We start from the raw sequence: 1039494 nt of genomic DNA, 5'->3' as shown, positions 1-1039494 counted from the left end.
GGGCAAGTATGCATTGGATACTGTCAATGGCTTTAATTCCTATTCCAGAGTAGAGCAGCAACAGCTGCACAAGTTTCTCAATAACATTGTAACTGATACTACATGCAAACTTATTAGTACTTCCTTGTGCCGTGTAATATGCTTCTGTTGATAAAGTTCAAGATGCCCTAATGTATAACCACCTGAAGTTGCACTTGTATTTTTGAACACTGTGATCTCTGTCTATCAGTGCCAATCAGCATGTTCTGTTGACTGTGTTCTACCCTTGGTTTTCCTCTTCTCAGCGGTGGAATTTACTTTGTCCATTGAATGGTTGAGGCAGAAATTAGGTCAATGTTCAAGTTTATATTGGATGGTTTGATGAAGGAAAAATAAATGAATGGATACGGTGTTATCATAATCACTTGCTTACCATGATGGTCAACACCAACTTAGATTAGTTGAGTCAGACATGCTCTGCATTTCAGAGCTCCTACATTCTTTAGTCCACGTTCTCGCTCTCTAACTGCTCCCATTCACTCAATGACAAGGTAACCTTGTTTACAGCTTAACCACATTGTCACTCCAGTTTTACCCTACCAGAGGCATCTTCCAAACCCACACTCACTGCAGTTCAACAAGCTTCCCTTCTCTCCTTCAAGGGTCTTCAGCCTGAAAGTTTAACTCTGTTGCCCTTCTCACAGCCGCAGCCTGACCAGCTGGGTGTTTCCAGAATCTATTTTAGACTTACAGCATTTGCAGTTTTCATTTTTGTTTATGAGTTGGGTTGAAGGTTTTACTTTCATGCCTAAACCTCTATAGGCCACGCCTTTCATTTTTGTGTCAATTCCATGAACTTATCTGAATTTCTTAACTATTTTACAATACTTTTTACTGTGTCCAAATCATATTTAAGTATCACAAATGAGCACTGACCTGGGAGTACACGATTTTGAAACCTTTGCAATCCAAACAATAGTCACGAACTCCAACTCAATTTCTATCCATAAACTGAGATCTATGAGACAAGCTTTGTGTAAACCATTTTATTGAAAATCTTCTGTGTGCTACATCTGCTGAAGTCTATTTAATCCTCACTTCTTGAAAAAAATCTGTCAAGTATAGCTTTTTAACAAATTTGTGCCAGCTGTGTGTTCCTAATTTTCTCTTGAACTATAGAATAAACTAAGTTAAGGCTAAGTAATCTGTGGATGCCAAATTTATATGTTAACTTCCTTGAACAAAAGTCTTATGTTATACATCCACCAATAGCTCATGATGATTGGCATGTCTAATCTGGCTGGAAAATCTATGGTCATAGAGAGAGAGAGCACAGATACGGACCCTTTGGCCCATTGAGTCCCTGCCAACCATTAACCTCCCATTTATACTAATCTTACATTTATCTGATTTTTTACTCTTCTCACATTTTTATCAACTTCCCCCAGATTCTGTCATTCACCTGTGAATTAGGGGCAGTTTACAGTGGCCAATTAACCTACCAACCCACACATCTTCGGAATGTGGAGGAAACCGGAGAACCCAGAGGAAACCCACGTGGTCCCAGGGAGAATGTGCAAACTCTACACAAGACAGCACCCGAGATCAGGATTGAACCCAGATCTCTGGTGCTGTGAGGCAGTGGCTCTACTAGCTGCACCAGTCTTCAAACTTTTGTGGTCAGACCTTTGCAATCCTGCTGGGCTAGGTTCACTTGAGATCTCTGACTCTTAGTACACATTATTTTCCTATCATTAATACCTATTCCAACCCAATCTCACTTCTACTATTGTAAGTATAGTGTGACACAAAATAGTTACTCAATGTCCCCAAATTTCCTCAATAATGGATGGAGGGGAGAACAGGAGTGGAAGAGATGAGGCACAGTGGGAAACATTTGGTCTAAACACAGTATGTTGAATGGGGATGGTTAGATGATCCACCTACAGGTCAATAATGAGTAGGAAGCAGGTCTAATGTGTCACCTGGAGGATTTCCTGCAGCCTTTAACTCCCTTATCCAAGTGACCTGGAGTCTAGTAAAATAGCAGCAACTACTCAGTGGAGTTGCAGATATGAGGTGGCTAAGATTTACACTAAAGCAAACCATAAAAGCAAATGGATTTTGATTCATCCTCTGACGCAGGGACTAACCTCATCCACGATTTATTTCATTAGCACTGCACTGGCTTAGTGTCAATGGCACTCTTGCTCTGTTCAGTCTATTTTATTAGAAGGATGGGATATATCTACACTGAACTCTGTGCGAGCTACATTTACTTAAATTGCATGACCCTTCACTGACTTCAAAAGCTCAGGTTTCAGTTGGATCATCATTCCCATTCTGCTGCCAAAATTTTGTAATCGTGGATATTTGGACCTACTTTGCATTCTCCACATGTAGATATTTCTTCACCCAACATCCATACCAGCCTGTTTTTAAATGTCCATTCTTATAAAGTACTTTTAGGGCAATGGGAAAAGTTTTGAGGAGTGCGTCCATGAGAGCTAATACAGACATAGTGGGCTGCATTGCCTTCAACTGAATCACTGTGTAATTCTATGAAGATTGAACAGCTCCTGTTTTCTTTTTCTCTGCTTACCTGTTTACCTTTTCCTGCATTTTCTTTAATCCCTGCCAGAAATCTTCCTTTCCTTCTACTCCTTCCTTATTTTGGTGCTGTTAGATTTAGTTTCTTTCAGATGTCTTCAGATTAATACTTGGTTTGATTCTAGTCTCTGTATTCTCATATTCGCTGTTATTGTCCCATAAATTGGAGTTGGTTTATTATTGTCATATGTAGTGACATACAGTGAAAAACTTGTCTCACATACCATTCATACAGATCAATTCACTACAGAGTGCATTGAGGACGTACAAGGTAAAACAATAACAGAATGCAGAATAAAGTATAACAGCTCCAGAGAAAGTGCAGTGGAGGTAGACAATAAGGTGCAAGGTCATAATGAGGTAGATTGGGAGGTTAAGAGTCCATTTTATTGATCCGGGTTGGGTTGGGTCCTTGATTATGCTGGCTGCTTTACTGAGGCAGCGACAAGTATAGGCAGAGTCCATAGAGGGGAGGCTGGTTTCCGTGATGTGCTGAGCTGTGTCCACAACCCTCTGCAGCATTGGCACTTATTTTGCACTTTGTCCATCTCATTTTTGAAGGTTCCCTACTCCTGATATCTTATCCTGTTTCCTAGTTTTACTAGCTATGGAACGTAGAACAGGGTCATTAAAATATTCAAATGGATATATGTACAAAGAGTCTAAAAACACAAAAAACATTAAAAAAAACGCATAAGCCTTCAAGAATGGTCTGGCATTCAGTTAAGATTCTGGGTGACCCAGCATGTTCAGTAAACTTCCTGAGCCCCTGTGCATTAGTGTCCAAGAATCTATCAACCTCAGCTTAGAATATAGTCAATGACTGAGCATATACAGCCTCTGGAGTAGAGAATTCTAAAAATTCATAATATTAGGAGTAATGATATTTTTCTCATTTGAGTCCTACATGAACCATTCCTTATCTTGTTCCCTAGTTCTTGACCCTCCAGTTGGAGGAAACAGCTTGTCACCGTCTACTCAGTCAATCCCTCCCAGAATCTTGTGTGTTCCCCTCATTTTCCTAAACTCCTGTGACTAACAGGTTAATTATATTCACACTCCCTTATTGCAGGAATCAATCTAGTGAATCCACACTGACCTGACTCCAAAGCCTGTGTAAATTACCCAAGGAATAGAGACCAAAACTGGGTATGGTGCTCCTGGTGTAAGCTCAGTAAAAGACATCATTACTCTTAGGCTCCAATTCCATTTTCATACCATTTCCCTTCTTAAATACTTACTGTTTGTGTATTTAATGGACCAAAGCACTAAGATGCCACCATGCACCAACATTTACTTGTTTCTTCCCATTTTCTCTCTTCCTACCAAAGTGAATAACTTCACATTTTCTCACCTCAGACAACATCTGCCCTTTTACTTGCCCTTTCTATATCCCTTCCTCTCAACTCACTTTCCCACCTAGATTTGTACAATCAGCAAACATGGACATGTCACACTCTGTCCTTTGGATCTATATCAGTAATATAAGTAGTACATGGTTGAGGGCCCAGTATTGATCACTGTGGCATCCACTCAAATACATACACATTGCATAAACGGGAACACTGATTATGCTGCAAGAAACATGGAATGCCTAAGCAGAAAGGCTGAGGGACAGTGGCCAGATTTTAATGTGAATAAATTATTGATAATAAGCACCAGTCTTCAAACAGAGAAAGATATACATGTTTGTAAGTGTTTGCAAAGGATGAAAGGAAAGTGATGTGTGTGAGTGTGTCACTGACAGAATCTAGTTAGTATGAAATTGTTAACAGCTGGGCTATTTATACAGTGAGACAGGCCTCAAGACCACTGAGTATAAACTGAATCTGTTTATTACAACCCTGTATAATTAGCTGGTTAGAACATTTGTAATGTAGTGCACAATTTTAGATGTCTTCTGCTTTAAATGCACATTGATAGAGTGGCAAGGATTAAGAAGAGGCCCTGGTAAGCAGTGGTCTCAACAGCTGCAGATACATACCAAATATAAGAGGTTTTCCAGTTAGGATGTGATGGGTCATTACATGCTAAATGCTGTGTGGGATTTTTTTAATTGAATACTCATAGTACAGTATTTTAATAGAAATTGCAATACAATATTTCAGACAATCCATCACAATTTTTAGATCTCCATTGCTGCTTCACATATTTGTTTGCCTGTATCTTTATGTGAACTCCAGATCTTTTTATGACCTACCTAATACATCTATTCTTGTCTAATATAGAAGATTCCAGTAAGCTTCTTAGATGTTGACCTTTCTTATCAGTTTCCTGTATCTTTAATTTGTTTCTTTGTTCAGCACTTCTTCAAATCCCCATATGAATTTTTTTCTTATTGTTTCTTGGGCGATTTTAATCCATTATTGGTTTAACCAATCCCATAAGGACTTTGACTGAACCAATCACAGCTGTAGTCACAGAGTGTAACAATGCCATCTCCTGCCAAACCAATGTTACTACATGAAGCAACTTCCAGTGTTAATGGCAACAGGGCATTGTCCACTGTCAGGAGCTCGGTGATCACTGTGAGTGACTGGGACGTGAAGTAAATTAGATGCTGCTTTTTAAACCCTGGTTCCAGTCCCAGCCTGGCTGAGATATGAATCTGCACATGGATCAGATGCAAGAGAGTTGAAATACCTGTAAAATATGTCCTTCTAATTTGCGGGAAGAAAACAGTTTGAAAATGGTGCAAAGTTGGCTGTACTCCTCAAATTATACTCGGGCTGCCAATTTAATTGACAGAGGCCATTGTTATGGAGTCATTGAGCATGGAAACAGGCCCTTCAGCCCAACTGGTCCATGCTGACCAAGATTCCTATCTAAGCTAGTTCTATTTGCCCTCATTTAGCCCATATCCCTCTAAACCTTTCCTATCCATGTACCTGTCCAAGTTCCTTTTAAATGTTGTTAGGGTACCTTCTGGGGTTATAATTAGAGGATGTTGTGGATTGGTGCAGATTGTATTTTCCTTTCATTTGATAGGGTCCATGGCTGAAGTGACTCTGAGAGGCAGGAAGGAAACCATATGGTTATGAAAGGGAGTGGGGTTGGGATCAGGTGCAGAAGCCTGCTTAACCTTGAGGTAGCAATCTTTATTCCACTTCTTCATTCATGGAACGTACATGTTGTTGGCAGTGCTGGAATTAATTGTCCATCTCTAATTGTCCCTGCACTTGTAGCATTTTCCAACAATTTTGTAATTGTTTCACAACATTCCAGTCGTTTTATGGTTAAATTTGTTGAGACTGGTGTATTTTTGAATTCCAGAGTTACTTAATTACTTGAATTCAAATTCTCCAGCTGCAATTGTGGGATTTGAACTCTTGTCTGTGGATCAACGGTCCAGAATTCTATCTTAACCAATATGCTGCAGTAGAGTCATAGAGTTATATTGCACAGAAACAGGCCCTTCAGCCCAACCTATCCATACTGACCAAGTTGCCGACCTGAGCTTGTCCCATTTGATGCATTTGGCCCATATCCCTCTGAGCCTATCCTATCCATGTTCCTGTCCAAATGTCTTTTAAATATTGTAATTGTACCAGCATCTACCACTTCCTCTGGCAGCTTGTTCCACACACCCACCAACTCTGCATGAAAAAATTGTCCCTTCAGTCCCCCTTAAACCTTTCTCCTCTCACCTTAAATCTATGCCCTCTCATCTTGACTTCCCTGCCTGGGAAAAAGACTGTGAACATTCACCTTATCTATGCCTCCATAATTTTATATACCTCTATCATGTCACCTTCAACGTCCTACGCTCCAGGGAAAAAAACCTTAGCCTATCCAGTCTCTCCTTATAATTCATGCCCTCCAGTCCTGGTAACATCCTAGTGAATCTTTTCTGCACTGTTTTCAACTTAGTGACATCTAGACCACCAGAATTGCACACAGTGTTCCAAGTGCGGTCTCACCAGCGTCTCGCACAGTTGTAACATGATGTCCCGACTCTTGTACTCAGTGCCCTGACCAGTGCCCAGGCCTTCTTCACCTGTGTCACCACTTTCTGTGAACCAAGTACTTGTACCCATCAATCTCTCAGTTTTAAAATGCTTTCCCGGGCTCTGCCACTTACTATGTAATTCTGCCCTGGTTTAACTTACCAAAATGCAACACTTTGCATAGTACTTCTGAATGAGGCATCTTGAGGTGGATGTGAAGGATCTGTCATATTTCATATTTATACTCATGTTTCCCACAGACATAGAAGGAGGCCATTCAGTCCAGCGAGTCTATGCCGCTTCTCAGAGCTCCATTTCATGAACCGGGGTCATGGTTCTCAGAGCTCTATTCCAACTCACCGGGGACCCAGTTCCTGCACTTCTATTCAACTCACTGAGGCCCAATTTCCCACGCTCCCTTTAAATTTATTGGGTTCACTGGGAAATTTCTTACTATAAAACATAAGAAAAATGAATTACAAATGTGTCAGTGTATTAATATGAATAACATCCAGTTGTCTGGACAATCTGCTAGACCAGCACTACCAAAGTCCCATGCATACCGGATTGTCTGAGTTTTACCATATTTCCATGTAAACTCTTCGTTCTCCCTTCAGCTCCTCCTGATTTTCCTGACACCCACCTACACCAGGAGTGACCAATTAACCTATCAACCGGTGTGTTGTTGGAATGTGGGAGGAAGCCAAAGTACCCCGAGGAAACCCGTGTGGTCACAGGGGAAACATGCAAACTCCGCACAGACAACATCAGAGGTCAGGACTGAACCCAGGTCACTGGAGCTGTGAGGCAGCAGCTCTTCTAGCTGCACCACTCTGCTGCCCATTAAAATGAACCAGTCTTAGCACTTACGGAGAAAGAGAGTGGAGGGGTGTGGAGTAAGGGTGGGTGGAGGGTGGAATGAGGAAGTGATTGTAATTATAACTTGAACGTTGTGAAGTGAGTAAGGACTGCAAGGGGTGGCAGGTCATGGGACAGACTGGGTAACAGGGCCTGGAAAAGTACCTGAACAGTGTCTCAAAGGTTTCTCATAGCACCGTGTACAATATGGGAGGTGTTCTGTTCAGGTAATAAGTGACTGTTCAGGTAAATTTTGGAGAAGTAATAGTTGAGCTCTGTTTTCCTATTTTTTAAGATTAAAAATCAATGAATTGTGAAATAGCTTATTAAAATGAACCAGAATCCATTATCCTTTAATATAAAAATTCAATATTTTCAATGGAAGCATGCCCTTGAATGACCCTCTCCCTCATCAACTCCACCTCCCAGAAATGCACCACCAATTTTGTAACCTCATTGTTTATATTTTCTCCTTCAGACTTCTATTCCTCAAATAAGTAAAGGAATATTTTGTCTTACTGCACTTTCAGTTATCAGCTCACTTAACCACTTGGTTTTGCTTTCCCCAGCTTCACGTGTTATTATTTTTACATTAGACCAGAGACCTTGTTCTAGACCAGAGACCTTGTTCTTTGGAGGCTGTTCACCATTTTTAAACCCATGGTCAGTTGCTTCATCAGTCACTCATGTATAATTTGTCTGGTATAGGCATCTCAATGATGTCCTGGAAGAACTTTCTTTAACGAAAAGCTCAAGCCATTGCCAGGTCCATCATTAGAAAAATAATTTCTATGGCATGAGAGACTTGGACAACCCTGCTGACTTCTAGTCTGCCAGTGTTGTTATCAACGTACTGTAATTTTGCTTAAAGCTTTGATTATTGGGGTGTAGGGTATGGGGGATTAAGGTTATGTCCACAATAGCTCCAGAATGACCTCTTGTGATGGAAGTTTGGGATCAAGTCAGTTCTTTTTACCAGACTGAGTTATCCAAAGCTGGTACCTGGAATGGTCATAACATCACAAAGTGCGGATGATGAGTGCCCACAGTCTACAGGGATAGAGTCATAGAGTAATACAGCACAGAAACAGGCCCTTTGGCCCAACTTGACCAAGGTGCCTACCTAAGCTAGTGCCAATAGCCTGTGTTTAGCCCTTGTCCCTCTAAACCTTTCCTAGCCATGTACTTATTCAAATGTCTTTTAAATGTTATTGTACCTGCCTCAACTACTTTCTAGTGATAGATGTATCACTAATTAGGTCAGAGTTAGCAGCTAATCCTGGCAACTGATGTCTCAATTAATCCAACAATAAGCATGAAGATTGGCATGTTTCTATGCTGGAACACTCTGTGTTTTAATATTTGAATATATAAAGTGGGAACAAGAAGAGGTCAAATGACTCCTTGAGACTGCAGCCCCATTCAATAAGGTCATGTAGAACATTTCTTTGCTTCAACTCCACTTCCCTGACCCTTGACTCCTCTGTCTATCTCACCTTTGAATATATTCAATGATTCTGGCTTTATTGCTTTCTGGGGGAGCAAAGATTCACAACAGTTTAAGAGAAAAAAAATCTTCTTTATCTCTATTTTAATTGGCAATCACTTATTCTGAAACCCTTTCACCTGGTTCTAGATTTGTCCATGAGGGGGATCATCTTTTCATTGTCTATCCTGTCAACCCTCCTCAGCATCTTGATATTCCAATAAAATCACCTCCACCTTCTTCTAAACTCTAATATGTACCTGCTCAACTTGTTCACTTGTTCCTCAGGAGACAACTGCTTCATCCCAGGAATCAGCTTAGTTATCTTTGTCTAAATTGCCTCCAATATAAGTATATCCCACCCTAAATAAGGAGACCAAACTTATGCTTGCTACTCCAGGTGTACCTCACCAATGCCCTGCTCTAGCCCTCTTTGCAATAAAGGCCAATATTACAATTGCCTTCCTAATGATTTACTGAACCTGCAGAACAACTTTCAGTGTTTCACTGAGCAGACTAAAATTCAGCCTTGGCTCTGGCATTTTGCACTAAAGCTCTCTGGAATCAGGCAAGTGGATTGTGTAACTATGACAAAGTGCTCACTCTCTATATAGCACTTGTATTTCAGAAGCTTGATTCAAAGCCTCAGATATCATTATGGGATCCACTTGCATTAGATGTCTTGTTAGCCTGAGGATTGTTATCGGCTTTGCAGATAGTAGAGATGCCAAGGGATGGAGGGCAAATTTAAAGACAGACAGCAGACGGAAAAGATACAGACAAATGATGAAAAATGGCAAAGACAGAGAACTGATTGATGAAACCTTTGAAGTGGAGAATGAAAAGTCAAACCATTTGGATTTAATTTTGGATGAGGTTGTTTAAAAAAATACACTATTTCCTTCAAGCACCCAGAGACAACCCAAGTGTGTGGGTTAATCCAGACTCATCTTAAGGGTCATATTAATGAATAAATTATGGTAAACTGAAGGAGCTGTAGTAATTTTGATCTAGGACCCTCAAAGGAATGAGAATGGCCATTATAGAGGTAATTTACCCATTTGGGAGAGGGAAGGATGTGTTTCCCTGAACAAGTACCAGCTAATTAACTGTAAATGAAGCAGGAATCCAGCACTAATAACCGCAGTAACTGCTTATGGCTAGTGTGTCATTAACACAAGTGCAACGGCACAACAGGTGGTGCCATCTATAGCGCAGAACTCTTCAGTAACTAATGAAAATTACTGGCACAATTGGGCTGCTTTTCAGATGATCTTTGTCCTTTTTTCCTTACCTGGTGTCTTGGGATTGCTCAATACCCCAGGCATAAGGTGCGAGGATGATGTTGGAATGTTGCAGAGACAGGACTTTCAATGTCAAGAGATGAGTCCTACACCAATGAACACGATGGTAATGCCTCCTGGGCTGACCAGCTCTGTTACCTCCTTCAGCTGTTCCGACTGATGAACCCCAGCACAACTGGCTTCCTTTCTTCAAACCTGGGGTTCTCTGCATCTGTTCCCTACCACTGTCTTGTCTTCACACCTGATTCCTCACCCTTGCTTTTTTTCAATCTCTTTCTCAGTCTCAATTAAGAAAATTAACCAACATTTGGTAGAAAGACAGCACTTCTTAACTGAGGTAATAAGGCTTGAACAACAGCCCATTCATTTGAATGAGGTCATTGAACCTATGGAAAACAGTAAGAGATTTACTTAATATACTCCCCTTTATTTTTAATTATTTGTTCATGTTTTAGTGTGTTTTAAATGTTCTTTAATATATTTTAAAATAATTTAAACCCATTGAATGGATTTTAAATGTCTCAGACCATCAAGAACATGTAAAACTTGCTCAAGCGCCTTTGGAGACACAAGAGAATGCAGATACAGGAATCTGAAGCAGCAAGCAATCTACTGGAAGAAATCAACAGGTTGAGCAGCATCTGTCAGGGGGAAAGGAATTGTTGATGTTTTGGGTTAAAACCCTCCACCAGGACTGAGAGTAGAGAAGAAAGATAGCCTGTACAAAGAGGGGAAGGGGAGTTAGAAAGCTTTTGATGGTTGATGAGCTCTCAGGGAATGCTCACAGTAGAATAGTTAAGGCCCACTTGATGCTTGGAGCCTGCTCCACTATGCTGCAGACAGCTTGTCTACCCCTTCACATCCAAAATAAGTCAGTGTAGCTCGATGAGGGTCTGGGCTGGATCTGGAATGAACTTGTCCACCCTTAAATGGAACAAAAATACTCAACAAACTTTTCAATGAAGAATTCATCCTGGATCCTAAAATATGGGATTCCACCCAGCCCCTAAGTATCAAACAGCATCATTATTAGAGACTCATCCAGGAGAGGAAGAGCACAATAGGCTACTAGTTTAGCAAAACTATTCTGCGCATTTGATTGCCATTAAGATTGCTTTTTGGTTATCCTTTCTCCATCACCAGCTCCTAACAGATGGACAGAAATGTTAAGAGGAGATTTGATAGAGGTATACAAGATCATGACTGGCTTAGACAGGGTAAATTAATCCCATTAGCAGATGATTCACACAGTAGGGGACAGAGGTAAAAAGAAATGAGGGGGCAAAAGATACTTGGGGAATGTGAGAAAAATCTTTCTTATTCAGGGAGTAATTTTGGGTTCGAAGTCACTCCCTGTGAAGGTAGTGAAGGAGAGTGAATCACTGCTCTTAACTGAAATGGGACAGGCACCTGAGGAAGAAAAAAATTGTAGGATAAGGACGAGGGGATTGGTACTGACAGGATTGCTCCACTAAGTAGTGGCACAGACTTGGTGGGCTAAATGGCCTCCTTATGCACCTCTGTAGACACTAAAGGAACTAAGGGACATGGGGTGCAAGGAAGATTATAGTATTGAGATAAGAATCAGCCAACATCTTATTGAATGGAGGAGCAGGGTCAAAAGGCTGAACGGTCCTTTTTTCCTCAATGGTTCTTTGTCCTTGCTCCTTTTTTCTCGGTTTATAACAATTCTGTGGTTTACGATTACAGTAAAGTCATTCTTCCACTAGAGCTACCAAGGCCTATCCTTCACTATCAACCCTGGTGCCTATCTGTTAAGTAATAGGACCACTGCATCATCATTTTATTTGTAAGTCCAAATTCTCGTCATCCATTGTGGCCAACGCAAGGTTTGTGTCATTCACACAGCTATTTGGCTGTTTTATCTCCACTCTTTTACTTCTTGGTATTAGTTTTAGACCATGATTCATTTAACTTGATTCACTGGTATTTCCCTGGTGTGTGAAACCTTCCTTCAGTTCAATGAACAGTATTTTCTCATTCTTGCTCCACAAACATCTGCTGTTGCATTTGAGTTTGATCTGTCAAAGAATCAGGATTTACTCCTTTCTTGATGAAATAACTTCTGTTTGCCTCCTTACAATAAGGCCTGCATCTGAGGGCAGTGACAGATGGATGGGTAGAGTCTTGCCCTGTTGTGAGTTGGTAGAACGTGTTTGAAACAAAGATGACAGCAGATTTACTGGTCTGCACTAATTTCTTTCAACTTCAATGAGTTAGATTATACCATGAAATAATGCTGAGAACCCCAAGGGCAGCCCCAGCAGTGACAATGTGTGGATTAGTGTGTGCTTTTGGTGTTCGTTGTAACATGGTAATAAATTATGGTTCGGTGGCTTTCTTAATTAATGCAAACTATTCCCTTTGGAACCATTTACAAAGCCATTGACTAGGAAACTTCGGCAGAATTTGTGAGAATGTTACCAGACACTAATTAGAAGGATAGATGAACAGTGTACTAAAACTTCTGAAATGAAAGCAGTTGTATATTATTATGCAGTGTGTTTATTATCCAATGAAAAGGCCACTTGTCCACCTACTGTCATTTACCTTATTCAGCTCAGGAGCAACGTCGTTCAAGCATTATTTCACTAAATATTGTAACAGTAATGAGAGGGAAAGATGGAAATGAGCTTAGAAGTGAGCTCTGGTGTAATGAAGACACTTGCATTTATGTAGCACCTTCCAAACCCCCACAGTATCCCAAAGCAATCCCTTTATTGTTATCCAGGTGAGTGTGGGATGCAATCAATACATGTGAAATCCTCGCAAACAGTAATGAGAAAAATAACCAGTTAGTTTGGTTTTGTGGCATCTTGTGACAGATTAATAATTGACCAGAATACCATGTTCTTTTCTGATTGGTTCCATGGGACTATTGTCCACCTCAATAGGTAGGTAGGGACTCAGTTAAATATATCATCTAAATAATGGCATCTACAGCACTGTAGAACCTCTTCATTACTGAACTTAGGTGCTCATCTTAGCAGTATGCTCAAGCCCTTTTAAACCACAGGCGATATTCCTTCTACTGAGTCAAACTGATGTTACATTGCACTGAAAGAACCTTGAATTGACCATTCAGGTGGCTGCATTCTTGCATTTCAGCATCATTGCAGCCACTCATCTTTGCATTGCCATTGGCTTCACAGAGGTAGCCCCAGCGAGGTCCACTGCGCAGCAAGCATGGATGAGTGCTACCAATCACTCTGTAGTGGACAGTATATTAGCTCATTTAATGAGAAGTTGGACAGTCCCAAATGGAGTGAAGTGAACTTCCTCATGTTGACAGATGCAGTAAATGGATGGGGGTAAGCACTGTCACCTGAAATATCTGCAGACTTTGGTGATAAAATCAACCTGTGCCGGGTGAAACGCTACAAGGTATTATAATCAGTCAGTCGAGGTAACTCTGGTCGAACTGAGAAATAAGAAAGCTTCACCATCAATGATTCCCATGTAAAAAACCACTTCTTTACCCTTATAGGGAGAAGTTGGAGCCTTTCTTTCCCTGCTTGAAGAACTTGTATCCCAGGATCACATAGTTTAGCTTCCAATTAGTTATTCTGGGATTGGATATAGGGAATCCAGCGGGCCCTCAGATTTGACATGTCTGTTTCATACGGACCTCATCTGACCACTGGGTTCCTTCTCCACCAGCTCAGCATAAGCTAGATAAACTTCCTTTACACTGGCCATGGAGTGGCCCCAGGTCAGCCACAGCAGAGTGAAGTTCCCTGTACAAGCTCTTCAAATCTGGTACATGTCCTTGCCTTTAACAAGAGCAAAGTCTAGGAGGGAGGATGGTAAATGAAAGGGCCTGAGAGCCCATTGTGCCCTTCCCAATTCTTCAAAGGAGCTCTATGAATTTGCAGTTAGTGCCAGCGAGAGACTTGTACGCAGCAGTATTGTGCTCCAGTGTTATACCAGTACTGTACCTCAATGTTTGTTATACATTGACTGACCTGTGCCTACCAGTACTGTACTCCAATCCGTGTTATACATTGACAGACTTCTACCCACCAGCACTCTACTCCAGTGACATACACTTATAGCCATGTCCCCACCAGCTCTGCACTCCAGTTTTATACAATGACATATTTATACCCACCAGGACCGTACACCATTGCTATATACTGACAGACCTGTTGCCACCAGCATAGTACCCCAGTGTTATACAGTGACAAACCTGATCCCACCAATAATATACTCCATTGTAATACAGTGATAAACCTCTGCCCAAAGGCAACAATGTGATGCAGTTATGGATTGTGCCCAGCAGTACTGTACTCCAGTGTTATACAGTGGCAGATCAGTGCAGTACATCTGCACCTCGAGCTGGTCATGGGCCTGGAACTGGACTAGGGTCCAAATGATTGTGCCAGACCCAATGTGTTTCCTGCATTTCTAGTCCTTGGTCCAAGGGTACAACTGAGTCCCTGGTCTCAAGCCCAGGTATCCCAGCTAAAGATGGTATCAAACTGAAAGAATAAAACAGACAATATTGCAAAGAAGATTGGGCAGATTCTTGAAACCATTGAGGTGACCGAAACAATAATAAAAAAGGTAGAAAATAGATTATGAGAAGAAATTAGCAACAAATATAATACAGGCAATAGGAGTTTCTTCAAGGATATAAAAAAGAAGAGAATATCTGAAGTAAGTGTTGGTTCCTTATAGGATGAATCTAGACAATTAACAAGGAGGCATAAAGAAGTGGCTGAGACCTTGAACAAATATTTTGTATCTGCCTTCACAGTGGAGGACACTAAAAACATTCTAATGATAGTTTAAACTCAGGGAGGAAGGAGGAGGGAGGAACTTAAAACAATTAACCAGACTAATGGGACAAATTCCCAGGACAAGGTGGCAAGCATCCTGGGATCTTAGAAGAAGTAGCTGCAGAGAAAGTGCATGATTGGTAGTGATCTTCCAAAATTCCTTCAGTTCTGGAAAGGCTGGCACAAATAGTCAAACTGCAAATGCAAAGCCCCTGTTGGAACCTGATCACTGACCTCAGCCCAAGGGCACCTGACCAATCGTGCTGAGTTTGGGTCACGTCACATAGCAAACAAAAAATACAAATCCTCGAGTTTGGGATGGATTGGGTTGAGCTGGCTCTTTATTAATAAATACAATCAGGCTCAATACTTCCTTCTCCTTAGGCAGTCCTTCAGGATTGAGAATGACCTTCTTTTGTGGGTCTGAGGTGACTGGTGAGACCCCAGACTCCTGCACACATGGGGGTGGAGGAGATTGTTGGACAGAAGGGAGTGTGGTTTTTAAGATGATGCACTCCTTCTGCAGCATACACATGGCCTCTATGTGCTCCCAATGCGTGGATTCGAAGTTCTCAATGTCATCCAGGAAGTTCCTTCTCTACTTTGAGAACAGGCCAGAGATTCCCTGGAGTTAGCATGGAAGCTGCATTTCTTCAAGTAGGTTTTGAGCACCTCTTCGAATAATTTTCTTACACTTTATTTAGAAGCTGTCTATCCAACCCTAGCCTGACAGGACCTATGTATATAGGTTTGGTTCAGGTTGAGCATCAAAAAAATTGTAAGTTCTCACACCTGAGTGATGGTTGGATTGCTCATGGTTAGGATGGGCTTGGATCAGGTTTTAATTTTATACCCAGGTTGACATCTAACCCTTTTCTAGCCCCTTTTGGACAGTTAGTGGAACCGCTGTCTCACTGAGCCAGAAACCCGGGTTCAGTCCTGACCTTGGGTGCTGTCTGTGTGGAGTTTGCACATTCTCCCTGTGACCATGTGAGTTTCCTCCCTCATCCCAAAGATGTGCAGGTTGGTAGGTTAATTGACCACTGTAAATTGCCCCAAGAGTGTTTGTGAGTGGAATCTGAGGGGGAGTTGAATAGAATGTGGGTTTCATTAATGTGAGTTAATGTAAGTTTAGTAAAAAAAATGGGTGGTTGATGTTCAGTGCAAGACTGATGGCTGATGGGCCTGGTTCTGTACTGTATCTCTCTATGACTCTATAATTCTAAAAGAGGGAGATAAAGGCAGGAAACTTGGGCCAGTTAACTTCACATTTGTCATTGGGAAAATCCATTAAATCCATTATTAAGAAAGTTGTAGCAGTGGATTCAGAAAATCATAATACAATCTAGCAGAGTTAACATGGTTTTATGAAAGAGAAAATGTGTTTGGAAAATTTATTATGGTTCTTTGAGGATGTAATGAGAGGGATAGATAATGGGGAACCAGTAGATGCCATTGTAGCGGCTAGCTACACTACTATAGAATAAAGACACAGAGTCTGTTGCTTGGAGTCAGAAGTCGATTGATCGACAGGGGGGCGGAGCGCCTTTTAATACCGAAACTCTTCCCGCGCTTCAGTTCCCGCGCTGATGTCACGCGTGGGTCACCTGACCTTCCTGCGCGCGGGCTTTCCTAGCCCAACGATGGAGAAGAAGGAGGGCCCCGTGCCATCTTGGGTCGGGGCCTCCGACAACGCTCGCGATCTCGGGAGCCGGTTCGATACCAGTAAGGTGAGTTGCCACACCATGTATCTAGATTTTCAAAAGATATTTGATAAGGTGCTATATAAAGGTCACTGGAGGAAATAAGAGGCCCTGGTGTTGGGGTTAATGTATTGATATGGAAAGAAGACTGGTTAACAAATAGAAAACAGATTCTCAGGTAAAATGGGTTATTTTCAGGTGGGCAAGCTGTAATGGGGATTAGTGCTGGGTCCTCAACTATCTATGTTAATGGATTAATTATATTATAGCCAAATTTGTTGATGATACTGGGATATATGGAAAAGTAAACTGTAAGGACACAAAGAATGTGCAAAGGGACATAAATAGATTGAGTGGGCAGAGAGAGAAAAATGAACCAATCCATTTGGGTAGGAAAAAGGAGAAGTATAAAATTGTTTAAATAGAGAAAGACTATAGAAAGCAGCAAAGAGAAACAAATTAACATGTAGATACAGAAAGTAATTCAGAATGCAAATAGATTGCTGGCCTTTATTGTATGGGGTATGGAATATGGAAATAGAGAAGACTTAGTGCAGTGGTACAGAGCACTTTTGAAACCTCGCCTGAAGTACTGCAAAAGGTGTCCAGATGAAGGGTCTCAACCCAAAACATTGATTGTCCATTTCCCTCCACAGATGTTGCCTGACTCACTGAGTTCCACCAGCATCTTGTTTGTTGCTCCAGATTCCAGCATCTGCAGTCTCTTGTGTCTCCAAAATGCTGAGGAGACTGAGAGGATAGATGCTGAGAGGATGATTCTCTTCAGAGGGAATCTAGAACCAGGGTGTATAGTTTCAGAATAGTAGGAGATAAGGAGAATTTTCTTCTCTCAGAGGGTTGTGAATTCTTGAAAATCTCCCCTGAAGGGAATTGTGGAGGTCGTGTCATTGAATATATTCAAGGCCAAGGTAGATACCTCTTTGAACTACTTTGGGAGTCAAGGGTTTATGGGGATCATGGGGCAGTGAATCTGCGAGGTTTAGTTCAGCCTTGACTGTGTTGAATGGAGGAGCAGACGAGGGGGCTAATGGCTCACACCTGCTCTTATTTTTTTTTAAAAATTATGTTAATTGGACCCGTACCTCCCTTGCCACTGATCACTGACCTCCCATCATCCACCCTTTCTACCCAAACCCCTCTACTGCTACCTGTTCTCAGCTCATTGTGCTGTAGGCTTCCTCACCCCACCAAGCCACCAGTTTCTAGGGAGGAAAGCTAGAAAGGAAAACCCCAAAATCATCCTGCAGTTGACACACCTGGGTTTCTCAGCAAAATAGTTCTTCTCCCTGCCTCAACACCATGAGCCCCTTTCTTCCACTCTGACTCTGAGCTACTACCTGACCTACTGCTACGTCTGAGGATGGTTGGGCTTCATAAGCAGGGTTGAAAGTAACTTACATTTCTTCCTGTTGCAGAAGAGTCGTAGAGTCATTAAGCATGGAAACAGGCCATTCGGCCCACCACATCTATGCTGACCAGGGAGCACTCACCTGTATTAATCTTCCAGCACTTGGCCTGTAGCCTTCTATGCCCAGGATATTTGACTGCTCATCTAGACACATACTGTTAGCGACTCTGCTTCCACCACTTTCTCAGGTAGTGCATTCCAGGTACTCACCAGCCTCTGGGTGAAAAATGTTCCCTCGGCCCACTCAGTACTGCTTTATTTTTACCTTGCCTATTGGTTTCCTTATTTGCAACTGATAAGAAGGTCTAACCACAGTGTTGGGAACTTTATCGGTACTATGTTGTTGATCAACGGTGATTGAAGGAACAATCACTGTATTGATGAATGAAGTGCTGAGTAGTTTTTATCTCCACCCATCCATGGTTTGCTCAGACCCTCCCCTGAAGGTACATACCGAAACGGTGTAACAAATTCCGTGCTTCTAATGAAACCAAGAATCTCCTGGATGTTAATCTCATGCATCAGAAACAAGGTTGACTTCTTTGCTGGGAATGGTGGATTGTCAGAGGTTTTGTGGTGTTTGTAGCCTAGTGAGTTCAGAGCTCTTCAGAAGTGCTCCTTAAAATATTTCATGAAAATGTGCAGTGTGTATTAACAGTAGACTTGGAAAGAGAGCACAGCCAGAATAGTATATTCATCCTATGAATAATTTATAGTTGTGGCAAAGGGACTATTGTGTGTGTTGTTAATTAGACTGAGAGTGTGTATCTCCACCTTTCTGTTACCTAGGGAGGCTATTATAGCTAACCTTGTTCTGAATGTTATTGGTGTTAATTTTATTGCTTTCTTTGGCTTTAAGATATTAATTGACAGATATTTTCACATACAAGTCATCTGAAAATGATATTTGGTGTTTTATCGATGTGGGTAAAACATAAAAGATTTCAGAGGGATTTTGATCTAGGTTAAAAAAATGGAGAAGCAATGAATATTTTGGCTGCCAACTTCAAAGGAAGAAATCCACTGGATTTTCCTTGGACCACAAGAAGACGTGTACTTCTCAGATACTGTAGGGAATCACATTTTCACATGCTGGTAAAATGCCAGAACCTTGCTTGGATTCAACTACCATGAAGCTAAACTGTAATTTATTATTCAAGCTGGAAGAACTTGCAATTTTAACCCTTCTTACCAGACAGAATCTCGGTGGGTTGGCAGTTAAAATTGCCCAGTTTTCTTATGGCTCGTGAAGATAGCTCACTGACCTTAATTTTAATTTGCTTAACTGTGCATGTGACAAGGGCATCTTATGAGGTCTTTGGTTTACTGAGTTGACTGAAATTTTACCTTAGAAATTTGACTGGGAAGTTGCAGTGAATTCCCCACCAGCCCAAGCCCACCCTGGGACCAGGTTTATTCCTTCAGGTCCTTCACTGAAATCTGAGGCTTCTCCTGCTGTAGACTCACACCCCTCTCTCAGGCTGCAAGACCAGTCAACCCATGCACCCCCACTCTCCAAGAGTTTACTGTGGCAGCTGCAGCCACAACTGGGGCCTTTACCAGTGATTCACAGCAAATCAAAAAAAAGCTTTCGTGGCTGTACGCAATGTGCTACTGAAGAAACACACGGAGGCAGAGGGTGCTGAACTCAAGACTCTTTACTCCAAGAACAGAAAAGTGCGCGAAACTCTCTACCCATGGGCAACTGCAACCCGCGGGGTGGACGTGACGTCTGACTGTTCCTGGAAGGTCCACCCCGAACAGGTAGTTTAAAACGCGCTACCGCGCGTCCGCCCGCAGCTCCCAATGGTGGTTCAAGTCCCACGTGTGCGAGCCGCCAAACTTTCACCAAAATGTTATAAACGAATATTTAATATTTATAACTGTTCTTGAGAGCTATTCAGTTTTGATGGCTAGATCTGCAACATCAAAGTGATTTGTTTTCCTTTCTCACCCAAGTTTGGATCCTGTGGGAACTAAGGATCTTCAAAGCTAAGTCATTCCCAATCTGTTTAGTGGTTCAAGGTACTGAAACTTGCAACAAGAATAGCCCATGAGCAGCAGATCTTCAATGCCCAAAAACTCTGGCCAAGGAACAGCAGCCACTACAGAAGACAAAGGCAAAGGCTATTGTCCAAAGAGTGAAGAGGAGGGAGGGGAGAAGGGGTGGTGGGGATGTGGGGGCTGAAGATTTTGGCATGTTTGTCATATTCCACCAGGTGTACCGCTCAGCACAGCCCCATGGAAACATGAAGAAAAACAGTGGAAAAAGAGATCAGAGCCTTCCCTTTTGATGCTGTCATTAGATGGTCTCTTGTGGAAGCCTTGCCTACTATTCGAGGCATGTTGAGAATTGTATGAATAATATTTGAACTCCAGCCTTGAACTTTAAACCTGTCTGTCATTATACGCTTCATAAACTTGAAGCGAACATACTAGGGAGGATTGTGCTGAACTGAGCCCATCCATCCGGAATTATCACTCACAGACATCCATGCCTGCACTTAAAGTGCAAGGTGCAAAAGGTTGTCTTGCTGGCTCTCTGCATCCTGCAACCCAGAGGTGAGGTCACTACAGCCCCACCCCAAAATGCTCCTGATGGCCTTTGACAGTAGGCAAAGCTATGTTTAGAGCTTTGTCAGTTGGAAAAGCAATCATTGATTTTAATAGCTTCAAATGTCTCTGAGCCAGGACCATTAAAATTGAAGCCTAAATGAAAAAGTTAAACTACAAACAGATAAAAGCACTTACAAAAAATTAAACATATTAACTAAGATAAAATAAATTTTATCAAGCAATCTCCTTTCCATTTTGCCTTCAAATCCATAGATCGCCAATCCCCATTGAAGTCAGTGGGGTTCTGCATTTTGTGTCAGGTCTAACCAGGTATAGAATCGAAGAGGTAATACCAGAAAAACTGGGCTCCATTGTTAGATGCCACAACGAGTGCAATGGTGGAACAAGCTAACAGTTTTGGTCCCCTGGTTTTCACATTGAGTTGATGAAAGTCTGGTTACCAGCAGAACTCTCCATTATAAGTACTTAAAAATAAGAACAAATCTCCACTTGCAGTGCCACCTGGACGTGGGAGGCTAACATCCACTCTGAGGTTTATACTGGTTACCTGGTGTGCAACTTCCTCTCCAGTGAAGTAGTTCTTAGTCTTATGGGATGCAAACAAATTTGTGTCAGATTTGATCAAACTGGAGCAGTTATGACAACGGTATTACAAGTGGGTTACTGAGCACATGGTAACTTCTGATTCTCAGCATTTCCAATAAATGGCTAGTTTAAATGCATTTGTTAGGAACCCATTAGTAAGATCATAGAATCCGATGTAATAGATTTTATAAATTTAAAACTGCATTAGAAACAGTTGATGAAAAGATGCTGGCAGACAGTTGCCATGGCAACGATTAGGCAGGCTTGTCAGCTGCAGTCCCTGATGGAGTTTCTTGGCTTTGTTGATGTTGAATTTCATTAGTTTAAAATTCATGGTTGCAACATCGAGGGCAACAGAAGCAGACTTGTTAAAGGGATTCCATCCGCAGGAGTTCCTTAACGCTGCGCTGTTGGAGATGAAGACTTCTATACTTCAAGTACAGAAACATTTTAGGATGATTATGTATCAAGATCATGTCTAATTAAAGGCTTGACTTGACAATTAGCAAGCACATAAACCTGAATAACAACACAGAGAGATGCCAAATTCCTCAACCTTTCCCCATATTTCTTACTCTGCAAACCTTTCTCCAATTGTCTTTCAATTCATCGAAAAGCAAGAAAAACTGCAGTTGCAGGAAATCTGTAATAAAGAGAACAGAAAATTCTGGAAGTATTCAGCAGGTCAGGTTGCTTCTGTGGTGAGAGAAACATAGCCAACATTTTCGGGTCAATAACTTTTCTGAAACATTGAACTATTCCTCTCCCCACAGATGCTATCTTACCCTGCTGAACAGTTTTTTTTCTTTCAATTCATAATCTGCCTGAAAATATTTCCCATTCTAATATTGTTGAATTCAGTGGATGACCCTGCTGGAAAATCCTGATATCCATAGTAACCTGGCTTAAAATATTATATTATACTCATTGGTAAAGGTATTAATTTTGTGATGGGACTGTGTTTCAGTCAAGAGCTGTTTATAATTAGAGGTAAGTTGTTACTAAAATTTTTGGTAAACTGTGATTCAATAAACTGTAATAGACGGTATAATCCATCAAACTGTGAAGGTGAAGCATTTACTGATTTTCTTTCCCATTGTTGCTGCATGTCCCCATGGACCTTGCTGGCTTCAGTCCTATTCAAACATTTAGTTCTCATTTTATTAATTTTCCTGTTTTATGCTGCAAGAGTTTGAAGTTTTGAGCTGAAAGAACAATGCAGAATCTTCTACTAATGTTCAGGAGTCATGCATGTGAAACCCACCTGACATTTAAGCATATACTGGGTTTGAATGCTTTGTGCATCTGAAAAATTGGAGAATTGTTCTTATAGGAGTGTATAAAATCATGAGGGGCATAGATAGAGTGAATGCACTCAGTATTTTTCCAGGGTCATGAAATCTAGAACTAGAGGGCATGGGTTTAAAGTGAGAGGGGAAAGACTTAATTGAGGGATAACATGTTTACACAAAGGGTGGTATCTATTTGGAATGAGCTGCCAGAGGAAGTGGTTGAGGCGGGTACAATAACAACTTTGGAAAGACTGTTGGACAGGTACATGGATTGGAAAGGTTCAAAGGTTATGGGCCAAATGCTGGCAAATGGGACTAGCTTGGATGGGGCATCTTGGTCGGCATGTACCAGATGGGCTGAAGGGCCTGTTTCTGTGCTGTATGACTCTATGACTTAAATCAACAGGTTCAAAAATGCATTATCTGCCACCAATTTTTGTTCCCTATTCCTAATTTCTACCCTTAATTTCACAAATGGTTTATGTTCATTAATCGCAAGTAAAGTGAAGCCAGTAACATTATGTCATAAGAGCCCTTTTCCAATTTTTAGGATTCATTCTCAGGAAGTGGGCTTCACCAGCAAGATCAGCATTTAAAGCATTCAAATTTTCCTTGAGGAGGTAGTGTTGAGCTGCCTAGTTGGATGGATGCAGATCTTGTGTTGGAAATGTTCCTGTGGTACATTTTTAAAATTTATTTTGGAATCTGTGTATCATTGGCAAGGCTTTGAGAAGATGGTAGTGAGTTGGCTTCTTTAACCACTACAGTTGCTTTTGTGAAGGTTGTTGGTTAGGGAGTTCCAGGATTTAGACCAAGTGATGGCAAAGTATCAGTGATATATTTCCTAGTTAGGATGGTGTGCTATCTGCAGATGGTGGTGTTTCTGTAAACAGGACATACCTGGTCAATTTTCCACATTATCAGGTAGATGCCAATGATGTTACTGTACTGGAACAGCTTGTCTGCAGGTGCAGCTGATTCTAGAGTTCAGTCTTCATGACTATAACTGCTCCCACACCCTTTGATATTTCCATTGCTCTCAGCCTGCTTTCAATGTCATGTGGAGTGAATTGGCTGAAGACTGAATTCTGCAACAGTGGGATCTCAGGAGAAAACTGGGATGGATCATCTATTCAGTAGTTCTGGCTGAACATGGTTGCCAATGCTTTAGTCTTGGCTTTAGCACTCACTTGCTGGGAATCCACCATCATTAAGGATGGAACCTTCTCCACTCATTAACTCTTTAGTTGTACACCTTGAACAGTTCCCTTATACGATGAGATGGACTCTGACCTCACAATCTACCTTGCCGTGACCTTGCACCTGCATTGCACTTCCTCTGTAGCTGTGACTCTGTACTGTTATTATTTTTACCTGTACTACCTCGATGCACACTGTACTAACTCAATGTAACTGTACTGTGTAATGAATTGACCTGTACAATCGGCATGCAAGACAAATTTTTCACTGTACCTCCGTACAAGTGACAATAATAAACCAATACCAATACCAATACCAATACCAACACCAATACCAATCATTTGTCACTAAATGTGGTAGAGCTTTGATCTGATCCACTAGATGTGAGGTCGCTAAGCTGTTTAGAACACTAGTGGTCCTGTATTGTAGTTTCCCCAGGTTGGCACTTCATCAGTGTTAGGTATGACTGGTGCTGTTCCTGACAAGCTCATCTACACTCCTCACTGAACCAAGACTACTTCCTTGGCTTGATAGTAATGGTAGAATAAGAGATATGCCAGGCCATCATGAGCTGGCGAATTGTGATGGTGTATATCCCTGCTGCTGCTGATAGTGCACAAAGCCTCATGGATGCTCCATTTTTAGCTGCCAGATCTGTTCTGGACCTATCCCATTTAACACAATGGACAGTATCCTGAGAATTAAGATAGGACTTTATCTCCACCAGACTTGTGTGGTTGTCACTTCTACCAATGCATCTGTCACCAGGGAGATTGGTGAAGATGAGGTCTAATTATCCCTTCAACATGTGTTTAGAGGTGTATTTTGTGATTGTACACTGCAGCTGCAGTGTGCTGGCCGTGGATTCAGTAAATGTTTAGGGTGGCAGATTGTGTGCTTTACATTAGGTGGTGCCAAGCTTAAGTGCTCATATCCAGGAAAGTGGGATGTATTCCATCACAGTCTTAACTTGTGGTGTGTAAGTAGTGGAAAGATTTTAGAAGTCAAGAAATGAGTCATTCAGTGTATTTGTGGCATAGTATTTATGTAGCAGGTTCAGTTGAGTGCTGGTCAATGGTAATTCCCTATAAAGTTGACAATGGAAGTTTTAGTAATGATACTACCATTGAATAGCACTCTCTCCTGTTAGAAATACATATTGACTGCTATGAATGTCACTTACTACCTTCCAGCCCCTGCCTCGGGTCTTGATGCATGCAAGCAAGTATTGCTGAATTGTCCAAGAAGCTGTCAATCAAACTGATTGCAAACGTTCACTCTTCCAGCTTAATAATGGAGGGTAGGTCTTAAATCCTGGATCTGGGAAGTTTGACCTCCAACATCCACAGGCATCTTCCTTTGTCTGGGGTATGAACCTAATCAGTTGGGATCTTTTCCCCTTGATTTCCATTGACCGCAGTTTTGAATTACTTTCTTATCTGCCTTTAGGCTATGTGCAAGCAATTCCCCTTACTCTAGTGCCATCTGAGTTTCTACCTTGGCCACCGAAGATGGTCACTAGAGCTGTCACATAGTGTAGGCAAAACACAGTGCCCTGAATATGATGGTAAAGGGGTCTTCTACATAAGTTACCAGCTGTAATATCTTGACTTCCTTGTCTCCAATGTCTCCACCAAAGATAGATGTCTTGCGGCAGCTGACTACTTCATTGTATGATGCGGTGTGACTTGTTGGAAGCCAGAAACACACTCCTTCCTGGCTGACAGATATCATGGTAGTGGGCAAGGGAGCAATAGCAAAAAAAGAATAAATAATAAGTCAAGACTAAAATTTAGACAGATGCTCTGAAAATTAATTCTATGTCTTTCAATAGTCTTCAACTTACTCCCTATTAAAAAAAATGATCTCTGACACTTAGGAATGCTGCCACCCTAGAATTGTGATTATCTTTCAACATAAAGTCTGATCTGACTTTGGGGAAAGGATAAGCAATTTGCTGCTGTAGCGAACCATGTATTCGTCACTGTAGTGAACCATAGGAATTTGGAGAAGTATTGTCAACGTCTCTTCAAAATCCCCCACACTCTCCTAGGGCAATATCCCAACATCAAGGCTTTAATCATACTAGACCTATTCCAGTGGAGGGCCACATTACTCACATACCTGAAACCAGACTTCAGAAACAAGTACTCTGGCCTCTATCACAACGAACAATTTCCAGAAGAACAGAGGAAACACTTGAAGGACATTTTGAAAGTCTTGAAAAATGTATCATCTTCTCTGACTCAAGGGAATCCTTAGCCTCCGACCACCCAAAATAGAGAAAAAACAACTGGTAAGGCAGTGATCATCTCCACTATCTTTGCCAAGAACACACGGAGTCCAAGAACTTGTTGATGCTCTTCCCAGGGTTTACTACTCCCTAATGGCCTCCCTGAAGTTTTGAGGCTCATTGGTAGCTATGGGACTTATGTCACACTCATCACCCATGAATATCATTCTATATGATTATAGATATACTCTTCACAAGATATAATCTCTTCTTCAACTTACCTCACCTCTTGCATTCCCTGTGTAAGGCTCTGCAAGTAGACCATCAAAGCAATAATTTCAATGACAAGTGATTAGTGTAATGAGGTTGTCTGCCTCTTACCTTAACCCCTATTTCTGGAGGCCAAAATAAATATATAGTCTTCATGGAAAAGGAGTGGAAATGTGAGTACAAGCTTCTTGAGAAGAAGAAGGAAGTGTGAGTTCTTAATCCTTGTGAAAAGAGAAGCGAGTATGAGTTCATAATAGTTTCAAAAAGAGAAGCCAATGTGAAGAGGAAGGGAAGTGTGAGTTTGCGATCATCATGAAGAGAGCAGTAAATCTGCAGCTTGGGTAGCCCTTGGTTTGTCAGGCAGGCTCTTCTGTGATGATTACTTGATGTAGGTCTGAAAGAGTTGTCCACTTGAGTCAAGCATTCAGGAAGTAAATTAATATTGCACATATATATCTGATACCAAACCAGATTTAAATTTTTGGGCTTTTGTAACAAATGCTTTCCTTAGTAGAGATAGAATCAAATACTCTGGGGTTATTGATACTGCAGTGACACTGCCTTGTAAAAGAAGATCTGCCAGAGCTGCCGAAGGATTCTTTCTCTGAACATTTAGCTGACAAAAAATTTCTTGTCTCCACCAGTGTCTTTAAAGCTTGTTTCATGGCACCATTTTCATCCATAGTGTTCCTGACAGTGCCAATTGCAACTCATTTATTTCTCAAAGAGATGTGAGTACAAGCTATTCAAAGAAATGCTGAAACTCTATTCAAGTTCTTCTTTTTACTTGAGACTGAATGAAAGACTTGGATCCAAGACCTTCTGGGACACATCACTAAGAGTTTTGATCATAGAATCATAGAAGTATTATGGCACAGAAGGAAGTTATTTGGTCTACTGAGTCTGCCTACTACTAGCAAAGCACCCCATCAACCCTATGCTTACACCCTTTCCCTATAGCCTTGCATGTTATTGTTCTTCAAGTGTCTATCAATTCCCTTTTGATTGAGTCTGTTCTCACCACCTCTGCACTCAGTGAACTCCAGTTCATAATTACTCTCTGCATGAAACAGCTTTCCCTCACATTCTTCCTTCATCTTCTGCACATAGTTTTAAATCTGTGCTGCCTAGTCCTCAAACGATTCACCAATGAGAACAACTCCTTCCAGTAACACACACCGCAATGCTGGAAGAACTCAGCAGGTCAGGCAGCATCTATGGAGGGAAATAAACAGTTGACGTTTTGGGTCGAGACCCTTCATCAGGACTGGAAAGGAAGAGGGCAGAAGCCAGAATAAGGAGGTTGGGGGAGGGGGAGGAGTACAGGCTGGCAGGTGAGAGGTGAATCTGGGTGAGAGGGGAAAGGTAGGTGGGTGGGGGAAGGGGAGGATGAAAGGGAGTGATGCAAGCAGCTGAGAGGTGAAAGGTAGAGAGGCAAAGGGCTCAAGAAGAAGGAATCTGGTAGGAGAGGACATGGAATAAAGGGAAGGAAGTGGGGAATAGATGGGCAGGTCATGAGGGCAAGGGAGGAGAAAGGGAAGGGGTTCTGCCTGACCTGCTGAGTTCCTCCAGCATTGGGTATATGTTGCTTCAGATTCCAGCATCTGCAGAACCCCTTGTGAACTCCCTCCAGTAACCCTTTCCAAAGCCTCCGTCAAATATCCTCTCAGGTATCTTTGCCCCATGGAGAATAAACCTCTCTTCTCTGGTCTAGTCTTATGTCTGAAATCTTTCCTCTCCAGAAGTTACAGAGATTTTTATAAAGTGGTTGACCTCCATCTCTAGCCAGGACTACTACACATCTAAATATTCTTACCAACTTGGTGATTTGGCCATGCAGGATAGTTTAACATGCACAATATACTATTCATCAGCATCAGATCAGGGACATCATGATGTACTGGACTCAGCCTAATACATCACGGGCACATCCCTCCCCACCATCGGTAGTATCTACAGGAGGCGCTGCCTCAAGAAGGTCATCATCAAAGATCCCCACCATCTGGGCCATGCCATATTCTCACAGCTACCATTGGGCAGGAGGTACAGAAGCCTGAAGTCCCCATCACCAGGTTCATGAACAGCTACTTTCCTTCAACCATTCGGTTCTTGAACCAACCGACACAACCCTAATCACTACAGTATAGCAACACTATGACCACTTTGATCACTTTGCACTAAAATGGACATTTTTGTTCTAATTGTGTCCTTCCTTGTAAAAGATATGTCTAATTTATATTTTTCTTGTGAATGCTGCTTATCTGATGCTATGTGCCTGTGATGCTGCTGCAAGTAAGTTTTTCATTGCACCTGTGCATACATGTACTTGTGCATATGACAATAAACTCGACTTTGACTGACTTTGACATCCAAAGCAGACACATGATTGACTTCCTTCTGAAACTCCAGCTAGTGGTGACTGATTATCTTGTGTCTCAAATGAGCAGTTCCATCCCTGCTCTCATTTCCTTCTCCCTATCCTTGGAGGTTCAATGGCACTGGTGGACAACATTTTGGAGATCAAGTGATCTCCATCCCCACATGATTTTGCTCAACAAATTACCTTCTTTGTTAATTATCTGATGTCCATTTCTGAAGAAAGTAGCACAAAGCTTTAGATACATCCTAGAATCCTGGCTTTTTAATAAATTATCTGGACAACTGCAATTTACACAACACTGACAGAGAAAGAAAACAAGTTTTATTCTTAAAACTGAGGGCTTTCCAAGCTTCCTCAGAAATTGACATCTGCAAATCTTGTTCCCAAGCGTTTTTAATTTTATCTAGTGGCACCTTACTCATCCCTAGCAATCTGTCGTAAATATTAGATATTGAGCCATCCTGAAAAGGTTCCAAATTAAAAATTACATATAATAAATTCTTAGCAGGACTCAAAGGAAAAGATTGTAATTGAGATCTCTAATTTGTAAATATCTAAAAAAAGTGAGTTTTTGGTAAATTATACTTGGTAGACAATTGTTCAAACGAAGAACGGTCTCCTCCAACAAACAGATCTTGAAAACAAGTAATACCTAACTTGTTCCACTCTTTAAAAACTACATCAGTCATAGAAGGTCCCTTTTCACTCGCCTCTCCCTCCATCTGCACAACGCTCACCTAACCGAGACTTTCAAACCCTGTGGGGACCTTTTTTGAATTATTTTCAAAATCTCTGATTTGGGGACTAAAATGCAGATATTGGCTGACACAGTTAAGTTTTTAAAAGTTTTTCCTCATTGTTTTTTCCATCTAACAGCTTTGGGTTTTGGTAGTGGGAGTAGATGTTTTTTAAATAAAATATTTTAATTTTTTCTTCCTTTATTAACTAACTACTATATGTGATTATTAATTTAGAGTATTGTAATCTAAGTACGATTTAATACAATGTATTCAGTAGTATTTTTATTCTCTTTCTTGAAGCATGTACTCTGTATTTTTTTCATGGATTCAATAAAAATATTGTAAAGAGAGAAAACTGAGGGCTTGTTTTTAAAAAGATTTTTATATCCATTGTAAGGGAGAAGTGTCAATACATCTGGTAAGTTGATTTCATTCAAAATTCAGAGACCAGCTTATGAAGGAACAAGCCCTCCCTCTGGCAGGTGCGAGTCAACCTTTAGGCCAGAATTTGGCAGGTGCAGAGACCTAACCCTGTTTCTATGTTAATGAGCACCAAAACCATGCTTTTCCTGAAGACTTACATTTGCTCCCATTTCAGGAAGGCCACAATGTTAAAATTCTCATCCCTTTGTTCAGCCCTGTCCACAGCCTCGTTGCCTCCTATTCTCTGTAACATGGAATCATAGAGTTGTATGGAATTGAAACAGGTCGTTTGACCCACCACTTCTATGCCAACTATTGTGCCTATCTATACTAATCCCAGTTGTCTGCATTAATTCCATATCCCTCCATGTCTTGCTCATTCAAGTACCTGTCCAGATGCCTCTTAAATATTGCTACTGTTCCTGCCTCCACCACCTCCTCTGGCAACACATTCCAGATGCCAACTACTTGTGTGAAAAGTTTACCCCTCAGATCCCCTTTAAACCTTCTCCCTCTCACTTTAAACCATGCCCTCTTCTCATTACTACCATCAGGGAGGAGGTACCGGAGCTTGAAGACCCACACTCAATGGTTCAGGAACAGCTTCTTCCCCTCTGCCATCAAATTTCTGAACAGTCCATGAACCTATAAACCCCATTATTCCTTTATTTTTTTACACTATTTATTTATTTTGTAATTTATAGTAATTTAATGTATTTGCACTGTACCGTTGCTGCAAAACAACAAATTTCACGTCATAAAACAGTGATAATAAATCAGATTCTGATTTTAGATAGCCCTGCCATGGGAAACAAACACTGGCTATCTACCCTATCTATGTTTTTCATAATTTTATACATCTCTATCGTGTCACCTCTCGACCTCCTTCATTCCAGGGAAAACAGACCCATACTCTCCAATTGCTCTTGATAACTCAAACACCCCGATCCAGGCAACAACCTTGTAAATCTTTTCTGCACCCTCTCTAGCTTAATGACATTCTTCCTATAGTGTAGTGACCAGAACTGTACACAATACTCCAAGTGCAGCCAAATCATCAGTTTGTACAAATGTAACATGAAACTCCAGCTCTTATACTCAGTGCCTCAGCTGATGAAGACAAGTATGTCAAGTGCCTTGCTCACCACCTTGGCTACCTGTGTAGCCATTTTCAGGGAACTATGTACTTATACCCCAAGGTCTCTCTGTTCAACAACACTCCCCAGGACCCTGTCATTCACTGTGTATATCTTGCCCTGGTTTAACATCTCAAAATACGTCATTTTTTGACTGGTCCGAGTTAAATTCCACCTGTTATTCTCTTGTCCACTTTTCCAGTTGATCTACAGCCTGTTGTAACCTTAGATAATCCTCTTCGATCTCCACCATAACCACCAATATTGGTGTCATCTGCCAACTTACTCATTGTGCCACCTACATTCTCATCCAAATCATTAATATAAATGACAAACTACAGGGGACCCAGCACCAAGCCCTGCATCACACAGGTCTCCATTCTGCAAAACCGCCCTCTGCCTCTGACCACCAAGCCAATTTTGTATCTAGTTTGCTAACTCACCTTGGATCCCATGTGATCTAAGCTTCCGGGCCAGCCTAACAAGAAGTTCTTCCCCTGAACTTCTCCATATCAAGGTCATTCCATAAACCTTTGCCACATATCTCTGTTCTTGCACAGAATCATATTTTCTCCAGTGACGTGCTTCAGGATGTTATTACTGCTTTAAAGGCTCCGTAATTTGTTGTTTTATAAATACCACTGCACACAGTGCAAATTTTCCTGGAACTCATTCTATCCCCATGGTATTTATCTTGGAGCAGGAATGGAGAGCAGAGCCAGAGGCCGGGCTTTGGCTGTTTGATGACTTTCTGCTGATGATTGTTGCCTCCCTGGGGATGTCTATTCTGACCCTGCAGTTTTTATGCTGTCACCATTCCCCTCCAGCACCTTCCTGGGCAGCTGCCAGTGTACAGAGCATACCAGGATGCTGTGCACAATTAGCATGTTGTTTCACCTGACAGAAACGTGCTTTCTCTCCAGGAACAACAAGTCGACACCGGAACACTACACGCCACTCCTATGCAAAAAATAGAGATTTTGCGGAAAGCCTTTCTGTTAAGTGTGAAGTTCTTTGCTGTCATTTTCACAATTTCAGGTGTTATCGGGCTCTTTCTATTTATAAATTCTCTTTGAAGAAGTGCAGTGTTGTAGACAGCTCCTTTCCACGTGCCAGGGAATGGAGATACAAATCTTTGAAAAGAATATATATGTTTAATCCCTTTCAACTTCTTAATCTTCCGTGTAGAGGAATGACATTCCTTTTTATGAATTAGTGGAGCATATTACTGATTCCAGGTAATTAAGTTTATAAATTCACACTTATTTTGATAGCTCTGATTATTATTGTTCATAGTCCTTCTTTGTCTGAAGCTGGGTAGATTTAATTTTCTTGGCTGAAGTCATACAGAGGTGCTCCCCGGGTTACAAACACCCAACTTACGGACACATTACATACGAACAAGCATTTGGGAGACCGACAGATGGACGGGAATGGGTTTGCCGGCTGCTGCAGGTCTACAGGCATGTTCTGCCGTGTGGGAACGGGGCATTCCTGCATACCCAGCAATCAGGGGCTGGATGGAGCTGAGCAGAGCCGGGAGAACTGAGCAGACTCACTCGCACACTCGAGTCCGTGACATCGGCTGGCGGCCGCTCTTCCTGCGCCTGCTCGCTCTCCAGTCACGGCTGTTTCTGCGATCCTCTCTCACACACAGTTGTTGTTCACTTCCAACTTATGAACAGTTTGGGTCACAAAGGGTTCTCAGGAATGGAACCCTGTCGTAACCTATGGACTTCCTGCAGCAGCAGCAGGGATTGAACTGGTCCTCCTCTACCCTGTGACCTGTGCTAGCACTCTGTCGGATGCACACTGGTCTGTCAGTTCACATCATGAGAACAAGTTTCCCTCATACACTTGCATTGCCTCTGTTATAACTCCAACCACACTTCAAAGCTAGTTACAGTTACATGGTGGTATTGCGTACTTACAGCAAAGAAACTAGCTCAGAAGGCCCAGAAGGTCTGACAAAGTTCTTCAAGGACTTTCTCAAAGCCTCCTTGAAAAACTGGAACATTTTAGTGAATTCATGGAAATCCTTAGGCCATTCTGAAAATGGAGAAGGAGCATCTGTCAAGGCGCTAAGCATCTTATGGGAGCATGCGTTACCAAATGAAAATGGTTAAAAGAGCATAGAACTTCCAAAACACCCAACCTACCTGCCCTACCTGTGGAAGTGCTTGCGGTTCTGCACAGGAGTCATAAACTCATTGTTCATACAGCACAGAAACAGGCCCCTCGGCCCATCCCCATCCATGCCGAACATCAAGTATCCATCAATATTAATCCCATTTACCAACACTTGGTCCATACATTCTATGCTTTGATTCAAGTGCTCCTCTAGGACCCATCAGCCATCACAGCACCATGGAACCATAATAGAAGTGAGAGTCATCGTCAATCCCAGGGGACTGCCTAAGAAGAAAAGTGTTTTTGGTACAAAGGAGTTCCCTCCCACCCTTCTTCACCTAAGACCATAAACATTTCCATCTGCTCCTTTTCCCTTTGTGTGTTATCTATCACTTCAATAGATATTTATTATTCATCTCAACTCTTCCTTGTGGTAACACATTCCACATTCCCTCCAGTCTGAGGAAATAACTTACTGCTGAATTTTCCTAGCATCTATTTTATATTTATTGTCAGGTCTCACCATTGACTGCATTGACTGATAAATGCTGCAAGATGTCCTGGAATCACATGCATTGCTATATTAGAACAAGTTCCACAAATTGCAAACAATTTATATTTCTGTAGTGCTTGTTCTATACCAGGAGGCAATAGGGAGCTCCTTATGGTGGAGAAGAATTGTAGGGAATAATGGTGATGCAGGAGACTGCAGATGCTGGAATCTGGAGCAACAAACAATCTGCTGGAGAACTCAATGGGTTGAGCAGCACCTGTGGGAGGAAAAGAATTGTTGATGTTTCGGATCGAAAACCTGCATCAGGATTGATCAATTCTTCTCCTCCATAAGGAGCTCTCTGTTGCCTCTTGGTGTAGAACAAGCACCACAGATGCTGCTAGATCTGCCAAGTTCCTCCAGCAGATTGTTTGTTACTGAAGAATAATGGTGATATTCAGGTGAAAGGCAAAACAGAATGGAAAGGGAGGATCTCACTTTGGATTTTGAAGGCGGATGAAACAACACCAAAAAAGACCTGCTGTTGGAGGCAGATCAAAGAGGCAAGGAGATAACTGAAGGGGCAGTGTGATTGTTTTTCAATTCATTCACAGGATCTGGGTGTTGCTGGAAAGCTAATCATCCATTGACTCTCAGTGATTTATTTTCCAAAAATGTACAGTTCTTAAAATATACAGTTATACAAACAGAACATGGCATTCACTGGACCATTCACTGTAACAAAGATTGTCGTTCGTCACTTGTTCTTCTGTAAGACCATGATACCTAGTCTACAGTATTGTGATGTGTATGGAGATGGCTAATTAGACCAATCTGGGCTCGAATGTTTCTTCACACAGAAGTGTAGGGACGTTGTAGCATCTGCTGTTACTGATTTTCAAGATTCTCTTTTGCTCTTTCTCCAAGATGAAAAACATGATGATGCTGGAGGAACTCAGCAGGCCAGGCAGCAGCTGTGGAGAAAAGCAGGCGGTCAATGTTTCGGGTCAGGAACCTTCTTTGTGTTTTTCATCTAGATTCCAGCAAAACATTGACTGCCTGTTTTTCACCATGGATGCTGCCTGGCCTGCTGAGTTCCTCCAGCACCCACGTGTTTTTCATCTAGATTCCGGCATCTTCAGTCCTTCGCTCCTCCTCTTTCTCCAATCTAGCTTCCTCATACGAGCAAGCATCACTTTATATGTGGGTACGCAAAACAATACCATCCAATGCTTGTTGTTCTCAGTTTTACTTGTCAATGTACCATGTGTCAATGTACCAATGTACTCTTCAGGGATGTTCTAAGAGAGTCTTTGAATCTCTTTTTCTGTCTGCTGTGTGATTGTTTGCCCTGCGTCAGCTCTCATAAAGTAGCTGCTTTTGTATTCTGTCATCGGACATTCTTCTGACACATCCTGCCCATGTGATCTGTGATTCTTTCAGCAATATGTAAATGCTACTTTTACATTTGCATGCAATATGCTTAAATGTCACTTTTTCATTCTCAAACATCCCATCAGCAGTAGTTTATGTAATAGATTATTACACAGGACCCAGCTCCTCAGTGTCCTGTAGTGGGAGAATCATAGACTGTTGTCTTTTCCCACAGGGCCTATGCAGAAGCTGCACTAAATTTCAAAACATTTTTTTAAAATTACAAAATAAACTTTATTCATCATAAAAAAACAAACTATATACAACAATAAAACAGTGCAAACTTTTACATTCGTACACGGATCAGTCATTAGTGTTACCTTTTTTTTAAACCCACAGCACCGACGCCACTTGTATGGCTCCCTGTGGTGATACCCCTATCCCATATTTACAACATTTAAGGGGCTTCCTCGCCTGACCCCGCCCCTCCATCTCCAGTGGCAGAAGAAACCTCAACTGTTGTCCTTCCCCACCGAGCCCTTGCGTTGGCTGCACCCAGCTTCAGTGCGTCCCCCAGCACGTACTCCTGCAGCCTGGAATGTGCCAGTCGGCAGCTTTCCCCAATGGAAGTCTTGCAGTGCTGGGAGACCGACAAGTTTCGGGCAGACCAAAGAGCCCCTTTCACTGAGTTGATGACCTTCTGGCAGCAGTTGATGTCTGTCTCCGTGTGTGTCCCTGGGAACAGCCCGAAGATCAGAGAATCCTCTGTTACACAGCTGCTGGGGATGAACCATGACAAGGACCCTTGCATCTTTTGCCACATCCTCCTCGCAAACCCTCAGCCCGCAATGAGGTGGGCGACCATCTCGTCCCCAGCACAGTCATCCCGGGGGCAGTGCGCGCTGGGAGTGATGTTCTGACCATGCAGGGAGGATCTGACTGCGAGGGCCCCTCTCGCCGCCAGCCAAGCGAGGTCTTGGTGCTTGTTGCTGAGTTCTGGCTATGAGGCATTCTACCAGATGGTCTGGACAGTCTGCTCAGGGAACCACCCCACAGTATCCATCGAGTCCTTCTCCAGCAGTGTCTGCAAGATGTTATGTGCCGAACACTGCCTGATGGACTTGTGGTCAAAGGTGTTGGTCTGGAAGAATTTTTCCACAAAGGACAGGTAGTGTGGCGACGTCCAGCTGACTGGGACGTTGCGCGGCAACGGGGTCAGGCCCACATCAACACACCCTCCTGCACCTCAGCAGGGCATTGGCAGGCTTGCAAGGTCCTTTCCCAATGCAGTCAAGAGTCTAGGTTCTGGAGTCACATATGAATCAGACTCGGCAAGGCTGGAAGATTTCCTTTCCAACAGGACATTAGAGAACCAAACCCATCAGTTAAATGTTCACCATTATCTTTTTAGTTTAGATTTCAATTTCATTAATTGAAGGGCTGTTGTAAAACAGAATGGAACAGAAATGAATGGTAATCTGGTCCTGGAAATGTAGGGGGTGTAAACAAGGGTATTGGTGGGGTGGGAGGGTAGGCGAGGATGCAGACCTGGGATGGGGTAAGCCCCAGGTGAAGGTGAGAATCATAGAATCAGTTCTCAATGACTTGAGAGGTTAGAGGACAAGGGGAAGATGAGGACAATGGGATGCGGACCAGAATGTGGATAAGGCCAAGGATTTAGAATTCTTGATGACTTGCTTGGAAACAGTGAAATTGGTGAAAAGAGGAATAGCATTTTCTGTTTATGAGTTGTGTAGGGACGAAGGGATGGTTTGCAACAGATTGGATGTGACGAGATTGGAAGCTAAAATAAGGGTCAAACATATACTGAGCACTGCACTGTAACTTGTAGCTGGCAGTTCAGAAATGTTTGGGGATCAGAGGACTGTGTGCAACTTCAGCAGGTTGTAGACATGTTCACAACTGAAACAAATGCTCCTGCATGAAAATTAATGCAGAGAATTGTGAGTGATAAACCCCAGGGGAAGGATAAAGAGAGGAAATGTCTGCTAAGTGGTAAAAGTTTAAAAGAGAATTAACAGCCAGACTTGAGCTTCAGATTGATTTTTTAAGGTGGGTGGACAGTGATAAAACTGTTTAAAAATGCCTAATGCTACGTTAATTTTTTTTCTAAACAGGACCATCTAGTGCAAAAAATAAAGAAGAAGTGTGAAACCCACATAAACCATTTGTTGGGGCCCCAGCCTTGTTTCATTATGGGACGTTGCAGGGGACTCAAGGAGCTACTCCCACATCCCCACAGAAAGTAGGAAGAGGGAGAGAAATTATGGGGGGGTGGGGTGGGTAGGATGGGGGCAGATGGTAATATCCAAGCACCTGCAGCCTCGTGCCCTGCAGTCATCTAACTGCTGGGATGATTGTACTTGGGGGAGGGGATTGTAAAGAAATCTCAGCAGATGACTGTGAGCCTTGGAACACTCCCAGATGTCCCAAGCTCTTCAAAGTTCTGATCAGACAAGATATAATAGCATAAGAGCGTTACGCTAACCACTACACTACCGTGCCTGCCCAAGTAAATAAGGTAGTGTAGCGGTTGGCGTAACGCTATTACAGCCCCAGCGACCCGGGTTCAATTCCGGCCACTCTCTGTAAGGAGTTTGTACGTTCTCCCCGTGTCTGCGTGGGTTTCCTCCGGGTGCTCCGGTTTCCTCCCACATTCCAAAGACGTACGGGTTTGGAAGTTGTGGGCATGCTATGCTGGCTCCGGAAGCGTGGCAATACTTGTGAGCTGCCCCTAGAATCCTCTATGCAAAAGATGTATTTCACTGTGTGTTTCGATGTACATGTGACTAATAAAGATATCTTATCTTCTCTTAATACTATCAGCAAGTGAGTTATAAGAGGTCACAGATTTAAGATCAATGGCAAATGAGTGAGCAGTATTATCCTTCTTATACACAAAAGGCTGTGGGTGTGCTGAATATCTTACTGGAAATGTGGTGGAAACTGAATCCATAATGGCTTTTAAAAATGTGAATAAATATTTTAAGAGGAAACACTTAAAAGGGTGTGGGGCAAGGGCAGGAGAATGGGGCAAAGTAAATGGCTCTTTCAGAGAGTCTTGCTGAACAGTAAGATACTATAATTCTCTGCCCTTCCAGCAGGATGTGGCATTTTGACCAATCAAGCAGTGTGTAAGCTGTGTGATGGACGCTAACGTGTGACAGACGCTGAAATATAATGGATAAAACACATATTGGATGCATCACTTTTATAATTATGTCCATCTTCTGAGACGTTGCTCACAGGGATTCAAAGCACACAATGTTGCTTTATAACAAAGGAGTGTTAGCTAATGTGATTCACAGTACAATGCAACCCACTGATTTATGCTATTCAGTTGGTGCTTTTAGACAATTCACTCCATAGTTATATGAAACTGTGGCCTCAATACTTGCTAATATGTTCTTTTCCCATACATTTTTACTCTTACTTTTTTCACAGCAAGATGCAACAGATTGGAAACAATGTGGTATGGGAAGGTTGGTTGATATTGAGGTTTCCTAACCAGCATATACAGGACAGATACAGAAGAACACAGCTCTATCTTCTCATTGCCATCCTGGCCATCTTGATTTTACTGGGGCTTTCTGAATAGCTGGCTGGGCAGTTGCCTAGAGAGCAGTTCAGGTAATCCAAAGGTTTTAACAGAGTCCTGTGACGTCATTGTAGACCCTGCATGAAATAATGTTATGCTTCAATGTTTTACTTTTAACTCATAGTCAGAAGTCAAGAGGCAAAAGGAAAAGAATAAATATCTCAAACAGTAATTCTAATGTAATTTGATTGGCCCACTAGAGTGTGACTTCTTTCACTGACAAATTTGCATAAGTCTCTATGTAAAACACAGCAATGCACAAATTCACCAATCGAGTGACAGAAGTCATATTTTATCCAAGGTAAGTTTGCAAGCTGGTAGGGAGAAGTGATGACAAAAATTTACATAGTATTTACAGTGCAAGAAATTATTTCTGAAGTACTTCCAAAATGATGAAGTCAGAATAATCAGGGTTTCCAGGTTTTGTAGGTCAGCGGCTCAAAACATTGGGTTGCTTCTGAAATCTTGATGTGTTTTATGCAGAGAGGATTCAGTGAGGACAGATGGGGTAGGGTTTGGGAGATGGTGTTATTGGAAAGTAGGTAAGTTGGTGGGCAGGGCACAAAGTTTTACATAAGAACATGAGAAAATAGAAGCAGGAGTTAGTTACCTGATCCTTCACACTTGCCCCACCATTATATATGATCATGGCTGAACTGCACCAGGCCTCATCTCATTTGTGCCAGTCTCCCATAGCCCTCGATTCCCTGTATGTACATCTTATTTAAGTACCCCCAATGGTCCAGCATCCACAACCCTCTGGGTTAAAGAATTCCAGAGATACAGCACCGTCTGCCAGAAGTTTTACACACCCCAGTTTTGAATGACCACCTCCTAATCTTGTAGCTATGCCCTTTCATTCGAGATTCACCCACTGGTGGGGACATCTACGGTCACGCGCAGATAGGATGGATGGCTGGTGAAAGAGTAAATGATAGAGCGACAAGATTACAGAATGGAGTGCTGGGGCACATAGTAGGAATTGCTGGTGAGGAGGAGTTTGGGGAGGTGTGTGGCGCTGGGGCAGCGAATGAGGGAGAGATTCAGGAGTGTTGGGGGGAGTGTGGTTGGAGAGGGCTGAGTCAAGTTGTGGGGAGTTGGTGGAGAATTTGCTCATTTAGAACACAGATCCTTAATAGATGTGAGCTCATGGAACAGACGTTTTATAAATAGAGTGTGCAGGACACATTCACCAGATCAGACAACACCTGTGGAAGTACATAGTGACACCAGAGACTGCAGCTGCTGGAACCTGGTGCAAAAAAAAACTGCTGGAGGAACTTAGCGGGTCAGGCAGCATCTTTTGAGGGACATGGACGGTCGATGTTTTGGGTTGAGATCCTTCATCAGGACCTGTGGAGATATTTATAACATCCCATCTCCATGGATCCTAAACAATCCCAATGCTCTCTCTCTTTATTTCCAGAATTTGTGGTTTCTTGCTTTTTATTTCTAACAATATGATTCACATTCTCTTGAAAAGAATCATGAATTTAGTTAATTTGCTTTTGGATAATTCCCTTTAGTTAGCTGGGCAAGAGAAATGCTTTGCAATTTAATTCATTTGCAAAATTTATGAATTTGGATATTAAGATCACAAGATCACAAGATAAGGGAGCAGAAGCAGGCCATTCGGCCCATCGAGTCTGCTCCAAGGAAAAGGGAAAAAGAAATGGGGTGGGAAAAAAAGAGAGAGAAAAAAAAACTATTCTAATCCCATTTGCCAGCCTTATCCCCATATCCCTTGATACCCTGACTATTTAGATATCTGTCTATCTCCTCCTTGAACACCCCCACTGATCTGGCCTCCACTGCTGTGCGTGGCAAGGAGTTCCACAATTTCACCACCCTCTGGGTAAAGAAACTTCTCCTCATCTCTGTCTTGAAACTGTACCCTCTAATTCTAAGATTGTGCCCTCTGGTCCTGGACACGCCCACCAAGGGAAACAGCCTAGCCACATCTACTCTATCCTTACCTGTCAACATTTTAAATGTCGCTACGAGGTCCCCTCTCATCCTTCTGTACTCCAGCGAGTACAGTCCAAGAGCCGACAAACGCTCATCGTACTTAAGCCCTTTCATTCCTGGAATCATTCTCGTAAATCTCCTCTGAACCCTCTCCAACGTCAGCACATCCTTCCTAAGATGCGGGGCCCAAAACTGCGCACAGTATTCCAAATGAGGCCTCACTAGCGCCCCGTAGAGCCTCATCAACACTTCCTTACTTTTATACACTATACCTCTCGAGATGAATGCCAACATAGCATTCGCTTTCTTAACCACCGATCCAACCTGGTGGTTAACTTTTAAGGTATCTTGTATAAGTACCCCCAAGTCCCTTTGTACTACCGCACTATCAATCTTCTCTCCTTCTAGATAATAATCTACCCGCTTATTTCTACTTCCAAAGTGTACAACTGCACATTTCTCAACATTGAATCTCATCTGCCATTTTCTTGCCCATTCTCCTAAACTGTCTAGGTCCCTCTGCATTCTTTCTATTTCCTCTATGCTCCCTACTCCTCCACTTATCTTGGTGTCATCCGCAAACTTAGCCACACAACCATTTATTCCATCATCCAAATCATTGATGTACAAGGTAAAAAGGAGAGGCCCCAACACCGACCCTTGCGGCACACCACTAGTAACCGGTAACCAACCAGAACGAGATCCTTTTATTTCCACCCTTTGCTTCCTGCCAACCAGCCAATTCTCCACCCATTTTGCTACCCTGCCCATAATTCCATGACCTCTCATCTTATTAATCAGTCTCTTGTGAGGCACCTTATCAAAGGCCTTTTGAAAGTCTAAATACACAACATCTACCGCCTCTCCCTTATCCACCCTAGATAACCAATCAAGATAAAGATATCTGAGCTCTGGTGGAATAGATTGCCATAAATTATCGGTGGGGTGGAGGAACCTGCCTAATGAGACCACAATGATGGAGTGACATCGAAGTGTGATGCAGAGACTGAGGTTGGAGGGTGCATCTCAAATGCATTATTCTTCAACTTTATTTATATTGGGATAGATATGGATAGTATAAATATACAATTAAGAAGTTCCATTAACGTATGTGTACAGCAGCCAGTCCAATTAATTGTCTGGATGTAAAAGTTTAAAGGCATTGCCCATGGGATAGATGTCGCCTGTTCCTAGTGCATCTTCACCTATCATTATGGCAGCTTCATTATATTAATTGGATATTTAAATGAGTTTCCGAAAGAGTTTTTAATTGCGTGCGAAAGGAATTAGTGATTAAGATGGTAATAATGCTGAAATGTGTAACGTTGGGTCTCAGCTCAGTGGGGAAGCTCACTAACAACACTGATTACTTTGCTCAAACACATTTGAGTTTCCAATCTCTTTCATCCGATCATCAGAGAGTGAGGTTATGAATAGTCATTAGGCACGACTGTGGGAACTCAATCCACGCAGGACTTTGGCCCTCCTAGCAGGAATGTGCTCTTCCTTTCTTTTGCCTTCCTTCAAGGTGAATGAAATGGGGTGAAGGTAGAGAGGGTGGTGGGGAGGAGACAAAATCCATGCTGCTGAGATGTTCCCTGACTTTTATTCAATGGAAACAACAAAGGTACGGTTTGTAGAGTGGGGAAGGCACAAGAGCTCCAACTCGCATATAAGTAGAAATTTTAACGTCGTAAAACATCCCAAGGTAGGAGACAGGAACATAGTGGGACAATAGCTGATGTGGAACCAAAGTAGGAGTCATTAGAACAGTCCTTGGTCTAAAAGAAAAACTGCCGGCATGGTCCTGGACTCTCTGCTCAGTTCACGATGTGCCCCATCACACAGTAACAGAGTGGTCTCAGGAGTGAATCATTACTAGGAGAGTTAAATAGGATAGTGTGATCAAATCAGAGAGCTTTTGCACTCCCACCCCGATTTCTCTATCTTTTGTCTCTCATATCCTAACTGGGTAAATTACTGCTTTCTGAATTCAACATGGATTTCAGTAATTTCATCTTCCTGAGTATTTGCAAATCACATTTCCAGTTTTGTCCATCTGCTAACTCATTCTGCCTCTCCCACTTACACTGCCTCCCAACTGATCCTTTACTATTCATAAATCCTTATACACCCTCTTTCCTGCACCGCCTTCCTTTTGTCTTTCAATCTCTCCTGCCTTCCACCATAACCTGGGCCTTGCTTTTCCTTCTCTTCTACCCATCCTCCACCACCAACCCCCTCACTTCTCTGCATCTTAAAGCCTGTTAATCTCTAATATTCCCCAGTTCTACCGAAAGGTCATCAACCTGAGGTGTTGGCTCCATTTCTCTCTCCACAGATGTTGCTCAACATGTTGAGTACTTCCAGCTTCTGCCATTTATAGTCCATGTTTTAAGAGGCAGCTTTTAAGGAATATCTTACAGAAAGTGGGGAAGTTTGGGGAGGGGGTTGTGCATTTGGGCTTGAGACTGGTTGCTGTGTTTGGGGCATAGGATAAGGGGTTGGGCGAGTGGTCACAGAATCAGGAACTCATTGACAGCCCTCCCTGCTTCGGTTGCCGCTGAACACACTCCATCTTCCTGCCTCTTTCTTCACACTACATTGCACCCTGACTTTTTTCTGTTGTCTAATTCCTAAACCAGCTTTTCCCCTTTTGTTCTTTCCATTTTAGCCTTTGCGGCTCATCCATTGCTTTTCCCCTTAAGGCATGGATCTTGGCCCCTGCATTCACCAGAACAAGTTGCCTGCAATACTGTTATGCAGGAGTTTCTTCTTGCATGCTCCTGCCATTCCTAATGGGAGTTATGGCCTATGTTCTCTTTAAACTTCCTTGGTCAGTGATGTTTGATGCCAAGGACTGAGGGTTGTTGGGTTGGAAGAGGCCAATCTTCACTCTGGAGTTCTTCCAACCAGCTTTTTGCCTTTTTGATATTTGTAGTGTAGCAGTTAGCATAACACTCTACAGTGCCAGCAACTGGGTTCGATTCCGGCCACTGTCTGTAAGGAGTTTGTACATTCTCCCCGCGTCTGTATGGGTTTCCTCCGGGTGCTCCGGTTTCCTCCCACATTCCAAAGACGTACCGGTTAGGAAGTTGTGGGCATGCTATGTTGGCACCGGAAGCATGGTGACACATGTGGGCTGCCCCAGAACACTCTACGCAAAAAGATGCATTTCACTGTTTGTTTTGATGTATATGTGACTAATAAAGATAACTTATCTTATACAGATGCCTTTGCCTCCTATTGAGACGGAGAACCATGGCAGGTGTTTTGTGCACCGAGAGTGATAGAACTCAGTGATATCGCTAAATTGGTTTCGAGTGCAAAGAGTTACCAACCTAACAAAATCTACCTAATAAACAATTGCATTTCTCAATCACATTTATTTATTACTCCTCAATGCAAATGGTATTTCCAAACACTTTTTTTTACTGGAGGATAGAATCTTTTGCATTGGTTTTATGGCAAAGCCTGAGTGAAGAGCCAAAGTCCAGAAACAGAAATTACCAGAGAAAAAATATTTAGTAAAATACAAGGATTTTCTATGGAGGCATGGGATGCAGAGTGCAGCAAAAAAAAATAGAGGCTTTAGAGGGAGGGAGAGGGTCTACATTGCAGGAAACCATAAGGGATATGTGAAACAGAAATCTGGATGGGAGTAGTTTCAAGAAATTGTCTCACCACCATCTTCTCAACCACAGTTAGTGATTGACAAAACTGCTGGCCTTGCCCGGAATGTCCACATTTCATGAATGAATAAATAAAACAAAATGAGGTAAACCAAATGATAAATGTGTTTAAAGCTTCAGTTTATAAAAAAAAAGGTATTTTAAGAAGGCAAGGGCTGCTACAGTTTGGAAGACCTGTGTTAAGGATGTGCTGAGGATTGGAGAGGATAACAAAGAGATTTTCCATCACATTATAATCACTGTCATCACAGAGTGTAAGGGGCAGTAACAGAATGGTGTCAGGAGTGAATCATTACTAGAGGGAGAGATAAATAGGATAGTGTGATCAAATCATTTGTTCTGTCATTTATGGCTTGGGTTTATTCCTAGTGTAAGTGAGATTGATTTTCTAAGGAAAGAATGCTGGCTCCATAATCATATCAGCACTCTATGTATTGGTGAAATTCATCACTAAAATTACCTGAGGCTGTAATGGAGGTTTGTAAACACTGCCTGCAGCTATACTATAAACCACTTGGTAATAGAGAGAGAAAAAAAGTTTTAATGTATGAATAATTGTCACATATGCTTTTATTGTTTGCATACTGTTGACTTCAAAGCTTCAGACTTGCCTGTAAACATGGATTTGGGGGTCAGAGTCAGAGCTTCCACAAGCTGAAACCGAACTGGAGGAGCCAAATTCGCAATGTGGGAACAAGAGCAGGTCGGAGGCTGGAATCCTGTGGTGAGTAACTCACCTCCGAATGCCTCAAAATCTGTCCGCTGTCTACAACGCTCAAGTCAAGAGTGTGATGGAACACTCTCCGCTTGTCTGGATGAGTGCAGCTTCAACAACACTCAAGAAGCTCAACCCCATGCAAGACATAGCAGCCCCCTTGATAGGCACCTCATCCACAACCATTCCCTCACTTCACCACCGGCGCACAGAAGCAGCAGTTTGTCTCATTTACAGGATGCATGGCAGCCATTCACCAAGATTCCTTATACAATAGCTTAAGATCAGATAAGATATCTTTATTAGTCACATGTACATCGAAACTCACAGTGAAATACATCTTTTGCGTGGAGTGTTCTGGGGGCAGCCTGCAAGTGTCGCCACATTTCCGGCGCCAACATAGCATGCCCACAACTTCCTAACCCGTACGTCTTTGGAATGTGGGAGGAAACCGGAGCACCCGAAGGAAACCCACACAGACACGGGGAGAACGTACAAACTCCTTACAGACAGTGGCCAGAATTGAACCCGGGTCTCTGGGGCTGTAATAGCGTTATGCTAACTGCTACACTACTGTGCCTGCCCCTACACTACCGTGCCTGCTAGAAGTACAAGGGCAGCAAAAACATGGGAATGCCACCAGCTAGAAGTTGCCCTCCAAAACACACACCATCCTGACTTGGAAATATATCGCCGTTCCTTCACCTTCACAGGGCCAAGATCCTGTGACTCTCTCCCTAACAGCACATACCTACACTTCAAGGACTGCAGCTGTTCAAGAAGGCAGCTCACCACCACCTTCTCAAGGGCAACTAGGGATGGTCAATTAAATGCTCAGCCTGCGAAGCCCACATCCCTTGGATGAATCAAAGAAGAACACCTTCTCCCCCGGGCTTTCAAAGTCCTCAACTGCTTATGGTTTGCTAAAAGTTGAAGTTTAAATTACCTATTTTAATCCTAGGCAATGGTGCTCAACGTGCAGGGTTATGGATGATGAAGGATGGGGTTGGGTTTGGGCAGGGTTAAGAAGAGCAAAATAAGGCAAAGAAATATATATACATGGAAAAATAAAATCAATAGCTCGCTTGTGCGTTGATCAGCCAGCTCAGTAAACTTTGCATCCACAACAAACTCGAGATTCCCTGACTCGCTTGGCTTTTCACATCATCCACTTTTGTACTGTACCTCATGAGGCATCTGAATTCTGTTCCTTCCCACCCACTGTCCTACTTGATCTAGTTGAGGATGTTCACAGTACGTGCACTGCTGTCGGGGTGTATGCTGCTCGCTGTTGTGGTGCTTTCTTCTTGATTCATTTTGCTGCTGTAACAACAAACTTTATAAATATGCATGCACAGGCACATGCATGCACACACATGCCACATTATAAATGCTCCACACCTCAGGTGTACAGACATGACCAGGCCCATGTTGTGACCATATTCACATGTGTGTGCTGCTGCACCTAAATGTTTATGTATTATTTTTTATTTTGTTTAATACATTCACCCCAAACCTCCAGAGCCTCTTTTGTTTCACTGAGTGGTGACAGAATAACAAATGTAAACTTGGTAAATCTTGGTACCTCTGGTAATCACATTACTACAACTGTTATTGCCCTCATTTTTTTTCCATAGTTTTGTAATTTCCATTACCATGAAGGTATAAATCTGTCTTAACCAACCCCTCTCCTCCGCAACTTTCAACCACCTTACAAATCACGGAGGTTAAAATCACATGCCTGTCAGGAAGCTGCTCCAACTCATGCCTTCTGCAGGAAGCCCAAAATATTGAGATACTTAGTTTGTTCAGACTTTCATGCCCACAAAGGTGACACTACTGATTCGTGTGAAATATATCTGGGGATCTCCATTCATGGGCATTTGTAATTACACTTCAACTAAGGTGAAATCAGCCTTGCCCGGGAGCTTGGCATTGTCCAATGGGGAGTGAGCTTACATGAGAGAGAGCCCAGTTGTGAATGTAGTTTGCATGACAGTTTTCCTATTTCAGCTCTTCCTGGGAATGTAAGATGGCAATGCCGGCAAATAACAGTGAACTTCAAGTGGAACATCTAGGGACATCTGTGCCTGAGAATTTGATTGTATCACAATCCACTACCCAGGAAAATTGAAAATCAGGGATTCCATGTGAGAGGCAAGAAGTTCCAAACCAGTACATGGAGAACTCCTGACGTGCACCATGGAGTGTAATGCATAACCGTATGCCATTTCCAAAACTTTCAATCATTCATCTGTGGCTCTTGCTATCCAGAGGCCACTCTTGGAGGAAAGGGCCTCACAACACAGGTGAAGCCTGTTTCTGCACACCTTAAAGAGGATCTGCCTGAGTACGTGCTTACAAACCAATCCCCCCAACCCAGCAATCCCAACCCTAAACACCACAGATCTAGTCCTCAACAGATTACGGATCTCCTGGTTCATCCAAGGCTTCTGGCCAGGGAAGACTTGGAACGTTTTTGTGGGTACACATTCTTCCACACATATCCTTATGAAGTTGGTGAAGAATATGGCATATTCATTTAGGTCCACTGATGAATCCTTGAACACAGTCCAGTTCACTGACTCGCTCCTCCACCTCTTCCATCCAGTTCTTCGTAGTCATCTTCACTGGTGCCATGCTCTTCAGTGTCTATCTGTGAGCAGGCAGAAGAAGCACAGCCAGGTGGTCGGATTTATCCAAGTGTGGGTGAGGGATAGAGTGGTAGGCGTTCTTGATGGCAGTATAGCAGTGGCTAAGTGTGTTGGGCCCTCTAGTGTTATAGCTGATGTGTTGATAATAGTTAGATAGAAACTTCTTCGAGCTACACACCACAAGATGCTGGAGGAACTCAGCAGGTCAGGCAGCATCTATGGAGGGAAATAAACAGTCGACATTTCAGGACTCGAAACGCTGACTGTTTATTTCCCTCCACTGATGCTGCCTGACCTGCTGAGTTCCTCCAGCATTTTACGTGTGTTGCTCCGGATTCCAGCATCTGCAGAATCTCTTGTGACTTCTTCAAGCTAGCCTAATTAAAGTCTCCTGCTACGATGTGACAGGCGTCAGGGAATGCTGCTTCGTTCTTGTTGATTATGACACTTAGCTCCTCAAGTGCTAGCTTGATGTCTACATCTTGAGATGTAGACTGCAGTCAGGATGATGGAGGAGAACTCTCTTGGTAGGTAGTATGGTCTGCACTTCACTGCCAGGTGTTCCAGGTCAGGAAGAGCAGGAATGGGACAAGATCGCCATGTCCGTGCACCATAACAAGTTTATCATAAAGAAGAAACCTTTTCCCCAGCCCAATGTGGTGGATTGAGAAACCCTTAGGCGAGATCGCCATATCTGGGGAGTTGGGAGTGAGCCACGTCTCTGTGGAACAGAGTTCACTGCAGTACCTAATGTCCCTCTGATAACACAATCTTGCTCTGAGGTCTTCTATTTTTTTCTCCAGTGATTGTACATTGGCCAGAAGGATGCTAGGGAGGTGGGGTTCTCAACCTCCTATGCCTCAGTCTTTATCTGAAGTCCTCCCCAGTGACCAAGCCTTCTGGCACAACGGAGGCCGCCCCAATACTTCCAGGTACTTTGCACACCTTCTGGGTGGTCTGTTCTGCCGAGTCTGTCAGATCCCTCGGGCGAATCTAAGATCGCTAATCTATTTAAATGGTTTAAAAGCACGTTACTTACTGCAGTAGTTCCCACTGCCGTTTTCAGTTTTTAAAGATCAGATCTTGAGTATATACTGTAACTATATTTCTGCCTTCTGGGTAATCTGTTCTGCCAAGAATATGACCTTTAAGAACACACTGAAAATTGTCTAAACAGTGGAATGGACAAGTAAAAACATGCAGAACTTGCAAGAGAGACTGGTTGTCCATGTAACAGTGTGCACTTGGGACAAACTGTAAAATACTCCTCCAAGTAAACCAAACATCATTTTAAAAAAGTGAGTAAAGGTTGTTGCTTCTGTGGAGGGAAGCATATGCCCTCAGAATGCCGGTTCAGGCAAAGAACGTGGCACATTTGTGGTTTAAAAGGTTTCATTGCCAAAGCTTCTAGAAATAAGCATCAGTAAAGTTGAACAAGCAAAGTTAAAGGAAAAAAAATAAAGGAAGGTGCTCAAACTTTCCAAAGTTTCTACCATTTTCACCATGTAAAGGAAGCAAACGAAGATTACAATGCAGAGAGAGTGTTCATAACGTTTAATGAAAAAGGGACTGATGAAACAAAAGTAGGACCACTGATTCTGAAAATGAATGGCAGAGAACTGACATCCAAACTTGACACTGGATCCAGTGTTACACTGCTGAACCAGCTGGATTTATAGCTGCGTGACCAGAAAACACTACACCTGGACTTGAAAAGGCACAGCTAAATCTCAAACCCTATGTAGGCACATTAGCACAGCTGAAGTTCCTGATATGACAGTGAAATATAAAAGAGTTTTTAAAAAATAGTTGTTGTGAGCTCCAGACTGAAGCTGATGGGAAGAGGCTGGCTGAAAGAAATTGCTCTGGATTGAATGGACATTCATTGCATTAGGGGTGAGGCTGGAACGTGACAGAAATGTCCTTGGGATACATGAAGAAGTTTTCAAAGATGAATTGGGCATGTTGAAGGACACCTTAGCCAAAATTCATGTTAATCCCAATTTTCCAACATGGTTTTTCAAGCCAAGTTTGATGTCTTATACAATGAAACCAAAATTAGAAGCAGAAATTAATAGGATTAATAAAACTAAGTTCAGAGAGAAAGTGACTGAACTGCTAAATACTTTGAATGACCAGTATCCATTGTGCCAAGGTTAAAGAATAATGGATCCATCAGAATTTGCGAAGATTACAAGCTGTCTGTTAATTGAGTCTTGTCTCTGGCATCGTATCCCATTCCTAGAATAGAAAACTTATTTGCTATTTTATCTGCAGGACAGCAGTTCACAAAGTTAGATATCAGTCATGCATAACAACAGATAGTGTTTGAGGACACTCTAAGTCTAAGACACTAAGAGTCTAAGAAGTTTTTGACTGTCAACGCACAAAAGGGATTGTTCACAGGTAACTGACTATGCTTTGGAAAGTCACCAGTTATTCAGAGAACCATAAAGGGTTGCTGCAGGATTACTGAGTACTTGGATGATATACTGGTTATATATAATTATCCAAGTACATAGCGACCCTGCAGCAACCCTACATGGTCTTGAGGGATGAATACTGTGGAATCTGAAAGAAGTGTTGAAAGGCTGGAGAAGGCAGGCCTATGTATAAAGAGAAGTGTAATTTCTTGACAAATGTCATTCATTATTAGGGACCCCACATAGACACTGAAGGACTACATCCAGTTCAAGAGAAGGTGAAGGTCATTATCGGTGCTCCTATCCGAACTATTATAACTGAGCTAAAGGATATCAGGGATTGTTGAATTATCACGATGAATTCTTGCTATCTAACAATACTTTTAACTCTGTGGCACCAATGGCTGCAACTAACACGTGGTGGAGGTGGACGGAAGCTGAAGAAAAGGCTATTGTGCAATCCTAAGCATTGCTACAATCTGTTGATGCGCCTGTCCATTACTCTACAGACAGTGAAGTAAATTGCATGATGGATCATCAAACAGTATTGATGCTGTATTGTTCCACCAAATGGAAGATGGTTCTGAAAAGCTGATAGGGTTTGTGCCCGGAATGCTGAGAGCAGCAGAGAAAAACAACTCTCAGCTGGATAAAAAAGGTTTAAATATCACGTTTAGAGTGCAGTGGTTCCATGAGTACATTTATAGGTGTCACTTCACCCTTTACACAGACCACAAACTTCTGATTTCCCTGTACCATGAAATGAACCCTGTATCTCAGATGATTTCCCCATGAGTTCAAAGATGGGTTTTGACCTTACATTGTTTACAAAAGGAAAATATCATAGAAACGGACATGCTCTCAGTTGTCTTCCCATGCCTGAGATGACTGCTGATGAAGGAATACAGGGCCAAGTGCTGATCATGGATCATCCAGACACCGTGCCTGTGAGTTCTGTGCAAATCAAACAGTGGACAGAAAAGATCGTGTTCTGCTTCAGGTGGAGGGCAGAAGGTCTATCAGAAAGAGGAGAGATTTAGCATATTTGAATACTTTGTGAGATAATGCTGAATTTAGCTTGGAGAGAATGGGAAATGTAGTTATCTATCTATCTATCTATCTATCTATCTATCTATCTATCTATCTATCTATCTATCTATCTATCTATCTATCTATCTATCTATCTATCTATCTATCTATCCATCCATCCATCCATCCATCCATCCATCCATCCATCCATCCATCCATCCATCCATCCATCCATCCATCCATCTCCCTCCTGCAAGCCAACAGGGGCATGATGCCTTTGAGGGCTTATCTTGTGTCACTCTTTTTATCTTTGGCAGACACCATTTTGTTTGAGTGTTTGTAGACATGTGCACTGAGCAGGCTTCAAGAAAATAAATGAACCACCTTATGGATGAAACCCAGCCTACAACTTTTTTAACTTTAGGTTAAGATACAACAGCCAGGCTCCTGACAGAGGCTCAGGTAGGAACTGTGTTGAAACTTACAACTGAGTCGAATTTCTTCTTCGCATTAAGACCTGTTTCATTCAAGGCCCACACTTTAAAGCTGCGAGTGTTGTCATTGCTACAAAGCAGAGGTGCCACACACGTGCAGGACAGAAATACAGTTTCACATCTATCTATTGCATAGATGCAGAAGTCCGGATTAATTTGTAATTTTAAATATATCATGAAACACTTTCAAACAAAGTTGCACTGTGTAATGGAATTTATGGGCAGCAGTCTTTTGAACAAACTTTTGAGCTGCAGTAGTATAACTTTTGTTAATGGATTAGCAGCTAGAGTTCTGGTTAATTAATCCAGAGACACAAGTTTGAATCTCAGCATGGTAGCTGAGAAATTTAAAATCAAGGAATTCAATATAACTTGAAATTTAAAAAAAGCTTGCCTTAGTAATGACAACCATGAAACAACAGGGTACAATAGGGCTGTTGTAAAAGTCCATCTGGCTCACTTGTGTCCCACTGGGAAGGAAATCTGCCATCCCACTTCAGTCTGGCTTGCCTGTGACTCCAGATGCATCTTAATTGCCTTCTTGTGGAATGGGATATTGGGATGGACAATAAATGTCATCAATGATGGTGATGTCCACATGCTGTGAATGAACAATGTTAGAAAACATTGCTCGTTCAATGGATTCTGACTTTGTGGATCCAGTCACCCTATCCTTCTGGGATCCTGGAATCTGTTCCTATCCCAATCAGCAACCAATAAAAACAGATTAACTGGTCATTCGAGATGGCTATTTTACCTGCCAAGATATCAAACAGTGACTACACCAGAAGTAATTCACAGTACATAAATCAAATTAAGTTTTTTCTGAGGATGTGTTAGGATGTTATGTGAATGCACCTTTAACTTTGATTAATATTTCATCTTGTGAATGGTGCTAATTACACAGTAATTAAATGCTGTCAACACAGAGAATGCAATGATTCTTTGAGGCAAATCCTAATACACAGTGGAGCTGATGTTACTCCTGACATTGTTTGGGTAACCGTATCTTACTTCTCCCAGGAACAAATAAGAGGTTGTCATTGGTAACGGCTTACAAGGGATTTCTGCACTAAAGCTGCTGGAAGGACAGGGAGGTTGTGGTGATACAGAGGGGTCAACGGCTGTTTGCGGAGTTTAAATCAATTCTACAAAGATGCACAAAATGTGCTTCTTGTGATAATGCACTCGGGTCTGCAATGGATTTTGAATTAGCCCTGGTCTGCCTCATTGCACCCAAGGAATAGGTTGCAAGACTGATTATAATTCAGGGCATAGAGTGGGGTGGAAATGAATTTTCTGCTGACACTTGACTTGGGTGCTCAGATGTCCCGTCCTCTCACCCACCTGAACACACCCACTTGGTCCTGCCACTCTCCCACACCTGATCTGTGGTAAATTGGCATTAGTTGATGTGTGTGTGTGTGTGTGTGTGTGTGTGTGTGTGTGTGTGTGTGTGTGTGTGTGTGTGTGTGTGTGTGTGTGTGTGTGTGTGTGTGTGTGTGAGACATTTGAATTTCTATGCACTCTCTCTGGCATGGAATGATTAGTATCTGATGTGGGAGTGTGGCTATCATTGGCAAAGACCTGTTGGAATAGTCAGTGCTTTAAGATAGGTGCTGAGTTAACAGTGATTATCAGTGGTTAGTCCTTAGATACTGGCCTAGCTCCCTTCTGGAATAAGACATGTCCTTCTGCTCTCCTGCCAGACAATGAATCCTCACAATTTAACCTTGACCTTTGTTCAGTCACGGTTGATGACCCTCTCTTCCTGTGTGCCTCTCTCTTTCTTGCCATCACTCTCTATAAATTTTGCTTCTTAGGGTTTAATAATTAAATAAAAATGATTGTGTGCTGCCAGCACTTTGGATTTTTGGGTCCTTTGGTTGTGTCTGGCCCTGCAGGGTGAACTGCTTGATCTGAGTTGGGGTAAATTCTGATAAGCAAGTAGAATGCCAGTCAGACGTGGTAAAGTTCTACTTGATACTGTTCTCTATGTATGTTCAGTTTCTTTTCTTTTGCTCCTGCATGATCCAATGAATTTCTTGGAGTGCCCTTGATGGCTGGTATCTAGATGTGATGTTCCTGTCCCCCCGTGCATCAACTCATGCCCTGGTACTGCCCATAGCTGAATGTGGCATTCTGTCATGTGCCCAAAGCCCTCACATCCAACACATCATATGCACAGAGTCATACAGCACAGAAACAGGACTTTCAATCCATCATGTTCTTACAGACCATCAAGTACATATCTATACTAATCTAATTTACCACATTGCACTATGACTGCCAGAGTTATCAAATATCCTTTCCTCCACAGCAAGATGCAAATCAACTGTTCTTTGAATGCCTGTAAGGGCAATAACTGACCTTGAGCTCCTGTTGTATGAAGACACTGGTCACCGACCAAGCCAGGCATAAGCCAAGGAGGTTCCTCTGGTTGCAACATATTGAATGTACCAACATCCCAGATCATTTCACAGGCAAAAAGTGACTAAACAATGATTTCTTCTACATTGTTAAGGTCAGGTCACCTATCTACACATCCCTTCGCTGATGACCTTTCCATCACCTCACAGTCTTCCTGAACAGTCTGGATGCTAAGATCCGTTGGTAGAGAATCTTGTCTGCAGTAACAGCATCCAGCAAATTCAAGATGAAGAAGGATTCATGCTGTGTTTCCACCTGCACTGTGAATACTGAATCATGCAGAACCAGTATTTTTAAGGCCAATGAAATATGTGTCTATTAATGTGACAACACAAAACTGTCAAAGAACATTAGAAAGTTCTAAGCTGACCTGAATAGAGGGACTAAAGCAACTCAACTAGCCCAGATACTATCAAAATTCAATATAATGCATTAATTAATTAATTTGCACCTTCTCTGTCATTACTTGGCCTGGCCACATGAAAGCAGAAGAATTAGATTGCTTGGATGATGGCTAGTCATCTGGATATATAGTGGTTGTGTCCACATACCAGGAGACAACCAGGCAAAATTTCAGTAGATATTACTGATGGTTGGGCACAGCAGGGTCTGAAGTTCGCATTGTTTGTATCCAATGGAAGAAATGCCCTGCTTTGCAAGTGATGAATAAGCTTTGCTGATTATACTTGAGGTAGATGAAAATGGAGCCGACAGATGGTAAACAGGAGACAAAATATCTTTCCTCTTCTATCTACAGGACTTTGAAGGTGCTCAATGCCAGGATTTCCTCCAAGAGATTACTAACTGAAGCTTAAAATATACAGCAAATTGGCAACAATAATAAAACCATCTCCACTGTGACTGATTACAAATGTGGAGCTTCTCAGTAATTAAAGCATGTTTTAGGTTCAGTTGGGGGCTATGAGCTAATGGTAGAGAACAAAATGTTTGCAAAATGCAATAAAAGCTAAATTCAGACACTAACAATTACGGATTTGAAGAGAAGGAAATAACACGCACTAGAAAGCACTCCGGTTACGTGAGGCTAGTGGGAATAAAGAGAGTATTTAAGTTTTGTTTGCAGCATTTATCAAGGCGGAAGACTGAAAGATAAGAGGAAATTTTTGTAATGATGAAAAAAATAGAGGAAAATGGTTGGTCAGAAAATTTAATGAGGGGTGTTAATGTGAGCTGAATGTTCTGCAAACCGTTCATGGAATATTGTAAAGTGATATAAAAGTTATCCATGATGGGATGATACTAAGAGAAGTCAAGGATGTGTAGATAGGTGATCTGATCTTAACAATGTACAAGAGATTATAGTTTTGGTACTTTTTGTCTGTGGAATGATCTGGAATGTAGACATACTTAATTTGCTGATCCAATACCAGGAAACCAATATAAAACCTTAAAAGGACACAAACAGTCGAACAACTAAAGCTGTTGCAAAAAGTGAGCTGCAGGAAGAACTCAGCGGGTCAGGCAGCATCTGTTGAGGTAAATGGACATTCAACGTTTCGGGTCACGACCCTTCAGCTGGAGATGAAGTCTCCTGATTCCAGCTTCTTGTGTCTCAATGAAAGCTATTGCACTTGGGCAGAATGGTCAGTGATACTCCAATAGAAATCTAGTGCGGCACCTTTCAGGAACTAGTGTTAAGCATACAGGATCAATATGTATTTGGAACCAACAGACCCACAGCTAACAAGCCTGTCCCTAAGTTACCTAATTGAAAGGGAAATAACAACTAGAGAAAGGATCTCTTCACATCTTGACTGGGAAAAGGGGAAGGGTTTCACTGGGATAGCATATGGATATATGAATTAGGAACAGGAGTATACCACTCAACCCCTCATGCCTGCTCCTCCATTCAATAAGATCATGGCTGATTTGATTGTGACCTTAGCTCTACATTTCATTCTACACACACACATTCTCCAGGCAACCTTTCACCCATTGCTTATCATGAACTGATCTAACTCTGCCTTAAAAATACCCAAAGGTTCTACCTTCAATGACCTTTAAGGAAAAGAGTTTCAAAGACTCATAGCCCCTTGAAAGAAAAAAAATCACCTTATCTCTGCTTTAAGTAGGTACTGCCTTACTTTCAAATAGTAACTATATGATCATGCAGAAGCAACTTAAATTGCTTGAAAATCAAAACCTACAGATGTTGGAAAGCTGAAATTAAAACAGAACTTGCTGGAAACACTCAGCAGATCAGTTAGCATCTGTGGAAAGAGAAACAGTTATTGCTTCAGGTTGAAGGCATTTGATTTTGTCAGAACTTCTACAAGAATGGCATTCCAAGTTTTAGCAGAAATTCTCAAGTTAGTTAAGATGATCAGTCAAACAAAGAGAAACATCGACAAAAGGTAGAGCTACAAAGGGAAAATACTAACAATAAGAATCATCAGTGCAATTGTGTCAACAGTCGGAGAACCATAGGAGGTTAAGCAGTCTTGATCTGAAGTACTAAATAGCGTTTATGTTATTTCCATCTCTAAGTACTTACTGCAGAGAAATACAAGATTTTGAGAGGGATTAAGAGGGTAGGGTGGGTTTTAACCATCTGGAGAATTTGGAATGAGGGGACATGCTCTCTTGATAAGGAGTCATCAATTTAGAATGCAGATAAGGCAAAATTATTTTATGCAAACACTGTAACTATCTCAGAGGGCTGTAGTTGCTCAGTGGTTGAACATAGGTGAAATTAATATATTTTTGGGCATTAAAAGAAAGCAAAGGATGTAGGCTGTAAAAGATGAGGCACAGAAGCAACCATGATTTTATTGAATGACTTGAGGGGACTTACAGCCTAATTGTGCTTCTTTGTCTTATGTTCTAATGAGACTTGAATTAAAATGCCTGCTTCAATCAAAGCCAACCAAAGTGAATATTATAACTAAGATATGTTCTAAACATGTTTAAAAGGCCTCAGGGCTAATAAATCTCCAAGGAAAGTCATTTTCCCAGGAAAAGAGAATCAAAAATTAAAGGACATAGATTTAAGGTGAGGGGGGAAAGATTTAAAAGGGGCAACTTCTTCATGCAGAAGGTGGTGTGTATATGGAACGAGCTGCCAGAGGAAGTGGTTTAAGCAGGTACAATTACAACATTTAAAAGGTACTTGGACAGGTGCATGGATAGGAAAGGTTTAGAGGGATATGGGCCAAACGCAGCAAATGGGACCAGCTTAGATGGGCATCTTGGTCAGCATGGATGAGTTGGGCCGAAGGGCCTGTTTCTGTGCTGTATTACTCTATGACTGTATGAAAGATACTTATTCTGGTGGATGACCAATATGGGGGTTCGGCAACTATGGTTGGATTACTGGTTGACGTACAGTGGATTAGAGATGGCCTAATGTCACTTTCATTTAAAACCAGGGTGACATGTCAGACGTAAGCATTAGTCTTTACCTCTCCTCAGGCTCTGCTCCCCTTCCTTTCCATCCATCATTACCCCACCCTTCCTCAAACCCACTTTGCAAATTATAATCTCATCACCAATGTCTCAACCCTCTCCCAAGTCTCTGCAAAAAAAGTCATTGATGTGAAACGGTTACTTAGTTTTTCCCTTCTCTGGTGCAGAATATATCCAGCATTTTTGGTTTCATCTCAGAATGTTTTGTTGCCTTCCAGATTGTGTGCCCATCTTTCATGCAGTTCTTTGTTTGGAGTTCACCATTCAGCCTCCTCCACATCTCCCCCTGACTCCTTTCCATAGCATACAGTGGGCCTACACATGAGTGACATTCTTGGTAACAGTGACCTAAGTGCAATATTCTTGCCTATTGCCCATTGTTCAGCTTTCAATATAGCAGATCACATCATCCTTCTCCATTGTCCAGCCTGACAAGATTGACCTTTGTTGTGTATCTGACGATACCCAACTTTGGTTTCTGTCTCCAGCCCTTTTGGAGCCCCTCAGATAATTGTCCCTGGCCCCACACTCTTTCTCAGCCCCCTACTGTTCATGGATTATATTAATTGCAGGTGTACATAAGATAAAATAAGATATCTTTATTAGTCACATTTGCATTGAAACAGACAGTGAAATGCATCTTTTGCGTAGAGTGTTCTGGGGGCAGTCTGCAAGTGTCGCCACACTTCCGGCACCAACATAGCATCCCCACAACTTCCTAACCCATACGTCTTTGGAATGTGGGAGGAAACCCACGCAGATACAGGGAGAATGTACAAACTCCTTACAGATAGCAGCCAGAATTGAACCCGGGTCACTAACGCTGTAATAGCGTTACGCTAACTGCTACACTACCGTGCTTGCCCATGTGCATGCTGATGACTTGCAAACCTACCTCTTCTCATCTGCTTGGACACCTCCATTCCTTCTTTGCTCTCAGTTGCTTGTCCAACATGTACAAAGTAAAAATGGATTTAATTCTGTTAAAGCAGATTACATTGGTACAATCGGGGGCCCATATGGAAATTAGATCTGGCAGTGTCTGTAAGAATAACATACTATCAGTTAAAAAAATCTGATTGAAGATCACAGGATTAATTTCCTTGAGTGATCTTTGACTTGGGATAATGGATTTAAAAACTGAGGATTGATTTGGGAAGACATTTGGCTAGATCCCTGATCAGCAGCAATAACACACTCTATAGTGGTAGATGTGTATTCTAGCTGTTCCAACAATGGGTCCCATTGATTTTAAAGGACTGACATTTGAAGACAGCGTATAGTGTATAGTCATTATTGAACAACATGTTCATTGTTGCTGACCTGGAAGGAGTATTTACACTGCTCTCTTCCATTCTCATCCCTATTTACCATAAATGTCTTTGGCTTTCCAAGGGCTTGCCTCCTATTCAACGCACTTATTTAAATTAATGTCATAAGAAGAGTGCCATTGCCTCACGCAGTAGTCCTTGCCCGTTAATTAGCACCTGATGAAACGGGTGCCTTGTGGCTAGGACACTTGATATTGTTGCTTGTCCGTTTTCCTGGATCCACTGAAGTTGCCACCGTTTCCAAATTTTGCAACCAATGCAATATTACCTTCCTCATGGGAACTCCCTCACACCAGCCATCCACACCAGGGTTAAAACAGCTGGATTAGGCTGCATTCAAAGTATCTGTGTCTGAGACATCGATGGGCTGCCACCTGCCAGGGAGCAGGCAGGAGTGCTACTCATGGCTAGTGTCCTAGTTCAAAGAGGCCATCCAAGAGCTTTGTCCACTGTCAAAGACAGCGTGCACATCAACTTTGCAACTCCCTCTTTAGCTCCCAAAGATTGATGACCACACACCTGAAATGCCTCAGCGTCCCCCTGACAGTTAATCCCGGAGAGAACAGAAGGAACACATGGACTTTTCTCAGTCAAGCAGCAACTTTGTAAAGCCTTGGGTAAACATTTGTAAACTGTGAAGTCCTTTCTTGTTTGTTACTGTCTGATCTTAACAAGCACTGCAAGGTGTCAGATTATGAAGTAACTCGAGCCCTGAATAAATCAGAGTGCTTTGAAAGGGAATGGGGAAGGAAAGTGAACTCTTTGAAGCCCTGATAGGCACCCTCCTACTGTTTTATAACCTCTTCAACTCTTATTATTTGAAAGCTGGTGCTGTTATATTTTCCGAATGACCCTGCAGTTTAGTAGGATCATGGCATGCAGTAATCTTTCATAACAGCAAAATAAAATATTAAGTATCAGAAATTTGGACACAATGCGATGCTGTGCATCTATTATTCAAAATGTGCCATTCTCAGAAAGCCAATGGGTGGCAGGTAAACACAAAGACTCAAAGAAAACTTATTAAGCAGGTGAAATGTGCCCAGCTTCTACATCGCTTGACAGTACAGCAGCACTTCGCGTGGAAAATTGGAGTGGAAGAGCTGGGTCTTGAGAGTGGTTCTTTACAGAGTTGTTCCTTCGGTACTAAAGAAACTATGAACTGTACTGAGTTGATTTTTCGAATTCGATCTCAGACACCTGTTGCTTGCCAATTCAGGCAATGGGCTCCAGTCACATCTCTTGGCAGCAGTGCTAATGGCTACTAGTTTTGAATGTGGCTGCCATATGGAAGACCTACTTTCTTAATGAGAGCAGCCCTCTTAAAGCACACTTTTCTTGGTTGACTACCATGCAACATAAAAATTGGCAAGGCTTGTTCAATGATTGGGTTGTCAGTGACCAAACTCAGGGACTAATCTTGTGAAGGAGGATGTGTGGACATCAAAAACAATTCTTGTGATAGGACAGGTGTCTGCTTTCATGCCAACAGCTTGCAAAAGATATGGGCACCTTGAAGAATCAACTAACCCCATTACAGATTGGTTGAGGCATGAGGCAATCATAGGATGGAGTGGTGGAGGGTGAATGCAGCATCGGAGGTGCCTTGGTGGTGATAGGGCTTCAGGGATGACATGGATGAAAGCAAACTCAATTCCGTCCCAAACATAATCACCTGTTGCATCATGCCATTGCTGTGTTTTCTGTTTTGTTGTATAGACCATTAAATTATTCAGCTATGTATCAATTATCTTGTATTTTGAATCCACAAGTTCAACAACTACTTTAGGAAAGCAACCTTTGAAAGTTGACAGTTTCCACAAATAGACAGTATTTAGAATTGTTTTGGGATAGAAACAATAGTATTTGGGTAGTATTGATATAAAACAGGAAGAAAGCAAAGCATTTTCACAATGGGGCAACGGTGGGCCTCATTTTATGGCAACAGTGTGCCGTAACCTTTCATAATGCACACGTCTAACACCCATCAAAGAACCAAATGAAATTTGACAGTGATGAACAGGACAGTTGTGGGAGTAACCTACTCAGGATTCTTCATAAAATACCAAGATGAGGAACATTTTATCATTGAAGAAGTGTAAATGTGGAGCCAGGATTGGAGGATTGCTGTCATAAGCTGTTGCTACCTATTTCTATCACCAGTGCAGAACCTTCCTGAGGCCCCTGCCAACATGAATTCTGCTTCCCCAGCATTGACCTGTTCAATACAGTTGGAGTTGGCAGATCCCTGGTCTAATTTAGTTGAGGCCTGAGGTTCAAATTTGGCTGAGACTTGTGCCTACCCATTGCAGCAGTGTGATTGATTCTGTCTCGAGCAGAATTTCAGTACCATGAATTGCTCACTCCTGTGGATGTTATGTGTGCATCAGAGCTCCTCTCAATCACACTATTAACATTTAAGAGTTAGAAGTGGCCATAGCCTGAGGCTGGACCAGACTGTTCACTACAGTGGTGCCTTATTTGTCCCTGAGCTGAGCTTCCAACCCCTTAACCTCTCCATCGTTACAGCCGCCTCCAATATATTGATATTGGTTTATTATTGTCACTTGTACCGAGGTACAGTGAAGAACTTGTCTTGCCTACCATTCGTACAGATCAATTCATTACACAGTGCATTGAGGTAGTATGGAGTGCATTGAGGTAGTACAGGGTAAAAACAATAACAGAATACAGAGTAAAGTGTCACAGCTACAGGGAAGTGCATTGCAGGTAGACAATAAGGTGCAAGGTCAAACAAGGTAGATTGTGAGGTGAAGAGTCCATCTCATCGTAGAAGGGAACCATTCAATAGTCTTATCACCGTGTGACAGAAGCTGTCCTTGAGCCTGGTGCTATATGCCCTCAGGCTCCTGTATCTCCTGCCTGATGGGAGAGGGGAGAAGAGAAAATGACCCGGGTGGGTGGGGTCTTTGATTATGCTGGCTGCCTCACCAAGGCAGCGAGAGGTGTAGGCAGAGTCCATGGAGGGGAGGCCAGTTTCCGTGATGCACTGGGCTGTGTCCACAACTCTCTGCAGTTTCTTTGGTATTCTCTGAACTCAGCTGCTAAAACCATGGCACGGAAAATTGTCCTTTGTTGTGAGCATTAACCACATGATGTATTAAGTCCACATCTGAAATTTGATTCAGTCAAAATCAACTGAACCTAATCTCAGAAATGGAATTCAATGCACAAAATTACATTTATTTAGTGCATGCAACAGAAGACACATTTTTACAGCTTTGTTATTTCTTGAGGACACTTTTCTAACGTTCTGCTTCCATCCACCACAAACATTTCATTCAAATCCTGTTTCTGAGCCAAATTCGCACCGTCCCTTTCACCCAGGCCAATGGACGTCACTGATGTATGTACACTTCCGGCCAGGCAATGCGATTTTAAAATTGTCAACATGTTCAAAGTCTTCACTGGACTTTTCCTTGCTGCCTCTGTAATTCTCTTCAGTTCTACAATGCAATAAGATATCTGTGCTTCCCCGGTTCTGGCCTTTTTCCACTCATGTTAAAAGAACCATGGAAGGCAGAGACTCCCTGTTTAAGAACAGCGCAGGGGAGAAATTCCGTGAGTTTAAGAGCAGTGCAAAGTTTTTGTATATCCTGAGTGATGAGGGTGGCAGAGTGAGGGTCTTCCACCCTCTCCCACAGGGTGAATTTGCCTCCATGGGCTGCAAAATCACATGCCCAACCTCCAAGTGGGAGCGCTAGGTGATTTCCTTCTGTGACATCAGGTGGCTGAGATTCTCTGGCCACGATCCTCGGAGGGTGTCTGGGCTAGGCTTTAAGCAGGTGGATGTTTGGTGGGGGGGGGGGATGGTGTTGGTGAGTGTGGTGGGAGGTGAAGAGGAAGATGGGCAACTGGGGAGCAAGAGAAGTGACTGAAGGGAGTGAGTGATATCAGTCAATGGGAGACTATGCTCTTGGAGAGAGCAAGTAATCAAGTGAAAGGAAAAGTGAAGAGGCTAAAGGAAGGGGATGAGTGAAAAACAGGAGGGAGCTGAGAGGAAGGGAGACCGAGGGAGGCAGGGGAAGGTGACTGAGAGAGGGGACCGGAGGAGGGAGTAAGATCAGGGTAGGGGTTTGTGAGGTTAAAGGTGTGGGGGCAATATTGTGTGTCTGTATGTATGTGTTTTGTCATCCGTGTGTGTGTGTAGATTGTGTGTGTGTGCGTGTGTGTGTTTGTGTGTGTAGATTGTGTGTGTGTGCGCGTGTGTGTATATTGTGTGTAGATTGTGTGTGTGTAGATTGTGTGTGTTTATGTGTGTGCTGATTGTGTGTGTGTGTGTGTGTGTGTGTGTAGAATGTGTGTGCATGTGTGTGTAGAGTTTGTGTGTGTGTGTGTGTGTGTGTGTATATTTTGTGTGTGTGTGTGTGTGTGTGTGTGTGTGTGTGGATTGTGTGTGTACGTGTACATGTGAACTAACTCTGGCCAGCAGAGCCTCGTCTCCAACTCTCTTGGACCTCCTTGTCATTGGACCGACACCTCACTCCATCAGGACTATCTGGCAGTTGGCATGCAATGCCCACCCCATGTTAAAACAATTCACGTCCAGACATCTTCCACTCCTTCAAACCAGAGTGGAAACAAGTCATCCTTGACCCCGAGGGACTGGCTATGAAGAAGAAGAGTCACATAGCTGCAGTGGACTGCTTCCACATATCTGTTTTAAAGATAATTATCACTGCAGCCATGCAGCACCACATTTGCCTGAAGATGCTCTCGGTTGAGCTTATTAAATCATTTTCTGTTGAAAGCTGATGTCTACTGGAGTGTTTCAAGCAAAGGACATGACTTTCATCTAAAGCTAGGCAATGGATGACCTTTTCACAGGCACGCTTTGAGGATTGTTATCTCAGACTATTAAGCAAAGAATGTAGCTGAAGTGAAGCCTTATTTCTAAGTCATTGCATCATGGTATTCAGAACTGTTCACTGGCCCAGGCTGTACCACTGGGTTTGACTCCTGTTCCATCCTGACTATTTCTGCTGGGAGGAAGCCTTCACCTCCTTTTCTTTACATTTTGCCTTTCCAATCAGTTTTCTGCAGGCTTGCTACAGTGATGGTTAAATGCCATTTGATAGTCTTAAGCAAATAATCAGTGAAAGGCAACGTCATGGATAAACCAAACCTTTGGGTCTCGACCCGAAATATCGACTGTCCATTTCCCTCCATAGATGCTGTCTGACCCACTTGAGTTCCTCCAGCATCTCCAGATTCCAGCAGTCTTTCATGTGTCCCTATTGCTAGCTGTGTTGAGAATGACTTCAGTCAATGGTTTAGGTGGATTACCAATTCAATCCCACATTTCTTACTTTGGTACTAACATTAATGTTTTGCAGCAAAATGATCTGAAATGCTTCACAGGAGAGTAAGGCAGAATTTGGAACAGAAAAATGGACACCAGAGGGTCAAACAGCATCTGTGAAGGCAAAAGGTGTAAGTCAACTTTACGAGTCGAGACCCTGCATCAGAACATAAGAGTTCGGTTTGCCTGGCACAAAGAGGAATCGGAGTAGTTGACGAAAGGCTTGGTTAAAGAGAAAGGTCTCAAAGGAGGATGGAGAAGCAGAGAAGTCCAGTGAGAAAGACCAGATCCAGAGGAGTGAAGATTGCTCAGAAGGTTAGACTACAGAAGGAGACTACGAACACTGAGGAGGGTGAGACTATGGAGGGATTTTCAAGTTATTATAAAATGGAATCATTGCTCAACCACCAACCTGGGATGAGACAGTGCAGAGTTTTGCACTATCTCACACCAGGTTGATGCCTTCTACCTTCCCTACCTTCTACCTTCTACAGAAGGTAGAAGCAAGGGGGTTGGCCAGGTATGCATTTGAATAGTCTGGAGGTAACACAGGCAACTACCAATTGGTCTCCGCAGCTACACCAACCACCTGTTCCCCTGTTCTGTTTAACTCTGCTCACTGAAGGGAGTTGGCCTGCTGACCTCACTGATGTGGACTGATGGTGAATTTCAACAAACAACCATGGTTAAGAGTTTTTCACCTAAGAAATATGGCTGTGGCCCAGGTCCTTGATTTAAATATTTTAATGTGTTGATTCTCAGCATCAATGGGGAATGTGGCTTCAGCTGATAATGGTTTCCACGTGATGACAGACGGAGAGGACCCAGTGATGGGAATCTAAGTTTATTTTTGCCACATGTACAGTGAAAACTTTGTTTTGCAGATCATTTCATTACACCAGTGCATTCAGGTAGTACAAAGGAAAAACAATAACAAAATGCAGATTAAAGTGTCACAGCTACAGAGAAAATGCAGTGCAGGGAGACTATAAGGTGCAAGGCCATGACGAGGTAGATTGTGAGGTCAAGAGTCTGTCTTATCGTACTAGGGGACCGTTCAATAGACTGATACCAGCAGGATAGGAACTGTCCTTGAGCCTGGTGGTACGTGCTTTCAGGCTTTTGTACCTTTTGCTTGATGGGAGGGGGGAGGAAGAGAGAATATCCAGCATGGGTGGGGCCATTGATTATTTTGACTGCTTTATCGAGGCAGCAAGGAGTGCGTCTACACAGAGTCCATGGAGGGGAGGCTGGTTTCCGTGATGTGCTGAGCTGTGTCCACAACTCTCTGCAGTTTCTTGTGGTCTTGGGCAGAGCAGTTGCCATACCAAGTCGTGATGCATCCAGATAGGATGCTTTCTGTGGTGCATCTATGAAAATCAGTGAGGGTCAAAGGGGACATGTCGAATTTCTTTAGCCTCCTGAGGAAGTGGAAGCATTGGTGTGCTCTCTTGGTAATGGCGTCTATGTGTTTGGACCAGGACAGGGCATTGGTGATTTCACTCCTAGGAACTTGAAGCTCTCAACCCTCTCAATCTCATCACCATTGATGTAAACAGGAGCATATGCGCCATCCCCCTTCCTGTGGTCAATGGCCAGCTCTTTTGTTTTGAAGGAAAGGTTGTTGTCATGACACTATGCCATTAGGCTCTCTATCTCCTTTCTGTACTCTGACTCATCATTACTTGAGATTCGACCTACTACAGTGGTGTCATCTGCAAACTTGTAGATAGAGCAGAATCTGGCCACGCAGTCGTGAGTGTGTAGGGAGTAAAGTAGGGGGTTGAGGACACAACAGTGCTAAGGATAATCATGGCAGAGGTGTTGCTGCCTATCCTTACTGATTATGGTCTGTTGGTCAGGAAGTCATGGATCCAGTTGCAAAGGGAGGAGTTGAGTCCCAGGTCTAGGAGTTTGCAGATGAGTTTGCTTGGAATTATAGTATTGAAGGCAGAGCTGTAGTCAATAAATAGTAATCTACTATAGGTCTCTACTATCCAGATGCTCCGGAGATAAGCGTAGGGCCAGGGAGACGGCATCGCTGTGGTCCTATTTTGGTGATAGGTGAATTGCGGTGGGTTGAGGATGCCTGGGAGACTGGAGTTGATGTGTGCCATGACCAGCCTCTCGAAGCACTTCAAGATGGTGGATGTCAGAGCCACCAAGCAACAGTCATTAAGGCACGTTATCTTATTTTTCTTAGTTACCGGGATAATAGTGGTCTTCTTAAAGCAGTTTCTTAAATCTATTTCTAGTGGTGAGGAGCCCCCACTGTGAAAGAAATTGTGTTCATATATAACATGGAAACAAAAAAACTGCAAGTGCTGGAAACCTGACATAAGAACAGAAAATGCAGAAATTCTTAACAGGTCAGTCAGCATCTGTGGAAGGAGAAACAAGGGTAACATTTCAGGTTGTTGTCCTTTCATCAGAATTGACAAATGTCGGAAATCAAACATGTTTTAATTTGCATTTATCTGGCGTGTTATGCAACATGCAGGATATTCTGGAGTGTTTTCCAGCTAATTGATACTTCCTTAAAAGTTTAGTTATTTTTGTAATGTAGGAAAGTACAAGGGCCAATTTGCATTAAGTGTGGTCTCATAGCTGGAAAATAATCAAATGGCATTGTAATCTTCCCTTATTCGTGTCTGAAGGGTAAATAATTGTACTGCTCATGTGCACTAAACTTTGCCGGTTTTGTGTTCATGAAAATAACTCTCCAGCTGCCCCAGATGAAACAGTAGGGTCTCTTGCACAGCATCATTTTAACACATGTATGCATGTTCAATAGAATTTCTAGGTCACAAATTCTTGGCTTAATAGCTCATTTGAATGATGCTACCTCCTATAGTACAGCACTCTCTTTGCAAGTTTTACTCTGAACTTTTTGCTTCTCTTGTAATGTTTGAAACTTCCAGTTTTTGCTGGTAATACATGTGAGGTGACCCCACTGTGGTTTCACCATTTCCCCCAAATGCTGTTTTGACATAATGCAACTCGGCAGCAAGCTTCATTAGGAGCCTATGTGGCAGCAATCTACTCAGTGTGCAAGCAGTGCCTGGCATGAATGTCAGCGCGTTCACTGTGAATGCGGTTTCTCCAGTCCAGTGAGCACTGCATTATCCCTTGAGCCAGACCCATTTTTCATTGGGGAATGCCAAAAGTATCACCATTCTCCTTAAACTCACAACATAGCATCCCACTGAGCTACAGACTCACATCAGCTGTCGAGCGCTCCTGTCTTAATGCAACCTGGGAAACCGACTGAAATGCTCCAGAATTGCTTTGTTTTAACCTGTGCTGCACCAGAGGGCTGGAGGAGTAATATGTTTATCAAATTATAGTATTCCAGGAGGTAGCAATGTCTTTGTTTTTGGATAAGCAGTGCTGTGTTGGTTCCAGTGTCCTTTCCATTTCATGAGCCATTGGAATTCGGATCAGGAGCAGGCCCACTGTGCCTTTGAACCAACTCTGCCATACAATAAGGCCAATGCTCCACCTCAGCTCCATTTTCCTGCACTATCCCCTATCCCTTAATATCCATTGCCATTGAATGAACAAAATACAAGGGATTATCCCATCTGGAGTCCTCCCGCTTGGCTGCACCAAGTTGAACTTTATTAATCTTACCGCATCAGTGGTATCTTTAACATATTTGTTGAATGGGGACTGGAGTATGTCAGTCGAGCAGTTTTGCTGTAATTGTGCCGGTATTGACGAGACGACACCTGGAGAACTGGGTCCAGTTTTGGTCTTTTTATTTAAGTAAGGACATACTTGCTGTGGAGCAGTAGATCACAAGGTTGATGCCAAGTGTGAAGGGGTAATCTTAGGTGGGAACATGGGCCAGCCTTCATTTAAGAACACACTAAATGACTATTTTTTTAAAGACAAATATACTGAAATAAGCTTAACTATTATGTTTATTTACCTTAATTAAGGTCGGCAAGAGGAGGGGGAAGGGGTGAGGCAGGGACCAGGAGATGATAGGTGGACTGAGGAGGGGTGAGGGACGATGGGGGAAACAGAGCAGAGTGAAAGTGGAGACAGCTGCTCGAAGGTGATGAACAGGCACACAAAGGCTGCAAGGGTGGAATTTGATAAGTCAGGAAGGGGATAATGGGAACCATTCAAGGGAGAGATGGGCCGATGGAACCAGATGGGGGAGGGGATCTGGGAGATGAAGTGTGTGGGTCGTAGGTGGATGGAACCAGGACGGTGAAAAAGGGTGATGGGGTCTCGAAGCGGGGTATTGGAAAGGGAACAAAAATAAGCAGGGATGAATCAAAAGGAGGGAGGGAGGGAGGGTGAGAGAGTGAGAGAGAGAGAGGGGGAGGGAGAGAGAGAGAGGGGAGAGAGAAAGAGTGAGTGGGAGGGTGAGAAAGAGGGAGAGAGAGAGGGGGGGAAAGAGGGTGAGTGGGAGAGGGAGAGAGGGAGAGGGAGAGAGAGAGGGGAGAGAGAGGGGAGAGAGGGTGAGTGGGAGAGCGAGAGAGAGGGAGAGGGGAGAGAGAGGGGAGAGAGGGTGAGTGGGAGAGGGAGAGAGAGAGAGAGGGGAGAGAGAGGGGAGAGAGGGTGAGTGGGAGAGGGAGGGAGAGAGAGGGTAAGTGGGAGAAGGAGAGGGAGAGGGGATGAGTGGGAGAGGGAGAGAAAGAGGGGGAGAGAGAGAGAGTGGGAGAGAGAGGGGGAGAGAGAGAAAGGGTGAGTGAGAGAGAGAGGGTGAGTGGGAGAGGGAGGGGGGAGAAAGAGAGAGAGAGAGAGAGAGAGAGAGAGAGAATACACAGGGAGGGAGTAAGGATTACCTGACATCAGAAAATTCAGTGTTCATACCATTAGATTATCCAAGTGGAATATGAGGTGTTGTTCTTCTTGTTTGTGTTTGGCCTTGCCTTGGCAGTGGAGAAGGCTGAGGATGGACAGGTTGGTGTGGGAATGGGAAGGGGAGTTGGAACGGCAGGCAACCAGGAGCTCAGGATGGCCATCGCACACAGAGTGCAGGTGATCTCCAAACCAATTGCTTAGTCTGTGTTTGGACTTGCCAGCACAGGGGAGGACACATTAAGAGCACCAAATGTTGTAAACGAGGTTGGAGGAGGTGCACGTGAATCTTTGCTTCATCTCCTTGCTCCAGATTACAGCATCTGCATCCTCTTGTTTCTTCACGTTTTGAATATCATGTACAGTTCTGAATCAACCCATTACAGGAAGGATGTGGAGGCTTTGGAGAAGGTGCTGAAGAGGTTCATCAGGATGTTGCCTGGATTAGAGAATATTAGTTATAAGGAGAGGTTGGACAACTTTTGATTGTTTTCCTTGCAGCGTCAGAGGCTGAGGGGTGACCTGATAGAAGGATATGAAATTATGAGAGGCATAGATAAGGTAGATAGTGTAACAAAATTATTTTAAAATCCCTTCCTTGTGCTTCTGATTCAGCAGCAGGAGGTATTCGCAAACAAAAGAAGCACTATACACGCGTTAAAGGTGACAAAAACTACTTTATTAGAATTATATAAGAACTCATTAACCACTTCAAAAAACTACAGAAGGATAGAATACAAAGAATACTTATCAACTGAACTGATCTACACAATGCCAAAGGGAACCCCAGGGGTCCAACAATCACCTCTGCTGCTCTCTATCTCTGTAATTCTGCCCCTTAGGTCTGGTTGTGACTCCAGCCTAAAGTGAGAGTACCCCTGCCCCTTTTTATACCCTAAAAACCCCTTATCCTAGTACTTTTCCATGGTACCAGGTGGTACCTTCTTATCTCTTGTGACCTTTCAGCCTAGACACAATTTAAAAACAGAGACAGCATGTTTTGCTGTAAAACACATTTTCCACCGTTATCAAGCAGCCAATTTGTCCTTACAGCTTGTAAATTTCCTAAGCAAGCACAAAGTAGGGCAGGGTGGGGGGAGCGGAAGGAGAGGGAAGGAAAATGCCACAATGCATACAGTGCAGTACAAGACTGACCAATTACTTAACATCTAGCCAATTCGAGCAGATACAACAATCCATTTCAGTAGTTTCTTTTCTATCCACACTTCTGCACATACTAAGGAGGAATCAAATATCACTTCCAGAAAATTTAATTATCTCCTGACAGATGGCCAGAGTCGTTTTCCCAGGGAGGAAGTGTCTACTTCTAGGGGGCATAGATTTAAGGTGAGATGTGCAAGGCAAGATTTTACACAGAGAGTGGTAGGTGTCTCGAACATGCTACCAAGGGAGGTGGTAGAAACAGATACAATAGCAATGTTTACGAGGCATTTAGACAGACACATGAACAGGAAGGGAATAGAGGGATACAGACCATGTGCAGGGGCAGATAGGATTAGATAGATTGGCATCCTGATTAGTGCAGACATGGTAGACCAAAAGGCTTGTAAGTGTGCTGTAATGTTCTAATGTTAATGGTTAATCATGGAGTAATACATCAGGGAAACAGGCCCTTCAGCCCAACTTGTCCATGCTGACCATGGTGCCCACTAAGCATGTCCCATTTGCATGCATTTGGCCCATATCCCTCTAAAGCCCCTCCTACCCATGTACTGATCCAAATGTCTTTTAAATGTTGTTGTTAATCAGCATTACAGAAAATGCTGGAAATGCTCAGCAGGTCAGGCAGTATCTATGGAAAGAGAAACAGAGTTAACGTTTCAAACTATAGACCCTTTGTCCGCTCTCTGTCATGAAACGTTAACTCTGTTTCTACCTCCACAGATGCTACCCCTTCTGCTGAGTGTTTCTAGCATTTTATTTCAGGTGTCTAGCATCTGCTAGTTTATTTTTGATTAAGATAAGATATCTTTATTAGTCACATGTACATTGAAACACACAGTGAAATAGATCTTTTGTGTAGAGTGTTCTGGGGGCAGCCCGCAAGTGTCGCCACGCTTCCAGCACCAACATGGCATGCCCACAACTTCCATGGAATTGGCAACTAGCTATCAATGTGGTCTGGCACTTTAACACTTTAAGAAGGTTTGGCCTTTCCTCACTTGAGTGAGTGAAGAATGAGTGGTGATCTTATTGAAGCATACAAGAACGTACAAGGGCTTGATATCGTAGATGCTGAATGTCTGTACGATCAAGAAACACAGATTGCTACAACATGGAAGTAAGCCGTTCTGCCTACTCAACTTATGTTAACTCCATGTAAGAACAATCTGACTCATCCTGCTCCCCTGTACTTGTCCTGCTCTGCACAGCCCCGCAGACACTCTCCTTTCAGGTACTTAACCAGCTCTGTTTTGAACACCACAATTGAATCCTCCTCCACTACGACCCCTTGCAGTATATTCGAGAAACAAACCACTGAGTAAAGATGGTTTTCTTCATATCCCTTCGGTTTTTTGCCTTTATTCTATGTTCCTCCAATTCTTTATCCCTCCAACAATACAACAGTTTCTCTGTAACTACTCAGTCCATACATGGCATGATTTTAAATGCCTCTATCAGTTCTCTTTGCAACCTCCTCTGTTCCAAGGAGAACAAGTCCATCTTCTCTGGTCTACCCACAAAACTAAAGTCACTCATTTCTGGAATGCCTTTGGTAAATCTCTCTGCACCCTCCATGTGTGAAGCCCAGAAATGTACACTTGTTGTTGGGATTGAATCAATATTTTATGAAGGTTTATCGTGACTTTCTTTTACTCTTTTCTTCTATTTACAAAGCCCAGAATCCTTTTGTGACCACTTTCAACTAACTGTGCACCCTGGGTCTTTCTGTTCCTGTGCCACTTTTAAAATTGTGTCCTTGTGGTTCATGTTGTTTCTTCCAAATCTTTCTACCGATATGTAATACTTCACATTTCTCAGCTTTAAACTTCATCTGCCACCTACTGACTCATTCCACCAGCCTGCCGATATCTCCTTGTAGTCCATTTACTATCTTCCTAGCAGTTTGTTTTTTCTGTTATCTGCCAATTTTGAAATTGTGTCATGTACACCAAATCTAATTCATTAATATATATCAAGAAAAACAGTGGTTCTTTTGCTGATCTTTGGGGAACACCGTTTTATGTTTCCCTCTTGTCTGAAAAACACCTTTCACCTCTACTCTCTGTTACCTGTTACTTAGTCAATTTTCTATCCATGCTGCTACAGCCCTTTTATTCCATGATCTTCAATCTTGATGACAACCCTATTATGTGGCATAGCTTCAGGATAAGTGGTTGGCCATTTAAGAATGAGTTGAGGAGGAATTTCTTCTCTCTTAGTGTCGTCAATCTTTGGAATTCTCTACATCTCAGAGCTGCAGAAAGTGAATTATTAAGGATATTCAAGGCTGAGACAGGCATTTTTTAGGTTTTAGGGGAATCAAGAGTAATGGGGACAAGACAGGTGAGTAGAATTGATGGTCCGCCACTGATTGGTGGATGAGGCGTCATCCACCAATCTGCTACTACCCCAGCTGCTACCTCCTATTTGTACAAATAAGTTGTGTTTAAAAATGCAATTTTGACTGGATGCCTTGGGTTATTACTGGTGAAGACACAAGACGTTTATTGAAAATTATGAAGTTGCCATTTGTTAAGGCTGACACACTGAGCAGCCTCAATGATAAATTGGATGTTTGTCTCAGTAGTGCTAAAAAGACATATTGTAACTACAAATTGAACTTCTGTGAAGTGCCTTTGCTCATTCCCTGGTTATCAATGAGTTAACAATCCTGCTACACAGAGGAGTTTCGCATAAGATCAGTAACCAGTTAAAATTATCACTCGGTAGAGCATCAACCCCTTTTGATTCTTTTCGAACTGTACAATATTTAAATGCTTCTCGCTGAGATTGTATTTTGTTTTACCAACTCGTCTGCTTCTGTGACAGTCTGACCTCACAGCTGGGTGTTAAATTTGTGAAGCAAGTTACCTGCTTGTTATAAAACTCGTTCATTTTTCAATCCATTGATTTCTGCCCAGGTGGTGAAGTTGAAAATTGCTGCCACTTTAATATTGAAGTTTAAATCTCACCAATGCAAGGCATGGATGTGCCTTGGATCAATTACATTGAGGTTCTGGGTCTGGCTAGCCCATCTGAGGCAGAATAAAGTTTCCTCTGCCCTCTCTCCCTGTGTAACATGCCCAGACATTTAAAACCACCTGGCAAGAGATTGTTAGATAAGCATATGGAGGAATTTAAAATAGAGGGATATGTGGGAGGAAGAGGTTAGATAGGCTTAGGTGTGGTTTGAAGGTCAGCACCATGGTGGGCCGAAGGGCCTGTATTGTGCTATATTGTTCTATGGTTCTATTGTTCTTCGTTAAGTTTTGTGAAGCAGATGGTTAATTTCGGGACAATGAATGTTCTCTTTTGATTGTCCGCCGCTGGCATATTCAATAGCACACAAAGCCTGAAGTATTGTGTGATAGTCAACAAGCCAGTCAAAAGGCTGTTCCCCAATTTCCTCACTGCTGTGTAAAATACAAGGAAACCAAGTGTGTCCTGGTTCAGACCTGGGTCATGCAAGTGTGAAGCTGAGACTGGGAATCAGAAAGCTGTTTCGGGGTTTATTGATAAGTATGGGAGTTGGGCCAGGTTTAGTAGAGATCAAAAGGTACAAAAGACTGCAGATGCTGGAATCTGGAGTGAAAAACAAGCTGCTGGAGGAACTCAATGGGTCAGGCAGCATCTGTGGAGGGAAACGGACAGTCGATGTTTCGGGCCAAGACCCTTCATCTGGACTGAAAGATAGAGGGGAGATAGCCAGTATAAAGAGGTGAGGGTGAGGGGTGGGGCGGAGCTGGGTCTAGGTGAGGAAGGGTTAATTGGCAGATGGAGTCAGGAGAGGAAGGGAAGGGTGGAGATAGCGACAAGAGGCTGGGAGGTGATAGGTGGAGGCAACAAAGGGCTGCAGATTGTGGAATCTAATAGGAAAGGAAGGTGAAGAGTGGAACCATCTCAGTGTGGTGGGCAGATGGTGTAGGTGGTGGAGGGGAAAGATACAGGGTGTTCAGGGGCTGGGTGGGGTTGGAAAGAAGGGTGTGTGTGAGAGGACCTGGGTAGATCAGGAGAAGAGAGGAAAGGACAGAGAGGGAGCAGGTTACCTGAAATTGGAGAATCCAATGCTCATGTCCTTAGGTTGTAGACTGCCCAGGTGGAATATGAGGTGCTGTTCTTTTAGTTTGTGTTTAGCCTCACCCTGGCAGTGGAGGTGATTGATAGATGCATTGGGACAAGGGTCCACTCTTGAGTGTGAAAATAATGGTTGAGTTCAGGCTGTTGGGAGTTGTGGGAGGTTGGTAGTGAATAGGAGTTACTTGAAGGGTTACCAGTAGTGTTGGTAGTGGGCAGGAGGTGGAGAGATTTGATACTGGGAGAGGGTTTGGGAAATCGGAGGAGTGGGAATTAATAGCCTTGTTCCAGAGGGAGGGAAGGGGGACTGATGATCAGGAGGATGTCACAGGTTGGGAGGGTGTCGTTGATAATCAGGAAGGGGTCAATGGCTGGGTAGGGAGGTCAGTGGTTGAGATGAGGGGTATTCAAGTTGGAAGATAGGGGTGAGTTGGCAAGAGTCATGATTTTTAGTGGGGGAATGGGGGTGAGGGAAGTCTAACTCCTATAGTTCCCTATCTAACAACAATGTTGGAGGACCTTCATAAAAAGGACCACATTGAGTCATGGGCTTTCGGCCCAGTTGTCCTTGCTGACCAAGATGCCCCATCTATTTGCCAGTGTTTGGCCCATAACCTTCTAAACCTTTCCTATCCATGTACTTGTCCAACTTTTAAATGTTATTGTACCTGCTTCAACCACTTCCTTAGCAGCTCATTCCACATACATCCACACTTAGAGTAAAAAAAAGTTGCCCCTCAAGCTCCTATTAAATCTTTTCCCTCTCACCTTAAATCTATGCTCTCTTATTCTTGAGTCCCCAACCGTGGGAGAAAGACTGAATACATTCACCCTGTCTATGCCTCTCATGATTTTATACACTTCTATAAGATCACCCTCAGTCTCCTACACTCCAAGTAATAAAGTTCTAGCCTGTCCAACTGTCCCTATAACTCAGACTCACAAGTCCTGGCAACATCCTTGTACATCTTTTCTGCACTCTTTCCAGTTTAATAACATCTTTCCTGTAGCAGGGTGACCAAAATTGAACACAATTTTGTTCAAAACTGAATACTGAACAACACTGAAAAGTGAAATGCTTCGGGAAGGTGACACAGCATCATTGTTGCAAGGGCGATAAGGAATAGGTGATAAATACTGGACTTGTCAGCGATGCCTACAACCCATAAATATGTTAAAAATGCACCTGCTTTAAATTTTGGAGCTTGTGTCCTTTGTCTCTGCATTTCCCTGCGTTCACTCTACTTCATCTGAGTATTGAACCGTGGATGGAGAACAAAAAAGAAATATGGGCCATCTACAGGGGCCAGTGAGAAATATAAAGGATTTTAAGTAAGCAAGATATGTGGAAAGGTTGTAAATCATTTTCTTTTTTTGACTGTCAGGAAATTGATTATTAAAATAGGATTTAACCATACATTAATGTCAAGTTTACCACGACTTGTGAAACATATTTTGCTTTGCTACACTGATAACTTGCATCTAAAATTCTTTTTTAACACCACAGAAATTCTCTACTTCAAGCAGCAACAAGAAGATTGTTTCCAGCTGAATGTACAACATTAAGTTGTTAAACACCAAATCCTTTGCTACTCAGAGGGAATCGTTATTAGGAGTGCACCTTGGTCTGTCTCATGCCATCTGAAATTTAGCAAAGCATAACTTACAATAAGATAAGGCTGGGTCTCACTAGGTCAGAGTGAGAGAGAGATACAATATAGGGGTAGTGCTGGTAGCAGCAGTCAGGAAAAGTACACCCCTCATGCATTTTTCAATGACCTACTCTTGTTGCTACTTCTGTACATTTTATCTATCAACTGTCCTCAGTTTACTTTGTACAATCTGCTACCACGGCCCCTATTGTTGTCATAATTAATTCCCTTTTGCCCATCACCCCTGTGTTTTACTGACCTACAAAGGCTCTTGATTAATCAATGCCTTCTATTAAAATTCTCGAAGCTGTTCTCAAATTCTGATCTCCTTTTCCCAACTGTGCAACAGTCCTATCACCAGAACTACTAACATTGAACTTCAAAAATACAATGGACTTCCACCTGAAATGTTAACTGTTTCTCTTTTCACAGATACTGCTTGACCTGATGAGTGTTTCCAATGTTTACTGTTTTTATTTTATTATTGTCGTTATTAGGCTTCTTGTGGGAGGGGCTTGTTGTGGGTGGTGCTTCTGCTTTGACACAAATGATTTATCTCAGTGGTGTCCAGCTGCAACGATCACGGGGCCTTAAGTTCAACTTAACTGGTGCTCTGAGACATGATATCAGTGCTTGCTGGTGACCACAAAATTCTGGACTATTTTGTCTCACAGGAGAGGTTGAGACAAATCTCATCTCATTGACACTCAGCTGAGGAGTGGCCTGAGACATAATCCTTGCAGAAATGGTGTCAAGTTTTGAAGAACTGGAGGAAAACAAAAGATATCTGATGCTGATATGAGGCAGCCATTTTCCAATTAAATGGCTGTGAGGCCAGTTGTGGCTTTTGGCCAGCAGTCCTGATGTCTCCAGAACATGGCGTGACCTCTTGTTCGATAATCCTCTTGCCCTTTTCACTATGTTTAAATTGGGCTTCGAACTCTTCCTCTAATAATTCCTGACCCTGATTTGTTCTCTGCACCGGACATCCAAGTTCTTGAAGGGTTAGCTTTCCCTCACGCGAACGTTTCCCCATTCCATCTCCTCCAGGAGCTCTTCATTTTAACAAGGAGCTGCAGCACTTAGGCCAAGGTCAATAATTCATCCCACCTCTCGCATCATCCTCATTCTGGTATAGCAAATAAGTCTGAGCAAGATGATGGGGATGGTGGATTTTGTTGGTGAGGGGAGGGGATAGAAGTGGACTGCTCGAAGGGATAAAACCAATATTCCTCTTGAAGACCAGGAGAGCAATTTGCTTCAGTGTTGATGTCCAAGAATATTAGGTGGAGTGTTCCAGCAGATGTCACTGATATGTTACATTAAACCTGGGCGCCGGGGAATGCCCAAATATATCCTCTGGTATTTTAACTTCTCTTCATTACTGCATACTTTTAAACTGGATGATTAACCCTCAGACTTCAGAGTGGGCAGGCATTGTGAGGGTCAGCTTGTGATTCTGGCAGAGCAGTGCACAGGGAGACAAAGCCTGTGAGGGCATCAGTCAAGTATATAAGCAAACTATATTTTTATATAGCAATCGCAGGCTGACAGTCTGTCAGTAGCTAATTTACAAGATATATGCTGGTGCTGGAAGGAGAACCAGGCAGACACACATCAGAAACTGACGACTGCAGCAAACGACTCAACACCTCATGAACAGTGAGAGTGACACCCGCTGTGACCCGCGTGGTTTTATGTGACAGAACACAATGTAATTTAGTGCCCCTTTACCAAAGACATCAGTGTAGCTGACTTAGAATTGGCAGAGGTGCTGTACAGTTTAGACAGAGGTTATGTAATACAAATACTCAGAGGTACTCTTGATAGAATCAAAGGATTTGGCTCCTCTGAAGGTCCGTCCTGTCTCTGCTGCTGAAAGAAAAGCTTTTGGACTCCTCTCACTTCCCAGCTTTCTGTCTCTGGGTTATGGCCTATCAAATGATCATCCAAGTTCTTTTTAAATACTTCTGTCAGCATCCAATCAGTGAGCTGCAGACTTCCACCACGCCTCTTGGCCTCGTTTACCCCTCCTAATCCTGCTGGAAAGTGAGTGTGTGGGCATGACCTGAGGATCACATTAGACATGGGTATGATACTGCCACAGATGAATGCTCTGTTCACTGTGCGTGTGAGTTTGTGGTTGACACTGAACGTTACTGACTGCCAAGATCAGTGACAATTTGCCCTCAGAGAAGTGGCATCAGTGGAACTGTGTCTTACTCAGTGGTTGGAAATGTAGCCCTGAGTGGTGGTATTAGTGGAACTGTACCACATGGAGAACCAGGGTACTGCAATATTAACAAGTTATTACAGTACTGAAACTAGCTAGTTGGTCCAATAGACGGTGTCTGTGCTCCCAATGAATCTCCTTCCGTATCTTTTCATCTTACCCTATCTACAAATTCTCTTCTTCCTTTCTCCGCTCTCATTTAAACCAGCACTCTCCAAAAAGCATCAAAACTACTTTCTTCAATTACTCCTTGTGATGACTACTTCCACTTGCTCCTCAGTTGCTACGTAAAGGTGCTTTTCCTGAATTCTCCATTGGAGAAATGTTTTATCTTCAGACCCCAAGTTCTGGTCATACCCATATGGAAACTTCTCTTTATCTATTCTATCAAATTCTTCCAGACCTTGATAAGGTCACCAAATGGACTTCCCTATTCTAAAAACAAGAGTCCAGCCTGTTCAATCTTTACCACAACATCTCAGTTCCATATCATTCAAGTAAACTTTTTGCATTTTCCAATGCCTCTATGATTTGTTTTCAATAATATGAAGATCAGATCTATTCATGCTACTTTGCTTGGTAAACCAAGTTGCTATGAAAGTCTGTTTCTCTACAATTTTTTCTCCCAGTAATGCCCCCTTGCAGTTCATTAGCTTTCCGATGACCTTAATAATCTGCCTCTACTTTGGCTGATTTATGTAACTTTAATCACTCACCTATCAGCCACACCAAAGCTGACCTTTTTTCCAGTTAGACACTTACTTCCACAGTAGAATGTGGTCTCTTTTTTTCTTTTAACTAAGAAGTTCAACATTTTACCAGCATTAAAATGATCAATTGCAGGACCATTCTGCAAGTTTATGTATATCTTGAGGAAGCAATGGGTCCATATTCCAGCCAATGAAACAGCCTGAGGCCTGGCTAGTAAGATAGGAGACCTTCAGGGAATTCCAGGCAGAGACAGCTCACTGAAAATTGATAAAACTACAGGTGCTGGAAGTCTGAAATATAAACAGAACATGTTGGAAACAGGAAACAAAAATTGCTGGAAACACTCAGCAGGTCAGGCAGCCACTGTAGAAAAAGAAACAGAGTTAATGTTTCAAGTCAAAGACCCTTTGTCAAAAAGCTCACTGCCCGGGGAAAGACGAACCAATCAGCAGAAAGAATTTATGTCCCAACAAGAATCACAGTCATATTGCAAATGCTAAAAAAAATGATAACGAAGTATTCTGTTGCACGACTTCACCTTATTAGTTACACCCTTTCAATTTGGTGTCATCTGCAGACTTTGCAATTCGATTGATAAGGTCTGAGTCTTTTTTCTGAGTAAATGTTGAACCACAGCTCTTGTCTCTGTAAAGCACCACTACCCTTAACCCTTGTCTTTGCTTTACAGTCAGTTGCTATCCTGCAACTTGTCCCATGGCATTCCTCATGGTCTGCACCTGATTGAAGGCACTTTGACAATAAGCTCAGTGACTGTGCAATTGCATTCCAATGCGAGTCAGTTCCTTCAAGAACAAAGGAATTACAGTGGTCTCAAATGCTGGACATTTCATCAATCTGACCTATAGCTTTCCGGCCAAGAAACAGCACTCGATTGTGAGCTGACACAATCCAAAGATACAACTATTCTTTTTCTGTCAAATGATCTGGTGCTTGAAAGATAGTGCAGAATATTAGAGAAGAAAGTGGGACAAGTGCGATGCATCTGGATCCTGCCTTTATTTTTAGTACTTTCAGAAAGAATGGGAAATTCTAGTCAAGTGTTATATCCACAGCCCCTGTAGATATTCAACCTGCAATCGCAGCAGCAGTTTTGCTTAAATTTAAATGTATTTGAATAATATATGGTGGATGCTGTGTCGACATGGGGCTGTTGTCCTCTGAAGTTGGATGCTTATCCAACCCTGTAAATAACTGGTACAAGTTAGAACGCTCTGCAGTTGTACCGATACAAGAGGTGGTGTGTGCAAAGGATCTGGGTGACAGCTGGTGTGCAGACACTAAACTGTAAGTTTATCATAATCATACTGTTTGTTTGCATATTATTTCTGCTGGGGAATAGCAGTGCCATTCTATGGAAAAATATTGCACACAATTGAAGGAGAAGCAGGCAGCACTCATCCCCTGGAGAAAAGATCAAGCTGACAGCTCACAACTGTGTCTGTCCATTAGTGCTTCTAGATCATGAATACAAGTGATGGACCACATGATGTCAGTGGCCAGTACGCTGTAAAATCTTTTTATAGGCCTTTGATTCATTCACTGATGCTCTTTATAGAGGCTCTGGTGGTTAGCACAATGAACAACACTAATCAAGAGTATTAGAACTCCCAGTACACCCATTTACCACTCCAAAAATCAGAAAACCTGCAAACACTGGAAATTTGAAATAAAACCAGAATTGCTCAAAAAAACTCAGCAGGTCCAGTAGCATCAACTCATCAAAACATCTCATCTTTTGTCTGAACAGGTTGCAGCCTGCAGGACTCAATACTGAATTCTCCAACTTTAGATAATTCACCCTTTCTTTCTGTTTGTACAGGCTACCTCCGGATTACAAACATCCGACTTATTGACATCTCATCACACGAATGGCCTCCGGTAATATTATTAAATTCAAAAGTCCGACATACGTACATATTTTTCTTCCTACGAACAGCAGAACTAGTTTCCTCAGTCTCTCCATTTTTAGTAATTGTTCTTTCTTAGCAGTGTTATGTGCTTTTGACGCCGTTCATTACAATACTGTGGAGGTCTGGTTACCATATTGACTAATATTTATTGCATTTTCCAACTTATGGACAAAATGTTATGGACGTCTGTAAAAACAGAACCTGTTTGTTACTCACAGGTGGACTATATCAGGACTGGTCAGTTTTGCCTACCATCCCTCTCTTCCTTTTTCTTTCATGCGCATGTCCTGGCCTACTTAGATAAGATAAGATATCTTTATTAGTCGCATGTACATCGAAACATATAGTGAAATACATCTTTGCGTAGAGTATTCTCGGGGCAAGTGTCGCCACACTTCCGGCGCCAACATAGCATGCCCACAACTTCCTAACTTTTGTGGGAGGAAACCAGAGCATCCGGAGGAAACCCACACAGACGCGGGGAGAACGTACAAACTCCTTACAGACAGCGACCAGAATTGAACCCAGGTCACTGGCGCTGTAAAGCATTACGCTAAACACTACACTACCATGCCTGCCCCAATACAATACATATTCTAGAAGGTTAGACTATACAACATTTCCCAGACTTTACAACATTAGCAACAGAAAAAGGAGCTTTGTAGCAGTTAGCATAACGTTATTACAGCGTCAGCGACCCAGGTTCAATTCCGGCCTCTGTCTGTAAGGAGTTTGTACGTCCTCCCTGTGACTGTGTGGGTTTTCTCCAGGTGCTCTGGTTTCCTCCCACATTCCAAAGACGTATGGGTTAGGAAGTTGTGGGCATGCTATGTTGGCGCAGGAAGCGTGGCGACGCTTGCGGGCTGCACCCAGAACACTCTACGCAAAGATGTATTTCACTGTGTGTTTCGATGTACATGTGACTAATAAAGAAATCTTAACGGCTACATTACTTCACCCTATCTGAGAAATTCTCTTTGTTCCACTCATAGCCCTCTCATACCTTCCCTGCTACCCAGATAACTTCAACAAAAGAAAAGAAAATGCCAGAAATACTCAGCAGGTCAAGCCGCATCTGTGGGAACAGAAACAGAGGTGATGCTTCAGGTTGGAGACCCTTCTTAAGTTTCTTTCATTTTTACCAGACTAACTTGTTTTCTCCATTTCCTAGGCCGATGAAAGGTCTCAGATAAGGTAAGAAATCTTTATTAGTCACATGTACATTGAAACACACAGTGAAATGCATCTTTTGCGTAGAGTGTTCTGGGGGCAGCCCACAAGTGTCGCCACGCTTCCGGTGCCAACATAGCATGCCCACAACCTCCTAACCTGTAGGTCTTTGGAATGTAGGAGGAAATCGGAGCACCCAGAGGAAACCCACGCAGACACGGGGAGAACGTACAAACTCCTTACAGACAGTGGGCAGAATTGAACGCGGGTCACTGGCACTGTAAAGTGTTACGCTAAATGCTACACTACCGTGCCTGCCCATTTATGTTTCTCTTTACAAAGATACTGCCTGACATACTGATTTTTTTCCCAGTATTTTCTATTTTTATTCCCATTTACCTGACTCCCTGTGTACACTCCATATATCCATTATTCATGCCTTCTTCAAAACCTTGTCTACCTGTAACGCCACTTTCAGGAAACTATGTACTTGTACCCCTGGGTCTCTCTGTTCTACAACACTCCCCAGGGCTCTATCGTTTACTTTGTGTGTCCTGCCCTGGTTTAACTTCCCAAAAATGCATGACTTCACACTTGTCCAAGTTAAATTCCATCTGCCGTTGCTTTGCCCACTTTCCCAGTTGATCTAGATCCTTTTGTAATCTTAGAGAACCTACTTCACTATTTATCACACTGCCAATTTTGGTGTCATCCACAAACTTACTAATCATGCCATCTACATTCTCATCCAAATAGATAACATATTTAACAAACAACAGGAGACCCAGCACTGATCCCTGCAGCACACCACCGGTCACAGGCCCCAATCTGAATAACAACTCTCCACTACCACCCTCTGCCTCCTTCCACCAAGCCAATTTTGTATCCAATTGGCTAGCTCACCCCGGATGCTATGTGATCTCACCTGCCGGACAAAGCTACCATGCAGGAACTTGTCAAAAGCCTTGCTAAAGTCTCTGTAGACAACATGTACTGCCCTGCCCTCATCAATCTTTTTAACTACCTCTTCAAAAAACTCAGTTAAATTCGTGAGACATGAAGACATGCTGATTACCCCTAATCAGCCCTTGCCTTTCCAAATGCATAAATCCTGTCTCTCAGAATCCCCTCCAGTAACTTACTCACCACTGATGTTAGGCTCACCATCCTTTGGTTCCCTAGCTTGTCCTTGCAACCTTTCTTAGATAAAGGTACAACATTAGTTATCCTCCAGTCTTCCGGTACCTCAGCCGTGGCTAAGGAAGATACAAAAATCTCTGCCAGCAATTTCTTCTCTTGCTTCCCACAAGGTCCTGGGATACATTTGATCAGGCTGTGAAAATTTATCCACCTCAAGACTGCCAACAGCTCCTCTTTTGTAATATGTTTCAGGACATCATAGTTCTCCTGAATTCCCTAGCTTCCGTGACCTTCACTCCAGTAAATACAGACAAGAAGTATTCATTTAAGAGCATGCCCACCTCCCATGACTCTACACATAAATGAGCACACTGATCCTTCAGGAGACCAATTCTCTCTCTATTTACCCTTTTGCTCGTAGTATAGAATCTTTTAGGTTTCTCCTTTACCTCATCTGCTTGTGATATCTCACATTCCCATTTTGCCCTCCTGATTTCTTTGTGTAGTATGCTCCTACATCCCTTATATTGCTCAAAAGATTCACTTGATTCCAGCTGCCTTAACCTGCCTCCTTTTTCCTGACCAGAGCCTCAATATCCCTCATTGCCTCGAATTCCCTAATCCTGCTGGCCTTGCCCTTCACTCTAACAGGAACATGTTGGCCCTGAACTCTCCCTATCTCACTTTTAAAAGCCTTCTACTTGCCAGATATCCCTTTAACTACTAACAACCTCTCCCAATCAAACTTTGCAAGTTCCTGTCTAATGCCATCAAAATTATCCTTGCCCCAATTTCGACAGTAACTTGTGGAGCAGTCCTATCTTCTTCCATATCTATTTCAAAACAAATGGAATTATGGCCACTGATCCCAAAGTGCTTCCCCCACTGACACTTCATCCACTTGCCCAGCCTCACTTCCCAAGAGGAAATCAGGTATTGTTCATTCACTAGTAGAGCCATCTACATATTGCTTGAGAAAATGTTACTGTACTCACTTAACAAAGTCTGCCCCATCTAATCTCTTAGCACTATTAGCACAGGTGTCTAGTAAACCTGTAATTCAAATGATTTCACCACTTGTAACAATTAAGAAATTCACTGACTATAAATGATCTTTATTTCTAAAGACGCTCACAGCAATTTTGTTGGCGATGACAACTGATGTATTTTAATGAGAGGAATTATCAATGAGTTTGGGTGGTCTGGATATGAATGATTAACTCCCTAAGTTACACAAGCTTCTCTTAGCTTTAAACTGATGTACACCTGGAATGAGTCAATTATGAATCCATGTGTCCAATGCACCTGGAATGATAATGGATAATATGGACTGGGATTGCTTCAGATTGCTTGAAACAACTGATTTAAATATCCTGACTTCAAGGTGGGAAACATTTTGAGGCTGGAAATGGTAAACCTGCCATTAATTGGCCATGGTGGGATTTGATGTAACCAACATTACAAAACAGAGAGTTTTGCTTTTGTTGTATGAGGATGAATCTTTGAATAATATTTTTGGCATGCTATCTAAGATTGGAAATGTTGGCCAGGAAAGCTCAAAATCATTACATTTTCATGCAAAATGTAACATATCATTCATCTGAACTTGATGGGCTCACAATGCAAGAATCAATCGGTAGATTTCTCTTGTGCGAGCTTCTATCAGCAAACAACTCAATGTAATTCCATTGATGTAGATTGTGAAATGGGAACACAGATTGTGGAAGGATGTTTATCTAAGTGTTTTGCTATCAAGCTCTGGAGAGCAATATACTTTAAATGAGCTTTTAGGATTGGCCAAAGCCTTCATTTGAGCCAAACTCCATGAAGTAGGTGTGGAAAGGTCGTAATAATGTCTGTAAGGAGGACAGACATTAGTCTGAAACTAAATGATGCCGAGAGAAATCATTGCCCAGTCAGGTCCACTTCAATAGTATGTGCTAATACTGTAGTGGAAATGGGCTCCATGCTGGTGGTTTTCCACTGATGGGCAAGCAATGTGGTCTGTACCGGTAGGAAAATTAGAACCCATTTACTGTCAGCACTGAGGGTGGTGTTAAAATACTAAATAAGAACTTTGCATCTGTCTTCACCTGAGAAGAGGGAAATGCATAAGATGCAGTCAAAAACTCTGTCCCCCATGACAGAGAGAAGGTCGTGGTTTTGCAAAAAAAGAAGACAGTTCAGAGATTTTCTAGAATAAAGGACACTGTTTTCATTGGTGTTCAGGAGCAGAGAGGCCTTGGGTTTTAGATGCACAAACCATTGGAAGTGGCAGGGCAGGTTGAGAAAGTGGTTAATAAGGCATTCGTAATTTTGGACTTTATCAATAAAGGAACAGATTATGAGAGCGGGGAAGTCATACTGGATCTTTATAAAACACTGGTCCATCCTCAAATGGAGTATTCATCTTTTTTTGTATCATTATTGGAAGGATGTGCAGACAATAAAGAGGATCCAGAAAAGTTTTATGAAAATGTTTCTTGGGATTAAAGTCTACAGTTTCGGAGCAGAGAGGCTGGGACTGTTTTCTTCAGAGAAAGGAAGGCTGTAAGACAATCTAATAGAAGTATATAAAATGAAAAGGGGTCTGGATAGGGTGGATAGTGCATGCTGTTCCCATTGGCAAAGGGGTCAAGGACTAGAAGTCGCAAAACCAAATAAAAAGGAAGAGAATTAATAATGACATGAGAGAAACATTTTTTTTATGGAGCATGTGGTTGGAATCTGGAATACAGATGAGCTAGAGGAAGGTTCCATTGTGACCTTCAAGAGGGACTTGAATAAATAGATAGTGAGGAAAAGTTTGCAAGGCTATGATGGGGCTATGTGTGGATCGAGTGAATTGCTCCACTTAGAGAGCCAGAAAGGAAATGATGGGCTGAATGGTTTCCTCAGCAGATCAGAGAACATCTGAGGGGAAAGAAACAGAGTAAGTGTTTCAAATTGATGACTTTGCAACAGAAGTTCTCGAACAGACCTCAGTTATGAAGTTCTGCACATGACAATGGATGCCATCTAATCTCAAGGAACAGCACAGCACCGATTCAGTAATCCCCAAGGTTTGCCAATTCATGTCATTCCCGATTGCCAATATCCGTGCTATAATACAGAACAAATCCATGCACCAGGCTAGAGTTGCTAATACTGGATCCCAGAGTCCACATCTTGATTCAAGCCCACGTGTTTTATGTGGCTGTGTACCCATCCTGACCAGAAACAGACACATAATGAGGACCCAATGAGCTTGAGTCAGATGCCTTGGCTTTAATTCCAGGCAACTCACTTATCCCAATTTTTTTTAGGATGTGAAAGGCAAACCAAGTTTGTGTGCCTTAGGTTGAGGTATGGTTTAAAAACCTCAGAAAGATAATTTCTAAGCATCTACAACTCAGGTGAATGAGAAATATTCATTCTTGCTCAGCAGGTCAAATGGCATCTGTGGAGAGAGAAGCTGTTAATTTTTCAGGTCAATGTTTATGAAAGGTCATTGTACTCAAATATTCTCTCTCCACAGACAACTAATTTGCTGAGTATGCCCAACAATGTTAGTTTTCTTTTCAGATTTCCAACATCTACAATGTTTTCCTCTCAAAGACTTCCCATTCTCATTGTATGGCCGTAAAACTGGGTCTGCTTCCTACAGAGTAGAAATCTTGTTCTGGCATTAGCTATGGTGAGGCTGACACAGATCAATTTAAATCTAGTTTATATGTAAAACACACAAATCACATAGTCCTAAATAAACCTACCTTAGAGGACATTTATAAATGACTGATTTCAAATAAATTTATTTGGTGAAAAACTTGAAGTGTAAATTAGTTTTTTTTCAGAATAATTTGTCCCTCATATCATTATCAGGAACACTGTACTTTTTTCAAAGTAGATAATTATCATTTACAAATCTTTTGAGATGAGTAGTTCCAGGATTTCTGACTTACTGCAAATTGCAATACTGTATGCATATTTTCCTCTCCCCATATGCTGCCTGACCTGCTGAGTATCTCCAGCATTCTCTGTTTTTTTTTGTTATATTAAGGATATTGTTGCTTCTTAATTACCATATTGATTTAAACCTTTGGCATTCCTTTGGCATACTCACAAGGAATCTGGGAAACTGATCACGATTTCTGATGTCTGTCAAGGTCTCCAAACATCTTAAATCCAATCATGATTCACCAATCATTATAAAACAAAACAATGCTGGATCAATGCCAGATGATTGACATGAGGTATTAATACTAGACCTTCTACTGACGATGAAGGCCGATGACCAGGGATATAACATTTCTAAGAATAATTGCCAACCACTTTATAAGTTTTGCCTCAAATACTTAAGAAGTAAGTGTTTCCTTCACCGATACTTCTCATACCTAATTAATTATCCTCATCTATTTTATTAAACAGTCTTATATAAGGCAAATACATCCTTTTTACAGGTATTAATTTAACTTATAGACACTGTCTGCTGACTCATTGATAATGTACAGAGGAAAATTCCTACATTACATTGGATTTTTGATCAGATGTGAACAAATTGTACTTAGACTTACACTTATTCACAGACTCTCTGTGGAGTTTTGAACAAAAGTTTGCTGAGATTAGAATCCATTTGGCACAGTGTCCTCTGTAGACCATCTGAGACCTGTGTGTATAAAACAGGTCACAGTGTATGTCCTTAACCAATTGGAAAGTAAAACTGTCTCCAAGCAGTAGTATTTGAAATGGGAACTGTAGGTCTGAATACTTAATTTAGTGCCAAGTTCTGTAGAGAAAGCAAAATAAAGAGGAAAGAAAAAATAGGATAGGAGAGCAAGGTGAGAAACAGAAATTAAAATAATTTAAAAAAATGTTTTTTAAAAATCTACTGCAATAAATAACATTTGAAGGAATGAAATTCCATTCTTCTGAAAAAGATCCACTAACAAAAAAATTTAGAACAAAGAAACCTTAACTCTCTGGTGAGGTTAGTCCAGATCTAGTGAGCTGTGTATTTCAGTGTATAGTCTCTTGGTTTGATACTAACATGGCAAGGCTCCTGGAAGAGACGGAAATCAAGATCAATTTGTTAAATTCTGCATTTGGCCACGCATTTGCAGCCCAGAATTTGATAATCCAGCACGCTTGGGACTTTGGTGGTACTGGATTAGCTGATTTTCCAGACTATTGGATATTAGAATTTTTGATTCACTTTTCTTATGTTGCACGGTATTAAAATAAATTTCTCAGTGACGCAGGTAGGGAAGCAAAGGAAATGGGACCTTGGTCAGTTGAAAGAGAATGTGGGATCTGGAACACAGTGAATTGAATGAGAGTGTGGGAACTGGGGCCCTGGCAAGTGTGGGAACTGAGGTCCTGGCGAGTGAAAGGACCCACAGGAATCAGGGACCCAGTAAGTGGAAGGGAGCACAGGAACTAGGGCCCCGATAGGTGGAAGGAAGCCTGAGAACCAAGACCCTAGTGAGTTAGAGGGGAATGCAGCAAACATTACCTGATGAGCCAGATGTCAAACCATCTGGATTTCCGAATGGTCGGAGTGTGGAGTGTTGGAGTTTCATTGCATTACACTTAACAATGTTGAGCATTAACAGCTGCCTGTTAATTTCATTGCACAATCTTGGTCTTTATAAAAAAAAGAAAGTTTATGTAATCACTTTCATGGTGTACTTTGATAATGAGCCAACTAAATCAGTCAAAATCCTTTCCAAATAATAATTCATCTGAAATTTTTGAAAGAATTGGATTGCACACATTTTTGGTCTAATTATCTGGTAAATTTAGCACTAAACCTGAGAGCACCAGAAGATTGCAAAACTAGGACATTTTTGCTTTAAGAAAGTGTTGGCATGATTTGGATGCTTCAAGAGATGTTAAACCTGACCTGTGCATTTTCCAAATGCTTGCTGCTCGCTGGATTTACCACTGCAATGCTATTTGCAAGATGAGTTTTGGGAAATAGGTCAGCACTATTATGGAGCCCTCTCTGTGGTAACCACAAAGGGAAATGTTGGAATTGAGGGGGAATAGAGCAGCAGGCATGGGGAGAGTTAAGGATGGTGGAGTAATGAAGTCATGGGATGGGGGAAACCAGAGGAAGGTTCTTATGGGATATTGTCTGAGCTAAGGAGAAGTCGCTGTAGGGCAGAGAGAGTCATGTGTCATGATTGGAGCTGAGTGGGTGTCACAATCTTGTCCTATGCCATGGGTGGTCAACATTAAAACTCAGTTGAAACAGCGACCTCTATTAAATATAAAAATGATTTCCCTGCAATATCACTTTAAATCACATAGGTGTCACAACTTTTTTAATTTTAATTTTTTAATTTTTATTTACAGTGTGGTAACAGGCCCTTCTGGCCCAACGAGTCCGCGCCGCCCATTTTTTTAAACCCAGATTAACCTACCCGTATGTCTTTTTTGCAATGTGGGAGGAAACCAGAGCATCCGGAGGAAACCCATGCAGACACGAGAGAACGTACAAACTCCTTACAGACAGTGACGAGAATCGAACCCTGATCGCTGGCGCTGTAATAGTGTCGCGCTAGCCGCTACGCTACCGTGCTGCCCTCCTTGTTGAACAGTGTGCTAACAACACTGGTCACAAATCCAATTTCTGACATTAAGCAACTAAAATACATTGCGTGTGCTGTTGCAAATGCAACAAGGAAGCAGCATCGGCATTTGAGGGATGCTCAGTCTAATCTCCACATGAGTGGGACTTCACTGCGAAATTTGTGCAGACATTGCAAAGCAAGGGAGCATAAAGACACAACTGCTCTCTCACAGCTTCAGGGTCCTGGGTTCGATCCTGACCTGTGCACTTCTGCTGGCTCTTGTCTGATTCACCTCTCACTTGAATACCCGCTCAATATACATCAGAGCACTGATTCCAATAGATTGCTTCCCTTCCTTCCTACTGTGAGATTTTATCACTTACTGGTGTTAGTGTTGTGCTGTCTCTGGGTGAGATCTTCCACCATTATCAGATGGCCATTCTGTTGCCTCCAGAACTGAAGAACTTTAATCATACTTTCCTCTGCAAATAACTCTGTCCTCTATCAATATTGACCAACCTCATCACCACCACTCCAGTCCCAGCACAAAGTCAGCCTGCCAATGACTGAAAGGGCATTATCCTATGCAAGAAAACAATGGGAATATCAAATTGTAGACACGAGATTGCAGATGTTGGAATCTGGACCAACAAACAATATGCTGGAAGAACTCAATGGGTCGAGCAGCATCTGTGGGAGGAAGGGGACTGTTGATGTTTCAGGTCAAAACCCTGCATCAGGATTGAGAGTGGAGAGGCAAGATGGCCAGTATAAGAGGAGAAGGGGAGTGGCGAGAAAGGATTTTGAGCAAATATCAAACTGTTTTTGTCCCTTCTCAATTATTCAAAATTCTCAATAGTGAATTTTTTCACCTAATTGTTAGAGCAATTCTAAGTATTGTTGTTTCAGCTCTAAAGCATAAATCTTGTGAGGCATTTGTCTCACATGCAAGAAATCTATCAGCAATGGTGAGAACTCCACAGCACTGAAGATCCAGAGAACGACCAGTTTCAGTTTATTTTAGCTGCAGTGAATGCACCCACACTTGTACTGAGATTGCTAAACAGGATCAACACTAGTGTCAAAAACTAAAAGAGACAAAGTTATAGTTCGTCAACTGTTCAGTGTTCTCTCACACAGAGCAACTTCTTTTCAAGTGCGGTCGTAGCAACTTACATAGTGATGTCTAGGCTTTGGATCCAGGTTATAATGTCTAGTGAATATCAACCATGTGCCCTGGAACACGTAACAATGTGTTCCATTGTTTGACTTCCAGTGCTGCAGTTGCAAATAGGAATTTGATTTGAATTTTTATCAATATGAAAGATATCTGTGCACTCAGTAACATGCCTTACATAATAATTGATAATAATAACCTGACATACACAATAATTATTCACTCCCTAATCTCTCGTGCAAAAACCAATCACCCTTCAGCTCCATTCTGGAACCTTTCATATACAAAAAGACTAAAAACTGTGTCTTGTACAGTAGCTTTTACTTCAGTAATCCCTAGAAATACTCAGCAGGTTTGGCAGCTTCTGTGGAGGGAGATTCAGAATTAGGTTCAGGTTAATGACCTCTCACTGAACTTGGAATTAATGGTGAATTAATGATAGTTCCAAAGAAAAAATATTGCAGATGCAATTGTGAAATAATTTCTATGTTAGAAAATTGTGGGTTTGGGCAACACCATAGACTGGATTTCATGCATCTGTGTTGATACTTTAGTACATTACTGGAGGAGTTCTGCATTGTCCTGAGTGTCTTTTGGAGGATGCATTTGTTGATGTAAGAAATCCACTGGCAGCATTCAAAGAAGATTGCCCCAAACAACATTTCTTCACCTATGTCACCTGCTAAAACCCTACAAGTGGTCATTTGTTTATTTGCTCAGTCTATCCTTCAGTGTGATGTAGTTACTTGTCTTCAACTGTGAACCATTTATTAGAAATAAGGGATTAGCAATAGCTGTATATTTTTTCTTCAATCTTATAAATGATCACTTAGTAACCCCATCTTTCCTTCACCTCTACCCTAACGGTTCCTATTATCACCATCATCACCAATCAGATTCCAGCACTGGTAGCCTTTGTGTTCCTGCTTATAACCCTCCTAGATGTCTCCACCTTCAGCCTCTCCTTCCCCCATGTGGCTCCATCCTTTTCTTTGTCTGCCTCCCATCTATCATCCACCCGTCTCCCAGCTCCACGCCGACCTGGCTTGACCTGTCCATCACCCTTCACCCCTTCTCAGTCTACCAATCTCCTTGGGCCCCTGTAACACCGCTCCCCCTCTCCTCGTCACACTGGCTATCTCCCCTCTCTATTCTCAGTCCTGATGCAGGGTTCCTCTGACAGATTGTTTGTCCCACCCGTGCCACAGCTGGGCTTCTCAAATGCTCAACATCCTTACTTGATCAAAAAAAGTACTTGCATTGTTTATTCCTTCAATGCAGTATGTATCATTTTAAGATTGCTAATTATCATCTCCAGTTCTATAAAAATCAGTTATAGTGACTTTAACTGTACACCTGTGTGTCTTTTCTTAAAGAAAGCATGCTGTTGAATGTAGATACTTCCTTGATGCAGATACTCTAATTTCTCATAGAACTGAAAAATATTGTGGAAGCTGGAAATATGAAATAAAAATAAAAAGTAGTAGAAATTCTCAGCAGATCAGGCAGCATCTTTGGAGAAAGAAACAGTCAACACTTCAGGTGAATCATCCCTCAATGGACTTGAAATTAAAGGTGAAGTAATAATAGTTCGAAATGAAAATATTCCAAATGCAGGAAACCTGAAATAATTTCAGATGTTAGGTCATTGGCCTGAAATATTGGCTCTCTTTGTCTCGTCACAGACTCTGCCTAACCTGCCAGGATTTTCCAATTTTGTCTCTAATTTCAGGTGGTATGTTTGTGGTCCCAGATCGCTGCATCTCTGTCAGTTCAGGAATCCATAATGGATAATGTTCTTATTCTATATATATCATTACCAGCTGGTAGCTGCAATAGATATTGTGGCATTTAAAATGGACCTTGTTTGGGATTGGCCATGGAGTGTGAGTAAATAGTTCAAATGACCTTTCCATTTCTTATTCAGTTCAACCTAATAGAAACAGTCTCTAACAAGAGTCAGTAAAGGGCTGTGACTTCAGTCATGACAGCAGAAATCAGTGCCTTGTAGTGAAATTGTCCTTTTCTTTCAAAACAAACTATTCCATCTCTGAGGATGATAAATCATTTTCTCCTGCTCGGAATTGTACTGATGCCTGCACTCCCCTCTGTTTCTCATTCAGTGTCAGTGCGGGAGCTGTCAATGAAACAAATCTATAGGAGAGGAGATTACACCTGACCTTCACTGTGCAGCTGCAACCCCCTGTGATTACTTCTATTAAAAGATACATTGAACTTTGCGAGGAGCCTGATGTAAGTAAAAGAACATGCAGATCTGCTCTTTGATGGCACTGTACAAATTGCTTGCTGTTGTGCAATAGGAACCACTAACTGTCCTTTAACTGTTCGTGCATTGGATATGTCATTTTGCCCCTCGAATCTATTCCTCCACTCAACAAAATCGTAGATAACCGTTGACCCAACTCCATATACCTGCCTTTTCTCCCTTTCCTGTAATAGCTTGGTTGCAAAAATCTGACATGAAATAACCAAAAAAAAATGTTATGCATTTGAATGTCCAAATGAGCCTAAACTGATGAACAAGTGAAGTGAAATAAATGACCACAAATGGTCCATGAAGGAAACCAGAGAAGGTTCGTTCAAGTGAACACAAGAATGTGGAAAACACATCCAAGAATTAGTGCACCAAGGAGTCCCAGGTCAAGTGCAGTACTCATTACTCATGGATTGCCATCGGATCAAACTCATTCCAAAGAGTTTTAGAGCCAATAAATTACTTTCTAAGTGTAGATATGGCTGCAGGAGATGCTCTGGACAAATACACATAGCAAACTCCCACAAACAACAAGGTGATAAGATCAGACTATCTATTTTAATGATATTGACTGAAAGATAAATATTGTCCAGGACATCAGGAAAAACTTCATTCCCTTTTCAAAATTGTGCCACAGTATCTGTTATGCCTGTCTGAAATGTCAGATGAGGCCTTGTTTTAGTGTTTCATTGGAATGAAGTTATCCCTCAGTACTGTCCTGAAGGATCAGATTAGAATGTTTGCTCAAACCTCCAGGTCTGAGTTGACCCTCACAGGCTGGAGTTTCATCAGCTGAGCCTCAGCTAATTCATCAGGATCAGCAGGTCTAGTCTCAAAGTAAACACTTAAACACTCCTTTTCACTATCCTGTCAAGAGTCCTTGAGTCAGGATTAAGTGGCCAGCTCTTGCAGAGCGGTGATGAATATTGTGATGTAACCTGTGTGTACCTGCAACAGTGAAAGTAAGTAGGTACAGGCTTGTATGTGTACAGGCAAGTGGCAAAAACTTTCAGTACATTTGGGTAAAGTAGTCCATGTATGACTGTGCCAGTAAAAAGTTTAAGTTGCTTTCATTCCTGTGTATATGCCCCCTTAATCCTTGCTGTGTCCATACATCCTGCATTTATTTGCTATTTCATAGAGGGAGTCCCATTTTGAAGCAACATATCTTTTCCATTCATCTTTACTGCCTCCGCATTTGCACCCCCTGATGGATCTGTTCCAATATGATGGACTGAATCTAGTTATTAAAATTCTATCAATAAATTTTAATTTTTTAAAAAATGTTATTTACAGCGTGGTAACAGGCCGTTCCGGCCCAACGAGTCCGCGCCGCCCATTTTAAACCCAAATTAACCTACCCGTACGTCTTTGCAATGTGGGAGGAAACCGGAGCACCCGGAGGAAACCCATGCAGACACGGAGAACGTACAAACTCCTTACAGACAGCGACGGGAATCGAACCCCGATCGCTGGCGCTGTAATAGTGTCGCGCTAACCGCTACGCTATCGTGCCGCCCAACCAACCAACGTTAACTACCAAGTTATACAAAATAAACAATCAAGTTATACAAAAGTACATTAAGAAACATGCGTTAATTCCTACTGTATAAAAGAACACTAAAATAGGAGATTCTCTGTGTAAGACTTCAGTTTGAAGACTAGTTTTTTGAACTTTCAGAATACAGTTTAATTTAACTCAAGAGACTTGTAACTGTAACAAACCACAAAAGGTGCAGGTATATTGATTATAAGTACTGCAAACATATGATGTAATAATTTATATCCAGTTCAAAGAAGTAATACTTAACGAAAACAATAGCCACAGTCTGTTCCTTAATATCTTGGAAGTAGCCTTCTGAGCAGTGTTTGTCCTCTTTTTTTGTTCTGTTGACTGCAGGTTCTCTTCCCCTCAGTTGTACTTTCTCTCAGACCCTGTTCTTTAAAATATTTTTGTTCTTTGATCTTACATGATAACAGCCTCCTGAGCCGTCTTATCATTGTTGTTCCAATAAAACAGTTTATATTTTATTCGTCTCTATGTTATCCTGCTCTTTTGCTTGCAGACCGAATTTTCCTTATCATCTTTGTTTTCTCTTTTGCAGACTGAACTACTCTTTGTATGTGACTTTCATACTAATTGTGTTACAAATGTGTTTTGTTTCTATGATAAAATTCCTTTGTGTGTTTCAACCGTTCCGTTATTGTCTGTGTCTTAATCGGTGTCCTGCCCTTAATTTACTTGTTTCGAGTACCATACCTCATTAACACATACCAAGTCGATTTAATTAATGTTCCATTCCTAGTTATCTGCCTGCTTCAAACAAAATTCTGCTTCAACATATTCTTTGCAGTTAGCATCATTTCTGATTTAATTGACCATCATGGCTTATTTTTTGAAATGACAACTAAGATATATCAGAAAACAGCATATTATTCACTTAAGCTACATCTTACACTTGAAAAGATGCCTGTCTTTTCAATCAAGCAACTGATAGCAGAATGCTCCGATCTAATGATGAACATCTGATGTAACCAATGTATAGGCATGTCCATGCTCTTTCATCCCTCCTCTCTCCATGCATCCAGAAGATATTTGTTGTTTCATAGGGAAAACCCCACTCTGACAGAGAACACCTTTTCCTTCTACTTTTACTGCCCTTCGTTCTTGTGCCTCAAGGTCCAGCTATCTCTGTTCCAATTATGCTTCAACCAAGCTCAGATCTTACTGGGACTCATGGGATCTTTTACACTCAGGCCTGTTATGAGAACATTTGGGCAAAATTTGACCATGGCAAGATGGATATAGTGTCAAGTGTCATTTCCCATTATACTCACCAGGGTTCTGTTACCTCCAAGACTTCCTAGTCCCTAGAAGCACTGAGGCCAGCCTAAATGAAAGATCACTGACAACTTTTACGGCTGAGTTCGTTTACAAGCACTGTCTAAATCAGCCAATGTAATGCAAATCTAACTGAAGCATCCTTCAAAGGGAATTCACTTCTCCATAAAAATGAATTAGATTGCTCTCGATCCCAGCAATTTTTGTGACAATGGTAGTTATTAATATTCTCACTTCATGCAGAATAATTTCAGCTCCCAAAAGAGATGTGTACAGTTCATAAGAGTGTAGCAAACACTGCTTTAATTTATTATCTTTCACCTTGCCTAGGGGAATCTGAGTAAGGGGAGTGCTACAAGCAAATTGAGTTAAAGAAAGAAAAAGCTCCATTAGCCTTGGAACCCAGTGATTTTTGCATCTCTGGGACTCTGAGGAAAGGAGATTTCCTTTATCTATGGTACCTTGATGTACTTGGTCCCTCTGGAATCAAAGCAATTTTGCCCATTCCACCGCTGAGAAATAGAACATTGCCCATATTTGGGATCCACAGAATGAGGCATTTTGTTTGTCTGAGATTTGGGGGATCTTTCCTTTGATGTTGACAGCAGAGGTGAATTACTTGTTCCATGTATTTGTACCAGCACTTTATTACTTCTAGGACCGACAAGAAAGAACTTTTCAGTTTTATTAGACAGTTCTACACTAGGAGGGATCAAAATATCTGCTCTCAATGTTCCTGCTTCTAGGCATTTGAGTTTGGTAGGCTGGTTGCAGGTTTAAAACATCTCACATGCTCAATAACCATGTAGCTCCACAGAAAGCAAAAGCTGTTCTCTCATAAAGGTAAAACAGAAGCTAGTTTAACTTAGAGCTAGTTGGGATTGTGGAGAGTTACACATCTAGCAACTGTAATCAGAAGCAGTGAGTGAGTATATTGCTGCACTAATAGACCTATCAAGATACTGTAACTTTAAATTTTTAGATTGTGTGTTGTGGGATAGAATTATGTGTGGCATAAATGGTCAATAGATCCAGGCTAGGTTGTTAGACATGCAAATCCTCACATTTTCTTTCTGGCTGAGAGGATTGTAACCTCGATGGAAATGACAGTGCAAAATGCCACAGAACTCTCGTCAATCATCAGGCTCAAATGAGATCAAAGCTTATGGTCAAAAGGCAGCACTAAAACTCCATTTCAGAAACAGGGTCAGCAACTTACGAATCTGTGTTGCAGATGGAATGGCAGTCATTCTCTGTGAGCTTGTTCCTTCAAAGAGCCACGGTGCTGTACATGCTAGAAGGGCACCTAGCAACAGTGTGCAAATCCAAATAATGAACAGCAATTGAGATAAAATGAGAACATGAGTGTGTCAACAGATTGCAGTGAGATATTGGTGAGATTGAGCAGGTCCGTGGTCTGAAGTGATACTTGTTACGATTTGGAAAAAAGATCAGAAATGTCCATGTTCACCAAATGGTTGCAGTTAATGACATCTTAGACTTTAAGAACACAAATAAGTAGGAGCAGGAGTAGGCCATTTGGCTCCTCAAACCACCATTCAATATGATTGTAGCTGATCTGTCCCAAGCCTCATCTCTCTACTATGTCAGTTCCCATAGACTTCAATTCCCTAACCTTTCAAAAATGTATCAGCTTCCTCTTTAAACAACCCAATGATCTACCTCCACAGCACTCTGGGGTTGGGAATTCCAGAGATTCACCACTCTCTGTGAGAAGTTCCTACACACCTTCGTTTTAAATGACAGGCCCCAATATCATAACTATGCTCCCTTATTTGAGATTCTTCCACTTATGGAAACATCTTGACATTTACCCTGCTTTGCCCCCTCAGGATCTTATATTTTTCAACAAGATCATCCCTCATTCTTCTCAACTCCAAAGAATATAGACGTAATTTCTTTAATTGTCATGATAGAATAACCCAGGAATTAGCTGAGTGAATCTTTTTTGGATTGCTTCTAATGCCAGGATTTCCTTTCATTAATAAAGGAACCAAAACTGTTCACTGCACTCCAAATGTGGTCTCCACAGTACCTTATACAATTGTAACAATGCTTCCCTATTGCTAAATCCAATTCTCTTGCAATGAATGTGCCATTTGCCTTCAATGCTGATGCATTTATTCCAGAAGTGCATTCAGAGCCGACTGAAGAAGAGACAGAAGTTGACAGTGAGCTAAGTCAAGATGCCACACATTTTTCAGATTAAAAAGTAACCATAACACCAGAGACTTATCCACAAGTTTTGGGCAGCACAGTGGCGCAGCTCGTAAAGCCGCAGCCTCACAGTGCCAGAGATGTGGGTTCAATCCTGACCACTGGTGCAGTCTGTGTGGCGCTTGCGTCACATTTTTCTGGGTGCTCCGGTTTCTTGCCACATCCCAAAGATGTGCGGGTTGGTAGGTTAATTGGCCACTGTAAATTGCCCCTAGTGTGTAGGTGAGTGGTAGAATCTGAGGGGAGTTGATGACACTGTGGGCAAAATTGGAATTAACATAAAATTAGGGTGATTAATGGTTGGCATGGACTCAGTGGGCGGAAGGGCCTGTTTCCATGCTGTGTCTCTCTATCACTCTATGATTTAAGCCAGCTAAGACATTGAACCTGCAATATGAATAGTGCTTTACAAACTGGCAGGTTTGTGGATAGGTATGTAAGCAAGTCAGGTGAGTATATAACGTAATGGTGTCATCATTTGTGAACCATAAGCATCTAAGTCACAAGAACCATAAGCATCTAAACCCCTCGCCTGTGTTCCGAATCACCTGGTGTATTCTGGAGATTATTATAGTCAGTACACTCCAGCACTATGAGACCAACTCCAAATGAGCAACAGCACCAGTCAGCCCAGTGTAATCACTTCTAGTGAAGTTTGATTCAACAGCAATAAAAGAAGCTTGCATTTCCACACATACTGCATACCCAAAAGCATCTCTCAGGAGTGTAATTAAAATAGGAAAACACTAGGAAAATAAACCAGATCCTCCATTTTTCATGCAGTGAAATAGAGCAAAGTGAATGGAATCATAAAATTGTAATAGAATAGATGGAGGATATTCAGCCCATTATGCCAATGCTGGCTCCTAGTGGAAAAATCTTTTCAGTCTCATTTCCCGTTTTTTTCCCCTATGAATTATTTTCGTTAGGGTTGGCCAGATGGAGTGAATGCAATGTCCCAGGGATTGGTGCTGGGATCTCAACTTTTTATATAGTGGCTAGCATAACGCTATTACAGCGTCAGCGACCCGGGTTCAATTCCGGCCACTGTCTGTAAGGAGTTTGTACGTTCTCCCCGTGTCTGCGTGGGTTTCCTCCGGGTGCTCCAGTTTCATCCCACATTCCAAAGACGTACAGGTTAGGAAGTTGTGGGCATGCTATGTTGGCACCAGAAGTGTGGCGACACTTGCGGGCTGCCCCCAGCACACTCTACGCAAAAGGTGCATTTCACTGTGTGTTTCAATGTACATGTGACTAATAAAGATATCTTATCTTACTTGGATGAAGCCATAGAACAATACAGCACAATACAGGCCCTTCAGCCCACCTAGCTATGGAAGATATGGTTGGTAAGTTTGTTGGTGACTCAAAGATAGATGAAATGGTGAGGTGTAAAGAGGACATTAGGGGGCACTACATAGGCATTTAGATATATTAAGTGAGTGGACAAAGATCTAGCAATTGGAGTGCAGGTCCTCTCCAGTTTACAAACCCTTAACTTATGTATAGCCTGTACATACGATCAAGTGTTTGGGAGACTGGCAGGATGGATTTGCCAGCTGGCTGCAGGGGTGCAGGCATCTTCTGCCCTGTGGGTACTCGGTTCACAGCCGCTTTTCCAACTTACGAGCTGAACAGTTCCCTGGAGATGACTTAGATAATGTGGGAAAATAAGAATTTTATCCATTTTGGGAGGAAAAACAAAAACAAAACATATTATCTAAGTGGTGAAAGACTGCAGAGCTCTGAGATGCAGAGGATCTAGTGCATAATTTGCAGAATGCAATACGCAGGTCCAGCAAGTAGTTGGGAAAGCTAACAGAGTGTTATCATTTATTGCAAGAGGAGTTGAATATAAAAGTTAGGATATTATGTTTCAGTTATGCAGGAAATTGCTGAGACCACATCTATAATATCACACACAATATTTAATTCAGGATGTAAATGTTTTGGAAGCAGGGCAGAGAAGGTTTACTAGGGGGTTGGACAGGCTGCGGTTGTATTTGCTGGAACTTTGAAGAGCGGGGGAGTAACTTGATTGAAACATATAAAATATTTGAGGGTCCTTGACAGGATGGATGTGGAAAGGATATCGTTTTACTTTTGGAAAAAATTAGAATGTGAAGACCATAAGACCATAAGATATAGGAGCAGGACTAGACCACTCAGCCCATCGAGTCTGCTCCGCCATTCAATCATTGTTGATTTTTCTTCTCAACCCCATTCTCCCTCCTTCTCCCCATAACTCTTAACCCCCTTACTAATCAAGAACTTATCATTTCTCTTAAGTACACCTAGTGACTTGACCTCCAGAGCCCTCTGTGGCAATGAATTCCACAGATTCACCACCCTCTGACTGAAGAAATTCCTCCTCATCTCACTTCTAAATTTGTGAATGGGAATGTTCTAATTCCTAATTTGTAAGACTGTGTGAGAGAATCAGAGATGGGAATACGATGCCAGCCCTTACTCTCTCTGTCCCTGTCAGAAAGTTCTTCAGCTTTCTTTAGGTGAAATGTGCTCCTCTAACCTCTGCTTCATTTGAATCAACCTTGGGTTTAAGGTGCTGGTATCACTGGGTCTCCCAACATCTCATCCCTGTGTGGCCCGCGTCACTGGAATGTCTGTGAGCTGGGCTGTACCCGTTGAGCAAGTCATTAACGAATCACAACATTGACATTCGTCACCCGTCACAGGACACCAAAGTATTCTCTTTGATGTGGATTTTTTTTCCTACCATTTGGTTGTGTTGTGACTAGTTAGATGCATTAGTAAATCCACAAGAGAATACAATGCTCTTATTATTATTCATAACACAATAACTATTTGAACAGAATTAGGATGCTTATGATCAATACAGCAGCCTTCATGCACCCTCCTTTTTATTTTGTGCTCCTTTTTCTTTCACTCTCTTATTCTAATGGTGGTTTCATCATTGAACCTCTGCCTCTGCTGCAACCAGATAACCACCCTCTATCCTTCAACATGTTGAACTAAACAGGTAATGTAGTGGGGCCCAATAAATCGGTGGCAACGTTCAATCTTCTGAATTGAAGGTTATGCAAAGTACATCTCAGTAGTTTCTGTATATAGCTGTTCATTTCAGGGCCCTCTTTGTCCTTCTTATGGGGTGGTCTTTGCTCTGAGCACCCATCCAATATTCCATGCTTTATGATTGTCATCTTGTGCCCCTTGTTAATGCAAAGTCTTGCAGATGCTCATGAGAACTCTTAATATGTCATGGGTTCTCCAGAGCAAGAAGGAAGCAAGTAACTAAGTATCAAGTACATTATCTGCTTGTGGGACCCACACCGGAGTTCTACTTATAGTTAATTTCAATCTCCAAGTATTTAATCAAATAATCATTTTTTTCTCTGAACTGCTTTCTTCAACCCTTGTACCAGATCAGTTACTTCCAAATCTCAATTGACATATGAATTTTCACTCAGTGAGATTCATGAACTGAAGACACAGTTGTTTCCAAGTTATCCCCAGTCTCTGGCATGATGTGTTCAGTTCTACAGCTTTAGGAGGTTTGGGAGCCAGATCATTGAGGAAGTACTGAAGTAGGTACGAAGGGCATGTCACTTTAGAAGATGCTAGCAGTAGGCATTGAGCATGGCTCAGTATAGGAGGTACTAATGGTGCCATAGAGGTACTATCCTGCCAAGGCCAGCATTTATTGTCCATCTCTAATTGCCCCTGAGAAAGTGGTGATAAACCACCTTCTTGAACTGCAGCAGCCCTTCTGCTGAAGGAACTCCCACCCTGCTGTTGAGCAGGGAGTTCCAACATTTAGACCCAGCCATGATGAAGGACTAGTGATATACTTCCAAGTCAGGATGCTGTGTGACTTGGAGGGGAACCTTGAGGTGCTGGTGCTCCCATGGACCTTCTTGCTGTTTGCGAGTAGCCTGGGTGAGTAACTGAAACCGATTCAAAGGAGTGGTAACTAAATGACGATTGAGAAAAGTATTATATTATTTCATTAGTATATCACTTGGAGAGATTTTTAATGATTTAAAACTGTATCAATGAACCACCTCTGATTGCTTCATTTTGCTTTATGCTTCTTAAGTGTGCTGATTTTATGGAATAACGATGTTTGCATCTTGCAAAGTGTGGGATAAATCACACACAGGGGCCGTTAAAGTTTGCTGCCTGTAGGAAGCAATTCACTATTAAAGTAAGACCTGCACTGATGTAAACCACTTGTACAGGAAAACGAGTTGGAACCCATCTCATTAAAATCCCCAACTGCTTTGGACTGAATTCATCCATTAAGCATATTAGAGGATCGTGTGTGTGGAAGCCTATTGCATACAAACTAGCTGAGAGAATTTTAAACAAGTTTTCACACAAGCTCACTTCACACGCCTTGATGCTGCTGAATTGGCAGAAATAGAAAGCAGGTGTTTATAAATTTAGCAACCTGCAATTTCAGTCTCCGCTGGAGCCACGGGCAGATGTGAAGTGGAATATTTGTGGCTGCAGAAACCCCCAGCTGGAGGCAAATGTTGGGAGCTCCTTCCTACTGAGTGCCGAGCATTGATGCTTTGCTTGTTGATGATTGCTTCACCCCTCTGGTCAGCCCACTGAGTCCATGTAAGGTCAGTACCTTTCTGTATGTTACCGCAGCCACAAACAGTGCAGGTAATTTGTGGCTTTGGATGAAGCATGATCAGATTGCCCCAGGTTATACACTGAACAATTACCGCAGTAGCCAGCAGTGCAGAGAGACCACTCTTGAGTCTCAAACCTTGCTCAACTCCAATTCTTATTCAGTCATGTTTGGAAACAAAAGCTTATTTACACCTTGGCACAGACAGAAACTTGGTTTGCAAGAAATGTCTCCCTCCTACTACCATAACTAGACTACACATTCCATTCCTCCCAGCTTCCCACATCATTCCCACTTACCCCACCCCTCCCCCACCTACCTATCTCACCCCCCATCAGATTCACCTGTTACCTGCCAGCCTGTGCTCCTCCCCCTCCCCCCACCCTTTTATTCTGGCTTCTGCCCTCTTTCTTTCCAGTCCTGATGAAGGGTCTCAGCCCGAAATGTCAACTGTTCATTTTCCTCCATAGACGCTGCCTGACCTGCTGAGTTCCTCCAGCATTTTGTGTGTGTTGCTACACATTCCATTCCTTGCCTCACAAAAAACACAGTGGCATCTCACTATAATTGCAGTTTGATCCCCTAATTTATTCCCAATTAACATTTCTTTCCTATTCTCAGACAACTCCACTGCTCCTTGCAATTTATGGGCCTATCTCTAACATTCCTTTAGTCTCCAGGACTGACTGAGTATGTCTTGAGTTCCCAGTTCAGCACTCATGTCTCCCACACCTCTTCCGCTGAAGCCCAGTTCGCAGCAAGGCTACCCTGATCAAAGTCAGTAACCAAAGTCATTAGGACAGTCTTTTGTTACTATCCATCCATTGGAAATGAAAATTTTCAGCAAGGACAGCACTTGTTGTCCATTCCAACTGCTCACTGTATGGAGTCAATTAAGAGTCAGGCGCATTGGTGGGTTTGAGCCAGTACTACCCCACACCAGGTAAAGATGGTGGATCTACATCCCTGTGGGATGTTAATTAACCAGATTGTTTTTATTTAGATCAACCCACTGGTTTCCTGTTCATCATTACCAGCCTACCTTTACCAGATTTATTTAATTGTTTCAATGTTTATCTCATTCCCTCACAAACCTTCTTTCCTGCCTGCTCTCTAACTCAACATATCGCCAGCAATAGTTTTCCCTCAGACTCCTACTCCAAGTCACCTCCGAAGTTCTCCAGTGCCAGAAGAATCACAATAGTATGGTCAATTACAAGAACCATTTGATGCCAAGATTGTCATTAAGCTCTATGTGCTGGGAGATCCACATGCCAATTAATGCAGAACCATGGACCATTTATTGTGGCCCTGTGCCATTTATCACTGTTCCATGTTTTACTGCCATCCTGTGTACAAATAATCAGAATTGTGTGTGCCAACTATCATACTTCTGTGTGGCATTAATGGTACCCAGTGTACCAATTATTACAAATCCATGTACCAATTATCGCAGTTCCATATGCCTATTGTTGTAGCCCTGCCTACCAATTAACACAGTTCTGTTTGCCAATTATCACAGCAGTGCATGAAACATTATGCACATCTGTGTCTGGGACTTTTTCTTGTTTTTGAGTCCTGATTCATTGGGACAACTCCAAGGGGAGCCACCAGAGGGAGTCAGCAGAAAGGAAAGGAGAGATTAAATTGGAGGCCAGAAATGGAACCTGGATTAAATTTCTATAGAACCGTCTGTTCACTGATGAAGCACTTGCCTGAAGTTCTTTCCTGTGTAGGATAATTGGTGCTAGTCTGGGGGTTTATTGTTAATGGTGACTACTTCAGACTCTTGGAGAAGGAATCAAACAGTCCGCTTAGTGAGTGACTTTCTTGGGGCTTCGACTAAGCTGCTTGGTTGCATTGGTCAAAAAGCTAAGACTTCTGCTTTAAAAATCAAATGCAGACATTTGAATTGCAACGTGGATGTGAAAAGATCTAACGAGCTTGCTGTATTTTGCCCCTACGTTGCCTGGCGATACAGCTGATTTGGAAGACGCCACCAAAGGCAGTAAATGTTGAAGATTTACATTTGATGGAAGCCTCAGATAGAGGCTGACCATTTGCAATGCTTCCCACTCATCATCACTGAGGGTGACTACAACATTGATCACGTGGTTGATTTCTCATTCTGCATGGGAACAAAGTAGGTGTGGAGAGAGTTCTTGTACCCAATGACATCACAATGGAAAAGACCTAGTTAACATTATGACATGATGAATGAGACTATACATTAACTACAGAGCTAGCTACTCCTTTAGGCATGTTCTCATCTCTAATTTTGAAGAATATGCTTCAAGTTTCTCTTCAAATGCAAGCATAGAAGACAAGGCTGGCTGTGAGGAGCAGAACTAAAGAGTTTTTGCACTGTTGCATGTTAAAGTAGGGACATATCTGCTCTCAGGATATGTGAGGGAGTTATCCCCATGTCCTGACCAATATTTATTTCTCACTCAACACTTCAAAACCAGATCATTATCCTTTTGTTAACTATGGAAGTTTTCTATGCACGTATTGGCTGCCCACTATAATAGTATCCACACCATTTCATTTCCCGTCACTTAGGGAGAACAGAATTTTATGCCTTCAAGTATTTCTCTTCTTCATTTTCATAATGGATGAGTGAGAGCGGAGACACAGGCACCAGGACGTTTTAAGGCCAAGCAACAACATTACTCAGTTAGCTGTTCCCAGCCAGAGCAGCAGTTGAGGCTAAAATTGATCTCCATTGGAGAAGGGAAGATCAGTTAAGATCCCTCAATCAATATTCAGGGTTTTTAATAGAATGTGCAAATGTACAGATATTGAGAGGGCACAGGACATGACAGAATTTGGGTAGAACCTTGGGTCATAGAATTATAAAATGGAAAGAGGCCAATTAATCTATTGTATCTCTGACAGAGAATCTACTTTTCCTTTGTACTATTCCGATTTTGTTGCAATTCATTTTCTGTTTAAAAGAAATATTGTAAATTGGTCAATTGGTTTATTATTGTCACATGTACCAAGGTACAGTGAAAAACTTTGTTTTCATGCCAGCCATATAGATCACTTCATTACAAAAGTACATTGAGATAGTACAAGGGAAAACAATAACACAATGCAGAATAAAGTGTTACAGTTACAGAGCAAGTGCAGTGCAGGTGGACAATAAGCTGCAAGGCCATAACAAGGTAGACCATTTAGGTCTACCCCTTATCATACTAGGGGACCATTCAATAGCTGTGTAAAAGTGGGATTAGTATAAATAAAATGGGTTAGAACAGTGGCATAGCTGGTAGAACTGCTGCCTTACACGTCCATCCACCTGGGTTCAATCCTGATCCCCAGTGACGTCTTTGTGGAGTTTGCACATTCTCCTTGTGACTGATAGGTCTCCTCTTGGTGCTCTGGTTTAGTCTTATGCAAAGACGTGCAGGTTGGCCACTGTAAATTGCCAATAGTGTGTAGGTTGGTGGATGGGAATGAGGGGAGAGTAAAAATGGGATTAGTGTAGGATTGGTGTAAATGAGTGTTTGATGGTTGGCTCAGACTTGACGGGCCGAAGGGCCCGTTTCTGTGCTGTATGGCTCTATGACTCTATTATGTTTGATTTCATGGCGCCATTCACTAATAATCTTGTGTGAAAAAAAAAGTCCAACATTCTCTTTTTTCTCGTGGTTGTGGTTTTAAATTGATGCCCGATAGCTACCAAATTACCAAACAGTGGAAATAATATTTCCCAACTTATTTATTCATCCCTTTTAACTTGAACACTTTATCAAATCTGCTGTTGAAATCTCTTTTCGTTCTAATGAAATGAGCCCTGCTTTCTCCAACCACGAATAACTAAAGGCTCTCATTCCTATGATCACCTCAGAGATCTCTTCGTACCTCTCTCCATGGCCTTGATTTTCATTCTAAGGTAATGGGTTGAAGAGCTGTTGAAAGTGTTGGTTATGACAAGGCTCACAATATTGGTCACAGTAAGGTTTTTAATGTTGGTTACAGAGCCTAGAGTGAGGCTTTGCAGTCTAGATTATGGTACTGGTCAGTGCAGCATTAGGCTGCACTGATAGTATTGTCATTCATGGTACCTGTTTTTGATCAGTTGCATTACTGATTACTGAGTGAACTGAATTGCCGGTTTCTGGGTGATTTGCAAAACCAGAAATTGCAAAACCGGTTTCTGGGTGATTTGCAAAACCACACACACACACACAGATATATATATATATAAGTTATTTATTAGTCACATGTACATCGAAGCACACAGTGAAATATGTCTTTTTGTGTTACTGAGAATGTGTTGGGGGTAGCCTAATGGGTTAATTGCAGAGTTACCTTCAGGGCTGGTTTATATTTGTGTTATTAGACTTGTAGTGAAGTTAATTACTGGATTGGCTGTGGTGTCAACTGCTGCTTGGTTAAATGACAGGTTATTGAACTAATTATTCTGTCAACTATTGGCAGTACTCCTGTGGCAAAAAAAGAACAGAATGCTGGAAACCAGAAAAGAAAAAGAGAACTGAAAATGTCAAACAATTCAGCCAATACCTAAACAAAAGGTTCCTGAATTACACAGATACTTATAGATGTGTGATGTATTACCAAGGTAGCCTGCTTTCATTACCATTACTGAATCCAATTTAAGATAAATAGGCAAAAGAACCAGATGGGAGCAGAGGCATTTCTTTTAACACTGCAAGTCACTAAGAACTGGAAGGTCCTGTCTGTAGTGCAGCAGAAATAGAAATAGTATTTTTAAATGGAAATTCGATATACTGTTGGAGAGGGAAAATGTCCATAGGTCTAGGGAGAAGGTGCAGGAGTGGAATTAATTGGACAATCATTCCAATGGGTTGGCACACAGACACAATGGGCCAAATGGTCCCCTTCTTCATTGATTCTGTTTAGTTTCTTAGACTTGTTATTGTGCTCATTTCAGGGCTTGTTACAATCTAATGCTTAGAAACAAGATTCTTTGGTGGCTGTTTCTCATGTGCAAAATGATGATGAAAGTACTTTATCTTGGACCTGTGGGAAAATTGTTCTGGGTGCTTCCATATGCCAATTATCTTAGCATGACAGTCACTCACTGAATGATGTCGTACATTGTGCATGGCACATAACATAAAGCTTCTAGATGCAACCTAAGACCTTTGTTAAAAGGACAGGCACGGTAGTGTAGCGGTTAGCGTAACGCTTTACAGCGCCAGTGATCTGGGTCCAATTCCTGCTGCTGTCTGTAAGGAGTTTGTACGTTCTCCCCGTGTCTGTGTAGGTTTCCTCCGGGTGCTTCGGTTTCCTCCCACATTCCAAAGACGTACAGGTTAGGAAGCTGTGAGCATGCTATGTTGGCACCGGAAGTGTTGCAACACTTGCGGGTTGCCCTCAGAACGCTCTACACAAAAGGTGCATTTCACTGTGTGTTTCGATGTACATGTGACCAATAAAGATATATCATCATCATATCACAAGAAAGGCACCAATGAGACATCAGTTGAAGAGTTTCTACTTTGGTGTTAAATTTTTGGACACAGTATCTGCCAGGGTTATTTTACCCTCATCACTGACAACCTCATAACTAGTTGTTCCATCTCTGACTGCAGTCTTTCTAGACAATGCACAGCAAGGTTACATACTGAAATCTCTGGTTCACTGATTATCCTGCACCTCACAGTTGGATAGAACCATAGAACCACAGAACAATACAGCATAATACAGGCCTTTCGGCCCACCATGTTGTGCCGACCTTCAAACCACGCCTAAGACTACCTAACCCCTTCCTCCCACATATCCCTCTATCTTAAACTCCTCCATATGCTTATCTAACAATGTATTGAACTTGACCAACTTATCAGCCTCCACCACCACCCCAGGCAGCGCATTCCATGCACCAACTACTCTCTGGGTGAAAAACCTCCCTCTGACATCTCCCTTGAACTTCCCGCCCATTACCTTAAAGCCATGCCCTCTTGTATTGAGCATTGGTACCCTGGGAAAGAGGCGCTGGCTGTCCACTCTTATTCCTCTGAATAGTTTGTATACCTCTATCACGTTTCCCCTCATCCTGCTTCTCTCCAATGAGTAAAGCCCTAGCTCCCTTAGTCTCTCCTCATAATCCATACTCTCTAATCCAGGCAACATCCTGATAAATCTCCTCTGCATCCTTTCCAATGCCTCCACATCCTTCCTATAATGAGGCGACCAGAACTGGGCACAGTACTCTAAGTGTGGTCTAACCAGAGTTTTGTAAAGCTGCATCATTACTTCACAGCTCTTTAACTCGATCCCATGACTTATGAAAGCTAACATCCCATAAGCTTTCTTAACTGCCCTACCCACCTGTGAGGCAACTTTCAGTGATCTGTGGATATGAACCCCCAGATCCCTCTGCTCCTCCACACTGCCCAGAATCCTGCCATTTACCTTGTACTCCACCTTGGAGTTTGTCCTTCCAAAATGTACCACCTCACACTTCTCCGGATTGAACTCCATCTGCCACTTGTCAGCCCAGCTCTGCATCCTATCAATATCCCTCTGTAAGTTTCAACAGCCCTCCACGCTATCCACAACACCACCGATCTTTGTGTCATCTGCAGACTTGCTAACCCACCCTTCTACCCCCCTCATCTAAGTCATTAATAAATATCACAAAAAGTAGAGGTCCCAGAACCGATCCCTGTGGGACACCACTAGTCACAGCCCTCCAATCCGAATGCACTCCCTCCACCACAACCCTCTTCTTTCTACAAGCAAGCCAATTCTGAATCCACACGGCCAAGCCTCCCTGGATCCCTTGGCCTCTGACCTTCTGAAGAAGCCTACCATGCGGAACCTTGTCAAACGCCTTACTAAAATCCATGTAGACCACACCTACTGCACTACTCTCATCAATCTTCCTGGTCACCTCCTCAAAGAACCCTATCAGGCTTGTGAGGCAAGATCTTCCCTTCACAAAGCCATGCTGGCTGTCCCTAATCAGTCCGTGATTCTCTAAATGCTCATAGATCCTATCTCTTAGAATCCTTTCTAACAGCTTACCCACCACAGACGTAAGGCTCACTGGTCGGTAATTCCCTGGACTATCCCTACTACCTTTTTTGAATAAGGGGACAACATTCGCTACCCTCCAATCCTCCGGTACCATCCCCGTGGACAATGAGGACTCAAAGATCCTAACCAATGGTTCAGCAATCTCCTCCCTCGCCTCATGAAGCAGCCTGGGGAATATTTCATCAGGCCCCAGGGATTTATCTGTCCTAATATTTTCTAACAGCTCCAACACCTTCTCTCTCTAGAACATTACCCTTACCAACACTGTCCTCAGCGTCATCAAGACCCCTCTCCTTGGTGAATACTGAAGAGAAGTATTCATTGAGAACCTCACCCACTTCCACAACTTCCGGGCACATCTTCCCACCTTTGTCTTTAATCGGACTCTAGCCATCCTTTTGCTCTTCACGTACGAGAAAAAAGCCTTGGGATTCTCCTTAACCCTACTCGCCAAAGCCTTTTCATGTCCCCTTCTCGCTCTCCTCAGCCCCTTCTTAAGTTCCTTCCTTGCTACCCTATATTCCTCATGAGCCCTATCTGATCCTTGCTGCTTACATTTTATGTATGCTACCTTCCTCTTCCTAACTAGTTGTTCCACCTCTCTTGTCACCCATGGTTCCTTCACCCTGCCATTCCTTCTCTGCCTCACCGGGACAAATTTATCCCTAACATCCTGCAAGAGATCCCTGAATATCAACCACATCTCCATAGTACATTTCCCTTCAAAAATGTCATCCCAATTTACACTCTCAAGTTCTCGCCTTATAGCCTCATAATTTGCCCTTCCCCAATTAAATATCCTCCCGTCCTCTTTGCTCCTGTCCCTGTCCATGACAATGCTAATGCTAGAGCCACTCACAGCACAGGAATCAGTTGCAAGTGGGTGTCCCCACAAATACAGAAGATTGCTGCAACCTCCCAAACACTGAATTTGTTCTCACCTGCCCTTTATGCAGCTGTTCTGTGACTGCCTTGGGGGAGCTCCTTCAGGTGATCAGCGAGGCCAAGATATGACGTCTGGGAGCTGTCCACATAGGCATGGGCACAAGAGACTGCAGATGCTGGAATCTAGAGCAACTGGGTCAATGCAGTGTTTTGATCTGAAACGTCGACAATTCCTTCTCCCCCCACGGATGCTGCCTGACATGTTGAGTTCCTCCAGCAGATTGTTTGTTGCAGGAACTGCATAGTCTTATTTTAGCCCACAGTTTTAAGTTAAACCACCTAAATGATGCTCTAAATGTCTTTTTGGCAATTTCAAAAATTTCTGAGGGTGTTACCAATACACCTAGCACATGTTCAGTGGATGAAAAATGTGTGAAATCCAATTTCTGGGCATGATTGTTATTTTGAAGGAATAACTACAGCAAAATCTGAGTGTAACTTCTACCCTTACATTGAAAAGCTGTAGCTACAACTTTAACATTGCCTGGTGAATTCAGCGCAGATCAAGCAGGGAGATATAACAGGAGACAGGAGACAGGAGCAAGCATCCTGTGCAGATTTAAAGTAATTGATAGAATTCAACAATTTCAGGTAATTCAAGCCGAGTATTTCCAACATTCTCTTTTATTTCAGATTTCTAGCAGCGTCTTTATTCTGCAACTCACACTTCCAGCATGTTTCTTTTCTTGTTCTTGCCTTCACTCGTCTTCTTCTCTTTATACTTCTGCCAATACATTAATGAGCATTCATTTCCCTCACTTCGATGGCTTCTAAAGCAACTGTGTTACCTGGAACAATTTAACAATCTTAGTTTCCACCTTATCACAGACATTCCCTTTGTTTTTTTCAGCCCCCCCCCCCCCCCCAACCCTTACTGCCACTCAGAACACAAGAAACACACAAGAAACAGGAGTAAGGCATCTGATGCCTCAATATGATCATGGCTGATCAACCCCAGGTCCTCTCTGTGCCAGGTGCCCAAAGCCCTCAATCTCCCAAACTTGCAACTGTTTATTTACTTCCATTGTAAATACTTCTACTGAGCTAGCCTCCACAACTCTCTCAGGTAGAGAATTCTGGAGATTAACTACCCTTTGCAAGAAGAAATTTCCATGTATCTCAGTTTTATATGACCAGCTCCCCATTTTGTGACTACGTTCCCTCGGTCGAGAATCTCCCACGAGTGAAAACATTTCGACATCTACCCTGTCATTCATTTTGAGAGGACTAGAATATAAAAGCAAGGATGTACTGCTGAGGCTTTATAAGGTGTTGGTCAGACAGCATTTGGAATATTGTGAGCAACTTTGGGCCCTGCATTTAAGGAAATATGTGCTGGCCCTGGACAGGATCCAGAGAAAGTTCACCAGAATGATCCTAGAAATGAAAGGCTTAACGTATGGGGGGGTGTTTGATGGCTCTGGGCCTGTACTCGATGGAGTTCAGAAGGATGAGGGAGGATCTCATTGAAACCTACCGAATACTGAAAGACCTGGATAAGGTGAATGTGGAGAGGATGTTTTCATTAGTAGGAGAGTCTAGGATCCGAGGGCACAGACCCAGAATAAAAGGATGTCCCTTTAAAACTGAGATTAGGAGGAATTTCTTCAGCCAGAGGGTGATGAATCTGTGGAATTTGTTGCCACAGAGGGCTGTGGAGGCCAAGTCATTGGGTATATTTAAGGCAGAGATTGCTAAGTTCTTGATTTGTAAGGGGGTTAAGGATTACGGGGAGAAGGCAGGAGAATGGGGTTGAAAAATAATCAGCTGTGATTGAATGGCGGAGAAGACTCAATGGGCTGAATGGCATAATTCTGCTCCTATATCTCATGCTCTTATGGTCTTATGGTCATGCACCCTTAGCTTCTTGCATGTTTCAGTAAGATCACCCCTCATTCTTCTAAACTCTGGAGAATACAGGCTCAATCTGTTTATTGTCTCTCGATAGGACAAAAGTATCAAGTAACTCTGTTTTTTCTCTTTCCACAGATGCTGCCTGACTTACTGAATATCCCCAGCAACTTCTGTTTTGATTTCTCAAGAAACTTCATTTCATAGAAACCCAATAAGAGATAGAAGAATGAGAGACAGGTTTCAACAGTAGTTTCAGGACTTAAGTTAGAGAAGGCAGAAAGAGAAAGTTTAAGTACACAAGGTCTTCATTCAGAGGCATAGATAATACTCCAGAAAGGGACAGATTGAATCACTTGTAAGTGAAGTGCATATGGTTGAGAGTTACTGGAGGAAGATGCAGGCCATATATCTTTGGAAGTGCTTTGTCACCTTTGAACACAGAGTAGAATCATACAAAAATTACAACACAGAAGGAGGTCATTTGGCCTATTGTGTGTGTCACTCAAAAGATGCTATCCCGTCTAATTCTACCTTCCAGCAGGTCGCAGATTATCAAGTATACATCCAAGTACATTTTAAGTATGGTGAGGGTTCCTTGAACTCTCAGGCAGTGAGTTCAAGACCCCAACCACTCTCTGGGTGAAAATAATGTTCCTTATCTCCCCTCCAATCCTTCTATCTATTACTTTAAATCAGTGCCCCCTCATTTTACCCGCTCATCTCAGGGAAATGGTTCCTTCCTACTTTCACTACCTAGTCACCTCATAATTTTTTCACCTCAATTAAATCTACCCTTTATTCCACAGAAAGCAATTCCTACCTATTCTCATTGTTAAAATTTTCCAGTCCTGACAAAATCTTCATAAATCTCCTCTGCACTCTCTCCTGTGCAATCACATCTTTCCTGTAAGGTGGTGACAAGAATTGTATGCAATACCCAAGCTATCCCCCTCTTTACTTCCTCATGGGAGCTCTGTGATACTTTAGTGTTCCAGTACAAATCAGGCTGAGTTCAACAGATACGGTTTCCATTTGATCTTCTGTCTGGTCCTCTGTAAGATTTCCATCTCCATCTCACGTACAGCGGTCAGGAGAAATGGATTAAATATAGTGTTTTTTATTTGCAACTAACTTAACATCATCAAGTTGATCTGACTATGAAAAAACCCAAACTTATAGAAACTAACCATTTTTTCAATAAGGCACAGATATTAAATGTGTTAGAGATAGAAAATACATTGTTCTAAGAAAATCAATCAAAGTTATATATTACGTTCCTGAAAGTGTATGATCAACTTAAACTTACTTATATGAATTGAATAAAAGCACATCCATCAGACTGAAGGATAGGTTTTCAAGTAAAATAAAATCAATAACTCTTATTTCAAGGAAATATGAAACTAACTGGCAACTTTCTTTCATCAATATTTCTGCAACTGGTCTCATTTTGTTAAGTGTTATTGTACACATACTTAAATGCAGGACTTTTTATACAGATCTCCACCCATCTTACCTGAATTAAGAGGAGGTCTGCCTATTTTTTCCCCCTTTACATTTAACCCTTTCTCTGAACTATTGCTTTTGTGTTTCTCTCTTCGATTTACATGAATGAAAAGCAGTTATTCGCAAGAACATATTACAGAATTTACAAGCAGCAATAAATTCTGAAAGTTTCATTTGTCACCTTAACTTTAGTGTGAAAATTTCAAAACTTCTTTGGAGTGGTACAATTGGAAGAAAAGGTGTGACTACCGGAAGAGGATATGACAGCAGATGTAAAAATAGAGCAACTTTGAAAAGAAAATGAATATATACTTGAAAAAGCAAACTTTATGAGGCTGTGGGGAGAAAGTGCAAGGAAGTGGAAGTGAGTTACTTATTTTATTTGGTGTTTTCAGATTTGCCAAACCATTCCATAAACTCCTCTGTCTTTGCACTGTACTGTTGCTGCAAAACAACAAATTTCACAACATATAAACCTGATTCTGCTTCTGATTCTGATTCTTTGTAGCCAAGCAGAGCTCCCAGAGCCCACCACTGAATGGAATCAGTGAGCACTTCTCAATGATACGCATCAATTTTTTTGGACGATACCAAAACCGCAGGCTCAAAGACCGCAGCAGTATGGCTGCTTTGCCCAGTGCTAAATATGTTGAGATTGAATCACTGATAATGTAGAAGGTCAAAGCCTGATTGGCCAGCAGGGGGATCTGCAATGAGGAACTGGTTGGTGGTAGGTGTCAGTCATCTCCTCATTTGGTCTCTCCTGTCATCTTCTAGCTTGGCAATGTTGACCACAGTAGGTGCTGTGATAATTGGCATGCAGCTGCTGGGTTATAAAGGCTGTTGAACAAAGTTACAAAGTTAGTTTGAGTTGATGCATTCTTTTCTCAAGAAGTTTACCAGTTGCAATCTCCTTCTTAATGTGAGGGAGAATAATATGTATCAAAACTGGGAGCCAAAGAAGAGAAGGTTGGAGAATTCCTGTGATGATGCACATTGTAGTGTTGAGAGGCACCTCTGCAACTGTAGAATGCATTGAGTAGCTTCATACTACAATACTCTGGGGTCAAAAAATGGAATGTTTGAGGAACCTGCACCTCATGTGTAGTCTGCTGGCTTGTTGAGAAGATGTCTTGATCTTCACTACTATTTTCCTCAGATGGCTTTTGTACATCAGAGAATGGCTGAAGGTACGGATCATCCTTCAACCTCTTGTCATTCAATAGGACCTACAGTTCTGTCTTAACATAGGCATGGTGGAGGTATAAGCTGTTATTGATGATGATGATGGGGAGAATATTTGGTTCAATGTGTCAGAAGCTGCTTGATCAATGTTTAAGATGTTCCCTACCCCTGTTATTCCATGAGATAGGACAAAAATTTGGCATTGGCTGAAGGGCCTATTTCTGTGCTGTACAACTCTGAATAGCCTGAAACATACAACGAGCAGCGATATCAACCACTGGCTAATTGGGCAACACTCTCAATGGCCTGGTACAGACACAATGGGGTGAATGGCTCTCTTCTGTCCTGATTATACTGAGTGCCAAAGTAGTTAAAAATTAAAAACCGAGAGAGGTAGGAATGATAAACAGTAAGATGTGGTAAGAATCCTTTTAGAACAGTATCTCAGGAAAATGGAGATCACAAAACCCAATTTGCCAACGGTAGCACAGTGAAAGAGAACCAGCTTCTTAGTACCTCTGATGTCTTCCTTACCCCTTAAAATGTTCTCTTTAAAAAATATCTGCTTTTCTTTTAAAGATTATTATGGATTCTGTGTTCATTCCATGTTCCCCACCAAACCTCTGTTTAAAAGCATGTCTCCTAATATTTCCTCTTGGTCCATCAGTGGTGAGTATAAATAGAAGCCTGGTTTAGGTCTCACTTCCCAGCTGAAATAACTTTTCTTTATTCACCTGATTGAAATCTTTCATTATTATAAAGACCTGCAAAAGAATCACCACCAGTAATTTTGACAATGTGCAATGTTGTAAAATTAATGCTGGTAGATTGGCAGCATTTTGGCTGAGGTTTCTTTCCATCAAGCTAATGGCACTTCAGCTCATTTTAAAAAAGGTTCCTATTTTAGATCTGAGCTCATGTCAGATTACTGCGTCTTGCTCCGTGGCAGTGGGGGAGGAGAGGGCTCGCTCTATGTGCCAACAATAGCAATTAGGAGCACAGGAAGTGGGTAGATGTCACAGCTGGTTGGACAGAAGTCACCACCCAGATCCAGTAACAACAGCAGAAGTAATTGAAAAAGGCTGCCTGATATTTTAATTTTATTTACAAGTTTCCTGTTGAAGTGGCTGCAGTATCTTCCATAAAACCTCAGCCACAGCCTGTATGGCTCTGGGCATTAATTTTATCTTGCTTTAGTTCTCTTTTTTTAATCTGTCTGGGACCATTACTCTAATCTTTAGCAATGGTAAAGTTCTTCAGTTTAACATAGACTAATAAAAAAACTCAAAGCTGGAATATTCAGGGAAAGTAAGAGGGAGCCTGCAATTCTCCACAATCAATGCATTCATACAGTGAGAAAGACTGCAGCTCTCTGCCAGATCTTCACAATTAATGAATTGCCCACTTCCCTGCTTCACTTTTGACTATAGGAGAATTATTAAACACAATTGGTTAATTGACTAGACCGGTCAAAGCTAATTCTGTCACATACTGATGAGAGTTTAGTGGTGAAATGGACAGTGTACAGTGGGATGTTACTACATCAATACAGAGAGAGTGAGAGAGAGAGCAGGAGAGAGAGATGGATCCATGTGAAAATTCAGAGAGATGTGAACGTTCTCCTCTCAGTATCTTCCTTGGGTATACCGGATGCCCCTATTCTATCTTCCATTCAGCAATGAGGGTTGCTCTGCTCTTGACCAGATTCAGTGTCTGCTAGGTGTTACATCATTGGCTGTATTTTATTTTGTGGCTTTCTATCCTGGGCCTGAACATCCTTCATTGAAAAGCCCAAACAGTGAGCATTAGCAGGAAGGGAAGGTTGAGCACAAAGGTGTGACAGCTTAATCCTTTGCTCACCTGATGCTAAACCCTCATATCTGGCAGTGGCTCCAAGTTATTTTGCAGTGCATTGCTCAGCATAAAACAAGCAAGACCTGCTGTAAATGTGAACCTGTGATTCCCATCAACCCCACTACTTCAAGTCTTCAGTGTCTGAGATCTAAAATGTCAGTGTAGACCAAATAGATCTGGAACCCTCTTGGCTTGAATGGCCATGTAATCATGACATGAATTTGTTTGGTCATTGAACAATGTGTCATGATGAGTTTGCTTCGTAAGCACAAAGATCTGCTCAACTCTCATTCGCATGGGTAGCAGCTAATGGGGGCAGAATATATTGAAACTCTGTGCTCACAAAGCTTTTGTTTAATTTCAGTGGTACTGATAACATTGGAGAAAGAGAATTTCTGATCCAAAGGCATTGTACATTATACAAACTATTAAATTGAGTAAGATCATTGGTATTATACTGAATTATAAAATGTTGAGATAAGGGTTGTTTGGATGAAATACACCTGAAAGACAACTGTATCAGAAGGATTTAGTATCAGAATGCTTGCTTCATGATAAATGAGTATGAGAATAGAAATGGTTGAATAAAACAGTATGCAAAAAACAATGAACTCTTTCCTCAGCTGTCTCTTGGGGCAGAGGATGACATTCCTCCATTCCAGGATTTTGAGCAGTGGAAGATGTCTCGGCATTATTTCCTTTAACATGGGCACCAGCCACTATGATGTGATCCTGACAGAGTGAGGTCCTGGTCCAATGGCAAAAAAGTCCAAGGTAATTGGACAGCGGCCTCTGCTTGTACATGTACACACACACACACACACACACACACACACACACACACACACACACACATGCACACACTCTCACACACACAGACATACACTCTCACACACACACTCACATACACTCACACACACTCTCACACACACGCACGCGCGCGTGCACACACACACACACACACACACACACACACTCCCACTTTCCTCAAGAATGTAGGAAATGCAGCTGTCAAGCTCCCACATACAGCAAATGTCACATGCTTGCCTGAGCAATATTGGATGAGGGACAGCTGTCTGCCATGACACTGGGACAACATCCCCTACTCCCCACACCCTGAAAAACCAGGCCATGGGGTCTAGTTACATCCATCCTAATAAGAATATAGATCTAGATGAAACCAATAAGCTAGAGAACAGCAGTTGTGTCAATGGAATATATGATGAAATATGATACCCACACAGGAACTATATAAAAAACACCAAGAAGAATAACAGCTCACCGAAATTAACTGACTAACATCAAAGCTTTGGACAAATAATATTCCAGATTCTTTACATGTGGCTTTTGCATGTGTTTTGCTCTGTACATAATCTTAAGATGCATGTCTTGAAACAATAATAAATGAAGTTAAATGTCAGACGTATTAATGTCTCATGTTTATTGAAGCTGTTATTAAGAAGGATAAGGAAGGAATTATTGAACAAACCTGACTTTATGGGAATATTCATTACAGTATTTATAGTTATGTGCTGCCAATACCAAGTCATTTATTATCTTGAAAGTTACTTTGGAACAATTTCTTTGTTTAACTGGGTCTCTTTGCTTCTCACAACTATGTGGTTGCATATTGATCATTCTGTATGGACCAGTTGCTGCAAGAAGTAATCATAGTAAATGTCATAAGATCACTGTCTAGTCAATTCAACTTCACTTCTTACACAATCACATAATCGATGGCTACTTTGTTTTTTAAGAGGCTTTTATGGTGCCCATTTTGGGAGTTCTATTTGAAGGAAATGACCTTCAATTAAAGCCAGCTTGTTTGACGAATATTTTGGTGACTTCATCTGATATCTCCTCCTGTGGCTTTCATGGTGATGTATTTATGATGTGTTTTCTACTTTAAGGGAGCTTTGGTAATGTGATTTATTGCTGTGTAGTTCCAGGTTTAATGGCAGAGTGTGTGAGATTGTGGGTGGGGATGCGGGGTGGGTGGGTGGTGAAGTAAAGGCATATGGCTGCTCAATAACTTACCTTCCTGGAGCCCAAGTCCTTTAATTGGTTGATCTATTTGCACATCTGTGAAACCTTCTACATGCATGAGGCAAATTAATTGAGATGTTAAACTATGGTTCTGTCTGATCTTGCAATTCCCATTATTTGAAGAAGGCAAAGTATTTTCTCCTGGAGTTTAGTCTCAATCCACAAACTCTGATGCTGCTTGTGGAATCTTCTGCAAATCTGGCTTCTACATACCTCTGACATCAGAGCAATGGCCACACCTTAGTCTATTTCATCAGATGAGAAGACCTTCATTTAACAGGCATAGTAGTGTAGCGGTTATTACAGCGCCAGCGACCCGGGTTCAATTCCGGCCACTGTCTGTAAGGAGTTTGTTCTCCCCGTGTCTGCGTGGGTTTCCTCTGGGTGCTCCGGTTTCCTCCCACATTCCAAAGATGTACGGGTTAGGAAGTTGTGGGCATGCTATGTTGGCACTGGAAATGTGGCGACACTTGTGGGCTGCCCCCGGAACACTCTACGCAAAAGATGCATTTCACTGTGTGCTTCAATGTACATGTGACTAATAAAGAGATCTTATCTTAAAATGAAGACTGAAAATGGCAGAAATGCTCAGCAGAAGAAGGACCAGAGTGAACAATTTGAGGTCGATGATCTTTCATCAGATCTGGCCTGTGATTGCGGGGCCAAGCATTGAGGATATCTGAGAACTTGGGGAATTGTGGCCAAGGTCAATTGGGAGTCGGAGGTGGGGGTGAGGTTAGGAGGTGATGGGGGAGGGGTTGGTATTGTTGGATTAGGGTCTAAATTGTTATTTTTCTTGTAGTTTAACTTTTTTTATGCTTGCTTATTGTAGTATGAAAGGCCAGGGGTCAGATGACAGTGACAACACTACTGACCCCCATGGTCGGATGATAGCATTGCCTATCAGGTCGGAAGCTACACCACTGTCAATCAAGGGTCCGGCTCCGCCCCACCCATTAAAGAGCACACCTGAGGATTGGCTCGTAACCCACCTTTGTTCTTGACCCTGAATCATTGGCTTGTTTCACCTGAGCGGCTCCGCCCCACTACAGCCCTATAAAAGATGGCCTCTCGTCCTCTTTTCCGATTGCTGCTGGGGTTGAGACCACAGGTGAGGGGGTGCATTTCCACAGGGGCCTAGGAGCGTCCTGAGTAGATTCTCAGTAGCGTAGAGCCATTGTTTGTCCTGATTCAGGGGGTTCAGACAACGTATTTGTTCAGTCCCTGATCGTTTGTACTAGTTCATTGTGTGTGTGTGTGTGTGTGTGTGTGTGTGTGTGTGTGTGTGTGTGTGTGTGTGTGTGTGTGTGAGAGCACGTGTGCACTTCACCCCTGTTGCGACTCCCCCCACGTTTCATGATCACCCTAGTGTGACGTGCATTTGTTCCTTCACATTCTGTTCCCGTGTCGGTCTTTGTGAATAAAATCCTCCTTTTAAAGTACAAAGACTGTGTGTCCAGATACCTTTATCTTTAAGATACCAAAAGAACCTTTCTCATAACACCTGTTTGTAAATGTTCAGTGGATTTTCAGTAATTTGTTGTACAGTTGGTTCTGTACTTCTGTAGTTTCTTTGTAAGCCTGAGATGTCATGGCAGCATAAATCAAGACTGTTCTTATTGTCTCACAGGCTGTTCTTATTGGGGAACACTCCATATCTATACAGCTTGAACCAGTTTTCAGTATAAAAAGGACTTCGTGTTCTTTGTTCTTTTCTTCCCGTTAGTTCCTTGTTTGAGTGAGAATGAGTTAGTTACAATTAGAGTTAGTGTTACTTGTTCACAGTTCTTTACTGGTATTTCTTTGTTATGACGTCTAATAAAACAGCTGTGACCACAAAATTTACACCTCGTTCTTGACATCTGAAGAACCTTCTAGACAATATCATCTCCAGATCCAACAGTATCAAGATGAAGGAGAGGCAATCAGTAATGGAGCTTCCTTGGATGTGTTCCACCAAGGTGAAATGTTATTAAACCTGTTTTTTTGTCAAAAACGGCCAATTGCAAACACTCCTGGGACAACGTGAATTAATTTCCCCAAAAAATGCTGCATAGGAATGACATTATTGATACAGAAATCACATCACATATGCAAATATGATCTGTGACCGGAAATAACTGGTCGAATTTCTGGAGTAGCAGGACTCGACCAGTTAATGGTTGCAATCATGCTCCACCCCAGAAAATACCAGTTTTCAGATGAAAATATTATGTCAGGTATTCTTCAAGGAAGCTTTGAGCACATCTTTGAATCTTTCTCTTCATCCACCTGGTGGTCTCTGCCTGCGACAGAGCTCAGTGTAGCGTATGCCTGATGCAGGGTTTCGACCCAAAACATCAACAGTTCCTTCCCCACCCCCACTACCCCCCCCCCACCCACAGATGCTGCTCGATACACTGAGTTCCTCCAGCAGATTGTTTGTCACTCAGAATAGAGTAGCCTGACATGTTTTAACATTGCAGAGATAGGAGGAGAGAACCAAAGGGATTGAAATAATTTAATCCATTTAACCAGTATTGTTCAATATTCCAGTCAATTCTAGTTGGTTAATACTAACCTTCCAGTCTTGTGGGAAATTGAATTAATTTAACAAGAAGAAAAATAACTGCGTAATGCTCAGTGACGTCTTGGCTTCCACAGATGCTTATTTGTATAATTCATAATAACGCTTTCTAACTGCGTCCTGCAGGATCTGTGTAAGCAACTGCCACTGGTGCAGTTTACAATGGTATCAAGGTTGCTTTGCTCAATAACTGACACTCATGGGGAGAGAAGTTTGAATTCGATGAGTGACTATACAATTTTCATTCACCTGCATTGTCATTTACCAGATTACAATGCGTCAGGCAGCATTTGCAAACTGCATCTCCTCACAAGGTCACAAGCTTGAAATTTATGGCCTTTAAAATAACAAAATCAACATTTGTTCAACATCACATATTTCACAACTGTACAGATGTGAAAACTGATGAATGCCCAAATATAAATAACCCTGTACCCGATGTGCAGGATCATTTCAGGAGCACATCTTTAACCCTGTAGAGGAAGTGCTGTCTTAATTAAAAGCTGGAAGGTCCCAAAATATTGGCCTTCTCCAAAAACATGTTTGATAAAGTTCACTTGAAAAGTGACTTTTGAAGATTAAGGCAGTGGGCATTCTTTGTAAAATGTGACTGAAATTGTGGCAGCACCAGCAGGTGATCTCAGAACAATTTTAAAGAGCTTCTTCTTAGGCAACCCCTTGGAATCAAGGATAACCTACTTTCTCTCTGGTTTGGTGGGTTCTGGGATGTTTATTGAAGCCAATGTAAGAACCACAGACTCCTCCACAGATGGGGCAAGTGGTGGTCAGTGGAGCAGGAGGGTGGGTAGTTTGTGAGATGACTCACTTCTTCTTACACAGGTAATGGGTACTCCTGGTGCATGGCTCCAAGGTTCTCAGTACCATCCAGACTGTTCATCTACTTTGAGTGGTCAAGGGCTGGAGATTCCCAGGAGTCAGTGGGGATGTTGCATTTCTTCAAGGAGGCTTTGAGAAGGTCCTTGAACAATTTCCTTGGCCTGGTGTTTTTGTTCTGTGACAAAATAGAGTAGCCTTTGGTTAATATGGCTCACATCAACATAAAGAATCCTGCTTTGTTTACATAGGCTCTGTTTGTGACATATCTTGATTGACCAAAAGCTGGAGAGAGAAGGGGTTAAAAGGAAAGCTCTGATTTATCCTTTCCCACCCTCATAATTTCCCAGTTACCTGAATGTTATTCTGCTCTCCAGAATGCTGAGCATTTCCTCCACAGTTTTTATTTTATGCCTGTTAAATAGGGGATTCATCACTTCAACACTCCAGCATGGAGACACTATGACCACTTTGATCACTTTGCACTAAAATGGACTTTTAAAAAATGTTTGTTCTATTTGTGTTCTTTCTTGTAAAAATGATGTATAATTTATGTTTGATTTATGTGTTTTTCTTGTGAATGCTGCTTATATAATGCTACGTGTCTGTGATGCTGCTGTAAATAAGTTCATTTCACGTACTTGTGTATATGGCTTGTATGTAAACTCGACTTTTGATACATTCTTTTATTTGGAAGCCAGAGTGGAGGGGCAGGGACTAGTTACCTCCCAGGCCAACCCTTTACAGAGGGAGATTATTGGCCAGAAGAGGCCAGTGAGGTCATTCTTCATTTTCATTTTAGTTTTCCTTCAGAGCCAAAACTCAGAAGAGTCGGGACCAGGAATATTCTCCCAGTTTGGTTGAGAAAACCAAGGACATGCTCTTGGCTGCAGCCATCCACCTGCGATCTTTTGCTGGGCTTAGAAAGAGCTGAGGACTAGTCACTAATTTCGTCCATGCTCCGTCTCATTTTTCTTGGAAGGGGTAAGTGAAGAAAAAAGTCATTTGATGTTGATCCTCCATGCTCCAAGTCACTGAATTCCACAAATGTGGCACCTGCCTCGTGGACCTGTTGCCTTTAGATTTCGACCGTCAATGGTTCTTATCTGCTCACTGCAAGTTACTGAGGGAAGAATTCAGTCTGATGAAATAGCTGGGTAACAACGGGCATAAGCAATATTTGCAAGAATTTCAACTCTCATCCAGGGCTCACTGGCCAGCAAGCTCATCTCTGAGTCAGGTGGATGTGGGGTTGCAGTCCAGAGACCTGGGCATAAAATCAAGGCTGACACTTGTGGTAATCCTTGTTGAGAGATTACTTTAAGAAAGATTGTGATTCTATTCTCACCAGTTCCCTCTAGGAGTTAAATAATGGCATAAACATAAAAACTCATGATGAAAGCTGTAGAACTATGAATGCTTTCACTCGATATTTTCACACACACTGCTTTTATGATAACACCCAAGGTCAGTACAGGGGGAATGCCAACTGATGGAAATGCTGACTTTTGGAAGAGACCTTAAACTAAGGCTCATTTGCAGTCTCAGGTGGGCACATTTTAAGGAAGCATGGGGAAGTTATTGCTAGTACTCTGGTCAATGGTAATCCTTCAATCACCAAAAACAGATTACCTGATTATTATCACACTGCTGTTTATGCAAGCTTGCTGTTCACTCAGCTGCAGTGTTTTATGACATCAATGATTGCACATCAAAGTGATTAGCCGTGAAGTTTTTTGGTAGTGATGTGGAAGTTACTCTTGAAACAAAGTCTTTCTTTCTTTGCTTTCAAATGACAATTAATGCCAATAATGCCATTAATGCCATAATCAAGGACCCCACCCACCCAGGTCATTCTCTCTTCTCTCCTCTTCCTTCAGGTAGAAGATACAGGAGCCTGAGGGCACGTACCACCAGACTTAAGGACAGCTTCTGTCCCACTGTGATAAGACTATTGAGCAGTTCCCTTATACGATGAGATGCACTCTGACCTCATGATCTACCTTGTTGTGACCTTGCACCTTATTGTACTGCTGTGACTCTTTACTCTGTATTGTTATTGTTTTTACCTGTACTACCTCAATGCACTCTGTACTAACTCAATGTACCTGCACTGTGTAATGAATTGACCTGTACAATCGGTATGCAAGACAAGTTTTTCACTGTACCTCGGTACAAGTGACAATAATAAACCAATACCAATACCACTACCAATAAACATATGGTCTTACTCAGTGATAGAAAAAGAGCTTTGCTGAATGGTTTAAAACCAGCTCTGAGAAAGGCTGCAGGACCAAGGGTAATGAGAGTTGATTTAACACTGGGCCACAGCATTTGTGGACAGAGAAACAGAGTTAACATTTCAGGCTGGTGACCTTTCATCAGAACTGGCCCATTTCAGAGCAACCATCAACAAAACAAACAGAAGACTATACTATGGATCCAAATCAATAAAGTTCATGTTCGAAGCAATAGTGCTGAGACTGGCTGCTGCTTTGGCCATGGTACACACTGAATCCTGCAACGTGTATTACTGATCATGACAAGTAACTTCAAATCCCTGAAGGACCATGGTTTCAATTGTCAAACACCTGGGTTATATGGCAAAGGTGGATAACCTCAGGGCCCTTCAGAACTGGGAGGTAATGAGTGAGAGAGAATCTTGTACAGGCAGCAAGGTTAGTTCAGAATTACTGTAGTGAGCAGCCAGCATGTCCCAGAAGGGCAGGCAGTCTCCTTTTGTATTGTAAACGTCTTTAGTTCCAAGAAATGTTCAATTCCGAGCTGCATCTTTTCATTTTCTGTCCTCTCTCATCTCTAATAAATCCTCAGAGTTATTACTTCCAAAATATTCAAAATTATTTAAATATACTAATAGTCTGACTAATAAGAGCTTCTCCAGAATCAAGGGCTTGGCCCTGACCCTGAAGCAATGTTTAATTTATAGAGAAATATAATTAAATATTTTACACAAAGCTGCATTGCTGTTTATTTAAATCATCCCAGACTTATAAGTCTGCTCAAATCTTCCTAGAGAAAATAATAAAAGACAGAATTACAACCATGAATGACAGTAAATTTTGAGGCAACAGATCTCCTGTGATAGGAGGCAAAGAGTTTCCCTTGAGTTCCACCTTCAATCAATGCCTGTAAGATCTTCCCTACCTCTCATTTATTTTGGAATAGATAAAATAAAAAACATGTCATTTGATGGGGATGCTTTTATTGCCTCTGGTTTGGAGCCTCTCTCTCCTTCTCTCCTCCAAATCTTTCATTGATTTCTTTTTAAATTTTACTATGGTTGATGTTCCTCATTTTCTTATCTTGGTCATCTATTTGCCCCCAGTATCTACAAAATGTTGGAATTAATTTCCTTACATGAATGCTGCTGATGTGATGCTATGTGCCTCTGATGCCGCAGCAAGTTAGTTTTTCTTTGCACCTGCACATACATGTACTTGTGCATATGATAATAAACTTGACTTTGACATTTAACTCTTATTTTTGCAACTATGCAACTATGTAACTCTTACAACTATGGAACTCCTCACCAATCTCAATCTTCCATTCATCCTGCACTCTATAGGTTAGCATAACGCTTTAAAGCGCCAGCAACCCGGGTTCAATTCCAGCCGCTGTCTGTAAGGAGTCTGTACATTCTCCCCGTGTCTGCATGGGTTTCCTCTGGGTGCTCCAGTTTCCTCCCAGATTCCAAAGACGTACAGGTTAGGAAGTTGTGGGCATGCTATGATGGCGCTGGAAGCGTGGAGACACTAGCGGGCTGCCCCCAGAACACTATGCAAAAAGATGCATTTCACTGTGTGTTTCGATGTACATGTGACTAATAAAGATATCTTATCTTATAAATGCTAGTGTGCTGTCAGCTGATCAGTTCTCCCCTTGCATTTCATGCCAGGGGCCTTGAGCTTTCTCAGTAATCTCATAAGTATATTCAATAATATCACTTGATGTTCAGTTGTCTTGGTCTTATACTTGATTGTGAAAGAATTTTCTTCAGTACAGCTTCAGAAAGAAAGAAGTGAAGTTTGATTCTCTGAGGACTGCTTGTTTATCTGAAGTTCCTGAGAATTCAACCCCTGCTCATATATTCGATCTGATCAGAAAATTCAGGTTTAAACTGTTTTTGGTGCCTCACTTTGTGCAATATGAGGAATGCCTCCCAGATTCTTTTTGACCATCCTTTCACCTGGCCTTTCACCTTATCGCAGCCAGTATTACCTCTTTGAAGTTCTTCATGTTCAAATCCTAAGCAATGAATTTTTATGAAAAGTGACCAAAGTATGGTAGACGGCTCAGTCACCAATAAATCATTCAAAGGCTAATTCTGCAATTTTTAGTGGAATGGTACAGCAGTGGTTCGGTTGTTGGATGAACAGCCAGAGTTCTGGACCACTGATGCAGAGATGAGTTCAAATCCAACCATGGCAACTGGAGAATTTATTTCAAGTAATTAAATAAATCTGGAATCTAAAAAGAAGTCAGTCTGAACAACATTAACATGAAACTGCTGGATTGTTGCAAAATCCCATCCAGTTCACTAATGTCCTTCATGGAAGTTAATCTCCTCTCTTAATATGGTCCGGTCTATAGACAGTATGATCTCAGACATCCAGCATCCATGGAGAGTGGAGGGTGCTGGTTGCATGAATATGCTGATTGCATGAGAATTGCTCAAAATCACACATTAGTATTCTATGCATAAATTGCTGAACTATGTCATCTTGTTACCCTTTTAAATAGGAATGTTTTACATTGCAATTCTATATTTTAAGGCTAACTAGTCTTAATATAAAATATAGCAAAACTAAATCAAATGAATGACTGTATTTACATATAAATATATTTAAAAAATGATGTATGCATCCACACCCTTCCCCAGACACTGCTAGTCAGTGGGGATATAACATAGGAACTAAGAAATAACAATTGGAGAAAACTATGTAGGCCATGTGGAACTTGTTCTACCTTTCAACTCCACCGTACTCCATAACCACAAAATTAGCTTTCTCAGCCTTGAATATATTTAATAACTCAACCTCCTTAAATCTATGAGGTGGTGAGCTCCAAAAATTAATGATGCTCAGAGAAAACATTCTTCTTCATAACTGTTCCCATATTCTGAAAGTAAGCCCCCAGTTCTAAATTCCGCCACTGGGGATAACATTCCCTCAGTCTCTGTCCTGTAAAAGACCCTCAGAATCTTGCATGACCCAAAACATTGGAATAAATACTCCCACTTAGTGCAGGCACAGTAGTGTAGCAGTCAGCGTAACGCTATTACACCGCCTGTGACCCGGGTTCAATTCTGGCTGCTGTCTGTAAGGAGATTGTACATTCTCCTCGTGTCACGCGGCTTTCCTCCGGGTGCTCCGGTTTCCTCCCATATTCCAAAGACGTACGGGTTAGGAAGTTGTGGGCACACTATGGTGGCACTGGAAGCATGGCAACACTTGCTGGCTGCCCCCAGAAAACTCTATGCAAAAGATGCATTTCACTGTGTGTTTCAATGTACATGTGACTAATAAAGATGTCATCTTATCTTATCTTATCTTATCACTTCTTCATGAATTCATAAGTATGGAACTCTTTCTAACCCTATCTTCCTATAGTTAGCACACTTATAAATATTGGCAGCCTGTCCCCTGACCAGTCACTTCCAACCTCAAAAGAACACGGTATGTCTTCACCATGGTCCCATACAGTTATGGGTAGAATTCCCTCATCCCCCTTGTAATAAATGCCTCCATTTGCCTTCCTACTTACCTGATGGACAATGAGGACCCTGTAGTGGACTATGACCTATCTGTAGGTTGGCCACTTTAAAAAACCTTTCGAGTTGAGTCAATACTTTGAAAGCTAAGACCAGCACTGGTTTATGTTCCCACGGTTACTCTGAACACGCTCCACAGAAATCAATTTCATTCCTAACTTTTGTCTATTTGCTACACAAATCAGATCAGACAGAAATCAGAGGTAATTGTGGGGAATTGTGTTTCGTGCATTGTTCGCACCGGCTCAGTTTTTCAAAGTAGTGAACAAACGGCCGAGCTCAAAGCAAAAGTGACGGAACAAGAACAAAAACCAATCCACATGTTATCCCAGATACCAGGCGGCCCCTGCATGCGGTTTGGCAATCTGACAGGCTAACCCTTTCTTGGTACAACTGGTCTGTGCTGATGGTGTTACTCACTGATATCCTGCACCGGTTTAACTGCACACAGTTAGAGCTCACTTCAGCAGCTTAACCTTCTCCTGGGGGCAGCTGCTAGCAAAGCCTCCCTGCTGGGGGTAACTGACTTATAATGTGACATGCTTTTCTTTAAGACCACTGGTTCTTTCAGCAGCAAATAAAACGGGAGAAGTAAAGTCTTTCCTTCTCCCGTCTTCTGGCTGAAATCAGAATCAGATTATCACTGACTTATATGACATGAAATTTATTGTTTTGTGGCAGCAGTACAGTGAAAAGGCATAAACTTACTATAAATTACAAAATAAATAAATACTGCAAAACAAAAGGAATAACGAGGTAGTGTTCATGGGTTCATGGACCGTTCGAAAATCTGATGACGAAGGGGAAGAAGCTGTTTCTGAATCATTGTGTGGGTCTTCAGGCTCCTGTACCTCCTCCCCGATGGTAGTAACATGAAGAGGGCATGTCCCGGGTGGTGAGGGTTCTCAGTGATGGATGCCGCCTCCTTGAGGCACTGCCTCTTGAAGACGTCCTCAATGGTGGGGAAATTTGTGCCTGTGATGGAGCTGGCTAAGTCTATAACCCTCTGCAGCCTCTTGCGATCCTGTGATATATTATCAAACATAATGTAATTCTTTACTTCTTCCTGTGCGACACAGTGGTGCAGCTAGAGGAACCACTACATCACAGTGTAAGAGATCTGGGTTCAATCCTTGGGTGCTGTCTGCGTGGTGTTTGCTTGTTCTCCCTGTGACAGTATGAATTTCTTTTGGGTGCTCCAGTTTCCTCCCATATACGATAGTAGGTGAATTGGCCATTGTAAATTGCCGCTAGTGTGTGGGTGAGTGGTAGGATCTGGGGTGTTGATGAGAATGTGGGAGAATAAAAAATGGGATTAACATAGGATTTGTGTAAATGGGTGGTTGATGGTCATCATGGACTCGAAGGGCTGCAGGGCCTGTTTCAATGTGGTGTGACCTTGTGACAATATGTGTATGTTGTGATCTGTTTGAGAAATGGGGCTCATTAGATTGGCCTTGCAAAATGGACTCAGTGGGGTTAACTCAGCTTCATTTTAATGTGATTGACCAAAGATCGGAATTCTGCCTGAGTTTTGAAAATCTGATATGCAACGGATCGGGAGCATTCAGACCAGTCATTTGGGATAATTGGTGAGCTTTAGAGCAATCTGGAAGCTTGGAATCTTCCTGCCCTTATGCTGGGAAATATCAAATACCAATGATCCAGTAGGCAGGATAGCTCCAGTTTGAAAGGACTCTACCAGGGCTGTGCATTGATGCATTTTGCTCACCAGATGCTGATGTACCTTCCTGACTCCAGGGACCAATTTTGCCAAATCTTGATGTGGAACTCTTACAAGTGGTGCAATGGTGGAAACAATCTTTCAAGAGGAAATAGACAATTACAAGTGAATAACTTGCAAGGTTATGGGGAATGAGTTGGGTATTTGGGACTAACAGGGTTGCTCTACTAGCAGATGGCATAGACTAGATGGGCCAAATGGCCTCCTCCTGTGCTGTAAAACATCTGTGATTATGGCTTCCACAGAGAACATAGTCTCCCTTCACACTGGTCTAATTGAAACTGCTAGCGTAGACTTTGCAGTTTGTCTTGGAGATTCTTAATTGGCGATTAATTACCAAATGTGGAATATTAAGGAAAATAATTTCCCTCTAATTAATGAGGATTTACCTTTTCCACACTGAATTAAACCCAACAGCGACAAACTGACATGCACTGAAAATACTACTCATTGAATAGGAAACTAACTGCTTCAATTTTGCCAGCAGATGCATACCGTCACAATAACAAAAATGAACTTAACTAATGTCACTCAGTGCAGTCTCAAAGCTGTGGTTCCTGGTTAAAATGTACTATCTGCTCATTCTTATTAGTGATGGTATTTAGCATAGAATGAGGTGTGCAATTTTTAGTTCCACAGCACATGGGAACTTTGGGAAGTCATTAGAAGGTCCCCTGATATTCTAGCAGAAGTTATGTAACATCATGTGTTTCTCTGCTTCTGTTACAGCGGGCTGGAGTCCTGATGAGAGGGTCTATTTGGATGCCTGTTACTTTTTTATTCATTATTTGGGATCTGGGCATCATTGTCTGGCCAATATTCATTGCCCACCCCTAGCTGCCCTTTAGAAAATGGTGGCTATCCATCTTCTTGAACTACTGCAACCTTTTTAGTGAAGGCACTCCACAGGTGCTATTGCAAAGAGGGGTCTAGGATTTAGATCAAGTGATGATAAAGGGACAATGATCTATTTCCAAGTTAGGGTGGTGTGCGACTAGGAGGGGATGCCGCTGATTGTGGTGATCTAGTGTGCCTGCTGTCCTTGTCCTTGGTGATAGAGGTCTAGATAGGAGAGGCTATCAGAAAAGCCTAGCCAAGTAACTGCAGTGCGTTTTGTGGATGGTATTGCAACCACTGTGTGCCAGTGATGGAGGTAAGAAATATTTAGGATGGGAAACGGTGCCAATCAGGCTGCTTTATCCTGGATGGTGACAAAAGAATTGTTGGAGATGCACTCATCCAGATAAGTGGAAAGTGTTCCATCACACTTCTGACATGCTTTGTAGACGGTGTAAAGATCTAGGGGTGTTAGGCAATGAGTCACTCACCATGGGGTACCCAGTCTCTGATCTGCTCTTGTAGTCATAGTATTTTTGTGGTTGGTCCAGATGAATTTCCTCAAGGTGTTGATGAGAGGGTACTCAGCAGTGATAATGTCATTGATTATCAAACAACAGCTGGCCAAACTGTCTCTGGCTGGGGATGGTAAATGCCTGTCACCTCTGTGCACGAATGTTACTTGCCACTTATCGGGTCATGCCTGCACACTTTTCAGATTTTGCTGTCTGCCTTTCAGTTGTTTTGCATTGTGGCTGGAACTGGACATTGTGCATTCAGCAAACATCCTGGTTTTTGACCTCATGATGGAAGGAAAGTCGTGATTGAGCAACTGAAGGTGGGTGGGGAGGTGGTGTTGTCATGAGGAACTTCTAACCATGGAGCCATTTGTGATTAAATGCAATAATCAGCTTGAAGTTGTAGGTAGTGGCATTTGGACTCATGGTTTAACAAACAGGTACCAGTAAGCTTTGCCAACACTGAGTCCGCACAGTATCAAACCAAGTCTGTCCTGTACTGATACAAGTTCAATTGCAAAGCTGGCCCTTAACTTTTTGTTAGGAACAATATAATTCAGAAAAAAATGATTTGAATGTCTTGATTTCAAAATTTCAAACAATAGGGTGAAAGTAGCTACTTTGATTTATCTTATAAATATTCCTGAAAAGTTAGAACTGGTAGCTTAGGTGGTGGGGATCTCCATAATGGGATCTCGGAATGATTCCTTGCTGAAATGCCTATTGATCACTCTCGATCTACTGATGACACTTCCAGAACATGGGGACAAGGGTCAAGTTTAGAGTCAAGCAGATATGAAAACTGACTCACACAGGCAGCAAAGCTTGTTCACTATGACTAGTTGTGCTCGCTTTGACATGCTTGTAGGCAGAGTGCTGCTGCTTGACCTGGAAGTTTTGCCTTGTGAACACCGTTGATGCTCAGCCATGAGAACAGTTGCAGGAAATCAAACCACCAAGTGAGACTTCCAATAATGTGACCAATTAAAATGCCGACATCCACTCTTCTTTGGGAGTATGATCAGCTGTTAGAGAATGAAGTGCTTGGACAGCAGAGAACCTTAAGCAAGGTTCAGGAATATGTCACAAATAATGACCACATTTCTGTTATTCCTCTTGTATGTAGTCATTTAACCAAAAGACTAGAATTGTCAAGGTGTGAATCCACACAATGGTTTCAGCTGAGGCCCTGCTGAGGAGCAACACCATCTGCTAAAGGATGGTTTAGGAGAAGAATTCATGATGTGAACCAGGGTTGGATTGATGGGACTTTCTCTTATTTTCCATGCATGGAAATAAGTGACCATCTCTTCTCTGGCCTGTTCTAAAATGGTTGAAGGTGGATAAAATATTGCAAGGAATGTTGAGACCCAAGACTTACTTACCTGGGTCCCATACCATAGCTCGGTTTGTGAAGTTGGCAGTTAACCAAGAATTATGCCATCAACTAGAGAGGTCATTTTGTGTCTGAATGGTATTAATTGTCCTCCAGGCAGGTCAATGAGATTCGAGAGACATGCAATCCGGATTGCATGTAAATCATATGAATTTGTTTAGATTGTCGCTCCTAAAAGTGGCCAGATTTAGAAGCCAAACTTTCTGGTTGGAACAAATTGTGCTGCGAGAAGCACATCCTCAGATAACTAGAAAATTCCATGGCTTCTGAAGTGATTTGAGTGAAGGGAGCCTACGGATCTGGAATACTTCCTGTATTATTCATGAATTTGGATTATTTGATGTTAAACTTCAACAATTTAACTAAGTAAGTGCAGAAAAGGGAAAATATTCTGTGCATCCTTTCTGCTGCAGTCTGTCCTACAACAGGATCTCACTGTCGAGAAAGACTCAGGAATAGCCCATATTTTATAGCAGTAATAATGGCAATAGGGGTGGGGAGGTTATGCTATAAGGTAATGTATGCAACACTGGTTATGTGTGCAACACCGGTTAGGCTATAGTTTAAGCCCTGATGACCATAACATCGGAAAAAGGTGATTTCACTGGAAACCATGCTGGAGAGATTTTCAAAGAAGTTGCCAGGATAGGAAAACTGTAACTATGGGAAATGATTGGATAAGCTGGCATTATTTACCTTGGAACAGTGGAGGTTGATGCAAGTCTTAGTTGAGGTGTATAAAATGATAATGGGCCTAGACAGAATAAATAGGAAGGACCTACTTTCCTTAGAGAACTCATATTGTGAATGATTATAAATGTAATTTCTTCCTGAGACCTCCACCCCAAAATTGTCCTCCCCAGTATGGGCTCCTAACATTCAGAGATGTGAATTGCTCACCTGCTTGTTAGAGTGTCCCATGTCCTGTTAAACCCAGAAGTGGACATATTGGCAAGTTTCAAATGTTAACATCTGATCCAATCTTGACCCATCTGTTTTGGGGCATTAAAATTATGGTTCATGGGAGTCTAATGTTCATTGACCTGGTTAGAGCCACTATATAAAGCCAGTGTCTAAACAGAAGCAATGAATGGTAAATTAGCCCATCAAGCCCATTCGAGACACAGGTCATTTATTGTGGAATCTACCCATCTCCTTGGATTTGAGAAACAAACAGCTCATCTTATAGCCTACTCCTGCAACAACCTCAGGAAGAAAAGGTGCAAACACCCACTTCTTCCTCATGCATTTTTTGGCTGTAATTTTGTTCATCACTGACTGAAGCAGTTTTCAACACTGTTCAAAAAGTCAAACATGGCAAGAATTCCAGATTTTGTTTAAAGGTAGAAATTTTGAGTTTGCTGTAAGTCTGGGATGGATGACATCAGTATCAAGCACTTTCAAGTACTCATGTCTCTGTTCCACAGCCACGTGTTGAGTTTATGCCAATGTGTTCCAAATTGATCCAGTCAGTTCAATTTCCTTTTGCAACTGGGTGATTGGTGACATATAATATGAAACAGATCCAGTCTTGGACTAAAGTAGTCCCTTATCACTGTTATGAAAAGTCTCAAAAGGAAGATTTAGGCATTTTGCATTAGGAATCAGATCACCTAGATTTTAGAAAGTTTGTCTTTAGAAGGAATAAAGTTAGTTAAATTTTGACTTTGTCCCTATGAACTATTTAAACCGATAATTAAAACTGATCAAAATATCCACGGATGCACAGATGCACATTGATATCAGCAGCAGTGTTTTTACATGATGAATAAGGAGCAAATCTGTACTTAGATTCATTTCAACTCTGCATTTACAATAGCTGCATTAAAATGAAAAATTGGACATTCTTCAGTTGCCGAAAATCAAAAAAAGTGATATAAAGCCAGAAAATGCTGGAAACATTCAGGATACTAGAAAGTGTGAAGTAGTTAACAATTCAAGTCAAAGATATTGGATGGCAAGGAACTCTGTAGCTAACTAAAGCTGTTAACTCAATGGTCTCTGCCTTTGAATAAGAGGTCGAAGTATCAACCAGATTTCCCACTCATATTCACTGAAACCCGATTGTGCAGGTTAGTGGAGTTAGTCTGGTTGTCCAGGGCTGTAGTGATGTCCAAAGGATCGGACATGCAGCATGCCCACCATCTACAGAGTGCATTACAACAAATGGCCAAAGTTTCTTTAGCACCTCATCCCAAACCTGCAGCCTCCAGCATCTTGAGGTTCAAGGAAAATAGGTGCAAAATGACAGTATCATCTTCAGGTTCCTGCCCAGGTCACACACCACGCTGAATACCATTTCTTTGCTCTCACAAGGTCAAATTCAAAAAACCAGTGGCTTCACACCTTTTACTACCTAATCCTGCATTTTGTACATGAGAACCCAAAGGTTGTTTGCAGTTGTTGCTGGTTAGTTCTTTGAAACTCTGGCATGAATATAGAATTCTTTCTCAAATCTCTGCAATTGAATCACACCTTGGAAAAATGAAAAAGACAACAGCTGTCTCACTAACATAGAGGAGAGCCAGCTTCAAGAATCCTGAACCAGGCAGGTTGGGCACCCAGTGAGAGGAAAATATGCACATTTTGTCATTTTAAAACTATTTCATCTTAAAACAGAAGTATTATACTACTTCTTTCCCTCTTTTGAAGTGACCTTCGGTGATGTGCTTTTATAAGTTTCATGGACAACTTGCCTATTGTGAAGTGTAAGCACAGTATTCAGGAGACACAGCAAATGCTGGACCAGTAAATCCCATGTTAAAGGAAAAACAAAAGCAATTGTATTTATGACAAGCTTTTTGTGACTTAAGGACACACCAACATGCTTTACAATCAGCAAACCAATTTTTTGAAGTGTAGCTACCATTATAACAAAGAGAAACATGCCAGTAAAGCTAACAGTATCGTCAAGGATGCCCATCACCCTGGCCCATTCCATTTTCTCTCTTCTACCTTCTGGGAGAAGATACAGGAGCTTAAAAGTCCAGACGACAAGAGTCAAGAACAGTTTTTTCCCCACAGCTGTCAGATTTCTGAACCAATCACCTCTTTCACATCCCTTTCCCATGGTGCTGCCACGTTCTCGAACCCTTATTTCTACCTCTTCGGATATTGTCCCTTTACCATTTCCATTACCTCAGTTTGCACTACGATGCTTTGCACCATTCCATTCTTTTGCACTTGTCATTGTATTTATTGTTGTATTTATTATTACTATGTACACTGTTTACTCTGTGAGCTTCACGCAAGCAAGGAATTTCATTGCACCTTGGTGTATACGACAATAAACTAATCTGCTCTAATCTGATCTGATCTGGTCATCAGCACAGCAAAGCCCACAAACAGCAACCAGATATAAAGAAAGATAATCATTTTTACTGATATTCATTGTTAGCCAGCACTCTGGTATTGCTCCACCTTGGATAATGCTGTTGGATCTTACGTCTACCTGATGAGTTGAATAGGGTCTCTGATTAACATCTTATCTGACTAACATCTCATCTGAAAGGCATTTCTGACTGTACTCCCTTGGTAGTGCACTCGTGTGAGCCTGGTGTATGTGCCCAAGCCTTTGGAATGTTGCTTGAATCCACAGCCATATGACTGACAAGCAAGTGTACTACACTGAGTGAAGGTGGTTGTTCAATTTAAGGAAGGGAATGGTTTATCTTACACATTCGCTTTTACCCATTTCAAAGTGCTTCCTTTGCATTGTCCACTTTGCATCGAATCCAAATTGTTGTCAAATAGTCTTATTTAAAAGTTATTTGCTTCCACCTGTGAATCACTGCTCCATTTTGGCATCATGTTATTGAATGGGACTGAACGGGATTATCACAGACCATTTTATTTTTACTTTATTTATACAGCACGGTAACAGACCCTTCCGGCCCAACGAGCCCGGGCCGCCAAATTACACCCACGTTAACCTACTAACCCGTACGTCTTTGGAACGTGGGAGGAAACCAGAGCACCCGGAGGAAACCCACGCAGACACAGGGAGAACGTACAAATTCCTTACAGACAGCGGCAGGAATTGAACCCTGATCGCTGGCGCTGTAATAGGGTTACGCTAACTGCTACGCAACTGTAGAATCTAGGAATTCTTCTATAAAATCATGAAAAATTGAATATTAAAACATACAAGGACCCAGCAAGAAGAACACAAGAAAATAGGAGCAGGAGTAGGCCACCTGGCCCTCCAGCCTGACCCACCATTCAGTATGATCATAGCTGATCTACCCAGGCCTTAACTCCTCCTCTGTGCCAGATCTCCACCCACAGCCCTCAATCCCCCAATCTTTCAAAAGTGCATCTACCTCCACTTTAAACACTTCTAATGATCCGGCCTTCACAATGCTCTGGGGCGGAGAATTCCAGAGATTCACTCCACTCCACGGATGTTCTCCACAGCAGGGAGTGAGGAAAGCTTTGATTGCCTGTGGAGACCAACAGTAGTACAGACTTGATAGGCCAATTGGCCTCTCTCTACGTATCATGTTAGGATTTGAAACACTAAGAAAGAAAACTATTTGGCCCCTCCAGGTCGTTGTTTGGTCCAAATCCAGATTCAAAAGTGGATCCATCAGCACCTGTTTTACATGCACTATGTACTTAAAAGCAGTTTTACCCGGGTTAGATCGCACTACTGCTCACATCTGGGTGAAGTTGTGTCCATTGGGAAATTGGACTGGGTACTCCCATGTGCAATTCATCAAGCACGGCTTATGTTTCCCTGGCATTGGTCACATTCCCAATGATGTCACAGGTCACAGCACACTTTTCCTCCATTGCTGACAGGAGATGGAGCCGTTGAGAGTAACCCATGACATTTGCTGTTGTCTCACCATGTGTGCGTCACTCACTGATTGGCAATGAGATGGCCACCAAAGGGTCTGCACTGCGACAGTGACGTCTTGCACACAGCACCACTTTTCAATGGTCAGGGTAATGGAAGCGACATCAAAGGTGTTTCCTTCACTGTTCACACCTCACTGCTCACGTCGCTGCGGAGCTCTATGCTGTGGTCACTGACACCTTCACCTGCTCACACATTAGAACATAGAACAGAGAAAAGTACAGCAGAGGAACAGGCCCTTCGTCCCACCATGTCTGTGCCGACCATGATGCCAGTCTAAACTAATCCCATCTACCTGCACACGGTCTGTATCCCTCTATTCCCTGCCTATTTATGTGTCTGTCTCAATGTCTCTTAAACATTGTTTCTACCACCTCCCCAAGCAACATGTTCCAGACTCCTATCACTCTCTGTGTAAAGACTTGTCTCACAAATCTCCTTTAAATCTCCTTGCAGTGATGCGGGGGCAAATTTGTGGCATGGGACTTGATCAGGGTAGACCATCACATAGTGAATGCTGAGCCACACAGAGTGCGATGTACCATCTCCTTAGAGTGCGATGTACCATTCCCTTACCTCAATGGCTGCATGAGGAGAATCGAGACACACTTCCCATCAGTCAACATGGCAATGACATGGCAGCAGTGAACTTTGCATGTGACTCTTGACAAAAACTACGTAGGTCTCCGTTCAACACATGATTTTGTGTGCAACACACCACGGAGCTGCTTTTATGGATCTTTTGCCAATTTCACAATTTTTTGCAGAATATTAAGCACATCAGAAATGGGTGAAATAAAGTATAAAGACAACTGTGTTTGCATCATAGAATCTAACTCCTCCTTACAGACTCCAGTTTCTTTGTTGCAGGCTCTGGGGATGTGGCACTGAGGAGGAGATGAGGCCGAGGGTAGATCAGCCCTTCTCTCTACTCATTGCTCTATTGAAAAATGTTTCCCGATATTGGCTTTCTTTTATGAGTGGGCTTTATTGTTCTGCAGTACAAACAGAAAATGCTGGAAACCCAACAGTTTAGGCAGGTTTTTTGATTTGCATATTTAGTCCTTGTCTTGAAGTCATGATTCCACTTGTATCATACGTGCATCCATGTCACCTCCCTTTAAGGCTGAGGTTTCTGAGGTTTTTGTGCTTACCTCACAATGCAGTCCTCTGACACCATGGATCAGTTGTTCACAACTTTGTATCCTTTCATGGTGCAGCCTGACTGCAGTAGCCTATCCTCCCATGATGTAGTCTGACCATGACATCTGCATTCTCCCAGAGTAAACCAGACCACAACAGTTTTCCCATGATGCAGCTCCCTACATTGCAGTGTCTGTTTGGTCTATGGAGATGTTATATTTACCAGTTCTTTTTACCTAGTTGCTGACATTTTTCAATTGGGCATTACAGAAGGGGTTTAATTCAGCATCTGGTCAGGAGTCTTGGATGGGGCATTGTATTGGGAGGTTCATTCATTATATCTTGAGCTTGTAATGGGAGATGCTGGATGTAAATTGTTGAAATATTCGCATATGTTGTCCAACACTTAAAAATAAACTCATCACTTTCCCTCTAAGAGTTAAGTGAATGCCACAGGAACTTATTGCTTTTCTGCATGTGATCTTATCAGAACCACCAGAAGTTGCAGTGCATTCCATTTACAGATTTTTAAAATTTATTCAAGGGGTGTGAGCTTCGCAGGCTGAGCCAGCATTTAATTGTCCATCCCTAATTGTCCTTGATAAAGTGGTGGTGAGCTGCCTCTTAAACCACTGCAGTCCTTGAGGTGTGGGTACACCCACAATGGTGTTAGGGGGAGAGTTCCAGGATTTTGAAGGTGAAGGAATGGCAATATATTTCCAAGTAAGGATAGCGTACGACTTGGAGGGCAACTTCCTGGTGGTGGTGTCCCCATTCTTTTGCTGCCCTTGTCCTTCTAGCTGGTAGAGGTCATGTGTTTGGAAGGTGCTGCCTAAGGAGTCTTGGTGAGTTGCTGCAGTTCATCCTGTAGATGGTACAAACTGCTACTACTGTGCATAAGTACATAAGTGAATGGACTGCCACGGCCTGTATGGTGTCGAGCTTCTTGAGTGTTGTTGAAGCTGCACTCATCCAGGCAAGTGGAGAGTGTTCCATCTCACTCCTGACTTGAGCCTTGTAGATGGTGGACAGGCTTTGGGGTGTTATGAGGTGGGTTACTCACTTTAGATAAGATAGATAGATAAGATATCTTTATTAGTTACATGCACATTGAAACACACAGTGAAGTGCATTTTTGCGTAGAGTGTTCTGGGGGCAGCCCGCAAGTGTCGCCACACTTCTGGCGCCAACATGGCATGCCCACAACTCCCTAGCCTGTACATCTTTGGAATGTGGGAGGAAACCGGAGCACCCAGAGGAAACCCACGCAGACACGAGGAGAACCTACAAACTCCTTACTGACAGCGGCGGGAATTGAACCAGGGTCGCTGGCGCTGTAATAGCGTTGCACTAACAGCTACACTACTGTGCCTGCCCTCTGACCTGCTGGTAGCCACATTGTGTAAATGGCTACTCTGGTTCAGTTTCTGGTCAATGATAATTATTGACCCTGGATACTGCTAGCGGGGGATTCAGTAATGGTAATTCAGTGATGGTGGTAGCTGGATTTTCTCTACTTGGATATCGTCATTGCCTGGCATTTGTGCGGCATGAATGTTACTTGTCAGCCTAAGTCTAGAGATTGCTCAGGTCCTGCTGCATTTGTACCATATTTGATTGGATGGGAGCTATGTGATAAACCTGCACTGTATCTGGATGTGTCTGGTTAGACCAGAGTCTTCCAGAGTCTGAAGGTCTCCACATGTACATGTGCATAGTTTGAGTGCTTGACCTTTGTAAATGAACTCACTACTTCTTGATATTTATTATTGAGTCCTAATGTATTTGTTAAGACACGACACATGTTCTCATCAGGTTCCTTGCAAAGTTTAATGTAAATTTTAATAGAAGCAAACATGTGGGGTTGCAGCTGCACAGTGAAGGTCAGGTATAACCTCATCTCCTATAGATTTGATTCATTGAAAGTTCCTGCACCTGACACTGAATGAGAAACGGAGATGAGTGCAGGCATCAGTCCAATTCCAACCAAGCCACATACCATAGTCACATCATTCACAAAATAAAACATTTTGTTTCAAAACTAAAAGGCCTGTTTTAATAAAGGACAGTGAAGTCTCTTTCATCACCTGCACCTACTAAAGTGTGTCACAAGTCGCGCCACAGGGCTCAGTACAGGGCCTATGATATCATTGTGAAGAATGTTGCTCCTGAGCAGCAGGTAAGGTATAGAAATCTGCAATTATTGAGAGCAATGGGCAGACTTGCTGAACTACTGTGGTCCTTTTCATGACGATGCTCCCACCAAATTGTTGTTGACTGGTTCAGAATGAGTTTACTTTCCAAATGAGCATGAGCAATGCCATTGGAAAGTGGAAATCCAATCATCTCTTTCTTCCAAGGTAGAGACATTGGCCTAAAAGATGTAACTTATAAAGAAGGTCGTCTCCCGACCTTCGTGTTATGAGTGAGGGTTCCATCGTGTTCGAGAAGGATATCATTGACTGTGAAGCTTTTCCATCCAGGGTGAACCAGGGAAATTTCTGCAATCTCTCTTTGTGTATGTAGGTTAGAGGGTTTACAGAAGGATTTTGATTGTTGGTTTCTAGGCTGAAGTACAAGAGGTCAGAGATCTCATACAAACATAGAGATTTTCAATATAAAATGAGAACACTTGTCCCAGTGTGCCCATGTCAGATCTGCAGGATTACTGCATCCTTCAAGAAAAAGATTAAATATGCCAACCTGTGCTTAGCAAGATAGTGCAGAAGGAAGAGAACAGAAATTCCAGGAATACAAGGACAAGATCCTGAATATGTTCTGAGAAGATCACTTAAAGGTGCACCTGGTCATGCAGTCCATTCACGGCCAAAAGAACTGCTCTGGGCAACAAAGTTATCAACAATTTGGTGGGCATTTGAAAGGTTGTAGCTGGGAAATCTGATTTAATATTTAAAGACATTGTTGTTTTAAAGGAGGACATTATTATTAAGCTGAAGCAAAACAAAACTGCAGATCCCAGAAATCTGAAACAAAAACAGAAAGTGCTGGAAAAACTCACCAGGTTAGGCAGCATCTGTGAACAGAGAAACAGAGTTAAAGTTTCTTCGGAACTGGAAAGGATTAGCACTAAGCGTCTATTTGACCTGATGAGCCACTCTGCAAATTCACCTGCATGGGGTTGGAAAAGCAGCCGGATTTCAATGAAAGACCTGATGAGTCATTTCACTGGGGTATGCAGACTCCGTGGTGCTTACTCAACTAGTAGCAGTACAGATGAAAGACCAGCCTCTCAAAGCTGTTCCATGCAGAAGGAACAGTATAGACCTGAGGAAAGCAATAAGACCAGGAATTCGGATGTTGCCTGAAGCCGTGATCCTTGCTGTATTCAAGATTCCAGGGTGGCTTCTGTAAACTCAGAAGAAGGGGAGGTCGTAATGATGGGAAATTCCTCTTGAATATTAGAACATAGAACGTAGAAAACCTACAGCACAATTCAGGCCCTTTGGCCCACAAAGCTGTGCCGAACAAGACCCTCCTTAGAAATTACTAGTCTTACCAATAGCCATCTATTTTACTCAGCTCCATGTACCTATCCAAAAGTCTCTTAAAAGACCCTATCATATCCGCCTCCACCACCGTTGCTGGCAGCTCATTCCATGTACTCACCACTTTCTGAGTAAAAAACCTACCCCTGACATCTCCTCTATACCTACTCCCCAGCACCTTAAACCTGTGTCGTCTTGTGGCAAACCTTTTCAGCCCTGGGAAAAAGCCTCTGACTATCCACACGATCGATGCCTCTCATCATCTTATACACCTCTATCAGGTCCCCCCTCATCCTCCATCGCTCCAAGGAGAAAAGGCCGAGTTCCCCCAACCTGTTTTCATAAGGCATGCTCCCCAATCTAGGCAGCATCCTTGTAAATCTCTTCTGCACCCTATCAAATGAATATTGCTGATATCAGAAAATATTAAAGGGTGTCTTGGGGGGGTTTTGGTGCTTTGGTACTCCAGAATAGACACAAAATGACAGGCTTGATTTGGTTTGTAATAAATGTGAGGTGCAAGTTGTGGGTTTGACCAGATTCTGGTGTGAATGTTATGAGGCCTTTGAGCAACAGTCCTGTGGAAGTACCTGCAAGATTTGGCAATTCCTGATTGGATCTTGAATTCTATCCAGGACACATGCAAGATTATTGTACAGTGACATAGCATATTAATATATTTTACTCAATAGGAGTGAGGCCGAGACACCTACCATATTAACTCCTTCATTCGTGATGCTTGGATGGCAACATTCTGCTGTGGGATCAACTGTGAGAACAAGGGAGGCTTCATCATTACATGCTGCCTGGAATGGGAAACTCTTTTACAGCACACTTCTCAGAAGTTTGATTTGAAAGTTCTAGAACAAAGTGATAAGGTTTCCTTGCAATAGGCAACAAGATAATCAAAAAACTTGGTGGGCTTTTTGAAAAATTGAACCTGGGAATTCTGCCAACATTGTTTTGGTGATAAGTTTGTTAATCACTGTGAATGAGAGAAAGTGTCTAAGTGTTGTGATGTGTGGAACATTGGGGGCCATGCAGTGTAATTGAATTTGGGTGTTGGTGTAGTTTGGAGAGGGTGCTGAGTTTGTTGGGTACTGGGGTACCTCGAGGTTCTGGACTATGCTGAGAGCTGTGGTGAGTTTAGGTGCTGGAGTGTTAAGGTGTGTTAGATGCTGGGGTGCGCTGACTCTTGGGTTGTGGTGGATGCTGGCATGTGTTCGAATGCTGCAGTGTGTTAGGGTGCTGGGTGTGTGAGGGTGCTGGGGGCTGCTGGTTGTGTTGTATTCAGTCTTATGGTGTGATGAGTTTAAGGGGTGCTGGGTGTTGAGGTATATTTGTGTGCCGGGGTGTGTTTAAGTGCCGGGGTGTGCTGGGATTTGTTTGGGTGCTGCAATGTGCTGGGTGTTGGATGGGTCTGGTTGGGATATATATGGAATCAGGGGTATGTTTTGCTGCTGGGAAGTGCTTGGTGTGGCAGTGCACTGGGTGTGTGAGTGTGCTGGTTGTCGTGGTGTTGAGACCTGTGGTTTTTCTGAGTCCAGTGCGATCCATGGATTAGAATGCGCTGTTATTTTCATCCCCGACGAATCAGGTTTTCAGTAGATTTTATGATAGATATAATAAATGAATAGGCAGCTTGAGATCATCCAGTTTAGAAAAACATATTATACAGCGCCTTATTATGTTGAAACATCTTAAGGTACTTCATATAATTAATTAATTGGCAGTGAAGTGACAGTTATGCTGGCAGACTGTAATGTATCACATTGTAAAATGATGAATAACCTGGTAATCTATTTTGCTCAGTGTTGGTTGAGAGAAGAATATTGTCCAAAGGATTGTGATAGACCCTTCAGAATAATCTTTGCAGATATATAACTTTTACAAACCATTGGAACAGGTACATAAGCCTTGGTTAAATAGAACGCAGCAGATAAGCAATGAAGTTCACGAATAACTGATTGCTGTAATTCTCTTTAAAGTGAGTTAAATGATTCTTTGTGGTTCAGCCACAATGTGGTTGTGTGTTATCCAAATGCAAGTTTATTACTCTGACAGAAAAAGTACGATCATTATTATGGTTGTAAAATGAACTCATACAATCTGGCTTCCTGCAGATCCAAGGTGACCAAACCTAGCTTCAGTGGGTGTGGATTTCATCTATCTCCCATAGTTATCATTCATTCAAAATCCAAAACCATTCTCACTGACTTCAAGTCAAATCATAAAGTCATAGAGTCATAGAATCATACAGCATGGAAACAGGCCATTCGGCCCACCATGTCTGTGCAAATTTGTGGACACCCATCGCCAATAATCCCATCTTCCAGCAATTGAAGCGCTCGTCCATGCCTCTGCTTTCACCACGATCTCCAGCAGTGCATTCCAGATACGCAGCACTCTCTGGGTGAAAAATCTCCCCCTCAGATCCTCAGTCATCCCTGTCTTTTGATGCTCAGGATGAAATGAGTTTCTCCCTGTTCAAACCTCCAAGTCTTGATCCAGTGGTTGACTTTGTGGTTTAACCTTCTAGTTCCTGCTGGATGATACAAAAGAAAAGGAACCATCTTGGTCCATCCCAGATGGTCAGTGATTGACCAATTCTTTTGTATTCACACCTTGTATTATCTGACCTAATCACAAGATACGAATACATTCATTGTGAGATGTTAAACAAAACTTTAATTTAATGAGGAATTTGAAACAAGACAGTTGTAGTCATGGGGTTGCCCAAAATAAGCTGATGTTTCCCTCTGGGTAGCCCAGGCGCCTGCAGTTCAGCAGGGAGGACTCGTGTAAGGGTATCTAATAGGACAAGCTGGATAGGAAATACAGACAGCTCACTAATACCTGGACCTTATTATAACATTGCAAGAGGCCACAAACAGATAGGCCCAAGTGGCAGAGGGGTGGAAAATTAAAGTGGAAGACACTGGAATCCAAGTGTCACCTCTCCAGAATGAAAGCAGTCACCCAATCTGCAGCTGGTCCCTGCATTGTAGATGAGACCACTTAATGACACTCAATTAGAAGATATGCATGTGAATTGCTGCTTCACCTGGAAGGACTATTTGAGTCCCTGGATGGTAGAAGGAAGAGAAGAGGGCCCTGGATAATATTGATGATCTCTTTAATAGTTTACACACTGTAAGGAACTCACTTTAACTTAATTAAATGATTCCTAGTGTTTAAGTCTGTTATCCAAATGCAAATTTATAACCCAAACCCAAAAGCTCAGCTTCAAGTAATCCAGATGGCAGTGGAGGATTAAAAAAAATCCATAGAGCTGCCCTGTGTAGATAGTTTGAAGGAGAAAAGTGGAAAAGGCCTTACTATTTCAAAGTGGGTGGGCAGTTGTCAGTTTTTCTCCTGCATGAGCTGTGTTTTATGGTTTAAAAGGTGAAAGGAGAAAGTTGCTTAATCTCCAAACCCTGACAAATCTGGTTTCCGTTCCATTGGTTTATCTACCATGTACTGCTGGTAAACTTGTGTTGTTCGAATTTAGCTTGCAGTGAATATTTTAAAATCATTGAAGTATTGTTTGGATCAGAAGCCCTGACAGTTATTGAGTCTCCATGATTAATATGGGCTGTAAGATGATTTCAAGCATATTATGCTGTCAAACATCTATATGCGCTAATCAACAATTCTCTGAATTTTGAATAAGGAAACCATCATTAATTTGTTACTTTTTGGTAGAAATCTTAACAGAAGCTATGCTGTTAACAAATTACTGTATTTATGTCTTCACGAATGTGATTAAAAACATCAATGACATATAGTTTCATTAACGGCCCTCTGAAGGGATTCAGATTGTCATCTGGACCAGCCATAGAAATGCTATGCACCTCTGTTCTGACACTTGTGTTTTGTAGTCAGTTACTCACCAACTAACCAGCACTTGGGTGCTAGAATGGACACCCACCTCCTGCCTACTCTTTGCCCCAATCCCCACAACCTCAACCCTGGTGAAGAAACAACTCCTTTCAAGGGCCTGGCCCAACACAGCTCTGATAATGTGCAAGCCAGGATACCTCATTGGGATAATAAGTTCCAACGCTGGCTTCTCCTGTTTAGTCAAGTCCCCATAGCATGAAGTGGTTGGTGTCTGCAGGTTATCCAATAAGCCGCCTCATTAAATCCCTGACCCTCACAAGACTCAGTGCTGGGACAGCTGGAGTAACCAATGGGATGAGGTCCTGGAGAAGCTGTGCTCCTACTTGACTCTCCATTGGCCAATTAGAAATAGAGCCATGTTTTGATGGAACATCCCAGAATTTTGGCCCTCATCTGTTAATGCCTTAGTTCACAAGTGCACAAATGGTGCATTATCAAGGGACCAGGACATTTCTCATGGTGTGCTTACTATAGCTGAACACTCAACAGAGATATCAGTGTTTGCTGGAGTCACCTTACAGGATTTGTGGTGTCTGTACTGATATGGACTCTTTGTTGGCTTTGTGTACCTTGTGATTTAAAATGGTGAATACTGGACAATGTTTATATGGTGGGAAAAGGCTGACGGCCTTTTCTCTGAGGTGGTCTGTAAACGCTCAAGGCTCAAATTCAGTGGCCCTTTTCGTGTAACTAGTGAGAGGTGTTGATGAATCCAAATCAAACACAATATAGCATTCAAACAGGCACCCAAAGACAATGCCACCTTAGAGATGGTAAGGGGAAGCAGAAGTGCAATCAGACAGAAATCACTGGCTGGAATGAGACCACATGGTGCAGCATAAATCACAGATAAACTTACATCTATTTTCTTGTAGGCTAATACAGAGCAGTATATAATACCCCCTCAGTATGGGACTGACCAAAGCATCACTGCGAAAGTGGAGGGCACTGGGAACTGGCTTTAATCAGCTGAATATTTTTATTTTTATTGAATGTCAATGAAGCGACTGTCCGAATGCCTGGATGATGCTGAAGGTTCCTGTGACTGGTTACATCCTCGACAACTATACTGTGGGTAGTTCAGGTTTCCAATATTACTGATCCACAGTTTGATTGGACCTATTATTTGCATAAAGTGGTCTCAGTCTTGAGTTCAGGGGAACCCTGATCTTGAGAGCAGTACATGAGCAAACTGGTTCTGATTGATGGGAGTTATTGTCTCAGGTTGATTGACCAGGAGAACAGCCAGGAATGTTGAGGGAATTCTTGAAGTATGAACTCATCTTACTCTCCCATACCACTCCTACTGGAGACATCAGAAGCAGTTCAGTTGTTTGGTTTAGGATTTCAGGATGGATCTTCTCTCTGCCCTTCACAAGTCCAAAGGGACACAGGTTCCATATGCTGGGAATGACCATTTCCCAGGGCATTTGGAACCTGAGGTAAGATCAAAGGCTGCTGAACTGAGTTTTTTTTTCCTATAATAAAAACAGAAAATACTGGAAACACTCAGGTGGCCGGGCAGCATCTGTGGAGAGAGATGGAGTTAACGTTTCAGGTTGAAGACCCTTTAACAGAAGTGGAAAAAACAAGGGAGTTTTAAGTTGTAGAAAGGGTGGGGAGAAACGGATAGGACTGAGGGAGTAATTCTGGTATGGTACAACCAGAGTTACTGTGGTGATAAGCTGTCGATGGAGCTTATCACCATGATTTGGTACATTAATAAGCACAGTTAGAGGAAAGGGAGAGGGAGGGGGATGGGGAGGGGAAGGGAGAGGGGAAGGGAGTGGGAGAGGGAGACGGAAAGGGAGAAGGAGAGGTAGAGAACACAAACAGAAGTGCAAAAGTTGCAAAATGCAGAGCTGTAGGAGGTGCCCACAGGTCAGGCTGTGCTGATGGAAAAAGCTGAATAAATATTATAGATACACAAAAAATTCTGCAGATGCTGGAATCTGGAGCAATATTACAGATGGATGGCCCATTGCAGATCTGGCCAGATCTGATAGGAACAGAGAAAGTGAGTTATCTGAAGTTGTTGAATTCAATACTGAGTCCTGAAGGCTTCAATGTGCCCAGACAGAAGATGAGGTATTGTTCCTCATGCTTATACCAAGCGTCATTATGTTAGGCATTATGAGACCACAATCAGTTAGGTCAGAATGGGAACGGGATGGAGAATTAAAGTGGCAGGCAATCGGAACCTCAACATCAACCCTGTGAACTGAATGCAGGTGCTCTGAAAAGCAGTCAACTAATCTGCATTGGGTTTCTACATTGAAGAGGAAAGCACATTGTAAGCACTGAAGATAGCACACTCGATTGGAAGGAGTGCAAATGAATCACTGCTTCACCTAGTAAGGCTGTTTGTATCTCTGGATGGTGGGAAGTGACGAAGTGAAGGGGTAAGAGGTACATCTCCTGCAATTACATGGGGAAATGCTGTAAGTGGAGTGGTTGGTGGGGATTTGACCACCTTACTGTGCGTCAATATCTCTAACACTTCCTCTTTTCTGATATATCCATGTTCCAGACTATCGGTGTACACCTCTCCTAACTCTCCATCCTCCCTATCCTTCTTCCTAGTGAATACTGACACAAAGTATTCATTCAGGACACCACACATAGCCCCTGGCTCCACACAAAGACTTCCATTTTGGTCCCTGAGAGGACCTATTGTTTTCCTAGCCACCCTCTTGCTTCTAATGTATTTATAAAAGGATTTGTTCTCTTTAACTCTGTTGGTATTGGTATTGGTTTATTATTGTCACTTATACCGAGGTACAGTGAAAAGCTTGTCTTACAAACCACTCATACAGGTCAATTCCTTACACAGTGCCAGCCATTTCATGTCCCCTCTTTGCCCTCCTAACTGCTTTCTTAAGATCTCTCCTATATCCTCTATAAACCTCAAAAGACTCACTCGATAACAATATCCTATGCCTGACATGCACTTCCTTCTTTTTCCTGATCATACCTTCAGTTTCCTTTGTTAACCAAGGTTCCCTAGTATTACCATCTTTGTTTCTTACCCTTATAGGGACTTGCTGACTCTGAACTCTTACTGTTTTGCTTTTAAACACCTTTCACTTATCGGAGTTGTTTTCTCTTCTAACAGCTGTTCCCAATCTATTTTCACCACCTTCTGTCGAAGTCATCCCTCCCCCATATAACACCTTAACTCTTGGTCCAACCTCATCCCTTTCCATGACTACCTTAAAGCTTACTGACTTGTGGTCACTGTTCGCCAAGAGTTCCTCCACAGACACTTCCACCACTTGACCAGACTCATTCCCTAAAATAAGGTTGAGTGAATCCCCCTCACCAGGAGGATTCTCAACGTTCCGCTTTAAAAACCCTTTCTGGATACACTTAACAAATTCCACCCCATTGAGGCCCCTTACACTAGATTTGACAATCCCAGCCAATATTGGGAAAGTTAAAATCACTTCACTATTGCTTGTAAATAGATGTGACACAGCCAAAAGCTCTGTTACTGGTTTAGTATTTCGCCGGATTTGCTGGAAAGCCAGCATTCGTTGTCAAACTTAATTGACCCAGAGATGAGGAGACAGGTAAGAGTCAACCACAATGTACTAGGTGATGCTGACAGATTCGTTCCAGGGAGATATGTGAACCAGATGGGTTTTTATAACAATCTGGCAGTTTCATAATTACTGTCACTGAGAATTTTTTTTAATTCCATATTTTTTACTTCATTACTTGAATTTAAATCCTCCAGCACCCAAAGATTGGAATTTGAACCAGGGTCTCTGGTTTAAATGGCATAGAAACTCAGGCTGCTAGTCCAGTAACTTAACCATGTCCAGTTGAGTATCCCCATAGAACTGCAGACCTGGGATGCTAGACTGACCCAAAGACAGACAATTTTGGGTGAGTTGGTGGCACTTAGGGATCCCCTGGATAAGTGGGTGGAGTAATGTCCAACAAACTGCTTTTTCCCTGATCATTCAATAACCTTGTAAATCTGACCTTGTCAAAGCTGAAGGATTCTGCTGAGCTCATCACAGTATACCCGTAGCTAAGAATATTCTGCTCCCATGATCTTTTGTTTGTGGACCTTGATGCCTTCCTATCCATAAGCCTTCATTGATCTGATCATCAACAACTCTTTTATTCCAATATTTCTGTCTCCCCTTGCATCCGTCTCTCCCTTCTCCTCTCACCCACTTCTCCTCTGTCGCTGCCCTTTTGCTCCTGCTCCCCATCTTCTGTTTACTTCTTCCTTTGCTTGTCATCTCCTCTTCTTCTCCTCCCACCCTCCTTTGTAATCTTTTACCTTCCTGTCTTTCTCTCTCTCACTCTTTCTTCTAAGCCTTTCTTTCTGGATAACTGCATTTGACTGAAAGTATCAGATTGAAGAAGAGTTCTACAAGAAATAGGAAAAATTTAATCTAATTGACTTTGAGCTGTCCTGATCCGATTATCCTTTTTCAATTAGATGCAGACTATGAATTAATTCATTTATGGTACACTTTGGATATAAGAGTGGCTGACGGTAAGGCTTTCTAAATAGGGAAGCAGTGGGAGGAGGGGAAGTGAACAAAAGGACTTAGGGATCCAGGTATATAAGTCATTATCGAATAGCTTGCAGGTGAAAAAAAGCAATCAAAAATGAAATAGAATTTTGGGTTTCAACACAGAAGGTTTAGAATGTAAAAACATGTGAGTTCTGCTGCAGTTATTCATAATGTTGATTAGAAATGAAGAATGGGCTGCTGGAAAGGCTACACTCTCTGTCCAGTGGTTTCGTAGTGTGTTCACATGTGTGTTTTTTGTGTATGTGTGTGTGCATGTATGTGTGTGTGTGTGTGTGTGTGTGTGTGTGTGTGTGTGTGTGCGTGTGTGCGTGTGTGCGTGAGAGTGTGTGTGAGAGAGTGTGTGTGAGTGAGTGTATGCGTGAGAGAGAGGTTGTGTGTGAGAGTGTGTGTGTGAGAGAGTATGTGTGAGAGTGTGTGTGTGTGTGAGAGAGAGCGTGTGAGTGAGAGAGAGGTTGTGTGTGTGTGTGTGTGTGTGTGAGAGAGTGTGTGAGTAACTGCGTGTGTGTGAGAGACTGTGTGTGTGTGAGAGACTGTGTGTGTGAGAGTGTGTGTGTGAGAGTGCGTGTGAGAGAGAGTGTGTGTTTGTGAGTGCGTATGCATGTATGTGCATGTGAGTGTGTGTGCATGTGTGTGTGTGTGAGTGTGTGTGCATGTGTGTGTGTGTGTGTGTGTGTGTGTCTAAGTGTCTAAGTGGTTATTTGGCCCCATCCCTATCCCAAGTCAGAATTCTCCTGGTCCCTATGTTAGCTGATACTGTAAATGGTTATCTCTCCATCACTTTCAAAGCTCACATGGTAAACCCAAAATCTCTAAAAAAAAACACCCTAAAGCTAACATCCATTGCTAACATTGTAAACTGACATGGTAATTGACATGGTAAGCCAATGTGGTAATTCATTGTAAACCAACATGGTAATTCAAAGCTCACATGGTAAACCCAAAATCTCAAAAAACATCCTAAATCCCAGATTCCATTGTTGTTTCACCATTGTCCTTTTTGTCATTGAACTTTCCCTGCATCCTACCAATTACTGACCTCTTTGGTTCTCTCCCTCCTCTGCCATTTACTCTGCATCTTAAAGTTAGTTTATCTCTAATTTTTCCCAGTTCTGATAAATGATTGTTGACTTGAAACATTGATTCTGCTTCTATTTCCTCTGATGAATGCTGACCCACTGAGCATTTGTGGCATTTTCTATTTTTCTTTTAATCACATACTTCTAACTGAAATCTTCAAACATATTCACCTTCAAACTTTGGCAACCAGCTTTCCCATACCTTAAATGAAAAACACGATGATGCTGGAGGAACTCAGCAGGACCTGAAGAGGCGTCCTGACCCCGAAACATTGACCGCCTGCTTTTCTCCATGGATGCTGACCTGGCCTGCTGAATTCCTCCAGCGTCATTGTGTTTTTCATCTAGATTCCAGCATCTGCAGTCCTTTGTTTCCTAGAGCTTCCTGTTTTCCCTGCTGGAATTATTCTTGAACAGATCTCCCACTGCCATCACATCAATAGGGCACTAACCATTCTCTGAATGTGACCATGATATGTTCTCTCTTACCCTGATCTCCTGGATCTCCTTTCATCTGTTTTTGCTTGGTTGACTGGCCCAATCTCTTTAAAGCCTCACCAACAATGTTCAGCTTACTGGGTCAACCATCAGTTCGTTCCACTCTTCTCCATCCACCAGCAGGGAGAGCATCTGCAACAATGACTTATCTTCCCATCCTTGGCTCCCTCTTCTTCCTTATCTAAATAATGCTCCGCCTCAAACATATCATTCACAGATATGGAGTATGGTGAGTATCTCGTTTTCCTCTTTGCCACTTATTTCAGTGTCTTCTCTGTTTCAGTGTTGTCATAGAGCTTGTCCAACCCCCTGGTTTGTAAATCCTGCACTTTCAGCTTAGACTGCAGGCACCTTCCTTTTCCCTTACCACAAGTACCATTTTAGGCCATTGTCTCAAGTTCATAACCATGGGTATTTCTGCTCATCTCCTACTGAGTTTCCAACCACATTTCTTCACCTGGTTCTAGCACCTTAGTATCAGCTGGGTTCACTTCCATCTCAGCTCATCTGCTTCAATCATTGTTTCAATATCTCCTCCTCCTTAATTCATAAACCTCAGCTCATTCAGTACCTTACTCCTCTGTATTCATTTCCTTAAGCCTCACTACCATCCTTGTGCTCATTGTGTAAGCTTCCCTATCATTCAAACATTCCTACATAGCTTTCTCATCCTCATGTTTAAATTTCTTCCTGAACATTCTCCTCCTTAATTTTGTGGAAGAGAATGTGCTCTCATTGCCTCTTCTTTGAACTGTCTATTCTGTAATATTTCACCCCTTAAGCAGACACAAAGGAGATTGCAGATGCTGGAATCTGGAGGGAAAACAGACAAAATGCTGGAGGAACTCAGCAGGTCAGGCAGCATCTATGGATGGAAATGAACAGTCGACGTTTCCAGCTGAAAACCCTTCATCAGGACTGGAAAGAAAGAAGCTGAAGCCAGAATTAAAAAGGTGGGGGGAGGGGGAGGAGCACGAGCTGGCAGGTGATTGGTGAATCCAGGTGAGGGGGGAAGGGAGGTAGTTGGGGGGGGGAAGTGGGAATGATGTGAGAAGCTGGGAGGTGATAGGTGGAAGAGGCAAAGGGCTGAATAAGATGGAATCTGATTGGGGAGGACAGTAGACCATGGAATAAAGGGAAAGAGCCGGGAAACCAGAGAGGAACCTCTTAAGCATTCTGTTTCCTTTGGCTCTCTGAAAGCATAATCCCAAATTCTGGAATTTCATCCCTTTTATTCCTCTGTTTTTCTTTCTCTCACTCGCAGTAAGAGCTTCCATTAATCTTCTGGTCACCCCTCCTTATATCTCCATCTTTGTCCTGACATTACATTTTACTGGTGGTTTCTGCTTAAGAGTTTCAGATCATTTTTCTCCATGAAGGGCACTGTATAACCATAAGCAGTGGCTACTGACTAACCATAATCAGGACTGACTAAACAGACTTCTGTGGATCAAGGTGAAAGTGGTCATATTACTTAGGAGACACTTCGCACAGCTTTGAAATTATAGCCAATGCAGTATAATATTTTACATTGGAAATGCATTCCTGCAAAGTGTTAGACCGCAGTAAAAGTTAATGTTCTATTAAACAGTGAGCTACTCCACATTGAGCTACAATAAATATTTAAATAAAAATTGAATCAGATAACTGGGCTGTGCACTACCAGCATCAATTAAAGTGTACACAGCAGCTTCCAACAAATCCTTATGGACCTTTTCTTTGTTATAAGGTCAGGAGTGGAGATGTTCACAGATAATTGAACAATTGTTCCATTCACAACTCATCAGATAATGAAGCAGTCCATACCTATTTTCATCAAGACCTTGACAAAATCAGGCTTGGGCTGAAGAGTGACAAGTTACGTTAGGGCCACTCACATACCATTTCCAATAGGAAAGAATCTGACTCCTGATACTCATGACATTACCGTTTGTGCATGTACACCAGCAATAACTTATGGATCACCATTAACCAGAGACTTAACTGAACCAAGCACGTAAGTAATTTGGCTGGAAGAGCATGTCAGAGTGAGATATTGTGCTACCAATAGCTCACTTCCTGACTGCCAAAGCCTTCCTCCGATGTAAAAGGCAGGAAGGCTTGATGTGAGGGAACATTTACACTTGACTGGAGCTTCAAAAATATAGAAGAAGCTCAGTGCCATCCAGGCCAAAGAAGCCTGTTTGATCAGCATTGGATTCACCATGTTAAATATTTACTCTCTCTACTATACTGCACAGTGACTACAGTCTGCACCATCCACAAAATGCACCGTAAAAAATCTCCAAGGAACCTTCAACAGCACTTTCCAAATTGGCGCCAGGTACTATCGAGGAGAGCAAGTGCAGCAGGTGGATGGAAGATCCTCTGCAGTCACATGTCATCCTGGCTTGGAAATATATTGCCCTTCTTCATTGCTGCTGGTTTAAAACCTGGAACTCCCAAACAAACTGCAGTAAGGGAACACCTTCATCACTCAGACTGCAGCAATTCAAGATGGGTACAAGGGGCAATAAATACTGCTCTTGCCAGTGATGCCCACAACCTGTGACTGAATGGAATAATTACACTGGGCAGCCTCAGAGAACAAAGGGAGGTGTTGCATTCATTTTATTGTTAATGGGACACAACTTAAAATACATTCATTCAACAAAACAAAAGGATTTTTGGAAAACAAATTTCATCATTGTGGATAATTAGACAACATTCAGGACTTTGAGATGAATACTGATTGCACTTTGCACAAAGTGTCTGCTTCAGAAAGGTGGTCTTCAAACACCATGAATTCAGAATTCAGGCCTGATCAACTTTAGCAACAATCTGGGCCTCTGCCAAGCTGGGCACTTCCTCCTCAGTGATTTTGAACCCCCCTCCCCTGTAAAGTTCCCTTGCACCTGGTCCAGCCAAGCCTTGCCCACCAGCCCAAATCTGGCATCTGCATCGGAACTGCTGTCTAGAGTGGGACATATTTACATAAGTGGACCCCAGATCCTTGCTGTCAGAATGGGTGGGTCGTTGGAACTCTACATCAGTTGTTGGCCATGGTCAAGAACAGAGATTGCTCTCTCTCTCTCTCTCTCTCTCTCTCTCTTTCTTTACCTCTGATTGTCTGTTGCTCTGCCTCTTGATCCTTGTCTCCCAATGTTTCTCTTTCTCCTTGCTGCACGATTCATGCATTCCTCTCTGTGTCTCTGTGCCTCTTTCTGTCCCTAGCCTACTCCGTAAGGACTGTAGTCCACTTAAAGTTGCGCCCTCCTGCAGTAATCTAGCAAGTATTTGTGATCTTGCCAACATTTTACACAATCTGTGAACAAATAAAACAAAAGAACATACCAGCCCAGAAATTGGACTCAACTGCACACAATCTTTCTGTACAATGTGCACCTAATAACCAATTTGCTTTAGGTGGAGGCCATTTCTATATTCACTGATGGTAAAGGTGTAACCTATGACCTGCGTTTTTCGCTTACACTGAAACAAAAAGCAAACATTACAGCAAATCAGGAAAGAACACAAATATAATGGTCCCATTGGGACATTGTTGTTCCAAACTCAATTCCCTGCCTCTACTTTTGTTCACAAGCATCACTTACATTGACAGCACCCCCTCTACACTATGCATCTGTTTAAGACGCTGTGATAACTGCCCTCTTGATGAGCTCATGTATTGCAGTGGTTTGGGAGCCACTTGTGGCAAGAGGGCTGCTTGATTTGCCAATTAAATAGAAGATTCCTAGACAGACAGGAGAGTGGCACATCTCCCCTCCCCTCACCACTCCACCTCTGCTGTTTTCCCTCACTTCCATGCTGTTGTGTGGCAGCTGCAACAGAGATTGTCCTTTAAGGGCAGGCTCAGTTCCCAGCTCTCTGCATGGCAATGATGTAACAGCTGTGAGTTCTGCAGGCAGCTGCCATCAGGAAAAGGATAAATAATGTTTTTGATCACAATTCGTTTCACCGATTCTTCAAATATTTGTTAAGCATCTAATTGGGCACTAGCACTGTATACCCCAATTCACACACCAAAGAAGGCTGAACGCCAATTTTTGAGGAAAAAAAGTATTGTCACAATAACTTCCCTCCAACACCTTGGCTCCCCACACCCCCCTCTTCTCCCCAGATCTTGATGATGCTTTGTTGATCTGGTTTATGTCTTCTGACCCACAACTCCATGCAATCAATGTTCATGCCTCCAGTATAGCCCTGGACTGGGCTTTTTCACAAATCTTGATCATGAGCCCTACAGCAGATCTCAATGTTTCAATTACATTCACTGCGATATTCCTAACACAGAAAGCCCTCTCTTCAAACAGAAACATGTACAGCCTCATTGTTAATTGATAAGCACCTGCTTGAGCTGAGAATGTGATGGTGATAGATGCATGTCTTTAACCTCTACATGAGGACTATTAAAAGTACAGCCCACGTGTGACCCATTCAGTAATTGTTTTCAATCAGCCAAGTGATGCTAATATATATCTAGTGTTACAGCTCGCTGGAGTAAAAAATTGATTGTGTGCAGGGGCCGTGTCCTAACCTGACATATAGCTGTGGTTGCAAGGACCATCAGCAGCAAAGTCAATGAAAGGACTTTCACACCAGGGAGTGAGAGGAGTTGAGAAGAAAGGTGGAGCCCTGGCTGAATGGGAGGTACCATTTTCTTGGTGGAGTTGCAATATATCCCCCTGAGAGGTTTCTAGAGAGGATCCAATCTCCAGCTGATTTCACATCAACCGTTGTCTATTTTTTCAAAGTAGTATTCACATGTGTAGGAATGAGCCCGATGACGTCTCATAATGGATGTATATCAGGGACAAATTACTTCAAAACATTCCAAAGGGGAATTGTCTGAAATGAAGTGAGGCATTGTGTTTATGTTTAACAACATGTGAAGTTGGCCGTACGGCCCTTGAGCTTGCTCTGCCATTTGGTGAGATGACCGCTTTACTTCAACACCACTTTCTTGCCTGTTCCCCGTATCTCTCAACTCCCCCACTGTCCAATCTGTCCCAGCCTTGAATATGTTCAATGACCCAGCCTCCACTGCGGAAAGAATTACAAAGATTTACAACTCTCTGAGAGAAGAAATTCCCTTTTATCTTCATCTCAAATGGGTGACACTTTAAACCATGTTACCTTATTTCTAGACTCCCCTATTAGGAGAAACATACTCTCAGCATCCTTCCTGGCAATCATCCTCAGCACCTTATCTTTCAATAAGGTCACCTCTCATTCTTCTAAGCTACAAAGAACATGTGCTAAACCTGCTATTCCTTTCCTCATGAACCAAGTCTTTGGTTAAACTGCCTCCAGTATAATCTCACCCCTCCTCAAATAGGGAGATCAAAACTATGCACAGTACTTCTGGCGTGGTCTCACCAACATCCTGTACAGTTGTAATCAGCTTTCCCTTTCTTTCATACTCCATCCTTCTTGCAAGAAAGGCCAACATCCCATTCACCTTCCAAACTACTTCATCTACATGCAAGCTGACTTCATGTTCCGGGATACTCAGGGTGGCTCCATGCATCCTGTACTAGTTTGAACACAGACTGTAGATCTCTGGGCCTGGTGTGGCCATAGGATGAATCCTGGCCAAGATTTGGAGAGATAATAAAATAATGGGAGAGCTGAACAAAAGCTTAGTCAAAGAAGTAGGTTTTAAGGAAGATCTCAAAGGAGGGAAGAGAAGTAGATAGGTGGAAAGTTTTAGAGAGCAAATTCCAGATGGGGTCCTGGCAGCTGAAGGCACAGCCACCAATGATGTAATAAATAAAGATGGGGGTGATCAAGAACTAAGGGTATGGAGATATCTGGATTGTAGACCTCGGGAAGGTTATGTTTGAAGGAAAGAGTGCGGACATGGAAAGATTTGAAAGCAAGAATGTAGGTTTTGAAATCGGGCCAGTACATAACCTGAAGTCGATGTCTGTTAGCATACATGGCTGTGATTGGTCATTTGGACACAGGATGAGTTCGGACACCTGCAGCATACTTTGAATGTCCTTTAGTTTAGAGAAGGAAGAACAAGGAAGGCCAACCGGCAAAGCTTTGGAACAGTCAAGTCTGGAAACAACAGAGGTGTGGATGAGGGATTCAGTAGGAAGTGAGTTGAGACAGGGACAGGGTTGGGAAGTGGAAAAGGGTGGCCTTGACAAATGGCAAGGGTACATGGTCTGATGCAGACACAAAAGACTGCAGATGCTGCAATCTGAAGCAATAAACAATGTGATGGAGGAACTCAGCAGGTCGAGCAACATCTGTGGGAGGAAAGAGGAGTTCTGTGAGACCCTCTCTCACTGCTCCCCATCTGTGGTTTCTACTGCTCTCCTGCTCTTCGACCATGGTCTTACCAGGACTCGCTACCACAGCCATGTATCAGAATCCTTTCTCGCCACTCCCCTTCTTCTTATACTGACCACCTCGCCTCTCCACTCTCAGTCCTGATGCAGGGTTTCGACCGGAAACATCGACAATTTCTTTCCTCCCACAGATGCTGCTCGACCCGCTGAGTTCCTCCAGCACGTTCTTTGTTATATGGTCTGAAGCTGATTTCAGGGCCAAGTTTTTGAAAACTTCTCTCAGTGTCAGTCAATTGCCAGGCAGAGGATAGTCTTGGTAAAGGCAGGATGGGGATAAAGGAATAGCATTCAACCTCCCTCAAGTCAAAAACAATAGACATAGTTCCCTGTCTAAATTCTGAAATGGAGGGGCAGATATTACATATTCATTGCCCTGATTGCCAACCTAATGCACCTCTATTGCCCTGAATGCTAGATGTGAATTTGCTAAGACACACCTCTTCCTACGAAGTCCATACCCCAGTGGTTTGAAAGCAACCTGGCACAGCAGTTACCTACCACTCTAGCCATGACCCCTCCATACTTTAATACAACATTCTATAAAATGGGAAAAACACAATGTTCGAACAAAATAAGAGAATCCAAATACGACCTCATGGGGGAAAGGGCAGGAGGCAAATTAACCCGGCATTACATAGTAATACTGTAACTATGTTAATGATAGCATGACATATAACAAGCAGGGCAATTGTGTCCTCAGCACTTTGAAAGATTAAACACTGAAATTCCAGGAATAAGATTGAAAAGTCGGAATTGGTCTAAAGAATAAAAATAGCTGGATATTGATTTTGTCAGCTTACTAAAGTCAGCACTTGCACTCTATCCTGCTAACATACGACAGCCATTGAACAAATTTGTACACATGTTTCACTTAATAGATAAAGATGATGGGTTGGATCAGAAATGCTGAATAGCCCAGTGTCAATCATTACTCAAATTATAGCAAATGTGAACGATCCCTTCCTCAATGATCTCCCTCATTTTAATAGCCCTGGTTCTTGGCAGTAGATCAAATTTCTGATTTTTCTCTGCCAACTCAATAACCCTTCAAGGTCCATTGAAACATTATAAAATCCATCGACACAGAGCAAGGAATACAATATCAAATCATGAAACGAGGGCTAAAAAATTACTTTCAAATATATCACCGTAGGGTACAGCATCATTCCCCCAGTCTCCAATACAGCCACCTGTTGAAGTGTCTTAATCCAGATTGCGAATTGGGTGGATAATTGAAAATTAATGTACAAATAAGCTACAAACAGTCCAAGTAACTCGCTAGATATACTGTATATAGGGAGGTACTAGTGGAAAAAGAAGTATGTATGGTTACCTATGATTTATTAGGACTGAATAAGTGACCCATCTGTATATGAAAGAACACACTTTGTCCTGTAATTTGTCATTTCTGAAGCACCTGGGCCAGTTAATGCATTGATATGTGTCCCTTCCACCATTAAATAAAACAGATTATTTTACTCTTAACCATTCTGGATTATACATCCAGAACTAGAGTAAGAATTAAAGAAGAAACTGGTCCAGGGTGAACATCTATTAAACTAAGAACATATGAGTATCAGCAGTTCTTCAAATCTGTTCCAATTAGATCACAACTGATCTGCATCTCAGAGGAGATTCAAGGGATTGCAGATGCTGGAATCTAGAGCAAACAGACAATCTGCTGGAGGAACTCAATGGTCGAGCAGCATCTGTGGGAGGAAAGTACTTGTTGAAGTTTCAGGTCAAAACCCAGGGTTTTGATCCAAAACATCGACAATTTCTTTCCTCCCACAGATGCTGTTTCACCCGCTGAGTTCCTCCAGCAGATTGTTTTGCTGATCTGCACATCAGTTCTTTTATCCACCATTGCTCCATGTTCCTTGACAGAACATCCAGTGATCTCATTCTTGGAAATTTCAAATCATCCATTGGCTTCTGGTCAATTACTAGCCGAAAGCTGTTGACCAGAGTACCCTACAATGGACATTCAGGGAAAAGGCAAGGAAATAGGCAAGTTAGTTGAAGATGAAGCAACCAATACAAATGGTATGACTTTCTTCACCTATGTATGTTCTACAATAGTTTTACATTCCTTCAGATGGAGGAAAGTATTTGCATGCTCATGTATTAATTGTGTCATTGCCATATAATTAGAAGCATCAAAAAGTGCAGGCAATTAAGAAAAGGCAGATAAAGATTACGAAGTTGCCATTAGTATACAGTACGAGTAACATGGCACACAGCAAGAGATCTCATCAATATATGGATATATTAACAGGCACACAGCAAGAGGTGCTGTCTCTGCACAGGCCGTTAAACATGCTCTGCACCAAATATGTTTCTATGAAGTTTGGAGGGCTGGTCAATGGTGCATGGAGCATCCCATGCACATTGGCAGAACTTAATCACTCAGTTCACCGAATATAGAGAAAGATATGTCATGGCCCAAATGACAGTGACTGTAGAACTAGTGAGGGCTTTTCTCCTGACGCAGATTTGGAGAGACGTTAAATCCAGGTCATTGTGCTGAACCCTGTCACAAGGGGTGGGGGTAAGACCTCTCACTGGACTCCTTTATACAAAGGATACTAAGCTCTTGCATGTTGTGCTTGTTTCATCTAATTGCAACAAGGAACTGTGGCAGGAAGATCAGGATGTTGATGAAGAACCTGTCCCACATGGCTCCAAACACCTACATGAAAGGCGAAAGCTAATTGAGGAGGATTTGTATTGTCAACTGGGAGGTCCAAACAAGCTCCAGCTGTTATGACATAAACTGCAGATCCTCCATTAATGAGATTCTGATCCACAGGCTGCTTCATGTTTAGAGCCAAACATTCTGCAATGGGAAACCTGAGTGACATGTAGAGGGCTCATTGGGAATGTTGCCAGAGCTGTGGATGCCACACGCTATACACACAGCACCAAATGGGGGAAGGAGCCACTAACAAGCTTTGATTGACAAGATATTAAGCAGCAGACAGAAAGTTGGAGTGAATGCTCCTGGCATGTTTATATATTTGGCCATTTGTTCAAGTGTTGGATGACAATTGTAGGTGGTGGTGTGCATTTGGTCCTCATATTATTCAGAACACTCTCCACTTGCCTGGATGACAGTAACTTCAACTCTAATAAGCTCAACACCATTCAGAACACACCAGCCATCTAGATTGGTATCCTACTACCTTGAACATTTCTCCATTTTACCACCAGTGAACAATGACTACGATGCTTATCATCTACATAGGCTGCAGTTACACATTGAGGCTGTTCTAATAGCACTTCCCAGACTTGCACCTTATTACCAATAAAACAAAGATTTCAGATGCATGGATTCCCCTCTAAGTTGCACCATGTCCTGACATGGAAATATGTTTCCATCCTTCCTCATTGCTGAGCGTAAATCCTGGAACTCTCCACTCGACAACATTGTGGGGGTATCTTTACCAGGACTGCAGTGGTTCAAGGTGGTGGCTCATCATCATCTTCTCAAGGGCAATTAGGGATGGATATTAAATGTTGGTCTTACCAGTGATGCCCAAATCCCAGAAAGTGCATTAATAAAAAATAATGAAATTTGGACCATACCTTTAATGGAGCTATCTGCTCACCTAAGGTCCTAGCATTTCACTGGCCTGCCTCTCTTATGTACCCCTGACTGCCTTAGGTAATGTACATGAATGAGACATTCAGGAACGTGAACCCAACTATCAGGGCATTGGGAACTGATAATAGATGTCACATATCCCTGTGGTGTACCAGTGTCAATGATCAGGAAGCAATTTCTTCTCTAGAGAACTCTGCAGTCTCCCTAACATGACCAGTAATTCAGCCATGTTGTATAAATGTATCAGACATTCCAATATATTCAGGGAGGAGGAATTATTTAATAACAAAAGAGAACAATATACAGGGAGTTCACTCAATAAGTGGCACTGACTATAGCCCAAAATATCCCATTTATACATTTCTGGAAATATATAGTTTGGAAAGCTTGTTGCATTTTTGGGAAGATCTGCAAAGTATCTTCTCCTTAGAATTTATCTTTAATTACAATTAGTTGAGCTTTAGAAATGCAGTAGGCACTGTTTGTGCACTAATCCATCGCTACATGCTACTCTTTGAGGAACCTGTACATTTGGTGAGTAGCTCCTCTCTTTAAGTAAACAATTAGAAGTTTCACTAAGTAACTCATCTCCAATTATTACTCATTGATGTGTCCCAACAGTTTGGAAAGATCTGTTTAGAGGAACCCACCTTGACATAATACTTATTGAAGAGTCCATCAATTTTGTGAGAAACCCATGTCTCTTGCTCATTAAACTGTTGGAATATTCAGCTAGTAACTCAACTCTTTGCATTTCTCATTGAGCAGAGGCAACAGTTTGGTGAGTTCATTCTTTGTCGGGTGGCCCATCCTTGTATGGTGCTCACTGAACTATCCAACGATTTGGGACATTCCTTCTCAATTCTAGTTTTGTTAAGGTCAAAGACTGGTGTCAGAAAGGAAATACCTGAGAAAGAGCATTGTAAAGTTACAGAGATGTGACCTGTACAAAGTAAGGACTTTACTTATCAGCAAATCCAGCTAAAATATTTGAAGAGAATAATAAGTATCAGCAGAAGGGGTGATTACATGGGTGGGTGCTATAACGTGTGGCATATAAGACATTGCTAATGAACTGTAGTTAATAATCTTAGGTAATGGTCCCATCGTGTTTAAAAAAAGAAACCTTTTAATTTAGCACGCACCATTTCCAGATACTCAGCAAAGTGGTACGAGCCACTACTGACCTTTTAAGGATCACAAACTGACTAAGAGTTGAACGCAGGTACACAGTGACAGATAGCTGTCGTTAGCGGCTTTCTCTCCCTGCCAAAGCTTATCCTGTCAGGTCAAGCGCATCAAAAACCTAGCCTGCTTCTCTGTGGGTCTCCTCAGACACAGTGAGACTGACAGACAGACCAGCTTGGGACACTGAGGGTTACTGCAAGGGTTTAGACAAGAAATACCACATGCATCACAATGAGTCACTCTCTAAGACTCACAGCACAAAGGTTAATCTAGATGTCAGATTTTCTGACAGCTCTGAAATTGCTTCAGGGCAATGCTCCATCTGAAGTTTTAACGTAGCACTCAATCTTACACAGGCTTTAGGAAATGAAAGATTATTTTTGTTGTTTTGCTTTGTGTGCTGAATCCATGTCACAACTTTCTCAGCAGCTTGATACCTTGTCTAAGTGTGTGTGTGTGTGTGTGTGTGTGTGTGTGTGTGTGTGTGTGTGTGTGTCTGTCTGTGTCTGTCTGTCTGTCTGTCTCTGTCTGTCTGTCTGTCTGTCTCAGGTTGGTTAATGCTGAGCCTGAGTGAGGGTTGCTGCTCCTTGGTGATAAGCCATCTAGGAAATCTTCCAGTGTGTCCTATGTCATGTTTTATTCAGGCTGCGCTTGACTTTAGTAACATCCGTTCCTCTCTGAAAGTGAAGCAGTTCACCATTGTTCTCAGTAAATGCTCCGTCTCTCAGCGAAGTTGCAGAAAGTCAGACCACTGGCACGTGACAGACATCTTTAGCAAATGATATCATTGCCCTGTCACAGTGCCAGATCACGTTTCTTTGCACAAAATGTATTACAGGGTAGCATGAGCCCTTCGAGGAGCAGTGCACATTGTTAGTGGAAAGGTACTTGTCCTGCAGAGCCACTTCTGGTGTTGCATTAGCAAATGCCATTGTCCATAGGCTCCTCCCTCTGCTCAAACTGCAGTCTAATGTCATTCTTTATCATTCTATCCTAATTTCACTACACTCCAGGCACTGAACAATGGAGAGGGTAATGATTCTCCAGCCTGTGATAACACCCGACAGTCCTGCCATTAAGAGAAGTATGTTCACCCAACCGCTCTCCCTGGCTCCAAGCACCCTGCTCTCATTGAGATGCAGAGCACACTGCAGCCCACTTGTTGACTTGCCTGGCAACAAGAGACCTTTTCAGTGTGAGTGCGATCCTAGTGATGTCTACATTTCCGCCGCAGGCTCCGAGGCAGCTGCGTCAGTCAATGCAGGGAGAGAGAGAGTGGGGGGAGTGAGAGAAAATAACCCCCCCCACAGATCAAACAAGCACACACCAGCACAAATGCATGCACACACAGACACACACACACACACACACACACACACACACACACACACACATGCACACACGCACACACTTGCACACACAGACAGACACGGGTACAGACACACACACACACACAAACACACACATACATACACACACACATACACAGACACACACACACATGTGCACACTTGCACACACACAAACAGACACGGGCACAGACACGCACACAAACACACACATACATACACACACACACACACACACACACACACAGTATGAGAGAAACACTAAAAAGCTCAGGTGAATTAGCCTGGGAGAAGCAAGAATTACGGAGGGAATGGGGATAGGGAAGTAGATATTAATTTTATATAGACCCTGCCATATTGGGCACACTTCTGAATTGCAGTCCCATTCTTGATAAGCCCTGAGTTAATGAGATCAGTTTGACTTTGCATGGTCCTGGACTTGGTTATTCTGTGAAAAGTGAGAAACTCTAAAATCTGGTGGTAAGTTACTTCAAAGATTCATAACCTCATCTCCCACATCTGGGAACAGGAAGACATGCCAAGCGACTTCAGAGATGACCATCTTTGAGAGGAGACAAATCCAATAAAAGGGGTCTCTGTGCTGTCTGCAACAGCAAAAAGCATATATCGGGTCCTCCTCAACCATGTCCTCCCAGGTGTACCATGAATCGCAGTGTGGGATCAGTTCACCAAGAGGCATGATGGATATGATCTTTATCATACAGTACATCAACCCTATTTATGGCCTTTGTTGACCTCAGAAAACCACTAACTCATCAGTTCAAGGGGATTGCCTGTAGAAATATGACTCCTTCCACAAGGATGGGATGCAAGCTGTGAACCTAATACATGAGTCTGTAGCAGACTAAATCTCACCCACATTGGTGTCAAGCAAGGCTACGTCATCACCCCAACACTTCTGTCAATCTTTCTTATCACAATGTGACATCTCACCTCCCTCAAGCTTCCCCCTGGAGTGGCGCTAATCTAGAGGGCAAATGACAAACTTTACTTGCTTCTCCACTTCAGAACCAAGATCACTCAGACTACAGGCATTGAGCTGTATATAGTATGCAGACAACACATGCACACATCAGAGGCTGAGCTCTACATCATTTGTAGGTGCATCCACTGAGGTAGATTGGAGAATGCGCATTGCATTAACAGAGATTCTCTACCAACCTGCCCCACAATGCGACATTGCTCTCTGACAATAATGGACCGAGACCCTGGAAAATGTGGAGAATTTCCCAGATGACAGGAGTCAGCTCTCAGTTCTGGTTGACATTTATGATGAAATACACCATCATGCTCAATGTGCCAGCATAGCCTTTAGCCATCTGAAGAAAAGTGTGTTTGAAGGTCAAGGTCTCAAAGCTCCTGGTGGACCAGGCTGCAGTGATCCCTGCCCTCTTGTCCGCTTCTGAGTCATGGACAACAGCAAGGTTCTCAAAGCACTGGGGAGATAGATACATATAGATTCTGGAAAACCCTCCAAACCTCAGCCTGCATGTCCATTGAGTGCAGTGTTACAGAGTGTCAATTCCAATAAGTGGGTGATTTCATTTCAAATATTTAATTGTTTTAAATACTTAACATTTAATTACCTCTATTTTTTTATGTACACATTCATTGCTAAATTACTGTAACCTTGTAATTTTTCATTCTAATTGGTAAACTCATGATTTAAAATGAAAATAACTAGCTTTAGCCTTCTGGGTAATCAGGTAACTGAACCGAGTGGATCTTGGGAATATACATTTGTAGGTTCTGATGTTTAGTATAGGGTGCAGTGGTCACTGAATGGTTTGAAGGATTCCCAGATTGATTTTCTGGTATTGTGTGGTGAGGAGATTTGTCCTATAAGGAGAGATAAAGCAGATTGAGCCTGTGCTCTCTTAAGTTCAGAAGGCTGAAAGGCAACCTTATTGAAAAGTATAAAATTATTTGGGGCTTGACAGATTTGCCAGACAGACAGGGAACAGAATAGGAACAGAAACAGATATCTTTATTATTACATGTAGATCGAAACACAGAGTCCCTAGCTAGGGTGTCTGGAACCAGAGGGCAAATAGTGTCAAAATTGGTTAATTAGTCAGAACAGGGATGAGAAGACATTTCTTCACCCAATGGTAGTGAATTTATGGATTTACCTAAAAGAGGCAATGGAGTCTCAGTCACTGAGTACATCAAAGATTGATAGAATTGCAAGTATTAAAGGAATCATGGGATACAGCGTTAATGAAGTGTACTGAAGTAAAAGATCAGCTGTGAACTTACTCAGTGGTGGACCAGACCAAGACTCTATTGATTCTATTTACCGGCATGATAAGCAAACCAATGTCAGCATCCTTTCCTGGGCTAATACCTCCAGCAGTGAGGAGCCTCACCGTACTCAGTCTGCTTTGATGGGCAGACCACATCACTGCATGCCAGATGAGAAATGGCAGGAGGTGAGCCCAAGCACCGCCATGCATTCAAATGATAACAATTGAAGGCTATAGGAACTGGGCAAATATTTCTCCTCACATCAGAAGCTGGAGGAAACTAACTGAAACCAATGGAATCCCCAGTAAAAGAAGCTACCAATTATTAAGAAAGTTGCAGAATGTACATCACTGAAGGAAATTATTTTGCTTATTGCAGTTACATTGGCTATCTCTACTTCCTTGCTCTTGGATATAAAAATGTATAACAAACTCCAAATATCTCTAAAGAAACACAAGAGACTGCAGATGCCGGAATCGGGAACAACAATCCTGATGCAGGGTTTTGACTTCAAACATTGAAAATTCCTTTTCTCCCAAGATGCTGATTGACCCACTGAGTTCCTTCAGCAGATTATTTGTTGCTCCAAATATCACTAGGTAAGAATTCACAGCTACCATGAAGCAAATGCAGAACACAAATATTCTTTCCACAATGTGACTGGAGAATGTTCTGAAAGTATAGGAAGGGTATGATTGTGAGAGTACAGAAGAAATTCACCTTGACTGGAGGACTTTAGTGATGGGGAGAGATTGGATGGTCTGGGCTTGTTTTCCCTGGAGTGAAGGAGGCTGAAAGGTGACTGAATAAAAATATATAAGAGTATGAGGGGCATAAATAAGTATATGGTCAAAATCTTTATCCCATGGTAAGGATATTGAAAAACAAGAGAACATAGGTGTAAGGCAAGTGGTAAAGTGGATCTGAGGGGAAAGATTTTTACACAGAGAATGGTTGATATCTGGAAGGCCCTGCCAGAGAAGCTGGTGGAATCAGATATGCTTTTACTACATTTAGATAGACACATTTAAATAAAGACACATTTAAATAGAAGGATACAGTCCTCATGCAGGCAAATATGAATTAGTGTAGTTGGCCAAAAGGTGGCATGGACATTGTGGGCTTTTTTCCCATCTCAGAAATTATGAAACTCAAGCTTAATGCCAAAATAACCACATTCCTAGTTTATCCTATTTTGCTTCACTTAAAATCTATAAAATATATAGATTAGGGTTTTACTTGCAATTAGAATTCCAAGTTCAGTCTGGTGGAAATCCCAAAGCAGACTATGCTTTGAAAGTATGGGGTAAGCCCCTCTCAAGTGGAGTCAGCCCCACTGATGTGTTAATGAAGCAGGAAGGCTACACCTGGACCTGTTACCCCATCCCTCTTGTTAATGCCAGGCAAAGGGGGTCACACTGCCTTGATGTGTTTGGAACATGTAACGTAAGAGAAACAAAGGACTGCAGATGCTGGAATCTAGATGAAAAACACTCTGGTGCTGGAAGAACTCAGCAGGGCAGGCAGCATCTGTGAAGAAAAGCAGGTGGTCAATGTTTTGGGTCAGGACCCTTCTTCAGGACTGAAGATAGGAAAGGGGAGGCCCAGTATATTGGAGGGAAAAGCAGAGCAGGAATAGGTGGACAAAAGAGGGGAGGCAGGGTGGGCACAAGGTGGTGATAAGTAGATGCAGGTAAGAGATAGTGATAGGCAGGTGCGGGGGAGGAGGGGAGAGCAGATCCACCGGGAGATGGGTCAAAGGTAAGGAGAGGAAGGAAAGGGGTAGAAAAAAGAGAAATAGGCTTGGAAAGGGAAGAAAAGAAGAGCCATTTTTGGTGGGGGTGTGTGTAGGGGGCAGGGGTGGAAGGAGTGTGGAGATTACTTAAAGTGGGAGAATTCAATGTTCCTGCTGTTAGGCTGCAAGGTTCCAAGATGGAAAATGAGGTGCTGTTCGTCCAGTTTTGCTCTTGGAATTCTCCTGGCAGTGGAGGAGGCGAGGACTGACATATCTGTGACAGTGTGGGGGGGGGGGGGGGGGGGGGGGGGGAAGTTGAAGTGACTGGCAACGGGGAGATGCAGATCGCGGTTACAGAATAGCAGCTCATTTTCCGTCATGGGACCTTGCAGCCTAATGGCATGAACATTTAATTCTCCCATTTTAAGTAATCCCCACACCTCTTCCCCTGCCCCACAACACCCCCCTCCAACCATGCCTCTTCTTTTCTTCCCTTTCCTCGCCTATCTCTCCTTTTTCTACCCCCTTTTTTCTCTCCTTACCTTTGACCCACCCCCCAGTGGATCTGCTCTCCCCTCCTCCCCCACACCTGCCTATCACTATCTCTTACCTGCATCTACCTATAACCACCTTGTGCCCACCACACCTCCCCTTTTTGTCCAGTTATCACTGCTCTGCTTTTCCCTCCTATATATTGGACTTCCCCTTCCCATGACTTCAGACCTGAAGAAGGGTCCTGACCCAAAACACTGACCGCCCGCTTTTCTCCACAGATGCCGCCTGGCCTGCTGAGTTCCTCCAGCATCATCGTGTTTTTCATCTTCTTCAACATGTAACATAATATTGCTCTGCACCCAACTCCATGTCCTTGCAGCTTTATTCAGCCTGTTAGTAGAGTCATAGATCTGTTACTGTAGTGAAGGACGCCATTTGGCCTATTGAGTCTATGACACACCCAGTACATCGAAACAGTTAGTCCCATTTCTCCCCTCTCCCCATTGTCCTGCAAATCATTTTCTCTGAAGTGCCAATCTAATTCTGAAAGCCCTGGATGATGCTGGTTCCACTAACCTTGCAGTTCCACATCATGACCATTGTCTTCGTGAAACAGATTTCCCTCACGTCTCCCAAGTATCTGTTGCTTGAAATTTTATATCTGTTAACTCTGCTCCTTGAAACATCTATCAATGGCAATAGCTTTGCTCTTTTAACCTATCTAAACCAGTTACAATCTTGTGCACAATCTGTTAGATCTCCGCTGAACCTTCTTTGCTCCAAGGAGAATGACTCCTGCTTCTCCAGTTTAACCTTACAGCTGAAATTGCCTATCCCTCGAGCCATTTGGTGCAGCTTTGTCTCCCGTTTTCATGAGTTAAAACGTCCACACATATAACAATGTGAAATACACTGTCAAGGACACTTGGTCAGTGAATGCTTTCAGGGACAGTTATAAATGTGATTACTTTTAAAGGGCATCAGCAATGGACACATAAAATCTATTGGATCAAAGTGGGTCTAAATATGTGGTACAATTAACAAAGCACAGATTTTGTTTTTGATGATATTTGCTTTACAAAGCAGGGATAATTCTTCATTTCTGATCCACTAATGACAGACATTTTACTCTCAAGGGGGTTCTAGAACTAGTTGCACATCTTAAAGCTGCTGGTTTTCTGTGGCCTTTGCTGTTACGCAAGTAACCTTGACCGATAAAGTACGGCTGCATCACAAGACATTGATCTATCTACACAACACACACTGTTAAGTCAGCTTTCCTGGATTCTCCAATAAAAGCCCATCAGTTCTGAGACTGATATTGCTAGAGCCCATCTGCCACCTCCAATCGGCTGTAAATCAAATTTATTTTATAACAGTAAACTTTATTATGTGAGAGATGAGATATAATTTAGAACAGTGCCAGTGAATGCTGCCTTTGCAGTCTAATGGTCCTTGTGATATCACTTGTGATTATGTATTTCTTTGTTGATTAAATAAATGTGATTTCTTTTTCCTCTTTCTCCCACAGCCTTTGACGAGCCGCACTTGGGAAATAGGGGGGAGGGAAGTTTGGAAACAGAAACCTGAAACCCGATGGTTTTGGTCAATGTTTCAGTGGAAATTGCATATCTTTTTTAAATAGAATCCAGAAGGAGACACAGGGAAGTTTCAATGTGATCAAACAAGATCAAGCAACATTTTTTTAACAAAGAGGCACAACTTATAAGGTACCAACCCATAAAAATCGGAAGGTCTTATAAACATAAGTAATATCATTATTGGTGTCCAATACACACTCCAGACCCAGTAGTGGGATTGTTGTGTAGTGGGTTTGTATTTCATCCCGCTGGTGCTCAGCAAGAAATAGTATGGAGCTTACAGATCCTTCTCTCTCATGTGAATGTCTTCAAAAGTAAGGAGTGAAAAGGCTGGAAGTATTGTGCAGGTGGCCAGAATATCCAGTTAAATATTTGGCCAAATTAATATATTGAGATGAAAAATGTTTTGTACAACTGAGAGCTTTGCCAGACCTTACCAGAGGGAAGTAATGAGTAAACAACTCTGAAGTGGGTCTTGACTCAATACATAGGCCATAGCAGATAAGGACCAGAGATCTCTTCCCTGAAGGATATTAGTGAAGCAGAAAGGTTTTAAGCAATAATTTTACAGTCAATATTAGTAATATCAGTGGCCTGGATTTTAGGGTGAATGGTGAATGAACTGAGTTTGTCACTGACTCTCAAAATAACTCCAGTGCAAATCTGACAGGGATAACTCATTGCACAAAGCCAACTCTGTTCACAATGGTAACACCTTGCAGGGTGGCAAGGGGTTACGAGCATGCTGGTGGTGGGGGGTTTAGGTTGAGGGGGATTTGGCAAAATGAGCCCCTCCCAAGAAAACTAAGCTGTGATTTAGGGAACAGGCAAGTCATGATCCCCTTGGATTCTGGCTTAGCTAACTTTCAAAGTTGTTAACTTTTGAATGTTTCTGATATAAAATATCCATAAAAAATATAAATTCAAACTATGAACATTTAACAATGCTTTTTCTTTGGAAAATTAAAGAAATCAAACTACATCATAGATATAAAAATTATTAAATAAATGTTAAATCAAAATGTACCCTTTTCCTTCCAACTGTTCCTTGTACTCAAATGAATACAAGTATTGGTCCTGTGCTAAAAGAAAGTTTGAGACTTCCACACACACTTTGGTATACTGAACTTGGAGCCTATATCCAATGTTTTTAAAGTCTACAGATTATTTAATTAACTTCAATTTAAATTCCCCAGATGATTTGATGGGATCTGAACTTGATGTCTAAATTTTAGATCCAGAACAATGATGGCAGGCACCTGGGAACACCAACTTCTGTAAATTCCTTGCCAAGTCACACAGTGTTCTGACTTGTAACGTATATCACTGTTACTTCATTGTTACCAGGGTACAGTACTGGAACTGTCCACTCAACAGCACTGTAGGAGGACCTCCACCAGAAAGACTGAAACAATTCAAGGAAGCAGCTCACCATCACTTCCTCAAGGGCAATCAGTGGTGGGTAATAAACAGCATTTACATCAGGTAAATAATTAAAAAATATACTCTCACTATGATCTCAGTTATGATATAAAGTTCATATTTAAAGCAGTAACTTTGCTTCAAAACATGGATACTGAGAGATGAAGAATTTTTCAACATGTGCTGGTTCTGTTTCAGATTTGCAGTATCATTTTAACCATAACATGAACCTCTCTATTATTAGCTTCCTATGTATTCTGTTGGGTCTCCTACATCCCTCTGATCTGAAGAGTGGCTTCAGACTTGAACTGTATCCTTAAAGAGAGAAATGGAGAAGGACACAGCTAATGAGAAAGTGAGGGAATCATAAGGAAACAGGGAAAAAAGAGCTCGGGAGTTCAGTATGACAGTGAGGAGAAACTGAATGACTTTATTTGACATGGCCATTGTATGCCTGATAATAATGGTAAAAATTCTAATGGTCTCATGCCCACATATGACTTTATAATTCACTCACATAAATCATTATCAACAACTTGCAAGTATATAGAGCCTTTAACATAGAAAAATGTCCTATGGTGCTTCACAGAGGCATAATCAGATTAAATGGACTTTAAGAAAGAGTAATGTCAGATGGGGAAATCAAAAGCTTAAAGGAAGAGAGTAATTTGTAGAGTGGGAAGGGATTGCAGAGAGAATTCCAGTTCGTAAAGATAACAGGATTCATGGTTACCAATATGGGGTCGGGGTGTGGGCGGAGGGCAGTGCAGGTGGAAGGAAGTGGGAATGCACAATAGGTTAGAGCGATTATAAGATGCTTTCATGTTATAATAAGAACATAAGAAACATTTCCAGTAGTGAGCCACAACAGTGGATGCAATCTCAATGGCTCTCCACTCGGCTTTGGAGCACCTGGACAACAGCAAAACATATATCAGGCTGCTGTTTATCAATTATAGCTCAGCATTCAACACCATCATCCCCTCAGTTCTAATCACCAAGCTTCAAAACCTGGGCCTCGAGGACATCTTCAAGAGAGAGTGCCTCAATAAGGCAGCATCCATTATTAAGGACCCTTACCACCTGGGACATGCCTTCTTCTCGTTACTACCATTGGGGAGGAGATACAGGAGCCTGAAGACCCACACTCAATGTTCAGGAACAGCTTCTTCCCCTCTGCCATCAGATTTCTGAACGGTCCATGAACCCATAAACACTACCTCGTTATTCCTCTTTTGCACTATTTATTTATTTTTGTAACTTGTAGTAATCTTTATGTCTTTATGTCTTGCACTGTACTGCTGCCGCAAAACAACACATTTCACAACATATGTCAGTGATAATAAACCTGATTCTGATTCTGATTTTGAGCCATTTGGTCCCTTGAGCCAATTCTGCCATTCAATAGGATCATGGCCAATCACCTACCTCATTTCTACCTTCCTGCACTATTCCCATATTCCTGGATTTCCTTAGCATCTAAAAGTCAGTTACCTGCTGAGCGACTGAGAATGTGCATCCCTCTAGGTTTGGAAGAACTCCAAAGATAATCCTTTGGGTGAAGAAACTTCTATTCATCTTAGTCCCATGCAGCTGCTTGTTTATTCTGAGCTAGACCACCTCGCTTTAGTCTCCCCAGCCAAGGGAATGATCCTCCCAGCATCTACCCTTGAAAGCCCTTTAAGAACTGGATTATCTCACACTCCTTTGAACTCTGGGTGACTTAGTTCTAGATTACTCAATTTCTGCTCATTGGACAATCTCCACATCCCAGAAAGCAACTTTTATTACACTCTTTCTATGTACTATATCGAGAGAGTTACATACATTTGTAGTTATCTGAAATAAATTACTGTTCCCTAGGAAGCAACTACTACAGCAGTGAGTTTGAAATTGATGGCTGTCCCAAACCAATGGACATTGCTGCTATCAAGAGTTCACTGGTTCAGTAGACATGGAAATTCTAATACCTTTGATGTAATAAAGAGGTAATCTTTTAACTAGCTTGCTGGCTGTGTGAACAGTAAGCATACATTCCTTTTCCTATAATCTCCTCATGTACATGGAATGGCCCACTAACCACGTGAATAACTGAGATTTGCTTTAGTTATAAGGGTGAGATTTGTTTGAAGCAACAGAAATAACTAGAACCGAGTTAGGGGGCAGTTACTCACTCTCTTGAACTCAGTTGTTTATTGATTAGTGAGTGTCAACAGGCTTTGGATTTATGACACAGTGAAGTCCTCCCTCTATAAGTGTCTATTGTTCCATCTGATCAGTGAAAGCCTGAACAGATATTTTATCCACAGTTTTGTTAACCCTTGGACAGAATCAGCAGCGTGCCTGCAATACAAAAGTACTTTTTAAGGTTTACTCAGAATTTTGTGGAACTTTCTTTGACTTTTCTGCTTTTAATCAGAATGAGATTTACAGATAAGCAGCCAGATGGCAGATGATGGAAAATGTTGTCAGATTTCAGCCAATATGGGACAACAGGGCCTTTAATTAATGAGTCTTCAGTGAGCATCCCAGTTAACTGCTTATCTGGGAAATGCAATACTTGATTTGCACATGGCATTGTACATCCATGTGGGAACTGTCCCAATCAATGATGGGCCTGCATTTTCAGTCAGATAAACAGCTGGGGAAAAGGTTAAATAGGGGGACAATCATTGTCCACAGCTCCTGGCTCACTGAGCTCTGAATTAAATAAACATTGGATCCCTTCTCAGCAGCACTGGCTTTTCTGCTGACACATAACTGCTCCTCAGCCATGGCACCACCTGATGTGCTGAGGTCTGGGGGTATACTTTTTGGTGCTAGACATGGTATTAATATAAAAGCATTGTTGGAGACTTTCTCTGGTAATTCTAATGAAATGTGAAGTATATTTGCAAAATACAACTTAGCAAGGGGTTCAGACCAAGAGGAATCTTTTCCAAACCATTTTGTGATTACGCTATACCAAAGACGTTTTTGCCTCCTTGTTACTTAAGTACATCAGTGGCAGAGCTGGCCTTAGTCATGGTTGCATTTTTGGTGTCAATGCCATGTCATTGAGAGGCTGATCCAATTTAATTGTAGTTCCCAAGATGGCAACTTTGTCCAACCGGTGCACTTGGTAAGTGTTAGCCACCCTGGCATCGATTCTTTCCAGCTCTCTTTTAGTCTTGGTTGGGAGAATAATGGAGGTGAATGGCTTATACATGGCAAAAAAAAATTAATGTAACGGCTTGCTTCCCTTCCACAACAAGCAACATTACAAACAAAACTAAAGATGGTTCTAGAGTAAAAACGTAAAGATTAAAAGCTAACATAGTGTTTACTCCAGCTCCTCAACACCTACAGGTCCTAATGGAGTAACGCTGAGCTATCTAATAATACAAGCCAAATGAGAGAGAATTGGGAATGCACTGTCTAGTTGTGCAGCTCTGACTGTCCTACAACAGGCCACATGTAAATTGTGAATCACTGCTACGTGCAACCTTTTCCCAGTTCACGTTTTCGACTTGGTGCAAAGGATGTGCAATGTCAAGCTTCCAGAGCTTTTGCCAAGATTCAGTAGCCAGTGTTTTGTCCAAGTAGGCTTCCAGACTTTTACTTTTGTCAACAGTGGCCCCATCTTTGTCTGATTGCCAATTTGCCAGTTTGGTGGAATTCCATGTCCATGGGGAATAGTATGGATAGCTTGATTGAGTGACCATTACTTCATTGTCTCTCCGTTTTAGTATAAATGTGAATTGTACAACAGGAGGTTAAAAGCTTTTTGAATGTGAGAAATTGGGTCATCTTTAAAGAAGTAGAGGACAAGGCTGCTAAGCCCACTACTTCCCATGACTTATATCCAGTTTAGTCATCTCTGTGCTCTAACCTCTGTCCTTCACTTGTTAAGTCTATCAGAGCACAGTTACTTCTTGGTACAAAACTACCAACAAACTATACAGCAGCAAATAATACAGCATGGCTGAACAATAGGGACACCCTTCAGAATTTAAAGTTCAGGTCAGGACTCTGATATCTTTTGCATACACACAGTTTTGTACCTGGGCACTCCCTGGTGAGATTCACAGTTGGCACAGCTTTTGACATCAGACCATAACTCAGTACAACAATTGTTCATTCCCAGAGTGCCAACTGGCAATCAGAAAGAAGAGATGGAAAGTGCTTCTGTGAAACCTGAGGCTTCCGTCAGTTTACACTTGCATCATCTGCAAGTCTTCCCTATAAAGGAAAGATGGACCAGCTCAGTGAGTATTGACGCTGGCTCTTTGATACTCAGTAAACATATGCAGTGATGCCCAATGGTATTGTTATGCTGAGGAGATTTCTTGCTTCCAACCTCAGTGAGAGAATGGTGTGGCCTAACCCAAGGACTTCTCTGCCTGACCCATTCACAGTCTTTTGGATGGATCACAAAATCTTTTCTGCTCCACAGAGCTGTTTGCCTCTTCATCCAAGGACCAAATGAATCAAAGGCTGATACGGATAGTGATATTGAGTGATGGGCTCCAAACTACCGGCAAGATAGACCCATCTGGCTTCAACTGTTGACAATTATTTCAGGATAATTACAGGATCTGTAGAAGGAAGAATTTCCAATGTATTTCAAATGTACATCACATCTACAGACTCTTTACTGGCAACTTGGAGGAAAACAGTTCCGGTTGGATACCCCCTCCTGAAGCAGAAGGAGTCAACTCTGTGACTCAACTCTTTGACCTGTCACACAGGAATTTAAAGGTATAACCTATTCTCACCTCCACAATATTAATGTGGAGTTCACTTCTTTTTAGAAAAAGAACTTTGCTGAGTTTTATAGCAATAGAAATAAAAATAAAATGAAAACATTTGTGTCTAAATATACAGATGGATAATGCACTTAGCTATTTAAAGCATCATAACTGTAGCACACAACTGGAATTGTTGACAATAACTTTAAAATAACAGTTGATTGACAAAAGGTACATAGAACTGGCCAGGACAGCAGGCGAATTCAATCTACACCAAGCGATTTGTGGACATATGCAACCATTGTGGCACCTGCCTTTGACCACTGGGTATTTTAGCTCAGTACCCCAAGACATTGTTGGGTAGCTCTTCTGCTGCACTTTCTCTGGTTTGTAGAAACATTCTTTACTGATCTTATGATTGCCCTCAAAAGGTTTAAAAAGTTCCAAACATTGTTGATCCTTTCGAAGAGAACTCGGAATGATCATCCAAAAACTGCTGAGGCTAATTCCTTCCAGATCTGAATTCACCCCAAAAGGACTGCAGCTCCGTACCAGACCTGCTCACCAGATGAACAACTGAACCAAATGTGGAGCCAGGTGCTGCACCCTTATTGCAGGTTGAGCTTTATCAGGCTGAGGGACCAGTTCGAACCCTCCTCGGAACCAGGCTTGGAGGTTAGATGATCTTAATGAGTTGGTGGACTTTGCACCACCCTTAAACAGTGGCCTCTTTCACATTGACAGGGGGCTGTGGTGTGCCAAGGTTTCACTAGTCTGGAGCGACTCTGTTTGGAACCCAAACTCTTCTTCCTTTCTGTTGCAGCAACCTTCTTGCGCAGGTACCAGGAAAACCGCCTCAGAAACAACTGTACATTTTATATACAGCAGGCACTTCACTTTTTGAATTTCCCAAATGAAGCCAAAGTTTACTGTTGGGATTAAGTACATTCAGGAGGGGCTGAGACACTTAGCCCTCTATCCTAGAATATCCAGGTAGATGGGGGAGGTCTTGCCCAGAGCTTGCAGGACCTGATGAATGTCTTTGATGCTTAACCTCTGCTGGGGTTCCCTCAGCCAGCATCCCAGCATGATGTCATAAACCTCTTTGGGACAGACTCTCGGCCTCTCCAGCACACGTCCTTGCGTGATGCATTCAATGACCTGCAATTAAACACATGTCCCTTTAGTTCCTGATATCAGCTCCAACTGCCGTCCCCTTGAGTGATGCAGAGAGACTGCCGCCAGGCAAAATTTATTGGCGGTCTCCAAGGAAGCATGTTTTGCAAAATATTACAGCCTCTGGAGCAGACACTGACAATCATTGCCTACAGTTACACAGATCCACTTACTGTCTGGATCGCTGCCCTGTTTAAGTATGGCTGCTGTGAATGCAATCCCTGCTTGAAACCAGCCACTTTCTGACTCAGCCAGTCACAGCTGAGCACATGACATTGTGCTGCCTTTAACCAAACAATTAAAAAGGAATTCAAGTTTCAACCAAATTAAAAAACAAACTGCTGGAGGAACTCAGTGGGTCAGGCAGCATCTGTGGAGGCAGAGGGATGATCGACGTTTTGTTTGAGAGCTGAAGCATTGACCATCCCTCTGCTTACACAGATGCTACCTGACTTGCTGAATTCCTCCAGCAGTTTGTGTTTTGCTTTGGATTCCAGCATCTGCAGCCTCTTGTGTCTTCAAACAACTTAAGTTTGTGCTCTTTCAATGCTGGATTGGTGATTTAAGTCGGAGGCATCTTTACAATCTTTCCTTATTCCAGCAATAATGGGAACTTGCATTTAGAAAGCACTTTTAACATTGAAAAACACCTCAATGAGCTTCATATATGGTATTGACTCAATGGGCCAAATGGCCCCCTTCCATTCTGCAATAATCTTATGATTTGAGGAATGTTATTAAACAAAAATTGACGCCAAGTCACAAAAGGGAATATTGAGTTTGGTCAAAGAGGTCGGTTTTAAGTGGCTTCTTAAAGGAGGGAAGGTAGGGAAGGGTACAGGACAGGAGCTCCAGAACTTATGGCCTTGCTAGAAGAATACATGGCTGCCTCTAATGGAGCAATTAAATACAGGGGTGAACAAGAGACCAAAGTTTGCAGAGTACAGGAGCAGAACGTGTTTAGAAAACTGGAGGAGATTACATAGCTATGGGGAGGCAGGACTATAGAGAATTTTAAAATGAAAGTGAGAATTAAGCCAATTGCTTAACTGGAAGCCAACATAAGTCAGCAAGCACAGAGGTGATGGGTGAATGGCACTTGGACCAACCTGTGCCATGGGGAGCAAAGAGTTTGATATGCTCAAATTTGCAGGGTGTGGCTGGTCAGGATTACATTGGAATAATCAAGTCTAGAGGTTAAAAAAGCAAGGATGAAGGTTTCTGCAGTGGAACAGGTGAGCTAAGAGCCAGAAGTAACTGACCAAACTGCTGCTAGTAATGCCTGTCTGAAGCACCTCCAGCTTAGATATGGTGCAAAGACTTCAGGGCTACAAGGAATCCGGCTCAGTTACAGACAACTGTAAGGAGAGGGAAGGGGTAGTGGGTACAGGTGGGGATCAAAGACAACAGCTTCAGTTTTTCATATTTTTTGTTGGAGGAAATTTCTATTCATTCATAAACAAATGAATTGGATGCCATTAGGGTCTTTGTACAGGGCTCTTCATTGATGCGTCAGGGTAGAAAAGCCATTGGACAAATTCAGTCAAGGAGATCCAGGAGAGATGGGCAAGAATTTGGAAAGCCAGATCACACTCAAGGACTTTGGAAAGTCAGCATCACCTGATAAATAGCACTTGAAGAGTTAATATTGCTTAGTGAAGGAATGGCCCATATTGGACGGGGATGTGGACGCAGCTAGCAAAGGGTTAAATCACCTAATGGTTAATTGTCAATGGGTTTAATATCACTTAGTAAGTGAAGCATTCTGCTGCCAGATCTCCTTAGTTTTATGTTTTGGTAGTTTAACATTTTACGAGGATAAACTTGGCATTGCAAGTCATGACACAACTGATTGACCACCAAGGTCCCCATTCTGCACAGTAACCTGGAGAACATATGACGGATAAAAGCTGCTTGCTTGGAACAGCTATGGGTCATGGAGTGGGAACATCCAGCAGCAACTTCAGAATGCTATTTTGCAAAACAACAATGATACAGATAAAGAGAGGAGCTGATTTGGTTGCTTGGCAGATCTGACTGCAGCAGTCACCCTACTACCTCCAGCAGGCTGATAATTACCACAAATAAAATGGGCACGAACACACTGGAACTGAGAGAATGCTGAAACTGAAAAATTAAATGACAATAAAGGAAATTAAATCCTTGCAGCTTTATGAACAAGATGGTTAATCCTTCTTCTTATTATACACATGCCACCAATTAGGTTAATTAATTACATTTTAATTTGGAGAGCATTCAGTTGTCATTACCTGTTCACCAATGTAACTACCTGAATGACACAGTGAATCCCGAAGGGAAGATGTCACCATGGGATGTGTGATAGACTCTGTGGAGTCAATCATTGTTCCATGCCACTGTGAAAAGCTACAATTGGAATATCAGCAGTAACTCCTTGCATTTTATAGCTTCATTTTTAAAAGCCAAAGCCTGCAGGGCTATGGACCAAGTGAGATTAACCTAAAGTCTGCTTTTGGCAGACACAGACATGATGGGCCAAATGCCCTCCTTCTGTGCTGTAAATTCCTATAAATCTATTCTATTCAATAATGTGCGCAAATTTCCAAGATCCAGTAACAAGTGTGGATTCCAATACAGAGGAAATGTGGGGCAATCAAAAATTGGAATCAAGCTGTGGATTTTAAGGAGTGTCTTAATCAGCAGGGAGGTGGTGAACTAAATGGGTTTAGGGAAGGAAATCTGGAGAATTTTGCTTAGGTATTCCTGGAGCAAATGTTGGAATGAAAAAACCTGGTAGGGGCTCAGAGGAATGGAGAGGAGATTTTAGAGACAAGGTGAGTGATGTAACAAGGGAAATTAAATAATGAGAAATTTAAATTCCAGGTGGTCAATGGAACATGGTCCCAAGATGGAATTCAAGCCCAAAGTCTAGAAATTGGACCCATTTGCACCAACATGTGTGCCCAAACCACACATAAAAGCTGTTTAACAAATGTTTGGACGTGATAGCGATTATTCCCTGTTGAAATCCTCTCAATCACAAATTTGGATCAGGCACTTCCAGGTGTGATACGGTGCAGGGTGACTGACACTTCCTTGATGTCATTTGTGCATACAATGATATATCAATGTGCACAATGCTTATCTCTGCCTGCCTGACAGTAATTGAGCAAAAACGTGCATCTGTTGACCTTGGTTTATAACTCCCAGCAGAATCAGCAAACACTTTGTCAAGTCCGTAAGGGAAAGTGAATTCAAGGGTCTCTACTGGGAAGTCAATGTGTGGCAGTCTGTGTTAGGCTGCCTGAGTTTATTGGTTCTCAAAGTGCTATTTCAGCTACTCATAGCCAAGATACTTCTGTGACTGCTGTAAAGTGATGAACCTTGCTTTGCAATGGCTTGGAGACACTTGCAGCATGGTACACAATCTGCACTGATAATTGAGGGTGCGGTTGACAGTGTGCCTACACAGAACTATGACAGCCTTTTCTCCAAGTGCTCTAGCTAGCATGGAGAGAGCTCCTTAAGGCAATGATTCCTGGTAGCAAAGGAATGGCAGCTGCAATCTCCGCAGGGGACTGGCATCAGGTCTACTTAGGTTGCATTTTCCCACCCTAATGATTTTCCAAAGACAAGTTTTTCTAGTCTCCTGATTTCTCCAGAGTCTCTTAACTGGATATTAGCATTAAACGCAGCTCCTATTTAATACACTCAGTAATGGTGAACTCCAATTTCTGGGCATTTGAGCAAGGGGAGATATCAAGAGGGTTCTGAGATAGTTGAATCTGGGAGGATGAGTATACAAATTAAAATTTAACAGGGGGCACTTTCAACAAATGCACATCATATGAATATCCAAATGTCTCGAATATGTTTAATTACTTATGGGTGGAGCCTGTCCTCTGGACCATGGTCATTCATAAGACATTTCACAGACAAGGTGAAAGGTGTTATGGTCAACAAGGACATATGCTGAGAAATTAATTGGGTAAACGATAGGAAATAACTCTGGCTAATGGTGGTGAATGAACTGGACAAACAATGACCAGTGGAATCCAGCAGAGGTTGGTTGAAGGACTGTTGATGAGTTTGATGAATGTGCTAAAAATAGGATGTAAACATTTGCCGAAGGGAGGAAGGTATGCGTGCGACTGGGGATGCGGTAGAGAGAGAAGGATATTCAAAGGAAAAGGATAACAAATTGAGAGATGCTCAGAAGTAGAAAATTGCAGAGATGAATTACTGGTTCAGCTTAAATAAGAATTGTGTAATTATAGAGATTCTCAAGAAGCAGATGTAATTGAAATTAATTTATTTAAGGTGGATTAGTCAATGCCTCCATTCAGACTTTGAAAAAGGTGTAATCCTGTGCTAATAATAAAAAAAATACGCAGTGCAACATGCCTTTAACTTACTAATTATACCTCTCAGGGATATACAGGTTGTGAAATGAATAGCTTGCATGATCAGATACCAAAGAATGTGGCTCTTTGGCTTTGCTTTGTACAATTCTAGGCTCACCCTGTCCATAACACTTGGCTTTTAGATTCAGAATTGGCTTTGGATTCAGAATTGGCTTGCCTATTGAAGAGAGAGGGAAGTATGGAAGGGTATTATTCTGGCTGGAGGTCCATGACCAGTGGTGTTCTGCAGGGATTGGTGCTGGGGCCTCTGTTGTTTGTGATATATACAAATGACTTGGATGAAAATGTAGATGGGTTGGTTAGTAAGTCTGCAGACAACACAAAGGTGGGTGGAATTATGGACAGTGTAGAGGGCTATCAAAGGATACAGCACGATACAGATCAGTTACAGATATGGGCAGAGAAATGGCAAATGAAGTTTAATCCAAGCAATTGTGAGGTGTTGCACATTGGAAGGTCTCAAGTAAGGGGAAAGTACACAGTTAATTAGGGTCCAAGTCCATAGTTTCCTGACGGGGACCATGCAAGAAGATATGGTGGTAAAGCAGGCTTTTGTCTTCATTGGTTGGGGCACTGAGTTTAAGGGTAAGGAAGTCATGTTCCAGCTATACAAAACTTTGGTTAGGTTGCACTTGGAGTATTGTGTACAATTCTGGTCACCCCATTACAGGAAGGATGCGGAGGCTTTGGAAAGGGTATGGAAAAGGCTTACCAGGATGCAGCCTGGATTAGAGGGATGAGCTAAAAGGTGAGACTGGACAAACATAAGTTGTTTTCTCTGGAGCATTGGAGGAACTAAGTTTATAAAATTATGAGAGGCATAGATAGGGTAGACAGTCAGAATCCTTTCCCAGGGTAGAAATATATAGAGGACATACATTTAAGGTGAGAGGGGGAAAGCTTAAAGAAGATGGGCAGGGCAAATTCTTTTACACAGAGAGTGGTAGGTGCCTGAAATGGGCTGCCAGGGGTAATGGTGAAAGCAGATATGATAGTGGTGTTTAAGAGGCTTTTAGATAGACACATGAATATGCAGGGAATGGAGGGATATGAATCATTTTCAGGCAGAAGAAATTTAGTTTAATTTGGCATTGTGTTCGGCACAGACATCGTGGGCCAAAGGGCCTGTTCCTGTGCTGTACTGCTCTGTGTTCTAACACATTCCAAATTAATCTGCCAGCTTCTTACCTCATTGTTTGAGAGCTGGAACCAGGGCTGTTTGCCATAGGTGAAGATCTCCCACAGGATAACTCCGAAACTCCAGACGTCACTCTCAGTGGTGAACTTGCGATACATTATGCTTTCAGGTGGCATCCAGCGGATTGGAAGCATGGTGTGACCACCCACCTGGAACACAAACAAGCAAGAAAGTGACTGACTGACTGAGTCACAGAGAAATGCCGTGGAGAGAGTTCTTTTACACTGTGACCTGCTTCCTGGAATCCCTAGTGGCAAAGACACAACAGCTGCGATCTCTCCAGGGAGCTGGCATTGGATTGCACAGGTCACATTTTACCATCTTATTGATTTTTCAAAGGTAAATTTTCCCTGTTTCACAATTTCTTTATGTGTTTTTCTCACAATGTATCCCAATATAAAATCAGGTTCAAATACAGAATTATATAAGATAAGATATCTTTATTAGTCAAATGTACATCGAAACACACAGTGAAATGCATCTTTTGCGAAGAGTGTTCTGGGGGCAGCCTGCAAGTGTCGCCACGCTTCCAGCACCAACATAGCACGTCCACAACTTCTTAGCATTATACCAGGAATTATGTAATGTTATGTCTTGGTTTGTTTGGTTTCTGACTTCTGAAAGTAGGCACATTTGGCAAATGACACCTTACCATCTGATTTAATGCATGTGAATAATCTCTGCTGGGAATGACTTTAAAATACTGGTTGCATCACTTCAAAATTAGAACACACAAATATGTAGGCATAGACAATCTTGCACTGGAACTTACAAAGATGCTCAAAGGTTTACCAGGGAAATAATCTCAGCAGCACTGCTTCAGCTGATGCTGGTTGAATGTGTGTCAGCTCCTTACCCAGATACGGACTAGTTCTCACATTAGAAGTGGTATTCATGTCTAAAGAAATTGGAGGGCAGAACACGAGTCTTTTCAGTGCTAAGCAATCCAGAAATGATTGTCATTTCTGGATGAATTTACGTTAACCATAAAATTGGACAGAACACTTCTGGCTGGGATCTGTATTCCTACATTTGGTGTTTCCCCAGCATAGGATGCATAGCTGCTGACATCAGTTGTGCTGCGATGCCTGTTTGAAGTCTTCCTGGTATAAACTGAGGTTCATGGGGCCAGAAAATGACTGCCGCTTAGCAATCTTAAAAAAAGCAAGGAGCACCACTCATTGAGTTCCATCTTCAGTTAGACATCAATTAAAGAGCCACTTAGCTCCCAATGGGACACTTCACTCTTTCTATACTTCTCGCTGCCTCGGTAAAGCAGCCAGCATAATCAAAGACCCTAGCCACACTGGACATTCTCTCTTCTCCCCTCTCCCATCAGGCAGAAGATACAAAAGCTTGAAAGCACGTACCACCAGGCTCAAGAACAGCTTCTATTCTGGTGTTATAAGACCACTGAATGGTCCCCCTGTATGATACGATGGACTCTTGACCTCACAATCTACCTCGTTATGACCTTGCACCTTATTGTCTACCTGCACGGCACTTTCTCTGTAGCTGTGACACTTTATTCTGCATTGTGTTATTGTTTTACCTTGTACTACCTCAGCACTGCATAATTAATTGATCTGTATGAACAGTATGCAAGACAAGTTTTTCATTGTATCTCAGTACATGTGAGAGTAATAAACCAATTCCGATTCCAATTCCATAAGGCAGATCTAAAACTCACTGGAGGCTGCTCACCACTCCCCCTTCCCCCTCTTCCCCACCAATAAATTTCTCAGACTGAACTCAGACTTCTGAGGAATTATATAATGTGTTCCTCTGTGGTCTGTCTGCCCACAGAAGAATGAGCGCCTCCTCCAATTCGGTGTAAATTGAAAGTGAGAGACTTCCCTCCCGTTTGGGTGACCTCCCTTCCATTTCAGGCCATTTCTGGCATCAATGAAACAAATAACCTTATTTTATATACTTGATCTAGGTGTTGAAGTGGTGGGGGAAACTGTCTATTGGGGCAACTGGGTGTGTAGGGGTATGTGTGGAGAACAGGAAGGGTGGAGGCATGTATGGTAGGAGGTGTGTGTATTTGTCTCTGTAAGTGCCAGTGTTAAAGATCTGTAGTAATTGGGCTGTTTGAGTCATTTTAATGTTCCAGTGGTCATAGTATTTTTTCAGTATTGCTTCATTAGACTTGGATTACCATCCCCACATCTGTCTTTTTTTTCATTTATTCATTCGCAGGATGTGACCATTGCTGACAATGTCATCAATAATTTTCCAACACTAAGTGCTCCTGATTGAGAAGGTTGTTAAGAATCAACCACATTGGTGGGTCCAGAGTCACATTTACACCAGAGCAAGTAAAGGTGGCAGATTTCCTCCCTAAAGCACATTAGTGAATCAGTTGGGTATTTATGGCAATGCAATAGGTCATGGTTACTGAGGCTTTAATCTCAGATTTTAATTGGCTCACCATTGACGGGCATGCCTTCAATTAGCCCTGCCCTCCCTACATCTCTCCAGCGTTCTATCTTTACTTTCCTTCTTTAAGATTCTTCTTAAAAGCCATGCCTTGATTAGATCTGCTCCCATATCTATTGTGGGTTAGGATCAACATCTTGGGCTGTTTCATACATTAGTTTGTAGATGACTGTTTGGGCCAATAAGAAATGATACTGTTGCAATATAAGAGCAATTATTTTTGTTGTTTATGTCCCATATCCCCCCTTCTGCGCATCTCCCTTTCTTCAGCTCACCCACTTTCACCAGATCTCCCCTTTGTGCCTCCCATCGTGTTCCATCCTGAAAGGGAGCCCCCCATTCTGAAAGTGCACTGTGCCTGATAGGAAACCGCATTACTTTTGCACACAAGAACCATGAATCTCCATCCTACCTTTCTACAAATCTCTCGCTTCACCTGTCCTGTCTCTCTCCATCTCCCAATGTGTCATTATAATAAGTGGAACGACTATTATTAAGCTGCCTGCAGATGTTACTGTTTATGTAACTAAGCATTTGTTGGTTTAACACATTCATTTGTTTGAAGGTTTATTCAGCTGTGTGTACGTTGGAATCTATTACTTATGGTACCTGCCGTGTGACTACAGCCAGCTGCACGTACTCCCTGCCCTTGCTCATGTATTAATAAGCAACATTTTTCCTTGCAGTTCATCGAATTTTGAAGCCTATGCCTGCAGTGTGTTGTTTTGTTCATGGCAGCAGTCCGAACCTGAATAAGCTCTCCAGCATCACTGAGAGCTTTTAGCCCCTGGTGGAATCAAGTGAATGCCCTAAATTGAGCGCATGTCTTCCCAGTGTCTGGGCTGGGAATAGAGCATCATATTGTACCTTAAATGGAATACAAACACCCCTGTCATAAAGACATACAGGTTTCAAGAGATGGCAAGGATTATAGGTGCAGTCATCAAAAGTCAGAGAGATAACGAAGTTGAGATGGGGAAAGTTAAAAAAATGTTATCATTTTTTACTATGGGAAGTGAGGGAAGTTATGGTTCAGTTATAAATGGCACTGGATTCACAAAGAAGCTGCTCTCCCTTTAAGGACAAGTTGGCATCATTTTTACACCCTGTCGCCACTTCCAGTGTGGTTGTATCAAGTTGCAGTTGCAAGCCGAGCCTGACCAACATTTCCTAATAAGATAGCCCACACATTCCTGGTCTGAGTCTAGTTTACTTGCTCTGATTTGCTTCCAATGCATTTATATCCTTCTTTAAACAAGGCGACCGATATGATACAGTCCTCTGGGTGTGGAGACGACGTCTCACTAATGCCCAATGTAACTGAAGTAAAGCCTCCCCAGTTTCGCATTCAATTCCCTTAGCAAGCAACATTTTCTGAATTACATGCTGTACCCGTATACTAGTCTTTTGCAAACCATGCACTGGGATACCCAGATCTTTCTATCTCTCTGATCTCCACAATCTCTCATTTAAATGATATGCTTCCATTTTTTTCTTACCAAGGTCGAAAATTTCACATTTTCCCACATTATATTCTGTTTGCCAAATCATTTCCCATTCACTAATGCAGTCTCCTCTCGTCCTCTTTGGAAATTACTTTCTTACCTATCTTTGTGTCATCAGCAAATTTACCAACCATACCTCTGGTGCCTTCGTTCAAGTGTCCCTGTGCTATGACAAGTTAAGCAATCCTTCCAGGATTGCAATTTTAGTGCTCCTATGCACATGGAATAGGGAAGGGAAATCTCATCCAGTGTTCCTGGATGAGATTCCAATAAGGTGCATAATGAGGTATATTGTGAGGTCAAGAGTCCATCTTATCATACAAAGGGACCATTCAATAGTCTTATAACACCAGAAAAGAAACTGTTCTTGAGCCTGGTGGTATGTGCTTTCTGGCTTTTGTATCTTACACCCGATGGGAGAGGAGAGAAGAGAGGATGTCCGGGGTTGGAGGGGTCTTTGATTATGCTGGCTGTTTACCGAGGCTGCGAGAAGTACAGTGGCAGGCTAGAAGCAATCAGTGGGCAGTTGGGTGGATATTGTGGGAAGTAGGTGGGTGTGTAGGGGGTTTGTAAGAGACAGTAGAGGAAGATAATCAGCATATATGAAATATGCCCTTTAGAAACGGGCAAGAAGGTTTGAAGACAAAGGCAGAAAGTGATATCAGGATACAGAGAAGAAGAGGCATCTTTTGGAGATATGCTGCTTGTTCTGAGAGGAACTGTGCACAGGAAGCCCTTTTAGCTGTGGAAGCAGAGAAGGATCACTGGAGGATGGCAATGTCAAGTGCTGCAGAGAGACTGAGAAGGGATATACGACCAGTTCCCCAAATGCAGAGAATGCCACTCATGACCTTGCGACACAGTGGCAGAGCTAGTAGAGCCACCACTTCACAGCTCCAGCAACTCGTGTTCAATCCTGGCCTCCATCGCTGTCTATGTGGAGTTTGCATGTTTTCCCTGTGATCCCATGGGTTTCCTCCAGGTGTGCTAGTTTCCTCCCACATTCCAAAGACATGTAGGTTGGGAGGTTAATTGGCCACTATAAATTGCCCCTGGTGTAGGTGAGTGGTAGAATTGATGGGAATGTGGGGAGAGTAGTTTACAGGGAAAATTCATGGAGGAATGGGATTGCCGTATAGACTTACAGAGCAATCCCCTTGGCTGAATGTCCTCCTGATACATCCTGAGGAAATCTGGACATTTGCAGCTTCTGTAGTTCTGTGGAAAAGTTTAAAGAGGGAATTTTAGATGAAATGGGGTAGTGAGCTGCGAGACAACTGCATGCTGAAGGACTTGATAGGATAGCAAATGGAGAAACATTTGGAATGGACAACCAGATACTGAAGGCCGTGTATGTATGGATCAGGATGGTTAGAAACTGTTTCCAGGGGATTTAAAAGCAACACATAAATGAAAGATCTAACAGATCACATGAAAAACTCTGCAAGAAAGAATAAGTCAGGTTTGGTTATTAATGGGAACTAAGGACTACAGATCACATTGAGAGTAAATATTACCATGGACTTGATGGACTGAATGGCCTGGATCCCTGTTGTAAATTCCACATGGCTGTGGATAGCAATTCCGTCGATCAGTTTGTGGAATGTACAAGTGCAATCAATTGTCTAGAAACTCATTAAATCTGAGGAAAGTGGGTTGCATGAAATAAATTGCTGTTTAATCGAGGTTGGGTGTAGAAGGGAGGTCAAAGTGTTGCAGTAAACCGAAATGATGCACAGCAAATCCCAACATCCACAACTGAGTGAAAGGACTGGCTTGCGTCTCTTGCTCTTGATGCCTGCAGTCTTTACATCAGCTGCATGGGAAAGAGAACGGCAGCTTCATCCTGGGAATGGTAAGTGATATTGATGGGATTTGTGTTTCTGAATTGATAATCAACAGTAAGGCAATCTCAGGATTCGACTGAGCCATCCCTAATCTGCTCAAACATAACCCTCTCAAAGAGCACAGTTAACAGGATTATTGGCAGACTTATAAGAAAATAGAATTATACGCCTGATAAGTTTTAAAAAAACAGTTGTGTCACAACAGTGGAATCCTTTGCTCCTAAGTGGCTTCCTACCTGTCCCCAACAGGATGCCATCTTCACCCTCACTAAAGTAACCTGCACCAAAAAGGGGCAGGTTACTCGGGAATGCCCACTGGGATTGATAGTGGGATTGACAATATTATTGACAGAATATTCTCAGTTTTTAGATCTGGGGTGAACTCTAGAGCAGGGTCACTGTCCAGCTCAGTGCCCCTGTTTGAGTCTTCTTCACTGTTACCCTATGGTAGTAATGACTGTATTCTTGACTTTCATGCTAACAGATTATTAGATGGCGCAGAAAAAGGACACAGAAAGATTTCTAAAGAAACATGCAGGAACGCTGCAAGGATTCCCCAAGGTCTTAGTGCTCACTGAATTAATTACTCAGCGCTGCCTGAGCTTTAACACTAACTGAGGAAGTCAACAACTGGTGCGACCGTTTATAATCCTGGTCTCAAAGTGTCAATCTTTTGCTGAGTATCTGTGCAGGAGTTTCAACATTTATCATGACAGTTCAGATGATTTGAAGAATGAAAATATGGAGGAACAGGGATTCCAAGAGCCCAGGGAATTAGATCCATTTTACACTGAATTTGGTGTACAACTGCAGCAACAAGTCTTTGTTGAGAGAGCAGGCTGCAGTGTCCAATAAATCCTGGAGTAATTAAATGTACATGTGGTAATTTACAAATGTGAAATGATCTGGGTCCCAGATAGTAACAAACACCCTCTAATTGACTCTACAGCAACATGCATGAGGCAATGCCAAGTATTTGCTGCAATTGATTTGTTGAAATGAATACATTTTTCATGCATCAATGAAACCAATATTAAATACTTCAGTAATGACTTCAATAATGACCTATCACTTAATTTTAGGAAAGTGGTTGTTAAACAGTCACCTCAGGGGTGTGATTTGCAGACATCTGGTTTTTGTTACTATGGGATTGAACAGTAGCAGTTTCAATATTTAACAAAAAAAAGGATGCACACACTGACACACAGTTCATTCCCCCTCAGAAACTTGGAGACTACTTAATCAGCAGCAGTTGCTAGGCTTGTCCTCAGGCACCCAGTGCAAGAGTAATCACCTGCACCAACCTCAGTCATTGATCTCAAAACAGGAAAGCTGTGATGCAGTGAATGAAAACCAAAAATAAACTGCTGTTGCTGGAAATCTGAAATAAAACCAGAAAATGTGGGAAATAATCAACAGGTCAGGCAGCATCTGTGGAAAGAGAAAATGAGTTAATGTTTCAGGTTTGAGACCCTTCGTCAGAAACTGAAACAGACTCAGAGGGTCTCGGACCTGAAATGTTAACTCTGTTTCTCTTTCTATGGATGGTACCTGAACTCACCTGGAGTGAGTTTCCAGCATTTTTCTGCATTTATTTAAGCTGTGAGGCAATGTTTGAGCTCTCTCACTTGGTGGTTTCCCCAAGCAACTTTGCCAATTTAATGCCTATTATTCGAGTGCTGGACTGAAGGGGAGTTTGAGTCCGTGGATTGGTATCATTTCTATGTGAAAATACTTTACTGGATGAAGAATTTAGCCAACTCCTTCATTACAACTGCAGACTGAAGAAGCTGCCTGAAAGTGTTCGCACTGTATCTCTATGAGCACCACAGAGACAGGCTAAGGTAGCTATCAGAGTCTGACAAAGAATGCAATGTTTAAAGAGCACTGCACCTATATCAAAGATGGTAGCTAAGTTCAGTATTCAGTAAAGCACTTTTGATTTCAAAATTTCACCCGAACTTACCATGAAGTGTTAGTCATTTAAGAAACAGAAGTTGGTGGGTGGAGGAAGAACCAGGGTATCATTTCAAAACTATCTAAGAAGGTCTTTATCCCTTTATATGATCTCAAAATTCAAGCAGGGGTCATTCTGCTTGTGAGTCTAAACAGAAGGGGGGATGAGGGTAATTTTAACCTATAGCCACAGTTCTGATGAAGGGTCCTTGCCTGAAATGTTGTTTGCTTCTCATCCCGAGGATGCTCCTAAGACATAGGAGCAGAATTAGGCCATTTGGCCCAGCGAGTCTGCTCTGATGTGCTCCGATCTAGTCATGTGCTTCCAACATTGTCCGTATTTGATAAGAGGGCGTTGGATTGGCCTGATCTGACACTCCTCTGTTAAAATCACTGCAGAACAAAATATGGGGACACTGAAGCTAACCCTCCTCCACTGCCTCTCCACAGGGTCTCCACCAGAGCAGGGACACTGGATGAGATTTCCCTTCCCTATTCCAAGTGCATAGGAGCACTGAAATTGCAATCCTGGAAGGACTGCTTAACTTGTCATAACACAGGGACAACCATGATTGAGCTGTGGAGTTGCTGCCTCACAGCTTCAGTGACCTGGTTGAGATCCAGACTCCAGTGCTCTCTGTGTGGAGTTTTAATGTTGTCCCTGTGACTGCGTTGGTGTCCCTGGGGTACTCTGGTTTCCTCACATATCCCAGACACATGCAGGCCGGTAGGTTAATTGGCCATATATGTTGTCCTTAGTGTGTAAGTGGTTGATAGAAATGGGAGGTTGATAAGAATGAGGGGAAAATAGGTTATAGGGAAAATTAACAGGGGAATAAGATTGGTCAGTTAGCTGGCATAGACGTGACGAGCTGAAATGGCCTCATGAACTAGAAAAGGAGTATTCATGTTGAAAAATATTGGATTGGCTTTTATTCAAATTGTATCCCAGTTGCAAATTTTCTGGAGGTTTCTTTAATGAGAAGGTGACTTTTGTAATACTGGCAGATCCGGTAAAGCCAAAATGCCTGTTAGAGTGATGAATAAATTCTGGTGTTCCACCCATGTAACTCCTTTGCATTCAGCAGTGTCAGAAGCAAACAGTTGTTGCCTTGCCTTGTTCCAAGTGTCAGTGGGATGAGGTGCATCCTGCAGACAGGGTGGTTTATGGATAAAATTACCTGCTCTGTAAATAGGAATAATGAGGGCTGCTATAATAAGGAAGTGTCTGATACCTATCCTGTTATAATCTGTGCTAAATTTGAGATCTAACTTGTAATAAAGCAGGAACATTAACAGTTTATACAGTTTTTTTTTAAAGGGGGATAATACTGCAAGACACATTAGAGAAATATCATTTAAATAAGTGTGATTCCAAACCAAAGACAAATTTAATAGAAAAAGCTTGATCAAAGAGTTGGATGATAGAGATGGCCTTGATGATGGAGGGTTCAGGGAGGGAATTCAAGACAATGGACAAGGGGAGGTTGAAGGCACACCTGATAGGTTGGAATTACGAAATGGCAGATATGTAAGAGGTCAGAATCAGACAAGTGGGGTACTTGGAAATTTGGAAGAGAACATAGACTGGAACAGAAAACAAAGACGGAGAAGGGCAGGGTAATGTTTTACACCCATGCTGATGAGAACCTTAGATCAGGCATTAGGGAACTGGGCACTAACATAAGTTGACAAGGTCAAGAGCGGTGCGTGAGTAGGAGTGGGTATGGGAGGAGGTCCAGTCATCAGGATTTTGAAAGGCCTGATTTTTGGAGAAGGTGGATGATGGGAGACCAAACAGAGGAACATTGATATTAACATCTGAAGATGACAAACACACACATTGTAGTTTTCATCAATGGATGGGCTTAGACAGAGGTGAAAATGAGCAATCTTACAGAGGTGGAGGTAGACTTTTTTTGTAGCAGTGAGGATACAGGGTGAGGGCCTCAGATCCTGGCAGAAGAGGAAACAAAGAAAGCAAATAATCTGTCTCAGCCTGAGGCGGTGGTTGGGAAGATGTTTGTGTGTAATTCTTCCCAATATTTAACTAAAGGAAACTGCTTTACTCAATACTGAATATCTATGAAGTTATGGAGAAGAGATTGGAAGGGAGAGATAGATGCTTTCAGCATAGTTGGAAAAATTGACCCAATGATGGATGATGTCACCAAGGTGCAGCATATGGATAATGAAGAGGAAGAGCTTATGGATTAATCACAATGAGACTCCTAAGAGTATGGTCAAAGTCAAAGTCGAGTTTACTGTCATCTGCACAAGTACATGTGTGCACAGGTGCAATGAAAAACTTGCTTGCAGCAGCATCACAGGCACATAGCATCATATAAGCAACATTCACAAGAAAAATATAAATATAATTTTTACAAGAAAGAACACAATTAAAACAAAAAATAGTCCATTTTAGTGCAAAGTGGACAAAGTGATTATAATGTGGCTAAACTGGAGTAATTTGGGTTCTGTCAGTTAGTTCAAGATCTGAATGGTTGAAAGGAAATGGCTGTTCTTGAACTTCGTGCTGTGGGACTTCAGGCTTCTGAATCTCCTGCCCAATGGTAACTGCGAGAAGATGGCATGGCTTGGATGTTGGGGATCTTTGATGATGGATGTTGCTTTCTTGAAGCATCACCTCCTGTACCAATGGTGGGGAGGGATGTGCCAGTGATGTATTGGACTAAGTCCACTACATTCTGCAGCTTCTTATGTTCCTGTGCATTGAATTGCCATACCAGACCAAGATGCAACCTCTCAGGATACTTTCAACAGCACAGGTGCAGGGAAGCCATAGTTCAAGATAAACTATGAGTGGATAATTAGATCTTGAACCTAACAATAGCAGCCTAACTGGGGTAGGTGACGTAGGAGAAACACTGAAGGCTTGACTGTATTCTGAGAGGTGAGGCAGAACACACATCAGTCACAGACACAGGGATTTTACTTCTGAGTTTGATTCAGACCGTTTGGATGATGTGGCAGAAATGTAATTGAAGAGATTCAAATATTGAGTTGCTGGAAAAATGGGCTTAGATTTCCAGTGTGACAGGATGATTAAAGGTGTTGTGTAAAAATATAAGAATTGAAAAAGTAGGAGCATAAGTAGGTCAAATGGGCCTTGAGCCTGTTCTGTCAGTCGATAAAAGTGCAGCTTATCTGATCTTTGCCCTTAACTCCACTTTCATGCCCAATCCCCGTGACTCTTGACTCTCAAAAATCTATCTCAGCCTCCACAGCTCTCACAGTCTTTAAGAGAAGAATAAATTCCTCTTGAGATCATGCCTTCAAATTCTAAATTCCTCTACCAGGGAAACATCCTTACTGCACCTACTCTGTCAGGTGCCCCAGCTTCTTATATATCTCACTGAAATGCTTCCTTATTCTTCTAAGCTCTGGGAAAGGATAAAAGAATGGATTTTTATGAAGAGGCAATGATAACAGTGAATTTTAAACTGAAGTGGATGTCATAAGGAGAGGGAGCCATTCAGAAGGTCCATTTAGCACAGGAAGTGGGAAGGGAAGTTAGATGGTCAGCAATCAGCAGAAATAGTATCAAGGAGAAGAAGATGATGGTTATACAGAGGGCATCAACAGAGGTTGGAGGTAAACCATCTAATGTTGTGTGGCCAGTGATGTACTGTAATAACCTGTGGTCAGTAACACACTTACCTTATAATACTTAAAGGTTGGGGAAGCACTTAGTCTGCAATGTTCCATGGTCATTAAGGCCTCTGCTCTGTAATGATCTGTGGTTAGTGAGATGCTTCCAATGTAATAACCAGTGGTCAGGGAGGCACCGAACTGGTCATGTATTGTGGTGAGCAAGGCCCTTACCCTGTAGTGTTCTATGGTCAGTGAGGCACCTTCCTTGTAATGACTAGTGGATGGTGAGGCAACAAACTTAATGTCCTGTGGTTACTGAGGTATCTACCCCATAATATCCTGTGGTTAATGAGGCATTAACCCTGTAATATTCTCTGTTCACTGAGGTACCTACCCTGTAATAATCGGTACTGTAGACATCTCTTGACATTCCAAAGTCTCCAATTTTGACCTGCACGGATCCTCCGACCAGGCAGTTGCGGGTGGCCAGGTCCCTGTGCACAAAGTGCTGCGAGGCCAGGTAAACCATGCCGGAAGCGATCTGGGTGGCAATGTTCAACATCTGCGCGATGGTCATCTCCCCTTTCATTCGCGGCTGTCCATCCACTAGAATCATTGCATCTGGACCGCGAGCCCTGTGGAACCAGCCAAGAGGACAGTCAGAGGGATGGGGTAAATGGACACACAGAGCTTCTTTCAACCATTAAGTATCACCGTCCCACAGAGGGGCTCAAGCAGGATGCACAGTCAGGGCATGTCTGCTTCTTGTGCTTTTGAATCTCATCAGGTGAGATTCCTGTATGAACTATTGCCCAGCACCTAAATATGTACTGTTGCTTATTTATTGATTCATGAGATATAAACATGGTTGGATTTTTTTCTATTAATTCATGGGATGTGGATATCATTGGTAATGCTGGCATTGATTACACCTGAACTGAAGCTGTTAAAATTCACATCAGTGGTCCTGCAATGACAAACAGACTAAATCAGGTCAGGATGCCAGATTTCCTCTCCTGAGGAGAATAGTGAACTGTTTTAGGATAATTCACAGTTACCTATAGCAGGACTGGCAATGGTGGGTGGCAAAGTGATGCAGCTAGTAGAGCCACTGCCTCACAGCACCAGCGACCTGGGTTCAATCCTGACCACAGGTGCCGTCTCTGTGGAGCCCACATGTTCTCCTAGTGACTCTGTGGGTTTCCTCTGGGTGCACTGATTTCCTCTCAGATCCCAAAGACATGAGGGTTGGGAGGGTGAATTGACCATTGTAAGTTGGCTCTGGTGGAAGTGAATGATAGACTCTGGGAGGAGTTGATGAGAATATGGGGAGAATAATAAAATGGAATTAATGTAGAATTACTGTAAATGGGAGGTTGATATTCAGCCTGGACTGGGTGGGTTGTAGGGGCTGTTTCGTGCGGTATCTCTCTATGACTCCATGACAATGTATTTGAACTATGAAGCTGGGATTTGAACTCATGTTTCAAGATCAGAAGCCCAGAACTCTGGTGACTAGTCCACTAACTTAACCACTACATAAATGTACCCTCATCTTTTGTTCACCTTCACCATCAAGCTGCTGTTGCATGCTGGGAAATAACAGGAATGGTAGAGTAAATCCTGGCCCTACAGTTCAGGTCCAGCATAGCTTAGATGCAGAGCGAAGCTCCATCTGCTCCTTCCTCAACAACCATCCCCTCATCCCCAGTCACAGAAAAACCTTCTACTTCCCTCCCTGTAAAGGATTCCTTCTACTTCTCTAAAGCTCTTGGTCTGCTTCAACCAGAAAGCACAATCACAAGCAAAAAAGCTGCAGTTGTCCTGTTCTGTCTATTTATACTATCCCTGGGGCTATTGGCTTTGTTCCCTCTGCAACAGCTCAGTAAAGGCTGGCTGCCTATTTGTTAACTTGTGTGTAATATTAGATTGATGACTGGAATAAAAGGATATGTTTTCAGCAGTACAAATGCCACCACAAACCCAGCCCATGATCTGTAGTAAATGCACAAAGCAACTTGGCACTAATGTCAGCATTTTGTTTCACTTTCTGGTTTGAACATGATGAGTAAAAACACTGCCTGTGGGAATGAAACCTCAACATGAAACTGCAGGCAGAGAGCTCCAGAGTACATGCAGACATGAGGCTGAATTATCCCCAACAACAAACCGATGAGTTCAAAAGGTTTTCCCATTCCTCAGGAAGATCAGTTTATACAATCATGTGAAAAATTAGAATCCACACAGTAAATCCTTCGAGGGAGTAGACCATCAAAATGACTACCCAGGGGAATAAAAAAACAGAGCGATCAAACTCTTGATATAAGATCCGAGGGAATAAACTTCCAATGTCATTGCTGTAAGGAATGAAACTCAGAAGGGAATAAGATCCACAAGTTGACCTCCTGAGGGTACAAAATCATTGATAGTAATACCTACAATGTAAACATCACTGTTTTCCATTGTTTTGTGGTTCTAGGGCATTTCTTTAACTGATTCAATTGGCAAAATATAATAAGCTCATTAATCCCAACATATTCCATCCGGGTTCAGATATCGGAATTATCTTTGCACAGTATCTCTCCTACTTCTCTCTGGAAACCTGACTCGAAGCCATTTGTCAAGATTACAGAATTTGTTAGGAAAACCATTCAATCTATCAGTTTAACCCTGTTTTCTCCACCACTGCACCTAATTGTTTATTAAATGGTTCCATGGAATTTGTCTCTATTCACTGTTCCTCAAGGCCCACTGTCTCACTGGTTTCTCCGCATGAAGAGGTCCTTTGAAGCTGTCTTCATTGGTTTAAACCCAGCTGTCACTTGACTTACTTCCACTGCTTGTTTTGCAGCATTCCTAATGAACCCTTTCTATAAGCAAAACATTGCAGATGCTGGAAATCTGAAATAAAAACAGAAAATGCTGGAAATACTCAGCAAGTTAGGCAGCACCTATGGAGCGAGAAATGGAGTTAATGTTTCAGTTTGATGACCCTACATCACAATCTTTTCTTTGTACTATTTATTATTTTAAAAACAAGAAATAGGAGCAGAAATAGCCATTCAGCCTCTCTGGCCTGCTCTCTTAAACAACGTGGCTGAATTTTCAACTCAGCACCATTTTCTGTCCTCTCCCCATCGTGCTTGATTTCTCTAATGCCCAGAAACGTATTGATCTTGGTGGTCACGGCAATCAATGACTGTATCTCCAGAGCCCTCTTGCGTAGAGAATTTCAAAAATTCACCGCTCTTTGTGTGAAGGAATCTGTACTAAATGGCATAACCCTTGTTATGAGACCCTGACCTGAAGTCCTAGACTCCTCAGCCAGGGGAATAAACTCCATTCCCCGTCCATCCCATATGGTTCAATGAGGTCACCTCTCATTGTTCTGAACTCTGAACAACAGAGGCTTATCGGAGGTACAAGACACGGCAGAAGCTGGAACTTGGAGCAACACAGAAACCACTGGAGGAACTTAGCAGGTCAGGCACCATCTATGGCGTGAACTGGACAGTCGATATTTTGGGTCGAGACCCCTCATCTGGACTTGAATAGAGGCTTATCCTTCACAATGTCTCCTTCTACGTCAGATCCGCCATCTCAGGAACTAGTCTGGTCAACCTTTGCTGCATCCTTCGCATGGTAATGTCAGCATTAGTTTGGTTCAGGACCTCCCCAGGTTATGAACACCTGAACACACAAAGGTGCTATACAAATGCGAGTTGTAATGGAAAAGATAAATACCTAGAAGAGAAGAATTCCATTTTCCAGTGAGTTCAGTGAATAAAATAAGAAGCAGAAATAGGGCATATGGCTCCTTGAGCCTGCACTGTTATTCAATGAAATCATGGCTACACTCTATTTTGTCCACTTGCCAGCCCAACCCCCACACCTTCCAATGTCCATCGTCTCCAGAGATCTGACAATCCCAGCCCTGAATATACTTAAGAACTCACATCCCCCTGGAATCGAGCATTCCAGCGGTTCACATCTCTGGAAAAAGAAATTCCTCCTCTTCTCAGTCCTATGTTGTTGACTCCTTCCACTGAGACTCTTCCCCAGGTTCCAGACTTTCCAGCCAGAGGAAATTGTCTCTGGGCATCAACCTTCTTAGGATGCTTCAGTGAGATTGCCTCCCATCCTTCTAAACTCCAGTGAGTAGAGAACGATCTTTCTTCATAGGAAAGCTCCCTCATCTCCTCAATCTAGGTCCAGTCATGAAGAATGGATTATAACATCTTGGAGAGGGCTTGGAGTCCTCTGAACACCCGGAGCTCCTCAATGACCTCTCCCAGTCTTTAGAAACTAACTCATTGATTCTGGACTTTGTGGCAGGATTTGCATGCCATTACTTCCTATAAGGCAAAAGCTAACAGCATAAATGGCAATGATGCTTTACTCCCTGAAAAGCTCAATGCCTTTTATGCACACTTTGAAAGGGAGAATAACACCTGTGCAAATCCCCACAGCATCCGGTGACTATGCAATCTCTGTCTCGGAGGCTGATGTCAGAACACCCTTCAAGAGGGTGAACCATCGCAAGGCGTCAGGCCCAGACTGTGCCACACTGAAAACCTGTGCCAACCAACTGGCTGGAGTGCTCAAGGATATCTTCAACTTCTCACTGCTGCAGTCAGAGGTTCCCATCTGCTTCAGAAGGGCAGCAGTCATACTGGTGCCCAAGAACAGCAGAGTGAGCTCCCTCAATGACTACTGTCTGGTAGCATTCATATCTACCATAATGAAGTGCTTCGAGAGGTTGGTTATGGCTAGAATTAACTCCTGCCTGAGCAAGGACTTGGACCTGCTACAATTTGCCAACTTCCACAACAGGTCTACAGCAGATGCAATCTCACTGGCTCTCCACTCTGTTTTGGAGCACTTAGACAACCGCAAAACATACGTCAGGCTGCTGTTATTGATTACAACTCAAAATGGCATTCAACACCATCATCCCCTCAAGTACTAATCTATAGAAATTTGTAAGAGTCTTTGTTGACATACAAAATCTCCTCAAACTCTTAATGAAGTCGAGCTGCTAGCATGCCTTCATTGTAATTGCATCATTCTGTTGAGCCCGGGAATAGATCCACCGAGATGTTGATGCCCAGGAACTTGAAGCTGTTCACTCTTTCCACTGCTGGCCCCTCAATGAGGACTGGTTGGTGTGAGGACTGGTTGGTGTTCTCCCAACTTCTCCTTCAAGAAGTCCACAATCAATTTGGTCTTGGTCTTGCTGAAGCTGAGTGCGAGGTTATTGTTGCGACAGCACTCAACCAGCCCATCTATCTCACTCCTGTACACCAAGCTTCAAAACCTGTGACGCTGTACCTCCTTCTGCAACTGGATCCTCAACTTCCTTATCAGGAGACTACATTCAGGGCAGATCAATAATAACATCTCCTCCTCGCTGACAATTAACACATGTGTACCTCAAGGATGTGTGCTTAGCCCACAGCTCTACTTTCTCTACACATGGCTGTGTGGCTAAGTACAGCTCAAATAGCACCTATAAGTTCGCCGATGACATCACTGTTGTTGGTAGAATCTCAGATGGCGAAGAGGAGGTGTACAGGAGTGAGATAGATGGGCTGGTTGAGTGCTGTCGCAACAATAACCTCGCACTCAGCTTCAGCAAGACCAAGACCAATTGATTGTGGACTTCTTGAAGGAGAAGTTGGGAGAACACCAACCAGTCCTCACACCAACCAGTCCTCATTGAGGGGCCAGCAGTGGAAAGAGTGAACAGCTTCAAGTTCCTGGGCATCAACATCTCGGTGGATCTATCCCGGGCTCAACAGAATGATGCAATTACAATGAAGGCATGCTAGCAGCTCGACTTCATTAAGAGTTGAGGAGATTTTGTATGTCAACAAAGACTCTTACAAATTTCTATAGATGTACGGTGGAGGGTCATTCTGACTGGTTGCATCACAGCCTGGTACAGAGGCTTCAATGCACAGTATTGCAAGAGGCTGCATAGAGTTGTAGACTCAGCCAGCTCCATCACAGGCATAACCCTCCCCGACATCAAGGAAATCTTGAAGAGGTGATGCCTCAAGAAGGCGAACATCCATCACAATGGACCCTCAACATCCGGGACATGCCCTCTTCTCGTTACTACCATTGGGGAGGAGGTACGGGAGCCTGAAAACCCACACGCAATAATTCAGAAGCAGCTTCTTCCCCTCCACCATCAGATTTCTGAATGGTCCATGAACCCAAGAACACTACCTCATTATTCCTTTTTTTTGCATTATTAGTTATTTTTATAATATTTGCATTCTACTGCTGCTGCAAAATAACAAAATTCACATCATATAAGCCAGTGATAATAAATCTGATTCTGATTCTGATTGTCTGTGGAGTCCTTCATGTGACAGTTGCTTTAGTGGAAGGAATTTGTCATTTCCTTAAAGTCCTAATGGATCATTCTTTGGCAAACCAATCATCTTCTGCTAATGACTGAAGGAAGGAAATGAAAGAAGGGAATAAGAGGAGACAGGTTGACTAAAAACAGATTCATTACTGTTCAAAGACTCTGAGCTTCACTCACAGAAATTTATTAATGGACTACATCTATAGATGGGGGCATTTCATACTTACTGGCTGCAGGGACTGACACACAGTGTCTAGGAACTAAAAGCCTGACTCCCATAGGCAACCATGTTGTACTTTAAGACCGTTTGTTCTTCTCTAAGTATAGTTGTTCACCAAAGCCTGCAATTATGCTGTTGCTGAATATTACTTGTTTTAACTGAGGGGATAATGCATTGTATGCTGAATACATAACCATGTTAATGCAATGTGCCCACTGTATTGGAAATAATCAGAGATGTACAGTTTGATCCAATGTCTTGGCATTGCAACAAGGATTGAAAATTACAAATAGTTGTGTTGCCAAGGGCTTCACTATAGCTCCCCACTTCCAGCATCATTGAAAGAAGCAACATCCTTGTACACTTTCTCTGATACATCAGTTTACACTACTTGCAAACAAAAGCCCAGAAATTCAATCATGTAGTGCATGTTTTTTTTTTTATTGAGCTGAAGTGGAAAATCAATCACACTTTTCTAGCGTGCATTGTGCATAATGCAACCTTGAACTATTGTACCTTTGCAAAAGGGAATGCTTGGCATCCAGCAGTGACATCGGCCATATCTTTGCAAATGTGTAACTCGGAAACAGTGACCAGGAAAACAGATCTTAATGCAAGGAGATGACCCATTCAAATGCTTGTTGTAGGGGCCAGGACACACCTGTGCTTTTGTTGGATAGTCTGCTGCACCAGACAATGATGGAATGGGCTCCAATGCACCAAGGAAACCATTCTTCTCAGCATTTTGTTTATGAGTTCTTTATGTGGGGGTGAAGGTGGGTGAGCTGCTCTGATCTTTTACCAGGAGTCCACCTCTCCTGCCACGTTGTTCAACTGAGCACTGCAGAGGCAGTTGCTCCACTTGAATGTCTGTACTGGCACCCTTCTTAATGGGTCATCTGCACCACGTCTACTACTGTACCGGCTGAGAATAGCTGGACCTTGGTCAATGAGCAACTCTCAAACTTATCTGTGTTAATGATTTACTTGTTACTCTAGTCCACCTGATACCTGGGTTATGGATTGTGCAAGGAAACGTATTCCCTGATCCTGTAGGTTCCTCCATCAGTGTCATTTTAGTGCATATTTCCTGTGGGATAGGAACCCCAGCCAATATCTATTATTCTCAATGGCTTATTTTCATTTCATCACATTTTTGAAACTTGTACTGTAACTCCTCATGTCATGTACTTTGCAAAGATCCAAGATCAATTCTAATATTTAAGAGAGATTTGGATAGGTGCATGGATAAGAGAGGTATAGAGGGCTATGGTCCGGGTCCAAGACTAGCCAGAAAAACATGGACTAGATGGGCTGAAGGGCCTGTTTCTGTGCTGTAGTACTCCACGTCTAAGATGTGCACGATCCTTTTCCCAGGGTTGGAAATTCAAGAACTAGTGGGCATAGGTTTAGGGCGAGAGGAGAAAGATTTAATAGGAAACTGAGGGGCAACTTTTTCACTCAGAGGGTGGTCCATATATGGAATGAGCTGCCAAAGGAAGTGGTTGGGGCAGGTACACTAACAACATTTAAAAGGTACTTGGACAGGTACGTGGATAGGAAAGGTTTAGAGGGATATGGGCCAAATGCGGGCAAATGGGATTAGCTTAGATGGAAACCTTGGTCACCATGGACCAGTTTGGGCTGAATGGCACATTTCTGTGCTATGTACTCTATGACTCTGAGAAAGAAAACTAAGTTGCATTAATACAGCTCCTTCCATGTGCTCATCGCATCCCATCTTCGACGAAGTGCTTTGGAATTGTGCTTACTGTGTAATGTAGGAAACGTGGGCAGTTAATTTTCACACAGCAGGCGCCTAAAAGGAAGTCAATCTGTTATAATGGGGTGAAATTGGTGAAATATTTCAGGTATAGAGTTGAAATCTAACATTTATGCTGTGGAATTGCTTCTCCTTTTATCAATTGAGTTGTTATTTCTGGGATACAGTTCAGTCCTCAATAGGTTGTTTTAAATTTGCTCGAAGTATGTTGATACATTAATAGGAATGAAACAAACCAGTTATTTCAGACTTTTCTTTTGGTTAGTCACGTTGGTTAATAGAAACTTTTGAAAAAGTAATTCCATGCCCTATCTACTTTTGATTTGAGCGTTCCTCTTTGTTACTTCTGTTGGATGACAGAATGATTCTGTGTCATTGAGAGCTCTCGAGCAGAAAGCTGCCATCAGATGGAATTTGCAGTCTCTCTCTTTATTACCACAGACAATTCATTGCCTGAGTAAAGCAAATCTGTTTAACTAGCAGGGATGCTCACATATTGCTCCAGCTATTCTTCTGTTGCTTCAGATCCTTCCCATTTATTTGCTGAAAGCATACTTCCCAGAACAAAATGCAAATTAAGCCATTTACTCCAATAGACTTGCATTTGTATAGCACCTTATTAGATCTCTCCAAATCAATGAAAAGCATTTCACATACAACTTTAATTATACTGACGAGCAGTGATCGTCTTTCTGTAGATATCATGGTTTTTCTGCAAGGCAATCGACTCAATGGCCACTTAATCTTGTGCTGTTGGCTGCCTAAGCAATGTTCCCAAGACCACTCACAGAAATCCTTGCTCTTAACACATTGGAATCTTTATCTTCCACCTATCTGTTTATCAGTTCATTAGGTTATTAGTCAGATTCAAGCAATTGCTTTATTTCATACAGTATTTTTGCTGAAACCAGTCTACCCATAGAAGCTTTCCTAGGGTTCTACTTTCTGGTAATTCCTTTGCACTCCTCCAAAATTGTTTCAGATGAACTTAACAATTTTTTTCTGTTAACCAACCATGCCTATTCCTGATCAAACTTATAATCAAATTGGGGTTAGCAGCAAAATTTTCCAATTAGCATTTAATTTTCTGTAATAATGGTTGCAAAGAACAGAAGAATATAAAGTGGATTTAACCTAGCAAGTAGAAAGAAAGGCTGACTTTCCTCAATTTACATTGCTTCAAGTTCCTGGCATTAACATCTCAGAGGATCTGTCTTGGGCCCAAAACATTGATGCAATCATGGAGAAGACACGCCAGCGGCTCTACTTCATTAGGAGATTTGGTATGTCACCAAAGACACTTGCAAATTTCTACAGATGTACGGTGGAGAGCATACTGATTGCATCACCGCCTGGTATGGAGGCTCCAATGTGCAGGATTCAAAGAGGCTGCAGAGGGTTCTGCAGCTAGCTCCATCACAGGCACAACCTTGCCCGCCATCAAGGACATCTTCAAGAGGCAGTCCCTCAAGAAGGTGGCATCCATCACTAAGGACCCCCATCATCTGGGCGGGACATACCCTCTTGGTGTTACCACCATTGGTGAGGAGGTACAGGAGCCTGAAGACCCACACTCAACAATTTAGGAACAGCTTCTTCCTCTCCGCCATCAGATTTCTGAACGGTCCATGAACCCATGAACACTACCTCGTTATTCCTCTTTTGCACTATTTATTTATTTATGTAACTCATAGTAATTTTTTATGTCATTGCACTGTACTGAACAAATTTCACGGCATATGTCAGTGATAATAAACCTGATTCTGCCTTTCATAACCTCTAGATGCCCAGATTAGGAAAACCTTGTGTGCATACATATGAGGAAGGTACTTCAAATAATTAAGGGTTTGATATGAAGGATAACCTTTCTTCTGGTGGGAGAATCTGGAACAAAGGGCATAATCCTGAACATGAAGTTAGGTCTTTCAGTTAAATCAGGAAATATTTTCACATACAAATGGTATTAGAACTCTGAATCTCATTCCATGGAAGGTTCTGCATACTGCAAGAATTGAAGTTTTCAAGACTAATATTTTTTTTCAAATGAAAAAAATATTAAGGGATGTAAAACAATTGTGGGTAAATGCAAGCTACAGATCATCCTTGATCTACCTGAATGGTAGGGACCCATGTTCCTCGGCATAGCTACCACAGTTCCCTATAGTAATATGTCTCCCTCATTTCAAAGGGAAATAGGTTGACCACATAAGGTTGATACAAGATGACTTATTTTCCTTATTATTTTCCCAACTTGGGCATCAGTCATGCAAAGGTTCTGAAAGAGAGAAAAATGGAGGAATCATGAACAACAAGGCTTAAGTCCCTTCCATGGTCAGAAACCCTGCCCAGAGGAACACTGCCACAGCAGCAGTTTTTGACACTTGACTGGGTTGGGGCAGGCTGTTATTAAAACTATTGGGAGAAGCTGCTGCAGGAGGAAGGAGGGAGGAAGGGAAGTTAGGAGAGATGAGGCAGTGAACAAGGGAGAAAGGCAGGAGCGGAGGAAAAGGAATGAGGAGCATTCAACTGGATACCTTATAAATAAGTAGCTAATTGGCTGTCCCCTACAATATCAGACAAGGATGCCTGCTTTCCCCAGTAATTTTTCTGATCTGTGCACACCACTTAAAATTAATGAGTCCCTCAGTCTAATCTTGAGCTGAGAGACATGATTTGTCCTAGGGTTACCCAACAGATTAGGGCACAGTATTTTGTGGAAATATAAACAAGCCCCACCCACAACAGGTCCCGTCTACAACAAACCCACCAAAAAGCCCTGCCCACAACAAGCCCACAACCCCCACCCCCCAACAACAAGCGTCATCTACTTAAAGCACAATTAATGACCCTATTCCTGTGTAAGAAGTGTAGAAAATCTTCCAATAAGGATGAACTCCAGGAATTCCACAGCCAATCAGAGTGGCCGATCTTACACTGCACGTACAATACATGTCGACCAGTAGCCTTTGACTTTTCATTTAATATCCTCACTCTCTGCTCTGAGAGCAGCCTGTTTGTTTATTTATTTCTCTCCTGACAGCCAGTTCCAGCTGGGAGCGACTTGCTGCCTCCTTCCTTTCATCAACTGAGACAATATAATTTGTGGCCATTGCTTCTCAGTGACATCTCCACAGGCTGCTGAGCCAGTGATCTAGTGGCTTCTGAACGACTGGATCAGTGAAGTACAGCAGGAACACAAAGCACTCGGCACAGTTTAAATCCCTTAAGGAAGGCTGTTTTTAAATTAAAGAGGCAGTTTCTGCACATCGGTCACCTTTATGGTTGAATATTTCCTCAAACACAATAAGCAATGAAACACCGACCTTTCACACTGACAACTCCAGCTGTAGATAGAATGGATTGGGTTGATAAGGCTGCATGCATGTGGGATTGTTGCTTTTGTTTGTGCAGACTCAGCACATAACAACCATATTTAAAAGCTCTTGCACTTGCTTAAGGTAATTGCAAATATTGTCTATTTACTCAAAGTGGTTGCAATTGCTTTTCAGCTATCACAATATTCAGGGAATCCTTCCTTTTGCAATGCACTTTTCAATTGACATACTTCTCTGTCGTAGGCAGTGTACATGGGCATGAAAATGAATTCTTGGAGTTGGGTTTGCTTTGCTGCTGAGCTGACTATGTTTGCTCAATCATAAAGAATCCTGAGATCAAAATAGGATTGCCAATTTCAGGCAAATGTATTGTCGGGGTGTGGCTCAATAGGGTCCAGTTTGAGGATGAGTGGGGTACCACTGGGATCAGGAGCTACTCCAGAATAACAAGCACAAAAATCTAGGCCGATGCTCTGGTGTCAATTGAAATACTGCACTGTCAGTGGTAGCGTCTATCAAGAGACACATTAAGCTGAGGGACTGTGTGCCCTTCTATCACATGAGCTCCATCTAACTTGCTTTGCCATTGGGCGCCTAGCACATTCATTCTCAGCATGCATCATTTCCCTTTGCCAATGAGAAGCAGAATATGTGTCTTTATTACCCTGCTGGATTTCTTCTACCAGTCCCATAGAGTTAAGACTGCTTTGCTTCTGTTCCTTTTCTTTAGATTCTGAGCCAGCTGATGGGACCAATGTAAGATCCTCAGACTATGCCACGGGTGGGGCAAGATGTCCTAGATGGGATGCTCAGGTAGTTTGGAAATGGGGCACCCTTCCACTGTGCTTATGCATGTCCTGACAGAGAAAACTGAAGTTCTCCATGCAATCCTAAATTTTCCTTCCGCACTGAGTATACAAATTGGGATGCGATGTTGCTGTTGTACAAGATGTACCCAGAGGGTGGTCAGCATATAGAATGAGCTGCCAGAGGAAGTGGTTGAGGTAGGTGCATTAAAAACATTTACAAGGTACGTTGACAGGTATATGGATAGGATAGGTTTAGAGGGATACGAGCCAAATGCAGGCAAATGGGTCAAGCTTAGATGGGAATCTTGGTCGGCAAGGACCACTTGGGCCGATGGGCCTGTTTCCGTGCTGTATGACTCCATGGCTCTCTCACTCTGTGGTGATAGGTCAGCCAGCAGAGCAACTGCCTCACTGGACCAGAGACTCAACGCCAATCCTGACCTCAGGTGCTGTCTTGTGGAGTTTGCACGTTCTCCATGTGACGGTGTGGGTTTCGTCCCGAAGTGACCCAGTTTCATCTCACATCCCAAAGACATGTGGGTTAGTGGGTTTTTTGGCCACTGTAAATTGCCTCTAGTGTATAGCTGAGCGACAAAACATGGGGGAAGCTGATGAGGATGTGCGGAGAATAAAAATAAGATTCATGTAGTATTAGTGTAAATGGGTGGTTGAGGAATGGTGTAGACTCAACGGCTCAACGGGCTGTACTTCTCACGATATTGCAACACACCTTCAACAAACTCCCCATTGGAATGGAGCTAATCTACAGAACAAATGGGAAACTATGTTGCCCAGAACTAAGGTTATGCCAAACTCAGTATGTGAGATGCAGTATCCCATAGGATGGTCCCTGGTTGACAAACAAATTCACTTCTCTGTTATTTTTTAACATAGAAATAATTTAAGTTATAAGGACAATCACACAGTGTCAGTATATCCCAAACCACTTCAGCGCCAATGAAGTAATTCTGAAATGAAACCGCTGTTATAACGCAGAAAACTGAGCAACTAATTTTAATTCAGCAAGGTCTCACAAACTCTATTGAGATAGTGAACAAAAACAGAATGATCGAAATAGTAGGCAGGTCAGGAAGCATCTGTGGAGGGAGAAACAGAGTTAACATTCCAACCCATTGACCTGAAGTGTTAACTGCTTCTCTTTCACAGATGTTGTCTGACTTGCTGATTACTTTCAGCATTCTCTGTTTTTATTTCAGATTTCTAGCACCTGTGGTTTTTGATTTTCGATTTGTGTTTTGAGATAATGAGCTAATAATCTGTCTTTTATTAATGTTGATTGAGAACTAAATATGGCCAGGATTCAGACTCATCTGCTGTTCCTCATAATGTAGAGGGGAATACAGAAAAACACAGTAAGCTTAGCCCAAAGCACTTTGCGGTCAATGAAATACTCTCTGAAGTGTATCTGCTGCTGTACCAAGGTAATGTGACATCAGTTTAGGCACAGCAAGCTGTCACAAACAGCAATGTGATGATGGCCAGATGATATTGGATGAAGGATAAATATATTGGCCAGGGCATCAGATGTAATTCTTTTGCTTCTTCTTCAAAAACTGGGCAGACAATGCCTGTCACTTGAAGATGGTCTGTTCAGTAGTGTAGTATTCCTCCTATGACTGCACTAGAGCGGGGCCCTAAATTTTGTGCTCAGGTCTCTGGAGTGGGATTTGAACCCAGTACGTTCTGACTCAGAGATGAGTGATGCCAGCTTAACCACACCTAACACCAGCTACCAACCACAATGCTTGTAATGTTTTTCTTTCTCTCCTAGAGAGCTCACAGCAGAGTATTCGAGACTGATCTTCGACTCCTCGAAACTCCGGGTCATTACTAGAGGATTGATAACCCTGAGTCAAAGGAATTATTGCTCTTTTAAGAGAAATATTGGATATTTTGAACATCAAAGAGCTGTCAACATAAGTTCACAGGTAAAAAATAGGTAGCATAGTATAACCAAGTTTATATTAATCCATAAATGTTCCTCTCTTCGCCACCCCAGTAGAGGGAGTTGGTCTTCCACATGCTTATGAATATTTCCATTCGCACATCACTCACATTATTCCGGTGGATGGAATCCCTTCTCACACTCAAAATCCATCAGTTTTGTACACTTTTAGATATGAACATTGTGACCCAGCAACGAGCTTGCGGTTGCTGAGAGTTGTAAACTAAAAATGCATTTTATTTTCTTTTAGAGAGGGATGTGGAGCAGTGATGCTTCAAACTGTGATTCAGCTTTTCCAGAAAATACCTGAAGGCTAAAGGCATCACAGTGCAAAATAGATACTGCAAAATCCCCAGTGCGATTGCAACCAGCATTCAACACAATTCTATTGCCCGTTTTAGAATAATAAATGATGGGATTCGCAGATCTGGGCCAACTTTCCTTATTGGCTCAATCTGTTCTCAGGATCACACCAAACTTCAGGAGCAGTTGGAAGTACTGGCCTTTAGAAAGTGCCCTCAACATCCTCCAGTCAGTGAAACACATTTGAATTTCAATCACTGTTGTGATGTTGAAAACATGACAGCCAAATTCCTCACAGTAAGCTCACCACAGACATCAATAGGATAGTTTTTTGTTGACACTGGCAAAGTTTGCACAGTGACTAAGATAATGGAGATAACCCTCCACCCCAAAAACACGCAGCTCTTCTTCATTCAAGTGCCTTAAAGTCTCCAACATGGTAGACAGTGCCAGGGGTTCATGTCTTTTCTGAAAGACAACTTCTCTAACACTCTGGCTCTCCCTCAGCAGTGCCCTGGAGTGTCAACAAAAAAAACAAGTCACAAGAATGGAACTTGAATGAGGAATCTTCAGAAGTGAGCTGGCATGCCTTCCTACATGAGGTTTAGCCATTATCCATTTCTGTGGGAAAGCACTTGAGTACGTTGGAAAATTTCTGTGGAATCAGTTTAGGAGCCTCTTCTGATCCAATGTCTGAAATGGAGAACTGAAATGTCAGGTTGTAGGGGCATCATGGCTTAGAATCGTTGCATGTTCCAATACAGAATCAGCCTACTAGACCTTCATTGACATCATGTTTCATTCCACAGGAGCCACCCAGCCTATATCTAGCAATACTACTGCTTACACAGCCTCCTTGACTTGACTTTTGACTTCCTGACCAACAGACCACAATCAGTGAGGATAGGCAGTAACACCTCTGCCACGATTATCCTCAACACTGGTGCCCCGCAAGGCTGCGTACTCAGCCCCCTGCTTTATTGACTGCTTGGCCAGATTCTGCTCTAATTCCATCTACAAGTTTGCAGATGACACCACTGTAGTGGGCCGAATCCCAAATAACAATGAGTCGGAGTACAGGAAGGAGATAGACAGCTTAGTGGCATGGTGTCATGACAACAACCTTTCCCTCAAAGTCAGAAAGACAAAAGAGCTTGTCATTGATTTCACGAAGGGGGGAGGTGAACACGCTCCATTTTACATCAATGGCGCTGAGGTCGAGAGGGTTGAGAGCTTCAAGTTCCTCGGAGTAACATCACCAAAAGCCTGTCCTGGTCCAACCACATAGATGCCGTGGCCAAGAAAGTGCACTAGCACCTCTACTTCCTCAGGAGGCTAAAGAAATTTGGCATGTCCCCTTTGACCTTCACCAATTTTTATCAACGCACCGTAGAAAGCATCCTATCTGGATTCATCATAGCTTAGTATGGCAACTGCTCTGCCCGAGACCACAAGAAACTGTACAGAGTTGTGGACACAGCTCAGCACATTACCGAAACCAGCCTCCCCTCCATGGACTCTGTCTACAATTCTCACTGCTGCAGGAAAGCAGCCATATAATCAAAGACCCCACCCATCCCAGACATTCTCGCTTCTCCTATCAGGCAGGAGATACAAAAGCCTGAAACCACATACCAACCAGGCTCAAGGACAGCTTCTATCCGGCTGTTATAAGACTATTGAACAGTCCCCTAGTATGATAAGATGGACTCTTGACTTCACAATCAACCCCGTTATGGCCTTGCACCTCATTGTCTACCTGCACTGCATTTTGTCTGTAACTGTGGCACTTTATTCTGCATTCTGTTATTGTTTTCCCTTATACTACCTCAATGCACAGATCTGATGACATGATCTGTATGGATGGCATGCAAAACAAAGTTCTTCACAGTACCTCGGTACATGTGACAATAATAAACCAATTCAATTCCTCAGTGCTGAAATTATTCAGTAAGAATGCAGGGTTACTTCACTTAGTGCACCCCTTGCTGGAATAGAAACAGAAAATTCAGGAAGTGCTCAGCAGGTTAAGCACTACCTGTGGAGAGAGAAACAGAGTTAACATTACAGGGCAGTGGCCTTACTTCAGAAGTGGGCACATTTAGAAAACAGGCATATTTTAAGTTGCAGAGAAGAGGGAGAGGCGGAGAAAACAAAGAGAACATTTTTGATAGAGTGAAGACAAAAGTAAAAAATGAATGATACAGATTGGTTTTCGACTGACAGAGGATGATGAAGGCCTGCTAATGGCAGCTATCTGAGTGAAAGAGGTGGAAGTAAAGGAAGAGGAGAGGATGGTAAAGAAGGTGAATTGCATGCTTGTCTTCATCAATTGGGCATTGAGTATAAGAGTCAAGAAGTCATGTTGCAGCTGTATAAAACATTGGTTCGTCTGCATTTGGAATACTGTGTGCAGTTTTGGTTGCCCCATTACAGGAAGGATGTGGAGGCTTTGGAGAGGGTGCAGGAGAGGTTCACCAGGATGCTGTCTGAACTAGGGAGTACTAGCTATAAGGAGAAGTTGAACAAACTCAGACTGCTTTCTCTGGAGTGTCGAAGGCTGAGGGGAGACCTGAGTATATAAAATTATGAGGGGCATAGAAGTTCAGAGTCTTTTTCCCAGGGTGGAAATGTCAAATATTAGAGGGCATAGCTTTAAGGTGAGAGGAGAAAAGCTTAAAGGAGATGGGCAGGGCAAATATTTCGCACAGAGGATGGTGGGTGCCTGAAATGCGTTGCCGTGGTGGTGGAGGAAGCAGAGGCAAAAGTGGCATTTGAGAGGCATGTAGACAGGCACATGAACAGGCAGGGAATGGAGGCATATGGATCACATGCAGGCAGATGGACTTAGTTTAATTTGGCATCTTGGTTGGCACAGACATCGTGGGCCAAAGGCCAATGTATAGTTCCATGTTCTATGAGAGAGAAGCTACGAAATTCCTACTAGAACGGTGAGAGAGTACAGCAGCTGCATGAAATCTGAATAAAAGAGAATAAAAGAAAGCCCAGTTGGTTGGGCAGCATCTGTGGGGGAAAAACAGTTTCAATAGAACTGGCTGAGCATTGAAAAGCAAAAATCTGTGGTTGCTTGGTATCTGAAACAAAAACAGAAATTGCTGGCAATAGCATGCCAGGCAGCATCTGTGGTGAGAGAGAGATAAACACCCCAGGTCAACGACATCTCTCTTTGACCTCACTATGAAAGGTCATCAACCCAGAACCACAGCCTTGTATCCCTCCCCACAGACACTGCCAGATTTGCAGAGTACCCCCTGCATTTCCTGCTCTTACACCAGACAGTTTCTCCACAAACCAAGGTTGACTATCTGATATTATTAAATTCGATCCAGAAATTTGTGGTAGGGTTCATGAGAGAAGTAGAGATATTGTTCCTCAAGCTTATGTTGAAGTTCATTGCAATAGTGTAAGAGGCCAAAGACAAAGAGGCCTGAGTGGAAGTGGGATGAAGAACATCACCCTTGAGGACTGAAGGAATTGTTCTGCAAACCATTCACTGAATCTAGGTATGCTTGAGAAGCAACGTCTCATTTTTTTGCTAGGTACTCTACAGCCCATGGGGTTCAACAATGAATTCAACAATTTCAGATAGCCAGCCTTTGCAGGTTGTGTAGGGGAGATTGGCATCACCTGCGGGATTGGTGGTGGTGTGGTATAAAGGAGTGCCAATGAGAGTGGGAGCTGTAAGTTTGAGAGGGGTGGTGTGGGGGCGGGGGGGGGGAAGTGTTGTTCCACCTGTCATATGCTTTCTTTGTTCTCTTTATTCATCTCTCAATATCTCTCGACATCCAGGATTGTCTGTACTTGTTACCCTTGGCTTTCACCCTTACAGGAATATGTTGGCCCTGAACTCTCGTTATTTATCTTACCACTACTCACCCTTTTCACCGAAGCATGACTCTCACCAAAGCCTGCACGACATATTGCCATTTGTGCTACCAACCAGAATTTGATTTCTGGCCATCTGAGTTTTGTACATAGGGGCTCTTGGTATGAAAGCAAGGAACTGATGTTAAATTAGCAACAAATATTTATTGGACCAGAGCTCCGATACTGCATTCAGTTCCAGGAAATCTAGTTAAAGGAAAGATATTAGTGTCATGAAATGATGCAGGAACTAAAGTAGATAGCAAAGGAAAAAATACACATAATATTGGGCTCCTTTCATTGCAATGATGAAGGATGTAGAACAGTAGTTAACAGTTTACATTTGGAATTGAGAAGGTAATGAGCAAACTATTGTTTTGAAAATTAAAGAAACACTGAAAATGCTGGAAATCTGAAATAAAAACAGAAAATGTTGGGAAAACTCAACAGGTCAGGCAGCATCTGTGGAAAGAGAAACAGTTAACGTTTCAGGTTGAAGTCTCTTCATCAGAACTGATAAAGAGGGCAAGCAAGTCAGTGTAAGTGGCAGAGAAGGTGGGGGAGGGCAAAGGGTAGAACAAAGGGAATGTCTGCAATAGGGTTAAATAATGTTATCATTAAATGGACAGTTAGTCTTCTTTGCCTGTGTAATATTGTGAAGTCTGAATGATGTTGCATAGTCTTTCCTACTAGGACATGTCCAACAGGACAGAATGTAGAAATGAAAACAAAAGAAAAGAGAAGAATAATTGTTTTCACTGTTTAGTGTAACAGTAAGAAAGGGATGGCAGTTAATGGTGAGCTTTGGGTGGGAGTGGGGTAGGGATAGATGACAAGGATTTCTCTTGGTGGGTTATTAGAATATGAACAATGGCTACTTTGGCTGTGGTCACTGACTTTACATGGTCACTGTGGCTCTGGCCTTTTGTTTGGCTCCTTCCCTGACACTCAATTTCACCTAAGTCAGTTTCCCAAAACTGTTTTATCACAAGTTGGCGCAGAATTTTAAAAAAAGAATCAGATTATTAAAATGTGCTGTAATGCCTGAGTGACCAAGGAATCCCATTTGTTTCATAACACCAACTTTGTTGCAAGAGAACACTGTTATTCCATCTTTTCCCCCTCCCCCACCCACCTACCTTCCCCCCTCATCTGGATTCAACTATCCCCTGCCTGCGTGTGCTCTTCCCTTCCATCCTCTTCTCAATGTAAAGCACTTTGAAACATTCTTTCTGCCTGAAGAATGCTGCAGAAATGCAAATTATTGTTGTCTGATAACTCTGTGGCTTAAGACTGATGGCATGCTGAGTGCAAATAAATGCTTGCTTATTTAAGATCAGATAGCTGCCCACATGGGATTCACACTCTTACCTGTTTACACTGAAATCAAAACATTGAACTGTTATTGGCAGACAAATCGGTTCTATGGTTACTGTCTCTTTGCAGGAGACCTCAGAATCTTCTACTGAAAGGCTCTATGCTCTGGAATCCCTTCCTTAAGTGTGTCTTGAGCCCATTTCTTTTTCCTTCTTGAGGATGCTCCTCAGAAACTTCTCTGACCCCTTGTGATAACTGGCTTGGCACAAAATTTTTTGATCACACCGCGAGAAAACTCATTGTAATAGTTTTCTATATCAAAGGAGTCACATTGACTTATTTTTTTAACACTGCAGTTTAGAAGTTGGATCACCGCAATCTTGCATGCCACGTCCTCCAATTTCTGTGAAAAATAAAATGTTTATTAATATCTGACCCTTAATTGCAATGTTGACAATTTTCACCTCAAGCTCTGCTGTTCAGTTGAAGCATAATATAGCATGTCCAACAATATGCAATGCACTTCAACGGCTTTCAAAGGCCTCTTCAGTCAATGAACCTGTTCCTGTGTGATTTAAGGGGGTTCTTCTTGAGCTGGTCTAGACCAGGTCTTGGGCCAACAGAATGGTCTTCAGAAATGTGGCAGGTCAGAGAAGGGACAGGTTACAGCAGTTTTGCTGAGCATAAGTGAATGGTAAAGCAAAGGCACTCGTTTCTCAGTATAGATGCTTAGGGATTCAGTTCCATTTAATGAAATAGTGTGGTTGGACTGGAATGAAAGAATTCCTTCAGGGGTAACCTGAGGTTGCCAGATACTCAAGAAGGAAGGAAAGGTTTAGTACTATAAACAAACCAAGAGTGTTCTGACTTTCAGCCAGCTCCATTGCGGGCACAACCCTTCCTGTCATCAAGGACATCTTAAAGAGGTGGTGCCTCAAGAAGGTGGCATCCATCATTAAGGACGCTCACCACCCGGGACATGCCCTCTTCATGTTACTACCATCGGGGAGGAGGTACAAGAGCCTGAAGACCCACTTGAACAATCCATGAACCCATGAGCACTACCTCGTTATTCCTCTTTTGCACTATTTATTTACTTTTGTAACTTATAGTAATTTTTATGTCTTTATGTCTTGCACTGTACTGCCTCTGTAACACAATAAATTTCACAACATATATCAGTGATAATAAATCTGATTCTGATTCTGATTCTGATTCAAGAAGGAAGGAAAGGTTTAGTACAATAACCAAACCAAGTGTGTTCTGGCTTTCTCAGTGTATCCTTTGTTCCTTTCCAGGAGGTTGGGTGAGTAACAGGCTGGCTGCACAAATCACATGGGGATGCTAATTGGCATCTATTGTATACCCACAGAGGATGGTCTGAATAGTATGTTTAAGGCTACCTTATAAGTTGAGAAAACACTTTATACTGCATTGTTGGTGTGCGATAGACCAGGATGTGTATTGCAAATACTTCAACCACTTTCTTCTGAGTTTGGAGCTAAATGGTATTGCGCCACTTTGCAGGAGAGACTTCCCAAGTTAAAGTGGAGCTAAACTTCTGAGTTTCCAGAGCAGATGAAACAAGACATCCATTGCAATTTGTGGCAGAAGTGTGCATCATAGAGCACTGGCATAGATTGTGTTTGAGCACCCGGACAAAGGGATTAAGAGGTTGAAAGGATCACAATGTTGGGCAGTGAAGAGATTCAGAACAGATTCATGCTTCAGGGGCACCGGCTCCACCCAGCCAGTCCACTGGTCAGTTGTGGAGTCTGTAGCTCACAGACACTGTCAGCCCGGAGTCACAGCCCGTGGCTGCAATAAAGTAAACACTAAAAATGAAAAATTGATAGCCACTGCAATGTTTTTTTGTTGCTCTATGCCTTACTAGGCAGCAGCATTGAAGAACCCTTGGACAATGCAGCCAGTGTCCCTAGGGCTGAGATGAAGAGATTTTTCTTATGGAGAGGTTTATAAATATTTGTGATTATTTATCGCACAGGGCCTGTGCATGCCAGTCATCAAGTATCTTCAAGACTGAGATAGATAGATCTCAGGATACAAAGAGAATCAAGAAAAATGAGGATCAGAAGTGGGCATAAGCCACGCTTACCAAATATCGAAGCAGTCTTGGGCAGCTAATTGGTTGCCTCCTGCTTACAGTATCCTCACTTAGTCCTTCTGTACATAGAATTCATCTTATTGAGAGAAAACAGGAACATTTTCTAACCAGGATTCCTCTGTCCCTTCCGTTCCAGTAATCATCAAGTTAATAACCTGCTCCTTGAAACTTCCTCTAGATATTCAGTTTCAGGTGAGTGAGTCACTTGTCAGATTTAACATTAATTATCTTGGATAAGAATTGACCCCTTTTAGCTACTGAATTAATTCTTTTGATGTTCAAGAGACGTATTGAATCATTTTTATCTTTTATCTAAAACAGCCAACTGGGGACCCTTGGGGTTCCTCCGCCCCCGTACCATCCCTTTCCAGTCCTGCACCACTCTTGTGTTTACCGCTTTCTGTACATTACTGGCATAACTGTCATGTCCATTTTGAACTAATGTTTCATTAGCTGGTAAAGTAATAAAATGGTAAAATGCTCTGACCTGAAATTCGGTCACTGCAGCACTGTTTACTTCATTGCCACATGATTGAATTTGAGCATTTCTAGGAGTGAAATACAATAACTACCAATTCTGGGTCATTTCATATCACTCTGCAAATTCGACCTGCACTTCTCATTATGATTCACATTTGTGCATTGCCTATGCATATGTTTAGAGGGTGATCCTCAGGTCATTGTCCACTCATTCAATGAAACAAATGAGAAGATGGGTCCTACGATCAACATTTGCAAAACAGAAATCGTCTACTGACCTGCCATTACTATATCAAAATGTTATCCTGGATTACATTAAACATTTAACAAAACACTTTGTTGATGTTATATAGGTTATGTGGGGGTATAGTGCTCTTCATAATAAAAAGATGCCTTCAGATAATAAAGATTCACAACAAGTCTGTGGAACATATGGTGCATTTCCCATATCTCATGCTGAAGGCAAACATTGGTGAAGAGATTGACCATTGCTTTCAGTTTGCAATTTTGGCCAACTGAGAAAAAGGGTGGTTGAAGGTCAAGACCTCACACATTCTGGTCTACCAGGTGGCAGTGATTCCTGTCCTCCTGTATGATTCTGACACTTGGATTACCCACAGCAGGCACCTGAAGCCACTGGAGAAACACCTCCAAAATTGTCCCTGCAAAATCTCCATAATCCCCTGGCATGATAGACAATCCAACATCAGTGTCCTCTCCCTGGTCAGCATCCCCAACATCGAGGTCCTAATTACAATCCATCAGCCCCAATGAGCAGGCCATATTGTTTGCATGCTCAACACTAGACTCCTGAAACAAAACACACCCATCCAAGCTCTGTCATTTGAAGATATAACGAAGCAGACAGAGGAAAAGATTCAAGATGTTTTCAAAATTTCTTTAAAATATGCAACATCCCCACTGATTCCTGGAAATCCCTGTCCCATGACCACTCAAAACAAAGAAGGAGCATTCGGGATGGCTTCTATCAGGAGCACACAGAATCCCAGCCTGAATGGGGGAAGGAATCATCTCACAAACTACCCACCTGTCTACACTGCCAAGTTCTTCCTGCTCTAACTGTGGCAACATCTGTGCATCTGATCAGCCACCTTGAAACCCACAGAGTTAAAACAAGTCATCCTTGATCCCAGGGAACTACCTAAGTAGAAGATACTTGAACTACCAGGCTTTATGATAAAACATTCAATGATTGGTTAATAGCCCAAAATAATTGTTTGTGACCCTCTGCCACTTGTCGGCATATTTTTTTTCCATTAGATTTTACATTGAATGAAACCATCAAAGCATCCCAGCCCAGGCGATGTGCGTTATCATGTAATTTCCACATCAAATGTGGAGTTTGTAGTCAAAGGCAATTGAAGTATGGGATCTGTAATCCAGGCTCACACATTCAGTCTATCAGTGGATATTTTCTTTGGATGGCAAACATGTTCACTCCCTACATACCTGACTGAAAGATTAATATGGACCCAACAGTTGAAGAATTCTTATGTTACAGCTTTATGACTACAGTATGTTCCTAACCACCGCATACAGAATAACCAGACATTATCTCATTGTTTTTTAACAGGATCCAATTGTGTGTAAATTGATTTGACTTGGTAACAACAGCGAATACACTTCAGCTGTGATTTATTGCTTATCCAGCACCACATGATGCTTTGAGGAAGTAAAAGATAATAAATAACTTTATTTCTCTCTCCTTCCTGCATCTTATTCGGGATTCACAAAACCTCTGGCTTTAAGTAACTTCTAATGCAGGCTGGACCTAATATCTAAACTGAGTTTAAGACCACACCTAATCAAAGATTTCTCTAGAGCTGCAGAAGTATGTATTCTAGCCTCAAACACAGCAGCTAATATCAAAATCATTCTTCACTCCGCCTCTCTACTTAGCTACAGCTAGTCTCACCTCAGTCTTCAACAGCAGTATAAGTGAACCTGCACTTCAACCAATATCTGAACTGAGATTCACCCAGCATCCAGTTTTAGTTTCATTCAACACTTAGAGTCATACAGTCAGAGAATTATACAGTCATATAGCATAGAAATGGGCCCTTCAGCCCAACTAGTCAATGCCGACCAAGACTCCCATCTAAGCTAGTCGTGTTTGGCCCATATCCCTCTAAACCTTTCCTATCCATGTACCCATCCAAGTATCTTTTAAATGTTGTTAATGTACTTGCCTCAACCACTTCCTCTGGCAGCTCATTCCATAAACTGGACCAGCTTCTGGGTGAAAAGTTGCCCCTCAGGTTCCTATTAAATCTCTCACCTCTCACCTTAAACCTATGCCCTCTAGTTCTTGATTCTCCAACGCTGGGAAAAAGACAGTGCACATTCACCCTATCTATGCCCCTCATGGTTTTATACACCTCGATAAGATCACCCCTCATTCTCCTATGCTCCATTGAAACCAGTGCCAACCTGTTCAACCTCTCTCCATAACTAAGTCCCTTGAGTCCTGGCAACATTCTTGTAAATCTCCTCTGCACTATTTTCAAGCTTAATGGTACCTTTCCTCTAGCAGGGTGAGCAAAATTGAACACAATATTCCCAACGTGGCCTGACCAACATCTTGTTCAACTGCAACATAACATCCCAACTTCTATACTCAATGCCCTGACTGATGAATGCCAATGTGCCCAAAGCCTTCTTCACTACCCTGTCTACCTGCGATGCCACTTTCAGGGAACCATGAACTTGTACTCCTCGGTCTGTCTGTTCCACAACACTCCCCAGGGCCCTACTGTTCACTGTGAAAGCCCTACCCTGATTTGTTTTTCCAAAATGCAACAGCTCACTTATTCAAATTAAACTCCATTTGCCATTCCTTGGCCCACTTACCCAGCTGATCAAGATCCCTCTGTAAATCCTGATAACCATCTTCACTGTCAATGACACAACCTATTTTGGTGTCCAAATTAATGTCACACTTATTACAGGCTTGCCTCTAATCTAATTTGTGTTTCATGCATTTCACAAACTATCATATACTTATTATGAAACAGAAGGAGGCCACTCAGCTCATCGAATCCATGCCACCTCCAAGTCGAGCAATCCAATCAGTGCAATTCCCCCTTTTCATATTCCCCTGTAACTCTGCAACTTATTCTCTCATACATGTCCACTGACTTACCTCCTTGTCTCGATTCTTTTGTCACTTAAGTACACTGAAGGTCCAATTAACCTACCTGCACTTGTATGGGATGTGGGAAAAATATTGGAACAACTGAAGGAAACTATATGGTCACAAGGAAATTTCACAAAGAGGTGAGAATCAAACCCTGTTCCCTCTGAGGCAATGATGTTAACTGGGGTGCCACTGTGACCCCATTAATTTGTATTGCTTTCATACTTCCAACCCAACGTCAACTCAAATTTCAACTAATCTCTAATTGAAACAAAATGTGCAAGTAATCTAAAGTTCAACGCCACAAACAGTACTTTCTTCTGCATCCATCAAATCATGGTTTCTAACCATGGTTTAATCCAATACCAAACTGAGCTTCATCAAACTTTAACTCAAGATTATTCTGGTGTTTAGCCAAGCAACTGAGGGGTTATGATTTTGAACAAAATGACATCATCTAGATTTGATTTGCACATTACTGCTTGAAAAGAAATCAAACAATGAAAAAAAAGAAGCATTTTAATGTACGTATAAGCTTTGTTTTCTGAGTTAAATTGATGGAGTAAATTACAAGAACATTGTCGATCTGTCGAAATTGATAACTTTTCCTGACAATGGAGTTGATGCATTCACTTAAAATAAAGATCCGACCCCCTCCAAACCCCAACTCAGCTTTGCGAGCTGTAAAAATCAGTATTTTCAAACTAGGCTTGACAACCAGAGATATTTAGAACATAGAACAGCACAGCACAGAAACAGGCCCTTCAGCCCACAATGTCTGTGCCAACCATGATGCTAAATTAAACTAAACCTAACTGTCTGCACACAATCCATATCCCTCTATTCCCTGCATGTTCATGTGCCTGTCTAAATGCCCCTTAAACATCTCTATCGTGCTACTTGCACCACCACCACCGGTAGCGTGATTTAAAAACGATTACAATTGATTTACAATCAAAAATATTATTTTAAAAAATAATCTTAACTAAAATATCTAACAATGCTAATAAGTGATTATAAATGGTAACCTACACTAAAATATTTTTAAAAGTTGCCTTCCCTTTTGCCTTCAAAAGTGTAGCCCTACAAACCCCATTGAAATGACTGGCATCCTGCGAACCTGATGCTCAGTCTAAACTGTGCAGGATCTGGGAGATGATTCCCCCGGTGTAATGGTGGGAAACCACTGCAAGATTCAGCTCTGCCACTGGACTCCAGAGGTCAATGAACTGAAAGATCCAGCCCCCAGATCCATCAGTAAATATGGGATTTCAGCATTTTTTAGCTCACAACCCTTTTAATCTTTAAACACCAGCTACATTCAACCCGATGTGTTCAGGAGGGTTTACACTTTATCCCTGAATGTTTGTGTTCTGAGGTCTTGGTTTTTCTGTAAAGCCAATGAAAGGAAGAAGAATGTACAAAAATGGAGTGTACACCAACATTGGTTCAGTACTTTTGCTGCAAGTAAAATCTCATTTCAGGAACAGCAGCCGTCTCCAGATCCTCTTTCCCATTCCAGGCAGCTTTCACAGTGCCCAATCAATACAGAATCTAGTGAAGATTATTGAGTGAGAACATATTGGATGCTGGCATGCCACATGTTTCAAAGTGGAAATTTGAAGAGTGCTGCAGATCCATCAGGAGTAAAAGTGGGAAAAAACATGCAATTACAGTCACACAATTTCGTATAATTGTCTTCAGACCAACAGCTAAAGCATTTGGTAATAAAATGACAATGAAGTAAGTCAGTCAATCTCCTGCCATCTGATGGTGATTATGATTCTGTTTACATTTCCAAGTGACGGGGTGACAACTAAATGATAATGAAATGTAAATGTCACAAAGGAATGTATGATATCGGCGATGAATCGGCAATTGACAAATCTGACAGTTCATTTAATAAACAGGGTGAAATTCACTGGGGAATAAACAGTATGGGAAACTTCCCGAGAATATGGAGAACAGTGAGTATAAAAGAGGTGCCTGGATTCAACACAAATTGGATCAATATGAGAAAATGTTTGAAATCTGAATCACAAGGAAAATTTGATCACAGCATTAGAAACAGAATAGGTGAATGATTTAGGCTAGTTGCTCATTGGATTGCCTTTGAACAGGCATGATTGAATCCTATCTTTTAATTTCAGATATTGGCCAGAATTTCTTAGTGTCAGATAGTTCAAAGTGCTCTTCTTCAGTTATATATACAATTAAAAATGTAATTACTGTTTAATTGTACTGTGCATATATCCCAGATATTAAGAAAATGAAAAAAATGTTAGATTTACCTCACACAGGTACAGACACAAAAATCACAGCCAGATACTAACATCAATCTCACAAACCTCATAAAGATAAGTAAATCCCACACACAAAATGATCACAATAATGCACGTACAAACCTTGGAAACATCATGAGTACACTTACAATCCCCATGTACACACTCACTAACATCAGGCATGCACTGACAAACCTTGCACACAAACCTCAGGCAGATATACACAATCTTTACAAACACATATGTAAACATTACATGTGCACTCAGAAACCTCAGACATATCCAGTCATGTTCAAATCTCATACGCGGAGACACATACAAACCTCCCACACACAATACAAGCCTGCATGCAAACCCTCCATATACACACACACACACACACACACACACACAAACCTCCTGCACACACTCAGAAATCTTTCACACACATACATGCATACTCATGTACATAAAGCACACAAGCAGACACACAAACACGCATACACATCATGTGTGTGTACACACACACCGCATACACACATACCTTAATACATGTGTATATGCATCCACATACACAGCCACATATACCACATGAGTAGACACCATACACATATACCACATGCAAACTGTGCACACATGCCTCCTACACACAAACCATAAATATGTTCACCCAGTTACACATACACATACATATGTGCACATGCACAAGTGGAACACACATGCGCAAATGTTACACATGTGGCTGCAGCAGCTGTAATAATCAGAGCAGATTTGGAAACAGATGCTGTTTTCATTGCATCTGTCATTTAGGAAGCAGCACTGTAGTGACGTTGAGCTGTGGAACAAGATGTCAAAACACTAATCAGAGGACCAACTGAACCAATTAATGAATCACCTCACTGTTGCACTGAAAAGCCAACATTAATCGCAAACAGCTTTCAAAGTGTGGAAGACCTGTCAGAAAATCACCTCAAGTGTAAGAATGGTGTATATGCCACAATAAAATCACCTGTACAGAAATGCAGTGCTGAAGCCTGGGGTTTGGTTCATGAGGGATTCCCAATTACAGGAAATGTTTTCTCAAATTTCATCCCAGGAATGAGAATACAGGGACAGTTCATGCTTGGCTTCAATATCACTCTCTAAGTCTAAACCTCAAACCAAACCCCAAGTTTACTGTTGATGCTCTGTGTGGTCTAAGCAATCGCGTCAGGTAACACCATATCATGCTGTAAGTACAATGATTTACTGGAGAGGTAGAAACATTGGAAATGGATTCTGATAGAAGGACAGACCTGTTAGTTAAATACATTACTCCATAGTTAAAATATCCTTGATACTTGCCTGCACATCTACCTTATATAATATAATGAGCAGTATAATACAGCCAGAAGTCTGTGCTTCCTTTTGGCCATATTACTGAGTCTAAGTGACATCCAGCAAATAGATGCTACCTGGCTGGAGTTCTGAGACCTGTATATCCCATCCATCTCAATTGCAATTGCTTTATTGTCGAAGAGATGCAACCTTGAATCTAGTCTAAGTGTCTCAATCTGAAATTATGCTCCCTATTCTTGAGCACGTCCTTTATTAGCTGAAATAATGCTTTGCTTGACAGCGACATTGCAATGACACCAGGAAATGATTCATTAAGAGACTTTAATTGTATCATAAGAATTGAAATAACGCAACGCATCATGAATTCCTAGACTTTTTGTGGCATATAAACATTCTGTAATTGTTAAAGCCTTGTTATGGTCTCTTTTAATCTCTCTTCTGTTGATCTGTCATAACTTCAATGAGAATTGCAATAAATAGGGAACATGGGACTGCATCTTAAGCTGTACAAGTACCAACTGTTTGCACAGCCTGCTGTATTCTCTGCAAACTGCACCTGCACTCTGCTTTATTCTGGCTCCAAGCCTTTGGGGCCAACTCCAGATACAATCATGATCTCATTCCTCCACATCAATGCTAACACGCAGCTTTTAATTTTTTTGTATTGAAAACTAATTTCTCGTACAAAAACACCAATATTTACTAAACATTAGTGGACATGTGCAAAATGAAAATTTAGAAGGCAGAATGGAAAGTTTATTTTTATCTCCAGTGAGATGAGCTAAAAAGAGGCAGCAGTTATATTGTTCAATCCTGATGTGATAGTTCTGTCACCATTGTGCAGCATTGAACTGAGGGTGACCGTACTATATATTCACCAGAATAACACCACAGTTAAGTACCGTGGACAGATTATACAGAACAAGTAAAAACAGAAAACGCTGGAAAAATTCAGCAAGTCAGGCTGCATCCTTGGAAAGAGAAACATTCAATGCTTTGGATCTGTGACCTTCCTGTCAGAACTGGGAAAGAGAAAAATGCAGATGTTTCTCTTTCTACACACACAACCTGTCCATCTGAGTTTTTCAAGCATTTTCTATTTGTGTTTTAGATTTCCAGCATCAGCAATTTTTGGGGGGATTTTCACATGCAAAACAAACACATATTCTCAGGAGTGTAGGAGATGAAGTGATATAATTGAGGAGTTTACAGTGAGTAGACGATTCATTAAGAGATGACACAAGGGAACAGCTAGCAGACCTGGGCCTCACTGCTCCAGTGATCCAGGTTCAGGCCAGATCTCCAGTTTTGTTGATGTTGAGTCTACATGTTCTCCCTGTGACTGTGTGGGTTTCCTCCATGTACTCCAGTTTACTCACATGCCAAAGATGCATTGGTTGGTTGGTCAATTGGCCATTTTAGTTGCCTCTTGTGTGTAGTTGCATATAATGGAAGTGGTAGAATGTGGGAGGAACTGATGGGAATGTGGGGAGAATAAAAATGGGACGAGTGAAAAAAGGTGTTTTATAGGCAGCACAGAGTCAGTGGGCCAAATGGCCTGATTCTGTGCTGTATCACTCTATGCCTGTAGTGTAGATTCATAGATTTATAGAGCTGCATACCACAGGCCCTTTGCCCAGCTCATCCATGTTGACCCGTGCCTGTCTAAGCTAATCCTATTTGCATTTGTCCAATACGCCTCTAAAACTTTCCTATCCATGTACCTGTCCAAATGCTTTATAAACATTATAATTGTACCTGTCTCTAACACTTCCTCTGGCAGCTTGTTCCACCACCTTCGGTGTGAAAAACTTCCCCTCTTTTCTCCTCTCACAAACCTATGCCCTCTAGTTTTAGTCTCCCCTGCCCTGGGTAAAAGACTGTGATTATCTACCCTGCCTGTGCCCCTCAATATTTTATAAACCTCTATAAGGTCACCCCTCAGTCTCCTTTGCTCCTGGGAAAACAGTCCCAGTCTACCCAATCTCTCTTTATAACTCAGTCCAGGCAACATCCTTGCGAATTTTTTCTGCACCCTCTGTAGCTTAATCATATCCTTCTTATATCATAGCAACCAGAAGTGCACACAATATTCCAAGTGCAGGCTAACCAACCATTTGTACCACTGTATCATGATGTCCCAGTGCTTGTTCTCAGTGCCATGGCCAATGAAGGCCAGCATGTCATACGCCTTTTTTATACCACTTTGTCTACCTGCATGGCCACTTTCAGGGGACTATGTGCTTGTAACCCTTGTATTTTCTGTTCAGTAACACTTCCCAGGGCCCTGCCATTCACATCATATGCCCAGGCCTAGTTTAACTTTCCAAAATGCATCACTTTGCAATTGTCTGAGTTAAATTCTGTCATTCCTCTGCCCACTTTCCCAGTTGATCTATATCCTGTTGTAGCCTTAGACAACCTTCTTCACTGTCCATTATACCACCAATTTTGGTATCATTTGAAAACTTACTAACAATGCCACCTACATTCTCATCCAAATCAGTAATACAACAGTGGACCCAGCATTGAACCCTACGGCACACCACCAGTCACAGGCAAGGTTCCCTGATACAATGAGATGGACTCTTGACCTCACGATCTACCTTGTTGTGACTTTGCACTTTATTGCACTGCACTTTCTCTGTAGCTGTGACACTTTACTCTGTACTGTTAATGTTTTTACCTGTACTACGTCAATACATTCTGCACTGTGTAATGAACTGATCTGTGGTTCGGTATGCCAGACAAGTTTTTCACTGTACCTCGGTACAAGTGACAATAATAAACCAATATTAATACCAAAACAACCATCCACTACCACTCTCTGCCTCCTACCACCAAGCCAATTTTGTATCCAATTAGTTCACTCACTCCCATGTGTTCTAACTTTCCAGACCAACCTACTATGTGGGACCTTGTCAAAGGCTTTGCTAAAGTCCATGGAAATAACATTTACCACCTTGCCCTCATCAATCGTCTTGGTCACCTCTTTAAAAAAACAGTTGAATTCATGAGACATGATTTCTCATACACAAAACCATGTTGACTATTCCTAATCAGTCTTTGCCTTTCCAAATGCAAATAAATCCTGTTTCTCAGAATCCCTTCCAATAACTTTACCACCACTGGAATACATTTGAGTCAGGTTTTGTGTGTGTAAATGTACCTGTAAGGTGAGCAAGGATTTTTTTTCCATCGATCTCCCTACAAGGAATAGAGTGTCTCTCAGAAGTTCCAACAGTTCTTTCTATAAATTGTAGCTACATGATTTAACTTCTTCACAAATCTTACACCTTCAAATCTGAGATTACTATTAAATCATTGATAAAACTTGCCTGCCAATGATACTGGTGTATGCTGGAACAGAGTGTACTCCAGAATGTATTAGAGTTTCTGGGTACTTGGTGCTTTCATCAGTTGTCTGCCCATTCAAAAAACCTTCCATCAATCAGACTTAACTTTCTTTCAATTTGAAGAAACAAATAGGTAACGTCATCACCTTTTTATCCAAAGCTTTGTCTGTTACTTCCTTTTAGCCTGGCCTTTGTAAAACTGTGATGGTATCCCTCTCACAAGTTATGAAGGTCATCTTTCCTTTACTGAGATGTATGTCAAAAGGACGTTAAAGATCGGCATTGGAGAAACAGGGGATCATTTAATTCATTCACGAGATGTGGGCGTTGTAAACAAGGCCAGAATTTATTACCCATTCCTAACTGTCCCTGGAAAGAGAGATTTGCTGGAGCATTTCAGGAGACTGTTAAGAACCAACTACATAGCTGTGGGTCCAGTCAGGAGTCACGTGTAGGCCAGACTCAGTAAAGAGGGCTGATTTCATTATCTAAAGGCTATTACCATAATTCAGTCATGTCATTGTCACTGTTACTGAGATAAGCGTTTTTAATTTCAGATCTATTTCTTTAAGTAAGCCAGTAGCCATGGTCTCTGTATCACTACTTCGGGCTTCTGAAAACTAGTTCAGTAACATGACCACTGAAGAGATAGGGGGTTGACAGCTGATAGCAAAAGATTATGATTAGAGAGACAAAAGAAAGACATCAAAGAGGCAGAAGATCAATATCAGGGATGCAGAAAGCTTCTGTTGGAAAGATGGAAGATTACGTCTGGGAGACAATTGAAGTATGTACAGCATTCAATCCACATCCTGAGTTTGGACTCTTCAACACCAACCCCACCATGGACCTGAAGCAATGCAGTCATCACTAGTGCTGAGGAATAAACAATAACAGCTATGGCTTGGGCTTAATTAAACCTATAGACAGTGATCCAAGCTGGAGCTCCATTTAGACTGGCAATAAGTTCCTGATGCCTCATTATTGGGTCACATTCATCATGCACAAGGTAGAGGCAAACACTGAAAATCAGTTAACTGGAAAATGATGAACAAACTCAGACCCCACAGTGAGGTCAGACTCCCTTTAAATGATGCTGAAGAATGCCTCGTCTTAGTCTAGGTCTGGCTGAATATGCAGGAACACAATGTTCAAAGGATGTGTGTATGCAGAAGGAATTTGTGCAAGTGAGAATAGCAATTAATGTTATAGTGCATAACCAGCAACTCTGATCCACTGGTGCATTATACATTTAGTAGACGGGGAGCACAATTCCAAAAGACAGTTCCACATTTCAAATCTCCAGTTGTTCTATGATTACATTTTTGACAACTTTCCAATGAGAAGCACACAAGAACATTGCATTATGGTGTAGAATTTCCAGCCTATCATTTCAGTTATCACCTTTAAGTTCTTCATGTTCCAATGATTCGCCAGTAACTTAAAATTCTGGTGCCTGAGTGCACTTATCCTAGGATGGGCTTGGTAGATATGAGTTTAGGTTTCTGATTAGATATTGTCAGGAGAATTGAGCTGTTTCAAAGTGAATAAACCTCATATTTATCAGTATTAAAATCCATCTGCCATCCTTGCCTAGTTACTTCATTTATTTGCAATTTTGAAATTAAATAAATTTGCTTAATATGATCTCCATGAATGCTATTAATCTCCATGAGACTGTTTATCTGGCCAGATGGGGTAGCGTCAACAACAAATTATATAATATTTCAAGTCTTCTCCTATTAATATGAGTACCAGAAACAGCAGTGACCTGAAACGGACCACTTCAGAACTGCGCTAGTCAGGACTTTCCCAAATTATTATCAACTTCCGTTTCCTATTCCCAAATCAGTTTTCAGCTCAGTTAACTAATTCGCCAATATTTCCATGAACTTTGATTAGTGTTAAAAGCCTCGCGTGTGGAACTTAATTAAATTGATACTGAAAATCCAATTAAATTATAGCCACTAGATATCCCTGCTCCATTAATCCAGTTAACTCTTCCACAGTCTTTTTACTAGAGAATCCAGGCTGAGCATTTTGCACTCCCCAACCACGTTATGTTCATCAGTATATTTCTCACTCCGGATATTGGCTTAATTGGTCTGTTCCCTCCACTGTGATATGCCAGTATACAGTGTGCTCCTAATTTTCAACCAACTTCTTACCCTTAGCCTGGTTTTGCCCTGGATTCCCTGAGTTCTAGTTTGTATACCATTCATATGCAACTTTAACAAATCCCTTTGAGATGTCCAACTCCACACACTGAAGCATTAACCAAAACTTATTTGGGATGTCACTTCCTAAAGGAGATCCAAGAGACTGATCAGGCAGGATATTTGCCACTTTCATGGAGTTGCAGATGAATGTGTCTGAGTTGCCTCTGTCTGTTGTGTTACACTTTTGAACAAGCAAATGGGAAGGCAAATGGTGTTTTGGCCTTTATTATGAGGGGTTTTGAGTATAAGAGATATTTTGCTCCAATTATATCAGGCCCAAGTAAGACTGGAAAATCTAAGAAAAGTCTGGTCTAAGAAAGAACATAATTGTGAATGGAGGGAATGCAGCAAATCACTGGTATGGTGGGTTCGTTGTATAAGAGAAATTAAGCAGACTGGGGTAGTACTCTCTTAAATGAGAGGTGATCTCATTGAAACATACAAAATTGGCTTGATAGGGCTAAAGTTTCTCCTGGTTGAGATATCTAGAACCAAGGGTCACAGGTGCAAAATAAGGGGTTGGCTCTTCAGAACCCAGATGGGAAGAAATTTCTTCACTCGGGGGTAGTTAATCTTTGCAAGTCTCTACCACAACTGGTTATATTCTCTCTCTCTCTCTCTCTTTCCCTCTTTTTCCTCTCATGCTCAAATTTCCCAGAGTTCTAAGACAAATTTCTTCTGTAATAAGGTAGCATGTGGGGTACAGCACACTTCTGTATTCATTGATGGCTTGTGGATATTGCTGCCAAGCCTGTATTAATTATTAATTTTTTAAACACTAAACCCCTAACATGTAACCTAACTTTCACCTCAGGGTCCTCAGAATAATCCGACATGACTGCTATTACAATAAGCCACCAATTTTGGGAACTGAATATTTACCTTGAACCCTTGAAAATAATGCCAATCTAAGGCAGATGTTGGCAAGACATGACAGAAAGTAATGAAAATCTTGAGCCAAGTCCAAGGGGCAGCTACCAGTTAAAATAAATATATCCGGAGACAAGAATAATAAATATGAGGGAGCATTTGACATGCTGCCTAAAAATACAAACCTTAACCTGAAACTGAGCGGCTTACACAACCAGTTCAGGGGGGCAGTTTCATATCAGACACACTGATAAACCTAGAGTCACAAGTAGGCCAGAACTTCCATCCTTAAAATGTCCCTGCTAGGTATTAGCAAACCAGATGGATTTTTATAACAATCCGGTCATTTCATGATCAACATGACTGATGCCAACTTTATATTCCCAATTTATCTAATTACTTGAATTTAAGTTCTGAGTTCTTATGATGGCATTTGAACACATGGCTCTGGACCAATAGACCAGATTTTTGCATGTTCCTTTAATAATTTAACCACCCTTGTGGGACCAAGCTGACAATCCAGAGGCCTTGACAAAGAATCTGAAGACATATTTAAATGCTTCCTTGGCTGTTGAAGAAATATAAACAAAATAGATAAAAATCTGGAATAAAAAATTTATCTCAGTAGTGCTGAGTGTAATGGATTATATTAAAACTCATCTGGTTCATTGACGTTCTTTAGGGAAGGAAAGATATTGAACTTCCCCAGCCTGTGGTAAATGTGACTGAAGACCTTCTTATCTACCCTTTGAAGTGTCCCAGTAACCTGCCCAGTTCAAGGGGCAAATAGCATGGGATAGCTTCGACCCCCAGCCCACAGAGTCAATGGAAGAGCAGGCAGAAGGGCAAGGAGGAGGAGAATGGCAGGTAGTGAAAAGAAAGAAAATGAAAAAAAGTCTCCAAAAAAACAAAGAGGCTGCTGTCAACTCAAAGGTGAGCAGCAAATGTCCCATTCAGTCATATCAGCTACTCCTTGAATGATGATGAAGCCAAACAACAGAATGAATAATGGGACCAGTCCATTCAGTTAACTGCTGTTTATGCTCCACATAAACCTCCTGCTGTTCCCATTCACTTATGACTAATTCCAATATCAGTTTTCCCACTAGAACCCAATAACAGGCCCAAGTTCCGGCTTTGCGTAAACCACTTTGAGCAGGGTTGCTGGGCTTGGTGGGTAGGTAAATGTGTAGGTGCACGCACATGTCCTTAAAGTTGATGGGTTTGGAAGGTCACCCACACACATTCTTAATGGGCATATGAGTCTGTAACCTTCCCAGATTATTGGGGAGGGCCATGCCCCTCCTTGTCCCATTTTGGACATGCTTCTGGAAATATGTGTCTGGGGAACCCACCAGATGGTCAGGTGCCAGCTTTTCATGCAAGGAATGTTTGGCCAGATGCCACAAGTCTCCTCCATTAATATTAATCATTACAACATGAATGACCCTTGCTGTCTTGAACCTTCTGCAATTACTACACAGAGGTATCAACAGAACCTGTAACTTTTGAAGGGCAATTACTCAACATGCTCATTATTTAAACTTTTCTATTGGATTATTATTGAAGCATTGCAAAGGAAGATGTTGCAATCAATGAAAATAGAGCCTGTAATAGTTAAAGATCTTCCATATCCATTCATAATGTCAAATTAAAAACCTGTTTTTCTTCTGGATTATTTTCAGGTTTGTTTTTATTAATCATCAAGAAGCAAGAAGGATACCAGAAGCCTTTGGCTAATCTGGAGAATATCAGTAAAAAGAACAGTTTCCATTTGAAACAATGCCAGAGAAATGCAAGAGACTAACACTGCACTGTAGAAGTAAATCACAACTCAAAGGTGCAGCAATGAAATCTATTGCATGCTGCTGTAAAATGGAAAATGAAATTAAACGCAAGCTGATGCACCATCCTCCTGGAACACTTCCTTGTTGAACAGATGTCAATGCCAAGACATTTTGCAGTTGCTGTCAAACTTCATCAAACCCACAGTAAAGGGATAATAAGTGTTGGGGAAAATGCAATCGATATTTATGCTAGGCTGCACCACAAACAAATTTAACATTTAATGCAAGCAGAAATTAAATTACCTGGCTCTGCTGCTTTACATTAAACATACAATGTTTTATTTTTCTTCCCTCATTTTTAAAGCAATTTCTACAGTTGTTTACATTGGATGCTGAAAATCAATTCTGCGAGCTACTTGCATTGTGTTGGTGATTTAATCATTGACGCAATGTAAGAGGAATATTAATTCTCTCTGTCCCACTGAAAAGCATTGGAATGGGAGTTAAAATGAAAGCACCATACTTATAATTCATTTTCCAATCTTACAAACATTTTAATATTTTCAGCTGGCTGACTTATCCACTTGACTCATTTGTGGGTCATGTGTAAAACTAGGGACCTTTTACTTGGACAGGCTAACAGTGCAATTTTAATGACTTCACTGAGCAGTCAGGCAACTGACACAGTCAACCCAGTAGGCACAAAGCCGTGACCCTATTGAGTAAAGGCTTTCTTTGTGGGGTCATGGTATGAGCTCTAAAAGCAGGACCAACCGTTGTCCAAAGGCTCAATTGAACATAGAACATAGAATAGTACAGCACTGGACAGGCCATTCAGCCCACAATGTTGTGCCGATTTTGATGCAGATTTATACTAAATGTCCTCTTCCTGTTCATCATCCATGTCCCTCCATTCCCTTCATATTCATGTGTCTATCTTAAAGCATCTTAAACTCCACCTAACTCCGTGATTCCACTACTACCCCTGGTAACCCATTCCAAGCACCTACCGCTCTCTATGTAAAAACTTGCCCCTCACATTGCCTTTAAACTTTCTCCCTCTAACCTTAAAAGCATGTCCTCTGGTGTTTGACATTTTCACCCTGGGGAACAGATTCTGACTACCTACCCGATCTATGCCCCCCATAATTTTAAAAACCTCTAACAGGTCTCCCCTCAGCCTCCAACACTCTAAGGAAAACAACCCAAGTTTGTCCAACTTGTCCTTATAACTCATACCCTCTAATCTAGACAACATCCTGGTAAACCTCTTCTGCACTCTCTCCACAGTCTCTACATCCTTCCTATAATGGGGTGATTAGAACTGCAGACAATACCCCAAGTGCGGTCTGACTAAAATTATATAAAGCTGCAGCATGACTTCCTTACTCAACACCCCTACCAATGAAGGCAAGCATTCCATATGCCTTCTTTACCACCTTATCCACTTGTGTAGCCACCTTCAGTGAACTATGAACCTGGACCCCAAGATCCCTCTGTACCTCAATGTTATTAAGGGGCCTACCATTAACTATACACTATCTCCTTTCATTTGACCCCCCAAAGTGTAACAGCTCACATTTGCCTGGATTAAACGTCATCTCCCACTTCTCTACCCATATCTGTAACTGATCCATATCCCGCTGTATTCTTTGACAGTCCCTTACACTGTCTACAACTCCACCAATCTTGGTGCCATCACAAACTTGCTAATCCACCCATCTACATTTTCATCCAAATCATTGATAAATATATCACAAACAACAGAGGTCCCAGCACCGATCCTTGCAGAACACCACTTGTCACGACCTCCAGCCAGAATAACAGCCTTCCACCCCTACTCTCTGTCTTCTATGGGCAAGCTAGTTCCAAATCCAAACTTCCAATTTACCCTGGATCCCATGCATCTTTATCTTCTGAATCAACCTACCATGAGGGACCTTATCAAATGTCTTACTAAAGTCCATGCAGATGATGTCCACTGCCCTACCCTCATCAATCACTTCTGTCACCTCCTCAAAAAACTCAACCAAGTTTGTAAGACATGACCTGCCCCGCACAAAGCCATGTTGATTGTCCCCAAGCAGACCATGCCTTGCCAATGTGCATAAATCCTATCCTTCAGTATCCTCTCCAATAGCTTCCCTAACACAGATGTGAGGCTCACTGGCCTGTAATTACCTGAATTGTCCCTATTTCCCTTCTTGAACAAAGGAACAACATTTGCTACCCTCCAGTCCTCTGGGACCTCGCCAGTTGCCGGTGAGGACACAAAGATCTTTGTCAAAGCCCCAGCAATCTCCTCATTTGTTTCTTTCAATATTCTGGGACATATATCATCAGGCCCTGGGGACATCCATCTTAATACTTTTCAGAAGACCCAGCACTACCTCCTACTTCATCTCAAAATGTCCCAGCACATTAGCATGCCCCATTCTGTTTTCACTATCCTGCAATTTCTTCTCCTCGGTAAATGCTGACGCAAAGTACTCATTTAGTACCTCAGCCACTTGCTCTGACTCTAAGCACAAGTTTCCTCCTTTATCCTTGCGTAGACCTACCCTCTCCTTAGTTATCCTCTTTTTCTTAATATAAGAATAAAATGCTTTGGGATTATCCTTGAACCTGCTCACCAAGGATATTTCATGGCTTCTTTTGGCCTTCCTAATCCCCTGCTTGAGCACTTTCTAGCATATTCCATAAGGGGATATTCTGATGTTAGCTTCCTAAACCTTTTTCTTCCTGATTAAGTTTAGGACCCCTCGTGTCATCCAAGGTTCCCTTACCTTAACATCCTTGTCCTTACTCCTTACTGGAACATGCTGATCCTGAACTCTGATCAGCTGGTCTTTAAACAACTCCCACATGTCAGATGTGGACTTGTCCAACAGCAGCTGCTCCCAATCAATGCCCGTTAGCTCCTGTCTTATCCTATCATAATTTACCCTCCTGCAATTTAGTAACTTCCCGCAAGATCCAATTTTATCCTTACTCAAAACTATCTTAAAACATAATCAGTTGTGGTCACTATTCCCAGGGTTCACCTACTATCAGGTCTGTGACCTGGCCTGGCTGATTTCCCAAAATGAGGTCCGGTATGTTCTCTCCTCCAGCTGGACTCTCCACATACTGTTTCAAGAACCCCTCTTGGATGCACTGAAGAAATTCTGCCCCACCTAAGCTTCTTGTATTAAGGAAGTTCCAATCAATACTGGGGAAGTTGAAGTCCCCCACGAAGACAATCCTGTTGTTTTTGCACCTTTCCATAATCTACCTACATATCTGTTCCTCCACCTCTTAGTATTTCTTTATACTGCCACCAATGCCTGTCGATTTTAATCAGCAGCTAAACTGTGACTTGAACCACAAGGCATTTTACTTGTTTACTGACAACGTTGTCTGAAGATTGACTGGAAACTGTTAACAAACTGACCACAAAACCAACAGGCCAGTGACCGGAAACTGACCCCATTATAAAGTGACTCAAAACTGGCTATAAACTTACTGGGCAGTGACTCAAAATTGATCATAAACTTCCTGGAGTCTGGACAGTGGCTTCACATTGACCGGAAAATGATCTTACCTGCAAGCACAGTGTCGGACGTAAGGGCAGTATGTTGGGTACACATTAATTCACTTCTTTAACTTTTACTGCCAGTAACCCAGATTCTTCCTGATCTGTCAGGATTTTCCCACATTGTAAAAACCACACCAGTCAATTCCCTGGGACAAGTCATTTCTTCCACTCAATTTGAGGAGCCTTATAGACTCACAATGAAAACACTCAGTAAAATGAATCATGGATAAACATCTAACCCACCACACAGAGGTGCTGAAATACATTTACTTCAACAGAATTATTTTGAAACCAGCATCTGCTGTACATTCTGCAATTAAATTAAAACCTATTATCTAATCTTGAATGCTCACAATTAAAAACTTGGAGAATGTAAGGCATTAAAAAAATTAAATTAGCAGCTCTGAAAAGTGCCTCCAGATATCTTCTGTTATCTTTTATTTGCAATGCACCATTGCTGCTGTTATAATGCACTCACCTCAGGAACTTATTCAAATCTCCATTCTTCATGTATTCGAAGACCATGATGAGAGGATCGCCATCCACACAGACGCCATAAAACTTCACAATGTGCTCGTGACGGAGGTTGGTGAGGAGCTCTGCCTCTCTCTGGAAATCTTTTCGTGCAGAGACGGTGGCATCTTTCAAAGTCTGGAAGATGGCGATGGACATGTTAAGATTGCTGCTATCATTGTCGAGAATGCAAGCCAGTCTAAGTCCCTATGATGCACTGGTTGGACCTGAACCTGAAATATTGCGTCCAATGCACTGGTTGGACCTGAACCTGAAATATTGCGTCCAATTCTGTGAAGGATGCAAAGAATGCAAAGTCCAGAGAGGATGCAGAGGAAAGTTACTGGGGTTAGTGCTGAGGACAAGGAAGTTTCGTAGTATGGGGTCTAGGCAAACTGGCATTATTCACTTATTATATGGTTTAGGAAGAGATTTAATAGAGAACTTCAAAATGATGAGGGCTTTGATGGAAGAGACTGAGGGATACTTTTCCCAGTGGCAGGACGGTCAGTAACTAGAGGCTACAGATTTACCATAATGGGCAGAAGGAACGGCGAAAAGGTTCAGGAACTATTTTTAACACAGAAGCTATTTTTATGCTCTGGAATATACTACCTGAAATGTCAGTGTAAATAGATGTATAAATACACTTCAAGAGAGTAATGGATCACATACTTGTGAAAACAAAGTATTTGCAGGGCGATGGGAGGGAACAAGGATGTGTGAATAACTGTACTTCTCTTTTAAGGAGCTGGCCATGGATGATAGGCCAAATGGCCTCCTCCTGTGGGTTAGGATTCTATAAATAGATTCCACAGCATTTCCCAAAATGGGATGAGGTATTTCAAGCAATACACAAAAAGTTCTGGAGGAACTCAGCAGGTCAGGCAGCATCCATGGAAGGAAATAAACAGTCGACGTTTCGGGTCGAGACCCTCCATCAGGACTGGAAAGGAAGAGGGCAGAAGCCAGAATAAGAAGGTGGGAGGAGGGGGAGGAACACATGCAGGCAGGGGATAGGTGAGTCCAGGTGAGGGGGGAAGGTCGGTGGGTGGGGGAATGGGAGAAGATGTAATAAGCTGATAGGTAGAAGAGGCCAAGGGCTGAAGAAGGAGGAATCCGATAGGAGAGGGCAGTAGACCATGGAATAAAGGATGGGGGAGGGGAGGAGAGGAGATGGGCAGGTCGTCAAGGCAGAGGAAGGGAGCCACAGGAATAAGGGAAGACAAAGGAATGGGGGAAAAGAAAAAGAATGGGTGGAGTTACCAGAAGTTAGAGAAATTGATGTTAAGGCCGGCAGATTGGAGACTCCCAAGGCAGAATATGAGGTGTTGTTCCTCCAACCTGCACCTGGTCTCAACGGGGCAGTACAGGAGGCCATGGATAGACATGTCAGTATGGGAATGGGATGTGGAATTGAAGTGGGTGGCCACCAGGAGGTCCTGGCTGTTGTGGTGGATGGAGCGAAGGTGCTCGACGAAGCGGTCACCCAATCTGCGTCGGGTCTCACCGATGTACAGCATGAGGTATTTCAAGCAGCTTTACCTGTCGACCTATAACCTGCTGCAGGTGCCAGTTAGCATGAGCCCCAAGAGATAGGAGCCAGCTATCCATAACTAATGGCAGGGGAGGGAGAGCCAATTGCAGTCAAAGGGCAATGTCATGCCAAGACTGAAGGATTCAGGTGTGCCCATTTCAGGAAATGAAGTTAGGACCAGTGGATTTATTCAATTTCAGGACAAGGAATCAGGGAAAATGTTTGATGCTCAACACTGGGTTATAAATCTTAATCTGAATGAAATGCCAGCACTAATTTCAGTTTGCAACAATTAACAAACATGAGTTTAAAATCAAGAGGTGAATTAGACTCTAAGCTGCAGGGCACACAACACACTCACCTTAACTGCCACCAGCATCTTGTCCTTGGTTGGGCTCAGATTGTAACATTCAGCCAAGAAAACTTTCCCAAACGCTCCCTCACCCAGCTCGCGCTTCAGAACGATGTCTCTCCTCTTGATGTGCTGTACATCTGTGACAGTAATCAATACAGTAAATGTCTGTTGAGATTAGCAGCATTGGCTAGATACAAACACTTGGCCACAGTGTGCACCCCAACACCAGAGACTGTTTGTGGTATATCCCCATTTACTTGGTAAAAAATAACCATTGCAATTATGGCAACCTTAATTCAGTTTGCCAGATTACGCCAGCAATCCATGCAGAAAACATCATTAGGCAAACAATAACATCAGGATTCCTGCACATGATCATTCTTCAAAGACCCATGCTTTAAAGAGTAGTTCCTGGCCTTGTTTATTAAACAAGAACTCCCGGGTTAAGCAGGGACTCTTCGTCCAGATTTTTGCCTGGGATCATTTGGTTAAGGAAGGCTCATTGGAATAGGAAAGAGTTCTTCCTTCTGAATACACCACAGGCACCTTGATCTCTGGGAAGGTTTCCTGCTCCTGATCACTGCCAAGTAAGACTTAGAAGAGATTTCACATTTCCCAAACTTTAGCCCATTGTAAAGTGTGTGAGGACATGCGATGGCCCGGCCAATGAACAGCAACCACTCAGGCAATAAAGTGGTGGGCAGCTGACCCCTGTGGACGGTGCAATGGCACAGCTGGTAGAGCTGCTGCCTTACAGCTCCAGTGACCAGGGTTTGATCCTCACCTCTTGTGCTGTCTGTGTGGTGCTTGTATGTTCTCCCTGTCACTTTGTGGACTTCTTCCCACATCCCAGAGTAGTACAAGTTGGCAGCTCAATTGTCCACCACAAATTGTCTCTAGGTAAGTGTCAGAATTTAGCAGAGAGTTGATGGGAATGCAGGGAGAATAAAAGTGAGATTATTTTAGGATTTGTGTCAATAAGCACTTGTTGGTTGGCAGGAGCTCAATGAGTCAGAGGGTCTGGTTCCAGGCTGCGTGTCCCTCTGCCCTGTAGGAAGTGTACTTCAGCCCCTATCCCCACCTTCGGCAGAGCGGAACAGGCTTCCTCACTTCAAGGTGCCACAATACGATACTAGGCAAATACAGCAGAGGTGGAGACACTGGCTCCACTCATCCGACCATACGCTTGTGCTCAGTGTGTGCTGGTCTGCTGACAGCTCTTGTTGCAAACAGGCAAACGGTAAAGGTAAAGAGGAGGAAAGTGTAAATTTGAAATTTCAGAAACATACTGGACCATCTGTGAATGGAAAAGGCAGGATTACAAGTTATACGCGAAGTTCACACTTGAAATCTTGCCATTGTAGATTGTTCCCAGCTCTTCACTGTTTCAATCCTTTTATGTGATAAGGTTAACCACCAGAACAGTACTGTGTCCATTTCTTTGCAACAACAAAATGAATCGAATTGACAAACTTATTCTAGGTTGCTACTGACTGCTTATCCAGGATCTGCTAACACCAACACCTACTAAACCTGACTGAAGCCCTTGGTCAGACAGAGTGTCTGCAGAGAATAAAGCTTCACTCAGCGGATTCAGACAGGGCTGTGGGTGAGGGAGGCAAGGCCCAAACATACAAGAAAGGTAACAGCAGTTCAAAAAGCTGAGAGCACGGCTGGAGAAATGGCACAAAAGAGCAGAAGCACTGCTCTGAAAGGAACTAACCTTTAGCCAGCAGTACAGAAAGAGAATCAGCAGGTCAGCATCCCTTGCTGGGCAGCACATCTCGTACCTCCATGCCTGCACTTTGGAGCAAAGGAGTACATAATGCACTGGAAGTTAGATGCCGGTGCACCTGACCTCTCCCTCTGCCCTGGGACTCGCCACTGAGTCCAGAGGTGGTTTCTGATCAAATATTGCTGAGAGGCACCATAGCTTTCATATCAAGCCAACTCTGACTGGGGAAAATCTACTGGGTCCCCATTTCAATGGAGGCCGCAACCTTCATGGTAAAGGTAAATGGCTTTGAGTTGGTTTCATTTATATTGAAATTTTTAATTAATTTACACCAGCTAAATGTGTTTTAATTACTTTTTTGATGTTTTGAATGTATTTTTAATTAAACATAAACTGTTTTTAAATGTCCCGCATCCTGTTTAAAAGGCCTTTGGCATCTCAAGCTGCCATGGTGGTGTAGAGTTAAGCTCCACTACCAGAGGTTCCGCTGTCTCTCACAGACTCCTCCACCTCATGGGGTAGCCGAAGCCTCAACACAGCTCAAGAACACTCCTCACAATATTCTCTTAGCCCCAAAAGGTAAGTGTAGCTGAGGGAATACTGTGAGGATCGTCCTCGAGGTGTGAGAATTGCATCTCCCCAGCTTGTCAGATGCATTGTGCTTCAATTAGCGAGGTGATTCCAGCCTGGGCTGCTGTGACAACCCACAGCAGTGTTTACAGGAACAGTTGTGTAACACAAATAGAAACAGCAGTCGCTTCCTGGGACAGTAGGCAACATAATGTATAAAGGCAGCAGCCCACAGAACGTCAATCACACAGACAGTCCGTTAGCAAGCACATCTCAAGAAATCTCTGAATTTATGTGGGCAGCCTAAAAGCTAAATGGGATTGACTTGACGTAAACAAGAGGATATTAAGAGCAATGGTCTGGGAACCCTAATATGCTCTCTGTTGCTGTCAGGCCATACTTCACATACACAGCCATTAAATCACCAGCCACAGATCTGTATCTGACAACCAGTGAAACTGCTGCTCTGATCTTGATCACTGATTCCAGCTCAGCTTCACTCCTTATAATGCCACCCTTACTCAAGGACTATCTTCCATAAGTTCAGAGTTAGTTAATCAGAAGTATTCAATGTTTTCTTCATTGCTCCTTAACAATGATGTCTCCTCCTTGCCAATACTGTGCAAGCTGTTGATTTCCCATTTTACTATGGTCCCTATGTAGCCAAAGCACAAATAAACAGTGCTATTCATCTCAGTTAGGAATCAGCTATTTAATTTCTGAAATGCAAATTTGATGTCTAAAATTTGTTGTTAAAAATTTTGGGGCTCAAAATTCAGAACTGTAGCATATATTCTTCTGGGTTCATGGGTCTTGTTTCAAAATAATGTCTGAAGCAGATACACACAACTACAGGGGAAACTACACTGGCTACCTGCTGATGAGGGCATAAGCTGATAATTCCTGAAGGCTTTACTTCTGATTCTAATGCTCCACTAAAACAGTTGCTCCCTGACATAGGTGCTTTGGCGTGGCCCTGCTTTGAAGTGCAGCAAGATTGCAAGAATGAGCTGAGGGTACCTAAAAAAAGGCAAGTTGCTGGCAGGAGGAAGACAGAAGGGTTTTCATTAGAGATCCAAAACACCCCAGTGTGTTCAGGGTGATGAATCTTCATGAAGAATAATGAATGAACTTAGCCCTTAACTAACTCATCCTTATCCTTTGCTCTGTCCCTACTCAACTCATCCTTGTTCAACATCTCATTTCATTTCATTTCATTTCATTTCATCTCATCTCATTTCACCTCCTGCCTCAGCTGTCCTCCAACCAAATCCCTTTCCCAGACACTGTCTCACCCTTATCCACCATCTAGATTAGCTTTAGCATCAACACTGCCTCCTGCTGGTGTCTCAATCTGACCCGTAGCTGTCTCACACTGTGCTATGTTTCCTGCGAGTGTCCCGCCCAGATCTCTGCCTCCTCCTGGTGTCTCACCCTGTCCCATCTTGATTCCCACCATCTGCTGCCGTCCCACCCTGATCCCTCCCTCCTCCTGGTATCCCACCACCCCCAGTCTACTCCTGGTGTTGCACATTGAGTCCTGTCATCTCTCCTAACCTGTGCCTCTGAGTGCCGCAGGAGACATAGTTCCAATGCAATGAAGCCAAATCATCTGTTCCAGTGATTCTAATTGAGAGATAAGCATTGGCCAAACATGGCAGAGAACTCTCCCACTCTACTTCAAGCCATGACGTGTGATCCTTTACTTTCACCTGAGAGAGCAGATGGAGTCTCAGTTTAATACCCTATCTAAAAAAGGCAGCTCCAGCAGAGCAACATCCCTCAGTTCTGCACTGGAGTGTCAGCCTGGATTTTTATAGAGTCATAGAGTCATAGATCATGGAAACATTTTGTGCTCAGGCCTCTGGGCAGTCTGCTTCTGTGAGAGGACAATCTCAGACCCAGAGTCTTCCAGCTGTGTTCAGAGAATGTTGATCTGCCCACTCCAGTTGGAACTATGCCAGGGTTCCTTCGCCTTTACTGTTAAGCTCCAACATTTCCGTGATTCTTCTTCCCAGACATTCCCTCGGGATTGATGACTTGCCTCCACTCCATTTCTGAGGAGTGTAAGATGCCTGTATGAGAATTCTTTTAAGGTGGGCTGATCACTAAACATCAGCTACCAATTGGTCCTGACAGAATGAGGTCTCAGTCCAGCGGGAGGTCCAAGACAATTGGAGACCAGTCACTGCTGCCCAAATATAGTTCACAGACTTGCACAGATACATACGCATAAACACACACACACACACACACACACACACACACACCATGACCACATGCAACATGAAACAATACACAACTTTGCCCATATTCTTTTCAGCAGTCCATCCTCCTACCACCTCACCCTGGTCCCTTTCCTCCTCTAGGCCCTCCATCACTCTCCCCACCTCAGTCCTCCCTCTCCTAATGCCACTCTCACTCTCTGCCCTGTCTCCCCTTCCCTCTGACTTCATTTAGTTTCTCCCCTTTTAGCTCGTTACCTCTTCCTTTCCCTCTTCAAATCCCTCTATCCTCCCCGTCCACCACCACTCTCCCACTCCCAAGGGTGAGGCCACCCATCAACCGTTGCCCCTCTTGACCTGGACAAGTACTTCAGGTCCATTTGCCCTCTGGGTGACTGTAAAAGATCCCACAACACTATCCAAAGCTGATCACAGGCTCCAGGTGTCCGGGTTAACATTTATCTTACAACCAAATAATTAATGCAGCTTAGTATGGTTTTCTGCAATAGTATTCCACAGAAAAAGGCCATTCATACCTTCTGGCATTTGTACCTGACATAGCCAGATTATCCACCGTTCATCCTGTTTTAGTTTTGCTGTGTGCAAGTTTGTTTCATTACCACAGTGATGTGCAGTTGCCTGCAGATGTGGAAGGTGCTGAAGAGAGAAAAGTTCTTTCTGCTTAACTCAGAAACACGGGTAGTAGAAGTTGTGAGAAGTTGCGGCAGCAGTGGATGTAAAGAAGGGCTCTGCTCACTGTCCACTCTCTGACTCAAAAAGGAAGTCCTGAGCCCAGACTCAGCTGTTCTCTTTTATATTAATTTATAGGATTTAAAGCCAATAATGAATACCCACACACAATTCCCCTTGAGAAGGGTGTGGTGAGCAGCCCTCTTCAATTGCTGCAATCCTTCTGGTAAAGCTGTTCCCCAGAGCCGTTGGTGAGGGAGCTCCACCCATATACAAACCTCTGAAACTTGGTTGATGCACAGTCCTGAAAAATCACGCATCTTACATACTTTTAAATCTCAGCATTTCAAAGATGGATCACCTCTGAATTGTATTGGGAGGCTTTGATGCAAAGTAATCCATTGCCAGGGATCATTTCAGATGGAAGTTAAACAAGAGAGGCCAATGTTAATTCACACAATGCCTGCATGACACTGCCATGGTCTCTCTGACAGAGCCTGTGCACACTAAGCTGACTTTGACATCAGGCAATCCATCACACTGATGCTCTACATCCTCTTCAGAGTGTGAGATCTCAAAATATTCTGGTTTACTTGCAACACTGAGAAACATGAAATTGAATAGAATCATATCTAAATAGAAGGATATACTTGCCTTGCAGGCAGTGTTACCAAGGTTTCCTAGGTTCATTCCTGGAATGAGAGGGCTGTCCTTTGTGGAAAGATTGAAGAGAATGCCATGTATCCTCTGGAGGTTAGAACAGCTATAGCTGATCTCAATAAAGTGTCCAAGAATGGGCTCCATAGCTGGACATTTGAGAGGCTGTTTCCTTTGCCTGAGGAGGCTAAAGCTATAGAGTATTGCCTCAGGATAAGATGTCGGACAATTAGGACTTAGGTTAGGAGGAATTTCTTCACTAGAAAGGTAGTACATTTTTGGAATCGTCATAGTGGCTCACTCACTGAGTAAGCATCAGGCTGGGATTGATAGTTGTTTGAAATGGGGTGGGGGGAGGGGTAGTGAAGGTGAGGTAGATGACCAACCGTGATCTTGTTGAATGGAAGCCCGGGCTTGATGGGCTGTAGGTGCCCTCCTGCTCCTGTGTCTTGCTGCTGTGTTTTCCTTCTTCATACATAGTCCCTCAGAATTTAGGTGACTTACCTCACTCTTGATCAGTGGTTTCTGAGGCGATCGATGAGACCACATGTGATCTGCAGACTCTTTCACAAATGGGGCAGGAGGTACCAGACATGACAGGTGGGTGTGCAGTTTGTGAGGTGGTGCATTCTTTCCGCCATTTACCCAAGGGTTTCCATGTGCTCCCGATGCAAGGAGTCAAGCTTGTCAGTTCCATCCCAAATGCTCCTTCTCCACTTGGAGCAGTCAAGAGCCAGGGATTCCCAGGAGACAGTGGGAGCATTACATATTATGGTTTCGAGCACATCCTTGAAACTTTTCCTCTGTCCCCCTGGTCATCTCTTCCTGTGACAGATCTCATAAGAATTCTGTTTTGGGCATTTTGTGTTGGGGTTTGGCATGAATACAGATTTGAGTAAGAAATAGAAGAGTGGTGGTGAATGGCTGGATTGAAGCACATAGTGGACTTCATAGGTTCATTCTAAGGACTGCTGCTGTTATTGATATTCATTATTTTGCATTATTCCATGGTAGTTTAACCACTTAACATCCATCTTTATCAGAAGGTAGCCTTGACCTGCTGCTTGAAGCACTAGTCCTTATGATGAAAGTACTCCCACAAAGCTGTTGAGTGGGGAGCGCCAGGATTCAAACCTTTCCTTGGATCTGTGATTTCAAGATTCGGGTACAGGGCACGGTTTTGGATCTCTAACAGATGCAACAAGACTTAGAGGAAGATAATGCTAGACTTCAAGAAACAGAGGCTGGTGGACAAATGATACATGAAATTCAAAAGTGTGAGGTGATCCAAGTAGAATGATTTCAAGTCTTTGAAGGTGGCAGGACAAATTAACAAAGGTGTTAATGGGCACAGAGGACTTTGAGCTTTTTATATAAAAGCCAGAAAATTACAGTAAACCCATATAAGACACCAGCTCTTTCCTATGTGTAATATTACATCCAATTGAATGCATCAGGCTCGATGAAAGACTTAAGGGCATTGGAGATAGAACAAAAGATTTACTTCAATGGTTCCAGGGTGAGAGACTATCGTGGATAGACTGGGGAAGCTGAGGTCACTCTCCATACAGCATTGAAAGCAAAGAAGAGACTTCATTAAAAATTAATTAAGGTTCTGAAAATAAGGAGGTGGAGGTGTTAGATCAAGTAAGTAAAGAGGAACCAAATTTTTGATTCTAAGGTCAAGGGCCAAAGGGAACAGATTCGTCGTCATTAGCAACAAGCAAGAAATAACAGAGGATAAGCTTTTTTATTTGTTGAACAGCACTTGGAATGGGGTTCCCTAATAGTATGGTTGCAATAAATTCAACGGTGGCCATTAGTAGGGAATTGGTAAATACTAGAAGGAGAAGATGCTTGCAGCAATGTGCGTGGGGCAGTGTAACTCTCTGGATTGCTCTTTGAAAGAGTCCATGGGTCTTCTGTGCTGTAACACTCTGCACTGGCTGTCTGACTGAAAAGTTCTTTTGAGCTGCAGTTCAGGTATTGAGATTGGTCTTGGCCATTATAAAATTATTTCTACCTCCTCTATTTTTCTCCTCTTCATTCCTGACATTGGCTTTCACTGGGATCAAGGATCTAAGGGAATTTGGTATCAGTTAGCTTGAACCAATCAAGCCAAAATCCTTGTCTGATCCTAGACAATGAATCTCAACAGCATATCCAACCATAGTGAACATGAGAGGTGGGGCTCATCCTGTCCGCACTCCTTTTTCTTGGGCCGCCCCTCAGGATCAAAGATGGCTTGCTTCCATGATAGTTCTGAGGATTCGGACATGATCCATGAGGCCAATGTGGGAACCACAGACAGAGCAGGAGGTGTTTAATGGGACAGGAAGTTTGTGACCCATCTGGGCTTTCTGTCATTTATGCTGGGTTTCCATATGTTCCTGATTCATGGACTCGAGCTTCACACTGCCATTCCTAATGGACCTTCCTCACATTGACTGGTCATGGGCCAGGGAGCCCAGGAGTGAGTTGGGATGCAGCATTTTTCCCAAGGAGATTTTGAGGTTATTCTTGAACCTTTTCCTCTGTCCAGCTGGTAAACTCTTCAGAGCCTAAATGCTGGGGATGATGTCCTTGTAGAGGATGCTAATGTTGGTTTGTCTATCTTGATGGTGGACTTGGAGTATTTTGTGGTATCTCTCCAGAGCTTTGAGGAGTCTGCTATAGGCAGACCAAGACTCAGCAGCACCTAGGAGGGAAGAGATCACCCCTGGCCTTGTAAACCATCAGTTTCGTGCCAAGTTTGAAGTCTTGATCTTCAAACATCCTTTTCTTCAGATGACCAAAGACTGTGTTGATGTACTGAAGGCAATGGCAAATTTAAATCAGGTGGCTTCTGACAGGAAGTAGGTCAGTGTATCATCCACATGCTATGTCCACAAACAAAGATGCTCTCCAGCCTATCACTGGAAATGGACCCCAGACTAATATTTTGTTTTCTAAGTCTGAAAACAATGACATGAATTGTAACACAATTTTGGGTCTAATCAACTATTTGCAATGTGTATAACACCTGTAATAGAACATAGAACTGTACTGCATAGGAACAAACCCTTTAGCCCATAATGTCCGTGCAGATCATGACATCGAATTAGACGACACATCTGCCTGTGATTATCTGCCTGTTCCTGTGCCTGTCTAAGTGCCTCTTAAGACGTTGTAATACCATACAAAGAAACAGGTTCAGAAAGTAATATGACACCAAAGCATATGAGGAGATCAGGTGAGATGATCATCCTCTTGACCAGAGCAGAGGAGGATGAGATAGACAGGTAGAAGGAGTTAAGGAGCAAATTGCACAGCTGAGGTTCAAGACAGCTAAGGGCATCATCACCAATGCTTGGAAGTTGGTAATCGGGAATCAGCAGGAGGACAGAATTGGAGGAACACCAAGACTTTTGAAGGTTGCACGGTTGGAGGAGATTACCGAGATAGTAGGGCTTTGGATACAAGGATGAGAACTTCAAATTTTAGAAGTGCTGCTGAATGGGTAGTTGATGCAGGTCAGCGAACAAAGAGAGTGAGTGAAAAAATCCTGGTCTGAGTTAGAGTATGGGAAGCTGAACTCTGGATGTGTTGAAAAGTTCGGAAGGTTGAAGATAAGAGACAGGCCAGAAAAGCAGTGTGCTAATAGCAATCAAGCCCTGGACTATTCTGTATTCAGATCCTTGAGGTGCTGTTTAGAACCTCTCTCATGAACTCCACAAGCACTTAATGGCTCTCCTTGAGCCTTAGCTTTTTTGAACAATAGATATTGAATGGATTCCTTAGGTCAGAAGTGGGGAGGATATTTCCTCTGCCTAAGCATTTTAGCACTAGTGATTACAGCCTCAAAATGTTGGATGGACCATTAGGAATGAAATGAAGAGAAATTCCTTCATTAGGAGGATGAAGAACCTTTAGAGTTCCCTACCACAGAGGGCTGTGGAGACTCAGTCATAGACTGCTTTCAAAATTGAGATCAATAGATTTCAGGATATGAGATGAATCAAGGTAAGTATGGGAACAGCGCAGGAAGATGGTGTGGAGGGAAAAGATCAGCAATTATCTTATTGAATGGTGGAGCAGCTTCAGGGCCTTTTCCTTCTCCTGTTTCTTATGTTCTTATGTTTGAATCCTTTCAAGGATTTTTCTTACAGAAGAGCAGCAAGTATCTTTATGATGTTCTATTTTGCATAGCCTTAAACTAGTGCCTATTTAGATCAAGTAATCTGCTCCCTATACGCACAAATTCCCAACAATTGAGCTCTTAAACACTGACAGACAAATCATGTAAAAATGCCACTTGCCAAATAAACCTGTTGGATTAATTAGAGCCTTTCAACTGACACTGTGCTGTGGATGAACATAACGTGACAGTAATGCTAATGACAAATAATTTAATTAAATACAAAACAAAATGTTATCTTCCCCCATATATCAAAGGACAATTGTAATGTAAAAAAATACACCCCCACCTATTCATATTTGGCCACCCACATATTCTGAACAATCTAGAGCCACATCTTCAATGTGAAGCATGGTTATTCATGAGTTTCACATTTGATGCCAAGATCCTGAGCGTTAAATCCTGTTCTGACCAGTTGACTTCTGTGGCTACTACACAAAAGGGATAATGGCAACAGATAGAGGACAGTGTGTCATCATTTTCCACAAGGCAATAAAAGAAATAGGGTGACCAGCAGACAGGGCTTCCAGTAGATGTACTCCCAGCAGATGGAGCACCAGACAGACAAGGCTATCAGCAGACATGGCTCCCACAGACAGGGTCCCCAGTGGTGGCATGTTCAAAGTGTTGCATCTACTATAAACACATGGCTCTGGCATTGTTGTTAATGTTCTCCTATTCCTAACTTGCCTGTATGATTTTTGTTGAACTCAGACTACACTACCGCTGAGGAGTGCACAGATTGCAGTAGTCCACGTTTCCCTAGGGATAGGCAATAAATAGCAGCCTTGACGAGATGCCTACATCCCATGACTGAATAAAAAGAGCTACACTCTACCCACTGACATGCCACCTTTAGCCAACTATGGGAAACCCACCTGGCTATCGACCACCCAGAGGTCCTAACTATGCTTTAACTGAGGACAAGAAATCCAACTTCCACCTCAAACATGTCGTGATTCCAGTTCATAAAATAACACTGGCCATTAACACCTTAGGACATCTACTAATTGTGAAAGAAGTTTCATAAATGCAATTTTTTCTCTCTTGAGGTAAAAAATTGAGATAATAATGTGTTACACTTCCCTGTAGCAGACAGATATCAGCAGCCCAGTGAGCAGAGAGTCTACACCAAGAGGACTGCGCACAGTTTTGGTCCCCTTATCTACAGAAAGGATATAGTAGCATTGGAGGCAGTTCATAAGAATTCACTTGGCTAATTGTGGGGATGAGAAGATTGTCCTATCAAGAGACTAAACAGGTTGGGACTTTAAGGAAATGGAGGTATATAGAAATTTCTTCTCGTAGAGAATGGTGAACCTCTTGAGTTTTCTGCCTCAGAGAAGTGTGAAGGATAGCTCATTAGAAGTATTTAAAGTGGAGGTAGATCAATTTTTGAAAGACTGGGGGATTGAGGGTTAAGGGAATCTGACACAGAGGAGATGTTGAGGCCTGGGATAGATCAGCCATGGTCATATTAATTGGCAGGGCAGACTTGAGTGACCAGGTAGCAACTACCATCTTCTTGTATTTTCATGCCCTTGATTCACCAAATATTTCTTTGCACTCTTGTTTCTAAGTCAAAAGGTTGTGGGTTCAAGTCCTACTCTAAAAATCTGAGCAAGCAGTCTGGGTTTGCACTTCTCTGCTGGACTGAGGAACTACTGCATTGTTGGAGGTGCTGCCCTTTGGGTGAAACATTAAAAAATAGTCTCCATTTGATGTAAAGGATCCTCAGCTTGAACTTGGTTAAGAACAGAAGGGTTATCCATTATGTCTTGACCAGTATTTTCCCTTAACCAACTTCACTAATAAAAGCTGATAAATGTCACAATGCTGTTTTGGGAACTCACTATGTATTTATTGGTTGCCATGTTTTCTGGATTACAACAATGACTAAAATTCAAAATGTACTCCATTGGCTTGAGGACATCCTGAAAGGGACCTGAAAGGTGATATATAAATGCAAGTCTTTCTTTTTAACTGGTTGGGATTAAACAGATTTTCCTGTTCAATGTCTATTCTGAAGTATATATCCCAGCAGCCAGGCAATCTTCACTTTTCTGACCAATAAAAAGCCTTCTGGATTATTGCAGGGATCTCTGCCTAATTTTATCCTTTTCTCCATGTATAGAAGAATGAAGAATGAAACCCAGACCAAACGTAAAATTCTTTTATTCGGAGATTAGAAAATTTGCTATCAATGGAATAAGAGATATCAATGTGATGGAACCAAGCATGGCTAAATTAGAAGCTGCAGGGACCAAGGTTCTGTTCTGGCCTGATGTGTTCTGAAATGGGCACTTTACTCCACAGAGTCCCAAAACTGTATTCCCTGAAAATATCAAGGTTATGCTGATTTCATTCTCATTCAAGACCCGAGACATCCTTCCAAGAAGAAGTAGCTGAATCCTCTACTTCATTTACACTCTCTGTTGCCCTATTGGCTCTAGACAAATTTGGCCTTTGTGCTTTAGGTTGCTCTCAGGAGCAAGCCTTAGTTCTTTCACAGCCTTTGGTTTACCATCAATCCCCTAATTTCTAGGTAATTGTTGGTAATGTGCCCAGGATAACAGAGAAATCTCTTGTTAAAACATTTGATTAGTGGAGCCACAGGTTCATTCTCAGCTGCAGAGTATCACAACATCAAACATTAACTAATAAACAACCAATAGAGGAATAACGAGGAGAAACAGCAACAGAATGTTCCACAAAAATATATATATATAAGTATTAACACTCACCATATTAAGAGTATTTTACTGCAAATTATGATATGCAAATTATAGATACATCAAGCACGGAAATGAGCCTTTCAGTCCAACTAGTTTGCACCAACCATCAAGCACCCATTTACACAAATCCTACACTAATCTCATTTTATTCTCCCCACAGTCCCATCAACTCTGTCCAGATTGTGCCACTCACCTGCACACTAGGGGCAATTTACAGCAGCTAAATACCATACTGACCTGTACGACTTTGGAATGTGGAAGGAAACCGGAACACCCAGAGTACACCAGAGTAAAACAGCGAAAACGTCCAAACTCCGCATAACATTGGAGGTCAGGATTGAACCTGAGTCAGTAGAGCTATGAGGCAGTAGCTCTACTAGCTATGCCAGATAATTAATCCTCTCACCCCCTTATCAACTCTAAAGTCAAAGTCGAGTTTATTGTCATGTGCACATGTACATGTATGCACAGGTGCAATGAAAAACTTACTTGCAGCAGTATCACAGACACATAGCATAATATAAGCAGCATTCACAAGAAAAATATCAATTGAACATAAATTATACACAAATTTTACAAGAAAAAGTACAATTAGAACAAAAAAGTCTATTTTAATGCAAAGTGATCAGAGTGGTCATAGTGTTGCTAAACTGTAGTGGTGATTAGGGTTTTGCTGGTTGGTTCAAGAACCAAATGGTTGAAGGGAAGTAGCTGCTCTTGAACCTGGTGGTGGGGGACCTCCTGCCTGATGGTAGCTGCGAAAAAATGGCATGGCCTGGATGGTGGGGTTCTTTGATGATGGATGTTGCCTTCCTGAGGCAGTGCCTCCTGTAGATACTACCGATGGTGGGGAGGGATATGCCCGTGGTGTATTGTGCAGAGTCCACTACTCCCTGCAGCTTCTCATGTTCCTATGCATACGAACTGCCGTACCAGACCATGATGCAACCAGTCAGGGTACTTTCAACATTACATCTGTAGAAGTTTGTTGAAGTGTTCGGTGACAAGCCGAACCTCCTTAACCTCCTAAAAAAGAAAAGATGCTGGCGCGCTTTCCTTATGATTGCATCTATGTGCTGGGCTCAGGACACATCATATCCTTACTTCATGTTCTCCTTTCAAGGATGCATTAATTTTGCCTTGTGTTGTGAAAGATTTAAACATATGAGCAGCCATGAGAATGAAACAAAAGAAGATAAACGATAAAATATCTTGTTTTGAATTGTTAATAAATTCACAATATGTCCTATTTCTGAGATCAGGATTAGGGCAAGCCTTTGCTGATACAAAAACAACAACAACCTCCACTTATAAATAGCATCCTTAACATAGCAGAAACCATTTTAAAGGTGTTTTAGAAGGTTGTTGTATGCAAAACAAAATCAGTGCTGAGCAATATAAGGAGAAATTATGGCAGATGAGGGCTTGGTGACGGTTTTGGGTTTTAATGAATATCCTAAAGAAGGAAAGAGAGGTAGAGATTGGATGAGTTTGGGGAGGGATTTCCAGTGCTTCGGGCAACAAACAATCTGCTGGAGGAACTCAGCCGGTCAAGCAGCATCTGTGGGAGGAAAGGAATGGGCGACACTTAGCGTCGAAACACTGCTCAGTCCTGATGCAGGGCTTCAACCCGAAACATCGTCCATTCCTTTCCGCCCACAGATGCTGTTCAACCTGCTGAGTTTGTCCAGCAGGTTGTGTGTTGCTCCAGATTCCAGTATCTGCAGTCTCTTGTGTCTCCAGTGCTTAGGGCCTTGCAGCCGAAGACATGACTGCTAATGGGGAACAATTGATTTAGGGGATCAGGCAACAGAACTTGAGGAGGGTTGTAGGATGAGACAATGGGAGGGGACTATAATATTTTATATATTTGAATTAATGTGTGCAGCACACTGGTCAGCAAGAGAGGGATGATGGCAAATGGAACAATGCATGTTTGGACAGGTCAGTCGAGCTTTGCGTGACTTCAAATTTACAAAGAATATAACAAGGGAAGCCAATCTGCAATATATTGGAATATTTGGGTCTGGTGATAAGAAGGCCAAGAAAGAAGGTTTCAGCAGTAGATTAGGTGTGGCAGAAGCTAATCAAGTGATGCTACTGAGATAGAAAAAGGTGGTCACAGTGATGATGCAGGTATGTGGTCTGAGCATCACTTCGTCGTCAAGTGTGACATCGAGATTGAGAATAGTCTGGCTGAGTTTTAGACGGCTGCCAGAGCGAAGGATGCAGTAAGTGGTTGGGGAACCAAGTTTGTAAAGGGGTCCAAAAGCAATCTCTTCAGTCTTTTCAATCTTTTAGTTGTAGGGCATTTCTGTTCAATCAGTACTGGATGGACAGTCTGGAAATTTACGAGTGTGGGGGTGAAGAGAGCTGCTGCTGAGACACAGGCTTTCTTTACAATGATCTCAATGGAGAAGTAGAGATTCAACTTCACTGCATCAGTTGTTTGGTGATGTACATTACCAGCAGTCACTTTTTAAATTAGCTGAAAGTCATTTTAATCCTTCATGTATTTGTTTGTTCATGGGGCGTGGATGTTACTGGACTGTCTTTATTCAGTGCCTATCACCACTAGAACAGAGTGTTTTGCCAAGCCATTTCAGAGAGCATTTCATGTTAGGGCATTAGTGAACCAGATTGTATGCCAGTCTGATGGTTTTATAATTATCATTATTGATATCAGCTGTTTAATTTAAATGTATTGAATTAACTGGATTGACAGTTCTCAGCTACCATGATGGGATTTGAACTCATGACCCAGATTCAACAGCGTGAGCCTCTGAGTTTTCCTTTAGCAACTTAAGCACAATGCCATGGCATACATTATCTAACCATTTGGGGCTGGTTCTCAGTGAATCAATACCTCAATTCCTTATTTTGAATCAGTCCATAGTCTCATTCCTCTTTATCTGTGAAATCTCTTCCAGCCCCATAACACAGCAATTCTGGCCTCAGGATTTTCTGAAATTTAATTGCTTCTTTGTTGGTACTGTACTTTCAGTTGCCACGTCCCTTTGTGAAATCCCCTCCCTAAACCCATCCACCTCTTCACCTCTCTTTTATCCTTAAGAATAAGATAAGATATCTTTATTAGTCACATGAACATCGAAACGCACAGTGAAATGCACCTTTTGCGTAGGGGCAGCCCGCAAGTGTCGTCACACTTCTGGCGCCAACATAGCACGCCCACAACTTCCTAACCCGTACGTCTTTGAAATGTGGGAGGAAACCGGAGCACCCGGAGGAAACCCACGCAGACACACGGGGGGAATGTACAAACTCCTTACAGACAGTGGCTGGAATTGAACCCAGGTTGCTGGCGCTGTAAAGCGTTACGCTAGCCTCTTCACTACCGTGCCTGCCGGAGTTGACCAAGTTTTTGGTCAAGGCTCAAGCATGTCCTTTTGTGGGTGAACCCGAATGTTTTGTTTGATTAAATCCTTTTAAGCACTGTTAGAAGTCTTGGTCATATTAAAGCTGCTACTTATATGGAAGTTATTGTCATTATCATTTAGTATTAAATGAGACCGATCTGTTCCTGTCGTTGCAAGGAATTGATGTCTTTAAAGAAGTGAAGACACAAAGTTGGTAAGTTGTATCCCTGAAGGATCTAGCTGGATAGATCTTTTTTCCTGGGTCTATCCAGTCATCAGACTCAGTTTTTCTATATAATATAGATCATTGGTGAAGGTACATTAGCAATGCTGTGCAACCTTGAAAAAAAGCATTGATGTATTTTTGGCAGGCAAGGATTGAAGCACAGATATCCATGGCCTCAGGCAGTGAAGCCTAAGCCATTACAGAAGTGAAAGACAATCAATGTGTAGGCTGTGAACAGTTTCTGTTTAATCTGCATAAGATATGCAGCAGAGCAATTACTCTGACTGACACCTACTCCACTGTGAGTTTCTGCTCCTGTGCAGCAAATGATTGACTGAGGTCTACACTCTACAACAAACAGTCTTTGCAAAAATATACACACGTTCCTCACTGGAATTTCTCCTCTTAACTCAACATTAAAAGAAAATATAATCCCTTTTGCCTTCTTTATATCTATCATCACTCTTCGTGAGTTAACTCCTTGAAGTGTGTTTGGTATACTGTCAGTTTAATACCTCAGTTTACCTAGCAAGTGTTGTGATTTTTGTAGGGAAGGGCTGTGTTGTATTGACGTCAGTGCAGATGTTTAAATGGGATTACTGTTCATGAGACAAAAAATTAATCTCTGGAATCTCAGTATGGATACATTGGCCAAGGCATCCTTTAACCAGAACACCACCTTGCTGACTGTGATGTTTTAAATAAAGGATTTATTTCTGAGTCCCAACAATCAAAGATGTTACTTACTTCAAAACAGCAACTCCACAACTATCTGCTGTTCTGCAATATCCGCAAAGTGTTCCCCACCAGCCATGGCTCTGTTCCAAATAAATTGTGGAGAGCTTTGGGAAGACCTGTGCCTCCAACAAAATCCAGTGTTGTCCCATTGTCTATCAACAGCATAAAACCTCCTCTGGCAGCTGTTTTACCAGGGGAACTTTGGCAATTAACCTTTGCCATAAATATCCTAATAATTATAGAAAACTCCAAGTCCCTTTTACTAATTATCAATGGTGCAGGTCTCTCTCATTAGCTCCAACAAACCCGAGTCTCTCTAACTGCACAAACCTCAATAATTACACAAGGTCATGATTCCTTTACTAATCCCTTGTGTTAACTATGGCATGTTTACTTGACCTGAGCCTGATGAGATGTGACTGTATGTGTCACATGGGGTCAAGTTTACATCCTAATAAAACATTTAGTTTTATAGAGTCATACAGCATGGAAGCAAGTCATTCAGCCCACCATGTCCACGCCAACCTGTGGGAACCCATCCCTATTATTCCCATCTTCCAGCACTTGGCCCATAGCCTTCAATGCCTGAGCGATTCAAGTGCTTATCAGGACACCTTTTAAATGCTGTCAGTGACTCTCCTTCCACCGCTGTCTCTGGCAAGTACCACTCTCGGGGTGAAAAATGTCCCTCTCGTATCCCCTCTGAATCTCTTACCCCTTACCTTCAGTCTATGCCCCTAGTTTTATTCATCTCTGCAAGGGGAAAAGATTTCCTGCAGTCTACCCTATCTATACTCCTCTAAATTTTATAGACCTCAATCATGACCCCTCTTAACCTCCTCCGCTCCAGGGTAAACAGACCCAGCTTCTCCAGTCTCTCCTTATAACTAAAATGCTCCATCCCAGGCAATACCCTGATAAATATCCTCTGCTACCCTCTTCAATGCCATAGAGAGGGTTAGGTCAGACTGTCATAGAGTCATAGGTTCTTACAACATGGAAACAGACCCTTCCACCCTGTGCCAACCATCAAGCATCCAGTTACACCAAAGTTCATCCCATTTTATTCTTACTACTTTCCCATCAAACCTTCCAGATTCTAACACTCACCTACACAATTTACAGTGGCCAATTAACCTACCAACCCATGTGTTTTTTGGATGTGGGAGGTAACTGCAGCACCTGGGGAAAACCCATATGGTCACAAGGAGAACAGGCAAACTCCACACACAGTACTGAAGGTCAGAATTGAACCCAGGTCACTGGAGCCATGAGGCAGAAGCTCTACTAGGTGCTCCACTATGCCAGCCCAGCTTGGCACGTTATCCAGGTCAAGAAGATTTGCTTGGTATTACTTCATGCTTCCTCTTCTTAACCAATCACAATGAATGTGCAGCAGAGCAAGTTTTCTTGCTCTGGATTTCTACAAATGCCTCCAAGGTGGGCTGGGTTAGATATGGAAAAATTCCGAGTACCCAGGTTCGGGTTGGACTCAGAACACTCATGGTCGGGTCAGGTTTTAACTTTATGCTCAACGAGGCCTCTAGATGGAACAAAAAGTCATGTTAAGGATGGGTCTGTCACCAGGAGCAAATACTAGGAAGAGTTGGGAAGAGCCAACTACTGCCATAATGTTGCATCGTATTTACAAAGAAGTTCTTGAGTGTGAAACATGTGCCAATGGCCTGCTGCCGAAGCTGACTGATGACATTTGTGAAATTGATTAAACAGCTGTGATTTTTCACTCAAGTCTCCAAAATTAGATGACACCTCATGAAGCAAAGTGAGAATCCTCACTCATCACAAAACAGGTGCTCCTGCATTGGCTAATATCGTCACGACAACTTGCACCGTTGGAATGCCGTTAACACTGTGAAGTTCGTGATGGAGAAGTGGATGGCAAGCTATGGTGCAAAGTTAGGGGAAGTGAGGCAGATGGTAGCTGCTGAACTCACTGAAGGTGGAAGAGAGCTGGCAGGACAGAATGGTTTTTAGTAGCGTTCCAGAGCAGACGGTGTCTGAATCACGGGAGGACAGAATGCAGAGGAGGGGGTGAGTGTGAAGAATGAAGGATGAGTGTCTAAATGCAATCAGAGAGAGTTTGCACAAGACAAGAACAAAAGGGACGTCGGCCATTCAGCCCTTCAGTACTGTGCTGTCATTCAACGGATGGTCTATATTTTAACTTCATCCACCTTGTCAACCAAAATGAGAATTGTTTTTATTTATATCACCAACTAGGCCAGCGTTTCGTGTCCATCCCCAAATGGTCCCTTAACTTTGTGGCTTGCTGGGGTACTTTAGGGGGCAGTTAAGAGTCAAATCTACTGGTTGGATCTGGAGTCACACATGGGCCAAAACAAGTAAGGACTTCAGACTTCCTTCCCGAAAGACAAAATGAACTAGAGAAATTCTTACAATAATACAGATAGTGAGACAAGATTTTTAAAAAATATGATTCTTTGTTTTGTGTAATTAGTTGGATTTAAATCTCTAAGTTGCCATGTTTGGATTCAAACTCATGTATTCTGGTTCATTGTTCAAGCCTGAAGACCACAGTTCTGGAGGCAGGTGGTATTGGTGGTCAGCACCAGTCTATGACTTGACAATGGGCAGTTAGGTGCCAAAGTCACTAAGTTCTTGGGGGACATGTCAGTCTTGGAGTAGCAGCAGTGACTGCTTCCTTCGATGGTTCAGAGTTTCCAGGACTTCCATTGGATTACTTGCCCTGTCCTGCTATCTCATGGCTTATCAGCCCAACTGAGCCATGTGACCAATACTACAGGGCTGCGGGCAGTAGTAGTGATAGAGGGGCACTTCCTTCCATCCATTTATTAGCGAGATTCCAGTCTCATTCTGGTGGAGTTTCACTGTTATGTTTGTGCTCATTCAACATACAGTGAAAGTTGTCCTTCAATGGGCATTGAGTTCACTGTGGCAAGTCACTCGTTGACCTTTACTGTCCTGGCCACAAATCACAAACCTTCCTAATACCGCGGAATCACTCAGTAGGTGTAAGAGGTTAAAGTCATGACTGATAAATGGTAGTCACAGTGATGAGAAAACCAGGGAAGTAATCAAGATGACAAGATACCGAGTGATAATCACAGCACAGACAATGTGAGGTCATTGTAATAGAAACAGAAATTGCTGGAAACACTCAGCAGGTCAGGCAGCATCTGTGGAGATAGTTCTGAGGAAAGGTCTCAGACCTGAAACGTTAACTGTTTCTCCTTCCACCGATGCTGTCTGACCTGCTGAGTGTTTCCAGAATTTTCTGTTTTTATTTCAGATTTCCAGCATCTGCAGTTTTTTCTTATTTTGCTTTACTGTTGAGGTAATTGTAGTGTATATAGGCGTAAGTGTACTGAACTGAGTGTATCATATTGTATGTGATTTTTGATACACTGTTGTACCAGACATTGCTATCAGTTGAAAGTTTACTACCCTCAATCAAGGATGTTTGATGGTAGCTCTATTTCTTCATTGCCTTAGTAACTAATAATATTCAATAAACTACAGGTACTGCAGTCATGTGATGAGATAACAAGGGGTAGTCATAGGGATAATTTAGCTGGGTGTTTATAGCAACAAGGTAGGAGTAAGAACAAGGCACAAAGCATGGTCAAGGCGGAAACAGAATGTACCCACCAGGGGATTGGCTGTTTTGGATTGGGTGCTGTGTAATGAACCAGAGGTGATTAGGGAACTAAAGGTAAAGGAACGACTGGGAACTAGTGATCACAATATGATTGAGTTCAGTTTCAAATTTGAGAAGGAGAAAGTGATAACTGGTGTATCGATATTTCAGTGGAACAAAGGAAATTACAGTGGTATGAGAGAGGTGTTGGCCCAACTTGATTGGAAGAGTAAGCTAGCTGGAGGGACGGCGGAGCAGAAATGGAAGGAATTTCTCCAAGAAATAAGGAAAATGCAGGATAGATATATTCCAAGAAAAAAGGTTTCGAATGGAAAAAAGGCACAAACGTGGATAACGAGAGAGGAGAAGGCTAAAATAAAAGCAAAAGGGAGGGCATACAAGGAAGCAAAAATTAGTGGGAAAACAGAAGACTGGGAAACTTTTAAAAACCTGCGGAAAGAAACTAAGAAGGTCGTTAGGAAAGAAAAGATGAATTATGAAAGGAAGTTGGCAGATAACATTCGAAAGGATACTAAGAGTTTTTTAAAATATATAAGGAGTAAAAGACACATGGGTTGATATAGGACTAATTGATAATGGTGCAGGAGAGATTATAATGGATGATAAAGAGATGGCAGAAGAACTAAATGAGTATTTTGCATCGGTCTTCACTGTGGAGGACATCAGCAATATACCGGTTTGTCAGGGGTCTCACGGAATGGAACTGAGTTCACTTAAGATTACTAGAGAGAAGGTGCTAGGAAAACTAAATGGGCTAAAGACTGATAAGTCTCCCGGACCGGATGAGGTGCATCCCCGGGTTCTGAAGGAGGTGGCTTTCGAGATAGCGGAGGCATTGGTGATAATTTTCCAGGAATCGATACACTCTGGCATGGTTCCTGAGGACTGGCGGGTCGCAAATGTAGTTCCGCTTTATAAGAAAGGTGGGAGGCAGCATAAAGGAAATTACAGACCTATTAGTCTGACGTCAGTGGTGGGAAAGTTATTGGAATTGATCCTCCAGGATGGGGTTATGGAATACCTAGAGGTGCAAGGCAAGATAGGTCCAAGCCAACATGGTTTTGTGAAGGGAAGATCCTGCTTGACCAACTTATTGGAGTTTATTGAAGAAATCACAGGTAGGGTGGATAAGGGAGAGGCGGTAGATGTGTATTTAGACTTTCAAAAGGCCTTCGACAAGGTGCCACATAAGAGACTGATTAATAAGATGAGAGGTCATGGAATTACAGGTAAGATAACAGAATGGGTGGAGCATTGGCTGGTTGGCAGGAAGCAAAGGGTGGGAATAAAAGGATCTTGTTCTGGTTGGCTACCGGTTACTAGTGGTGTTCTGCAGGGGTCGGTGTTGGGGCCGCTTCTTTTTACCTTGTACATTAATGACTTGGATGATGGAGTAAGTGGTTTTGTGGCTAAGTTTGCGGATGACACCAAGATAGGTGGAGGAGTAGGGAGTATTGAGGAGACAGGAAGATTGCAGAGAGACCTAGATAGTTTAGGAGAATGGGCAAGGAAATGGCAGATGAGATTCAATGTTGAGAAATGTGCAGTTGTACACTTTGGAAACAGAAATAAATGGGCAGATTATTATCTAGAAGGGGAGAAAATTCAAAGTACAGAAGTACAAAGGGACTTTGGGGTATTCGTGCAGGATACCTTAAAGGTTAACCACCAGGTCGGATTGGTGGTAAAGAAAGCGAATGCTATGCTGGCATTCATTTCGAGAGGTATAGTGTATAAAAGTAAGGAAGTGTTGATGAGGCTCTACGGGGCACTAGCGAGGCCTCAATTGGAATACTGTGCACAGTTTTGGGCTCCATATCTTAGGAAAGATGTGCTGATATTGGAGAGGGTTCAGAGGAGATTTACGAGGATGATTTCCGGAATGAAAGGGCTTACGTATGATGAGTGTTTGTCAGCTCTTGGACTGTACTCACTGGAGTACAGGAGAATGAGAGGGGACCTCATAGAGACATTTAAAATGTTGAAAGGACTGGACAGAGTTGATGTGGCTCGGCTGTTTCCCTTGGTGGATGAGTCCAGGACCAGAGGACACAATCTTAGAATTAGAGGGTACAGGTTTAAAACAGAGATGAGGAGAAATTTCTTTAGCCAGAGGGTGCTGAATTTGTGGAATTCCTTGCCAGGTACAGCAGTGGAGGCCAGATTATTGGAGGTGTTTAAGGAAGAGATAGACATATATCTAAATAGTCGGGGTATCAAGGGATATGGGGATAAGGCTGGAAATTGGGGTTAGAATAGTGTGTTTTTTTTCACCTGCCCACCCCCCCCCCCCAATTTCTCATTTCTTTTTCTTTTTTCCCTTTTCCTTGGAGCAGACTTGATGGCCCAAATGGCCTACTTCTGCTCCCTTGTCTTGTGATCTTGTGATCTACATACTTGATAGACTTACCTGCTTACCTATTTACTGCAGAAAAGTCTCTACCACTTTAATTATGATTAATGTTTGCTACTCGGAGGAATCAGAGGTCCTGATGGTTAACTATACAGCCTGGTATAGAGGCTCCAATGTACAGGACCACAAGAGGTTCCAGAGGATTATAGACTCAGCCAGCTCCATCCTGGGCACAATCCTCTCAACCATCAAGGACATCTTCAAGAGGCGGTGCTTCAAGAAGGTGGCATCATCACTAGGGATCCTCACCATCCAGGACATGCCCTCTTCTCATTACTACCATCAGGGAGGAGGTACAGGAGACTGAAGACTCACACTCAATGATTCAGAAACAGCATCTTCCCCTCTGCCATCAGATTTCTGAATGGTCCATGAACCCATGATCACTACCTCGTTATTCCTTTCTTTTTGCACTATTTATTTTTGTAATTTATAGTTTTTATATCCTTGCTCACCAAAATATCTGCTGCTGCAAAACAACAAATTTCACAACATATAAGTCAGTGATAAAGAACCTGATTCTGATTAATTAGGTGAAACTCCAAGGGCAACAACAGAATCTTTCCCAGCAATGCAACTACTGTGGATAATTCACAAAACAGTGAACCAGGAAGCATTAACTGACATATAAATGGAAAGGGTTAACATCATTCACCACCTGAACATTTAGGAAATGAAATCATTTTCTGTTTGTGAGGTTGATGGGATTTTCATATGGGGATATTATAAACACAAATGTCATCAATGGTAACTTCCACTAATGGGAATCCAGCCACTCGGAAAATGTTGATGGTCTCCTCTCTATCTATCTATCTATCTATCTTTGTTTTTTTGGACTCTTGTAGAAATAAATGAACTCAGAGGGATGCCTAAACAGGGCAGCCGTGATGTGTCCAGCAGCAATGAACTGCTAACTGACTGTGACTAACATCACCAGAGTTTGCCTGGATGACTCCAATGCATATAAAGTTAAGCACTGTTGTCACCTTCACAGCTGCCTGCAAGGCTACTGCAAGAAACAGCCTGCAAATCAGCTCGCAGTGACTGACATATCTCTCAAAAGGTTGAGAGGGATAAGAGCAGCCTTCTCAAATACAGCCACAGGATAATTATTCAGGTAGGACCTCAGAGATCTACGGAGCTTGCGTCTCAGGTTCCTGTGGGTCAGGGACAGGCACTGTGCATATTCTCTGCCAGCTTCCTTTCTTTCATGTGCCATCTCTCCATCACCCTCCCTCAAAATGCAGGAATAATGAAATCTCCAGTGGGAATCTCCATTATTTCCCTCCCATTAAACTCTCAATAAATGCTCAGAAACTAGGCACAGGGGACTGTCAAATTAACACAATGCACAATGATTTTCAGGACTGGTAAGGCAGTGAAAATGCAGGGGTAGCAATGTGTCTCCCACCAACCCATTGCACCCATGATCAACATACCGTTTCTTTTAGATGTTGGGTGATGCCGATCAGAGTCACAGCCATGCCCTGAGAATGGACTGTCTTACCTAGGTGGAATTTGCAATCTTTCATAGGATTATGGAAACTTTAGTTGATACTTGGCCACGTCCTGGTAATTCGCAAGTTAATCAGGCAGCTGGCTTTAAATAGGAACCCCAGTTATTTGTGAGTTAAAAAAGTGAACAGCCCTCCAATGACAAGCTACTGGCACCAAATCACATGGCACAATCCGATCTATAAAGAGAAACTGAACTCTGCTGTGGGTGTCTTTAGGTAACAAAAGCAGCCATTAGAGACTGTGAATAATTTTTAAAACTCACTGATGAGACATCAGGGAGCTGACCTTGGGATGAACCAAGGTCAAGTAGGATGCGTAGCACTGCCAGGTCTTATCACATAAAGGCATGATGCAGAATTTAACATCACTCATTTCTTCCTATTATAGTTCTGGTGTTTCTATCTGAAAATGTCAAACCATGACAGGCTGATTCACATTCTGGCAAATCCTCCATCATAAGGAACTTGCATTGGACATAATCGACAAAAACAAAATCTCATCAACCAGAACACATACCTGAACATATGAGAAATTATACATCATTTTAAAAACAGGATCACAGTCTTAAAGTAAGGGGCTAGCCATTCAGGACTGAGATGATAGAATATTATTCTCTTCTGGTGAATCAGTGGAATTCTCTGCTCAGATGCTGTGGAGGTTCAATCACAGCGTTCAATAGATTTTTGGACAGTAAAGAAATACAAGAAAGTGGCTCTGAGGTAAAAGGTTGAGTGGAGGAGAAGGCATCTGAGGCTGAGTGACCAACTCCTGTTTCTATTTTTATGTTCATGTTCTTAAGGTGTTCTCAGATCCTTCGGCTAGTGTGTTAACGACTCAGTGTGGGATTGAACCATGTTTTGACCTGAAATATTAATTCTCTTTTTTTCTCAACAGATGCTGCCAAACCTGCTGTGCATTTGAATTGCTTTCTGTGTTACTTCAGATTTCTTTTATTTGCAGTACTTGCCCTAGAAGGATTGCAGGTTGAGAAACTCTTTTGCACTAGTTATTAAACTTCATCTTGGAGAGCAATCTAGACTGAGTTAGGGAGAGCCAATATCTACCATAGACTATGCCATCACTATCAGGTGTTCTTAAGACAGTGGACACAGCTCTGTCTGCTCAGCATCAAAGATTTGCACCTCAATCAAGGTGAAAGAGTGAACATTACCTGCCTCGGGGGAGTAGGTCAAATAGGTGCAGTGATCCACTCGTTTCAAGACATTGGACATAATCGATAGAAGCAAAATCTCATCAGTTAGAAACATTCTGAGAAATTATAGAATCACGGAGTCATAGAACACCTTACAAACTAACTTTTCTCCTTCCTGCCTGGTTGAATCTCACACATCAAATGTGTCCTCAGATCACCTCCCTTTATTTACATAATGGTTGAGTGTAACTACAGATTTCTGGGTAAAAGTCAGAAACAAGAGAAGAAAGATTGGACTATTTGGGGACTGGAAAAGTACTTCCTGTCATGGTTCCGAGTGCTGGCCCTCGATTCGGCTCCATTGATGGTGCCTCGTTGCGCAGCACATGGAATCCATGCACTACTATTCGCATAACAACACACACCTGAGCCCCATCAGGAGACTAGCATAAGAGCCCTGGTTTCACTAGCACTAGTTGCCAGAGTATTGGTCAACCTTTGGGTATACTTGGTCTCCTGGCTGCTTAGAGTTGTCAACTCTAGAGCAGTCCCAGTTTCACTGTTCCTCTTAGGATATCCAGTTTTCATGTTGGGACCCCACCTCAGAGCCCCGAGGCAAGATTCCTTCCGGTTGCCGCCTGCGTTTGGTTCTGAGGAAGCATCCCGACTCCAGTCCCGTACCAGTGCGCCGCATTTGGGTTCTCCACGAGCTTGCTCTTCGCTTGACATTGTGACACTTGCAGGACCAATGAAGGCAACAATTTGAAATCAGCTGGGGAACCTCCAGGGTTTCAGGTGTCAATAAATCATTGCATAAAATTATAAGTTGGCAAAAGGAATTTAAAGAGAGAGTTTTGAGCACCAATCTGTTATGAGCCATGGCCCTTTCTCAGCACCATTATCTGGTGCTTGCTTATTTTGGTCCTGGCACCTTATTGTGGCTGAATTCAATCACTATCAATTCTTTAGGTGACTACAGGGAGATCTGTGCATTGTGATTAGTGTTAAGTAAAATATGAACTGGTGGCTTCTTTCAATGTTTCCTATTTGAATACCTCCAAAAGGGGAACAGAATCCACATAGAAGACATGCGTGTATGTCATTAATATTTCTTTTCTTATCAGAGATAATAAACTGTGGTGCATTCCATCACCAGAGCTGTTTGCCCCACTCAGCACCACCTCGACCATCCCAATATTTTGGAAAGTGATCCATCCACAGCCAATACTCCTTCCAACACCAAACAAGCCAGAACCAAACTCAAGCACCTCTGCCCACAGCAAACAGCTTTTTTTCATACTTAATTACTTTGGACAGCCTCTAACACAGCCTGCAGTGAGGGAGGACTGAGCACCTCCACACTGAGACAACCTCCTACATCAACTAACAGAACATGAATCACTCACACATATCAGCCTCTCCAGCACTAGCATCCAGCCTTCCTCATCCTCATATATTGGCCCCTCCATTGCCAACAGTCCTGGTCTTAGAGACTAGTTTCATCTCCGCTAACATGAATGCTGTGCTGGCCTCAGAGACTAGTCCCTCCATCACCAGTACCTTCCCTGTCACACTTCCAGTTACCAGCAATTCCACCACTGTCATTGCCTTTCTCAGGAGCTTTGACAGAAGGATAACATTTCTCCTAATGTGAGGCATATATCCTCCTTGATGCTTGGATTTGAATTTCAAAGCCAAGTCTGTATTTTCTGCTTCAGTACTAGCTTTGTAATGAGTTGTACATAAGTAATACACCCGGCAGATGTGAGTGTTTGTTTTCTGCTGGCTGACATTTTAGAGTTGCTTGTTGGGCAAAATAGGATGTGGGCACTGTGCCCATGTTTGTTGGAGTGGGGATTGCATGTATAAATCACCAGATGATCTGTTTTTGTATTGTTCTTTGTAGAATAATTATTGATCAGGATAGTGGTCTTTTTCAGAGACTATGATGGGATCTTTTGGAGCTGAATATAATATGGAAATCTGCAGCACAAAAGGAGGTCATTCAGCCCATCTTGACACTAATGGCCAAAGAAGAGCTATTTATGCTGCTCCTGTCCCCAGCCCTTGTCCTTGTAGGACATGGTTCTACAGATCCTCATCCAGGTATTTTTTAAATGTGATGGCATCTCTTCCCTCCATTATCCTTTCATGCAGTGGATTCCAGACCTGCAGTAACCTTTGAGGAAAAGCTTTCCTCAACTGTTTTCTAATGATTCTACCAATTACACAAAACCCGTGTCTCCTAGTTTTTGACCTTTCGGCAAAAGTATAGAGCAATATCTTGTTAACTTTCCCAAACCTCACTTCGGCTTATAGATTTCTATTAAAACTTTTCTCAGCTGTTTTTGCTCCAAAAAGAAACACCCCGTCCCTTCTTCACAGCTAAAATACTCTGGCACAGCTGTGTAAGTTTTTTCTCTTACGCTATCGTAGCCTTCCTCTTATGTGGTGACCAGAACTAAACACAGTTCTCTAGCTGTGACCTAACTATTGCTTTACACAGTTCAAATATGACTTTCCTGCTCATATTTTTTCCACCTCAGTTAATAAAGGTAATTATCTCACTTGCCTTCTTAATCACCTTATCTACTTGCTCCACAAGGTTCAACATCACACCTGAGAATGTGGGTGAACTGGAAGTCAGCCTGTTTCATGTGCTGAGTCATAGACTGGGATATGAATTTACAAATATCTGATTCTGGGATTTGAATATTAACACCCAGCCAAAGCTGACATTATCCTTCTGTTTAAATATCACACACTGCAAAAAAAATCACATTGCAAGGAGAGGAACATGAAGAAAAGAGTTTCAGTATATCAGGTTTCTTTTGAAGCATTCTCCTCAGTTCACCAGGTTATAGGTTACAAGACCTGACACTGACTTCCAAGTCTTAAAAGCTCCAACACCAATATTAGTCAAATAAAAAAAAATGGTTCCTCACGTCCCTATCCTATTATTCAGTTAATTTGACAGAGCATTGATATGTTTAAAAAATCTGAGGGGAACTTATAAGCTGCTAAGTGGAAGACAAAAGCATTGAACTAGGCAGTACAGTTGACTAGGTGACCACAATTCACATGGCTAACTTGAATTAAATGTTGCCCTGAACTGATGAATGAAACCTACTGGTCACTGGATTTAATTGAGTCGGCTTCCACCCATTGCCTAATGCAGTCCACAAAACAGAATCTGTATCAACAACCTCACAGGAAGTCTAATGAATGAAACAGTGTTGGCTCTTGAAGAAGGAAGGGAGGAAGAAGAAAGATACTAAAGAGATTTCCGGTAATGGGTTATATGTGAGAACTGTGCATGGTGTGATAGTTTGCTTTTACCAAAGGAGACCAAAAGAAAGGAGAAATCTGAAGGAGATGCAAATGAAACTGATAGGAATGGCATCTGCCATTGAAAATGGTCCTAAAAACATCATTGTGTTTAGTTGTCCATGGATGGTATTATTTCCGCCAATGAAATGGCGTAAGACTTAGGATAAGACTGAAAGCAGGAGTTTAAGCAATAACTGGTCTATTTACAGAGCAGGGTCTATTGAAACAGAACATTTTAGTACTTGGTTTAAGGTTTAAATAGAACAATAGTGCAATGGTGCATCTAGAAACTAGAGTCTATTTAAACAGCACACACCAGTCTACAGAGTCCATTTAAATAGTACATTACAATAACGAAGTTTATGGAGTCCATTTTTAAAATTGCTGTTGAACTACGGTATGCAAAACTTAACCAATATATGCTAACATCACCTGATTAAATCAAGGTGAATATAAAAATAGTAACTGGAGAATAGTGGCATACAAATTATAGACATAAAGTCAATCCTGGTCACTTTGTAGCAGTGTTGTTGTCAGGTATGATTGATGGGAGAATTATCCAATCATTTCCATTCTGGCTGGGAATATTGGTAGCAATAGATGCAGCCAATTTTGTTGACAACAGCAAAAAAAACCCTGAGACAACTGGCTGTTGAACACCATAGGTCTCCACATCAGTGGGATTGTCTGCCTGCTGTGGCCAATATAAACTATTCTCTTCTTATATATTTTCCAATTGTTAGATCTTGAACTCCATTTGGATGCTTTCTCAATGCTCTGCTGGGTGATATCAAGGGCACGAGATGGTTTACAATTAACCATGAAGCCTTTCCTGTTATTACATAAATACTTGGGGCTGGAAGAGGGGTGGGGAGAGGCATAGATTATCTTTAGAATAGTCCTGCTGCACAAGATCTTTCTCCCATGTTGATACAGAACACGTCTTAATAAATGAATATTCCTACACTCTATCATGTTATCCCACCCAGATTAGCTGCAGAATTACAGCCCATTTCTTATCCTCTCAAGAGAACCATCAGAACAACTCATTTCCACATAGTTTGTCAGCTGTCCATATGTTAAGCAGGGGATTCATGTCTGCCCAGTACTGCAGGTTTCAAAGGGTCCTTACAGCTGTTCACATGATGTAACTGATAGATCGAGACAGACACTGCCTTCCTTACTTAAATATAATTCGAAGGTACTGAGATAGATTGCCATTCCACAATCATGTGGTGCTATTGAGACAGACATCCCCTCTCACTGAAATAATATAATTCAGAACTAACTAGCTCCTCCTCACACTGACCAAAAATATCCCCGTTCAATGTTATTTTGCTGAAGTTAGGAGGTTCTGGTTTATTTTTCGAAAGGTTATTTAAACTGCATACAGGGCAAGTGATCTAGGACTGAGATGAGGAGAAATTTCTTTACTCAGAGGGTGGAGAAAGCTGTGGATTTCGCTTTCACAGAGGGCTGTGGAGGCTGTCACTGAATATCTCTGAAAAGGAGATTGATACATTTCAAGATGCAAAAGGCATCAAGGGATATAGGGAGGGATCAGGAATATGGTATGGAGACAACTAATCAGCTATGATTGAATTGAATGGCAGAGCAGGCCCAAAGGAATGAATAGCTTATTCCTTCTCTCACTTTGCTCTGATGTAATTCATTGCACTTTGCTCAGACCAGCTCCATAGCAAAAATATTCTGTTAGTTGTTGAGATTGAGAGTTGATACTAAAGGGTCTGTGCTATTCTAATGCCAGACTATGTACCATGTGCTGAAGTGACACAGCTGCGTTGGGAGCCTGCCTTTATTCAGCTAATAGTTGTGGTGCTAATTGTCACACTGTTACCTGGTACATTAATAGCAGTGAACGAGTAGGAGCAGTGATCCTGCCAGCTGCTTGCTGAGGACTGAATGTCACCTTTGACTAATTCATAGCAGTATGTGAATCAGGGTGTTGGGAATGGGTGTGGGGAAGACCCTGAAACAAACTTGTTCTCCTTCAAATGTCGTTGTAATGGCATGAATGTATGTAGTGGTTACCAGTGAAATCTCCCCACAATATCGTCACCCCATTATGCTGTCCCACAGTCTTTGGCAATTTCAGATCCATGCGAAGGACAGTATTCAGTGCAAAACAACAGTAAGGTGCATATTCCACTCCTTCAACGAAAGGCTGATAATTCACAACAATCACCAAACACTGACATACAGTGTATGCACTAGCATCAACTGGTTCAACATCTGGGACGACTTAACAAGAATCAGAAAAGAGGAATTTTTCCACTTAGACTGATGTACTGGCCGAGGGAGAGCTGGACAGAGTTTCAATGTAACTTTGCTTGTGAAGAAAAAAAATTCAAGAGCATGAAGAAAGGTGAATGAGAGTGGAGCTAATGAGATGACCTCTTCAAAGAGCCCACCTGAGGACAAGAAGCTGAGTGGCCTTCAGCTCTATGAAAATGCTATCAGAGCTTCATGACTCAAGACAGCCAGTTCAGCTGCCTGTGTTTCTGAAGCCTTTATGCTATTGAACATCTAGGATTGAAAAATCTATTATTTAAAATTAACTTGGTACTTACCCACTCTAACGCAACACACTGGCATCAGGAACCTATGGCCCAGTCCGTTGTTGAGAGAACAGTTCCTACCACAGGCAACAATCCACACAGGACATTACCCATCCCTTTCCCCACTTCAAAAAATTCAAATCTGGTTCCAGCTTCATTCGGCAAAATACCAAACAATCCAAAACACTCTTTGGAAATCCTGAAAATGCAGTAAGTTCCACTGTTGGTGTCCGCCTTGTTTGTACTCCTAGACATGCTGACAGCCAATGGCACTGAGTGAACATTTGTTGAGGTGCGCGTCCTGTAAAACTGTTTAAAATCCATCAACATTGCCAAAGGGCTGACAGCCATTTCAAATAAACTTTATTACTTCACTGATAAACATTAAATGTGTAACAGCAAATGTTTCAACAAAGAAAGAACAATTTCTCTCCGTCAGTAATTTTAATGCTCACATCAGTTTTACAATAATTTCATCCTAAATTGAGTATGAACAAATAACCACTATCTTGTTATGCTTGGTGATGGTGAGTTACAGAGTAATGTTAGTAATTAACAAAACCTCATTCTAAGAGAATCCTCTATTTCATTGTCAAGACTCCAGATTTAAGCATGAACAAAAAGCTCTTGATTTTTTTTCATCTTAAGCTCCTATAATCTCCCAGTAATTGTCGAGGAGAATTATTGAACATGAATTACGGATGACACCACATGTCACAGACACCACAAGCAGCTGGGCAGTTAAGAGACAGAGCAACTTCACACTGTGGATTCGGAGGGGATGTCATTTCACTCTTAAACTGCTGTTACTGGTATTTGTTCTGTCCTCTCCTGAGCTCTGACATGTGGTAGTGTGAGAGCATGGGGAGGACGGGGCCCTCACATATCATTCTGGTTCAAGCTGCTTGGTGTTCCACTTTGAAATCAGGAAAATATAAACCAAAGCAGCCTGTTTTGCACATCCAAACTTAATTGCTTCACTACTGGCTTTCAGCTGCCTGGGGGCAAAGGTTTGGAATCCCCTCTGTAAAGCTCTCATCTACCTCCCTTCCTCACCACTTCTTTAAACCTACCTTCTTGGCCGAGCTTTTGGTCACCCCTCCATGTGTCACTCTGTCACGTTATGTGTTGTTTTTACTGTTAATATTCCTGTGAAAAGCCTGGTGCTTTGTATTCCACTGGCATTCAGCAATAAGGTTTTTGCTTGAGATTTTCACCCAATTCTGCAAAGTCACTTTTAGATTTTTAGTCACACAGCTCAACATAACTCCCACAAACCTAAGCTTACAGTGGGTACAATTTCACTGCATTGATCTATTTTCTTGTATTATCATCCCTCATTGTGTATCTGTGCAGCGTTGTACCCTGTACCTTTACTATAGATGTTTGCTATGTTCCTACAAGGTACCACTTACTGATACGATCTGGACTTTGCATATGTATGGATATATTTATTGTACAGTGTACCTGTATTTCATATCCTATACTTATGCCATCTGAATACCTGACTAAATAATCAATCAACCACATTTATAATAAATTGTAAAACTTTAATTACATTGAATAAATCTTCTGAAATCATTACAATTTTACCGATGATTCTGAGAACATTAAAAATTAAACAAAGCAACCTTAAGTAAAACAGCAGATTAAAGGCTGATTGTAGTATTTCCTTGTGGTCCCTCTGACGTGCATGAACTAAAGAATCTGTTGGGTCTTTAAAACAGGGGATCCCACAGGACAGGAGACCAGCATCTGTGTTGAAAATGCCACAGATAAGAATGCAATAATGAAATCTCTATGGTCCCCTACAGAGTTCCAACAGGGCTGCTCAGTAGCTCATCCACAATTATATTATACGCACTGATGGCAAACAATATTTCATGGTGAGGAGATTAAATGAGTGGCCTAGAGGGAGGGGACAGGGTGGGCCAGTCACAGGTTTCATTTGTCTAAGTAAATATTCCACAAAGTGAGATTTCCCTTTTGTTTCAGGTTTGATGCTATCACATCCTGACAACAAAGTAGCAAAGTCCCACCATGGCACTTGCTTCTGAAACCTGCAGGTTTTCCAATCTACAAAGGACAAACCTTTCACCTATATATTTAAAATGACAGAATCACGAAAGCTTGTCACACAGAAACAGGCCATTCAACCCACCAAATCTCTGCTCGCTCGCTCGATGAGAATCCCACCCTTCTGCTGCTCTCTCTTTGTAGAACCTGTTTTCAAATTCAGCAATAGTTTGTGACATGGATTCTAAATTCTAAGCACTCCAAGTGTGAAGATTCTTCTGTTGTACTGCCTCTCAATTCTTTTCATAAATCTTGGAGACCCTCTCCTTGCTGCTTCCTCTTTTCCAGCTGTTCTCTCTTTGTAGAATTTGATTTTGAATTCAGCAATAATTAGTGGCATCGATACTAAATTTTAAGCACTCTGAGTGTAAAGAGTTAACCTGCCTCTCAATCCTTTACACATACCTTGGAAGTAAACCATTCTTTTTACCCTACAACAACTTCTTTGAACACTTTTGACTCTAAACAGTAAGACTCTAACTTATCATCTGCTATCATGTGCCTGGGATGAAAGGGTTCTGTTTGTAATGCAATGCACACTGTACAATGCTCAAGCAGATGCTGTGGAGTTCAGAGGAGAGTGTCCCTGTGAGGGAAACAAGCCCAGGAGTAACAAGGTGATGGCGATGTTATCATGCTGTGGTGAAAGATACCGTCATTGGGAGAATCTAGTCAGGTGGGTCTCCTCAACATCTGGCTTTAATACTTGACCTCTGAGAAATTCAGCCAGGAATACTGTATTAAGCAGAGGCAAAAACAACACTCAGCCAGAAACATCCCTATGCCCCAGAGGAAAGCAATAGTACCATATGTTTGATGTAAAATAATACAACTCTTTCTCACTGCTGTCACACTGATCTTCTCAGAGATGTTGCAAATCAGCAAAGGCCTGGACTTCACCACTGCTCAGCGCTGAATTAATTGATCCCAAAAGAAAGCAGCAGCTGGGAGCCACAACTGTGGAAAGTGACTCTTGTTAGATTGAGGGGTAAGGGAGAAGGATAAGGGTTAGCGCACTATTACCAGAGATATTTATAAGAAAGCAGTGATCATTGTTGGAAGGATGCAGGAAACAAGGGCTAACAGGGCAGTGAATCAGTTGTAACCTTCACAAGAATAATCTTGGGCTTTGGTTCATGGGAGCAAAAAGACTGCTGTTCCTCTTGCTTGCTCAAGCACATCTGCACCACGTTTTAAGTTTCTTTAAACTTGAGGTTTGCAATGGAGATATAACAGGCACTGTCCTCGACTGACTGGAGAGTCAGTGGACTGCTAAATCTACCTGGTTCCAGGGCATGGCCCTTGGTCATTTTTTTGTGATTGGCTGTTGTATTTTGTGCAATTCCCACCCAGTGTCATTAAACCTTCACACAGTGGAGAATATGAAGTCGGATGCTTTTCTCCTCCTCTGCTGAGAATACGGATTCTCACTGGAATTTTGCTTCTGTGCCTTACAACACCTCACCCAAAATGACCACTTGGGTGTGAGTAGTTGGCAGGCTATTTGAATGTGAGGGGCATCATATCCAAACCAGAATTTGTTCTCACCTGATGTCACACTTGCACCCACTCACAGGATAATGGACAGAAGCCGGGATTTGGGTTGATCCTTTCCCTCCCCAGTCCCGGATGATGTGTCAATCATTGGCCTGGGCTTAAGCTTGGGTCTTTCTACTCTGCATGTACCACCCTAGATGAGTGGCAGCTTACAGAGAAAGAAAATAAGTAAGGGCACAAGGATGGACACAAACGGAGACAAAGGTTTTAACAAATGAACAGCACGTGAAACACACTCAAATCTTTGGCATCTTGAGTCTAACTGTCCTGCTTCAGTAGCACAGGTCCCAGGGTGAGTTAGGTATTGTGACCGTCGACTCTTTAAAACCTAAAAAAGAAAAACAGAACACAAACAAAAAAAACACAGAAAACATCAAATTAAAACTATGCAAATGAAAAGGGAACTGAAATTAAACACGGTGAAACAGAACTGAAACTTTAAAATATACAAGAAAATTTTGTCAGTTTGGAGCCTGATGAATTGGAATTATGTAGGGCTTTATAACATCTCTTGAAAATACTTTATACTTTATGAAATACTCAGAAGCGTGTTGACTGTTCGCAATTGGATAAATCTGCAGTCATTTTACATCTGGAAAGACCTTGTAAATAATAGAGACTTGAATTTACTGGTTTACTTTGTTTTGGGTGGTGGTTTGGGAGGAATGTTGCCCTAGATATCAGGAGAACTCCCTGCTCTTAAGTAGTCACATGGAAGCTTTAATGCCCAGAAGCGGGAGGTGGAATTGCATGTTAATATGTTCTGATGGTCAGAAAATTTTACATGGCACCAGTGTTGGGGTCTCACCCTGGTGTAAAATTCAACAAACAGTTAAGAAGTTCTGACAAACTTATTCAGGTAAATTGTATCTTACATTAATATTAAAGGGGAACAATCTATCCTTGGTGCCTTGCACTAATTACATGCATAAGTACTGGCTTCATACATTAGATTTCACTGACTTCAAAAGAAACAAATGTGCAAGAGGCACGAACAATGAGTACTGGGCATTATCAATAATATTAAGAGAGAGTGAACTAAGGCAATACTTCCCCAAGATCTTTCAAAGTAAATGGCAAACTCTAAAATCTCAGGAATGGCAGTGTAGTAAAAAGGAAACAATTCATATTCATTTTAGAAAAATGTGCGTTGATACATCCAGAACCACCCTCATATTGGTGGTGGTAGACAGGTGCCAAGTGATTTACCAGGTACTATCTGGTAGTGAGTGACCCAACAGATGCAGACTAAGAGTGAGGGACCCAGTAGAAATAGATTGGGAATGAATGATCCATCAATATCGACTAGAAGCGAAGGACCGCAGCAAATATTGACTGACAGTGAAGACCCTCAGTAGATGCAGACTGGGAGTGAGGGTACCATCGAGTACAGATTGGGAGTGAGGACCCCAGCAGATACAGTTTGACATGGAGGGTCCCAGCAAATTCAGATTGACAATGAGCACCCCAGCAGGTACAAACTGGGAGCAAAGGCCCCTGAAGATACAGACCAGGGTGTAAGGGCCCAGTAGACCCAGACTGTGAGCAAGAGCCCCAGAAGATATCACTGAAAGTGAAGGACCCAGAAGATACAAAATGGGAAAAAGAGCCCAGTAGACACAGACTGGGAGTGAGGGTGTCAACACCTACAGTGCAGGAGCAAGGTACCCAGCAGATATAAGAGTGGGAGTCATGGCTCCTGCAGTTACAAACCAGGAATGTGGGACCCAGCATATACAGACAGAGAGCAAGGCCTTCAGCGGATACTGATTGAAGGGAGAGACCTGGCTGATATCGACTGGGATTGAGAGATTCAACACATACAGCTTGGGCGTAAGGCACCCATCAGATAGAGACTGGGACGGGGCAGACCCAGCTGGTGCACCAACCTCCACCCACTTATCTACAGTTTTTCAATAAATGATTTTTGTCTAATATTTCACCTGAAAAACCTGGTCATGTTTTCCTCTCCTCTCTGAGTTAGGTTATCTGACCCCCTGATGCATGCATTTACACAGCACTGGCCAGTTTCCTGTCCCTTTCACGCACCCAGGTGTTTTCTGAGGTGGACGCAGTCAGGAGATGGCAATAGGCTGTCCAAGGAAGCAATTACTTGCTTAACTAACGGCACAATTGAAACCATTTCAAAAGGAGCGTGAAATAGACATCTTCTCACTCAACCAGGCTAGGACTTTCACAGTGAATGGTAGGGCCATGGGGAGTGTTGTAGAACAGAGGGACCAAGGCATACAAGTATATAGTTCCCTGAAAGTGGTGTCACGGGTGGACATAATGGTGATGAAGGCGTTTGGCGCGCTGACATTCATCAGCCAGGACATTGGGTACAGGAGTTGGGACATTATGTTGCAGTTGTACGAGACATAGGTGAGGCTGCACCTCGAGTACTGTGTGCAGTTTTGGTTACCCTGTTACAGGAAAGACTTCATTAAGCTGGAAAGAGTGCAAAGAAGGTTGACGAGAATGTTGCCAGGAATTGAGGGCTTGAGTTATAAGGGTCATTTAGGTACGCTAGGACTTTATGCCTTGGAACATAGGCGACTGAGGGGTGACCTCATTGAGGTGGCTAAAATCATGAGGCGCATAGGTAGGGTGAATATACACAGTCTTTTACCCAGGGAAAAGGAATCAAAAACTAGAGGGCGTAGGTTTAAGGTGAGAGGGGAAAGAGTTAGAAGGGACCGAGGTCAACTTCTTCATGCAGAGAGTGGTAAGTATATGGAATGTGCTGCCAGAGAAAGTGGTTGAGGCAAGTACAATAACAACACTAAATAGACACTTGGACAGGTACGTGGATAGGAAAGGTTTAGAGGGATATGGGCCAAATGTGGGCAAATGGGACTTAGATGGGCATCTTAGTCAGCATGGACTAAGGGCCAAAGGACCGAAGGGCCTGTTTCCCTGCTGTATAGCTCATTGATCCCCATGACAGACTCGTCCAACTGTCTACAGTTCACAGGCACTGTTTACTGATGAAAAGAAGATTTGTAAAGGCACAATGCAACATGAACTACAGAAGACATATTTGTCAATAAAATAACAAACCAGGGAATCACCACAGAAATTAGTCAAAAACTGGAATTGGGGAAACTTTGAAGTAAAGAGGTTATCAGCTAACAACCTCAGCAAAACTCTTACTAAATCACTCGAATTAGCTTCACTTCAAATGAATACCATATAGGGTAGTGGTTATGTTACTGAACATGATTTTAAATCCCACAATGGCAGCTGGAGAATTTCAACTCACTATTAGTCTTAAAAATCCATCTGGTTCACTAATGTTCTTCAGGGAAGAAAATCTGCCATCCTTACCCAGCCTGGCCTACATGTGATGGTATATGTGGTATAGACAATAAACGCTGCCCCTAGCTCCTAATCTGCATTCAATGAGATTGGAGGGTAAAGGCCTTTTATCTCCAGCTCATGAATTCAAATGCAGTCCCCCCACTGTCCGTGACCATATAATGTTCATTGGTGACAGGATTCAACCCTGGTAATGACCAGATTATAGCTGGCATCTGTATGCAGAACTAGAATAAGAGCTCACTGTGTCAATTATTTTTACTGTGCTCGTTATGAGTGGTTTAGTATGCTCTTGGGTAGAGAGCGTTCCAGGGAAGGTGGACCTGCTGCAGCTCCACAGATCTGGTGCCAATTAATGTGAGCAGAGCTGCTCCAAGATGCAGAGAGCCTCTTCCTGAAAGCACTTCAAGGGAATGACGCTCAGATACTGAACCTCCTTCTCACAGACAATTTGACAATCAAAAGCATGTGTTGATATACAGGTTACTTCATTTTTACACAGGTAGTAGTGAGGGACTTGGAACAAGAACCTCCTTTAATTCAGATTAAATAATCTGAAATGTAGTCAAGAACAGCCCTTCCCTTATAATCTGTAATGTAAATGGGTAAAATGGATTGGGCTAGAACAGGGCCAATTACATGCTGGTATGGGAATCTGCAAGTCCTCAGGAGTAGGTGGTACCCCAAGTGAAGTTTGAACTTGGTGGTGAAGAGGTCAATTGTGAATCCACAAGCCCATTGCTCACATCAAGAAAAAGTATATATCAGGGGACCTTGGAGATGATGTAATCATGTCCATCTTCAAAAAAGGAGACAAGTCCGACTGTGTTAACTACAGGAGGTTCTCTCTATTGTGAGAAAAAGCCAGGATCCTCCTCAACCACCCTCTCTCAGTGTCGAAGAGCTGCTTCCCCAATCACAGTGTGGATTCCATGTCTCTGGAGACACAGTGGACGTGACATTCAATGTCCAACAGCTCCTAGAAAATTGTAGGGGGCAGCACCAACTACTATACATGGCCTTTTCTGATCTCACTGAGGCCTTTGACTTCTTCAACTGAAAAGGATTGTGGAACACTCTCTTTAAATCATGTTGCCCACAGAAATTCATTTCCATCTTACTTCTGCATCAAAGTATCAATCAAGTCATCATCATAATGAATCCAGAACAGGATGTCAGTAAGCTGGAAAGGATGCAGGAAAGATTCACGAGAGAATGGATAGGCTGGGACATTTTTCCACTGGAGTGTAGGAGGCTGAGGGGTGACCTTATAGAAGTTTATAAAATTGTGAGGGGCACAGATAAGGTGAATGGTCTTTTTTCCAGGGTAGGGAAGTCTAAACCTAAAGGGCATAGATTTAAGGTGAGATGGGAAAGATTTAAAAGGATCTGAGGCATAATTTCTTCACTCAGAGGTGGTGGTGGCTCTGTGGAATGAACTGCCGGAGGAGGTGGTAGAGGTGGGTACAATTTCAATGTTTAAAAAACATTTGGGCAGGCACATGGACAGGAAAGGTTTGGAGGGATATGGGTCAAACGCTGGGAAATGGGACTAGCTCAAGTAGGCAACTTGGTCGGCATGCATGAGTTGGGGCATAAGGCCTGTTTCTGCGTTGTATAACTCTAACAGAACTAAACTCAGTGAAGACTCACATTAAATAAGGCTGCAGCATTTCTTGAGACATTTTGCATTTTTTCTCACTGCAGTGTTGCACCTCACCTCCAACAAGCTTCTTGCAGGTTAAACAGTTTCCTATTATTCTTTAAAACTAATGGGAAACTGTTTAATCTACAGAGACTGCAGAACTAAGGTCATCTAAACCGTATGTAGGTGATGAATGCCTTTGCGCAAAGCTCCAGGCCATTGTCAACTGACTCACTGAAGCATTTGAGAGGATCAGCCTTACACTCAACGTCTGTAAACAAGGCTCCTCTACTAACCTGCCTCTGCTGTACGACACTGCCTCCAACAATAAAAGTTGTTGGTGAGACCCTGAAAAATGTGGACTACTTCCATTATCCTGGAAGCCACCCCAAAACAGGCATTCCTCATCACCTTCAATGCGCCAACAAAGTCTTTGGGTGAAAGTCAAAATCAAGTATGCACATGTGCAATAAAAAACTTACTTGCAGCAGCATCACTGGCACTTAGCATCAGATACACAATATTCACAAGAAAAACATAAATAATACAAAATTATACAGGAAAGAACACAATTAGACAAAAAAAATAAAGTCCATTGTAGTACAAAGTGGTCAGAGTTTTGTTATCCTGAGACAGTGATTAGGGTTGAGCAGGTTGGTTCAAGAACCGAATGCTTGAAGGGAAGTAGCTGTTCTTGAATCTGGTGGCATGGGACTTCAGGCTTCTGCTCAGTTGTAGCTACAAGAAGATGGTATGCCCCAGATGGTGAGGATCTATGATGTTGCCTTCTTGAGGCAGCGCCTCATGTAGATACTTCCAATGGTGGGGAGGGATGTGCCCTTGATGTATTGGGCTGAGTCCTCTACTCTCTGCAGCTTCTTATGTTCCTGCTCATTTGGACAGCCGTACCACATCATGAGGCAACCGCTCATGATACTTTCAGCAGTAGATGTGCAAAGGTTTGTTAGAGTGTTCGGTGACAAGCCGAACCTCCTTAACATTCTAAGAAAGATGCTGGTGTGACTTCCTTGTGATTGCATCTATGTACTGGAACCAGGGCAGGTTGATTGAAAAAAAAGGATGTTTGAATATCAAGACCTCACACCTAGCAGAAAACTTGGTCTACCGGGCAGAAGTGAGCCCTGCTCTTCTGTATGTTTCTGAGACCTGGATTAACTATAGTAGGCAACTCAAGGCACTGGAAAGATACTACCAATGCTGCTCTGTAAAATCGCCCAAAGTTACTATAAGGACAAGACAGCCAATATCAGCGTCCTCTCACAGGTCAACATCCCCATTGAGGGTACTGGTACTCTTTGTCAGCACTATTGAGCAGGCCATGTTGTTTGCATAACCATCACCCGCCTCCTGAAACCCCATTCTGGGAAGAGATTACCAGGCAGACAAAAGAGAACATTCAAGGATGTTCTCAAAGTATCCTCGAAAAAAATGAAACATCCTCACTGACTTGTAAGATTTTCTGAATCCCTGCCCTATAACTATTCATAGTGGAGAAGAAACATTTAAGATGGTATTGAGAACTTCCAGTTGACACCATCAGGAATACACAGAAACCCTGCAAGAATATGTCAAGGGAATGCACCACCTCACAAACTGCCTGCCTGGTCAGGCACCTTCTGCATCATCAATGGAAGAGTCTGCAGTTCCCACACTGGCCTTACCAGTCATTTCAGAATCCACGGAACCAGAGTTGTTTCTACCAGTGCAGGGGTCACCACCCTAGGCTTCCTTCTCCTTTTTCCATTCCAAATTCTCTTCCTTAACCTTTATTTTACTAATGTCAACCAGGTGGGGCTTGTGGGCCCCAAGGCCACTCTGAGGCAACTACAGATATTCTTGTGGCCCCACCACAAAAGTAAGTCATCTTCGATTCCAAGAACCTGCCTCAGGAAATAGGTAGACTTGGGAATATGGTCTTGGGTTAATGGATGGTTGAGTGAACATGAACCAAAGGATCTCTTCATCTGAACCATATCTGTGAAACTATCAATGTCATTTTGTTAATATGCCAAGAAAGAGATTGCATCTAGTACTTCTATGCATTGCAACTGGTATAGAAATGTTATATCTTGTTTACAAATGATTGGATGAAATGTTTATTGACTGGAAATTCATTCTGGTCTGTAGTGCTAAACTCACTATTTAGTCATCTTTGTGCTTTGCATTTCAGTGAAATTCATTCCATTATCATTACATACAAGGACAAACTTTGTTTAGCATTACCAGGCTGCAGTGAATTTCTGTGCATACATTTATAAAATTGCAATAGACCCAAATCAATTGGCAAGCAGTCACCAATCAAATTCAGCAGTTTAGGCTTCTGAGGAAAGATTACAAAGACCATGTGAAAAGACAAGTCCACAATGAGTAGGCCACAGAATTAGCCAATATCAACCAAAGACAAACAATGAAATGACATTAAATTAAATAAAAGAGTTGTAAAATGATAGATGTTTACAATTTTTTGCAAGAAAATTATTAAAATCACTGAGGAAAGCATTTGGCAAGTACATTTTGCACTGAAGGTGTGTGCCTCTAAGAAGGCTGGGTCTGAACTTCATTGAAACCCTTTGAACTAACAGAACTATAACTGATTAATTCAGAGATTCCTCCAGCATATGTCTGCGCTGTAATTCCTGGAATTCTGCTGTGATTGACAGCCCATTCGCAGAGGGGATCAGCATCACTGTTTACAGCCCTTATCCCTGCCTCTATTCAGTGGAGGGCAATGTTTTAGTGAGGAATGAAAGTAACACAAGTGCAAAGTAAAACCATGAAATGTTGAAGCAATGTAGCAGAGTTATTTGGCTCATCATGTCTGTGCCATTTCTCGGAGGGAGTTATCCAACTAGTTGCACTCTCCAGCTTGTTCACCTTTTCAAGCATTTATGCAATTTCTTTATAAAATTACTGTTGAATCTCTCTCCACCACCCTTTCTGACAGTGGAAATAAAATGTCCTCCTGGACTTTTCTCTTTGCAACAGTTCCCTGAGGTTTAAGGAGTTAATAAACAAACAATGCAACATTTTCCATATGTGGCAAAAACCTCTTTTCAAGTTGAAAAGTGGGATTTACTATATCTTTCTGTGAATTCATTATTTTAATAATATTAATCTCAGAAATCAGCAATCATTGAAATTAAATAGTAAGCAATAAAGCAAGCACTCTGGAGAGACTGTTCATTTGGAGGGAGACTTTGCATAGAGGTCTAAGTTTCAATCATATTGGCCCAAAATTCATGTAACTTCCCATCAAATGGCGCCTGCCTTTAGTTAGACTTCCCCACTTAATCTCCATGATATTATGCACGGGTGGTTCTTCCAAGTGTGCAATAGATTCGGCACAAAAACACTCTGCTGGGCATCTGGGATCTGGGTAAAAAAGGAAAGCAACTCTTTAATCAATTTGACTGAAGGATTAGGAAAAGAACAGTGCAAAGTCTTAACAAAGAAATGTAAGTTATAATGACAAATTCAATGTCAAATCATAAAGGCAAATAGGAAGAAAAGAAAAATTGCATTGAGATAGAAAGGAAAAGACTGAAAGGAAAAAAAAATCAAGTAAAAGGCATTTAGCTTCATGCTTATCATGTTCTGAGGGAAAGAGATTGTCTGATAGTAATTAACTCCTATCTGGCCACTAAAAGATTATTTTGAATTTAAATGATTTCTTAACACTGAGGCTGATTCAAATTGTTCCCAAGGATCAAATAGAGCAACATTATGCTGTTCAGTGTATCTCAAAGGGGAACAGAGAATGTGTTGCCATTTCAGAGAACTTGCAGTTGAAAATGCAATTCATGACGGCAATTTTTTGATTTGAGATTGCTGTAGTATTTGCACTTAAAGAAACAAAAGCAATATTAGCCTCGCTGTTATTTTGACAAAACTTTTGGGGTCATTAATTCAAGCAGAATCTTTTAGTCACACTTAGCACTTCATGCAAAGATAATGGTTAAAAGAGGATGGTGTAATTTTTTTTACTGTTTTTGTCCTTTGTGGTACAAATCAATATTGTTAACAATTGAACAAAAAAAGGCAGTGAGATTTTTTTCTTTTTGGCAGTCCCTTGAGATTACGGATGACTTGCTTCTACTCTGGCTTTGTGGGTTCTGAGGTGTGATCAATGACACAATCTGGGACTTGCAGATTCATCCACAGATGGGGCAGGAGGTGGTAGACAGGGTAGGTAGTTTTTGGGGTGATGCACTTCTTTTGCAGCTTATTCGGGGCTTTCATGTGCTCCCCATGTATGGCTGCAAGGTTCTCAGTACCATCCCAAATGCTTCTCCTCCACTCTTAGAGTCAGTGGAGAATGTTGGAAACTATAAGCACACTCTTGAATTGATAAAGGAGGTGTAAAGTCCCACCATCATAAATGCCAAGACTAGTTATTTTCTGCAATAATGGAATTTGTATATCTGGTCTGGTTTAAAAATTGAAGAATGTTTAATTATTTTCTCAGAATTAATCCAAAAGAACTCTCGAACTCTCCAAGGGAATATTTCATTCCTTCCATTATGCAATGATTCCATTCTTGCACGATCCACTATCCCCTTTTAAACAAGGTAACTTTTAACTCAGCTCAAGCAAAACTATAGCATATTCAGTTACAGGACATAAGATGATTGTATATATACGGTTCCTTTCATGACCTTAGAACATCTCAAAGTGTCTTCAACTCAAGTATCATTGAAGTATGCATATATTAACTGTCAACCTCTAATGTATGAGAGGCTTCCATCATCATAAAATAAAATCTGAAAAAACAAGAAATACTCAGCAAGATAGGCAGCACTGGTGAAGAGAGAAATGGAGCTAATGTTTCCTGTTGATGAATTTTCTTCAGAACTCTTGAAGAAAGGTTCTTGAACTGAAACATCAATTCTGTTTCTTTATCCCTGATGCTGCTTGACCTGCTGAGTATTTCTAGCTCCTTCTGATTTCAATTCAGATCTCTAGCATCTGCGAAGACTTGTGTTTATTTGCACTGAGCATTTCATGGTCTCTGTCATTCAAATTACTTTATCAATAATGAAGGACCTCTGAATTACGTTCACTGTTATAAACATAATAATATATTTTCACACACAAGCTCCTACAAGTAGCAATGTACTATTGATCCAGATAATCTGGTTTACTATTGTTGATTGAGAAATTAATATTAGTCAGAACACTAGGAATCATTTTACTGCTTTTCCTTGAAATAGTGGCCATGTAATCAATAATATCCACACAATGGGATCTCAGTTTCACATCTCTTCTGAGAGTGCTTCCTCCCTCAGGAGTGGCACCTTTGATAGTTGTACTCAGAACTATTCTCTGGGTAAAAAAGGTTTTCCTCACATCCCCTTTGTATCTTATGCGCCGAATTTTAACTCTGGACCTGAAACTGGAGAGCATAGGTTTAGATAAGAAGTAAAAGGGGACCAGAAGAGGAACTTTTTCACCCAGAGGTTGGTTGGAATCTGGAATGCACTGCCTGAGGGATTGGTGGAGAGAGGTCCTCTCACAACATTTAAGAAGTGTCTCGATAAGCACCTAAATCTCCAAGGTATAAAAGCTATGGCCACATTGGCGAGCTAGTAGAGCTGCTACCTCACAGTGCCAGAGATTCAGGTTCAATACTGACTTCGGGCACTGTCTGTGTGGAGTTTGCACCTGTGGGTCAAGGATTAACTTTACACCACACAGAAAAGTTCCTAGATGAATGAGATTGCACTGAACGTTTTAGCAATGATACTCTTAATTTATTAGTCTGTAATATACTGCAATTTGTAACCTAAAATTACCTACAACATTACATGATAAATTATATAACAGTCTGTAATCCTTTAGTGTGTAATATACCCACAAGTCAGTTGTAGTCAATACATTACATGAATGTAATATAATTACATGAAAGACTATGCTGCTGTCTAATATAAAAATTTATAATGCATAACCATCTATACAATGTGCAGGTAGCCAAAAGATTTTGTAAAGCATCATATAACTATCTGCAATATAGCACAGTTCACAACTTAATCTAATCTAGAATGAAATTTGTGATATTATTAACCAAAATTAATTTAATAGATTGAATTTTGGAGGAAGAGTATGACTTGCTGTCACTACTGTATACCGTGCTTTTAGCTGCCCGCTGAAGATGGTGGCTGCATAAGCATTTTATAAATTTATTGTAGGCTGTATTAGACCATAATCGGGAATGTAATGCATTGCCAATGTGTATGTAATGTGGTCTGTAATAGTCTCACCTGCTGCCCATTTATTTAGTGCAGTACATTCTTATGAGGTGTGTGCAATAAATTTCTCCTGTTATAAGTTTGGGCATGAAGTAGTTGTTAGCAACTGATCCCATTCAAAAACCCAACGAGCGTTTAGTGATTCTGTTGGCTGTTTTTCTTGTGTCAGGACTGCAAACACACTGTTGGCACCCTTTCCACAGGCATTCATGTTTATTTCATTTCACAGACAGGAACAAAATGAATCTGAATGGAATGTTTTTTTTGTTGCCCAGCTGTTAAATAATGCATGGCTAGAACAGGTTAAACAAATCCCTCTACTGAATGTCACTTTCTGCAGGGCTGCATGAGAATAGGTTTGGTGAATAGTTTGCTTAGAAATTATAGAAATATCATGCTACACCCAACAAGAGAGTTCTCCATTTTAACAATTGATGATCTTTACAGCTGATAAAAAACGGTTCAAACCACTGAGGCCAATAGCCGAAAAGCCATTTGCAGAGGCTGCTGCTGCTGACTTAAGTGACTTAATGAATACAAAACAAATAAACTACCTCCCAAGAGGGATACAGCCTCTGCTCAATATCACCAGTACAGCAGGGCCTCTGTCACACTCAACAGGACTGCACTTTACATGCGGATCCAATAATTTGAGGGAATGACAATACCACAGCAAGTCCAGGCCCGAACACTGGATAAAGGAAGATTCATCCTTCAGTTTTACACATCAGTGGGTACATACTGATTCCAATCTTCCATCAGAAATTTGTAATCACTAAACTATTACAGTCTGGTGGGAAGTCCCAACCAAACTATTAAGCAACACAAAAAGCGCTGGAGAAACTCAGCGGGTCAGGCAGCATCTATGGAGAGAAATGGATCATCAATGTTTCGGGTTGAGACCCTTCACCTGGACCAAACTTCTAACATGGTTTTTCTCATTCATTATTGAATATTTTCCATAGTTTCAATTTTCAGTCTTTTGACTGAACTTTTTGACATTTCCATGCAAGTTTACTCCTTTTTATTCAGAGATTGGTTTTTGCTTGGTTGCAGTTTTACTCCAGCTTGTCTGGACTGCACAGTTATGCAATATGTAGGCATCACCACTGAGCTTGATCCTCTTTTCGATACACCTGCATGTTACCAAGACAACAGAGGCTCACTGTGGCTGATTCATCCAACACAGAATTGGGATCCTGACTTGGATCTTCCCTTGATATTTGGGTTAATTCTTCAATGGATAAATTCGCAAGCTAACAAAAACTATTGGGAAAATACTGCATTATTCTTCATCATCCTTTATTGCAAATACTTTATTGTAATACATTTCTCATGTTGCACTTAAAATGAACATGCCAATTATTGCTAATCATTTCTTCCTCTTAACATGCTCTCCATAATTCTCCAAAGACTTTCCTTAGCACAAGAGAAGCACATATATCCTGAATGATCACAAATCAAAGAAAGCAGAAGATATGAAAGAATGATTGGACAACTTAGGGGAAGTTCTAACATGCCCAAGAGTGATCAATTCTTACATGGAGAGTGCATGGCTCTAAATTAGAGGGTGCTCTTATTCTTCAGAGAGTGCCAATGTTATCATAATACTGTAGAACAATGAAACCCTTCATAGATAGTGTTCAGAACCTAGAGTGAAATACAGACCTTCTGGAGATTTGAAACAGAAGAAACATCCCAAATGGACCAAATGCAATGACCTCCAGAAAATATCTTCAAAACAGAAGCTTTTTTAATGAATTACTTAGGTGCACAGTCCACTTAAAAACAAATGGGAATTTATATAGGATTAATGCCTACAGAACAAGATCCAAATGCTGGGAGCTGGAATCCCATGATCTTATTAACTCAGTAAAAAAACAGCTAGAAAGACCAAAGACACATCATAAACTCTTATCCACAAAATATATTAATGAAATTTCTCATCTAAAAACAATAAAAATAATTTTCCCTTTTTCTTACACCTTTAGATGATACAAATATTCCATAATGATCGGTTTATGAAAGCGGTTCCTTTAAGTCCTTCAGTGGTGTGAGAAAACTGATTGCTTACACATGATGGCAGTTCTTATGACTTATGAGGCTTTCACACCGATGAAATTAGTGCAGAAGCCAATGCTATTGAAGTAATATCCCACACATTCTGATTATTTTAGACAGTGAGGCAGGAATTTAATAAGAAGCAGAAATGAAGATATTTCGGGGTAATAGCAGCTCACCAATAAATTTTATAATATCACGTTAAAAGCCATAGTGGAGATAATGGGAATTGATGCATGTTTAATATTTATGAAATACAATCTATTTCTGAAACAGGCATGCTGATACTGTTCAGCTTATTATTAAAACACTTCAAATTCAGGAGAAAAAGTCTGAGCTCTGTAATGTCACCCAATGATTGTCTGACTTGACTTTTGTTTCTATGACATCCATTTCTTTCTCATTGTTCTAACTCAACCCAGACTGACACTGGGGTCAATTGTGTTCAGTCCGTTTCAGTTAATTGTGACAAAACTATCAAAATCACTCTTCCCATTGAGCACAAACAAGCTATCCTGTCATGCCAGTGCCCAATTTACTTAATCTTGTAAAGGTAGCTGTCTCCAGAATTTCTTGTGGGGAGATGTCACCTTTTATTCGTTATTATCAAAAGACATATGAATACATGAATTAGGAAGAGGAGCAGTTCACTCAGCCCACCAAGACCACGAGATAGGAGCAGAATTAGGCCATTTGGTCCATCGTCTGTTCCGCGATTCAATCATGGTTGTTTTTTCTTCCCAACCCTGTTATCTTGCCTTTTCCAAGTAACCCTTCACCCCCTGACCAATCAAGAACCTGTCAATCTCTGTCTTAAATATACCCAATGACTTGGCCTCCATCGTCAGTTTTAAAGGGACGTCCCTCTATTCTGAAGCTGTGACCTTGGATCCTCGACTCTCCTACTAATGGAAACATCCTTTCCACATCCACTCTATCCACGCTTTTCAGTATTCAGTAGGTTTCAATGAAATCCCCCCTCATCCTTCTGAACTCCATCGAGTACAGGCCCAGAGACATCAAACGCTCCTCATATGTTAAGCCTTTCATTTCTGGGATCACTCCTGTGAACCTCTCTGGACCCTCTCCAGGGCTGGCACGTCCTTCCTTAGATAGAGGCTGACCTTACTGTAACCTCAATTCCCCAGCTCCTGTCTACCTGCAATAACTTTTCACCCTCGTTCTCATCAATTATAACTCTGTGAGAGAGAGAAAAAAAATCTCATCTCTGACCTAAATGGGTGCTGCTTTAATTTTAAACAGAGAATTCTAGATCTTGATTTCTCCCACAAAGGGAACAATTCTCTACACATCCACTCTGTGAAAAGTCATGACTTTATATGTTTCGATCAAGTTCCCTCTAACTCTTCTAAGCTCTAAACTTGGATACAAAAAGGAAAAAAAAGAACAAAGACTGGAATGAGAATTAAAGGGTTGGTTGGGGATTTGCAGTAACATTAGAGACGTTGTGGAAGTGAAAAGCTTGGAGTAGGATGGATGGGAAAATGGGAATTGGATGGGGAGGGGTGGGACTGCAGTAATCCCCCATATTAGACAGAAAGTACAGAGGACGGAAAATGAAAGGGAATAAGGAAACTGCAGACATTTGACAGATGATGTTACTGACGGAGACAGAGAAAATAGTCTCCAGACACTGGCACAAGTTCAAGGGAACTCACCAAATCAGGGAGTATCTTGGGAGAGAGAAACGTTAACACTGCAGATTGATGAATAGTCTCTCCCTTTCTTTCATAGATATAGCCAGACCTGCTGAGAATTTCCAGCAGTTCTTACAGATTTCCGGCATTCAAAGTATTTTGATTTTGCATTGAGAGAGTATGATGTGAGTGGGGAGGTCGGACGGATGTAAATTACAATGCTTTATGTACTGACTGAACATTTTCTATTAGAAACGAATTCTTTATCAACAGAGTCAATTGAATAATGCTGATATCAACAGCCAGTTTTAATGAAACCGCTGGAGATATAAACCCAATGCCTGCCTATAATTGGGACTGATACTATCTGGAAAACTTTATCTACATAGAAGGAGTTAGTAAATTAATATTTATATAAAAAAACAGGTCAAAAGTTTAGATAAGCCTGACTCAGGAAGTAGTCAAAATAGAAGTTTAAAATCTGAATAATTTATTTATTCTGCTCCCCTTCATTATTATTAGCTGCCAAAGCAGAGTTAATGAGGGAGGTGTTAAGATACAATTATCTGAGCAACACAGAGATGCATGTTGGAGCATAATTGAGTCAGCCGCAGGGAATGGAAATTATGACATAATTAACTTAACAGGAGAACCTGATACAGAGAATTACTGCAACACTCTGTTGGTCTTTAAACTAATTCTCTTCCCTCCTTCATCTGAAGGGAGTGACTTACTTTTCTCCGTGGCCATGGACAATGTTTGCCTTCATGCTCAAGCAGCCACTCCTCAAGCGTGAATGTAGGCAGTGTCTGCTGCATATTGAACCAAGGAGGATGTCACAGCCAAACCTGATCCTGTCCTCAACCAGATTCCCTGGATGGGACGCCATTGAATGGGTATCAGGATTTTGAGTGCCAAACATATTGCTTTCCTTAGTTCATGGGTGATGAGATCATCCATGCAAATTATTGCCATAAAATTAGGAGGGGTAGAGATAGGGTAGACTGCAGGAAATTTTCCTGATTTCAGAGCTAGATAAGACTAGAGGACCTAGGATTAGGGTAAGGTGAAAGAGATTTGGAGGGGGTATGAGGGGGACCTTCTTCACCAGAGAGTGGTAAGTGCCTGGAATACACTGCTTGAGAGAGCAGTTGAAGCTGGGTTATGACAACATTGAAGAAGTGTCTGGACGAGCACCTCAATCACTTGGTCACTGAAGATTATGGGCCTTATGGGCCAAGTGCTAGGATGGGATTAATATGGAAGGGTGTCCATAGGTCAGGGTGGACAAGGTTAGGGCGAATGGCCTGTTCCCATGCTGTACCTTTCTACAACTCTATGTCTCATGCTGCCTCCTCTGCTGTCCCAAATGAAGTGAGTAACACAGCACAGAGCAGGCACTCTGCTCTACATACTTCTGTGTGACACACTGGACAGAAACTGAACCTGAAAGACATCTATGTTGCTCTACACAATGCCTGTTGCATTTTAAATGGGATACTCAAGGTCTCCCGTGATTTAGTGTATTCTGCAATTTAGGACCATTGCCAAACTTCGGCTAAGAGTGCTCAGGGAATAATCATTTAAGCTAAGCAGACCTCGGTGATATTGCTGCTTGTAAACACACAGATATATGGAGCCAGGGTGTGGTAATGGCCTGATTTTTTACAATAGAGCTTTTTTGCCAAAGGATGACAAGGGGATTGGCAAACATGCGGCATGTTTTTCCACTAATGTACTACCACCATTAACTTCACACGTACAACAATTTTACGTCGATAAGCAAGTGCCTTGTTATGTGTCATAAATCATTTATGATCAAGGTAGACAGACATGAGTGATATCTTTAATACAAGGTTCCTGTAACTTATTTATTAATTTGCAAATCCTCACTGGGAATTATCTATGATAAATCATCTACATTTCTCAAGCGTTAAAAATTCATATGATTTATAATGCATAAGCTCAGTCACTTATTTATCAATGATAAAGGTGAATTTTTAGATTCACATTTATTTCATTCTTTAAGGTGAGGAGAGGAACAGAGATTAAATATCAGTATTTCACCCAGGGACATTACAACTAAACTTGCCCCTCCCTGCATCCAAGTTACTTCCATTGGAATAAGTGGAGTGGCCCTGGATAATATCTCTCCTTCCTGGTCTAGGGCACCAAGCCATTAGTTGGGCTACCTCAACAAATTCTTGAACCAACCTGCACAGCCCTATCTTAGCAACAGAATACTGTGGGCCATCTCTTACACTACCATGAACTTGTCTCTGATTGAGTCTTTTTGCACTGACGTCTTGTTTTGCAGAGTTTTTTCTTCACTCTCTTCTATAATTTACATATAATGTAATGTTTTGTGTGTTGTCTGAAACTACGTCCTGTGATGCTGCTGCAAGCAAGTTTTACATTGTACCTGTACCTCACTGTACTTATGCACACGACTTGCCTTGACTTGACTTGAAAAGCAGCATGGGCCAGAAATTATATTACAAACTTACAATGTAATTATTTTCAGAGAATTTTCTTTTTGCTGTTGACTTATAAGCTTGTGATGTGCAAACACACTGAATGTTGAGCATGCTTCAGGACTGATGAGACTGAGATGAAGAATTGTAAAACTTAATGAAATATTCAGCATTCATAATTTGAAACAGAAATTTAATTTCTCTTCCTCATCATTTATCTCTGTCAGTGAGATTGGTTCTTTATGGGGTTCATTGGACTATCCCAACAAACATATCAAACTAATGAGATTGGAGTACAGATACAGCGAGACAGCGAGTTTTACTGGCTGCTGAACTACAGGACAAGTATTATAGCTGAAGTTAATCCTGTTTCCAATGACATTATTAGAAATGATGTCTATTAGGAATCATTTAGAGTGTGACTGCATGGATTTCCTACTGGTGTTCTGGTTTCCCAACGGTGTGTGGATTGGACATTTAATTCCCAGCTGTAAATTGCCTCTATAGTGAAGCTGAGTGGAAAAAGCTATGGGGAGGTGAGGGGGATGTGGGGAGGTGAGGGGGATGTGGGGAGGTGAGGGGGATGTGGGGAGAATAGAAAGGAATTAGTGTTGGATTATTGTAAATGGGTGCTTCATGGTTGGTATAAACACATTGTCCTGAAAGGCCTGGTTCATTGCTGTATAACGATGAATCTTTGAGAGTAAATAGGAGTGTTCACAATGCCTACTGACAACACTGCATCAGTCACTGAGCAACATTGTCCTGTATTTTGCAGGAGGATTTTGACAGTGAAATTGTCAGGCTTTGGCATCATTACCCCGAGTAAGTGACAGCAATTTTGGGGATTTCACTGCACGCACATACAAATGGGGAAGTGATTCATCCCTGGTCCAATGCAGGAGTTCTACAAGGGAGTAAGAAATTGCCATGAATACACACAACTCAGGGTGGGGAATTCTTCTAAGGGTTCTTCATCACATGGGAAAAAAAGTGGAAAGATTTGAACGGAGTGGAACATGTTGAAAGCTTTAGGTAATTGGTTAGTTTAGACATTTTAAAATGTTTAGGTATTTGAGTGTTTCAAATTGTCTTAAAGCATTTCAGGGAATGGATGGAGTACGACCCTCTACATAGTCGGAGCGCAGGCCCAGGGCATGGAGAGAGCGCAGACCCAGTGCATGGAAAGAGCACAGACTCAGGGCACGGAGAGAGCGCAGACCCAGAGCACAGATAGAGTGCAGACCCAGAGCATAGATAGAGCGCAGACCCAGGGCATGGAGAGAGCACAGTCCCAGGGCACGGAAAGAGCGCAGACCCAGGGCACAGATAGAGTGCAGACCCAGGGGATGCATGGAGCATGGCTCCAGTGGACGGATGAATTGTTGGTCAAGAGAACAAATGGTGTGCAGACCTGCCACATATTTGGAGCCCAACCCCAGGCCAAGGATGGAATGCAGCCCCTGGGTTGGGTGGAGCACAGACCCTGGGCTATCCCATTCTGAAAGGTTCAATGATTCTCAGGATAAACCACTTGATTCATTAGGGAGTAAGTGAGCATGTTTTGAAAATCAACAATTTTCAAGGGATTGCATCCCTCTGGGATTTTAGTTTCCAAACAGGAACATGCTCATGTGGCATTGAGATAATGCACACTGCTGGGAATACTATTCACCAGGCAGGGAATTGGACGACATCACATGGAAAATGTGAGGGTATCTGATCATTTTAAGATAAAGTCATTTTTATAAATCTTTCCAGGTTACAATGTAGTGCCCTGCAGTATATTGAGCTTTGGCAAAGCACCTCACAGGGCAGGAGGATGTGATGTATGATCTCATGAGAAGGCAGGGTCCCATATTCAATTTGATGGAACATCAGGGCTTCAATATAGGACCTCATGGGATAGCAGATGAGATGCAATGTTCAGGTTCAGCAGGAATTGGGATGAGATGTTCAGTGTTGGGGATGTCAGGATGTGGTGATCCAACATGTGACATCGGCAACTGATGTAGCATCTGATGGGATATTCCCTACATTATATTACTAAAAGATGTTTGGTTATTTTTCCTAAGGTCTCTAAAACAAAACAAAACTAATCAGCATCAGGTGTTTTATTTGTAGAACTTAGGTTTTGGTGTCAGCTTTTGTGACATAGATTCAAAAATACCCATCAACACAAAAAATCAAAGAGCATGAATTTTCTGGGCTGAAGTTCTGATGAATATTTATACATTAGCTAGAAGGCAGAGGTTTAAGGTGAGAGTGGAGAAACTTGAAGGAGATCTGATGGGTAAGTTTTTCACAAGCTTTCACTGAGGGTGGTGAATATCCAGAACAAGCTGCTGGAGGAGGGAGTGCAGGCAGTCACAGTTACAACATTTTAAAGGCATTTGAACAGGTACTTGGACAAGTTGAGAGCTTTTAGGCATCCATTAATTTAGACATTTTAATGTGTTTAGGTGTTTGAGTGTTTCAAAGGATCTTGATGTTTTAGGTTTTTAAAGTTTTCTCTAACCACATTTTTAATATTGTTTGATTGAGTGTCTTTGAAAACAGCATCATTATCCAGCAACATTTGGATCTCATGAGATGGCAGGGCCTCATATTCTATTTGATGGGACATCGGGGCTGCAATATAGGATCTCATGGGATAGCAGATCAGATGCAATGTTCAGGCTCAGCAGGAACTGGGATGAGATGTTCAGTGTCGGGGATGTCAGGATGTGGTGATCCAACTTATGTGATATTGGTATCAGTTGTGGGATCTGATGGGATATTTCTTGCATTATTTTATCAAAATATTTTAAATTATTTTTCCTAAGATTTCTAAAACAAAAAAAACTACTCAGCAATTAAATATGACTTTCCATAACTGTGTGAGATGGTGCATAAACACTGACCTCCTTACTGAATTATCTATTGAGGTTATCTGATAACAGTTTAAACAAAAATGACTACTTTCATCATTTTGCACTAAAATGGACTTTGATTTTTTTATTCCAAGTGTGTTCTTTCTTGTAAAAATCATGTATAATTTATGTTTACTTTTTTTTATGAATGCTGATTATGTGATACTATGTGTCTGTGATATTTCTGCAAATAAGTTCTTTATTGCACCTGTGCACACATGTGCATAGGACAATAAACTTGACTTTGACTCTGTCTTTAGTGATACTCAGAGTATTGCGTGTCTGTGTTTTAGTAAGTTTTGAAATAAAAGAATTATCAGGTGTTTTATTTGCAAAACTTTGATTTTGATATCAATTTGTGACACAGATCCAAAAACACCCATCAACTCACAAATTTAAAGGGTAAGAGTTTTCTGGGCTGAAGTTCTGATGAATACTTTTACATTAACTAGAAGGCACAAGTTTAAGGTGAAAGCAAAGTAATTTAAAAGAGATCTGAGGGGTAATTTTTTGACAGATTTTTTTCACTGTGAAATATAGTTGTATGGTAGAAAACAAAGATCATAAGCATAAGAGAGTCAATGATAGCTCCAGTGAAGAACTCAGGGGAAGCCTCTTTGTCCAGACAGTAGTGAGAATGTGGAACTTGCTGTCACATGGGAGAGTTGAGGTGATAGAAGTGAAGCATGTAAATGGAGGGTGGACAGGAAAATGAGAGAGTAAGGAACAGAAGAGTATATCAGTACGATGAGATGAGATGATTTAGGAGGAAATGTATGTGGACCATTAAGATCAACATGAAGCAATTTTACTGATATTGAGTGAGAGGTTGTTGTTGCGGCCTGGTGTGGCATTCTTGTGCTTCAACTTCTTCTGAAATTCCCTGTTTTCCAAATTTGAGACAGAGAGGGGTGAATAGCGGGAGAGGTGGAGAATGGGTCATGAGGTGGGTGTGGTGATGCAGTCAGGAGGGTGGACAAAAGACGAGGCTGTAAGCAGAGGTAAGTAATGCAGAGAAAGGGTGGATAGAAGGAGAATGTATGGAGTATGGGATAGAATTGGGAAGGTGAGAGATGGGTGGGAAGGGAAGATGAATGTAAGGGCACAGGGGTCATTAAGGAGACCCCATGGACCAGGGCAAATGGAAGGCGGAAAGAGTATGTGTGTGAGGGGAATCACAGTGATCAACCTCAGGGGGAAATTGTGATAGGATTTAAGGCATTAGGGTTAGATGATGGCAGCTTAGGCTGAGAATGGACTAGTGGCAGCTGTAGTAGCTTAGCCAGGCAATAGACCAATGGATGAATACAATGACAGCACTCTCTTGCTTTACCTCCCTTCACTTGACATAGAGCCACACAGGCAGAAGTAGGTGTCCCAAGAGAAGAATTAAAGTAGACAGAGAGAAAAAGATCCCACAGCTAGGATTATCTAACATGCCATGAGCACTGCTAGAAGACCCACATCTATCTACATGAAAAGTTTGTGTCTGTCACACTTCAGACAATCATCCTACATTCACAATATAAAATTATGAAAGGCATAGACAAGGTAGATAGTCAGAGTGTTAGAGTGTTTTTCCCAAGATGGAAATGTCAAATACTAGAGGGGGTAGCTTCAAGTTGAGAGGAGGAGAGTGTAAAGGAGATTTACGAGGCAAGTTTTTGTTTACACAGAGAGCGGTAGGTGCCTGGAACGGGCTGCCAGGGGAGGTGGTGGAAGCAGCTATGACAGCAACATTCAGGCACATGAACAGGCAGGGAATGGAGGGATATGGACCATGTTCAGGCAGATGGAATTAGTTTAATTTGGCATCATGGCCGGCACAGACATTGTGGGCTGAAGAGCCTGTTCCTGTGCTGTACAGTTCTTTGTTCTATATATATATATATATGGTCAATTAAGGGAAACAATTGTGCTCTGATTGAGGTCAGAACATGTCCACATTCAGCAATTATATCGTGGTCTAATGAGGACATACCTGTAGATAACAGATAAAAATCCTCTCCAACTTTGATGGTGTTACTTTGGTGGGAGTGAGGTGGAAGCTCCCCACATCCGGCAGAGTTCTGCTGACAGAGTTAGGGGCACTGCGAGGAAGTGTCCAGTTCTGTTGTTTCATCTTGGGAGAACAGACATACAGTGGCTCTGAATTTCTCTGTTGCCTTTTGCACTTTCAATAACACTGAAAAAAAGCTGATGAAATATGTTTTAGTGTATTACTCTGATTTGCACCATTATTCCACCAAATAAAGTTTTGGTTTAAAAATGTGCAAATCTTATTCCCATCAGCAGTAACAAACAATCTGCTGGAGGAACTCAGCAGGTCAAGCAGCATCTATGGGAGGAAAGGAATTATCGCTGCTTCAGCTCAAAACCCTGCATCAGGGTTCCTATCAGTATCCTTCAAGGTTTATATGTACAGCAGTGATGTTCAAATATAAAGGAATTTTCTGGTTTATGCAGCTTGCAATTGGCGTTACTTTACATCTACACTTACGCGAGGTGATGTTGCAGCTCTGTAGAACTGTGGTCAGATCACACTTGCAGTATGGTGTTCAGTTCTGGTCGCCTCATTATAGAAAGGATGTGGAAGCTTTAGAGAGGGTGCAGAGGAGATTTGCCAGAATGTTGCCTGGATTGGAGAGCATGTCTTATGAGGATAGGTTGAGTGAGCTAGGGCTTTTCTCTTTGGAGAGGAGGAGGATGAGATGTGACTTGATAGAGGTGTACAAGATGATAAGAGGCATAGATCAAGTGGATAGTCAGAGACTTTTTCCAGTGCGACAATGGCTAACACGAGGGGACATAATTTTAAGGTGATTGGAGGAAGGTATAAGGGGGATGTCAAGGGTAAGTTTTTTTACACAGAGAGTGGTGGGTGTGTGGAACGCACTGCCTGCAGAGGTTGTAGGGGCAGATACGTTAGGGACATTTAAGAGACTCTTAGATAGACACATGAATGATAGAAAAATAGGGGGCTATATGGGAGGGAATGGTTAAATAGATCTTAGAGCAAGATAAAATGTCAGCACAACATTTTGGGCCGAAGGGCCTGTACTGTGCCATAGTGTTCTATGTTCTATGCTCTTACGTGATTCAATGACTCTCTGGAGCATTTCAAAGCAGTAAGAATAAGAGGTTTCCCCAGCCGGGCCCATCAATGACTGGGCGGGCTGTGGTTTCAGCACAGAAAGAAGCAGAAGATGAAGATTGCAAAGCTAAGGAGAAAGATGTGAAGGGAAAGTGAAACTAAGGATTATGGCCACAGCACAGGTGTCATTATGGGGAAAAACTGCTTGGAGGCCAGAAACAGGAGTAAACCTCGTGGGAATAATTCAGATTCAGATTACACAGATGAACAAGCCACATATTTTGTCACCTTGCCAAAGTCACTGGCAGGATAAGCAGACCAACAGCAGCAACCTTTCTCAGGCCAACGTCTCGTCCATCAAATCTGGGCATTCCTGCTGTGCAGGGTCAGCCTGGTGACCTTACCCTTCTTTGCCTTTGATATTGCCGCAACGATGAACACTCCTGGGTGTCAGCAGGATTGAGAGACAACGCCAGCACTTTCCAGGAGGTTTATGTTGAATGGGTCCAGGGTTGACGAAAGGGAGATCAAGGAGTCGGTCATGCATTTTTGGAGGAAGCTTATGAATCCTCACCAGGAATATCACTGGATATTTCCTGCCTGTTGACCTGATGCTCAGTGGGACACTGCTAATCTGGACTGGAGGCATTGCTGAGAAATTTGGTAGACAATATGCATGAAACCACTTGCTCTCTGCCTGCCTTTGTTATCGAACAATGCTGAACTGCTGCTAGACTTCCGTTTTCTTTTAAAAAAAATTGTTGTGGTTACATGGACATTTCTTGGGGTTGAGGGTGCTCAGGAAATGGCAGTGCGCATCAGACCTGCTTCAGAGATACAGCAGAACTCCAATCATCCACTATCCGACGATTCGGAAATCCCGATGGTTCGCCACCTGGCTCACATTTGCTGTCCTCCTGCTCCATTCGCTGGGGGTTCCGTTCCCTTGCTTCCATTTTTCCCACCTGGGCACTGGTGCCCACACTAGCTTTAAACTCATGGTTGTTTCAAACTTACTGGGATCTTATCTCCCATGCTCCCTTTAAACATACAGCGTTCACGGGAAAAATTATTATTCTACAGTGTAATATTTAAAGAAAAAGTAAATTAAATGTGTGTTGGGAGCATTAATAGAATAACATCTGATAGTCCGAAAAGTTTGCTGGTTCAGCACCATCAAAGACCTGAACATGCTGAGTTAACAGAGTTTTACTGAACACAAATTAACATAGCAGGAAATTTGGATGTAGCTCTACATTGGGCAGACAGGAACATTGCATTTAATTCTTCCACCTCTATAAAGAAGTACATTCACTGACTCAATGTGACTGACTCTGTAGAAGAGCTAGCAAGAGACTAAAAGCCAATATATCCTTGTGGTTATATTCCCCAGTCACAGAAATTACACCCCTGAGGGAAGATCTTTGGCAGTGCATGGACTCTGAACATCCAAGTGATATTTTTGGTTGATAAGCACTAAGTGGATGATTTAAAATATAATAAAATTAAAAAGATGACACTGTGTTTCTTTCTATCTGCTCTACGTAATGGGGCTGTCCCCACATTGTGAAATATGCAATGTTTGTTGTAATTCTTGCATAACATGAATGAAAGAGCAAAACCTGGAGTGACTGCTTTGAAAGCAGGTTTCACTTCTGAGTGCAGTCTTACAGGAAGCCCTGAACTGCAGTGGAGCAGTCACAGCACTGAAGTTCCCACTTTAAGGCTGAGAGGTCAGGAACTGAAATCTTTGCTGTCCACCCACATTAGAGATAGACTCTGCAAGGTCAGAGACCAAACCCAGCATTTCATCCATCTTCCAGTCTGTCAGTGTGAAGTTCATTACTATTCGATCACATCTACAATTCACTCCAAACTCTCTGTCCGTATTCCCACCAGCTGGTCTCACATACACAGCACCAGATTAGTTAGTGCTCTGATCCAGCATTGCAAGCCGTGGCAACTTTGCCTCCTTCAAACCCCCACTTGACCTGTCACTTCTACTCACTGTCTGTTGTGTATTTCTGTTCATTATAGCACTGGTACACTTGCTCTTGTCAATTGTGTAGTTATTTCTGTTTATTGTAGGATTTGTGCTATTCTTCCCATTTGCTACAATAAATGAGCAGCAACTCTGCCCAATACAACACTGCTATTTTTGTCCATTGTAGAAACTGTAGTTATTATTGTCTACTGCAGTATCTGTACGTGAAATCTTATTTCTATCCATTGCACTAGCATTATGGTTATTTCTATCTATTGCAGTACCTGCAGTGGAAACTATGTGCATTACAGGATCAGTATTGATATTTCTGTTTACTACAGTATTAACAGTGTCATCTCTCTTCATTCTATTACTGGTATAAAAGAGTTGTTACGGACTCAGTGAAAGTCCCTTTAAGATAGAGAGTGTGTGTGTATGTGTGTGTGGGGCGTGCTTACGTCAATAGAAGATAAAGGACGTAATGACGTTGTTGAAGAGGTCAGAAGAAGAAAAAAGAGAGAGAGAGAGAGAGAAGGGAGAGAGACACCAGCCTGCTTGTTTTCTCTATCGATGGATGAGAAACAATAACTGTGTTTGCCACTGAAATCCATGTATGGAAGTTGGAAGTAATCTGGTGGAGTTCACTTTGTTGCTGACCTGTAGAAGGAAACAGGTATTTGTGTGTGGACGACCACGGTTCGGATGCTTTTCGGGGTGAGGCAGTCACTACCGAGTAAACACTGAAGTGTCGTTTGGGTTCCATCGTGGAACATTTGGATTTCGTATGTACTCTCTCTATGTTTTTCTACATCTACATCTTATCTTCAGACAACGGTGGTTGTTGAAGAAGCCCTTGCTCATGTTTCACCTTATGGCTTGCGGAACTGAACTTTAAGAACCATTCCGGAACTGGGAGTTTTGGACTTTGTCACACACACACACGACGAGTTTAGTTTTGGGGTTAACGTTCGAGGTTTAACATTCTTGAATTCTAACATACTAACATTTTTACTTTTATTTTACGTATTATCATAAGTAGTGATTAATAAAATAGTTTTTAACACTAAATCATGCTCAGTGTGTTTCTTTTGTTGCTGGTTCGTGACAGAGTCTTATGAAGAAAGGCTGGGCTTATACTAACGGAGTTGAGAAAGAGAGGTGATCTTATTGAAACATGTATGATTCTGGGTGGATAGGCATGGGGCTTGACATGATGGGACGTTTAGGACAGAGGCGAGAAGGAATTTTTCTCAAGAGTTTTGAATCCTTGGAATTCTCTTACCCAATGACCTGTGGAGAACATCATTGAATATACAGGCAGTCTCCGGGTTACACAAGGGTCCATAAACTGATTTTTCCATAAGTCAGAAACATCCGTTCAATAGCTACTCCTATTGTATCACTCTGCATGCACTTCCTATAATTCTTTCATTTCCACAATACCCAAAATTAAACTAATGGAACATATACCATATCCAGTTGTTAATGAATGCAACAAAACATTTTATTATTAATGTTATTATCTTAAAAATCTCTCTGAAAATTTATGGGAGAATTTGTGTACAGTCGGATTTACATAAGTCAGGTCTTCTGTAATCTGGGGAGCCATTATATTCAAGTTGAGATAGATGGATAAGGGAAGGGGAGTCAAGGTTACAGAGAACAGGCAGGAATGTGAAGCTGAGGCCAAGATCAGCCAGGGTTGAACGAATGGTAGAGCAGGCTCAGGGACCATTTGGCCTACTCCTAATTCTATTTATCATGTTCTTATTTCTGCCCATTATAGTTTCAGGGTACAATTTCTGCCTGTTATATTGCTTATTGTTTTATTTCTTATTCAAGGAATTAATTTGATTGATTTTTGTACCCACACTGTTAATTTCTGACACTTTCTGTTTCTTCCATCCATTGGAATAGACCTGAAGAATTAATTCTGTTTGTCGCAGTATTTTCTACCCATTGCAGTGCTTGTGGTAAGTCTGTCCCCTGCAGCGTTTGCAGTGTTCTTATGTAGAAGAATAGTTGCCAGGCACTTTCTGCTGACTGCTCTGTCCCAAAGTACAATCTCAGCTCAGATATTAAGGAGGGCTCTGGGGCTACTGCGGGGTTTACAGTGGCTCCGAGCCAAACACAACACTTTAATAAATTGACCCATAATAATCTAATAACATTTTTCACTGAGTGACCAGTAATCACAACTTAAAATCAACACCTAGAAAATTAAAGTTCACTTCAGTATATATTTCTCCCGATACTAAAGTGCTACCATACTAACTACAATTTATCATTTTAAAGTTCAATAAGGGTTTTCCAAACAATTGCTCTAGTCAGGGATTGAATTTTAAAGTTCCATTCAAATGTCAAGTGTAAGTTTTTAATACAAAACCATTACATGAAAGTAGGTCTTGGTGACTGGGGAGCAGATTTTCAATGTCTCAATTCATCTTAGCAATGATCCATTTTACTCACTGTTTGATAAGTAAAGATACTGACAGAGCCACCATCATTCATCAGGTTTGGGCTAGGAAATCAGGCAGCCAGCAATGCCACAGTAAAAATTAATGGGGCCAGGTTAAGCAAGGTCAGAGTGTATTTCAAAGTTTTCATGATTTTCAGGAGTTTAACATGCACTGCTTTGCATCCTCAATATGAATGCTCGGATTCAGTGAAATCAGGAATCACAATGTCTGGATGATAACATCACTGCATGCCTCATAGGCAAAGTTACTTGTGAAACAAGACTGCAGCCAAAGGCTTTTGAATCCATTTGGACCATTTCTGGCAGAATTTTAACTACCAAGAAACATCTGTTGGACCTGGAGCAGTTCCTGAGCCAACTCGCCCTGTAATGTTGCTGATGGGGACAGACAATCAGGTTGCTCTTCTTTCCAGTTGGTCTTAAACCAAAATATTGTAATCGCCCTTTAAAAATTCCTGACCATTTATACTCCGTCTGTCACTGTGATGTTAATGTGCTTATGCAGAGCATCACTGATGTGTAATAGTACTTCACCAGCAGCTTAGGAACATTGCTGCCAAGTCCCAAAGTACACTGGCATCATGCACTGAATGTAGACAGGTTAAACTGGAGGACCTCATATAATCATCACTATGTTCGGACCCCAAAAATAATCAAAACTTCATAAAAACACTGTAACTCAGGTGGCGTCCTTCAGCTCCTGATCATTGTTGGCAATTTCTTGCTGTTACACTCATTTGCAAGAGACTTGCATTTTGTCTGCTCCAAGTTCACTCCAGCTTGTAGTGGAATTCCCTGCTGCTCAGCTCCTCATGGTGAAATAACTTCCTGACACCACCATATGGTCGGCATCAACTTGTTTCTCTTCCATGCAGATGCTGAATGACCTGTCATGTATTCCAGCATTTTCAAATGTTGGTGTTACATGTGTGGGTTAATCCAAGACAACCAGCAAGAATTTGAAAAACAGAGGTTGCTTGGCTAACTTAATTGATTACCTTTACTTAAATGGAAACAAATTTCAGAAGCAGAGTTTGACATGAATTTACTGCATATAACAGAAGTCAGATATCCACCCCATTGTATATATGAATTTTCAGAAGATTCCAAATATTGACTTGCTGTGGAGCTTGGTATTACAGAAAATGTAGCTCTGTGGATAGAGAGATGTATGGGAGCAGAAAGCAGAAAGGAAGAATAAATAGATGTTCTTTGGCTTAGTGACTCCTGTTTTGCACTGTGGTTCTGCGCAAGAACCTCTTTTGTTTACTATTCATGAAAAAGCTTCAGACAAAGCATGAAAAGAATAATATGGAAGTTAGTTGACATCAAACTGTGGGAAAAAAAAACGCAAGGGACTGCAAGAGAACATAGACAGATGTTCAACATTGTGAGCTGTTTTGATAAGGCAAATCGAGGAAATTCTGCCCACATGGAATATCTGAGCAGAAAGAAGTAATGGAAACAGAATCTATAATTACTTTTTAAAGGGAGTGGAAAAGCACCTGTAAAAGCCTATGGGGAAAGTGGAGGATTTTGAGACTAGATGTGTATGTCATTCAGAGAGAGCCAAGTCCCCTGGTCTTTGGCCTTGTTCTGAACTTCTGTGCTGTAAACATCGTTTTTTCCAGGTTAGCAGAGAAGGCAGGTAGTTAGCTGGTGCATTTCAATGCAGGGAAACATGAAACATGAACACAATTTAGAATTTAAGAACATTCAAAATAAGATTCTGAAGGGAGCAAAGGAACAGATTGTAGAATGAAATTACATAGATATATGTATCCAGATGGAGATGGAATAGGTGGAATTTATGCAGCCCAGGACTGAACAGGAGATGATAACAAGCTGAATATGTACATGACATTGGAACACTAAAAAAGCTTCTGGCCTGGATTTTGCTCAGTGTGGCCAACCACCTGAATTCACAGCAGAGATACTCAATTCTCCCGGATTTACCTGATATGCATCTCTAAAACAGAACTTGCAAAATGCACAGAACAGCTGTGAAAACTTTTGACCATTGGCAAAGTCACACTTTAGCACTATTATTTGTCAGAGCTGTTCTTTTCAACACCTCTGAATGTCCCTAGAATTCAGAAGCATTTAAAAAACCATGAGAAAATCAATTAAATTTAAAAATTAACATTTTAAAAATAACTAAATTACTTAAACTGCTTCTTTAAATTACTAAAAACAACAAAACAAAGCCAAACAATTAAAAAATATGTAAATTATCTCACTTTAATTTTCTTCCTCACAGCAGTAACATTCTCATTGAAATGAATACACTTGTCAATCCAGGTCTAACCTGGCACAGGATCTGAGGGGGGTATTTCACAGACTAAATGTTCAAATGGCATAAGTAAGTTGGATTCTAATTATTGATGGTGGAACTCAGCAAGCACATTTAAGGGTTCGACATTTGCGCGAGAATCCTGAATGTGCTTCCACTCACAAGGGTAGTTCAATGTGGAATGGCAGCATTTCCCATCAAACTTTAGCCTAGTCTTATAGGCATATTACAACAACAGTTCAGGTATGGAGAAGACCGTCTTGATTGACGTCAAGAATGAGCAATTGTAGATAAGATTTTTAAAAATTGCGACTTCTTACAGTCAAGCAGAAAAGGTGATGAGAAAAATAGAAAATAAGTTTTCAACATGATGAATAGTTTTCTGTTAACAATTGTTTCCAGAGGTTGGAGGAATAAGCAACAAGGAGATACATGGTAGAGATAATTCATTGAACAATGATCTCGCACAGCAGGCTGCCAGTAAAAGCTACGATTAAGACAAAGGCAATAATAGTATTTAAAAGTAAGTGGGCTATATATTTGAAAAGAAATAACATGAAATAACATGAAATTATGTAAGAAATGAGTAGGAAAATAAGTTGTAACTATCTTCAGTTAGGACAATAGGCTGAGTGACTTCCATTAGTAATTTAACCACCTGTTAGAGTGTCATCAGTTGCTAAGAGTGATGCATTCCAAATTGTGATTAATATCTAATTGCTCACTAATAACATGTCACTGAGTGGTCAATGATCCAGAATCCTGTTTACAATAGCAATAGGAGACTGTTATGAGTATAAATGTCTGGATGTCACTGCTCTGTGTGTGTGTGCAAACTTGTGATGTGTATCATTCATTGTAGCACCAGGTCTATCTGTCCTAGTTTTTGAAACTTGGAGCACTCAAGACTTGAATGTGCTAAAGAGCTGAGGATTGAAAGTACTTGAGCGAGGACATTGGGCAAGTGTTATGCGGATGCTGATTGTGTGATCAGGCTATTGAAAATGTTTGGCCTTTATTTATTTCTTTATTTACTAATTTTCAGGGAAGCAAGTGTCACTGACAAGGCCAGCACTCATTGCCCATCTCAAATTGCCTTTGAGTCACTGCAGTTTTCTAGTGAAGATGCTCCACAGTGCTATTGGGGAGGGACTTCCAGGATTTGCTGCAGCAATGATGAAGGAATGACGATACATTTCCAGACCAGGAAGGTGTGTGACTTGGAGGAACTGGCAGGTGGTGGTGTTTCCATTTACCTGCTCCCCTTCTACCTCTTGGTGGAAGGGGCCACAAGTTTGGGAGGTGTGGTGGGAGCAGCTTGGGTGAGTAGCTGCAGTGCTGTTTATGGACTGAACACACTGCCACCGCAGTGTTATGGGAAGGGTATAAACCTGCTTTTACTTTTTTTTATAGTCACATGTACATCGAAACACACAGTGAAATACTTCTTTTGCGTAGAGTGCTCTGGGGGCAGCTCGCAAGTGTCGTCATGCTTTTGGTGACTACATAGCATGCCCACAACTTCCTAACCCGTATGTCTTTTGAATGTGCGAGGAAACCGGAGCACCCGGAGGAAACCCACGCAGACATGGGGAGAATGTACAAACTCCTTACAGACAGCAGCCAGAATTGAACCCGGGTCGCTGTGCTGTGATAGCATCATGCTAACCGCTACACTACCGTGCCTGCCCCTACACTACCGTGCCCTTCCTTAATTTGGAAAACTCAAATCAATTCCACTGTGAGTTCTAATTTCTAATTTGCAGAGTTTACAAGGAAGAAATCCTAGAAATCCACTCATTGTTGCATGCATTAAGTATGCAGGTAGTAAGTGTGTGTTGAACTCCGTCTCTGAAATTCAGTTCCATTGAAGTCCATGCACAAATGTTCCTGCATTGCCCTTTTCATGGGTCTTTCAGAGGACAGCTTTTAATCCCAAGTGTTTTACAAATCTTGACCAGACAAACACCTGCTCACTAACTCTGATGAATCATATCAAGGCTGAGGCATTCAGTTATTTATGGCAACTACTCCAGACTGGAAAGGATGTGGTCTCCTGCGACAAAGCAGCTCTCATAATGATGGTAATGTTGCCAGTAGTATAATGTTCTACATAAATAATGGAGATTATAATAGTGTCACTGGGACTGTCAATTGTCACTGATAGGACAATCTCATTGTGCCAGAAGCAAATGGTGAAGACGTTGATCCATAACGTTTTCTACTTTTGTGCTTAACCCATTTCTTTGATAAAAACAAAATGCTCTTACTGCAAGTAACATGTATTTCTGGAAATTTCCACTGAGGAATGTGTATTGTTAACAATATCTTCTTTTCAAATCATTCCTTTATTTAGGTCCCTCTCTTTCTCATTAATGCCAAATCATGAAACACATCAAAACATTGGAAAATCACCAACTAAAATTTTCAAAACTTATGCAGCATGCCAAAAGGCGAATTAACATATACATTTTATACAATCAAAGCTCACTTCACTCTTCAGATAATTTAAATCCACCTCTGCAAATACAATACCTTTATGTAAAATATGAAGAAGAAGAACAGAAGTAGGCTACAGAGTTCATCAAACCTATTCCTCCATTCAATTAGATTGTAGCTGATCCCTGTACCAGTCCCTGTACTTAAGGTTTCCTAATAACAATATTGAATGAATCTTTGCTGTTGATGTAGCTTAAGTCACGTCAAGTTCACATTTCACATCACTGTCATAAGACCACAAGATATAGGAGCAGAATTAGGCCATTTGACCCATCAAATCCGCTCCACCGTTCAATCATGGTGATGCTTTTTTCAGTTCCATTCCCCTGTCTTTTCCCCAAAGCCCTTAACCCCCCCCTTACCAATCAAGAAATTATCAAGCTCTGCCTTAAATATACTGAATGACTTAGCCTCCAGAGCCCTCCATGGCAATGAATTCCACAGATTCACCACCCTCTGGCTGAAGAAATTCCTCCTCACCTCAGTTTTAAAAGGACGTCCCTTTATTCTGAGGCTGTGCCCTCGGATTCTAGACTCTCCTACTAATGGAAACTTCCTCTCCATGTCCACTCTGTCCGGGCCTTTCAGTATTAGGTAGGTTTCAATGAGATCCCCTCTCATTCTTCTGAACTCAATAGACCCAGACAGGCCCAGAGCCATCAAACACTTCTATCCGTGTAAATACCAACTGTAACGGGTGGCTTGGTGATGCAACAGTTAGCAATGCTCTCTCACAACTCCAAGGATGGCTTTAGTTTTAGCTACTAGGTTTGATCCTGACCTTGGGACTGTTGGTATGGAGTATATGTTCTCCCCATTACTACATGGTGGCTTCTGCCGGGTCCTCTGATTTCCTCTCACATCGTGGTAGTGGCTGTGATAAATTGCCCCTCAGTGCAGGTAGGTGACAAGAGAATGAAGGAGGAGTTGATGCTCATGTGAGAGAGAGTTGATGGAATGTGAAAGCAGAGTGACACAGCTAGTGGAAGTGCTGCCTCACTGCTCCAGTGACCTGGGTTCAATCCTGACCTCCAGTGCTGTCCGTGTTGAGTTTGCATGTTCTCCCTGTGACCATGTGGGTTTCCCTCAGATGCTCCAGTTTCCTCCCATGTCCCAAAGATGTGCATTTGGTAGAAAAATTGCCACTAGTGTGTAGGTGGGAGTTGATGGGAGTGTGAGAAGAATAAAATAGGATTAGTGTAGGATTAGTGCAAATAGGTGATTGATGGTTGGTGGACACTTGGTGGTCTGAAGGGCCTGCTTTCATGGTATATAACTTTATGATTCTAAGATAAGATATCTTTATTAGTCACATGTACATCGAAACACAAAGTGAAATATATCTTTTGCGTAGAGTGTTCTCGGGGCAGTCCACAAGTGTCGCCACGCTTCCGGCGCCAACATAGCATGCTCACAACTTCCTAACCCATACATCTTTGGAATGTGGGAGGAAACTGGAGCACCCGGAGGAAACCCACGCAGACACAGGGAGAACATACAGTCTCCTTACAGACGGTGGCTGGAAATGAACCAGGATTGCTGACGCCATAATAGCGTTGTGCTAACCGTGACACTACTGTGCCTGCCCCACTACACTACCGTGTCTACATTGTAAGGCTACAGGGATGTAGGATGGGTTGTATTGCTGGGAGTTGACATGGACTCGACGGACTGAATGGCCACTTTCTATGTTGTAATAAGCAATTAAGCATGTCACAAGATTGATGGGTTTTAACTTGCAAAGAAAAATAACTGCATTGCAGAACATTCATCTGAAAACACTACAATAAATCTGGAAATCTAACGGTAAATGGGAATTTAGGTTATTGATTAACCATGAAGAAGTGGATTTAGCTGTGAGCCACTTTTCAGTTGTAAATTTTTAATGAATTTCCACCATTTAGGGACATAGAAACTTATTTTAATTTTTTAGTTGGCATGTTCGTTTACGAGGATCCCTACCCAAATCAGTTATGCTTGCAGTTTCCATCTCCTCCCCTCCATCTCCCCCCTTCCAGGGAGTAATTGCCTCACTGTCTGGCTGTCAGTGGTTTCACTCACTGTAAAAATAATGCACATCTACACAGATATTGATACACAGCAGTTCAAAAGTTGAAAGAATCATTACTTAATTAAACAAAATATGCACCAACTGGCTTTTAAGAATTTTTCATCAATTTCATACCATTTTTCATTTGATTTAACAAAAATAGTATTGAGGTAGAAATTTATCTTCAGCATCATGTGCTAAATACGTCGTAACATGCGTGGTGTATGCGGATTTAATCTGTTTCCCAAATTTGGTCTCATTCCCTTCACTGGAACTCAATTTTGGAAATGAGTTCTAGGTTTTTCAGCAGACCTACATTGTACTGTGAAAGCACACAATTAATGGCAGGACCCTTAACAGCATTGATGTATCGAGGAATCTTGGGGTCCAAGTCCATAGCTCTCTGAAAGTGGCCATAAAAGTTGATAGGGTGGGACAGAAAGCATATGGCATGCTTTCAGTTATTAGTCGAGGCACCGAATTCAAGAGTCAGTAAGTTATGTTGCAGCTTTATAAAACTCTAGGCTGTATCTGGAGTATTGCATACATTTCTGATCGCCCCATTATAGGAAGGTTTGGAGAGGGTGCAAAAGAGGTTTACCAGGATGCTGCATGGATTAGAGGGCATGTGCTATAAGGAGAAGTTGGACAAACTTGGGTTGCTTTCTCTGGAGCGGCAGAGGCTGAGGGGAGACCTGATAGAGGTTTATAAAATTATGAGAGGCAGAGATAGGGTAAGCAGCCAGTAGCTTTTTCGCATGGTTAAAATGGGTATTTAAGGTGAGAGAGGGAAAGTTCAAAGGAGATGTTCAGGGCACGTTTTTTTACACAGAGAGTGGTGGGTGCCTGGAATGTGCTGCCAGGGGTGGGGGTGGTGGCAGATACGATAGAGGCGCTTAAGAGGCTCTTAGACAGGCACATGAATATGAAGAAAATGGAGGGATATGGATGGTATGAAGGCAGAAGGGATTAGGTGTCATTAGCTTAATTAGTTCGGCACAACACCGTGGGTTGAAGGGCCTGTTCCTGAGCTGTACTGTTTGCTCTATGTACTGAACTTCTCATATCTGAAAGGAAAGTGGTGGTCCCGTATAACATTGATATGTAATGCCAATTTTCCTGTAAAACCTTCCTAATCCTGTAAATTCCGTCTGATGTCAAGCACAGGGCTTCAGAGAACAACTGTACTCAGGCCTGGGTCCTCGCTTCCCACATAAAGTCAGGCCCAGATCCTGGGGCCCACCTAATATTGGATTTGAGTCCCTGTGACCCATGTTACGTTGGGCACAGGTCCTGGGGGTCTCAACTGATCTCAGACCTGGGGCCCAGCCGACACTTGACCCAGGTGTCCACTGACATGCCCAGGACCTGGCGGTCCCATGGACATCAGGTCTGGGTCCTTGGGGTGTCCAGGTTCTGGTGCATGATGCCCACCCAGTGCTGAGCCTGAGCATCTGTGAGTAGCCTGGGCTTGAGCACATCTTTTGCTTTCACCGACTGCAGTTACAAAGAACTCTTTTAAAAAGTTGTTGCAGTAAAATGAGCTGTAAAATGCCTTGAATTACTGTCCCTTCCCTTCGTAGATTTTACTTTTGCTGGAGACAAATACATGTGTGTGAACTTTAAGGATTCACAGATGAAACCGATGTTATGAGGGACAATGGTTTGTGAGGATGGACAGATAGGAAATCTGTCTAGTTTACTCCCTTAAGGCAGTGGAAAGTTTACTTTCTGAGATTGAAGTATGAAAAGTTAACTTTAAAAAAAACACTTAGCTTTTATGTATTTTTGCTGAATAACCTTTACCTGAGAACATAAGAAATAGAACATGAGTATCTATCCAGCCCCTTGTCATTCAGTACGACCACAGCTGAACAATTACCTTGGTGCATATTTCTGTACTAAACCGATATTCTTTGATTTCCTTAATATCAAAAAAATTCTCCAGATCTCTTCTTGAATATATTCAGCAAATGAGCCTCCCACTGTCTTGGGTAGTGAATTCCAAAGATTCACTGCTCTCTGGGTGATGATCCTTCTTCTCATCTTGGTCCTGAATGGCCATTATTCTGAGACTCTAATCTCTGTTTTAGGACATCCCAGCCAGGGGAAGCATCAACCTGACACCTACCCAATCAAGCCCTTGAAAATTTTATTTGTTACAGTAAGATTACCTCTCAGTCCCTTAAGCACAAGAGTTTATATGCCCTTTTGTTTATATGCCCTGTCTGTTTAATGTCTCATATAATAAACCTGCCATTCCAGGAATCAATCTGATCAACCTTCACTGCACTCCCTGTATTGCAAGTATACCCTTCCTTATATAGGGAGACCAGACCGGTATACAATATTCAGATGCAGTCTCACCCAGGGACCTTTATACTTTTACTCAAATTCTCTTGTAATAAAGGCCAACCTACTGTTTATGTTCCGAATTCCTTGCTGAACATAATGTAAACTTTCTGTAATTCATGTACAAGGACACCCTGGACCCACTGAACCTTTCTTTCTCTAATCATTTGAAAAATAATCTCTTTCTATTTTTCCTACCAACACAGATGGCCTCACACTTTCCAACATTATAGTCCATGTGCCTTGTCCTTGCATATTCACTTAAGTTGCCTACATCCCAATGAAGTTTCTCTACATCCTCCACACATCTCACACCACCACCCAGCTTTGCATCATCAATGAGATGATGCTAGAAAATGCCAGCATGTAGAAAATGCCAGAAAGGCTCAGCAGGTCAGGCGGCATCTGTGGAAAGTGAAGCTCCCTAACCTGCTGAGTTTCTCCAGCCTTTTCTGTTTTCATTATAGATTTTTGATATTTTATCTATTTATTTGCTGTTCTCAGTCCCCTTCAGTATATTAGCTCCAATAACATGAGCTCTACTTTACTGAAGGCCTTCTGAAAGTCCAAATACATTACATCAACCGGTTCACCCTTATCTGTCCTCCTGCGTACAACCTCAGGTTTGCCAAATATGATTTTCCTTTCATAAATCCATGATGACTCTGCACAGCCTTCTTATTATTTTCTAAGTCCACTGTTTTCACTTGCTTAAAAATACATTCTAACATCTTCCCTGCTATTGATGTTAGCCTAATTGGTCCATTAATTCCCATTTTCCCTCTCCTTCCTTTACTAAATATTGGGGATACATTTGCTAGTTTCCAGTGCAGATGAATGGTTGTGGAATTGCTGGAATTCAGGAAGATAACAACCTGTGCCATTTCCACTATCTCCACAGCCACCTCCTTCAAAACCCTGTGGTCATCAGTGCTGGGGTTTTATCATCTTTCAGTCCCATTAATTTCAGCAATGTTGTTTCTTTATTACTCATGACAATTTCTCTGAGCTCTTCCTTCACTCCCAATCTGAAGCTCTCCAGTATTCCTCTTTGTCCTCTTTCATGAAGGCAGACGCAACAACACTTGTTCAATGTTTCAGCCATACATTTATTCCCTCCTGACTCAATTAGGCTTTAGGAATGGGTTACTTGCAGTTCCTGTGTTAGATTTTGCTTTCCTTCTTGCACTAACCTGATACAATTTTGTAAAATGTCCGTGGTCACAGGAGACAGTTTAGCCCATTGAACCCTCGCTGCCCTGAGGATCTTCTGATATATGGCTGAGCTTACCTCACTTTAATGTGAAAATCACTTTATTATTGGAATACAATGTTGGGAATCCTAACTTCAATGTATATGTTACTATTTATTGCACATTTAGTACATGTGACCCTTCAGTCACAGCACATTTCAGGAACCATTTAGTTGCTTACCAAAGTTTGATCTGATTGGATTTCACACACCGTAGGAGTGCTCCCTCTGAAGGCAATGACGTACAGATAAAAATCTGCACCCAGAAACATGGATGGACCTTGTGGTTCATTGCTGTTACTGGCTGCTATATCATGCAAGCGTGTTCCCGACAGTTACTATTCACAGTGTAACGTGGTGGATCATAATGCAAAAGATGTACAGAACTCAAAAATATTCACACTTACATGTCTCTGGATGCTTTCCGAGGTTATGGGTTTGCCGGAAATACTGGGGGTTTTCAATCACTGGGATCCGGGTCATCCCGATAACCACTGCGTCTGGTCCAACGTCCATGGATGAGGGTGTGATAATCCCATGATTGATGTGGTGGAGAGGGCTGCCGGAGTCTTCCTCACCACTCATCACAGCCACGGGGCCTGCAACAGAGCAATACACACTGCTCACTTCCTTCACCAGGATTAGCAATTGACCCGCTCCATGCTCCGGACCTTACATGGCCAAAATTACTTCCTCCCTCCTCACCAAACCTCATAGTATCCACCCCAGGCACCATCAACAAAACAAAGCAGTAACCACACCATAGTTCTTTGAATATATGACCAAGATGTAATACAATGAAGCTGACAGATAGTCATAGAATGACACAGTTACATAAATGTGAGCTTCCATGCAATTTTATTTATCATTTTATTTTTTAACTAGCTTGAATGACATGTGATGGTATCACAAGCTGATGCCTTATGCTCATGGTTTAAGCAAATCAGCTGATTGCTGTTTTGTACTTGAATCTGAATGCATACTTTGGGGAAATAACCCTCTTAAGAGTTCATTACCTAGATGTTCTAGTTACCACCTACACCGTGCATCAGATTTGTCTCCATGCGAATAAAGGCTACTCATGGTTTGAAAAATCAAGGTCATTTCTTTCCTCATATTGTTCAATCTCAGCTGGAGGTTGAGTTGATTGAAAAGAAATTTTAATGTAGTGAACAAGGTTCATTTCAATTTAAGGGCGAGGTGAGTTGAAACCTGACATTTACAGCCTTAGCAACTGAAGATGTGAATTGTTTCCAATCAGAGTTGTACAAGAGGTTACAATTGGATGAACACTGAGAGTTTCAAATGGAGGGAGGAGATTACAGAGATAGCAAAGTTTGAGGACTTGGAATGATTTGAATATGGGGATGGGAATTTTAAAACGGAGACACTGGTGAGCTGAGAGATAATGTAGGCCATTAAGTTGAGGGGTGACAGATGAGAGAAGCTAAAGGGGTCAGTAGTTCAATACAGGGGTGGGTTCCTAAAAAACAGCCCATATCACGATTTTCCACAACGTGAAGCTGCGTCATTTGCACATGCATCAAGAAATGTGAATTGAAGGCAAATTTGGTGTTTATGTATTTACTTTTTTTCACATATATTCCATGAAAGCAAATTTTATTCAGTATGTCGAATATGTGGGTAGTGATTTGTGAATTCTATCAGGCAGATTTCCATCACTAGAACACTGTAACGCGGGAGTTGCCTGTGATACAGAAGGACACAAAGAAAACTGCTTACAAATTGAAAGGTGCCCGCTTTGAGATGATAAATAATCAGTTTATGGCAGGCCAACAACACACACACCTGCAAAATATTTAAGATCAGTTAGTGTCAGGCCCAGAGATGCTGTGGGTGAGGGATGTGGGAGATAGTGTCCTGGAGATGAATGGAGAGGAAAGGAGACGTGGGCTGATAGGGGTCAGGACTCATCTGTAAGTGGAGTGGTTGGAGTTGGAATTGGTTTCACTGCACACTGTTGGACACCACTATTCATGGCTGGCTTCTCTGTATGTTAGCAAGTGCGATGCCCAGGAAATAAAAAGAAAAGCCAAGGTTTTTGTGTAACTGACATTAAGTCCTTTGTTTTCCATTACATTTTCTTTTTCACTGAAACTGAATTATACATTGTTAAAATATATGGCACCGTGTGATCCAATTTCAAAGCAAAAATTTTCCCTATGAGTTAACATTTTATAGTCTCCCTCAATTAATGTTTGCTCAAAATTTATTTTCAAAAGCCAGGCGTTCAGAATAAAGAATATTACTACTGGATATATTCTTGTCAAATATTACATCAAAAAGATGCAATATAATTTATTCACTGGGATATCATCATTAGCACTTGGTCATTAATACAGTTGTTCTACTCTGTAAGATGTATCAAGTTAAACATTGAGAAAATATCACTGCTCTTGAGTGGTATAATATTGGCTCCCTCTTTGAGTTTATATCCACCTATATTACATTTGATTAATATTCCAGTTGGTTCAACCCAACAACTGCATGTAACTAGTAAGAAATTGTCTGAAAAAAATCCCTTGATGAGCATATGATAATAGTGCAAAGGCAAATTTAAGCCTGTATACAAGGTGGTAGTTTTTCTGGTGGTTATTTGTCTTCAGAATGGAAGCAGAATGCTGAAGATTTTACTGATGTGAGTCAGAGCTCAGTATGACTGTGCTTGGAATTAAATCGGCTTTTTAGCTATTTATTTACTCAGCAAATATGGGGGTTGAACTGCAGTGTTATTTGCCTTTTGTGTTAGATAACCAATTTAACTTAAAGCTAAGTGCTTTGTACAATTACTCATGATGAAATGTCACTTTCTTGAAGAAACCAAGACTAAATGGAAACCCTGAGTAAATTGGGAATCTGCCAAAATCATTGACAATTTTCTTCCCTTCCTGACCTAGGTTTTGGAATAATTTACATTTGACTATTGTGATATATAAAGTAGTCATCCACCATCTGAGAAAAGTTAGATTCTCTGTTACTTTAACAGTGAATGACTTCCCATTACCATATCATCTACTGTAGCACTCCATCACTGCAATCAGTGTTGCAGCACTCTATCAATGCCAATGCTTTGCAAACTCTACTGCAAGACTCTATCACTGGGAATATTATCCACAATGCGTATTAGCGAACTCCATCACCGATAATATTCTCTACAATCTGTGTCAGAGAACGCCATTGCTGATAGTATTCTGTATGAACTGTATTTGATCACTCCATCACTGTCATTACATTCTGTATCCTAAAATTCCATCACTGCAAATATTCTCCACAATCTGTGTTTGAGAATTCCATTACTAATTATGCTCTTGACAATCTGTAGTGGAGTACTCCATCGCTGCCAATATTTTCTACAATCTGCATTAGAGAACTCAATCATTGACACTACTCTCCATAATTTGCAGAAGAAAACTCCTTCACTGTCATTACTCAACATTCTGTAGTGGACCATTCTACTGGTGCCAGTACTTCCTAATTCTGTAATAGGGAACACCATCATTGGCAATGCTTGATCATCCATATTAGAGGACTCTATCGCTGCCAATACTTTCTGCAGTCTGTATGAAACAACTCCATCACTGCCATTGCTCTGTACAATCTATACAGGAGCACTGCGCTGCTGCCAGTACTCTCTACAGTCTGTATTAGAGAACTCCATTACTGACAATACTCAACAAGCAGTATTGGAGGACTCCACTGCTGATAACACATCATTCCATCACTGGGAATTCTATTTACAATCAGTATTGGGGAACTCCATTACTGCCAATAATCTCTACAATCTGTGTTAGAGAACTCCATCACTGGCAATACTCTCTACATCCAGGGAACTCCACTGTTGCCAACAATCTCTACAATCTCTAGTTGATCACTCCATTACTGATAACACTTTCTGATATCTGCATTGGAGCACTGGAATGCTGCTAATACTCACTATGATCTGTAGTATTAGCACTCCATCACTTGGAATACTCTCAACAATCCGATTAGAGAACTGCATTGCTGATAATGCTGTCTACTACCTGCAATGGAACACTCCATCACCGTTGGTTACTCTATACTCAGTTTTGGAACCTTCCATTACTATACTCTACACAGGAGCACTCTGTTATTTGTGTAAGAGAAGTCCATTGCTGATAATACTCTACAATCTATCTTGTAGCACTCCGTGCTGACAATGCTAATCTATAGTGAAGTTGATATTCTCCTCTTAAATCTCTTATCAGCATACCCCTCAATTACATTTCCTCCCATTAGTCTTTTGAGCTTCACCTTAAATGAGTTGCTGTGGTCACCTTAAACCCTGCTTGTGACAGCAGGTATCAGGTAGCAGCTAAAAGGTTCCCTGGGTAAAGTATCTCCTGATATCCCTACTGGATTTAATGTTTATTGCTCCTAGCCCTGGCATAAATCTTGAAAATGCAAAGGTAGTTCAAGCCCAATCTTTCCCTTACAACATGTAAATGTTGACCTCCCCATCACAGCTGCAGAATGCACTGAGACAACACAGGAAAATACACTTTTGAAACAACTTTGAGAGTACACCCTCAAAGATTGGTTCAATAGATATACGAGTCCAAATGTGGAAGTACAATCATTTTACAAAGTTCTGAAAGTCAAGGATACCTGAAATAGGAAAATCGAGGATGTCAAGAGATTGTTCCTTATTTAAATGTTGAACATGTTTAGCTCATTGCATGGACCAACTTAGGAATTAGCAAATCGTCAGAAAACTGGGACATCCTTGCTTTAAGAGAGCACTACTGTGCTGTTAACACTTCTGTGAGAGACAGAGATTAAGTGAAATGACACAAGAGTGCAGCAGTGTCACCGTTTAAGCAGGAAATGGGACAGAATGACACCTTAAGTGCAGACAGGACGTAAAGTCAGAGTACATGAGAACTGGCTGGATGTGACAGAACACTGGGGTCTCCCTCCTAGTTTCAAGTGATAGCTAACATCAAAATATACAGACAAGAAAAACAACGTGGAAGTAAAATACAAAAACTTCTCCCTGGACTGACTCTATTTGTGAAGACAGTGCCAGAAATGTCCCAAGATATCTGATCCCAGATTCAACGAGGTCCAGGGATATTCCAGTTCACTGCACTTACCAGCCCAGCAAAGGAAAATACAATGGAGTAGCTACTCACGATTGCAATCCTCTTGCAAATTGTGCATCAGTACGAACTTTGAATGAATAGAGTTGGCAGCAATGACTTTTCTCTGCCATAGCCATACAAAATTCCCATTTGGATGGTCTTCTTCTTAGGCAGTCCCTCAAGGTCAAGGATAACGCTTCTATTCCAGTTCTGTTAATTCTAAGATTGAAGAGGAGTCCTATTCGAGATTTGCAGATTCTGCCACGGGTTGATTAGGTGTTTGATGGGATGGGCGGGCATTTGATTTGGGAGATAATGAACTCTTTTTGCCAACTTCACTTGCCATCTGCATCCTCCCATCAGAGTCATGAAATGCCGAGTGCCTACCCAAATGCATGTACATATTGTGCAGTCACTAGTCAATTATTCCCATGAGTCGGTGTGAACATCACATCTTCTTGTTTGTTCCCTTGGAAATCTGCTGCTGTGACAGAATTTGGAGTACAGCACCTGTTCCAGGTATCATGCATGTGGGTGACACGACCCACCCATCCATGATTGCTGAGCACATTTAGAACCTTGATGTTGTGGATGGTGGCCTGGGAGTGGATGATTTGTTTAACCTGTTGATGGATTTGATGCATTTTGTGTTGGGGCTGGGGTGGCATTGGTGATATTTCTCCATTGCCTTGAGGTGCCTGCTGTAGGTAACCCATGACACTGAAATACCCAGGAGGAAAGTGATCACTGCTAGCTCGTGGACCATGAGTCCGGTGCTGGCATTAATGTCCTCATCTGCAAACAGTCTTTCCCTCAAATGGCCAAAGTCAGTGATGGTGCACTGGAGGTGATGGTGAATTTCGTCATCAATATTCACCTTTGTTAGATGTGGCTCCTGAAACAAAGAAAATGGTCCATGTTTTCCAAAGTCTCTTTGTTAAACTTTATTATCATGGGTGGCAGTGCTATGCAGGACAGGCAAGTTGACGGAGACGTTTTGTCTTATGAACATTTAGTGCGAGGCCTATTCTCTCATACACCTCAGCAAACTAATCAATGATAACCAGAAATGTGGTGTCCTGGTGTCATTGTATGCAAGTGTCATCTGCATACTGCAGCTCAGTGACTGAAGTTGAAGTGCCTTTGGTTCTGGAATGGAGGTGATGAAGGTTGCACAGTTAACCATGCATTTTGTGGGTACTTCCTAGGAGGAACTCAGATGGGTTGCAGGTCATAGAGTGGGGTGTGGGTTGTGGAGAAAAGTGACCTTGGAAGGTGAGAGGATTGTTGGAAGATCAGTTGGCTCTGGGGGGCAATGAGAACCTCAAGGATAGGGGAACATCCATTTCACTGGATGGCAGTTGATCCACATGGAAAGGCTTCCCATTTATGAGCCATTTCTTTCAGGAAAGTGAGGAAGGAAGTTCTGGGAGGTAGAAGGGTAGAACCGTAGTTGGAAATATGGATTTTTTTTTAATATAAAGTCTCAACATAATTTTTCTCTTCACGTTACTTGAACCTGATCGTTGCATTCTTCACAGATATATCATTTTCTCACTTTTCCTTTTCACTGTGCAGCCTCCATAGCTTCAATTGTCTCACTGAAGTACAGAATTGGTGACTGTCACACTGGAGTAAAAAGTATTGTCAGTTCCAGCACTGCAGAAACTCAAACTGGCATGTGTCACAACTTTGCGTTAAGTGAGCTACAGAGTAATTGCTCGCCAAGCAGCTCACCTGGCCAAAGATGGAACACAGATGACAAAACACAGCCAGAATGAAAGCTCTAACTTGCTGACTTGGCAGTTATCCATTTCAATTTAGAATCTTCACCACTGGGTCAACATGTTGCAAATAGTCTCAGTCACTGAGAGCAGAATCTGATTGCAGAACCACTGTTTCAACAATTTCAGAACCTGAATCCTTCAGTATAACTCTGCAGAGTGTTTCAGTACCTATTCTGCTCACAAGCTCTGGATTCACATTGTTTGTTGTGTTAAAGAACAGCTGCTAATCTTTTACGTACAGTAGTTTCTTTCTCGTCTGATACAATATAATTAGGGCACTGAGACAATTTTCATCACTTGACCTTCCCATCCCACACCGGACCATGCAAACATATTCCCCACCAACACTCCCCCCCCCACCACAATGTCTAATAACTTGACAAGAAATAGATATATCAAAGGAAATGAGGAAACTGATATATAATTTGCCTCAAATAAAAAGAGAAAAGGTTGGGAACACTCAGCCAATCAGGCAGCATCTGTGGGGAGGAAAGCAAAGTTGAAAGCAAAGTGTTGCAGACAGCACTGGATATCAGGATCGAACAGCTGTTTTACAGCTTCAGTGGCCTGGGTTCGATCCTGATATCTGGTGCTGTCTGTATGGAGTTGGCACATCCTCCCTGTGATCATGTGGGTTTCCTCTCATTTCCTCCCACATCCCACAGATATACTGCTTGTTATGTGAATTGACTATTATAAAGTTTTTCCAGTGAAAATGTGTGGAGAAGAATTGGAGTCGGGAGGTTGGATGCTGTTTATGGGGATGTGAGAGAGAATGGGTATAGGGCAATTGGTGAGGGAACGGGATTGATGGGATTGTGAGCCAGCATAGAGTTGATGGGCTAAATGGCCTCTTTCTATTTTGTAAGGAAATATGGAACCATTTTAGTTTGATGACCCTTCATCAAATTTCCTTCTATATTGTTTGCAAAGGTACTTTGGCGATTATTCTATAAGTCCTAGAGGTTCAAAAACAATGCTGGAGGGATGACAAACCTACTCCACACTTGCTGGCTATGACGGACAAGGTATACTAATCCAATGAAACCCAGTCCGTCAAGGAGACATGAACAGTGGAATATATCTTGTTTGCCTAACATGTACAAAGCAATTTCTTCCATTTGATTCACCATGGTGGTGGAGCGAAGGAGCTGAGGTAGGTTGCAGGTTGCAGAGTGGGTGGGCACCATGGTGGACAAGGATTGTAAAAGGTGGGTGGATGGCTGAAAAATTAGTTGAGATTAGGGATCAGAGAATGGTGAATTGGGAGCTCAGGTTATCTGGAACGCTGTAATAGGGTGCCAGAGACATGATAATGCAGGTCAATGAGATTAGCTTAGGTAGGCATCTTGGTTGGCATGGATGAGTTGGGCTGAAGGGTTGTGCAGTATAACTCAATGAATCTACATCAGGATAAAGGTTGGTTACTGCTTTGGGATTAAAAATTGGGAGTAGGATGGGATGAAGTGGTTGGGGCCTGAGGTACAGCAGTCACAGCTCAAAGGGGACCTGCCTGCAGAAGGTTCCAAGAAGCAGATTCCACAGCCACAAATCTGAGCAGGCAGATCCCACACAAGTTTTGCTGAAGCAGGCCTCATATTCAATGTATAGACTGCCGTATGTACATGTGGCCCAATCCCATCCACAGACTACGTACACACAACTGCAAACGGTGGAAGCAGCATTAAAACAAGCATTGTGTCCTACTGTGTGAAACAAGGCACCTCTGAGTGTTCAACTATGTGCAGAGAGGACCCAGAAACAATTTGGTGGCATTAACCAATATGAGAGATTGGGTTCTCATTTAAATGTTGCCATACAGTGTGCATCAACATTACCTATCATGACAGATTTCTGAGTTGTAACCTGTGTAGTTCAAAGGGGTTCCAAGAAAGAATCATTTGTAAACAAGAAATTCTTGTTCATAACAGAATAGCATAACTGAGGACTGCACTTGCTTGCGGTTTTCAAAGAAGACAAATGTAATTTTGGAATTTGTTCTCAAATTCCCAGGAAAAGTGCAGAGAAATTCCAAGCAGTGGGAATAGAATTTCATTCAGATATCGTAATGTCATAGATTCATAGAGTAATACAGCATATAAACAGGCCCTTCAGCCCACCTCATCCATGCCGACCAATATGCCCATCTAAGCTAGTTCCGTTTGCCCACATTTGGCCCATATACCTCCGATCCTTTCCTATCTATGCATCTGTTCAAATGTCTTTTAAGTGCTGTTATTGTATATTCATCGATCACTTTCTCTGGCAGTCGTTCAATGTACACACTATCCTCTGTGTGAAGAAGTTGCCCCTAAGGCCCCTTTTAAATCTTTCCCCTCTCACCTTAAAATGGGTGGCATTAATGTAATCACACCAGTATTGCAGACCAGGTTTCTATCCTTGGCTCAAATAGCACTAAAATTGGTCTGGCCTTGCAAAGTGAACCTTTCCTTTCACGTTTCTGCTCAAAATCGTTTGCACAACATTGAACAGGAGATCTTCCAGAAATGTCTTCAACTATTGTTTTTCAACAAAGAAACATTGCATTAAAAAAAATCCCTGGATTATATTAGAAGGTGTTAGCTTGTTATAGCTTTATTAATGCAGCTGAAATCGGCTAATCACCAAAATACATGGGCCTAGAAACTCACCCCAGAAATGCTAAATGTGCTACATAGGAGCAGCCTCAGTGAATTTCAAGAATGTAGTGGCAATGCACAGCCACTAACACATCATGCATTTAGCGTTCCCAGCAGTGGATGAATTTCTCCGTCGCAATGGAATGAGAAGCCATGCAGAGTGGCGAATCCAAAAAACAATCTTCCATCCAGCTGAAATATGGCAGTGGAAGTGGACATACACAAACCTAACTATTCTTATGATAAATAAAAGACTGGAAGTGTTACACTCATTGCATGAGGTGTAAATGAGCTTTTAATGATGTACTAAGTCATAACTATTACTTAACAACCACTCTGATCTTGCAAAAAATAATTTCATCTGCATAGATTTTCATTGTTTCATAAATATTACAAAGTTTTATAGATTTAGAAGGATAAGTAATTCTTATTTTAGGTTTTTAAAGACAATTTATGATATTTCAGCCTCTACCTTAATCTCATGTTTATGTCCAATTTTATCTTGCACCCTGTAAAACCTTTAAAAGGTTTGTTAAAAACTGTGCTTTTAATTTCCCAATTTACTCTGTGTGAGAATTCTTCAGTCTATCTGGCTACTCAGTCAACTTGTTGTCGTCACTGTTGCTGGGTTCTCAAAATCCCCTGGAGTTGATGGGTGACAGGTGAAATCCAGGCCAAAGGGATTGCCAGATATTTATGAGTGGCTTACTTCAAGATTATCTATGAGAACCATTGCTTCACCACTGAGTGTAAAATTTGATCCAATGTCATTCATTTTTTCTTGTCTTTGCCCTTTAGGATCTTTGCAGCTTCCGTATTTGATCATCCTGAGCCTTCTTTTCACCAGTGTAAACACTACAAGCATCTGCTCCCTCTCCCACTAACTCTCTGTAATTCCAGCTATCAATTTACATGCCTTTTTTTGAAACCTCCATGTTCCTCTGTACAATGCAGTGTCTATAGCTGTACACCTTCTGGAGTTGAAGCTGTGCAAGCTCAGAATAACCTCCTCAGATTTGGGTTCTATTCCTCTGTTCAGCCCGAGATCTTACTTGCTGTCACACATACTTGTATCTTTAGTAACTGATATAACAGTAAACCCAAATCTGTCTCCTCTGTGTAATAATACCATTTATACATATTGACACTGTTTATTCAATCATAAGCTAACACACAGTGGTGTTTGAAGAACTAGAATAATGTTAAGGTTCTTTAAAATCCACTGGTATAAAAGCTTCAAGGAAAGCATGTACATCCTGTAACAAGAATTTTTAACAATCCTGCTTCTAAACAAAAGTGAATCTTCACATAGATCCAGCTGAATTATCCCAGATTCCAGAGAGTGAAGCAAATCTCAGCTCCTTTCTTTCTTGACTTTAACCCTCCTGAAAGCACAGTTAAGCTCACTCTGGTACCTCACTCTAATGGCCATAATTCATTTAAGTGAACCTTGATAGTAAATGTTGCCAAGAGTTTAGAAGGTGATCTCAATGAAAAATATGAAAATTCTCATTTGCTTGAAGGGGCAGGTGCAGGGATATCCCTTTTCCCGGCTGGGTTTAGAGCAAAGGCTCCTTCATTCAGAGGGTGGTGAATCTTTAGAATTCTCCACCCAAGGGAGCTGTGGAGGTTCAGTCATCAAGTATATTCAGGACAGAGTTCAATATATTTTTGGATATGAAGGGAATCAATGGATATGGGGTTAGTGCAGGATCATGGCACCAAGGCAACAGATCAGCCACGACCTTATTAAATGGACGAGCGGGCATAAGGGGCTTAATGATACACTCCTGTTTCAATTTCTTTATGTTCTTATTACATTCAAACCAATAAACTACGGAATGAGCTTCAATGTTGAGCCCAATACTTTTCAAGTACTTCCCAGAAAGTCCCATGAGCAGGGAGTCTGACCCGAAATTTAGCTCTTCGCCAATTATGGTTCTCCAACACACAGTCCATATTTCTATTTCCACATTTCTCCTTAGAACAAAGGAGGAGGCCATTCGGTTCATCAAGTCTATGCTAGCTCTCAGAGCGTTCCCATTCCCCCACTAATTTGCCCCATAACCTATTCTCTCCACATTCTGATCAATTCCCCCCCCCCTCCACCCCATCACCAGATTCCATCACTCACTTACACAAGAGGGGTAATTTACAGCGGGCAATTGATCTATCAACCAGCATGTCTTTGGGATGTGGGAAGAAACCCATGAGGTCACAGGGCGAATCTGTAAACTCTGCAAAGACAGCGCCGGAGATCAGGATAGAACCCTGTGAGGCAGCAGCTTTGCTAACTGTGTTACTATGCCGCCCTAGTTTAATTAGCAACTGGAAATGTAACCTTTTAGCTTAAATTGGTTGAAGAATGTTGACTACATCATCTGCTATTTGGGACATCACAGTGGTACAAATAAAAGTTTTACTATTTTCATGGGCAAGGAAGTGGGAAGTTTTCTTTTTTTCCTGAGGGAGAAGACAAAGTGAGTTATTTAATTTATTGCTGGTCATAAAGCAATACCATTTTGTTGTTGTGTATAACACCTCAAACACAGCAAAAAAAAATCCCAAGGTGTTTCATTAATAATCATCAAACAAAAAAAAAGCTCATGTCAAATCATGTTAGGAGATTTTGGGTTTAGTTAAAAGCTCTGTTGGACATCGGTTTAAGGGAGAAAGAGGAGGAAAGGAGAGGAGATTTAGGGAGAGAATTCCAGAGCTTAGGGCTGAGCTGCCAATGGGGGTACTATACAGGGGTCATATCCTAATGAACTTCATAAAGTTTACTTCATAGAGTCATACAGCACAGAAACAGGCCCTTCGGTCCCATCTGGTCCATGCCAGCCAAGATGCCCATCCAAGCTAGTCCAATTTGCCAGCACTTAGCCCTTAATCTTCTAAACCTTTCCAATCCATGTACCTGTCTAACAGTCTATTAAAAGTCATCTCAACCACTTCCTCAACCACTTCCTCTGGCAGCTTGTTCCATATGCACACCACCCTTTGTGTAAAAAAGTTGCCCCTCAAGTTCCTATTAAATCTTTCTGCACTCACCTTAAACCTATGCCCTCTAGTTCCTGATTCCCCAAACCTGGGAAAAAAGTCTAAATGCTTTCACCCTATCTATGCCCCTCATGATTTTATTCACCTCTACAAGATCACCCTCAGTTTCCTATGCTGCTGTGATGCCTTCACTTTTTAAAAACTCAAAGGCTTATTACCAGAAAGTGTAACACACAAAGGAGCTGGAGGAACTCAGTGGGTCAGGCAGCATTGATGGAGGGAAATGCCAGTCGATGTTTCGGGTTGAGACCCTTCATCAGGAATCTCACATTCAATACATTCTGTGTTACCTTTGAATGGCAGTGGGGTGGGGGGGGGGGGCTGGTGGTGGGCAGGGTACAGTCACTGCATGTGTACTGCTTGAGAAACAAAGCTTCATTGAGTTAGAGCAGCAATTGGAAGGGAAACTTGGAACTTTTCCCTTAAATGTTGGCATTCTTTCACATATTATGACAAACTTCAAGGTTGAGCCAGCAATTCAGAGCTTGACAATACTTGAAAGGGAAGGTTGCCCTCATGGTGCAAGGTATCATTTTGTTATTTTCACTGAAACATCTCAGCATCTGTCAAGCAGCACTTCTTGAAGAGGGCGAGAGCACAAATGAATATATAAAACAATTTTTGCTGTAGGCAGTTAAAACTCAGCAGTGGCATGAATTTTCTAATCAAAAAAAACTGTACTGCCAATTCCAGCACTAAATTATGTGTTGCTCTTAATTAGGAAAACCAATTAGTGTTCCTGCTACATTAAAGTGACACACCATAAGGGAAACACCCTTACACTGATTATCTCAGGCAATCTGAATCATGCCACGTTAATCACAGGCCCAAAACTGCTCGTAATCTCACTCTGACCTCACAAAGTTGACGACTCGTTCCCTCAATGGCCTACTTAATCATCAAATTAATAACTTTTCATTTGAAGAGCCACTGTAGTTTGCGGTTTAAGATTACCTGAAGAGGTTGGGTGTAGGAACAATGCTGCTAAACTGAACCAGATCTAAAGATTCTAAAGCCAGGATTTTTAGCCTAGTGTCCTGGGGTTTCCTGAAGGATTTCCTGACATCCTGTATCCTTTAATTTGCTAACAGCAGGCCACTTTAAATACTCCTCTGTCAATTCCTGACATGTCACTGAAGGACAGACAGTTGCACTTTGGATGGGCAACTTACCACACCTGGCCGTAGCATATAAGAGTGGATAGATGTACTGGAGAGTGAGATTATGGGTATGGGGAGCATGGATTCTCTGGCAAGAGTGTGGGTCCAGATGCTGTGGTAGTGCGGTTAGAGCTTACAGATCATGAGGGAGCAGGGTTTACCAGGAAGCCTGCTGGATTTGGTGGAAGTACTCCTGCTCCTTTTCAGCAACAAACAGTGCACTCATCATGTTAAATCAGCAATCCTGTCCCCTGGCATCTTCTAAATTCCCACAGCTGTACTGTTATGTTATGTAAATTACATTTCTTAAGGCACCAATTCACTTCCTCCAAGCAAGCTCATCCAACATAACTTACGACTCAGTAAGAAAACTCAAAAGAGTGGTGAAAATTCATTCTTATGACAAAGTCACACTAAAACTTTCAGAGCATAAATTAAATCTATCAGGTAAGGTCAATAACAATGTTTCATTGTAGTTACTATATCCCTTTTGATTTGATCAACAGTGTACATTTTTAATGCCATGTATATGTTTTGGGCATAGCTTTATACCCACAACTATCCTTGTTTAGTCTTTGCAGAGTATGAGGAGAGGTCCTCAGCTTGTCTTTCAAAGAAGTGCCATCATTGGGACAGGAGGTGGGAGTAGGAGGAACAGAAGGGAAAACTAGAGGATGAGGGCAATAAGACGGATGATCAAAGTGTGTCACTCTATCTGGCACCCCATAATGCCACCTCGATGACTGGCATCACAAGGATTGAGCAGACTACATTACAGTAACACGTTTTGCAGAGAGATACACCAGTAAACTGCAACCTGGCAATAATTCTGGGCGATCAGGTGCAGGGACAAGCCAGAGGAATAAGATAAGATAAGATTTCTTTATTAGTCACATGTACATAGAAACACACAGTGAAATGCATCTTTGTGTAGAGTGTTCTGGGGCAGCCCACAAGTGTCGCCATGCTTCGAGCGCCAACATAGCAGGCCCACAACTTCCTAACCTGTATGTCTTTGGAATGTGGGAGGAAACCAGAGCACCCAGAGGAAACCCACGCAGTCACGGGGAGAACGTACAAACTCCTTACAGACAGCGGCGGGAATTGAACCCGGGTTGCTGGCACTGTAATAGCATTACGCTAACTGCTACACTACCGTGCCTGTACATTCATACTGCTTCAAAGGAAGACCACCAGTGGGATGCTTTCACGGTAAGATTGACGTGGATGCATAGTGAGATGTTGATTGCCTTGTCAGGCCTGCCTGGCCCAATGCAGGGGATGAAACAAGCGGTGATGGAGGCAGGTAGTCTCATAACATTGTAAATGAAGACTTGAATCGTCAAGGCATAGAAGATTATGGACCATGTCGACATGGATACGATGAGCTGAATGGTCTATTTCAGTGCTATATGACTCCGTGACAAGGAGCTTGGAGCTCCACCTCCATACTCTCACAGGGGGCTGTGCCATGCCGAGAGGCCATTCACACTTCTGTGCAAAGGCTCCCTGACAATCCTACAAAAGACAACCTACTGCTGCAAATTAGAGCTGCTGTGGAGACACAGATGGAGGCCACACAAAGTCTTTCTGCATCTGTGCAGTCTCATCCTGATCGAGCTGGAGGTCTGGTCTGTGCTACACAGTGGCAGGTGAAAGCTCGCCTAGAACAGCGATACACCACTACGGAGCAGCTTGATGTCCTCACTGAGAAATGAGATACCATTGTTGAGTAGATTGCTGCTCTTGATAGATAGAGTAATTCCAGTCGACTCGGACATTATCACAGGTCCATCTGGTGCATGAGTTTCTTGGGGATCACCAAGGACATCTGTATGGACCCAAAGTGAAATCAAGCAGCCTTCCTGCAGGAAAACTGCAGCCATAGAGGGGACAGTATGACAAACTGATATGCCATCAAAACCCATCCTCAATGCTGTTAAATGGAAAGATGTCAGGATATGTAATCTTAGAGACAAATGCCATGATTTTCTATTTATCTATTATTTGATCTTGCTTTACTGTGAATGATTCCCAAGACACTTCACAGATGGACAAGTCTTTGACTCCTGCCCTGAGGTACCAGACCAAACCAGAGTGGTCAGCCATGGCTATCCAGATAATGGGAGGTTACCATTTCTGTCACTGCAGAGGCACAAATTGAAAGGGCAGTTCAGAAGATAAATATTGGAAATGACTCCCTGTCAATTGTAGTGCATACTGTGAACACTGGAGGATGTTTATGCAGTCTGTAGTCAGTGTTCAGGTTGCCAGTACATCTCCTGAGGTCAGTGGAGTGTCCCTTTAAATAGTGGGAAAAGTAAGAATGGAACAGAATGTCCCCTTTGTTCTACTGAAACTCTTCCATGGCAGTGCCGTGTGAAGCTTTGAGCCCTAATTTGTACCAATGTCAGGACAAAGACATTATTAGCTTTGCACCTAATTTTGGGGAGAAGTCAGGTAGAGTAAAATGGATTGCACAATGTCCAATTTCACGATTGGCACAATTTCACTTGGACATTATCACTAATGCAATCTACTGCTGGTAAAATTAGTTTTGGATCATGTAGAATTTTAAGTACTTCAGCATTTAACATCCAGTTTCTAGGTTCTATCCTCTTGTCGCTTCACTATCCTTAATTCTGATCTATTCACCTGTGTCTGTTCCCTGTTTGATTCCAATCAAACACAAAGACCAAGCAGGCTTAAAGCAGAATACTGACAGAAACCCATTGAGAAATTTTCCACTTTATCTTACAGCCACCCAACAAACTGCTTTAAGACTTCAATGTTCCAAGAGTCCTGATGCAGGGTTTTGACCCGAAATATCGACAATTTATTTCCCCCCACAGATGCTGCTTGAACCACTGAGTTCCTCCAGCAGATTGTCTGTTGCTTGAGATTCCAGCATCTGTAGTCTCGTGTCACCACTTCAAGCTACTTGTTGTGGTTAGCATACCTGCAGCCTCACATCACCTAGCTACGGACCAGTGTTGGAAAAGTCCAAGTATAGTCCCACTGTTGGGACAGATTTCATACCAATTCCTACAGACACTGAGGTTGGTTCAAGTAGGATTGGAGGGAGAATATCCAACCTTCAGTCCTTTCAAAACTATGCAAATATTAAGAAAAAATATAGATATGATTAAAATATTCAGCCACATTCCATGGGGTGGACATGGGTTCAAAGCTGATTAGAATCTGAATAAATTAGTACTTTTTAAATGTAATGAGGTTGATTAACAAGGGAAATGAAAATGTCATTCTTCAGAGTTTGGGATTAAGTGCCAGACTGGGCCACTTTAGAGGAAGTTTACTCTGCATATTTCCCATGTTGTACCAAGCCTTTGTGACATGACACAAAATAGTACATCCATTTCTTTTCTCAGCACTCACATCGCTCACCTCACAAAAATAGTACTCTTTTAACAAACACCATTTTGCATCTTCAGCTAAAATTAGACATCCATCAGAAGGTTACACCTTATTAAATTAAATCCATTGCAAAGGTCATTAATTATCTGTAACAGCAAACCAGATTAATTGCTGAAGTCATTCTACAGGATGAGTCAAGTGCTGGAGGTACTGCTCCTCTTTCTATTCTGGGAGGGATTTGTTGACTCGATATTTAATTATATTGCTCTGGTGAACTGCAATCTAGAAATTATCTTCCCCAGCAACTGGGAGAAGTGCTTTTTTTGACTAGAGAAACAAAAGGATTCTCAAGATATAGGAATGTGAAAAGCCCATCAGTGAATTTCCACAGAATAAACATCAGTTGATTCCTACTGTGTAGTCCTTGTATACTAAATTACCTTGTACTTGAGTAATATTAAGAATACATTTCTTTTTAAGTAGGGGAAAACTAAACCATAAATGTTTGCAGCACAGCCTCATAAGTCGATGAAGCTTCATTACCCAGTGCACTTCATCACTCTTAAACTGTTATAGGAGGTTTTCAAAGTCCAGAGAAGGGACTAGGACCATTGAACCTGTTTTTTCTCTTACTTTCTCACAGAAACCTTCACCCTGCTTTCATTATTATGCAAAACCAATTCACTGATTTTCACCATAAGGTCTATATTTTCATCAGTTCCTGAATATTGTTGCAGATGTTTTCTGAACACCATTTCGTCCACAGCAATCTCTCTCTCTCTCAGGACAGGCACCATCAGACACCAACATTCTGGCCATTACAGTCACTCTTAATCATCACTTGAACATTAATCATTCTCACCCCTTGCTCTGCTCATTACATGATCCTCATTGACCACCAGTCACAATCCTCACATCAATCACTCCTACTACAGCCAATTACAGTCACTCACAGCAATCCCCACACTGTTTGTTCATATCACTCATGCCCACACTGCTCATAAGACTGTCTACACAGCTCATGACTCATATAGAGGGTCTTTAACTTGCTAATTGCTCTTGGCAGCCTTCCACATCACATCACATGGAAGCTGCCTATACTGCAATGTTGTAGACTTCAATGGAGGGCCGTCATGATTAACAGCAAGGATAACAGCTGGCTACCACTCATTTACCTGCAGCTACAAAGGACAAAGGAAGCCCATAGGGAAGGCCATCTCACAGGAAGGAACACCCTCTCTACAGGATGCTCAGGCAGTGGACAATTTTCCTTAATTCTCTGATCACAGATCAATGAGGTCTAGAGCATTACATTGGGTAGTGGGAGATAATTGCAGTAGATTGGAACAAGGCTTACTGGCTCTAGAACCCATACTTGAATCAATGGTTGTCATAGTGACCATCAAGCCTTCAATTTCTTGGGCCCAGGACCCTTCCAACTATTCAGATAGGCTTAAACAATTCCACAGAACAATTCTGAAGCACATCAGGGGGAAGTTCCCCAATAACATCCATGCCTCACAGCATATCTAGAAAACACATCATCTGCTCATTATCATATTGCTGTTTGCGGGAGCTTACCATGTGCAAGTTGGCTGTAATTTTTTTCAATATTGCAACAATGTCCAAACCTCAAGAGTTGTTCATTGATCGTAAACAACCTCTCACATGTTTGAAGCGGCATGGAAGGTTGTATCTAAATGTCAGGCTTTCTTCCATAAGTGGGATCTCACAGTCAGCTGTGTATAAATGCTTAAGACAGGTGTCTAATGCCTTTTTATCCATGGCACACTATCCTAGTGACTTTACTTGTGATTAATGAGTGGGTGCCTGCATTTATGCCTCTGGCTGGTTACAAAAAGATGCAGGGTGCCGTCAGCTCTGCACATACATTCGTCAAAGCATCTTCAGATTCAGTTTGTCAACTGAAGCAACTTCCACTCCATCCACATCCAGTTAGCCTGGGACTACAAGAAGATTCTACAGTCACAGGTTTCCTGGGTGACTGCCTCTGTTCAACAGCAGTACACTCTCCCTGTTCTCTTCATACCACCAAGTAGATTTACCAGCTGTTGCTCAGAGACGAGGGATAGCTGCTTAAAACATCACTGCTTCTGGGCAAGAGATCTGAGAAATTTGAAGCACTCTGCACTACACTGAGCATCAGTGTGGGTAAGAAGCACAAACCAGGGAGATTACACCCTCTGAGATAGATGCTGGTCTGGTGTGATGAGCCACACTCCGGTTGCTCACCTTAATGGAAAATTTCAGGTAAGCCACTTAGTGTTGCAGGTAACTTTCTTCCTCTGCTTGTTTCAGGGGCACTTAATGACCACCTGGCACAACATCGACAACAATCACCCTTGCCCTAACCAATTGCCATCTGTGCAGGGAGTCACACACTGTCTTACAACATAAGTAGTTATAGCCAGTGCTCAGACTCTGAATCTTGTTACTTCCTTGGTTCATCTGCAGTACATTTTCTGCCTCTCTTGCACTGTGCAGTCAATTCCAGGATCTATCAAGTGCCAGGTTTGCTATGTGCCTTTAAATTACAGAGGAAAAATTGAGTTGCATGTCTCATTATTAAGCCTGCTCTACATAATTGGCTAAGAAATTCAGAAATAACACCATAAAGTGGTTCTAACACATGTGCTGCTGGAAGTATCAGGGCTGTTACCTGTTGATGACTCCTTGCACCCCGACCCTTCCACATCCAACTCCCACTCCCAATGCACTGGGAAATTAACATCCAGTCCATTATTTTGGCTTGCAATTTCATGTAACTAGCAGCTCACCTACGATCATTGCTATGGGCCAACAATTCGCCAGTCATCAAGAGTGAACATCCTGTTAATCTCTATCATCTTCTTTCATGACTTGCTTGATGAAGTGCTGTAGGTAACGGTTCATCACTTTCCATGGTGAGACATTTTGATTGTTCCATCTTCAATCTGTAGCAGATCGTAATGTTTTCAACATCACTCCAGTTGATTAAATTTGGAATTGTGTCAACTTAGCTTTGCTGAAATTGTCAATTAGACTGATAGTCTTAGTCAATCCTACCTTAGAATTGTTATCATATATTTAAACCTGCCCTTATTTGGTTTAAACTACACAATTATAACCCAATTGTGTTTTACAGAGTAAGCTGCTTGGTCCATCTCTCACCTTAGAGAGTAGTAGCTATGGCAGCAGTCGTCTTGACTTATACTTCTTCAGATTTACCAGTCCAGGAGATCATCAGTATTAAAGGGCAAAAAATTGCAACTGCCCTCGGGTGAGTAGTTGTAGTCTTGGGCTACAACGTGAAGAGAACTTTACTCTGCTTCTCCCCTGCACTGTACTTTCCCTGGGAGTTTTTGATAGGATGGTGTAGATTCAAATTTACCTAATACCTAATCAATGCTTGATACAGCAGTACAAAGGAAAATATCACAATAGAAAACAGAATAGAGTAGAAGGTCTTTTGTTTCATTTATGGGCTGCCTGGAATTGCCAAAGAGAGTCAATGGCATTTTGTTATAATATATAGTCTGTCTTACGACAGAATCGTTCAGATATGAATGCTTCAGGTTACATAGAGTTACATAGTTAAGGAACAGGCTCCTTTGTCTATGATCGTTTTCATGCTCCACACAAATCTTTCAAATTATTTCATCTTATCTGATCAGCATAAATACCAGAAGGAGCCAACAGGTTATAGATTGTGGTAAGTACAGACTGTCAAAAATGGGGGCCAAAATTTCAATAACCCCATACTACAGAAAGAGGTGAAATGGAGCAGGAGCTATCTGCACCCAACCTACAGATTCTGGCCTCATTCCAATGGAGGACACAAGACCAGTTTCATAGTCAATGCTGACTATCGGCAATTCAGTGGCACTTGGTGAATCCATTCTTGCAACATGAAAAAGCTAACAACCGCTTCACCACAGGCCATTCCTGGCATCCTAGTACCCACAAAGATAATTCATAGCTTCTGGGATCCATTGACTTTTGTATTGGAGGTTTGGGGATATTTCTCATCCATTAGCAAAAGGAATAGCAGCCCTCAGTTGGTGAAAGTTTGGCTGAGACCTGCCTATGGCAAGAGAGTTGAATTCTCGCTGTAGCCTGAAAACAATTACTCCCAGCCACATCCCCTTTGGGTGAGAGATGGTAAACACAAACCCATGAGGCATGAAGTGGCAGGACTAAATACCCGCGACCAAATCCAGGTGCAAGCTAAACTCTAATTGGCCAATCTGATATATCAAATGTCCAATTCAAGAAATAGTCGTTAGCTCATGAAATCTCAAATGCTGCCAGCTCTTGACTTGAAGCTATCTATTCGAAGTACATTTACCTACTAAATGCATTTTCTAATACTTCCTTATCTAATATGATTCTTTAAATAATGCAATAGAGCCTGCCTTAATGGGCCTTATGCTTAAAATACATGGTCAAATAATTCGGTGTCAGAAAAAAATCTGCCATTGATATTTCTGAATCTATAATGCCTTGATATTGATTCACTAACCAGGGAAAAAGTATAGCAACACTTTCCTTCTCAAAGAATTTTACAATTTTGAAAGTCACCTTTTGATCGACCTTGGTTTTTTTTCCATTTGAATGAGAAAATTTCTGAGCCTTCACATAGGCAAACAAGATAAATCGGTAAAAATAAACAGCAGCACATGCTGAGAAGATAAAACAAAGTTGGGGGTTTTGTGTGGAACATCGTAGATCTGCTGAGGCATCTTCCTGTGCTGTATCATATATTCTGTTAAGAAAACTCAAATAACAAATTACAACCAAATGCCATTGTTGCCTCTCCTTGGTCAATTCAGGACAGACCAGGAACGGATCAAAGGTCCTTCTAGTCTTGCATTCTAGTCAACGCATGGCTTAGTACTTCAAAGAGTGCTGCAATTAACATTTGGAGGAATTACACATTGCGACATCCGGATGGCCAAATGATGTTCTAATACTTTAGAACTAAGGGGAGTCCAGAACTAGGGGGCATGGTTTTAAGGTGAGGGGGAAAGATTTTAAAAGGGATTTGAGGGGCAAATTTTTCATGCAGAGGGTGGTGAGTATATGGAGCCAGCGGCCAGATGAAGCGGTTGAGGCAGGTACAATATTATCATTTAAGAAGCACTTGGTATATAATAAATCATTTTCTTTCCTTTCTTTTATATTATATTCATTTACTAAGAGATCGTTGGATCTACAGATTTTTTTTATATTTTATTGCTCTTTATGATTATGTATGCTATGATTGTTATCCTGATCTCTTTGTATTACATGTATAAATATTGATGCTATATATCAATCTGTATTAATTTGAAAACTAATAAAAAGATTGAAAAAGAAAAAGAAGCACTTGGATAGGAACATGCAGGGGTGGAACTTAAAGGGATATGGGCCGAATGCAGGACATTGGAATTGGGATAGGAATTGGTTTGCTATTGTCACATGTACCGAGGTACAGTGAAAAACTTGTCTTGCATACCTTTCATGCAGATCGATTCATTACACAGTGCATTGTGCATTGGGCTGATGTGGCAGGGCCAATCAATTCACCCTGAGTGGGACACTTCTGGTCGCACCTCTCCAAACTCCCTTCACCCTTGAGCAGGGTATCCAAGACGTCTCCCCTTCGGTTCCCATGAACCGTTGGGTATGGCGGTGGTTTAAAGAGTCCCATATTAAAAATTGGGACTAGATGGGTGGGCACCATGGTTGGCATGACTAGTTGGGCTGAAGGGCCTGTATCTGTGCTTTATTGCTCAATGACTCTAGTGATGTTTTGCTTCAATATTTGGCCTATTGATCTGTTGTACATTACTTGTGATTCACTGCTCTTTACAACATCAATATACAACTAATGGAAAAATATAATCATTACAGCTTTTTATTGTACAGTTAATTTTTGTTTCAAGAATAAATCCAGCGAACAAAGCAAGGGTAACTTGAGGAAGATGGTGCTGAGGATTGCTATTTTGTCAATCAGCGCAACATCCCAAACAGTACAGCCCGCTGAGTATTGACAATTCATGACCCAGTTGCACTTTTGTCAATAAGCAAAAAAATTCAATAACCAACGGGGTGGTCCACATGGTCTATTGTCTGTTCATAACAAATAATGATGGAACCTCCCAGTGGAAACACTCTGGTTGAATTTCGTCAAACAACACAAACAATTGCGAAAATTAGTTCAGCCATAACAAAATCATGTCAAAGACTACACTTAAATTAAGATGTAAATGAGAGTAGCAAACAGGAATCTCTTCAGAAAAAGATTGTTTTCATATAAATGTGACTTAGTATGAGTGCTATAGTCAGGGCTAAGATCCTGATCACTTATATTGTTAAAATGGCCTAATGTTTTTTATCAGAATCTTTTTAATGAATAAGCATATGCCTGAAAGATGAATGGATGTAATAAGAAAATTATTAGCAATGAAAGTATAATCTCCATTGGGAACATAGGGACAATGAGGTTACATTGCGTAGGGAAAATGAGGGGGTAGCATTGACAAAAGGAAAAAATGAACAATATGGATGCACTGTCAAATTGACAATGGAAATATATTAAGAATAGAATCTACTGTCAATTAGGTCACACTGAAAACAGGGACCCACGAACATTGGTTCAACAGGAATTCATTGACAAGTGCATCCACCAACAATAAAGAACTACTGCAATCAGATTCCCCTGACAAAGAGTCACATACTGACAGCTGGGATACCAACAATGGGAATCCACTGACAAAAGAGTGCATGATGGAAAACACCCAAGCACCCAAGGGCTAACTACGAGGCTATAAGGAGAGAACTTGGGAGTGTAAATTGGGATGTCCTTTTTGAAGGAAAATGTACCATGGGGATGTGGTCGATATTCAGGGATCTTATGCAGGATGTTAGGGATAAATATGTCCCGGTGAGGCAGAGAAGGAATGGCAGGGTGAAGGAACCGTGGGTGACGAGAGAGGTGGAACGACTTGTTAGGGAGAAGAAGGTAGCATACGTGAGGTATAAGCAGCAAGGTTCAGACAGGGCCCATGAGGAATATAGGGTAGCGAGGAAGGAACTTAAGAAAGGGCTGAGGAGAGCTAGAAGGGGACATGAAAAGGCTTTGGCTGGTAGGGTTAAGGAAAATCCCAAGGCCTTTTTCAAGTACGTGAAGGGTAGGAGGATGGCTAGGGTGAAGGTAGGTCCGATTAAGGACAAAGGTGGGAGAATTTGCCTGGAGGCGGCAGAAGTGGGAGAAGTTCTGAATGAGTACTCCTCTTCGGTATTCACCAGGGAGAGGGGTCTTGATGATGCGGAAGGGAGTGCTGGTAGGGTTAATGTTCTCAAGGTTGTTGATATCAAGAGAGAGGATGTGTTGAAGTTGTTAAATAATATTAAGACAGATAAATCTCCGGGGCCTGACGGGATTTTCCCCAGGCTGCTTCGAGAGGCTAGGGAGGAGATTGCTGAACCACTGGTAAGGATCTTTGAGTCCTCATTGTCTACGGGGGTGGTGCCGGAGGATTGGAGGGTTGCGAATGTGGTCCCCTTGTTCAAAAAAGGTAATAGGGATAGGCCAGGAAATTATAGACCGGTGAGTCTCACGTCTGTGGTGGGTAAGCTGCTAGAAAGGATTCTAAGGGATAGGATTTATGAACACCTTGAGAATCATGGACTGATTAGGGACAGCCAGCATGGCTTTGTGAAGGGAAGATCTTGCCTCACAAGCCTGATAGAGTTCTTTGAGGAGGTGACCAGGAAGATTGATGAGGGCAGTGTGGTGGATGTGGTTTACATGGATTTTAGTAAGGCGTTTGATAAGGTTCCTCATGGTAGGCTTCTTCAGAAGGTCAGAGGCCAAGGGATCCAAGGAAGCTTGGCTGTGTGGATTAGGAATTGGCTTGCATGTAGAAAGCAGAGGGTTGTGGTGGAAGGAGTGCCCTCGGATTGGAAGGCAGTGACTAGTGGTGTCCTGCAGGGATTGGTTCTGGGCCTACTTTTTGTGATATTTATAGATGACTTAGATGAGGGGGTGGAGGGCTGGGTTAGTAAGTTTGCGGACGACACTAAGATAGGCGGTGTTGTGGATAGTGTGGAGGGCTGTCGGAGCTTACAGAGGGATATTGATAGGATGCAGAGCTGGGCTGACAAGTGGCAGATGGAGTTCAATCCGGAGAAGTGTGCGGTGGTACACTTTGGAAGGACAAACTCCAGGGTAGAGTACAGGGTAAACGGCAAGGTACTTGGCAGTGTGGAGGAGCAGAGGGATCTGGGGGTTCATATTCACAGTTCATTGAAAGTTGCCTCACAGGTGGAAAGAGCAGTTAAGAAGGCCAATGGGATGTTGGCTTTCATAAATCGCGGGATTGAGTTTAAGAGCCGCAAGGTTATGATGCAGCTTTACAAAACTCTAGTTAGGCCACACTTAGAGTACTGTGTTCAGTTCTGGTCGCCTCATTTTAGGAAGGATGTGGAGGCATTGGAGCGGGTGCAGAGGAGATTTACCAGGATGCTGCCTGGATTGGAGAGTATTGAATATGAGGAGAAGCTTAAGGTGCTAGGGCTTTATTCACTGGAAAGGAGGAGGATGAGAGGAGACATGATAGAGGTATATAAAATATTGAGAGGAATAGATAGAGTAGACAGTCAGCGCCTCCTTCCCAGGGCACCAATGCTCAAGACGAGAGGTCATGGCTTTAAGGTTATGGGTGGGAGGTTCAGGGGAGATGTCAGAGGGAGGTTTTTCACCCAAAGAGTGGTTGGTGCATGGAATGCACTGCCTGGGGTGGTGGTGGAGGCAGATACATTGAACAGGTTCAAGAGCTTGTTGGATAGGCATATGGAGGAACGTGAGATAGAGGGATATGCGGGAGGAAGGGGTTAGGTAGTGTGAGGGTGGTCTGATGGACGGCACGACACGGTGGGCCGAAGGGCCTGTTTTGTGCTGTATGGTTCTATGGTTCTATGGTTCACATACATGTGGACAAAGCAGTCTCATGATGCATCCATGTTCCCTCAACTAACATTACAACCTTATTGTGTCTCTACATATGTTCTTCAGTATCTGCTTTCATGAATGTTTTAGTTAAACAGAAAGAGATCAAACTAACCCATAATATATTAGTCAGCTAATATTTGTCCCTAATTTCACATCAATAAATTGATGAAGATAGGTGTTAAGCCGAAAACAGCAATAATATGTACAGTATTTACATTGCACCTTTAACGTGATAAAATGTAATATTTTACACAAGCATGTGAGCAAACAAAGTTTGACACACAGTCACATAAGGTGATATTAGGGCTGTTGATCAATGAGTTAGGTTCCAATGAGTGTCTTGGAGAGAGGGGCAGAGAACTTAAGAGTGAAGTTCCATGCTGAGCCTTGGTAGCTGAAGCAGAACCCACTAATGGCAGTGCAATTAAAATTGGAAAGAAATGCAGATATCATGGGGTCATAGAGCTCGGGGAGGTTTCATTGTTAGGAAGAGTCAAATAATGGGAATTTTAAAATAAGGTACCATTTTACTACAAATGTCAACCAACACAGGTGATGAGTGAGCAACATTTGGTGCAACTTACATGTTTTGATTGAGTTTAAAGTTTTGGAGAATGGAGTGTTGGTGTCTAATCAAGAGTTCCTTGGAACAGTCAAGTTTAGAGTTAACAAAGGCATGGATGAGGGTTTCAGCAGCAGATGAGCTGAGAGTAGTTGAGCAGCAAATGAGCTGAAACCACGAGGTTACCATATTTTAATGTGGAAACTCTCTGAATTTAGTTCAAACTATGCATTGCTTGATAAGGGCAGCAGTGCTTTTCCACATAAGAGAGAAGAGAGTGATCTGAGGGGAAGTTATGACCTGATATAAATAGAGCATTTAATCCTGATCCATTGAAGGAACATGATTACTGGATTACAAGTCAAAATCAATCACATGTTGTTACAGATCAGGCTGGGACTCAAACATCTCTCGAAGCATTTGATCAACAATACGGTAATCACTGAAGACAGATGGGCACTTCTAACACAAGGGCGTTTTGAGTGTGTTATCAAACTCCAGTTGCTATCAATACTCAGCAGTCATAATAACAGAATTATTTAACCCTATGAGGAAGGTGGTCACTTACAGAACTGCACAAGCTGGGGGAATTCAGGATCTCAAAGGCCCGGTTCCTGTGATTGGAGACCCAAAATTTGGAGCTATCCTGACTATTCCCAGATCAACTTTAGATCTTGATTTATTTTGAGAGTTCATTTAAGCATTTTAAAGATGAACACTTTGATTAGAATGTGATCATTCAGGAATTGCTTCATTGCAAATCCTTTGCTTACAAGTATCACAAACAACAGACCCCAGTGGAACTTCCAGCCTCTTCAAATAATATTCAATAACTATTTTTAATATTTCATCTTATAATCATTTTCCTTTGTTGTTCTGGATTGCAACTTGAATTATTAATCAGGTCAAGACTGCCCACAAAACACCCTTTCTCTACTTGAAAGCATTGTGACAAATAATTAAAAGTATGAAACAAAACAAAAAGTGTGTTTGTTCTTAAAATGTAGTAAACTGGATGGAACAGATTTTACATGGACCTTAATCTCAGCTATATGTGGGCTGTAATAATTTGGTATGCAATGCCTTTCTCTAGTATTTTACTTTAGGGACCAGTGGTGTCTTCTTAAAATAGTGAAAATGCAAAAGAAAAGGAAGAGACTTGCATTGATACAGTGTTTTTCACATCTCACCTAAGTGCCTCACGGTCATGGAAAGACCTTATGCTGTAACCATGTAGGAAATGTGCTAGCCTAGTCCGACCAGCAGACTCCCAAGGACAGCAATGTTACAACTAGGTAATCTGTTTTAGTAAGGAATAAATATTACTCCGGAAACTGGTGATAATTCTTCTAATCTTCTTTGAAATAATCCCATGGGATCTTTTATGTTCATCTAAGAAATGGGCCAGTTGGTGCTTGATCCACTCTGTCACCTTCCCCTGCCCCAGCATTTCGCCCTACTTTTGTCAAAAGCCTTGAGAATAATTTTTCAGTATCTCAACTGATTTCTGAGTATGTACTGCACTTAAAATCAGTGAGTTCTGGCCCCGTGAATTATGTGGAAGACAGAGCAGCTCGTCACCTGTCCTGCACTGAAGTTTAGTCTGGATTTTTTTTCCTGTCAAATCTCTGGAGAGGTTCTTCAACCACTGCCTTCTGACTCAGAGTAAGAGCGCTACCCTTTGAGCCTCAGCTGGCCTTATGCACTCAGTACTCACTGATGCTTCGATTTCAAAATGTAACGAGAACAGAGGAGACTGCTCTTTATAAACATCACCGCCAGCTTCACTTTACTGAATGTCTGAGATCTGTAAGCTATTATTATGCATGAAGAGAGCAGCTCATTAACCATTAATTGAGTGTAGCTGCAGATAATTAATTATTTTAAGCTTGATTAGATGGGAAAAGGAGAATCGTTTTCTTCTGTTGACATCTTTCTTCATTTTTATTTCATTCATTCCAATTAAAAAATTTCTTCACACTCTACACTGGAGCTTGAACAAACAATGATAGGAGGCAAAATGCAAAGAATTAAAAAGTAAATAATAGTTAAGTGCAAGATTGTGGTTTTACCCAATGCTTGACTGTGAGAGATGGACTATGAACTTTTAAGTCCTACAGACTGTGGAAGCCAAGTTAGATTTACAAAGTTTAGGCTTTAGTTACAAGGTAGTTACAAAACACAGACTATCTACTGTTTGGCTGAGCTGGTTTTGTGCAAATTAGTTGCTGTATTTCCTATATTACAACAGAATTTACAATTCAAAAGTTCTTCATTGACTACAAAATATGAAATGTGCTTTTATAAGCATGGACTTTTAAGAAAAGGTTTGAATAGAAATTATTGATTGCAGTTTCTACACATATGTACCTCAAACAATCCTCTGATTCTAAACTGCAGCAAACGTTGTTCATATCCTCTGTCCACAATATCTGTTAATTGGATGATTTGTGCAGATCAGAATTATCTTGAGCTGTCAAACTCCACAAGACTGGTGTCCAACGCTCAACATGTTAAAATCGAATTCCTCAGCCATTGTTTAAACAAAAGGATTTTGACCTCAATATGGGAATACAAAAGGTAGTAATTTTTACTTTCAAAAATGGGTGGGTTGTAACCATACAAGGAGTAAACAGATGATCTGATTACTTTCTGTAAATCCCCAAGTGATTGCAAACTTTGGGTGATGGTGTACAGGAGGCAATGAACAAACTGCTATACCTTATTTAACTCCTGGGTCCTTGTTTAGTTTCTGAAAGTATACCTTACTCTGGTTTCCACAGGAACCAGACCTAACAGGGATAGGCAAATAAACCAGACCTAGGAAGCAGGATGGCTAGTTAGATATTATAGTGATAACCAAGAGCTTCATAGCTAAGCTGCTTGTCAAATTGATCCTTGTTGGCCATGTTTCCCAGGCCTTGCTCAAGGGAAGTGAGAGCATCTTCAGGACCGAGGTTAATTCCTTTACGGCGGTGCTTCTGAGCCGAAAGGAGCAGGGGTGCTTACACTCACCTTCCACCAACCTGCTTAATTAGTTCCAAGCATAACCTTTGTCCCATTCTATTCAATTCCTTGAATAAGGGATTGGTCTAACTTTACCCTACCCCAATCATCTCTCTGACATCCCCTTTAATTGTAGCTCCTTCCCTACTCCTGTACTCTGTCCTGCATTGTTTCTCACCGGTCTGACAGCTTATTCTGTTGATCTGGGATATCATTAAAAAGAAAGTACTGTATGCTGGTGAATTTAAACTCCACAACACAGTACTCAGAATTTCAAACTCTAATAACTCCATTTGGAAAATGCACTTTACGAGTATGGGGGCCATATTTTCTAATCACCATTGTTCAAGCTTCCCATGAGAGATATACTGTCTTCTCCAAGTGAGATAGAGTATGTGTGTGGGTGAAAGAGAGAGAGAGAGAGTAAGTGAAAGAGAGTGAGAGAAAGAGAGAGTGGGAAAGGGAGAGAGAGAGAGAGATGGAGAGGGAGAGGGAGAGAGAGGGGGAGAGACTATCATCTTTCCAGAGGGAGATGCACCAAGGGAGACACATTGCCTGTTTTCTCATGTGGGAGAGGCACTGCTCATTTTCCAGTGAGGGAAACACAGCGTCCATCTTCTAATGAGGGAGATACACTATCCATTTCCTAATGAGAGCGACACAATGTCCATCCTCAGGATGAGTGAGACTGCTGTAATTTATTGAAGTACTTCAGGGGAAACATAGTGAAAAGGAGTCCATTTAATCACAGTGTTGCTTCATTCTTAACCCTCTCCCATTTACTGATTAAAGTCTGATGGACTCAAGAAGACAGCAGAGAGACTGACCAGGCAGGCAAGCACTCCAGTTAGTCTAAAATTTCTCATCTTTATTTTTGCTGGAGCTCTGCATTTCATGGTGAAATCCTCAAATTCCCACAGAAAATTATAGCATGCAGTATTGCAGCTATTGATGGAAACCATAGGGTGTTTGCACTTCATGCAGCTGAGCTGGAGCTAGTTGACCCTAAACATCAGAACCGGAAGGTGCTTTGAATTGGGCTTAAGGTGGTGTAATGCTGATGGTGTAGCATTTCACCCTCACCCTAACAATCAGTACATTGGAAAGCATTTGTCATGATGTTCAAGAAAATACAGGCTACAGTACACAGCAGAATCCTGGTAATGGACCAGAGTGCACTGACTATAAATAGCAAGATATGTCCAAGTTGAGAAAAAGCTTATGTGAAATAGTACATTCAAGAGTACTGGCTGTAACTTTCAGGACTGTATCAGTCTTAGATTACTGAAGACATTACACTGAAGAAAATAAATTATAATAAAGAGAAATAGCAACAATATGAATTATACCAGAATCTTTGCTCAAATATGCAAACAGATCTGAATATAGAATACGGGTTTGGTGGTTACAATATGCAAGACTTTTTTTTATAAAGTCCATGTAGATTATAATATATAGGGGCATTCATGTTATACAAAAGTGCATGTTATGATATTATTAGAGTGCTGGTAATAATTTAAAAATGAAGAACTGGTTACAATATATGGAGCAGTACAGGTAATTATGCACAGAAAAAATGTTTTTAATATATGAAGGAACCAGTTACAAGATACAGGAAAGTGCTGGTTATATTAAATTGTTGTTAAGAACAAAATTGGTGGTATAGTAGGCCATGAAGAAGGTTGTCTAAGGTTACAGCAGGATATTGATCAACTGGGAAAGTGGGCAGAGGAATGGTGGATGGAATTTAACACAGATAAGTACAAAGTTCTGTATTTTGGAAAGTTAACCAAGCCAGGACGTGTACAGTGAATGGCAGGCCCAAGGAGTGTTGTTGAACAGAGAGAACTAGGATACATAGATCCCTGAAAGTGATAAGACAGGTAGATGTGGCGGGGTGGGGGGGAGCCTGCGGGGTTGGGTTTGGAGGAGAAGGTGGCATATGGTATGCTTACCTTCATTGGCTGAGGCATTGAGCACAAGAGTTGGGACGTCATGTTGCAGTTGTACTAAACATTGGTTAGACTGCACCTGGCGTATTGTGTGCGGTTCTGGCTGGATGTGATTAAGCAAGAGACAGTGCAGAAAAGATTCACAAGGATGTTGCCTGGACTGGAGGACCTGAGTTATAAAGAGAGATTGAATAGGCTGGGACAGTTTTCCCTGGAGTGAAGGAGGCTGGAGGGTAACTTTATGGGGATTTATAAAATAAAGAGGGGCATAGATAGGGTAAATAGTCACTGTCTTTTTTCCAGGATCAGGGAGTCTAAACTTAGAGGGCATAGGTTTAAGAAGAGAGGGGGAAGAGTTAAAGGGGATCTGAGGGGAAAGTTTTCACATAGACTGTGGTGGGTATATGGAATGAGCTGCAGAGGAGGTGGAAGAGGTAGGTACAATTACAAAGTTTAAAAACATTTGGACAGGGACACGTATAGGAAAGGAATAGAGGGATATGGGCCAAATACTGGCAAATGGGATGAACTTAGATTGGAATCTTGGTCGACATGGACCAGTTGGACCAAAGGGCATACTTCTGTGCTGTATAACTCCATGAATCTATATCTGAATTCTTTAGTGTACCTATTAAATATCAAATGAGGCGTGATGCCTCCTCTTCCTGAGCCCTTGTCATTACTTGAAGTGATTTAAGTTTACACAGAACTTTTATAAATATTGTGCCAATGCAAGATTGCAACTGTAGAACTGTAGTTTTGCAGTGAATAGATAATCTTCCAGTCTATAATGTATTTATAGCTAAAGTTCAGAACAGATTACACATTAAGTCTTCCTTCACCCTACAGAACAATTGCTCCAATTTAAAAGATAACGAGCAATTCTAAATCCATGGATTTTAGTGAAAAAATTATTTCACATTTAAAGTATGTTTCCTTTTGTTGGATTGGAGAAAGGAATAATGTTTGCAACCACAGGTTAGACTGCTGAGTAATTTATTTGAATACTAAGGGATAACATTGTAGTTTAGCTATTGGCATGAGAGTGAACCCAGTTGAGGGAAAGAGTGTTTGTGCAATCTGAGGGCAGTGGTGTAATTACTGGGTCACAGAGAACGTCTCACTAGGGAAAAAAGTTCAGAATATGGTCAAATTAATTAAGTAGAAACATGGAACTTGATTTTAATTCCAATACTTACATACTACATCCAACCTTTTCATTTTCAAAGATGGCCCTTTGCAAGATGCCTCTTTCTATATTTAATTTTGAACTGATGGAAGGGTGACTGAGGGTGCTTAGACATTTGAACTGCCTTTTCAGAGGGTGCTTCCCCGAGGAGATGGCACCATGGTAACCGCAAAGAAGGACACAGTAAGCCACTTTCAAGGTTCACCCAACCAAAGTCCTCCCTGCAGCTGGATGAGACCACAATGTCAGCATGGAGCAGACCCAGGCTAAGAGAGCCTCTTTTCTGTGTCAGCTTTTAGCTCCAGAATAAAACTGTAGACTTGATTGTTTATCAGCATTAAGGATCCTTGATAAATCTTAGATACCAGGTGCAATAAACCATGTCCTGTTGAGAAAATAAAGAACAGAATCGCTATAATTGTTCAGATCTCTCAAAGTTTTGAGGGAAGGTATCTGGATCACAAATTCTCTGTTCCATTTGGTAAGCAGATTCCACATCATCTGGATGACTCATGACCTGAGATGACTTGTTTAAAGGAATTCTAGAAAATTAATCAGAGGAGGAAGCAAGCAGGCTCTAGCTCCTAGCAACTAAGTGCCAAGCAGCACAGATAGGGACAATAGATTGCCTTAGCTAGCAAGCAGAATGGCCTGTCCAATAGTTGGTCAAAGTGGGAACAAATTATTTTTTCAGCTGTGAAACAACAAAGTCTCTATTATCTGATACACTTTAAAAAGGGAAAAAGGAATAAGGTAAATATGATCATGAAATCTGCACTTAAAGGCTTATGTCGATCTTTAGAGGAGCTTTATGGTTTATTTAATTCTCTTCCACTACAGGATTAATCTCTGCAACTGCAGTGACAGATGTGTGATACCGAGGTCATGCTCTGTTGCAGGAGGTGTTGTGTTTTGGATAAAGGTGATTTGCTGGGGTTCTGTTTGCTTCCATTGCTCGGGAGGGAGTTGAAGATGCCATGACACTATTTGAAGAGCAGAATTCTACTGCCAACATTCTTCCTGGACCAGATCCACCCTTTTGCCTCATTGCACTTTGCAGAGTGTTGTTGGTGCTGAATGGTTGCCATCTTTGCCAACATAACAACAGGCTCCGCAGTGTAACAGTAATTAATGGTGTGAAACCTCAAGATGTTTTGATGCGTGTAAAAAGATGGAAAGTTTACTGCAAACTTTAACATTCCAGTTGTCTTCTTTTATGTACAAGGGGGCTGACGTCAATGTAATAACAGCACTGACAGGTAGCAGCAGCAGCCTAGAGCTTTGCTAGGCTGAATCCTAAGCCCTTGACCCTAGTGCAGGTATCTGTTGTCCACAGAAATTGTGGGTCCACCAGAACCTTCAGTTGAAGTTTTCTTACACCACCTACAGCAGCCAAGGGTAACTAGACAGTGTTTAAAATTAATGCAGGGAAATGTCAAAAGGAGCATCTCCATATTAGTAGGTTGATGAATTGTAATGTTGAAACTGTATCACCAATTGCAGCGGGTTAATGTAAACCACCTTTTATGATCCTGGTTCCTGTGGTTGTCGTATAAATTGAATATGTTCAAACCTTTAAGAACTGTAGTGTGACTTCTGATACTGTGTAACGTCAGCTACTGCCGGCAGTTGAATGTTGACTACCTTCAATAAAAGACACTTGTTCAGAAGCTCTGACTATCTTACTTGCCTTACTGAGCAGCAATATAAAAGGACCCTGGGACACTACTACGGACCAAGCTAATTCCTGAGTTGAGTTCCTGGAAACTGGAAATATGAAGCGTTAGGCGTTACTATATTTTAACCTCACAAAGTGAACAGCAGTGTTTCTAGTCAACAGAGGTGTGACACGTTTTAAAAATTATTAATTAATGAGGTGTGGACACCTCTGATACAAGTGGCGTTCATTGACAATCCATAATAGTCTGGCTGAACTACTCAGTTAACCACTGTGGTGGGTCTGGAATTATACAGCAGATGGGTTCTTGCAGCAGCTGATACTTCAGTAGTTACTATTGCTGAGGCTAATTTTGTAAGATTCGTGTAGATATCTTTCTGCCTGCCAGTGATACTTTCCTAAAGAGGAAGCATTTGCGAGGAAAAACATCGGAGAAACAAGCCTGACAAGCCTCACTCCTTCCCAACACTCCAAGAAATATAAGATAGCTCCCATGTCTTCCCTAAGCCTCAACAATATGGAATAACTCTCATTATTCCCCAACATAATAAAGATCTGAGCCAACGTTCTCTTTTACCCCACACCATACAGACAACTTAAGCCCCTCCTGATACCATATAAACAACCTATACCTCACTCCTGTTATCCTATCAATGGAAGACAATTGTTGGCCTCTTTCACACTTGTAGATGTAAGAGAGGTACGACCACCTCTCTGCCTATTGGTACTGTCTACCTGTTACCAAGAAGTATCTGCTTCATCCTTGTCCTTCAAGGAAGGGAATCTGCCTACTGTTTGATAAGACACGACCATTTCTAAGCAGTTAGAAGACTGTCAACTACTCCTCTGTAAATAGTAGATTATCACTCACTCTCATAGAGCAGACGACAGTCCTTGTCCCCATTGTTACAAGTCTGCTTTCATCCCCAACTCTAAGAGTTAAAAGCTCTTGTCTGTAAAATTTATCTTCAGTATTTCTTACTTATTATTGCACATTACACAGTTCTTTCATGGTGTATCCTAGTTTGCAGTCAAAGTGCAAGCCTACGTGTTAATATTTTATTTCTCAGGCTGCTCCTTACTGGATCTAATCTAAATTTGAAAGGCAAAGGCCTTGTTCTGAAGGGAATTGGTTGCAAAATCTGCAAAACCATTCTTCAGTTATATTATTGTCATTTTTGGCAAAGACGGATGGGCAGATGGGTGGATGGGAACATCAGTGAATCTCACCTTCCACAGGGGAGAGAGGATAATGAGCAATGATGTTCTCCAAGGATCCAGTGTTTTGCCAAACAGAAAATTGTGTTTATAAACAAAAGTGACAATTGGGATTATCAAAGATGGACGAAAAAATGCTTCATGCAGACTGCAGCATAAATTGGATAAAATATTCCTACAAAGGCTGAAAAATAGCATTTCCTGAAAACAAAAATCATCATTGTACACTGTGATTTTACCATATTAATGCTATCGCTATGGCAACAGCATAGGCCATGCTAGTTTATCACATTCTACACTACCTCCTAGTTTTACAGCAATTGTAGAAGGGCAAGTCAAATGCAGACCTTGCAGTCTTCAATTCTCTAGCCACAATCAGTTGGTTCCAATGTAATGATTTATTAGCCAAGTATTTGCAAAGCTGTTGTTAGACCTTTGAAGGGCAATTTTCCAAGTACATAAAGAGAACAGGAAGATCAAATGTGCAAAATTAAATGTTTCAGATACTGGAAATTTGAATAATATATTGTAATATATGTAATGATGGTTAAACCATGTTAAACTACAAGTTGAAAAACAGGATGAAGGGAGCATAACCAAGGAGGAGTTTTTAATTGTTATGAGTGTGGTGACTACATGCGTATATCTGAAGATAAACTTCAGCAACTGGCATGCACAATAAAGTGATCCCACTAATCTTTGAACAATCCATGCAGTACCATAAGCACACCTTGAGGTACCAATCATTTAGATGTCGGATTTGAACAATCCAAAGGGAATGTAAGCAGCAAGACTATAAAGTAATGTCAAGGATTTTCGCAGTAGTTGGCTAGCTCAGAAGGAACATAGTCTAATAGAGAGAAGATATCTAAAGATTAGGGTTTTGAGTGATCATTGATTTAGTCAACTGGGCAAATGAAGACTCTAAGGCAGGTCAGATTGTAGAAAATGTATTTGTCATTAAAGATAATTTCTGTAGGAGATAGACAGGTGGAAAACCATCCACTCTTGTATCTACTAAATCAGTGATGAAACAGTGTTTATGTAATGAAACATACTTCAGAAATTTGATTCCATTGTTTTCAATGGAACTAAATTTCAAGACACAGGTATGTCATAAAAAGAGTCCAAATGAAATTAAAACGGGTCAAGGTTATAAAAGGATTGGGGAAAATAAGAGAAAGAAGTCCAATGAAAGTCTGCAGTGAAAGTTAGCACTGCTGTGAGAAAGCAATGTCCATATTTCCAGCTTGCAAGGGAGTGTGAAAAGTTGATTACAAGATTGTGCACCCAGAATCCGGAAAACCTTGAACTGCAATGTTTATTGATGTGGATATTTACACTTAGGTTTACTTATAAATTTTGAATACCAATGTGTTCGATGAGCTTTTGATGAACCTAATCAAGTTAATAGTTCTAATCAGATCAGAGCTGAAAGCCCACTCGTGGTTCTCTGATAGCCCTGGCTTCCCCGATCCTAACCACAACCCAGATGCTTGCTTCCAATTTCTTCCCAACCCCACCCCTACATCACACATTCAGTTGAATCAATTCTTTCAGCAGAACACTTGCAATAACTTCACCTTCCTGATAATAATGTCAGGCTGATCTTTCTTCTCCACCCACTACCACAATACTAAATTTGAATTTGCTATTAAAATAATAAAAAAATGGCCTTGTTTTAAATCAAATTGAATGGTTACAATGCACTGCAGGTTTAAGATCTGCCATGCTTATTGACTCACCTCCCACCCTTATGTCTTTAACTAGTAAATCATCGTGTGGGTAATCAAACAGAAGCCTCAACTCTCTATTGCAGTTGAACTTGATGCAGTCCAACAACATCCTATGTTGTTCCAGCCCACTGTTAAGGGTGCCCTAGAATTTCCAGGCAAATTTGTTAATAGTTTGGGTCAAATGCAAACATTTCAGTTTTTAAAGATATTCAAAGAATTTTTACTTTTTGGGACAGTGTCTCCAGGTCTGAACTGATAATCGCTTTATAAAATTGAACAAGAAGAAGCTTTTGGGAATATAAGAACAAGAAAATTATACCAATAAATGGGAATCTATTTAAATTATCTTTTGGATGAAGTGATATCAATCTGATCTTAATGTTCATGTGAGAGAAAGTCAGAAAAGGATAGTTAATAATCATTTAATAGTTAATTGCAAATTTTTCTCCAAGGAATGTTTGTGTCCTTTCCCATTGAATTGTACGAAAGCTAAATTTGATAGCTTAGCTGGTATCTGAGATTTTGGCACCAAGATGAGCAAAAGTCCTTGATCATTTAATAAGGTCCAAGAATAATGTGTATCCAAAGACACCTAAGGGGTGATATTGGGATACTGAGTGTGTATGCACGTGTGTGACTTGTTTCGTGTGACGTAACTAGCAAGCAAAAATATATGGTGAATTTTCATACATGTTCAATTATTTGACCACAGCCAACCATGAAATGGTTATTTTGACTCAGAAGGCTGAGGCAGCTTTTTCGAATCATTATGACAAGATCAACTTTGAAACAATCAGATTAGAGTTGAATACACTGGTTCTGATGAAGCGTCATTGACGTGCTATGTTAACTACTTCTCTCTCCAAAGATGCTGCTCAGTATTTCCAGTACTTTCTGTTTTAATTTCAGCTGCTAACAACTACAGTTTTTTTTAAAAGATTAATATTAATAAGATATGGAGCAATGAAATGGGAATAATTGAGAAATTGGCAGAAAAGGTAAACATTATCGAGAAGTTGCATATAATCAGAGGAAGGAGAACCTTTTAAACCCATGATTTTTTTTATTGAATGGTGAATGGAATTATCTACAATTTATTATTAGTTTTTTTGTCAGTTTCACAATCTATTTTTGAGTGTAAATTGAGAGGACTTGACTAACAGGCAAACAGCTGAGTTAGTGGTCTTATTTCAGAACGTGAAGGTCTGAAGGTAGCTCCACCTCCCTTAAGACAAGGATGTCAAAAGGGCATGTGCTTAGGAGTGGGGAAACCGATTAGGATGAAAGTGTTAAATGACCAAGCGCTTCCCTGTAATTAACATCTTGTGAAATAATGAGTTGTTTTTGGCCTAGAAATCGGATGGTGGCAGCCGGTGTCAGTAGAATGTTGTGGTTGTGGGCTAAGGAAAGGGCAGCCAGCTTGAAAGTTGGAGCCATCTGCTGTTATGTCACATGACTCCTAAGTGTAGTCATGTGCACTAATTATCAAATATAATTCCCTTGCAGTTTTCACTTCATTATTAAGGCTTTGTTAAGCTCCAGTATAATATTAAGTTTGTGGATTAGAGAATATATTTCTGTTTTATAACATTCAGAGAAAAAAGACGTGGTGGTTTGGTTAGCATTTCTTTACAACTAGAATGGTCCCAGAAAGCACACAAAACAAAATCACCTTGGATAGTAAAAGGTAAAAGATTACAAGATCCTAAGAAAGAATTTGTATGGCACCTGAGAAGACGTGATTTGCGGTCACACGATTGGACACGATAAGACACTCACGAAGAAACAAGTCTTCACCAAGCTCATGAGACCTTCTTGTTGACTGTCAAAGGGGACTTTCTTGAGCAGTTCTCAGCCCACTGAGTCCAGCATTGGGTATGATCTCCAGAAGGTCCACTCTCTTGCAAGCTTGACAACCCCACAACTCCTCATCATCCCTCCTACTGCTACTCTCCTAACCGCCATCCCACAACATGACTTGCAAGACCTTTACCAGCCTCCAGCTGCTGAACTCGACTGCATTCTTCACCCCATCAATGAATAGATCTGACCTGAGGTTTAAGTTCTTCTCCTTGCTCCTCATCCCTCAGCCTCGGTGCTTCTTCCCTTTGAGCTTGGACCCAAAATAATGAAAGAAAGGCCTTTGAGTGAACAAAGTGTGCAAGAGCATCGGTGCATGATGCTGGAGGGCCACACTACAGAACCATACAGCAGCAGACACTCCAACAAGGTCTTCACTGGTCCCTTGCATATAGCCAGATTAGTGCACCATTCCAGGCACTGGACAGCTTCTAGCCCAAAGACCACAAAAATAAATTCTTGCATTTCTATAGCACCTTTCTTGTCCCTTTCAAGACATCTGGAAGCGCTTTACAGCTAATGAAGTACTTTTGAAATTCATCACTCTTTAATGTTGGAGATATGGCAACTAATTTCAGAATTTTAAGCTTTCCCAAAAAGTGTCGAGTAAATATTGTTTTTATAGTAATGTTCAGGAAGGATTAAATATTGACCAAGGTAGAGAGAGAATTCCCTGGTGTTCCATGAAATACATGCCACGGGATCTTTCTGACCAACACAGTGAGCACACAAACTCAACTTAATGCCTCATCTGAAAAATGGCACTTCAGAAAATTCACTGTTCCGCTCTTAGTGCACAAGGGCATCAGCCTAAATTTGTATGCTTAAGTCCCTGGATTGGCACTTGAACTAGGAACCTCAGCAAATGAACAGGCAGATGAACAAATAGCTTTCCCTCTATGGCTGGTTGGCATGAAAAGATCTTAGTCTTGTCCAAAGACAGCAAATAAGAATTAGACTTCAAGTTTTGCCAGTTTGCCCATATAGCCAGGACTTTGGGGGATCTGTGATTGGGGGTCAGGGAGCGAGGTGATCAGGGAGGGGAGTACATCAGTAATTTTGGGTTGTGCCATGATAGGGAGCCCGAGAAGTAAAAAGCAGAAGGTGAGCAATAGAATTTACCTTAGTGGAGTCTCAGTCTGGCATGGCAAAATGAATGCGTGCTTGTTTCATGACCCACAATAGTCACTGTTAGGAATAGCATCATTCATTTACCTGACAACCCTTATTTTGTATGCAGCTCATGCCAGCAAGAATATAGTTGAATTTCCAGAGTGCTGCAAAGCAACTTGGAGACCATTTCTAGCACTTTTCACTCCAGGAGAAGTCCATTTTCAATCGTAATGCTGAAATAAACAGGGCTATGTGGTCATATTTTAAGCCCAATCACCATAAAAGACAAAATCTGTTCTGGTAGATTCCTACCCACACACGTCACTCCAACAGCTAATGTGAAGGAATTCCAATAGGTAGAAGCATGGAATTCTTATGATTACCTCAGCGAATACATTGATATTACATAAATGGACAGTTCAGGCCACCTGCCAGACTTCCACAATGTTTACTGTGCCCAGATGACCAGGAAACAAAATTCTTTCTACGTGGAATTACCTTACGATGCCAGAGCCATGCTGGCTTTGACAATTCTGTGGAATGCTTCTATATTTATAAGGAAGGTAGGTTATGGCCACTTAGTGGTTACATTATTGGAGAAAGATCCCAAACCATTGATCGATGGACATGAGTTGAAATTCCATGATAACCACAGGGGAATTAAAATTCAAGTCAGTAAATAATTCTGGAATTTAAAAAGCTAGTATTATTAATGGTGATCATGAAACCATCAAAATTCCATCTGATTCAGTAATGTCCTTCAAGGATAGAAATCTACCATCCTCGCCCAGTCTACAAATGTGGTTGATTCTTAACTTCTCATTCATGTGCAGTTAGGGATGGACAATAAATTCTTCCAATGTTAGTGATGTTCACATCCTCTGAATGAATGAATTAAAAAAAAGATTCTACAGTGGGCACAGGGTGGTGATTGGTAGATGCAGGTAAGAGATAGTGATAGGCAGGTGCGGGGGAGGAGGGGAGAGCAGATCCACTGGGGGATGGGTCAAAGGTAAGGAGAGAAAGGAATCCTTGTTTTCCTGTCTCTCCTTACCTTTGACCCATCCCCCAGTGGATCTGCTCTCCCCTCCTCCCCTGCCTCTCAGTATCTCATACCTGCATCTACCTATCACCACCCTGTGCCCACCCCACCTCCCCTCTTTTGCCCACCTATCACTGCTCTGCTTTTCCCTCCTATATATAGGGCTTCCACTTTTCCTATCTTCAGTCCTGAAGAAGGGTCCTGACCCTAAACGTTGACCGCCTGCTTTTCTCCACGGATGCTGCCTGGCCTGCTGAGTTCCTCCAGCATTATAGTGTTTTTAATCTAGATTCCAGCATCTGCAGTCCTTCGTTTCATTAATGTACTCTACCCTGCCTCCATATTTGACCTCCAGTGTATCTCATTCCCCTTCTGTGTCCTTTGTCCCCTCCATTCCCACTTTGTCACAACTCCCTTCAAAGCATTGACTCATTTTACCACTTTCCTTCCTTGCAATGTGTGGGATTCCAAGAGCAGGCTGGTTTGCTGTCAAAGGCCTTGTGCCTATCTGACCTTTCCTGAATGAATCGTGAAACTGGCACTGAGCTGCTCCAGAGGCTACATCTCAGACACCATCCGCACTGTGACCATTGTCTCAAAGGTTCCTGCAGCAAAAGCAGCCTATCAAATCAAAACAGGACAAAGAAAATGCAGCTGAAAGAGGTTAACAGAAAGAAATTGGAAAGAGCTATCAGAAGGAAATGACTGAGGAAAATCATTATTCTTTCCAGCAGGGGAAAGAGAAATTGGTAACACTGCATCATTCAAATTAAAGAGACGCATGGGGAGGGTATTGAGCTCAACCCATTAAACATTTACCATTATTACAGGTGAAAGGAAAATGAACAGATCTATTGCACCAAGAAAAGAAGGCAATCAATCTCATGCCAGCTTTGGCTCTCGAGGCAGTTCTTCTCATTCTAGATGAATTCCTTCTTATTTTCCCACAATATTTGCCGAGCAGGGGAGAAATAATTGCGAATTTCTGTTGCAAAAAAATACTTCTGAGCAAACTTGAATATCAGAGAGCACAGAAGGTCAAAGAGTTGCCATTTCCAAAGCTTCAAATTCACATTGTGCGGGTGGAATTTAAGGTGTCTTTTCTCTCCCCCAAAGCAGCAGTCACTCTATTCAGGCCAAGTGAGGTTGTAGGATTCACAAGAAAACCATTTGAAAAAAGTTTTGATATTCATAGTAATACAAATTTATAATTTTGGTATTTTCCTTGTTTTTAATTGGAGCAAAGGAGGTTAAGGCTTTCTTTATTTATCTCTGCTACCAAAATAACAGAGTTAACATGTGAATTAACATCTAATTAACAAGTATTATCATCCAAGTGTCTAATTCTGAATGGGACTAAGGATGGAAAGCACAGGTTTAGTGTTCTAACAAACCTATCCATCTATCATCCAGGTGCACCCTGACATACACTGGCTTCCCAGTTAAACAACACATGGACTTTTAATATTTACATTGTTGTTTTAAAATCCTTTCCTGGTCACATCAGTCCCATTTCCTGTACAGTCCTTTGGATAAGAACCCTGCAATACATGATTCCATATATCATTTGAATGATATACATGACTCTGTGAAGTATCACAGATGACTGTACTACTGTGCACAATTTCATTGTGTTGCAATTGTTTTCTGTAGTGTTTTCTATTTGCCAACTCAAAAACGGTAGGGTCTTCAAAACTGTATTTGATTATTTCTTGGCATGTGAAATTGGATGAGAAAATGTGATGCACATGCAATACTAAGTTTTGCTTTTAAGGTGTTTGTAAAGCAGAAGGGTAGCTCGTTGAGAAACAAAGGACTGAAGATACTGGAAACTGGATAAAAAAACATGATGATGCTGGAGGAACTCAGCAGGCCAGGCAGCATCCGTGGAGAAAAGCAGGCGGTCAATGTTTCAGGACAGGGCCTGAAACATTGACCACCTGCTTTTCTCCACAAATGCTGCCTGGCCTGCTGAGTTCCTCCAACATCATCGTGTTTTTCATCAAGGTAGCTCGTTGGCCCTCTCTTTTAATTAATGTAAATTGAGAGCAGAAAAATTGTTAGGCTTGCAGTGTTGTCACTTCTGAACTCCAAATATATCCTGTAGTTAACTGATTATCTGCCAACACTCTGCAAATATACAGCACTCCATGCTAAAAGGCAATTCCAGAGTCTGAGTGACAATTGAAGTTCAGGGCTTTTGTTACACCAGGTATCTTTCCAAGTCTAAATCTCTTTCTATCATTGAACCTCTGACCAGTTCTCTTCTACAGTTGTCCAAAGATTCAAAATAAACCTCCACTCTCAACTGTAGCAACCACACACATTCATTTGGAAAAAACCTTAAGTCTGTGACAGAAGAGTTTTGACTCCTTTTCCTGGGCTAAGATCCAATTTCAGTCTCCAGGGGCAAAGACTGAAATTCCTTGGCATGTTCTCCAATGTGCCATGTCACCAGGCCTCTGCAAGTACTTCAGCACATATACTTGGCAAGTTTACAACCAATTATTTCCTACTTACAAGTAATATGGAATTTGGCACACTGAGGAATTATTCCCCAGTGTGATAAAACCACCTGCAGATGATAGGACACTAAAAGCAGAACTAATTTGCTTTCTCAATAAAATCAGTTTGACGGAAGATATATCAGCTGCCATTTTAATCATAGAATGATGGAATGCTCTTGTTCGCTTGGGTGAATGCAACTCCAAGGACATGTTTACCATCCTGGACGAAACAACCCATTTGATTGGCACCCAGTTCACCATCAATCCCTTCCCTCTTGGCACAACATAGTTGCAGTGTGTTCCATCTACTAAATGTACTGCAGTAATTCATCAAAGCTACTCCAACAAGACATCCAACCCATGAGTTCTACCACCAGAAAGGAGAAGAGCAGCACATACAAGGGACTGTCACCACCTGCTGCTTCTCTTCCAAGACCTACATCATCCTGACTTGGGAATATAATGTTGTTCTTGACCATTTCTGGGTCAAAATACTGGAACTCCCTGTCCAACAACACCATGGAGTATCTTCACTGCAAGGAGTGCAGCACTCAAGGAAGCAGCTCACCACCAGCACTAGTCAAGACTATTTAGGGATGGGCAATAAATGATGCCGACCTGCTCTAAATGAATTTTAAAGAAAAGACAATCCAGCTATTAGAACAAGAAACTGAACGTACAGAAATTAAGGCTGGGACTTGTTATGATGGAAGATCTAGATCGCAGGTAGGAGAGAATGGGTTCAGGCTTTTGGACAGAATGCAAGGTGGATGTGGAGAGACAGTCATTTCTGAAACAAGAGGGATCATTACGCAAGTCACACAGTTCCCACAGCAGAATCATTACCTCAAGCCTTTATTCCAGATTGTGATTCTATTTCTCCCCAACACATCTCCTCCAAAGCCAACCTTTGGTTTCTTTACTTGTTTCATCACCAATCCCTTCCACTTTGGACCATCATCACTTTTGCCATTTGATCCTTCCTGCCATCTACCCTATTACATAATCTCCCTTTTGCTATCTCCTCCCCTCCCCCATCTCTCTTCACCTTCCATATTCTGACAGAAGTTCATTGGCCTGAAACACTAACCTGTGTTTCTCTCCATGAATGTTGCTTGACCTACATTTCCTGAACTTTTAATTTTTAGTAACAGATCCTACATAAGTATGTGCTTTACTCATTGGAGAGAAGGAGGATGAGGGGAGACATGATAGAGGAATACAAAATATTAAGAGGAATAGATAGAGTGGACAGCCAGCGCCTCTTTCCCAGGGCACCAATGCTCAATACAAGAGGGCATGGCTTTAAGGTAATGGGTGGGAAGTTCAAGGGAGATATCAGGGGGAGGTTTTTCACCCAGAGAGTGGTTGGTGCATGGAATGCGCTGCCTGGCGTGGTGGTGGAGGCTGATACGTTGGTCAAGTTCGATTGTTAAATAAGCATATGGAGGAATTTAAAATAGAGGGACATGTGGGAGAAAGGGGTTAGATAGTCTTAGGCGTGGTTTAAAGGTCGGCACAACATGGTGGACCGAAGGGCCTGTATTGTGCTGTATTGTTCTATGGTTCTATGGTTTAAGTCTGCCATTCAGATTTATTCACTTGTGACCTTTACTGCCTCAGCCCAACACATTGCCACAGAATCTGCTATTGCTCCTGGCAGGTAATATGCCTATCCTGTCATCCATCATTTTCTCTCACATCTGGCACCAATTCTGGGAAACAGCTTCCTTAAGCTTATGTCTTGTGAGGATAGGTTGAGCGAGCTGGGGCCTTTCTCTTTGGAGAGAAGGAGGATGAGAGGTGACGATAGAGGTGAACAATAGAGGCATAGATCGAGTGGACAGTCAGAGAGTTTTTCCCAAGGAGACAATGGTTAACACGAAGGGACATAATTTTAAGGTGATTGGAGGAAGGTATAAGGGGGATGTCAGGGGTAAGTTTTTTTTACACAGAGAGTGGTGGCTGCGTGGAATGCACTGCCGGCAGAGGTTGTGGGGGCAGATACATTAGGGACATTTAAGAGACTCTTAGATAGACACATGAATGACAGAAAAATAGGGGGCAATGTGGGAGGGAAGGGTTAGATAGATAATAGAGCAGGATAAAATGTCGGCACAACATTGTGGGCTGAAGGGCCTGTACTGTGCTGTAGTGTTCTATGTTCTATGTTAACATCCAAGCTCTGAGCAATGATTTTTTTTAATCTGCATTTATTCCTCCTCTCTCATGGAAGTCTTGTTGGGGTACTGTAGTGCTCTTATGTTATGTAGCACTGTTATGTTATGCTTCACCCACTTTAAGAGCATAGTGTGCTTCCACATTAAGAACACTATATACATGGACAGTGGATGTGAGTGTGTGACGTAACTAGAGCAAGTCAATACAGAAGCAGTCAAGTCTCCACTTCACTGAGCAGCACTGTCTTCAATTATTAATACTGGAGCTAAAGCATTAAATCATTTACAGATATCATTGTATGGGCATTACATCTTCTCTGGACAAGCTAAACCAAACTCTGGTGCGGTAATTGACATTGCATTTCAGAAAGGTCTGGGGCAGAAGCAGCACAAGATGCTCGCAGCCACTCCAGTGAAGTATGAAAGGATAGCCAGCTCTTAGTGGCCCAGAAATTCATCTGCACTCTTCTTCTGGCATTAAGATAGTATTAACAATCTCCTGAACACAGTTTGTAAAAAAGTTGCAAAATTTGTTACTGCCAATTCTAAAAGAGCACTAGCAGGCTTGCTGGTATAACACCTCTCTGTTTCAGGAACAGCTGGCATTACTAGTCAAATTTCTTGTGTTATTAACACCTGTTCTCACAGCTCTGCCCTCTGAAGGCAGCACAAAGTGTATATCACAATATAGCCAATACTCTACAACTTGGAGGGTTGGCAAGGAATAAGTATCTGCTACAATGATGGAAGGTGGTTAGTGGAGTCCTCCTGGGTGTGTTTGTGGAGGTTTGGGGGGACAGAAGTAGAACAACCTGCATTCAGTTCTAGAGAACAGTGTTTTAGCAGGAGGCAACCCTTGTGCAAAGGACACCTACGGCAGAAAATTGCTATGGAGCAGTTGGCAAAGGAATATGTGTCTGGACCTACCCTAATGCTTTTCTACCACTGAGATCATTCAATGAGGAACCAGCTTTTCGGAGTGCTTAAGGTTATGTTTGATAAATGCAATCTTTACATCCACCCCTGGAAAGTGCACTTAATTCCAGCAAGTCAAGTAAAGTCAAGTTTATTGTCATATGCACAGGGACAATGAGGTACAGGTACAGTGAAAAGGTACAGCATGTGTTGTATGAACCTATGATGCTGCTGCAAGTAAGTCTTTCATTGTACAAGTATCTCACTGTACACAAAAACCTTGGTAGAAATATATCCGTACTTCAATTGTAGCTACTGTTATCTCAGAGAAAAATGGATTCAAAATCAGTTCACAATTTTATGTGCACAAATACATCCCTTGGACATCGCACTCAGAGATTTATAGGTCTGCATTCTAATATCGTTGATGTACAAACCAGTGCACTCACTACCAATAATAGTTCATTGAGCATCTGTAGGAGTCTGTAGTTCTCAGATCTCAATCTTCCAGGCACCTGAATCCTACTTTATTGGTGCTGAAGGTCCCCACATATTACTTTGTGACTCAAATCCTTTATCTAGGTTTATCTACGAGTTGGGCTAAAGGGCCTGTTTCCATGCTGTATTACTCTTTAACTCTAGGTACCACTTACTGACATTTCCTATTTGCTTGACTTCATTTGGTATTGGTCTGAGCCAGGCAAGTGTCAACCATGGCTCACTGGTCTCAGTCGCACCTCTTAATTCAGAGAAAGGTAAGGACTATGACATACAGTCTAAGCTGACAACTTAGAGCAATACTGTCAGAGCTGCTGATTTTGGATGAGATGTCACATTGAACCCTTTTCTGCCCTCTCCTGAAAATATATCAAGCAGTAAAGCAGGGGAGTTTTCCCCAGTGGCCTGGCCAACATTTACCCCTCATCCAACATCTAAAACAAATGATCCAAAAGCAAAACCTTCCAGATGTTGAAATCAAAGATAAAAGCAGAAAATGCTGGAAAAACGCAGTAGGTCAGCCAACAATTGTGGTGAGAGAAAGAGAGTAAAGGTCAATAACTATTCGTCAGAGCTTAGTTTTATGTTTTCATCTCCAAAACATATAATCTGGCCATTATTACAGTAGTGCCTGGAGAAGTTTCCTGTGTGTAACTTGGCTGCTGCTTTCCTACATTCCATCAATGACCACCTAGTTGTAAATGCTATGTAAAATGCCTGAGGAAATCTTGAGGCTACAAAAAGGTGGGGCATAATGTGGGGATACCTGGAGGAAGAATAGCTAACTGCACCTATATTAACAGGGATGGGTGGCTGTACAGTGAGAGAACTTGTTGTTCCCAAACTTGTGGCATGACAGAGGCAAGGCTTTGTGAAACGTACATACTATGACGCTGTGTGACAAAAAGAGAGGAAAAAAGGGGGAAAGAGAGAGGGAGGCATGTGTCAGACCTCCTGTACTTTTTGTCCTTCCAGACTAATATTCACAACACTGTCATAAAATAAGCTCTCGATAAACAACAACTATTGAGTCAGGAGCTGCCACTGAAAAGCCCTTAGTAAAACCAGATTAACTATGCAACCAAAATATACTGGTGTACTGAGGCTGTGTAAGTGAACAGAGAGCAGGTAATCCTGAAAGAGATTTTCATCTGCCCACCATTCCTCCCTTACTTGGTTTCACTTATCACCTTTCAGCCTCTGTCTCTATCTTCCCCCTCCTTTCCCCTCCCCATACTTGGCTCCATCTGCCTTTTTTTCCTTATTTCCTTGCACCTATCACCTACCATGCCTTCTCTAAACACTCCCCCTCTCCCACTTGGCTCCATCTGCCCACCATCGCTTATCTCAATTGGCTCCACCTATCACCCACCAGCCCCTGTCTCACCCTTCCCTCTCACCTCTTCATACTGTCCATCCTTCCCCTACATCCTCTGTCCTGATGCAGAACCTTGACCCACAACATCAACCGTCCCTCTGCCTCCACAGATGCTGCTTGATCCACTGAGTTCCTCCAGGAGTTTGTTTTTTTTTGCTGCAGATTTCAACATCTGCAGTCTCTTATGTCTCCAATAGAGTGCAGGTGCTGGGTAAGTTTTTAAATTGTTAATTTTTCCACCACTGTGCATCTCTGTAATGCCCTTGGAACTGATTTCTCACCTGAAATGAAAATCAAAAGCAGAAGATGTGAGAAATAATGAAATAAAAACAGAAAATGGTGGATACATTCAGAAAGTTGGGCAGCATTAGTACAAAGAGAAAGTGTTTCAGGTTAAAGACCTACTGCCGAACCCACTGGCTGTTTACAGCATTGTCTGTTTCTGTTTCTCACCTGAAATTCTATTGAATTAAAGCATAATCCATTGTAACTTCTGAAACAGTGCTTGACCACCTGGAGTATAATTCAAAATGACTTAGTAACTTTAAGATATCTTTATTAGTCACATGTACGTTGAAACACACAGTGAAATGCATCTTTTATGTAGAGTGTTCTGGGGGCAGCCCGCAAGTGTCGCCACGCTTCCGGCGCCAACATAGCATGCCCACAACTTCCTAACCCATACATCTTTGGAACGTGGAAGGAAACCAGAGCACCCGGAGGAAACCCACACAGACACATGGGGAGAACGTACAAACTTCTTGCAGACAGCGACGGGAATTGAACCTGGGTCGCTGGCACTGTAATAGCTAACTGCTACACTACCATGCCTGCCCATTAATGATGGTATCAAACAGCAGACACAGATTTCAGACAGATTGGTAACACAGAACGAAGCATGGTTTACTCAGGTGTGAAACCTAGTGTTGGATCAGAGAGGAAGGTTCAACCACTATTGTTTATGGCAGCTGGATTCCACCCTTAAAAATCTTTGAACAATACAGGCCCTTTGGCCGACTCTGTGCTGACCATGATGCCAATTTAAACTGTACATCTGCCTGCACGTGGGCTATGTTCCTCAATTCCCTGCCTGTTCATCTGCCTGTCTAAACTTCTTTTAAACATTGCTGTTGCATCTGTTTCCACCTCTTTCCCTAACAGCATGTTCCAGGTACCTACCACTCTCTGTGTAAAATACTTGCCACGTAAATCTTCCTTAAAAGTAAGAACATCAGTCACAAAGGCACTGTAGACAGTGAAAGTTGATGTAGTCAGTCACCACAAATTATGCATCAGTGGATGGTCAGCAGATTGGTCCCCAGAATGGTTGCAAGTATACGTTGGGTTCAGCTCATCATAACACAGGGTGAAATGGAAGGGAATCATAATGTCGGCTGTTATATTAAGACTACTGTAATTTCTTAATCTCAAGTAAAAGTATATCACCACAAAATAAGGAATTCCATCTCCTTGTCATTTGCAACAACACCTGAGGCAGGACTCTGTATAGCCAATGCTGATTCAATGATCAGCCCATTGTAAATGTCGGTAGGCAATGAGAGAAACCAGCCCTACAATAAATGCAACCTTCTCTTGTAGAATATATGCACTCTCCTAAAATATGAAACTGATTGTATGTAATTGACAGCACAGTAAGTAAACACAGCACACACTAGGATTTAAATGAGTGTGAACAACCAGTGATTGAGCATTTACTTCACAACAGATAAGAAAGAAACCAACAAATATTGCCCAGCATATCAGCCACAGAAACTTAGAGAAATGTATCTGAACAAACAATACCATTGATTAACCCATTGCGGTATGATACATCACCTCACTCTGTTACAAATTAAGTGGCTCTCTCTCTCTCTCGGCAGCCTGCAGATTATTCATGCTAACAGAGTCATAGATTTATATCTCCCTCACAACGAAAAACACTTGTCGCTGTTTGACAGGTATTTTTCAAGGTCGTGTATGAGAGGCTGCATCATGTTTAATGGGACGAAACCTCCTTCAAATTTATGGCCAAGAATGACACTGGGTCCAGCGAGGGATTTGATTTTGCATCTGAAAGGAAGAAATTTGTCACGACGCTGTGAGTTTGTGGGTGGAATAGAGCTCGGCTGTAGATGTCAAGATGGAAGATTATTACAAGATAGGGAATAAAGAAAAGACATGCCCCCAGCACCACTTACATTCAGGCTGCCAGTTTAGATTGTGAAGGCCAATTAATTATTGTAGAAGCCTTCAGAGAAGAGCAAATAGAATGATTTGGGGATTTGGGGCCTTCGGGTTATGAAGGAAAGCTCATAGCACCAGAAATGCATTCATTGCAAAGTGAAGATTAAGAGGAATTATGAAATATATCTTTCAAATGCCGGGAGGGTTGGTGGTGGAGGAAATATAAGCAACTTGCTTAACCAAAACTGAACAAGAGTAATAAATTAACCGGAATGAAGCAAAAAGGCAGATTGAAAGAATAATTTTTTTATCCCCACAGGTTAGTGGAAAATAAGAACAAAGGTGGCAATTATGGAGTCCATCAAATGGAAAAGCAAATGATTAACTGGTGAGAAAAGAATGTACAGTTTTAACAAGAGGACTGGCTACAGAATCTCAAACATTCAACTGATTGTAAAGGTTTCACTATCACTGGGGCCAGCTGGAGAATTTAGGGTGTAGTGTGTGAGTAGAATGAAATTGTGTATGTGCAGATCAAGGAGTGAGAGTAAGGAGTCTCAGAGCTGGGGATGGGTGGAAGTACATTCTGAAGAAATAGCATGGAGCAGGCTGAAGTCTGGATATAGGTACAGACTGAGGCAATGGCTTTAGTTAGTCTGAGGAGCAGCCGTAGGAACAGGATGAGGGGTGGTGTGGATGCAGATTAAGGGAGGGACTGTAAATACACACTGAGGATGGGTATTCACAGACTGAGAGAGGGGGAGTGTAGAGGTTGTAAACTGACTGAAGGAACGGACAGCTGCGGACATGGGTAGGCTCAGTATAGGTTGAAGGAGGCTGTGGAGATGAAATGAGGGATGAAGCGTATCTACACTTGAGGGTGGATGCATGTGGATGCAAACTGAGGAATTTAAGGGTGTATAGATGCAGATTGAACATGTGGGCTGTTTTATAAGTGTACAAACTTGCCAGGACTCAGTCCCTGTGTGAAATAAAGAGTGCTAAAATCAATCCTCTGCTTTGTTCTCTGCTCATTAGGATTATGTAACTTTAAATATTATAATGGCAAGTCATCGACGAATGGCATTTCAGGCAAAAAAAAATTACCTAAACTCTGGGTTAAAGGTGTGAAACAATTTATAGGACAGTGGAGATAGAATGTGGAATGGGGACACAAGAGATTCTGCAGATGCTGGAAATCTGGAGCAACACACACAAAATGCTGGAGGAACTCAGCAGGTCAGGTAGCATTTATGGAGGGAAATGAACTGTCGATGTGTCGGGCTGAGACCCTTCATCAGGACTGGAAAGAAAGAGGGCAGAAGCCAGAATGAAAGGGTGGAGGGCGGAGGACGAGCATGGACTGGCAGATGATAGGTGAATCCTGGTGAGAGGGGGAAGGGTAGTAGGTGGGGGAGGGGGTGGTGGGAATGATGTGAAGAGCTGGGAGATGATAGGTGAAGAGGCAAAGTGCTGAAGAAGATGGAATCTGATGGGAGAGAACAGTAGACCATGGAAAAAAGGGAAGGAGGTGAGGAACCAGAGGGAGGAAGGTGTAGGTGATGGGCAGGTCATGAGGGCGGGGGGACGGGATGGAGAATGCAATTACTGATTTGCTCTACCACTGAGGTGTCACAAGGAGAAAGGATCAAAAGGCTTTCTTCTAAAATGTCACTCGCAATAGCCCAGAGATTCTCACTTGTTGTACCGATGCCATCTGCTATCTTGGGTCCCTGAAATCAGGGAACATAAAGGGAAATAATCCCAATCAGTATCACTAGTTAGGGATTCGATCAATTCGAGTCATTTGTTGGACACCTATCAAAGCAAAGGGCTTGCTCAATGCTTAGTTCAGTATCAACGGCAAATAGTCGGTGTTAGTAAAAGTGGAAGCTTCATTGTCAAGACAAGTTTAACAGTCACTCCTCTCCTCAGGGGGCATTTTGAACCTCCATTGACAACAAATAAACACACAGTATTGAGCCTTGCAAGGAGGCAATCACCAGACCTTCATTGCACTTGCTCCAGAAGTCTCACGTCCAAGAAGACATTTGGTGCTTGTCAAGGTCTGGCACAATGATGTGAGCTTCTTCTACACAGGCCGATGTGCTATCCTCATTACCAGCATGGAATTGAAAAATGTCATTCGCATTTTATGTCCCAGGGCTTGCCACACTTTTGCAAAAAGGAATACAGGACTTAGGGCACATGACACCAGGCTCAAGGACTGTTTCTATCCCACTGTGATAAGACTATTGAACGGTTCCCTTATACGATGAGATGGACTCTTGACCTCACAATCTACCTTATTTGACCTTGCATCTTATTGTCTACCTGCATGCACTTCCCTGTAGCTGTGACACTTTACTCTGTATTCTGTTATTGTTTTTACCCTGTACTACCTCGATGCACTGTGTAATGAATTGACCTGTGCAATTGGTATGCAAGACAAGTTTGTCACTGTACCTCGGTACAAGTGACAATAATAAACCAATACTAGTACCAATAACAAGCTTCAAAAATTTCGCTGTGCTAAGATAAAATCTAACCATATTAGATCGTAATAAAATGTATCAGAGTTTCCTTACTGTGAGTCCCAATTCCAGATATGTATTAGAAGAAGTTCCCAAGCAGGTGCTTTTGCAAAGGATATACAAGAGGATTCAGAGCAAGGCTCCCTCAATGAAATAAAACAATTATTTGACCTTTATCTCAGTGTCGTTTGTGGGAGCTTGCAAAGTACAACAAACAGTCTGCTAGAAGAACTCAGCGGGTCAAACAGCATCTGTGAGAGGAAAGGAATTGTCATTATTTTGGGTCAACCACAGACCAGCTGCAATTATGAAGTGAGAGCAAGCAGATGGCTCTTTATTTTGAAAGGCACGATTTGGGTGAGAAAACATTTGACCAAGTCTTTTCAAAATTTGTTGCAAAGAGGCAAAAGGGTGCTGTAAATACATCATCACTATATCAGCTGAACGTGTTGTCACCATATCAATGATGCCTCTGTCTCTTTCAGAAAAATGATGCAAGTTTCCCTTTAAGACGAGCTTTTGACTTCTATTCATGCTGAGAAGTTCACTTTGCTTGGAACCATTGGCTATCAGACATGGTGATGTCTCAGAGCTGTGAAAGGTGCTATATAAATGTAGGTCTTGTAGCTCAGTGGCATCTGGAGATGATTAGAGATTCTCCAGGACAAGGAAAAAGAAATGAAACAACCTGAGCTGCAGACCAAGGTCTGCATGAGGGATTTGAACCCAGCTTGTCTGAGAGACACTCACCAAACTTGCAGTTTCTGTCTTTGACCTGGCATCTGTCTTTGCCATTTCTCTCAATGTCAGCAAAACAAATAAGCTGGTCCTTGACTTCAGGAAAGGGGGTGGTGTACATGCACCTGTCTACAACGCTGCTGAGGTTGAGAGGGTTGAGAGCTTCAAGTTCCTAGGAGTGAACATCACTAATAGCCTGCCCTGGTCCAACCACATAGACGCCATGGTCAAGAAAGCTCACCAGCGCCTCTACTTCCTCAGGAGGCTAAAGAAATTTGTCATCTCCCCTTTGACACTCATCAATTTTTATCAATGCACCATAGAAAGCATCCTATTTGGATGCATCACAGCTTGGTATGGCAACTGCTCTGCCCAAGACTGCAAGAAGCTGCAGAGAGCTATGGACACAGCCCAGTGCATCACGGAAACCAGCCTCCCCTCCATGGATTCTGTCTATACCGCTCACTGCCTTGGTGAAGCAGCCAGAATAATCAAAGACCCCACCCACCTGGGTCATCCTCTCTTCTCTCCTCTCCCATCAGGCAGAATATACCTGAGGGCACATACCACCAGGCTTAAGGACAGTTTCTATCCCACTGTGATAAGACTATTGAACGGTTCCCTTATACGATGAGATGGACTCTTGACCTCACAATCTACCTTATTTGACCTTGCATCTTATTGTCTACCTGCATGCACTTTCTCTGTAGCTGTGACACTTTACTCTGTACTGTTATTGTTTTTACCTGTACTACCTCAATGCAGTCTGTATTAACTCAATGTAACTGCACTGTGTAATGAATTGACCTGTACGATAGGTATGCAAGACAAGTTTTTCACTGTACCTCGGTACAAATGACAATAATAAACCAATACCAATCCGAATCTGTGAAGGCAGGAGGGGTAGCTGCCAAAACACTTGGGGGGAGCAGGGAAGAAGAGAGGGAAAGGATTTCTTTAAATATGCTGATTGCATTTTGATTATGCCATTGGGGCCCAACTTTTATTTTGACCAGAAGCCAGTTTTGGATTTCTATTGTGGCTTTCCGGTCATTGCAACTCAGCAGGAAGAAGAGCTTGAGCCAAAAGTAGACCAAAAGAAAGCAAGCTTTCCACTTTTTCTGACTTCCGTTGTTAGGCCAGGATGATCAGGAGACATAAGTCAGGTCTCAGAGCCAAACCCAACCCACCATTAAACTAACACCAACCTCTGATCTCAAGGTTTACTTCAACTACTTTTGCAATTTATTTGAATGTGCTTCGACCCCATTAGTAGCTTCTTGGCACCCCCTCCCAGCAGTCAGCCATTACTTATCCTGGATTTTGTGAGGAGACTAAGACCATTCAAATATGTTCTGGGAGTTAGGTTCTCCTAGATATCATGCTAGTATGATTGGAACAGTCACCTTGACCCCGTAAATCTTTCCCCATTAGATTAGGAGTTGGCCCTGAAAACTATTTGTATTCATTGCAGACAACACAAAAATTAGTGGAGTTGTAGAGATCAAAGAAGGTTGTGAAAGGAGATACTGAAACATAGATCAACTGGAAAGCTGGGCAGAGCAATGGCAGGTGAAATTTAATCCAGACAAGTGTGAGGTAATGCGCTCTGGGAAGTTAAATTTTGGTCGGATATATCAAGTAAATAGCAGAGATCTTTGGAGCATTGATATACAGAGGGACCTTGGGTTCATGTCCATAGATCCCTGAAAGTGGCAACACAGGTGGGTAGGGTAGTGAAGAACGTATTTGGTATGCTTGCCTTCATCGGTCGAGGCATTGAGTATAAGGACTGGGACGTGATGTGCAAAATATTGGCTAGATTGCATTTGGAGTTTTGTGTGCAGTTTTGGTCACCAACCTGCAGGAAGGATGTGGTAACAATAGAGAGACTGCACGAGAAATTCACCAGGATGTTGCCTGGAATGGAGAGCTGTAGTTATAAGGAGAGATTGGATAGGTATGGTTTATTCTCACTGGAACATAGGAGAATGAGGGATGACCATATAGAGGTTTATAAAATTAAGAAGGGTGTAGTCAGAGTTTTTTTTTGTTAGGGCAGGGGAACCTAGAACTAGAGGGCATAAGTTTAAGGTGAGAGGGGAAAAATTAAAAGGAGATCTGAGGGTAATTTTTTTTCACACAGAGGGCAGTGGGTATATGGAGTGAGCTGTCAGAATAGGTGGTGAAGGCAGATACAGTTACAACATTTAAAAGGCATCTGGGCAGGTTCTTAAATAGGAAAGGAGTATGGGCCTCAGGCGGGCAAATAAGATTAGCATAGATAGGCATCGTGGTTGCCATGGCTGAGGTGGGTTGAAGGGGCCTGTTTCTGTACTATATGATTCTGTTTCTATATAGTTCCTTCAATTTAGTAAAGCATCTGAAGGCCTTCACAGCAGTGTTATTGAACCTTATCATACAGAGCTATAGATATTGAGGTGATCTAACATCTGGTTAAAGAGAAGTTTTTAAGAGCATCTGAAAATTAGAGGGAGAAAGGTTTATGAGGCGATTTGAAGGCAGCCAAAAGCATGGCTGCCCAGAGTGGAGTGATTAACGTGGGGACACCAAGGGCCAGAATTAGCAAAAAGAGATCTCAAGAGGGTTCAACGGATGGGAGACTTTAAAGAAATGGGGAGAAGTGAGATTGCAGAGAACTTGAACACAAAAGATGAAAATTTTAAAATGGAGACTTTGCTAGAATTGAAGCTAATTTAGATCAGGAAAGGAGAAGATGGGCGAACAGGACATAGTGCTGGTTAGGACATGATTGACAGAATTTTAAATGAGCTTAAGTTTATGCAGAATGGAAGTTATGAAGCTGGCCAGGAAAGCAATGGAATGATAGTCTGTAGGTAATAAAGACACAGATTAGAAGGAAGTTGTGCACTCCCAAATGCTCAGAGCTGCTGATAAACCATCAGGTCCATTGCCTGTGGAAATGATCTATGAGACACAGTGAGTTTGTTTACATTGAGAATAACAGATGGTTGGGAGTTTGTTCAAGGCTGGAGCTTGCTGGAGGGTTTCCCACATTGTTAGCGATATAGCTATACACACAGAACTAGCTATTACCTCTCTTTCATACCCAATCTACATGATGGCTGCTGCTTATTTTTGATCCAGTTGCAATTTACCGATGTGAAAACTTTAATTCTTTCTCAGTTACATCTTAGTGCTCCAATTCTTCACCATAATATGGTCAATGTAATTTTGGCTGTGGTATTCCAATGTAGCTACATTTAGACCAGGACCCTGGGACATTATTCCTAGAATTCGATCACTTAACGTTGTATTTTTCTCAAAATTACACAATTGAAAATTCAAATTTTCTTTCCGTGAAATGCGATAACAACCATTTTGTGCCATTCTGGAAGTATGTCCTTACTTTCCCAGGCACTATTCACCCTCCCACTCCTGACACAAGCTATGCACAGAATGATGTCATTACTTTGTGTTTCAAGCATTGTTGGGGGAATTGGACCAGGTTGTCCCCAATGTGACCACTGTTGGGCACCCTTGAGACAAGTAGATCTTCTTAGCGTAGCACTAGATTGGGAATCCAATGGAGTAAGTCTCGTACTTACCATTGATACTTCAGCCTCAACCTCCATGCGACACTGATATCCCATGCCTTGACCACAAACCTCAATCTCATTCCAAAACCCTTTGAGACTCAGGCACTGACCTCATCTAATCTCACTCCTGCTCCCACTATCAAACACCATGATGGAGAACCCAGTCTCTTCAATCCTTCCCCCCACCCCCCCACCCCAGCCACCTCCCTGATTGCAAAATCCTGGCTACGGTCTTGCTTGCAAATTTCCTTTCTGCCTCTTCTCACCTAGAGTACCTCGCTGGCCTATCCAACCCTGATCCTTGACCCATGCCCACTCACACTGCCTGAAAAAAAATTATTCTCATAGTTTATCGGACAAAATATTGAAATGAGCTGGTGATCTTTTGATTGGCGTATGAACCTCAATACAATGAATCCCATGCATGATCTTTGTACAACTTGCAAAATTACAGTGAGTTAGCTGGTTAAATTGGGGCACCTCAGTGAATTAATCCATTATACTTTTGGCCAGCTACTATCTCACAGGTGTGGAAGGAGTGAATTTGCAGTCTGTCAATGTCAGCTAAGCCACTATTTAGCTGATAGGAAATGTCATCAGCCCTTGATCCATTGAAAAAGGGTTGCTATTTTAAATCAGTCTTTGGAACTGTTGACAGGGACTGCAAGTGCACCAGAGGAAAATTTAAAAAAATGGCAAATCTAGAAATCTGAAATGGAAGCAGAAAATGCCAGGGATACTCAGCAGGTGTGGCAGCATCTGTGGAGGGAGCATCAGAGTGAATGTTTCAGGTCAATGGCCTTTCATCGGAAATGGAAAAGTGAGAAAAACATGGTTTGAGCTGCAAGAAGGGGGAGGGATGAGCAAAAGTACCAACTCTATGTACGTGAATAATGCACAGGCACCAGTCTTCTGGGAGACTTCTCTGGTCAACCAGCTAGCACAGGAGCTTCAGTGCCTCATTAATGAAAGAGATAAATTCTCCAACTAACAGCTATGTACACACAAATACTCATAATGTATGCATTATACATGAAATACCCCTGCAGTGACTCTCTCTCAGTAATATTCCAAGGTACCAGGTTGTCAGTAAATACCAGTGAAACTGGCAATATCAATGAAGACTTCAGAGTTACGTATTGCAATACACTGAGAAATTCCAGCTTCCTACATGACCCAATCCACTTTCTAGAACTGTCAGGTAGGTGGCTCAACTTTCAGCTAACAACCATTAGATATACATGTTAACTCTATTAAATGCAGCTGTAGCTACTGAAGTGTTAAGTGCAAATTGTGTACAATGGGAACCTCATGCTCAGTGTTCAACATATGGAATCGCGGGAGACTATGAACTGAAAGAAAACCAAGCAACTGTAGATGCCGGAAATTTGAAAACAGAAAATGCTGCAATACTCAGCAGATCAGGCAGCATTTGTGGAAGGGGAAACAGAGTTCATGTTTCAGGTCAAAAACCCCTCATCAGAATTAAAATGATCATTCGCAATAAAACATACAGCAAAGAAAGCAAGAGAAAATATTGATTCTTAATTGCCGTCAACATTAAAACTCCAAAATTATGATTAGTACTTTTCTATAAATCAGGAAATATTCAGCAGGTCAGGCAGCCTCTGTGGAGTTCTGATGATAGGTCACTGACCTAAAGTATTATACTTCTTTCTTTGAAAAGCCCGACCCATTGAGCATTTCCAGCACTGTGTGTAAGTTGTACAGAGTAACTTAAGAAGCACAGCAGAAAAAAAAAGAAAATCACCCCATCTTGTCCACTCTGGTGTTTACACTCCACATAATCATCCTTCCATCTTATTTCATCAGCATAGCCTTCTATTTATTTCCCCCTTACGTATATGTCAGTTTCTCCTTAAATGCATCCGTGCAACTACTCAGTAATGCTGCTGAACTCCACTGCTCCCATTGGATCACTTTCATTGGCAAGAAATTGCTGAAAAATTCGGTCTCCACTGAGCCATCATTGTGCATGATCATTCTTAACAGAACGCTGAACAGTAAATGATCTTTCTGTGTTGACCACAGGCGCTGGCATTCCGTTAAACATGTCCTGTGGAACAACTATTATGGGGAAAGAGAACTTGGAGAGAAGCCTTATTTAGCAAATGAAGTGATGATACTATTATTTGTTCAATGTTACGCTTGATTTTCTCAGTATTAGGAAGACCATAGGATGGAAGCTTGCTAGAAGACAGTCATAGTGTCACAGTCTTAGAGTCATAGAGTTATACAGCATGGAAAAAGACCCTTCGGCCCAACTGGTCCATGCCAACCAAGAAGCCCCATCCGAGCTAATCCCATTTGCCAGCATTTGGTCCATAACTTTCCAAACCTTTCCAATCCATGTAACCTGTCTAACTGTATTTTAAAGGTTGTTGTTGTACCTGCTTCAGCCACTCCCTCTTGCAGCTCATTTCACATAGATCTATAGAAAAGCTGCCCCTCAAGTTCCTATTAAATCTTTCCCCTCTCTCTAGTTACTCTTTTTCCCTTAGTATATTTATAAAATCTCTTTGAATTTTCCTTAATCTTCCCTGCCAAAAATATCTTATGCCCCCTTTTGGTCCTCCTGATTTCCTTCTTAAGTGCACTCCTGAATCCCCTACATTCCTCCAGGAATTCGTTTGATCCCAGCTGCCTGTACCTGACCCATGCCTCCTTCTTTTTCCTGGCTAAGGCCTCAATATCGGCTGCCTTCCCTTTGTGGAACAGTGGGAAGACGGCTGATATTCTTGATGGTCCTTTTTGAATGACATTTTATTTTTCAGTTATGAAGTACAAATCTATGGTCTTCCTTTCCCCTGCTGTTCACGCCACACATTTTTCAACACCTGATGTACCTACATATTCATTAAACGATTCAGTTCTTCCCTTCAGCCATTCAGTTCGTGAACCAACCTGCACAACCCTAATCACTAGATAAGAAAAGATAAGATTTCTTTATTAGTCACACCTGCATCGAAACACACAGTGAAATTCATCGTTTGCGTAGAGTGCTCTGGGGGCAGCCCACAAGTGTCGCCATGCTTCTGACGCCAACATAGCAAGCCCACAACTTCCTAACCCGTACGTCTTTGGAATGTGGGAGGAAACCGGAGCACCCGGAGGAAACCCACACAGACATGGAGAGAACATACAAACTCCTTACAGACAGTGGCCAGAATTGACAGTGGCCAGAAGCGTGGTGACACTTGCGGGCTGCCCCTAGAACTCGCTACACAAAAGATGCATTTCACTGTGTGTTTTGACGTACATATGACTAATAAAGATATCTTCTCAATACCTAACATTAATCTATCAACAGCAGATATAGGAAACATCAGACTGTTAAGCAGCCACTGTGCAGAGAGCTGAATACTGGAAAGACTCAACAGGTCAGGCAACGTCTATTGTCTCATTGTCTCAGATCTACGATCCTTCATCAGAACTGAGAAAGAGAGAAACCAGTTAGTCTGCGGAGCAGAGAGATTGGGAGAGGGCAATTTGTGGAACAAAGGACATTTGTCTGATCGGGTGAAATAATGTGGCTGTTCATGAGCAATTAAGCTCCTTTGTCTGTGTAATTTTTTCGTAATATTGTATGCTCTGGCCTACTGGGACATGCCCAGCAGACCAGAATACACAAATTAAAGAACAGGAAGAGAGGGATGGCAGGCAAAAATAGTCAGTCCTGATCCAAATAGAAAGAAAGAGTGAGTTATCTGAAGTAGGAGAATTCAATATTGACTTCTGCAGGTTGTGATGTCCCTAGACAAAAGATGAGTTGCTGATCCTCAACTTTGCATTGGGCTTCTTTGTAACAATGCAGGAGGCCCCAGACAGAGAGATCAGACTGGGAGTGGGATAGTGGAATTAAAATAGCCTCCAAATGCAAATTTGGAAAAATTTGAAGAAACAAAATGCAAATTGGGTAGTCGCTTTGCGGAGCAGCTGTGCTCAGTCCACAAAAGTGACTCTGAGCTTTGGGTTGCCTGCTGTTCTAACATAATGTTTCTTCCTGTCAGAGAAATCCCCTTTGTTCCACTCATTGCCTGCTCACCTGCTGCTCAGACTAATGTGCTTCCTTGAAGGGTCCCAGACCTGAAACGTTACATGTTCCTCTTTCCACTGATGCTGCCAGTCCTGTTGAGATTTCCCAGCATTTTCTATTAATTCAGATTTCCCACATTTGCAATTTTCTTGATTGTCATTTACCGTGAAGAAGGAAGCAGTGTTAACCTTTCAGGTCAATGATCTCTCATTAGAATTGAAGCGTTGAGTCTGTTTCTCCACTGATATTCTTTGAACCATAGAACCATACAGCACAAAACAGGTCCTTCGGCCCACCGTGTTATGCCATCCATCAGACCACCCTCACACTACCTAACCCCTTCCTCCCGCATATCCCTCTATCTCACGTTCCTCCATATGCCTATCCAACAAGCTCTTGAACCTATTTGAATGAATGCATTTTCCAACATTTTCTTTTTTTTTGATGTTAGATTTCTGACATCTGTGAAAATCTATCATTGCTTACCTCAATACCTTTTGGGTAAGCAGAGTTCTGGATTTCTACTCCTCCTTCTTTGAAGAATTGGTTCCTGAACAGTTTACCTGTAATATTAAGGAGATACCACCCTACTCTGGACTACACTAATACAGCATGTAGTTTTTCTCTCTCTCCCCTCTATTTTATCCTTTAATCATAAATGCTTCAATCAAGTCACCACTTAATCCTCTACATTTATCGGAATACCAGAAGGACCAAGATTACTATCTTCTTCATTGTCTTGAGCATCAGGCACGAACTGGTCCTGTTCTATTTTGCTGTCACTGGCACTGAAAAGAGATAATTCCCCACTCTCAGTCTCTGTACTCTCTTATTGTCTCTGATGACTCTGAAGATATCCGCTGTCGTTGATCTAGGCTTTGTCCATCAGATTCTAATGTCTTTATTTTCCCTGCTGCTTGCTCTGCAGATTTCCTCTGCTTCTCTTTTTTAATCACTGACACACCTGCACATTTTGTGTGTTTACTGACTACAGCTCAACACCCTCCAGCTTTGTCTTGCATGACTTTTATGGGTGAAAGCTTCCCACTGAGAAACAACAAGGACCTAAAATGTTCCATAAGCTCTGAGTGATTAACCTTGGTTGATAGATTTCTCTTACTGTAGACCAAAGTGGGATGATGGAGTTAAGATATAGTGTAACTATGACCTAATTGGCAGTAAGCACAAATCTGGCATTGGTTCTGGCAAAGGGTTTTTGACCTGAAACGTTAACTCTGGTTGTCTGTCCACAGATGCTGCCTGATCTGCTGGTGCATTTTCAGTATTTTCTGTATTTGTTTCTGACATTAGAAAACCAAAAAAATTAATTAAATCAAGTTATTTTTTGAACAGAAGTGTTAATATGATGCAATTCATGATTATGTATGATGCATGGATAAACAAGCCACACCATTATTCACAAAGACATTACAGATAATAGAATTTTTATTTTTCAGTCACTACCACTGTACTTTGCTGCTTTCTGTCAAACAAACAAAAACATTATATTTACTTACTGAACAAATTTGGACAGGGCAAATAAAGCAAAACCATTCCTGATAGTGGAGGGGTCAAGGATCAGGGACACAGATTACAAGTCAGTGCCAAATGATTCAGGGATTGACACAAGGAAAAACTTCTTTAAGCAGTGAGTAGCTATTATCTGGAATACACTGCTCAAAAGAGTGGTGGATGCAAATTGAACCGTGGCTTTTAAAAGGAAACTAGACAAATATTTGAAGTTGAAAATAGTGTGAGGCATTTGGACTGAATGAATTGGTCTACATGGACTGAAAGGATTGCATGGCTTCTTTCTGTGTGGTTTTGATTCTATGATTGCACAAATTAATTACATTGCTTATTATTATAAATTGGCAACACAAACCATGATGTGGAGGGCAGGAAATATACTGGGGAATGTGCCACAATAAACATGAACTACAAGGCCCCCAAATTCCTCTTCACTGGCTCATCTATCTCCAATCATGTCAACAGCCTATAGATTCCATAACTCTGTCAACAAGGACAAGATTCACCAAATATGTGACAACCTGCTCACTCAAATCCCAGGCGCTTCACTCCCCAACCTTGTGCACCTAGAAATAGCACAGTGTGTCCTGTAATATTTTCAAGGTGACCAGGGTTCATCCTCTTTTATGTCAATTCCCACAGGATGACGTTAAGCCTGCTTTCTGGTGTTTTTTTTGTTAAAAATTACAGAAATGGATTAACAATTGCTGAGGGATGTTTTCTATCTTCTAACCTACTATAAGAAAAAGCAGCAGCTCATAAGTCTGCATGACAAAAGTCTTAAATTCTCCAGGGCCACTTTGCCAGCAACTAAATATAGATTCTAATTAATTAGGTATTTCCATTGGGAAAATTGCCATTACACGTCTTCCTGAAGCAGCCACCCGTGGTTCCCAAAATCAGAGTCCTCCATCTATTCATTTTTTCTTGATGGGTTGCCCAGTAACCACAGATGACATAGCGCTTGAATGCAACTTTGTTAATACTTCTTAAAATTAAACATTTTGGGAGTCGCTCGTGATGGTAATGTGGCAAGACACTCTCCTCGCTGCAGATTAGAGGCACCAATGACATTTGATTGGTTAAAGTCCCTTAATGGGAAAAGGCAAATGTTGAAGTCTGACCAGATGTCACAACTATTTGTTCATTTAATCAGTGAGCAAATTTTTCAAAAGATCACCCTTTATGTAATGTGATTGTCAATAGGGATTTTAACATACTACATTAATCCCCGAGGCGCAGCTGTCAGTGCTGTTCACCTTATCATCATCCTCCTCATCAACACCTCTTAGGCTCCAAGATGCCTGCTCCTCACTATTCTAATCACCACATTACTCTCTACTCAATTGTGTTGCATTAAAATAATGGTTAAGAAGTTCATGCCAAATAAACCAAGTGCCAGCAGGTGCCACCTCCAGGACTCAAGTTAATAGGCAGCCCTGTGATATCTCATTATCCTTTCTTATACGGAAATGTCAAGCAGACACATGGCTAATGATAGGGTATTAAAGTGCAGAATAAGAAGGGAAATATAAAAAAGTTTCTCATCCTCAACTTATTCAAAATGTCAGCTTTATGAAAAGGTTCATCTCCCAACAATTTATTTCCAAATCTCAAGGATGTGTCAGGCTCATCAGACACTTTCTAATATGTTAACTTGCTGCCTTGTCGAGATTAATTCAATGTAGACTCTCCAACTCTGGCCCTTTTAAGAACATAAGAAATTAGAAATAAAATTGTACAGCATAGAATCGGGTCCTTTGGCTAAACTCGTCCATGCCGACCGTAAAGCTTATCTACGTTAATCCTATTTGCCCACATAGAACATTACAGCACATTGTGCCAACATTTTATCCTGCTCTAATATCTATCTAACCCTTCCCTCCCACATATCCCTCCATTTCTCTATCATTCATGTGGCTACCTAAGAGTCTCTTAAAATATCCCTAATGTATCTGACCCCATAACCTCTGCCGGCAGTGCGTTCCACGCACCCACCACTCTGTGTAAAAAAAACTTACCTCTGACATCCCCCTTGTACCTTCCTCCAGTCATCTTATAATTATGCCCCCTCGTGTTAGCCATAATTATGCCCATATGCCCATGCCGTGTTATGCCCATATCCCTCTATTTTTCATATCCAAGTACCAGCTGAAATGCCTTTTAAATGTTGTCATTGTATCTACCTCTATCACTTCCTCTGGCATCTCATTCCATAGAACCACCACTCTCTGTGTGAAAAACTTCCCCTCAGATCTCCTTTAAATTTTTCTTCTCTCAGCTTTAACCTCTGCCCTCTAATTTTAGACTCCACCACCTTCAGAGACTGAATACCCTGTCTACGCCCCTCATAACTATATGAACCTCTCTGTGAGAAACAAAGGCCTACAGATGCTGGAATCTCGATGATAAACAACAAGATGCTGGAGGAACTCAGCAGGCCAGGCAGCATCTGTGGAGAAAAGCAGGTGGTCAATGTTTCGGGTCAGGACCCTTCTTCAGGACTGCAGATAGGAAAAGGGGAAGCCCAATATATAGGAGGGAAAAGCAGAGCAGTGATAGGTGGACAAAAGAGGGGAGGCGGGGTGGGCACAGGGTGGTGATAGGTAGATGCAGGTAAGAGATAGTGATAGGCAGGTGCGGGGGAGGAGGGGAGAGCAGATCCACCGGGAGATGGGTCAAAGGTAAGGAGAGAAAGGAAAAAAAAAGTAGAGACAAAGAGGCTCGGAAAGGGAAGAGAAGAGACATGATGGTGGGGGGGGGGTGTTGTGGGGAAGGGGGGTGGGGATTACTTAAGGTTGGAGAATTCAATGTTCACGCTGAAGATCTCTCTGTGCTCACCCCTAAGCCTTTTAATGTTCCATTGAGAATAAACCAAGCCTATCCAATCCACTCCAGGCACCTACCACTCTCTTCGTAAAAAAAGAACTGCCTTGTAAATCTTCTTTAAATGTTCCCCTTCTCACCTGAAATTTATTTGCTTTAGTGTTTCACATTTTTACCCATGGAAAAAGACTATCTGCTCTACCTATGCCACACAGGCAGATGGGATTAATTTATATTGGTACATGGTCGACACAGACATTGTGTGCTGAAGGGCCTGCTCCTGTGCTCTACTGATCTATGTTCTATGATGCCAATTGCCTATACCTGACAAATGCTTCCTTCTTATTTCTGATCAAACCTTAAATTTCCTTTGTTAACCAAGGTTCCCTAATCTACCATCTTTGGTTCTTACCCTTACAGGGACATACTGACTCTGAACTCTAACTATCTCGCCTTTATGTCGGCACAACATTGTGGGCCGAAGGGCCTGTACTGTGCTGTAGTGTTCTATGTTCTGTGTTTTAAATGGCTCCCATTTATCAAATATTGTTTTTCCCTTTAGCATCCTGCAAACCAGCCTCCACTCCATTGAATCTATTACTTCCCAATTCCTCGGGAAAGCAGCTAACATAATCAAGGATCCCTCCCATCCCAGTCATTCTCCCTTCTCCCCTCTCCCATTGGGCAGAAGATACAAAAGCCTGAGAGCACATACCACTAGACTCAAGGACAGCTTCCATCCCACTGTTATTAGGCTCTTGAGCAGACCTCTCATACACTAAAAGATGAACTCTTGTTCTCCCGATCTACCTCGTTGTGGCTCTTGCACTTTATTTGTCTAGCTACACTGCACCTTCTCCATAACTGCAACACCACATTATCATTTTTTTTTCACTACCTTGATGTAATTATATATGGCATGATCTGTCTGGCTGGCATGCAAATCAAACACTTTTCACTGTATCCCAGTACATGTGACAATAATAAACCAATACCAATATCAATCCCAGCTCCCTGATTACCTCCGTGGAGCAATATGGTTTCTTTGGATCTCCACCAGAATTGGCAGAACAAATCCAAAGGTCTTGGTTTAATGTGACAATTCTGGACAGTTTGTCTAAGATCTAACATCGTATAGGCTTCTATAAATTTATAGCATAAGACTAAGACCAAGGGCAGATCATCTTTCAAAAGGAAAGGGAAAGATTTCTCTAAATGGTGTTACATGTGGATGAGAAATAAAGCCAAGGGAAGCCCCTTGGAGGATTCTGGAGGTAGTGGTGCTCGACTGGGAAGAAAAGACATTGTAGGTGATTCTCTGGCTCTAATCCACTACATAAGAATGGGACCAAACAGGAGCAGTTCTAATCAACTGGACAGCAGAGAATAAGTAATGGAGAAGGATGGAGTGATTGATACAAGCTATGTATTAATCATAGCTAGATCAAGAAAAAGGAAGACGAATGGTTTATCAGGGAAGCGGGATCTCAGGAGAGATTTTTTTTTGAGAAAGGGGATGCTGATGGTAGGTTTAAATGTTAGAGGAAACAAGACCTGAAAGGAGACAAAGCAGTTTATGACATCAGCTAACATTAGGCACAGGAAGGAAAGTTGTGTGATTGACAGTTTAGTCCAATAGGACAAAATAAACTGGAAAAAGGACCATGGTCATGATGTGTTCAGATAGAACAAGTCTGGGGTTCACATAAGGACTAGATAACAACATAATTTCAGGTACAGAGTAGTGGGAATCATTTGAGGAGGTTTGACCCAGTTGGTAAGGGGTAGAGAGGAAAGTGGCAGAGTCAGGTGAACAAATAGTTCAATTCTTATGACAATAAAAATGAACTCCTTGCACTTGGAGAAAAAGTTGGAGGCAGCAGGAGAGGGTGGTTTAAAAAGATGGTGGTGGGAGAAAAGGATGGAGCTGGTGGCTAGCGAAACAATGGAGATAACCAATGTTAATAGCTTTGGTCTACCTAGCACTTAGTTGAAGGAAATTGAGGTGGTGCTGAACATGATTAAAGCAAATAGTGATCAACATCCCTATTCATTGATTTAGCATTGATTTATTTATTGTTTAATGATGTTGTGCCATTGACTCAGCACTGCTTCTGATTGACTATTATTTGAAAAAAGCATTCATATTTACTCAAATATTTGTAACTGTTTTAAGTTATTTATTATTCTTTACTGCTAAATCGATGTTCCTCAATCTTAAAATTCGCATCCATGCTTTTAAAGCCCTCCATGACCTCACTCCCCTCCATCCCTGAAACCTCTTCTAGGCTTACTGTCATCGTAAGACTCTGAATTCCTCTAATTCTTGCCTCAAGTTTTCCTAATTGTAATCCTTTCACCATTGTCTTCTTTGCCCCGGCCAGGAACTTGAAAGACCTCTTCACCAACCAATCTTTAAAACTCTTTAAAAAACCACGCTGGCTCAGCTTTTGGTCATCTGCCCTGCTATCTTCTAACATGGCTTGATGTCAGATTTTGAACGTGAACAGTCCTGTGAAACACCTTGGGATTTTATACTTTGTACAATGTGCTACTTAAGTATGCTCTCATTGTTGTTGTAAACTATCAGGCATTTTCTGACAGAGACACATAATTGAGCAATTAGCAATGGGGTGATTATTTAAATAATTAATGTTTTTAGAATAGTCCTATCATAAATGTCAATTAGTCGTACTGTGTATCTAACTAAACAGGCCAATCAGCTCATCAGGTCCATGCCACAAACCCTCTGCAGTTCTTGCGGTCCAAAGTGTTATGTGCAGGCTGTATTAGTCCCTTCTTGAGGAACTCAATATAGAATGCCCAAAACTGATGTTCTTAAAAGAACCATTGGAGACCAATCTGGGCATACGTTACTTGATCTTTTTATGCAGCATTAATGTTCCTCCTGACAATAAAAAGAATCTGAACCTGACCATCTACAATTCTCCCTGCCCTATCCTCTAATTTAAGCACTTACTTAATTCCACCAGTTCTTCTCCAGAAAGGATTGGTCTGACGATTATATTAAAAATTCAGGAATAAGCAGTTTGCCAGTCTGCACTTCAGGAATAAGCCGCTTGGAAACTAGTAGCTCAGAAAGCAGCAGGTCAGCAAACCTGCAGTTCCTCTTCAGTAGAGCAGTGACAGTCACTCCTTTGTGGAGAAGAAGTGGCAGTATTAAATAAGGGGTTAGGTAAGAAGATGGATGGGGGAATTGTAGGTGATTGTGTTATTGGTTGTGTTGGAATGCTGGTGTCAAATCTTTTATTTCTTTGGAGCCAGGTAAAAAGAGGATGTCAATTGTAAAATTAAATGTTTTGATTCAAATTTACATCTTGGAAATTTCTCCACCTCCTGCTTGAAACCTAACAGGTTTACACTGGTAAGAGACAAGAAGGAAAGCTGCATTCAGTCCACAGAAATGTTTTGAAAACTATTTTCTTCTTGTTCTCTTGGTTTCTTGGCAAAACGTTACTCAATGTGCTTCCTCACATTTCAAGCCATTAGTGAAATACAGCACAGTACTAAGTAAACCAGGTTCAACCTAATGTCTCAGACACAGCTCAGCTGAGACTTATAATTGGCTAGAACAATTAATATGGCTAACCATCCTCTCTTTTCAAACAGGATATTAGGCAGAAAGGATGAAACAGATCATGGAGACACAAGAGACTGCAGATGCTGGAATCTGGAGCAACACACAAAAAACTGGAGGAACTCAGTGGTCAGGCAGCATCAGTGGGGGGGAATGGGCAGTTGATGTTTTGGGTCGAGACCTTCATCTGGACCCTACATCCAGATGAGGGATCTTCACCCGAAACATCGACTGTCCACTTCCCTCCATTGATGCTACCTGACCCAGTGAGTTCCTCCAGCTTTTTGTATGTTGAACCAGATCATGTTTGCTTTTCAAGGCTTGTGCCCACCTGTATTTTTGGGTTCGAGTTATTCTCCACCCACCTCCTCATCCAATAATCTGATAGGCAAACAGATCTGAGCTTTTGACATTGAGATAAATAGGACTCCATTCTCCTTGCTGGCTTCCTCTATAAAAATAACAAACTCTGACAGCTTGAGCTCCAAAATAACTGGTTGTCATCCATAGTTTGCATTCCATGCAACTTTGCTTACAACAGATGCATGGAGAGTCACGAGAAAGAAAAGTGACTCTGGAGATTGATTTTCTTCCCAAGTGGGCTTGATTAAATAGCAAGAAGTTGCCAAACTCAGCAGAGCTCGGACTAATCCATCTCACTCTCAACCTGAGTCAGAGTGTTTCCAGAGTGGAAAGCTCAGATAACAAGCCAGCACTTTTTTTATGCATTTACAAACATGATGTGGGCGTCATTGGAAGGGCCAGGATTTATCACCCTTGAGAAGGTGGTGCTTAGTGACCTTCTTGAACTGTGAATGGACTTCTGGCAAAATGACTGCCAGTGTTCTGTTAGACCCAACTACAATGAATGAATGGTGATATGGTTCCAAGTCAGGATGATGTCTCAGTTGGAGGGGAACCTGTAGATGGTGGTGTCCCCATATTTCAGCTTACCTTTATAATAGAGGTGGTAGGTTTGTGAGGTCAGAAGAGACTAGGTGAATAACATTTGCACCAGTGAAATTTTTAGATGGTAGGGAATGTGTGTCAGTGATGGAGGGGGTGAATATATAGGGTGGTGGATGTGGTCCCAGAAAGGGAGTTGCTTTGTTCTGGATGGCGTCTTGCTTCATGAGTATTGCTCCACTTGTTCATGTCCACGCAAGTGGAAAACATATTTCTGAACATCCCGTTCAAACTACTGGGAAGCAGAAGCAATCTGATTATTTTACCTAATATTACTGAGAATCTGATCCAGCAAATTTCCAACAGCAAGTTGCAGGTTGCTTAGGGTATGCCTCAATAGACTAAGCAAACCTCCAGCTGAGTTATATCCTGAATTTTATTAAAAGGCAGCTTTTAAAATTGGCTCAGTCAAATCAAAAGTCATAAACAAAGGTTCTACCAGGTGACCTCTGACACTTCACATTGCATGCTACCTAGTTATGACACAGTGACAGAGATGAAAAAGGGAGAATGAGAAGTAAAACAGAGACTGCCCATGATGATTGGTAATCTAAGGCCCTTACATTTCAACACTCGCTTTGTCTAATCTGTCACTTAACACCTCTGATCAGGTTCTCGGAGCAGTTGGATTCTTTGCTTCTTAATACACACTGTTTAGGAGAATCATTTCTCTACATTGCTGACCCAGTAGGGTGCATTTGGCAACAACTCCGTCTGCCTGAACTCTGCAAGCAATCTGCTACAACTGGACTTTCAAATGGCATTTGACACAATCTTAAACACACTTGTGTTGTTCTGCTCTCCTCTCCTCCTAACCCATTCTTGCTTTTATCTGTATCAGCTCGATTTCCCATTTTCTCCATGACCGATGTGAAGCAGCTCTCATCCTGATACTTTCCTCCTTGTTTAGTGCTGTTAAGGATTGTGTTTATCAGAGAGCAACAGCAACATTTATAAAGAACCTTTAACATTGTGAAAATGTCCCATGGTGCTTCATAGTAGCTCCAGTGAAACTTAGCTATTGAAGGAGAATAAAGAGCATTTGAACTTTGGTTAAAATGATGGGTGTTAATGGGTCATTTAAAGATTTAAAAGAAGCAAAGGCATGGAAATCTTAGGTGGGGAATTTTGAAGGTGAGTGGTCTGAAGACACAGCTGCAAGGGTGCAGTGACTAAATGAGGGAAGATGGGGGAGTACAAATATCTTGAAATTGGCAAGGTTCACCATAGACTCTTGCAAATTTCTACAGATGTATGATGGAGAGCATTCTGACTGGTTGCATCACCGCCTGGTATGGAGGCTCCAATGTGCAGGATTGAAAGAGGCTTCGGAGGGTTACAGACTCAGCCAGCTCCATCACGGCACAACCCTCCCCACCACTGAAGATATCTTCAAGAGGCGGTGCCTCAAGAAGGCGGCATCCATCATTAAGGACCCTCACCATGCAGGACATGCCCTCTTCACGTTGCTACCTTCGGGGAGGAGGTACAGGAGCCTGAAGACCCACACTCAATGATTCAGGAACAGCTTCTTCTCTGCCGCCATCAGATTTCTGAACAGTCCATGAACCCATGAGCACTACCTCGTTGTTCCTCTTTTGCACTATTTATTTATTTGTGTAACTTATAGTAATTTTTATGTTTTTATGTCTTGCACTGCACTGTTGCCGCAAAACAACAAATTTCATGACATATGTCAGTGATAGTAAGTCTGATTCTGTTTGAAAAGTTATAAAGATGGAAGAGATTACCGGCTCGAGTGATCGAGGCATGGAGGGCTTTCCAGGGAAGGCACTGGACTGAGATGCCTTTTAGCTGAGACTGAGGGAACACAGATGGTTCTTTGATCTGTGGAATATGCAAAATTATAACTAGGCTCAAACAGAATAGGATTTTGAGCACCTCCTGAAGATACACACTTCACCTTGCCGAGCATCTCCAAAGGCACACACACTGAGAGATTGTGCAGATGTGAATCATTAGATTGTCTTCCATGATAGTTTCTGACACCATCACTCATTCTCCCATCTACAATTTCTATCTACTTGACTCATTGGATCACACACACACACAGAAAGAAAGAAGCCAAGTGCCAGGCATCTTCCATCTCTTACTTTATTCTGTGTTCAGTCCTAGCCCTCTGCACAGTCCCGCTACGTACAAGTAACCACTTTCCTTTGGTTTTTCAGTGGGCAAGTGATGGATCACTGCCACTGATACTAACCATTGCTGTTCTTTCCTCTTGGATTTGTATATTTGTCATACACAATGCTGATTGTGAATTACAGGCCATTCGAGGGCTATTTACTAAATATGACTGAAAGTATTAATAAACCTGGAGGGCTCTGACACCAAGTTAGGCCAGCGCCAGTTTACAGGATGAGATTGTACTGTGGAACAGAGCTGGAATGGATTTCAGCCCAGTGTTAAGCAAAAGGCTAGCCACCGGCAAGAGTGTTGCGAATACTCGCAGCACAAATACTTGCAGATTCTGAATGATTTTCAGTATCTCAATGACTCTTCTGAAAATCTTGGGAGGGAAAGCACATTACTGGAATATGCTAATTGGACATCATTTTTATATTTAAATTAGCTTAATTAGTAAATTGCCTTTCTGCTGTAACTGCAAACACCATTAGGGATTGGAATTCGTTAACAGAGTATGTTAATTTCATCTAATTTGCATATATAGATTAGCCTGATTATAATATTGCTCTGGCACGGCAAGTGGCTGTTACCATGGTAATTACATTGGAACAGAGAGGACATATTGGATGAGGCAAAGGCTATCAGACCCAATGAGCTTGCACCGTCTTCATGGATTAACCCCACCTTCCCATCATCTGACTACAACATAATTATTCCGAGGCGCTTCTGATGTGCTTGTGAGCCCATTTCTAAGGGTCACTTAATGTCCTTCACTGGCAACTTACTCCAGAAGGTCTGCAACACATTGGTTAAGCAAATGGTCACCCTGATTTTGCTTCATAGTTTGTAATTTAAAAGATAAAATTAGAGTCACAAATTTCCTCAGATCAGCTTTGTCAATTCCCTTCATAATCTTTATCCTCTAAACTGAAAAGCAACGGGGTTTCTTGCACATTAATACTCAATTCAGTACTCGACACAGAGATAACACAAATCACTTAAAATATCCACAATTAAAGCCAGCAGTAGCTGTCACCGAAGCTTCATCAACTGGGGATGAAGTGCTGTTCAGGAGTGAATAGTAGCCATTGGGGCAGAAATCATCTCCTCCCTCAGGCAATTTGTTAGTGTAATGAGTTAGCTTCTGCTGAGCTCAGGGTGTTGAATAGGAAATGTGTTGGGGCATGGATTTCAACATTTATGCACATAGCCTCTGAATCCAGGAAACAATGTAGTTTCCTGCCCTATTCCCAGTATAATGTAGTAATTAATTGAGGGAACAATGTTGGTCTCATTTGCCTATGGTGCTAACCTGCCACTTTGTAACTAAGGCCTGACTATACTGCCAGATGGCTGCTGGTCTCGGAAGTGGCCCCCATTGAATTCAATTACTGAAATCAGTTGCAGTCCTCTCTAATCTAACTCCATCTACATGTTTACAGATGATGCCACCATCATGGGCCATTTCTCAAACAGCGATGAGTCGGAGTACAGGAAGGAGATAGAGAGCTTACTGGAATGGGGTCATGACAACAACCTTTCCCTCAATGTCGACAAAAGAGCTGGTCATTGACTTCAAGAAAGGGGGTGGTGTACATGCACCTGTCTACATCAATGGTGCTGAGGTTGGAAGGGTTGAGAGCTTCAAGTTCCTGGGAGCGAACATCACCAACAGCCTGTCCTGGTCAAATCACATAGATGCCATGGCCAAGAAAGCTCACCAGTGCCTCTACTTCCTCAGGAGGCTAAAGAAATTCGACTTGTCTCCTTTGACTCTCACCAACTTTTACCGATGCACCATAGAAAGCATCCTATCTGGATGTATCACGGCTTGGTACGCAACTGCTCTGCCCAGGACCACAAGAAGCTGCAGAGAGTTGTGGAAACAGACCAGCACATCACGGACACCAGCCTCCCCTCCTTGGACTCTGTCTTTACCTCTCGTTGTCTTGGTGTAGCAGCCAGCATAATCAAAGACCCCACCCACCCAGGACATTCTCTCTTCTCTCCTTTTCCATCAGGGAGAAGATACAGGAGCCTGTGGGCACGTACCACCATATTTAAGGACAGCTTCTACCCCACTGTGATAAGACTATGAATAGTTCCGTTATACAATGAGATGGACTATGACCTCACGATCTACCTTGTTGTGACCTTGCACCTTATTGCACTGCACGTCCTCTGTAGCTGTGACACTTTACTCTGTAATGTTATTGTTTTTACCTGTACTACATCAATGCACTCTGTACCAACCCAATGTAACTGCACTGTGTACTGAATTGACCTGTACGATCGGTATGCAAGACAAGTTTTTCACTGTACCTCAGTACAAGTGACCATAATAAACCAATACCAATACAGTCAATTGTTCAATACAGGTGGCTTTCTAACAAAGGTGAACACAAAGGTAATCCTTTGCCTCTTTCTTCGCACGAACCATCTCCACCATTCTACAGTTCAATGATGCCAAAATCAGCTTAATAATAGTGTTCAAACCTTTTCAGGTTGAGTATCACAACTAACAAGAGAGAGTGTGAATGCATTCATTCCCTCATCTGGGACACAGTAGGCAGGTTTCAGGGGTCTATTTACTCTGGCTTTCAGTGGATTGGTATAAATAGGTTCACTTCACTGAACTTCCTTCTTCCCACACAAAATGCCAATAATTTTTGTTTTATGCCAAAATACTCAACTGGGCCATCATGTCTACTCTCTAAATGTACTACCGACTAGTTCCAATCCCCTGCTCCCCTCCCATGACACTGCACATTAAATTTCAGCCTCATTAGGGGGATTCCAAGAGGTGATCCTACAGGGGTACACAACTCAGCGAATGGCATGGAATAAAATACATCCAGAAAACTACTTTGTATAAAATTATATTTAAATTAGGAAACTTCTTGCAAGCATCTTGGTCACTATTTATCCCTTAACCAATAAACTGTCTGCCCATGATTATCTTGCTGACCATGGGAGTTGGTTGAGGGCAAATTAGCTATGATGTTAATTATATCGGAGACTCCATCTCAAAATTACTTTGTTGGCTGTCCTACGCCTGCAGTTGCTCTGGAAGGATTACAAACATCACTGTATAAGTGCTAGAATTTCTTTCTCTCCAAGGATAAAATACTGCTAACTAGAATATTCCCTCTATAAAGTATTTAAATATAAATATAACATAAATCAGGAAAATAAGTTCAGGATATTTTCCTCCCATTAAAATGTCAGCAACACCATTACTACAAAATGACAACTTCAATTCTGGAGATAGGGAAAAGGGACACAGGTCCCATCTACTGAAAAATAACTTCAGGAATAATTTTTCTTCAAACTAAGATTAACTATTGGTGCGAGGGATTTAGAGACCAAGTAGTGAGATAAAATCTAGAATTGGTTAATAACTATTCATGTGGTAACATGGTGGTGTGATAGAGAGAAGGGGCAGCAAGACAGGGACTGTTGGATTTGTTTGGTTGTATGTTATTTATTGAGATAGGAAGGAAGTAGCTGATAATAAACACCAGCTTGCTCTCTCTCTCTCTTCCTTTGTCTCAAAAATCTGTTTTTTTTAAAACCTGATTTAAAATCTTCAAGAGCCAGTCTCTAGAAATCCCATCTCTACACATTAAATTCCAACATTTGCCAGCTGCTGAGTTTCAAGAGCTGTGCAGATACATGATAATACGTGATAAAACTTGAAAGAAATCAACAATGAGTATCTGGTACGTGGAAGAGCTACACAAGCACATTTGTACACAAGGACACAGGTTAGGAATGAGATCCGGGTTGGCTGTGGGGCTACAACAACAACATTTTTCTACATAATGTTTCAAAAGAACATTGTCAAACATGATTTGACATTCAACCATGTAGAATGATATCAGGAAACAGAGGTAGGATTTAAAGTACAGCTTATAAGAGGAGGAGGAGGCAAAAAGATTGTAGGGGCACGATTTGTGAAAACACATCTAATTACCTTTCAAGTGCAATGACTGCAACTGGGGTGGCAAATGCAGCAGCAATTTTGTATACAGAAGTGAGTCAAATGACCATTAAAACTGTGCTGATAGAACTAGCAATGAGATTGGAAATAGGGAGAGGATATTCGGATGCAGGTACATGACAGCATAGGCACAACACACAAGAGCAGGAGAGGGTAAGAAAATACAGGAGGCAGCTCTGGAGACAGGATGGGGACAGGCGGCTGGTTCAAACATTCAAAGATGAGATGTGGTTTCGGGAAACATGGGCAGGATATAACAATGAGATAGGGGGAACACTGCAAGCACAGAAGGTGGCAATATATTTTACCAACAAAGAATTAATTTTCAGGAGGTTTTCCAGTAAACTGGAGCCTGCAGATGCTGAGCTATAGGTCAATGGTAATTCGTGAAGTGTTAATTCTACTATCTTTGGTGCTGCTGTTAAATGGAAAAGGTTGAGTGACTCCATAATCGAACTGCAGCTTAAACCACAGCTGTGAGAATGATTGCATTTTTAATGAGGGGACTGATGTTGAGCATTCCACAGGAACAAACCTGCTCCCCTCTGGGCAATGCAGCCTTTCTCGATTGGTGCTGAACTCTTTGAGAAGACCTGTCGGAAGTAATTTACATCAGAGAGTTCCCGGTTGATTGGCGCATACTGAATCACCACAGTTGAAGTTCAGGACCGGCCCCAGGCATCTCAGCTACATGTTGGGGGTGGTCAGGGCAGGGGGACCAGTGGGGGGAAGAGTTCAGAGATGAGTTTGAAATAATCCTTCAAACTTTTATTCTCCACTTCCTGCTCTCTGAAGAGTTGTTTCAAATCTGGAGACCTGCTGCTGAAACCCAGCCAACAAATTCACCCACACACCATCTGTATTCCCTGTCTGATACTGCACAATGTAGCTAGGAACTGTGCAGAATGTTTGTGCTGAGATTCAGATAGTTAATTCAGGCCCAATAATGTCTCATTCTCAGGATTTATTCATTTCAAACAGCTGGTGTTGCCTCACCCTGCTCTCAATCAAGCATTAATCATTAACAACTGATCCCCAAATCTATTCCTGAACCTGTAGGCTCACTGCTTTTTGATAATTGTACCTAACACATTTCTGTAACTTCTCAGTAGGAAGCACTTCCAACAGGCAGTGGATCTACCAGCAAGTGTGGCTTCTGAATGGGTGAGATTTTCAAATGGATCACTCTGAGATAGACCCCTAACAACAAGCAAATTACATTCACTCACGCCTTGGATTTAGGAAGGATTTAATGTCTCCCCACTTTCTCTTTGAAGATGGAGGTGAATGTGGCTGCAGAGAGTTATCGACTCAGCCAGCTCCATCACGGGCACAACCCTCCCCACCATCAGGGACATCTTCAAGAGGCGGTGCCTCAAGAAGGCGGCATCCATCACTAAGGCCCTAACCATCTGGGACATGCCCCCTTCACGTTACTACAATTGGGGAGGAAACGCAGGAGCCTGCCGACTCACACTCAATGACTCAAGAACAGCTTCCTCCCCTCTGCCATCAGATTTCTGAACAGTCCATGAACACTACTTAGCTATTCCTTTTTTTGCACTATTTATTTATTTTTGTAATTTATAGTAATTGTAAGTCTTTGCACTGTACTGCTGCTGCAAAACAGTAAATTTCATGTCATATAAGTCAGTGATAATAAACCTGATTCTGATGTTCATTCTAAGCCTACCACTTTCTTTTGCAGGGATATACCCTGCTACACTTGGCTCAGTGATCTAGCTCAGCCATCCAAATGTGAAATTCCAGTTGCTGTTCTGCATCCACATTAACCACAGAGAAGGAAGGGTTACTCAAGAATTGTCTTCAAGGGTCCTTGAAAAAATAAATGTAACTGTGACTCTCAGCCCAGGAAATCAGTGTCTAATCTGTTTACATTTGTTGAATGGTAGCATCAAACAATATGCCAGAGCCAATAATTCAAAATCCCCAGAGGGTCATGAAACTTAGTCAGTTGAAACCTTCTCACTGACCAAGGATCAAAATCCCACGAGAAAATCAGAATTGAGTATTTTTGTAACATTAATTTGTATTTTCATTCTAATTAATTTCATTCTGAAAAACAGATTCAAACGCTTGCTCAGACCAAACCTTTCAAATTTGGAAGAGACCCAGACATGTGGAAATTGAAATAACAAAATGGTGTTCTGTGCCATTTTAGAATGATTAAGGTCAACAGCACAGACCATTCAACCTAATATGATCATGCTGTCCATGATTGGGCTAGTCTCACGTAAGTGCTCATCCAGGTACCATGTTGATGTGTTATGGGTTCCTCCCACACCTTTCATTCAGTGTTTGTCATCGGCCCCGAGATGATCAAAAACTCAACAAGTTTTAGTCTTGGTTACCTTCAGCCAACACAAGATATTATAACGAGTAATTATTGTTTTAAAGACTTTAAGAGCCCGAAGCCAATATCAATCAATAAGGAAGGAAGGAGCAGAAACCAAGCCAACAGCAATGCTGGCAATAATTAGAAGTGCTGAAGTGTCAGCATGAAACAAAAAGCAGCTCAAACATTAACTACTCAATTTGGAAATACACTGCTGAGATTAACCCTTTCACCAACTCAGCAACCACATAGCAAGACATGGCAGGTCTTTGCTGCAAACCACTCTCAGTAAAAGGCATCACATTGACCATCCAATGCTCAGTGGATGAACTAGCTATAAATGATAGCCCTGAAACTGCTCTTTCAGTGTGCCATCTGACCTTGAGTTAAACCTTTGTCCTCCTATCTCTCTGACATCCAACCTACATGTTTCCACCTCACAACTCTCGTCCATGGATCAACAGATCCACCTCCATCCTACACTATACCAGTGCTTTCCTCTTTAGCATTTTCCACATTCTATTAAATTAAGTTCATCCCAAACTCTTGCTGCCCATATCCCAACTTGCACCAATCCCTTTGTGCTTGCAGATCTATGTTGATTCCTGGTCCAGCTACAGGCCAAATTTAATTTCTTACCCATTGATTTGAAATCCTTCTGGGTTTGTGCCTTTCAATCTCTCCGATCCTACAACCTTCTGAAGCCACTGTGGTACTTCCTATCCTTCCCATCTGTGCCTACATGAATTCTTTCACTCCCACATTGGGGTTGTCCCTTCAGCTGTCGAGTCCCCAAGCTCCGGAATTCCTTCCTCAGACCACTCCACTTCTCTAGCTCTTTCTTCAAGTTTAAAATGCTTAATACCCACCCCTTTCACGTGTCTTAACATCTGCTCAACTGGATGAGAGACAAATTTTCTCTCTTGACACAGCTGCAAAGCGTTACATAACTCCTGTTCTGGGAAGGTTGTGATCTCTATGTTGTTGACAACCAACAAGGTCCTTATGGAATTTGTGTGAGAGCCCTTAATCTGCAGGCAAAGACCAATGTGGGCACATTCCAGCTCCATGCCTGTTCCCTGTAGCCGGATAATCTGGTGACTTGGTTGATTGTAAAGGTGCCTTTGTGCACCCTATGTTACAGAGATGAGATGACATTGTTTAGAGGTGCCTCATTTCTTTAAGGGGAACATACTACTTTGCTGTTTTGATGATCATCAATGGCACTCACCTTCACCCCTTTAGTGAGTCAGCCACCGGTGATACACAGGGGCCAGACTGTAGCTGCCTACAGCAACTCCTAGGAAAGGGAACTCCCCGACCTTTCTCCCTACCAGGAATATGGCAACCACTGATGATGATGATGATGATGATGATGATGATGATGATATCTTTATTAGTCACATGTACATCAAAACACACAGTGAAATGTGTCTTTTGCGTAGAGTGTTCTGGGGGCAGCCTGCAAGTGTTGCCACGCTTCTGGTGCTAACATAGCATGCCCACAACTTCCTAACCCATATGTCTTTGGAATGTGGGAGGAAACCAGAGCACCCAGAGGAAACCCACGCAGTCACAGGGAGAACATACAAACTCCTTACAGACAGTGGCCGGAATTGAACCCTGGTCACTGGCAATGTAATAGCGTTCCGCTAACCGCTACACTTTCCGGGTGTCTTCTGATTTCCAGAGACTCCCATGAGAAACGGGCCCATTTGAACCGTTGATGGATCCCTCATAAACCTGACCATGCCAATTGCTGAGAGAAAAAGTAGCCCCAGTAGCTGAGGGGTAGGATAGGAGATGAGGAGAAGAAAAACGGAAAAGCATCAATAAGACCTTCCTTTCTTTGTAACACTGCTGCACAATGGTTTGAATTCGGTTCGTTCTCAAGAATTCATTTCTCCAATGTTCCCAGATAAATCTATACAAGAGAATGAAGCTGATGTGTTTTTTTCTTCGGGGGGTGGGGGGGGGGGTGGTGTGGGAGAGACAGGAGGCAGCTGGTGGACAGTGTAGGTGTGTCCATTGAAAGGAGGAATGTGTTACTTTCAGCAGACCCGTTCCTGATATCACAAAGGAATGCACCTTGTTCTTGTTCATTCATTCTTTGATGCCATTCTTCAAAATAATTATCATTTGAACAGCTGTCAGGGTTTGCCGTATATAATATCTTTCCTCCTACCTAATGGACGGAACAGATAGCAGCCTTGTGCTCGGACAAGAGATCACAGTTGTAGGCTGTACATACTCCTTCCATAAACTTGCCATTAGGACGTGTTTGGCAGTCATTGCTTAAACAGGCATTGATTTTTATCAGAGGTGGGAAACCACGTCTCACTGCGGACCGATCGTCTCCCACACTGTTCTGACAGCTCTAGCAGGTTAGTTTACTTACTGAAGAGCTTGAGGCTGCAATAACATTGGCACTGACCATGGCTCTGAATGTCCCCTCATCATAGTGAAGGCACAAATAAAATATCTGTAACATAATTAAAAATGCAGTCAAAAGAAACCCCATCCATAAAGGGACAGGTGGACAGCTCAGGGCTGGCCAGAGTCCTCCTGCAACTTCACTGAAACCCACCCCACCGATATCCAGTTTTATCCCTGAACAATTTGCTGGTGACTTTAAAAGGCTTTCAAGGTGATTCCTGCCTGTGTCAGTAAGCCCTGATTTGTCAGGGGTATGTCAAATTGCTTTTCAGCACAAATACACAGTCAAATACATCCATCCTACACCCAACTCCCAAACTACTGGACCTATGCCTGGGTTGGCTAGGCACAGTCAACCAGCACCAAGCCCACAGCACTGAACAATCCTCCATCAATGCAATGCTGCATTGTTCAAATGCTCTGAAACCGGCTTAAGCACAGTTGTATCTTCAGGAACTTTATGGAGGCACAGGCAAGAGACTACCCTGAATGCAATGGAAGAGTGACCTTTCATTGCCTTTAATAGGTTTCCTGTTTGCACTTGTAGGAGCAGCTTCAATCACAGTCAAATCCACTGCAGGACAAGAACAATCCATGTATAGGTTTGCTCCATATATTCCTTCAGTCTTATTTCCTATTCACTGCTGGTTCAGCCAATAAATCACTTCAGCATTCAGCTCCAGCATATCCCAGTGATGTAAGGCACTCTTTTGTTTTTCTGGCCTGCTCATTACCAGTTAATGGTGCGTAATATAGAACATTGCCTCATAAGGCATTAACAGTCTGTTTGAAGAAAAAGGTGAGAAGCCTGTGCATCACTTTCTTTCCACAGTACAAGCTTGTGTGTCTCTGTCTCAATGTCTACTGTCAACTGTACTCATCTGCTGATTTTCTATGTGAAAATGCACTCTGCCTTCCACTCCAGTCCATCATTGGACTTCACTATAATTTAATCAGCAGTGCCAATTTTGGGATCAATTACCAATGATCTCCCCTCCATCCTGCATTTACTATCCAGATATTAGTAACGTAAATAAATGTAATTTAACCCATGCCTTTGTAATTTGAGATTTTTTTCTCTCTGTGAAGACCAGTATCAAACAAGGCTGTGTCACTGACTCAATATTTCTATCAATCTATTGCATCACAATGTTGCAACTCACCTCCATCAATCTTTCAATGGGAGTTCAGCTAACCTTCAGAACTGTTCAACCTCTGGTGATGACACACCAGAAGCAAGGTAACCCCAACCTCTGGAGTCGAGTTACATTACGTGGCCAGTGTTTCTCGCAAAGGCAGACATCGGTGATGAAATTGATCACTGCCTTCAATATGCCAGCACAGCCTTTGGTCAATTGAGGAAAAGGACATTCAAAAATCAAGACCTCACACCTGATCAAAGCTCATGATTTAGCAGATATCAGCAGTCCCCATCCTCCTACGTGGTTCTGAGAAGTGGGCTACCTTTAGAACACAGTACAGCACAGTACAGGCCCTTTGGCCCACAATGTTGTGCCGACATTTTATCCTGCTCTAAGATCTATCTAACCCTTCCCTCCCACATAACCCCCCCCCCCACCATTTCTCTATCATTCATGTGTCTATCTAAGAGTCTCTTAAATGTCCCTAATGTATCTGCCTCCACAACCTTAGTCGGGAGTGCGTTCCATGCACCCACCACTCTCTGTGTAAAAAAACTTACCCCTGACATCCCCCTTATATCTTCGTGCAATCACCTTAAAATTATGCACCCTCATGTTAAGCCATTGTCGCCCTGGGAAAAAGTCTCTGACTGTCCACTCGATCTATGCCTCATCATCTTGTACACCTCTATCAAGTCACCTCTCATACTCCTTCTCTCTAAAGAGAAAAGCCCTAGCTTACTCAACCTCTCCTCATAAGACATGCTTTCCAATCCAGGCAACATCCTGGTAAATCTCCTCTGCACCCTCTCTAAAGCTTCCACATCCTTCCTATAATGAGGCGACCAGAACTGAACACAATACTCCAAGTGTGGTCTAACCAGAGTTCTATACAGCTGCAACATCACCTCGCGGCTCTTGAACTCAATACCCCAACTAATGAAGGCCAACACACCATACGCCTTCTTAACAACCCTATCGACCTGCACGGCAACCTTGAGGGATCTATGGACGTGGAGTCCCAGATCCCTCTGTTCCTCCCTTAGCAGGCACCTCAAGCACTGGGAAGCATCATCAAAGCTACATCAACAGAATCCTCCAAATTCATGGAAGGAGAAGCAAATCTATGTCAGTATCCTCTCCCAGGCCAGCATCCCCAGCACTGAGGTCCTACTTATGCTCAGTTGACTATTTTGGGCAGGCCACATCATTCGCATATCCAATACCAGATTCCTGAAACAGGCAATCTATTCCAAGCTTGGTCATCGGATGAGATTACCAGACTCAAGGATGTACTCAAAGCCTCCTTGAAAGAGTACAACATCCCCACTGATTACTTGGAACTGCCCCATAACTGTTCAAGGTGAAGAAGGAGCATTCAGGGTGGTATTGAGAACCCCAGCACCAAATATTAAGAGCACACAGTAACCCTGTTTTAGTGGTGGAAGAGGTGCACCACCTTAGAAACTTTCCTCTTGCCCATCCCATCAGGAACCTCTTGTCCCAACTCTGGAAAACTCTGCAGTTCCCATTGTCTTCAACAGCCATCTCAGAACCCACAAAACCAGACTGGAAGCAAGTCATCCTTGACCCTGAGGAACTGCCCAAGAAGAAGAAGAAGAAACACCTCGTATCTTTTTGTAGACTAAAGGCGTTATGTAAATTCAAGGTTTCTTTTCCAATTTTAGGATAAAATGGTAAAGGAGAGGATGGATGGCTGATAAGTGTAATTTGTGACTCAGAGCAAGTTCTTTTTTTAATTGGAAACTTCTACTTCCAAAAGCCACAGCTACAAGCAACACTTCGGAAAATGATTTCCCACTTGTTTCTTAACCCACAAAATACCACGTGGTTGACAAGTTACTCACTAAAGAAAAATAAATCACTTTCAGAGCTTGTTTCTAAATTTAAGTATCTTTGACACTTGACAAGCTCCTGCAGCCTATCAGAAGGAGATTCCTATAAAGTAATATGGAAATCAATGTGAAACTCCTGAGAGATCTGTACCATTACCAACCGAAATTCTCAGTTCCTTGCAGTTTATATAAATCCAGAAGCTCCACTCTCAGCTATTTTAGGTGGAATAAACTGTTGGTTCAAGCAGACTTCCCTTAAGAACTATATTATATCTTAGTCTTAAATCTATAAAGAAGTCTTAAATCTATAAAGAATCTCCAATTGAATACTGAAATCAAAAAATATTCTTTTTACTGTTTCTCCTTCATAATTGACAGCCAATGCATCCCCTGAAAAGTGAGAACAGGATCAGTGGACTCCAAATGTTGAACAGGAAAGATTCAGGTCTCATTCCTCTGAAGAAAGGAAGACTCAGAAGTAACCTAATACAGGTCTTTAAAATGATGAAAGGTTTTGAGAGAATTGATACAGAGAAGATGTATCAATGTCAGAAGAGCTTAACTAGAGACCATTAAAATTATAGTGAGCAAGAAATCCAATAGGACATTCATAAGAAATGTTGTTATCCAAAGGACTTTGAGGATGTGAAACTTGGCACTGCAGGGAGTGATTGACACAAATAGTGTGGCTACATTGAAGGGGAGACTGGACAAGTGTATGAGGGAGCAGGTAATAGAGGCCTACAGAGATGGATTTAGATGAGAAAAGATGGTAGGAGGCTTGGATGGAGCATAAACATTGGCATTGACTGGATGGGCCAAATGGCCTGTTTCTGTGCTCTATTTCCTATTAATTCTAAGTGAGCATTCTTGCATTGAATCTGCAATATCCAGTAAAACTCTATTAATCTGTCATGCTTGGGACTTTGGTGGTGCTGGACCAGATTTTCCACACAATTGGATGCCATTTTTTAAATATGGTAACACACTTCTAATTCACCTTCTTTTTAAGAAAAGATGTTACTCAGGAACATTTCAGAGAACATGGCAAATTTCAAGGGAGCATGATCAACAGAAGCGGGTGAGTTTAAGGAGACCATGGGAACCAGGGCCCCGGTGAGTGGAAGAGAGCATGGGAAACAAGGTCCTGGTGAGTGGAAAATAAGATAAGATATCTTTATCCGTCACATGTACATTGAAACACACAGTGAAATGCATCTTTTGCATAGAGTGTTCTGGGGGCAGCCCGCAAATGTCGCCACACTTCCGGTGCCAACATAGCATGCCCACAACTTCCTAATCCCTACATCTTTGAAATGTGGGAGGAAACTGAAGGAAACCTATGCAGACACGGGGAGAACGTACAAACTCCTTACAAACAGTGGCCGGAATTGAACCTGGGTCGCTAGCGCTGTAATAGTGTTATGCTAACCGCTACACTACCGTGCATGCAAACATCACCAGATAAGCCAGATGCTGAACCATTGGGATTTGTGAATGGTCGCAGAGTGGATGATCAGAGTTTTACTGTGCAATATCTCACCTTCTTCTCAGTCAATCCCTCACAGATGGGGATGACTTGCTTCCACTCTAGATTTGAGGAGGATGCCTGTGTGTGCATTTTATTTTAGTTGCACACCACTTACCACATGGGCTTGAACAATTTGTCCACCTTTAGCCCCATGACTTTTTCTAATACTTTCTCCCATGTGCTCAGGATTTTTACGGGCTCCTCTCTGTTGTTTGAAATGAACCTATCTGGTATCAGCAGGGATGCACCCACTCTCACCAGAGTGAAATATATCACTTGTTCTCTTCTTAACTCTCTGCTACTTTCTAAATCTGCGATCAGAAGGGTACAGGTGAAATGTACCAGCAGCTTAAATGTCCCTATTTTGCACAATGTGCATATCAAGTACTCTCAGGAATAACCTGCAATGTGCTGGATCACAAGGGTAACTTTGCATTGATGGCTTCAAAACAAGTTCCTGAAATATGACCAGGGACACAGCTCCTGCACCAGTTTGCTGGATGGCCTCCCCAAGCTGGGCTGCCAACTAATAAAGCTCTTTGCTATTTTGCACTGAATTTAGGATAGTATAGTGCTATGGACTAGTTCTCAGCAGAAGAGAAAACTGTAACCAGTTATAGTCTCTGTACAGAAAAACAAATCTGATGTCTTTATCCTTTGCCTGGGGAGGAATTTAGTTGGGTTATTCACTTAAAAACTCACCATCCTTAATTTTTTAGGCATCGAACAAGAATAATATGTTCAGAAAATACACAATGCTTCATGCAATACATCACTGGCATATCCCTCCCCACCATCGGTAGTGTCTACAGAAGGTGCTGCCTCAAGAAGGCATTACTAATCATCACAGATCCCCACCATCTGGGCCATGCCATCTTCTTACAGCTACCATTGGGCAGGAGGTACAGAAGCCTGAAGTCCCACATCACCAGGTTCAAGATCAGCTTCTTCCCTTCAACCATTCGGTTCTTGAACCAACTGGAAACCCTAATTACTTGAGTTTAGCAACACTATGACCACTTTGATCACTTTGCACTAAAATGGACTTTGTTTATTTTTGTTCTAATTGTGTTCTTTCTTGTAAAAATTGTGTATAACATGTTTAATTTATGTTTTTCTTGTAAATGTGCCTGTGATGCTGCTGCAAATCAGTTTTTTATTGCACCTGTGCATACATTTGCATATAACAATAAACTCAACTTCATCTTTGATCTCAAAGGTACCAAAGCCCTATTTTGTCTGAACTAGTCACAGAAATAATCAATCCTCCCTTTAAGGGGAGCCGAAAGCAGAGCCTGGCATTTATTTAGCTCCCCTCACAACCTCAGGGCAGCTCAATTGAATTTACTCTGAAGTGTTCAAGGAATTTGAAGTTCTTGAACTATTCCTTCCTCAGACCTCAGGATGTATCCCATCTTTCCACTGGAGAATGCTCTCATGCATATTCATACATTTTAAATGGAGTAATAAAGAACCTCTTGTTGGTCCTACCTGGATATAGCTCAGAAAGCTAAGCGTACTCAGGGCTGGATAGTACTCAGGTGGGAGACCACCTAAGAATACAGGAAGTAGGCTCCAGCTGAAGGGATGAGTGTCATGAGCTCATGTTGCCATGAGAATAACCTATGATGCTAAGCAGTTTGCAGAATCTTGGGTGTGCCAGTGGTCACAGTGATCTTAGAAATGACTTTGACCTAGAGTAATGAGGCTAATTGGCCATGAGTACCTTTGATTCTTGTTCCTTCTGCCCGTTCTGTATAAATGTTTCAGGAACTCGATCTTGGTCTCATGCATTGTTTATGTGTATTGTTCCTCACTTATTGACTTCCATGGAAGCTTGACCATTGAAAAATCCTGAGGGTTTAAATAAGAGTGAAGCTGGTGCTGATAACAATTCATCCCCATTGGCAGTAATCCAATGGTTAGAATGGTCATTTTATTCCAGATAAATACTGAATCAGAATGTAACTTAATTGAATAAACCATTAAATGTAACAATTTGAGGTTTGATTTCATTTCAATAATTCAGAGTGTTTCTGTTCATTTCAGGGCACAAGCACTTGTGGGTGCTTTTTGTGAAAAGGATGGATCAAGATTGCCAAAGTTCATTATATTAAGGTCATTTAGCAGAGAGAGAGGAAATTGTTCTGAATGTAAACCCAGATTCCTGATGTGAGAGGTCAGGTTAGTTTCTGACCTGTTGGCATCTGAGCTGAACCTATTCAGCCATTTCCTCTTTCATAACTTGGCAACATGAGACACTTTGTTGTGTTTCAGCGTCAAAGGCTGCAAGTGAATGTTGGTTTATGCAAGAATTCTCCTTTTCACATTTTCTAAATATTGGATCAATGCACATTGTAGCTCCTGCTCACAGGCACGGTAGTGTAGCAGTTAGCTTAACGTTATTACAGCACCAGTGACCTGGGTTCAATTCGCGCCGCTGTCTGTAAGTTCTCCCCGTGTCCGCGTGGGTTTCCTCCGGGTGCTCTGGTTTCCTCCCACATTCAAAAGACGTACCAAGTTGTGGGCATATTATGTTGGCACCGGAAGCGTGGTGACACTTGCGGGCTTCCCCCAGAACATTCTACACAAAAGATGCATTTCACTGTGTGTTTCGATGTACGTGTGACTAATAAAGATATCTTATCTTACCATTTGCATTCAGACACCTTCCTTGAAAGCATGTAATGAGATTCACTCTTATCTTCTTACCACTAATGGAGGACAGCAATGTGCATTTTCCTTTATAAAGGCACAGGCATGTAACAATATACACCGTCAAGGTTAAGAAAAATGGGAGAGAAGAACACTAGCTAGGCAGCAGTGACTTAATGACACCAAGCTTTGCCATAAGTGTTAAATAAGTACATATTGGAAGTGGTCCAGGCAAACAGTAGTTGGTGCCTCAACATTTAACAGGAAGTTATGCCCTGATGCTAACATTTTTATATTTGTATTTAATGTGGACAATTTATTTCCTGTTAATTGCTGTTTTACCGTCTGCAGGATGTGACCATTACTGGCAAGGACATAATTCATTATCCATCCCTAATTGCCCTTGAACTAAGTGGCACATTCCATGGCTGTGGGTCAGGTGTCACATACAGACCAGACTAGGTAAGGACACAAGCATGCCGTCCTTGTTAAGATACAGGCGCGCTTTCCATCACCGATCCAGCTGTGCTTTTTACAAAGTTCTTGGCAACATTGCTTTTTATTCCAGATTTAATAAACTATATTTAAATTTCTCAATTGCTATACTGAGATTCAACTCATGTCTTTGGCTCATTAGTTCATGCCCGTGGATTATTGAAGTGCCACTCAAACTGTGGGTAACAGTCCTCTGGTGCCCTGTCACTGCTGGTGAATCCATTGGGAAACCAGCAACAACACTTTAAGGGCAACCATATGAATCCAGTTTTACACTGTCACTATATCCACTTATTCTTTGCTAATTGCATTGTTTGCTGTATGGATGAGTGTGAATGAGGCCAGCCCCAGGGCCAGCATATGGAGTTGTGCTAAAGAAAGCATATCAGGAACAAGCTATTTGCAAAATTTATTCTTGTCCCAAAGCGAAGTGATAAAAACCAATTCATTCGCTCTCGCAGCCCAGAGCTGTTAAACATGGGAAATTCAATCGATTCTTTGACATTTTACCATTGAGTTTCAATGCTTTCAGTTTCAGTTAAAACTCTACATCAATCCCACCGGGGTTTGAGAGAGTTCTGGAAACTTGCCAGTCCCACTTCCATTCCAGGACTCCCAATGGAAACCAGCCACCTTCGCAACTCATGTAAAAAGATTTGCAGAGGTTTGAGGTAGGAAGGAAAAGACAGACTGTCCTCTTCTGGAGCTTGGCAAATAATTCACAGATGAGGTTCACCACAGGCAAAAGAGGTATTCATTTGGTCAGAGGAATTGGGAGGTCACATTAATTGTAAGATGCGAGTCTATGTGGAGGAACAAAGATCTTGGAGTATAATACACCAATCACTAATACCCATGCCACAGGTTAGTAAGATCATAAAGAAAACAAACCAAATACAATGATCAAATGCTAGGGGAGCAGAATAGAAAAGAAGGGGGTTAGGCATCAAACCTTGGATAGACCAAATGGAGCATTGCACATTGTTCTGGTTGCAATTCATGGAAAGTATATTGAGACAATTGTGAGGTTGCAGAAAAGATTTACACCAGAAATGTGAGGGTATAATAAGATATTTATTTATTATTTATAGGTACATCGAAACACACTGTGAAGTGCATCTTTTTGCATTACTCAGAATGTACTAGGGGCAGCCTGCAAGCGTCACCACTCTTCCGGCACCAACATAGCATGCCCACAGCTCCTAACCTGTATGTCTTTGGAATGTGGGAGGAAACCCACACAGACACAGGGAGAACGTACAAACTCCTTACAGACAGTGGCAGGAATTGAACCAGGGTTGCTGGCGCTGTAATAGCATTACACTAACCGCTACACTACCATGCCACCCTATAGCAAGAGAGTATGAACAGACTGGACCTCTTTTCTCTTGAGAAAAGAAGACAGTGGGTGACCTTAAAGAGGTCTTCAAAATACAGAAAGTTCTTGATAGAGTAGATACAGTTTCCAGTTGTTGGGAAGAGATAACTATAGGCCATCATGATAAGGCAGTCACCAAAAAATCAAATATGGGATTCAGAAAAAACGTTTTTATTCAAAGAGTAAGGAAATGGAACTCCTATGAAGTGATCGAAGTGAATAGCAGAGGTACATTTAAAGGGAAGCTAAGCACACGGGAGGGAAAAGGAAATAAGAGGATTAGATTTGGATTATTAAAGATGGGAAGTGGCTCAACTGGAGCATAAATGTCACTATGGACCAGTTGGGGGTGAATGGCCATTTCCTGTGCCACATACACTATGTAATCCTATGTAATGACTGGAAACAACAAAAAGGAAATTAACTGCCCCTGGATCACAACCCCAGCGGGCACCACGTAATTACTGAGTGTATGCTGCATGTATCGTTCGGAAGGGTGGTGGTGGAGTGATGGATCAACTACTATGCCTTTGGCAAAGGCAAACAATAGTAGGGTACTCATGGAATTTTAACAACTCTGCATGGTTAAAAGTTCTGTAAATTTTTAATAAGAATATACAATTTTAGTAGTCTTGTGGGAAGAGCTATGTGTGGAGATGGATTATATTTAGGTGTAGTCTCTACATTTCTTATTCAACAGAATTTCCTTTTCCTGGAGAGTTACATTGATGGAGGTTTACAACACTGGAAGTGAATTATACAGGACTTAGATGAGGTCACACCTGGAGTACTGTGTGCAGTTTTGGTCTTCTTTTGTAGGAAAGGATATACTTGCTGTAAAGTGAGTGCAACAGACGTTAAATAGACTGGTTCCTGGATGTCGAGACAATCTCAGATATGGGATAAGATATTGTAACTGAGATGAGGAAGAGTTTGTTCCCACAGAGGTGCTGAATGTTTGGAATTCTCTACCACAGAAGGTGGTGAGTGCCAAGTCACTGAATACATTTAAGAAGGAGATAGATGGATAGATATCTAGACACAAAAGGCATCAAGGTGTAAAGGGAGAGAACAAGAAAATAGTATTGAGACAGTGGATGGCCTACTGCTGCTCCGATTTTTCTATGTTTCTATGTGAAGTAACTCAATGAAGCATTCATTAATCACTTGGTTGATGGTGAATCTTATTTAATTCCATAGACATAGACTTGTGTAAGATCTGGGAGTGGTGGAGTCCTTCCCTCAGTGTCAAACACTGACTAGCCGCACTTGGAGTATTGTGTGCAATTCTGGCCGCCACACGATAGGAAGGATTTGATTGTGCTGGAGAGAGTGCAGAGGACACTCACAAGGATGTTTCCTGGATTGGACGACTTCAGTTATGGGGAGAGATTGGATAGGCCGAGCTTGTTATGCCTGGAGCAAAGGAGACTGAGAGGCGACCTGATAGAAGCATACAAGATTGTGAGAGGCATACACAGGTCTATTTCCCATGGTAGGGGTTTCATGAACAAGAAGGCATAAGTTAAGGTGAGAGGAAGGAGCTTTAAAGGGGATCTGAGTGGTAAGCTTCAACAACAGTGAGTGGTTGAAGTCTGGAGCGTCCTACCAGTGGTGGTGGTGGAATCAGATACAATTACTACTTTTAAGATGCATTCAGACAGACACTTAGACAGACACAATAGGCAAAGCATTGAAGGATACAGTTTCAGTGTGGCAAATGAGATGACTGTAGATGGGCAAAAATGTTGGCATGGACGTGGTGGGCCAAATAGCCCGTATCTTTGCTGTATGACTCCATGAGTCTATTACAAAGCAAACAAGCAGATTACTGGACTCTGCAATAAAACCCAATTTTTAAGCATCCTTAGAGAGCAGAGGGAAAAGCTTTTTGATGTGTATAGAACCTAGAGAGACTGTGTCTAATGATATTGGATTTTACCTTTCAGAGCTCCCTTGTCTAAGATAAATTACAATGTTATACCCAGAGTTTGAGTGCCACTTGCATCTTCAGAGAGATTACAGCCATTAATTTACCCTTTGTGTACATGTGCTAACTTTGAAATTCCAACTCATTTTGACCTTACCATAGATACCCTTACTTCATATCACCAGAAACATAAGGCCCACTAACAGGACTGCATATTTTATGATTACACAGAATATTACCTACAATAAAAGAAAAGTTATGTGTCAGTCACAGTCCACCAGTTCATTATTTTAGCTAGGAAGAGGGCTGCAGGAAGAAGGTGAAAGGAGAGAGTGCAGCCCGCATCACTGTCATTAGTGATCAGTTCCCTTCACTCACACACAGGGGAATCAGAGATCTGAACCTGGAAAAGTAGGAATTTGCAATTGAGTCACTTTTAATAACTAGCAGAGTGGTAACAGAATATTGTTTAATTGTGATATTCAGCTATAGAAAATCCAACAGCAATTACAGCCCATAATTATCATCAAAAGTAACATGGAATATAATGGTCCTCAGTGACACTTTTATGCAAAATCTACAGTGATTTCGGATGAGGGCAAATGGAGAGCTGAATCGAACTGTCCAAAAGGAGGTCCTTTTAAAAAACATCTTGCTATCTGAATCATCCTTAAAATGCACTGAGTAACACTGTTGCTGTTTTCATGCAATAGATATAAACTAAACTCGCCACAGAAGGTTGAAATTTGCCTATTTCACTTTAACTCTTCTGTGATAGTTTTTGATTATTGCCAATCAACTTTTCCTCCACTGAAAATTAACTATTACAAATGTGATTTCTCAGCATTTTTAGTTGTTGAAGATATTCAAAATATTAGATTTTCTTTTTTACTTTTTCTTTTGGTCTCTTTCACTTTCTTTCCATTTCTGTTTTGAGTTTGGAATTGGATCCACCATTCCCTCTAACTTAGACTTCTTACTTTGACCTATTAATTTCACAATGCCTTTGTTCGATTTGTTAAGGATCTACACTATAGGCTGTCCTGCACACTCAGATCACTGTCAGACACTGCAACTTCACCAATTCACACTTTCAAAAAAATGTCAGGCAAAAAAATTAAGAATCTAGACAGGCAAGAGCAAGTCTAACTAATGGCAAATGCTGTAACAACTTCAGGGACAGTAGTACCAATGGAAGGTTTGAGAGAAGAAATTAAACAATCCTACACCTGAACTGTCAGTCCACATAAGTTTGTCACAGAATGCACAGTACGTCCATGTCCATCATGTATATGTTTTAATTTCACACTTTCCTCTCAATAATTCCATTGCCAATGCCCTTCCCACTGCTTTGTGTCCTCAACACACGAGGCAAAATGTTGGAGGGCAGCTTGACACATGATGAGCTGTTCTTCTACAAGTGCATACTAAAAGGATAACTAAAACCACAAAATAAATGACAAAAAAATTGAATAAGATATTTATTTATTAGTCAGACGTACATCGAAACACGCAGTGAAATGTGTCTTTTTGCGTTACTGAGAATGTGCTGGGGGCAGCCTGCAAGTGTCGCCTCTCTTCTGGCACCAACATAGCATGTCCACAACTCCTAACCTGTACGTCTTTGGAATGTGGGAGGAAACCGGAGCACCCGGAGGAAACCCACGCGGACACACGGGGAGAACATCTGGGTCATTCGTGCTGTAATAGTGTTATGCTAACTGCCACACAATATAGAACAGTGGCAGGTCACTAAATCTAGATTGTAGACTATGATACATCATTGAATAGAGAACATTACTGAGTGGTAACCGAATTGGGAGTGTCATTTGTAGTAGAGCACAATGGGTGAAGAAAGCTTCCACAAACAGCAGTCATTTATAATGACCAAATAATCTGTTGAGTGAGGGATAAATATTGGCCAGAAAACTATGGATAACTCTCCTCATTTGAAATGGTGCCATAGATTTTTATGTTGACCTGAGAGAGAAGATGATTCTCCATTTCATGTTTCACTCAGAATAGAGCGCAACATTTTCATGTTATCAGTTGACATACTTGGAGTGGAATTTGAATTCGTAACCCTCTGAGTCAGACAGAAGGATGTTATCAACTGAGCCACTGCTAATATTGCTTATGCTAGATCAACCAATACAGAAAGTAATTTCCCCAATATATCATTGAACTTGTCATTAATGTTTCCTTACTTAACTGACCAACATACCCGGTGGCAGGAGACTCCAAAGAGCTTTAACTCATCCATTTAACACAAACAGCTCTCGGTGTGTGCACACATGTATGCACACATGTATGTGTCATTCCCACATCAGCAGAGAAAGGTTTAAATAAAACCTGAGCACTTCAGATTCTACTTTTACTTCCTTCAGATGATGAGCAAATCTTTCTTCAGCTTATACATAGAGTCTCATGTTCTCTTTTTTTGGTCTCCACAAGGACTAAGAAATAGTGCATAACTGAAAATGAACCATCATTGTTTTGTTTGCATTGGTTTGTGAGTAACAGCAGGTAAAGTGTATCTGAATGACATTTTATTATATTTACAGGACAGGTTCTACAAGAACATGTGAATAGAGCTGGTGACCTGCTCATTACCACATTGCTGCATGTGAGGGCTTGCGGTGCACAAATGGCTTGCCACAGCGTTTCCTACATGACAATACTTCAAAGTACTTTACTGGTTGTAAGCACATTGGGATATCCCGAAAGACATGTGAAGGACGCCATATAAATGCAATCTTCTTTTCAATCCAGCTACAGATGGGACCCCTAAAGTGAGGAGTCAAGAAGGAGGAAAGAGTAAAGAAGTCCCCAAAACATCCCAAACACCTTTGGTGCGGGTTGCCGTGTAAACTTTACAAATGGAAATCAAGCCTCTCAGAGCACTTCACTTGCGATCTGCATATTTTAAAAAAATGTTTGCTGAGGCTCCAACTAAAGTTTCTCAGAAGTTGCACACCACCTCAAAAGCCTGAAATCACAAACTGCACTTTTATCTTCTGAGGACCTTGTTTTTGTTGTTTCGACTTTGCCTCAAGTTACATGATCTGAACTGTGAAGGGATTTTCTACCAAAACTAACCTCTGAGTGGACACATTACAGCCTTACAGACTCAACAAGGAGAGCAACAATTCCTGATCATCAGATGGACAGATTTGCAAGTATTTCCCTCTAGTAATTTCAGATTAGGATTCTGTTCCCCTTCATTAACATTACTTCCAGAACAATTACTTGTCTCATTGCTATCTTTTCACCTTGCACTATTGACCTATTGACATTCAGTTTCTCCTGTCTGACCCTACAACAGACCATCCCCCTCTTCTTTCCTTCCTATCCCCATTCTTAAAACCAGCATTAAACTTTGTTTCTCTTTCCACAATTGATGCCTGACCTCTTGAATATTTCCAGGATTTTCTGTTTGTACTTCAGATTCCCAGCTATATTTTGCCTTTGTAAATATCTTTCTTGGGAAAATTGGGCTTACAGATGGCAGATGACAACTCTGTAACCTCAAGGTCCCTTCTCCAACACAGATAATAATTAATGATTGCACAAGGCCAACAGATGCATATTACATGGGTGCAAGCTGATATTAATGTGTTTGTAGACATATATTTAGCTTTAAAGTTTATTTACTAATGTAAGAATATTATCCTGTTCAATAATTAAAAATCACTAACAACTGCACAAGGAAAGACTCAGTTTAATGGATATATGCCCACTGAAGTCTCACTGTCTCTGTGGGAACCGCATAAAAGCAATAAGAATTCTCAGTGATCAAATTAAGTGTACTGTGACTGACAATTACAAGTATTCATTTAACAATGTGGCAATCCATTTAACGCACAGGGTAAAGATTGTGCATAATTCTTGAGAAGCTGGAGAACATAACAGAAGAGGCATGAATTGGTCATATGTACTTCCACTATTCAATATCATGGCTGATCCACTGCCTCAAGCATTTCCTCAACCACGTTTATCGATTTCCTCGGTAGCCAAAAGTCTCTTAATATCATGGGACATAGAACATAGAATAGTACAGCACAGCACAGGAACAGGCCCTTCGGCCCACAATGTTGTGCAGAACCAATTACCTTAGTAATAAAATGCCCAACTAGACTAATCCTTTCTGCCTACACAATGTCCATATCCTACCATTTCACTCACTTTCATGTGCCTCTCTAAGGGCGTTCGCTCCTATAGTATTTGGCCCCACCACCATCCCAGGGACCCACCATTTTCTGTGTAAGAAACTTGCCCTGCACATCTCCTTTGAACTTAACTCCTCCCACCTTAAATGCATGTCTTCTGGTATTAGACATTTCAACCATTTCAGCCCTGAATATCCACAGGTGGGGCATCTCACTCAGCTAGTGCTGCAAGAGGTGGAGATATGAGAGGGTCTGTACCCAGAAATGGATTGTGTTGGTCATCTGGTAAAATCTAAGCACTTTACAGCCTTACAAATGCAATACAGAGTTAACAATCAGATGGACAGATTTACAAGAACTGGCCACTCAAGGTGGCACAGTAGCTAGTGCTGGTGCTCTCGAGCTCCAGTGACCGGAGTTCAATCCTGACCTTGAGTGCTGTCTGTATAGAGTTTGCACACTCTCTCTATGACTGCATGGGTTTCCAAAGTTTCTCCTGGTTTCCACCCACATTCCAAACTCATGCTCATTGGCAGGTTAATTACCTGTATTGTAAGTAGGTAGGTGATAAGAGGATCAGGGTTTAATTGATAGGCATGTAAGAGAGAGTGAGTTACAGGGATATAAATGGGATTGGTAGGATTACTCAGAGAACTAGCATAGACTTGTATTGTAAGGAAATAAAATATGAATAAACTATTTAACAATCACAGATCAGAAATGATTTTCTTTTCTTTGAGATTTACACTCTGAAGAGACCTCTACCCAACAGGAAGGACAAAGTGGACAGCTAGAACATAGAACAGTTCAACAAAGGAACGGGCCCTTCAGCCCATGATGTCTAAACTGGCCGTGATGCTAAGTTAAACTAATTCCATCTGCCTGCACATGGTCTATATCCCTCCATTCACTGTTTGTTCATATGCCTGTCTAAATGCCTCTGTCGTATCTGCTTCCACCACCTCCCCTGGCAGCACATTCCAGGTACCTCCCACTCTTTGGGTAAAAAAACTTACTTCACAAATCTAAACTTTCTCCCTCTCACCTTAATCCTATCTTCTCGAGTATTAAACATTTCTGCCCTGGGAAAAAGACTCTAGTTGCCCAATCTACGCCTCTCAAATAAATCTCTATTAGGTCACCCCTCAGCCTCTGACAATCCAGAGAAAACAACCCAATTTTGTCCAGCCTCTCCTTACAGCAAATACTCTTCCATCTAGGCAACATCCTAGTGAAACTCTCTGGCACCCTCTCCAAAGCCTCCACATCCTTCCTGTGATGCACTGACCAGAACTGCACACAATACTCCAAATGTAGCCCAAGCACAGTTTTATACAGCTGCAACATTACTTCCCAACTTTTATATTCAGGGCCTCAACCAATAAAGCCAAGCTTCAGTATGTCTTCTTTAGCACCTTATCTATGTGTGTTGCCACTTTCAGGGAGCTGTGGACTTCTGCTCCAAGATCCCTCTGTGCATCGGTGCTCCTCAGGGTCCTGCAATTTATTGTGTACTTTCTTCCATTAGACCTCCAAAAATGCAACATCTCACACTTGTCCGGATTAAACTCCATCTGCCATTTCTGCTCATATTTCCAAAAGGTCTACATCCTACTGCATCATCTGACAACCTTTGTCTACATCATTACTAAAAATTACTAATCAGCTCACCTGCATTTCATTCAAATCAGTTACATGTATTAATCACAAACAACAGTGCTCCCAGCATTGATCCCTGTGGAACACAACTGGCCACAGACCTCCAGTCAGATTTTCACCTCTCTACCACTATCCTCTGTCCTCTAAGGCCAAGCCAATGTTGAATTCAATCTACCAAATCTCCATGGATCCCATGTGGCTTAATCTTCTGGATCAGGCTGCCCATGAGGGACCTTGTTGAATGTTTTCCTAAAGTCCATGTCTATAACATCAATCATCTTCATCACCTCCTCGAAAAACTCATTTTGTAAGACATAACCTTCCCTGCACAAAGCCAAGCTGACTATCCTGCTTTTCCAGATGTGAGTAAATCCTGTCCCTAAGAATCTTCTCCAATAATTTCCCTACCACTGATGAAAGGTTCACTGGTTTGTTCCTATTGCCCTTCTTAAACAAAGGAACAACATTGGTATTCTCACTTCCACAGAAACCAGAAGGCAAAAGACAATCAAAGGAAGAAGAAGCCAATGATGGAACCTCCAACATCCTCTATATCCACTCATACTTATGGGGTTCAACAAGGGTGACCCAGCAGTCAATAGTCAACACCAGATGTAGTGTTTGTGCTTCAGCATAAATATCTATGGTGTACTTTAATGACCGAGGCAATAAATACTAGAGCATGGAGGCCATGATAGAATCATATAAAACATTTGTTCGCCCACACCTACAGTACTGCAAAATAGTTCTGGGCACCACATTACAGGAGGGATAAAGCAAATTAGAGGAGACTTATGAGGATGATGGCAAGGCTGGAAAATTATAGAGATGAGCAGAAATTTGCAAGGCTTTGGAACTAAGACTGAAGGGAGATGGAACTGAGGTGCAAAAAAGTTATGAGAGGCCAAGAAACAGAAAGGATCCATTTCCCTTAGCACAGAGGTTAGTAACCAAAGGATATTGATTGTTAATTAGTGGAAGAATTTGAAGGGAGGAGTTTTTTTTTCTTTCAACATTGGAATTCACAGGGTGGTGGAGGCAGAAACCTTGAGCACATTTAAGAAGTATTTGATAAGCACTTAAAAAGTCAAAACCTGCTGAACAATGAACCAACAGTGGGATTAATCTGGTTTATTTTTAGCCAGATACACATGATGGGTCTAATGGCCTTCTTCTGTGCTATAAATATAATTGATTCCATGATTCTCTGTCACAATCTAAAGTCACTGCAAGGAAACCAAAGTACAGTACACCCTATGAGGGGTTAATATTGTTCTCCTGAGAGTGCGTTGTAAAATGTGACAACCTATTTGCTTGGGTGCAGCAGTCAATACAGAAAATTATACAACTAATTTCACTTTAATTAACTAGTTTGTGGGTTACACTCATAATTTTTCTAAAAAGCAATCTCAATTCTACCCCCCCCCCCCAACCCCCACCGTTGCTAAGGCTGTAAGATCCATTTAATCTTTATTTTAATTAGCTCTGTTTACTGAAATGAAAATGTGAGATGAGACCTTCTGCTTATCAGAGGTGCAGCAGAAAATAAAGGAAATGAAGTTGATGAATAGGAGGGATGGGAGAACTGTCAATGACTGCGGCACCAATCCAAAGCATTCCCAACAACTCATTTATATTGACATTTTCAAATGGATCCCCTGACTACGCCTGAACCCCCATTAACACCAGCAAGGCCAGACAGGCAATAAAAACTGCTCTTTCGCAGGATGCATTTCTCGGTGAGAGACAAGATTTCAAACAGATGCCTTCCCATGGAACGAACTGGCTGATTGACAATGCTTGGCAAGTGAAGGAGGAATTTCTTCACCCATAAGTGGTGAGAATGGGGAACCTGCTGCCACTTGGAGTGTTGGAAGCAAATAGTACAATTGCATTTAAGAAGAGGCTGGACAAATACAGGAAGGGGCCAGGAATAGAAGGCTTTGGTGGTAGATTTAGATAAGGAACGACTGAAAAACATCGAATGAAGCATGGGCTTCCTGGGCTAAATGGCTTGTTATATATCCTAAGAATGCCACTACAGTCCTGGACCTGGGGTTAGCTTGGAAATTTACAGTGGGCAGGGATCCTGGCTGTTGTTAGAATGAACAGCTAATGTCAATTCTCAATCAGGAGAGGGCAGTAGCAAATCAGATCACTGGAAAAATAGAAGGAAAGAGAAAGCAATGGGCAAGAAACAAGGTGTGAAATCAATTGGGATTCCAGTGGAATGACTTATTTGGGGTTATGAAGAGCATTGGTCCATGAAGACCCATGGCCTTGATTACCTCCCCCCATTAAATTCACTTTGAAGTGGCAAATTGTCCATGATAGATGATCAGGGTAGTATTTGTACACCCATTGCCAACTCATATTCAGCACCAGTCAGTAAAATACAAAACGCCCTCTAACTGTGGGGCTTTGGGTTTAGCTTATTTGGATCATTTCAATGTATCACTTCCTGAGATGGCATGAAATTAAATCGAAGCTGAATTGCCACCCCCAACATTAGCAACAACCTCCATATATGCCACACCTGTTATGGAGCTTTGCAGGAGCATGATCAAACAACAAAAGAAAAATGTATCCCCAATCTAACAGCACTTTGTAGAACATGTCACCTGGAATACCCCACAGATAAAGGTAGCTGCACTGGGAATTTTAACAGGGAGTCATGGATTTGTTTTATTTGCCCAAACAAGAAGCTGCATTGTAACTGTGGAACTATTTTGTAAAGAAAAACAGACAGTGGTGTCAGTTAAGTGTGGGAGTAAGATACCATCCCAAGCATCTAGCTGTTGGTTTTGGATGTGTCTGAAATAATATCAAGTAACAGAGAAAAGGAAATCATTTCATCCACATGAAGCCTTCTGAATTCACAATGGATTGGTGACTCTTACACCAATACAGCTCTGAGGCTCCTGCCCCTATAATAGTCATACTTACAATGCCCACAAACAAATCTTGTGTCCGTTAATTAAAACTCCATACACTTGAAGCATTCGTGCTCTAAAGTCAGATGCACGCTATAATAAACTTGCAATTTTCATGCTCAATCACTATTCATTTCTGGCCTCCTGCTGACTGTTGTGAAGCTGTGCTGTTGGTTTATAGCAATAATCATGTCTTACATTGTTGAACATCTTGTTAAACTATCAATGATTGTCACACAGAACAATGCTTTAAAACAGCATCCCTTTGGATCTCTGACAGCTAAATTCAAACAGACTTTGAGGGACATGTTTTCTGTTATATGTAGCACATTATTTATGTATGATGTGGACACATAGTGACAGACTTATTCACACTCAGAGTGGATTTGATGGAGGCTGTAGACAGGACATGCTCAACAGCCCTGGCATTCAACAATGGTACGTTTGTTCCTAAAGTAATAGGGGATGGTTAGAACATAATGTTTTTTGTGAAGCCAGTTTGGTATTGAAACATACCACCCAGGAAATTTCCATGCCCACTCTATGAGCTTCCTGATAGTTGTAGAAATACTAGTTGTACAATTTTAACCCATCATCTTATGAAGTGGCATAGCAGACTCGAGGGGTTAGTTGACATACTCCTGCTCCTATTTTGTATGTCCTTATGAATGAGGAGAGCTAATGAAAATACTCAAAATCAGCTTGGTTGTTATGCATTGTTGGAAATATGGGGGTCATGTTACAGGTGAACATTCCCAACACAGCTCCATGTAGAAGGAGCAGCCTCTTGGGTGAGGTTCTCAAAAGGTGCCCAAGCACATGTCTAAGATGGTCCTCAGGAAAAAAATGGAAGGAAACTACAAGTATTTCTGCAAAGTAGATGAGCTGGTGGGAAGTGGTACTGAAGGACTAGGGACCAGCGATCTATCACATCTGATTTCTTGGAGTCAAGGTACCATTGGTGCATTTATGTCTGTCTACCCAGTGGTGAAAAGAACTTAAACTTCTTACCAGTGCAGTGACATCACAACCCCCTATCTCCACTCCAATTTGAACTGAACGCTTTGGTCACCATTTCACCAATCCGGCCCTAAACAGATTACTATAAACCTCTGAGTCTATCATAGAAGAGCATCCTTGTTGTGGAGAGAACCTTGACCCTCATTAGACACTCAACTTTCATTCATCAACCTTCTTTCAGATTGTTCTTACAAACTATACATCCTCAATGGAATAAATAGAGAGTTCAGTGTTGAGAGTTATAGAAAGTGTGAGTGAATGAACGTGACAAGAGGAACAACAGCATTTTATATTGACTAATAGTGCAACATTATATTCATCCTCTCATTGCATAAGTTCAACACCAAAATCATCATTCAACAAGATTTTTCAATTGGCGAGAGAGAGCGCAAAGCAACCACTGCCCATTAACAACATAGGTGCTACCATGAGTATACAGTACTAAGCTTAATTTGCAACACAGGTACAATCCATTGCAGGGATTGACAGCATTCTGATCGTGCACAGTGAAAACAATCTGCGTGGCCTTGCCCACTATTTCTTTGACCATGGCCTTTTTGCTAATGTCCATAAAGGAACCCAGTTCCTGCTAGAAGCAGTGACTTTCTTTGAAGGTGAAGAGTTCAGCTTCGAGGTAGCCACTTAAACAATTATCGTTGCCTGTTGTCTTCAATGCAGCCAATTATCCTGCACCATAAGATGGGGTGCAAACTATTCAAATCAGGAGTTTCAGAGGTTCCTCTGAAAATTCTTCCATTATTCAGATCAGAGAGTGACACCAATTCACATTACATCCTTTGACATAAATAAGTGGGGTTGGTCTGAAGTGGGTGGTAGCTCATTAAACTCTAGAAGAGTAATCTAGTAAATGCGCGAACACAGATAACAATGACATCCACTAACAGAGTGTGTACACATCACTGACTCCTCAGCAGAGTCTGCACCCATCACTTCTTCCCTATCCCCTTGTCTCCAGGCCAGACAGGCATCACTTGTTCACTATTAGAAGCCGGACCATTCTCATTACACTGGTCAAGAATCCATATCCGTGTTTAAATTCTCAGTGTAGTCCAAACAGTTTTTGAAGCAATCAGTTAACTTCTTTTCCAATGTTCATGTATTTTCTGGTATTTAAGATTCCCCTCCCAGGAATAGTTTTGACCATTTTATATAATGGAATCACTTAGAAAAATTAAATATCCTGGAAAAATTCATGGTCTTGCTGGTTAGGTTGTAGCAATCAGATCTAAGAGGAACAGAATTTTATATAGGGGTGAATGAATTTAGGCCAAATTATGGCTTGAAACACAAGCAGGGAGACTGCCACCCAAAACCCCTTAAGTGTGAGGTGACTGATCCCCAACCTTACAAGAAGACCAACTCCTATAACCATATGGAGCCCATTTTCCATTCTGCACAGCCACTGGATCCCCTATCATGGCACAGCTATAATCAACTATAACCAGGACCTTGTCCCCCAGAAGAAGATCTGGACATTTATCTTTATAACCACAGGGCTAGTTACCCAAAATTATCATTATTTCCTCCTTGTCTCCTTCCATTCTTTAATCCTGAAGGTGTCTTTTCCCAGGAAACAATTCCAAGATCCTATGTGACCATTTTCATCCATCCCCCTTTCTGCTCCCAACCAGAATTATCACATTAGTTGTTCGGTGAGGTAGAAAATCAATTCTGTCTTTAACCTTGCTGGAAGTTTGCCTTCTTGGACTTCTGCCCACCACCCACACTCCCATAATTCTATGTTTTGAATTGCATATAAATAGAATCCTTCATTTCTATTACTTTTCAATCTTTAAACAGAAGCAGAATTATCTTCTGCCAATTTTATGCTGAGGGCGGACCTAGCTGTAAGACTGTGACACCGTGACAGTGCCATCAATTCTTCACGCTGTCACATTTATGCCTAAAGATCATGGAGGAGGCAGAAGAGCAACAAGCTGCCATATTACAGAGAGCGCAAGATGCACTTAGATTCAATGGTGCCAATTAAATCTAAATACCAGTGTTCAAACGTTGTCAATTAGCATGGCCCTTTATATCAACCACTTGAGCCATCCTTGTATTTTACACAGTCAAGTGTGAGCACTGTTTAAATGTCAAATGCAACATTAGGAGCTGCATAAGAATTTAAATCCAGCATTAAAGCAGTGTGTCACCTTGGGTCATAGGCTCCAAAAGGAAGGAGGCAGGTACTATTGTAGACATTAGCTCACTCTTGTGACTGAAGTACGTTTCATTAATGAATCTGTGTCTTCGGGAATAGTCAGGCATTCCTGCAAGACTAGATTCTGATTGTTCCCAGTTGGCTTGTTTTAAGCAGAAGGGTGAACAAGAATAACTTTCAATGTATGGGGAGACACAAGAGAGCGCAAATGCTGTAATCTGGAGCAACAAACAATCTGCTGGAGGAACTCGAGCAGCATCTGTGGGGGTAACCTGAAACATCAACAATTCCTTCCCCACACCACCCCCTAGCACCCCCACCCCCCAACCACACACAGATGCTGCTCGACCTGCTGAGTTCCTCCAGCAGATTGTTTGTTGCTCCAACTTCTCCAACTTTGAATGTACATTGTGGAGATTCTGTCAGTTCTGGGCAATGGAGATAGATATTCCTACTTTCCTTATACTCCACTTGATGTTACAAGAGCAGAGGTTCACTTCCTTCCTCTACCCCCGTACCTGTGTACAATATTATAAATAAACTTCCCAAGCTGCAAAAAGAAAACAGAAGCTATGCCAAAGAGGGAGGAGGATCAGAAGAACAGCCAAGAGAAAGGTTTTGAGATGGAGATGGAGAAGCATACATAAGCAACTCTAGAGCATGTGTTCCAGGCCTTTGAAGGCATGGTCACCAATGGAGGGGTGAAACAATGGGGAAGTAGGCAAGGGGTGGAGCAAGAAAACCAGAGACCTTGTCAGATGTGTGTTTCATGTCTGAGGAAGTTACAGAATGGAATGGCATAAAGTTGTCAAGAAACGTGTTAGGAGGCAGAATCCAATGAATGTTACAATGAATTAGGAACAAACCTTGCAGGCCACTTTTGTAAAAAATATATTCTCATGTCTTTTATACCCTTTCAGATTCAATGAACAATACCCTTTCATCAAAACGTATCAGTGATAGAAGTCAATGGTAGGAGCTGTCATCAACTCCAATCTTGTGCAAAGCGAACTTAGTGATCTACACAAGAAGAGACAGTAAATTGTAGTGCTATGTGATGGCTTTTGTTAAGAAACTTTCTGATTTTGACTGAAATGAAAGCTGGTTATTCCAACTTTCATTTAAAAAGAAAAAAATTGGCCTCATTAAAAGGTACACCGGTCATGGAGCTCTGTATTTTGCTTTCTTTCAACATACCAAAACTTATTATAGATAATGACATGGTCACAATTACAAATTGATCTCCCAAGTTGGTGCTGAAGGCAACAGAACTACTGTGTGAGGAGGCAAAAGAGTTTGTACTCTCAGACCAACCTACCATAAGACAGCACAGTGTTAGAAAGTCACTGAGTGGAATGCAGAGGTGGGGTGTGAAGTACATTAGCAGGGAAGCATGCCGGTAGAGGGAAGGTAGGCATGGAGAGTGATTGGAGCAACAGGAAGTGGGGTCATTCTTGAAACATGCAGGGACAGAAGGGATAGAACGGCTTGTAAAGCATTAGGCAGATTGGAGGGAGTGGACGGTGGGAGGGGAGTGTAAGCACATGCTACAAGAAGAAGCTACAGCTGAGTCTGAGAGGTAACACATGCTTCGCAGACTGTTTACTAGAGGCATGGTAGGTACTGGATGAACCATCAGAGGTCTGGAGCATTGAGCCTGGGGCACAAGTCTGGGTCGCACCATGGCAGCTAAGGAATTAAAATTCAATTGAATGCAATAACATGATTTTCTAGCCATGTTTCCATTCAGACTTTGTTGAATTTTCAAAAAAGCTGTTCTCCGTACCAATAACCATGAAGCCACTGGGTTGTTATTAAAACACATCTGGCTCAATAATGCTTTTAGTGAAGAACTTTGCTATCCTTGGCCTAAATACGACTCCAGACCCACAAATGTGGTTGACTCAACAGTCTCCTCAGTTCAGGGGCAACTAGGAATGGACAATAAATACCAGCATTGCCAGTGATAGCCACCTCTTGTGAATGAAAATGTAAAAGATAAAACTCCCAAAGTGAAATGTGGGAGAAACAAGGAGTTACAGTGGAGACTGAAAATGAATGGAAATATTCTTCCAGTCTGATTAGTTGATAATCTCATATGGATAGTATGGGTTCTCACTGGTGTATGATGTCTAGGACTGACCAATCTACTACACTGCAAGTTACGTTATCACAAATGGAATATGTATTAGTCATGCTCCATTCATCCAGTTATTTTGACAGGTGTGCAATATAATTTAAACAGTTTAAATATAAAAGAACATTCAGTGAACTTGACTTCCAGCGTAGTACAAGTCTGAATGGCAACATGGCTAGGAAGTCAAGTTATTGTATTGTAGAGCTAGCTATACAAAGTCACCATCCATACTTGGTTCAGTTTCTATTATAATTTCTAACTGCTGAGTTATGCAAATAGTTTGCTGCAGTGATCCCTTTTCTCACCACCCATGACCTTGAGCAGAAGATAGACGTGAAAGCAATAAAATGCAGAATTGGTCCATTCCAGATACACAAACATTTGAAATAGATGAAACTGATGACCACACCTATTGTTAAGAACTTCAAGGGAGCAAACTACTTCCCAATCATTAAAGAATGATTGTGTTCTATGAGGATGTAATGGCAATTCTCCTTTGCTCTTAATACATTGACACACTGATTCAAGAAAATAATTAAAGAATTCTCCATTGTTTCATCAATTCTCTTTGTTGATCTGAACTCTTCAGTTGATCATATTTTAGCACAAGGACTGCAAATTCTGATCAATTAAATCTTCCATTAAATCCCAACAATTTATTCATTTTCTGATAGATAATGCTGTCTTCAGCAAATTCCCCCTCGAACACAGCAATATTGCAACAACCTGGAACTGGGCATTGCAGGCACTTCATTGTCATTACTCACCCTTCATTCCAAATTTAGAACGCCGTCCATATTTGTTAATCATTATGAACAAGATGAGCAGGAGAATGCAGGCAAAAGCTGCAAGTCCAACAGCGATAGAGACCTGTGGGGGGAGCATAGCAGAGCATCAGAAATGGTGCTTCTGAACTTCAAAGTACCCTGGACACACCATCATTAGGCAATCTGTAATGCGCCTTTGATGAGAAGCAATCTGGTTTCTCTTTACTTCCTTTGAAGTATCAACCATCAAATATTCATGGAGCAAAATCCGATTAAAGTGACATTCTAATTAATCAAGTAACAAGTTCACTTGTATATTGGGCTGGATTGAGCACCGATGTGGGCGATGGTTCCATAGGGAATCACCAACTGGCTGTCCTCCAAAGTTCAGCCTTTGACTTCCACACAAATTGGAAATGTGCTGGAGTGGGGATGTTGGCACATTTGTCCTCCTACTCCAAGGCCAATGGTAGCTCTGGGTCATAATGACCTGAGGGGCCAGATGCACTTTTAGAGAATGCACTTAATTCCATTTAAAGGTCTCTGAATATCAGAAATGTTCAGGAACTGTGAAAAGAGAACCATTGGCTGCATTGAGTTCAGGTTTTTCTACCTGAGGCCTGGCCCCCACTTGTAGTCCACTCTGCCTCATGGTAAGGCCAGTGATGTAGGCACCACAGAGGTACAGTAGTTGATCCTGACTTTGGTTGAGGTCTATGTGGAGTTTACGCATTCCCCCAGGACCACATGGGTTTCCCCCATGTGGTCCAGTTGCCTTCCTCAAAGCGAAGTTATACTGGTAGGTTAACTGACCACTGGAAATGACCCTTAATGTTGGTGAGCTGATGGGCACGGGAGAGAGAATATGTTACAAGGAAATAAGAGGGACCAATGGGATTGCTCTGCTGGGAGCTGGTATAGGCCCACTGGGCTGAATGGCCTCCTTCCATGCTGCAATATGTGGCATTGCAATAGCAGGTGAAGGCAGCTGTGAGGTTGACAAAGGGGCTGAGTGTATCTGCTGGGCTGGATCGAGTACATCCTGGCCAAATATTTTCACATTGCGTCAGTGTATACCCCTCCCACTTGGTAAATATACACAGCCTGTCCCTCAGGGTAGGAAATACATAATCAGTACCTGCCATAGTAAATGTACGCTCTCTGTACATCACAAGGCAAACATACATGGTTTCCACCCAATATAGCAAATATACAAGACCTGTACCCCAACATAATAACTATGCATCATTTATACTCCTATATGCTTGGTTTTGTTTTCTGTCCTGAGTTGTGAGCATGCACCTTTTAAAGGTTCTTTATCTGAGAGAGGTACAGCTTAACTGGACCAAAGTTTAATTCACAGTGCCCTGCATTGGTACAGCACGCAGGAGAAAGATGCCATAATGTATGCCAATGATAGACTGCAAATGTGTTCACTGAGCTAGTCTGCAAGGAAAACATAGATGTGCATTCAATACGACACACAGTTACAAATTCAGTAATGTCCAACAGTGTATTGTATCAGTGAGTAGACCAGTACACACGGATAACTTTAAAGTGAACAGTACATACAGGTGTACAGTCAATAGTATCATGTTCAACTGTACAACAAAACAGATAGTTTAAGCCAACATTCCTCTCTGCCAGCAGTACTTGTGTGATAATTAAAATGATCCCCTATCTGCATATGAAGCTGTGATAAAATCCTAGTAAGCCAAGAGCTTCCCTTGTTGTCAGCACTGTTGAGCATGATTACCTCAAAATGTTCTGAACTATTATTTCAGACAAAAATGCTTGCCAATTGGAGCACGGCATTCATGTTTCCTATTGTGTGATGGTGCTCCTGCTGTAAGCAGTGAATAAATACTTTGCATCCGCAGGTGGAGGTGTTAGTCTCACAGCTGAAGTGCCATTACACAATGTGAGCACAAATAATGCCTCCTCAATTTGGCCCTTAACAATTTTATAATAAAGGCTTTTGGATATAAATAAATATCCCTGAAATCACAAAGGAGTCTTAATGGACCTGCCACTGGTGCTTGGTGATAACAGTGAGAATTTAGTTTCTTCAGGCTCAAGAATGGTTCTGGAGAGACAATTCCAATGGTAAACAGATATTGAACCAAACAGTTGGACATGCACAAAGTGATGTAACTTTTGTCAATGAGGACAGAAGTGGTACCTTGAATGACTCCACTGGGAAAGGTGAGGGGTGAGATATAGGAACTAGGAGAGGGTTCATTCCTCACATTTTCTCATGTCAGTCCATAAAAGACATACTGGATTGTCTCCACAAAATGAGGGCTGATTTTCTGAGACATGTGCAGGAAACTTTATAGGTGAAGTAATATTTGTTGAGGAAATTTTGAAAATATTAAAGGGACTAAGGATCTCGGACTGGATGCATTTCATTTAAGGCAGTAATCACATTCTGGCAGATATTGTTATGGAATGAATTGAGAGTTACATCAAAGAACTTGAAATAACAAAATGAACGGTTTTAATAGAGAGCAAAACAAAATGTAAGTGAATGACTTCTGTTATGAGTGAAATGTTGGAGACTGACCCAAGGAAGGGCATCAAGAAAGACATTATCAAGGGGTAGTCAGCATAGCTTTGTGCAAGGGGCAGGAATCAAACCAGCAAAGGAACTGGATTTTTTAGATGATCAAAACTCCGGTCAGATTGGGCTGAACCATGCTGGCTGCGGTCAGCAATTTGGAAGAGAAATGTATGTGTTCCACCACTCCCCTGCAAGTTATGAACCTGTATACTGGTATACTGATATGTCACAGATTTACAAGCTGTAAGACTGGGACATATCAGTGACAGATACTAACACATCTGTTAATCTACTCTGTTGCTGGACTACTCATGGAGTCCAAACAGCAGAGCAATGCCTTTCTGGAATTACTCAGCATAGCACTGGACAATCTAACTCTCCAATCTTACATTGGTCAGACCTGGCATAGATCAGAGACACCATTCATTTCAATGGGACTAGCTTGGGGAATAGAAAAGAGTAGGAAAGGCCTTATGACTGTTTGAGTGTGGTCCATCATTCAACAGAATCATGGTTAATCTATTCTTGGGCTTAGTTCTGCCTTCCTGCCCAATTGCCAGAAAGCTCAACTCCCCTGTAGTCCAAAATCCTGCCTGTCTCAGCCTCGAATATTTCCAATGATTCAGCATTCACAGCTCTTTATGGTAGAGAAATCCAACGAGTCATAAGCTTCTGTGAAGAAACTCCCCTTTTAACTTGGTGACCACTTATTTCAAAACCATGCCTGCTAATTCTAGACTCTCCCTTGAAATATCCTTTCACCACCCTGTCAAGCCCCTTAGAATTTTATATTTCAAGAAGATCATCACTCATTTTTCTAAACACCCATGTCTAAAGGTCCAACCTGCTCAGTGTTTCCTCATAAGACAGCCCCACATCTCAGAAAATACCCTAATGAAACTTCTCTGAACTGCTTCCATTGTAAGTACATCTCTTCTTAAGTAAGGAGAGCAAAACTGCACATCTTACTCCAGGTTTGGTCTCAATAACGTTTTTCAAGACTTCTCAAGGGAATTTCTATACTCCAATGCAATGAAGGCCAACATTCTATTTATCACTCTAACTGTTTGCTAAACCTGCATGCTAACTTTATTTTACATACAAAATCATCCAGAACTCTTTGTACAATAACATTCTAGACTTTCTCTCCATTTAAACTAATACTCACATTTCTACACATGCAAGTTTTTTGGCCATTCACTTTACCTATTTATTTCCCTTAGCAGATTGTTTGCATCATCCTTGCAAGTTGCTTTCCCACCAACCTTTGCATCATTGAAAAGTTTGACTGTAAACCATTTGGTACCTTCATCTAAGTGACTGATACAGGTTGTAGGTACAGGCTGTCCCTGGGTAATGAACTGCTTCTGTTTTAACAGACGTCCTTAAGTCAACTTTGTCCACAAGTCAGAAAATGTACAAAAATCACTGGATATGGTAATCATACATCCTCAGCATTATAATGAAAGGCATCAAAGCCACATAAGACTGGTAAGAAAGAACAATTACTGAAAGTAGAGAGGGGAAACTAGTTCTGCTGTTCATAGGAATGAATATATGTACGTACCTTGGACTTTGAATTTAATAATGTAACAGGAGCTTTCTCGTATGTAGGGGTGTCCATAAGTTGGATGTTCATAACCCAGGGACAGCCTATAGTCGAGTTCCCAGCATGAATCCCCATGGCACCCACAGTTAGTCTTTTAAAATAAGGTTACTTCACAGTTTTGATTGACTTCTAGATGTTATAAGTTCTAGATGTTTTAAAATAATTTGCAGCACTTTTAATACTTTTTAAATGTATTAGAGACTTTTAAAAACTATACATTGTGAAAGTAAATGAATCTCCACCCCAGCCTTTTTTTTCTTGTCAAGGACTGAAAGGGAATTTTGAGGGTACGTCTTTAGCAGTATGCAGACATTAGCTTGACCAGCCCCCCCCCCCCCCCCCCCCCCCCCCCCCATATCTGGTGACAGAGGTAAGCGCGGGCAGGGACTTTGACCAATGAGTCTAGATAGCTGACCAAATTCAACATCAATTAACCTAATGCTTTTTTCTGGATTTCAGCAAGACTTTTGGTACATTGCTGCCTTGGAAATCAGTCTGCAAAGCAGCAAAGCGTGGAATAGATGGACAGTTAAAGAAGCAGACTGGCAATTGCCTGCATTAAAGATGAAGTGGTCACATGTTAAATTGCACATCAATCCTGGGACCTGCCTGTTCATGTTGCATATCATTGATCAAGGATGACTGGGAGAGGGTGAGTGAGGGGTGGAATGAAGAGAAAGAACATCAACATTTTCTAATGACATTAATATTGGAGACAATTGGATCCAGGCTGGTCTGGACAAGAATAACCCAGAAAAATGGGGAATTAAATTCAGTGCTGAAAAATGCAAGTAATGAGATTGGGGAATAAGAATAACAACGAGACAATCAACTTAATGGTGTCAGACTACAAGACACAGTACAGAGAGAGGATTTTGGAAGTTAGGTGGATTGTTGAAATTATCAACAACTTTCATTTACATACTGACTTCAGTGCTGTAAAATTACACAAAGCACTTCACAGGAGATTAAGCAAGCAAAATTTGACATCATCTGAAGTAAATCCAGAAAATAGAAGACATGGATCATAAAGCCTAGGATGAAATACTATGGCTAAACAAGGGCTGATCTGTGGTACTGTATGTAATCCAGGACACATTTTACAGGAAGGATATCTTGGGAAAAGTTCAGCAAAGTGGTCAACTGTCTTGGACACCTGGTATGTGGCAGCTGAGCTCACTTACACTGGAGAAGCTTGAGAAGGGGATTTTTACTGAGGTAAACAAGATAGGCAACAATTCCAAGAACTGATTGTATACAACCAAACAACGCCATGTGCAGGAATGGGATTAAATTCAGATGAAGGGAAGTGATCAGATTACTCAAATGCAAATTATTTGTGAGTAAAATGATAAATATTTGGAATAGAATGCTCAGGGAGGTAATCAAAGCTGATAACTTAAAACAATAGTGTACTAAAAGATAAATAGTTAATGCCAGAGATAGTGAACTGTATATATTCTGAGATCTTAACTATATATTCTTATAGTTTTAGTTAAAAGCACTTGTTATTGTTACCCAATTTGTACTGAATCAATGCATGAAGGCTCTCAAGCTCAATTTAACAGGGACACATCACAAGGACAGCTAGTAAATAATCATTATCCTTTGGGGTGGGGGGGGGGAGAGGGAGGGGGAGGGGGAGAACGCATATGCAAGGATGCCTAACACAAACACCTTTCCTTATTTTATCACTAATCAAATAGGCCACCGCATATTTTAGAGATGGGCATGAAAAAGTTAATAGTGTTTATTACCCATTCCTACTTGCTTTCAGGATATAGTGATGGGCCTCATCTTGAACATTCCACATTAATTGTTTCTATTTTTTGCAACTAAATTGCTTATTTGCCACACCACCTGAGAGTTTATTCTGATGGTGTGGGAAAGAAACAGGGCAGATTATTTTCTTTCGAACAAAGACAGTTAAGGAGTGATTTAATTGAGGGGTATAAAACTATAAGAGTCTTATACCCCTTAGCAGTGGGGTCAAAAAAGCCAGGAGGCATAGATTTAAGGTAATTGTGATTAGAATTAGGGGAAATAGTGAAAAGAAAGTTTTATCCAAAGGGTAGCAGGAGTCTGAAACCACTGTCTAAGAACCTGGTAGAGGCAGAATCACTCATCACATTTAAATAGTACTTGGGCATGTACTTGATGAACTGTGGCCTACAAGGCTACAAACTCCATGCTAGAAGGTGGAAGTAAACTGGGTGGTTCTATCTCGACTGGCATCAACACAGTGGGCTGAATGGTCTCACACTGCATCATACATTTTCTACGATTCCATGAAAGTGCAAAGTTGCCAGCTCACTAATGTACTTTAGTGAAGCAGTTGGGTTTTATCAATAGACTTTTGTCATGCAGATTTTTATCTAGTGGCATTCCACTAAACACCAGCTGCGTTCTATTTTTACAAGGTGCAATGGTAAGATTTGAACTCATGACCTCTACAGTACTGCATATTATATTATAGAGCATGCAGTTCTAAACCCCCAGTATCCTAGAAATTCAATAGATGCAGCATTACTGCGCTCCCTTCCCACTTCAACCCACAGCATGAACAGAGTTACAATCCATACTCTGCTAATGCTGTCTGACTGGCAGGATATGCAACATTCAATTGAAAGGAAACAGTTTTAATTTTGAGGTAATGGCACAAGTATTAAGGTGACAGCTGCTTAATGTAGAGATTTAAATAAAGAGCAGATGGCAGCCAAGGTAAATGAGGTTTTATAATGAAGCAGCGGAGCATGGGGGAGGGGTGGGGCAGGTGGTGCTGGAAACAACCGAGGCATAACCTGGAAAAGCACAGGTATAAATGTGTTTTAGGTTAGTGATCTGCACAGAGGAACATTACAGACAGATTGGCAAGAGAGGACAGCTGTAAGCAAAGGTCATAGATAAGACATAGACAGCATAGAGCTGACGAGATACTAACGCAAACCCGAATATGCAGCAAAGGTGTGGCATAGGGTCATGGCCACATCCCCTATCAGTCAAGGGTGCTTGGTGGTAAAAGGGCAAGAGGGTGAAGAGCAAAAATATTATATTAAAATTACAGTGAGATGTCAAGCACACCAATGTCTCCTGAGACAAATCTAGTATTGTTAGATTCATAAGCTGTTTTTCCCTGTAGGTCATTTTTGTGAAATTACTGCAGTTTGATATTACAACGGCAAATCTTTCCATCTGTACTGGCTCCTTCTGGCAGACAGATGAAAACTCAATAGCAAGCAGAACCTCAGGGCACAAGATGATAATATCAAAGGATGCCAATCTGTTCAGGGAATGGATCTCGCTGTTCAGCACTCATTAAAACTGGATTTACTGGGGTGGGGGGTGGGGGGGGGGAAGAAATCATCTCAGATCATCAAATTGTGTCATTACTTTAGTGATGTTACTACAACAACGATGTAAATATCTCCTTTTCATGTTGTAATTACCAAGAGGATTGAAAGAATTACATGGCCAAGAATACAGAGACAAAATGCACAAAACAGTTAAGTACTCTGAAGGCAAAAGTCCAAGGTGACCAAGGAAGATTCACTGACTGTCCAAATAAGGAGGGAATGACAATGAGATAAAAGTGGGATGGGAGAGCAGGACTGAAGTACATTGACGGGGCAGAGAAAAGCAGAATCCACATCCAAGGAGTGAGGCAGATGCTGGACAAATTAACATGAGTATGAGAGTAGAAGGGAGAGGTTGATCAAATTCTGGGGATATTTTCAGCAGGGCTTAATGAAAGGAGTAAAGCCTCTTCACTATTATCCAAGTAAAGGTTTTACATAATGTTATGGACAAGTGTGCACACGTTAGCTCAGCAACATTGAAGGTCCACATGCTCACCAAAAGCTGGATACTCCCTCAACTCTCAGCGGGGAGTGAGGAGAGATCTTAGCAGTTCATGGCAGCCATGGGAATATCACAGGAAAGGTTTAAAGGAAATTGAGCCACACCATAAAAAAGTTATAATCTCAGCATTGGCTTCCTTAAACGAGCAGCCCTGAAAACCCACTTTGTCTGAATGGCACAAGAAACTATGAAAGCAACAGAATGTTTGGTGTCACAAGAGACTGCAGATGCTGGGATCTGGACCAAAATAACAAACTGCTGGAGGAACTCGGTGGGTCAGGCAGCATCTGGGGAGGCAAAGGCAGCATCTGGGGAGGCAAAGGCAGCATCAACATTTCAGGTCGAGACCCTGCATCCGAAAGTTCAGTGCGGGGAACTGAGAGGGGAGTTGCTCTAACTGACACGCAGCTACCCAGAAATACAAATGTGTTTCCAGTGGCAAATTGTGAAGAAATCTGACAAAACTGATCTTTGCCCAGTGTTCTGATTGGGAATGTATATCTTGTGCTCAAAATACAAGTGGTCCCAAAAGGGAAATCCAGAAAATTTGAGGATTAGCACAGGCATGTGCAATCACTTAGCTTGTGAGACCTGATTTCAGCATATCTCTCTCTCTCTCTCTCTCTCTCATCTAAACTCACCTCTTCTGACAACAGTCTAGGTCATCAGCTCCTTATATTAGATGGAAGTAGATAGATGTTGAGGATTGGCTGGTAATTTATTTGAAACTTTGGATAAATGTCAAAACAAATTATCTGGATATCACGTGAAATCAGGGCTGTGCAAAAAACTGTAATTTGATTTCCCAGTTTGTGTTTTGCTTGTGTTACTTTGTTTCTTCACAGGCTATGATCCTTAGGTTCATTGACAATGTGCTCTTTTTAACCAGTCATATTGATTGATTGGTGCACTTCTGGGGGATGTTAACATGATTCTACATCACTACTGTTTCATCAACAAACATCAACTGGCAGATCCAACCTGATACTTCAAAGTTAAAGAATAGCATACAAGATAAATGAGTGACTTCAAATGTTTTGTCCTTGAATGTGAGAAGGGAGTGGTGCACTTGAACAGATCCTGTTCATTGTCTTCTGCCCTGCCTCTGAAGAATAATCAATGGATTTGACACTTTTCAGCTAAACAACAGCATTGTAATTCCATTTAAAGAAGTACTCACGCCAAAAGTATCTCCCTCGGGCTTGTGGGTTACACTGACTGGAGGTCCTGTTGTCACTTCAAATGATGGAACTGGAAGAAGAGATCAAGGGGTTACCCAGAGTGCCCGATACACAGAAAAAGTGCTCACGAAAGAAACCCAAATGCAGTTTGGAACTAGGACCCCTCTAGTTCCCTTTCTCTCCCTTTAACGGGCTGTGGCATTGCTTCTGCAGTGGACTCAAGGCACTGGACTATTAACACAGGCTCAGTTCCTAACCTGAACCCAAGTGGTTTCTCTTCAAACCCAAAGGTTGGACGATCTCCAAGTATGTAATTCACACATAGATCTGCAGAACTACTGATTATAATTGGAAGTTTTGATAAATAGCTCTGACAGAAGCAGGCTCATTTATATCCTGAGTGCTGCTCCCCAGGTAGCATGTTATTATGTCGGGCCATGTGGGGCGGAGCTTTTAAGATGAAGCTCTTCAATGTAATTAGGTGATTCTTAACAACAAATCAGGCACCTAGTCAGTTATTGCCAAAGTGATTTGAATTGACTCATCCCTCAGTTACCAAGAAATAACTGCCTCATTTAACATGTGCAGGTCACTTCCAGGGAGGATAAACTACTGAGTAAGGTTGCCTTTGTACTGCCCCATGAAACACTTCCAAGTCAGATATCCACACTAGTTCCATGTGAATGAAAGATCCCTCTTCATTGTTCACTTAAATACTCCCAGGTTAACTAGTGCACAGATTAGACACAGTGTTATACTGGAGTTGCCTGTGGACTTTGAGTTCATTTGTGCAAGTGTTCTCAATTGAGTACTGCTGGACTAAATACACTTCACCCTGTCTTAATTTGCATTTTGCTGACCTGTTGTTTCTTCCTTGTCACTCTCCACAAAGTGACAGCTAGCTCCAAGACATTTCAAAATAGATTTGGTGCAAACCTGCAGCAAGTCTATTCTACTGATACAGTGTACCTCACTCTATACATGTGGCCTACTCTTCCCTCATTCCCCAGAGACCAAAATGCTTGTTAATGGAAGGAATTACGTGATGTGGAGTTAACCAGCAACACAGCTGTCCTCTGGAGTAGGGGGTCAGGTAAATATAGAACAGTACATGGAACAGCATGGCACAGGAACAGGCCTTTTGGCCCACCATGTTTGTGCTAACTATGATACCAATTTAAACTGCACATCTGCCTGCACATAGTCAATGTCCCTTCATTCCCTGCCTGTTCACATACCAGTCTAAATGCATCTTACACATTGCTATTGTGGGAGCCTGAGGAAGTAATAAAGTTGGCAAATCTATAAGACAGTCTAAGTAAAAGCATTTTGTTCTTTAGTATCTCCATTCTTCATTTTCTTGATCAATTATTACTAGAGATCACTTATTAAAATAGCATGCCTTAAACAGCATTTGCGATATTGTTCAGTATAAAGCAGAATGTAGCAGCAAGTCACTGTGACCCCAGTGCACAATACCATTTGACAAATATTGGTCTCTCCAAGGCATACTTTTATATCATGACCTTGTGCCTTGGAACACAGAGCAACATAGAAAGTAACCTCACTGGAGCATGCTCCCTATTAACATCAATTCCCTTCAAAGCACATGTCAAGTACAAACATGCTGAGTGACAAAAAGGTACTCACTATAAAAGGGATTCTCCAGAATTTCTGCAGAGGAAACAAAACAGAAGGAAAATCATTAGTTTGAAAGAAACAGGCTGGAGAATTCATTTCGTGGATTGACACTGATGGAAAGTACAGTGAAGCTGCAACTGATTCAGGGCTCAATCTTTAAACTTGCACAAGAGCACATATTATTGCAGAGTAGAAGCTATGTGCAGGACAGAGAGAGTGCTGCACTGTTGCAGATTCTCCCTTTCGGATCATGGTGATAGATTCTCTCCATGGAACACTTTCATTTTTAGACAAGGAGAAGGCAGGACCATGCTGGAGGTGGGATACCAGCGCACTTGACCTCTGATTCACCACTGGACTCAGCACTTTGCACCTGACCCCTCACCTTTTTCCAGCCATGTAGCACAGCCTCATTCAATTGAATGAGATCAATGTACTTGATCGAAAATGTAAATGAGGGTACTTGATTTGTTTGTTTTCTTTTACTCTAACTTTTTTATTATTAATTTATGTTTTACATAACTTTATTATTGTTTACAATCTTGTTTAGATGTCTCTAATTATCAGAAACATTCAAGAAACCTTTAAAAAGTGGAAATCTTTTGATGCCTGGATACAATCAAAACATTTCCACATTTTTTAAAGTTTAATATAATAATACACAATGCAAATGAGTTTCAAATTATTGAAGAATTCCATCCCTTATATATCATTCAAAGCACTGCAGTGAGACACAATTCTTCCAGGAGCTCATGATTTCTTTAGCCTCATTTTCCCTTTACTAAACCAGTCCGACAGTTGATTGTTTGCCTGCACCTTTTCAATTTTAGGCATTCCCTTTTATTTCAATATTTGTTTCTCATCAGCAAAGTTAATTCGTCTTCAGTTTTCACTCTCATGTTTTTGTCCAGTGTCCCAGAATGAATATCTATGTAATGTTTGACTGGCACCCCATCCACCACCCTAAATATTCATTCCTTCCTCTACTGGTGTACTGTGGTCCTAATATGTACACCACACTGCTTCCGGCCCCCTGGTTCCAATTGTCCGAGTTTTGGCTGCTGCAATAGACAGAATGGCCCCTAGTGGCGACCACGCCTCTGGTGGTGGATCCTGAGGCCCTGCCCATGGACTGTTCTGATGGGCTTTTGACAGCTTACTGCTGCACAAGGTCTTTAACCAAATTTTAAATCTCAGCGATGATCAGAGAGATTTAAAGCTGTTCAAAAGGAATTTAAGTGATTTTCACAAAATTATTTTAAAAAACAAACTACAGTTACCCACCAAGACTACTCTAATACCACCTCCCCCACCAAGAAAGACAAGGCCAGCAGTCGCAGGATAACCTATAACTTCAGGTTCCCATTCCACGGCTTGTCCTCTCTTGCCTTGGAAATATATCACTGTCTCCGGGGCTAAGATCTGAAACCCCCAACTTAACGACATTGAGGGAGTAGCTTCACCTGAAGGATTGCGGCAGGTTAAGAAGGCAACTCACTGCCACCTTCTCAAGAGACGGACAATAAATACTGGCATGCCAGTGATGCCGAGATCCCAAAAATAAAACAATGACAATAAATCTATCTTTGGTGATCTTATTTTATGCGATTCCATTGAAGGTATTTGTCAAGTACAAGGCCCTGTCCAGTGCAGCAACCTGAATACTTGTAACAATCCTTTTTATGTTCTTAGCTTCCTGAATTGATGGATGACACTTCCTACCCCCAGCCATAAGAAACCTCATGAAGGCAGCTGCACTGAAATGCCCAGAAGCAAGGTTAGCAGGTGAAGCACTGCATCCTTTAACCAGCTTCAATTTCCTTGCATTGCCCAAGAACTGGAACGTTAGTATCCATATTTTATTTTCTTAATGTTCTGTTTGCTCTGAAAATATTCTCTGCTCTGGGGTCTTTCACTGAAGTACCTCAGCCTAACATTTCAGAACTAACAACTGGTTTAGAGTGAGTACACATCCGATTCAACTGATTAATTGTGCTTCCTCATTGTTCTCTCTCTTTCATCTTTGGTGGCGATTTGGTATAATTTAACTGCGGAATTGGGAGCAACAATCTTTAAAAAGAACCGACTTTATTGAGGAGCAAAATATGCTGAAAGTCTGAAATAATGCCAAAATATTACGAAGAGTTAACAGGTCAGGCAGCCTGTATGGAGGGGAAAACAGAGTTAAGGTTTCAAGTTGTGGAGTTTTCATCAAAACTGGGATTCATCCTCCAGATGTAGATTTTGTCGTTCACTATTGCCTCTACCATTCTCACCACACATTTGTCATTTAATCTGTCCTCCTTGCTGCCTTTTCTTTGCATTTTCTCTGCCCTTTCTCCCTTTTTCTGCATCCTGTCTCAAACTTTTCCAAGTTCTGATGAAAGATCATCAACTGAAATAATAACTCTGTTTCTCTCTACATTGATGATTCCTGACCTGTTAAATATTTCTAGCATTTTTTGTTTTAGTTTCAGTTTGATTGCCATATTTGACACGTATTGCCTTACCATCATGACCTAATATCTCACCAGGAAGACTCAAACCCCTGAACTAAAGTCTATCTCAGATGGTCCAAAGTGATGCCTTTGGGCTCTTTGGATTTCACTGATAACTCAGCCTGTCTTGTTACACAGAAAGCAGTTAAATAGAGCAAAAAATGACATTAATTGTCGACTCCTCTGGAACAGGAGCATGATCACAAAAAGTGAAACATAATTAGGGATTTGTCCAGGACCTAGCTGAAAGAAAAGGTACCTTACAAACTTCCATAGGGAATTCTTTGCAAGAACTGCACATGCTAGAACACTTGTCAATTTATGTTCCTGTTAATCAGCCAAAATTTTATGTACAACGCCATTAATCCCAGTATAATTCCTTTCACAATAATCATTGCTGAAGGGACTTTCAACCACTTTATTCATGAGAATTATATTGCCAGCCTCAATCATGACTCTGAACTCATTGATGAATTCGGCTCCATTACGTCATATTTGCAAGATTTTATCCAGAATAAAATTCTCTTTACTCTGAATTATTGCAGGAATACTGAACCATGTGATCAGGTCAATAAAATGTACTTTAAAAACATTCCTATTGTTGCTTCATATCTTTAGAGCCAGGAAAACTTCTGCTAAGGCCAAGTGTTAATGGAACATTTATGACAGGAGGAGAGGGCGTCCTTCAAAAACTTTCATAGGTTTCAGTATTCTCATTAACCCCTTCTTCCAGTCTTGTATAATCCTTGTCTTATTTGCACAATATTTAAATGCTGACAAGTAATTAATTTTAAGAGAATTTTTACTTCTCTTTTAACTTGATAGATATTGTCATCATCACACCCAGAAGATACTGAAGAAGAACCTGAGGTTTGAAATACAGGTCAAATCCATGATCTGTCTGGGTAAATATCATAGTGAGCAAATTCCTAAAAATTACTGTCCTTTCTAGAATAATTTCTGTCCTTTTCATGGGTCAATGAGGGCTAGTGTATTGCATGGGTGTGTTGGTAATGATGGGTGCGCTGGTGGGGATGGGTGTGTCGGTGGGGATGGGTGCGTTGGTGGGGGTGGGTGTGTTGTCAAGAGTTGGTGTGTTAATAAAGGTGGATGAACTGCCAGGATGTACTTGTCAGCAAGGGCTGGCGTGTCAGGGAGAACAGGCCTTGGGCATTGTAGCATAGGCTCATTTCACCATGTCTGCTCTTAACCAACTGACCTAGGTATGGAGATTGTCTAGGGCCTTCTTCAGCTGAACCCCACCCCTATATTTGGCCTTATGCCATTTTGACCCCACTGCTAAGGCCTGTGAGTTGTACCTGACAAACCTCCTTGCAGGTAATCACAGCTGTAATAAAATCAGAAGGAAATTCTGCACAACATCATGTTACCTGAAAGGATGGAGGAATAAGATTCCAAAGGACTGTTTAAAAGGTAATTGGATTCTTTTGAAGTGTTCTACTTTTTAGGATTATGGAGAAGTCATTGGATGGACATTTTGGTGGGCTTTTGGACCAATGATACCCCTGCCTTCCTCGATTCCAACTGACCTGCCGGAGATTTGCAATATTTTATAACTTTTGTTTACATTTCTACTACCCTTGTGTTTTATCTTTCCAATTGGTTTGGGCTGTCTTTACCAGAACAGGTACAAAACCTAGTGTTTCCATCAGCACCCATAACACAGCTCTCAGAGGTGAAAAGGAGAATTAAATCATTCAGAGAATGAAAACTAAACATCAAGATTCTGAATTACATGGAGTCAGATTCTGTCATAAATGACTATGAGCTGCACAGCTGTGAACATTAACAAAATTTAAATCAGATGAATTAGGATGGATGTGTTTATATTAGCTAATAGATTGAACATCATCTCTTCAAGGCAGGAGCTTTGCTTAAATATCAGACAGAACCTTAGGTTTAGTGCTGTGAGCACTGGACTAGATTTCTCTTATTCCTGCTCTTGTCACATCCAGGAGTGATTACTCACCTTGGTGACCCTCTCATCTTGCAGATTGGCAACTAGTCCCAGGCTCTGCTGGTCCCATTGCATTCTTTGTCCTTCTTATTCTTCTCCCTTGTCCTTCCTAATTACCATTTGATCTGCATCTACACAAACTTGAAATTCATAGTCCTTGGCCTATCCTCTTCAAACCTCTACATAGCCTTCCATCTCCCTGCCTCTGCAAACACTTTGGCCTTGGTCTGGCTTTATCTATTTGGTCATGCATACAAACATACGACTTAGAAGCAGGAGAAGGTCACTGCAATCACGGGTGATCTGATTGTAAGTTATGGTCTAAACAATCCTCACCCCAATGCCTCCACAAACTTATTCTCACCATTACAGGCAGAGGATTCAGCTGTCTTGGACCTGGCAGCAAGATTCCACCAGTAAAGCCCTTCACTTCTCTTTAAACTCTGCCACCTTGACCTACACTCCAAATTCCATGTCTATTCTCTTTCCTATGGCTCAATATTTGTTCCCCTTACCACTCCTTTGCAGTCTGAACAACCTTCCCCCTGAGTTCAGTGCGTCACACAGACAGGTGTTCAACATTTCCCAATAGTAGGCACAGGAGAGACTAACCCTAGGTCCTGGAGTGTCAAGGAATGAAATTACTCCTGGTGCACAGATGCAAGTAACCAAGATCAGTGAAGCACTAAAAGGAAGTAGAGTAGAAAATCATCCTCCATTTTATGCACTAAATGTTCAGTGTGGTAACATTGCATTCTGTTTCTGGACTTCGGTTCCATGGAAGACAATCAACTGAATTTCTGATGCTGCCTGTAACACTCACATATTATACCATCACACAATCAATGCATACAACAGAGAACAAATTTCTACCCTGTGGAGCAACAACCAATCTGTTGGACGAACTCAGTAGGTCGAGCAACATGTGTGGGGGAGTAAGGAATTGTTGATGTTTCGGGTCAAAACCCTGCATCAGGACTCTCTACCCTGTGGATATTTTTTAAACCTTAATTTATTCGTATAATTGCATCATAAATCGGGAAGAAGAGTGTTTGACTGACAGGGAAGAATCATCTCATTGTATTACAAAGAACCTGTTTGGTCTCTGATTCATGTGTGGTACCATGTTTTGTAAAGAGTTATATGCAGGAATCCTCTGGATGGGGCAGTTGGAATTTAGAAGATTTTTTTTCCTGGAATACAACCATCCAAAGGTATGAATCAGGTTTTTACATTAGAAAAGCATTAGGTTGTAGCAGTAGCTGGTCAGCGGTCATTTTCCATGAGAACTATAGACATACTGGGTCATTAGGAATGGTTCCCTACACAGAGTCATCCCCTGCAGTTATACAAGACATCTGTTTCCCGTCCTGGGCCAGATGTGAAAGGCATCTCTCATGGGCTCTCTGCACCCTGAAATCAAAGGGCAAGGTATGGACTGGGCCTCAAATGGTAAATTTAAGGGCCTTCCCCCCAAAGAACACTACTAACAGTGCTTGAAATGGAAAGACTTGGGAATGCAGGAAGAGAGAGGTTTGCCATCTGTATGAGTTGTCACTGATACCAATGATACATCTGAAAACTGTCAGAATATTGAAAGAAATAATCAAAATGATAAAAAGTAAACTAAAATGCATCAATAATTAAAGCAAAATACTTTTCTTTTAATTAACTTACTTCCCCTTTGCTTCTTTAAATATTTGCCTCAAAAATCCCCATTGAAATCAAAGGCATGTCAATTCCTCTGGCAGGTCTGACCTGACGCAGGATCTCTGAGGCGAATCTTTAGTGTAAAGCTGAGGAATTCTAGCAGCATTTAGAGTTCAGTGGCATAGCTGAAAAAATCTGAGTCTTTCTGTCATTTGAATTGCTGAACACCAGTTCTGCTGATTGGAATCAGCTGCAAAAGACAGCATGTTCTGACTCTGTGAAATTCATGCCATTGTCCTGATTCTTTAAATAAAGCTGTTGGGAACTTTACACCAACAATAAGAAAGGGAGTTTTGTTGAGCACTGGTGCATCCAGGTGGAAGTATAGCACAGCCCATAGCTGTGTGCAGCAGTAGAGAGATGATGGAACCCTCCCTGTGAACCATATGCACTGAATATAAAATGGACAAGGTGCAAATCCATCTCCATGAACAAAACAAGAACAAGCACTCGGCTCTGCAGTGCTGACCTCAAATCAGGCAGCAGGAATAAAGGACTACAAGCTGTTTTTTTTTCACCCAGTTTAATCACTCTGCCTACTTACAAATGTCTGCCTTTCCCCTCATTTTTATATAGTTCACTGTGATTCAGAACCTTCCATGCCACAGTTTTCTGCTCAGCCTCAAGAGGTACTGGAGTTTCCTGGAGACAATTCTGTGCTTTTTCTCTAGATGTGTAATATTTGTCCTGTCTCTTGTCAATTTCTGTCCATTCAAGAAGAGAGATGTTATGGTTAAAGGGCATCCTGCATATGTTCCCTTAATGTTCCAGGGTTGTCTCCCTTGGGATAAGTGCAACGAAGGGAACTCTACACCACAAGGTACCAAACACCCAGCCATGATATTCACATGGAGACACAAGAGATTGCAAATGCTGGAATCTGGAGCAACACACAAGATACTGGAGGAACTCAGTGGGTCAGGTTGTATCTATAGAGGGAAATGAATCAATACATGATGGGCACATTCCGCCCCACCATCAGTAGTATCTACAGGAGGCACTACCTCAAGAAGGCAACATCTATCATCAAAGATCCCCACCATCCGGGGCGGGCCATGCCATCTTCCTGCAGCTGCCATCAGGCAGGAGACACAGAAGCCTGAAGTCCCACATCACCAGGTTCAAGAACAGCCATTTCCCTTCAACCATTCAGTTCTTGAACCAACCTGCACAAGATTACCAGAGTTTAGCAACACTATGACCACCTTGCACTAAAATGGACTTTGTTCTTTTTTGTTCTGATTGTGTTCTTTCTTGTAAAAATTGTGTATAATCTATACTTTTCTTGTTAACACTGCTTATATGATGCTATGCGCCTGTGATGCTGCTGCAAGTAATCTTTTCATTGCACATATGCATACATAGAACATTACAGCACAGTACAGGCCCTTCAGCCCACAATGTTGTGCCAACATTTTATCCTGCTCTAAGATCTATCTAACCCTCCCCTCCCACAGAGCTCCCCATTTCTCTATCATTCATGTGTCTATCTAAGAGTCTCTTAAATGTCCCGAATGTATCTGCCCCCACAACCTCTGCCAGCAGTGTGTTCCAAGCACCTACCACTCTCTGTGTAAAAAAATTACCCCTGACATCCCCCTTATACCTTCCTCCAATCACCTTAAAATTATGTCCCCTCATGTTAGCCATTGTCGCCCTGGGAAAAAGTCTCTGACTGTCCACTCGATTTATGCCTCTTATCATCTTGTACATGTGCATGTACTTACATGTACTTATGTATATGAGAATAAGCTCTACTTTGACCTTGACTTTGGACAGTCGACGATTCGAGTCAAGACCCTTCATCTGGTCTCGATCCACAATGTCGGCCATCCATTTCCCTTCATGATGTTCACATCACTGGACGTTGCTGATAGAAAATGCTTCAGCAACTAACTATACTGTAATTGGTCAAGAGTGGAGGAACATTTTGTAAACCAAACAATGCATTCATACCCTGCCTCCCCCAACACTGCATTTTAAATGCCACAAATCAAAAACTCAGTGGATGAAAATAATGGGCCAGAGTTTAAAGGTGGAAGTAATAACGTAGATAATAAAATGTCCACCTTGAGTTACCTGGAAATTGAACATCAACTTCCAGCAACCGCACATATGGAGGTAAACAAAGAAATCAGGAAGTTATTGACCACAGTGCCCTGCATCCCGAAAATGGTAATGGTACCTCATGGAGGGACATACCATTCATGTGAAGTAAATGAGGTGAAGCAGCAAAACTTACCTAATACTTAAAAATCTCCAGAAAATGATAGGGTCTGACGATAGTTCATGCATCCTTTTAATGGTATGATTTGTTTTAAAGAAAAAGAGACTTGCATTTATATTGTGTCTTCAGGATCTTCCAAATCACTTTCTAAACAAACCCCAAAAATTAAAAATAACTTTTACAAGAATGGTTCCTGATTTCTTTAGGTTTTGGCTATAGTTGGAGCTTCAAAATAAAAGATGTAATTATGCCTTTAAAGAAAGTTGCCTTTCCCCTCAATATAGTCTGCATTTACATTTCTTTATTTCACTTTCTGCAACCAATTTGACGATGCATTCAACTTTCTAACTGATGTCCTGGATCAGTCTTTGTGCATCTCAACAATAATTTTTCAATTTGATTGGTTAAATATAGAACACAGAACATAGAACAGCACACACAGGAAGAGGTTAGGGAACTACAAGGTTGAATTCACTGATCATGCAGATCATAGATCCCCTGTAGAAGGAACTGTGGTTTTATGGATGTTTGGTCACCTGACTAAAAGCTGATAAGAAACCTCGGAGCAAGGGCATGGTTAATGAATGGTTTTGCAGGCTCTGGACCAACATAAATGCAAAACAGACACACTGTTGTCCCTGCACAGTCCTGTGTCCAACACAATTCTGTCCTTCTGAAAATGATAAAATTGTTCTGTTTTTGTTGCAATTAATTCATAAATGACTGGTTCCCATCTCAGAGGCTTGGTTAAAATTGCTGTCATTAGAAATAGAACATAGAACACAGGAACAGGCCCTTCAGCCCACAATGTCCATGCCAACCACGTTGCCAATTCAAACAGCGCATCTGCCTGCACATTGTCAAAATCCCTCAATTCCTTGAGGCCTGTTCACGTGTCTGTCTAAAGGCCTCTTAAACATTGCTATCGCATCTGCTATCACATCTGCTTCCACCTCTTCCCCTGGTAGCATATTCCAGACATCTACCATTCTCTGTGTAAAATATCTGCCCTGCACATCCCCTTTGAACTTTCCCCCTCTCATTTTAAAGTTATGCCCTCTAGTATTTGCCATTTTCACCCTGGGAAACAGACTCTGCCAATCTACCCTATCTATGCCTCTCATAATTTTAAATACTTCCATCAGGTCATCCGTCAGCCTCTGATGCTCCAGAGAAACAATCCAAGTTTATCCAACCTCTCCTTACAGCTAATAATCTCTGATCTAGGCAACATCCTGGTGAACCCCTTCTGCACCGTCGCTAAAGCCTCCATGTCTTTCTTGCAATGTGGCGACCAGAATTGCACACAAAACTCCAAATATTTTACGCAGCTGCAAGATGTCTTCCTGACTATTATACTCAATGCCCCAACAGATGAAGGCAAGTATGCCATGCACCTCTTTTACCATCCTTTCCACTAGGGTTGCCACTTTCAGGGAGGTATGGATGTGCACCCCAATATCCCAATGTTCCCAAGTGTCCTGCCATTTACCCTTACATTTGACCTCCCAAAATGCAACACCATACGTTCATCCAGATTAAACTCCATCTTCCACTTCTCTGCCCATTTTTCAATTTGTTGGTCCTGTTTGACATTCAGTTCAAACAAGTCAAAATATCCTCGATATAAGTACTGGGGCAAATTGAATCCATCATCTATGATGCAAATCCCAGGTCTGTACAACTGATTCCTCTCCATCACAAGTCAATGGCTCAGACTGAAGCAGACTGTTTGACAACTGTACCCCGTGGAACTCAGGGTCCAGCTTGCATCCCCATGTCCTCTGTGTCACACTGACTGTCTCCTTCCACTACAATGGCATCTCATGTCCAACCCCAACTCAGCTCTTCTGCTGCTCAAATTTTAATTCTTGTCTCTTTTCATCTCTACAATTGAATGTTTTAATAATCTTCTAGCCTCTTTTCACCAGTACAATATTCCCATGCACAGGTACTGTACAAAATCAAGTTCTGTTTCTTAGGCCCCTGTCCCTATTAGCCGACATTGGCTCCTGGATGCGCATGCTCCTGATTCAGAGTTCCTGGCCATGAGCGGGAGCTTTGAAAAGAGGTGAGTCGCTGTGCGTGTGCTTGTGAGTTTCACCCTGCAAGAGTCTAAAAGAGGTACATTTGCAAATTGTTAATAGTTGATTGGCTAATTAACAGTAACAAATAAAAGGAAGGTAGGTACAAGTGGAGCGGCCATTGTTGGAGTGGGCCAGGGTTAGAGTGGAGCACTTGAGGCTTTGGCGAGATGAGGCGGAGGCTAAGTCTCTGTTAAGTTTCTTTCCTTTTTTCTTTGATTTTTCCTTTAGTGCCAGGCTAGAGTAGTTAGAATGGCTCCAGGGTCAGTGATGTGTTCATCTTGTGAGATGTGGGAGTTCTGGGAGACCTCCAATCTCCCTGAAAGCTACATCTGCATGAGGTGCATCCAGCTGTAGCTCCTCACAGACCATGTTAGGGAACTGGAGCTGCAGCTGGATGACCTTCCACATGACTTCCTTACTCTTACACTTAACACCCCTACCAACAAAGGCAAGCAAGCTATATGCCTTCTTTACCACCTTATTCACTTGCATAGCCACTTTCAGTGAACTATGGACCTGGACTCCAAGATCCCTCTGTACTTCAATGCTAGTTATGGGCCTATCATTGACTGTATACTTTCTCCTTTCATTTGATCCCCCCAAAGTGCAACAGCTCACACTGGCCTGGATTAAACTCCATCTGCCACTCCTCTACCCATATCTGTAACTGATCCATATCCCGCTGTATTCTTTGACAGTCCTTTACACTGTCCACAGCTCTACCAATATCGATGTCATCCGCAAACTTACTAATCCACCCATCTACAATTTCATCTAAATCATTGATATATATCATAAACAACAGAGATCCCAACACCAATCCTTGTGGAACACCACTGGTCTCGACCTCCAGCCAGAATAATAGCCTTCCACCTCGACTCTGTCTTCTATGGGCAAGCTAGTTCCGAATCCAAACTTGCAACTTACCCTGGATCCCATGCATCTTTATCTTCTGAATCAATCTGCCATGAGGGACCTTGTCAAGTGCCTTCCTAAAGTCCATGTAGATAATGTTCACTGCCTTACCCTCATCAAGCACCTTTGTCACCTCCTCAAAAAACTTAATCAATTCAGTAAAGTATGACCTGCCCCACACACACCCATGCTGATTGTCTCTAAGCAGGCCATGCCTTTCTAAATGTGCATAAATCCTATTCCTAAGTATCCTCTCCAATATCTTCCTTACCACTAATGTGAGACTCACTAGCCTATAATTACCTGGATTGTCTCTATTTCCCTTCATGACAAAGGCACAACATTTGAAAGATCTGTTGTTGTATAATATTCACATGGCCAAAATTCTGTGAATTTCTAGGTTCCTTGTCTGTATTGCTTCTGTTAAACTCATCTGCTTTCAGAATTTTTCTTTTAAGTTTCCTCAGTCTTGTCAGTAGGAACATCAGAAATATGAGACCATTCTCATTGGTGTATGCCATTTTGTCATTGACTAGAAATTTCAACCTCAGAGTTTACTTGTCAGCTTGGGTATCACTGCAGCACTGCAGAGTCTCTATGTCCTCCTCAGTGGATTCAAATTGGACAACTGGGGATTCTTCATCCTCTTTGCTGGATTCCTTGTGTTTTCTCTCCTTTGCTTGGCACTTTCAAGAATATTCTGAAGAGGTACTTCTATTGCAGAATGTGCAGGGTTGTTTAATGTACAGGTATTGGACCTGTGTCATTTTGGTCCCCATTTTATACTGAATGAGCTCTTGTTAGAAACATAGAAGAAAAACCTACAGCACAATTCAGTTCTACAGCCCACAAAGCTGTTCCGAACATGTCCCTACCCTAGAAATTATTAGGCTTACCCATAGTCCTCTATTTTTCTCATCTCCATGTACCTATCCAACAGTCTCTTAAAAGATCCTATCATATCTGCCTCCACCACTATTGCCGGCAGCCTATTCCATGTACTCATCCCTGTTACTATTGGGCGGCCTATAAAAAACACCCAGTAAAGTTATTGACCCTTTCCTGTTCCTAACCTTCACCCACAGAGACTCCGTAGACAGTCCCTCCATGACGTCCACCTTTTCTGCAGCCGTGACATTATCTCTGATCAACACTGCCACTCTCCCACCTCCTTTGCCTCCCTCCTTGTCCTTTCTGAAACATCTAAAACCTGGCACTTGGAGCAACCATTCCAGTCCCTGAGCCATCCAAGTCTCTGTAATAGCCACCACATCGTAGCTCCAAGTATTTATCCAAGCTCTAAGCTCATCCACCTTGTTCACAATACTCCTTGCATTAAGATAGACACATCTCAAACCGGTCTGAGCACGTCCCTTCTCTATCACCTGCCTATCCTCCCTCTCATATCTACTATTAGCTTTCTCTATTCCCCAGTCTCTCCAGTTCGGATCCCACCCCCAACAAATCTAGTTTAAACTCTCCCCAGTAGCCTTAGCAAACCTCCCCGCCAGGATATTGGTCCCCCTGGGATTCAAGTGCAACCTGTCCTCTTTGTACAGGTCATACCTGCCCCAAAAGAGGCCCCAATGATCCAGAAATCTGAATCCCTACTCCTTACTCCAATCCCTCAGCCACGCAGTTAACCTCCTCCTCATTTTATTCCTATACCAACTGTCACTTGGCATAGGCAGTAATCTTGAAATTACTATCTTTGAGGTCCTACTTCTCAACTTCCTTCCTAACTCCCTACTGTCTTTTTTCAGGACCTCTTCCCTTTCCCCACCTATGTCATTGGTACCAATACATACCACGACCTCTGGTTGTTCTCCCTCCCTCTGCAGGATATCTTGGACGCGATCTGAAACATCCCAGACCCTGGCACATGGAGGGCAAACTACCTTCCGAGTTTCTCTCCTGCGTCCACAGAATCGCCTGTCTGCCCACCCAACTATAGAGCCCTCTATCACTACGGCCCTCCTCTCTACTTCCCTACCCTTCTGAGCCACAGGGCTGGATTCTGTGCCAGAGACACTGCCACTGTTGCTTCCTCCAGGTAGGCTGTCTCCCCCAACAGTACTCAAACAGGAGTACTTACTGTCAAGGGATACAGCCACAGGGGTACTCTCTAGTACCTGACTCTTCCCCATCCCCCTCCTGACTGTGACCCACTTGCCTGACTCCCATGGCCCCGGTGTGACCACCTGCCTATAAATCCTTTCTATCACCTCCTCATTCTTCCTGATCAGATGAAGGTCATCGGGCTGCATCTCCAGTTCCCTAACACGGTCCCTCAGGAGCTGCAGCTCGACACACCGGGTGCAGATGTAGCCTTCCTAGAGGTAGGGAGACTCCGGGAACTCCCACATCTGACACCGAATACAGGAAACCGCACTCATACTACTTCATTTACTCAAGTCACCAACCTTCCCTCGCCCCTCTACGCCTAAGCCCCTTGAGCCAAAGCCCAATCACTCTGCTCCCTCTCACTCCACTGACCGCTCTGACGCTGCCCGCTGGATATAGCGGTTTGCTTTTTAAACTGCCCGCGCTTTACCTGCTGACGTCATGCGCCTGCGCAGTCCTGCCCCCACTATTCCCAATGACAACTTATACAAAAAAACTTATAAAAAAGAACCTTATAAAACAAAACCTTATAATAAAAACCTTATTTAAAAAAAAGAAAAACTTATCTGTTCTGAAGTCCCGATACCTGCTGAAGAGAAACCCATGAAACCCCCCAAGTTTTTTTTGCCAAGAACTCAACAACAATGAACTGACTCTCAACCTCAGTGCCCTGGTTCGGTCTTATTGCTGCTTATGCAGCCGTTTAGTTTTTAAATCCAAGGTTTGTGATACCTCGTGATCCTAAATCATTACAAGAGAAAGAATTCTGATGCAAATGCCATTTTCAAAGATTTCTTTAAGACTGTCTTTTCTTGCATGGAAGGTTTTCCACAATTCCTTCTGTAATTCCTTTCTCTTCTGTTACCTGGATTGCTTCCCTTGTTGCAATCTTGTCAAGTTCCACTCCGTGCCCAGCAATTAGTTCTCGCCGAGCTCCAATGCCCCTTTCAGTTGTTTCTCAGTTTCAAAGTCTATGCAACCAAATGTCTTTTAAGGCCCAATTTGAAAGAGAACAAATGATAGATCCTATTCAGTCTAAATGCTGTTCATTGTCTTCAGTTTCTCAAACTTCTTTTCTAGATTTCAGGTTTCCAACAAATAGTGTAAAGGCACAACTGCCAGACTTCCTCCTTCTGGCCCATGTCACTGCTTCCTGTTTCTTTTTTGTTTCCTTTCCAGCCTCAATTGGCTCAGTTTCATATCTGTATTCCCCTATTATGTCTGCTGTGGTTTTCCCTGGTGCTGCTGCAGTATAAATTGCCACTCTCTCATCTCATGATGTGAGGACTTAAAATTGAGACCAGCAATGCATTAGGCTAGCACTCTGCTGAGTGTGAGTATGGTGCCCATGCTCCTGAATGTTACCATAAGAGAGTCCAATTTGGGTACACTGTATGAAGACTGAGTATTTGATTCTACTCAAGCTTCAGTACTGCCATCCGATCTCTGCCCAGTGGTGTTGGTATATGGTAGGCAACTCAGCTTCCTGAAACTTGTGAAAAATAGTGTACATCTCACCCAGCATCTTCATTACCTCCCTATTTAATACTACATTACAGCTCGAGTAGTGGCATTCTGTTGAACCTTTTACTATATGTGTCACTTCCCTTGACTGAACAGTCTGCAGTAATATCTAATATCTCCTTGTTTTGGACATTCATCTTCATGGTGGTCTTAAGATCACTGCTGTTTGTCTTTTAGCCACTGCCCACGGAATACATGCCATTTAGAGTGCACTTCACTTTCCTTGATTGTGTGTAGAGCACCTCTCTGTTTGCTCCACAAATCTGAATTCTTATGGACTACCCCATTATACGTACCTGTTGTGCACTGTCTGCCTTTGAAGACTCATGCCATGTGCCTGCATTGTCACAGCTAAAATATTGATCTGTTCTGAATGGAGATAATTGAGCTGAATGGAGATAATTGAGCTGAATGCTTGCCCTGACAATGAAAATGGGTTTTCCACCAAGACCTTCCCCTTTTAGTCTTGTGACATGGGACTGATGAAGAAGGTACCACCACTACTGCTCGTACTGTTTTTACCACAGTGTGCACATCCCAATCTACCTGCTGCACTGATAGAATTTCTTCACGTTTTCTGAACTACTTCCACGGCTGTAACAAAGGGAAGACTTTTCAAATGAGAGCTCTTGAGTTTAGCCTGAAATATACTCTCTTTAGCAAAGCCTCACAGAATTAATCTTGTAGTGCATAGTCCAGAAATGTGCCAAGGTAACAAAGCCATGATAATGAAATCACTGATTGCTTCCCTGGGTTTTTGATTGCAAGCTACAAATTTGTAACTTGCAGAAGTTTCTAAGAGCACTGGATTGAACTAGCGCCATTATTGCAGCAGCTTCAATGAACTAAGCATATACTGGGCTGTGAGGTTTAGTAGATCAACTATTGTGACATAAATATCTATGCTCATTTCCACCAACAGGATGGCCTTCTTTCCCTCCCAGACATATTCATTATCAATAATACTACCTCCCATTACCTCTGTAATATTATTGGCATGAAAGTAGGTACAAAATGCTTCTCTTGTCTGCACATTCTTTCCAACCTGCCCAATGTATCTGGTCCGAGTCCAGTCTGCTGCTGTTGTGGAGCCCTGTTTGCAGTTACAATCCCCTAGCTGCTTGGATCAAAGTTCACACTGTGGACATTGTGTGCTTTCATTGTGTTCCGATGTAGTTCCCAATTCACTCAGTGTCACTTTCTCCTGGCCAGACTTTATATAGTCTTGCATCCTCATTCCTAGTGCATTGCCTGGGTTCTCCCTGTAACCTGTGGGTGAGGAATTGAACTAACTCATAGCATAGGAGCTCAACACAATCTCTCTCTTTATGCTAGGACCTCTCCAGGCTTGTTCAGCAACCCTTTATAGACAATTGTGACAACTCAAGAGCAGCCAATCACAAAACCATGTGTTTATTAAGTTACAGCCACACAAATTGCACCATACAAATGTGGTTATACTCTGCTCTGTTTCTCATCCAGATTGTTTATTGGTAACTTTGAAAGCAATGATTTCTGAGACATGCACAAAAATCTGTGAATGCCCCATCTATTCCATTTGTCTCCTTCCTAACTCCCAACTTGTTCCTATCCATGTCAAGAGACTCTCATTCTACTCTCCTCAAATTTAGCTTCGAGCCTTGTGTAAAGCATTATTTATTATTTATCTACCCCCTACTAAACTCATCCTACTAATTCCCTAATTGTTAGTCTTCATTGTCCTTGTATTTGAACCTTTCTCATGTTCCTCTGGCATGCTATGCCTTCTATCCTTCAATTCTTTTTGCTTCCTTTTTCTGTCTCTCTGCATTGTTTCAAATGAAGCACAAAGTTCATTAATCAATTCTGACACAATATTTTCCTGAATAAGTTAAAATGGCTTAAAGCTAAAAGCATTTTATGGAGTTCTCCAAGAAATGAAAAAAGCAAACGTGCTGAGTAACTTGAGTGCTCCCAGCCCATCTAACAAATATTCCCAAATCAGCTTTTCTAAAATTGTTCTAGATTCTGAGCAATAGCACCAGCTAGTTAACCATCTACACAAGTTTAAAATAATACCTAAAAAAATACCCAAATGATAAATCTCCAGTAGACATTTGTTAGATTTTAATCTGTCAAATGGGGTACATAAATCTACAGGAGGTGGGATATGGGGAGCACATATGAGGGTATAGGTGCAAGTTGTCTGACAAGAGATTTGTACAGTAAAACATAAAGGGACATCAAATGATATTCCTCCATTACTTTCTTCACAAGCCCCTCTGTGATTCTATCCAGGCTCATTACCCACTCTGTCTGGGATTGTGCTAACATCCTGCCTATGTGGGAAATGCAGCATTTTTATTGAATGCATTACAGACTAGAGTCAGAAACAGAAACTGCAATCCTGCATTTCTGGGCAAATTTCACTCTACTTTGGGTACCTTGCCAACAGCAACCAAAAGAGCAGTTTGTGAAACTCAGCTATTATGTCATGTTCCAGAATATAAATTAATTCTAATAATCCAGGGAATCCCAATAACCAGAATCTTCTAATGTATTTCATCCCATAATTTTCCTTTTCTCCCCCCCCCCCCCCCGCCCCACCCCACTGGGCTGAAACATTTCTGTGCCAGAATTGGAAAGGATCAGTACATTCTGGACCAGGGTTGAGACTGAAAATAGCATGATATCTTGTCCACAGTCCCATCAGGCACTTACAGGACAGGCAAGAAACAATTTAGATTTAACTTCCTCATTAGCTCCCCAAGACAGCACTGAGTAAACATGTAACATAAAGCAGGTATGCTCTAGAGCACACATATGGCATATGTGAATTATCCAACATGTAAATTAATCATGTAACTGCACTGTGTAATGAATTGACCTGTATGATCGGTATGCAAGACAAGTTTTTCACTGTACTTCGGTACGTGACAATAATAAACCAATACCAAGTATAATAATATAAATAAACAGCAGATAAACCACAAAATAATTTATTGCTCTCAGCATGGAAACAAATTCAAAGGCAGCACAGGTCACAGAGGTGTACACTCCGCTGTCCTGCCACATCCAATTGTGAATGGTGATGGACAATTAAACAGTTAGAGAGGATGTAATTCCAAGAACATTCCCATCCCAACCATGGCAGGGCCCAGCACGAGTGCCAAGACAAGACTGAAGCTAGAAAGTAATGAGCTGCATGATCCGTCTCAGCTTCCACCTGAAGTCGCCATCATCACAGAAGCCCGTCTTTAGCCAATTCCAGAAAATACGCATGTTAGAGATGGCTGAGAACACTGCATCTATCCAGACTAAAGGGTCCAGACAATGTCCTGGCTGTACTAATGAAGACCTGGCTTCAGGAGCAGCTGTACCTTAAGCTAAAATGCTCCAGTACAGCTATAACACTGGCACTGACCCAGAATGTGGAAGGTTGTCCATGAATGCCCAGTGCAAAAAGCAGGACAACTCCAATCCAATTAATTATTATTCAATCAGTCTACTTTCAACCATTAGCAAACTAATGGAAGTTGTCATTAACTGAGCTATCAAGTGTCATTTATTCAGTTTGGGATTTATCGGCTTCAGACCTTTTTACTGGCTTGATCTAAAAGTGTTGAATTCCGGAGTGGCATGAGAGTAACTGTCCATGACATTAAGGAAGCACTTGAACAAGTGTAGCGTTAAGGAGCTCTGGTACAACTGAAGTCAATGGGGATCAAATTGGATTTGCACAAAAAAAATGGTTGTGGCTACTGGAGGGCAATCATCTCAGATCCAAGTTGTCATATGACCACATGCTGTCCAAAGCATCTTCTGGAGTATTCATTGTGATAATAAAGAGCATCATTGCAGCCAATTTTCTCACCAACAAAGACAGATCAGATAATCTATTTTACTAATGTTATTAACAAGGCAGACGTAAGTTTCAAAGGGCAGACCAGTTCCTCGGTCAACGAGGGACAAGGACACCAGAGACAACAGAAGGACTTCTTTTGTGCACACAAATGCTCTGTCTCATATCTCTTTCATTCTTTAGAAGTTTTATTTTCCCCAGACAGTTGACTCCTGCACATAGCTCTTACTGAAAAGCAAAGCAGAAAATAAAACAAAAATTGGAAAACTAATCTCAAGATAGTTGCTAGGAAACCAACCTGTCAGTTAGGACTGAGTTGGGAGATTTACACGGACAAAACTGTAGCGTGTCTGACACACAGAGGTATAGAAAAACAATAAAGCTTAAGGAGATGTGCCATGGTATGGCCAGTTTCACTCCTGCAGTTAGTGCAGATATATTGATCATCTTCCAAACATGAATCATGTGTCTGAGGTTTTCATATATGCTAGGATCCAAATATGATTCCTGTTTACAGGGACGCAAAAGTGACAGTATAGTTGTTGATCAGAAGCCACCTTGAATCCAGAGGCAAGACTACTGCAGCAAACTTTAACAGTGCCTTGGTCTGGTACAGCAGAATCACCAGGTCACTTTCCTCACATGCACACAATGTGTGGACACTACTCTGAAGTTCACAGCTTGGGACTGGACTCCTGCTCCCCTGTGCAAGTATGGACGCAGTCAAGTTCAGTCAGATCTACTGAGGCTAGCACAGAAAACCTTCCTGAGGAATGGGCTTCAATTTCTGCAGCATCAGTAACAAATTCACTTTTGATTAACAATGTCCACCAAGGCTGCATATATGGTACCTGCAGATGCTGAAAATTGATACATTATGTCTGTCTGACAGGAAATTAAAATCAGAAAGACTTTAATTTTCAAGCATTCAGAAAGAAATGTCACGATGTGATATTTCCAACACTCATAGTAATTGATTTCAAATATAGTCCAGTTAATTACAAATTCAGTCAGGCATAATCTCTACAAGTATACCTGTGCACTCTACACCCAGGGGTATTACAGGATATACATTTAGGATAAGAGTGTACTATAGACCTGGGACAATGATGTTACATACACTGTTAGCCGTAAGGTTTAGACCTGGGATAAATACACACTGCACTGAGCTTCAAATCACGCATTCCCACCACCCATTCTTGCCTCGGAAACATCACTTGACCTTGCCCATGCCTCAGCTCAACTGCTGCTGAAACCCCATCCATACTTATATTCATTCTAGGCTTGACTGTTGGAAGCAATTTTGAAAAGCAACTGCAGATGCTGGAAATCTGAAATAAAAACAAAAAATATTTGGGATACTCATCAGGTCAGCCAGCATCTATGCAAGAGAGTTACATTTCAAATCAACGACCCTTCATTGGAATTGCTTTGATGCAGGATCATTGACCCACAACATTAACTCTGTTTCTCTCTCCACAGATACTGCTTGACCTGCTGAGGAGCCACACAATTTTTGTTTATATTTGAAAGCAGTCCCAACCAGTCACCCTCTCTGCATCTTCAGTGAAAATTGATGTTATCCAAACCTCCACCTCGTTTCCTAACACGTACCAAGCCCTGTTCACTCAACATCTCTGTGATTGCTGATACACACAGACTTCTGGTTAAGCAATGCCATTTTAGTATATAATTGAGATAGACCATACACCATATTCCTTTGACTTATATGTACTGCTACATAAAATCTATCTTAGTGATTTATGTGTACACTTTACCTATCTATATTTACATTGCTCACCTGCATTAGCTATGTACTGAAATACCTCTGACAGTTCCAAGACAGGTTTATAAAAGATCTCATTCCAATTTAGAAAGTTGTATTGTTTGCATCAGGCATAATTTGCTCAAAAATAAGTTAAATTGCCTGTTACTGTCCTTGATGGTCTCTGCTTGATGAATAAATGAGTCAGATCTACAATGCAACAATAATTTTTTTCTAGCTTTTTTCCAGTTCTAATAAAAGGACATCAACCTGAAATACTAACTGTCTCCACTGCACACTACCTACCTGCTGCATGCTTCCACAGCAAGTTTCAAAATAACCCCAAATTTACAATATTGAAATACATTTATAAATAGAACTAAGCTCAAATGTACAAATCATGGTTCTGCAAACCCACTGGACAAATCAAGCATTCTGGTAGGTAGAAGCTCCCCAGCAAACTATTCTGACCCTAGTCACGTGTTGCTAGTCCCTCTAAGCAGAGCTAAAGACATATTCAGAAGCCTGTGGTTTGATGCATTGCATCCTGTCAATTGTGTTAATGAAGTTCGGTAGCACAGCCTGGTAATCATAGTCATAGCAATCAGATAATCCCTGAATACAGCAAATACTGAGGAATTCCCTTTATAATCCCATATAATTTTGACAATCTCATTAGTTTCAGTTTGGATAATTGTTCATGGCGTGGGGGAAATTGATTTTAATTATTCTGCCTCTAGAAATGAAAGGACTTTCACACTTAAATTATTAAAGGATCAGCACTACTGTGTTTAATTTGCAATTTCTACAAGAGATTTACACTTAAATCCATCATAACACTGTGCTGTTGTCTGTTCCTATTTCCGAACCATTTCCCTTTGATAGATCCAGCGATCTCTATAACCCTTGCCAAGTAACACAAAACCTTAACAACTTAATTATTTTCCTGTAAAGGAACCAACCCTGAAGGAAAAGTAAGAAGAGCAACGTGATAATGACTGAATGGTGCAGAGTGTGCTGTGGGGTTGGCCTGCCAAACTCAGTGGGGAGCGAATCTGGCTCGCCAGTGGACAGCGAGTGTCTTATGCTGTGGCCGCAAACTATCAGGGTGTCACAGGTCAGCTTCCAATCAGGCACTGCAGCCCATTTCAACCATCTTCTTGAGGGCAATTAGGAATAGGAAATAAATGCTGTTCTTGCCATATTCTAACAAGTGAATAAATAACCATTAAACTGACTGTTCAAACCTGCCTGTGACAGACTTGTGGAGGACCTGTTATCTATCCGAGGTCCTGCTAGACTATTGTTTCCTGCCTCCCTACACCCCTCTTACCGCTATCACACAGAGCACAGATTCATTACGGCACTCTTGGTCTTTGAGTCCGGTCACTCATAGGTTCTGCCCTGTGCTTTAAAAGAGACTTCCGGTGAGGTTGCCCCCTGCTGTGCAGGAACCTGGTGCTCCCGCTGCAAAGAAATGGTGATCTCTATGTCTCCACATGGAAGGAACAACCGAGGTAACGTGCAGGGGCTGCCTGTGAGTGCTGGTGTTGGGAGGGTGGGGAAGTAGTGTGGTCACTTTGTGACGCAGGGCTCAGAGGTGCCATCTGACCTGTATGCAGAGTGCAGACCATTACTGGTAACTGGCAGTGCCTACCGCACATGTTGACCAAGCAGCCGGATCCCATGGTCTCCCTCTGTTGGATGCGATGGAAGCTGCTGTATCCCCTACCCTTACCTCCCCCCATCTGGTTCCATCTGCCTCTTCTTACGTCTGGCTCCATCTCCCAATTCCACCCTCCCCCTCCCCTACCTGGTTCCATCTGCCTGTCATCCTTCACCCCTCTTCTGTCCACCAATCACTGACTGGCCCCTGTCCCACCACTCTCCCTCTCCTCTTTATACTGGCTATCACCCAGCTGAATCCGAGGGTGTCATCTATGTATCCGGTGCTCCCGGTATGGCCTCCTCTACATCGATGAGACCCAACCCAGACTGGGTGACTGCTTCGTCGAGCACCTTCGTTCCGTCTGCCGCAAAAGCAAGGATCTCCCGGTGGCCAGCCACTTCAATTCCACATCCCCCTCCTATACTGACATGTCTATCCACAGTCTCCTCTACTGCAATGTTGAGGCCAGACGCAGATAGGAGGAACAACACCTCATATTTCGCCTTGGTAGTCTCCATCCTGACGGCCTCAACATAGATTTCTCTAACTTCCGGTAACCCCTCCCCTCTTCCCCACCCCCTTTTATCCCCCTTCTCCCCCCTCTGTTTTCCCTCATTCCTGTGGTCTCCTCACCCCTTCCCTTTCCCCTCTCCCACCCTCATGACCTGTCCATCTATTCCCCACCTCCTTCCCTTTATTCTGTGGTCTACTGTCCACTCCTACCGGATTCCTTCTTCTTCAGCTCTTTGCCTCTTCTACCTCTCACCTCTCAGCTTCTTACATCACTCCCTTTCATCCTCCCTCCCCCACCCACCTACCTTCCCCTCTCATCTGAACTCCCCTCTCACCTGCCAGCCTGTGCTCTTTCCCTCGCCCAACCTTCTTATTCTGGCCTCTGCCCTCTTCCTTTCCAGTCCTGATGAAGGGTCTTAACCCGAAACATCAACTGTTTATTTCCCTCCATAGATGCTGCCTGACCTGCTGAATTCCTCCAGCATTTTGTGTCTGATTCTCTCTTCACCCTCCTTCCATCAGGCAGAAGATATAAAAGCTTGAGAATACATACCACCAGGCTCAAGGACAGCTCTACCCTGCTGTTATAAGACTCTTGAACGGATCTCTTGCACGATAAAGAATTCCTGATCTCTCAATCTACCTTGTCAGGGCCCTTGAATCTTTTTTAACTACCTGCACTGCACTTTCTCTGTAACTGTGACATTATATTCTGCTTTCTGTTATTGTTTTTCCTTTTGCACTACCTCAATGTATGGAATGTAATGATACAAAAGCTTTTCACTGTATCTTGGTACATGTGATAATAATAAACCAATTACTAATTACATAGCAGCACTGTCAATAATGTATCTCTACACATATAACATTCCCATGACCCCCTTTATTGTTGATTATACACTGACGACATTCATTCGTTAGTGTAGTCAACTCCAAGTTCACTTTGACAGCTTCAAGTTCCTGGGAGTGAACATCACCAACAGCCTGTCCTGGTCAAATCACGTAGATGCCACAGCCAAGAAAGCTCACCAGTGCCTCTACTTCCTCAGGAGGCTAAAGAAATTTGGTTTGTCCCCTTTGACGCTCACCAACTTTTATCGACGCACCATAGAGAACATCCTATCTGGATGCATCACGGCTAGGTACGGAAACTGCTCTGCCCAGGACTGCAACAAACTGCCAAGAGTTGTGGACACAGACCAGCACATCACGGACACCAGCCTCCCCTCCTTGGACTCTGTCTTTACCTCTCGCTGTCTTGGTGAAGCAGCCACCATAATCAAAGGCCCCACCCACCCAGGACATTCTCTCTTCTCTCCTCTTCCATCAGGTAGAAGATACAGGAGCCTGAGGACACGTACCACCAGACTTAAGGATAGCTTCTACCCCAGTGATAAGACTATTGAATGGTTCCCTTATACGATGAGATGGACTATGACCTCACGATCTACCTTGTTGTGACCTTACACCTTATTGCACTGCACTTTCTCTGTAGCTGTGACACTTTACTCTGCACTGTTATTGTTTTTACCTGTACTACATCAATGCACTTTGTACTAACCCAATGTAACTGCACTGTGTAATTAATTGACCTGTATGATCGGTATGCAAGACAAGTTTTTCACTGTACCTTGTTACAAGTGACAATAATAAACCAATACCAATACCAATCCTTGATCTAATCTTCTGATCCATAATGGATAATAGAATAATAGCATAACCCTGATAGAAAAATAGTTCAGATACATACCAGGAAATGGGACACCCAGGAAGTGTGCGTAAACCGTCTCAGTGTCGATGCCTAAGTCATTTTCAGCAACAAGCGTGTAGTTCCCATTGTTATAGTGGGTGGGTTTATCGAAGAGCAGGCAGCCATGGAGCCAGTCCTTTGCTTCCTCGTACACCTTGGTTTTGATGTAGTCAGTCTCATTCAGCTTGCGGCCCCGGTGCAACCAGTGAATGCTCGGCAAGGGGTTCCCATAGACCGTAAACTGAATGCAGTGCATGTGTCGCTGTTCAGGCTCTTTTAGCTCCACAATATCAGGAGCATCTGTAAGATTGAAGCGGGAAAAAAAGAATATGGACTCATTACAGTTCAGAAAATCTTCATTCAAGATTGCTGATATCATCCCTGCCCTTTCTCCAAAGATAAAGGTCACTTTTGGTCACTGCTGCATTCCCTTCCAACAGAAATGCTCTGATGGGAAGACCATTGCTTGCAAAGGCATAATCATTGAACCATACAGATCATTCACCCCTTGGGCCTGTGCTGGCACTTTCGAAGAGCTTCCAATTAAGCCTAATCCCTGCTCCTTTTTAAGATATCTTTATTAGTCACATGTACATCGAAACACACAGTGAAATGCAGCTTTTGTGTGGAGTGTTCTGGGGGCAGCCTGCAAGTGTCGCCACGCTTTCGGCGCCAACATAGCACGCCCACAACAACTAACCTGTACATAATGTGGGAGGAAACCGGAGCACCAGGAGGAAACCCACACAGACACGGAGAACGTACAAACTCCTTACAGACAGCAGTCAGAATTGAACCCGGGTCACTGGCACTGTAATAGCGTTGCACTAACTGCTACACTTTTCTGCACCACCTTGCACAGTGTTTCCCTTTGATTAGGACCGACCTACCTAAAACCTCCCCATCGAGAGCCAATCATTCACACAAAAGAGTCACCAATCTCGCTTCAGCCACAATATTGAATGTCACAACTCCACCATGGCTATCTAGAGAAAAAAAAGCTGCTGTCATTACCGTACTTACAGTAAACATGCAAGAGCACCGAGGCATTCGTCATCCCCACCACATTCTCTGCGATGCACGTCAGCAGTTTCCCGTTATCCTCTGGATCGATGTTAAATAGGGTTAGGTTTACAGCTGAGACTGTGGTCAGGTTATTGTTGGTCTAGCAGAGAGAGAGAGGAGAGAGAGGGGAGAGAGAGAGAGAAGAATTCCTGACTGACCTCACAAAGCAAACACTAAAAGGCCTGAAAATTAAGGCAATCAGTGGGGGTAATTAATGAACATCAGGACTAGGGATATGATGCCTGGGGTCGAGTTCCTGCATTCTTCGGTAACTTGCCTCTGATGTAAATTACAAAATTCATATGCATTTTGCACGGTACAGCAGACACTTGTTTTATTTGATTTCCAGGTTTCAAGAACACAGATCTGCTTTAGAAGATCTGAGTTTGTGTCTCAGTGGTCTCCATGAATGTACATTATTCCCCAGCCCCGAGTGGGTGATAGTTTCCTTTCCAGGTGCTGTTCTTATTGTGAAGCCCAACATGGTATCAATCCTGATTAGCCTTCCATATCTTCTACTGACTCACACAATTCTCCTCATATCCTTCCATTCTTGACTCTCATTAGAAAAGTAATCCTTGGACCTCACAAAGAATCATGATGTAAATTTCTGATGAAGGAAAGGAAAATGCTATCTGCATTAAACCCAGAATGACTGTCGGTGGTCACTAAATGGAAGTACACTGCAAATTTTGCCAGATTTTACCATCTTACTTGTTCAGTTTGGGAGTAACCTTCATTATCAGTGTTAGCTTCTTGTTAATTAGTAGTAGTAAGGTCTTTGAGGAAGCTTCCTAAGAATCCCCTCTATTGATTGTGTTCTTGCTCAAGTTGTTGCTCCAGCTCATAAAATTACATTTAGGTCAAACTGCAACACACAAAGCACTGGAGAAACTCAGCAGGTCAGGCAGCATCTATGGAGGGAAATGGACAGTCGACATTTTGGGTTGAGACCCATCATCGGGACTGACAAAATGCCAAGTTACTGCAATGTATCAAATGTAAAATGAAAACAGAAAATGCTGAAACTACTCAGCAGGTGAGATAGTATCTATAGAGAGAGAAGCAGAGTTAATATTTCAGGCTGATGATCTCATATCAAAACCTGCTGTGTATCTTCATATTATGAGAATTGTAAGTCGGAATCTTTAGGATGAGCAATCTGAGAGAATAAAACACAAAAGTGCTGAAATACTCGGGTGCTGGGTATTTTTAGCATTTTGTATTTTTAATTCAGACTTTCAGAACCTGCAGTAGTTTGTTTAACAGTTAGAAGGATTGAGTTGACACTTCCAGGTAAAAGCAAATAAATGAAATTTAGATTTACACAAATGTAAGGCACTCCAATATGCTTTACATCTAATAACATAATTTTGAAGTACAGTCATTGTTGTAGGAAATCTGGCAGACAATTCGCATACAGCTAACTCACACAAAAGACAATATGATAATGACCAAATTAACTTACACTTTCAGTGTTTTTGATTGGGAGATAAATATCGGCCAGGACACTGGGGAGAACTTTATGACTTCTCTTTGAATTAGTGTTACAGAATTGTTTATGTCCAGTTAAGTGGGCAGACTTGCTTTAAAGTTTCATCTGAGAGATGACACCATAGAAAGTGCTGCTTGAAGTCTCCACTAATGCACTTTGGGATACCTTGCAATGTTAATGGTGAGATATAAATGCAAGTTTTATTTGCTGCATTGTGAATAAATGCAAGTTCGCTGTGCAATCAAACCACAAAAGCTCAGGCAACAGACTTGTATTGCCAGGGGAGTGAAAGGCGCTCATCAGGATCAAGTTAGGGATTTGTTTGTATCATAAAATCAAGCACCAGAGTGAGTCCTAATCCACGTCCAATCTGTAAATGACCTGTCTCAAGAGCATTCACCACTGTCACTAGTACAACCATTGCTGAGCCTCAGCTGTCATTTTGATAAGGTGCAAATCGACAAAAGATGTAGAGAAACAACAGATGTCGCAGAACCAGCAGCACAAGGCAAGGTATTCACCATCTGACAGTACATCACCAAGTGTTAAATCATATGGGAAAGATCGATATAAACAGCAGAAGTATTGCTTGTCTCCACAATGACCAGTGTAGGTTTATCAATCCTTCAAACGTTGCCTGTGATCTTTGTCTAAGTTGGGTTGGGCATCTTCAGTGAGCTTGAATGGCTAAATCCCTGTATGTGCACAGAGTAGGATGAATGTCCACCAGTGTTGTACTCTCTGCCTTGTATTTGCATTGTGCCAGCATTACTTGCCTTATCAGCCCACATCTGAACAATGTCTAGGTCTTGCTGCTACCAAGCACAGACTGCTTTGTTGTTCTGAGGAGTTGCAAATGGAATCTAATCAAGTGCAATCTTCAGGTAATATCCCTACTTCTGAATTTATCATGAAAGGAAGGTCAATGATGAAGCAGATGAAGATATTTGGCCCTAGGACACAGCCTGAAGGATCTCCTGCAGTGATGTTCTGGGGTTGAGACAATGGCTTCTAACAACCATAACCATCTTTTTTTGTGCCAGTTATGACTCCAACCAGTGGAGTATTCATCCAGTGATGTCTTTTGACTACATTTTTACTGGGGCTTTTGACGTTACACAATTAAATACTGCCTTAATACCAAGGGAACTCACTGTCACTACACCTCGGGAGGTCAGCTCTTTGGTTCACATAAGGAACAAGGCTATGATGAGGTCTGGAGCTCAGTGGTCCTGTTGAAACACAAACTGAGCATCAATGATCAGCTTATTGATGAGTAGGAGCACTTTACAGCACTAAGGGTGACACTTTCCATCATGTTGTTGACAACAGGGAGTAGATGGATTGGGTGGTAATTAATCAGATTGGATTTATCTTGTTTTTGTGGACAGGATACTCATGGGCAATTTTCCACATTGTTAGGTAGGTATCAGAACTGGAACAGTGTGGCTTGAGGCACTGAGGATAAATTTATCCATTGTGGGTCCATTCAGTACCTAACCACAGGCCCAGCCGAGTTATAATGCCGTTCAGGACTTAAGTCAACTTACTCAGTGTTGGTTTTTCCACACCACTCATGGTGAGGGTCATTGAAGACTCCATTCAGAGTGCACTTTGTCCTTTTGTTACCTTCATTGCTTCTTCTACACGGAGAAGTATTGATTCATCAGTATATTACACTGTTGCCTGTGTTTGACCTGATGATATGTGACTTATGGTGTCTAGAGGATCCCCACCCCTCAGCAACTTCCCACCCCCTCCCTGAATATGACTGTGCCAAAACCTCTGATGATCTGTACTGCCAGTGGAATAGGATGAAATTAAAGATTGTCTGGGAAATTTACCATAAGGTAAAATTCTGCAAGCAAATTAGGCCAGGGTCTTGCACGACTAGTCTATGGGTCAGCTTTTGTAAGATATACACCTGGCCCCATATGTTTTGAGGGCTTTGGAAGACAGACTAGGCTGGGAGCAACTTAGGGTTGTGGGAATCTGGTTTCTAGGTTAATGCTGGGTGGTTTGTCTTTTTCAATCTTTAGTGTTTCCATGACTTTGGTACAATTAAATGGCTTCCTAAGCTATTTCAAAGGGCAGTTAAGAGTCACTCACATTGTTAAACATTTGAGTTTATGCTCCAGACCACCCTCACAAACAGTTTCAATTTAACAGAACTTTGGGAATTATTCACCTACCCTCCACTTACTGACAGTGCTTACTGTCATACGATGGATAACAAAGTGCATCTGGAGGCAATCTTGCCTTGGGTTTGGAGGAACAAGACAAGAAGTGAGGAAGATCACTTGATTGATTGGACTGTTTGGTTTGAATTCAGAAGAAAGTGTGGCTTTGTATCCACTATAAATGTTTGTATCATATTACTAATGAAACAAAATCCTGGTTATAAAATATGTGGAAAGTATGTTTATTACTTATTAGGAAAAATATATTAATTATGTTAATAGAAAGTCATTTATATGTACAAATTGGGTTAATTAACATGTAGGATGTCCTTTTATTCAAAGGCAAACTCATTACTGAATAATCTAAAAATAAAAATCTGGTTCAGATCTCATCAGTGGTTGGGCAAAGGTTATGTCCTCAGGGATTTTCACAGCATTGTGTCAAGAGCATTCACCTGACCCTTTCACAGCATGATCCCTCATTAATTGTCTGAGCAAGTATTGAGCTCTGTGCAGAGGTACAACATTGAATGCACTTCCAAGGGAAGCACATGATTTCCCTGCTCCCAGGAGAGGAGCCCCTGAAAATCCGCAAGTCTGGGGGAAGACGGTGAAGATGTACCTCCACTGGGTTCAGTGTACTCTCTTTCTTTCTTGAGTTCCGGACGCACATTCTCTTCTCCATCCGTTCATTCATTCATACATGAAGTGATATTAACCAGAACCTGGGTGTTACTAATCAATCTTGCAAAGTCCTCTTCACAAATATCTACAGGCTGGTCAGAGGGCAATTAAAAGTCAGGCCCTGAGTTACATATATTCTACATCAGTTAAGGACATCTGTTTTACCTGAAGCCTTTTGCAAAAATCCAGTTGTTTCAAAGTTACATTTACTGAGACTAACTGTGGGAGGACTCAAACTCTTTTCCCTATCTGAATGCTAGCCCAATATTTCACCCACCACACCACCATTGCCTACCGTCCTGTAATTCTACTGATAGCATAATCACAGTCCCACCTACAATTAATTTCTTCTCATGATATAAGGCCTACCTCCAGCTGTACTCCCTGCCTCAAGTGCCTAGTCACTGCTTAACTAGCAGCTCCTGATCTGCTTACCTTCTCTCCAGTAGAGAGATGTACTGCACCCCCATGGCTGTTTTTTGAAGCAGGACTTGAGACTATCCATTTGAAATTCAAGCTAGCATTTGATATATTTTTCTTACTGAGGTTATTCGTTAGGTGCTGGTGATTTTTTTTGTCATAAGTAGAAAACCTGGAAGTGGAAAATGTCAATGTGAACCTGGGGTCAGGTTCCAAGGAATAAAATATGTACGTCAGCTCTGCTAAAGTAGGCCTCATTATACAAACTCTCAAGCTAGTTTCCAGCATGACTATATTCATTAATAACCTGTTTCTTTTGGGTTTAAATGATGCTATTCTTTCAGGTACAACTGAAAGCTGTTACAGTGATAGAAAATGTTACGGTCTGCCCTCCAATGGTTGAAGTAGCAGGCATCTGTGACCTTTGTCACTCATCATCTATCTTCAATAAAAGTAAAGTACCTGATGTTGTGGGATCCCTGGCTGTAGTTATCTACCTTCAGAAAGAACACAAGGAGAAATGAGGGAGAATTGAGATGGTGTCGTGTTGTTTATTTCAGTGCTGGATTGAAAATTTACTTACCACAGAATGATAACCGATATCGATCACTTCTCGATAGCATGGGATTGACTGAGTAGGGCCTCAATGTCCAGTCAGGCACTGCGCTATGAACACTGGGCTGCCCTGGGAGTGACCAATGATGGTGGAAATTTGATTGGGGACTTCCCAGACAGTTTGTGGTACTTGTGCAACTGACTCAATTTTCATTTTGGATGCACATCAAATTGTGTCGATCCCCATGCAACGGTCCGTGGGAAAACTGGTCTGCACTCTGGGATCTAACCATCATTGACCACTTCTCGGGCAGTCTGATCTTCTGAGCACAGCACCAGATTAGGACCCCATTAAGGTAAATATGTGTTTACAATGAATCTTTCTGTCTGCCTACCTGATCACCAACTCCAAACCAACCCCAAGCCCAGAATGGCACTAGTAACAGAGTCATACAGCACGGAAACAGGCCCTTCAGCTCAACTGGTCCATGCCGACCAAGATGTCCATCTAAGCTAGTCCCACCTGCCCACATTTGACCCATATCCCTCTCAACCTTCCTTATCCATGTATCCGTCCAAGTGTCTTTGAAATGTTGTTAATGTATCTGCCTCAACCATTATCTCTGGCAGCTCATTTCCTATGTGGACCATGCTTTGGGTGAAAAAGTTGCCCTTCAGGTTCCTATTAAATCTCTCCCCTCTCACCTTAAACCTATGCCCTCTAGTTCTTGATTCCCCAACCCTGGTAAAAATCAGCTATGACCACTGGCCTTCTCCCCCAATCCCTCCCACTCCCCCCATCCCAGGTGGCAGATTTTCCTTGGCAAAATGTGAAATGCACAGTCAGTAATACCTCCGTCAGCTGCTGAAACCTCCCAAAATTGTCCTTCACACTCCAAGCAATAATCATATAGTGCACCCATGAGGGAATGCTGGAACTTCTAGTCAAGAGGATTTATCCCTTATAAAGAGAATCCAATGCCATAAATGGCCTAATTAGCTCCCTTCCATAATTAGCTATTCTCATTTACAAGCTCAGTATACATGAATTGTGGGACATTAAACACTGCCCCTTCTGTAAGAAGACAACATACAATCTGTGCATTTATTTTTTAAATGCATCCTTAATCTTCCATAATATCCAATTAAATCTTAACAAAAAAATACTCATTTAATCAAATTTGCATTTTCACATTGCAGCCCTGCTGGAGGACTGAACTCTGAAGGTGAGGTCAGGTGTTCAGCATTTGGGTTCCAACTGTCTTCAGCTGCTTCATCCAGCAGCAGATAAGGACACAGTGGTCGGCAAAGTGGCACAGCGAGTAGAGCTGCTGCCTCACAACTCCAGCAACCTGGGTTCAGACCTGATCTCTGGTGCTGTCTATGTGAAGTCTGCACATTCTTCCTGTGAATGGAGTGGATGTCGCGAATGGAGTGGAAGATTAGACTATGACCAGCAAACGTCATAGAGAGGTACAGCACAGAAACAGGCCCTTTGCCCCACCAAGTCTTCACTGACCATTAAACATCCACTTACACCAACCCTACACTAATCCCATTTAATTCTTCCCACATTCACATCACCTCCCCTTGATTCTACACTCTCCTAAACACGAGGCGCAAGTTACAGCGGCCAATTATTCAACCAACCCGCCGGTCTTTGGGATGTGGAAGGCAATTGGAGCATCCGGAGGAAACCCATGTGGTCACAGAAAGAACATGCAGACTTCACACAGACAGTACCGGATGTCAGGGTTGAACCCAGGTCGTAGTTTTAGGGCAAAGCTTCCACTAGCTATGCTACTGTGCCACCCACCAACTCTTCTGCAATGGAAACCCAAACAACTGTAGATACTAGAAACACTCCACAGTTCAGAGAGTGGAAAGAGAAATAAAGTTAGCATATCTAGTCAATGTTTCAGTTGTGGAGGAGGTGAGGGAGGGATGGATAGGACAAAGGGAGTATCACTGATAACGTGAAGCCAGGATTGCCCAAGTGATCCCAATTTTTACAGACATTGGACATCTCCCCGTCCGTCCCACACCCTTTCTGCAACTTAAAACTAACTTGTTTCCTCACTCTTCCAGTTCTAAAGGGTCTTCAATGTGAAATGCTAACTCCTTTTCGTTCCGGATGGGACCTGACCAGATCAACTCTGCAATTAAACCCATTTTCAGTGTAATTGGCCCCTTGGTCACAGGCTGTGAATGTAAGATGAATTCTACACAACTAATATCACCATGTTACATTCCAATTGATATCACTGCACATGTCCTAAATATAGCAATCAGGTTTTAGCTAAAATTCACTCTCAAAGTATGCAAAAATTTGAGAGGAAAGCTAATAAACTGACACTATCTGGAGTCAAGTTTTGAGGTCATTAACATTTGCTCAAGGTTGCTCGGTAACTGAATATACTAGCTCTCCTGACTCAGAGTCTGAGGGTTAAAAATGCACTGCAGAGCCCAGGTTATCACTTGGCATGGTACTCAGGGATTTTGTGCCATTGGAGGTGCTGCCTTTCAGCTGAAACGTTAAATGGAGGCTGCATCTGCACACTCCAAGGAATGCAAGTGATCCCAAAGAACGTTTTCAAAGGCAAGCAGGGGAAGTCTTCTGAGGTATTCATCCCTTAACCAGTTTAAGCATTGGTTGAGTGAAGCTGAACTGTATTCATTAGGAGAATGAAGGATGATCTTATTGAAGTATTCTAAGGGGGCACGTTGAGGTATTTAAAAAGTTTTTAAATATTAAAATATTATTATTAAAATTTTTTATTAACTTTTAAAAAAAGAAATAAAAATATTATTTTTATTAAATATTATTTAAATATTAAAACATCTAAGGTAAATGCTGAGATTTTTTCACCAGTGGGAGAACATCAAACTATTTCTATAGTTTCAAGATAAGTGGTCAGTCATTTAAAACCAAGGCAATTAGAAATCCCTTCTCACAGAGAGTGGTGTATCTGGAATTCTCTGTCCTGGAGAGTTATGGATGATATCTCATTCTAAGTATTTAAAGTGGAAAGTAGATAATTTTTTTGAAATATCGAGGAATTGAGGCCAAAGAAGATCTGGCATAGTTGAGGCCTGGAGTAGATCAACCATGATCAAACTGAATGGCAAGGCAGGCTTGAAGGGCTGGGTGAGCTACTCCTGCTCCTATTTTGTGATGTTCTTGTGCATTCATTTGTTGTTTGTATAATCTTACTGTGAACAAATTAGTAAATGTGTACTTAAATTTCAAAAGTAACTCATTGGTGATGTAACACTTTGTGATGGAGTGCAACATATATGAAAGTTATTCACCTATATATGTCTAAACAGTGAACCATTTGGGGTGTTTGACCACAGCCAGACCTTAGTCTGAAGTCATCTGACATCCATATCCATTCACTTCTGCAAACAGGCATTGGGTGGTGATAAGGTGTAGGAGGGGCAGTTCCTCTCTTTCACCTTCTGACATTCAGAGCAGTTGAGCTGACACTAATTAATTCAGCATAGGCTGCAGACAGAGCCTGTGTCCCACTGCTCTCGATGCCTAAATAACACACTGTGCTGCTTAGTTACACATTGAAGCATTGGGGAGCTTTCAACTCCACTTTAATAAAACTCACACCAGAAGGTCAGCTCAAAACCCAGATACTGAACAGTTAGCAAAACAGCTCGTGGAATAACTGTGCACCAAGCTCATTAATATCCTAACTCACCAGCTCCACGCAGCACCAATAATCAAAACAACAATTAGTGAGAGGCTGGCATCTGCAAATTTATTATAGCATCACATCGCAAATCATAAAATTGCCTCAATTTAATTCATTCTGGTTTTAAAGGTCAGGATATGAGGATTACAATCACAGTGTGATTCTAAAGAGAAAGGGAGCAAGTGATTAGTGACGACAACAGTATTCATCTTAATCCTCCTTTCCGTTCTCATGCTGTTTGCCCCAACAGACAGATAATGTAATCTCTAATGTTTGGTCCTTTTATTGGTTGTAAATACCTTGTCTATTACAATGCCTTTTGTCTTCTAGCTAGTCATTCTAGAGGTCCCCCACAAATCTGTTGAATTAATTTCAATGATCGAAAATGCGCTCACTTATTAAAAGCCACATCAGACAAATTGATTAATATTTCGCAAACCTTTTCTTACTTTATCAATTTCTCAGTGAATTACTCCAATCCGCAGGAGCCAACATTAAGCAGCAAACATGATTCCACAAACAGCAGCTAACATGAATCTTCCGGGGTTGGTCATTGTTATGTGTTGGCACAGAGGTAGACTGTTCAGCCCATTCAATTTGTGACAGCACTTTATACTATGGGAACTAGCACTGCAATCCTATTCTCTAGCTTACTGCCCTAATAAGTTAATAAATCATATATTGCAGTTGTAAAGACTGCAAAACTATTGGCGATCCTCACTATTACTCTCTGAAATGGGTTGTAACTTTGGGATTTCACACATGCATCTTAAAACTGAATTAACCCTCCTCCATGGGCTTCACTGCTTCACAGTCTTCTTCAATGGAATCAATGGAAATCAGTTGAATAAAGAATTTCAGATATTTAAGTAGTAATCTTATAAAATATTTTACTTTGTTGCATGAAATGTTTGAGAGTTTTTAATGCATGACTGATTAACAGACTCTAAGGCCAGAATAAACCTAATTTTATTATTGCGGATTTTAATTCCCTCAGATAAATATTTCAAAATACAAGTTAATACATAAGTATGTTACAATCTTTATTTTGTGCTTTGTAAGATATTGAAAATACCAGCTGAAGATTGGACTTTTCCCTTCCTGGTTTACTGTCCATATGAATCCTTTTACACACTGTTCCAACGTAGCACTTTTTTCTTGTAACTATTTATTTAATTTTTTGTATTAATTGATTCGGCTGGTAGAATATTTTTTAAATGAGTATGTTTGGAGTAAGAGGGATGTTTGTTCATAAGAAGACTCTTAAAGTTATGAGCAAAGCTGCCAGGAAAGATGCTGAAGTGGATGGTCCAATTGGTTCAAGTGGTAATTAACTGATACCACTGAAAGGATGGATTGAGGGCTTCGGTGATATTGCTCTGTCAGAAAGACTTGACTGGTTGAACACAGTGGAATGCTCTCTGGCTCCTGGACTGGCAATCTTTGATTCTGTTATTTGTTGGCTCGTTAGGCTGTCTGCTCACTGTGACTTCAAGGTGGAAAGGAAACAGCAGCAGATAAGCAAGCCAAAAAGATTAAGTGAATTGCCCTCTTTACTTTATTGTTGTATATAGTTTGTTTTTTATGATGGATAAAGTCTATTTTGGATTTTAAAAAAATTCAACAAGAATGCGATGGGTCATGATGCACAAGTCCCCTGAGAATGTGGGCAAAAGTGTACCCAGTATTACGCTCATCCTGATGACCACCTTCGTGTGTGGCTGTATCAGTCGGTGTGTGGACCCAAAGTACATCGGCCCCAAGTGTCACTACATACTGAAGCTCTACCTGTCCCTGGTGTTGCGGAATATGGGCCTGGCCCCTCTACCGCGCAACGTCCCAGTCAGCTGGACGTTGCCACACTACCTGTCCTTTGTGGAAGATTTCTTCCAAGTAAACACCTTTGACCACAAGTCCATCAGACAGTGGTCAGTGCAGAATGTACTGCAGACACTGCGGGACAGAGACACTATGGATTCTGTGCGTTTGTTTCCTGAGCAAATAGTGCAAACTATATGGCAGAACACCTCATCGCCAAATCTGACCAACAAGCACCAAGATCTGGCTTGGCTGGCAGTGAGAGGTGCCCTCCCAGTCAGAGCTTTCCTCCACAGATGACATATCACCCCTAATGTACGCTGTCCTCAGGATAGCTGCAGTGGGGAAGAAATGGTCACACACCCCTTTGCGGACTGTGGATTTGTTAAGAGGGTGTAGACTCTCTGATTTACAGGCTCATGATGTGGATGGATGTGGAGAGGGTGTGTACTCTCTGATCTATGGGCTGTTCCTGGGGACACACACCGAGACAGACATCAGGTGCTGGAAGGTCATCAACTCGGTGAAGGACGCTCTTTGGTCTGCCCGAAACTTGTTGGTCTTTCAGCACTGTGAGATGTCCGTAAGGAAATGTTGCAGACTGGACACACTGAAGCTCGGTGCAGCCAATGCCAAGGCTCTGTGGGGAAGAACCACAGTCTAGGCTCCTTCCGCTACTGGACATGGAGGTGTAGAGTTGGGTGTGGAAGCCCCTCAAACAATGAAAGGAGTATCACCTCAGGGAGCCACGAGTGGCAACAGTGCTAAGTTTGGTTGTGTGTTTTTCTATAAAGTTTACAGTACTGCATGTAACGATCACGAATGTTAAGGTTTTGTTTTTGCACTGTTCCTTCCTTTGGATATAGTTTTTATCATGAATAAAGTCTATTTTTGAAATATAAAAAAAAGGAATTCAACAAAAGTCACCAAGCCCTGGCTAGACACAGAACAATGGCTTGTTAGCATGGTGCAGGTTATTAAGTAATATTCTGGGATCTCCCTGACTGACAACCAGCTTTTGATCCAATTTGATATTTGAAATTTGCTACAAAAAAGATATATTTCCTTATGTGAAAACAGAATTGTGAAAATCTGATAATTTGTTGGGTTTGTTCAAGTGAAATGTGGAACATTTGCACATGCCATGAAATGCAAGAATGATACGGATCAGTAAAGCACATTTGGTTTAAGTTAGACTTGCATGTTAGCTGCTAAAACTAAATGGCAAGTTCCAAACAACAAAGCCATTGGTCACATTACACCAACAATTGGCTGTCAACAATTTCAGGGTCAGGCATAGTTCATCTTGTGCCCCATGGTTCAACCTGTGCTCAGGCTGAGAGTTCCTTCATTTGCTTGTGTTATGGCATCTGCACTTCAATTCATGAGTTACTCACTGGCCCTGATTTTCATTGATTCTACCACAGTTCCAGAGCTCTACAGGTAGCAGATGCAAATGTGAAAACAACATTGTTACGTGGAACTATGTTATTACATGGAATGCTAATCAACAGGCTATTGACAATAGATCAATAGACATTCTCAAAGAAGACTCCTATCATTCTGAGCAGTGTTACTAGATGTTTGCTGCCCTGAAAAATGTGACCCTTGACAGCACTGGCCATCAACAGCAGAGACTCATAACAATTATAATCTTACAGAAAGCAGCATCCTTCAAAAATAGCAACCACTGGCAACAACAAAACCACTCAAGAACAGTTATCCTTGACCACAATAGTATCTCCCGGCAGCAGGCGCCTTTGACGATGACAGCAGTTTTGCCTACAGTGATCAATGGCAATGGTAATGATGGACATCGGGAACATAAGTTAACATCAGCAACTGTCGACACTGTCAACATCATTCTACTGCACAATGGTCATCCCTTACATCAACAGTGCTTCTTGACAATGACCATGTTCCTGAATAACTATGCTCCTTGATAACAAACATGTTCCTTGACAACAACAGTGTCCCTTGATAAAAATGACCCTCGATAACAACAGTATCCTTTGGCAACAGTGACCCAAGACAATAAAATTGTTCCTCAATACAGTGACCTCAGCAATGAGATCATGCCCTAATACAGTGATCTCAGACCATGACATCATTCCTCGATACAGACCATTAACAATGACATTGTCTGTCGATATGATGGATTGCCTCAGCAAAATAGCCCCTCCATCCTCTTCCCCCCACCCAACACAATCTGCAGACATCAACTAGGGACTCAAGTGACAATAAATCTTGTTCCATTTCTTGAAAAAACAGCACAGCCCATTATTAGGATTGCTGGTAAGAGAGAGAGATAGAATAATGACCTGATTCTTTGAGTAATGAAAACCAGTGAGCTTCACTCTTACTGCCTTTCAAATTGTAGAAGCTTTTGAACATTTTATCTTTTAATGGGACCCTTTGCTGCTTGCTGAAAAGGGTAGGCATGATGTGACCTCTCCCATCCAGCACTGCCAAGGTTCAAATGTCAAAAAACATGCCAGCTGACCACCTTCCATCAGAGTGTTTCACAAACCACATACAGGCTGATGAACATTACACCTCCTCCCCCACCACCAAGGCCTTCAACAGCAAACCTTAAAATTGCCAAGCACAAGAAAGAAACTAATGAATTTATTGTGGCCTTCAGACAAACTCCAGTGGAGAACTGAAACCAAAATTGTACCAGTGAGAAATTGGAGCACCAAGATCTCCTTGATTATGCTGAGGCAGTTCATTGGGACAGAGGACCTCCTGAAGTATAAGGTGGCAGGATACGATCTTCACAGTGCTGGATCTCACATGGAAATGACACACAACAGAGGGAATGGTATTGGGGTCAAAATGCTGGCCACATGTTTGCTACACAACACTTATTCACAAACCAATCCCGTCTTTATTTGTAAACTCATATTTTGTCCTGGGGCCTAATTGCCTACAACCTTTTCTGGGTCCAGATAATTATTGATGCATAGATTGAGCAGGACAAGTGATCTGAGCTGTGGGTCATTGGGTATACTCATAGCTCTGAGTCACACCTCAGTGGGTTGTAGTTTTAAGTCTCAATCCCAAGACGTGATCAGAAAAGCTAAGCTGACACTCCAATGTGGTTGCATTATCAAAATTGCTGCAATTCAGATGACAGCTTAACCCAAGGCACTCAGACCCCTCCTTCCCTCTCAGATGAAGGTAAAAGAGTTTATGATGTTATTTCAAGAATGGTCAGGGAAGTCCGACCAGATGCCTTGGTGAATGTCTATCCTTTCTGTAACATCAAGAAAACAAGATTATCCGATCATTATCCAGTCTGCAGAAAATTGGCACAAATTGGCCAATATTCCTACATTCACATGGCCTATATGTCTCAAGTGCTTTATTGACTCTTTGGGATGTCTGCTGTAGTAAGAGGTGTTATCAAATACAAGTCTATCCATCCCTTACCTGGTGGATGCCAATAGAGTGTACATGAGTGACATTCCAATCCACATCAGGGAGTGGGGAGCCTGATCCGTTACAAGTCACCACCGCATCCTCTCCAGCCTTCACCGACAAGTTACTGTGACTCACGCTGATTTCTGGCAACTCTACACAGAAAAAGCGGGGGATAAAATCACAATCACATCTGGCAAAGGATATTGCTTGCAAGTTCAATGGACGATGCCTGATGCCATAGAAGCAAGAGGAGGAAAAATAAAATTGAATTCCATTTATATAGCATATTTAGAGCAAAAGCTTACCAAGGAGATTCACAAGAACTTTATCCAAAAATTGAGATATTCGGCTAAATGAGCAGAAGTTTAGACAATGAGATTTAATGGTAGGTGTAGGTTGAGGAGGTGATATTAATTATGGGGAAAGGAGGGAGTGTGTTAAAAGTAGAGAATGAGTTGCTTGGGGAGACATTTCTGTGTTTCAGGTCTTTGGGCAGCTGAAGTCACGACTACCAATAGAGCAGGGAGACAAGATTGAAGATGTGCAGGCACCTTGAAGGGCTATAGGGCTGGAGCAGATTATAGATCTGGAGTAGGGATACACCATAGTAGGATTTACAATTACAATGTTTAAAAGACATTTTGACAGGTACATGGATAGAATGCAGGCAAATGGGACAAACTTGGATAGACATCCTGGTCAGCAAGAACAAGTTGGGCCGAGGGCCGGTTTCCATGCTAATAACTCTATGATGTGAAACAATGAAAGAATAAAAAATTAAGGCATTGAACAAAAAGGAAATTAAAGCTGAAGGTGAGACAGATGAAAAAAACTTCTGCTTTAACTGTGTCAGAAGTCTGTGTCTGGGGCAGCTGCTGCTGGAGGCTAAACAGTTGGATTACTCCCATGTAATATTCTAAGCTATAAACCCAGTACTCAAGAGGAAGAGATGACTGGCAGGCTAAAAGGACCAAACACCAACAAATGGCTTGGGTTACATGGCACATGTCCTAGGGTGCCAATATGAAAGAGATAATGCAGGATCCACAAAGCTGGAAGCAGCAAACATGGTTTCTATATTAAAAAGAAGATCAAACAGAAGCAGACTTCTGCAAGCTCAGTGACAGATCAAAGAATCAAGCCAACTTAGATAAAAGCCTGCAAAACCATAAGGAACGTAATTAAAAGGTGGGAGATCCTGCTCAATAAACATCAAAACATGTGCCGCGAAATGCATCACCAATCAATAGAGCTAAACATACTTACACAAATACTGACAGACCATTGTACTTTGTCTCTGTAATTCTTTCCATTGACTTTAACTGAAGGAATCACAGAGGCAGACTACAACGCACTGATGGAACTATATATCATGTTTAGTGCTACAGATCTCTGATGAATTTATAGGCCATGGATTTTTTTTACAGAAAGAGACCCCTCAGTAGTCTCCTTCTGTAAATGGTCATGACAACGGTCATGGATTGAGAATTAGTTAACGGAGAAAAAGCACACAATAAATGGATCATTGTCAGGTTGCTAGGCATCGGCGCTTGGGGCCTAGATTTTCGCAATTTATATCAATGATCTGGCTAAGGAGACCAAATGTCATATTTCCAAGTCGGCTGATGATAATATATTAGGTGGGTTTGTGAGAATGGAGGAAAATATAAAGAGGCTTCAAGGGAACATGGACAAGCTGAATGAGTGGGCAGGAACATGGCAGTTGGAATATAATGTGGAAAAATGCGAGTTAACCATTTTGGTACACATCACAGAAAAGCAGAGTGTTTGTTAAATGGCGATAGATTGGTTAGTGTTGATATTCAAAACTTGTACACAAGTCCCTCAGGGTCAACATGTACGTGCAGAAAGCAATTAAGAGGGCAAATGATATCACAAGAGGATCTGAATACAGGAGTAAGGAAGTCTTGCAATTCTGTAGGTTCTTGTTGAGACTGCACCTGAAGTACTGTGTACAGTTTTGGGCTCCTTGTCTAAAAAAAATGGACTTGCCATAGAGGAAATGCAGTGAAGATTCACTATTTTGGTTCCAAGGATGGCGGGTTTGCTGTAGAATGGGACCGTATTCTTAAGAGTTTAGAATTATGATAGGAGATTGCATTGAAATATGCAAAATCCCTAAAGGTCATGGCAGGTTAGATGCAGGGGAAATGCTTCCCATGGCTGTGAAGTCTAGTACCAGGTGTCACAGTTTCAAAATAAAAGGTAGACTGCTTCAGACTGAGGAGAAATTTCTTCACTCAGAGGTGGTGAACCTTTCGAATCCTCTATCCTGAACAGTGATGAAGGCTCAGTCATTGTGTTTATTTAAAACAGAGAATGATAGATTTCTGGTCAATAAGGGAATCAAGGGATATTGCGATAGTGCTGCAAAATAGCACTGAAGTAGAACAGCCATGATTTTATGAACAGCAGAGCAGGCTTGAAGAGTTAATGATTTTTCCTATTCATGTTTCTTATGTTCGTAACGCATTTTACCTTTACTGTCCCTTTCAACAAGCTATCCAATTAATCCCTGACTTTCATTATATGAATTGATTTTAATATTCTCATTCTTAATTTGTCTTGACCACTACCCCCTCCACCACCACCAATTCTTTGTAATCTTCACTTATCCAATAACATTTTAAGATCAGCCTCGTGAGCATGGTTGTTATTGGGGTTACCAGAAGCACCACCAACCCATCCAAGGTCAAAGTTAGCCCTCCCCATTAGCAGCCACACCTTCACCTGTCAAGCTGCCATTCTGGAATTCATAGCCCGCACCTCTCTGGCTCTGTATATCTTCTCACCACTCCTTTGAGACCTATCTTTTTGATCATATCTCCTAACAACTGTTTATATGACCCCAAATCACTTTTTTTGTTGATAGTGGTCTTGTGACCACTATGCAATAGCTCTCCCATTACAAGTACTACTTAAATACACATTGATATTGGTGACATCAGATTGAAGGGAGTCGTTGAGTGCTGTTGTGAGGGGTTCTCTTGGACCCTTGGTGATAATCAATATCACAATAAACCTGTTTGACTTGCAAACTTCAGACAAAAATAGATTAAAGTACCTGTAGCTAAAGACTAGCAGAAGAATTTAGATTAGTTTTACAAATCAGTTATGCAGATATTGTCAACTCCTTTTAATTCAAAGTTGCTTAATTTGAATTATTCATCAATTCAAATTGAAAACTGAAGAACAAAAATGCTCCCGTGCTGTTTCTTTAAAGGTGCTTAATTTGAATTTGGGGATAATTTGAATTTTCCTCATTGACAAATGACTTTGGATAAATAGGAATTGGGCCAGTCAACAGCAGGAATCCATTAGCTGCTTCTTCTTGGTCTTTCTTTTAAGTTCTATGACCTTCTCAGGGAGCTAGTTAAGTGCAGTTAAGTCTCATATGGATCTAACAAGTCCCTTCACCACAATGCACCAGGGCAGTGGTCAAACACTGGGTCAGCAAACAGTTTGTTTGTGGTGATGAGTCCTTGTGGTGGGACTGTTAAGCCTTCTTGTGACCCAGGATGGGTTGGTGGTGCTTCTAGTAACCCCTAACAAAGGGCTTTAGCCTGAGAAAAAAGTGGGATAGAAGCAACTGTTTCAATGCCAGCACAGCACAGTTAATATTAGTCTTAATGCTGACCAAGCTAGTTCTGAGTTCAAACTCCACCTGAGCAGAGAAAAAATAAGTCAATGTTGACTGGAGCACTGAAAGTATAACTCGCTCTCAGAAGTTCATTAATTCAGATTCATTAAGCTGAGATACTCTTGAGTGGGCATAAACATCTCATACCATTATTTTGAAGAACAGGAACATTTTCCCCAGTATTCCCCAGTCAGCATCACTAAAAACAGATTATCTTGACATATACACAAAGGTGTTTGTGGGAGTTTGCAAATTGACTACTAGTTTCCTGCACCAGTCACCACAATACTGGACTGGATGGAAACTGCTTTGGGATGACCCAAGCATGCGAAATTCACTGTAGAAACACGTCTCTTCTTGCCTGCGTGGAATGTCACCATATTTTGTATGTGTTGGAGCTTCTTCCTACCCCTACCAATGGGAGAGCCCCCAAGACTAATATAAAGAGGATGGAGATCCATTTTCAAGGATACCTGAGCACCGCCTCTGCTGCTTTCATGCTCAGTGCATCAGTGGTGAATATTTAAAGTCGTCTGGATTTTACCACACAGAATTTAGATGAACCACTTGCCAAAAAATCGTCTTTGGTGTTCAATGTTTCTCAAAATGACTTTTGCTTTCGTTGTTGGGGAATACTTACCGCATTGTGTGACGTTCATATGGGAGAGGAGGATGTTGGTCCCCTCTGTTCTACAGTAGAGCTGCTGTTGCTCCAGTTGTGCTTTGTCTGCTTCCTGCCACAGCTGGATCCAGCGGATGTCACAGCTGCAATTGAATAGGTTCCTCACCAGAATCCTGGAGGAGAAGCAAGTTGTGGTCAGAGAAATTAATCTGCAAGATAGATCACATTGCCGTACATGCTCCCTCCTGTCCGTTTTCTCCTCACGCTCCCTAAATGTCCAGCAACCCAGATCTGGAAAGGGGACCCCAGTGTGGTCACAATGGCTGAATGGCCTACTCCAACACATTAAATGTCTGTGATTCTAAAAGTGGGCTTGCAGAGCAACTTTCTCTACACTGTCACTGCCATTCTGACTGCCACTCTTGCTCTTCCCCATGGCTCATAAAAGTGCTCCAGGCCTCTGCACAAAGTCCTTGAACGACAGGCACAGCTGAGATCAGTGGAAGGTCACATGACGGGTAGGGGGATGAGCTGCACCCTGAGGCCTGTGATCTTGGTTGCTCTCAAAGCCGGCACCACAGAAACACCAACAGAAACACACAGAGCTGGAATCTCCTGCACAAGGTGAGAAATTTGCTAATGGTATATGTGAGGATGTATCCATTACATGACACAAAAGGTGTGCAGTGTAGATGGATCCAGATTGGTTGCTGTAGACTTGTGATGTCATCTACATCCCAGTAACTTCCAGAATCCTACAGGCTGATTAAACACCTGGAGCCAGGTGTTAGAATGCTGGACCAAACCCAATAGTAGTGGAGCAAAAAACAAACTGCTGGAGGAACTCCATGGGTGGAGGAAAATGGACAGTTGATGTCTCAGGTCGAGACCCATCATCTGGACTGTCATTCCGAAATGTTGACTGTCCATTTCACTCCACGCATCCCACCTGGCCTGCTGAGTTCTTCCAGCAGGTTGTTCCTTGCTCCAGATTCCAGGATCTACAGTCTCGTGTGTCTCCAGGGTAGTGGATCTTGGCCATATTTTAAATAACATCCAGGTGCAGTGAGCTACAATCTGCAATCCAGCATTATGGACTACGGATGGTGCACCCAAAGGAATAGCAAACCATGGGTCACACTCCCAAAGGTGTCCAGGAATAAGGGGCAATGGATTGTACATCTAATGGTATCTAGCAATATAGGGCCATGGACTATATATCCAGCAATAGTGATTATTGCCTGCACCCACTGGCATCTGCGAATAGTTATACACTCAATGGGGTTGAGCAATAATGGACTATGAAATGTACGCACAACAGGGTCCAGGAATAGTGTCTATTGGCGACATATTCGATGAGATCTCGTAGGCTTTAGTAGAAGCTGTGTAACTTGTTCTTCTTGGAAGTATGGAAAAGGTTGGGAAACTTGAGCAGAATCTTTGATTTGTGGATATGACCAAAATGAATACAGTTTTTGGAATCGGACAACTTCCAGCTCAGTCTACACCTAGGCTCTGTATTGCTTTTAAGAAACAGACACTGCAACTCACTAAAGTATGCAGGGTGTCACACCCACAGTGATTAAAGAAGGGAATGTTGGCTGAAGAATCAGGAACTAAGACATAATGGAGCATAAAAATTCAAAGGATGGAACAGCTTCTCAGGGAAAGTGGCACAGGAATGGGATGGGGAGAGAGGCGTGATAAACAGGGAGCATCAGAGAGGAGTTGAGGGGGAATAAGTGCACAGGGAAAGGACAGATAAAGTCAGTCAGGAAGGAGAAAGAGAGAGACTAGGAGAGCATGACTGAGGAAAGAATGGAAAGGAGAAGAAAAAGAAAAGAGCAAGAGAAGAAGAGTACAGAGAAAGGGAAGAGACATTCAAACACAGGAACGTAAGAAATGGAAGCAAAGGAAGCCATGAGTCCATATGGGGCTCTCTATCATTCAGCAGCTGATCCCCTTAGTATCTCCTTAGTTCAGTCTCTGGCCTGCTCTCTATATCCCTGATCCCCTTAGTATCTGAAAACCTAGCAATAGACACTGTGCCTATACTCAGTGACTGAGCATCCACAGTCGTCGGAGATACAGAGAGGCAAAAGTTGGCAACTCTGTGTAAACAAAATTTTTCCTCATCTCAGTCCCGTACGGCTTACCCTTTTCCTGAGACTGTGTCCCCTAGTTCTGAACGTTCCTTAAAGATCAGGGATGAGTGAGGAGAAGGTCAGAAGGAGTGAGAGAAAGAAAGAAAATTATAAAGTGAAAAAACAAACTGCTGGAGGAACTCAGGAGTTGAGCAGCAACTGGGAAGGCAAAGGGATGATCGATGTTTCGGGTCAAGACACTGAATGAGAGTGGAGAGGGAAGATACCAGGTAAAAAGAGGAGGGGGCAGGGGTGAGACAACGTTCTCAATGACCATCCCAAGCTGCTGGTTGAATGCTGGAAGCACCCAGTAACTGATCGGCTGGCCTTTTTTGTTAGAGCCTGACGGAGCTGAGTTTCTTAAGAAGTCGTTGTTACAAATGGCCCCTTCACTAAGCAGACCACTAAAGAGAAAGATTTAATTTCCTTTCTGGTGGAAGTTGGCCAAAACACCTCCCTATTCTCAGCCGCTCACTGTCTGGAGTTATAGGATCTCGGACTGACCCTCACACATTCTTTTTGTGACTGTCACAGTGAGTATGTTCACATGTCCCTAAGGATACTCGGAGAATCATACCAGGTTGCCAAACATCACTTCTGTTCCCTCCAATGTGCGCTAACTGGCATGGTGTGCCCTAACTTCAGGAGGAATACAGCTGGTTATTACGTTCAGGGAAGAATCAACTGCTCGATGACCATCAGCACTCAGTGTGGAAGAGGTGGTGTTCTGGGGTGCTCCGGTCGGGGAACATCCTCAGTGTTTGCTCTTGGGCCTGCCCAAGGTAGCTATTCACAAGTCCAGGCAGCAGGTCATTAAGGGCATCCATCCCAACTGCCAGCCCCTCCTCCAAGGTTACATTCGTGCCCAAGTGTCCCTGAAGAGATTGCACACTGTATCCACTAATTTGCTAAGTACCTTCTATGGCCCAAGGGCACTAGAGAGGCTCGAATGCATTCTAGATGCAGAGAATAAAAAATTAATTTAATATTTTGTTAATGCTTTGAATAAAGTTGCTTAAAAAAAGATATCAGGCAGCAAACCATCAACTCTTACTGAGAAACATAGAGACAGAGAGTAATACGGTACGGAAACAGGCGCTTCGGCCCAACGGGTCCATGCCAACCACGATGCCCATCTAAGCTAGTCCCATTTGCCCATGTTTGGCTCATATCCCTCTAACCCTTTCCTATCCAAATGTCTTTTAAATGTTATTATTGTACCTGCCTCAACCACTTCCCCCAGCAGCTTGTTCCTTAAACAAACCACCATCTGCATGAAAAAGTGGTCCCTCAGGTCCCTATTAAATCTTTCCCCTCTCGCCTTAAACCTATGCCCTCTAGTTCTTGATTCTCTGTCTTTTTGTCTTCCACCAACCAACTGACCACATCACAGGGAACAGCCTGCAACACCCACTGGCAAAAAGAATGGGCGAGGCTCGGTGAGAAAGCCATTGATTACTTTTATGTTTTTTTTCATGGCATAGAAGGCCATTCATCCCATTGAGTCAATGGCAATTAGACTCAATGGGATGGATGTGGTGGAGTTTCCCCAGTGATGAATCAACATCTGTTCCAATTACAACTAACACACCAGATGGAGCTAAAACAGACAAAGAATGCATTTTCTCATCAATCCCATTCCTCACTTATTTCCCAGCAACTTATTACCTTTCACATGCCCATCAACTTCCCCCTTGGGTTCTCTTGCCCACCCACCCACACAATTAGGGCCAATTTACAGTGGCTAATTAACCTACTGGCACATTTTTGAGATGCAAGAGGGAATTGGAGCATCTGGGGAAAGCCACATGGTCCTCAAATCTAGACAAGGCCACAGTTTGGGGTGGACAAGACATACATTTCTAAATTTGTTCTCACAAGACTCCCACACATCTTGGAGTCACCAGAGGGCTGGTGGTTGCCTGGCTGATATCTTGATCTCCAACCCAGAACCATTCAGGTCAACTGGTCAAATTCCCCTTGGTGATGTCTCCAGTCCAACCTCCTGATATTTTGCATAGGTCACTGCTTTTGATGTTGGTGTTGACAGAGATTGTGGATTGCATTGTAATGCCCCAGGGAATTTCGGGAGCTGATTTGTGATGGATGTTTGCTTCTCCTGACGTACACAATGGTCAATTGTGTAATGGTCTACTGACTTCATGGGAAAATTGTATTCTTTGTCTGTTCAAGCTCCATCTGGTGTGCTATTTGTAATTGGAGCAGACATTGATTCATCACTAAATCCACCTCCATATGAGTGGCTCAGTAGAGCAGCAGAGAGCTGCCACGCAAGAACCAGCAAATCGGGTTCAATTCTGATGTCTGGTGCTGTCCGTGTGGAGTTGGTGTATTCTCCCTGTCATCCATGGGTTTCCTCACACCTCCCAAAGACATGCCGGTTGGAAGGTTAATTGGCCACTGTAAGCTGCCCTCTTGTGTAAGTGAGTGGTAGAATTTGGGGAGAGTTGATGAGAATGTGGAGAGAATAAACATGGGATTAATGTGGGAAGAGAGTAAATGAGTGGTCGGCGGTCAGCATGGACTGGGGCCAAAAGGCCAACTTCTGTGCCATTTGTCCGCCTCTATGATGGCCACCATCCACCATGGGAACACAGGACTTCTGTTCATTACAGTTTCACGTGGCTTCACATGGTTTACTGGAATGTTTCAGTGTTCTAGAACATTAAGAAGAGTGAAGCAAACAGATCAACGTCACCGGAATGAGGACTTGGTATCAGTGTTAGGAAGGGAAAGCCTGAATATGCAGCTGAGAACAGGACACTTATATCATACACACACATTGTACTTACAGCTGGGAGAGCTGGAGAGTCCTGAAGGGCTGCCAAGACAAACTAGTGAGCCGATTGCCTGAGAGGTTACTGCAAATTCAAGAGGAAAGGAAATGCATTGTTAATTACTTTCAGTCGATTGTGTTTGATGGACTAATGTCAGAAACCCAAATCTTTTCAGAGGCATCCACTGAATATGCATACAGTCATTCACTACATTAACACTTTGACCAGTCAGAACAACCTCGCTTTATTCAACCAGTTCATTGAAGTTGTCTTCTTCATCAGGAGAGTGGGAATAGCGTCAGAATTATTACCCACTTCCCATCCTCAAAAGTTGCCCAGATATCAACAAACAGAGGGTGATAGAGCTTTGTGTTATTTTCTTTTATTTATTCTGTTTCTGTAAGTCCGAACCTCTGGGCAAGCAGGTCATGGAAGCAGTGAGGAGAGCTGGGAGGAAAGTACCCTGCCCAAAAACTTATCCCCTGATTGAAATGTGCCACTAAGTAGCTGGACATCAAAGAACCAGGCACTCTTGTGACTGGAATTTTCACACATTCCTCATTAAAGATTGCAGTGCCTTTTCTAATTTTAGCTTTTGGGTGAAATGCAGATGGCAAAATCTATCCCCTCACCCACAGGAACAGCTGAAAGAAATGAACAAGGAAACTGGGCTGCTTCTGGTCAGGGTTTACAGTGTGTGGGCAGCTGGATGTCCCAGCACACTGGGATGGAGTGCAACAAAATCCAGAATTAACATCCCTTGGCCCACTGGCATTGCTTCAGATCTGTCACTAAAGCCTGATCCTTCTGGCCACAGTGTGCAAGGGAACTTCGGCCTGTTCCACATACAGCTCAACTTGTCAAAGTAATTTTCAGATCTCCAGAAAGCAAGAACTGCAGCAAATATGCAGATCTCAACCAACATCTGAAGAGAACAGGTTTTAAGTGGTTTTACAATTGATCAGATTGAGTTGAAGAGTCTCTTATCTGAACTTTCACCTTCCTCTTTTGACAGGCCTGCTAAGTATTTCCAATATTCTCCAGACCAGACAAGACTTTGTTGTACTCTGTTTGCGCAGTCTGTGCTGCTTTATTATTGCTTTTAGGGATCTGCTTTCATGATAAGGTCTTTGGGCCACATCACTTCAGACAAACCCTGGATCAGAAGTGATTTAAGCAGCAAAATAGGCTCAAGTGGGAGCACTTCAAGGAACAGCTGGCAACTCCTCAGAAGCAAATGGTTTCTCCTTTTCAGTTGATTCTATTGAGTGCTGATGATCAGATCACATATACTGTACATGTTACCGCTTTTCCCAGCAGCTCCAATAGGAGTTGTTGATCCCAGGTCTGGAGTCGCACAGAAATGAGCACAGTGGAATGTGCAGCTTAATAATTGCTGATAATATTGTTATTTAAATTGAATTAAAACTTATTTGCTTTACAGAAACATTCTTTCAACACTTCATAGTGGTCAGAATGTAAATTCACAAATTAATCCAGTCCATCGACCACATCTTGAGATACCGCCCTCTACTGACACACAGAGACCAGCTGGTCCTATTATTATCCACAGAATTGCCCAAACACAAGACACCTTCACTGTATGCCCTGAGCACTGTACCCACCACTGTTACTTTATAGAGAACACTGGCTACTATTGCCCTATTTTGGATCATCACTCTATTCTATGTACCAAAGGTCAGCAGACCCTGCTATGGGTCAGACCCACCAGACCCAGGCTGAGCTCTCTAGCCATAAGTTATTGTTACACAAGAAAAAAAGAAAATAGAATAGGAGTAGGCAATTAGGCCCCTCAAGCTGACTCCGCCATTCAACAAGATCATGGCTGATCGTCCACCTGCACTATCTCCACATCCCTCGATTCCACTAATTTCCAGACACCTATCAGTCTCTGTTGCCAAGAAATTGGAGTTCAGCCTTGTGTCGTACGCTGAACATGTGCTGTGTATAATCTGTTCTACTGAAAATATTAATGATATTGGCCAATGGTAGTGCTACAGGTTTAGGACATGAATTCATTATCTGCAATGGGATCTCAGGATCTTTGCTGTGCTGGGACACCACTCAAAGAACTCTCCTCATATCCGAAATGGTAATGGCTGTTACCCTTCCTCTGCCATGGAGCGGATCGTAACACAGCTCTGGCCAGAATGACTCTTGTGCCCACATGGCCCTAGCTACAGTGAGCTTTAAGCCAACCACTTGAGCTCCTGAGCAAGTCACAGGTGGTGGTTAAAAAAGCCTATTCATGATGGGTGAATAATGCAGTTTTATAATGATTTCTGAAAAACAAGTTTGGGAGATGCTGTGTGCAGGAGAACAATGTGACAGTGGAGACCCTTCAATTAGTATCTCATTCCTGAACCCTGGTTTTTATTGTAAGTTAATAAATAATGTTGTAGGTTTGCCAATGGAAGCTCGAACTTCTGCTGGCAGTGGAGGAAACGTGAATTGTGTGAATGCTGACATCAATATACCTACATATCCAACGACAGGCAAATGATCTGGAAGTGATCTCTAGAACATTCTAACACACACAAAATGGCTTTTGTCCACAATATCTGCATAAAAACTGCCACAAATGGGCCCAATTTCTCGATAAGTCTTCTACTGAATACTCAGAGGTTACTACCCTATACAAAGCTGTGCCTTCTTATTTCCCCATCTTGACAGTCCCATTCAAGAAACAGCTCACAACTCCTTAGAGGCAATTTTTTTCTGCTTTTTTATTGGCTTGCAGTAGTAATGATATCAAAATCACCAACGTTTGTGCTAGTTTTGCCACTTTATTTTATGAAACTGATACAACTTCAGGATTTTCATCAAAGTGCATCGTAAGGTGGAAATTCTTAAAAATTATTGTGAGTGTTTTGATATGCCTCCATAGACTTGTGCTGGTGATGTCTCTGATGTTAAAATTAACATGGAGGTCAATGAGACAGCATGTATTTGGGCTAATTGCTCAACATTTACAAAGTTAACTCTCCAGAAGATCTTGCACCAGTTTACAGAGGTACAAGGAGCTTTTCCAAAGCAGAAGAAGGTTTTGTTTGAAGGAAGCTAACTCAGAATTGCTATGAGACACCCAGGAAACACTTTAAATAGCCTATTAATTTGAAATGACTTATTAAAATCTTTCTCACGGCTTGCTAATTTTAAAAGACTTTCTTAGATCTTCCTAAAGGCTTGTTTCTATAGATTTCCTTTGAAAAAGTTCTGAAACTTTTTGAAGGCTGTTACAAGTTTTTGAATGTTCTTGTGGAGAGCACAGTTTACCTAACTAAGCTGCTCAGAATGAGTACAGGTCTCCCTGTTCAGTCTGGCTTTAGTCTTGACTGGAAACTGACGACACTTTTATCTTTGTACAAGAGGGGGAAACATAGAACAAAGAACTTAGAACAGTACAGCACATGAACAGGCCCTTCAGCCCATATTGTCTGTGCTGACCAAAATGCTAATCTAAACTAATCCCATCTATCTGCACATGGTCTATATCCCTCTATTCTCTGCCCATTCGTGCACCTGCCTGTCTAAATGACTCTTAAATATTACGTTCATCTCTGCTTCCACCATTTCCCCTGGCAGCATGTTTCAGGTATTCACCACTCTCTGGGAAAAAAAATCTCATAAATCACTTTTAAGGTCTTCCCCTCTCACCTTAAAGCCATGCCTTCTAGGATTTGACATTTCCACCCTGGGAAAAAGACTCTATCTACCCTATCTATGCCTCTCATCATTTTATAGATACATCTATAAGGCCACCCCTCAGCCTCCGACGCTCCAGAGAAATCAATCCAAGTTTGTCCAATCTCTCCTTATAGCTAATACATCTAGTTAACCTCTTCTGCAACTTCTCCAAAGCCTTCATATCCTTCATGTAACATTGCAACCAGAAAAATCAGGAAAGTATTTTGACGACATTCTCAGCAGGATTACCACTCAAGTTGAATGCAGAGTTTTAACCAAGGACAATGGCAAATATTAGTGACTAAAAAATCCAGGTCATTAAATTGAATTGAGAGACAGATCTCATATACTGTACATGTTAGTACTCTCCACTTGGGAGACTGCCTACAGTACATGCACAGAAAGTCCTCTTTATTGCTCCGGTAAAAGACAAGTCCTCATCAGCACACCACTGAACAACATCATCTACTGCCCAAACCTAGAGCAGTATCCTCCACTCTATATCAAAAGAGCAGGGCCAGCCATCAATCAAGTCACACAGCTCAAAAAATTGGGCTCTGCTGTCGAACATTGGGTAAATCTGTAACTGTGTAAATTTGCACATAGTTCTGTGTGTTTTTGTACCCATCACCCTTTTCACTAGAGTTTCCATCTCCCTCACACCTTTCTTCAGCATATACCCCACACAATTACATCAACAGTAGTGTGACATGAAAAATTAGTCTGCAGTTAGTTTCCTCACTGATCTGAAAAACACGTTAGGTACTAGTATTGGTTTATTGTTGTCACTTGTACCGAGGTACAGTGAAAAACTTGTCTTGTATACCGTTCGTACAGATCGATTCATTACACAGTGCATTGAGGTTGTACAGAGAGCATTGAGGTAGTACAGGGTCAAAACAATAACAGAATACAGAGTAAGGTGTCACAGCTACAGGGAAGTGCATTGTAGGTAGACAATAAGGTAGAAGGTCAAACAAGTCCATCTCATCGTATAAGGGAACCGTTCAATAGTCTAATCACCGTGTGATAGAAGCTGTCCTTCAGCCTGGTGGTATGTACCCTCAGGCTCCTGTCTGACGGGAGAGTGGGTGGGGTCTTTGATTATACTGGCTACTTCACCAAGGCAGCAAGAGGTGTAGACAGAGTCCATGAAGGGGAGGCTGGTTTCCATGATGTGCTGGGCTGTGTCCACAACGCTCTGCAGTTTCTTGCGATCCTGCGCAGAGCAGTTGCCATACCAAACCATGATGCATCCAGATAAGATGCTTTCTATAGTGAGTGTCAAAGGGGACATGCCAAATTTCTTTATTCCCCCCCCCCCCCGAGGAAGTATAGAGGCATTGGTGAGCTCTCTTGGCCGTGGCGACTACGTGGTTGGACCAAGATGGGCCATTGGTGATGTTCAGTCCTTGGAACCTGAAGCTCTCAACCCTCTCGACCTCAGCACCTTTGATGTAGGCAGGTGCATGTACACCGGCCCCTTTCCTGAAGTCAATGACAAGCTCTTTTGTTTTGCTGATATCGAGGGAAAGTTTGTTTGTCAAGACAGCATGTCGCTAAGCTCTCTATCTTATTCTTATTTACCCCAAGGGCAACCAGCATTTACTAACCCCCTTTACCTTGAAACCATGCTGTTAATACAGCCAACAATCAAACTATTTTCTTCATTTCATCTGAGTTCTGTGGCTTCCGACAACCTCAGATATAACCTCACTTATACCTGGAAGGCTTTGCATGTGAAGGTCAGGGTCACGGTCACTCCCATCTTCCTGGTATCAGAACTATGCCAGGCTGCTGCTGATCTCTTCCACATCTCATGGTTTGCTATCGTCAGCTGATGTCACCCAAACTCCATCGTCAAAGAAAGGAGAATCTTCCTTCAGCCCATAGAAGCAGGCAGAGGGGGCATTGGCATTTGCCTGCACTGGAAGCTTTCTTAAAGTGGAGACACTCACAGACTTACTCATGGCCTCACATAGGAACAAAGAAATAGAAGCAGGAGTAAGCCTTCATGTGTTCACCTCCATTCAATAAGTTCATGGCTGCTTCATTACCTTAATGCCACTCTCATGCACTAACTCAGCATCCCTTAATGACCAAAAATCTATCAACCTCTCTCTGTCTTAAATGTACTCAGCATCTGATTCACTTTCCAAAGATTCATTTTCATCTGAGTGAAGAAATTCCCTCTCATCTCTGTTACGAATGGCCAACCCCTTATTTAGATACTGTGACTCTGTGGCTGTAGATACCCTGTCAGGAGAAACAACAAGCTTCTATCTACTCCTTCAAGCTGCTGAAGAATTTTGAATGTTTCAATGAAATAACTCTCATTCTTCTCAACTCAAGACGATATCAGCCCAGTCGGCTAATTCCTCCTCATGTGACAAATCTGCCATTCCAGAAATCAACTGATGAATCTTCACAGTGCTCCCTTTATCACAAGTGTGTTCTTCCTCAGGGAGATCAAATCCATACACAATGCTCCAGATACTAACCAAAGGTTTACATAAGTGGAGCAAACGGCACTACTCTTGTACTCAAATGAAAAAAAGTTAATAAATCATTTGCCTTCCTAATTGCCTGCTAAACCTGCATATTAACTTTCAGTAATTTGTAGACAAGGACACCCAAGTCTCTTTGAACATCAACCTTCTTCAATCTCTCTTAGTTTAAAAAAATAGTCTACCTTACTAATTTTTCAAACAAACTGAATGAGCTCACGTTGTATCTCATTTACCTTGTCAGTTGGCCTAACTATGTCCCTTGAAACCTCTCTGCATTCTCCTCACAAATCAAACTCAGTGGACTCTGTAGCAACTTCCTCCCAGGAGCACCTGGTTGTAGCTCAGGATGGTCTCTCTGGCTCTTCGACACAAAAAACACACCTCCTGCAGACACTGTTCTTCACCATTCTGCTTAGGTCCCTCTTGTTTCCCTGGGAATACTCTCCCATCACTTTCCATCATTGCAGAATCCATTCATTTGGTAGTAAGTACCCCCCTGTAGCTTAAAGAGTCTGCTTACATAGAGGCACATCCTTTTACAACTTGCCTGCAAAGTTTGCTCCTGCTGTGCTATTTCATGAGAACTGCAAGAAGTAGCAACAACTCAGAATGGAACAGTACACTAAAATCGATAAATTGATAATGTCAGTTTCAGTGAAGCATTACACAGAGAAACCTGACAACATTATTCTGTGAAGCTAGCATTCGATGCTCTTAGCAAATGGCATTAGATTGGTCCCCAAAAATTGGCAGGGAGCAATTTCTGGGCCGAGTTTTTTTATTATGTTGAACTGGAGCCACACTAAGCAAGTGTCATCTCCCATCCTCAGGCATCCCCCACCAAGATGGCGCCAGAGCGTGACAACACGTTGCAAGCTGCTCTCTACAGATCTACTCGTTACCTTTACTATAATCATTCTACACTTTTAAATTTAAACTCTATGTCACTAACTATCACCAATAATGCTCTTTTAAATCTTCTTACAGGGCTGGCAATCTTCCGACATCCAGAAACAACTACCTGTACCATATCAATGCACTCTGTACTGACTCAATGCAACTGCACTGTGTAATGAATTGACCTGTACGATCGGTTTGTAAGAAAAGCTTTTCACTGTACCTCGGTACAAGTGACAATAATAAATCAAAACCAATACCAATACCCTACCCACCCATTTGCCCACCTGAAGGTCCCCAGTGAAGGCCCTGATCTCTCAGAGCCAAGTCAGATCTATGTCTGCTAGTCCATTGTACCCACTCCCCTCACCCTCCACCCCTTCCTAGATCTGGGCCTCTATCCTCCATCTGCAGATTCCCACTTTGAACACTGTAATGCCAGGTCAGTACCACACCCTCTAACCGTGGGAGGAAATTTGGCAAGGGGATTGATCAGGTCGATGAGTGTGGACAACAGAATTTTAATTACTCACTTGATAGGAACGAAATAAGCCATAGAATTCCTGAATTGTTCACAAGGACTGTTTCCTTGAGCAATACATTCCAAGGACATGTAGTGGGTAAATGTTGCTAGATCCTGATACTGAAGTAAAATAGATAATATGCTAAAGAAAGTAATACTGTATTTAAGCCTCATTTAAAAGTTTCAGGTTTAAAGAGGGAAAGACAGAGGTTGTTTGAACTCAGGAGCAGTAGAGTAGAATAGAGCTGACTTCAGGTTTGGACCCTGGTAAAACAAGGTGGAAGGAGAAACTGGCATAAGGACAATAGATCTGCACTAAGATGTTATCAAGAAGGACATTGCAATGCTGCTGAATATGTACATAACTTAAAGAAGAAACTACTTTAAGCCTCAGGACGCTGCAGATAGATAATGATGTTAGAAAGCAAATAAGATTGAAGAAAAGGGCACATGTGGAGCGTAGATAAGATAAAATAAGGGAGAGAGCGCAGAAAGAGATAAGGAGAGGAAGGAGGAAATACGAAGAGAGAATCTAAACAAAACAGTGATATCAGGATGGATCAGAAAAAAAATTGCTAAACAGAAGCTGAAATCCTTGAAAGGAGAAGATAGTGAGTTAATAGAGAAGTTGGATTTGTCAGGAAAATTTAACCAGTGCATTACTTTGTTGCTTAATAAAAAGATTTGGGGCAGAGGTAAATCCATGAAATGAGTTTAAAGCTGAATGTTGAGACATTAGTTCAGCTAATAAGTCTCTTGCCACAATACAAAAAAAACAATGCTGGTTGTCAGAAGAGAAGGAATAATGATGGAGCTCTGGGAAATCACCATTTATGTAAAGGACACAAATCCAGTCCATTTCTGGTAAATTAGTTTACAATTTCTAGTGGGGAAGTGCCTGGAATGTTAAATTAAAGAAGAAATTTCTACATAATCTGGATGAGGAAAATAATTGGAACCTTCACAGAGATGACAGATATGTTGTGTTGTCATAGGATTTGCAGGAAGATTTTAACATGGTACCATACAAATATCTGTGGGGATTCTTAAGAGGTGTGCGATAAGGGGTGTGTAGCAAATTAGATTAGAGTCTTGTTTAAAAGCACACAGAATAAGAGTGCTCAGCAGTGTCATTCTGGCACTTCTGCTCCATTGACATTGAAGATCTGCACAGTGAATGACAGGGCAGGATAACCAAATTTATGGCTGCTGCTGAGGCACAGTGATTCATTTGGTCAGTTCTCCTGCCCAAACTCTAGCCACACAACTCCTGATGTGGAGGTCCAATCTCACTGGTTCTCTGCATCCTGGAATCCATCTGCACAATCTGAGTGGTGACTAGGCTCAAGGTGGCCCAGGGAGGGAGGCACCATCCCTACCCTGACAGCCTTAGTTTTGTCAGCTGTAAAACTGTGCAGGATAAATAGTTTGTAAATGGTCTGCCGTTCAGAGATATTTGAACGCTATTAACATTGAAATAGATCATTTTAAAATATGAAATATTTTTGATTTTAAAAATGAAAATTGTTAATATAAACATGTCAAATTTCAAACAAGATACTGGACTCACTGGAGTTAAATTGGCTTAACACTGGCAGTTCCAATCAGAACTGTTGGCATTTGCCAGTAATCAGGTCTAATAATTTGGAGCTCCAAAAGAAGATGCTGAGGAATACTTATAGAATGCCTAAATGGCAGGTGGATTTAATATCCACAACGGTGAGGCAGTAGATTTTAGGAAAGATATTGTGGTGCTTTACTTCCTTGGATGGTTTGCAAAAGCAGAGGGCTTTGGATTCAAAACCTAAAGACAATGGAAGTAAATAAGGCCATTAAAGGCTAATGGATTAATAGTATATGTCAAAGGTTGGCAAGGGTGGAGAAATTTAACTTTTCCACTAGCAGTAAAAACACAGGAGTAAATTAAATGTAGGTTGTCCTCATCACCACACATTCAGTCCCATTGACTCGTGTTGAGAAGTGCCTGTCAATGGACATGTGCTTAGTGCCAACCATCAAAGGTGAGTTTCTTGCCCATGGAACATAAAAGTCAAGGTGTAATGGTGAATCCAAATAAAACATTGGCAAAACCATATTTGGAGATATTGACCTAGGGTTACATGAGTTTTGCTATGTGATAACTCTGCCAACAGTGAAGTTATTTAATGAATTTCATTTGCTGGATGACAAGCACACACCAGGGTAGATGAACCCTCATTCAGGTACTTACTGACTCCCTCTCTCTTTAATGCCACAACATGTACTGGCACTAAGCCTACTCATCACTGGCTACTTAATGGAATGGTGCTCTAACTGGAGGAGGGATCAGGGAAGGCTGGTCCTCAGTACCCCTGCAGAGACTTTTGTCCTATTTTGGCACAGAACAACCTTGGACCTTGTGCATGAACTCGAAGCAAGCCTGCCCTGGATTTTGGAACCAAGGTGGCCTTAGTTCCACTGAAGCACTGTGCCTATACAATCCCTGGTACAGAGACTACTGTTCCTGGAACACCACCCACTATTCCAAGCATTTTCAGTCACCAGAATCCATACAAAAATGTTCCCTAAATTACTACATTCCTCACAGTTTCAAATATTAAGCCATCAGTAATGCTAAATATTCACTGTGCCACATTGCCAACCTTCACGATTGCACAGAATAAATCCGAACCTTGGAGTTGAGGATTAAATGCTAATTTTCTAAATCATTGCAGTTTATGCCGGAGTCCCAGACAGGTGTGAAATGTGACTGTCTGAGTAAACACAAGGTGACAGTAATAAAACAGGGGTCAGTAACAGATAGAGGGGGACAGTGGGTTTCAAGACTGTCCATTTATCAATCTGGCGCAGTTCCGCAGACAGATGGATGTGAGTCTCCTCTCCCTCTGATGAGGATGACTGGTATCCTTTCATCTACAGCAACTGGGCACTAGTCCAACTGAGACAGATGCAGTGAAAGTCTCCTCTCTCTGTGGAGGGATCACACTGGCCTCAGGGATCTTGGCAGCGATCCAGTACATTCATAGGATGAAACATTTTTCCCTCTGACATCTGGGGAGGGAGCCAAGGGAAAAAATGAGTTTGGTTTCTCTCAGGTGAGGTCCCAGGGACAGACACACCGCATAAAACCAGTTATAACAGAATTATCATCCTGTACCAATTGAACAATCAGTTAGACAGGAGTGACTGGCACTGAACGGCAATTGTCCCAGTATAGTCTTTGTGTTAAAGTGTAAAGATCTTTATTTGGGAACAGACTCACTATGGGCTAAATCCAGCCTGGCACAAGCTGATCAAGGCAGCATAGCAGAGTGATCGTGGATAGACAGGCATCTCATGCACAGAGAGGCACACATATCAATTCAGGCCTCTACACAACACATGAAACAACAGCTACATCCACTGACAGAGATGAATGGAAGCATTCACAAAGACAGACAGAAATAGGACACACACACATGCATATATGTCCACTCAACACATACTCAAGCTACATGCACTGACAGATGGAAAGTCACACACACTATACACATGCCTGCTCTCAAGAACACACTTGATATACACAAACAATACACTCAGATTAGATTTTAAATGTAGTCTTATACATACACACAAAATGGATACATTCCTATTAGCTGACATACACTCAAGCATACAGTGAGAGAATGAGAGAGAGAAAGACTGAGAGATAAGAACATAAGAAGTAGGAGCAGGGGTCGGCCATCTGGCCCATTGAGCCTGCTCTGCCATTCAATAAGATCATGGCTGATCTGGCCGTGGACTCAGATCCACCCACCTGCCTTAACCCTTAATTCCCCTACTATGCAAAAATCTATCCAACTGTGTCTTAAATATGTATATTTAATGAAGTAGCCTCCACTTCTTCCCCGGGCAGAGAATTCCACAGATTCACTACTCTCTGGGAAAAGCAGTTTCTCCTCATCAGTCCTCCAGGTGCAGCCTCACCAGTACCCTGTACAGTTGCAGCATAACCTCCCTGCTCCTAAATTCAGCGCCTTCAGCACTGAGGGCCAACATTCCATTTGCCTTTTTGATAACCTCTTGCACCTGCAAACCCACCTTTTGGGATTCATGCACAAGCACCCTCAAGTCCCTCTGCACAACAGCATGCTGCAATCTTTCACCATTTAAATAATAATCTGAGATATACATGCAGACAAGCAGACACATTTACACAAGTTAATGGCAACACTTGGTGCCAACAATCTACAGACAGCAATGAGTAAGATCCTTTATTAATAAGCACTTGCCTTTTGGGAGGATGTGTGAAGATTAATTGGTGCCTTTTTTTTATTTGGATATTTCCTTTAAATAAGGGTATAAATTGGACTTCAATCAGTCCCATCACTAGCTCACTTTTTAAGGAGCGTTACTATAATTCTAACCCTCGTCAACACTTGAGCCTTCTTTTCGCCAGGCTCTGTTGTGCTTTGTGTAGGGTACAAATGGATTTTGTACATTTTTGACTCCTTATCTTGAGTGAATAGAACAAACCTGAACAAACTGGATTTGGTGTACATTTACTGACAGTAAAACTCTCCTGAGTCCCTCCAGGAGACACAGATTCTCAGGAGGCCCATTATCCCTAAAGTTCCAAGCCTTTGACGTTAGATCTTTACCCAGCCTTCGCAAAATCTGCAGCAATTGAGGATGCTGAGATGTGGAAAATCTACAATGAGTGCATGCAGTTCAAACTGCATAAGAGACTCTGGCTCCATCCTATCAGCACTACAACTTCATTAGGTAAAATACAACAGTGGCATAGCAGTTAAATTATGATAATAAGCCCAAGGATTATAATAAAAAATTCAGAAAAATATATGTTCAAATCCCACCAAGAGAGATGGAGATTTTAAGTTCATCTATTAAATAACCTGAAATAAAAATTGGCATTAATTGTTGCAAAACCTTTTGGTTCACTGAAGCCTTTAGGGAAGGAGATCTTCCATCTAGTTAGTATATATATAGCTCTGTCCTCTCTTAACCGTCCTCTGAAATGGTCAAGTGAGCCATTCAGTCCAAGAGCAATTATCCTCAAACCTGAGGTACTGACCAAGAATAGATGGAGATAAGCGATAGCCTCTCCAATGTCACCAGCATTTCAATAATGCATAAAAAATCACGGGGAGGGTTCCCTGCCTTTAGGACAAAAATTTCCAGGTTTATCTCACAATCCGGAGACTTGAGTACAAAGATCACCAACCAGGGCAGCATCACACTGAGGTGCTGTCTTTTGGATGCATCGTTAAACCAAGGGCACGTCTGCTCTCCCATACGAATGTAAAAGATCAAATAACATTATTGTTGAGAGTCCTGGCCTGCATTTATCCAGCTAAAGAAGTTATCTGGTCATAATGAGAGGTTACTGTACACAAAATTACTCCTGCGTTTTCAACTCGCCAATCGTGACTGCATTTCAGAAAGAATTCATTAGCTCTCAAGTGTCTGAGATGTCATGATGTCAGTATTAAGCATTCTTATAGGTCCAACATCCATTCCACCAATGGGTAGATTTTCCAAGTGCTTCATTAACTGTGAAACATTTATGTGGCATCCTGAGGTCAATGGTGTTGAATGAATGAAAGTTTGTATATTCATTAAAGATAAGTTCTGAAACATTTCTGATCTTTTTGAGACTCTTAAGTCTTTAAGAACTATATGCTTTCTTTCTTTAATGCAAGTACGAGCATCTATGGGTACAATGTGGTTGTATTCGGGGGCAACCAGTGATGGACAATAAGTGCTGGTATTGGCAGTAATGTTCACTTTCCCATGAACAAACAACAAAACAAAACTAAATCTTCTACTGCACCTATATGTACCTCTATGAAACAGAATACTAGTGCTATGTCAATTATGGTTTTGAGACTGGGATGCTAACAACCTTGTGTTTCAAAACTGTGTGCTTTTGCTTCTGTGTAAATAACATACTAGATTCAATAATATCACTGTACTTCAGAATGAGTATTACAATCCATCCAGGTTTATGAAAGGAGCTACATAAAGGCACAGTATACTGTCGAGTTAATAATTCTGATGTTTTCTTACAACATAAGATAAGACCCTTGACCCATCGAGTCTACGTCAGCTCTCAGAGCAATCCCATCAATCTCATTCTCCCATTTATTTCCCTCTCTAACATATCTGGGAGTATCCCAGATGGTCCAAGAAAGAACATGCAAAGTTCACATAGACAACACCAGGGGTCAGGATTGAACCCAGGTCGCTGGAGCTTTGAGGCACTAGCACTGCCCAATTCCTGCTACACAGACTTAACAATGGAACAATGCTCAATGTCAAACATTTCAAATGTGTCCTTTGCAGTTGTCACAATTCAGGCTTTTATGGGCACAATCCTTCTGCCTTTCATCACACAAGACTTGTACTGCTTAACTGCAGTGCTTAGAAGGAATAGTAGTTAGCAGTGTGGAGCTGTACTGACTGCAAGGGTCCTAGGTTTAGTGCCAATCTATGATAAAGTAATCATCTACAGTATTTGCCTCGTTGTAGTAGTGTGTTTTAGCCAGCAGGGGTTGGCACATATGGAGGGAGGACTTGCCCTAAAACTTGCCTTTGACCAAGCTCTTGGTCACCTACCTTCAGCTTGCGGTGAAATTTTGGCTGAATAGGTTTTTGTCATATTCATTAATTGGTTTACTACATTAAAGACACTCAATAAATGCAAGTTAGTGTTGCCAGTAGAGACTGGACTAGCCAGCTTGCTTCTGTCAACAATCTGTGCAGAGCTTCCACTGACCCCTGTGGACTTGTACTGCAGAAAGGAGTAGAGGCTGCAAAACCTTTCTTCATGCTAAAGGTGGTTGAGGGAAAATCTAGCATTTCCCTTGGACATTCCTGTTGACATTATGAGGGATCCTCTGTGGGGAGGACAATGCCTTTCTGTCAGGAGCATGACAACACTTAGCTTCTTCAAATTCACAGGAAGTGGCACAAATGTATTGTACATTCATATCAAATGTCCATGAGCCACAAACTATGACAGCATATACACAGTACTTGTCACTTCAAATGGCTGACAGATGCTCTCTGTCAGTCTCTGCTCTGTACGACTCTCACCATCTTCCCATCGTTCTCAGTTATTGGTCTGCCTCCTGATCCAGGGTCCTAACCAGTCATCCATTAGAAAGTTCTTAAATAAGGCACTGTGATGAGAAAATAAATGTTTCATCGAAATGTTGTTATCGATGGTCCTGGTTCCTCCATGGAACTACTTGTCTGTTTATTTCTCTTTCTTTGTCACACTCTCTTCCAATCTTTTTCTCAATATAAATGTACATCTTCCTTCAGGCTAAACTCTGCTCTTCTCCTTATCTCTAGCTCTCTCTCCCTGTCTGTATTTAAGATAAGATAAGATCCTTTTATTAGTCACATGTACATCGAAACACACAGTGAAACGCATCTTTTGCATAGAGTGTTCTGGGGGCAGCCCGCAAGTGTCGCCACGCTTCTGGTGCCAACATAGCACGCCCACAACTTCCTAACCTGTACGTCTTTGGAACGTGGGAGGAAACCGGAGCAACCAGAGGAAACCCACGCAGTCACGGGGAGAAATTACAAACTCCTTACAGACAGCGGCAGGTATTGAACCGGGGTTGCTGGCGCTGTAAAGCGTTACGCTAACCGCTTCACCACCGTGCCTGCCCACAAGTCCTCCCTCCTTGTGTGCCAACCCCTGCTGGCTAAAACACACTACCACAATGAGGCAAATAGATGGCTACTTTATCATAGATTGACACTGAAACCTGAGACCCTTGCAGTCTGTATAGCTCCACACTGCTAACTACCATTCCTACTAAAAAGACCCTTCTTAAAGTCTCTCCTCCTCTTTCGTCCCTGCCTCTATTTCTGTCTCTCCCTCACTGTCCCTTTCCCTTTTCGTGCCTCATCAGCGTAGAACATGTCTGCCTCGCTGCCCCTCATCTTCTTTGAACACGTGTCTTTATTTTTTCCCACTCATGCATATTAGAATGTAAGAAATGGAAGCAGAAGATAGCCATTTGGCCCTTCTTCACCATTCAATCAGTTCATGGACGAAATTTCACCTCAGTGCCACTTTCCTGCATGAACCTCATAACCCTTGATTCCCTTAATATCTGGAAATCTATCAATCTCCTTCTTGAACATGATAAGCAACTAAGTCCACTTGCATCGAGAATTCTGAAGATTCACCACCCTCTGGATGAACAAATTTCTTTTCACATCTCTCTTTGTTCTGAGACTATGACTCCTGGATCTGGACATTCCAGCCAAGGGAAACATTACCTCTGTCAATTCTGGCAGGAATTTTATGTTTTAATAAGATCGTCTCCCATTCTTCTAATCTCTAGGGAGTACAGATCTAGTCTGCTTCATCAATCCTCCAGTGGCAAACCTGCTATGCCAGAAATCACACCGTCTCAGATTTCTCTCCCTAAACTTCTCTCTGAGCCCATCTTTCAAAAGATGATCCAATCTGTGACATTTAGTAAATCTCCACTTAGTCATCCCATTATTGCTACAGTGGGCCTCATTGTTCCTGTTGGGCTGTCTAGTGTGGTAAGTTCCGTTGGTCTGTATTTCCTGGCCTGAACGGTTGGTCAGCTCAATTGTTTTACAACTGCGATGCTTTACCCTGTTTTAAGCAGCTTCCAGCTTGCAATGTGTAATCCTATTCCTGACATCCCATACCTTCCCTCCTGTTCTTTGCCATCCTTTGCCCACAGAAAATTTGCAGCATCATTCAGACCTAAAATTCCTTCTGTGGGTGGATTGGTGGTAACATTTTTCTTCAGTGCTGTATAGTTGTGGTTCAAGTCCTGTCCACAAATCCACCCATAAAAGTAAATAGGTTGACTCTCCAGACCAGTACTGAGAGAATCCTACACTGTTGGAGGTACAGTCCTTCAGATGAGATATTTAATTGAAGCCTGTCTCCTCTCAGAAGGACATAAAAGTTCCCAAAGCCACTCTTTTGAAGAAGAATGGAGTCAGCCAACATTTATCCCTCAAATCAGTTCCATAAAACCGGAATATCTGAACATAATCATAAGGCAGCTTGTGGGAGCTTGATTTGCACAAATTAGATGCTGTGCTTCTTCCATTGCAACTGGCAGTATATTTCAAAGTTAACCAATTAGTCACAAAGTGTTTTAGGGGATCCTGAACAGCACATGGAAGATACTACAGAAATGTAATGTGATTTCAAAATATCAAAGGATGATTGCAAATATTATATTTCTTCTCTTTTCCCGACAATTTGTAAATGCTCAAAGTTAAAGAAAAGTAGCTTTAAGCTGTGACCAGCAAGCCCCAGAACACGAAAGTGAAAATAAAAAAAAACTGCAGATGTTGAAAATCTAAAAAAAAACAGAAAATGCTGGGCATCCTCGGCAGGTCAGGCCAAATCTGTCAAAGAAAACAGTGTCAATGTTTCAGGTTGGAGACCCTTCAACAGTTCTGTTTTTTTGTTTCAGAAGTCTGACAGCAAAGCACACAACTGTCCCAATTCGCAAACTTGGAGTTTCACACAGAAAGGTCACCAACATCCCTGCCAGGGAATGGAAATGTCAAGCTGGCACAGTGGATGGTGACATCAATTTACATCTAACTTGTGATGTAGCTGATCATAGTCGGAAGAAGAAACAACCAGTCTTTATAGGGTACCATTCATGGAGTGCCCAAACACTTTAGTGAAGTACTCCAGAAGGACAATCACTGTTGTAGGAAATTCATCGGCCAATTTTGACGCAGCAAGACATCACAAACTGCAATATGGTGATAGTCAGACTGTAATAGAGATTCAACCTCACTCACCATGCAGCGTTTGATCTAGTAGTGTATGGTCGCAGTAAACTCTATCTGAACTTCAGTACAATTGGTCAACAGAACCGAAACTTGGAAGCCGAATACAGCTGAGGTCCAATGTACATTTTGTCCTAATGAGTGAGAATTTCTAGCCCACAGTCTGTCTTTTTTAATATTTTGTTTGAGACATTAATTTTAGTCAGGATATCATGTTGTTGTGTTCTTCCAAACACTTTACATCCATCTGGAGGAGCAGACAAGGCTTTAGTCTAATGATTCATCTGAGCAATCCTACCTATGACAGAACAGCACTCCCCCAAGAATAATAAGTGCTCAGGGTATTGTGCTTAAGTTTCTGGAGTGGGATTTGAATTCAGCACCTTCTGACTCAGAGGCAAAGAATACAAAACAACTGAGCAATTATTGACACTGGCAATGTCATTTTGTACCTAAGCCTCACTGAACCTGATGTAGGCAAACTCATGGGGACACAATGGCTGATTCCTTAGAACAGGCAGGAATACATTCTTAAGAACAAGGAACTGTACCCTGCTCAGGTGTGAATGTCCCAACTTCTGGTTTAGCTGGGATAAGCTGTGAGTGGCTGGGTGAGTAACCAGTTCTAAGGGGTTATATTCAAATAACAGATAGCCAAGACTTGGGAAACAAGGAGGTAAATGACAGGCAAGGACTGCCAGACTCAGCAGGGAAGAGTTTTTTTTCTGGCATTACTTGCACAAGGAACAGAAATATTTTTCCCTATCTTGTCCCCTGCTAACCACTGCAAATCCCCTCAACCCTCCAAGCAACCCTGCCACAATCTCTCTCACCCTGTGACTGGTTGAAATGCCTCCTCTCAACTGTGAGATAATTTTCTGCCCCCACCCCCCCACCCCCATGATCCTTCCTTATCTCAGGCAGCTGAACCCCAGCACTGCACAATCCAATCTGCACCACCCTACAATCAATTGCAGCCTGTAACCTCATAGCTCCCCCAAAGGTACAGTGGTTAAGTTTCCAGACTTGTAATTGAGACACCTGAATTAACCATTCAGATATTCAAGTTCCATCATGCTATTGATGAATCTAAAATTAGTTAATAATATGGAACTTTAAAAAAATATGGTCATTAGTAACGATGATCACACAAGTGAAAAATCAAAAAAAAAATCACAGATGCAGGAAATCTGAAACAAAACAGAGAATGCTGGAAACACTCGATAGGTCAGGCAGCTTCTGTGGAAAGAGAAACAGAGTTAACATTTCAGGCCAAAGACCCTTTATCTGAACTGGGAAAGAGGAAAAAATAGTTTTAAATTGCAGAAAAGGTGGGATGAGGGGTGGATGGGATAAAGGGAATATGTTGAGGCCTGTGTCGCAGTGAGATGAGTTGCTAGAAGGTGACACAGGAATATAAATCAAAAACAAACAGCAGATGCTGGAAATCTGAAAGAGCAACAGAAAATGCAGGAAAAAAAATCAGCAGGCCAGGCAGCATCTGAGGAAAGAGAAATTGTCAATGTTTTGGGTCTGTGACCCCTTGTTAGAACTCCAACTGATAGAGAAAGCAAGATATCAGAAGATGGAGAATTCAGTATTAAGTCCAGAAGGCCGCAAATATGTCCAGAGAGAAAATGAGTTGTTGTTCCTCAAACATTCATTGGGCTTCATTATAACAGTGATCATAAAACTATTGGATTGTCATAATAATGCATTTAGTTCACTCATGTCCTTCAAAGGAAATCTCCCGTCCTTATCCCCTCTGACCTACATACGACGCCAGGCACAGCAATGTGGTTCACTCTTAAATCCTCTCGGAGTGACCTTTGAAGCTACTCTGTTCAAGGGAAATTAGGGATGGGTAATAAATGGGCTTGCCAGCAATGCCCAGATCCCAAAAATAAATAAAAGATCCAAAGCCACTGCCTCCCCTGCTCTCACATTCTGGTGTGGACCTTTCTGCCAACCTGCCAAACCCTCCACCTAGACATCTGCCAAGTGGAAAGCCAAGAATGTAAAATGAAGTCCTGCGTTTCTGACAGAACCACGACACACCCAGCATCTCTGGTAAATACAATGGGATTAGTATCGGATTAGTGTAAATGGGTGCTTGCTAGTCCGCACAATCTCGGTGGGCCGAAGGGCCTGTTTCTGTGTTGGTAAAAGTCCCTGCCCACAAACTTTAAACCGTTCTTGCAATGGACAAAATAATTTAAAATATGGTAACGTAGGAGGAGAGATCATTATTTAAAATAAAAACAGAAAATGCTGGAAATACTCAGCTGGTCAGACCATACCTGTGCTAAGAGAAACAGAGCTAATGTATCAATTTGGACTCTTCATTAGAACTGAAGGTTGAACCTGAAATGTTAGCTCTGTCTCTCTTTCCACAGATGCAGCCTAACCTGTCTTGGAATTTCTAGCAATTTTCTGCTTATACCTTAAATGTCCAATATCTGTGTACTTATTAATGGACCAGATTTCCAAGGATAACACATAACATGAAGGTACCAAAACACTCCAGGTGTTTCACAGAAGCATTTTCAAACAAAATCTGTCACCAAACCATTTTCAGGGGAGGTAGCCTAAATCATGGTCAAATTCAATGGTTCAAAGGAATTTCATAAAGGAAGAAATAGAAAGCAGAGACACTTTGGGAGCGGATTCTGGTACTTAGCTCTTTGGTAGCTGAAGAAAGAGCCAACAGTTAAACACCTACTGAAACTCTGGGCTCCAAATCATAGAGAGTCAAAGAGCTGTACAGCATAGCAACAAGCCTTTCGGCCCATCTCATCCATGCTGAACTTGATGCCTATCTACGCAAATTTGCCTACATTAGGCCCATATCTCTCTATTGATTTCCAATTGAAGTACCTATCCAAATGCCTTTTAAACACTGCAATTGTATCTGCCTCTACTACTTTCTCTGGCAGTGCTTTCCATATAACTACCACCATCTGGGTGAAAAACTTGCCCCTCGGATCTCCTTTAAATTTCTCCCCTCTCACATTAAGCCTATGCCCTCTAATTTTAGACTCTCCTACTCCGAGAAAAAGACTCTGAATATCTCCCCAATCTATGCCCCTCATAATCTTATAAATCTCTATAAGGTCACCCCTCAGCCTCCTACACTCCAGTGAGGATAACCTCAGGCTATCCAATCTCTCTTTGTAACCAAAGCCTTCCAAAATATTTGCTCCTTTTAAGGCAATGGCTATTCTTAATTAGCCTAAATGTTTCCAAGAAGGTTTGCATTTTATCACATGCTACTGGTTAAGTGCACTATAGCAGGGTTCACATTGTCAACTTGCAATGCGAGAATAATGATTAAGATAACATTGCACTGAAGCAAGGCCAGCATCGGGGACAAGCCTATTATGCTTTACACCAGAAGTGAACTTCTGCCAACATAAAGCAAACCAGAATATCCTAGGAATTAGGAATGCAAAGCAAGGCTTGAGAAATTTTATTTGCGAAACGAAAAGCTTAAGTTGATTTGGTTGTGGGGTCATGGAGCCTTACAACACAGAAACAGGCCCTTTGGCCCACCGAGATTGTGCAGACTAGCAAGCACCCATTTACACTAATCCTATACCAATCCCCTTGTATTCTCCCCATGTTCCCATTAACTCCTCCAGATTTCATTAGTCACCAACAAACTGAGGGCAGTTTACAGTGGTCAATCTTTGGGATCTGGGAAGAGACCAGTGCACCTGGACGAAACCCACACTGACACAGGGAGAACCACATGATATCAGGCGAAGTAAGTAATGGAGGAGGATAAGGGGAGTTGGGAGAAAATTAGCTTTTGCTTTCATTTCGGGATGTGGGCTCTGGAACCTTGTGAAGATAATGGGAAGGAATAGACAAAAGTGAACCAGACAAATCCTTGAATACATTGAAGGGTTTAAACCTTAGGAATCATGAAAAATGAAGGAAGAGAATCAAGAAAGTGAGTGAAACCTTCCACCAGTGACTTCTGAAAAAAGTTACCAATGAGGCCATCAATGTTTAAGTCAATTTAATTGCCAGTTGGGTATCTTTCTGGCATTTCAAGAGATTGCAGAACATGGTGAGAAGGCAAAAGGCTTGATTTATAAATTTGAATTGCGGTGTTGGGCATAATTGCCTTTTCTTGTTTCTAAAACTTCTGCTGCTTCAAAATAGTTGAAAAACAATGAAAAAAAAACAAAGAATTAAATCTGCCCCAGAATGTGTAATGAAGCAGGCTTGTCAATTATTAAAGGCATACTTTAATTCTGTAATAACTTTTCCATGTCACTAAAGCAATAGCGAGCTGAGTGACATTTAAATCAATCCCTTTCATTCCCTTTTATTGCTTCTCATTATTTTCTGTGTCATGTGTTTCTGTTTAAACTGGTGGCTGGACAGCACTTGTCTTTCCTGCCCTGCCCATCCCCTCCTTTGATTAGCCATGACCCCCAACTGTGCCTCTTCACATTGAAACCAGACACCTAACAGCCCCATCTTCTGATCCATGTAGGAGGTTGGAAGAAGAGCTGGGGGTTGTGTGCTGAGGTCAACCAGTACACTGACCCTTCATAAGAACAGGCATGAGACGGCTGGTGGCAAGACCCCGGACAGGATGTTGTTCTTGAACCTTTTTTTATAAGCCTTAAGTTGAAATACCTGACTAGTGTTAAACAGGATAAAGGGAGATTAATAGGACCATCTCACTTCAAAGAAAATCTCCAACCACCCATAAATTCAAAGCATTTCTAAATCAATTAATAACGAGTGAAGAAAATCTTCAGTCTTCTCCCAAGGAGAGGCCCCATGCGATCTAATGAAGCTGTTTTGGCCTATTGAATGGTGCATTTAAAGGGCAAAATTCCAATTAATGTGTAGGAACATGTGTCAATTAATCCCAGGCACCTTGCCTAGGGCTCAGGGAGAATGGTGCTGAGAAACTGATTTCGCAGTCAGAGTGTGCCCAAGGTGTGACCAATGGGAATGATAACCAAGATTTCCCCTCCGGCTTAATTAACAAGGCTGTCAACCATGTCTATTCCATTTTCTACACTTCTGCTTTCATACCCTCATCTCACACGAAGAGCATTGATAGGATTCCCCATCCTCACCTTTCACCGACTGGCCTCCATATTTAACAGATCATTTGTTATAATTTCTGCCACCTTCAACATGGTCACCAGCGGAAACATTTTCCCCTTCCCTCAGCTTTCAGTATTCCTATAGGTCTGCTCTCTCTACAACACCCTTGTTTACTACACTTTACTCCTCCCAGCACCTTCCCATGCATCCAGAGGAGGTGCAAATCTGCCTTAACAACAACCTTTCCTATCACTGAGAGATCCAAGCAATGAGTCACCTGTACTTCTTCCAAATTAGTGTGCTGCATTTGGTAGTCATGATGTCTCCTCTACATTGCGGAATTCAAATGCAGATTGGGTAGCTGCTGAGCAGAACATCACCTTCTGCTCTGCACGGGTGACCCTGAACTTCCAGTTGCCTGCCACCTTTAGCTCTTCATTCCACTCCGATTCTGACATTTCCACCTTGGGCCTCCCACACACTCCCAACAAAACTCAGTGGAAGCTTAAGGAACTGCTTCCCATTTTTTGACGAGGAACATTCCAGCACTCAGGAGTTAACAATGAGTTTGATGATTTCAAATAAACACCCTTTCCAGTTTGAATGAGAATTAGTCAGTTCTGATGAAAGCTCATCACCCTGTAATGTTATCTCAGTTCTGCTCTTTCCACAGATGCTAGGAACTTCCAGCATTCTTTCTTTCAGATTTCCGGTAACTGCAGTGTTTCATGTCTCACAATTCCAACAGTGCTTTATTTTCTCTCTCCTCTTGTCCCCATTTATCTCCCTCTATTTACACTCCTCCAGAAAGATCAGCTATGATTAAGCCTTCATCACATCTCTCAGCCAGCACCACCTTCTGTTGTTCAGCCTTTCCAGATACTCCCTTCGTTCTTTCCACCTCTCACTCTTCTCTGCAACTTTAGGCATGTTTGACTTCTAATTGTTGTTATTTTTGAATAAAAGTTATTGACCTGAAATGCTAATTCTGGATTTCTCCCTACATATTGCCTGATGTGCTGAGTATTTTCTATCATTCTTCAGCAGTTATAACAATTTCTCTTGTTGTCAAACTAGACTTGTTATCTTAGATATTTAATTGTCATTCGCGATTCTGCATCTTCCTTGGAAGAAAGACTGGGAGACTGCCTGCCATCAATCCTCAGATGCTGGTCTTCATTCCGCTAGACGTTGTTGCCCACACATCAGTAGGTGCTGCCTTTGGTGTTGGGAGGCAGAGAGGGAGGAAAGTAGGAAGAGAAAAGGGGGAAGGGAGAAAGGGAGAGGAAACAAAGGAGGAGAGGAGAAAAGGAACAGAGGAGATGAAGGAGGGAGGGGAAGGAAAAGAAACAGGAGGGAGGAAAGAAAGGAGGGGAAATGAAGGATAGAAAGGAGAAGGGCAGGAAGGGAGGGAAGGAAGAATAAATAAAGGAAAATAAAGCAATAAGATAAATTAAGCAATCCAACATATCATTCTCCGCAACTTCTGCCATCTCCAATGGGATCCCGCCACCAGGCACATCTTCCCCTCCCCTCCCCTCTCCTCTTTCCACAGAGATTGCTTTCTCCATGACTTCCTTGTTCACTCATCCCTCCTCACCAATCCCCCTCCAGGCACTTATCCCTGAAACCATGCTAAGTGCTACACCTGCCCCTACACCTCCTCCCTCACCACAATTCAGGGCCCGAAACAGTCCTTCCAGGTGAGGCAGTGCTTCACGTGTGAATCCATCGGTGTCATTTATTGCATCCGGTGCAGCCTCCTCTCTATCGGTGAGACCTGACACAGATTGGGCGACTGCTTCATCGAGCACCTTCACTCCATCTACCACAACAGCCCGGATCTCCTGGTGGCCAGCCATTTTAATTCCACTTCTCATTCCCACACCGACATGTCTGTCGGCGGCCTCCTCTGCTGCCAGGTTGAGGCTAGACGTCAATTAGAGGAACAACATGTTATATTCTGCCTTGGTAGTCTCCAACCTGATGGCATGAACATTAATTTCTCTAACTTCTAGTAATCCCTCCCCTCTGTCCCCCTTTTTTCCCCTTATCCCACCAGCCCCATCACCCCTTCTTTTTCCTCTCCCCCATCCTCTCAATCTGCCCATCACCCACACATTCCTCCCTCCAGTTCCCCTCCTCACCTCCTTCCCTTTATTCCATGATCCACTGTCCTTTCCTATCAGATTCCATCTTCTTCAGTCCTTTGTCACTTCCACCTATCACCTTCCAGCTTTGTACATCACACCCACTATCCCCCACCAGCTCTTGCTCCGTCCTTTCCCCCACCTTTTTATATTGGATATCTCCCCTCTTTCGTTCCAATCCTGATGAAGGGTCTTGACCCGAAATGTCAACTGTCCATTTTCCTCCATAGATGCTGCCTGACCTGCTGAGTTCCTCCATTATTTTGTGTGTAGCAATAAGATAAATGTCTAGATAAGCCACTGTTAATCACATTAATTATTGAATCATTCTTGAACCAGTGCTATAAAGTCTTGTGCCACTCTAAGCCACATAACTGTCTAACTTCACCATACAGGAGCCTCAGCTACTTTTGTAGAGAACCTGCTCCATATTCACACCTCTGTAGGAATAGGCATTCTTCCAACATCAAACCAGCTAGAGGGTTCTTTTGCACTTAGAGTTTTCAATTCTTTGATCATAAGCAAGTATTATCAGCTTTTGTGTCAGTAGGTTACATAAACAGACAACAATACAAAACAAATTAAAAATTCTTTGATTGTCAGTTACAATGAGTTCAAGCATGTTGTGCTTTTTTTTCCACAGAGCTCACTTGTGTGAGTCACTTTGGAAACTGTGAATAAAACTTCACTCTTAATGACGTTTAGGACAAAAGTGCCATTGTAGACAAGCAGATCAAGTCAGAACTCAGAGACAAAGTGAGTGTTTCTATATTTCTGCTGGGAGTAGGAGGCCAAGTAATTTGATCCAACAAATTAAATCGTCTTTTGGTGCCTGGTCTGATCGGATCTTAGGCAGCTGTAGTGGTCGTAGTCTCAATCCTGTCAAGGCATGTCCTTCCAGTCCTTGTCTCACTGCACTACCTACTCTTTAAAGACGACTGTCACTTCAAAGGTTATATTTCATGTTGCAATACCTTATCCTCTTATCAAGCATAAACACAGGCTGTTATGATAGAAAGGGAGAAAACTGGAGAGTTGCATGTACCTGTACTGACATCCCTGTTCAAAGTGTTCCAGTTGTGAACAGACAGGGATAGAACATCATGGGAAATAAGGAACCATTCTGAAGAACTTCGAATTCAGACATTCAAGGCTATGTTTTAGCTTGGGTTTATTTGTAGGGTTAGGTACCAATTGGGAATCAAATGACAGGAAAAAAAATCTTGTTGGTTCTGTCCCATTGGCTTCTAGATTTTATGGAGGGTCTTCTTTGACCTATCTATGACCTAACTTCATAAATCCACCTTGTCCCATTTTCTTTGATGCCTTCAGTTAACAAGTATCTATCAATCTCAAGCTTAAAATTAGCAATTTTCCAGCAGCAACTATCATTAGCCCCGGAGTTCCAAACCTGTTCAGCCTCTGTGGAAATGTTCCCTAAATGTACCTTTCAAAGATCTAAGTTTTAGACTATGACCCCTGGTCCCAGGCCATCCAATCAAGGCAATCAGCTTCTCTCTTTTTCTCTTAATATACTGCAAAGTTCAATCACCTCACCTCTTTAGCAATGCCAAGGACCACAACCATAGTTCATGAAATCACCCTTTTAATTTAACCTTAGGTATTTACGGGTCATTCTGATAAACCAACACCTGCACTTCTATCAATTCCAATACATTTATGGTTAGAAAAGCCTGTGGATTATGGGGCAAATCAAAGACAAAGCAGCCAAAGAGTTACAAAGCTTGGAGATCCTTGAAATAAACTGGTGTGAAGGGGACTTTGGGGTGTCCTTCACACTGAGAAGATGCAGGGAGAAAGAACTGAAATAAGAAGGAAAACATCAGAACAAAAAAACAGCTGTTGGAGGAACTCAGCAGGTCAGGCAGCATCTGTGGAGGGAAATGAACAGTCAACCCTTTTTGGGTCGAGACCATTCATCTGGACTATTTGTCCACTTCCCTCCACGGATGCTGTCTGACCCGTTGAGTCTCTCCAGCAGCTTTTTTTTTCCCTGTCGATTCCAGCATCTGCAGTCTCTTGTTCAGGGGACCACTGGCCATATGAATATTAATGAAGGAAAGCTGGAAAAATTGCAAAAGAAAATTTTCTTCCATCATCCAGTCCCAGATGAAGGGTACGCAAGCCTACAGCCCAATACCTTATGCTAAATGTGATTGTCTATTTTCATGCTTTTATTCATAATTAGGAGATTAATATAGTCCCTATGTCAATTTACTCACGCGCTTTGGCCATTATCAAAGCAGCCTGAGATAGTAATGAGACCCTTAGGGCCAGTAACAACAATGTTGAATACAATTGCATTGCAATCATTATCTAAGGCCAATGTTTGGAATACACTCTCCTCCATCATTCCTTTGTAAAATAAGACAGAATTCATTTAAATATCTATTCCCGATCTCTGGCTTCACATTCATTAAGGCTGCTTCACATTCATTAAGGCTAGAATCACTCTGAAAACAATGGGACAGTCATTATATTCAGTGACCATGTGTCCAGCAAATGTCTGGCAAGTGTCCCTTAACACCTTTGACTAATCATCACTAATGCCAGCGGGGAAAAGAACCTGAAGCCCAATCTATCAGCACTGCTATAATGCAATAATACATTGAGGTGATACCTGAATTTTTTTCACTGAACTCAGAAAATTATTGTCATAGGATGAATATTCTTTCAGATATATGTTGGCAAAATTGCAAAATAAACCACTAATGAATGTCAAACAAAAAGCAGTCAATGAATTTAATTAGCTTTAGCTGACCAGGGCAACCCAGATCATGTCTTTTTAACCAACGCTATGGTGTAGACACAAGAGACTTCAGACGCTGGAATCTGGAGCAACAAACAATCTGCTGGAGGAACTCAGCGGGTCGAGCAGCATCTGTGGGAGAAAGGACCTGTCGACATTTTGGGTCGAAATCCTGCATCGAGATTGGTGTAGTGCTGCTTCTAAATCAACAACTTTAGTTCAGGCCAAGACTTGTGACAGGAGACGTGTGGAGTGTTTGCAATGTGTGGTCAGGGACATTTCAGTTCTCAGCCCAGACTTATCCAGTCTCCTCAAGCCTAAACGTTCCATGTTCGAACAAGCGACTGTATAAATAACTTCCTCCTAAACCTTTCCTCACTTTCTTTGCAATCACTTTAAATTGAATGCTTTGTCACTGATACATCAGATAAATAAAGTTGACATTTTCTCTTCACTTTATCATCATTTCAAAACTGTCAGCTAAACCTCATCTAAGCATTATTGGCTCCAATAGAAATAAGGCAAGCATATGAAATCCATTTTTTAACTACAGTTGACCATTCCCAATACAAGGATCCAAGAGATAGGATTAGGAACAGGTCAGAAAGCCCCTTGACTTTCTCCGTCATTCAGTTGCATCAAGGCTGACCTGATGGTGGCCTCAGCTTCAATTTCCTCCCTGTTTTTCATAACCCTTCTCAGCCTTGAAAATATTTAATGAGTCAGTGCCCACAACTCTCTGGGGTAGAGACTTCCAATGGTTTAGAAACCCAGAATAGAATTCCTTCTCATCACCATCTTAAATAGGTAATCACTCATTCTGAAAATATATCCCCGATTCCGAATTCCCCCACAAGGGGAAACATCCTTAGCATCTATCCTGTCAACACTCCTCAGAATCTTATATTTCAATAGGATCACCTCTCCTTCTTCTCAGATCCAAATCTGCTCAATCATTCAAAAGTCAATTGAAGCCAACATCGCATGGATCACCTGGACAATGAATTACGTAGCTCTTCAGCAAGTTCTAAGTGTTGTCAGTCCAAAGAGTTCTGGAACCCAAGAGGGAATGGGAAGAACATGAAAATTCAGAAGAATTTAAGGAGGACGGAGGACTGTAAGCTGCCCTTGTAGTAGCTCTGGACTGTGGTTATAGATGGACGTACAGGCCTGCTTTTAACAACTTACCATTCCAAAGGAACAATCACTCAAAAGTCAACCCCTTTATCCCAAGAATCAACCAAGAGAAATTTCTCTGAACTGTCTTCAATGCAAGTATATTCCTTCTTAAATAAGGAGTCCAAAACTAGATGCAATACTCCAGATGTAGCCTCACCAATGCCATGTATTCCTATAGCAAGTCTTCTCTACTTTTGTACGCCATGCTCCTTGCAATAAAGGCTAACGTTCCATTTGCCTTCTGTTTAACCTTCTGGGTCTGCATACTATATGGACCATGCACAAAAAAAAACCGGTAAATCTATTTTGAATGCCTTCTTGGGCTATAATACACTTCCGAGAACAGAACGTATAAAATTCTCATGGTGAACAAATCAGGTGCAGTGTGTCAAGTTAGAAGGTATCTCTAGACCTCGTAAACTGAAGACATTTACAGTGCTCCTGCTAACACTTACTTCTATTCTATTCATACGTTAGTCAACTGCAAGGACAGCACTTATTGCCCAACACTAATTGCACTGGAAAAGTAGTTATGAACCATCTTCTTGAGCTACTACAGGCTGTGTGTTGTAAGTACAGTGTGTGATCTGGAGTGGAACATGTAGGTGGTGGTGTTCCTGCTGCCCTTGTCATTGATCAAGATTGTGCATTTAGGATCTGCCATCAAAGAGGCTTCAGTGAGTTGTTGCAGATGGTAAATGGTGCCTTGTAGCTTATTCCTGTTGATAGTATACACCACAGTTATCTTGTGTCAGTGATGGAGCAAATAAATGGTTAAGGTGGTGGATGGGATAACAACGATCTCAGCTATTTTGTCCTGAGTGGCTTTGAACTTCTTGAGTGGTCTTTGGCTTGCAATCATCCAGGCAAGTAAATTAACCGTTTCACAAAGACAAGTCATACATGGCCAGATTTCATTATATTTCTTCCTTCAGGTCTGCTCCAGATCTGAAACACAGGGTTTCAGAGCCCCTTTAAACATTCCCTCCCTCCACAACCAGCACACCATGGTTGCAGTGCAAACCATCTACAAAATGCACTGCAAGTCACCAGTCCTTCTTCAACAACACACCCTAAATCCGTGATCTCCATTCTCTAGAAGAAAAAAATGCAGCAGGCACAGGGGAACACTACCACCACCAAGATCTCCTCTGAGCCACCCTGACTTGGAAATCTTGCAGGCATGAAATCCTGGAACATAGTACCTTGAGGCACTGTGGGAAATCTTTCATCACGTGAATAGTGTTTGTTCAAGGTAGCAGTTTACCACCAGCATCTCGAATGCTAGCCTTGCCATTGAAGCCAACATCACATGAATCACCTGGACAATGAATTACCTAGCTCTTCAGCAAGTTCTAAATGTTGTCAGTCCAAGGAGTTCTGGAACCCAAGAGGGAATGGGAAGAACATGAAAATTAAGAAGAATTTAAGGAGGACGGAGGACTGTAAGCTGCCCTTGTAGTAGCTCCGGACTGTGGTTATAGATGGACGTACAGGCCTGCTTTTAACAACTTACCATTCCAAAGGAACAACAGCAGGTGATAGAGGAATAGTATTCAAAGTGCTTAAAGTGGCAGAATCCTCCACTTATTGGCTGAAATGAAAAGGACAGTTTGAAATTTACAAAACACAAATGAGCAGCAGGCCTCTCATTCAGAGTCTCATCTGGAGGGTTAACCTGATTTCCTTTCAAACACTGTTGGAGACCACATTCCCCCAACATTTTCAGTTTATGTTCTGCTGGGTGTGAATCACTTAACATCCAGCTGTGGACCAGGAACCAACTAATTCTCATTTTTTTAAAAAATCACTGACAGTGTGATTATCAACCAAACCACTGCTTAGACGTGATTCTGTGTCCCGTTTCTAAACAGTTTCAAACACTGGCAAAATGCTTCCCCCATGTCCAATCAGCTACTTCTTTCTGCTGCTCACTCTTATCATAGGGGCATCCAACCCTCACCCAATTGCATATGAGGAGTTAGAACCAAGTGAAGGCTCCTCAGAGGGCAAAGGATAAATATGGAAATCATTAAGTTGTCATTTTAAAATGATACATTCTATCCTTGTTCCCACATAGTGGGTGAGAGATTAAAAAAAAAGAATCCTCCAATTCCTGTTACATCTATAACAATATTTACAGTTTGGATAAAGAAATGACAGATGATGATTGCATTCTAAGCCTGTATGTACAGAGGCAGAGTCACTAATGCAGCTGGCTGCTAAATTATGGAAAACAATTTATACCAAGTATTCAACATGCAGCTCCCAATCCCCAAAAAGCCATGTGACAGATCCCCAGTGTAAGAAGAATCATCTGTGAAAGAGAAGGGGAGACCTAAAGCAGAGTGAAGAAACATACAAGAGTTGATTTTAAAGAGGAATATAAAATGGTCAACAATATGAACTTTATCACCACAGCTTCAAAGAGATAAATAGCATTGTAGGACTGATATTAATAAGTTCTTCTTCACATAAAAAAATCCATGTGGAATCTGCCCTCAGATGAGGCAGTAGAGGTGAAAATCAGAAATTGTTTAAGATGCTGCATTGAAATCATGGATCAGTCTGGGTAGATGAATTAAAAAGGCCTGCCTCAACCACAGTTATTTTGTGGTCATAGATGCAACCAGTTTTAGAATCTATTGGTTGGTTGGTTGTTTCTCAAAGATCTACAAGACCTTTCCAGGCATTGTAATGGATGGGAAGATAAGATCTTGCTTGTTGCCATAACACCAAACCCTATCCCAGATAGCCATAATCACTCTTAGGACTGACCATCTTCACACTCCTGGCAATAAAACTTAAAGGAGGAAAAGCACAAAGCCCAATTTTGAGATAGTGGTAAAAACTCAAATAACCCTACAGAAAAGAACTAATTTCAAACTTAGTATATATTTTAATATAATCTAATATAAATAATATTATCTTAATATAAACTATACTTAATATTACAAATTCCATCTGAATTTTAATCCACCGATCTTATCTCATTGATTCTCCATTTCTCCTTGCGTTGCTCTAAGCTCTTCAGTTTTTTTCACACTTGAACGCTGCCTGCTTGGTCAAAGATGAAATCAATGGAGCCAAACAGGGTTTGTGACATGGTGTCACTAACAAACTGCATTGACAAATAACTCACTGCATTAGTATATCCATAATACCATATGTCAGTGATCACCCACTCATCCTTTCCAGATACTGGCCTATTTTAACAACTGGACAATGACCCAAAGTTTTATAGAGTGGGTTTCAGTTAAGTGGTTACATTAGGTTACATCATCTTTGTCAGTATCTTTGTGCAGTTGTGCAGGTCTTTGATTGCTTGACTGTCGTAAAGTATGTGTGTTCAGTAAGTCCAGCAAAGTCCACCGCAGAGCTTAGAGGTTTATACACATGCAATGCTTGGAGCTCAAACAGGATATGTTTATACAAGGGCTCTTCACAGACTACTCCTGGAACTTTCTATACACTTTGTTATGCACAAGGAACACAAGACACAATGGACAACTTCCTTAAAGTAATAATTCCTGTTCACAACCAATATTACATATCCTACAACTGTGTGCCACAGCTGTCTTGGACAGCAGAATGCTAAAAATGGGCCAAGTAAATAGGCCTGGCCTTTTCATTGCACTGCTGATTCTTCCACTTTGTTGGTTGATGACAGTTCAGGATTTAACATGAACAGATTATGGTGCAGTGTTTGTAATCCTGAACAATGAAAGGAGTACTCAATTAATCCTTAAAAGGCCACAAACACCATTTAACTCCAAAGCTTGACTTTGAATACCTTGCTAACCAATTTATTGTCAGTTTATGCCAAACACGGGATGCCTTGGTAGTCGGCCCATTGAGAATCAACTTAAATCCTCCAAACTCACTTCTAATGGAGCATCAAAGCCAGCAGAAAGGGACAACTTCCATCACGTCAACCTGGACTCCATTCAGATATAAGAAATGAAGATGAAAGGTGGGTGCCTAACCCATTGGAGCATTCAGACATCCTCCTTCAGACAATTAAGAATTACTTTATGATGCAGAGTACTTATGTAAACCTAACTCATCAGTTGGACTGGATTTAATCTGGTGCTAGTTATTGCGAGGTGCATGGAGCTTTGCATCTTTAAACAATCTATCAATATTTTGTTTTATTATGTTCGATATTCTCTCAGCTTCAATGTCACCAGCCATTATTATAAACGAACATTGTGTACTCTTTAATCTGGAGAGCACATGTTACAAATCCCATTGTGTAGCACAACAAAATTGAAAACCTTCTCTTTGTGCAAGCATACCAAATTTCAGAAATTTAATCTTTGCCCTCCATGCAAAAGGCAGGTTTATGCCAAGAAGTGCAGGGCAAGAAGGAGTGATGCTAGTCAGAATACAACAGAGGATTGATACCATTCTTATGATTTCCCAAATGTACTGTTCACTCTGTGAAGGAGCATCCCCTGTCTTTTGCTTCCCCCTCTGTCCTGTCATACCTGAAACTTCTAGACCCCAAAATATCAGGCTCCCAGTCCTGCCTGTCCCTCAACCACACTTCAATGATTGCAATAATATAATAATTGTCAGTGCTGATCCATGCTGTAAGCTCATCTAGTTTATCTGTGAGACTCTTTGCATTAAAGTAAATGCAGTTGAGCCTGCCAGCTCTCTCATGCTCCCTAACCTACTTCTATCTGCTCTTCCCACAGGACTTGCATGATTTATTCCTTACAATTTTCTTTACACCTGTTGCCCTAGTACAATGCTTCCCACCCCCCAAGTGTTAAATTAGTTTGAACCCCCACCCCCCAAGTAGCATGAGCAAACTTCCCTGCAAGGATATTGGTCCCCTTCCAGTTTAGGTACAGCCCATCTTTCTTCTTGCTTGCACAGGTTCCACTTACACCAGAAATGGTCCCAATGATCCAAGTACCTAAGGCCCTCCCTCCTGCACCAACTCTTTAGCCGTTTGTTTATCTGCCCCATCCTCCTAGTTCTACCCTCACTAGCATGTGGCACAGGCAGTAATCCTGAGATTATAACTCTAGCGATGCTGCTTGTGTGTAATTAGTCAGCTAAAACCTGGGATTATTAATTACAAAACAAACAACGTTCCCCAGTGATGTGCATTTTTGTATGTTGTGCCACCAGATCTAATATAAAACTGAAGCCTGTCACCCCCTCCGGCTCCACTTCAAAACTTATCTATTTCGATCTAACATCAAAGCAAATTATATTATGACTCGGTAATTATAACTGAGAGCATTTACTCTGTAAACAGTATTAGCTACAGGAATTAATCACAGGAATAGCCCTCTTTGAAAGTTTGGCTGAATAAGTACTCTTATTAATTCAATCCAAAATCTTTGAATCAATAATGGTTTTATTTCCACACTTGTGTACAAACAAGTTACCCATGATGAAATAAATGTTTCTCTACCCTGTGAAGTAGAAAACAACAAAGAAGAAATTCACTTTCTTTCTAAACAAGCATATTTAAATAGAAGTCTATCTACTGTAAACTCAAATCTAACCTATCTGCCTCTGTATCTCTGGTTAGTCTAGCACTAAGTTTAAATGGTTAGCTTCATAGCTGATGCCTATAAATCCCAGGCTATCTTTGGCTGACTGCAAGCTTGCTAATAGACTGCTAACAGATCTTTATGAGATGATGCACCTTCCTATCAAGCTGTTAGTCACAGGAGGAGCACCGTCCTCTTTTTAAATATCTCAGCAACTATTCAACACTACTTTAGATTAGGGTTTATTCTTTGAGCTGTGTGAGCAAATTCAACAAGACCTCTCCAAATTCTGAAAGAAAGGCAGCTGTAGATTCACCTTTCATGACTTAATTACCTGAAGTAGCCATTCATCAATACTGAATGAAATGGTCGAAGATGTTTGCTCAGGAATATAGCCTCAATGACCAATTTGCACTTGAAATGGCTTAGGTGTATTGTTTGCTACTAATTAAAAATGCCTAAACCTTAATTTGTCTTTAACTGAACAATTGTGCTTCCTTCAGAGCAGGCCCTGACTCCTCAACTGTTGATTTTACCACTGTGAAAATCCATATTAGATGCTTGGTTGTCTCTTTGCTTTGGCAGTCCCTCAGAATCCAAAATGACTTGCTTCCAACTCCAGTTCTATGGGTTCTAAGGTGGTTGATGGGCCAATGTGGCATCTGCAGACTCCACCACACATTGCTGCTGAGGCAGGTAGATGGATTGTTTGGAAGGTGATGCCATCATTTATGCTAAACTTTTCACATTCCTGATAAATGGACTCATCATTCTCAATGCCATCCTGGAGACTCCTTCTCCATTCTGAGCAAGGGATTCCCATAGGTCTGTGGGGATTGGTACAAATTTACATGTAGGTTTTGAGAACATTCCTGAATCTTTTCTGTTGTCCATCTGGTAATCTCTTGCTGTGACAGTTTGGAATAGTCACTCTGACTATTTTGGGAACTTGGTAGAGGTCGATGCAAATGACTTGGCCTGGCCATTGGAGCTGACTGAGTATAGTGTTGGGAATGTTTCACTGAATTACCCTGCCAGTGGATTTGGAGAATTTTGCAGAGGTAGTGTTGGTGGTAACTCTCCAGTGTTTCGAGGTGCCTGCTGAAGGTAGTCGATCTCTCAGAAGCTTACAGGAAGACAGGATCACTGCTGTCAACAACACCATGAGTTTGGTGCCAGGTTTTATTTCTTGATCTTTGAAAACTTTCTACCTCAGACATCGATACTTGCCTTGATTCAGAGGAGGCTCATGTCATGTGGGAGGCTACCTACATTTTCCGGGGATTCGTCATAGATCTTTATTTTTGGAGGACAGCGATGTGCAGGTTGGTGAAGGACCTTTGTTTTGAGGATGTAGAACATCAGGTTCATCCTCTTGTATGCTTCAGTAAACAAGTCAGCAAAGATTTGTAGCTCAGCCTCCAAAAGTGCACGCACACAAGAGATGCCTAGGTACTGTTGCTCAATGACTGAAGTAGGGGTGAGGCATTGTTCTGGAATGGAGACAACATAGGTTGAATGGTTTCCCACTTGTCTTGTAGATTGCATCCACTCCAGCAGGAAGCTTGTTGGAGGTGAGGTGAGGTTCAGCAGTGCAGGGAGAAACATTGAGGAAAGGATAGGCATGATGCACAGCTTTGCTTGATACCAGTCTGCACTACAATTGGACTTGTTGTGGACTCATTTGTTGAGATCAATGGCTGCTGTGGCAGCATGGAGCAGTTTCAATGCATCTTTAGAAGCAAGCATGCAGATGGGAATGAGGGACGGGCGTTTGATTCTCTATGCCAACATTCCTATCATGCACGTTATGTTCCTGTCACTCTCTGACTTACTAAAGTTACTCAACGTACGCTGGAGTTGAACCAATGCTTTGATTTTAAAATTTATATCCTAACCCTTTTCTTCCATGGTCTTGCCACTTCCCATCTGTGTAACCTCCTGCAACTCTACGATGTCTGAGACACCTATGTCTCTCTAATTCTAACCTGCTGTTCATTCCTGAGTTTAATTGTTTTGAAATTGGTGATCATACATTCAGCTACCAATGCCTTAAGCTCCAGTATTCTCATCCTAAGCCTTTCCACTTCTCTTTCCTATAACTACTTTTTTGACCAAGTTTGCATTTCTCTGAGTAATATGTTCTAATCTTATTTTGCTTGAAGCATGTTGGGAGTTTTACTCTGTTAAAAGTGCTGCATATATCAAGTTGTTGTTGTAATTGAACTATGGTATCTGGAAGATATCACATGGAGTTCCTGTTTTCTGCTGAACAGCTCAATGTGAAGTGGGGCACTGTTAGAGGTGCAATGGAACCCTGAGATAAGGCATTAAAATCAATGCATTTCCAATTGCTGGATTGGTATTGTTGTTATGGTGTCAAGTATTGATAGCCTAGTCTCCTAGTCTACATGACCCGAAAGCACACTGGCGCTCACAATCTCAGCACGTACTTATGGAATAGCTGGAGGCATGAGTGCAGAGGGACTGATAGAAGCCATGGTGCTCAGCTTGAGTGTAGTCAGAAGAAAAGCAGCAATTTGAAATGCTCCACAATTTTAACCAGATCCTTCAGTCAATGCCTGATAACAGGTGAGGATTTCAGATGTTACACACAATCACATTCACAGAAGATAGTTAAATGTAGGAACAGACAGAAACTCAGCTGCAGAGATTTCAAATGTGCTGGGGTATCTGCTTAAGTCTGCATGTTAATTCCTCAAATGTTAAGGGCAAAAAGTGTGATAGTGACCGAGAAAGTAAATAAGCCGGAGAAGTAGATCTGAGCGCTCTGCTAACAAGAGCTTTTACAGAAAAATAAATGTCAGCCAAAATTGAGTTCTAGAAATCATCGTCCACAGAGAGTAAGTTGAAATATTTTGGTTACAAAGCATTAATCAAATGTGACATGGATTTAAATCAGGAGGTGGGAAGGAATGATTTCTACCAAAACACCTACAAGCTGTTGGACAAGGTACAAAATGCCAGTGAGGAAGTCATTCACCTACTGGTGTATGATTCTATCCCATCCAAAAGGAACTGGGGCAATAAAAGAATGAACAAATGTCAACACTGCAGGAAAGTGATTAATTTCATGTATTACTTCTTATAAAATAGAACAATGAACAGGGTAAATAGATGAGGAGATTTGGAAGCTGCTCATCTGGAAAATATCTGCATCTGATTAATTCTGTTAAGAATGTGAGCACATGATGATCACTGGACCTTGCAAAGAACTGACATTCCAGGCTAGAAGTTTGCTCACACAGCTCCAAAAAAAACTGCCGTGTTGCATCTTTGAAAATTGGGTTAGTTTGGAGCTGTGCAATTTTACACAGCTGTCCGGTTGCTTTGACACATCATCAGGAAATTTGTCTCCTCAGTTCTCAAGAGGATTTTCATTCAGTCTAACATTTTCATGGTGTAAAATCCCACTAAATGAAGTCAACCTCAGTGCAGTACATGAATTTTTTTAGTCTGAAAAATGACCATTCTTGTATATTCACAAAACAACCGGGTTTTAATACCTCATTTCCCTTGAAACCAAACTACTTAACGAGTTAACATTCTATCCTCATTCATTGTCATTACTGATGTCTGTGAATTCATAGGATCTCAAATATAATCTTGCATGCGTGGCTAGACTGCTTTACCATTGAGGTCAGGGTTATGGTCACTCTCAGTTTCCAAGCCTCAGGATCTTTCCAGTTTGCCGCTGCTGATCTGCCATATCTCACATTCTGTTCTTCATTGCTGCATGTGAGAAGTCATTGAAGCCCATACTCAAGGAGAGGAGAATTCATCTACTCTCCCTTCAGTCCATAAGAACATTTACAAATGGGCTTCCTCAAAGAGCAGGCATTTGGATGCTTTCCTGCCAGGAGATCTGACTGTAATCCTGAAGAGTCTCCATGGACTCCTTGCAAATACCAGATCTCTTGCAGACACTATTCTTCACTAACCTGTACAGGGTCCTCTAACCCCCCACTACAGGGGGATTAGAGGCCCTCTACAGGGCCCTCTAACCCCCTAGAATTAGGCTCCCAACACCACCACCACCTCCAGCCCCTCATCAGGCCGGCATTCATTCATTCAGTTGCAACACTGCCCTACAGCAGGAAATGTGTTGCTTGTATGTGATGTCTCTCTTTAGGAATTGTTTGCAAATACCGCGCATGCTGAGAATTGATAACACGTGCAACATAGCAATGGGGAATGTTGCACTGAAACCAACAATGTTGATTTCAGCGTGGTGTTAAATAGGGTATCCCAGCAAAGCAGTTCTGTGAACATCACGATTGAAAATCTTGGCCTTTTTAGTGGCTTTCACAAAACAGTGTTGTAACACCCAAAACAATGCGGAAACAGTTCCAGCCCACTATCTTGTACTGTGACAACAAGTTGGCTTCACCTCACCACCAACACCCACCACACACAAATACATTCAGGCATCTCACAAGTTGGCACTGCAGTTCCCAAACTACACTTTGCAAGGTCCAAAATGGGTTGTGGTGCTGACAGCCGTAAAAATCTAAATATCAGGATCATGGCGAATTTTGACTTGCAACCATCTATGGACAAATGGACTCATTTGATTATTAGATCAGAAACAAACAAAAATTATCAGTCAAATAATCTTCTACCATAAGAATGTTATTTGGGAAGGTCTGACTGTTATAGTAGCCAAAGAAATGGTAACATTTGAATATCATAGAAACAGGAAGATTGGATCCGTGTCAGTCTGTAAACTTAAGTGAATCTATGTGTTTTTTCTGGTAATTGAAATTAATGGATGGATAATCTACAAAAATGTATATTTTCCAGTAATTCATTTCTACCAGCCCTGGATGCAAGAAATACAGATCCATCCCATTTTCTCCCCCCCCCCCCCCCTTTGCTGTTGCACCCTCTTGATAGAATGTAGGTTCTTTCACCTCAGTGTTTAGGCAGGTAAGGTGCGGGAGAGTGAGCTTTAGGGATACTCATATGATATCATACCAGTGGAGAACACCTTACCTAATTAGTTTGACAAAAACAGGGAACCAGGTAAAGATTACAATCCATTATGCTGTGTTCTACAATGGCCACATTGCACAGAATCCACAAGAATTGATTTCTGTTTGTGAATTTTATTTCCAAAATTAATTTCTATCAGGTTACAACTCACTAGAGCTAACAGGACTGTGGAAAAGCCTCACATTGGAGGCAAAAAAAAAAATAAAAAGAATTGAATTACTGATCAAACTTTCAGAAATGGATAGAACTCTGGGACCAATTACAAGATTACAATGAGTAATGAGAGCACTTTCAAAATTGTCAAAGTTGATCTGCAGCTGAAAGAGTGCTTCAGGGTGAGCAAGTTACGAGCCTAACACAGAGACAAAACATCTTCCCATCTCTGGGAGACATTAAGGCCAAGTGTCTGGGTTACTGACATTGTGGGATCTGGAGACTGGTCCATCAGAGAAAGAGATCAGTTCTGCAGCTCAGTCCAGGGTTTCATTTACATTTCAGTCCCAAGACTATTTGCATCAGAAAAATGGACAGCTGGGTACAGTGTGAATTGGTGAGTCATGGGTTCTGGCTAATGTTTTCTTTCAATCAGCATCCAAGAAAGAGAAAAGAAAAAAATTGCATTGACAAAAACCTTTCACAACCTTAAGAGTGTTTCAAAGAAGTTTGCAGCCAGCACAGCCACTGTTGTAGTGTAAAAAAATGCCCCAACCAACTTACACAGAGTAAGCTCCCAAAAACAGCAATGTAGTAACATACAGATAGTCTACTTTAGAGATGCAGCTTGAGAGATAGTCATTAGCCAGGACCCAGGACTCATCAATTCACAGAGCCTCCAAATGTGAAATTTTGTGATGCAAATAGTTTTGGGACTGAAATGTAAATGCAAACGTGGACTGAGCTGTGGAACTGAACTCTTTCTCTGATGGACCACAAAGATATGGAAAACATAAAAATTATAGAGCACGATGGAACATGGAGAGAACAGGTTTGCATTCACTATAATGATTATCGTTGATATGATGTCAGTAAAACAAAATTGGAGTTATTAGAACTGTGCCTAATTTTTGTTTCACCTTGGGAAGGTTAATCAAGAACTTTAAAAGTGTCCTGAAGTAGCTGATCACGTAGATGCCACGGCCAAGAAAGCTCACAAGCGCCTCTACTTCCTCAGGAGGTTAAAGAAATTTGGTTTGTCCCCTTTGACTCTCACCAACTTTTACCGATGCACCATAGAAAGCATCCTATCTGGACGTATCACGGCTTGGTTCGGCAACTGCTTTGCCCAGGACCGCAAGAAACTGCAGAGAGTTGTGGACACAGACCAGCACATCACGGACACCAGCCTCCCCTCCTTGGACTCTGTCTTTACCTCTCATTGTCTTGGTGAAGCAGCCACCATAATCAAAGACCCCACCCACCCGGGACATTCTCTCTTCTCTCCTCTTCCATCGGGTAGAAGAATCAGGTGTCTGAGGGCACGTACCACCAGACTTAAGGACAGCTTCTACCCCACTGTGATAAGACTATTGAATGGTTCCTTTATACAATGAGATGGACTATGACCTCACGATCTACCTTGTTGTGACCTTGCACCTCATTGCACTGCACTTTCTCTGTAGCTGTGACACTTTTACTCTGTACTGTTACTGTTTTTACCTGTACTACATCAATGCATTTTGTACTAACTCAATGTAACTGCACTGTGTAATGAATTGACCTGTATGATCCATTTGTAAGATAAGTTTTTCACTATACCTCGGTACAAGTGACAATGATAAACCAATACCAATATTAATGACTAATGACGGAAATCTTTGACTAAACAGTAGGACTTTAGCTGTACCTGAAGCAGACCCAGAGAACTTTGAATTGAGTGAAACTGTTGGGGCAGATGTTTTGTTTCTTCCCTCGTCCTTAAGTGAATCAGACAATCTGCAAACACTGAATGATTCCCAGTAGACGGATCAGCACTGTGAAATCCAAGTTTAACATTCCTGGATTAGACTGCAGACTTTGGGAATGGGTCTAACATTGTCTAATGCTGTGGGTCTCAAACTGTAAAGGAAATTTAGGGACAATTGATGCTACTGACATAAATTTAGAGGCACCAGAACATAACTATGTTATTTTGAAACTCTTTGCCAAATATTCAATGGTGCTTGACATGGCTGATTTCAATGCAACACGTCCACGAGCAACCACAGCAGAGGAATAATGGGGTGAACACAATAACCTAGGCCATGCCTTAACTTGAGCTAGAAAAGTTGGGTAGATCTGAAGAAATATATTTTATGCCTATTACATACCATTGCTCTTGTACAAGGATTCATATTTAAAAGACTTTGAAAGACATCTCCATTGTAATTACCACAGCTTACTTCTATCTGTGAATCCAATTTTGATTTTCTTGAGATAAGATTGTAGCTATGGTAACAGCTCCAGTTGCTTTTACTATCATGTTATCTTTCCTGCTCAACCACAAAGCTCTTTCAAGAGTCACACAGCTATATGCACTCACTCATTGCAGGTCAGAATGTGAGTCAAAAGTACATCTGATTCAGGTGTAAACCCTCTTCATTTTTCTCCTTTATCTACCTTACTGGGATTGGCTTCCATTAAACGGTTATAACTTGGAGATGGGGTTTCAGAATGTAATGGTGAGAAAGTGATGCCTCACTGACATAGAGCCTTCACCTGACCTCATCTGGAATACTGGGTTAAATTTGAATCCAGAAGGTATAAAAGCAATATACTGCAGATGTTGCTGAAAGTGAAATAGCATTTTTAATTGCTCTGATTTGCAGCCGCAAGTAACCAAACAAATTTTAAGAGTTTGGGCTTTTGGAGATGACACATTAGTGAATGGTCAAGAAGTAGAAGTAATGCAATAGAACAAACCAACTAACCATCAAAACAGAGCAAAGTTTTCATGTGTGTGGTGTCTTTAATCTGATACAACCTTCACAGAAGCAAAGCTCAGTAGACATCAATGGGACCAGAACTAAGAACATATTGTGGGAGCTTCTGCAGAAGACAACAGAGATAACAACATAGATGGGTTTAGGAGATAGGATCAAAGTAGGCAAATGCCATAGTAAAAAGGGATTGTAGAGGCCATATCTTGGTTTCAATCCTCGGCTGCAGCTGTTTCATACAGAACCAACAGACATTCATTTTTCATTGTGGAAGATTGGAGACTGTTGCCTTCTGCATAGGATGAGTCCAGAGAAATCAAATAGACAAGATAGAATGGATTGAGTTGTGACATGATTGTGTCAGGATTTTAGGCTATCATTCAATTTGTTAGTATCTTTGTTGGAGGCTAATTACTACAACTATAATCAGGAAAATTAACGAAAATATTTTCATTCATTATTGGCTTGGTAGCAGGGACCCATAAAATTCATGGGCCAGAACATTTTACCTGCATACAGGAATTTACTTTCAAAACTGCTTCCACCAACAATCATTTCAGGTCAGAATATGAACAGATCATTACGTCCCTCATCAATCTCTGATCGCCAGTTTTCCAACCACCTGCCCACTTACTGGCAAAATTGATCCCTCTCTAGCCCCTCACTGATTCTGCTGGGGGCTGAATCTCCAAGCAGTCCTGTCCCAAGATAGCCCCCTCGTTCAGCAATCCAGAGCCACCAAGATTTTTCAAAGCACTCAGACTGCTGAACAGCAAGAGGTCTCTGACTGTGTGAGATCCCGGGGTGTCTGGCTAAGTCTGGGATTCAGTGAAGAGTGGGAAACAGGAATGGATCTAAAGCAACCCCTTGTGATGAATTAATTATTGTTCCCAGACAGATTATGCCAAATTTATTTATTTAATTGCTAAAAATTGTCAAAAAGAGCTAATTGAAACTGCAGTTGTATAGGGGAATGTAAGAAAAGTACACAATGTAGCCTGAAATTTTTATCTTACCCTCAATGGCAAAATACTTAGTCTCATTGCTTGTAAATGAGATGAACAAGTAATCTGTCCATTGTAACATCCCATGGCAAACTAATGAAATGCTACACTGACTTTGTGTAATTTGCTGTGACTTCTACAAGTTTATTTAAGAAGAGGCAGTGAAGATACAAATTGCCACATGGGTCTGAGAAATAATAACTCATAACGTGCTCAGGAATGAGTGAGATCTTAAAACGTTTTGTATTAGATTGCTTCCTGACACACAAGCACTAAATTGATGAATGAACCATTATCAGATTAACTAAAAATACGTCTAATCTTTAGATTAGCTGAACGTTATCTGGTTTTGTTTTCATCATACCTTTTGGTTTTATGATCACAACTTGTCTTAAAAGCAACATTGTATTTGCTTTTCATGATTTTGAAGATCGTTGGGGTCAGATTCAGATCTCTAAATCTGACCCTGTAACTCTTTAAATCCCAGAATCATTTTGCCACTTCCAGAACTCTTCCCAATTTATGCTATAATGAAAGCACAGATTTGAATGTTCCTCTTCATGATGGTGTTCTGACACAGGACTTCTACACACTCCTTTACCACAAGTGAATGTTTATTTTTCTGGGTCTAGATTTAGTACCCATGCAGCCAGCAGGGTTTCCAACACCCAAGAAGTTTCACCATTGCAATTAAGAACTTCTCACCAGTGCTTCAACAATAATATCAGGAGTCAAGAATAGATCATAGAGGGGAAGCTTAGTTCACCTAGAGAACAGTTACCACAGTTAACCTATTTGATTTCGATTCCACCTTCTCACCAATGAATTGTTCCTGCAATCCCAAAGATCCTGTGGGAAATGTCTTTGGAGGCAATGTTTCCTAAGAAATCCTGTAATTTTCAGGAATTAAGAACATATGATATGCTGCCTGAATGTGTGCCTCTTTGGAACTTAGATGGTCACTGAATCACCTTAAACAACCTTCAGTTCCCTCTTGTTCTGCGTCAGCCAAGTAACTCATACACATGTGCATTTGTGGACTAGCTTGGCAGTAAGCACATCCTCACGTGCATGTCATATTTCAACTCACTCACAGTGACTTAATTATTCATTCCGCTCAACCCACAGAGTGGAGTAGACCATTGAAAAAAGGTGCCGTATCTGTTCACTGTGTCTTTTGGAGACAAATGAGTGAGACTAATTAAACTGCAACTCAAAGCTAACTGTATATCCAGCAATGCCATGATGATGCATATCTTTAGAAATAAGTTGGTTGCAAATGATCTGATGAAAGTTCTTGGCCCAAAACGTCGACTGTTCATTTCCCTCCATAGATGCTGCCTGGTCTGCTGAGTTCTCCAGAATTAAACCACCTGCAGTCTCTCTTGTGTCTGCAAACGACCACTTTTTTTCTGGTTTAGTGACAAAGTAATCAAATGCCACACTGACTGTGGGTTACTTACTGCATCCAGCTTCTTAGTTATAACAATAAGTCAATGCAAGCAAGTGAGAAGGAAATGCAAAACTCACAGGGGTATGTAGTCATAAGAGAAATTGACCTTCCCCTCACTGAGCCATGTTACCTCTCCCTCTGTTGTCGAGGTGAAGGGACGCCTGTAGTGCTGACATCATCAGCTGGAGTCACATAATCTCCACGGCAACGCGGAATGCTTCCAGTGGCTGCAATGAAGAGATGCATATCGGGTGGGTGTCCAGCAGAAAGGGAACGATGCAGGTATGCACCATCATTTCTGCTCGGAATTGCCCACTCGCTGGAAGCTGGTACCTCCCTATCATTGTGTCAATGACCCACCACGGCACCTGAGCCGCTGAGGGGCGAGGGGCCTCTCGCTGTGTCAGGCCCCAGGAAAGGGCACGTTCTGTGGTTCAGTTTGGGACCTTCAGGATAGATGGGAGGGCTGGTGGAAATGTTGTGTGCAAACGTTGCCCGTCTCTACATCTTAAAACCAACCCGACTTCTCTCTTTCCTGGTATTGAATGAGGGGTCTTCCTCTGAAACAGTAACTCTGCGTCTCTTTTTCATAGATTGTTCTAGCATGTTCTCTTTTTATCTCAGATATCCAGCATCTCAGTTTTTTAAAAAATATTTTCATTGCCTATATAATTGTTTGCCCAAAGTACCAGCCAAGTTTTGGGCAGACAGACAAATGAAGACTGAAGTCAGTCTGATTTAAAAAAATAAATTCCTGTTTCCACATGATTTGATCTGGGAACCCTGGAGGCTTGTCTCAAATGTGTCCTTTTAAAAGATGGCTATAGGGATGAGGTTGCTCCTCACCCCAAGAAATGACACAGATAGGAGACCACACCAGAGGCCTCTGTGTCAACCTCCCATGAAAGAGTAAGGTATGTCATCAGCCAGTTTCATGACTTTCCAGTGTGTTGTTGATGATCGGTCTGGAGCGTAAAGTGGGCCATGAGGTTAGCCTGCCAAATTCCGTCGGATGTTTCCTGAGAGGAACAAGTTGTGGCGGCAACTACAAGATGAGTGACAGGCAGATGTCAGCATGGACGATCCAGCTCATTGTGGGGTCATAATAAATGTAGAAAGAAAAAGTAAAGAACTCAGGTTATTATATTAAAGGCAGCTCTCAATACAATCTGGCAGCTAGACAAAACTTGATCGCTATGAAGCATTTCCCAGAGCTGAGCTCCATTCCTCAGGAAGAAACGATATCCACTTACATATGCACACCTTGGCCTGCAAACATAACCCGTTTTTTTTGTATAGAAAGGCACTTTGCATACAGGGACCATTAATGTGACCCAATTATGTAAAGGAACTATGGGAAAAGATGACCCCAATAAAGACAAAAGACCGGGAGCTTAATAATAACTAAACTGATATGGTTGGTTGGCCTTACTAACCAGTACTAATAGGTCAGGGGGTAAGAGGCAATTAAAAAATATGTAAAAATAACAGAACACAAAAAGTGCTGGAGGAACTCAGCAGGTCAGGCAGCTGCATTGCTTCAGATTCCAGTACCTGCAGAATTTCTTGCGAATGTAAGAAGAACAGAAGCGAGCTGAAGCTACTGGGATCATAAACCCAAGTGTTCTGAACCGACTTGTGACCAAGGAAGACAAGAAACATAGAAAAACTACAGCACAATTCAGACCCGTCAGCCCACAAAGCTGTGCCGAACTTGTCCCTACCCTAGAAATTACTAGGCTTACCCATAGCCATCTATTTTTCTCAGCTCCATGTAACTATCCAACAGTCTCTTAAAAGACCCTATCATATCCGCCTCCACCACTGTTGCCGGCAGCCCATTCCACGCACTCACCGCTCTGAGTAAAAAACTTACCCCTGACATCTCCTCTATACCTACTCCCCAGCACCTTAAACCTATGTCCTCTTGTGGCCACCATTTCAGCCCTGGGGAAAAGCCTCTGACTATCTACACGATCAATACCTCTCTTCATCTTATATACCTCTATCAGGTCCCCCGTCATGCTCCGTCGCTCCAAGGAGAAAAGGCCAAGTTCCCTCAACCTGCTTTCATAAGGCATGCTCTGCATTCCAGGCAGCATCCTAATAAATCTCCTCCGCACCCTTTCTATGGCTTCCACATCCTTCCTGTAGTGAGGTGAACAGAACTGAGCACAGTACTCCAAGTGGGGTCTGACCAGGGACCTATACAGCTGCAACAATACCTCCCAGCTCCTAAATTCAATTCCCCGATTGATGAAGGACAATACACCACATGCCTTCTTAACCATAGAGTCAACCTGGGCTGCTGCTTTGAGCATCCTATGGACTCGGACCCCAAGATCCCTTTGATCCTCCACACTGCCAAGAGTCCTACCATTAATACTATATTCTGCCATCATATTTGACCTACCAAAATGAACCACTTCAATCTGGGTTGAAATCCATCTGCCACTTCTCAGCCCAACTTTGCTTCCTATCTCTGTCCCTCTGTAACCTCTGACAGCCTTCCAAACTATCCACAACACCCGCAACCTTTGTGTCATCCGCAAACTTACTAACCCACCTCTCCACTTCCTCATCCAGGTTGTTTATAAAAATCACAAAGAGCAAGGGTTCCAGAACAGATCCCTGAGGTACACCACTAGTCACCGACCTCCACGTAGAATACGACCCTTCAACAATCACTCTTTGCCTTCTGTGGGCCAGCCAGTTCTGGATCCACACTGCAATGTCCCCTTGGATCCCATGCCTCCTTACTTTCTCAATAAGCCTTGCATGGGGTACCTTATCAAATGCCTTGCTGAAATCCATATACACTACATCTACTGCTCTCCCTTCATCGATGTATTTAGTCACATCCTCAAAAAAATTCAATCAGGCTCGTAAGGCAGGACCTGCCCTTGACAAAGCCATGCTGACTATTCCTAATCATATTATACCTCTCCAGATGTTCATAAATCCTGCCTCTCAGGGCCTTCTCCATTAGTTTACCAACCACTGAGGTAAGACTCACCAGTCTATAATTCCCTGGGCTATCTCTACTCCCTTTCTTGAATAAGGGAACAACATCAGCAACCCTCCAATCTTCCGGAACCTCTCCCGTCTCCATCGACGATGCAAAGATCATCGTCAGAGGCTCCGCAATCACTTCCCTCACCTCCCACAGCAGCCTGGGGTACATCTCATCCGGTCCCAGCAACTTATCCAACTTGATGCTTTCCAAAAGTTTCAGCACCTCCTCGTTCCTAATATCTACATGCTCAAGCTTTTCAGCCCACTGCAAGTCCCCACTACAATTCCCCAGATCTTTTTCAGTAGTGAATATTGACGTAAAGTATTCATCAAGTACCTCCACTATTTCTTCCGGATCCATACACACTTTCCCACTGCTGCACTTGATAGGCCCTATTCTTTCACATCTTATCCTCTTGCTCTTCACATACTTGTAGAATGCCTTGGGGTTTTCCTTAATCCTGCCTGCCAAGGCCTTCTCATGCCCCCTTCTGGCTTTCCTAATCTCTCAGGTGCAAATGCTCTCAGGTGCGTTTGGTGGCTTAAAGCCTTCTGGATTCTGGTTCATGCTTACCTGGCAGACCCATTCCGACCCAATAGTCTGACTTCGGAATTGGTTGAGAACGAGAAAGGGAAGGAGGAAGTCCTATCCAGCTATTAAGCTCATTTCATTTGTTCACTTGTTTGCCTGCTGAATCTCATTTCTGCTATTATGTAACTGAGTGTTTCTAATTGTCTGATGAATAAAGTTAGTAACACCTCAGGGAGTTTTGCAGATAATTCATTTATAATCTAACATCTGGAAGAATCTCTGAAGAGAATTGTATATATACTGTACTTGAAAATGAGAACTTCACTGGGTTATAGTGAATAGATCAGGTGAGCATTGGACCGTTCCTTCTAAGAGACCACGCAGGGAATGATGGACTGAATGTTCTCCACTGTACTAGAAGATGCAGTGGCTTTTTACTTCTGCCATAACTTTTGGTTCTCCAAACTGTGCCACTTAAAAGATATTCAATAGAGACAAGTATTTTAGGCTAGAGACAGTGGTTTATTTCATTTGATACTCTGTGGTTTTGTTAAATCTAATGGTTAGGTTCAGGATGGAGGCAAACACCTGATGACATGCTCAGATATAGATTCCTGCAACAGTGCCATCTGGAGTGTAGGCTGAGCTATCAGTTGCACCTGCGTGTCTGCAGCACTGGTTAGATTTTGTGCAGAGTGCAGTGCCTGTTATCGTCAAGAGTCTAACAAAATACTGGTCTTGTTTAGACACCCCACCACTGATTTCCCTTAAATTATTCAAGTAACCTAAAGGGCAAAACTTGGGCTTTATGGCCGTGGTGGCAAGTAAAATAATATTGGAATTCCAAGCTGGCTGGTTTATCTGTGAAGCCACAGTTCACTGCAGTAGCAGATTGTCATTCAGCCCCTGTTCTCAGTCATGCTGCTGTCGCCTGGAGCTGTCCTCAGCTCCTCCTTTTGTCTCACTTCCCTTGCTGATGATTGTTTCATAAGGAAGCCGATGTTCTTATTGAATTCCATCTGTTTCATGTTCAGTTGATGTTGCATGAGTATGAAACAAGTGTGATTGAGCAGTGTAATTAAAAAATACAGGATAATTAAAGTGATATTGTCTACAGGAAGAAGTGTTTGCCAAACTCGCTGGCATGTGTTTGCAAACACGTGACAAAGTGTGGGCTACATCTGAAATTGCTTGAATATAATTCATTGCATGGCTCTGATTCATTCTAACTCCAACCAAACATAGGGGATTTGTTAAACGTGTTTCTGTTAAGTACTCCTTGAACTGGGGGACTGTAGAAATCTTGCCATTTACAAATATTTTCCAGATTGTCAATTTACGAGAAGCTTCAACCATTCATGCCAAGTTGCACCTAATTATTGAGGAATATTTGTTTACAGGAGTTTAAGATATCTCCCGTGGGCCACCTAAATCAAACAGCACCCTATCATGAATCTAAATCCCCCTCTTTCTTCCCCTCATCACTTCCAGTTCTCAAACTCTGCTAAAAGCCGGAGTGAATGGAGAAAAAGCTTTTGAGTGTGATAAGTGTATAAGGACTGTTCTGTTGCGCACACACAGAACCAGTGACACCAGTGGGTCCTTGTACAAAACAGACTCATCATGCCCAGCGCATTCATCATGCCTTTTCCTGCTACTGAAGAATTCCTAAACCAGCAAACCATGACATCAGTCTATTTAAAATTGCTTTACAGCCAATCAAGTGTAGTCACTGCTGTAATGTAGGAAGCACAGTGGTCAATTTGCACCCAGTAAGCGACAACAGCCAGGTATTTAAGACTTTTTTAGCTGTATTGATCAAGGGATAAATATTAGCCAGTACATGGTGGATAACTCCATCTTTTTGAAATAGCACTTAATATCCATTATGGCCTTCTGAGGGAACAGAAATTGCCTAGTTTAACTTGTCACCCAAAAGACAGAGCAGAAGTTCTTCATAAAATCATTACAGCACAGAAGGAGACCATTTGGCTCATCAAGTCCATGCTGTGTTAAAGTCTCTGGAATGAAACTGAAACACAACCTCCTGGCTCAGAGCTGAGAGTGTGACCAATTTATTTGGCTTCCCAGTGATTCAGTTGCAATACCCTGATATTTTTTCAGGGTTAACTGATTATAAATTGACTTCTTTTCCCCCAGTGTGAGCCTCAATGTCAATTATTTTGGGGTCATTTTGCGTCAGTCTGGCACATGAAGTGAAGTAATTCCCCGTGCAGAACTCTTTTAGGGTATTGCAAGGGAACTTGGACTACTGTTATTGGCCACCCCCATGCAAAACCCTTTGGACCACATTGTTATAGGGAATTCTAAGACAATCTGGTCTTTCTGATGTACTGTCAGACTCGGCAAGTGAACGACTTACAAGCTTCAGGACCAACCCAGTGTGCCACAGTGCACCAAGCCCCCCTCCCCCCCCCCCCACCCAAGATCCCTCAATCACCAAGCCCTCTCTACGTGAACACCCAGGTCTTCTGCATCTATCTACCCTTCCCACCCCTACACCACTGCTGTTATTTTTACCCCACCACCACCTCACAAGCTCATCTCCACTGAACACAGCTCTGGCCCAATCAGCTCTGAACCCAGCATCGGAATAGCAGCGCATTTTAGATCTTGGCGTTGAATACCACTTGCAATGGTTGGGATGGGTGCAATAGTCTAAATGTGCCTCACTGTATTCTTATCATGTGTATCTTTCTGGATGCACTGGAATTTCTAGGCTGTTGTGTCCAATATGAAAAACAGGTACTGGAATGTGAACCCAAGTGAGACTGGACCACACTCAGTGGGCACTCAGTGTACATCTAATTATGTGGACTACACATTATTGATAGTCAACTTGCATTCTCAATGATATCACATCATGAATCTGATTTCCTGACTAATGAGTAATGGAGTATGCATCCATTCACAACATTCAGTTTGTAAACTGAGATATTGGCACATCATGCCAGATCCATTTTATTATTCATAATGTACTGAGCTGGAGCGACAAAGCGTTTTCTATTCCCATTTGCCCTTTTATCCTTTAACAGAAATTCCCCAAAATACAAAATGATATAATCAACAGCATCCTACTACTGCAGAGAGAAACTCTGAGGCTTTGTCCACAGAATTTCTTTTAATATTTTACTGATACCATTTGATTCTGATGTTGGAATCAGTCTATCCCTGGAGTGTCTGGAAAATTATCCCATTTTGAAAGAAATCCCGAGAGTCCTTGGAAAGAAAGTGCTATTTTAAGAGCTTGTTTCTGAAGGTTCATTAACTGGATAATCATCATAAAAAAGTACTTAGAGAATCATCAGAGCCCAGTCAGTTCAGGCACCAGGGAGGTGATCCCCTTTTAAACAGATGTCATATTGTTGAATCTTTAGATTTGTTACGAGACAGAATGTTGTGAAACAGTTTAAAAATAATAGTAAGTTTGCTTATTTCATTTGACTTAACACCTCCATTAAAGGGAGAAGAGAATTTCAAGTTGTTTGAATTTTACATTAACAACTTGCATATATATTGCATCTTATATCTCGGGAAACAACTCAAGATGCTTTGTGATAGCCTAATATAACATCTATTAAAACCAAGCTAAAACAATGGGATTTTTGAAAGAGTGACTGAAAGTTTGGCTGAAGAAGTCAGTTGTAAAGAAAGTCTTAAGGAAGGGAGGGAGGTGGAGAAGCTGTGAGAAGCTATGAATGAAATATGTGTACATTGGGACTAGCAGACTGAAAACAAAGCTACTCATGGTGGGAGGAAAGGAAGCAGGGTGGGGAGCACAGAGGAGGCCAAAACAGGAGAAACATGGAAATCCTGGGCAAGGTACACAGGATTAGATGGATAAACATGAGAACATAAGACATGGAAGCAGACAATCAGTCTCTGGTACTTTCTCCACCTTTCAATAAAATGATGGCTGATCTTATACAATGCCACTTTCCTGCACAAATCCCAGATTCCTTGATTGCCTTAATATCCAGAAATCTATTGATCTTTTTCTTGAGTATACTCAGCAAATGAAGCTCGTAGCCTTTTTGGATAAATTCCAAAAATTCACTGCCAACTGGGTAAAGAAATGTCTTCTCATTTCAGTCCTGAATGGCCAGACCCTTATTTTGGGACTGTGACCCCTGGTTCTAGGCAGGCAGTAAGGAGAAATGCACGCCTGCATCTGCCCTGTCAAGCTTCTCAAGGATTTGTATGCATCAAGGATATCACTTATCGTTTTTCTCTGTTTTAGAGAGCATAGGCCCAATCTGCTTAATCTTTCTTTGTATAACAAACTTGCCTTCCCAGGAATCAATCTGGCGAACCTCATCTTCCATATATAACTGTCTGTGATTGATTCTGTGGAGTTGTATACACCTTTGGCTTGCCTGCCTATCTTTGAGCACTTTATTTCTGAAAGGAATATGATGGGCTCAGGGGACGACAATCTTTCTGAGGCGAAGGTCACCACATGATGTAAGGTAACATAATGGTTATGCTGTTGGCATAGTAAATCTAGAGGCATGAACTAATGATCGAGAGACACAGATTCAAAGCCACCACAGTAGCCAAGGAATTTAAATGACAGTAAAATCATCTGGAATGCTTAGATTGTATCAGTTCTAATGATCATGAAACAGATGGATTGTTGTCAAAACCCAATCACTTTACTAATGCTCTTAGGGAATAAAATCTGCCACCCTTACCCAGTTTGGTTTCTGTGTGACTCCAACCTGTTGGACTGTGAGTGAACCTTAACTGTTCTCTGGAATGGCTCAGCACACTATTTGGTTCAAAGGCAATTTGGAATTAAAGAGTGAACATGAGTAGGATTAATGCATTGTAAGATTGTACTGGTTTGATGGCGCAATGAATGTACTGGTTGCAATATATATCCTGTATATATTTTTTATGAATAAAGTATATCTTTGAAATAAAAAACAGAATTGGCAATAAGCGTTGACCTTACCAATCATGCCCATATTCCATAAAAGAATAAAAACAATGTAAAGGCAGAGGAAAGAACTAAATGCCTCATCTATTCCCTGGTTTACCTAAATGAACTTAATGCACTTTAGAGGAAACCTTACTGCAGATCTAACTTGTGTTGAACCTGACCTACAAATGCTTGATTGCCACATTTTAGTGGGAGCTGCATAGTAGATCTCACCCAATGCCGTATCCGATTTGGGATTGTCTGATGTCAGCACTGGAGCGCTGACATGAGGACAGAATTTATACTCTCATCCCAGGTGATAACACAGGTCGTTTGAAGAATATTTTCATGCTTCACAGATATGACAATAAAACCAAATTTTTGCTGTGTTACTTAAACCATTCATTGGAACACAAGCCACACATAAAAATAACATGTCTAAGATAGGGACGTGAATAGATGGAAAGCTGGAAAGGTCAAATACAAGGAAAATAGATGAGTAGCTGTGGAAACACTATTTTAGACACAAAAATACAATAACACATTCAATTGTATTTCAGTGGAAGGAGACTGCACTGCTAAATTTTCAAGGTGAGGGATGTTAGTAATACAGAATGGAATATTGACATCAAAACCTCTCAGGTTGATGTGACATGAGTAAGGAATAGAATTATGCTCTTGCTACACCAATCTTTAGCTCACTACCCAGTCAGATGTCAGGATGTTAGATACAGAATAAAATTCCTGCACTATTGTTGGAATCCGACAGTCATTGTTGACAGGAATCTCTACCATGACCATTTTATTTTCCATATTTTTGCTTTCATCCTTCTCCTTCCCTTCCACCTGACCAACATTCACCTTCCACGGATCATCCTCCACTATTTGCATCATTTCCAATGTGATGCCACTTCCAGACTCAATTTCTCCTCCCAACCCATTTCAGATTTCCTAAAGGAACAATCCCTCTTGGACACCTTGCCTCATGTCTCCACCCCCACTAATTCTCGCTTCCCTTCCCATGGCACGTTCCTGTACAATCCAAGAGATGTACCACCCCCTGCCCTCTTTACCTCTTCCATCCTGTCCTGGGACTCAAATATTCTTTCCAGATGAAGCAGCAATTTGTACCACTGCTTATGATGTGGTTTCCCATATTTTGTGGAATGCCTCTTCATCTGCAAATTGTCCTCAGACTTGCAGTCACCTGTTACTTTAATTGTCTGACCCACTCCTACCGAGCCCTTGACCTCTTAGTCTTCCAATGATACTCAATACAAACTCAAGGTACTTAGAGTGATATATGACAATATGACATAATCAGCAATTTTATTCCAGAAAACCAACATTTATGGTCTTTGATAATTTCAAAGGATGATTCTTTCTCCCCCATTCACCCTTCCTCCACACAAATATTTTGCTTCTTGTTTCTTTCCCACCTTCCTTCACCATGCACCATCATCCCTTTACCATTCAATCTCTGCCTTTCACCCATCATAGTCCTTCCCTTTTGTTCTCTTTTCCCCTCCATTTTCTCCACACCTTAAAAATCGTTTCTCTTTTACCTTTTCCAGCTCTGATGAAAACTCGTTGACCGCAAACACTTGCTCGGTACTTCCTCCCCACTACCAACTCTCTTAAGTCAGGTACAGCAAAATTTACATATGCCCTGAAAAGAAGTTCTTTCTATTCTCCTTTGGCATTCCCTGAGATTGAGGACAACTTGGTCCACTCCAGTGTTTGGAGTAGTGAAACCTTCTTGTATGAGATTTTATTTAATGTGCGTAGGCTTTCACATACCCACTATCTCACAAACTTAACAAAGGGTTAAGTTTGGAGGAACATGAGATGATCAATTCTGTTTCCTCATGAAGACTTGCAGCATATTAGTTTATAAAACTGTATGATCTGTCTTGTTAGCCATATCCAAGTCAGGGAGAGCAAAAGTGTTCTAACTCCTGTCTACTAATTGAGCTCACCTGAGATCAGGATGTGATCTGCCTGGTCAGAATGACTCAACATTGTATTGGGTTTTCCATTCACCTTTCAAGTAATAAGCCAACTGTCACATGACATTGTTCACAAGGTCTATGATGCACATCAGAGGGGCTACACCTAAAACTGGGAAATGAGGCCGAAGAACCTCTGGTAGCAAGGAATAAAATCACACCATCTATGGAGGTGGAGCTTGTGACTGAGAATTGAAAAACAAGAGTGAAACATAATTCTGAATTTTAATGAGACTCTCTGCAATGCATCAACAAATCCAGCACCTGAAACAATAGGAGGGCCTTAAATAAACACCATCAACATCATAAAATTTTCAAGGACATCAACAGGTCACAAATAGCAGACACGCTCAAATCTGCTCACTGCCCCAGCATTAATTTTTTTTTGTCACGGTAATCAGTAATTATTTGTAATTATTATAATTAGTTTGTCAAATGAGCAGCTGAATTTCACACATTTTAATACATTGCTGGATCCATCTTTTCCGGTCATGTAATTTCCGATGTAATACTTACAATCAGGACCATTCAAAGCCAATCATCAACATTAATTAGCAGCCCATTTTGAGAACCAAGGAAAAAGAAAGGCTTGCATTTCTATTGCACTATTCTCATCCCCTTTGCAATGTCCCCAAAGTACTTTACAGATAACAAGATACTTTTCAAAAGCAGTCACTGTTGAGGTTTAGGAAATGGAGCAGCGAGCTAGTCCACAGACAAATGCAACAAGTGACAACGTGGTAATGACCTGATAATCTGTTTAGTGATATTAAATAATGGATAAATATTGACCTAGCCCTGTGATAATTCCCCTGTCCCTTTTCACAATGGTGCCAAAGATCTTCTCCATCCATCTGAGAGAGTAATATAACAGCCCTTCAAATAATTCATCAGCGCATTGTTCAAGGAAACATAAGTGGCATTGACAAGTTGTAAAAGAATGCATTGATTGGTAGCACAATGGACATTGAGAAAGATGTGTACCAACTATATTTTCTATGTACATATTACGAATAAAATATATTTTCAAAATATAAAAAATACACCTATCTGACCTGGCCTAGAAATTGCTATACATTTTTTGGCTTAAAAACAGCCAAATGCTGTTCCAGAAAATCATTTAAAGAACTTTTAATGTGTTGTAAATTCCTGCAGGTGCTACAAAGTAAAGCAGCAAAGTATAATCTTTGCAGACCACTCTGTTACAGCGCCAGCGATCGGGTTTCGATTCCCATCACTGTCTGTAAGGAGTTTATATGTTCTCCCGAGTCTGCGTGGGTTTCCTCCTGGTGCTCCGGTTTCCTCCCACATTTCAAAGATGTACGGGTAGGTTAATTTGGGTTTAAAATGGGCGGCGCGGATTCGTTGGGCCGGAAGGGCCTGTTACCATGCTGTAAATAAAATTTAAAAAAAAGCTCTCTTCCAGCTACAGGGAGTTTTGTCAAAGAAAAAAATGGATGCTGTAATGATGGGCGTGGAGTGGGAGAGTTCTTCCAGAGGGTCAGAGGTAATTAAATCAACACCCCACATCCTTTCTGAGCAACTAGTAAAGAACAGTCCCTTGTTCAGAAGGGGTTGTGAAGATCTTCTGGGGACATAGCCTGGTACCCCTTAGCTAAGTTTCTGAAAGGAGATGTGCAATCTATGAACCCCTGATATTCAGGCAAACCTTCAATGCACGTAAATGCCCACGACTGCCTAGTCTGATCTCATGGGTTGAATCAAAAATAGATCAAGTCTCCTCTCCTCGAGCATGGAGGTTGGGGACCTCCTTCATGCAACAGTGAGCAGCAGTCTGAAATAATCCTTAGGCTAGGTAGCTCCATGTTGTCCAGTCACTCTTGAGGTTGTATTTCAATCATTAGGGCATACTTGAGGATATGGATCCTTATAAGGACAAATAATTGAATTTGAATATTGGCTGTTTAAAAAAAGCACAGCTCCAAGGGAATTGGGATCAGTAACATCTGGTTGTTGTTCTGTGATTAAGTAAGAACGGTCATTTTGCAGACAGGTGGGATTGAAATTCTCATTACAGATGAATTGGGGTCATTGCACTACAAAAGACGTGTGGGGCAGTTTTACTCTGAAAAAATGTGCATGAAAATGAAGTGATGAACTCTCTAATAGATGTCAAGGAGTACAGAAATGTGCATAACATTACTCTTCTTCAGTTTAACCTGATTTTCAGCACTACCACACTGTTTATTTCTGGAGCTATGTGAAGAAATTTTGAGCCAAGGCCCTTAATCTGTGTTATCTGAAAGGGGGACTCCAGCAGTGCAGTTCTTGCTCAGTACCTCATGAGTGGTCAGCCTAGATTTTTGTCCTCAAGTTTCTGGAGAGAGTTGCACTCAGAAGTGAGTGTGCCATCATCTGTGAGAACCACAGTTAGAAATGTATATACTCAGGATGCAAATTAAAATTGCCTGACCGCTAATTTTACGTTATAAACTCTTGGTTAGAATTCTTTAGTTCTTAGTAACTCGAATAAAGCTGGAAGCTAATCCATTCAGGCTCTTTCAAATGCCCCCAAGGTCACCAATAAAAACACACACATGCTTGGATCTCTAAATGAATCAGCCATATAGTATGACAGACAAACTCACCTGCCAGGACACACCTTTCCCACCGCCTGACCAAACAACTTCTAGAGTGGACAGATTAGAGTCATGTGGGTCATAAAATCTTTTGAAATTTCAAACTCAACTTGCAGTATGAATCATCCATGTTTGCTCTTAACTCATAGAAAAGGAAACCCACCCACTCCCAGAAAGGAGGAAAGTGTTTTTGCAGCGCCGGAGGACGGAGGAACATAATTACTTTTCTCAACCCCACTAAGTGAAGCTTCTTCCTTTCTCACGATCAGAAAACACCAACCCATCCACCAAACTTGGAACCTCCATGGTAAACAATTCTCTCTTGGATATTGACACAACCCCTGACCCTCTAATCTATTTCCATCACCTAAAAATCACCTATTATCTATGCAATTTCTACCTGCTTCATGACTATAATCCCACCAGGCACTTACAGATATCAGCTAGGCTGGTTTCTGGCTATGGATTTTGCTGAATCTCCAAGGTATTTGACAAGAACATCCTTACACCAGCCTCCACTGAGATCAAGATTTCCATTATCAGTCGCTCCAAAGCCTTGTAAATCTTTTGAAAATCAGCTCTGTCAATTTACAAACATGTTACCTTTATGTCACATTCCACACATAAAACTTCATCTTTGGAACCACGACAAAGAAAAGAACTGGACATTAAGCAGGAAAAATAAACAGAAATTCAAGCTATGGTAAAAGAGAATAGCTTCAGAGGTTACTGAAGAGAGTAAGCAGGTCATAAACAGGAATTGCAGAGTGATGTTACCATTGAAAGATTAGCCTTTATTAGTTCAATGGAGAGAGCTGGGGCAAATTCTAGTCTAGAATCAGGGATCAAATGTGCATGGGAGCATTACCACTCTTGATAGCTGGGGAGTGTGAAGTGAAGTGGGGTGAATATATATGACTACAGAGGATCAGTTTGATCAAATGAAGAACCAACTTAAGGATAGAGAACATCATTCATGAGTGAAGTGTCACTCCGACGAGATGCAGAATGAAGAACATCCCAATGATTGTATGAGCAACAGCGACAAAATGGTCTGAAGATGAGGATAAGGCTGTGAAACTCAATTTTCCTTGTACACAGAGGAGAGAAATTGGTTCAGTAGGACCTAGTGACGGGAAGGGATACAAATTGTGGAATTTTGAACTCAAAAATCAGTAGGCGATAGATTTAGGTGGAGAGAAGAATGCTGGAAGTACAGATTTGGTCGGCAGTGATTGGTAGTGAAAAGTTGGAACAATTTTAGAGGGGATGAACCATATCGAGGGATATGCAGCATAAAACTGCACTCCAAAATCCTAAAGGTACACAGTTCCATAATTACCCTGAAATAGTTAGTTAAATTGTGGTTGGTGGAGGTCAAAAGGGCCAGGTTTGGTTTTGCCTGAGACGGAAGTTGATTTGCAGTGGTTTATTTTGATTTCAAAAGAATGCATTTCAAAAGGACCAATTTGAATGCGCCTCATTTCTTATGAGTAAGCAAAGCTCCATTAAGTGTCAATGTGCTTGAGATCAATTTCGTGTTTTTAATAATAAATCTCTCCCGACTATAACAGTTGTGATACAGCACACACTGCTGTAAACAGTCAAATTCATGGCTGACCAGCCACAATTGTTCTAAACCAGTTAACGCATCCATCGCTTGCCGTCCATTGCATCAGCTACGGCACTTTAATACTTCCTCTGCTATTGTGCAGCCTGATATTACATCCCTAGAACATTGTTCCACATAAGTAAATGATTGATTTTTCAATTAGAAACACTACCAGAAGACATGTGCTGCCACACTTTCTGAACATGTTCTTTTGTGGCTTGTAATTACACAGACAGGGGCCCTTAGGAGTGAAGGCCATCTCAAAGCTCTGTCACTTTGCAATTAAACAAAAATACTTCTTCAGGGCATGAATACTGCAAGATTCACAAACGCGATCTGAGGCATTTTGTGCACAGCAGATATGTGGTTACTTTTCAATTAAATCATCTCGCCCTCTCTTTGCAAGAATTTCTGTTTCCTGTTGTTGCTGGCATCCTATTTCACGGATGTTTAATGATGCACGTTCGGAGGAACTGATATAGGATGTAAAAGCTGTGACTCTCAACTTTTTTGCCTGAAGCAGGTCCAGCCTTTCATAACTGGGTTGCCATGAAAGCCGAATGATTATTTCAGTTTTGAATTTATGTGGAATGTTCACAGTGGCACCAACCTGAGAGATTCAGTGATGTAGTGGAATGCAAAAGGTGCAGGTTTGATGCCACTCTCCTATAACTGTCAGCATTGCCTTAAATAATCCTGTCACTGAAACTGGTGCAGAGTATCAACAACCCGTGATGGGGTGGCTGATGTTGCACCATTCTTAGACGTTAGCCGTTACCGAAGTGGTTTGGCTAGTTTGAAAGCTGTCCAATGGGTTAACCAGTACTGCACTGTCAATACTGGGATGACTTAATATACACAATCCAAATAGATTACTTAACTGCTGTTGAACAATGTCAGATGGGTTCTTGTTATTACAGACTCTCAGGACAACCTTCACATTAATATGATAATGTCGACATTATTGCAAAATCTCTGGATTTGAAACCACTGCAAATTTGCTGCTGTTGTCTGATATTGTAAACTCCCTGGTATAAACTGTGCAGTATATATGAGTATGTTTGACATAACTTATATGTCATGTGTGCATTCCTGAGTGCATGGGCAGTCTGCGAAGAACTCCTAAGTTTAAGGTCTTATGTAGATCAGTCTGTACCCTCTGTAATGGAGTTTTGTTGGAGACTGAGAAAATACATACTCTACACTGGTGATGAGGCTAGGTGGACGAGGAATCACTGTCATCAAAACTAACAAAATCATCAAGGAGATCAACTGATTGTGTGAGTCTGAGAAGCTCATTAATCCTGGCAAGGCTGAGGTGCAACCTCAAGCATGAAGGAAAAGCAAAGAAGCTCCTGCAGAATTTGTTGCAAATGAAAAGACAAGCATATTAAATGACAAAGTGAAAGATGAAATATAAAATGACACACCAGTCCCAGATCAGTTGTACTGGAATTCTCAATAGTTATGTCAAAGAGCGGCATCCTTTTACTCTGTACATCAATGGATGGAGATACTTTTAGGCTAAGTAGCACGAATGGAATAGAGGGCAATGCTGAAAATACTTGGAATGAAACCTTATGCAAACATATGAAAACAGTCCTGTTTGCAGAAATAGGGCTGGATGCTTTTGCAGTATTGGCAAATTTACTTGGACGATTGATATCCTATTTAACAAAGCATTAGTAAAGCTGAAAAACCATTACAATGCAGCACTTTTAGAGACTGTGGAATATTATAAGATTGAAATCCATAATCAGGGGTCAGGAGAGAAAATGAGCATTTACTTCGGTGTTTTGCGGCATTGCAGATATAAAAGTGGTGACTCTCAGCTTTTTTGCCTGAAGCAGGTCCAGCCTTTCATAACTGGGTTTCCATGAAAGCTGAGTGCTTTTGTGCATTGTGGTTTGCACGGTGTGAGATAGGTTTGTGTGTAGACAACTGATGAGCATGTTTCAGATACTGTAGCGGCTAGCTACACACTACGAAATGAAGACACAGAGTCGCTGGTTTCGAAATCAGAGGTCGAATGCCAATAGGGGCATGGTGCGCCTTTAATATCCAAAAACTTCCCACGCTACAGTTCCCACGCTGACGTCACGCGTGGGTCACCTGACCTTCCCGCGCGCGGGCTTTCCCAGCCCAACGATGAGGAAGAAGGAGGGCCCCGCGCCATCTTGGATCGGGGCCTCCGACAACGTCGCGACGTTGGGGGCCGGTTCGATGCCAGTGCGGTGAGTCACTACAATACTACGTTTGCTAGATCCAACATTCAAATGAGCAAGCAGGATACCATGTCGATGGAAATAACATCTAAAATTGTGATGGTATTTCAGCAGGCACAGAACGATGGTGCAGAGTGGTATGGAGACCAATGGTGGAATCTCTGACACAAAAGTTTGTGTCACACGAATGTCAATGGCACATAAAGTGGATCTGGCAGGAAACACTGCTGCTGTTGCAATGGAAATCATTTAGCACAGAGGTGTCAGTTTGGAAGAGCAAGATGCTTTAATTGTAGAAAGCAAGGGCACATAGCCTTTATATGCAGGTTAAATAGAGTACGGCAAGCCAAAGCAGTGGCAGCCCAATAGTAGTCCCAATGGAAAGTAAACGGTTACAGTTGAAAACCACAGAAGGGAAGTTTACTTAATATTGGTCAATATAAAGAGTGTACTTTAAACAATACATACACCACAAGTGCTGGTAAAAGAAACAGTGACTTCAAAATTATGGGTTAGTAATCAGGTGATTGAAATGAATATTGACACAACCCGCTCTACTGTGGTAAGGGAGTCACCACTAGAATGTAGTATGGTACCCTGACCAAGAAGCATATTAAAGTTGAGAGCATTTTGGCAAAGCTCTGGGAATATTAGGATGAATAGAAGGTGATTTTTTATATAAGAGACAAAAGGCAAGGCTACTGATTATAATGGCCAATCTTGTGAATAAACTAACTCTGCTCGGGAAGATTTGGAAGAGCATTCATTGGAAAAGTTCTTTATTGTGAGTACATCACGACCATGTTTAATGAGCATCTGGAACAATATGAAGGTATGTTTGACGATGCATACATGGGTATTAATGGAGATCACATTCCCATATGTCATAAACCAAATGCAAAACTGATCTATTGTAAACCGAGCAATATCAAATACATTGAAAACTCATGAAAAAGAAGAGCTAAACAAAGTGAACTGACATGGAGTATTGGTGAAAGAGACAGTAAGTGATTGGGTAACCCTCACTGTAGTAGCACCTTAGGCAGATAAAACTGTTTAACTCTGCAGAAATAACAAAATAAGCCAATAAATCAAGATCTCAAATTGGCAGTGGCTTAGGACGTAATATTTTCAGTTTGTCTCTGTCCAACTTAATACAGACAAAGAAAGCCAATATTACTTAATAATTAAAATCTACAAGGAATTGTCCTCTTATCTATAATAGTAATGCCAGATGACAATGGATAAAAAGCTGCTGAAGACTCAGCATTGTTTGTATAATCAAGATAACATCCTAACTGCAATTGCTATGGAGGAGAGAACCCACTGCAGCAAATTCTCTGGCATTTTCTGGTATTACAATCTCCCTAGCATTGAAAATATTGCTAATTCCCCAATATTATCACCTTGAGAAAGACTTCAGCAACATAATATAAAGCTTAAAAAAACATATGAGCCAGTTAAGGAGAAAGCTGAAGACATCATCAAACCCCCCCAAGAAACACGAAAGGATTAATGAGCTCGGATTTTTTAGGTTTACACTTCTGAAGATTGTCTTGTAAGGGTTGGTGAAAGATTCAGAAAAAAATGCGTAAACCATTTAATTGCAGCAAATAATACCTGGGAGAACAGGGAGGGAGACTGATGTCAAAGATGTTCCTGAACTGAATCCCACAATGTTTTCGGGAAGAGACAACTGGCAATACTTCTAATGAAAATCAAGTTGAGATTTCATTAGATCCAAAGAAGAATAATATCAACTGAATCTGGAAGTTCAGCACAAATAAGAGTAATGCTACCACAATATTCACTGGAAGCTTGAAAATCTGTGACTTGGTTAAATTTGTAAAGTTTGTAAGTTTATTAAAAAAAAGCAAAGCAGTGCAGTATACGTGTGCCATCATGTAAGGTGGTTTATATCATTACTGTACACAATCTGTGAAGAACCCCTCAATAAATTGCACACACCTCATTTGTGCTCCTTATGTGTCACCTGTATCAGCCTGTATACTCTGCATTGGACTTCATTAGAGATTAAGAACTCACTGAATAAACATACCTCACAGATGGGCATGCAGCCTGGCTACCCAAACACACTGGGACCCCACCACATGTTGTGTTTGTGTTGGGTTGAGTTCTGTAAAACATTCACAGGATAGGTCACATGGGTCACGCTTGCCTGACTCAGTACGTTATCCAGGTTAAGAAGATTTATTTAGTATAACCACACATATCCTCTGTTCTTGTTCAATTGTAATGTAGTGTCTTTTTTTCCATCGCTTTCCTGATAATGGCTTCAGACCAGGTCAGGATACATAAAATATAAGTGCTTGAGCTAGAGTAGAGTTCAGAATGGTTGGACTCTGGCTGTTTTCAGGTCAGGCTTTAATTTTATATCCAAATAGACCTTTAGACTGCTATTACATGCTCTCTGGTGTTAACTGCTGTCTAGAGTGGCTGATACTTCAGATATTCATTGCTGCCATTCTTTCCAATTACAGCAATTATAAACTTCATATAACATATTTTTGTATACAAACATCCTACGGTACTTCAAAAGTCCAGTCTATGTATTACTTGACAATTTACTGAAGCAACATTTCCTAAGTTAGCTTTTAACTAGCTTACATTGGTCACCACTAGTTATTCTGACAAGTTAGTTTTACCTTTTCTATATCATTTACCATATGACACATCTCTTTAAGATAAATTTCCAGCTAACTCATATGAAGGTAGAAATTCACAAATTTCTTCAGCTTTCCTCCCAATTCAGACCTCTGGGACTGGCAATCAGTCTGGTAGCTTTCCTCAATAAGGATAAAAATCTGTTTCTTGTTGAGTTTTCCTCCACAGAATACCTTTTAATTTCAGGCTTGAACCTCCGTGTTGTGCTTCACTGAATGGGATTGGATGTAATAAACTGGAATCATCAATTCTTGTGACCTGTGTTCCAGTTTGGAGCTACATATTTCAACATTTTATTGGCTTTGCTTCTGTGTTTTGCTCAAATATATTAAGAATTGGGCCTACAATGAACATAGGTCTTTTTTTAGCTTCATCATTAGCTACTTCTACACTATTCATGGCCTTAACAGTGAGAAATTTCACCTGCTGAACACTGAGGTAACTATTTCTGCTCTCTTAAGAATTTATGCTTATCGTAACAGCAAGACTTGGGTCAGATGATGCAGAGGTGACAGGGAGTTGGCTATTTGGCATTTATGCAAATTGTAGAATTCAGAATAGTAATTCAAATCCAGCCCAAGCCAGCAACGAGTGTCTGATCTACAATTCAGTCAGCCTCATAATCACATCCAGTATGTTAAACAAACAATGTGTCTTTCATACAGATGTGATATATTGTTGTAGATATTCCTTGCCTCCTCTGGGGTTGTAGAACTAAACAAAATTATGCAGAAAGGAAATAGCAACAGCAACAGCCCCATTGCTGCTTTATTCCAAACCAAATACAGTGCAGTCTCACAGGACCTCAATCCCTGGCCCTGCGGCACAGTCCCAAGGAAGCTCAATCTTTTTCTCAGGACGCTCCAGAGGAAACGGAATATCTACAACAATATATCACATCCACATGAAAGACACATTGTTTGTTAAGCATACTGGATGCAATTATTAAACTGACTGAATTGTAGATCAGATGCTCATAGACAGATGGGGTGATTTAAGTTGCTGTGCCCCTGGACAATTGTAGCGCTGCATATATCCATTTACTGCAGCTCTATGAGAGGCTCAACTTCATGATAGCAGACAGAGAGCTAGCTGAACAGCTGGAAAGTTTTGGGTTGAAAGAATGATGCACCAAGCTACGTGCTACTTTTTGCATGAGACATAAAGAGACCCCTCCTGCCCCCTCAGGTTTGATGTAAAAGATTTCATGATATATTTGAAAGGTGGAGTCCTCTCTGGTGTCTGGACTCAACCAATGTCAGTGCAACACATGATCCAACTGTTACTACCTTTCAGTTGACAGAGCCTTTGCTGTGCATAATTTGACTGCTCTCTCTATACATTACAGTTGTAATTACATGCAAAAAGTACTTCATTATCTGTGAGACTGTTTGAGACTCCCTATGGATGTGCTGTTTCAAAGCATGTACTTTCTTTTTCCCTGAATGGAATAATAGGAAAGGTGAGTGGTCCAATGAAACCATAACTCCAATGGGGGATGGAGTCAAAGCAAAGGACCAAAGTTTAGACCCAGTGCACTTCTACCTTGGTGTCAGAGCCTGTGGATTTCAAGATCACCAGGCTTTGCTCACATGAATGCACTGAACTGGGTAGGTGAGTAAAAGCTCAAAGTGTGTCTTTGATTCCACCATGTCAAATCTCAACTCAAAATTGAAGAATATAGTAGTCAGCTTTTATAGCGTAGCGGTTAGCGCGACGCTATTACAGTGCCAGCGATCAGGGTTCGATTCCCGTCGCTGTCTGTAAGGAGTTTGTACATTCTCCTGTGTCTGCGTGGGTTTCCTCCGGGTGCTCCGGTTTCCTCCCACATTCGAAAGACGTACAGGTAGGTTAATTTGGGGTTTAAATTGGGCGCGCGGACTCATTGGGCCGAAAGGGCCTGTTACCACGCTGTAAATAAAAATAAATAAATTAATTAAAAAATGAATAATTCATATTCTTTGAAAGTTTAGTTGAGATACAGATGCATCCCCACCCCTGTCCTCACTTTTATTTCTTATCAGTATATGTTTTACTGGTTTTCTCCTCTCACAACTCTTTACTGGGGTAAGACTTCATTGGTTTTATTTGCATTCTGGTACCACATATAGGTGACATGTTTCAAATGTGATTCTTGATCAACCCGAAGGTCTCATTAACAACGTCACCACAACAACTCTGGGCTCACACTAGAGATACTTTCTTTGCCTTATCCATCTCTCTCTGCCATCTTTTCTGTAACTTAACCTGAAATGTTAAATCTTTGCACAAATGCTGCCTGAGAATTTCCAGCATTTTCTGGTTTTAGTTCAGATTTTCAGCATCTGCAGCTCTTTGATTTTCATTAGCGATTGATGAGACTGGCCAACGTTGAGGCTGGAGGTAATGCAATCACAAATTTAACTTAACAGGTATCTTTTCTGAATTCACAAAAGCCTTGCAGCGAGTGGCCAGTAAGGAGGAGCAACTACTTTGGCTGGTTTCCTTCCTAACCTCAAAGCTCTTTTGGATCACTTCTTGGAGTCAAATGAGTGAGCCATATACTCTTGAAACCCCCATTTTCCAAAGTTACTGTAGCATTCCAAGGAAAGATACAAGGCTTATCATGCAGGGGAACAGCGAAGGCCTATAATACAAGGGCAATGCACCAGTTCAAGGCACAAATACTAAAACGTAGGACAACTTTAGAGAATGGCACCAGCCTACAAAATGCACAGCTTTGCAAGGAGCTAACTTCGGAGCTAAAAAGAATATGGCCAAAGGGAAATGTAAGTAACGAGTAGATCAAGTTTGGAGTTTCAAAGTGTGCAGATTTCAAGGGAATGGGAGCATGAAGGAGGTTACGAAAACCAAAGGTTTTAGGCTGATTAGGCCTTGAAGTCATGAGCTTTGATATCAAGAAAGAGACAATGTAGGGAGAATCAGGCAATTGGAGCACAAGGAAACTGCATATAGTCCAATCAAAACATTTTATCTAACTGCCATGTAAGCAAATGTGGATCTAAGTGCATATTGCGGCAAATTCAGTCAGATGTGGCAGATATTAAATTTAATATTTACTCTGGTTTAAGCAGCTGTGTTTGTAATTTTGGCATATTTGCATACAAAAGAAGGATTAACAATTGGAACATTGAGAATGTGAGCAGTTGGCTATTAAATAAATTGTCATTTTATCATCAAAATAAAAGTCAAATATCAAAACGTAACTAATGGGGTCGTCTTATACCTAAGTTCTATATTTGTTTGATTGTAGCATTAAGCATTGAACAAGCTCACTAAAACTCAGGAACTCCCACAAACAAGTCTGTTTATTTAAATAGCTCCTCCAGACTGAGTCTGGAAACTTACCTGACAATGCACTCAGAGAGGCAGCAGACTGAAAGAAACAAATTACCCTTTTGCTATTGATGATGCAAGCTGATAGTTAACGCATACGGTCAAAGATGATGTCAGGAGGTCTGAGCTTTGTATTGCTCAAACCATGCCATGTAATTCTGGTGTGAAATCTCCAAATGTGGTTAAGAGGTGAACAATCACTTCAGAAGACATTCACATCCACAGCTTAGCTTCACACCCCCTCTGTGCACCTGGAACAGGTGCCCATATTATAAAATCCACATTGAGAATTAACACTCCCAGACTTATGAGAATGCAGGAAGAAGACATTGTGATGTCTGCAGCTTTCTGTTGCTTCCGCATAATTTCAGCTGACAAGAACTGAAAATTGTGAACAAATAGACAACAGATAACATTCCTTACTTAAAAAGCAGAAAGTCAATAGGAAGACAAAGCAGACCTGCTGACACGTTAAATAGGAAAAGACAAGTTCACTTTCTACATCAAACCTATGATTGGCGAGGAAGGGAAGAAGAGAGCTGCCTTTTCTGAAGAGCATTAGCTCCTCTTTAAGTGCTGGCAGAGTGCATGCCCAGCATTGATTCAAGGTCTTGACCTGAAATATCGACCAGCTCTTTGCCTCCACAGATGCTTCTTGACCCACTGAGGTCCTCCAGCAATTATGGAGACACAAAACAAACTGCTGGAGGAGCTCAGTAGGTCAGGTAGCATCTGTACAGGGAAAGAGATAGTCAATGCTTCAGGTCAAGGCCCTTCATCTGGACTTCCAAATAAAGGGTCTCAACCCAAAACATTGACTGTCCATTTCCCTCTACAGATGCTGCCTGACCTGCTGAGTTCCTCCAGCAGTTTGTTTTTTGCTCCAGATTCCAGCATCTGCAGCCTCTTGTGTCTCTGTTTGGCCAGCACCCTCTCCCATTTCTCCTTCCAGCGGCCAGTCTGCTTTAGATATCACTGTACTTTATGTGAAGTGCACTAAGGAGAGATTAAAAACTAGGTCTGCGGTAGCATCATAACATCTGGTAACATGTAAAAGAAATAATTGTCGACTGCAGTCACTTGAGGTTTCAGGTAACAACAAAAGAGAGCTGTTTTTGGATTGAAAGGAAGTGTACAGTGGAGTTCCTGGGGTCAATTATACAACTAGAAGATGGTTAACTAGGAGGAGGTTAGCCAGATATAAAGCAGATACAGAGAGGCTGGTGGAATTGGCAAATAGGTGGCACTTGAAATTTAATGCTGAGATACATGGTGGAATACATGGAAAGGGGCAATATAATCCAGAGAGGGTACAAGTGAGTTCTGGAATACATGTGCATAGTTTGCTAAAAGCAGCAGGACGTGTTGGGAAAGTGGATAAAAAAGCAAACTGGATCTAGGGTTTATAAACAAAGGCAATGAAACCTTCGTTTAATCATAACTGGCATATTGTGTCTAGTCCAAGGACCCACACTTTATGAAAGATGTGAAGATTTAGAGAGATGCAAAAGAGATATACGAAAATGGTTGCAGGGATGAGGGACATTAGTTTTGTGGATAGATGAGAGAAGCTGGAGCTGTTCTCCTTGGAACAGAGGAGGGTGCAAGGAGATCTGATAGAGTCATTTAAAATCATAAACACAGAGGATAGAGTGAAACTCGTAGTGTTGGCTCAAGAATGAGGGGACATAAAACGAAAGTGATTAGCAAAACTAACTTGAGGGAAACTCCTTTACCCAGCGAGTGGTTAGGGTTGGGAATACACTGCCAAAGGCAGTGGTGGAGGCAGATTCAAATGTAGTGTTTAAACAAGAACCGGATAAGTATCAGAAAGAAAAGAATTTGCAAGGCAATCGAGAGAGGGAAGGGAAGTGGGACTCGCTGTATTGTTCTTATATAGAGCTGGTATGGACTCACTGGGGCCAATAGCCTTCTTCAAGGCTGTGCCTGATCTGTAATTCTGTCATTCACACTCTCAGCCCTTTTCCCTGCCCACCCCCCTCTTTCAGATGCTGTAAATGTTCCACTTGACTTTGCTTTGTTCTTTCCTCTAATCCCAAGCTGTTTGTCACTATTTCAGATTCACTATTTGAGTTTTTCAGAGAGCTTTTATGCTTCAGAAAGACTCTTCTTGTTTATTTGAGATCCAAGGTGATAAAAGAGATTGCAGGCTGGAGCTTTGATCTAAACCTATTAAACTGACAGATATCGCATCTTCTGTAAAACCGAAGGAATTTGTTACAGGGGTTGGAGGGTGAGATCTAGTAAATATTGCCCCAGGTACCAGTTTATATATCTGGATCCAAGTGACTCGAAGGGAGCATTCCCTTTCAACAATAATAGTCAATCTGCAGGAGACCAGGCATCAGAGGAGCAAGGAAAGGATACCACTGTCAAATGAGCTTGAAGAAAACATGAGAAAAATGACCAGAGTGCAAGGAGGCCTGAAAGGAAGCCATCAAGTTTAATTTCTGCCACAATAAAAATTCAGGGAGCATTTTCAATTCTCATGGAAAATGTGTTGTGTTTTATTGTGCAACAGAAAAATGGCTTGATGATCAAAATCGAATAGAAAATTGCACACAGGAGTCTGCAGTCACTGGAATCTTTTCCAGAGCTCTTAACTGGATGATGGAGTGCTAGAGCCTTCCTATCAGCGCCACTTCACCATCCATACAAAATCTCAAAGGTGGGCAGACTCTACCCCAAGGTGCTGAACCGCAACAATAGAAATGACTACTATGCATTAGATCTTAGCAACAATAAAACTTCAGTGAATCAGCTATGGTATCTTCCTATTGTACAGCTGTCAGTTGTAGACTCTGGCATCCTTCCGTGGATTGTGAGTCTAATGCAACTGAGATGCGCATTATTCTAAACAGTAAAATTCTCCATTAACAACACAATGGTTCATGAAAAAATGTATTAGTATTGGTATTGGTTTATTATTGTCATTTGTACCAAGGTACAGTGAAAAACTTGTCTTGCATACCGATCGTACAGGTCAATTCATTACACAGTGCGGTTACATTGAGTTAGTACAGAGTGCATTGAGGTAGTACAGGTAGAAACAGTAACAGTACAGAGTAAAGTGTCACAGCTACAGAGGAAGTGCAGTGCAGGTAGACAATAAGGTGCAAGGTCACAACAAGGTAGGTTGTGAGGTCGAGTCCATCTCATTGTATAAGGGAACCGTTCAATAGTCTTATCACAGTCATGCAAATCTTGCCTCATTTTCACACAAACACATGACACAACTGAGCTGAAACATTTCTTCATGTTGTTTGCAAGAGAACAGCTCTGCACGGAGCACTTAAAGCTACCTTAACGCTGTTTCATAACACTGCCCCTTCTTATAGAAATGGCAGTACACCAACATAAAGACATTGTACAGATCACCAAGAGTTGTGTTTGTCTGTCAAATTACAGATTTATCAGCGTGGTCACCACAAATATTGCTGATCCGAGTCTTTGGAATCTTTCACTATCATGTCCTCTTGCTAACCTTCCACTATGGATAGTTCTTGTTTTCTCCCTTTGGTAATGAGACTGCGCTGTCACCAATCTACCATATTCCTGCATAGCCGTCCCACCATCAACCACATCCATATCATTCTTCCACCCACTGTTTCATCCCAAGACTCAGCCTGAAAGCACATACCACCAGGCTCAAGGACAGCTTCTATCCCTCTGTTATAAGATATAGAATGGTCCCCCAGTACAATAAGATGACCTCACAATCTACCCCATTTTGGCCTTGCACTTTATTGTCTGCCTGCTTATGCTTTCTCTGTAACTGTAAAACTTTATTCTGCATTTTTCCCTTGTACTACCTCTGCACTGTTGTAATGAAATGATCTGTATGGATCATGCAAACAAAGCTTTTCACTGTACTTTGATACATGTGACAATAATAAACCAACTTACCAATTTAATTTGCTTTCTTGCTCTAGATCTGGGTAAAAGAACGCACCATAAATCAACAAATGAGGTAGTCGCCCAGATGTCGCTCCATGCCAATTTTTTTTGCCATTAAAACAGTTTTGTGGGTTATCCCAATATCATTTGTGAAATTCATGAAAAGGACAACGACAATGTTCACAGGACAATGTTGTTGGTTTTCCCAGTGTAACACCATGTTGGCTTCTGTGCATGTTGACATCGTTCAAGTTTTTGTAGCTCTCAACACGTAAAACATCAGGTATAATTTTTGCAGCCACTAACACTAACAAGGGGCATACCATGTTGCAAGCAACAATCTTTCGCCTATAGGAGACTGTTGCCACTGAATGAATGGATGTTGTAATAACGGGAGGGGTGGGACAGAGAGCCGAGTCAGTTAGAGGGACCAGTGCAGGCTATTGAAAAAGAATGCCTGGAGGAAGTCACAGAGACCCTCTTGGGTGACAGCCAAGTATTGCTGGCAGGAAAATGTCAGGGAAGCCTCTGTAAGGGCATGAATGCAGTCTCTGAATGCCTGCACCTTTGGGAAGCCTGCAATGCAGGCAAATGCCAATGTCTGCTCTGCCTGATCCTTTGGCCTGAAGAAAGAGTAGACGAAGTCTCTTTTCCTTGAGTATGGAGTTTAGGTGACTCAGTGAGCAGCAAATTGAGGTGTGACAGAGATCAGCAGCAGCTGCCTGGCATGATCCTGTAACCCTGACCTCTGTTAGCAAGGTAATCCAGGCACACAATAGCCATTGAGCTCATAGGAAGTTACAAGACAAAGGAAACAGTTTGAATGTGGGCCCTTTGAATAGCAGTTTAGAAGAAAGAGGTTCAGTAATTGTTCTGGGGTAAACAAGAACTGTCATTTTTCAGACCAGTGAGATTGAAAATAATCATTGCAAGCAAAATTTTGCACTAATATTGGCTTCGTTTGGAGGGGTTTTATGCTGGAAGGAAACCGGTCAGTAGAATAAAAATCCAGCTGAAAAATGAGACAAACTGGCCAGTGAGTGTTTTGGCACCCAGAAATACACACAAAATTGCTCCACTCCAGGTTAACTAAATGTGCAAAGTGAACATCTAGCCCATGGTCCTTTGTGACTTTTTTTTTAAATGGAATGAGATAGTGACAGCCCTCAAATCAGAAGGAGAAGTCAAAACAACAATGGGATTTTATACTTATATAAGGAGTAAAATTTTAAATAAATTTAATAAAATTAATCAGGGATCATAACAGGTTTATGTGTAATGAGAAAAGACTTAAGTTTTCAAAGGATACCTGTACATTACCCATGGGTTTAACTAGGGGCTGAGAGGGATGTACAGATATTTGTCCTCTCCCAGGCCAACATCCCTTGCATTCTAGCCCTATTTAAACTCAGTCAGCAGTGCTGGGCAGGCCACATCATTTGAATCCCAACACCCAGACTCCCAAAACCTATAGGCTCTGTCGAGGTAAGAGGTTGCCTGATGGACAAAGGAAAAGGTTCAAGGATGTGGTCAATGTTTCCTAAAGAAATACAACATTCCCATTGACTCCTGGGCATCTCCGGCCCCTGACTGCTCATATGTGGAAGAGCCTGTGGTTCCCATATTGACCGCATCAGCCACCTCAGAACCCATAAAATTGGAAGGGACGCAAGTCATCCTCGATCCCGAGGGACTGTCTAAGAAGAACAGATGTTTGATGGAAGTTTTTACTGCATCAGTATCACCAAGACATTGCAAGCCTTGAACTAGCTGAAAAAGGAGAAGAGCTATCTGCAGACCACATTTGATGTTCCGTTATTGAAATACCCTGGCATTTTGCAGATTATTTGAAAAATGACACCAGATTTGAACAGCAGTAATTCACATGCCACAGAGCAATGCAACAAAGCAAATACAAATTGCCAGTGCCAAATCCCAGATGGAAAATAAACTCCATTCATTGAAATGATTTCTCTGTTCGACTGTCATAACATAATTTGATTTAGGTTTTTAACCTTTTAAGGAAGTTACACTGTTTCCATTGTGAGTATAAATATTAATATTGGTTTATTTGGAAAACTAGAAAGATACTGGTTGGGAGAATCTAATGAAAACGTTCAAAATTAATAGATTTCAGGGGGTGAAAATTAAAGGGTTATTTCTTCTGGTTGGTAAATTGTTAATGAGTTCTAAACTATATAAAAAAATCAGAAGTAGTGCAAAGGGACAGTTTGAAATCATGTTTTCACATAAAGAATATAATGTGTATTAGTACAAGTAGTGATTGAAACAGATTCAATCACAGCATATAAGTGGGAATTAAATAACATTCGAAGAAGAAAGATTTTCAAAGCTGAAGAAAATAAGAGAGTGGGATTAGTGTAGATAACTCTGTCATGGATTCTATGCTGAATGACCTCTTTTAAACTGTATTCACTATTTCTGGGTACTTATTCAAATGTTGCTTTTAGAATACTAATCTCACATGAATAAAAAATATTGTCAATGTTCAGTAGATTAAAGCACAACAGATTAGAAAGAGCATAATATGTCCTTGTAGTAATCTTACAGTAATAAAACATCAATTAAATATGTTAGAAAAATCTTCTGAAATCAACAATGCACCACATAACCAGGTTAGCTTATTCAGTGAATTCATTCAATAAATGGATGTATCTCACCACAATTTTACCATTTCACTACAGTAATCTGAGTGAGAAATCCAACCTGTGTAACATTGCTTCCCCTTGTGCACTCATGGGCATTACAATATCCTTTGATTCCAGTTTTATTTCTGTGCAATTTGTAGAAAAATTAAGGGGAATTGTTTTTGGTAATTCTGTGGCTCTTGCAGATTCCCAGGAGGGCCCCAGGTCTGAACCTGAGCTCTGACGATTAATCAAACGGGCTCCAATAATCAGCCTAGGATCTATCAATCAAACACAATTGCACAGGGAATGTTCCTTTGTTTCTCATCTTGAACAAATGAGAGAACGAAAGACCCAATTGGCATTGGTGTCATAGGTTACCGGCTGAGAGACGTGAGATGTTTGTTCATGTGCTGGACTGCGATAGAGTCAGCAGCCTTGACATAAACTTTACCAAGCACAAGGAGGCAAGAGAAACAGAAATGGTAAAATACTTGATGCAATTTCAATGTAAATGTAACCCACATGTTAAGTCGGTGATGCAGCCTTGAGAGTAGCACACTGCACTTAACCAGCTTGATCTCTATTATAAACTTGTTTGATTTGGTTAGAATGGGCTAAATCGAGCTGGATTTGGCCTGCTGGCCTCGGTACCCAACTCTCCGCACTAACCTGAAGCCGGATTCAGGTGATCAATCTGGTTGGCCCACTGCACCCATGAGACAATCAGTAAGGTGAAACAAGACATCAGCTCAGGTACTGTGGTCATGGGGCCCTCTACCCAGAACATCCTGACAGCCATTGACAGGTAGGGGAGGTGGTGGGAGTGGGGGTTGTGGAGGTGGCAGGAGGGGAGGGAGGCAGGGGTGAGATTGGAGCTTTGTCTCCTGTCAAGGCTTTGTAACATTTTTTTAAATGTCTCTGATATTCAGAGACCATGAAATACTACTGTTACTGTCATAATATTGTACTATTATTGTTGCTATCAAGAAAAATTAATTATTATTAGTTAATTTTATTTTTAAAAATTTTATTTTTTATTTATAAAAAATTTATTTAAAAATAAAATTAACTAATGAAATAAAAATTAAAACAATAACATGAAATCAAATAAATAACTTACTTTTCCCCTCCTATTTGCTGGGCTGGGGATCCTCACTGAATTCAGTGGGGTGTCCAATCTATGCCAAGTCTGATTGGCACAGGATCAGAGAGGCAGATTCCCCATTGTAATACAGGGCAATCCTGGCAAGACTGGGACAGAACCACCAGCATATGTCACTCAGCACGATGCAGGTTCAGAGTGGATCCATGTAAGTCTGGGATTTATTTAACTCGGAGAGGCTGAACACCTGTAGTTTTTCTTGGAACCAGCGACCAGAGTGGCCTCGATTTGGCTCAACGTATCTTAACAAATTCTATGACTAAGGTACACTTCTGAGGAAAATAAAGACACTTCTTACTGGCTGTGAGCATAACAACATTGCACAAGTAACTGAACCAAAAAATTAGAGATCGCCTGAGTTATTATTCAGAATCCAGTGTAAAGGTTTTTGTCCCTGAGAGTCTGACCTAAAGCTTCAGAATTCACATAAGGTCTAATCTACTCGAGATGGTTTATCATCAGTGAATAGGTTGCACTGGGATTGGTTTATGACTGGGCTGCACCAGCAATATTCAGTGAACAGTAAAAGAAAACTGAGATTGTGTAGATTGTGGATTGACCATCTGAGTGCTGGATAGTGCCTGTCATTGGTCTGCGGTGGAATGAGATGATCCTTCATACACAATTCTGATGAATGCTGACACAATCATTGCTGCCAATGATTGCAAAGTTGCTGTGGCTGAGTAGACATTCACTATTATCTCCCTGCTTAGCCGTATAATGACCAAATTATAGGCATCAGACATGGTACTTGCATCTGCTAATCCAATAATGATTCGGTTACGGTGTAGACTGACAATTCCCTATAAAACAACAGGCAAGTATAACAAGAGCAGTTAGTGGTTTAGTGAACAGACTATGTCACTGAAGAAATTTTCATCTTCAAACTCTCATTAGTGGGTAGAAACAGAGGTTGCATTGTCAAACTGCTGTCTCCCAAATGTCCAGGATGAGTGAAACCCTTATTTGTACCTTTGTCATCTCTATTCCAATGCCCTCTTAGCCAGCTTCCTCTACACTACAGTCATCCAAACTCTAGTTCTTGCCTCCTAACATGCATCAGGACCTGGTTTGATTTTAAAATTCTTAACTTCACTTTCCTGGCCTTGGCTCTGCCCATCTCTGCAGCCTTCACCAATACACAATCTTCTAAGATGTCTGTGCTCTTCTAATTCTGTCACTTGTACTTTCCTAACTTTATTTACTTATCCATTTGTGGCCAAGGCTTCAAAGGCCAGAATTCTTTCTGTAAACCACACCAGTGATGCAGGCCAGTGGGTCCTCTTCTTCTTCACCTTCCTCGGCGCTCTCTTGGGATTGATGGTGACTTGCTTCCTCTCTGGTTTTGTGGGATCTGAGGTGACCAATGAGGCCAATGGGGGATTTGATGTAGTGGGCAAGTGGGGAGTTTGTGATGTGCTGCATTGCTTCTGCCACTAATGCAGGACTTGGGTGCTCCTGATAAATGGACACACGGTTCTCAATACCACCCTGAATGTTCCTTCTCCACTTTGAGTGGTCATGGGCTGAAGATTCCCAGCAGTCAGTGGGCACGTTGCATTTCTCCAAGGAAGCTTTGAGCACATCCTTAAAACTACTCCCTTATCCACCTTCTCTTCCTGTGACAGAGCGTGAAATAGACTGTTTGTTTTGTTAGTCTGGTGTTGAGCACGTGAATGGGGTTGCCTGCCCATCATAGGCAAATGAGTATAATTAGGGCCTCAATGTCAAACCAATGCAAGTATCCTCTCCCAAGCTGACATCCACAGCATTGGGGTAAATATGTATAGGGCTGATGGAGTAACACAGCTAGGTGGCCAAGTTAGGACCACAGACAGCAGACTCCTGGAAGAATTCCAGTTGCTGGAAGGGTTGGAATGGGAAGCCAACCAATAGTGTAGTGAAATGGTTACGTCCCTAGGGGACAATGGCATAGATGAGGGTTTCAGCAGTTAAACTGAGACAGGCCAAAGTCAGGAAATGTTAGACGTGGTGAAGCAGATATGGACAAACAGTCCAGTTGAGTGTAAGATGGCCACAAGGGAGAAAATGGAAAAGAATAGACCTGTTCGGAGTAATATTAAGTTTGAGTTTTTCACTTGCAGCCAAACTACTGATTCTTCTGATCCACCTCCTAGTGAATTCATCTGCAAAGTTCTGTTGACTGTGACTTATTGCAGCCTCCACTGATTTAGTTCCTTACAATCATTTGCAGATATCATCTAATGGAACAGGCAGATTAAATCTTAAAAAATAACTCACACACATAATGGATTCTGAATTTTCCTTTCAAAACTTTGGATTTAATAACAGATCAATGAGCTCTCGGAATTGAAAAGGTGAGCTGTTTGTCAGAGTTGAATTGATTTTCAGATCAATCTGCCAATTATCACTGAACTTGGTTTATTTTAACTGAAAATATAGGGTAATAAGAGGGACTGGTAGTGAGAATCTTGGGAATATGCTTCAATTGGATTAGCAGAACTGTCTGTATCGATTCATATTCTTAAAAAAATAAATGCCTCATGAGCATAGTGCTATAAAATGTCTGAGCCAGCAGAACCGTGAACGAAATGTTAGGAAAGTATATGAGATTGAACTGATATTGGAATCTTTATGGCTGTGAGCCACTTTGCTGCTGCATAAACAGCTCTGGAGCTACCTGATCATCAGCACTGCAAACAGCTGATGGCCTGCATTAAAATTCCCCAGCAGGATTTACTGGGGTAATGAGCTGATGTTGAGGTGATGGGTTAAGGGCTGGTGAGCTGCATGTTTAGACTTACACATTCAATCATTTTTGATGAAAATTGTAATGAGTGAAAGTGATAGGAAGGACATTGGATGGACTTGATGAAATGCAACTACCTGGCAAAACGTACACAGGAGCCCAAGAATAGAAGAAACAGGAGGAGGCTGCTTGGGTCCTTGTGCCCACTCTCCCGTTCAATAAATGTTAAGGCTGATCTGTTCCCAGTAACACTTTCATGAACTAATCATATCCCTTGATTCCCATCATATTCAAAAACCAATCATTCCTTAACTAGAATACATTTCGTGACCAAATCTCCACAGTTCTCTTCAATAGAGAATTCCAAAGATTTGCTGTTTTCTGTAATGAAGAAGCTTCTCCACACGCCAGATCTGAATGGACAACTCTTTAATTTGACCCAGATTCTGGACAACCCGACCAGGAGAAACATCATCCTCACATCTACCTTTGCAAATCCTGGAAGAATATTGTTTTTTTCAGTGAAATTACCATTCAACCTTATAAACTTACGGCAGCATAGGCAGAGTCTGCTTAACCTCGCTGCATAGGAAAAATCCCCCATCTCACAAATCAATTTGTGAATCTTTGCTTCACTGTCTCTGTTGCAAGTATCTCCTTCCTTAGGTAGGGACTCCAGACCCATTTGCAATACTCCAGCTTCAACCTTATTAGGGTCCCATGTAATGCCAGTAAGATATCATTATTCTTGTACTCAAATCATCTTGCACTAATGACCAACATACTGTTTGTTTGCATGATTGTTTGCTGTACCTACACATTATCTTTCAGTGATTCATGTACAGGAACATGCAGACCCCTCTGAGCACCAACAGCTTTTAACTTCTCACCATTTAAAGAATGCTCTGGCTTTTCTACTTCCTTGCTTCACATTTCTCCACAGTATCTTCCATTTGCCATGCTCTTACCCTAAAATCCTACAGCCTTTCTTGATCCTCCTCAAAGCCCACACGACCACCCCACTTTGTATCATCAGCAAGCTTGGATACATTACAATTGATCCCCTTATCCAATTCATTGATATAGATTATGAACAGTTAGGGGCTTAGCCCTAATTCCTGCAGCACACGACTTGTCATAGCCTCCTATCCCAAAAAGATTCCCGTTTACTCCTAACCCTGCTTTCTATTATTCAATCCTCAGTCCACAAAAGTCTATTAACTCCATCCCCATCCCATCTGTTCTAATTTTACTTAATGACTTCTGTGGCACCTTATCAAAGACCTACTGAAGGTCAAAATATATCATAACCACTGTCTCTTCCTTATCTATTCTGCTAATTGCAACTTCAAAATATTTTAACAGATTTGTCAAACACAATCTCCCTTTCATTAATCCATGATGACGATGCTCCATCCTAAGTGCCCAGCCTACCACTTACTTTACAATAGAATCCAGTAATTTCCCTACATTGATGCAGACCACATTTTAAATTAAATTAAATTTTATTTACAGCGTGGTAACAGGCCCTTTCGGCCCAACGAGTACGCGCCGCCCATTTTAAATCCCAAATTAACCTACCCGTACGTCTTTTGAATGTGGGAGGAAACCGGAGCACCCAGAGGAAACCCACGCAGACACAGGAGAATGTACAAACTCCTTACAGACAGCGACGGAATTGAACCCCGATCGCTGGCGCTGTAATAGCATCGCGCTAACCGCTACACTATCGTGCCGTGTGTGGTATCCTGTTGTTCCTCTTCTGCCTCTTTTTAAATAATGCAACTACATTAGCTACCTTCCAGTCTGTGGGAACCATTCCACAATCTATGGAATTTTGGAAAGTACCAACCAGTGCACCCTCTCCAACATCCTGTCCTGTCATGGGGCTTTATAGGCTTTCAATCCTATTAATTTTTCCACTATCTCCTGAGGTTTTCTGTGGTCTTCTTCCACGAAAACAGGTACAAAATATTTTATTAATTCCATTTCCTTATTCCCCAGTAAAAACTTTCAGTCTCAGGCAGTTCGGAACTCAAATTAACTCGAGCTAATCTTCTCCTTCTTAGATATCTATTGAAACTTTTGGAATCTCACTTTCTGTTTCTCACTTGATCACTCTTTCCTTCTTTTCTGTTCCTTATCAATTGGTTCTCCTTTGCTAAATTCTGAAGTTTTCCCAATCCTCAGCTTGACTGTTCTTTTTGGCAATGTTATAAATCTTTTCCTTTGATCTAATATTATATTTAGTTTCTCCTGTTTTTCATATTTGGACAACCATTGGGACTTTATACCTTAAAGGAATATGTATTTGTTATAAACTATGAATTATTTCAATGTTAGCCATTGCTTGTTTACTGTAAAAGCTTTTAATGCAGTTTGCCATTCTACCGTGTCCAACCTATGCCTCATGTCTTTGTTGTTTGCTGTGTTTAGATTTAAGAACTAGGTTTCAGATTGAATTAATTCACTTTCAATCTTAATATAATCTCTTTTCCCTAGGGGCACCATAACTACCAGGTTATTAATCAACGCTTTCTCATTACACAATACCAGATATAAAATAGCAGTTCCCACATCAGATCTCAACACACTGATGTAGAAAACCATCTCCTGTACACTCATTATATTCCTCCTTCACATTAGTACCCCTAATTTGGTTAACCCACTCTATGTGTAGGTTAAAATCTCCCAGGATTATCCTTGTTACATGCACAACTAATTTCCTGATTTATACTTTGACCTATATTATTACTATTGTTTGGGAGCTTCTAAAAATTCCAACCAAGGTAATAAGAAAATTGATGGTAGTAAACATAGTATACATGGACTTTAGTGAGGCTTTTGACAAAGTTCTGCATGGTAGGCCAGCTCAGAAGGTTAACACATATGGGATCCAAGGTGCATTGACAAACTGGATCCAAAATTGGCTTGTGATAGGAGGCAGAGAGTAGTGGTCAAGGGTTGTTTTAGTGATTGGAAGTCTGTAAACAGTGGTGCTGGGACCATTGTTGTTTATCATGTGTATATATAAATAGAGTCAAGAGTAATACAACAGGGAAATGGGCTCTTCGGCCCAACTCATCCATGGCAACCATATTGCCCACCAAGCTAGTCCCACTTGCCCGTGTTTGGCCCACATCCCTCTAAACCCCTCCTACTCATGTACTTATCCAAATGTCTTTTAAATATCGTTATTATACTTGCTTCAACCACTTTACCTGGCTGCTCTTTTCATATACGTACCACCCTCTGCGTGAAGAAGTTGCCCCTTGGGTCCCCTTTAAATCTTTCATCTCTCACCTGAAAGCTATGCCCTCTAGTTTTTAGTTCCTCTTTCCTGGGAAAAAGAGTATGTGTGTTCACCCTATCTATGCCCCTCACGATTTTATACACCTCTATAAGGTCACCCCTTTATCTCCTATCTTCCAAGGAATAAACTCCTAGCCTGCCCAACCTCTCCCTATAACTTAGGCCCTTGAGTCCTGGCAGTATCCTCATAAATCTTCTCTGCACTCTTTCCAGTTTAATGATGACCTTCTTATAAAGGCTGTATACAATACTCCGTGTGGTCTCACCAATGTCTTGTACAACTGCAACATGATGTCCCAACTTCTTTTCTTAAAGCCCTGACTGAAGGCCAGCATGCCAAATGCCTTCTTCACCACCCTGTATACCTGCGACACTGCTTTCAGCAAACTACATACTTGTATTCCTCGGTCCCTCTGTTCCACAACACTTCCCACTTTATAGAGTTTTCTAAAATTATGAGAAGCATGGAGTAGATATTCAGAGTCTTATTCCTAGGGTGGGGCTGTCTAAAACTAGGGGGAATTGGTTGGTGAGAAGGGAGAAATTTAAAGTAGATCCAAGGGGCAACAGATAGGGGTGGTTATAATAAACAAGCTGTCAGAGGAGGTAGTAGAGGCAGATACAACTACAAAGTTTAAAGGGTATTTGGAAAGGTACTTTGATACGAAAGGAGTAAAGGGATACAGGTCTAATGCAGGCAAATGGTATTAGCATAGATAGGCATCACATTCAGCATGGATGAGTTGGACCAAAAGGCACATTTCTATGCTGTACAACTCCAAGACTCTATTTTCTGCCTCTTCCTGTTTCTTAACGCAACCAACACTAATTCCACTTCTTGATGTTCCAAGTGAAGATCCTTTATTTCTACTGCCTTTATTCTATCTTGTAACATTAGGATTATCAGGTCAATTTAAGAGCAAGAACTAACATTTTAGCACGATTTTGGTCAGGTGTCTAACCCTCCAATGTTAAATGTTGAGCTGGTTCCTACAGTCAGACCTCCCACAATGTACATAGCTGCAGGTGAGGTGATGCAGTGCAGGCCCCAACCTCTGTTTAGATGGACATTACCAATGAGTCTCCAGGGTTAGCCCTCAGTACAAATTCAGCAAGCTTCTGGTTGGCAGACTGTTAATGACTGTGATCTTGCAGGTGCTGGACATTGACTGGTTCAACCCCAGCTATTTGAAAGCAAAAGCACCTTTTAACCATCTAAAAATTATTTGAGGATGATGTTACTTGCTTGACATCAAAGGACAAAATTTGACTCCGTACCTGGAATACTGAAGTGGCCATCACCCAAGGAGGATGATGTGTAAGAGTCTGTAGGGCCTCCCACCAATATTTCTACCATGTAAATGAGTAAAGTTAGTAGCGACAAAGTGACTCTCCACATTGCCTCAGGGTTACACATACAGAAGGAAACCATTCAGTCCATTTGAGTCTATGCTGGCCCCCAGAGTACTCCCATCAATCCCATGCCCTCACTTATTTTCCTTTAATCATTTCTCCCACATTCCATTAAATGCCATCCCCCCCCCCCCACCATCCCCCCGTTTTGCCCACCACCATCTGCACGAAGGCTAATTCACATTGGCCAATTAGTGCAGCTTGGTATCACTTGCATCTTAAAACTCTCCCGAAAACACATGGAACAACATCATTTGCTAGCGCTGTCTCAGCAGAACCAGTTATCAGATCAGCGATTGGATATTCTATCTTTGTCCTTTGTTAGGAGAATGGGCATTGGATGCCATTTTATCTGCCCTGGATGCATCCCATATCTGAACACTAGTTCTCAATGCAAGGAAACAGGGACCAGATTTAAACTGGAGATGGGCTTACAGCTATAAGCTTTGGAATGCTTTTAAATAGTTACATTAAAAGTCCTTGGCATTCATAGACCAAAGAGCTGTATTCCAGAGATAAGGTGGGAATGACTGCCCATAATATCAAAGCAATGTTTGATTGAGTGTGGCATCAAGGGGCATGGTAAAACTGAAGGCAATGGACAACAAAGGAAAAACATTCCAGTGGTTGGAATCACAGAGACACAACAAATTCTGCAGATGCTGAAATCTGGATCAATACACAAAAAGTGCTGGAGGAACTCAGCAGGTCAGGCAGCATCCAAGGAGGGAAATAAACAGTCGACGTTTCATGCTTAGACCCTTCATCAGGACTGGAAAGGAAGAAGGCAGAAGCCAGAATAAGAAGGTGGGGGGAGGGGGAGGAGCACACACAGGCAGAGGATAGGTGAGTCCAGGTGATAGGTGTAGCCAGGTGAGAGGGGGATGGTAGGCGGGTGGGGGAGGGGGAGAAGATGTAATAACCTGAGAGGTGATAGTTCGAAGAGGCAAAGGGCTGAAGAAGGAGGAATCCGGTAGGAGAGAGCAGTGGACCATGGAATAAAGGATGGAGGAGGGGAGGAGAGGAGATGTGCAGGTCATCAAGGTGGGGGACGGGAGCCACAGGAATTAGGGAAGACAAAGGAACGGGGGTGGGGGGGGGGGGAGAGATAAAAAGTGGTGGGGTTACCGGAAGTTAGAGAAGTCGAAGTTGAGGCCATCAGGTTGGAGACTCCCAAGGCAGAATATGAGATGTTGTTCCTCCAACCTGCGTCTGGGTCAACTAAGGAAGATGTTTGTGATTGTCCCCAATCCAACAACTTCACTGCAAAAACTCCTCAGGCCCAACCAGTATCCTAGGCCCAAACATTTGCAGCTGCTTCATCAATGTCCTTTCTTCCATGGGGACGTTTGCTGATGATTACACAGTGTACAATTCCATTCATCACTCCTCAGCAAATTAAGCCATCTATGTCTGCATGCAGCAAGGCCTAGATAATATGCAGACATGGGCTAATGAGTGGTAAGTAACATTTGTGCCACTAAAGTACCAGGCAATGTATCTCCAATGGGATAGAGTCCAGCCACCTACTCTTGACGTTCAGTAGGGTTAACTCTCCATGTCCTTCATTATCAATATCCAGGGGGTCACCACTGGCCAGCACCTCAACCAGACAAGCCACATAAACATTTTGGCTACAAGAGAAAGTCAGAGGCTGGGTATTCTCTGGCAAATGACTCACCTCCTGACATCACCAGTTTTTTCCACTCTCTCCAAGGCCGGTCAGGAATATGATGGAATACTTTTCACTTATCTGGATAGGTGCAGATCCAACAGTTCCCAATAAGCCACCCTGGACAAGACAACTCACTTAATTGGCACACCAGCCACCACTCTCAACATTCATTCCCTCCACCAATGGTGCACAGTGGCTGCAGGGTGTACCACTGACAAAATGCACAGCAGTCACTCTGACAACATCTCCCAAAACCATGACCTTTACCATCAGAGACATCAGAGAAAGTGGTTGAAGCAGATGGAATGACAACATTGGATAAGTACGTGGATAGGAGGGGTTTAGAGGGATATGAGCCAAAGTTGAGCAAATGGGACTAGCTTGGTGAGCACCATGGTTGGCATGGTCAAGTTGGGTTGAAGGACCTGTTTCTATGCTGTACTTCTCTATGACCTTATGACCAAGAAGAACAAGGCAGCAGGCTTATGGGAACATCAACCTCCTGTAGCTTCTCCTCAAAGTCGGGCACCATCTCCACACATAGAATTATATTGCTGATCCTTCATTGTCACTGGATCTAAATCCTAGAATTCCCTCTCCAACAGCAGCTCATCAACACCTTCTCAAGGGCAAAGGGAAATTCAGTATATGCCAACCTTATCAGTGACGTTGAAATTCCAAAAGTGAATTTAAAAAAAAACAGGATAATGGAAGTAAGATGGGTTAACGTGGAATCCGACCCCAGAAATGCAGAGCTATCTCATTCTCTTATTCTTTCTTCATGTAAGTGAGTCAAACACTTACACACAACATTGTGTGCACAGTGCTGCTCCAGATAACAAACAGGGGTGGCATATTGCATGGACAACCTTTCAACACAAATTCCTGTAAGTGGTACCACATTCTTTTTCCAAGGATATCGTAACAACCAAACTTTCCTGGGAGATTGAAATCCATAGTGGGAAGCCTGGTGAAATTTCTTCTCATGACTCAAAGATCATTTTAACACAAATCATTTTACCAGTGTAAGATCAGTAAGAATTAAATATACTTTAATAATAAAAAGAAAATGATGGGCTCAGCAGGACAGGCAGCATCTATGGAAAGTGAAACAATATTTTTCATCAAACATTCTTTTTCTGGCATCAAGTTCCCATTTCCTTTCCAAGGATCTATTGATTGTAGCCTTGAATGCAAAAACTGGATATTGACAGCATTTGCAATGGTGATTTCAAAAGGTCTGCAATTCCCAAAGTGAATAATTTTCTCCTATTCTCAGTCCTGTAAAACTCTTTATTATGTAACTCTGCCCCCAGTTCTATACTCTCCAGTCAAAGGAAACAGCCTCTCAGATTCTGCCCTGCCAATTTCCTTCATAGTCTTGAAAATCAAAAATATTGCAGATGCTGGAAATCTGAAATAAAAACAGAAAATGCTGGAAAAACTCAACAGGTCAGGCAGCGTCTGTAGAAAGAGAAACAATTAATGTTTCAGACAAGGAACCCTTCATCAGACTTGAGAAGGAGAAAAACCAGAGAAAAGTCCAGGTAGCAGCAAAGGTGGGGAGGGCAATGAGTGCCAAAGGGAATTCCAGAGAGATTTTCTCTTAAAGGCTGAAGTCATGTGGGAGGTAAGATCAGATCTCAGATTGATGAAGGGTCCCTCATCTGAAATGTAAACCGTTTCTATCTCCACACGTTGTGTGATCTACTGAGTTTTTCCAGCATTTTTCATTTATTGATTTTATATCATGTTGGCTCAGTTTTCCTGTAATTCTACTCGTATAGTTTGGACTGCTGACCAGCACCCCCCCACCACCCCCCCCCCCGACCATCCTTACCATTAACAACACTTTACACAGACCAAGAAAGTTAATGTGCTGGCAATTACTTCCATCAGGCCATTTGGACTCACCTATCACAAACATCACCTCTGCTCTTCCTTTCCCTCCCCACCTTCTCTCCAACTGAAAACTAACTTCTCTCTCTCTCTCTCTCTCTCTCTCTCTCTCTCTCTCCCTCCCTCCCTCCCTCCCTCCCTCCCTCCCTCCCTCTCTCTCCCTCTCCCTCTCCCTCTCCCTCTCCCTCTCCCTCTCCCTCTCGCAGAGTTCTGACAAAGGGTTGCAGACCTGAAAGGCATTAGTAGTGATCTTTCAAGAATCACTGGAGTCAGGAATGGTTGCGGAGGAGTGGAAAATCGCAAATGCCACTCCACTCTTCAAGAAGGAAGGGAGGCAAAAGACAGGAAATTATAGGCCAGTTAGCCCAACTTCAGTGGTTGGTAAGATGTTAGAGTCCATTATTAAGGATGAGGTTTCGGGGTACTTGGAAGCACATGATATAATAGGCCGAAGTCAGCATGGTTTCCTTCAGGGGAGGTTTTTGCCTGACAAATCAGTTGGAATTCTTTGAGGAAGTAACAGGCAGGATAGAGAAAGAAGAGTCAGTGGATGTTGCTCAATTGGATTCTCAGAAAGCCTTTGACAAGGTGCCGCATATGAGGCTGGTAAACAAGATCGGAGCCCATGGTATTACAGGAGAGGTACTAGCATGGATAAAAGATTGGCTGACTGGCAGAAGGCAAAGAGTAGGAATAAAGGGGGCCTCTTCTGTTTGGCTGCCGTTGACTAGTGATGTTCCACAGGGGTCAGTGTTGGGTCCGCTACTTTTCACGTTACATGTTAATGATCTGGATGACGGAATTGATGGCTTTGTGGCCAAGTTTGCAGATGATACAAAGACGGGTGGAGGGGCAGGTAGTGTTGAGGAAGCAGGGAGTCTGCAGAAGGACTTAGATAGAATGGGCAAAGAAGTGGCAGATGGATTACAATGCAGGGAAGTGTACAGTCATGCACTTTGGTAGAAGGAAGAAAGGTGTAGCCTGTTTCCTAAATGGGCAGCAAATTCAGAAATTTGAGTTGCAAGGGGACTTGGGAGTCATAATGAGGGTTCCCTGAAGGTTAACTTGCAGGTTGAGTCTGTAGTAAGGAGGCAAATATAATGTTAGTATTCATTTCAAGAGGACTAGAATATAAAAGCAAGGATGTAATGCTGAGGCTTTATAAGGCATTGGTCAGACCACATTTGGAGTATTGTGAGCAGTTTTGGGCCCCATATCTAAGGAATGATGTGTTGGCATTGGAGAGGGTCAAGAGGGGGTTTACAAGAATGATCCCAGAATGAAAGGGTTAATGTATGAGGAGTGTTTGATGGTTCTGGGCCTGTACTCACTGGAGTTTAGAAGGATGAGGGGGATCTCATTGAAACCAACCGAATATTGAAAGGCCTGGATAGAGTGGACATGGAGAGGATGTTTCCAGTAGTGGGAGAGTCTGGGTCCTCAGAAAAGAAGGACGTCCCTTTAGAACTGAGATGAGGAGAAATGTCTTCAACCAGAGGGTAGTGAATCTGTGGACTTCATTGCCACAGACACTGTGGTGGCCAAGTCATTGGGCATATTTAAAGAGGAGGTTAATAGGTTCTTGATTAGTAAGGGCATCAAAGGTTACAGGAAAAAGGCAGGGAAATGAGGTTAAGAGGGAAAAATAGATCAGCCACAATCAAGTGGCCGAGCAGACGAGGGGCCAAATGGCCTAATTCTGCTCCTACATCTTATGGAAATGTTGACTATTTCTCCTTCCACAGATGCTGCCTGATCTGCTGAGCTTTTCCAGCATATTTCTGTTTTTATCACCCCTCATAATCTTGTTTGTTTCAATGAGATCATCTCACATTCTTCTCCAGCAGGTACAGGACAATCAAAATCTCTCCTCACAAAACATTGTCCTCCAAGGAAACAATCTAATGTATTCCTGCTGCAACACTTACAAAGCAACTATATCCTTCCTCAGATGATTATATTGCTGGAGGAAATTATGGAGAACATGGGGTAAGCAAGCAGTGAGATCATGGCAAAATTTTGGTTAAGAAATTTTAAAATTGGGGTGTTGGTTAAGCAAGAGCCAGTGGAGGTCAGCAAGTGCATGGCGCAATGGTGGAACTAGTTTGGGTTAGTTCATGGGCACCATGATTTTGGATAACATATACCTTAAACAGCACACCACACAGTGCATGGAAACAACATTGTGCTGTGAATTAGACTTGGTAATGGAAACTTCAACTTGAGGTCAGTCACCAAACAAGACAAAACTGTCTCAACACTGAGAAACTATCAGTTGAGAGACCTATTCCCAAAGACAGTGGCAGTTCTTCAATATTGTCTGAAGAAAGTCTTGACTGTTCACATAATTGAGGCGTGAGTTTAGTTCGACATTTGTACTTTAGACGTTTGTTATATATGCTCTATGGTGGCATGGACAGCATATTTCTACTTCTGAATTCATTTAAATGTGTCTTCTTCCTAAGAGTATATACAAAAGAAAGGCTAAATATCCAAGGCCCCAGGGGTTTGTAGGTTAAAATATTTATTTGTGTGCAGCAATTAACTGCACAAGGACAGAACCAAATGAAATCAATTAAGTTTGAATGAAGTGTTTTCAACCTGTTAAAAACACTTGAACATGCCAATACTCTCACATGTTTTTGCAGAAGGAGGATGGCCAGCAGCCTAGAACTTCAAATTAAAGTGAGTGGTCTATTTCTCAGTAAGGGTAATCCTGAAAATAAAATGGAAGCAAAATAAGTCAACAGAGTCAGTATTGACCACACTGTGTCAGCCATCATGTTGCAGGAGGACTGGGGCTTACATCGGCTCCCAGTAAACGGGCAGTAAACACAGTCAGTTTATTCAGAAATGAAAGCATAAAATACTGGAAAAACTCAGCAGGTCAGGCAGCATCAAAAGAAAGAGAAACATGACACCACTGTTGTTGGTAGAATCTCAGATGGCGATCAGAAGACTTGCCGGAGTGAGGTAGATTGGCTGGTTGAGTGGTGTCGCAGCATCAACCTCCCACTCAACATCAGCAAGACCAAAGAACTGACTGTGGAATTCAGGAAGGGGAAGTTGGGAGAACACACACCAGTCCTTATTGAGGGGTCAGCGGTGTGGAAAGGGAAAGGGTGTCAACATCTTAGAGGATCTGTCCTGGGCCCAACACATTGATGCAATCATGAAGAAGGCACGCCAGTGGCTCTACTTTGTTAGGAGTTTGAGGAGATTTGGTATGACACCAAAGACTCTGACAAATTTCTATAAATGTATGGTGGAGAGCATCCTGACTGGTTGCATCACAGCCTGGTATGGAGGCTCCAACGCACAGGATCGCAAGAGGCTGCAGAGGATGATAGACTCAGTCAGCTCCATCACAGAACCCTGCCCACTGTCAAGGACATCTTCAAGAGGCGGTACCTCAAGAAGGCGACAACTATCATTAAGGACGCTCACCATATGGGACATGCCCTCTTCTCATTACTACCATCAGGGAGGAGGTACAGGAGCCTGAAGACTTAACTCAATGATTCAGGAACAACTTCTCCACTGCCATCAGATTTCTTAATGGTTCATGAACCCATGAACACTACCTTACTATTCTTTTTTTTGTACTATTTATTTATTTTTGTAATTTACATATTTTTATGGCTTCACACTTTATGCTGCTGCAAAACAAATTTCACGTCAGGGCTGAACACAGGAAATTGGGACTAGCTGGGTGGGCACCCAGGTCAGCATGGATTGGTTGGGTCGAAGGGCCTGTATCTGTGATGTATTGCTGTATGAGTCTATGAATCTATATGTCATGATAATAAATCTGATTCTGAATCAGTATAGTCAACATTTTGGGTTTGCAACCCTTCATCAGAGCTCAGAGTTGTGCTTCAAGAGTGGAGGAAACAAACAATAGGAAAGAAGATGCACTGATTTCTCCGACATAAACAGAGTTAATTTGCCAGAAAAAATGCAGTAGGTGGAGGATAGTCTTGTGTGAATTACCTGCTTCATTTAAATTTCAGTTGCTTGCAGTTGGTTAACATGCAGCAGACAGGAGAAGCACAACCAGTCACTGGCACATTTCTTGCATCTGGTTATTCCATCATCTCAGCTAGACATGGATTCAACCTCTTTCTTCTAACCCCCTCAACTAGCAATTCATCTTTTGCCCACCTCCACCCCTGCACCTCCCCACCACCCTCCACCAACTGGACTTTTAAATGAACTTCAGGACCCAAACCCTGAACTGAGAAGTCTTGTCCCCTCACTATCATTCAGAGTAGACAGTGAATACATCCCTCGTAAGATAATTAAAAAACCCCTGCATATGGCATGAGTGGGTCTGTACAATTTTCCTGATTCTAATTACTGTGGTTAATCAGATTCCCATATGAAATTTCACCAAAGTATGTCTAATAAGTTTACTAGCCCATTTTATTATGGGAGGGTAATGCTCATGACATGATATAATGCTAAATATATTACGGTCAATGAGGTAATTACAGCACAGAGACAAGCCATTCACCACAACTGGTCATTGGCAACGTTGATAACCCACAAAGGCTTCCAGCCACCCTCTTTGATCTTGCCCATTGGCATTTTCTTCAGGTTTTGTCCTCCTCTTTTGTTTACTTAGCTTCTCCTGAAATACATACACACAATGTGCCTCAGTTACTCCATGTTCCATATTCTCCCTGCTCTCTGCATAAAAGGATTTCTCTTCAGTTCCTTCTTGGATTTATTGATGTTCAGTATTGCAGAGGGCATGTTTGCAGGCAGAGTTACAGAGGCGTAAAAGCAACTTGTGAGCAGCCACAGGTGTGAAGTTGTTCTAACATCTCTGCTACTGCTGGAAATCCACCCTGCAGTGTTAATGGGGTGAACTTAGAACACCAGCAACCTTACCATATTGGTCCTGCAATATAAATGGGGCATTAAACATGAGGTAGGATGCAATAAATCTACGTTTAACTAGGTAAAAGTACACAGTAATCAGTCACAGCTCATTACGCCGGCCCTCGTTAATCCATCAGTCTTAAATTCCAGCAGCACATTAAGGACCAGAGAGGCATCTGCACAAGGAGAATTAGCCATTGAAACAGTGATTTAAATTCTGGCTCTGTGTGCTTGATTTATAGACCAATTTATGCTTATTTCAATATACATTCAACACGCCACATTCTAATTCAGGTCGATTTCTGCAGAAAGGAGCTGAAGATGGATAGAAAGGCAGATCAGATAGATACCCACGGAAATATACTCATAGGCAGATGGGAAATATGCAGAGGTTAGGGGCCATTACTAAGTCACCAAATATTTGACTAAAGAATGACAGCAAAAGAATTAACATTGATTTAAGATGCATTGAAATTGTCCTTGCTAAATTGCCTTCATAATGTCCAAAAGTTTTTAAGCTTTGGCAATTGTCAGTGTCAACCATCAGTTAAGGTCAATTTTGTAACCACCTAACTTAGCCTATCGCAGGACTTCATTAACATCCAGGTTTGGCTGACAATTGGTTGGTGACACTCATGCTTCAGAAACAATAGATTATAACCTTCAGTTGTGTCACTAGAATTACCCAACCGTTAAATATTTGTTGGGGGGCAAGGGAAGCCATCCCCAATGCCCATATGTTGCCTGAAGCAATTATTTTAGCAACAAGAGCAGGGCAAAAGCTGGACACTCTTCACAAAAGTGGATTCATTCCTTCCCTGAAAGACCACCCATCATTTCCAAATTTCAGGTCAATCATCTGTCACCCAGGTTGCTAACCTACCCACCTGGCTGATCTCTGCTACTGAATTCAATATACATCCACTCCTTCCACCATCCCAACCCAAGATGGTTTCTGTATACACAGCCAACAGGTTGCACTGTAACAAGACATACCTTCACTCCCTGTGTCCGCTACTGCCAAGACAAAGGAACAATGTTGTAAAAGCATCCTAATTTCCAAGCCACAGTAATAAATCTTTCATCTCTGCTGGGTCGATTAAACCAACCTTTATATAATTACTACCTAAGACAGAGAAGAGGCACAAAAAACAATACAAGAGATGGCCCAATGTTTAGTCAAAGTGGTGGACCTTTAGAAAGATGGAGGGTTAGAGTGTTTCAGGGAGGGAATTCCACAACATGAGATGAAAGCAACTAAAGGAATGGTTGTCAATGGAACAGGAGTGGGGGATTCATAAGAGACCAGAGCCAGATAATTCACGAGGATTCTAAAGACCTACAAGAATTTACAGATGTTGGGAAGAACAAGACCAAGAAGGGATTTGTAATTCTAACCTTGTGGCTTTGGGAAACTTGAAATCAATGTAGATCAGCGAGTACAGGGACATGGGTGGTGGGGTTCATGGTGCGTAAACTTTTGAAACAAGGATTGAAACAGTTCAATGAATAGGCCATTACCACCTACTCAAAACAATGAAGTTATGCACACTAAATGTAGACTCACCACCACCACATGCCTAGCAAAATAATACAAATACAACGGCCCTTATCATATCCCCATCATGATCCAAAGACTTCATTTCCCAACAAATAGATAACTTCTGCAGACGCACACTGGACGTATAAATGACACTCAATTTCACACGGCACAATTCCATCAACAGCAAATGAGTGAATAAACATCCAGGTCAAGAAAAGTTGATTTCACTGAACGTGCAACCTTGTATGATCTGAATATTGCAATCTGCTTCCATAATCTGAGTCCATTGAAGTCAGTGGACCTGAATTTCAGAAGTAGAGTGCAATGTCAGGCTGACGTTAGACCGCATATTTAGCACCCATGACTGAGAATGAGATTCCACCCCACAAATTTTCACTTTAGATTGTCTTGTTGAAGGGATTATTATTGAACACAAGAAAATAAAGGCTTGAGTTTAGATGCAAATTTCACATTACTATGTTGATATAGCAGAAGCAGTAGTCAATTTTAGCAAAACAAGATCCTATAAATTTCATTGTAATAATGGCCAGATAATCTATATTGTTAATGCTGTTTGTGGATAAATATTGGCCAGGACTCCAGGCATAACTGAGACACAGGGGAGACTGCAGAAGTGGAATCTGGAGCAACACACAAAAAGCACTGCAGGAACTCAGCAGGTCAGGCAGCATCTATGGAGGAAAATGGACAGTCGACATTTCGGGTCAAGACCCTTCATCCGGATCCCCTAATCTTTCTCAAGACAGTGCATCATTGCAAGAGAGATATCACAATCTTGTTTCAGACGTTATCTTAGATAAGGCCCCTCAGTGTAGCACTCCTTCAGTACAATACCAAGATATTTGTTCACAAGTAACAAACTGGTAGAGGAATGCAGCAGGTCAAGCAGCATCTGGAGGCAAAGAGATAGTCGACGTTTCGGGTCAAGACATTGCATCAGGATGGTCCTGATGCAGGGTGTCAACCTGAAACAGCAACTATCCTTTGCATTCACAGTTGCTGCTTGACCCACTAAGTTCCTCCAGCAGTTTGTTTTTTGCTCCAGGTTCCAGCATCTGCAGTCTCTGTTATGTCTCTATTTGTTTTTAAGTCTCTGGTAGTTAACATTCACACAGGAAAATTTCACAAACAGTAAGTGGATGAGTAGTCAATTCCTCTCCTCTTTCTGTTGCCTTGCAATGGTAATAATATTAACTTGAAGGAGGAATTCCTGGTGAACTCCTGATCATCACTGTGAGATTTGTCACATCAACTTCAGCAGGTTAGCACAACCTCTTTATACCACCTCACGTAATGGAAGCCTAGATGGAGTCACATCCCAGAATTAGTGGTCAATATAAAGAGATACAGCTTGGAAGATGGTTCTTCAGCCTGCCGAGTTTGTCCCAACCATCACCACTCATTTACAATAATCCCATTACATTCTCCCCACATTCCCGTCAACTCTTCCCAAATTCTGTCATCCACCCACACATCAGGAGCAAGTTACAGTGGCTAGTTAACCTACCAACATGCATGTCTTTAGGGTTGTGGGAGGGAACGTGAGAACCTAGGAAAAACCCTCATGGTCACGGGGAGAACATGCAAACTCCACACGTGGACAGTGCTTGAGGGTGGGATTGAACCTGGGTCACTGGAGCTGTGAGGCAGTGATTCTGCTGGCCACATCACTCCATTTGAATAATATGATTCTGGGTTCCTTCTTTCTTTGACACTCTTAAAGAACAGTGGAAGGGAGAAGGATCTCCCTCACCCAAATCAACAGATGAGAAAAAGCTCATTGCCAAACTATTGATAGAAAAAATGAACAAGGGTTATCTTACAGTAATCCTCCAAGATTCACAGCCTATTCCAGTGCTATTGTACTGAGCTTTCAAAGGGCTCCAGCTGTGGTGACCATTTCAGCAGGTGGTTCCAACTTTCAAGCTCACAGTTGTGTTCTGTTTTCAAAAAGGATTATGGGCTTGAGCATTCTGTGAGACTGCCCAAGTTGTTTTGAAGATTGGCTATTTTGTAAACAGAATGTGCCTGAAACGTTGTAGTGTTGCACATAGCAGAGGTTCACAAGAGGCCCAGGGTCCAAGGAATTTGTCCAGTATTTAAGTGCAGAGAGAAACAGGCATTGGGCCTGCATGAGAGCCTGAAGACATTGGCCTAAGGCTTGCTGTAAATGCTGCTTCAGGTTTACCTGCACGTCAGCATCAAACAACAGGTGAAGTCAGCACATGCCAGGCTGCTCTTGTACATTTCCTACAGTACAAGGGTAATTTTGTTCATTTTTCACAAAGCTGCTCATCCAGAGATTATCCCTGAAAAATGGATAAGGATGATCAATCTCACAAAAGGATCAGGAATATCACTTTAGCGAATGGGACACAGTGTAACTGATCCAATGTTTTGCATTTCCTAAAGTGCACTTCAATTGAATTACTTAAATGTAATTACTTTAAATAATTCCAAAAATGATGCTGGTGATTATGCTCCCAGTGGGAATGGACATGGAAAACTGACTTGAACTGCCTTGTACAACACAAAAAGCAGTGGAGGAACTCAGCGGGTCAGGCAGCATCTATGGAGGGAAATGGACAGTCAACAAATGGACTGACTTGAACTTCATTGTACAGTAGCATTCCAGACACTTGCTTCCCCCTTCTTATTTTCAAAAAGGAGCTGAGTTTTCTTTCAAAAAGCGACTTTGTCTGAAAAAAACTTCATTCCAGGCATTTGAGAATATCCACCTTACTGAATCGTAGGCGGTCACTTAATGCTTCAGAAATGTGTTGCAATGAGATGAGGAAATTGAAGAGAATTTGGGTGATCTTCCTTAGGGAAGAACATGTGTAACTGACACATCAGGCCAAAGTCTACAAGCCATGCCAACATCGGCAGCACATGCATGCTGCCCCACTCAATGCTCAACATTGCTTGACTGTTATGGCACAGATAAACCTGATCTGTGTATTCCACCATTTATTAGACACTTTAATACTGCAATATCACAACCACGGTAATCATATGCAACATTGTTTTTCATTTGTAGTGCATGCATGTTACTGTTAAAATATAAACAGATATAAATTTTTGCCTGTTACACTGCGCAAACTAAATTTTCTTCCCTGACCATTTGTTGTGCTCTGATCTTGTGTGACCCAGATTCATTTTAGAAGATATGATCATTCTAATTTAAAAGTAGCTTGACATCTGTTTTCGGCAAGTGTTCTTGGCACTCAGAAACCACCGGGGAGATTGAGTGCAAGAGATCATGCCCAGAAAATGGTGCACTCAGCACTTATGCTCTGCTTAAATAAAACTGGTGTTGTCAAGGCCAGATTCTCCCAGTGTTTCTCACATTTCAGCATTAAATAAAATATGAGTATTTAAAAGATTGTGAACTATTGTTGGCTTCTTTATTTTTATTATTTAAGGGACATAGTGAATAACAGGTAGTGTAAGAGAGCAAAGTGTGATATTTGGTTTAATCTTGCTTCTGTTATTCCCATTTCTCAAAAACTTTGATTCATAGTTGTCAGCCTGAGAGAGATGGCTTTGCATAATTTGCTCAATGGTCAAAGGTTCTGTATTGTATTTCCTGAAAACTAATAAAGAGGTGTTATACTTGTTCGCACCGTGCAAAATTAAATGCATGTGATAATATTTCACCTTATAGGGATTGAAGATTTTCCTCTGGAAGGAAGCTGGATGATCATCCAGGGAATGGTTAGATCATTCCAATGTTCTCATAGGATCAGAACGTCTAACTTGCTGACTGTCAGTGACTTCTGTCGTTGCTGATCCTCACCTTCCTTTCAGAAGGTGGATAGACAGATGGAGTCACTTGTGGATCACTGAGCTTGTCCCCCATCAGCAAAGCTGTTCCCTCGCTATATCGCTGGGAGCGAGGAATCACCTGGACTTTGCATCTGTGGGCAAACTCAGTTGCCTGCGATCCAGGTCCGGCCAAGATCTTACATGCAGCTGAACCACTGAGTGGTGGCAACCTCTGGCTAAGTCAGATCCCGGTAAGAAGCTGAGACTCTGGCTCAGCCTGGGACGTGGGTGGTGGTACGGGGTGTTGGAGGAGCAATGGAGTGGTGGGAACTGGGGGGCAGCTCGGGATGGTGGGAGTACAGATTCAGCTAGTGGAGAAGTGGTGCAGTGATGAGAAGTTGGGAGAAGGGAGGCAGGTTGGGCTGATGGGAGAGTGACACTGATGGGTGCTGGAGAGTGGGTGCAGGTTGTACCATGGAGTCATCGAGATGCGCAGCACAAAACAGACCCTTTAGCACATCATGTCCATGTCTACTGTTGTACTTATCAATACATAGAGCCATAGAGTCAAACAACATAGAAACAGGCCCTTCGGCCCAACTGGTCCATGCCGACCAAGATTTCAATCTAAGATGGTCCCATTTGCCCGCATTTGGCCCATATCCCTCTAAACTTTTCCTATCCATGTACCTGTGTTGTTATTGTACCTGCCTCAACCACTTCCATTGGCAGCTCGTTCCATATACTGACCAATCTGGGTAAACAAGTTGTCCCTCAGATCCCCATTAACTCTCTCCACTCTCACCTTAAACCTATGCCCTGTTGTTCTTGACTCCCCAACCCTGGGAAAAAGACTGTGCACATTCACCTGATCTGTCGGTCATAATGTTATGCACTTCTATAAGATCACTCCTCATTCTCTGATGTTCCAATGAAAACAGTCCCAACCTGCTCAAATTCTCTCTATAAGTCAGTCCCTCGAGTCCTGGCAACATCCTTGTAAATCTCCTCTGCACTCTTTCCAGCTTAATGGCAGCTTTCCTATAGCAGGTTGACCAAAATTGAACACAATATTCCAAATGCAGCCTAACCAACATCTTGTACAACTGCAACATAACATCTCAACTTCTATACTCAATCCCTGATTGATAAAGGCCAGCGTCCCAAAAGCCTTCTTCACCACCCTGTCTACCTGCGACGCCGCTTTCGGGGAACTATGTATTTGTACTCCTGGGTCCACCTGTTCCACAACACTCCCCAGGGCCCTACCATTCACTGTGAAAGTCCTACCCTCATGTTATGTGGGGGATTGGGCGGTGAAGGCTGGAAGAAACATAACAATAAATGTCATTCATATCTTGAATAACAAATGCTAAAATGGAAAAGACATCGGTGTCTACTGCTGCTTTTCTTTCAAATTAATTTTCAGGATGGGGACATCCCAATTGCCTTTGAGAAGGTGGTTACGAGCTGCCTGCTTGAACAGCTGCAGTCCTCCATAGCTGCTGGGTTAAGAGTTCCAGGATGTGGACCCAGCAGCGATGAAAGACAGGTGATATATGTCCAAGTCAGGATGGTACGTGACCTGGAGGGAAAGCAGCAGATCGCAACCATCCTGTCTTTCTTTTGACATTCGTAACCCAATAACTTCACAAAGGAAAGGAAGGATTATTTTCACGCTGGCTCTTAATTAGAGATTAAATCTCCCTAAACAAAAGCAATTAGCCTCCAAAAAAACCTCAGCATGGATCTAATTATAGCATCTCTCCAATGTAAAAGGATGGGCTGGCAGAAAATGCGATTTGGACTCTAGACTACATAAGAGATGGGCACTGCAAGCACAGCTACACTTCAGTAATAGGCTTCACCATTGAGTCACACAGCACAGAAACCTTCAGCCCACTAAGTCCACTCTGACCATCAAGCACCCATTTACATTGATCCCGTTTTATTTTCCCCACATTCCCCTCAACTCTCTTTGAATTCTACCACTCACTAACGCATCAGAGATAATCTACAATAGTTAATTAATGTAGCAGCCTATACGTCTCTGGGATGTGGGAGGAAACGGGAGCACCTGCAGGAAACCCACATGGTTACAGAGAGAACAAGCAAACTTTGACTGACAGCACCCAGGTCGTCATTGAAGCAAATAAAGGAAAATCAAACAGGGAGGGAGCTTTACCCAATTTTCATTTGCTTAACTAAAGATAAAATGTGATGAGAGGACCAAATGTGTTCATTCAAGAGATCCAAGTGCAGGAACTATAAAATATGTTGCATAGGCTCCAGCATTATCCCAGTAGTTGCAGACCTTACAAGGGAGAAATATTTTATGTCCTATGGACTCGAGGGGTTACGCGAGAGGATTGTAAAGAGAATTCAGGAGGTTCAGGAAGCAGTCAGGAGTGTTGGATGGGCAAATGATCAAGGAGGAGTGTGGGGATTGGTCAGATCAGTAGGGTCAATGATCAGACAGGTGAGGGGGTTGGAGTCTAGAGGCCTCTGGCTGAACGAGACCCAAAGAAGGAACAGGGTTCTCTGGCTCAGTTCCGTGCCTGGTGGGAGGTTAGATAAGATATCTTTATTAGTCACATGTACATCGAAACACACAGTGAAATGCATCCTCTGCGTAGAGTGTTCTGGGGGCAGCCCACAATTCTGCCACAGTTCCGGCACCAACATAGCCCGCCCTAGCCCGTACATCTTTGGAATGTGGGAGGAAACCAGAGCACCCGGAGGAAACCCACACAAATACAGGGAGAACGTACAAATGCCTTACAGACAGTGACCGGAATTGAACCTGGGTCGCTGGCACTGTAATAGCGTTACTCTAACCACTACACTACCGTGCCTGCCCAGGGGATGGTAGCAGCTGTATCCTGAGGAACTTGTTATTCATTTACAATGCGGTGAGGGATGCAAAAGAAACCAGCAATGTCTGCATTCTTATTCAACCAAGCAAGAACTACAGAGATTTATTTTCACTGTGATTAGTGATCTGGGATACATGCAGCTGACAAGATGATGACTTTGAAAGGAGTGATGGCAGGGAGAATACTAATTTTTCCACAGGCTTCTCCATCCCCATTGCCTACACAGCTCTTAGCTACACTAACCTCTCATTCAAAGTAAGATTCATGTTGCCAAAGACCAAAGTCAAGACCCAAGTCTGCTCAGACACATAATACCATTGTAGAAGGCAGCAAATGTGGTTTTATTGGCTGAAATAAAATATTCACTTGTGTCCAATGTTGCCACTGGATTCACCTTTTCATTTTTGTTTTAATTTATACATTTTTTCGATCTGAGCATCACTAGCAAGGCCAGCATTTATTGCCCATTCTTAATTGCCCTTGAACTGAGCAGTTTGCTCAGCCATTTCAGAGAGTATTTCAGAGTCAACCACATTGATGGGTCTGGAGTCACACCAGTAAGGATGGTAGATTTTCTCCCCTGAAGGACATTAGTCATCCACACGAGTTTTCTGACAATCTAGTAGTTTTGTGGTGATCATAAGTAATGACTACTTTTTCTAAATTCCACAACTGCCGGAGTGGGATTTGAAAAGTAAATTGTTGTTCCAAAATAGGTTACTAGCCTGATAATCCATCACCACACTCCATCACCACAGTAGGACTAATTGTACGTGGATACCCTAGTTGGATCTTAAATCCCAGTTCTGCTGCTGTTTGATGAAGGAGACCGTGTGTTGCCACCTTTCAATGAGTGGAATAACTTTCAAATTCCTGAGTCAATTTTCTGATGTAATTGTATGTTATTTCGTTACCCCAATCAATTAAACTCTAGTTTTGCACAAACCTGGAATATTTTATTCCCAAATTCCTTAATAATTCAGGGAATTCAGATGCCAGACCTTGCTTGTGAAAAAACTGCCTTTAACATGGAATAAAACAGCACAGGAACAGGACCTTCAGCCCATGATGTCCGTGTCTAGCACGATGTCAAATTAAACTAATCCTTTCTGCCTGCATGTGATCCATATCCTTCCATTCCCTGCTATTCATGTACCTATTTAAAAGTCTCGTGGACCCTGCTACCGTATCTGCTTCCACTATCACTCCTGGCAGTACATTCCAGGGACCTACCACTCTCTGTGTTTAACAACTACATCATCAATACATGAGGGCCAATCATGTGACCTCTGGTGCGTGCTGATGGGCTGAACACAACATGGGATTCGCCAGCAGGAAAGACATCCAAATTCTATTGCCAAGGGTTCCTGGTAGGGAGCTGATGAATGGTAGGTTGGGTGTATTGACCCATGAAAAGCCTAGTTACACTCAGGTAACAGAAGAAAATGGGAGAAAGTCACACAGTCACACAGCACAGAAACAGGCCCATCTGCCCACCAAGTCAATGTTGACCAACAATCCCATTTATCAGCACTTATGGAACACTTCACCCCCATGCTTACTCAGCATCAGTCAACAAACTCCTTAAAAATATCCAAAGACTCTGTTTCCACTGCCCTTTGAGGAACCGTTCCAAGAGAAAAGATTTTGCTCTTAAATAATGACATTTTGTCTTTAAACAATGATCCCTGGTTCTAGATTCCCCTGAAAGGGGATACATTTTCTCCACGTCCACCATGTCAAAAAGTTACCTGACCTCTTTCCATTGTGGGAAATCTAAGGAAGGGATACAGCCAAAAATTAAACTGAGTGGGACTTCTCCTGTTGTTTGCCATTTCCTGGACTTTATATATTAATGATTTGGATAAGAATGTAGCCGGCATGTTTGAAGATGACACCAAAATTGGTAGTGTTGTGGAGAGTGCAGAACGTTGTCTAAGGTTGCAGCAGGATCTAGATCAACTAGGAAAGTGGGCAAAGGAATGAAATTTAATTTGGACAAGTGTGAAGTGATGCATTTTTGGGAAGTTAAACCGGGGCAGGACATACACTGTGAATGGCAGCACCCTGGGGAGTGTTGTAGAACAGAGTGACCTTGGGGTACAAGTTCATAGTTCCCTGAAAGTGGTGACACAGGTAGACAGGGTGGTGAAAAAGGCATATTGGCACACTTGCCTTCATCAGTTCAGGAAATGAGTACAAGAGCTGAGATATCACCTTACAGTTGTACAGAACATCACAAGATCACAACATCACAAGACAATGGCCCATTGAGTCTGCTCCAAAGAAAAGGGGAAAAAGAAAAAAGAAATGAGAAATGGGGGGGGGGGGGGGGGGGTGGTCTGCTCCATGAGAAAAAAAACTATTCTAACTCCAATTACCGGCCTTATCCCCATATCCCTTGATACTTTGACTAATTAGATATCTATCTATCTCCTCCTTAAACGCCTCCAATGATCTGGCCTCCACTGCTGTATGTGGCAAGGAATTCCATAAATTCACTACCCTCTGGCTAAAGAAATTTCTCCTCATCTCTGTTTTAAACCTGTACCCTCTAATTCTAAGATTGTGCCCTCTGGTCCTGGACTCACCCACCAAGGGAAACAGCTTGGCCACATCTACTCTGTCCAGTCCTTTCAACATAATAAATGTTTCTATGAGGTCCCCTCTCATTTTCCTGTACTCCAGTGAGTACAGTCCAAGAGCCAACAAACGCTCATCATATGTAAGCCTTTTCATTCCGGGAATCATCCTCGTAAGTTTCCTCTGAACCCTCTCCAACATCAGCACATCCTTCCTAAGATATAAGGCCCAAAACTGTACACAGTATTCCAAATGAGGCCTCACTAGTGCCCCGTAGAGCCTCATCAACACTTCCTTACTTTTATACACTATACCTCTTGAAATGAATGCCAACATAGCATTCACTTCCCTTACCACCGATCCGACCTGGTGGTTAACCTTTAGGGTATCCTGCACGAGTACCCCCAAGTCCCTTTGTATTTCTGTACTTTGAATTTTTTCCCCTTCTAGGTAATAATCTGCCCGTTTATTTCTGTTTCCAAAGTGTACAACTGCATATTACTCAACATTGAATTTCATCTGCCATTTCCTTGCCCATTCTCCTAAACTATCTAGGTCTCTCTGCAATCTTCCTGTCTCCTCAATACTCTCTACTCCTCCACCTATCTTGGTGTCATCCGCAAACTTAGCCACAAAACCATTTACTCCATCATCCAAATCGTTAATGTACAGGGTAAAAAGAAGTGGCCCCAACACCGACCCCTGCGGAACACCACTAGTAGCCGGTAGCCAACCAGAACAGGATCTTTTTATTCCCACCCTTTGCTTTCTGCCAACCAGCCAATGCTCCACCCATTCTGTTATCCTACCTGTAATTCCATGACCTCTCATCTTATTAATCAGTCTCTTGTGCAGCACCTTGTCGAAGGCCTTTTGAAATTCTAAATACACAACATCTACCACCTCTCCCTTATCCAGTGAGACCACACTTGGAGTATTGTGTGCAGTTCTGATTGCTACACTGTAGGAAGGATGAGTGTCATTGGAGCAATGACAGTTAGCAATGATAAAGATCTAGAGGTAGTAAGAGGCTGGAAGATGTCTTACTGGATTGGGAACTCTAGAGATGGGAGAAAGAGTCCATAGTCGGGGCTGAGACTTCTGGTCTCTGTTGCAAGTCCAAGCGACCTCTGCATTACAATTGTTCGGGTAACAGAAATTCACCTTTACAGAATTCACAAATCACTACCCAAAAATTTGGGATTCAGGATAAAATTCATTCTTTTGGAATTTATGTGGAATAAAAGTAAATAAACAAAGACAAAATTTATTTTTTTCAACTTGCATTTCTTGACACATGCAAGATGACATGGCTTTGTGTTACGGAAAATCATGATGCGGATCATTTTCTAGGAATGCAACCCCATCATAATGCAGGAGTCACCTGTATATGCTTCATTTGTTAGGGAGTTCAGACCTATATATAATATTCCAGACCCTTGCTTATCAAGCTCATATAATTCCGATAAGGTGTCTTTATTCTTGTACTCAAATCATCTTACAATAGGGACCAACATACCAATTGCCTTCCTGATTGCATGCTGGACCTGGATGTTAAGTTTCACTGTTTCAATGAAACCCAGGTCTCTTCAAACACCAATACTTTTCAACCTCTTAACTATTTAAAAAATACTCTGCTCTTCTATTTATTCTACCAAATGAGTATGTACACTGTCCAGTTCCAGCCTTAATTCTCTATAAGTGTAGTGAATAATTAATGTGCAAATTCAGCACATTCTTAGAATAAGAGGGGAGTAATGGACTAGATGCTGAGCAAATGATAGAGAACCATAAATCAACCAATTCATCCTGTAAATTTGCAAATCTCAGAATCTCTCTTAATCCTCAGAATTTTTTGTCTAGTTTGTACAGTAATCCTGCCCAATTCAGATCAGAATGTACTGCATTGCATCTTAATTCAAATCTGATGTCAACTGGGTAGGTATATTTTGTGAAAGTATTTATTTAAACGATGAGTTGTGGAGGTTGAGAAAGAAACAGGAGGACAGAGAAAGGAAGGTGAATTGTAACTGAATCAAGTACAAGAAGAGAAATAAAGAGAGGGAAATAAAGATTAGATTAAAAAATTGAGAGAAAAAAACAGGAAATGAAAGGCAAGTACAGACACCTTAAAATTTGAAACTTGAGGTATATTGTTAACATGTTGTTCTCTGTCCAGCATGATTTGACTCAATATTTTGGAGTAAGAAATAGTCTGAACGACAACTGAATGATCTGGCAATATTGAAGCCAGCAGAAAGTTGAAGTTCTACTTTAGTTTTCCATGTTTGCAATCAATAACCATCACTATCTAAAAAATTCTGGCCTTATTTCAGCTACTTAATCAAATATGAAAGCTTAGGTAATAATAAGTGTCCACACAGATGCAGTTGGTAGAAGGGCCTGTTTCTGCATTGTATGACTAATACATATGGCAAAACTCCAAGATACCATTTCCTAGGGAACAGCACTAACATCTCACAGTGGTTTTAGATTTGAATGAGATTTCTTCAGGACACAAAATTTTCACCCAATAAACTATCTAATGAAGGTAGACTACAGCTGAAAGAAATCTGAACTTTGGTATGGGGTCAAAAAATTCAAGGCTTCTTTGGGGAGGTTTTCTTGGTCAAAGCATTCCTTCTCAGACAGAAATAAAAAAAAATGCACTTTTAAAGTGCACCAAGTAGAAAAGTTGCCAGTGGGTTCATAATTCTTAGAACTAAGTACTCATGAAATGTTCAGTACAGATGAAGAAAGAGAAAGGGAGAAGATCTCATCTAGTTAATTAACTGCATGATTTAAAGCCAAGTTCATAATGGCAGTGGTGTGCAGATAAAGCCAACCAGCATTGAGTTGACAATAATGCAATATCTTTGGTAGTGCATCACAGGTCACTGAACAGTAAGAACGATATTAAGGATGGGATGATCACTCTGTTCCAATTTCATCCTGGGTTCACCTTGAAAACATCACTTGCCTTCATCCTTGCTCCTCGCTATCACTGATAAAATTGCCATCACAAATTCATGCCCTAAACTCTGTTGCTTTTAGCCTTCTTTCGTTCGATTTAACACCCTCCCAGAACCAAACGGCTAGTCACCATTCCTAATCACTCCTACATCTCAGTGAGTTTTTTCTCCACAGAGATAGGATGCATTCTGAGAATTTGTTCTGTATGAAGGGTGTTATATAACAAAAAGCTACAGCAGATAGAGGAAATTTAGGAAGTTTTTTTTTAGGAAGCAACAGATTGTAAAAAAATGATGTTGGGGGGGAGTGGTGAGCCATCTTAGAGATAAATACTTGCTATCAAAATAAAAAAGGTTATTAGAATCATCCAGGAACATTTCCTAACAGAAAATAATATTGCAAGTACACTCAGAAGACAAACAAGCCAAGATCTGAATCTTCCCCCCAGAAAACGTACCTAGCACCAAAGAAATAATCAACCAATTGGGCTGCCATGTTGTATGGATCAAAAAAACAAACTGCTGGAGGAACTCAATGGGTCAGGCAGCATCTGTGGAGGCAAAGGGATACTCAGCGTTTTGCATTTAGACCCTTCATCAGGACCTAGGATGTTGACTTCCACATTCCCCAAGCAAGCATTCCCTCTGAGCTCAGTCATGCACATGCTCAAGTGGGATCCAGAGAAAGTCTTTCTAAGTCATTGTCAAAAGTGGAAGATTGACACAACTTGAAGGAGACAACTGCCCATGATGACCCTAGATGAACTGCCAGGATTTGCCAGAACAGGGCAGTGGTACAGCTAGTAGAGCTGCTGTCTCATAATACTGGAGACCTGGGTTCAATCCTGTGCCTGGTGTTGTCTGTGTGGAATTTGCACATTCTCCCCTTGACAGCATGGGTTTCCTGCCCATTTCCTCTCTCATTCCAAAGATATGTGTGTGTGAGTTGGAAGATTAATTGGCCATTGTAGATTGCCCCTAGTGTGTAAGTGAGTGGTAGAATGTAGAGGGAGTTGATGAGAATGTGGGGAGAATACAAAGAATGGGATTAATGTAAAATTAATGTAAATGAGTGATTGATGGTCAGTGTGGACTCAGTAGGCTGAAGGCCTTTATCTGTGCTGTTCTCTCAATGACTCTGTGATCCCAGAACTTTGAAACTCCAATAAGTAGACAGAGCCTGTACTCTCCCAAGTTTAGAAGAATGTAGTACTCTCATTGATGTAAGGTGATGTTTTCTATGGTTGGTGTCATCATCTCAAAATAAGGGGTCGGCCATTGAGGACAGAGATGAGAAGAAATCTCTTCACCCATCGGGCAGAGAATCTTTGGAATTTCCCAGCCAAGAAAACGGTGGAGGATCAATTGCTGAGTATATTCAAGAAACAGATTGATAGATTTTTAGGGAATGGAGGGATCTAGAGTTATTGCAGGAAATTGGCAATGAACTAACAGGTTAGCCATGATCTCAATGATTGATGAAGCAGGCAAGAGGTGCCGAATGATCCACTCCTGCTTCTACTTCTTCTGTTCACACGACAGAACCAGAAAATCAGGAACTGACAGGATCAATAATCTAGGTCCACACACCTTGCTTAGAAATATACATCAGTCGCACCATCGGACCCAAAGGCAAATTTATTCCTTGGGAGACAATCATCCTTGACTTTGAGGAACTGCTAATGAAGGGGCTGCATGCATTATAGGACACACATTGTGCCTGCTTTGGTTGTGGATAATGAAGCAGGAAGGTTACTGACATGTCGAGAAGACTCAGGAAACAGTAACCAGGATCTAATTACTTTTGATTTTAAATCATTACAAGGAGAAGACCAAGATAAAAATGTTGTACTACAAAATTTGCTAATTAAAGAGAATTCAAAGGTAGTCGTGGAATGGCGAGTGAGGATGAAATTAATTTAACACTTGAGTATAAATGGAAGGTATGTTTGAGGAAGGCAAGGACAGCACAGGCTAAATAAACTGGAAATAAGGGATGAGCTTAAATGGCCATGATCAATACAAATAGTATAATAGAGGAAAAAACATGTACCGACTGTATAACAAGGATGCAAAGGGGAAATCAGGAAGACCACAAAGGAATATATATAAAATAACAGGAAAATAATAGCAAGCTTAAAGCAAGGCTAATCAATAACTGCCAAGGCCACCACTGAAGGTAACATTTTATAACATTCTTCGCTTCAAGTTGTGCTAAAGGCTTGAATGAATTCACTTGGGAAGGCACAGGCCTGAATTTAGAGTATCTGAAAGCCAGCAACTCTGACACAGCAGGGCTCCCTCATTAATGCACTGGAATGTCAACCTAAACTTTCTGCTCAAGTACCCAAGAATGGGAGTTGAAAAGTCAGACTGGTGACTCAGTGGTAAAGGTGCAAGCCACAGCTGAAACCCAGCAATAGCCCTAAAGGTTCACTGCAGATGTGATAACTCATAGCAATCGCTGTTTCTGGAGCCAGATTTAAATGGATAATCTTCTTCCTCAAAAGATATAGTTATGGTTCAGCTGGTAGCACTCTTGATTGTAAGATGGAAGTTTGCACATTCCAACTCCATTCAAGAGGTTAGATATTTAGGCCAACCCTGCAGTGCAATACTATGAGAGTGCTACCCTATTGTAGGAGCTGTCATTTTGTTGCACAGTTAAATTTGCAGTGCTATCTACCCTTACATGTTAATGAAACAGATGAAAAGACAGGAAAGTACTATAAGAAAAGTAGGATAATTCCCTTTTCCTCCTGCCACTATTATCCCTGATCAAACAAATTGATTATTGCAAATTCCTGTTAGTGCTCATTGGCTGCTACATTTCCTATATTTTAACAATGAAATACTTGATTGGCTATGAAGTACTTGGGAACATCCAAAGGGTGATGTAAAAAAAACAGCATATAAATGCAAGTGTTTCTTTCTCTCAAAGAAGATAATTTTACAAAGCAAAGATGTCACAATAACTTATTCAGATAGAAATACAAAAGAATTCAGGGAAATGAGATTAGTGTAATTTGCTCCTGTAAAAATTTTAACATTACTGTACATTGAATGGTCTCCTGCTATGCAGTAATTTCCATGATTCTATGATCATAACACAGGTCAATTCCCCCTAATCATGTTATCAACCACTGGAGATCATGTAGAGAAGGCACATGCTTTTGTCTCATTCAAAACTATTCTCAGTCAGACTAATGTGTGGAAGCTAAAGCTAATAGGTTTTCTTTTGCAGTTGATTAATGTGCAGAAGCAGAGAAACACAGCAAGAAACAGAGAACATAATAACTTGAAAACAATAAAGACAAAATCTACAGGGAGTCAAGCAAGTTTTATCAGAACACATTTCATATTCGATATCCAAATCAACAGAATTGGATGAAAGAATATTTTGCAGACCCTCACAATGTACTTGGGCAATAAAATCTTCCAGGTCCTCCCATAAAGTTTGGTGCTCATGACATGAAGGCACTCTCTGAAAGCTGAACTATCCAAGTACTTTTGAACTCCATTTGTTTGATAATTCATGCTTAAAGATGCAATTTGGCAAATTATTTGTATGGGGTGAAAATCAGCAGATATTTTAATGTTGATCCAGTCCCCACTCTCATATGTTTGCTTTAGACAGTTTAGTTGGTACCTGCTACATAGCTCATACACCTTGGGTGACTTACAGGAATTTGAACAAAAACTATCTGGCCACCTTCTTGCCAACAATGGCCAACCTGCCTTTTGATACGTTTCTTTTAATTAATCTCTATTTTTGGGTACTGGTGTAGGTCGCAAGGCCATCATTTGTGGCCCATCTCCAAATGCCATTGAGAAATGAAGGTGAACACACTGATCCTTCTGGTGAAGGTATTCTTATATTGCTGCTCCAGGATTTAGACCCAGGAATGATAAAAGGTCTGTGATATATTTCCAAGTCAGGAGGGTGTGTTATTTGAAGGTGAACCTGCAGGTAGAGGTGTTCCTAAGAATATGCTGCTCTTGTCCTTACTTGTGGTAAATGCCATGGGTTTGGGAAGTGCTGTTGGAGCAGACTAGGTGAGTAATTGTGGTGCAGTTTGCAGATTGACACACTGTAGACACTGTGATAGTGGTGGAGGGTGTGGAAGGAGTTCCAATAAGCAAGCTGCTTGGCTTGGATATTGTTGAGCTGTGTTAGGGGTAAGGAAAATCATCTTCAACGATATGTTTGTAGAATCTAAATAGCACTGCCTGATGGAAAGACAAAAGTCCCTGCGGAAGTGATGGAAATAGATGCGAGAGCAAAGTTTAAGAGGCATTTAGACAGGCACATGAACAGTCAGGGATTGGAGGGACAGGGACCAATTGCAGGACTTTAAATTGGTGTCATGGGCCAAGGGTCTGTTCCTGTGCTGTACTATTCTATGTTTTATCTCTGTTGCAGTGATTTTAAAATTATTAAACCCCCTCCTCTGCTTGGAATTTAGTCCAAATTATTCCCAATCTTATCTCCTTCTTCTTAATTGAATGATCACAAAAATATGATTGATTCTTGCAGAATGCATTAAATTACCTGCAAGAACATTCCAGATAAAGGACCTCCAAGCTGGTCATTCTGTTATCTATTGGTCGATCTGTGTTCCTCACTAAACCTGTCAGAGAAATCTGAATCATTATCTAATTTCTTTTAAGCTTGCTCCTGTTCCTTTTATTATTAGTGTCAGCCACTGTACTTATGTCTTAGGTGGAAGATCTGAATCAGCCATGCATTGTAAAAATCATTATCAGTCCAGTTGAGGAAGCAGAGTGCTCTTTGATTGTTCACCAAGTCAAGTGGTGCACTTACTGCCCAGCACCATCTCAGCTGCAACTCAGAGACCGATTACTCCAAATCCATCTAAGTTACTGGTTATGAAGCTATAACCCTTGCTTCATCTTACATCAGCGATGCTCCGTCATTGTGGCTTAACACTCATGCGAGATGAAGTCTTTGTCCTGTTCAATTCCATGGTTCAACCTTCGATTAATGTTTTGTCAGAATGAGCTTCTACAGCAGCATTAGGCATCTGTTTAACTGGTCTTGCTGCATTGGGCTGAGCATTTGGAGGATTGATCAATGGAACTCTCGGAGGGAGAACTTGGACTAAGATCTGCATGTTGCAGAAAACCTCAGGACCACCCAGGCTTTGTGCTGGGCGAGTAGTGGCGTGAACTCAGTAATTTTCTGGTTCAGCACTACCTAGGAATATTTAGAAACTGGGAGTGAATACTGCAATCTCTCATAGCTCGAAGATTATTACATGTTTTGCCAGTGCACACAAGCCTGGTTCATTTTCTCTCCCAGAAATCCAGCTAACTTTCTCTTGGAGGATCTCAGTTTCTCTCAGTCTCTCTCTCTCTCTCTCTCAATTGTATTTCCAAGTCTATGCATAATGGTAAACCAGGAGGAACAGTATGTTATATAGATGTACAAAGGGATACAGATTGAGTGAACAAGATAGAGGTTCGTATGAGTTTATCTCCTTTAGAGCAGAGAAAGACAAAATAGAATATTCCCTTACACTTGGAAGTCTTGGAGCTCTGTAGTGATGGTATGTCCAAGTACACAATGGAGAAAAGGGTGGTGCATGGATACAAAAACTAATTAAGAGGTCTAATGAAAACATTGTTTTAGAAGGGCTGGAGGAAGTGATCTTTACTTATACAGAACCTTGGCCATCTGGAGCACTGCCTTAATGAGTGACATATTGGCAGAAAGAGGTAAAGACATAGATTTCTTAGAATGATACAGGTCTTGCAGGGGTAAATTGTGACACCAGGTTATAGAAATTTGATTTATATTTCCTAAAATTTAGGTTATCTTTTTAAAGTGATGAATATCATAAAGGGACTTGACGGTGTAGCCAAAAAGAAAGTCTGATTGGTGAAGCCAGACAGATGGGCTGTGATTTTAAAATATGAGCCAGGTCATATAGGAATAAAATTAAGAAGCACCTTTTATCCACAAAAGGTACATACAAACATATTTATAAGGAACTAAAGTCAGCCACTCAATCCCTTGAGCCTGTTCCACCATTCAGTAAGATCATGGCTGATTTGACATGTCCTCAGTTCTGCATTATTGCCTATCCCCAGTAACTTTCACTCCTTTGCTTTATCAACTATCTGTCTACCTCTGCCTTAAAACTATTCAAAGATTCTGCTTCCACTGCCCTCAATAGAAGGGCAAAGGTGATGCAGACATAAAATGTTTTCCCAAAAATGGCTTTTGATGCTCAGACAATTGAATTCTGCAAAATTAACTTTGATAAAAATTTGGTCAGCTGAGGGTATTACAGGATGTGGACCAAAGGAAGGTAAATTGAGTTATTGTACAGTTCAGTCATGATCTAATAGACTGGCAGAACATGCTGGAGGGGATGGATTGCCTGCTCCAGTTCCCATGCTTTTATAAAACTTGAAAGTATAATGGAGAAATACATCAAAGTGTTTCCTTCATGAAGTCTAATCAAAGTTTTAAAAAAACTTTGTATGTTGGGCTATGAATCTTTCAGTACCTGAACTTTAAATACTAAATGAATGATGGTGCCAACTGTGTTTGGCCTGAAGGGTAAATACAAGGCTCACAATGTGAATTGCAGGTTCTAAATTTGACCTCATACACAATAACTGATCAGCTACCGGATGGTGTATGAGATACAATTAATGCTGAGATACAGATCTTAATCATGGGAGCAAATTTCCTGTGAAATGGAGACACCAAAATCGGTGGGCAATTGGTCACTCCTAACTCCCCGGCATCAATGTAGATGTTGTCAGTCACAAAATAACATATGCACACCAATAATGGGCACATTTGCTCACAGGTATCTTAAAGGCATCAATGTGGCCCTACTACACAATAGTCACAGAGAGCTACATCATAGAAACAGGCCATTCGGCCCACTGAGCTAGTGTGTAGGTGAGTGGGAGTGTTAATGAGAATGTGGGGAGAATAAAACAGATCCTACTTAACCCATTTTATTCTCCCCATATTCCCATCAACCTACCCCAGATTCTACCACTCACCTTACACACTAGGGGCAATTTAAAGTGGCCAATTAACCTATCAACCCACACGTTTTTGAGCTGTGGGAGGAAACTGGAGCACTTGGAGAAATCCACACAAACTCCACACAGGCAGCACCACAGGTCTGGATTGAACCCAAGTCACTGGAGCTGAGAGACAGCAGCTCTACTGGTTACACCACTGTGCCACCCACTGAAATGTTTCTTGGGGTAATGGGTGCTGGGGAAGAGTTTAAACTCTTTAAAAGTTCAGTTTTTGAAATGCAATGAGTTACTGAAGCTGGCAACCTGAAATATGTTTTCTGTCTTTGGGACTGGGAGTGAATTCCACCCTCCAGTAGAGGTAGGAGCCCTATTGGTACTGTATCTTAATGCATCTTACCCCCAGGAAGCAAGACAGAGCCTGGCAATGTGGTAGCCGTCAGTGGGTGGGCAGAAGCACACTTCCCAAAGGAAATTTCCACTAGATAGGACAACAGGAAATTCACATCTATTCTGTTTGTACATTCACTAAACAATTAATGTTGATGAAGCTGGACCTAAGCATTCATTTTAGTTCATGACTTTCAGCTGGTTCTCCCAGAACCTGAGATATAGTGTCACTGGATTTCTTTGTGAATGTCATTATATCATCATTATCTTTTCAATGTTGCATTATTAATAGACATGCCAAATACCATAAAACCATAGAACAATACAGCACAATACAGGCCCTTCGACCCACCATGTTGTGCCGACCTTCAAACCACACCTAAGACTATCTAACCCCTTCCTCCCACATATCCCTCTATCTTAAATTCCTCCATATGCTTATCTAACAATATCTTGAACTTGTCCAATGTATCAGCCTCCACCACCACCCCAGGCAGCGCACTCCATTCACCAACCACTCTCTGGGTGAAAAACCTCCCTCTGACATCTTCCTTGAACTTCCCACCCATTACCTTAAAGCCATGTCCTCTTGTTTTGAGCATTGGTGCCCTGGGAAAGAGGCACTGGCTGTCCACTCTATCTATTCCTCTCAATATCTTGTATACCTCTATCGTGTCTCCCCTCATCCTCCTTCTCTCCAATGAGAACAGCCCTAGCTCCTTTAGTCTCTCCTCATAATCCATACTCTCTAATCCAGGCAGCATCCTGGTAAATCTCCTCTGCACCCTTTCCAATGCCTGCACATCCTTCATATAATGAGGTGACCAGAAATGGACACAGTGCTCTAAGTGTGGCCTAACCAGAGTTTTGTAAAGCTGCATCATCACTTTGCTGCTCTTAAACTCAATCCCCCTATTTATGAAAGCTAACATCCCATAAGCTTTCTTAACTACCCTATCCACCTGTGAGGCGACTTTCAGTGATCTGTGGATTTGAACCCCTAGATCCCTCTGCTCCTCCACACTGCTCAGAATCCTGCCATTTACCTTGTACTCTGCCTTGGAGTTTGTCCCTCCAAATTGTACTACCTCACACTTCTCTGGATTGAACTCCAACTGCCACTTGTCAGCCCAGCTCTGCATCCTATCAATATCCTTCTGCAAGCTTCGACAGCCCTCCACACTATCCACACCACCACCAATCTTGGTGTCATCTGCAAACTTGCTAACCCAACCTTCCACCCCCTCATCTCAGTCGTCAATAAATATCATAAAAAGTAGAGGTCCCAGAACTGATCCCTGTGGGACACCACTAGTCACAGCCCTCCAATCTGAATGCACTCCCTCCACCACAACGCTCTGCTTTCTACAGGCAATCCAATTCTGAATCCACACGGCCAAGCCTCCCTGGATCCCTTGGCCTCTGACCTTCTGAAGAAGCCTACCATGCGGAACCTTGTCAAACGCCTTACTAAAATCCATGTAGACCACATCCACTGCACTACCCTCATCAATCTTCCTGGTCACCTATCAGGCTTGTGAGGCAAGATCTTCCCTTCACAAAGCCATGCTGGCTGTCCCTAATCAGTCCATGATTCTCTAAATGCTCATAGATCCTATCTCTTAGAGTCCTTTCTAACAGCTTACCCACCACAGACATAAGGCTGTAATTCCCTGGACTATCCCTACTATCTTTTTTGAATAAGGGGAAAACATTCGCCACCCTCCAATCCTCCGGTACCATCCCCGTGGACAACGAGGACTCAAAGGTCATAACCAATGGTTCAGCAATCTCCTCCCTTGCCTCACGAAGCAGCCTGGGGAATATTCTGTCAGGTCCCTGGGACTTATCTGTCCTAATATTTTCTAACAACTCCAACACATCCTGTCTCTTAATATCTACATATTCTAGAACATTACCCTCACCAACACTGTCCTCAGCATCATCAAGACCCCTATCCTTGGTGAATACTGAAGAGAAGTATTCATTGAGAACCTCACCCACTTCCACAACTTCCAGGCACATCCTCCCACCTTTGTCTTTAATTAGACCTAACTTTACCCCAGCCATCCTTCTGCTCTTTACCTACGAGAAAAAAGCCTTGGGATTCTCCTTAACCCTTCTCGCCAAAGCCTTTTCAAGTCGCCTTCTCGCTTTCCTCAGCCCTTTCTTAAGTTCCTTCCTTGCTACTCTATATTCCTCATGAGCCCTGTTTGATCCTTGCCGCTTACACCTTATGTATGCTGCCTTCTTCTTCCTAACTAGTTTTTCCACCTCTCTCGTCACCCATGGTTTCTTCACCCTACCATTCCTTCTCTGCCTCACCGGGACAAATTTATCCCTAACATCCTGTAAAAGATCCCTGAGCATCGACCACCTCTCCATAGTACACTTCCCTTCAAAAATGTCATCCCAATTTACACTCCCAAGTTCTCGCCTTATAACCTCATAATTCGCCTTTCCCCAATTAAATATCTTCCCGTCCTCTTTGCTCCTGTCCCTGTCCATGACAATTCTAAAGGTTATGGAGCAATCGTCACTGTCCCCCAAATGCTCACCCACCGATAGATCTACCACCTGTCCCGGTTCATTACCGAAAACTAGATCTAAAATGGCATTCCCTCTAGTCGGCCTGTCAACATACTGTGTCAGGAATCCGTCCTGGACACACTTTACAAACTGCGGCCCATTTAAACCCTTGGCACTAAGTAGGTGCCAATCAATATTTGGAAAGTTGAAGTCTCCCATTATAATAACCCTGCTATTTTCACATCTTTCCAAAAACTGCCTCCCAAGCTGCTCCTCAGTATCCCTACTGCTACCGGGGGGCCTATAGAATACTCCCAGGAGGGTAACTGCCCCTTTCTTGTTCCTAACTTCCACCCATATTGACTCTAGAGAGGATCCTTCTACATTATCTACGCTTTCTGCAGCTGTAATAGTGTCCCTGACCAGTATCACCACCCCTCCTCCTCTTCTTTCCCCCCCCCCCCATCCCTTTTAAAACACTGAAAACCAGGAATATTCAATATCCATTCCTGCCCTGATGTCAGCCATGCCTCTGTAATAGCCACAATATCATAGTCCCATGTACTAATCCAAGCCCTCAGTTCATCTCCCTTATTCCTGATGCTTCTCGCATTTAAGTAAGTGTACTTTAGCCCATCCACCTTACTACTTTTATAGCCTGTACTCTGCTTCTCCTTCCTCAAAGCCTCTCTACCTGTCAGATCTGACTTTTCCCCATCCCCTTCTTCCTCTGATCTACTCCTCCGCTTCCCTTCCCCTTCGCAATCTGGTTTAAACCCTCCTGAACCACTCTAGCAAACCTGGCCGCAAGGATATTGGCCCCCCTCGGGTTCAGGTGTAACCCATCCTCTCTTAACAGGTCCCACCTTCCCCAGAAGAGATCCCAATGATCCAAAAATCTAAAACCCTCCCTCCTGCACCAACTTCTCAGCCACGCATTTATTTGCCATCTCCTCCTATTCCTCCCTTCACCATCACGTGGCACTGGCAGCAATCCCGAGATTGCTACCCTTGAGGTCCTGTTCTTCAGCTTTCTTCCTAGCTCGCTAAACTCACTTTTCAAGACCTCATTCCTCTTCTCACCTATGTCGTTGGTACCAACATGAACCATGACTTCTGGCTGTTCTCCCTCCCGCTCTAGAATCATGTGGACCCGATCAGTGACATCCCGGACCCTGGCACCTGGGAGGCAACATACCATCTGGGATTCATGCTCACTGCCACAGAACCTCCTATCTGTTTCCCTGACTATAGAGTCCCCTATCACTACTGCCTGCCTCTTCTCCTCCCTTCCCTTCTGAGCAACAGGACCGGTCCCAGTGCCATAGACCTAGCTACTGCTGCTAGGCATGTTCTTTCCTTAGGACATTTGTCTGTCTTTCATGAGTTAAGGCAATATCCACGATGACCCAACACCACTCACATATTTTAACCATAACTCAACTTGCCATCTCCTTGGATAATCCATATAAGACAGACCTTGAGAGTATAAGATGTGATGCTGGAAGGCTTGTACTGGTGGGATTGTCATTTAGATGGGATTGGTATGTGCACAAAGATGAATACAGGGCTCTAGAATTAACTCCTGCAACACCAGGCTTCAGAGCTCTTAGTGCAGGAAGGATAAGGAAATCAGTACTCAAAAAAAACTGTCTACACACAGAACAGAAGAAGAAGTAAATCAACACACAGAAAAGCTGTCAAAGCTAGTTATGTTTTTGGCAAGCTTTAGGCTTATTAATTCTTTAATGTCACCAGCTTACATGCATTTCAGATATTCCTCAATATACCTGCCCATCTGTACTCTCTACAGAAGCTTGGTGTGCTTGGCTCATAGTACAGCTACTGCAAGAACCCACTTAAATTAACCTAATCTTGCACAGGTACTGCATTTAGGTGGCCAAATTCAGTACAAATTCTGGAAGCACCTGAGCAAATCAATCTTCACAGAGAGGAAGTGAGTCACACAGCACGGAAAAAGGACCTTTGGCCTAACAAGTCCACACCGATCATCAAGCAGCCATCAAGCATCTTACAATAAAATATTGTACAGGTATCAGATGTACATGAACAAATCCTGTACAATGTATCTATCAAACCAAATCCTGTACAGGTACTGATACATTCAACTAACCAAATCCTGTTCATTCTCCTGTGGTAACTGACTAACCCAGTTCCTTCCATGCACTGAATGCAGTTGCCTATATCCTGATAGTAGAGCTTTGATAGACATCAAACCTTCAAAACCATATCTATAACTTGTCCATCTTCTTCAGAGACACGGTGGAAGTTCATGTTATCTGTCCCTCCTTTACCAACCACATCCAACTTTCTAGGAATTAGATAACTATCAAACTATTATCAACTGATGAGGATCACATTCAAGTAGTAAAAATGAAAAATAAATCAGTTATCCATCATCCAGGAACAAAGTATTTACTTCCTGCATTTTATTTGGGGAACTAAAGCAACATCTCAGAGTTCAATGAAGTTAAAGTTTGTGCAGATGTACATTTCCATTTTAGTTGAAATTGCTCTTCCTCTGGCCTGGTTACCCTGCCCATTTCAGCTCTCCCCACGGCTAACACATGAAATGTAGGGCCCTGCTGGAAAGACAATTAGGGATAAATCTGGAGGGTGTAGTGAGCTTTGTCAGGCTGACAGCACAGAGAGAGAGAGGAAGTGTACAGCCCACGCTGAATCTCTCAAATTCAATCCCTCCTATTTTGGCAGACAATTAATTTCGTTTAGAACTAATCAGAGACAGGTTGCAGATTAACAGAGGAAATGACAGGGTTTGAAGGATTGTGCAGCCGTAATTATAAATCATGACTTCATCACAAAAGAACAATTGTGCTGTGTAATTTTCAATCAAAGAAAACCTGTTAATGTGACACACACATAATTTTATACCCATGTATGTGGAAGACTGATACAACACAACCTTGACAATGGCTCATGGCCTGTTCCCACATCCTGATCCATGACAGCATTTAAAACAAGAGCAGCAGTGAATGGAATACCGGGAGCCGTATTGGGCTCTTTCCAGTGCAGGCACTAACCATTGACGCCTCTATCTCTGAAGGCACAGAAACATAGACTGCTTGATTTTTGACACTAATTGACTGACAGAAGTACAGTTAGAAATATGGTTCCATTCCTTTTGACTTTTGTCCCTTTTGTGCTGGTAAGCTATATGCCTGCCATTTGCTAATTAGGAAGTAAGCACATGAGCTGCTTCCTCCATAACCTCACATTTTTCCTCCTTTGTTTCAAGATTCTCTCATATTCTCTAAATTCATCACCCTTGGCCCTATCTTTGCCTCCTCCTGTCCAGAGCTCTATTAGGATTGCATAGAGTCATAAAGTCATAAAGAAACAGGTTCTTCAGCTCATTGAACCAACGCCAACCATCAACCACCCATTTACAATAATCCTACACAAATCCCATTTTATTCTCCCAACATTGCCATCAACAACCGCGCCTCCCCCCCACCTCCCCCAGATTCTACCACTCATCTACAAAATAAGGGCAATTTACACTGGTCTATTGACCTACCAACTCATACATCTGTGGGATCTGGAAGGGAATTGGTGCACCCAGAGGAAATTCACATGATTACAGGGAGAATGGGCAAATTCCAAACACTGGAGGCCAGGATCGAACTTGGGTCGCTGAAGCTGTGAGGCAGCAGTGCTACTAGCTGTGCCACTGTGCCAGCTGGTTAATATCACTGTGCCTCCACAATTCTGCTTGACTTCATCCTCAAGGCTCTATGTTCAATGAACCATCCTCCAAAATTACTGACATTTCCAACAGAAACTTCTCCTCCTCTTCTCCCTTTTAATGTTCCAAAAGGATGTTGCCTCCAGATGCTCTGGTCCAATCTTCCACCTCTGCCAATACCCACATCCCTTCCCACGGCACCTTCCCATACAACAGCAGGAGAAACAGCACCTGCTCTTTAACTTCCTCCATCCTTTTCTCCAGGAACCCAAACGCTCTTCAAGCTGAAGCAATAATTAATGTACTTATTCCAGTTTAGTAACTGCATTTGTTGCTCATGACTTGGTCTCATCTACTTTCACAAGTCATATATTGGGGGAGCACTTTGCAGAACATCTCCATTCAGTCTACAAAGGTGACCCTGAGTTTCCCGTTGCCTGTCACTTTAATTCTCTATCCCACTCCCATTCTAGTCTTTGTTTTCCTTCACTGTTCTGACGGTGAAGAAGGTGTTTGGCATGCTGGCTTTCCTGGGTCAGGATATTGAATACAGGAGTCGGGACGTCATGTTTTAGCTGTACAAAGATGTTGATAAGGTCACATTTGGAATACTGTGTGCAGTTCTGGTTGCCCTGCTATGGGATGCATCTCATTAAATGAGAAAAGGTGCAAAAAAGATTTATGAGGATGTTATCTGGACTAGAGGGTTTGAGTTACAAGAAGATAGGCTAGGATAGGCTAGCTGGATAGGCTAGGACTTTTTCCCTGGAGTACAGGAGGCTAAGGGTTTATAGAGGTTTATAAAATGATGAGGGGCAGAGATAAGGTGAATAGTCAGAGTCTTTTCCACGGGGTAGGGGGGTCCAAAACTAGAAGGTATGGATTTAAAGTGAGAGGAAGAGATTTAAAAGGAAAATAAGAAGCAACTTTTTCACACAGAGGCTGGTACACATATGGAATGAGCTGCCAGAGAAAGCAGTAGAGGTGGGTACATTTATGCCATTTAAAAGACATTTGGGCAGGTACGTAGATAAGAAAGGTTAAGAGGGATATGGGCCAAATGCAGGGAGGTGGACTAGCTCAGTTAGACAACTTGATCAGCATAAACAAGTTGGGCCAAAGAGCCTTTTTCCATGCTGTGTAGCTCTATGACTCTATGAATCTTAAGATAAAATCAAGGAATAACATGTTATCTTCCAACTAGGCACATTACAGCTTTCCAGATTCAAAAATTAATTCAACAATTTCAGATAAACAGCTTCACATTTCCAGTGTTTAGATTTGTCTCTCCCTCTTCTCAAATTTCATTTGTCTCCTCCTCTGTACACCTGCTGACAACTCCATTATCCCCGAAAATATGCTCCAGTGCCAAGCACTGCTCTATGAGCATGGGTTGTCTGCCTGTTACCAGCGGACTTTATATGTGGTGGCAGAGGGAACATGAATCTGTTCCCTGTATCACCTGAGGAAACAAACACAAAAAGATGCTTTTCTTTCATAGATGTCCTGTCTTGTTGGAACAAATCTTAATTTCCACAAAAGCAACCAGGCAAGAATTCAACAAAGTCCAAAAGCAAAATACCACAGATGGTGGAAAACTAAAATAAGATCAGAAAATGGTAAAAATACACAGTGGGTCAGACAGCACATTTCCACCATTTTCTGATTTTATTTTAGATTTCTACCACCTGCGGTATTTTGCCTTTGGACTTTGTTGGATTCTCGCCTGGCTGCCTATGCAGAAATTAAGATTTTGCTCCAATAGGACAGGACATCTGTGACAGAAAAGCATCTTTTTATGCCTGTCTCCTCAGGTGATACAGACAACAACAGCTTCACGTTGCCTCTGCTTCCACATATAAAGTCCTCTCGTGACAGACAGGCAACCCACACACACGGAGCAGTGCTTGGCACTGGAGCATATTTTCACCAATAACAGGAGCTGTGAGCAGAACAACATCAAGAGGAAACAAGAACCACTGCTGACATGAATGAAGACCTGGAGACTTTTGCAGCCAAACCCCAACCTAAAGTGTGCCACTGCAGCAGAAGAAATCTGTTTTACAGCAACCTTCCACCTAATTGAAAACACAATTTTATGTAATTAAATCAACATGATCAGGAATGTGTTACACTGATTCCAAGCAATCCAAATGCTAAGGGAATGAGCTGGATCTTGCTGATGGTCCACAGGGAACCATTGGCTAAATGCAGATGCACGTTCTGGACTTCCCTATCTACACACTACAGCTCAGAAATGTGGACATGTTGGAGGTTCGAGGGGGAACGTCCGCGCAGTTGCACTGACCAAGGACTCAACATTGAGTGCATGTACATTCCATAATAACCTGAGCTGAGGAGCTGTATGCACTTTGCTCTGGCTTCTCATGGTTGGCACACCTAGTTGAACCCATTCATTTGAAAGAAGTTGCTGATTTTCATGATACAGGTAACTGAAGGTAAACGGTATGTTTTATTAACTAATTGATTCACGTTTTAGGATCTTGATGTTAGCTGACACTTATTGCTCATCACAATTTTAGTTCATGTTTTAATTAATTTAGAACATAGAACAACACAAGAACAGGCCCTTTGACCTCTGATGTCTGAGCTGACCATGGTACCAATCCGAACTAATTCCATCTGCCTGCAAATGGTCTATGTCTCTCCATTCCCTGCCTGTTCATGTTCCTCTTAAACATTGCCGTCGTATCTGCTTCCACCATTTCCCCTGGCCACGCGTTCCAGACACCTACCACCCTCTCTGTAAAAAAAACTTGCCTCATGAATCTTCTTTGAACTTTTCCCCTCCCACCTTAAAGCAATACCCTCAAATATTTGACATTTCCACCCTAGGAGAAAGACTCTGACTACTTACCCTATCTATGCTTCTCATAATTCTATATCCTTCTATCAGGTCTCCCCTTAGCCTCTGATGCACCAGAGAAGACAATCCAAGTTTGTCCAACCTCTCCTTATAGCTAATAACTCTCTAATCTAGGCAATATCCTGGTGAACCTCTTCGGCACCCTCTCCAAAGCCTCTAACATCTTTCCTGTAATGTAGCAACCAGAACTGAACACAATACTTCAAGTGTGGCCTAACCAAAGTTTTACACAACTGCAACATGACTTCCTGACTTTTATACTCAACACCCCGACCGATGAAGGCAAGTATGCTGTATGTCTTCTCTCCAACCCTATCTACTTGCATTGCTACTTTCAGGGAGCTATGGATTTGCACTCCAACACCCCTCTGTACTTCAATACTCCTGAGGATCCTACCATTTACTGTATACTTTCCTCTTGCATTTGAGCTCCCCAAGTGCCACACCTCAGGATTAAACTCCATCTGCCATTTCTCTGCCCACATTTCCAACTACTCTTTTTCCTGCTTCATCCAATGAGACAACCTTCCTCACCATCCACAACTCTGTTGAATTTAATGTCATCTGCAAACTTACTAATCAGCCCACCTACATTTCTATCCAAATCATTTATATATTTACTTAAAAATAGTTAATTATGTTTTAAAGAGAATTTATTATTTTAAATTTAACATATTTGAATTTTTGATTGGTTAATGTTTATGAATTGTTTGTGAACATCTCTGATTATCAGATGCATCAGTGAAAAGGCCTTCTGTATTCACGAGCTGTCAGATGGTCATCACGATGGACTGTGGGCAGGACATCAGTTTGCGCTGCCTGAGGCCGAGTCACTGCTTCCACTCTGCTCCATCTAACAGAATGGTCACAGAGGTGATGCCTCACAGTTGCTGGGAGCCATGCAGCCGCAGTAGGGCAATGCAGCCCCAGGGCTATCGCTGGGAGCAACTGCAGGGCTTGGACCAGGGTCAATGTGATACAGAACAACATTTTCATATAATTTCCTTAAAGGATAAAATTTATAGCATTTATCCTTATTAACGCTGACTGATTGCCCTCTATTCTATGGCAGTAATACCAATGAACATTTAGCTTTTGAAATACAGGCTGAACATTTCTCTCACAGAGGCGTGAAATGTTCAGAACATCATAACCTTTCTCATGAAACAGCAGATGCTTGCAGAATATCTATAAGTTAGAGTTACCCTGTTCTCTCATAAATAAACAATATTCCATTATCTAGTTTTTTTTTACAGCACAAACAAGCTTGCGGAACCTCCAAGGTCTTTTTTTCACAAATCTTTCTGAGCTTGTTCAAACTCCTGTGTATCATAAGGATGTTAATTTAACGAAAAGAAATAAGCTTCTGGGCCATTGACGTTTTAAGTCTCTGGAGTAATAGATCGTACAACGGTGTAATCTTTATTACCTCAGCCTCTGAATTTAAACGCTCAGCTCCTAACCCTCTATAAGCCCAGTCTAAGCTTGAGATGACTTACATGTAGTGAAGGTGAGGATTTTTGGCAAATGCTCTAGGCGCAATCGACCGTAGTCCCGAATTTATGATTGTCCTGGAAATGAGAACAAATACAAGAGGTTACAAGCTCTGTATGCTCATAACTGTGATTTACTATGCACCTGATCAGATGGGTGGATTGGATAAACCCTCAAAACCATGGCTGTTTGTATTTTGTACAAATTAAACATCCACAGTGACTGCAAGATGACCGAGAAACAAACCTCAGCATTTATTAAAAATGAAAAGTACCTTTGATGAGTTCAGATCAAAGTGATGAATAGATTCTTTGTTCAGTTTTTTTCCTGATACTTTTCCCTGCCAGGCATCTTAGATTAATATTAGTGCACATTGCACACTGTGTCATTCAGCTGAAATGAGTCATCAAGGACTCTCAGTCAAAACCAAGGAAGTGGGGCCCAGGTTGAATCAGATTGCCATGCCTTCTGTATCTCATAATGCAGCAGAGACTTCGATAATCTAATTTTTTCTACAATCAATCCTGGCAGTGTATTGAAGAAAAAATTTCAGGGAGCTGGTGAGAGGCTTTTTGATGGCATTGAAGTATTGCTGCATGGAGGGTAACTCCAGATTTAAGGAATGTAGCATCTTTTAACTGTTTTAAATCATTGATTTTTGGGTCCACATAGAAATTATACAAGCATTAATTATTGACTAGGTGAAAACTATTTGCATCTCTGGTACATTGTTAAGCTTGTTTAACTACAGTGAAACTATGAACACTCCAGCAATTGTAATGAACCAAGTCAGAATTCAAATATTGGTGCAGTTACTGCAAAACTCAGTTTCGAATGCAAGAGCTAGAATTAGATTCTCAGGGACACAGCTGACTGCTGGAGAGAGCTCATTGGACTGGGGTCTTGTGTTGGAGGGACCCAAACGACAGAAGAGTCTCTTGAGCCTGCTCCACCATTCAGTAAGGTCATGGTCAATCTGATCTTGGCCTTATATCCACTTCCTTCCTGTTCCCTAAAACTCTTGACTCTAGTAAAGACTAAAATCATGTCACTCTCACCTTGAATATAATTAATGACTTAACCATCAAGAAATTGTGCAGAGAGTTTGGCCATAAATTGATCAATCCAATGATTTAGCTAGGCCCGAACCTAGAGCCAGGCCCTGTGCTCAGTTAGATGTCATTATGCAAGTCTCCAAAGGCAGGTCAAGAGGTTCTTTCCATTTAAGGGAAAGAACACAAACATTGGACTAATTGGAACATGGTAAGAGGTCTGAGGTCTCAAGCTGTTAAAGTAAGGCAGCATTCATTAGAAGAAATCTGATTAATGCCTACATCTCCTTGGGATAATTCCTATATTGAAGATGCTTTCCACGACCTTTTGCTAAAGATTTCCAGTGTGACCTATTTTTCTTTTCTCAGACCTTCAGTGAATTAAGAACAGAAAGCAAACAGAGCACAAGTGACCTAGTTGGTATCTTTTCACCAAACTCAATCACAGAGATTTACTGCAGAGAAGGAGTCTATTCAGCCCATCATGTCCATGTTGAATGAAGAGCTTATTCCCCCCACCCAGCTCTTGGCTCATTGTCTTCCAGATTATGGCACTTCAAATGCAAGTCCAAGTAATTGCAGATGCTTCTATTATCCTTTCCAGAATCCATCATTTGCTGGGTGAAAATTATTTTTTTCCTTAACTCCACATTAAGCTTTCCAAAAGCTACTTTAAGTCTATGACCCCTGTGTATTGACCTCTCTGCGAAGGGAAATTGACCCTTCCTGTTTACCGGATTTAGCCTTCATGTAATTTTATACATTCCATTTACATCTCCCTCCAGTCTTTTGTGTTACAAAGAAAACAACCCCAGCTAATCCAATCTCTCCTCACAGCCGAAGCTCTCCAGTCTGAGCAGCATCCACATAACCTCTTGTGAATGCTCTCTCATGCTTTCACATCCTTTCTGCTGTGTTGCATGCTATGTTCCTAAATGATGTTTTATACAGTTCTAGCAATATCCTTGCTATCCCTATAGTTTATGTCTCACAGAGGAAAGCATCCTGTGTTCCTCTTAAAGACCTGGACCAAGAAATGTTATTGTGTAATAATTTTAATCAAAGTGTAGTGGATGTCACTGAATCCATTCTGGCTTCAGTGTGTATGATGCCCTCACAAACAAAGCACCAGGACCTGCGCAATAATATCAATGAGTATGCAACTCGTGTTTTGACATCACATGTCATTTGCACATGACTGATTTGCGAATGACAAGTGCCAGTCATGTAGAACCGGGACATCTTGCAGTACAGGGATCAGCACAGTCTGGTCCATGGTCATTCCATTGTAGGAGGATCACCTACTGGATTTTCATTCATCTAATTGTCCCATCTCCAAACACCGCTTGTGGCAGGTATCTTTTGGGTTCCTCCAACACCAGACCCCAACCCCATGAACCCTCTAACCCTCCAGATGTCAAGTGTGTCCCTGATTCCTGACACCCTGTCACAACTGTAGAAGACATAAACCCTCACCTATCCCTACTTCCACAGTAGATCAAAGTTCTGATCAAGGACCTTTCATCTGATAAAGGATCTTCAGTCCAAAAGGTTAACAATTTCTCTTTCCACAGATGACCTGATGAGGTTTTCCAGTATTTTCTGCTTTTATTTCAGATTTCCAACATCTGCAGTCTTTTGGACTTACAAAGCCCTGATCTCTTGCACCACTCCTACCCACTGCTCCTCCCACATCCCACTCCCACCTGACCGAAGATACATCATTCACTACTGACATCACACCCACACCTTGGGTTTCTCCACACCATAACCCATGAGTCACGATCAGCCAAGCACTGATCCCTGCAAATCCCGTGTATAACTCACAGATGGTTGAGAATGCAGTTGAGAAAAGTTAAGGGATCATAAGCTTTATAAGTAGAGGCAGACAGCATAGGAGCTAGGAGTGATGATAACACATTGTATCTGCTATAATTCTAGTATGGCATCCATATCCAGGCGGCCCACCAGAAAGCCTTAGAAAGGATACAGAAGAGATTTACAAAAATAATTCCAAGGATGGGGCTAACCAGGAGAAGATGGTTGTTCTCCTCGGAACAGAGGCGATTGAGAGAGGATCTGATGGGGGAATTTAAAATCATGTAAGGGTCAAGACAAAGTAGGTAGGGAGTAATGGTTGTCCCTAGCAGAAACATCAATAATCATAGAACACTGAGTGAAGATAGTTGGCAACTGAAACTGGAGTGACGTGAAGAACATTTCGACACGGTGAGTGGTTTGGACCAGGAATGCTCTGCTAGGGGAGGTCATGGTGGCAGAATCAGGTGTGTGTTCAAAAGGGAACAGATCAGTATTTGAAAAGAAATGAATTGCAGGACTATGGGTAGAGGGCATGCGGGTGGGATTAACTCAGCTGATGGGCTGAATGGCCTTTGCTATAACCTTCCTCTGATTTCTGTGAAATCACATTCTGGTCAACCATTATCCTTTGTTTCCTGTTACTGAGGCAATTATAGAACACAGAACCATAGAACACTACAGCACAGTACAGGCCCTTCACCCACAATGTTGTGCCGACATTTTATCCTGCTCTAAGATCTATCTAACCCTTTCCTCCCACATCGTTCCCCACCCCCATCCCCCCCCCCCCCCCAATTTCTCTATCATTCATATGGTGCAATTCTGGTGCCATTTGCCATTGCAGAGGCTTATAGCTGAGCTCTCTCAGAAAGCTGGTGCAGGTACAATGTGCCAAATGGCCTCCTTTTGTTTCAAGGATCTTTTGGCTGTGATAAACCCAGGACCTATTGCTTTAGTCACCTCATCTTTTAGTCCACAGTTGAAACACACAGATAGATGTATTAGAGTGATGGACCATTGCCTCTTGAATTCTGTGCCAGATCAGACAGTGTAGAGTCTGAGGTTCTCTGATTTCAGTGGAGATTGTGGGGTAACGAGGAGGCAGAGGAAAGTACTCTACATTTTTAAATGATTTTGCTTCATTTGCTGATGTTAATTATTAATGTGTTTTTGCTGAGATTTTAATTACTTCCATTTTAATAATTTCTAAGTCTAGGTCTCTGAATGTTCGAGACATTTAAAAAACATAAATAAATGAAAGCTTTTGTAACTGGCAAAGCCTTGCCCCAGCTTTGCCAGCTGTTAAAGGCTGTCACAGGTATTTTGAAGGGTAGTCCTTCATCCTGGGTTCTTGTGGGATGTGGGAGTAAGCGATGGATGGTTCTGTCAACAGGAGAGTCTACAGCTGGTGTCCAGCCTCCAGAGGACCAATGAGATTGGCGCTTCGAATCTGGATCAGTGAGTATGGGTAGGGGTGGAGTGTGGGCAGTGACTCTGGGTGGGGAGAAGGGAGAAAAGGGTTTCGGCCCAACTGTGTGTGTCACATTTTAATATCAGTTTTATTGTGTGCATCATTGCTTGGGACATGATGTTGAATCAGAGAAGTAAAAATTTTCATATCTGGCTTCAAATTTAAAATGACAAATTAAATAATCAAATTGAAGCCAGCTGGCTCCATGGGATAGAGCTCAATCATGAAAAAATTAGAATTTATAACAGGTTATGAAAACAGTTGTTCCAGATTCACCGTGCTATACAGCTGACTTAAATCAGTCTCCAATAAACTATGCAGTAATAACTTTGAATCATGACTTTGCTGTTTCATTTACAGTGAACACTATTCCTTCAAAGCAATCTTTTACAAAGCACCTTTGTGTTCCTCATTTACTTACAAATTCTGCAGTCCAATGTAAGGTTCCATGTCCAAAGCATTCAGAGTCTGAAGGCTTTTCTGGTTCTCAATGTGTCTGTAAAAGGAACAAATAAATTAGGAGGTCAGAATGTGTTCATGATTTTATGTGACAATTTCAAAGGTGAGAGTTTTCCAAGAGCAGAAGGCAACTGAATTAGTATGCTGGCATTTGAAGAGAAAAGAATTGCAGGGCTGTGGGTAAATATTGGGCTTGTATAAAAACAGAAAATGCTGGAAACACTCAGCAGATCAGGCTGCACCTATGGAGAGAGCAACAGTCATCGTTTTAGGTTGGAGACTCTTTGTCAGAACTGGAAACTGTTGACATGGCAGAGGGCATCCAAAGTGTCACAGCAGGGAAGGACTAGATTGGGAGAAAGGACAGTATCATGGAAGGAAGAAATAAGTTCAGTGGGACCAAAGACAATGGGTGAAGCAATGGGTCTGCCCGGACAACCCTCCTTGTAGATCTTGGACAGAAGGTAGAGGTGGGGTATGAGGGGCCAGGCACTTCAAGTTTGGAAACTATGGAGGGAAGATCTCCCGAGGCAATAAGGTCTGTGGATGTGTGGGACACAGTGGCCTAATGTTTGATGAAGGGTCATGGTTCAGAGGGAGGTATGGTGCCAAGCATGGATTAGTCACAGGAATAATGGGATTGATCTACAGGGAGTTAACATAGACTCAATTGACAATGCCTTCCTCTTGCGCTATAACAATTTTGTAACTGGTACAGTTTAACAATCGGACACAAGAAGCCTGGTTCATGTTCAGCTGTGCCAAAGTTTGATGAAATAATGTTGTTTTGTAGTAGTATTTTGTTACCCAGTAAAAAGGTTGTAAAGAGACCAACGCTGACAAATCTACAGCCCCGTTAACTGACAGAAAGCTTGATGCATTCTGACTTGTCATTGACTTTTGATTAAAACAATAAACCTAACTGAATGCTCTTGGAGTGGACTGGTTCTCACTGTATAGCTCCAATGACGTTGGTCTCCACCTACCTGCTGCCTTTACTTATTCAATTTGTATTGCTCAGAGGGGCAGCTGGGTGAAAGTCCGGATAACCATCAGTCTGATGAAACAGGCTGTTGAGGATGTTCTGGAGTTTGAATTCAGTGCTCAGGTTCAACAGGGGACTGAGAAATCAGCAGCGATTAAATGTCTTCTGATAGCTGAGGGAGTTTCTTTCGAGAGCTGCTATCTCTTTGATGATGCTGATTATCTCACAGTCTTGACACATGGTTTCTTTTGGGGAAAGTTAAGAAGGTATTTGGTGTAAAAACATTCTTTGATGAAGTCTCAGGAAGCAATCAGCTCAATCGACCAGAATTTCCTGTGGTCTTCTGCCAACAATGCTCTGGGGATTCTTGGAAAGCACAAAATAAAGAGGAAATTTTGGAGTGACTGAGACCACTCCCAAAAATTCTGGGACTTTTGTGTCATTCCAGTCTTACTACCACCAAGAACATTTTTTTTAAGGTGAAAAGGGAAAGATTTAGAGGGGACCTGAGAGGCAGGTTTTTCATACAGAGAGTGGCGGGTATATGGAACGAGCTGCCTGAGGAAGTGGTAGAGGCAGATACGATTATGTTTAAAAGACATTTCGATAGGTACATGGATACGAAAGGTTTAGAGATATTCGCCAAATGCAGGCATATGGGACTAGCTCAGGAAAACACATTCAGTTGGCATTGATGAGTTGGGCCAAAGGGCATGTTTCTGTGCTGTATAACTCTAGGACTCTAATTATTATAGGCCATCTACTACTAAAACCAATGGCGATCTTTAGTTTACTACAGCTGGGAAAATGGGCTGAAAAATGGCAGATGGAATTTAACGCAGACAAGTGTAAGATGATGCAGTTTGGGAGGACAAACCAGGGTAAGACTAACACAGTGAATGGTAGGGCACTTAGGTGTGCGATAAGACAAAGGGACCTGGGGATACAGATCCATAGTTCTTTGAAAGTGGCATCACAGGTCGTAAAGAGAGCTTTTGACACATTGGCCTTCATAAATCAGGGCACTGAGTACTGGAGTTGGGATGTTATGTTGAAGTTGTATACAATGTTGGTGAGGCCAAACGTAGAGTATTGTGTGCAGTTCTGGTCACCTACCTACAGGAAAGATATCAATAAGTTTGAAATAGTGCAGAGAAAATTTATACAGATGTTGCCCGGACTTGAGGAACTGAGTTACAGGGATAGGTTGAATAGGTTAGGACTTTATTCCTTGGAGCACAGCAGAATGAGGGGAGATCTTATAGAGGTATATAAAATTATGAGGAGTATGGATAGGGTGAATGCATGGAGGCTTTTTCCCCCTCAGGTTGTGTGAGACTAAAACTAGAGGTCATAGGTTTAGGGTGAAAAGTGAAATATTTAAGGGGAATCTGAGGGGGAACTATTTCACTCAGAGGGTGGTGCGAGTGTGGAACGAGCTGCCAGCGGATGTGGTGGATGCGGGTTCAATTGTAACATTTAAGAGAAGTTTGGATCGGTACATGGATGAGAGAGGTATGGAGGGCTATGGTCCTGGTGCAGGTAAATGGGATTAGGCAGAAAACCAGGCCAGCATGGACTAGGTGGTCCGAAGGGCCTGATTCTGTGCTGTAGTACTCTATGACTCCATGACTCTATTAAAACCCGCCTTTACCTTGTAGAAATTAGATTTAAAAGTAACGAGGTAAGGAGACTGACTTATTGCTCATTCAGTATGAAATACAGAAAGCTAAAATCAAATTCATTCAGCTGAAGAGGCTCATCTAAGTTACCAGAAGACTTGCAGCTGTAACAATTATCACGGACAACATAAACTATCCTGGCAAACAAATTATGTCTTTAACAGGATTCAATCAGTGTATAATAGACAGCACAATGTTATAGTCAAGCAAGTCCATCCATCCAGCAGCACACAAAAGCTCTTAACGTGTATTCCCAATCCATTAATAGTATTCTGTGCTGCTAATGTTGTCAATTATCCTTTAAATGTATGGAATTTATTTTAACTTGTTGATTAATCAGTTGACAATTGTGTTTTAATATGCAACGTAAAATCCATACAATGTACAGCATGAATCAATTTGTGGTTGTCAGCAGTGCACGAAAAATAATGCAGCTCAGGTCCAATCCTTCTCATGGTCCCTTACTGAGAAATGAAGGTCAGATTGGCCACCTTTCTTTTGATAGCTGTGAATTACCATGAAGCATGGAAGAATGCAGTTGCACGAGATAATCATACAATAATAAATTCATAATGAAACAAAAGGAAGCTATTTAGTCCATACCAGCTCCCCATGGAACAATCCATTTAATCCCATTCCCTGCTCTTCCCCCATAGCCCTGTAACTGCTTTCCCTCACGTGCCTGTCCAAATCCCTATTGAAACTCGAACTGGCTCAGCTTCCATCACTGTGACACACAGTGAGTTCATGATCACCACCACTCTGTGTAAACATACTGTTCCTCACAGACCCCAAATTCTTGTCCTTCACTTTAAATCATTCAAACAGTTTGTCCAACAGCTACATGCACACATACCCAAAAAGCAAAGTCTGGAGATGCCAGAAATCTAAAATAAGAACAGAAAATGCTAAAAACACCCGGCAGGTCAGGCAGCACCTGTGGAGAGGGAAGCAGTTAATGTTTTAGCTTAATGATCTTCCATCACAACTGATGATGAATTCTGATGAAGGGTCATCATCCTGAAATATTAACTATTTCTCTCTTCACAGATGCTGCCTAACCTGCTGAATATCTCAAACATTTTCTGTTTTTATTTCAATTAAATGCATACTGATGACAAATTGGCTTAAGCAATCTGCAGCAGCAATAAATGCTTGCACCTATGCAATTAACAAAAAGGGGGAAACATGGAAATATGAAAACTTCTCTCACATTGCCATAAGGCATCTGGATATGTGACACATTTAGAGAACCCAATTATGCATGCTAAGAAATCATCTAAAGGAAAGGGTAAGTCGGACAAAAACAATATTCAAGAGGCTGGAAGTTTCAAATAACAACAGAAAATGAAAGAAATATCCAGCAGGTCAGGCAGCATCTGTAGAGAGGGAAAGGGAGTTAATATTGCAGGTCAATGAACCTTATTGTGTAAACCATGGTCAACAGGCAATGGCAATGGATGAAGGTATGCTGTGGAATGCATATTAATTATTTTCATTTGTTTTAACTTAGCATATAGTAAAGTTTTGCCACCTCCATAAAATTTTGAACATTCAGCTCCACATTGCTGATTCACCATCCTCTGCATGACTTGTGTGTGTCTACCTCCTATCCCAGGCATAGATAGCAACCTTGTCCTTGGCTTTCTATCCCTTTGGTGCAATTCTCTCAATCTGCACAACTTCCTCCATCCTCCATGTCCTTCTCTCACCCATTGTTCCCACCCCTTGGGACTGTCTTCAGTAACTCTTCCTCTGAATCATGCACTTATCCCACGCACTATCCCGACTTGGAAATATATCAGCATTCCTTCAGCATTGCTGGGTCAAAATCCCGGAACTCTCTCCCTCACAGCATATCCGCACCTCAAGGACTGCAGCAGTTCAAGAAGGCAGCTCACCAACGCCTACTCAAGGGCAACCAGGGATAGACAATTAAATGCTGGCTCAGCCTGTGAAGCCCACATCCCTTGAATGATTATGACAAAAAACTTTATGACCTCTACCTCTATCCCTAATTTAAGAGGTAATCCTTAAGTCTCCCCCTTTGAACATTAGTTTGGCCACCATCCATAATTTCTCCTCTTCCTGATACAACATGCCTTGCATTAAAATCATGATATGTTTTCAAAAGCAGGAATCACTGCCCAACCAGCTTTTATTTTTCATCCTGAGTTGCTCTTGAGGTGGTGATGGTGAACTGCCTTCTTGAGCCACTGCTGTAATATAGCTGTTATGTTTTAACCAAATGATTCATTGGACCATTCTGATCATTATTGTGAATGGCAAACCTAGTCCCCTTCTTCCTCCCCTGAAAGACTTCAGTGAACCAGATGTGCTTTTACACCATCAATGAAACACTAAAAGTGACTGCTTTGACAGCAGCAATGGAGGAAGACTGATTAAATAGCCATTTCAAATTACAGAGTATTTAATTAACAGAATTTAAATACCACAGGTGCTGAGGTTGATTCTTTGAATAGTTAGTGCAGGTTTCTGGATTACTAGTCCAATTAATTTGGTCACTGGGCCATTATCAACCATAAAATCTGGATTTACAGGTTCAAAGTCTATTAACCATTCCAATGTGCCTAAAGTAATTGCCTGGTGATTGTGGTTGGTCATCGATAGGGCTTGGATTTTGTCACTGAAAATTTGGAATTAGATCACTGAGCAATCACAGTTTATCAAAGAAAAATTGACCAAGGGAGAATAAAGCACAGCCGCATAAAGAGAACCATTACAATTTTACAAATATGACAAAATGGACCCTCAACACCAACACCATCATCCCCACAGTACTAATCACCAAGCTTCAAAACCTGGGCCTCTTTACCTCCTTCTGCAACTGGATCCTTGACTTCCTTACTGGGAGACCACAGTCAGTGTGGATCGGTAATAACATCTCCTCCTCGCTGACAATCAACACAGGCGCACCTCAAGGATGCACGCTTAGCCCACTGCTCTATTCTCTCTGCACTCATGACTGTGTGGCTAAGCACAGCTCAAACACCACCTACAAATTTGCTGATGACACCACTGTTGTTGGTAGAATCTCAGATGGCAATGAGAGGCGTACAGGAGTGAGATAGATTGGTTGGTTGAGTGGTGTCATAATAACAACCTCACACTCAACATCAGCAAGACCAAGGAATTGATTGTGAGGAAGGGGAAGTTGGGAGTACACACACCAGTCCTCATTGAGGGGTCAGTGGTGGAAAGGGTGAGCAGCTTCAAGTTCCTGGATGTCAACATCTAAGAGGATCTATCCTGGGCCCAACACATTGATGCAATCACAAAGGAGGGACGAGAACCAGCAGCTCTAATTCATTTGGAGTTTGAGGAGATTCGGTATGTCACAAAAGAGTGTTACAAATTTCTATAGATGTAGGGTGGAGAGCATTCTGACTGGTTGCATCATAGCCTGGTATGGAGGCTGCAATGCACAAGATTGCAAGGGGCTCAGCCAGTTGTCTCACGGACGTAACCCTCTCCGCCATCACGGTAATCTTCAAGAGGCAGTGCCTCAGGAAGATGGCATTCATCACTAAGGACTCTCACCATCTGGGACATACCCTCTTCTTGTTACTACCATCGGGGAAGAGGTACACAAGCCTGAAGACTCACACTCAATGATTCAGAAACAGCTTCTTCCCCTCCGCCATCAGATTTCTGAATGGTCCTTGAACACATGAACACGACCTCATTTTTCCTTTTTTTTGCACTATTTATTTGTTTTTGTAACTCATAGTAATTTTATGTCTTTGCACTGTACTACTGCCACAAAACAATAAATTTCATGTCATCTAAGTCAGTGATAATAAGTCTGAGTCTAATTCTGATGAGGAAGCCTAACTCAGGAGAAACAACATTTGCAGAATCAGAAATGCAGCAATGGCTGTCAAAAAGAAAGTTCAAGATATATAAAGATTGTGTTTGTTTTAAAAGTCATGGAGATTATTGAAAATCACGGATGTTAACAGAAATCACGGAACCTGTGGGCAAGTGACCTTCACAAGTGAATCACAGCCTTAGATATTCTTTATGATTGTCAAACCTGATCCAAAGTTTCCTTCGCATTATCCTGGCTGTAATTTTGATAATTTGTACTCTAATTTTCTTCTACTACCTAATCCTGACTACTCCAGTGAAAGCATGGCGAACTAATCACAGTCCCTCTCTACAGAAGCAGTCATTTTCAGTTTGTCAACCCCCATGCTTTATCCCCCCTCATTAACACCAATGGTTTAAGTATGCTGATAACGGACAGAGGTAGTTCACAAATTGCATGTCTTAATTGGAGTAGTCAAATGTTCTCATCCAACACATGTGAAACATAGAATGTACAGAAAGAATAACAAAATGTGACTTGGTAAACACACCTGATCCACAAATTACCAATGTACACATACATTAATGACATAAATACAAGATTACACAGAAGAACATTACAGCTTTCAAGATTCAACACCAAATTCAACTCTTTCAGATAATCAGCCATTCCAGTCTTTCTTGTCACATTTCCAGTATTCAGATTTTTTCTCTCCTCTTCCAATAATTCAATTTTCATTTATTCCCTCCTATTTACCCCTTTTTTCCTCATCCTACTACCACCCCCTTTATGCAGTACCTACGCTTGTATCGCTCAGTCTGTCCTCGTCAGCCCATCCTGTCACACACATTCCCTTTTGTCCTCTCTGCCCTTTCCCTGCAAATTAAAACTTTCATAAGAAACATAAGAAACATAGGAGAAGGAGTAGGCCACTCGGCCACTCTAGCCTACCCTGCCATTCAATGTGATCATGCCTGATCCACAGGTTTGATCTCCAGATCCCCATGGCCCTAAATCCCTGATATTTCAAACATTTAGCAACTTTCTCTTTAAATATCCCATATGATTCAGCCTCCACAACTCTCCAGGGTACAGAATTCCAGAGATTCACCATCCTCTGTGAGAGGAAGTATCTAGGCATCTGAAGAAACAAAGGACTGCAGATGCTGGAATCTAGATGAAAAACACGATGATGCTGGAGGAACTCAGCAGGCCAGGCAGCATCCGTGGAGAAAAGCAGACGGTCAACATTTTGGGACCTTTCTTCAAGGGTCCTGACCCAAAACGTTGACCGCCTGCTTTTCTCCACAGATGCTGCCTGGCCTGCTGAGTTCCTCTAACCATCTGAGTTTTAGATGACCACCCCTCACCTTGAACCTCATTCAGGATTCTCCCACGAGTAAAAATATCTCCACATCTATCTACTTGTGCCCTCTGAGGATCATCTATGTTTCAATCAGATTAACCTGCATTCCTCTAAACTCCAAAGAACATGGATCTAACTTCTTTAGCTTCTGGTGAAGGATAGCCCTCTCATTCTGGGAATTAAATTAATGAATCTCTTTTGACTACCTCCAATGCCAACATATACTTTCTTAACTAAGGGGACCAAACCAGGAGTGGCCTCACCAGTACCCTGCACTATTGTAACAATACTTCCCTATTTCTAAACTCTAACCTTCATGCAACAAAGGCCAATATGCCACTTAGTTTCCTCACTACTTGCAGCACCTGTTTGCTAACTTTTTGCTATTCATACACAAGAGCACCTCGATCCTTCTGTACTTTGCTAACCTACAATTAGATAATAGTCTGCCTTTAGATTCTTCCTTCTGAAATACATGACCTTTATTAACTGAGTTTTCCAAGTTTTCATCCACTTACTCAACCTATTTATTTTATCTCTAACTTTTCTCAGTGCTGACGAAAGGTCATCAACCTGAAACATTAAATATGTTAAACTCTTCACAGATGCTGCATTGTCTGCTGAATATTTGCAACATTTTCTGCTTTTATTGAAGACAACTAAAAAAAGCGGAGAAAAATGCTCAGGTTCCTTGGGATAACAAGAATTTGTCAGTGTCCTCTTGGCCTGGATCCACAATGTAACAGGCAGCACTGGAAACATTTCTCTCAGCAGCTGGAGTGAATGAAAATGACTGTTTCATAGCAGAGTCCATGATCTGCAAGACCTCTACAAGGCAAGGACTAAAATCACAGGAGGACAACTGCTAGCATTTCAGCTGACCTCCAAATGTTCTTATCCAATACATGTGAAGCATAGGGTGTGCTGAGGGAACTGCAAACTATCATCATGGATTGACTTGGTAAACACAGCTGATCTATAAATGCCAAAGTACACATTAATGTCCCTGGAATGCAGCACAAGCATCTCAGCTTCCTTCAGCAACCCACGCAGATTCACGCACACAGCTTCCACAATGCAGATGTGCAAAAACTGAAGTGGAGAACTAATTATGAAGCTGCAACTTGCCCATGGTGTCCATGTGTAACTTGTACACTTGGCAAACAGAGCATTTTAACAACATGCCTCATCTTGTCTCTGAGAATGCAATATAAAACCTTTTCTTACTTTGCAAATGTAACTCATGAGGGAGAGCGAGAGTGGATTTTCTGCTTGATAATCAAATGGAGAAAATGAAGGGTATAATTTAATCCCAGTGTCCTTCATCAAGAAGGATGTGAGTTATTAGTTTTCCCCAAAGCCTCATTAGTGAACTCCAATCAAATCAGCAGTCAATATCCTTTGAATGAAGGTTTATGGTAGCTTGACCCTTTCAGTGCTGGGTTCTATTGTGTGACTTTATGTTTCTGGTAAACATGCGGTCTAATAACTCCCCTCTGGGATAAAATAGCTTCTGAAGAAGATATTGCTGAAATGTAGCAAGGCAACAGAATCAGAATCAGGTTTATTACCATTGTCTTCTAGAACATGAAATTTGTTGTTTTGCAGCAGCAGTACAGAGCAAAGACATAAAATTACTATAAATTACAAAATAAATAAATAGTGCAAAACAAAAGCAATAACGAGGTAGTGTTCATGGGTTCATGGACCAATTAGAAATCTGATGGCAAAGGGGAAGAAGCTGTTACAGAATCGTTGAGTGTGGGTCTTCAGGCTCCTGTACCTCCTCCCTGATGGTAGAAAGGAGAAGAGGGCATGTCCCAGATGATGAAGGTTGCTGCCTTCCTGAGTCATTGCCTCTTGAAGATATGCTTAATGGCGGAGAGAGTTGTGCCCGTGATGGATCTGGCTGAGTCGACAACCCTCTGCAGCCTCTTGCGATTCTGTGCATTGGAGCCTCCATACCAGACTGTGATGCAACCAGTCAGCCATAAATCTATGGAAATTTGCAAGAGTCTTTGGTGACATACCAAATCTCTTCAAACTTCTAACAAAGTAGAGCTGCTGGCGTGCCTTCTTCATGATTGCCTCAATGTGTTGGGCCCAAGATAGATCTTCCGAGATGTTGACACCCAGGAACTTAAAGCTGCTCACCCATTCCACCGCTGACCCCTCAATGAGGACTGGTGTGTGTTCTCCCGACTTCCCTTTCCTGAAGTCTACAATCAATTTCTTGGTCTTGCTGACATTGAGTGCGAGGTTGTTGTTGCGACACCACTCAACCAGCTGATCTATCCTGTTGCTATCTGAGATTTTACCAACAACAGTGGTGTCATTGGCAAATTTATAGATGGCATTTGAGCTGTGCCTTGCTAAACAGTCATGAGTGTAGAGAGAGTAGAACAGGGGGCGAAGCACGCATCCCTGGGGTGTGCTTGTGTTGATTGTCAGTGAGGAGATGTTATTACCAATCCACACTGACTGTGGTCCCCCAATGAGGAAACTGAGGTCCCCCAATGAGGAAACTGAGGATCCAGTTGCAGAGGGAGGTACAGAGGCCCAGGTTTAGAAGCTTGGTGATTGATATTGAGGGCATATATACTGAGGGGTATTTGTATACTCCATATACACTGCCTGACCTGCTGAGTATTCAAATGTCCTGCTTTTATTTCAGAATTTTAGTGTCTGAAGTTTTTTTACTTTTCAAGGGATCCACATTGCCTGTCTTGTTATAAGTGACAAAGCTGAATTCCTACAAGGGACAGAAGGGTTGGAAAGACTTTGTTCCTAATTGGGAAATTCCACAGAAATCATTGAACATGTTTTATCCAACTGGCACTGGTTGGCAGCTTTCCATAAGATACCAGCAAATGCTGGAAGATTTTGGGAAGACTGGGCGCCTGAACCTCTGGGGATTGCCAGCCTTGAGGTTTACGTATGTTCCCTGGGGTTTCATCACACACCTTCATACTTTCCAACTGCCTCGCCCCATCAGACAGCCTTTCTTCCCATCTCCAACATTTTTATCACCAATTTTAATGAAAATGGGGAAAAAAAACCACACAATCTATTTGAATGCTCCTGGTAGTATTTTGTTTGTGCAGATTCGTCCAGGAAAATTAAGCTTTAATTCAAGGATGTCAGCTCAGCACTGCAATGTTTTAATGTTTAATTTGGGATTAGACACCCAGTTAACAGGAACTGTCGGAATCTGCTTTTTTCTCTCTCTCTCATTGTTTCTTTGTTTCTCTCTTTCTCTCTCTTGTGGAATTTTTTTTGTCAATTTGACATTTGACAAGGTCTGAGGGAGAAGGAACCTGTGGGTCTACAAACAGCAAAAAGGTAGTGGCCAAAGCAAGTTAGAGGCACAATGGGAAAGAGGAGTCGTGTTACCAAGGCAATAGTTCATATATTTCCCACTCTTACTAACGTTACATAAAGAATTTTGTCCTTGAGCTCACTGGGAATAATTATTTATGGAAAAATTGGAGTCACAGAATCCGTTGTTAGAGCAACAGATTTAGGGTCACACTAAAACACAGCAGTGGTGAACTGACATTGAAGGTGGCCATTCGGCCAGCTGAGTGTCTGTCAGCTCCAAACTCTTCAGGCCCGTTCCCCTTCTTCTTCTCCAGAGCCCAAATGATTTCCTTCTTCCCTATCCAATTCCTACTTTAAAGCCCCGATTTATTTCCATCACCCTTACAAACAATGAGTTGTCGATCCGAACAACTCTGCAGAAAGAAAAGATTTTCCTCACATTCCCCCTTTTACCTTTTACTCAAAGCTTTAGTTCATGCACCTGGTCCCTGAATTTCTACTAATGAGAACAGCTTCCTTTTTATCCTTTCTAAAATAGTAGTGATATTACACACCACTCATGATCTTCATTCCAGAGCATCTGAAACAAAGGAAGAAGGGCTGGAAAGATTTTCCATGGTAGTTTGAGTGAGACAAAGTAGGCCAGAAGATTTTACATGGATTCCCTTCATGTGTAGACTTACTCATTTCAGAGTTCATTTACTTAACTATTTGAGATGCCAGTGGTTGATCAGATGGGGATATCCATCGGGATCTGGTTAAGGCTCCCAATGGAAATCAGAAGAAGGTGCTGGTGAGGTTCAGCTCTGGATTATTAGGGTCACCTTGGTAACACTTCTCCTGCTTCCCATCATGCATCTGGCTTGCTTTGGCCACTAGCCTTTTGCAGTTTGTAGGCCACAAATTCCTTCTCCCTCAGGCCCTTTCAAATGTCAAATTGACAAGAAGTTTCCATGAGAGTAAGAGACAGAGTCGCAGAGACACAAAGAGAAATAGAGAACATAGGCAGATTCCTGTAGTTCTTGTTAACTGGGTGTTTAATCCCAATTTAAACACTGAAACACAGCATTGCTGAGCTGACATCCTTTCAGGGCACTGACATGATAATTGCAAGATGTGGAGCGATGAGCACGGAAAGATATTGACAATTTAGAGTTATGATAAATAAAGGAAAGCCAGATTCCTCAATTGGAATATTAAGTACAATTTGCTTGCATCAGCAAACTGAAGTCCGTTTTGACCTCTGAGGGAATTAACTGGCGAAGCGCACAAAACAGCAACACAGAGACCCTACTGCTCACCACAATTTTAGGCCAAGTCTTCATTTAAGCCCAAAAGGCGAGTGACATGACCAAAAGTGGTCTTGTTCACAACACAAAGCCCAGATTTCCATATTAATCACCTCAAGCTGATAGTCACTTCTTTATTTAAGTGTTTCTCACAGAATTTAAGCCACTTGGCTCAGCCTGACTGCATAGATTTTTACCTTCAATGTGGGCAAATTAGTTATATCCTGCTTTTCCTTAGCCTTCTTCCAGTGAAAGGCTAATTACTGGTCGTTTCTGCATCTAAGATGTGGATAGAAATCTGCCAAAGCATAACAGATGCATGATGGGAAGGAATAGTAGTGTTACCAAGGTGAATGTTCATACATTTCCTGCACTTGCCCTCCTCTGCTAGCTTTACACAAATAATTCTGTCCTTGCACTAAGTGATTGCTTATGGAAAAATTAGAGTCATGGAATTATTATAGCACAGAAAGAGGGCATTCAGCCCTTTGAGTCTATGCCTAGTAGAAAAAATCCTTTTGGCCCATTCCCCCAATCTTTCCCCAGAGCTCTGCAAATTATTTTCAAGCTCCTATCTGATTCCCTTTTGAAAGCTCTGATTTCTTCTATTCCATCACCCTGCCAGTGATTTGGTTCATAACAATTCTGGGTCATTTTCCTCGCATCCCCTTTGTATCTTTTGCCCAAAAGTCCAGCCAGCAAGGCCACATTACTGGGAATTGCACAATATAAGGGATGTGTTTAAATATGGATATATTTCAGTTTTTGTCAAGCTCTTTAACAGCTGAAGTTGTGTCAGGGATAAATACAGTGAAAGAGAACCCAATATGGAGCCCCAAAAGTGATTCCTTGGGCATGCGAGTGCTTAGAACTACATCCAAGTCTCTATTGGATAATGGCTGTATCATGGGGTGAGTTGCTCTGACTGGCACTTAAGGTCAGAGGACACTACGGCACCATGCCATTTAACAGATTGTAGCTAAACTTAACACTGTCTAAAGTACCTGTAGGACTAGGAATAGATTACAATAAAGACAGAAGGCTTAACCGAGTCTGGAATGGCAGCAGTGTCAATAGTACTGTATCCGTGGTCTGAATGTCACATCCCACTAAGTGCTGCTCATTCTATATGTCCTACCCACCCATGGTAACTTTGCAAAACATTACAGGTTACTCTGATGAATACTCACTCAGGGACGTATGCCGTCGAGATGCAGTACAGAGCTGTGAACCATGCAAAGCCAACATTTTTCAAGGCCATATCTCAAATGATTTTATATCAACTGAGGTGCAAGGCACAGGAGCTCTGACTGACAGCTAGGGTGACATGCAGATACGGTGCATTTCTGATACCAACTCTCCAGGTTGTCACAGAGTCGCTTATAATGAAAGAGAAACTGCTGGAATTAACTTGGGGAGAACAACCATGGAAGTACTGTTTTTAAAAAGTTGTTGTATTTTAACTTTCTTTAATACTTTAGTATAGATGGGCACTTAATAATTGCTATGGATACAATGAGCTAAAGGGCCTATTTCTGTGCTGTATGACTCTATAACTTTAAAAAAAAATGGGACTTTAATAATAAAAGCGTTTCAGATGGGAGAAGTGCTCAGGCGAAATGGACAATAGGGCAGTGGAAGCTCAAGGTCAAGTGATAAAACCTTCTGGAGTGGGACTAACCAGATCTGACAATCCTACTGTCTCTCTCTGTCTACTTCAATTCTCAACCATCAATGACTACTTCCATTCAGGAATGATCACAATGAAGATGCAGTCACAACCTACAGCCTCGTAAACTGGGGTTTATTTGGTTACTCTCTTGTCACTGGATCAGAAGTTGTGGCCTCAAGTCCTACTCCAGAGACGTGAGTGCAGAGATCTCAGCTGAGTCTTCAGTACAGTGTTGTCATGTACCATGATAGGCACACAGATAGAAAAAGTGTAGAGGGACATGGAGCAAATCTGGGCAAATGGGATTGGCTTAGATGAGCATCTTGGTTAGCATGAATGAGCTGGGCTAAAGGGCTTGCTTCTGTGCTGTATTACTGTATGACTCTACACAGTGATGAGTGGGGCTCTGCATTTTTGGAAATACCATTTTTCACATGAAGTATTAAAATGAGTCCTCCCAGACGAAAATGAAAGGTCTCATGGCAATATTTCAAAGAAGACCAGGGGATTTAATCCCTGATACCTGGCTGACTTGTAGGCTTCACTCAATGTCACCGAAACAGATTACCTGGTCAATATCACATCACTATTTTTGGAGATAGCACTGTGCAGATTAGAGCTCAATAGGTATTGAAGTGTACAAGGCTTTAAGTACCACAGGTAAGGTTAATCCTGTGATCTCCAATTGATTAAGATCCCAATCGAAGCAGCATAGTTGAAAGGAAAATTTAAGGCAGATGACAGAAAGAGGGTCTTTAAACAAAGAGTAGTCAAGAGAGACCAGTGGGATATTGGGGATGGGGGGGGGGGGGGGGAGTGCAGAGAAGAACCAGAAATCACAGACACATTCAAGATCCAGTTACATGACACAGCAGGGGTCATAACCGGGGTGAATGAGCTAAAGTGGCAAAAAATGGCTCCAATATAGTTATTGTGAAAAGTGTGAAATGTCTCAAAACATTTCCCATCCCTTGAAGCACTTTTTAAGGGTGCAGTGACCGTTTCCCTACAACACAAACTGAAATTATATTAATATCACACAAAACAAGAAAGAAATATATCGCAAAGTGACTACAGTGAAGATAGTTTCTTGTCACTTCTAATTTGCCGCTTGACAAAGTTACTATAAACAAGAACTGGCAGGGCCTTTGCTCGAATTTGAAGTGGTTCTTATAGAATCACCCATGATGAGCGATCTTGAACCAGAATTATGATGAGTAAATGGTGAATCTTTCACAGGCCACTGCTGGCACTATTGTGCAGTGATGGAAATCACATTGAATCAGCTTAGGAGAAACTGTTCAGCATTTTGACTAGCTTCAGGGACTTGGAGTGTATAGTCTAGTTGCACAGTGCCGTTAAAGGCGGTCTCGACGGGTCAATACTGTTATGCCGACACCAGTTGTCGGTGGATGAAACACAGCCTAAAGGTTACATGTCAATTGAGAGAGCCATTTGGCCCATCTGCTTCATCCTTCCCCAAAGGACTACAACCCTCCCCAACCCTTCACCATTGCCCACCTCAGCCCCTTCACAGCAACTAATTGTGTCTTCCTGTCATAGAGTCATACAGCATGGAAACAGGCCCTTTGGCCCAACTGGTCCATGCTGACCAAGATTCCCATCTAAGCTAGTCCCATTTGCCTGCATTTGGCCCATATTTCTCTAAACTTTTCCTGTCCATGTACCTGAACAAGTACCTTTTAAATGTTATTAATGTACCCTCCCCAAAAACTTCCTCTGGCAGCTCATTTCATGTAATGACCACTCTTTGGGTGACAAAGTTGGCCCTTGGGTTCCTATTAAGTCCCTGCCCTCTCACCTTAAACCTATGCCCTCTATCCTTCCTTTGCTTTTGATTACACCACTGGACCATTCTGCTTTGGATGATGAACTGCTGCAACTGTGGACACAGGTTCAACCATTCACTTACCCCAGCCCCCGCAAACATTTCTACTGGGACCTGGCCGGGGAGACAGTCTGCCAGTGTGTGATTCGATTCCATAATGAAGCTGGTGCACATCGCTGAGAGGATGGTCGTGCACCATTTGTAAATGGCTTGATTAGTGAAATGCAATGGTGATAGAAAGCACGCTGATCATCGGGGCACGGGCTCACATATGCGTGAATGCAACATGGGTGCCTGACAGGGGAAAAGCAAACAGGCAATGGCAACAGAGTGAAAGAACCTCCCATGTTGGACTTGGAGATGCTCTAAAGGAGTCACAGCAATGTCTAATGAATAACTAGGTGCTACACATGGGACAACGGAAGATGGGGAACTAATACCATCCCATCCAACATACTAAAGTCATGGAAAGTATTCTTCCTTGTGGAAGATAATAAACTGTGACACAATTTGCCTAGACATGACCCAACCCAATACCATCTCCACCAACAACTTGCATTTATAAATATCTTTCTCTAGAAAAATATTGGAGGGCACTTAAAAGAAGCATAGCTGTATAACAATTGAAAGCAAGCCAATGAGATACTAAGAGCATGGCCAGAGAAGAAAGTTTTAATGGTGGTCTTAAATGAGGAGTGATGAAGAGTGCAGGGAGTGAATGCCAGAGCTTGGGGTGTCATGAGGCTGAATAATGGTCATTTCTATGGAGTGAGAAGAGTGACAGGTGCCCAGGAGCTGAAGAAACTCGAGGCAGGAGCTGAAGAAACTCGAGGCAGGAGTTGAAGAAACTCTAGATGTCTGAAGGTGTGGGATATTTATTTCACTCTTTTTTGTTGGTTCTTGCTGTGTAAAAAGGAGCATGGAGACAATATTGCAGTGTACTTCAAAACTGACTGCTTTGGTTGTGAAATACAGTGAGTTCCCTCCTTAAGGCTGACATTAGATGAGAGGGGGAAAGTTCAAAGGAGATGTGCAGGGCAAGTATTTTTTTACATGTAGAGTGGTGGGTGCCTGGAATGAGCTGCCTGGGATGATACAGTGGAGGCGTTTAAGAGGCTCTTAGATAGGCACATGAATATGCAGAGACTGGAGGGATATGAACCACATACAGGAAGAAGGGATTAGTTTAATTAGACACCATTAGCTTAATTAGTTTGGCACAACATTGTGCACCGAAGGGCCTGTTCCTGTTCTATGTTCTATGCTAACATTCAGCCAGGGTCCATTGACAAGAACTCAGAGAGTGCTGGGCAAAATCCTGGGTCACCTTCAGCTCATTTAAAGGTCTTTTAAGATATACTGCACCTCCTAAGCTTTGGACTCCCTTCCTTCTGCCACCACTGTGCCAATACAGACCTTGGTGTGCATCGGAGTGACCCTCCCTTTCAAAGGCATTCAGAGTTGGTGCAATCCCAAGGAAGCCCACAGTAACCCCAGCCTGATTTCTTGTCGTCCCCTTTATCCACACGATGGCTACATTCTGACCATGATAATTATCAGCAGCCAAAGCTCAAACTTATATTCACCAAGAACATTGGAAACCATGGTAACGGCAGTAAACTTGCTGGAGTCTGTCTCATTATCACCTGCCCAAGGAAATGTAGCCAAGGTCTCCTGGAGAGTTGTGAAGCACACTGGAGTGAGGGAGGGCAGAAAGAATATTTTAATTCAATGGCATCAAATCTCTCTTCTGCATTACACTGTGATGTTCCACACTCGTGCTTGGAGCACCAGGCAGAGGAATCCTACTGTGAGGTGAAAGGATTTGAAAACCTCTGTGTGGGAGAGGTCAAGAGCATTGTGCTAATTGTGCAATTTGTATGCCACCTCCATCATTAACTGAATTAAATCTACTCATAAAATGCCAAAATTGTTCAACTGGGTCCAGGAGGGATGATAACACTTTAATATTTGAAATGAAAGCTTTGAAAATCAGAGTGAGCCCTAACCTGATGGGGCCAAGGAAATGAAAATTCTGTCAAATGAGATAAGAAGCAATGCATGTCAATGAAAAATAATTATCAGATTGAATCCGAATGAAAGAAAATTGACTGGAAAAGACACAAGGTGATATCAAAACATGCACACCATTTTCATTGTGACAGGCAGTGCAAGTGCATGCACATCTACAGCTACCTCTCCTGATGAAGGGTTCCACCAAAACATTGAACAAATTGAAACAAAAATAGACTATGCTGTAAACACTCAGCAGGTCAGGCAGCAGCCGTGGAAAGAGAAACAGAGTGAATAGTTCAGGTCAAAGCCCCTTCATCTGAAGGATTTTAAGAAAAGATCATTTTAAGTTAGAGAAGGTGGTGAGGCGAGGATAAGGGGAATATTTGTGATAAGGTGAGACCAGGTAAAATGTGTTAATAGGGCAGTTAAAGGGTGATTGTGTTTCTCTGTTTGTGTCCTGTGTTGCTTCAGCATCTGAGCAGTTCCAATGCTGATCAAATTGCTGTGCATGTCCCTCGTTCATCAATGTGCTGTGGCTGCAGTACCGTCTACAAGGTGCACAGCAGCAGCTTGCCAGCACCTCCCTAACATGTGACCTCCATCACCGAGAAAATCAAGAGACACGGGAACGTCTCCACCTCCCATGTCACTCACAATCAGGATGGAGACCTGTTAATATTCCTTTCTTGAGGCTGGGTCAAAATCCTGGAACTCCCTATCTGACACCTCCGTGGGAGCATGTCCATCTCCTTCTCAAGGGCAATTAGGGGTGGACAATAAATTCTGTTATTGTCAGCAATGGCCTTACTATATGAATAAATATAAGAGAACAATGTTACAAAGGACAGAGAGGTGAATGTTTTCTGCACATCCTGTAATCAACTGCTGGCAAAAATTAAAGAGTGTGTTACAGCTTCGAAGGAATCCACTCAGCCCTTCTCTGCTAACTCCAAGGCTGGGCTCAGTGGATTTATTTATTGGCTCTCCTGGGTGGTGAGTGGAACCAATATGAAGTGGTCAGGTAGAGAAACAAAGGACTGCAGATGCTGGAATCCAGATGAAAAACATGATGATGCTGGAGGAACTCAGCAGGCCAGGCAGCATCCGTGGAGAAAAGCAGGCGGTCAATTTTTCGGGTCAGGACCGTTCTTCAGGACTGAAGATGGGAAAAGGGGAAGCCCAATATATAGGAGGGAACAGCAGAGCAGTGATAGGTGGACAAAAGAGGGGAGGCGGGGTGGGCACAAGGTGGTGATAGGTAGATGCAGGTAAGAGATAGTGACGGGCAGGTGTGGGGGAGGAGGGGAGAGCAGATCCACCGGGGGATGGGTCAAAGGTAAGGAGAGAGAGGGAAAAAATGGTAGGAAAAAAAGAGGCTAGGACTGGGAAGAAGAGAAGAAATATGGTCGGGGGGGGGGATGTTGTGGGGAACGGGGGTGCGGGGATTACTTAAAGTGGGAGAATCAGGTAGAGCCTGCTTTCTTGACATGAGCCTGACAGGACCCAACAATGTGAATTGGGAGTCAGGTTGGATTGGATGTACTTTCTGATGAAACATATGGGGCTGGTTTGGATTGGATAGGATTGAATGGTTTGCTCAGATTTACCACAGGTTCTTCACCAGTGTTTAGTGTCTCATCCTCTAATGGACAAATAACATGTTTGAGGTTGTTACATTTACAGTGAAGGTCAGGTTGGGTTGGGTATGGAAAAAGTCATGACCGCTCCAGTTGGGTTGGGTCAGATTTTAATTTGTTACCCATGCCGACCCTCAGATGCTGAAAGTCTGAGGTAAACTTATTATGTAAGAACAAAGAGCAAACAATTGAGCAACTCAGCGGGTAGAATGAAAAGGTCTGTCGACGTTTCAGATCAAGACCCTTCAACTGGACTGAAAGATAGAGGAGAGATAGCTAAATAAAAAAGTTGACTGTCCATTTCCCTCCACAGATGCTGCCTGACCTGTTGAATTCCTCCAGCAGTTTATTTTTTTTGCTCCAGATTCCAATATCTGCAAGCTCTTGTATCTCCATTATTGCACAGGAGACCATTCAATCCTTTGGATCCACGCCTGCTCCCAGCAGAGAAATCCCATCAGCACCATTCCTTCTCTTATTTCCCTGTGACCTATTTTGTCTCACATGCCCACTCCAAATTCTCCCACCCCACACTCGGGGTGATTTACAGTCACCAGTTGACCCACCTTGAGATGTGGGAGGAAATCGGAGTACCCAGGGGAAACCTACACAGTCATAGGAAGAACATGCAAATGCCATACAGACAGGGTTGCTGGAACTGTGAGATGCAGAGCTAATCTCTGTGCCACACATGTGAAATGAAAACAGAAAATGTTGAATATACTCAGCAGGTCAGGTAGCTTTTGTGGAGAGAGAATAAGCAATGCTCAGGTTTCAAGTCAATAGCCAGTCCACCTCAAATATTAGTTCAGTTTCTTTCACCACAGACGCTGCCTGAACTGTGAAAGCTTTCCAGCACTTTGTGTTTTTATTAATGACAGCAGTTCCCTGGTGTCTTCGCCACAGATTGCAGGTCTGTTAATGATTCTTGCCTTTGCTGTATGCTAAATATAGTCCAAATAGATCAGGAGATATCTGTGTTTGACCTCTGATACTTCAGTCCTGAAAGCAGAATAACTTCATTCCCCTAATGATTCAGTGGTTATTATTTAACTGCATGCCTTGCTTGCCTGAGTCAGCTCAAGTTTTGGGTTAACTCCTCCTTCACTCAGGCATTGAGGTGTTCTCCACCAGTTCTTGGATGTATGAGGACCTATCTCAATGGTCCCCTCTGGACCCATCACTCTTGCTCACTGGACATAAGTGATTTTATGGTCAGTATTACAGCAAAAAATTGAAAGTAAATGGCCTGCTTGGACAATGAGCAACTTTATAACCAAATCTTACTGCTAATTAATATGAAACACAAAACAGACCCACACTAAAACATATAATACACGCATATAAATCTGATAACCAGTATAATACATGCACACACCACGCACACATATGCATACACACACAAACACTCACACATCTGTAATAACAGAATATTGAGGTCAGTTATTAAATATTGAAAACAATCCCAATGATCCAATTATCATCCTGGCTGTTAAGTGCTATAGTGACCAGCCTCTGTGTATCTGCAGTTCCCCGTTAATTGCTTTTAATGTGTTGGTGAGGAAAAGATTCATTATTCAATCTAATAGGACTCTGGTGTGGAGAGCCAGGAGCCTCAGCTTCACCGTTGCACACTGTTACAGTTAAAGTCACTGATTAATTTGGACAACTTTCCTTTCTCTCCCAAAATGGACAACACTGTAGAGTCCTCTGGGATTCCCCAGTTCATAGAGGCTCAGACCAGCCCCTGAACAATGAGAGAGTTCAACATGTCCTTTCATTCCACGAGCAAGCTTCTGATGCCTCCTCACATTGACACTTCCAACAGAATTACAGAAATGAGAGCAAAAATCTTTTGTTAGGATTGTAAGTGTTCAAATCCCACAACAGCAGCATGAATTTCGACTCAGTAAATCTGATAGTTCCATGCAAAAAAATGATCACAAAGAAAGATGCTTCTGTGTCAATAAAAACCCATCTGTTATGTTTGTTTCCTTTTACCTGCTTTTGAACTGGTCTAGAGGTCCATCACTACATGGTCTCCAATGTGAAGGGTAGAATCCACTGTTGCTGCTTACAGAAACAAATGATGTAGGCAAGGCACTGAACGGTGGGAATAAGAAAGCAGTAGTCTGAAGCAAATTCCCAAGGAGTTTGGGGAAAAGATAGAGCTGGAAGTCCCTTTGAATTCACCTCAAAGAATTTGAGATGAAAAGTTTTCAGAGGGTAGTAAGCAGCCTTGTTCCTCAGCTTATGGAGATTAATATTTAGTTGTCATTCAGCATGTTAAAACTCAGAGGATTTTATTCGTCCTCATACTTCATAGCAAGATAAGCAAAACTGCCTGCACTCAAAACCAACAAATTTTTAATTTGTTGTCCAGACCTTGGATGCATTACAAACTGCCATCATAGATGGGTTTAAATGCCTTTAACTTATTTTTTTCTTATTTAGGATAACTGCCGAGAAATTGGATGGTCTAGTACAGAGGAAAAAAAAGCACACACAACCTGCAAAACAACAAATTTCGCAACATATGTCAGTGATAATAAACCTGATTCTGATTCTGACTTCAATCTTGCCAAGAGTAAACTACGTTAGCAATCATTTCTGGATGAAATCAAGCCAATCACAAAATTGGTCCAAGCACCTGCGGCCATGATTCTCGCCAGCATGTCTCACCTTCTCCTGTTGTCTGATTATTACTCGAGGGCATCACATGCAACACCCTATTTTCCTCACGTCAAATGGAGCTCAAACTTCCACACTACACCCAACATGGAAGAATCTCAGTAGAACTAGACCCCTGATGTGTTAAGTTTGATATTGTTCTTAGTATGTAAAGGGATGCTCTGATAATCATCAAGTGAGCTGACTGGAACCCCCATACCTGGTTGAGAGAAGGAGAGAAACTTTATGCACACAGATTATAAGAGACACCCTGCTAGAGATGCACTTTGTGAGGATGATGGAAAGTTATAAACCACCAACACAAATCAGGTAACTCTCTCCACACTCTAACTGTTAACACAACATTGTGCACCAATAATCACAGGGCAGACCAAACATCACATAATAATCCCTCAGATTCTGCTTTAGAGATCCTTCTGCACTAACATACAGTATTAATGACTAATTTCTTGATCCAGTTACAGAATTGACTCAGTGCAATTATTTACAGTGGTCTCCAACTCACCCTCTCATCTGTTGTGAAAACGTGTGGTTTATTTTTACATTGCTTCAGGATTTGGGAATTTCAAACTAGGAGAAGATAATTCCTGCTAGATTCTTCTTATGATTATCTTCTGGCTTTCCAGGATATTCCTTCTGGCTTGTATCTCATTGGATGGGGCTTGCATGTCCCTTTGAGTGAATCTGGAAACTCTTGCCTAATTCCCTGCAACCTCTCCTTCCTTCATGGCAGCTGCACTGCCTTTAAGGGACAGTGCACAGAAAATTGTTGAAATCTGCATTCAACTAAGTGTGGCCATATTTGGAAATGCACTGGCCCTGTTTGAGTGAATCCTTTTTGGGCAGCACGGTAGCGTAGCGGTTAGTGCGATGCTATTACAACGCCAGCGATCGGGGTTCAATTCCCGTCGCTGTCTGTAAGGAGTTTGTACGTTCTCCAGTGTCTGTGTGGGTTTCGTCCGGTGCTCCGGTTTCCTCCCACATTCCAAAGATGTACGGGTAGGTTAATATGGGTTTAAAATGGGCGGCACGGACTCGTTGGGCCAGAAGGGCCTGCTACCATGCTGTAAATAAAATTTTTTTTAAAAATTTAAATTTTTAGGTAAAAAAAACTGGTTTCAAATGTTTTTGGACAATTTCTGATTCTTTGAGCAGACCCATATCAGCATTAATATTAGACTCAATTACCGTGTATTGTACCATCAAGAGGAGAAATCCAATTTCTAGGCTAAACAACATTCATCTCTTTTACAGGTGATCCCTACCTTATGGCTGTACAGGTTATTGAAATTCGCCCTTAAAGAATTCACAAATTCATTCCCCAAAAATTTGAGATATGGAATAAAATTCACTCTCACGGAATTTATATGAGAAAAAGTAAATAAACCAACACAAAAGTTATTTATTTTTAACTCGCATTTCTTGAAGCATGCACAAATGATGCAGCTTCACTTCATGGAAAATCGTGATATGGCCTGTTTCCTAGGAACAAATCCCCATCTTTGGCTGACTTCATGCTTCTAACGTTGCCATCCCTTCATCCATTATTGGTTACGCCATACCTCCATTGTGTTCCCACCTGCCTTCCCTCTCCAAAAGATCATAATAGAAGAAGTAGATCACTTACCCCCTTCAATAAGATCTCTCTTCAATGAGATCTCAGCTGATCTTTTACGTCAGTGCTACTTTCTTGCACTAACCCCATATCTCTTTATTCTTTTAAAATATAAATATTTATCAAACTATCTACTGGTATTGGTTTCTTCTTGTCAGTTGTACCGAGGTACAGTGAAAAACTTGTCTTGTGTACCGATCGTACAGGCCAATTCGTTACACAGTGCAGTTACATTGAGTGAGTACAAAGCGCATTGAGGTAGTTTAGGTAAAAACAATAACAGCACAGAGTAAAGTATCACAGCTACAATGAACTGCAGTGCAGGTAGACAATATGGTGCAAGGTCTCAAATATACTCAATCATTGAGCTTCCACTGCCCTCTTAGGTAGTGAATTCCAAAAATTCAACACCTTTTGGACAAAGAAGTTTCTTCTCATCTCTGTCCTGAATGTCCTAACTCTTACTTTGAGACTGTAACCCCAGGCAGAGGAAATATCATTCCTGTATCAACTCTGCCAAGCTGAAGGAATTTTGCACAGTTCAATGAGGTCACCTTTCAATTTTCTAAAATATTTTCTAAAATTTTCAGAACAAAATATAGGTTTAGTCTGCTTAATCTGTCATGGTATGACGAACCTGTCATGCCAGAAGTCAAACCAGTGAACCATGGCTGCATCTCCTCTGTCACATATTTATGAAGCCAAGATATCAGACCCCTATACAATATTTCAGAAACAGTATCACCAAAGCAAGATGTCTCTACTCTTGTACTCAAATCACCTGGCAATAAAGGTTAACATACCCTTTGCCTTCCTAACCTACACATTAACTCTTAGTGATTTCTGTACAAGAACACCCATATCCCTCTGAACGCCAGCTTTGGTCAATCTCTCACCATTAACTGAATACTCTGCCATTTTAATTCTAGTATTCAATAGACTGGTACAAGAACCTTCGCTGGATCCAATGTCATACTACCCAGTCTAGGAGTGACCATCAGAATAGATTACTGTTCTGTTTCTAAATATAGATTTTTTTGTGCACAGTCAGAAGTGCAAAAGTTTTGATGTTAAAATAAAGCCCTGCCTGTTCACTCAACCTGGATGTACTAAATCTGATGGGACCATTGCAAAGAAGATATTCCAGCCAATATTTATCCCTTGATCAACGCATATTCTGGATGTCATTACATTGCTGTTTGTGGAACCTTGTAAATTCTACAAGAATGACCATACCGCAGAAGCATCTTATTGGGTGCAAAGTGATTTGGTACGTCCTGAAGGAATGTAATAGGTACAATCAAAATGCGAGACTTTTTCCCTCTGCTGCAACATTCATTCCATTGTGTTAGGTCTATCCTGCAGGTTCGGCTTGCAGCTTAGCATTATTAGCAGTAATCATTCATTTCCATTAGGTGGGTCAATAACAAATCTGTTTAAGCAAATAAGAGGCAGCAGGGAATTGCAATGTGATAATCATTCATGATTGCATTTTCCCACCGGTAAAGTGGACAGATCGCTGATGCATGAAAACATAAACCAGTTCCGAAAGTTAATCAGTGGCTGCTTCTTAACATAGGAGACAGGGAAATGTTAGATCAATGTTAGATTAGATTTTTCATTGAAAATACCTGAAATAATTAGGAAACAGGAGGTTTGCAATACTCTGTGCAGGTGAGCATCAGGTAACTAAGGGCTAATTACCATGCTTAATGATAATGTTAACAGGAAAGCATGGTTTCCACTAGGACCTGAAGGAATCAACAACTGCACCATCTTTCTGTTTAGCTTTAGAGTGACCTGCCATAAGTTGTGAGCAGCATCTTAAGAAATCTTTATTCTAGATTTTAAAAATATATTTGACTCATTGGTTGACAAATTATTTTGTAGAGTTCACAGAACAGAAACTAGGCAGTTAATTAACTGACTAGAATGTTCATTAAGTGTTCTGGATAAGGAAACTCAGAGAGGGGAAGGTCCTGTTCTATACTGTGCATGGGGATCCACATTTGTTTATCTTCTATCCTGAATCTTGTCTCCTGCACCTGTGTGCAGATGTTTGGGAATTCAGCTTTTCCATCAGTTATTGCATCAGCAAAGGGCTTCCTGTCGGGTAAGGTCAGGGATCCCTCGAGACCAACATGGTAGAAGGCTCCATGGGATATGAATTTGATGAGTTCAGTGGTCATCTCCAGCAAATTCCAATTCTTCAAGCTGAACCATCCCCAATAAAGCTGGAGCAATGGTGAACACTGGGCCAAGGGGGTGGCAGGACTGTTAAAGAACAACCAGATTTTTCTCCTGTGTAGAAGTTAAATAGTTGGGTTCTATGGTTACATCCAATATTCCCCAAGACTTTTGTCTTACTGTTTCATGCAGGAGACACATCCAGACAGTAACGATGAAAATCTACCCCCACCTCTTGAGCAATCCATTGCCATAAAATAGTGGCACAGATATTCCTGTCAAAATAACCTGGAGCAAACCCAGGCAATAGGCAAATGCACCATTAAACTTAACTACCCATAAGTCCCTGTCCAAGTTTACGGTAACCATCGGCTTCAATAGGAAGGGTCACTAGTGAAACCCATTGAGCAACATAATTTGGCAGAATAAGACTTCTCCATTTCAGTCTAAAGACCTCTAATATGTTAATTTCTTTCAATCGATCTCTCCGGCACTGAGTATTAACCTGCACTTGGTTGTGAACTTAAAAACAGTGGCCTGCAGGCTACAAATCAAATGCTGGAAGGGATGAAGCCAGGTAGCTCCTCTTTGATTGGCACAGATAATGAGCAGAATAGCCTTTCCCTGTGTTGTCAGTTCTCTAACCGGCAGCAAATGTTTGGAAATGTGTTCATGCACTGAGGGAGATTTAAGCATGTTCCAGCATTTATAACCAAGCACCACCTCCTCTCTCCAAAGACAGTCTGAATATTTGCAGGGTCCTCAGCTCACACTTCCAACAACACTTGTTTAAAAATAATTGGGCTGTCAATAAGTGTGTGTCACTGATACAGAATAACATAGCATTTGAGGAAGTGAACATCAATACAAAAGTTAAGCAGTGATGAAGTATCTATTATGCCAATCAAGCATCAAACTGTGAGTATCGGAGAAAACATCAAGTGCATTATTCAGCCTCAGCTTTCATCATAAACATTTGGATGCTGAACCATGTGTAGTTTTAAATTCAAGGAAGGATATTGGGGAAGAAATAAATTGTGAGTTGACAATGAATAGCAAGATGAGAGATTAAATAACCTAAAATCAAAGTATGAGAGGTGAGTTATGCTAATGCTATGACTCCAATATGTGTCCAAGGATGGTGAAATAAGCAATCAAAGTAGTAGCAGAAATACAAGGAAGTAAACATCTGGGTTACAGAGAAAATGGATGTGTACAGGGAACGTGAAAATGTTCCATATACTATTGCTTAAATGTTCATTGTCCACTAAGCAGTGGAAAATGTACTATATACTGGTGTCAGCGTTCTATTCTGCCTTTGGTGTTCACAGTGTTCACGTCCATTGAAGACAAGAGTACACGGTGCCGATGCCTCCATATAAAATACTTAGCTTTACTGTTGCAGCAAGAATCTGAAGTATTTTTATTACTAAAAAGAGAGACAGTGTAATTATAGGCCGGTTAATTTTACATCTATGGCAGGAAACTAGATAAGCATATGGAGGAATTTAAATTAGAGGAATATGTGGGAGGAAGGGGTAAATAGTCTTAGGCGAGGTTTAAAGGTCGGCACAACATTGTGAACCGAAGGGCTTGTATTGTTCTGTACTGTTCTATGTTTGTTCTATGAAACATTGTGGAATCTTTAATTAAAGATGACATTACTAAATATTGAAATAAAGAGATAATAATCGAAAGAAGCTAACATGGATTTCAGCAAGGAAAATTCTGCTTGGCACTTCCAAGAGTTCTTTGAGGTGACAGACCTAAAATGAGATGTGGTGTCCATGGAGTTTCAGAAAGACAAGATTGTACTCAGAAAAGATTAAGGGGGCATGGAATTGGTTAAGTAACTAGCTAGTAGGGAGAGATCAATATGAAAGGTGTTGTGCCATCCCAGTACTGCTGACACACATCTCGCCTTGTCTTCATTTGATGAATAGACCACATTTCATCTGTTTATACCTCCTACCTCTCTCCTATTTTCTGGAGATGTTTGGCATTATTGCTGGCTAGGACACTGACACAGCTCATTGATTTATTCCCTGTTATTCCTTTAACAGTGCCATGGACTTTACATCCCTGTGAATAGGCATTTGGGGCTCTGGTTTTTCATCTAATCCAAAGGCTAGAACTATCAGCAATGCTCTTCACTGGAGATCCATGATCAGTGAACATCTCACCAGATTCCTCACCCTCCCAAGCAGCAGTGTCCATGAAGAGCATAATTAATGCTGACAGCTCATTTAAAGCATACAGGTGAAGTCCAGATATCAACGTTGATTGGACTTCCTGGCAAAGTCATCATTTGGTCAGAGAGATTGCCTCAGCAACCACTAGCCTCACACAAAACATTGACAGCCATATAAAAATTGTCAGCCACATTTCAAAGAAAGCGAAAACAAACCATTCCACATAATCCCAAAGACCACACTCCATGTGCATCAGTACATTACGATGAAGGGTAATCAGAAACTTCATAGAGATTTATCTTCCTGGAAACATTTATTTTCTGATGTAATTATTTCCTCACCTCAGGAAATTGATGACATTTGGGAAAATATCAAATATAAAATGCACAGTATTCTTCTGAACCAGATTATTCACCATTTTTTTTGTGTGGGGAGTGCTGTGGGGGAATATTTCTGAACAGCACCCCTGAGGCAGTCTCAAAGCTGGAATTACAACCACGATCAACACCAAGATTGCCAGAGTTAGATACAAAGTTAAGCTCCCTCTCCTCCAGTCAAATACAATTTGGCTAAATACAGAGTAAAACTTTATTTATATTTTGCCAATAAGCACACTATATATATATATATATATATATATATATATATATATATATATATATAAAAATAACAAGATGTATTTAGGTTTTTATTTACATAATATTATATGACATATATAATTATATGTTATATAATATGTATATATTTATATGATATGATATAATAATAATGTGTGTGTATATTTCAGCACAGTTCTCTATGTACATGATGCACATGCAGACTGAGATGCTGGCATTTGCAGTGACATTAAGTGGCATAGAATATATCACTGATATCACTTGCTTGAGATTTTTCACAATGCGAAAACAGATCATGAACTGAGCAAGCCTTGACTACAGATGCAGACTTTAACCAGAAGGTTAAGGCTTGCTTCTGTGTTACAAGGAGGGAGCATGTTGATGAGTTTTTACTCGACTGTGTTTTCTTGCAACAGAATACCTCCATGCCAATGACAGATTATCCCTCACATCAGTGCAAGAGATACATTTCCTATCATAGTTATCCTCAGGCTCCTTTGTATGAATAATAATTTAATACCAATTAATACTTAAATTATGTTATTTCCATACTTGTTTATAAATGACGATGGAGCAAAATGGTAGTGGAGTGAATCATTGAAAGTCAGCACAGGTAGTTTGGATGTGCAGCCAGAAGGAGTGATGATTATATCAGAAGGCTTGCTTATTCCTGCTCAGGCAGTACAAGTTATGCAGAACATTACAAGAACTTTGGTGAGGGTTGGTTCAAAGATGATATCAGGGCAAATGATTTAACACATGGAAAGGACTGGGATTGTTCCTTCATTCTAAACTCATTCAATAATGAATAGTCGTGAGGCCTCATCACATTTTTTTGGAGAAGAGTAAAAAGTAACTTCGAATTCTTGGTAGAAAGTGATGTGGAATCACATTGGCTGAAGACTGAACTGAGTCTTTCCAAACTCATTTCACTTTAGTTCCAGGACCTTAGTTCTGATTTTGACACATCACTCCCAAGAGTGGAGCAAAACTACAAAACCCACCCTGGGAAATTTCCACTGCCCCCGCCATAGGTGCACAACACATCATTCTCCGCCACTTCCACCATCTCCAACGGGACCCCACTACCTAGCGTATTTTCCCCTCCCCACTCCTGTCTGCCTTTCACAGGGACTGCTCTCTCCGCGACTCACTAGTTCACTTTTCTCCCCCCACCCATCCCGCTCCCACCCCGGGAACTTTCCACTGCCCCTGCCATAGGTACACAAACTGGAGGAACAGCACCTCATTTTCCATCTTGGAACCTTGCACCGTCCTTAAATTATTAAATTTAAATCATTAATCATTAAATCATTAAATGAACATTTAATTTTCCCACTTTGAGTAATCCCCATCCCCCTTCCCCACAACACCTGCCCCAACCATGCTTCTTCTCTTCTTTCATAGTCTATCTCTCTTTTTTTAACCCTTTTGTCCTTTCTCTCCTTAACTTTGACCCACCCCCCCCAGTGGATCTGCTCTCCCCTCCTCCCCCGCACCTGCCTATCACTACCTCTTACCTGCATCTACCTATCACCACATTGTGCCCACCCCGCCTCCCCTCTTTTGTCCACCTATCGCTGCCCTGCTTTTCCCTCCTATATATCGAGCTTCCCCTTTCCCTATCTTCAGTCTTGAAGAAGGGTCCTGACCCGAAACATTGACTGCCTGCTTTTCTCCACAGATGCTGCCTGCCCTGCTGAGCTCCTCCAGCATCATAGTGTTTTTCATCTAGATTCCAGCATCTGCAGTCCTTTGTTTCTCTACAAAACCATAATGTGCCAAAATACATCAGTGATTGCAATCAAGGTACCTATTTACAAGACTAACACATTTCTTACTCATGCCAAGCCAAACATCTGTATAACACACATGCAAACTTTTCAAATTCTGGTCTAATATCACTGCCGACATGATGTGGAGGGAAAAATCAGTATTTATCAAGAAAATGCCAGGCACCTATTTATGCCCTGGCAGAGGGTCAACACATTCAAATAAATAATTCAATAACTAAATTAAGATGGCACCCACAGGGATGTTGTGACATCATATTAAGCAGGGCATTATTACTGCCAGAGATGATGGTCCGTTATTATTGTAGACACAGGAGCTAGATTTACAGAAGTACATGCTTCCATTCCAACAGAAAAAGAGGCAGAGAAGGAACAAAAGTCGCCAGAAACACAACAAATAAATTTCTTTTGCATTTCCTTTCAAAAACACAAAGGGAGGTTTAATTATGTCCCCAGTCATTGCTTTTGTGTAATGTGTTCAACCATTAGACAAAGTCAATCTTTTACTGATTAATATAATCATAATTTAAATGTGAAAGAGCATGACCAACTTTTTGGCATTGAACTATTCAGTAACTTGAAGCTACATTAGTCCTGAGAGACAGCAGAACATTTTACATATCATTGCAAAACCATATCAACAAATTTTTTTTGCAAAATGTTGATGGTTCAAGGCTCCAATTCCAAGGGGATTTCTTGCCCACAAAATAAAATTATTTTGCTGAAAGTGCTTCCTATCCCCTTTCTTATCCCCTTCTTCTTCTTTTGAATGTCAGTAGCTATTCTGAAGTGAGTTAATTCTTTGTTCAGTGAACAGCTCCTCACAATTCTTGCGCAGTGAGTGTACAGAATCACAAACAGGATCATCACCTGAAGCACTCCCTATCCAGAGAAGCCGTTGCAGAAGTCACATAAATAGTGTCAAAAAGACAGAGAAATCCACAAACGAGAGGGAGTGGGTGAAGGAGGGAAGGGGAAAATGGAGGCAAAGAGAGGCAGAGACCTAAAATATGACCAGGGAGAGAAGAGGAAGAAAGAGATTCACAAAGATACTGAGAGCTGTGTGCAGATAGATGAAGGTTGTAATGCGGAAGCAAATTCAAAGATACAGAGTGAGGTCCAAGCTGACAGTAAGAAAGCAGCAGAGAGATGAATCACAGATACAGTGTAATTAAAAGAGAGATGAATGAATGGAATAATGAAGAGGCAGTCAAAAAAGAGCAAGGCACATAAGGCAGATAAAGGAAGAAGGATATACACAAAGAAGCAGGAAGGTACATCAGCTTCACAGTCAAACTTTTACTTGGCTGTGTTCATTTTGGATTGCTTGCTGTAACATACTCCTTGTTAAAACCAAAATCTGCTGCTTTCCTTGAGACTTAAGTGTAAGAGTGAGAGGTAACACACAAGCTGAATTAGAAACACTACCTCACCCACGTCATTGGAAATGGGCTCATTGAGATGTTGATGGGATCCTGCACACTGAAGCTCATGGATTACACCCGGGAGCAGGGATAGAGAAACCACTCGGGAGCAGGGATATCGATACATGGTTTGCAGAACTGGATGGAATCCAATTTATGAATATGACTGAGAAGGTCAAATAGAAACAGGGTTTTGTCAATTTAGAAAGCAATCCCATAGGATTCGGATTAGCATCAGAGCCAAGTTTGTTTGAACTGAGCACCCAGTTTATACAGATTGCCTAAAATCAGGGTACTGCTGTGCATTGTGGGAGGTGAAGCAAGAGCCCTTCTATGTGCAAAGTTTGATCTGTGGCACAACCACAAAAATAACCTTACTTGTATCTCACAACAATCAGTCCCAATGAGTTCTTCATTAAGCTGATCATAAAAACACTGATCTGAACTTAAACACTTTGCTTAAAAAAACAGAAAATGATTGCAATATTAGCAGCATCTATGGTGAGAGAAACAAAGTCATTGAGACACTTTTGATAGAAAGTCATTGACCTGAAACATTAACTCTGATTCTTCCTTCAGATGCTGCCTGAATTACTGAGCACTTCTAGCATTTAATGCTTTTATTTCAGATTTCAAATAACTGCTGTCTTTAGCTATTCAATTATTAATCTTTAAAATGTTAAAAATTCAACTTAGTGAAGAAGCGAGAATGTTTCCAAATGTAGACTTACTTCATTTCCATTTATTGCATTATACTCTGCTCATCCATCCAAGTCTAAATGCTGTGGAGAGTATTGCAACAGAAATCCCACCATCTTAAAATAGAATCCACATTCATTTGTTCAGAAGATCAGGTTTGCCATTTAATGTATAAAATATGCATGTAACTTTTCATTTAAATCTGCAGGGCAAATATTTTCCTGACAGGTACCTAATTACTAAATATTTGTTCGGTATCTATGCCTAAGAGCAAACTTGAAATCCCAGTAAATCCCCCAATTTCCAAATATTTTCATTCTGTGAATCTCAGGTTGAAAATGGAAGCTCTTCGTCTAACAGTTTGCAAATTTTCACACTGAATTTGCTGAGAAGGGTTGAATTTATTTATATGAATCTAAAGCAGGGTTTGCTAAACTAGTAATGAATAAACAACCTTTCCATGCTGTTAATCCAATGAATTCATAAGCAGCTGATCGATGTCAATAAGGCCTATGCTCAGTAGAAGTACAAGTGTTGCCAGTTGGGTTGCATTAATAAGTGAGGAAGCTTTTTTAATAAACAACTAAAGCTCATTGATGCAAGGATTCTTAAACCAGCTTCAACTGCAATTCAACCACTATACTGAACCATGGAGGTCTCAGCTCTTTTTTAGTCCGGTAACTCACTGTGGCAGTGTGCCACCCACAGCATGTACACCCCCTTCTGTCTTACTTTTGCAGCAAGTCAGTCGATCTCAGTTTAGTTCCAGCTGCTGAACCAATCAAGTTGGACGTACTTGCCCTTCCCCTCACACCCCACCTCCTATTTGATCCCAGCCACTTTGCTCCGAGTCTCTATATTTCAGTTAATTCCCTCTCTTGGATTCTGGGAATGTAATATTTTAAGATATTAGTGATGTTTCTGTTGTAATATTCTCCACAGGATTTAGACTTGGATGGATGAAGAGAGTTTGAGTCAATAAATAGAATCTAACTAAGTCCACATTTGGAAATATTCTTGCTTCCGCACTGCTGAATTTTTAACATTTAAAGATCAATAATTGAATAGCTAAAGACAGCAGATATTGGAAATCTGAAATAAAAACAGTAAATGGTGGCAGTATTCAGTGGGTGAGACCGCATCTGTGAAGGAAGAATCAGAGTTAACGTTTCAGGTCAATGATCTTCCATCAAAAGTGTTTCATTGACTCCACTTCTCTCTCCCACCCTTTCCCATGCTGTTTTCCGGGATCTTCAGCTCCAGACCAATCACTCCTCCCCAGGCCCTCCACTCTCACCTGTCCGAGATTCCAATGCCCCTCCCATTTCCCGCCGCAGGTCCAATGCGGACTCTAGCCTGCTTCTCGAGCCCAGCCCCACGAGAGGAGGACTTGGAGCACACTTTCAAATGTAGTGTGCTGCAAGCAAATCTGATTTGAAAAAAACTATGGCAAAAATACTCATCGTTGTGCCTTTAAGGCAGCGCACTTCCTTTGTGTTCTCTGAAAACTCTGCGGCTGCAAACAACGTGGACAAAAAATAGTACAAAATAGGGCCCTGAAGGTTCAATCACTCAACTGCCAGCTGAGGAAGCTTGCATGGGTCCCATGGGTCAGATCAAAGGCAGGCAGGGAGAACGCCAGGCAGTTACTTCTCACCCTGGAACAGCAGCATTCATTCTTAAAGCAGCACGAACTGATGCTTAAAGTAACATTAAAGCAAGGATGTGGAGGCTATGGAGAGGGTGCAGAAGAGGTTGACCAGGACGCTGCCTGGATTAGAGGCCATGTGCTATGAGGAGAAGTTGGACAAACTAGGGTTGTTTTCTCTGGAGCAGCGGCGGCCGAAAAGTGACCTGATAGAAGTTTATAAAAATATAAGAGGCATAGATAGAGTAGACAGCCAGTATCTTTTTCCCCAGCATCAAAATAATATACCTGATTCTGATTCTGATTCTGATTCTGAAATGTCTGATACAAGAGGGCATACATTTAAGGTGAGAGGGGGAAAGTTCAAAGAAGATGTGCAGAGCAAGTTTTTATTTACACAGAGAGTTGTGGGTGCCTGGAATGCTCTGCCAGGCGTGGTGGTGGAGGCAGATATGATAGAGGCATTTAAGAGGCTCTTAGATAGGCACATGAATCTGCAGAGAATGGAACGACATGGATCATGTGTAAACAAAAGGCATTAGGTGTCATTAACTTAATTAGTTCGGCACAACATCATGGGCCAATGGACCTGTTCCTGTGCTGTACTGTTCTATGCCCTATGCCCTAAGTCCTATGTCCTATGTCCTAAAGCAAGGTAGACAATGTGCACCTGAAAATAATGGAACCAGCTGAGAGTGAAAGTGCAAAATCAAGGAGACTGGAATACTATGACATGGTGTTGGTGGGAAAAGAAACAAACTGGCAACTCAAGCACAAGCAAGCTTCACAAAGCACGTGACTTCTTCACATCTTCAATGGAAAGGATGGAGATACTTTTCCAGGCCAATAATACTCTTCAGCTAGAAATGTATAGGCATTGAATACCAAAAAAAAAGCAATATTATGGAAATGAATTCTGAAGTGTATTTCATACCCACTAAGTCAATAACTCCATAGAAACCTACAGATACTTCATTTTTACAGGTGGTTCTGAGTTTGGAAGAATATTCCAACCTACAGCTATCTGAGGTGATGAAGAGCTACAGAGTCAACAAATGCAAACATACTCTGGGAGAAGTCATGAGAAATGACTTGGCGTGTAAGAATGAAATTTTCATGGAGATGGCAGCCAGGAGAACCAGGGAATTGCATCTTCTGCCAGCTCATAAATGTAAGAGGAGCTTGCAGTCAAAGGACAACTCCTGAAGCCTTGGTCCAGAAACAAGGATGGCATCATGTGACCACAAGTGGCATGAATTACTGTTGAAGATATACCAGCAGTCATTCCCCACGTAATTCTACTTTTCAAGAATCTAAGTGCCACTCATCTCAGAAGAAATGACACAGAGTAATGGCTTGTAAAATGAAACACAAATCAAGGGACAGACATTTCAAATTCAACATTAGCACAGGGAGAAGAAGTTTCAATAGGAAGTCACCAACAGGGTATCTGCACAATATTACAACCACTGCAGATGACAGAATTTACTTTGTAGTGTATCCATGCGACAAGCAACTGCAGTCTGAGACAAAATTTTAAGGTTACAGTTCTGATTGATGGAAAGCCATTAGAGATGCAGACTGACACAGCTGCAGACTGTTCTGACATGGGGAAGGTTACATGTGACAAGCAGATGAGCCACCTATACTTAAATAAAGAACAAAGTCAGTATTCGGATGTTTTCAAGACAAGTTTTGAAAATCTTAAAACAAATATGAAGCATGGTACACTGTGAAGGCTAAAACCTCAAATTTCCCACAGCTGTGGCAGACGACACCAAACATCAGACTCTGATGAGCAAGTACCAGCTTGCAAAATTGAAGCTCATTTTGGAGGAATGTATTTAGTATTCACTCATAAATATGATAAGGTCACATTTGGAAGCATCTTCTTCCAAATACAAGGACATCTTCAAAGATGGCTAAACTGGAATCATCGAATACAAGGCAATAAATGGGTTAGACTGAGTGACAGACAAGCTTATTCTAAACCAAGGCCAGTTCATAATTGCTTGAAGAGTCAAGTGGAGGAAGTGCTTGACAAATTGGAAAAAAATATTTTGCATCAAAGTAACTCAAACTGATTGGGAAAAAAATGTTGTACTGATAGCAGATAAACAGTAAGATTGTGTGATGATTACAAGATAACGTTAAATCAGACAGTTATTGATGATCAATATCCTTCAACATTTTCCCAGCATGCAAAGTTTGTGGGTTATCTTTATGAAACCTGATTTGTCACACATTACGTGCAGCTAGGTATGGATAAGTACCGTCAGATGTAGCTCACTATCTAAGTTGCCACACAGAGGCAAATCCTCGCAAAGGATCTTCCAGTCCACCAGGGACAAAATTTTGCAGGGCATTGACAACTGCCTGTGAACTCAAGAAGATCTTCTGATCACCACAGTTAGTTTAGATGATAATTAATGTATTTTAGAGGAAGTCCTGAAGCTGTGTCATCATGACCTCATGAAACCGAAATAGTCCAAGCAAACGCTGATACAGCCAGTAGTGGTGTAATAGACTGAATCCTATTAAAGACAAGGTTGACCCTATCTTAAAAGCCAGAAAATGTTGCAAAGCTTTGTTCCTTTCTGGAAATTATTCAATATAATTCCAAATTCTTGCCCAATAGTGCCTGTACCATTGCTCTAACTTCTTAAGAAGAATTAGAAATAGAATTGGACTGATGCACAACAGAAAGCCTTTTATCAATTTAAGTGCAGTTTGGGCTACCGTTCTCTGCAGATTTACTATAATATGACAAAAACATTGAAGCTAACATGTGATGTTTCCAGTTTCACTATAGTCGTCATCAGCCATGTTATGGGTGAGAAGAACAACCATTGCAACTGCTTCATGCACTCTCAACAAAGTCAAGCAAAATTACATGCAAATAGGGAAAAGAGTGCAAGCATTCATTTGCAGTTTGGAGGTACTCCATTGGTTCCGACTGATCACAACCCCTTATTGGCAGCTTCCAGGGCAGAAAGGTGGGCAGTTGGGCAGTTTTGTTGTCACAATCTAATTATACAACTGAATATCATCCATCAAGGCAAAATGTATCAGCTGGTGTCCTGCCCAGATAACTGCATGATTCAGTTTGATTTTCTTATGACAACTTCCTGACAAAGATTTCCTAGTAATAGCCATTCAGGTTGATTACTATACTGAAGCAGATCCATGAAGATACTTTGAGAGGATGGACAAGTCTGGACGAGTGTCCAAATAGAGCTTTATAGCCAATCTATAATTACAGGTTTGAATTACTAAGCAATCGATGTGCAAATTGTGGACATTGAGTAGTCATTCCAAGTGGGCTCAGGCAAGGAATTGTCGATGAGCTATATGCCTGTTGCAACTGACTAAACTGAGCCACACGAAAGCTGCAACTGGGCTTTATTCAATACAGCAGATTTCTGGATAGAGTCTAGTTCTCCTCTCCCGACACAATGTTTTATACTTTTTAAACACAAAGATAATAACAAATGACTTATGACTCACCACTCATGACTGTGTGGCTAGGCACAGCTCAAACGCCATCTATAAATTTGCCGATGACAGCACTGTTGTTGGCAGAATCTCAGATGGCAATGAGGAGGCGTACAGGAGTGAGATAGATTGGTTGGTTGAATGGTGCCACAACAATAACCTCACACTCAACGTCAGCAAGACCAAGGAAATGATTGTGGACTTCAGGAAGGGGAATCGGGAGAACACACAACAGTCTTTATTGAGGGATTCGGCGGTGGAAAGAGTGAGCAGTTTCAAGTTCCTAGGCGGCGTCAACATTTCAGAGGATCTGTCCTGGGCCCAACACATTGATGCAATCATGAAGAAGGCATGCTTGCGGCTCTACTTCATTTGGAGTTTGAGGAGATTTGGTCTATCGCCAAAGGCTCTTGCAAATTTCCACAGATGTACAGTGGAGAGCATTCTGACTGGTTGCATCGCTGCCTGGTATGGAGGCTCCAATGTGCAGGATCGAAAGAGGCTTCAGAGGGTTGTAGACTCAGCCAGCTCCATCAAGGGCAAAACCACATCCACCCACCCCCCTCCCCCACCATCGAGGACATCTTCAAGAGGTGGTTCCTCAAGAACGCAGCATCCATCATTAAGGACCCTCACTACATGGGGACATCGCCTCTTCATGTTACTACCATCAGGGAGGAGGTACAGGAGCCTGAAGACCCACACTCAACATTTCAGGAACAGCTTCTTCCCCTTCGCCATCAGAGTTCTGAACGGTCCATGAACACTTCCTCGTTATTCCTCTTTTGCACTATTTATTTTTGTGATTTATAGTAACTTTTATGTCTTCATGTCTTGCACTGTACTGCTGCCGCAAAACAACAAATTTCATGACATATGTCAGTGATAATAAACCTGATTCTGATTCTGATTAAGTACAGTTTCAATGCCTGTAATAAACTACTTAACTTTAACATTTTGAATGTAGACAAGTAACTTTACAGAATTACGTATTTACAATTTACACCCCTTTGAATATTCAAATACCAGCGGCTGGTCCGAAAGCTCCTGAGTACAAACTCCTGACACCCAAAATATCTCTCTTCTGTTGCAGTGGAGACACAAGAAAGACTGCAGATGCTGGAAATCGGGAGCAACACACAAAACAAACCAATGCTGGAGGAACTCAGCTAGTCAGGCCGCATCTATGGAGGGAGGTGAACAGTCAACGTTTCGGGCCGAGACCCTTCATCGGGACTGGAAAGAAAGAGAGCAGAAGCCAGAATAAGAATGTTGGAGGAGGGAGAGGAGCACAAGCTGGCAAGTGGTACGTGAATCCAGGTGAGAGGGGGAGGATAGGTAGGTGGGGGAGGGAGGGAAGTGGGAATGATGTGAGAAGCTGGGAGGCGATAGGTGGAGGAGGCATTGTGTTCATGTGTACAGTTTGCCAGCAGTCTGAGCAGTACCACCAAATGCAGCACTAACATCAGGGGGGGATGGCTGACTTGGCCATTCCAATGTGTCCATTTTATCAAAATCATTTCCTCATACACAGGCAAAATGGATTGTAGTTAGACACATAGAGCAGCAGGATGCATCAGTGAAGAGGTGAGATGCATCTTTGCTAATGCATGGAATACCATATGAATTAATGTCCAACAATGGATCATAGTTCACTTTGAATTTATTTAAGAATTTTCTGTAATCTAACGGCATTGAACATTTATTGATTCCTCTGCATCATTCTGCATCCAAAAGGGTAGCAAAGATCTGTACAAACACTTAGAGAAGCCTTGAGGAAGCAACTGTTTCAAGGTTACTCTAGCTTCAGCATGAACCATTGATCGGCTTACTTCTTATTTAAATTCGATATGATTCTGCAGTCTACGTCTGGTTCTACCCTAGCAGAGTAATACAATTAAGTGGTGCAGCCTAACTTAGAGGGGAGAGTAAAGAGGCAGCAATTGAAGCAGAAGGCAATACTTTGAGAAGGGGAGAAACAATTTCCACTGAGTGAGAGAGTTAGGGTCATCAGATCAATGAGCAAATACAAAATTTGGCAGGTGGGTAGCCAAATCTGTAGTTCAAAAAGGTACTTGGTTAGCATTGGAAATCACATCAGAAACGTCTATGTAGATGAAACGTTCACAGCAAGAGATATACCAGTTGATGCTGCACAATACCAAATCTATTCATGATGTTGATACAGAGTCAACAATTACTAAAGAGTCACAGAATAGCAGTCAAGAGGTCACGAGTTCTTCAGTTCCTGGAACAAGTAAAACGTCAAAGACAAGTGCACGGTTGTGGAAGTCAAATCAACTCAAGAAGCCAGTCAACAGGCTGAATCAGTAATAATTTTGTGTGACTGAGAAAACTGTTGACCTATTTTTGTGTTGTGTTTGTACACAGTTATATAAGGAAGCCATGTGGACAGGGGACATGATGACATATGATCTCTTGTAAGTACTAGACCTGCGAGCTGGGATAGACAGCTTTGCTTGAACTTCTTGTATCCTGTAACTATTATTGTAAGTAGAACTCCAGCTATATCCAAAGTCCACCTGAGGATATGTAACAAGATGTTAAGCCAGGGCTTGATCTACTCAGGTAGATGTGAAAGCAGAGTTATAAAGAAAAGTAGGCATTTATCTTAGGGTTTAAGTAGAAAAGTTTGCATTTTTATCACAGTAAAGAAGTGATATAAATGCAAGCCTTTTTATTTTGGCTGAATGCTCCTCCTCAACCAGCAAGATATTTACCCCTTCCAGATAATGCAGCAGTATGCCTTTCACAGAAGCTGGGCTGTGGGCCAACACCAGTGCAAAGCTGTTTAGATTTGACGTGACCTGACTGGCCCAAGGAAAAAAAAATGATGTCTTGAATCTTTTTAACTGATAGATTGATGCCAGTGGAAGATAACAACTTCCCACTCATCCGCATTCCAATTAAACTCATCATGCACTTGGCATCTCTTCCAGGATGTCAATGAAGAAAGGGCCACTTGGATACTGACCAGCCAAGAGCCTGACATGCTAAATTGTGTTTTATTCATTGCTGTCAAATGAGCAAGAGAATCAAACAATAAACAATCTATGTATGGATTACATCTCATTCAATGATGAATGAAATTGGTGCGGTCAGTAGGAACATATTTCTGGGACGAGAATAACACAAATATTCATGGCCACTTGCTCAACTGTACTTCGCAGAGTGAGGCAATATGGCAGAGTATTTCTCTCACTGTTTGTTTCCTCCACATGATGGCAATTGAATTCATGATACTAAATTTGAAAAGTACATAGAGAACTCGTGAACGATCATTATCAATGGGATTACCCAGAAGCAAGTCACGTTCATGTCCCATAGATAAAAAAAGGCCAATCCTCCCCTTGGCAATAAAGATTACACCAAATAGATTTCAAAACCACTCAGTTACAAGATACGCCTGTGGAAATTTCTAAACCTTCATGAGAATGTGGAAAATCTCCAACATTATCTGTATTAGCATTGCCCTTTTTATTTGCTCCTTGTCTCAGAAGACACTGCATACCTATTGTCTGCTGATTTGATTCACTTCCACTAAATGTCAGGGGTAAAACCAGGAGCTGATACCTTAGCACTAACAACCAAATGGGAATATTGCCATGATGAAGTCCATACTTTCATTAGTTTTGTATGTATTTCAAGCTTCCAATGTTAACTGGTTCTGGTTTAAAATTTACGACTGATAAGGCGTCAAAGCTTTTCCAAACTCTCATTCAATGTTCTGATGAAAGTCTCTGACCTGAAATGTTAACTGTTTATCTTTCTCCAGATGCTGCCTGACCTGCTGAGCATTTCCAGCATTTTCTGTATTTATTTCAGAATTCCTACATCAGCAGAGTTTTGATTTCCAACTTGCAGTCTGTCAGTCAGAAAACTCAAATGGGGCAAAACAGTAAATAAGAAATATAATCAAAAAGAAGGTTGAGTTGTTTGGACGTTGCTGCCCAAATACCCATGGTTTGAATGTTTATGACTGGCTTTGGAAAAACAGACTAAACACATCTGATGGATCACGGACTCCGTAAAGGAGACTGTAAGCAATGACTAGCACTCTGTTGGATATCTTGGAAATGATCATCAGAAATCTGTAACACCAGCTCGAGCTGACAGTTTGGCAAGTGGCCACAATTATTTGTGTAATTAAATTTACAAACTAATCCTAAAAATAAGTGCTACTTACAAATAGTTTGCCAAAGAATGCACTGCTTTATTACAGTACAATTGTGAACATTATTAGACAGCACCAACAGTCGTCAGATCGCCTTTTCCATAAAAAATAACGTTTGCCATTTAAAGGACTTTTATTTATGCGACAGCTTTTCATGCTTAGCACGTTTTGCAGAAACATCTTAAGCCACTGTGTATGCAGGGAATTAAATGAACTGCTGTTTCGTAGGCAAACATGATAGCTGAGCAAGATCCCACAAGCAGCATTGCAATGAAGGGTGGTGCCATAAAAAGGAGGTACTGTGACTAGGAAAGCAGGGGATGGATTAGTTGCGATCGGCAACCTGCTCCACCAGCCCACTTCATATCATAACCTGCCTCAGCCTTCAATAGTATAGAAAGAAAGGCCCGTCCAGTTTTAGGGCCAGGCTTTATTAACAGGCTGCGGGCATGAAATCAAACTCCCATTGCAGATCTTTCAGCAAGGCAACTCAGAGAGCAATCATAGAGAGGAGGGAAGTTGGAAGGGTTCCTTGGATCTCAGAACAGAACTGCTCCTTTTGATCCTTTTACAACAACTTCAATTATGACGTTAAATTCCTTCTGTTGTACTGCCAGCAATCACTGAACAATCATGGCACATCTTCTCTCTCATTAAAACTGCTTCAGGGGCTTACATACTTTACAAAATGCCAGATTGCCCTTTCAATAAAAAGGAGGACCAATCCAGTCAGGAAGATTGCCAGCTTATCAGCCTGCTTTCAAACATCAGCAGACTGGAGGCAAAGGTGTTATTGACAGTTCTATCAATTGGCACTTACTCATCAATAATCTGCTGGTTGGTGCTCAGGTTGGGATGTGCCAGGTTACTTGGCTCCTGACCTCATTACTACCTTGGCCCAAGTATGGACAAAGCAATGAATTCCAGTGAGAGAGGAGAGTGACTGTATTTGATATCAAGGTAGCACTTGACCAAGACTGGTAAATTTGGAGTCAATTGGTATTAAGGATAAACACTTCACTGACTGCAGCCATGCCTAACAGAAAGAAGTATGGCTGTGGGTGTTGGGGACCAATATTCTCATGTCCAGGGTATCACTGGAATTGTTTTTAGAGCAGTATCTTGGCCTAACCACCTTCCTCCGCTTTATCAATAAACTTTCCTCCGTTTTTGTTGATGATCACATAGTGCTCCAGTCCATTCATAGTTCCTCAGCTAATGGCTATGACAGCATGTAGCAGGACCTGGATAATAATGCAGGTGTGGTAGTTTAAGTGACATGCATGGTATACATTAATGACTATATCATTACTGTATGATGTATTTGGTCACGTGTGTATCATTGTGCATTTGAGCCACGTACACCTTTTTGGAATGCATGTTACTCTGTGCATACTGGACATTAAAGGACCTAAGAACCCAGAAGGGAATGGACTTTACCACAAACACATTCAGAGCACAGAAAATGCAAGTTAATGACCATCTCCAAGGAGAGAGTCAAACAATCTTCCATTTAATGATCTTACTACTTTCATATCCATGGTCGTCAGTGCCTTGGGTTTATCATGAATTAGAAACTTAACTAGATCAGTCACAAAAATAGTATTTCTACCAAAGTGGGTCAGAGGCTAGATATCCTCTGATAGAGCCACCGGCCCACCATATGCACGCTGACCGTCGAGCACCCATTTGCACTATTCCCATCAACTGTCCCCAGATTCTATCACTCAACAACACACCAGGGATAACCTACACTGGCCAATTACCCTATCAAGCTGCATGTCTTCAGGAGTGGGGGAGAACCTCCTAGAGGAAACTCACATAGTCACAGAGAGAACTTGCAAACTCCACACAGATAGTACCAGAAGTCAGGATTGAACCCAGGACACTAGAGTTGTGAAGCTGCAGCTCTGCCAGCTGCAAAGCAATACTGCCCACAATGAATGATTCATCTCCTGATTCCATCTACATGAACTAAGTCAGGAGTGCATGGGCAATAAGTGCTGGCCTTGCTACTGATGGACTCATCCTGGAGATAATAAATGCAATTTTAACACCCACTGGAGCCATTAGAACAGGCAGACAAAGCCTCAATATAAAGTTGAAACTAGAATCATACCAATAAAGCAGCACTCCCGCAGTATTTTTTCAAAGCTCGAGTGTGTATTGCCTGCTCAGAGAGGGGATAGAGAGTCCAACTTCTATCAATTGATTGAACCAATCTGATATACACGCCTTCCTTGAGAAATTGGTCTTATATTTGGGAAGATTGTTGGGTATTTTTGAATGAAAATAGGACAAGAATCATCATTAAGTTATTAAAGAGAAGTGAAGTGAGTTATTCTGACTATTTTGTTTGCACGCTGCAGAACAACAGTAAAACTAAGATAATGTGCTGTCCAATTGGTATTGGTAGTGGTTTATTATTGTCACATGTAGCAAGATACAGTGAAAAGCTTTTGTTTGCTTGCCATCCAGACAGATCATGCCATAACTAAGTACATCGAGGTAATAAAAAGAAACACAGATTGCAGAATGTAGTGCGGTAGCTGCAGAGAAAGTGCAGTGCAGGTAAACAAATAAAGTGCAAGGGCCATGAGGAGATATACTGGGAGATCAAGAATTCATTTTTAGAATCTGAGAGGTCCATTCAAGAATCAGATAACAGTGGCACAGAAGCTGTCCGTGAATCTGGTGGTATGTGCTTCCAGGTGTTTGTATCTCCTGTCCAACAGGAGAGGGGAGAAGAGAGAATGACCGGGGTGAGAGGGGTCCTTGATTATGTTGGCTGCTTTCCTGAGGCAGTGGGAAGTGTAGACAGAGTCTGATGGTTCAGCACAGGGTTCCCATGCTCCCTTTAATGCCCTGTTTCCTGCATTCCCTTTAAACTCATCTGGACCTTGTATCCTGTGCTCTGTTTAAACTCACTGGGGCCCTGTTTCCTGTACTCCCTTTAATTTCACCAAATTCACTGGCAAATTTGTATTACTACTGTGCAACATAAAAAAAACACATCAAATGTGTGATAGGGTATTAATTGGAATAATATCCAATAGTCTGGAAAATTATGTCAGGCATCAAAGTCCCTGGAGTGCCAGATTATTGGAATTTGTAATATTATCAGTGGATGTGGGGTTAAGGTGCAAAGGTGCCGATGCAGCTGTTCAACAATGACTTTCTTGAATAGAATAGGGGGCTATGCAGTCATATTGCACAAAGACCACTTGTACCAGTGACAGCAAGGAGATATGTGGCACTCTGAGACAGCAGTATGATCAGCACTAGGAATAATAATTTGCAATAGACTCTGTGGGTGGGGGAGGAGGGAAATGTACCAGACCCGATGGAATTTTGTAGGGAGTAGGAGACCAATATGACATAGACATACAATTAGTTTCAAAACACTGTTATCCTACCATTTCTGCACTATTAATATGCAAATATATTCAGTTCAGAACAAATATGTCAAATAATTAACATTTTCATTTAACATGTATCCAACATAAGTTGACAAATTCTAGCTCACTAGCATTGTTTTTCTTCATTAATTTTAATGAAACGCTTAATCTAATTCTGCAATTCACCTGAAATCTAGAGCTTACAGAGGAAATGCTGTGAGATGGATTACTGGGATAAATGTTGAGAGGCTATTTTGTCTGACTGGAGACGCGAGACATTCGGGAAGATAAATGAGGGTAGGTCTTCCACAGTGAACGGTAGGGCCCTGAGGAGTGTTGTAGAACAGTGGGACCGAGGAGTACGAGTACATGGTTCCCTGAAAGTGACGCTACAGGTACAAAGGGTGGTGAAGAAGGCTTTTGACACGCTGGCCTTTATCAGTCAGGGCATCGAGTATAGAAGTTGGAGTGTTATGTTGCAGTTGTGCAAGATATTGGTGAGGCCACATTTGGAATATCGTGTTCAGTTTTGGTCACCCAACTATGGGAAAGATGACATTAAATTAGAAAGAGTGCAGAGGAGATTTAGGAGGATGTCAGTGGGACTCGAGGGACTGAGTTATGGAGAGAGGTTGAGCAGTTTGGGATTTTTTTCATTGGAGCATAGGAGAATGAGGGGTGATCTTGTAGAGGTGTATAAAATTATGAGGGGCATGCACACAGTCTTTTTCCCAGGGCTGGAGAATCAAGAACCAAAGGACAGAGGTTTAAGGTGAGAGGGGAGAGATTTACTAGGAACCTGAGTGGCTCCCAGAGAGTGGTCAGTATATGGAATGAGCTGCCAGAGGAAGTGGTTGAGGCAGGTACATTAACAACATTTAAAAGGTACTTGGACATGTACATGGATAGGAAAGGTTTAGAAGGATAAGGGCCAAACATGGGCAAATGGGACTAGCTTAGATGGGAATCTTGGTCGGCATGGACTGGTTGGGCCGAAGGTCCTGTTTCTGTGCTGTATGACTCTATGACTCTAACTAAGGGGTGCAGTCTCAAGTAAGGGCTGACCTTTTGGGACTGAGGTGGAGAAAAACACCTTTACACAAGGTGTTGTAAATTCTCCACTCTTTGAACTGCAGACACTCAATCGACGGGTTTGTTGAAAGCTGAGATTGACTATTTGGCATGAAGGGAATTAGAGGTAATGGAGATGTGGAGGCAAAGTGGACTTGAAACACAGAATCAGGATCGGTCTTACTGGGTGATGAAGTAGGCTTAACTGGTCACATGGCCTACTCCTGTTACTCTTATGTCAGATCAAATTGGATGATTATGAAATTTCTCCAACTTTCTTACATTGTAGGGATCAATTACAAAAGTGTTGCATTATACTGGCTTCCCAACACTACTCAACCCAACTTTTCCCACGAGTACGAGCCACCAGTAGATTCTGGGGAGAAGTTAACCTTCGTGCCTTTCAGAAAACTGCATTCCTACCTCCACTGGAATAAGGCAGATCAATCAAGTGTATGTCTGTGCATGCAGTTGAAATGAAGACTTGTATTTACCTATGGCTTTTGACAGAGTGCAAAGCCCCAAAGTACCTTAATAGCCACTTTTGACCTGCAGTCAATGTTATGGTGTTGGAAATGCAGCACTAATTAGTGCACAGCAAGCTCCCACAAACCACAATGTGATAATGATCAGATGCTCTGATTTCTGCTCTTCGTAACTGAGGGAGAAATAGTGATCAGTGTACTTGGAAAAACTGTGTCAAAATGGTTCTACGAGAGCCTTCTTGAATCCATTTAATGAAGGAGATTGTTCTTTGTTTAAAGTCGCAACCACAAGTTGACATCAACGTTAGTGCAGCAGTCCCTCTGCACCACACTGGATGCCAACATAGATTTTTGCGCTCGAGTTTTTGGATGTTATGGATTGACAGCAAAAGTCAGTGTAAGAGAGCTGCAGATATACCATTGGCTACAAGTTCTAAACACAAAGGCTTATTAATTGGTCTTTGTAATATTCTGAAGATTATGGACGGGAAATAACTTTCACAAATGTCTGATGACAAAATATGTATTGAGTTTTCTTTGTATCCCTTTTCAATGCACTACCACGCTTCCAATAAGCAAGGCTCAAATCTTCATGGAATTAAAGAGATGGAAGATAACAAAGTGTGTCTGGAAGGCTTTAATTTACATCTTTTGAACAGCCCAGCTTCTGTCATTGAAGTTAAAGTAAATGTTAAAGAGATGGCATGCATATGGAGGAACAAGACAATTACATTCTGTCTGAAAGAAGACCCTTCAAAATTCTATTTATTTCTTGCTATATCACAAAAGAAACCGTGCTTTTGTAAGATATTGAGGGCATCAGTCAGTGCTCAGTATTATCAGGAAGAGATTTTTCAACTGACAGGAAATTCCTCAATCATTTTCAGTCTTAATCCCTTTCCTCACTGCAATTGTCTTGTTCTTTCTTGTTTTCTCGATGCACCTACAAACTTAGGGCTGGTTCAAGGACACAGTTCCCTGAAGAATTCCTCCAGCTCTCTCTGCTTGTTGTTCCTTGGATGTTTTTGTTACACACTTATACTGACCTTGGCATCGGTAAAGAATCTGCCTGATCCAATGCAACTTCTCTGCTCAGCTCCTGGTGTCCTGGGTCATGGGCCTTGATGTTAGTGATCTAAGGGCACTGTAATGGCAAACCTGTACTGTAATAATTTCCATTGATGTTAGCATAAATTCAGATTCTCCATGAACTCACCATACCTCAGAAGACCTGGAGGCGAGATAAGAACTACTCTTCTCGTAAGTGATGGAACACCCCAAACAGTTAGGGGATGAGCTTCACCAAAAGTTGGCACTCCACGCAAAGGATCAGGGTTGATAAAGATCCATTGCATGATAAATGTTCAGCACTCCCTCTGGCATCATTAGTTGATGGACAATTCAATTATATTTGAACATAGATGGAGCAAGAGGGACTGTGATTTCAGATCTGGCATCACAGTGTAAGGGCAAGAAATGATCACTTCACTAAACTCTTCAGCAATGGCAAAACATGTATTGTAACGGCAGCATGTTGCATTTATCTGGCATTTTAGTACAAACAATAATCTTAAGGATGGTTCAGAGACTTAACCAGTGTCATCTTGGTACCAGAGACACTGGAATTAATTAAATCTCTGATAAAGCAATTAACCTAAGAGGAAATATAGTAGCAATTCTGAAAGATTTCATTAAGAAATTTAAGTATTTTAAGTCTATTGAGGTAACTAAGTCCTAATATTTTGTTTTACATGGCTTTAAGCTCTAATTAAATGGCACATCAGGAAAGGGACGTAAACAAACCACTTGGATCTAAATACTTCATGGGGAGTAATGATTATTTGTAACAGATTGCCCAGAATGGTACTAGAAGTAGGCGGTCACATTAACTTCAAAAAAAAAATGAATCAACTAATTGTAACCATGGAGAGAAGGCTATTCAGCCGATCATGTCTATACTAGCTCACAGCAGAGCAATCCTGTCAATCCATTCCTATGGAGACACAAGAGACTGCAGATGCTGGAATCTCCTGCAGAGATTCCATTCCTCTGTTCTCCACCCTGTAGATATGTCAATTCTTCTCTCTCAGGGCAGGTACCAAGTGTCTCTCCAATCTCCTAAAGAATCTGATTGATTTCTGACCCCAGCACCCTTTCGGCAGAGAGTTCCAGGTTATAACCACTTTCTGGCGGAAGAGGCGGCTTCTCCTCACAACCCCTTGTATCTTATGCCCAAAATTTTAAATCTGTGTTCTAACTGTATAGAATGTTGGCTTGGATGGGATTAAGTTCATTATACAGAGAAAAGCAGACAGCAAAAATAGCAATGAAAAACACTATGATGCTGGAGGAACTCAGCAGGCCAGGCAGCATCCGTGGAGAAAAGCAGGCAGTCAACATTTCAAGTCAGGACCTTTCCTCAGGACTGAAGATAGGAAAAGGGGAAGCCCAATATGTAGGAGGGAAAAGCAGGGCAGTGATAGGTGGACAAAGGAGGGGAGTGCAGGTCGCAGTTATGGACGGAGCACAGGTGTTCTGCGAAATGGTCACCTACTCTGCGTTTGGTCTCGCCAATGTAGAGGAGGCCACACTTGGAGCACCAAATGCAGTAGATGATATTAAGGGAGGTGCAGGTAAATCTCTGTCTCACCTGAAAGGACTGTTTGGGACCCTGGATGGAGGTAGTATAAGAGCAGGTATTACACCTATGGTGCAGGCAGTGGAAAGTCCCTGGGGTGGGAACAGGATGGGTGTGGGGGGGGGTGGGGGGGTTGAGTGAATTAGGGAGTCATGGAGAGAGCAATCCCTACAAAAGGCAGAAAGGGGTGGGGAGGGGAAGATATGCTTGGTGGTGGGACCCTGTTGGAGATGGCAGAAGTGGGAGAGAATGATGTGTTGGAAACGTAGCTGGTGGGATGAAACGTGAGGTCAAGGGGGACCCTATCCCTGGTCTGGGAGGGGTGAAGGTGAGACCAGAGGTATGGGAAATGGCAGAGATATGGGTGCAAGATCTCTCAATCACAGTAGGGGGGGACACCATGGTTAGTAAAGAAGTTGGACATCTCGGATGTCCTGGAGTGGAATGCCTCATCATGGGAGCAGATGCAGTGGAGGCAGAGAAATTGAGAGAAAGGGATCACGTCCTTGCAAGAGACAGAGTGGGAGGAGCTGTAATCAAGGTAGCTGTGGGCGTCATTGGGTTTGTAGAAGATGTCGATGGATAAGGAATCTCCTGAGATGGAGATGGAAAGATTGAGGAAAGAGAGAGAGGTGTCAGAGATAGTCCAAGTGAATTGGAGAGCAGGGTGAATATTTGTGGCAAAATTTATGAAACTGTCGGGTTCCGTATGGGTGCAAGAGGTGGCACCAATGCAGTCGTCGATATAGCGGAGAAAGAGTTGAGGAATGGGGCTGGAGTAGGCTTAGAAAAGAGACTGTTCAATGTAGCCAATGAAGAGGCAGGCATAGCTGGGGCCCACGTGAGTGCCCGTGGCTCTGCCCTTGGTCTGTAGAAAGTGAGAGGAAACAGAAGAGAAGCTGTTTAAGGTGAGGACAAGTTCAGCCAGGCGGAGGAGAGAGTTAATGGAAGGGGACTGGTTCTGTCTCTGGTCAAGAAAGAAGCGGAGGGCGGTGAGGCTGTCATGATGGGGAAAGGAGGTATATAGGGACTGGACATCCATGGTGAAGATGAGGTTGTACGTGCCAGAGAACTTAAAGCTATGGAAGAGTTGGAGAGCATTTGATATGTCATGGACATAAGTGGGAAGGGATTGGGCCGGGGGGACAGGATAGTGTCCAGGTACAAGGATACGAGCTCCGTGGGGCAAGAGCATGTGGAGACAATAGGTCTGCTGGGACAGTCCTTCTTGTGGATTTTGGGGAGGAGATAGAAGCGGGTAGTCCTAGGTTGCGGGACTATCATGTTGGTAGCTGTGGGGGGGGAGATCTCCTGAGGTGATGTCAGTGATGGTGCGGGAGATAATGTCCTGGTGGTCCTTGGTGAGGTCATGATTCAGGGGTAGGTAGGAGGAAGTGTCCGAGAGTTGGTGTTTGGCCTCTGCAAGGTCAGTACGCCAGACTACCATGGCACCACCTTTGTCGGCTGGTTTTTTTCAGCATCTGCAGTCCTTTGTTTCTCCAGCAAAAATAGCGAGGGGGTTGGTCACTAACATGGGTCAATTACAGGACCACCCATTCTGATCAGGAAATTGTGGGTTTCAAGTCCCCTTCCAGAAACTTGACCACAAAACTCTCGCTCTCAGTATGCAGAGATGGGATGTTGAAATGAATCTGCTCCTCCTGCCCTCCCACCAGTGCCGCTGTCTTTGACCTCTCAGGTAGATGTGAAAGATCCCATCACAGTCTTTCAAATGGGGGTCACCCCTGACATCAAAGCCAGCAGTTACAGCTCAATCAACATCATCAAAATGGATTACGTGGCCCCTTATCACACTGCTGTTTATGGGAGCTTGCTGTGTACAAATTGGTTTTCATACTTCCTACACTAAAACAGTAACGACACTTCCAAAGTACTTATTGACTGGAAAGATCTTTGAAACATTGTGAAAGGTGCCACATAATTTTAATTCTTCCTTTTATAATGTTCACTTCAGATCCTGTAAATCTCCTTGTTAAGGAAAATTGGTTGAGAACAGGAAGGATGGAATGAAACAAAGTAAGTTGCAACAGAATCCCTACCTGTCAGGAAGCAGGGAGAAATGCCAGGAATCAGTGCTACAAACCAATAAGTCAATGCCACAAATCGAGCCACTCTGCATCACAGCATAAAGGCAACTCATCCAAAATTCACAGAGTAAGTGGTTCAAAACCAGTACAAGCAAGAAGCCCTCAGAGTATTGAAAATGGAGTGTTCTCACAATTATGTATGATTACAGTTAAGGGGAGCCGAATGGGTAAGTAACACTAACAGAATTAATAACAAGTCAAGCTTCTAACTGGCTCCCAAAAATATTTACGAGCTTTGGTTTCATTTCTAGACCGGATCCCTTCGCTGTCACTCTCCATACCTGGCAGCAAGTTAAGGGTGAAGTCCAACCTCAGGGCCTTTGACTGCCAAGGGATCAATTATTGCTGCACTTTCACTTTCCCTAAAGCCAGGTAATGTATCAGGGAAGCTGAAAGTGCAGCAGTTAGCAACAGTTAGAAGAAGAGACACTTGCACAGAGAGAGACAAGAGGTGAGGCTGTTTCAGACGGCAATCATTTCAGAACAAAATCTGTAGCTGTGTGAGTGAATTAAGGTCAGAGTTTCTAATGAGTACAGGACCGTACAAACAATGGCAGACAGGTGAAGGCTTTGTGGTCCATTTCACCCATCCAGCACAATTCAAATAGCTAGTGTGGGTACACTCTTCACACCACTCAAAACCATATGGTCTTCTGGGAATAATGGTAAGAACAGATAAGAGTCTGAACCAATGTGGGGGAAAAGCTCTGCAATTTCCAAACCCATTAGGCACTTGAATCTAATCCAGGAGATAATATTAGCCTTGATAATTCCTTCAAGTATCACCTTTAATAACATTAATGATCTCTACTGATAGTCTCACTAATTGAACACATTCTATAATACTCAATAATTAGGTCCTTGTTTTAATATTAATTCCAGTAATTCTAAATTCAATACTTCACCACTCTCCAATATAAAATTCCATAATCTAAGCATTCTAGTTGTCCTTAATCCAATACACCTGTACTCTCATTTGAATTGTGGATTAGTCATATTCAACCAGATTAAAAATAGAATGAAGCTGACTCAGAAAGAAGGCGTTAATTTTAAGAAGAGAGCAATGTAAGAAGTTCAACACATTCGGTAGGATTGCAACTGCATTTTTTTTTAGCTTGAAGGGTGCATGGGAGAGGAATACTTCAGCTGAAAATATGAGTCATCCTGTGGCTGCCTGTGGTGAATTGAATCTATGCAGAGAGCACAGCCCACAAGGATTCAGTCTGTATTATCAAACCTCAACAGGTATGCAAGTGGTTCATCTGAGTCATCAACAAAGAATACAATAGACACATGGCAAAAAGTGTTTTTTAATTTCTGTTCCATCCAAAAACAGCATCAAACTATATCATTTACCCTCTTTTTGTTTTGCGCAAGGCACTTCACAAGAGCGTTATCAAATAAAGTTAGACTGGGAGACGTAGAGAAATGTTAAAATGTGTGAACAGAAGCTTGGGTGGACAACAGTAACTTCAAAGGATGAGGACGAGAGGGAGAGGGACGAGAGAGACGAGAGGGAGAGGGACGAGAGGCAGAGGGATGAGAGGCAGAGGGACGAGAGGGACGAGAGGCAGAGGGACGAGAGGGAGAGGGACGAGAGGGAGAGGGAAAGTTAGAGTTAGGATTGGTTTTCCAGAGCTTTATGACCAAGACTTTGAAGGCAGAACTGGAAATGGTGGACAGGCAAGAGGTCAGAAACAAAGAATAAAGATCTAAAGGGGGATTGAAGACATGGAAGACGTTAGAGAGAAAGGGAGTATGAACCAGGATATGGCCCCGTGCTTCTTCAATCATTCATCAGCACTTGAATTGCCTTTTGTTGGCACTGCAGGTGCTCATCCCCCCCAAGTGGAACCTTGGCTAAACTAGCTGAATCTCACCCTATCAAAAGATTGTCCGATCAAGAGAGGCTAAACAGGTTGAGTCTGCATTCTTTGAAGTTTAGAAGAATGAGGGGTGATTTTATTGAAACATGTAAGTTCCTAAGCGGGCATGATGGGAAACGTCAAGATGTTTTCATGAGTGGGAAGAGTCTCAAATGAGAGGATGTAGTTTCAAGATAAGGTGCTGTTTTTTTTTAAACTGAGGTATGTAGATATTTCTTCTTGCAGAGAGTAATGAATCCCTAGAACTCTTTACCCCAGAGCATTGTGGAAAATAGCTCACTAGAAGTATTTAAAGTGGAAGTTGATAAATTTTTGAAAGATCAGGGGATTGAGGGCTACAGGAATCTGGCACAGAAGAGGAGTTGAGGCCAAGAGTAGATCAACCATGATCATAATGAAGGTCAGGACAGGATTGAAGGGCCAAGTGGCCTACTCCTGCTCCTGTTTTCTTGTGTCCACCCAGAGTCACATGTGTGGTATCATCGCAGCAGAGCCAAAGGGAAAACAAGATCCACCACAGTGTCCCAGAGAATTTCCACCTCCTGATTAACAACCAAAGTCTCTCACTGGTAGGTGAGACTATCATTGTTCCCACTCAATGTCCATGAGCAAAACTTCATCCCTGGAGTTGCTTCCAGGAAAGGATGAGGAGGAAAGGGATGAGGATGGAAAATGAGTAACAATCCCCACAGCGTTACAGAGTGTTCACAAGAATGGCACATTAAAAATTTTAAATACAGCCACAGACAAAGGAAAACAAATAATGCTAAGAGTGAGTAAGCACTGTGAAGGTGGCTGTGGAGGCGTTAGGTCTGTTTTTAAAAACACATATGGATTTTTTTTCCACCAAAGACATGCATCAGTATTACAGCAATGATAGTTAATATTCCGTTACCAATCAACTGAGCTGTGGAACAGCTCAAAGACTGTCACACTAACGCCCCCGACAATGTATCATGCTGTGCCTTAAGGTATCTGTTGCTATTTAACCCTCTTCCATTCCACAATAGGCCTGCCATGGCTTCGCGACTGAGATCAACTCCCATTAGATCAAGCAACATTAGGCTTCAATATTTACACTGTGATAACAACTCTGATAATTAAGAGCATATAAACTTAAGAAATAGGAACAGAAGTAGGTTGTACCACCCCTTGAGCCTGCTCCACCATTCAATTAGATCATGGCTGATCAAACCTTGGCCTTATCTCCACTTTCCTGCCTGTTCCCCAGTCCTGGACTCCCCTGCAGTCTAAAAATCTGTCTCGGCCTTGAATAATTGGCTAGTGATTGCATTTTATGAACTCATTGCTTTGCAAGACCTCAAAAATGTGAAATGCCTCCTCCACTTCACTAATTTTTGGAATCACCCAATCACAACTTACAGATTTACTGCCCAAGCATTTAGGAGGAATAATTTGACTTTGTTGGGGATGGATAAACACGTATCAGAACTGCACTGGATTGTTAGTTGAATGAAGTCCCACACCACCAGGTTTAGGAACAGCTACTTTCCCTTCAACCGTTTCGTTCTTGATCCTAACTGGCACAACCTTAATCACTACAGTTTAGCAACACTATGACCGCTTTGATCACTTTGCACTAAAATGGACTTTGATTTTGTTCTACTTGTGTTCTTTTTTGTAAAAATTGTGTCTAATTTATGTTTATTTTATGTTTTTCTTGTGAATGCTGCTTATATGATGCTATGTGCCTGTGATGCTGCTGCAAGTAAGTTTTTCATTGCACCTGTGCACACATGTACTTGTGCATATGACAATAAACTTGACTTTGTCTTTGCTGCTGCAAAAAGCTAATTTTCATGGTATTTATATCTTGGGCATGTATGCCCAAGACAATAAACAAACTTGAACTTGTCCCAAAAGTCAATGGAACTCACGCAGCACAGTGGAAAGACAACCAGGAATCAGTCTCGCAAATTTTCCCCCTTAGTCTCCATTGTCTTTCTGCCGCCCTGAAACGCAGGCCTTGGTCAACTCTGATGGTGCATATCCCTGGAAGTTTCATTGCATGGCTGAGTATTCCCATCCATTTTAACCTCATGATTCTCTAAACATCCTCAGAGCTCACTGCCTTCCTCCAACTGCTCATTACCCAAATGCCTGTCCAAAACTTTTCCTCCTCCAAATCTCCATCATCTGTTATAACCAACATCTGAGAGTGTTCAACAAAAATGAAACAAAAATGTGGGAAAGGGTTAACTGGTTCCAATTCACAAAAATGGAACGGAAGGAGTCAGCAATGAGTTCTGTGTTAATTCAGCAAGGAGACTCATCAAATTTACATCCAAAAATGGTAAAATGCAAACACTTAAGGTTGCTGAACGGTTGTGCACAGCTGTCATATAACCCTCTACTCAAATAATTCCTGAATATTCTACAGTGAATCGTGCAGGACAAGGGAGCATTTTGCAACCTTTAGCGGTGCTATCATGTGTTGAGTTGCCATTATCTGCAAAACAAACCTCTTATCAAACCTTTTTACTCTTTAAAAACACATTACATTATTTACATCATCACATCTTTTGTATACGGTGTCAGGATTAAAATTACACAGTTAATGTTACTCCTACATTTGCCAAACATTTTCTCCTGCATGTAGTGTCCCTTTAATGGGTATTTCTTTGCATTTTTTGTGATAGATAATGACAACATTTTACAGCAACAATATAATTAACTAGCTGCATGCACGTAAACCTGGAAATAAATTAATGTTTACAATATTAGCAAACCATAGGTGGGACCCTGGGGAAAATAAAGATGAAAGTGGGGAGAAAGAGAGAAAACAACAGAGAGAGAAAACAAGAACAAAAGAGATAAACTGAAAGAGAGAGAGAGATAGAGAGAACAGAAGTGAGAACGAAAGAGAGAGGGGGATGGAAGGTGAGAAGGAGAATAAGAAAGGGAGAAAGAAATAGAAAGGGGAGTGTGGAAAAGGACAGAATAAAGAAATGGAGGGAGAGCTGGAGAAGTAGTGAGAGAAAGCAAGAGAACGAGAGCAGGAAAGTTGGGAAAAGAGGTGGGGGGAGAAAAATTGACAGGGAAAGAGAACGAAAGAAGACAGCATTCTGAAACCTGCTTTAAAATCTCAGCAGAAATGCAACCTGTCCAGCGGTGCGGCACTTCCTCAGAACTGCACCGGATTGTTAGTCGGATTATCTTTAGCTCCAATCTCTGGAGTGAGATTTAGCTCGTGCAACAACATCTGAGAGAGCTTAAAAAGAGAAGAAAAACATAAAGGGAATAGGACGAGAGTCAGAGGCGGAGGAGACCCATTTGTGATGATACTGAAGTGCAAATGCTGAGCATCTGAAATAAAAATGATTGTTAGAAATACCTGTCAGGTCTTGTGCCTGAATGCAGAAAATTGTGGGGCTCTGCTCACTCATTGGCAAATGAGAAACGGAAAAATGGGAACTACAGTGCTGACAACTCATCTTGGTCTCTCACAACTTGCTGGAAGTTACATAAGAACATAAGACAGCAGGAGTCGGCCACATGGCCCCCTCAGACCTGCTATAATAAGATCACACCAACTTGATCCTGGTCTTTATTCCACTTCACTGTCCGTTCCCTACAAACCTCAAATTCTCCTATGGTCCAAATTAACACACAGAACAGAAAACCCTTCACAATGTCACACTGCTCGTGGAGCATCTATCATTGCATACATTAAGAGTACCACCATTTAAAAAGTTTCTCACTTTACCCACTTATGCATGTGACCAAGTCTTGGTTCTTGCACGAGAAGTCAGGCAAAGTCACTGCTGACCTGGTTTGCTCTTGTTTCTGTTGAACATGACTGGAGAACCTCATCTGTCAGTTCACTGAATGATAATCCTGCCTCAACTCCTTGGTCAAGTGATACTTGCAGTTCAACTCACTTTGGCAGCCAATTCTCTCTGAGACCTTTTGGACATCAAACGGCATCATTAAATATGCCAACCCTCAATATCCCTGACCTGTACCTCCCTCCTTTAGCGACAGCAGTGGTTTATCAAAAAATAAGCAGGCGACTTATTTTACATTACAAAAATTATCTTCACAGACACATGGAAAGAAACCAGACAAGAAGAAAAGTGCGCATCAGATTCACCACAACCTCAATCATAGGAACAGGAACATACACAGAGGAAAAGACCCTTCGAGTTCAAGCCAACCATTCACACTATTCATAAACTAACCCCATCTTATTCTCTCCTCATTCCCATCAACTCCCTTCAGATATTACAACTCACCTACACACTAGGAATGACTGACTCATTTTACACACAAGGCGGAATTTACAGCAGCCAACTAACCTACCAGCCCACACGGGTCTTTGGGGCGTGGGAACAAAATGGAGCAAATCCAGGAGGTCACAGGGAGAATGTGCACTCTCCACACAGGAGTCAGTATTGAACCCAGATCAATCATTCTACGAGCTGTGCCTCTGCGTCATCCAGCCTGTACATTAAAATAGGTTTTAAAGTTCTGAAGTCGATCTGTAAATCCTGCAGAGGATGTGGATGTCACCAACTCACTTTAATATTGCCAAAGCTATCCCTGTGCAATGAAACAGGAAATCCTATTGTAGAAGGAAGAGTTTCAAGCCAAAACAGGATAAATGAGCTCAAGACCAAATCGCAAGCCCAGCTGGGTCAGAACTGGAGGGGTCAAGATTAAGCTGAAATAAGTAGAGACATAGAGCCCTTCAGCTCATCTCATCCATGCCAACCAAGACACCCATCTAAGCTAGCCCCATTTGTCCACATTTGGCCCATATTCCTCTAAGCCTTTCCTATCCATGTAGCAGGCACAGTAGCATAGTGGTTAGCATAATGCTGTACAGCACCAGCGACCCAGGTTCAAATCCGGCCACTGTCTGTAAGAAATTTGTACGTTCTCCCCGTGTCTGTGTGGGTTTCCTCTGGGTGCTCCGGTTTCCTCCCACATTCCAAAGACGGGTTAGGAAGTTATGGGCATGCTATGTTGGCACCGGAAGAATGGCGACACTTGCGGGCTGCCCCCCAAAATCACTACGCAAAAAATGTATTTCACTGTGTGCTTCGATGTAGGTGTGACTAATAACGATCTTATCTTATCTTACCTGTGCAAGTCTCTTTTAGATGTTGTTAATGTACCTGCCTCAACCACTTCCTCTGGCAGCTCATTCCACTTATGGACCACCCTCTGGGTGAAAAAGTTGCCCCTGGGGTTCCTATTAAATCTCTCCCCTCTCTGCCCTATAGTTCTTGATTCCCCAACCCTGGGAAAAAGACTGTGTATATTTACCCAATTACCCCTCATGATTTAATACACCTAGATAAATCACCCCTCATTCTCCTGAATAAAGTCCCAGCCTGCTCAACCTCTCTCTATAACTCAGTCCCTAGAATCCCAGCAACATTCTTGTAAATCTCCTTCATACTCTTTCCAGCTTAATGGCATTTTTCCTGTAGCAGGGTGACCAAAGTTAAACACAATGTTCCAAAAGAGACACAAGAGATTGCAGATGCTGGAATCAGGAGCAACAAACAATCTGCTGGAGGAACTCAATGGGTCAAGCAGCACCTGTGGGAGGAAACAGATTGTCGACGCTTTGGGTTGAAACCCTGCATCAGGACTGAGAGTGGAGAGGGGAGATGGCCAATGTAAAGAGGAGAAGGGGAGTGGTGAGAAAGGAATCCGAGGTGATTGGTGGACTGAGGAGGTGTGTAAGGTGACAGACGGGTGGTGCCAGGTAGGGAGCGGAGACAGGGTGGAGTTGGGAAACAGTGGACGGCGGATGATAGAGGGGGACAGACAAAGAGAGATGGAAAATAAGATTTCCAATATTCCAAATGTGGCCTCATTTAAGTCTTGTACAACTGCAAAATAATATCCCAAAAGTCCATACTAAATATGCCCCAGCCACCATTCTGTGGTCCACCTTTCTCTGCGTTGGAGCACAGTCAGATCTAACCATGGCCCCACCGTTGCCGACTGAATAAGGGGTCAGCCATTCAGCACACAGTTAAGAAGAAGTTTCTTCACTTAGATGATAGTGAATCTTGTGAATTCCCAACCTTGGAGCATATGAAGGCTCACTCACTGAGAATATACGAGAGAGGGATCGATACATTTTTGGATGTAAAGGGTAGATGGTTAGTGCAGAACGATGGTACTGAGGAAGAGGATCAGCCATGATCTTATTGGATGACAAAGAACCAAATGACCTACTTCTTTTACTGATTATCTCCGAATGTTCTGATAACCGGTTTGCTGAGCATTTCTGTTGCTTCAAAAGAGAAGATTACACCACTGTGTGTCAGTATTTCTGTTCCCACCCTTTGTCCCCTGAACAAATATCAGGAAGTGTATCTCAATTTTCAGCTGGATACCTTGCAATTTCTAGTCCGAATGTGGGCTTTAGCAAGCTCGAGCCCCAGCCATGACACTTGACATTTTCTTACATTTATGTTTTACGGCAGTTTTCATTCTTTTTTTTCATGTACTTTCAACTTCAGAGATAACTTGTATGTATTAATCAGTTTTCAGGAAGTACCCTTGTTTTCATTAAATACATTAACTTTCAGTCTGGGGTTAACTTATGTTTTAATGCTTGCAGTGCAGAGCTGATTGCTCAGAAACCTATAGGCCTGGTATTTGGCCAGACACCCAGTATTCAGTTAGATTCTCCAGTGTGTGTGGCTCGGCACTGGAGTGAGGTGAAGCTACCTTTCACATAATGTGATACAGATGTGTATAATTGCCCTTTTACCAGCTCTCTGCCACTGAGACTTACACCGTCGCTAAGATACCGCACTTCCCCTCTGAAATAAGAAGCAGTTCCAGCCCTGCCTTGGCTTATCTGCTGCTAAAACCTCGTCTCATCCATTGTAACCTGAAGGTGCCTCTCCCTTTCGACCTTCTGTTAACCTGAGGTCATCCAGCATCCCTCCCAGCCCCTCATCACCCTGCTTCTTTCCCTTCCACCTGCTCGTTCCATCTGACCACCCCACCTCCCTCCCTCCTTTCCATGTTCCACCTTCCTTTCCTATCAGATTCCACCATCTGCAGCCCCCCTGTTGCTTCCACCTATCACCTCCCAAACTGTCATTATTTCCACTCTTCCCTCCTCCATCTGCCTATCATGTGTCCTCACCTGGATCCACCTAGCACTTGCCAGATCTTGCTCCACGCCTTCCACTTACTCCTCTGTGCTGGTTACCCCCTCTATCTTTCAGTCCAGATGAAGGATCTCAACCCAAAATGTCAACTGTCCATTTCCCTCCACAGATGCTGCCTGACCTACTGAGTTCCTCCAGCAATTTGTTTGTTGCTCTTGATCCCAGCATCTACATCCAAAATACTGCTGCCCTTGCCCTAAACTACACCCATACCTCTTCCACTTGGTGACATCTATTAGGTCCCGTGAAACAACCATTTTAAAATTCTCTTCCTTGTTATCAATTCCCTCTCTGGCCTCATCTCTCCAGCACTAAAACCCTCTCAAGTGTATCTGCTCCACATTGGCCTCTTGATCAACCCTCTTTTATTCGCTCTACCATCAATGGCCATGCCTTCAGCTGCCTAAGCCCCAAGCTTTATATTTCCTGCTTTCCTCCTTCAGAACATACCTTGTAACCCCACCTCTTTGTTCATTATGTTAATATCTTCTTAAATGGCTTTGCATCAAAACCAGTTAGCTAACACACCTGGGAAGCAATTTAAAACACACTGAAGTTGTGATATAAATAAAAATATTGTTGTCTCCTGTCTCCACAGTCAGTCTCATTAGAGGGGCCACAGACACTCCAATTTCCATTTTTAATCAAGTATCTTATTCAAATGCAAACCTAATCTTTTCTTTACAGATGACAGGACTTGCTCCATATTCCAATATCCTTTTTATTTTTTATTTGCAGCACTTGCAGATTTTTTCGCCCTTAGCTCCAAACTTATAACTCAGTCTTAAATCAAACTACAAGTTTTAAAAGGTCACCTTTACAGAGACACCTGTGATAAAGAGGTTCTGGGAAGAGATCTGATGGAAATGTCTGCACTGATGCACAAACACAATAATTCTTGTTTGGTCTTTCAAGCACTTAGAATATCGAGGTTCTGATTTGTTTTATTCAGTACAAATTTGATCTATAAACATAAAGTTCTGTATGAACTACTTATAACAGTCGCCACTCCCAGATCAGATGAGGGTCTGTCACTCCATAACCTTGTCAAGAAAATCACAGGATGTTGGGTTGGTATTAACCTATCCATCTTGTCATCTGAATCATATATTTTATTGTCCTTTTATCAACCAACCCATTAATAATTCTGCCCTTCAGTTCTTCTACCCTCACTTGGCACCAAATCCCTCTCAACATTCCCATTAGTGAGCTCTCTATTTGCATTAATACTTGGACCAATTTGAGTTCAGCCTCAATCTCGCCAATAATCTTTGCCAATGTTCTCCCCACCCTGAACAACAAACACTTATCTCCCTCAATCACTCCACTTAGCTCAAATAAAGTGAAACCACCAGACAATCTACAGCCCTTTCTTTTACATCCACATCCTTTTGGAAATCTACCAATCTCAGCTGGATGGAACCATCAGCACAAGGTCTCCTTAATAACCCACAGCGTCAGTAACACTTCTGTGGGTGTTTTATTCTATTGATTTTCTTTCACATGTTCCAACACTTTGAATCAGCTGCCAGATTCTCTCATGGTGCTTTAGAAGGTCAGCTTTCTTGGCCGGACCTTCCCTGATGCACTACCCTTGCTATGTCCTTCACCCTCCACTACCTGAAGTGCAAATGAGTGTTATTTAGTTGATGAACTTATCCACCATACAACTCTCTAACTTCTTCGACTCTGCACATTTTCCTGAATTTTACCACCCTGCTTCTCTGACAATGTTCCTTCTCCGATATCCACCTGTTAATATTTCAGTCTGATATAAGTCACTTGAACAGATTCCTGTCCAATCAAGGTAGTCACAGCTGTCCAGCCAGATTCATTACTACTGTCTGCTGTCTCTTGTTTAGTTAATTTATCTTCCAACAAAACACATCTGCCTTTACGGAGTCTCAAGAGCTTACACATTAGCCAAATGTGATATGCGAGACACCTTAACAAATTATTTATGAGAGTCAAGGGGGAGAAATTCCTCTGCTTAATGGCATGAGTGGGTATCGGCTGCTAATACGTTGAAACTTAGCAGAGAAGAATTTCAATCATGAATTCATAGCTTCATCTCCCATGTCTGGGAAGAGGAGAATCTACTGAAGGACCTCAAGGACATCATAATTATGATTTCCTTCAAGAATAGTGACAAATCTAATTGTGTCAATGATGGAGGGGTTTCCCTGCTGTCGGCCACAGGGAACGTCATCACTCAGGTCCTCCTCAAACACTTCCTCTCAGTGACCCAGCTCCCCGAAATGCAATGTGGATTCTGTCCATCTGGAGGTACAGTGAACAGGTTTATCACTGCAATACAATTGCAGGAGAAATGCAGAAAGTAGCACCAATCACTCTATGTGACCTTTCTCGACTTTGCAAAAGTTTTTGGCTCATCGATCGAGAAGGACTAGGGAGCACATTTGGCAGCCATCAGAAATTCGCTGCCAGCTTGTGTCTGCTCCATGATAGCATGCAAGCTCTGATCTTAACCAAAGGTTCCACAGCAGACCACATCACAGTGCACAATGGTGTCAAGCAAGGCTGCATCATCACAGCAACCCTGCATTACTGTATCTCACCTCCAACAAACTTCCCTCTGGTTAGAAACTCATTTACAGGATAAATGGGAAATCCTTCAACCTGTGTTGCCTCCACTCCAGAATCATGGTCACTCCAACCTTATTCATCTTGAAGCTCAGAGATGCAGTTGGAATTGGGATGTCTTTAGAGATAACTCACAAAAGGCTGGTTTGCAGGAACAGCAAGTGATTAGGAAAGTCCTCTAAATGAGTTTCAGAACAGGACCAAGTTTATTGGAAATGAGGTACAGCATTGCAGCAAGATAGGGTTGTGGTAATGAATGTTGCTGTTCCTTGCTAGAAAGATGGAATACAAAATTAGATAGGGTATGCTTTCAGTTACATAAGGCACTGTTGAGATCTTGTATGGAGCACTGTGTGCGGTATTGGTCTCCTTACTTAAAGAAGGTTGCTAATGCATTGGAAGCAGTTCAGATAAGGTTTACTTGACTAATACCTGGAATAAGTAGAATGTCTTGTGAGGAAAAGTTAGGTAGGCTGGGTTCATATCTGCTGGAGCTTAGAAAAGTGAGAAAGGGCTTGATAGAAATTTACAAGATCCTGTGGGATCTTAGCAAGGTGGATATGGAGAGGATCTTTCTTCTATGTGAGAATCAAAACCAGGGGTTACAGTTAGTAAATTACTGGTCACCCAGTTATGATACATTGGGCAAAATTCTTTTTCTCTCAGAGTGTTGTGAGTTTTTAGAACTCTCAAAGGATGGTAGAAGCAGAGCCTGTGAATGTTTTTAAGGCAGAGTTAGATTCTTGATAAGCCATGGAATTAAAGTTTGCTGAAAGTACACTGGAATGCAAAATAGGGTTACAGTCAGATCAGCTATGATCTTATAAATAGGAGAGCAGGCCCAACAGGCTAAGTGACCTACTCCTGCTCTTAAGTCATATGCTGATATTTTGTGGTACCCAGACAACATTTATGTAAGAGCACTTTCAGGGGCCAGGCTTCAGGTCAATAGTGACTCATTCACTGAAGCAAATGGAAGCACTAAAGCAAGTGTGTTATAGTTAATATCCACAAAACAAATATCCTCTACCAATTTGCCCCCTCTGCATAACACCATCCACTGTCAATAAACATCCACCATGAGACACTGAGAAGCATGGATCATTTCCTAGGATCTCAGGAGTCACCTCACAAAAAAGGTGGTCATCGACGAAGTTCGCCATCAGTGCACCAGCACAGTCTTTGGTTGTCCGAGGAAAAGAGTGACATCTCAAACCCTGAACAAAGCTCATGGTCTACTTGGCAGTAGTAACCCTCGTCCTCCTGTACACCACAGCAACCACGCCAAAGCAGTGGAGAGATACTGTTATCACTGCCTTCACAAAATCCTTCAAATCTACTGGAAGGATAAGCAAATAACATCAGCCTCCTCTCTCAGTCCAACATCCCCCACAGTTATATCTGATGCTATGTGCCTGTGATGCTGCTGCAAACAAGTTTTCCATTGTGCCTGTGCATACATGTACTTGTGCATGTGAAAATGAACTCCACTTTGACTTTGATGGACAGGCCACATCATTTGCATGTCAGATATCAGATTCCCAAAACATTCACCTCTAAGCTCAGTTACAGCAAGAGATTACCAGGTGGACAGAGGGGAAATAATTCAAGAATATTTTCAAAACTTTCTTGGAAAAGTCCATTATATCTGTGAATCCCTCATCGGAAACTCCTCAAAATGGAGATGAAACATTTAGGATGGCATTAAGAACCTTGAGTAGATTAGTTGGTAGCAGATGGAAACCAATGCAAATGGTAAAAGTATCACACCACCACCCAAACTACTAACCCATCAAGCACTCTCTGTTCCACCTGTGGCAGGGCAGAGGCTGTGTCCCCTGTATTGGCTTCATCAGCCACCTCAAAACCAGAAAGGAAGTAAATCGGGACATCAACGCCCCATCAATCCCGCCATTGTCTGCAGGAGATGAAAGAGGATGAAGAAGAAGTAAATACTCATCTACCTCCTGGCTCAAGTTAACCTTCAGGACGTGAGCATAACCAGAGGATGCTTCCCCTGGTTGGGAATCTAAAACCAGTGGTCACTGCCTCAAAAGAAGGGATAGGCCAGTTGAGACTGAGGTGAAGAGAAATTTCTTCGTATCGTGGTGGTGAATCTTTGGAATTCTCTAACCTAGAGAGCTGTGGAGGCTGAGGCAATGAATTCATTCAAAGCAAAGATTGACACATTTCTGGATACTAAGGGATAGGGGGACAGTGTAGGAAATTGAAGTTGATTTAGAAGATCGGCCATGATCTTGATGACCGGTGGAGCAACCTTGAAGGACCAAATGCTGAAATCCTACTCCTGTTGTTATTTCTTGTGATTTTAAAGATAAATTTCTCCCTCTTGGTGATTAGGGATGTAATTTTAACCTCACCACCTAGGATACTGACATCATTAAATATTACTCTCCACTGAATTAATGAAAAATGCAAAATGGGCTGATGTTAACACATGAGTTTCTCGCTGTGTTGAATAGGTCAAAGTGGCTTCCAATAACTTCTGCCACTGCACCCTCAATAATAAATTTTCCTGTGGTCCCAAATATTTTCAGTCCAAGCATTGTGCATGAGCTGTTCATTGCTCTAAAACAATTCAGTTTATTGGGACTTACTTCTTTAATAATCAAATCCAATGCTTTCCAGCTGTCAAAATCAAGTTAACAGAATTCTCAGGACATCGAATCAAAGCAGAAAAAATGTTTAATTATTTTCCTTTCCTCCGATATCAGGGTCACAGTTTATTCTAATTCTACCGTCATTTCACTTGCAGATACCACGGGCATGATAATGATTATTTTTTAAAAATATACACACACAGGTTGGTGGATCTATGGTAGAAACTGTGAGAGCAGGAAGACAATTCAGGGCAAATTGATATTTTTTGGAAAGGAATTGGATTTATATCGGCCAAAGAAGTGGAGTGAGCTGGTTCTAGACATTTAATGGAGATTCTAGGGGTTCTTTTACTCTGAGGAAAATAAATTCTCCCAAAGCAGAGGCTCAATGGATCTCAGTTTCTTTAAATTCTGTTAGAATGAGGCACAACTTAAACTTGGGGAACTAGCACCTTATCTTCTGTATGGGCATGTTGGAGCTTACCAGACTTAATAACTTCAGACAGCTTGCTTTCTCTGTTTGTATCAAAACTGACCAGTTCTGTTGTAGGTCATACAGAGCTATGGCACAGAAACAAGCCCTTCAGCCCAACAAGTCCGAGCCAACCACCAATCACCCATTTACACTAATCCTACATTAATCTTTTCTTTTTATTCTCCCCACATTCTGATCAGTTCTCCCCAGTTTCTACTACTTACCTACACACTAGGGGGAATTTGTAATGGCCACTTAACCTGCATGCCTTTGGGATGCACGAGGAAAGAGGAGCCCCCGGAGGAAAGCCAAGCGGACACAGGGAGAAAGTACAAACTCCATGCAGATAGTACCCGAGGTCAGGATTGAACTGGGTCTTGAGTTGTGTGGCAGCAGCTCTACCCAGCTGAACCACTCTGCTGCCCCACAGGTCATCCATCTGTACTGTAGGCTCAGTTTTTCTCTCTCTCTTTCTGTGAAAAATCTCAATTTCTTGTTGACCTAAAGCCCAGTAATGTGTCTCAAGGGAGAGGCTCACAGCCTGAAGCCTCACCAGAGTTAATCAGATGAACTGTGAGGACCAATCAATGCCCATGAGACAGCCAGACAAATCCAGACTTCTCTCTGTGACAGGCTCTGAAGTCTTCTTGCTTCTCCTATTTAGTTAAAAGTAACTTATGGGGAAGACCTATCTAAGTCTATCCAGGTTTACAGTGACCGACGGAGGGAATTCCTGAGGAAATTCCCAGTGCTTCAGCTTCCATTTATTTTCTACTTCTAGTTAATGGATTTATATCCCATTCCAAAGAACGGAGCATAAAGATCTAGCTTGACTCTCCAGGGAAGTAGTGAGGAAGTGCTGAACAGTCGGAGGTGGCATCTTGTAAATGAGAGGTTAAATCAAACTCCTGTCTGTGCTCCCACGTGAATATACCAGATCCTGGGAGTTACCCCAACCTTGACCAATATCTATCTCTTCCTCAACATTACTGACACTGATTATCAGATTATTAGCACATTGCTGTTTGTCAGAGCTTGCTATATGCAAATTGACTTCCGTATTTACCGCATTATAACAGTGACCATACTTCAGAAGTATTACATGACTCCATGAAAGAAAAATTAGGTTGTGAAAAGCACTATCATTTCCTGATCCTTTCTCCATGAGTCAGAAATTTGTGTGACTTCTTTTTGAATCAATTAAAGAAGACAGCCAGTTGCATCAGTGAGTGAGCAGCAAGAAGGCACTTCCTATAAAGGTGGCATAACTTAAACTCAATGGCTTTATTTTGAATAACTGCTCTGGATAAACATTGTTTCCTTCAGTGTTCACGCTGCTTTTCAGAACAACATAAAGAAAATTGGAGTTGCTGGAATTTATAAATAAGTTAAATTTGAATTACTTGCTCAGTAAATCTTGTAAAGTCACAGCAGCTATTTTTCTACATTAGCTACATTCCAAAACGCATCACTGAGGTCTGCACAGCTTTGAGCAACAGTACATAGGCACACAGTGCAAATATCCTTTCCAGCAAATAGCAGCACATTTCCCTCAATTTTAGGAATTGAAGAATAATAAACGCACTGTTGCCTTTTTTATTGCTTGTATAGATAAGACATTGCCCTCATAAATCTTTCAATCACAAGGGAATCACAGAACCTTGCAGGAATTGAATCAATATTCACCAGATCTTTTCCTCCAAATCATTCTTTAACAGGACTTTAAAACAATTGAATTCTTGTACCTTCTGCACAACTCAGCCTTCTAAAAGTTTCATCCATTATTGCCTGATTTGCATCATGATCTCTCTTACTTTATTCAGCTTACTGTATTAGCCCATACTGCAGCAAGTGAAGTTCTACTGGGTTCCTCAGTCCAATGATATTTAGACTAATTTGGTTTTGTTGCCAATAAATTTTAAATTTTGTTTGAAATCACTTATATTGGAATGGGCAATAAAGTTAAATGTCATCCTGTTGGGCAGTGTGTCTCTTTTGTTTCTGATTGGTGATGAAAGGGTAGAACATGTCAGTGATCACAATGAGAATGTGGAGCCATTGGAGGCAAAGGTCATGTGATGAACCCTGCAGGAAAATCACCAGCCAGAATATTGGCCAGGTTACAAAAAGCTGGCATGGGCTCAATGTGCTGAATAATCTCCTTCTGTGCTGTAAAGCTTTTATGATTCTGTGATTCTATCATCAATTCTCCTGGGTCCCAGTGATTCATATTTACTACATCTGAAGTGATTGTGTTGTCCTGAATTTTATGCTTGTAAATTCAACTGTTCATCATTGAAAGGTACCAAATTCTTAGCCAGTACAGTCAAACCAATTATTTTTCTGGTTAACGACTCACAGGATAGCATTAACTTAACTAGATGATTGAATATCTGAGTGCAGTGGTAACATGCACACCTACTTGACACAGATTTGCATCATTTATTCAGAGATCTTCAGAGGTAAAACTCATCAGAGCAAGTCAGTACAGAGCCCCCAAAAGGCCTGTGGGCTTTATCCAGAACAAGGAATGCCCAGATTCAGTTGCCCAACTGTGTCATTTTCATTGAATAACAGATTATAAAGCCATCATATAGGTTCAGGAAAGGCTGGGCCATCAGTGTCTTGAACTCATCCTTCCAACAACAGTAGCAGTGCTTTCCCTGCCACACTGACGTCTTACCGGCAACTCTCAGTTGAAATTTGAGTCTGTGGAGTTTGGCTGAGGACGAAAACGCAGTTCACTGCAAGCTATTTCACGGATGAATCACCAGCCAAAGCTCATTGCCTTGGCTTGCATATGAAACATGGTCATTAGGGTGAGTTATCGAAATAAACCACAACAGATAAGCACCAATGGGAGATAATGGAAGTCAGTTACTACAGAACATACAACAATACAACACAGAAACAGACTCTTCAGCCCATGATATCTGTGCTGACCATGATGCCAAATGAAACTTATCCTATCTCCCTACACAGGATCCATATCCCTCCATGTGTCTGTCTAAATGCCTCTTAAACACCATTATCATGTCTGGTTTTCACCACCACCCTTGGCAACGCATTCCAGGTAACTACCACTCTCTGTGTAAAAAAACTTGTCCCGCACATCTCCCTTAAACTTTCCCCCTCTCACCTTAAAGCTATGCCCTCTAGTATTTGACATTTCTACCCTGGGAAAGAGACTGACTGTCTACGCCTCTCATAATTTTATAAACCTCTATCAGGTCTCCACTCAGCCTCTGACATTCCAGAGAAAACAATTCAAGTCTTCCAACCTGCCATTTACTATCATTACTGCACCTATTTTACCTATTGAAAAAGTCAAAATTAAACCCATTTTCTTTCCTGGTCATTCATTCTGGTAATAACATTGAATAACAAATTTGCTCAGCGCACAGAGATGAGTGAAGATTACAATGTCATATCCAACATGGAATTAAAATGAATAGGGATAGAAGTCTTCTTGGTGTATCCACTTGGTGTATACACTAATTGAACAGTTAGTATTGGAAGTGTGTGGCTCTCTACTTCTGAAATTTTGTTTCTGTTGATTTCAATGAAACCAAGTTCAAAACCATGAAACATTACTACCTCCTGTAACTCACACACAAAACAAAGGAAGGATTTCTACTCCATAGTGTTTCTTTCAAGAAGTCCATTGACTTTTCCTGCTGTCTTCAGATGGTTATTTTGCGATTGGATTAAAAAAAAGTCCCTAAGATATCCCTGCCTTTGTAATCCACTGATATATTGAAAATTGTTACTTTATCAATTTAACTCACACAACAGAAGACAGATTTTTCCACTAGTGTTTTGAGAGACATTTCTGACAAGTAAGATTGTTTATTCTATCTTTACATTGTTCCTGTGGGAACCCCCTCAGCCAAGAGGTCAGAATCAGAATCAGAATCAGGTTTATTATCACTGACATATGTCATGAACTTTGTTGTTTTGCAGCAGCAGTATGGTGCATGACATAAAAATAAATAAATAGTGCAAAAGAGGAATAACGAGGAGGTCTTCATTGGTTCATGGACCATTCACAAATCTGATGTTTAGATTGGTGATCATTGGACATCGAGATGGATAGGTCACCATTTCACTACTTTCCAAAATGTTTACAGTGAGCAAAGGCCCAAATGGAATTAGGCAGTAATCCCCAAATGGACAGAGATCCCTGGAGGTCACCAAAGTCTAGACCAGTAGAAAAAAAGCAGCAAATGTTAAAAATACTCAGCAGGTCAGATAGCAGCTGTGGAGAGAGAAACATCCTTATTGTTTTAGCTAAATCGATGGCCTGAAATGCTAACATTTTTCTCTCCATAAAAGTGCTGCCTGACTTGCTGAGTATTTCCAGCATTTTTAGTTTTATTTCAGAATTCCAGCTTCTGTGGTGTCTTGCTTGCAGACCACTGGAAAGTGTTGTGGCAAGCAAATTGTAAGTGGACTATTAACTGGATGATAAAATAGTTGGATACTTCAGAAATCTAACTGCTCGTAACAGAAAAAAAGGGAAAATATAAAGCTGGTTTCTGTTTTTCCACAAAGGAATTAGCTGAACTATTACAAATTTAGTGTCAGAAATGCAAAACCACAATTATCTAAATGAGAGGTTATTTGGAAAAATGACAGTAACTCACATCATGACAGGTTATATTTGAAGATGATGCTTATGATGTGCTCCAACATATCTGTATGATAAGCAGCACAGTAGTATCATGGACATCGCAAAGTGCAATTTTCTGAAGCTGATACCCACTGTTATAGTGACAAGATAAGTGGTTGCTGGATGGAGTACGAGCAGCTCCTGGCAGGAAAGCCTTTCTAAGCTCTTTCCACACAGTTTCATAATACCTTTCCAAGACACTGCATTGTGAATCATTGGTGGCTCTTTCAGAACACAGAAGATGGACCTGTTATGGACAATTAATGAAGGTGAGCAGTAAGTAAACCTCCAGTACTGAATATCATGCTTAAGTACTGGAGAGAATCAATTCCTGAGATGAAGCTGAACATAAAACTATCAGGATCACAGTTGTTTCATTTGGATATGGAGTCAATGAATGAATGAGCAGAGGAGACAAAAATGAGCAACTTCTGGGCAGCATGGTGGTGAAGCCATCAGTGCTGCTACCTCACAGTTACAGTGACCCTGGTTTGATCCTGATGTCTGATACTGTCTGTGTGGATTTTATCATTCAGCCCCCTTGAAAGTTGCTTGAGGCAATGTCTTCCAGTGGTCCACAAGCAAACTACCGCAGATGCTGGACTTCTAAAATAAAACTGAAAATGTTGGAAATTCTTAGCACATTCACACTATGACCATATGGGTTTCCACCAGGCACTACAATTTCCACCCAAAGTGTTGTCGGGTTAATTAGCCACTGCAAATCACTCATTAGCACTGGTAAGTGGCAAGAAAAAAACAAAGGGGAGTTTATGGGCATGTGAGAGACAATAAGGTGTATGGCTGTAAGGAAAATGGACTGCATAGATTGTTCTGGTGAGCGCTGGCATTGATCTGATGGGCTGAATGGCCTCTTTCTGTGTAATAGTAAATAAGAAATATCAGTTGGCCCAATTTCAGTATTTATTGTTTGGTATGGATCACTATGGCCCACAATGGCTGTGTTGGCATTTCACAACTTCCAGTCCTTTGAGAAGCAGAGGACTCTTAGAAGCCTTCAGACCATGATTTTGGATATCATACAAGCTCACTCTGCTGCATGAGGGTTTGTAGTATATATATAATTAGAACATCGAAGGCTGAGGGTGATCTTATTGAGGTCTTGAAAATTATGAAGAAGTTTGATTGGGCAGCAAAAGAAAAAAATTCATTCACACAACGGAGGCTTAAATTATAAGCTATTAATATATACTAGCCACTAATAAGTACAACAAAGGATTGTGAAGATGCTGACTCACCCAATAGACTGGTTACATTTGGACCTTGCTGCCGTAAAGAATAGTTGAGGCAAATAATGGAGATGCTTTGTGAGGGGAAGGGATGTATACATAGAAGGGAAAAGGATGGAAAGGTTGGCTGCTGAATTTGATGAAGTAAGGTGGAAAGAGTTTAGTGTAGACCAATAACACCAGCACAGACCTGTTGGCTGAATGGTCTGATTCCATGGTAATAGTTTTCATATGAAATCCACCAAGCAGGAAACAAGCTCCTTTGAGTTGGATCCCTATTTCAATGTTACTCTCGGTTGCTATGAAATGCAGAGTAACATTGAACTGAATGTAAATCTACTGATAGGCTATATTAGAATCCACTCTCTGGTCTGTCTTATGTAACCTCACCAGAGGCTTCAGTAGGAATACCTCAGCACTCCTGGACTGATGGAGGCACTTAGGATGCAGTGGAGATCAGATGCTTGCTGGGAGGAGGCAGGCATCTGGGCACTAAGATGGATCAAGTGAACGTGCCCAGAGTGGCAGAAAACATCTGGACTCACAATGGAAGTTGGCCGAATGGGTCAGGAACAGAAGAGGATTTGACATCCATGGGGTCGTCCCTCAGCAAGAATCAGTAGCTGAGGGCAAGGAGGAGAGAAACTGATGGAAGAATAAAGACACTTAACTGTATCAAGGCCAGCAGGTGATTGACATCACTTTCGAATTAGAAATTTAAGGTTATGCAGATTAAGACATTAAAGATAAATTAACATCTTTGGAGGTTAACTGTTTTACAAATTGCATTTGAAGTCATTTGAAGATCATTAAAAGTGGCTGCCTTCTGTAATCCATCAGCAGAATGGACTTTGAACTGGGGTTGGAAGTGGAAGAAATTATCAGGCCCCCTGAAGAGTACACAGGTGACAGACTCTCAAGGCAAGGCTAAAACATCACAGCGCAAAGACACTGATGAGATTGATTGTCTTAAAATTGTATGTTCTGCTCATGTGTGTAATCAGACATAGCAATGGATACCTCCACAGGGACCAATGAATGGAAATCATTCGAAGTTTGTTGGAACTTAATTGAAATTTTTACTACATTGTGATCAGCCATCCTCCTTGGCTACATCTTTATTTAAGTTAAAGGCACTCTGATGGAGGAACAATATTTAAAGCTGGTTTTAACCCTTCACCCACAGCAGGTGATCTTAATGACCTAGGGTATATTCAGTTGTCAACATTCTTTTCTCAATTGACGCAAGATAGTACCCTGGAGATTTAGCTGATGTGCCTAGGTTAGGGATTAATTATGCTCTTTTTTAGACTACGCATGGATAGAAATTAATCTTATCTTGGGTAAATTTTGTTACCTCGGTGACATGACTGCTGTCAAACCTGTGGCAAAATTGGACTAGGTCTTTGCACTCAGGATGCGCACATGCACGTTCCACCTGTGCACTGAACAGACATTTACAGCACAAATTCGAGACTACACACTACTGACTGAAATTGGACTTCCCACATCAAGAAACTGACAAGTCACAAAAACAAGAAAATAGACTGCTGAAGCTTGCTAATGAGACATGAGTTAAAGGGTCTCCATTCTGGTGCTAAACTATTCCACATAGCATCTGCCAGCCTCATTTCCATTACTCAAGATATTTGCAAACTTGGTCCATCATTGTTTACAGCCTTTTTACTTGAATGCAAGAGTCTGCCATCTCCACCTCACTGATCATGCTGAACCTCACAGTGAAGTTGGGTCATTAATGGCATGGGACTCCCATGGGGCAGGCAAGTGCATGGAGAATGGCCACTCACACAGAAGATTACCTTTCCCCTCACCTTTATTACTTTTACACATTTAGGTGAGTGTCTGCAATGGGGAGAGGTCCTTTATGGTCTGACACCCTCCCTGGTAATCAACATGGCAATAATACCGTCATTGCAAGCTTTTCATGCAGCATCCTTTGGAAACATGCAGCTTCCTTCCAACTGGGAAGTAGAAGAGCAGGGTATCATAATAGTTGTCATTCCTTACCCTAACCCAATATTTGAGAGGGAGTTGAACTGGCACTAGCATTGCACAACATTTAACCAGCTTAAATAAATACAACTTAATTTCTAAGCTATTATGTCCATTGCGAAACATGTCAGCTATCAGAGCCATGGAATGTTGTTGGGCCCACTTGAAGCTCACCTTTTAAAATGGTCAAAGGAAGGAAGGGAAATATTACTGTAAAAAGGGCAGATTAGATGGGCATAAAAATATTAAGGTTTCATTAATGATTAGAATGTTTAAATTAAAAAATAAATGAATGGACAGAGAAAGCTTGGTCAGCAGAATTGAAACTATTTCTAATACTAATTTCTCATCAGAACTGTGCTAATTTTAGTACCTTAAATATTCCCAATACTTGAGAGAAATTATCAGTGGAAAGTCATTTAGCCGTACCCATTGTATCATCTGAAAGCAAAGAGTATCAGATTTTCCATGGAGTCAAAAGTTTTCTGGGCTGACAAATTAAGCATGGACTTGTGTAATAGTGTGGTAATCCATGCTGGGAGGTGGTGTCCAGGCCTACGGTATCAGAACTGGAAAGGGGGCTTTGACTGGAAAAGACTAATGTAAAACTTAAATGTTGAAACCTTTCCCCTTCTAATTCTCAAGGAGGAGATTAATTTAGGACATCATCTGAGAGCATTACTCAAACAAATTAAATGAAAATCCTCTTATAAAGAAAGGTTTCATTACTTGAAAGATGCAATGTAGATCCTTTTCGGGAAATTCTGATATTCAATCATGTTTTGTTATTCCTAATTGCTATCACTGTGAAAATATGGGAAACATGGCAGCCAATACGTACACAGCTAGATCTCGTAAACAACTATGCAATTTTGGCCAGCTAATCTTGGGTGATGTTGGTAGAGAGATAAATATTGTCATGGGTACCCAGAGATAATTCCTCTTCTCTCCTTCAAATTAATGGCCTGGAATCTTTTATGTTGACCCAAGAGAGCAGACAGGGCCTTATTTAAATGTTTTTTTCCAAAAGATAGCATCTCCAACAAGGCGGCATCTCTACATAGCAATGTAGTGTCAGCTTAAGTATTCCAGAACCCACTTCCTTACTGAAGAGCAGAAGAGCTACAATCTGAGCCACGACTAATACTACAGTGAAACTAAATCTCACTGAGTCAACAAGAATGAAGCAAAACGTGAGCCTATGTTTCCTTAAAAGGGAATTTTGAAGAAGATCCGGCAGATTTTTCAGGATCATCTGAAGGGACGGATCCAGGAAAATTCTGTTGTGATATGTGGGTCAAATCCTGGGAAACAGATACAACAATAATGGAGTGATTCACTCAGGCAGAACTTTTATTTCTAACTGATATAACAATGAGTTACTAGAAAGAATACTGAAAAGGAGCATTGTAAATGGGGTTGAGAGATAATTGGATTCAAGGAGTGAAGAGGCTGAAGGATATGTTGTCAGTGTGTAGGAGGGCTTGATCTACAATGCATTGGGATTAATGCATTGGTCCTGGTCCCGCTACTAAAAACATTCTTGCACATCTTCACATGATACCTTCACACAGCCAAAGGATTAAAACTGCTCCAAAACAAAATCAAAGTGACACAATCTATTAATTTTTCAGAAAAAACTCATGAGATTCAAAAAGAACAGTCTTGAATCCTACAGTGTATCCACTGGGAGATATGAAGCCCTTGAGCTTAATTGTATTGGAATCTGGTATTCATAGTCCAGAGGCAAACAACCTCACCCCAGATGTGAATTCCTATATCTTTTGGCTTATTCAGGACATTCAAGTCATTCTGTGATGGAACCTGGATTTTCAGCAAAGCTTCAGGGAGTCCCCAGTCCTCTTTTAATTGTGAGCCTCGGGTCAGAGTGGTGTTGGTATCCTTACTTTAAACCAAATTGGCCCAAAGTTAAGCTGCAGGGGAAGCCTAGGGCTCTTAGTTTAAGACAGAGAGTCTGGAATAAACCTAGACTTTAAAAAACATTTTTCTCTTGGTGATTTTACAATCAGTTACTTTTTAAAGGCATCCTCAGCTTTACTTATTGTAACATCAACTTGATTTAAACAAGAGCATCTCCAAGGCCACAGGGGCTCAAGCAGATGTGTGAAACCTGTTGATTAACAGATCATTATGAACGAGGGCAGTCTCATCTCCTACTGGAAACCAAAGAATTGCCTGCAACAAATGAAGAAGACTGGTCCTATATCTGCAATAAGAATGAACCAATCAGGCCCCGTGTCCAACCTCGTAACCACCATCTCACATCCAACTCTTCTTCTCCAAAGATTTTGAAACAGTGGTGATCTTGTCTGGAACTCATCGCCTTCATTTTTGGCCACTACCTCAATTTCTGATCCTTCATTGTTAGCTTGCTCCCTCTTCCTGGCAACCACCTGAGGCTGAACCAGACTGTTCTCATTCACTGTCCCCTATTTGATTCCAAGATGAGCTATTGACCACATATCTGAGCTATCTCTAAGAGCACCTATTTCCATATTCCACATTCCACCCCTGCCCAGCTAATCTGCTACTGAAACCCACACTAGTCCTACTTTAGCTCTGTGCTTGGCCATTATGATGCACACTGGCAGCCTTGCTTGACCCACCCTCTACAAACTTAAGATCATTGAAACTCTGCTGTCCCTATCCCAAATCCCGCACCATCATCTTCCCTGTGCGTCCTAACTTGTGTTGGATTCAGTTTAGGCAACAGCTCTATTTTAATATTCTCATTTTCAAATCCTTGCATAATCTCTCTCTGTTACCTCCCCATGCCCACTGTCACGAGTGCTCCTCCAATTCTGACCACTTAATCATCACCAATTTGTGGCCATGTCTACAGCTGCCAAAGCCTAGGATCTGGAATCTCCTCCCAGAACCCCACCAGTCCTTGACTACCTGGAAACTGCTCATGCCAGCTTTTTTGGAGTTACAACCGTGTTTTACATCACCCCAAACCTGTTGCAAAAGTCATTTGTACACAACCAGTCCTCACTATCCACAGATCTGCACACTGAGTTGGCCCCAGAGCCCATCACAAATTTTATGAACAAATATATCTATGCACATGTTGAGAAACCAATTGTTTTCTGTATAAATGTGGTACATAGTTTTCAGACCACTTGTGTCAAGTGGCTCCCTGCTGCGCACTGTTGGAATAGAGTGTGGTCTTTTTTATACAGCTGCAGCTTGGATTTCAAAACCAATCACTACTGGCAAGTTTCAATAGATTTGGTTGAAATAGTTTATTAGCTAATATCATTTCCTTTAAATAAAGAGAGAAAATGCTGGAAATATTCAGCAGGTCAGGCAGCATCTGCAGAAAGAGAAACAGTTAATATTTCCGGTCTCGGACCCTGCGTCAGAACTGAGAAAGAGAAAAAAAGTAGCAGAGAAAGTAGTGGGTATAACAAAGGAAAGTTCACTGATAGGTTGAAATAACATGGCAGTTTAAGGACAGTTAAGATTAGATTAGGCTTCTTAAGCAACTATACCCTCCAACACCTCTGCTGCCTGGACAACCTATTTCTCTATTTATCAGTTCTGATGCGGGGTCTCAGAAATGAAACTTTCCACAGATGCTGCCTGACCTGCTGAGCATTTCCAACATTTTCTGCTGTTATTTCAGATTTCCAGCCTGCACAACTTTTTGATTTTCATTTCCTTTTAAGTGTTTCAATGTTTTAATGCATTTATTAATGTTTGTTAATGCTTTTAGAATATTATAGTGCATGTTTATGTTTATTTGGGTGGTGTACTGGGTACAAAGGAGAGGGCCTTAGTAGTATCCACGTTTTGTGCTATCCATTGAAAGTTTGTCTTGCTATCCCTCATGGATATTGAGAGTTAGTGTAAAACAAGAACTTTGGTTGTAAGGTTCAAAAAACAACATTGTTGGGTTTCCCAGTGTGACATTGCACTGGAAATGTTTTAATGTTTCGCAAGTTCTCACTGTTTTCAGCATGTGGCCCAACAGGTGTGATATTTGAAGACAGATCTTAAAGGTTCGCATCACAATGCAAGCAACACTCTTCCAGGGACAGGGGAGTGTTGCTACTAATTGAATGAATGCTGTAATGAGAGGAAGTGGGGGAGGGTGCTCCCAGGTGGTCAGGGGGATCTAGGCAGGCTGCTAAAGAAAAATGCCTGTGAGAGGAATATTTCTTTGTAAAAAATGCCACAGAGACTTTATAGGGCTACAGCCTGATGTTCCTAGCAGGAGGTTGCCGGGGAAAATCTCCAGAAGGTTGAACTTTGGTAAAGCTGTAAATGGAGGCAAATGCTCTTTACTGAAGGAAAAGTAGTTGAAGTCACTTTAATGTAGCAACGAGCAGCAAACTGTGAGATGTGGCAGAGATCAGCGACAGCTGAGAATGATCCTGAGGTTAGGAAGCTGGAAGTGGCCATGACCCAGACCAGCATGGGCAGATAGTCTCAAGACACAAGAATTATATCTGGGGTGGCGAGTTCACAGAGAGGACAAAGAATACAGTTTGAGTGTTGGTTCATTAAATAGCACAATTTCAGGAGAAATGCAATTCGTGAAACCTGGTTGTTGTGCAACTAAATAAGAGCCATTATCTCTTCACCCTGGTGTGGTTGAACATCTCACTCCAGATAACTTGTGTGTGTGTGGCAAAATAACAATCTGCTAGAGTAAGTCAGCAGATCGAGCAGCATCTGTGGGAGGAAAGGAATTGTCAATGTTTCAGGCCAAAGCCTTGCATCAGGACTGGGAGTGGAGAGGGGAGATGGCCAGCATAAAGAGAGGAAGGGGAGTGGTGAGAGAGGAGTCCGAGGTGACTGGTGGACTGAGGAGGGGTGTAAGAGGACAGGTAGGTTGTGCCAAGGAGGGGAGGGAAGCAGGGATGGAGTTGGGAGACAGTGGCAGGTGAATGATAGATGGAGGCAGACAGAGAGAGAGCGGAAAAAATGTGTGCGTTGCAGGACCCATTGATGTAATTTGAGAGTTTTCATCTGGAAAATAGTTAGAGATAATGAAAAACCCACCAAAAAAAATTCCTGATGGGCATTGAGGAACACAGAAATCTGCACAGAACTATTCTATTCCAGTTTAATTGATTTGCAACATGTTTCTAGGGAGATGTGTGAACAAGCTCCTGTCCCCACATCCCTTTCCTACTTTCAGATGCTCTTTAAGACCTGCCTCATTGACCATGCTTTTGGCCATCTGCCCTCCTTCCTCGCTCATTGGCAATTGTTTGATAAGATTCCTGTGAAGTATGCTGGAGACACAAGAGATTTCTCCAGCTTCCAGCATCTGCAACACACAAAGTGCTGGACGAACTCAGAGCAATACACAGAACATGCTGGAGGAACTTAGCAGGTCAGGCAGCATCCATGGAGGGAAATAAACAGTCGATGTTTCAGGCAGAGACCCTTCATCAGGACTGGAAAGGAAGAGGGCAGAAACCAGAATAAGGTTGGGGGGTGGGGCGGGGGAGAGGGGGTGGAGAAGCACACGCAGGCAGGGGATGGGTTAGTTCAGGTGATAGGCGGAAGGTCGGTGGGTGGGGGAGGGGGAGAAGATGTAATAAGCTGAGAGGTGATAGGTAGAAGAGGTAAAGGGCCGAAGAAGAAGGAATCCAGTAGGAGAGGGCAGTGGACCATGGAATAAAGGATGGGGGAGGGGAGGAGAGGAGAATGGGCAGTCATCCAGGCAGGGGAAAGGGAGCCACAGGAATAAGGGAAGACTAGGAGTGGGGTGGAGGGGGGTGGGCTGGTGTGGTAGAAAAAAGGCTGAGGTTACCGGAAGTTGGAAAAATAGCCTCAACATCATTTTTTTGTCTTCCCTTATTCCTTTGGCTCTTCTACCCATCACCTCTCAGCTTATTACATCTTCTCCTCCACCCCCCTACCTTCCCCCTCTCACCTGGGCTCACCTATCCCCTGAACTCACCTATCTCCTGCCTGCGTGTGCTCCTCCCCCTTCTTATTCTGGTATCTGCCCTCTTCCTCTCCAGTCCTGACGAAGGGTCTCTGCCTGAAACATCGACTGTTTATTTCCCTCCACAGATGCTGCCTGACCTGCTGAGTTCCTCCAGCACTTTTTGTGTATTGCTCCAAATTCCAGCATCTGCAGAATTTTTTTTGTGCTGGAGGAACTCAGCAGTTCGAGCAGCATCTACGGAGGGAAATGGACAGTCCATGTTATGGGTTGAGATGAAGATCGAGGATGTGGGTTGAGCAGTATCCATAGATGATGTTGGACCCATTGAGTTTCTTATGAAGTATGTTGCTCTTTCCCTACATTAAAATTACTTTATAAATGCAAGTTGTTGTTATCATTGTGGTAGTGGTCTATTTCCCACCCCACCCACCCCCAAATCAGCTTCAATGGATTGGCATCCCAGCTTCTAGGGAATCTCACAGGGACACTAATCAAAATGTGGCATCCTCTGTGAACAATTAAATACTTGCAAGCCCCGAGCACAATCTGGGCTGCAAACCATTTTAAAATTTGTCGCAGTGTGGACCACAGGAATGGACCTCAGCAATCCTCCATCCTTTCCATCTAAGTTGTAGCTTCTACATTCATGAAAGTGTAGTGTATTGGTACCTTTTACAGGTCATCAATCCTTCCCAGTGCCTTCACTCCCAAGCTCTGTACTAGAGGACACCTCCAATTGGAACTGCAGAATGCTGATGAGTTATTTCTTCAGTTTTGCGAACATTGTAGCTGGATGCCAGTCTTAGAGACACCAGCTATTCAGGAATCAATTACAAGCTAACCAACAAAATGCATGAATTATCAGGTCATTATCACATCACAGTACATGGAATGCAGCACTACACAAATTGTCAATGCAGTGACTACACTTCAATAATGACCATTGGCTTGAGGATGCCTTGAGATGATCTGAGTGGTGAAAAATGCTCTGGAGATTCAAGTCTTCCTCTGCATCATTCCCTCTTTGCAGGTACCTCTCTCATCTGCAGATTTTGTTCTTTCACACATCGAGTTATATAACACAGAAACAGGATCTTTGGTTCACCAAGTCTACACTGACCATCAAGCACCTATTTTTCATTAAGCTCATGATAATCCCATTTTATTATCCCTAGATTCCCTTCATTTTCCCCACAAGATTCTCCATCTCACTTGCACTCTGGGGGCTATTTATAGTGGAAAATTAATCCACCAACCCTTTGGGATGGTGGGAGGAAACCAGAACCATGTGGTCACAGGAAGCATATGCAAACTCCACACAGACCACACCGGAGCTCAGGATTAAACCCGGGTTGTTGGAGTCATAAGGTTGTAACTCGACTAGCTGTGCCACTGCGGCGCCTGCTCATTCTGCTAAACTCCATTCAGTATCGGCCAACCTCCATCAACCTCTGTTTATAGAACAACTCCCTCACCCTAGGAATCCATCACGAATTCACACTGCAATCATTTCCAAAGCAAGCGTATCTTTCCACTTTGAGTTTTTAATATCAGCTTATGCAAACCTCGAGTATATCATGCACAGGGCTGTGAGGTTATTGACAAAAGTGAGTTATGAATTATTTCATTTCCCAAAAGTCACCCCCTCTGTGTCATTGGAACAACATCTGCCTGTAGGTTGGATTAATACAGAATCAAAGCATTACAGCACAGAAAGAGACCATTTGTCCCATTGAATCTGTACCATCTCTGTTAAGCAAGCCAGTCAGACATCCTTTTGGTTGTCAAGTTCTCCATCTGGACCCATCTTCTCTTCTATCAGTAACTATTTCTCTTTACTCTGTATGTACACACATTTCCGTGCATTTCCACACTTCTCTCCACATAACCCCCATTGACCTTTCTATCTAACTTTGCTGTCAATCAATATCTAACACCAGCTATTTCTCTGTCTATCTTTCCCATTTGTCAGTACACTCACTCAATTCCTCTCTTTGTCAGCAGGTCCCTCTCTCTCTCTCTCTCTTTCCCTCCTGTCAATATCTGTCCATAATGTACATCAATTTGGATTAGTATGTGACAGTTCTGGACACTCCATTATGGAGTGTATATATGAAGCAATTGAAAAGTTGCATTACATTCATTAGGAAGTTACCAGTGATGTCGAGTTACAGCTACAAAGACGTCTTAAGGGCTTTTTCACTGAAGCTGCGAAGATTAAGCAGTGATTTTCAAGATTTTTATGGGATGTAATAAGGTAAATAATGATGGATTGATTCCATTGCTCAACGAGATGTTCTGAGAGAGAACAAATTTAAGATAATTATAAAAGAAAATTAAAGTAGGGGTTGGGAAAAAAAAACCTTCATGCAAAGGAACATTTTCTACCAGAGCATAGAGGATTACTGAGAAGTTTAATGAAGGTTTTTTAAAAATTCTGAAGGATGTTGATTGAGCAAATTGAAAGACTGGTTAGGAAGTCAATTAACGTTGTCACAAAGAGTGAGGAGAAATACCAGGAGAAAATGTCTTTAAGCTGGGGATTGTTGGAGCATAGAATGGTTTGCTATGGAAAGCAGGCAAGGCACAGAACTACTGCCTGTCTTATGGGAATATTGGATAAATAAGTGAAGCAGAGGAAAACACAGGGATATGAAGAAAATTAGTTTTTTGTAAGTTCTGGCAAAGAACTGCTACAGAGCAGGCAAGCAGAGATTCACTTTGAGAAGGAACAACCCTAGGGCTTGTTACAAACTGTGCCATGCGTCATCTGCATTTGACTGATGACCTGCGGGCACCAATTGGGATGTCAGGAAAACCAAGCAGTTATGATGCTGAGCCATCCACAGAGGTCCTAGATCAAGGGATGGATATACATTGAAACAGCAATGCCAGAAGGAGCCCTCCTGCTCAAACTCCAAATAAGTTCAAGTTCTTTTTTGATTAAGAAGTGAAATTAGTTATTTTCTCATATCTGGCTTCAGGCCCAAGGTAACCCACCATAGACACTTAGCACTCTAGTTTGCGTAAAATTTGGTAGCAGAGACCTTCATCGGGTGCTGGGACCCTGACTGGCGATTCAAGTAGTTGAACACCTGTATCAGGCTAATCAACGCGCAGCAACTTTGAGGAATCCATGGACGTGGACCCCAAGATCCCTCTGTTCCTCCACACTGCTAAGAATCCTGCTATTAACCTTGTACTCTACCTTCAAGTTCATTCTTCCAAAGTATATCACTTCACACTTTCCCCAATTGAACTCCATCCGCTACTTCTCTGTCCAACTCTGCATCCTGTCTATATCCTACAGTAACCTACGACAACATTGTACGCTATCCACAACACTTCCAACCTTTGTACCATCTGCAAATTTACTAACCAATCCCTCCACTTCCTCATCCAAGTCATTTATAAAAATCACAGAACAGATCCCTGTGGAATACCACCTGCTTTTTAGCTTCCTTCCTAACTCCCTATATTCCCTTTTCAGGACATCATCTCCTTTCCTATCTTTGTCATTGGCTGCTCACCCTCCCCCTTAAGATTGCTGTGGACTCAATCTAAGACATCTCTGGCCCTGGCACCTGGGAGGCAATATACCACCTGAGAGTCTCATTCTCGTCCACAGAATCTCCTACTTGTTCCCCTAACCAGTGAATCCCCTGTCACTACTGCACTCCTCTTCTTCCACCCGCCCCCTTCCCTTCTGAGCCACAGAGCTAGACTTAGTGCCAGAGACCCAAAAAGGTCTCAGAACCTGAGAGAACGAACAAAGTTGCGTCAAAGAAGGACCATTAAAAGGAAGTGGTGAAAAAGAATGGGATTAGATGGGACAAAATATCACACACGGCGAGCTGAATGACTTGCTCCTCTTGCTTTACGAACTGAGATCCTGTTCTGCCTCTAATTTTATATTTCTTATATTTTTATTGGGGGGGGGGTGGAGTCCATTTGGCCTATCAAGTCTATACCGGCTCTCAGATCAATCCCAGTAGTGATATTCACCTATTTATTTCCCTGTAACCTATTCTCTGTCATTTGTTAATCAGCTTCACCCTGATTCTACCACCCACCTAAGGGCAATTTACGGTAGCCAATTAACCTATTGACCATCACACCTTTGGGACATGGGAGGTACCCAAACACCCAGAGAGTCCAATGCAGTCACAGGAAGAACATGCAAACTCCACACAAGCAGCAACATGGTCATGGAGCTGTGAGGTTGGGGTGGGTGGTGGGGAGTTACAATTTTCTGTGATGCATTATTTCTCTCTTCTCCTTCTCTGTAAATTTTTACCTCCCATAAGTATTTTTTCCAACTCTCTTTCGTGGTTTTGTACGTTTTATCCCTCTCCTTCACTCAAACTTTTCTTCCCAATACCTCCTCTTTTCCCTCTCCTACTGGTTACTCTCTATATTGCCTCCCTTTTATCTACATAAATAGATACACGCACACACCAGTAGATATTTTGATAGAAAGTGGATAGACAGACAGATGAAGGGAAAGGCAGACTGGCAGAAGAATGGGTGGATGGAGTGACTGACAGGTAGAAAGTTTGTAGAAACTGAAGTCCAAGACTGAATTGGTCAGAATTTCAGCAACTTTTATACTTTGAAACACTGACCACAAAGGAAACTCCAAAAAGCCAGCTCCATATCTAATGTTAAGTGATCAATTGAAATACATAATGTATCTAACTTTAATTCATTCCCAACCATACAAGTTACTTTAGAAACCAAGTCACAACCTTCCAGTTGAATCGTCATAGAACTAAAACTGTGGGATTGCATATCTGTGATGCTGCGCTCACCAGTGAGAATTAATACACATTGATAATTTAGCACCGGAAGGCTAACTTCATGTACGCATTATGTTGGAATCAGTATGCTGCTGATTACTTATTTACACATCACTCAGGACAAGACAATTCTCTTAACAGCAAGTTCTACATTTAGGTCTGGACAACATAAGCAGCATTTTGGTTCATGTGGTCTAGATATTTGTCGAAGCACACGGCCGATTATACTGTTGCACATTTGCTTCACCCAATTAGGATTGGGATTTTCATCTCAAGAAGACACTGAACAACACACTGTGGGGTCAGACTTTGACCTGAGCACGATGTTGATGGTGATCCTTTGCCAATCATTCCAGTACAGAAAGCTTCATTGCTTTTCAAGTCATTCAGCAGAATCTGGGTTATGAACAGAGAAAGAGATATGCTCATACATATGTAACGGCAAAGGGGAAAGTGCTTCTACTGCTCAGTTTCTCTCCTACTTCTCTCTCTGATCCTGCCTTCTCCACTTCTCCCACAAGTTTATGCATCTCTTCCCTCCCTTGGATGGTTGAACGTATGCGTGCTCAAATGGACGTGTGCATGTGTGTATTTTTTTCTGTGTGCAACTCGCTCTTTCTCTCCGAGTGAAAAGTTTGAGAGTTCAAATTCCATTCTAGAGACTTGAGCATAAAATCTAGACTGACACTTCAGTGTAGTGCCAAGGGATCAAGCCTTTCGACCAAGAACAACTTAGCTTACTCAGGTCCCACCACAACAATTCTTGACTTCTTCAAAAATGTATCTTCCACCTACATCTAAGTAATATAGTCTGGTTGTCATCTTGTGGCAGCTCCTGGATTCTTGCTGTTCACTAATTGACTGCATTGCACACAACACTGCATATTAAAAGCACTGAAGTTTTCTTTGCCAACACAGCAAGTTTCCTACCAGGTTACCTACTCTTCAGACTTGTAAGTAGCTTGTTCCTTCATCATAAGGGCCTAAATCCTGGATCCCTCAACCTAGTAACCCTGTGAAAGTATTTACATTACAGTTCCAGAAGGAGGATCACCATCACTTTCTCAAGGGGAAATGCTGGCCTTCTCAATGATGCTTGCAATCTGTAAGTACATTTAAAAGACCATAGAGCATTCTATTAATGTATCATTAATAGAAACCCTTATTTATCTTAAACCATTGATCTCAACGTCTCTCTTTCTCCCAGTTTAGTTTTTCTGTCTTCCTTTCCCTTGATATGCTATCCCTGCCTCCTCCCTTCTGTCCAAGTCCATGGTTAATTTAGACATTGCTGAGGCTGCTCCTGTGTCACATAAGATTTGTTATTTTACATTGGATTACGTAAGATTTTGAAGATAGAATGGAAGGGGAAACTAAAAGGAAACCACTCAATGTCAATGGAGGACTGTGATGGAAATGAACATTTATTTTACTGGATTTGCCTTAACACAGTCACAATACATAAAAGGGATTTAAAAGACAGATGTAGACTAACTCTGACACGATCTGACTCAATATAGAACAAAAATATATTTTTTTTAATCTTCAGACAAATTTGCTTGAGGGAGAAATCAAATTATACATTTCAAACATAAACATGACCAGGGATGTTTTGAGTATGACTGGCAGTCACTTTTCAATTAAGCTGACAGTTTGTTAAGCCCACAAGTCTTTGAAACTGCATTTAAGTGGAGCAAACTGTTCAAATCAGTCAGTAGATCAAGGCAGTTAGATCCTGTGTTTGGAAAGAAGTGCAGGTTAATTACAAACTAATAGTTTAATGTGTGAATTATACTCTCTTTGAGAAGTGCAATCCTGCAACACATTTGAAGCACAATGCTATGCTCTTATAATTTTGAAAGATGTGTCAAAGGTTAGATTGAGGAGCTAAAGCATATTACAGAAAGCTTTTAATATTATCAGATACTTACCTAGATTTCAGATTTGTGTACAGAGGAAGCCAGAATTCAACTGTGAGAGTTGCTTAAAATACGATAGGCCAAAGTATCACAAGAGTGGCAGAAAAGACCAATAAACATTAAAAAGACTGTAAATTTCTTTTTCTGTCAAAAGGCACTATTGTGAGAGCAAATGTGTCTGCCAGTGAGAAATTATGGGCCCAGCAATAAGAAAGTGTCCATTGTACATTTAAAGAGATTTCTCTGACCTTGAAGCAAGAAACTGTTCCTTTATAGAAACAGTTCATGTAAAATCAACAGCATCACCTCATCATATTGCAAAATTGCAAAGCAGGGCATCTCAAACAAAACTTCACCTTAGCAACGATCCAATGTTAGAGGCATTATTGGATATAGGGATTGTTGCACTCACAGTGGCAATAATACCATTAAGTAGATTCTCCTGTTTTGTGATATTATCTGTAGAATGAAATGTAACAGCGAAGCAGAGAACTTGAAATTGCAGCTTTTTAAGAATGTGAGGATGTTTTAAAGGATAGTACCTATGGGATCTGATTATTGCTACATTAAGATGGCAGGTTCTTGTAGAATAAACAGCATATGTGCTTGGATTGTTTCAAAAAAACATTAGTTTTTTTTGCTCAGGGTACTGAACTAAAGTGACGACCTTGAGCCTTGTCTTCCTGAAGCTAAAGCTTAACGTGGACTCAGGGACTGTGCTTAACATTAATCCCTATCCCATACCTGTTAAGTTTGAAGAACAGGTTGGCAAACAGACAAATTACTTGGTTTGGCATATTTAAGAATAGTCACGGTTGGTCTTGTTTTACTCTGCTATTTCCTTCCTCCTCTCCACCATAGCCCCAGGTACCAGGTGGAGGAAGGAGAGGCAAATCCTTTTAACCTCGTGAATTAGCACTTGCTTCCTGTCAATTCCACACCTAATAATGATGACATGTAGTACTAAGGAAATAAGAGATAGAGAACTATGATCCAACAGACAAGGCTCCGGAAATTGAATTGTAGATTAGACAGTGCACCAGATACAACAGTTTGTGCTTTTTATTTGTACCTATAATAGGAAGAATTTCTCAAAGTGCATTATGAATAGGTATGAGCACGAGAAACCAAGTTAAGGACACTGAAAAGACACATGGGACTCCATGTGATAAAGGCCAGGTTGGTAATGTATATAAATGAGGCGTCTCATGCTTGTATCCAATCTCCTCTTCTAACCTGGACAACACCAGGTGGATGAAATGACAATGTAGCATCTTTGTCTCCAACAGCAATGACTTCAAGTTTTGGCTGCACTTTAGCCCCACACACCTGATCTTCAGTCATCCAGTGCAGTGGGGGGTGGGGGGGAGTGGGTGTGCGAGTTGCTTGGAGGATCTCCTGGTTGGTTTGCTCCTGGGCCTGGCCAATGTGGCCATTCATGGGTCTAGGGGCGGGCAGTAGAGGATTCTGCCTGAGCTGATAGCCTGCCCCTCTTTCGGGGTTACATCCATGCCCATCTCCCCGGAGAAGGAGCACGCGGTGTCCACGGGTACAATAGGGGATTTCTGAGACCGGTGGGCACCACAGGGGGCTTGAGTGCATTCTGGATAGAGGTGACGCTGTTGTGATTTGAAGCTATTGACTGTAAATAGTGTGAATCAAAATATGGTAGTGCTGTAAAGGTGTGATGCTGTAATCACTGAATAAACCTCCTTGGGGAGAAAAAGGAAAAAAAACAGCAATGCCTTCCAGTCTCAAATGTTAAAATGCCCACTTCCTGCTCCAACCCTTCAGTGAAATATGGTTATATTGCTCGATAATTCAAGCCATTCCCTACAGATACCCCCTCCTCCTCTGATTAAAAAAGGTGATGGCACAGGAAGGTGATTCATCCCATCCAGTGAGATGTTCTCCACTACTCTCTGAGCCAATAGAATGGGCCTCCAACACAATAGTACAATTGCAGTGGATGAACATGGGAGACAAAGAATCAGGATTGTTTGCTGGGGCTTTGAAAGCTCAGAGCTGTATTGCTACAGCCTTGCTCACCACAGGTTGTGACATTTATGGCTTTTTCACCTATGAAGATGTTGGCTGTCATTACACAGGACACGCAAGAGCTTGTTCTTGATATTCCTTGTATTGTTTCATACAGGACTATTAACCAGAGGAAGATGCCCAAGGATTTTGAGATCACCCACTCACTTCACCAATATCCAAGCTCCATCTCTACCTCAGCTATTATCCACTGCTCTGGTGTTCATTTTGCTCTTGCTCAGAAACTGCGCTGTTATATTTGTCCTGTATTATGTAACTATCTGTTTACCAAGTGTGAAATTATCCCATGGGCACTTGGAAGTCAGCACGTCGCTCTGTAATCCCTCTCTCACGGGTAACGCCTGGAACTGAAGAGATTTCCAATGAACGCACTGAGCATCCGTATCCTGCAGATTAACGTGAGAGCCAAGATTTTGTTTGAATGCACATATTTTGTCCTCCAATATCTCAATCCAATGCACACTTAAATCAAAGGATTAACGATCTCAAGTTCCCCCTTCTTTAAAGTGCTTTAATTATTGCTCCAAATGGTTATTCTAACAGCTTATTAGTCACTAAGTGCCAGAGAGCAACCATTACAAACATCAGATTTGCATTATTTCAAATTGTCCTATTACTGTAATTATAAAACAGCAGGTTTCCACATAAAATTGCCTTTTGTATTTTGTGGTGTGCTGGTCACAGCAGTGTTTACTTCAGATAAACATATCACATGTAATTATAGGGACAGATAATGCACTGAAATACATTGGAAAGAGGTCTCACCCATCCCCCATGTCATGAGGCACCATTGCCTGGGCACAGCTCGAGCCAATGTGGTCAGATAGCAAGAATAACATTAACCTTGTGAAAAATAAATTAAGAGACTGTTTCTTCACTTGAGTCCTTTAGCCTGTGTGAAGTGGGCAACAAGGGAAATGCCCTGTTAAAAGATGTATACCTCGCCCCATTCTCAGCTCCCTTACAACACCACCTTCCTCTCCCCTAACACCAGGAACAGGTGCCAATATTCAGAAGACACCCAGTAGTCCTCATTTGACAGCCTCTGGGGTCTCCAGTGCATCACATGCAACATGTCAAGAGCATCTGAAAAACATTTAAATGAGCTGGATTAGTGTTATTGGGCAGAGCCAGCTCCTTTATGCATGGAACACACACATCTATCAGTTCCATAAAATCAGCAAATGTTTCAGTTCAGAAAGCCACTGCTCGCGTTTTTGTCTCTAAGTTGAAAAAACACTCTCCCCATTTTCTGTAAAATTTCACTTTTTTTTGCAATTTGCTTTATAAAGAATTATAAACACTGCTTCAATGACATTTTGTGCTGGAGAGGATCTTTATTCCAACTATCCTTTGTGCAAAGGATCTTAAAGAAAGCCACACGAGTTTTTTTTTGTAATTACCCTCTGTTTATGCCCACGTGATCATCTTGTCAACCAGTGGGAAATAATCTATCACAAACAACATTTATCCTATCACAACACTCTTTAAGCTGAATGCCACCCTTCATTGTGAAAAGCAAGCACCAAATTTTTCAGCCTCTCTTCCCAACCGTTGTCTCCCATTCATTGTAGAAAACTATTACGCATGCATGAGTAGATGTGGCAATTGCAATAAATGCACACTTGCCCATGACTGGCAAGGAAAAGATGCATAAATAGATTAGTCTTTTATATGATGGTCAGTCAGAATGATGGCACAATGGAATCACAGCTGGAACAGCAGCTACTTAAAACACAAACAAAATTATAAACTTCTTTGACAGAACATTAAAGTGCAAGCAGAAAGTCTGGAATCTTTCCAAGTGAGTCAACACCCAAAGGAGAAAAGAAGATAACCATTTGTCTACCACTGCCTAGGCTACATACAGTTTCAGAAATTTCTGTTCCAGTTTGAGGATTTGTTTGTTTTCTGAATGCCCACCCACCCCACCAGCTGACTCCCACCCATGTGGGTACCTTGGTCTAGAAGTTTCATGACAGCTGCACAAACTCCTCATTCTGGGCCTAGCATTTTATGAAGAATATACTGGCCTTGGTAGTGGAAGTTCACACTGGACTGCAAAGGTTGCAAATCGAAAAGGAAAGTTGAATAAGAACTACACACAGATGGCTTGAGCAAAGATTTTAAAGATATCTAGGTGAACTGACAGGATCGCAAGGTCCTGAGCTCACCAACCACTCTTTGCTGGCGATTCCCCAGCTGTGTTCTGGTGCTGGAAAATTTATGCAGTCCGGAGGCAGATTGTGAACTTGCTAAGATTCCCCAAATCCACCCAGTACACCAATACCAGGCCTAGGAACAAGGAGTTCATGCATTTCAATGAAGAGAAGCTGCTAGGAACTAAAGTATTGTACAAGTTACATTTTTTTATTAATAGTGTTTCCTAAAATATTTTTGTTTCTCATGAATTTTAGTTTTTAATTTTTTTATGGTATCATTGATTTTTAATAGATTTGGTCAGCAACATTCAATTAAATTTAAAGTTTTGATGGATTAAGAGCACAGCACAACTGACTGTCAAAGATATTTTCAGCTCTTTCATGGCCTGGAAATGTTCTGGTCTGCCCATGCAATGACATCACATTATGCAAGGCCCTTTTGTGATGCAGGGCCTTGACATTCAGAATAAGGAGGGCATTCACCAGGAGTCGCCAACAGCAGATTACAAAATATAAACAGAAAATGCTGGAAATACTCAGCAAGTCAGGCTGCATCTGTGGGAAGAGAAACAGAGTTAATGCTTTGGGTCGAAGACCCTTCATCAGAATATTTTCAGCAGATTACAGAAGTTAGATGCGTTATTGGCATGTATTTCAGCAGCAAGCTGCTGCAACTCATTCTGACTCCAAAGTCCTGAGCTTTCAGAAGTGAAGTTCAGAAATACTTGTATGTGCAGGTTAAAGTTTGAAACTCCCTTTTGCAAATGACATTTGATGCTGAGCCAATTGTTCATTTAAAACTTGAGTCTGAAATAATTTTATTAATCCAAAGTGTTAAGGGATATGGGTGAAAGTTGAGTATATGGAGTAAGGTGACAGATCAACTATGATCTCAGTGAATTGGACAAGCTCTATTGACTACTCCTTGCACTGCTCCAAAGGCAACATTGTTTAATGAGAGACTTTGTACAGTTTGAGGTCAAATCTACTAAAATATGACAACAGCCTCAAACTACTCTGGAGAGCCTACTCCAGCTTAACTGGTAACAGCAGCAATGGGAAGGGTCTGTTCAAGGGCAAGAGGTAGTACAGGGATTACAGCTTGAGGAACCATATATTCTGGATGGCAGTCAGAGATTCAGTGACAGGATGAACGCACTTGACCAATGTGATCTGACGGAGGAGTCGAACCTGAAGGCATTTCCTCCTCAAACATCTGGTGACATTGCACAGCTGTCACGTCAATAATACTTGGCCCCAGCTGCAGAGTGCCCGAGATGCAAGATGCTGCTTGAATGCCCCAAGACTCTTATTCACTTAAAAATAAAACTCGCAAGACATTACTTGCAGCTGTACAAGCAGGATGAGGCAGAATGGTAATGAGGCAGGGAATAGCATGAGAAGGATAGAACAGCGGGGATCTCAGATGCCATGCGATGCACTTGCTTTGGTGAACTTTAACTCAGCTGCTTCTGTATTCAGAAATAGCAACAGTATTTGCACCGTGGTTGGAGTCTATCTTATACAGCCTGATCGAGCTTCATGAATTCCTTTACAACAAGAGAGTTGTTTGCATTTCAGAAACATAACATGAGGGATGTGCAGTATACACAAATCTGCAAAACCCCAACAGATGAAGCACCGTGCAGTAAAGCCTAGCTGAGCTTTCTGTGTCTCTACATTTTCACTGGCAGCTCTTTGATTAACTAGAGAGAGGTTGAAATAACATTAAAGTTCAAAGGATGAAGATTAATCAAAGGGCGCTAGGAAAAAAGGGAATTAACAGCGGCACAGCATGAAAAAAGGTGTCCTGTTGGACTGAAACATCATTGATGTTAAAGGAGAGAATGGCAAAAGAGAGTCAATGTTCTGGATAATCCACAGAAAATAAAATAATCCATTGATTTATTATCGTCCAAGCTCCTTACAGAGGTTAATCTCTGTGTGAACCTTTAACTGACTATCCCTGGAACCCAATTACCAAGGGATCAGACACCTTGTCTGGGGCAGTGAGTGCTGTTGCCCTCTGGACCTTAAAGGAAAGCAAATGCATCCTCTGTTTGAATGCATTCAGTGAGCAGTTGAAGTGGTGCATTCATACAGGGAATGGTCAGGACTCTTCAGTAATTGTAGTTAAGTTCTCAATAAAATGAAACATAAATGCTCAAAAATTAACTTAACATCACAGCATTACATTATTTGGTGCTAGAATTATTGTTGATACAATGCAATTTTGCAGGCAATCCTGATCAAAGGAGTAGAATTTAAAAGTATTCTCTATCCGACTCGGGTTTACTTCCAAGACCTGAGCACAAAAATCTAGACTGGCATTCCAGTGCAATACCGAGGGAGTGCTACACTGTCAGATGTGCCATTTTTTACTTGAAATGTTAAATCAGCTCCCCTCAAATGAATGCAAAAGATCCATTGACATGATTTCAAAGAATGGGGGAGCTATCTTTTGTCCATACCAACACCCCTCGATCAACACTGAGAAAACAGACCTGTCACTTGACATAATAACATCTGTGGACGCTTGCTGTGCACAATTTCACTGTCATTTCCCCTTCTTTATAACAGCAAATGCACAGCAAAGTCACTTCAGGATGTATTGGTATTGGTTTATTATTGCCAGTTGTACTGTGGTGCAGTGAAAAACTCGTCTTCCATAACGTTCCTACAGATCAATTCATTACACAGTGCATTGAGGTAGTACAGAGTAAAAACCTTGTAAAGGAATGCTGATGTCTGTACAGAAATTCAAAATTTTCCTTTTGGTTCCAGACAGCAGCTTTTAAGGCTCTCATCTGAGGATAATCAAGATTCATTTACCGGACAGGACAATCTTGCAGATTCTGTGCTCGACCAACATCAGTATCTGCTCCCAGGCTGACATCACCAGCATTGAGGCCCTAGTCACTGTCAGTCAGCAACATAGGATGGACCATGTCATTCACATGGCAAGCAGTAGACTCTGTATTCCAAGTTCAGTATTGGCAGAAGACCATCAGGTGGACAGACAAGTAGATTCAAAGGTTTGCTTCCTTGTAGAGATGCAACATCCTCACCGACTCTGGCTACTTCTGGCCCAAGATTGCTCAAAGTAGAGAAGGAGCATTTGGGGAGCATCACGAACCTCAAGGCCATGTATTGGGAGCACATAGAAGCCCTGCATAAAGTGCAGAAGGAGCACACAACCTCACAAACCACCCACCTGCCTACCCCATCATCCGCCACCTATGGAACAGCCTACCATTCCTCCATTCCTACACTGGCCTCATCAGTCACCTCAGAACCCAGAAAACTGGAGTGAAGCAAGTCATCCTCAATCCTGAGAGATTGCCCAAGGAGAAGGTGATGACATTTATAAAACAATGTGGCGACTCACCGTCTAGTCGGGCGAACCGGCTCGGCAGTCGGGTCGCGCGGCGTCGGAGCGACGAGGCCCAAGATGGCGGCGGGCCTCGTCTTTCCGAGCGACGGGGAGAACCCGCGCGCGGGAAAGTCCTGATGACGTAGGACTTACGTCAGTGCCGGTTTTTTTGGGCGGGAGTTTTTCTCCCTTAAGGGGCCCGCACAAGGCGGGAAAATAAACCAGTTCTGTTTGGCAATCCTCCGAGTAGAGTCTTGTTTTATTCCGCGGTAGCAACCGCTACATTGGTGACCCCGACGGTCCAAACGGCTTTTGGACCCGCGAAATGGACGACAGCGCAGCAGCCAACGCAGCGGCCCTCAAGCTGCCCACCTTTTGGACACTTCGGCCCAGCGTCTGGTTTGACCAGGCCGAAGCGCAATTCCACCTTCGGCAGATCACCTCCGACTCCACGAAGTACTACCATGTGGTTAGCTCTCTGGACCAGGAGACAGCCGCCCAGGTTGGAGACTTCATCCAGTCGCCTCCGGAGGAAGATAAGTACCCGGCTTTCAAAGACCTTTTGATTCGGACCTTCGGCCTCTCCCGTCGTGAGCGTGCCGCCCGCCTGCTTCATCTGGATGGCCTGGGGGACAGATCCCCATCCGCCCTAATGAATGAGATGCTGGCATTGGCCGAGGGACACAAGCCATGCCTGATGTTCGAACAGGCCTTCCTCGAACAGCTCCCCGATGACATCCACTTGTTGTTAGCTGATGCCGACTTCAGCAACCCCCGTGAGGTGGCCGCCCGGGCAGATGTCCTGTGGAGGGCCAAGCGCGAGAGCGGTTCGCCCATCAGTCAAATCACCAGGCCGCGAGCCCAACGCCTGCCTCGCCCGGCCCCAGCAACCGAGCAGCCACGCCCCAGGAACGCAGACGACGACACGGGTGACCAGCTGTGCTTCTACCATCAGAGGTGGGGTGCAGAGGCCCGTCGATGCCGCCCACCCTGCAAGTTTCAGGGAAACACCGGGGCCAGCCGCCGCTGATGGCTACGGCGGCTGGCCGCCGACAGAGCCTCCTCTTCGTTCAGGACAAGAAATCTGGACGGCATTTCCTCGTTGATACTGGAGCGGAGGTCAGTATTTTGCCCCCGACAGGCCGCGACACTCGTGACAGGCCACCAGGTCCTCTACTCAATGCCGCCAACGGTACAACGATACGGTCTTTCGGCACCCGTACGCTTCAATTACACTTTGGCGGCAGCCGTTTTACCTGGACCTTTACCCTTGCCACCGTCGCCCGACCACTCCTAGGCGCCGATTTCCTTCGGGCCCACAACCTGTTAGTCGACCTGCGAAGGAAGCGGTTAGTCCACTCTAGCACTCTCCGGACCTATCCCCTGGGAGAAATCAGCCCACCAGCCCCGCGCCTGGACTCCATTACCCTTTCTGGCGACGATTTTGCCAAGCTCCTAGCCGAATTCCCATCGATTTTGGCACCTTCGTTTACAAATTCTCGGCCCACACATGGGGTACGACACCACATCATTACCACAGGGCCACCCCTTCATGCCCGAGCACGACGATTACCTCCAGACAAGCTCCGCCTGGCAAAGGAAGAGTTCCATCACATGGAGGAGCTGGGGATTGTTCGCAGGTCAGACAGCCCCTGGGCCTCCCCCCTGCACATGGTCCCCAAAGCCACCGGAGGGTGGAGGCCCTGCGGCGACTACCGCAGGCTGAATGACGCCACCACCCCGGACCGCTATCCCATCCCTCACATCCAGGACTTCGCAGCGAACTTACACGGGGCCCGCATCTTTTCCAAAGTGGACCTCATTAGGGGATACCACCAAATCCCGGTCCATCCGGATGACGTCCCCAAAACTGCGATTATCACCCCATTCGGCCTGTTCGAATTCCTTCGGATGCCGTTCGGCCTTAAGAACGCCGCGCAGACCTTCCAGCGGCTGATGGACGCGGTAGGCCGAGACCTGGACTTCGTGTTCATTTACTTGGACGACATACTGATCGCCAGCCGTAACCGCCAGGAACACTTTTCCCACCTCCGCCAGCTGTATTCCCGCCTCTGCGATTTCGGCCTCACGATCAACCCGTCCAAGTGCCAATTCGGACTTGACTCTATCGATTTCCTCGGCCACAAAATCACCAGCGACGGGGCAACACCCCTACCCGCCAAGGTGGATGCTATCCGCCATTTTGCCCGCCCCGACACAGTCAAAGGCCTACAGGAATTCCTTGGGATGGTCAACTTTTACCATCGTTTCATCCCTGCAGCAGCCCGTATCATGCGCCCTCTGTTCTCGCTGCTGGCTGGTTAGGGCAAGGACATCACCTGGACTGACGAGGCTGCGGCTGCTTTCGTTAAGGCCAAAGACGCCCTGGCAGATGCCACGATGCTGGTACACCCTAGGACTGACGTCCCGACTGCCCTCACGGTAGACGCGTCCAACACCGCGGTGGGTGGGGTACTGGAACAGCTACTCGAAGGCCGCTGGCAACCCTTGGCATTTTTCAGCAAACACCTTAGACCGCCCGAACTGAAGTACAGCGCTTTTGATCGGGAACTTCTAGCGCTGTATCTGGCGGTCCGGCATTTCCGATACTTTCTAGAAGGCAGGCCTTTCACCGCTTTCACCGATCATAAGCCTCTGTCCTTTGCCTTCTCCAAAGTCTCCGATCCCTGGTCAGCTCATCAGCAGAGACATTTATCCTACATTTCCGAGTTCACAACTGACATCCAACATGTCTCCGGAAAGGATAATGTCGTTGCTGATGCACTTTCCAGACCAACCATCCACAACCTATCCTTGGGTGTCGACTACACGGCCCTGGCTGACGCACAGCAAGCCGACGACGAACTGCCCAGCTACAGAACCGCAGTCTCGGGTCTGCAGCTCCGAGATTTCTTGGTTGGTCCAGGTCAGCGGACCCTACTTTGCGACGTTGCGACTGGTCAGCCCCGCCCTATTGTCCCTGCAGCCTGGCGGAGACGCGTTTTTGACTCGGTACATGGGTTGGCGCACCCATCCATCAGATCTACTGTCCGACTGGTCGCCAGCAAGTTTGTCTGGCATAGCCTGCGCAAACAGGTCAGTGAGTGGGCCAGGACTTGTCTGCACTGCCAGACGTCAAAAATCCAGCGACACACCAAGGTCCCACCACAGCAGTTCGAGCCTACCCGTAGGAGGTTCGACCACATACACGTCGACCTCGTGGGCCCTCTGCCGGTTTCAAGAGGAGCCCGGTGCCTCCTTACCATCGTGGACCGGTTCACGAAGTGGCCTGAGGCAACCCCCCTGACTGACATCACAACTGATTCCTGCGCCCGAGCGCTGCTCACAACTTGGGTATCACGTTTTGGCGTTCCGGCCCACATCACTTCAGACAGAGGCACCCAATTCACTTCCAGTCTCTGGGCTGCATTAGCGAACCTGCTAGGGACGCAGCTGCACACCACCACGGCCTACCATCCTCAATCAAACGGGTTGGTGGAACGTTTTCACCGCCCTCTAAAATCGGCCTTGATGGCCCGCCTGAAGGGTCCTAACTGGGTTGACGAGCTGCCTTGGGTCCTGCTCGGCATACGCACTGCCCCCAAAGAAGACCTCCGCACTTCATCAGCTGAGCTTGTATACGGGGCGCCACTAGTTGTCCCCGGGGATTTCATACCTGCCCTTCAGGACCAAGGGGAACAACCCCCAGCAGTTCTACAAAGACTGCGCGAGAAGCTCGGCGCCTTGGCCCCGATTCCCGCCTCATGGCACGGTCAAGCCCCATCCTGCCAGCCCAAGGAACTACGGGACTGTAAGTTTGTTTTCGTTCGCAGGGGCACACCTCGGGCGCCATTGCAACGACCATATGAGGGACCGTTCCGAGTCATACGGAATAACGGATCCACTTTTATTTTGGACATTGGAGGCAGGGAACAGGTTTTCACGGCGGACCGCCTCAAACCGGCCCATTTGGATCTGCAACAGCCTGTCGAGGTTGCCACGCCACGACGCAGAGGCCGCCCCCCTAAGCGGCAGCTGGCACAGCCCACGGACCTTGGGGACTGTCTCGCCGGTTCTGGGGGGGGTTGTGTGGCGACTCACCGTCTAGTCGGGCGAACCGGCTCGGCAGTCGGGTCGCGCGGCGTCGGAGCGACGAGGCCCAAGATGGCGGCGGGCCTCGTCTTTCCGAGCAACGGGGAGAACCCGCGCGCGGGAAAGTCCTGATGACGTAGGACTTACGTCATTGCCGGTTTTTTTGGGCGGGAGTTTTTCTCCCTTAAGGGGCCCGCCCAAGGCGGGAAAATAAACCAGTTCTGTTTGGCAATCCTCCGAGTAGAGTCTTGTTTTATTCCGCGGTAGCAACCGCTACAACAACATTATTCTTATGTATTTCTTCATGAGGAGAATGTATCCATATTTCCTTACAAGACAGAAGGACATCATTTCAGTCCAGCAAATGTCTACTGGCTCATGAACCAACTCCATCACCCGCCAATTCGCCCTGCAACATACTCTCCCCACATTTCCATCACCTCCATCACCCCCCTCCCCCCAGATTCTATCACTGTACATCACACTCAGGACAATGTGGAGTTACCGTTACCCTGCCAATTAATCTCTGACCTACGTGTCTTTGGAGTGTGGGAGGAAACTGGAGCACTCGGAGGAAACTCACACAGTCACAGACAGCATCACAGGTCTGGATTGAACCTGGTTCGCTGGAGCTGTGAGGTGGCAGCAGCAGCTTTACTAGCTGTGGCCACACTAGTAACCCTAGACCACATCCCAGTACAATAACAAGTTCATTTGGTTTCTGCCTCTGCAGGATCTTCTGTTCCAGATGTAGCAAATGTTTGAAGCTCAGAGCAATGCTCAACAATGTCCAACAAGTTCCAATACCTGCCACCTCCGAGACTTTTCCATTGTATTTTCCTGGGTTCAAACCTTCGGCTGAGCCAAGTCCAACTGATCCCCTTTCAGCCCTTGGCTAGTCTAAGTGAGATGGCATTTGTTTATTATCCAACCCTTTCAGCTTCTCTGATCAATAGATATTAAGGGATTCAAGGAATTGTGGGGTTAAGACAGGAAGTGGTGCTGAAGTAAAAGATCAACATTGAACGATGCAGCAGACTTGAAGGGCCAAATGGTTTATTCCTGTTTCTTATGTGATCTTTCCCAGCCATTTAGCAGGAGTCACTAACATATTTATAGACCTGGTTCAAGGCTCACTCTAGTGACCCTAAGTCCAAAATCGAGGCTGATGATCAAATGCACTACCTCTTGAACCCTGTAGTGCAGGAGACCACAAGTTTCAGATGAGCACTTAAACCGAAGCGATTTTACCCCCTCAAGTGATGCAAAATAAAAAGATTGCATGCTACTATTTTGAAAAACAGCAGGTGGTCCTCCTTGGTCTCCTGACCATACTAAGGCTTCTTCTAAAATCCTTAAAGCAGATTAACGAGTCATTACTTTTGAGTTGTCACTGGTTACACAAACAGAAGCCACTATCCATAGCACACAGTAGCACAAAATAAGTGGGTCATGGTCCACAGAGGATAAGCCATCATAGGTCAAAGATCTCCTATTGACACATCACTGCACCCACCCCACCACACGTATTTATATGCACACCACCACATCCTCCTAACGGAGAAAGAGAAAAGGCAGTACTGTGGATTTCTTCAAGATAGGCCAACCAGCTTGTGTTGCTGCTATAGTCAAAGGGCTGCATTTAAAATGATAAATCACGGATGCATCTGTATCAAACAGTTACCAGCTAACATAAAGGCAATTTCCTCCAAGGTCAGATGTGATAGATTTCATCTGGACACATATTACAAGGACCTTGCAAGGAGGGGGAAATAAGTGGTAGTTCACCAGTAACCCCACAGCATCTGGTTATTTTGGGAGGAAAATTGTAAACAGGTTTCCTTAATTTAGTTGTTGGAAACTGCATTTAGTTTACATATCTAGAGTGATAATAGAGACCAAGAGGACCGAATAAGTTCTGAGCTTGCAAACATTTATTGCACTGGCTGAGATTTACAAGGTTACAATAGAACTGAACACAAGTTGAAATGTCCTCTACCCACCATCGATTACAGTCCACCTACACTTTACCATTTTCTCTCCTCTTCCCCTTTGCAATATCTCTTCCCCTTCCACAGTCATTTTCTGTTTCATTCATTTGATTAACATTTTGGCTCTTTTGTAATTTCCTTTTGCAATTCAGCGTTTTGTTGGGTCACTTCAGAGGTATTATGCAGATATTGTGGGACACGGAGTTCACACACAGGCCAGACTGGGTAGGAGCAACAGATTTTCTCCAAGGGCATTTACAGCAGTCTGAAATGGATCTTTTCTCCTTGTGCTAACCCACAATCTAGCTCCAGAGCCTTTATACTTCCACAGCTACATCCTTTTCTCTATCCCTCTCTCCTCAGAGACCTGTATAGCCCAGAAACTGGCCCTTCAGGCACTGTATCTACACCTACCATTAAACACCCATTTTCATCAATCCATTTTCTTATTTTCCACACAAGCACGTCAACTCCCCCCATATTCTACTTCTCACCTACACACTAGGGACAATTTACAGTGACCGATTAACCTAGCGACCCACATATCTTTGGGATCCGGAAGAAAACCACAGCACCCAGGGGAATCTCACCCAGTCACAAGGAGAACACGTAAACCCCGCTGATTTGTTTCTCAAGGTTAATCAGAGAAAAACATAAGGAATTGGAGCAAGAATAGGTCATGCATTTGCTCAGGCATCCTCTACCATTCAATAGTTTATCTGATCTTGAGCTCTGCTGCACATTCCTGCCTGCCCCCCATAACTCTCACAAATCCGTCCATCACCACTTTGAATATATTTAATGATTTCAGCTGCACAGCTCTCCAGGGTAGAGTATAGCAAAGATTCATAACCATAGGAGAGAGTAAATTCCATCCTACCTCCATGTTAATTGGACAAGTTCTTATTCTAAGACTATTCCCCTTTGTCCTTGATACCCCCATGAGAGGAAACATTTTGTCAAAATCTACCTTGACAGGCCCCCCAAGAACTTCATATATTCATTGAAGATCCCCTCTCATTCTTCTAAATGTCACTGATGATAGGCCCAATCATTCCTCAGAGGACAAACCCTTCATTCCAGGAATCAACCTCTTGAACCCTCTCTGAAATGCCTCCTGTACAAGTATACATCTCCTGAAGTAAAGCAATCAAAATCTTAAAGGAATACTCCAGGTTAGGCTTTTTTAAGATTCAGTAGCAGAAAATGAAGTGATTAAAGCTGGGGAGAAGTTATTGAAAAAACATTTCTACATAGTGGAATTAAGGTCACTCTGCTTACTTTTGTACACTTCTTCATTAGAGATAAATTTGTGTTTGGTTGCTATGCCTAAACACGTGTGGGATTATTGGTTGCTGCTTCGACACAGTTCTGCTCCTTCAAGTCCAATGACTCAATATGTGGGACGAGAGTTTAGTTGGCAACCAATACCCCAAGACTAGTTTAATGTCTGTGACCAGACATGAATTTCCCCCGCCTTTCCCCCTGCTCTTTGTACAGTCCCCTCAGAACTACTTGGTATTGCTATCTGCACAACTTTAATGTGTTTAATGAAAACACAAAGAAGCTTTTATGTTTCCTAATTTGGCACAAATGCACATTCCATTCCTATTCCAATGTTGAAATGGCTGAATTAATTAGTTTACACTCCAATTATTTCAAGTAAATATTAAGTATTTGGCTGCACATTCCTTTATAAAAGGGTTAAGACTTGGCTGAGCTGCTTCACAATCCGTATCCACAAAAGACTGAAAGGAGGGGCAAAGGAACACATCCACATCTAATATAGATGATGACATAAAAACTCAACCACAATCTCTCTCAGTCATCACACAGCATGTAAAAATAAAACAAAATCTTCAATTTTGCTGCTAGTTCAACACAACATCAGAAACTCTCTTACAAGGCAGACACAATAGGCCAGTGAAGGACATTAACAGTTTTACACGTTTCAGGGAGCATTTATGATGCCTGGGATAACTGCAAATTACCTCATAAATTATTTACATCTCTTCATTCAGTCTACTTCTGTGGCACTCACTTCCTCATGGGATCAGAGCCTTGACATGGTGCTAACATTTATTATTTCTGCAGCTCCGTTTGGACAGGTTATTTTGTTGGAAAGGAACAGAATTATTGCACTTTTCAAGGCCCCAGGAACATCTCAAAAGCACCTCAGAGGCAATGAGTTACTTTGAGAAGCAGTGACTGCTTTCATTCAGCCACATGCAGGAACTGGATTGTGTACAGCAAGATCCCATGAACAGCAACAAGGAATTTCGTTGTGGTGTTGGTTCACAAGGAAACGTTAGTCAGGTCACTGAGAAGATTGTGCTCCACACCTAGCTTCATAGGATCTTTGAAGTCTGCAGAATATCCTTCAGTTCATTGCAAAAAAAAACAAACTGCTGGAGGAACTCAGCAGGTCAGGCAGCATCTGTGGAGGGAAGCGAACAGTCGCTGTTTCGGGTTGAGACTCTTCATCTGAATGAAGGGTCTCAACCTGAAATACCGACTGCCCATTTCCCTCCATAGATGCTGCCTGACCCAGAGTTCCTCCAGAAGTTTGTTTTTTGCTCCAGATTCCAGCATCTGCAGTCTCTTGCATCTCCAATCTTCATTTCATTGTCTCATCCTGACACCATCTCTAGTTACACAGCCCTCCCACAGTACTGCACTGGAGAGTCAGGATGCAATACACACTCAGCTCATGAAGTGGAATCTTCCCGAAAAGGATGGGAATGGTTAATATCACTTTATTCCTAACCTACCTTCCAATATTGTTCCCAACCCATATCCACACCAAAATTTCCCTAGTCTCAGCTTTTTATGATCAGCAAATCCTCCTGATATCACCTGACTCAACTCACCTGAGCTTCTCTTGCACGCCAAAAAACTCACTCCTACAAAGTGAGTTCTGATATCAAAAACGGTGTCATCCTGCAATAAATATCATGCCACTGAAATGTATTTGTGAATACATTTTGGGGCTTGTGCCTTTGGAAAAAGGGGTTTAGGTTTATACATTTTCCCTAGAATCTATAATGGAAAGTAAAAATCAGTGAAAAGGTAAATCAACAGATAGAGGGAATAGTATACCATTTCAGAAGTCCGAGACCCTCCATCTGAACAGTCCTAATCTATCTTGGGTGTGTTGTCGACTTTTGGCTCATTTGCTTTTGGAGGACTGCTTTATCTCCATCACTGTCCTGTGTTCATCAGTGTCCAATTCTGGAAAGTGCCAAGATGAAGCAGGCTGATAGCTGGAGTTAATTTCATACTCATGTCTCAAGATGACGCAAAACAGTTCTAAGTTGATCCCATTACAAGGCTTTTTATGTCCTGATTTAATTGCTGTTAATTTAAGAAATGTTGGAAACCTAATTTCTACCACAATTCTGATATTGCGTTTCATTTCATCCTTATCCTATTTTGATCCATTGGGATTATTTGCTTGGCTGATAAAATTCTTTTCCATGAGCTTGCAAAACTGAAGTTATCCTAATTTACCATGTTATACAAATGCTACTTACAGGAATGAATCTCTTGACTATCTCACCATCTGAGCCAGAGTTTAATGGAGAAGAAATGGACACTGAACAAAGTGGGGAGGAAATTAAAGTGTGTGGTGTGGAGAAGTGGGGTGTTGGAGGGAGGGGAGTTGTAAAGAGTAAATATTCAAACTTGGAGTTAGACTATTCAATGAATGATGGGACACTGAAACTGTTTTAAAGAAACAGACAAGGTCATAAGCAAAACATCAGCTTCCAATGATGGACCAGAGGTCAAATGAAAAGATTCAGAATTTTGAATGGAGACACATGTGATAAAGGAGAGATGCAAGAGACTACAGATGCTGGAATCTGGAGCAAAAAACTAAATGCTGGAGGAACTCAATAGGTCAGGCAGCATCTGTGAAGGGAAAGGAATGGTCAGTGTTTCGGGTCAAGGCCCTGCATCATACCTTCTCCTGGCCCAAGCTGACTAAGCACATGTCCACCATTATGTCCTACATGTAGGTGATTGTACTCAGAAAGCTTCCTGACTCCGAGAGCAAACTCGACTCAATCGGCAATGACATTGTAGAGTCTGATAATCCATGTTGTGCAGTGAGATGGGTCCCCAATTTCTGCTCTATCCCCTCTTCCCATTCTCCTTGTAGATAAAGTGATGATTCCCTTCCCTGGATTCTGACGTTGTGTTCATTTGGAGCACACTGTGTCACCTACTCCTCACAAATGGAGGCCGAGGAGTGACTTGATAGAAGTATGTAAAATTATGAGAGGCATAGATAGGAGAGATGGTCAGAATATTTTCCCCAGGGTGAAAATATCAAATACTAGGAGGGTATAGCTTTAAAGTGAGAGAAGAAAAGCTTAAAGGAGATTTATGAGGGAAGATTTTCTTCCCACCCCCCACACACAGAATGGTAGGTGCCAGGAGAAGTGGTGAAGCAGATATGGTAGCAATGTTTCAGAGGCATTTAGACAGACACATGAACAGCCAGGGAACGGAGGGATACAAACCACATGCAGGCAGATGTGCCATTTAATTGGCATCATGGCTGGTACCGACATCGTGGGCTGAAGGGACTGTTCCCATGCTGCACTGTTCTATGTACTAAAAGTTTACACAGAACATCTTTGACCACAAGTCAACCAGGCAGTGGCCTGAAGGGAATGTCCTTGGCCAGAGGAGATGGTGGATCCTGTCAGATGACTCCCAGAGCGAGTTGTCAAAAGGTATCACCAGAACTTTCAAGCAAACACCAATACCGTGCTTGGCTGGTGGTGAGAATGGTGCTTTCTCAGATCCTTCATGTATAGTCAGAGCATCAAGACAAATGCCTGCTGCCCTCAAGGCTGTAGTGGGGACCAGACCCTCATCTATCTCTTTGTGGAATACCCATTTGCCAAGAAGATCTGGGAAGGAATGCAGTGGCCTTTGTCAAGTTTCATCTTGAGCAGCTGGGTAGCACAGGATGCTGTTCTATGACTTGCTCCCAAGGCCATAGACTGACATAAACAGTGACTGCTGCTCGAGTACTATCTTGGTAAAAGACACACTTTGGTCTACCTGAAGGTCTGGGACTGTATGCTGAAGGATGCAGTGAAACTTGGTGCAGTTGACTCCTTGGTATGTGAAGAAGGAGCACTGCTTAAGCTTCTCCTGCTACTGCACATAAGAATACTGGAACCTGTGTAAAAACCCTTGGATGCTGCTCATGGAGTGAACGTCAGAGAAAAATTGATATCATGAAATGTAAAACTTGCAAGCAAATGGAATTTGTCTACGACTGTGAATGGTTACATACAAATGTACTGAATTATATATTCACAAACTTTATGAATGAAGTGTACTTTCGAAAAGAAAAATCCCAGCCTTACCAGGGACGTCCATATTCTGTGAACAAATAGTAAATGAGTTTATGTATTATCTGAAATACTGTGCTTCCTAAAAGTGTGTGCTCACAGAGTAAGGATTGATCCTGCAATTCAGAGGTAAGAATGAGATAATTGAACCTAGCTGATTCCAAAGGAAATTTAGATTTTCCATATTCCACCTAGCTTGTCAGATTTCATACCTCAAAATTCACAATGCCTTGAAATAACAGAGAGTACTTCAATGTAACAGAAACTGAATTGCTGGTGGAAAACCATTAACCAGAATAATATTCCTCAATATCTTGTAATTGTGGCTTGCCTTAGGCAGCCTCCATTATTAACACACACACCTGCCTACACCAGACACTGACTAAATTATTCAAATGCAACATTTTTAGCTGAAATAACCAGATGCACAGCCTTTCACAGATGTTTCTGCGCCAGAGTCTGGTCTTGTCGTCCTGATGAATTAGAATGATAAAAGGACTTGAAGTCCTGTCGTGTCAGCAGAAGTCATATGACAGCTCTCTAAACACGTTGACCCAAAAATTTCCCTTAACCGACCTTTTACATTGTGAGGCTCCACGTTACAACAATAATTTGCATCATGATGTTCTACAGAGGTGGGAGCACTTGCAGAGGCTGGGTTGGTGGTGGGAGCCATTGGGGACAGGTCGGTACAAGGGCAGAGGTTTAAACCCTGGATCTCCCTACCCATCAACACAGTGAGTGCGCCTTCACTAGAAAGACTGCGGCAGTTCAAACGTGCAGCTCACCACTCCCTTCTTAAGAATGATTAGGGATAGGGATACGTGATAAATGTTACCTTTGCCAGAACCACCCAGGTCCCAAAAAAATGAATACAGAACAAGCCTCAGTTGAAGTGCAAATGTAAAAGAAGGATAAAGTCAGGCTGCAGAGTTGAACAGTTTGATTCTCTAACTGAGCAAATGTACCCGTGTCCAAAAATTATCCGTAAATGCAAAGTTCTCCCACTCCCATGGGTAGGACAACAGTTGCAGTTTGTATCTTGTTGCAATTAGCTCTGATTCATTTGTGCAATATTTATTTACACTGAATAATCAAACACCTGTAGGTAATGACTGCTGCCCCGGGAGCATGCAAAATGTGATGTGTTTAATTCTGAGGATACCTTCACCAAAACAATGTGCTCATCTTCCTTTGATGGTCATTCAGTGGAAAATGACCCAAATACATCACACAGATTTTATTACACTGGTAATATAACATGATATTCAGAACAAGAGCTGGGAGAGCATTAGTGCAGGATACAAAGGGTAGACCAATCTCACTGGCAAAATACTGGATACATCTCATGAGCAGTATATTTGATACACGAGTAATGCAGTAAACTTGTACTGAACAAGAGGGGTATATTAATTCACCAAAAGAATATGTAGGATAAAGGAGAGATATACCAAATTAACCAGAGAATAGCAGCTGAAAAATAAGCTCTCCAGACAGTTTTATAATGAGCAGATTCATCCCACTATCTATTTTAAGAGCTGTCTGGACTTTCGGAAAGGCAGAAAGAAAAATTTTCTGCAAACGTTGCACTTCTGGACAGTCTCCCTAGAACAATGCATTTTATTTCAGAGCAGAAGACACTCGAGCAAAACAAGTCCCTCTCATTCCAATCGGTCAATGTGCGCATGTACCGTTCAGCCAGGCTATACCTGAAACCACACTCTCCAGACTTTTAACTTATTCCACAGCTCTGGTAAGTGGAGATATCTCCTACACTTCCACCTTTCACAATTCAGTCTCTCTGGATTTAACCCAGTGACAGATATCCTTAATCCAGGAAGAAGTGAAGGACAGTCACAGATCATGACAAGCTTGGTCAAAATTTCATTAGCAATCAGTTTCAACCTCAGTAATCCAAGTTCATTGCAGAAATTTAACTAATGATATTTCATGGTGTCTTGCTATTTTTCATAAACAGACACATGGCACCAGCATTCAAACTACACATCAGAACAGAGAAAGGTAATTGCTTTAAGCTCTCAAAAAGACCCAGCAGACATGCAGAGGACACCAACTGCTCCAGATTCTTGTTTTAAGGACCCTGAAAGCACCAGAAAATCAAAAAGCTGCAGATGCTGGAAATCTGAAACAAACAAAAAAAAATCTGAAAATGCTGGGAACACTCAGCAGCATCTGTGGAAGGAGAAACAGGGTTAACGTTTCAGTTCAAGGACCTATTGTCTGAACTCAGAAAGAGAGAAAAAAGTTAGTTGCAAGTTGCAGAACTGGAGGGGAAAAGGACAGGATAAAGGGGATGTGTGTGATAGGACGGGGCCACAGATGCTTTGGGGATAAGTTGGTTGTGGGGCAGCTAGAGGGTGACAAGTGTGATGTGTTGCAAATAGATCAGGGTGTGCCAATGGAAAGGGGGAAAAAAATGACCCAATATCACAGATGCAACACACACGAAATGCTGGAGGAACTCAGCAGGTCAGGCAGCATCTATGGAGGAAATAACAGTCGACATTTTGGGTCGAGACCCTTCGCCATTTCTGTGCAGTCTCTTTGAGGTATGCCCACCCTGAAGAAGTTTTCCTCTGTCCGGATGAAGGACCTCAACTTGAAACGTCGGCTGTTTATTTCCCTCCATAGATTCTGCTTGACCTGCTAAGTTCCTCCAGCGTTTTGTGTGTGTTGCTCCTAATTCCAGAATCTGCAGAATCTCTTGTGTCTCTATTATCACAGATGGATGACTTGCTGCTAAAATGGCCAAACAGAGAAAACAAGCCGTCAGAAAAACACTATGATGCTGGAGGATAGCAGCATCAGAGTGCTTTTCATCTGGATTCCAACGTCTGCAGTCCTTTGTTTCTCCAGTTTCACAAGTCATCAGAAGCGGGAGAAGTCAGTATCAAGTCCAACACGTGTCCAGATGGAAGAGGTGGTGCTGTTCCTCAAGCTTGCGTCGGGCCTCATTACAACAGTTCTGGAAGCTACAGACAGACGGATTAGAGTGGGAGTGGGAGGGCGAATTAAAATGACAGGGAACTCGGGGTCACTCCTGTAGACTGAACACAGGGACTCCACAAAGCCGTCATCCAATCTGTGTTTTGCTCCTGCAATGTTGAGACGACCACATAGTGAACATTCAGTACTGTTCACTGATGGAAAGAAGTGCAAGTGACAGGCTGCCTCACCTGGAAAGATTTGTTCGGGACCTGCTGGCTTTCACTGCGTCGGCCAACGTTCAGGAGTAAGCCAGGTACTGCTGGGGGCGTTGAACGGTGTCTAATTCCAAGTTAAAGACTGCCGGTGTTGTTTCAATCCTCTGATCATATGGAAACTAAAGCACGAATTCAGAGCTGCCCCCTTGAGTAGGGGAGGGAGGGGGCGTGGATGGGGTTCCCAAACCGAGCCCTGGGTCCCAGATCCGGCAGGGGTGGCCTTCACCTTCTCCCGGCAGTCGCCACAGATGCAGCAGAGGGAGTTACTGCATTTAAGCAGAGAAATGGACTCAGGAGCGTGCGAGCCAAGAGCTGTCAGTGATGAATGAAGAGCGAACGTCGGACAAAAAGTAATCACTGTTGTCAGCAGTCATTAAATTTTCACCATGGCGCTAAAAATTATGGCTTCTGATAATAACACCCGGATGTTTAATGTATTTACAACATTGCTCTGCTTTTTTTTATTGAAGCTATTTAAGCAGGTTGATGTCTCCTTTAAAACAACTGATCAGAGAAATGTCACATAAACACATTAAGCGTTCATCCGCTACCGCTGCTGTGGGTCGTTAACCTGTTCTAGCACTCGAGTGGCGTTTATCAACAAGAGTAATGGAGATTCAAACAACTGGCGTTGGGAGGGTGCGAGGGGTAATCAGATAACGCAGATTAAGCCGATGACAGGGCGTAGGGGCGGTGCACAACTGGGGCACAGAAAGGGGCCGATCGCCCCTCGTCTGGGGCAGGGAGGGGAGCTGAAGTGCCAACTGCCCCCGTCACCATCCGTCAAACCCTGCTGGAAACCGGCCAGTCTGGGTATTGGCTGCTGTCGGCTTGGCTGCGATGTTCTCCGGGACTGCACTCTCCCACTGGACGGGGTGCTGGAAGAGAGAGGGGGTACCCCTGGGTCTTCATCCCTGGGAAAGCGATCAGCTCCCGGGAGAAAAGAGTGGCAGGTCTACCTCCACGGAAAACAAATAAAACTGCAAGTGATGGAATCCAAAACCAAAGCAGAAATGCTGGAAGAACTCAGTGTCCATGGAAATCAATTAAATAAAGAGAGCGTTCTGGAACTGTTCAGCGGGCCAGGCCGTATCTGTTCGCTGTTTCTCTCCCCACAGATGCAGACTGGCCCGCTGAGCATTTCCAGCACTTTTCTTAAATATTTCCAGCATCTGCAGGTTTTTGTTCATTTGTGCAGTTAATGCGTTGGGTCGGGGACCTTTCCTCTGAACTGGGACAGGGGTGGAGGGGGAGGGGGGATATCAGAGATATACGCTGGGCCGAGCGGCCCTTCGTTTGGTAACCAGCCAGTGCCTTGAGCTTTGGGATTCACGGCACAGCAAGGTTTAATTTGCAGATTCTGGAGGCGAGTGTCAACATTCCCGTTCCCCTGTGCGAACTCAGTGACAACTTCAGAGAAACGGGCACCGTTCACTTCCAGTAAACGTTGTGTTCAGGCAACGCACTTCTGGCTTCGAGATGCGGCACCTGATTGTACACTGCAGGTCAGTGCTCTCGTCTCGGCCTTACACATCCGTCCTTTCCAAACAGCATGTAAACACGCGGAGAGTTTGTGTTTAATCGCATTGTATGTTCACCGCGGCGAGGTCGGCTAGCAACGGCTCACTGCTCTCTCTGATAGCTTTTCTTTTCCAGGGATAGCATACAGCCCAGCATTCTAATCTCCTCCCGAAGGTGCTGGCCTACATCTCTCGGATAGACCCGTCCAAGTGGCCATTCCACAGCTAGGCGTGCAGACGACTGACCGGACACCAGTGAACAGAGCTAGAGCAACAAACAATCTGCTGGAGGAACTCAATCAGTTAAGCAAGTTGAATTCCAGATTGCTTGCTCCTCCAGATCCCCGCATCTGCAGTCCCTTCTGCCTCTACTGAACAGAGCTAAACTCTGGAGAGGCAAGAGACAGCAGACGCTGGAATCTGGAGCTAGATTCTTCTCCTCCTCCAGTCGTTAGTGGCTGCCCATTCCTGTCATCCATCCCCAGATCCGTCCTCGTTATCCACAGGATAACATTCCTGTTATCCATTCTAGCTCCTAAACTGAGGAGGCAACGAAGCGTCATAATTGGTCAGTCTGGAGTCACGTACAAGTCTGACCGGATAAAGGCAGCAGATTCCGTCCCCCAGAGGTGATGGTGAACCTGATGTTAGTTCTACAACAATCCAGTAGTTTCACCATTAGCGTTATTCTTCTTGACTTAGTTCCCCCATGGTGGGATTTGAACCATTTCCTCTGGGTCACTGGTCCAACCTTCTCAACACTATTCCACCAACAGAACCACCAGGCTACCAACTCCATTCGACACCTCACAGGATGGGCAGGGGGTAGCTGTTGGCTGCAGTGGAAACTTGGCTGATTCTCTGTTTTTAAACTCTGGGTCAGAAGTCAATTGTCTAATTCCAGCCAAGGTCAACTGATCAGATACAAATTGGGATTGACCCTTGGCAGTGTCCAACCTCTGCAAATCACTCCCACATTGGCTGGGGGCATTGTATTCCTGAAACCATGTGTCCTGGTGCCTGATGAAAGGTCAATGAGCTGAAATGTGAACTTCACTTGTCTCTTCACAGATGCTACCTGACCTGCTGAGTATTTCTGGCAGTTCAGATTTCTGTTTCAGGTTTCCAGCATCTGCAGTATTTTGCTTTTACAGTTCAGTCTATAGGCAATAATGTATTTATTCCTTTTTCACTCCACATTCATTCCTTTCAATAATCTGACAACCACAAACTTGTTTGTGAGGAAGTCGACACTGGAAATATAGGCAGAGAGTCAAAATGGGTCACGGGGTTCCACCAGTGAAAATACTTTTGTCTTGCAAAATATAAATAACCGACAGACAGGAAAATTAACCTTATGGCATTTATTTTTAAGGATACACTAGCTTTCTGTAATTCAGTTAAACAATCATTATTAGTACAGGGCAAAAGGTTAATTGAGGTTAATTGAGCAACGCTATTAGTCAGGCAAGGGGCGAACAGCAATAATACTACATTAGTGTGAAAGCAAAATTATGCAACAATATAATTAAATGAAGCCATTCTTTTTAAAATGATTGGAATAAAATGAAAAATCTAAAATTATTGAAGCTCAATGAATAATTTGTTCCCAGTGTTTGACTTTTGCTCTTCATTACATTTTAGCCAATCCAATGAAAATTCTTGAAGACAAGTCACATACCACTGGTTCAATTAATTGATCTGCGTCAAGTTTGTTTTTACAACATGTTTTTACCAGTGTTGCTACATTTTCAAATACCTCTCCACATTGACTACATCTAATGATTTTTGCCACAATTATTAATGCCTTTGAAAGGAGGCAGCACCAGTGCTGAAATACAGGAACTCATCAGTCCTTCCACCCCTTCACATTGAACTCAACCTGTCTTTCCATTCTGCTTTCCTTCATCTGCTAATAAATAATTTCTTTTTTTAATGTTGTTTATCTTCACAGAAAACTTTCTGGAAACAGTGGAGAACAAAAGATCTAGAATGAACGAGGATCCGAAAGAATTTAGCTTCAATAAAGAAATAATTAAAAAAGGGACTGAAAGTCAATAAAGCCCCAAGACCTGATGACCTTAAGGTTTTGAAAGAGCTGGTTAGGAAGATAATGAATGCACTTATTGTTGTTTTCCCAAAATTCCCTGCATCCTAGAATGATTTCCAAAGATTGGAAGGCAGCACATGTAACCCCACTAGATGCGAAAGGAAGAAGAGACAAAAGGGATAGTACATGGTATAACATCAGCAGTAGAGAAAAGACTAGAGTCCCATATGAAGAAAGTGGTAGCAGGGCACCTGGAAAATAACAGTAGGACTGAGCAGAATCAACATGGATATATATTAGGGGAATATAATCTTTGACATATGAGAATTTTTTTGTTGCAATTAGCAGAATGGATAAAGGAAAGCCAGTGGATATGGTGCATTTTGACCTTCAGAAGGCCACACAAGAGATTAAATAGAGGACATGGGATTTGGGATAATTTTGCCACACTTGATGAGCCTTATAGAGGGTGGGTAGTCTTTGAGTTGCCCTACTCATTATCTGATACTATCTCCTCCCTATGATGAAAACTACACTACTGGCAGTTCTGATGAAAGGAGGAAAAAAAACATCAACCAGCAACATTCACTCTGTTCATCTCTCCACAGATGCTGCCTGACCTGCTGAACATTTTCAGTGTTTTCTGATTTTATTTTAAATACCCAACGTTTGCAGTTTTTTTGGCTTTTTGATTATTACCATGGGAAATCCAGTTACAAAGGACAGATGACAAGAGGCACATTGGTAGGAATTAGAAGTCTGTTTGTGTATAAAATTAAAATCGGACTCAGTTACAGCCAATCTGAACAAGACCGAGGATTTACATTGTTTTTGATTTGCAACCTGACCTGAACCCACAACAATTAGATAGGTTTTGTCATGCTTGGGTTGGATAGCCAGGGAACTTAATCATCAATTATGCTGCCTCAGATTTACCTGGGAACTTTGCCATTAACCTCACAGTTAGAAAATATTTATCAATACTGCAATCATTGGCAGTGCTGACCATGCTGTAGTGAAGATAGTTTTCACAACATGGGATTTAAGATGGAAGTAACCTCTCTAATTCTTCATCTCATTCACATTCTGACCACACTACCATCAGCCTCCTACACTGTTCCAAAATTCAACATAAGATTGAGAAATAGCCCCTCATCTTCTGATTGGATACATTACAGCCCACCAGATTCAGAGTTCAGCAATTACAAATCATCGCAATTCCAAATATATTTAAGATCTCCAAAATACTTTCCACATTCTTCTGATAACTTCAGATAATTATTTTGCATTTAAACCTCCTCCAGACTTTTGTTATTTGAGGCCCCTTTTGTCTTTTAATCTCTTGTGCCTGTCACCTTATCACTGACTTTGTTTTTGTTCTCTCCTTCCCGCTCTCCTCTGCATTTCTAAATTGTTTCAACTTCAATAATACCCAACTATGACGAAAGGTCAGCAACATGAAAAATTAATTCTATATTTCCAACATTTTCTGCTTATATTTCATACTTCTTACACCTACCATGTTTTTGCATTTGCTTTATCACATATTCACTGAATCAGAGTCTTGCAGTTTAAAATCAGACTAAATATAATTTCAAGGTCCAAAAGAATTGGATTTGCTGTCAAACTAAAAATGTTAACTTATCACTAAGTCAATGTACAGCAAAGAAAAATGTTTCAGCAAAGTACCTCAAGGTCAAAGAACACAAGATGTTGTTGTTCTAGGTAGAAATAACCAGCCAGAAAGCATCAGGGAAACATTTACAATTATCATTTCTTAGACCCCTTAGGATTCAAATTAAAGCTAGTTTCAAAGGAAATCAACTGATGATTGTTCAGTACAAGTTTATTTTTTTTTAATTAAGTGAGATTTCAATTGACCTTACAACTCAAATAATACAGCTCAGCAATAACTTAATGGGAATAAAATGAAATGTATGAAATTCAGCCTTCTAAATTTTATGCATATCCTTTTAATGAGCCTTGTAAAAAGTGAAGCAGCTTTTCAAAATGGTTATCCATATTTTCCTTTTGGAAAAAAAATCATTCAGCTTCTAGTGCATACCTATAGCTTTTGGCTTTCCTTCAATATGATTCTTGAGATAAAAATCAAATCCACATGAAAGATATTGAAGATGGCTGTTAAGTTATGCTTTTCTGTAAAACTAACCAACCCCATTTTGGTTATAGACTATGCCACTCCCAACTCACACTATTCTTGATATATACATTCAGATCAATTCAGTGTGCATGTAATGTTTGGTGTCAGTTCAAAATTGAGGGGAAATCTGGGTTTGTAACCTATTGACAATTAACTTGGGCATCAAATACTGAGTGTGTTTAGAAAATGCCAGACAACATAGCAAATTTTTCAAGCTTTTCCCATGGATGTAATTTTGCAGCAATCTTCTCTTCAACAAAATTAACTTAAGTTAACTATTGAATACATTTACTGTTGTATTTGGATTTTAATCACCAATAGCTTGAGCTGGTCCAACTATGTACCCAGGAAAGCGCACCAGCAGCTTTACTTCCTCAGGAGGCTAAGGAACCTCAGCATGTTCCCATTGACCCTCACCAATTTTTATTGATGCCCCATAATAAGTATCCTATCTGGATGCATCATGACTTAGTATGGCAACTACTCTGCCCAAGACCCCAAAAAACTGCAGAGGATTGTGGACAGCTCAGCACATCACAAAAACCAGCCTCCCCTCCATGAACTCCACGATACCTTGGAAAAGCAGCCAGCATAAAGACCCCACCCACCCCAAACATTCTATCTTCTTTCCCCTACCATCAGGCAGAAGATACAAAAGCCTGAAAGCACATACCACCAAGGACAGCTTCTATCCCACTGTTATAAGACTATTGAATGGATCTCTTGTACAATAAGATGGACTCTCGACCTCACAATCCATCTCAACGTGGCCTTGCACCTTATTGTCTACCTGCACTGCACTTTCTCTGTAACTATAACACTATATTCTGCATTCTATTATTTAATTTCCCTTGTACTACCTTTACGTACTGATGTGATGAAATATGTATAGCACGTAAAACAAAGTTTTCGCACAGCTTTTTGGCACATGTGACAATAATAAACCATTTTTGCTTCATCCATAATAAAACTATGGAATTATTGGAAACATCTTTAGTTCACATCATCACATTCATGCCCCGTGATAATCTCACTGTATTTACCGCTAATGCTGGCATTATAATGGGCATGATTTACCCACTTGTTCAGTTGTCCAGGATAATATTCTCGTGTTTGAGTATGGGTGTTCAACTTCCTCTGTTCTTTTAGTTTTACCTTAAATGGATCAAAATCAGTTTTGTTCAATTCTCCCTGCAACATTCATAAAGTCAATTTGAATAACAGTAGATGCTTATGTGCTTTCACAAGGACAATAATCATTCATAAAATAACCATAAAATGCAATGATCCATGCCTACATCCACTGACACAACACCTACACACTTGACTACACCTACACACACACCTACCTGCACACACTGACCTTCAGCCTAGTAGTGGTGTAATAACTCTAGTTTGCCTTTCAATTTTAAATAAAAAATCACTTTATGCCCAGAAATCAACATGAAACCCACTCTATCATGACTCAGTTGCTGAGTTGTAAGTATAGTCCGCAACCTGTGGTTTAGGAATTGGAAACAGGGGATAGATGGTAAACGAGGTTGCAGGAACCATATATTCAAACCATTTGTGGCTCAGTGACACTGCCTCCTTTTGAGTTTAATTAAAATGAAGCTCTACATCATAATGAAAAAGCAAGGTAATGGTTCAGTGAGTTATTGGAGATACTAAGTGTTGCTATCTCTGCCCAAGGTAATTGAGAAAATTAGGATAATCTGACCACCAATTCTGAAACCAAACTATCTGGCTTTCCACTTGCTCTACTCTTGCAGTCACACTTAACTCTTGCAGTCTATCGTTTTGCAGGCCTCAGCAGGGTTGCGCCACAAAGCAGAATGGCTCATGAGCAGTGACTAGGCCTCAGGTGGCAGATCCATGCCAGGTCTTTAGACAGCTCAGAGGACTTTTAAATGTTTCTGATAATATTAAAAATTACAAACACAAGAAAATTTACTTAAGACACCTTTAAGTGCTGGAAATGATTTAAAACAAAAACTGACCAAGTCCATACGCTCCCAAATTTAGAAGAATGAGAGGTGATCTTATTGAAAGAGAAAATTATTTCAGGGTTTGACAGAATGGATGCAACCATGTTTCCATAGCCGGTGTATCTAGAACTTTGGTAACAGTCTCAAAATAAGGCTGACCAATCAAGACTGACAAAGTTTCTTATTTCTTCAGTGGGAGGGTGATAAGTCTTTGGAATTCACTACTTCAGCGGGTGGTGGAAGCTCAGTCACTGAGTACATCAGTACAGAGATCAATAGTTTTTTTTTAAATAGGTATTAAGGAAACCAGTGAATTTGGGGTTAGTGGAGGAAAGTGAGACCAAGGTAAAAGATAGCAGTGATATTGAATGGGATAGGCATGAAGGGCTGAATGGTCTGTTTCTATTTCTTACATTCTTAGAATCATGTCAGTTATGCACAATTATGTCTTACATAATACATGGCTGAAATCATTCCCCGATATCACCTCAAACCACACAGAATTATTTTAGCACATTTTTAAGCAGTAATAAAGCTCATCTCAGACACTGACGGGCCTGATGTCAATCTACAGCATTTCCTGCCTTTATCTGCACTTTTCCAGAGTTAGTACTCATTTGGGTCATGCTGATTTGGTGGTGACGTCAGATTCCTCAGAGCTGAGATTTATCTGGCTTCGGTGCTAACTCCGACAAGTGTGTGTAGGGCTATAGTCCCCTTACCAGTAAAATGAGGATTTTAATACAAACACTGTTGGTTTTGCTCCTCTTCAGTTGTTCTAACGGATGTGTTGTTAAGGATACCATTCCTTTTTCCATTAACCCCTAGGCATTGTAATCAGAAATGAATTTGACCCAATTGCACCGACCAATGTAGACTTTATCTTCTACATCACGAAGGCCAAAATAAAATTGGCACGGCCAGTTACTTGTTATAATTTTTCAAAAATGCAATTTTACTGACTCCCCACTCCTACTGATAGAGATTTTTCTCAATTTTTCCACAAACATGTTCTGGTGTTATCAAAAGAATTCAACTTTCTTGTAAGTGTACATAAGTTTAACTGGAGAGCAGTGCAATTGGATACAATAGTACATTGCTGGTATTAAATCTTGAGACCTCTACAAATGATCAAGTGACATGATCAAATCCAGCATAAGACCCGGGGAATTTGATCCAGTTAAGTAAACCCAGTATCAGGAACAATAGTCATTTAAAAAACTAGCTAATTCAATTAGCATCCCTTAGAGAATGAAATTTGCCCTCTTTTCCTGTTATGTAACTCCAGATATACTGCAGTGTTGTTGACTTTTACCTGCCCAATGGCCTGGTAGACCACTCAGTTGAAGAGCATAGGAAGCAAACACCAGCCTTGTGGTAATGCTCATCTACCATAAACTATTAACAAACCATATAAAAAAAATCACAGAATTGAGGTTGAAACATTGGCCCAGATTTTCCCATCAAAGCAACAGTAAATTTAACAGGAATCCCTAATATACAGTATATGCCAGTGAACTGTTCCATGGTAAAAACAAATGTAAAAGCATTTTCCAAATTGGGGCTTTCTGGGCCAGCACTGATATGCACTAAGTAAATGTGAATTTGGGCAACAGAACTAAACACCTCTAAGAAAGTTAAGCTAACTGATTTTGTGCTTGGTTGCTCTTGGTATGTGGTTTGGTCATTATTAATTACCATCAATAGACCTCTCTACCACTGAAGATCAACTATTTCAAGTTTGGCTTCCTATTAATGTAGCTTTTAATTTTTAAAGATATTTTAAAGACAATGTATGTTTGTTTCAAACTTCTGGGAAGTTTTTTCTCCCCTCTCGCTTAATTGAATCATATTTTTTCTCACATTATTTCTCTTTCAATTTCTGATTTGACACTGAATTAACTCATTTAATTTCACACTGTTTGACACAGACCGACTAAGAAGATTAAATACCTAAATGTGCAAGATAATGTTAAATGCCCTGTTAATGCAAAGTGTGACTTTTCAGATCAGATCTGGCAACAAAACCCTCTAAGAAACACCCCTGAAGTGATGGGATTGAATGTTGTTGATTTTGAGAGAATTTTTCCAGAAAGTGTTGTAGTCCAGAAAACCTAATCTCTGACTTTAACTCTGCAAGTTGTATAGGAGTAGGGCAATTGATTAGATTGTTATAGAGCCTGCCCTGCTATATTTCCAAATTATTCCTGCTCACCTGAATTTTAACTGCCCACTTTTGAGAGTCAGCTTGAAGTATCTACAGTGGAAAGTTTCACACACTGTGAAAGCAAACATTCATGCAACACACTCGAGCATTGAAAAGGTCTTGAAGCTCGAATGTCAGTGAAGCAAATAGGTTTCAATGTCAAATGAGCTCCTCTTCCCACCCACATTGTTAGTCCAGATTCTAGAGCTCAGTTGAATTAGTTTACCACTGTACAAGATGTTGGTGAGGCCACACCTGGAATATTGTTTGCAGTTCTGGTCATCTAGCTATAAGAAAGATGTCATTGAGCTAGAAAGGGCGCAGAAAAGGTTCACAAGGATGTTACTGGGACTGGAGGGCTTGAGTTATAAGGAGAGACGGGACAGGCTGGGGCTTTTCTCCACCTCCACCCCCCTGGTGGGTAGGAAGCTAAGGGGTGACATTATAGGAGGTTTATAAAATTGTGACGGGCATAGCTAAGGTGAATGGTCATGGGATAGGGGAGTCTAAAACGAGAGGTCGTAGACTTAAAAGGTGAGAGAGGAGGGATTCAAAGAGGTTCCTGAGAGGCAACTTTTTCCACACAGAGGATGGTGGGTACTGGGAAAAAGCTGCCAGAGGAAGCAGTTGAGGCAGGTATGATTACAACATTTAAAAGACCTTTGGATACATGGATAAGAACAGGTTGAGGGGGAAATGGGCAATATGCTGACAAATGGGGTTAGATCAGGTAGGCAACTTGGTTGGCATGAACAAGTTGGGCTGAAGGGCCTGTTTCTGTGCATCATTTCTGTGCAGTATATGACTTTCTTTTGCTGCTTTAGTGCTTTGCTTAGGTCTTTTAATTAAAAAAAACACAAGCCAAATCAAGTTGAACCAGCGTCAATAGATCAGGAACTCCATTTACTCATCACTAATGAAATGGAATCCTTTTAACATCAATAGATTGTTTGCATGTCTTTGTCTTCCTGCAATTTTGCAGTGCTTTCAGCATTCTCACAACACCAGTCCCCAGAAGTCTCCCCACAACCATTACCTTGCAACATCACCGGGGCAGCAACTGCCAACTTGATCTGATTTTAACATTTTAGTACCTTTACTTTCATAGAAGGTTAAGGAGGTTTGGCATGTCACCGAACATTCTAACAAATTTCTACAGATGTACTGTTGAAAGTATCCTGACTGGTTGCATCATGGTCTGGGACGACAACTTGAATGTGCAGGAATGCAAAAAGCTGCAGGGAGTAGTGGACCCAGACCAATACATCACGGGTACAGTCCCTCCCCACCATCAGTAGTATGTACATGAGGCGCTGCCTCAAGGTGGAAACAATTAACAAAGATCCCCACCATCTGTGTCATGCCATCTTCTTGCAACCATCATGCAAGAGGTACAGAAGCCCGAAATCCCACACCACCAGGTTCAAGAACATTTACCTCCCTTCACCCATTGGGTTCTTGAACCATCCTGCACAACCCTAATCACTACCTCAGTATAGCAACACTATGACCATTTTGCAGTACAATCAACTGTTTTTGCTCTAATTACATTCTCTCTTGTATAATTTATGTTCAATTTGTTTTTTATATGAATGTTGTGTCTCTGATATTATGTGCCTGTGATGCTGCTGCAAGCATGTTTTTCACTGCACCTGCTATGACAATAAACTTGACTTTGAAATATCAGTTGAAAGACCATAGAACATTACAGCACAGTACAGATCTTTAAAGCGTTGAACACATTACTCTCAAATTCCACATAACACCACTTCAGTTGATTTATTCTCTGACAATTAAAACAAATCCAGGGAAACTAAAGCACATAATCAAAATGTCCTGACCATAGATGAGACTGGAGACACAAGAGACTGTAGATGCTGGAATCTGGAGAAACACACAAAATGGCTGGAGGAACTCAATGGATCAGGCAGCACCTATGGGGGGAAATGGACAGTCGACATTTCAGGTCAAGACACTTCATCTGGACTGTATCTGCACCACCTCAAGGCGGCAACATCCAAAGATCCCCACTATCTAGGCCATGTCATCTTCTCGCAGCTACCATCGGGCAGGAGGTACAGAAGCCTGAAGTCCCGCACCATCAGGTTCAAGAACAGCTCTTCCCTTCAACCATTTGGTTCTTGAACCAACCAGCAAAACCCTAAATCACCACTACAGTCTAGCAACACTCCGACCACTCGGATCACTTTGCACTTAAATTATTTTTGTTCTGTTTTTTTTTCTTGTTAAAATTGTTTATGACTTATATTTATGTTTTTCTTGTGAATACTGCTTATATGATGCTATGTGCCTTGCCAACTGCAAGCAAGCTTTTCATTCTACCTGTGCATACATGTACTCATGCACATGACAATAAACTTGACTTTGTGGACCGTCCATTCCATCCCCCCCATAGATGCTGCCTGACCTGCTGAGTTCCTCCAGCGCTGTGTGTTGCGTAGGTGACTGGTCCAAGTTTGTCACTGCACAGAAAAGCACCTTTAGCCGCACTATCCAGGTAACGCAAGGCAGGATATCCTGAAACCTCAGGGCAGTGATATCACAGTCCAGGGCCTGGAACGCGCACACTGCCAGGCAGCCCAGAGTCAGGCACAATGCACAATTATACCTCCAGGAGCTCTTAAAGTAGCAATTCCCAATCCCTGCCTGAACTGTTGGGTCCACTTTGGACAGACTTGCCCCCAAATGTAGAGGCAAGGTGAAGAAGTGCATGCACCATGCATTTATCAGCTGTCAGTAGGCAGGTACTTGGGGGAGGTAGTGGTGACTGGAGCTCCCCAGGAAGCCCAGAATAATAATTTTTAAAAAAAGAGGATAACGTGAACTTCCCTCAAGGGAAAACAACCATTCTGGTGAAGTCCTAAGTCCAGACTCCCCAGTAGTGGCCCAAGTAGGAATGGGCTCTGATGCAGGAACAGGTTTAAATCCAGCTCCTTACCATCGTGTATGCTCACAGTAGAAAATAGTGAGGGAGAGCAATCATGTGGTTCTCTTTTCAACATTGCTGAGATGAGTCCAGCAGCCTCCATGTACAAGTACAAATCTGAATGTCCGGAAATGTATTATCCACACACAAAGCACAAATTCTATCAATTAGCACATTAAATTATTGCACTGCACAAAATAATTTTGTAGCCTTCTGGATTTCACTTTTGTGCCTTTCTTACCAGCTCCATCTATCAAACCTACCAAACATGTAAAACCAGTAAGTTGCATTTATATAGCACCTGTAACATGGCCAAAATGTCCAAAATTCACTTAACCAAACACAACAACCGAAGCCTAACTGTCCACTACACCTACCAGCACTAATTACAACCTTGATAGCTCTATCAACCATAATGATCCAGCTCCTGCAAGGAATATAGTCATTCATATCACTAACAGATTTATCAGCTCTAACTATCAGTGGCCTCATTGTTAAACTGTCATTCTCTGTGTTGCTCACTGCAAGTAACAGAAGTTTTACAGCCAAAGCTTCGTGGTAATTTGTGGGGGCGGCTGTAAACTCAGATGAAGAAGAGCTCAAGAGGCATGAAAGCTTCCCCAGGATCTGAACAATGCCTGTCTATTAGTACAAAGATAATGTGGAATCAGACAGATAAAAGAGAAGTAGAATTAATGATCCCAGTGATGCTCAGAAGTTAGAGTCAACCTTTAACTCTACTTCGAGAAGTACAGGACACATGTTGGCCTCAAGATTTGGACTACTCCATTCAAATCTCCTTAATTTCTGTGCAGTGTCACAGAAACAAGTTCTACTGACCATATGTCACAGATTACATCCTCTGCTCTTCCAAATTTGGATTATAGGACGAATCTTTGCCCCCTGATCCTTCTCCCTCCCCTTTGCATTATGAATGGCAGGGCCTCCATCCCACATTGGCCTCTCTCTGTAAATGCTTTCTCCTTTCATTATCTCACCCTACCTTCAAATACCTACTCAGATCTGTTTCTGCAACACTTCCCCCAACTCCTCTCACTTCTGTCAGTTTCCCATCACCCTTTAAAAAACACCTTGCCACATTAATGCAAATAAGAATATGTTTTGTTATTGCAAGCAGTATTATTGGACATGCCAGAATGACTGGCTGGGTTATTTTAGTTACAGGGGAAGCAGGTCACCTTTCTCAATTTGACCTGCACACGCTCCAGTCAAAATGACAGATAATTGACTCTTGATGCCCTTAGAACTGGCCAAGTTCAGTTGCAAGCAGTCACTAGCAGTTCAAGGGATTGGCCAGTACCACCTTCTCAGGGTGTCCAGGGATGGAACAAGGTGACCTTGCCAGCATCATTCATATACATTAAGCAAATACAAAGAAAAACTCATGAACATATAATCAAGTAGTTCATCAGCTGAGAACTTTAGATTGCATAAGAAGATTGCCTTCACAAATCTGACCTGTCAGTGTTGTATGGCATATTAATTCAGGCCTATGCCACCAAAATTTCCAATGCAGTTGCCTATTGAGCCAATTGTAGGCTGGTTCAATTGGCAACACTTTTACTTCTGAGGCAGTAGGGTATGGGTTCAAATCCCACCCGGAGATGTGAGTACAAAAATCTAGGCTAATGCCCTAATGTAGTGCAATTAGTGGTTGGGCAAAATCTTTTCTGATGGGTTATTAAACCAACACTCCATTCCTTCTCTCAAGGGGTGGTTAAAATGTTTCAGCCTGAATCATTAACTCTTTTTCTCTTTTTGCACAGGTTCTGCATGAATTGCAAAGTGTTGCCTGCATTTTCTGTTTAAATGATGACATGGCACTATTTCAGAAAACAAAGCAGGGAAACGTTAGTGTCTTGCCACACCCCTCACTCAACATTAGTAAAAGATTAGCTGGTCTGGGTGTTTGCTGTACACATGCTAGCTGCTACATTTCCTGCATTACAATAGTGACATATTCAAATACTTCATTGGGTGTAATGGGACAGGAAAGGCGCTATATAAACAGCAACCTTTCATTCTCTCACTAAACTATGACGATAATGAAAGTGCTGCAGCAGAGATCATAAGATTATGTGATATTAACAGTTTAAGGCCTGTGGTACAGTTTGTACTATGTGAAGCAAACACTTTTTTTTAAAAAAAGAAATTCAACACTTAGAGAAATGAAAGTGGGTCAGCTCCTCGTGGACTGGGGGAGACTGTGAAAGATCCACAACCAGAGCACTTCACTGAAATCCAAAGGAAGGCCGGCAGTCTTGTGAAGCAATGATTCTCGCACTTCAAATATCACAGCTGACAAAAAGCAGCAGCGTCACGTTCAGGACTGGTGTGTTCACAAACACATCACCCCCTCCCCTGCACACACAGCGCTGATGTTCGGCAGTTTCGAAGACTAAAACTCTCACTACCATCCCCAAACACCTCATTTGTTTCACACAAGTCACTTAGAACCAAACTGTTCAGATAATGAAGCGGAACATGGCTACATGCAGCAACTCTTGGACAATATTCAAGTGTGAGCTGAAAAGAGACAAGTTACATTCATGCCACATAAGGACCATACAATAGAGAGTTTAACCTCCTTCTATTGATCTTCAATGGCATTACTATAGCCAAATACCCTACCATGAACATCCTGTGGATCATTCTTGTCAATAATGGACCTGCCACATAAATTCTGTATAGTGAGTGACTCACCTTCTGACTCCGCCAAAACCTTTCCACTATTTATAAAGCACAAGTCAGCAGTGTGATGATATACTCTCCATTTGCGCAAATTAGTGCGGCTCCATACAAGCCAAACAATGTACTCGACTGGCACTTTATCCACTGGCAGAAATATTCATGTTCTCCTCCACCACACACCATGACACATTAATGTCTACAAAATGCACTACAATTACTCACCCAGGCTATTACAACAGCACCTCCCAAACACAATCACCGAGGACCAGGAAGGAGGCAATGGAAATGCCACCATCTGCATAATCCCCTCTATGTCACACGTAATCCTGATTTGGAAGTATATTACTGTTTCTCCATCATAGGGAGAATCCTGGAACTCTTTCACAGTCCTTGGGAAGTACATTCACCACAGGAACTTCAGTGGTTGAGGATGGTGACTCACCCTCGCCTTCAATTGTAATTAGGTACGAGTACAAAATACCAGCCTTGCCAACAATGCCCACATCACAAGAAATAAAATAGGAGTAAAAACCTATAACAATCTCTGGAAATGATAACAAGAGTCATGGCAACTTCATTTGGTTTCAAACCTAATTAGATTTTTTTGTACATGATGAAAATAGACATCCCTGCACATGTCACTGAGTCATTTATTCTACCTACCACATTAACATCACTTGGTTATTCCCTCTATATTTCTTAGCTTCCTCTCTCAAGTGTTTCACTGTCCTAGCTGATTCGTGAAGATTAAACCTTAGTTGCTTCAGCAACTTCTAACCATTATCAGAATTATTACAAATCTTTAAGACAATGATTGTTAAATCTGTCATTGTTAGGTAAGTGGCCTTCAGGGAAGAGGTTGTGGAAGGGTTGGTGATACAGAGCATTAACGAATGAAGGGCAGGACGGCAACAATGAATTTCCATTCACTGACGGTTGTGCAGCTGCGCACAGATTATGGAGGGAGTGAGGGGTAATTGGAGGGAGTATCACCCCACAGCATTTTATTATTTGATCCTCAAAAGGTTGCATTGATCCTGCTCTGCAAACATTTTTGGCTCAAGTGAACGACACAAGCAAAATATAAAAGAACAGAAAACTCCCTGGCAAAGATATGAAATTTTGATGCATTTTGAGGTATCAAAAGGTATTGCTGCAGGACATCACAGAGTCCCAAAGGGACATGAATGAAAACATGGGATTGCGAGGATTTGTGGAGAGTTTTATCCACCCCCCCCCCCCCCAAACATTATGTCCTCCCCAGTATTCTTAGCTGGGTTTTTCGGTACTTAGCTAAACAACTGCCCAGTTGAGAAATGAAAACAGAAAGCACTGGAAGTATTCAGCAGGTCAGGCAGCATTTGTGAAGGAAAACAGTTTGCACATGCTCCCAGTGACCATATGGGTTTCCCCTGGGTGCTCCATCATCATGTCTAATGGCCATTATAGACTTTTCCCATCCTCATTACATTATTATGCCTAATACTCATTAACTGACATTCCACTATATAATTACATACCTCATTTAATCCTCATTAATCTATTATCCATATACTCATTACATTTATATTCTTAGTGCCCATATTCCAAACGTCAACTAATCTAATTCATATTCTGATGAAGGGTCATTGGCCAGAAACACTAATTTGGTTTCTTTCTCCACAGACGCGCCCTGACCTGCTGACTGTTTCCATTTCAGATTTCCAGCATGTCCAGCTGTTTTCCTTTCCATCCAGTTCAGAAATCACGGTCAATAAAATCAAAAAGATATATAGCTATCATTTGAGTAGTAATTATTACACCAGCACCTTTATCAATCTAATGTCATATTTCCCATGACATACAAGGATGCTTATCAGCCAATCAAGTCTCAACTAGCTCTCACAGCCATCCCATCAGTCCCATTTCCACTAGTTCCTGGTAACCAGTTCTCTCTCACATCTCAATCAGTTCCAGCCCAAATGTCCCATCACACTCCTGCATGAAGGAATATTTATGGTGGCCAATTAACCCACCAACTAGCATGTCCTTTGGGTCAAGAGAGGAAACTGGAGCAGCTGGAGAATGTGCAAACTCCACAGAGACAGCACCAGTGGTCAAGATTGATCCCAGGTCAATGGAGCTGTGAGGCAGCAGCACTATCTGCTCAATTGGCAGTAGGGTGGTGCAGCTGTTCCCTTCACTGCTTGGATGACCAATTCATGTTCTGACAGTGTCCCAGGATTCAATGCAAATTAATAAATTGGTTTATTATTGTCACAGGTACCAAGGTACAGTGAAAAAACTTTGTTTTGCATGCCATCCATACAGATCATTTCATTACAACAGGGCATTGAGGTAGTACAAGGGAAAACAATAACAGAATGCAGAATATAGTGTTACAGTTACAGAGAAAGTGCAGTGCAGGCAGACAATAAGGTGCAAGGCCACAATGAAGTAGATTGTGAGGTGAAGGGTCTTATCGTACTAGGGAACCATTCAATAGTCTTATAACAGTGGCAATAGTAGCTATTCTTGAGCCTGGTGGTCAGTGCTTTCAGGCTTTTGTATCTTCTGCCTAATGGGAGGAGAGAGAAGAGAGAACGTGCTGTGTGGGTGGGGTCTTTGATCATGTCTGCTGCTTTACTGAGGCAGTGAGAAGTATAGACAGAGTCCATGGAGGGATCCTGGTTTCCACGATGTGCTGTGTCCACAACTCTCTCCAGTTTCTTGCAGTCATAGGCAGAGCAGTTGCCATACCAAGCCATGATGCATCTGGATAGGATGCTTTCTATGGTTCATCGATAAAAATCAGTGAGTGTCAAAGAGGACATGCCAAATTTCTTTAGCCTCCTGAGGAAGCAGAAGCACTGGTGTGCTTTCTTGGCCGTGGAGTCCACGTGGTTGTATCAAGACAGGCTATTGGTGATGTTCACCCCTGGGAACTGGAAGCTTTCAACCCTCTTGACCTCAGCACTGTTGATGTAAACAGGAGCATGTGCAATGGTACAGAGGTTAGGGGGAACTAGAGGGGTCTGCAGTTCAACAGAATGTGGGTAAAAAATGCTTTGCTCATACCAAGTCAAAAGAATGGGTAGCGATTTTCACTGATTCTTCAGCATCCCAGCTTCACTCTCGCTATTTATAAACCCTTGGCCCACTGCGCATTGACGGCTTTGATTGGAATTACTTTGAATGATTTATGGGGCAGTTTCACAGTGTGTAAACATAACACTGCACCGACAGTTTGAATTCTATGATTATAAAAAATCCATCAAGGGGCATTTACCTCAGACGTCACCACTTCAGTCATCTACCTCTAATTTGTTCTCTGACAATTTTGCTGCCTTACAGGCAGGAGCTGCTCCACGATTAACATTTATGTTATGCAAATTACTTCACCGCAGTAAGAAAGATAAACTAGCATTACTAACAGTTGCTGACACAGAATGTTAATCTCACTTGTCCCTATATTCCAGTACCAGCGTTGCTGTCGCCAGTTTTTCCTGTGTCCTTGGATAATCTAGAGAAAGCAAACCTCCCAGCCGGAGAGGGAGATCTAATTCAGGACCATTTTTTGGATTGTTTCACATATACCAAGCTAGGAATTCAGTAACCAAACACTGGCTGAGAAAACCAAGTAACAAAGAGGCACAATCATCCCTGGATGGAGCCCATCCCAACTCACTCCCCCTTCCACCTCCAGCTGGACAGTTACTCTGAAAATGGTGGACATGTGTGCAACTCAATATACATTTGAAAAAGTTGCACAAGCCAATATTTCATGTGATGACTTCAAAGTTGGTTTGTTCCTTCATCAATGAAGCAAAACCCAACTTCTGAAAGAGAACACCAAATAAACAGAAAATAAAACATTTTTGTTGTATTCAAGATGAAGGGATTAGAATATCAAGGCAAAACAGGAGCAGGAGTCAGCCATTTAGTCCATTGAACCAACGTTCAATGAAATCAAAGCTGATTCTTTGCACTTTCACCTCCCTGTGTCCCTTGATTCCCTTAATGTCCAAAACTTTCTAACCTCAGCTTTGGATATATTTAGTATTTGTAAATTGTTGGGGTAAAAAAATTCCATACAGAGTCACAACCCTCCAAATAAAGAAATCATTCACCATCTTAGTCTGAAATAGCCAATACTTTACTCTTGGACTTTAACATGCATAATGTCAGTTGGTACCACTTTAAGAATTGCTGCATGCAGGCAACTGCTCTCCATTTATTGCTGCATGTTTTCGATGGAGCAACTTCTATCCATTTCTGTAGGGAAAGCCGCATTAGATTGTGGAAAGCAGCATTTCTTAATCTCTTTGATGAAAAACACAATGATGCTGGAGGAACTCAGCAGGCCAGACAGCATCCGTGGACAAAAGCAGGTGGTCAACATTTCAGGTCAGGACCCTTCTTCAGGACTGAAGAAAGGTCCTGACCTGAAATGTTAACCCCCTGCTTTTCTCCACAGATGCTGCCTGGCCTGCTGAGTTTCCCCAGCATCATCATGTTTTTCATCTAGATTCCAGCATCTGCAGTCCTTTGTTTCTCTTCCATTTAATCTCTTCTACAAGTAAACTATACGTTTATATAATCGACTATCCTCCAGCATCTTGGAAAGTGAATGAGAGAAGATATTGAGACATGTTGTCAGAAGTGAACACATCCTGTCACAGACCCCCGTGTCGGCATCACTACAGTTCACTACATGAGTCACATTAGAAACAGCACAAAGCTTACATCAGGCAATCTTAAGAACAATTCCTATGCTTGCCCATGCCATCCTCCGCCAATAACTCTTCTACATTGTCCAGCTGGGGAGGACTGGGTTCTGCCAGTGGTTCTGTTCTTAGTGATGCAGTGGCAGCCAAAGTTAAGGGAGGAGATACTTCTTGACCTGGAACTTGCCTCCAGAATGCTAGGAGGATCTAGCTTAATTTTCTCCACCCCAACCCTGCACTCCATCTCTTCTGCATATTGTTTCTTAAAGATATACTCCCTGAACACAAGAAATAGGAGCAGGAAGAGGCCATTCAGCCCTTAATGTCTGCTCCTTAGTTCATCAAGATCATGACTAATTTTCTATGTCAGTGCCACTTTTCTGCACTTTCCCCGTATTCCTGGATTCCCTTAATGCCAAAAAATCTCTCAATCTCTGTTACAAATGAACATAATGATTAAGTCTCCCCAGCTGTTTAGGGTAGAGAAATCGAAAAGATTCAGCACCCTTTGATTGCATCAATTTCTCCTCTTCTTGGTCCTAAATCGCCTTCCCCTTATTCCCAAACTGTGCCCCTTGACCCTAGACTCCTTGGTCAGGGGAAGCATCCTCCTTGCATCCAGCCTATGAGATCTTTTAAGAATTTTGTAAGATTCAATGAGATCTCCCATTCCCCCCCCCCCCCCCCCCAAAGTTTAAAGAACAGAATCCTCGTCTCCTCAAATGGCAAACCAATTATCTCTGGAACAAGTCCAGTAAATGTCAGATTCCACAAGTAAATGACACAGCTCTGCCTCTGTGTTGTCTCCTTGTCTGAAATCCAGTTCAGCATTATGATCCCCCCATAAAGCATTGGGATGATCCATGCCAATGTCAACAAGTTTCACCACAAGCTCCAATATCTTGCCACTTTTCTTTTGCTATTTTCTGACCTCAATCCATTAAAAAAAATAACCAGAGGACCAGTCTCAAAAATCTTATTCCTGGTTAGATCTAAATTACTCAATCTTCTGGCAAAACTCTCCAGAGCTCTAAAGCTGCTGGCTTTATTGCTTCAACCGCTGAGAGAATTTCACAACCTGCCCCAGATTACTGCTATTTCAACAGTTACCAGTTTAATCTCAATATTATCACTGGAAAATCCCAGACTTGTGAAACAAATGTTGTTATCAGATAGCTGGTGAATTCTAATGGGAAAAATTTTCCAACAGGCACAACAGTCACCAACCAAGAAACATTTCATCTCTGAGCTGCCTATAATTTGAGAGTTTATCCTCATGTGGCAGTTAATTTCCTTTCAACCCATCCAGAGAGGCACTTAATTGCAACAACAAGCTGAAACTAATGGCTTATGGCCTGCACAGAAATTACTGGGCATTACTATAATCAGAGGAAGTTTGTGGTACACAGGATAGGTTATAATAAACTCATTGGGCATTGAAGAGGCTCAAAAGGATTGAAAACAGGAGATATAGAGCCATTACAGATCTGATCCAGACAACTACAGGTCTAATAGCTCAATAGTGGTAGCAGAGAGAGAGAGAGAAAAAAAAAGGAACTCCTTATAGGGAGCAGGTTGGTGGACTTCCTGGAGGACAATGACTGAATAACAGACAGCATAACTCTAGAAGCAGAAGGTCCTACTTGGGGAACCTCCCAGATTTATCTGGAAGTGGTTACAAAGGATTGTTGGCATATCCTTTATTTGTAGAATCTGACAAGGATCCAACAGACCAACAATTAAATGAAACAACCTGTGGTAATCAAAGTTAAAAACTGAGACTGGATCAGGAACATCTAAATTTGGGAACAGGATCTCACAAAATCTTATAGTACAATCCTGCAGATTGTTTGTTGCTCAGATTCCAGCATCGGCAGTCTCTTGTGTCTCCATAAGGTTGTCTAGTAGAAGGAGTGCAAGGCAAACTTAAATTCAGGAAAAGCCCATTTGCGACACATTGAAAAAGTTTAGCCAGCATGCCCAAATTGGCTTTAAGATTGAGGATATTTAGGGGGTGGGAATTGGCTGCCAATTGTACTCACCTCTGCATTCAAATCTAACCAGCAGCTGATAAATTTGCAGGCATTTAGTGATAATAACCAAAGCCAATTATCTCTCCAATGGCATCATCAACCATTCAGAATTACCCCAAGCATCTCCAGGATTTAAATATTAAACTTCCAAGTACTACTTGCCTGAAGGCAACTTAATGAGGTTATATTTTTCTTTTTGATCTACAGCATTTATCAGTTATACAAGCATTAGAGACAAGGGTGGTTGGGAAAGACTGAGAGGCATCACAAAATCCCTGTTCTAATTGGCATGGCAAGTTTGCAACAAGCAGGTTTTGGGAAGGGAAGGTCATGTGACAATACTTCCAGGAATATCACCATCAGAAGATGGAAACACCAAGGATATGCTAAGTGAAATACCACAGGGATCAATGCCCGGATCTCTGCTTCTCATTTACACATCAGCGAAAACCATCTGTGAGCTTGCTAAACTTGCAGACAACATGACAGCACTAAAGTGGGGTGTGAAGTTTGAAAGAAGCAGCAAAAGATTCAAAGAGGGTTCAAGTCATTGACAAATTCAGTCCTGGCAAACACAAAGCATTGCACACTGGGATAAATGAGATATTCAGCACAAGAGAACTTTGAAATGAAGTGAGAGCAATCAGTCAGGCTTCTGGCCCAACAAAATCTCAATTTTAGAATGTTCTGCCTTGTTAAACCTCTGCCTGCTCTTACTTTTCCTCTAGCCTCTCAATCCTGCCCTTCTCCAATTTGGCCACTTGCTCTTTCCTGAATTTAATTGCTCCACCATTGAGGAGTCCTTCACTGCTGTTGTGAGAAATCCACATGGCTGTCACGTGACAGTAACAGCACTGACCCCCGCTGACCGGAGGACAGCATTGCTCCTCTGATCAGAAGTGATACTACTGTCAATCCAGGTGCAGCTCCACCCACCCCTCAGGTGTGAGAGTACCCTTTGCCTCTGAACTCGTCTGACCAGTACCCTTTGTGTCTGAACCTGCCTGACCATTGGCTGTGGCAGGAACCTTTGTCTTTGACTCCCACACCATTGGCTCATTTAAATCACAACAGTGAGGCTCCACCCAGCCTCCTAGCACCATAAAAAGGGCTGCATCCACTAGCCCTTCCTCTTTTGATGACCCCAGGAGTAGTGAGACAACACTGGAGAGGTCATTGGTAAAAGTGCATCACCACATAGTCAGGGAGTGTTAAGGGGCAATGCTAGTGTGGGATGGGCATTGAAATATTATATCCTGAAGTTGTACATCGTTATTGTGTGCTTGTTTGTATCAGTGTGTGGGAGTGTATTTTACCCCTGTTGTGCTTCCCCTCTCGTGTTTGTGGTATCCTGTGCATCAGTGAGTGTGTGTCTGTTCCCATCCATTCTGTCCTGCGTTTGCCTTTGTGATTAAACTAGTTTTGGTCTACAAAACTAGAGTTCAGAGTCCTTGATCACACACAACAACTGCCAAGAGCAGTGCCTTAGAATTTACTTCTCTAAACCTCTCCATCTCTCTTTGCCCTGTAAGATACTAAGATACTCCTTAAAACCCACCTCTCTTTGACCAGGCTTTGCACAAATTCCCTTTTTTTAAAAATTATTATTATATTGAAAGCACTATATAAACAGAGGTTGATGTTGTTGGGTATTAGGTGCAATATTTTTTCATCTCTGGAAAGGTCAATGCCAAAAAGTCTACATGACTGATACAATCATGTGAAAATAATAAGCATATTCAAAGTAAGACTGGTGCACCAATCTACCAGAGGAACTCAGCAGGTCTAACAGCAAAGGAGTTCTCAGCATTTTGGATCTGATTCAGGATTTCAACCCAAAACATCAACAATTCCTCCCCTCCCCACCACAATAGATGCTGCTCAACCTGCTGACTTCTACCAGCAGATTATCTGTTGCTCCAGATTCCAGCATCTGCAGTCTCTTGTGTCTCCAGAAGACTGTCTAAAGCAGCAATGCAAGGTAAATTTAAACTCAGGAAAAGTACATTTGAAATGCACATTAGGAAGTTCTTTTTCCAAGTGTCTATCAACTTTGCCTCAGTGTCAAAAAGGTGCTGATGATTTTGCCGCCAGTTGCACATCTTTCCCAGATTTTATATTCATGATTTCGTTTATTAGTTGATTCATTAATGTCAGAACCAAACCTTTGTGCATTGTGATGACAGAACAAAAGGAACTGCACAACCAACCCTCCGTGCATTGTTCCTGTGCAGCTGCTCCTTCCCTCCTGCAGCCAACTTCACACAAATTCTCAGGAAGTAAGTCCTTAATCCCTTTGAAGATTTTGGATATTTATCATTTAATCTCACAAAGGTTTTCAATACCACACACTATTTTGTTACCATATCTATTTCTAGTTCGTCATAGATCAATTACTTTCGACCTCATTTATTGTGCAGCTCATGGAATTAAAAAGGAAAATGAAACCTGCAATTGGCAGCATTTGAGGAACTCAGAGGCTCAATATTTATCCAATTCTTACTCTTCTTAGCCTTGTTATACATCAACAGCTTTACATCTGCAGCCAGAGGTTTCTCCATGACAGTCTCAATGGATTTGTCTGAAGTCTTCTTTGTCCAGTTGGGCCATCTGATTAATCTTGATGAAGGTATTGGTTAGAACTGATACCATTGAATGAATACTTTATTATAGCCCTTCCACCCCTAACAGTATACTCCTGGCTCTTCTTATCAATGATAAGAAAATAATGGCATGTTCTATGAACAAAATAGAAAGTAATGGAGCCAACAATTTGAGGCAAGATGTACAATGCAAAATCTCCAAAGGTTTTCAGACACTTTGTGAAGCACCTGCACTCAGTCTTCAGGAGTGACCCTGAGCTTCTGGAAGCCCACCACCTTAATACACCATCCCACTCTCACTGACTTTTCTGTCCGCAGCCTCGTGCGCTGTTACAAGGAGGCCCAGCAAAAGTTTGAGGAACAACATATCTTCTGTCTGGGCACATTGCAGTCTTCCAGAGTCAGTATCCCATTCTACAACTTTAGATAACTCACTGTTTCTCGATGTCTGTATTAGAACAGGCCATTTCTGCTGATCATCTTGTTGACTCAGTTTTTCTTATTTTATTCCTATAGTCTGGCTTGCTGGGCATGTCCCATAGCCTCACTGTTAACAATACATTACACAGACAAAGAAGCACCTCGTGCTCGTATCTGTCCTCGTTAACCCAGTTAGACTCACCCCAGAGATATTCTCTTTGTTCTACTCACCCCTTCCCCACCTTCTGTTTTTCTCCCTTTTCCAGTTCCAAAGAAGGGGCTTGGACCCGAAACATTAATACTCTCTCTTTCTGCAGATTCTGCTTGGTCTGCAGAGTGTTTGCAGCATTTTCTGGCTTTGGACACTTCGTTGTCTTCTGTCTTGGGATGAGTGAGCCACTCGTATCATCAACTTCACAATGAATTTCAAGAAATTGCTTTATTTTCACACTGCTGAAACAAATTAAGCTCTACCGTGGGAAGTTTGTGCTGTGATTTGATGACCCAAGAACCTTTTTCCCTGCAGATTTACATTGCTACAATGCCTGAGATACTAAAAAGGAACGTGGGGTCTTATAGATGTAGTTAGTGAATTGTTCCGATAAGCTTTTTCTAAATCTTACTTTTTCTGTCTCTTTTTTTCTCTTTCACACCATTTTGCTTCTGCTCTCCCTTCTGTATCTAACTTCTGTATCTGACTGCTTTTTTTGTTCTAATATTCTTTCTTGTAAAAATTGTGTACAATTAATGTTTGCTTTCTTTGTGAATACCACTTATATGGTGCTATACGTCTATGATGCTGCTGCAAGTAAGTTTTTCATTGCACCTGTGCACACATGTACTTGTGCATATGACAATAAACTTAACTTTCACTTCTAATTATCCCCACTTCCTTCTCAGTTGTTTTCCTTATCTTTGCTGGCTGCCATCCCTATATCCGATTGGTTAACAAGGTGAACAACTGACACGGTTGTTTTGTCTCAACTTTGTTAAAGAAAATTATTTCCCATAGTTTATATTTTCATGTTTTCTTTTGCCAGGGGAGGTGACCATTCAGTTCATCAAGTTTATGCTTGCTCTTGGAGCACACCTATCAATCTCATTCCTTTACTTATTTCCCTGCAATCTACTCATTCTCACATGCCCATTGACTCCCCACTGATTCTCCAACCACTCTCCTACACTAGGAGAGATTTGCAGTAACCCTTTAACCTACCAGCACATCTTTGGAGTGCAAGGGAAAACTATCAAGGAGAAACTCATTCCATCACAGGGAGAACATGCAAACTCCACGTAGACAGCAGGTCAGGATTGAACGGGGTCACTGGAGCTGTGAAGCAACAGTTCTACCAGCGGCAACACACACCAGATGCTGGAGGAACTCAGCAGGTCGGGCAGCATCTATGGAGGGAAATAAACAGTTGACGTTTTGGGTTGAAATGTCGGCCATTTATTTCCCTCCATAGATGCTGCCCGACCTGCTGAGTTCTGCCACCATTTTGTGTGCATTGCTCCTGATTCCAGCATCGGCAGAATCTCTTGTATCTCAGTTCTACCCGCTGTGCTGCTGAGCCACCCCTCTGGGACAAGATCTGAGATGACTTGAATCAACTTGCACTTCCATCAAATCATGCCACAAAATACGTCAAAGTTGAGAGGCAAAGGTTAAAAATCCAACAACTGATGCATGTGCACGTGATGCCCCAGTCCACCAAAGCTCAGTTCAATTCTCTCTTTGTATAACACAAACTTGCTTCTGACTCTACCAAGTACCAATTGTATCTGTTCTGTTGCTGACACTGTTATTTGTTTCTTCTCTCATGATTTCATTAGCTTGATTTGGCAGTTAACTCCCCAGTCAAAGTCTCATACTGTAGTAATTTGCTACTTTCCAAATACAAGGAAGATTATGTGAGATCACGTTACCATAAGCAGCTAAAATAACCTGAAGGTAGGTCTCAACTTGATCCCAGCATACACAACTAAATGATAAATTACCTGGGGAGCTAACTACACTTAGAAGCAGCTCTTCATACTTGTATGAAATATGGAAAGCAACAAATCAAAATCAAGTGTTTTTAAAAAAAAAGTAATACATTTTACGTCAATTTTATCAACACAATACTCGCTTCTTTTCACGGATATATCTCCCAGAGGAAGGAAGAATTGATGTTGAAAATGTCAAAATCATTAATTGCTAAGCAACAAAAGAAACAGTAGTTTCATAGAGATTCAGGGAATGTTCTTTTACCATACTGCCAAGGAGAGCCCACAAAAAGTTCAGCTGGTCAATGAAGATATTAATGTACCAAGTAATGTCAAAGAATCACCATCTGGGTTTGCTAAGTGTTAAGGTCTAGGAATGATTTCCAGCTGCAATATCACAGGAAGATCAGGAAGGAAGTTGTCACAGAGCAGAACAAATCCTCCTGCATCTTGTATAATGTTTGTTTGGCAATGCAAGGCTTGCTACCTGGCCAATTACAAATAAATTTAAAATGTCATAAATTCCCATTCTTCCTTAGATCCTTCTTTTCAAAGAGACCTTGAACTAAGGCTAGAATGGAAATGAGTGACCTTACTGGGTACCAGCATGTCGAGACCTTATTGCCCCATCCTGCATGAGTTTATGTACCAGATTGCTCACATTCTAAGGCAGTGGAGTCATTGGCAGGTCCATCCTCAGACTCAACATACAGAAAGCAGTGAGTCATGTCCAGCCAACACACACAGCAGGTAGCAGCCTTACACATTCCTTTTCTGTAAAAACTTCATTCATTTACATGATATGGGTGTCACTGCCAAAGCTAACATTCAAGCCTAATTGGCCTTGAGAAGTGGTGGAGAGTCATTTTTTGAATTGCTTGTCTTCTGGAAGTGTTCTTCCAGGTTTTAGACACAGAGATAATGAAAGAATGGAAGGGGCCATGGACTCCTAATCCAATTGCCACATTTCCCAAAAATGAAAGGCTTCACAAATACTAATAGGTTCCCTTCTGCAGTACCTCTAGGCTGTTCTTGATGTTACCCTCGTCTTGCCTGTGGAGCAACCTCCTCCATGATGCCAAAGCTGGCAACACAAAGCAACGGTCTTTAAAGTCATCACAAAATATGCTGAGGAACACTTCCAGATTTAAGGAGCATTGTTCCATGTACTTGTACTATGCAATTTCTGTATAGATACCAAACCATTATTAATCCTGTACTCCACCGTTGTGGAGGAATTTCACAAAGGTACCATTTCTCAAGAGCGTAGACATGACTGTTATGCATCACTTGACATTTGTGGTTGTAAGTCACAAACCAGTGGAACAGCAGATTGCCTTAAAGTAAAAAGGTTATGACAGCCTGGAAATAATAATGTCATGCTGATGTTATAAATGAATGACATATTAAAACAGTGACATCCTCTCCTAATCACACAGGCAGAGATTCCATTTTGGACCAAACGTGTGCATTTGGGAATCTTACTCAGGTGTAAGGTTGCACGTCCCTCTCATCCTCATGTTGATTATCCACAGAACAGAAAGTGACACTCACATATCACCTCTCACGATCTTAGACCATTATTAAATGAGTTAAAGCTGACGAACCATTTTAGAAGTGCAATCACTGTCAAAAGGCACCAACAAATTCACATTCACAAAGTCCAACACACAGCATGGATATAAATAACCAGGTGAGTTATGATAGTAATGTTGGTTGAGGGGCAAGTATTGGCCAGGGCACTAGGGAGACGTAGCTAGCCTTTCTTTGAAATAGTGCAGCAGGATCTTTTACATCCATCAGATTGGGAAGAAGGAGCCTCAGGTTAATGTCTTATCATTATCAACAAAGCAAGAGTTGAGATTTGCTTCACACAGCTGCCTATTGTTGGTTGACAGATAATGCACAATGTCCCCAGTGGCAGCTTGAAACTGCTCCAACAAATACCAGTTAAGTGACTTACACAACTGCCGGCTATACTGTGCCAGAGCTGGAATTTGGCTGCAGGTCTGCCAGCAGCATGCTGTATCAACTCCATTGTGCCTTCCCTGTTCAAGCAAAACCTTGGCAGTTTAAAAGGCATGTACTAATGTCTGCATATATAGGATTGGTCTGCAAGTCAATGCAAGAGGGAACAGAACACCTCAGCTGTAGCCTGGCCTCCTTCTGCTCATCCTCCTCCCAAAGAGATACCAGGGAAATTCCCAATGGAAAAACCCTTATGGAACACAGGAATGGGAGGGAATAAGCCATTCAACCCTTGAAACTGTGGTGCACCTCAGTAAGTTAATGGACAATCTGTGACCCAACTTCATGTACCCAACTTTTCCCCAATATTTTGTGAAGCAAAAATTTTTTAAAAGACTGCAATATCATAACTCCATCGAACAGGTTTAGGGTCTGCAGCCCCTCAAGTTTGTTCTGCAATTCAACCAAATTATGGCTGGTCTGCATCCAAGTTTCATTTAACAGAAATACCTTTAGGGCAAGGGGGGAACAAACACAAACATGCTTTAGAAATGGCCTGGCTGAGAGACAGTCTCATCACTTGATTCTGTGGTTCAGCAACCAAGAAGTTAGAAATCTAGTTGAGAGGAGCTGCTTTAAGCTAGTAGAAATGATTGCACAAATTATCCTCATTATGTATTCCTAAATAGATCCACCATAAACTACTGTATGTTTCCGTCACCGATTAACATCTAAGGGGGAGAACTATAATGAACAAAAAACAGGTGGAGATCTGCAGCAACAGTTTCCCACTTCTTTATTAAAAAGATTGGGCATTCCTGACAAAAGAGGTCCACCTTAAAGAATTCATGGAAAAAAAATTGGTTTGAAGATGTGCTTGAACTACTGATTTACAGTTTCTTAAGGATTGAGATAGTCCTTGCCCAAATATCCACATTTAAAATAAAATCTATAGAAAACCTAGACCACAAAATTTATGGTTCTGGATAGTTCAGGAGTTTAGTTCCAGATGAGGATTTATAAAAATAACCTTCGTGTGCAGTTCAGATAGGCTTGAATATTGGGAGTTTGTGAAACTCTAAATAAATTCCAACTGTCACCCTCACGAGGCTGCATGTGACTGTTGCAGGAAAGTTCAGACTGCAATGTCACTTCTGTCAACAGATTTGTTGCAGGATAATGCGCCTACCTTGGAAATTGTTTTGCTGATTTTTTCCACAAATCCCATCTATGGCAACCTGAGTCAGTCCAGCTATATCTAAATGATGCTACCCATTTCTACTGCAGTGGAAATCTTACAGAAAAATGTCAGAGAACCAAGACTTGGAGGTGTAATTGGCCAAATGGAAATGCTTTGAATATCTGCAATGACTCATCACCATCTCCCCAACCCTGACTAAAAAGATATTGGGAGGAAAGTGCCTCCTTAACATGAGTAAATGATGCAGGGATGATAAAGAGATTGGCCCAAAACAAATGGCTCCATTACTTGAACAGGACTTCAATGAGCTTCTTTCTGAAATATGGCAACATTCTTCTAAAGTACATGGAATCAGGTTTAAAACTCTGGAGGGTCTGCAAAGTATTGGATCATCTTCTACAGACTGAATGTTCAAACCAGCTCTAACTCAACTGGAAATTTACAAAGCATTTTAAGTACCCAAGTTCTCAACTGGAACCATAAGCAACCAATCCAAGCAAATGGAAGACATCAAACCCAATAACCAAACCTTGGATCCCAACAACCCAGATAGAGTACAACTCAATGGCAGTATAACAATGTGCTCAGTTCAGAACAGATTGCCAATTGGCAAACGAATATGGGCATAATTCACTTCAGTCCACACTCAGTACCCCAATGAGAACAGCCTATTCCACAACACTGTTGACTTGGCCCAATGGGAACAGTCTATCCCATTAGCATAGTGGACATGGACTGACTAGATAAAGCCATTCCCACAGTACAATGGACAAGAGCCCAATGGGAACAGCCCAAAACCCCAACACATCAAAATGGGCCAAATGGGAACAGACCACTCCCCAGTAAACAGGATGAGGGCTCTGGATCCCAATGCAGTGAACTGACAATCTATTCTGAACTGGGCACAGAATTCCCTTCTACTCAGTTACAATCTAATTTTGGATTTGGGGGAATGCAAGGCATGGTTTTTGAACAGAATGTGTTCCATTTCCTTGGTTTTCAGGGCTGATTGCTCAGGGTTCAAGTTGGGAAATTTGCAAATTTCCAGGGTGGATCAGTAACCATCTTAATCCCAGAGTACTGAAATAGCAAAGCACCTCAGGTTGCATTGATGGGAGGGAAACACAATTAACATTTCATAACTTTCATCAGAACTAGAAATAGAAGTCAAACATCTTTTAAGTTGCAAAGGGAAGGAGTGGATAGAGCAAAGAAAACATTTGTCATGGGGTGGAGACCATGAGAGACTAAATGACAAAGGGTGGTGGAGCCTGCTGAGGGAGGATAGTGAAGGCTTATTATTCATAGCTGATCTGCCTTGGGGAGATGCAACTAAAAGGGGAAATGATCAAGGCAATAAAACAATGCTGAAACTCTGCATTTGCTTGAAATCAGAAATAAAAGGCAGCATCCGTGGAGAGGAAAACTGAATTAACAACAGGTTGATGGTGTATCTTCAGAACTAGCTAGTTTTGACACAAATTGGAAAAGGTATGTGAAATCATTGAATTCAGTGTTGAATTCCAAGGGTTGGAACCTACCCTGTAATATTCAATATAATGAACATGGATCAACTGGGAACAGTTCATCCCTCATTACATTAGATATTGACCCAGTGGGAACAAAGAGCATTTCCTCCCTGCAAAGTGGCAGAAACCTCAGTTCAAATCCATTCAGTTAGCTCCTAAGGTAAGCCTTTCATGCTGGATATTTTCACTCAGTTATAGTCACTGCACATTAAAAGCAACCCTGATGTTGCACCAAAAATGTCAATATCCCATTTAAACCTCCAAAATAAGGGGGCTAACTCTCAAATAAAAGCCAGTTCCATTGCTGAAGACTGATATCACTGCAGCCAGTTATATGATCCTGTAGATGGACTTTTGAATGTCAAGACACGTCTGCAGTTGACAGTTATTCAATAGGCGCTTGACTGAAACAGTTTGATTAAATGGGTCCCGATAAGTGCAAATGATGAAGTTCAATGCTTGTTACTGAGCTACAATTGAAGTCCACAAGTTCAGGCATTAGCAGACCCGGCATATTCAAGAATGACTGTCTCTCTATAAACCAAGGACAATTTGCTTGATAGTTTATGGATCGTATCGTTAAAATGTATGGAAGATTCCACATTCAAAGATCTCCATTTTAAATTCCCTCTAAATCATGGCCCTCTACATCTGTAATGACATAACAATATTTTTTTATGGAATTATATGGATTCAGTGTGGATTTCCTCTTACCTCTTGATCATATCCTCTGTCCACCTTGCAACCAAACTGTTCTCTGTTTTGTCAATACTAATGTCAGTGCATGTGCCAATTTCCTATTTTCCTTCGTAGGTCCAATTCCCCATCCTGCACATTCACCCAGCCACATTGCAACCCTGTTGCTGTTTCCGACTCTTTAGCTCTCTGTACCCCATAACCTATAGGCCTGTAAATCCTAACTTTAAATGTCACATTCTCACCATTTTGTAATAAGCCCCATATTTTGATCCTAGATGGTATTCTCAATTAATGGTCATGACCCTTCTACAAGAGTAATAATTTCAAAAGACCACAATTAAAAAAACATTAATGGATGCAGGAAACCTTGGCAAGGCTATTGTCCATCCCTAGTAGCTCAGAGAAGATAAGTGGGCTTTCTTCTTTGAACTACTTCAGTCATTGTTCTGATGCTACTAGGGTTTCAGGTTTGAGGATTTTGACCCACCAACAATATAGAAATAATGACAAATGTCCAAGTCAGTGTGATGTGGTCCTTTGCAATGCAGTATTGGAGGCAATGGTGCCCTCATGGTGTTGCTGATCTTATTCATCTCAGTGGCTGAGGTCAGAGAGGCAGTTGAAATTAGCTTGGTGAGTTGTAGTGGTAGATTCTGCAGACAGTTGGTGCTGCAATAAGAGAGTCAAAGTGATGGGCAAGGTACAGAGATATACATGGGATTTTGTTTTGTATGCAGGGTGATTATGGTCTGGAATTCACTTCATGGGAGGATGGTGTATCAATGAAGCCTTTCAAAAAACAAGAATTGAGGAAGCATAGCTTTAAGTAGAGAGGGGTAAAGTTTAAGGGAGACGAGTGGGGCAGGTGTTTTTATATATACAGTATATACACACACACACACACACACACACACACACACACACACACAGAGTGGTAGATGCCAGGAATGTGTTGCCAGCAGGGCTGGTAGAAGCAGACATGATAGTGGCACTTAAGAGGCACTTAGACAGACACATGAACATGGATGGATAGGGATCCTGAGCAGGCAAATGAGATTAGTTTCATTTGACACTATGTTCAGCACAGGTATCGGAGACTGAAGGACCTCTTCCTGTACTGTACTATTCTATGTCCTATGTAGCACTGGGGGGGGGGTGGATCTCTACAGGGATAAGGGGAATGGGACTGTCTGGATTGCCCTACAAAGAGCCAGCAAGGACTTCATGCGCTGAAAACCCTCCTTTTGTGATATATACAGTTCCGTGATTCTATAATTTTGATTACACCAGTGGTGGAGAAACTGGTTATGAGTTTTCCCAAGCCAACTATAATCATTTAATATTTTATTCTATTTTAGAAAAAAGCAAAACAAAACTGTAGCTAGGAGTAACATTAATCTGCTCTGTGAAAAATGAGATAAATTTTACCAAGATTTCTCCTGCAGTACTTCACACACACTCCAAACCTGAACCATATGGCAGAGTGCAATTTAAGTAAATTACTCTTCATGTAGTCCTTGTTAAATTGACCAAATATTGGAAATGTTATTTTAAAAGCAGAAATATCGGGGAGCACTGGAAATAAAGAGCACATGGAGAAAGTGAGCCTTACTGGAGCAATGGGAGAACCAGACTCTGGTCAGATGGATACCAACCATAGATAAGAATGTTTGACTGCTGTGTCAGAAACCACTGAGTGAAAAGGAATCATTCCCTCTCTGTATACGAACCAGAATATCCTCCAGGTTATATTACATTCAATATTGCCCACTGGTTGAACCTATTATGTAATGTACATTTGAAGCTATTGCGTTCGCTCTTGGCCTGTTGAAAACACATTTGAATTCATTGCTGACTTTATGTCTTCCAATCAGAGGTCATGAAGGCACTCAAACAATACACTCAGCATTCTATAGCACACTGCTCTATATCATCCCAAGCAGACTTAATTACCTAGTACCCCCTGCACAATGAATTATTTAAGTAACACCCAGATTTGGTAACACAATGGGATACAATGGCACATTCATTACAGATCCTGTAATTAATCTGTATAAGCAACATCTCTATTATACATGCATTTAGAATCTGTTTTTAGCACATTGAAAAACAAAATTATTGTGAAAACTCTACTTTCCTATAATTGTTAGAGCATAAACTAAATAAAGCTGACACTACTTAGATCAATAGTTTAAAATGAATTGCTTAATCATCCAGAAGGTTTATGTGAGCTCAAGAATGCAAGGGAGCAGAGTAACTTCAGTAACTCAGGGTGGTGTTAGGAGCCTGCCAATGCAAAAGAACTGGATATCCTATTAAGCATCTATGGACCATGATCAGGAACAAAAGCCCAGGTGAATGTTCCCTTCTAGCCCAGGGCCACCTAGACACAAAGCTGAGGCCAAACTCCACTTAACTGAGTCCAGTTAACACAAATAGCAAATCAATCAAGGGAACCTCAATACTCCAATAGTTCAGTAACATACAGCCAGTGCCTATATTCATTGGGCTATCACCTCCTCTCTTTGTGAAACAACATACTGTTGCAATTAATTTATAATTGAAGCAGGGAAGCTGTTTCAGGAAAAAAAAGTCACTCATGAGGGAGGAACAACACCTTGCTCAAACATTTTGGTTCAGAAGCAAACCTTGAGTTGGCTCTAAGGTCACACACCCCTCCATCTGCACTGTTTGTTTGTATTGGCACATGTTTGTATGCCTAATTAATAGGGGTAGATCCATCCACTCAGAAACCACTTAGAGAGTACAACAGGATTAAAAGGGAAAATAGAGGATTAGTTTGTGACACATATGCACGAGTGAGCACGTGTGCACACACACCATCCCCACCCCCAAGAAGAAAATTTTACCCATGTCCATACAAATCCTAGTGTTAGGCCAACCCTACCTCATCAGTGGTGTAGTCACAGTGCTACTGCATCTACTAAGTATTAATTATTTATTACATTGGGCCAAAAAGTGACTGGTACCCACAGGGAAAGTCATTTTAAAATCAGGACCATAGAATTCAAAATGACTGTGAATGTTAATTAGATTTGAAAAAGCATACATATAATCATTAGATGGGAATATGTGTAAGCATTGAGCTCTTTATACATTGAGATGGATCAATATAATCACAACCAATTCTATCTATATGCTAATCGGAAGAAATGGGTGCCACAATCTTTTCAAGTGTTGAGCAGTATCATTTGGATGTCATTTGCCAGATCCACAAACCTATTGTTCAGTTGATTTATTAAAGTTGTTTCCACAAAACAAAATAAAGCCATTTTGATATAATACATTAAGTTCATTAGACACCATCACATCACCCACTGAAGTCCACCACTTGGCAGGTCTGTGGTGGATTCAGGAGGTACATTTATAAATATAGATCCAATAACTATAGACAGTTATGGTGAGCTACGGGCCCATTCCCTCATGCTCTCCATGGATTTTCTTGTTAACTTCTGACAGATTGCTCTCAATAAACAGCACCATTTCCAAGCATTTGCCTTCAACCAGAAGGTCACGCCATAGATACAGGAATTTCAAGGTCCTGCAATCTTGCCAAGCAGATTTGCTGTGGGAGAAATCAGTTGATTTGATATTTATGTTGCAGAGAATTTTTAAAAGATGGTTGCAAAAATGGAATAGTCCCAAAGCATCCTAGAGGACTATTGGGCATCAATAGTCTAGAGTCTTTTGGGTATCAGAGACACAAGAGACTGCAGATGCTGGAATTTGGAGCAGCACACAAAATGCTGGAGGAAATCAGTGGGTCAGGCAGCACCTGTAGAGAGAAATGGAACATTTTGGGTCGAGGCCCTTCATCTGGACTCAGGATGAAGTACTGTCCATTCTCTCCAATAGACACAGCCTGACCCACTGAATTCCTCCAGCATCTTGTGTGTTGTCCTATTGAATATCAACCTTAGTAAGACAAATCACAGTTATAATGCCTCCATTAAAAATATTAACACACATTGCCAATAGGCTAAACAACGCTAGGGCTCTCTCCCAGGCCAACACAGAGTCTCTGATCCCACCCGACAAGGTCTGCTAAGTGAGTTACATCATCACCTGAATACATCATCTGCATGCCTCATACCCGACTCCCCAAAACAAGCACTGCACCATCAGGGCAAGAGACTTTGATGCTTCAAGGATGTAACATCCTCTCTAGCTGAAGGGAATCCCTCGTCCGTGACAACTCAAAACAGGGAAGGAGCATTTGTGAAGGCATGGAGCACCTTGAGTCTCTGTACTAGGAGTACTTAGAGGGCATCTATAAACAGCAGAAGGAGCACACTCAGCCAAAGCCCACCCCACCAATCACACACTGCCCCACCTCTGCAGATCCCACATTGGCTCCTTCAGCAGCAGTGATGAAGATGTTATGGAAAAATAATAGAGGAAATAAGATTGTTGGGACTGCACTGTTAGTATAGACTTAATGAAAAACATGATGATGCTGGAGGAACTCAGGAGGCCAGGAAACATCGGTGGAGAAAAGCAGGTGGTCAATATTTAGGGTCAGGACCCTTCTTCAGGGCTGAAGATAAGAGAAGGGGAAGCCCAATATATAGGAGGGAAAAGCAGAGCAGTGATGGGTGGACAAAAGAGGGGAGGCGGGGTGGGCACAAGGTGGCGATAGGTAGATGCAGGTAAGAGATAGTGATAGGCAGGTGCGGGGAGGCGATAGTATAGACTTGATCGGCTGAATGGCCTCGTTCTACGTGGAAAGGAAATGTGAGCCACTTCAAACCCCAAGGAACTGAGGTAGAAGCAACTCATTCTCGACCTTGAGGGATTGCACAAGAATTCCCAATATTTTTGTTTTGCACTTGTGTCCGAATTGTGTTATAGAAATTGCACAATAAATTGCAAAACATCCCTTATAAACCATATCCTAGATTACTAAATTTCCCCAGGTTAAATTTACCCTTTTTTTTGTTCTTTTGTTGAGTTGAAAACGAGGAGTACTTCTGAACAGTTTTGCCTGGGATGTTTCAACGCAGCGGTGCCTGCGCGGACATCCCCGGAGACTAGCTTAAAACGTATTATTCGGCTCAAGATTCAGCCTTTGGCGAAGCCTGAAACCACTCCATCTGTGGGGTTATTGACTAGCTCAGAGTCCTACTATCCTCAGTGGTTCAGTCTTTTTTATTTACAAATGTTACCAGAACATAGCAGGAACAATATTGGGCGGTAAAATTTAATTTAGCTTTCAATAGATCGCCGTTAAGCAATTCATTTCCCTTGAAAAGCACGGCACTTGTTCATGGTACATTGACTGTGATACTTTTGCGCCCATGACCTTGAGATGATTTTATACCAATTCATGAACATTTACATTCAAAAACGGAAAAGATGGTTGCTGGTATTTTGCAATAAACTACTGATTTGATATTTAGCCAGGAGATATCCTTATAAATATCAAATAATGAACTACTTCAATTCTTCGACGCCCATTCTCTGCATTTCCTCCGTGTAACACACTGTCACTGTGTCTCACTCCCTGTTGCCATTTCCTCGTCCATCACTATCACAGCCCTGTCCTGCTTCCTGAACCTTTGGCCTGGCTTATTCTCTTTCTCACTGCCCAGCTCCGCCGCACACAAACTCTGGGTCTGGCACAATCTTTGCACTGGCGTTCACCGTTCTGCCTCTCCATTTATTCCTGTGTTTACTTCACTCTTGGTATTTATTCTTCGAAGAAAATGTGTGAAAATGAATCAGTTGTAAGAATGGGCGAATGTGGGAGAGTACACGTGAGCGATTGTGAACGACTACATACTAAAGATGTTGGAAATACTCAGCAGGTCAGACAGCATCTGTGAAGACAGAACAGAGTTAACTTTTCAACTTGCGTAAATGCTGGCGAAAGGGCATTTGCGTTGATATACTGGGCGTCCCCTTTTCCTAACTTCAGGCCTTGAAGAGGGTCCTGACCCGAAACGTTGACCACCTGCTTTTCTCCACGGATGCTGCTTGGCCTGCTGCGTTCCTCCAGCATCATCGTGTTTTTCATCTCGATTCCAGTATCTGCAGTCTTTTATTTCTCTTTTTCTCGGGCATTGAGTTTAACTGATCCGCATGTGCTGCCTCATCTGTGGAGCGTGTTCAACTCAACGGGCTTTCGCCGTATTTAATGCAAGAGGATTAAACTGAAAGTTAACTCTGATTCTCTCCTCCACAGATACTGCCCGACCTACAGGGTATTTCCAATATTTTCTGCTTTTATTTTCGGATTTCCAGCAATGGTTTGTGACATTTCTATGTTATCCCCGCTTCGATTTTGGTTTCGGGAACCGAAGCCTACTTAAGGCTTTCTTAACCTTGCCTACTCTCTCCCAAGGATCCCAAACTACCATTGTAGCTGAAGACCTCGGGATACAAGCAGCTTTTCTGCATCGCTGACACACGCCCATTGTCTCACCCGAATATTTTGTAGTTTTCTAATATTCGCTATGAATGTTTACTAAAGGCAAACCCCCTCCCTGTGCGATTAAATGACATTTGTCATTTCAGCCGCAATTTGGCCGAACACTGAATATTAAATTATTTCCAGGAAGCATAACTTTTCCTATTCGGATCGTTTGCTTATACAATGCTCGTCTGTGGGTACGAAACGAGTTTTTAAAAATATATAAAAAGCTCATTTTAGACAAGATTGTTACTGTAACCTGGGAGATGCCAATCCGGAAACGAGTTCTCGAAGCCTCATTTCAGGACTAAGCGTCATGATTCTCAGCTGTACGTTAATACACACATTAACTCATTAACTTCCGACACCCGCCAACACTGAAACGGGAGCAGAGTGGAAATCCAAGCAGGTCTCGCTGAGCTGCTCATCAGCGAGAGGCGGGAGGATGTCACTTTAACCGAGTTCAAATCGTGCAGCTAAAGTGATGCAGAGGTAGAGCAGAGCCACGTTTCGGCACAATGAAAAGCCGGTTTAAAATGTGTCCTACAGCCTCCCCCTATGTGTTGGTAGCTGGACCTGCTGTTGAATCAAGCATCTCACACATCCCCAGACCGAACGAACAGTCACGACAGAGCCCCGAAAATATCCAAAATAATGAAGTGCCTGTAATAAAGGGCCAGTGAACGAAAGGCAATTGAATGGAACGACGGGTGTGGGGAGATCTACCGGTGCTCCAGGGCAGGACTAGTTACTGACAAAACAGCTTGTAATGTTTAAATTTGACCGAGTAGTATGAGTCATAGAAATAAATCAGCACTGTAGAAGACAGAGACAGGCACTTACCTGTTATTCTTTCCCCTTGATTGGGAGGTGGGGTTGACGATGGATTTTAAGACCCTTCAGTCTTCATGTTAACACTGGCAATGGGCGGGGATTGGTCCAAAACTCTCGAGGAGATAGATACTCGCCACATTTCCAACAAACTTCACAAATGCGGAAGCTACGTCCCGGTTCGGTCTTTTGAAAAGAAAATTCTAATCAAGGGGACGTGGGTAGCAATAACAGACCGTGTAGGCAAGCGCGGTCCAGGTCATCATCAGAGTGAACTGCCTCCAGACAGCTAGTATTAAGAGCAGGTGAATTCTTCGCATCCCAATCAGTAAGAGATTCCGGACCAGATGCCCATTTGTCAGGGAAAGAGGGTGAAAGGGCAGAGGAAAGGAATTACATCCCTACAGCACTTCACTAGATGTTCCAAAGAGCTTCACAAACACTTCAGAAGTGCGTCAATGTTGAAATGTGGCAGCGAATTTGGGGGCAACAATTCCACAAACAGTAAATGTGATTAACAAGCGTGTTTAGGTAATTATTGACCAAATAATCACTTCCCGTCCTTCTCGTAGATAGTGCCATTGTATTGATCACGTCCAGGTGAGAGAGCAAATGATGCCTCGCTCTAATGCCTCATTTTGACAGCTCGGCGCTCCTCCTGGTGCTGAAGTGTCAGCTCCGATTTCTATTGTCAGTTGGGATTTTAAACCCAAAATGGCCCGAATTAAAGGCCAGGATGAGCCATCCCTGACTGCCAACTAATGGAAAGCAGGAGACGAGAGGACTGACATGTGTGGTCTGAGGAAGAGAGGAGGTCAAACGCCGGGGGGGGGGGGGTGGTCGAGGGAGATCAGAGAATGAGAAGTGCCGGGGGGGGATCAGAGAATGAGAAGTGCCGGGGGGGGGGGGGGAGATCAGAGAATGAGAGGTGCCGGGGGTGGGGGGGGGGGGGAGATCAGAGAATGAGAGGTCCCGGGGAGGGGGGGAGCTACCACCCACGGAAAACAAAAATAACGAGAGAGACGAAAGCTAAAAGGTGAGAGCCCCAGATGTCGGGACTCTTGAGTGGAGAAAGGATTAAGAGACAGAAAGATACAGATATTCAGAGCCGGACACAGAGATGGAGACAGACGCCGAGACAGAAAGAGAAGGGTTAATCCCCAAAATTGAGAGACAAGGTTCCAGATGGAGACAGACACTGGGAAACAAGGAAGTGGCGAAGTGAGGAGGAGGAGGAGGAGGAGGAGGAGGAGGAGGAGGAGGAGGAGGAGGAGGGGGGGGGGGGTGAAGGGCCTGGCCGCCTTCAGAGGAAACTGAATTTGCTCTGCAAAGCCCAACATCGACTGATCCCTCCTCCCCTCCCAGGCGCTCTGGAGTTACCGGGGTTAATAATTGTAAGACCGTTTCTTAATGTCTCCAGTGCCTGAAATGTTGGAGGATAAAGCCGTCGCCGCATTCCCCGTGTACTGCAGGATTCCGTTGTTTCATTCCTGGTTGACACTGGCTCCAGCTGATGGAATTGCCTGCAGTGTAAAGCCAAGAAGCCCAGGCGCCTGTCCACTGAGCGACTACATCCGTGAATCGGTTGAGGGTGGAGGTGATCGGGGAGAAAGTTTTTTTAACAAGGGTGCAGATTCTGTCTTTAACCTCCGCCACTGACATATCCAAGCACTGAGCATCAGAGTAGACGCATTGACATATTCCTTTAAAATTCTACCACATGGTTATTTTTTCTACAAATACCCTTTATCAGCTTGATTTTGTTTTAACTTAGTTTTCTGAGGACAAACAAATAATCAGGTCGCGCGAAGGGTTTTCGGTTTTAGCTGCAGTGCAGTTAGGGATGGATAAGGTTTCTGAATCCAACAATTGTATCCGAACTTCCAGCCATCGCCAATTAGCGCCGGCCGCGGCTTCTCTCGTCCTGGGTTGTGTTTCTTTATTTTCAAATAAGCAGTCAGTCAAAACTCGCACCTTCCTAGCCCAGAGAAGGTCGGCGTGTGATAGACCCGCGTCGACAATAAGCGAGTGTTCACTGCCCGCGAGGTATGTGCAAGGAAATTCAAACAACAACAGAAAAGACTCACATTTAAGGCAATAAGACAAGTGTTACTCACATTTCTGTGACGTTCGCCATCTCTTGTAAATCCAGGACCGGGAAGATGGTGACATTGTCAGGTTGATTGCAGTAAATCTGGCTGATTTTACACTTACAGTTACCCGGGCAGCCCAGAACCCAGAAACAGTTTTGCAAACTGCAAGAAACCCACAAAATCCTCCACAGAATTCCCCGAGAGGGTAAGGCAGGCCAACGCGACATGGTCAGTGTCTGAAACTGTTAGAGCTTGTTCGAAGCCTTTCCAGCCGCTAATGCACTCCCATAGACAGGAGAGAGAGAGAGAGGCGAGAGAGAAGGGGGGGATCAGATAAAATCAGGCAGGAGAAACCGGTTTCCCCCCTTCAAAACATCCTCCAATCTGCCGCGCTTTTCCTTCCTATTTATCACATTAGTACCTTCGATGATCTTTCAAAAAGGAGAGAAAGAATAAAGTCGTCTGTTGGAAACGCAGCCGCTGCAATCACAGGGTAAGGGGTTGGATGAGGAAGGAAGGGGAGGCAAGGTTGAAATTAACCCAGAGCAGAAACTGACCAGCGCTCACAACTGGAAAAATCCCAGTGAAACTGACCAAAACACCTCCGGGGGAGTCCGAGAAATGATCGCAATCCGGAGCTGGGGTTCGGCAGCTACATGCCACCGAGTTAGACAGATACGGTGACGCACGGATGCTGCGTGCGGATCCACAGAGGAGACGTGATGAGAGAGATATGATGTGAAGCGGAGGCTGGGGGCGAGCTACGGTTTATAGATTTCCAATCCTGTGCATCATCGCCGCCCGTGTGTGTGGGGGTGAAGTCCGGTCGTCCACCCCTCTCTCCCTCCTCTCTGGGCTTTCCGACAACCGCACCGTGCAAGCAGTGGTTATTTACCCAATCTTCAAAGATTTCGCCCTCGAAAGTTATACATCGCAGGCAGTCACGTTTAAACTGCGATACGCCAATATTGCAAGTGTCGAAGGAATTACTGCCTCACTCTCAAAGGCTTGAGAGAAGCTGGAGCCGAGCCCAGGGCTGTGGGACCGAGGCAGGTCGCTCGGAGCACTGCGCTGATGAGCGGCGAATGCACGAATCCGCCAGAAGATGTTCAGGGAATCAGGAAAAGTACGAGGCGCGGATGGGGGGAGGGGGGGGGGGAGCAGATTCCCACGGGCAGAGGTGAAGGCGAGGGAGAAGAGCGCCTCAAAGGAGAGGCGATAGGAGGGGTTTCTAGAGAGAGGAAGAGGGGAGGTCTCAGAGAGAGAGGCAGTGGAGGTGGGGAGGGTCCCAGAGAGAGAGGCAATGAGGGAAAGTCCCACAGAGAGAGGCAGTGAGGGAGGTGTAGGGGTCCCTGTGAGTGCCAATAAGGGAGGTGAAGAGGCCAATGAGGGGAAAGAGGAGAAGGAGGGGGAAGAGGGGAAGGAGGGGTAAGGGGAGCAGGTCCCAGAGGACAGGTTGTGTGGGAGGTAGAGGGTCCCAGAGGGAAGTAGTGATGGAGGAAGGTTGGGGGGGGTTGGTCCCAGAGAAAGAGGCAGTAAGGGGAGTGGGTCCCAGTGAGAGGAAAGATATTGAGGGAGGGGGGGCTCCCAGGAGAGAGGAGAGGGGAAAGGTAATGAGGGAGAGGGGCTCCAGGTGATCCATGAGGTGACTTGGATGGTATCGAACCTTTTGAATGTCTTCTCCCAGGCAGGTGGAGAACATTCCATCACACTCTGATTGTGCATTGGGGATGGTGGATGGAATTTGATGAGTCAAGATGCAAATCACTTACCGCAGGATGCTCAGCATCTCAACTGGTCTTGTAGCCAAAGTACTCACATGGCTGGCCCAGTTCTGGACCTCCAGAGCACTGGTGGAGGGAGATTTGATGGTAATACTGTTGAATGCACGGGCTGCTTATTAGATTCTTTCTTGCTGGAGACGGGCACAGTCCAGCACTGCTCCTTGTGAATACTACTTGTCACATGTCAGTGTCAAGGTCTTTCTGCTTCATTACCTGAGGAAATTGCAACACCTCACTGAGGATTTTAGAAGGGGGAAGGTTCATCGCTGAAGTAACTAAAGGCAGTTGGGCTGAAGAAAAATAGTTAACAGAAATCTGTTGCAATGGCCTGAGTTGAGAACATTGGGACCCCATCAACGATGGCCACTTTACCATCTTCTTTTGTGTGAGGTGTGACTTGAACTATGAGGCACACTCCCCTTCTCCCAGTTCCTAGTGGATTAAAGTTTCTTAGTGCATCTAGATGGCACTCATGGTGAAATACGGCCTTTAATTTAAAGGCCATCTCTTTCATCTGATCTTTGGGTCCTGGAATAGTGTCAGCTATGGCTCAGTTAATGACACTCTTGTCTCAGTCAGATGGTAAATAAGAGGTTCAGTCCCACTCCAGAGAACACAAAGCTCTAGGTTGTCACTCCTGCACGGTGCTGAATGCTATGTTATCATAACGTTTTCCTTTGGGTGAGATGTTGAAGCAAGACTCCAACTATTCCCTCAGCTGTTCATACCTCAAAGCGGTAAAGGGCAGTATCCCTAGCTTCTTGCCTAATAACTTATACCAAATCTCCTTCACAAAACCCCAATTATCAAACCATTACCCATAATGTCTTCTATTGGTTCCTGCTGTGGACCAGTTAGTTTTACACTGCAACATTGGCTGTATTTCAAAACTTAACTCACTCCATGTGAGATGCTTTGGAACATCTTGCATTTATAAAGGGATAAAAGATGCAATATAACTGAATGCTTTCTGTTTTTAGTTCTTTTGTCCACACTTGGACCAAGACTGCAGTAAGTATATTCAAACCCCAACACAAGCTTAAGTTATTGGTCAGAAAATAGTTCTTGAAAGGGACTGTAAACAATTTCGTTCTTTTTCAATCTTTTTATTACTTTTCAAATTAATATATCAATGTTTATACATGTAATACAAAGAGATCAGGAGAACAATCATGACATGGATAATCATAAAGAACAATAGAGTATAAAAAAATCTGTAGATCTAACGATCTGTTGGTGAATGAATATAGTATAAAAGAAAAAGATTTATTATAAAATATAAAACAAAAACAAAACCCCAAAACAATAAGAAAAATTATAAACAATATATCAAACCAAACTAAAGAAAAAATTTTTTTAAAAAAACAGGACTAAAATTTCTCAATAGAAACAGAGCAATATTATGTCGTCAACTCTGTTCCTCTAAATTGAAAGGTTATTATAAGGGGATCTATATCATGTGAAAATATTGAATAAATGGACTCCAAACTTCCTCAGATTTAAGCGAAGGATCAACAGTACCACTCCTAAAACAATTTCTTCCATTACGTAGCTGATGATTGTGAAGGATTGATGGGATGGTAATTAGCTGGTTTGGTTTTGTCTCTTTTACAGACTCACCTGGGTAATTTTCTTTTTGTTATGTAGATGCCAATGAACTCGATGCATTGGAACTCGCTGGCTAGATACGTAGCAACAAACAATCTGCTGGAAGAACTCAGCTGGTCGAACGGCATCTGTGGGAGGAAAAGAATTGTCAACGTTTTCGGGTCCTGATGAAGGGTTTCGACCCAAAACATCGACAATTCCTTTCCTGCCACAGGTGCTGCTTCAGCTTTCTGAGTTCCTCCAGCAGATTGTTTGTTGCTCCAGATCCAGCATCTGCAGTCCCTGGTGTCTCCCTCTGGCTGGATATGTGATTGGTTCCAGGATAATAGACAGGATATTTAGGACCTGAAATCTTTATAACTCATTGTTATACAGAATGCAAAAAGCCCACCGTCCATGTCAGTTTTTCTATTGGGCAACTAGTCAGTCTTTCAGTCCTCTAAATCCACGCCATTTAGACCAATCCAACAGTAATCCAATATTTTATTCTTCCCCACATTACCAGCAAACCCGCCCCCCCCCATATTCTACTTGTTATCTACACACTAGGGGCAATTTTGCAGTGGCCAGTTAACCTAGCAACCCACAGGTTGTTGGGATGTGGGAGGAGACCCCACAAATATGGAGAACATGCAAACACAGACAACCTCGGAGGTCAGGATGGACCCTGAGTGCAGGCAAGCAGTTTTACCAGTAGCACCACTGTTGCTGTGAACAAACCAAATTTCTTTAGCCTCCTGAGGAAGTAGAGGCATTGGTGAGCTTTCTTGCCAATGGCATCTACATGATTTGACCAGGACAGGCTGTTTGTGATGTTCACTCCCAGGAACTTGAAGCTCTCAGCCCTCTCGACCTTAGCACCATTGATGTAGACAGGTGCATGTACACCACCCCCTTTCCTGAAGTCAATGACTGATTGACTCTATGGAAAGGTGGCATGGAATTAGTGGGCTGAATGGTCTCTTTTTGTGTTGGAATGATCTTGTGATTCTATAACTTTGAAAGAAATATGTGCAGAGGAATGAAGCGGGAGAGATGGAGATACAGGGAGACGGAGAGAGAGAGGGAGAGAAATATGACAGTGTGTTACCAGAATTATCGGAATAAAACACTGATGGGTTTGGATACAACATGAAAAAAATCATTCAGCCTATTCAGTGGGATTTATTTCCTCATTCTGAATTTTTTTCACATTCAAAATTCCAAGAGGTCATATTTCTGCCAGTTCATTTTTTTTCAGATGGATTTAAGTGACAAAGCAGATCATTGAAAGGCTAAAAGAGAAAGTAAGTGTGAAAATATTTTGAGTATTTGTACAGTGAGAGGGTCAGGGATGCACAGGAATGTAGTGAATGAATGTGTGGGAAGATGCCACGTGTAAATGATGGGGGAGTCAGTCATTCAGACTCACTGCAATAAACTTAAAAGAAAAACACACTGAACTAAGTAGATGGATGAATGAATAAATAAATATTAAACATAAATATAATATGTTGTCCAATTCTGTTGATACAATTGCATCATTGAACAGAAATCATGTTATGGGAATTCCTGAAAACAAACAAATCATTGCCTCTGTGTTTCCTCAATATTGTCAGCTCTTGGGTTATTATTACACTAAAGAAGATTAACGAAAATCACTGCTTATGTACTGTTGTAACTTGAGCTGTTTATGGACATGCTGAGGAGGGGTTATCCTTGAAGGATCATGTCTTCTACCACACGGCCTTCTTCTTGCTTGCTCCCTTATCTCTTTGGCACTCAAATCCTTTTAAGATGACATACAGGATCTAATCAACTTTCCACAGGAGCTGGTCTTCCCTGTCCCTCTCATTTAGGACAATTTGCTGGACTTGCTTTGCAAAGATGTCCTGCAGTCTCCAGCACTTTTTAAAAATGTATTTATTCATTCACAGGACACAGACATCAGCAGCTGGTCAGTATTAATTGTGCATTCCTGATTCCCTCTTGAAGTGAATGGCTTGCTTGGCCATTTCAGTGGGCAGTAAAGAGTCAACCACATTGGTCAGTGTAGAGTCATGTGGTAGATGGCAGATATCCTTCCATAGAACCATAGAACAATACAGCACAATACAGGCCCTTCGGCCCACCATGTCGTGCTGAACTTCAAACCATGCCTAAGACTATCTAACCCCTTCCTCCCACATATTCCTCTATTTTAAATTCCTCCATATGCTTATCTAACAATCTCTTGAACTTGACCAACGTATCAGCCTCCACCACCACCCCAGGCAGCGCATTCCATGCACCAACCACTCTTTGGGTGAAAAACCTCCCTCTGACATCTCCTTGAACTTCCCACCCATTACCTTAAAGTCATGCCCTCTTGTATTGAGCATTGGTACCCTGGGAAAGAGGCGCTGGCTGTCCACTCTATTCCTCTTAATATTTTGTATACCTCTATCATGTTTCCTCTCATCCTCCTTCTCTCCAATGAGAACAGCCCTAGCTCCTCTAGCCTCTCCTCATAATCCATACTCTCTAATCCAGGCAGCATCCTGGTAAATCTCCTCTGCACCCTTTCCAATGCCTCCACATCCTTCCTATAATGAGGCAACCAGAATTGGACACAGTTCTCTAAGTGTGGTCTAACCAGAGTTTTGTAGAGCTACATCATTACCTCGCGGCTCTTAAACTCGATCCCACGACTTATGAAAGCTAACATCCCATAAGCTTTCTTAACTACCCTATCCACCTGTGAGGCAACTTTCAGTGATCTGTGGATATGAACCCCCAGATCCCTCTGCTCCTCCACACTACCCAGAATCCTGCCATTAACCTTGTACTCTGCCTTGGAGTTAGTCCTTCCAAAGTGTACCACCTCACACTTCTCCGGATTGAACTTCATCTGCCACTTCTCAGCCCAGCGTTCCCTGAACAACAACCCTCTGCTTTCACAGTGACCATCAATGGCTCTTACTCTTTATTCCAGTTTTATCCAAATTTTCCTCTGGTGATGTACAAGTTGGATGGATCAATAGTCAAGATCTCTGAATACTCGTCCAGTAGCTTGCGCACGATGCAACCATGCCCTCCCAATGATGAACCTGCTGGATACCACTGTGAGCAAACCTCAGAGAGAACCCAATGGGGCTTTAACTATCAAAGTTTCTTTGATTGACATTTTCTGACAGCACTTTTATAAATAACTCACTGTATAAATAACCTCGGTGATTAGAGGAGGAGTACATGTGTGGAGTCCTCTGGCAATACACCCAAATTGAATTGGCCAATCTAAAGTCCTTCTCATGAAGCTTTCCAACTGCAGTGACGTTTCTTCTACTGTTGGCCAACTTTATTGCACTGTCCCATCTCAAAACCCTTGTGAGAACCCAATCACTCACTATCTCCAACCTCCCAGGATCACCCCCATCTTCAGCCTCTGAAGTCTGAGGGTTGCACAGATAATCCAGTCTTTAATCACCAGTTTGCACTAAAAAAAATGGAGAACAGATCACACACAAGGCAATAGTGTCATAACTATACTTTCATGTAAGCTATCCAACAGGTTTGTCTCAACATATAGATTTTAGCTCAGTGAGGATTAAGCTATTCATCTGATTCCTGACAAGCTTGTTCAGCCCCTTTTCCTGTGCAATTAGTAGATGTTGTCAATGATAATACAGCTGAATTAGTAACAACTCAGGTGGTTAACTTTCATCGTGGGTATGAACTGTAGGAAGATGTCAGTCCCAGTGGTCCTGCACACAAACATAGATCTCCCCACCACACCAACCCACCCAGCCCAGGCACTCTGGGACTATTTCTCCTTATCTAAGGTCAAAAAATGGTGCCAGAACTGCCTGAATGTTAATTCCTTATTGCACTCAAATGTCCTGGGTCATCTTTTGCACCATTAGACACAGATCCAGGTGCACATTAGATCAAGTAAGGAGCACATCAACATTGGGAGTGGAACATTGCTGGTAAATGAAATTTCTAGTCTTAGGAATGTATCAAACATTACTCTTAGGGTGGGGTAGTACTAACAGACTCAGAATGCATGTTATCCCTTTATCTTTGTCAAGGATGAAATTGCAAGGCATTAAAAGTAACAGGTAGAACTTAAGAAACAGGAAGCCCCATGTAAAAGCTAGCTTGGATGTGTCATCCTATGGTGGGATCCTTAGATCGCATTGTATCTGTTTCCACTGGCCCAGACTCAAGGCCGGTATTTCTCTACAGCCATTGTCTGATATAACGCAACTTCAAAATGTAGTTGGTGACCATATCTACCAACAACATATCTATATTCAGACACACAAGAGACTACAAACACCGGAATCTGAAGCAACAAACAATCTGCTGGAGGAGCCCAGTGGGTCGAGCAACATCTGTGGGAAGAGAGGAATTGTCAATATTTCAGTCAAAACGTTGACAATTCCTTTCCTCCCACAGATCCCAAGGCTAATCACAGGATTGTTATCAAACAGAACTTGAGACTAAGTCACAAGGAAATATTGCAATTTGATCTCCAAATGCCTGGCCAAACAGACGGCTTTTAAGGACCATTGTTCTGTTGGAAAGAAAGTTGGCGAGGATAGGAAGGGAGCTTTGGAGCTTACAGCCTTGGCAACTGAAGGCACGTCTTCTAAAGAGGGACCAAATGAATTCAGGGAAATCAGGAGGTGAGACTGGAGGAGCACCCATATTTCCGGTAGTTGTGGAGCTGGAACAGTTACTGAGGTACTTTTGGAGGAATGCAAAGACAAGGGTGAGAATTTTAAAACTGGGGTGCTGCTGAACTGAGAGCTGATGGGAACGGGAGAATAGGACCTGTGTGATGGGACAAGAACAGCTTCTATTTAATGGAGTACAGAACTAAAGTGGCCAGCCTGGAGTGATGTAGAATAGCCAACTTCAGAGATGACACCTGCATGGATGAAGCTTGGAGCAGCTGACAGGTAGAGCTAGGTCTAGCGTCATTGAGAGAGACAGCATGGAAACAGGCTCTTTGGCCCACTAAGTCCATGCTACTCATTTACACTAAGCCTACATTAATCCCATTTTTTATAGGGAAAGAATTATGTGGTGTATGGTGCAGATATGTGGTCCAAAGTTCCTCATGGGATCAATAATGACAGCCAACTAGACCTTGCCGACCTTTGATTAGTTTTATATTCCATGTAAAACTAAATGAAGCATAACTCTCCCTGAATGAGATTTTTCTGAAAACTTATTTTATCTCATGGTTGGTCAGGTGTACATCTTGAACTTTGTCATTGTGCATGCAGCAACAAAGTATCATCTGCCAAAATGTGGTCACTTCCTCCTGCAAGTGCAGGTGTGTAGAGAGGGCATAGGGTACTGCCACATCATCAGGGGCTCTCTTTTTCTTTTCAGTACCTCATGCTAAACAATTCCTATTGAAAATATTCAATGCACCAAATAAAAATATTCATACAATTGGCAAGTGCTTTCATGAAATAAACAAGAAAGAAGTGGAATAGAAATAGCTTCTGTTCAGTTAAAACAAAAGTATGCTTCAGATTTTCCTGTGCTGTTCATTGCCAGGCAACATTGGTTGCCCAGATACAATGGGAATTCATTCAATGGCCTCAAGATACAGGAGGCTCGGAATAATGATTGCACATCATTTGAAAAGTAAAATGAGGCTCCCACTGATTGTAATCAGGAGCACCCCTTCCTTCGTCCAATGTCATGTTTTTATCAGAAACAAGTGTGGAGGTAGGTGAGAAAAACTGCCTCATATTTCATATTCATATATCTCATGACATAGGAAGCCATTCGAATCATTGTTCTCAGAGCAATTCCATCAATACTGTTACCTCATTTATTTCCCTGTAACCCATACGTCCGTCAACCCCTCTCTCATCCTGCTGCCACTCACCTACACTAGGAGTAAATTACAGTAGCCAACTAACCTATCAACCAGCATGTCTTGTGGGGGTAATCCCATGTGGTCACTGAGTCCACATCGAGGTCAGGATCGAACCCAGCTTGCTGGAGCTGTGAGGCAGATCATACATTCTCACCCTTCCCAACACATGAACCCATGAATACTACCTCATTATTTTTTTTGCACTATTTAGTTTTGTAATTTATAGCTTTTTATGTCTTTGCTCTGTACTGCTGCCGCAAACAACAAATTTCACGTCATATGTCAGTGATAATAAATCTGATTCTGACTTTTACTTGGTAACTACATAAATCAAGTTCTGGCATATAAACAACTGAATAAGCTAGCTTTAATATTTTACTTAGTTTTATGCCAATTGGTGTGATTTAATAGCCACAGTTTTTCTCCAGGTTAGGGTAGTCCAAAACTAAAGGGCTTTGGTTTAAAGTGAGAGGGGAAAGATTTAAAAGGGACCTAGGGGCAACTTTTCCACACAGAGGGTGGAGTGTGTATGGAATGAGCTTCCAGAGGAAGTGGTAGAGGCGGGTAAAATGATGACATTTAAAAGATTTGGACAGGTACTTGGACAGGAAAGGTTGAGAGGAATATTGTCCAAATGAGGGCAAATGTGACTAGCTCAGTTAGGCACCTTGGTCAGCATGGACGAGTTGGGCCGAAGGGCCTGTTTTCCATGTTGTATGACTCTGTGACTCTAGTGCTGGGAAACAATGTATTACATTTGAGGGTCCAGAGTGAGCATCCACCAAGACCTGAACAAGGTCACTCTACGGTATTCTCCTTGGCTCATGTTACAGAAGTGTTCTTACATTTGACAATCCCAGAAGTTCAAACTGAAGTACATTACTGTAAAGGCTGGGGAATTTAACATGAACTAAAGTCAGAAAAATGTGCTTACCCCACCAGGGTAGCTCCAGCCAGAGTTCATTCCTGATTATATCATGAACTTCACTTACAACAATGCTTTCAAACTCGTACATTAGGGAATACCACTGTGTCAGCCATAGTTCAATGAGCAATACCCTCCTGTCTGAGAAGACCCAGATTCATGTCCCATTTCAGGGACCACAAAAATCTCATCATCCCTCATTCTTTGCCAAATCTGCTCCTCAATCTACAACTCTAAACCAGGTAATGTGGTGGATGTTGTTTCTGGGAGCTTACTCTGTGCAAATCGCCAGCCACCTTTCCTACAATACAAAAATCAAAAAGTACTTCAGTGACTGTAAAGCATTTTGGGATAAATGCAAATGCCATCCTGTATGTACACGCAGGTAAAAGAGAAAATGTTGGAAATTCTTGGCAATGCAAGCTGCTACTGTGGGGAAAGAAGCAAAGTCCATCAGGAAGAACATTGACCTGAAGTGAGTTTGTGTCGTCTGTCTCTGTCTCTGTCTCCACACGTGCTGGCTGAACTGCTGAACATTTCCAGCACCTTCTGTTTTCACTTCAGAGTTCCAGTATCTGGTGCTTTTTCTTTGGTGTACAAAAGCAAATTCTTTTTTTTCCCTCAGTCTCTCTTCCCAAATTGCTGAGAATTGCATGCAAGTGAAATTATATGTAACATCCATCCCTGTTTTTGGACTGCTCAATCTGGAGAATTACTGGAGACACAAGAGACTGCAGATGCTGGATTCTGGAACAAATAACAAACTGCTGGAGGAACTCAATGTGTCAAGCAGCACCTGTGGAGGCAAAGGGATAGATGACATTTTGGGTTGAGATTTGATGTAGTTTGTTCTTTGTTAGAAAATTACTGTGCATTTTCAACTGTAATCTTCTTGAGTTAGGAGTGATAGGGGGAGACTGAGAAAGAATAGTGTCCCACTCCCTGACCCTAATGTCTGGTACCTTAATAACCAACAATTAATCAATCTTCCTCTCTTTATAAGTTGCCATATAAATGTTATGGTATGTGACATTTGATTAAAAACAAAGAAGTCATGTTCAAATTTCATAACATTCTGAATGAATTACATCCTTTATTTTTCTGTTTCTTCTGTCATATTTGGCTTGCAGTCTTCAGCTTACATCTCTGCTCAGTGTCATATCTGAAATTCTGTTGAATCCTTTTACTTTGAATTATGTTATTGAAGCAAAATTATATTTGATCATTTAACAAACCATGCGTATGATTTTAAATTATGTACTTTCTCCTTAACGTCAATTATGATAAAATCGCAGATATTTTCTTCATTTAGCCAATGAATATGCCTATGATGATTATTTTTTTAAAGACGAAGTGAAGTTCAAGGCTGTAGCAGCAACCAAATCCAGAGCTGGATCACAATATGGAAAAAAGTCTCCAGGGAGACCTGGATAATCACTTTGGCTTGCAGAAGGGGCAGGATGAGGAAAGGAATTACTTGAGTTCTTGTGTAAAATGGGACCCTCACTGATAAGGCCATTATGTATTGATAAATACCTTTATTCTTGTCATATGTAAGAAGGTACAGTGAAAAACATTGTTTTGCATGCCATTCATATAGGTCATTTCATCACAACAGTGCATTGAGGTAGTACAAGGGAAAACAATAACAGAATGCAGAATGAAGTGTTAACAGTTACAGAGAAAGTACAGTGCAGGCAGACAATAAGGTGCAAGTCCATAACGGGTTAGATTGTGAGGTCAAGAGTCCATTTTATTGTACTAGGGGACCATTCAATAGTCTGATAACAGTGGGATAGAAGCTGTCCTTCAGCCTGGTGGTATGTGTTTCCAGGCTTTTGTATCATCTGCCTGACTTGAGGAGGGAGAAGTGAGAATGTGCTGGGCGGATGGGGTCTTTGTATATGTTGGCTGCTTTACCAAGGCAGCAAGAAGTGTAGACAGAGATATTGTCCTTGAGAAAGCAGAGATAAACTGTCAGAGTAGCCTGTCAGAGCTTTTCAGTGACCTCTTCAGAGTCACCATACTGATTGGATAAAACCAGCTGATTAAACCTCTATAAAGAAACAGTTAACCAGATTAGATATCAACCCATGTACACCTGGCCCAAACCTAAGCCAACCAGGGCCATTCCAAATCCCACCAGAGTGAGTGATGGAAAACATATAAAACTGCAAATGCTTGAGTCTGAAAGAAAGACAGAAATGCTAGAAGAACTCAGTCAGTCAAGCAGCATTTGAGAAAAGAGAAACCAGCCAATGTTTTGGGTCAGGGACCCTCCCTCAGAACAGGGGAAGAGTGGAGGAGTGTCAGTTTGGAAAACAGAGCTGGGGAGAGGAATAAGACAAAATACTATTTGGAGGTTGGTTAAGACAGTTCAGGCGATAAAGAGCACGAGTACTGACCATTCGTGAGGTTCTTTATCCAAATAGCACAAAGGGAGATAAGCACAATGATGTGAAATGATGAGAGAGCAGTTTACCTGAAGTTAGAATCTGAGTCCTTGAAGGTTTCCATACCTCACACAACATGACCATCACTGTAATATAACAACCTCAAACCTACTATATGAAATACCAAATATTGATCAAGAACAGGGGGTCCATGATTTAATGATCAGCATATCATCCTGACCTGGTAAAGTAGTGAGCTAGTTGGCATGGGCCAAACGTGTTATCAGAATAGACAGCCGACCTGATCCATCTATTTGGATAGCCAGGCTCTACAGACTGCTACTTTAGTGGTCATTTGATTATTGATAATGGCTTTAATTAATTTAACTGAGTTGAAATCTCTGTTACTTGTCCAACAATACAACCATTGTGTTACCATACTAGAATTAAAGGAAAGAAAGTAGGGTTTGCATGTGGAATTGGAAACTGGGGCACTGTGCTAACAGGGCCAGAATGAAAGCTTACTGAGAAATACAAGATCCTGTGGGAGCATAACAGGGTAGATGCTGAGGTGCTTTCACTAGTCGGAGAGTCTCGAAAGAGGGGTGTGAATACAAGATAAGGGGCAGGTCATTTAATCCTGAAGTGTGTAGAAATTTCCTTACATTGAGGGTGGTGAATATCTGATTTTTTTTACCCCAGATGGTGTGAGGCTACATCATTAGAAGTATTTAAGGGTGACGGGTGAAAAATTTCTGAAAGATTAGAATTTGGAGCTCTGGGGAATTGGCACAGAAAAGGAGTTGAGGCCAGCATTGATCAGCTATGATCATATCGAATTGCAGGGCAAGCTTGAGAGGCCAGGTGGCCTACTCCTGCTCCTATTTTCCTGTGTTCCTTCAAGAAGCATCAGGTAATGTGCCAGGAGACACAAGAGACTGCAAATGCTGGAATCTGGAACAACAGGCAATCTGCTGGGAGGACTCAGCGGGTCAAGCAACATCTGTTGGAGGAAAACAATGGTCAATGTTTCGAGTCAAAACCCTGCATCAGGTTATATGCTAGCCTTCACTTAGGCCTCCATGCCTGGTGCAACCATTTTGAAATCCTGTGATCCCATAGGTAATTCCATTCTGGTGAAAGTATGTACATGTTGAAATCTAAAAAGAATCTGAGAAAAGAGATGCACCAGCAATCTGTGTGAAAATCAGTTGGTTCACATTCTTTTGTTCTTTCCATATCTGGGAACTTTAGCACATTCTTATAAATAAGCTGGAGCAAGCAGATGATTGGCAGTTGGAAGCTATTGAAAGTAACAGTGTTAGAGAGCTGGGTTGACATCAACAAAGATACAGTCAGTAACACAGGGAGCTGGTTTAGAGGAGTCACTCAATTTGATAGTGCAGGCAGACTAGATTGATGTTATCAGAGACAGAACGTAATACAGGTGGCAACTTGGAGGAGTAAAAGCGAGAAATTCATCTTTGATTACTCATGTTATAATGTTGACTGCCCCCTTGCACAATCTTGCTGATATTTAGCTACAGTTTTTCAATGAACATCGTTCCCTTCTTCCAAATTGTACTTGCATCCAAAAGTGATAGTGTAAAGCAACAATGAATCACAGGAATATAAAGCCCCTTACATGGGAGAAGGTGGTCTGCAGAGGTCTGATGGGAAATAAAGGGATAGTGAGCTGTAGCAGATACCAGAAGTAATGTCCGAAGGTAATCATAGATTGATGTTTAAGGAGGGTTTAGTAGGAAAGAAGGTGGTGGAGGACATGCTAGTTTATGGAGGGAATTCTAGAGCCTAAATGGCTGAAGGGTTGGCGGCTGGACATTTGGAGAAAAGGGTGAGCAGAACTGAGAAAAATGGTAAGGGATGGGGAATTTGTGGGGTTGTGTATGGTGGGGGAAGAGAAGTTATGAAGAAAGCGTAAGTGTGAGGATGTACATCGTAAATTGGAGGAACTGGGTAAACTAGGAGGCAGTGAAGGTCAGCGTGCACAGGAGTAATTGGTTAGTAGACTTACATGGCGTGAGGCAGAGGAAGTGGAATATTACCATTAGTTTTGAGCAGATGGAGAAAAGAGTGGCTGGTCAGAAGGGCATTGGGTAGTCAGGTCTGATGAAGAGATGGAGGGTTTCAGTGGTGGAGGTGTTAAGGTCAAGTGGAAGTACGTAATGCTGGAATACAGGTGAAGGAAGGGGATTTAATGCCTGAGGGGACCTGGACTTCAGGTCATAACCACATTGTTGTCAAAGTCGAGTTTATTGTCATATGCACAAGTACATGTATGCACAGGTGCAATGAAAAACTTACCTGCAGCAGTATCACAGGCACTTAACATTAGAGACACAATCTTCACAAGAAAAACATAAACCAAACATAAATTATGCAAAATTATACAAGAAAGAACACAATTAGAACAAAAAAAATTGAAGTTTAGAATGAGGAGGTTGTGAACAGCCAGTGAAGTACAACTTCAACACTCAGGAGCTCGACACTATGCAGTACATAGCAGCCTGCTTGATAGGCACCCCATCCACACCCATTCACTCACTCCAACACTGATGCACAATAAACAGCAGTTTGTACCATCTACAGATGCAACTCACCAAGACTCCTTAGACAGCACCTTCCAAACCTGTGACCTCTACCAGACAGAAGGACAAGAGCAGCAAAAGCATGGGCAACACCACCACCTGAAGTTGCCCTCCAAGCCGTACACCATCCTAACTCGGAAACATATCACCGTTCCTTCCCTGTCACTGTCAAAATCCTGGAACTTCCTCTAAACAGCATTGTGGGCATACCCACACTTCAAGGACTGCAGTGGTCCAAGAAGGCAGCTCACCACCACCTTCTCAAGGGCAACTAGGGATGGGAAATTGCCGACTCAGCCTGCGAAGCCCACATCCCTCAAGTGAATAAAAAAATAGCTGGCGGCTAGGGAGCGGAAATGGGATTAGTGGTATGGGTTTAGAGTTTGTAGCAACAGTCAAATATCTGCCCTCTCCTTGCTGGTTGTAAGATTCCAACTTAAAATGAATTTCTACAGCATCAACCCAGTTCCTGGTGGATGTCACAATTTGGCACTTCACAGAAAATAGGATGGCTGGTGTGAGTAACAAGTTGTTGAAAATCCTTTCCTAAAGTTGGAGGTCAATGCCAAATTTGCTAGTTTCGAAGATGGTTTAGGGCAGGCACTCCCTCTGATTATATCCACTCTTTCCCCATCCCTGCTCAAATGTATCACACTTCTCTGAAGGTCTGGGGTAGCATGGGCCAAGGCCCAGAAACAGATTTCTGTTCATGCCACAGAAGCCCTTTCATGGATCATCCACTGGTATTGCTGAATCCAAAAAATATTTGGATGAGTATAAGATTAGTGTAAGTGAGTGGTTGATGGTCAGTGAGGAGTTGATGGGCTGAAGGGCCTGTCTCCATGCTGTCTGTACATAACTCCAACAAGAAGAAAGCTGCAAGCTTGCGGTCTGTGTCTTTTTGACATTCACTGGAGACTTCCCTAGTGCTGGAATGTGGTATGCACACAACATAACTGCGGGCTGCCAGCTCATGTGAATGCACTAAGATACATGGTAATAAACGTTATGATACACTTTGACAATGACTGTTCAGCTACGTTATTGGTGACACTTTTGCTGGCAGCAAAGCCTCACATTCTGAGGAGTTCAGTACCATTGACAATTCTAATGGTGAATTCACATTACAATGACTCCATCAAACTTGCATTATGTTTTTAACATAGTAAGACAACCAAAGACGCAGTGTCATCAAATAACATTTAGTACTGAACCATATAAAGAGATATTAGCGCAGATATTAAGAAGCATCTTAAAAGGAAAGAGGACGATGGAGCGATGGAGGGATTTATGGTGAAAAGGGCTACGATGGAAGTGGTGAAAAAGCTCAGGGAGGGCACAGATGGGTGAAGGGCTAAAGGAGGCTACAGATGTCACTACCACAGGCATGGGTACCAAGTTGACAGCACTCATTCCTTTACATTCAGTGCTAACAGGTCTTGTACCTGTGTAGGGACTCAGCAGGGTGACAGTGTGCACATACTGCTCAATAATGTTGGATCACCAGCAGGTGTGGTTTATTCCACCTGCAAAGTGCTGATTCCATGTAGATGAGAGCCAACCATCTGCAGGGTGGTACAGCGAGGCTCCGTGAGAGCCACCAGTCATCAACATACGCCTTCGAACTCAACAGGGATTACAGAAACTGATGAGGCTGCAGGATCTGGGCATCAGGATGGCACCTCATCATTGCACTGTCAGTATGCTTTCCAAAAGGGATCTGAATTTGGCCCAGTCAGCACAACTGAAATTAGGCCAGCAACAATGCTCAGATTCTCCATTAAACTGATTGATTCTCCAACTGCATGGAATTTATTCCAATTCTAAACAAACTGTTTTAAAACTACTTTGCCGAATGTCAAAACTAAACAAGCTGTGCTGTTGTAGACTGTCTTCAAAAGGTGTAGATTCTGATTGCGTAATAGTGTAAAATAGATCGTGGTAAGTTGGTTATCCATTTTATTTCTTTCGCCATTTTAACTTCCAAGGAAATAAATACCAAGCCACCAATTTGCTGGTGCCTATTTTATACCATTGCACCAAATCAGTATTCAATTAAAAGTAACAGTCTAATGTAAAATTAGCAGATGCAATGATGTCACCCGTTACCAATGATATCTATAACAAGGTTCAAACAGCTTGCAAGTATGCAAGTGAAAGGCAAAACAAACAGAGGAAAACAGTGAAAGAGAGAGAGGTGGAGGGCGAGACCAAAACAATGGATACAGGAACAGAGGGAAAGGACAAAAGATGTGGAAGGAGGTGGGAATAATGGGAGACCGATGGACAGAAAGTGACAAGGGAGATAGAAAGTGGGAATAAGAGGTAGAAGGATTCATGAGCAGAATACAGAAAATTAAGAAAGGAAAATTCGGAGCTGCAGAGAGACCATTAGGAAGTCAGAAAGAAGGCAAAGTGTGTGAAGTTATAAAATATTTAAAAGTCCATCAATGACTGTATTTTGAGAGATTGTAGAGCAAGAGTGAGAAAGGTAGTGGGACCCAGAGCATTCAAAAATGGTGCCTTTTATCTCTGCCTTTGAAAGTGACCCAAGATGAGAGAGCATAGCTCACTGTTGATTGCTGAAGGGCCAAAATGTGGAGCCCAAATCTGGTCCCAGCAGGAGATCATCTGCCTCATAAAACATCCCATAATTTGACACTAATTGGCACTAACTGTCACTGAGCCACTTCAGTCAGAATAGCCACAGGATGGATGACGAGCTTGAGAGCCAGAATGACCAGGAATAATATCTAAGCTTTTCACTCATCTCCCGCAGAACAGAGCTTTCAGGTTTTGGTTTGAACCCATTAGCGGCAGAACAACAAACATCCGCAAATTGCAATGTGTGGCTTTCGCTGAAGAATTAGAGAGCTCTGTGGTTCAAACTATTCCCTGATTCTCCTTTATGATATTGATCATTAAAAATTTAGTGTGTTTTGTTTCCCTGAATGATTTTAAGAAACAGGATGTTTGTTGAAAAAGAGAGGAAATTTCTCTGTGCAGCTAGCGAATTGTGGTTGATTCTTTTGATGGGAAATTTAGAAAATTAAAAGTCCTAATGTTTATAGTTCTGAAAGCAGCCTGGTTGTCTCTGCTGTATGATAGTGCCTGAAGTGTTACTGCCTAAAGTGGTAAAGTGGCAGAGGGCAGCTCACCAACAGTGCCATCTCTTGGACAGTCCACCCAACTACAGGTGTTGTCGGATGGCGAGTATTAACCTTGTGCGGGCAACATTCTGTGTACTGGTCGAGGAGTGGACTTCAGGAGGATGAGCACCAGTGGTTGGGCGCTGCCCTCACTCTTGGAGCGACCAAGCAGCCAGTAACCAGAGGGTGGAGGATCCACGATGGTGATGGGGCAGGGGGAAAGGAGTTGAGTGGAGCTGAGTGGGAAGGGGATCAAGGCAGCGTGGGGAGGTGTTAGGTGAAGGGGGACAGTTGTAGGGAGATTGAGGAAGGGAAAACATGGATCAGAATGAGGTTGTGAGGTAAAAGCTGTGTGCAAATCGTGTATGGTCAGAATGCATCTATATATGTTTAGAATGTGTGCACTTCTATGTCCACATAAGACTGTGCTGCAAATCTTTGTCTCCAGTTCTACTGGACCTTCTGACCACTGGACCAATACCCTTGATCCAGGACCATGTGCTAGCTGATGTGCTGCAGCCTTTCCACATTGCACAGGCATTGTCCATCCCCAGAACTCAAGTTGTAGTAAGTCATCTTTCACCTAGATGGACTGCCTAAAAAGGTTCAAGTAATTTCTGAGCCTTCTGTCATTGACGTAACTGATACATTGATCATTGATATAATAACTCTGACCATAAATTCAAAAAGAAAATTAATCTGCTAAGTGGGCACCAACTCCTATAAGCTGAGAAAAGACTATTAATAGGAATCCTTTGAGCCATAATTGCATAAACATTGAAAGGTGTCAGTTGGCATTGAAGTCAATGCATTACAAAAAGGAGAGTGTTTTCCATTGATATAGCACTGATGAAGTACTTTGAAGCTTTATATTTAAGTAGGAGCCAATTTTGATCCCAATCTGCTAATTATTAATATGATAATAAACAGATAACTATCTTTACATTGAAAAGTTTATTGATGAATAAATATTATTTAGAATACTGTGACGAACTTCCCTTCTTAAAGCCAACTGAGGGTGCAAAAAGAGCAGCAGGAAGTACCTTTTGAAAGACAGCACCTCAAACAGTGCAGTCATCCTTCAGTATGTACTGGAGGAGTGACAGATTGGAATCTATTCTTAAGTCTCGAGAGTGGAACCTGAACCTACAAATTTCTGACTCAGAGATGGGAGTGCTGTCAACTGAGCTGTGGAATGACATTAAAAAGATCAGCACTGATCTCTCCAGATCAGGTTGCACTTCTGCTCTGTGTTCAGTCACCTGGGGCAGGATTTGGCCTATAGTTTGTTCTTCAGTAAGGAAAGGGGTAATGGTGGGAAGACTTGGAGGGGAGGGTTGTCGGTTGTGAAAATCAGCCAAGATTGCTGTTTCTGATCATGGTGCAGTGACTTTGGAGCATTCTCTTTTAAAGGCATCCTTTGAGGTTCTGCTGAGTTGCCAACTATTGTTAACGGTTCTCTGCAAATGTCTGGGCTCAGAGATGACGGATGGCCGGGTAGGATGTCACCAGCTGCGCAACCAGAAAATAGGCAAGGGCGGAGGGAGGTAGGATCTTTCCAAAAGAGGAGTAACTATATATGGAACCATACAAGCACAGGACCAGGTCTGAAGTAAACTAAGGCAGAGTCACAAGTCTATTTATGTCAGCATTCTGGGTAACCATATGGGTTTATATATACCATCTTCATATGCAAATTAAATTAGATATAGCTTAAAACAACTATCCAGGGGATAATTGTGTTTAAGAACAATGTACTTTCGAAGTTCCTTCTATGAATCCTTTAAATGAGCCTGAAAATCATGCAACATTTATAATTTGTGTTCTCCACTTCAAAATAGAAATCATTTGTCTTTTGAAAGCTGTAGAGGTCACTGAGTGTTCTTTTATAGGCTGCAGACTCAAATCCCAAGTTGTTTGTGACATTTTTAACTGTGTCCTAGATTCCACATCATCTACAGTATGGTGGGAGGAGATTCAAAGAAGGAGGCTGTAATGTTTTATAACACTGGAAATGCAATTTCTAATTCTTCCCTCATAGGCACAGGGAAAGATTCAAACCAGACCGTTGAGGTCATTGTGTGGAATAAACTTAAGTAACAGAATACAGGAAATTGATATGCCTACAATTTGATGTCTCTCCCAACCATTAGCTGTTGGATTATCAAACTGACTTCAGACAACTAAAATCCCTCACACTTCTAAACTTGGTATATTGATGTTAAAAATCATATTTACTCTAAAGTGAGAACTGACATTTATCTTGACCTCAGGATCACAGAATCATTGCATGATACAGAAGGCAGTCGTTTGACCCATTATCCCCATTCCTTGGAAGACTAATCCAGTTAATTCCACAAGCCTGTTCTTTTTACGTTTATATTTTTTCATTTCAAGAATTTACCCAGTCCCCACTAATTGAATCTGCTTCCACCCTTTTTGACAATGCACTTCAGACTGTAATGATTAACAATAATCTTCCTTCCCTTCATATCATTCCTGTTTATTTTTGACAATTTATAAATCCATGTCCACTGCATGCTGATCCTCCTGCCGTTGGAACCTTCCCTCTCTTTCTTCACCAAAGTTGCCAAGTTCCCATTTAGCTTTCAAGTTGGAGGTTGTGGCATCATAAGACTTGTCTCACCTGGGAAGAAGACAAGCTACAAATGAACTCCTTAATAACCAAGGATCCTGCCAGCTTGCTCATGCCATTGGCAGTAGTTGTTGAGAAGCCCGTCACTAGCCTGCCCACAACAAACAATGATGCATCACCATTTTGATTCTAAGGTTCGAGCTTAGAGAGAGAAAAATCATCCCTGGTTCCTACTCTTGACCACTAAGCTGGGAACTGCTGAATCATTAGTGTATGTGGATATCAGGTGAAGACCACATGTGATTCAGCTGTCATCATGCCCTGTGGTAGGATAGCCAGATGACATTCAATGTTCTTATTTTATTCTATTACAGGATGTGGGTGGTGCCAATGAAACCATCATATATTCCATCCTCTACTTGCCCTTGAGAAGTTCATGAGCATCCTTTTTGAACCACTGCCATCCATCTAGTGAACACACTCCCATAGTGGTGTTAGCCAGGGAGTTCCAGAGTATAGACCTAGTAATGATGAAGGAATGCCAAGGTATTCCCAGGTCAGAATAACGTGTGACTCGGACTGGAACTTGCAGATGTTGGCCCTTCTATGTGCCTTAAATACAGTCAGATGAGATATGGAAATCATTGCCAGGGCAACCCACATCCTAGCAATTGTTAATGCTCAGGAGGGAAGAGAGAAAATTGGGAAGATGATCTACAATTTTGATCAAGAAAAAATATTAATTTTGATTTGCTGCAGTAATGTGCAGAACTTTACTGTAGTCAATATACTACCTACCAGTCAGCTGAAAGAAGAATTCTCCACAAGCTTTCAATGTGAATGGGAACAGAAATTGGGAGAGGTAAAACACTCCTTCCTTCCAGGTTTCACCCCATGGCCTCAATGGGATCCCGAAAGCTTCCAATTATCTGTCATTTCCTATTCCACAGAACAAAAAGTTGGTGGAGTGTTATAACATTCATACAGACACACATTGGTTATCATTGAATGATGATACAAAGTTGACCTGGGTTTAAACAATTACCTACTCAATGATAAATGGCTGCAGGGGAGGACGAAAAAGTCAAAAACATTAGGGACATTCAAAATGCAGCCAGATTCTTAAGGGGGGGGGGGGATAGGGTATCAAGAAAACAACTTCATAAAACTGACAGTCCTTTTCTTAAACTTGCCTTTTCTTTTGTTTCTTAATCTCCCACATGTGGCTGGAGGCAGAGACTGTCCATGCTGCTGTAATCAAGACCTCTGACTGGAGGCCAGTGTCTTTGCACACTTTTGCCACTTGAGGAACCCTGTGCAAAGGACTGGGTTCATTTTTTCTGGACAAGGATACATTCCCAACTTACTCTGTTGTCAAGTCCATCTCAACATCTGAGAAAAGTAGAATTCTCTTCTCTTGAAGGATCTCTGCCAAAAAAACTTAATCTGTCTCTTCAAATACTGACTGAGCCACTGTGCAAATCCCAGCATTTGTTTGTTTAATGATGGCAAGTTCCAATCAAAATTGACTGTGCATTTTTTTAAGTTAAATTTGTTTTAAGTGATTCCTTAAATTAGTTGGGTCTAAAGGCTCCCCAGTGTCTTTTGACAGGCAGGGGAGAGTGGTGAAAGGCTGGGAGTGAGGGAACTCCCTAGGTGCATAGAATGGGGGTGTGGAGGAGGATAGGAGGAAGGAAAGGAAAGTGAGAGAGAGAGAGAGAGAAAAAGAAAGGAAGGGTAAGGGGGAAAGGGGAGGAAGAAATTACAAAGGTTACAGAGACGTAACGTTATCTCTCTTCCCACAGGAAGGAAATGGGCCTCCTTGGCTGTATGCCTACCTTCCCACAGAGTTGAAGAGAAGTTCTTTGATATAAATCCCCTGCCAATTGGAGAATACAAGTGGAAACAAAAATACTAGCAAATATATAACACACGTCTCTATAAACCTAAGGAAGGAATCTACCCTGGGCTACTGGAAGAAAGAGCTAGAGAGTAACCTGATCAGGAAAATAATTCAAGTATCTCCCTTTGCAATACTTTCAATGTGTTTTGAACCTCCCTGCCCAACTGCACAACTCCATGGTATTACTCTCTCCAGTTCAATACTGTTTTCTAATACAACTGAGAGAGGGGTGATTTTCATGTAACAAATATCCCTGGTCCACCAATGACTAAAGTTGATGGGAATGGAAATATTGGGAAGTTGGGTGTGTGTAAGCAGTCATTTCATTGCTTGTACCCTGGGTTCTTGCCTCTCAGTGGGCCTTCTGGTGTGGTTCCTTCCTGTCAATGTTCACTACCAGAAACATAGAAAATAGAATCAGAGGTATAGACCATTTAGCCCTTTCTGCCTGCTTTGTTGTTCAATACAATTGCAGCTTGTCTACAACCCAATGGTATGAACATTGACTTTTCCAACCTCAGGTAACCCACACTCCCTGTGCTCCTTTTTCTCTCCTTCTGACCCAAGGTCTTCACTGTCCCACCTACCACCCACACACTATACATACTGGGTTTCCTATCTGCTTCCCCATCTGGTTCCATCTGACCCTCATCCCTCAATTATCTGGTTCCACTCATCACCTTCCTTACTTCTCAGTTTCCAGCATCTGCAGCCTGTTGTGTCTCCACCTATCACCTTCCAGCCTCTGTCTCTTCATCTACCTTCCCCTCCCCCACCCGGTTTGCATCTGTCCATCGTCCTCCTCCTCACCAGGTTCCACCTATCACCTGCCAGCCCCTGCTTCACCCCTCCCTCTCAACTCTTTATACCGGTTATCTCCCCTCAACACTCTCAGTCCTGATGCAAGGTCTCAACGCGAAACGTCAACCATCCCTTTATCTCCACTGGTGCTGCTGAATCCCTTCAGCAGGTTGATTTTTGCTCCGGACTACAGCGCCTGCACACCTCTTGTGAGTCCATGGCTGGTCATCTGTCTGCTACTATATTCCTACTCTCTGCCCATATCTTGCAGTGCCTTCTGGGCTTAAAAATGTACAACTTGGCCTCTAGAACCCTCTGTGGTGGTGAATTCTGCAGGTCTACTGCACCCCGAGTGCTGTTTCTCGTGATCTCAGCCCGTATGTCTTGCCCTGAAACAGGACCCCTCACTTACACCCCAGCCAGCTCCCTATCGCTTCCTTTTCTGAATCTGGCTGTAGGTTGAATGTCTCAGATCCAGTGTGTCTAACCTTGTCACAATGTTGTAGGCTTCAATTAGATCCTCCCTCATTCTTCTAAACTCTAGTGAATACAAACCTAGTCAACCGAACTCTCCTTATCTGGCAATTCTGCCATCGCAGGAATCAGTCTGCTGAATCCTCATTGCACTCCTCTGCATAAAGTATGTCTTTTCTTAGGTAAAGAGACCAAAATGCACACAATATCCGAAGTGTGACCCTTGCATAATTATGCCAAGATGTTCTTTCTCCTGTACTCAAATCCTCTTCCCTGCGAAGAATGGCCCTTTGGGAGAGCTCTTGTATCCAGCAGGTTGGAACGTTGTTCCAATTACATTCTGTAGTAGTATGAAAACAAAGCGATGTGTGCATTGTTGGGCCATATAAAAAGTTTCAGACGAGCTCTTTGGAGTAAGTCCCATGCCTACAGAGAGAAGAGGAAAGGGAAACAAAACACATCGATCTATCAGGACATAAAAGACCAGCTAAACATTAGTTCAGGTTTCAGGACCAGTTTGACCCCTTCACAGCAGTTGACATGACAGAATGTTTCTGTGAGAATATAAATAAAATGCACGTCAACTGAGATTAAAGTGCAAGAACCAATATAAAGGAAATGCAGTTCCAAACAACCACTTGCTCTAAATTAGTACTTTCAGACAATGATGAGTCACTTTCTGAGTCAGCACAATTATAGTAGGCAACTGACAATGCTGATTTCACCCACCTTTAAGCTGGGAAACCATTTTATATAAACTATGTGAATAAATGATCACTTATAATGCATTTTGAACTCTTCTATTGCCAACACCTCCTTTCCCCATAGGAGTCTTGACAGATGGGAAGAATCTTGTGTTCACAGTCTGACTGCTGTCTGATTCACTGTCAGAAAAGTTTCACAACGAGCTGTTATTGAAACAGTTCTATTTTTTAAATGATGCAATTGTTTAGTGACTCTACTGATGCTGCTCATAGCACAGAAAATGGAGACCTTGGATCAACTTGAGTACTCGTCCATATTTAGAGGACACACAGTAAGGGACAGGATGAGTTCAAAAGGAAGAAAGTGCACTCTGTATTATCCAAAGAAGACTATTAAGATTAATTACATCTTAAGCTAATTATAGAGTAAAACTTTTTGGACACTGTCGCATCAATAATACCATTCAATAGGTTTCAGGATCAGTTTGACCAATCTGTGAGACACTATCACACACTCCTAAGTGAGGTACAGTACAGCAAATAGTTGGGGAAGTGTATCATCCATATGGGACCATCAGTTATTGCTAAATTAAGCCCAAAACAAGTAAGCAACAGATTGAAACTCCTACATTGATTCATTGTTTGCTGCTAGATTAGTTACACCATAAGAGAGATTCAAAGTAAAGGTCCTTCAATTTTATTCTGACAACCATTGAAAAACATCCCTCTAATTACCTTCCCAGCAATCCCAGTTTATAGCCATTTGATGCACATTATGGAAAAAAGCTGTGGCATAGAGCTGCTCTCCGTGGAAATTGAGCTGAAATCTTCTAAGACAATGAGAGGAGGAGGCTTCCACTCACAGTTTTAGGAGAGAGACAAATCTGGGAGACAAAGTTGAAAAGTTGGTGGAATCCCTAGTGCCGAGAAATTTGAACATATAATACCCATTTTTTAACAAGCGTAAAATTCATCTTGCGCATGTTTTAAAGTGATAGCAATTATTTGCAGTGATAGTCCTGCATTTGTAAAATTGGATCAGCCACTTCCAGATTTGATTCACCTTATTCACCTGATGTTTTTCCACCATCAGTACTTCATGCAATGACATCATCAGCCCATGTAATGTTCATCTCTGGAGCAATAAAGTAGAACCCATGGACTTCATTTTTAAATCCCAGTAACACAAGAAGCAAACTCCCTCAGCAATCTGGTTAGGAGGTGTAATGAAAGAGTCCCCACAGGGACATTGATATGTTGCCTGCCTGAGTGTTCAAAGTTCGGCACTTTTGTTACATCTTGCTGGGTCTTGCAGTGTTTATTGCAGACTTTGAAACCATGCGCAACATAGGTATGGTATGACTTCTGCCATATAATGAATCTGTGACTTGCAGTGGTCTGTGACCACTTGTAGCACACATTTGGTCTATAAGGATGATCACAGCGATGGCCACACACACTGAAGACACATGTTCCCTTCTCTAATATGTTCCCTCACATCCATGGCAGCCTGATCTACCGTGGTTGCCGACAGAGAGTCCTTTAAGGCTGTGACCTGCTTCCGATGCTTTCTAACACCAAAGATGTGGCAGCTGTTTAGGTTTTAATGCAGCAATCAAAATGATGACATACAACTGATTTAATAAGAATTTTTTTCCTATTACACATCTTTTAGATTGGGCATTAAACACTAAACCCAGGACTTGTTTTGCACACAATATAAGGTGCTATCCAAATTCTAGGCAATGGTGTTCTTTAACCATTCAATTGTTCCATCATTCAACGGGAACATGCATGACTTCTGACTCAACACCACACACCTGCCCTGTTTCCCCAGACTATTTCATGTCTGTGGTTAACAAATGTCTATTAATTTCAGCTTTAAAATTAACACTTGGCCTTTCACTTGTCAAATGCAAAAGCGTATTGTAAATTACTGCCAATTCCTGTCCGCGGCAATGTTTCCTACTATCACCGGCACCTGCCACTTTCTGTTTTATTTCACTTTCCTAAAGGTCCAACTCTGAATTTTTGTACTGTGACCCTTAGCCCTCAACTCCAACCAGCAGAGTAATTCTTGGTCCCTCTACTTTGTAGTGAAGCCAATTTTCAGTATAAAAATCAGCAGCGTGTCACGCTGGGCTTTGTTATGGAGATAATGAACAAATTGCACAAAGCTCATAACAGATCATTGGGTCACTTGCAAGATTGTTGGCCATTTCAGACAAGTGGCGATTTCAGTTCTTTGTTAGCAAAGTGATAGGGAACCACACAGGAATAGAAGAAAATCCCTTCTACCTACTGCAAGTGCTATCTTTAATATGAGATTAAATGCAAAGTCAATGTGCGGGCTGCTGATCTCCCAGACTTCTTCAATATCCTCTCTTGGCTTAGTTTCATTTTACCAACCAACAAATGCATTAACCCAGATCTTGTGGAAAGAGCCTGAAGGAATAGACGAGAACTCCACCATTACTAATGATATATATTATCTATGATCATTAGGTTCCTAATTAAAGTGAAATCTGCAGGGACCCAGAGTAAAATATAAAAGAGAAGTTGGTTAAGAAAAAGAGAGTGCTCAAACAGGATGCAGTTTTGGATGAGGGGGCAGGGTAGGGAGGGGGAGATGTTAAGTGGAGACTGTGAGGTAAAGACTTGGATCCTTTCATGTTTGTTGTTAACTGTATTAAATGGTTAACAGCCTGAATAGAAAAACTGGGAAGCTGCTTGAGAGCATTCTGAATCATCCACATAGAGTAACGGCAGTTGTCACCCAGACTAGAGAAGAGTGAGAGGGTAACATGGGGTTTCTACCAGAAATGTGCATTTCATAATCATATTTCTTGAAGCAATCCATAAACAAAATACCAGATTTATTGAATTCAGTTTCATATGCTGCCATGGTTGGGTGTAATCTTGCGACCTCTGGGTCACATGTTCAATATCACAGCCATTACCCATACACAAATACAAACTCTAATACTTCATTTATTAGGTATATGTGCAATATCTTTTTAAACTAATCCAGAAAATTTGATCCAGAAGATTGGAATGGAAAATGAGTGCAAATGAAACAGATGTCAGGAAGAACATTACTGAAAGAGTGAGAAATCTCTGGAAGAATCAGCCAAACAGAAGGTAACAAAAACATTAGACAGAGTCAAAGCAAAGATAATTCATCTTTAGAGTTAAGGTGTTATTGGATGAGTTGGAAAAGCCAAATTGCTTTTATCAGTCCTTTACTGTGCTTATATTTTTTCCCTCTGAGCTTCTCAGTCTTTCTTATAACTTACAGACTACAGGTTATCCCCAGGTAGTGAAGAGGCTCCATTTCTACAGACAGCCATAAGTCGACTTTGTCCATAAAGTCACTTGATATGGTAACCAAATCTCCACAGTATTGTAATGAATGACATCAAAAGCCCATAAGACTGATAAGAAAGAATAATTACTTAAAGTGGAGAGAGGAAAATAGTTCTGCCATTCGTAGGAATAAACATATGTACATACGTCGGACTTTTGAATTCGGATATATGTGATGTATATTCGGATATACAGATGTCTGTAAGTCTGGTGTTCATAACCTTGGCATGGCCTGTAATAAAATTAAAATTTAGGCCCTCTTCAGAATTTATAAATAATTCACCTAAGAATAAAAGCATGCTCCAATGGGAAGGCAATGTTTGTAGGGTTTAACCTCAATTTGTGTGGAGGTTTTTAAATTTCATCACCCAAGCAGAACAAAATGTGTATTTATCCCTGTTGCTTCAGAGCATTTGCTGTTTCGCCCACTATTTGTGCACTATATATATCCAAAAATTAATGAGAGAGTGAAGCTACCAAGGACATCCTCAGGGCAACACTCGAAGAGGAAAACGAAAATACAAAATACTGGAAACAATCAGCAGGTCAGGCAGCATCTGTGGGAAAAAGAACAGAGTTATCATCTCTGTTCGAGCACCTTCACTCCATTCACCACAACAGTCAGGACCTCCCGGTGGCCACCCACTTCAATTCCACATCCCATTCCCATACGGACATGTCTATCCACAGCCTCCTCTACTGCCACGTTGAGGCCAGACGCAGGTTGAAGGAATAACACCTCATATTCCGCCTTGGGAGTCTCCAACCTCATGGTCTCAACGTCGATTTCTCTAACTTCTAGTAACCCCACCCCTTCTTTTTCTCACCCCCCCCCTTCCTTTCTCTTCCCTTATTCCTGTGGCTCTCTTCCCCCACCTTGATGACCTGCCCATTTCCTCTCCTCCCCTTTCCATCCTTTATTCAATGGTCCACTGCCCTCTCCTACCAGATTCCTTCTTCTTCGGCCCTTTGCCTCTTCTACCTATCACCTCTCAGCTTATTACATCTTCTCCCCCTCCCCCACCCACTGACCTTCCCACCTCTCCTGAACTCGCCTATCCCCTGCCTGCGTGTGCTCTTCCCCCTCCCCCCACCTTCTTATTCTGGCTTCTGCCCTCTTCCTTTCCAGTCCTGATGAAGGGTCTCGGCCCGAAACGTCGACTGTTTTTTTCCCTCCGTGGATGCTGCCTGACCTGCTGAGTTCCTCCAGCACTTTTTGTGTATTGCTCCAGATTCCAGCATCTACAGAATTTTTTGTGTCAGATTTATCATTTCTGGTCAATGATCCTTCATTAGATTTCCAGCATCTGCAGCTTTATTGCTTCAATTACTTGAAGAGGGACATACGCACACACGCATGCTTTATGGACGTCGTGCATGGGTCTCATCAGAGGCTTTTGTTTTGGATCAAGCAACACACGATTCAATTCGTTTTCCCACTTCAGCTGATGTACAAGGCTCCGGCCCCTGACTAGCATCGGCCACCAGCAAAAACTGAGAGTCTAGAAATACAGCAGGAACTGAGGCTACTTTTGGGTGCAGATGGCAGACACACCCTAATTATGACCATGTAGAAATAGGCCACCATTTCACTGATTGTCTGTCTGTCCTTAGGATGTGTTATTTTTCCCATCTTAATGTAACTGAAACAGTTACATTTCAGGTCATAAAAGGTAAGTCAGCTGGTCAACGTTCCTACATTGATATGTCCACTGAGTAAGCAGGACAACATGGTGTGTAGACGTTTGCCTTTGACATCTGGGATCTGAGTTCATTTCCAGCCTCACAAGTCTCCTCTGTCTGCTAGCCGTAAGTGATTTACATGAAATTAACATGAGCTGTCTCTATCCAGTCCTTAAAGAATTTGTCTCCAGCATACAGCCATCTTTAGGTTGTTAATAATTGACCATAATAATATTAGATATTGCAATATAGGTGCAGAAAGTAGAAATGAAATGTCTTGCTTACAGAGTGCACCATGCCCTTCTGAGTCTTGGCCTGGGGGAGGAGGATAATGAGAGTATCTTGCTGTGCTTGATCATGGAGTGGTGAATGCTGTTAATTGGAAGTATTCCATTTGCCAGCACTAATAAACCTCACCTTGATGAGCACAGAAGTTTATTTAAAACCTCTCCCATCATAACTCATCCATCTGGTACATTAACTTTCCCATCAAAGTCCAACTAGTGAATACATTAACTTCTACCATCAAAATCCATTCTTATAGTACATTAACACTTCCAATGAAGCCTCTCTCTCTTATACATTAACTTTTACATCAAAACTCATCCTTTTAACACCTTAACACCTACTGAAACTTTTTCCTATATACTTGCTCTTTTATTGAAGCTCACACAACTGATCTTCTAACTCTTCCATCAAACTCCAAACTCTCATCGATTACCTATCCTACTGAAATCTATTCCATCAGTACCTTGCTCTCAGATGAAAGCTTATCCCTCTCATAGATTAATTCTCAAACTCATCCATTGAGTATATTTCTTCTCCTGCTACTGAAACTCCAACTGAAGCCTATCCCTCTGGTACATTAACTCTGCCACTGAACCCCAGTCAATCTCTCTCCTTTAATGGTATCTATTTTGAATAATTCCTATATAATTCTCTCCACTCTAAACAGGTCATTAGCCTAAAACATTAACCCTGTTTATCTCTGCACAGATGATGCCTGACCTGCTGATTATTTTCAGCATTTTCTATTCTTATACTTCTCTCAACTCTCTGTCCTGCTAATTATTCCATATATTTCTCAGACTTCGAATAAGGCTGCTTTCTTGAAATCGGTGTAATTTTTTTAGCTGATTTCTAGTCTTGTCCTCTGCCCCTATTTGCTTGACTTGGTTTGAATTATTATACCAGGGATTCCATTATCTATGCTATTTAATATGGTAAATATCTTGATGAGCTGTGCTCATCTACAGTGAAGAATCTGGGCTTTAAGCTGTCCTCATTACACACCGACCTTATACCTGGGATCAGTCTTGTTGCTCCCTCTACACCCTCTCTGATCTTTATTTATAGTTCAATTACCAGAATGGAATTATTTCTGAATGAGGTCTGGCAGTGGTTATGGAGCCTTAACGCATCTCTGTGAGCTTGTGCTCTGTTATATTTGTTGCTTAAGCCCAACATTTTATCTGCTTTCTACATTGCTTTATAGCTTCTTCCATTTCCCTTTTTAACTGGCCCTTGCCTACTCTTTGTTCTCACACATTCAGAATGCAACAACCTCCTAGACGACCCTCTTCACTCATCACACTTACAGCGTCATTGTTGTCAAGACCTACAGGTTCTTCAGTAGATGGGTTAACAATTGCAGTTAAAGAGAGAGAAAATGAAGCTTCTTCTCTCTCTTTCTCAATTGCCCCCATTATCCCACACATCAGATGAATCTGTGGCAACCCGAGCCTCACCCTATCAATGATACTCCCTTTGCCATCCCTCTCCCATCCTCTCTGTAACTTAAAACTAACTTGTTTTCTTTCTTCTCCAGTTTTGATAAAGGTCATTGACCTGAAATGTTCATGCTTTTTTCTCTTCCTGCAGATTTGACCTGCCCTGCTGCCTGTTCCCAGCATGTTCTGATTTTATTTCAGGTTTACAGCAGCTGCAGGTTTCTGATTTTCATCCACTGGTTCTTCGTTGCCTCACTACATCACTTTCAGAATCCTCACCATTATTTACAAATTCATCTTTGGCCTTGTTCTAGCTTCTCAAGTTTCCCCAGACGTCAGATAAAAATCTTGTACATGCATTCTTCAGGGAATGAATTACTCTGCAGTTAATCCTTGCTGCTACTGCATTAAAGCCTTTAACCATCTCATCTCTGCATTCTGGGATTCCTTCAATCACCCTGACCGGTCTCTCTCAGATCCCTAGTAAAATAATTCTCTTCAGCTGTAAGCCATATCCACCACCTTATCCCTGTTTATCCTCAATTTGCCTTCTTTCAAAGCACTTTTGGATCCCTCAGTGAGTTAAAACAGTTATTGTTGCTTTTTTCCACCAACAATGGAAGTACTACTCACATTTTCTTGACCAATGTGCAATAATGTTACACTTCTCAATGTTGAATTTCATTTGGCACAATTGCACAGTTCACTGAATTCCTTGCACAGACTTTGACTGAATTATTTGCCTTGGTTGCTCTCTGTACTTATAACATCTACAAGCTTGATCTCACCTGGTTACCACAGCCCAGTTAATTACGTAGGTTAAAAATACCAGACGTCTAAGCATTATCCTCCACCAGCCATTCTACAACTGTCCTAGTCTCACACTTTCTGCACTTACTGGCAGATTCATTTTTTTTTAAGATTCTTATGGCCTATTTGGATTCAGATTGCTTTTCATCACTATGAATTTGTGCTTCTCAAATTTATAGTGGGATCCATTTAAAAGAGGCTTTAGATTTTTGGGTGAACTTCTGTTTGCAGGTCTGACTGGTTAATGGTATTGTTTTTACTACAGGGTTCATTGTGGAGAGTTATATCTTCTTGCAAAGAGAAGACAAACAATTTGAATTATGGTTGACTTCAGACAGATATCAGACAGTGTGGCAGAGAATGGGACGGTAAGATTCACAGATAGCGCCCTCATCATTCAAAACTCCTTTTGACAATCATCTCAGTTCCTTGCAGTAAATATATTCATGCATAAATGAAGGCACAAATTAACTCGCGTTCCAACTCATAGGTGCTAACACACTTTAATACATTTCAATTTCCCTAATTAATTAGCTATTGGAGTTGAGCTCAGCACTCAGTCTTGCATATTAATCAATTAAATCATTTTCAGAATTTTCATAATCGTGTGAAAGGTTACTAATTAATTATCCAAACTGGCAGACCACAGATGTACAAATAGCTCAACATCCTAAATACAAAACCAGCGATTAAAAATCATTTCACAGATTTAAAATAATTATATCAGAACATTGGCACCCTCAGGCTTAGAATCCAAGAATGCACTAACCATGCTGAGCCAATGACTCATCAGAGCAGTTACCCAAGTCCCTTGGATCCAGTGAGTTCAATGCTATCACAGCTGTCTCGATACCAAACACAGTGATGACAAGTTTGAAAAGTGTGATAGGTTAGTTCCCTATTTGACAAGCCAGTTAATTGAGTCAGTCCATGCGGGGTCCAGATCTTCTCAGTTATGTCTATCACACACCTACACATCCACTATCCTCTCATCAACACATTCTCCAAAGTACAATTGCATCTCTGTAAGATATGTTTACTCTACAACAAGGCCAGCTCAGTACTCATGTATTTCCCAGTTGACCAGGAGGATCTCCCCCTCAGGAGGAATGTAATGCCAACTAACTTGAATCCAACTTTTTGGTTTAAACCAATGACCCCCTACAGGCACACAAGTCAGACCCTCCGTGGTAGTTTTCTTTCCCTTGAGGATTCACCATTGCTCTAAGAGACAGGGTTTCCATGGTCAATTGGCAGAGAAACTCACCTTTGGTTATCAATGTGAAACATGTATTAAGGCATCAGCTGTTGCTTGTACCCACCTCCCATCATTTGGCAATGAAACCAAATGTTCAAGATGAGTTCAACTGGATGCCAAGAGTTTATGATGAGTAACCTGGGTCGAAATTCTTCCCCATGACTTATTAACATTCACAGTAATTTATTTTGGTCAAAAAATGTGAACAGGCACTAAATGAGTGCTGTGCAAATAAGACAAGCCTGTTTAAATGTTTAGCAGACAATTTTAGTGCAAATTGCTGATTACCAGAAAGTGAGGTGCTAAAGCAGACAGACTCATGTTTAGAACTTGGATGCTGATTAGATGTGATTTTCATGTAGTGTATGTGGACTCTTCATATCCATTTCCACTGAAGATATAGAACCATAGAAGAACCATAGAACCATACAGCACAAAACAGGCCCTTCGGCCCACCGTGTCGTGCCGTCCATCAGACCACCCTCACACTACCTAACCCCTTCCTATGCGGTGTTCTTGTTGGCACACTGCCACACATTGCAGAGATAGAGGGAGAAAGTGCACAAACTCCCAGATGCAACGCTTAAGGCCCGAGTGGAGGGGATCTGGAGGACGAGGGTTATCTTGTACTTGCAGGGATAGGTTACCACTTCACCCTTCTCATCTGTTCCTCTGTCTGGCCTCATGTCCCCTTTCTATTCCTCATCCAAACTGAAGGACCAAATACTCCATTCCTCCTGATGACTCCTATATGGGAATCATTATGCTGAAGTAACACGGCATTTACTTTTTCTGGGTGATGTCCACTGAGAACTTCCAGAATAAATGATATAAATAAATATATAAGGAAAAAAAAATAAGTCTTGGTGAACTCCTTACCAAGAACCCTGAAAGTCTCCTAGTATTCTTCCAGAGCTTTAGAAGGTGAACGTAAAATAGTGGACATTCCTTTACATAGCAACTGAAATCCACGTCAAACTAGTTGGTTCAAAAAATTCTGCCAGCAGGTGTTTTAAATGATATTCCATCCCTTAACAGGTCCCTGGATGACCACTCCTAGCACAAGCTACAATTCCTGCTGTATAAGATCCTGAGGGAGGTGGGAAAGTTTATTAGAGCAGATGCAATAAGAATTTTTCCTACCAGATGCTACAATGTAGAAGCAGTCTCAAGATAAGACTGAGATGAAGAGGAATTTCTTTTCTTAAGGGCTTGGGAATTTTTGGATTTCTCTACCCCAAAGAGCTTTGAATGCACAAGAACCCATGAAAGTAGGAGTAGGAGTAGGCCACTCAGCCCCTCAAGACTGCCCCACCATTCAATATAATCATGGCTGATTTGCCCTAGGTCTCAACTCCTCTTCCGATAGAACTTAATTCCCCAATCTTTCAAAAAATTATCTGCCTCTACTTTAAACACCCCAGTGATCCAGCCTCCACAGCCCTCTGGGGTAGAGAATCCCAAAGATTCATCAACCTTTGCAATGCCGTCTCAATGAATATATTAAAGGCTGAGATAGCCGGAATTTTGGATGGACGGAGGATCAGAGGTCATCAGAAGTGGGCAGAAAAATGAACAAAGCCAAAGGATCATCTCTGATCTGATTGAATGGAAGAGCAGACTGAAGCAGCCAAATGTCCTGCTCCTGTTTCTCCATTTGTATGTTTACTAAAATGGCAAGTTGTGCTAACCACTGTCTAGACTTGCATCATAGCACAGACCCATCTAACCACCCCAGAGACTCTTTAGGACTTAAGCTTTCATGGCAAGATTGCACATATCTCAGTTCCTGCTTCTAATAAAATAGTAACTTTGTTGATTTAAATGGTATTTGTTGGAAATATCCACATTAGGTTTGCTGCTTGACTCCAGATACCAGAGGGTTTTCTCCCAGAATTCCTTATTTTCCATAAGAATAAAATGTACTCTGTCACTATTCTTCTATACATTTTGAATTGTTCTGAAAATATTTCAGCATTTACAGATGACATTCTCTAGAGGGGACTGGGGAGGTGGGGTGAGGGTGGTGGGTGGTGAACAGTACTGTTGTGGAACTGCCAATGACCGTAAATAATGTTTTGGCAGCTGTGCAACAGTTCTCATTGTGTTGATTCCACACTCTAGATCAAGCTGCCGGACAGATGTGGTTGCTAATCAGTGGGGAAATGAGAGGACCACTTCCTCTCATGCACCAAGTCCATAAAAAAACTCATTCAATGTAACAGCTTTTGTTTGTCAGTGGGGAATAGTTACTCAAGTGACAAGATTAAATCACCGTGGATATACACCATGAATGGTATGGTCCTAGGGAGTATTAAGGAACAGAGGGACCTTGGAGTACAAGTTCATAGATCCTTGAAGGTGGCAACATAGGTAGATAATGTGTTAGCAAGGTGTATGGGATGCTGGCCTTCATTAGTAGAGGCAGTGAATACAGAAGTAGGGAGGTTATTCTCCAACTTTACAAAGCCTTGATCAGACTTCAGCTGGAGCACTGCATGCAGTTCTGGCCAACAAAGTATAGGAAGGATGTGATCACACTGGAAAGGGTGCAGAGAAGATTCACCAGGAGGTTGCCTGGGATGGAACAGTTCAGTTATGAGGAGAGAGTGGAGAAGTTGGGTCTGTTCTCTGTGAAGCAGCAGAGGTTAAGAGGGGACATGACTGAAGTATATAAAAGTATGAGGGGTATAGATAGGGTAGACTGCGGGAAACTATTCCCCGTATAGACAAAACTAGATGACATAGGTTTAGGGTAAGGGAGAAGCGATGTGGAGGGGATATGAAGGGGACCTTCTTCACCCAGAAGGGGGTATGTACCTGGAATGCACTGCCTGAGAGAGTGGTTGAAGCTGGGTCACTGACGGCATTTAAGTATTGTCCAGAAGAGCACTTGAATAGCTTTGGCAGAAAGGGTCATGGACTAAGTGCTGGGCAATAGAATTAAGATAGAAGGGTGTCAGTGTGCACATTGGGCTGAATGGCCTGTTTCCATGCTGTGCATTTCTATGATTCTAAGAGCGAATGCGAGCTAAACACTGTATATTCCTCCTTCCTTTGGAAGGTCAAAACTGAAGTAAAATATTTTTTTTTGAGAAGTATCCCATCATCTCCTTTGCTTCCTAATCCACAGAGCCAGAATCATGATTGAAATCACTGAGGTCCAGATTCTAAACAAGGTGTCACCAGGTACGGTGATTCCCCAGGTCCAAGTTAGGGAGTCCCTGCAAAACCATCCTCCACCTTTGAACTCCCATGTGGGATCAGACAACAATGGTACCAACTCTCACTTGGTACGTCTTGGACTTCCATGTATGGTAGTTTGGGATTTAATGGAGTTTAAACAATTGAATAGTTCAAATTAGAATGATTGATTTCAGCCAGCAAGATTTTCCCAATGTCCAATTGGCTTTAACCTTCCATTAAATGCCCTGGCCTCAAACACAGCTGCATAGAAAGTTTGGAAACAGAAACTGCACTTAAAAGCTGTGGAGTGAAATATGTAACCTGATAATACAGATTTATGACTTTATTGCACCAAAATCTCAGTGGAAATCTTTACCATCCTTTGTCATTAATATTGGTAAATGAATATTCTGTCTCCTGCTTCTCAAATTCAACATTAAACTATATCAGTAATCAAATCCAGTCAGCCGAGCCAAAGAACTCTCTGTGAAGTCCATCACTCTGAGTGATGATTTAACAGCACTCATTGACACGCCCAGCCTGGAGAACGTTAACTGAAACACTAATCATCTGCAGTCAGACCCGAATCAATGAGTGAATGATCATAGATTAAACTTTAGTACCTCTATTATCAGTGCAGTCCTTTGCGTCCATTGTTCACACTGTATTGTTTTACCATCTGATCAGGACAGAGTGTTTTCTTTCTCCTGGGTAAGTGTTTGGTAATATTGAAAGATGTCCCTTACACAGCAGATCCCTAGTCTTGAAATCCATCATGAAGAATGGCAGAGAGGGTTAAAGTTTGAAGAAAAGAAAATGTGAGTTATGGGAGAGGGTTGTAATGGCTCAAGAGAGCTTTGGAAAGATTTCTAGAGAAAATGGGTTTATGAAGCCGGATATTTATAGAATGATTGTAAAGGATAAAGAGTTGAATAGGCCAATGAACAACAACTCTGCAATGTTTTTATTGGTATTTACCCTTCATTGTTTCTTAAAACCAGAATTATAGAATCATAGTAATTACTACAGGATGTCATTTTAATCCATATCAGCCTCACATTCATCCAATTCCATTCAACCCTCTTTCCATATAACAATGCAAATTATTTTCTCTCACTTACCTATCCAGTTTTCTTTTAAAAGCCTCGATTGACTGTTTCCCCAACCCCTAGAGGCACTGAGTTCCAGATCATAACCACTCTCCTTGCAAAGAAGTTCTTCCTTGCATCTTTCCCCGGTATCTTTTTACCATCACTCTAAATATATCCGCTGGTCCCTGAATCAGAATCGGATTTATTATCACTGACTTATAATGACTTGAAATTTGTTGTTTTGCAGCAGCAGGATTATCCACAAATGAAAACAACTTCTCTCTATTTACCCTCCCTAAACCTATCATGACCTTGTGCACTCCCCTCGAACTTCAAGCATCTCTGCTCTTGGAATTTCTAGTGTTTCATGATGAGATAAATGTAAAATGAGGCAATGAAGCTGAGCCTCTCATCAGATACAAATCCACTAAACACAGCCACATATACACAGCCACATGCAGCCACACACACACACACACACACACACACACACACACACACACACACACACACACACACACACACATGCAAATAGAGTTCTGGTAGGAGTAATTTAAAAGCAATCAAGAATAAGAGTTTTTCTCTTATTCATTTTATTTTCCAACTGCTCATTTGTGTAATTCTTAACTTCATTTCACTCCTTTCATTCACTTCGATTCCTTACACCTTTTTTCATTTCACTTCGTCATTCCACTTCCCTGAATCAATTCAGCTTTCTATATTTATCCCCTTGTAATCGGTTGTTTCATAATTACCAGACTGCATTGGCAAATTATTCACTCAGTATGTCTCGGACTTCCCTATCCAACAGCCATTGCATGGAATTCTGATTCTTGCTGAAGTTTAATTATTTGAATGCCCGTGTTTCTGATTGGAATGGCCGATTACAGCCATCGAGATTTGTCCAGAGTCTGCTTAAGTGGTTCTGCTGGCTCATTTCCTGCACGTCAAGCATACCAAGGAAGCTTCATAAAACAGATCAAGCATCTTTCCATCTTCTAGCTCTTTATTAATCATGGAACATAAATACTTCTTTGGCCACTTGGAAAGTAAAAGTCCTATCTCGTGTTTCTATAATCAGGAATAAAAAAAATCTCAGGTAATTTTCTCTGTGCAGAGCAGAATTTTGTTCTCTAATTGATTTAATTTTCTTCATTTATTTATTCATTTCCTTTCACTGCTTCTTTATTCATTTCAATTCCCTCACCCTCCCTCATTCCCTGAATCTCTTTTCAATTCGATTTTCCATGGTTATCTGCCTGTGTTCTTCACTGCATTACTTTGTTTTCATTCCAAGTGGATATAACAATTGGCTAGGCAGGTGGAACCTTTTGAAATATTGTTTGAAGTTCTCTTCTTCAATTTGGTCACTTACACAGGCTCATGCATTTTCTAGCCTTTCTGATTTTGTATTAGCTGGGTCTATTGTAGGATTTCAGGTTTGGTTTTCTGTTACCAATATAAAGTAACAAAAAAAAGGATTTTATTTGGACGGAATAACACCTACACAATGCAGATAAATGTTAGCATTGCATTGCCTTTTGGTAGAGAAATTATCTGTTGCTACACTTAAACATTCACATCTGCAAGTATCAAGTTCCATTTTCAGTCTGGAATGAACTTTCTATTTAGTTCTAAGGGTACGTCAGTGCTAAAGATGGGTCGGCTCAATTCCCTCTCCTAATTGGTGTCTAATATCCCTGCTGTAAAGTGTTTATTTGTGGATGTTGAGGGAGGTGTGGATTATCCCTCACCACAGTGTAGTTCACAGCCAAAAGTCTTGCTGCCATATACTGTTTATATTCACACATGAAAGTGTTCTGTTAAGCCCGGTAGCAGGGGGCTGCTGATTGTGAGAGTACAGCGCGAGATTCGACACCAGAACAAGAATCAAAATCAGAACTAGCACCAGCATAGAGGTCAGCACCAGAGACAGCAGCACTGCTGGAGTCAGCACCAGAGACAGTTCCTGTGCCAGAATTAACACCATGGTCAGCACAGCCCGAACATAAAGGATCAGCAATAGAGTCTGTGCCAGCATCAGATCAACATCTGAATCAGCTCCAGCACTAGGAGTATTGTTAATGTGAGGAGAGCAGTGGGAATCAGGGTGAGAACTAAACTAGCGCTCCCTGAAACATGAAATACATCCAGCCATTCGATGGTTTACATTGAAAAACATGGGTGGTATGGTGAATACTCTGATAATGACTGTTGACCATTTCCTATGTGCACATCAATACATCAGAGTATTATCTTAATCCATTAATAAATAGAGAAATAAAATGTATCTATTAATAAGGCACTCAGACTCTGCACCTACAAGGGCAGGCATGGTAGTGTAGCGGTTAGCGTAACGCTTTACAGCGCCAGCGACCCAGATTCAAATCCAGCCACTGTCTGTAAGGAGTTTGCACGTACTCCCCGTGTCTGCGTGGGTTTCCTCCAGGTGCTCCGGTTTCCTCCCACATTCCAAAGACGTACAGGTTAGGAAGTTGTGGGCATGCTACATTGGCGCCGGAAGCGTGGTGACGCTTGTGGGCTGACCCCAGAACGCTACGCGAAAGATGTATTTAACTGTGTGTTTTGATGTACATGCGACTAATAAAGATATCTTGTCTGATCTATAATAATTGGATCCATCGCTCAAACAGCACAAACATAAATGGAATTTGGAATTGTGATTACTCAGCTGATCAAGTTAATAGCTCAAACAGCTTTGGACACCAGGCTAGCTGTCAGTAAATTTCAATAACAAATGCAAACCTTTATATGGAGGTTAGCGACTTTACAGTGAATTCTAAGTGCCCAGATGGTCTTGGCAGTAATTAACCCAACTTGACTGGAAAATAGGTAGGATGATCATACCTGGTTCCTTCCTCCCAACAAGTCCAGTATGAATTTGAATTAAATGACTGAGAACGGGGATAAATATGAAGGCATCACATGAAGTCAGATACTTTCTTCAATTAGAAGAATGCAAGTCACAAATTTCTGCTGATGAGCCAGGAAAAGGAATAAAGATGTGGATATTATAAATGTGGAATGTATAAGGGTCTGTGAGTTACCCCTGCTTCCAAAGGTCATTGACTTCAATGAAATCTATTTTGGGAAGAAAGTACAACATGCAGCCATTTATTGCAAATGACCAAGGATTAATTTCTACCTCTACAGTCCTCTGATCCACAAGTTGCATGAGGAAATTAAAACCTCAATCCATGGTTAAGATTTCCTGGACCTTTGTCTCACTTAAGCCTACTTCTTAAAATATTCCATAGCCATACCTGAAGGAGTTAAATTTAGTCACATTTCCTTTGGGCTGTTATTATTGGTTACATTTCTGTGTTAAGTGACATTTATTTATGAGTTGTTATCATGGAATATGCCTTTCCCCAAAAACTCTTGGGTAATAAGTCACTATCCTGATCAATGTTACCCCATGAGTGTCAGAAACACAACCTGATATCTAGACTTCCAAAACTTACCACTGAGTGATTGGACAGCTAGTTCCTGAGAGAAAAGAAACCTTTGAATTTATATCAAACATTTGTCCAACTTCTACATGCAGCAGCTATTGAATAGGCAACTGCAGCAACCTTGTTATCCACTACAACATCCTAACAGCAGCATTGAGATCTATTGACCAGGTTTTGGCGACACTAGTTGAGGGTGAACTATTTGCCAAGACATTGCCAATTCCCTATCCTTCTTCAAATAGTGAACAGGATTCTTAATCTTCACCCAAACAACCATATGAGCTCAGCATAAGATCTTGCTTGAAACACAGCCCCTCCAATATCACAGCAGTTACTATTACTGAGCCATTATCAGAATCAGATTTATTATTACTGACTTATATGACTTGAAATTTGTTGTTTTGCTGCAGCAGTACAGTGCAAAGACATAAAATTACTTCAAATTACAAAATAAATAAATAGTGCAAAAAAGAACTAACGAGGTAGAGTTCATGGACCGTTCAGAAATCTGATGACGGAGCGGAAGAAGCTGTTCCTGAATCATTGAGTGTAGGTCTTCAGGCTCCTGTACCTTCTCCTTGATGGAAGTAATGAAAAGAGGGCATGTTGTAGATGGTGAGGGTCCTTAGTGATGGATGCCACCTTCTTGAGGCACCACCTCTTGAAGATGTATTTGATGGTGGGGAGGGTTGTGCCCGTGATGGAGCTGGCTGAATCTACAACCCTCTGCAGCCCCTTGCGATCCTGTGCATTGGAGCCTCCATACCAGGTTGTGATGCAAGCAGTCAGAATACTCTCCACTGTACATCTACAGAAATTTGTAAGAGTCTTTGGTGACATACCAAATCTCCTCAAACTCCTAATGGAATAGAGCCATTGGTGTGCCTTCTTTGTGATTGCATCATACCAGAAAGTCAAACTAGAAAGTTGAGCTTCCAGTAGATAGTGTCATGCCTTCTGCTACGCTTACAAGATTAGGTGCATTGGTTTGCAATGGAAATTACTCACCCTGCAAGTTCCTGCTGTCAGCTGCTTCAAAATGCCGAACCATCTGATGGAAGGTGCTTCCCTGCTGATAGGGAGGCATCACATATTCCCAATTTATTTCCAATCTTCTATCCACCAAAAAAGAATAGTTTGCAATTATATAATGTTCTTAACATTGAAAAACTTACCAAAACTCTTCACAAAGAACAATAATCAAAATTTGGACATGAAGATTTGGAAGAGACAGTAGCTTGGGTAACCAAAATATGGAGCAAAATTTTGGGTTTTAAAGGAAAACACTGAGGGGATGGATTTAGACATCAAGGTTCAGAAGATAGGATCCAGCTATAGGATTAAAACAGATGGGTGCCCACTGATTGGTGTGAACATGATGAACTGAGTGGCCTGTTTGCATGCTATGATTCTAACCAAAAAAGTTGGCACTAACATTGGGATGGAAGGCTAGTTTGGATTCACTGAGGAAGAAAGTGGATATTGGCTGCAGAAATGATGAAGGTCACAAGGAAAAAGTGGCAATAAATGAACACAAGGATGAAACTACTGCATTTAAGGTGCAAGGAACAGAGAATCTATTTAAATCATTGAGAATGGCAGTGAAGGAATTCGGGATCTCAGTAACAACAACGCAGCTTATCACCATCTCGTTTAGCGATGCTGGAAGATGAAAGCCTTGCTTTCAAACTTAGTGAAGTAAAGATAAATTAACAGACGTTTTCAAAAAGAATTCCCTGCTCACTTCCTTAGGGAGAAAGGAGTTGTATTACAATTTTTGATAATATCTACAGATTAAAGTGAATTAAATTACTGCAGAATTTAGCAGTGACTGATGACTGTTTGTTGATTGTCACAACATACCTATGGCTTGCATACCACAAATTTAAATTTTACAGGGAACCAGCATGTACCAGCACAGAAAGGCTATCATATCACAAAATAACAATTAACTCATTCCAAAGAACTAGCTGATGTCTAGGAGAGTGTGCGTTTGCTGCCATTATTTCAATCATGAATGTTTTTCTGACTGCAGACAAAACAGTCTAGTTCCACTCATCAAAGATGACAGGAAAGTTAATTTAAAGGACTTTAAACTAAATGCCATTGCACAGATTAGTGCTTAAGGTTTCTAATCCTAAAGAGACTTTTACGCTCTAATCACACTTTATATCTCCATAGATAACAAATTTATTCAACAGAAGAACAGTGATTTTCAATTCCAACCTGAAGCTATTAGTTTCACCTTCCAAAAATTCAAAGGGACAAATTTTACTGGCTGCAGTTGGCAGTTCCAAGCTTTCAGCCATTTTGGAATTTCAGTAAGTCTCAGATTTCTCTGCCTGGGCTACCAAACGCGAAAGTCTGAGACTCACTGAGTGACACTTGGTATTTCATCTGTCTGTACACACCGTCACCGGGACTCCACATGAAGACCAGTAGCAGACCCCAGTCTTGCTGATGTTCCCCTGTATTATGCTGAGGGAATCGCCTCTCAGATCCTACACCAGGTCAGTCCACGCCTGGTATCTGAGCATTAATCTCAATGGGGATTCTGGCGTGGGGATTTGGATGCAAAGTGGAAAGTTAGTAATTTCTTTTTAATGATTTTACCATAGTTTAATGTCAATTATTTTTGAGTGCTTTATGTGTTTAATTCACCTTTTCTATTTTAAAACAAAATCATTTCTTCAATTTTAAAAGACATGTCTCAGAATGAAGGAAACATTCAAAAACCATTATAATCCTTGACAGCTTGACAGAGACAATGTCCCATCTCCAGATCTGCTCCTGTCAGGAGCTGGGAAGTGTCACAGAACATAGAACATAGACAGTCAGGACATTCCAGGACTGATCTCCACTCACCATGACACCTGGGGCTTAGTCACTGCTGGGTCTTTGCCACGTAAGTGTGGGGTGCAGAGAGCCAGTGAGGCCAGTGGCTCAGGTGAGTGTGGGCAGGTTGGGAACCGCGGGCATGAGGGGAGACAGGGCAGGGAGGGAAACAGCAGGCCACTGCCAGCATAATTTGACCAGTTGAACCAAAGAGTCATAAAGCAGTATGCATCATTTGGCTCGTCAAGTAAGTGGTGTTGCTTCTCCACAGAGACCAGCTGCAAAGTAAACAGGTGTGGATGATAACCAAAGGGGAGATGGAGCTGGGTTGAGATGTTCTGCACTGGTGCCACACTCACCATCTGTGCTCACATATAACAAGTGGCAAAAAAAAAGTGAGGGATTGGGGCATTGCCACCAATTGCAGCCCTATCTTAAGGCAGGACCGTGCTGAGGGAGGGAAGTGGAGCGACTGGGAATAAGCTAACTATTTAAAATAAGGTTTGAGATTGAAAGGGTGCTGTTGACATGTTTTCTGTTAGAATGTGTTTGCATTTAATTAGGGCATGTTTAATTGATATAAATGTGCAATACTAATTGAATCTGTCTGCAGGGTTAAGGAAACCTGCCTGTATCACATCTGTCACTGGTACCTTGGAATCACAGGCAGTGATGTGGATGGGCATGTGGGGGATGGATTCGGACCACAGCTGGGATGAATTATTGACACTTTAGTTAAATGAAATCTTAAATAAACTTGAGAAATTACATGATGAACTTAGAAAGAGAGCATCTATATAAAAAAATAGACAAGCCTCGCAATAATATTTGACTGGAAGGGAAGCAGTTCTCAACCTGTCTGAGACTGCCATAATTGTATTGGATTTCAATAATCACAAACCATTCCACTCATCCTGAAAGGCCAGTATCTCTTGCCATTGTGTCACAGTTCTTCAATAGCTTTTGATATGAAGCCTAAATGTGCAAGGTATTGTTACAGAGGCTGAATGTAATGGGAAGCTTGCTTCATAGACTAAATATGTCGTGGTAAGACAGAGTAATCAATAGTAAATGAGAAGGAGAACTTTACCATTCTTGTGCAGCTCAAATATCCCACCGATCAAACAAAAAGGAATGCAAGCAATTTTAAGCCTATCCAGCTGTCAAAATTGAATGGGACACTGGTTTTACAACTGGACCAATTTTACACTACATTGAAGTCAATAGAAATTTATGTCTGTTGTTGAATTAACCAGCATTCTATCCTTCTCAATTGCCCACTCTGGTGCCAGGTTGAAATTACCTCCAACACTCAAAGGCACAATTGTGTTTAACTTGGAAAATTGTAAAGAGATGCCTTATTGAGGGACCCTTATAGAATTGTACCAGTTACATGATAGATAGAGAAAATAAACCTGGAATGATATGGTGAGATGCTCTGGGAGAACAGTACAATGGGGCACAGGGTCAGGGTTATGAAAGGAATGCTTAAGCAGGCACCAAGAAGTATTTCTTTAAGCAGATGGTGATCCGCAACTGAAATGAGTTGGTCAGAAAGGGAATTGAGGCCAGGACACAGGATTCACTTGCAAAACATCTTGGAGGCTTGAGTTCTTATTCAATAAGCAGGGAATGAAATAGGCTGTTGTGTACTTCTCACTCAGAGCCATAACAACCATCCGTGAGTGCTTCCATGCCGGGTTAACCGTGGCGATAATGACTAAGGAGGGTTGGCATGCACTGTACATCAAGTTTATCACTTGATTTGAAAAACAGGACCTGAGATCCTTTGAAAAATTTCAAGGTTCACATCCTCATCTGCTTTAGCCATTCTAACATTGGCCGTTCTGTGTTGAAAAAAAAACACGACACGTGACCTCTAGTCTCACCTGGGACTTGTTAGTTTGAAACATCTGCCCTGCATTATATTGTCTTGCTATTCTGTGCTTCTGAGAGAACTACTTCAGGTTTACTTCCTCCATTCTTTGTTTAATATAGTTTATAAAGGTGCCTCAAAGACTTCACTTAAAATGTATACTCTCTTGTGACAATATGCTAGTTTATTCAGCTGTAAAGTGCCTTCCTTAAGCAGCATAATATTTAGAGCACTCAGGAAATTCTTCTTTCCATTTGCTCACTGATTATTACACAACCTCTCTAATCACAACCCGTTCTTCCACCAATGAAGTTTCCCATTACTGTGCACCTGTGTAACAAAACCAGTCACAGTGCATCCAGATTTCATATCGAAAGCTCTTGAAGTATTCTGATGGAATGACAAGAGATACTGGCCTTTCAGGATGAGTGGAATGGAATGAAATTATTGAAATTCAATGCAATTATGAGGGCCTCACACAAGTTCAGAACTGTTTGAATCCCTGCAGTATGTTCTCTGAAATCATTCTGCATGATGCAAAGACAGGATCTTGCTCATAATATTTAAAGAGAAAATTCTGTAGTCATACACTGCCTTTCATGTCACATTCCAGACATCACAGAGTTTTAAAGCTCATTTTTAAACTATAGTCACTGTTGGAATGTAGGAAGTGCAGATACCATTTTCCATACTGCAAAACACCCATAAACAGCTCGGTGATAATGACCAGGTAATCTGTTTTAATGAAGATGATTGAGGGATTAATATTGACTGGGACACTCAGAATGACTCACCAGTTTTTCCATCCATTGTGTCATGGAGTGGAGTGGTGCAGGGTTGTCCACTTAAATAATAGAAGAAGGGTAACAGCCTCACAGTCATCCTATTTCCCCACAGTCCTTGAGAAGTGAGGACAACTTTCAGGGAAAGTATAAGTGCCTTACAGTACTGCCTTTCAGCCAGGAGCAGCAGGATTACTTCCACATCCCCTGAAATACTTGGCTCCATGTCAGTAAACCATCTCTTTTCCTCCATTAAACAGTCCACCCCAAAAACAAACCCATCTCTGATCCAAATACCCACCACGGAGAGTCGGGGTTTGGAGTCTCCCAGTTCGGGCACAGATTAGAACCTCTCATTCCACCTTTCCAATACGTCCACCAGCTGCTGTAGTCTCACTAACTATGGTGAGGCCTGCTCCAGTATGTTCTTCGTTTTATTGAGAGCCAAGAACCTAACCTTCAGAATGATTTCCAGGAGGGGATCCTGTTCAAAAACACTCCCGATGGAGATAAAACAGAATAAGGCAGGAATTCTGATCCACAAAACCCACCCAGTCAACGTGGTGGTCATAATATCAATAATCTCTCTCCATTACAGGGATGACTTAGCAACAACAACAACTTGCTGCAATACAACAATTTTAACAAAATAAAATGTTTCATTGTGGAGGGAATAAGGTAGTGAACAAACACTTGGCATATAAGTTAAAACAATTCTCCCAGTAACAATACATGAAGCAATATGGCTGTGTGTTGAGATGACTGAGGGTAAACAATGTCTTATGGCTATTGACCATTCCCAGTTTTACCACAATCAGTATAGTATTATTTTCATCTGAGCAAAACTTCATTCACTAATGAGTTCTTCAGTTTCTGCAATTGGTAGTATTGGATTCTGTCTCCTGATCAAATATATGTCCTTGATCAGTCAATAATTGTGGACTCCCAACCCAAGATTTTTCTCATGTTGAATTCATTCCCCAGTGAAACTGTGGGTGACAGGTTAATTGACCACTGTAAATTCCTCCTAATGGTAGAATCTGGGGGGATCTGAAGAAAGTCTTCAAGAGGCGGTGCCTCAAGAAGGCAGCATCCATCATTAAGGACGCTTACCACCCGGAACATGCCCTCTTCACGTTACTACCATCGGGGAGGAGGTACAGGAGCCTGAAGACCCACACTTAACGTTTCAGGAACAGCTTTCTCCCCTTCACCATCAGATTTTGGAATGGTCCCTGAACCCATGAACACTACCTCGTTATTCCTCCTTCGCACTATTTATTTATTTTGTAACTTATTGTAATTTTTGTGTCTTTATGTCTTGCATTGTACTGTTGCCACAGAAACAGTAAACTTCACAACATATGTCGATGACAATAAATCTGATGCTGATCCTGAGAACGTGGGGAGAATAAAATGGGATTAGTGTAAATGGTCGAGGCAGACTCAGTGGACTGAAGGACCAGTTTCTGTGCTCCAGTGAGATTCTGAGGTGTCTGAAACCAGGGAAGAGAGCAACGGAGAAGTAGAAAACTTCATGAAGGGGATCACCATGGTTTCCAATGCAAGGGTGAATTGGAGGTATGCAAGAGGCCAGAATAGAAGAAGCATCAAGTTCTCAGAGGGTTTTGGGTTGGAAGATATTAAATGGGTGTGGAGGGGTTACAGTCAAGCCACACTACATACTTTAATACAATCAATATAGAAAAATTGCAGGTTGTAAGAAATATCTGACAAATTATTTAAATGTAGAAATCACAAAAATTAACTGTTTTCATTTTTTAATACATAAGGATATTGAAATGAGCTACAGCCTGGCAGCTGCACAATCTCTTGCTCAAACTTCTTTCATCTTTTAATTATTCTCTTTTATATTTGGATTGCAAGCCTGAACTGTGAACTCAGTGAATTAAGCTTCAGATTGCAATGTTTCCACAAGATGTAATCCTTTCTTTATGCTTTACGGCAAGAGCGCCAGTTAATATCATTCCATAAGCTGCCTAAATCCTCCCTAGTCTATGTTAACATGTGTTGAAAGTTTACACTAAAGATTATTTGTGAAACCAAATTCTGGCAAAAGACAAATTAAATCTGTCACTCGATAAGAATAAGAACCCAGATTGAGAATATGGGTGAACTCCCTGATTCCTCAGTGGTAATTATTTTGTTTTTGGATGGTGGGTAAGCAGAACAATGTTGAATCAGCCTCCTATTATATACAGCCACTATTTTTTTGTTTCCACTAACATGAATTAAAAATCTGGAGGGGTGTACTATGGGTTGAATAATATCAGCTAGTTTAACTGTCATTATCTAATAAAATTAATGAGTTTAACCTGTAAGCACCAGAAAGGGGATGTATTCCTTCTGAGGTCTGTGCTAAGTTAACCGACCTGATCTTGGAGAATGTTTATGTTTGATGCTAACGGCTCTGGGTTTGGGATTGCAGGTGGAGTTGGAGAAGCAGGGCAAAACAGCCAAGTTCCCTGAGGCAGGGTTTCAACCCAAAACATCAACAATTCCTTTCCCCCCAACAGATGCTGCTCGACCCGCTGAGTTCCTCCAGAAGTTTGTTTGTTGCTCCACTTCCAGCATCTGTAGTGTCTTCTGTCGACCCACTCTTCATCACCATCCTGTAACGTCTGGTGGAACTGCTGCTAGTCAAACAAAGGCAATGTCCCTGAAATTCCCTCTAGTAATGATATTCTACCAATGCCTGTGAACATTGAACAGATGGCTGGACTGCCAGGAGGTGATGTGCACTTGGACAATTGTATTGCGGTGAAGAGTCAACGTTTCACCACTGCGGAAAACTGGAGGGGCAAAATATGCACTATGTGAAAATTAACCTGAAAGGTGGGATAGTTTCCACTCATTGGCACAGAAATAATACCAAGGGAGAGGATGACCAAAGGCAAGTCAGAAAATGTAATGTTCCCACGTGAAAGGAGCTATAAACCTGGTAGTTACTATTTAATGGAATAGACAATTGGGGAATTCCTTTAACCAATAGAGTGGTTAGTACATGGAACTTGCTACCACATAGATGGTTTTAAGGGAAAGCTGGATAAACTCATGAAAAAGAAAGGAATTACTTAAACAGGGTTATATCAATATTTACTTTGGCCAGAACAAGGATGAGATAAAGTAAGTTGGGAAAAGACTCATATGGGACATCATAGATGTTAGGCCAAATTTTTTTTTAAAATGTTTTAATTGGTTTATTATTGTCACATGTACCGAGACACAGTGAAAAGCTTTTGTCTGCATGCCATCCAGACAGATCATTTCATGCATAAGTACATCAAGGTAACACAAAGGAAATAAAAAAACAGAATGCGAATATAGTGTTACAGTTACAGAGAAAGTGCAGTGCGGTGGACAAATCAAGTGCAAGGTCCTTTATGAGGTAGGTTGAGAGATCAAGAGTTCATCTTTATCGTATAAGAGGTCCACTCAAGAGTCTGATGACAGTGGGACAGAAGCTTTCTTTGAGCCTGGTGGTACACGTTCTCAAGCTTTTGTATCTTCTGACTGACGAGAAGGGGGAAAAGAGAGAATGACCGGGGTGGGAGGGGTCCTTGATTATACTGGCAGATTATACTTCCCCAAGGCAGTGGGAAGTGTAGGCGGAGTCAGTGGAGGTGAGGCAGGTTCTCGTGATAGACAGGGCTTTATATGTTTCTGTGCTGCAGCCTCTCTGTGAAATGGAGTGCCCAGATTATTAGAGTACTTAAACAGGGCAGAGACAAGAGTGAATAAAACACAAGATAGGAAAAATCTGGATCAGCTCATCTAGGACTTAAGCCACCATAAAGCTCACATTGCTCATAAGAAGATTGATTTATCATATTTTATAATATTTTTATGACTACTGCTCTGTAAAATTGATAGGCTGCAATAAAAATAGAACCACTGGAGGATTCATTCTCATTATAATGTTTTATGTTACATAGACGGTACTAATGGGAAGCGATGTAATATAGGGAGAAGGCCGACCCAATAAAATCTATGAAGATCTTTCTCACATTGAAAACTATACTGACAGTCACTGAAGATTTTAAAGAAAATGTTCATTTGAGTAAAAATTTGAACTGGTTGTTTTCAAACTTTTGTTTTGAAAGAAGCAGATGTGCTGAAACTCTTAGTGATTTGCAAGAGTCCTATGTGAAATCTACTTGAGCTATCTGAGACCAGTGCCAAAGGCTACTGAGCCCCAACAAAGCAGCCTCTAGTCCAGCACAGAATGGCCTGGATTGCTCCGAGGTCACAGGGTGGCTACTGAGGAAGGTACAGCAGTGAGCCTTTCTTGTGGTTGGGGCACAGTAGTGGGAGCTTCACATTGTACCTTGTTCCTGCTCTCCCCAATAAGAGACTGCTTGAAGCTAATTTGCTGCCTGAAAGGGGTACGTTTCCATTCTCCTGTGCCAATTCTTCCCTTGATGACCATTAAATTCGCAAAAATGTAAATAGTCAGTCTGTTCATATCCATATAGTATTTTGAAAACTGATACACTACCACAGCAGTCATTTCAGACCCTTGTAATATCATTATAGACAATGCCCTGAACCCACAGGTACCCAAGGGAGAGAGCAGACAGCAGACTTCTGCAGAGCTGAGCTTGATCTAGCTGTTAAAGACCGCCAAGGCAATTCTTACACCAATTAGCCAGAGCCTTTTTTCCTATAACACCAATAGAAGTTGCACACTTCTGAGTAAAAAGACTTAAACGTCTGAGTTTCAAATCACATATCAGCATTGAATTTAATAAGATAGCCTTTACTGAATGATTTGATGAACAACTTAGCAGCATTATCTCGCTGGATTACTACAAAAGGTATTTCTGCATTGCTGGTTACCCTTACTCTTGGAGAACATAACTGACCTTTTTTTTGTGTTTCTATAGTCTGAAAGTGACAGTGGTGGTTCTTGCTGCAAGCTATAACTATAAAACCATATCACATCAAGCATTAACATAAACAAAGTCCTTGACCAGAGGTTCTCCCACATAACAACCACTGACCCAGCAACAGTAATATAAATGAAATACAAATTATCTCCTAACCACTGTAGTGCAGTTGAATATACTGTATGCGTTTCTCACTCCATAGTTACCCCATAGTTAGTTCAATACTAAAAGGTCTGGATAGAGTGGACGTGGAGAAGATGTTTCCATTGGTAGGAGAGTCCAGGATCCAAGGGCACAACCTCAGAATAAACAGACATCCCTTTAGAACTGAGATGAGGAGGAATTTCTTCAGCCAGAGGGTAGTGAATGTGTGGAGTTTGTTGCCACAGAGAGCTGTCAAGGCCAAGTTATTGGGCATATTTAAGCCAGAGACTGATAGGTTGTTGATTGGCAAGGGGGTTAAGGGTTACAGGGAGAAGACAGGGGAATGGGGTTGAGAAAAAAAAAATCAGCCATGACTGAATGGCGGAGCAGACTCGATGGGCCGAATGGCCTAAGCCTGCTCCTATATCTTATGGTTATCATCGTGTTTTCTTACAGCTAGAAATACTTGCATATCTGCCCTTAAGACCTCTGAGTGAATTAAATGCTGTACAGAGTCCAAATCATAAATATAAAATGGTCACTAATAAGTAGTTAAAGAGCAGCCTATTTATTCAGAGAATGGTTGTAGTGCACAATTCCCTATCACTTGGAGTAGTTGCAACAAAAGCATTTAAATGTATCAATAGAAATGTAAAGGAAAAGAACAAAGTGTTGAAAGAGTTTGATGAAGTTGGATGGGAGGAGGACTGTGGATAATAAGCACCATCGCGGACTAGTTGGGGCAATCGGGCTGTTTCAGTGTTCTAATTTAATGGAATTCTATGATTCCAATTGAGATAGATCTAAATGTTTGTGCTGCTCAAGAATTTAATTATTCCTGGGGTGGTGACAACTGTAAAAATATAGTAAGCTGTCAATATGAACTTGCCTGCGTTCTCCCCATCCAGAAGTGACCACTGAGATGAGATTCACTTTTCTTACTGAGTCACTTTCACAGGCTTTTTACGAACATTACATTCATAAATCTCACTTCAGGTAATGCTTCAGACCTGACAGCAATGCAACATCAGGATATCGCTGTTGGATTAAATGTCAAGCACCAGAGCACAAAGCATAAAATATCTGAATAATTCAGACTGCAGCTTGTGTTTAGAGTGACCTCATTAGTAACCCAGAAGTGAGAGAAATGCATTTAAGGAAACCACTGCTTTGTCACCAAGGAATAAAATACAGAAAGGCAACATTAGAGAGTATTAAAGTTGCATTAACATAAAGTACAGCCAGCAAACCTCTGACATCTATGTGACCCAAATATTCCACTACTAATTGAGCTAATTCTACTGGTTGAAACAATGTACAAAGCAATGGTCAAATGGAAGTGCAGTCAACAGTCCACCAACAAAGCAATTGTCAGAGATTGCTATGTTCAATTGCTTTTGCCTTTGTGTATTAATCTATACTAAAAGGCATACTTTCAATATTATATTTCTGACATTTGTTCAACTATCTTTAGATAGTATTTGAGTAGCAGATTAGCTAGATGGGAAATTCTGTTCATGGGTAGAATTCATGTTGTGAAAGGAATTCTCAGGGTGTGGAAGGATTGTCAGTTGTGGAGTTTGCATACAGGTTGTGAAAAGGAATTAAGTGGGCAGACAGAGTTATTGTGTGTTTTGGAGGAAGTAAAAGAGGTGGGATGCTGATATCTAGATATTAGATCCACCTGCTTCCTTTTTTGTTGTATAAATCTCACATAAAAAATAAATTTTGCAAATTATTAGAAGAATTTGCCCCTTTATTTTTGAATTTCTGCCCACTGAGCATTTCCTGTCCCTATTCACCCAAACACAGATGTCATTTCTCTTGCATATTTCCTACACGTGATGATGTTATCCACATACGTGGTGCCCTTTCATTACTTACAGACTGAAAATGGATTAAAAGTTCACAACTTATGAACTTTGCTATCATATCACAGTTCAACAAGGAGTACGTCAAGTAGAGAAACCTATATGATTTAAAGCATCATCTGGGATAAATGGACATCACAAATGCAATGATGCAGCAGCAGATTACATGAGTGTGGGGCCATCTTGGCCACAGGGAGTAATCAGCCCAGTCCATGCTCAGGAGAGGTCTCCTCTAGAAGACCCATCCAGTATTCTCAGTCTATCAGGGAGGGATCACATCAACAACACTGACCAATTTCCTAAGCAAACCCATTGCTGTTCCCTACCTAATTAGTAGCAATGCCCATGAAATGTGCAGGTCAGATTTTAATGCTTTTGAAAGAGGGTAAACAGTAATAATGATTTTTTAAAACAAAAATTATCTAATTTTGCAAATGTAATGACTTTCCATTTGGGATTAGCAATGCACCTAGCTCCAAATGTGAAGGAAATCCAATTTCTAGACATGCTACTACTAGGGTAAATATTATGTGGGTTTTGGAGGGAGTTCAGATGGCTTGTTTGGAGATTATGATAGAATTGGCTTATATGGAAAAGATGGCTAAATGAGTAACAAGGATACATTACCGAATAAGCTGTCTATGGCATTTGGAATGAGACTCTTTGAGTAGGTTTGAGCAAAGGGAGATTGTACATGATGTATATAAAAGATTAATTTGTGGGACAGATTCTATAATAGTTAGGCTGTACAGGCACGGTGAAACAAGCAGAGATGAAAGGCTGAATGATTTTCCATTCTTTCTTGAGGTTTGTACTATGAGTTTCAGACCTAGGGACTTGTTTCTGACCACTGACACTTTGTCTGTATTTATCAGAAGATAAGAAATTTTATTTTAAATGAATTCAGCATGCGTATTGCCTATTTCTATTCCAAGAAAGCATGAGTAGATCTTTCTCTTAAACTAGTGTACAATTCTTGTAATGGCTGTGTTCCCTCAATTAAGTTAGTGAACTCCAGAATCTACGTCCGAAGGTAATGAAATAATTATAAATCATCAGAATGGCAGAAGGTTGCGCAACACAAAATTAGGAGGTGTTGTTGATAGTGAAGAAGGTTACAGGGAGATCTTGATCAGTTAGGGAAGTGGGCCGAGATAAGTGTGAGGTGATGCATTTTGGAAAATCAAACTAGCGTAGGACTTATACTATGAATGAAAGGGCACTAGGAAGTGTAATGGATTAGAGGGACCTAGGAGTACAAGGGCATAGATCATTGAAAGTGACATCACAGTTAGACAGGGTGGTAATAAAGGCATTTAGCATGTTGGCCTTCGTCAGTGAGGTCACTGAGTATAGGAGTTGGGACATTATGTTGCAGTTGTATAAATCATCCGTGAGGCTGCAGCAAGGTGTACTGTGCACAGTTTTCGTCACCCTGTTACAGGAAAGATGTGGTTCAACTGGAACAAGTACAGAAAAGATTTATAAGGATGTTGCTAGGACTAGAGGGCCTGAATTATAAGGAGAGGTTGGTCAGGCTAGGTTTTTACTCCTTGGAACAGAGGAGAATGAGGGACAACCTTATAGAAGTGTTTAAAATTACAAGAGACATAGATAAGGTGGATCGTAACAGTCTTTACCCAAGGGCAGGGGAGTCCAAAACTAGGGGGCATAGGTTTAGGGTGAAAGGGGAAAGATTTGAAAGGGACCTGAGGGGCAACCTTTTCACACAGAGGGTGGTGAGTATATTGAACAAACTGCCAAAGGTAGTGGTTGAGGCAGGTACAATAGTATCATTTAAGAAGAACTTGGATAGGTACATGGAGGGGTAGAGCTTGGAGGGATATGGGCTGAACACAGGAAATTGGGACTAGCTGGGTGGACAACATGATCAGCATGGACTGGTTGGGCCAAAGGGCCTGTATCCATACTGTATTGCTTTATGACTCTAATTCAGAGGGAGTCTTAAAGGTAGAGGTGTTATCTCAACATTGTTAGAGCAAGTAACAATGCTTCCTACAGTAGATTTCGTTGCTCGCACAGTGCACTGAGGAAGGGGTGGAGGGAGTCCATTGTTGTGGCAAAGATGAAGTAAACTATCCTATCCTGGATCACGCTGAACTTCATGAGTGCAGTTACTTTAGCTTTACCTAGCAGTTAAGTATTGAGTCTTTACTTATGACTTATTGAGCCTTGAAGATAATCGCAAATCTTTGAAGAAACCTTTGTTACTCTGCATCCAACCTCTTGTAACCACGGCAGTGGCAACAGCTGCTCCAGTTCTGGTATTGGTCATCGCTGATATTTCTTCGACCTAAGACATTGATGGTCCGGGGAGAGAAGAGGCTGGACTTGTTTGCAATCCAGTATTAATACAGCATGAATATTTGACTATTTCTAACCACCACTGGCTAGAGGAAAGAATCCCACCTATTCCACTGTTCCACAAAACCCATGATCAGGTCCACAGAAGAAATATCCAAGTGGTTGAATCCTTTATGGCCAATATGTTTGGGATTAAATTATGTAGCCATTAGGTTGTATCTAACTCTAGAATACTTGAGCTGTCTAGAACATGGAAGGTTTTATGGCACTGAATGTAATTTACAAAGGTATCAATTAGACTTTCACATTCAAAGCTAAAAGTGAAATGTTGCGCTCCTGGCAATGTTTCGAGGGAAGTTATGTGTAAATCAGTGAGTGATATAGAGTAATAGAGTTGTAAAGTAATACAGCACAGAAACAGGCCCTTTGGCCCAACTTGTCCATGCTGACCAAGATGCCCCTCTAAGCTAACTGTATTGATTTGAAAATATTGTTCTCAGAGTACAGATTCTATGCCATGTTTTTACCCCAACACTATTCCTCATCATTTTTCTTCTATTTTTCTTTTTTTCAGCAAAATCCAATTTTGAAAAGTAAACTGAAAATGATTTGTTTTTTCACTACCTGTGCCTACAATATGAATAATAACTTGGGTTGGAATTTGCAGGTAGGTGTGAGTGTAAACATATGCTGTAGAGAGGGCAATGAGACAAAGAAGGCTCTCCCATTCTTGCACAGGAATAGTTTTTGAGTTTTTCTCCTAGAGGTGACAGTTCAGGACGTATAAACTACAACTGTTTTAGGTGCCTCCCCACCACCTTCTCTAGGTTAAGGCATCAAACGTCTGCTTTGCCAATGACACCCACATCTCAGGAATAAGTAAAATAAACTTCCAGTATGTAACCATCCCAATTTTCTTTTATTTTCGATTCAAATAACTTGCTTCCGTGTTCCTAATAATAAAGGAAAGCTCCCTGTTTAGAACAGAAATCTAAAATTCCAACATGAAGTTTTAAGTACACAGATCAAAGATCATTTAAAACTGAGGGCTTCTGAAATTCTTCTCACAGAAGTTGGTGAATCTCTGGAATTCTTCACTCCAGAGGGCTGTGAGGTTAGATCATTGAGAGCATTTAAAGAGGAAATAGATAAATTCTTGAAAGGTCAGGGAATTGAACGCTGTAGGGAATTGGCACAGAAGCAGATATGAGGCCTGAGGCAGATCAGCCCTGATCATATTGAATGGCAGGGCAGGCCCGAGGGTCTGAGTGGCCTACTCCTGCTCCTATTTTCTTGTGCTCTTAAGTTTCTTATAGCACATGTTGCTCTTCATACTACCCCAATATATCAGTGATGACAAAGCCAAGAAGCTTATTTTTTCCCTTACTTCTAGTTTAAGGTGGACAGCCACAAGACGTGCTTTCTATGTATCTCCAGCTTATCATTTCTAAACTGAAAAATATTCTCTCCTCCAGTCAACTTTGGCTTTCAGTTTATTGGCAAATTCATTGCCTGTTCTCATTTGCTTTCACACAAAGTACTTCTCAATGTGCTCTGTCCATTCCCTCTCTGATTGAAAGTTTTTATTGTCTCTAAGGTTTTCTTCCTTTCTCTTCCCTGAATTGCAATACCTTAGTTATAGATGATCTGATGATCTCAGATACGGAAACCCAGGAGTTTCCACCTGGCAATTATTTCCTGTGTTTCTAATAATCTTTGCTTTCATTTGTCCCTTGAATTTCTAATTTCAATAGTTCCACAATCCCCATGGCATGGTGTACGTTCTATTCCCCACACTGAATAGTATCTTCAACAAATGCCAAACCATTTCACCAAAACCTTTCCTGAATCCATTATCAATGTACTTCTCTCATTGCAATACTTTTCATGATACCAGTTACTGTAGTACATTTCCAAATATATTTTCTTCTAAGTGGTGTATGTTACAAATGTAGGTGGAGATACCATGCTGGTCCAGGTTGTTCAACTTGGCCTACCTGAAACTATTTAGTTTCTCCTTCATACATAGAATCCCTTTACATTCGAAATTCACAATTAAATTTTTCTGCAGCATCTGCCTCCAGAATTAACCTTGTGCACACATTGTTTTCTAACTTACCTTTTTCATTCCTACGTTGATAATCTTGAGTTCAATTTGCTCATTTTCTAAGTTGCTTTTGCTTTATTAAATAATATTTCTTTTTAACTACTTTGCTTTCCTAGACAAGTTACTATTAATAATTTTATGAAAGCAGAATTAATTATTGAGAAAAATCACTACCCTGCTGCATAGTCTGTTCCCATCAGTAAGTGGCCACTTTGGCCAGTTAATTGTATCAAACATCTGAAGATGGAGCTTTCAATTTATTCAGCAGTGTTTTATGGCCTATTTTATCATGTGCTCTTTATGCATCAAGGTGGAGGAGAGAGTCTCAAAGCTCATTCATTAACTGCATTTACACAGAATTTGACATGATCTCGGCTTTCTATAAACATTGGGCTTATTGCTAAAATGCTTCCTTTAACATTCTTCTGATTTTTTCACAATAGACGTCACACTAATAGGACAATAACTACCAGGGGAATGCTTTCGGCATTTTTATTCCAACTGGAATCTCATCAGTCTTCCAGGAGCTCCAGGCTCTTAATGAGCTTCAGAGTTTCCGTTGTAGCACCTCCCATTCCTGGTTTTACTTTAGTGCCCTCCAGTGATTTCCATCTGAGCCCTATTTATGAATATTTTACTAGTCTACTTTTATGTCTCTTTAGTCCCTTGGCCACTGTTTTTTTTTGTGAACTTAAATGCCTGCTTCATCATCTCATTTACCAATTTGATTGGCTTCTAATGCATCAGGCACTAATCTGGGTTCCAACCTCTGTAACACCATCATTCTTTAATGCTTGACTGATCACTCGATACCTGTTGCAATTTCCCCTTTTCTGTCTAATTATTTCTACAGTACATTTTACGTTTCTATAATTTATAATCTCCCTCCTCTCCCTTTCTTCCACACCCCCTCCATACCCACAAAATTTCCTAAAATATTTTCCTTTCCTTCCCTTAATTAATCACTTGGCTGTAGTTTTTAAAGGTGACTTCCTATTCTTACAAAAGGCCAAATGCCCCAATCAGTCACAATGGTCTGTTGAGGTGCACCCTTTGTCCACAAAAATGCAGAGACTCTTACCTCATCCAAATAGCAGTGAGAGGGTCATTGACATGCCCTTATGAGAACACATAACCAATGCCTGGCCCAGCAGAAGCTATGAATGTCATAGCATAGCCTTGAGGAAGTGTTGTTAATTTTGATTGGAGGCATTCTTAGATGTTTGATCCTATAACATCTGATCTTGTGATATCATCTAGTTTATCATATATATCCTCTTAGCTCTTTGAACCCTGATTCAGTTTGAAGTTGCCAACTCTGAACCAGAGAGATGAACCTTCACTTGGTGAAATCACTCGAGCTGACCTGAACAAACCAAGGGAAGGCCCAAAGTGCAGTTGACACAGTTCTAATTACACGAACGTAAGGACTAAAAGCATGTGTGGCCTATTCAGCTCCTTGTGCCTTCTCTGCCAATCAACAAGATCATGGCTGATCTCTTATCTCAGTTCTACTTTCCTATACAAATTCCATATTCCTCAAGACTTAGAAATCTATTGTTCTCTGCCTTGAATATATTGAACGACTGAACCTCCACAGTCCTCTCGCACAGAGAATTCCAAAGAAGTTTCTTTTCACTTTTGTCGTGAAAGCCAACACCTTATTCTGAGACTCTGAACCTTGGTTCCAGACAACCAGACATGGAGGCATCAACTCTGCACCTATTCTGTTAAGCCCTGTTTAAAATTTATACATTTCAGTGCAATCACCTCTCACACTTCTAAACTCAAAAGACTACAGGCTTAATGTGCTTAGTCGCTCTTGCAATAAATCATGGAATCAGTCTGGTGTACTAAACTCTTTCACTTGCAAGTATATCTTTGGTAGGAAGACCAGACTGGTAGACAATATTCCAGTTGTGGTCTATATAATTGGGGCATACCATCTTTACTCTTGCAAAAATCTCTTCCTTTAAAGCCCAACATATTATTTGCTTTCCTAATTGTTTGCTGACCTTGCATGTTAACTTTTATTGATTTATATGCAAGGTCATCCTGGTCCCTTTGAACACCTAAACCTTTCAAATATTCACCATTTAAAAGAAAATGCATCTTTCTACTTTTTCTTCCAAAGAGGATGACCTCACAGTTTTCTACATTATATTCCATCTCCATTGCTTTGTCCATTCACTTAGCCATTTGAAGTTTCTCAGCATTCTCCTCACATCCCACACTGCCACCAAACTTTGTCTCTTGGATATATTACACTTGATCCTCCCATCCAAATCATTGATATAGATTATGAACAGCTGGGGCCCCAGCACAAACCCCTATGGCACACCATTTACCACAACCTCCCAGTCTGAAAATTATCTGCATAATCTTAATCTCTTATTTGCATGTTAACCAATCCTCAATCTATGCCAGTGTATTGACCACTATATTGCACACTCTCATTTTATTTGATAATCTCTTCTGAGGGACTTTATTGAAGGCTTTCTGAAATTCCAAATACACCGCATCATTCAGTTTGCCTTTATCTAATCTACTAATTACACTCTGAAAACATTCTGACAGATTGATCAAACATTATCTCCCTTTCATAAATCCATGAGGACTCTAACCAATCCTATTGCTATTTTACTGATGCTAACTGGTCTATAGTTCCTCACTTTCACTCTAAGTAGTGGAAGTGGAGAACTTCTCATGGAAAACATTGTCCAGAACTCAGATCAACACCAACATTCAAAAGTCACTCACTTGGGTTAGAATCAAAAAAGTAGAAGTTCTGTATGATTATGGAAACTGTAGGACAGGAGGAATCCGTTCAGCCTCCAGAGGTACTCATTCCCTCTGGGAATCAGAATCAGATTTATTATCACTGACATACATCGTGAAATTTGTTGTTTTGTGTCAGCAGTACAGTGCAAGGCACAAAAATTACTATAAGTTACCAAAAAATAAATTAAAACAATAGTGCAAAAGAGGAATAATGAGGATGATTTCATGGGTTCATGAACTGTTCAAAAATCCCTATCCTTGAACATTATTCTTTTATACTTCTCCATTGCAAATACTTAATTATTCCTTTATGGACTACTTTCTACTCTCCTCATCAATACCCATGCAATGAATCTTCCCATGATCTGATTCAAGCAACTTCCTTTTCCCTTTAACTTGCCTTATGCAGTAAGAATTATTTATCTATGAGTATTTACTCACAGTCCTGTTACCAGTTTCATCCATCCCTTTACTTAGTAATCCATCTGCTGTTCTACTCCTCACACTGTATTACTAGTGGTTCTCCAAGATTTTTCCCGCCACTCACAATCCCTTTTCACCCTTGTTTCCCGATCCTCATTTTCCCTCTCCCTCCAAGAATTCCTCCTCTTCCCAGTATACTATTCTCTCTGCGGTGGCAAGGGCTGTAGTGACAGAGATGAACTGGGGAGCTGCTTGTTGCAAATGTTTTCACAGGAAATTTAAAAAGGTAAGACTTACATTTATAAACCACCTTTCACATCCTCAGCAGTTGTGGACAATAAATTACCTTTACGTCGTTGTCACTATTGTAATAGAGCAGTCAATTTCTGTGAACAGCAATCTGGCTTTCTTCTATTTGTTCATTCACAAAATGCAGACATCACTGAGCATGCCAGCATTTATTGGACATCCCTAATGGGTCTTGAACTGAGGATGCAGTTAAGAGTCAACCACATTGGTGGATTTGGATTCACAGGCCAAAACTATGAAGTCTGCAGGTTTCCTTCCTTGAAAGACATCAGTGAACCTGATTGTGTTTTTATGATATCTTTTGTCATTCCATGGTCAACTTTAAGTTTAGCTTTTATTAATTCTAGATTTTTTGTATTATTTGAATTTATATTCCATAACTTCCACAGTGAGATTTGAACTTATTTCTCTAGATCAATGTCCCCAATCTCTGACAGTAGTCTAGCAACTTAACCACTATGCAATGGTCCTCTTTAGGAATGCTGATTGAAGGATAAGTACTGGCCCTGGGGCTCTGGGTATAGTTCTCCTGTTCTTCAAGGAAGTGACAAGCTGTATTTTCTATCCATCTAGGACAGGCTTGATCTCATCTGAAGGATGGCAATTCCAACAAAGGAGTGCTATCTCTGGACCAAAATATTAGTCAAGATTTTTGTGCTTGCCTCCCTGGAGTCATCCACAACCTTCTGAAAGCTGAGAATGCCACCACTACCCACATGCTCTTGACAACTGGCAACACTATCTGAGAGGTCCATACCATGGTTAGCAGCCCTACCATGGCAGTCCAATATTGCACTCAATATCTGAGAGGAGTCAAGCAAAGAATGGCACCACTCTTCAGCTATTTAAAGAAATTGTTGGATAAGCAGTAATTCAGTGCAATGATAAGGAATGCAGCATTCAAAGCAGGAGTCAGACGTGTTCTCTTCCTGATAAGAGATTCAACACCTGCTTAAACTAACAGGGGTTTCCCTTATTGCACTTTTCCCCCCATTTTCACAGTCACAGTCATTGTATGAGGATCTGTTTGCTTCACTCCTGATCTCTTCTCAGGCACTAACACACCATCCATATTCAGTAGAATAAAGCATTGTTAGTATGGTGATCTTGAGAGGTGATGGACTTGCAGATTTTTTGACTTTTTGAAGTCATTCCTATTAATTCTCCAACACACTTTTAGTTCACTTTTTTTTTCAATATTGCACAATATAATAATAAAGATTTCCAGTGAATGGAGGAAACAAGGGCCCGGTGAGTTTAAAAGGAACATGGGACCAGTGTCCCGATGAGTTCCAAGGAAGCGTGGGAAATGGGGGCCCTGGTGTGCGAGAGGGAGTGCCAGAATCTGCACACCAGATGCTGAACCATCAGGATTTCTCAAGGGTCAGATAGTGGATTATAGTTTCACTGTATTCTGTGTTCTTTGTGCTATCCTCAAGGTTGAAGTCAAAGTTGAGTTTATTGTCACATGCACAAGTACATGTATGCACAGGTGCATGAAAAACTTACTTGCAGCAGCATCACAGGCACATAGCATCAGATCCACAACATTCTTAAGAAAAAAAGACATAAATTAAACAAAAATTAAACAAAATTATACAAGAAAGAACACAATTAGAACAAAAAAAAGTTTAGTGTCAGTGAAAAGCTACATAATTTTTTTTATTCCTTTTTATTATTCTGTCCATGTGGAATATGTGAACTCCCTTGAAGTTATTTCCTTTCATTGGCTTTTTCCTTGGAACAACACTGCATTCTTTAGCTTCCTGTTTCCTTTCTATCCCAACATTCCCTGTTGGCACCATCTAGCTCCCTGGTGACACCTTCCAAGTCTCCTCATTACTTTTCTTGATGAACATCATACCGCAGACCCCTCCTGTGCCATGTCTCTGCAGTCCTTTACAATTACTCCTCTCAAGGCTCGTCATCTGACTTTCTCCACTTCTCAGGAGTGTAACATACCCAGTTACCAAGCACCACAGTATCCATACAAATAAACTCTATTTCCTACTATTTCTCTGCACCCTTTTCACATTGATCTGCTCTCACTGACCCACCTTATCTTCCTGACCAACAGAATAATAACTACTCGAAGCTTTCTTCAGAGTTAGCAACTCCATTTCACCAGTCAAAAACATTAGATGGCAGGTTTGGTCAATTTAGCCAAATCAGAATTGGACCATTTGACCCAACAGACCAATGCCGGTGTCACTGTTCCACACAAAGCTCTTCCTAATCCACTTATTTATCTGTCCTATGATTCTTTGCTCCCTCCCCCCACCTCCATACAAATCGTTTTCCTTTAATGGAATATATAGTATTGACCTTAAACATTTCACATTCCCACACCTTCCTTGAATACATCATTGAATTTATTTAAGACTACCTTTCATATTTTTGGGTTTCCCATTTGGAACTAGCTTCTCGACATCTACTCTTGTGAAAAACTTCACTTGAGGACCACAAACAAGCCGCCACTTCATCTTAAAGCAAAATGCTTCATTCTGGAAATCTCAAATAAAAATAGAAAATGCTGGAAATGTTCGGCGGGTCAGGCGGCATTTGTGGAGAGGGAAACAGAGTTAATGTTTAACATGCTCTGACAAAAGGTCACTGATTCGAACCACTAACTGTTTTTCTTGCCACAGATGCTAACAGACCTGCAGTGTTTCAAGGTTTTTCGATTTTTATTCCTCTCCTCATCCTGTCTTTTCTAGCAAGAATAGCTTCATCTTGTTCAGATTTGTTGATAGTTTTATCCTCAGTTCTATAAAGAGTGTTTTTTTTAATTTCTCTAGTCTTGAAATATGGAGTCCAGAATTTTGTGCCATATTCTAATATATGATCCAACTAATTTATTAGATGAACTTAATTTTTTTTTAACTTTTAATTTTTGTTTTCCTGGAAATGAACCCAGTGATTTGTTTGCCCTCTTATTGCTTTGATAATCAATGTTGCCTTGTTAGTCTCTGTGGCAAGATTGAATGAAAGTAATTTTTCATTTTTTCTGCCCTTTCACAATAATTACAGTTTACAGGAGCTTGCTGGATTTTCTATAAGAGCCGGGGAGGAACTTCCCAATGTTGTTCTAAAGTTAGGCAGTACTTATTTTCAGTTCTGGCCCTTTCCCTGAGCTTTTGGAAAGGGTGCTAATCGAGTTGCTGATATGTTTTATTCACCTTTATAAATTGCACTGTTGTGTTCTCCAGCTCATACGGAAGTATATGGAAACTATTTATAATTATGTTCACAAGATCTTTGTTTTAAATCCTCTATACTTTTTACAGATTTTTGAAGAGTACAGTGGTATTTCAAGGGTGGGAGAGGGGGTCACATTACACATGTTGAGTTCACAAATTATTGCACAGTTCAACTTTAATCAATTTTAGTGATGTATTCTCCTCCAGACTTTGACAGCACTGTGGCAAAGTGGATGAATTACCAGCCCTAAATGGCTATGGTGAGATTAATGCCCTTTAATATCATAAATCTAGCAAGTATGGCAAGCAACAAATTTTGATGTTGACCCACATGGCAAAAAGGTAATTTTTATTTTGGTTTTATCAAAGTTAATGCCTAGCAATTTGTGGAGAAATGGAACACATAATGGTACCATTCCCTACAGGAGATTGTAGGACTTTTTTAAGAATTAATACTGATGCTATTATTAATGAGTCATTATTTTTCCAGGCAACTCCTAACCCCAAGTACTTTCTGATTCTTCCATTACTATTTATTCATCTGAGATGGGTATTATTCACAAGATCACAAGACAAGGGAGAAGAAGCAGGCCATTCGGCCCATCGAGTCTGCTCCAAAGAAAAGAGAAAAAAGAAAAAGAAATGAGAAATTGGGGGGGGGGGGGTGGTGTGGGGGGGTGGGAGGAAAAAAAGCTTTTCTAACCCCAATTTCCAGCCTTATCCTGATATCCCTTGATACCCCGACTAATTAGATATCTATCTATCTCTTCCTTAAACACCTCCAATGATCTGGCTTCCACTGCTGCACGTGGCAAGGAATTCCACAACTTCACCACCCTCTGGCTAAAGAAATTTCTCCTCATCTCTGTTTTAAACTTGTACCCTCTAATTCTAAGATTGTGCCCTCTAGTCCTGGACTCACCCACCAAGGGAAACAGCTTGGCCACATCTACTCTGTCCAGTCCTTTCAATATTTTAAATGTTTTTATGAGGTCCCCTCTCATTCTTCTGTACTCCAGTGAGTACAGTCCAAGAACCGACAAATGCTCATCATACGTAAGCCCTTTCATTGCGGGAATCATCCTCGTAAATCTCCTCTGAATCCTCTCCAAAATCAGCACATCCCTCCTAAGATATGGGGCCCAAAACTGTGCACAGTATTCCAAATGAGGCCTCACCAGTGCCCCGTAGAGCCTTATTGATCTTGGCTTGAGTCGAGTACCTTCCGTTAGCTGACATCAACCTCTACCTGTTTGTCCAGTGAATTTTGAATGTGTTTCTTAAGTAATTCATAGGATATAGACATCTCCACCACAATCTATATTTATTGTCCATCCTTAATTGCCCTTGAAGGTGTAGTAGCAAGCTGTCATCTTGTAATGCTGCAATCCATGTTGTGAAAGTAGAAAATGGCATTAAATAGGATGTTCCGGGATATTGTCCCAACAATAAAGAGTTAGCAGTGATATTTCCTAGTTAAGATCCTGTGCAAATTGAAGAGGAATTTAGAGATGGTGGTATCTAGAGATGGTGGTACTTAGAGGGCAACAATCACACTGGTGTCCAAGAACGGCAAGGTGAGCTGACTCAACGATAATCCCCCAGTAGCACTGACATCCATTGTGATGAAGTGCTTCGAGAGGTTGGTTATGGCAGGAATTAATTACTGCCTGAGCAAGGACCTGGTCCTGCTGCAATTTGCCTAGCACCAAAACAAGTCTACAGTTGACACAATCTCACTGGCTCCCCACTCTGCTTTGGAGCACCAAAACAACAACAAAACATACACCAAGCTGCTGTTTATCGATTACAGCTTGGCATTCAATATCATCATCTCCTAGTATTAATCAACAAGCTCCGCAACCTGGCCCTCCCTACCTCCCTCTGCAACTGGATCCTTGACTTCCTTATCGGGAGACCACAGTCAGTGTGGATCGGTAATAACATCTCCTTCTCACTCACAATCAACACAGGCGCAGCCCAGGGATGTGAGCTTAGCCCACTGCTCTACTTTCTCTACACTCATGACTGTGTGGCTAAGCACAGCTCAAGCGCCATCTATAAATTCACCGATGACACCACTGTTGTTGGTAGAACCTCGGATGGCGATGAGGAGGCATACGGGAGTGAGATAGATCAGCTGGTTGAATGGGGTTGCAACAACAACCTCATACTCAACATCAACAAGACCAAGGAATTGATTGTGGACTTCAAGAAGGACAAGTTGGGAGAACACACACCAGTACTTATTGAGGGGTCAGCAGTGGAAAGGGTGAGCAGCTTCAAGTTCCTGGGCGTCAACATCTTGGAGGATCTATCCTGGGCCCAACACAATGATGCAATCATGAAGAAGGCACGCCAGCTGCTCTACTTCATCAGGAGCTTGAGGAGATTTGGTGTGTCACCAAAGACTCTTACAAAGTTCTACAGGTGTACGGTGGATAGCATCCTGATTGGTTGCATCACAGCCTGGTATGGAGGTCCCAATGCACAGGATCACAAGAGGCTACAGAGGTTTGTAGACTCAACCAGCTCCATCACGAGCACAACCCTCCCCACCACTGAGGATATCTTCAAGAGGCGGTGCCTCAAGAAGGCAGCATCCATCACTGCTGACGGACATGCCCTCTTCTCATTACTACCATCGGGGAGGAGGTACAGGAGCCTGAAGACCCACACTCAGTGATTTAGGAACAGCTTCTTCCCCTCCGCCATCATATTTCTGAACAGTCCATGAAGCCTTGAACACTACTTCATTATTCCTTTTATTTTGCACTATTTATTTTGTAATTTATAGTAATTTTAAGTCTTTGCACTGTACTGCTGCCCCAAAATAACAAATTTCATAATATACAAGTCAGTGATTATAAACCTGTTTCTGATTCCCATGCTCTTGTCCCTTTCGGTGGTAGAGATGGGGGCTTTGGGGGAGATGGAATGCTTCTGATGAGTTGCTACAACACAACTTGTAGATGGTACTCACTGAAGCAATGGTGCATTGGTGGTGGAAGGGGTACCATTCAAATGGGTTGCTTTGACCTAGTGTTGAGTTCTTTGAGCCCTGTTGGAATGGCATTCATCCAGGCAAGTGGAGAGTTTTCCATCACACTTCTGAATTTTGCATTGCTAGTGGAAAAGCTTTGAAAAGTCAGGAAGTTTGTTACTCATTGCAATATACCCAGTCTCTGATTTGCTCTTTTGCCATATTACGTAAGGTGTCAGGTCTAGTTAGGTCTCCAGTCAATGAAGAAAGTAAGATTAGCTTTTCTGTAGCAACCTCTGTATGTCCAAAAATGCTTTACAGCTGATGAAGTATCTTTGAATTGTAATATAGGAAGCATAGTTGTCAAGTTGCTCACAGAGGGATTTCATGAGCAACAATTTGATGACCAGGTTACCCAACTTTCATACAATGAGTGATTACTCAATACAATGATTTCTTTTGAGGTGTACATTTTTCATTTGCCATCATGGGATTATAGAACTCACCACTTATGGAATCAGCAAGCCCAGATCAAAATCCTACCACTCAATGAGGGGATTGTAAGACCATCACTGTAGGAGAAATCACAAGCATGGATTCAGTCTCACAGTGCTTTAAAACCTTCTTCCAATCATTCATGGAGTCCAGAGGCATAATTCCACATTTTGGAACCAACTCCCTTCAATCAATGGGGGGAATCACAGATGTTGACTCACATCCTATTATTCTTCAAGGGCATTTCAACACTCCAGCTCCCTGCAGACAAATCAACAGCTTAAGTTCACTACCCGTCATTCCATATGCCAACCGCAGGCAGAGACCCTTTTTCATTTACTCCATATTATAAAATGGAAGAGATTGTGCCTTAAGTCAGATATTGATTGTGAGTCTGCCCTTGCTGATGTCAATCCAATCCACGTAAACCAAAGGTATTAAGATACTCCACAAACATTGGGAAAGCTTGATAAAACTTGCAAATACAGGAACCAGAAAAGATTGAATGACCCCAAAATATAATTGATATCCAACACAATCTAACAATGTCATGCAGAGCCATTCTAACATCCAACAAGAAAAATAATTTAATTTACTGGAATATTGAAATAAATTTTCAATTCATCCAAATCAAATGCTTTTAGTAAGCCAAAAGTGAAGAAGAAAATTTCAACCAATATTAATGTCAATTTTGAATCCACCCCAAATTAAAACAGCAACAGAAGTCAATGAAAGCAATGAATACATTAAATATGAGAATTAAACAAAAACAAGATTAAGGAGTTGATGCAACAGTTGAGCAATTAGCTGGAAAAAGAGGTCTTTAATTGGGATTTTGAAGCTCCCAGGAGGTTCTTTGGCACACATAGACAAACAAATTTGTTTAATCAATCATTGGAATGAGGCCCTTCCTCCTCATTGGTAGATGCCAGCTGTGTTCTGAGAAGCAAGAACAGTCTATTAGAGATAATGCCCATCTTGTACACACATAATCTTCTAAAAATAGCAACCTGTGAGCAAAAACCCAGCTCAGTGGACAGTTTTATTGGCAGATTCCCATCAGACTGATGGCAAACCAAACAAATACATATGTTGCCCTTTCTTTTCCTATTAAGGGTCATATGTTCTCAACCAAAAAGCACAAAACCACGTGACATAAAGTTTGAATTAATTTAGCATTTCTAAACAGACACAAACTAAATTGTCTCTCTATTATAATGACCAACAGTCATGGGTTCCAGTTTTGTTAAGCCTCCCATGTGACAAAAAAAATTGATCTGTAGCGAAGTACAATGTGATGTAAAAGCAGGCCATTAATGCACCTACTCCTGGAACAATTCAGACCCTCCTGGAGGGAAGTCATCTACGTAGCTCTTCTCTGATCCAAATCCAATCTATGAATCTGATGGATTGATATTTGGATCTAAGGGTTAATCCAGGGTGCCAGAATTCTCAGCACTCTGTCCAGTCTAAATTGCTATCCTGTTATTCACTGCACAATGAACAATACACACTGCACAAAAACATTGACAGATCAGGGGAGGTATCCAAAATATTCAAAGGCATTTTGTAGGTCGAGCAGGATGCAGGTTATTTTTACTAGGTGATGCTCTTGGAAATTGTGAATAATAGAAAATCAGGAACAGGGAAACACATGAAATACTTGCCTTAACAAATGATGCATTGAATAAAAGAGAGGGAGTTTACATTGGAACTTTATGAAAGTTTAGCTCAGTCACAGCAGTACACTGTGCCTGAGTGGTCACTTATATTCCAGGAGGAATGTGAGGATATTAGTGGGGACGAGGGCAGAATCATGAGGATGTTGCCAGGCTGCAGAGTTTTAGGTGAAAGGTTGATGAGACTGGAGTTGTTTTGTTTGAGAAAAGATGTATTATTTAATCGAGGTGCATGAAATTACGAGGTCCTATTTCCTTTGGAAGAGAGATCAACTAAAGTAGGTTTAATTGAAAGAAAGATTGGAGAGGATTTGAGGGAAACTCACTCAGAATATTTTAGTGTCTGGAACTTACAGCCTAAAAGGGTGGAGGTGGCAAAAACTGACATCGGCTTTAAGAATTGCTTGAAGTATGCAATGTACAAAGCAAAGGATTGAGAGCTGGGAAGTAGTATTAGCCCAAATTACATTGACAAAATGGAACAAATGCCCTTCTCCTGTGCCATTAATTTCTATAATTTGTTAGAAAAAGCTGCTAAACTAGAAACCTTGATGCAACTACACCCTTGCTATGGCCCAAATCTCCAGCGTGCATTTTAACCAATGTCACAGTTGACAAAATGCCTTGAAGCTCTTTATTCTGATTCTAAAGAACCCACATCATATCACAGCCATGTAAACCCTATGGCCTATTAGGCATACAACCTGGTGAGGGATGGGTTTACCTGTGGTGAGCATGGCTCACACCAGCATTCTCATAAAGAACAGGATGTATTGAATTTCAAATAAAGTTCATAGTAAGTGCCTGCATATTGCACCGTTCATTGTTGTGTGCTCTACCCTGAGGTGGCACTTTTCACATTTTTGTTCAGTGACATTTTGTGTGAATGAATAAATATTACATGAACACATTGCCAACCAGTCCAGTGGGGTTTACATCCTCATTCCAAAATTCAGTGCACAAGATCACTGAGTCAACTGTCTCAGATGTACAGCACAATTTCAGGACTCAAGGCTTCCCTCTGTGAAGAAGCTCATTACAGTGCTACTTAAAGAGACCAAGCTTTACTTTGGCACTATGAAGCCTGGCTGTGCCTGTCACCTTGTTTAACCAAATTTGATCTCCTGGGGTAAGAATTTATTTTTTCAAATGATAAATGATTGAGATGTGAGGAAGAAATACTTCAGGTTGTTGTAAAAATTAATTAACATACAATCTAATCTTGTTGTACTGTCAAATAATTTCTGTAAATTGGAATAGAATGTTGATCAGGTACTGTATGTTCTCATGAGGTAGAACATAGAATGTATAACATAGAACAGTACAGCACGGTAACAGGCCCTTCAGCCCACAACGTCCGTATCGAACACAATTGCAAATTAAACTAAATCTCTTCTGCCTGCACATGATTCATAATCCCTCCATTCCCTGTGTATTCATGTGTCCATCTAAGAATCTCTTAAATGCCACGATTGTATCTGCTTCCACCACCACCCCTGGCAGCCCGTTCCAAGCACCTAAAAAACTTGCTCCACCCCTCTCCCTTAAACTTTCCCCTTCTCACCTTAAAAATTTGGATAGAAAGAAGGAAAGATAGAACAAGGGAGAACTTTAACCACCAAAAGCTTGAGGATTTGGGTTGGGCAAGAAATTAAAAAGGTAAAAGGTATTCAAACCTGAAAGCAAACCATCAAGAACATTTCTGGTTATAATGGGAAGAGAACAGCAGACGCCAGGGGTTATATCCATTCCACATTCAGAAGGCTTTTAGGAATTTAAGTATTTTAAGAAGGCTGTTACTTCCTTCTGTTAATCCCTGACCCCATTCTGTCCCCATATTTCAAGTTTAGCAATGGCCACTGGGGTTTTCCGAGCCTTGGGAACGCTGACAGCCGAAGGGAAGCAAGGACTGTTACAAGGGAGGGGTATGAGGTGGTGGGATAGCAGGAACAGGAATGATTCACTTGACCACCTATCGTAATACTCCCCCGCCACAAGAAGTAAACTTATTAACCTCTCCAGCAATCAAAACCACCAATGCACTCACAATCAGACTCCCCCAGTATCTCAACTCTTGTCTCCAATCTCACCCAGACATCCCATCTCCAACCCTGCTTTCTCCCGGTCTCCCCCTTCAGTCCATCTCCAATCGCTCCATTTCTTCTGCTCACTCTCCAAACCCCATCACTCTCTTCAGACTCTCTGCAACCTCACACAAACTTAAATTAACATAAATTGCACATAACTTACACAACAAAATAAACAAAAATAGACATAACAACATTAGCACAAGTTGAGGGAAATATCATCTGAGGTAGAATTAGGGTTTTTCAGGTCAGTTCAAGAACCTGATGGCAGTGGGGAAGAAGTCACGGGCAGAATGTGCAAACTCCATACAGAAAGTTCCAGAAGTCAAGGTTAAACCCATGTCAGTGGAAATGCATTTCACGAGCTGTAACCTATAGGACTAGTCTTCACCTAAGCGTTCATTCTTCAATGCATGGGCCCAGAAATTAAGTGTGCGCAGGTAGATCTTTAATGGAATGCACCGTGGTTGTCTGTATTTGATTAACACATGCAGTCTCTTCAGGACGAATTTCTTGAGAGGTATATGAAGCCTTGGTTCATTCTTATCCTTTCCCTACTCCAAGATCCACTGTTATGCTTCATGTTCATAGCACGCATGTCAAAACAGGGTCCTCACCGAAGAAACCAACCTGCCTGCAGGCTTGGTTCCCTCTCGTGTGAGGTTTACTGTGGAAGGGACCACAGCATGGAGCATATGGAGTTTGAAGAAGAAGTGACAAATTGCACATGGATTGGACTGTTGTGTGTTGATTGTGCTGGTGGAGTGGAGAGGCTGGAGAAAGATCAGGGGCCGAAAAGCAAGTGTTTGAAGAAAGGATGAGGGGGAAAACCTATTTGAATAGGGTAATGCTGTACATTGAGAAACAACCCAAGCTGCTAGGCAATTTCTGCTGTCTCACTATTAGCCTTGAAAAAATGGCTCTCATCCTCACCTCCTTGTTATTTTGGTCATTACTGCACATAAACATAGCCACAGAACACCACAGCTGGTGCTCAGCAGGCTAAATCACTTTTTGTCTGTGTGTTAATTGACGTGTAATGACAATCAGCTTCTCCAGGCCAGAAGCTCATTTCGGTACATTGTAAATCCTTGTTAGAGATTTAAAGCATTTACATTTTAACCTTTTTGTTTTATCCCTTTCTTTCTTAATCTGAGTTTGGTTTGTTGATCCCAATGGTTTTGGGAACAAATCAGAGAGCCACGATTGAATATTCCCATGAATTGACACAGGACCAAGTTCAACTATAATACCTTTTGCCGTCAATAAGATTGCCTGTGCTCACACCCCAGTTGTGACCACATCTGCAGTAAATGTTTGAAGCTGGAGGAACTTCGGCTCAAATTGATGAGCTGGAGTCACAACTTCAAACACTGCGGAGCATCAGGGAGGGAGAGAGATACGTAGATGCTGTGCATCGGGAAGCAGTCACCCCCCCCCCCCCCCTTAGAGCGGGTACTTCTAGGGTCCAGGAGGCAGAGAGAGGGGTGACTGTCAGGGGAGAGAAAAAGAAAAGGAACAGGCAGACAGTACAGTGGACCCCAGAGGCTGTTCCCCTCAGTAACAGGTTTTCCGCTTTGGATGCTATTGAGGGGGATGCCCTATAGGGATCAAGCAGCAGAAGCCAGGTCTCTGGCACTGGGACTGGTCCTGCTGCTCAGAAGGGAAGGGAGGAGAAGAGGCAGGCAGTAGTGATAGGGGACTCGATAGTCAGGGAAACAGACAGGAGGTTCTGTGGACGTGAGCAAGAATCCCAGATGGTATGTTGCCTCTCAGGTGCCAGGGTCTGGGATGTCTCCGATCGGGTCCACAGCATTCTTGAACGGGAGGGAACACAGCCAGAAGTCGTGGTACATGTTGGTACCAATGACATAGGTAGGAAGGGGGATGAAGTCCTGAGAAAGGAGTTTAGGGAGCTAAGCAGAAGGCTGAAGAACTAGACCTCAAGGATTGCTGCCAGTGCCATGTGATAGTGAAGGTAGGAATAGGAGGAGATGGCAGCTGAATGCGTGGCTGAAGAGTTGGTTCAGGGGGCAAAGATTTAGATTTTTGGATCATTGGGAACTCTTCTGGGGAAGGTGGGACCTGTACAGAGAGGATGGGTTACACCTGAACTCGAGGGGGACCAATATCCTTGCAGGCAGGTTTGCGAATGTGGTTCGGGAGTGTTTAAACTAGTTTGCGAGGGGGATGGGAACCAGAGGGATAGGTCAGCTGAAGAAGTGCATGGAGTAAAGCCAGATTAAACATATAGAGAGGCTTTGAGGAAGGAGAAGCAGAGTATAGGGTATAAAGGTAGAAAGGTGGATGGGCTAAAGTGCATTTACTTAAATGCAAGAAGTATCAGGAATAAGGGGGATGAACTAAGAGCTTGGATAAATACGTGGAACTATGATATTGTGGCTCTTGCAGAGACTTGGCTGTCACCAGGGCAGGAATGGATACTGAATATTCCTGGATTTCAGTGTTTTAAAAGGGATAAGGAGGGGGGGAGAAGAGGAGGGGGGGAGAAGAGGAGGAGGGGTAGCGTTACTGGTCAGGGATACGATTACAGCTGCAGAAAGGGTGGATAATGTAGAGGGATCCTCTCTAGAGTCAGTATGGGTGGAAGTTAGGAACAAGAAAGGAGCAGTTACTCTACTGGGAGTATTCTATAGGCCCCCATGTCGCAGCAAAGATACTGAGGAGCAGATTGGGAGGCAGATTTTGGAAAGGTGCAAGAATAACAGGGTTGTTATCACAGGACACTTCAGCCTCCCAAATATTGATCGGCACCTGCTTAGTACCAAAGGTTTATATGGGGCAGAGTTTGTAAAGTGTGTTCAGGACGGATTCCTGTCACAGTATGACAGGTCGACTAGAGGGAATACCATATTAGATCTAGTATTAGGTAATGAACTAGGTCAGGTGACAGATCTCTCAGTGGGTGAGCATTTGGGGGACAGTGACCACCACTCCCTAACCTTTAGCATCGTCATGGACAAGGATAGGAGCAAAGAGGACAAGAAGATATTTAGTTGGGGAAGGGCAAATTATGAGGCTATAAGGCTAGAACTTGTGAGTGTGAATTGGGATGATATTTTTGAAGGGAAATGTACTATGGAGATGTGGTCATTGTTCAGGGATCTCTTGTAGGATGTTAGGGATAAATTTGTCCCGGTGAGGCAGAGAAGGAATGGCAGGGTGAAGGAACCATGGGTGAGAAGAGAGGTGGAACAACTAGTTAGGAAGAAGAAGGCAGCATACATAAGGTTCAGGAAGCAAGGATCAGATAGGTCTCTTGAGGAATATAGGGTAGCAAGGAAGGAACTTAAGAAGGGGCTGAGGAGAGCAAGAAGGGGACATGAAAAGGCCTTGGCAAGTAGGGTTAAGGAGAATCCCAAGGCTTTTTTCACTTATGTGAAGAGCAGAAGGATGATGAGAGTAAAGGTAGGACCAATCAGAGACAAAGGTGGGAAGACGTGCCTGGAAGCTGTGGAAATGGGTGAGGTTCTCAATGAATACTTCTCTTCAGTATTCACCAAGGAGAGGGACCTTGATGATGCTGAGGACAATGTTGGTAAGGGTAATGTTCTAGAGCATGTAGATATCAAGAGAGATGATGTGTTGGAGCTGTTAGAAAATATTAGGACAGATAAGTCCCCGGGGCCTGATGGAATATTCCCCAGGCTGCTCCGCGTGGCGAGGGAGGAGATTGCTGAACCAATGGCTAGGATCTTTGAGTCCTCGTTGTCCACGGGAATGGTACTGGAGGATTGGAGGGTGGCAAATGTTGTCCCCTTATTCAAAAAAGGAAGTAAGGATAGTCCAGGGAATTATAGACCAGTGAGCCTTACGTCTGTGGTGGGCAAGTGTTGGAAAAGACAAGATAAGATCTTTATTAGTCACATGTATATCGAAACACACAGTGAAATACAACTTTTGCGTCGTGATTTTTTGGGGGGCAGCCCACAAGTGTCGCCACACTTCCGGTGCCAACACAGCATGCCCATAACTTCCTAACCTGTACGTCTTTGGAATGTGGGAGGAAACCAGAGCACCTGGAGGAAACCCACACAGACACGGGGAGAACATACAAGCTCCTTACAGACAATGGCCGGATTTGAACCCGGGTCACTGGTGCTGTAAAGCATTATGCTAACCACTATGCTACCGTGCCTGCCTTCTATGCTACCATGCTAAAATCTATGCTAAAAGATTCTTAGAGATAAGATCTATGGGCATTTAGAGAATCATGGTCTGATCAGGGAAAGCCAGCATGGCTTTGTGAAGGGCAGATCACGTCTCACAAGCTTGATAGGGTTCTTTGAGGGGTTGACCAGGAAGATTGATGAGGGTAGTGTAGTTATGTGGTCTACCTGGATTTTAATAAGGCACTTGACAAGGTTCCACATGGTAAGCTTCTCCAGAAGGTCAGAGGGCATGGGATCTGGGGAGTGTTGGCCGTGTGGATTCAGAATTGGCTTGCCTGTTGAAAGCAGAGGGTTGTGGTGGAGGGAGTGCATTCAGATTGGAGGGCTGTGACTAGTGGTGTCCCACAAGGATCGGTTCTGGGACCTCTTCGTGATTTTTTATTAATGACCTGGATGAGGGGGTAGAGGGGTGGGTTGGCAAGTTTGCAGATGACACAAAGGTCAGTGGTGTTGTGGATAGTGTTGAAGCTTGCAGAGGGACATTGGTGGCATGCAGAGCTGGGCTGAGAAGTGGCAGATGGAGTTCAATCCGGAGAAGTGTGAGGTGGTACACTTTGGAAGGACAAACTCCAAGGAGGAGTACAAAGTTAATGGCAGGATTCTTGGTAGTGTGAAGGAGCAGAGAGATCTGGGGGTTCATATCGACAGATCCCTGAAAGTTGCCTCACAGGTGGATAGGGTAGTTAAGGAAGCTTATGGGATATTAGCATTCACAAGTCGTGGGATCGAGTTTAAAAGCCGCGAAGTAATGATGCAGCTCTACAAAACTCTGGTTAGACCACACTTAGAGTACTGTGCCCAGTTCTGGTCGCCTCATTATAAGAAGGATGCGGAAGCATTGGAAAGGGTGCAGAGGAGATTTACCAGGATGCTGCCTGGTTTAGAGAGTTTGCATTATGAGGAGAGACTAAGGGAGCTAGGGCTTTACTCTTTGGAGAGAAGGAGGATGAGAGAAGACATGATAGAGGTATACAAAATATTAAGAGGAATAGATAGAGTAGACAGCCAGCACCTCTTTCCCAGGGCACCAATGCTCAATACAAGAGGGCATAGCTTTAAAGTAATGGGTGGGAAGTTCAAGGGAGATATCAGAGGGAGGTTTTTTACCCAGAGAGTGATTGGGGCATGGAATGCGCTGCCTGGGGTGGTGGTGGAGGCTGGTACATTGGTCAATTTCAAGAGATTGCTAGATAAGCATATGGAGGAATTTAAAATAGAGGGATATGTGGGGGGAAGGGGTGAGTTAGTTTTTAGGTGAGGTTTAAAGGTCGGCACAACATGGTGGGCCGAAGGGCCTGTATTGTGCTGTACTGTTCTATGTTTTATGATTCTATGATTCATAGACTTAAGCTGGAGCCCTGGAATCTGGACACAAGAATGGGCCAACCACTTCAGGGAAGAAAACTGAAGTAAAAATAAGGGAGATGAATATGCCCATATCTGCTATTTACAGACTCTTTTGGAAAGAGCTTTTCAAGCATTCCTAGTTCAGGTACTGCAAGCATTTGATTTGGATAAACAGAGAACGGCACAGCACAGGAACAGGCCCTTCAGCCCACAGCTTCTGCGTCGAATGCAATACCAAATTAAACTAAATCTCTTCTGCCTCTACATCATCCATGTCCCTCCATTCCCTGCATATTCATGTGTCTATCTCATAGCCTTTTACATATCATTATCGTATCTGCTCACACCACTACCCCTGGCAGCCCGTTCCAGGCACCAACCACCCTCCATGTAAAAAAACTTGCCCTGCACATTTCTTTTAATCTTTTCCTCTCTCACCTTAAATACATGTCCCTGTCCTCTCGTAGTTGATGTTTCTACCCTGGGAAAAGATAAAGGGCTGATTAATCTCTCACATCCACATACAGTGCCCTACTGATAAGGAAAATAGGTCTTTTTTATTACTCAATCCAGGCTCCTTATAATTTTATGTACTCCTTATGTATGCTTCCACTTTCGTTCCCACAAGTCCACTCCAACCTGTGATAGACAAAGAATATAAAGTATGTCAACACACCCAAGGAAGGAAAGTTGGAGGTCCTATTTGTTGGATGAGATATCAAAGTGAGGTCCTATCAGCACTTTCAGGTGGCTGTAAAGCTCTCTTCCAAAGGAGAGCAGAGGAGTTAATTCCTTGGTGTCCTATCTAATAATTATCCCTCGACCAAAACATGCACCAGTCTACGTTGGGGGATTAGTAGCGGAGAGAGTCAGCAGCTTTAAATTCCTGTGTGTTAACATATCGGATGACCTGTCCTGGGCCCAGCGCATAGATGCAATCGCAAGGAGGGCGCATCAGCGTCTTTACTTTCTTAGGAGGTTAAGGAGGTTTGGCTTGTCACTGAACACTCTCACAATCTTCCTCTGATGTACTGCTGAAAGTATCCTGACTGGTAGCATCATGGTCTGGTGCGGCAATTCGAATGTGCAGAAACGAAGAAGCTGCAGAGTATAGTGAACTCTGCCCAATACATCATTGGCACATCCCTCCCCACCATCGGTTTTATCTATAGGAGGCACTGCCTCAAGAAGGCAACATCCATCATCAAAGATCCCCACCACCTGGGCCATGCCATCTTTTCACACTGAGGTACAGAAGCCTGAAGTCCCACACCACCAGGTTCAAGAACAGACACTTCCCTTCAACCATTTGTTTCTTGAACCAACCAGCACAACCCTAATCACTACCTCAGTAATAACAACACCATGACTGCTTTGACCATTTTACACAACAATGAACTTTTTTATGTTCTTATTTTGTTCTTTCTTGTATAATTTATGTTTAATTTGTGTTTTTCTTGTGAATGCTGCTTATATGATGCTATGTGCCTGTGATGCTGCTGCAATTAAGCTTTTCATTGCACCTGTGCACACATGTACTTGTGCATATGATAATAAACTCAACTTTGACATGACTTAAACATATTACCTAGTCATTTCCACATTGCTGTTCACGGGGGCAATCTAATAGCAAATTGGCTGCCACTTACCCCACAACAGTGACCACAATTCAAATGTATGTGATTGGTTATAAAGCTCTTAGCGACAATCTGAAAGGGCCACAAAAGTCACTATTTAAATGCAAGTTTTCTTTTCCAGATAATCAATAGCCCAACAACAACACTCTGGAATTAGCACTAAATTGTTACCCTAAATCCACAGTCAACAACAAGTAAACATTCCTCAGGAAAAGAGAAATTTCAAACAGCCCAGGATACCCAGGATTGACAGACAATTAGTGAGCTGTCATTTGTGGTTTTCCCATCCTCTTAACTAACTGCATTTTTAAGTGTGTTTGCTCCAATGTAAGCAAGGCAGGCTGGCGGATGTAAATTGTTTAGGATTCCTTGGCTGCTCTGGTGCTTCAGTTTGTCATATCAGGGAGAGGTCAACCTATTTGTTTTGTACAGACAAGTTTGGCACTGCAAAGCAACGGCACTTGTATTACAGCAAGAAGAAGAAGAAAGGAATTGGATATCAAGGAGAAGAATGGGCAGCTACCTGGAACTAGCTAAAAGGTCATTGCGAAAAGATTCAGAGAGAATAACAAGTGAAAGAGACAGGTGAGGGATAGACTGCAAATGACAGATAAATGTGGTAGACACAATAACACTGGAGGCAGTATCTTGTGAATGACTTATAATGGGAGAAGTCAACACCTAGAAATTCGTCCATGGCTGGTAGGACTAAACGTGAAACATAAAGCAACTGTGCAATCTCTCCCACAATTTGAATACTTTATCTTCAATGCAATGAATTTCAGAAGTGGATTACGATACACTACAATAAGTGTATCATTCTCCATAGTGCTACTGGCTAGGGATGAATGTAAAGAGATAACTTGCCTGTGCTATCTGGGGAAAAACATCTATAGTTGAAGACTTCACTGTGAGTTTGACCAGGTAAAGACGGGTCAGAATTGAAAAGGAAACACCCTAGATGGTCAATTTTCTTGAACTTTAACCACAGGTGTAGACCGATTGTCCAAATATAAAAATCCTATTTTTTTTAAAAAAGCAAAAGCAATAAACAATCAGTTTTTTTTTAGAGATTCTGTCAAGTTCTAGTTTTCATTGCCTGCCCCAGGCCAGCACCTAGAAACAGTGAACTTCCGATTAATGAACATTTAATTTTGCTGGCAAATGAAAATATTTAAAAATCTGTAGATGCTGGAAATGTGAAAAAAAGCTGAACAGCTGAAAACACTCAGCAGGTCAGGAAAGAGAAACAGAGTTAACATTTCAGGTCCGAGACCTTTCATTAAGAATGGTTTCATTTTTCTTTCTTTTTCCCAGGCAAAACGTTGTGTCAATTCATGTGAATGGTCCAAGACAAGAAATTCAGGTCGGCCCCTGTCTCAGACCTTCACAATACATTTAACCCCAAATATCAAAACTGAGAGTTGATTACTGTTTTTAAATTAAACGTGATGGATTTGGGCATTAACCAGCGCGAGTGTATTTTCTTTGTTTGGCAATACTTTACCAGGCCAATCCGAAGAGATGTCTCATCCAATTTACATTGGAAACCCAGGAGGAAGAATGTGCACTGGCAGAGTTACTCAAGGGAATATTAGACAGATTGCTCCCGCCCTGGTGAATTAGTGCTATACGACACTTATCATCCAAGATTATACGTGCCTTGTCTTGTCAGCACATGCCAGTACAGCAGTTTGCAACCCCATCAGGGTTAAAGGCTCTTGTAAAGTGGAGGGAAACAGATTCTTCAGGTGAGACGTGAGCTCACAGAATTTAGTATGGGTGTCTCTCCCAATTAAGACAGTGGGTGCTAAATTCAATAGTCCTAGAGACCAAAACCAAGGATCGCAATACACAATTAACTCACCTTCATTAATTGCAGTGCAGGCTCCACGCCAATTTTGTGCTGCCTGTTCAGTTAAATGATTTCAGTATCCATCCCACAGTGATTGAGCACTCCTTGACTCAAACAGGGGCCTAATATCATGAGGGGCTAACATCATTTAAAGCTAAGTAGCATTGCATGAAACAACCCTCAGCTCTCTTAAAGGAGAAGTCATTGTGGGTGGAGTAGGTACTGGTAGCAAATCTTTTAGTGAATCCAACCCAGAAAGTATTGGAGAATGACATTACATGAGAGGGTGCAGGTTCCAACTTCTCAAACAACATTTCACCAAGGTCTCACGTACAAAGTAGAAATTATGTCTTTGATTCACAGAAGGCAGGACACATTATTAGTGGGCAGTAGGGACAGGTAACCACAGAGATCAATGTCAGCAAGTCCACCTTCAAATGCTAAACCCACCAACTTGACCAATATCTTTAACTACTACTCCATTCACCACAACCCATCACACATCTGCTACTGCCATTGCCAGTCAGAACTCATAATGATCATTATATGCTTCTTCCTAGCCTCAGGTACTAAGCATGCTGCAAGCCTCAACTTTTATCGATGCATCATAGAAAGCATCCTATCTAGATGCATCATGGCTTGGTACAGCAACTGCTCTGTCCAGGACTGCAAGAAACTGCTGAGAGTTGTGGACACAGCCCAGCATGTCATGGAAACCAGCCTCCCCTCCTTGGGCTCTTTACCTCTCGCTGTCTTGGTGTAGCAGCCGGCATAATCAAAGACCCCACCCGCCCAGGTCATTCTCTCTTCTCTCCTCTCCCATCAGGTAGAAGATACAGGAGACTGAGGACACGTACCACCAGGCTTAGGAACAGCTTCTATCCCACTGTGATAAGACTATTGAATGGTTCCCTCATATGATGAGGTGGACTCTGACCTCACGATCTACCTTGTTGTGACCTTGCACCTGATTGCACTGCACTTCCTCTGTAGCTGTGACACTTTACTCTTTACTGTTATTGTTTTTACCTGTACTACCTCAATGCACTCTGTACTAACCCAATGTAACTGCACTGTGTAATGATTGACCTGTACGATCGGTATGCAAGACAAGTTTTTCACTGTACCTCGGTACAAGTGACAAAAATAAACCAATACCAACACCTCATCGTGCCAACTATGCAACTACAACAGCCACATCACTCAGACCTGTTACAAGAAAGTCACTCATACATTTCTCCATCTCTTGTAAAATAAAGGGGAACACTGACAGAGACAGCAGCACTAACCAAGGAGGGCAAGGGGAATGGAGGGGAAGCACACACATCTGAATATTTAACCCACCCCCACAGAGGAGATGGGGTTCATTGGGATGCCATGCCATCTCCGGTCTCATTTTCTCTCAGCTCGCACTCTCTTCTGCAACCAAAACTACCTGCAGAAATTTTTAGAATCACTGCGTGGAAGAAATCAACTCAATTTTCAAGTCCAAGTTTAAGTTTATTGTCGTAGGCCATTAACAAAAAAAAATCACATTGCACACTTATTGATGTCGTGATCTGCCAACTCAGTAGACAGGAGCTCAGGGGTTTGCACCCAGCCTTTAAATTTGTTGATTTTCGGAGGGGGTCACATACACATCATTAATGTGCGGACTGAATTGTGGTCACACATCCCTAACCACAAGTTGTACACACTTTCTAGGTGGATATCGGCAAGCCCTCGCAGAAAGTGGAACCCTGGCTGATTTTATTTATTCTCTCCATTGTGGGAGTAATGAGACCAGTCTTATACCCTAGCTAGGCTCAGCTACCTCAGCACACACCAAGTTGTTATTTCTCTGCCACTTTGAGTAAAAGCTGCTGCTTGACCTGAGTGTTAGTCCAGCAAGCTGAAGGTTGTGAGTTCAAATCCCATCACAGCATGTTGTGTATTGAATTGCCTTTACAGCAACTATAAAAGCTGCTGAGTTGTTGCTAAACAAAAACAACTGGTTCATGAACGTCTTTCAAGAAACTTCACCTTCCTATGTATTCTGGCCTGCATGTGATTGTAGTCCAAAATACATTGTTGATTCTTATAACAAGCAGCTACTTTATGAAGATTCACCTTTTCCCTCTAACTAAAGCAACAACGAATGTCAGCAATATGCACATCCACTGAATCCTCAACACAGGCAAAAAAAAAAGCAATAATCTTATGAAGGGTACTTTCTCCCTTGGTTCCTGCTGCTGACAGATTCCTACATGTAATCTCCCAAAGAGCTGTGTTGATGCAGATTTACATTTCTGCTATCTCAGCTCTGTGAGAGCAGTAAAACATCACATCCAGGTGAATGTTGTGCAAATCCAAAATAAAAATCCCTGCAGGGAACAGATCTGAATAAAGAAAATGAAATAGTCTAATTAGTTTTTAAACAGCTGCTTTGGGTAAACGTATGGATTACAGATCAATCTGAGCTGAATTTGATCCATTAAAATCAGTGTAGATTCCTCCAGCTGATTGAATAAATAGATGTGAGGTCCAGCAGACAGCTTATTAATGCAATACTGCAAGCTACATCACAATGCTACAATAATGAGCCATTTTAATAAAGAACTACTGTGGACTAATGCAGTAACAAGTTGGAATCCGTGGAGTCGAAGACAAGGGATCATAACCTTAAAATCAGAAACAGGCTATTCAGGAGGAAAGATAGGAAATGCATCTTTGCACCAAGGATGCTAGAAGTAGAGGAAAAAGGATGATGGAAGGGTGACACAGTAGAACTGCTATCTCACAGCTCCAGTGAGCCAGATTCAATCCTGACCTCCGGTGCTGTCTGTGTGGAGTTTGCATCTTCTCTCTATGGCCACATGGGTTTCCTCTAGGTCCTCCGATTTCCTCCAACTTTCCAAAGGCATGCAGGTTAGCCACTGTAAATTGGCCCTGGTGTAGCTGAGTGATAGGATCTTAGAGGAGGAGGGGGAGGTTACAGGAATGCAGGGAAGAGCAAGATTGGTGCTTGATGGTCAACATGGTTCCAAAGGGCCTGAATCCGTGCTGTATGACTCTATGATTCTCATCATTTTCTAAGTGCAGAACTCCCCCCCACATAGAGAAGAGATGCTAGCTCCATTAATATTTTTCAGTCTGGGTTTTTAAATCTGATGGACCAACCTGGTGCACAATATACTGCCAGTGAGCTGCATCCTGCCCATGGAAGGGTTCCATCCACCCTGTGATCCACCCATATTCATCACTACTCTACCTGCATGTGCTTCCCAAAGCAGATCAATGAATGATGCAGTACAGGGCCTCTCACTGTAAGTAACAAGCCCCAACCACATTATTGCTTTGACAAATTGTTAAACTACTCAAATTTACCAGCCGTCACAGTTATAGAATCATGCAGCTTGGAAGCAGGTCCTACCATGCCTACTAGGATGTCTCATCCAAGCTTGTCCCATTTGCCAGCCTTTGGCCCATAACCTTCTAATCCCTTCCAATCCACGTACCTCTCCAACTCTCTTTTAGAAGTTGTTACTTTACCTGCCTCAACTACCACTTCCTCTGGCAGCTCATTCCAAATACCCACCACCCTTTGTGTAAAAAGACTGTGCTTTTTGTAAAAAGTTGTCAAAAGACTTTTAAGTTCTGTGAGTGTCTCTGACATTTACAAACATACCAAAACAAAAAGAATTATTCCAATAAATCATTAAAGTGATTCAAAAATGTTTTAAATTTTAAAATGTCAAAGCTCTTAAAATACCAGAAACACTTAAAGTAATTAAATGCATCTCAACATGTCTGTTAACTCATTTACAATCTTACCCATCTCCCTCACAGCTGCTCCTCTCCATTAAAATGAATGCAACCACTGAACCTACACCAGGTCTAATGTGGCACAAGTTCAGCACCCAGATTTTCCCATCAAGAGTCCAACATCAGGGTGTAGTTTACATGAGTGGTCCTCAGAAGCTTTTTGGATTGTCAAGACAGTGAGTACCTTGCATTAAAAGCATATGGTATTAAGGTAGATAACAACCCAGAGATGACTGATCTGAGAACTGGGAACAGATTTAATGATTTGTTGCTGTTTTAATATATATTAAAATAGCAAGTTACGTTAATATGTCACCTTTAACAAGGTATATGTCCTTCAGTGGGTCATAGATTAAACATGAAGACAAACTGTGTAAAACTACTGCAGCAATGAAATATATACCATTAGAGAAGATAACTACATAACATACATAATCTACAATTATGTGACAGGTGACAGATCTATCGGTGGGTGAGTATTTGGGGGACAGTGACCATTGCTCCATAACCTTTAGAATTGTCATGGACAGGGATAGGAGCAAAGAGGATGGGAAGATATTTAATTGGGGAAAGGCGAATTGTGAGGTTATAAGGCGAGAACTTGGGAGTGTAAATTGGGATGACATTTTTGAAGGGAAATGTACTATGGAGAGGTGGTCGATGTTCAGGGATCTTTTGCAGGATGTTAGGGATCAATTTGTCCCGGTGAGGCAGAGAAGGAATGGTAGGGTGAAGGAACCGTGGGTGACGAGAGAGGTGGAACAACTAGTTAGGAAGAAGAAGGCAGCATACATAAGGTGTAAGCAGCAAGAATCAGACAGGGCTCGTGAGGAATATAGAGGAGCAAGGAAGGAACTTAAGAAAGGGCTGAAGAAAGCAAGAAGGGGATATGAAAAGGCTTTGGCGAGTAGGGTTAAGGAGAATCCCAAGGCTTTTTTCTCATACGTAAAGAGCAGAAGGATGGCTAGAGTGAAGGTAGGTCCGATTAAAGACAAAGGTGGGAGGATGTGCCTGGAAGCTGTGGAAGTGGGTGAGGTTCTCAATGAACTGTCCTCAGCATCATCAAGACCCCTCAGTTTTCACCAAGGAGAGGGGTCTTGATGATGCTGAGGACAGTGTTGGTGAGGGTAATGTTCTAGAGTATGTAGATATTAAGAGAGAGGATGCATTGGAGTTGTTAGAAAATATTAGGACAGATAAGTCCCCGGGGCCTGACGGAATATTCCCCAGGCTGCTTCATGAGGCGAGGGAGGAGATTGCTGAACCATTGGTTATGATCTTTGAGTCCTCGTTGTCCACGGGGATGGTCCCTTTATGCAAAAAAGGTAGAAGGGGTAGTCCAGGGAATTACAGACTGGTCACCCTTACGTCTGTGGTGGGTAAGCTGTTAGAAAGGATTCTAAGAGATAGGATCTATGAGCACTTAGAGAATCATGGACTGATTAGGGACAGCCAGCATGGCTTTGTGAAGGGAAGAACTTGCCTCAAGCTTGATAGGGTTCTTTGAGGAAGTGACCAGGAAGATTGATGAGGGTAGTGCAGTGGATGTGGTCTACATGGATTTTAGTAAGACGTTTGACAAGGTTCCGCATGGTAGGCTTCTTCAGAAGGTCAGAGGCCAAGGGAACCAGAGGGGCTTGGCCGTGTGGAGTCAGAATTGTGTGGATTGAACTTGCCTGTAGAAAGCAGAGGGTTGTGGTGGAGGAAGTGCATTCAGATTGGAGGGCAGTGACTAGTCGTGTCCCACAGGGATCGGTTCTGGGACCTCTACTTCTTGTGATATTTATTAACGACTTAGATGAGGGGGTGGAAGGCTGGGTTAGCAAGTTTGCGGATGACACAAAGATTGGTGATGTTGTGGATAGTGTGGAGAGCTGTCGAAGCTTGCAGAGGGATATTGATAGGATACAGAGCTGGGCTGACAAGTGGCAGATGGAGTTCAATCCAGAGAAGTGTGAGGTAGCACACTTTGGAAGGACAAACGCCAAGGAGGAGTACAAGGTAAATGGCAGGATTCTGGGCAGTGTGGAGGAGCAGAGGGATCTAGGGGTTCATATCCACAGATCACTGAAAGTTGCCTCACAGGTGGATAGGGTAGTTAAGAAAGCTTATGGGATGTTAGCTTTCATAAGTCGGGGGATCGAGTTTAAGAGCCACGAAGTGATGATGCAGCTTTACAAAACTCTGGTTAGGCCACACTTAGAGTACTGTGTCCAGTTCTGGTCACCTCATTATAGGAAGGATGTGGAGGTGTTGGAAAGGGTGCAGAGGAGATTTACCAGGATGCTGCCTGGACTGGACAGTATGGATTACGAGGAGAGACTAAAGGAGCTAGGGCTGTTCTCATTGGAGAGAAGGAGGATGAGGGGAGACACGATAGAGGTATACAAGATATTGAGAGGTATAGATAGAGTGGACAGCCAGCGCCTCTTTCCCAGGGCATCAATGCTCAAAACAAGAGGACATGGCTTTAAGGTAATGGGTGGGAAGTTCAAGGGAGATGTCAGAGGGAGGTTTTTCACCCAGAGAGTGGTTGGTGCATGGAATGCGCTGCCTGAGGTGGTGGTGGAGGCTGATACATTGGACAATTTCAAGAGATTGTTAGATGAGCATATGGAGGAATTTAAGATAGAGGGATATGTGGGAGGAAGGGGTTAGATAGTCTTAGGTGTGGTTTGAAGGGCGGCACAACATGGTGGGCCAAAGGGCCTGTATTGTGCTTTATTGTTCTATGATGCAATAACAAACTATATGCATATATATGTGAGTGTGTAAAGATATCTCAAATATCTATACATGAGCTACGGCTCACCTAGAGCACCTATAGATGAGACAGAAAGCATCACAGACATACATGGTGCTATATGTGGCATCCATAGTTGACTACCCTGCAATACTTCCCAAGCCAGTGAACTCCACAGCCAAGAAGAGCAAGAGGTACATTGGCACATCACCATCTGCATGTTCCCCTCCCTCCAAGTCGTACACCACCCTGACTTCTCATATTTCTATACGACATAGAAGGACCATTTGGCCCATTGAGCCAAGAGTAGGAATAGAAATATACAAAGAAATATATCACTGTTCCTTAATTGTCACTGGATCTAAATTCTGGAATTCCCTCCTCAGCAGCATTGTGGGACTATTTTAACTTGAAGGATTGCATCAGGTCAAGGAGGTGGTTCACCACCACCTTCACAAGGGTGATTAGGGATGGGCAGTAAATGCTGGCTTAGCCAGCGATGTGCGGATCTTGAAAATTGAATTTGAAAACCATGATGTGGTAGGAAGTTGACTTCTATGCTTTAGTTACATATAATTCCCACTGGAGGAGAGGTAAATCAAATGGTGAGCCAGTGCCCACCATTCTTATCGAGTATTACAGAACAAGAGCTTAAAAAGAGCCATTTCTCAAAATAAGCATTAATAAAAATGGGAATAAAAGAAAACTAAAATGTGACTGAAATTGAAGAGTGTGCTCCTATTTAAACTGAAGGACACATAATTGTTAGAGGTTCTGTTTAAATAAATTAATCTGTCCAAAATGGAGACATAAAAGACCGGAGATGCAGGAATCTGGAGCAAGACAGAAGATGCTGGAAGAACTCAGCGGGTCAGGCAGCGTCTATGGAGGAAAATGGACAGTCGACGTTTTGGGTCGAAACATTTCATCTGGAATCAAAATGGAGTTGGATTATGAGTCTTGTATGGAATTATACCATGGGTTATAAACTTGAACAAGACAGGATTATGGAGCTGTTAACTGTGAGAGTTAACAATGGACAGATCTATCTTATTGAGAGGTATAGGGTTTGATAGGGACATGAGAACCAGAGGATCTGGAAAGGACGATTTGTACTTACATAGAAAGCTTTCACACCCCTGTAAAGTATTCCAAGGCAGTTTGCAGGCAAGTAAGTACTTTGTGTATTCACAATAGTGGCATAGGAAACACAGCAGCCAAAATGTAAACAGGAAGTTCCTACAAACAACAATGTGATAATGATCAGATAACCTGATAGAGAAATATGATTGAAGGGTCAGTCTAACCAGCACAATGGGGAAAGCTCCCTGGCTTTTCTTCACAATGTGGCCATGTGATCTTTTATGTCTACTTGAGAGAGGAAGGGCTCAGTTTAAGACTACACCTCCAAATGTTCACCACACCCTCATGATTACACTGGAATACAGTGTATATTCTTGTTTCAAGGCTCTGGAGGGGCCTCAAACCCACAGCCATCCAGCTCAAAGGTAAGAGTGGCATCAGTGTAGGCATAATTAATAGATTTCGTGTAGAAGTCAATTGACAACTTGCAGAGCAACAGGGAAAGGGCAGGGCAATGGACTGATTGCATCATTCTGCAATTAGCTGGAATGGATTGATAGAATTGGTATTGGTTTATTATTGTCACTTGTACCGAGGTACAGTGAAAAACTTGTCTTGCATACCTATCGTACAGGTCAATTCATTACACAGTGCAGTTACGCTGAGTTAGTACAGAGTGCATTGAGGTAGTACAGGTAAAAAATATAACGGTACAGATAAAGTGGCCCAGCTACAGAGAAAGTAAATGTCCCAGCTACAGAGAATCACCTCCTTCTAAGCTGCTTCTATGGAATTACTGCCTTCTAAGCTATTTCTTTATGGTAGTTGGTTACGGTACCTCAGTGAAAAGGGAAGCGTGTTGGAGAGATAGGTTTTGACAGGAATGTTAAAGGCAAACTGTGCCAGGTGAGGTAGGGGTCCTCACCCTAATATTTAGTGAGCCTAAAGTACCTTTAACTAATGCCTGACCCGCTGAGTTCCTCCAGCTTTTTGTGTGTTGCGCCAGATTCCAGCATCTGCTGTCTCTTGTGTCTCCATTTTGCTACTCCACTGCAAAGTCGCTTCAAGGTATGCCAGCTTTGAAGAAGTTTTCCTCTTCTCTTTAATGGGAGTTCTGTAAGACCCTCTCTCACTGTTCCCCCTCTGTGATCTCCGCTGCTCTCCAGCTCTTCAACCATGTGCTCACCCTGACTCACTACTACAGCCACGAGTCCTTCATGGACTCTTGTCTCCGTTGCCATCTTGTTCTACATGGCTTCCAGCTCCGTTTTCAGGCCTTGCAGCCAGGATCCAGAGTATCAGTCCAGATGGAGGGTCTCGACCCAAAATATCGACTAGCAGTTAGCGTAATGTTATTACAGTGCCAGCGACCCGGGTTCAATTCCGGCCGCTGTCTGTTAGGAGTTTGTACATTCTCCCTGTGTCTGCAGGTGCTCCGGTTTCCTCCCACATTCCAAAGACGTATGGGTTAGGAAGTTGTGGGCATGCTATATTGGTGCCAGAAGCATGGTGACACTTGTGGACTGCCCCCAGAACATTCTACTCAAAAGATGCATTTCACTGTGTGTTTCAATGTACGTGACTATTAAAGAAATCTTATCTTATCCATTTCCCTCCATAGATGCTGCCTGACCCACTGATTTCCCCCAGCTTTTTGTGTGTTGCTCCAGATTCCAGCATCTGCAGGCTCTTGTGTCTGCCATTAACGAGTGTCTGATTGATCTGAGCTCTTGATGACTCCACCATCAGTGGAGCAGTGAACTTAAGGTCTGACCCTATCACTTTGCCCTCTCCTTCATTTGTTTAATTCTCTTTTTCAGCCCTACAACTACATTTCATGTAAATAATACATGAATGAGAGGCAGCTGAACACAGGCTTTGGCAGAATTATTTTACAAATTGTAGCAAATAATAAGCAACATTGCACTTCAAACATCAGTCTGGAAGCCCTGTTGGGAGCATTAGATACAGTGTGCCAGGGGTGGTGAAGAGAAATTGGATTGTAACACTCCGACCTACATCTTAATCACTTTCCCAAGCCTCATCGAAATGCACAAAGAATGTGCAGGAATGTGATTGTCCCAAAGTCACGCTGCCAGGGGAGGGAGCAGTGACAAAGTAAATTGGACTATTGTGCTTATTTGTGAAAATAATCTATCTTCTGGTGCGCAAATAAAATCAAGCACAAATATCAGGGCAAAGGGCAACAAATGACTTAAAGTGACAAACAGAAAAGCTGCCAATTGATTTCAGTTTAATTTCAGTTTAATTTCAAGTGAATCAGACCTGAACCTTCAGTGACACAGCAGGCCACTAATGCTAAGTAGAGAACAATAGACTAACACACTAACTATCAGTAACGGCACATCTGGTGGAATTGTGCTTGAAATATATTTTCATCTGAGGTGGAATTCACTCAGAGTAACAATAGCAGTATGGGGTGGGCAGCAGAATATTGAATTGTGACCTATGAACAAAAAAACTTTTACAAAAGACAAGTTCTGCAGAAATCTGAAGTGAAAGCAGCAGATTAAAAAAAAAGATGTTGGAGGAACTCAGCAGGCCAGGCAGCATCCATGGAGAAAAACAGATAGTCAACATTTCAGGTCAGGATCCTTCTTCAGGACAAGATTGGAAAAGGGGAAGCCCGGTATATAGGGAGGAGAAACAGAGGAGTGATAAGTGGATAAAAGAGGGGAGGTGGGATGGGCACAAGATGTTGACAGGTAGATGCAGATAAGAGATAGTGATAGGCAGGTGTGGGGGATGAGGGGAGAGCAGATCCACCAGGGCATGAGTCAAAGGTATGGAGGCAGGCCCCCCATGGGGGGAGGGGAGGAGAGGGAAAAATGCGGCAAATGCTGGAAATACTCAGCAAGTCAGACAGCAATTGTGGAGAGCAAAACAGTTAATGTTTCAGACTGAAGTATTCTCTCTTCTCCCCCTTTCCATCAGGCAGAAGATACAAAAGCTTGAAAACATGGACCACTAGGCTCAAGGACAGCTTCAATCCAGCTGTTATAAGACTCTTGAACAGACCTCTTGTACAATAAAGATGAACTCTTGTCCTCACAGTCTACCTCGTCATGGCCCTTACACTTTATTTATTTGTCTACCTGCACTGCACTTTCTCTGCATTGGTTTTGCTTTTCCCTTTGCACTACCTCGACGACATATGGTTTGAAATGATCTGTATGGACGGCATGCAAAACAAAGTTTTTCACTGTATATCGGTACATGTGACAATAATGAACCAACTACCCTTCATCAGAACTTTATCCCAGATGCTGCTTGACGTGCAGAATGTTTCCACCATTTTCTGATTTTGTTTCAGACTTTCAACGTCAATAGTTTCTTGATTCGCTATTTTCCTAACTGTTTGGACAAAGACAATTACTTGGCAGACAGAATTACTCCTAGCTTGAGTTGTAACATGGATGCCAAGGAAACCCATGTTGATCTTATCACAGTTCTCTATATTTAGACTGTGGTGAGGTTGCTGCATAAATAGCAGAAACACATGATTCTCAGCCAACATCATGCATCAGAGTTTTCAAAGTTTTCAGAGGTGTAATAACGTGGCAGAAAGCACAAGGGAGCAGTTAGAATAGGCAGATATATCACTGAATGACAGCAAGCTAAATAAATCATGAGCAGTGTGCAGTATTCTATACATGTGCTTAACAAGAGACCAGCAGTGAGTCTAGGGACCCCAGCTTGTAAAAACTACACACTCCAGTCTACATTCAAATTGAATATGGAATTCTTTTTAAGTTGCTTCCTTTGTCAGTGTTTTGTTTTGAACTTCCTTATTCCAAGACTCTAAATGCATCATCCTACACATTTACCTTCATGTATGTTATTTGTCCTCGCTGTGTTGTGTACTCCCTTCTTTCGTCTGCATCAGCCCTAAGAACACTTCCACCTATCTGTCCTTGGCAATGCCCATGGCCCTTCCACACCTGCATCCCTACATTTTACTTATTACCTTCCTCCTGACTACAGCCTCAACATATTTGGCCCTTCTATGCTATTCCTGTTCCCTGCGTCATATATGGATCTTCTTCCTCTCTGCCTCCAGCTTACTTTGTTTTCCTCATTTGTTCCTATATATTCTTCCATTTCCTTATTTCCTACTGTACCATGCTTCATCTTCTTTGCTGTACTCTGTTGAAATCCAAACTCATTGTATCACCTTCTAATCTAATTCTTTCTTTCCTAGTATCTCCCATCTCCCTACAAGATCAATGGTGATCATATTTTTGATGGTGGGGGATTTAATGATGGCTATGCATTTGAATCTTAAGAAGAAGTGAGCAGATTTTCTTTTACTTGTGATGGGTTAAGTGTCAGGTACTTCAGTGACACAATTTCTACTTTCATGTTATTAGCCCATGCCTGGATGTTGGCCAGATCTTTCTACAAATTGATAGGGACCATCCTTTAAGTAGAAGACTGTGAATGGATTGAGCACTACAACCAGAGACCATTGTGACATCTAATCTTATGAGGAAGTGACATCACTGATGAAGCAGCTCAAGATAATTGGATCAAGGACAGTGCTCTGAGGAAGATTTGCACTGTTGCTTTAGTTGATGATTGGCCTTCACAATTTTCTTCCTTCAAACTACATACAGCTCCAGCCAGGGTAGTTTTCCCTTAATACCCATTTAGTTCAGTTTAATGTGGTCAAGACTCGATTGAATGCTTACTGGTCTCATAGCAATTGCTCTCAGCTCTTCCATCGGTGTTTGGACCAAGGCTGCCATGAGGTCCATTTTTGGCATTAACATATTACTATTCCTTGATTCATCTTATCTTCTTGCATCCTCTTTCCAGCTCTGCAAATGTCCTTCACCCACATCCTCGATCACCATGCTGTTGTGATAACAGAACCAATTTAATAATTTCTTAAAGAGAGATCCAAATGAAATTCTCAGCAAGTGAATTCAACATTCTTATTCAGTCTTGACTGTGGGCTTTCTCACGTGAGTTTGGACACTGCCAGTCCAGCCTGTGCTGGGCAAGACTGGAAACAAATGTGAGAATTATTGAAGAAGCACTTGAATAGTCCTGTAAAATCCTGGAAGAGTTTGATGGGGCATCAAGAGACATCGAGAGAAAAAGACAGTTTTACTCTACATTCAGCAGTGCATTTGCCCAGGGAATGTTTGTGTATACTGGGAAGAAGTTTTGCTCTCCATTAATCTGCAAGATAGATTCACGAGGATGTTGCTGGGACTGGACAGCTTGAGTTATAAGATGAGGCTGGATAGGCTGGGTCTGTTTTCCCTTGAGTGAAGGAGGTCAAGGGGTGACCTTATAGAGGTTTATAAAATCATGAGTGGCACAGATCGGGTAGGTAGTCACAGTATTTTTCCCATAGTACAGGAGTCTAAAACTAGAAGGCATAGGTTTAAAGTGAGAAGGGAAAGATTTAAGGGGACTTGAGGTGAAAGATTTTCACACAGAGGGTGGTGAACATATGGAATGAGCTGCCAGAAGAAGTAGTAGAGATGGTCACAATTACAACACTTAACAAACATTTGGACTTGTACATTGATAGGAAGGGCTTAAAAGGATATGGGCCTAACACTGGCAAATGAGACCAGCTCCGTAGGCACCCTGTTCAGCATGGACGAGTTGGGCCAAAGGGCCTGTTTCCATGCTCTATAACTCTATGACTTTATCTGCATTTGTACCTGCAGTTGACTCTCTGACTCTATCTGCACTTGTACCTGCAGTTGATTGACCAGACAACATAGGAGTTTTATCCCTATTGGCATCATCCCTCACCCTGATGAGAATAACTTTCCTAATGGCTTAACTGTCAAACTGTGAAATAAGAACCGTTGTGTGTTTAGCTGGTGTATTGTAAGCTTTTGACATGTGATACTTGACCTCTGCTTAGGTGCACTTGACAGGAAGAAGAGCCATTCCTTCAAATTTCTTTTCTGACTGGTAATGGATGGACAGAGACAAAGCATCCGATGGGACCCATCAGAACAGAGGCAACATGAGCTTAAAGAAAAATCATTGCAGAGACGTCAGTCAAAAATATCAGAGTCGGAATTATCAATTGGTTGCAAACAATACTGTCAGAAAGAGAATGGACTGATCATGCATCACTCAACACGTCAACTTTTTTTTTGCCACATGATTTCCCTCTGAGAGATCTGCTTTTATTTTGCAAATCCATAAAATAAAAGTCTGCACAGCTCTCCTGAATGGCTCAATAGGTGAATGCTCCATCATCTGTAAATACAAAGTCAGACGTGTAGAGAAGTGCTGGCTTCCTTCTTTACAAAGTTAGCTATGATGTCCTTCATGGGATGATAATCAACTGGTGTTCACTGCCTGACATGGATGGATGAAGTACTGGAGTGGAGAAAGAACTGCCAAGGTGCAATCAGTGTTCCTTAAGGAGGAGACAGGACACAAGACAAAGGGAAGGTGGAGGATTAGGAATGGGGAAGGTGAATGTTGTTGGGAATGGAAGTTATAAAGTATAGAAAAGTTCTTTGTATCTCCATCAAACTTTCGACCATTCAATGCCAAATATTTTCAGAAATCCCTGTTGTAGAGACTGTGAAAGATATACATACATTTATACAGAGATTCTTTTAAGGACATCCTGAAACTTTAACAGCCAATAAAGCACTTTTGAATTGTAGTCTTTCTTGTAGGAAACATGGCTGCTAATTTGCAGATGGCAATATCCCATAAAGAGTAACCTAGTAATGACCAGATAACCTGTTTAGTGATATTGAAAGAGGGAGAAATATTAGCCATGATACCAGGGATAACTCATCTGCTCTTCTTCAGAACAGGACCACAAGAACATTTATGTCTGCATGAGAGAGCAGGTGGGCCTTGATCTAACAGCAGAAAACTGGCACCTCCAACACTGCAGCACTCCCAGAGTTGTGGTCAATTACCAGGAGAGGGACTGAAACTGATTGGCGAGCTTTGTGAAAAAGCAATGCAACAATTCAACAGGAGGTGCATCAGAACCTAAACACCTTTCCTTGTTCAGTTCTATTCCCTTTGGAGCCCAAGATCATTGGGCATGAATACAAATGTAAAACATAATCCAGACGACAGATTTTCTAGACTTGAAAACCACTCTGGGGACCTGAGTTACAAGGAGAGGTTGTGTAGACGAAGTCTTTATTCCCTGGAGCATAGGAGATTGAGGGGTGACCTGATAAAGGTATATAAGATCATGAGGGGCATAGACAGGGTGAAAGCACATAGCCTTTTTCCCAGGGAGGGGGTGCTAAATTGTTTAAGATCAGAGGTGAGAAATTTAAAAGGGACATCAGGGGCAGGCTCTTCACACAAAGGGTGGTGCGTATTTTGAATGAGCTGCCAGAAATAGTGGTTGAGGCAGGCATATTTGCAACATTTAAAAGCCATCTTGTTAAGGCCATGGTTAGGAGAGGTTTAGAGGGCTCTGAGCAAAATGCGGGTAGATGGAACTAGCTCGCTGGGCAGCAGAGTCGGCATGGACGAGTTGGGCTGAAGGGCCTGTTTCCATGCTGTAGGACTCTATGACACTCCCCAAGTACAAGATTCAGACTGGGGAACAGCAATAATTTCTGACTTCAGTGCCAGCATCCAATCAGTCTCCCAGCAGGAAGCTTTACCTTTATGTTACTGCCCACTTGCAGTCTGCTCAATCATTTTATTACTTTTGCTTTCCTCTGTATTACAGACCTTCCCTCCTGTTTTCTGCACCCCACCCCCAACCACCTTCTTCTTAAGATACGTTTATGTCTAACATTTCATGGTTCTAATAAAAAGTCATCACCAATGATTCTCTCTCCATAGGAGCTATCTGAGCTGCTGAGTATTTCCAACACCTATTTCAGATTTTGACAGTATTTCACTTTGTATCCTCATTCCTGGTATAATTTGTATGTCCAAAGCTCCTTTCCATATTTCTAGGAGTCTGTACTTATTGTAACACTCTTACTGTGAGTACCTGGCCCACCAGCAGATCCTGAGAGTGAATTCCATTTAAAAACTAAAAAATCTATCAAATGAAGACCATCCTAAAAAAATCAGGCAGGGATCCTTCACGATTCCTAATCTCCTCTGCAGCTCCCTTGACAATTCGAAGATTGACTATTCACATTGCAGTTAATTGAATATATAACTAATCTAGTATGTGTAATGCTCACATTCAACATATTGATCTATCTGTTTAATATCACCTGCCTTGATAAGATCATTAATAGTACATTTATTATGCTCTATGCAGTCAGAATAGAACTCAGCTGGTTATTAAAATGAAATAATCTCATTAAAAAATTCCATATTACCAGTTTATGCTGCATTTGAGTGTTACTAATTGAATTTCTTCATTATTAACTCAAGCAACTGAACTGACTTTAAAATATAAAGTTATATAAATCATTGAAAAAAATATTTATTTCTAATTACTCATTTATTCAACAAAATAACATAAATGGCAACAAAATAACATAAATGGCAACAAAATATTTCAGGTGACCAATGGGTAGAAATCTAGCTACAGTTGCCAAAGCTTGATTGTGTCAACCAAGTTTCCCTGACTGAATTTTGGAATGAGAGTACAAGAGGCAGCCAACACACTTATCACACATTTAGCACCAGGCACCTAAGATTAATATCTGCCTGTAACTCAAAGATATCTCTTCTTTAACTGCCTCAGAAGACTCTTCAACCACACATCCACGAGAACTACCACCACCAAACCCATGCTGCCCCCTCCTTGGGTTTCCTCTATGAGGATTCCTGACATTGGGTTGGATGTAATCCCCAAGGTGGCATCTCATGACTTTATGGTACCAACCACTTTGCCTCGATGTTCTTGCCATTGAAAGTCTATTCCCCCTTTACCTTGCCTCTCCACCCCAATTGGGAAATGGAACGTCCACTCATTAGCTGAGTTGATGGTCCTTGTCAGTCACGCAAAGCAATGTTTTCCCCAACTCAAATACCTTAAGCAAGCAAAAGTGCTCGAAGAACCTTATTTAAAAAGAGAACTGTGGTTTATAATGGCCCAAGGATTTTTCTCTGAAGGTACTCAAGCTGTGTCCCTGGAGACCAATCTTCAAATCCTGGAGATTCTCCTGACTAGCTTTACTCATCTCCCCACTATACCTCAACTCTATTCAGATGCTTCCTGGTTGACAAGTACACTTCCTAAGCAATAAAGAAGAAAGTCACAGATACTATTCCCAATTCATCTGGGCAGTAGTCAGCATTAAGATTTGATTCAATGTTTTGGAGTCTGGGCAGGCTGAACTTTCCATATTTCCTTATGACATAGAAGAAGGTCATTCAGGCCACTGAGTCTTTGCCAGCTCACAAAGCAATCTCATCCCCCACTAGTGTTCCCTGTGGTCTATACCTCCCACATTCCCATCAATTCAATTCTACCACTCACTTACACACAAGAGATAATTTGCTGTAGCCAATTAACCTACCCACCCACATGTCTTTGGGACGTGGGAGGAAACCCATGCTGTCACAGAGAGATCATGCAAACAAACAGCACCGGAAGTCAAGATCAAACCCAGGATGCTGGATCTGTGAGGCAGCAACTCTACGAGCTGCTCATCTGTGTTGCCCTCATTTTCGCTTCTAATTACCATCCAGTGACCAATAACGTATGCATGTCCAACATGAGGTAGGAACAGCAACAACCACATTTTGAGATTTAAGTTTATTCTCACCAACTAATCTCAGAAGTGGAAAATGCCAGTACATCAGGAACCCTAACCTCTTCACATTTCTGTGATCTTATAAATCAGGGAAAAAAGCTTCAATTTGTAATTCGGTACATTATTTTTACAAGAAGCCTAAAGTACAAAAACCAGATGATTAAAACAGAACATTTTACTGGAATTAGAAAACTTAAATCAAGCTTTTGCCCTTCAAAGATGTTCAGATATTGGTTCTTTTTAAAAGATGGTCTCCTGTTGATTTGTCTTAAAGCTAAACTTGCAACTGAGAAAGTAAAAGATTTAAGCAAAAAAACACTCAGTTAGAAAACCTTATATCTAAATGTGCTACCTAAGAGTAATTTGTTATTTATATATGGGGCATTAATGACAAGGCCATAACTTATTTCCTATCCCTAATTTTCTCATGAGATAATGGTCAGCCACCTTTTTGTTTCAACTGAGTGACTTGCTCATTATTTAAGAGTTAATTATATCGTTATTCCTCTTTTGCGCTATTTATTTATTTTTGTAACTTATGGTAATTTTTATGTCTTTATGTCTTGCACTTCACTGCTGCCATAAAACAACAAATTTCATGATGTATGTCAATGATAATAAACCTGATTCCGATTCCTATGGGCTGGAGTCACAAGACAATCCAGTAATTTCATAGTTGCCATTTCATCTTATTTATTTATTTACAATATGTGAGTGCTGTTGGCATTTCTAACACTGATAGCCCATCCTTATTGCCCCTGACTAGGTGGAAGGAAGCAACTTTCAAAGTCAAAGTCAAATTTATAACATATGCACAAGTACATGTATGCACAGGTGCAATGAAAAACCTATTTGCAGCAGCATCACAGGCACATAGCAATAGAGACACAGTGTTCACAAGAAAAACAAATTATACAAAATTATGCACGAAATTATACAATTAGAACAAAAAAAAAATCCATTGAAGTGCAATGTGGTCATAGTTTTATATACTGAGGTATTGAGTAAGGTTGTGCGGGTTTGTTCAAGAACAGAATATTTGAAGGGAAGTAGCTCTCTTGAACCTGGTGGCATGGGACTTTGGGTTTCTGTAACTCCCTGAACCACTGCAGTTCTTCTGGCGAAGATACAAGTTCTTTATTCCAAGTTTTATTTAATTAACTGACTTGAAGTTGCCCAGCTAACATGATGGAATTTGATCTCTTGTCTCCAGTCCATTTCTCCTGTCCTCTAGATTAATAGCTATCATCCCCTATTATAAATTCCAGTGTGTAGTCTCATGGAAGTTCCCATTCTGTAAACTGGTTACACTTTAATTATACATTTAAGAGTGGTTTAATTACAGGGTGCCAATTTTGATGTAAGCAACGATTATAAATGTGGCCTCAGGAATTAATAACAGAAATATAAAAAAATATTTTTAAAATATGGTTAGTGCAATTCAATCTCCTACAGTTGCAATCTAATAAATATTGTAGTTGTGTTGATAACTCTCTCCACATGAATTAGTGACACGCTGTTTTGCAATGTCATTTAATAACAATAACCACTTGCATTTATATTACTTTCTTAATGTTACAACACATGCCAAGATGCTTCACAAGATGCTTCACAGGTGGCCCAAAGTAGAAGAAAGACAATTCTCTTTCTTCTACTTTTTAAAGTAGGAGAAAGAATGCCAATAATCTGGCACCCTCAGGAATTTGGTGGGCTGGTCTGGCCAATTTTCCAGACTATTGGATATTAATTCTTCTCATAACCAACCCACTTTAAATTCAGCAAGTTTAAAGGAAGCGTGGGAACCAGGTTTTCTGTGTGTTTATAAGGAGCATAGGAAAAAGACCCATACTGTATTGAAAGGGAGCATAGGAGACAAGGCCCTTGTGGATTCAAAGGGAGTGTGGGAACCAGTGCCCTGTTATTTTAAAGGGGGAAATGGGAACCAGGGCCCCAGTGAACTTAAAGGGAGCATGGCAAACAAGGCCCCAGTGTGTTTAAAGGGAGTGTGCCAAAAGGGGCCCTGGTGAGTTTAAAGGGAACACAGGAATCAGGACCCAGTGATGCAGACATCAAATCATCAGGATTTTCAAACACAGAATAGCAGATTATTGAAGTTTTATTACAGAAAAGCAAAGGGAAGGGATTCCAGAGCTTAAAGGGCCAGGAGCTGAAGGTACAGCTGTCAAAGGTGGAAAAATTAAGCTAAACAATGGGTTAGGCAAGAACAGACGTGGTAGGAGTGCTGTGAATTCTATCAAAGTCTCAACACATCACTGGAAATCTCTTTCCTCAATTTATTTTAGCTAAAAAGCCATAATCAGTCTCTGCACAGATCAAAGCTCTCATTCCCTAGCACGTAAAACCCATTGATTGTGCATGCACAGCTTCTGACTGAGGTGTAAGTATCTGCCTTAATTCATGCAAAGTTTTCGACAGTTTATGATGAGCCAGTCCTCAATCTGCCTGTATTGCTAAGAGTTACAGCTGAACACAACTTCACCTATTTAATTTGGGTGAAATGATCAAAGAGTAATCTTAAATAATGCATCGACTGCATCAATCTCGGTTAAACAGCAAAAATAAAATGCTGATTGGATAACATTTTGGCCATTATTCCACAGGCAAAACAGATATTAGGAAAGTAATAATTGGCTACAAACTCCAGTGTGCCAAGTGGATGCACACCCCCCTCAGTGGGAGTTGCAGGGATTACCAAAGGCCTATTAGGCTTTAATAATATTGAGGTAATTTATTTATAAACAAAAGTACACAGGAAGATAAAAACAGGACTATGCAACCTCACTCCTCAAGCCTGCTCTGTCATTCGAGATGGTTATAGCTGCTCTGTCCCAGGTCTCAACTCCTCTTCTCTCCAGTTCCACATAGCCCTCAATTCCCCAACTTTCAAAAAATATATCTATTTCCACTTTAAATATCTGCAATTACCTATCCTCCACAATCCTCTGGGGTAGAGAAATCCAGAGATCCATCAACCTCTGCAATAAGAAATTCCTATGCAACTCTGTTTTAAATGAACATTAGTTTAAAAAAAAAGCAAGAGTATACTTGATTCACTGGATGTGCTGACAGAGCGATGTGAGGAGACCCTGGGAATTCCTAAATCAGCCCCAACTCCAAAGGAATGAGCTGACTCACAGGTCATCAAGCCTTCATGGAGAATCAGGTCTTTTGCTGTGTGCGACTGAGTGGAGTTTTCACTAAAAAAGGTAGAGAGTGACAGGCACTAGATGATCATGTCCATTTCGTTTATTGACCCACAGCTACTAACATAAAGACCTTTTTCCTTATGTGTTATTGAAAGGACATTGGAAATGTTCATGGTGGAAAATATGCTGCCTGGCACTGAATTCAGGCCCAAGGTTTGGGAGGGGTGGTTGAGGAGGGGTGTGTGACTATAGGTTCATTTGGGACCTGGAGTTACAGATTAGATAAGTGGCTCTCGAGGTGAAGGGTCTGCAAGTAAGTGGGAAGCTGGTATAGAGGTTTGGTGCCATGGAGAAGAAGGCAGGTCCAAAGGATCAAAGGTCAGTATGGGCCCTGCCTTAATGGTGTCACAATCCTGAAGGTTGTGAAGATCTGGTGTGCCCAACTCCCAGGACAAATTAATTTAAATTTCCCTGCAATACTCCAGGGAAGCTTTGCATGAGGAATGACATCATCCCTTGTGTGACCTTGTAGGGATATTGGATAAGATTTTCAGGAGTGATACAGATTGATTTAGAAATGGTCACAACTGCATTTTAATCCAGAAAAACATCAAATTTTCAACCACTGAATACTGGAAAAAACAGTGCTAAATATTTAAATTTTAGACCTTTAAATTGAACAATTCCATTCTTTTCTCATAGACTCATCACTCTTGTGACAATTCATAGTCCCTTCTTTTTCTCCCCAGAAGTCATCCAGTCAACTTCTGATTATTTCCATGTTCTTAACAGGTAACTTTCTTACATATTTATGATCCTTCCCCAGATACTATTTAATGTTCCATGGGGTTAGCCCCATACATGGTGGTGGGAATTTAATGAGATCAGGTTTATCCAATTAAAATAAGACATAAGATCTCTTTATTAGTCACATGTACATCGAAACACACAGTGAAATGCATCTTTTGCGTAGAGTGTTCTGGGGGCAGCCCGCAAGTGTCACCGCGCTTCCGGTGCCAACATAGCACGCCCACAACCTCCTAACCCATACATCTTTGGAATGTGGGAGGAAACCGGAGAACCCAGAGGAAACCCACGCAGACATGGGGAGAACATACAAAGTCCTTACAGACAGTGGCCAGAATTGACCTCAGGTCACTCGTGCTGTAATAGCGTTATGCTAACCACTATGTTACTGTCCTGCCAATTAATTCACCATCTTGAAATGTTGAATGAGACTCTCTCCACCCCCACCCAGCACCGACACACAAATTCTTCCCTTCTCCAAGGAAAGTCCAGTTTCCTTATCGCTATAGAAATCCCAACCTCCACCACATCCTGAGAACTAATATTTGATCGTCTGAACCACCAGAGATGCTTACTGTACAGACAATGGCAAATGTTAATTGAGCAACATGCAATTAATTATTCGGTAATACGAAAATCCAAATCTACAGCACTCAAAGGACTGCAGTTCTCTACACAATAGAGCATCCTACATTGTTTGTATGTTCACCTTCCTCCTTGCTTGCTAAAACAGGACTTCTCATCCCAGCCAGCCTAATCTATTAGATCTCTGCAGTATGTTGATGGCTGTTCCCAAGGCTCGACTTTAGGGTCATTATTATTCCATTTATTAATTAACGACTGCCAGCAATACCCTGTCCAGCCTGTATGTCTGTAGCTGTCAGTTTCTATGAAACCACTTCAGTTAACGGCAACCCTCACATACCATCAGTGAAAGCAGATGAAGCTAAACTGAGAAGGAATAGCATGACAGAAATTTGCCCATTGCCAAGGGTACTCTTGTACTACCTGCTGATTGAGGAAGGTGAAGCTTGAGGAAATGGAGCTTGGTGCTTCCTGCTAACAAAACACAGAAGGTCAGAAGCGGGGATGATTGCTCGGTGTTCAATTCCATTTGCAAATCCTCAGCAAATGAACCAGTCCACATTGGCATGCAGCAAGGCCGAGACAATATGCAGGGCAGGGTTAATTAGTGGCAAGCAATATCCACACCACAAAAGTGCCAGATAATGACCACATTCAACATTAGAGGGTCATTCAATTCAATATCATTGCCAAATTCCACACCAGCAACATCCTGGGGGGTTGCGGGGGAGGGTAGAGTTCACCTTTAAGCAGAAAATCAACTGGATCCGCCATATAAACACAGTGGTATTGAGTGCAGATAAGAGGCACAGTATCTTGCAATCGGTGACTCACCTCCTGACACCCTGAAGAATTCCCACTACCTACAAGGCACAATTCAGGAGTATGGTAGAATCCTCTCCACTTGACTGGGTGTATATGGCTACTGCAATTCTCAAGAACCTCAATACCATCCAGGACAAAGCAGCCCTCTTGACCAATATCCCATTCACCATCCTGAATATTCATTTCTTCCACCCACGAGTGTACAGTGGCTGCAGTGTGCGACTCCAAAACTATGCACTGCAAATACAAGCCGAGTTTACGATGACAACATCTCCCAAACCCATGACGTCAACTACCAAGAACAAGGGATTCAGAGGCATCACCTTGAGTTCTCCAATACTCTAAGGCAAAAACTATCCTACCTTGTAATTACGTTGTTATTCCTTCATCATCACTGGTCTAAATTCTGGGATCCCCTACTCAACAGCACTGTGGGAGCACCTTCACCAGACATACTGCAAGCAGTTCAAGGTGGTAGCTCACCATCACCTTTTCAATGGCTGTTAGGGATGGGTGAAAATATCTGACCTTGCCACCAACATCCAGATCCCAAGGACTGAATAAATATATACAAAAACCATTTGGACACCAACACTTAATTGAGGTTTAACATTTACCATTTGGAGTCAGCTGTCCACCAACATTGAAAACTTTAAAAATGCTGGTTGGGGAAACTGTTCGATGACACCTCACACTGTTCGTAAAAAGATGGTGACGGCGGATCAAGAACGCAGACTTTGAGTCTTTCATGTACCTACAATTCTTCCAACAGGAGCTTTGTGGAACAATCTTCAAGCACATCAGCTATACCCCATGACAACCTTCTTGAAGGCAGGTAAGAGCGAGCTACAAATGTAGCAACACCCTCATCCCTATGCCAGAATCTGCACAGTCTCTTATAAAAGTAATCATGACAGAAGGAGAATATCTGTGCATAAGACTGAAAGCACTGATAGTCCAACTAAGTGAGATATACCAGCCTCCAAAAAAGACATTGTTGGACCTAAATGGGGAGGGAAGGAGGAAGGAATTGTTACAGATTAGGTTGCTATTTGGTGAATGTCCCTTTAAGACATAGTACAGTAGTGTGTGTGTGGGGGGGGGGGGTGGTGTCATTACGACAACAGCAAGATAACAACGTGCTGACGTTTATGGTTCAGTCAGAGAAAAGAGAGAGAGGGAGAGAGACGCAATGCCTGCTGGTCTCTCTATCGATGGATGAAAAACAATAACTGTGTCTGTCACTACAATCCACCCATGGATTTTTGGAATAATCCAGTGGAGTCCACTTTGTCGCTAACCTGTAGAAGGAAACAGGTATTTCTGTAGACGGCGACACCTCGAATGCCTTTCGGGGTGGCAGATACTTCGGAACAAAGCAGTGGAGACCATCCGTGACTGAGATGGCATATAGGTTCCATCATGGAACATTTGGATTTTGTAATTTCTCCCTATTCTCTCTCTACATTTTCTCTTCAGTCAACGGTGGTTTTGCAAATGCCTTTGCTCATGTTTCACCTTATGACTTGCTGAACTGAACCTTGAGAACTATTCCTGGACTTGGAGTTTGGGAATTTGCCACACACACACTTCGAGTTTAGTTTTTGGGGTTAATGTTTAATATCTAACATTTTTATTTTTCTTATTATCATAAGTAGTTATTAATAAAATAGTTTCTAACACGTGTACATGACTCGGTGTGTTTCTTTTGTTGCTGGTACGTAACAGAAGGAAGACAATTGCTCAGGGCAGCGATGTCAGATTAATGCCTGTAGATAAAGCAATGTTTATTTACAACTATTCTTCAACCTTCTTCCACATGGACTAGGTCGAAATGATGCTCCATGGAGTGTCCAGTGATGTGACTATAGTTCTGTAAGCTATCCTAACGTCTTCAGGATCATTTCTTTTATCTCTCAAGCACTCCTGTGCTAACTCGAGAGAAAATCTGTAGTTTGCACATGCTTTTGTTTTCATATTTTCTTTTGAAGTTTTTGCTTATGAATTGGCAATGTGTAGGGATGGGAATAATGTTTTGGGAAGACAGGGCTAGCTAATAACTATTTCTGGCCCAGCTCATTCCTGGAGAATTCATCCTACATGAGAGATCTTGCAATGAATTCTCCAAGAACTAGTTCAGAAAGGGTTAGCAAACTGGTGCTGCTTTCTGACAAGGTAGATTCGGGTAGACTTGAGAGATTCTCCATTCTAATGGCCCCGGGCTAGTCAACTGATCTCATGCTGATGCCAACAAAGTACAAGAAAGGTCAACGGGGGTGGGGGGTGGGGGGGTGTTACTGGCCAACTGACTCATTCAAGTTGTCAGGATCACAACTTACGTTTATTTTGGGGCTGCAAGTCTCACAGTAATGGCCTAAATTTACCTCTAACAATTTCACACGCATATTTCTATGTATCTTTTTAATCAATATAAAGTCAAAACCTGTGAAATTGAAGTAGATCCCATCCTGATTGCTCCATCTAAATCACTTGCTCAAACTTTAGCTACACAGCTGCCACCTCAAGAATTGTCACAGATGAAACCTTACAAAGTTATTGGGATTCACTTCTGCATCATCTCATTACCAAAGTCATTTCCCTTCAGTTAATCCAAGAAATCAGCACCACAGGTTTCCAGTTCTATATGTTGCTGCACCTGAATGGTTTAACTTGGTCCACATGGACCAGTCTCCCCAGAGCTTGTTAGGTCCATTTCAGACTGAATCCCACTTGAACACCAAACTCCTTTAGTGCTAACAGGAAGGCTTTTCTCAACAAGTCAAGGATGTATTGATCAATCTGTTAGTCCAATTGATCTATGTGTATAGAAACTGACCAATTTCAAATTCCAGGGGAATGGGCAAATTCCTCACCGACAGCATTAGACATCCAGATCAAACCCAAGTCACTGGAACCTTGAGACTGCAACCTTATGACCTGCATCACTGCACCACAAGTGCTGCAGGCAATTAGTCAAGCAAATGATATTTTGGCCTTTATCACAAGAGTAGGGGTATCTTACTATAATTACGTTGGACCTTTGTGGCACCACATCTGGGAAATTCATTATAATTTTGTCTCCCTTCTCAAGGAAGGAAATACTTGCTGTCAATGGACTATAGCATAGATTCACAAGGCTGGTTCTTGAGATGGTAAGGTGTCATTTGAGGAGATAAGGGGTAGGGTAGACCTGATGTTAAAAGAATGAAAAGTGACCTCAAGGAAACATGCAAAGTTCATAGAGGGCTTCACAAGGTAAATATAGTGAAGATTTTTCCCCTGGCTGAGGACTCTACAAATGGGAGGTGACACCTCAAAATAAGGATTAGGATGTTTCGGACTGAGATGAGAAGAAATTTCTTCACTCAGAGGATGGTGAATCTTTGGAATTCTCAACTCTGGATGGGTCTAGGGGTTCACTTATTGATTGCATTCAAAACAGAGATTGATAGTTTTCAGGATATCAGAGCAATCAAGATATATTTGGATGGGGCAGGAAAATAATAATGAGAGAGAAGATTAACCATGATGTTGTTCAATCAAGAACTAAAGGACATGGGTTTAAGGTGAGAGGGGAAAGATTTAATCGGAACCTGTGGGACAACTTTTTCTACACAGGATGGTACGTTTATGGAATGAACTGCCAGAGGAAGTGTTTGAGGCAGGTATAACAATTTTTAAAAGACATTTGGACAGGTACGTGGATAGGAAAGGTTGAGAGGGATATGGGTCAAACGCAGGTAAACAGAACTAGCTTAGATGGTCATCTTGGTTGGCAATGAGTCAAAGGGTCTATTTTCATGCTGTATCACTCTAATTCTATGAATGGTGGAGTGCTTAATTCTTATATTCTAAGTCATATGTCCAAAGACATATTTTAGGTTCTCATTTTCGGTGGAATTCATATTAATTTTAAAAGAAGTCTTCACTTACTTTTTAAAAAATTCTTTTTGCTATGGTGAGCACAGTGTTTTGGTTTTGCTGTAATTATTTATTGTGAAGCTGATGCCTTATACTGGCTTGGCAAGTTTTTGTGAATGTCACATGAATCTGTTTTGACTCTACCACAAAGCTTTTACAACAGGAAGTTCAAAGGACTAATTGGATTGTTGTACATTTACAGAGTACCCAGCAGAAAAATCTGAATGTTGTCAGAATGAATGCAAGTTCTATAAAATTTGTGTAATTATCAAGAAACAATGTGTTTGGAGATGTTAACACAGCATAATTAACAGGTACGCTTCAGAACAGTGGAATGCACAGATCAAAAAGCAAAACACTTCAGATGCTGGAAATCTGAAATAAAAATGGAACACACAGAGTAGATGTGGCTCGGCTGTTTCCCTTGGTGGGTGAGTCCAGGACCAGAGGGCACAATCTTAGAATTAGAGGGCGCTGGTTTAAAACAGAGATGAGGAGAAATTTCTTTAGCCAGAGGGTGGTGAATTTGTGGAATTCCTTGCCAGGTATAGCAGTGGAGGCCAGATCATTGGAGGCGTTTAAGGAAGAGATAGACAGATATCTAAATAGTTGGGGTATCAAGGGATATTGGGATAAGGCTGGAAACTGGGGTTAGAATAATGTGTGTTTTTTTGCACCTGCCCCCCACCCCCCCAATTTCTCATATCTTTTTGCCCTTTTCCTTGGAGCAGACTCGATGGGCCGTATGGCCCACTTCTGCTCCCTTGTCTTGTGATCTTGTGACACTGGGAATACTGAGCAGGTCAGACAGTGCTTGTGGAGGAAGAAACGGTTAACATTCTAGGACAATGACCCTTCATCAGACCAGGAAAAATTGGAAATCTGCTTTAAGTTGCTGAGAAAGGGTAGGGTAGAGAGGAGAAATGGAACTTCTGTGATAAGATGGAGACCAAAAGAGAATGAGTCATGCAGAGATGTCGGTGCCAACTGTGAGAAGGTGGTGAATGCTTATTAAATGTAACTGATCCCTCTGTGGAAGAGGTGTAGGTAGAGGAGATGAGTGAATTCAGAAAAGTGAAGGAAAACATCTGGACTTAACAATGCAGTTGCTGAAAATCTGTTATGAAAGAAAATACTGGAAATACACTGTAGGTCAAACCATATCTGTGGAGAGAGAAAAACTGAGTTAACTTTGATCAAAACCAATCAGTTCTGACACAATCTGGAAAGGTTGGTTATTTGAAATCATTGAGTCCTGAGGGCTGCAGCATACCAAGTCAGAGGATGAGGTGTGATTCTTCAAGCTTTACTGAACCAGTGTAGATCACAAGACAAAGGTGCAGAAGTAGGCCATTCAGCCCATCGAGTCTGCTCCATGAGCTAAACTAATACTATTCCTATCTAGTCCCAATTTCCAGCCTTATCCCCATATCCCTTGATACCTTGACTAATTAGATACCTATCTATCTCCCCCTTAAATGCCTCCAATGATCAGGCCTCCACAGCTGTATGTGGCAAAGAATTCCATAATTTCACTACCCTCTAGCTAAAGAAATTTCTCCTCAACTCTGTTTTAAACCAGCACCCTCTAATTCTAAGATTGTGCCCTCTGGTCCTGGACTCACCCACCAAGGGAAACAGCTTAGCCACATCTACTCTGTCCAGTCCTTTCAACATTCTAAATGTTTTTATGAGGTCCCCTCTCATTCTTCTGTACTCCAGTGAGTACAGTCTAAAAGCCGACACTCATCAGAGGTAAGCCCTTTCATTCTGAGAATCATCCTCGTAAATCTCCTCTGAACCCCCTCCAACATCAGCACATCTTTCCTCTGATATGGGGCCCAAAACTGTGCACAGCATTCTAAATGAGGCCTCACCAGTGCCCTGTAGAGCCTCATCAACACTTCCTTACTTTTATACACTATACCTCTCGAAATGAATGCTAACATAGCATTCACTTTCTTTACCACCGATCTGACCTGGTGGTTAACCTTTAGGGTATCCTGCACGAGTACCCCAAGTCCCTTTGTACTTCTGTACTTTGAATTTTCTCCCCTTCTAGATAATAATCTGCCTGTTTATTTCTTTTTCCAAAGTGTACCACAGCACATTTCTCAACATTGAATCTCATTTGCCATTTCTTTGCCCATTCTCCTAAACTATCTAAGTCTCTCTGCAACCTTCTTGTCTCCTCAATACTCCCTACTCCTCCACCTATCTTGGTGTCATCCGCAAACTTAGCTACAAAACCATTTACTCCATCATCCAAATCATTAGCGTAACGCTTTACAGCGCCAGCGATCCGAGTTCAATTCCCACCGCTGTCTGTAGGGAGTTTGTACGTTCTCCCCGTGTCTGCGTGGGTTTCCTCTGGATGCTCCGGTTTCCTCCCACTTTCCAAAAACGTACAGGTTGGGAAGTTGTGGGCATGCTATGTTGGCACCGGAAGTGTGGCGACACTTGCGGGCTGCCCCCCAGAACACTACGCAGAAAATGCATTTCACTCTATGTTTCGATGTACGTTTGACTAATAAAGATCTTATCTTATAAAGTGAAAAGAAGCGGACCCAACACCAACCCCTGCGGAACACCACTAGTAACGGCAACCAACCAGAACAGAATCCTTTTATTCCCACCCTTTCCTTTCTGCCTACCAGCCAATATTCCACCCATTCTAGTATCCTACCTGTAATTCCATGACCTCTCATCTTATTAATCAGCCTCTTGTGTGGCACCTTGTCGAAGGCCTTTTGAAAGTCTAAATACACGATATCCACAGCCTCTCCCTTATCCACCCTACCTGAGATTTCCTCAAAAAACACCAATAGGTTGGTCAGGCAGGATCTTCCCTTCACGAAACCATGCTGGCTTGGACCTATCTTGCCTTGCACCTCTAGGTATTCCATAACCTCATCCTTGAGGATAGATTCCAATATCTTTCCCACCACCGATGTCAGACTAATAGGTCTGTAATTTCCTTTATGCTGCCTCCCACCTTTCTTATACAGTGGAACTACATTGTAAGAGGCAAAAGACAGAGAGGTCAGAGTGGGAGTGGGGTGGAGAATTAAAACAACAGGTAACAAGTTCAGGATCGCCCTTGCAACAGAACAGAGGTGCTCTGCAATGTGGGAACTCAGTCTGCATTTGCTTTCTTCTGTGTGGAGGAGATCACATTGCAAGCATCAAATGAAGTTCACCAAATGTACAAGTGAATCCCTGTTTCACCTGGAAGTGTTCAGGTCCCTGAATGACAGGAAGGGGCGAGATAAAACTGAAGGTTCTACATCTCCAGTGGTTGCATGGGAAGGTCCCCTGAGAAGAGGAGTTTTGTTGGAGATAGGTGAATGAAACAGAGAGCTGCAAACAAAAAGATGGTCTCTTTGTATTGATGAGAGGGGATATTCAGATCATCCTTATTCATATCAAAAGAGAAGTTAACACCTCAGGTAAATCATAGGAACCTGCCACCCCTAATTTTTCTTCTTCACACACAACTGCACATTTCCAATCATTCTTTGTCCAGATTCACGGCATTCGAGTTTGTAGTTTTTTTTGACTTCATGCCAGGTTCCTTCAAAATCACTCAGATGCACTTTTTCCAAGAGGGAAGAGACTGCAAGAATAGAGGCAGGCTTTCCGGGAGAGGGAGAAAGTGTGTAAAAGGGGAGGAAGGAAATGAGAGGAAGGCTGGAGGAGGAAAAAGGGAGGGGGGAAAGGAAAGTGGGAAAAGGGGAGAGAAAGGGAAAAGGGAAAACTTCCTAGTCCAGTAATGAGGAAAAAAGGATTTTATTTGCAGATTTGTTAAACTTTACATTCTCTAATTAATAGTTTAGTAATTTAATTTATTCAGTCCTAGTCCTGGCATGGTGTGCCAAAAAATGGCTGTCATTTATTCTACAGGCTGGCAGTGTGTGCTTTTCTTTGTCATTTCTTTATAGAGCGACAGAATGTGTTGCTAAAGTGACACACAATTACTTTCCCAGTACAGTTCAGCAAATATTAATTACTACAATCCAACACCACTCATGCAGGACAACATCTGCTACAGAAAACAAAACGGAGTTTCACTTCAGAACACATTGGAAATTGAGCTAAGGGAAATAAGACTAAAATGTTAAAAAGCACTGTGTAACAAATTGAACAGAACACAAACGAGGCAGAACGACTGACTGCTAAAATCAACCACAACAGCCATCATTTACTTACAGAATCTAGGTTTGGGTCCAAATTGCACAAAAGGGCTGAGTGCTTTCTCTTCATCTCACAGCTAAGGTTTTCAATGAGATGAGTGCAGGCAGTCCCTACTGACCGAGAATAAGTCCAATGTGTCATTATATTGAGAAGAATGCCAGTTGTAATACATGAAAATCAAAAAACAATTAAAACAAAACGCAGATGCTAGAAATCTGAAATAAAAAAACAGAAAATGCAGGAAATACTCAGCAGTTCAGGCAGCATCTGTGGAAAGAAAACAGTCAATGTTTTGGCAGGCCTTGCCATTATAGTTCCATTTTGCAGATCTTCCACCTCTGCTCCAGCACTGGAGATCAGTAGTGGAGCCTGTTCCTGTTGAGAGTCCCCAACATTACACTTGGAAATCAGTCTCTCTGATCTTACTTTTTAATCTCCTATTCCTGATCCAGTTGGTGCAGGTTCAATAATTTATTTTTAATTAGTTGCTTTATCTCTATATTTTAATTATTTGTTGTTGTTTTCATGCTTTTGTAATGTGTAAATTAAAGTGTACATTAAGTATCTTTTATTTTGAATAAATAGAATTTTAATACTTGCAAATCAAAATGCTGCAGATGCTGGAAATTTGAAACAAAAATAGAAAACGCTGAATATACTCAGGTCAAACACCAATGACAGCACTGTTGTCGGACGAATCACAGGTGGCGATGAGTCAGCGTACAGGAGCAAGATGGGACACCTAGTTGAGTGGTACCGCAACAACCACCTCTCACTCGATCTCAGTAAAAATGAAGAACTGATTGTTGACTTCAGGAAAGGGAAGGAGGGCAAATATGCGCCAGCCTACATTGGAGGATCAGTGGTGGACAGGGTCAGCAGCTTTAAGTTCCTGGGGATTGACATATCAGATGACCTGTCCTGGGCCCAGTATTTAGATGCAATCACAAGGAAGGCACGCCAGCGTCTTCATTTTCTTAGAAGGTTAAGCAGGTTTGGCTTGTCACTGAACACGCTAACAAGCTTCTATGGATTTACTGTTGAAAGTATCCTGACTAGTTACATCATAGTCTGCTACAGCAATTCGAATGTGCAGGAACGCAAGAAACTGCAGAGAGTAGTGGACTCAGCCCAATACACCATGGCACATCCCTCCCCACCATCAGAAATACCTGCATGAGGTGCTGCTTCAAGAAGGAAATATCTACCATCAAAAATCCCCACCATCCGGGCTATGCCACCTTATCACAGCTGCCATCGGGCAGGAGGTACAGAAGCCTGAAGTCCCACACCACCAGGTTCAAGAACAGCTACTTCCCTTCAACCATTCAGGTCTTGAACCTCTTGTCCATCTGTCACTCCACACAAGCAATATTTAGCCCCCACTTGAATGAGATTCAGAATCAGATTTATTATCACCAACTTATATGATGTGAGATTCATTTTCTTGTGGCAGCAGTACAGTGCAAAGACATAAAATTACCATAAATTACAAAAATAAATAAATAGTGCAAAGGAACAACAAGGTAGTGTTCATGGATTGTTCAGAAATCTGATGGCAGTGGGGAAGAAGCTGTTCCTGAAACATTGCGTAGGTCTTCAGGTTCCTGTATCTTCTCCCCAATGGTAGTAACGAGAAGAGGCCATGTCCAGATGCGAGGGTCCTTCGTGATGGATACCGTCTTCTTGAGACAAATAACAGTGGAAGCACTGTAGAAACTATCCTATTCCTGTGACTCCTGTAAACGCAAAGCCCTTCGATGCTCACTAGCTGCAGAAAAATTCAGGTATACCAGCAGACACCCTGAAAGCCATAGACAGTAGAATTCATGGAGAGATGGGAGGAGAGAACTGGCTAGATCTGTAAATCTATTTCATGAGCATTCACTGGCTGTGTGATTCTAATAGGTGAGAATCTATTCATTTTGAAATTCTTCTGGGAAATAGTAAGGGTAGATGTTGCTTTCATACTCCGCGTGGATGTCATACGCTGGGTCCGTGCCCAATCAATAGAGACCCTAAACTTGTGAATTAAAATAATAATAGAGGGTTGCCAATGCTATTCATGCTTTTGATCAGCAGCTAATCTGACTGGGGTAGTTGTTTGTAATTTCTGTGTAACTGGCACACAAAAGGCATGTGCACCTCTTAAATGGGAAGCGTACTTTGACTGTAAGCAATTTTCCAGGGGCAACGGCAGGCACAGAAGAAGGTACAAAGGCCACCCTGGATTTCAGACTTTGCTCTGAAGATTTTGGAGGTTAAGTTACGCAAGGAGGGCACCTCCTATCAATCAGGTGTTAGATTTTCCAGATAAAATGTTCAGTACAGCTGGCAAAGGCTGCCAGTGAGAGGATGCAAGTCCAACGGAGGAAGAAATTGAATGACCTCTCAGGAATATCTAAGGTAATCATTTTGACATATCTATCATTCCTCTGCAATTAGTATTATACTACTTGTCGCCTCATATAACTCTCCCTTGATTACCAGCATTCTTCTACAATCATGCCTTCGTCATTTCGTACTGCAGACCATTTAACCTCCAGCTCTCTCTTCACATTCTGCTATCTTGCATGCAACAGCTACACTGGTCTACCCTCACCTGTCTATCCTCAGACCCTTTTGCAACAATAATGCTGACACATTTAGCTTCTTTTTGAGCTGCAAGATTGCACACAATGACAGGGAGAAGAGTCATAGAGTAATACACGTGGAAACAGGCCCTTCGGCCCAACTCATCCATGCCAATCGTGCTGCCCATCTAAGCTAGTCCCATTTGCCCGCATTTGGCCCATATCCCTCTGAACCCCTCCTATCCATGTACTTATCCAAATGCCTTCATTCCGTCCACATGCTATCTCTACTTCTGCAGCAGGTCAGGGATATATAGTCATAGGATGTGTTAGGTGCATGGTGGTCTAGTAAGACTGAAGATCCTGCAGAATTTTAACCTTCCTCGCCTAGTTTCATTTTATTTTTTAACCTAAATCTTGCATTCACACTTGATTTTAGGAGGTGCGTCCTACTTATCCATGCCACCAAACTCCAACTCCTTGGCTTCTATTACAATTCAAGTCCAGAAGATGCACACAACTCTCAGAGGATTGAAACCGCTATATTATGCATCATTTGCAACACTCTGTTCTGTATTTGCCAACCTATATTCTGCATCGTTTCGCTTTTTACTTTCTCAATGCACTTATGCATGGCATGATCTACGTGGATGGCACACTATCAAATGCTTTTCACTGTCTCTCGGTACACGTGACAACAATAAACCAATATGAGAACAGGAAGCAATGGAGACCAGAAAGCACTTCAGTTTCATACTTAAAGACATGTATCAGGGATTGGTATTGAGTGTCAGAATGCGGAGGATCACATGGCAAGAGGTGTTCTGAGGGCCTGAGTTATAGGTAAAGGTTGGGCAGGCTGGGACTTTATTCCTTAGAGTGTAGGAGACTGAGGAGTAGAGAAACAAAGGACTGCAGATGCTGGAATCTAGATGAAAAACACGATGATGCTGGAGGAACTCAGCAGGCCAGGCAGCACCCATGGAAAAAAGCAGGCGGTCAACGTTTCGGGTCAGGACTCTTCTTCAGGACTGAAGATAGGAAAAGGAGAAGTCCAATACATAGGGGGGAAAGCAGAGCAGTGACAAAGGAGGGGAGGCAGGGTGGGCACGAGGTGGTGATAGGTAGATGCAGGTAAGAGATGGTGACAGGCAGGTGTTGGGGAGGAGGTGGTGAGCAGAGCCACTGGGGGATGGGTCAAAAGTAAGAAGAGAGAGGAGAAAAAAAAGGCTAGGAAAGGGCTTTCTGTCCTCTAGGCCTGCCTTTCCGTGCCTCCTCCTTTTTCCCCATTCCCCTGTGGATCTGCTCTCCCTTCCTCCCCTGCACCTGACTATCACTACCTCTTAGTTGGGTCCTGACCCGAAACGTTGACCACCTGCTTTTCTCCACGGATGCTGCCTGCCCTGCTGAGAATGAGGGATAACCTTATAGAGTTGTATAAAATTATAAGGGGCATAGATAGGGTGAATGCAGTCAGTCTTTTTCTCAGGGAAAGGGAATCAAAAACTAGAGGGCGTAGGTTTCAGGTGAGAGGGGAAAGATTTAAAAGGGACCTGAGGGGTAACTTCTTCATGCAGAGGGTGTGCATAGATGGAACGAGCTGCCAGAGGAAGTGGTTGAGACAGGTACATTATTAACATTTAAAAAACATTTGGACAGGTAGGTGGATAGAAAAAAATTAGAGGGATATGACCCAAACACAGGAAAATGGGACTAGCTTAGATGGGCATCTTGATCGGCATGGATGAGATGGGCTGAAGGGCCTGTTTCCGTGGTGTATTACTCTATGACTTTACGTTTGTTAGATGACAGAACCACCCAGGACGCTGTAGTAGAGTATACAGACCAAGTTATTCTCCCCACATTCCCACCAACATCCCCCCACCCCCACCCCAAATTCTATCACTCACCTACACACCAGAAGTAAGTTAGAGTTATCAATTTCCTCCGAACCCATACATCTTTGGGATGTTTGAGGAACCAGGAGGTAATACATGTAGTCACAGGAAGAACATACAAACTCCACACACACAGTACCAGAGTTCAGGATTGAACCTGGGTCATTGGACTGTGAGGCAGCAGCTGTAGTAGATGTGGCGCTGTGCCATCCATAATCTTCACCTCAAGCTAGAGCCAATGGGAGATTACTTATTAGGACAGAAAAATGGATAAAGCAAGCATGAAGAGACAACATACAGTCTCTGCTGTGGCTCAATTAGTAGCAGTCTTTCCTCTGAGTTACAGGACTTTTTCTCTGACCTACAGGATTTGTTTTTCTCGGAGTGGAGGAGGCTGAGGGGGACCTGATAGAGGTACGTAAAATTATTGGAAGCATAGTTTTTCCCCACACAGAGAGTGGCTGATATCTGGAATGCACTGTCAGAGGAAGTGGTGGAATCAAATATGTTTGAGAGGCATTTAGGCAGGCACTTAAATACGCAAGACACAGAAGGATATGGATCCAGTGCAGGCAAATGGGATGAGCGCAGATAGGTACAATAGTTAGTATGGACGTGGTGGGCCGAAGGGCCTGTTTATGTGCTGTATGACTCCAAGACTCTGTGATTCTGGCCCTAAGCACAACGATCGAGAATAATGCCCTAGTGTACTGTTGCAGTGTTTCAATGCTCTCTTTTGAATAAGACCTTAAGCTGAGGTTCATCTGCTCTGAGGTGATGTAAAAGATCTCATGGTACTTCTTCACAGAAAAGTTATCCTCAGTGCCCAGGCCAATATTCCTACTTCCTCAAAATTAGTGAAACAGATTTTCTGGTTACTATGACATTGCCACTTGCGAGAACTTGCCAACTGCCAATTATTTTCATGCTCCTTACAGTATATCAATGACTACACTTGTGCACATACAAAGACGGAAACATGAATTGGGAACAGGAGTAAGTTACTCGGCTCCTCAAGCCTGCCTTATCATTCACTAAAATCACAGCTGATCAGTTTGTCACCCCAACTCTATAGCCCCATCACCCATGGTAACCTTTCATCCTCATGCTTATTAAGAACTTATCCACCAAGATATTCAAAAGCTCTACTTCCAACATATTTTGAGGAAGTGACTTTAAGACTTCTGAATCACTGAGAGAAAAATATCTAATCTCTGTCTATTTGGAATCTCCAAGGCCACTCAATAGACTGTGAAATGTGAAGCAATAGCTGACTAACCTTTTGGTTCAATCCATGCAATGGTGAAAGACACCTTGGATCTGTTTCAGCAAACTAGTGGTTTACACTGTGAGAACTCTTGTTGATACATGTCTTCCAATATAGCAGAGCTTGGTGTCTGTGCTTTGCTACATTCCAGGGGCCATAGATCAGATGCTGAGAAGAGGGCACTTGTCTCCTGGGAGACAATGTGACATCCAGTGGGACAGAATGGATTTTGGGACTGTGCATTAAATGCACGGAGCAAGTGAACAGATTCTAAAGGAGAAAGGAGGAGAGGAGGTAGATAAAGAAGTGGATGCTGGGTCAGAGACTGCCATGAGCTACTAAAGATGTTGGCAGAAAATTCTCCTGATCAATCCCTTCCATGGCCTTGGCTCCAGAATTTGACCTAAATCATGTCACCCACCAGATTAACACCCTCAAAGTGTACAGTGTTTATGTGACAACATGTTGCACAATACATGAATGGAAGCTCTTCCTGTTCAGAAAGAGAGTCGCTTCCTCAAACAGAGCACACGTGCCTACAGAGTTTGATGCTTTCACCAGTAGAATCTAGTCAAGTGTTGAAATCTAAATGGTCTTTTTTACTACTTGGGCAAATGTACAGATCAGCTGATGAAATGTTAACAGCTGCAAGCAGTGCACTGGTAGTCTGTAAGATCACCATGTCCATCACATTTGATGCTTCCCAGAGTGTAGTGAGGGTAGCAAGCCAACATAACCTTCACTGCAACAGGCAACAATCAGAAGCAATTTATGCAAATCAAGCACAATCTGAAAGAGAGTTTATCACACAAAGACACAAAATGCATCACAAAATTCACCACAGAGATGTTTGAACATTGCACGACTTAAAGTGTTTCATTCAGTGGTTCAATAGAAAGGGAAAGAACTTGCAATTAATTCCACATAACATTTAAATTTTTGGGCATTAGGTGCATAAGGAGATGGGAATCATGTAATAGTCATCATGAAGCTTGTTTCATTGGTGATGGGAATGTTACGGATTAGGTTACTATTGATGAATGTCCCTTTAAAACATAGCACAGTAGTGTGTGTGTGTGGCATGATTACAACAACAACAGGAGATAAAGACGTGATGACGTTTTTGGGGCGGTTAGTCAGAGAGAGGGAGAGAGACACTGACTGCTGGTCTCTGTATTGATGGATGAAAAACAATAACTCTGTCACTACAATCCACGTAGAGGGAAACAGGTATTTGTGTGGACAGCCACATCTCGAATGCCTTTCGGGGTGGCAGATACTTAGGAACAAATGAACGGAGATCATCAGTGATTGAGGTGTCGTATGGGTTCCATCGTGGAACATTTGGATTTTGTAATTACTCTCTATTTTTTCCTCTACATTTCCTCTTCAGTCAGCAGTGGTTTTGCAGAAGCCTTTGCTCACCTTTCACCTTATGGCTTGCTGAACTGAACTTTGAGAACTATTCCTGGACTTGGAGTTTGTGAATTTGCCACACACACACTTCGAGTTTAGTTTTTGGGGTTAATGCTTAAGATCTAACATTTTTCCTTCTAACATTCTTACTTTTATTTTTCTTATTATCATAAGTAGTTATTAATAAGATAGTTTTAACACTTATAATTGACTCAGTGCTTCTTTTATTGCTGGTACGTGACAGGAATCACAGAAAATTTGGGTTTGGGTGTTTTGTTTCTTAATTTTGCCCAAGATCATTTTTCTGCTTTCTTTGTCTGAAGCTGAGTGTAGGCTATAGTTTGATCCCTGGTGAGTTCATAAGAGTGAGAAGTGTGAAGCCGAGGCTGGTTCTGGATGGACCAGGTTTACTAGTATGAGTAGGCAAGAGAATTTAATTTTTTTTATTGGTGGTGTTTGGAAGTTTGTCGGCACTTCTTCAAATTGTGCAATGGGATCGCCACCTGAAAAAGCAGACAGGGTCTTCATTCGATATCTCCTACGAGAGATGGTCCCTACCACAGCACAGCACTCTCTCACAGCTGTTTTGAAGTGTCAACCTAGATTAAATGGTGGCATCCTGAAGTGGGGTTTAGAACCCACAGCCTCTGTATCAGAGGCGATAATGACAGCAATTTAGCCAAGCTGACATTTAGGGTGATTAATAAGTCACTGGACAATCTGATGGCATTAAATTGTGCTATACATAGTAATTGAGGGAGATGCAATTATTCACAAGCTGAATTGGCATGCCCTCACACAGCAGTGATACGCCTTTGTAAGTATTTACCCTGAGCTTTCTATTTCTGATTTTTTTTATTTGCTGTGAAGATGTGTGAAATTATATTCTTATCAGCAATGCCTTTTTTTTTGCTGTTTTAACTGTTCCAGGACTGATACTCAGGATAAATCGAACCACTTGCATCCAGGTAGAGATACAGATAAAACCCACAAGAGTAAAAACTGACAGCGAAATCTATTACCCTTAGGTATCAGTTGGACATCTCATCTGGGCAGCTGAGTTCCTGTGTCATCATCGTCTGCAGCTTGCTGCTTCATCCATTTGAGAAAAAATGAGGAACGTTTAATTGATGAAGCAGCTCAGTGTTTCGAGGAATAACCCACGTCCACCAATTATTCATACTGGACACAAACCCACTGGAGATCACACTATAATTTATACTCAGTTTCAAAGGCAAAGGGTGGGACTGAGCCAAGCAGCAATCCCAGCAGAGTCCTGAGGTTTGACCTCAACATTAAATGACAAAACTCCTAAAGGAGTAAATTCAGAAGAGTCCCAGTTAAAAGAATGAAAACAGCACCCACTCACCACTGCATCCTTGCCACTCCACACTTAACAATTCCTCATTGTTATAGTGAATGCAGAGTTGTCACTAACAATATCATTGTCTGAAAGTGTTTCTTTTTTTTTTACACACACTTTTAAACACTAGGCATCTGTTATTTCAAATATTACCAATTAATTTTACTCTGATTAGAGTTTAAGTCAATAACCAAATAGTTAGCTTATTTAAAAGTTGCATTTTTATACTGGATCATTATTAAAACAAGAACAACACTTTCAGCAGCAGAAGTACCAGAAACATGATTTTTTTATTAAACTATAAAATAAAACAGTCAAAAGCTGGGAAATCACAGTGCCTGCTATCATTTATCTTAATAACTGGCCTTCAACATACAAGGTGCACCAAAGCATTACTCTTCTTCTGAGGCAATCCCTCAGGAGTGAGGATGATTTGCTCCTCCCACTCCTTCTGCTCTGTACCCTCCTCTGTTGAGGAAGGGAAAAGAGACTTTTCATACCCTGCAAAGGCAAAACAGAGGGTAGCTGCACTTGTCTTCTGTGGCCAAAGCACCTTCATGGTGATGCAGCAGCACGGATTGTAATGAAGGTGACCTCTGAAGATCAGAATCAAAGGAGATGAAATATTGTTAATAAATCTTACCAGGAAAATTATAGATTACACTTGCTACTAACGTGGTTTGGGACTCAGTGAGCCTGCTGCCCCTCAGGTGATGGGTTAGTCTCCTCAGTCTGGGCCAAGTGCTGCATTCTGTGAGTGTCTGCCCTCCATGCGGATGGTCTCCCTTCTGTTCCTTGTTGTCTTTTCCCAAATGGAGATGAGGAATGACTCGGAGCAACCTTTTAGTGGATTGATCCCTGATGTAGAGAGTGGAATATCAGTGGTGGAACCAAGGTACAGGCTGTTGTAGAAGAGGATAAGGTTTGTGACCTGTGTGGATGGAATAATAGTGATGTGATTAACTGTGTGCGCGCATGTGCGCACGCGCATGGACGCACATCAGTTTCATTTAAAAAAAAGCATTTTTTTTTATTGGTCTACAGCTCATCTTAACATACCTTAAGGTCATGAAATTTCTGATAGCATTGTTCCATAGTTCAGTAACTCTCACTCCTAGTCGACACCATCGCACCCATTTCCTGCCAGGTGTTACCAGCTGCCCTAGTGCATCTTCTGACACTCAACCCCCCACTCCCAATCTCAGTGAACTAAACTTCCCTCCTCTCCTCTCCTCCCTACAACAGGGGACATGAGAAAACCTTGACGTTCTCTCCATCTCTCTCCTCTGTGACAGCCACAGTGGATGCTGCTGCTGTCTGGCTACCATGGGGAGTAGGTCTTTAAGACAGACACCCTTCTGTAATTGTTGTGCAGCAAGTGCCTGCAGCTACATTGAATTATGTGTGATCCTATCAGGAACCACAAGACTCTCATTTTAGTTCATGTTTCTGGATAAAAACCAGAAAGTGTTGATGCTTTTTCACATGCTTTTGGCTTATTTCATTATTTTTTGAGGGACATTCTGTGAGGATTAATGCTAAATGCAGCAACAGTTTAACACATCAAAAAAAAGAGCAAACTCCTATTTCTTATTCCTTTTTGTTAACATCTGACGTTCATAGAAAGTATAAAGTACAAGCTTTGTAGCATAAACTGCAATAAAAAAAACATTTTTTTTTAAACAGCAATTCATTTTGTCATTTCAAACAACTTCCTGCACACAGACTTATTTTTAAAATACATTTACTGGTGTGGCATATATAACCATAGCCTAAGGGTATGGCAGCAAAATGGTTTTGATCATCTAATGATCTAGAGACACAGGTTCAAATCCCACTTGTGGGAGATGGTGAGTTTAAATTCAGTTAGTTAAATAAATCCAGAATAAAAAAGGTAGCCTTGGTAATGGTAACTGAGAAACCACAGGATTGTTATTAAAAACCCAACTGAGTATTAGGGAAAGAAATTTACAGCTTTTACTGTGTCAGGCCTATACGAGATACCATACCAACATCAATGTGGTCAAATCTGAAATAGCCTAGTCACTCAATTCAAACGCAGATAGGGTTGGAGCAACACACAAAGACGTTGGAGGGACACAGTGGGTTAGGCAGCATCTGTGGAGGGAAATGGACAGTCGACGTTTCAGGTCAAGGCCCTTCCCATTTCCCTCCATAGATGATGCCTAACCCATTGAGCACCTCCAGCACAATTGTATGTTGCTCCAGATTTCCAGGATCTGTAGTCTCTCATGTCTTCATTTTGCAGATAAGGTCAGGCCTTGACTCTGATACTGCATTATGTGTACAATGAGATCCCATGCCCAAGAATAACATAAGTGATCAACTAATACGATTTTGATGGCATTTGGGGGAGCTGTATTGGACAAGAAACTGGAAGGAATTCATGCTCATCTTTGACTCAGTTGCCTGGAAATTGGATTTCATCTCCTTTCATCATTGCGTTTATTACCAGCACCAAATTATATTGTGAAATGAGTTGAAAAGGTGTTTAAAATATTAGAATGTTTCACACACAGAAAGAAACTCTGAAACAGGTCCAGTGCAGTTCCTAATGGAATTATACTGCCAACACTTTGTTGTGTAGTAATAGTGCTGATCCTTAAAATCACACGGTGACAGTCATGGAGGTGAGGGGAAAAACATTGATAAACCCCACCAGATGCTGGAAATAATGTACAGCCAGTCAGACAGCATCAGGAAAGAAAAGCAAAGTTAACATTTCACATTGAAGAGCCTACATTAGAGCTGAGAGAGAGAAAATAATTTAAAGTTGCAGAGACAGCAGGAGAGGGATGGATAGGACAAAAGCAATGCTTCCGATACCAGGTTGCTGTGGTGATAAGCTGTTGGTGAAGTCATCTGCTTGATAGATTAATGAGGATGGTTATAGAGAGATAAAACAAACATATAAAAAGCTGTGAAGTGAAGGTCATACTTGTAGGATGATCAGACAGTGTTGGAGGAAAAAAAAATTGAGTTTATATTACAGATATATAATCTGATACAAACAGAGAAAGCAAGTGACCTGAAATTGTTGAGTTCAATATTGAGTCTGAAAGGTTGCAATGCACCCTCAATGGAAGACAAGGTATTGTTCTTCAGGTAACATTAGAACAGAAGCCACGGACAGACAGGTTAGAATGGGAGTGAGATGGAGAATTAAAGTGACAGGCAACTAAAAGCTCAGGGGACTCTGCAGACTGAATGACCCAATCCATATTTGGATTTTCCAAAGACCAGTGGCACCATGGCATAGAAAGACCACATCGTGAACACCCATAACAATACACCAGACTAGAAGAAATGCAAGTGAATTGTTCCTTCACTTGGAAGGATTGTTTATGTTCCTGATCCTGGGAAGGGAAGAGGTGAAAGGACAGTTGTTCCGTCTCCTGCAGTCACATGGGAATGGTTAGTCGGTGTGGACGAGTGGACCAGGGAGTTACAAAGGGAATGATCCTTGCAGAATGGAAAGGTGAAGGGTAATTGCAAAGGATGATCACTCTCTGGAAGAGAAAAAAAATTCCCCTCATCTCTGTCTTACATGGGTGACTCCTTATTTTGTTTAAAATAGTGACCCTTGTTCTAGATTCACCCACAAAAGGAGACATTGTTTCTGTATTCACCCTGCCAAGATGCCCCAAGATTTTATATTTTAATTAGATCACTTCCCACACTTCTAAGCCCCACAGATAAAAGCCCAGCCTGTCCAACCTTTCCCCCAGAAGACAACCTGCTCATTCCAGACATTAGTCTAGTGAATCTTCTCTGAACTACATTCTTTCTTTGATGGGCCACGAATATTGTACACTCTACTCCAGGTTTGATCTCACCGATGCCCTATATAAATGAAGCATAATTTCCCTATTTTTGTATTCCCCTGGCAATAAACAAGAATATTTGCCCACTCGCTTAATCCATCTGTATCACTTTGAATGACACTTTCCCCTTAGAAATTGGAGCCTCTCTGCAGCGGACCATGTAATTGTGAAATAATTGGACTTCAGTTACAGCTGCCCTGTTATTCATCAGATACGGCACCCTATGCAAAATTGGTTCTTAACTTCTGCTTGATCTGCTTTTACAGTACTTTTCATGCCCAACTCATCTCTAGGAGACCTGTGGCATTTTCCACCACAATCCTCATATTTTGGACTTCCATGCTCTGCAGCTGTTGTTAGAGAGCAGACTGGCGTGAGGAGCCATGGAAGTAAAGGGTGGCTCTTGCTCCCCAGGATCCTTTCCTCTGTCCAGTGCTGCTCACTGAATATGTCTGATAGTACGAACTCCCTCGGGATGAATGAGTCAAACATGCTTCCAGAAATATGGCACTCATGCTCAGGATCCACAAAATCCTGGACATTAAGGGACTGGAAAACTTTCTTCTATCCTACACGTACAGTATAATGGCATAGGAGGAAGAGGTCATTCGGCTCATCAGATCCATGCTAGCTCCCAGGGAATCAATCCCATTCATCCCAATTGCCCCCCTCCTTTACTTCCCTGCATCCCTGCAAGTTATTCTCTCTCATACATTCCCATCAATTCCCCTTTTTTAAAATTCTTTTTGCCATTACCCTGCACTGGGCTTGTTATATGGAAGTTAATTAATCTACCAGCACATCTTTGAGATGTGGGAGGAAACCAGAGCAACAGAAGGAAACCCACACAGTCACGGAGATAACAGACAAATTCTGCACAGACAACACCTGAGATCAGGATCAAAGCTGTGTCCCTGGAGCTATAGAGAAGCAGTACTAACTGCTGCAACACCCCTGTTCATAAGATGGTCCAGGATATTAAGGGGAACACTTACAGTCAATTAAAATCAAAAGGACTGCAGGTGGTGGAAATCTGAAATGAAAATAGAAGTGCTGGAAATGCTCAGCTTGTGAGGAAAGGGAAGCAGAGTTAACCTTTAGGTTGATGTCCCCCAGAGTGAATGACTCTCTGCACTTGTGGGAAGCTTGAAATACTGGCAAGTCCTGGTGTCTTATGTGCCACCACTGAAATCAAAGTAGATGAAATCACCTCTTCATTAAAACAGTGCCTGAGTGTTAACACTTCAGGGTGCTGAGACTGAATTCAACTAAGACCGTTCCTCGGCAGTCATAGTTTGGAGCTTTGAGCTCCAATTTACCTTGGTAGGAGCAGAAATTAGATGCATCATTAGATGCACAATTGATGCCAAGAGAAAGTCAAGAATATCACTAGCATGGGCTGTGACCCGAAGTTCCCAGCCAGATCTCAGTATTGATGCAAGTTCACCTGGAAAGCAATTTATAGAAATTGTATGATGCTGAAAAAATATGCCGTGCAAGAGGAACAAAAGACTGCAGATGCTGGAATTTAGATGAAAAACATACAGATGCTGGAGGAACTCAGCAGGCCAGGCAGCATCCGTGGAGAAAAGCAGGTGGTCAACGTTTCAGGTCAGGACCCTTCTTCAGGACTGAAGAGAGGAAAAGGGGAAGCCCAATATATAGGGGGGAAAAGCAGAGCAGTGATAGGAGGACAAAAGAGGAGAGGCAGGGTGGGCACAAGGTGGTGATAGGTAAATGCAGGTAAGAGATAGTGGCAGGCAGGTGCGAGGGAGGTGGAGAAAGCAGATCCACTAGGGGTTGGGTCAAAGGAGAGGAAAAAAAAAAGTGGGGAGTAGAAAAAAAGAGAGATAGGCTAGGAAAGGGAAGAAGAGGCATGGTTCGAGGGTGGGAAGAGGTGTGGGGATTGCTTAAAGTGGGAGAATTCAATGTTCATGCCGAAATGCAATCACCATACACTATGCAATCCAGTTTTTAGGTGTAATCTACCGTCCAGCAAAAAAAGTTATTCTAACTTTGTTATTCTGAAAAAAGGCACCTTGTGTAATGTGATGAAATGCTGGATTATATTCCAAGCTCATTGAGTAAAATTGCATTCCCTGTATTGAGTCCTGACAGGATTCATAACCAACAGGAGCTCAGTTACCTGATTTCTTGTTTTGCGTTTTGACAGTGAAACTGTTCACCTCTGCATTCAGGTCCAGGTGTGGAATTTGAATGCAACCTTTTAATATAAAGGCAAGACTGCCATCCACTAACTACAAACATGATACCCTACAAATCTAAAATGGTGGTGAATACATCACATGTTGTTCTTCACAAGTTGAACAAGTGAAAAAGAAGCATGCAACTAAATAACTACCTGTGACTTCTTACTATGGTTCATTTCAACTTCATTATTAGTTTGTCGGTAAGGACTGAAAGTCAGTGACCTCATAGACAATATACAAAGAAAGCACACTGGAAGATGAACTCATCACAACTAAAGTTGCAGCTGTAACCAAAGTTTCATCAATTGTTTTTTTAAAGAGCACAGAACTAGACTAGAAATTCATTCACTGTTCAAAATACAGTGCCATGCTGTTGAAGCTCAGGTAAACACAGCATAGAGCAATTGTACACCTATTTCTGGGTGCCTTAGTGCCTGTTACAAAATTTGCAACCACATTTTTCAGCCCAAGTTTCTTTCTTCCAAGCACCCTTTCCTTGTGTGTAAAAGTCCTTCAAATAAAGTCAATAATAGGGCAAAGTGCATTTGCAATGAGATTATCAATCGCATTGGTCTGAGAACCAACAGTTCTTATTGACCCACAGGACAGGCAGCTTTTATTCCTTGCTTCCCCTGACACTCAACTTAGAAGGACCAGACTCAAAATGCATCCCTTGTCTACATGGAAATTTCTGAACTCCTTGAACCTTAAGTACAAGCTCACAGAGAGTTATACAGAACAGAAAACAGGTCCTCCAGCCCAGCAATCCCACGCTGACCAAGATGTCTCTCCGAGCCAGTTCCAGGTACCTGCACTTGACCCAAAATCCTCCAACCTGCCCTCCATCCATTTACCTGTCTGAATGTCCCAGTGCAATGGTTAATGCTTATTAATTTAGGATAGACCTGGGGTGACACTGAAGGCCACAACTTATAATTCAAGCATCATCTTAGGCAGGCACAGTAGTGTAGCGGTTAGCGTAACGCTATTACAGCACCAGTGACCTGGGTTCAATTCTGGCCGCTGTCTGTAAGGAGTTTGTATGTTCTCCCCATGACTGCATGGGTTTCCTCCGGGTGCTCCAGTTTCCTCCACATTCCAAAGACGTACAAGTTAGGAAGTTGTGGGAATGCTATGTTGGTGCAGGAAGCGTGGCGACACTTGCAGGTTGCCCCCAGAACACTCTATACAAAAGATGCATTTCACTGTGTTTCGACGTACATGTCACTAATAAAGATATCTTATGTCTTTCTCAGAAATATTTCAGAGAACTTGTATATAATGGATTAAATTGCGTTCACCCACTTGGCCTTAGGTGCAAAATTCAAATGGCTGTGAGAGTCTCAATTGCTTTGTTTGTGGAGGTCAGAGTCACAGTCACAGTCACTCCCAGCTTCTTAGCCTCCAAGGTGCTGCTGATCTCTGCCACATCTTGCAGTTTGCTGCTCACTATTGCAATAGGGAGATCACTCGATTCCATGTACAAGAAGAGTTCACTTAGTTTTTCCCATAGCCCACAGTAGCAGGTAAGGTGGGCACAGGGATTTCACTGTATCACCTGCTTCCATGTGGTGTGTGTGTGTGTGTGTGTGTGTGTGTGTGTCTGTGTGTGTACACAAAGACTGCACTCATGTCCTTGTGGAGGTCTCCTTGGAAACCTACTGCCCAGAGAATCTAGCTGTGGCCTTAGAGGGTCCTCCATGCCCCTTTGCACACAGGGCATGCCTCCTACACAAACAGTTCTTCACACAACCCCTTGGGAACCCTCTTCCACCTCCTCCTTTCATTTATTCAGTAGCAACAGCCTGCTGTAGGTGGAAGAGTTTTGCTTGTATTGTGGTATAACCCTTTTAGGGCAGATTGTTTCTGCTGTGCTACATCAGGAGGACTACAAGAACTCACAACACATGAATGTTAGTGTTAGCACAGTACTACACAGGAAAACCCATCAACACTGGTCTGTCAATCTTACAAATGAAGTTCTTATGCAAATTTCACATTAAGGCGAACCACAATGCTGTTTTAGCTCCAAGAAAATGGATTGGAGCAAATTTTAGGCCCTAGCCGACACAAAAATCTCATTTCTGTCAAGAATTTTGAAGGTGAGAAGTCATTGAGCAAAGTTTAGTTCGAAGGTAGATTTGGAGACAAGCTTCTAGTAGTATCTTGACTTTTGACTTGTTTCCAATACATTGTACATTTTGAATTATACTGTGACTATTTGGCATGCCAGTATTTTATTTTCTCCCTTCCATTTAAATTTCTCATTTATTTGTCCCACTGTGACATACTTCCAAGTCATGTATTTCTCCCAGCTTCCTTGAACACACATTCATAGAGACTTGATTTTCCAACACAGCAGCCTTGCCAAGGGACATGAACCATTAGATTAGAAAACTCGAAATAGTTCTGATAAGTAGTTTTGGGTGATACAAATAACCAGATAAAGTAAGTGGTCCCGCATGGTTTTAAGAGATGAATGTCTTGGAGAAAATAATAATCTGTATCCATTAAGCTAGTCGGTGATTTGACAACATTCAAAATAAAATAACTCAATAGAATTTATAATTAACACTTTAACATCTCACTGAAACTGTGGGTCACATTTGTTCAGGTTTCATCTTTTCCCTCCTGCAGCTAATGGTTTGCATTAAAGTTCACAACAGAGTGGAGATGAAGACTTAATGTAAAGGCCAATGAATTTAGACAGATATGTGTGCAATGTGCCATGTTTCAGTTCAAAGGGATCCTTTTGAATCACCGTGCATTAGTCATGATTAAGAGAATATAAACAGATAAGATATAGGAGTAGGAGTAGCCCATATGGCCCCTCATGCCTGTCCACCATTCTAGTATTAGAGCTTACATCTTACCTTGTTTACTTCCTCCAACAGTCCCCACATCCCTTGACTCCTTTATATTCATTGAACTCAGCATTAAGTATCCTTTGGAGATCCAGCATCCACACCTCACTTGGGTAGAGAATTCCAAAGAGTCACAATCTTCAGAAAAGAAATTCCTTCTCTTAGTCTTCAGTGAGTGCATCCTGTAAACACTGCCCCTAGTTGTCAATTCCTCAACAAGGGTAAACGTCCTCGCACCACCTATCCTGCTTAACCTGCTCAGAATGGGAAGACCTTTCGTTCTTCCAACTTCTGCCCAACCCTTCTAATGGAATAACCTCTTCATCCCAGGAATCAAGGCAAGTAGATCATTCCTTAAGTAAGGAGACTAAAATGTTAGTCTCACAAAATCCTATGCAATTATAGCGAGACTTGCTTACTCATGTATTACAGCCCTCTTGCAGTAAAGGTGAACATTACATTTATCTTCTCAATTCTGTAACTGTATATTAACTTTCTCTGCATCTTGTACAAGGACATGTAAATCTCATCGAATACTTAATAGTGTAATGCCATTTAAATAAACCTCTCCTCTACTGTATAGATTAACCAAAGGGTACTATGGAATATGAAGCAAATGTGGAATTAGACCATCTTATTAAATCGTAATGAAATAATCCCACTTCCATATGTTCCTTTATGTTAAAAAGACAAAAAGAGCCCAGCATGAACCTTCCAGTATTTTTTATACTGATGTTGATTAAAATTCAGTAAAATTTTTTAATTAAGGTATCTGCAGCACACACACATAAGCTGGCAAGTAAAGAGATTCATCTCAAATCTGCTGCTAAGGTTTTGGTGACTTCGGAGCAGGGTCTGTTTCTGGAAGGGATTTGAACTACATTTAACTCAAATTCTTGCCATTATTTCATTCGAGGTCAAGAAGCTGTGAATCTGAATTACAAACACAGTATACTGGAACTAATCAGCAGGCTAAGCACCAACAGAGGGAAGAGAAAGATAACGTTTCAGGTCAGTGACCAATTATGGCAAAATTATTTCTGTTTTCATTGCCACAGGTACTCTTTGGTCTGTTAAGTACAACTAATATTTTCTGTTTGTTTTGTAGTCTGGGATGCAGAATCCAGAATCTACAATAATACCATTTCCCCATCATTTTCTTTTAACTCATTCATCTCCCTCCAGCTCTCCTCATTTTTAGCCTCCATATCTTTACTTTTCCTTCCTGCTCTCCTCCATCTAATTCCTTCAATCTCCTTAGATTGATCTATCATTTCCTCTTCTTCTGGTTTTGTTGCCCAGTAGTTTGATCGGCAGTTTTGGGTGATACAAATAACCAGATAAAATAAATGGTCCTGCATGGAGAAAATAATAATCTGCATCCATTAATCTAATCGGTGATTTGACCACATTCGAGACCAAATAACTCAATAGAATTTATAATTAACACCTTTTCAACATGTCACTGAAATTTGATCGGCATTTACCATTTCCTTCCAACATGGTTTTAGGTGCAATCTTTCAGTGGCAGGCCAGCATTGACAAGGTGCAGGACAGTCCAAGCAACATGGGACCTCTCCCAATGCAAATGATCAGCTGCATGACAAGTACAGAGTTACCACTTGTGAAATCCCAGTTTATCATTTATCAAAGCTGCCATTCATATTGAAATTATGTAAATATGTTATTCACAATTACTCAGAGCCTGCTGAAGGTGAAAAATGTTAAGAGTTTAAATTATTTTGTTTAAAAATTGCATTGAGAGGCACACAAAACATAGGGGAAAATCCATCAATGTTCTCGTTAAACCTTCAAGCACATATGTCCATAACAAGACAAGTAAATTAAAAAAAATAAAAGTTGAAAGAACAAGACAACACACACAACAATTTTTTTAACATTTAAACTCACCTAATTAATTCCAATAACAGCCTGGATTTACCTATCAGCCAGCAACTGACTTCTCCTATTGATTTCAATGGATTTGCTGGTTAATTTGACATGTTCAACAGGTGGTTTTCCCAGCCTGAGGAAGTTCACACTACCCAGTTGGATTCCATAAGGAGTCCACTAGCACGGCACAGAACAAAGGGCTGTCTTGCAATCTTTATTCTGGAATTGCCTCCTTTATGGATATATCTGCTTGAAAATCCAATGATAATACTGGAGGATTTACCCTTATGTTTTGTGTGCCACATAATGCAATTGCAATGAAAATTGAGATGAAACTGAAAATCAAGGACTCTCTGTGAGTTGCTCAAAGTCATTGATTTCCATTCCATCTGCTCCATATGTCTGACACACCCTAACAGAGGATCCTAAGACCTGTGCAGTGGCTTCCAGCAGTGTCCAATCTCACACTTCTAGTGTTAACCCTGAAGGCTACCCATGTGGAAGTAGACTCTGGCTGCGAGCCAAAAATCAGGCAAGTCCCTTTTAAAGGATGTAGTTACCTGGCTCTTGTGTAGAAACCCCAACCTAGGTGACTCCCTCTCCAAGCTCATTCAATTTGTCCAATCCCTTTCCTCAACCATTGAACTGCTGACTCAACCCAAACTCTCCATCCGGTGACTGACACATCCCCCCATGATCGTGCAACCACAGACCATCAATCCCGTCTCCTGACCACCAGTTTTAATCTCCTAAATACTGACTCCATTGTCACATCCATGTCCTTGATAACTACTGATCCTACTACTCCTTCCCCTCCTCCAATAGACTACAACTCCTGCTTCTATCCATCGGACCTGACACTCCTTCATCCCCTCCGTTACGATTCCTAATCCCCGCACCCCCCCCCCCCCAAAGAAGATCCAGGACTCTTTCTCTCCAACCCCATGGATGACCCATAGGTCAACTTCATTTCCTTTCCATAATCCACAATAGTAGACGATGCAAAGACAAGATCTTGTTTGGGCAAGTTTATTTCAGTAGCGCACTATGTTGGGCCTTGTGTGCTACTGAATTGCATCTGGTGGCCAATGAAGAAAGCAATGAAGAAAGACCTACAAAAAAATCACTTGAATTATCTGCCTTCAAAGATACCAACCAATCTCTGAACACAAATCTTTTATCCCCTCTCCCATTTCCAACATCATGATCTCATCCCACTGTACATCATTGAGAATGCCTTGGAAACAAGAAAAATTGCATTTTTATAATATAGACCATTCTTTCTAAACACCATACGTCATAAAGTGAGCACTTAGGTTGTTTGATGAATGCATCTGTTGTTTCTCTCTCTCTAAAAAACAGATCATACTGCAAATACAACATTTCATTACTGACACTGATGGCAATTTTCAGAGCACTGAGCTGATTTGTGGTCATCTCACAGGGAAAAGCTTACTGATGTCTTGTAATATCAGCAAGAATCAGCATTTGACATGGAGGAAGCATGCAACTATTTCAAGCAATCACATCACGATTCCTCTAATTGACACTGAAAAATTGGCAGCCGTTCGACTAAATCAAGCAGGATGGAAATAGTCAATTCAGCACCATTTTCCACTGCTGCCACAGTTGTGTTTTAATCTTCCCTGTCCAGTTGTCTTTTTTTTTGTTCTTCTATTTTCTTTTACAATAATCTCTCTGCATCTGCTCTTGAAAGATTTGTGTGTTTTGCAACATGATGACAAGTGAAAGCACAACACAGTAAATTGGTGAAGCTCATTCCCTCTTCTCCCACTTTATATTGTCCCATACTCCACATTGCCTTTAATCTTTCTCCACACTGCACACTGAAAATCATATTTCTATCCTTTTCCTTCTTTACTTAAGACCTCTGCTCTAACACATATGAACGGAGGCCTTAATTACTTCTCTCTGCTTGCAAACCTTGAACTAAAAATGAAGTCAGAATTTTGTTTTAGATCAAAAACTATTAAATGGAAAATTATATTATCTGGAAGTGATTATGCTCAGATTTTTTCCACTCACAAAGCTCGTATGACTTCTATTTATTTGCACAGCCATGTGAAGTTACTAAATCTCCTGAATAATATAACCCAATAAAAATTGCAAAGAAGGAATTGAACAAATAAATATTAATAACAGTATTCATCAAGGCAGCCAGCAAGGGATGGGGTGGTCATGGATAATCAGAGATTAATCAATCACATCCTACCTGGAGTCATTTCATATCTACAATCGATTAGTCGAAACTGCTTTGCACAGTCAGTCAGGATGAAACAATCAATTACTTACCAACTATATTACGCCAACTTTATTTTTGATACAATTCAGCTTCAGGTGCTTATATGCTGATCCAGAGACTGAATTGTTTGAAAATAAGTGCACCATAAGAGCTCTGTTCTAGTGGTTCTAAAAATACACGTATTGAATAACCAACTAACTAAAAGTAATGACAACAAACTCCACTTGATTGGCTTTTCACCACCAGCTCCCAGGATCCATCCATCTCATTGCAACATCTGCCACAAAGAAATTTATCTGCAGTTCCTTACTGTTAACTAAAATAAATAATCTCACAGTCACAAGGCTCTGGTGAAGCATTGTTCCACCCTATAAATTCCTTGTATTCTCCGACCAGACAAAAGCAAAAATCATTCTCCAGACTGTTGTGTGATAAGAAAACACAGAGGAGATCAAGCGAGATTGATCGCTTCTCAATCAGTCAAAAAAGATGCATTGATTTTTTGTTTTATGGACTTTGACATCTGAACATACAAATCATTCAATAAGGACTCAATATGCAAACATGTGAAATGAATTTTGAAGAGAATAATGAAGATAGAAGCTCTAGGATTATTTGATAACCATCTGAATAAGGCAAATTGGAACTTGTATGTCTTAGTAATGCATCACCTGTGGTTGGTATCACACCAGCTGTGGTTCACTGTAAGTCCATCTTCAAGAGGCGGTGCCTTAAGAAGGCAGCATCCATCATTGAGGACATGCCCTCTTCAAGTTACTACCATCAGGGAGGAGGTACAGGAGCCTGAAGACCCACACTCATCATTTCAGGAACAGCTTCTTCCCCTCCGCCATCAGATTTCTGAACGGTCCATGAACACTACCTCGTTATTCCCCTTTTGCACTCTATTTATTTTTGAAACTTATAGTAATTTTTAATGTCTTTATGTCTCGCTTGATATTGCTGCCACAAACAACAAATTTCACGACATATGTCAGTGATAATAAACCTGATTCTGATTCTGTAACTCCACCTGTGGTTCAGTGTCACTCCACTGCTTTAGTTTCACTCTACTTGTGATTCTGTATTAGTCCACGAGCCATCAAGCCAGGTCCAGAGTTCACAATATTGAGCTATAATAAAAAATAAATAAACACAATTAAGCAGGAGTTTCACAAAAGTGAGCAGATACTGTGTGTTCTACTAAAAGTAAATTGTGCCTCAAGAAACTAGACTTGAAGTTTCAGAATTCCTCTCTAAACCCCTGCATTGTCTGACCCCAGTCTTCTCCTTTAAGTCCTTCCTTAAAACCCAACTTTTCAACCACACATTCACTCACTGGAACTCCTCAATCTTTGGCTCCATACCCATATTTTCTTTACAGTCTTTTGATGTCTAACAATATTTTCTACATCAAAGCCATAACATATACTGGTTGTTATTTTGCTGTCTATCCAGGACAGATGCTGGGATTATATTCTATCATAACCTGAATCCATCTTCTATTTTACTACTTTAAGGACCTGACAATGACCAGTCATCATTTACCTTAAAAAAGACATCTTCAAATGGAATTTGTGGGGAGCCTGTTTCCATGCTGTATTACTCTATGTCTCCATGACAGCACTGCCTGGAGCTAGGACAGAACAGCTGCTCTTCCCTTGGCCTTTACTGTAGCATCTTTCATGCCAAGTACTAGGCCTGATGACTTTTAACACGTGGGATCCCAAGCTACATGATACTTTTACCTGCCTCATTCAATACGTCGACATCAAATATTTGTCACAGATATTTGTTTCCCATTACTTGATGAGGCACTGTGAGGAAATAATGGCTATAGCAAGTGGCAAGGACTCCCATCAATGTGTGCCTCTGTTTAGCATTGTCAATACTGTAGACGTTCAGAGTAATGTGGGCAGTTATCGCTGACAATAGCAATTGCTGGATGAAGAGGAAATCATTGGTTAACCTTTGCTTACTGCACCAATCACTGCATGATTAGGATATCAACGTTCAGTCATTATCTGCCAGATTTACCAAACATCTGCTTCTGTTCGGGCTGTGCTGCCAAGCACATTCCCTACACTGAGGGAGTACAGCTCTATCGGAACTGTTGACTTTCAGCTGCAACATTAATCCAAGGGCCATCCACCCTTCAGAGGACACAAAGGATCCTGTGGCACTCTCTTGAAACTAAGTGTGTAAATTATGCCTGGTGTCCTGGCTAATGAACATCACCTATTCTGTATCACACAGAGATTATCAGGTCTTGATCACATTGCCGTTTGTGGGAGGTTGTTGTGTGTAAATTAGCTACCATGGTTCCAACAGTAACCACATTTCAAAAATAATCAGTGTTTGAGAGTTGTTTTGGCATGACCTGACTTGAAAGGCATCATATAAAATCAGATTTTTTTCCCAAATCTTCCTTAAGCCCTTCACTTTGTTAATTCTCTTCTGTCCAGAGCTTTTCCTTAAAACTTGATCTCAATCCATTCTCCCAACATTTATTTCTGCATCCACCATCCCCAACACCACACAACCAAAGGTTCGTTCAGTTTTGCTTTGCTATTGCGTAACACTTCAGGACACAGAGGGATTATACTCATCTTTTTTTTATTTCCTTTCATAGATCCATCCTGCTGATCTGAATGGGCATCTCTAACCTTACACTGATTCTTGTTTTGTCCACGCTCCGCACATTGCATGTTCCTGCATGGTGGGAAACCTTGGTCCCAATGTGACCATCCTGCAACCTGGCCTGACACAACCCAGTGACGATAAGCCAGTATTATTTTCAAATGGAGTCGTCACATAGGATGGGGGAAGCACGGAAAACCACACATTTAAGCAGTACTGTGTCTTGCAAGGTATAGCGATCACTTTCCAAGACCAAAACCAAACTGACAGAAGGATTTCAACTGGATGGATAGTAGCATAGCAACAGGGCAAATAGCAACAGGGAAGTAGCATCACAGCAATGTGGCAAACGATAGCATAGCAACAAGTCATAGCAACAGGGAAGGGATGGCATAGCAACATGGCGGAGGCAGAACAGACACAGGGCAGAGGACAAATTTAAAGACCATGGACAAGAGCAAGTGTAACAAAACAACAGGGCAGATTTGGCATAGAAAAAATGTATGGCAATTGGGTATAGGCACCATGGTAACAAGGTAGGGAGTTATTTCATGTTATACGACTTGCTGCTGATGGAAATTAATTAAAAATTACTTTGCATCATTGCTGATGGGGAAGTTTGAAGCACTTACAGTTAAATGAAATTGTCAAATTGATCCTTATGCATTCTTTGCAGTGGTTCATCAAGCATTGTACATGGCATTTAGCTGGATAGAGGAAGCAATCTATACTGGATAACAGCACTGTAAATTAATAAGACATTAAACCAGGACCCTGCCCCATGCTTTGGAAAGTAATGCTATGCTCTTTAAGCAACTTTGAATAAGAGTACAGGAATCCTCTCTGGTATCCTGGCCATTCCCTAGCTCTCAATCAGCTCTGAAGATGCGATCATGTTTCTGTGGCACTTAGCAGCTCTATATTTCTACCTCAAGGTGGAGTTTTATCAGGTCAAGCAGCTGCAAATCTCCATGTCTCTCCCTGTAGTGTTACCAATGCACCGAGGGAAGTTCACTGTCTTGACTTTCAATTGGAAATGCTACGAGTCGCTGTGTGAAGGAGCAGATCAAATGGAGAACATTGTTAATGTTTGCACACGGGTAGACTGAAAAGTGATCTCAAATAATATAAGAAATGGGAGCAGGTGTTGATCAATTGGCCCCATGAGCCTACTCAGCCATTTAATAAGATCAAGGCTGAAATCAATCTTGGCCTCAACACCATTTTCACACCCTCTCCCCATATCCATTCACTCCCTTGAGGTTCAAATATCTGTCATTCTCTGAATATATTTAGTGACTTCACCTCCACAGTTCTTGAGCAAAGAATTCCAAAGAATCACAATCCTCTGAGAAAAGAACTTCCTCCGCAAAAGGCTTCCAGCCACCCTATCGCTAAGCATTGAGTGTACACAGATAGAACTTTAATTCCTGCTGCCGTTCTAAGGACAAAAGGATAGGAAGAGTGTCCAAGTGTACTTACATTAAAAGGGCTGGACAACTGTGCAATAAAGAAAGCTTGCAGCCCATAGTTTCCAAAATTAGCCAAAGATGAAGTATCCAGCATGTTCTGAGAGGACAAAAACTATAAATGTACAAGTTGGGGAGAGAGACAGAGAGACAGAGAGACAGAGAGACAGAGAGACAGAGAGACAGAGAGACAGAGAGACAGAGAGACAGAGAGACAGAGAGACAGAGAGACAGAGAGACAGAGAGACAGAGAGACAGAGAATCTGAGCTCTGTGGTGTTTGGTTGTCCAGAGAACCATAACATTTACAAACAGTGTTGTCAAACAGAGGCTCCATGTTTAACCTTCTCTCCTAGAATTTTTTAAAATGCTAATAATCAAAAATTATTAGAGCCAGATAAGGGCCTTCAGAAGGAGTACTGATGGTCTTGTTTATGTACAGGAAAAATTTCATGTCTTTATGCGGTTCACTTAGTTTGAACTAGTAACAGATGCTGAAAAAGTTGAATTCATCTGTATGATCGGTTTGTAAGACAAGCTTTTCACTGTACCTCGGTACAAGTGACAATAATAAACCAATACCAAAAAGTTTTTATTCCCCTCTCCACCCCACAGGTAATGTCAATGTAAAAGCACAATTCAATTGAAATCTGTCTCCCGCTGGTAACTTTATTAAAGTGAAATGTATAACCCCTTTGTAACTTGGGAAATTGTGTATGACCACCAGGAATGTAATTCAGAAATGTGACTTGGTAAGATTTCAAAAATTGTATCACACAACTGGCACAGATACTGCCAGGAGAAGGGGAAGGTGGTGAAGTATATTTGTTCAGGCCGCGAGGAGGAGTCGTGAAAAGCCAAGTTTTAGATTGGAGGGAAAGCTGCAATTTCAGCTGGTGATGGAAAACGGGATTTTTAACAAAAAGCCTCAGAGAAACTGCAGTCAAGGTGGAGTCTGATCAGTCAATGGAAGTCACGTCTCATTGGATTGACTCCCAGGATGTTCATGAGTATACATAGGATTCAGCTTGTGGCATAGACAGGTAGTAAGAAAGGGAAGGGTTTACTAGTCTTACTTGTTAAATTAAGTTTAATGTAAGCTCTCAATGTTGAGTAAAGATATTTCACCACAAAATAAGGAATTTTGTATTTTTGTTATTTACTGAAAATCCCCAGCCAGGTCTTCTACATAGCTGGCAGTAATTCTTTACTGGATCCTTGTAAATAGATTCAGAGACACCCCAGCCTTACAGAAATCAAATTCTTGGCTTGCCCACTAGCCTCTGTGCATCTCTCAGATTCCAAAAGTCTCTAAGACTATCAACATTACAGATTGCTAAATATGTCTTCTCTGGAAGTATCCCGCAGAATTTCCCACCATATAGCACAGACACAGTTAACCATTTTATTCATAAAAAAGAAACTTTCATAATAAGCCATCATACAAAAATCGTGTTAACTGATCGTACAAGAACACACAAGAACAAGAAAATAGGAGCAGGAGTAGGCTACTCGGCCCATCAAGGCTGCCCTGCCATTTAACATGATCATGGTGGATCTATGCTAATGTATTCCTGTGAAGCAAATGTCAGAGAATCAGTCGATCTGTTTGTTTAGTGTTTTCTGGGTAGAATGGTATTCCACAGTCAACCGATGAATATGTCTTGGTATGTGACATTACAGTATAATCTTCATTTGAGAGCTTTGGAAATACATGCGTGCAAATGACTAAGTACATATTTCATTTTACCAAGAGATAAATGTAAAATAGACACTGCAATGATGAGGGCAAGGCTGCACCTATAGATTGACAGTTGCTGATGCTATCCTGTCTCTAGATTATTTCACGTCCTTCAAACATATTGCTTCATATTCATAAAAGATAATATACATCTTGGGAGCCTTCCTCCACCAACAATGATGAAACTCACAGTCATCTTCAATGTGCTTCACTTGAACAGTGACTTCTCTTTTGACAGCTGAGGAAAAGGGTGTTTGAAGATCAAGACCAAAATACATGGTCTACCAAACAGCAGTGATCCCTGCCCACCTATGCACTTCTGAGACTTATACTACCTATGGTACGTGCCTTGAGACAATGGAGAGGTACCACAAGTGCTATCTCCACAAGATCCACTGGATAAATAAGTAAAACAATCTCAATGTCCTCTTCCAGACCAACATCCCCAACATTGAAGTACTAATAACACTCATGCAGAACGGATAGCTTCCATGCTGGATGCTAGACTCCTGAAACAGACATTTCATTCCCAGCTCTATCACGGACAGAGGTTTCTAGGTGTGCAGAGGAAAAGATCCAAAAGGTGTTCTCAAAGCCTCCTTGGAAAATGCAACATCGCCACCTGATTCCTAGGAATTCCTGGTCTATGAACACTCAAAATGGAGAAGACGGATTTAGGGTGTTACTGAGAACCAGGAGTCTATGTGTTGGGAGCACACAGACACCCAGCGTAAATGGCAGACGGACTACACTACTCTCAAACAACTGACCTACTAGCACAATCAAGAACACACTGCTCCACGTGGTCAAGGCTGCACATCTTACTTGTCACCTCAGAACCCACAAAACCAAAGTGGAGCTGATCATCCTGAGAAAATAAGAGGAAAGGAATATACAAAAATATATAAAATCCATTAATGTGTGAATCATTATCACATCATTCGTACATCATTGCACTGCAGATGTCAAATCCCAGATGGCACAATCTAATCGTCACACTTCAAAACTTGCAATTCATTATCAATAAACAGAACCAGTTTTAATCTTGCATTTGGAATGTGTGAACAGGTACAACTGTGGTCCCGATGGAATTTTCCCCAGACTTGACTACTGAAAGCAATAAGACTATTCAGGAAAGCAGCCGAAGTGAGAACCTTACTCCAGATTCAAACCATGTGGGCAATTTTGGGTGGGAAGTAATCAGAAAGAAAATGTTGTAATCCAGTGACCCTCATGAATGCTACACCACAGAGTAGAAAATCTTGACAATAGGACTGTGGCAGGTAGGTGTTCCTAACAGATTGCCAGTACTTTTAAAGGTTATTGAAAATGCCAAACACACCTGCCAACTCTTAATTGATAGTCCACTCAAGTGTGGTACTATCTTTATGCAAGTGAATTGCTGAGCAAGTGGGCAGTGAAATCACTGTTCACTCTGTGGAATAAATACGAATGAAAACTACACTACATTGTACTTCGAAGCACTAATGGAATCGAGAACTTCTGATGCACACTGCAAAACAGTGAATACCGTAATCCTTGGCAGCTGTTTTATTCTTGTAGACAGCTGTTATTTTGTATGCTGTCCTTGCTTATTTGACTCCAAAGACCATACTACTCCAGATCCATTGCATTATAAGGTTAGTGCTACATTCAGAGTCATACAACATGGAAACAGGCCCTTGGCCCCAACTATCCATGCCAACCAAGATGCCCATCTAAACTAGTCCCATTTGCCCATGTTTGGCCCATATCCCTCTAAACCTTTCCTATCCATGTACCTGTCTGAGTGTCTTTTAAATGTCGCTCCATATACGGACCACCCTCTGGGTAAAAATGTTGCCACTCAGGTTCCTATTAAATCTCTCCCCTCTCACATTAAACATGCCCTCCAGTCCTTGATTCTCCAAACCTGGGAAAAAGATTGTGTGCATTTACCCTGTCTACGTCACTCATGATTTTATACACCTCTAGAAGATTACCCCTCATTCTCCTGCATGCCAATGAATTAAAGTCCTGGGCTGCTCAATATCTCTCCACAACTCAGTCCCTCGAGTCTTGGCAACATCCCTGTAAACCTTTTAGGTACTTTTTCCATCTTAATGATATCTTTCCTATAGCAGGATGACCAAAACTGAACATAATACTCCAAATACAGCCTCACCAACATCTTGTATGACAACAATGGTATAACTACATCAATGGTGCTGAGGTCGAGAGGGTTGAGAGCTTCAAGTTCCTGGGAGTGAACATCACCAACAGCCTGTCCTGGTCAAATCACATAGATGCCACAGCCAAGAAATCTCACCAGTGCCTCTGCTTCCTCAGGAGGCTAAAGAGATTTGGTTTGTACCCTTTGACTCTCACCAACTTTTACGGATGCACCATAGAAAGCATCCTATCTGGACATATCATGGCTTGGTACAGCAACTGCTCTGCCCAGGAGCGCAAGAAACTGCAGAGTTGTGGACACAGCCCAGCGCATCACAGACACCAGCCTCCCCTCCTTGGATTCTGTCTTTACCTCTCGTTGCCTTGGTGAAGCAGCCAACGTAGTCAAAGACCCTACCCACCAGGGACATTCTCTCTTCTCTCCCCTTCCATCGGGTAGAAGATACAGGTGCCTGAGGGCACGTACTACCAGACTTAAGGACAGCTGGTTCCTTTATACAATGAGATGGACTACGGCCTCATGATCTACCTTGTTGTGACCTTGCACCTTATTGCACTGCACTTTCTCTGTAGCTGTGACACTTTACTCTGTACTGTTATTGTTTTTACCTATACTACATCAATGCACTCTGTACGAACTCAATGTAACTGCATTGTGTAATGAATTGACCTGTACGATCGGTTTGTAAGACAAGCTTTTCACTGTACCTCGGTACAAGTGACAATAATAAACCAATACCAACTGCAACATAACATCCCAACTTCAATACTTAATGCCTTGACTGAAAGGCCAGTGCGTCAACAGCCTCCTTCACCACCCTGTCTACCTGTGATGCCACTTTCAGGGAACCATCTACTTGTACTCCTAGGTTCCTCTGTTATGCAACACTCCCCAGGGCTCTAATATTCACCGTGAAAGTCTTACCCTGATTTGCCTTCCCTAGATGCAACACCTCACACTTATCTAAATTAAATTCCATCTGCCATTCCTTAGCCCATTTACCCAGCTGATCAAAATCATGCTGTAATTCTTGATAACAATCTTCAGTGTCTACGACACCACCAAGTTTAGTGTCATCTGCAAACTTACTAACCATACCTTGTCCATTCTCATCAAAATAATTGATATGGATGTCAAATAACAATGGGCCTAGCACCAACCCCTGAGGCACACCTCTAGTTCAAGAAACAACTTTCCACCATCAAGTTCTGCGTCATTGTGTCCATTGTCTTTGAAGATTTTTTTTTTGGTTATCAATATTTATTTATTGCAGTAAGACTCACACAAAGTGGCTCAAAACAACTGCATGGTCATCAGTGTAAAGGAAGGAAAATGGGCAGCTATCGCTTATATAGTTTCTACAAGTCGAAAATGTTATCAGTGAGGTGATTCTGAGACCAGTCATGCCCCAAACTCCAGTTTTCAGGTTCCATTTGACACAAGAACAGCCCCTGATGTCAGGTGCGGAAGTACCACTCAGACTCTGATGTCCAAGGATGATGCAAACATGTGGATCAAAGGTCAGGTATCTGGGAGTTCACAATAAAGTTTCCGGAGACCAAGTGATTTCTAATAAATTACCAAAGATTCTGGATTTAACCTAGAGAATTCCCAAGTATGAATTTCTATCTAGTTGCTGTGAAAATCGATAAGCAATTATTCAAACCCTACCTGTCCAGACTGGGTGTTGAAGGGAAGAAAGACTGATTTGAATCTACTAGCTTTCCAGACTCATTTTTACTTTACTAAAATCTCAAATTTCCATGCTCCTTTTACGTATTTCATCTTTCACCGCTGAAATTGTTTTAATTGAGTTAGGTCAACTGACTAACCAAGAAATTAGATGATATTGAACTATTTTATCCTCGCACAATTAAACATCTACTTACCACAGAATGAAGCACAATAAATTCCTTTTCTGAGTGACTTTGCATCACTTTGGAAATTTGACTGGGCACTCACTGGTGTGATGCACATCAAGTTACTTCTAACCCCATTAAGTCCCATTCTTAACTGTCAGTCTTTTCTCCCTGCCTCTCCCCCGCACCTCCCCAACAATTGCATCAAATGCACCTGTCACTCCACAACCAATCTCTTTCCAGGATACCATGATCAACCAAGGTCCTGTTCCTATACACCCAAGACACCCTGACTCACTGATTGGGTGGGCCAATCAAGTGAAGCAGTCACCCAGGTTCTCCAACTGCCCCAACCAATTTGGCCACTTACCTGAGCACTAATCCAAGCCTGAGCATCAGGTTGAACCTCCAACCACCATCCCTCATCCCAGACCCCATTAAGATGGCAAATTTTCATTCACCAAGGAAATGTAACATCCATTCAGTCATACCAAAGGCCCACAGTTGAGGTTTAGTGCAAGTTGCCATTGATTGAAATATTCATTGGCATGCCACACAAAGCATGTAGCAGGTCCTTTCAAGCATACTAGAATCTCTTGACAAAACAATCTTCATTTTTATCTCTCACTATCACTTCATGAAAATAAATCATTAGTACCAGCTACTCCAGTTCATGTTGCAGATTTCATTTCCCCCAAGTCCTGAACTTAAAACTGGGCAGCGTTGATTTGTGCTGTAATGAATGACACTGAATGGTAATGTACAGTCAACGAATTAAATGAGGCTACCTCTGCACAAATTAACTGTTAGACATGACTTGATTAACAATGGTATTGAACTCTGCACAATTCAGTTCAATGATGGAGGGGTAATTGGCTGGCTCCCTGCTCAAAGTTCATTCCAATCACCTAATCAATCTATGCCTAAATGTCCTGAAGAGTAAATATGAAATACGTCTTATTTATTGATTAACTATATTTATAAAGCATAATTAATCATTTGTTATACTGTAGTTAAGCTGTTGGTTATGCTTGGTAGGTTGTAAATACTGCATAGTTCCCTAATTTAGCTCCACAAATTAATCCTCTGAAGGCATTTTGACAAATAATTCAATGCACTATTAAATGAATATCACATGCAGAAGGAAATGAGTAAGAACTGCCTGTCCCTTCAACCCTACACATTTGTATAAGCTCCCATACAACTTCCACTGTAACAGACAATTCTTGGCTTATTTAATTCCATGGAAGAAACAAATAACCAAATAAAACTGAAAAATGTCATCAGTTCCCAAAGGCAAAACTCAAACATCGGAAATAGCTAAGATTATGATAAATATGGTCCAATGTTATGATCAACATCACTGGAATGAATATATTATGCAATTGATTGAGACAAAATCTCACAGGCCAAGACTCATCTAGGATAGACATAAAATGTCATCTGAGTTGATTATTTACTCATTAATAAAAGCAGAGAGTGCTGGAAAAATTCAGTAATGCTTTTTTAAAAAAGTTACTGTTTCAGGCAATGACCTTTCATCAGAACAGATTATTTACACTAACAGCAAGTTTTTTCTTTGGTTGGTTATTTAGTTAGTTTGTTGATTGGACTCACTGCTAAATGAGTTTGTTGGGCTTGGTAGATCAGGTAGTTTGCTGACTGTGTTAATCAGGGCTGGTTGACATGGTTGGCTTACCTTTGATGGATGCCTTGCTTTACAACCTTCTGCTGTTTGCTGCCACACCTCAGGATCTCTGATCCCCACCACTTTGCTACATGTGCATTCTCCCCTTAATTCAACACAGTTGCTTTCAGGCACGTCATTTAATTTACTTCCTCAGCCCTCTGCCTTTCTAACAGCAACTTAAAACTTCCCTTTAAACTCTCTCTTCAACCTTGCCTGTTGGATCTGTGGTTTCTACTGAAGTCTGCTGGCCATTTGTAAAGTTATAACAGAGTTTTGTTACATTGTAGTTCTGACACAAGTGTGAACTATTACTTGGTTGGATTATTGATTAAGTTAGTTGTTTAGTCTGCTTGATTTGATTAGATTGGTTGATTAGTTGGTTAGTTAGACTGGTTAGTTGTTTGATTTGACATAATTAAGGTAACATAGTGTGGCTGTATATAAGCTTTTGGCAAACAAAGTTGAAAGTTGAGCCAAGTTTTGGAATATTGCATCTATTTCCCATCAAATAAAAATCAGCATAGGTCCAAAATTGGGGCAGTAATCACTAACATGAGTTTCACATTACTGTTAGCTTTCATTCTTTTTTAATTGAGACTACAGATGCTGGAATCTGGAGCAAAATACAAACTGCTGGAGGGACTTAGTGGGTCAGGCAGCATCTGTGAAGGTAGCAGGATGGCCAACATTTCAGGTCAAGACCCTGGATCAGGACCGAATCAATTCTGTTTTAAGTGATGGGCTGTGTTCTGTTGTGAATCAAGGTGGACTTACCCCCACCCCCCAACTGCTAAGTCACCACCAAAGTCCTGAACAATTTGCCAGCTCTGCTGAAGAATCCTTAGACCAGAAATATTAACTCTTCTTCTTTCCATAAATTTTTCCTGACCTGCTGAGTGTTCCAAGCATTTGCTGTTTTTATCCCAACTTGGGGGCCAGTTGGAAATCAAGACAGTCTCCTGTCATGATCCCAGGTAGTATTAGACAAGCCCTTCACTGTGAAATGGCTGAATCCATTCAGGGTTGGAACAGGGCCGGAGATTCAAAGGAGCCAGACTATTGAAAAGAAAGTAACATTCATTTCTTGACCTCTCCTGGCAATGTAGTCAAGATTGGGAGGGATGTTGCTCATTTAATTTCTGGGGGAAACAAACTCTCAACCCATGAGCCATATCTTGTTGGTCCAGTCCCTCAACTCATAAGCACTGCCCAAGGACCCACCTACAGAGGACTTGCATTATCGAAGAAGTGATTCTGCACTCTAATGGTGGGTGTTCCAACAAAACTGGACCCTGCCACTGAATCTGTCAGTAAATGCCAGAATTCCAGATTTCACAACAAATGTTCAGAAGTCCACAACTTAAATAAGTTTCAACAGTTGAATCACACCTCCAGTAATAGCCAACAATAACCTGGCCCATTGTAACCCAATCCAGTACTGATGGAGGAAGTCAGCATCAATAATCGGTCCCATTTCTTGTGCCTTCCTCTTCGCAAAGTCAAGTTCAGTTTCACATCTCCAACCACGAGTAAGCTAGTATTAGAATCACAGTTTAATGGATAATTGAAGCATGTGTTGCACATTGGAGATACATTGGACAACAACATAACTGAGTTCCCAATCTCTACAATTCCTCTGTGCCAAGGTATAAACATACAAATTCAGAGAACTGGGCTACTCGACCCCTCAAGCCTGCTCTGCCATTTATGAAGATCATGGTTGATCTGACTGTACCCTCAACTTAGCATTCCTGTCTATCTAGGGTAATCTTTCACCCTCTTTGCTTAATAATAATCCATCTACTTCTGCCTTAAAAATATTCTAATAGCCTGCTTCCACTTCCTTTTGAGGAGAAGGAGAGTTTCAAAGACTCACAACCCTCTGAGAAACAAAAATGCCCTATCTGTGATATAAACATTGACACTTGGTTCTGGATTCTCCAAAAAGAGGAAACATCCACTCCACACCCACCTCATGAAGACCCTCAAGTCTTCATTCACTGTTCTAAACTCCAGCAAATACAAGCCGAGCTTATCCAACAATACCTCGTAAGACTATCCACCTATTCTGGTAAAACTTCTTTGAACTGCCTTCAAAGCATTAGTATCCTCCTTAACTAAGAACAATGCACATAGCACTCCAGATATAGTCTCACCATTGCCTATATAAAATGAAACATAACCTCCCTACTTTTGTTTTCAATTCCACTAAATAAACAACAACATTCTGTTAGTTTTTCTAATTACTTGCTGTACCAACAGACTTGTGTTTTGCAAAAAATGAGTACATGACTGTGTGAGTAAGCACAGCTCCATTGCCAACATACACATTTGCCATTGTTGTTGGACAAATCACTGGCAAGGATGAGTCAGTACAGGAGCAAGATAGGACACCTGGTTGCGTGGTGCTGCAACAACAACTTCTCGCTCAACATCAGTAAAACTAAAGAGCTGATCATTAACTTCAGGAAGGGGAAGGAGGACTAACATCTGCTTAGCTACACTTGGGGATCAGCGGTGGAGAGAGTCAGCTGGGAGAATGACCTGTCCAGGGCCCAGCACATAGATGTAATCACAAGGAAGGTGTGCCATCATCTTTATTTCCTTAGAAGAAAAGGGAGTTTCGGCATGTCACTGAACACTGTAACAAACTTTACAAATATACTGTTGAAACTATCCTCACTGGTTGAATCGTGGTCTGGTACGGCAATTGGAATGTGCAGGAATGCAAGAAGCTGCAGAGAGTGGTGGACTCAGCCCAATACATCATGGGCACATCCCTCCCCATCTCAGTAGTATCTACATGAGGTGCTGCCTCATCTATCATCAAAGATCCCCACCATCCGGGCCATGTCATCTTCTTGCAAATACCATCAGGCAGGAGGTACAGAAGCCTGAAGTTCCACACTGCCAGGTTCAAGAACAGCGACTTCACTTCAATTATTCAGTTCTTGAACCAACCTGCACAACCCGAATCACTATCTCAGATTAGCAACATTATGACCAATTTGACCACCTTGCACTACAATGGACTTTGTTTTTATTTTGTTCTAATTGTGTTCTTTCTTGTAAAAATTGTGTATAATTTAAGTTTAATTTATGTTTTTTCTTGCGAATGCTGCTTATCTAATACTACGTGCCTGTGATGCTGCTGCAACTAAGTTTTTCAGTGCACCAGTGCATACATGTATTTGTGCATATGACAATAAACTCGATTTTGACTTTGACTTTTAACTTTGACTTAGAACACTTAGATCCCTCTGCAACTCAGACCCCTCTGCAATCTCTCAACAAACTTCATTTGCATCTTTTCTGCCAAAATGTACCATTTCAAATTTTTACATGTTATTATTCCATCGGTTAGATTTTTGCCCACTCAACCTATCTACATGCATTTGTATTGGCCCTGTGTCCTCCTCACAACTTACCCTATTTTTCTATCATCTGCAAATTTAGCAACTGTACATTTGATGCCTTCATCCAGGTCACTTATTTAAATCGTAAAATATTGAGACAGCACCAATCCCTGTGGCATGCCACTGCTTACATTTGCCAGACAAAGACCCCTTTATGCCTACTAATTTGCTTGCTTGCAAACCCCAAGGTTTATGACCACCATAGAATATTTGCAGGCTCAAAGTACTCAATGTTTCTCACCTGTTCCACTGTTTTTCTAAGCATTTAGAATTTCCAGTCACAAATTTATGTAAAGAAATGATTTATGGTTTTCATAAACTGGAAAGGCAGAGTCAAAAGTGATTGCCATTGATTTGTCCAATTATGAGATAGACATATATGACTAACAGCAGAAGTACTAAATTATACATACAGGCAACACAACCAATGGCTGGATAAAATCGAGAGCAGGCTGTAACTATGAGCTTGTCATTGTTGATATCCTTTTCATTCACAGTTTGATTAAAGTCTTCTCACGTAACAATGCATGCAGGGAGACTATATTAATAGAAACAGGAAGAAAAATCAGCAAATGCTGCTAATCTGAAATAAAAACACAAAATGCTGGCGAAAACAATCAGCAAGTCTTGTGCATATCAATCATTTCCTGATATTAATAAGGGTTGCGCTCTCTGTGTTGGATTAAAATCAGAACTGGTTTTAAGAGATATCAGAGTATTACTCTGTCAACTATATGCCAAGGCTGCTGAGCAAAATATGACTTCAATATCAGAGGGAGACGTTTTGCTGCAAGCATTCAGAAGCAGCAAAAGACCTGGCAGGAAAAAGTCACTCAGTCACTTTTAAAATACAATCCCCTAATAACGAAAAACAGTTTTAAAATAAATTGCTCAAATGTATGTCAAGTACTCAATAATTGATTGACTATGAACCAATCAGAGCACAGAGCAGTATTACATTTATCATATGACATGATCAATTGCATTAGTTTTTTTTTGAGTGGCCCAAGTCAGCAGTAAGAAAATTGGGTCATTGATTAGATACTTTAAACTTGCATGTGGAGTCAAGCAGCAATCTCCAAAAGCAAATAAAATAAAAGGCAATTATCAAGACCATTTACATCCCTAACAATACTGACAGGAGGAGAACAGACCCCTCTCTGGTGTATTGCTTGATTGCACAGTCCATAAACCTGCACCAGCCACAGGACCTTGGCATTAATCCATCAGAGTCAGGATTCTCTTATAGTAGTCAGCTGATAAGTGTAACATAAAATCTCTAGACCTACACTATCTGCTGCCTTGGGTGACATAAAGAGATTTGAAATGCTATCTCAACTGTTGAGATTTCCCATTCATTAGGTAAAACATGATCCAGGATCAATGGTTACAAGCTCAGCGATGTATTAGCGGGGGAAAGGGTAAGGCATCCTGACCCAAACTTAACAAATTTTCAGCATTAGTAGTAATATTTACTTATAATGGACTCTTTGAGAGAACTGGGTTGATTCCAGACTAACTAAATCATCAGCAAGGGGGCTTGTTCAATGAAAGTGATCTAATGAATGGGGCACTTAGATGTCCATTGGAGAGGAAGGGGGAACCATTCACACAAGTTATCAGGTCTCCCGAGGGAACAGCAAACACGTTTTATGCCACCTGCATTTGTTTATTTTCTAATTTACTTATTAAAAGCAGAACAATCTCTCCTTCTTAGTTAATATTTACAGCAAGGATTAGAGCAGGATCTGATTGCACAGACATTTTTTTTACTGAAGGAACAGTGTATTGTGCAATGCAGTGAACAGCCAATACATCATAAATGAAAAATAAGTCTTGCATTTATATGGTACTTTTTGTATCCCTTTCAAGACATCCCAAGGAGCTTTACAGCCAATGTAGTACAGTCACTGTGGGAATGTAGGAAAGGTCACTTCCTGTTTGTGCTCAGCAATCTCCCACACTCAGCAACACAATCAGATTTATTATCAATAACTTAGCTGACGTGAAATTTGTTGTTTTGTGGCAGCAGTACGGTGCAAAGACATAAAATTACTTTAAATTACAAAAATAAATAAATAGTTAAAAACCAGGTAGTGTTCATGGGTCATGGACCATTCAGAAATCTGACGGTGGAGGGGAAGAAGCTGTTTCTGAATCGTTAAGTGTGGGTCTTCAGCCTCCTGCACTTCCTCCCCAATGGTAGTAATAAGAAGAGGGCATGTCCTGGATGGTGAGGGTGCTTAGTGATGGATGCCGCCTTCTTGAGGCACCGCCTCTTGATGATGTCCTCGTTGATGGGGAGAGTTATGCCTGTGATGGAAGTAGCTAAGTCTACAAGCCTCTGAAGCTCCTTGTGATCCTGTGCATTGCAGCCCCCATACCAGGCTGGGATGTAACCAGTCAGAATGATTTCCACCATGCACAGAGCACTACAGCACAGAAACAGGCCCTTCAGCCCATCTGGTTCATGCCGACCTGATCTTCTGCCTAGTCCCATCTACCTGCACCCGGACCATATCCCTCCAAACCCCTCCCATCCACATACCTGTCCAAACTTCTCTTAAATGTTACAATTGAACCTGCATTTACCACTTCCACTGGCAGCTCGTTCCACGCTTGCACCACCCTCTGAGTGAAGAAGTTCCCCCTCAGATTCCCCTTATGTCGTTCACCTTTCACACTAAACTTATGTCCTCTAGTTCTAGCCTCACTCAACCAGAGGGGAAAAAGCCTGCATGCATTCACCCTATCTATACCCCTCATAATTTTGTATACCTCTATAAGATCTCCCTTCATTCTCCTGTGCTCCAGGGAATAAAGCCCTAACCTATTCAACCTTCCCTATAACTCAGGTCCTCAAGTCCCAGCAACATCCTTGTAAATTTTCTCTGCACTCTTTCAAGCTTACTGATATCCTTCCTGTAGGTAGGTAACCAGAACTACACACAATACCCTAAATTTAGCCTCAGCAATGTTTTGTACAACTTCAACATAACATCCCAACTCCTGTACTCAGTGCCCTGATTTATGAAGGCCAAAGTGCCAAAAGCTCTCTTTACGACCCTATCTACCTGTGATGCCACTTTCAAGGAACTATTGATCTATATTTCCAGGTCCTTTTGTTCTGCCACACACCTTAGAGCCCTGCCATTCACTGTGTAAGTCTTACCTTGGTTTGTCCTCCCAAAGTGCAACACCTCACAGTTGTCTGCATTATATTCCATCTGCCATTTCTCAGCCCATTTACTTAGCTGGTCAACATGACACTGCAAAGCTTTGATAGCCTTCCTCACTGTCCACTATGTCCCCAATCTTGGTGTCATCCACAAATTTGCTGATCCAGTTTACCACGTTATCATCTAAATCATTAATATAGATGATAAATAACAAAGGACCCAGCACCAATCCCTGCAGCACACCACTAAACACAGGCCTCCAGTCAGAGAGACATCTATAGGAATTTGCAAGAGCCTTTGGTGACATACCAAATCTCCTCAAACTCCTAACGAAGTAGGACACTGGTGTGCCTTCTTCATTATTGCATCAATGTGTTGGGCCCAGGATAGATCCTCCGAGATGTTGACACTGAGGAACTTGAAGCTGCTCACCCTTTCCACCGCTGACCCCTCAATGAGAACTGGTGTGTGTTCTCTCAACTTCCCCTTCCTGAAGTCCACAATAAGTTCCTTGGTCTTGCTGATGTTGAGTGGGGTTGTTGTTGCAACACCAGTCAACCAGCCAATCTATCTCACTCCTATATGCCTTCTTGTTGCCATCTGAGATTCTACCAACAACAGTGGTGTCATCAGCAAATTTATAGACGGTGTGTGAGATTGTTTAGCCACACAGTCACGAGTGTGGAGAGAGTAGAGAAGTGGGCTAAGCACGCGTCCTTGAGGTAAGCCTGTGTTGATTGTCAGCGAGGAGATGTTATTACCGCTCCTGCAACAATATATAAGAAATCCTAAATATTACCTAATCTGCCAAAATTTCCCACTTGTTAAAAAGAAGTCCATATTTGTATCATCAAGATCTTTGCTTACAACCTAATAAATCGATGTAACCCTCAGACATGACAAGAACAATTGCCACGCAGAATGCTTAGTGTTCCTGGATTATTCCAGAGGCTGAGGTTTCACTCCCACCAGCAGAATTTAACTTTAATTTTATAAACCTGGAAATGAATGAGCATTGGTCATAATAGAGCAAGAATCAAACGTTTGTGTAAAGCCAACAAGATCAAGCAGAAAGCCAAAGGTTGCTCCCTGTTGCTGCTGCCAATATTAGGGTGTATTTCCAGCTTATCCTTTCAGGAAGGGAAAGAAAACAGGTCTGTTTGGCATATCAGACTCCAATCTCCGTGATTCTGAGCTGCCTTATAAAATGGCCCAGCAAACTCTTTAGTTACATAATCACTTCCCTGGGACAACTATGGACAGCAATAACTTCTGGCCTTACCATCTGTGTCCACATTGTGAGAGAGTACTACTTCAAAAAAGCCTGTTCCCTTTTTAAACTACCATACTTGTTCTAGTTTAAATTCCACATTGTATCTCCGAATCATTGGTCGAGTTTAACATATCAATTACCATCATCACAAGACAAAGGAGCAGAAGTAGGCCATTCGGCCTATTGAGTCTGCTCCATAAACTAAACTAAAATCTATTCCTATCTAGCTCCAAATTCCGGCCTTATCCCCATATCCCTTGATACCTTGACTAATTAGATACCTATCTCCTCCTTAAATGCCCCCAATGATTGGGCCTCCACAGCTGTACGTGATAGGGTCCTTCAGGGAAGAAAGGCTGCTATCTTGATGCAGGGTTTCAACCCAAAACGTCGACAATTCTTTTCTCCCCACAGATGCTGCTCAACCCACTGAGTTCCTCCAGCAGATTGTTTGTTACTCCAGATTCCAGCATCTGCAGTCTCTTGTGTCTCTAAGCTGCCATTTTCATATGGCTTGGTTTTTATGTGACTCCAGACACTAGTGTGGAGTCTCTACCTCTGAAATTGCCATCAAGGTTCAAGGGCAATTAGGGATTAGCAGCAATTCTGATCTTGTGGACCAAGCAACATCCCACACAATGAATAAAACAAAAATCTGAAAGAAGACGAGCCTTTCTCAAAACCTCTCTGCCTGCTATCTCTGTGGCTTCACGAACTGGCTCATTTATTTTCTGGTCACTTCCAGCTTCACACGTAACGCAGGCAATCAATGTTTAAAAATAAATGGCAGAAATCATCAGCTCAACATACAAAAAGTGAAGCTGTATAACATTGCTATAGATTTCAGATAATATTGCAATGCTACATCATTGTCACTAATGTCACACTTGGATTTTAATCGTCCTTGCTCTTTTAAAACAAGCATTGGAAAATAACAGCAGATTGAGAGCAGTGACAGGACAGTAGCAGCAGCTTAAGGTTCAGATGACATCGATAAATCACTTTCTTGAATGGTTTATAGCATCATTTGAGTCTCTCAACTTTATCATTGTGTAGGATCCCTCTCTGGCCTTAAACCTCTTTAGGTCACTGAGCAAAATGAATGTTATATAAAACATTATTCACTGATTTGAACTCAAAAAGGAGAAGATAAACACATCTGTGAACAGCAGTCACCATTCAGGAGGATTATATTTTCATGCAACATTTGGTGATGCTTTTGATTCAGTGCTGAGGGGTTTGATTGATTGGAATCGTTTGATAAATGGGATGATTATGTTTCCACTGCAGCACTGAGGGAGAGCCACAATTAACAAGTTTCAGGCTGAGGATCAATAACTCCAACTTGACTAAATCAATTTAATAAGCTTTCTTCTCCCCGTTTTTCTCTCCTGACGGTGGTGTATGGTCCTCTCTTCCTCATGCACCTTGTCAAAGTGCCAACTTTATAGCTGAGATGTCATAGTGTGCCACAGCGAGGAAATGGGGCCTTTGGTCCACTGAATCAGGCAAACAATTACACTAATCCTACACTAATTTCATTTTATTCTCCCCACATCCCCATCAGTTCTACCAGGTTCTATCACTTGCCCACACATTAGGACAATTTACATTGGCCCAATTAACCTACAAACCCATCCATCTTTGGGATGTGGGAGGAAAACAGAGAACCTGGAGAACTCCCATGCAGGTGCAGGGAGAATGTGCAAACTCCACCAGACAGCAGCGGAGGTCAGGATTGAACTCTGGTTGCTATACCAGCTGTGCCACTGTGCTGCCTCTGCAACAGCAAGATCGCCAGCCACAGGCAACATCACTGCTGAAATGACCCTGTCCACAGACCATCACCCCATCTCCTAGCATCTCTGGATAGCATTCATGAGTAGGATCTGCCCGTTTCCACCTTGCTTATCAATCCTGTTTGCTAAATCAATTGTTGGGACATTACACAGCTTAGGCTGAGATCAGTCAACTCAAAGCCAGGAATGAACACTACCTATAATACAGACAAGATGCTGGAAAAACTTAGCAGGTCAGGCAGCATCTGTGGAGGGAAATGGACTGTTGACTGCCCATTTTCCTCACAGATGCCACCTGATCCACTGAGTTCCTCCAGCATTTTGTTTGCTGCTCCAAATTCTATCATCTGCAGTCTCTATAATACTCCTGGAACTTTGAGCAATTGCTTTGAGCATCAGCTTGTAAAGGAAAAATTGCATAATGTCCAAATAAATAAAATACTGGGAAACCTGCAGCAGAGAGAAGCAGAATTTATGTTCCAGGTCTTGGACCTGTCACCTGTAACTGTTCCCATCTGCCTGAAACATTAACTCTGCTACTCTCTCTACCGATCTGCATGACTGCTGAGTCTTTGAGCCTTTTTCATTTTTGTTCAAGATCCCTTCTGAATTTCACTTTTGTTTGCTCTATAACACACCCCATCTCAATCATTCCCTACATCACTTCTCCTTTTGGGAGCCAGTAGGCCAAAGGCAATTGAGACAAAAGACCAAGCTGAGATTCACACATTCCAGAGTAGTTATTCAACTGGAGTATGGTTGGTAATACTTGAATGATTTGGTGCCGATGACAGACCTGAAGTACTTGCTCGTAGCTTACAGCATTTGAGTTAGTAAATGCTGATTCCAACAGAAGCCAACCAGGTACACGGTCAGTGGCGGGCTGCACAATGCTGAGGCTGCAGCTTAGGGCCTTGCTCATTTGGAAGCATCTGTTTAAATGGGGTTTGACTGCAGCGCCACTATGCAGCACATTAATTCACTGCATGCCCGCAGCTCTGGCAAACACCAAGCAAAAAGGAAAAGCTGCTGAAAATCAGCTCGTCCACATCAATCAATCAGCGAGCGTTCAGGGACTACATGAACTGAATTGATGGCATCAGCAGCAATGCAGTGAGAGTGAGCTTAGGCAGAGACCAGGTACAATCCACCCTGTCCCTGCAATAAGATCAAAGTAAACTGCTAGATTTAACCCTTCAAGTGACTCTAGTTGGTCTGATGCACAACTCTCAATGATTTGATTGCTGTTAAATTCATTAATCTCTGATTGGCTCCAGAAGGTGAGGGGTCAGTGACACTGTTTTGGAAATAACAGGGCTTATTTCCCTGATTTCCTGCCCCTCACTCTCCAAGAGAATAGCTTGATTGCTGGTGAGTCCCAGTTCCTGTTGCAAGTTATAAATAAGACCAAGGCAAAAATCCAGAGTAAAGGCATATCCTAGCAAAAAGGGAAAGCAAATTTGAGAACAGGCCTGAAGTAGGCACTTGTCAGTAGGCGAGGTGCATTAACACTCAGTAGCAGAGATTACCAGGAGACATCAAGAAAATTCACCCATTAATGCTGCAATTGGCCCACACCTTTTGCAGAACCAGATTCTGCCTTGGAGGAATCCCAGGGATTCCAGGCGAGGGAAGGCAAACGCTGCCCCTTTCCCCAGACGAGCTGCACTGTCATATGAATGAGGGATGTGGCCACTGAAGCACCAAAAGAATCATCTGTAAGCTTCAGTCTAACTAAGGAATGAAAGCTGGAGGAGGCTTTAAACACCCTGAGCCTACTCTGCTGATCAATAAGATCCAAGTTGATCTCCCACCTTATCCAGTCTCCTGCCCAGTTCTCACTTCCATTGATCCCCGTGTCCAAAATGTACTCAATGACTGAACGCTCACGGGTCATCTCAGTTGGAAACTTCCAAAGGTTCATAACCCTACCCAGTGAAGAAATTTCTGTCAGAAAGGCTATCCTCTTTTCCCAAGACTATACCTCCACTACTCTTGACTCTCCAGCCTGAGGAGAGTATCAGCATCAACTTTATCAGTCTATTTCATAATCTTATGCGTTTTGATTAGATGGTCTCTGCTTCTTCTAAACTCCAGTGAACACAAGCGCATCATTCTCAGCTTGGACTCCAAACATGCCACATCATTGCTTACAGGCAAATACACCCAGGAACCAAACGTTTAACAGATAATTCTAAAGCAAATGGCAGCTTTTCATAAAGTACATAAAAAACTGATTGAAGCTGACATGTTCACTCCTTCCAACAACGCTTACACATATATGCTGACAACACTGGTAGGGACAGCATTGCTGTCTGCAGTCAAGCTCACTGTCACCTTGAGCTTTCTGCCTCTGACTCCTTGCAAACTAACAATGAAGGAACAGTGCACTTCTTACACACAAGCAACTGCTTCAATTATGACCATGTTCATCTTCAGAAGTGAAGTTCAATGGGCATACGTTACTTCACTGCATATTTAGCACATGCAACCAAGGACAAATCTGCCTCCAGGATTTGTGTTTTTACATTGGTGCTTGCAAGCAGTGTAAGACTGTTGTGAGGTACCAGCTTGATTGATGACAGTGGCAAGCTGCTCTTCCAATCTCTCCATAACTGTGGAGGAAGGTATGTTGCACCGTTGGCACTTCTGGAGCCAAGAAATATCTTCAAACAATACAGATATTACCATTTGGCACCGTGCAAGTCAGTGAGCAAAAGGGGGAAAAGACACAACTAGAGTTGGAGGCATGAATACTGATCTTGGAATATTCAGTTGCATTGTCACCAATCTCCTGATACTCTCGTGGCAACACCGATCTCCTGATACTCTCGTGGCAAGAATGCTTGGGGTAACCCCACAATGAAAGTTCTGAACCCACATCAAATGCTACATTGTTATGTGTCATCATGTCCTTCAAGTGGGAAAGTAGCATTGAGATGTTGTTATCTTAAGAACAGATATGATGTCAAACATATGCCCTGTCAGTAGGCTTGCCTGTTATCAGTAATTGAATGTGCATCGTTCAGCTAGGGTGTGTTGGAAGGATTTACAGTGTGAAATCCCATTAGGATTTCAGACTGATAACAGTTCCAGCTATAAGTAAGGAAAGAACTTGCATTTATATACCACCTTTCATTACCTTAGGATGTCCCGAAGTGCTTCACAGTCAACAAAGTACTTTGAAGAGTAGTCACTATTGTAATCTCAGAAAGATGGCAGTAAATTTACATAAAGCAATCTTGCATTAATGGCAATTTGTTAATGAGCAGTTAATCTGTGGTAATGATGTTGATTGAGGAATAAATATTAGTCAGGACATTGGGGAAAGTTTCCCTGATCTTCTTTGTAAAAGTGGAATATTTACAACCATCTCATCTGAAAGAGAACACCTCTGATATCCCTCCGTACTGCATTGGATTGAATCCATATTTCCTTATGAGGTTGAAGGCAACCATTACTGCAGGATCTCTGCCTTCAGTGTGCTCCCAATTCTTGGTTTAAAGTGGATGCATACACACTCTAAGAATCATCTCGGTAGCAGCACTTTGGCACAATGGCTTGGATCCGTTATCTTCATCCATAGCCCCGTTCTCTGGGCTGCCAGAAGGCAATTTCAGTGTTCACTCTTTCCTGCCAGGAACTTTGTTTACAGTTCCGGTTGCCTCAGTGCTGGAAGTAGGCAGTAGCAACAGAAAGAGTGCAGAAAAGATTCAACAGGATATTGCCTGGAATGGAGGGCGGTAGCTATAAGCAGAAATTGAGTGGGCTGGTTTTATTCTCACTGGAACACAGGAGGCTGAGGGGTAACCTTAAGAGGTTTAAAACATGAGGCACATAGGTAGGATAGATATTCAGAATCGCTTTCCCAGGGTATTGGAGTCTAGAACTAGAGGACATGGGTTTAAGTTGAGAGGGGAGAAATTTAAAGGAGATCTGAGGGGTAAGCTTTTCCACACAGAGGGTGGCGAATATTTGGAACAAGCTGCCAGAGGAGGTAGTGGAGGCAGATAGAATTACAACATTTAAGAAGCATTTGGACGGGTACTTGAACAGGAAAGGAGTAGAGGGATATGGGCCTAATGGAGGCAAATGGGATTGATCAGTGTCACGGTTCGCATGAACGATGCGGGCTACAAGGGCCCATTTCTGTGATTCCAGGTCTGGGAATACACTGCCATGGAGTGACAGGTTGGGCCGTCTTCCTGTGCCCCACTGTATGCATCACCACCTCAGAGGAATCACCTGTAAATCTACCCTAGTTAGGAACCCCGAATTGCTGTCAAATAGTGCGAGTCATTACTCTTTCATTCACTTTCCACAGGGATGGAAATCCTTTCAAAAGGTCCTTGCAACTCCTTCAATAGCTTGCTTTGGGATTCCTTGTCAGCATGTTGAGTTGGCTTGTTGCTGTATGGCGCTTTGCATACTTAGCATGAAAACAGGATGTTTTAGTAAAGTGGCCATGTGCTACTAGTCGGTTAGACCTCCTGCATTACACCATCCCTGCCAGCAGTATGTTTAATCAAGAGATTAGCCTTCCTGTAGAATCACAAACAGAAAAGCAGCCATGCTGCTAGTGTCCTCCCACGCACAACAACATCAAAAACAAAGGAGCTAGTCATTCATCTTGTGGCGATGTGGGGGAATGTGCTGCAGTATTTGACATGTTCAATCACTGCAAAGCAGCAATCAACAAACCAAACAGAATGTGGAAGTATAAAGCCAAAACAGTTCAATGCTCGGTGTGTTCAGAGTTAGCTCTCTGTGGCTGTAGTCTTTTAAACCGGTCTCACTTGAGAACTAGGAAATAAAATCAGCCAGTCCTATTACTCCAGATCACAAGCTGGATGCAAGAGGATGACAGGAACCATTGGTGCCAGGGTAATACTTCCTGGGCTCAGGCGTGACGAAGGGCTCTGTTATTTTGCTTTCATCACCTTACCCAAAACTCCATCCTCTGATTGCCCATCATTGATGTGAAGAACATTCCAATTAGTGTTACGGAAACTAGTTAGGCCACACGGCTGTAGTTATACACACAGTTCTGGTCACCTCTTTACAAGAAAAGCACAACAGCTCTAGAGAGCATGAGATTTATGATGTATCGAGTGTCAGTGTACCTTTAAAACATCAAGTTTCCAGGTGATAGGACTTGTGCTACCCCCTGCTGTCAGTTAGTGATGCCTACCTCCAACAAAGGATGTTTTGTTGGTAGTTCTATCATTGTTACTTGCCTTAGTGAACATCAACACAAGATTTTACAGATTCCAGACAGGGATGTTGTCAGGATTGAAGAAGTTTAAGCATAAGAAAACATTGAATAAGCTTGGGTAAAACACACAACTAGTCAGGCAGCATCCATGGAGAGAGAAACAGTTAAGTTTCAGGTTGATGACTTTTGCTTTCATCAGAATAGGAGAGCCTATGGGGAGAACAAGCAAACTATGATGAAGCCGTACAGTACTCTGATCCAACTACACCTTTATAAAACTCTGGTTAGGCCGCGTTTGGAGTATTGCATTCAATTCTTGTTGCTCCATCATCAAAAGGATGTGGAGACTTTGCAGAGGGTGCAGAAGAGGTTTACCAGGATGCTACCTGGATCCAAGGGCATGTGCTAAAAGGAGAGGTTGGACAAATTAGGGATTTCTTCTCTGGTGCAGCGGAGGCTGAAGGGAGACCCGATAGAAGTTACAAAATAATGAGGGGAATAGATAGACAGTTGATATTTCTTCTGCAGAGTTGAAATTACTAATACTAGAGGGCATGCATTTAATGTGAGAGGGGGAAAGTTCAAATGAGATGTATGGGGCAAGGTTTTTTTTTAAAAAGACACAGAGGGTGGTGGGTGCCTGAAATTAGCTCCCAGAGGTGGTGGTGGAGGCAGATACAATAGAGGTGTTTAAGAGGCTCTTAGATAGGCACGGGAATGTGCAGAGAATGGAGGGATATGGACCATGTGCAGGCAGAAGGGATTAGTTTAATTAGGCACCATTAGCTTAATTAGTCCAGCACAACGTCATCGGCCAAAGGGCCTGTTGCTGTGCTGTGTTCCATTCTATGTACACCTCTAGTATAATGTCCCATTTTCATCACCGACCTCCAAAACCAACACAGGAAAGAACCATGAAGGGAATTCTCAATGTTAGATGGTTCAGACTATAAGACATGAAAGAACATGAAAGCAAGCTGATCTCAGAGAGCTGCCAGGAGGAGACTGTATCAGAAAGCTAAATCTGGATCCTTACCTCAAACTAAAAGCATTCAGCAGATCCAGAATCCTGCAGATTACAACACTTCAAATACTTAACCAGGTAATTTTTAGATGCTTTGTGGACTTCAGCCTCCACCACCCTTTCAGGCAGTGAGTTCCAGATTCCCACCATCATCTGGTGAAAGGATTCTCTAAAACTCCTCTTTGATCCTTATGCAAATTGTTATAAATTGATTTATCCTGGTTACTAACCTCTCTGCAAAAGAAAATAGACACTTCCCATGTACTCTGCACAGATCCCAATAATTTATAGACCTGATTAAATTTACCCAGCCTCTGACCTGTGGACAAGCAGCTGCTCAGAACAAGGAGCTGGGAATCATAGGAAGGTTGGCCAAGCTGACCTTGGACTGTTGGAAGATCCAAGTCCACAAAACTAGCTGGGCCAGTCATTCAGTCTGGGCTCAAAGGTTGGTGATACTATGGCAAGGATAGGTGCTACTGACCACATGCAGGTCCACTGATTGGCATGTGAATATTTAACATAAGTGTCAGTGCAGGAAAAGGGAAACAGAAGAGAGATAGCCTAAAAGGATCATTGGTTTCTTGCCCCCATCTCATTTGTAGGCTTGCATTCAAAGCTTCCCCCAAACTCATTGTCCTTTGAAGTGACTAGCAGTGGCCTTCCCACCTTGCTATCCATGTGGCCAACCTAAGAGAAGTTTCTGGAAGGCCACGGCAGGGGTATAACTAACTACAATCAGCAAGCCAGGGCAGCAATAACTCCACCCTGGTGGTCAGCAGTGTAGAACCTGGACAACAGCCGGCAAAATTAGTGAGGACCACAACCAGTGAAGGCCTACTCTGGGGGCTCCAACCAAGAGAGTGACGATGGCACCAGCCGAGGTGGGAGACCAACCTGCGTGAAGAGCAGAGAACCTGGACTCCAGGAGCCCAGCGAGGACATCTGTGCCTGTGTCCAGCCCCAAGCGTAACAATAGTGTTTGGGACTTGGACAGATAGTTAGAGCCAACATTAAGTATTCTATGACCGAGAGAGAGAGCGCACATGCGTGTAAAACCGCATTTGCACCAGGATCAGACTTGTGTCCTTTTGTTTGCCTTAAAAGTATAAAACACCTGGGTAAAACGCAGGTAACAGGATATTTTTCAAAGTGCTGAGAAAGCACTGGAGCAACAAACCACATTATTCATGTGGCTGATCTAAGTTTATGGTCACCCCCATAAAAACATAACAAGTAGATGCAGGGGTAAGCCTTACATAGCCCACCCAGCCCCCCATGACTGCACTCCAATATGTCTGTGGGTGATCTTTTACCAGAATATGGATGGTATGGGATTCAGTGATGGCATTGCTATTGAATCGATGCCAAGCTGATTTGAATCTTCCTTGTGGAGATGGGAATTGCCTGGAACATGAATCTACTTATGTGGCTATCAAGTCTATTCCACTAATCATCCATACACATTCATTTTGCAGGAAGTGGTCACTGGCAAGAATACAAGACTGATGAGACTAGCTGATTCTCCTCTCCTCCTCCTCAAAACCAGCTGGAGTTCTGGATCCCTCGAGAATTACCTCAAAAGCACTGAACACTGGATCCAAAAACATGTATAATGCATGTTTTTCCTTTGAGATATTAGCAGACCACTACAGATTAAACTTACACCATTTAGCTACCTCACACAGACCAGCATGGAAACTGAGAACATGAATTTATACTTACCCATAGAACGGGATTGTGAGTGGGAAGTTGAGCGATTTTTCTAACAGCAGCATAAGGTCTTGTGAATTACATCTGTCCCACATCAACCATTACTTAGAACAGCTTGATAGTGCTGTCATCTCAAGAAAGCATTGCCTTTCCCAGTACCAACCTGCCTCATTTTAAGTCCATGTGCAGAATAACATCTTCTGAGGAAATAAGGCGATAGATCATTTTAATTGTTTGTGATTTATGTAGTGTGAGTTTGTCAATGCAAAACAAATATGGATTGGTGAACACGTGAGTCTGTTTTATCATCTAACTGGTATTGGTTTATTATTGTCACTTGTACCAAGGTACAGTGAAAAGCTTGTCTTACAAACCGTTCGTACAGGTCAATTCATTACACAGAGCAGTTACATTGAGTTAGTACAGAGTGCATTGATGTAGTACAGGTAAAAACAATAACAGTACAGGGTAAAGTGTCACAGCTACAGAGAAAGTGCAGTGCAACAAGGTGCAAGGTCACAACAAGGTAGATAGTGAGGTCATAGTCCATCTCACTGTATAAGGGAACTGTTCAATAGTCTTATCACAGTGGGGTAGAAGCTGTCCTTAAGTCTGGTGGTATGTGCCCTCAGGCTCCTGTATCTTCTACCCGATGGAAGGGGAGAGAAGAGAGAATGTCCCAGGTGGGTGGGGTCTTTGATCATGCTGGCTGCTACACCAAGATAATGAGATGTAAAGACAGAGTCCAAGGGAGGGAAGGCTGGTGTCCGTGATGCACTGGTCTGTGTCCACAACTCTCTGCAGCTTCTTACGGTCCTGGGCAGAGCAGTTGTCATACCAAGCCTCCACGATTCAAAGTAGTTATGAATTTATTTGTGATACCTTGGGAGCTGTCCTTGTAATCACCTTAGTACAGGAGATATTTCTGGCAAACAGAAAAGTGTTTCACAACTGTAGTGGTAGTGGCATTCTTGGCACAGTGATACGACTCTGACTTCCAGGTTAGAAGGTTACAGTGTCAAGGCTTCTTGAGACCCTTCACTTGAATGATGAGTTGGGAGAGTGCAATAATTACAGAGACATTGCCATTGTGACAATTCATTTATAAATAATAGATTTCAGCCTGTTCCTCTTTCATAAGATCAGTAAAGCCAGTAAGATAAGATATCTTTATTAGTCACATATACATCGAAACACACAGTGAAATGCATCTTTTGTGTAGGGTGTTCTGGGGGCAGCCTGCAAGTGTCACTACACTTCCGGTGCCACCATGTCATGTCCTCAACTCCTAACCTGTACATCTTTGGAATGTGGGAGGAAACCGGAGCACCCGGAGGAAACCCACGCAGGCACGGGGAGAACGTACAAACTCCTTACAGACAGTGGCTGAAATTGAACCAAGGTCACTGACGCTGTAATAGCATTACGCTAATTGCTACACTACTGTGCCTGTAAGTGTACATTTAGATGTTTAAACCAGATAATTGCATCACAAACATCAGAGTGTATCTCTGTATTGCTTCAACCATATTTGTACATCAAGGAATGAATTGTCATGTCTCTTTCATTTTGGCCACAGTCACACTCTGCCAAAGTTATTTTCTCTTGTTGTCTTGTATCCACATCTACTGTGGTGTGTGACAATGTGGTTGAGACAGCCAAAGGTGTGTGTAGGTGTAGGTGCATCTTTGTGTGTGTGCATCTTTCCCGGTGCCTTTTCCAACATTCCCAAAAAGGTTATCCATTTCTCAAGAATACTTGATCACCAAAGACGACACTCTGAAAGTACTTTGTTGCCTACGGGGCATTAGTGGTACCCTGAGGCCATGCAAAGCATCATATAGATGCAAAAAAACAAACTGCTGGTAGAACTGAGCAGGTCGAGTAGCATCGGTGGAGGGAAAAGGACCCTACAGGGTCTTGAACTGAAATGTCAACAATTCCCTTCCTTCCACAAATGCTGCTCAACCCGCTGAGTTACTCCCATCAGTTGGTTTTTTGCTCCAGATTCCAACACCTGCAGTCTCTTGTACTCCAATATATAGATGAACATTTGTTCTTCTTCTAGAGCCACATTTCACAATGGAACAAATCTCATCCCCGCCACTAATTCTAAATCATAAACAAAACCTTAGACACACATTTCAAGCCCTCTCCTATCTCATTTAGAGCCACCATACCCATAGCTGCCAGAACACTGAATACAATCACACGTTTCAAGGATGCACATGGATCTCGGCATTAAGGTCCAAGACTAGCTAGCGATCAGCAGCTCTGAAGACAGAAAAAGCGCTTGGAACAGGATCATGCAACAGACCCTTGCTCGGGAGACGGGAAGGTGGCTGAATGCCCAGTTGAATGTCCACAGGTATATGGCAGGTAGTTTAGTTGTTCGTGTGGGTGATGCTGCTTCTGCAGTAGGATCTATTAGTACTGCAGGTGCTGCGATTATTGCTCTTGCTGTCATTGTTATTGCTGTTCCTATAATAGCTTCAGGAGCTGCTGTGGTTCCTATTGCTGGTAATGTAGTGTTGCCCTACTTGTTACTGCTGTTCTGGTCTTTATTGCTCTTACCTATTGATGTTGCTGCCACTGTTCCGTTGAATTAATTCCTGCAGTTGCTTTTTTATCTTGTTGCTGTGGTACCATTACTGGTATTTTCCGTTTGCTTTGTGTTGGTGCTAGCTGTTTCTTGTTGTTATAGTTTTATTCATACATTATTTACTATCCTTCTCGCTCAGGCAACAACCCATAGTGAGCCAAACCCAGCCAGTACAAGGATGAGCAAGGTGCTGTAGCAGTTGGTGCTGTTGCCTCTTCACAGCTCCAGTGACCAAGGTTCGATTCCAACTTTGGGTGCTGTCTGTGCAGAGCCTGCACGTTCCATGACTGCAAGATTTTTTCCCTGGGTCCTCTGGAATATTCCCAAAAATCTGCCGGTATGTTTATTGGCCCTTTGGGTAGATTAACGGCAAGAAGAATAAAAGGGAAGTTGATGGGCATGTATGAGAGCGAATACGTTGCAGAGATACAAGGAAATAAGAAGGGAAATGAGACTGATGGGATTCCTTCCACAAGAGCTGGTGTAGGCTAAGTAGAACATAGAACAGTACAGCACAATACAGGCCCTTCGATACACAATGTTGTGCAGACCTTTAAACCTCGCCTAAGACTATCTAACCCCTTCCTCCCACATATCCCTCTATTTTAAATTCCTCCATGTGCTTATCTAGTAATCTCTTGAATTTGACCAACGTACCTGCCTCCACCTCTGACCCAGGCAGCGCATTCCACGCCCCAACCACTCTCTGGGTAAAAAAACCTCCCTCTGATATCTCCCTTGAACTTCCCAGCCATTACTTTAAAACCATGCCCTCTTGTATTGAGCATTGGTGCCCTGGGAAAGAGCCACTGGCTGTCCACTCTATCTATTCCTCTTAATATTTTGTACACCTCTATCATGTCTCCTCTCATCCTCCTTCTCTCCAAGGAGTAAAGCCCTAGCTCCCTTAGCTAAATAGCTCACAGCTAAATAGCTGTGTTACAATGAAGGATTCTTCATGGTCAAACCCCACCTACTACACATAATGCTCCAAATACCTTTACACTATCACCATCTTGAGAAAGATATATTTTTCACAGTTGATCCCTTGCTTCTGAGGCAGAAAGCATAGGTTCAGGTCCCATTCCAGATACTCAAGCATCAAAATTTAAGATAATGCACCAGTGCAATACTACAGGAGTCCCATATTGCTGGCGGTGCCATTTTTTTTGATAAGACATTAATCCAAAACCCAATCTTATCTCAAGTGGATGTAAAAGGTCCGATGACATGATTTTGAAGGAAAGCCAAGAAGTTTTCTGCATGGCCCTGGGAAAATACATCTTGCTCAAGAGGGCGATGATCACATTGCTGTTGTGTGCAAATGGGTGTCCCTGCTTCCTACATCACAAGTGATTATAGTCATGGAGTCTACAGCACAGAAACAGCTTCTTCATGCCATCAGCATTTATACTAATCCCTCTTACCTGCCTTCAATATCTTGACAACCCAAGTTCTTTTCTAAATATTTCTTAAAAGTGATGAACGTCTCTGGTCTATCATCCACTCAGGCATTCCAGATTCCAACCCTAACCCTCCAAGTGAAAAAAAAATTCCTCAGCTACCCTCCAAAGAAACTTACCACTTAGCCCAAATTTATGTCCTCTAGTCTTAGACACCTCTAATTATACTTCAGAAGCACATTATTGGTTGTGAAAGGGGTGTGAAAAGCAATGTACAAATTCAAGACTTTCTATCTTTCCAGGAACACATCTAGTCACCTCTTTCAACTCCCTTAGAGCATTTGTTTCCTTGTATCTAACTCATGTCCCCTGAAATTGAATAAGGGAAGAATTATACCAAGAGTCTGATGTTGGAGCTACAATAATATAATTGATACCAGGTCCTGCTAATGACATCAGAAAACAAATAATACAAGGCTTTTATTTATTGTAAAATGGAGAGCAATGTTTTAATCTCCAAATCTTTCAATGGAAGTTGTTATTTCACTGAATTCATCTATGATCCGAGTGCTGAGGTGACTTGGTGTATGAGTGAATGTGGAGGCTTCTGTTAACGTGATACAGCTGGGATTGAAGCCCAACAAATCATGACTAGAATCATGACAGAGGGATCTTACACCTAAGGTGTGCAGGGAATTCCACATTGATTTCTTGCAACTAAAGTTCAGATCTCTTTACGTCTCCATCTCAACATTATTACTGTTATATTCGTTGGGGGATTTAAGCCTAAAGATCACGATACATTACTGGACAGTCTCTGATTGGCTTTCAAAATTACTTTCTCCTGAAGAAAGTCTCCAGAGCAGATGTGAAGAAAGCCAGAGGAGAGAGAAAAGCATCACACTGCAAATTGCTCCTTTGGTCTTATCTTGCAAGGCTGCACTGGATGCAATTATAACAGAATCTAGAAAAAAATGATAACACGGCAAGGAAGCACACACACAGTTGAGGGTAGCAGGAGACAGAGGTGCCAGCACTAGAAGTAATTGTAAAAGTATTGAACCTGTTCCTTTTGCAAATAAAATAGTATGGGTGCTACAGGACAGAGAAACAGACTCCAGTTTTATTACACTAAGCCTTCTTGTGCACAGTTGCCATGGAGAGCAGCAAACTGGAGAGATTTAAGCACCTAGTTCTTGTTTCAATGTCCAGGACTCAATTCCCTGACTGACCAGTAACCCCAGAAATTCAGCACACACAAAGTTGAGGAAAATAAGGACCCTGAAGAAGGGTCCTGACCCAAAACGTTGATCGTCTGCTTTTCTCCACGGGTGCTGCCTGACCTGCTGAGTTCCTCTAGCACCTTGTTGTTTTCTCATCTAGATTCCAGCATCTGCAGTCCTTTGTTTCTCAAGGGTCAACAGAGGTCAAGTAAGATAAAAAGAGGTGGGGACAGAGGCTCAAGGTTTTTCTTTTGGGTCTAGAAGAACAGTCCTTTCTCAAAATTATATTAAGACCTACATGGATGGACCACAATCACTGCTCCTCCACTCAGGACTTCTGGTTTCCAGCAGGCCACAGGTACGAGGATTGGAAATTGGGACCCAGCGAGAAAGACAAAAGCTAAAGTCACAGGCAACGGGTGAGGCAGGAGAAGAGCAAAAACCAACAAACCAATTTATTTTGAAATGGATGCTGTGTGGCTGAATTGATGGGGAAATCAAATAAAGCAGAGAGGAGGGGAATAATGCCTGATTAGTGTAGACTGCTGCTAATGGAGCAATTGTGAACATCTTATTATAAGAATGAATTTTTTTTTTAAGTCTTCTTAAAAAGATTCAGCATTTTAACAGTGGTCTCTGCACTACAAATGCCCATGCTATAATTATTTTATTACAAACTTGACACTGCATTGAGGCAACGCAGTAAATAAAATTAACAGTTTCTCAGTGTCTGTCACCAACATAAAGCACAGACTCTGAACTCTGTGCTGGCCCCGATAAATCCATTTTAAATCGTTGTGTTTTCATTATTGCTGTACATTAATCTATCAATGCGGCACAGTTTGTCCGTTAAGATGAGATACAGTCTGCTGCCAGAAGTCTCCTCTCATTCATCTCAATTACACAAGGGGAGAAGGAAATCATCTGTAGTTTGAACAAACACTCATCTTCAGATTCCTTCATTTTTGGAAGAACACAGATCCATGGATTTCTCACCAACTTTGCCTTGGACTAATCCACATTCAAGCAGAGTTCAGTCCAACTAGGCCAGCCATCCCTGCAATGCATCAGCTTCTTCATGAGCAGTATTCAACCAAATCCTCAAGTGCAAATTGAAAGGGACCCTTACACTACTGAAGGAAGAGGTTTTTGTGGTGTCCTGGGCAATAATTATCCATCAACCAACATCATTAACAGAGATTATCTGGTGATTTATCTCATGGATGTTTCTGGTTAGCTATGAACAAGTCATTGCTTTTCCAACAATATTGAAGTAACTATTCACCAAAAAGTATTTCAATAGCTGTAAGCATACTAAGGTACTATATAAGTTCAATATACTTCTTTCTGTCATATGATGTCTTTGAAATAAACCCTTATCTCACAGTAACAAAGCCACTAACTTTAGAGCTGGGGATATATTGTTAAAATATTAACCTTGTTAATGCACACAAAAGTTGGATAGGAATTTTAAGAAGAAGCCATTTTATTCTGTGGGCTCTGTCTTTCCTTCTTGGCAGCCTTCTCTTCATTTTGACAGGCTCCACATTCCTTTATTGGCAGCCCTTTGATGCAGTGTGGTCTCTGACTGATTTGTCTATTGGATCCAGGAGTGCTACAGAATATCTCAATCAGCCTGCAGACAAATGGAGCACAGTTTCTGGAATCAAGTACCTTTCAGGTTTTTAACTGATCCTCTTCTTTAAAAAAAAAGCAAGGAGTGAGCAGAGAATCGCCGGATTTACTGCTCAGACTGAAAAGCATCCATCAGTGCCGGCTCCTCAAATACTTATCTCATTCTATTCCAAATTATGATATAGTTTTAGCCCTGATAGTTACTTGTGGCAAAGCAATCCATCTTCTGATAATTCTTCTGTGTAAAATCATTTCTTCTAAATGCTCTCATCATTCTTCCCATGATAATCCTGAATCAATCTGCTCATTGCTGATTCACCAACCAACCAAAGGAAACTATCTTTCACTACTTACTCTCTTAAGACTTTTATAGTATTTTACAAACCTCCATTTATCCCCCTTAACTTTTTCCGGTCTACTTAAAGCAGCTCTCATGTTTTTCAGTCTTTATTCACTCATGTTGCTCAGTTCCTCTGTCTCTGTTTTCATCCACTTGCTGTGATTCCTATTGCTTGCCCCGTGCCTTAGAATGAGAATTTAATTCGAGGAACATGTAGACCACTCCTAGTCTGAGAATCTTAAATACTGAGATTTTTAAAAGGCTTCATTCAAATTGTTTTAGAGTAGATTCACATTATATTTTCTTTCTTTTTCCCTCTCTCCATCACTATTCTTCCCAGAGAATAATGCAATGTACAAGAACAAATTTCCAAACATGATTTGATTTCTTCCATATCACTCCCATCTCTTAATACAGTAAAACTCCAATAATCTGCTATTTCATGCAGAAATCCCAATGGTTTAGTATCTGGCTCACTAGAAAATGTCCTTTCCACTCACCAGGGCCTTGGTTCCTATAATCCCTGTCTACTGTGTTTCGACGTACACGTGACTAATAAAGATCTTCGTCACTGTGACCCCAATGCCCATGCTCTCTAACACACTGGGGCCCTGGTTCCTACATTCCCTTTCAACTTGCCTGCTTCACTGGAAAACTTATCATACCATGTAATTTTGAAAAAAAAAGTGAATTAAAAGAGTGCTAGGGTATTAATAGAACTAACATCCAATAGTCCGAAAAATCTGATAATCTGGCACCAAAGTCCTGAGCATGTGGGATTATCATAGTTTTACTCCACACAGAATTTTATTCTATTTGTTCTTCTTGTGTAAAACTGGAGAGAGATTGGTAAAAAGATACTTAAACCATTGTGTAGCCTAATCTGTGGAATTTGTATTGAAGGCTAAATGTATTGACCAGTTTCACATGAGAAACTCATTCATAGACAGGAGAAGGTTTGCTTCACTACTTGTGCATTAAATAATCACTTTGGCTATGTCATGTTCAGATTATGTTGGATGCAGATAAAACTTAGCATTTCTTGCTTTGGATGGCATTTTCTGTCAATTCATTACACCATGAGTGATTTTGTACAATGTGCAAAGAAATGGAAGTGTGAGATTCACCTCTGTACTTCTCTTTATAGCTCTGTTGATTATTAAATAAAGTTCTTAGGCTTTTTGATCTTCCAGAGGATGAAAGATTCTCCTCATAAGTATGTCATGGAATTTAGCAAAGTTGTTTAACAATGTTTAAATAATTGTCTCATCAAACAGATAGTGGATGTTCACTAATCACCAAGTCTCTCTTTCTTCAGAGAATGTAGAGAGCTATGGGTTTCTAGATCCTCTGAAGGAAAAAGAGAAAAACTTTTATTTATATCCTCAGGATATTCCAAAGAACTGTAAAACCAAATGAAGTATTTTTTGAAGTTAGACATGGTTGCAGAAGTTCCTTTTGGGCCCAGCGAGTTCTCACAAACGCCAATGTGATAATGAGCCGACGATCTTTTATAGATTGAAGGAGGATCATTGAACAGAGCAGCTGAGATCACTCTCCTGTTTTTCAATTAAGTGCCATGGGATCATTCACATCCATCTAAGAGAGCACACAGGGTTTCATCTACAACAAAGCACATCTAACAATCCTTGGCACTCTCAAAACTTCACTAGAGCATCAGCCTGCATTTTTGTGCTCATGTCCTTGGGCTCAAGTTTGAACTCTGAGTTTCAGGAAATGGGGAACAGTTCAGAAATCAACAACAACTTCAGGGCTTCCATATGTGGAAATCCCAAACTCCTTGGCACTTCTGTGGACAAATGCTGTGGCAGGTCCTGGCAAAATATGTCATGTGTTACTTCCTTTTCATTTTTCTGTCAAAGGACCAGGGAACATAACCTTAAAGTCGGAAAAGATATTAGAAAGGACCACTTCACACTTGTAGAACTGTGAGTCTCTGTCCCACTAAAAGCAGTCCATACTGGCTCAATTAAAAAATTTTTAATCTGAAAATTAAAGATTTTATGCTGGACAAGTGTAGCAAGGGTATAGGGAGCCAAAGCAGTTGGACAGAGCTGGCTGCAATCAGCCATTATCATGTTATCAACTAATCTGCACACTTTTCCAGCCAGGTCATTGATTAATGAACCTTGCTGTTAATGCCCCAAAGAGGATAGATTCTCCAAAGGCATGCCTGCCTTTATTGATCAATTTGACCATATAAGATACGAGTCCATTAATGAAACAGTATAGATCAACATCATTACAAGTCTACTGTAGCATCATATTAAGCAAACAGATTATACCATGGATTCTTAGGACCTTGCAGGTGTTAAGCCAAACCTGGATATTTCAATGCCAGGCGGCTGGGACTCAGCTCAGACACCACACTCAAAAGGTACGACCTTAAGGTCAGTGTCTGATCATTCAGAGCTAATGACAGGAATTACTCCTTCACACTGAATGTGGTGCATATGGAAATCTCCCCCATATAGTCCTGCTATGTCAAGCTCTCCTGCAGATATCAAAACTGAAAAGGGCAAAGTTTGTTATGCAAGGATATTAATGCATAAATGGTGGCAAAGCTCAGCTTCATGCCACTCCTTTGTTTGGCTATAGAGATAGTAACAAGCAGACAGCACAAATTTAGTGTGCAGTGTACACCAGGTTAAATGAGCTGGGTATTAATCACTCACCACTAACTCAGCATATGTTTTCTAGTGTCATTTGACTTATCTTCTGTGGAGCCAAGCCAGGTAAATGAAGTTAAAATAGCAAAAAGCTATTATCTAATGAAATGGCAGAACAAGCCTGAGAAGCTATACCTATTCATAAGTTTCAACTCTGAGTAAGATTTGGCTGTTGACTTCAATGATTTTACATTAAGGTTACAAAAATACAGGCATCGACTTAGCATGAGAGTGGCAGTATAACACATAGGATAACAAGGGCTTCAAGCCCAATGTAAGACATATCCTTCGCTTCAATGAACCAAATACTGGTTTAATTAGTTGGTTTCAACATGTAGCTGGCCTCGACTTAACAGGTTATTATTTGAATACATTAACAAACCAATGAATTTCTATAAAAATCATATCTACAATTTTCTGTTATCAGCTGGGAATTTCCAAGGAAGCTCAACAATGATTTAAACCAATTTCAGCAAGAGCTGCATGGGTGATTACAAAGGACTGAAGCCTTGACTTTATATTATAACATTGTGCTTACATGGGGCCCTGCGAGGGAGGCAAAGCCATTGCATTGATGTGCGGGTAATGGAGCTCGACACACGATTCCTGCCAATTTAAAAGGCTGACACTGGAATGGAACAAGGAGGAAATCCATTACCCAGTAACACAGGTTCTGAAAGAGGTTCCTCTTTTTTTTCCAATATTAAATAACTTTGAACATTTCTGTTGGGAGGTTGGGGTAAAAAGAATGAAAAGCCGAAATGAATGTGGAAACAATTTCCCCCACCACCACCCCAGGAATTTCAGGGTTAAGTTAAAAGCAGAATGATCAACAGAAGCTCCTTATTTAAAGTAGTAGGTTGACTGTGTGTCTATTTTAGGGGAGTTTTGATGTGCTAATTCTTGAACACAATCAACAACAGATGCTCATTTAAAGACAATTTTGTTTCAAGACTAAAGGCATTTTATTTTTCACCAGACACATTAAAGTCTGTGTTGAACTGCAGATTCATATTTGGAGGGAATATGTTCAATTGATTGTTCATAAGATCACATCGTCCGTCTGAAGATATTATTTTTACCTACTATCTATAGTTTCAGTGTCAGGTTACAGTGTCTGCAAACATAGTTGTCAGACTATGCTTATAAATCTTATTTGTAGAATTATTACGCTACAGGAGAATGTCACTCAACCCATCAAGGCTTTGCCAGCTCCCTGAACAGTCCTGACTATCCCATTCCCTGCTCTTTCCTGTAACCCTGCAAATTACTTTCCCTCAAGTGCCTATCTCAGTCCCTTTTGAAAGTCCTGAATGACTGTTTTCACCACTTCTAGATGCAGAAAAGCTCTAATCATTACTGCGTCCATGTGAAAAATCTTTTCTTTACTTCTTCACTGCTGAAGGGGGTTCATCATTATAGCCTGAATAAGCTGGTCATTGACAAATTAAGTTGCTGGAGTGGAACAGAGAGGAGGCAAATGCTGTCGTAGTTTATCCAAAAACAAAACCAGACATTTATTGTCACTCAGAGACACAAGAAAGACTGCAGAAGCTGGAATCTGGAGCAAAAAACAGGAGCTGCTTGGAGGAATTCGGTGGGTCAAACAGTATCCACAGAGGGAAATGGGCAGTCGACATTTCAAGTCAAGATCCTTCATCTGAACGGAAAGAGAAGGGGGAGACAGATTCCGAAAGATAAATAAGCTGTAAAGAATAGGCTGTAAAGAATAATGTATGATCATTGCTGATGTCTCCTTATCGTAATATTAGTCCTATATTGCCTCTGTGTCATTAATTATATTAACGCTTTGTTATTTGTCTGGAAATGACTTAATTCTTTATCCACCTCTTTTAAGTTAAATGTTAGATGTAGGACACCAACAGGGCATTCAATACATGGTTTACTGCAGCTGGGTTCATTGTCATCTCTGGATCTCCTTAACTCTATGAACAAAGGTCACTATTAAGAGTCAAGGGTCAAAAAGAATAGGGCAGCAAAATGTTTAAGAGTGAAAACAAGACGTTAAACCCCTAATTGCAACAGATGGGTTTGTTCTCTGAAGAAAGAGGTGAGATGTTTAGTTCCAGGGTTGTCTCTGTTTAACATTCTGGTGCTTAAAAACCAGAGCTCGTTGTAGACAAATGAGATGGACCCTAAAGATATGGACAGAGAAAAACTATCCAAAGCCTCAATCCATCCACCTGCTCAGTCATAGAAAAGTACTGGATACTCTTCCTTGGGTAAAGCACTTCGACATTCCATAGACCAGGAGGTTGGAATGGGTTGCGTTCCTAGTCCACGTGGGAAGTTACTCTCAATCATTCACAACATCTCTGGGCTAATGAGGACTTCCCACTTCTATTCACTAATTCAACTGGAAATTGTACAATTCAAAATGGAAATGTGAGCAATGAATGTTGTACACTGCTTAAACAAAGGTTAGCCAACACCTGCAGAAACTGAATGCAGCAAGAGTCCAGAGCCTCAAGGTTGTTCTGTACCTCAACTGTGCATTAACCTGACAATATTCAGTGGATCAATGCATGGTTACCTCCCAAGGCCCCTGTAGTGATGTTCTTTTATCTGCAAGACGCTTAGCTTAGCTAACTGCCTGCACGCAATGGCATTTCTGCCACTACCCAACTCCTTGCAAAGCCAGCAGAGGAACTCCGGAAGGTCACAGACCTACAGTCAGAGCACGGTTCATGGAAAGGCACCAAGGGCTAGGTGAATGAGAGAGAGCATCAGTCTTTCATTCAGGTTAGAATCATGACCTGGAGGGTCAGGTCAGGGTATTGGGTGGGATGGGGTGGATGGAGGGTTTGAAGATGGCTTGGAGAGTTCTCCGGGAGATTCATTTGGTGATTGGGAGTGGGTGATTGACAGGTCTTTTAGGGAACCTGCACGCATTAAATTCCATAGCAATGGACCAGCCATTCTCCCTCGCGCCCCCCCCCCCCCCAATAATATCCAAACATGCATAATTCAGGTCATCAGTTCAGCATTTAAATGGGTGACATCCAACATGTGTCAAACACCATTGGAAGCCGCTGCACGTCATTGAAAGTGCCTCTGTGCACAGTGAATTCACACCGAGAACAGTGACCCTCTTCACCCGCTTAGTATAGCGATGATTGCATGGAGTAAGTAACGTTCTACTTTTTAATAAAGTTTCTATCTTGAATCTTCACATGGTGGGAGCCATTAAAAGGGATGATGTTAGTTCTAGAAAGATGCAGCTATATACACTAATATGGAAACAGCTGACAGTCACAGCAAATTGTAATACGATTTACTCAGAAATGAGAAACTCCATAGCACACTGGATAGCACAGTACACACACAGATAGAGCAAATACAGTAGCACTCAGCATACACACTAGGTCACTGTAAACTTGTTCATGTATGCTTGTGTATACAATGGCAACATGGATTCTGAGTGTCAAGCTTCATTTTCAGTCCCTTTTGTATTTTCTTATAGTATTAATGTTTTCAGTCTTTCTAACATCTCTGATTAAGTGCTGTTGCTCCAGAAATGTTGATATTGTGGCTTTTCAGTCTCTCAAACATATTACTACTGTATTTGAATACTCAATTTAATCTCCAGTGTGAAGACACAGTTCAAAGTCCAAGTCAAGTTTATTGTCATATGCACAAGTCCACGTATGCACAGGTGCAATGAGAAACTTGCTTGCAGCATCATCACAGGCACATAGCATCAGATACACAACATTCACAAGAAAAACAAATTACATAAAGTTATACTGGAAAGAACACAATTAGAACAAAAAGGCCATTGCAGTGCAAAGCAGTCATAGTGTTGCTCTCTTGAGGTAGTGATTAGGGTTGTGCAGGTTGGTTCAACAACCACATGGTTAACATCTGACAGTGAATACTTTTAGTGACTTAGTATTTTTGACAAGAGAAGGTAATGCTCCTCTCTCTTGTGTGTTATATATGGAAATATCCTTGCTTTCACTGTATTTGTAAGATCTGTACATTAAAATAAATAACTGGGCTTTCTGTGTTACATTTTTGAACTTGAGAGGAAGGACAGATTCTTTGAGGATTTGTTTTACAATATGTTCAGGAGAGGTGATGATTGCATGTAAACCATTGTAGGAGAACCTAGTGAGTGTAGATTAAGACTAAGCGGTGATATGACTTCAACAGAAAACAAAACAAAATCTTCAACAATAAATCCACAAAGAGCTCTGGGGAACCTGGATGAATTTAACTTCATTCACTGCTCCTGGCAGTCTGTACTAGAAATCCTTCTTAGTCAATACTGATCAATGAGCAAACCACCTGTTTATAAACTACACTGAACAGAAACCTCTCAGGTAGGAGTGCGCTTGTTAAAAGTCAATTATCTCCATGCTCTGCTGCTGTGCAGTTCCTGCAGGCAAGTATTTTCTGCACCAACTGTTTGCAAAGACAATTTTGTTGTTGCCAGATGGCAGTGATTGTAATATTGTGTACTGTACACCCATAAGCAGTGACTCTTTTCCATGAGATGTGAGTTTTTGTTACATTGTGTGTGAAGTCTTGAGAGGTCGATCATTCAGACCCCTCTCTTCGCCACCTGTGTCCCTGTAACTAGAGCTGACATTTGGCCCAGTGAGAAGCTCAAACAAATTGAGAACAGATCTACAATAAATATTTGAGAATGAGTCCAGACAGCTTTCATTACAGGCATTTGACATGAAAGTAGAAAGGTCAATTTATCCCTTCTCAGGGACGAGTTTAATGTTCAAGTCACCAGCATCCTGTGGCTGAGTGGAAACTATGATCCACACTTGAGTGTGGGACAAAGTGGAAGGACCTCAATACAATAGCTTGAAATATCATCAAATTATAGATTTCGTGTTTCAGGTCAACTAAAGCAAGTATTTGTATTTACGATGACTCCTGTTCAGCTGTCATTTTTCAGGACGTGGAGGTTGTTGACAGGCCAGCATTTATTGCACATTTCCAAGGGTCCTTAGCACTGATGTTATGGACTAGGTGCAGGTAAATAGGACTAGCGGAATAACGTTTCGGCACAGACTAGAAGGGCCAAATGGCCTGTTTTCTGTGCTGTAGTGTTCTATGGTTATGTCTATCTTCACTTGGAGGTGGCTCCCGGAATATGGAAAGTGATCCAGAGATCTACTATGGACTTCTATTGGCAGAGAGCAATGTAAAACTCAGACAGGCTGGTAGAGAACCTTTGTTTTGTGGAGATCGAGTGCAAGGCCCATTGTCTTGTAAGCTTCATTAAATGAGTTGACAATGACTTGGAGCGTGTCCTCCAAAAAGCAAATGTCAGCAACCTTACTACTGAGGTGGGGATCATCTTGGTTCTGGAGTGGAGATGATACAGTTGAACAGTTTCCCATTAACCCTGAAGATTGGTTGAATAAATTTGCAGGGATACAGGGGAAAATGGAAAAGAGAATGGGGTTGATAGGTTGCTCCCCTGGCAGCTGGCACGGCCACCTTCTGTGCGATAAGGAGCAACTATGAGTAGTGCCACTCGTAGAGGCAAGGTGCAGTATTGTGGTGAAAATCAAAAGAGTGTTTGGGTCTTGCTTGGCATAGTATACACTGAAATTGCCTCTGTTGTGGATCCACTGGTTAGGATCATGGCTTGCATGCCATCATGAGGTATATATAAAATGAAGGCCAATTTCTGCGAGCATGCCGGATTTGGAGGGTTTGCCACAGTCCTTCCTGAATGACAGAGTCAAAGGCTTTACGGAGGGCCTGAAGGGCATAGAAACTGGTGCTGATCACTGTATTGCTCTTGAAACAAGCTGTTAAGTGAATTGCTGGATAACCAGGCTTTTGCTGTACCCTTAAACAGGTGAAGAGAGTGTCCTTCTTGAATGGCTGCAGTCCATCTAGTGAAAAAGGGTTTCTTAAAAACCAGTGTTATTATGGAGGAAGCATGGCAGCCAATTTGCACACAGCTAATTAGCACAAACAACAATGGGGTAAGTCACCAGCTATTGGTGAGGGATAAGAATTAGCCAACACAATGGGACAAATGGTCCTACTGTTCATTGATAACATGAGACTGAGAGACCCCTCCTTGGACTCTGTCTTTACCTCTCGTTGTCTTGGTGAAGCAACCAGCATAATCAAAGACCCCACCCACCTGGATCATTCTCTCTTCTCTCCTCTTCCATCAGGTAGAAGATACAGGAGCCTGAGGGCACATACCACCAGACTTAAGGACAGCTTCTACCCCACTGTGATAAGACTATTGGACGGTTCCCTTATACAATGAGATGGACTCTGACCTCACGATCTACCTTGTTGTGAACTCGCACCTTGTTGCACTGCACTTTCTCTGTAGCTGTGACACTTTACTCTGTACTGTTATTGTTTTTACCTGTACTACATCAATGCACTCTGTACTGACTCAATGTAACTGCACTGTGTAATGAATTGACCTGTACGATTGGTTTGTAAGACAAGCTTTTCACTGTACCTCGGTACAAGTGACAATAATAAACCAATACCAGAGACGGCAAATAAGACCTTTATTTAGATCCCAACCAAGAGATGGTGCCTCTGACAATGCAGCACTTTCTCACTATTGCACCCAAGTGTCAGATTATTTGTTCAAGTTTCTGATCTCCGACTGGAGGTGAAAATGCACGCCGTTTAATGCAAAGACATGTCAGATCTGCCTGAACAAGCATTCCTACTTTGTGTACAGCGTGGTCAGTTAAACAGTCAAGCTGTTTCTTCCCCATCCTAAGAACAAATCCAAGTCTCGAAACAGTATTGTGTGTGCTCCATAGAGAGTACACAGCACAGGAGGAGGTAGTTCATCCCATTGCACCTGCCTAAGCTCAACACCCTCAACTGGCTCCATTAACTCCAATCTTACATCCGTTATTGTTATATGTTCCTTTCGTCAAAGGTTATCCTATTCTACTTTAAATGAGATTACATCTAATTTTCCTTCTGCTTTTGCACCCAACTGCAAGACAGGCACAAAATATCACCAACAATATTTTGTGCCAGTACATCAGCGAGTTAGCTTTGTGAAATGCCCCAAATTTAATTGAAAACAATAACTTACCACAGAAGCAGATTTTACAATTGAAACTGTTATTGTTGAGGTTAGAATGGTCCAAAGGCTCCTTCGGAGAAGCTCACATGCAGGTCCGAGGGAGCTGGACAAATATCCACCCCCTCACCCACAACTTACTATCCTTCTGTTCACTTTGGCTGATTCAGAACCAGTGTTGTGACAATTCCCAGACCAAATAGTTTCTAAAACAAAAAAAATCACCTTGACATGATACAAATTAATTTCCATTTGTATCTGCAGATTATCCAAAGCATCCTGTTTAAATAAAGTCCTGTCACAGTCAGGGACCTGACTGTGCAATAATTATTTATTTACTTTAATCCTATCTATTTTGAGAATGTTTAACCAGAGCTTTAATAAATTGTGAGCTGTATTGGGCTTAAATTAAAAAAATTACATTTTCCCATTAAGCAGATTTAACAATAGAAATCATTATAAACTGCTCCGGATGCAAGCTCTGGAGTCTAAAGAGAGATGATCTCACTAATCCAATCACTTTCACCTTTCCCCAGGCAACCTTCCAGAATACACAAATGTAGAATATTAGCCCAGGTTATTCTTTTATTCTCTTTCCTTTTTCAGATCCATGTAGTCTTTTCCCAAATGTGCCGGTTCCAGATTCCCCATTTCTGCTCTGCAAGTTTACTCCTGGACAATAGGGGTCATTTCATTCTTGGGCAATCCTGACCAAGGGCTGATGTGGGTGATACAAGGCGACACACAGTGGCACTCCAATTAATGCTACTGCCTCTCAGCTCCACCAACCGGGGTTCAATCCTGGCCTTGGGTATCATCCGCCTGGAGTTTGCATGTTCTCCCTGTGACCACTTGTGTTTCCCATGGGTCCTCCCCTTTCCTCCCACATCCCAGAGATATGCCAGTAGATTAATTGCCTATTATAAATTACCCCAGCATAGGCGAGTTGCAAAAGAATCAAATGAGAATTGATAGACATGCAAGGGAGAACAAATTGCAGAGCTGCAGGGAAATAAGAGGGAGAATTGACTGCTGGAATTGCTCTGTTAGAAGCAGCAAAGTCTGGATGAGCCAAATACTTCCATGTCATAATAAGTAAAATATCAGACCTGTCCTCCTCCTACCCCTTCCACCATCTACAATGTGTTGCTGGTTTTTGAATTCCACCGAAAATAAATCGTTAGGGTATATAGTTAACATAGAAACCATTGATACAAGTGAGAACTATCCTTTAAATTACTTTGAAATGTAATTGATTTTTAAGTTAAAAGATTCACCTGTGAAAACTAAGACCACACTATGCGAAACAGAAGCTGTACAGAATCAGAATCAGGTTTATTATCACTGACATATGTCGTGAAATTTGTTGTTTTGCAGCAGCAGTACAGTGCAAGACATAAAAATTACTTTAAGTTACCAAAAAAATAAATGAAATAGTGCCAAAGAGGAATAACTAGGTAGAGTTCATGGACCATTCAGAAATCTGATGGCAGAGGGGAAGAAACTGTTCCTGAAACGCTGAGTGTGGATCTTCACCCTTCTGCAGCCTTTTTTGATCCTGCACATTGGAGCCTCCATACCAGGTGGTGATGCAACCAGTCAGAATGCTCTCCACCATATAGAAGTTTGCAAGAGTCTTTGCTGACATACCAAATCTCCTCAAACTCCTTATGAAGTAGAGCCACTGGCGTACCTTCTTTGTGATTGCATCAATGTGCTGGGCCCAAGATCGATCCTCTGAGATGTTGACAGCCAGGAACTTGAAGCAGCTCACCCTTTCCACCGCTGACCCCTCAATGTAATGTAATGGTCAATGTAATGGGTACAATAGGGAGGCAGTCAACATTAGTAGCTTGGAAGTTGATCAGCATAAAGCACAAGACAATGATTGGTTCCTCAACGTTTACATGTATATAGATATAATATTGTGACAGAGAAAAATGTGACATGATGTGGATCCACTGGTGTGGATTGACCAAGTGTACAGGGAAACCAAGTAGACCACATCAAGACAGCTGAGATATGTTAAATGGATTCCAATTAACTGCTTGAGAGACACATTGAATCTCTAAACCATGACACACTGATGGGATCAGGATAAGATTTCACTGTACTTCAGAGAGACAAGAGATATGCCAAGTGGCTGAGAACTACCATGGATACAAGGAAACAATAAATGAGGACTTTGGCATAACAACCACTGGACATTTTAGAATAAGACTATTTAGCACTATTCTACCAGGCATTAGAACTAGACATCTTGGAATGGAGGTATTTGGCACAGATAGGGGGAACGAATAGATGAATGGACCGTGCGTCTCCAACCAAGGCATGGACCATGGGAGGTTCCAGACTGGCTACTTTACCACGTAGCACACAAAATATTGTCATATTTGATAGCTGTCAATCACCTGTCATGTATTGTCATTGTATCCAAAAGGTATAAACTGTGAGCTAATTAATTTGATCTGATATCCCTGCATGTTTGCTTGTAACAGGCTTTTATTCAGTGCATCTATGCTCCAAACTCCACTTGGCTTTTCATCCACAACAAATTAAAGGAGAGACAGCTATCTCACACCATCACCCAAAGGTGAAGTTACCCCAGCGAGTACTGAAAAGCCATTAAACCATGAAGGCACAATTTGAGACATTTGCCCAAATTACCCACAGATTCCACCAACACTTGCTCAAGACTAATCATTTGTAGCAAAATTGGCTGATTTGGTCCTCCCTAATCTCAGCAGTGCGGGCTGATAACCTGTCGCTTCACTAAACTAGATACTTCTATAATGACAGTTAATGTTAATACACCTTTTTTGTTCACAGAAGTACATTTCTATAGCGCATTTTGTACTGTTTAAATCTGTGAGGTTTAGTTGCTTGTACATCTTTGGCACTTTTGTTCAAGTGTGTCGAGGAGGATGAATATATCAAGAGTGCTGGAGGTAGGACAACTTCACTTGCAATAAACACACAATTTTCAGCTCTAACGGTCAGGTTAATCTGCATCAGAAACCAGTTTTCACCTCAGTGAACAGTGCTGGAAACAATACTGTCTGATCCCATCTGATCTCAGCATGGGTGGGAAAACCTGCAAAGACAATAATCACAGCTAAAAACAAATGGTTTATGCATTTATGGGTTGAATTTTGGGGTTTAGGAATATTGTTATTTAAGGCTCTGGAACTCTCATCTCAACATGATTTACATACAGCTCAGTTACAACACAATTTAGCTACAAAGTGCAGCTCCCGCTAGATTCCAATGTTAAGAAACATGGGTCAGTGTCCTGTTCTACAGGACTCAGATTTAAAATGACTGATAATAGATCAAAGTGTAATGGGAGGATTTTTTTTAAATACAATCACAGAAGTTATAGACTGGAATGCACTGCATGAAAGTGTGGTGGGTGCAGATTCAACTGTGGCTTTCGAAAGGAAATTGTATAAGTACTTAAAAGAGCCATGGGAGAGGAGCAGAGGAGTGAGACCGCCAAGGTTGGTCTGGAAAGAGCCAGCACAAATTGGATGGGCCAAATAGTCTTCCCCTCCCCATAATGGTTCTATAAGCACATTCTATGTTGCTAAATGTATAGCATAGATCAATAGTGTAATGTCCCCACTATGGTTCCTTAACAGAACACAATTAGTCATTTTTACAATAAATTAGAAATGAGAATTATATTCCTTGTGTCCACTTCCCAAATCAGAAATGTCACCAAAGAACTTGTGTCTTTCTACTTCCTGACCATCTTGAGTCCTTTATGTTGGAGACTCATTCAGAACAGGCCTGAGACTACATAAAGCTCTCTTCATTTACCACCAAGTGACAGGAAATCCATACATCTGTCATTAATGAATTTAAATTCTGCTCTCAGGGATGAAAGGACAGGATCTAACCTCCTCCGGTAGCAGAAGTATTTTAGATGGGTCTGAACCTTTTCATTACTTAAAGAATTACCTTTGCCTCATTATCTCAGCTTCCAATGACTTACACCATCCACATCTATGGGAAGCAACAATGGAACAACAATCAAGTATGGCAACTTTTGTGTCAACAAGTGCTAAGCAATGATAATTTGCATCAAGAAAGATTGTCTAACCACCTCTCCCTTGGAAGTCAAGATAAACCATCGATGAGTGCTCCATTAACAACAAAAAAAAATCAACTCGACCAGACAAATGAATACCATGGCTGATAGATCAGACGTCATGTGTGCTGGCACCCCAAAGCCCACCATTTCAGAATCATATTTATTATCACTGACTTAGATGACATGAAGTTTATTGTTTTGCAGCAGCAATACAATGCAAAGACATAAAGTTACATTAATTACAAAAGCAAATTAAGGCACAAGTCAGGAGCATGATGAAAAACTCCCCATTTGCCTGGATGAGTGTCACACCAACAACTTTCAAGAAGCTCAACATCATTTGGGACCAAGCAGTCCACTTAATCAGCACTCGATCCACCACTCTGAACATTTATTGCTTCCACCACCGGCACACATTGGCTGCAGGAAGTACCATCTCTAAAACGCACAGTTACTTACCCAGGCTACTCCCACACCGGCGACATCTACCACCAAGAGGGACAAAGACTGTAGGAAAGTAGGGACACCACCATCATAGATTGCCCCCAAGTTGCGCACTTGGAATTATACCAGTGTCTCTTCATTGCTAGGTCCAAGTACTAGAACAACCTACTCCACAGCATCCATAGAAACGGGCTCCTTCAGCTCACCTTGTCCATGCCAACCATGATGCCTATCTACACTAATCCCATTTGCCCACATTACACCCATATCCCTCTATGCCTTTCCTATCCAAGGACCTGTCAAAGCACCTTTTAAGAGTTGTAATGGTATCTGCCTCCATACTTACTCTGGCAATTCCAGATATTCACCACCACCTGTGTGACAAATGTACTCCTCAGACCACCTTAAACCTATGCCCTTTTCTTCTAGACCTACCCTGAGAAAAAGATTCTACCCATCCTATTTATGCCCTCAATTTTATAAACCTCTGTAAGGTCACCCTTCAGCCTCCTACAATCAGATGGGAATAAACCCAGCCTATCCAATCTCTCCTTATAACTACAGGTCTCCATTCCAAGCTAAATCTGAGTGAATATTTTCTGTGCTCCCTCTCTCGTTACCACATCCTTACTATATAGTGTGACGACCAGAACTGTACACAATTCATGCATTGTGACAGATCCTTCACAGGGACTGCAGTGGTTCACATCCACCTTCTCAAGGACAACTAGTGATAGGAGCAAGACACCATTCAGATCTTTGAGTCTGCTTCACCATTCAAAAGGACCACTTCTGATGAGATATCCCTCATGTCCACTTTCCTGCCCTTTCCAAATAATCCTCAATTCCCTGACTGGTCAGAAATTTATTTTAGTCTTAAACATACACAAGCATTGCATTCATACCCCTGTGGTCAGAAGTTCCAAAGACTCAACCTTCTGAGAAAAGAACTTCTTTTTCATCTCAGACTTGAATGGATACTCCCTGATTCTGAGACCATACACTTTGGTTCTGGTTCTCTCAGGAGGGGAAATGTCATCTCACACCATCCAGCTCCTAAGCATCTTACATTTCAATAAGATTGTGTCTCATTCTTCTCAACTCCAATACATGGAGTGCCAATTTGTTTAATCTCTCCTTGTAGGACAATCCTTCCATATTCAAGATCATCCTAGTGAACTGTTGCCATTGAAACAATATCTTTCCCTTAAGTACGAGGACCAAAATGGATTACAGTACTCTAGATGTGCTCTTACTAATGCTTTGTACAGTTGTGGTATGACTTCCATTTTTATACTCCAACCTCCTTGAAATATATCATCAGACTTCCCTATTACCTACTGCTGGTGTTAATTGTAGCTTTCTGATGTTTTTCTCCATTTAACATTTTCCCATATTATACTCCATTCGCCAACTCAAGCCATTAAATAATATCCCTGTAAACTCTTTCTATCCTCCTCACAATCTTATGTCCCACCTTGTTTTGTGCTACTCGTAAATTTGGCTACCAGACGTTCACTTCCTTCCTCCAAGTTGTTAATATACATTGTAAACATTTGCGGTAACAGCGCTTAATCCCTGTGGTCATCAACTGGTTGCAGCTTGCCAAACTGTAAATGATCCTCTTATTCACTACTTGCAGTTTCCTGCCTGTTAGCCAAGCGTCTGTCCTTACCAACATGTCACCACCAATGCCATGTTATCTCCTACCATGTCCTGTCCTATCAGATTCTAGCTGCAGCCCTTTGTCACTTTCACCCATCATCTCCCAGCTTCTGGTGCTATTTCACTCTCCCCTCCCCCATCTGCCTACCTCCTCTCCTCACCTGGATCCACCTATCACCTGCCAGCTCTTGCTCCACCCCCTTCCTTCCATTTTTATTTTATATATACTGACTGTCTCCCCTCTATCTTTCAGTCCCGATGAGGAATCTCAACCCAAAATGTTGACTGTCCATTTCCCTCCATTGATGCTGTCTGACCTGCTGAGTTCCTTCAGCATTTTATGTGTTGCACCATGTTATCTTGTGACTTAACCTTTCATGGGACTTCTTGCTGAATGACTTCTAGAAGTCCAATACACCTAACAAGATTGCTCTGGTCAAGATTTCCTCAAAAAAAACCAATAGTTTTATCAGTGAAGCCCATAAGCTAAAAGATGAACCACAACCATAAACAAGCACACATTTCTATCCTATTCCAAAGTTCCAGGGCAATTACAACCCTGATGAGAAGCAGCAATGGGAAGGAAGGAGAGAGTCCACAAACACGTTTGCACAAAAACTGAAAGTTTAGAATGCAGAAAAAAAGTTCATTTTCTTAGTGTAGTGTTTACTTGCTTGATATTTTATATGTTCTGTCAAATTTGCAAGCACTATACCAGGCCGATACAACAGTTTATAACGATAGGAGAATAGGCGCAGGCTGCATAACCTGAACAGCATTAACACAATCATGGTCTGCACTCGTATTGATAGCACTGTTGTTTCTGGTTCTGTCCTGTTGAAGATACCTAGAGCCTTATTTGCTACGAAGGCTGGAGCTACCTTTATCAACCACTTGTAACTGCATTCTAATCCTGCTCACAGACTTCAAGTACCCAGTTGCCTTTCATGTACTTGGCATCAAAAGCAATAAAGGTTTCTGAGCTTCATGTAAATGAGCTGCAATCAATTTGCAACACAGATCCACCACTCAAGCATGTGCCTCTGCACGTGCAAATACCTCTTCAATTCTTCTATCATTTATTTTCAAACAGATGCTTGAATTTCCTCAATCTGTTCAAAGCATAATGAATGTCTGCCCGCTCTTCGAGTGCCACTGCAAAGCTAGGCTAAAGGCAGATAAAGGTGCTCCTGAATTCTCCACATGATAAGTCTCATCCTATCATTCTGATGCAGTCAATTTGGAAAAAAAATACATGGCTTATTTACGTGGTTTGGTGAACTGCCCAGTCCAATAGATAGCCACACAAAGCAAGAATAATGTGAAATTAAACAGCGTCTTTCATGCGTTTGGAATGCCAAAACATTTTGTTTTGTTGGCAGACACAACACCCATATGTCAGATAACAACAAAGAGAATTAGTTCATTTGTAGAGGTAACATCCATTGTTTGAGCAATGTTTGCAGGACAGGTCACCAGATGACTGATCACAGTCTGTGCCAATTTATCTGACCCAAGAGGGATTGCCGAGAATGTTGACTCACACAAAAATACACCACCAATCATATCCTCACTTTTCATCAGTTCCTTCATTCTCCACCCACACTCTGCACCTGTCTTCCACTCAATCCCAATACATGCTATTAATTCAGACTCTAGCCCTCTCTACAACCAAATACCCTTTGCTGCCCTTATCTATGACAGCCTTGGTGCAAATGTGCATTATTGGTTGGTGTTGCTTCCCTCTGCTGACTAGGAGTGATTATTCCGATTGGTTGACCTGACCACTGGGGGAGAACTCCTCCTAACGTTGCTGTAGCTGATATCTACTGTTTCCACCTGTGTAAACTAGTATTTTAACAAATAATGTGCATTAACAAAAGTAGTTAGATGCAATGCTTAATAAACACTAGTAGGCTCTTCCTTGTGTGTTAATATTTACCAACAATAGCACAAACAGGTCAGTGTGTGGTCATGTGAACATAAAGTACATCATGTGAACAGAAGTAGTGAGATTACATGTCTAATGATTATACCTATTATTCCTTTCTTACTAATCTAATAGCCAATTAGCCCAATCAAGATTACTACATGGCCATGTATGGCATGTACTTTTGCATCAGACAACATTATTATAAGGTGCACACATGGATATCAACTTTGGAGATATTGGGAAGGCTGTGATAGCCTCATATTGCATCCCATCTGAAGACAGACGTTGCAGACCAAAGGAACCAGCACACTGGGTTAACTTACATACCATGAGACAGCAGCACATTTGGCCACCTCCACCAAGGAAGGCACACTCTGAGCTCTACGTGTCTTTGATCTGAAACAGCAACTGTTTCCCTCTCCATCGATGCTGCCCAGCCTGCTGAGGTGGCCCAGCACTTTTTTTGTTCTTGTTTCAGATTTCCAACATCTGCATTATTTTAAGTTTCAGGTATATTCTAAGGCACCTTAATGAACAGAAATCATCTGAGGTGTTAGAAGATGACAAAGTTGTCTGCACCAAATTCACAAGGCCACATTCCAAAATAAAGACTTGAATTAGAGGTAACAGGTTAGGACAAAGAAATACCAACGGCATCAGATGACTACACACTATCTAAAGGTAGTGGACCGAATACACAGGGGAGATGCTTCACTCTGGGTTAGCTCCTGGGTGATAACTAAACTGTTGCATTTGATAAGGTAATTGCAATGGATATCACTGAGAATGTTTCAAAGTGCTGAATTATGTACCATTGGGGAGGGTGGATAGACCAGTCCCATGTCATGAACAGATCCCCTCTCCTGCAGCTGAAAGATGAATCAAATAAATCTGTTTCTGCTCTACCCAAGATCAGATGTGTGATGAATTCTTTGCTCCACAACACATCTGAAGTCACATGTGAAAAAAATCACCACTTGCATGATAGTCAGAGGATGATGGACACCTGTGCGAACTCGTAAAGATACAAGAGCAGAAGGAACAGCCAGAGGCTTTAACTTGAAAGTTAGCCACAAATATTCAGTGCATTCTTTTCAGTTTTCCTGTTTGTGAGTTTAACAGTGACATTAACCAATTTATTTGAAATGTGTTGATTCTCTCCATTAAGTCAGCCAAGGAACATCTTTCAAAGACATTGAATGTTTCTTTTCACCCTCAGGAGGATTCACACTATCTTTAGCAGAAACGGGTGGATGTTTTGCTTTACAAGCAAGTTCAAGGTTAAAGCCTATGCCTTTGATACACAGCAATCAGACAGTCAGGAGCCAAATGCATTTGAACAGTTTCAACACTCCTTTGATTTAAGACGCCACAGTGGACTAACAAAGCCAACATCTTCCCTGGGATACCAGGGTAATGAATATAATGAATAATGGTCCCTCCTAGGCAGTGGAACAGTAACAAGCTGTTTGCCAGGAGTTGTAAACTGTGATTACAATAGCAACGCAGGCAGTTGCCGTTAAAGAGACGAGATTGCATCAGCTTGATAAGAGCAGTGGGAGCTTCATTTAGAATCATCCTGGATGCTGCACAAAGACAATGTACAGGCCTTAGTCCCCTTGAACTGATAGCCTTCAGACTGAAATTCTTTGTTGAAAGTGGTTTCTTTAACATCCTGTCTAAATAGCACAATGGTGTGCGCTTCTAATGCATTGTTTGTGGTGCCCTAATGTACTGTTTATGGTTGTTTGCAGATACTCCATTTAAGTGAGACTGTACTTTAGAGAGTGCTTCGGGGCCCATTTGGTTTGGATTTAACCAATCGCCCATTAGCAGCATAACATTTCACCTGATTGCCCTTAGCCAGCGACGGAAAACCAGATCAAACTATCATTTCCGAAAGAAACTCCTTTGTCCCAGGAATGGTCAGAGAACGCAGAGTCCACAATTGAAAATTGCATGGATGCAGTTAAGGAGAGGCTAGATAAGATGTGAGGGAGAAAAGAACAGAAGGACCCTCTGGAGGGATGGAGGAGGCTTTGTATGGAACTGTTGGGCTGATGAATTTGTTTTCCATGAAAATCCCATAGTGAATGGTCAGTAAGGCTTGTTCTCTGATGACCCCTTACTGAGCTGTGCAGCGTGACTCTCTGCCGACAAAGGTTCACAGAAAGTCGCTGGAAAATGCAGATGGCCTGATAAATCTCAAGAGATACTACTCACTGAAGGCAGATGTCAGTGGCGAGATTCACCATTGCCTTCAGTGCATTAGCAGAGCTTTTGAGAAAACATTGAGAAAAAGAGTGTCTAATAATCAAGACATGAAATGCAACACAAAGCTCATGGCTTGCCCAGTAGCAGTGATTCCTGCCCTTATGTATGCTTCAAAGACTTGGAAAGTTACTTGCATCAGGCACTTCAAGGTACTAGAGAGAAATGAGAAGTGTGATTAAATGGGAAAACCTGAATAAATGGGAAAAGATGAGACTTGGGGGTTTTGGGGCAGGGGTCTAGGGAGAAAGCAACTTTTGATGAGCATTCTCAACCTCTGGCCCATACTTGCCAGTGCTTTTGCGACTATTCATTGATGTAGTTGGAGAATGGTATGCAAAGAGATAACGTTTTGTGGCTTATTTTGTTCCACCTCCAGTAAACTATATTTATGAATAATTTCTCCCCACCCACCCTGTCTTTTTCAGGCCAAATCCAAAGATCAGTCATCAATGTATTTCAGCAAAGACTTTCAGGAGAGTTCACCTCTCTAGGTTGGGAGAGAATATAATTGACAAGGGAAATGGGGGTTGATGTAAAGATTTTCCTTTTCTATTAAGTTTTTTTTTGAAACCACCTCACTCTCTCATCTTGTGCTTCCCCTTTGATGAAAATAAGATTGGGATAAAATGATAAAATGATAAAATGACAGCAGAAACGTTGAAGTGTACACACGAGCTGATTTTGCAGAGTGATTGGGACCATCATTGCTAACATGCTCCATTGGATCCTATAGAGGACAAAAGGTGTCTGAACTGATTCAAGTTGATGGTAAATGAGCTCCTGGGAATTGGATTTGATTTGTCTTTTTGCAAAGAATCAAGGTTATTGTAAGAAATCAGCATGATTACAATTCAGAAATGAGGCATTTGCTGACCCAATGAAATCACTTTGCCCAGTGAGAACATTATTATTTTCATTGCACGTGGGGCAGAAATTAAAGACTTGGAATGTGGGTAACATTGAAAAGGAATCCCAATTCTTAAATTGTAATTAAATCATCATGACAAATATCCTGGTGAATCATAACACTGAATACATCAAACAAAATAGGTTAATTAAGAAGTTAAACTTTCTAGTGTATTAATGCAAATCTTGCTTTAAGCATTTACACCCAATTTAAAATTTTGTCAGTCTGGAAGAGTCTTATGGCAATCTATACAAAAGTCATCAAAAAAACAACAAATATTGCTGTTTTCAACTCCTGTTTTCCATTCAAGGAGACGTCAGATACTGGTGACTATGGGAGGAGTAGACTTCTGTTGGAATGCTCTTTTATTCATTTGAAGGGGTAGTGTGGAAGAATCTTTATTTGGCATTGAACCAAAGTTGTACCAACTATAGGAGCACTTGTTAACTGATACTTTAAATGAAGTAGAAATTACATTTGTTTAATGAATTCCAGGTTCTTGCTTGATTTCCCCCTGCTGCAATACTAATATCACAATGAAGATTGATATCACTTCAGCATTTCATGTTGGTGGGGAAAAAAAAGAATGTCAGCATTTTTAATCTATGCCACTATTACTCCAATTTTCTTTCAGTACAATCACAAATGTTTTACATTTGCGACTGAAATATAGTGGACATCGATGGAAACTTGTATGAAAATACATGTGCTGACCTACCCAGTAAATTTAAAAGCAATGAATCAGAATCAGGTTTATTATCACTGACATATGTCGTGAAATTTGTTGTTTTGCTGCAGCAGTACAGTGCAAGACATAACAAGGTAGATAAATAGTGCAAATGAGGAATGTAAAAAGTGCATTCGAGCCTTCTCATTCATTTACCCCCACCCTTTCTATTGAAGACATTCGTTTCTGACCTGGTTCCATGTGTGCCAGCTGCTCTCTGGTACTTTATCCAAGGGTACCATTCTTTGTGAGTGAGTAGCAAGTGTTGGTGGCCATTATTCCACAATGGCTTCCAAATCTGATTAACCCATGCTTATGCTTTGCAATAATATTAATATGGGGTAGTAATTAAGAGCTTGAGCTTGGTTTGCTTTCCAAGGAGATGCCTCATTGCCACCCTATGGATCAATTTCTTAGGCAGTTCCTCAGGATTGTGGATCACTTGGTTCCACTCCAGTTCCGTGGGTTTTGAAGTGACTGATGGGGCCAATGTGGAAATTGCAGACAATGCCTCATGTCCTTGGCAGGACAAACAGGCAGATGGTAGTTTGGAAAGTAGTGCCCTCCTTCCACCATTTATGCTGAGGTTCTGTGCATTCCTGACAAATGGACTCAAGGTTCTCAGTGCCAACCCAAATGCTTCTTCTCCACTTTGAGTCATCATGGGCCAGGGATTCTCGCAAGTTAGTGGGACAATTAACTTTAAGAACACTTAAAATATCAAATCATTTCTGTCTACCTTCAATTTCTTGTTGTGAACAGAGCTCAGAGCAGTGTGCATCCTTTTTGGGAACCTTAAGTTAGACACGCAACAGCTTGGTCTGCCTATTGAAGCCAAATATGTAACTCAGCGCTGGGGACATGGGCACAGGCAGGGACACTGACATTAGTTCCCTACTGGTGTACATTTCATAAGGATAAAGGAATACGGGGATTATTGCCGCTTGTCAGACCATAAGCTTCGTGCCAGGTTTGAGGTTTTGATTTCCATTTCTCTCCAAGTAACCAGATGCTGCATTGGGACACTGAAGATGGCAAGCTTTGTCATTGATGTGTCTGGTTTCATTGAGAGGTGGTTGAAATATGGAAAGCAGTCCATGTTTTCTGGAACATCATTGTCAATGTTTATGTTTGAGGGCAATGTTGTACAGCAGGGGCAGGTTGATAGAGGACTTGTTTTGTGAAGGTTAATTACAAGGTGCATTTTCTCTTGTGCGTCAGCAAACAAATTGACAACCATTTGGATCAAGGACAAGCTGAAAGTAATTCTAAATGGAACAACTTTCTTAAAATGTTAGTTCAAATTAATAAAAGGTTAAGAAAACTAACAAAATCTCCAGACATTTATAGTTGGAACTCGGTCAAAATCAATTTCAAGTAGCAGTGTGTAACACCCATAAAGCTGAGGTAGGCAGAAAGAATACCTGTTGGGTTAGGGCGAGTAATTGCTTCAAAGCCCCTGGTTGGACAAACAAAATCTTTTATGTCTATTAGAGGAATCCACAGTCATTACTTACTGCCAGAGGACAATCTAGTCATGGCCTGAATAATGATCATTATAAGGACAAATAATAGGCCCCATTGTCTCTGATGCAGGTTTGCAAGGACACAACATTGTTCATTGTACTTAGTTGTCCAATTCATGAAATGATTGATATGTTGTTTATCTAATGCTTCATAAAATCTTGGGAAGAAATTCAACTCAATGCTGCCCATAGTTTCAGTGTAATATTGGTGCAAGGCTTCTGAATTTTAAATCACAATCTATCACACCCAGTCTGTGCCTAAAGTATGCCATATTCAACCATACAAATTGAAGTCATCTGTGGCTCCCACTCAAAATAGGTGTTAAGCACTTAAATATGCAAATCAGGGTCCTATGCTTGTTGGAAGAACCAGCTGTAAATATCAACTGCTAAAAGGAACAGGTCCAGCAAATCTTTTTTCTTTACTCATTGATCTGGAAGCAGGAATGATGCTCCTGGATCAACAAAGTGCAGCCTACAGCCGACGGGTTCATGAACCACCACCACACACTAGACTCATCCTGCCAGCCCTCTCAGACCAATGGCCCACCCTCCTTAGCAGCTGAACTGCAGCAGGGTGGCAACATTTAAAAGGAATCAAACCCCAAATTTGGATTCAACTTTATATCCCTGTTGTTGCTGGGTTTTAAAAACCAAACAGGGAACTTACTAATTTACAAGTAGAGAAATAGCTGACTAATTTGATCAAGCTTCATAATCATTGAAAAGTCATCAACTTGCAGCATTAACCATTTTCCTCTCCCCACAAATGCTGCTTGACCTAAGCCTTCCCAACAGTATTTCAGATTTTCTGTTGCATTTCAGTTTCAGCTCTTTCCATCCTTTTCTCATGCACCTCCAGCTGCATTCAACAAATCTGCAGCACCATTTCTCAGTTAGTACCACTATCACTTAGAGTCATAAAGTCAGAGTAACACAGCATGGAAAACAGTCCCTTTGGCCCAACCTGTCTATGCCAACCATGTACCCACCAAGCTAGTTCCATATCCCTCTAACTCCCTCCTATCCATTTACTTGTCCAAATGTCTTTCAAATGTTGTTATTGTACCCCAGCCTCTTTCTCTGGCAGGTCATTGCATGTACGCACCACCCTCTGCATGAAGAAGTTGCCCCTCAGGTCCCTCTTAAATCTTTCACCTCTCACCTTAAACCTATGCCTTCTAGCTTTTAGTTCCCCTTCCTGGGGGGAGTGGGGAGGGGGGCTGGGGGAAGAAAAAGAGTGGGGGTGGAGAGACCAAATGCATTCACCGCATCAAGACCAAGTGTGTTCAGCAAACTATGTACTTATACTTCCAGGTCCCCCCTTTTCCCACAACATTCCCCAGGGTCCAATCATTCATTGTATAAAGTCTTACCCTAGTTTGACTTCCCAAAATGCAACACCTCACACTTATCCGAATCAAAAGCCATTTGACAAGCCTTGGCACACTTACCATGCTGATCAAAATCCTCCTGTAATTTTTGATACCCTTCTTCACTGTCTATGATACCACCTATTTTAGTATCATCTGTAAACTTACCAACCATGCCTTGTATGTCCAAATCACTTATGTTAATAATGAACAAAGGTCCCAGGACCGACCCCTGTGGCACACCACTCATCATAGGCCTCCAGTGTGAAATACAACTTTAGACCATCGCTCTCTGCTTCCTATGTATCCCTGGATTCATAATTGGCTCGATGGTAGGAAGCAGAGTCTCTTGGCAAAGGCCTTGCTAAAATCCATATAGACAACATCCGCTGCCCTATCCTCATCTATCGGTTTGGTTACCTACTTGTGTCAATCAGTGTCTTGGTCTCCACCTATCAAAAGCCCTATACCCTTTACTCATTTCACCCCTTTCCTTCTCGGATTCAGAGTCACACAGCATGGAACTGGGGTCTTTGACCCACTGAGTCCATGCAAATCACAGGCATCCATTTACACCAATCCCATTTTATTCTCTTCACATTCCCACCAACTTCTCTAGGTTCTCTCACCTGATCACTAAGGGCAACTTACCATGGTTAGTTAACCTATCAGCACATCTTTGGGAAGGTGGGAGGAAACTGGAGCACAGTCACAGGTAGAGCGTGCAAACTCCACAAAGTCAGCGCCATCAGGATCAAATCTGGGTCACTGGAGCTCTGAGGCAGCAGCTTTACTACGTGCACCACCGCTGTTCTTCAATGCAAATCGCATTTAATTTCTAACTTCAGTTTAAGGTTTTTACTCTGAGAAATAGCATTATTTTTTGCTCCACAGACCTTCATGACCTGCATTTTCTGTTCTTATTTCAGATTTCCAGCATCTGCATTTTTTGTTTTTTGAATTTTATGTCTAGTTAAATCCCACCAGCAAGTAAAAGCCTTCTGAAATCTTAAAATAAATAAACCTTGCCAACATCAGTAAACCCGGCCCTACAAATGTTATACCTTACTAATTGAGATTAGCCTTATTAATAAGGATTACCTGTACTCATAGTGAGAAATATCACCAACATGAATGAAACTTAACTTGGCAGAACCTAACTAACGTGTAAAATTTACTGACAGGAATAAACTGAACAAGTAACGACTTTATACGAGCATAGAATGAAAGTGAAAAGGATAGATTTCTATTTTAGAAGAAAGACATTTGCAGGTATGACATCCTCAGTGTACCACTTAAATGTTCTCATATTAAGTTGCATTATGGGCTGGTTTAAACACAGATACAGAGCTATTTGTTTAATGTGGACTGCCTAAGAAAGTGCAATACTGTCTTGTCTAATATACACATTGGACAGTTTACTTAGAAATGAGGTAGTGCCATCCAAGACTGGAGTAACAATGATAGTTAAAAAGTGTTATGTTGGTCTGATCTGGGATAGGAGGACATCAAGTAGCAGGAAACAAAGGGATTAACAACTTTGTCTCATCATTTCTGGACTAAATTCAGCTTTACCAAGCCAACACTTACAGTGGGTGGAACCATTCATCATTACAGAGATGGAATGGAGCATTAAGTCATAGAATGGTGAATGCATGGAATGAGTCCATTCAGCCCCTCCAGTCCACACTGGCTCCATATAAGAGCACTTTAGCTAGTCCCACTACTCTTCCCTTCTCACAAAAATCCAAGTTTTCTTTTTCCTTTCAGATTGTTATCCAGATTTCTTTCTAACGATACACCCCAGAGATGTATCCCAGACTCTAACCACTCAGTCTGTAACCAAAACTTCCTTATGTGGCCATTAGTCCTTTTACTATTTACCTTCATTCCATTGTCTCCCCCAAGTCCTGACTCCTCCTCAAACTGGAATGGTTTTTCTCCAAATCCTCGATGATTTTAAATCCTCCATCAGATCCTTTCTCAACGTTCTCTTCTCAGAGGAAGAAAAACCCTGGCTTTGCCAGTCCATCAACATAATCAAAGTCCCTTATTCCTGGAATCATTTCAGTAGATCCATTCTGCACCCACCCCAAAGCCCTCGTATCTCTTCTAAAGATGCCACTCGAAATCAGACACAACAATCCAAACCAGTGTTTTATAAAAGGTTCATTGTTCCTTGCTCTTGAATTCCATGCTGCTATTTATAAAGCACAGGGCCCCAAACATCGACTTCTTTCTCAACCTGCCTGGATACAATCAACAAACTATGCAATATCCAAAAACAGCTCCAACCCCACCCCTATGTTGGTATTGGTATATTATTGTCACTTGTACCGAGGTACAGTGAAAAACTTGTCTTGCATACCGATCGTGCAGGTCAATTCATTACACAGTGTACTTACATTGAGTTAGTACAGAGTGCATTGAGGTAGTACAGGTAAAAACAATAACAGTACAAAGTGTCACAGCTACAGAGAAAGTGCAGTGCAATAAAGTGCAAGGTCACAACAAGGTAGATCGTGAGGTCAGAGTCCATCGGATCGTATAAGGGAACCGTTCAATAGTCTTATCACAGTGGGATAGAAGCTGTCCTTAAGCCTGATGGTACGTGCCCTCAGGCTCCTGTATTTTCTACCTGATGGAAGAGGAGAGAAGAGAGAATAACCCGGGTGGGTGGGGTCTTTAATTATTCGCCAAAGCAGCAAGAGTCCAAGGAGGGGAGGCTGGTTTCCGTGACGTGCTAGGCTGCGTCCACAACTCTCTGCAGTTTCTTGCAGTCCTAGGCAGAGAAGTTGCCGTACCAAGCTGTGCTGCATCCAGATAGGATACTTTCTATGGTGCATCGATAAAAGTTGGTGAGTGTCAAAGGGGACATACCGAATTTCTTTAGCCTCCTGAGGAAGTAGAGGCACTGGTGAGCTTTCTTGGCCATGGCATCTACGTGATTTGACCAGGACAGGCTATTGGTGATGTTCACTCCCAGGAACTTGAAGCTCTCAACTCTCTCGACCTCAGCACCATTGATGTAGACAGATGCATGTACACCACCCCCTTTCCTGAAGTCAATGACCAGCTCCTTTGTTTTGTTGACATTGAGGGAAAAGTTGTTGTCATGACACAATGCCACTAAGCTCTTTGTCTCCTTCCTGTACTCTGACTCATCGCTGTTTGAGATACGGCCTACAACGGTGGTATCATCTGCAAACTTGTAGATGGAGTTAGAGCAGAATCTGGCTACACAGTCATGAGTGTAGAGAGAGTAAAGTAGAGGGCTGAGGACGCGGCGTTATGGGGCACCAGTGTTGAGAATAATCGTGCTGGAGGTGTTGCTGCCTATCCTCACTGATTGCAGTATGTTGGTTAGAAAGTCAAGGATCCAGTTACAGAGGGAGGTGTTGAGTCCTAATTGTACCTTCCATGTTACTGTTCTGTTTCCCCATTTCTTCCGACCAGAAAGTTTAACACTAGGTATTTCTTTGCATAATATTTTATCAACACCCAATCCCCCAGCTTGTGTATAATCACACTGAAATACTGTTATCCTTATCCTTCCCCCAGTCTATGCATTTTCAATCTGTGTAAGAGCCACAAATTTGGAAATTGCACCCTATACACCCAACTCCAGATCATGAATATAGAATCAAGAAAAGCAGTGGACCTTGTCCAACTCTTGTGGTAAAAAAAACCTTTCAAGACTCTGTTACTCAGCCAATTTTCAATCCATTTTGCTGCAGCCTCTATTTCCAGGCCTTCACTCTTGATGAAGAGTCCATTATGTGGCACTTCATCAAATGCCTTTCGGAATCCTCATAAACTGATTATCAACTCGCATGCCATTTTATCAGAAAAAACTCTATCTAGGTAGATAATATTTGTTCTTAATAAATGCATGCTGGTTTTCTTTAATGAACTTTCACTTGTACAAGTGAGTGCTAATTCTCTCACTGATCATTTCCAGAATACCTAAAAATTGTACAGAGATTATTTTGGTTATGGTTATTTGTTGATCAGACAATCAAACTAAGTGGCAAACTCTCAGTGAATTGGAGAAGGTACAATAGGTTGAAAGGCTTCCCTTTGGTAATGTAAATTTCCATCCTTTTACTAATTTCTGACTGAATAGAAATCTTGATTGTTGTTGACCTTTCACAACTCAAGTTGATAAGCCAGGACTGAAGTGACTTCTCCTGTTGCATGCTCATTTACCATTTGCGTCGAAGAGCTGGGATTTAGTTAGATTCATTCTTACCTGCTGCTTCAATCTTTCCCCATTCTTTCTCTCCCACTCACTCTTGAAGATATTGATTAACTAAAGAATAGGCCCTACAGGCACCTCACATCTGCAATACCTCAACCAAGTGGCCATAGACCCCCAAGCTCACTGAGCATCAGCAAACCATTCAGCTGTGGAGGGCATTACCAGTGAAACTAATTTATCCCCACCTGTTGTTAATTTGCCTGGTTTTCAGCTGCAATCAATACCAATCGTGAGTAGCTTTTACCCTTTAAGCCTAAATCCAAAGCTAATTATAGCAGCAGCTTTCAACATGAAGGAATTTAGTCCATGGCCACGATGATCCATTCTGCTTATTTCCACATCTCCCACCCACTGAACCTGTAGAAAACGCAACAAAAATGTAAAATTAAAACAGAAAATGCTGGAAATAAATATCATCAGGCAACATCCCTGTACAGAGTTAAAATTTCAGGTTAGAGACTCTTTGTCAGTGCTGGGGAAGAAAAAAAAACAAGTTAGTTTTAAGTTGCAGAGAAGATGGGGGGGATAAATAGGACAAAGGAAATATCAGGGTGATGTCAGGGTTGCCTTGGAGCTAAGTTGCAGTCATCTGGCTACTGGATTACTTGGGGGCCGGGTGCAATTGAAGAGTGAGAATACAAGGGAACATAAAATTTTGCAAATATAAGGCTGTGGGACATGTCCAGCTAGTCGGTCTGATTTAATGGAGAGAAAAAATATGAGACAATATCACAGATACATAACTTACAGCAGAAAAGGCCATTTCTGAACAGCAGTGGAGAGAGTGATTTACCTAAAGCTAGAGAATTCAGTGTTGAGTCCTTAAGGCAGAAGGTGAGGTGCTGTTCCTCAAACCTGTGGCAGCCTCTTTAGAAAAGTTCAGGAGGCCATAGACAGCAAGATTGGAATGGGAGTGGGATGAAGAATTAAAATGACAGGCAAGTAGAAGCTCAGGGCTGCCCCTGCAGCCTGAATGCAGATATCTGCGAAGTTGTCACATAATCTGTAAAAATGTATCAGAGTTTAAAGCTTTCTTGGATAGCCTCTTGACCTTTAAAAGGTTACTGGAGATGATTGTATTCTGCTGAAGGGGGAATGCAGAATATAAACAGTGCCTTATTGCAAGAGCCCTTAAAAAGTGTTCATTATCAACAAGTAGTGCAGGAATGATGCTTAGCTATCTGCTGTTACAGGTTAGGTGACCAGACATGTCTGATGGTGGTTAATTGCACTGCTGATATTTTTGATGGCTATTTACTGGTTACTCTTGCCTGCAGAACCTTGAAAGTCTGGTTGAGTTATTTAGGAAAATAGGCTGACAAACATCTGTAAACTGGAGTTGTCAGATTGTCAGAAGCATGCTAGTAATACAAATAACCAGGGAACCAGCCCTTGCCTGGTTGACAGCTCACTGATCGTAAATGGACAGAAAACAAGATTACCTTTGCTGTCTGCTGTTGAGAGAAGTTGATTTCTGCAGTTGTTTGAAAGCCACAGATTGCACCACTTTCAAGCTTATTGTCCTTCCATGTGTCTGCTCTGCACAGGCGAGCAAGCACAGAACCACAATCCTGGGCTCTGTGGTAAGTTAGCAATTTAGTCTGCCTTGGCAGCCTAATCTGTCCGAGATATTGAACAGATTGTTGTTTTGGCACCTTGAGGAAGTCATTCTCTAGAGATGATCAGTAGGCCAAATGTTGTTGTACATTTAGCTTTTAATACTGCTGCCAAAAAAGAAGTGGCCAATGACAACATCTTGCCAAGGCAGGAATGTCCATCAGATCTTCCAAACTCCAATGAACCCTACCTGCCCTCAAAGTCCTTATAACCAAATTCTTTTTGCTTGTTACTTACTGGCTAGATAATTCTCTTGGACATATGGACAGATGGTTCTGTTGCCTCAATGGTGGATAAATCACCAAAAATCCACTGCACCAAGATATATATCATCAACATAGGACCCATCAAGAATAATTGGAACACAAATTGAGGTGTCAGTTTGACTCAATTGTTGCACACTTGTCTGAAGTTTAACTGTGGGCTCAAGCCTCACTCTTAGGCCTTGCATACATAATCTCGGCTGATTGTCCAGGAGAGAGCATTGTACTTTGAGAGAGGTAGTCAATGTAGACAAGTTAAAGCAAAGATAAAGTCTTGTTTGCCCCTCAAAACCACTCAAAGACAACAGGGTATTGAATTTGGATGATCAGCCATGAACGGGTTTGAAGGGCTGAATGGCCTACCCTTGCTCCTTTTTTTAATGTTTCAGATAAGGGAACACACTACATTATCTTTGTGACAGCCAGAAGGAGCATATGTGAATTAGGAGCAGGTCCCTCAATCCTGCTCCTTTGTTTAACAGGATCATTGCTGATCAGGTTGTAATCTCAACTCTACATTTGTGTCAACCTATGGTAACCTTTCACCTCCTTTATCAAGTATCCATCTGCCTTTGCCTTAAATAATCAAAGGCTCTGCTTTCACTACCTTTTGAAGAAAATTCCAAAGACTCACAACCCTCTAAAAGAAAAAAAAACACACAATTTCTGACTAAATTGGGCGAGCCTTTATTTTTAAACAGTGGCCCCTAGTTCTAGATTGTCTGCAAAGTCGAGTGTGCCCTCGAGGTGGAGAAAAAATATCCCTCAGAGCCACTCAAAGATTACAAGGTATTGAGTTTGGAGGATTCGCCATGAACAGGTGGGAAGGGTTGGATGGTATTGGATTTGGTTTATTATTGTCACTTCTACCGAGGTACAATGAAAAACTTGTCTTGCAAACCGATCATTCAGATCACTACATTACACAGTGCATTGAGGTAGTACAGGGTAAAAACAATAACAGAATACAGAGTAAAGTGTCACAGCTACAGGGAAGTGCATTGCAGGTAGACAATAAGGTGCAAGGTCAAACAAGTCCATCTCGTCGTATAAGGGAACTGTTCAATATTCTTATCACAGTGGGATAGAAGCTGTCCTTCAGCCTGGTGGTATGTACCCTCAGGTTCCTGTATCTTCTGCCTGATGGGAGAGGAGAGAAGAGAGAATGACCTGGGTGGGTGGGGTCTTTGATTATGCTGGCTGCTTCACCAAGACAGCGAGAGGTATAGACAGAGTCCATGGAGGGGAGGCTGGTTTCTGTGATGCGCTGGGCTGTGTCCACAACTCTCTGCAGTTTCTTGTGGTCTACCATTATGGGCAATCCCTGCCCCTCTTTTCTAATGTTTCTCTGAGTAGAGGAAATTCTCCTCAGTGCACTCACAATATTGATCACTTAACCAGCACCACTTTTCTACAGATTTCTTAACAATTGTCATATTGCTGTGCACATTGCTTTCAAATTGAAGATAGATGAAAATATAATTTATGCCAAGCAGCACCTCCGAGGAGAGATGTAGTTTTAGACCGACTGGGTTAACTACTGCAAACAAATTAGAATCATAGCATTTTACAGCAGGGGAAGGATCCATTTAGCACGCCATGTCTTTGTCAACTTTAAGGCAGCTCTTCAAATAATCCCCTAGTCTTCCTCAACTTTAATAAAAGCAGAATGTGCTGGAAACCTTCAGCAGATCATGAGGCATCTGTGGAAAGAGAAACAGAGTTAACATTTCAGTTGAAAACACTTCCTCAGAATTTGGGAAATAGAGATATCCAAGGCAACTTCAATATGGTAATTGGTAATTGGTTTATTATTGTCACATGTACCAAGATGCAGTGAAAATCTTCGTTTTGCATTGCCATCCATACAGATCATTTCAAGACATAAGTACATTGAGGTGGTACAATGGGAAAAGCAATAACAGAATGCAGAATATAGTGTTACATTTACAGAGAAAGGGCAGTTCAGGTAGACAATAAGGGCAAGAGCTATGATGAGGTAGTGTAGCGGTTAGCATAATGCTTTACAGTGCCAGCAACCCGGGTTCAAATCCGGCCACTGTCCGTAAGGAGTTTGTATGTTCTCCCCATGTCTAAGTGGGTTTCCTCCGGGTGCTCCAGTTTCCTCCCACATTCCAAAGACATATGGGTTAGGAAGTTGTGGGCATGCTATGTTGGCTCCGAAAGCATGAAGACACTTGTGGGCTGCCCCCAGAACACTACGCAAAAGATCCATTTCACTGTGTGTTTTGATGTACATGTGACTAATAAAGATATCTTATCTTATCTTAAGAGTTTGTCTTTATCATACAGGACGTCTGTTCAAAAGTTTTATCACAGTGGTGGTGCATCTTTTCAAGCTTTTGATTCTTCTGCCTGATAGGAAGGGGGGAGAAGAGAGAATGACTGGGGTGAGAGGGGTATTTGTATGTTGGCTGCTTTGTCAAGAAGATGGCATGAAATTTGCAGAGAAGGTGGCATGAGAGAATAGAGAGGACAGAGGGAATGTCTGTGATAGGGCAAGATTGCCTTGGGGATGAGTTATAGGAGTCATCTGGTTAAATGGGTTCAGGGGGACAGTGAGAGGGTGATACAGGTAAAGAGGTGCAATGCGAATAGTAGAGACATGGGAATGAACAGCAGGTCAGATTGAACTAATGGACAGAAACAAAACTGAACTCACAGATGGATGACTTACAGCAAAAACGGCCAGACCAAGCTACACTAATTTTTTGTGGGTTTCCACTTACTTTCTCCAGTTCAAAAGCATAGCCATGGAAACTTACATCAGTCTAAACTATGTTTATCATTTTGTGGGATGTCAACCCTGAATCCTTTTCCTTTTAAAATATATTTGATCTTCTTTGTTACTTTTTCCAGCTGTGTATTCCAGGTCAAAATAATTTGCTGCTTCAAACAATTGCATTTCTTGTTTCTATTTTTACATCATCTACCTTAAATCTATTATCAACCTTCCTTCAGCGAGAGCTACTCATCAAAAACCTTGCTAACTGTGAACATCTCAATTAAAACTTCTCAATCCCTGGACTCAGGAAAAAGGGCTTTTCTCACCACCTTACACAACAAACGCCTTTTCACATCCTTCCTGGTACCAAGAATTCATTTTAAATTGTATTTTTACTGCAGCCTCCAATTATTCTAGGATAGGTCACTGTGAGATAATTAACAAAGACGGTGATAATCCAGTGCTTTAATTAGCTTTACAATCCATTTGTCTAGACTGGAAGCTGCTGCCAATTGCTCTAAAACCTTTAGCTGATGGAACACTAAAATTCAAATGGATTTCTTAAAATTCTGTTGTTGAAACATTTAAGTCTATTGGAGATGAGTGCCCACAGTCAATTAAAATGTGGCAAATGTATAAATTCCACACATTAAGGGAGGCTGTGATAATTATGAGCTAGGATTTCTTTCATTTACAGAATGTGAGCAATCCTGGCAGGGCCAGCACTGATTGCCCATCCTAACAGCCCTTGAGAAGTTGGTGAATGCTAGGCTGCTGCCGTCCGCAGGATGAAGGTACTCCTGCTATGCAGTTGGATTGCACTACAATTTGGACCCATGATGAAGGAATGTTGATGTACTCCCAAGTCAGGATGGTAATGACTTGGAGGAGAAATTGCAACTGATGGGGCTGGTGGTTGTGGGAGCTGCTGCCCAAAAAGTCTTGTTGAGATGCTGCAGTGCAGTTTGCAGACTAATTTGCAGTGAAGATAAGCAACTTTCTCATCAAGAATAAAATGTTGACATCAAGGTATATTGTGGAGGGTCATGGCTGTCATGTGACAGCACTGCCCATTACCTGGTCAAAAGACACACCACTGCCAATCAAGATTTGGCTCCACCCCACCCATCAGTGCACACCTGACCATTGGTCCCTTTAAGCACCTTTGTACTTGGCCTTTATGATCGATTAGTCCTTGCTGACACCGGGCCATTGGCCTTTTTAAATTACTTGGGCTGGACACCCCAGCCCTCCAGCACTATAAAGAGTGCCACATGTGCTCAGCTCACTCTCTTTTGCCTGCCCCAAGGGATCACCCTGCTTCATCCCAGGCTGAGGACTGTGGAACGGTGCTGGAGAGACTGTTGGTAAGGTGTGTACTGTTAATAGGGTTGGGAGCATTCTAGTTAGTATCCCTGGTAGCATAGATCCGTGGCTGCACTGAGTCAAGGGGTGGCAGGTATCGTATTATTTTTCCTTGATTGTCTGTACCTGGTTCGTTTTGTGCGTGTGTGCGTGCGTGTGTGCGTGCGTGTGTGCGTGTGTGCGTATTTTACCCTTGTTGCGATTTTCCCATGCTCGCTATAAACTGTGCACGTGTGTGTGTTGTTCCCGTTACCCTTTCCCCACGTTCATCCTTTGTAAATAAATCATTTATCTCTAAGATTGTGTTCAGAATCCTCACCTTCTGAGACCCTGAATCTGTTTCACAACACGAGCTTCAAAGACAAGACCCTGGCTCAGTGGCATTCTGTTTTCCAGCTTCATTTCAGCAATGATAAGAATCAGGTGGTGTTACATTCTGCACATCAATGCTATAAACTAGTCTCCTTTCTTTCATCTACTTCCTACCCCACAATAATGATTTTATTTTCCAACCACAGTGAAGACTTTGATCTTGTGGTTGTTCCTTTAATTTCTTGGTTATATAATAATACCCTTTGGATAGTAGTCACATAAACACACACTTACTTTAAGCAATACCACAGATATCAGATTGCAAGAGTGGTGCTCCTACAATATGCTTCATTGAGCTTATAAACTGAGTTTTCCCTTTGTACAATTTGGAGGAATGGACCCAGTCATTATCTCCCAATGAAACTACTCTGTTCCACTGTTACCATTCCACCTATGGACCAGGAAAGGAGCATCAGACAGTGAGCTGGATGCCACTCCAAATATGCAAGTAACCTAGGTCAAGTATCATGGTCTTCAAAAAGCCTGGCTCTTCTGGACAGATGGTGATTATTTAGTCATGTTTCAGAAGACACAGGTTTCCAGATGGTAGGTCTGTCTTCCAAGGGTAGACATTGCAAGCCCCAACTACATGTGCCCACTGTCCAAACCTATAAACCTATGTGTTATTCTACTGATTGTGGGCAATGCAAAGTTGCACTTAGGACACAAGTTTTCAAGAGGCCAAGTTTCCGTTCTAGTTTTCAATCAGTGTGGACAGATAAAGGCCATAAGTTTCCAGGAAGAGGGCAGTGTTATGTAATAATGATCATATATCACTGATCACTTCCTTTCTTGCTCTACTTTAAATTGCACACACAGTTAACAAAGAAAACACACTTTTACAGTAAGTGACTTCCGAACGACCTGACAACAGTGAAAATGTGTCACTGTGCCAAGTGGAAATGGATGGATGTGTTCACATGGCAACAAAAGGCGGCTATGACCTGGATTTGCATCAATACAAAGCAAACTTTGTCTGCTGAAAGTCCTCAGACCTGAAAAGTTAACCTTGTTTCTCTTTCCACAGGTGCTGGCTGACCTGTTCCGAGTTTCCAGCATTTTCTATTTTTATTTCAAATTTCCAGCACTTGCAGTTTGTTTTGTATTTCATTTAGTGGAGTCTTAGAGAGAAACCACATGGAAACAGGCCCTTCAGCCCACCAAATCCATGCCGACCATCAACCATCCATTAATCCCACATTAATCCCATTTTTTATTTTCCCTCCACTTTCATCAACTCCCCCCAGATTCTACCATTCACCTACACACTAGGGGCAATTTACAGCAGCCAATTAACATACCAACCTACACATTTGTTAAAATGTCGATTCAGTTGTTTCAAGAACACAAAAGAATAGGAGCAGGAGTAAGCCACCAGACCCTTTAAACCTGCCCCCAACATTTAATATAATCATAGCTGATCTATACTGGTCTCAGCTCCTCTTCTGTGCCATTTCTCCATACCCCTCTGTTCCTCAATCTAGCAAATGTTTATCCACCTCCACTTTGAAAACTTCTAATAATCCAATTTCTACCACCCATAATTCCACAGATACACCACCCTCAGTAAGAAGAGGGAATCGTAACACCATACTGTGGCTCTACTGCCTCAGAGTACTCGATGGATGTCAGAGTCTGTGTGCAAAATAAATCTTTCTTTGGCCTTAATCTCAGGAGGCTCAGCCCTTGTGTTGCTCCAGGTAGCTCACCCAGGGATAAAGCACAAATCTGTCATAATACAGGCAGAGAGAACTTTGCAAACATCATTAAGCATGTGTAGTAAAAAGGGGGGTGGAGAAATCAGCTTTATTGCACACAGCTGAAAATCCTTTATGATAATGATGAATGATGCACGCGATAAATGGTAATGCACTATTAGTGCCTGTGATAAACTGTACAGCACAATTAGTGTGTATGATAAATGGTTACACAGAATTACGGCAAGCAATAAATGGTAATGCATAATTAGTGCTTGTGATAAATGGCAACGACCAAAAGAATTTAGAATCTAGTGTAACAATAACTTGACAATTGCTTGACACCGAAATGAAAGTGTCAGGATTACCTGCAATGGGTGATTAAATCCCTTAATCCAAAATTGGCCGTCACATCCAGTGAGGGACCTCAGGAAGTCAGTTCAGCCCATTACTTCCTAGGAGGAATAATATTTATTTATTTTCTTTGCGTCGTCCTGATAGAGTCGTATTTTTTCTTATTCCAAGATGCCCTGAGAAGATGATGGTGAGCCTTCTCTTTGAACTGCTGCATTGTTTTGCTGATGACCTTCTCAGAAAGGCTATTCAAGTGGTCTGTTGTAATAAAAGAAATGTGATGGAAAGGAACGTGTGTTTAAAATAGGTTTTTGGATATCATGGTACTCCTACAGTGTGATGCTCTCCATATTCTTGGTACGAGAGGTTGCAGAGAAGGAAGGCAGAGGTAATTTTGGTGTGCTGCAACGATACATGAAATAGATTGTACATTGTCCAGCCATACTTCAGCACAGAACATTAGAAAGAGTCACAGAGCTATACAACACAGACAGTCCAATAGAAGTGCAACCAGAACAGTATACAGTACATAAAATGTGGCCTTACTAAGGTCTTGTACAGCTGTAACATGTACTCAATATCCTGAGCGATGAATGCAAGCCTCCAAAGCGTTTTCTTCACTCCCCTGTCTGCCTCTGTCGCTACTTTCAAGGAATTATATACCTGCACCCCTAAGTGTCTCTGTTCTACAACACTCCCCAGGACCCTACCATCTACTGTGCAAGTCCTGACCTGGTTTGTCTTACCAAAATGCAACACCTTGTTCATTAAATATTGAGCTTGGTGAGAGGGTCACCACTCAAGTGATCTGCCCTCTTTCAGGTTCTTGAGTTTTATGTCAGCTACACTGAGAACTTCACTACACTCCTGGCCTTGGCTCTGTTGGGGAAGAGGTTAGGAAGAGTCAGGAGATAAGCTACTGATCTACTCTCTCATAGCCCAGTTTTCATAGGGGAGAGTCTTTTAGCAGTGTTCCCTAAGATGTTCATGATTCATGTTTTAAACATCAAAACTTGATGGTTGGGCTTTCAGGTATTTGAAAAGGTAACTAGTGCACATATGTAACATCCAAGTTTGTCAAAACTTGGAAGTTATAGAGTCATACAGCATGGAAACAGGCCCTTTGGCTCACTGAGTCCACTATGACAATCAGGTGCCATTTGCACTGTATTTTGTTTGCTCTACATTCCCATCAACTCCCTCCTACACACTAGGGGCAATTTACAGTGTCCAATTAACCTACCAGCCCACACATCTTCAGAAACTGGAGAACCTGATGGAAACCCATGCTGTTACAAGGAGAATGTGCAAACTCCACACAGGCAGGATTGAACCCAGGTCACCGGAGCTGTGAGGCAGAAGCTCTATCAGCTGCACCATTTTGTTGGCTAGTTATCCAGGTCCAACTGCAGAATAACTTCATTACTAAAACAATGGAAATCATCACAGAACAACCACCATGGTATAAAGGAAAGAGAATAGCCTCTGAAGCCACTGAAAATGATTAGACCATAGATGCTTCCCTAATATAATAACTGGCCTCCAACAATCTTAGCCATCTCCTTTACTGACAAATATCCATCCAGTAGGATTTTCCTTTTTCAGTTTTGTTCAGCTTCCTTCAGTCAATGAAAGTTGATGTACAGGGTAGCTATTCTGAACTTTCAAAGTCACTGAAATCTATTCGTAACAAAGCACATGTGTGCGAGAAACAAACTTCCATGAGGGAACATGTGGCATCACAAACCCTTGGAGACTGTGGAAACAAAATGAGGGTAAAGTCAATACTTAAAAGGAAAAGAATGCTGCATAACCAAGTTATGTTATTTAACAGTTAGTACCAGTCACCGGAAGTGCTGTGTATTAAAAGAAAAATAAATTGGAGTTTCATGGCATTATATTGCACTGGTTGTAAACATTTCAAGTCACCAAACACAAGCAATTGCTTTTGAACTAAATCCATTGTTGTTGTACACAATGCAGACACTTTATATGCACTAAAATCGACAATAAGAGTGATTGTAGAATTATAGAAATTTCCTTGCAGTAGGAGGATATTTAAACCTTCAGCCTTGCATTGATGTTGGCTTAATATCAGCAAAGTCCACTTTAGTACCAAATCCCTGCTCTTCATGTAAGCATTTAAATACCTTCTTCATTTTATCCTCTTAAATATCATGTTTGATGGCATCAGTAATCACTTGTGCCAATATGTTCCTTATAGTAATACCCAAAATGCAAAAAGAAATTCCTTCTTGCCCTTTTAATTTTCCATCATTAATTTGTCCTCCTGTTGGCAATATACCAATCAGAGAAATAATCTTCCACTATTTACTCTCATGCACCTTTCAAAACTGAAGTATTTTTATTAAATACTCCTTCATTTCTTTGCTGTGATGTTAATCTGTTGCTCAAGGGAGGAATGTTAGCCAGTACGACTCCAAGTTCGCCTTCAAATAGCACCAAAAAAAACACAGATCTCATCACTTCAGGTGATCTCCCCTCTACAGCCTCCAATGTCATACTGCCCATTCCTATCTCTTCCCAAGATTCACAAACAGGACGGCCCTGGTAGGCCCATTGTTTCTGCCTGCTCTTGCCCCTCTAAACTTATCTCCTCATGCCTCAACTCTTGTCTTGTCTCCCCTTGTCCAGACCCTTCCAACCAACATCTGGGACACCTCACATGCTCTTCACCATTTTAAAAACTTCCAATTCCCTGGCTCCCACTACCTCATCTTTATCATGGAAGTCCACTTGCATTCCCCATCAGGAAGACCTTAAGTCTTTCTGTTTCTTTCTTGAACATAGATCCAACCAGTTCCCCTCTATTAGCACTCTCCACCTGGTGGAACTTGTGCTAACCCTCAAAAGACTCTTTTTGATTCCTTTTACTTTCTACAACTCAAAGGGATATCCAAGGGGAGCCATATGGGCCCCAGCTATGCCTACCTTTTCACTGGCTACGTGGAGCAGTCTTTGTTCCAAACCTGCTCTGGAACCACACCCCAACTCTTTCTCTGCTACATCAATGACTGCATTGGTGCTGTTTCCTGCACCCTTGCATAACTTGTCAATTTCATCACCTTCTCTATTAACATCCACCCTGCCCTCAAATTCATTTGCTCCATCTCTGACACCTCTCTCCCCTTTCTCTCTGCCTCCAACTCAGGAGACCTACCAACATTCACTAACAGCCCACTGACTACCATAGCTCCCCAGACTACACCTCCTCTCACTCTGCCTCTTGTAAGGAAGTCATCCCTTTCTCTCATTTTCTCCATCTCGGAAGTATCTGTTCTCGAGATGAGGACTTCCACTCCAAGACATCTGAGATATCCTCCTTTTGCAGGAAATGTGGTTTTCCCCTCCCCTACTGTGGTTCATGGAGCCCTCACCCTCATCTCCTCTATTTCCTGCACTTCAGCCCTCACCCCACCTCCCCCCATCCTGACAGAACAAGGATAGAATTTCCTTGGTCCCTAATTTTCACCACACCAACCTCCTCATCCAGCACAACTTTCTTTGACATTTCCGCCAGCTCCAAGGTGATCCCATCACCAGTACATCTTCCCCTCCCCACCCCTTTCTTCTTTCCACAGCAGATTAGGGTTTCAGTCTAACCTACGTGGAATAAGTGAACAACTACTGACACTCTATTCCACTCTAACATGAACCAGAATACTGTGGTCTATAATTTGTGTTCCAATCTGGATGTCATGGCGGAGGCCAAGAAGAATTGATGCTCTGACTTTAGGGGAAACTCTTTGTCCTGTGTCCCAGAAGAAACAACCTTGCTCTCTTGGACAATCTCAACGCCAGCCCCAGAAAGTGTGCAAATCTCTGGAAAAGTGCAATTGGATGGATGGAGTTTTGACTTACAAGGTTAACTTGTTTCTATCTCCAGAAATGCTGCCTAGCCTACTGGGTATTTCCAGCATTTTCTGTTTTCATATTGGAAAGAATGGATGACTGGAAGATACAACTGAGATTTTTTTTTTAATTTTTTTTTCCCGTTAATGATTTTTATTTTTTTTTAAAAATCTGTAGTTTTATTTTTCTTACAAGGTTTACTGTAAATCCAGTTTTCAATCTACATTTAGTAGCTAACCATTAGTAAATATGAGCAACCATATTATTGTATAAAGTTAATCGTACCACCATTAAGGCAGTTTTATTTAGATATTATCTCCACTATAGATAAGGCAAAGAAAAATATTAGCTCAATCAGTGCTTTTTTTCCCAGAATTGTAAATAAAATGTGTGCCATTTTTAAAAAGGTAACATTCTATTTCATGCCATGTTTTTCTTTTAACTCTTGCACTCTTTCTATGTACTTCTTCAGTGACTCTTCTTTGCCTGTACCTTTTCGTTCATTCCATGCATCCCACTTGGCTTTCTCTTTCAGGTCTAACGTGCCTGAATGGTCTGTATTCACATCTCCAACAGTTGCCTGTTTGTATAGGCCATAGATAAGTAACATGTCTTCATCTGTTGGTTTACTTTTGAGTTGTTTGACCTCTTCTGCTGCCTCTTCAAAATCAGCCTGAGTCATTGCTGCAGCCATCCACGCTCCCCCCAAGCCCGGTTCTGGTGTGTAATTGGGTAGGTTAATTCTCAGTGTAGAAAGACAAAGTGAAACAATATGGTAGTGTAGCGGTTAGCATAACGCTATTACAGCGCCAGCGACCCGGGTTCAATTCTTGCCGCTGAGTTTTTACTTTCTCCCCGTGACTGCGTGGGCTTCCTCCGGATGCTCCGGTTTCCTCCCACATTCCAAAGACATATGGGTTAGGAAGCTGTGGGCATGCTGTGTTGGCACCAGAAGTGTGGTGACACTTGCGGGCTGCCCCCAGAACACTCTACGCAGAAGGTTTATTTCACTGTGTGTTTCGATGTACATGTGACCAATAAAGATATATCATCATATCATCACCTGAAGAGCTGTATTTTCCTACGGAAAAGGCACCACCCTCCTGATACTGTGGAGATGTTCACCTTTAATCTTAGCGTGGAATTAAACTAATAACTCCCTGCACTTGAAGAATAAATACTACCAGCTGGACCAATACTGAGTGGAAATAAAGGCCATAACCCCTCTGTAAATCATATTTAGCTAATTATTACGCCCTTTAAAAAAGGAACACTGTCTGATATTATCAAACGTAATGTCTACAGCTCTCTTCAACCATTACATTTGTTCTCATAATGTATTGCAACTTTTACACATCTTAATAGTTTATACAGTTTTTATTTGACAATAGTTATTTTTTATCAATGGATACTATATACATCTTACTTATGTGTTTTTTTTTGGATCAATTTCAATACTTGTTTTCAGCAATAACTGTTTATACTCTCACCAGTCAAAGTATTGAGGACAATTAGACAGAATATAACTTCATGTGCATTAGCCTAACACACACTTAGACATGCATTAAATCTCCCTCTATTTAGTTCAATCAAATACTCCCAAATCAGATCGCAACATTTTAGTGAAGAGTAATCCCTTTGCAAAACTATCCCATCACGCACCTGCAGGTATGAGACAGCATGTAGTCAAAAGCATGGAGTGCTACATAACATCCATCGAGGCTATCCAACGATTGACTGAAATCTAATTTGCAGCAAATGAAAGCTCTTTGCATTTGTCCTCATGCCAGATTTGGATTGTTCACTTCATTGAGATATCAGTCACAAGAACGTGTAAAACTTGCTCTTACCTACATTTGCACATCCTGAGATGCAGAGCAGTCAGTATCTGGATGTAAACAAGTTGTCTTAGTAACTCTCTTCTTCACTCTTTGAGATATCAGAAATAATTGGGAACTTAAATCATCAGGGGTACTTTATTAACATAAGAGCTGACAGTACCAGCTGGCACTGTTACCTTCACCTTTTTCAAAGCATCCTGCCTCTGGAATTTTCTATAGTGAAGAAGACAGCCACTATAGAGCAGTTAACCGCATTATGAAGTCCTTAAAAGGGTGACAGTGTTTAAGGAATAATTATTGACCGTGAACCAATGAAACTTCTGATACATTTGTTACACCCCTCCTTTAATAATGAAAGGCATAAGGAAAAACAAATAACTGCTCAATCTCCACGTGCTTTATATTTGTACAAAGTCCTTAAGATACTCAGGTTGATGGACTGTCCTTCATGAGCTGCTGCTAAAAGGTTCTGCTTCTCTGTGATCAGCAGTGGTGTTCTCACTCTGCAGTTAGTTGCGTGGATTCTGGTATCTCCATTCCTGTTTCAGTCAAACAAGACACTTTGGTATTTTTTTCTGAGGTGGTTCCTGTTCATCCAATGTGGAATGACCTCCCTCGACAAAACCTTGTATGGTCTGCAATGGGGTGTGTTTCACATCACCATTGTCTTATGTTGTGTCTGGCTTCAGTCTGATGCAGGCTTTCCCCTCATTGTGTCCAAATTATAGTGGTGGCAGGTCTGTGGCACCTCTGTTGTAGCAGTACTCCTGTTGTTCCCTGGCCAATTGCAGTATTCCACTTCTTATTTTAGCAGTTTTTCTGCTGCTGAAAATTGAGGCTTAATTTGTCTTTTCAAACCTTTTATCATCCCTAGGACAGAGGTATTGCAGCCCTTGGATGTTCAGGTCGGGATCTAATTGTAAAAAGTTAGCCTTCTGCAGCAGTGGTTTCGCCATTTTCACAATACTTCCTGCCTGTCCATTATTCAGTGAAGAGTCAGGTGATTCTCCTTATTGATCATACTGACAGTCCTTTGAAAACCTCACAATGTTGTCAGCAATAACTTGTGGCCCAAAATCAGCACCTCATGGCTGCCATGTCTGGGTAACTATCCTTTTGAGCCTGTGAATAATCATCAATAAGTGAACATTTTCTATGAAGTCTATCTCCCTACACTTAGAAAAGTAATGCTCTGTCACCAGATACATTTTCTCATCTGGGTTAAACACTTCTGACGAACTTTTGGCCCCCCACTCCCATCCTCAGGTCTGCCTGAGACGTGATGGAGGTTGAGATGTTCACTTTGGTCGGATCTTATCTGGAGATCTGCAGTTCTGTACATGGTTCCCAGACCCTGGCCAGTAGATATTTATTAGTCACATGTACATCGAAACACACAGTGAAATGAGTCTTTTTGCGTTATGCTGGGGGGCATCCCGCAAGCGTCGCCACTCTTCCGGTGTCAACATAGCATGCTCTCAGCTCCTAACCTGTACATCTTTGGAATGTGGGAGGAAACCGGAGCACCCAGAGGAAACCCACACAGACACAGAGAGAATGTACAAACTCCTTACAGACAGCGGCCAGAATTGAACCTGGGTTGCTGGCACTGTAATAGCGTTACGCTGATGGTTGCACTACCGTGCCACCTACCTTATCCCATTTAACAGAGGCAACCATTTACTCCCAGATGCAAGGAGCAAACACCTTTTTCCATCATAGCTTGGGAACAATTACCTTTCCATCTTTGGAGATCAGTCACTTGAGTGTCCAGTTCATCACTCAGATAGGAATATGGTCAGAACAGGTTCAACCACTTTCCATCCTGTCCAAATCACCTGATTCAAGTGCTGCATCATAACCTTGTCTGACAGCCTCCTCAAGCCTCTGCATTAATAGCTCAGATTCATACAATGCAGGCCTTTAGTTTGGAAGCCTCTTTTTGTACTGAATGATCTCATGTCACTTGTGATGGCTTGCACATAAACAGTTCTCCCACACAACTACTGATGGAACTTCTCCGATTCAGGAACACAGCATGTGGTTCCTTCTCAATTAGTTCATAACATTGTCAAAGCTCTGCTTAAGTATGCTATTGGCTGATCCTACAGGACCATTGTTCTGAGGCGATTGCCTGTAGTTTCAGCTCCTTCTTATCATCGAAGTATGGTACCACATGCTCCTTGTGACTGTCTCCTTTGTTTGACTGCTTACTTGTGAATATCCAATTAACAGCGTCCACCTTCTTGGTCAGCTGTGGAGTGGCTTGCACAGTCATCTCAGAAGAGACAGGAACTTGCCCAGATAGTTGATAAACCCAAGAAAAAAATATCTGTCATGCTCAGCATCTCCCTTACTGCCTTGGCTTTGGCTGGATCTGGTTTCAGACTATCGCTAGTGATGAAGTGACTCACAAAGTAGACTTCCTTCACTTTGAATTTCATTGTTCATGAACCTGCTCATCAGGGCCCTCAGCTTACAGACATGTTACGTCTTTGCATCCTCTCCTGCTTCACTTTCTCCAAAGACTAATGCATCATCTGCTGTTGTCTTTACAGCATTGAGGCCTTCAGGTGTGGCTTTCTGACTTCACTGAAGTTCCAGTGTTTCATAGATTCCAGAAGGCATTTTTTTCCAACAGTATCTATCAAATGCCATGTTGAAACAGATTAAATTGAACTCTCCCCTTCAAGATCTGCCTCCCTGAACCCATTCTTTGCACCCACTACATTGAAAGATTTTGCTCTACTCAGGTCTAGCAAAGCATTGTCCATCATTTTTAAAGGGTAGTGGCTCTTCATCAGATCTCCATTGAGGTCTCTTAGGTCTAGGCAAGTTCTTAGCATGCCATGTAATTCTCAACACACACCAAGCCAGATACCTGGGGGTAATTGTGTCTTCTGGGACTTTGCTCTCTGCCTTAGTCAGTCCACCAACTCAGCTTTAAGTTTCTCCATGGGAGTGAGTGGAACAAACCTGTTGGGTGTACTATCAGCTGCTCTCTGTCATGTAGGGCTAAATGATATTTACCATCTGGTTTCCTTGTTCTGTAAAAGAGATCTGTGGATTTACCTACGAGAAGTGCAGTTGAATGATTGCTTGGGTTTCATCAGCCATCATGATTCTCTCTGTAAGTCCCATCTTCTTCCAGTCTAGGTTTGACATCTTTCTGGTCCTCTATGATGAAATCCACATCATATCTCTTTTGATTCTTTGAGTTCACCTACTTCAATAACCATTTCCCACCCGGCTTTTAGAGTAGTCTTATTGTTTGTCGATAGCACATAACTCATTGGTTTCAACAACACTTGCCTTGAGATAGATGGCTTGCTTCAAGATGACATTAAATGTTGCTCCAAAGTCAAGTATGATACATTACTGGTTAACTTTGCACTGACATTTCAGTATAGATACATCAGACCATGGTTTGGTTCATAAAACTGACCTCTTCTGGCCATGAATATGTTGTTCTCAACTCTTGATATGAAGCTGACCTGTCCCTGTTCTTTTACAGCTCATCTCATCCACCTTATGGTCTTTCAATGAGCTTTTTATCATGATCTGTTTGTACAAGTGATTTCCCATTCACAAAGTGCACACTCTTCATTCACAGGGCAAATCTATTCATGTTGCCGTCTGAATATGTGCAATACTTCAGCAACCATTGTTGCAGATCTTTTCTCTCACCATTCGCCACAGGTTCTTCCTTTATTTGGCCATCAAGGGTTTTTAGTCCGGTATTGGATCCACATGGATTTTCCCAGAATTAACTCTGCATCACACAGAATCAGTTACCTCAGGCTAGATTCTCAGATTTCACAAATGATCCGATCTTTGATAAGTGAGTCCTTCATATCTGCAAAATTGCAATTTTCTGCTAACAAACTTTTCTCCTTCATGAAAGCATCAAAGAGTTCTCCCTGCTCCTAGTTGCAAGTAGAGGTCAACTGTTTCATTTGTAGGCAGGTTGTAATGTGTTTGTAATCCATTGATTGCACTCTCCAGGGTCTCTTGTAAGGGCTTTATTATATGGGACAATTTTCTCCCCTTGTGACAAATGAGATATATTATCAACTTTACTTTTGTCTATTCTAATTCTTCTGTCACAGTTGGCTCAATATACAGTGTAAACTCACCATCCACTCCCTCCATCCTTTTAACAAGTAACTTGACTGGATGTCTGGGTATCTTTATTTGTTCTGTAGTGCACTATTTGAAATGAATTACACAGCTCTCTGTCTCCCGATGTACGTCCACATGTTATCTCAGTTGGGAAGGATTGAGCTCACTGTTCAGTATTCAAATCGGACATGGTGTCCAAAGACTATAATTTTATCAACGACATTTCTGACATTGTTTCTGAGAATGGAAAATAATCAGCAGTATAAATTATTGACAAAGGCACTACATTAATGAGAGAGCATACCGAGGCAACGAGTAGTTACCATGGCTTCAAAACAGGCTTCATTTGGCAATTTCCACACCTAACTCTGAAGCCAACGGAGAGCGGTTATTCACATGATATATAAAGAGTGACAGCATTAGATGAACAATTATTTTCCACAGACTGAAATTATGACTGAAATGACACATATGTTTCAGAAATAATCCAAATTCCACCCAATCTCAGTTGCCCCATGTGATACAGTTTCAGTTGGCTGATCCCTGAAGAAATGAATGGCGTTATTAATGCACAAAGACATGCATTGAACAGAATGACTCGATAAGATCATTTCTGAGCTATATCTGCTTTTAATCTTTAATAGCAACATACCACATTTCCATTTATCAGCAGCAGTTAATGCCACAAAGCTCTCACAACACTGTAACCCAGACTGGATGCATTTGCTAATATATTGATGTGCATTCATTTAAGTGCCCTTGATGGCCATTCCTCACATGTCAAGGATAGTGATGTAAAGCCTGCCTGGCTGCTTTGCTTGTGGGATTAAACAGTCAGCGTCTACATTTCAAAATAAAACCATTCCCCCATTAGCATTCAGATACGCATTAATCGGGCCTTATGTTTTACACAAGTCGCATCAGAAATATATGAAAAGTTTTGATTTAAACAGAGTTATTTCAAGACCTCACATTAATGACAGTTTGCCAAGCTTTGAAGTTATATTGAAACTTTCTGCACTCATTTTACCTGTTACAGTCACCTGTGGAAACAGACGTTAACCAAGTAAGTGTTAAATTCACACTGGCTCTGGGAATACCTGCGATTTGATTCACAATGCTCACTGGAGTCAGCTGAACCGAGCCGGCATTGAATAGTCAACATACACATTAATACAAAAACAAAATACTACAAAAGTTGGAGGTCAAAATGGAAACAGGGACTTAGAACATAGGACAGTACAGCACAGGAACAGGCCTTTCAGCCCGTGATGTCTGTGCCAACCATGATGGCAAAGTAAACTAATCCCATCTGCTTGCACATGATCCATATCAATCCATTCCCTGCCTGTTCATGTGTCCATCTAATGCCTCTTAAACATTTCCATCATATCTGCTTCCATCACTTCCCCTGGCAGCACATTCCAGGCGACCACGGTTCTCTGTTTAAAAAAAACCTTGCCTCATAAATCTTCTTTAAACTGGAAATCCTCAGCAAGACATACGGCATTCTCCTCTAACACAAACCCCTTCTCCATCATTTCCCCTTTCTCTGTATCTTAAAATATGCTTACCTCTTTTTCTCCCCATTTCTGATGAAAGATCATCGACCTGAAACATTAACTCTCTTTCTCTCTCCACAAGTCTTCCCCGACACACTGAAAATTTCCAGCATTTTCTTTTCTTATTACAGGTTAATTTTTCCTCTCTAATCCCAAGAGGCACTTAAGTCAAATAAAATACTCTTAGTGCTGAGGTCAGAACTGACAGGTGACCTCTACAGTTTGTGTGGTGGAAGAAGAAGGAGAGATGGTAGAGTGTGTTTAGTTTGAGGGATGCTTTCAAAGAAGTCTTTATTGAGTTGTTGCATTCTTGTACACTTGTTGCACTGACGTGGAAAGAGCAGATGTTTTGGTCAGCGGTTGGTGTGTTGACAAACTGGTCTGTTTTGTCCTGGATGGTGCCAAGCATCTTGACTGTTTCCTTTTCTTTGTGTTTCCACTGCACCTCATTAATGGAGAACACATCATGAGGTTAACTCAACCATTGTATCTTTTTCAGGTGCAAGTGAGAAATCCTACAATCCTTAAATTGTAGGATTTCTCACCTGCATTTTTACTACTTCCCACAATAATCAAGCTTTCAAAATCCAAGTTTGGCGCTGACATCCTGATGGTGAAACATCTCCACTTTCGGTGACACCACTTGTTTGGCCCTTCATCTGGATTTGTCATTGTAAAACAAAATTCATTGTAGCCTTTTCTGAAAACAAAATTGTTTCCACAAAATCTAAAACTTCCCATTGACTTCTTCCAATCTATGGGAACCAAATGAAAACACGTCCATTTATATGGCATCTTCCAAGTCTCACATCCTAAAGTACTTCACAACCAATAAGGTGCTTTTGAAGTATAATCAGAAATGCAACAGCCAATGGGCACACAACAAGCTCCCAAAAAACACGACGTGAGAATAACAAGATAATCGATACTAATGCTGTTGATTGAGAGATAAGTACTGACCAGGATTATACTGAAAGCTTTCTTGGTCCTCTTTGACATGGTGTCATGGAATTATTTACATTCTCAACTTAACATTTTATTCGAAACACACTTCTGCCACTGCAGTATTCCCGCACCACTGCAGTGGAGTGTCAGGCTAGCTACTTGTGCTCAGATCTCTGAAGTGGAACTTGAACCCTTAAACTTCTGACTTGGAGTGAGAGTATTAGATTGCTGAAGGCAAATGAAACTCCTTCCTAACATTATCAGGCAGAACAAGCATCAAAGGCTGTGATTTGTGATTAGTGAAATATTTCATGGGCATCACAAAACATTAGCAACAAAAAGAAAACAAATGATCCCACACACATTTAATGCGCTGCAAAAATGTTATAAGCCTGGTACAGATTGTAACAAAATTAGATCAAGTATTGCCCAGGGGGAGAACAAGAATGTAGATTACGTGGATCGTTCAGTACTTCCCTTACAGTGTAGATCTGATTTTGTATTATGCAAAAAAGAAACGAAAGAGTTTAGTATTTAATATTTCATGATTTTAAATCTGATTTCCAAAAAGTAGTTTTATATGCAAGTAACAGCCAAAACACAAGAGAACTCCTTATAACATTTTTTAATTACATTGCCAGCTTTTCCAAATGAGCAACTTCTCTCTTGAATTAAAGCTCTTCAGGCTGAATCCTATTTTTGTTCTGATAGTGTGGGTGCGAGCTCGGTTGGGTCTGTCGCTACTTATTCTGTGTGGCATGTGATTCCTAGTTTCAGACTCTGTGTGAATACTAACGACAGAGATTAAGATCCCCAGTGATTCACAGAGTAATTGAGCTGTCCAGTGCAGTGCCAAGCGACATACAGCACAGGCTTGGTCTCTTGTTTGCATTAAAATAGCGGATTTCAGTTGGGGTCCTGATATGAGAGAAACACCAAACATTACAGCATTACTGTGTCTGTGTGTTTTCTTTGTGTGTGTGTGTGTGTGTGTGTGTGTGTGTGTGTGTGTGTGTGTGTGTGTGTGTGTGTGTGTGTGTGTGTGTGTGTGTGTGTGTGTGTGAATGTATCTGTGTGTCTGTATGTCTGATAAAGATTGGAGCCTGCATGTGAAATTAAGAAAGAAGCTGAAATATCATAAGCAATCTCAAAGAAACTAATTTTTAAATTATTATAAAAACCTTGGAAATTTTTATTTATTTTGAGTGATTTAGACTCCACACAAGATTAGTTTTTCAGGCCCACAGAGAGAAATATGATTCAATATTCCTTAAAAATTCTGTTAATTCTCATTCAACAAAATGTTTTCAAAGGTTTTTACAAAGGACAATCAGGTTAAAAAATTGAAGTTCTTTTCAGTTTAGAGATTACAAACATATTTCCATCTGCAAGGAGTTCGGCATCATCTGGAGAAGACAGGTATTGCTGACAACATTGTCTAGACGTGTGTTGAATTGCATACATGCACACCTCTGGTTCTTCCCTTCTCTAGAAGTCACACAAGCAGGTTTGGCAGTAGTAACTTGGCAAGTTACATGCAAATTGTATGATGCACACCATGTGGAGTTAGTGACAAGCATGGTCTTCAGAATCAGAATCAGGTTTATTATCACCGACATACATCATGAAATTTGTTATTTTGTGGCAGCAGTACAGTGCAAGACATAAAGACATAAAAATTAGTATAAGTTTCAAAAATAAATAAATGAACAAGTAAATAAACAGTGCAAAAGAGGAATAACAAGATAAGGTTCATGGACCGTTCAGAAATCTGATGGCGGAGGGGAAGAAGCTGTTCCTGAATCACTGAGTGTGGATCTTAAGGCTCCTGTACCTCCTCCCTGATGGTAGTAACATGAAGAGGGCCTGTCCCGGGTGGTGAGGATCCTTAATGATGGATGCCGCCTTCTTGAGGTACCACCTCTTGAAGATGTCCTCGATGGCAGGGAGAGTTGTGTCCGTGATGAGTAAAATTCTGTTATCTATTACTTAATTCATTTAAAATAATAGAAGGAAAAGGATATTTACACAAATACTCCAACATGTTCATAACTCAACTTACAAGATTGCTGTCAACCTGCCAGTGTTATTTTGACAGTTTTACTGACATTGCAACTGGCAAGTTTGGGCCATTGTACTTAGCGCACAGAATCAGGCCATGAACTCAACAGGTGGTTATGTTCCACATGAGATTCCTTTCTCTAACCTACTGTTCCTTCCTCCTGCATGCACTTATCCAGCTTGGCTTAAATACATCTGTGCTCTTTGGTTCAACCACTCCATATGGTTGCAAGTTGCACTATCTCACCACGATATGAGTAAAGTGGTTCTCCTGAATTCCCTGCTGGATTTATTAGTGACCATAATTTATTTATGGCCCTAGATTTATACTCCCCATCAGTGAAAACATCTTTTTTATATTTACTCTGTGGAACCCCTTCATAATTCTGAAAACCTCTATCAGTTCACCTCTCACCTGACCTTCCCTCAAAGTCACACAAGAGCAAATTTGACAATAGTAACTCGGTATGTTTTACACATAAGGCTTAATACCATGTCATGTGAGATTAGTGATGTGCACATGTTTGAATACAATCCCTCCACCTATTAGTTAACTGACTTATGAATTGCAATAACAGAAAAAAGGATTTTACACAAATAAAGCAAAACCTTTGTCATTAAAGTTACACAGAAGACAGACTCAAAGCCAGTACATAAAGCAAAGAACTTATCTTGTCTGAATATTGTATTTCCAGGATTGATGGCTTCTAATCAATTAACATGGTGAATACCAATGTGAGATGAGTATTTATGTTAAATTAGGTTAAATAGGTCAGAACTAGAAGGTAGAATTAACAAACAAGGCTAAAGATCAGAAGCATTTCACTCCCACACTGTAACAGGTGAACGAGAGACTCAGATGAAGCTGCATTGCTGATTAACAACCTTAACAAGAACTGGTCCGAATGGGACTGTGAATTTTGTACAATTATCCTCAGAGGTTAAGAAGAGATTTCTCAGTGCTCTGTGTCTGGACTCTATCCCCACCGGTTACTATGTTCTCCTGGATGATAATCAAGTGTGGTGGAGCACAGTGGTGCGGGAAGGATGGCTGAGTGTTGTTTCCTCATTCTCTGTCTCCTTGCATATTTAAAAATTCAACTATTTTCCCCCTTGAGAAATTGCTGTGCTGACAACAAGCAGGAAGAAAGTGGTCGGAGTACATTTTCCATTACAATGGCTGGTGCTTTTAGTTGAACCAACTGTTATGATAGTGCTCCTCAAATATCACATAATTTTGCCCACACTACCACTGCTATAAACATATTACATCCTCATTTCCCAGCAGATTCATTCCCTCCAGCTAATGGATAGGAACAGCTCCCACTAAATCATCCAAAGCATTGCAGTACGTGCAAGTCTTATAGATTCCAACAAAGCCAGATAGGAGTTGTTTAACAAACTGATGCATTCTGCTTTTAAAACACACACATCCAATCTGTGAGACATTAGATACAGACTTTGAGAAATGTCTAAGATGACAGAGGTTTATAATGTTTAGCATTTAAAGTTTACTCCGTTATTGATTCCTCCTCCTTTAAAGTCTTGGGCTGGGGGAAGACTTTGTTCCACAGCTTTAACATACTTCATTGGTTTTGAGATACTCTAAAAGATACATGAAAGGCAGTCTTTAAAGGAATGTCTTTATTTCTTTTCACACCTCTTTTCCTTAATGTCTATGTGTGTACATAGTAAGCTGTAATTGTCAGAAAGAAGTTCAACCATCACAGTGGGACTAATCCCAATTTTGGCCATGTCTCATGTGCAATCTTCAGTGAAGTCATTGGAATCACAATCAAAGATAGGAAACCTTCATTAGCTATTGATCACTAGAGCCCCTGTCAGCTTGGTATGGCAACTGCTCTGCCTAAGACTGCAAAAAATTGCAAAGAGTTATGAACACAGCTCAGCCTATCGTACAAACCAGTGTCCCCTCCACTGACTCTGCCTACACTTCCTGCTACCTCAGGATAGCAGTTTACATAATCAATTACCCCTCCCACCCCAGTCACTCTCTCTTCTCCCCTCTCCCATTGGGCAGTAGATACAAAAGCTTGAGAACATGTACCACCAGGCTAAAGGACAGTTTCTATCCCACTGTTAACAGACTCTTGAATGGACGTCTTATATGATAAAGATGAACTATTGATCTCTCAATCTACCTCGTCATGGCCACTGCACTTTATTTCTCTTCCTGCATTGCACTTTCTCTGTAACTGTAACATGATATTCTACATTCTGCTTTTTGATGTACTTATGTATGGAATGATCTGCCTGGACAGCATGCAAACAAAAGCTTTCACTGTGTCTTGGTACGTGATAATAAATCAATTACCCTACTGTAGTCCAAGCTGAAATTTGATCGGTGTGATGAATCCCTCGGTGTAAAAAACTCACACTTTGGAAGCTGGATATGAGGAGTTGCTGAACCTGGTATTGAAGGGTTGATGACGACTAGGCTCAAGATTCTCTGTTTTGTCATTAAGTCATGTGGTAGGCGTTCAGTCCCCATTCCAGATGCACTTAATGAAGGCTAACTGTGCCACTTTGCTGTCCTTTCATTGAGACAGTGAACTTGGCCCCTTCTATCTACTTGAACAAAGGTAAATATCCCGTTGCACTATTGGAAAATAGGGAGGGACAGATGAGAGCCGATATTTCTCCTTAACCAGTACTATATGGAACAGGTCATTTTTCTCATAGTGGGAGCTAGATGTGAGCAGTTTCACCACTGACAATAGTAACTTTACTACAAATGAATCGCTTTGAATGACTCTGGATATCCTGGAATTCGCTGCTATAGGGGTGATGAAAACAGAGTCCATCAGGGCTTTCAAAAGGGAATAATTCAGCTATTGGAGGGGAAATCATTGCAGAGCTGTGGGCAAAGAGCAGGGAACAAGATTGTTCCACAAAGAGTCAGCGTTGACTTAATGGACCAAAAGGCCTCTACTATGATTCTAGGACCCTGTGAAATAAAGATGCAATCCAAACGCAGCTTCATTTATTTGTTCCCATAAGTGGCAATCTTTAGGAAGTGGGGTGCAAATAAAAAAAAAGAAATAGAGGAGGACTTGTATCTATGCAATGCCTTTCACTTGCTTAAGATGTTCCAAAGCCCTTTGCAGAGAATTAAAATCTTTTGAAGTGTAGCCATTCTCATAATGCAGGAAACATAGGAGTAGAAATTCATCAGCAGTTACTGGGGCAAAACATACACAGCTAAAACATTGTACTCTGCTTCTGAAATCTGGTCTGATTCACCTCAACAAATGAATTTCTGTTCCAATTTTTTTTAGTAATGCTGTTGCAGAGATAAATATTATGTGAAACGTTGTTCCTCTTCGAAACATTGGATCTTTTACATTCATCTGAGAAAGGTTGGTGTCTCAAAAGCCATTCTGAACCTTAGACATACACTTGGCTTTGTACAACAGCAGAGACTGTTTTTACCCATTGAGCTTTGGCAGAAGTTCCATAAAATACTTTTTTTTTGGAAATAAGTGATTTTTTATCAGTTTTGCTTTTCACACAAAAGTCCTGCTTTGTGAGAGAATAAATTGATTGATTAAAACATTTCGAATGAACTGCCCTCTCATCGAAAGTCAATGGAAAAGCAGCATATAAAAATAAAATCTCTTATCATCTAGGATTGAGACATAAATATTCAGAGAAACAGCTGGAAAGCATTTTTTGAAAGCATTTACATTGATCACGTGATTTTTCTTTAATCCTAAACAAATATCCCGATCCAGCTATGTATCTGTATCTAATAAGATTACAGCCAAAACGAGGATCATGCAAACTGCTTCCTTATTTGATTTGACTTCCAACCCAATGGGACATCATCTCTGATCTGCAGTCCAGGTCGCTGTGAGCTGTTGATTGACAGCATGGAGTGCAAGCAGGCACAGATACAAACAGCAATGTGTTCTATTTATCCCACAGACTGACCGAACGTAGAACTAGATACAGAAAAAAGCTTTTAAATTGTGATTCTTGAGGAATTTGTTTATTGGATTGAAAGAACAGAAAGTGACTGCACCTGCTGAGACACTGAAATAAGAAAGAGCAGGAAAATGTCAAACATATGCAGTGCGTCAGTCAGTAAATGGAACAGGAAAGTAGGATTAATGTTTTGGGAGGAAGCACTTTGCCCGAAGCTGAAAATCATTGTGGCCCTGACAAAGAATGTAGCTTAACCTGTGCTGTGCTGGGCTGGGCCAATGAAATGGCTGAGTTTAGACTTTGGTCAACTAGGAGGAAGGGATTCAGCTGAACTGCACAAATCAGGATGGCCCAGCTTTGATTCAGGGTCAATCAAAGTTGAGTTTATTTTCATATGCACAAGTACGTATCTGTACAACGTGTGCAATGAAAAACTTACTTGCAACAGCATTGCAGGCACATAACATCAGAGACACAACATTCACAAGAAACACATAAATTAAACATGAATTATACAAATTTATACAAGAAAGAACACAATTACAACAAACCATTGTCGTGCAAAGTGGTCATAGTAAGATAAGATATCTTTATTAGTCACGTGTACATCGAAACACACTGTGAAATGCATCTTCTGCATAGAGTGTTCTGGGGGGCAGCCCACAAGTGTTGCCAGGCTTCCAGTGCCAACATAGCATGCCCACAACTTCCTAACCTGTACGTTTTTGGAATGTGGGAGGAAACTGGAGCACCCGGAGGAAACCCATGCAGACTCAGAGAGAACATACAAACTCCTTACAGACAGCGGCCAGAATTGAACCCAGGTCGCTGTTACTGTAGTAGCATTACGCTAGTGATTAGGGTTGTGCCGGTTGGTCCAAGAACCGAAAGCTTGAAGGGAAGTAGCTGTTCTTGAACCAGGTGTTGTTGTACTTCAGACTTCTGTCCCTCCTGTCTAATGGTAGCTGTGAGAAGATGGCATGGCCTGGATGGTGGGGATCTTTGATGACAGATGTTGCCTCCATGATGCTTCTGCCCTCTTTCTTTCTAGTCCTGATAAAGGGACTCAGCCCAAAATATCGACTGTTCATTTCCCTCCATAGATGTTGCCTGACCTGCTGAGTTCCTCCTGCATTTTTTATGTGCTGCCTCATGTAGATACTTCTGATGGTGGGGAGGGATATGCCCGTGATGTATTGGGCTGAGTCTACTACTCTCTGCAGCTTCTTACGTTCCTGCGCATTCAAATTGCAATTAACAGCTAATTATAAGGTAAAAATTTCAGTAAAGAGGATAGTGAGAAGGGCATACTGCTTGAGATCTCTAAAATGATGAAGAGGTTCCATTTTTGGGGAAATCCAAAATGACAGGACATGAATACAAAGTAGTGCTAATCAGACCTGGTGCAGAATTCAGAAGGAACCTATGTACACAGGGAGTGGCTTTAATGAAGATTCCATGATCACAAAGTGTGGAGCATCAGAGGAGAATCTGGATAAATCTCAGCCAGCTCCATCAAGGTGCTTCAAGAAGGCAGCATCCATCACTAAGGACCCTCATCATCCCTCTTTTTTTACTAGCATCAGGAAAGAGGTTCAGGACCCTGAAGACCCACAGTCAGTGATTTAGGAACAGCTTCTTCCCCTCCGCCATCAGATTTCTGAACGGTCCATGAATCCATGAACACTACTTCATTATTCCTTCTTTTTGCACTATTTGTTTATTTTGTAATTTATAGTAATTTTATGTCTTTGCACTGTACTGCTGCTGCAAAACAACAAATTTCATGGCATCTAAGTCAGTGATAATAAACCTGATTCTGAGGGAGAAAGGAACAGAAATTTATGTTGATGGAAACACAAGAGACTGCTGACGCTGGAATCTGGAGCATAAAACATACTGCTGGAGGAACTCAGTGGGTCAGGCAGCATCTGTGGAGAGAAATAGACAGTCGACGTTTTCGGTCAAGACCCTTCATCATCATGTTGGTCGGTTGGCTGAAATAGGCTGGGAGCACAAACACTAACACAGCTCAGTTGGGAGTGAACATGTCCCTGAACTGCAGGTTCTTTGGAAGTGAAGCTAGGGCTACAGTTTTCCTCTTTGTAGTGATACAGTGAAACAAAAGTATAAAAGCAGCTTTGGCTGCTGATCCTATTTGCTAACTATAGATCCCCTTTGAAAAGTGTACATGCCGGTATTGGTTGAGTCAGGATCAGACTAGTGGGGATGGAGATAAAACTTTCCATGGATTAAAAATTTACTGACAGAGAATAACTTTGCACCTGCATCATGCACAAGTTGGAGAAGAAACTGGAGGGTTTTTTTTTACCCTGCGTAAACTGAATTTCAAATGAAAGAGTAATCCTGTTGCGGAAAGATTATAGGCGCCATGAAGGCAGGAGTCAGAATGAGGCTGAACACCACATTCTGGCCCCCACGTTCAGTTGCACATTGGTGAAAGTTTCATCGGAGCTCGACGATAGCTGATGTTTTTTCCCAGCCTCTGTGTCCTGCTGTATATACTCTAACTGTGTTGACTATGATGAAGCAGACAACTGTAAGTTCATCTTCTTCTGGTAATAAAAGCAGAAAATGGTGGAAATACTCAATGGACAGTTGAGTATTCTAATTAAAAATTAACTCTGATTCTCTCTGCAAATTATAGGAAGGAAGTGGAAGCTTTAGAGAGGGTTCGGGCAGTCTGCAAGTGTTGCCATGCTTCCGGAGCCAACATAGCATGCCCACAACTTCCTAACCCGTACATCTTTGGAATGTAGGAGGAAACCAGAGCACCCGGAGGAAACCCACGCAGACACAGGGAAAATGTACAAACTCCTTACAGACAGAGGCTGGAATTGAACCCGGGTCGCTGGCACTGGAATAGCGTTACACTAACCGCTACTGTGTGCATCGATGTACATGTGACTAATAAAAAAATCGTATCTTATCCTGTGCTGCCTGGATTGGAGAGCATGTCTTATCAGGATAGGTTGAGTGAGCTAGGGCTTTTCTCTTTGGAGAGAAGGAGGATGAGAGGTGACTTGATAGAGGTGTACAAGATGATAGGAGGTGTAGATCGAGTGGACGGTCAGAGACTTCTTCCCAGGGCGAAAATGACTAACACAAGGGGGCATAATTTTAAGGTGATTGGAGGAAGATATAAAGGGGATATCAGACGTAAGTTTTTTACACAGAGAATGGTGGGTGCGTGGAACGCACTGCCAGCAGAGGTTGTGGGGGCAGATACATTAGGGACGTTTAATAGACTCTTAGATAGACACATGAATGATAGAGAAATGGAGGACTACGTGGGAGGGAAGGGTTAGATAGATATTAGAGCAGGATAAAATGTCGGCACAACATTTTGGGCCAAAGGGCCTGTACTGTGCTGTAATGTTCTACGTTCTATGTTAAATGCTGTCTGACCTGCTGAGTATTTCCAGCATTTTCTGTTTTTATTTCAGATTTCCAGCATGTGCAATTCCTTTGATAATGCTAATTAAAGTAATAAGAAATCGTAACACTGAAAGAAATCTTTGTCTCCAGTCGGTCCATATCAGTGTCTACCCTCCACAGGACTGATATTGCCTGCGATGTTCCCATATTCCTCTTTCTTTTAGCCACTGATTTACCCTGTTGTTAAATGTTGACTTGCCCTCTGATTTAGTCTCTCTCTCCAGCTGCTAATTCCAAAGGGGCAGTCTTCTGGACGAATCTAAGCTTTTCCCGTTCTCTGCCCTAAATCTTTTACATTTAATCTTCAATCAGTTTGTTTCATCTGGACCTAAGTGCCCACATCAAGCTGCAACAAGCATGATCTTCCTTATTAATGCACTGATATTGAATTTCATTTTTTTTATTCATGTGGGCGATGCTAACATTTATTTTCATTCCCTCTTTGCCCCAGAACTAAGGAGGCAGTTAACAGTCAACCATATACCTGAGTTATAGGGAAAGATTGGATAGGTTAGGACTTTATTCCCTGGAGTGCAGGAGAATGAGGGGAGATCTGATAGAGGTATACAAAATTACGCAGAGGAGATTTACCAAGATGCTGCCTGGATTGAGTGAGCTAGGACTTTTCTCTTTGGAGAGAAGGAAGATGAGAGGTGATTTGATAGAGGTGTACAAGATGATAAGAGGCATAGATCGAGTGGACAGTCAGCGACTTCTTCCAGGACAACAATGGCTAACAGGAGGTGATGTAATTTTAAGGTGATTGGAGGAAGATAGAAGGGGGATGTCAGAGGTAAGTTTTTTACATAGAGAGTGGTGGGTGCATGGAACACACTACCTGCAGAGGTTGTGGGGGCAGATTCATTAGGGACATTTAAGAGACTCTTAGATAGACACATGAATGATAGAGAAATGGAGGGCTACGTGGGAGGTAAGGGTTAGATTGATATTAGAGCAGGATAAATTGTCGGCATAACATTGTGGGCCGAAGGGCCTGTACTGCGCTGTAATGTTCTATGTTCTATGTTATAAGGGGTATAGATAGGGTGAATGAATGAAGGCTTTTTCCCCTCAGTTTGGGTGAGACTAGAAAGAGAGAACGTAGGTTTAGGGTAAAAGGTGAAATATATAAGGGGAATCTGAAGGGGGTCTTTTTCACTCAGATGATGGTGCAAGTGTGGAAGTAGTCAATGTGGGTTGAATTGTAACATTTAAGAGAGGTTTGGATAGGTACATGGATGGAAAGAGAGATATGGTCCAGGTGCAGGTAGATGGGACTAGGCAGAACAGGTCGGCATGGACTAGATGGGCCGAAGGGCCTGTTTCTGTGCGGTAGTGCTCTATATTATCATTTTCCACCATCTAATCTTTGTCTTCTTGAAGCTTCCTTTGCCGCTCAGGAATGTATTTAAACATTAAATTTAAATTTGGCCTTGGTTAAAAACTCACATTGGGGGCCCTGTGAAATTCCAATAAATTTATACAGTTAGCAGCCAACATCCCAGAACAGAACCTTAAGAGACATTATTATCAAAGTCCAAGTCCTCTGAGCCACACCCTAACCCTTCTAATCACTTTGTGAACCAATTTAACATTCTTCCACTACTCCCACACTGCCAAGTTTTCTCTGATACTTTGTGTGTCATGCTGTGAAAATAACATCTGATGCATTTTCTTTATTCACTGAATTTGTTACCTCCTCGAAGAGTTCCCTCGGATCTGCAGTGCACAACCCTCCTTTCTGAAATCCAGGCTATCTGCTTCTCATTCTGTTTTGCTATTTTGGATGTTTAGTAAATAAACCACAGCTATTAAACTAACTGGCATGTAATTACTGCTTGGAATAATTTTATTTCTCTTGTTGAAATTTGGTTTTACATTAATCACTCACCAATCTTCTGCCACACATCCATTCTCAATAAAACCCTGTAGAATTTAACTTCCAAGTCCTCTGTTATTTCTTTCCATATTTTCCCTAGTATTTCTAGATGAACTATATTCTGGTCATAATGAATCATCCTGCCTTAGATTAACTAACTTTTCTAGCACTCTCCTTTAATTTATTCTATTATCTCACATCTTGCTTTTAACTAAGTTAGGATTTACTTTGTCTTCAGGACTGTCTATTATTAGGATTGAATGTAAAGTACCTGTTAAGTATCTCTACCTCATACACCGTTTGACTACAGCACTATCCTTCTTTTTGGATATCCAGACCGCATTAGAGCAATTCTATTTTTATTGACATAAGTGCGGAATACTTTCATGTTCTTTCTTTTGGTGATTTTCCTCACTTCCCTTCCCTTTCTTTCCCCTGTTTGTAATTTATCCACGCTCTTTAATTCTCATATTCTCTGCTGTTATTCAGTGTTAGTTTCCTTCATTAATCTAAACCCTGAAGGACCCTCCAAGGCATAACAAAGGGAACAGATATCCATCCCTATTATCACAAGCTTGCTTACTATGACACAGAAGGGGATCATTCTGTCCATCAGATCCCTTCCATCTCATGACTGAGCAATTCCATCAGTCCTATCCCCCCACTTTCACTGTACCTTATTCTCTCTTACACATCCATCAACTCCCCTTTGATTCTCTTTGCTACTAACCTACACTACAAGGTAATTTCTTGTATGTACTTGACTGCGAGCACATCTTTGGAACATGGGAGGAAACCAGAGTACCTGGTGTCACAGACAGTGTGCAAACTCCACACAGTCAACACCTGAGAACAGGATTGAATCTGGGTCACTGGAGTACTGAGGTGGCAGTACTAACTGCTGTGCAACCATGCCACACAAATGCAAAGCCCAATTCACTGCTGGATCTAAGTAGCAAACACTTACCCCAATAGCACCACTTTCCCGAGAGCAGTTAGAACACAGCACAGGAACAGGCCCTTCAGCCCACAATACACAAAATGCTGGAGGAACTCAGAAGGTCAGGCAGCATCTATGGAAGGAAATAAACGGTCGACATTTCGGGTCGAGGACCTTCATCAGAACCCTGCATGGTGACATAAAGGTCTCAACCCAAAATGTTGACTGTTTATTTCCCTCCATAGATGCTGCCTGACCTGCTGAGTTCCTCCAGCATTTTCTGTGTTCCAGCATTCTAGCATCTGCAGAATCTCTTGTGTCTTCAGCCCACAATGTTGTGCTGAACTAATTAAACTAGTAATTAATCCCTTCCACCCACACAATGTCCATATCCCTCCATTCTCCACACATTCATGTGTCTACTCCTCTATCGTATTTGCCTCCAATACCACCCCTGGTACCGCATTCCAGGCACCCACCACTCCCTGTGTAAAAATCTTGCCCCATACATCTCCTTCGAATTTACCTCCTCTCACTTTAAATACATGCTTTCTAGAATTAGACATTTTAACCCTGGGAAAAATACACAAGCTATCTACTCTATCTATGCTTGTCATAATCTGATAAACTTCTATCAGGTCTCCCCTCAGCCTCCACCGCTCCAGAGAAAACAACCCAAGTTTGTCTAACCTCTCCTGATAGCACATGCCCTCTAATCCAGGTAGCATCCTGATAAACCTCTACAGCACCGTCTCCAAAGCCTCAACACCCTTCTTGTAATGGGGCGACCAGAATTGAATGCAATCCTCCAGATCTGGCCTAACCAGAGTTTCACAAAGCTGTAAAAATTAGGGATGGGCGTTAAACATAATTCAATTTTAAAAACTGGTCTAGAAATTGAATTACACCAATTGCATTTTGTTATGGCAACACTCAGCATCTGAACAGACTTCCAATGGCCTTTTCTTCGATCACATTGACAACGTAGAATAGCCAATAGGAATCAGTGAAGCTCAGGTGTGGGTCTTAATAGGGATGGGGATTGTAGGCCACAAGACAGCAAAGGTGGGCAAGCCTGGGCCTTCGAGCAAAAAAAACAAACTGATGGAGGAACTCAGCAGGTCAGGAAGCATCTGTGGAGGGAAATGGACATGCAATGTTTTGAGTCGAGATCCCTCATCTGGCCAGATTCCAGCATCTATTGTCTCTTGCATCTCCTGGGTTCTTGCTTGGGAGAGAGGTAAAATCAGGATGACAAGGTTCTCTATTCATTGGGACCTGCACAGGAAGACCCCCTTTAAATAACAAGAAAGCAGGTATCTGAACATTCTGAAGGCCTGGTTCTGCAGCAGCTCCTTACACAGTCCCTCAGGGTCAAGAATGACTTGCTTGCACTCCAGTTCTGTGGGTTCTGAGGTGGCTGATGAAGTTAATGTGAAGCAGGTGGATAGTTTGAGCTCCTTCCATTATTTGCGTTGGCCTTGAGATTCTCAGTGCTGTCCCAAATATTCCTTCTTCACGTGGACCAGAGTTTCCCAGGGATCAGTGGGAATGTTGCATTCTGTCAAGGGGCTTTAGAGCGCATCCTTGAATCTTCATCTGTCCACCTAGTAATCTCTTCCGACTTCAGAGCTCAGAATAGAAGGTCTGTTTCCAAGGTCCGGTGTCAGGTATGTAATTGATGCAACCTGCCCCATGGAGCCTATTGAATATACAGTAAGTGTTCAGTGCTGGGAGAGGACACCGAGGCTGGTTCACTTATCATCCTAGTCGAATGGAGGATTTTCCAGAGACAGCATTGGTATCATCTCCAGTGCCATTCAGGTGTCTGTTGTGGGCCAGCCAAGTCTCAGAAACATATAAGAGGCGGTGATCACTGATAGTCCAACACCACCAGGTTCAAGAACAGTTAAGATAAGATATATTTATTAGTCACATGTGAAGTGAAGCACACAGTGAAATGCATCTCTTTTGCATGGAATATTCTGGGGGCAGCCCGCAAATGTCGCCACGCTTCCGGCGCCAATATAGCATGCCCACAACTTCCTAAGCCATACGTCTTTGGAATGTGGGAGGAAACCGGAGCACCGGGAGGAAACCCACACAGACACAGGGAGAACGTACAAACTCCTTATAGACAGTGGCTGGAATTGAACCCGGGTCGCTGGCACTGTAAAGCGTTACGCTAACCGCTACACTACCTTCCCTTCAACCATTCAGTTCTTGAACCGACCTGCTCAACCCTAACCACTACCTCAGTATAGCAACACTATGACCACTTTGAACTACTTTGGACATTTTTTTGTTCTAATTCTTTTCTTTCTTGTATCATTTTGAATAGTTTATGTTTAAATTATGTTTTTCTTGTGAATGCTGTTTATATGATGCCTGTGATGTGTTGCAGGTAAGTTTTTCATTGTACCTGTGCACACATGTACTTGTGCATATGACAATAAACTTGACTTTTACTTTGACCATGAGTTTTGTGCCAGGTTTGAGGTCTTGATCTTCAAGCACCATTTTGCTCAGTTTGAAAAAGCTGCACTGGTATATTGAAGGTGAGAGTAATGCCTGCCTTCACTGAGAGGTGGCTCCCAAAATATGGGAAGTGTCTTGATATGAACCTTATTGTCAGACGGCAGTGTTGTACTGGGTTTATTCACATTGGAATGTAGGAGGCTGAGGGGTGACCTTAGACGTTATAAAATTATGAGGGGCATAGATAGGACAGTCAGAATCTTTGTGTCAGGGCAGGAGAGTCTAGAACTAGAGGGCACAGGTTTAAGCTGAGAGGGGAGAAGTTTAAAGGAGATCTGAGGGGTAGGTTTTTCCACACAGAAGGTAGCGGTTATCTGGAACAAGCTGCCCGAGGAAGTGGTGGAGGCAAATACTATTCAAACATTTAAAAGGTATTTGGACAGATCCTTGGAAATGAAAATAAAGGGATACAGGCCCACTGCAGGAAAATGGGATGAGTGTCATTACGGTTAGCATGGACAAGGTGAGCTGAAGGGCCAATTACTATGCTGTATGTTTCTATGATTCTAAGGTGGGAGTACTTGTACATTGCCTTTGCAATTAAGAGTTTAAATAATGTTAAGTATACCTTTTGCCAGTTATAAGTGAATATGCTGCAACAGCTGAAAGGCTGGACGGCTGCTCATTCAACACAAAAACTCACAGTATGTCCACGGATTTCCTCCTGACTGACCTCTTTGAAATGGAATTGTAGAGTGCACAAAAACACAATCCAATTTGTAAACCATGTGTCTCCAACAGAAGCAAGACAGGAAGTGTCAGAACTATGTTGCAGATCAGTCAGAGTAGTGAAAGGATAAAGAAACATTCAGGTAGAGGCCCTTCATCAGGCTGATGAAAATCTTCATCAGAATCCTATTCAATCTGCCCTGCAGTCTAAGCCATCGAAAATCTGGATGTGACTGAACTGTTAAATTGGGCGCGAGCTACATATAAGGCCCCAGAGCAGATGTGATGGGACACGTGACAGACAGCTCAAGTGTCTGCTGAATTTTGATCTCTCTCTAACACCGTGTCCTTTCCTTTGTTGGTTTATGCAGCCTCCTCACACAAACGAGGGCTGTTAGATGATACTCCTTTGCAGGACACGGCCACAGGGGCACAATTCTTATCGACCACTGCAGACAGGAACACAAGATCATATTTTCAATTTTATTTGACAAACAGATTACTAAGAGGAGAGTTACAAATGAAATTCTCAGACAGCAGGTGAAACACAAATGACATACAGCCCACGGCAGATATCTGAGATTGACGAGGCTTAACAGGTTGCACATCTTATCCCTGGGTTGATTAAACCATTTGGAAGCCTAGTGTCTCGTGTTATACTGATTAGTGGCATGTTTACTCTCTATACTGGACCTCATATATTGTGCCTGACATGGAAACAAATGTGTCTGTATCTTAAACCATTTTACAGCTTTAGCATCCAAACTCTCGAAAAAGTGCCAGTTCAAACAAAAGAAACAAACCAAAAGGCTTTTTGGGAGGAATTATCATCATGGAAAAGTTGCAGACAAGGATATCATTGGGTCAAAGAAGGCTCCTCCTGGGTTGAATCAAGGAGGTCTCAGTTTTGTGCTGTGTTGGCAGATTGCAGTTGGGTTCAGCAACACTGGTCTCAGTGCTTCGGCCTGTGAAGGGCGGCATGGTAGTCTAGCGGTTAGCATAACGCTATTAGTGCCAACGACCCAGGTTCAATTCCCGCTGCTGTCTGTAAGGAGTTTGTATGTTCTCCCTGTGACTGCGTGGGCTTCCTCCGGGTGCTCCGGTTTCCTCCCACATTCTAAAGATATACAGGTTAGGAGCTGTGGGCATGTGATGTTGGCGCCGGAAGAGTGGCAACACTTACGGGCTGGCCCCAGCGCAGTAACGCAAAAAGATGCATTTCACTGTGTGTTTCGCTGTACATGTGACTAATAAATAAATATCTTATCTTAAGTGTGTATGGAAGGGGAAATAAGCCACATTTCCAAACCTGCATTTAAGGAGAGAATTTCTGTTGTGATTTTTACACGTCTTTTAGGAAGTCTGAAGCTACTTTACATTCAATGAAATTCCTGTGGTTACTGTTGTAAAGTTGGAAACATTACTTGTGCACAGAACAATCCCGCAAACAGTCACAGAGAGAAACAGCACAGAAACAGGGCTTTTGACCCACTTAGTCTGCACTGATCATCGAGCACCCACTTACACTAACCCTATATTAATCCCATTTTTTATTCCCCCCATATTCTATCCCGCTGTTATTAGACTGTTGAACAGCTCCCTAGTACAATAAGATGGACTCAACCTCACAATCTACCCCGTTATGGTCTTGAACCTTATTGTCAGCCTACACTGCACTTTCTCTGTAACTGTAACACCTTATTCTGCATTCTGTTATTGTTTTCCCTTGTACTACCTCCACGTACTGATGTGATGAAATTATCTGTATGGATGGCATGCAAAACAAAGTTTTTTACTGTACCTTGGTACATGTGACAATAATAAACCAATTTACCATTTAATTTGCCAACTTTACTTTCAGAGAAATAAAGTAACCAGAGAAATTAAATTTACCAATTTACATTCTCCCTAATTCTCCCACCCCCAAGATTCTACCATTCACCTACACGCTGGGTGGCCAATTAACCTACTAACCCGCACGTCTTTGGGAGGTGGGAGGAAGCCAGAGCCCTTGGGGGAAACCCACGCAGTCACAGGGAGAATGTGCAAACTCCAAAAGACAGCAACCAAGGTCAGGATTGAACCTGGGTCTTTGGCATTGTGAGGCAGTGGCTCTACTGGCTGCACCACTGTGTTGTCCTAACAGGATCATGACTTGCTATTTTCAGGTTGAAGGATGAACATTGGCCAAAGAAACACCCAACACCACTGCTCTTCTTAAAAATTATGTCATTAGATCTTCTGTGTGCATCTGCAAAGGCTTCTCTTTGTCATGTTATTTGAAGGTTGACTCTTCTACACGGTAATGCATCGTCACAGAGCATACACTGACTTTTATGCCTGGAGTGAGAATTGAACATATAATTTTCTGGCGCAAAGGCAGGAATGCAGCTAACCCAACCACAGCTGGCTGCTTGCTTCCAGGCAATGGTCAGACACAAGTGGGTTTCAAGACAACACCCCTATAATTCAATAACCTCCAGACACATTCTCTGGGATGGCCACTTAATTGAGCCACAGAAAGCTGTCCAGTGCCATAGATCAAACAGGGGGCTGTAATATTGAACAGGGAAAGGAGGAAAGTACCTTTTAAATCTTCAGCAGCTTAAACCTTAGAGCTGCTGTGGTACAGAATAATAGACTCTGATGATGGAACAGTTTCTGTTCCATCAACATTTTCAAAGCCTCACTGTTTAATCCCAAGGAACCAGGCTTCAGCTCATTAATACCTGACAGGGATTCAAAGCACATAAAATTATTTTAATCCAGAAATCATTCGGGCATAAAATTAGGATTTTAAGGGAAATCTAATTTAAACCTCACATTTCAAGGATCTGTGATCTGTATTATTTTAATCTTTCAACCTCTGAGAATTCACAGGATTAAAGAAAACATAAGGAATCGAAAAGAGCTGAAAACAGACATCCTGTATCTTCCAATAACAAAGCTTAAATTATAGTTATTACTGAGTAACACATTTCATGGAGTCAAACAGCAGGGAGACAGGCTCTTCAGCCCATCAAGCTCATGCTATCAAGCACCTACCTATACTAATTCCCTTTATTTTTTTCCTTTCAACTCCAACCAGATTCTACCACTCACCTACACACTAGGGACAATTTACAGTGGCCAATTAACTGAACAACCCACATAGCTTTGGGACATCGAGGAAACTGGAGCACCCAGAGGAAACCAATGGCCATATTCCACACCAACAGCACCGAAGGTCAGAACTGAACCCATGTCGCAGGAGTCACAAGGCAGCAGCTCTACTGGCTGTGCCACTATGCCACCAGTTATTTCACAGGAAACCCGATGGCAAAGCATCAAAGCCAATGTCTGTGTATCACCAGAAATGTTTGCTCACCTGCAGTTGTCCAAGTCTTTGCATTGTTGTTGCATCAGCCAAGGATCAGTGAACAATATTCTCACCACTGGGCCCAGAGATGACTCTGTGCTCACTACCCAGGGCCTGTTCAGTGGCATGACACACCAATACAGTGGTGCATTTTTGAAGTTGCCACCTTTCAGAAGATAGATGCACACAAGTTCACAATTGGTTTAGGTAGAGTAGATGAAGGGAATTGTGGATTGTTCAAGGACCAGGGAACACAGGTAAAAAGATAGAAGGAGGGGTATAAGGGAATAGCTTTTTCCCTCAGGAAGTAGTTATGATTTGGAAATAAGTATCTGCAAGGATGGTGGAAACAGAATTGATCAGTGCCTTAGCATGCATGTTTGTCTGAACGTTGTAGAAGTGGCTTCCAGCCACATGTGGAATGCCTTTGTATGGCACTCCATATGTCGAGAATCCTCAATGGCGGACATCAGACATACTGAGTCCTGGAACCAAATTCAGGAACTCATGGTAATTCACGTGAAGTTCCCAATATTCAATAACATTTCAATCTTCACTGAAATTGGATTATATAGCAGTCAAAAAACCTGGAGCCACATAATCCAACTTCTAGGATATTATATGGACATTACAAGGAAATCAAAAATATTTCATTGGCTGTAAACACCTTTGAATGTTGTGAAAAGTGCTCCAGGTTTACAATTTTCTTTTTTCCTTTTTATTGTGTTCAACTAATCCTCAGTTGCATTTTTGCTGTTTTCGACTTTAGGCTCCACTAACTCTATTCATCCTATTCCAGACTGGAGTCTTCATTGGCTAATTAAATCCGATTCAACAAGCTCGTTTTGATTCTCATATTATACGTACCTGCCAATATTTTTTTTAATCCACCTCACATCTGAAAGACAGGTAAAAAAATAAAAGTGGTTCCAGTACTTAAATGGCCCAGTTAATATTTATCCCTTAATCAACATCGCTTGAACATCATCATTGCATTAATGCATGTGGAACTGTGCACAAATTGGCTGTCACATTTCCAACATTACAACATTGATTACACTTCTAAAAGTATTTCCTTGGCCGTAAAGCAGTTTGGGGCACACTGTGTTTTTGAAATGCTATAAAATGAAAGCCAGGGTTTACATTTCTAAAGGTTTTTCTCCACTAAGAGGAGACAGTTACATGCTTATTTCTTCACAAGAGAAAGGAAATTGAGAGCTGTCCTGCTGTGATCCTTGAGGCACAGGGTTGGATGCTGCAAAAAGTCTGTTTAGCTTAATCATCAAATGCAAGACCAGCAGGCAAAATTAACAATCCTGTAGTTTGACAAGAGATTGAGTTGACCCCATGCGTCAGTGTCTGTGGACAAGAAAGAGAAAAGAAGTATTCAGTTAACTAGCGGAGAAAAAACACTCAATAAATATCAGATGAAATACGGGATTGGAAAGGATTGGAAGTTTATAAGAACACAATAGTTAGCATTTTGCAATCTGAGGCTTTGCTGCTCAGAAAGTGAATGAGGGCAGGAATGGGTAGGTGGAGTCCAACACTGAAAACCCTGGCGGAATTATTCAGTTGCACTGCAGCCCCAGTCCAGGATCCTGAACACATGGCATTATCTTTCACCCCACAGCAGCAGAGAGGAAGGACTCCACTGTAAGTGTCACTTTTCATACAAGTTACTGGGTCAAAGACTGATGCAATGTGCCTCATGAGTTCAATATTTTTAGCTCATCCTCCAAATCAAGGTGTTTTTATGCCAAATGTTGCTGGAAGTGCAAATTAATAAAGATCAGATCATCTGGGACCCAAGTTACCCCAATAACTTTTCCAATAGGAAGAACATCCTCACATCATTACTGGGACATCACAGATGAATAATGGTCTGAATTGAGCTGATTGATGACCTACAGTTGCATGGGGTAAACTCTGCCCCTAGACTTACCACTGAGCCCAGCCATACAGTATTAGTATGCTGAAGACAAAGTCGAAGTGAACTTCACATCCAACCCGTCAGCACTGGGCCAGAGAGGGCTGGCAGACAAAGAGCAACACCATTCATTTGAGTGGGGTTGCTGGCTCTGTGGGGAAACACAAGTGTTTAATTTATTTTGCTTTACTTTAATGTAAAGTTTCTAATTAATTGGTAATTGGTTTATTTTTGTCGCATGTCCTGAAATACAGTGAAAAACTTGGTTTTGCATGCCGTCCACACAGATCATTTCAAAACCCAGATACATGGAGGTAGTACAAAGAGAAATGCAAAAGCAGAATGCAGAATATAGTGTTGCAGCTACAGAGAAAGTACAGTGCAGGTAGACAATAAGGTGCAAGGGCCATGAAGGGATAGATTGTGAGATCAAGAGTTCATCTTTATTGTACAACCGGTCCATTCAATAGTGTTATAACAGTGCAATAGAAGCTGACAAGATGGCACTGGAGCATGGTGACTCCTTGTAAGCTGCTCTCAGCAGATCTATTCATTACATCTATTATAATTACTTGTTGGTAGTTTTGAGTATTTAGTTAACTGGTTAAAACTATTTTTATTTTATCAGTAATTATACTTTTTTTAATTATCTATATCAATCTGTTTTTAAATGTCTCACAAGAACACAAGAAAATAGGAGCAGGAGTCAACCACCTTTCCCCTCTAAGCTGCCCCACCATTCAACACAGTCATGGCTGATATACACCAGGCCTCAGCTCCTCCTGCGTCACATCCTCATGTCCATCAATCCCCTGATCTTATCAAAAAGTTGGTGACATACCCCCACTTTAATAATTTTAATGGGCTAGTACCCACAACTTTGGTCACTTACCTGCAGGAAGGATATCACTAAACTTGAAAGAGTGCAGAGAAAATTTACAAGGATGTTGCTGGGACTTGAGGACCTGAGTTATAGGTTAGGCATTTATTCACTGGAGTGCAGGAGAATGAGGGGAGATCTTATAGAGGTATACAAAATTATGAGGGGTATAGACAGGGTGAATGCATACCACAGGCTTTTTTCCTTCAGGTTGGGTGAGACTAGAACTAGAGGACATAGGCTTAGGGTGAAAGGTAAACTATATAAGGAGAATCTGAGGGGGAACTTCTTCACTCAGAGGGTGGTGCGAGTGTGGAATGAGCTGCCAGTGGAAGTGGTAGACATGGATCCAACTGTAACATTTAAGAGGTATATGGATGGGAGGGGTTTGGAGCCATATGATCTGGGCGCAGGTCGATGGGACGAGGCAGAAGATCAGGTCAGCGTTGTTGGATTCGACTGTTTTACTGTCTTAAGTAGTTTGTTAACAGGTATAGTGTTTAATACACCTCAAGTGGCAGCACAAGAAATGGCCGCTGTTAGCTTATTAGTTCGTCCATCAGGTGAATATGCATTTTCTCAATGGTTGGTTTGGCCACAGGTATCTGATAGGTTTTCTGATTGGACAATTGTTAGCTAAGGAGTACCTCTTATCTCAGGTATAAAAGGTGTCATTTTTTGTTAATCTCTCTCTTGCTCTCTTCCCCCCGCCACCTCCCCCCCCCCCCCCCCCCCCCCACAGCCCTAGCTCATCTTTATTTCCTTTTGTCTCGGCTCATCTCCTAGTAGTAAAGCTAGTGCCATGTGCTCTGTGACTGCTTCTTTGTTTTAAACTTTTCCAATAAAATTTTGTGAAGCACCAAGTTGTTTTCATCTCATTCTTGGACTCCTGAAAGAACCTGCGGATTCGAAAATAACCGGATCCGATAGCATGAACTAGGTGGGCCAAAGGGCCTGCTCCTGTGCTGTCATACTCTAGGACTCTATAACTCTTTTGGGTAGAGGATTCCAGAGATTCACTACCCACTGTGAGAAGAAACTTTCATGTGCCTCAGTTTTAAATATCTGGCCCTTTATCATGAAATTATGTCCCTTCATTCAAGACTCTCCCACTAGTGAAAATATTTTGGCATCTACCCTGTTGTATATTTCAATAAGATCACCTCTCATTCTTCTAAACTCCAAAGAATACAGACACACCCTGTGTAGCCTCTCTTGATGGGATGACCCTCTCATCCCACGAATTAGCCTGGTAAATCTCATTTGGACTGTCTCCATAGCTGCTATATCATTACTTAGGTAAGGAGACCAGAACTGTGCACAGTACTCCGAGTGTTGCCTCACAAACAACCTGTACAATTGGAACAAAAAATGCCAACCCCTTTGCAATAAAGGCCGATATGCCATGTGCCCTCTTCACTCTTCCTGCAGACGCCTGCTAACATTTATACTTGACTCACATGTAGTCCTTTTCCATTTAAGTAATAATCTGCCTTTTGGTTCCTTCAGGTATGTGTAAACAGTTTAAAATCTGCCAGCAGTAGCGAGCTGACAACCTGTCTGAGGCCAGGCCCCAGGTTAAGACACCTGAGGCCAATTCACCACTTGAAGCCTGCAATGCCTATTGTTTGTGGATGTTCAGAAAGTGTGAGGAGGTGGCAAATCCAGGCAACAGGACAATCTTGTGGAATGGGCCCATCATCAAAACCTTCCTCCTCCTTAGGCAGTCCCTTGGGATTAAGGAAGGCCTGGTTCCACTCCAGTTCTGTGGAATGTGAGACCAAAGTGGGACCCACAGACTTTGCCACGGTGTGTGGCTGTCATGGTAAGTGAGAGGGTAGTTCAGAGACTGCTGCACTTCTTGCAGTGTTGATGCTGGGATCCAGTGTGTCTCCGGCGCACGGTAAAGGTTCTCAGAGCCATCCAGAATGGAGGCTGTGTGGATATTGCACTTTGTCCAAGGGAATTTTGAGAACATCCTTGAAACTTTTCCTTTGTTTGTCTGGTAATCTCTTCCTGTGACAGAGCTCAGAATAGACTGTCACCAGATCATAGTGTGGATTCCATCCATCTAGAAGCACGGTTGGCGTAATCTGCACCACACGACAACTTCAAGAGAAATGCAGGGAGCAACACCAGCCACTGCACATGACCATTTCCAACTTCACTAAAACCAGAATCAGAATCAGAATCAGATTTATTATCACCGACTTATATGGCATGAAATGTGTTGTTTTGCGGCAGCAGTACAGTGCAAAGACGTAAAATTACTGTAAATTACAAAAATAAGTAAATAGTGCAAAAAAAGAAATAATGAGGTAGCATTTATGGGTTTGTGGACCATTCAGAAATCCGTTGGTGGAGGGGAAAAGCTGTTCCTGAATCGTTGAGTGTGGGTCTTCAGGCTCCTGTACCTCCTCCCTGATGGTAGTAACGTGCAGAGGGCATGTCCTGGATGGTGAGGGTCCTTAGTGATGGATACCGTCTTCTTGAGGCACCACCTCAGTGGGGGGGGGGGGGGGGGTGGGGGAGAGTTGTGCCCATGATGGAGCTGGCTATAACTCTCTGCAGCCTCTTGCAATCCTGTGCCTTGGAGACTCCATACAGGCTGTGATACAACCAGTCAGAATGCTCCCTACTGTACATCTATAGAAATTTGTAAGAGTCTTTGGTAATATACCAAATCTCCTCAAATTCCTCCAAGACTATATCATATATTATCAAAAGAATCATTCATTGTGAAGCTCTTTGGGATGCAGAGTGCTTATGAAAATCTCTTTAAAATGCAAATCTTTTCTTTCCCTTCTTACTGTCTCCACAGCCAAACGTGATATTTAGATAATATTGATTTTCACTATCCATCTAACATTTCACTTTGACATCACTCAACTAAACATTCCCATGAGGTGACAACAGTAAACCATCAAACACTAAGATTTCTCAGGAATATGAAAGCTCAACAAATCCAAAGCCTTTTGAGAGGCCAAGCCCAATATGCCCATCTTCTCATCATTCCTCTTAATCCTCTCCCCAAAAGCATCTTTGCATACAAATCAATGTCTTTTACCAGAAGCTTATTCCAACACATTGAGCAAAAAACTCAGGTCAACTTCTCTCTTCTGATGCCAATTTCCACATTTATTTTAAATATTGTGTCCTCTATCTCCTAAACCCTCTGTTATTATGAAGAAAATGCTTGAAATTTTTTTTATCGTTCTCTCTTCATAATGTTGAAAACTCCAATTGTGCTATCTTAAAACATCCTCTTTCTCAAAAGGGAAAAAGAAAGACTTAATCTTTCTCAGAGCTTGCAATTTGCTGACTCTTTGCCACTGCTCCTCTCCAAGGGAATAATTGCAGTAAATGCAGCACAGATAGTACAAAGCACAGCACCCAGTGACTGCCAGCATTGATTGAGTCAAACATTTCTGAAATGGTCTGATCCATCCCTCAGCATTCAGATGCTCAGAACAAATTCCTCTGAGGCTGCACTGAATGATTCTGGTGAAGGGGGTAAACAATTCTCAGATACAGATTCAATTTTGCATTAATAAAAGTTCACAAATCTGTTCAGGAGAGGAGATAACCTTTATCAGAAAATGAGACTTCCATAATAAACCAGTGCTGTCAACCAAGGAGGAGTGAGGAAATTTCTAGCTGCTGATAATATCAGAGAGGTGACCTACACTGTCACTTTTTTACATTTTTATGATTAGAATCATCATCAAACCGAGACAGGTAAACCTAAACTTTCCGGGGTGTGAGGTATTCAGTTGTTCTGCTATAAATCCAGTGGGAGAACCATTGATCCATGTATTGAGCTGGGGTGTATGATTTCAGGTAGGTGCTTAAAGTTAATAGGCATAAGAAAGGAAAGTGTGGCAGCCCATTGTTCACTAGTTAGGGAAGACGACCTTCTCCCTGTGATGCAACTGGAGTATTCTGCAGCCCACCTCAAACAAAACCTCTGACATGCAGAGTCAGAGTGTTTATCCACCAGCCCAATCAAATACCAACCTGCTGAGGACCTGGGGGGGGGGGGGGGGGGGGGCGGGGTGAGAGCAGGAGAAACGGACCACCATTGTGGCGAGAGCTCTTAATTTTATCCACAACCACCGTCAACTTAAAATGATTTAAAGTTATCAATGTTTATGATACAGGAGAAAATTATGTGCATTGTGCACATTCATCCAACGAAGAGCTATTCAGCCTAATCCCACTTCCTGGTGCTTGATCCATAATTTTGAGGTTATGCTTCAAGTGTTCATCCAAATAATATTTTTAATGCACTGAGGGCTTCTGCCACTACCAATGAGCTTTGTACCTCTCACTTTCCAATTTCTTCTGTGGTCTCTTCTCTGTTTCCTGGTTATTGACCTTTCTGCTGAGTGTATCCAGTGAATCCCACCATACCTGTTTCAATTTACTTGAAGTGACCGAGTAAAAGTTTCATTTATTAAACACAATACGAGAACACCACTGCCCTGGAAGCAACCATCCACTATCCCCAGCCACCCTAAGCAGGATGGAGGATATTCTGAAGTAATGGTTTTGCTACTTGCTGCACCACTTCAGGGGGCATGATCAACCTTGTAGTGCAGCTCTGGGGTCACATATAGACCAGACCAGGGAGAGGCAGATCACCCGACCCAAAGGCTTAGGGAACAAGTGGGATTTAACAACAATCCAAAAGCGATCAGAGCCAATCATCTTTCGGTGCCTCTCTTTGATTTACTGTGGTCACTGACTTCAAGTTTGATAAGAAGTACTCTTGCCAGATCTTGACAAACAAATGAATAGTCTATTCTACAACCACAAAAGAAATGAACAGTGTATTTTACACCCACAAAACAGATAGAAGAGGAAAAATCAAACTGACAATTCAATTGAGACCCTGCATGGAAACAGCAGGAAAGTTGCAACCGAGGCTTCCTATGAGACACAAATCAACTTGTCTTGCATTCACAGAATATTTGTTAGCCTGTATGACAAGACTAAAGCAAAGTAGTGTCTAAGAGAAAACCAATGCAGAGGCCATTCTGCAACTACCCTTCACCACCTCTCCCTCAGAAAGCTGAAAATATTAATGAGAGCAAACCCCTAATTTAACTTAGTTGTGCTTTGAAGAAGAAGCAAGGACTCTAGTCTCACTCATTATGGTGCAAGTTAAACTTTAACACGTGTCTTTCCTCTTCAGTTCCATGGATCCAGCAGTGTGCTGCTATAGCATCTAATTGTGTAATGTTAATCCATCCATGGAGTGCACAGGAATTGGCAAAGGACAAAACAAAATTACTAAGATGTTTCTTTTTGCCCTTTAATTTCAGTTTTGAAATATTTCAAAAAGTCAGCTCACTGGGACCCCTTCCTCAGCGGGCCCTTCCACCAGCTGCACTGAGGAGCTGTCACATATGGTCTTCACAGGGTTTTCCACATGCGAGGGAAGACTACTCACCAGCATTCTGAATGTGGAAAATTGTTCACAGGAAATCACTGCTGTCCAATGTCTGTAGGTTTGAGTTGTAAGCATTAACTATTTGCAGTCCTCCCTCCTTCTCCCTGCTTTTCCGCTGCATTGAAATCAAGGCTTGTTTCCCCACCTCCTCCATAAGACCATAAGAAACAGAAGCAGAAGCAGGGTCCTATGAGCCTTCAGGCAGCTGTTGAATGATCCTGCACCTCACCGACACAATCCCTATGTAACTCATTTACTGTAGTGTCCACAAATATTTATCCACCTCAGGCTTGGATATGCTCAATGATTGAAGCACTTGGAGCCTTCTGTAGAGAATTCCAAAGCAATGACCGTAATCTACAACTTCTTGGCGTCATCTGTCTTTTTCATCAATTCACAACCTATTGATTTAGATCCAAGCCATCCCTAACCAACCGCATCTTGTCCCCAGATCATCTCATCCTGCACTATGGGCCACAGCACATACTTGAAGCTTTAAAAAAGGCTACATTCTTTCAGAGCCTCAACAAGGCTGAGCTTGTAATGAAAACAGATGGAAAGGTTATAACTGTTTATTTTGTTGAAAAATTGTGATCATGTTTGACTTTTGGATGTAAAGCAAAAGTCCTCAGCCGAGTCCTTAGATCCTGCACAGATTAGCTGAAAGGGTTTTTGCAGACATTTTTAACCTCTTCCTACTTCAATCTGAGGTTCTCACCAACTTTAAGAAGACCACTATCATCCCACTGCTATAAGACTGTTGAACAGACCTCTTGTATGATAAGATGGACTCTTGACCTCACAATCTACCTCGTCGTGGCCTTGCACCTTATTGGCTGCCTGCACTGCATTTTCTCTGTAACTGTAACATTATATTCTGTATTCTGTTAATACTTTTCCCTTGTGCTACTCAATGTACTGATGTAATGAAATGATCTGTATGGATGGCATGCAAAACAAAGCTTTTCACTGTACCTCGGTGCATGTGACAATAATAAACCAATTTATCAAGCCACAGGTAAACTCTCAAAGTTCTCAGAGGACTACCTGGTTGAAAGAATCACACTACACACCAATTGTTAATGAAGTTAATCCTCTATTGCCCTTGGTTGATGCCAGAATGCCCAATTCCTGCCCTATTGCCACGTTGACTCTCAGTAACCTGGGAGATGTTCCTCCATTCAACATAAAATATATTTTTGTCACTCTGATAAGCCCAGCCATTACTGCAGAAAAAAATTATAGCTTTCTAATTATTAACCATCATCACATCGACCACACACTACCATTTATTTCACGCTATTATGAGCCTGGAAGAGAGTTCAGATAAACAGGGTTGTTTGGAGGTGTTTATTATTAGAGAGTGCACAAAATAATCAGGAAATAATGAAAATAATTTTAATCTTTGGTTCAATCATTATTGACTTTCAACAGAAGCCTTTACCATATCCCAAAACGCGTGACATACAGAGAAGAATTACTGAGTAGTCACCCTGCTGTGCATGTGCAAATACTGCAGTCACTCTGAACATAGCAACATTCTATAAGCGACAACAAAACGAAAGAGCTCTAAATCTATTCTTTAACGATGATGGTAGAAGAAGGGATGTTGGGCCCATACGCAAGTGCTCAGCAAGCAAAAGTTTCATCATCTTTAGAACATAGAACATAGAAAACCTGCACTGCAATTCAGGCCCTTCAGCCCACAAAGCTGTGCCGAACATGTCCCTACCTTAGAAATTACTAGGCTTACCCATAGCCCTCTATTTTTCAAAGCTCCATGTACCTATTCAAAAGTCTCTTAAAAGACCCTATTGTATCCGCCTCCACCACCATTGCCAGCAGCCCATTCCACACACTCACCACTCTCCGAGTAAAAAACTTACCCCTAACATCTCCTCTATACCTACTCCCAAGCACCTTAAACCCATGTCCTCTTGTGGCTACCATTTCAGCCCTGGGAAAAAGCCTCTGACTATCCACACGATCAATGCCTCTCATCATCTTACACACCTCTATCAGGTCACCCCTCATCCTCCGTCACTCCAAGGAGAAAAGGCCGAGTTCACTCAACCTGTTCTCACCTTTGTTGTCAATATCCCATCCTCTCTCCCTTTCCTATGGTCCATCTCTGACCCTTCCCTTCTCCAACTTCTCTGTCCCCAGCTCAGTGGATTGGTTAGTGACCTCCATGCTTTATGAGGTCACAGACTCCCATAGCTCTCTTGACTCACCCTCCACAATCCCTGCTTGCTGTAAGGACTCCATTCAATTCTGCTAGCTCCTCCCGCTCTGTCATATCTGTTCTGATGATAACAGTTTCCACACAGGTGCTTTGGAGATACTTTTCTTTTGCTTCACTGTGCCTTCCTCTTCACCATGGTTGCCAGGATTCTCAACTACAGCTGTTCCATTTGTTTCAGTCCTTCTCTCATTTCCACCCCTCCTGACCAGAGCACCCTTACTCTCACCTACCATCCCACCAACCTCCACATTCGGTGGATCATCTTTCTGTACCTTCAACCTTCAATGTGATGTCACCACCAGGCACATCTTTTCCTATCCTTCCCAATCAATGTTCCAAAGGGACCATTCCCTCTATGACATCTGGTTCATCCTTTCACCCCCAACACTCACTCTCCTTCTCGTGGCACGTTTCCATGGTAATCACAGGAAGCACCACATCTCTCATTTTGCTTCTTCCTTTCCAACTATCCAGGAACTCAAATATCCCTTACAGTAAACATTGCTCACTAACTATGGGCCAATTATTGTCTTTCATATCTAAAACACACTGGTGTAACTTTAGCCTAAATTCACTTTCAGGTGAAGTGCTTGCCTGGGCCTGATTGATGGACATTTGTCCTCAGGCCTCATTAACATACTCACAAACCATCTTTATTCTGAAGACACAAGGGACCGTAAATGCTGGAATCCGGAGCAACAAACAATCTGCTGGAGGAACTCAGCGGGTCGAGCAGCATCCGTAGGAGGAAAGGAATTGTCGACATTTTGGGTCGAGACTCATGGGATACAATGGAAAGAGGAATTGTATCTACACAGCAACTTGTTAGGTCTCAAATGCCCTGCCTAAACAGATAACAGAAGCAGGGACATCTGAGACCTAACAAGTTGCTCTGTAGATATAACTGCAAGATATAATTAGACATAAACTTGAAAATGTTTCATCCCCTGCTCTGGGAAAAGAGCAGGGCCTAGAACTAATTGGAAAGCTTTTTCAAAGAATCAACACAGGTGTGCTGGGTGAATGGGCTCCATCAGCATTTTTTTGGGTCCTATGATACTATAAACACACTGTTGTTGAGCCATACCAGCTGCAACTGTCAAATGAGTCACAGGAGGAGGGACAACAACAGAACTAGCTGGGAAGAGTGAACTTTTGCAGAATTGGAAAAGCACTCCTGAACCCGTCACACCAAAGCAACATTTTATGTCTAAAATTGATTCTTAATTTACTGCCACCAGAATTGCTGAAGCCTCTGTGATACTCATCAGTGGCTGATTTCAGGGGTTCATTAACAGGCCCCCTAATTTTCATACGTAAAGGGGCAGCCTTTTGTTTGACACACCTGTACTGGACACATACAGCAATGGACCCAGTGCCTGTGCAGATTGGCACAGGGAATCAAGTCGATGAAGTGATGTACTCTTCACCCATTTAACAACAGAGAACAGTCACAATGCAGCCTCGTCTTGCAAATTACAGAATTGTTACAGCACTGAAGGAACCCAAGTGGCCCATAAAGTCTGAGCCAGCTCTTCATTGATCAATCCAGTCCATTCCATTCCCACTCCCTATCATCATAGCCCTGCAAATTATGTCCCTGATCATTTCCATCTCACTTTCCATTAGTGGAATTCAGATCATAATCACTCTCTGTGTAAATAAACATTTCCTCATATCCCCTCTCAATATTTTTCCCATCGTTTTATGTCCATGTTCCCTGGTCCTTGTTCATCTGTTACTGGGTTCTCAATGTGGCCATGAAAACAAACAGACCTATGGAATTGTGGTGGCATCTTTAAATCTTAAATATTCTCATAATATTAAATTCTCGTTGACTGGGACCAGGCCAGATTTTTTAAAGTTGTTTTCATGTCATCTTGTCATGTACTGTTCCTTATCTCTCTAAATCAGTAATAATTATTTTATAATACATATTCTGCCATCCAACCTGCCCCTATAATTTAGCTCCTGTTTAACACCCTCCCACATATCATGTGACGTCATTGCAACCTCCCGCCAGCTTTGTTCAATGAGCTTTCGGGGGTGTTTTCTACTCCCATTTTAATCGCTCCCATTTTAATCAAAAAATAAAATATATATCATTAAGAAATATGTTAGGCGGAGCATGAATCAAAGGTTGCAATTTAAACTGTGAGTTCAAACGTTGTTCAGAGGCCAGAGCAGTTTAGTGGCAATCTCGGAAATCTCAGCACAAATTGACCTTGTTACTCACTGCCAGCTGCCTGGAATTTTCATCATCATACTGAAAGGCTGAAGTGCTGCAAATCTATCAATATAATTTGCAAAATAGACTATGCAATGGACTCATATAGCAATCAGAAAGGTTAACACAAACCCAGATATTATCTCACACTCAGGAATAATTTCTCTTATTGAAATGGCTACAAGAAGTGCAAGAGGATTAAGGAAGCCCTGGGAAGGAATGAGTTAAGAGCCTGTAAATGGGTCAGTGTGGTTGTGATTTTCCAACCAACATTATGGATGGTTAATCAAGTTTAGAGAACCATGCCGATTGGAGCTTCAGGTCTTTGTGGGCAGCACAGTGGTGCAGCTAGTAGAGCTATTGCCTCACAGCTGCGTCATCACGGGTTCGATGCTGACCTCAGGAGCTGTCTGTGTGGAGTTTGTGGTTTCTCCCTGTGACCACGTGGGTTGCCTCCGGGTGCTCCGCTTTCCTCCCACATCCCAAAGGCACGGGGATCGGTGGGTTAATTGCGGGTGAGAGGGTGAATTGTGAGTTGGTGGGTTAATTGCCTGCTGTAAATTGGTCTTTGTGTGGGGATGCCTGGTGGACCCGAGGGAGGAGTTGATGGGAGTAGGGAAAATGTGTCAGGGTAGGATTAGTGTAAAAATGAGTGCTTGATGGCCAGCATGGACTTGGTGGGCTGAAGGGCCTGTTTTCATCCTGTATCTCTCTATGACTCTTCATACACTTCTTCACCCCCACTGCCACCTCTTCCTCCACCTGTCCACAGCACTATCTTCCTAATCTAGCAACCTTGTAGCTTCCTTGGAAAGGCAAAGAACCAGAGAAGTAACATCATACGGAATCTCCTTCTCTCATCCCTTTCACACAATGCAAACTAGTCCAGGAGATTTCATGGACAAAGTGACATCTATAAAGACACTTCTGTTAGATGCAGTCACCAATCTGGTCAAAACTGGTGTCATTACCTCGTAAGCATCTGCAGAGACAGCAGGTAGAGTGAAACGGATGGGATAATTCACCTGTCAGTTAAGGCAGAGACCACACAGCTTCAGGTAACTGAGATTGATTTAATGCCCATTCTTTGAATGGACTTCACTGAATTTTTCAGAAGAAATTACCTGTTTCTTTTCTCTCCTCTTTAAACAGTCCATTTTCTGAATAAATAAATTCTTCAGCTGGAATATATTTGCCCTGCCTCCAGCTCATTAGATTAGAAGTGTTGTCAGTACACACTCTGTATTGGCTTATTACAGAAGCTCATTACTCTCTGGATAGAAAAAAGGGTTTGCATTTCTATAGTGCCCTCCATGACCCTTTCAGGATATTTCAAAGCACTTCATAGTCAACAAAGTAATTTTGGAGTGTTGTTATTGCTTAAGTGTAGGAAATATAGCAGCCAATTTACACACGGCATGATCTTAGAAATGAGATAATAACCAATGTGTTTACCTAAAGTTAAGTGAGGATTAAATATCCAGACCATTGGGTTAACTCCTCTGTTTAAAGACCAGCCCAAAATCCAGTTAATCTTCCTTACCTCATAGTCATATCCCCTGGATGTCCTTCATCTGTTAACCTGCAATAATCTTTCAATAGCCCTCTTCCTTTCAAGTCTGCTGAAGGGTCTCGACCTGAAACATCAACTGCTTATTTCTCTCCATAGATGCCGCCTGACCTGCCGAGTTCCTTCAGCATTTTGTGTGTGTTGCTCCAGATCCCAGCATCTGCAGCATCTCTTGTGTCTCTGTGAATCCTTCAATAGGTCTACCTTTTGGTTCTTCAATCATTTCATTGACCTCAGTCAGATCTCCAGATCTTTGCTGTTCTGTAGAGTCCTTGAGAGCTCCCACCTAGATCTTTAATCCTTGGAGGATTAGGACCTTCTTTTATTTTGAACAATTTCATTAACAATTTTAATAATGTTATATTCATGGAAAAAGTGATTACCCTCCATAATATCCCATCATGATGTTGATCAAAGCAAGTTATAGAACAATTTGCAAAATCTGGAGGACCACTAATTTTCAATATCTGATCATTATTCCTCCATTAGCTCGGAGAATGATCAAAGACACACTGAAACCATTTGCTATTCTTGGGGCTAATTTTAGTTTCCAGAAATAGTTGAGCTTGGCTGCGTCAAATGCTAAAGTGCAGAAAATTTGGATCAGGAACAAAACCCACCTCAAACCCAGCCTATTTCTGGAAGCCCCGTCAAGGACAAGCTCCCTATTTGTTTCTGTGAAAGGGGTCGATCACTTAAAGATTTTAGTGGGGCTGCCCCACTTTATTTTGTTTGTAACACCAAAACTATACAATCAGGACTTGTTTGACATCATTTCGAGCCTTGCGCAAGCCTTGACATTCAAAAATGAAACAGCAATCAGCTATCAGACTCCACGCCACCCTCCTACACACATCCCAAACCCTGTGTCACAAACCCAACAAAGACTGGAATATCACCTTCGTTCCAGACCTCAGCTTTTCTCACTACTCCCTGATAATGATAAATGTAAAGATGAATTGTTCTGATGAAAGGCCATCAACCTGAACTGTTGTGTTTCACCCTCCACAGATACTGCCTGACCTGTTGAGTACTTCCAGCAGTTTCTTTTTTATTTCTGATTTCTTGCAATGGTGGTATTTTTCTTAGGATACTTGCACTAGTAACCTGCTGAAGAAGGCTTCCCAACTTTTAAATCTCCAGCCTGTTGATTAGACTGTCCCTTAGACAACAGCCATCCTTAGAGGAGCTCCATAGTTAAATTTTGCAAATTATTCAAGACACCTTTTAGACCAGATCTTTCAACTTCACAACAGCCTCCATTTCGTCCCACAATCAGAGTGATCCGTGACAAAGGGAGACACAAGAGACTGAAGATGCTGGAATCTGGAGTAAAAAACAAACTGTCGGAAGAACTCAGTGGGTCAAGCAGCATTTGTGGAAGCAAAGCAATGATGGACATTTCAGATTGAGATCCTGAAAAGTCCATCCCTGTCTTTTTAACATTTTGCACAATTTTATATCAAAGTCTTGGAAATGCATTTAGAGTGCCAGTATTACCAGATTGCTATGGTAAATGGGTGTCATATGCTCCTCTTTCTCAGCACCCAGAGGCTTGTCTGAACAATCAGCCAATGCAAGATGGAACTAATGCAGACAGTAAGCTTGATGTGGCCCAAGAACTAGTCCAAACAACTGGTTCCTGTATTAGATGAACAAGTGCCTTTTGTTTTTTTGGCAATTTCAGCTGGGTACATAATGAGCAGATTAATGTGAAAGAGATGTTGCACATTTATTGTGCACCAGTAATAATGTAATAATTCGATGGCTATTGGCAAACATATTGGGCCCTTGAGAAACCACTTGCACAGATTGTGACTGTTCATATTTATAATTTTGGTAACATTGCAAGAACATTAAACCTATTTGTACCATTAGAAGACAGTATATCAAAGGCAGGGAGAAGGTCTTGTTGAAAACACAGCATCAGCCATCTTGGAAAGTGTTGCTCTCGGAATGTAATATTACAATAATCCTCCCAACTCAAAATCAGAATCAGGTCTATTATCACTGACACATGTTGTGAAATTTGTTGTTTTGTGGCAGCAGTACAGTGTAGGACATAAAAATTACTATGTTACCAAAGAACAAATAAACAAAATAGTGCAAAAGAGAAATAACTAGGTAGTGTTCATGGGTTCATGGACCATTCAGGAATCTGATGGCGGAGGGGAAGAAGTTGATCCTGAAACACTGAGTGTGGGTCTTCAGGCTCCTGTACCTCCTCCCTAATGGTAGTAATGAGAAGAGGGCATGTCTCCCATGGCAAGGGTCCTTAATGATGGATGCTGCCTGCATGAGGCACCGCCCCTTGAAGATGTCCTCGATGGTGGGGAGGGTTATGCCTGTGATGGAGCTGGCTGAGTCTACAACCCTCCGCAGCTTCTTTCAATCCTGTACATCGGAGCCTCCATACCAGGCAGAATGCTCTCCACTGTACATCTGTAGAAATTCGCAAAAGTTTTTGGTGACATCCCAAATCCACCTCCTTGAAGGTGTTACAGTAACAGGGAGGAAAGAGAAATGATTCAAAATCAATCAGAAGAATTAGCATGGACATAGCTTTTACTTTGTACTGTCAAAGATTATTCTCTTCATTTTGAAAAACTAGGTGAATAGACAAACTTCCCAACAAGGGGCTGTAAAGATTAAAAAAAAGATAAGATGAACCATAAATTGGGAACTGGATGACACACTGTTTAGGAATTATATGCTTGTGCATTGGCAGAGGAAAGGAAGATAGACAGATGCTGACACCAAGGCAGTCATACACACAGATTGCGCAATTTTTTGCTGTTCTCTATGAGTATGTTGTCCTATTTAATTTAAAATACCCAGTTTTGCATGGCTGAAGTGTGAAAGGTAGATAATTCACAAGAGGCTGGAACCACAAAGACAGGATTCTACCTTAGCAAAAGAGTATAAATAATTGACCGTGACCGCCTGTTTACTTTTGATTTTGTTTAATTTATTCTGGAATGCAGCTGGAGGAGGTTGCTGGGGATTTTTTTTCACAGGTTGCTGGTGATTCACAGATGTTAATTAAGGCAATGAGTGAGAGAGAGTTTCAACCACAAAGGTGAATTAAATCCACACTTCAACATTTGTCTTTAATGTCTGAAGGAGCATTTGGGACTCCCATGGCTGAGAGAAAGGATCTAAACATAACCTTTACAACCCTGAGGTATAAAACTCCTAAACCTGTTTACAAAGGAATATGGATGCAAAAGAAGCAACATCAGTTTGATCAGCAGAGACAATTCAGTGCATGAATGCACTGGGTGCAGGAAGAAACACTCTCTTCCTAAGCTCTAGTGAGAAAATGAACAGGATAGAAAGAGGGAGTGGAAATTACACATCCCGCCACTAGTTTGCCGACTGTGAACATTGTTGGCAAGCCCAGCATTTATTACCCATTCCTACTTGTCAATAACTATGTCATCTCAGAGGACAGCAATCACATTGCTGTATGTTGGGAGTCACGTATCAATCAGATAAATAGAATGGATTTCCTTTCCGACAAGCGGCATGAGTGAATTAGATGAGTTTTCCTTGACCTTTTTAATTCTAGATTTACTTAATTAACTGGGATTAAAGTCCCCAGCCACTATGGTGGAATCTAAACTCTCTTTGGTTTATTTGTCCAAGCCTATGGATTGCTAATCCATTAGTTTAACCACTATGATAATATAAAAAATCTTTAACAACTCCAGGAAAGGAAAATAAGGATGCTGAGAAAATTTGCACCAAGACATGAAAGGAATGCAATCAGTGTCACTCATAATAATCAAGACTTAACATAGAACATAGAACTTTACAGCACAGTACAGGCCCTTTGGCCCACAAAGTTGTGCTGACATTTTATCCTGCTCTAATATCTATCTAACCCTTCCCTCCCACATAGCCCTCCGTTTCTCTATCATTCATGTGTCTATCTAAGAGTCTCTTAAATGTCCCTAATGTATCTGCGCCCACAACCTCTGCCAGCAGTGCGTTCCACGCACCCACCACTTTCTGTGTAAAAGACTCACCTTTGACATCCCCCTTATACCTTCCTCCAATCACCTTAAAATTATGCCCCTTCATGTTAGCCATTTTCGCCTGGGAAAAGGTCTCTGATTGTCCACTTGATCTATGCCTCTTATCATCTTGTACACCTCTATCAAGTCAAATCTCATCCTCCTTTTCTCCAAAGAGAAAAGCCCTAACTCACTCAACCTATCCTCTTAAAATGATATTTGGATTCAATGGGACAGATATAAAGAAGGTGCTTCCCCTAAAAAATTATTTTTCACAGGAAAGGATAGAGGAAGTCTTGAAGTCTGTCCCCACAAGGGTACATTAATCAGTCACTGCATGGCATGCTGAGATCCATTTTAGTCCTGGTACCTGAGGCATCTGGTGGGATTGAATCAGCATCAGGCAAGAAAGACCTTTCCTTTGCATACTGTTCCACTGCAGAGCACATGAAGGTAAGGAGGAAGGTCTGGAACAGAAGCTGGTTTGGGATTCATGAGTGAGAGAGACCATTAATGGTTGGGAATGTGTTGGATTGGAAGTTCAGAAGAGATGGGGATCAAGGCAAGGGCTGGATGATGGTGAGTGGTGAGTCAGGGGCTGGAATCGGCACTGAGGCCAGGGGGCATGAGGATAGGTGGGGCAGTCAATCAAGTATTTGGGGTTTGGCTGATCTGGGCCTATGAGTTGGGTGATAAGTGGTTGGGAAAGGGTCAAGGGTTGGGAGATGTTGAACGATGGTTGTCAGTTTGGGAGGGAAGGGTTATACAGATATTAGAGCAGGATAAAATGTCAGCACAACATCTCTTCATCGGGGAGGAGGTACACAGTCCCACACTCAATGATTCAGGAACAGCTATTTCCCCTCTGCCATCAGATTTCTGAACGGTCCATGAACACCACTCCATTAGTCCTTTTTTTGCACTATTTATTTATTTGTAACTTATAGTCATTTTATATCTTTGCACCGTACTGCTGCTGCAAAACAACAAATTTCATGACGTATAAGTCAGCGTCAATAAACCTGATTCTGATTCTTGTGCGTTAATGGGAGCACAGCAATCAGGGCCCAATATCGTTAGTGGGAGTCAGAACCTGGTGAACTAGATGGCGAACCATTGGGATTTCCAAACAATTATCAGAGTTTTACTGTAGTGCCTTGTAGATGGCGGGAACGCTTTAGAGCGTCAGAAGATGAGCTATTTGCCAAAGGTGTTGTAGTTATGAGAGGTCAGAGGAACAGGTATTTCTGTTCAGAAACCAAGGTCATGCTTTAAAAAGATGTTATTTTTGCAAAACCATTTATTTAAACCATACAAAAACTACAATCCCACTCCTCGCTTGCAGTGGAAAATACAAAACCAAAGATTCAGCAAAATAAAACTGTACAAATAATTGGTTCCAGCATTAGATGGACAGGTGCCTTTTTTTTGGCAATTGCAGGATCGATATTAAACTTCAGCTGGGTATTAATCAATGGTTCAATGAGCAGATTAATAGAGATGCCAATAATATGTGTGAGGGATGTACTACATATAGTATGCACCAATAATATTGTAATAATTTGATGATTATTGTCAAACATATTGGACCATTGAGAAATGGGAAACCACTTGCACAAGTTGCAATTGTTCATATCTATAATTCTGGTAACACTGTAAAAAAAAAATTAAACCTGTTCGTACTTTACACCATGACAAATTTTCCACTGGGTATGATGTGAGTAAGCCATAATGCATTTCTTTTCCTTCTAATGCATGTAAATATGAAATAGCACATCCTGGATGGTGAAGGTCCTCAGTGATGGATGTCGCCTTCTTGAGGCAATGCCTCTTGAGGATGTCCTCAATGGTGCAAAGGGTTGTGTCCACGATGGAGCTGGCTGAGTCTACAACCCTCTGCAGCCTCTTGCGATCCTGCACATTGAAGCCTCCATACCAGGCAGGGTGATGTAACCAGTTGGAATGCTGTCCACCCCTTGAAACTCACAGGAGCCTGGTTCCTACTTTCCCTTGAAACTTACCATATTCTGTTTCCGACTTTTAAGCTTATCATGTTCACTGGAAAATTAATTATACTGCTGTGTAACATCAAAAAATTTAAATTATTTGTGTCTTGGAGTAATAATGGGAATAACATCCAATAGTCTGGAAAATCTGCCAGTCCAGAACTAGAGGGCACAGATACAAGATAAGAGGGGAGAGATTTAAAAGAGACCTGAGAGGTAAGTTCTTTACACAAGAGGGTAGTGAGTACCTGAAATGAGCTGCCTGAGAAAGTGGTCGAGACGGGTACAATTGCAACATTTAAGAGGCATCTGGATGGGTACATGGAGGGAAGGGGCTTGGAGGGTTATGGGCTGAACGCGGTCAGCTGGGACTAGCTGAGAGGATGCCGTGGTCTGCACGGACCAGATAGGCCAAAGGGCCTGTTTCCATACTGTGTTACTCTGACTCTATTATCAAACTCCCAAACATGCTGGATTAACAGAGTTTTACTGTAGAAAGGAGTGTAACAGAATATTCTTCATTTGCCTGCATGAGTGCAGTTTCAACAACTCTCAATAAACTTGGCACCCTCCAGGACAAAGCAGTCCATTTGATTGGTACTCCATCCACCACATAAACATTCATTCTATTCACCATTGGTGCACAGTGGCTGGTGTGTATCCCATCTGAACATTGCCATGGCCATTACCCCTACTATGAAATATATTGACATTCCTTCACCTTCACGGTTCTGAATCCTGAAACTTCCTGATCGCATGATGGGAGTAGCTTCACCAAAAGGACTGCAGCAGTTCACCACCACATTCTCAAGGGCAGTTAAGGATGGATAGTAAATACTGGCCTAGCCCAAGTTTCTCCTGAAACAATACATAATATCACTTTTCAAATAGTCAATAACATTACTTCTGGAACAATCAATAGCAACAAACATGGAACAATTTATAACATCATTTCAAAAATAGTCGTATCAATTCAGAAAGAGTCAAAAACACTACTCCTGGGACTATCACTTCTAAAATTGTCAATTAAATCTCTCCCACAACAGTCACTAACTCCTGGAACTGTCAATAGCTCTGGTCCTGCAGCAGTCAGTAACACCACTCCTGGAACAATCTATAACATCACGTCTGGAACAGGTCATAACATCAATATTTGAATATTCTGCAAAAACATTTTAGGGCAATCTATAACATCACTCCTGCAACAAACTACAGCAGTGATCCAGGAGCAATATGTACCACAGAATCTGGAATGGTGTTTAACAGCACTGCCAGAAAAGTGCATAACACCACACTTCAAACAATCAATCACATCACTCTTAGAGAACTCTATAACGTTTGTCTTGGGAACATTTTGTGGTCAAACACTCAAGAATGTCTACATCATCACCCCTGTAACACCAAATATGGAATACTCATTTACATCATTTCCACAATAGTTTATGGCACCAGCTCGGAAACTGTCAATATCATGACTCCTAGAGCCATCAATAGTATCCCTCCTGGAAATGGCTATAACATCGCTGCTTATAGAGTCTATAACAGCGCTTCTGGAACAGGCAATGAAGGCTTTCCTGGAACTGCCCACACCAGCACCATCACTTTTCTAACCGTTACTTCTGCTGTTCTTGGAACAGTTGATAACAATCATTCATAGAGTCATTGAGTCATAGAACTGTACAGTATAGAAAACTTCAGCTCAACTCATCCATACTGACCAGGAAGCCAATTTACACCAATTCCGTTTGCCCACAATAGGCCAAAATCCCTCTACTCCTTTCCCATCCAACTGTCTGTCCAAATGCCTTATAAATATTGTAACTGTGTCTGCCTCTATCACTTCCTCCGGCAGCTTGTGGCGGGGACTGGAGGACTTGAATTATAACGAGAGACCAAATGGAACTGCAACTGTTTTCCCTGGAGCAAAGGAGACTGAGCAGTGACATTACAGAGATTTATATAATCGTGGGGGGCACAGATAAGGTGAGTGGTCCCAGGGTAGGGAGTCTAAAATTAAAGGTCATGGGTTTAAGCTGAGATGGGAGAGATTTAAAAGGGAAATGAAGGGGTTTTCCACACAGAGGGAGGTGGGTATTTGGAGTAAGCTGCCAGAGGAAGTGGCAGAGGCAGTTACAACTACAACAGTTAAAAGACATTTAGGCAGGTACATGGATAGGAAAGGTTTAGAGAAATATGGGTCAAATTCAGGCAAATGGGACTAGTTCAGGTAGGCACCTTGATTGGCGTGGATGAATTGGGCCGAAGGGCCTGTTTCCATGTAATTCTATGACCCTATGACTATGATATCCTCCTTGAGTACTGTCATAATGCTTTCCCTGATCAGCAGTATAAAACCCCCACCTCTTTTGCACCCCCCTCTGTCATACCTGAAACATCTGTACCCCAGGACATTGAGTTGCCAGTCCTGCCCTTCCCTCAACTACATTTTCGTGATGGCAGCAATATCATAACCCCATGTGCTGATCCACACTCTCAGCTCATCCATCTTACCTGTGAAGATCATCAAAGTAAATGCAGTGAAGCTTCCCTGACCTCTCATGCTTCCCCACCTACCTCTATCTGCTCTGCCCACTGGACTTGCTATTTCTGCATATGATTCTGATTCTCCACCTGCTGCACTATCACATTCTGGATCCCACTCCCCTGCCCCACTAGCTTAAACCTTCCCAAGCAGTACTAGCAAACATCCCTGCAAGGATATTGATCCCCTTCCAGTTTAGGTGCACCCTGTTCTTCTTGTAAAGGTCATCCCTATTCCCAGAAGAGATCCAAATATCTGAAGCCCTCTCCCCTGCACTAGCTCCTTAGCCATGCATTCAGCTGTCCTATCTTCCTATCTCTATACTCACTGGAACATGGCAAAGGGAGTAATTCTGAGATTACAACCCTAGAGGTCCTGTATTTCAACTCTCGACCTAATTAAATAAATTCCCTTTGCAGGACCTCATCTTACCAACCTCTGGCTGCTCACCCTCTGTCTTCAGAATGTTCTTCACCCACTCCGAGATCCTTGCCCCTGGCACCAGGGAGGCAACAAGCCAACCTGGATTCCCATTTGCAGCCATAGAAACGCATGTCTGTCTCCCTGACTAAACGGTCCCCTATCGTTACTGCTCATCTAGATTTTGTCCTTTCCTGCTGTACAACAAAGTCAATTGTGTTGCCATTGATTTGGTTGCTCCTGCTTTTATTTGAGAGGCCTCCCCCTCCCAACAATGTTCAAAGCGGTACCTGTTAGAAAGGGGAATAGCCACAGGGGGCTCCTGCACTGCCCCTTCTGGTGGTCACACAACTATGTACCTGGCTGACCCTGAGGCGTGACTACCTCACTGAAGCTCCTACCTATAACACTTAATGCCTCTTATATACTCCTCAGTGAATCCGACTGCCCCTCCAACCTCCTCCCAGAGGAGACACACTTCTTGCAGACATAATTATCAGGGACACTTGACCTCTCCCTGTTCTCCCACCTTTCGCAGGAGGAGCATGCCACTTCACTGACTGCCATTTCTACCCAAGTCACTACTAGGTTTGAAAGAAAAGGAAAGCCTTATCATATTGTCGCTCATTCATCTTCCCAAAGCCTCCCTCATCAAAGCCTCTGCATTTTGACCTCAAGCTCAGCACTTTGACCTCAAAACAGCCCTTCTCAAAATGACTGCTCCTGCTTGACCTTGCCTCCCTTTTATATGCTGTTCCTCAACATTAGGCCTGCCAGTAGGAAGAATTACTTTGGCTTACCTCACACAGCCTTTTTAAACTACTTCCTCAAACTCAATGCAAGGTCTGCCAGGAGGAAGAAGTCTTTAATGTCAGTCCAAAAAATTCTACAGCACCACGTTGGAAATAGGCTCCTGGAAAAGTCTATAACAGGCTCCTCAAACAGCCAATGACAGTACTCCTGGAACAGCCTACTCCATCATACCTAGAACATCATACAGCATATCGAGAGGCGTATTCTATAGAAGAGTATAACTCACTTAAAGATGGCTATAGAACCACTCCCAGAACAATCTGCAATATTATTTCCAGAACTGCCTGCAACACCACATTCTTCAACTACTATAACAGCGCTGCAGAACGTCACCACTGCTATAAATTATAAGCACCACCACTGGAAAATTCAATAACATCAATTCTGGAACAGTCTATTGGACTGCTTCTGGAAGACACGATAGCATGCCTCTAGGAATGGCCCATAACATTAAGCCAGGAACAGTCTGCAATATCACTACTTACAGACTAGTTAATTAGTACATGAAGGATTGCAGAACAGGTGATGTCTCAAGACTGTGGCATGTGGGAGCTCCTGGACAGTGTGCTTGTGGTTTAAGGAGCTTTGGCAATTCTGAAATAGTTGACAACATCAGTTTTTTTTTAATGGTAAATAATCTCACTCTGGAACTGTCTATCACAGTCATAAGACAGTTGAAAACATTCCTGGAATGATTGCACCACTTCTGGATGGTTTATAATATCACTGCCATCACAATGATATCATTCTTGGAATAGTCTATAGCTTCACTCTTGGAACGGTCTATAATTTCACTCAGTCTATAGCTTCACTCTTGGAGCAGTCTATAGCTTCACTCTTGGAGCAGTCTATAGCTTCACTCTTGGAACCGTCTACCACTTTTGGAATGGTTTATAACATCACTCCTGAAACAGTTCATTAGGTCATTGGAGGGATATTCTAAAGCACCACTTCTGGTGGAGTTTATAATATCACTGCATGTACAGCTTATAAGATCACTCCTAGACAATGCATTATCTTCAGTCTTGAAACAGTTGGTAACCTCGCTCAAGGAAAAGTTTATAACATCACTCCTGAAATATTCTGTCACACCATTTATGGAACAGCCTGTAACATTACTGCTGGAACCGTAAATAGCACCACTCACATAAGAGTCTGAAGCATCACTCTTAGAACAGTCAATGACCATCAGCCCTGGAACATTGCAGAACACCACTTCTGAAACAGCACTGAGATTTGCTCCTGGTTAACTCCAAACTTCAGTGGTAGATCAAGACAAAATTTTGCTTATTGAAATGGATGCAAATCAGTTCCTGAATCTTCAGGGACAAGGCCTAATGTCGTTCCTGGATCAGTAAGTAACTTCATTCCTTGAAAATCATTTAGTGTACTGGAACAATACTAATTGATGGTCCAAACGTATTCCCAGAACAGTGTGTAGCACCACCTGGCATGTAACATCACTGCTGGAACAAGGTGTAACCCTATGCCTGAGGCAATGTGGAATTATACTCCTAGAACAGTGCATAAGATTATTCCTGGAACAAAATGTAAGATTAACAATGAGAAACGAAGTCCATGATCTGCACTGGCCTATATCTATCGTCTTTACTGATTGCCCTGTCAATCAGAGACAGCCTCTGGTTTGATGTTATGTACATTCTACCTGACAACACCATGTCAGCTTGGACAGGCATGTTGACAGCTTCGAGACTGCAAGCTGCAGGTGAGTGAAAGTGGATGTATGCACCCATGGTCTAATGACTTTTCAGCTTAACTTCAGTTTCTTGTTCAGTGGCCTGCCAATTCACCTCCCTGCCTTTAATTATGTCTCAGCTGCCCTTCTCTATTTTGCTTGAACATCACTTCCTGATTGAACCAAAAATATTGGATTTGAACTCACTCTCACCTTAGAAATTACATTTTTCAGTACAATTGAATCACTCGTCCAAAAGGTGTCTTTCTTTATCAGACTTGCAGAAGGAGAATGGGACAGGCATTTCACTTAGAGCATGTCACTTCCCGATAGGCTGCTCATGTGAAGCAGAAGCAAAAACATGAATTTGTACAAACCTTATTACATCCTCAGAATAGCCAATGAATTATCTTATAGTTAGTCACAGTAGAAAATGTATGGCCTTTGTACAAAACAGCAGACAAGATAAATGACCAGTTGGACTACAATTGGTAATGTTGATTGAGGAACGAATGTTTGGACAGCAATGCAGAGAAAAATTTTGGCTTTCCTTTGGAGGTATATCAAAATAATCCTTTATCCAATCATCCATAAAATTCAATTATCCTAATCACTTTTAGCAATCTATTCTTCAGATGCCCCTTTATCCTCTTGAATAAAAACATGGGATCCTTTTACACCTGACCAGGCACCCAGGAATTTTGTTTAACAATTCAACTAAAGACAGTTTGGAGATAGTCACCTTCAAAAGCCTGTACCAAATGTGAGCAAGATCATCAGCCATCAGTTATACTCACCTCTACTGCATAGTTCCAGTGGAGTCCATGGAAGGGAATTCACAAAGAGAAGTACAACAAATAGCCAATAACTTCATGTGTTTAGCTTTGGGAATGAGACAGAAATTTCCCTCTCAGTATCTTGGACAATGAGCACATGAAATGGGATGGAGTGCTGCAAGTCTTGCACTGAGCTTTAGAACAAACAAACTTCAAACTCATGTGCTGAGTTTATCTATCACTGTGAATATGAGAGCACAAGAAGATAAGAGTAGGAGTAAGCCATCTCATCCCTCAAGACTGCTCTGCCATTGAATATAATCATGGCCTAACTACCCTCGACTTCAACACCTCTTATGAACTGGTTCCCCATTGCTCTCAGTTCCACAATCTTCCAAAAATATCAGTAAACTGAGGACACACTAGTAGAGGCTTTGTTTTCTTTTCAGTACATCATAACTTAGAATAAAAAGGAGGAACACAACAATAATGATCTCAAAGAGCAATGCAACTTCAGTTCTTCGACTACAAGCCTTGATGAGCTCAGTCAGTCTGAAATAAGGACAATTTGTATAGTCTCCATTGCCAAGAGTAAATAAGAGCTGGAATCCCTGGACATGCTGGGCTGAGCCAAGTCGCAGCTGACAGGCTCCAGGTAATGCAGGCCAACTTTATCCATCAATAATATAAACATATTACATTTCATGGCCTTCACACTGCAAACATTGTCTTCAGACATCCCTGTCACAGTTCAAAAGATAGCATTAAGAAATTCTTCAGGAACACAAACGACTGGTGCCAAGTTAACTGCAATCTCTTTATTACTTTCCTTCTGAGCTCAACAATGGCCAAAGCTCCAATGGCCCAATGCCATGAAAATGTGCAGAGACCAGGTTTGTTGGCTCTGTAATTGTTAGGTAGCAGGCCGTTGACAATGTGCCCTCTCCAGCAGAAGCTTGAGGTCTTTTAACACTGTCTAACTGAGATGATAATTCAGGGGAGGATCAACACATCTATAATAAATGATAAATAAAGCAATAGAAACTTATCAGCTCCCAGTGGAGGGTTTGCCTCTCTGGTGCTGTTTTTTATTTGCAATAGAATCACTCCTAGCTGTGGGGGTTCATTTGGGTTTAACCCAATGCCAAAATGGAGGCAATTTCCTGTGACTGCCCAGGAAGGACACGTTTCCAGGGATGTGAAATGTTCACTTCCTCCTTCCTCAGCTGGAGGTTCCAAGCTTGCTCTGCATAGGGCAGAACCCGGTTGAGCCACATTTTCCTTTTTTATAGTTACACTAGATCCAGGTAGAACTTGAGCCCATAACATAATGTTTAATAAACAGTAACTAGAGAGAGTGCCCCAACAGGAAAAACCTCAGACCAATAACACAAATAAAAAGTATCTGATAAAATGCCAGATCAATGGATTTGGTTTGAGCAACCTCAGGTTCTCACATCCCTCTGTAACACACTCAGTCCAAAGAAGCCCATTTGAATGGCACCCCATCCTCAACCCTAGACATTTACTTCCTCCTCCACACGCATCGGATGTCTTCCCTCTCCTCACCAAGGCTGTTCTGACAGTACCTCCCAAACCTATGACCTCTTCCACTAAGGGAGGTGGGAGTGCGGGAATGCCACACCATTGTAACTTGGAAATATAGTGCCATTCCTTCATCACAGCTGAGAGTAAATCCTGGAACTTCTGACCTAACAGTACATTGGAGGATGTTCACCTTTCGGGACTGGAGCTGTTTACCCAGGCAGCTAACCATCATGTTTACAAAGGCATTAAGGATTGTCAGTGTTACCCACATCCCACAAATAATGAAAATAAAACAGGATTAGCCCAGTAATTTCACAAAGAAGTGTATCTTAGCTGAAGCCCATCTGTGACCTCCACTAAGTTCCTAAAACTTGCAGTCAAAGGAACTATTTTCATAATCATTTGTAGCCAAATGCCACAGGTGTGAGGCAATGGTGCAATAGTTGCCTCACAGCACCAGGGACCTGGGTTTGATCCTGACCTTGGGTGCTGTCTGTGTGGAGTTTGCAAATCCTCCCTGTGACTGTGTGGATTTCCTCTGGGAACTTTGGTTTCCTTCCACATTCCAAAGATGTGCTGGTCGTTAGGATAATTGGCCACTATGAATTACCCCTGGTATGGGTAAGTGGGGGGGGGGTTGATGGGAACGTGAGAGGGAATAGGTTACAGGGTAATAAGTGGGGGAATGATACTGATAGGATTAGTCCATACACAAACACACAGACAATTGCCTTCACGTCCTTTTCCTCAACGCTGAAGCTGACCCTCTCTCTCCTTCAGTCCCCCCTCCCTCTCTCCTCCTTCCTTTAACTACCTCGTTCTGCCTCCCATTGGGTGACAGTGTGTATCAGCCTCCCGTCATTCATAAATCCCTCGATGTATGTATGCTGAAGTGGAGAAGGAGAGGCAGCTTTCTTCTTCTTCTTTTGTTGGTTATCCAGACCTGAATGTGCACCATGGGACTGAATGTACATCATGGGACTGTATTGGGCTCTGTTTAACCCATGCCAAACCTAATCTGGGAGTAATCAATGGATGTCCACTCTGAAAGGAATTCACCCATTCACCCTCTAGCATCATCTTAATAAGTAAAGTTCAAGATATCAACGAAACGAAATTCCTCTTCTTCTTAGGCAGTCCCTCAGGATCAAAGATCATTAATTCTACTCTGGTTTTCTGAGTTCTGAATGGCTAATGAGTTCAATGTGGGACTGGCAGACTCTCCCACAGATTGAGCAGATGGTGGGTGATGGGATGGGCATAGGGTAGATCATGAGGTGGTCTGCTGCTTCCACTACTTACACAGGGCTTCTGTTGTGCTTGTGATGTATGGTCTCAAGTTTCTCAATACCAGTCTGCCGCTTCTTCTCCACCTGGAGCAGTCATGGGCCAAAGATTTCCAGGAGTCAGTGGGGACGTTCTTCAAGGAGGTTTTGGGCACATCCATGCAACCTGGTAGTCTCTTCCCATGCAGAAATTGTCTGTTTCAGGTATCTGGTATCGGGCATGCAAACGATGTTTCCTGCCCAGCATAGCCAACTTGGTGTAAGTAGGGTACGAGGGCTGTAGATGTTGGGTTGGGAGAGGACGCTGACATGGGTTCACTTCTCCCAGTGAATTTGGAGGGTTCTGCAGAGATAGTTTTAGTGTTATCATTAGAACATAGGACTACAGCACACAAACAGGCACTTTGGCCCACGATATCTGTGCCAACCATGATGCCAAATTAATCCAATTGAACCCTGCATGTTCATGTGCCTGTCCAAATGCTGCACTCATTGCATTTCAGTGATGCATTAAAAATTGCCATTGCATTTAGGGATATGAGCAAGTTCTTACTTCTGCAAGTAACTCAAAGAAGCAAGACAGCAATTCTGTCCTTGCATCAACTAGTTAAAAAAAGAGCAACAACTTTAGAGGGTAAAGCAAATACTTGCTGGTTATATCCAAGGTGCAAAATGAGGAATATGGGCCCAGTGCTGGCAAGTGAGACTAGCTTACTTGGGCAACTTGGTCAATTTGGTCAGCATGGATGAGTTGGGCTGAAGGGCCTGTTTCCGTGTTGTATAGCTCTATGCCTCTATAACTGATCACAATAGGATGACAATGGGAACACTGTGGGGCAGACATGGTAGTGCAACGGTTAACGTAACACTATTACAGCGCCAGAGACCCGGGTTCAATTCCAGCCACCGTCTGTAAGGAAGTTGTACGTTCTCACCGTGTCTACTTGGGTTTCCTCTGGGTGTTCTAGTTTCCTCCTACATTCCTAAGACGTATGGGTTAGGAAGTTGTGGGCATGCTATGTTGGCGCCAGAAATGTGGCGACACTTGCGGACTGCCCCCAGAACACTCAACGCTAAAGGTGCATTTCACTGTGTGTTTCGACGTACATGTGGCTAATAAAGATATCTTATCTTATCTTATTTTACTATGCTCTAAGGCAGAACCAACAGTCAAAACTCTGGCTCCTGATCATGATCCACAGCCTTTTGTTGGATGATGCAGAAGATCTGGCTTCATTGGGATGCTTTCACAGTCAAGTTGCCAAAGTTCACTTTCAGCATCACCCAGCGTGGACACGCACTCAACTGGATTACTGGAGGACACCCAGTGTCCTTGTATATGTACTAAGCAAAGGTTGTACCTTCAGGAGAATATAGATAAAATTGGGGGGTGGGAAATCATGCACAAGAGGAAGGCCACTTCGAAGCTTTACTTCACGCTCCACTGTCCTCTGATATGGAAATAGTGATTAGCAATTCAAATTGTCAAAAGTCATCAAGTCTTCCTACAGACAGAGTGATTGCTCTTGACACACGTAATGACAAATTTATTAACCTACATGGCAGTTTCCAACCAGATAGTCATTATTCTGATGAGCTCTTCTCCTCAGTTTTCTCTCAACTCTTCCTCCTGTTCTGGGAGGACCTGTGTCAAACAATCATGTCCTCACGTGAGGGCAGAAGATGGTGCAGCCTCCTGGCTTGTGTAATTCACCCAGAGAACACAGGAAGTGGAAGCAGGAGTGGGCTCCTCACACCTGCTCTACGGTTCAATGAACTTGGCTTGAGCTTTTCCCTCAGCCATAACTTCCAGCACTAACACCATATCCCATGATTCCTTTCATGTTAAAACTCTATCAATTTAATGTAAAAATAATTTATTGATATACTTTAATATAAAATCAATCTATTGGAAAAAGTGCTGGAGGAAATCAGCAGATCAGGCAGCATCTATAGAGGGAAATAAACAGCCAACGTTTCGGGCCGAGACCCTTCATCAGGACTGGAAAAGAAGAGGGCAGAAGCCAGGATAAGAAGGTTAGGGGAGGGGGAGGAGCACACGCAGGCAGGGGGATAGGTAGAAGACGCAAAAGGGTGAAGAAGAAGGAATCCGGTATGAGAGGGCAGTGGACCATAGAATAAAGGATGGGGGAGGGGAGGAGAGGAGATGGGCAGATCATCAAGGTGGGGGAAGGGAGCCATAGGAATAAGGGAAGACAAAGGGGAGGGGAAGAAAAGGGAGTGGGGTTACCAGAAGTTAGAGAAATCGATGTTAAGGCCATCAGGTTTGAGACTCCCAAGGCAGAATATGAGGTGATGTTCCTCATGGACCTGGTCTCAATGTGACAGTAGAGGAGGCCATGGATAGACATGTCTCCATCTATTGGAATAAACTCAGCACAGAACATAGAACAGTACAGCACAGGAACAGGCCCTTCAGTGCACGATGTCTGTGCCAAACACGATGCCAAATTAAAATAATCCCTTCTGCCTGCACATGATCCACATCTCTCCACTCGCTGCATATTTATGTGTCTCTCTAAAAGCCTCTTAAATGCCACTTCTGTTTCTGCTTCCAGCATCTCCCCTGGCAGCACATTCCAGGCACCCACCACTTTCTGTGTAAAATAAACTTGCCCCACACATCTCCTTTAAACTTATCCCCTCTCAGCTTAGAGCAATGCCCTGTAGTATTTGACATTTCTATCCTGGGGAATTGTGAAGATTCAACACCTTCTGGCTGAAGAAATTTTTTCTCATCTCTGTCCTGAATCCATCCTTGTTTCTAGCCAGGATATTTCTCCAGCCAGGAGAAATATCCTCATCTCTATCTTGTCAAGCCACCCAACATCACCAGGAGCCCTTTATTCCTACTCTCTTCCCTATCCCCTAACCAATCCACAAACCACACCACTCTATTACTCCCAATTTCACATACACTAATTTTATTTAATTACTTTTTGCATGACCCCTTATCAAATGTCTTCTGAAATTCCAAGTACACCATATCCACTGGTATATTATTGTGCGTTTCATTAGTAATAACCTCAGAAGATCAAATGGATTTGTAACACGATTTCCCTTTCGTAAATCCATGTTGACTCGGCCCAGTCCTTTTTGTTATATAAGTGTTGTTGGATTCAACTGTTTTAAGTAGTTTTTTAACATGTATAATGTTTAATACACCTCAAGTGGCTGCACAAGGAATGGCAGCTTCCTAGCTTATTGGTTCATCCGTCAGGTGAATACGTGTTTTCTCGTTGGTTGGTTTGGCCACAGATATCTAATAGGTTTTCTGATTGGACCGTTGTTAACTAAGGAGTACCTCTTATCTCAGGTATAAAAGGTGTCATTTTTTTGTTAATCACTCTCTTGCCTCTCTCTCTCTCTTTTGCTTATCTTGCTCTCTCTCTCTCACCGCTATCTCGTTCTTGCTCTCTTCCCCCCTCTTAGCCCTAGCTCATCTTCGGTTCCTTTTGTCTCGGCTCATTTCCCAGTAGTAAAGCTAGTGCCTTGTGCTCTGTGACTGTTTCTTTGTTTTAAACTTTTCCAATAAAACTTTGTGAAGCACAAAGTTGTTTTCAACTCATTCTTGGACTCCTCAAAGAACGTGTGGATTCAAAAATAACCTGATCCGACAGTGTCTTATTACTTTTCCATTAGAAATAGTGTATAGTCTTTTCCACACCTTAAATGACAGGCTAACTGTTATGTTTCAACAGGTCACCAAACATTCTTCTAAATTCTAGAGTACAGGTCTTCCAATCACAAGTACATCCCTCCATAAATAAGAAAACCAGAATATTCCAGGTCTGGTATCACCAGGGCCCTGTAAAATTTCAATTAGATTCTTAACCCTCATGCCTAAGTCTTGCAATAAAGGCCAGCATAGCTTTTACCTCCCTAATTGCTTGCATGTTAACTTTCAGTGATTTGTGCACAAGGACTCCCAGGTTTTCCAAACACCAGCACTTTTCAATCTTTCAAGTAAAAAAAAGATTTTATATTTTCCTACCTTACACTTTCCACATTACTATATTCCATCTGCAACGTCCTTGGCCACTCACTTACCCTGTCTACATCCCTTTTAATCTCCCTGCATCCTCCTCGTGAGTCATTCTACCCTCCAGTTTTGTATCATGATAAGTATAATGGATTTATTATATTTGGGCCCCTCATTCAAATCAGTGATATAGTTGATACAGGGACCCAGCACCATCCCTGCAGCACCCTGTTAGTCACAGCCTCCCAGTACTAGAAGTGATCTGTTTATTTCTGCTCTCTGTTTTCTAACCATTAACCAAGCTTCATTCCTTCCCATGTAACCTTCTATAGAAGGTTTTGCCATCTGTTTTCATGTTTTTCATTGGATTGATCTCATATTCTATTTTTACTTTTTTATTATTATTCATCATAAAAAACAAACTATATACAACAATAAAACAGTGCAAACCTTTACATTTGTGCATGGATCCATCATTAGCGTTACCTTTTCAATATATATAAAAAAACAGCACCGATGCTACTCGTGTGGCTCCCTGGGGTGATACGCCAATCGCATATTTACACTATTTAAGGGCTTCCTTTATTTCTCCACGAATACCTTGGTCCTCCTTTACTGATTCCATGGAGGATCCAGAAGCAGGAGAGAGAGGCTTGCTGCAATCCGACCTCCTTTAACTAATGGTACCAAAACAGAATGAATGAGATGGACATTCAGCTCATAGCTGCATGTGGGTTCTTGCCATTCACAGAAAACCTATCAACAAAGTCATTACCATTCAAAGCAACTAAATATGAGATGCACTTTCATTATGTAGGCCTTGCATTTACCAGGAGGGGTTGGGGAAAATATATCCAATTGTTCCAGTAAGGCCAGGAGAGCAGAACTTCTTTTGGAGCTTGCGCCATCTCCTGGTGTATGGACCTGATGTCACTTGGTAAGAACCGTGGATGTCCTCTCCGTAACTAATTTCATGGTCTGAAGGTTAATGCCCCAACTGCCATGCAGTGATTTGTATATATTTACCTCAATCATAAGACAATGGTTAAGTTATTGGGCCAGCAATCAGAGACATGAATTTGAAAGCTGTGGGTTCAGTTCTCACGCTTACAACATGTAGCACTGACGGAATTGCCCTGTGCACAAAGGAGTTGGTGAGACCACACCTGGAGTACTGTGAGAAGGTTTGGTCACCTTATGCAAGAAAGGATATACCTGTCACTCCGCCAGACTGGTTCCTGGGATGTTCGAACTTCCGTGTGAGGAGAGATTGGGTCGACTAAGCCTGTACTCACTACTAGTGTTTAGAAGGAATTCATACAAATGTACAAAAATTCAAACAGGACTGAACAGACAGGATGTAGGGAGGATGTTTCTCCCAGCTGTGGAATCGAGAATGGGGGTCACAGTCTAAGGATATGGGGTAAGACATTTCAGAGTTAGAAAAGGAATAATTTCTTCACTCAGAGTTGGGGAGCCTGTGGAATTCCCTACTACAGAAGGCTGTGGAGACTGGGTCATTGAATACAGTTCAGAAGAATGTAAACACAAAAGGCATCGAGGGTGATGGGAGAGAGTAGGAATACAGTATTGAGTAAGAGAGTCAGCCACGATCATATTGTATGGCAGAACAGGCTCACATGTCCCAATGCCCTACTCTACATCAAAGAAACATAGAAAATAGGACCAGTGTTAAAGGAAAGTGCTGCTGATGAAAATGGTGTGTGTGATATTAAACTGAGGATATATTTTTCTTGCAGGTGAACATAAATGACCTCACTGCAGTATTCTGAAGATGACCAGGGAGGTCCTTGGTGTCCTGGCCAATAATTAGTTGTCACCCAGCATTACGAAAGAAAATTTTGCAAAGATTACACTATTATTGTTTGTGGGAGCTTCCCGTGCATAAATTGACTGCAATTTTGCCTACTTTGCAAAAGTGACTACTCTTCAGAAGTAGGGTATTGCCTGTAAAATTCATAGGGTTTTCCAAAGGCATGGTTTTATCATCCAATACTTATTTTTACAATTCAATCTCTTTTCACCATGAGCACAATTACACACAAATAATATATCTTCATTATCCCCTATTCATGTACCAAAAGAGGTGAAACCAGCAGGAACCATCTTCAGTGCAGAGCAGTGTAGACATTTCACAGAGGCAGTGGAGGGGAAGGGAGTGAGGGCTTGACAAAAATCAGTTCGGATGAGCAGCTTTAGCAGATTAGCTTGCTTGAAGTAGCTTTTGAATTTGTCCAGTCTCATTGGTTTTGTGATGCATGTTTTGTGTGTCATTAAAACTCAACATCTCTCAATCTAGTTAATTGCAATTCATGTCACTCATTGATTTTTGCTGGAGGGTCATAGAAGAACATAAAGCACCATGGAATAAGGATCAGCCAGCTCCACAAGATCATGATGAACTGTATGACCATACCTCACTCCATCCTTCCATATTTTGGAGGTTGAGCAAGACATCAGGTTCCTCAACATCATTAGGAGCATGCAAAACTCTGAGGCAAAATTATTTTCATATTTCAATAACTCTGAAAGCTTGGAGACACAATAGACTGCAGATGCTGGAATCTGGAGCAAAAAACAAACTGCTGGAGGAACTCAGCAGGTCAGGCAGCATCTGTAGAGGGAAATGGACAGTCAGTAATTTGGATCGAGATGCTTCAGCTGGAGTGGAAGGGCAGAGGGGAGATAGCCAGTATAAAGAAGTGAGGGAAAGGGGTGGAGCAAGAGCTGCCATGCAACAGTTGGATCCAGGTGAGGAAAGGTGACAGGCAGATGCGGGAGGGAAGAGTGGAAATAGCGACAGGAGGCTGGGAGGTGATGGGTCACTACTTCCACTCTTCCCTCTCGCATCTGTCTATCGCCCATCACTTGCCAGCTCTTGCTCCACGCCTTCCCCTCAGCTCTTCATATTGGCCATCTTCCCTCTGCTCTTTCACTCCAGATGAAAAGTCTCGTCCCGAAACGTTGACCATCCATTTCCCTCAACAGATACTGCCCGACTCGCTGAGGTCCTCCAGCAGTTTGTTTTTAACCCTGAAAGCTTATTTAATTCTCTGAAGGATCATGCAGGTCTCATCTCCAAGTGGAGGAAATTGGAACTTCTTTAGCCTATGCCATGCAGAGGGTTGCCGGAGGTGAACGTTGACTGACTGTCTTGGACCCAGAACTCAGAAGTGATGGTGAACTTGATGCACATTTTCAGGGTTAGGAATTTTATACCATTGAGTTACTATTATTAGCCTGTTGGAGTGCTGAGGTTCTTCCAGGATGTAACACCATCGACTCCTGAAGGTGAAAATTCAGAATATAAATGCATTCAGATTGAAGGATTTCTGTTAACCAAACATTTGGTGTTTATGGAAAAGGCAGGGATATGGAGTTGGGTCGTGGATCAATCATTATTTGGAATGGTGGAGCAGGTTTGAGAAACTAAATAGCCTAGTCATATCCCTAAGTAACAGTAGTCACTTGGACTTGCTAAACATTTCACCTTGTTCATTGCGAATGAAAAGACGTAAACTGACAAAGAGTGTGAGAAGCCTTGTAATTCCAACACCAGATACTTTCTTGCATGGTGTCACGTACAATGCTACTTAGTAAACAACAGCTGCGTGTTCATTAAAAGAGGGATGGAAACTCTCTGTTGTCAAAATGTTTAAAGTCAAGCACATATCACAGTGTTAAAACTCGCTAAAATGCATCGATCGATTGTCTATCCATCACTCAAGCCAACATTGCTGGTAAAAAAAAACCTCTTGAAATCTTTTTTGCTCAGTGCTGAAATTCTGTTCACTTCAGACAGCTCCAGGCTTAATATGTTTGAAGGACCTCAAGTACCCAGAATGTACAGTTATAAGCGAACAAATGGAGAGTGGTAGCAGTCACGTAATAGATGTGAACTTCTCCAGGAAACAAACCTTAACTCTTTCCATTGTGTTTCCATTTTGGAAACACTGAACCCTCAGATGTAATTTAACCAATGGACCATTAAAGCAAAGCCTCATCTGCAGTCTCCTTCAGATGGATATGAAAGATCTCATGGAACCATTTCAAAGGATGTCCTGGCCTATGTTGATCCTGTAATCAACATTACCAAGATAAAAAGATTGTGGTAGACCAACCCACAATAATGGTCGCCACATTATAGGAAGGATGTGGAAGCTTTAGAGAGGGTGCAGAGGAGATTTACCAGGATGCTGCCTGGACTGGAGAGCATGTCTTATGAGGGTACGTTGAGTGAGCTAGGACTTTTCTCTTTGGAGAGAAGGAGGATGAGAGGTGACTTGATAGGGGTGTACAAGACGATAAGAGGCATAGATCGAGTGGACAGTCAGAGACTTTTTCCCAGGGCAAAAATGGCTAACATGAGGGGACATAATTTTAAGGTGATTGGAGGAAGGTATAAGGGGGATGTCAGGGGTATTTTTTTTTTTTACACAGAGAGAGGTGGGTGCGTGGAACGCAATGCTGGCAGAAGTTGTGGAGGCAGATACATTAGGGGCTTTTAAGAGACTCTTAGATAGACACATGAATGATAGAGAAATGGAGGGCTATGTGGGAGGGAAGGGTTAGATAGATCTTAGAGCAGTATAAAATGTCAGAAGAACATTGTGGGCCGAAGGGCCTGTACTGGGCTGTAACGTTCTATGTTCTATAACCCAGATCTGCCAGCAGATGAACCTGTAACTGGGCTAGTCCCAAGTATAGACTGAAGTACAGCCTTCTACTTAGCAGGACCCCAGGTGCCACACTTCTACGCTCCACCACCGGAGTTCTGATGCCAAAAACATACACCAATGTACTTATTAAAAAAAATATTAAAATAAAACAAAGTTGTTTTAATTAAAACACAGACATGCTGTTAAAAACAATACGAAATAACTTTAAACTAATTAAATCAAATAAAAAGCTCCACTTACCATTCTCATGGCAACCAATTACTCTCAAAGATGCTCATCTTGCAATAATAGTGACAGTTTTGAGAGCCAGAGAGCCCAGGGATGGGGCCTCGCTGCCTGTCAAAGTTGTTCCATCATTAAAGCCAGCCATTTACATTGAAGGAGTCCTTGCACTACCTTAGGCCCAGCTGAAGAGCTGGGAACTGGGGTCCCAGCAGAGGACAATGCCCTGGAACCAGGTGAGAGAAGAACCAGAATCGAATACCGAAAGGCCTAGATAGAGTGGACATAGAGAGGATGTTTCCATCAGTAGGAGAGACTTGGATCCGAGGGCACAGCCTCAGAATAAATGGACGTCCCTTTAGAACAGAGACAAGGAAGAATTTCTTCAGCCAGAGAGTGGTGAATCTGTGGCATTTGTTGCCACAGAGAGCTGTGGAGGTCAAGCCATTGGGTTTATTTAAGGCTGAGATTGATAGGTTCTTGATTGGTAAGGGGGTTAAGGGTTATGGGGAGAAGGCAGGAGACTGGGGTTGAGAAAAGAAAAAAAAAATTGCCATAATTGAATGGCGGAGCAGACAATGGGCCAAATGGTCTAATCCTACTCCTATATACTATGATCTTATGGTCTGATGCAGAGGCAGGCAGCCAGTAACTCAGAAACTCCTCCCCATTATCTGCTCACTCTCACATTGCTCTCTGTTTGAGTTTTCTGGGTGCAAGTTCACTCCTGCGTCTCCCATATTACAACTGCAATACTCTTCAAAAATAGAGACACAGGAGACTGCAGACGCTGGAATCTGTAGCAACAAACTATCTGCTGGAGGAACTCAGCGGGTCGAGCAGCATCTGTGGGAGCAGAGGAACTGTCAGCATTTTGGGTCAGGACTGAGAGTGGAGAAGGGAGATGGCCAGTATAAAGAGGAGAGGGGAAGTGGTGAGACAGAGGCCCGAGGTGATTGGTGGCCTGAGGAGGGGTGAAAGATAACAGGCAGGTAGGGGAGGGGAGCTGGGCTAGAGTTGGGAGATAGTGGCGTGGGCGGAGGGGAATGTGAAGGTTGGAGACAGCTGCTGGAAGGAGATAAGCCGCAAGGAAGATGAAATAGAGCTTTGGCAGCCTGGAGGCAGGTGAGTTTCCGAACCTACGCGACGGTCAGGACCACAAAGAGCCGTTAGGTTGAAAGGATGGATCCGGTGGCGGATGAAGAAGAATTGTGGATCGCAGCACATTTGGGAAATATTTCAAAAATACTTCATTGGCTTTTAGCGTTTTGAGATGATCTGAAGGTCTGAAGGGCGCTATATAGATGCAGGTCTCATAGAGCAGGGAGGTAATGGCATTAATAACAAAACATCGGTTAGGCCACAGCTGGAGTATTGTGTGCAGTTCTGGTTGCCACGCCATGGGAAGGGTGTGATTGGTTTGGAGAGGGTGCAGGGGAGATTCACCAGGATGTTGCCTGGGGTGGAGTGTTTCCATTATGACGGGAGACTGGGCAGGCTGGTATTGTTTACCTTGGAGGAGAGGAAACTGAGGGAGGGCCTGATGGAGGTACACAAAATTAGGAGGGGCGTGGTGTAGATAGTAAGAAACTCTTCCCCTTAGCAGAGGTGGTGGCTGAACCCAGAGGGCATAGGTTTGAAGTATGAGGTAGGAGGTTTAGTGGGGATCTGAGGAAGAATTTTTTCACCTAGAGGGTGGCTGAAACCTGCATGAGAACGATAATGCAGACAGAAACTTTCACAACATTTTAGAAGTATTGAGACGAGCATTTGAATCAACAAGGTACAAAATGCTACTGGCCAACTACTGGAAAATGGCATTAGTATAGATGGGTACTTGACACAGCCAGTTTAGTGATTCAGCCAAAAACCAGCGCTATCCTGGAATAACTGCCTGGATTTCTTGGACTTGTGGCCAGAATGGGACTTGAACACATGTGGTTGATATCCGAAATACACTGCCGGAGGAGATGGAGGAATCAGATACAATTATTACTTTGAAGAGGCATTTAGACAGACACTTAAATGGGTGAAGCATAAAAGGATATGGTCTTAATGTGGGCAAGTAGGATTCGTGTAGATGGGCTTAAAGGTCAGCATAGACATAGTGGACCGAAGGGTCTGTTTCTGTGTGTTATGACTCTATGACAACCTTCTGACTCTGCTCAGCCACGGTGGGAAATCCTGCGGACTCCGGAGTAGAATTGTTGTTCTTACTTGGTGTTTGTCACTCAATAGTTCCACTGCCTCCCAAAGCTCAGGCCAGCTGCAGCAACATAAAATCGTTTGATTTGCTAAAGTGGAGAGACGTAGAAGTGAGGTTTTCACCAGGTTACTGGACACATCTAGCAGATTTATCTTAGTTTATCAGCTGCTGTGACAATGCTGCCTACTTGCTCACCAGCTGTGACACAGCATTAGTGGCACATAGAAGCAATACACAGTTTAGCAACTTCAGGAAATGTGATGAAGGGACATAGAATTGACAGTATCTTTGCCAACTCATCAACCTACTTCATTTCCGACAATGAGAAATGGAGAGGAAGTGGGGGTGGCACAGAGAAAGAGAGAGAGAAAGAACAGAGAGAACAGAAAGAATGGGTGAGAGACAAATCAGAAGAGAGAGAGAGGGAGTGAGATAGCAAGGAAGGGAGAGAGCAAGCAAAAGAAAGAAGGGTGAAAGAATTGATTTGGGTTGATAGGGATTGCATAGAGAGCTAGACTGGGGAGACTGAACGACAAAAAGGATAGAGAGAGACA

The 1039494-nt window shown here is 41.9% G+C and overlaps 2 protein-coding genes across 5 annotated transcripts; both read right to left on the bottom strand.

Annotated features, from left to right (window-relative positions):
- Positions 1-147600: 147600 nt before the first annotated feature.
- Positions 147601-760390, bottom strand: LOC127583964 (NT-3 growth factor receptor-like). Of its 4 annotated transcripts, none has more exons than XM_052040427.1 (17): positions 759772-760390; positions 608107-608181; positions 603347-603418; positions 480392-480460; positions 475453-475607; positions 471161-471303; positions 456825-456966; positions 455802-456101; positions 431210-431233; positions 429559-429629; positions 420349-420451; positions 312966-313157; positions 238808-238938; positions 236875-237047; positions 195624-195864; positions 183855-184013; positions 147601-147675 (listed from the first exon to the last, which is right to left on the bottom strand). In XM_052040427.1, exons 1-17 carry the CDS (start codon positions 759972-759974, stop codon positions 147646-147648), a joined length of 2283 nt encoding a protein of 760 aa, XP_051896387.1. In that variant the 5' UTR covers positions 759975-760390; the 3' UTR covers positions 147601-147645. The 4 variants fall into 4 exon arrangements, with proteins under 4 accessions (XP_051896387.1, XP_051896386.1, XP_051896388.1 ...); XM_052040426.1 differs by lacking the exon at positions 147601-147675 and adding an exon at positions 177188-178248; XM_052040428.1 differs by lacking the exons at positions 147601-147675; positions 759772-760390 and adding exons at positions 177188-178248; positions 757667-757685.
- A 211099-nt stretch (positions 760391-971489) lies between these two features.
- Positions 971490-971756, bottom strand: LOC127584047 (acyl-CoA-binding protein-like). The gene has a single exon (XM_052040582.1). The coding sequence runs from the start codon at positions 971754-971756 to the stop codon at positions 971490-971492; it is 267 nt and encodes an 88-aa protein (XP_051896542.1).
- Positions 971757-1039494: the final 67738 nt, after the last annotated feature.

The sequence above is a fragment of the Pristis pectinata genome, chromosome 28 (assembly GCF_009764475.1).
Source record: "Pristis pectinata isolate sPriPec2 chromosome 28, sPriPec2.1.pri, whole genome shotgun sequence".
Lineage (NCBI taxonomy): Eukaryota > Metazoa > Chordata > Chondrichthyes > Rhinopristiformes > Pristidae > Pristis > Pristis pectinata.
The sequence above is the reverse complement of the archived record's forward strand: the minus strand, read 5'-3'. Positions and strand labels throughout refer to the sequence as shown.

What these genes read in the sequence shown, in the direction of transcription:
- LOC127584047 (XM_052040582.1), bottom strand. Translation starts at nt 971,756, where the DNA reads ATGACTCAGGCTGATTTTGAAGAGGCAGCAGAAGAGGTCAAACAACTC.
- LOC127583964 (XM_052040426.1), bottom strand. Translation starts at nt 759,974, where the DNA reads ATGTCGCGTTGGCCTGCCTTACCCTCTCGGGGAATTCTGTGGAGGATT. An exon ending in ACTCTATTGGCATCCACCAG is followed by an intron (nt 456,967 to 471,160) that starts GTAAGGGATGGA and finishes TCTCTCTGCTAG; the next exon opens with ACCAACAATAACCTGACCAC. An exon ending in TCTGGAGAATCCCTTTTATA is followed by an intron (nt 429,630 to 431,209) that starts GTGAGTACCTTT and finishes CTCTTCTTCCAG; the next exon opens with TTCCATCATTTGAAGTGACA.